This window comes from Falco biarmicus, chromosome 7 (genome assembly GCF_023638135.1).
Source record: "Falco biarmicus isolate bFalBia1 chromosome 7, bFalBia1.pri, whole genome shotgun sequence".
NCBI lineage: Eukaryota > Metazoa > Chordata > Aves > Falconiformes > Falconidae > Falco > Falco biarmicus.
The window spans coordinates 25,867,841-27,021,273 of record NC_079294.1 but is presented as its reverse complement, the minus strand read 5'-3'; the positions used below and the strand labels follow the sequence as shown (position 1 = coordinate 27,021,273).

Below are 1,153,433 nucleotides of genomic sequence, written 5' to 3'. Positions count from 1 at the left end.
AATCAAAAAGTCATGAGTACCCTTGGCTTCCAGCACTAAAATGTCAGTCAGCCTCTTGACCCAAAATTCATTCCCAGTTTTGTTTTTTTGGTGGGTTTTTAAATTATTTTTTTAATTATTATTATTGGGTTTTGGTTGGTTGGTTCTTGGGTTTTTTAAATCTTGTGAACGAGATTTAAGATGTTAAGTTGTGAGCACTCATCACTTTATAGAAACAGACTCAAAATTTTATTTCTGTCTGCACTATTTGGAGCAGCTTTGGTCTAAATACTCCAGTCATGCAGTTGCATCCTGCAACAACTGTGACATTGCAGTACACAAAGTTGCTCTTTCTCAGCTTCTGTGAGTAGGACTCCTTCTATTCCAGTATTTTCATATTCATAAACCAAACTGTGACATGCAAAACTGTTTATGCAGTGCTTTCAGGGAGGTAAGGGATGATACTTTTTTGTTTTCTTGCACCAACATCCACCCCAAATCAGAAATAAACTTTTCTATTCCATAGCTACATAGTGAGGTGTAACTTTGAAAGTAATTACAAAGTGTGTGCAGAGGCAGAGGGAGATCCGAGTGCCTCATCTGACACCATTGTCTGTATGAACCAAAATTTATACATAGGCCTGTACAATTAGAGTCTGCTATCAATGCAGTTGTAACTATGGAATATAAATATTCAGAACATTAAGGATTCCAATCTACAAGTTGGTGCAGCATGGGTGGCAAATAAATTAACAGGAATTTCCCTTCCATTTAGATGAAGGAGGGATGGCATCTTGTGACTTTCCTTCCATTGTCCCAGAGAAATGTCCAAGGGATCTCTAATGTCTGTCTAGTATCTGCTTCATGCTATGACAGTCAGATCATGTCTTATTTTGATAAATTTTACATAGTAACATAAGCCAATGCTCTGTTCTACAAATCTTTTAGACCACAACAGTTAGAAATAATTCCTTTATGCAAATAGTCTGCAGTATTTTCCTATTCTGTTCATTAAAGATGCTTGAAGTTGATAGATGTAAAATCATTCATGAAAAAGTCCTAAAGAAAATAAGTGTTACTCTAATATTAGGAGATATTGGGGATAAATCAGTAATGAAGTAGTTCAGATAAAAGTCCTAAGTGCTATTTCCAATCCTTAGTATTATTTAGCAATGTTAAGATGCTGAATTTCTTCATTATCTTGTTCTGTCATCTGGGAACACATTCTTTTCCTCATCATTGTATATAACACTAGAGGAGTACCAAATGTTTTGTAGACAGCAAGAAAAATCAGCTATTTTAAGGAGTTATTTTATATATATATATGTATAAAAGAAAAATGATGCAGGGTTTGTTTGAAATCAGAAAGTGTTTCTTAGGAAAAATAGGAAATTGTTCTGCATTTAATGATTTAGCTCTATGCCATGTCTACTAGGGGCCAAGCAAAAACTGTCAAAGCAAAATGGAAAATGAAAGCCTCATCATCTAGTTGTTATCAGATAGCATAGATGTAGCAAATTTGGGGTTTTGCTCAAGTTGTTTTTTAAAAAAGATTTAAAGGGAGGCAAGGGCACTTGTCAAACACTAGTTCAAAGTTTATTATCAAACAAGCAATTCTATTTTTCTATGTACATTCTGTGTCAGCGCACCGTTTTTCTACTATCATGTGCACCTTTCTTATCTCCTAATCTTCGCTTTCCAGAACAATTAACTTTCAGTAGTATTTGTAGTCTAATTAGAGCCTCTAAATGTTGACTTTCTCTGAAAGAACCCGATTTTCATTTCTTATATACCATATTAAAAGAGTAGTTATCAGTCTTTACTTTTAAAATAGAACAATTTGAGTGGAATTCTTTGGAGAGCTTTCCTGCGTTCGCTTGTCTTTATTACATAAATGATGCTATCATAGGTTGCTTAATGAACTTCTAAGTGACAGCAAATCCTGGGAAGAACTACAGGTAAATGGGGAGAAGGAGTACAGTGCAAATAATTTACATAAATTAGGGACTGTGAGAAAGAGAATGTTAAAGAATCTAAACAGGTACAACTGTATTCCTGTCAAGGAGACAGAATAAGAATTATCAAAGATCTAGAAAATAAGGAAGGTAATGTGCAAGTGCTGAGATAGTCTAGAAGAAAAAGAGTGAAGATCTTATTGTCAGGCATTGCTACAGAGGAAATGAATAATCTGTTCTCCACAACAAGTAATGAGCTTAAACTGTAGCAAGTATTTCAAGGTAGATGACATTTTTTTTTCTAACTCTGAGGAAATCAATACCTGCAATAAATGGTCTGGAGAGATTGTGGTCTTCCTCATCAGATGTTGTCAAGAACAGGTTAGAAAACCATCTAAGAAGGATATAGACATGCTGATTATTCCATTAGAAAATGAATTAGAATACCTGTGAAGGTTGTTTTCTGCTTTGCAATGTTATTATCAGACATTAGCAGAAGCAATGTTTCTCACCTTTCCTACTTCTTGTACGGTCCTCTGCATTTTGCTTGGTAACAACTGTAGAGTCCTGCAGATAGTGCTGGGGAAATGGAGGCAGAGTCTAAAGAGTTTTGGTTCAAGAATCTGGGACAGGTTTTGGGGATAAATCTTGGCCTTTGCAAATGAAGACCAAAATGTACAATGAAGTCAACTAGCTATTAATATTGTGATATGAATAATATCCTCTCCTAGCTGTGCCATTCATCAGTGCTCATACACCAGAATGAAATATTGCAATGATTGGCTTTGATAGCCAGTCTTTGTGACCTAACTGGTGCCAAAACCCTGTATTATTTTTGTCTCTTGTTGGACATATTTACAAAATACTTTGAAAATCTAAATAACAAAAGGCTTCTGACTGCTTAGCAATTTGTTCCTCTTAAGAAAAGAGAGGTTTAATGTTTCTTCCTTGCAGTGATATAGCACCAACAAATAGGAAGAAGAAACAATGTCAGCTTAATGTCTATGACAAAAAGAAATGTAAATAGAAAACTTTTTCCCCTGCTGCCACCCCTACAGGCAAATGCCAGTGAAATAGGTATCAGGTCAGACAGTCAGGGATGGTAATGGTCACATTTTGGGTTTAATGACAATAAAAAGAAAGGTTTCATCTGTTGAATCATTCATGCTGAGTTAGGTAAGCTTTAAAGCACTAGAATTATGAATAGTACACCTCCAACCTTTCTTATCTATTCTCTAATATTGCTTAATTCTAAACAGACCTGTTTTGGCTTTGGACAAGGTTTTTAATTCTACTTTAAAATAAACATTGTACAAACAAGTGAGTGTTATTGAAGGAATTCAGCAGAGACAAAGAAAAGAGTAAGAGGACAGCACAACAGATCTTGATAGAGATTCTATTACCTACCCAAAAAGAAGCATAACTACATTTGGAAATTCTTTTAAATGCATTTTAAATTGCATACACTGCTTCATTATAAGTGAGATTATTTTCAAAGGGTATACGGTGTTGATTGATCTTCAAACAGTCTGCTTAGCATTTTAGCAAAAGCAGTTATAGACCCAAAGAGCACAGTGTAGTCAACAGATGATAGAAAAATCCAGAGGCAGTTATTCTGGTAAATACAGTGATCCTCTCAGTGAGCATTAAACTAGATAACCCACATGGGGTCAGTAACAATACCACCTAATGAACAACCAGAGGCCCAACCCCTGTGATCATAAAAATGCTTTGGCTGCACTTTCATGAATAGAACAGACCAGACATATGTCTTGGGAAAATAAGAAAGTTAATTCTAAGTAGTATTTCCTCTTCTCTCTAATTTCACTTTAAACTACTTCTGTCGTCATATTTGGCACTAAATCTCAACATATATTGTGATGCAATAAACAGATGTACCACAGATGTGCTGCAATTTACAGATGGATGAATTGAAGTGATTTTCCCACATGATAGAAAGGAAAAGTTTTACATTCATAAAGCAACCTCATGCTAAATCAGCCTCCAAAGGAAACTCCATCAGAGCACCCACTAGGTTGCGCTATAAAGTAGCGTTTACAAATCTTGGGAAATAATAAAGGCTTCCTTTTTCAAGAAATTATACTATTCCTGTTTATCTATAAATAATATTCACCAAGGACCTTTGCATGACTGTGCAAAAGAAAACTGAGTTAATTCAAATGCTGGTCAAACATTTCTTGCCAAGAATACTCACCCTTTCCTTTAGCAAATTTATGAAGATACAGCATCACGAAAATGCTGAATAATGATATTCATGGGGATTGAGCAGGAAAACAAAACATATATCAGTAGTACATTCTGCTAGTATCAAAGGGTGAAAGATTTTTGGGTAATTTGTTTTTTTTTTAGCCTAATTACAACAGGTCATGACAGTTTGCTTCAACAGTAACTACTTTTTGAAAGCTACTGAGGGATTTGTACACTAAAACCCCTATATTTGCCAGGTACCAGCTGAAATAAAGATGATTTGTCAATAAGCTTGAATCCAGTTACCCATATTATTATTTTAAAGATTAATCTTATTTTTGAAAGTTGACTAATAAGATAAAAATTTCATTATTTCATTATATGCTTATGCATATAGATACCTATAATTTTTTTAGAGTTAAACTTTGCACCAACTTGTATATAAAGGATCTACAAATTATGAATTCCACAGTATTGGTCTGCAGTGATAATTATGTAGTGTGTATTATTGTAGTGATATTGGTTTGGATTTATATGCAGCCCTTAATTACTGCCCAGTTTCTAATAAAAACAGTGGTTCCATATGCTGAAAAAAAGGACAGAAAGAAGAACTCACCATGGGTCTTATTCATTGAGGATGGCTCATGGTATGGATCAAATTCCCACAAAAATTTTGAGATTTGATAATTAAAGATGATACTTGGGTGCATATATTTACAAATGCTGAACTTAAGATTATACAGGAAACCTTAGCTGAATTATTTATGAAGTTCTGGGTGCTATGCTTAGTAAATAATATTTCTGTAAGGCTAACTTTAGAGTTTTGGTTTTCTTTTTTCTTGTTCTGACTTTTAATATATAGTATGTGCTTCAAATTCTTTAGAATGATAGACACTTGTAAATACACATTTACTGCTTTACATAGTTTCCTTTTCTAACAGGTAATAACTTCAGAGTAGTTATTAGATTTCCTAGAGATTCACCCCAGTTTGACTTCAGTATAATTTATTTTTACATCATTGTCTGATATTTAATCTAAAGTTTTTCTCAGCTACTCTTTCTCTTCCCTTGCCACATGTTTCCTAACTTAAGTAACATTACAAAGCAGAGATTTGAATCAAGAAATAGATTCCAAAGCATTTATTCACAAATGACTATCTGATATAAAATGAAAAAGGAACAAGATAATGAAAGATGGAAAATTGCCTAGAGAAACAACCACGTATTTTTCTTTCAAGGCTGTGAACTACTCGTGTAACTTCTCAGGCAGATTAATTATGGAAGAGATACTAAGACTCAATTTCAGTAGCTTTTGCCATCTAAGACTTAATATGGCCAATTAAGAAGCCAATGGAAACCTTAAAGTCACCAGGAAACCACTGCTGAAAAAACAGTATTTTCATGCTTTTGCAAGCATCCCTCATAAAAGGCTTCTTATGTGGTATTTTTACATGTATCCTTAGAGGATATTTTTATTTCCCTTATTCCTTGTAACTTTTCCTTTTTCCTGCACACACACTTAGTAATAATAATAATAAAAAATAATCTTTACTTCCCATCTCTTCCTATCAGGGCTCATCATTCCCATGAGAGGACAGGAAGGTCTTGTTCTTTTGTCAGAATAAAAAAAGTTGACTGTCTTTTTCTCTCATCCTTCCTACACACATGCAATGTACTTGAACATCCCTGTGCTATGGCACAGGTAACTGATGGCCTTTTGTATTCTATGGACAATACAATTCTCTGACATTCACAGCACACCAGAACCTATCCATGCTGTATATCTGTCAAGGTATTCTAAATCTAAACTGACTTGGACACCAGAGGATGGATTAATTGATACTTGCAAAAACCTCCATCTTATACCAGCCTGATTTATCTGAGATCACTCATAATGAAGGAATTGTTTAATGAAAAAGGTGTAACTATAGTAAACCAATGAGTTATGTTCTAGTTGATAACACTGGAAACACAAGTTACAAAAGAGGAAGCATCAAACAATACAATTATTTCCTTGCCCCCAGACTCTTCTCAACCTGTGAATTTTGAATTTTTTGAGACTTCTCTCAATTGAAGACACCATACTCTGCTGCATAGAGATTCTCCTTCTAAAAATGGCCTTCTGTGTGCATTAATATTGTCACAGATCTGTCAGAGCATGCATATGACTGTGCATCAGTCAAGGGGGGGGGGGGGGCGGAAGGACAGATATTTTGATTGATATTTGATACAGATGAAGCTTCAAAACTTGTTTCAGATAGTTCTTTCCTAATTTAGGAAATTTCCTAATTTAGGATCCTTTGTTGCACTTTGTTGCACTTTGTTGCACTTTGTGGCTTTGTTCATTTGCTCACTGCCTACAAGAAAGTAACATTGTTTTTCCTTATCTGAAAATGCCTTTCCAGGATGTGGATATGATTGCTGATTTTGATTAGTATTCATGTTTACCTTACTTTCCTTAAGGTGTCAACTGTCTTGCAGTTTTGAAATTCCAATGTAGCATTTCATATATATAACACATATGACTGTCTTGCTGTATGACAGTTTCAGTTGCACTTTGGCTTGGTGACTTGTCAGACAGACCACAGATTGGTCTTGAAGCAGATCCAATCCCACACACATAAACATACTGTTTGTTTCAGAGGTGAGTGAGTCTTCCCATTGCGTTTAAAGCTTGGCTACTGCTGGGCAAAATTAGAATTATTGTAGTGTAGGTAACACTTAGTTTAGACTATTCCTCTGTTCTGAGTTTTTGAGTATAGTTGTCTGTGATCCATAGTGCTATTTGTAGATTCAGCACCACTACTTTCCTTAGTCTCCCCACTGTCTTATCAGGCTTTGTGATAGGTATCTCTGACGCAGAGAGAGAGAGATAACAGCAAGTAATTGCCAGTTGGAAGTCTATGTGATTCGCAGTTCTATGCAAATCTACTGCTTGTCAAATATGAATTTCATGTACCTCAGATGCTGCCATTTATTCTGTTGTATGTTCCTGGGGCATTGTTGTAGCTGATCGTGTATAATGCTCGTTACTTTTAGCTTCCTTGGAGGGCAGTATAAGATGTTTCTCTGAGTCAGACTCAAGAGATGACAGTGACTCTGTAAATGGTTTATTTATCTGTTATACAGTTATAATACCTTATGTACAGTATGTGCTGCATCTAACATCAAATGCTGAATGAGTGGTGTAGTATCTCATAAAATAATGGTCAGAATTGATACAAGCTCTATATTTTATTCTTCCATCGAGATATAACAGACGTTAACAGATACACACTAACATACTTTTACCTTTTCCTCACCCATGATGAGTGGTCAACCTCATCCGAATAGGCTAGTACGCTGTCTTTAGGAGCTCTCAGGAAAATATTATTCCATCATTCATGAACCTTAGATTCAGGGTCTGAATTTTTATGTCTAGACCATATAAAAGCCGGACTTAAAACAGACTACCATGGAGTTTATTTTCTTTAATATTTAACTTTGTTGCACTCTATGAAACTAAACAGTCATTACATATCCCAAACTTTTACAGAACTGATAAGATAAGCCCAGACCTGTTCCCACTGACTTCTGTTGAGAAGTTTCAAATAATGCAAAATACCAGGTTTGAGCAGGAAACGGAAAAAGTTACTATCTCATGCAGGCAGGTCTTTGCCATGGGATGTTTATTTCTTAAACTAGCTTTAAGATGAAAAGCCCATTGACAGTCTTTGAAAGTTCACCAAGCAAAGAGTTTGAAAAAAATTGTAATGCAGTCCTCATTTCTCATAGCTCAAAGCGTGTTATGGTACAATAAATAAAAATAATTTTTTTTTACTGTCTCATCAGAATGTGCTTTGCAAATACATTATTTTTAGTTACATTTTAGCAACAAAGGCAATGTTGTTGACATCAACCATTGCTTCATGAAATGGATTTTATATTAGACAAAATAATTTCCTAATGGGTTCTGATACAGCAAAATACTGATTATGCCAGGATATGAGTTGTCTTAACTTCCAGTTACTTAGAACAGGTTTCTTTGCAGTTCTTATGATGCTCCCTTTTAGGAAACACATTTCTCTGGGGAAAAAATATAGATCTGCCTCCTAGCCATTCCTGGTAGCAATTTATCTGATGTAGAGAACAAATAAAGATTTAGGAATGGTGGAAAAATTCAGCTCTCTTATTGTTTGTCCTGAGTTGAAATTAGCTCATGAGATGTAGCTTGGCACAGATTTGTTTAGACACTGAACTATGTTTTTAGTTTATGCTTCAGTCTGTATTTTGAGACTTCAAATTTCAGCTTTCTTGTAGATTTTGATTGTACCCTGGCTTTCTCTTTCATTAAATCAGTTTCCATTTTATAAAATAGTTCAATAATATTGGCTGAAGTGGTCCGAAGTTAATTACAAGTTTAAATAAAATCTCTATCTCTAGTCTAAAATAAAAAAAATCTTACTTTCATTTTAAGTTATAAGCCCTAAAATGCTTTTTGTTCTCTTAATATAAACTTCTTATTAAAAAGTTAATATGTGAAATACTATCTTCTGATCAGTGCTTGTATAGGTCTGTTTAATATGTACACATCAGAATGGGTGAACCTTTGTGAACTACCTAGGTATTGCAGTAACAGAAGCCATTCAAGCTCTAGAAAGATTAAGGTCTTAAACACTGAGAGCTGTGGCTATCCTAAGTCCAAAAATGGTGTAGATAAACTGGTTTTGATGAAATACTGTATTTTAATAGAAATCAGTTTAGTGGGAGGGCTAGGAAAGCAGAATGGAAGCCAGTAGATTTATTCTGGGTGAAGGGGGTCTTCTGGCTGCTTTCTCTACTGTCTTAAAAGTGTTGTAGTTCCATTATTCTTTGAAAAAGAAATGGCAATGGAAAATGTATACAACTGCCATCTAGCTAATTAGAAGTTAAACTGCAGGCCATTTTGTAGGGCAAAGGCAGAAAACTGATTTACCACCACACTTCTTTTTTTTTTTTTTTTTTTTACTTTGAGCCCACTTTTCTAGTAGAAAATAGATTTTGTGAGGACAAAGAGGATGTGTTGTGAGCTACCTCCTTGTGAAATAAAAAACTCCTTGAGAGTCTGTTGAGATGTAAATTGTCACTTTTTCTAAGAGAAAATGAGGTTTAACTTCAGATTTACATCAGTAAGTCTGCTGGGCTTGTTTACACAGGCAGTGTGCACTCAGAATCTGGCCTTTTGCAAATCCATTGAGTCTACACAACAAATCCTACTTCTGCAATGTAATAAACTAAGAAAATTGGTGCTTAACATTTTATTCTGGTTGTCATTTTATTCATAACACCTCAACATTTTGCTGAAGTAACTAAAGGAAACCTGGAAACTCTCAAGGTTCTTTTTCAAAAGCACAGATATGTATAACTGGTTGGTAGCCATGGAAAGTCCATCAAACATCGTTAAGCAACCTTCCATCCTGAAGAAGATAGTGGTACACACAGTCACTGTAAGCATAACTGCCTTGTCTGACTGCATGATATAAGAAATCAAATTAAGACAATAGTAACTCTGGTGGCTGCTAGAACTGGGGAAATGAATCATCAGCATGTCTATTTGCCATAGACCTAAGCCTTCTGATTCTTTTTATATGTACATTAATTTACATCTGAAATGAGTATTTGGGAAGCTTGATGCTTTCTGCCTAGAGAGTAGATACTTTTACATTCTGATTACCCCAAAACATCTGTTTCTTGCTTGTTGCCCTCATTTTGAGCCTTCTCTGGAACACTTGTGACACTACAGCTTCTCCCTTGAATCCCAAATCCTGATCATGGAACTTGACAACAGTTTGTTCCCTAAATAGTCCCATCATACTTAAAGAAAGTTCCTGGCAGTGACTTATCTCAAAGTAATCCCATCACAGGGGAATTCTTGGCAGTCAGTCCTTAAAGAAACCAGAGAAGCTTAGTTTAAATTATGAAACCAAGTAAGTAATATGATAACATTCAAAACTAAACCAAGAAAGGATTAAGTGAAAAGACAGGAAAGACAGATCTGATTGGATTTTTTCCATTGTAAATTAAAGTACAGCTGCTTGGGGTGGAGGCAGGACGCTGGGTTCTTCTTGCAGTAATTAGGAAGCCAATGCTGCCAAAAACTGTTTTCCCATCTGCCACTCAGGCTGTGGGATGTTCCTAAAGCCCCTCTCAGAAGGCTGGTGTTCACTGATCCCACTCAGCTGTGAAACTGAACCTGCAGCACACATTGCAAGAAATCAACCCTGAAAAAAGAAAGTACTTCACTCTGTAATCACTTCACAAAATATTTTAAAATCTCAGAGAAAGCAAAGCCTTGATCCTGAGAAGAACAAAAACTCTGTCAATGTTAGTGGTTCCCAAGCAGAGGAAGAAATGCTTGCCCATTCAACCAACCTGTAAGGTGCTACATGGCATTTTTTGATCTTTTTCTCTGTTTTGAGTTGCTTTAGAAACAGGCTTAGGCTGTTTTGAATTCAGCCAGATTTGGGGTTTGGAATGTTGTAACTCACTTTTATTTTCAAAAGGTCAAGATTCAAGAATATGAAGAAAAGGTACTGATTAATTTCCATTAATTCCATTAATTTCCATTAATTTCCTTATGAAGTTTCCATTAATTTCCATTAATTCCATTAATTTCATATATGATTAATGTGAAGGGTAAATGATGGGGAATTAACTGAGTTTGGTATTGATTGCAGAGGAGTAATAAGGGAGAAAATGTCTCCTATTGGACCGTATAATCTTAGAAATGTCTAAGGCCTTTTTTTTTTTTTTTTTGCAAGTGCTGTCTTATTCTAGAATACAACTCTTACTAGCTATTTTATTCATGCTAGGAGATGGAATTTTCATTGGATCATTCCATTGTCATACTGATTTCCATATTTACTGCGTGTATTAGAACCAATTAATGACTATTCTGTATGTGGAAGTTAAACTGATCACTTTTAACATTAATATGTGATCATAAGTCAAGGGAATATTCAAGCAATATTATGCATAATTCTTTCACATGTTTATTGTTGTATATAAGCTTAAGTTTTCCTAAATGCAGGGTGTTGATTTTTTGAGAAACTGATAGAAAGGGCAATTATCTTTTAAATCAGATATTTCTGATAATCAGAGATATTTCCAATCTTTCAGACTTAAGCAAAATGTTATCTTGTTCCTTAGTAAAATTAATACTAAATTCCATAAATGTTTAACACTGTAAAGAGCCTAAAGCCTTAAAAATTGAAATGTAGATAATTATTGATAGATTTTAAGCCAGATGTAATAGGTATGAGTCTAATGGTGTTACTTAAACACATTTTCACTTGTTTGCTATTACAGTTTTTCACACACAAAGTTGCAATAAAACATTTATCTCTGTTCGGTAGCATGGACAAGTAAACCTGCCCTGTACTCATGCCAAGGTGGTCTCTCAGCCTACATGGGGTGCTCAGATTTTGCAGTGTGTGATTCAGATTTTCCAGTGGGACTCTTCAGAGCTGTAAAGGAGTAATATAGTCTCACAGCCAGCTCCAAATGTTTCAGCATTCTGCAAGTAGATAGCTAGCAGCACACCATCCTTCAAGTGATTAGTTGATTGAACTTTTTAGTTCTGGTAAAACAGAAATGTGTTGCCAATACCTAAAATGGCAGAGAATTGCAGATCAAACCCCAACAGTAGACACACATTGATCCTGAACCACCCATTGAGTGAGCTGGCAGAACTTCCCATTAAAGGCGTTACTCTTCGTAGAGCAGCAAGGAGAGGTCATTGCACAGCATGCTCAAAGTCATGCCCTGCTACCTACTTTTGGAAACATTTCCTTGACATCTTTGCTATCCCGCAGCACTATTTTTACCTTTTTCTGAGCTTTTTTGAATGAGCTGATGAGCCCAGCAACTCAAGAGTAGAAGCAATCCTGTGACCTTTGCTTCATTACCCAAGCACCATCACACCCAGAACACTCAGTATTATGAATACAGAGAGAGACAATAAACTTTCAAACAGTGGCTGAAATCAGCTATGCAGAATGACAAAAGTAAATGTATTCCTTTGGCCTTTCTTATTTCCTTTTTGCTCACATCAATGTTACAGTACAAATCACATGGCTAGAGCGAGCACATTAACTATTGCTATACTTCTGGTAAATCATAACTTCCATAGGTAAACACTAAGAACTTTTTGTTGCTGAGCAAGTGAGTATAATGACTGCACAGAATACTTGTAAAATGAAAAACATCTAATCATAATGAATAATTAGAATATATTAGTATAACATGCTTAAATGTGTCATATACAGACAAGAGGTTGAGTTGGATGAGTATTAATAACTGGAGTAACATTGCAACAGGTTAAGTAAGAGATTTCATGATCAGAAGATACAGCATGTGTCTGGGAGGATTTTTGGGTGATTTTGACAGATTTACTACTAGCTCACTACAGCATTATTGGCACGTCAGCTAATATCTTTGATCTTCAGTTTACTCCCATGCTAATGATGAAAATCCAGCCTATTTAACTGTTCTGAGAATCACGAAAAAATCTGATGAAAACTGAAGGTGCAACATTAAATGCAAAGAAAAGGATTTTTGACCATCTATATGGATATTAGACTGGCTCTTACAGAACTTACTGGATACTTGAAAGTGGTACAGTGTTACAGCACACACTATATGAAGTAAAACTGAAATAAAGTGCAGTTGAAAGAAATTATACACTTCACAGCAAAGTATTTTAACATTTGTCATAGTGGATATGTCTTGAAAGAAAATGTTTACAGTACATTGCAAAAAATGTCATTTTGCCAAACCAGCAATAAAGTCAACCCCAAATTAATCTCCACTCATGATACAGAAACAACGCAACATGAATATAAAGTAAGAATGCAAGAATGCAGAGTGGCTTGATTTACGAAATAAATAAATGTAAGGGATATTAGTAAGATCACTGTATAGGAGTGTTAGCACAAATCAAATTATGTAGTACCAAATTGGATTACTTGCTGCACAACAGAAGAACAGCAGTCTAACAGAGAAGATAAAGTATGTCATAAAAAAAGCAGAGTAGTTTCCAAGTATTAAATAAATATATTGATGTTATTAATAATAGGGTAGTGCAGGATCTTGTGCCTGTTCTTATTAAACATCCTCATTAATAATGTGAACCAAAGGGGTAGTGTTGTTATTAATGAAATTTGCTGCTGCTGCTGCTGAATTCATGAAGTTGTAAACACTCTCAAAGTATACTAAGGCACCTGAAAAGGCCAGGAATAGGAACAGAAATTTAAATAAGAATTAATCTGGGAAAACGCATGTACTACAAATTTGTTTTGTTCACTGCATAATTAACTGAAGTTTAGGAATTCCTGAGACATACATAAATACAAACATGTATATGAAAGGCATCAAAAAATGTGGCTTCAATTGGAGAGAAAAGCCTGATAAGCGGGAACCTTAAACTGTACAGTGTGATAGAAGAGCCTGTTGAAAACTATTTTACAATGCAATACAGATAGATTTCTAATGTATTTTGGCCTGCGCATACATATATACCATGTAACATGGCAGGAGTGTATCTATCTAAAAATCTATGGTGTCATAAGATGCCTACCTTCAATATGTGTATAACGTCATAGTCACGTTCGAGTAAATGATTTGGAAAAAAGGATATTATTCTTGTATATTGTCATAACCTGAATACAGAGTTATAAGTTAAGTAAATTATTCTAGGGGATCTGCAGAAGCAAAAAAGCAATCAAGCAAGCAAAAAGTTCACAGAGCCAGGAAATCTATGACAGAAGTCTAAAAATTACAGGTAGATTTCTGCAGTACTTTTAAATGACAAAGGGCAAGGCTCTGTTTCCATCACAGATGTGCTAAAAGTGACATTATAATTGGGTGTTCTGTATGGGCATATGCTCTAAGGCTTTGGGAACAGAGATTTCTTTACATGGGAAATTATCACTCATGAGAAAACAGGGAAGTCATATCATCTGGCATAGTAAAAACAAAACTTGACAAAATAATAAAGAGTTTGAAAGCAACAGTTCTTCAAGTTGCCAAGATAGCTCAGTAGATTAAGATGGACTTACAAAACTACACCAGCTTCTATAAATATTATCAATATTTATATCCATCAATACCAACTATCAATATCTGGTATGTTAAACATATTAATGTCGAAGTATATTGGTTTTTTTAAACTTCACTGAAACAAGCCACTCATACACTTGTATTTTCAGTTTTCATAACATTGAAATAATTATAATATCTTGATGTACTGTATGACAAGTATGAAAGCAGTTTAAATGATTTTTCAAGAGTTCAAATGGAAATAATCACATATGTCACGGGAAATATTCAACTGATATTTTCCTTTGGCTTAGATCTGCGCTGTCATTACAGTACAATGCATACTATGCAGAATACTGATTCACATGCTGTACACAAAAGCCAGTATGGAAACCCTCAGGAAATATATCAGGAAATAAAAACAATTTCTTCACAAGTACTCTGGTTCATTCTAAGAAAAAGGATATACCTACATCCCTTGCAATGCTATGAGTATCTCAGCCCTCGTAACAGCTTGAGAAGCTAGTTAAGTTTTCAAGTATAGAAATTAAAAGGTGAGCATTTGAAACCAGCCGTTTCTTACAAATCATAAATCCCTGGTGCTGAGTTCCTGATAAAATGGTCCAACTGCTATTAACGCAATAGAACCAAGAGAAAGGAAGGCACCCACTGTATTTTATTCTTCTATGTTATCAAAAATAATGAACTATAAAGCCTTTTTCACAGTAAATGATTTATTTGCTGATTTAGGCACCCTTCTCATAAATCACCAGTTAGCCAAAATGTGTTAAATGTTCTTGACAAACATGCTGAATTGTATGGGTCTGGCTGAGCCCCACAGCAGCCCTCACAGTGCTGTGCTTGTACTGGTAGCCAGAAAGGTGGGGATAACACACCAGTGTTTTGGCCGCTGCTGAGCAGTGCTGACACAGCATCAAGGCTGCCCCCCATGGTCAGGATCTTGGGAGGGGACGTAGCCAGGACAGCTGACCCAAAGTGGCCAAAGGGATATTCCATACCATATGACATCTGCTTAGATATAAAAGCTAAGAGAAATGAGGAGGAAAGGGGGGGCATTTGTTATTTATGATGCTTGTCTTCTGGAGAAACTGCTAAGCGTACCGAAGCCCTGTTTCCCGTGAAGTGGCCAAACATCGCCTGCTGATGGGAAGTAGAGAATAACATCTTTTGTTTTCCTTTGCTTCCACGTGCTTACCTTTGCTATTGCTTCATTAAACTGCCTTTGTCTTGACCCACAAGTCTTTTTCCATCTTATCTTCTCTCCCTCCTGTTCTGCTGGGGAGGGGAGTGATAGAGCGGCTTGGTGAACACCTGGCATCCAGGCGAGGTCAACCTGCCACATGAATCCATAAATTGCCAGTTATGCTGACTTTGATGCAGTTCTGTTACTGGTTGCTTAAGTCATACTGAGGTACTTTCAGTTCTTTAGTGCTTAACAGGCCAAATTTTGCTTGGGCAGGGTGAGCGTTTCTGGTGTTAAGATAAATTGTATATTGTCAATTGACATTGCTTGCACATAAATAAACATTGTAATGCGAAGTTTAATATTCAAGTGTGAAAGCCATATGCACCAGTGTTTCCAAAAGAGATCAAAAGATAAACTGAGTTTGTAAAACGTTCTTGAACATTTTCAAGCCTCTCAATTAAGTTGCAGTAATTATGACTGCTACATAAATGAACACATCTTGCTTAGCAGATCAGACACATTTGTGGATCAGGTAGTAGCAACTTGAAACTGGTATTTCAAAGGAAAGTAAAAGTATAAAATTCTACAATGTCATACCCAGTATCCCACTGCACATAGAGAGCAATATACTGGCATTCATGCTAACAGTAACTACTGAAATATTTCAGGTAAAAGAGTGTATGTCTCTAAAGGATTATACACTCAATTAATTAGGGATCAGAATCAGGAATAGGTTCTCAAATAATTTCTGCTTTTCCCCACAAGACAATTTCAGAACTGCCAGTAATATAAATGGATAACAGTAGCAATGCTATCTGGCACTAATTATAGCACTTACCCATACTGTGATAGTAAAGATTGCCTTCTGCAATGGTAATAGCTAACATTTGAATGGTGCCTTTCATCTCCAAAATCCCCAAATACTCTACAAATTAGAAATCTGATCTTCCTGGGTATATGTAAATCCTTGATGAAGGAGGTCCAAGGCAGAAGGACTATAGTTGTTGGGTTTTTTTAATCACCTGTATTGCTGATTATCCTGTAGTCTTATCTAGAAGCCCACATTGATTTCTGGAGGTTAAATTATTCAAACAGAAAAAAAACATTGGGACTTTAGGAATAAAAAAAGTGTGCAAACCACATCTCCAAAACCCTGAATATTTATTAATTGACAAAAAATGTTCAAAACATTGAACTTTGTATCAGTACTTCTTTTTTCCTTCCTCCACCTTCGCATTTCTTTCTTAAATGTCATTTTCCTTTACCCAGTTAATCACATGTAAATATACAAAACTCCTTGTAGCAAAGGCATGGCTTACTATACATATTTGTTCTACATTTTACCAGTATTAATTGTAACATTTCCACTCAGGAATAACTCCCATCAATTTATCTGAGACATTTAGAACTGGTAATTTGGTAAACAGAATTTCTTCATTTGTCATAGAAATGTGATAACTCTAAGCCAGCGCAGAGGTTAGGAGAATATATAAATAAAATATTTTTCTAGATTGAAATGACTGATGAGAAATGGGCTATTTTGTCAGGCTGAATGTGATTGCTAGCAGTGATGTGTGAGAAGGGTGCTGTGACTCAGACGCATGCTCTTATGAAAAGGTTGAGGGGCCTTTACTGGTCCCAGGAAGGGAGAACACCTTTTTTCAGGCTCAGGTGTGACTCAGTGGTAAGAATGTGAGTGCCTGTGTAAATGTGATATTTCCGCACAACTGGTCTTCATTACACAAGCATGGTTATCCACCTTGCTAGGGAATTGAAAGCTCATTTTGACTTAGCATCTTTAATATGGAAAATGTAATTCCAGTATTTCTAAAGGTTTTCCTAAAGTCTTCTATTGCATGCATTTCAGATTGTATATGTAATGTGGTAACCCAAAACACGTTTTAAGGTGTTACAGGTTTTCCAGTCAGGTATGAAGTCTGTGACACTGAACAATACTTGTTGTTTCAACAAAGGGAAAATAAATTATAATGTATTAATTTGTGACCTAAACCACAAGATCTGGCAACTTGTATTACTGTCATACCAGTGCTGTTACCTTGCATAAAGTTGTCCGATTCTAGCAAAATCACAGCTGCAGTAAACATTTGTGTTGACTACTTATTGATTTCTCCTCTGCCTTATATTCCAAAAGATCAAAGCACCTTCCTTCTTTTCTTTTTTTTTTTTTTTTTTTTTTTTTAAACTTGTCTGTGTTGATCAAAATAGGCTCGTCAAAGGCAGTCTGATGAACTGCTTGGTTTTGGAGGTTGTCTGGTGGTGTAGGATTCAGGGTTGCTTTTGGCTGTTTTATTACAACAATGAAATCTCAAGGCCACAGACCGCAAAATAAAAACTTTTTGTGTACCAGTTATTAGCTGCTGCAGGAATGTCTTTCTCTCTGTGCAAGTGCCCAGAGAACTAGAAATACCTCAGCAGGGTGCTAACTTTGAAGCCTAACAAACAATTATTAAATTGTCCAAACAGTAGTTACTTTCCCTGCCAAAATCATCCTTGCTCACTCCATGTACCACGTCTTTTATCTGATCTTGATCCTAGGAAATACTGCAGTAAAAGTGTGAATTAAAGTGTGAACACTACAATAATAAAGTGAAAGGGAGACAAGGGGTTAAAAGTACTATTTTTTTTTTTTCCTACTTGGTTGTTGTGAAGTGTCTAGTCATCCAATCTCTATCTAAAACCTAGAAGAGAGTAGTTCTTGTCTTACTACAGACTATAGATGAAATCAAGACAACTAACACAGATTGGAGCCTAATGTTAATAAGGCTAGAGGTAAATGAGAAGACATGTACCCAAATATAATTTTCAAAGCTCCTGTTTGTAGGTTTTGTTTAAAAAGGATCACTGCCTTAGGAATGCTAATGTAGTTTATTAGTGGTAGCTCATCACAGTGCCTAAAAAGTGAAGAGCTGAAATTGCTGAAGTTTTGGGACTTTGTTTCTGTATGTTACTCTACTCAGCAGTGACAGGCAATTACCTCCAAGTTAGAACTTTGAAAAACTGCAGATTAAAAGTAAAAGAATGAGGTTAAAATGCAGAAGGATCTTATATTCAACTAAAGAAATAATTTAATCCATATAAATTCAGTGAGAGCAGAAAACATCAGACTAGTCCTATTTCCTTTTAGATTTTAAAAATAGCTGTTATAGGAAAATGAACTCTGTAAGACCATTTGTTTATGCATTTCTGTAGTCTGCCTCTTCTCATTTTCACTTAAGCCTAGCACCTCACATATCTTCAAAATGAACTTCTAACTCAGAATCAGATTGCTTTATGCAGAGAAGCTACCAACAACAGAGAAAAAACCCCACTCATCTATTCAGTGTTTATGCAGCTGTATTTATAATTTCATGGGTTGTGTTGTGCATATGATACAATTCATTTCTTATCCAGAATATATTATAAATCACTGTGGTGAAGACTGTAACTCTCAGGTTTTCATGGAGATTAATAAACAATTTAATTCAGAACACTCATAGTTCATTGAGATAAACACCCCATATGTTAGATCACTTTCCATTACTATTAGTATATAAAACTTCTCCTTCCTGCCTTCCTGACTTTCTTTCTCTCCCTCTCTCCCCCCCATTCACTTTTGTTGCAACAGATAAGCAGTTGAAAGTATTCATGGCATATGAGCACTTCAGATACTAAAGCACTTTACAATTGTAGGTCCTGTCTAACAGTTCTGTCTCCTGCATTACTAAAAGTTCTTACCTCAAAGAGTTCAGGGTAAAATACAAACTCTTCTTCATCTCTTCTAGCCAGTAAATGTATATACTTTTTATAGAAGGATAAAATTCTTAACAGATTTACTTCCTTGTGGACTAAGGATCAAAACTCCAAAATCACTGGAGGAAATAAGAGGAAACAGACTCAGACTCAGTCAAAAATGCTCAGTTCATATACTCATGGGTCTATGAGGCAGATAAATTGTTCTGCCATGTTATATGTCTTTGATCTTTCCTTTATGTACACATACAACAAACGTTTACTGTCACTTTGTGACCTAGGCAAAATTATTAATTTCCATTTGAACCGGCTATTTCAAACTATAGTTGAACATTGTATTTACCAAAGGAAACGAAGCATTTTCTTTTTTGCATTTTTTAAAAACTGTGTCACAGAGTGATTTTTATATTGATAACTTTCCTTTGATTGCTTGAATTTCCTTCACTTGCAAGAAAGATAAGTGTTTTGAGAAGCATAAAAGCAACCCTGTCTTTGTAAGCCCTGGACAGCATGAGTGCTGCTTGCCTTTTTTCCAGCTGTTTGTTCTTTCTTTGCTATTACTTTCTGCAGTGTTTTGACTGGAGCTTCTGTGCTTTTGCTGAACCTCCATCCCTCTTGGGACTCAAACTGACATGAAATTACATTTGCAATGCTTTCAGGTATGAGCATAAATCAGTGTCAAACTCTCATGTTCAACTCTGAGGAATCCAGTATGAATACTGTGATTCACGTTGCAGCACATGCCAAATAAAAATGCCTGTCACGATGCTGCATCAACATCTTGTGACAGTGCACTGCTCTGAAATAAAGTGAGTCCACTGTATCCCTGTCCAGTGCTCATATGAACATGTCTTCTAATGAACTTGTCACTGTAGCACTGCAAAAAGAGGCTATCTCCCCTTGTGGCTTTCAAAAATAATTTCATCTTTCTTACAGAAAGATCACTTTGTGAAAAAAGAAAGTAGCTTTTTTTCCTTCACTCAACCAATTCAGCAGCAGTTCACTGCTATACTGAATCACAATTTTATCTATCTCCCACTGTGCTTCCCTTTCCCTGTTTGGAACAGAAACTTTATATATATATATATATATATATATAATTCAGTCCCATGCTTTAGTGGAATATGCTTCTTTTCATTTGTTAATAAAGGTCAAAGCGCGTGTGCCTCTGGATTGCATGCTAAAGCCTCTAAAATTAAGCCTGAACATGCAGTGCGCCTGTCAATCTGAGCTGTGCAATGGCATGTACTTGCTCCCTTCATCCTTAAGAACTGGTAACTTTGATGCCCTAAAGAGAGCCATCTGAGTGTCACTGTTGTTTATTTTTATCATTTTGTCAACGCTGCTTCTCTTTTGTGCTTGAGTTTACAGACAAGACCCAAAATGACAGAAGTCCTTTTAGAGGGATTAGAATATTTTCACATATGGGAGATATTATTAACACATCATGTAAAGTTGGAAAGCTAATGAAAGTTTGAAATGTAGTTAAAAACAAAGCATTCTTCGCTTTCTTTGATGAGAAATATTTTTAAAGTAATTTCAAAGTGGAGGAGCTTTAGGTGGATCATTGTTTTCTGCAAATCAGCTTCCCTACAGAAGTAGAACATTTGCTCAGAAAGTCTGGCTTCCTGGGAGAACACATCGGTTCTTTTACTCTCTACTAATCAACAAGAAATTAAACTAAAGACAATGCACCATTGGGGTGTGTGTGTGTGATCTACTATTAGTCTTGAAAGAAATTTTAATCATAAGAGCAAGAAGGACCTTCTGTTAGCTCCATTACTATTGCCAACATAATTGAAGGCCCATACCAGTCATTAACAACCTATCTCTCAAACTAATCAGTTCTACATATGTAAGATCTGTCTGAGAAGACCGAATAACAGCTTGAAATTAATGATTTAGCTTCTGGTGGTGAATTTACCATACCCTTAATAACATCTAAGCAAGACTACATGCAAAAAAAAGTGAAAAGGTGTATTTCATCACTTACTGTTTTCAAGTTTTTTGCCAGGAAACCCACTGCTGGAATATGAAAGAAGTATTCCCATGTTCCCAGCCCTAAGTGACATCCAATACAGATGAGTGTTTGCTATGTCTGCTGTCTTCTTGCTTAAAAAGGTTTGCACTCCTGGATTCAGGAATGTATCTGATGGCAAGGTGCCATCTGCAAGACACACACATTTTACCAACACTGTGTTTGTAATGCAATTGCTTGGACTTTTAATTTCTTGTACAAATGGACAGAATTAGAAACTCATTAACAGCTTCTCTTTATGCTTCAGTTACCTGGAAAGAGGTTTATTTGCTGAAAAATAATATCTAGCTCCATTAATGAAGCCTTAAGATTCCCACATTCTGCTACTCATTTTAGTCGTACGGTCTCACCTTGCAATATGTACAGTAAATTTTTCAAGCTAAATTTCTTGAGGACTTGGTTTGACCAAAATATTAGGCTTAAGAATATCCTGTACCTAAGGCAGGAGCACAAACAGGCATGTTACTGACCTAGGAAAAAGGATGACTGGTCTTGTCCTCTAACAGAGATGGTTTGCAATTCCAGCTATTCTCTGACCCACAGGCAGTTTGGAGCACAGGCAGAAGGAGCTGCTCATGGAGTCATGGTTCTGACAGTAACAAGTGGCCTTTTCTTGGCTACCATTTCTTCCCAGAGACTTATCTCAGCACTTGCAAGTGTGTAGCGCATGAGCAATGCAGCTCAGAATGATGGAAGAGGCTGTCAGGAGCAGGCTGTCACCATCAGAATACTTTATCTAGACTTAAGTCTGCTGCCAGAAGGCCATCTCAAGAAAAATGGCATTCAAGAGCAGGAGAGCCAGGTAGCTAGACCTAGTTGACCTCCTCTAACCTCATATAAGTCATATAACCTATGAGTTATAGGCTGAGTGTGACCAGTGCTAGAGTAGGTGCTCGTTTTCTGGCCAGCATAGAACTCATTTCTAAATCATGTTTCCAAGTGTTACCTTCAGTTCATGATTAAGTCTTTAAGGAGAGCTAAGAAATAAAATTAAAACTTACCTCTTTCTGCTGTGGGAAATTTTGATACTTCTACATTTGTTTTCATCGAAAATTAGGCTGAAATACTGAAATACCAGAATCTCTTGTGAAACAAAAGGGTTTGTACATACTTTGAATTGATAATGTTTATAAGTCCCCTTTAACATTTAGCTATCTGAGTTGTGTTAATCTAACTGGAAGTCCTCCTTCAGAGGGGATACGGACATGGGATCAGAAACAGACACATTCCCCAGAGGCACTGTGACTACTTAGGTCAATAAAGAGTCTGAAGATAGAGTGACCCCAAAACAAACACTGTCATTGCTTTTCCTGATAAAGAAGTGATCAGTCTGCAAATTTTGCTGGATATGTTATCTTGTGGAGGCCCACATTTTCCATGAAATCATCCTTGTTATGGAAAACTGGTTATTTCTTATAAGAAATATCAGTTCTAACCTGAAGAAGTCATTTATACATGATCACCTTACTAACTTGTTCATAAGTCTGCAGGTGTATATCCATGGAGTTCATAAGTGTACAGGTGTATATCCATGTAGTGTTCTACGTGCTGATTTAGGAGCACCCAGACAGGCTTCAGGCATGTTTGAAAACGAGGTGCAAAGTTCAATGCCAATGAGAGATGGTGCACAAGGACAAATTAACTAACAACTGCAAGTTCAAAAGAAGTTTTCAATAAGCCCCAGTGCATAACGGGTGTGTTAATAAGAAACAAAACAGTCTATATTCACTCACCTCATTACTACAAATGATGGACTTTTTTTTTGACAGACAGTTTTCCAGGTGTCCTCACTTTATTCTTACAGCCTCATAAAATGGAAAAACGTGGCAGTCATCACTAACCAGCCACTATCTAATGCTAATATAAAACTAGATTAATTTTAGATCAGTCCTACTGAAGTACATAACTGGTTGATGTTAAGCAGCTTTGTAAGGGCTTTGCAACTTAGGATGCAAATGGATTTTTATTAATAATTAGAGAGTAAAAAGAGTTTTAAAATCACTATCATGGTAACTAATCATACATTCTCTGCAATACTTTGTGATTGTCTCTTATGCCATTGCCTTGAATAACAATTATATGCATACATAAGTACACACACACACACACACACACACACACACACACACAATGGGTTAATACTCCAGGTTGTGAAAAAGTTCAAATTCCTTGGCTGAAAAATGTAATTTTTTAGTAAGATATGCAGAAACTGTCTTTAAACGAATGAGCCTATTACTGGATATCAGAATCCAAATGGGAAATGCTATTTAGTAGTTAGAATAAAATGGTCTGTATGGTGAGGAATAGATTAGGCTGCCTCACAGTGACTGAGCAGAGATAATAAAAGATGATATTAACGTGGAAATAGTAATTTGCAATGGGCCTTGTAACACTTGTAGCATGTGTCTGAACAGTCAGAACATTCTACAGAAGGTAGAATGGTTCTACCTTTCCTTGTTTAATAAAAGATGCGCTCCAGGCATTTGCCTGACTGAGCCTTGTGCAACTATAAGTTTGCTGACTCTTCTGCTCTACTGTTCTATTTAGGTCAGGTTATTTAAATAGTTGCATTAAACAGTGTCAGAGTTCTTGTGAACAGAGAACGTGCATCTTTAGCCAAATTCCTGAAAATGGCAGTTCTGGCCTCTCAGCTTTGTGACATCTTCTGCACTGTTTCAGTTGACTCCCCAGAAATAAAATTCTTTTAAAAACAGTGACTTTAAAAAAAATATTCACCAGTATATTTGAATGCACAATTCATAGAGTTGGAAGGAGATATGAATTAGTTGCCAAAAATAGAAATTAATGAAAGAGGTTTATCTGTCTTTGTCAGTACTACAATATTACCAAACTCAACAGCTTCTCTGGGGGTACTCCAGGAGTCTATTTGGGACTGAGAAGTCGAGTGAAGCTGCAAATTTTTCAGTGTTGCTAAACACATAACAAAGCAACCCACTCTGACAGCTGAGCTTCTGTCTCCAGACATATTTTTTTCAACAGATGATGGCCCAAGCAGCCAGCTGGACTTAAAGCTAGAATCAGATTTTCAAAATTCAGGAGTTGTAAATCTGAAGATTAGTTATGGCATATTAATGAAATAGTTTTATTGATGAGGTGATGCTCCAGATGCTTCAGAGACTGATTCCATCTTGTCTTTTGTCCAAAGAAAAAGAATCATTGGAGAAATTGAACACATGGAATTATGACAATGATTCCACCAGTTCCAAATTGGTGCCAGAAGCTCTCTCACAAAAAAGTACAAGAAAAAAAAATAACAGAGGCTGCTCTGCTGACTGTGGCAGCCTGCATACTTCTCTGACCTGCCAATGCAGAGGCACACATAAGTTGTGATGCTTAACTGTCCATGTTTCTTTCATGAATTTTGGATGTCTTAAAAAATAAAAGTTGCTTACAAGCTCTTCTGCTACAGCTTAAGTTTGAGTTATCTTTGGAAAATGACATGGAAACAAAGTACAAAATAACCTTTCCTGATATGGTTTCATCCAGTTTTCTGGGTGCTAGGCACTAGAAGCATATTCAGCTCGATTTTATCTCTCTTAAAAATAATGTTTCAACTCACCATATCTGTCAGTATTGTCTTTAATAACCTGGATTCAGTGTTGTCTGATTCTATGCTACTTCATACCAATGCAAAGAGAAGGCATAATGCCACCAGATCAGAACAATAGTATTTCTCATATAGATTTATACTTACATTGTAGGAGAGCAACTGATAACATATTGAGAACCTTAGTGCAAATTTCTTTCTAATCATCTTATGCTTTCTTAGGAACAAGCTATATTTAAAACTGCATTAAACTTCATTTTGTGTGGCCCTTTCCTTCTATCATTATTCTCCATCTGTTTTTAGTGAATCTTTGCAGTGTTCTTTGGAAAAGCAAGCACCAAATCTTGTTTTTACTTTCCTTCTACTTGAGAGGAAAAACCCTCACAGCCCTATACATAAAGATGAATGAATGAATGAATGACATAAATAATTTGAGCAATGACCACTGCTACTTTATTATTGTTATATCCTTTTCATTGACTAATATGGAATTGCAGGGAGCCCTGTACATAAAAAGATCCTTGCACCTTCATCTTTTTTAAGTAGCAGAGGATCTAGCTACTAAGTATATGTGCATGCAGATACAAAGAATTACATAAAGACATATAATATGCCCTAGGTGACTGGTTAAGCCTTATTGGCTTGTAATTTCTTTCAGGTAGGCTAGATGTCAATGAACAGTGCCATGGGACAGCAAATCCACTGTCATTTGGATAGGTAGTTCATCAGTGCCACCGACCATAGTACACTTGGCAACCCAATGTGTCTGTTCTACAGGTGTACAAACTGACATATCAGGATGATATTAGTAGAGAGAAATGTTTAGCATCTCTGACTGTTGAGCACTTCTGTTCATTTGGCTTCAGGTTTTTCATGAGGAACAAGCAAGAATGTGAGGCTACTTTTGAAAATCGGATTAGCACTTGCCCTAAGATTTTCTGTACTATCATCTCTTCCTCTCTTCTTAAATAGGCACACTATGTCTGAGATATATTTAAGGAGGAACCTTAAAAAATCCACATTGTGTTAATAATAGCATCACCAAGCTTTCTCCCATAGGAGCAAGTATTAGTTACTGAACATGAACAATGTTAAAGGAATTTTCACGTGATTAATGGTGTGACAGTGAAAAACAAAAGAAGCATTAGTGGCTTGCTGCTTGTTATCAGGGATTCCTGTTTTCTTAGTACAGAATGGCAATTTGTCAGAAAACGACATGGGCAGCACTTAATGGCAAAGCTCCAGAAAGCATGTTCACATGATATGCAAGCTGCAAGTATGATGGGCTTTTCTAGTGGGTCAGACTGTAGCACTTTGCTGGACAGCATGCAGAGGAAAAAGGTTTCTTATGAGTCTCTGATGAAGCATTATGTTACATGCTGCCTCAAAATCAGATTTGGGAGTCAGTCATATCATAGTCATCATCACTACTGATTTTGAAAGATCCAACCAGCAAATCTCAAACAAGAGTGGAAGTTCATAAGCTGCTGTGCCTCTGCCTCTAACAGTTACTTCCTGAGGACAGGCTCTGCAGGCTATTTTAGCTATAGCTTGTCAGCTGGATACAGAGAAAGAGGAAGGGACATGTTATACTTCAACTCTGAAGAAGGTTAAACATTTTTTTTTACCTTTTCTGGTGTCCATGTCCTGATAAAATCTTGTAATATACCATCTGTTCTTCCCCCCCCCCCCCCCCTCCCCTCTTTTCAGTAAATCCTCTTTTACTGTCTTTATTTTCATCTGGCATGAGAAAAGGTTCGTTTCAAGTTCTATGGCTGAAATCTAGGCACTCTTTTCTTGCAGGTGTCATCGTTCACTGGAATGTTAGTAGACTGTCATCCTAACACATTTCCCCAGAGTACCCAAAGAAAGGCGAAATGGAGCCCAACTGTATGGCATGGGCTCTTTTAGGAAATGTACAGTGCTGGCCTGTAGAGAGAGCATTGCTCAGCATGACAGAGGAAATTTCATGGACCTGTCACAGGAGAGGCTATGAACTACAAAGGTCACAAATTACTTTGTAACACCAGCTATTCCTGGAAAATACAGGTGAGGGAGATTGCAGTTCCCTTAGTTTCCTCCACTGTCTGCAAGTTAACTATACTGCAGGAAGAGAATGACTTATGAGAGATTCTTATTTTTTCCTTTACTCCAATTTATTTTATCAGGTATAATGTATTCACCTCTTCAGGCTTCCTCAGTTTCAGTGGCCAGTACTTGCAGAAGGTACAATCAAAAAAACAGGGAATGGAACTTGTCACCTGGATCAAAACTGTGTAAATGAATATAGTGTAGTCATACTCCTCTTGTCAATATGGATGCACAGTTTAGGACAATGTTAATAAAGCACTGATATTTTAGTTGTTGCTAAGTAATGTTTATATTGTCAATGACTTTTCAGACTTCCCAGGCCTTGTCAGCTTTGGTACCGTAAAAGAAATTTTTTTAGGAATATGCTTGCTTCCCAAATTCTGCTTTGCCTCCTTTTTTATTGCAGCAAGTAGAATCTCTGTGGCAGACAGAGTACTTAGTTCTTCTTTCAGAGAATATCTAGGAAAATTTCTAAGAAATGTAAGGTCTTGATAGCTGTGTCATGCATAGAAGCACAAAGGTCATTTGCTTTTTCAGTCTCATTTAATGACACCATGTCCCTTAGACATTTACAACAGTCTGCTTTGAAAGCTATTACAAGTCTTTAGGTGCCAGCTGGATCTATCTTAGGAGGACGGTACTTGCCATTTCTTTCTGGAAAATACTTCATTTCAGTAAGTTGAAAAAGTCCACTCTCCCTGGCCCAAAAGCATTATTAGTTGGCCATGCTTTGGCATAACAACATGTGCACAGAGAAGAGAGCAGAAGCTGCTGAGAAGCAAGTGCACATTGTACAAATAATTCCAACCTTTATTCCTTCCCCATGCCCTGAAGGAAAGAAAAAAGGGGGATTTTGTACCCACAAATTACACAGACTCTTGGAGTAGCTTGGTGAGACGGTTATAGATATTCCACCGTAAGTTTTTTTGCTTTCTGTAAGTTAAAACCCATACAGAATGTCTGTCCTTTCTGCTTAAGTGTCTTCTATCAAAAAGCAGTTGTACAGAGCCATGTGATGTATGGGCAGGTGTCTTGCCCATGACAGGGGAGTTGGAGTTAGATGGTCTTTAAGGCCTCTTCCAACCAAACCGTTCCATGATTCTGTGAAAGGGAATTCTTCTGGAGGATAGTATGGCAGAATATCAAAGCACACGTAATTCTCAGTTTTCCATACCTGTGCCTTGGAAACAGTTTTTACCATTAGATGGAGAAAAAGTGCATCTACTGAGCCCTTTCACCATGCCTTAGAGAGTCTGTGTTAGCAGGCATCCTAAGGAGATCTGACCTTAATCTGCAGACCCTACTAAGGGAAAATGATAACAGAACTATATGGCTTGGTTTGTTTACCTGGTCATGATTTAATCCTCATGGGGGTTTTATGGGAGTGGTTTGGTCTATTTTTTTAATCAGTACCTAAGAAGTTATGTTTATGGTACACTGCTTGCATTTGCCTAATTATTCTACTTCTAAAGATCACTGTTCTACTGGAAGTCACCTTCCAGGAATCAAGTAGTACAAATTTTATTCCTGTGAGATAAATTACAATCTTGTGAATACCAAGCACATCCTCACGGACCCAGAGCTCTGTTAGTACAGATATTGCAGCAGTTTTCAGAGCATAATTATATTAACTATGTATCCCATTATGTATCCCCAAGTCTAACCACTATATGTCTTTTACTTCTAAAGGACTGATACATTTACTCTGTATTACCGCAACAGACTTAATAAATCACATTCTTCTCACCTTGGGGCAGCCAAACCACATGTTCTAAAAATACAAGTACTTGCATAAATATCTTCCTCAGCCTCTCTAATTTAAAAATCTGATGTGAGAAATCTCCTCTGACACCAATTTATGAAACTTCAGTTCTAAAACATTTCTTTCTCATTCTGTTTACATCCTCCTGTTTGTTGTAATGGACAATACTAAAAATATATTACATGAAAAGTTAAATCAAATTTTTATATGTGCATTAGAATAACTAATGGATTGGAGACAGCCTCAGGAAGTCATTAGTATCCATGTTTATCAAATTAGTTAATCACTTTGACAGCTCAGCTGCTAGAGAAGTGACTTTTTGCCTCATTTTCACAGATCCTATTAATTATTTGGAATTGATGTGAAGGGAAGATGTTCAGACCTATGTTAAATCTGAACATACATTGCTTAGACTGTGTGTTCGCAAATGGAGACAAAGTCTGTGTCCTAATTTTTGGCTGTTAATGATGGCATTATTGTTCTGCTAACTGTAGTCAAGAATCTGGAAACTGGATCCTCTATTCTTCTGTATGAAATACGTGATATTGTCCATCTTGTTTCTAAAATAGAGCTGGTGAGCTCTGTCAAAACTGAATCATACAGATTAGCAAAGCATAAAGTGCCATGCTTTGGTAAATGACAGTAGTAAAATAGCTTTGCTTGTTATTGATATTCCACTGATCTGAAACAAAATAGCTATTAAACAGGAAAATGAGAAAGGTTGTTTTTCCCTCCCATAACTCTTACTCCACTAGGCAGACATCAGCCAAGACCAGTAGAGAAGCTTGGTTCATAAACTAAAGTTTATGATGTTTTATTCACTGGCAAAAATTGCATAGGGCCTTGAGATCTCTTGATAATGTATGTGCAGTAAGTGTCACTCTGCTTCTTAGAAACAACATCATGTACAACATATTACTGTGAGGATAGGTGAGGTCCAGAAGAGCTTCTAGACTTGTGGTAAAACAGAGGAGAGGGATCGTTTGTGTATAGAGGACAAAAAGAGAACTGAAATAGCAACAAAGTGAATAGGAACTGACTAATTTTTCCCATCTCACATTTTCAGCTGTCTAGTCTTATGGATGTGACCTGACAGAAACAAATGTTAATTTCACTGTCCTGAATACAATACTCTTTTTCTTTCCTCATCTGTCAGATTGGTACCAAACGAAGATACAGACAATAGATAATGATCCATCCAAACTCAAAGTTAGTGTCACATTGAGCATTTTAAATAGAGAGGATTGAATATTTCAGTTATGTATGCAGAATTTGATGAAATGCAACACAGCGGAGTTCAGAGTGGAAACTTCCAGACAAATAAAGTTCTATTAAACATCACACACATATTCAGCCTGATGATGTCTTAGCACAGCTCAGGTTAGTTTCCTCAGCTTCTGGGTAGCAATTACTATGGGAACTGTGAAATGGAATCAGGGCTGGGGGAAGCGCATTGCTGAAAATTTTGCTAGAACCGAATATCTATTGTTCTGGTCTACCCTGCTGGATTAAATGTCCTCTGGTGTCATGGTTTAACCCCAGCCAGCAACTAAGTACCACACAGTCACTTGCTCACTCCCCCCCTGCCCCTGCCCCAGTGGGATGGGGAGGACAATCAGAAAAAGGTAAAACCTGTGAGTTGACATAAGAACAGGTTAATAATCGAAATAAAGAAAATATTAAAATACTGATGATGATGATGATGATAATAATAGTTATTAAAAGGGAGATAATAAGAAGACAGAGAGGAATAAAATAGAAGAAAAAGAAGTGATGCACAATACAATAGCTTACCACCTGCTGACTGATGCCCAGCCAGTCCACAAGCAGTAATCGGCGGCTCCCAGCAAACTCCCCCCAGTTTATATATTGAGCATGATGTTCTATGGTATGGAATATCCCCTTGTCTAGTTCGGGTCAGTTGTCCTGGCCCTGCTCCCTCCTGGCTTCTTGTGCACCTGCTCACTGGCAGACCATGGGAAACCGAAAAGTCCTTGACTTAAGAGTAAGCACTGCTTAGCAACAACTAAAACATCAGTGTGTTATCAACATTATTCTCATCCTAAATCCAAAACACAAAACTGTACTAGGTACTAAGAAGAAAATTAACTCTATCCCAGCAGAAACAAGGACATCTAATAACCCACTGTAAAGCACACAATGAATTGTGCATTCTTCTTGGTGACATTTCATTCTTATTTCAAAATTCAAAGAGGTTGCCAACATGAGAATGATTAAAAAATCTGTCTTAAGTAACTAGTACCTCTACCTATTGATGACAAAAGATAAAGTAACCAGCAGGTAAAAGACAGGGTGCTTCATTTAATACACAGACTTGAAAGTCTTCTCTAGCCTTGCCAAAAGGCCATCATTTTATAACTTGCAATTCTCGTGAAAAAAAAACAAAAAAAATTTTTATTTTTCTGAAAGGCTCTGCACAAGATGTTTGGCCTGTCAGCTAACACTCTTTGGAGCTGAAATATGACCTTAAAGACAAGTATATATAGATTAAGATGCACCTTTCCTTGATTATAATTTGTTTCTGTCATAACACAGCAAGAAGATTTTTACTACAGAGTTAGAAAATAAGTAACATTTGGGGGAGCTGTCTTAGTATATTTTGACAAATCTCTTCTTTCTTATGCCAACTAAAGCATCACAATATAAATTAGTTGCTCCAAATAATTAATGCTACCATAATTAACTCTGCTATGCTGTAGGGTCAGAAATAGCTGTTTTATAACTGTTGCAAATCAAAGTGCTCTGCCACTGAAGTAGTCACTTGACAAGAGACCATGACACCTCATCCTTTAGATGGATATTGCTTGAAAACATGCCTTTTATTTGTCCCTGTGAGACTGAATGGCCATCCACTATAAAATTGTACTGAGGGAAAGGGGAGTTGAATCAGTGATGCGTTTAACAATGCATAACCTTTATTATTCTGCTCCCAGGAGCACTGAAATTTGCATGGCTTAGCAAGGTGCACGCTGTAATGACAGCTTTTAGGATGGACATCAGTGGCTGCAACAGAGATCCAGCAAGAAGTGCAGACATAGTCCAGCTTCAGAACTCACAGAGATACTGCAGAACTGTTCAGCACTTGGCTAATAGCCCCTAATTCCTTGGGTATTCTTTGTAAGAGACCATTATCCATGCTAAGGATATTTACTTTTAATACAGATATAATGTGTAACACAATGAAGAAATCCAAGTGATCCAGCCATTACTTTTTCAACACTTTGTTTTCACTACTGTGATTTATCCAGTTGAAAGGTAAGAGAAAAACATGCTGCATGATAATGTAACTACATCTGGAATAAAAAAAAATAAAAATCCTTACCTCTGAAATAGTGGTACAATATCTGAGCTAGTAGGTATATCTTCATATGAACAGATGCATATAGGAAGATAAAGTCCACCTACAGTTAAATATCTTTAAATCAACCTAAAATACATAAATATTTCACTCTAGCTAAAATATTTGAGTATTACTAATATGTATAAAGTAAATTTGGTTCATATTTGTGTACATTGGGTGGTGAAATAGTATTTAGCATATGGAAAATATGTAGCATAGGAAATAAAAAGTGAAATAAGTTTTTGCTGGCTCTATTTAATAGATTTTGAAATTTGTTACAGCAATATTTTCCATGAAAATATTTTGCACTTACGTATTAGCTGAGCCTTTTTTGCTTTCTCAGGGTGGATAGGACAGGCAGGTTTGTGCATACGCAGAGTATTATTTTCATTAGATCGCTGGGTAGGATTAGTGGCATTCCACAGTATTTTAAACATTGGACTCCTTTTCACCAATATTCTCTTCTGACACTGAAGTCATAGTAACTGATTGGAAAAATCCTTGTGGTTTGCTTGGGGGTAATAAAATATGAGATGTGCTGGTGTGTGTACATTCAAATGTATGTGTGATAGAGTTGATAGATACACACACACACAGAATGATGGTACATTAAAATACTTCATTCTTTCAGATAGAGATGGTTATGACCAGTGGCATATCAATTTCCCATGCCTAAATGTTATCAAGAGATGGTAATCAGGTGAAAGATCACCAATCGCATCTGATGACAGAAAAGAGCTGGTGATTATAAAGAAGAAGAGGTGGATGGGTAGCAGAATGGGAGAAAAAAAAGCTGGCTGTGGTGTAGGGGGATGTCACGGGCAGAAAAACAGCTGGGTGAGCACATCCTGCCAAACAGAGTTGTATTCCAAAATCCAAAGGTAAACTCAAGTTATGAGATAAATGAAGCAGTGAGACTGTGTTTGGTGTTCTTATCACAGCCTGGGGTTTGTACTGTCTCAGATGAAGAACGGTGTGTGTCTGACACTGGTAAATGGAACAAACGCCTGTCACCGTCAAGCGGAGGCAAGGGCAGGGGCCGGCGGCAGAGCAGCCACTGGTGGCAGCCAGGGCCAGCTGGGAGCCCTCACCACCGGGCAAGTCTGATGTGACAGAGCAGGTCTGAGCTGGGGCTGGCAAGTCTGGTCCCAGGTTGGGGGATACAGGCCAAGCAGAGGCCCCACTGTGCAAAGGCCAAGATGAAAGCCTCGGCTTAAGCAGCTCCCAGGGGAATGGGGTCAGCTTCGCCTGAGGCATCTTCTAGCTCTTTCTTGAAAGGCCAGCAGCTGCCCAATCCCTGTGTCGGCCCTGAGCCCTCACAGTTAAACCCTGAGGAGAAGAGGGATGTGTCCAGGGTCTGACACCCTCGAGTCCCTGAGGTGTTAACTGGAATCCAAGTTCCTCATAGACATTGCTCCAGGAAGAGGCACATTTGCAGTACAGAAGCTTTTGAGGGATCACCCGTCAGCTGAACCAACAGCACAAGGCCGCAGGATTTGACTTCCTGACTATCGTACAAAACCTCTGTGCCAAAGAGCTGTTGTGGGGAGATGTGAACTAGAAACTGGCAATAACTAGGATCAGAGTTCCCAGGTAAGTGAATTAAACCCAGAGGCCCACCGACCATCCCACTTCAGGAGCCCCACATGGGCTGCAGCAGCTCTTACAGGTTTTGAATAGTTCTCACAAATTATCGTGAGGCACTAATTGCACGTGGTTCTTGTTTTGCTGACGTGAAATCATTTCTAATATGAGTAGCTGCACAGAATTAAAGGTCTAGTCACTTGAGTAAGAGCTTACAATATTAGACCTTAAAAGTCTTATCTAAAGTCAAACACTAAGTCAACGAGAGACTGAAGAAGCATCATCTAATTCCAGTGGTGCTATGAAAACCAAATGCCAGTTTATAGAGACTGTATAGTTATATATGGACATAACATGTCCCACACGAAACCCCTAGAGTCTGTATTAAGGAAATCCAGGCAGATAGGAGCTGGTGGAGCGATTGGTGAAGCCTTAACTTTGCTTCCTGCAGTGCCTGAGCTTGCACAAGTGTTACAGTAATCTGCAGTTTGCATAGACCAATCACACAAGTAATAATAATAAAATAAATAAATAAAAAAAGAAAGGATTATCTGACAAAAATTGTGTCATTACACCCTCCTTCTTAGCAAAGGCAATGTGACAAAGCCAAAATTAGCTTAAAAGGAGGGAAAAAGTAAGACATAGTAGCATCATGTGTCAAAATGGAGGCAGATGATGCTTTATGAAACCTGAAAGGCCTTATGATTGACCTCTGATTTTCACTATCAATGTTTTTAATGGAGTAGTGAGAGCAGAGGGCAGACTGGTGATTTTACCAGGAAGTTACATAAATCTTCTAAGTAATAAGAAGGCATAAAGAAAATATGTTTATCTTGTACCTGGTAACTGAGCTCATTTCACTCTGTTAAAACATCAAGCAATGAGTTCAGATTCTTCTACTTGAAACTATAGAGAAAAAAGGTCAATGAATTAGCAGTTATATGCTATGCATTGTCCAGTAAAAATAAGCTAGTACCTAAGTTAATAGAATGAAATGCTGTTTTGCTAATATAAATTGCATTCACTGGCAGAAGAAAGTAAATAACTTCAGTGTATCAGCCTCTGGAATACACCCAAATGTTGTTTTTCAGCTAAGACATTTGTCATACTGAAAGGATAATTCAAAGCAAGGTCCCTAAACATGTACAGGTTGGTTTTTCATTGACCTTATCACCATTTATTATTACGAATTGTAATGAATTATTATATTTAGAGTAGGTACACAATGAGAAACTATATTTAGACTAAGAATCCAGTTTGGGTTACTGGAAAATACTATAATAAATAAAAGTTATTAATAAAAATCAATGTGTAATAAATTACAGCTGGTTGAAATGTAATTGTAGAGCTTTGTGGATGTTGGGATGAATTTAAAGTTACACGTACTAGAAATTTAATGACTCCTGACTTTTGAACAGGACTGCACTAATTAATCAATTGGTAATTACAACTGTGATTAACAGCTGTGATCATGATTGGTAACAAGTATTGATTAATTCCCCAATAATTCTGGCACTGTTTAGAATAAGAAGCACTTTGCAGGATGCAGGAAGCATGATTAACAAAAGCAATAATAAAAACACTTCACTCCCATTACAGAGCTGTCTTGGGGGAACAAGATTTGTGAAGGTGGGAAACCTGGGTAGTTTTGCCAAGGTAAAACAGCCTTATGCCAAAGACTGGCTTAATGAAAGAGAGTTATTGGGAAAAGTGGGTGCATTTTTTCATAATGATAAATTTGCTCCAGACTTACAGTCATTATGTCCCCACTACTGAAGTCTTTTTTCATTACAATAGCGTGTTCATTTCAAAATGGACTCAGAAACTCTTACTATTCCCATAAAAGATAACATTTATACACTTTCTAAAGCACTATATGAATAGTGGCTCATTATCTACTCCTACAAAGAACTACTAATGAAGGGCACAAGGAGATGAAATATTCATCTGCTAACTAAAGCTGACAATTCCATTTTGTGAAAATGTCTTCAATTTTTATTTTCTTTGTTCCACAGCAGAACTGAAAAGAAAACTTTGAGAATGTTTGCAAAAAGCAGGATTATGCTAACATATCTATCCAGAACTAAAGTCTTAGTTTTATATTGTTATAAAGAGGTAGATACGTATGTCATCTACTGGCTAAGGCATTGACATATACAGCAGGATGCCAAGGCTCCTATTCCTTTATAGTCGGTAGAAAGATTTTCATCTAAGGTCACTGTGGGCCAGGTGCAGAAGGGACTTGAATCTGGATATATGCATTCTGAATCAGTTCCCTAACCATCACAGTATAGAAAGCATTCTGGTTAGCAAAGCAAAGAAACATCAAACAAACAAACAAAAACAAACAAAAAAGAAGACAAACACTACTACACTATTACTGATAATGTTGAAAAAGATGCAGATGAAAAGAAAGATACTTTTTAGTATGTCATTTACTGCATATCCACTTTAGTCACCATTCCTTTGTACTATGAATAAAAAGTAAATATGAACTCTTTCCCATCCGGGAAACTATCAGCCACAGGATGGGGTTTTTTCACTGTGCTTCTGTCACTAGGCAAAAGAAAAAATAAATAATAAATTAGAATCAAGGACTTCTCTCCCAGCTCCATAATCTTCCAATCCAAATCAGAGCAGAGACTTCTGAGTCAGAATGTTTTTTTGCTCTCAACTCTTGCAGTTTTATTATGATCTTTGTTGTTTGTTAGGACATTGATGTTTTGGCTCTGGGTAGTTCAGTCAACTGAATATATGAGAATTTAATAAATTAAAAAGAAAACAGTATTTGCTAAAAGCAAAAAGAGCTTATTCACTTTCTTGTTTTGGAAGAAGAGTTTGAGTGGCATGGGTGGATGGCATGGCATGGTTGACTTCTAAATGTTCAAAATCAAGAGATAAGACCAAAAAAAGTTTTAGTTCTAACTTCTAAGCCTATCCCATGGTTTCTGACCATGCCATTTCAAGTAGTTTTCACAAAGAAAGTCTCTGCTCCTGGAGATCTCTCGTGTCTCTGTGGAGTCCTTTGTTTCTGTACAGTGCTTCTTCAATTTTAGTAGACTTACATAGCGTGATGCTTGTCCTACCCTTTAAGATGGCCAAGGCCTTGCCAATGATATCCTGTACCCCAGACCATATTTCTGACATATTTAGTATGATCCCAAAGGGGTGATAGTAAAGGAAGGAAAGGAAGTAAGTTGTGTGTGAGAGAGAGGTAGCTCTTAAAGTATAGCTGTGGATTTAAACCTCACTAACGTTTTGTGGGTTTGGGTCTGGGCTGGAGCACAGTTCTCCTTCAGAGTACAGAGAAAACCAAAAAACAGAAGCAAAAAGTCCTTCTAAAATGAAATTACAACCACAGCAGGGAAAAAAATGATACCAATAAAATAAGATCTGATAAATGTATGAAAAGGTTTAACACAATATGCAGCGCAATGAACTACAACACTTCTAACGCTTATAGCTATCTCATGTAATGTTTGTGGTACTAAGAGGTAAGAATTAAGACACTTAAAGATCCATTTTAGAGAGTACCTTTATCTGAAAGTAATTCTGATACTGGTAACAAATTCAGAAAAAAACATGTGACTGATTTAGCCAATAAGACGAAAGACTAAATTTTCTTTTTAAAAAAAAATTATTAAATAACATCGTGAAATAAGATATGAACATCCACCTCCTTGATGGATGAATATTTTTTAAAAGAGTATAGGGACTCACCAAGTCTAAATGGCATTATGCACACATTTTATGCTATTCTTCAGCTGCAGGTAGAAACTGCAGAAAATTATAATAGTAGCTTTAAAAGCTTCATGTTGTAAATGTAAATAGCTTTCCCTAAGGTTCTTTAGAGCATAAAAATGCTAAGAAGCACTTTGAATTGCATGGTCCTGCACAGGACATTTGAAATAGCAGCTGGTAGAAAGTGGTGTTCTTTTACAGAGTTTTGCACATGCATGAGGCCACTATGCTGCTGCAGGTGGTATCAGTTGTTATAAGCCTTGTTCAGACACGTTGTATGGGGTATCAGACTACTGATAACTAGACAGTACATTTTTTTTTTTTATATAGGGACTCCAAGATGCTATACAAAATTCTGAGTTCAGTATCAACAGTATAGCAGGCAAATATGCCATTAGGCTATCAAAGATCACAAGGGACCTGAGCCTGTTTACTTCTGTCCCCCACTCTCTGGCTTATTTTCAGGACAGGCTTAACTCCGGTTATAAATCACGTGACTTCTCTTTAGCTGATACCATCCTCACATCATGTAGTTTGAATGCAATTTTGCAATATGTTCTCTCAAACTTTAGGCTGCCTACCTCAAATAAATCTGAAAACAGCACAACTACTTGGTAAAAATTGAGAGCAGGATCTATGTAGTCATTATTTCAGTAGTAAAAATCACAGTAGTTTTTGATGCTTGTTTTCATATCACTCTGATATGGCTCATGGTGCCACAGATTACTGCACTGAGAATTTTCTATGGTGATATGTAGAGTTGATTGCTAACACAAGAGTCAAAAAATGCACCTTTTTTTTTTTTTTTTTAGTTTAAAAGTTGACTCTCAGCAATCCTCAAGTGTTACTGAAGTAAATAGAACCAAACTTTGACTGACAAAATTTATGTACCAAGGACATTCCATAAATTCCTACAGAAATATGGAAGGTCAAGAAATCCTATTGGGTTAAAGTCTAGGGATATCTATTATACAATAAATTTATCTCAGGTGATTAACGCTTTTTCCTGCATCAAAATTATTAATTTTAATCAAGACTTCTTCTCATGTAGCAGAGTTTTTGCCACCAAGGGAGTTTAAATGATACTATGCAAGTACAAATTACTATATTTAGACCATCCTTAATGAAGTCCATATTTAAAAACTACCAAATGTTGTTAGTCTTCAAATCTTTGAACCTGTAAGGGACGGCACTGTATCTAAAGAATTAGGAGTCAAGAGTAAAGATAGTTAGCTCCTTTATGACAAAACACATTTTAATCAGAAATTTTGATTTGTCAAAATGAGAAAGGTCCACTGAAAAAACACTGCTTAGTTTCCTGCAAATTTGCATGGGAGTCTGGTTTCTAGTGCAGCTGGGATTCAGTTGTCTGTGGCTTACATGTTCATTTGCAAAACTTAAGCTCTAGGTATGGGTCACGGGCCCAGGGTCTTTGGCACAACATCTGAAAGTGGTCAGAGGTGCCCCTGACATGAGGCTTTGCAGGTTATCAGCTTTTTATCAGGTTTTCTGCCTTTGTTTGGGAACTGAGCTGTATCTTGGGATGGGTAGCTAGGATGTGCATTACTCTGGATCTGATAATCTCAAGGTTTTCAAATATTCTAGCTCATTTGTAACCCAGCTACTATCTCAGGACTTGTTGCAGTGCTTTTAATCCTTTTGACTCCATTAGGTATGGGGTGTAGCTTGGAAATTAGAAGGACTGGGAGCTTTAGCTGAGATTAGAGGCATTGAGATTTGGGTTCCCACACTCCTTTTTTGTTTAAGCAAAGCTTCTAGTGCAACATTTCTGAAATTTTGTCTTGAATTTTATTTGTCCATAATTGGAAATTTTTACAAGTCCTTCTATTCCTTCAAAACATAAATAGCTTTCTTTCCTAGAAAGTTGAATTTTATTGCAGGGCAGACACCCATTCAACTAGCTGTGCTCAGGAAACCTGAGCTCTACTTTCACCACTTGATCACACCTTTCTTTGTTTCAGTTTCTTTATTTCTAAAACTCTATCTATAATAATCCTGCTTGTATTTAAAATTTTTGGATCTGATATCATAGATCTGAGCCAAATACTGCTTGTACAACATCATGATTGAGCCCATTGCACTACATGTATGGATATTTGAGGATGAATTCAGGTTCAGATTTAGTGTGACAACGTGGGGATCAGATATCCTCCATACAGATGATTTCCAGTGTTTTGGTCTTTTAAGGAAAGAAACAAACAAACCCCCCTGCTTGGGTTAAGCATAATGTTTGCTTAACATGTATCAGAACGATTCAGATGTACAGAGGTTCTTGACAGTGATGCAGCAATGGAACAGGCTGTCCAGAGAGGTTGTGGAGTCTCCTTCTCTGGAGACATTCAAACCCCGCCAGATGCAGCTCTGTGCAACCTGCTCTAGGAGAACCTTCTTTAGCAGGGGGTTGGACTAGAAGATCTCCAAAGGTCCCTTCCTCTGATTCTGTGATTCAGAGGTCATACACCTTCTATAAAAGGTATGAAAATATCTGTATATTCCAGTGAGAATTACCGATGATTTGCTGTTTCTTACCATAAGCGCTAAATCTCATTGAATGACATCTAGCTTTATTGCAAGGAACAAGTAGCAGCGTGAATCTTTGTAGGTACAAATTTCATTTTTCAGTGGTTCTCTGGGATGTTTTTCCTTTCATCTGAGGGTTTATCACATTCTTTTCTTTATCTTTTCTATACATCTTGCATTGAAGCTAAGGAAGGAAGGAGAAGATGAAGGTGATCACCTCTGTGTCAGATATATGCAGTAAAGCAGCTAAACTTGGCCAAATCCATAAATCCCCTTAATAAAGCAATTTCATTTCCCTGCAACAGGTAGAATCAATCAGAGTGTGCTTTCATACACTAATATCTAGAGGCTCACTCTTCCAGAAGAGACATGGTAACAGGATCCTTATACACAGCAGAGGGGAGAGAACAACAGATTAGGAGGAATTACTAGATCTGAAAAAATTACAGTTTAATGAATCAGTATACATTTACCCTGTGGCCACCAATAAGCATTCCAGGCTATACTATCATTTACCAGGCTTGAGAGACTTTGATACCCAGTTAATGTTACACCCAGAAAACCTGGATCAACTTCTTTTCTAGTAGGTCTGTTTCCCTTGCCATTAGCTGATTTTATTTTTCTTGTTATTATTCAAACGGGTTACATCATACTGTTTGGGATTTATTTATCCTCATGGTGCATTGTGTACCATATAGGAGGTGAATCAGGTCCAAATACCTTCTACTTTTGCTCCAAGAGAGCTTCAGAGGACAAATCTGACTTCCTCAGCAGGTGACTGTAGGAAAGCAGAGAGCATCCATATGCATATAAGGACGTACTTTCTCTATGGAACCAATCTGATTAAAATTCTGTCCAGAAACAGAACAGAATTTCATATCACATTTTCTTAATTTGTCTTTTCCTAGTATCACAAAAGTCTGTGTATTTGCGTTTGCTATCTTAATTGTGGGTAATTAAAAAGACAAAATATACTTTACTCTTTAGCAAGTGTGTAAATTTACTTATGAGTAACATATGAATACAGTTTATTTAGCCCACGGGTGCCAAGAAACTGTAGTATTACTATGTTGTCTGCATTATAATGGTATGTAGGCAAGATATTACAGAAGAACTTTTCTTTCATATGCTGATTTGAAACAAAATGGACCACCAAATGTTCTGCACTTCATACAGCTCTTGCAGTCATTTGCAATGCAAGAGCGATAAACGTGAAAAAAGATATAAAGACCAAAGATTTCAAAGGCAACAAACATAAGCAACTGTGGAAACAGAGAACATAGAAAGGCAAGAGAATTATACACATACTGACTGATTCTACCTGTAAGGAACTGCAAAATGTGTGGTGGGTCAGTCTCATGGCTGTTTCCTTGGGAGAGAGCAACCTGTTTGCCTTGCTGACAGGTTGGAAGGAAGAAACACCAACAAAGAAATTATGTGAAGATTTTCTTACCAGAAGATAGTCTATCTCAAAGGAAAAATTATTTATTGTTCCTAACCACAGCCCCCCTTTTGTATCTCAGAAGATAAAAGTGGAAGTTTCTCATCCTTAGGAAGTATTTCTAAATACTGAAATATATCTGTGTTTTTCATGCATTAAACTTTTACTTAGAGAAGTGTCAAAAAAACCCATATACCTATAGAGGTGGGATTTTTTTCTTTTAATGCTTTTAAACTATATAAGGATGATGATCATTGAACTCAGTTCCTGATTCTGCCTACAGTGTGCCTACATCTTGTTTATGACTTATTTTGCAGGAAAAAAAAAAAAGGCTTATGATAATTAAACTCGAGAACTGATTAGTAAGAGAGAAACACTGTGAGTGGTGTTCTTAATATATGGCATGAAAAATATGATGCAACAACAAAGTACTGTTATTTTCTAAAGCTGGTGGTTTTCTTCAGATGAATGTGATAACCACAATAATATCTACTGCCAAACAGTGGAAGTTTGCAGGCATTTTTAACTGAGGAAACAGCACTGATTCACTGTCAATTAGAAGCCTACAGGGAGATTCATGAACATATTCCCATCAAGCTTTCAGTAGATAGCACTGGAGGTAACAGTTTAATAAGAATGCATTTAATTTTTATGGTGTTGTTCCACAAAACCTTCCAATTACCTCACAAACATGCAGTTAAAATACATCAAAACCAATAAAACCTTTCAGAGTAATACATAATTAAAATAGTCGATCAAATTGAGAAAGACGGACTTCGCATTTCCTGGAAAAGTAGGTGAATCTGTGAACCTTCTACTTTCTTTTTTTTTTTTTGTGAACTCTTTAATGGCTGTGGTGATGGCATACATTCCACTGATATAATTCCTTTGTGATTCTACGAACATTAAAGTTCTGTACTTACTATCTATGAAGAAAAGTTATTTTAGCTCCTGACCAGAACTTGTGAAAACACAAAACACCATCTGTTTAGTTAGTAAAAATGCAGGTTATTGTTAGAACAGAAATGGAGAAAGCCCAGAATTCTGGCACTGAAGAACCTTACTTTGGCCAACATTGATTAACTGTAATGAAACTTAACTGTTACAGAAATGCATCTTTTTAACAGACAGGTGTCTAGATCCTAGAGGTTTGTTGCCTTTTCTGCTCTCAATACAAAACTACCAAGGAAGCAGCAAGGGGGCTGCCCCACAAGGAAGGGCGAGATGATAGCAAAACAGCACAGGGACCTCCCTGACAAGGGCACTATCCCATGGGGGTCCAGGGTCAAGCCCTGGTAAGGGAAAGAAGTGCAGTCACAACTGAGACCAGTGAAGAAAAACAGAAACTAGCAAAATCATAAAAGATTTACAAGACCATAGCACAGGACTTCTATACAGATGCAAGTCTTGAATGTGTGATGTGCTGATTGGTGTGATAATATCATTTTGGTGTAATTTCATATTGCATGTACTCAGAATCATGACTCCACTGTAGTATCAGTAAGTTACTCATAGCTAGTTTTATCCTCTGTATAGACACGTCAGTTTAGTTTAGCTTAGGGTGCTCCCAAATTAATGCAATCTAAACTGGGGGGGACAAAAGTCATACTAAAAGAAGCAAGGGTTTTATCAAGAGCTTTATTACCTGCCAACACCTTATATTGTTGTAACTTTTTATATAGGCAACACCATCCTGAAAATGCCAAAAAGTTTTCCAGTGGGTATATTTATTTGCATGCAGAACACCATTGTAATGTAGTGGGGTCATTAACATCATAGAAGGATCCCAGTAAACACACGAAGTTTTCTATAGACCTTTCTGCATTTTTACATGAACAATTTAATTAATAACATCACACAACAATGTTCACAAATTATATTTTTATTTAGTTTCTGGAATTAGAGTGGGTTATATGTAGAACTTATTTAATTAAAATAGGCAAACTGTATTTCATGTGCATAACATAGATGTTCTCAAAACTTCCCATTCTTTGCTTCACCACAGATAGAAGGTTTTCAGTGCACTTCTAAGAAGAAAGGGCAAAATATCTTTGTCCTTTCTAATGATAACCAGCAGTCTCAGGTCCTTGCACTTTAAAGGGGGTAGGTAAGGAATATTTATTATTCAGGACAATATGCCACAGTGACATTTCTTATCATTACAGCATTATGGGACCAGAGGGTCCATAAACAGTATTTGCCTCCTGGAAACTTTATTCCATGATAATATCTTTTTGATGCTGGGGCTGTGCACAGCTGAAGGAACCCTGAGGCTATCTCTGTACTTCCAAAAGGTGGTAAACTCTTCCCTGGAGAAAATAAATAAATATGAACAAATAAAAAATGCAATAGAAACAAAAGTAACATTAAACAACTACTGCATCCATTTGGCTATGACAAAAGCAAAAAAGATGGCTTAAAGGTTACAAGAGAATCAGAAATGGAGAACAATGTCCCACAGATTCTCTTCTAACCATGTATAATTATACTAAACCCCTGAAGATACCCATTAAGAGCACTTCAGACTTTGGGACTTATCATTCAAATAATGTAAAGCCTGCTTTCCTGAATTCTGAATCCACCAGGCTCTTTCTGAAGGCAGTTCTTGGTTAGCTTGGTATCTTCAAAAATCAAAAATATTTTGTATAAAACCCCTTTTTGTACCGCAGAGAGAAAGACCTTTTTTAAATCTGTCATTTGTCTTGACTTCAAAACCAGTATTATTTATCACCATTTCCAGAAATGTTCAAACACCTGTTAAAAGAAAAAGGACAAGATTCACCTCCAAAGGTATTCTTAAAGAATCTGATTCCAGGCATATTAAAATTACTAAGAGCTGGCAATTATCTTGTGCGCAAGATCACTCTGTGCAAGGCTCTGCAGTACGTGACCTCTGTCTCCCGCTTGTCTGAGCAGTTTCTGGCCCTGGCATTCCTTTCATATAAACCAGGGCACAATGGAAGAGGAGAGTAAGTGGCATATTTCAGGGTTCCCTTCTAAGAAAAATTTGGAAGGTGGTTGAGGCATGATCCCAGATTGCATTGCCATGAAACACCCACAGAAACTCTGTAGCTGGAAAGACTGTCATGTACTTGGCGTGATTCAGAGCATGAAATCCCAGACCCCAAAGGCCACAAGGCTATAACACTGCATTGGTTTAAATGGGGCCAATGTTTTATGTCATTGTAGAAGATACCTGCCGAGGTAAAACACTGTGAGGTTACGTGCAGTTTCACAGTTGCTACCCTCCAGAAAAGGTGTGTGTACCTACCTAACTGGTTATATTATTGATGGACACAGAAGGAAGTCTCTGTAGCAAGAAAGGCTTTACCACTGTGAAACTTGCTTTACCTTATGTGAAAGTTGCTTTAACTTAGCTCCTTGGAAGGCCTGTTAAAGTGTGAGGTGTGGTGATCATCCCAAATGCGTGGCAATTAACACTATAAAAGCAACTACTTCTGTTGTACTACTGTTGATTTCAGAACTAAGCATTTACAGAATTTAAAAAATTATTTACACATGACTTACTTGGCTTCTTTTGCATTACTTTGTATGAACACCCCTAGGAATCTTTCCCCACATGAAAGCTAGCAAACAGCTGTTATTCATGAGAATACACATATTCACAGGCAAGACAGGCTGCTTCAGCTGATGATTTAAAGTGAAGCCCTGTATTTCCTGAAAATATTCTCTTTTACCATTAAGTATAGAAATGGCAGCTTTTTCTTTTACTTTTCATTTTTGTCAGTGCTTTGTCCCCAGTGAATATTAAGGTGCCTTCTCTCATAAAACAGAGGAGCAGATCAATGCAGTGTCCTCATTTGTTGTCTTTGCATTTGTGGCTACAGCAAACCTAAAAGTGTCTTGGGGCAGCCTCAAAGCTCGTTTTCTACTCAAAGAAAAATTGCACAAGACAAAAAATTTCCCCTGAGGTTTAATTATCCTTCATTGTTACCTCTCACTAGAAAGAAATGTACTGTAGCTGTGAATTCTTCCCTGGCCAGGATACCTGTACTTGCTGGTCTTTTGTTGGCAATGTTGAATAGGTCTTTAAAAATGAATTGTTCCTGCTTTCTTTTTTGCCTATACTCTCAAGAGTTTCTCTCTCGTGCACAGGCATGCAAGTTTGGTGATGGAGCCTGGGAAAAAATTCATCTGATACTCCCAAGATTTTTCTCTTACAGGGATGGAAGCCTCAGTTATGGAGTAGTTTTCTGATCCCCAGTGTTCTCCATCAGTTGTTTCTTTCATCAGGCATCAAATTCTTCTTTCCTGCATGGCTGCCTTATTTCCTCTTAACATTCTGTTAAAATAATAAGAAAAAAAAAAACCCACTATCTTTTTCTGGAATTTTAAAGTGGCAGCCTTTTGCCTGCCAAAACCAAGCATATTAGAAAAAAGCTTCCATCCCCTCATTTCCTGTGGAGTTGCCTGAGTCACCTTAGCAATAAAACTGTTAGTGGGGCAGTTAAAAACAAGCTGTGTCCTCATTCTGTGATACTGTTGAGCAACTGGTACCTCCTGGTCCTTCTCCATCTGGTACTTTTAAAATTTTTACTGAATGTACCTTATTTAACTACACAGTTCCCACAGGGTAACATTTACTTCACCTGCATAAATGAAAAATGAAATATGAAAATCGACCCTGTCACATTGTGAGGGTCTGATGGAGCATCTTTCTCTCCTACTGCATTTGCTGTTCCAACTGACTGGAATCTTTCCAATTTTTCTGCACGATTTGAGGCTCTTGAAATTACTACATACACAATTTTATTTCCAGCAACATTATGCAAGGCCAGAACAGGGGCCATATTAACAACCCGGAAAGGGAGCATAGATTTTTGACCAGTTTTCCAGTTGTTAACATCGCTTGTGACACAGAGATGCAGATAGTTGCACAGTACATGCATTGTGAAATTGTGAAAGGACTGACCTCACACCAGGATGTACCAAACACAATTATTTCATTTCTACAACATAAATTCTGTTCAACTTTATGAGGTATAAATTGACTAATTGATTATAAATTGGTATACATGGATATATGTTCTCCCACAGGCTTACTCAGAGAGTAGCTGACTATAACCTATGTGGTCATTCTAGAAGAGTCTGTCTGTTATTACACACTAACACTAGCAACCTTAAGAAATGTATTACACAGTCACAGGCAACAGAAGTCATAAGAAGTAACTTTCTGCCATAATTTACTTTCACGCAGATAGTTTCAATGATAGATGACTTCATCACCTACAAATGTCTTAAAATATGCAGAGCAATCCAGGAAGAGATGTTAATTAACTTTGTTCAGTCATTTGTTGCTCATGCACTTGATTTTATTCACCTGTAATGTCAAATGTAGAGATAAGAAGACATTTAAGGTCCTCAGCCCACCAGAATGATGATGAAAGACTGAAGCGAGTGACAGTTCAGGCAGATTATAGCAGGAAAATTAGGGTCTGGGTTCAAAACCCGAGAGCTAGTGAGATCCTCTCCAACTGCTTTTCACCTAATTGGTCTTTCCTGACTTGTGAAATAATTCTGCTCTTTGCTGGATGATATCCAGCTTCTCCCACTGGAAGCAGCTGAATAATATATGCTTGGTATGCTTGGAGGGAGAAATGAAATTAAAATATCTAGTACTATAAGAAACATCAGCATGAAGAAAGGAATTTTACCCTAGCGTTTATTAGTGTACAACATTGTAGTGATAATTTTTGTCTTGCAAATTAATGACAGCAACTTATTGAAGTGGAATGTAGTAATGAAAGTTATTAAGTTCTTTTTGTCCACGGTTCTGAGGCTGTTTGAGTACAATTATCTACTGAACAGGAGAGCTGCCTGGGGTAGAAACAAACTAAGGAAGGTGTCGGGACCCCAGGGGCACTGATGTAACGGCCCTGCAGCCCCATGTAAGCTGGGCCCAGGGCACTGTCAGGTGGGCAGACAGCGAGGGATGCTGTGGGGAAACCCTGCACTCCTTGGGCTGGAGCAGGCAAGGCGTAGCCAGCCCGGCAGGGAGCGGGGCCAGGCTGCTGTGGGGTGCTTCCTTCCAAGAGTTCATTGGGGCACGGTGAGTGGCTTGCATGGGGCAGTGCACAGTGGCTGCAGGAGGAGCAGAAGGAACCAAGGTTTCAGACAGATGTTTTCATTTGGTAGCTCTTGCTTCCTTAACCAAACGGTCTGGTTATGTTGATTTTACAGTGCTCCTCTTGGAAACAAGTGTGTTCCAACACTTGATATTTTAATGTTTCAGAGGCAATATGGGTTTTTTTCTGGAGGGGAAGGGATAAACTGTTATGATTTCCAAGGTTTAATATGAGACTCTTCTATGTAGTGATTACTTTATTTATATAGTGCCTGGATACATAAACTTCATTTGCAGCTCAGTTACATATATCTAGCTTTATTGTTTTGATCTTGCCTCAGGAGAATGGCGTTCGAAAGTGAGTGTCAATTTGCAAAAACAAGTTGTCTGCACCTTTTGAAGAACAAAGCAAGATACTGATTTTTTTTATTATTTATTCTTTTTAAGGCAAGGACAAAGGTTTAATATTTATTTAGAACATTAATTTCAATGAAGTATAGGAGCCCAGTGGAATTCATTATAAGGCAAAGGATAAGCATCCCATAAAGAACTGTTCTTGATACCTTTTCCCATGTTCTTCAGTAAAGAACAATGATTTCAAAAGTCTTGGCTGGAAAATGGATTATGGTGAGAGAAAAGAGTAGTTCTTTTAAATTTGCCATGGAAGATCGTGCACCTGAACCACATGCCAACTGCATCAATGAAATTACTTTTAATTTGTGGCCTTTTCTGTCAGTGTTGTATAGAAAATGTGGAATGGTAGCATAAGATTGAGGAAGAAACATAAAAGGAGAATATAAAAAATGGACTGGTCAAAAGATAAGCTATGTACAAACACTTTGTACACCAGAGTAGATGAGGAATTACCTAGTGTGGTTTAATGAGGTTTGGCTAGCAGTAATAGTGACTTAGGACAATGATCTATCCTGCAGATCAAGGAACCTTCCCAACCATAACAATTTTTGGTTGTGGAAAACCTTAAGGTTTTTTATCTCTGTGGTCTTTTGAAATCAGATAATAGAAACTAACTTTTGAAGCAATTTCTTCCTATGTTTAGGGAAAGCAATATGTCCTTCAATAACACTTTTCATGTTTAGTTTCTAGGTTATTTGTAAGAACTTGATAATTTTTAAGGGTGCTGTTAATGAGTGTACTGGGCTGGGGGGTCTGACCGTAGTGAGTCTGTAGCTATTTCATTCACCTGCACAGTATTCTAAGATTTTGTGTGTGCTGATACCTCTAATGACTTCAGAATGAGATCATACTGTGAAAGTATACACACTTGTCTTTGCAAGAGCGAGGAAGAAAGGAAAGGTTTGTGCTTAGGCAGCAGAAGTAAGGCATAAAAGGTACAGCAGAAGACTTGTAGATGCCAGGGATCAGGTGAACAGTCAAGGTTGCTTGTTAAATTATGTCAAACACCAGGTAAATATAGATCTAGTCTTTGCTGTGATGGTGCAGAATCTAGTCAAATAGAATGCCTTGTACGGTAACTTCTCTCAAAAACACTTGTAACTTTTGTTTCACTTAGGCAGAGGGAGGAGATTATTTTCTTTAGTGCTGATAGTGATCAATTATCTTCAGTCCCTGCTGATAATGGCCTTCTGCTAGTAAACACCGGCTAAACGGTAAGTGGTGAGTTGAACACAGAATGTAAGTACCTATATGTGACCTGTTTCTGACCAAAGTGCTTTTAATCTAACCGATACAAGAATAAAGAGCCTAAGGTTTCAGGATTTTAGTCATATTGTGGAATCACAGAATCATAGAATCATTTAGGTTGGAAAGGACACTTAAGATCATCAAGTCCAACCATTAACCCAGGACTGCCAAGTCCACCCCTGAACCGTGTCCCTAAGCACTGCATCTAAATGTTTTTTAAAAACTTCCAGGGACAATGATTCCACCGCCTCCCTGGGCAGCCTGTTCCAATGCTCTACCACCCTTTCAGTGAAGAAATTTTTCCTAATATCCAATCTAAGCCTCCCCTAGTGCAACCTGAGGCCATTTCTTCCTGTCCTGTCACTTGTTATCTGGGAGAAGAGACCTGCCCCCACCTGCCTACAACCTCCTTTCAGGTAGTTACACAGAGCGACAAGGTCCTCTCTGAGTCTCCTCCTCTCCAGGCTGAACAACCCCATCTCCCTCAGCTGCTCCTCATCTGACACGTGCTCCAGACCCTTTATCAGCTTCATTGCCCTTCTCTGGACATGCTCCAGCACCTCTACATCCCTCTTGAACTGAGGGTCCCAAAAATGAACACAGTATTCGAGGTGCTGCCTATGGTGCTAAAGTTTTACTAGGGAAATAACCATGAAGGAAATATTCTTCATTTTTTTCTTTAGAATAAAACTTGATAGCATCCTAGAAAAACTCATTATCACACAACCAGAAGATATGTGAACGATGTAGCAAATACGTATTAAAATGCTATTGTCTGTATTAAGCAGTTGAAGTAACATAATGATTCTTTTATTTTGGTCCTATGAAACTGCATGCAGATTTTTATTGACAACACTTGCATTAGTTTGTTCTGCTCAAAAGTCAAAGTGGATAGGTGTAACACAACTCTCATCCAGGAGTCATATGCAGTACAGTGTCTGAGCAAATATATCTTAATTGCAATCTTTAAGTACCCTGTTAGAATACAGCAGAGAAAATGTATATTGTGAACACAAATTTCCAATACTATGGCTGTATATGGCTCCTGGAGCAGAGCTGACTCACATTAGCCAACTGGAAACGCAGCCAGAAAGAATTCACATCTGTATGCACACCTTACAACCCCTCTGTCTTTAGCTGCCTTTAAAAGTCCCATCAGATTACTGAATAGAGGTAATGATTAATGTATCAAATACTGATATCAAAGACAATGAATCTTAATTCAAGGTTAGAGACTCAGTTGCTTTACCTCTTGTTTCATGAATCATCAGCAAAACACAATCCCATTTTGCTGTTACTTTGCTGAAGTGGGGAGCAATCATCAAAGAAGAACCAAGTGATTATATAGAATTTGCAGTACAGTTAGTCATAGTCTCTGTGTATGTGTGCATGTCTGTGCACATCTTCTGACTTCTAAATTCAGACAAATTGTACAGAGAATCATTGGGGAAACAGAGCTTCATAATGTTATTTTCATGGACTGGGTTTTATAACTGGGTTTGCAATTAGAAGCGCAAAGAGTATATAGTGTATATAGGATGCTAAGAAACGTTAACTTTTGCAAAGAACTTCCTAGACCATGTTAAACCTAATTTAAATAATTTTGGGTTTAGTGTCATAATGAAGCATTTTTCAAAGGAAAATACATGCTGATGTCTCTCCATAGTATTAAATATTTAAAATGAACATCATTGCTGCAAATTTTGTGATGGAAAACAATTTTACCAAAGCAGATCAAATGAGCACATCACATCTCCCTTGCAGTAAGTATATCCTGCTCTTTAAATTATTCATCACTATGTGTCTATATATACATAAAATATACATGCAGTAACTGTACGAAGCAGAGCCTGGGTGAGTCTGCTGAAAACATGCCTGAAAGATGTTCTGTAATATCTCAAATCTTAGATCAATCATAAAGCAAACTTAGCTCTGTGTACTCCATGGTAAGGATCTTCCTGGAAAAGACTGAGTGCTCCAAGCTGCAGTGAGAGGTATAATGACATGGTGCATGTGACTGTCTCCTGGGGAGAGCTCAACTGGCCTAGCATGAAGGGAGCAAAGGAATATTGTGCACTGCTCACCTTGGACTTATTATTATGTCAATTTTATTTTTTTTTTTACATAAAGCTGATGTACTTGAAGAAGCCTTTCTTTCTGTCCTTGACATTCCTCACCATATTTAATTCCAAATGGAATTATAATAAAGAGCAACTCCACCACCTTACCTTGTTGGCCTGTCTTTCTTGAAAAGGACATAGTTATCCATGACAGTATTCCAGTCATGGGAGCTATCCCACCATGTCTCTGCAATTGCAATGAGATCATGGCCCTGTGGCCACACCCAGATCTCCAATTCTTCCTGTTTGTTCCCCATGCTGCATTGGAGTACAGGCATTTCAGAGAGGTAACCGAGCACGCATCTTTCCCAGGACAGGTGCGAGAGGATACGCCAGAGCCACACACACCCTTGAGGTGGTTGGTCTTCTGGGTAATTACCCACTACGAGCACTCACTGTTTCTTTTTGCAGTATCTGCTGTGCGCTGCTTGTACAGTTTCTCCTTGCAGACCTTGCTGTAGAAAGCAAAGCGATGAGAATGACTTTAGAAAGTACTTTGAACCGTACAAGGCAGAAGTAGGAGGTCTTGCTATCTTTGCAGTCTATTATGGTAAGCAGAAAAAGAAAGCTCCTTTTACTTTGATACTGTATCTTCTAGATGAGAACTCTGCATTGCACATAGTAATTAGCTGGTTTGTTTTCAGCAGCCTTATACAGCCATAGCTTAAGCAGACAGTGCTGTTAGGAAACAATTCTATCTTGATTTGTTGAAACAAGTGACAGCCTTTCCCTGTTCATAGGATACATTTGTCCTTGGTTTTGCCTAGCAAATCTAATCTCTGAAACAAAGATGGATAAACTCTCCTGGCTTGTGTATTCTCTTGTAAATATGCTTTAAATTGAGCAGATGTCAAATTGCCATGCTTGTAGTGCCATACGTGTATGAAACTTCATGGCATGCATGACAGTATGCTCCAGCAGCAGAACCAATGGCATTAGTAACACAGTAATCAAACAGCCCTAAAGTGGAAATAACGAAGTTGCTGACAGTGATGTGCAAGAGGCTGATGGTTTTAAATAAACCCCATCTCATGTGACACAACAGAGCTACACAGTTTTAATTTCCTGCTTTTCTAGGTCTTATCAGTAAAAGGGTGCATCATAAGAAGCAAGACATGTCTCAAGGCTTTTTCTTAAGCAAGGAGAAAGTCTTATTCCTCCCAGACCTACAAGATAACAGGAAGACACTGATCTTGGTAGCTGTGAAAAGGAATTTGAGTAATACCACAGCTACTCAGTTTGAGCCATTCTAAACTGAGTCACTATTAGCCAGGACACTTGAGAACACAAATAGAACTATGATGGTCTGTCAGGTGTGGCTACAGAGGCAAAAGTATCTTCTGTGCCATTGAGACACTGGTAGTGACAGGTAATGTTTATAAACTTACTAATGGTGAAATGTGCTTTTTATTCTTAATTCTTGGGTTTTTTTTTTTCAATCTGCATCAGTTTTGCTGTCATCTGAGAATGATTGCATCAGATTGCAGGAATGCCAAAAGACAGCAGAAAACGTCCAAACCATCTAAGTGCAGCCTATTCATTCTGACTCAGCAGGTTCAAAGACAGCAGTATTTCTGTCTCTGCTAACTTGCCTTATATAGCCAAGGCAGTTGTCACACTGGTAAGCTGGATGCCTTCCTGATGTCCCCATTGTGGATAAATCGGCCTAACTTACACCTTCTGACACATACTCATTGACAGCATGACAATTGGTAGGAGGTAATGTTGTGACTTGGCAGCTGTTAGATCTGCCACTGCAAGGCAAATTGAATAGAGCTAGTTTTTAAGGTTCTGTCAGTGACCTTTACAGATTGCTTTATCAAAGAGAAGGACAATGAGGTTTATGCTTTGATGTTTCTTTTAGTCCAAGCCCTTTGTTTTAGTATGAAGCTGCAAAGAATTTAAAACTGTTTCCTTAGACTTCCTACAGTCATGTGGATAATGAGAAGTAAAACTTGTCTCTGAGAAGGTGTACTGGCAATTTCAGTCCCTTCAGTCCATGCTTAGATTCTGGCTGTCTGCTATGAGAGGTGTCTGTCAGACAGCTGAGCATCAGAAACATCTTATGCTGGCCATACTCATGGTAGGCAGGTACCACATGTCACCTTCACTTTCCCTAATACAAGGAGACAATGTCATGAGGAGAGTCAGTGAAGATTTACAGCCCATTGAGATCCCTTTTTTTCTTTCCCAGGAGCTAATGTAAGCAATAAAGTACACAAGTTCATGGAGCTACATAACTCTTTTTGTCAGCTGTGTCGCTCAGATTCAATATAACCCATACTAGGTGACAGGAGTGTCTGTTATTGTGTGGTGAATGTTCCAAAAAACGAAGCATAGCTGTCACCTCCTCCCTTACCACAACCCAGCAGACAGAATCAAATCTCTGCACACTAGCAAGACAAGTCTTGCAGGTACATTGATCTATTTGTCTTACCTCCCGATTTCAGAGTTTTGCTAGCTAGTTCTGCTTCTTTTGCTTTCACATATACTTTCTTTTTTTCCTTCTTTCCATTTTCCACTCTACAGATAGAGGCAAAGTGCTGTCAAGTTACCTGTAATTCTTGACAGTATCATTTCCTTAGGTCAGAAGTAAAGCAGTGAAGAAAGGGGTATTCTCCCTCTTTCCATAATGGCAAAGTGAAAGTTCCAGAGAGATTTGTCACTTTTAGGAAATAAAAACTTATGATGAGTATTTATATAACTTTTGATTTAACTTGTATCAGTACTTTCTAGTATTTGTGAGTCGCATTGCTAAAATAAACAGCTTTTTAATCAATGTAGATTGCAGGGTCACACATGTGAGATTAATGGGGATGTGAGAGAAGTCAGTCATCCACTACTGAAACTTGGGACAAATTGGCAAGTGTTTATGTATTCTGTTTCTTTTTCGCCAAACTGGAGTGTGGTGCTGCCTATGATAAATTTTTTTGTGGAAAATTAGGAGAGAGTCTCTTAACTTCTAAGGAGGAGGATTATGCATGGAAATAAATAGCTATGATGTGTTAGGTGTTAGCACTGTCATAAGTAAACCAGTTGTATTGGAGAGATTTGGGCAGCCACTTAGGTGGCCAAAGCTTTGTCACAATATTGTGCAGGCTGACAGGTCACTCTGTGCAAGAAAGGTTTTCTGCTTCCCTTGTGATGTCTCAGGTGACATTTATTAGTTACATAATAATATGATGCATTTACACAGGAAATACCATCTGTGGGAAATTATTCATAGAGGTGCACAGCAAAATCAATGATTCACTCCAACAGAATCCAAGCTTACTACATTGTCCAGAAATTAGGCATCCTTGTTTATATCTAAAAGGGAAGAAGCAGAGCAAAAAAGTATGTTATTGACCATAGACAACAGGTGGGCGAAGGAGGAAGTACGCTATGACATCTGGACAGATGTTATCTTAACACAGAGAGACTGATATAAATGGTCACACCAGTTCTCTGGAAAAAGCACCTAACTTTGTTCTTTGTCAACAATCTGGGCTTAAGGAATTCAACAAGAATAAGATGCTTCAAGGCTTGTTTCTCTAGATCTGGAAGACTTGTGAGAATATTCAATTAGCCAAATCTATTCTCTCAACTTTTAAACTCTTACCAATCTAATAAACAGTTGTAAAATATTTGCATCCTGTGATATCCCCTCTTCAATCTCTCTGTATGTATACAGGACCTTTGCATCCCATAATTTTGTTTGCCTTGAAGCAAGACTGACATTTTCAGCAAGGGCTGAAATGTGAGATTTTTTGAGAAAATGAAATCTGTGTCCAGAAAAAAAACAAAAAAACATAACAACTAGAAAAGGTTTAAATTTGAAAACTTAGTGTGCTGTATGCTTAGCTAATTAAGTCAGGATTTTTGTATCGTTTCTTTTTAATCAGGCACCAGCTAGAAAGCTGTGAGCTACTATCTTATTCTTCCTTCCCATTCAGCATTTGAAGGAAATTACAGTTCTAATTTTGCTTTAATTTTATTGTTTTTTTCTTGTACTTATAATTAATGTGTTCTGTACTGCAGGAGTGTGAAATTATATGCTTATTACAGAATTAATTAAAGTCAGAATAAGTAAATTCTTTCCCCCACCCCATCCCTGCTGTGTTAACACTTTTGGGGGGCTTTTGCCACTAAGGCATTCTCTTACTTCCTCTGGAACTGGGTAGGAACTTCTCCCTCGCCTTAAAAGAAGAAATGCAATTGCACCTATTTTTTTCAGTTCTATTAGTTCTACCCAGTGTTTCAGTCTTGCTTAAGATTTGGAAAATTGTGTGAGTCTACCTGAAAGCTAAATTTTTTGCATTGGTTTTTTTTTTCCCCAACAGTCTCCCCAGGTGCTATCTCAGAGCTCTCTGATCCTACTGACAGGGATACCTATATGTACTATATGTAAATGATGTAACTTAGTAAAGAGCTTCCCCAGTGACCCCATGGACTGCTCCAGTCAACCTCTCTGCTCATCTCTCCCCTTTGTGATTCCTGGATGAAGTTCAAAAGCCTATGCCAAACAGATGACTATAGCAATCTCATTGAAAGCTGAATGTTTGGACTACTCACTGTAGGGAACAACAGTCCTGATTTCATTGTTTTACTCCCAGCACAAACAGAATCTACTGTGGGCAACAAGAGAAGTAATTCATATTGCAGTAAATGCTTACAGTTTAAAAGACATCCAAATAAGAAAAAAGATAAAAGAATATTAATGTTCCCTACAGAAATGTAAATTGAAGCACTGGAATTCTTACTTGACTTTAAGACTGAGAAGAGCAAAGACTCAAAACGGAATGTGTAAGTAATGCATCTACTTTTTCAGTGTGAAGTTCAAAAAGCAAGTAAGCATTTCTCATGACATGATGTTGTAGGCAGAAAAGGCAAGGCCAAAATCTTAAAACTGGTGTGCCTTACATTGGCAGGCAAGTTCCATACTGAAATGAAGTCAGTGAGCTGTGGCTGTTCTCTGCCTTCTGGAACTGGAGCTGTTTAGTACATACGTGTATCTGTACTTTCCTAAGCAGCCTGATGTTTCCAGTATGACAAAATCATAAGAAAAGATACTGAAAATAAAGATAATAAACCAAGAATTCTTAGAGTATTAATTACATCCCCAGTACAATTACTTGACATTCTTAGCAAGTAAAACACTTTTTCTTTTATTAGATTTCTTTGCTGTTTAAAAAATTAAAAACCATCTTAAAAATATTTAATAAAAGGGATGCCACCTGCTGCAACATTAGCAAGCACTTCCCAGCTGTGATTCTTCTGGAGCTGTTGATGCAGGGAAAGTGTGTATTCTCATATTTTTACATTTGTACAGTATCTGCCTTGTAATTTACTTGAACATTTTGTTGAGGATGCATTTCTTAGGCTTTTTGTCCTTGCCTTCTTTGTGCTGAACTTTATATCCTTTTTAATAAGAAAGTTATTCTGCTCTGCATTTGCCAAGGGAGTCATGTAGGTTCCTTCTATTTTGTTGAAGTGTCATTTCTGTTAGAGCAGCAGATATCCACCTAATAATTAAAGTAAATGGCACACATTAATGTCTCCATGGTGCTTTGTTTATTTGATTGATACTTCTTGTGCAGCTATTTCTCCCTTTTGATAAGGAAGATATTTGTGCCCGTCATTTACTTGTGTAGCGTGTAACATTTACTCTGTTATATGGAATATCACTAGACTGTGGTGAGATCAGTGATCATTGAACTGTTCTCATTTCTGACACTGGTTTGTTATGTGACCTTTTTTTTTTTGTTTTTACTACTTGAATTGGTAGTTTTGGATATTCAATATTGCTAAAAAAAGCCACTGAGACAGAATTTTAAGATGTTTACATACTTTAGTACAAATCATATAAAATCACTGGGTTAGCTGAACAACCCACTTCAAGCTTGCTCAGCTACTTTATAAACACTATTAGAAACAATGCTTTGGTGATGCTTTCCAGCTACTGAGTTGTAAAAATAATTCACCTTATTAAAATGGTTTTCCTAGTGAGGCTACTAAGGTGATGGAATAGCCAGTTTCATCTTTATAATTTTAATACTTACTACACTGTTGTTTCAGATGCAAATATGATGGATGCAGTCATGAGTTTAATAGGCTTTCAGAGAAACTGTTTGAATTGGCAAAGTAGAAGTATTATTAGTCTGTCAGTAAGTACTACAGACCTAGTAATAAGTTTACTTCAAAGGTAGATTTAATACTTGTTCCAATACTTGCTCCAGGAGGAGAGGAGTGATAGAGTGGCTTTGGTGGGTACCTGGCATTCAGCCAGGGTCAAACCGCCTATCATTCTAAATTTTATTCTGGGTGACCATAGGAGTTTCTTACTGGTGTGATCACAACTAGAATACTGGGGTTTCTCATTTCTCACTAGCCTTCAATGTCCTCACTTTGCGGAAAGGCAACTGAAGTTCAAAGTGATTTGCCCAGCCTTACAGGAAGTCTGTGGTGAGCCAGGATTTCAGCACAGACTGCCTAATACTTCCTTACCTCAGTGTGTCACATCAGTAAGTGCAGGTGCCCTTAAAAAAATTGCCACTATATTAAGTGTATTTCCATTTATTACTCTGGGTGTGATGCAGATGTGATTAAGCTTTTAATTGCAACAGGGTGAGCTGTAGCTTGGAAATGCTGATACTGATTTTCTATTCCTAACCATTGTGATTCAGAAAGGGACAAAATTCTGGAGACTCACAAGATTCATGAATAATAGACTTCCTTAACTGATTCCAGCTCTGTCAGGTCCTGATTGCAACTGTTTCTTTTTAATGTACTTGCATTTTTTCCCTCTTGTTAGAACACTACTTTATCATAGTGAATCTCTTTTCTACTATCACTAGGCCAGGAGACACCTGACTGCAAAAATAACTGGCTAGATTCCAACACTGACAGAAAGAACTCTGTGCCAGCAACTCATCACAGTGTAGAATGAAAGGAAAATATAACACTGTCAAGGCATGGAAGTCTAACAAGTCTTCTAAACTTACATATTGAGATTTATGTTCTCTTTTGATGTTGATACAAATGTGTCTGACATGCTCTTCCTTGTTCAGGTGATCTTGATGAATGTAGCTAATTGTTCTACTGCTGTTATCTGTTGCAGGTTGCCTAATAAGTCTTCATAAAATGCCTGTGCTGTTACCCTCTCAGTCTTTGAAAGGATGCTATAAAGTGAAACTATTAGACTCACCCTTTGAGGTGCCACACTAAAGACTGATAACTAACGATACAGTATTATGTGAAAGAAGCATTAGAGCTGCTAGCAGGAATGGCATCCAGAGTTGGGGTGCTTTTATTTTTTGTACTTTAAAAATTATCAAGCTCTTCAGGCCAAGAGGGAGGTAACAAAGCTTTTCTCCTTTCTTCCTTTTCTTTGGTAGCATTTATAGCTGATTTTGCGAGGTCTGGAAAGTTTAGAGGGGAGGGAAAGGAAAATAGCCTAAACAGTCTGAGGACTAAAGGTAGGATTTGGGTTTTGTTTGTACTTTTATGATGCTAAGGCACAGCTGAGCCTTTGATTTTGATTTAGTCCTTTGGACACAGTCAGAAAGTTCTCTGAACTGAGGTTTACTAATGAGATTGCTATAGGTCAATCCTGGAAGAGTTAAAAGTAGTTCTGTAAACGGGTGCTGGTACAGAAAATAAAAAAGTGGATCTTGGAAGAATTTAGCTCTGCTCTTTAGAAAATTGGTGATGACTTTCCTTCATTAAAAAAGGCCCTTTTATTTAGGCAGGTGTGATTCAAGTCAACAGAAGACTGCAGAGGCAAATTAACGCTACTATGCTGGCCAATAGTTTAGGAAACTAAAATATGCACAATACTTAAATGGATTCTCCAAGGCCTTTGGTCTATGAGGAATTCAGGAGACTTGATGTAGTTAAGCAATTACCTGGAAAGGAAACTTTACAGATTCTATCAGTATATTTCAGTAACAAGCTCACTTACAAGCGAGCCTTAAAATTTTTCAAGGCAAAAAACACTTCTAAGTAAAGGACTTCATTTGACAGGTATGTGAAGACTACTCAAACCTGTCAATATTTCCTCAGAAAATTTAAGGATAATAGCAGTAATTAGCTCAGAGTAAGCCTTTTTGGAAAGTTGTGTTCCATTACAACAAGTTGATCTCCGGCCATTAAAATACTGTTTTAAAACCCAACCATTGCATTAGTCTTTCTGGATTTTCTGTAGCTAAAATGAGCTTGGTTTTTAAATAGATATGTTGTATGCACCTACGACTTCTGGGCATTGGCGTCTGGATGTACATAACTGAATAGTTAGTCAAAGTCTCCAAATAATACAACATTGACTTTTCAAGGTCACTATGAAGGGGTTTTCAATGGCACTACTCTCCAGTGTATAATTTTGTCAAATAAGAGGCTTAGAGCTTATCTTTTCTGTTAATATCTTCTTTTTGGTCCTATCTAGGGATTGACCTTAGTGATTTTACTTTCTGAGAAAATTGAAGTGTATTGTCTTTACTGTGCTTTTACTTCACATATGTCAATTCCAGAAGTTAAAAAAAAAAAGCTACTTTATAAAGTAACAAAGCCTCGCATTTACTAAAGAAAATCTTCAGGAATAGCTCATTAACTTCTGAAGGGGCTCACTGGCTTTGTAGAAATCATATGTGGACAGATTTTGGCTTCAGATACTGAAATCTCAGAAACTTTCAGATAAAGAAACCTAAGAGTTAGCCTACAGATATATATATAACTAACAGGGTGGGTTTATCTAGATTGCTGCATCCCACATAATATTTGACATTTCCATAGCACATTCTTGATTTATTAAGCCTGAGAACACCTCAGGAAGGTAAGAGGATGTTAATCTCCCCATTTTGATACACTTAGAAACTAGGTCATGTTATTCATTTATTTCATGAAAAGATTTTCCTTCTCTTTTGTTCCACAATGATGTACTTTTCTTTTTTTATTATTTTTTTTTATTTTTTTATAACTGTCAGTCAAAACAAGGTGTAAAGACCACTTTGCAGTACAAATGGTGTATAAATGGATTTTGTAAATTCTGTCATATCTATGCAAACATGACAAAAAAAAAAGACTTGCAACTGTGTATGGTTTAAACATGGCATGGCTCACAAACTGAGAGAAATCAGCTTTGTTAATGGTCTCGGTTGCAGCCATCTTCATTATATTGCTTTTTGGAAGTTAAAACACATGGGAACTTTTCTTACACTGGAACCATGTCACCCCGTGTCACCCCATTTCATTACAGAATGGGCCAGAACTTGGGAGTATGGTAAGTCAAGACATGTGCAAATAGGTGCTTTTAGCACTGTTTGACAGCTCTAATTCCAGTACTGCTCTGTGTCAGAGAGTATAGCTGTTAGAGAAGCCCAAGGGCTGCCATGGTCACAAGAATGAATATACATCAGCTGGGTGTGAAATAGCTGGCAAGTTCTTATCTTAGCTCCGCATATGCAAAGTTAGCCTCTGTGAATGGATTAAGGTGAAAACACGTGCAGTTATTCTAGGCACTTAAAAATTTCTTTCCATTATAATTATGTTTTATTTTCATCAATGAGAGATTTATATGGGCATGCAGCCATTTGTACTGGCTTTACAAGAAGCCAACAAAAGTATAGCAGTCATTTTGGATTTTCTGGTCTTATGTCAGGTTGTCCTTAACAAATGCCATTCCACCACAGACTTCAGGCCATGCATACAGCATCTTTCTTCCATTAAAAGGACTGCCTTGACAAAACAATTCTTCACTCTTTTGTCAGTCTTAATCACTGATTTAATGTCAGTGTGGGCAACTGACCATACTAATGGGATTTATGCATACCTTGAAGAAATTGTTCTTTCCTATGCTCTCACTAAAGACAATCTGAGCACAGCTTGTGACCTCCCTGTTGCACAGAATCTGATCCAGGATATTGTTTCCTTGAAAGATTCCTAACGTGCACAGTAAAATTTAATGTTACAGCAAGTACAAAAGACTGTCCTTTTTGTTCTTCCCTCTTCCACAGAGCATAAGTGAATAGGTCTGGAGTGCTGGAGCATCTATCTATTAAGGAAGTCCTTGACCAGAAATGTCAAGGAGAGAAAAAGCCAGATTTTTTTTAATATTTGTCTTTGAGAAATCCTATCATTTCAGAGTAAAAGATTAGCAAGTATATAAGCCATCTACTAATAGAGTTGATGAGGTGTCCAGTGGATAACAGAGATAAACTGCTTTATTGTGTATTTATCTTGTAGAGAGCCTAAATTTTATCTTTACTATCTTTTCTTCCTACATTTATCTTGGAGTTTCTTTACAGATCAAAAGTTATATTGAAAGATCCATAAGGAGGCACAGTTCTATATCCTGCCGGGAACTTTTTGGCATATCATTTAAAGCATGTGGACATAGAAAGATTAGAGACAGGAACTGAACAAAATCAATGACATTCAGTCCAAGAGGAGCCAGAGAAGAACACAGCAGATTCTAACATTTGAAAGAGGAATGACTCCTAGTGCCACAAGCTGGTGGGTTCAGCAAGCCTTTCTCATTGGTGCTCCAGGAAAGGTATTTTAAACCCTGGAACAGTGCTGCTTATGGTATAATGGACTGTAATTTAAATCATCTTGCTAGGGACAGATATGCAGTCATCAAGGGACAAAAAAGCTTGTCTTTTTATACCCACCCCCATGGTTTTGAGCAAGCTGAAAACTACATAACTGGAGTTTACATTCTGTCATATGACACTATCATTAAAAGCTGAGTCAGGTTAATTGGAATGATAAACCAGCATTTGCAGAAATCTAAAGGCAACAATTAATGTGTCCTAAAGCTGTTGAACATCAGAGAGAGAAAACTCTTTGGCAGTTGCTGTTTATTACCTTTTCACTGTCCTTTTGTTAGGCATCTCAATGTACAACTGCCTGTTCTAACATGGCTTTTATCACCATCATTCGGAGCCCCATGAGGTTATGGAACCATTTCTCATGATGTACTGCAGAGCAGTCATAACCACCTTGAGGTGGCTCTGAGAGCTGAAGCAGCGGTAATGAGACAAGGCAGGCCCATTTTCACCAGGCTTCAGGGAGTAGAAGATTAATTATTTGGAATAGTCTTCCCTCAGACACTACTTTAAAAGGCAAGCTATATTAAAATAAAGTATCTCAACTCTACCCTTCAGTCTCAGTGGCTCTATATATTAATCAAATAAGTGCTATTTTCCTCATTAATCAAGTACATAAAACCAAAGGATACAGATTATGCCAGGTTAGATTATGTGGTTTTGAGGGATCAGGGTTTAGATTTAGCATTGTGACTCATAATGACCCATATTTCTTGTGTTGTTTCTGCTGTAGTAAAATGAGAGCACCATAGTGGCATTCATGCCATGCTGACCATGCTATTCAAGCCGGATGGATCTTGCTTGTTTTCCCTGCGGATGCAAAATTTTTCCAGCTCCTGTCTCATGAAGCCTTGGTCAGCAGCTACACTTCAGATCCAAGCTTAGTAGTGAAATTCTTGCAGGGTATGCAGAAATTCTCAGAGCCAATGTTGTGCTATTAATATTTATACTTTGGCTTTTATATCTCTTACTATTTTTTCCCCCTCTGTTGAAGACTTGTCTTTTCAGTATGCCAAGTGCAGCTCTGCTTCTGTTTGCAGTGCCTTCACAGACTCTGGGGCCAACACAGATAGTGCTAACTCACAGTAAAGTGAACACAGTAACCACTTAAGGAGCTGAGATGCAGAGGCATCCTTCGTTCAATTAAGCATTTCCTCCTATTGGAGCTCTGTTGAATTCCTGAAAACGTATTTGCTTTCTCATTAATTTCTTAATTCAATTGCATGGCCTGAAATTTTCTTTTCTGGGATGAGAAGGCTCTTTCTTACATGCCCCTTTGAGGTCTGGAGACTTTATCAGTTTGTTTACCAGCCAGTTTCACTCTTGTTCTTCCCAATTAGAATACAAAATGCTTTTTAATTTCTTTCACTGCTCTGTACAATGGATTTCTCTTCTGATTCTAGTGCTTCACATTTTTATTCTTAAATTTGCATACCTTTTCTCTTAAAAAAAAATCCACCAAATCATAGAATCATTTAGGTTGAAAAAGACCTTTGAGGTCATTAAGTCCAGCCATTAACCTAGCACTGCCAGCTCCGCCACTGAGCCATGTCCTGAGAAGCCACATCTACACATCTTTTAAATATCTCCAGGGATGATGACTTAACAACTTCCCTGGGCAGCCTGTTCCAATGCTTGACCACCCTTTTAGGGAAGAATTTTTCCCTAATATCCAATCTAAACCTCCTCTGGCACAACTTGAGGCCATTTCCTCTCATCCTGTCGCTTGTTACCTGGGAAAAGAGACTGACACCCACCCTGCTACAACCTCCTTTAAGGGAGCTGTAGAGAGCAACAAGGTCTCCTCTGAGTCCCCTCTTCTCCAGACTAAACACCCCCAGTTCCCTCAGCTGCTCGTCATCAGGCTTGTTCTTCACCAGCTTCATTGCCCTTTTCTGGACACGCTCCAGCACCTCTGTGTCCATCCTGAAGAGGAGGGGCCCAAAAGTGAACACAGTATTCGAGGTGCAGCCTCACCAGTGCTGAGTACAGGGGGACAATCACTTCCCTTGTCCTGCTGGTCACACTGTTTCAGGTACAAGCCAAGATGTATATGTTTGAGATTCTGTGGATACCATTTACTGGATGCATGATTGGTTTTCCTGGTACAGGTGAGACTTTGGCAGAAGATAAAATAAGAATATTTATCACTTGTTCCTGCTCAATTCCTAAATGATATGTACACTTAAATAAGCTGTTAAACTCCTTTGGGAGTGCCAAATTATAATTTATCTCTGCAAATTTCTACTCTGAACAGAAAGTTTCCATATACTAGCCAAAATTTAAGTCGTTAGTAACCAAAAGACAAGCTAACTGTTACTGGGTAATGTGGTAATGTTTTTGTGCTACCACAACTTTTATAATTCTGTATTAACTTATTTGTTGGGAGAATACTTAAGATGAGAAGTTTGATCCACATTAGCACTCCTAAAAAAAAATTTCCTGGGTATGTTTAAAGCCTTTGAGTTTTGAGTTGTGTCTCTAAGATTAAAAGCCCAGTGCAGCAAATGAATTGTTCCAAATGTTCAAAACTAAGTCAGCTATTTTTCCCCTATAGATCTAATGTTCCGGGTTTTTTATGCAGAACCACAACATGCACTGGTTCTTCACAAATGACGCTTTCCATTGAGGCTGAGCTTCTTCAGTGTGGTATTTGGCAATGTGTACGGTTGCCCTGCGCAGTGTGTCAGAATAAGCTGAAGAACAGTCTATGGAACTGTAATATAGAGGTAGTCCTTACAGGAGCTGTAACACCTAACTTGATCAAGCTGATAATGGCAACAAAAGCAAGGGGTAAGGCCACCCCATTGTGTTCAGTTTTAAGAATGTCTAGGGAATCTATATTAGCTTTTTCTGTTATCTGAGCTAACTGGAGACCACATGACCTCCAAACATCCTTTGTAATCTAAACTTCTGTGTGTTTCAAAACTAGTCTGATGTTCCAACTGTTGGTCTGATGTAAGCATTCATGTAAAGTGCCTTGGATGTATTCTGATATGCAATTATAACTTCAGTCTACATTCTTAGGGTGTTTTCCTGTTTTTCTGAGCCTACTGTGGTACTTTTCAGTGTTAAATGGCAATAACCACAACTATAAAGTACACTGAATTTCTTCACTGAAAGTGTTGTCAAGCATTGCAACAGGCTGCTCAGGGACGTGGTTGAGTCACCATCCCTGGAGGTATTTAAAAGATGTAGATGTGGCACTTAGGGACATCTTTTAGTGGTGGAGTTGGCAGTGCTAGGTTAACGGTTGGACTTGATGATCTCAAAGGTCTTTTCCAAACTAAACAATTCTGTGATTCTGTGATTTTATGCCCAATACCTCTGCTTAATTTTATTCTTAGAGTGATTCTCATGACATGTCCAAGGTAAGCATATATAGCTTATGCAAACCAGCATGTTTTTGATCTTATGAAACCGTCTGCTCTCCTCCAAAGACAGATGCTATTTTGTATTTGGGAAAGCTGCACACTCCTCCAGAAGCAACACAAGACTCTGCATTCTTTCACAGATTTTATTTTCACCATTGTTTCACTAGCAGTCCTTAATCTGAAATAAATTTTATCTGTTTGAAAGCACTGGTGGAAAGCAGAGCAATCTACCAATGTAGATTAGAATAAGACATAATAAAAGGGAGCTAGGAGCAGTATCTGTCATTCATTGAAGCACTGAACATTAAATCATCCATTAAGTGTGTACTCTTCGCATTATGACTGCAGGTGGCTTTCATTGGTAAATCTTGGTCTAATTTTCTTAGGCAACATGCTTTCCTTTCTCCTGCTTTACTGAGTCATTCAGGAGGACAGAGGAAGGAAAATTCTAACTGTTTTTATTCGAGGTATACAGAAAAGTGTCAGAAGACTTAGGCACTATTCTCAGTTTAAATAAATTGTATATTTTTTAAAAAATTTACACCATTTCTAGTATAAGAAAGTCTCTACTTTTTATATTTAACTTGAGACATCTTGAAATTAATTTTTTGGGACTTGTCTGAATTCTCTTTCAGCTGCCAATGTTTTACATTTCTGAGAATAATGATGGTCTGCAGAGTTCAAGAGAGTTCCCCTCGCAAATGAACAGTCACATAAATTCTGTATAGGTTCCTGTCAACAATTTTGTTCTGGATTTGCACAGTTGTAAGAGTTAAGAACAAATTAATAATTTCCATAAAGCCTTTATATGGGAGGTATTCTATAAAAATTTCATACTGTATAAATACATACCTGTTTTCCTCAGTGGCTAGTGAAGAGTATGATCATAAAGCATTAGCATTTATCTAAGCTGCAGATAAACAATAAAGCATCCTAATTCTGCACACAAATATGGTAAGGCAGAACTCCATGAACAGTTTTGAAAAATTTTCTTAGCATTGAGTTGCTTACTTTATATAGATATTATTCACACTTTAATTAGATGGTAATTATTTTCATGCAGAAGTTACGTCACTACATAACAGTTACTTCATACAATCAACCGTACTTGCCAAAAGATACATCATTATTTCTGCCAATTCCTCTGTAGAACAAGGTTAATAATTACTTTTTATCTATAGTGATCCACAGAAACATGAACATTAATGATTTTATATTCTAATATTTACTTTGGGAAACTATAAAATTGCAATGTCATTGCAAAGATTACAGGATATTTTTGTTCTGCAAGAGAATCTGAAATTTGCTTCACCCAAGGGCCACTTACTGTTTCTTTTTAATACAGGACAAGAAGACAAACATCACCAAGCTTTTTTTGTTCTTCTTTTAGCAAAGCATTTGACTCACATTCTTGATGTAATTTGACACTTTTAACTTGCTTCATGTTGCAACTATGTCAACACTTTCATCATAAGAAATGCTTACCAATATATTGGAGATGGCTTTCCAAGTTTTAGTAAAGCAGGTGCCAGCTGCAGTGTGTGTGGTTCTGACTAATAAGCAGGTCCCTACAATTCCCTGAGACAGATGCAAGCAACAATAAACAGGTGGAGTAGTTGGCCACCAGGGAGAGGGAAACTGGGGACTTGTTTGGGTATCTGTGCTGGAACTCCGCCGCAAAATTCTTCTGGGGCAGTTCCCAGAAGCTGTGTGTGCATGTGTGCATGCACATGGCTAAGATGGAATGGCAAACTGTAAGAAGGGAACCTGATTGACATTGCACTTGGGAAAGCTAACATGTGGCACTTGTGCTATGATAGATGTTGGCTATGACAGCAAGCTTTGAGAACTCTAGGATTTCACTCACAAGGCTGTCATTACTAAATAATTGTAATTACTGGCACACACAACAAAGCCTTCAAAAAAGAAGCAGAAAAATCTAAGTGTTTTGCTGAAGGCAAACCTACTGAAAGGTGTTGACAGATTTTGGGCAGCTGTGGAGAAACTTGATACAGATGAATATGGCCACAATACCTTTGTCTGTTCAGGGTTTTTTTAATAACAATGCTTGCTATTGACATAATTTTTATCCTTTTTATTTAAGTAATAACAGGAGATAACTTAGTGAAGGATAAAATCGTAATTAAATGGTCCCAAATAGTTACTCACTTTCCCGATTTGGCAGAATTTGTTAGGAATGGGAGATTTTATGCCATATGAAGAAAAATAATCAATATTGACAGAAGATTAGAAAATAATAATTGTGTAGTTCTAGATAAAGTCTAAGATGTAATACACAGTTTTGTCACAAATTGTAAGCTAGCTCTAAGATTCAGTCACAGCTGCAACACTGAACAGAAAAGAAAAAAAAAAGATTATTTCAGACTGTACAAGAGAAAGTAATTTAAGACTTTTCAGTCATTAGAGGGTGCTTTGGATGGTTCCAGTGTAACTCCTGTGATTGTCTGCATTTCTTTAAGGCAGAACTACCAAAGGTAGATAATTGAGTTTCTAAATGATGTAAAAGACAGCTTAATGTCAGTCAGCACATCCAGGTGTAATTGGATTTGTCTTTCTAAACAAGGAGCTTAAACTCAAAGTGTTAATCAACCACCTTTTGGCTATATATGTCTCTAGTGTTTATTTATTCAGCAATGATAGGTAGGCAGCTGGTATGAGTGAGAAAGTGCAGAGCCATCAGTCTTGTCCAAGGATGTCCTGGACAGCTTGCCTCTATTCTTCCCTCTCATTTAAAGTTATGCAAGACTGGAAGGTAGTGGAACTAAGCAAAGGAAGATAAAGATATCTCTCCTGAAAGCTAGAGATATCTGAGGAAGTGAACTAAAATAAAAGAAACTTAGTTCACTGTGGAGCATTGCTGTCTGAGAACATGGTCGAAGTCAAATTATCACCCAACCTGTATTAATATTTGCAAAAACGTCCCCTGGCTGGTGCTGGGGCATTCAATTTCAAATGCCCTGAAAGAAACTCAGCTGTATCCTGTACAGCCTCCACCATTTTGTGAGGATGCCAGGCAGAAAACATAAGCTGGGAGCCCTCCCTACAGCAGATTCGGTTCTTCACAAAAGGTGGTTGGCATAGTTGGTTATACTGGTAAATGGGTCTCTTGGGCAGTCTGAATGGTGGGTGTCTACAACAGGGGTTTTGATGCCTGGGCCGAAATTGTTTGCTGAAAGTTCTGTTATATTGCCAGAAAGGTTATAATTTCTATTATTGCTATCTAAAGTGATGGTATTACTGTTTCTCTCCATCAGCCAGGATCCGAGGGAGGAAGAACAGGTAATCTGTGGTAGAACCTCTAATGCAAGTCCATCTTCACCTAAGAGTTCTTATCTTCCTCAGTATTTTAGAGGTCACTGTAAAGGTTCTTTTGTGAGGGAGAAGTGTTATAACAGAATCGATTTTCAATTTATACAATGCCAGTGCAATATTCCCATTGGAAGATCCTAGCATAACACAAATAATTAGTGTTATGCAATTGCTTCCATTCTTGGATGTTTCTGTTTGAGTTTTTCAGCATTCTGACCCACTGGCTTTCCATTTTGTTCCTGCTTTGTTTCTTGGACTTCATATACATTGATTCCTTGGTTTGTGGGCTCTTGGTCTGGCTTCCAATACCACTCCTGCTGTCCCTCTCAGAACCATGTATTGCTGCTTCCTTCCCATCCTGACCAAGGACTGTGACTGTCGTTTCTGCTTCATTCTTCAAGCAGTATGAGACCAGCAGGAATTACAGCCACAATCCCAGAGACAGTAAATACTTCATTCCCATATTGTCTTTCATGCTTTTTGAGCAATACTTGTTACATCAATAATTCCACTAAGAGATTCCAGATCATAGGCAAGCGAGTCTTTGGGGGTTTATCAGTTTCTTTCTTTCCTATGCTTTTTTAATTAACATCTACTATCCAGCTGGGTATCTTCTACCATTTTTGTCATTTTATTCTGAGATAAGCATGAAAGCTTGCTAAATGCTTTAATCAGTAATTGTGAATTCTGTTATTTTCTTATGCTTCCCAGTTAGGTATTTTTCTCAGTCTTGCTCATATATCTTGATGTACATTTCCAGCTTCATGCTAGACTCAAACTTCATTTTTATCAATTCATGGTGTAAAAGGATTATATGGTGCCTTTTTCTTGCAGTTGTGTCCAAAAAATCAGTCAAACTTTATTGATTTGTCACTATTTTCCTCATCCTTATGATCCAACTCTCTGAAAAAATATCACATTTTCTGACTTTGCTTATAGTATTGTTGCATCTGTACATATGTGTTAAGATTTTCTGACTGAACTAAATGTTTCTGCTCAATTTCCTTTTAAAGTGCTACAATAAAATCTTAAACCAAGATACTTTTTTACTTCCTGCAACTCTTATTACTTGTCTGCTTCATAGTTTCCCATTCTTTTCCAACAACTAGGCTTCATTATGTTTTGTCTATAGTGTTTCCCACTGATGTCATAAGATGTCACAGCAGTTTCATTCCTTTTTTCCATATTTTCCCAGTTTTGTCATCATTTGTACACCAGTACAGATTACAAACACCTGTGTAGTGCTTAATTACCCCAGAAATATTCAGTGCTATTTCTGTGACTTAATATTCTTTTTATTCATACAGATCCAGGTTACCTTACCAATTTAATCAGTATCTTATATGTCTTACACTGTCTGTATGTTTTCATTCACTTCCTGTAGGTCAGTATTTTCCAGTTGGTCTACATCAATAGTTGGTATTTTACATCAATTAATGTATTTTAAAGTAAAATACATGTTTTGGCATTGCTGACACTACACAATTTCTCTTCAGTTATCACTTCTATTGCTATGTTTTGAAGCTGTATATGTTTAAAATATCATCTTTTATAAAGCCTAGTTGGATCAATTAACTGTACTTCAATTAAGTTATCCCATTTACTTAGGCAATCTCTTCCTCTAATTACCATCTTTTTGGGGATATGACTTTTTCCACACATCATTATGTTGGATCCCTCTGCCTCATTTCATTGCCACCTATATGTACGTGTACAAAGTGGTATCAGTCTCGTCTGGAATCCAGCTGTAAAGATGCACTTCTGAATTTAAGTGTAACATTGCTCTTAATTTCAGGATATTTTATTTGTTTGTGAATCAACTGTAGTTAGGCTGGCTCCTGTTGGAGTACCAGGTTTAGGTACTGTTATTTGTATACTAGATAAAGATGACTTTGATATTTATTTTTTTTCATGCAATGCTTCTACTCACACCTTTCCTGCTGAATCTCATAACTGAGGGAAAGTGCACCAAATACCACAAAGAACATAACTGGACTTCAGGATAAAGAAGCCAACAAGTATCATTGTGGGTAATGAAGAAAAAAACATTAGCATCAGTAAATATCAACACTAATGCTTTGAAACCCACTCACATATCTCAGGGAAGAGATAGAAAAGACACTGAGGAGGCTGCTGTGACAGATACAGGGGTTTCAAGAGATTGACTGACAAGTTGTTATGAAGAATGCTAATTGAGCTTGACGGCCTAGTAAATGGGAAGAAAATGTTGCAAACCACGGGGAAAGCACTGAAACGGTTAGTTGATTCAATTTCATCTTGTTTGTCAGGGTAGTTAGCAAATTGCCATCTGATCTGAATTCACTCCATGTGTGAATCAGAATTAACACCAAAACCAAATAGTTACCCTCTACAAGGAGATAAACTTAGACTTCTCTAATATCATTGTTTGCCTCTATAAGGCAAAACCCCTTATATATGTGTATGTGTACAAGCCAACTAGGTGAACAATGAGTTTTTCTAGGGAATATCACTAACTGAAAAACATATTGTTCCAAAATTTTAAAAACCTAACCAGAGGGAACAACACATGCTAAAATAACATAGCTTGAATCCAACCCTCATGGGATAAAAACTGTGAGGGGATGAAATTACATTCCACAGCAGGCATGTCCCTTTCAGAGTCATACTTCAACATGTGTGAAAGTTAAATCTGTACATTTCAAAATTTTCTGTTAAAAAAGACAGTAAAATCCATTCCTCCTCATCAAAATATTTCAGGCCCTTTGCTCCATCGTATGACATAATACAATACGGATGTATTTGAAATAAGGGATTTCAAAATGCAGCATGACTCTTCAGCTTTTCTCCAAAGCAAAATGTTTACATTATTGATGCTGTTTTGCAGAATAGGTAGCTGCTTTAAGTAGAAGTGTATCTTCTAATGCCATGTGGTTTCCTCAGAGTGTTAATGCTCAGCCCTACCAAACACTACAGAAACACCAATACAGTGACAGGCACTTTACAATTGTCAAGAAAGGAAGAAACTCTAAAGAATAGGCAACAGAGATATTTCAGCATTTCCCTATTAGATTAACCTGTTCAGAAAGACTGTGGTATCGACGCTGAGTGTAAGCAGAGGAAGAATCAAATTATAGAAACTGTTCTAGAAATCTCATGGAGTTCAGAATCTGGGCTTGCTCTTTTTTCATGTAAATCACATACCAAGGGCAGATTTCTCCTAGGTTTTTTTCCATATGGGGTCATTGAATATGAAGACAGGATTCTGCCTACATGTTTTTTTGGAAGTTTCTGTAAGTCTGAATCCTCCTTTCAACTTTAAATAAATAAAAGTTTCAATGAATTCTGGAAATAGCAAATTTATTAATTTGCAATAATTTTTGAAAATATGAGTTTTGAGGTGATTGATCTAGGAAGATATAGATGATCAGGTGAATGAAATATGTTAGGATTTCTTATCATTAATTTTTTTGAAAATCAGTATTGGAAAGCTACTGGAAAACAGTACTAGAACCTACACTTGTAAACTGTATCCCTTTCCTCCTACACTCATTTCTGCACAATATTTATTTATATATATATATTTTGATGTTTAATTGACTGTTACATGAACTGTAAAAACTTTTGAGTTTAGGAAAAATGCAGGAGACAAACACTTGTCATTTAGCAGTGTTAACACTGAATGTTAATCACGGCTCCCCCCAGATCAGGCCGCATGCTGCTTATTGAATTGTGATTTTCAAAATACTAGAAATGTACCATTAAATTAGATTTTATTGTCTATATAAGTTTATTAAATTAGTTCATACATCTGTACTTATCTTTGAGTTTTTAAATGCAACCAGCTGAAGCTACCAGTTCAGCAAGTTTCTCTAAAAATAAATTTTAACTGGAATGAACTGGGAATGAGACAGTATGGGAATAACACATGTACTGGTGCTTTTTTTTTTTTTTTTTCTGGAAACCAGCAACCTTAATATTCCAGTTTATTTAAAAATCTGTACCTTTTCTAAGCTAAAGACTATCAGGGAATGCTTTCAAATCCTATGGTTATACCTGCATTGTATTACCTGATCTGTTTTTTAAGTTGCAGGAAACTTCCGCTGCCCATGTGAGACGCATTGAAGTCTGTCCTGTGAGTATAAAGTTGCCTGAATGAAGTCTTTGTGGGGATGATGTATTTAGTCACTGGAAAAAGTAGGGAAGAGCCATTTATATGAGCATACTTTTGTAAGGACAGGCACAGACAAACCATTTACATTACAATATATACCTAAAAACCTGAAAGTATTTTCATAGCCTTACCCCCTCAGGTAAATACACCCATCTAAGCAATTGCCTTGTGAACTTTGAGGTTGGCTAAGGTTTCTTTAAAAATATTTGGCTCCCTCTGAAACAAAAATAAAAATATCAACGTATGCAAAATCCTAGCTTTGTTTTAGAAGTCAATAGTGCCTGAAAATGAACATGTAGACTGATACACAACAGTAAATATACATTTATAGGGGGGAAAAGGGAGGGCAGGTGGCAATCGTACTTCCTGCGCTGTTAGCACTGTCTCTGTACCAGGGTCTGGGGCAGCTTCTCAGCCTAATGTACTACAACATCAGGTCCTGATGACAGGTAGCGAACCACTTCTTTTCAGAGTACACGAGTAGCCTGACTTATAAAACATCGACCAAATAGTTGATACTAAGAAATCTTGTTTCGTTTATATGCAAAGCTTCTCAAACACTTGTGCATTCTTCTTTTGCGTATCCTTGTTTGACAAAATCTAATCCAAAATCAAATAGAAGGGTTATAGCTCTGTAAAGCATATGCAATAGGATCATGCTCATATATATTTACTACTCACTTACAGACACTGCTATTGTCAAGCATTGCGCAAATTTGTTAGTGGTATCACACAGCTCACGCTTGTATTTTCAGGTAGTAGTGAATATCTAGCCACTTCACTTGTGCAGCTACTAACTAGCTAGTATTGTCTCTCTGTCTTCTGATAGAAGAAAGTAAATAAGGTGGTATGAAATATATCTGCTTTATCTTTCTCTGGTAGTTGTTTAAAAGAAAGCAAGTTGGTCTTTTTTTTTTTTTTTTTTTTTTCCCCCTTGTCACTTTTGACAAAAATGCAGAAATTCTGATACTTTCATCTTTTTGGAAATACACTGCATGTTCAGCTCTCTCCCAGCTGATTTCACATCTACTCTCCTGAAATGTTCTGTATGGTAATACAGACTGCTGCTTGTGCATTTACCATGGGATCATTCAGTGCAGTGTATGTCAACTAGCTTTTTCCTGCCAGTCTGCAAAAAGTAGTATTTTGATAGTGTCTGAAATTAACCTCTGTCTGTGGTTTTTTGTTGTAGAGTTTTGGTTTGGTTTTTTTTTTTTTTTTTTCCACTTTGGCACTGGCTCCTCCATTCATCGCAGACCTTTTGCATTTTTGGATGAAACACCTGATTGATCCCTTCTTTGCTTATTTGCTGATGATGATTATCTAATGGGGTTAACAGCTTCATAATAATTAGATATTGTGCTTTCCCATTTGCTGTATTACTATTCTATATCACTTACTATTTGCCAGATAATTAACTTTTAATTACACTGTTTAAAGCAAAGGGCAATGTTGATTGAAATACAACCTGGCAGACAGAACACACAGTAGAGATATGGAACTGGGCTTTTCTCGTCTGAGTTTGTTTTTGCAGCAGTGTAGGGGAATCTTCAAGCACCCAGATACTCTAGTCATAAAAAAACATGCTTTTGGGATATTAATATGATTTTAAAAATCCATTTAGCTTCAAGGAACATTACAAAAATTATAGATCTGAAATTGATTTCTTTGTTTAAAACCACAGCTTTTAATCAAAAGTGGCAGCTCTGTAAGAGAATGCCTCCACTGGTGAAAGTCTGTCTTTTGGTCCTTAGCTAACCTGCTGAAATCACTAAAGTACGCTAACCACATATTATTCAGAAAAGGATTTTCTTCTCATACAAATGTCTTTTCCTTGGAAACTGGTCCAAATCTATCAACTTTTTCCAACACAGTAAATAATTGTATTATTGCAATATTACTGTAATATTTTAATATTACTGTAATATTCAGATTAATTCTAACCCAAACCAACCCAAATTTCTAAAGCATTTTTCATGATCAAAACCAAAATATTCTGATTTGCAGAAAATACAAGTAAAGAATATATTTTTATGGCAGTTTTTGGTAGAAAACTCCAACCAAAAAAGCTTAGACAGACATCTGAGTCTTCTTTACTTTCCAAACCCAAGGTTATTAATCATCATTTGAGTCCAACAAAAACTGGTTTTGGTTTTTTTCACTGTTTTGTTGGCTCTCTTAATCTGATATGAAGTTTTAAAATACCTTTGTGTAATACTTGACACATTGTTTTCTGTTTGAAGACATGATAAACTAGAAGACAGATTATCTCCATAGAATCAAAAAGAAAGCAAAGCCTGAAAGTAGTTAAAAAAACAGCCTTACACCATATTCCTTGTGTAGGTGGAAATTGTGTCCCCAGTATCAAGCCAGATGAGCAGGAATTCCACTATAGATCTAAACAGTAATTTCTGAAAAGTGAACAATCCAAAATGAATCAATTACAGGACTGTGATTACTATTGTTACTTGTCTGGTAACAAATCTGTAGCTGGAAGATACACAGTAAGTCCAATATTGACAAATGCTTACAGGTCAAAAGTGGCAAAATGTATCTCTTTTTTCTGAAACCTGTTGACACTAGCAAAAAATCTCATTACAGACCTGTCAGTCATAATAAGATCCATTATACTGAAGTGGTGTAAAAACACAAATAAAAACTCAACAATAGCTACAGAAAGGGAAAGTGTCTTCTGCCCACATAAAAGCCCTTTCTGCCTCACCCACATCTTTGCTAATGAAAACAGATTTAAGATGTGGGATACTTATTAGGGAAGCAAGTTGAAGAAAAGGTCTTGTCAGTTTGATGGAAGAGGTTATTTGTGAAACAAAACCAGAACATGATATAAATTGCAAGTAAGACTAATTCAGGAAGGGCCAGCCCTTCATGGATAACAGGTATATTGTATAAGGGTGATAAGTGTAAATAACTTGTTGTCATTCTGGACGATGTACCGGAAGACTGAAGGCAATAGAAGAATGAATCAGAGGAAATGGTTGTGTGACATACATGTCTTTCATAACACTTATCAAATACAGCTTTCTGTGGGTGAGAAACTAAATTGGTCAGTATCGCTTAGATGATGTCATCTTGGAAGAAAAAGATTTTTGCCGATGTGAAAAGTATTGTAAATTTATCCTAGCTTTACCACAGAAAAGCAAGTCATTTAGTCATTTGCTGGAGTGTTTGAATATTAGTCATCTATTACCTCTTTAATGTGTGAAAGTCAGGTCAGGCTTGGCCTGAGCCTTGACTTTTGTGGTCACAGGCAGCACTTAGATGAATTCCTAGACTTAGTTCTTGCAAAACAATACAGGGCACTGCAAGATAAGTGATTATATTTTAGAACTGATTCCCAGTTTGTATGCAAGACTGATGTACTGATTTTTCACTTGTTTACAAGTTTATAGTTTGCTTCCTGATTAAAAATCTGAAGTCCTGCTGAGTAAATCTATTGACTTTACCACAACTACCTTCTATGAATGCTCTTGATTTAATGGTTTATCAAAATCAATCATAAAGTCTTTGTCAATATGAAAGAACTATGTACAGAGTATAAAAGAAAGGAGGGGAAGTCTTTGTTAGCAGAAGTTAATTTAGAATGGATTTCAACCTAGCTGGGGACAGTATTCGCCTATTAGTGAAAAAACAGGATGACAGAGTATGCAGATGATTAACTGATATAAAGATGGATCTCAGCTATATTCTTCCTGTAAGTCAATCAGGAGAAATATAAGTAGGACTCAAATTTTTACTGCAGTCATAAAAATTTAATATGTAATTTGCCAGACACTTTCAATCATATGGGAAGAAAAAAACCAACCAAACAAACAAACAAAAAAGCTTTCTTCAAATCAAAATAAGAAAAGGCACCTAACTAACAAAGAACAGTTAGTATAAATAGCTAGAAATAAAATTCAGTCAGGCATATCTGCAACTTGCAAATGCACGTTTAATTTTCTATATCCTATCATTGCCATGTTTCAAAAGGCAATAAAATCTTTACTGTGAAGAAAAAAAATCCATTTTTAAAATATGTACATCCTATGTATGTGTAATTATTTTAATTACAACTGATCTTTCACTCACTGTACTAAAAAAACACACCATGAAATACAAGTAAACCTAATAAAAGACAATAAGGCTGTATCCCCATTCCTGTCCTTCTCAAAGTCGATAAAAACTTCAAGGCAGTTGGCAGAAATGTTTGAATAGAAAAGGAATGCCACTGGAAGATAGAAAGTTTTGCTCACGTAAATTCTGTTGTTTATCTTGGAAAAAAAATCATAATATTACTATACAAAGTCATTATTTGTCTCAAGACTAACATTAATCTTCTGTTTTCAGTGGGAATCTGGAGACCTCATGGGGCATGATCCACAGTCTTAATTTAAAAGTTAGAGAACTCAGAAATTAACTTTCAGCTTTAAAATAGGGAGTTAAATCTTGTGTTCGCTTTGCACAGTCACATAATGTTAACTGAAAATTTTAGGGCCTGCTTCTATTTTATATATGTTTGTTTAGTATTGATTAACTCTGCCAGAGAGCCTTAGCAGGTGTTATTAAAATTCCTTTCTGTACAAGAAATGAAGATAAGGTCTGTGCAAATCTTACTCAAATGGCAATATTATAAACATATTATATATTTTGGGCCTTTTTAAAAAAAAGTTTGTTGTGTTTATGAATGACCCAGCAACTTCATCAAGAAGTAGCATGAGCAGATGGCTATTAGAAAATGAAAGGCACCAAGACTAAAAAACTCATATGAATATAGAAAAAACACCTGATTTAATTTTTGAAAAAATATTTACCAGGAGCCAGCTCCAGGGGCAGCAAGCAGAGTGTCAATTAAAGCAAAGCAAACACAAACAGTGTGCTAAGTACAGAGATACAGATCTTGACTGTCAGAAGGAATGACAAAAATGGTTTACTAAAATGTCAACACTGTTTTCCTGCTGAGTTAAGTCCTGAGCACAATCCTACAAAATTAATTGTATTTCTAATTTATACTTCCTTTTAAATGAACAGAAGCACCACAAATGTAACGTTTTACCTAAACCTTCTTCCAGTGTTAGGGGTTCATACCATCACAGGGCTGACCTCTGAACAGCTGTGTGCTGAAGAGCAAAACTACTTTGCATTTTGTCTGTCATCAACTGTGTGAGGCCACTTCAACTGAAATCAAAGCAAGTGAGAGCACAAACATGCTTCTGACCAGCCTGGCACGAGCTGAAATGAGAGGAGGGTTCACTGTTTCATGGCATAACCAACCAAAGGTATCAGCAGTCCCCCTCTCCAGCAAGTCTACTCTCTGATAATTTCCCTATATAAAACTCCCTGTGGCTAGGGAGATATGAAGGGGAAGGCAACTAGAAGTCCAGTAAACAAATAAATATCTAGACAAATCAGATAAAACTTTTCAAAGAGAAGCTAAAACTTTTTGTAGGATAGGACTAGGAAGTCTGCTGAAGGAAGAAGACCAGGTAGGCGATATATAGGAGAAGGGATGGACTTTCTGATAAATACTTAATATAATGAACACAAGAAGGAAAGGGTTGCTTACATAAATATGTCCATGTTTCTTTATTTTAAAAAATCCTGCTGAGTAGGCTTGTTGTGTCCTGTGAGTTATATTTAAAGATACTAAAAAACCTTTCCTGCTGGATGTTAAAGGAAAATAGTAATAAATAACTTGAGACAAAGTTTGAATCTTTTTCCTATTTATTGGGTTAGATTGATACTTGCTACAAAAATAAAACAACGGCAATAATAAAAAATATGTCTGTGATATTTGTGAGTTTTAACTCAGTAAACAGTAGAAACGTAACACCTACACTCAAAGACAACACTAGTACAGGGGAAAGCCACGTCCATTCCCCACAAAAGCAGCAAGTCTGACCTCCCAAGAACGCTTTGTTATGGAGGTTAATTTTGGATGTGGATTTTGTTTGGGAAAATACCATGTGAAGCGTTGGTGCATCTGGATTGGGTTTTGTGAAACCTATCATTTCCTTGAATGAATGAGTGAGGCATCAATGCACAAAGTGCATTGGGTTGGTGAATATGCCAACTTTAACTGAAATGAAAAGGCAAAGCTTGGATTGTGCTAAATTATCTGAATATTTTTCACAAGTTGAGGAAAGAGCATAAGCTCATGCCTCGGGTTAAATCTCTTTTGGGGGAACCTGCATGCTATTTTCATAGGTAGGCTATACTAATACTAGTAGCTGTTCTGTTCTTAAAGCTCAAAATCCTCATCACATCTTTTTATTTTAAATATATGAACTTGACCATTTTAGCAATGAAGTGGTAAAGGAAAGAAAAGGGCTTGCTGGTAAGGAAAAATATTTCTATTTTTTAAGCACTAAAAGTTCTCATTTATTTTCTGCCTGACAATTTGGCATGAATAGGATAGAGATACTACATAAGGTGGTACAAAGACTCATGAATTGTCTCCTGCCTCTGGGTAGAAATCAATCATCAGTAGATATTATAGATCAGTTCATTTCAGGCACACATTCTGCATGTTATGAATGGGTTCTCCTTTAAAGGTATTTGGTGGCCTCTGATTATATTGCAAAAGTGGACATTTTATGGTTCATCAGTGCTGGCTTGGTGGAGCAGAACCTCTGTTCTCATTGATAAATCAGCATCAGGTCAGCATCACTCTAAAACAAAGTAAGGATGAGCCAAGCTAGGAAGCAAGGAGCCAAATGCCTCGTTCATCTTCGACCTGTTCAAATAAAAACCTGGATGCAACTTTTCAGCATCCTGCTTACTGGAGGAAGGACTAAACAAGGAATGCATCCAACACATTCTTTATTTGCTTACCTTTAAAATAAGGGCTACCTTATACAGGATTGACTTTTGCCAGAAATGTACCTGGGGGGCAGGGCCTCGCACACGTGTCCCCCTTCCTGGGGGCCTGGCTGCAGAGCCCAGAGCCAGCACAGCCCAGAGCTGCCCCCTCCCTGCTGGGGGCCTTGGGGTGAGGGTCCCCCCAGCACTGCTGGGCCAGCGCAGGCCTTGTCCCATGGGAGCTGCTTTAGGCAGAGGCGCTGGTGCTGGGCCCCGTGGGAGCTGCCATTCCCGCTGCCTGGCCCCGGCCTCCTGGTCTGCACCCCAAACCTAATCTGCAGTTATCATAACCTTTAAAGATTAAGACCAACAGAACTGTTCCCAAAATATATGAGGGCTCTTATTTGGCAGAGGAAAGAAATTAAAGAAGAGCCTTTGCTCTCTGTCTCAAATACATGTTTTGGTTATAGGTTTAAATGACTCTAAATATTTTAAAACTCCTAGGTTTACTAAGACATACAGGTTCATTGCAAAAAGGGCTTTAAAGCATTCACTTCAGATTCCCGATGGAAATACAGTATGCATCAGGCTTCTTCATTTTGTCATGTCAATTTTAATCCCAGTACAGCAATAAAAGTGGTGTGGGGCATCACTTTAGGATCTGGGAATAGTTCTGAAATGAAACCTAACAAAAACTAGGTTTTTTTTTTTCCTACTGGAACTGTTCAGGGATAGGCTGACATGCCAACTGTATGGCTATGGATCCTATGTATGTGTCTGGAAATCCCAGCTCAGCAGCTATGAGAGGCCCTGATCTCCAGCCATAACCTGGGGCTGAAAATTCCAAAGATCTGAAACATAAGGAGACTTTTAGCTCTAGAGCTGTGCCTTGAATTTGATCCCAAGCAGTGGAAGGGAGCAGTGGCCATCTGAAGCCATTCTACAGTTATTCCTAACATGCATTGTGCAGTGCTGTAAGCCATTGAATAAGTATTAATATCAGGTGTATCCTTGATGACTCAAAATTAGATCTGTCATGATATGGAAAAGAGGAAGGGAGAACTGGAATCTAACCTAGCTCAAATTTAGAAAGCAGATAAGTCCCAGGAGGTCTTCACCATATGAACGTTAAGTTGATTGCTGTTTCCAAAAACGCCCTGCGTTTTCTTACTGACAAAGTCTGTCTGCGCTAGATTAGCTACTGCTGTCTTATACAGGCAAAGGCAGCAAGCACTGCAATATTGTGATTTCAGACATGGTTTATCCACACTGCCATCTACAGTTACACAGATGAGCAAATTATGAGAGATGTTTCGCTAACAAATGCTCCCTTTTCCTTTTTTCTTTTTTTTTTTTTTTAAGTGAATGTAGCCTACTCGCATAGCTATTTGCTTTTTGCATGGATTTATAATGGTAAACTACAATGCTGTACAGTGAACACCTTTCCAAGTGTTACAGCCTAGCAGTCCTACAGCTCATATCATCTCCTTTCATATTCTTTCATCACAAGCCCTGGTCCTCATGGGGGACTTCAAACACCCCAACATCTGTTGGAGAGACAACACAGCAGAGCATAGGCAATCAACGAGGTTCCTGGAATGCATTGATGATAACTTCCTTCTCCAAGTGATAGAGGAACCAACGAGCAGAGGTGTCATGCTGGACCTTGTTTTCACCAACAGGGAGGGGCTAGTGGGGAACGTAAAGCTCAAAGGCAGCCTTGCCTGCAGTGACCCTGTAATGGTGGAGTTCAAGATCCTTAGGGCAGTAAGGAGGGTAACACAGCAAGCTCGCTACCCTGGACTTCAGGAGAGCTGACTTTGGCCTCTTCAGGTATCTGCTTAGTAGAGTACCAGCCCTGGGAGGAAGAGACACACAAGAAATCTGGTTAATATTTAAGGATCACCTCCTCCAAGCTCAGGAGTGATGTATCCCAACAAAGAGGAAGTCTGGCAGAAATGCCAGAAGACCTGCATGGATGAATAAGGAGCTCCTGGACAAAATAAAACACAAAAAGGAAGCCTACAGGGAGTGGAAGCAAGGACAGATAGCCTGGGAGGAATACAGAGAAACTGAGCAGCCAGGGATCAGGTCACAAAAGCTAAAGCCCTCATAGAGTTACATCTGGCCAACTACATCAACAACAACAAAAAATGCTTCCTTAGGTATGTTGGTGATAAGAGGATGACCAGGGAAAACACAGGCCCTCTCCAGAAGGAAATGGGAGACCTGGTTACCCAGGACATGGAGAAGACTGAGGTACTCAACAAATTTTTGCCTTGGTCTTCACTGGCCAGTGCTCCAGTCACACTGCCCAAGTCACAAGAGGCAAAGGCAGGGAGTATGAAAAGGAAGACTGCCCACTGTAAGAGATCAGGTTTGAGACCATCTAAGGAACCTGAAGGTATATAAGATCATGGGACCTGATGAGATGCAACTGCAGGTCCTGAAGGAAGGGGTGGATGAACTGGCTAAGCCACTATCTATGATACTTAAGAAGTTGTGGCAGTCCAGTGAAGTTCCCACTGCGTGGAAAAGGGGAAACATAACCCCCGTTTTTAAAAAGGGAAATAAGGAAGACCTGGGGAACTACAGGCCAGTCAGCCTTCACCTATGTGCCCAACAAGATCATGGAGCAGATCATCCTGGAAACTATGCTAAGGCACATGGAAAACAAGGATTGGTGATAGCCAACAAAGCTTCACTAAGGGCAAGTCATGCCTGACAAATCCGATGGCCTTCTACAGTGGGGTAACAGCGCTGGTGGATAAGGGAAGAGCAACTGACTTCATCTATCTGGACATCTGCAAAGCATTTGACACTGTCCCACATGACATCCTTGTCTCTAAACTGTCTCTGGGTGGACCACCCAGTGGATAAGTAATTGGGTGGATGGTCACACTCAAAGAGACGCAGTCAATGGCTCGATGTCCAAGTGGAGACCAGTGATGAGTAGCATTCCTCAGGGGTCTGTACTGGGACCAGTGCTGTTTAATTTCTTTGTTGGTGACATGGACGCTGGGTAGTCCCAAGCACAAATACAGGTTGGTCAAAGAATGGATTGAGAGCAGCCCTGAGGAGGAAGACTTAGGAGTGTTGGTGGATGAGAAGTTCAACATGGCCCGGCAACATATGCTTGCAGCCCAGAAAGCCAACCATGCATCAAAAGAAGCGTGACCAGCAGATCAAGGGAGGTGATTCTCCCCCTCTACTCCACTCTCATGAGACCCCACCTGGAGTACTGTATTCAGTTATTCAGGGCCTCCAACATAAGAAGAACATAAGAAACTCCAGTATCCAGCTAAGTGCCATTTTAATGTTTGGTCACTGGCTTGTAGATACAGGTCTGTTGCTGCTCCACTGAGGAACCCAGGCAACATTTTGAGTAGAAGAAAAAGCTTCAAGCTGTCTCCTTTTCATTCAGTGTACTGCGCTAGGGAAGGAATAGCAAAGCATGCGATCTCATCAGCAAGACTTGGCAGTTATATAGGGGATAAAGAAGGCTGAAAAGTATTGTGTATGTTCAAGAATTCTCTAAATATACTATAAAAATACTCCACTTGTCATTCTTAATGATTCTTTGCTGCCACTTATGGTGATTTGAGCTCTATTTTTTTTCATTTGAAAGCATTTCAGTCTTGGAACAAAATGAATAGATCACAGAGAGTTCACATTTCAAAGTGCTGAACAGAAACTTCCCCATTTTAGATGCTTTTTGTAATTCTTTGCTTCTGCCAAGATTTTTCCCAGGCACATAATATGCTGTGTTGCTGGTATACAAAAATTTGACTTCTGTAAATAAATGGGCTGCAGGAGGAACTGCTACATTCTGCTGTTTGAATGATTCATGCACATCCAGTAGTATAGCATGTTATTTCCTACAGAATCTTACAGAAGTAGCCTGCGTTGCTGGCACAAGAACATGGTATTCCTAACACTGAAAGATAATGAGATTTCCTGTGAGCTGTGTGGCAAGCCCTCAGGATTCAGGATAAATGTAAAAAGTAGACAGTAGATTATAAGAAGAAAGAAAGATAAACTTTTTTTAAGATCATTCTTCAAAAAAGTGCTTAATTTTGAGAATTTACAATACATCCTTCAGAGACCTGTTCAGACATTGTTTTTCAAATGCAGAAAATATTACCTCAATCTTGATCCATCACTCTCCCCTGATCTTTTCAAAGGCTGCAGGATTTCTTTCTGCTCCCTCAAGAATAAATAAAAGGAACGAAAACAAAATCTTCCCTGACTTTATGCCCATTCTTAGATGCCCTACCAGCAGTCATTTTTGGAAGAATATATTATGTCTCTCATTTTAGAAATGAAAGAGGTTGCTCCTGTGGTGTTGCTCATGTTTTGTCTTGCAAAGAATAGCAGCCTTCAAAGATTCTAACAAACCAGCTTCTTACAGGGATATATAAGAAACCCACTGCAGTCAATAGAGAACTTGACACTGACTTTAGGGGGTCTGGGACAGACCAAAGCCAGTGGTTAATCAGCTGCGAATGGGTGAGAGGGTCTGGGAAACAGGAGCATGTCAGAACAGTCAATCAAAAGTCAGATCACATTGTTTTTCATTAAATGTGAAACAGTTAAATTTTTCTGTTCATTGTTTCCCCACTCTCTCTAGAAGTAATCCAGGAGTACTCTTTGAGAAGAAACCGTTTGTCTCATGCTCCGAGTAGCCAAAGCACCTGTATTTCCCTCCTGATGCATGCATCACAGGCGTGTTTGTAGCTACATTTAACAGGACTGTGGGAATATCTGTGGGCTAATTCATTCAGAGACAAGAGCAGCACCCTCTGCAAATATAAGCTGACATTACTCTAAGTACATAATTTTTTACCAGGTGAAAATCAGGGAAACTAAAAAGAATCATTTATCCAAATACTAATTCATCATAAAAAGACCTTTCAAATGGAAAAATATTAGGGAAAATTTACATGATTTCTATAAATGCTTTTAAAAAAATATTCAGAAGCAACTTTTTAAAACTTACATTTTGCAGTTTTATAACAGAATAAAAGTGAAATAGTTTATCAACTATACTGAAGGAAAATTATTTTGGGGCCTCTCCAGGAAGAATTTTTTTTTACTACTTTATTTGGATTTAGAACTGGAAAGTCAAAATAGCCATATTTTGCAAACAGGCAGAGGAGTCATAATAAAAAGGCATCTTAGAGTGTTCCTAGGAAGTTACATGGCAAAGTTCAGATCCCTGGAAAGGCAGCGAAGCCCAGGAATCAGATGCATAACAAAAATGGGATCAGATCTCTCTCTTCTGTCACGTCTTTTCATTTTTATATGTGTACTTAATTCCTCAATTTTTGAAGCTTCTTTAAAAACCTCTTGTAAAAGTTATTACTATGCATTCCTTGATTTGAAGAATGATAATGGCAATGTTGTCGGAAGCTTTTAGTGCTTTTTTTTAATGGTTACTAGTAATAAAGCCTACAAATGGTAACTGTCTGATAAGTAAAAGTAGTTATTGTTAGTCATATGCTGGGAAATGAAGGAGCAGGCAATGGATTTAAGTGATTTGCCTTTGGATCCACGTGTAGCTGAATTACAGACTCATTCTCTAATTTCTGGGTTAGACTATGTTGGATCACTATGTTTGCAGGACAGTGTTTTTTCCGTGCTGTGTGCACTACAGAATGTTTCTGGTTTTGGCATGTTGTTCTTCTAATGAATGCACATTCAATAAAACTATTCAGCTGTTTATTCTGAATATTGGCTATTTGCTTGAATAAGCAGTTCTTCTCCTAGAAGATATTTGTAACTTCCCAGAGTCCAGCCACCCATTTAGTTTCTAAGGAACTTCAAAACAGAACAGAAATCTCTTACAGAAAATAATAAACAGCTTTCATTCCTAAATTCTGCTTCTTCACATGTCATTTTTCTTTACATGGTTATGACAACTGTTTTCAGGGCATAACAAAAGAGCTGGATGAGCAGATTTATTTTTTTTTTTATAATGGATTAATTAATGATTTGTGTGGTGAGTTAGCAATAAAAAGATATTTTCAAATAAAGGTTGTCAATCAACACAGCAACTTTCATATTCTTGAAAGCTGCTCTTTCTCAAGGAGAAAAGATTCTGAAGAACCCAGCACATGGATTTGCCAGGCTTACTGTTCCAGCTTTCCAAAATAAAAATTTCCACCACCGGCAATATTGGGTAAAAGGATAAAAAGATGTGTATTTTTCTCAAAGTGCATCTTAGAATTTGTCATATAATGGAAAATACATTTTTTTCATAGAAAAGAAAGCTGAGAAAACTGTTGACTTTTTACTTTACATAAATTCAGAAGGGCTAGGTGATTTTTTTCCACAAGAAATCTGTCATAAGACTATCAATATCTTATAACTGAAGAAAAGCCTGTAGTACTTATGAAACTGATAGCAGCATTATACACTCATCAGTTCAAATTATTTTGATAGACTTAGATTTAAGACAAAAGCAGAACAGACCCTTGTTCAGTCATGGTCCTAGATTAGCTCATCATTGCTTCTGATCTGCATTGTACACTCCAATCTTGCAGCAATTACAGTGACATTTGGTCAATTCCATTCCCCAAGCATCACTGACAGCCTCATGTGTCACAGTTTTTTTCCAAAAGTGACAATCAGAAAATAGACTGTTACAGCTGGAAGAGCAGAGCCACTTCCAAGAATTGGGAAGGGAAGGACTTTCCTGTTTGTGCCTTTTCCATTCCTTCATTGTGAACAAGCTAAAGGAACCATGATGTGTTAGACTGCTGGAGCCAATTTCCATCACAGGTTTTGCTTTGCCTAGTTCCTTGATAACAAGCTGGTTGCTGGGGGAAGTGTTATTAAAAACATTTTATTATATTTATAATTTATTATATTTATAAAAGCATGAGATTTTAAACTTTTCTTCTGATCTAAAAATGCTACTGAGATAAGATAGAGAAAGCGTTAAAAAGCTGGCTTATTCCCCTCTTTCCCATCATACATATACTTTCCCCGATGATTCAGATCTCTTCTGTGTCTTCAGAGCTTGCTTTCTTGTGAAGGCAAAGGATGCATATCTGGAGTATACAATCAGCATTGTGATAAGGGCACACAGGATTGACATATAGGCTTGTCCCTGATACTTCTTTGCAGCTTCTTTTTCCTCACTATACAGCAAAGGCATTTCACAGATTCTACTCTAGAAAGAGCCAAGTGATTTGAGGGAGTGTTTTATCTTTTTTTTTTTCTCCTTCTTTTTTTGGTAATAGTAAACTTCCTGGAATCAGCCTTTCCAGACTATTCGCAATGTCAAAATGAGTTGCCCATGTTACTTGATGTGATTACCAAATAATGCTAATGGGGGATAAAGTCACAATATAGGAAGCATTTGGATTTTTGGTTGTTTTGCCAACACTAAAGATAAAATATTTTTATTTTAAATTGGCTGGAATGCCTAACACAAGGGAGGGCAGAAGCTGCGTAAGTGAAAATGTGAAAAGAAAACATGGTACGTTTAGTTCATATCAAAAGATGTGATATTTTTTAACTTCGGCTGCTGAACTGAAAAATAAATTATTTTCACATCTCTTCCTGAAAAGCAGTACCAAACAGTACTTTTCTGACTGAATTTTTCTTACCATGGAAAAGCCTTAATAAATCCTAAAAAAAATGGTGGTTCAGTACAATAGCAAGACCATTCCTGGAGGTTTTTTGTCAATGTTGTGAAACTCAGTTCCCTGTCTGCCCTCTCAGTGCCCAAAGGTGGACTGTGGATGTTACCATCTTTCAGCTGCAATTGAAAGAACTTCTTAGCACAGTTCAGCTAAGACGGCCAGGAGCCCAGGAGGGGGCCTGTGGTGGTGGTGGTGGTCCTACCAGGTGTGGGGAAGTGAATGGCAAGTGCAGCCCTCTGCTCCTGATGGGCGGCACTCCCATCATCTCAGTCACAGTTCAGGGCTAGGGAATAAACTGTCTTTTCCAACCTGTGCTTTGGCTGTGTTGAGCTACAAGCCATGTGTAAAGCTGATGCAGCTGATAGATCAACATTTCAGGCACTGGTCTGACAAGACATAAGCGCTTAGTCACAAAACAGCTAGTTATAATTGTGGGGAGAAAGGAAAAAGTGATTCAACTTGTGCAGAGTGAGCTTTATTTGGTTTCTGTAACCAGTGGTTATCAATAATTGGCTCTTTGTATCAAGTGTGCTTCACTCTGCACCTAAAATATGGTGACTGAATATCAATAGTGAACAACTGTGAAGAGTATCAATTTATTAGACTATCCTGATTATGTAGAAAATAATTTAGAAACATATTTTACTAATTTGGAAACTGTCACAAAATTAATTTAGAAACTCCTCATAGTCTTACTGTTTTCCAGTGTGCAGTGCATGACTGGGAATTTTTTTCCTCTGGCTCCCTCAGTGCAAGAGATGTGAAATGTAGAGAGCTGCAGAGATCAACTAAACCACTACAGCACTTACTGTGGAAAGCATGGTCCAGATTTACATTGATGCTGTCCGCTGGCTGTGTGCAATGCAGACCTTGTAAGGATCTCAGCAAGTCATAGTAGTACCAGTCCCCCATCTGCAAAAGAGCATCCCCCGCATTAAACCTGTTTTGAGTAACATCAACTTCTTCCCAAAGAAGTATTTCCACAGTTTTAAAAGGAAGATGTCCAGAGACAAATGAATGAAAAAATAGGTGTATCAGCTACTGAAGACACATCAATCTTATTCATCCTGTGTCCATGCCAGTGGTTACACTTGGATTGGTTCACGAGCTGCTAAGCACTTGCTGGCTTATTGCCAGTCTTCACATATACTGCTGCTGTTCACCTTCTGGTCTTTTGCTTGAAAAAGCCTCCCAGTTAATGCATCTTCAATTTGTGAATCTGCTGGTTTAACACTAAGGTTATACTAGAACTACAAAGTGTGTTTTGAACTGCTCCCTGTTTTAGTGTTAAGCAGCTAGCTTCAGGTGAACTATCCATGTAGCAATTAAGGTTGTTCTAAGGTTTGCCCTAAGCAGTATGGTTGTGTTGATCTCACACAGCAGTTAAGGCATGTGAGTGTTTCTAAGCAACAGCCCTCCCTGAAGTGATGGCTCCAGCATCACAGCAAGGTGGCCTGACCTTCCTTGCTCAACAACAGGGTGCTGGCAGGCTGGCCAAAGCCTTGTCTTAAGTGTTCTCCTGGAGATTGAATCCAATGACAGTCACTACTCCCCCATATAACTGCATGCAGCATGTACATTAATACCATTTTTCACAAGACATCTACTAAATAGAGCCATTATAACCATTAGGAAACTGGAACATAGAAATGATTTGCATCAGATAATCCAGGACTTTTGTGGTGGAAACAGAAATAATATCCAGGTGCCCAGACCCAGAGTACAGTGCTTTTTTACAAACCTCTTGTAAAAAAGAGCAAACTTTGTAAAAATATAGGCCTCATTTGCATATGGATGTCAAAGGACAGCAAAGTTTGGATCTCAGATTTGAACTCAGGGCTACCTAGGGTTATTAAAGTCCTTCAGAAATATTAGGGATACTGGACTACTGCACATAGCAGTGCTAAGGCCATTAATCACAGCACTGCGTAAACATGTTCTCAATTCAGAACTCAGCATACATTTAATCTATCAGTTCAGAAACATGCTGACAGCAAAGAGTTATTTTTACCTGGTAGATTAATTTCTCTTTATTACCTCTTCAGGAAGTCCTGCACTGGTATCTCATCTTCTGTCTGAATCACCCAGACAGTACATGGAATTGGACATATCTACATCCAGGAGTTGCAGGAATCTAGTTTAACAACCATCTAAAAACTTAACTGAAAGAAACAACAAAAGGAAAAAAACTCCTCCACCTGAAGTCAATCCTTAGGGCTATTTAACTAGTTAGCTGACAAGCTACAGCTGCACATCATCCATGTCAATCAACCTACCGCCTTCCTGGCAAGGCCACAGCTGCATATTATCAATGCTAATTAACCCACTGCCTTCATTCCACTGCAATGGAGCATTAGTAAAAGAAAGAAAATCAAAGTCTCCTAACACCTGGTATGTTTATTTCAGTCAGAGCATTCCTTACAGAAATGCACAAGGTTTAAGCATAGTTGAAATATAAAGTAAGTCTCTGCATGGCCTTGTTTAATATAAAGGGTTTCAGCAGAGCTCTGCTTGGCTCCAGGACTGCCCTCTGTGGATTTCTGACTTTAGAAGTACTACCTGCTGCCATTGCTACCAACTTTATTTAACTGTAATCATTGTCTCTCCGAGAACTCCCCTCCTAATTAATTATCTTGTGTAATAAGGGTAACAGGTTAATGAAAGAAAAATAATACTTTAAGGAAAACTAATATTCATGTAATACATAAATACATCCTGTGTTTATAAAGGTGTATAAATTAAGCTTGTTTGCTCTTTTATCAGCAGTAAACTACAGGGATAAGTGCTTTCAAATCAGTTTGTAAAAATTACTTTTTCTGATACTAATAAAGACTCCACCTGATAGTATAAAAACATAACTTTAGGATTCTGTTTTCCTTTGATAGAGAGACACTTAGGCCTGTGAGCTCGCAAACTCTTTATGAGAATAGTGCAAAAATCACTATGTACACTTCATTCCTAATGAAAGGAACTATGTGCTGACAGACTTAAAAACTGAAATCAATTGCTTATTGAAAGAAGCCTCAAGGTAGTGAAAAAAGATAGCAAAGTATCCTCAAGCTGCTCAAGTTCAGTGTTAAACCTCAGCCTAGCTACATGGCCATATATCATGTGTTTTCAGCTGATACTCATTTCTCCTAGGAACCGTTTTGAGTACTCTGGAAGTGTTCAGGATTCCAGTTGATTAGTGGAAGGTTTTTGTTCTGTAACCAAAGACTGTTGTCTTTTTGTTCCACCAAACATTAATGATTCCTCTTCTCATGACAAATTCATTCAGACAATAGGTTATTAGGAAAGTTCTGTATCCCAAGAAACACAAGCCTATCACTCTTTAGTCACAAGCTGGCCATAGTGATGTTAAGGCATTTGTTTTAAAGATGCTTCTGCCTGACTATTGTATTTATTTGCAATTTTATATGTATTTGAAAATATCACCCAAAGAGAAGCAAAGTTTTTTGTTTGTTTGTTCCTTTGGTTTTTAAAATGAAAAACAGATCAGGATTGTTTTAGTGCATGTGCAATGCCTGTGAGCTGTGAGACTAGTCTACAAACTGAATTAAGGAAGTTGAAAGCTGCATATAGACAATGGGCTGCTGGCCTTTACCTTCCTTTAGAATTAATGTTTAACTCGGATGGTACAGTGATGGGCCCAGTGTAAAGTAGAAAGAATATATGTGATCTGTGTATTTCTCCCCTCTTCTCAGTCCAGAGACTTAGTGCCCATATTGTCTCTTCTGCATGTACACCAGACTGCTCCCAGTTTCCTTCTGGAGGGAGCCAGCTTGGCTCCTGCTTGAGAAGAGTATGCACAACTCACAGGACTGTTTTCTTCAGCGTCGAGTCCAGATAGATTGTACATATATGGACTATGTTGACTTTACCTACCTCTGTGTAGGACAGTCTCCCAGTGTTATCCCAGAACACTTGCACACAACACACAGTCTCAGCATGTTTTACAAATACCACTCTGATGGCTGCAACTAAGCCTTCTATTTCTGGCGCTTGGCCGTGGAAACACATGCAAACACACAGATGGTAATCATTCTGCCTTAGGTCCATCAGGATGCCTTATAGGACCCACAGCATCCAGGGCTGAGTGTAACACGCAGTGGATATGGGCAATCTACTCACAAGCCAGGCTGTACCAACCAGCCTCAGTCCAAGAACTCACTTTCTGGCAAGATCAGTAAAGACAGTTTGGATGAAATATAAACCACTCTGTGCCTCTCGTTTTTCTTGCACTTGCTAAGCCGTCAGGTGAGAGCATGTTTGCATATATACAAAGTTACTGAGGAGATGGGTGGTCAACAGCTGTGGACAAACTGAGGAAAATTTGACATTTCAATTTTACTTCTTGCTGAACTGACTCATCTAAAAATATCTTCATTCAGAAGGAGTTTGTAAAAAGAAAAAGAAAATACTAATATGATATTTCTGACTGTTTCTTTTGAATTATGTTTGGTTTCATCTGGGATCCTCCATATGACTTTTTCGTCCACCATACAGCAATCTTTTCAGTTCTACCTATTCTGCTTTGCTCATTGCTAAGGTAAATGATCCATTTTTATCCTTGTTTTTCAATAATTTTCCTGCAACTTTCATTTTTCAAATGAAATTTCATTTTCATTCAAGTTCATTTTTAGATGAACGTTTTTCCAACTTTTAAATCACAGCTGCAAGGAAATAAGGATAAGTTCTCAGTGACTTCAGCTGAAGGCTGTCAGCTGATGGCAGCTGAGGGTCTGGCCATTTTGTTCTCCATGGCTTGCCTTTAAGTTCACAGTTCCTCTGATATTATTTATTATTTAACTCCCTCACTCTTTCTTTTAACTCTCTAAGTATTTGGGGTGTACAGATTGCAAAAAGAAAAGACGAAAAAAAGATGCTGGTGTTGAATTGATGTGAATTACCTAATACACCATGCATGACAAACTTTTTTTTTTTATAAAACTAGGCGTAAAATATGAATACCGAGCTAAACATCTTATGTTGCTGATGAACATCTCTTGTCTATGAAACACCTCCCAGATGTTTCCCCCTTTTTTGCTTCTGATGTTCCTTTCTGAATCTTAAAGTGTTCTTCTGTCATGTATGCTTTTACACACTTTAACTCTCATAACTAATTATGATTCTAAGACCTTCAAAAATAATAGAAAAATTATTTTTTTCTTTTTAAATTAGTTTTTGAACTGTACTAGCAATTTCCCACTCTCATGGAGACAGTAATTTTTATAATCTGTCGAAACCTCAGTCACAGTATGATAGGAAAGGAGATGGATGCCCAGGATATATAAACTCCCAACTAAATTTTGATATGTTGTGAGACAGAAGTCTGCAAGTATTTAAAAAGTAGAAAAAAACCAACAAATAAAATGAGTCATAAATGTCTGGATGTCTATGTGTAGATAATAAAAATCTAAGGTGCATAGTTGCAGAATTTTCCTAAAAGAGAAAAGCCTGTGAAGGGAAGAAGCAGAAGCCTCATCCTTTGAGGCTTTAAAAGAACCCAAAGCAGAAAAAATGTTCAGAAATACGTTTTTCTGAAAGGCATATGTATCTCGTAAGGTTATCTCAATGAGGAAACAATTTGGAGAAACCCACTCTGTTAGTAGAATAACAAATAGGATTATTTAGTAGTGTTTTCCACACGTAATTTCAGGCTGACTGTTATTAACAGACAGTGCTGTAAACTGAATGTTACAGTGTCCTTTATACAGAAGCAATTTCTTTTGTTTTCCTCTCGCACTCTCCATGGTAATAATGCAGGTATCGTCAAACAAACTAATGGTCCCTGATCTTTCAATCTCTGCACTAACTAATGTGAAATCCTTCAGAAGACTGCCACAATGGGCTAGACCAGGATCCTGTCTCAGAGAACGACCACCAGAACATTTGTTTCAGAATATTTGGGAAACAACATGCAGCACAACAGTATGAGCATGAGCAATGTCCTGAGACACAGTTCCAGGCCCCATTCCTGAGCTGGCAGCCGCCTCTAGACCAGAAGAAGGAGCAGGTGAAAATAAGTTTTTGCATGTCCCTGATCTGACATCGTCTTACAGTTGATAAGTATGAAAATTTTCATTCTGTTAATCTTAACTGCAAATAGGAATCCTATTCACGGTACAAAGGAATGGTCCTTGTTCAAAACTGCAAGGTAATTTAGCTCTAATTGTGTATTTTGTGTATTCTTCCTGGTTTTAATGCTCAGTCTCCTGCTAAATCTAAATGATCAACTATAACACAAAAATATGTTGCATTTATGTGTTTCTTAGTATCAGTAATACCTTTCAAAAGAAGGCATTATATATAAAATATATATATAGTGTATGTGTGTGAACATATGGTCAATAAACGAAGCAGACCCTGCAAAAAGGCAGGTAGGCAGCAAGTTAAAGCTTGGCAAATCTAAGACTTCAAAGAGTCTTAAGACTCTTTCATGTGTCAGACTTTAAAATATATAATTTTTTTCAGATAATAGTACCCATTAGCAAAGAGAGGAGATAAGAAAGTAAGTGGGAAATTATATAAGTGGTGGAGACAGTTTAATTTTTACAACTGTCATTTCAGTTCAGACTTTGGACTCCCATATTTATCTAGTTACTGGTGCTCTCAGCTCTATACCAAATGGCATTGAATGATCAAACAGACAATCGCAGCTGTACAAAATTCCCCAGTAAGTCTCAAAATTTTTCTTATGCCATTTCTTTTACAGGGAAGTAAAACAATCCTAAAGAAATTGTGTGAACTAATATTAGGCTAACTATTACAAATGCTAGTAGTTACCTGTAGCACATATGACTTATGAAATATTTTAGTTGTAAACTGAACAGTGTCCTAGTTATCTTTGCATGCATACTGCTGCTGAAATATCAGTGTGTCAAGCTGGTAACATCTGTGTAATGCAGATAACTTTCCAGTAAATTCCTTCAATTGCCTTAGCCATTGTAATTTCCCATTTTTAGCAATGATCAGTTTTTCACTGAAAGCAGAGTCTCAAGCATCAGCACATATGCTATCACATTTTACAGGATTAGCAATGAAAAGTAACACCGACATTCTTGCTATACAAAAGATTTAAAGACAACAAGGGAATTTGTACACAGGTAGCAGTGTTAGACCCTCATCTAGGCAAACTGTTGGGTAATCATATTCTTTTTACATAAACCTTCTTGTACTTGGCCAGATATGCCAGTCTTAGTCACTTCTTATCCTAATCAGTTGTTCAGAGTGGTTACAAGAAATTAAACAGCTGCTGTTTTCCACCTGCCATATTAAATGGCTGCATTGCATTAGTGCATGCAGTCATATGTTTCAACCCACTCACACTCTCCAGCTGTCTTTTCATTGTCTGCTGCAGGGAGATTTTCTCTGAGAACCAGAGGGAGAGGTGCATGTTTAATTTTCTGAAGTGCCAGGCTCCCACAAGTCCAAAATGAAGTCCTTATGTACTTTGGCTTCCTATCAAGTTGGAAGATTGTGTATAAATGGGAAAGATTAATTTATTATCACATTTCTTTCAGCAAGAAAACAAATAGTTATTAGATGGTCTGGGACGTTGTCCTGGCAGCTGAAAGGAGGCAGTGTAAAATAAAGAGGAGTTCTCCATCTCTCTTAGTTTTAAATTACTTTTTAGAAAAGAAAACTGCAGATTCGGGAAAAAAGTTTAAACTGACTGTTAGTCTTCTCATATAAGCTCGTACATCAACTGTCATGGAATGGAACTGGCTTGGTGGAGTGTATCATTAGAAAAGTCTCTCACATATACCTCACTCCTCCAAAATGCTCAACTGATTTTCCACCTGGCACTGGAAAACAGCCACATAGGGAGTGATTACTGAGAAAGAGTGGGAGAAAAGAAGAAATAATGTGGTGCCACACTTCAATTTGCTAAGAACACATGTTTTTTGACAGAGTGGTAGGAAATGACAATAGAAAGCAGTTAAGTAGAATAAAAAATTAAGAAACAAGAAGTGCAGTAAAGAACAGTTTGGACTAAGGAATATCTGAAAGCTAATATCTGTATTGTCGTTCCATCCATTTCACACAGGAGGGCTTCACAAAAGCTGTGGAGTACAGACAAATTTGTTCTACATGTGACTCCCTCTAATGAAGATTATAGCTCAAAGTCCATCACAATTCCCCAAAGTCAATAGACTGCAGTAAACTTCCTTACACAGAACTTTAGCCAAATTCCTTCTACTGTTCACATACACCCTCCTGATACAAGTGTAGTTAAAAGTAAAGAACAAAGACAAATGTGGGTCAGTCATGTGCCCTCACTACAATCATCAGTTACATGCTGCCTGTTCTGTGGTCATGCCTAGAACAGCTTTGCTCTGTGTGGAAATGAATTTTCCTCCTTGTAGATCAAGCTGGTAAATTATGCTACAAATGACACAGCCTGGTACAGCTACTGTGGTTCTTCAGGGGAAAAACTATGCCATGTTCACAACAGGGAAATCTTGCTGAAATTATCTATTACAAGATGTGACTACACATCAGCACCTGTAGGATGGATAGCATAATAAAGAAGAGAAAGAGGGTGCTTCTCGATTCAAATTGACACAGTGAATCCCAGAAAACCTATTTTAAGAAGATTCAATGACTCCAGCACAGAACTGTTACGACTTCATCTCTTTCTCTCACTTTCGACCCAGTCATCAATATTTGCAGTATTTATATACCTTTGCTGTGGGTAGGAGCTGATAAATTGGCAACTCCATGTGGGCTTCAGGCTAAGTCAGGCCTGTTGAAAGACTATGTCTGTGACCTGAAAGCGGTGCTCAAATAAGTTGGCCTGTTTGGGCACTCGTTGTCCACAGCAAGCTCTGCTTCCACATCAGAAATTTGAGTTTCTGGTGAAGCTTGCATGTATTTTAGATTCAACAGTTACAGCTGGCTGATGAAGCACCACGAAGTGAAAAGCTATAGAAAAGCAAAATGCTGAGAGCTGTAGGAGGAATTTAGGGGCAAAGTCACAGGAGGAGGTGAGGTGGCTGTCAGCACAATTAAAATTGAATTTTTGTTTAAGAAAACCCATAATATTGCAGAAGTGACAAGTTTACTCTTGCTTTCTGCTTTGCTGCCCCTCCCTCTTTTATCTGCCCTCTATAAATCCCTTCTTGTAGACTCCAGTGAACAGGAACAGGACTCCAGGCACAGACTCACTTTTGCTCTAGCCATTTAGCAATAAGACTAGCAATATGAATTGCCAGTCACATGGAGCTATTGTAGTAATCCTTTGTAAGAAGAAATTGGACTGGTTTTATAGGTCACATCACTTTTCTAGAAATGTAACCCAAGCAACACACTGTTTTATGCTAGCATGAAAAGACAGATCTAAAGCCATTAAACCAAAATGACAGTTTGGGGGATGGAACAGAGTCAGACAGGGGCTGGCAACAAAAGATGTACACTCTTTAATTATGAAGCATCAATATAAAATCCTTTGTAGCAAGTTCAATAAGAAAATCTAGTGGGATTAGCAATTAGCACCATCAGGGTCCTTTTAAACACTGCATCATCCATACTGTGCCTTTGGGGATCATGGAGGGAAATCTGAATTCTTGTATATTGTTGGAGTCCCAAGTGGGGAAATTAGCAAGGAACACACACTCATTAGGAGTACCAGCACTTCACAATGATCCAGCCTAATAGGCTGCTCACTGAGATGACATAATATGCCAGCAAGAGTCTGCTCCTGAAAGAGACATTGCTGTGGCTGCTGCTGTTGCCGCTATCCAGTGAAAATAACATGGTAAGAAAGAGAAAAATAATCCCACATACACAGCAGTAAAGTGGGATACAAGTTTATACTTCTCACAAAAGTTTTCTGGAACTTCTTCACTAGTAAAGGCTTTATCCACATAGACAAAGAAATATTCTCCTGTGCAACGTCTTAAAATTAGAAAACAGAAACTTTGCCTTGGCCAGTCGATATTGGTGGAAACATGAAATTTTTGACAATCGCTAACAGTGGTGCCATTTAGGACTGGCAAAGATCTGATACTTTTCCTGCATTGCTAAGTGGGACTTACCAGAAGCTGAATCCTGCTTAGTCCCATTTTCGGATACTAGAACTTTTAAAGCAGTAGAGGTATTACACAGCTCTCAATTTCTCAAGTGTAAAACTACTGAGTAGCTTTTAGGTGTCCAGGATTGCTGCATTTCCAAGATTGAATACAGGGAGAATCAAGGGGATGTTCTAGTGTACAGACCAGAGAAAGAAACAAATAGAATCTTGATTCCCTCCGATTCTAGGGCTGACAAGAGACAGCTGTGATGCAGGAGATTTTTGTAGTGATGAATTATAGAAGTTCCTGCATGAAGACCGTTCTCACTGTAAAGGGTCCTTATCCTGACTTGCCCCTTTTACCCCCTTTCTACCCCACCTACAAAAGCAGTTCCTGGACCTCCTGGTTGGTGTTGGTAGGGAGGGGAGACACTGTTTCACATGGTTCACATTCTCTCAGCCACAAACTATAGAAAATTATAGTGTTCTGAATATAGCTGTCATCTTAAATATACTTAGCAATCTTTGACATCAGTTTCTAGATATAGTTTATTCTAAACTTTGAATCAAACAGACTAGAGATGGTAGAAATTGTTCCAGTACGAGTGTTAGTTCTTTGAAATGTCATTTTCAGCCATGACATTTGGGTTTGCTTTTGCTCTAGGATCATGACACATGTTATGAAAACAACTTCTGAAGAAGGAGCTATGGAAAGAGATGGGGAAGTGACAGTTCTTTTGACTTTATCTGTCTCCCAGGCATGCATATTAAAGGCATTTTTGTCTTTTATATTTCATAGGCAATGTTGTCTTTTTCACAATTACCTGGTTTTGTTTCCCAACTAAAACCAGTGTGGCTCTAGCGACAAGGCAGTTGGATATGAGGAATTAATTAATGTGGAAAGTGGCTGGTGGAGAATAAATGCAGTGACAATGAAATTAAATAAAGGGGTGCAGGAAAGAGAAGATAAAATGAGAGTTAAAAAACGTAAAGTCTTGCATAAGAAGGGAGCAGGGCTATTGGAATGGGTCAAAATATTCCCTTATAACTTCTGTAATGACTGCAGATGGTGACAAGGTGACATTTTATGGTTGCTCTCCTGACCCAGTCATAAGCCAAACATTAAGGAGCTATTCACAGAAATTGTCTTTCTCTTGAGGCTCTCAGCTGTCTCTCTGAATGTTTTGTCCCTTTCTCCTTCCTTCACTTTCTGTTCCTATAGGCAAAGATGATGAGTATTACACCCTCCAATGTTCCTCTGTAGAATGTCAGCCTCAAAAACTCAGCTAGAAAGTTTCTCTCCCCACCATCTATCTTCTCTCTTCTGTCTCTGGGTGACATCTAGTGTATTGGCTGTCTCCAGGCAGCTTCCTGGCAGCTCCAGACTTGCCTAGGGCAGCTGGCTAGAGTGATCAAAGGGGACGACTGGGTCGTTTTGCCCTCACTGAATGTCGGTTTCTTTAAGTCACCTTTGGGTTCTGGCAGTTTTCACAGCAGCTTTTTATTTGCGACTCACTTACACACAGCCATAACATTGGAGGAATTAAAGCAGATTTCAAAGAAACCTACAGTTTTCTTTAGTTCTTGAAATTTGGTGTGTCGTCCCCCCGCCCCAGCCCCCACCCACCCCCCTTCCCCATCCCCATCCCCCAAGAAACTAATAACTAAATGGAAGACACTTTTATCTTGGAAACAACAGTGCTCCTTTTCAATTTCGTGTTCTGTTCTGTACTGGAGAGTCAATAAATGTTCTCCACATTTGGAAAGGGGAAGTGTAAAACTACCTTTGTTGATAACAAAGAGCATTTTCATCAGAAGTGAAGCAAATTTAGTATACTTCCTAAGTGGAAGACCTTGAAAAGCAGAATGTGTACAGATTAAATTTTTGTGATGATGAAGTTCCACTGTCTTGCCAGATCACCATCATCTTTTATCCCAGTTTACTATCATCTCCTAACCTGCTTGTTTGCTTAACATAATTACCATTGATGCCAGTATTTCCAATACACAGTTTCTGAGATAAATTTGTTTAATTTCTTTGTATTCTTCCCGTAACTTCTTTTCCCCTGTACCACATTCTTCTTAGTTTTCTGGTTATGGGTTGGGGTTTTTTGCCTTCACTCACAAGATGTTTTTCTGTTCTTCCACTCTGTCCGTTTGGGTTACCACAGCTGCTCTGCCCATGATATTCAAAAAGCTGTTCCTTATGTCTACTGTTTAATCCCGCACCCCATGCCCCTTTAGCCTATTCCACCTGAACTGACCTCTGAAGTTAAAGCTCCTTGATTGTTTGCTCTTACTCGACTGGAGGCAGAAAGGTGTGAGCTAATCCCAGCCCCAAATACCCTGAGGGCCAGGCAGCCAACATTTGCTTCTGCTGAGAGCCTAAATTCCAGAAAAAAAACTTTTCATGCAGATCAAAATACAGAAGCATTCTGCTGACCATCTCATCTAATCTGGGGGGTAACTGGCATAAGTGACAGTTTTGTCACCTCTGCCCGTTTTCCAGGAGTAAAGTATTTCTGTGCACAGAGAAATTCTTTGGATGGATATGTGTCTTAGACTGTTTCAAGGTGTCTTTGCCTTGAAAGAGATGTACTGTTTCGAGACAGACGTTCAGTTTATCACTTTCTTACAAAGTCAAAAGATTAACTCAGTATTTTGCTATGGGCTTTAAGTAGACTTGCATAGTACAGTGTACCTCTGCTCAGATGTCCCCAGATTCTATAGGAATTTGGCCTTTAAGCAGAGTTACAGTTACTTTATTGAACTGCCAAACATGCACAATAAACCTTTTCAGTATTTATGGAGTGCAGTCTTACAACCTACCTTAGGATTTGTAGCATTTTGAGGACTGGTTAGTAGCAGGAAGTCCACCAGCCATGGTGCTCAGTTCTATTTAAAATACATTTGTGCTTTAAAGAGATCCTGATCTCACACAGTGGACTGATGGTAAAGTTCCAGGTTTCTAGCCATTAACTATGGCTTGAACTAATATTTGTTCTCAATGCAACAGCACTCTTCGTGTTGTAACTGGAGTAATTTACCTTCATCTCAGAGGGTGCATGCTGAACTGCACCCTGAGTACATCACCCAGCTACCTCACCTTCCTGCCTGGCATCCCTGTGTTCCTCAGGACATCCAATACACACCAGAAAATAATCAGTTATGGATACATGAGCCTTAAGTTTCATTGAATTTCACAACCTGAAATGCAGGGCATGCCTGCTAGTTGTATTTTAGTAATTGCTTAAAAGTACAGTGCAGTGTTACTGTGTGTTCAGAGTGTGTGCAGTCATTAGATGAGACATGACAAACTGCTCAGTCATTCAGCCAGACATATTAAGTGAGCTGAAGATAGCATACTTCAAAAGAAGCGAAAATCCTTGAGTGTCTAAGGTTATCTCTCTGTTAACAATGAAAACTCTCCAAAGGAGAGACTGGAGCCTTTGCAGGATCTGAAGGTGAAGGAAAAGAACATTGGTAAAGGCAGTAAAATTATTAACTGGGAATAGAAGTGAAGTTTTAAATTGAACAAAAGGAAGTTCCAGTAATTAAGTTTACTGGTAACTTCCCTGATAGTTGAGTTCATCGATGGAAACCAAGATCTGCACTCCTATTGTCCTCTTTCAGTCTGGTGAAAAGCCAGGCTTCTTGCTTCTACAGAGACAAAATAATACTGCTTTTTAGGAAGCCCTGCTTTTATTCACTCTTACATGCTCTATTTTTAGAGCAAATTATGTACCTTTAGTCAACAGAACAGCACTCAAAGCCCATGTTTGCAAGCACAGCTAGAAGGATGGGTTTTGTTCTGAAGGGTGATAAAATCCAAGTGAATCCCAAGTTGCTGGTTGTGCTTCCAGGAACAAGCTTTAGCTTGATTTTGCACATCATGGAACAAAAATTAGAAAAAGTCAATAAAGCAGCCAGTTGGAGAAGGAAGAGCAAGGCTTACAACCATGAGATAATGTGATTTATCAAATAAGACATGCAAAACAGAGTCATCTTTAAAAATTAAAAAAAAATCAGATCAGAATAACTGAATGTCTGATACATTGTCTTTATAAACAGTATACCCCAGGGGAAAAAAAAAAGGAGAAAAAAAAGAGTGGTGAGGTTTTTTTCATACATTAGTCAGTTATCTCCCAAAAGGCAAAATTCGAATTTCATTTCAGGTACTTCCCACATTTATGTTACCATAGAAATTATGATTATCACACTGAAAAAGGCTGAATTATTCATATTCTAAAGGGACTAAGCATTTCTCTTGCCTCGGCAAAAATGCTGCTTTGCCGTTTCACATTATTGTTTGCAAATGATTCACAAATACTAGTTTTTCTGCCTGGTCTGGTTACAAGTAGTTGAATTGGAAAAGTGTTTGTTGAACTATTTTAAGCTCTTTCTCAGTTTTTAGCAAGTCTACAAACATTTTGTCCAAATGCATTGCTTAAATGTGTTCTGTGGGCACTTCCACCATACTTCAGGAAGATAATTCTTGTGATTAGGAAAAAGTCTTTAACGAATCCAATTCTAGCTGCCTAAGCAGTAGGGAAATGGGAGTGGGTTGGAGATCATTTTAGAATTAACTGAGTGTGTACTGCTCCGCACATCACTTTCAGTAAAACTAAGGGACTCCTACAGTTGTTTGGCATGGTGCACAGTCTCAGTTTTAATCTGCAAGAATCCATTCAAAGTAACTGCCTGGACAGGAAAGTTTCTAGCTTAAATGTTTGCAGTCAAATCCCTGGTTAGCTAATTTAACATTTCCTGGACAGACTCAAGTGAGGTGTGGTTTGGGTTTTTGTTGTTGTTATTGGGGTTGGTTTTTTTCCATTGAAAAAAAAAAAACCAAAACACTTACAGTTTTGCATAAATTGCTTCATACTTTAATGTTCATGATTCTGTTTGGATTCTGCTTTCACATGTGCTTTTTCTGGAAATCAGTTGCTCCACTGTGTGCAGTGTTGACAAAAGATATTGTATTACTTAAGTGAAATAATTTGTTCTGTGACATTTATGTAGTCTTTTCTCATAAACCATGATTTCACACAAGAAGGGTTACATATTTCAACCATCAGTTGATTAAATACATATGAGACAGGAAACAGAGTGTTGGTGTTCTTGCTCCACGGTTTTCACCAAATAGGAAAAAGGAGATTTTCATCAGATCTCAGTACTGGTAAGAGTTCACATCACCTTTGAAAGAGTCAAGCTGCTCCATAAAAAAAAATCACAAATACCTAAGCCAAGCTGTTTTCATGCTGAAGGTGGCAGTACTGGATACAGACACCATCCAACTCACTGCAAACTAGCTCAAGGTCAGCAATCTTAACCAAAGCTCAAGGGTTTTGATGGAAAGAGCAGTGGTGCGTATTAGAGGAAAATGTCCAGACTTGCTTTAAAATGCTGCTAAACTGAGCATCTGACATGGGCTACATTCTGGCTGTGCTGAACTGTAACTACTTCAGGAGTATTAATAAGGTCAGAGCAAACAGCATGAGAAACTAAAGCATGAGCTTCTCCAAAATGCCTTGCCTCATGGAGGTAGAAACTGCTCCTTAAGATGTGAAAGGAATTTAATGTGTTATTAATCCTAAACCATCCTGGTAAATTATCTTAGAGGAACCAAGTAATGCCAGTTGAAACAAAGGGGTTTCTACTGTGTATATTTTGATCCAACACACTTTTGTCTAGCTTTATGAGATGAAGAAAAGAATGAGTGGTAATAGCAATGACTAATGTCAGTGTTACTAAGCATTCTTTTGTGACAAAAAATATGCTCTATATCATGGGTCCAGTTCAAATATGTAAAAATAAATACAGTTTTCTTTTGGCTACACTTCTGACAAGGTGTCAGAAGAGAACTCTATGTAAAGGAGGAAATCAAGCCACCTGTAAAGGAATTTTGCAGAGAATTAAAGTCTGCATTTTCCTGGTGGCAACTTCTATTGCGCTGCACCAGTGTACATCTGTAACTAAGCCTTGTACATGTGTAAATCGGGGTTATTTGACACCTAAATTGGCAGTCTGGTTTCCCAAGAGTCTTAATACCACACACAGAGAACAGACATAAATTAATCCCGCTGTTGTATGTCAAAGGCACTGAAGAGGCACTGGAGTTTTATGATACATTTCATTAGGGCCAGGATAATGCCAGCCACTAGCATTCAAAAAATAGAAAGAACATTTTCATCTTGGCAGGAATGGCAACTGGGGAAAGTTATTTTCTTTGCAAGAGAGAAGCCATCAGATGAACCAACGGACTGTCACAGACCTCAAAAACAAAAATTAGCTTCGTGAATAGGAACAGTTGTTCGGATGAACTCATTTGTGGTATATTTGAAAACATGATCAAATAGGAGTTAAGAAATAGATGTGACAGCATAAAGTAGGGATATTTCCCAGACTTGTAAAAAAAAATGCCTCCATAAATTCAAGTTCTAGTGTACTTTGGAGAAAACTCCTAAACATCTTTGCAAAAATCTGCATCTAAACCTATAAAATGAATCAACATCACTGGCCAGATCTGCCTGCAACAAATATGGAGTCATAACATGTTATGAAATTTGCAGTAAAAAGGATGCACTGCTATAGATGCTCTAACAGCAACCATTTTACTAGAGCATGGTTCTCAATACCAGTTACAAAAGAGACAGAAAAGCCAGATACACCTATGGACACAGAAAATCTAAAATCTGATTTTAGAAAGAATTGGCAGACGTGATCACTGACAGTCTGAATTTTTCTCCAAGATTAAAGCCACAGGAAAAACCTGCTTTCTGTCCACAAAACTTTGCTTTTTCTTCAGAAGCTCTCTACCAAGTCCGTGATGAGACACTGCTGTAAAATTTAACTCTTTGTGGATGAGGCTATTTCCATTTGGGAAATACAGGGTTTTTTCTCCCTCAACTGTACCACAACACCAGGTACAGTAGCAAAGACTCTTCATCAATAGAAAAATCATACATAAAGCAGGTTTATCAGTCAGTCAATTCCAAATTAAAAATGTAACAATCAAACATCTCCAGCTTTAAAAATTTCTTGCATTAATCAGCAGCAAGTAGAGCAGTAAGTAATGAGCCAGAAGCACTTACAGCAAATGAAGACATTTAGAATTCAGTACAGTGAAGATCCCATTTAAAAAACCCTAAGTCTCAAAAAATCACCACTGCCTAACCAGACAACTTTGAGGGACAAAAATTACTATCCTCGATACTGTCATATCTGTCTCAGAAGCAACAGATGCTTCAAAACTTATTACCTACTAAGTGGAAAATTACAGACCAGATGGAGATAATTAGTTTTCAATTAAAAAATTGCCACAAACCAAATAATATAATTAATTTTCTGCAAGGTATAGTTATGCAAAAGATTGCCCTGCCACTTAGAAGGCATCCAAAACATTTGTAAGAGTTACATAAGCCGATGGATGCTGTGGAGCCAGATAAGCACCTACAAATTCTGATGTTTAGCAAGCTTGGGTGGGAAATTGCAAACCTGGACAATAAACTTTCACAAAGCTCTGAAACTTGGTGTTAATCTGACAGCTTTTTGATCTCATCTGAAACCTTTGCTTGGAAAGAAAAAAAGAAAGAAAAAAGTAAAAGTTTGTCTTTGCAAAGCTACAAACGAAGGTACAGAATTATTTTTCCAATTTGGAATGTGCATTGTTACAATTCATGTGTTTTTACATTTTGGAGTGTGTATTTCTACAACTTATGTGAAGCTCTGAACCATGCAGGAGTCTGTGATTCCCTGTGAGACTCCTGTTACTCTTGCTTTGACTCCTCAATACATTAAAAATCTTTGTTGTTGCACATATGCATAGCAAATAGTCAAGTGATTAGAGAAGAGGACTTAGCCTCCCAAACTTAATTAATAAACCTAGAGCTATTTTGAGCTTTTTGTCATGTGTGTACAAGTGTGCCTCTATATATATGTATGCATGCATACGTATAAATAAGTTTCAGGATCATACTTTGCTACATAACTTTTAAAAATATACTTTTATCTTTTTAAAAAATACAAACTGATTTTTGCTCAGTTTGGATATTTTTCATACAGAAAAAAAATTCGGTCATGTTTGTGAAGCCATGTAAAACCCTGCTAGCTGAACCTTGTGGAACAGAGAGAGGAAAGACTTAAGCTAAATCTCCTGAGAACATGCTCAGGAATTTCATCTTAGCCTTTATTCAAAAGCATTATCACTTCCTTAACATGAAACAAATAAGGAAACATTTCCAGTCAGCTAACAAACTTCACATGTGCAGAGACCTCATCTTGACAGCAGACAGAATTACAGAATTTCTACCGCTTCTCCTACCACTTTTTTGTACAGCTGTGACAGCCACTTCACTGCAGTGTGCCCTGCTACTTTATAGGCACTGGTGACTCAAGCTGTCACACCAGTGCGCTCTGGGCACTCCTGGGAGCTGGGGAAATCAAAACCTCTCCAGAGACTGATCACAAGGCACCACACACAGTAAGCACATCTAACAGAATAAGGGAAGAGATGTGAAAGGCTAACTTGGAAACTCTTCAGCTTAACTAGGCTCTTTTTCTGCAGAAATCAATGGGACCTGGCAAAACCTCTGGATATCATGCAAAGTGGGAGATAATCTGAATAGCAAAAAACCTCAAACCAAACAAAAAAAGTCCTAAATTCACAAAATTTCCTGAATTAGGGGTTCTCTGTTAGCAAAATTTGCCAAATGGCCGTCACAAATATTCTTAAAGCTGTAAGAACCATATCTTAGCAAAACACAGAATAATGGAGGTATGGCTACACTGTTACTTGTAATTTCATGTATAAATTTAAGTAACTTCATAGATAATACAATTGCTTTCCACTTCTGTGTTCTAGATACTAGGATGAGGGCCTATGCAAGAAACCCTTTGAAACTGCAGCACGTAACACTTCATGTTCCTGTATTCGTGATTTATTTTGTACTTTCTTTTTATGGCACATGGCATCACATAGTAGCCAAGAATTCTGTGTTCTGCTGCTGCAAGGATGTTACAGACTGACTACGAAGGGAAAGATGTATAGGTCACTCCACTGTCCTGCATCCTTTGTAATGTGGTTCTTAAAAAAACTAGTATAGTTAACCTTCACCTTAATCTTCATTTCCTTGAGCATCTTTGAGAATGAGTGGGTGTGAGATTCTATCTCACTAAATTCTGACCACAGGCTGTGGTCGACAATTTAAATTTTCTTGGGAAATTCCAAAGGACATTTTGCAAGACCTGACCCAGACATTCATATGCAAAATCATTATTTTCTAGAAGTATTCCCAGAAGAGGTACTTGGGGGATTTTTCAAGCACTTCAGTTCACATAACCTTACTTACAGGGAAATGGCAAGAAATAGCTAAGAGAAGATTTAAAGTATTAGAGGTCACAGACTCTTAGAATCATGGTAAAACTAAGCATAAAGATGTCTCAAACAAAATTTCCCAAATCTGAAATGTTTACACTTACTGACTGCTTTTTAAAGTACTGCTATGTCTGAAGTCCTCTCCCTCTGCCAGATCCTTTAATGAAATAAAGGAGAGAATATCTGCCTTGCAGTGGTATGTTCATACACTCAAATGCAGTTTAAATGGATGGGAATTAGTTATAGTGTAAAAAGAAAAAGCTCTGCAAATTTGCTGTCCTCTTTATGGCTATTCAGAAGCTTTTTTTTTTTTTTTACCTGATGTTTTCAAGAACATTTAAAATATCTCAATTGTTATTTTAGTCTTATAAGTCAGGTACTATAACTATTAATTTTTTTATTTAAGAAAAAAGACAACACCTTAAAGCTTATTTTCAGGTGTTATCCAGTGAATCCAAGGAATAATCTCAGATAGAAACTGATGATCAAGTATCAAATAAACATAAATATTGTCAATTTAAATTTTGTATGCTCCTTCTTCCACTTAAAGGTTTTGTTGTGTATTTTTTTTCATTTAGCCTCCTCAGTGTAATCTGAATTAGTATATTAAAAATGGAATGAAAGATAATACACTCAGTAACCAAATACCAGTACGATGTTTCATCTTACTCTGTTCTTTTCCTCTAGCTCAATAACAATGCAACACCTCAGAAACTTTGAATGGACCGACATACCCACCACGGACTACAGGGATTAGTTTCCCCCAGGTACCATTTTGTATGACATATGTAATGATATATATAGGAACCACCTCTAAAATTTCTGAGGACAAACAGGCCATGCTCATGACAGCTGAAATTTATAAATGGGCCTATCAAATTTTAAACTCAGAACCATTAACTCAAAAAAAAAAAATGAAGGATACACTTGAGTGAACAAAGGAATAGGTTTTTTTGAGAACTAAAGCTGTTCTGAATGTAACTTTGTCAGACATGACAAGAGGTTAAACCGCTGCTTGTGACAAAATCAGACCTGGTCTAATACACCAGGCGTCCTTAAACTACAGCCCACGGGCTGGATACAGCCCCCCAGGGTCCTCAATCCGTCCCCCGGTATTTACAGACACACACACACACCCCCACCAGGGGCTGGGGGAAACCAAGCAGCCGCAGATGGCTGCCTGCCACTTCATCCGCGCCGGCCCCCTGGTTAAATAGTTTGAGAACCCCTGTAATACACCCATCTCTTCAAGCACTCCATTCTGCAAGAAAAAGGGAATATTCTGATCTCACTCATTTTCATAAAATACAAAGTTGGAAGGGACCTCAGGGATCATCTGGGCCAACCTTTCATGTCAAAAGCATGACCTAGACAAGATGTCCCAGCACCCTGTCCAGCCAAATCTTCAAAGTGTCCAATATTGGGGAATCCACCACTTCCCTGGAGAGATTATTCCAATAGCTGTTTGTTCTCACTGAGAAAAATTTTCCGCTTGTGTCCAAATGGAATCTCCCCAGGAGTAACTTGTACCCATTACCCCTTGTCTCTTCCATGTGACTCCTTGTAAGAAGGGAGTCTCCACCTTCTTTGTAGCCACCCTTAAAATACTGGAACATGGTGATATGGTCCCCCCTAAGCCTTTTTTTCTCAAGGCTGAACAAATCCAGTTCTTTCAGCCTTTCCTCATATGGCAGGCTTCCCAGTCCTTTGATCACCTGTGGTCCTTCTCTGGACCCTTTTCAGCCTGTCCACATCTTTCTTGCATAGTGGGGTGTTGGGGTCTGCAGCAGGTCTGCAGATAAGTTAGTTGACCTCAAAGACTTAGCCGTGTACCTTTAAGACAGCCACAAATTGTCAGGTATGTAAACAGGATGTGAAGAACTGGAACTTAGAACTGCAGCATACGGGCACCTACAGCAACAGCAAACAGCAAGCAAGAAGAAGAACACAAAAACCTATCAGGGTCTGACACCTGTACTGTCTAAGATATATAAATAGTTTGTATAAATAATAAAGGCCATTTTGTCCGAACCCAGCCATACAGACATAGTGTTTTTTTCAGTCCACCTCGACTTGCGTCACCACAGCGGGGACCAAAACTGAACACAGTATTCCGGTGTGGCCTGACAAGCACTGAGTAGAGTGGTGTAATGACTTTTTTATCTCTGCTGGTGATGCCCTTGTTGATGCAACTCAGCATCCTGTTGGCTTGCTTTGCTGCCACCGCAGCACAGTGTTCACTCATATTGAGCTGCTTGTCCACCAGGACCCCCAGGTCCCTTTCCACAGAGCTGATCCTCAAACAGATAAATCCCAGTTTATGCTGCACTCCTAGATTATGTTTTCCCAGGTGCAAGACATTACATTTATCCTTGCTGAACTTCATAAGGTTCTCACTAGCCCACTCTTCCAGCCTATCCAGGTCTTCCTGCAGGGTGGCTCTCCCTTCCGAAGTGTCTACTCCCCCAACTCAGTACCCTTAGTTAGGGTACATTGGATCCCATCATCCAGATCACTTATGAAGATAATAAACAGCATTGGTCCCAATATCGATCCCCTGGGGACCCCACTTGTACAGGTTGCCAGTTTGAAAAGGAGTTATTTATCACCACCCTCTGGGTGCAGCCTGTCAGACAGTTCCCCACCCACCGCACAGACTAGAGACTGTAATGCATCAGTTTCTGTACAAGGCTCTGGGAAACTGTATCAAAAGCCTTGGAGACATCCAGGCAGACATGTACACCGCTTGCCCCACATCAGCCAGACTTTGCCATAGAAGGCAATCAGGCTCGTCAAGCATTATTTGCCCTTGGTGAATCCGTGCTGGTTTTTCCCATGTGCTTCATTTGACTTGTGATAGCCCCCAGGAGGATTCGTTCCATAACATTCCCAGGAGCTGAAATAAGACTGATGGGGCTATAATTACTGGATCCTACTTTAAGTCCTTCTTGTAGATGAGGGTGGCATTAGCCTTCCTCCAGTCTTCTGGGATATCCGCCTGTCTCCATGAGTTCTCAAAGATTATGGAGAGCAACCTTGCAACTATGTCAGACAGCTCTCTTAACACCCGTGGGTGGGTAGTCAGGGCCTGTCAATTTGTAGGTGTCAAGCTCCTGTAACAGTTTAAGTACCAGCTCTCCCTTCACTAATAATGGGTCCATGTTTGAATCAACCTGGATTTTTGTTCCCAAGGCCTGGGGCCCAACAGTGCTGGTAAAGACAGAGGTGAAGAAAGTATGGAGAAGCTCTGCCTTTTCAGCACTGTTGGCAATTAATTCACCTCTCCTGTTTAACAGTGTACTAATATTTTCCTTCTGTTCCTACTTGTTGTTTATATACCTTAAGAATCCTTCCTTGTAATTTTGACACCTATGGTAAATTTAATTTGAGCTGGGCTTTTGCTTTTCTAACTGCATCTCTGTATGCCCTGGCAATGCCTTTTTAGTTTTCAGTGGGTATTTGTCTGCTTTTCCATCTCTGTTATGCTTCTCTTTTGGTTTTGAGTGGACTTAGAAGCTCACAGTTAAGCCAAGGGGATCTCTTGCTCCACCTGCTTTCCTTACCTTTAAAGGGAATTAACTGGTTTTGTGCTTCCAGGAAAGCATTCTTGAAAAACTTCCAGCACTTGCTAGCTCATTTATTACTCATGGAAACTTGCCCCAGAATCCTTCCTGACTGAGCTCTGAGTGAGCTGAAGTTTGCTCTTCTAAAATCTAAAACCTTTGTCTTTGGACTAATCTTCAGCATGCTCAGGAGGATCCCAGACGCCACAATATTGTGATCACTACAGCCAAAGATATCACTAACAGAAATATATCAAAGCAGGTTTTCTTGGTTTGTGAGTACAAAGTCCATCGGTGCCTCATTCCTGGTTGGCACATCTAACATTTGTATAAGGAAGTGGTCCTCTGCACATTCCAGGACCCTGATGGATGACATGTGAGCTGCTGTCTTGTTTTTCCAAGTTTGGGTAGTTGAAGTCACCCATAAGAACCAAGTACTGTTGACCAGAAGCTTACTTAAGTGACCCAAATATTGCTTCATTTGCCTTATCATCTTAGTTTAGAGGTCAGTAGCAGATGCCTACTGTAAGATCCCCTTTGGAGACAATGCCTCTGAACAGAGGCGTTTGATAGGGCTTCCGCAATCACCGTAGCTGACTTGTATACATTCAAGGTTCTCCTTAACATACAGCATGAGTCTTCCTCCTCTTCTTCCCTGCCGGTTGTTAGGAAACAACCTATAGCTATCTGTTGTGATCCTCCAGCCATTTGAGTTGTCCCACAAAGTTTCAGTTATTTCTATGATACTGTAATTTTCTGACAGGGCACAGAGCTCCAGCTCCTAGTGTTTGTTCCCCAGGCTGTGCACATTGCTACATATACACCTGAGATAGCTGGTCTTCTGGTTCTCATCTTGGGAGGCAGCCAAGGAACATCTGTCGCTGCTCTGGCTGGGCTGGCTTATTCCCCAGTTGGATGCGATGCCATGAGCATTTTCACTTTGGATCCTGCCCACTGAGCCCTTCAGTTTAAAGCCCATCTCACCAAGCTGGCCAGGCTGCTGCCAAAGATTCCCCTACCTATTGTAGACAGGTGGGTCCCATTCCTCCCTAACAGGCTATAGTCATCAAAGAATGTCCCATTGCCATGAAAGCCAAAACCCCTGTAACAGCACCAGCCACAAAGTCAGAAGTTGGTTTGCGTTATACGTCTGTTTCTGGCTGCACCTTTTCCTCATTCATGCCCACACAAAAGAATAGCAACAGATAGTAGGCTGCGCTTTTGCCAAGCTGTGGCACGCTCTCTGCAACACCTCGGACCACAGCTCCCGGAAGGCAGCATACCTCTTGTGAGGCCCCGCCAGGCCAGCAGATGGGAACTTCAGTGCCCCTTAACAGAATTACCCACTATGAGCACTCACTGTTTCTTTTTGCAGTACCTGCTGTGTGCTGCTGGTACAGTTGCAGACCTTGCTTATGGGTGTCAACAGCTGTTAAAGCTGGTTTTGGTTGTAATACTGGTGGGTGGGGACTGAAGCAGAGTCCTATTTTTGTGGGTCACCAGGGTTCAAGATGCCTTTTCTGTGGTGTCCACCACAGCATCAGGGTTCTGAAACCACTTATCTATGTCCGTCTCCGCCTCTTTCTTAATACTGTGCAGCCTTTTCACCATTTTCTGCAATTCAGCCACCTGATGCTACAGATCATCAACCTCTGGACATCGTTTGAAGGGTTTTTTTCTCCAGAAGGGTCTGGGGACTCATTGCGACATACTGTCAGTACTGGGGTCTCATTCCTTACTAGTTCTGCCTGGGTAGAAGCATCAGACACCTCAGGGGTTTTCTCTGTAAACACTGGTTTTACCTGAGGCGAGTGCCCACCATCCTGGCAGCACTCCACCACCTGGAGCACTTCCCCAGGCTGCCGGCCTGCAAGCGGGCTGCATGGCCCTGTCCCGTCCCCCTCGGTAGGAGGAGGGAAAGGTGGTTTTTGATTCTCCACCCAGCAACCGGGAATAACTACGGTTACTCAGAGACTTAATGTAAAACAGCGACTTTTACTGGTTGATTCGCTTACTGCAATTGGTACGTGGTAAAGGGAAATCGACGTGTAAACTTGAATTCTTAAACACAGGGCACAAGAAAACAAAGTTGAATTCTCAAACTTCAGACACAGGGATCTGAAAACCTGAAAGGTACAAGTAAAAAAAGAGAGGGAGAAGAGAAACTATTCAGAGGGGATCTGAAAACCTGAAAGGTACAAGTAAAAAAAGAGAGGGAGAAGAGAAACTATTCAGAGGGGTCTGAAAACCTGAAAGGTACAAGTAAAAAAAGAGAGGGAGAAGAGAAACTATTCAGAGGGGTCTGAAAACCTGAAAGGTACAAGTAAAAAAAGAGAGGGAGAAGAGAAACTATTCAGAGGGGTCTGAAAACCTGAAAGGTACAAGTAAAAAAAGAGAGGGAGAAGAGAAACTATTCAGAGCCGTGAGGTCTCCCGCGCTCCCACCCTCCGCCTCCCGCGGCGCCCAGGCCCCCCGCCCCGCGGCGCGCTTCTACAGCCCCGTCTGGGCTCAGTCCCTCCGCTGAGGCAGGCCCTCGCGTATGGCTCCAAATGCGTATTGTGCCTGGTGGAAAGTTCTCGAAATGTGGTGGGGAGGAGGTATCGGGGTTCGGGATGACTCCAGACCCCTGCCAGCATCATCTTCGGTTGACCATGCCTTCAGCACGCAGGTTCTTTGCCTCAGCCTGCTTGGCGCTGAGGCCAGGCTGTGGGCACAGAAAAGTAGCATCTTCACCTCCACACGGTGTACCTCTCTGTACCTTCCCCCGGGGCAAGGTGGATGTTTAAGGCGTTCTGAGAATGTTAATAGACCTTTGCAAATGTTAATAGTCCCTCACAGGCCCTTCTTGAGTACTCTTCTGCATAAACTGCTGCACCCTTTCTGTGTGCCCTCTCAATCCCTGTTTGCATGCTCTGCTGAGGATTAGGTGAGCATTTATGCTCTAAAGCCTCCTCAGCTAACAGATGCATCAAGGATGGCCTCCGAGTGAGCCTGTCATCGGGGAGCTCACTGGCAAAGCAAACTAAACAGACATCTGTACCCACCCTGGTGCTTCTGGACTGGAGAATAAACACTTAACCCTCGCTTTGTAAAAGCTTTTAGGAAATATTTGGACCATGTGCATCCTTTTAAAAGCATTTAGAGAAGCCTTGCTGCAACTAAGCCTTAATTAGTTTTTCAAGATATCCACTGATGAGATTCTGTATATAAGCCGAAGTTCCCTTATTTCCTCCTTTCATCTTATAAGTGGCCACTTGCCAGCACTCTTTTGCTGGCAGCCATTCACGTGGTGATGATTAGCTGACACTGATGATCTATTTCTTTCAGTCCTTTTGCCCAGGACTTCCTAGCTGAAGCAACTTTAAAGGGAAGAAAAAGAAAGAGATGAATTATTTCAAGAACTGGGAAGCGAAAATACATTCCTGAGGTTTTTGTTTACGATCTTCCTTTTGCAGCAATCATAGTAATTTACTTCCATTAAATGCATATATTGGAAGCCATGCCTGCTTACTCCTAATTCTGGTAAGAAAAAATATCTGGAAAATCAGTGACAGAAATAGAGTTGCATCACAGGATCAGGGAAATACATGTCAAAAGGGGCCTCTAGAGGTCAATTAGTCCACCAGCAATCCACTTAGGAGCAAGAACACTGTTGAGGAAAGATCAGATCGTCTTTCACAGGATCTCAATATCTGTGTTCCCACATGAATTAGCAATACATCCAAGATGGAAGAAAAGCAAGGGCTAAAGAGATGGAAGATCCTTCACCCAGTCTTACTCTTTCCCATTTGGTGCTGTGCACTTATCTGCATATATGCTCCTTACAGGCCTAAATAGAATTTGTAGATAGGTGTTGTGTGTTAATATTCTTGACAGCAGTGGAAGAAAAACTGAGATGTTAATTTTGGTGGCTGCCCACACTTAAAACCATAAGTTATAAATCATAGATAAGTACAATTAAATTATCAGTCTGTACTGTTTTTCCTACCACCAGGAGAGTGCATTGTGTTTCTCAAGTTAATACAGGTTCAGACTCCATGGATTCCATATTTTCAGTGTGTGATAAAAAAAAAATCTTACATCTTAAACTAATTTTCTTTTTTTAAATCATACTTTGCTTTCACTCGTGCAAGACTGACCATTTATAAAATGCATGTGTACTGTGGCAGACTGCATCTGGGCTATGACTAGAATATTATTACTGCTGTACTTGATGTTCCAACCCTCTCTAGGGTTAAGACTGAGTTCGAGGTGCTCAGACACATTTGCTTTATTGATACTATTAGTCTGGAATTGTCTAAAGAGAAAATATTTACCTTAAAGGTTAAAATACTGGTTTCTTTCTCTAACTAGAAAAACAGTCAAATTGGATTTACATTTCAGAAATTGTCAAAAAGAAACACAGGAGTAGAACTAAGCTAAGCAATAATGCATTTTTTTCCTCACTGGCACTGATTTCCCTTATGACTCTTCTCACCATGCCATAATGATGAAATAAATGTCAGTGCATCCAGACAAAGAATACCCTAAAGTGAAGCTGTTCTAGATTTATTATCAGGCTTCCTGAGGAGCTCACCCATAGGATCCGAGAATGATCCTGAAGTCAAAGGCAAACCTGAGCTAAATATTTTCTCCTACATATTGCAGACTGTCATGTACTTGCACCTCTGAGTATTTTGTTCTATTCACAAACTGTTCAACATCTCCACGAGTTACCCCAGTTCAGCTATAACTTTGTAGTGCCCCTGGGTAAAGACCTGCCCACCCTACTTTAACTCTATGGGTAGACCTGAGCTTCATAATTTGGTGATCCCTCTAGGCTCTGCAAAGAGAACTGAAGCCTTCACAGACATTTGGATATCATCTGGGCATAATATATGTTTTACACAAAGCAGCATTTATTGGCCATCTGGACAGAGAAGCAACAGTCCTGAGCAAAAATGCCAATTTTGTCAGAGCCCTGGTAGTCACACAGCACACATAATTACTAGTAATTGCTATTACTTCCCTAAATGTATTTGTTAAGGTGCCTGTGTCTGCCTTTCCCTCCCTCTCTGACTCTCCCGAAGTTTCTTTCAAGAGCTGTCTTTCACATAATACATCTGATCAGCAGCACAAAAGGGTAGATGTTCAGCTATTTCTGGAAAGATGTTTACCTGAGGTTATTGCCTCAGTTTGTGAATGGCCATTTGGCTCTAGATGAAACCTTTCAATGAAGAACCCAAACAAGTATTTTAACCCATTCCTTTTCTTAGAATTTGTTCTGTAGGGAAATTAGCTGCTGCAATTATGTGTGGCAACAGCTCTACTTTACACTCAAACATCAAAAGGATTCTTAAAGTCCACAGTAACATTCTCAAATGTAAAAAATTGCTAGGCAGACAATGCTTCTATAATTAATTTATTTTATGTACATAAACCCAAGAAGTTTTAAGGTATGATTTCTAGAGAAGTTGAGGTTGTTTTTTTAGGGAGCATATATATAGCAAATTTTTTGATAAAATGGTAAACAAAAAATGTTTATCTCATCTAGTGATTAAAAAGAGCTACACAGTTCAGTCATGGACAGTGTCAGTTGCCCTGGCTTTAGGTCGTTCAAATAGAGATAATGCTTTAAGTGAGTTGCACATTTCCATAGAATTTCCATGCCAAATTAAACTTTTTTTTGGAAATAAATACTCTTGTAATGCTCAAACCAGTAGAAGCTTTCAGAATTTGACTAATACCATTATGGCGTGCAGTATCCTATAACTTCTTACACAAGCGTAAAAGGAAACCCAGTTAGGGAATGGCACATTGTTACAGCAAAGACTGTTCAGTCTCTTCAGCTATACAAATCATTTTAATAAGAAGAATTCTTTACTTGTGGGAGAGTGCAGAGTGGACTTTGATGGCATTGCAAAGCTTAATTGACTGGTTTCTGGCATGTGGGCTTGTTGAATTGGGAGAAGGAAGAGAAAGATACATTAATACTGTACAAAGTATTCCTATGATTTTTGTTGTAATTTATTATTTATCACCTGCTATGTACATAAAGGCTTTTTCCTACTTCACCTGGTACTTTCCCTGTTACAGTCATCAGCCTCCAAGTCTACAATCGGTCATGCAATATTAACGCTCATGATCTTGCTAAGATGTTTAGAACAGGAAGCCAGAATATACTTCCATACTTGTACACACCAGGGAGAGCATACCTTCAGATCACAGCGGTGCTATCCCAAGCATATGAATGCACTATGTAAGCAGAACTGGAGGGATTAGCAAAACTGGAGAACTTGGCTGCAACTGACTATGAATAAAAGGCTAAGCCAAGCCTTTCCAGTAATTTTTGTCAGCATAACTACTCAATGCACTGACTGAGTCTGAGCAAGACTGCTTCTGAATTGGACCTGTAGTTGTAGTTCAAGGTGATTTTTCTTTCAATAGAAACCAGAATATTTACAGAAGCCACAGAGATGCTATATAAAGTTGTGTTTAAAATCTTAGCTTCTATTTGGAGGCAGAGGTATGAGCCAGATAATTTAGAGTAGAGGGAAACACATCTACTGTTTGTCTGAGAACAAGCTGCATGACTTTTACTATAATTATAGCAAATATTATTTTTCTCATGGTTTAATATGTAAAATGAGATCATTGGATGAACAGACTCACTTCAAGCAATCTCTGCTAACTGGTGAGAAATGTCAGCATACATAACCTAAGGAACTATGACCCACCTAAGAAAGAGGTGTCCCCATTAAAGCACAATGAGGTTGGATCTAATCCTGCAAGTGCTTGATGAGGCTACATCCATAACACTGAGCATTTCAAATTCATAGGAAGCCAAAAAATCTAAAAGGCTTGGCATGAGAAAGGGTATTTTATTTGCACTTCAAAAATCATTGGAAGCTGTAATTATACTTTTTACATGTATAAAGTTATAAATCAGATTGTCTCAAAAGGCATTATTATCCTTGATGAACTTAATCTCATATTGCCCAGGAAATAGAAAGGTTCTTTACATTATATTTTCTAGGTCTTATGGGGAAACTGTTAGCTCAGCCAAGCATAAAACCAGATCTCCTTACCCCTGTATCTATGCTTCAGTCATCAAAAAAACCAAACTAATGGCTCTCATCTTCTCATTTTATTTTCTTAATTTTCTCTTCAATGAGATAACTCAATTCTTCTTAACAGGCATAAAAAAACTGTGACTAAAGAACGCCAGCGATTAATTTGCTGGAAAACTAGACTAGTTCTTGGCTAGACCTCACTTTTTCAAGTATCTTTATAACAGGTTTATGCCCTAATAAAAATAAGCAGGAAAATGTTGACTTATTTAAGAAGCCAAATATAATGAATTTCATCTTTATTTAGTGAAAATATGCATGCAAGTAGATCTTGGGTGGCTTTACTGAATTTGCTTTCTAGGGATCTTGTAGAAATTGTTAACTAAGTTTCTCTTTATTTTTCTTTTTTTCCCTTTTTTCCCCGCCCCCCCCCCCCTCCCCCCATTAGTCCATTAAGGAAACTGTTCTTTCTTACCCTTCCTTTCTGATTCACAGACAGAAACAGAAGAGGTCACATCTTTTTTATTGTAGTAGCAGATCTTCTTTAATGCTTCTGGAATTTCTCCTTTGTGTCTCAAATTAGCAGAATTTGAGAGATATAATGAGAAATAGCAAGGTAAAATTTAAAAAGAAATACTTCAGACATAGAAACACATGTCCCACTGTTAAAAGCTTTCCATTCCCTGAGCAGCAGAATGGAAGATGAACCCTGCTAAATTCAGAGTTGTAGTATAGATTATTTGTGGAAAATGGGAGACACCCAAGAAAATACATAGATCAGGAGATATAAAGGAAGAGCGCAGCTGACTGTGCCTAAATACAAATGTTGAGAAAAAAAAAATCAGAAGAAAACAGATCTCTGAAGGAAGGAGCAAATATTTTTTTTCTTTCAAATAAATTAATAAAATAATAGGAATAAGTTAACCAGTCTTCTCCCATTTACAGGTGGGATATGAATACTGTGTTAATAACAGAGATACAGTCAACCTGCTATCTAATTTACCTGAGTAATCGTTGTTTTACTATTGATGGGCTGTAGTATAGGTGGTAAATATGATTGTAGGATGTACCATGTTATTTTCATTACATCATTCATTCTTAAGGGATGATGAAATTTGAAAACACATGTAATCAACATATTTTTCAATCTCTTTGAACCTCAGTTGTTTGGGAGCAGTGATTACAATTTAGGTTTGCTGTCTGAGTTCTGTAACTTGTGCAAAAATTCTAGGAAGGACAAAAGAGGTTTAAAAAGGACATCTATTGTAACCACCAGTCCTAGCGTCAAGAAAGTACAAATTCTTCCAATATGTCTCGTGACTTTCTGTAAGTCATTCATATCACATTGAATTAACAAAATCTGTGGTGTTTCATCAGAAAACTGAGGGCAAAACTAAAGGCTGGTGTTATTTTGGTAAGCTAAAAGGAGTAGGATGTAATAGGCTGAAAAGAATGTGCATACTCAAGGAAAGCAAGTATTTTTACTGTGTAATCTGGGCCATTACTATTGGTATGTGTTACAAAGATGTTTGACTTCTGACAGATGCTAATTGATAGATTGCAGCTGTTGGTGTCCATATCTTCCTAATACCAGAAACAGTCTGCTGCCTGAACAATTTTCGATGCAAAAGAACAAAAATTAATATATAGGTTGGATAAATATAAACACTGGGTATCTATATAGATCAACACAGGAATATTAGCTTGAACTACTGGGTTGAAAATAAAGGTAAGAAAAATTAGGGTGTTTTTCATCAAAAAGTATACTCTAATAGTGACGTTTTATTAGACTGTGGAGTAGTCCCATGGGGCAGTGGTGGACCTATATCAGACATTCACAAGTAACCAGGACAAAGTAGCAGAAATAAAACTACAGGAAGCAATTCCTTCTTATAAATTGATGTAATCTGTTTGTTGAGTTCTCCTTTCTACAAACGCTTTCAAGATTTCCTGGAGTTTGAGCTTACAAAAAGTCTTGTCCTACCCACCCTGTCCTGCATATGTAGCACCCTGGTTAACTTCAGTATTTCATATTAACCCTATCCCTAGCAGCTCCTTTGCTTCCTGTTGTTCCTGAAGTATTGGCTCATTGTTTTCCACTGCTGCCCATTTGCTATTGCAATTGCTCTCCTACCCTTGTGACCTCCGCAGGCAGTGAACAGATTTGAGGAGCTAATCAGGCTTTTACAGATTTCCAGTGAAGAGGCACTGGAGTAGCATCTTGTCAGAGGATGCTAGGCGGACAAACCTATTCCATGATGCTTTTTCTATACTTGTTTTGACACACAGATCTTTGTCTACATAACCGATATACAAACCCATACAAGCAAAAGTGATTTATGTTTAATTAAAATGCTTTCTACAGCTTGACTGAGCATAAGAGTCTTTTAAAAATATATCCCCCAAATAAGGACTCCAGGGGAACATTTCCAAAATGAGATAAAAACAAACAAACAAAAAAAGCACAACACAATTACTTAGCAAACCAAGTCCCAGTTTAATAATTCATGCCATTCCTCTGTGCCATTAGTTGAGATGAGGAAGCAGGGGTGGTAACAAAGTGTTTTGCAAAAGCCTTCTAAATGTACACTTTGAGCTTTCTGAATATTTTCGCTTTCTGTGTAGGTCAGCAGAATCAGTGCGTTGAGGAGTGCATCCTCATCCTAGAAATTACCTTTTGATTTATTAACCACTCAGGCTAACTCCCAACTGTAACTTCTGTAATTCATTAGAGCTGTAATTTTCTCCGTAGTTTGTGCCAGTGCTTACTTCAAAGTTTCACTATTTCCCCCTTGGTTCACACTCAGTTGAAAAAATGACCTTTTTCCTGAAGCCTTTGTTTACATTTGTATGCTCATATAAAGAAACACAAAAGAGAGTGTGAAACCACCTGACATCCAAGTCTAATCATTACCAATGCGTAAAATATGTACACTACATTATCCACATTTTCCCATAATAAAAATGAAAAGATATACCCTATTTCATAGGTGCAGGAGAAATTTGTCAGGTAACAAATTGTGCCAAACCCAGTCCCAGTTTCCCCAATTTGATTACTGAACAAATCTACTTGTCTTTTAGTATGAAATACACAATGTGTGTATGCACAATATGCATATACATAGCTGTTCCCAACTGGTATTACAGACATGTCACCATTTATTTTGAACAAGGAAAGCATGGTAGCTAGTTAAAAGTCTGAGATGACTAGTCTACTGTGTATAGTATTCTTGGCACTGGAAATAGAGCTGATTGAAGTGTCCTGTCTGACCCTTTTTGTTCGTCATTATGTAGTGGGTTAATCATGTAATGGATGTCAAGCACAATGCAGGAGAAGAGGAAGAACAGATACAGTTTTGCTCCTCATAGTATATTTTGACACTTCAAGGGGAAAACATAACTGGAAACCATATTTTTATATCATTTGAAACAACCATCAATTCAGTAGGAATTTACAGAACAGGAAAACAGTGAATGTTTGTCATTCACATGTGGAATAAGACTTCACATAGACGAACTGAGGGAAGGGGTTAAAGCAATTTTAGTAGATCTAATTGCTTAACGATTACCTCGATTGTTGTTGATAAATGCTGCTTTGTTTTACTAACTATTGGGTAAATTAACTGAAACAAGGAGTCTACAGTTCTTCCTGAAGGACAGTTCATGATGAGAACTAGCTAAACCCAATTCTATAGTTTGGACAAAGGCCAAGGAAAAACTGAGTCTGTGCAAAGAGAGAAGGTAAAAAGCTCAGAGCGAGGGAGGCTACCAAGCCTTCATCCCCAGGACCCCCACGACCACCACCAAGAGGCACTATACAAGCACAGTTGGGAGGGGCTTATGGAAATGACTTCTTGGAACTAATTTTGATATGAAGCGGGGCTAGGTTATGAATATGTATTGGCGTATTTGGAAATCTTATGTATATGCAGCATTTGATTATATAAATTGAGGCAAGCTGTTGCCACTGGCACGCATGGCTTTGGTGGGACTACCCCCCCACCTCCCCCCACGCCCCCTCCCAACCCCCCCACACCCCCCCCCCTTCCACACCCCCACCCCCCCGTGCTGCCCAATGCCGAATAAACATACCTACTTGACTGTGGAGTCTGATTCTGCAGGTCAGAACAATGTAAGGATGTTACCAAATTTTGTAACTAGATTATATGGACATACGGTTTTGTTTAGCAATCTACACATACTCTTGAAGAAACAGAATGCACGCATTATTTCGACTCAGGGTGTCCTATGCAAAGAACTATCAAGGATGATTAACTGAATTAATTTCTGCTTAGGACAAGGCGACTTTCAAGAACAATTACATCCTGGAAAGTTGGCAACACATGACTGTTGCAATCAAGACATATCTGATACTTGTTGGACAAATAGCCAAAGATGTGTTCTTAAGTGAACTACCTTCATTATAATACTAAAAATCATGCCCCTTACACCCCAGCCCACAAAGAGACCTTTCTTCAATGAGCATGCATCGTTAACCCATAAGATTGTGTAACCATTTTGAAGATTACCATTCAATCAGTGTTAGAGGGTTGGAAGTTAACAAATTAATATTCATGTAATTGTGTATAAATCTGATTGTGGCAACTACCAGGGTGTTCTAGTCCACCTAACACCCAAACTTGCGCTACTTTTTACTAAAGGCAATTATCTTGTATTCTCAGACTGCTGCTTTGATTTTGCACACTGGGTAACAAACTCATTTTTGAGACAACAAGGGGAAGACAACTATTCGTTGACAATCCAGCTCCATCTTGCCCATTAAGGGAATCTGGAAAGAAATGTGAAGTCTTGTTATGGTACCCTTGTAAGCTGCATTCATATGAAACTACAGAAGGCTTATGGTAAAGGGATTACACACTGAACTTGTACAAACACATTTCTTTTTTTAAAAAATGTTTTTTTACATCATTCCACTGTAGTTATCTATACCTATTGTATGAGTGGTAAGAGCACAGTCAACTCCCATCTTGGGTCTGTAAGAGGCTGCACTCTTGAGAGTGCAAGAGGTTGCACCAAGCCTAGTAGCTCTGCCACAATATGCCTCAGTGTGTCCTAGTTTTCTGATTCATCTATATAGACATTTTTCTCAATGAAGTTTAGGATGAATTGATGTCCTTTAAGAACTTTCCATCAGCCTTAACACTGCTGTGTGTGTTATTGCTACTTTTTGCCACAGTTTTCTTTCAGCCTCCTGGCCGTTGGCTGTTCCCCAGCCTCTTGGTCTCTGGACAATTATAATAGAAGCGTTGGGATAAAGTATGAATGGAGAATGGAAAAATCTGGGTGTGGAAGGTGCTGAAGAAAATGTTGGCTAGGAGAGGCTAATGAGAATAGCAGGTGATCAAGATCGCCCACAGGGAGGAAAGAAAGACAGAGAGTAAACACTGATGACTCACAGCAATGGACAGGATGGAGAGACTAATCAACCCCTAATTAGAGAGTAACCAACCTAAAAAAAAGCAGGAGAGATTGTAAAGTCTTACTAGATGACATCCCTTGTCTTTTCTGTCACGGGAAATGCTCTATAGATCACTTGGATACAATCTTGGTTTCATGGTTGCTGGACAGGCTATTTGGATGTGTAGTGCTAGAAGTATGTGGATATAAATATGTGAATGGTAGTTAGTGAAATCAGGTTTGTTTCAAAATAAAATTATCCTCTCCTGCTACAATATTGCTTATTGAATTTTGCTACCTTGTTACTACAACACTGCATCACAGTTTCCTACGAGTCAATAGCTGTCAAAATACAGTAATACAGCTAGGGGGTGCATGTCATTAAGATGGAGGGCTGACCAAAGAAGTCTGTCCCGTAGAATTAAAGAAAATACCTGTAGCAACGGTGTAAGCTCATCACTTACACTGCAACAGCACCATTAAACAGTATTCTTTCTTTCCATGTTGATCTTCTTTCTACCTTCCATTTTCTAATGAGCAGACACTGTCACACACAATCAAGTTACATTTTGTGGCTGAATGCCAAACATGCTTTTTCTCCTGGAAATCATATGGAATAAGTTAAAAGTCTTAAACATCTTTATATTAATATAAAAGCTTTTAATCCCCATTAAGGTTTGCTCCTCATTTTTCAAACAATTGATTTGTATCTTATTCATTTGAAATAATTCATCCGATATTGAAAATAATAATAAAAAATAGTGGCACAAATGACACTTATTCTTTAACAAGTTTACTATTACAAGACATCTGTCTAAATGGGCTACAGTATGTTATCGGTTTTCTATCATTGCATTTTCTAAAAATAGAATGATTTTCTTTCATTTTTCTTGTCGTCTTATCTTGTGTTATAGCTCTCTGAAATTGAAAATTAATTATAATATGGATCTCTGTACTTTCTTTTATTACTGTGGTAGCATACATCTTTCCTCTGCAGCTCAGACTTCTAGCTTGTCTTTCACTGAGCTGTATGGAATTGTTACATGGGCTGGCAGAGCCAATTAGCAGATCCAAATCAGCTAGGTGGAGACTGACAGAAACAAAGATGGAACAAGCTAAAATATGTGGCAGAAGAGGACAAATACAAGCACTACAGAAACATAACATCACCATGTAGTAGTGATAGCTGGGGATTTATAGTCTTATGATTTCTTATTCTGTCATTGATTTGCTGTGTGAATGTCTTAAACTCCAACTGGCTGTTGTTGGAAAAGAATCCTAGATTTTCATTTTACATATCACCCTTACAATTCAGAATGGGGGAAGGGAAGACCAAAATCTATGTCCCTGATGAAAGGTATATTAGCCAGTTACATACAGCTTTGCCTGTTTTCTACTTTAGTGTGAAGAAACAATCAAGTTAAACTTGATACCCAAGAAGGTTTTAAACATGAATTCCTAAAATACTGTTGAATATATTAGTCCTACCCTAGTAATGAAACAAAATTGGTCACTGCCTCATCTGTACTTAATAGATAGTTTTTAACATTAAAAATTTAGAAAGTATTTACATCTAATGACACTTACTAAAGTTTTTGTACCTACCATAAGCCAAGCTGCACAGATATATTTCTTATTTTTTTCATTGCATGCATGTAAGTCTTCTCTGACTTTTCATTATGTTCTTGGTTTTTCAGATTTATCTCAAAATGAGATTTTATTGTCATGCAAACTCTGTCAATAAGATGGGAAAAACCTCAACTGAAATTTGTAATTGTTGCAATCAACTTTCTAAATAAACATCTGATAGGAAAAAGTTAGCCAGAAGAAGACTGGAAAGTGAGGAATGAAAAAGTTCCTGTTCAGGCAGCGGAGGAACACATTAACCAGTCCCTTTGTATACTTTCCCTCAGGTCTAGTGCATACCACCATCTAGTGGCTCTGAATATAATATAGAAAATGACACCTAAATTTAACATATATATTTTTTAATGTTTGAAACTCAAAATCCTCAATAAACTTTTACAGGAACTGTTATCGGTAATGTAATATTTCCTACGGCATTACAATCCACCAGATTTACGTGTTAGATGATTGCAAACTATCTTGGCCTTGACTAATACGGAAGTGCCTGCCAGAATACAAGGCAATGGAGGCAGGAGATAAAGGTTCCCTAATCCCGTTCTTCTCTTTTCTTGGCATAGAGATCCACTGAAATAGAACATAAAATTCCAATCCACAGAGGGGGAGAACTTCTGCCTTTAATAAGCAAGATTACAAACATATCTGAAATTAGCTCTAATATTGTGTGAGTTGTGTAGTCAATGAGAAAAAAACGACTTTGCATCTACCTCGGAATTCTTTTTCAAAACAGTTTCTGCGGTATTTAATGGTAGATCTTTCTGTTGTGTAAGTAAATGCAGTGTTATAATGTGGGGTCTGCAATTATGGACTACAAGACCTGAGGTAAATGGCAACACTTTGGAACTGGGTTAACCAAAACTACATAACTGAGCATAATTTAAAGCATATGAGCTGTAGATCCTGCAATTCTTTCATGACCAGTAAGGCTTCGTAGAACAGCAATAGATATTTCCCTATGCAGAAGATGTGCACTGAAGTCTGATCTTGAATTCAACAATGCAGAAGTAATCCCATTAGACCAGATACTGAACTGTATATATGGAAGTCATGGGAAAGAAGATGAGGACAAGAAAGACTCAGACTAGATGCTGCATTTTTGTTCTATTGGTCAAGTGATAAATTATAATTTCTTCTTGTCAGTTCAGACTACATTGGACACTAGGAAAACCTCATTCAAGAAAGCTGGCTAGAAGAGGGACTGGAGGCATTTGTTCAACTGTTCAGTTAAGCTTTCCATGTAGCCCAGAGACAGGAGTTGGCTTGGCAGGTGACATTCCCATATATATTGATAAATAACCCCACATCGTGGAGGTGGGTAGAACTCTGAACAGTAACTATGGAGCAGAAAATAAAGAAAAAGGAAGAGATTAAGAAAGCATGCAAAAATAAAATGAAGGTCAGATGGCTTCTATCTTATCTATGTGCATACCTGTCAAGCAGTTAAAGATTACTAGGTTGTTCATGATGTTTCCAGCAAGCTCAGGCCTCTTCCATATTACAGTGAAGTTACACAAGCTTATTCTGAGACATATTTATTAATGACTTTGCTCAAACACATGAACAAACCATTAAAATAAAAACCACAGTCGCCTTTCCTAGCAGAGGTGTATATGTTTGCCTGTGGAAATCGTAGGCTATGGCTGGATGTAACAGACTTTATTCCCATTAGTGGCCAACACTCCCTGTGGTGATAATGGAATAAAAAAAAAAAAAAAAAAAAAAGTCGCCTTTATCAGTCAGCTTTTCAGAAAGCAATTTTGGAAGGAATATTCCTATCAGGATCAAATGTAGATTTGTGAAACAAGGGTATTTTCCAGCAAAACCACTGTTCTGCATTACATTTATCTCATTTTTTGCAGCTTCCACAGTAGAAACTTTCAAAGATGCTTTGAGCAGTGCCAGATATCCTGCTGGTTACTCATAAAAAACACAGTTTAGGGAAAGTGTTATTATGGTATTTAGCCAATTTTTTTTTTTCTCTCTCTCTAAATATTTTTAGTCCTTTTCAGCACACTCAAAAGTGTTTATTGTGTGATAAAGGTTGTAACAATATGTTTAGTACTTTAAAATCTTCATATTAATAGTGGCCAAAATCAGCAGTTTAGATTTGTTTGAACTCTTGGAAGTTTCTTACTACAAGGTTATTGCACAAAAAGAAAACATAAAGTTTGGATATGTAAGAAAGAAAGATTACTAGAAGAAATATCTTATTTTACTACTGTGCTTATCGCTCATGAAAATAATATTAAACATACCTTAAGAAAGAGGCAGTTGTAAAGAGTAAAGAAATTATAGAACATGAGGAATGAAAGGAATCGAGAGAAAGTAGAAGAGCTCATTTGTTCATCTTATTAGGGAAAAAACTGAGAGGTGATCAATAATTGTAAAACATGTTCACTTGACAGGAAAGTACTAGATATTGAAGGTGGTCTACATTGTAGTCCAGATGAATGCAACAAGAAATTATGTCTATAATTTTAAGAATTAAAATTGGAGATATGTCCTGCTTCTTTAGCTGTGAGGGTAATTAACCATTGCAAAACATTACTTAGGAAAATTGTCCCTCTTCACCTCTTCAATGAAGACATACAGTATTGGGCTGCAATCAAGAGTGAATGGATGGAATTCAGTGATCTGTTAGTCAGAAGGTTTGATTCAGATAATAAAATCGTATTTTAATGACCTTAAAAATCAAGAAAAGGTTTGTAATTTTAAGCCTTAAGTATCATAAAGAAAAGTAACCATGCAAATCTGATTTGTCTGTGTCATATTGAATCTTCATACTGAGAAAAAGTGTCAGAATAATGTAGTGCAAAAGGAACATTCCCTTCTGCTGCTTCTTCTGCCTGTCTCCATATGGTCACAACTCTGGCATTTGTCATGATATCCAGTTCTTCGTTACACATAACAGTTCTGGATTTGTCCTGGAAATAGTTGTTTACAGTGAAACCTAACATACTGGAATTAAGTGCAGTGTTTCCAGTCACTAGGTTCACAATGGGCATTTGTTATTAGCTCACCGCTATACTCTAGCAAGGAAGGGGTGGGGGGTGGGGGTGGGTAAGGGAGGAAGTGCAGTGCTGAGCACTTAACTTCACGTGTGCAACTTGCAGTATTTGCTTGTTACATTGCTTCAGTCTCCATCACTCCACAAAGCACATGGAATTGTGGTGTGCATTTTCATGCCAGCAGCAAAGCTATTGCTGTCCTCTACTAACCCATGGGTAGAGTACTGATCTATTAGATAACTATTTACAATACAAAAGAACTCTGTTTTGTATGGCTACTTTAGCAACAGTGTAAGTTACACATGATCACACAAATCTGGGGTAGGGGATGCTGCATATGGCTGCAAATGTATGATTGTTTCTGTTTAAGCCCCATAGAAATCTATCTGCGATGCTCTAGATAGTTATGGGAGGAGAAAATGCATTCCTAATTTCATTCCTCAGGAGAGAGGGGGAGAGAGACGACTTATAAAGATAATCATATAGATAAAGATCAGCCAATATTAGCATCCTGAATAATAAGACAGAGATTGACCAAAGAGATTTACACACTTCAACACACCCTGGAAAAGAAAATCCATTTTTCTGATATCAGTTATTGAAGTTGAGCTATCACAAAACATAGTTTACAGAATGAATGAGTAGACTACTGCACAGGAATGAAAAATACCTTGGTATACAATCTGGAATGGTCAGATGTCCTTTTGGGTCAGATCTTGTTACCCAGAAGTTCAATGAGTATCTGCAATACTAGCTCTAATCATGAAAGTCAAGGTGTTTACGCCCTATTTGCCCTGATAGACAATTAGTTATTTTTCATTGACTTCTTTTATAAACTGTTTTGCTCTATTCTAAGCATGAAAAAATGTTTGATAAGATCGTATTATTCACATTCTGCTGTGCAGGTACTTCATACAAATCTACATCTAGTGTCTTTTATTCACAAGTAAATATTTGTTTAGACTTAGTTTACCAGACCAAGTCAAAGGGACTAGGTCAATTCAGGGCACTTTTTACACATTTCATGATTTTATTTTTATTTTAGTCTCTGATAATTGCACTAACTGTAGCATAGATAAATGTGTCAGGCATTGATCATCCTTAAAAAAAAAACCACAGAAATGTTATATGTGAGATAAATTGAAGCTCCCATTGATAGCTGCACCCATCTATTAAGCATTCATCCACTTTAAAAGCAAGATATATGACTAATTTTGAATTTGAGCAGTACCTTTTTTTGCTTTTGGCCCAGCTACATACCACAAAGTAAGTCAACCAAAAAATTTAAATAAAGATTTTGCAATGGCTGCAAAAAATTATTCAAGCAAATATGGTGGCAGTAAAAATGCTTTATCTTTAGTCAGGGCAATGGGGCCATAACTGCTGAGCAGCCACCAAAGACTGAGTGTACTTTGAGTCTAACAGTTGATTTCTAGTTGCCAAAACTGTAAGAATCTTGCCAATTTATATTTGATTTTAACTCATTATATATCACAAAATATTGCTAAAAACCTCACCTCATCAATAGGCTATTTGATATAATGCACTAGAATGATATGAATCATCCAGATACAGACTGGGTTTTTAGTTGCACAAACCCCCTGGCTAATCACAAATGATTGGTATGTTTGGATTAAACATTTTCCATGCATTTATCAGCAGGCTTAATCAATCCCCCCAAACAAATGCCATCACAAGGACCCTCATTTAGGGTATGCTTTTGCATAAGTTACTGATGTTTAATCTGAGTAAAAGGAGTAATCTCATGTTTCTTCAGTTTCTATAACAACTGGAGATAGTTTTGGCCACTCATAAGCACCTTAGGACTGAAGAGTGGTGTGGAGATCCACCACCCCACTGTTTCTTTGTCTTGAGCCAGACACAGGGAGGCAGGGCAAGTTTTACAGTGTTTTTTCTGCTGCCTGTCTCTCTTCAACTCATTATCTTTGGTCTTGGCTCTAACTTTGCAGTGTCATTTTCAGTTAGCGGTAGTTAAGATTTTTTCAGCTTTCTAGAGCTTTATGGCCAAATTAATACAGCCTTATGATATCTTTGTACACTTTGGAATTTTACCAGAGGTATTTAAAGAAAGCTCAGGTTAGTTTTATATAAAATGTGATGATTCCTACTCCGTGTATATAAAGCTCTGTGTATAAAAATAGCTGATTAACTGATTAAGAGAACTTTTGGAACAATATGATTTTGTTAGCTTTAGCGAGAACTTTTGTTGTTCTGGTTGTTGTGTGTCTCGTTACACATAAAAGAACAGCGATAACTCTTCCTTGTCAGGACTTTAATTATTTTCTCATCCATACTTGGTTTTGAAGCTTACTGGAGCAAAGTATTGCGGGCAGCACAGCTGTCACCGTTATCACTGCAGCTCCGAATACAGTATTCCTGATTCCCATTGTAATGCAATTAATCTTCTGCTTTGCGCTAATGCATGAACAAGCATATTTACTGCGGCATAAAATCCTAATTATTTCCTGAACAGATGCATAAAGGGGATTTAAATTAATGGCAAGTGACAAATGTGATAAATGTAGATAACATCTTTAAATACTGACATTCTGTATTGCAGACGTGTTTTCAATACGTTTCTAAACCTCCACAGGATGTGTTTTCCCCTTGTTACGAACCTGTCTCACAGACAGATGTTTCAGGCACCAGGTAACTCCCCCTGAGGACACCCCTGCCTAGCAAGCATGACTGAATTGTGTTGGATTCACCAAGGTTGCAGTCCCTGTTTCTCCAGTAAAGTGTGTGTGGAGTCCTGCTTTCATTTAAACTCCATTACTTTGTAGTCATGCAGTATTTCCTGTCAAAAACTCATAAGTGAGGTCTTCATCCTCCTCTCATTGAACTGTCTTAAAAAATTGTGTGTTGCATAGAAATAAAACAGATTTGGGTTTGCTTAAAAGGTTCTTTACAAAGTAAGATTGCTAGACCATATGAAGTGGTCATACCAGCAATGTGAATATTAACAACGTAGTACCTAATATTTGCAATGTCTCCACAGAAGACTAATCTAAAATTTCCTCTGCAAGGCTTCCAATGACCAGCACTACATGGTGTAGGATTCTGTCTCATTCACAGAGCACAGACATATACTAGGTTCTGAACACAGAAATGTTTCTGCTTCGCCAGATCCATCAAGGTCTGACGTGACTTGACAAAACACCTTTTATTTGTATGTCATGTAGGTTCTGAATTTTTTTCAAGGCAAACAAATCTGTTCACTGCTTTTACCAAAACAGCTAAAAGGCTGTTGATGAATGCATCTTTGCAAGCTGAATACCTCGAAAAAACAAGGGTAGTATCTGGTCTGTGCAGTTATACTAATGCTTTCATAAGAATCATAATTTTTGTGGGACTAATACTTTTCAAATTCTTCATATTGTCCCTGCTCAGATTTTTCTCTGCAGTTATTCCCATCTTCTTTCCTACAGTCTAAGGTAGCCTTTGAGATATCCATGACCCCAGAGCTTCACATAGGTTTCCTTTCTTCCATTAATTTTTTCCTCACTCTCTTAGCTTCCCTTGTCCTCTTGATACTGCATTTCCATGCCATCTTTGTCGATTCCCAGCTCTTTTGTCTTCTCTATCTGGCAGCATTACTTGCATCTTTCCCACCGCTGTTATCAGTTCCTGACAACTCCTTTCTCAAGTGTGCGTTAGATTTAGATATCAGTATAATGATGCAGCAGGGACTCCAAAAGTGCTGCAAATTAGGTTTGAAAGAGTATATTAATATGAGCTCTCTCTTTCTCTCCATACCAAGGGGGATATTAGGAGAAACTAGGATAACTAAATGTTTACCACTCCCTAGAAATAAATAGTACAGGCAGCAGAACAAAAGTGCAGGCAAATACAAAGGAAAATCAGTGTAGTGTACCACTAGAACTAATAAAATGAGGTTTTAATCAGAATATATTTAATTGTCATAGAACCCTGTTAGAGTCATTCAGGCTGCTACCTGTTAGCAGTTAACCTCGGCCTTTAAGTACAAAAGTTTGTATACTGGTAAATTTTTATCATGTCTAAGTTCCCATTATCCATGTATATGTATAATTCTTTATTAATTCCATTTAAGCTCTTAACCTCAATTATATCCTGTGGCAGTAAGTTCCGCAGGTTAATTATGCATCATGTTTAGAAAATTTCTCCTTTTATCAGCTTTGTATTTACCTCTTAACAATGCTTTCTTTATGACCCTATTACAATTTATGTAATTTCCTAGAAATTGCCTTTCTTGTACTCCAGCTGTATTTTTTTCCTTTCTCAAGAGCAGAAAATTTTGACAGCTTGTCTTTTCTATTATTTTAAACAAAGCAACTCTAAAATAATTAAAATATATGAGAGCAATGTAAAAATTTTTTCTTTGACCTTAGGGTCACCTGACAGAACACCTTCCAACATTTTATTTGAGAATGAGAACTAATCCAGAATATTATCATGCAATAAAATGTAGTATCTGAAACAGATACTTTGTGTAGAGGAAATAACTCTTCACTCCAAATATTGTGCTTGTTAGCAAAGTTGAAATTGTGCTAGCTAATTTTTTTTTCAAGCTGAAACTGCAAATAATGAGCAAAATAACAATAAAATCACCTTGTTTCTCAAAAGCCTAACCAAAAGACCATGAATGCTATTAGCAGAGAACTGGGATGCTACAAACATCTATTCTGTCCATGGAAATGTATTTCTCAGGCTGTATTTTCCAAATTCAGAAACAATGTGTGAAGAAAAAACCTGGGGAGATAAACTTTACGGAAGTAGCGTCTTTTCCAGCTTTTGGTGTATTAGGTATATAGTCATATACACAACCTTCTTGTCTTTTGCAGAGTCGTTGCCTGATAGTGTATTGGAAAGGTATGTTCTTGATAGGAGAAGTCAATGTTGCCAAAATATGATTATCTTTCTTTTCCTGTTTCCTAATTCCCATCTTCAGAAAAGCTTATCAAAGGAAACATTCTGACATATTTAATGATTTAATGATTTAATGATAACTCATTTTTGTCTGATGAATGCATTCAAAATTTTTTTCTGCCAGTCTTTCCATATTACTTCTGCTATGTTATAGCTGCTGAAAGATTGTGATAGAGCAAGCACAGGATTAGCCAGTGAGACATCGTTCTACAACAGAATTGTTCCTTGTGTTTCTTCAGGCCCATATGTAGTTCCAGTAGCAACAACAGGAAAGTTTTTAATATTTATTAGACATGCAGATCCAGTACAGCTATGCAAGAGATGTTAAGCTCTTCATTGCTTTGTTTGCCCTGAGCAGAAAATGGAAGTTCCATTTTGTTTGGCTGAGTTGCTTCCTAGCACAAAACTCTGTAAAAAGGCTGATGGAATTTCACTTTGCCAAGGAAAACAACCAGATTTGCTGAATAACTTGGAGTGTGTCATCAGGATGACACTTCTCTCCATCAAACCAACCCCAATGTCTTCAGGGTACTCAATAAATTTGGAGAGGTAAAGAGAGAGAAGTAAGGAAAGGAAGTTCTTGTGGCCTTCATCTTCTGCATACATGAAGGAATAACTCTTTCTGACTTTTGAACTGGTCCCGTTTGATCTGGAACTGTGGGAAGCTCACTGGCCCATGACTTCTGTGACTGACACATCAAATAAGAGTTTCAGTTCAGTTCTTCAGCCTTGTCAGTTCTACATTTATACAAGCACAGAGAAATAAATCCTTGAAAATGAGTTGAGACTCAAGTTTCATGAATCTATTTTCCTGGCACAAGTTCAATGGGCTGAGTTTTATAAAAACTGCAAGAAGAATGAAAATTGATGGGAAGGTTCATTTTTAATACATCTTTCTGTGTAGATTTTCACAGTTTCTGTAGCCTCTGCTGTACAAAAATCCCAAACAATGACTAGGGTTTCTGAGATGTGATGACCTTCTGTATAATTACAAGTGAATTCTGGAATGTCATCAGCCCCATAGCTCATAGTTATTTCAGCACAAATCCTCAAAGAATTTACAGTAGACTTAGAATTTAAGCCTGGCCTGTGTATAAAGTAAAATTATTTCTTAAAAGTGGAGTAATATCAGTAATTCTGTGTTGGATTTTTGGAACTGTAGGCACAAGGAAGTCATCTGTGCTCCCTATACTCAGGCTCAGAGATGATGACAGACCTGGGAACAGAACCAAGTTTTCTCACGTGTGATCCCTGTGACAGTACTGCCTTCTTTCTTTGCATGCTCTGTAGTGCTCTCAGGCTTTTGGTGTTTAAGGAATGGTGGGTGAGACCCTTCAGACTGCAATTATAGCTAGAATAGAGTGCTGAAATTATGTGATACCATTATTTTGTCTCTTGGCAATTTGTCTCCAATTATTAATTGTAAGGAATGGTGCTGTAAGGAATAAATATTTCTATTTGAAATAAATTTATCATGATAAAGTTTGTTTTCTTTTTACTTCTATTGATATAAACTTTAAAATGAAAGGCCACTTCAATATTAAAAGAGAAACATCCTGTTCCAAAAAGATTAGAATGAAGCAACTTCCCTTATGAAGCCTTTTTCACTTTTCCTTAACAAAATATCAGTCAAATTGACATATTCATGTTAAAGATTTTCTTCTTTGTGTTTGAGACTTGGAGAGAAAATTCAATAATTCAGAAGTAAAATAAGATCCAGTTAATCCTAGTTTAGTGGCTGTGCCCTTCAAATCTAATGGGAGGAAACTTTTTCAGTCACAAAATTAGAAGACAATTCAAAGGTACTCTAGCAAGTACATAGACAAGGAGTAGGTGCTTTGTACAGGCTTGTTTTCTGACCATAAATATACTTTAAGACTACTCTCCAGTACCTTAGGCAGTTACCAGTTTCAGCACTCTTATCAACTACAGCTAAACACAAAAGGTTGATATTGACTAACAGTGTCAGAATAATCTCATTTCAGATGGTGTTTTTTATATAATTCTCAGATTGATTGTGCTACATGACACTCCATAGCATGATATAAAGGAACAAATGTAAAGTATTCACTAGTTGTTATACCTGAGTGAAAGTGCCAGCAAGTTATGAACAGACCATATTGCCACATACAAAATCTTTACTGTAAGTGAAGATTTGCTGCGGCCCATTATGGATCCACCTGCACTGAGGGACAGCTGTGTATTGCGGCACAGGTCATAGTGCTGGGCCTTTGGTCATCCACAGCTGGAGCTGTTGTTCCTTGCTAGAGCATGCAACAGCTTTATTTCTTGCCTAAATGCAAAAACCTTGTTTTGGGAGGAGGGGCTATACTACTGGTAGTGTGGATTTTGGACTTGGTGGTGCCGCAGTAGGGCTTTGGGAGACCAGAAGGATGGGCTAGTGCAAATGGTCCATTGGTGTAGATATAGTCAAAGACCACATTGTACTACTCAAGTAGCTCACAGATGACTTTATAAGCCTCTGGGTAATGAGTGCAGAAAAAAACTTGTTCAGGGGCATTTTTGGTGGTGGCCTTGCTTCAGGCAATTTCAGAACTTGTAATGAAATCTTACTGTGAAAAAATCTCTAGGTAACCAGAAGAACAGCAGCCAGTGCAAAAGCTGCAGAAGAAACCTAGCAGCTCAGACTTTCTCTCAGGTTGGCCAGCTGACCATCAGTATTCATGTCTGTCTTTTTCTAACAAATATGAATATGTATTAGAGCAGAACTGCAGAAACGAAGACCCCACTGAAAGAGAGAGGATGTAAGATCCCTAGTATCTTGTGAAACAACTCTTCTTTCTCAGAGATAGATAGTAGAACCTTTTATGTACTAAAATACTTAGTACATAAGGTGTTAGCCTTAATTGTCTTTAGTATTCATCTGCCCTATGATTGACAGCTAAGAAAAGAAGTCATTCATGTAAAAAGATGATGGCACTTGACAAGCAAAATCTGTAGTTTATTAATAATTAAAAATTATTTCCATGTTCTGTTACTGATGGAATATTTAATCATTTGTTCAGTCAATACCAATGTCTCATCATTAAAGATAAATACTCTGTTGTGCTTCTGGATTAAAATGTGTTACGCCAAGATTATTAAGAGCACCCAGAGTTGATTTATTATTTAGAAATCGATTAAACTTTTGTGCAGAATTTAATGACTAAATAACCCTCCAGGTTTTTAAAGTTAACAATAAGTTTTATTTAAAGATTGGTTATGTGAACAGAAGCAGTTATGGAGAACAAAGAAGATCTCAGACCTAAGTTTAACAATTCTACTGAGATCGTTTTGGAAAGAAGTACATCACTAATAAAAGGCCTGCCTCATACATCCACAATGACTTTCTTCTATTTTTAATGTGAAAGTACATCAGTACATGCTGTGCTGTGTCACTGTAATCTTGCCACCATTTAGCCCAGTCCTCTGAGGAATCAGCAGGACCCCGTCCATCCCCCCAGTTTTTATCACCTTCAAGTTGGGGTACTTGACTTTTTTGAAGGGACTTGTGTATGAATTATGGAGGTTGTGCTGTACCTCTTCTTCTTAGTCTGTATCCTGAATAAAGCCAAAGATCAGGAAAGGAGAGATTCATCTCTTCACATCTTGTCAGTGCTAACTTACCACCTGAGGAGTATAAGGAGATGAGATACATCTTTCTTCTCTGCAAGTGGACAGTCAGCCTAGCAGCAAAAGGTCTGTCGGCTCTCTCTCTAAAAGGGTTTCTAACTTGACTGGTAATGACTAACTACTGGGTGAAACCCATTTTGAAAATGAAGTCTTTGATTTTTATAGCTCCCTAATTGCTGGGGCAAACCTGGAGGCTGCAGCCCAGGTCAGGGAATTTAATTTATTTGAGGAGACTGAGAAGAGACTAAGTCATTACCTAAATGGATCGGGTAACAACTGTGGTATCTATTGTTTATAACTTCAGATTAGAGATCTCTATCTAGAGTATTTTATGCAAGAAATTTTGAAACAATGAAAAGTTCAGTTTGTTATTTTTTAATAAATAAACAAAAAATAATGTGAAGGTTTTTCCTTTTCAAGGTTATTATTCAAAGTTTGGAACTCTTTTCCTTCCGTTCAAATAATGCAGGACTTCCCAACGTCACTAAAAGAAATTTTTCTGGTCATTCTTATCTTGAACATGGGGAACATCTTGAAAGAGTTCAACTACGCAAAAATCCATATTGTAAAGACTTACAGTCTGTAAGGGTCATCCATGTGGCTGCCATAAGCATTCATTCTGCCTCTAGCAAATGGTAATTCCAGAAGTACCTTTGTTTCCCCATGCTTCTCAGTTAAGCACATGCAGATGTTGGTGTTGGACAAGGCTCCAGAGAGGAACTTGACAGATCACAGATGTCCTCTTTGTCCCCCTCAGAGGAGGTATAACAGTGTAGATGAGAAAGTATTTATTAAAATTCAGAAATATTTTCTCCTTTTCTGGCTCATCCATATTCAAGGGGAGTAGGGAGCACCTATGCATCTCCTGGGTAGATTTCCTCCTCCCCAAAGCCCGTCTTCCTTTTTTTCCTTGTATGCACATTGCTGAGATTACTGACATATGCATTGTCTGTGTGTGTCATTCTGGGAGAAGGAGAATATTTCTCTGCGCATTTAAACCATGCAAACTATCCATGAATAGTGAATGCAAATGTGAAAAGGGACAGGCAGAATAGTTTTAGAATTATTATCAAAAAAGCAGTCCCCAAGTCTGTGCAACAAAGCAAGGGGTCCCCTTTGTCCAGTGCAGAGCCAGTTATAACAGAGCAGCAAGGCTAGCAGGAATGATGGAGGCTGCTTCGTTATGGAAAGACTTGATGGAGAAGGAAGGCTTGAGGAGGTAGAAGTTTTCTTTTAGAACAAAATGTACCCTTTGTCTGCATCCTAACAAACTAGACAATTAACAGTGCGTGCTCTGCCATGGGAAGGAGTAATACCTTCTTATCTGTCATATGTGAGACAAGTGAAAATAACTCCGACTCCACAGTGTCTGCAAAGGCTTGTCACAGGCTTTACCCTGGGAGCATTTCCTCATTAAAAGTGAAGGGTAGAGACAGAGTGTAAATATCACCACTTTTCTGTATTTCTACCTGATGTTGGCTTCATTGAATCAGATATCTGCTTTTCTTTAAATTTAGATCCCTACAAAGGGAGGGTTTCTGGGCTGAGAAATGCTGCTTGGTGTTGCTGAGAGATATGTGGGACTAGAAAGAGTGGGGTGAAGTTCAGGGAGAAATGTGACTCAGTGGTGATCAGAGGATGAAAGTGCTGGTCTGGGGAAGTCTTCAATGGAGATAAATTTGCTAATTGTTGGAAATGCAAAATATCTATCAGCGTATTTTTAAACACATTGTTATTAAGATTACATATGCCAACTCTATAGTTAATTTCTTAACGTTATAATTATAGAAACCAGAAGAAAAATGAGTGATTACAATATAAGTAATATAAGTAATCACATTAGCAAGACACTCCTGAATTCTTCAGGATCGAATCTCAGGTAAAGATTTCTTGACATTGGGACATTCTTTAATGACTATAGACTGTTAGGGAGGAATGGGACCCACCTGTTTAGAAAAGGCAACAAGAGAATCTTTGGCAGCAGCCTGGCCAGCTTGGTGAGATAGGCTTTAAACTGAAGGGCTCAGTGGGCAGGATCCAAAGTGGAAATGCTCATGGCATCGCATCCAACTGGGGAATAAGCCAGCCCAGCCAGAGCAGCGACAGATGTTCCTTGGCTGCCTCCCAAGATGAGAACCAGAAGACCAACCACCTCAAGGGTGTGTGTGTGGCTCTGGCGGATCCTCTCGCACCTGTCCTGGGAAAGATGCGTGCTCGGTTACCTCTCTGAAATGCCTGTACTCCAATGCAGCATGGGGAACAAACAGGAAGAATTGGAGATCTGGGTGTGGCCAAGAGGATGGGCCAGGCTCTGTTCAGTGGGGCCCAGTGACAGGACAAGGGGCAATGGGCACAAACTGCCACACAAGAAGTTCCATCTGAGTGTGAGGAAAAACTTCTTTACTCTGCCAGAGCACTGGCACAGGCTGCCCAGAGAGGTTGTGGAGTCTCCTCTGGAGATGGTTCAAAACCTGCCTAGACACGACTCTGTGCAGCCTGCTCTAGGAGAACCTGCTTTCGCAGGGGGTTGGAGCAAATGATGTCCGGAAGTCCCTTCCAACCCCGACCATTCTGTGATTATGTGATTTTATGACTTCTTAAAATTTCTAATAAAAGCTAGAACAGTGTTAGCTCCTTAATGACAAAATTATTTCTGTGTTCCAAAACAATTGGAAGTGTTCCCAATATGCTGCTGTTACAGTATATCAGAGTCACTAAAAATACAGAAGTTAAACTCTTTTAAGTGTGACTTTTAAATAGTTTTTAGTGAAGAAGATGCAACCAGATCAGAAAAAGGAAAAAAAAAAATAATTGAACTTAAGTAGATCTTTGGAAATGTGGAGTAGATTGTGTGCTGTAGAAAATTCTGGTAATTTGAAAGCTTTGCACTTACAGAGACCCATCTTAAAAATTAATTGCATCAAGAGAAACACTTTCATCTGAAAATTACTTTTCTGGGTCTATTTATGACAGGCTTCATGGATCAGAATAATTGAAAATACAGTTAAAGAGATTTTCAATGGAACCCAGAGCCTGTATAGGACCTGAAACTTATTTGGAGTCTTTTACAAATGTTATAGCTGAAATAACAATTTTTTTATGTTGTTTTAAAGAAAGATGTGCTTTCTATCAATTTATAACTAATCAGATCACTAGCAAGAAAACAGAGCTTTAGGGCTTTCTACTGTTTGGCATTTACTTTGCCTTTACATATATTGTGAGGAGTGTAATTCCATTAATAGCAAAAAAAGGACTAAAAATGCACTTTTTACATTCTTAGAAACATGAAAATAAAGCAATTAAGACATTATCTTAATAAAACGAACTGTTCAAATGCTCTGATTTCAGCTTGTGGGCACAGCAGAACCTAATATACTACAATCTATAGGTGTATCTCAATGATGCTCAGAATACGTGATGTGGCTATTTCAGTATTGATGTCAGACATTTACTGTGACTTCACTTAGATCTGTAAACTGCTAGTTCTGGGCACAGTGCTTACCATCCTCAATGGTCCTACTCTCTCTAGTAATATTTTTACTGGGTTGGAATCTTTATTTTATTTATCAATATGCAGAGTTAACAGTTTATTAAATATGTATTTAAATAATTTGCACTACCTCTGATTATTGCACTTTGTTACAGAATGTGGAAAATGGTTAGAATAGTTTAAATAGACTTTATTTATTTTTATAAATATTTTATTTAATTATTTTAAATATAACACAATGAAATTAGAAGGTGGCATTGAAATAATGCAGTCTTTTTACCCCCAAAAAATTTTATATGACATCTTACTCAAAGCCATAGTATGGGAATGTGTGGGATATAAATGGGCTTCCTTCCTGTCTTTATTTTAGTTGTAAAAAAGCATCTTCCGTTAAGTGTGTGGGATTTCCAGTTTGGGGACTGAACATTTTTCTTGCCAATAACTGTATTGATCCTTGTGCAGTTCAAAGTGCTAGAAATGATAGTTATAAGTTCCATGAGGAAAACACTGGAGGCTGCTAGTACTTCTTTCCCATGGAAGAAAGATAAATGATCAGCCGGAATGCAAGGTTTGAGGTCTTGATATTTGGTGGGTTTCATTTACTTGACTCATACCTGGCAAGGAAACTCCTATAGACAGGACTGTACAATGAAGCAAAGACTAAAGGAAACAGTTGCTGCCTAAGCCATTAGAAGCTCTTTTTCATCTCTGAGGCAGCGATTTTACTCTCCTAAAGAACGGGGAAGACAACAATTTAGACAGCTAGTTCATTCAAACATACCAAACGTTTACATCTACAAATATTTTATAGTGCTATCATCATGTAAGTTACTACATAGACTGGCTGCCTAACAGACCTGTGAAAAATAGCCTGCAGGGAGTCTTCTTTCTGACTGATAATGGACAAAATGGAATACAGTCCTGGATCTCCTTTCAGCTTTAATTGTCAGAAATCTGTAAGAAGCCAGAAGACAATGGAGCATGCAGTTTCACAATTCTGCCTAAGGCAAGCTGCTTCTTAATTTAAGTGCCATAATCCATCAGAAATTCTTGACCACAGTAGGAAAGGGTTAGATAACAATCTTTTGAAGGAGGGGAATGAAGACCTTTCACCGATGTATTTTTTAAAAAAAAGGGGTTTTTTTTCCCTTTTCTAAAATTGAGTACATACTGTTACACTGTAAGCAAATTACTGGGAATCTACTCCTCAGTGAGGAATCATCAGCTTACAGAACTTTCTGTCTCTAGGTTCATGGAAAACCTTAGCTAGGAAAGAAGTCATCATTACGTACATGTATGTATGTAATTTCCAGCATCTGAACTGAATTTGCATTTTAACCTCTGAAGACCCACAACTGCATCATTGTCAAGTGGAATGCACATGATGAGAAGCTAAAGTTTTGCCTGCCTGCCTTTGATATTGACTTGTTCTGTGAATTTATAATTAATAGTCAGCAATATTTTCAAAATTATTCCTTTATTGTTCTTACTACATGTAAGTCTCTGCATATGCTACTGGAGATATGTTTTAAAACTAAATATTTATTATCTTGTGGGCTTGATTCTTCCCTTCCCCATATGATTGCCTGACACACAGGGAATCACTAAAGCAATCTGTGTCAGTGGACCAGTCCCACTAGAAGACATGGCAAATGAATAAGTCCAAATGAAATCTTCTCCAGCAGCTTGCTACTGAAAGCATTCAGGCATGTAGGGGCATGACTTAGGGTCAAATGTCAAAAATCTTAGTTTTGCCATAATGCTGAAGACTTTCCAGAGAATATCATGCCTCATCCAGCTCCAGACAGTGCTGGCAAATGGAAAACTGACTTTCAGTTTTTCAGTTGTGTCTATCTTCAGATGTGGGATCCATGAGATGTAAGCTCTCCTTAAAGGAATAGCTCTCCATTTTCCAAACTTTGCGAGTAAACACTGGGGAGAGTGATAATTACATTCCAAGGATACGAGAAGCGCAACAGTTGGATGGAGAAACAGGAGATATTACAACAGAAGTTTATCTTAACAGAAACTGTATTTCAGCAACAAACCTTAATGCCCAGTTGCAGGCTTAAGGGCCAGCTCTGTTTATGGCCACCTCAGTTACTACTTACCAGCATTCAGGTGATCTTGGGTAATCCAACGTTTCTCCTTTCTGCCTGAATGCTTTCCATGTGAGGTTTTGTGGTAAGTGTTGCCAGCAGCCAGCTTCCCCAAATCCCCACAAAAGCTTCAGACTGTGCTAACCTCTGTGGGGCTGTGGAAAGCTCATCTGTTCATTCAGTCTTTTGACTGTGGCAGATCAGCTGTAATGAGGTTTTGTTTATAGTCTTCTTAAGGTAATAGGTTGGATGTTACTCTTGGGTTTATGATGTTATAGCAGGGGGGTGCAGTTTTAAATTTAAGTTCGCTTCCATTGCAGGCAGTTGTCGGTAGTATGATGTTAAAAGGAATCTAATTGCAAAATAAATTCACCTAGAGGAACTTTCTTTTTGTAAAAAAACCTGAAATATACATTTAGAAATAAATCTTTGTAAAATGACATTAGTTAAAAGAACATCTGCTTACTGAAGGTTACACGTCACTGAAAAACATTATTTAACAGAAGTACTTTGCAGAACTGTATCTGATTTAATTCTAGATAAGCAATGGACATTCCAGTGTTGCCAGATATTTACTCCTTCAATTGTGTATTTAATTTTATTTCCTAGTGTCCAATCTGTTCTCCTGCAAGTCTGACATCAGCAAAACCTGACCAGACTCAAGAAGGTTATTTGTAATGTCCAATAGTATGAAGCAAGAATTGGATCTTTACTGTCCAAAACATGTACGAAGGCCCTATCAAAATCATCTCTGAAGGGCTGCTGTGAATACTGGAGCAGACAAATACACACCTCTTAGGAGAAATCCTGCAGGTACAAGAATCCCATGCTGATTTAATGAAGCTGCTGAGACATTGAGACAAAGTTTGGCGTACTTATCTAAATCAAGCTGTTGTGGATTGTCTCATGCCTCTCTATTCATTGCTGATTCACCCTTAAATTTAAATGGAGCTTGCCCCAGCCAGCTACTTCAGCTTTTCTTAAGAATTATCTGAGTAGCAGTTATTTTGCTGTGCTCATTTTTCTTTAATAAAAGAATGGTAGTTAATTACTTTTTTGATATCGAGTTTTTTTGCTTCCTTCACTTTTTTGGCTTATCACCACTGACATCATTTCAGATGACAGCCACTCTTTATAATTTTGCTAATGCTGCCAAAGTCCAGGGAATGCATTGGCTAACTACCAACAGCCATATTTCTTCCACTACATGTTATCTTTAACAGTGAAATCCCTAACTAGTGCTTCACCCTTCTGCTTCAAGCATGTTAGCACTTGCTAGGTGGATGAAGTGATGTAAAGGAGTACTGTACAAATCACAGGGAGCTTGAAGGCTTTTCTTGTAGAGGAATGAAAGCAGTGGGTTGATTAGCACTGGTAATATGCAGCTGTGGCCTTGCCCCTAAGGCAGTGGGTTGATTGACATGGATGATGTGCAGCTGTAGCTCATTCTTGCTAAGTAGTTAAATAGCACTGAGGATGGTGGGAGAAAGGTTGGATGGAGGAGGAGCAGTGTGGTCTGATCTCTGGAGGAAGGAGAAACAGCATGGACAGTAGAATCTGACTGATAGTAAAAGCCTTGTTGCAGACTACTGGTTTGTTTGGGCTGTGACACTTATTTATTCTTTTATGCAAAAGTCAAGTCATAAACTATCTATGCCTGGTATTGTTGGGTCTCACCCAGCTCCTATGTAAAATATCTCTAAAAAGTGCTTATCACATCATGGCCTAGATTATGTTGAGGTGATTTCACTACCAGCTTGGGAGCTACTTTCTTATTACTGCCCATCTGTACCCAGTCTGGTACCAAGGATCTTAGTGAAAGCTTATGTTTTGTGGATTGCAGACTGCTGAATGAAATCAGAATGCAACAGGCACGTTCTGCGTTTGTTTTTAAATGGCTGCAGTCTGCTGCTTTGATCTTCCATATGACGTTCATTTTTCTTCCTATATTGAAAAAATGAGAAGTTCCAAAATTACAGATGCAGAGGTTTGGAATTAAGAGCTGTTGACAAGCTCTACATTTTTGTCATGCTTTGGGTCATAAGCCAATATGAATGAGCAGAAATTTCATAACTGCTTCTTCAAGGTCTCTCGAACATTGCTTTGAAACACGGTGTTGCTTTGCCCTGGGGTCAGAGCTCTTGGCTATGTGGAAAACTGATTCAATCCACTTACATAGTTTCTATGTTTCAGGCAAATGAATAGAAATGTTGCTGTTTATTGGAATGAGAGCACAGTCAAGTCAGATACTAAAATGTCATAACTATTCTATTCTTTGAAACAGTTCAGCTACACAATTTTTCACCATAGAAGCACATTTTTGGAAGGGCATTAGCGGAAACACTGAGGTACGCAAATTAATTACGATGGGATTCTTAGTTAGGTCATATAGTCTATTTCTCTACTACTTTACATTTATACTACCTTACATTTGCAAAGAGAAAGTTGAAAGTAGATGTAAAATACAGCTGTTCTACCCATGGCAAAATCTTACACATTCTGTGCAGAGGCAGATTACAAATGGCAAAACAGCAGATAATTTAGCCTACACACTTCATGAAACCGTGTTTCAAACTGAATATGAGTTAGATGGTGTTTTCAATAATCTAGACATAGCTCTAAAATCTCCTAAGCGAACCCATCAGATTTACAGGCAGGATTCAGAGAAAGTGAAGTATAGAATAAAGTATCTGTTTGTCTAGCAAGTCTTAACTGAATATTAATTTTATCACAGGTTTTTAGTTAAGTATTAGCACCTCAAAAAACCCACAAAGGCAGCCTCAAAAAAAGCATCCACATTTCCGTATCAGCTTAGAATTGCTGAGTAACTATACAGGTATTAGCATCAGTATGAATGCAGACTATTAGGCTTGTGCAGTTATAAATTAAATTGAGCTGAGACAGAATAGTTTACAGTAGTTATGAAATAACTAGTTGTAACAATGAGAAATTGGTATTTTTAGTAAGTTGCCATAAATGGTTTTAAATCCTCATCACTGTGTGGCTATTAATTAGTTTCTTGAGACATTCTAATGGATGGCTTTAAAAATAGAAATACAAATTAGTTTTACCCCTATGTCATTAATTCCTCACCTTTTCCAGGTTGTCATTGGAACTGTCCTTGTCTACCTCAAACTATTAGCCTGTGTACTTTTTCTAAGGCCAAGGAACAGCAGCATTAACAGTCTAGTGATAAAGGAATATCCAAATAAGAAACACTTCTCCTCCTGATTCTTCAACAATTTTTTATATGTGCCCTGTAGATTATGAGCAGGGGTGATTGTTAAGGCTGTGCAAGTGACTGCAAATGGGGAAGATGTATGCATGTATTAATGACTGAATGAAAAGAATGGGTAAAAAGATGCTTTTAGTCTGTTACTAATCAAAAAGTACTTCTATACTATCATAAAGTCATCTCTTTAGCTTTGTTTTGATAAGATAAACAACAGATTTTTAAGATTTCTCACTGTGAACCATTTCTGTAATCCTTATGTAATTTCTGAGGTTCTTTTCCCCACCATTTTAACTTCTTAAAAATCTTCTAAATATGTGAGAATCTGATAACATTTTATGGTTTTCATCCCATCAATCACATACAATTATGCTTTACTTGTGCCTGCTGCAACCTGTTTATCTGTCCAGGGATCTTAATAGCCTATTTGACAAAACTGCATATTAATTCATCTTGAGTTGCTAATCTGCTATAACCCTTTTACATTAATCTCATTCTTAAGATGAGGTCCTCATTCTATGCATTTGGCTGGCTTTGTTGATTTGGGTGTTTTTAGTTTTGACTGCATTAAAACAGTTTCTTTAGAATGTTTAAGTAATTCATTCAAGCAAACTACTCGGTCATTATTATTATTCAGCATTTCCTATTAGTTTGGGGGGGGTTTAATTGTGATTTTCATTAGTGTTTTCATGCTTTCCCTCATGTCATTGGCAGAAATGTTAGTAGAAGGAGCATAGTAGATGCATAATATCAATCCATGATTGAGCCAAGGAGAAACTCCCTTCTTGAATATGAGTATCATAATAAGAACTGCTTTTCAAGATCTTTTAGGTAGCCTTTATGCTAGATAACATATGTTTGTTGATAAATTATAGCAGCATTTTTTAATCAAGGAGCCACGGCAAATATTTTTAATGTTTATTAGATGACAATACATCTTGTACTGAGTCTTTACTGAGATCTCAATCCCAAGATACTGTAGTTTATGATCACGACACAAATTGCTCGCTCCTCTCCATAAAAAGTATGGTCTTTCTCTGACTTTAGTCATGATTTTATGGTAATTATCTCAAGCAAATACGAAGAATTACATGAAAAATCCTCCTGAATTTCTCTTCAACTTCACCTAGCTACAAACTCTTACTTTCCATTGTTGTCATTCACCATTTCCCCCATGTCAGCTATTTGTCCATAAGACATGAGGAAAAAGTCATTTATCATTGCTTCTAAATTATTATCATGTAGAAGGAATGCTCTGTGACTAAGCTACATACCAAGTTGTTTTCAGGTTTTGTTGGGGTTTTTTTGCAGTGATATTAAATAATCAAGATTGAGTACTTACTGAAAGAACTTGGTAAAAAAGAAGAGTAAACTTTTCTAAATAAAGCATCAGTGTACTCTACTAAATTTTGTGAGCAGTTTAAGCTCTTGCTAATTCAAAAAGCTGCTCAGAACTTTCTATCATAAATTCTGCATGGATTATTGTATTCACAGTGAGTAAAAAAAGGGAAAGTGAAATATATGAACTTGGAATGAAGCACAACTTTATAATCTCCCCTTTTACTTGGGATAAAGATTGGATAAAGCTTTCTTTCTTAAAAAAGAAGTCAAGACTTCTTTTTACATATTACAATTCCTTTAAAATGCTTGTGTGTGTTAGCAAAAATACCTCCAACCTTCACTTGTGTGATGTTTCCACAGCACTATGCTCCCAGCCAAGCTGGCCTGGCAGTGCCGACCTCCTGTGTCCCCCATGGTTGCGCACTCCTGCTTGCTCTTTGCAGAGTTAATTTTCTGCCAGTCTATCTCTATGAAATGACTTGCTCATGATTAAACAGGCAGCATTGCTGAAACAAGAGAGGACACACAACTGAATCCATGGGCTAGAGAAAGAGGGCACGATACTCTCATCTGATTTAGAATGAGCTTGAACTATTCATGATACCTAAAAGTTAGGAGAAAACAAAGAAAATTTAGGAAAGGGAGGTAAACAAGTGAAAAACAAATTAAACTACTGTCATTAATTCTGTAACTGTGTTGTTTTTACAGACAAGGAATAAATTGTCCTATTAAGCATTGCAGGCCAAATCATTCACTCCTGTTCTGTGGTAAACATGTCTTTTAAGTATCACAAAAGGCCTGAACACCACGAAATAGCACATTTTTTTACTAAGTATGAATTTTGGGCTGGAGTAGAGCCTGGAATCATTGTTGCCTTGTCTCTTTAGTGTAACGTGGAGGTGAAAGTGGAAGGAGAAGTGCAGGATTCACAGGAAAACCTATAGATTCTTAGAAACTGCCTTGAGCTGTTGTTAGACCCTAACTTCCTATATTTTGTGCAAGGCTGCCATAACTTGAGAAACAAGTTCTTCACCATCCCTATCTTTATATCTGGTGCTTGAGTTGGGATCAAAGATTGCCTACAAAATAATAGTGAACTATTATTAGTCTAAGATTACAGAATGCCAAAATCCATAGGGTACATCAGCAAACCACCCAAACAACTAACATAGTTCCAGAAATCAAGTTCTGTTAGGGGATTATTTTCATATAGAAAAAGCAGAAAATATATTATTTCACTGAATGTGTTACTTCTATTTTTTAAGAATATTCCTGGCATTGCCAATAAGACACAGTGTAAACACTTTCAAGGAAGAGAGACTTGACAGCTGATACGCAGTACTCCAGTGGTAAAAGCAGGAATGGAATACATAAAAATGATTAGAGTTATGAGGAGTTCCAGGGGAAAAAAAACAAAACCAAAGATGAAAAAAAGATGCTTACAAGATCTTGGTGAGGTAAAACTAGAAATGCTGGCAGAAAAAAGGAAAAAAAGAAGACAACTTTGAAACCTTTTTCTCTTGGAATATACAGTTAAAAGATTTTTCAAGGAAATTCTGACCATATTATGCTGCATTACAGTCCTTCAAAATACTTATTACTACCAAAAATATTGAACATGGTGATACTTTTTTCAAGTATATATGTTAGCATATATATACACACACAAATTGTGTAGTTATTTGTGTGTGTGTATATATACATATGTGCATATTCCACAGGCAGAAAGAACTACTTAATATTGACAGTTTTGTTTTGGACTAGCTGCACTAGTATGCCTGTCCACCAGGGTATCACTTTTTCAAAACTTTTGCTCTAGAAACAAAAGTTTCTTCTACATTTGCATTATACTGTTATGATCTCACTTCTCCATGTCATCTATATAAACGTTTCTTTATGTTTGAAAGTCAGGGGTATCGGTTCCTTTTCTTTAACATTCTTATTCTTACATCTTCAAGAATAAACCAAAAGTATGTGTCTGAGACAGTAATGTAGTTCTCTCTTTAATAGTATGTATATTTTTCATTATTCAGTATGATAAATTCATGCTTACTTTTTCACAAATATATTAGCAATATCTCTGAAGTGTCAATTATTCGTATGTTCATATCAAAATAAATAAATATATTATTGGCAATGAAGCAGTCGAATCAGCCATTTCTTTCCCTTCCCCCATAAAAATTTCCAAAAACATTCTAAAAAAAGTGAAAGTTCTTTGTCTTAATAATGTTTTGTTGTCTAGCTCTTTATTCTTGAAGTTTCATTAACAGACCGTGTCCATGCTATTCCAGTCATTAGTCCATACAGCCAAAAAACAGCTGTTTATATGCTCTTTTTTTATTCAAATGTATGGCAAAAAACCAGTTAATCTTTTAGCCCTAATGTTGTCACTTTCCATGTTCTTGAAACTAGAAACCCCACAGAACTTAGAGAAGAGTTAGCTATTTGGAAAAAAAAGAAGAAAAGGAGTTGGGGAAAAATTATGACATGCTAAGTATGTTTGTCTGAAGAAGTTTTAAAATGTTTTTCATGCTGGAAAATAATTTGCTCATTGATGTTCTCATAATTGCAGGTAATATTCAACAGATAATTTTGAAAAACAGATTAAAAAAATAGAAAATATCAATGAAACCTATAAACTAAATTGGTAATGAATGATGGCTTATATCTTAAATGTACCCAATTAAAAAAATCATATATAGTTATTTAATTGTAACTACTTGTATAATAAATGTTATTTCTTTTCTTTTCTTGAATGAGTCAGACTTCTATCCAGCATAATGTGTGTGAACTGTTGATTTTAAAATGAGTGTATGAAAACTTCATTTACATTTTCTTTCATACAATACATAATTATTCAGGCTTCTAAGGTCTTTTTCATAATATTTATGATAGCAAAGCATGAGGACCTGATGCACATGGAATACATATATCTGGAGGAATTTCAAATGCAATCAAACTGAAATTTATGCTGAAATAACAACAAATGTAATTGCAGAAAATTTTCTAGTTTTCAGCTTGAAAAATTTGCAGATCAGTTTCTATTTGGATGACATACAGTCTAGAGAACTTCTAAATGTATTTTTTTTAAAGAGGTGACTATCAAAAAGCAGATAGTTATTTTCTAGTTTTAGACTGAATTTCTGTATTCAGTTTTCCAGAAAAAAAAACTTATCCCCATGGTGGTCTCTAGTAAGAGAGGTTAAGGAAAGGGTCAATCCTTCTCTTTCTTTTCAGTATCTTCTTTATCAAAAAATTGAAGTCTAAACTCTCATATGCAAAGTGAAGACTAGCAATACTGTCAAGGTGAAAGTCTTATAATGTAGCATAATATCACCCTCTGATAATTCCTTCTATAGCCTTCATAATATGGTTATTTTGCAGATTCATAAATTGAATCTTGGGGCCGGACAAATGTTTCCAAACAGGTATCTAAAATTTTGGTGACTAAACAGCATACTTTGTTTTCCCCGTAGCTCCAGATTTAGTGCTATAGATGAGTACCTATTTCCTTTAAAGCTTTGTAGCTTAGTTTTGGCATTCTTTTGATGCGTAATGATGTCTAGTATTTGGATATGAACAGCTTGTGCTTCTATAAGTGCTTATCAAAGTAACAGATGAAATGAAATCCTAACTCTGATGTTACTCATGGGAATTTATGCCATTGATTTCCAGACAGCCAGTCTTAACACCCCTTTCTTGATCCATTGACAAGAAAAACTTGTCTTCTGAGTGCAAATCAGCTACTCTTATCATGTTCTTATAATATCTAAAACCAGAAAGTGAATCTTTCTTTATTCAAAATTATAAGCATCAAATGGGTTCACAGAATCAGACACTCCTTCAAGTTTCTATGGACATCCTGAGGTCTCCAGTCAAGCTGGCTGCTCAGAGCAGGATCCATATTGTATGTAAACCAGGTTGCTTAAGGTTTTGTCCATTCAGGTCTTGGAGACCTCAAAGACAGAGATCGTATTATATCCTCACAGTGATTTCTTTTTTCCCGTTGCATCCAGTTAGAATTTCCCCTGTTTCAGTTTATGGCTCTTGTCTCTTGTTCTCCCACATTGCACAAAATATGGGACAGTCACAAAACTGAGTATCAAATATTCTGCTGAGATATAAAAGAAACTCAGCACTGTGCTACTTCTATCCTTTCACCAGGTAGACTTTGGCTTGCTGGTCTTGACTCATATCGAGATGTGGTGACGGTGACACAAGAAGATGAACTTTCAGCAAAATGTGAATGCTGAGGACTCTGTTTATTTGTTAAAATTCCTCTAAATTTTCATCAGCTGTAAATGTGTTCCTCATATAGGGAAAATAACATGGGGAATTTGATACTACAGGTCGAAAACCATAGTTTCATTCTCATAGCAAGATACATCTAATCCTGCAACTTTAAATAAAAACCTGGGCAATTCCTACATGTGGCAGAGGTCTGGATGTGTAAATGGGAAAGGCCTGCCTCAACGCGGCAAAGGGATTTATTTTTTACATTGCTTTTTTACTGTTCCATGAAGTATCAATACTATTAAGACATGTTACATTATGACATAAGTAAAAGGAACTGTGCTATGAAAAAAGCTATCTAAAAATGCATACATTCCTTAACACCAAGTAATACATTGGCTGAATGTTTCAGAAAACATTTGTGTTTTAAGTAACAAACTTTGAAACAGTTATACAGGGCAGCAGTTATTCTACTTGGCTGGTGGTTGTGCTAGAGCTTTCCCTTCTCTTATACCCACGGTATGATGCTATGGTAAGCCAAAATAACCCAGTATAAAGTTGGTTTCAGGAGGAGCAGGATTTAGAACAGAAAATGCCACACATTGAATCTGGAGTTTTATTGAGACTTGAAGTCTTTTAGATTCACTTACTGACAGGTGAAATGAGGTAAAGAAAACTAAAAAATCCTTGGGATTTAAGTCTTTATAAAAACTGCTTGCAAGACTACTTAGGGTTTCTAAAACTGCCTGCTGAGGTATAGATAGTATTAGTTAAACAAGGATGGTAGCTTTTTATTTTCAGTCACTACATTAAAATATTTGTAATTTGCATATCCTGTCAGATCAAAAAACAGGCACAATTTATTTGTCAAAATGAACAGAGTATTTGGACCGCTTGCTTCTGGGCCACTTGTTTTCCATGCATGGTCAGTCAATTAAGCTGAACCTGTTATCTGTCGGGCTCAGTAGCTTACCTGTCTTCAGGTAAGACTGCAGGGAGGGTTGATTGGCTGTAGCAAGAGAACACAACCCTTCTCATCTCTTAGAGTATATTATTATATATACCTATTTACTATATACTTAGAGTATCTAGTAAATATTATCTCAACTTAACTTGCTCTGTCAGATTCCGTATGATATGTAAGTTATATTTCTGAAATAACGTATAACAAAGCCACTGTAAGAGGTTCTTTGACATCTTTATCTGGTATCAAACCAGTATTGCTTACAATACGTTGTGATTTATGATACAGAAAGAGTTTCATAAATCAACATACAAGATACTGGTTAAAATGGATCATTTTTGTCAGAAGATGTTGGGTTGTGCCATATTGATTTTTTTATTTTGCTGTGTAAGACAATTTTCAGTTTGTTTTACATTGTATGGATGTGAATGAGAACACATGGATGCGTATTCAGTGAAAGTTTCTTTTTATCTCATCTTCACAATTACTGATGCTTCATTATTTAAGCTGCTCAGATTATTGAAATCTTTTTATAATGGCTAAGTTGCATTAATTTTTTCTCACACTACCATTCAAATGAAATGGCTGAAATGTTCCTGCTCAGATATTTCTAGTAGTTGAAGACACTAAAATTATGAATATTTCAATCACTAGAGTGAGTATATGAGAGTTTTGAGTGGTTGAATGATGGAGTTAGAAAGTCCTTTACAATTATAACTTCAGTTGTCACTGCCCTCCTGTCTTTCTCGTAATATATTTATGCATCACTCAGCCTGAAATTCTTCAGATTCAGATCTTAACTATGAGCTTGGGATGTTAATATATGTGCCTGTCATTGTCTCAGTGTGACTAGCTTTTATAGATACACTAGTGATCTAATGGTGGCTCAGTTTTTTCTGTGTGGAAATCCAGTCATCTTTACAATGTGTTTGAATCACAGTGGAATTATGTTTTTATCTGAGGAGAGGTTCCCATCTCGTTTCTTGTAACTCAAGTGAAAAAATGTCTGGGGCTGAGTGCAGAAATCAGCATCTTTAATGCCACCAACACAAAACAGGGGTCACATTTGTTTACAGAGAGAAGGCTCAGTTAAATAAGGGAGATATAGAAGAATTTCATCCTTATTTGATGTGGGTTTTTTTATCCTTTTTCTTAAAAGACAACCAATCTTTGAGTAAAAAATAAAAGGAGAAGCTCTGTCTATACTAGCATGTATATTCATAAGCAGATCTAAATAATTTAGCAAGAGCTTAATCCTTTTCATTTTAAATACATTACATTAATTCCTTTATATGAGATCATTATTTCTAGTTCTTCTGTGAGGCAGAGCCTCATTACCTACCATAGTCTTTTCAGTTTAAAAAAAAAAGTAAAACTGCCATGAATAACAGCAAATACAGGGTGTGTTCCCATTACAGTTTGCATGGTGGTAGCTTTTACTTCAGCTCACAGATGATTAATATCAGTCCACAACGTGAGGTAAATGCAATTTCAGTTTTCGCACACAGCGTTGCCAGCTCAGGTTCTGAGTCTCATGCTTTGCCCTCTGTTCAGTCCCAGGCATCCCCTGCTCTTGGCGGCTCTTCCCTTCACCCAGATTGTCTGTCAAAGAAGCACTTAATTCCAATGCAGAAGCATATCTATGTCCTATAGCTCTCATTTCAGGAACTTCTTTGCAGATATCTAGTCCCAGATAATGTACAAAATGGCATTTCTAATCGTAAAGAGTCCATTATAGTAAATTCATCCTTTCCAAAGGCCATGCTAACTATGAAGTCTCTTAGGAGCTGAGTTTGCCCTTTGCAGATCAGACTTTCTATGTACCCACAATGCATAATTAAGCTGAAGCACTCCTTGCAACAGGATGTTGTGGATGCTTAAACATTTACATAGTGTCAAAAAGGAATTAGATTAATTAGAATGGAAAATAGATCCATGAGGGTGTTATTAACTACAGGGATAACATTTTTGGTTCAGGAAATCCCTAAGCCACAAACCCCTGGAGCTGGAAAATTGTATCAGAGAGTTACCACTGTGTGACAGCTAGGCAGGCACTCACTTATGGCCATCTCTTGTGGCAGGATACCAGGTTAGATGAACTTTTATGCTGATCTGCTACAGCCACTTCTCCAAAGTGTAAGGACTGCAACATTTTGGATGGATGCCACAGACACCAGCCAATAAAGCTTTCCCTAACAGAAGGTTAGATCTGTTTTTTGTAGTCAAGTGACAGCTTTGTTGAAGTCAATGAGCCCCTGGGGACATTTCATCTGAGGTGATTCCAGGTCTGACAGTGGTGAAGATACTTGTTGTCTGAGTGTGCCTAATCTACTAACCTATAAGGAAAGGAGTGAGTGTATAGTGGTGCTGAATTTTACAATATTGAGTGTATAAATGAAGACATAGTGAAAATGAATTAAATCTAATTAATAACAAAAAAGCCATAGTTGGCTGATGCTCATATAGCTGAATAAAACTGCTGGAAGGCTGTAGACCGTTCTTAAGAGCTTTACAAAGAACAATTGATTCTCAAACATTTTTATTTTCTTTGTCAGTCACATGAAGAGAAAAGTAAGTTTGGTAACTGATAAAGTTTCTGGGACTTATCTCTTATAACAATGGAAAAATGTGAAAGGATGCTGAGCAGGATATAGGAAAATACTCATCTGTTAAGATATCTGTCTCATGATGAATGAATTAATATGTACTTAGATTCACTGCAGCAGCTTAATTTCTATAGCTCCTTTCATCGAAATGTGTATTCCCTAAGTGCCATACAGATTTACTCAATGGATAATATAAAGTACAGAAAATGCTTGCATTTATTTAACAGTACAAAGCAACTCTACTTAGATCTGCATGGCAGAAGTGACTTGTTAATATTCATTGTTCACATGTAGATAACATATCCACTGAACCAAGTGTTGCCTGTGCACATGTTCTTTGCAGTGAAATTTGGAGTTACATCAGCAGCTAGTTCTGCCCACAGTCCCAAAAGCAGCACAAAAGTGTGAGATGATGAGAGTACAAGTGTTACTGATGCAAAATTTAAGGAATGATTAGCAGATTCCCAAATGACTGGGAAAACAATTACCAAGTCCATCAGCCTGCATGCTTAAGGGTATTTAAATTGCCATCAAATAGCTCAGAAAAAACTTACATATGTTTTGATACAAGGCTGCTCCAGTTGTATTTTCTCTGCTTTCCACTGAAGCATTGAATAAAGGACAAGCTGTCTGCCAAAATGGTTGAATAATCTATTTCACAGAGGCATTTCCTTACAAAATCCATTCATTATATTTACATAAGGAATTCCCATGGACTCATAGTTTCTAAGTTAATTGGTCTTTCTATATGTATACAAACCCAACAAACAATTGTAAAAATGCACAAAAATATGATCTGAAATTCTCCCCACTAGCAAGTTTTTACTAAATCTCTTCACAGGTTGTTTCCAGAGTTGGTGTGGCTACAAGTGTCATAAAAGGACACTGTAGGGCTGGTTATCCATGAAAAAAATGTCATGGCAGTATCCACTATGGAAAAAAGGAGAAAAAAAATGGCTTTACCCACTTAACAGTGTAACTGCAGCAGGGAAATTGAAGAACAAGAGGTAGACTCATGAATTCAAATTATGTATCGTTTCATGCTGTTAGCATGAAATCACAGTTGGTGGTCCTAAAGTTAAGATTTTTTTTGTGCACTTAATTTTAAAGAATGAAAACATTCTATTTAGTTCCAACAAAGAAAAACACATTTCAAAATTTAACATTCTGTTATTAAACTCTTTCATTAAAAAATCCTATTTCTTTAAAGATTATTGTGAAGTGTAATATGTTTTATTACAATTCTAAGCTAATACTACTTGGAACTGTTGTATGAACACTGGCATAATAACATCTGTTTTGCTTGCAGGGTTTAGCTAGAGAAAAATGTTACTTTTACTAGAGGCTTTATAGGAAGAAATAGGTATTAACAATATTTGCATGCTGTATGCCACTAATTGCTCTTGGTTGGTAGCTGGACCCATTTACAGTAGAGATTATGTGCTGTGAAAGATGGGGAGCACTGATCTGTTGTAAAGATACCACTTACGCTCCAAACTGTTACAGTCTGTCTCATTATGTTTCAGTTAAACTGTTTTTCATACTTTTCTGAGGACTGAGATTAAAAGTTCTAAAGAGGCTAGAGGTTCTTTGCTTTTGGTGAACATCAATTGTCCTGCAGACCGGTGGACTTTGGATCCCTAGAGAACCATGTTGGGTTATTAAGAATGACTTTGAACTTGATGCAGAATGGCATTGCCCTGCCTCAAAAGGTGAAAGCCATCCTCCACCTTAAAGGCCAGGGGCCTCTGGGAAAAGTACCTTTCTTTCTGCAATTTAGTACAATATTGGGTGCCTTTTTAAAGGGTTGAAATAATTTTACTTAATTGTAGTAAATGGAGATGCATTCCAAAATCTTAAATTCCATGCAATTAAAAACTGTGAAATAGCCTACTTCTTTAAAGATTATATGAGGAGTAATGAGGTTTAGTGCATTCTATATGCATGGTGTAAGTTAGAAGTACTGAGGGAAGAAAATAGTTTTTTTCAGTATTGTTTTATCACCTTTTCCCAACTGGAACCAGGCAGGCCAGATGTCAATGACAGTGAAAGCTGTTTTAATTTTAAATCCTCAGAGGCCAAGTTTGCTGCTTATCTTCACCTCAGGGTCAAATTCTGCCACTATTTTTCTCCAGTTCTAGTTGCATCTAAGTATCAATAAAGTATAATAACATTGAGTATACTCTCAGGCATGGGAGGTTGAAACTAAGCAGCTAAATTTAGGCAATATAGGTTCTTTCCAAATTCAGTTTACATTCTTTCCAAGTTCAGTTTACAGAGTATCATGTGTAAGGTGTGTCCACACCATAGCTTTTAGCTAGCCTTTGGCATGGCTGCACTGCACCTGGGGAGAAACAAATTTGGACAAACTGTATGACTTGCCTTTTGGGCGCCATTAGAAGGAGCTTTCTAGCACATACACACTGCCCTACCTCACCAGTCTTACAAGACCCCTCAGCATTATAAGAAGAAATAGCTACTTGAGCAGCCATATGGGTGTTTCTAAGACATGCTGCTTGGTGATGTTCCTGCTATCAGGCTGCACAATATCTTCAACACAATCAGGAAGGCCCTTCATGGCTTTCTGTGGTGAAGGCACACAAACTAAGAGGTGGAAAGGTACAGCCTTGAGCAGAAGAGGTGCTATAGCTCCTGACTATAATAATATTTAATATATATTTATTCTAAGACCTACTTGAAGATGAACAGAACTGCTAGTGTGTTTTTATAGGACAGACAAAAGCCACTGATGGGATTATATTAATTCTGTACACCTGGTATTCCTAATAATGGATACAGGGCTTAGAGAGGTGAAGTATAACTTTCACTATACCCTTGTAAGTGAAAACTTAGATTTCTTAAGTAACCCAGCCCAGTGACAGAGAAGTTATCCAGGAAAAAGCTGGGATTTAACATGCCAAATGCTCAGTGACCAGGTTGGCATTAGATACCTTAGCACTTAAGGATATGAGAATGTGAAGAGGGATGCAAACCTACAGAGACTTTCAGTGTGGTACTGTGGGATGCTAGGCTTGTCCTGCTATATTCATACCATGGAAATGAATGGTAAAAAGAGTTCCTTAGAGAGGACAGTGGCAGGATAATTTACCATTTGGATGCAAGCAGATTGGAACAACCGAAGCTTTTGTTTGTTTGTTTTAGATATTACTAGAAGATACACTTGTTCTTTATGATCTGTGCTCTACTGAATGATCCAAATTAACTGAAGCTAAAGGAGTCACCTGAATGTACACCAAAGGCTCTGCCTAGATGCAACAGATTACATGCATATACTTGTGGTTTCGTGTATTTGTGTTTTTATCAGCTGCTCTGGGTAAGATCTCTTATCTCGTACCTCATAAACAGAATTCCATGTGCTGTAGTTATCTCCAGACCTCTTACAGGTAGTCCCTCTATGGCAGAAGCAGAGCTATATGTAATAACATTAAGAATACTGAGAGGCAGCAATTTATGAGAATTGTTGGCTTTGTGTGACTGCATCAGAGGTGGAAGGTACTATGTATTGGATCTTCTAAAACTGTTTATTGACCTGGCATTTCGAGAGGCTATGGGAAGTCAGAATGGGCACAGTTACCCTCCAATCCCCAGTGAAAATGCCGCTGATGGTTTGCTTTCCAAGTCTGGGAACGTTTCTGTTAAATGCTAAAGAGCCAAAAGCCTTATGAAATGAGGTGAGATATTACATACTGTCTGAAAAACATACTGACAAAGAGAAATTTTGCAGCGAAAATCTATAAAGAATTTGGGACTACTTATATTAAAAGGATGGTACTCTTCACAGTCTAGACAGTCTGTTGTATTTGGGTTTTATCTCTCTCTTCCCCCCCCCCACCCCGCCAGAAATGCATTTGTTGTAAGCAAAAAATATTTAACTTTGGGCAGGGACACTTTAGCCATTGATTACTAATGCACAGTCCTGAAGAGAATAGGTTTGTAGGGTGCAGACATAATCAGACCTGCTGAGCTAGATAAGAACTGTTATCACAGTACTATAACCCAGCTACTTGTCTAAGAAAGGAAGAATCCTGTGATTAAACCCTCAGATACAAGTATTAATTAGAAACTGAAGAAACAGACCATCAAAAAATTAGATGAGGTTTTGTTAGTCTATAAGGGAGACAACACCATGTTTTGCTTGCTGACTGATCAGTATTTTTTAAGAACAAACTACTTCTGCCCCATATATTTTCATTTTTCTTCAACTTAGAAGCGGGTATATGCTTTTCTCTCTTCCTCTCATTCTGTTTTAGACACTTCACCAAGTAAAAAGTTAGTACCCTTATCTGGATGTTAGGGAGATAATAGGTGTTACCATATGTGACAATTGCCTTTTATCAGTATGAGATCTTGAACTTACTTGAAGAATAGCAGGAGTTCTGGAAAGGAATGCGGACCCAATTTACCTTTCAGGGTCCTGGGAGAGAACCCTGCTGAAAACACTGAGTGGCTGACTTTTCAGGCTGTGCAGTGTCACGTGTTTAAGGTTTACCAGGACACCAGATACAGAAACAATAAATAGGTGTTCAGATGTTCAAAAATGAAACATTTTCTTTAGAGGATATAGGATGTCTTGATACCTAAGAAGCATTAAAAAGCATGGTATGTTTTGTATTGTAGCCATCTAAATTCAAGTCTTCAGGTCACACAATGTGAATATGATGTTTTTAATCTTGTCGCAGGTGAGAATTTCAGTGCATTAACCCGGGTGTGTTTAGGAGAGCTTATGTGAGAGCACATGGTTCACGGCTTTTTAAAGGCAGTCTTATCAGGTTCTGATGGCTGAAACACAAATATTGCATCACATATTGTGTTTAGAATAATCTTTTGTGCTTATTCAGGGACTGGGAGAGGTACAGTGGAAATTTTGCTATAGTATATCATATTCAGAGTTAAATCATGGCATAGAGAAAATGCAGAATGTAATTGTGGTTGAGCAAAAAGAAAAGATGAAAACAGGAGATATATTTACCTAAAAATTTAAGGGCAATTTATTTCTCTTGAAGGTATATCAGGCCTGGGAGGAAGTAAGAGAGGGCTATTGACGAACTAATGGATTTGAAAGGAAGAAAATATGAAAGCAATTGATATGGAGAAATAGTGTGAAATGGGGACAATGGACATCGATTGTGATTGTATATGTCTGCTCAAGGAATGTGGGTATGGTGACTGGTCATGGGTGTGGTGTATGGTCACATAGGCACACAGCTTTGAGGAGACGCCTGCCCTTCTTCCTCTAACAAAGGGGAGACAGGGAGACGCCTGCCCTTCTTCCTCGAACAAAGGGGCTATTTAAAAAAGAATGAGAAAAGGATGAGAGATATTCCAATGCTATCTAGAGGGAGGGAGTGCTAAGTCTCCTTGCTGGAGAAGATTGGATGGTCACAAGAACATGAATCACCTACAAACCTGCAAGACCACCACATTCCAGGAAACGGACTGATAAGCTAATTAACATACGAAGCGGGGTTTAGGTAACGAATATGTATAGGCGTTAATTGAATATTCATTTGTTTCATTGTATAAATGTGAGATGGTTCGTCACTTCGGGCATGCACGCTTGTGGAGGAGCGATCCCCCGTGCATCTGCGCGCAATAAACATACCTACTTTATAACTTTCGAGTTATAGAGTCTAATTCCGCACGTCATAGTGGATGTTACAATTCGATTGGGTTAAAGAAAGACTGTAGTCTAAGACTAAGAAATTCATATACGTGGGTGCAAGAGAATTTTATTTTGAAAAGGGACACAAAAAAATTGTAAGCATACTGTCAAGGTAAAACGCATACATGAATGAAGTATTTGTGCATAACTCAGTAGAGCTAGGTGACTGTTCAGTACTCACAAGCAATTCATTTCTGCCAGGAGCTATAAGATACTTATTTCATGTTCATATCATACATATATCCAAGGTCTTCAGTTCTGTGCATACTTGACCAAAGTTATCATATTTTCCCTTCAGCTAAGACCAATTACATATGGAAAAATGCAAATGCAGGAATTTTACGCCCCTGGCCTGAATTTTTATTCGAACCAACATTTTCCTTCCCCTTCACAGCACACCGCATAGATTTTATATGCAAATATCTGGAAATTATGTAGCTTCTTTCCCCCTCTGGTGGGAATGTGGAGAACTGCAGAAGCTACAAAAGTATTTTGTAGAAGATACTTGTCAGCTTAACTGTCTTAGAAACATACCTTTTTTCCCCCTCTTCTGAGCCTTGTCATTTTGTTTTGTTAGCTATACTTATTCTTCACTCCCAGTGTTATAAATAAAGTTGCTTTGAAAACTAATGACACCAAGGTAAAAGCCTATGATGTGTACCAAGGATAGAACAATTGTATTTCTATTAAGTTAGTCTAATGACCTATAGAAGGTAGTAAATAACTCTTTCTCTTTTAATTCATAAATTCAATATAAAGTATTACTAACATTTTCACTGTAATAAAACAAGTCAACAGCAAGGTCAAGCCCAGAATATGGCAGGGGCTAGAAGATAAGTGGGTGCTGCCCTCCTATCTTCTTCTTTCACTATTCAGCAGTTTCCTTTTGAGAACAGTCCACAGAGTATTCACCCACTCTTAAGATGAAGTGAAGATGTCACTGATCAGAGGTTAAGCAACAATCATTTGCCAACCTAACTGGCTTCCAACAGCTGTCCGAACTGAGGAAGAACATCATCAGAGGAGGCTCTCACCACATTCACAGTCCCCAGATCCTTGTGTTGAGGCCCAAATCCTTGCATTAAGCCCCAGGGGCAGCTCATTCTCAATCTTTTGGCTGTTCTGTACAGTTCTCAGGCACCTGACAGTCTTGGTAAAACAAGATGAGAGGTCAAACAAAGTAGTATCTCTGCAATAAGAAGGTACACAAGTTATGATAGCTGCCTCAGGTGGTTGTAGATACTTCAAGCAGATATGAACTAGAAATCTTATGGTCTCCTGAGCCATAGTGACATGAAAGAATGTTGGTTCTTTTAATGAGTCCTCTTTATTGTCTCCAAATATAAGATCGTATCCCTGACCTTCACCTTATAAAGAGACTGGTAGAAATTTATTTATTTGGCTGTGGCAAGTACACATATGGATCCATTTTAAAAGCACACAATTATTTTTTTCCTTTTATAAGTTTTCACAAAGAGGTACAATAAAAGAAATGTGATAAGACCTAATTAAAGGCTGCAGATAATTAAAGTTTCCAGAAAAGACCAGATATGGATCTGTTCGTTCTTTGTGACAACCAAGAATTTAAAGAATTAGGTTGTAGGCTGAACATCAGAAACACTTGTTCAGCTGAAGATTATATAAAATAATACTACAATAATAGCACTTGGTTTTGTGCATCATCTTTTACAGAACCCATATTCCTTAGCGGTTTAAAATGGTAAGTAATAAAAGAGAAACATTCACATGCAAAGTGTATTTTCAATTACTGTATTATGTAGAGATTTTGTTGAAATTAACGTCTACCTCATTCTTGAATTTTCAAAGTACTTTAGCTTGCCTGTGTCTAGAAGTAAACACTTTACTCTTAAGTGAAACTATAGTTAAAATTTCATCTTTTTTTTTTTCCTGAAAATTGGACCAGAGCTCTAATCCAGAGTCCAGACAATGAATAGTGCTCCCTGGATGCCCTAATCACATTGTAGACTTGTGAAATCAGTGACAGAGACAAATTTATGAAAAAACAAATCTATCCACCTCCAAATTCAAACTTAACATCTTTTCTACTAATGTGCCTTTTGAATGTTCCAAATTTAAAACATCACTTTGAGAAAAAATTAAGATTACTGTTAAATCCCAGAAATGTTTGTCTGCCTTTGCCTGTCTCTGTAGTACTCTGCAATCTTATCTGCTCCTATAGTTATTTAACTGATCTTAAATATGGAGGTAGTAGTTTGAAAAAAAACCACAAACTTTTTTTTCAAAGAGAATGGACTACTAGTAAAAACTTCAAAGACTATCTGCTCCATAGCTAGAGGAACATTGCAAAATTTATATTAACACTGTATTTCTGGGGAACTGGCAGCAGAATATAACTTTGGCAGGAAGGCAAAGAACAGAATTTCAGAGAAAATTACCATGCAGCGATAGGTGCTAGGCATAAAAAAATGGTAATTGATGTTAAGAGAAGGTTAAAAAGAAACACAATTATTATAAGGTTAAGGATTGAATAATATGTCAGGAAACATTTTGTAAAAGTAATCTAATGTCAGAGACACTGAATAACAGGAAAAGCTACTTAAGGCAAGTAAATTATAAACTCTAAGTAGTGAGCAAAAATTCTAGTAGACAGAATTAAGTAACAGTGAAAACTTAATTCTTTGTTCAGCATCTAGGTTTTTGGAATAGGTCCAGATTTGTCACCCAGTCAAAAGCCCACAAAAGAACTGGAGAATTTTAAAAGCTAGAAAAAAACCTGCCTTCTAGGTAGATTTCATGAACAATAGATGGAGTCGGACACAGGTTTAGCACTCTTGACAACTGAAAACCCAAGAGCTTTGTGGCATCTTCGTGTGTACATAGACAAAAGGCTTATCTAAGAATATCCAGAATATCTGTATATTTATCTGTATAATAAAGTGCCCATAAAAGGAGAGTTTTGGTGTGCTTTGGTGATGCTGTGAGTACCAGTCATTGGGTGAAGCAAAGAGAAGTCAAGTGAGAAAGTAAAAGAACTTCTGAATGCTTCTGCTTTGAAAGAGGGATCAAATAAATTGCCTCATTCTTTGTTTCCTTCTATGGTCAGGTTCATGGTCTCTGCAAATAAACAGGACTGCATCAATGAAATATGCACTGGTAAACAGGTGTCTTTTGCAAAGGAAAAAGATGACAAAATCTGGATTTTTACTTTGTTATGTATCAAATAGTAATGATATTTTTCTCAGTGTGGAATGGAATCCAGGTGGTTTCTCTTATATTAATGCAACTTTCATGTCAAAAACTTCTGCTCTTAGAAGAAATATTCACCATTGAGAATATATAGGACTTTGGTGTTTATAAAACTTAAACTAGTGGTTTCTCCAGAAAAAAAAAGGAAGAATATTTCCTAACTGCAAAAATCTCACAGCCAGAGTGAAAATCTGAGGGCAGTTGGAAAGCCATATATCAGGCAGGAATACTGCCCTGATCCAAATGCGAAGAGATGGGCATGGCTGTGCACCTGTACAGTTATTTCTCAAGCAATACCTGAGTGCATGTGCAGTGCAATTGGAGAGGCAGAGACAAGGAAGGAGAGGAGCTATAGGCTCCGCAGGTATATCCTGAATAGCTTTGATACCTTACAGTTATAGGCCCTAAATGCATGTTCAGCACTCATCCATGACAGGTCATGGACTTCATTTTTTAGGATAGACAAAGAGAAGATGGCCTGGGAATGACCAAGAAGCCCCAAAATATTAGCGAGTCAGGGATAATCTGACAACAAAACAAACAGTAAGAACTACCTCCTAGTCCTGGATTAAGAAAGAATCACAAACTGTTGCGTACTGCTGTGAATGCTGTTCAGCACCAATAACCCTGCATTAGCACTGGGCATGCTTGCTTTGGTACTGATGGCCACTTTAGATGTGAAAGCTGAGAAATCAGTGTAAAATTATCCAAGCTGAGTTAATGTTTGGGCTCTTAGCCCAAGCTAAGCTGCATGCATGCTGCCAGGCCTGCTCTGCTTGCAGAAGCTCGATTACATGAATTTTTTACCATCATCAACAGATTTTGTCTCCTCACTCCCTTTTCTTAACGAGCTTCAGAGTAGCTCAGAAATGCCTACACAAGCTAGAAGCACAATTGTGCAGACGTGGGAAATATATCTCAGATCAAAAGCCATTTCTTTTCCTGTTGATGGAACAATTCCACCATCCCTTTTACACGAGGTGGATTGAAGACTCTGATTCCAGCCTCTCCAATGACAGTGTTGAGTGTCAGGGATCTGAAGGCATCCATAGGTTTTGATTGCCCTGACCAACTCACCTGCAACATTCTGCAAATGGTTTTGGAACCTCTCAGCTTCCTGACACTAGGTTGTATGTGATGATATTATGAAAATATTGATTTTAAAGAACTCGTATATAAAAAATATTCCTGCCTATATTCACCAGTGCATCAGTTTCACCATTGCAAATGCCATATTATGAAAGTCCCAAGAAGAATGATTGATTTGGGAATCAGGTGTCTCAGACTACCTCTTACCATGTGAGACAGTATGCTTTTCCTTCAATATTTTCCTAGCATTTTCTCATTATGGTATAAAAAAAGAATATTTTGAGCTAGCTAAATATTTACTTAATATTTAAGTAAATATTAGAATAGTTCATGGATAATGAAAGAAAACTGTCAAGCTACCAAAATGTTTGATGTGTAAAAAACAGGATCTGCCCTTTGCTAACATAATTGCTGTATTTCCTCTGTGATTTAATGCTGACATATGTAGAGAAAATAGTAGATTCTAGTTTTATGCTGGCTTTTTATATTATTATTTATTTGCCTCTGTTATGTGAGTTCATTCTTTGATATATAGCATGGAGCATCAATAACAAAGTAAGGGAAAACAAATAAATTTATAACATTTTTTGTCTAAATGTTACCTGTCAACTAAAGGATGACAAAGCACTTTAAAAGAAGTATTAACTGACTACCAAATGCACACTCAAGTTGATGGGAGTCTTTCCACAGACTTCTCTGTGCTTTGGTTCAAGGCTCAAGGTATTAACTCTATTAACAACCCAGTGGAGTAAAATATTGTTGGGAAGAGGTAAAGATCAGAAGAGATACCTTAAGAAGTTATACATGCTGAATTAAGAATACTGGGAATAGAAGTGAAAAATATTTTCAGTCCTGTCATGTACCTCAGACACTTGTTGCCAGTCACTAATAGCACTTATTTTAAGACTTGTAGGTACTATGCAGAAATCACTGAATGCTTCTCGTCTTGGAAGAGTACTGAGTAATAAATGCAGCAAGACAGAACAAAGTTAACCTGTCAGTCTTCTCTCTGTCCCTTTATATATATGTTCATATGCGTGTAAGAGTGAGCAAGAAAGCAAAATAAAAAGATAAATACAAGAGAAATAGCAAAGTCTCCACTCTTCCATTAAATTAATTTCATCTTTTTTTATGACCAGCTTGAAGAAGAAAAATGAATGTTCCTCTTGGAGAAACTACATTTGATAATCTAAAACAATATACTTGGAAATATCTGTGAAACATTAAGGACAGCCTGAGAAAAAAGATTTCTGCTCAGCATCATGTCAGTTATTTGATTCAGTGGTCAAATAAGTTTAAAATAATGGCCTTCAAAAACATTTTATTTGATTTGCAGTAATTTCCTTCTCTTTTCAACTCTTTAAAAAACAATAAGTTATTGGTATAGTTTAACATCCCACAGTTCCAGGCATTCTATGAAATGGTCCTAATCTATAAAATATTATCTTCTTTCTGCAAATCATTATAGCCATGAGTAACTTTATGTACATGAGTTATATGAGGGATTTGCTGGTATTGTTCACATCTCCTCCCTTAATTGTGTGCAGAGTGTGTACATTAAAGGCACACAGGTAAATTTACCTGTCACTGAAAGGCAAATGCTTAAGTCTGAATACTGCATCAAATTAACAGGCTAGTGGTAGCAGGGTGTTTCAAATCCACCTATAGTTTTCACAAAGGTACCATGACTTTTTAATGTCAAACCCATGATACTGGTTACAGGGCACAACAGAATTTGTGCAGCAAGTAGAAATCCACACTGAAGAGGAAGAACAGAAAAACATCTTAAGTTATCAAGATTTGTTAAATGGTGTGTGTGATATTTGATACCAACAGTATGAGGGCTGTAACACCTTTAGCAATCAATTGTGTAGTACTAGGACTATGAATAGTGAGGACAAAGCTGGAAGTGGCATGCAGGAATTGCTTAGAAAGAGAAGAGAACGTGTTATTTAGTAATGCACTTCACTGTGAGGAGTAGTTCCCCACGTCAGTGCTGTAAACTGTCTGGAGGGTAGATAGCTGATGCAGTGAGGCTGAACTATGACAGTGACTAGGAGAGATAGATGTGTGAGCTCTTAGCACCACTGAAAGATAATAAGAGGAATTGGCAGGGCTGGAAGGAAGAAAGCTGAAATCTATTGTGAGCATAAAGAAGATGAAAACCTGTTGTTGTGAGGAATATAAGGGCTTCTATCTCCTGTAAGTAAGGAGGGAATTGGAAGCTCTCTGATGAAGGTAAGAACTTAGTGTCAGAAGGGGGGGGATAATCTGAAGGATGACAATTTGCCAAACGTGATCCTGCTGCCTACTGAAGAGCTTGCCATTTGCAAATGAGGAGCTTTCAACATGGCAGCAATATTGAAACAAAATAGCATTTGGTGCCTGGAAAGATGGATGTTGCAGAGATTAATGGAAAATTCATGTAAAAAATGCAGTGTAAGGCTAAATGCGGTGATTTTTTTTAAGATGACTTGGAACTTAATCTAAGTTAACCAGAACGCTTCAGCATTAGGTGTGATAATAATGAAAAAAAAAGCAACATACCTTAGAGTGATTCATTTGATTTCTTCTAGACATCTCATGCCCCAGATATCTGTAACTTCTGAAGTCTGCATTAAGCAAACTTTCCTTTGGACTGTAGGTCCTTGTTCTTTCATACTAATATACAGATCCTCAAGTGGATAGGAGATTGGAGTACCAAATACTGAAAGAAAACACAGACCCCAAGAATAGCTGTGTTAGTCAGACCAAGGATCTTTCTAATACAGTATTGTGCCTCTGATGAGCAGAGATAGGGACAGGGTTGTTGGCAGGCATAGGAAAGCCTAGAGATAACTGGTTGCTATTGCAGTGTTAAATCAAGTTGCTTTGAAGCCTAAATTATAGAGGGAAGTCATTATAACTATGGCCAGGCTTTATTGCTCCATATGTGCATTTTCTTCACTCACATAAAGGAAGTGTACTTAGAGGACTTCACTTACACTTCACAAGGCCACATGTTTCTTACCTGGGTATTCATCATCTGACTGATAATTATAATGACTGTTCTTTGTACTTGGAAATACTCTTATACTCCTTAGGTGTTTATATCCTATTACTTTAATTGAGAGTTAGGCAACTAATTAGAAGGTATATGCCTGAAAACCTTTGATAAGGTAGGCCTTTGTCTTTGCAAACAGATGCTTTGCTGCTGATAGCATTGCACAGAGTGAACATACAATGTGAATGGCTTTGTACAGAAGCAAGGAATTGGACCTTAGAAAATCCAACCTTTTTTCTTGAATGTCCTACAAAAGTACTGTGCAACTTCACTAAGTTGTTCATCAGGTCCCAGTCCCTCACTAGCCATTTTCAGTTACCAACATATGTTTCTTTTCAAGACACAATAAGGTTAATATTTTCAAGATGTTTACAGAAATATAGGACCAGATAATTACAAATCAATAGAGAAGTGAAAAATAGATGCAGAAAGCACTGTATTTTATAAATTTCAGTTGTTTTCTCTATAGTGTGCATATACAATCTTCTTGACTAGGTAGGAGGGGAACAAAATATTTCCTTGGGGTAATGTACACTGAAGATCTCTTTTTATGACATCTAAATGTCTGTCTCAGTAATACAAATCCCTCTATACTGTATTCTAGTATTCCTCAAATCCAGACTGAAAATAAATCTCTCTGGAATTTTATTTTTGTCTGTTATTTCTGGCTCCAAATAGCAAGGAGAAGTGTATTTTAAGGGAGAGTTTGGTTCTTTGGGGGTGATTAAATGTATAAGTCATCTGCCAAAACACATTTGATCTAAACCATAATCTCCCAGGAAGCCTGGGAGACTTTGAATTTTATTACTGAAGTGAGTCTATAGCTAAAATGGTTTCCATGCCTCTTAAGTGTTGTTTTCTAACAGTTACACTGGAGAGCAGAACCTGATTTTATAATAAAATTATATTAGTATGCAAAATTCCAGATGTGGGATCAATGAAGATGCTCAAACAGAACTGAATGGTGATGATGACTGACAGATGAGAAATCAGCTCCCTCTTCTAAACCTGGACTAGCTCAATGAGGCCATTGACTTGTAGGTGTTCACTAATTTCAGAAATACTAGTAATTGTGAATTAAATAGGATCAAGGATGAGTTTGTTTTCTAAATAGTCAGCACTAAGGAAAATAGTCTTTTAAAATATAATTTAAATAGGAGGTTTAAAAAATGCAATACATGAGCTTTTTGGGAAAGAACTGTTTCTTTTTCAAAGAACATATTGTCTGTACTATTGATGTAGTTGATACACTGTGTGAACTCTGATCCTGGTGGCCAATTCACAGTGACGTGCGGATGGATTAGTATGATAGTGAGGTACATACAGCATTATGGATTCAGTCACAGGCAACACAATCAACTTGATAGATTTTTACTGTACCTTATTGCCAACTAACACAAACTTCTAACCGCTTATTTGAGTATTCAGAAAGAAGGAAAATGTATGCAACAAAACACAACCTGAGAAAAAGACCTGTCACCCACCTTCCCCACGTTCAACTTAAGTCACATGCCTCTCCTCCCCACTTCTTAGGCTCAACTTCCCTCAGTTTTTGCCATGCTGTCCACCCCTATTCCTTTGGGGAGGCAACAGGTGGAGCAGGTGGCACAGAACTGTTTCTGTTTGCTGCTCCTCAGGTCACCCATGGCTGCAGTCCCTCAGGGGTGTCCCTGCCCCAGCATGAGTCTCACATTGTTGAGGTTTTGGAGCTGGATAGGTTGCTTATACCAGTATTGGAACCATCTGGAATTGGTTGTGACAGGCCCGGGACAGTACATGCCCTCCCACACTGGGCACTACTGCAGGTCTTGCTAGTTAAGCCGGGTCAGGCCCAATACGCTCTTCTAAACTTTAATGGGAATTGTCAATTTTTAATAATTGGTTGAGTTTTTCTACAGCCATCTGTAGAATTTCAGAAAATTTAATTAGGAAATTAAATCCCTGCTACAAAATGTCATAGGATAACTAAACAACAGCATATAAAAAGAATTAAAAAGCAATAATGCCGTGCCCTAAAAACAGACTCTGTGGTACCCAAACCAGGAGGGTCAGTGGCTTTGAATTGGTGTGGGAACTCTTCACACAATGTGTAGATACAGCAGCAAAAAGTTTCAGTGACTTCTTAATAGTGAGATTCTTTTTGCATCAGTGCTTGTAAAGGCATTTAGGTGTGTGGTGGAAGGTCCCAGCTCTTGGGTGGATACAGGTTGTGATAGTAAGATAATCTGTTGTTAGAGACCTCATTTCATTTTTCTTTTTTTGAGAGTGAGAATAGTGGAAGACATAGCTGTGGCTCAGATGGCATTGTTTTCTCTGAAAATTTGTTTCCCTTTAATTCTTCCTCATTTCTTTTCCAAAACTGCTAACTGGGTTGCATTGTCCATTGCAAAAATAAATTTGGACATAAAACCTGAAACCTAATAAAACCAAAGTGATACAGGGTATTTATATCACTGTAGTCAGTTCAGGTAGATGAGAGAATACATGGGGAAGAAGCTGATTTTGATTAGTTAACTTTGGAGTCTGCACCATATACAATTCTAAGAAGTTTGCTGCATCTGTTTGCATATGTGAAGATTTTTTTTTTTTCCAAATAAGATATAGTCATTATTGTACTTGGTTGAACAATAGCAGCTTTTCTCTTTTGAGAGCTGCCTTTTTTTTTTTAATACTAGGGAAAATAATCTGTCACCTAACTCTCATTTAGAGTTCAGCCTGTTGATTACTCATCAAGAGCTTGGAGACATTAGGATCAAGGTCAGCATGTGTGAGACAACAGCTTGCTGAAATGGCTGTTTTAAAAGCCTGAGGTTAAATATACATAACCAGTAATTTTCTTCTGTGAAAGAACAAGCATATTTCTCTTATTAATGAGAAACACAATCTTTCTGAACTTGAATTTTATAAATTAAAAAAAAATATTTAAAAGCATATAGGCCTTTTTTTTTCCCCTTGCCCCCTCAAGTTATCATACTTTTAGACAGTTATGCAAAGATTTTTGTCTTCATTTTGCAACACATGAAAATAAATAAACACCTTTACTTGGGTTACAGACCATCAAAAATAATGCTAATATCTTTGCATTCAGGGATATTCTTCAATGAAGCCCTTTGACCTGTAAGATTAAATATGTTCCTTCCCTCACTCTCTATATAAAACCTTCTAACAGCCCTAAGTTAGCAGATGACAATGGATTCAAAATATATTCTTTCAGCTTAACTCTCAGTAGAAGAGATTGAGGCTGAGGTATTTTACCTTTCATTTGCAATTTGAGTTAAATTATTTCTGCTCAGCTGTACTCAGTAACTCATTAAAAGATGGCAAAACTTCCACAAGTCTAAGCCCCCAGCAACTTCCTGCTCTGAGCACCTCAGTCCAGGTGCTCATATTTATAGGATAATGATCAAGCCAATGTAGTGACAAGCTTAATCTTACGTGGCTCCAGCTATGTGGGAATGAAGGTGCTTATATGTAACTTCAAGGGAATAGTTGATTAATGTCAGTAAGTATTAGGGGCCAAAAGAAAAGCTTATATGAGCTTAGCATTAAGGCTTTCTTACTGCAGCGCATGCTATGTATTGGAAACCAGTGCAAGTTTGTGTGTGAAGAGATAGCAGAAATACCAGAGTTTCATTAGGAAACCTCCTAAGGTCAGTAGTAGGAAGAAGATCATTCAAACGTTGATTTCCTAGAAGAACAGAAATACAAATAGGTCTTAAGAATGCCTTATTAGGACCAGCTAATGTTAGCTATTAATACAGATGCATAACTAAAGCATAAAAAAAATTGGATGACTCCCTAAGGCCGCGTACGGGGTGGCAGCAGCAGGCACGGAAAGCACGCCGGTTAGGCCACAGGCAGCGTAACGCTGAGTAGCTCTAACACCCCAGAGCCACTCGGGCCTTTCTGGTTTCCCTGTGGCCTAGCTGAAGCTGCAGGAATAACCTCTGCATGTTTTTATGCTGGTGACTGCATGAGTTGTGTTTATTCGATATGTTGTTAAACTTGTGTTCTCACTGTGCCTGACCTTATGCCTTACCTGCTGCAAGTACTTCAAGTGCTTTCCTGGGAACAGAAATACTAAGCAATAGGCTTTTTCATGGGGTTTATCCTTAGACCACCTGAGAGCTTAATGAATATTAACATTCCACTATTACCTTCCTCTGTTCTTCCATAAGGCGGTCATGTGATCCCCATTCTACGTATGGAACAGAAGTTCAGAATGTTTCAGATTGAAGTGCTAGAGCCACAGTGCAAGGAGCCCAGGATTCTGGATCTCGTGCTCTGTGGGCGGGCTGTGAGGCACCCTGACTGCCGGCAGCTGCGGGGCTGGCCGGGGGGCACAGCTGTTCCCGGCGGGCACTCAAGGGTACCACGCTCAGCTGGGAGGGGTGTGTGCAGGCTGGGGAGAGCGTGATGAGCTTGTGGTGGTTAAAGGGGTTTGAGGTAATGGAGAATGTTCTTTTTTTTCCCCCTACTCTGTTGGAGGAGCTGTGTCTTACTTGGGCCTAACAGTAGGGTTATGTGCTTTCTGGGGTTTGGGCAAAAGACTTCCGATTCTGGGGAAGGTACTTGCTGGGAAAAGTGCTGAGGAGACCGTGAGGAGTCTGAGGGCAGGACTGGTGAGGAACATGTATGTGATGTTGTGTTTAAGTTGCCAGTAGCTAACTAAGCAGAAATACTGGTTACGGGAACATGCATGGAAATGAAAAAAGGTGGGTATGTAAAACCCTTCCTCTTCTTCAGGAGTCTTAAACTTCTAAACTTCTGGAACCGTTATGTGGTTTGGAGCCCTCTTCTGAGGGTAAACGTTCTCTGTTCAAAGACTGTGTAAAACTTTATTAATAGTTTGCTGTATTGTGGTATCCAAAAATAACTGTGAGGAAATACTGGGTGGGAAAATGCATACCCTTTCTGTATGAAGACACTGGCTGAGCTAAACAGTCAGACAGGAGGAGACCCGGGCCCTTTATCACTGTGAGTTCTTGGCTGCTGCTTCTAATTCTTAGAGGACTACCCTAGTCCCTTGGACTTCTGTGATAGTCACTGTTTCTTTCCCTCTTAGCATTTAGTGCAAACTCAGCTTTATGTTTCTGCAATTTTTTGTTCTTCCCCCTCCTGGTATTTTCAGCCTGTGCATTTTTGCTAGCTAGTCTGACCTGCTCCCCTTGGGTAGCCTAGCTGCCAACTGGTAGTAACTCTCTGTTCGATGGGTGCGAACTGAGTGTTATCAAGGTTTTGCGTGTTTGTCTTACAAGTTCAGAATGCTTTTGAAATACGGATGACGGAAATTTTCTGATGTTGTGGAGAACTGCCTGCTAAATTAAAAATCTTATTCCAAAGTCCAACTATGCGAGAAAAATTCAGTGGGTTAGCTGTAATGCTGTCCTTAGCAAATCAAAGTATTTTTACTGTAATTTTTGCTTTCTGGAGTTTCTGAATTAATTTCCTTGAAACATTTAGCCTGAAGGAGGTACTTGACAGGAGATGTGTAATCCAAAAGTGCTACATTTTTGTAAAATTCTAAACTGTCAATGAGAAAGTATTTTTAGGGGGTTTTGGTTTTGCTTAAAGTGAATGGTGTAATCAAGTAACCTTCATTATGCATGGTATAATCAGCACCTTAATAGTTTGGCATGTAGTCTTTCTGAAAAGGCAAATAGAAATTAACACTGTTTTCTTGTTAGAGACTTTCTAATACCCCATGTAGCAACAAAATCCTTGGTTTTATTCTGTATTGATGTCTTTTTCAAAGAATGCCATCAGCTGTTTTGGTTTCCTCCGTTGGATCATGGAAACTAGCAATGGAAAAAACCTCCTTCATTAGGTTACCTAATGCCCCTCACCCTCAGTACAAGATTATTCAGTATTGTACTACTATTTTGTCCAGTCTAATTTAAAGTGAGACCTATGCTAAGGCTTATACTATTTCCTCTGAATGACATTTCCAGATCTGTAAATGATCTAATTATCATACATGATTTTGTGCTTTACAAACAAAATTTTTATTTACCTTAATATTCATCTAACAGTTCTTAGAGAAAATTTGTTTATGATGTGAAATAACTTTCAGCTCCCAATTAGAAATTAATCTATGGTTATTTTGTTTCCATGGTACACATGCCTCAAGAGCTATGTTTTCTGCCAGTCTTCTGTTTCCATCTAATGGACCTAAATCAAGTTTAAATTTAAGGTTTTCTCTTCTTACTCCTGAATTGGTCAAGAAAAATGTTATTTTTCCCACACAGATTTTTTGCAGGTGAAGTTAAATTGTGAGCTGGTTGTGGCTGGGATACAGTTAATTTTCTTCATAGTAGCTCGTATGGGATATGTTTTGGGTTTGTGTTGAAAAGTGTTGATGTTTTCCTTATTGCTGAGCAGTGCTTACATGGAGTTAAGCTTTTCTGCTTCTCACACCACCCCACTAACAACCAGGCTGGGGGCCCATGCAGGTGATTGAGACAGAAATGGGATGTGAATCCATGTATTGATCACATTACAGAGAAACCTTTTGTCTCTGGATCATCTAGGCCAAGTAAGTATAGGACAAAAATTGTCAAGCAGAGGAAGACATTATGTTCCTGCTCTAGGACTGACAAAGAACATGAAGGCAGCATTAACAAGAACAGGCAATGAACTTTTTTATAAACTGTCAATAAATATTCACTTCTTATGGGTGGCACCAACAGCCATTGGACCTCTGAGTCTTTAGAAGGAGCTTATCTATTTGCCAGACAATGTATATGGCAGGATACTTTCTGTAGAGTGATTGCAGATTAACTCTTGTTAATGATCTGCTAACACCAAACATAAGCGCCTGCATGAAAGGTATCTACATCTGAGCTGGTCACTCAAGCACTCCTGGGCCTTGGAGGGTCTGGTCTCCTTCTGCCAAATGTAGATGCCTAAAATGAAAAAAAGCATAATGCCCTGAGGTATCAACTGTTTTTTAACAACTATAAAAGGAGTCTGAAAGTACAAGCTTGCATGTAGATGTATGACCACAAGTGAAAAGACTGCTGTCTTTAAGGATAGTTAAATGCTGTTTGTTCTGAGACCAATAAGAAAGATGCATCTGTAAGTATCGTAATATAATTAAAATTATTATTGCTAAAGCATGTACTTGGAAGTGCTGCACTAGTTTAAGTGAGGAGGCAGAAAAAACCAACCCAGTCTTAACTTGAAGTCCAAAACTATCTGCTGTCCTCTGTCATCTGTAAGCTTAAAATTCAGCACAAGAAAAGCTAATCTTTTGCTGCCAGTTGCCCATGGTGATATGTAGGTGTTAGTATGAAAAGTGAATGAAATTCTTGCATGAAAAATGCTGCAATGCACGTGAGTGACAGCGATGTAATGACTGATAACAAATGTTTAATAGGAAAATAAGTAATCTAAAACTGTAACAACCTCTATCAGCATATGTATTTTTGAGGTAATAGAACTCAGTGTTCATGCAGTGGCTCTTCACAGCATTAACTTTGATCTCTGGAACAATCTCCAATGAAAAGTGATGGAGACCCTGTTGCTCAGACTTCAAAATTCGACTGCAAGCTGGGGAATGTACATTAGAGAGCATTAACTGAGAAGTGAATGTGCTTGAGAGATGGACATAATAGTTCTCTTCTGTTTCTGAATTTCATGGGGTAATTGCCAAGGTGACAATCGAATCTAATTACTTGAGCAGCCTAAACTCATAACTAGATTTTCTTGTTTAGGTTTTCCCCATTAATGTACCAGCTTCCTCCTTCATGGAGCATACTAACCCTTAAAGTTTTGCAAATGCAGTTGTGTGCAAGGTTTGATTAATTTCTATCCCAATAGTTGCATTAGCATAGCCATCTACCTGTTTAACAGCTAAAGTAGCTTTTATTTTGCAACTTCTGCAGTAGCCCCAGATCTCCAATGTCCCCACTGTGAAGTGAAATTTCTTATTTCAGACATAGCTTGGGTTAAGCTAGACAGTATTAAAACACCATAATTGAACATGATTTTGATATGTGAAGGAGGAGGCTTCCTGTTACAGAACTCTTCTGAATATTGGTAAAACTCAGAAAGGCTTAGATCTCTTTTGTCCTTCTTGTGAATCCTGATGTTAGGGTTTTTTTAAACGTTCCTCTTGTTTTGACTCCTTATAGGTTGTTTTTGCATGCAGGCATATTTTAATGGCTAGTGCGTGTGCTTGCAACTTTGTAAACTTTCTAAAATAACTTGCCAAAATACTGCACAGTTATAAACATGTGAGAAGAGATTTTGACCTTTCCCAGTCATCTTGGTAGTCAGCTAGTGTCAGCCTGCAGTGTTCAGATAAACATAGAAAGCTTGCCTTTTTGATAAAATAAAGCTAATTTTACCCTCATTCTAATATTTTTCCTCATTTAGCAATGCCTATCCACTACTGTATCAAGCTGGTTTGCTGAATTCCTATGCACACGTGTGGGACTTGAAAGGAAACCTAGAGTTGGAAGGAAAATAGCAGTCTCTCAAGAGCAGGAATATTGATGAAACTATCCCTCAGGCATTCTTAATTGCAGTCAGTAAAACTTGAGTCAGTGTAAATAATAAACTGCTGATGGGCACAAGGGGTACAGAAGAGGGTAGTCAAAACTCCTGGAGAATTAGAGCACTTGAAACTAGAAATATTGGTTTAAGATATATGTGGTAATCACAGCTTCTGATTTTTCTTTCTGTTTTAATTTTTTTTTTTTACCTGAATATATGTTAAGTTAAAGGTTATGAAGAGATTTATGACCAACTACAAAAAAAAAATCAAATTAAAATCTCCTTGCTCCTTAGAAAAGAAAAATCTTCTAGGGAACTGAAATGTAAGTGTAATACCCTGATAATTTTGCTATCAATGCTTTTTCAGTATAGGACAAATCATTCCAAGGTATTTAGATTTAGTTCAGTTACTCTCACCTTGTTTCTTAAACAGTGATGCAGTATTTAAAACTGCCTGTGTACTTCAAGAATCCAGCTGTTTTTAGTAAGTACTCAATGATGTGAGAATAAAATCTGGACAAACAATTTGACTAATTCTGTTTTTGATAAGAGATATACCACACCTTTTAATTCTTGCAACCCGACTCTCTACAGAGAGGAAGAGAGATAATAACTGTCACAGAACAACGCAAGGAAATGTAAAAAGAATGGTCTTACTAGCTTAGGCTGAGGGTCTGTGTATTGCAGTATTCTGCTTGCAGCAGTGGGTGTGAGTAGATGCCTGTGTAAGAAGAAAGGCAGGGCAAAATACAGACAATGTTCCTATCCTTCAAGTATTTTCTCTAGCCTTTGGATCAGAGAGGAAAAAATATAATTTCCTCTGGGGAGTGGTGGTGCTGAGGGAACAAGCATATATTGGAATATAAAATCTGTGTAGGATATTGGGATTTGGAGTCTTTGGGTATGGGTTTTTGATTATTTTTTTTAAATGATGATGAGCTGTAGGCTTCTAAAATAGCCTTTCTTTTTAACACTTTCAAAATAAGGGTTTAAATCTTTTTCTTTTCTCCAAAGGAAAAAGTTAAGGAAAAATACATATTTTTTAACTTCTTACTTTTAATCAAATTGGAGTTTCTGTCTGTCAGGAGTTAGGGTTGGAAAATCTGTCTTCAAACAACAGCAGCCAAACAGCACAAAACCAAGGTGATGGTGATTTGTATTTCAGCATTGCAGGATGAATTTCAAATCACAGGCTTGAGGCACTGAATTAGAATAAATTTTTAGTCAGAAGGTTGGAATCTGATGGTAAGTCTCTGTGCCTCTGCTGGAACTAAAAATATGTACAACGAAACCTGCTCAATTTGCCAAAGAAGTTGGTTAAAAAAAGATGACTGCCACTATATGACATGCCTATCTTTATTTTAAGGTAGTTAATACCTAATATAATACCTAGTGTGTTTCTCAAACTCTGAGGAACTCTGTTGTGTTGCTGATTAGACTATGTGAGTTTTCAGATGCAAAGAACATGAAGAATCTGTTTGCTGTAGGTATGCTGTTGTACTTTCTCCCTGGAGAAGAGAGGTTTAGGATGAAATAACTATTATTTACATGCCTATTGCAACAGGCATGGGTAGCCCTATACTTTCTACAAAATGCTCAGAAGAGCAGAAATAATAGAATACAGTAGAAAGAATAAAAAAACCTTTTGCAAACATGTCAGGAGTTTGCCAATAATTTTTTTCCCTTCACATTTCTCCCACTTGTCTGCTTTTCCACTTTCTTTCACTGTTTGTCTCCTGAAAATCTTTGTGGTTACAAGTAGGCTTCACAAGTCCTGGGAGAAAGGTTCGCTGAAAAGCATCAGAGTCCTCTCAGCATTGTACATTTCAGCTCCGAAAGTGCCTCAGTTAAGCAGTAGCAGCCGCAGTGGGAGCTGGACTTCCATAGGAACAGCTGCTGCTGCCCTTTAACAGAGGTAGCAGAAGCCTCACGTGCTGCTTCACAGTCTCTGCAGTTTGTAGGCTAGCTTGAATTTTACCCCACACCATTGATCCTGGGCTGAGGAAAGTGGTGGCTGAGAAACTAGTATGTGTTTGCTTCTGATGGTTGCTGCTAGGGTCTTCATCTGGGTAGTGTAGACAGCAGGCAGCCGTAACTCCCCAAACTTCATCAACCAGAGGTTCGGGTCGTACCTGGTGACAGCCTTACTTAGCATGTCTATATGAGCCTCTCAGATCATCTTTCACCCCCGCTAATAGCTTTTCCAGTGTGGAAACTGCAGTCTTAAATATGACTTTTCCTTGACAAATCCACTGAAAATTAAGAGGAAGCATGGGGGCTGGGCATACAAATAGCACATGCATTTGGGGTTCACTAAATCAAAAGAGGTTAACATAATAAAAACAAAGGGGAACACTACAAAAATCTTTGAAGGGCTTTGGAGGTATTTTGTGGGTATGCATGCGTCCTGGGTCAGTACTTTATCTACTGAGGGCTCTGCTGAGCAATAAGCTTGCATGCTTAACTTGCGCTGAATTTCAGAAATTGTTTTCAGAGCTGTAATATTAACTGACAAGTCATCAAGTTCAGCTGAGTTAGGTGAGGGCCAGAGTGAGAGTGAGCTGAAATAATGTTTTTGGTGGGTTTTGGTTGTGGTTGGGTGTTTTTTGGTGGTTTTTTTTTGGGGGGTGGGGGGCAGCGGCACACCAAGGATTGATATATTTGCCTTGTTGTTCATATTGTTTTGTAACCTGCCTTTGTTTTAAGCATCATGTGGGGATATGAAGAAAGCTGCTTATAAGACCAGACTGTAGTAGTCTGGGGAGTAATGAGATGTTTTACCCGAAGTGCTACATGTGCTTCGCCTGGGGGAAAAAACAAACCCCAAAAGCCACCAACCCTTGGAAGTGCAAATAATGTTTTTTCCTTTTGGTTAGTGTGAAGGTAGTTAGCAGGTGGTATGTTTTTAACACAGATGTAAGGGCGGATGAGGTAGGATGGAGGTCCTTGCCTGCACCTTTGGGCTTATGATAAGCAGTACTTGGAAGACACTATTACCGATAACTTATTCTTGCAACAACACTTAATCTTTTTCCCCTCCTCTTTAACATGTAATCTGTGTCGTGGAAATGGAAATTAGAATGCAAGCCAGTTAGTCCTTTTTGCTGTTGTTCCAGTCCCATGGATTGTAAATATTTGATGTGTGAATTGGTTTAATTAGCTTTGGGTGCTTTTTATTATGTACTGGAGATTTTGATTGCACCTAGAAAAACAACTTTAAAGTGGTGGCAACGGCTGTCCACAGTGGACTTGGGTCTAGACAGGAGTCTGTCCTGCAAAAGCTTAACTGACTAGTTAGAGCTACAAATGTTACATCACTGATAAAAGTTATATTCTGACAGTAGCCAAATTACTCATTTCACAGTTTTAGAAAGTAGAACATGAACTGTTAGCTTCATTTGTAGGTGTTCAGGGATGTTGTGTTCTCAAAACAGAAAGTATCAATGTAGTGCTGTAAAGCTTGTGGCATGCCTGTGGCATTTTGGACACTGCATGAGGTGGAAAAGGTTTGTGATAGGTGTGTTCAAGTGAATAGAGCAAAATCAGTGTGGAGGATAGTTAAATACATCAGGGATTCTCAGTATGAAGAAATGAGTTCAGGCAGGGTATGACTGAAGACTGAAGCTGTGAGTGGTGTACCCCAATATGCAGAGCATTCCTGTGTCTGACCTTGCAGCTCCTTACGGCACAGATAATTAAAGGTTGGGACAGCGTGCTTGGGAAATACTACTGTTTGCTTCCCTTGATCTGATGGTTGTCTGTGACAGTGTCCAACACAGGCAAAACTTTGGCTAGATGGACCTTCAGTCCAAATTACTATGGCTGCTCATGTTCCTATGTGGCCACGCTTGGTTATGTTCATGGATGAATGAGCGTAAGCTCCCTAAGTCAAGAAAACTGCAAACGGAAACACAAGGTGTCATGCAGTGTTGGGAATACTATGGGTTGTGGAGAAGAAAAATAATGGCAGCAAAGAAAAAAGTTACATATAAAATGTCTTCAGTTCCGTGGCCTTTCATATAAATCAATCATTTTAGATTTAAATTATAATGCAAGTTAAGCTGAAAAAGTGAACAAAAGTCCAAGGGACTATGTGTGATTAGTGGAACAGGGCTGATCTTCCACCTTCTGAAAGTTTCCTATCATGCACTATATTTCTCTTTCCGGATACCATGAAGGTCCAGCCTTTATGTGCTGTGTGTTTTTTCTTTAAGTTCACTAGCTGTTAAAACTGCAGGGTTTACTTACCAGTAGAAGGCTTTTGCTTAGTGTTAGTACTAAATATTGTGGCAACAGTGCCCTTTTAGATTGCAGTCCTCTGTGCTAAAGTCACAGCAATGATGCTGTGGTCAGTGCATCCAGGCTTCCTTGCCAGCCCACTGTGGGTAGGCTATCTAAAGCTACACAGGCATTTCCACCTCTGTTTGTTCAATCACAGTTTAGTTGCTAGAAATTGCTGTGATAGCTCTTCCTGTGATATGAAGCACCAAACTAATTTCACGTTGCTCATTCAATAGGGAGCTCTGTCCAAGTATATTTGGGTACTTAGACCTATGAGTCTTACCAGTCCCACATAGTTACTACTGTAGTAATCGCTGAGCTGCTTCTGAAAAATGGTTTATTTTTGCTTTCAGGTTCCTGAAGGAGTCTCAAAGTGTCATCTGCCTCAAAAACTTGCAATTATTGAAGCCAACTGAGACAGTAGTGCTTGCATCCTGAACCTAATTCAGATGGTCTGAATTACCTGTGGGAGAGAAAAAGCAATATGACTGTTTTCATATTTCATGGGAGTGAAGTACAGCTAGGAGTTGTACTTGCCACAGCAGAATACCCAGGTTCCTACACCAATGCAAGTCAGCTACCTGGACAAGACATGGAAAAATCTGTTTTGGCTCTTGGACTGTGAACTCTAAACTCATTTCACAAGTGAAAGGTTTCAGCAGAACAATTCTCAGCAAAATAGGGAATTTCAAGCACCTTCATAAATACAGCTCTGGATGTCTGACTCCATCGACTTCCTAAATTTTTCTTTTCCTGCCAAAATCCTATCTTTTCTAAAAATATTTACTTTGACTCGGCATATTGCTATCTAATCTAGAGATGGATAATATAGTGCTGATTTTAAAATCCTGACAGGTACAGGATATAAGAATGACTTCTAAAATAGTGCTAAAATGAGTTGCTTCAGAAGATATTTTCTAACCTGGCATGCTCTTCTGGATGTACTCTGGTTTCTATGCTCCCCCCCCCCCCCCGCCGCCCCCACCCCCCTCCCCCGCAGTAACCACTACAGCCTAACTAATCTTCTAGACCATTTAGTACCCTTCTCTTATCCTAAGTAAAAAGCAATTGCTGGCTCTGATATTCGTTAAGTGATAATCCAGATTAATTCAGACTTTGATGTGGAAACGGGTCCTATTTCAGCCGCAAAGAAAACCAGATCGCCCCACGGAAAATGCGTGCACACACATAGACAGACACGCGCGCGCACAGTATGTAGAATGCCTTAAAGAAACTGTAGCTAACCACCTTATTAGTATTCCTCCCTCCTCTGTGTTTCACTTGCAGCAACAGAGGGCTGAGCAAAATGCAGTAGAACAGGGACAGAGACAGAGCTGGCAATCATCTCGGTGCAGGCTGCTGAATGTAGGGGGTGGGGGGGATGCAGCAAAGCAAGATTAATAACCTTGCCATAATCCTGTGCACCCTGGAAGGAGATACCTCTGGTGACTGAGCTGTTCTTGTCTTGATTAATTGGACTGAGTGAATGTGTGGCTGGCAATCCACCTGGTTTGGAGGCGACCCCCTGCTTTTGCTGCTCTCTGAATCCTCTACCCATCTGGGAAGGTAACAGTGAGACGTACCATCTGCAGCACACACAGCAGCTATTGGAGGCTACTACTGACAGTTTGCAGTACAGTTTTTTGGTGAGAGAGAAGCCAGGTATATTGTACGGTAGGATCTTTCTGTGCTTAAGCTACTGAATTTCACAATCTGGTCCTGCAGCAACCCCCTACGCTCCCTTTTCCAATTGCCTTTGAGTTCTGGGCTTACTTTTGGCATAGTCTCCTGGACACATTTTGCTGGGGATGGAAAAGCAGTAAATGGAACCTCAGAAAACTAATTGTTTTGCTTCTGTGCGATTCAAGAAAAAGAAAACCGAAAAGAATCAAATCCAGCTGGAGGAATTTAAATTTCTCTCTGAGAACTTTACGGAGAGACCGGACAAAAGGTAAGTCCAGGGGTTTGTCTACCCCTTCTGTTTCCTTGTTTGTTGCCTGCTTGCTTGCTTGAGCCGGGGAAAAAAAGCTAAAAGATGAGTACTGGGTGCATATGGAGCGTGATATTTGTAAAGTCTGTGCTTGTAATTTATATCTCCTTTTTACTTCCTTTTCTGGTTTGTTTTGGTTTGGGGGTTTTTTTTGGTTGGTTGTTTTTTGTGTGGTGGGTTTTTGGTTTGTTTTTTGGTTTGTTTTTTTTTTTTTTTTAAATTTCTTTCCCCCCTGCCATTTGCACGGTAAAAATGCTTGCAAAATACTGATCTATAGTGCTGGAAAATGTTAGTTAAATAGCACTATAAAGCTCCTTTCATTTCAAAGGTATTAGAATTTCTAGGGAGAGAAATATTTTTATTAAACCAACTAAAATATTTGGAAAGTATCTAGAATGGGCAAGACATATAGCTCATACAATATCTTCAATGAAGTCTCCATATTTTCATAAATCTTGCCTAGTTTTTTCTCTGCATTTCAGTCAGCTCTGGAATGATGAATATGTAAGTAAAAAGCTGCTTCTGCTGCTGTTAGCGGAAGTAGAAGGTAACAGAATGGAAATTTGAGGATTTGTGCATCACTTATGTGAAGTTCATCTGGTTTTGTTTTCATTAACCTTTTGAATGCCGCTGCTTTATATTTTTTTTTTTTCGGCTACAGAATTTGTGAAATATTTAGGGCCAAACAGTACTCATATGGAACGGAGTGCCAATCACAAATGTGTTCTTGTGGGCCCTGAATATTTGGGATGGAGGTGCTACTGAGTACTGAGGTGACCAAAGTAAATGTCTTACCCAGCATGGTTCATGGCACTCTGGTATTTCTGGAGATCTATCAGTCATATGGCTGTGGTGCTACTCTGTGTTTAAACATGATACTTACCATCCCCCTGCACCCCTCCAAACCACCCGCCCCATCACGCCCCCCCCTGCAGTTTCTGCAGGAACACTATGACTGTTGTAGTCTTTATCATCGTCCTATTAAATAACAGAAATAAAATACCATTGCACTGCAATAGAATCGGTGGTCTTGTAGTTGAGCTTTTTTTTTATTGCTGCACAGATAGTACTTAGCATTCCCAAGGAGGTGAGAAAACCATCTGTAAATACATTTCAAAGATGCTTCATTCTCCGAATGGAATGGCTAGGTACTTACTCCTTCTCAATTATATGAATATAAATGACTAATATTGAAGGATATGGTATCTGTTTGAAAGACTGCATAGCTGGTTATTTAGTGTAAAAAGACATGGATTGAAATACAGTTCTACTGAATAATCAGATGTTGAGGAGCTTGCATTTGTATGTATACATGTGTAACATATGTAAAGAAAAGGGAACTTACGTCAGATTTATAAATACAAGGATACATCAAATAGGATCGACCTTTGATCCATTTGGTACAAACAAGTATAATGACCCTTCTTGTAATAGATCCTGTGTTGTAAGGATAGAAACTTAATGAAAAGGCTCTGCTTCAGAGTAATCAAATCTCTTTATGTTATTGCATCCTGTCAGTCAGTCAATTTCCCGCTGGTTTTGCATAATAGCTTTAAAGGGGTATTAAGGAAGAAGGGAGAACTGTTATAGGTGTGTTTTCCCTCATTTTCTGGAAGTGGTGCTCTGTGCTCCATATGCCTTTACATGGTTATGACAAGTCTTTTTCTGGGTAGGATGCAGTTTACCATAGTTTTCCCTCATTCCACTTTGCTTAGGCCCCATCACATGTAGCACATGGATCTATTTCATCAGGCAATGAGCTATGCTCTCTTTTAACTATGGGGAACAGTCTGTGTGTAATGACTGCTATATATATATAAAAAAAAAAAAGTGGTGGAGGGGAGCATGGAGAAATGACAGCTCATGATTTTTAGTGCCTTACACTGGTGTTAGAATTGAAGTATGTAATGAGACCATTAAAGCAGAGACATTGACTGGATGAAAGCAGGGGTGAAATGTTCTGCCTGGAGATGAAACAACTTTCATGTTCTGGGGAAAAAGACGACACGTTTGCTCTGCTAGTATTTCAACATATTCTGATGTGTAGGATATAATTTAGTAATGTTGCCCTAAACAGAGTGGGAGGGCAGTCGCCTGTATGGTGGGAAAGAAAGATGTCGCTGCTCTCTTTATGGTGTCCAGATGTTATCAATCATCTGGTGCTGTTGATCACCAACCCTATAGAAGTGGGACTCGTGAATTTTTTTTGCATGTACTGTTACCTCCTTATATACTGCAGACTAAAGAAAATTGTGGTTATTTTACATTTTAACAGAATCACTGAAGAGGACATCTCGTGCTTCCCAACCCTACCTAAATATTTTTGTTGGTTATATAGACCTTGATTACAACTGTTCCTGGGTTTCAATTTCGACTTCCTAATTACACTGTCATATTTGCTCTTTTTTGGTTTTGTTTGTACAACTTATACACAATATTGTTTATAACATAACATTTTATATCACTGTCTCAATTTTGGTTTCTAGCACCCTTGCTGTTACTCTGGCAAGAATGGAAATGGATAATAGTGCTAGCAGGTTTTATGTGGAAACAGGCTTTAGTACCAGTTGGACCATGTGTTTCGTTTTTTTTTTTTTAATATTCAGTTAAAAACCTGTGAAAAAGTTAAGTGTTTCAGTGGCCCTTCCATTTTAATTGCATTTTGCCCCGCATATGCATTCAGCTTCACCTAATGCAGCAAATGCTTTTTCGGTAAAGTTTGGGTGCTTGTATGAGCTCAATCCACTATGCTCCTACATCTTGCTGAAAGACGAAGGAAAGGCCTGCACAGGTCTTGCAGTGAGTGTATCATAGGTAAAGTCTCTCAGCAGGAATATGGGTACAATGAGATTCTCATGAGCTGAATTATCCAAATGTTGTTTTAAGAATAAGTGGAAGAGAAAGAACACTGAAATTTCTTACTCACTTAGTTCCTGTTAATTGATCAGCTTCCTTTTCTCATTGCCAAAGTCAGCCAACCAGGCACTAAGCTTCTCCAACACAGAAACATGCACTCCTAAGACCCAGGGTACTTTACACACGAATTTCTCCTTCCTTCTGAAACCAGCTGGGCTGACAACTGGTAAGTCAATCTTGGAGCTCTGCAGCAGCATGCAAGCAAGGGGAGGATGGGAGAAAGATGTACCAGCAGTTCCAGGACTTGAACCAAAAGAACAAGCTCTGTGGGATGGCAGAACATGTAGTTTTGATTGTTGACTCATCGTGTTGGTCTGCAATAACAAACATCTTATACTAACGTGATGACATTGGGCCTGCCTTTGAAATAAGGAGCCAGAAAAGAGTAGTTTATCAGTAAATGCACACTGCTAATGAATGTGTACTTCTCTAATGACAAATGGTACAATCACTGGAAATTCCTATGGGTAGAGTTAGTGTTCTTAAATATTATTATTTTAAGAGAATTAGCTAAAAGTAAATTTTACTTACTAATACTTAAGAAAACAAATGAAGTTAGAAATATATCCTTTCAGTTAACAAGTCAGTTGAGTGCACTAAATTGCTTCTCCCCTTCCTCCCCCCTCTCCCCGTTCTCTTTTCCATTTCTTTTAATTCCGTGGCAAAGAATAAGGTTTTGGGATGAAGAAGACTCAGAACCCATAATTCCAGTTCCTGGGCTATCAAACAATGATACTAAATAAATTCAAAACTCATAAACAGCACATTAAAAGGAATTAATTTTCTGCTTTCAGTACTCCTAGTTGGAAGTGTGGAAATGAAGTTTGTTTTGGAGATTGTTTAATTTCTTAGCTTTTCAAAAGGACAGTTAATCAGGTTGTTTAGGGAAGACAGCTTTTGTGGTGCTGTTATTTGGCCTTTCACAGATCAAGGTAGCCAAGAATGCATGTTTTAGCAGCAAGAGTTCCTTATGTTTTTAAAAAAATAAATGCAAAATGTCGTGTATTCTTGTTGAGATGTATAACAAAAAAAACCATGAGAAAATACTGACTTAGACATGGTAGCTTTCAGGAATGGTCCAAAAGGAGAGTGGTGAGAGCATGGTATACATGTGCAGGTATCTGCTTCTAGAGGCTGTTACTGTTCAGGTTGGTAACATAGTGAGATTGATGTTCTCAAAGTTAAGATTCAAATGCTCAAATTGTATGCTGAATTTTCTACAGCTATTTCATATTCCTGAGGAGGAAATTTACTGTTGCTGTATTCTCAAAATCTGCAAGATGCTGCCATGTAAGAGTTTTTGCTGCCAAACTTGGAGTGGTTATGTAAGGTAGAATCCTATTCATCCTGGAGGAGGGTGGTGGGCAGAGATTTCTTCAGAAACTGGAGACTTTCTCAGAACATATACTGCAGAGGCAGAATTGTAGCAAGGAATCCAGGTCTCTTCCTGGTGTGTTGAAGAAACCTTCTGTATGGACAATAATTATTTTGTAATTTGCCAAAGTTTCTTTACTCAACTGACCATCAATGGTAGGTATTCTGTTCGTACTTTGTGCATTGCAAAGGGTAGCAGCAACATCAGTATAAAACAAAAACATGCTTAAAGGAAGCTCATAACTGCAGATCTAAAGGGCTTGTGTTGCTGCATTATTGACATAGTTTTTAAGCTTGCAACCCATGGCAGGGAAATTTTCCATGAGGCCCATTATTCTAACCTGTTTGGTAATTTGAGATGTTATTTTGGTAGGTTAAATTTATGTCAAGTGCTCATGAAGTCCAGCAGGTGCTAGTAATTACAGATTGTCAATTGCAGTCCTGTTGTTCATCCTGTTTACAAGAGTAAGAACAGGGTTATAGCCTTCTCTGTTTAGTTCCTTTGAAATGCCTGTATCTTTACTTCATACCAGTTCAGCTAAGTGAGGTGGAAGGCCAGTAACTATTTTTGCAAATATTTGCTTAATTTGATTTAACTCCCTGTGGGAGCAGAAGAGTCTTCCCCTTTCTATAGTTCAGTCATAGAAGAAAATCTTATCATTGCAACATTGGGCTATCAAGTAGTGGACATATTTTCCATACAATCTTGGTTTTCTTTTTCTAATTTGTCTACTAGTATATAATCTTTACTGTCTTTTCTGCAGTCCCAGAAAGAAGTTGGCAAATGAGAAAGAAAAGCAACACTGCACTATATATGTGGTGGATCACCAGTTTATTAAACCATAAAAACATCATTCTGGTATTATTAGGTAAAACTAAGCTAGGACTGGCACTCCTTTGGCTGTGTGATTCCCACCGCCCTCACTCCCTGCCTTGTTCATCAGTTAAGCACTGCTGAAAGCATCATGCGGCTTCTAGTTGAAGGGACAAAGAGAAGGTGAATGTTGTGCAATTAGGCCTTTCTACAGAGATTTTCTCATTGAGGCTGTGTTTGTTTCAATCTGGTTTTATTTATAGGCTTTTCTCTGGATCTACTCACTCTAACAACTGTGCATTTAATGTAAACTTATAAATCTTCACCATACCCTCAGTTATTTCAGGAAGAAAATGAGGCACTTCGAAGCTAAATGATCTACCTACTTAAAACCTGCAAGAGTACCCACTTTCTGGAAAGCAGAAGATGCAATAGTAAAAATTGTTGAGAAAATAGTGGAATGGGTGAACCTAGAGTAGGAAGGAAAAATAGAGCAGAGATTACCCTAAAGACAAAAGTAGTTTCATACTCTTGTAAGGGTACAAGCAGGTATTGCATTGTACAGGCTACACGTGGAAGAAAATTTTACTTTTGCATGCAGTGAAAGTGTATTTTGGCAGTTTGGGTGGGGGAAAACAGGTAATAGAATATTCTAAGCATCTTGAGCATATGCTTCAGAAATGCCACTTAATCAGGTCCCAAGTCTGCATTTTAATTTGAGCAAGAGTAGGCAGAGCAAGGCTAATAACAGGAATGGTGTTACTGAAACTGCATAAAGGATTTGGGTCTCTCTTGAAAAAGCTTTGAAAACTTAAGAAGCCTTGGATTTTGACTGAAATTTGAGCTTCAGTTCCTTAAACAAAAGAATATATATTAAGAATAACTGGGAGTACTGCCTCACCACAGACTATTCAATTACTGTATTGCAATGGGTTTGTAAATATTAATCAAGTAATGTTCAAATGCAATCATTCCTCAGGTGGAATTGCAATCTGGTTCTGAAAACAAATTAGATGGGAGACAGACATAGTTTAGATCACATTTAGGCAAAAGGAGTATGGGAACTGGAGAAGGGTGCATGCCCAGGAAAACAAGAGTTTGTTTAGTTAGAAGTTTATATGGGTATGTGCTAAACTTGAGTTTAGATGAGGTTGTTGGGGGAATTATGGGAGTGCTGGGTTTGTGATAGTTGATATTTGGATCAGCTGAATTCAGGGAGTCTGAAGCAAATTGAGGCATGCAGAAGAGGTAATTTAATATGTAGGTATGCAAGAACCTAAGAATCCAGAGATAATATTCAAATTAAATGACTGATGCATTGAAAATTTGTATCTTAAAGGAAATATAAAGTAATTTAACTAAATGAGTAGGCATTTTAGTTCATTTCTGGAAAACCAGTACTGTGATTTCTGGAGTTCAGGAGCGAGACCTTAGAATATTTACCTGTGGCAATTTTTATGTAAACATCCACATGTCTTCCAATGAAAAATGTAAGTCAAAACTGTGTAAGCTTTGAAGATTTTTAGTGACTAAAAATTGTGAATTACTTTATATTATTGCCTCTAGAATATGCAAAGGAGTTTGGCTGATTTAATGTGTAGCTAGATTAATGTAACCTGGTTGTCAGGTAGTAAATACCATGCATTTTCTTTATGTGCTTCAGGTTTCATATCATGCCTGATCCATGTTTCTTTTGCCTCTGAAATATCAGTGGATGCTTGCAGTAGAGTGGGCCATAGGTAGCAGAGCTGCTCAGTGCCACCTCTTGTTTTCCTGTGACCTACAGCAAAGTATCTGTAATATTCACTGGAGAACAAAGTGGCCTCAGGGGTGCAAGGACTGCCTTAGTCCTGCCCCACAATTACCATGCGTTTTAGCTGAGTAGTAAGGGAGAGACTGTATAGCCTGACTTGTTAGCTTTCCTTTTTCCTCCTTTGTCATCGATATTCAGGGCTTGCTGTAGTAACCTGATGCCCTCCTTTTACAGAAGTCACAACCCTTTCAAACCACAAAAGATCCCTTCAAACTGGGATTCCCTTGACAATCAGCTTTATAGTTTAAGCGGCTTTACGCAATACTGAAAACAGTGACAGCTGAGAGAGGTAACTAGGAGGCTTCTTATATTACAAATACTTGGATGGGAATGTGTGCTTAAGGGTCTTAAGCTGCCTAAAAGAGTCTCTTAATCTGCCTTAATTCTTCTTATTTTATTCTTTTTCTGAAGGAGGTGGAGACACAAGATCTTTCCTTTCATTTAGATGAATAGAGAAGTTCCACACCTGTCTCCAGATAGATCAACTGCATTCTGTAGTGTGCAGGCTTGGGATACCACTTTCTAACGCATGAATCGTCAAAAGTCAGGGATTACTGCTTTAGATTTGTCCTATTTTGAGGGATGCATCTCTGCATTTCTACCTACATCTGAGCTTTTTTCCTCTCAAGGGGAATATTTGCCACCAGGCAAGTGGTGTTAATTATGTTGCTTTCCTGTATGGGAAGTATTAGATTAGGAGTTTAGAAAGAGAAGGTGGAATTTCCTTGATCCCACCAGTTCCTTCTTGTGAAGACTTAGATGAAACTTTCCAAGAACATTAGCTTTAATATTTTCTATTTATGAAGCACCTCATTTAACATATGGAATGTGTATGTTCTACTAGAGATGGTTACAGAATATGGAAAGACAAAGGAAACTTAGTAAAAGGTCTGTCCAAAATACATATATTTGTGGTGGTGTCACCGAAAACCATAAAAGGAAAACTGCAAACCAAATGATAGTTTGGAAAGCTGACAGTTAGTTTACTGCAGCACTGGGCGCATGGGCGATCTTTCCTCCTAACATGCACACCAAGCTACTCGAGGGTACACATTATATACAGTAGAGTACTTGCATATTCATGTACATTACATATTCATTTTCATGCACGCACAGGATTGGTTACAAGTTTATTGCTTCTAGCGCAAATTAGTGATTGCAACACCTCATCAGCTTCTCTCCTCTTGCTGCCAGAACTTCTTCATTTGGAGACTTCTTTCTGCAGAATTTACATAACAATGTTCTTATCGTTATCTCTTCTTTGTTTCCCCAAGATTGACTCCCTTAATTAAAAGTCCTTTCAGTCATCAGTTTTGTTGATTTGAGATGGGGGGTACTTAAGCATTAACGACTTGAGGGTGGGTCAGCTTGACCTAAGCTTTGTGCACATCCTTGTTTAACTAAGTCAGTTTAGTAACTGGGGAGTTCAGGCAACAATCTAATTTGCCATTTGAAAGCAAAGCTTTGCTGTGAATCGTGAGCGTTTCAGTGATTATTCTACCTGGAACTTTATGGAAGCTTTTGAGGTCTAGCATTGGATAAGCCTAACTTATTTCATCATCTCTTATCTGTCTGTGACATACATCTACATCTTTGTCTCTGGCTAAGGATAAGCCACTTCGAAGTCTTTCTGGTGTTGCCAGAAACAGGCTTTTCCACCAGCATCTTTCTCTATACACTTTTGGAAATGGGAAGGGAAACTTCAGGAGAAAAATGTTACAAAGTGATGATCTTGAGAATGCAGAGGAAATAGGAATGGATGAAGCTACTACTCTGATATTCGTAAACGTTTACTTTGATAGTGGAAGTGAGTTTTGCATTATGTTGAGGGAGGAGAAAGTGCATTTTGGAAAGTTCACAGATTTAGAAAAATAATACTCGAGAAAATACCGCATATTTTAAAATGTGACATACTTATTTCCTAAGGTTCTTTGTCCAGGTTAAATGTCTATTGTACAATGAGTGTGCTCTTTTTTTTTAATAGGAAACTGTGCCTGAGATTTTAACACTTAAATTCTTTTACTTCTGAATATTGCTGATAGTTCCGTGTTGTTTAACTGTAATTGGTGTACTAGAAGGCTGCTTTCATGATCTTGTCCAGGCCCTCAGGCCACAGAAATCAGTAGGTAGTTTCAATCAGGATGTCAGTTGATGAGAATAAGCATTTGGCCTCCAGTTGTTGTTCTACATATTATTGTCTAAATAGTACTTTTCAAATGTAGGTGCATTTCTGCAATCACTTCGGGCTTAGGCGTGTTTAATTATTTAAGCCTAGTAGTAAGCACTACAAGAAGCAGTGGAGGAAAGGTCACTGGATGAAGAAGCATTTCTTCTACAAAAGACTCTGATGTTGCATGTGATTTTAGTAGGATAACACAGACACTAGAAAACATTAAGAATTTAAGGTTATACAGGCCTTATGCCATTGTTAGTAATGGGACTGAAAATTGCACTGTTAGTGTAATACTCTGATTTTTTTTTTTTTAATATTACAAAGGAAAGGAAATGCTGCAATTGTTTCAGTTTCTAAAACGAATTATGAATACACTCCTAATTTTTATGGAAACTGTCATCTTAAAAGGTAATACCTCTTAAACATATAATACAGTTGGAAAGAGCAAAAAGCTATCATGGCTATATTAAAAATGCTTTGGGCAAGACTACTAGTGTAGAACTATGGTGGTTTGGGTGGTTTTAACATCACGCCTTCAAGTCTGCTACTTGAGATCTAGTGTTTTCCTTGTTTCCTGTAGTTCTCTAGAGTCTCAATTTTATTTTTATGCCTTGAGGTTAATACTGAGAAGTTGTGTGGATGATAGGAAATTAAACTAATGCATTTTGCCCTTGGTTTTGCCCCATATTGGAAGTTGTTGTGGAATACCATTCTTTACATAGACTTGTCTCCCAATAAAGGAAAAAATACACCTAACCAATACTCTTCTTGTCCTGCTCACTGAACCCCAATAGAATAGTCAATATGCACTGCCTTTAAATTAGGGTAATGTTTTGACCCTTTTGGGGGGAGCAGGCTCTTTTTCTGTGCTTGTTGACATTATGGAGATTCAGGTAGCTGTGATTAGAAGAACAGTCTTGTATTTGATCTACTATAACAATATGCAGCTACTCTGTGATCTGTCTTACTTGCTTTTGCTTTCTGTATGACCTGTTTTCCTGTAGGGTAAAGAATGTATAGATTTATATACTGTATGGGCTACTAAAACTGTTATTGAGCTATTGCATTAAACTGGTAAATTGCTCCCCCAATGCATGGCTACTGCCCCTCAGGACAGAAATGAGAAGCTTCCCTGACACCACCTTGTGTACTGACACGTGCTATTTCTGATTAACTTGCTTTCTCTGTGTTACAGTAACAAATATCTTTAATGGCATTTCATTATACATACAATGTCCTGAGTTTCATAAGATGAAGAAATGCTTTTACTTGCTTGGGCTTTCAGTCTCTGCTTGCAGGCACTCGGCAAACAGTAATAATTTTTTAAAATTTATTGTTGAATGGCTATTAAAATTCAGTCATTTCATGAGATAAAGTAATATTTGCCTTCTGAGATCGTACTATTTAACTTGGCAGAACTGGAACAAAACAGGATGCACCATCAATTCAATGCAGTAAGGGTCAAGGCTGTGGTTCAGATATATGTTCTTTTGCTACCTGTGACCTTTTAAAGGCAAAATTATTATATTAAGCTGCTCCTCCACAGGCAGGACTGAGGATCAGAACACTGGTGTTGCTTTGCCTTCTGCATTACCTTTAGTGGCCAAATGTGTTTAAAATTATACTGCAGTAGTGCAAGACAGAGAGGACAGAGAAATGGATCACACTGGAGATGCCTACATCTGTACTGGCTGCACCGAGCCCTGGATAAAACTGATGCAACTGCCGTGATGTTGGATGAGAGGGCAATAAAGGTGGATCACAGTGTCAAGATAGCGGGCAGCCTTCATGTAATTTTAGGGTATAAGGAGGAACTAGACTACTAGCAAGGTTATTTTGGTTTTGTTTCTAAACATTGGCATTGTTAATTCATTCTTTTTCTTTGCTTGCTTGCTTTTGCTGTGCTGGTAAGGATGGAGATGAAATATGCAAGCAACTTCTGACTCATTCTATTCTACACCAGCTGGTCAAAGAATAATTTGAGAAGCATTAAACAAGAGCTGAGTCACTAAACCAACCATGAAGTTTTGACGTGCTGTTTTGGAGGTTATGTCTTACTTTCCATTGTTTTGCACAGCCTGTGGCGTGAAGCTCCAGTCATAGTCTGTACTGCAGCTTGCATTAACACATAATGTTACAAATCATGCTCTGGAATTGAGAGGTAGGTTGTGTTTCCCTCAAAGGTAGAAACAACAAAAGCAGAACTGTGGGATCAGTTTGAGTAATAGAGATGAATATTACAAAACCCATGCTGGTGGTGTGCTGCTTCAATTGCTCTGTAGCTGTGTAAGCAAACCAGAGGACTGACACTGCTCTCTGAGGACACTGACATGTAAAACTCAGAATAGTTGGACCTTGCAGGAGCATTGGGGCTTAGAGACCCTCCAGCAGTCCAGCCAGCTGATCCCAGCAAGGGATCTACTTGCAGTGTTTAGTAAAATAACCCCTGTAGCAAGAGTTTTAAAGAGGTAAGGCTATGGTACGTCAACCTGCAGTCGTGCATTTAGAGGAGCCTATGTTCCCTGAAGATGATCCATATGGCATTTAATGGATATGGAGATTATAGGCTTCCATCAAAAAGTAATAGGACTACATGGTGATTACTCTTAAATTTATGGAACATAATAAAACATTAATCTAGCATTTTCCTGTAGGACTTGTTGAACTACACCATAGCATTTAATGTTTGGGATGTAATTTTCTATTGAACTTGGTGGGAGGATCCAAAAATAGAAAACTGATTACAAAGCAGGTTATGGTTTTTTTTCCCTTTTGTATATATTCCTTACAGAGCAAGTATATTTACATTTAAGTTTTTGTGTGGAGTGAAGCACAGAAGAACAGTATAACTTTTTGCCCTGTCACTTCTGTTGTGGTACAGAGGATACATTTAAAACATTAAGTTAACTTGCTGTTAACATTATATTTAAGGCTCATCTACATTAGGTAAAACGAGTATCACATAATCAGGAGAGATTGTTCGTAAGCGTGTGAAATAGGAAAGGAAGGTTCATAAAGATGGTAGCTTTGACTTCTATTTATGGAAGCCACCATCTTAATGCCAAAGCTATTTAAAGTTTTCAGTTCTCAGGCACAATAGAGGCAACATTGAAACAGCGTATACATTCAGTAGTATGTATATACTCTTTCTTTATAAAGTTTTAAAATAAAAAAAAAAAAATCCAAATCAGAACAAGATGAAGAAGCACCAGATCCTTCAAGATCGCTCCTACTATCCTCTGTGTGAATCTAACTACAGTTTAAATAATACATTTACTAACATTTTAGTCTTGTTATGATGTTCTGTCACTGTCAGAACAAGGTTGTGTTGTCTATCAAAATAGTTTGGGCTGCTTTGCTTTATGAAATAATTTGAGTTGAATTCACATTTTGATCTCAGATCTTCATAAATACAGATACTGCTCTTGTCATTGTTCTCTTAATGCTGCATGATGCTAACTTTTCCAGACTTTGGTCAGGGGGTAGCACAATATTTATTTAGAAATGCATTCCTGTTCTCATGTCTACAGGTGGAAATAATGTACATGTGTGCGCACACACCTATTTCTTCAGAAGGTTCAAGTGCCTCTGTCATACTCATTTCTGCTACAACAGAAGCAAATTTTTCTGTTCAGAACATTAAAACTTCTTGTACTTGCAAGGTGAACAACTATCAGAATTTTTTTAGATGACTTTTTTGCTTTTCCTGCAGTCTGTGGAACGAATCATCAAATGTATTGGGTTGAAAGGGACATTAAAGACCATATAGTTCAAATCCCCCTGCCATGGGCAGGGACACCTTCCACCAGACCAGGTTGCTCAAAGCCCCGTCCAGCCTGGCCTGGAACACTGCCAGGGATGGGGCATCCACAGCTTCTCTGGGCAGCCTGTTCTAGTGTCTCACCACCTTCACAGTAAAGAATTTCTTCCTAATTTCTAAAGTTACCCTCTTCCAGTTTAAAGCCATTGTCCTTTGTCCTACCACTACAGGCTCTACTAAAAAATTGTCCCCATCTTTCTTATAAGCCCCCTTTGGGTACTGGAAGGCTGCTATGGAGTCTCCATGGAGCCTTCTCTTCAAGGTCAAGTTTCAACTGAAGAGTTGGAACAGGTGTTTCTCCTTCCTCCCATCTTGTCTATAAAAATTAGTTGCAAGTTTTTCTTCCTATAGCCCCTTGCCTCCTTTCCTGTAGGAGCAGATCTGCATGGTGTTTCCTCTGGCAAGTCTTTTTGAAAGATTGTATCTGGAGCCAAGCATTGAAAGTCTATTTCAGTGAGCCCTATCTCTACTTTAAATCTTACAAGTTCTTGCCTTTGCCATTTTTTCTGGACTCTTTACTGCGTTTTATCATGATTGAAAGCAGACAGTTTAAAAATCAGTTTGTTTTCTTCATGACCTGGAACTGCTTTATGCATAGTCCTTAAAGAAGCGTAATTTCTAAATTCAATTTATCGTGGTGCAGCATAGGCCTTGGGAATGTGAAGCACTGGTTTAGCATGGTGTCCCACACCCAGTTGCAACTTGAAGGGGAATGGAGTGGGGTAAGGAGCCCCAAGGGGGATAGGGTGTTGGCTGCTGGACTGAGGGGAGAGGTGGGAAGGAGAAGAGAGGCTCCCAGGCAGCCCTGCTGGGATTTCAACAGAAATCTAGTAACACGAGTGGGTTCATATTTTCCCTTGGGTGAGAAATGGGGTGGTAGCTTGCCTTCACACCCAGAGTAGGAAAAGCTGGCTGGGAATGAAGCTGTGAAGAGATTCCACAGGCCTGCCGGTCACTTGGCAAGCCTTTCTGATGCTTCTCAGGGAGCAGACTGACTGGAAGAGAGCAAGAGGCAGGATTCCGCCTGGTCATGGAGCTGAGCCATGGCACTGGAGGTGGCAGAGGCACGTGGGGTTCACACTGCTGAGAATGAAGTCGGAACCTGGTCTTTGCCGGTGTGGTGTGTACACAACGGCAAGGAAAGAGGAGGGGGTGTGAGTGAGGAGGGAAGGCTGACGGGTTTTGTGGAAGGTGTCCCTGCCCGGGGCAGGGCGTTGGAGTAGATGATTTTTAGAGGTCCCTTCGAACCCCAACCGTTCTGTGACTGGTGTGGGCGCAGGTGCCGTGCTCGGCGCTGGGCACTAGGGGGTGCTGTGGGGCCGCTCCCTTCCCCGCGGCCGGGCAGGGCTGGGCTCCTGCCGACACCTCCGGACTCTGCCGGGCTGGCCTCGTTGCGGCAGAGCTCCTCTAAGAAGACATGAGGCAGGGGTTCTGACAACTCTTTCATTAGCTGCAAGTACTGGTGTGGCTTAGTATGCTTACAGGGAAGTACATCAATCCAATAAAAATGAGGTAAAATGTGTTTCTTACCCCTCCCAATCCCCCCCTCTCCCGTTTTCTCATACAATAACTTTTCCTGATACAGAAATTTAATTCTGTTATTACCCAGTTCTGACCTAAAAAGATGGCTAACGTTTAGGGTTTGAAATACACCCTTAGGAAGAGATGTTGATAAAAATAACAGCTGAATCAGTTCACCGAGTAGGGGAAGGAATTGAGCAGCAGAACAGTAATCTTAAGCTTATTTCAGACACTGAAGAGTCAAAAAACCAGGCCTCAATCCTTAGAGAAAGTGTTAGGAGGCTTTTGTTTGTGGTGTATCAGTTTTGATTGCTCTGATCTTTTTTTGCGTGCCTGTTACTGGACTGATGAATGTGGATTGTCCCTAAGCCATCTCTGCCCCCCAGAGGTTCCTGTTTAAGGTACCTGGTTCCATGAAGGAGACTAACACAATCTTGAAAGTATAACCTGTGCTCCTTATTCACACCTTGGAAAAATGAAAATTTTTTCAATTATAAAACAAATCTGTTTTGTAGATGGGAGAACACAGAATGCCCTACCTTCCCTTTTTATTTTTTCCTCTGATTTTTTTTCTGTACTGTTTCCTCCACCACAGGGTCCTTTTGCCAGGTTGGATTTGGTTAGTGTGGAATGTTAGAAAGTAAATGACACTATTTTGGATCTACAAAGTGCTTTTCAAAACAGTGTCTTGTTTAGTTTCTAGATGCACAGTGAATATTCCCCCTTGAGAGAAAAAGTCTAGCTGGCTGCTTTATGCTAGAATAGCTAGTAGACTTAGTTCTTTAGGAATCAGAGTAAACTCCCATTGATACAAGTATCAAATGTTCAGAACTCTTGTTTCATAATTCTTGTGGATTTTGGTGTGTATAATCACGTTACTTTTACCTGGGTCATGTCTTTTAAGGTGGTTCTTCTGTCATAATGTCTTAAAGTTGCAAGACCTGAAATCATCAGTTCTATCCTTAATAAAAGCTCTTCAGCAAAGGGCTAAATGTTGTGCAGATTCCACAGCTGTAAAATATTGAAGTTTTTTTTATCTCAGTTCAAAACTGGCCCACCTAGAAGTTATGACTATAAAAATGAAACATCATGTCTCTATGAGATGTCCAGTCATGTCTAGTCTCTAATGATTTGGAAAGTGCTGACATATCTGTAGTGTACTTCACTAACAGTATAACAGATTATGTGACTGAATTTGAATAACTGTTATCTTTGTTTTTGTGTTAATCAATCTGACTTTTGAAATATGTTATTTTATTATTCTTGCCTGTCATGTAGAACTGCTTTTGCAGTAGGAAATTCAGAGGCTTGATTTAGATGAACCAAGTGATTTCATAAGTCATTAATACTTATGAATCCAGCAGTATAAAAAAAACAACCAACCCACACCACTACTTCTTTTAATGTAAGCATGATTAATTTTAGACTTAACCTGGATATTCTTCCTTGTCCCCCGCTTTAAAAATAAATAAAAAAATTAATAAATAAAATCTGTATCTGTAAAATGGAAGTGTCCATGAAGTTTTATAAGCTTAGAGAGAGAATAGTTCTTGAAGTCTTTCAGGACTGCCTTGAAAAGCCTTATAGAAACGGGACTATTTTTCTTCTGGATTTCTTTCAACTATCAGAATTTCTTTGAGAACCACCAGCCTTTGCTTTTCTGAAAACACATTACTCCTTGCGGCAGCTGCTTAAATGGCAGCTGATGCCAGGATTTTATATGTATATGAAAGGCCATGGTACAAATCAAAACCATATGCATAGAGGACCATAATACATCTGTTACTGGAAATGAGATGCGTTAACATGATGGAAATGATCCGAATTCTAATATATGCATAGGAAAGGGGGGAAGATGTGTGCTCGTAGTAAGGCATGCTAAAGATGTATCTTTTAAAGCATTTTATAACCATTTAAAAATGTTATTTTTGTCATCCTTGTGGAAAAAAAACAACTGTTCACTTTCCAGATGGAAAATAATTTCAAGATATTGGCAATTCTGGTTTGTGTTGGGGTAACACTTAGAGTTCCTTGCTCCTAAGCTAACATACACCCATTCATTATGTTTTCATAAGGGTTAAGCATCTTGGACATACCAGGTATCCTGTGAAGTAGAGGTCCGGTGCAACACTGAGTATTTCAGTTAACTGGATAGTATAAATGCCCCTTCAGGAAAATCCTTCTGCATATTTAAATTGTGCATGTAAAAAAAAACTTGTAATGAAATGTGCCATAGTTTACCTCTGCATCTTGAGTTAAGGTATTTCTTTGTTTAGGATGTTTAATAGGCTATCACCTAGGAAATTACTTCCATATAACTCTTTAAAGGACTGAAACAGAGGTGTGAATTAGAAAAAAAAAAATTAAAACATCACAGTATCTTCTCGGGTTTTTTCTTTAGCTGTAAAGAGAGTAATACTAGTGTTTGAAAGATGCACTTTGCAGCACTGTAATTGATCCTTTCTCCTGCTTGGAACTGGGCCCTTTATTAATAGATTGTGGAGTTGGCAGTAATTTTAGCGTTTTTTTGGAAACAGTTATTTACTTCCACTTCTATCTCGCTTTCTTTTCTTATCTGCATAAACTTTGTCCTTTTCTGGCAAGAAAGCATTTTTCTATCCCTCTAGAAATCTCACTTGACATTTAGCAAGGGACGTTTGTAAGAATGTCAGATTGATGAGAGCTGTTTGCTGAAGTCTCGCCATGTTCATTCAGCTGAACAATATCTGTTGTTAACAGCCATAATTATTATGAACAGGTTTAAAAGGACAAGCTTATTGCTGTACTTTGGCAACATGCTTTTGAGCTGCTGGTTTCACAGTATTAATACTTGACACTTTACATTGCTTTTTATCATCAAAGTGCTTACAGATACCAAGTAATCAAATGCATTAGAGGCTATCTGTAGGTTCCTTGATTGGGGGGACAGTAAATAACTACTTCATTTATATTGTACAATTTGTGAATATTTAGGTTCACAATGGCAAGCAATAGATAGAGATGTGACCCTTGTAGTTGAGCGATGACTTTTCAGTTTTGTTGAAGACTTTCAGACTTGGTTTCACTTTACCATATACCCTATGAGAATTCAGTAACTATAAAGTCTTTCTTCTTTGGTAAGAAAAGAGACCACAGGTGTGGCTCTGCAACAAGATGAGGCAGCAGAATCACCTTATTGAAGCTGCTTGAGTGAGAAGTTCCAGGAGCCTTGGGAAAAATCAAATAAATCAAGTTTTGGAGTTACAAATGTGCAGTACTTGCAATACAAGTGACCTGACCCACAAGTTGGATTACTGAATCTTATAGTCCTTTAGTTTTTAGATGGGGTCTTTTGTCAGGTGAGCTCCTACTGATGGTTGTTCTGCAAAGAAAAATGGAATCAAAGGTAGCTTACTGGACATAATGGAATTGTCATGTGTTTTCTAAAGCTTCTCAGTTAGCTAAACATGGGATGATTGAAAAACAAGAGATTCTTGTGCTAGATTTATTATATTTTACTTTATTATGCATACAGCTCTGGGCAGATATGTTATCAGACATGTACTTGAGCCCAGGCTGTAGTGATTACTTGTGCTACTTGATAAAAACATTGCTGCATAGTAGCCTAAGTGGCAATTGGGCTATATGTTAGGGAAAGAAAGCACGCATTTGGCTAGTTGACTTTCAGTATTGAGCATACCTGACAGAGAATGGAACTTGTCTTACCTATGTGTTTCATGTGTATGATGACACTAAAGCTAGAAATCATGATGTGGCTAAATAGCTATTACAAATTTTTCCTTACATTTTTGGGAGAACATCAAATTTGTGGAGGTATCTTTGCATTGGTCATCCTTTTAGTCTGAGGTGGAGGGAGAAATATGTACTTCCTTTATTTTTTAAGTTTGGAAGAAGGTGATTGTAAATGAGTTTCAATACATGAACTTAGAAGCATCATCAACTGTGTAATTTGTAGTTTGGGCATTTATATACATCATTACCAAGAATTATGAAATAATGTTTAGCTGATTAATATTCCTGGTTAACTGAAGTGTGCTTAGAACAGCTGTACTAAGCTTGAAACTGTGTGACACATTTGAGCCTTTTAGACTTGAGAGTGATTATCAAGAGATCTCAAAGCTGGATTTTCTTAGACCTTGTGTGCTTTTTTTGCATAAGCAAGCAGAAGTCACTTTGAAAAGTTCTCCACACTTACTAATTCTTATTACAACGTTAATAACTATATTTGTTTCAAAAGGCTTGCATGCATAGTAGTTGACTTTTCATAATCTGATCTTTATTTGGACATATGAATCGGAATTGAGCTTTTAAAAATTCAGGCCTTTGTTCCCGCTGGCATTGTTTAGATTCAGTTATCGTATTTTAGCTTTACACCCTCCCCTTCCCTGCTTTATATATATGCAGTTTTGGACAAAGCATGACTTGTCATCACGAGATGCTCTGGTTGCTCACTGACATAGCTGGGAAATTGTAGCCCCTGTCTCTCTGGGTTGAGTTTTTAGCCAGTCAGGTGTTGCTTTTCTTTCAAGTCCTGAGGTGCTGATAAATAACCAAGATCATCCACCTTTCATTAGCTTGCTAGCTTCCAGTGAGCCTTAGTTACCACTTTACAGCTCCTCTTTTGGAGAAATTGTCTGAACTGAACCTGAATAGCATCGTTGGTGTTCTGTCTCTGAATTAGAGATAACCAGTTTGGGGAAGGGGGGGTGATTCACAAACCTTAAATACACAAAGCTTCACAATGTGCTTTTTATGATCCTTGTCTACTTACCTATTTAGTGATGTTTCATATTATAAGGAATTATATTCATTTTGGGAATGATTTCTGGTGAAATGGAGATTCTGGAGGGAGAGACTAACCCACTTTGAGGCCAAAAGGTAGGCAGATCAAAGAACAGCCTTGTTTAGCTGTGAGTTTGGAAGGACATCAGAATGGTGTCTGTCCTGTCCACAGAAGATTCAGTTATACTCATGTCATTTTTGGCAGATATCTAATTTCTTTTTAAAGACTTTCAATAATGAAGACTACACAGACTCCCTAAGCAAATTTTCCCTTTACATGAAGCTAGTGAGCTGTCATTGAGAAGGTGCCTGTAGAGTTTGTATATTATAAATACAACTTATAATAACGCTGTCAGTGCCCCCATCCATTCACCAACACACTCATCCTTATTCCCACCAGCATGTGCCTGATGATTTTACAGATTATGGTCCTTTAATTAAAACATGGCAAACTCTGCCAGAGCATGAGGTTCCCAGGCCCAGTGCATATTTGTGTATTCTGCCAGACTACTGCTAGGGATTTGGTTTCACTTGAGGCTAGTTGTGGGGAGTTTGCAGGCATTTCTTCTGAAATGTGATTGAGGAAAGTGGCAGCTGCTAAGGGCAATAATGTGAAGAACTCATGTTTAGGGTTTAATTTCTTCCTAGTATCTTGTGGTTTGCTATTTGAAGTAATATTCCTTGTAACCTCTTCCCTCCAGCACAGAGTGTTTTCATAAACAGCACGTAATGGATTTGATGATATTTTATGTGAGCAGGGATAAGTTTCCATACTCAAAAGGTAGGGATACCAGATAAGTGATAAGAGCAGATGGCACTGTCATTATCAAAAGAAAACAGCTAAAGAAGTTGCTTGAGACAGGGAAGTGAATCAAAGAATACTGTGTATAAGCATGCTCTCAGCCGTCTTTACATAATTACCATTTTAGATTGAGCTCATACCTTCTTATGCTGCTTTTGCTGCTTTGTTCTGCTGGCAGGTGCAAGTGTGCCCTCCCTTTGCGTTGTAGACAAAGAACCATGACAGAGCTGTTGACCTAGGAAGCCACTAAGCAGGAGGACATAGGAGAGGAAAGTTCTCTCATGGCTGGAGTCCGTCCCACATGACCAAGTGGAGGAACAGAGCTAGGGCAAGGTAGGAATCATGCGAGTTTTTGAAAACCTCAGGCCTTGCACAAGAACTGGAACTAAGCAGTCTTGTTTATTTATGCAAGTGCTCTGTGTGGTTTGATCTGCCATATGTGTTTAGTTGCTTGCAGTTCTTACTTGCTAAGATTTATGAAGTCTCCGTAATGTAGCTGCAGCTTGATAGTCTTCCCCTCCTAGGCAGTTACACCAGCTAGATACTCTAAGGTGAATCAAATCAGTGTTGAAACTTTGAGCCTTGTGTCTAGGCTGTGGGGAGAAATGCTCTTGAATGGTCTTGGCTTGGGGCTAGAAAGTGAAATTTCTGCATGCTCCTTCCTGACTTGTAAGCAGGTTTTTGTCACCCCCCACGCCACCTGAAAAAACCCAAACCAAGGTTCTGTAAAGCTGGGTCTGTGAATGTAGTGTAATGTAATGCTCCTCAGTCTTTGGCTGTCTGGAGAAATGTTTGCTGGTTGTAAAGTGATTAGAGTCTTCTAAGTACACAACTGTATACAAAATACTTTGTCACAGTGTCTACTTCGCATATAGCTCCTTTCCTTTTTATTTTATTTCTGATTATCGTCCAGCTGTGGATTTTTTTTTTTTTCTCTGATGTGAACCTAGCTTATAGAAATATTTCCCGTAGACTTTCTGGTTTGGATTTTAAAAATATAATTGAACACATTCCTTTTTCCTCTCCAGAGTCTTTATTTTTGTTCTGTTGCTGTTCAGTTGTCTGTTTGGTGTATGATGTGTTACTGGTTTTCTACTTGTTATTTTGTTGCATTAATTCTTAGGCTCTAGAGAGTGTAGTCCTATTGTGCTATATGCTGTGCAAATGTAGGAGAAATTATTTCTCCCTGAAAGGGTCCTGTGCTTTAATGTGTGAGATGGGGGCCAATGATTGTTCAGACGCATAGATAAGAAAATACAGCATCTGAAGGGTGCTTAGTATATTAAACATGATGTAGGCAAAAAAAATATCTTTTTTTGGAGTCAGATTCTCTAATTATAGTCCTTTGCACACCTTTCCAAGAGACACATTAAAACTGCATCACCTGACATGATCTAGCAATCAGCTCCCTGAGAAAGTGTTCTTTGAATGCAAAGGGATGAGGAGTCTATGAAAGATGAAAGAGCAAGTTCCTCAGTGGCTCCTTATTGTACTAATTAACTGAGACAAAACCCTTTTCCGCCTTGCTATTCTGCTTGCAGAAGCAGAACAGTGCTGTCTGCTTTTTGGAAGCTGCTTGCAGCTCCTGCTGAAGTGGGTGTCCCGTGGCTGTGCTGCAGCACTGCTCTGCAACAGGCCCTGCTCCAGGGCTGTCAAGCATCAGGATGCTGCTGGGAGACTGAGAGGAGCTCGGGAGTCCTGCTGATGAAGGGGGTGGTGGTGAGGAACAAACAACTCTTTCTTCCCTCTTTTATCCCCAGCAAAGAATGAGACAGACACAGCAGCTCCAGCAGCTGCACCACGGTGAATGCTAACCAGCGGCTGTTACGGCGTCGAGAGCTTTTTCTTAATGCTGTTTGCTGACTTTTTCTTTTTAACATGCTGCCTTTACCACTTTAGACTTGTCGTTGGCATTTTGTGTCATACTTGTAGTAAGTCAGTCCTCAACAGGGCTTCTCCCCTGCCCCCCTCAATTTCCTTGTGTAGTTAAAGAAATGTCTTCATCTTGAGGGAACTGGTGCAACTAACAGTGGGAGTAAATAAGTTGCTTCCCATGGGTTGTTTGTTTTCCTTTTGCCTTCATAACAATGCAAAAACGGAAAGTTATGACAGAGTCTGATCTGTGAGCCCTCACTTTTTATGCTAATTTTTATAATAGTATGACTTACGGTAAAACTTCTGACTCTGTTACTCTCAACCTGGGTACCTTCTGGGGAAAATGCTGGTGAAATATTGCTGTGGCTGTGCTGGAATATTCACAGTAAAGATGAGGATGTGAATCACTAATGCCAGCAATAGTGTGGCATGTTGCCAGCTACCGCATCTCCTCTGTGGTTTCCCTCTGCTTCAGCTGAAGTACTTTGTCTCTTACCCACTTCCCGCTTTCTGCTGATGCTTTTATGGGATCTCTTGTGATTCTGTAAGTGTTTAACCATTGTTTTGGTCTGAAATACATTATTTTAACACCCACCCACCCACTCCACTTCCTGGTGACTTTACACTATGTAGAGCAAAGAACAGCTTTGCAATCTGGTGTAGGCCAGTGGTACAAAGCCCTTGTGGAAATAAACAGCTCCAGTGCCAATTAGTGACTTGATTTATGTTGGGTATTGAACAGGCAGGATACAAGTGTGTGTGCTTTACCAAGCCTGAAGTAGGACATAGCAGATCAGCAGAGGCTGCAGTGAAGGACAAATGTTACCTTAAGTGGGATTTGTGTCTGTATATCCAGGTTCCTTTCTGTCATCCTGTAACCAGGAGCTCAGAAGTCACGTGTCCCTTTCTGCAGTGTTGACGCTGTAAGTGGAGTTGCTTAAGGCTGTATATAAAACCTCACTACAGGTATAATGTAACTATTCTGTCTTCAGTTGCGGAAGAGTGAAGAGCACTGTCTCTGTGCCTTGTCATCCCGTATGTGCTGCAAGAGATTTTTCTGTCATATCTGTACCCACATGTATTTCCTTCCTCTTGCATAATTCATCATTGAAGAATTTGCATTTCCCTGAAGTTGAAAGTTCCAAGAGTGCATTGTAAGGATGAGAGAAATGGGGGCAGAAGGAGCTGACTGGGTTGTTTTTTTTTTTTTTTGACCTAGCACTTCTGCAAATTTATTTATTATACAAAAACCTCTTAACTGAGAGGCAGTTGAATGGGTGCCAGTGGAATATTTCAGACTTTAAAAGTGACATGACCCATTTATATTTTCACTTGAAAAAGCGTTTTCTGAGCTGCTTCAGCACAAGGTGACCATCTGTCTGTGTCCTCTGTTGAACTAACTGAGCAGGGAAGCTAAGCCTCTGACTGTCCCTGTATACAGACACTCCTGCACCCTTTATTTCCCCAAATCAACAGTTTGCCATGTCTTTGATATGGGGATATGTGACGGGCAAATGGGCAGTTGTGGGCAAATATACAACAAATATACAACAGGGAGATTTTTGGTGTACCAGGTACAAAGCTGTTATCACAGGTAGCAGTGTATGAGTAGCATATACTGAGAACCAGTCTTTAGTAGATGTGGATCTGAGAAAATGCGTAGAGTGTATGTTGGGATAGGTACAGTCAAAAGTAGATCTCACTATTCTTGCTTAACATTGTAAAAGGCGAGCATGCATGCTAAAGCACACATGTAGCTTTCTTTACAAATAAGCATGTGAATATCTTTCACGTGGGAATCTTTGCTTTTGAAGCAGATAAGCAAAGGATACTTGCAAGAAACTCTTGACTACCTCTTTTTAGTAACTTTTTTTTTTTTTGAATGGATGTAATGCAGCATTCAGCCAAAAGGCTTTAAAGCACTTAGTAAGGTGAGGGAGCAGTTGGCCCTTATCAAGGGGTACTCTTTATGTTATGTCACATCATCAGGAATACCAACTATTGTGCTAGTTCTCCGCAGTACCATCTCTTCCTTTCTAGGGCATCACTCTGAAGGCTTCAACCTCTGTTTTGGTTTAATATCACAGAATGTGAGATGAAGGCTGCACCAGGATGGGATGTGGCTTATCACAATAGCAATAATGTTATTGATGCAACATGCACTGTTGCTTGACGGAATCATGCAAACCTAACATACAAGGTAATCAATTGTAGCTCACAAGTACTTAGCTGGGAGAGAGGGCATGCTGAAAGGCTGGTATGACCTTTCCAGATCATCACTCTATTTAGTATAATTAACAAAAAGCTCCTTGCTGGACTGAAGTGTCTAGGTGCTTTTCTTTGGGGGAGGGGAGCTTAGGGAAAGATGGAGATAGGACTTTTGAAGAGTCCAAATGACAAAGTCTTGTTGAGCAAGAAGGAAGATGATAAAGAATTTAGGCAGCTCAGGTATGCACCGTTTCACTGTCGGATTATTGAAATTAATGTCTGTGTCACTGTTTACGTCACTGCAACATGTCTTCTGACACCTCTGGCAATTTTCCTCTCGACTGAGACTCATTTTTCATCTTGATGATGAACCAGGAATCTTTTACCACTTCTGTGGAAGTGCTGTATGTATATTCATACCTTGGTGTCGAAGGAGAGATTTTTACAATAGGTTAAGAACCTAGACAGCCGTAATTTCCCTTTTGGCAGTGCTCTGTTTGATCCTCTTTTACAGATCAAATCAATACTTACCACTTCCCCTAACCTCCAGTGTGACAAACCCAAGCACCAACTGTCACACCCTAAAAGCTCCTGTGTAGTCAAACCTTGTATTCACACAATGCTGCCACTGGTTCTCTGTTTAAAAACAAAAATGCCTTCAAGTTTCTGCCAACAACCAAAGCTGTCCAATTTGTATTTAATCAGTTATTTGTCGCTGTCAGGCATGTTTTGCCTGAATGGTTATTATACATTTATTTGTCTTTGTTTCCCTCCCATGTTTTGCTGAAGCAACAATAGCATGGAGATGTTTGCCTTGCAGAAAAAGAATCTCGGTGAATATTCAAACCAGTTTGCTTGGCTTTGTCATAGTAAATTTGTATGTCTGTGTGGGAAATAAAATAGACTGGTCACTTGCTGTATCTTCATCTTCTGCTGCTTCCTAATGGCTAGTTACAATCTCAAATTGCTTCCTCTGAGAAACACACAGTTGTATGATATTTAGTCCTTTAACAACCAGGAAAAAACAGAGCAAATGTAAAATTGGTGTAAAATAGACTTTGTTTAAAAATATTCTGCTACTGTTTCACTGTGAATAAATTGTTCTTTTTAAAGTAAAACTGATTTAAAATTTTAGGAATAAATGTATGGGGTATTTTTTTCTTTGTTTGGGGCTTTTTTGAGACTGCAAAGCTTGTAGAAAATTTTATATATATAAAAACACTATATCTCTTTGTCTCTCTATGTTTATTTATAAAAAAATCATCTAGTACACTGGGCGCTGTAGAGTTACTCTAAGGCCAGACACTCAGTTGAGCAGAATTATTAAATGAATTTCTCACCTTGGCAAGGAAAACTGCTGTCCAGTCATCCAGGGCTGTAGTCAACACATCCATTTGTCATCACTTCAGGAATATATGGTTTCTATAGTCAAATACTTGGAACAACTATTAGCATGTCTTCCTCTACATGTGGCAGAGAGAGTGTGTTCTGGCAGTAGTTGTTTTTAAATCTTGAGTTGCCTTTGTTGTGGATTGTCCTGTTAGTGCAGTGCTTCCTATGTACTTACTGCAGTCTGACTTTCGGGAAAATTGGAAAGTGTTCAAAAATGGCACACTTTGTTGCTTCTAAAATTTGCAGCCACCTTCACATCTTGTGATGGAGACAGATCTAGATTCAAACTGCTGAAGAACAGTCAGTTTCCCACAAGCTGTGTCATATCAGTGTCCCAGTAGAAGGGCCCCACAGCATTTGGAGAATTTGGAAGGCAGCAGATAGGGAGCTCAAAGTGTTTTCAGAGAATGCCTGTCTACTTTCAGGAAAATAAGCCGTCTGCGAATGGCTGGCTTTTTCCAAACACTTCCCAAGGCAATGAACCAGTATAGAGACAAGATTTTATAGGTATGTGTTGTTTTGTTGTTTGTGTGGGGTTTTTTTTGTTTTGTTTGTTTATTTTTGTTTATTTTTTTGGTTTTTTAAATAAAGCTACAGATATGGAAGCTGATGACATTTTGTGCAGAAGAATAATCTTGTTTTGTTCTGAGTGTATATTCTTCTATGGAAAGGGGCAGGATTGATGACACTGTGAAGTCTTGTGAGGCTTTGGAGAAAGACGTAGTGATAATTTTTGGAGGAGGAATATTAACAATAGTAATCTTGTACAATATTTTTAGTCTTAAGCTCCAGTACTTAAGTGGTTTCTCATAACTCATGGAGGCTGATGTAAATGCAATACTGCAACTTCTGCAGCTAATGTGGTTCCCATAGCATTCTGCAGACATTTACTTGTGTGAACTGGAGCAAAATCATCATTCCTTAAATTGAGAATAGAGACTTGCCTTGTTTTGGGCAAGATATGTGACCTCTTTTAGCCTTTTCACCTATAAGGATGTAAACATGTCTAAACAAGTGGGTTTTTCAAGGGAGAGGAGACATTGTGGTCTGTTTCCACCTGTTACTGTTTGCCTGTGTTGTTCTGTTTCACCCAGGTTAGAGATGGGAATCTGCCTTTTGTAGTTGGCAATATCCACTTCCAGACCTAGCTTTTTTGGCTAGTGGTAGAGTAGACATAACTGGGTTTTTTGGCTGCCTATAGGGAGCTCATTCATTTAATTGTCTCTGATTCTTCACTTTTATCTGCCCAGTGGGATGCTTTAAAAGTATTGTTCTTCTGCATAGTTTGTATCAAACAGTGAAGGTTTGCTTGATGTAAAATTATGCACCGTATGCCAGCTATCTGTTTTTCTAGTCTTTAAATGTTGTATCTGATCAGTAGAGCTTCTCAAATTCTTGAGTAAAAAAAACCTTGAGTGAGAAAATGGCATTAAAGTTTTGTGTTACCTTCTTTTGGCTCAATAAACAATAGTGAAGTATACAAAGGATTAATAGGTCCTCCCTGCAGGGCTTTAGCTATGTTATCTAGAGGAATTTTGTCTGTTAAAATATGAGCCTTACAGTACTTCTGCAGGCATAAATTATTTGGCTTTTCTTCTTGAAGGATAGCCTGTCACCCTAAAGGCAATCTTTCTTTTTCATTTGCAGTGTACTGTAAGCTTCATGTACTTGTTTCAGTACACACCCTCATCTGCAGCATATTACTTTCCTAAATACATTAACATCGGTACCTTAACAAAGAATCAAATCTATGCTTTTATGTAGATAACTGAACGCTGGTATTGCATAGAGCTGACCCAACAGAAAATCTAAGACACAGCATTTTAGAACAAAACTAAAGCTTACCATTAAATGTTTGTGCCTTTCTCTTGCTCTCCATGTGGGATTAGGGTATTGCTGTAGAGCGGGAGCTTCAGATTCAGGTCCCTGTTTTGTCTCCTGCAGAGTGATTTGGTAGATGAAAGTTGTTGGCCTCAGTTAGGCAAAACAAGGAACCTAACCTCAATGTTGTGCTATGAATCTCACAGGTGGCCCTTTGCTGAGATGGCTGTACCTTTGTGTTTACTTTCTCCAACAATCAGAACTGATTTCCAAAGTTTATCAAACATCTCTCAAACATAATTGTGTCTGAAATTGCAGGAGGTCAGAGTGCATATTGAAATTTTCTTTTCTTGCTTCTGAGCATCACAAGTTTAATATAAAAAGCTTCACTTCTGTTGTTTCCCTTCTGACACTTTGAGAATGAAATTTACTTTTGTATATGGTCGATTTAATCCCACTTGAGTACTGTGACTGTGAGCACATGTTTGCAGGGCTGTCTCCTGATCAAGACCTAAGTTGAGCGTAGGGTAGGCTTGATGCTGGCTTGCTCCATAGGATTTTGTTTCATTGCATTTAAAATTCAAAGTGCAGAAGTGCACAGACATTTCAGTCAAGTTAGATAAAGCTACATGAACCTCAAAATACAATCCGTGTTCATGGCATTGCATATCCTAACCAGAGGTTGCAAAGGCATTGCTTTATCAGACTGCTGTCTATTCCTTCACTATGCTGAAGAATTTGTAGCTTGTTCCTCAAACCAAATCTTGGAGCAAGGAGCTATGGCATCAGCCTTGTCCGTCATACATCAACTTACTGTTTTTGTCAGGCCTTTGTATAATCTGTGTTAGCACCTATAAGTTGTTTTAGTCCATAGGTTCCTAAAACCTCTGAGGTGTTAGTGTTGAAAGTATTGGTTAAAGTTTCTATAGACAGTTGTAGACTCTTCTGTTTTTACTTTTGTAAAGATTTCACAGTTCTTACTGTTTTCTGTCTCATAATCTTTTTCTTTTGTTGGTGTGATTCCTTATCTCTAAAAAGATGTCTGCTGTGTTCAGTTGAATTTGTGCGCTTGAAGTCAACAAAGTTTGTAGAAGTTTCCTTTAGTAGAACAACAACAAAGCAGGATTTCTTTGTTGCTCAGAGAGCACCGTTACGTTTGCTGACCACCATCACCTTCTGTAAACCTTTGGGGAATGTAAAGAAGGTGTTGCATTAATTTAACATGATCCAAATCAGACATTGTAGTTTGTGTCTGAAAAAAAATTTAGTAAGCCCGTTATAATGTTTCTGTCAGAATCAATACACTAAAAGAGAAGAGAATTGGGGGTTATACTTTGGACTAAACTGATTTACAATATGCTTTCTATAAAGGCTTATTGGGGGAAGTCATTTACATGCATATTGAAGGTAAGACTGTTGATTAGAAACTGGTTGAGAGACAGAATCATGTTTGGAATTGATCAGCTTTCCATAAACAAAAAAAAGCTGCTGGGAGCATCTTGTCTCAGAGCTGTGTAATTCAATGAGGCATGCTGTTGGATATGTTTATTAGGAGTTACTTCTAATTATTTTTCTCACTTCTAAATGTTTGAAAACAGGAAACAAAAAGACTTTCATTTTCAGTAAAAAACCCACAAAATCCAAGAAAGCAAACCCAAACTCTTTCCCTGTTATTTCATTAAGGTCATTCTTAATGAGGAAAATGGAAGAAAGAACATAGGTACATAGGTTACAAAAGACATCTGAAGTTGCAAACATTTGAAGAATAACAAAATTGTTAAGTTTGAATCTTTTTTTTTTTTTATCCTGTTCAAAGTGGCTTTTAAAGAGCTTTATGAAGTTGTTACAAAGCTAATTCTATAAAGAGAAGTAAGGTAATAGAACTCTAGGAAGAAAAGTTTGAAGTGTTCAAACCCATTGATGGGTTCTAAATTAAATGCTGCTATTCTCTCTCACAGTCTCAGGCTTCATTGTTATTGACTTACTGAAAATATCTCCTTAGTGCTCAGCTGTGGTAAAAATTATTTAAAAAATACCACTTGACAATAGCCTTTAATAATAAAGGAATTGAATGTATTACAGGAATGTGCAATTGCTGTTTCAGCAGAGGATATATAAAATATTTGCTTGGTTTGTTTTTTTTTTTTTTTTTTTTTTTCTTCCCATTTCAGAGATGAAAGAACAGGCGGGGCTAGGGGGAAAAAGTTGGAAAGCAGTAAAAAAAAGCTAGATTTTTCTCTGTTCTTAGTGGAAAAGCTTTGATTGACTTCAGGAATGCATCATGTAGGCTGTTATGGGGGGATTGTGATGAGCCTCTTAAATAGGGAAAAATAAAGATAACACTGTGCTTTTGTAAGGGATCATAAAATACTACAAGATGAAGTAAAATAATGTGGACTGCATATACTGACTTCTGCTTTTGGACAAGTAGGGGTAACATGCTTATTTAATGAGGAGATTGGAAAACAGCATTTTCAAGCAACTCTTATGTAGAAATTAATTTTGTTTTCTGTTGAAACATAAAAAGTTTGAGAATCTCATGTTTTCTTCTCTCTGATGCTTTTCCTAACAGCAAGAAAAAGAAAATGTAGAAAATTGGTGGGAAAGAGCTATGTTGTTTGCTCTACCTCCCCCTCCAGGCCCGCTGCTGCGCCCCCTCCCCCTTCCCCCCCCTTCCCCCGGCCGAATGAGACTAAGCCAATTCTTCTCAAAATTGGAGATGGTAGAGACAATCAAGACATGTAGATGTCTGGGTGTGGTTTTTTTCCATTCTTTGTGTTGTGGCTTTGTTTTTGTGGGATTTTAAGGCAATTTCTAAGAACACTACAAGAGGATCAAATAGCTTTGATATTAAAACACAAGAAACTGTGACAGTATTTGATTGAATAATGTACATTTCCTTAAAAAAAAAAAAAAAAAAAGCTTTATCCCCAAGTGCACTGATTTTATAATGGTGATAGGACTATGAGCAAGCAGCGGTATACCAATTTTTGTGCTTTCAAATATGTGTCAGCTGCTGACTGTTGGATATAGGACGATATTTTCCTCACAGAGCTAGTACTACTTAATATCATTAACATCCCTCTGGGAGGAAATGTATATGAAAGAAGCAATGGCGTAATTTCCTTACAATGGCAAGGGAGTGTGGCATTAACCTTTTATCTGAAATGCCTCTTGGGCAGGATGCTGTTTTTGGTGAGAAATGTGAGACCACTGGCTTATTTTCCTTGTTTAGTCATGGGACACCCTCAGGTCTGCAGTCCACCTCTTTATATGCTTTAATATAAAGGCCTTGCAGCTCTTGGATCAGGTGGAGACTGGGTCAACAGCCATGTCTTGCGTATGTGTAGTTTTAGTAGCAATTGCCTGTATTACCTATATGATTTTTGTCTTGTGTTATTTGGTTGATATCTTTAACTGTTGTCACGACCTGACAAAAAGGACCATCTTATACATGAAGTACTGAAGAAAATACAGAAAACATACTAGAGACCCTATTGGGATATCTTAGAACTGCAATATTCTCTAAAAGATTTTAAAGTGAAAAGAAAGGCTCCTGAGATGAGATGTATTACTTTTGCAGTCTTGAAATATGCATAGATTAATGGCTTTGACTCTGTTGCAGGCATCAGTGACACAAGTCCTACAGTTTATGATATGGGTGGCCTAAGGCAACAGAATTAAAGCAATATTGTGCTCCATTATTCCCTATAATGAATTTAGCACACAACAGGAGTATGTACTAGTTGTTTGCTAGAACTGCAGTCTTCAGGGTACTGGGTAAATATGTATTGAGGAATTGTGTGAATTTCAGCTGTGTGCATTATAGGTATTGAAATGACTGAAAATGGACTGTATGTCAGCAGTATAAAACTGTGATAACATTTCTGAAATGTGAGAATACTTATTTGCTTTCCAGTGTTAGCAGTATGCTTTCAGGCAGTTATTTAATATAGTGGGGTTTTTTTGCTGGTGGCGGAGTTGGTTTTACTTATGGGTAGGGTGGCTGTTACATGTGTTTGCATGCATCTGTATCCTTGGGATTTTTTTTAGTGAAAGTATTCTCATTTGTCTCTTGGGATTTTTTCCTCCTTTCTCTTTGGAGAAGTTGTTGTGCTGAAAATGTTGAAAATCCTGAATTCTGTACTCTTTTTGCAGAATCTGATGTGCAAAAGCAATACTAGCTCAAGCTTCTCAATTCACCCATTTTATCTACAAACGGTCCTGGAGAGGCTCTCTGGGACTGAATTAATTAGTTTAATGCTAGGATGGAAAAGTATGGTAGCCTTCTCTGTTGAGACTGCTGATTGTGAGAGTAGATCTTTGGATAGGGGCAGGTTGTATTTAGTTTTAGTTGCGTTCTAGCACTGGCCACAAGCTACATAGATGGAAAACGCTAGGCAAGAAAAAAGTCATCAGAATCACTTTTATTAGGATGACTGATGTCTGATTCTCCCCTCTCACTTGGTTATTTTTCTCTGCTTATGGGAGAATATTCCTTGCCCAAATAAATATTGTAAATATAATGTAATAATCTTGGTAGAAATGTACTAGTTGTCTGAAATTTTTTGGAAATTTACACCTTGCTTTTTTTAGAATATGTTGATATTTGCGTGCCAAATATTATAATGGCAATTTACAGTTTCTTCTCAGCTGTCAGTTTTTGCTACCTATGGGTTGCTGTGGTTTTGGGTTGCTTGTTTGTTTGGTTTGTTTGGTTTTGTCTATTGTTTAACAATACATCCATGACAAATAAAGGATGCCAGTGTATCTTCGGTGCTTTTATACAGGGATATCGCCAGTCTCAGTACTTCAGTACTATGGAAATATTTCATGTATGCTCCAACCAAAGAAAAACCCCAAACTGGGAAAGATCAGGAATGTACGGTGCAGAACAAAACTGCCTTAGAAAGGAATTATGTGCAGGATTACTATAACCTTTTCTCATTCTTTGCTGCTATATTACTTTTTTTGCTGTAATTGTCAAGTGTTTTCTATTACCCTATGACTGTTTAGAAGGGATTTTCACTTTATTTTACTCACAGCTGAGCAGAACTGGGAAACTCAGCGAGAACACAAAAGATCAGAGTACCTAAAGAGATCTGATGGAGCAGGAAGATGAGATTTTTCTATGTGTTGCTTTATTTTCTGTGAAGAAAACTGTTATTAGGCAACTTAAGTGTACAGCCTTGAGGAATGTATAGATGGAAATTCAGTATAGCTCCTTAATAACATGTTCAGAAAATGCAGTTTCAAAATGCTTCAATTCTTGAGCACATAGAAAAGCAAGCAAGCTTCACTGTGTATTATTGCTGCACGTTTGCGTAACTCAGTAGTATAAAGCCTATATTGGAGTCCTTCTGGTTATGAACATAATATAACATATGGTATTTATGTATGCTAATTTTTAAAATATATTTTAACTGACTAAAGTATACATGTCAGTGGCTAGCTGTCATGGTTTAACACTGGCTGGTAATTAAGTGCCGTGCAGCCGCTCACTCACTCTGCTCTCACCCAGAGGGATGGGGAAGAGAATTGAAAAGGAATGTAAAATTCAAGGGTTGAGATAAGAACAATTTAATAATTGAAAGAAAATAAAAATTAAAGAGCAGTAATAATAACAACAGCAGTTATAATGAAAAGGAGGGAGAGGAGGAGAAGGATGAAATCCAAAGGGAAAGGAGGGAAGAAAACAAGTGATGCACAGTACAACTGCTCACTGCCCTCTGACTGATGCCCAGCCAGTCCCTGGGAAACGATTAGCCCACCCTGGCCAACCCCCTCCAGGTTATATACTGGGCATGACGTTCCATGGTATGGAACACCCCTTTGATTAACACAAGTCAGCTGTCCTGGCTGTGTCCCCTCCCAATATCTCATGCCCCTTCAGCCTTCTTGCTGTCAAGGCCTGAAAAACTAAAAAGTCCTTGACTTAGCATAAACATTACCTAGTGACAATTGCAAACATCAGTGTGTTATCAACACTGTTCTCACAGTGAAGCCATAACACAGCACTGCACTAGCTACTGATAAGAAAGTCAACTCTATCCCAGCTGAAACCAGGATACTAGCACAATTAGAGATGTGCACAATAGCGTTTAGTATTAACTGTTGTACTGCAGCAAATTAGTGTTTCCAGTTAATTGTCCCTGTGCATACACGATTACAGCATGTGTCTGCTCAGGGTTCAACATCCTGAACAGTATTACTTCAACATGGGTAATTGTAGGGAAAACTAATTAATTAAGCTTTCCAGTATGTGTTTGGGGGCTAGTTGTTTCACTGTTGTTCCCCTGCTCCAATTGTCTGCCACTGAATTTTTATTTATTTTTATTTTTCCTACTAAATAATACTTTGTACTTTTACTTTGTTAAAGTCTCAGTGAAGTTAGGTGGGTCCCAATATTGTTCATTAGAGCATCTGCCCATGGACACTTCATTCACCCAATATTTTTGTTTACTGTACCTGAACATATCAGAAAAACACATATTCTTTTCAGTGAATGCTTTATTAAAAAGAACTGTCTGAAAATCCTATCAACTTCTAACATCTTTTACCTGTATATAGATCTTTTCTGTAGACTCACAGTTACAGGATTGTGTTCTGAAACTTGTTTGCCATGTCTGTCAATGAGCAAATGCTGTATATTGATCACTGAAAGTTGCAGTAATATATACAGTTATTTGAGATTTTAGAATAATTTTTTTTCTGGTCATTATAGTAAGTAGTTGAATATATTCTGCATATGATTATATGAATAAAAAATTACCACAGAGATTAAAATAGATGAAGGCAAATTCTATTTATATTTAATAAATTAATTAAACTCACACTCCATAAATTAGTTATGTGAAGGCAATGCCAAAGCTTAAGAAGCAAAGATCACATAGGATTGTAGTCATCTGCTGGTTTTTGTTTGTTTGTTTGTTTTTAAAGTTTTCCTTAACCTTCATGGATCTTGGACATGAAACTTAAGATTGACCAGTACGTATGTGGTGGCATGTTCTCTGTATGCGCTTTTCCTTAATCATGCTTGGTTTAACTCTGAACCAAAATGTAAGATGACCTCTAAAAGGTATTTTTTAACTTCCAGAACAACCATTTATCTAGCATGCTGTAATTTTCTGCATCAACTTTGATGAAAACCAGTGTGAGTCTTGTACTTTTATGATCATTTAGGTGAAAGATTAATGTAGACAATAGCCATTATCAAATCAGAGTTCTTGTGAACTTATTCTGTTACCCTGCATAATCCTGGTACCTAACCCAAAAGGAAAGTGTAAGTGTGCACACAGAAATGGAATGAAATTACAATTTCTCTGTGACTCTAGGCGGAAAAATTCTTAGTGGAATCTATTTACAATGTTTATTTCGGGACGAGATATTGATGCACTTGTAACAAAGGCCAAGAAGTAGCTTTTCTGCCCATTCAGACTTCAAAGACCCCAATCACAGTCTTCAGTCAGGGAAACCATGAGGTAGTATGCAGTGGGAGGTGTCTGCAGCTCCCTGATGTGGGGGGACACTGCAGCAGCTGTGATTTGAAGGTCATGGTACTTAATTTAGTGTCAGTAATACTAATGTGTTTTCCAGATGATATTCACAGATACTATGGCCTGATGTGTAAATAGCATCTCTCCCACAGTCAATTTCTGCTCCAGCTGTTGTTCAGGGGAGATGGGTTCAGCCTGGGAAGTGGTATCAGTGATCCTTCCAAGTTTTGTTCAGGTAGACTTATATGAAGCTGAGGTGTTAGAATTGTTTATTTAGTGGTGTGTAGTTTGATAGTTGGTTTTGTGTGCTGCTGAGACATACTGTCTGAAATGCTTCCCCTAATGCACTAATCCTGATCTGAACCTGATCAGCGTACAAAACAGCAGACCAGAGGACCAGACTTGATCTGTAGACTACTAAATGAATTTATGGTGACCTTGATTCCTTAGAGTTTGTTGGTTTTGTTGTTTTTGGGTTTTTTTGGTGTGGTGGTTTTTTTTGGTAATGCTTGAAGTTTGTTTGCAGAAAAGGGCTTCGTGGACAACCAGCTGGGAGCAACTCATGACAGGGGAGCTGCAATTACTTATTAAATGTATCCTGCTTATATGAAGGATACAGTTACTGTCTTGCCTCTTGAAATGCCATCACTGCTTTATAGGAATTAAAAATGGCCTGCTTTTTTAAAGGTGCCTAAGAAGATAGGAACCTGTGTGAACTTCTGCAGTAGCTGGAAGCTGAAGGCAATACCTTCAGAGCTATGTAAGCCACTTAAACAATTGTATCAAATTGAAATAGAAGTGGATCCCTACTGCTGTAGCAGTTGTTACTGTCTTGAACAAACTTACATTGGGCAAGCATGGGAGGCTGTATGGTTCCTTCATATTCTGTATTTACCTGCTCATGATAGTGTATAAGTTATTCAATGTCTGTTCCTTGATGCTTTCTAGTTGAGGGAGAGGATGTATCCCAAATAGCTTTTTGGCATAACCAAGTGACATTGTGGAGTTATGTGATAAACCGGAGATTTATTGGCAGTAGATGTAGGGAATATGTACTGAATTTAGTAAAAAAAATAAATAAATTAAAAAAAAAATCCATTTCACTGCAAATATTTGTATTAATGAAGAAGTTAACTTCTGAGAATGAAATTTGTGAAAGTTGGAAAACGTGCAAATCCACCAGAGGTACTCAGGCTCTCTAGCCCCATCTATTTTTAAAGAGTCTATAGATTGTATTTTAAGTACTTTTGGGGGGAGGGCAAGTAATGCAAACTAATGGATGAACTGGAAAGTCTTGTGTACAATTTTAGAGGACAGTTGTAATAATATAACAAATGGAGCCTTCATACAGGCTTGGGGGTTGTGGTTTACACTGTAATATATACAAGCTGTTTTTTGAAGTAGGGAGTTCTCTTTATGGACCTTTATACTTCCTGAGTGTTTTCAGCAAATCCCTTTCTATTCTCTGTTAAACTTTGTTAAAATTGGATGTATCTTGCACCACCAACAGCATGCTGAGCACAGCACTGACTTGTGTGCCAACAATAGTCATTGGAAGCTCTTCTTTTTCCATCACCTTCCCCTGAATTTTTTTCCTCCACATATATTTTTTTGGGTTCCATTCCCACCAAAAAACATCAGTGAAAGACTGACAGTTTCTCAAATGTTTGTGTTTCTTGTTTGTGGGTTTTGCTTTTCGTTCTCCTGACCCACCCATGCCTGGTTGTTTTGTTTTGAGAAAAGTGGAGCAAGGAATGGATTGCTCTGTTTTCTCCTTGTTGTGTGGACCTTTGCTGTCACTAGGCTATGGTCAGAGTTGGACTGCTAAAACATAGTGTTGTTCAACTTGGTTTCAGTGAACATTTTAAAAGAGAATCCGTTGTAATTTTTCTTAAGCCTGGTTTTCTAGGGTAGGCCCACAAACTTCCTTCCCCTGTCCATGTGTCTCTACTTCTTGGTCTTTCAGTTGGTCATCACTGGTATTAATTGAATTTAGAAAGATCAAAGATACTAGTTAATAGATTTTTTTTTTTTTTAAACGAAAATTAGTGTGATGGATGTACAAGTAAATCTAGACTGAAAAAAAACTTTGAATATTGATTGAAGTGTAAGATATTAGGTAGAAGAGAATCCATCACAAAATGTGTAACTTTTTATATTTTTGGGAGGGGAAGCTTTGATCAAAGCTTGTGACTTATTAGGGACAGGCATTCTGATATCCTGTGTTTTGTTTTCTATGTATTGAACTGTTTTGAATCTGTAAGGGTGCTCTGTCACAGAATATTTTGTAAGATCCATTAGTGTGTCAGTTTGCTTGCCTTGGTGACTTCAGTCTTCCTGTTCACTAGTCAAGCTGTCTTAGTTCCTTGATAAGCTTTTGCTGCATATTGTTGCTGTGTTTATTGTGACACAATGCTGCAGGCAATGCTTCAAAACTGATTTTTAGACTCACAGGAGGCGAAGTACTTGCCTTGTGACTTCTTTTCTCCCTTTGTACCTAAAGGTATACTGTTCAGTGACCCAGTGAATGAGAAAGAGAAATTAAAGGTGACTTCTGTCTTCCTGTTCTTCTCTGCTGGAATGAAGCAAGTCCAGCTGCTTTTAGACAGCAAGACTGAGGAGAGAACCAGATTACACACTGAGAATAATTAGAACAACATGGATTTAATATCACTATTGCCAGGCATTATTCTAGTCATTGCATTGCAACTGGCTCCTGGTTTCCTTTAAATAACACCAGGTTCAGGGTAACCAGAGAAAACAAATTCAGAGTCGGTTACCTAAATTATTACTCATTCCATCTTTTCTATTGCCTCTTCAATATAACCTTTTTATTTGACCCAGATAACTTCACATAGGTCTCTTTGAACAAATAATAAACTGAAATGTTGAGAATTTTCTTCCTTCTTTTTGGATGGCTTGGAGGATCCTTTCATTGATCCTGTTTCCTTATACTTTTCATTTGAATTTCAACACTCCTGTAGTATATGTGATACATTGCCTTCTGAATGAGGAATAATAAGAAGTAATGGAGTAAGCACGGGGGGAAGGGGAGAGGAAGAAGGGACTGTATGCTTATAAAATCAGAGATGGTGTTAGTGACCCCAGTAACTCTGAAGGTCAGCTCTGATTAAATGTAAAATTCCAGCTTTTGTGAGACGTGACAAGGAGCAAAATTTGGAAGATACTAATCTGTGGCATTCACTGATAAGCCTTAGGGCTGTGTGCACTGAGTAGTGCAGGTACCTTCTGGGAAATGGAATAGTGGACTTTAAGGTGTATAACAAAGGCGGCCACGATAGCAAATTGGGACGTAACTCTGTAGAAAAAAAGTTTTAGCTAGTAAAAAGTTTCCTGGTCATATTGTTGACTTTATGAGATTTTTCCATGGGAAAAAAACCCATGGAAAATGAACCTTATAAAGGTAGTTTCACAGTGGAGATGATAGCTACATGCATCAGTACTTACAAGTCAGATTTATTTATTTGATTGTTCCTAAAGTAGACTGTACCTCTATAATTTGATATTTCACGGTGGATGAGGAATGTGAGATACAGCCAGTAACTTGTGTATGCAAGCTGCTGGTTTTAGAAAGCATCTGTTTTCTGATGCTCTGACTTCTAGCCCTGCATATACTGGCTGTGTGTTAGTCAGAACTGTGTATGTGCTTTCTGCAAGGGATGTGTTTACACTAGTAAGGTATTGATGCTCCAATTGTTATCATTTGCCTTGCTTTGGCTTATCTCATAGACTGGTCATGGAGCTCAAAACCTGACTTTTAGATGAGCCTACCCAAGGCAATCATGCCTCCTGTATTCCAGCCCTCAACTGAGTGCTCAGTTTGTGGGATTGGACTGTGGCTAGTCAGAAGGACATCTTTGGCACATGTACCATTTGAATGCAGAGTTCCTCTTAGTGGTCTGTAGCTCCTACTTGGCAGCACTGCTTGGCGATGTAGCTTTTGGCACCAAAGCTGTGGGTTCCTGACTCCTGTAGTAATGAATACAATGATCGCTAGGAGTGAGTTAGATTTGAAGAGACAACCTTAATAGTGCCTCTGTCTGCTTGGAGTGCTTGACCTAATGATCACTTCACATCTCTTTTTGTAATGTGTGGATGGAAGGTGTTTTTCTCCAAGCTGTTGTCTAATCCAAGCTTTGGATTTATTTTTTTTTTTGAGTGGCAATATCTGATTTTTCACTTCTGTTTTCTTTTTACTGTAAATTCGTGATTACTGAATTTCAGTGTATGCTTCCTTTTGTCCCACAACACTTTTCCTGTTGTTTTTCAGTGTTTCTTTTGTGCAATTTTAATTGATTTCCCTCTTAATTAGATATGTCTGTAACTTTGAGGGGAAAATCCTGGCAATTGTTTTCCCTCCCTTAAAAATATGTGTGTTGAATATTTTTAACTTTGATACAGTGCTATTAAACTATAGTGGAGAACCTTATTATCAGCCTAGCTTATGTAAGTGAATTTAAAATAGCAATAGTTTGCTGGTATATTCTCTAACACTCTGGTCAATGGGTAGAATAATCCCCCAAACCCACCTGCCTCTAATCTTTTGAGTGAAAATAGAGCTGGGTTTACATACAATTTGCAGGTGGATAAACCCTGATGGTTGCTATATTCTGTTAGGATATCAGCCCCAGAAAGAAGTCTTAAAACGAGCTGAGCTAGCAGGGTTAAGGAAGCAGCTACTATGCATCTGTGCAGTAATCCCATGGAAATGAGACTGTTTGGGAATCAAAAACTTTTAGGGGGAGTGAATCAAATGGAATAATCTTTTTTTTTTTCCTTTTTTTTTCTTTTTTTTTAAAAAAGAAAACTTCAACTTCAGTGGCCACAGTACTGTGTATTATTTCCATAAATACCTGCAAGCTAAGCAGAAACTGGTAAAATTTGTGTAGTATACTGTGTAAGGTATTTTTCGTAGAAGTGTACCCCAGAATGTTTCAGAGGGTTGAGCAATGTGGTGTTAATGCTGGCACTTTATTAAACTGATGGGGGTGAGGGAAGCAGAACATATTGTGCAGCAGGGAAGGGGGTGTGCAGATGACTTTTTTTTTTTTTTTTTTTTTTTTTCCCCCTTCTAATGGGAAGGAGAAATGAAGAATCAAAGAGGATATTGTGGCTGTGGATGAGTCTGGAGGCAGTGCAAGCAGAGGCTGCAAAAGCACATTTTAACTTGAAGCAGAACATTGAACAAATGATGGTATTTACAGGGAATTTGTGTATGAGGGTAATTGTACTAAAGCGTTTCTCCTTCTGAACTAATACTGGACCAACGTCTTCAAGGTACTCTTAAGTGCTGTATGTGCTTTCTGCTTTAGGAAATTGAGCAGACATGACAAAAAGATGTCCTGCTGTTGAATATCCCATTTTAGTACTTAAAAGTTTCTGCTGGTTTTGTTAAACAGTTACTTTAAAACAATAAAAAAAGAACTTTTCACAACATCTTATTTCAGTGTTCTTTTTTTATATGAAACATCTAGATTTTTTTAACCCTCCTTAGAAACACTGGAATATCTTAAACTTTTTAAAGCTTAAGCTAGATGTCATTTCATATTGAGAAAAAGTTAACTTGATCTGAAACTACTTGCTTTGGTTTGGAATTACTAAAGAGAGTTCTTTATTTTATGTGATACCCCTTTTTAATTTAGAAAGTAAATGTATGATTGAGTTTTGATCTTGACTAACTGCATTCTTTCACTTTGAATTTTTCCATATAGTACCTATATGTTTTCTTAAAACTTCCTTGTAATCCTGAGTACTTGTGTGCCCTAAATATTTTAAGAGTATTTTGTCATATTTAGTGCATGGTTGAAATTTGTTTGTGTTCCAGTTTAAATATTTTCCCAAGTTTGGGGAATTTGTGGCTGAAAATCACTATGTTAATGTCTTCCTTAGCAAGGTATTCAGGATACCATGAAATAATTAAATCCCCTCAGCGTTCTTGTTATACTGGGACTGATATTTTTATAGTTTTCAAGCACCAACTGGTGGGTCTATATATAAAGAACACAGAGGAAGCTGCGGCACAGTGCTAACCCTTGTGAAACAAATGACTTGTGCCTTGGGGCAACGTCTCTAGTCATGTGTATTTTAAACCTTCCAGTAAGGTTGTGCATGTTTATGTGAGTAATATTAACTTTCTCTGACACTTCTGTTGCACATAAGTGAAATCATACCAGTTTTTGCAGCCTTCTGTATGTACTGAGTTGAGAAACACAGCACAACCTATATCAATGTATTATAAATAGTCTGGTTTATGCTTGTCTCATAAGATGTTTGAGAGTCCATACAAGCTCACAGATCCACTACATTTTGATATGCTTCTCCACCCTTATAAATATTTACAGCTGTCCATGCTTGAGCAGCTGAGGAAAGTCTTCCCAAACAAGCCTTTTGCTCTCCTGTGATATGGGAAGTAAGAGTAGGTCAACATTTGTAACAGCCCGAATGAGCTAAATGGTCATGGTACACAAAAATCTTCCCTGATCTGTGCCCTGCCATGCACTGTTGAATTTTTAAGAATTTAAAACTGTAAAGGTGTATTAATATCACAAATCTGAATAGCAGATCTTTACTGTGCTCTCTCCTCTTCATGTGTGGAATAGTATCTCCTGTTTCTTTCTCATGTTATACTGCTGGTGAGAAAACATGCGGGCGCTTACGGAAACTATAATTTAAAAAATAGTGATAAAAAAAAGATCTTGCTTTCTATTCTGAGGAACATATTGAATGGCAGAGAAATCCAGAACTGTAACAGTGAGAAAGCAGAAGTTCCCATATAATAAATTAAGGGAAATTTAGTTTTGGACAGCATACAGTACTTGAAGGGTGGTATTTGAAGGATATCTAGCCTTTTTTAGGGTTTTAAGGATATCTAATTAATGTAGGATCTAAAAAAATGGTAAAGGTGGTATAAGCTTCCAAGGGCATGAGACTGTGTGGGAATATGGGTAGAGGACTCCTGTAACTCCTAGCTCTTTTTCACAGAATGGTCAGGGTTGGAAGGGACCTCTAGAGATCATCTAGTCTAACCTTCTGCTAAAGCAGATCCACCTAGAGCAGGCTGAACAGTCGCATCTAAGCAAGTTTTGAGTCTCCAGAGAAGACTCCACAGCCTCTCTGGGCAATCTGTTCCAGTGCTCTGTCACCATCAAAGTAAAGAAGTTTTTCCTCACATTCACATGGAGCTTCTTGTGTTGCAGTTTGTGCCCGTTGCTCTTTGTCCTGTCACTGGGCACCACTGGATAGAGCCTGGCCCCATCCTCTTGGCACCTGCCCTTAAGATGTTTGTAGACATTGATGAGATCCCCTGTCTTCTCCTCTCCAGGCTACACAGGCCCAGTTCTCCCAGCCTTTCCTCACAAGGGAGATGCTCCGGTCCCCTCATCTTCATAGCCCTCCACTGGACCCTCTCCAGCAGCTCCCAGTCTCTCTGGAACTGGGGAGACCAGAACTGGGCACAGGTTCCTTTTCTTTTTCATAATGAGGACCCAATATCTATCAGAAGTCAAAGAGTTTTGAATGCTTTTCTGTTTGCAGTAACTTCAACTGAGTTTTCTGTGCTTAAATGTGTTGTTCAGACATGGTAGGTGCCCTAGTGCGGGCGAGAGGAGTAGAGGTATGAGCAGCTGGAGACATTAGGCTAGCTGCAGGTTTTACAGATGCGGGAAAAGAGACTGCATATAAGTGCCCCTGCCTCTGGCAAGCTGTCAGGATCCATTTGGCAAGCTGATGCTCAGCCTGAGCGAGGACTGAGCCTGCCCTGGAGAGCCCAGCTGAGGCAGGTGCTTGTGCACTTGGCAGCAGTTTGGGCTCTGGGTTTTGCTGTCTTGGGAAGGAGAGGTCTGCTGGAAGCTGATAAATTGCTATGACAGAGGTTCTTGTTCCTGGTGATGATGTTAAGTAGTAACTGCACTGTAAAGAACTGATTTAAGTGTGTATTCAGCACAGCTTGTATCACAAGGGATTTTCTGAAGTACTTATGGGAGAGAATGTATTAATGCCTCTCACTGTTTCTCTTATTGCAGTTAGGAAGAAGTCTTGAAATAAGTGCTAGCTACTTAAGCTGTTTACTTCAGTTAGGTTCACTTCAAACTTGCTATGCCTTGGTTGTATGACTGAAGTACTTTACACTGCAGAGAGGTGTAATATTACACATCTATAACATGGTGGTTGTGATACAGAAGACCTGAAGATGGAAACTGCCAGTCAGTACTGAAATCATTACTGTATGTGTCATGGTTATGCCATCTAAATGTGTCTAGCTCAGAGTCTAGCATCTGGCCTAAGCTGTAGTGCCATCCCTTTCCCTATACTTACAGAGTCAAGGTAAGGGAAAGATAACTTCTGTCCAATGATTCATACTATCTAGATTTTTTTATGCACCTAATTTTAGGTGAGACATATATTTGGCAATAGATATTTCTAGAAAATGATTACTTAAAGAGTGTTTGAGAATTTAGTTGTCTAGGCTAATGAAGTTAAATGAATTGATTCTAAATTGATTTTTATGTAAGCCAGCTAGTGTCTTACAACTGGTTTCTATAAGATGTAAATGTCTAGTATGGCACCCAATAACTTTTCAGTATTAACCCCTCTCCCTTTTTCATTCTAAAATCTATCACAAAAATAATTTTAAAATTAACTTGCTAATTTTCACTGGGTGATTTCAAAAGCCAAAACATATCAGAGAAATTGGAAAAAGATAAAAGAATTCCAGTTCCTAAGTCTGTTTGCTCCTAATTGTGGTCTAAAAATCTGAAAAAACCCAAGGGAAAAAAAATAATCTTAGTAATTGCTGCTTCTGTATTACTGAAAGGGTAACCTTAAGGTTATAAACAAAACAGAAGAGAAAAAAAAAACAAACAGTAAAAGAAGTGTCTGAGCTATGGATGTTTTGCATTTGGAAACTGGCTGCATTTGATTCAAGTTCTTGTTAGATAATATTAGCTACAGAAAATGTTTGCTATTTTTTACAAGTATCTTGCAGTGTCTGGCATATGACCAGACAAAATAATAAAACTTCCATTTGGAGTAAAGTCTTTCTTAGACAAAAGTTGCTTGCATAAATTCTGCTTTGGATTTAGCCAATTGACTGATGTGGCTGTAATTATTTTGCTTGCTTAAGCATATGTGGTGTAAAAATAGTGATTATACTGTAGTTATCATGTTGATGCAAAAGGATGTGCTAGCTCAGGGTGTCTGTTACTACTGTCTGTGGAGAAGGCTGCTTGGTTTGTCAGCTGCATGTGTTGAGGGATGTACTGTTAGTTAAATTTTTTTTCAACAGGTTTCATGTTTAAGACCTTTACCAATCTTCAGGAAAGTCTGAATGCTGTCCCTATCATTTTGATCTTCCAAATGGCCAGGAGGCACCAGCTTTATGCATTACAGTGATGTGGGGGAATGGAAAGCTTCTGAGTCTACTAATGTAGTAGTATGGCAATGGGATTAGTGTTGATCATCCTATTCAGGAGAGAGGCTTGATTGAGGGAGATGCCTGGTAATACTACATTATGTTTCTGTGTAATCCACCCTGTAATAGCTGCTATCAGGATTGACTTTGGACATTAATTACAGTTTGTCCCTGACACTTACTCAGCTGGGGTTGAACACCTTTAGCCTTCCCTGCATAGCTGTCTGATTCAGTATCAATCCTAGTCAGTTTGTTCCCTCTGTATCAGCAGTCAGGCTACATCAGACTATCTTCAGTCACAGCTAAGTGTGGAGCTGGAAAGGACCTCTATTCCATACCCAGTTCCAAACCTTTTCCAACTCTTAACCTTGACCTAGATTTATCTAGCTCTCCCAAGAGTATATTGTTCATCCAGGAACAACATCTTACAAACATACCTCATGTGCGCTATGCCTATCTAAGGTGAATGGCAAATGAGACCCTCATTCTGAAGCGTTATTTTTCTATATATTACCTTACTGCTGATCAATTATAATCTGAGAATTTGATGTATTGATTTTTTTTTTTTATGGGAAACCAGTTTATTTCTAAAAGCTGTCATGTTCCTTGTGACTTGCTCCAATAATCAGTTCTAATTAGATCCAATAACCACGTCTGACACCTCTCCTTCCGAGTCCAACTTATCTTCATCACAATGTTGCAATCACAGAAAGATCATTCCCCAGGATTTTAGTTAGTTACTCTGCATCTTGGTACGCGAGGCTGTCTGAGGATCTGGATGTACTTATTCACCAGCTCTTTACTCTTCCCAAAAATTACTAGTCAGAAGGAAAGATAATTACAAGGTTGAAGATGAATGGTCTAATCCACTGTCTTTAATTTTCTCATTTTCCTTCATCATTTATTTTTCTTGGCTGGGTATGGGAAGCACAAGCCGAATGCTGATGCCCATGCTGCCTGCTGTAGGTCCACTGCCACCTGTTTCTTTCCAGGAAAATATCTCCAGTGAGCACCTGTTCTCCAGCTCATGATTTAGGGGAGTTGCAGGTTTGAGTCTTTGGTATTTTTTAATTGTCTCTGTGCCATGTGCTTTCTAAAATCTGTAAAGCCGAAAAGTTTTCTGACTGGGAATGAACACAGGCAGGACTATTGCCTGAGGTCTATAAACCCCAGGGGACTTTCATCTCCTCTGCCTAGGAATGAACTATTTTTGTCTGTCACCTCTTGCCTGTTTATGCTAATGCATTCCTGATTGGCAAAATCACTCCTGGTTTTTTTCAGCTCTTCTGGAAACTCCTTTCTTAGCATATAAAACCGTGTTTTTTCTCTTCTTGCTACTTCTGAGTTACCAGCTCTTCAAAGTTTGGTCTGTGTCAGTTCCTCTGGTCAAAGAATCACTCTTTTGACTTCTGGGACTTGGATGAAAAATGACAGGTCCAGCTGAGAGACTGTTTCCTATCAACAGTGGCCACAGTAAAGGGCTCCTATGGGCCCCTCAGCTGATAATAAAAGATTGGGGTTCAATGCAAGGCCATGGTAATATAAAAATCTAATGCCAACAATTTGGGGACCTGATGAAGTTGTCTCTGTTAGTACCTCAGTGATGAGAGTTGATAGGGCATTTACTCCTGAGTCCATAAAGTGTTTCTTGTAAATCTAAAACTATATTACTCCATGTGGTGTTACAACCTTTGTTTTTCTGTTTGTTTTCTTTTAAAAGTAATTATTTTAAAAAGCAAAATGCAGTTCTGTAATGTGAATAAAAAACCCCCAACATATTGTTTGGGGATTTATTCTTATTACTGAATAGAGGTCAGAGTTTAAATACATTTGTGAGATTAAATTCCTTCTGGAAGAATACTTCAAGTACAAAACAGTGTAATGATGCTCTGGGACATTCAATACAAAGGTTAATGGAACAACTGTCTTAGTGGTTAATGTTCTTTCATACAATTTACAGTTTTATTGTGTGATCAGGAAAATGTATGACAAAAAATGACAAGGAGCTACATTGTTTAATTTGTAGTGACCTGTGTGCATTTATTTTGTAGGTACCTTTGTTAGTTCCACTGGCAGTTGTACCAGCTGTGAAAGCTTCCTAACAGTTTCGAAAACTACATCTTAGAGAAAATATTAGAAAGATAAGATAGAAACATGATGTGAATTCTGATCTGGGCCATGAAAGAAGTTATCTTTGCTTAAGAAACAAATTATTTGCCATTTAGGCAGTCTCAATTTGGAATGTCTTATGCAGTTCCCAGTCTCTTAACTCTTTGAGGTCTGTGCAGTGTCCTGAGAAACAGGGCTGGGCTTGTGAAGGCTTTCAGAGGAAGTTTCTTAGATAAATGAGAATAAGTGATATTCAGGATACTTCAGGATGAAACCTCAGTCTTTCTAGCCATATGCCTGCTCTACTGGAGAGAACCTTCTGCCTGTAAAAGGCATTAGAGAGGGGGAGAGAAGGCAGATAAGGACCTACATCTCCAATCTCATTCTTTCCACAGAGAGGTACAAAGTAGATAGGAAGAGATAAGAAACTGTGGATGAAAATTTTCAATGGTATCTCAAAAGTAATTTGAATTAACTATGGAAACATTGATTGGGAGATTGAATTAAGCAGCTATCAAACCAGCATGCCTGTGCAAGGTCAGGCAGTCAGAATGATCAAGTTGTTTAAAATACCAGTGCAGGTATAATGGAATAAGGGCAAAGGCAGAGTTATTCTACAGAAAGGGAGGTTGTCCATCAGGTGAAGGTCATTAGTCCTTGGTCAGCGCTCAGAGGCTACATTGGAGCTGTAGTTGCAATCTGGAAGTGTAACTGATTTGCATGACTATCACTTTACCAAGTGTTAGAGGTATAATAACAGCGGATTTCCATGCTGCTTTTCATGAACAGGAAAGGTACAAAATGATGATTTAAGCAAGTGACCTACTATATGTGCTTTCAGTTTTGAATATGAATCTAGACCAGCATGAGTATCCTTATCTGTCATTCTCTTAGTAGTGATTATGCTGCCTCTGCTATCCCACTTGAATCACTGGAAAAGTGTTACAAGTTTATGCCGTTCATGTTATTGCTGTAAAAGTTCTGCTGGCTGCTTGTTTTTCCTCTGTGTTTTAATTCCACCCCCTTGTAGTGGCAGTTTGAAGCTTTTCCTGTGCTAGGAAATAGAAATTTCAGAGTTGTCATGTTCATTGACTTGTTTACACTTGCCAACCACTGATTATTTTGGGTTTTCTCCATATGATACTTTCTCTCAATGCATGAGCGGTTTCAAATTCTGCTCTGCTTCTGTAGTAAGATAATTTCTCCTTCGTGCTGTCTGTTATCTCCTGGGATCAATTGTAGCTGCTTATTTCTGCTTGACATTGGGTGGGTTTTATTTCATTTTTTGTTGTGTGAGGGGTTTGGGGTGGAGGGGTTTTTTTTGTTTTTGTTTTATTTCTTTAAGGAAGCCACCTGCTTGGCTGTTTGGATTCAGTTTGCTTAATGGAAAGGATTTTGTGGAGCAAAGTTCTGAATGATCCTTCCCATCTCTCCCCTGCCCTGCCTCTTTGTCATGAGGAGCACTGCTGTTAGTAGTCCATTAAATATTAATGACTCTCATTGCAATTTCTCTCTAATGTGCTTTATTTTGGTACCAGTCCAAGCTGTGGAAATGAAAACCCCCTCGGGACCTTATGTAGAATGTAATTTGCTCTGCAGTTTTGGCTGTAAACATGATAATAAATTAAGAGGATGTAATGAATATTCATTGAAGCACACAAGGTTTCTTTCTTCACCCATGTCTGCCTATCAGTTTCACTCCAAACTGTACCTGATAAGAGATGTGCATAGATGGTGACAGCTCCAGTTTGATAGGCTTGCTGTGTTAATGATGTTTTTGCCTTGGAAGAATACTTACTAAAAAGGCGCCAAAAGTATTTTGTCCTTGCAAAATTCATAGGAGAACAAAAGAAATCCCTTGGTCTTTCGGTCTGTTTCATGTGGATTAATAAGTTTAGAGTTGTAAGTTGTCCTTGTGTGTAGATGCAGCTTCGCTGTGTTATTTATGCTTGTGTTGGGGTTCAGGTCAGTCCCTTCACTGGAGTGAGAAGTGGTTTGGTAGTCTGCTCAGGCTGTTCTGTCATATTCTATTGCTCAGCAGGATTAGGCCAGGTCAGTTAATAAAATTAAGTTCATAGCAAAAAAAAAAAAAAAAAAAAAAAAAAAAAGGTGCATGTGTTGGTGCAGTTTCATCCTTTACAAGAAAATTCATTCCACTTTCAGTAGTAATTCTTGCTTTATTCCTTTGCAACTCTAACAAAAAAAAAAGTTGAGTAAACTGGCCACCTGATTACCTCTCTTTCAGTATATAACTATTGATAGAATATACACCAAGTATCAAGCATGCTAAATATACTACACAGGCTTCAGATGAGGACAACTTCAGTTCAGGAAAACTTGCTCTGTAACTGGTCTGAAGCTTTTTCTCTCTAGCCAACAGCACTGAGAAACCATTAGGAATCAGTTACCACTTTAGTGGTCAGTACCTAATGCTTCTGCTTTCATTTAGTAGTTGTATGAACTTTATCTATAAGCCTTTTTGCTTGAGTAAAAAGTTTTAATGGAGACTTTTAAAATTTTATTATTACTGGCATTTGTCAGTAATATTTGTCAGCAGCTTTAAGAGGAATACAAAGTCTGTGTTTTCATAGTCTATTGGTTAGTTTATTGGCTTGGGATTTCTGAGAGAATCCAAGCAATCTGTGTTCTGATTGAGACAAAGCAGCACTTTCAATCTGGATCCATCACAGCCTGACCATGGACTTCAACATCTGTCAGGTGACAAGAGTGTGTGTATTTTCCCCTTCTGCTGGAGTGTTTTGGAGCACAAATAAAGATGAATGCTTTTCCATCCAGAGTAAGTTATTTCTTAACTCCTTTTGTTCATTCAATTCTTTTTCATTCAGTTTGATGATTTTTGTTGCTGTTTGTGTTTCTTCATCAAGAAGTTCAAACTTCACCAGGAATTAATATTTCTCCTTTAAAACAGCCCTAGTGTGGAGAATATACATGTCAAGGGGAGTCACGGTGCAGCAGTGGGGAATGGTTAGGAAAAGCAATTGATCAGTTTCAGCCCTGGAAACACCACTTCCTTTACTTAACTGACGTTCATTAATGATATATGTTACCAATGGCTACCTCTTGTTATCACTACATATGCATACAGTTAGTCCATAACAATCTATCCTAAATCAGTTGTGAGTATACAGTCCAGTGAAGGTGATGCTGATTTGTTGGCACTGATATCTGCAAGTCCTCGATGGTCTCATTTGAAGGTGGAAGTGATCTTGCTTAGGTGCTTTTTTGAAGGAGGGAAAGTTGAATGGAAGCTAATGTGTTATGTGTCTTTCCATCCTTTCTTGTTCATTATTGTTAAATTCTCTTTCTCTTCCCAAAATAAGAGTATGGTCTTATTGGCTAGTTTCATCAAGCATCTTTCCTGTTTGTATAGTGAACCAAAAAATAGTCCAGCAGAAAGTTTTTCCTATCTGTTTGAAATCCTTTGTTACCTTGCAGGTTGTATTGTTTTCACATAGAATCACAGAATCCTGGAATTGTTTGGTTTGGAAGGGACCTTAAACATGATCTAGTTCCACCCCCCCACCATGGGCAGGGACACCTTCCACTAGACTGGATTGCTGAAAGCCACATCTGTGTCTTACTCTACCACATTTGTGAAACTCCATCAAAATTCTCTATTTTCCCCTTTACAATTCATGTTATTTATGTTTAGCTGGGTTAGAAATGCTTGTTGCTGGTTATGCAATTAGCGGTGTAACAATTTCACACAGTAGTTATCAGCTCTTGCTGGTTGTGCTATTTTAGTTTGTTTATGCCTGTGCTTAAGGCATGTGAATATTAATTATGTCTTGCTGAGTCTGATTTTACTCTGAGTGTAACAGGTCTCTCTGCTTCAGAAGCGCCAGTGGTTCTCTGCTGGTGCTGGTGAAAACATGAAGCACTCATGTTTTTTTGTGACACAGATGTCAAAATTGCTCATTTGTTTTTCTGTCTTACTTGCTGGTGTAAACAGATCTGGGAGAATATTGTAGGATTTCTTACTTAGTATGTTGACTTCTATTTAGGACCTGACTGTCAGAAATACTCAAGATGCGTTCATTAGAGGAATACTTTTGCCTTCATTAGGGGAATATTTTTGTTGCCTTAAAGTTTATCGAATGATTTTTAATGTAGGATGAAATCATGCATTGGTCAAGTTAACTCATCTTACCATCCCTTCTCTCACCACTTACCTAAAGTGGTCACTGCTGCGTATCATATGGGTAACTGACCTGTTACCATCTGAAAGGACATGAAATACAAGGAATAACATCCTATGGTTTCTGAAATAGAGAATCCCCAACAGCAGTGGCTAATGCAGCATATCTGGGTAAAACTTGACTTTCAGCCCCACAGGACTGCAACTGCAACAGCTCCTCTCTTTTTGAAATAACACCTACTATTGGTAATTCTGTGCATCAGCCTGTAACAGCTTTGGAGGAATTGCTTCAGCCTTGCCTTGTCAGCTACTTTGTTCGCTTGGTTAAGTACGAATAAACTTTGTTATACTGGATTAAAACTGAGTGCCAGTGTGTTCTGGCTACTGTGGTATCACAAGCTGGTAAGGAATCTGACCTCACCTTGAGGACGTTATGGCTGGTGCTTTTGACAGACCCCGTTCTGGCAGCGCCTTTGAGTAACGCTTCCTGCCTTCTCAGCACACATGTCCCTTGAAACCTGTACACGGAGGAGCCTTGTGTGTTCTGCTGTTGACAATGCCAAGGTCCTTTCCCAAATGCAGAGTCATCCTGTACTTCTAGCTGATCCAAACTCCCAAGCTCCAGCTATTGGATACTTCAGCCTGTTCAGTCCCTCCTGTGCAGCTCTCACCGCAGGCTGGGCTGTGCGCAGTGCTCTCCCGAGAGCCTTGTGTGCCAGGAGTATTTCTGGACTGTTCTTGATATCAGCAATTCTAACTGAGAAGCAATTTCTCAAAGTTTAAACTGTATCACTACATGGCTAAATTACCATCAAAGCAGCTATGTCATTAAATACAGATCTTCATAGTCACTATCATCTAGTTAGATCATCTTCCTTCATTTCTGTAGCTAACCTATTGCTAATATTTCCCTGTATACACATCTCTCACCCTAATACCTGTACTGTCGTGTACTTCTGAATATATGCTGTCATAGTGTATGATTTGTTTAAGATAAGTAGGTTCAACAGTGTATTGAATTAAAAAAAAATATTGCTACTAGTATTCATAGTTTGAATAAACATACAAAAAAGATAATTTTCTGATATTTTGCCTTGTAGAGAATGAAGACCCTGGAATAAAACTAAAACAGAAAAATAGTGAAACAGAAAGGAGTGACTTCTGCAGGGACATGAGGGAAGCAAGGTAAATTGGCCCTCATACAAACAGCTGTGTTGCAATTGTAAGAATTTTTCTAGTGCCTCTGGATATTTCTTATCAACTAAACCATAAAATGTCACTTCTTATCTAAAGTTTTAAAGCGGGTTCTCTAATTAGTCTGCATCAAACAGTAGAAATGTATTAAGACCAAAAAGGGACATGTTACCTTCAGAGAAAATTACGTATAATGGCAGTAATAATAAGAACAGCAACAACAATAATAATAAACCCCTAGATCCATAAAACCCAGAATATGAATTGCAGAGTCCTGATTCAGTTCATACTCCTTGCATGAAGATACATCATGTCATGACTAATTAAAATTTTTCAAAAAGAAATTAGAAATATATTTGGATGTAATATTTTTACTTGTACATGTTAGTCATAAGAGGTAGCTTTTATATTAAACTTTTCTGTATCTTAGTGAGAGACTGTGTCACTTGGAACTGACTGCAAAAAGGTGATAAGGAATGTGTGACTACATTGGCTGATCTTTCAGCTCAGATTTGTGTGTTGTCATTAATCTGTGATTAATTAGCAGATGACTTTAATGTCTATGTATAGCCTGGGATGTAAAAGGATTATGCTTTTAATATATTAAGTATATGATTTTGAGATATTAAGTTCTCTTATTACCACAGATTATATTTGATCTTCAGCTAATATTCTGGAGGGAATGAAAAAATAAAATAAAGCAACCTATCCCTTACCAAAATGATTTCAAACATCCCAAGATTTTTTAATTTGACATTTATTTATATTTGGGAAAGGATGACAAGATGTGTCAAGAGGTATGCAAACATAAGATCTCTAAAGTTCTTTGTAGATTAATTTTTGTTCACAATAGTTCTGCTTTAGTGTAGGCACTTTAATTTTGAAGATGGCAAAACTCAAAGAAGTGGAATGTTTTACTTGTGTAAAATAGCATCAGCAAGGGCATTGGAAGGATCAAAATTTAGGAATTATTCTTATCAGCTTTTTTTACACTGTTGCAATTTATTATTAAAATTCAAATTCTTTAATAGTTTGACTTCAACAATCTACTTGAGGACAAATAGATTTTAGAACTGCCTTTGAGTTAAATGCTGTGGTGAACCTTTTTTTTTTTTTTTTTTTTTAAGATATTGATGATTCTAGAAATTTGAGAACTCTTGAATTTTTCATCATTTTGTTTTCCCATGTAGTATGGAAAATAACAACACACCAGGAATTGTGGATAGTGGATATCTTGATAAAATTTATTAAAAACCAGAAGATATATTTGGCTGTTTACCATTTGTTATCACCTGTCCCTTTTCTTTTTTCTTCTATATATCTATATCTATCTCCCTATATATCTATATCTATATCTATATCTTGGACTAACTTCTTTTTACATAAAATAATATGCACATTTAGCCACCAATTATTTTTCTACTGTTTTCTGGTTAAGAAATTCAGGAATAAGAATTAAGAAGTTAGCAAAAGTCATAATATTATGGGTAGTGTTAACATTATCACTCACTTATTTTGAAAAAAAAAAAAAATATTTTCCCCAGAAATATGTTTATAAGTTCATTGTAGTCACAAATGGACAATGAAAGCTTCCAGTTAGAATTTAAAGATAGCTTTTCAATATTGGCTTCAGGAATGCAAGTTAAAGCTGATTTGTAAAAAGAAAAGGGGGAAAAACAAAAAAAGAAGATACTTTTCAGATATATATAAATTGTTGCCTTTTTATTTTTGGTGAATTGAGAACTAGGAGCTTTTCACAGCATTTCAGAAAACAAGTGCACCTGTACCTCTTCGATAAATGGCTCCCATTACCTCTTCAATTATCAGCAAAACAGCTGCTGAATATTTAAAGCAAGGGCCATCTATGGTGCCAAAAGAAATATCTGTGGAAGAGAATGGAAGCTATATAACCATATTAAGGAATAATTCTGTATTGCACAATGACTGTGTAATGAATGACCTAACAATGCGTATTTGCTTTGAAAAGTGACAGTAAAAGTAGGTATTGTTATTTATCACACATACCAGTAAAAAGATTTTTACAAGTCAGTGACCTTCTGTCTTCTACAAGGTTATAACCACTGGAGGAGTTTGATTCTATAAATGAAACTTAATTAGATATGAAGCTGCATGAGTCAGAACAGAGTCCAGCTGGCTTGCTTGACTACAGAACTAACGGCAGTGAAACCAAGAGAAGCTTTTGTCAACATATTCATTAGTGGGGATTGTGATGGCTAAGAATGTTTGGTTTTTATATATATTCTGGGTTTTATTAAAACCTTCTTTTGGCCTTTGAGTTAATGGGAAGAATGGATCATAATGATAATGCTTGATGCAATACAGTTTAAAGCATATTATGCACATTAAATGGGTTGCTCGTTCACTTCTCATCACTTGCGTTCCTCCGATGAGGACAGAAAAATGCTGTGATTGCTGCTATCTATTCCTTTCTTAAATAGCACAGGTTAAAATGTAGCTGTTGACACTGCTTCCAGGTCATCATTTGACTGTTTTCTCTTGTTTATGTCAGCAGCTAGATGAATAGGATCCAAGGCCTGGTTTCCCTATTTTGAGTATGTACAAAAAAGATACCCAGTAAAAGTTTGCACAGGAGAAGGATATCTCCTGTATATGGCAGTCAGACCAGGAAAGGACTTTGGTATTGTGCTGGTTTTGGCTGGGATAGTTAATTTTCCTCATAGCAGCTAGTATGGGGCTATATTTTGGATTTGTACTGAAAACAGCGTAGATAATACAGGGGTGTTTTTGTTACTGCTACACAGTGCTTACACAGTGCCAAGGCCTTTTCTGCTTTTTGCACCACCCCACAAGTGAGTAGGCTGGAGGTGCACAAAAAAATCTGAGGGGCACACAGCCTGGACAGCTGACCCCAACTGGCCAAAGATATATTCCATACCATATGATGTCATGCTCAGCATATAAATCTGCAGGGAGGAGGAGGAAGAGGGGGACGTGTTTGGAGTTATGGCGTTTGTCTTCCCAAGTCACCATTACATGAGATGGAGCCCTGCTTTCCTGGAGATGGTGGGAAGTGGGGAATGAATTCCTTGTTTTGTTTTGCTTGTGTGCGTGGTTTTTGCTTTACCTGTTAAACTGTCTTCATCTCAACCCATGAGTTTTCTCACTTTCGCTCTTATTCTCTCCCCAATCCCATCAAGGGAGGACGGTGATTGAGTGACTGTATGGGGCTTAGTTGCTGGCTGGGGTTAAACCAGGACAAGTATTTTACTATTCAAATCTGTATGTTTAGGCCAACCACCAAAGGTAGATGATATTAACGTTTTAGCCCTACTTCATACTATGGGGTAAGTACTCTTACTGAGAGTGTTAAATTTTATCAAAGCGTTTTTTCTTTCTTTTTGTTTCTCACTTCTTTTTTTTTTTTTTCTATTGCTGACTTATTGGGAAGGCTGTTGGGTGAGTTACTATGATGGTTCTTAGGGTCATAATGTTAAGTGATTGGAACAGGTAATTTAAAAATCTTATTGTTCTCTTTTTCTAGATGGTTAATACAAAATAGAAACCTACTTCTCTATCAGTCTCTACTAAAGACCTTAAAATAGAAGAAGCCAAATCAATCGCATGAATTTTTAGGAGTGAGAGAGAAGGGCAGGGGACTGCCCTGTGGAGAAGTTAATGGGTGAGGGAAGCTTTGCAGAATGGATATGTTCTGCATGTCTTTATTGGGATGGGGAATGATGTTGGGGAAAACCAAATAAGATAATTTAAAGGAAGGCATAAAACCTACAGCCCAGAAACAGAATTTTATGCTTTGATGAAAAAGAGTATTTCCTTGTTCCTGTGATGCATTGCTTGCTTGCTGCAAGTCAAGTTCAGCATCCTCACTTTTTCTTAGAATCAATAGGTAATCTGCAATTGTGGTGGTGATACAGAGTGTTATACAGAAGCTGTGTTCTAATTTAATAGGCTGTTATTGTAACCTTCCCTCCCTCCCTCCCTTCTTTCCTTGGGAAAAAGGGGAAATAATTTGTAAATATGGGGGGGAGGAAATGGTATGCATCTCTCTTAATCTGGATTCATATTGGTATTTTGCTTGAGAATGGTGCACACATAACTAAGTAGGGGTGGGTTACATGTTGCATTTTGCATTCAATAAAATTTGTTTGCATGCTAGAGATGGGATGGACAGGATTTGCTGGATCTGCTGTTATGGAGGACCAAAAATTAGGATACTGAAAGTATGAGGAAGGGGAAGTTATATGGACAGAAACTTTGTGCTGGGACTACACTATGTCAATAAAATACCATGTCTAGCCAAGGCTGGAATAGCAGATTTTTTTTTTCTCCAGCTTGCATGTTAAAAGAATTGTGAATAGATTAAGATTATATCAGGTGGCATTTGCCTGTATTATGGTCATTCTCAGATGAATCTATGTTCAGATCCCTGGTTTTATGACCATAAAATTTATTTATGATAGAGGGGAAAAGCTAAAAAGCAACAACAAAGTGCTGGTGTTCCAGCTGTGAAGACAAGAGATTCTCTGAATTTCAGTGTGGAAGTCTAGCTGGATCCTGCTGCTGTTGTCACAGTCTGGACAATGAATTTCCAATTATAGGAGATTATCATCTATAATCTGCACACAATATAGCAATGGAGTGCATCTACTCATCGCTTCTGAGTGTATCAGGTGCCATTCTTCTAGCAAGTGATGGATAGGAATGTAGGTGAGGTGTAGAGTGTGTTTTGGTGGTGTTTTGTTTCGTTTTGAGATGTGCTGGACACAGGTGTCTCCTGTAATGCAGCTGCTGATTTATTGAAATATTTTTTGAAGATTAACTCAACTTTTAAAAAATAAAATGATACCAAAAAATCGGAGACAGGAGTCTTTAATTCTTGGTTTGGAGTTTTAGAACGTAGGCATTCTTTATTTTCAGCACCGGGTGCATGGGGGCTAAGTTCTGCTCAGTATGCATACTGACTTTGTTCACTGTTTATATGGCCGATCTATACATATTAATGACATTTCTGAGAAACTATTAACATATTCATTACAGTTCTAAGAACTACTTATCATATCTACGATCTTACTATGCATGTGTGGACTAAGGGGTTGGGGGTCCTCTGGTGGTCGTTTGGGACATCTTCATCCTTTCTTCATCCTTTTCTTCATCTTCCTCTTCTCCTTTTCATGACCTTCTCTTTTTCTGGTCCTTTTTCAGCACTGTTGGCTCATGTCTTAGTTTTGGTCCAGTTCTCACCTACTTAGTAGCTAAACTGTACAATGCGGCATTCTACTAGTAGCTAAACTACATAATACAGCACTGTACGGCTCGGCAGTGTCATGGATACATAGTTGCAATATTGACAGTTAAGCACACTGGCAAAATTCCTCCAGTAACAAAAATATGAATGGCGTGTATACCATGAAGTGAACATACTCTATTCTTCCAGAAAATGCTTTCATGAAAAAGAATAAGCAAGGAGTAGGGATAGGGAAAGATGGTTGTGTGTGTGAAATTTAATGAGGTCTGTTGCTTTTGACCTGATTAAATAGTCTACTTTATCTCCTTCTGCTCTCAGCCTCTGTAGTCATAAATAGTCCTTGGGATCTGCACACTGACAAGGCTGCTGTATGCAGTGGATTTCTTGCCCTTTCTAATGATTATGATTGACAGTGTAATCTGTATGTTGTGATGTCATACTGCTGAGGTGTGTGTAGATATGTATGAAATTTGAATATAGGCTACTGACTACTGATGTACAAAAGAGAAACAGCAGACTTGTCAGATTTTCAGTTTACCCTTTGCACGTCTTGAATGTTCTTTCTATGAAAGCTTAAACAAGATTTAGTAACTAACTTGAACGGCACATACAAAAGGAAAGTCATTGGGTTTTTAGCAGCGTTTAAACCTCATATTTACAAATCCTTGTGCAGTTGCAGTTAAAATATGTAGGTGACACTGACAAAGTCTGGTGGTCTCAACAGTGGAAACATAATCTTCCACCCTGGGAAGTAAAGAAGAGTTTGCTTTTTACCAGAGCTGGAATGTCTGTCTGCTTTTAATGGACCAGCATTTGCAGGACAAATTTCAAATGGCAACTCACATTCCCAGGTGTCAAGCACTTATAGATGGCTAATGTTCCAAACCTAGATTAATATTCTTTTTTGAAGTCTTTGCTATAATGTGCCTCCCACCTTGATAACCTGCTCAATCTCTCCTGCACCGAGAGTAGAGTGCTCTTCTGTAGTCCACTGTTTGTCCCATCCAAATTTAATAGATGGGAAAGTCACACATTGATCTCATATTGAAACCTTTTAGGGAATTTTTCTGTGTCAGACTGTGTTCTGTGTTTAGGCTACATCTCTGTGATACAGCAATTGGTTAGATTTGAGAAGCGTTTTTCAGTAGATACCTGGAAGGGATTAATTAAGAAGTTCATAGTGCTTTAGGTTTGACGATTGATTTCTAAAAGGCAGCAGTAACTTCAGCCTCTACCAAGTTAGTTACCTTGTAATTCACCTGCCCACCCTGTCTATACTCATAGATCTGCAAGTCCTGATATACTCCTGTTTCATTTTGATTCATCTTTATCAGCCGGGCTGGTGCATCTGAATTTTTGCCAGTGTAACTTTATAGTTTAATCCTTCTGTGAACTGTTTCTCCATTGATAAAAAGTTTAAAAAAACCCACTCCTTTTAAGTGTGTTTTGGATACCTATTTTTTTGGAAGTACAACTAACTTTAAGGGACTTTCTAAATGGTCATATTAACCACTGGAGTAAGCTTCCATTGCTGCCTTGGGCAAATAATTGCTTTGACTTAGCTGAACTTAACACAGTTTGCATCAGCTGAAAGTCTAGTTGAGGCTGGAAGCAGGAGTCCTAGTGATTGCTCTGCTTTTCTGCTTGTTCCTGTATATAAATGAAGTGCAAGTCTGTGTGAATTCTTTTTCTGAAATCTGTTCTGCTTATGTTTTGCAAGCTAGGTCTTTTAGAATGCTGATGTGAGCCACACCTGTTTGCTAAATTAAGAATGAAGTATGTAGTTTATTTACTGTTTGTCTGAGGGAAACACTGATTTTGATGAAAGCATGTGTCTACTGATGCCAATGAGAGCCACCTGCATATGTCTGACAACATAATGTAGTCATTGGTAATACGCTGCAGAGTAGGAAAAGAACAGGAACTGCTGTACTCCAGATGGAATAAACCCAGGAAAACAGTAGTGCTAATAAGGCAGATGACCCTGTATGATGAAATTACTTTCTCTTCCACTTGGTGAAACAGTGTAATGTAGTCATTTCCCATGTCCTTCTGTACACTGCCTCTTCTGCTTAGGCAACTGTAGTGCTGCAGAGAATCATGGCAAAGTGTGGAAGTATTCTAATCTACTTCTCTTTCCTTACAATAGGGACCTGCTCTTTAAAATATAGTAATTTAAGCAGAAAGGTGGTAGTTTGAGCAAAATGCTGATGTCTTAATATTTCAGAATGAGTCACAAATAGCTCAACTTAAGCTGCACGTTTAAGTATAAAAAACTTGAAAAACTAAACAGGTGAAACCCCCTTTACTACTTTACCGTCTTTGAGTACATGCAAATAAATCTCAGCATTACTGTTCTTTGTGTGCTAGTGAACTGGCCGTTTCCATTACCAAGAAACTTGCCACTTCTAGCACAACAGTTTAATGTTGCAAGTAACTTCCCCACAAAATTGCTATGACTGATTTTGCTATTGATTGGTTCCAGTGATATCAAGTGGTGTACTTGTGGTAGTGAAGTTAAATGCTTTGTTGAAGAACTTAGAGGATCAGCTGCTTTGAATCACTGGTACTGAGAATCAAAGTAAAGTTCAGAGCAAATAGCTCATACTTTAAAAGGGTTATTTTTTTCCCCCAGTTATTAATTTGGCTCTTGCAATGCTTTGTCAGTCAGGTATAAAGAGATATTTTGTATTTGGTTATGTATGTGGATCTGTTGTTGAAAACAGAAAAAACTCAACAAAATAAATAGCTGGATTTCCCACCCCCCAGTCTAATACAATAATAATGATGATAAAAAATGTTTAGGAGAACTCCACTTACTCTGTGCTTTTGTGCACAATACTGGTGTCTGGCTCTGTTTTCATCCTCTGAAGTGGTTTGTTATTTTGACTGGAATGATATCTGCACACTGACAAGGACAAATTCTGAAACAACATCTAAAACAAATTAAAAAATTGATGGAAAAAATTTATACACAGTGACTGCTGTTTTTCAGTTAGTAAAGTGGCTTTCTATTATCCTGAATAACAATAGGCTTCACTACCAAAAACAATGATAGATCCTGCATAGTGGAAACATAACCAAGGTTAATTGTAGGAAGGGTCATGGGAACTGTAACAGACTGCAGTGTTTATAGCAGGAAAAACATCCCTTTTGGAAGACAAATATAACCCTTGAATGTTTTCTAAACCTTTTGTAGCCATAAATATGGCATAACCAAAAAACCAATGCAGCGGGTCCCCACAGGAATCACCAGGATGCTTGATGCTGAAGTTTTTTAGTGCTGTGTTGGAGTTTATTTTCTGTGTTCATGTGGTAAAGGAGAACGGAAGGAGAATCAGTGAGTAGAAAATGGATGTACACTTTTGAGACACTCTGCCAGTGAGTAAGGGGAGCTGTGTGTCCACTTGTTGAACAAGATTAGGGAACAGATGCGGCAGGTATAACAGTTTGTTTTCCTTGGTTAAAACTCTCAGTTTTGTTGCAGAGTCTGAAAGATGCACAGGAATTGGTAGGGCAGAAGCGCACGTTGATAGGTTGGGTGCTACTTGACAAGCTTTATGTCAGCCTAAAATGACAAATGATAGTAATTGCATACTTAAGTTAGGAATGACATGCAGCTGTAGGGTGGGCTCTAATTTTTTCCTTCCCTTCTAGCTGTTTCTACTGTTGGTTTTGCATACGTTTTGGGATGTGCGTGTTTTTTTTACTTTGTGTAGCTGCACAAATAATCAGATGAATTTGCTAGTTCAGTAGCAGAGTAACCCGCTGAACAATTTGCAGCAAACTAAACTTGCAAGTCTCTCCACTGTTAGTGTTTAGCCTGCAGGTAAGTACTAACCAAGTAAACCTACTGTTTAGTTGGCCTAAGGTAACCCTTTTTTAAAGACAACTTGCATCCCACTCCTGTGTTTATTTTGAGATGCAGACTTTGTAGGAGATAGCTACATCTAGGTGTAGGTGATAGGTTTTGGACTGTAGCCTGGTCAGGAGCTGGTGTTTGGCTGCTGCCTGGCTACACTTGCCTAATATTAGGTACTTCATGTCGCTGAGTGACTGGTATCACCAGTATAATAAGTGCCTGGTATTTCACTAACCTAGTCTAATAAATTTCTGGTGTAAATTGCTTATCTACTTATATAAAAGCCATGTGATCCTGTAATCACAGATGGTAGACTTGGTAACAAAGTCCTTTCTGTTTTCTGTTACCTACTATCAAATTTATGGGTTTCTAGGTGTCTCCCATTTGCTTGTTAGAACTCTTGTTGAGGAGGAGCTCCACACTGTTGGTGCTATTGGATCTTTACAGTTGAGTTTAGCAGCTTGTTACACTGACAGTGTGCTCAACACTTGATTTAATAGTTCAAACTCATTTTTTTTTTTCTGAGCTGCTCTCTGTGATTCTAAGGTGGGAGACATACTCTAAAGAGCCTGTGATACGCCTGTTAAAGATTTTATGGTACTTTTGGGTTGTGTGGGTTTTTTTTGTTGTTGTTTTTTTTGGTTTTTTGTTTGTTTTTTTTTTTTTTAATTTCTGGTCTATGCATAGTAATGAAACAGACCTTTTCGCTTATAGTAGTATAATAATATAGAATAAAAAATAAATTTGGACTGAATTCCTAACAACAGAGTTTGCAGATAGAGGGTGTGTGTGTACATGAGCTGGAGAAGCATAATACAACCTGAGAGTCTTGTCTGACTGAAATACATAGTATTTCAATGGCAAGCAAAACAGGGCTATATTATGAGCTTGCAACTGAAGAGCTTAGAAGTTCTGATGTATTTTAATGAAATTTAGCTTTATGATTTTTTCTAGTTAATTTTTATCAGATGCTGATTTTGATATTAAAATATTACATGTGGTTTACAAAGTTAAATATTCACTCTTTGAAGCTGGGCCTCGCTGAAGACTTACTGGCTGTGAAGAATACAGAGAAAACAGTAGTGTTTGCATCTTGATGTCAGCAATTAGGAGTACTGAAGTGGTTGGTTTTGAACAGTTTGAAAAACAAAAACAGTTAAGACACTGTGGAGGAGTGCTGAGTACAAAGCTTAGTGACCAAGCAACTTCAGGATAATTGAAGATAGCCAACAGAATTTCCAGGGAATCAGGCTGAAGGATGTTTGAAAGAGAAGTCAGAGAGGCTTGTTTAAGTATAGGGTCTGTACTCAGTACGGTTGTAGCATAAATAAAGCTCATTACTTTTGATTTGCAATTTGTGCCATATTTCTTGTTGTTTTGTGGGGAAAGGGGTTAGTGGTGGCAGGTTTTTTTTACAGGAGTACAGGTTCCTGTAATAACTAATGTACTGTATAATAGTATTGTATACAGTCTTCCAGTTTCACACCTATTGTACCAGTACATATGCCCAAATAATCCTCACCTGAAATTTTATATTTAGGTAAATAAAAGAAATCTTTTCCAAGAGAGCGATAGATAGCAGGAGAAATTGTCCGATAGATGTGAAACATAGGTTGCTCACAGAACAGGGACTCCCTGTGAGGTGGTAATACAAAACTAAAACAAAAATAAAAAAATAAAAAAATATGTTTCTGGAGAAACAGATCACTTCAGATACCCCAGAGGAGACAGAAGAAAATTATCCCAAATATTCTGGATCTCTTTGCTGTTCAACAGAGAGGATGATACTTAATGTGAACCAATGACTAAGCAAGTGCACACACGGTGCTAATGTATTTTGGCTCATCTTCAGTGGAAGGATGGTACTGTACAACTTGTGGGATTTGCCCAGCATAGAGGGAAATTGTGTTCAAAGGACAGATCTTCCAGATACATCAGAATCTCTTTAAACTCGTGACTAAAGTGCTGAGGAGGTACAGAATGGAGTAGATATACATTTTATTTAGCACAGAGTCAAAATGGAGAAAAGCAATGATCAGGCAGCCAGAATATAAAAAGAAATCATGTAATTGCAAACCTCAGTGTTAGGAGCTTAATTATTATTATTTTTAAGATTAATTGGAATTGTTCATTTCCAAATTTAAATTTGATGAAGTAGTAACTAAAATATGGCTATTTCAGTCCCTGGAATTGAAATGTTAAAATAAATATTTATGACCTTATTAAGAATGACTAAGTGGGTGAAAAAGAAAGTTGCACTCATTTTATACAATGTTACTTATTTCCAAATTCCTGGTAACTAGAAGCCAAATGATCTAGAATACTTGTATCTTCATGATATAAAACATAAATGTAGTGTTTATTATTTTCCTACCAATTGCCAAATGACCCAAGAAAATTGAACATTCAGTTCTTTGCCATCTATAAAATGATGGGAGAAAAATATGTTAACATAGAAGTTTTCAGCATGAATTGCATTTGCTGGAGATGTAATGCTGCCAGTGGTGTGTGGTGTCCCCTGTCCCCCAACCCAAATAACTTTAGCACTTCTATAGACTACAAATTCCATGTTCAAAAACCTTACATACAATGTAGGGAGTTTTGTACTGTGCATAAATTTGACAGAATAAAACATGAGAGAACTAAAAAGTATATGATATAATAGGATTGACTTAATGTGCAAACTGAAAACTCCAAACCAAAAGAAACCATGCCAGGTTTTCAGTGCAGCTAGGTACAGTTGAAAACAGGTAAGACTGCTGAACTAGGAGAGGGTATTTGAGGAGAAGACTAACTGTTGCTTTGGAACTGTTTTCAGAATGTTTTATAGTTATGATGTTAAAAAGCATGCTGCATGGGTCAAAACAAATAGTTTGTAGAGAAAATGAAACTTTAAAAAGAAGAAACTTTTTTTTTAAGGATCTAAAAATGATGATATAAAATGACACAAAGAGGTGTCCCAGGGTAATAAACAGAAGGATGACGTATAGAAATCTTGTTTGAAATACATGTATTATAAAATATATTACATATTTTTATAAATAAGCATGTATGTCAGGACAAAAGGAAATATGAAAAGACCTAAATCTAACAACGTGGAAGTGGTATTACCAATAATTCAGGAAGATGAATATGTCTTATTTTTCTTTTGTAAAAAAAGTACCAATTTATATAGTTAATTGACAGTGAGTTTTCTGGTTTCCTAGTTGGCAGTGTATTTGTTGAAGCAAAATATTTTTAACCTTTGAGTTCCATCAAGGTATTTGGATTGAACTTCTTGCAACTATTTTAAAATTTACTTGGATAAGTCATCTGTAACATTGGTATATCATAAATCTTGGAGCATTAGGAAACTTCCAGAAGGAGCTTAACAACATTGTATCAGTATTTAAAAAGAACAAAGAGTGGATGAGCGTCCAACCAAATACTTGTCTTAAGTGTAAAAAGTAATATGATTATTTCTAAGCAGTAATTTTTTTTAAAAAAGCATTGTCAAGCTAGCTTTGTATTTTTAATTAAATTCTAAGTGTATCTGATAGTACTTTAACTTTGAACCTTTTTAGGTTCAAAATCCCATTTTCAATTTAGTCCCAGATGATACTTGCATAATCTTTCTGGAATGCATGATGATCAGCAGCAAATGAGATGCATAATTCACACAAAGTTAAGAGGTAGTGATCAAAGTGTGCAGAGGTATGTCTGAATCCTGGCTCTTTGGACACTCTAGGTGGGTGAGTCCAGGATTCATAGTCTATGCTCCCTTCCTGACTTTGGTTTTGGGTTAAACCTTTGATTTCAAGGACTAGTTGGGTCTTCTAGTGGAAGTAAAAGTTCTGTGAAGTGTTCAGCTCTCCTTGCAAGGCTTATTGTCTCAGTGGGCTGATGCAACAATGGCAGTACTTTTGGTGCTAAGATGGCAATAGCTCAGGTGACTTGATTTTACATGTATTGCATGGCAGAAACATGTCCTTAGGCTTTTGTAAGGCACTTTAGGGTGTTGCTTTTCTTACATTTTAAATAGAATAATAAAAATATAACACTGTGCATGCTGACTTCATTAGAAAGGCACAAACATCTCAAAAGGTTATTGCAGATGTATTTCTACTACAGCCCATCAGGGCTCGGTTTCTAATCCCACACTGTTCAATGTTATTAACCTGGAGGAAAACTGTAAAGCTGTGAAGATCTCTGATGATATGGAGGTTGAGGAGTAAAATAAACAGTTTTTAAGAATCAAGTGAAAGTAAAATGATATTTTTAGGAAAGGGAGATACAGTTTGTAAGTTGAAAATTAGTGTAATTAAGAATTCCTGATGTAAATAGTAACACACAGAGGCTTGCAAAATTAAATGGTGAGAGACTGTAGTAAATGATACAGAAACTACAGTGCAAAAATACTGTCTAAGTGTGTTCCATTGCAAAACAAGAGCAGGAGGAAGATATGTTTTCAAATGAGACTTGAAGTGCCTTTTCAACGAGGAAAATGTGGACAAAAGCTGCCACTGGACAATAAGAGAGAAAACTGGTGAAGTAGTTGTGAAGAATATGGCAGAAGACTCTCTGAGACTATCTACAGAGAAAAATATTGTGACAGGGAGATAATATTTTCCATGCAGTGTCATCAAGGCATCTGTTGCTTCTGGTTTGTTCTTGTTTGTTTAAACTTTTGGCATTAGGGCACATTGTTGCATCCTACTTTGGAGAAGATAAAAGTAAGACTAATATGTAATTCCATTGAGGACTGGACTTAAATACTAGGTTTTAAGTCATTCTTCTTGCATGCTAATGTAATTTATGCCTTGATTTCCTCACCTGGTTGAAAGGCCATAAGTGTATTTCTGTAAGAGATTGAGTTGAGTTTTGAAATACTTGAATGCTTTGAGATACTTGAAGGAAGAGTCTTTCTAGATCTTAATTAATATAATGATGAAAGAGAAGCATATATAATCTCTGAGATATTTCACCATTGTATATTTTTTAACATAATTTTTAAAGAGGAGGATCAGGGGAAAATCCATCTTTTATTGGGTAAACTTCATTAAAGACATGCACATAGTCCATCAATAATGAGTTTCTCAGTCTCCGTGAGCTTCCTTGTCTATTCATTTTTCTTTCCCACCTGCACTCACAATGGTGGCTGTTTGCTCCCACATACATTCAACAATGCATCATTTGTAAGCTGGCCCTCATTCGTTTCATTGCTGTTTGAAAGGCCTGACAGAAAACCCTGTGAAAAGCCTTTCAATGCAAATGCCAGTTTAATGACTTGGTTCATTCAGCAGAGGGGAATCTGAGATAACTTGACTTCTCCTCACTGCAAATACAAGAAAATGTTTTCATAAAGCCTTGGACGTGTCATGCTTTTTAATAAGACACTTTCAGTTTGCAAACAGAATTGGATGGCTTTAATTTTTAGTTAAATAAGATCTCAGGATTTTTCTGCAATGTCAACCTCCCACATCTCTCCCTGCATGGGAGAAGGTGGGAGGGTGCATGCTGTCCTTGCTCTGCAGCCTCAAAAATGCATGTGCCTTTGAAAGCTTTGATTTGCTTAATTTCCTCATCAGAGTGGTTCTCCTTGAGGATAAATCCTTGTTTGATTGGCTCTTTCCGAACATGTTTAAATATCAAATTATTGGAAAATTATGAGTGTAGTTACTTTTGCTAGAGCCAAAGGACAAACATGTTTCATCTGTTTGAGCAGCCTGCATTGCTGTTTGTTCTTGGGACACGTATTCTTAAATTAATTCTCTTCCATTTTTAAATAATTTGTTTACTGGTTTTTCTCACAGAAAAATGAAATCAAAGTAATGATAACGAAATAATAGAACTCTTTAGGCAGCCTTTGGGTATTGGTACAGAGCTTGAAGACAATGGTTGTAGCATTGATGTTGTAAAAGAAATGAACGAGTTAGTTTTCCATTCAAGTTCACAAATCCATGTTAGAGTTACTGGAAAGTTCTGAGGAACTGGCCAGGGATAGAACCAACATGGTTTACATAGACTATGATAAAGTTTTATCAAAATTAATCTTGACAGAGAAATTAAGAGGGTGACTTCCTTTTCTGTGGGTTGTCTGGCCAGGACTTTGAATGTAGCAGTGGGATGATTTCCATGTGACAGTCTTCTATGAAGCAAGAACATAAATTTCTCATCTCAAGTTTGACCACCATTCTTAGTGCTGCACAAATGATTCCACTTTAATATTCACTTCGGTTGCCACATCCACTTGCACATTAGCCTTCCATAAACAGTATTATAATAGTTTGAATGGTATTATGTTTTAATATGATTTTTAAAAGAGATATTTAATTGATGCTTTGGATCTGATGGATGCTCTCAAATCAGTAATGGAATTTCCCACACAGGTAAAATTCTTTCTCATCTTTCCAAATAAAAATAAAGATCTTACTATTTCTGGTGTATAAATGTAGAATTAAGCTAACGTTCTGTGAAAAGCTAGTGAGTATACCAACCTTTACTAGTGTACAAGAGCTGAAACACAGTTTCTGTGCGGTCCTGCAACAGCTGCCAGGCTTAACATTTTCTTGTCCCTGCTAACCAACATTAGACACAAGCCACTCATCCTGGCAGTAGCTCCTCTGGCTAAGTGCTTAGAAATCAGATTTGAAAAGTAGAATGTATATTCTAGAAAGAGGGAGAAAAGGGAGGAAAAAGAAGCTACCCTTGTGTTATCAGGTTCCATGTAACTGCTTGCCAACTCATTCCCTATTGACATTTCGTAAAATCACAAAAGCCACTATATTTTAGGTAGCACTCAACTAGGAATATTTCTTAGCACCATAATATATAGTAATTAGGTAATTACACTTTTCGTCTTCATAGCACCTAGCAACTGTGTGCTGGTTACAGAATCCTCATAACAAACTGATACTAGGTTTCATCTGTATTATACAAAAAGACTGAATCAAAGAAATTAAGTCATTACCCTAAATCTCCAGAAAGAGCTGGTTTTGGAACCAGTAGTAGTTTGTGCTTCTGTGACCAGAAAACTAAACTTATCTGATGAGACTGCTTGTCTTTGGGAGGTCTTCCCCCAGCTTTTACTCTCTCTCAATTGCAACAGCTTCAGAATGAACTTCTTGAAGATGTTCAGTTATGTGTCTCTCCTGTAGAAGATGCAAATATGAACCTCTTGAACAACCTGTTCACTGTTTTAAAAACCCATTTAAAATTAGTACACAATGACATATTAGCTCAATTACCCTCAACCTTGTTAATTCCATTCTGTGCTGTAATAACTTTATTAGGATGAATTACAGAGTGTGTACCACCATAAATACCCATGGATCATGTTGTGCTTTTGTGTGTTGTATTTGGTTGCCCTTGACACACACAAGCAAATGAAAAATGAAATGCTGTATAGCCTTTACTATTAAAAAAGGTGAAGGAGAGGTATGTTTGGTAGTAACATTTGTGTGATTAATAGCAGAAGCACTTTACAAAATATATTACATATAGCAGAAAAAAGTAGTGATATTAAAAGTGACAGAATATATAAATTGTTCTTTAAGTCTAAACTTAATCATTCCAATATGAACATATATTCTGTTTGTGGGTGGTTTGGGGTTTTTTTGTGGTGTTTTTTGTTCTAAATCATGCATGGTGTTTTATTGTTTTTCCACTGGACCAAAGGAGGCCTCGTGATTTTCATTAACAAATGATCTGGTTGTTGAGTGGGGTTTTTGTCTAGTTGAATTTGCATTATTAACCTATCTTGAGTAATTTACAAAAATTGGGGCTTTTTGCAACAAGAGTTTTACTACCATGTGTAGGAGGAGAAATAGCTGCCTCAAATATTTCATTGACTGAACAGATAAATTTATGCTGACTTGCCCAAAGTGGGAAAGCAAGCTACAGTGATAGAGCCATAAATACTGACTCTTAGACTTAAAACTTTAACTTGGTGTTGGAATTCAGCCTTTTCCTCTGCACAGAGCACAGAGAGTGCTCTATTGGAAGGGAAGGATGACCCATGTGACTGAGCTGTTGCTGATATGAAATGTACTGGATCTGCACATTTGAAGTCAGTCTGACCTTCCTTAAAGCATATCTCATGTGATATGGATAGGCAGGAGGCTGCTACTAGGGCAAGTATAATTTTGTCATTTTTATGCATCCTCCTTGCTCCCTTTTAAGGCAAGGCAACTTTGACTTGGGCAGATGGCAGTTTATCCAAGACACTGTGGCTGTAGATATCTCTGCACTCGTGAGAGGGGATTACGTGTTAAAAACCAAGCAAGAAGACAGTGGATTTTTTCCTTATTTGGCACAAATGAGAAATGCCTGGGGTAGGTGTCACTGTCCTTGTTTTTTTGTTCTCAGAATAGCATCTGCTACTAAGAACAAAACTAACTCTGTTATTAATCTAAATAAAACTACAACAAAGCTAGAAGATTCACAAGATTCACTAGGTTTTAAACACCCCAGGATTGGGAGGATAACTCATAAAGTTTTAAAGAGCTTTTCATTCTGTGGCTATTATCAATTGATTTTAATTGAAAAGTATATTTGATACTAATAATATCTAGTTCTGAGACACTGCATTTTCCGTTGTTTTTGCTTTACTGAGAGGATGCTATGATACTGTATTTCAGAAATATGAACCCACCAAGCACTCATTGCAGGACTACTCAAATGTTGGGCATCAGTCTGGCCCACAAGTAAACTTGTTGCTAGACCTCACCAGTTTCTCAGATGTTATGTTCCTGTGTGACAGCCCGTATTATTTTCCTGTTTTCTTAGGGTACAGGTAGATTTCATTCCTGAGGTTACTGGTTGTAAAATATAGTACACCCACACCAGGACGCATAAAGATGGTTTGTTGTTCTTTCCTAGGGGTCCTTAGTAATATTGTTTTGCAGGCCTTGGAAAAGTAACTGAATAGTTATTGTACAGTGAATAAAAGGTTTGCATATATTTTGTCTGGGGAAAATAAAATAAACACATCTACTGTTGTCAGGCTAAATGAAAACCCAGAAAAAATATAATTTACGCCTAAAGGAAATAACATAACTAAGGAGTAACAGAGCATGCAGGTGGAATACTGCATGTTGAAATACTTGAGTCCCAGCACACAATGTAATCAATTTAATTTACTTTCCCTGCTAACATTAGCGTGTGCTCATAGCTTCAAAACAGACAGCCAATCTGTATGACAGAGCAAAGGGATTCAAAGTCTGTTCAGTTATTAAATAGCCACATGGTTTTTGTATGTACATACACACGCGCTCTCTCTCTCTCTCATATTTTAGGAAAAGAAATGCAAGAAACTCTGATATAAACCATGAGAAAAGCAGTTCTGCAGAGGGAACTGTCGTACCAAATGCTGATCATTTATATCTCCCAGTGAAAGGAGGCACGCTTGCACACACTTAGCTCTGCAAAGTCTAATGGAAATTCTAATGGAAAAACCTCACTGATCTCAATCTTGTTATTGTAATACAGACTAAAATATGCTAGTGTCAGAGGCCCTGCCTTTAATGAATTTATAACCAGTTACACTTTTGGTTTTAATTCTAAAAAGCTTTCTTGCTACAGAGTTGTTTCAATTAGAAGATATGTTGATCTCGTAAGCCACCAGCTAAAGGCTTGGTACAGTAATTGCAAGCAGGAAGCAGTCTGAAAATCATGTAAATTGAATGAGACTGGGAGTGGAGAACAATCTGTTGAGCAATGACACTGAGTGGAGGGGAACAGGAATGCTAAATATCTCAATAGACCTGAAAGACAAGGGGGATATTTTTTTTTTTAATCTAATAAAGAAACAAAAGTAAATCATCAACAAAACCATAATCCTGCTATTTGTTGTATGCAGTTATTTTAGCAACCTCTTGAACTACGGAATGAAAATAAATGCTTGAGTGTAAATTTATTTCTGAAACATTTCTGAGTGGCCATTACTTGCTGTTTTAATGATTGAAGGTAGCATAAGGAAGCCAGAAAATCTATTCTGAGGTTTTGTTTCCAAAATTCTTGTTTCTGCCAAACATTTCTTTATAGGGAGGTAGTCTAATACCTCATTAGACAATACTTCTTAATGTATAATGCCTTAAGAAATAATTTGCCCTGCCATAGAGTGATTTGAGTTTTTATATATGTTTCCCAATGAAAGTGATTTTTTGATAAGATGCCAGGAATGATTTAGGATATGTCGTTAAGGCAGGCACAAGGCTGATTCTCATGTGATTTAGTTTCCACAGGTTAGTGTGGCTGACTGTCAAGATTGTACATGAAGTCTGAGTGCATTTAATTGAGTCTTCCCACCTATGACTTGTTCTTTGATTTGGTGTAGGTGATATAATGTTCCCAGTTTAACCTGGATTTTTATTCCTCCTCCAACGGGCTTGATGGTAAAATCACCAAAACTATGTAATAACTTCATGGAAAATATCTAGAATGCTTTCTTTAGCTAAGTTTTAAAATTGTTTCTTGCTATACTTATAAAACAAACAAAAAACCTCCATCCAACCAACCACCACTCCCCCCCTCCCAAAAAAAAAATAATAAAAATTTTAAATTAATCAGTGAAACTGTACCAGTCTTGAACTTGCATATTGTGTGTGAATGCTGCTCATCAGTGTGAGATAAGGAACCAAAGAGGTTCTTGAAAATCTGAAGTTCTGGAGTCCAGACAAAAGAGAATTTTTAGGAAAAGTTAAGCTTAGGCAACTTAATGTGATTTTTTTTTTAGAGTGGGTGATAATTACAGTTATGATTTGAATGACAGTGTCTTCCAAGTCTCAGGCCAGGCTAGAGGAAGGACTTTGTATTTGAAAGTTTAGTACCATCAAATCCAGATTAGCATAAAAACAGTGAATTCTGATCACTGTGTTTTCCCTGTATTTCCATTTCAAATATGTGTGTAAATGGAACCTCTACAGAAGACCTCAAGATGTAGGATTTTCATGATGACGTCTTTCCCTCTAACATTAGATGCCTTCTAACAGCTTTTAAAGTCAGATATTTATCAGCTATCCAGTTTATCACAGCCTAGTGGTAGTTGTTTAGATACATAACCAGACTTCTTGGCATTGTTCATGATTATTCTACAGAAGACTATATATATCTCTGTTTTAGCACATATGAATTTGTAAATTCCTAGGATCTGATTCTGTGAAGTGTTTAGCAGCTGTTGAGATTAGTAATGGTATTTACTTTTCCTGTGGGAGAAGAGACCACTAAGTATAAGATTAAGGGTATATATTGAAGTGGTTTTCTCCTTTTGTGTTTCCCTACGTCATGCAGTTCCTTTCCAGGATTTAAATGCACCATTCTTTATTTTAGTCTTCACTGACATGTCAAGTGTATCATTTTCAAAACTTGTCTGTAGCACTATTTCATGTTTGATCCTTTCCTAAGAAGGAAAGCTCCATGGTCTGTTTCCAGATCTCATGTGAAGATTTATACATAGTCTGCATCTTTAGAAATTAGAGAACAGCGAGGTGAAGTAGTGAATCAGAGAGTACAGTGTGTGTAATGCTAGCAGAAATTTACTATCCAATTTCTCCTTAAGAGCTGATGACTTAAAGTATGAGGCAGTCCATATCCACTTCAGTCAGTTCTTTAATGCTCTACAACGTTGCAGGTTTAAGTTTCACCACTTTGTGGAGGCCTTTTGCTTTGTGACCAGACCAGTGTATTAAAACCATAAGAATACTTATAAATGCAACTCTAATTCTGATCTTTAAATTCTTTTGTTCCAATAGTGCCCCTCTGGCAGTAAATAGCACTGTTTCCAGAAGCTGTATTTTTCTTTTAGGTATGTCTGGTACAGTTCAGCTTCCTATAGAAATTTCCAGACTATAGTGCAATAAAGACCAAGTTCTGTGTCTAGCTCAGTAATTATGTCATTAGAATGAATTTGAACGGTTATCCTTATTCTCCCTTCCCTTAGTCTAGCTCTGATTCCATTTTACAATTTTTTCTGTGCTTTTGCTCTACTGCAATGACTCATTGTGTCCTGCCTAGTGCAGCCTGAAGTTTAAAACTTGATGCCAAATTTATTTATCGTAATCGTGCATTTCTAAAAACTTGGTTCTGCTGGTTAGTCAATAGAAGGAAGGCTAAAGAAAAAAAGTTAATGATTGAGAACAGTTTTGCATGAACATTGCTGTCTTTGAGAATCATATTGCTATTGTCACTTTGATCTTTCTCTTCCTATCTTGTTCTCTTTCCTTAATGATGCTCTGTTGTGTAATGTCAGATCAAGCTATGTGATAATGTATCTTTGCTCTTATAAGCTTCTTGGATCATTTTGCCTAATTATAAAAGTGCTGATGAATAGCTTATATAAAAAATGTAGGGAGATCCCATAGCCATAGGATAGCTCCTTTGATAATGTTAGCGCTGAAATAAAAATATAATAAACGTTTTTAAGATTGTTACATGTGAAAATCAAACAGGGTCAGCATTCAGCATTTCCACATGCTGTGAAATGACAATGTGAAGATGCATAACTAAAGAACTGCATGAGAAAAACTGTGATGTAGGTCAGCTCTGTGTCTTTTATGTTGATCTCATGAATGAAAAACACTGAACCTTAGAAGTCAACCATGACCTAACCATTAATGGATCAGAAACAAGACCCTTGAACAGATTTCTTCCTCTACAACCCTTTGACTGATTTTTTTTTTTTAAACTGTTTAATTCACTCAACTAAAGCATTATATTTACCTTGGATATTACTTTATTGAGCAGTATATGCTATGTCCAATTTGTATATTCAAGAATAGTGGTTTTAGTGTCTGGTTTTAATGTAACCTTTTGTTATTTACACAGACTGAAGAACAACTATGATATTTTCAAATCACTATATCACATTGAAGACTTTTTTAGTTTTCCTTAAGGAGAAATTGGAAAAGGTTAAAAAAATGTAATACCGTGAAAAGGCACAGCTCTTCAGCAGTGGGATTTGGACTCCTACAGATTATTGCCACTAGCCACTTAATACCAACAAGACTAGTGGATTCTGCAGTTGATCAGTAGTGCTTCCTTTACACTGGATACCTTTTTTGAGGTTGAATAAGTTATCGTCAGTCCATGTAATGAATTTGCCATTCTACTTTATGGAGAGGGAGTGGAAAGCAGAGGGAAGGACTGCAGAATTCAGGTGAACTAGGCATATAGTGTATGGTCACAGAGTATGTTCTTTGCTCTGATTTGTGTGCTGTCTCCTGGGGGAGTCCTTATTTTTATGAGAAGGATGTAATTATTCAAACAGATCTGTCAAAAAATGTTTTCAGACTATGTTGACATGTTACTGGAAGGTGTAGCTTCTCTACTTGATTTGTATTATCGCCTTTTGTAGCTTTCAAATATTGTGGATTTAGCAGGGGATGTTTATTAGTATGCAGGCAAAAAAATCTGCAAAATATTAATAGGTTATCTGACAAGTAAGCTATGCTGACTCTTACTACCCAGATCTGCAGAGTTAAGTCAGGTTTTGTTTATCTGCGGACATTTCTTTTGTGTTTTCTACTATTACATCGGACAACTAATGATGAGTAACGGGGTAACAATACTGTTGCTGTTTTCAGTCTGGAAGATAGAGGCTCAAGGACAGTTCAGAAAAGCTCTCCTCTGTGTTCCTTGCAACAGCCAATTATCATTCCTATTCAAGCCTTTTCCAACTAAAGTTCTATAGAACTTTTCTCCCTTCATCAAAGAGTTTCTGTTCCTTCACTGGCCAAAGATTCATAAGTAGGATTGGGGGGCAGTAGGCCTATTTTCTGCTTGTTTTGCTTTTTTATATAATGTAAGAGATGCACATGAATGCAGCTATTCCTCAAGCTTTATAGAATTACCTCTTCACTTAAAAGATACTGCAGCTTTTCTGAGCGTGTTTGAATTGCACATTCATATGGTACAATCTGAGAGGAGTGTGAATATACCTCTAAGTTGGTTTTATGTACAAGCCAGCACGAGGCACATGCAATGGGTTTTTGAGAGCAAGTTTAGGCCCATGTTACATCTGCTTAAAAAACTTCAGATTTGTTCTGGCTGAGATTTCAGAGAAACAGAGCTCTCTTTCCTTGTGGTCTATGATAGAGTACTAAGTTTTGTATCTATAATTAGAATCACTAACAATACAAAGCAGATAGTGAGGTTCTGTATGAAATCCTTTCATGGACGGAATAAAAGGTGCCATACAATGTTCATACAAGTGTAAGCAGTACTGACTGTAGACAGGCTTTTTTTTTTTTTGCCTTTATGGATAGATTATGCTTGGTTAATGCTTCTTCAGTGAATGCAGGTGCCTAGAAAAAAGTAAATAGACAAGACAGTGACTTTTCATGCTGATATAAAATGCAAAGCATTGTGCCAAAAAAGGCCATTTTTGTTTTTCTACAAATGCTCTCGACTTTAAGTAACTCTTTTAAATTTTAAAGCAGTAACAAGCAGCATAGCATTCCCAAGACTTCTGATTGGTACTACAGTTGGCTGCAGACTTTGTGTAGGTTACGCTGACACAGGTTGACTTTACTTATACACTTTATGGTTTTACCCATTTTTTTAGAATGAATATTCAGACTGTATGTCTGCTTTCTGAATCAAAGCATAGAGCACTGTTTAAAGGATATGGTGCATATTGCAGTTGGGTAATTGTTTTACAAAGGATGAAGGTGGAGAGTAATGGTGGAGAGCTGTGCCACCCACAGAACTAATTACAATTATCCATGTGGAACACAAACATCCTCACAAACTACTTCAGGCTAATGAACTGCTATTTTTTTCTATTTACTTTGTTTTCAGCAGAGTTATAGGTGATGGATACACCTATGCACCTAATGTTTTGAAGGTGCTTGGTTAGAATAAGCTGAGAAAAATCTTAAAGACTGCTCTACTTGAGGAAGCCTTCTACAAAAAGCCTGGTTTTGAGTTGAAGGTTGGAGGAGCTTGTTTAATATCCTTAATTCAAGAATTAGCTGTGAGATTTCTAGTGCTTTGAGTGTATCTGAATATCTGTCAGATAATCTGCATTGGTCTTATGGGGAAATTGTTTACTGGAAAATGTTTTATCAGATCTATTTTTTTTTCCCTTTTAAAACTTACTGCTATGGCTCACTGAGGCTGGGGGCTCCCTGCAGGTGGGTGTCTGTGGGGTCTCACCAGCAGGGCCAAGCCTCGTCAGCCAGGGACTGTCCAGGGGACAAGGTCCCTGCCAGGGAGCAGGGCTGGGGGGCTGGCTGGGGGTAGCCCCAGCCCTGGGGCATCAGGCACCTCCATGGGCACAGGCCAAGGTTAGGCCTGCATGTTGGCCCATAGTGGGGGAAAAGATCAGGCTTGGTGGGGGGAACTGGAGTCAGATAGAGCCATGGGATGGTGGGGATGGGGTGGGACATCAGTTCTCTTTTGCTGTTTCTCTTTGCAGAGTTTGAACTCAAGAGTTGGTGTCGTCTCCCACCATGGTCCTGCATCAGACAGAAATTACTTTTGCCTGTCGCTTCTATTTCACAGAAATAAATGCTCATTTATCTTTGAAATTTCCTTTGTCAGTGGTCTTTGCCATGCAAGGTTCAGCACTGATTATTTGCTCTATCTGCCAGATAATTGAGTATACATTGCCCTGATGTCAACAATGTGTCAATTCTCAATTTCAATGAGAAATTTGTTTTCACAAATAGGCAGAACTTTTCATAAATTGATAAAGACTTGGTATACTAGATTGGTATACTACTGCTGTGCCAGGTATCAGCTTTTTTCTACTTTGTGTGTATGTTTCTAAGTTTAGCTATAAAATATGTTCTTAATGTTATTGTTGAATTCTAAAGATGGGCTGTAATTTCAGGGATTAATATTGGTATTTAGATATAAACCCAAACAACTTTACATGGAAAAATTGTATGGGCTGAATTTATAATTCTGTAAATAAGGGAAATGTCTCTTTGTAGAAGAATAGGAATGAAAATTAAAGGGGGTCAGAAGTTGAGAGCCCTGATAACAGAATTGCAAGACTGGAATGACTTTGCAGGACATCCTGCCTTTTTGGAATGCCTTTCAGAATGTCCATTCCTCCTTCCCAGCGTTTTATTTTTTCATCTCCCATGGTTGTTCTTACATATTTAGTATTCTGGCATAAATACATGCTTAGGTTTATGGAAGATTGATTAATTCAGTGGATGATAATAAATATTGATTTTGTGCTTAGGGGACAGTAAGTTTCATATTTGGGAGGCAAGAATTTGCCTATTTCTAATAGAAGAACATGAAAAAAAATTCTCTCTTCTGTCCCTAGCTATAATCTGCAAACACACTCCTAGTAAATTAAGAAGTACTTTTTGGAAATGTAGCTTCTCCCATTTTCTAGATATAACCCTTACCTCTAGCTTTTAATTTCCACAGATGAATAGATTTGGACTTACAATTTCAAGGATGCAGTACCTGGACTCCTGCTTAGGAATTGGTTAATCAGTCCAAGGCTATCTAGAGTGCAAGTCGGCTTACAGGCTAAAACTACTGCATTACCAACAGCCAGACAGTTTTTATTTTTCTCCCTCCTGTCTAAGGCATACTTTTGCTGACGGAAGTCAAAGACAAAATTAGCATCTGTAAATTGAGAATGTCTGCATTAAATTAAACAAGCAGAAATACAAAGAAAGTTTTTGGGTTTGAAAGCCTTACAAAAAGCAGTTGCCTATGATTACTGCAGCTGAGAAGCAGCAGCTGTACTGACTTACTGTATGTATTTAAAGAACTACACTTAACTGCTCTCAAAAAATGTTCTCAAAAAACTAAGTACTCTGTGAATGTTGACTTTGTTGTGTGCTTATAAAGACTTCTGATAGGTCCATTTTGTTGCATCACAAGTTGACCTGTAGAACAGAGTAATGACATGGAGCAATTGTGCTTTATTCATAACCTAAGGTCTAATTTATATTCCTAAATTATTTTCATTTGCTAATTGGAAGGTTATAGTAATGAATTTTTGCTATATGAAAGAACTACTGAAGTGCTAGAGGTAAATAAGACTACCAGTGAAATGGCTGGATTTCATTGCATGAACAGATTGTGATTACAGCTCTTTTCTTTCTGTAACTTGGCTCAACTCCGTGAAGTGTAAACCTGAACTCTGCCTGTTGAGGAATTTTCAAGAACATTGAACTAATATTATTGTATATGCAGTCTTGATAAAAAGGTAATGATGGTTACTAACAATCAGCATTAAAGACTGGTATGGGATACCCGTGAATGGACATATAGGACTAGGTAAAAGGAGTACAAAAAGGAGAATTTTGCCATTCTGTGGGACGAATAATTACAACATAATTGTCTCTGCTGTGTTAGATGCTGACGACTTCTCAGTGGCCTAGTTCCAAAAGGGTGGGAAGATGTGAGGCGAGGCAGTTTGATTGTGATAAGGTTTAAGCTCCTGGAGCTTCTGAAACCCTGGCAGTTGAGCAAAGCTCAAGCCTTCTTGCCTATGGCCTTTTTCTTTCTTTGAACCAAATCCTTCCAAATACTACTGCATGAAATGTAAATTAAAAGTTATATCTGGAATTAGATATTAATAGTTCAGGTGTAAAGCAACTTATACTAAGACCTTACTTGCTTTTATGCCTGAATTGTATTTGAATTTCAGTCTACACTTGATAACTTTTTTGGTTTTGTGTACATATTCCAGGTATCATAGCCTTAATTCATTGCATGAATACAGAGAGTGAGAAAATGTTGACTGTATTGCAGAGGTAAAATGCTCAAATCTTGTTAATCACACTTTAAATTATAACATTAACAGTAAGAAATGTAGTGCTTTAACTCAAGGACTTCAGTATTTAGCTGTTGAAGTTTAAATAATTCAGTTTAAGTAATTTTCCTACTATAATATTTATTTTTCATGTTTTCTCGCTACAGTCTTTTGTTTGGATGCCTAATATAATAGTTTTGTAAACCTCGTTTTGTACTGAGGATGATATTCACGTATGTCCTGTGGAGGGCAACTAGCAACTGCAGCTCTTACAGGCACATCAATGTGGCCTTTAAAATGTCTGTGTATTGTAGTGTAACCTTTTCCCTATTCATATCAGTTTCGTTCAGATACTTTTTACCACTGGGAAAGGGGCAGGATATATAAAAAGCCAGCAAATATGTATTGGATAATATGAACAATAAATAGGTAGCATTATTAGATTTACTGACCCTGATGGGACATCTGGTAAGTCTTTGCTGGCCAGCAGTCCCCAGTGATGTGAGGGAGTCAGCCTTTATTTTTCCTTGAAACGGGCTGATCTTTTATCATTTTTCAATTCTTCTTGTTGTTGTTGTTATTATTATTATTATTATTAGCTTTTTACATCAATACTTTTACTATCAAGTCTTTAAGCTGATAAGGATCCCTGTATCAAAAATTACACTGCTTCTGCTTTTTCAGTCTTTCGTAGTCTTAGGTCATGCACTTCCTCACATCTTGAAATAACATTTTCAGCAAAACTGAGCTGAAGTCACACATTTGTAATGTACTAAATCGGCTTTGCTTTACACAGTTGCACCAGGGCTGAGGCTTACAGTCAGGCACAGGACGGAGCTCTAGGTACATGGTTAGGGTGCTAGTGAGACAGCAGCATGTTGAACCAACTGCTCTGTGGCTACTTCTGCTGCTGATACTGAAACTATACTGAAATGGCTTTGGCATTTCTGTGTGGGCTACAAATGCATACGTTGTAGGTTAGAAGCCGTTATTGAAATGCAGACATCGTTCTGAAAGAATTAATTTTAAAACTGAATGCCTTAACAAGGGATAAATAGTTTAAGACATTTAAATGATATTTTGTAAAAATCAGATGTGTTTTTAGTATTAAAAATAGCATTTGCAAATTGCAAAGTACTAAAATGAGAGTTTTGTTGGTGTAATTTATAGCTGAAATTGAACTTTACAGCCTTTAAGGCTTTTGTTATTTCTTCTGAAAATTTGCATCTAGGAATTAACATTTGATTTAAGCTAGTCACTGATAGAAAATTACACTAATTTTCCATACCTAGCTAGGTAAAGCTAGGCTCTGCATAGTTTTGAAGTGTTTCTGCAAACTAAGTTGTTTAGGCGTAGTGGTCTTACCCAGTCCTATTCAATTGGCATGTGTTTTGGGACTGGGGCATCTCATGAAGGATACTTAGCAAGTAAAGCTGAATTTTAAGAATAAACTTCAGAATGTGAGCAGCAAATAAGTACAAAGAACAGTAAATGACAGGTAAAATGCTTCTGTCTATTAGATCTGATTGCTTAGAGCAAAGCACTCTGGGCTGTTAAACTGTGTGTAATGGGTCATTAAACCCAATGAAATCGACTATCTTAGGTCAATACTGATGTTAGGTCATTGTTATTATTACCACAACAAATATTTCATGGTGTCCTTGAAAATTAGAACACTTTCACTGTAATTTTCACCCCTTCATTTCTTTGTTGATGAGCAGGAGTGTGTTTGTCATAATAATACTCTATAGCTTGCTTCCAGTTCATGCTTTGTATTTTTCTTTGGAAGTTCTGCTTTAGACTGACATTAGTGTCAGGGGGAAAAAAATTTATATTTATTAAAATGGGATAGGAGAGTTATTTAGTTTCATATATGTGGTGAAGCAGAAAATTAAAGAAGAATTTTGGTTTTCTAAATAATTTTTCTTTCTGGTGTCAGTAAATAAAGTACTAAAACTGGAGACAAGTTCAAGAACACTTAGTTTATTAATTTTGAGAATTTCTAACTGAATTTTGCTGAAGATGGCAAGTATACATTAAACAGACATCTTAAACCTTTCTACAGTTTGTCATATCAAGTCAGTGGTATACCTTACCTACATCTGGAAGTCATGTGTTTATAATTTTATATTTATATCAGCAGTGTTGCACGTTATATATATAAGCTGTATTATTTGGTTTCTGCCATTCTAATTCTTCCTGCTTTTTGTAGAAATTGGGGACAAAATAGATCTCACTGTCTAGTCTAAACCAGTGCTATTGCCATGCTGAATCCTGAAGATTTCTGAGGACGGAGGTTTTAGCAGCTGTCCCTGGGTTGTCCTACCCTTCTGATAGCTTTTCCCTACTGTCTAATCAGAACCTTCCAATCTGTGAGAAGTGGTGACAGATTATTGTAGTACCATGTGGTATGGAGAGAAGCATCTCTGATGTCAATTCTAACTCCCATTCAAATAGTTGTAGTCTGGTGTTAAATTTCTTCTCAGCTTCCCTTTAGCCTGGCTAAACAGGTTTAGCTCAGGTTTATGCCCAAGGCATTTTAACTACTTTAGCTGGCCTACTGCCAAGATGCTTATGCCTCCTACAAATGAATATGTTTGTTCTTCTTTATGCCTTGTTTTGTTTTCTGTGGTTTTGCAGACTCCTAAGTCCCTTTCGCCCTCCTTTATCAACCTCTTCACAGACACATCTGAATCATGATGGTGTAGTAGCATCATACTGTATGGCATGTCTTTGAAATTTGGTTGTAATCTTTAGGGCACATAACTTGTATGGTAGTCTTTATCAACCATAACCCATCCTTTTGACAGAACAGGTATTTTTGCCTGTAATGTTACCTTCATGGGTGGTAGATACCAATGCAGAATATTTAGTGGATTGTGGGGAGCTATTTTTAAGTGAGCTATTTTGGATGTTTTAAATGCGAGCTTGTCTAATAAATTTGCAGATAAACAGCAGCTAGATTTTTTTGGTGTGTATTTAAAAATCTTCCTTATAGATGTCATAAAGATTTTCACAGTAGTGTCTGAAGTGTACTGGCATATTTGTTATGCAGTTAGTGGCTGTCAGATTGCTTTCTTCCAACGCTCCCTTTTCACTGGTTGGGCATGAGCTTTCTTGGTAGATAAAATCTTCTTTAAGAAATATCTCTGTTGTCCCTTTTACGTTTGTTAAGAGATAATGCAGTGAAACATTGCCACATACAGTTCCCTAGCTTATGCTTCAGATATTGGAGGTGGAACTAGGTTTCAGTTGACCTCTAGCTCTGTGGCATACATGTGAATATAACACTTTGTTTATGAACAATGTCATTGAAAGAAAGAAGCAGTATATCAGGAGGAGCTGAGAATGTAAAGCAAAGGAGCTCACAAGAGCTTAGATTTTGTCTGTAACAAATATGTTTACAAACTCAATAATAGTCATTAGGAATTTTCTGTTCCAGCCAAACTGTTTAGTACACTTTAGGTAGTGACTTAATAAGAGCTGGAGACCTTGGTGTCTCCCACTTCCTGTGCCATGGGAAGCCAGGAAATACCATTGGTTTAAAAAGGGTGCCTAAAGAGTTCTGCTGTATGTTAAGATAATGGAATAAAAAGCAGTCAGAGCAGAAAGCTGGTGATGGAGTACACGCAGTGGGCACATCCCAGAGTGAATGTTGGAAGTTCTTCAGAATCACAATGTGTTTTTTCTGTGCAAATATTATCTGAAGTTTCTTTGCAGTGTCTGTTAGTCTGAGTGACTAATATCTAGAGTAAAATCTTTGCAGGGAAACATGGCAGGTGTTAAAATTGTCATGAACTATCCTGATAAACTTAACATTTCTGTTACTACTGTGCTTAATTTATAGAAATCATGTTGGAATGAATTACAGCTGTTCTACAGAAATGTAGTTCACTATGGGTTTCCACTTTATCATTCCCTGTTACAATGTTGTATTTGTTATTTAATCATCAGTGTAAGACAAGTAGTAATTTCAGTTAGCCACGGCAGAGGGAAGACTACTTTAAACATAGCAGGCTGCTTAGTAGTAGAGAGCGCTCTGAAAACAGTCAGTCAGTGCTTTTTGATTCACTCCAGCATTTATTGTATTATCCATCCTAATGCTTTTCTAGTAGAATATCACTGATGTAACTTTCTGCACTGTGATGACATTTTTTAGGTGCTAGGTAGCTGTTAGAATAAAATTTTGCACATACTATTTAGTCTTTTGCTTTCATGGTAAAAATAAGGTTTAGGATGTTTTATCTGCTTAGAGTGGTTTGAAAAAATTAAAAACCATGGCTTCAAAAGTTCAAGATTGATGACAATGTTATAAACAACCACTTGGTGTTTTAATATCATTGATCAGCTTTTCCTTGTTGAAGATGGGGATGCTTTCAAATGACACGTACTGAGGTGTTCAATTTGAGCTACCCTCCACTGAAGTAACTTCAAAAAAATATCCAATTCTATGCATTAGATAAAAGATCTACTTTAGCAATTCTAGACTTTTCATATTCTCTAGGAGTGAAAAAATAGCATGTCCAAAAATTTAGGCAGCACTTCACCTAATTTTAATGTCTACATGGTATTCATTTCACCCACTTGCATCTGTGAACTTGATCACATATATTTTGACTAAAATAGATGTTACAGAAGGGATCCCACTTTAATCTCAGGGCTCTCGGGTATCAGATGCTGCATGGGATTCCTGTTATAATATCTATGGCTTCCCAAGTATCAAATGAAAATGTTGAATGATTGAAAGATGTTGAATTGTTAATTAGCTTTTCTAGCAGTATATGAGTTGATATGTTCTGTTTCCATATATATTAGAAATAGCATAGTTAACTTCCTTTTCTCCTCCTCCGCTCCATTGAGAAAAAATGGAAGCAATTATGGGTACACTAGACATGAATCACAACATTCAAATTTAATTTAATTGAATCAACTGGGTGGGTTCATGATTTGTTTCCTCTAAACTGCAATGATGCCTTAAAGGAATATGTGCGTGGACTAGACTCTCTGACTGTACTGCATCCAGAACAATGTGTGCCAGTTTAACTTTTGGATGGACCACTTTTGTCGTAGGAGAAACAGCTCAATGGCAGGATGGTCTGCAGAAGGGGCTAAGTCATGGGACACTACGGCAGCTAATGCAGACTTCGTACAGTCTGAAATAAGGCTGTCACAGGTGGTGTTGCTTGGGAATGGTAAACTAGTTTTGATTCAAAGTTCTTCCATAAAATTGCAGAATGGTTTGGCTTGGAAAGGGACCCTAAACACCATCTAGTTCCAACCCCCCCTGCCATGGGCAGGGACACCTTCCACTAGACCAGGGTGCTCAAAACCCCGTCCAGCCTGGCCTTGAACACTGCCAGGGATGGGGCATCCACAGCTTCTCTGGGCAACCTTTTCCAGTAACTTACCACCCTCACAGTAAAGAATTTCTTCCCAACATTTAATCTAAATCTATCCTCTTTCAGTTTAAAGCCATTCCCCCTTGTCCTTTTCCTACACGCCCTTGTAAAATGGCATTCTTAAATGTCCTGTCTGTAAGCAAATGATAATCGTAATGGAAAATGAAAATGTAATTTCAAATGCTGGATTTTCTCAAAGAATAGGAATTATGACCTTTCACCTACTTGTTTGTCAGTTGTTGTGCTTTCTGGATAATTTAGAGTATTACTATAGCAAGAAAGTGAAAACTGATAACATGTAATCCTGGCACCACGCTAATTATACATAATTTTTGTAGCCTTTTTTATGTACCTTTGAAAATAATAAACATGCATCATAGTTATTTGGAAATCTTAGCTGATGGTTTGAGGTGAGAAACTTCCCGACTAAATGTAGCACTTCAGTTCCCTTTCTTTTTAGGGTTGGGTGGCTGTAAGTTAGAAAAAGAAATAATGGGTTTGGAGCAATTGTTTAGGTCTGGAAATGCAGCCATGTCATGTGTTTGAAACTTAAAGGCTTGGTAAAACTAGGATTAATTTCACCCAGTAGAATAAATTTTGTTAACAGGTTTGAGTCTGCACCCGTATGGAAATCAGATACAATTGGCAGTGGCAGCTGTAATGTGGTTTTGCCATTGGGGATCCCTTGTGGGAGGGCTGCTGCACAGATGGGGTGCACCCCCAGCTCCTGCCTGTGCTGCCGCCTCTGGTATTGCCACAGGGCTGTGCTTAGGGCTGTCTTTATTGTCCACATTTGGTGGAGGAGGAAGATAAAAGAAAGAGTTGAAGGTGTAGAAGCTTTGGTGGAAGTCTGTCCCTACTGTAACAACTACTCCTGTTTATTAATAGTTTGTAGTGAATTGTCTCATGATGGGTGTTGGTGGTAACGGTTCTCTCTGCATACAAGAAAAAGCCATTCAAATGGGAGGAAGCAATGGAAGTTTGTGCTTTCTTGACAGTCATATAATTTTTATTTTCTCTCAGCGTTCAGGTTTAAAATACTTGTAAGATTATTTAATAATGCTATTATAGATATTTTTTTACTATTTATTCTCCATCATAATAAATTTATTGCCCATCTGTACTCCATCTGTAGTTGCACGTAGCGACAGAGAGCTCCACTCCACTGAATATTGATGGAGGTTGGTGTTACCGATAATTTTCCAAACCTGCAAACTTGGAATGAATAAATAAATGAGGAGGAAACTGCAATGTGAAATTTTTATCTCCCAAACAGTCTCTGAATTCTATCAAAACAATTCCTTGCATGTTTCCCTTCAATTTCTGGTGGAAAAACTATGTGCATGTGGCGGTACATAAAGCTTAGTCTAATCTGTAGTGTATCCTGACTATTTTTGTACATTAGCAGTATTTTATGATTTTCACAGGCTCTCTGAAGGGCCTCAGGCAAGATGAAGTAGGCTTGTGACCACCTAGAGTGGGAGAGGAAAAAGGGAGTCCTTTCCCAGCAGTGCGACACAGGGCATTTCTTTCCTCTCCTATTGCTTGTGCATGTCTATTTTGAAAACATTTTTCCATTTCACAGCTGGGTATATCAGTATTGGCCATTTACCTTATAACTTCAAATGCTTAGCTTGAACACAAGATGTTACTTTTTACTTCATATGTGACTGATAGTTAAACATGCTTCTTGACAACTAAGATGGCCATCAGACAGTCCTAGTTTTCAGAAACTACCTCTTTAAAAAAATGTTTATCTGTGTATTGTGATTTAATAGAATCTCTTCACTGCTTGCTTACATTGGGTTATAGCATAGCTAAGGCATCAAGTCCTGTGTCATGCTAGCCTTAATACAGTATTCTCTTGTATTACTTGTGTTATAGCAAAGTTAGATCCCTCTGCTTCTCTTTCAGCAAAAGAAAAATGAATTAAATTAATTGAACTCTTCTGTTACTGAACAAGGGGTCTCTAGATGTTGCAAGAGTTAAAGTGCTCTGGTGTGACTGAAACTGGAAGCATCTCTTCCTTAATTAGGAGCTGCTTTAAATACATTCTCACAGGTATTATCAGCATTTTAATGGGGTGGGTTTTTTCATTTCCCTTACCAATACCTGGGTTTATGTGTCTGCCCAAAGTTTTTATGACTTAGTTCCTGTGAGTGTCTCTAAAATAGAGTATTTGGTATATATGACTCACTACCTTTGAACAATTAATTCATTCATTTCTTTGTTGTTTATATATATTCTCCTAGTAACTTAAAAAGATTCACACACACACCCCAACATTGATTAATTCATTAGCTTGCTTGTTTTAAGCCAATGAAAAATCAGACAAGTTAATCTGTGTGTGAGGTTTTTTTTCCCCTCAGCTAATGAAGTGAAGGAGGAGGAAGGTGATGTAATTCATGGTGCCCTAGTTCCCAGATGGGAAACAAATACATGGAGCTGTTGACATATAATGACTTAAAATGTAGGTACTTGGTTGTACCCGGTGTGTACCTGTGTGCCTCTGTGTGATGGTTTGTGCAGTAAAATGTTCTCCATGAGGGCTGTGCAGGATGCCTCCTGTGAGCTGCTCTGAATACAGTGGTTACTGTGTATCAAACCTGCAAAGCCGGAGCTTCTTGTGAAGCAAATGTGCATAACTTCGGATATGTTTGGATCAGTATGGCTGTGGGTGGTAGAAACAAGAACCCTGATACATGCCGAAAAAAGGACTATAAAAAAACCTGTCAGCTGAGGTAATGTAGGCAAGTCCTATAACATTTAAAAGAACTTACTGAACTGTGAAGACTGACATTTGCATCATAAAATCAGGCTTTGTTTAACTAAGAAAATGCATTTAAGCTTGTTCTGTCTTGTGTTTTAATAAAATAGGAGCAATGCATGATTGCAGAATTGAAAACAGATTGGCTCATTTTAAACTGTCAGGCTTAATTTAACAGATATATTAATTTTGACTTGTTTATAGTTGGAAGCAATGGAAGGTTTTCACAAACAATCTGAGTTTCACTGTGCTTATGCATGGCACCAAGTATGACCTTCAAATGCAAGTAATTTGAATTGTGCATTTCCCACCAAGACATTCTGAGCATCCCTTCCTTCCCACCTCCTTTCTCCTTTTACAAAACTGTGGGACAAAATTTCATCCCACCTTTTCCAAGTAGTGGTTTACACTGTTGCTGTGAAATTGCAGAATAGCTTGAGAGATGAAAACAATACCAAATCCCACTTCTGCTTTCTCCTCTCCCACTAGTTCATTCACCTCAGCAAGCACTCATTTAACTACTGTATTTATACTCCCTAATCTTCTGTTATGATGTAGTCCCTTTTCTCATGAAAAACGGTGTGGATTTTTTTTTTTTTACTTGGGCAAAAGTTTTTTCTAGACTAGATCATGCTAATGATTCATTAGGTGTTTTTTCTATGGTGACACCATTTTGCTGGTACATCTATGAAGTGATGAGAAAACAAAGTTGAATGCTGAAAGTAGCTAGTACTTCAGTTCATTGATTTCTGTGTGCTCACTCAACGGTTATGTGCAACTGACTTGATGGCAATTTCTGCTTCCATGATCCATTTCCTAGTCCCCATCACCTGTTTTTATTTATTCCTTACTGCCCTTTTATGGACGTGCAATTGCTTGTTTTGGCTGCACAGTGAACTAGATCCAGGGGACTAATGTGTTAATAAAAAACAAACTAAACTTTGCTATTAAAATTTACTTTCCAATGGATCAGTGAATAGGAAGGCACATTTGGAATTGATGTGGGTAAAGTGTATAGGTAGGGTTGCACATGCAAAGGGTATGGCAGTCTCAGTTTCTCAAACGTACAGAAGAATTGTTAAAATTTTAGAATCAGGTATGCCAGAATTAATTAGAGCAAATTTTGATCAAGTTTCATGAAAATCAGTGTGTACATACAGTTGTCCATTTTTGCAAATGTAAATCTAAATACATCCCCAATTTTTTTTTTTTTTTTTTTAACATGATGATCAGGAAGTTAGGGATAATATGATTTTACTTGTGTAGCTATAGAGCTGATTGAATAATGGAAAAGAAACCCTACTTAGCTGTTTAAAAAGTGTTTAAAACTATTATGCAATTTTCCCATAAAACATAATTCAAATAAAAATATAGTTTGTTTGAAACTATAACCTTCCAAAGAAATGCATTAATTTCCATTAATTTTTGCTATAAATGATAATCAGTTACAGGGCAAAATTTTGGAGAAACTTCAGAACCACTAGAACTTTAAAGGAGAAAAGGTAGGAAACAGTTTTCTTGTTTATAACAAGAGATTAGAAATTGGTCTCTTAAGCAAATAATCCAAGATTAATAAAGGCCACATTTCATTTACACATTTGTATCAAATTGTTTGCACACATGCTACAGCAAAGGCAGTAATTACGAAGCATTTTAATGAAAGTAAGCTAACAGATCAGTTTAAATTGGTATTTCCTCAATATTTTGTTTTATATGATTTTGAGTTTTCTCATATTCAGTGTTATCCTTTTCTTTCTTAGTCCCCTAAACTTCCTATGATATTTCTTCAAATTGCTTAACAGCTGTATTCAAACCAGACATAGCTGCATATTCTTTTTTTCCCTAATGTATCTTTTGAGGTTTTAAAAATTAGTCTGAGTTTATATTGCTATTCTCTGCCAATAAAACCTATACACAAAATTTTTACTATTTCTAAAGTTGCAGTTAGTGCTACTGCCGGAGCTTATGCAATGCAAACCTTATCTAAATCTTTCTCCTTTTTGCTGTTCCTTATCACATGTACTGTCCAAGAATGTCTGCAGAACATAGACTTAACAGGGTGTAATCGATTTAACAATGCAGAGCTTTATCTCCAACTAGAAAAGCAGACCAATACATTCCAGGGCAAGTCTAGAAATTAAGTGCTTTCAGTGCTGTGGAAAATGTATCAAATTTGATAAAAAATATTTTTATGAGCAAAACAGTGAATTTGGATCAAATTCAGCAGTTTTAAATGCTGACCTTTTTCTTTCTTCTTTTGAAGTTTTTATTTCAGAACTTTAATTGACTGGAAAAACAACAAATGCTGCTCATGCCTCCTCCCAGTATTTTGTTTTCAGGTTAATAAGATACAGTTTTTAATTATGAAAATTTTAATTTCTTTATTTCTTTTTATAAAAGCAGTTTGACATATCTGTCCCTCATCTTCCTACCCTCAGTGTAGTCATCAAATGAAAAAAATTTTTTTACAAAGAGCTCTACCTCATATTCTGCTGAAAATGTTGCGCTGAATATACATAATGCATTCACATGACACTGCTCTCTCTAGTTACTGTGTTCTCTGCTAGCCAGCAGCAGCCATGCTGGACACTGCCTACCTGGCCTTCACCACCTTCAGCTAAATGCAGTTCTGTATCTTAACTGGCAGGTGCTAATGGGGCAGTAGGAAGTACACAGTCACCATAAGCATCTCTGTTGCAGGGGCGTTTACTGCCTGTTCTGGTCTCACCTCAAAATGACTAATAGCAGGATTCATACCATCTTTAAAAAACTCCTCAGAGAAATTTTCTAGTACCTAACTTGTTTTTTTACATTAATCTGTATTAACAATTTTGTTCATAGTGGTAACAAGCAGATATAAGCCTCCAATGAGAGATAACATTAAGGAAACACCAGCAAAATAATTGAAAAGACATCTTGTGGGACAGAATAAAATTACCAAAGGGACATATTTTATTTCCTCTTTAAAAACAGTATTTTGTGGCTGTGTCCATCAAAGATCAGAAGTTTCTATTTGGCTTCATGGTTGAGTGCTAAAAAAAATCCCTGCAGATGAAATCACACAAAAAATTAATTATTAATTTTAATGGTTATAAATATAAAACTTTTGGCTACCAGAGTAAAAATTACTGTGATGGGGTTCTCATAATATGACCTACCTCTGAGACTGTGGGAGCAGAAGTAGTCTACACCACATAACCATTGGTGGATTTTCAGTAGGCAAATTGCAACTGAGTGCTTGAACTTGTTTAGGGCACTAGGGAAGTCATCTTAAACTCTGTGAACTTTTTTAATAAATAAGAGTTTAAATTCTGTTTTATACCTATACCAAAAGATAAATCTGCCACTGAAATTACTTTCTTTTGTGTGGTGGAGAACACCATCTTCTTCGTCTTTGGCATGGTTTCCTGTAATTTAATTTAACCTTCCATCTGCATTACATAGCAGTCCACCAAGCTGCACTTTGCCTGGTTTGTACACTTTATCAAGACCAATACCTGAGACAGTACTGGCTGCGTTTTTCTTAGATATTTTAACCTAGGTTTTCCTGCCAAATTGTAGTCTTATGACAAAAGCTACATTTAACGTCCATTTTCCATACTTAAAAAATTTAACTTCTTTCTAGTGACTCTTCACTTCCCCCCCCCCCCCCCCCCAGGTTTTTTGATTCCCCCCAGCAGCTTCCTTTCCTCCCCAGCAGGTGCCAACTTGGCAGTGTGCAGGCTTCCTCTGAACTTTGTGCTGTGGCTCTTTCCAAGGCTGTTGAACAGGGAGCTCTTATGTGAGCAAGTGCAGCTGGAATTTTGCTCTTCCTCCTGCTCTCCCCCCCAGCTTTCCTCTGGCTCACCCTGCAGCAGCGGTTCCTTTCCAGCCTGGTGAGCCGCAGAGTGAGAGCACTTTGTCTCTTGCCAGGAGCAAGCCTCACACACAGCTAGGCAGCGTGCCACAGCTAGCTTGGGTAGGTGCTTGGCTCAGTTAGGATAACATGCACCGCACAGGTCTGTAGCTGTGCAGAGCTGCCATGCATCTCTTCGAGCTGAAATGACACACAGTCTCCCCTCTTACTTGGATTTCCTTCTGCAGGAGCTTTCAAATAAAATCTAGTCTCTCTCATAAACTCTGCATAAGAACATTTTTTTCTTTTCTAGCTTTCTTCCTTTAAAAATACAACAAAGCAATAAACTTCTGCCATAGCTGATGGGACAACTGAGATAATTAATCTATTCAAGAAGCAATAACAACAGTGATCTTGGAACTGTTTACTGCTTTAGTGTTAAAATGTAATAAAATGGCACTACTGCCTGTTGGAATTTTACTGCCCTCTTATTGTATTTGAACTATAAAAAAATCCAGCACTGTGAAGTTTATCTTTTTAAGGAAATAAGCTGTTCAAAGACAGGAAAGATACAAAAGGGATATATTGTCACTTGTCTCAAATTGGCTTTATTTTAGAGCAAAGTTTTATTGTACCCTCATGATTATTAACTAGAATATCTTCACAGTAGATCTGCAAATGTTTATTGGGAAAGTGTTAATATTAGCTTTAATATAAGCACTAATATTAGCATGAATTTAGCATTAGCATTTAATATTAGCATTAATACAAGCTTTAGTATTGAGTTTTAGAGGTGACAGAACGGAACTTACAAGGATGTAAATGATTTACCCAAGGTTTTATAACAAATCAGTGGTGGAGAAAGAACAGGTGAGTATCTGGACACTGGTTGCTCTTGTAAAAAGAGACTGTAGAATGTCTGGGAAGTGAGTCCTGTTTCTTGTAATATCTGCCCCTTGGTTGTTTGGTTTTTTTTTTCCCCACACATTAATTGGGAGGGAGAGTCTTGGGGGAGAAAGGTTAGTAACTTCAAGCTTGCATAGGTGTAACGTGGCAAACCAGTGCAGTCTCAGTGAGATAAAATCTGCAACAAGGAGCCCTAATACCAACAAAAGCATATGATGAAGTACAGCTCAGATATATTGTGTGTAAATAAGTGCATGTATTGTTCTTGGTGATGGAGAAAGAATAGGATATGCAGAACCTCAGCACAGTATCTACTGCTCTGTCAAAGTGGTTGTGCTGGAGATGTCACCTAGACTTAGCCTTGTGGGGTGGCACTGATTGTCGGAAACCGATAGTTGCATCCTGTTGAAACAAAACGCAGCTGTGTCTGAAAAGCAAGCAACACACTGATGCAGTCAGTCTGCCAGCTGAAGCATTCTGCTTTAGACATGCTCACGCTTTCCTAAGGAACAGGATCATTGTAGTGCTCCTTTATTGCTGCTGCCTTGGCTGCACAGGCAAATCTGACCCTCTGAATCTTTAAAGCGACACAGTGTGCAGGAGTTCACATAGAAGGGGGCTGTTCTGGGCTTGCCACATTACTCCCTTGGATTGCGCCTCTGTCAGTGCCACCCTTCTCTGCTACTCTCTTCAAATTTCTAGTTTTCTTCTCTGCACCTAATAAAGAAACAAAGCTTTCTTTGTAGAGATTTTATAATGCCATGTTTTAGTCTGTGTTGTCTGAGCTGTCTGGAAACTTAGTAGTTAAGACCTTGCATCATGCATGCTGTACTATTTTAACTGTGGCGCATTTCAAAGGAGTTGTATAGTTTAAAGCAGGAAGAGATTAGCGGGCATTTTAATTTTACTTTCTTATAGGCTATTAAATTTTGTCCAGATAATCCTGTGAATAAGTCAATAGCTTTAGTTTCCTAAGGACTATCACACTGAAGTATAACTAACTTGTTTTTCGAGACAAGCAGAGAACAGGGGACAACATGGTATCAGTGTTATGCAAGGCTTTGCGATGTCAGCATGTTAACTAAAAACTCTTATTCCAAAATGAAAGAAAAGGAAAAGAACCAACAGCAAAAAGCATTTTTTCCTACTATTGTCATTTTACCAAATCTGATGATTAACTTAATATTTGAATATGTAACTGAATAATTCCATTATGTATTCAGAGCTGGGTCGTGCTCAAAGATACATGTAAGTCTCAAATGAATTGTGGAAAAGTTAATGACACTTACTCAAACACAAATTTAGTGTTGTAAGCACGGCCAGGGCACTGCACATAAAGACAGATAAACAAGGAAATTAATGGATTCACCGATCATAGGCCTGGGAGAGACTGCTTTACCTTGGCATTTTTATATCTCAACAAACAAACTGCAAGGTGTTCCCAGAAAGCATATTCACAGCATGATAGTTAAGTCCCTAGTTTCTGGGGACAGGAAATGGTGGGAGTATTTTCTTTCACCTCTCAGACCATTTCAGTGTTAGTTCCCTTATTCCTAGGAAATTGCATTTTGTTTCAAGACTTAGTTTTTCAGTTATGCTTTGCTACTAAGAACAGAAAACTTCCATGTAGCTGTGATTTTCATGTGTAGGTCTGTCTACAGAGACATGAAACTGCTTCTCAGCTTCCTTTTGCATCAAATGGGCTCTATCATTGCATTGTAAGGCTTGCTTTTCAGTCCTCAAGTCAGTTTTTGTGGTGTTTTTTCTTTTGGAACTTACTAATTTTTCTGGAAGATTGAGTACCATCAATGATGGTCAAACCACTAGTATAGTGCATTACTAAGGTCACTTTTACACTTAATAGCCTCCTTTTACACACTCAGGAATCTTAGTAACTTTCCTTGACTTAAAATTTATTGTAGGTAAAGGTATGTGGTTACCTTAAATGTCTCTTGAGTCTTGCAGCTTCACAGAAAACTACGCTTCTTATCAAATATTTGAACCCATTGTATTATGCCAGGTTGTATTAAAAAGTGTATGGTATGGGGGGAAGGTTGTGTGCTGAATTTTGGTATTCAAATCTCTGTGTAATAGTACCTATTCTCATTATTACTATCCTGTGGGTCTGTATGCTATCCTGAGACTGTACCTGAAAATAATTTTTTTTTTTGTCTTTGGTTCAATAGTCAATTTTCAGATATTAAATAGAGCTACACTGAATAGTTCCATATGAGACTCCGTTTGCAATAACTCAAGAATATGTGCCTACTAATAGGTACGTTGTAAGACACCTGTGAATCTGTGTTTAACCCATCTACCATGAGGGGAGGCTTCCAGAGGCTTTCAGCAGTTTACAGTCATCATGAGGCATATATGGGTCATGCATAATCCATGAGGGAATAAAGAGAGGTTATATGAGTGTAAAGTACTATTATGGTATTATACAGTGGTGTTTCTGCTAGGTTTTATACCAGATGTCCTACTTGGTTAAAATCATGTGCTTTGTTGAAGTAGTTGTAGCAAAGAATCTGTTTTTACAACTCTGCTGGAATTTTCTGAGAGCCAGAAAACACTGCACTCCTTTATCACTGCTGCCAAAGAAAGAATAGATGTCACTGATCTTGATAGTGGACATCACTTACTTGAAAAGTTAACAGGTTTTCCCAGTTCTTTCAACACCTGTCAGGTGGACTGTCTAAATCAATTCCTAATGGACAGAACCTGACCAACAAGTTAAAATTATAGCTTATTTGATTGTTGTTGCTGTGTTTCCTTTTTTCTCTTTTATATGTTTCTCTGCTTTCCTTCCTGAAATTCAGTACCGCCATGGCAGCAAATAGTTTGAATGAAAGGACAGTTCACGCTGATTTAATTTTCTAGAGGGTTGTGTACTTGTGTTTTCCATCTTACAAAACAAAATAAATAATAAAAAATACTTTATAATGTGTTTGCAATGGATTGAATCCCCACTGTAAGAGTCAACCTTGTTTCCCAGCAGAAATCTAACCTACTCTCCTGGTAGAAATTGTGGAAGTAGATAGTATTGTTGTTATTGTTGCTATTATTATTATTTTATTAGATGTTTTGTGCCTTGTGGATGGGAGTATGAGGTGGCAGTTGCTACGGAAACTAGTTTGAAAAATGTTATCGAGAATCAGTGAATCTCCTTCTAAGACAGCTGTCACTGTGGACATAAATTAGATCTGTCCTCATTAATTAGGTGCTCTGTTTTGGGGGGTGGTGGTGTTAATCTGAGATTTTCCATATTTCAGAGACAGATTTTCTTGTGCAATTCTCTTATTTACAAGAATAGTATGGCTGTTAATGGAATCAATGTTTTCATTAATTTGTTTTTGTTATATATCCTGATGCCGAGTAAAGTTTGTTTTCCCAGGATGCTACTACAGAAAATAAGCTTTCATTTGTTGTTAATTCCACAAATACTGGTGGTATATATTCCACAAACGTGAGGTGGTAAACTGATATGACAGAACATAGACTTTTTGTAGTGTAACAGAATACTGTGTCCTTATGGGCTGGTCCTTGGGGTGATAATTCAGTTTTATAGTTGTTTCGCAGCTATAGCTGTTCTGCCCCATTAGTCTTATACCCCAATCTCACTCTTCCTGTAGCTCCTCTATGCATAAAATAGAGAATCCATTTCAACCAGCCAGTGTCATTTTAGCCAGTTGCTGCCTTTGGGGAATTGAATGCAGGCTCTTAATTCTGCATTTTTCAGCAATTCCTTGCAAAACATTTCAACAAGTATAAAGTTTTCTTCCTAGGGGAAGGGTGATGATTCTGTCTTCATGTCCTTGTCTGGTCTAAAACTTTATATGCTGCTTATTTTTTCCTTTCCAAACGCTTTCTTAAGAGGCATTTTTTAGGACTGAGCTCATCATATGTAACCTATAGGTGATAAGGTTCCTCTAAATATGCTCCTTCCAAGAAGAGTTCTTTTGGTTAGTAATTTTTCATCTTGGTCAACTGGAGAAGTATTTCCTATGTGAGTTTTTGGTGTATTTTCAGTCTTCCATCATTCGTTAGTCTCTTTGTCATTTAATTAATTTTTCATCATTTGTGTCTTTCTGGTTAGAGTAGAATCAGTATGTTGGTTGTCGGAAATTTTGACTGGGAGAGGAGAAACTAATCCTGGACTAGTCTCTAGTTAGAAATGTCTTGTTACAAAATGCTGTAGGGCTTTCTAATCAAGCTGGGAAAGGGAGCAACTGCTTTCTTCTATTATGAGGCGATAAAAGGAGATAATTATCCTAGAAAGCTGAGGGCAGCCAAATTTAGATCAGAAATAGGTACTTTTTAACATGATTAACTGCTAGAATAAACTGTCACGGAAGGTGTATTTTCTCAGCTTATGATGTAATTTATATCACTTTTAGAAAATATGCCTTAGCCAAATTTAAGTTAAACTTTCATTAAATGCAAATTAATGAGCTCAGTATAAAGGCAAATTGGTGACAGACAGGAAGGGGGACTAGACTGAATGCTCACTTCATCCTTAACTTGAATAAATCAGTAACAATGCAGTTTTCTTTCATTTACCTCTCACTTATTTTGCAATTCACAAGATGAAACTGACCATAAATAGCACTTTGATACAATAGTTTTGTTGCTAGTTTATGTATTAAAAATATTTTATACCATATGTAAAAATTCATGAAAACTGAGAGAAAAGTACTTGAGTTGAAGGTAGGAGACTGACACTATCTACATTTCTATTAGTAACTCATTAAACACAAACCTGTAGGCTGTGAACAAACGGCTCTGTAGCTTTACCTCTATGCTGCAACTTCATTAGACCTGTGCATGTCCTCATGATATTGTATCTTGTCACCCCAGTTGAGTTTTCATTCTTGTAAGCAGGATATGGTGTTGTGTTTGATGATTTTTTTTTTTCAGGATGTGGATAGCTGCTTACTTGAAGCACCTAGGTCTGGCAAAGTAATTTCAGTATAGATGAGCCAATAATCGTGAGATTCTTAAAATACTTTGTTGCTTGGTAGAGGGCTGGACTAGGTTAACTGAACCTGAGCAGCTCTATCTCTATTTTTGATTATTTCTGTGAATGCAGTGATATTGTTTTGGGTTTACTTGCCTGCACAGATAAATGTACAAGTCTTCCTACCCTATTACATTTTTTCTGTGCTGATAAGGTTGCAGGACGAAAATGTTCTAATTAGTAAAGGGTAGAAATTGAATAATGGGATTAACCAATTTGTGACATTTGCATTTTAAAAATTTGTGTTTAATGACTATATAAGTAGGTTTAATGTCATTTTCATTCAAGATGAAACTTGTTATGATTATTCAAATGTCATTTCTCTACACCTGTGTATGTATGATGTTAGCTGATACAGTTGACTGAATTTTGATCACCAGACACTCATTTAATCTATGCTATTTTTCATTTTAAAATTTGAATTACGTGGACTTGGGGAGTTTGTTTGCTAAGCATAGTTTTTATCATTCAATTCTTGGACCACATTACAACAAATGTTCCTATAACTGCATGCCACAGTTAGGAATCTCTGTCCGATTGCAGCACACCTGCTCTAGTGCTTCAGTGTGATGTATGCTATTAGGAAGATTAGCAAACAAGTGAAGTGAAAGATCTGTTCATTACATTGTATATTGCACAATAATTTTATTGGATTTTTATGTCCATAGTTGTTTGAAGACCACTAGAGTCCAAATAAAGAACACTGCTAATTTCAGGGATAATACAAACACTAAATAAAAGTTTTCAATTTTAATTTTAAGACAAACTTAGGCAATTGCTCTCAGTTGATCTTTGCTGAGCAGCCTGAGACCTTCATGAGTCTTTTATTGCAAATTTATTTATACACATACACAACACATGCACACATGCATATACACATACAAACATGATCTTTCAGTTAATACCTTTTCTTAAATACTGTATTCAATGGCTTAGTTGTGTATGTGTTTTGAGGACCATCACATTTAGGAATATTTTTGTGAGGAAAAAAATAATCTACTATTTTGCTCAAAATGATTAAAAAGGACAGGCAATATCTATCCCTGGCTTTTATTCAAATTGTTGGGCTCAGTCTTTTTATAATCTGTTTAACCAGTTATCAACAGTCCTTGATATGTTTTGCAAGTTATTTTGAAATCATTCACATCTGGAACATAAGGCTCAAAACACCCCAAGTACAACCTTTCATCTACCCTGTGCTTCCTATTAATAAAATTATTAGGAACAACATTTACTCCTAATGCAGTCATGGGCTTAAAGCACTTCAGATACTTCCTACGTAATTATATTTATGCAGGGATTTCTGATGGATTCTGAAGGGCTTATAAACCCAAATGTCAATGAAATTCTGTGGAAGCTTCTCAGAATCTCAACAATCTCAGTGTCCCACTTTAACTGTCAGTTTAAAAGAAAAGAAAAGAAAAAAAAAAAAAGAGGGAAACAGAAAACCCCTCACACTTGATGATTTGTGCTTTGTTACTATAGTGATGAATCCTGTATGAAAACCCACACAGTTCTGACTGGAATCCAGACATGCAGATACTTGTCAGAAAAGAAAACAGAGAAAGAGAATAAATTCAATACTATGTTAAATGGTGGTGTGAACCAAATCTATTTGGATGAAATTATTACCTGAATTTTAATCAGGATCTTATGGTTTTAGATACTGATGTTAAATAGTTCGTTCAGACTGATTTTAAGTACAGAAAGAGTAGACACTCAGTGGGGCATGGTGCAGGAAGGATAAAATTAAACTCAAAGTACAGTCCTGGCTAATATTCCCAGGTGGTGCAGCACCTTCAATATTTAGTCTTTCCTTTTGTATTTCCCTTATTGAAGTGCAGGGACTGTAACAAATATTTTCACAGCAGAGTCCCTTTGTGTCTTCAAAACTCCAAGATATTTCTCTTCTTGGATCTTTAGTGTCCTTTTCTTTCTAGTAAAATTAGTTCATCTTCTCTCAAAGTAGCTTCTGGACAGGCTGTGAGGTTGGATTTTGCTTCTAGACTTGATCCTGTAGCTTCCCAGGTCCCCACCTGTACCATGGGGTACTGCCAGTCCCTCTGCCAGCTCTGAGGATTACTGCAGCTTGGCCACAGAGCATGTTGTCCCTGAGACAGTGACAAAAACTAGATGAGTCCTTTTCCTTCTCCTCCAAGGGTATCCTACTCAAATTCTTTCTGTTCATGTTAAGTTGAATCAGTTTCTCTCCAATTTTCATTGTCATTCTGTTGATCTTTTCTGAGTGCTGGTTTTTAACAGGGTTGGATATTGAATTGTTTAAGAATTTTCCACTGTTAAGATTTTTAGCAAGAAGTTACAGTGTTTTTAGAAGTGTTTCATAGAAGACTAAGAATTTTGTTGAATTTGTGATTACAGCTCTCATGACATATTTTTATTGGTTTGCTTCCCACCTTGTAAATGGTGGGGGTAAAAGGTGCAGAGGACTCTGGAACTTGCCAGCTGTCTGGGTATTTATTTGACTTTGACCCAGTATTTCTGGGTCAAAGGGGGGAGCACTTGACCCTAAACAAAGAAATTCTTCATTTTATTGGGGAGCCAGAAGTCTGTTTACCCTGGAAATCCAGGTGTGGTCTTTCAAGGCTTTTAAGCTTCAGATTGACACTAGGTTATCAAAAAGTGATGAGAAAACCATAAAGGAGTTCCCCTGATGTAGACTGATGTGTTTTTTCTCATTCCTTGTTATCAAAGCTCTTCTGACCTGGTACCTGTCCCTCTGTCCCCCAGGTGGGTTGCTCTCAGAGATCTCAGCATCAGCCCATAAGCAGGAATCCTGGCTCCTGCCTCTGTGGCAGTTCCCCTGGGAGCCCTGGGTCCTCATGGTCTGGGCGTCTGGCAGGACTAGAGGCACAGAGAGGCTCACCATAGCCCAGCATCTCAGGTCTAAGCTCTCAGATCCTCAGTCAGAAGTGCTAAAGATGTGGTAACACCAATGATTTCTGCATCTTGTCCATGTCTCTTTACAGCTCTGAGGTCATCCCAGTTCTGGGTTTAAGTGATATAATATTTTATATTTTTAAATAGCTAATAAAACCAAACAGGATAATGTATCTCGAAATTTCAGATTAAACTTCACAGCTAGCCAGAGTTTCTCATATTCAGACTCATTCTACTTCTAATGAACTTTTTAACAAAGGTTTTATACTAATGTATCTTCACAGTATATGCTGTACAAACTTACTAAACGTCCTGCTCTGAGAAGAATACCATAGCGAAAAAGACACACTTCACCTTTTGAGTGTTTTAATTTATATCTGTTATCTCAAGTCAGAAAAATAATCTCATTAAAGATGATAATAAATTAAGCTAATTATTGCAATCCTATCTATTAAATGACTACTGTATTACATGGATCAGAAGGCTGCCTTTAAAATTTTTATATCTAATTATTAATAATTACTTCTATTAAGCTTTTGTCTTTAATGTTGTCTCAGTGCCTATCTGAGTAATGAAAATGCTTGAAAAAAATGTTAAAGTAATTTCATTGTTATTGTCTGAAAATACAGAAAATACCAGTGTGGCTTTTAACAGTGTTTGCAAAGCTTGGTTATTATTGGTAAAAGGTACGCATTGTAGATCATGCAAAACTTTAATAGATGACTTATACAGTGTCACATCTAAATGATCCAAACCTGCATTTACTGTGAGGTAGCATGTACTTGTACAAAGCCACTTCAGTGGGATTCGGTGATGACCCCTTTATTTTGAAACTGCTGTTACTGTGGCTGAAAATTCAATTTTCCTTTGTCACTGTGCTGACAGTGTCCTCCTCCATGGTCTGGAAAAGTCACTTGTAAATGAGATCAGCCATTTCTATCTACTAAAGCTCTAAGTAAAGTAGAAACAGTGGTTACAGTAAAATTTTATTGAAATAACAAGCTTTCCTCAAAAAAAACCCCCATCAATAACACCTTCCCATCCTTTTCCACCCCACCCCAGGCAGAGGGGGGAAAAAGAAAAGATGGCAAGTCCTTATTTATGGTCACTTAGCTAGTTTTAAACTAGGAGTAAATTCAGGAGCTGCCCTATATTGTCAGGCTAGTAGCACACCTATCTTTTTTCTTGGGGGCAACTATAATAATTGGTATTTTTCAAAAAAATACCACTTCAAACTAGAGAGTTAATGATCTTGGGAAAATTCCTTTCTGAATCCCATGTTTAGATTATGCTGTGAAGCATGAAAATTGAACTGCCTTATACCCTTGTATTTATTATGTGTGTTGAAATAATCCATTCAATTCCCTCTTAAGTATTTTTTCTTACTCTTGCCCCTAGATGGTATCTGTAAAGTATATAAATGTAAATGAAATTAATTTTCTTCTTACTCAGTTTTTAGGTTGGAAATGTAAGATTATATACTTTGCCACTTGGAATATATTTTGATATGTTGCTTAACTGAAGAAGTTTTGCTAATGCTGGGGGAAGCCAGTTGTTTAGGTGTAGGTTCACTCTGCCACAGCTGGAGCATGTAATATTACATCCCCACAGTGTCTCTTTTGAAACTCAGGTAGGTGCTGCACCCCAAAATCACAGTCAGCAGAACATCACTTAGAAGGGCTCCTTATCCACTGAACTGACAGCCAGTCATTTCAGCTTAAATAAGCAAGTAATATGGTTTGGAGTGTTAGGTATCTGAAGCAGTGGAAATGTTATCCTGTTGTGTTTAACTTGCTTAGCTGTGAAGCTGGTAAGTTCTGACTAATGGCTGGCTGATGGGTAAGGGACACTAAAAGTGTCTTCAAAGAGTCTGAGTCTAGATAGGTTGGAGAGAAGTCTGTTGGTCTGTTCTAAGAACATGGGTTTTATTAGTTACTGTGGCACAGCTCAAAGGTGCTGGTTCATTAATCTATTGTACTTAAGCTAAGTGCCTATGCTTTTAAGCCTCACTTGAGGTAAATGAACAGTGCCTTCTGAAAATGGGACTTACAGCTCATATCTTGCTTAGGGACTTGTGAAATTTTGATTTTTTTTCTTATTTATTTTTCTCTTTGAACTACTCTCTATGTGACGCCAATTAAGTATTTTGGTGGTCGTGACTCATTTGATAGAGAGGTAAATGTCCAGATGGTAAAACCACTTGGCAGTAACTTCAGGTAAAAGGAATTGATCTGAATAGGTATTTCTTTGCCAGCTGACTAGTTTGCAAAAACCATAATTTTAATATAGGCATTTAAGGAAATTAAGTGAGTTTATTAGAGAGTTAACCAACTTAAATAATGAACTAAAAATAGTCTTAAATGGTAGTAATAGCCAATTTCTTGAAGATTGTTTCATTAATTATCCCATTTCAGCATTTCCGTTTTACCAGAGTTAAAATGTTCTATAGGAGACTGTTCCTATAGATACGTACTTGTTATATATATATATATTATATATAAAATATAAAAAATACTGTGTACTGTGCAGTCTTGTTTTTAAAGTGCTGGATCAAAAACGAGAACGTTTGGGGTTTGTTCCTAACTTCCTTTTTTTCTATTGGAGGCAGAGTGTATTCAGGGGAAGAATCACTCAAGGGTTTTTTTTGGTTTGTTGTTTTTTTTTTTTTTTTTCTTTAGACATCAGTCTTCGGCCACTGTTCAAAGGTAGGACATAGGGTACATAAAGCTGTTCTCATATTCTTAATATATGACCTGAAGCAAAAGATTTTCAATGCTATTGTGTACTCCTGGCTTATGTTTCTCTATTCCCTCATTTTCCTGCTAAATTTTTATTTAGATAATCTGAATACTTTCAAAGCAGATGTTGCATGTGCAGAGTATTTCATAGTGGGAGTTTTGATATTTATTTGAACCTCAAGGAATTTTTTCAATATCCATAACAATAGCAAAATTATTCCTTCATAATAATTACTGGGTTTTTTTGTTATTTCTCAAGAAAAGATGTTGTGGTTTAACCCTGGCTGGTGACTAAGCACCACTCAACCACTTGCTCACTCCCCCCACAGTGGGATGGAGGAGAGGATCAGAAAAGTAAGTTAGAAAACTTGTGGGTTGAGAAAAAGACATTTTAATGGGCAAAACAAAAGCCATGCATGCAAACAAAGCAACACAAGGAATTCATTCCCTGCTTCTCATTGGCAGGCAGGTGTTCAGCCATCTCCAGGAAAGCTGGGCTCAATCATGTGTAATGGTTACTTGGGGAGATTAATGCCACCAAACCAAATGTCTCCCCCTTCCTTCTTCTTCCCCCAATGTAAATATTCTCAGCATGACATCATATGGTATGGAGTATGCTTTTGGCTAGTTTGGATCAGCTATCTTGGCTGTTTCCCCTCCCAATATCTCATGCCCCTCCAGCTCTCATGCTGGCAAGGGCAGAGAAACTGGAAAGTCCTTGACTTGGTATAAGCATTACCAAGCAACAATGAAAACCATCAGTGTGCTATCAACAGTGCTCTCACACCAAATCTAAACCACAGGACTGCAGCAGCTACTGAGAAGAAAATTAACTCTATTCCAGCTGAAACCAGGACAGAAGATGAATGAATTTAAAATCATTGGTGTATGACAAGAAGGGCATCTGTGGAGTTATGATGATCAGTCCTTGCTCTTTAATAATAAGCTTGCTTGAAAATAATTTTCATATACGTATCAAATTAAAAAAAAAAGGGGGGGGTAGGGGGTGGCCTCTCGGTATTCCTGCTGAAAGTCTGTTCTAGAATCTTATTTCTCTCCTGATTCATAAACCTTATTAATACCTTTCCAGTTTATAGAATTTTTTAGTGATTGTATCTTGTATGCCTAACACTTGTATCATTCTGTTTAGAAAGATAGCCAACCTTGTTTTAAAAACTTGTGAAGGATTTGTTACTTCACCAGTAATCTATCTCAATGTACATTCACTTACCACTACCGTCAATTTGCATTGTTCTTTTTTTTACCCCCAATGTTTGAATTTTTCTGACTACTTCTAGCTATTGAGACTTTTTATGCTTTTCTTTGTCAGACTGAAAAGACTTTTGTAATATCAGATGTTTTCTGGGTTTCTTTACATCACCAGGCCATTACCAAATTGATGATGTTCCTGCTTTTCTTTTTCTTAAGTCTTTCTTGAAGATTTTACAAGGATGTGCATCCTTGGAAGAGGTGCCCTGAAAAGGGGACTCTGCTTCTTAGGCAATGAAGCCACATTAACTCCAGAACACAACTGGTCTGAGGAGGCATAGGGTTCCTCTGAACCTGTTATTGCTGCACAGGAGAGTCACAAATTAGGATCGATAAGGCTGATGGATGCAGTTGTAAAGCCTGGCAGATATTTTTAAGGGATTTTCCATTCTTGTGTTCCAAGAAAACAAAAAAAAGCCTCAATACAAAACAACAGGTCACTTTGTTTATTTTGTGGATTTAGTGTTTCAGGAGTTGGTATAGACTAATGAAGATAATAGTAAAGTGCTATTATTGAAGGAATATTTCTAGTTTATTTTTTTCTTTCTACTCTGTAAGCATATTTGCATATACTAATACGGAACCTTGAGCCTCAAGGACATAACTGTAGTCTAAGAACATATTTCCCCAAATTTGAGAATATGTAGTTTGAAATTCTTTATTATATTAACTTCTGGCCTGCTGTAGAGAGAGTGATATTATGAGATCCTTTTCTCACCTGAAAATGTAATGAAATTAATGAGTCTTGCTTTAGTGCTGTTGTGACTTTTGTTATTGTCGCTTTTTTTTTTTTTTTTTCAGTTTTCTTTGAAGGAAGCAGAAATTATGTATTTGCAATAGCCTTTTGCTCATCCATGTAACTGGTAGGAGCAATATTGCTTCTATCGCAGGTGTGCTGGGTTGACCCTGGCTGTATGCCATGGGTCCTCCATGGGCTGCAGGTAGAGGTCTGCACCACTGGGGACCTGCATGAGCTGCAGGGGGACAGCCTGCCTCACCAAGGGCTTCACTGCAGGCTGCAGGGAAATCCCTGCTCTGGTGCCTGGAGCACCTCCTGCCCTCCTCCTTCATTGACCTGGGTGTCTGAAGAGATGTTGCTCACAAAGTCTCACTGCTCTCTCCACTGCTATCTTTGTACAGCAGTTCCCCCACCCCCCCCACCCCGCTTAAATATGTTATCACAGCAGTGCTACCACCGTTGCTGATGGGCGTGGCCTTGGCCAGTGGCAGGGTCTGCCATGGAGCAGGCTGACATTGGCCATGTCAGACAGAAGCTTCCAGCAGCTTTGCATAGAAGCCACCTCTGTAGCCTCCCTCACTACCAAAACCTTGCCACTCAAACCCAGTACAACAGGCAACACAGGTGTTTCTGCATGTCAAATAATAATGGCCTGCAGGTTTGGGGTAAGAAATGAGTTTCTTTCTCTTCTTATTGTTCGTGGACATACTGATTTTACACTAATCTTAGAGATGAAAAGCACCATATTAATTGTATAAATTATTTTTCTATGAGAGGATTAAAAATAGATATCAAAATATCAGTTGGGAAACAAAGCAGATACTGGGCCATGAACAGCAATATTATTAGTGTTTTTTAAAAGTTTAAAGTCTTGAGTGTGTGTGTATAATCTGCCCGTTGTCAATAATATTTCTAACACCTATTATATTAGAGATAACACATATAACACCATCTATATAAATTCTAGTTAACATACATATAGTAATGTGCTATATTTCAGGCTGCGTGTCAGTATCTCCTGACTTAGTGAGACAGTGGGAATTACTTGCCTAAATATTTTTTGTAGATCTTATTTCAAGTTACAGAAGCAAAGCATTGTTTAGAAAATATCTATACCATTAAACCTCAACATGAAGAGAATATTACAGTTTCACTGAGATCATTTAACTGAAGAGTTCCTGTTACTGAGTGTGATCAGAAACAGAATAAAAAAAAACTTACAAAGAAATAAGTAGTAACTGGATATTTGATTGTCACCATATAGTATTTTAGGAAGGCTCCTGATATGTTGTGGTTAACTCAGGCTAAAAGTGGAGAAAACAAAACAATTCCCTGATTTTGGGAATGCTCAGGCTTTTACTACTTTAGTGCATTCAAGATGTTGCAGGTAAGCTAGAAGAAACTTAAAACCGGGTGTGAATCTCATGGAAACAGTAACCTTCCCAAAAGGCACCGACGGGGTTAAATATGCTGCTGCCACTAGGTGTCATGCTGGGATCATCTCCTGAAGCGTGAGTGATTAGCAAAGGTGCTGAATGAAGGAACAGGATCTATTTTATGTATTTTAGTATCTAAAAAGGCTGATTTTGCAGGCTGTAATTGTCATATGCCTGCCCAGGGTATCAGAAACCTTCACAGGAGGCCAGATGTGTATGTGTGCACATTGCTGGGTGAGAAGGGATTGGTGCCAGGCAACCTAAAGCTACACAGTTGCAGAACATTTCCTCTTGCAGATAAAGGAGCTCCATCACAGAGATCCTCAAGTCACACGGACCTGCTTAGGAAAACGTGTTTAAATCGCTTCATGTGGGTGTGCTTGGTAATATGGGGAAAAAACATATGATTTTTTTTAATCCTCCTCCAGTGTTTCTGTCATATAAAGCTCAAATGAGCCAAATTAAAAAAAAAACAAAAAACAAAAAAACAAACAACAAAAAAACACACACAACCACACACAACCAACCCAAACATAATGCAGCTTTTTATATAGAAAGACCCTTGCAAGAAGAAATTCATTTCATAAGCATTGAACACAATGTCAAATAGTAAAGTTTCTATTTATTGCAATTGGTTGTATAATATGGGAATTGAGAATACAAAATCAGTATGAGGACAACTCTAGTGGGGCTGACCCTGGCTGGATGCCAGGTGCCCACCAAAGCTGATCTATCACTCCCCTTCTCAAATGGAAAGGAGAGAGAACATATAATGAAAAGCTCATGGGTTAAGATAAGGACAGGGAGATCATTCAGCAATTACCACCACAGGCAAAACAGACTTAACCCGGGGAATTAATTTAATTTATTGCCAATCAGATCAGAGTAAGATAATGAGAAATAAAAACAAATCTTAAATACACCTTCCCCCCACCCTTCCCTTCTTCCTGGGGTCAATTTCCCTTCTGATTTTTCTCTGCCTTCTCCCCCTCAGTAGTGCAGGGGAATGGGGGTTGCAGTCAGTTCATCACACATTCTCTGCCATGGCTTCCTGCTCGTGCATGGGGTCCTTCCCATGGGGTCCTTCCCACTGGGTGCGGTACTTCAGTAATGTACTGCTCCAGAGTGGGTGCCCTGCAGGCTCACAAGCCCTGCCAGCAAACCTGCTTCAGTGTGGGCTTTTCTCCACAGGACCACAAGTCCTGCCAGGAGCCTGCTCCAGCGCGGGCTTCGCAAGGGTTCACAGCCTCCTTTGGACACATCCACCTGCTCTGGTGGATCTCCACAGGCTGGGGTCCTCCACAGGCTGCAGGTGGATATCTGCTTCACCTTTAACCTCTGTGGGCTGCAGGGGCACAGCCTGTCTCACTGTGGTCTTCACCATGGGCTGCAGGGGAATCTCTGTTCCTGCACCTGATAAACCTCCTTCCCTTTTTTTTGCACTGACCTTGGTGGCTGCAGAGTTGTTGTGTTCACACATTCTCACTCCTCTCTCCGCTGCTTCTTTTTGCACAGTAGTTTTCCACCTCCTTCTTAAATACGTTGTCGCGGAGGCTACCACTGTCACCGATGGGCTCGGCCTTGGCCAGTAGCAACTGGCACTTGCTCTGTTGGACATCAAGGAAGCTTCCAGCAGCTTCGTGTTGAAGCCACCTCTGTAGACTCCCCCACTACCAAAACCTTGCTGTGCAAACCCAATACAGCAACTTTTTTTCACTAAGCCTGCTGCACCATGTTTTTTCTGCATTTCTCTCCTGCACAAAATTGTCACATTTCTTAACAGTTCCGTAACAGGGGAGCCTAACTAATATGTATAAATACTTGATGAGAGGGAACAAAGAAGATTTATCAGACTTTTCTAGGTGAAAGGACGAGATTAAATGGGAACAAACTGAAATGTTGGAATTTCTCATTTTGCAGAATAAAAAACTTATAACTGCGGGATGATTGATTCCCCAACACATTGCCCAGAGAGGCTGTAGAGTCTCCTTGGAGATACTAGAAACTAATTGGACATGGTCTTGGATAACCTGCTGTAGGCAGCCCTGCTCAAGCAGGGTGGTTGGATCCAGATGTTCTCCAGAGGTGACTTCCAACCTCGACCATTCTGTGGTTCTGGATGTTTCCATTTTTCACATTGATCCATCATTGGAAATACTTAAAAAAAACACCCAAACAAAACCAAACCAAAAGCCCAAGAAACAAAACCCCAGTACACGATGCTAAGCATTATATAAAGCCATATGCCAAGCATATAGGCTTTAACTGTCAAGTAGTAATGAATTTCTGATAGGAATTTGTTTTTACAAAAGGAAAAAAGTTTTCTTTGCAGCACTTGCTATATGCCTAAGAGGCGATGAAGTAGATTCTAGCTTTTGAATCTGTTAAACCTATTGTTTTGTCCCAAGCTTGTACATAGCTGAAATAATTCAGCTATTGTGAATCATTTCTCATTGTTCTCAAGTTGATTTATGCTAGTCCTCCATACACTAGCAGTTTCTGTGCTAGAAATCCAAGTATTACTTGGGTGTATATATAAACATCATAATTATCATCATGTGTGCAAACTTTTCTCTGAAGTTTCAGGTATCATAAACAACCACCTTACTATTACAAGCTGGAATTAACTAGAGGTGAAAGAGTATACAGTCCACATACAGGATGGCACATTATGTGATATGTGTCCATCAGTGTGATGTTTGTGCCTCACAAACTCAGGTGTTATGTATGTTAACAGTTGTGCTCTCCATCACACAAAATATGTTTTTATTTTAGTGTGTGCTATCTAGCTGTTACATAACTGCCTGGTCTCAGTCTCTCACCTGAATTCTTCATTTACAAATATGAGGCAGATTTCCTTAGTTGTTCGTCAGAAAAAAAAAGTGAGTGTATGTAGGTAGGCCAATGCAGTGTGGCAACAGATAAGCTGCAAATTCACATAACAGTTTCTCTTGGGTCTCTGTTTCTGTATGTGTGAATTTTGTTATCTCAGACTAGCGATGTGCTGATATACAAAAAAATATAAAGTACACTTTTCAAAGATTTTTTTGTGTGTGTGTGTGGATGTGTTGGTCTGTATCCATTTGTTATCTGGTGCATACTGATTGCTTTATTCCAGGGTTTACCTGTTAGTTGCATAGTGTTTAGCATAGTGAGACATGTTCTTTGTGCCTAGTCAACATGGTGATGAAAGATATGTTATTGGTAATTAAAGAAGCAGAAAAGTTTCACCTTCTTTTGGTTTTGTAATTTCATTAATAATGTGTGTGAAGAAATAATGATGTACATGATATTATCTTGGGAGAAATATTGGAGGCTTAGGAAGTTAGTATTGGAATGTAACATTTTCTTGATATTTATGGGGAGAAATGACGTAACATGAAAGAAATACAAAACCTTGTGAGTATAAATTGGAAGTGCTACTTGTAAAGGTAGACATGTTCATAGGTACAATATATAAGTAAATAGGCAGTGCAGCACTTAGAAGTACCTTGCAAGTTACAGGTGACAAGATATAGATAAATGAGAAATATTTTGCATTTTCAGGAGAGTAAAATGTGTTAGTGTTTATGGCAGAATTATGGGGTGGTTTGGCTTCACCTGGCAGTGGTGAGGATAGGAGCTCATGTTATAATATATTCCCTTGCTGGCTGTGCAGTAGGGAGGTACAAGCAGCTTGGAGTGTATTGTGCTTGGAATATGTCAAACACATAGCAATGCATATTGATGGTGTCTTGGAGATAAGGAAAGAAGAGTTAGGCCTGGATAGAAAAGTAAATACGGGAGAGGACAAGGCTTTAAGATAGTTTCATTCCAATCATAGTAATGCCTTAAAAACATGATCTGTGCAGTACTTTTTTGATATGGAACAAGTATGTACCTGCAGAAACAGCCTCATATAGTACATTTTAATTCTGGTAGGGTGGAAATGCTGAGATGTAATAATGAAAGAAAAATTCTTAAGAAATTGGCCATTACCACCATTTAAGACTACTTTCAGTTCCAACAGCATGTCAAAATACTGAGACAAAAGAACAGCCCCTTGAGTAGCTTGGTGCCTGGGCGCACGTCTGAATCACCATGTGCCTGCCAGCCAAGGCGTTGGTTTCTGTCAGTCTTGCCTGTTATCAGAACTTTCTCATTAATAAAAATTAATATCCCTTAGATATTATGTTTCTATAACTTTGACTTTTAGGCTGGTGATGTGAATAATGTTTGCTTTATCTAGGCTGTTTTTATGCCATCTGATTAATGGTTAATAAGGGCTGTTCCCTCTTTGAAATTGCACCTTAGAGGAAAAGATTTATTCCCCCACATCCATCCCCCACCCCAAGGGGTTGTATGGAGTGTACGGGATTACAATTGATAACATCTTAAATGTTATCTGTTCGTTCCTTCTCATATCTTTTACTAAAGATGGGTATTGACAGTTGACCAGACATCCATATAATTTTTTTCTTCATTAAGATTATAACATGGAATTTGTATTCGTCTTCCTTTGGGCAAGTGACTAATGCTGGACAGGAATGGTTAATCCATTTTTTAGTTTAATGAAGTATATCTGCAGAAGTAGGTGGTAATTAATGGCATTCAATGTGACAAATATTTTTAAAAATAATTGTCTAACAACCCTTTTTGGACAGGTAAGTACCTGGCCTAGCATTTGAAACTTCTTAGTAGCTGCTACTATAGTAGACTTAATACTAATTATTATGAAGCTCAAATGTTGTTTAGGTACCTTAACTGTGAATTTCAGAGCTTAATTTAAGCTTAGATTTTTTTTTTTTCTAGTATTAATGTTGCTGTCTAGAATCTTTCTACCATAGAATTTTACCCCTTAAACATGTAGAGTGGAAAATTTGGTTTATACTGTAGACCCTATCACAAAAGTACAGTACTGGGCTAATGAAAAGTTAAATAATGTACCACTATCCTATGAGTTAATAGGAGGAAAAAAAGCTGCTTATCAGTATGTTCTGTCTTAGCTTAATGAAAGAAGAGACAGACTGAGTAATAGTTCACTTAACTAACTTTCTGTTAACTAAATTTTTAGCTGTCAGTCATCGGGAAGTCCCCATTCTCTCATATTCTGGCTGCTTGTGGTTTATCCTAACAAACTGGAAACAACTTTTATAAAGGAAAGTAAATAGTGTATATAAATCTAGCTTTCATCATTAAAAATCCAGAAAACACAGGAAATATTTAGTAAATAATTTATATTTTCCTGGATTTATTTTACATAATACCAATTAAAGACATTGAGTTGACCATGATGTCCTCTATTTAGACAGAAGCAGTACCAGATTTCACTTGCTACTGAGTTTCAGGGGGGTTTGATTAGATGATCTTTAAAGGTCCCTTCCAACCCAAACCATTCCATGATTCTATAATAACATTTCCAAAATGGACAAAAAACAAGTATTGCATTTCTACTAAAGAAATCTTAATATATTCAGTTCAGGCCCAGTGTGTGCCAATGCCATAGTCCTCATAATATTATGAAATAATATGAAACTCAGATGTTTTTAGGTACCTTAATTGTGGATCTCAGAGCTCAGTTTAAGCTTAAATTTTCTTCTAGTATTAAAGGTGCTGTCTAGAATCTTTCCACCATAGAATTAATTGGTTTTAATATATGCTGTTCCCTCTGACTTTCCTCTCTGCTGCTGCTTTGCTGCCAGGTGCCAATCTCCTGCAGGCACCAGGAGTGCAAGCAGGAGGGGAGCAGGGCTGCAGAGAACCAGTCGCATAGTTTTATGGATCACATCAGCTGTGACATGATATGTCCTCAGGCACCACGGGAGAAAGTGGGAAGGTGCTGGTCAGAGAAGCTGGCAAGCAAGTGGTATCATTTCTGGAGCACAGGAGATATTCTGCCTCAAAGTGCAATTCACATTCCTGTAGCTGGCACTGCATGGTGACAGTGTTCACATTATTTGACTTTATTTTTGTTTCTTTTGTGGTTTTGCTTAGCAATGTTAGCACTTACATAATCTCTAGCGGGCTCTGATATTAACACCTCATTAAAATGAGGAGGGAAGAGAATTCACACTGCTATGGCTGTCGTGTTTGCTTAGACACAGGTGTTCTGTGAGATGGCTTAATGAACGTAGATTTTTTATGGGGAAACCCTTTTATTCAGACATGTTGGATGATGTTCACATGGATTTTCTTCAATCAGCCAGACCTTCACTCATTGCTGCTTTCTCCAGCCAGCTACTCCCAACTCATTCCACACTACTCCCCCTGCCAATAATTCACTTCACCTTCAGGATACTGGTATGATCCCTTATTTTAGAAAAAAATAATTAAAATAAAAACCCCCACAGATTATTTCACAGTTCTGATTTTGGTAGCTCTCCAGCTGTGGGCAGAAACGAGTCAGGCAGAATTTATTGCTAACAGAGTCTATCTTCAGTTAGAAAAGTTATTTTTAGCTAACGCTGGTTTACTGGTACTTATGTGTAATACGGGACGGGCAGTATCCTGACATGCCTCAAGCTATTAATTCTTTTTACCAACCACTACAGGTTGTTACACTCAGCTGAGCAGTACAACTGCTTTTAGGCCTGTGCTCTAAACTAGATTTCAGTTTGGCAAAAAAACACCCTTTAAATCTTTTAAGACAGAAGATCTCTTTTTTTCTTTCATCTCTGCCTTTCAGAACTCCATGATCAGTGCAAGTACACTGAATTTTGAAAATGCTGACTGTAATTTATTTGCTACTAATTGATAGTAGACGAAAAAAATTGAAGGTGTTGTTTGCTTTACTAAAGCATAAACTTTTTGATGGTCACCATGTCCATGGTGAGGTTTGCTTTGGAGCAAACCGTTTAAATACAAGAGGTTTGCATAGTCTGAATGAACTTTGAAGATGACACTCAAATGTCACATTTCTCTGAGTATTGTCACAGTGTTCATCCCTTCAGAGACTTATCTTTTGCTAGCTATTTACGTAGAAATGAGTGTTAGAAGCTGCATTTTAAGTCTTTTTCTTGGGGATTTTCTGACATTGCTGTGTCCTTGTTTCACAGAGCATGTCTTCACTGAATGGAATTAATGAGTTTTATCACAGGCTATGCACTGCAAACATCTAAGGACGATTGCCTGTAAAGCCAATTATTAGGACTTTGCTTCTCTCTTTGTGTTTGGTTAATCTGGAATAGGTTGAATGATCATAATGTTGTTTGTAGCGTTAGGTATGAAACACCACTGGTGTCCCACATGTATCACACTGCCTATATGACAAGCTTTTGTGTATCACACAGTGTGTTTAGAACCAGGGCTCTTGTGTTGCTCCCTGCTAAACCCATTGTGCTTTGTGTGGCCCAGGGACTTGCCCCATAGAAATGTGGCCCTCGTGGAGTGTTGAGATTTTAGTGATTTACTGAATTGTTTCATGAAGTCTAGAAAAACAGCAATAACTTGTTCCTTCTCAAGATCTTAGTACCCAAAAGAAAATTTGCTGGGTTTTTTCTCAGTTTTGTTTTAGAAGTCAACCTTTCAAATAGAGTTAGTTATATCTGTGATTTGCATATGGTCTTTGGGAAGGAAAGTAGTAGGAGTAAAAGATCTCATCTGTAAACTGACAGTCTTAATTGCTTTTACTAACATAAGAGCTGCTGGACTAGCGCAAGAACTGAGTAGTAGCAGGAAAAGTGGGGAAAATAGTGTTTTCTATAACTTAAAATTTAGGACACCTGGGAGTGGTAAGGCATGAAAACTGAACACAAGCAGAGAAAACATACATTAATTTTTGATTCTGGTGTGTAGGAAGTATGGCTTATTTATGTCTCCCTCTCTCTTGCTTTCAAAGAGTCTCTTATAAGGTACCTCTTAGTTTTTCATTAGAAATATACCATAGATGAAGACATTAGACTGCTTTGGAGAATTCTAATTACAGATGGGTTTTGAGGATGACTTTACATGAACTGTATTTATATGAAATTACGGGGTACTTTTGTGTGTTTGGAGTTCTGGTTTTTTTAACAGGCCTAGACTGATTGATATAAAATTATGCTGTCTATTATTTCAATTTTCCTTAATGTATATATTCAGAAACTAAAGTAACACAGTAGAACATGATACTTGGACCAGGATATTGCAATGAAAGTTGCAGTGGGGGCCAAGGAGAGGGGTTGTCATCTTTAATTTTAATTCTCTCCAACTCATGACCTTGTTACTTTAAGAGGATACTGTTTGTTTTAATACATTGACAGTGGCATAAAAAGCTGATGGAAAAGCAGTCGATTTTCTTAAAAATGTAAAGGAGCTAAGGGGAAAGGGAACTTGGTATTAGCTTAAATGTTCTTGCAAATCAAAGCTGTTTTGGGGTTGGGGGCGAGGGGCACTTAATCTTTTAGACTTCACAGAAATGTATGCCCTGTTCAGTAGACTTGGGTAGAAGAATGTTATGGGTTTTAGGGCGTTTTGCCCTGTCCCCTGAGATTGCAAGGCTGTTTTATCATGGGAGTAAACAACTTGAAAAATTACGGACTGGTAGAGTTTTTTAAAACAATGTTTTCATTTAAACAAATGTTAAGTAAAAATGTTTTACTTCGACATCTACACCTCTCATGGAGTGAAGTTGATACAGTATTTGTGCAGAGCTGCAAAAGAAAGGATTTTTCATACCCAGAAATCGTGCAGTGATGTGTTGTACCCATCTGTATCCCACCCTCCCACTATCCAAGTTTTAGGTCACCTTTTTGTCTGACATCCGTACAACATATAGTATGGGTTGTTTTTCTTAAAACTTGTGTGGAAGTTTCCATGTTTTCAACCTGTAGCACAATATTTTGCAGATTGTGTATTTCTGCCTGTTCTGTCAAGTTGTTGATTTCCATGACTTTACTCAATGTTTCTGAGTGTACACTGGAGCTGAAGGCTCACTTCTGAAATAGGTCTCACATCTTTGTAAAATGGGATTGTTATAAAGGTGCTGGGCTGTAGAGGAATGAAGCTGGGTTAATTAGCATTGATAATATACAACTGTGGGCTGGCTTCAGGGGCAGTGGGTTGGCTGATGTAGATAAAGTGCAGGTGTTGCTGGTTTTGTTAAGTGGTTGAGAGCCAAGAAAGAGAGAGCAGCCAAGGGAGAGAGGAAAAAACAAGAGGAGAGAGAACACATGCCCTGGATGAGGAGAGACAAGGAGAAGGCAGTAGAGGGACTGGCATGAAGAGTGTGTTGGTATGAAATGGTAAAAGACCTTGTTGCAGCTTGATAGTTTGGAAAGTGCTGCGATAATGGGCATGAGAATGACCTACTATAAAAATAGATCTTGGTTGCTTAGTTTTAACCTTAAACACAATAAAATTTTCACTTCTGTATTTGACTGATAGGCTATTAGTCCTTGTGCAGTTACAACTATCAAGGTGAACGTAATATGAAAAATTGCCCATTTGTGGGGAATTGAGTGAGTAGAAATTCTTGGAAAAGATGCAATTCAAAAGAAAACTAAACAAGCATATTTGCCATAAAATGATGGAGGCTGATGAAATAGGTAAGGTATGTTTTTGTGTAGGACTGTCGACAACACAGAGATAGACATGAGAGAATAGATCTAGAGGAGGAGGTAGGTATTTCTTACATCAATGAAAAGAGGTTTAATCATACATACTGATTTAGGGTTCTTACGTCTTAGTGATGGGGGTGGGAATAATGTTTATAAAGCACAAGGTGATTGGATTGCCTGCACAGTACAGAAAAGCATTACTTTTTTTGGCACTGTCACAGTGTATGTAGTTCCATGTGCTGTTTGTATTGACTTTGACTTCTGGGCTTCACATATTTTCTGTCTAGGTGTTTTTCTTGTATCGTTTTGAATTCTCTGTCATGACAGATCATGATCTATCCCATGTATGTTACAGTTGGGACTGAGTGACTTTCTCTACTTAGCAGATTCCTAATGGTTTGTTGATAGCTTATAATGGTTTTTTCAGCAATTTCTTTCCTAGTTTTTACTTTTGGATTGCAATTGCAACCTAGTATGTATGCTCATCTCAGCCTTGGGAAACAGGAAGATTGGTCCTCAACCTTAGATCATTCACAAACTCTTAATCTTTTTTTTTTTTATTCTCTTACATAAAACCTATCTTCCCTTTGCTCATTTTTTCATTAAGTGCAAAACTCAGAATCTGTTTTCACAGTCTCTTTTGCCTGGCTTTAGCGTTATTGTGAACCAGTAACCATGGGTTTCTTGGAGTCACACAAAGATTACAGATACAGTGAGCAGTAATGTTTGCTGTTCTTCAGTTGCCCTGACATGTAGAAGCTTTATTGTATGTCAGGACAACTAACCACTCCATTGCTTCTTTCAGGCAGTCCTTTACTTGTTTTGCTCTTGGTATGATGGCTCATTAATGGGTTCTAATTAGTTGGTGTTGTTGAACATCGTTCTGGATGACTCTTAACAAATCCTTCTAAAGGTGTGATTCCTCATAAGCAGTGCTGACAATGCCCAGGTTTCATTTCAAATATTCTGTTACTCTTTCTGAAGATAATTTCTGAATGTGTACGTGTGCAAATCAGCTCTCCCATGTGTGCCCAGTGATTTCAGTGCATCGAAGATATACCAAGCCTCTTGAAACCTTTCTGTAGAGGAGATCTCCATGAGAAATGTGGTGGAACCACTTGCTTCCTGACCAGAAAAATCTGATGAATGAAATAAATGGCATCTGCTCCTATGTTTAGGGTACAACAGAGGCAAGGCAGATTTAAAAGTTTGTTTAGGTGTGAGATTCTCATCGTTATCTGAGAGGGATATAATTAATAACTTTAAAAAATGTAGATTTGAAATAAGTATCAGAAATCCCCAGGCAGGTATAACAGAATGTACTTCTGTTGTGTCCATGCTATTATTTCATTTTGGGGGCCACAGATGTCAGGAAAGTGATTACTTATTTGTTTCTTGCTGCCTTCCTTTCTTTGTCTAACAGCTTATTCAAATAAATATTTTCTTGGTAGCTCCCCCTGCAGCAGTTTGGAAAAGCAGAACAGCACAATACAGTAGAAGAGGAAGAAAGAAATATGTTCAGTTTGATGGCAGAACTGAAAAAATAATGGAAGGAAAAAGATAGTTTCAGGATTAGCCAAAACAGTTCCATCCTTACACCTGAACTGAGACGTGTAGTGTCAACTCATTCTTTAAACTACTCAATGTAACTATTTTTTCCTTTCAATTTTTCAAATTTTTCAAAAAAGTTCTGTTATGAATGAAAGACGTGATTTTAAAAAAAATTTCCTAATGTAATGTAAACCTAATGTAAAATATTATGGTGTCTCAAACCCCCTTTTGTAAAGACTACAATAATGAGTATTTGAAATGTTCCCTTTTTATTTAAAAAAAATAATTTTGGATTGATTACTTATAAATTGAATTCAGACTAACTTTAGAGCAGCTTTTCTGATTTATGCTTTCAGTCCAAGAAGAGCTGATGTTGTACATTCTGTTCCACAACACTCTTAGTTTTGGATTAAGGAAAACAAGAAAGTGAACATTTTTAGGTGGAAAAGTGGGAACGAGACATACACCTTATCTTTGATAATGTGATAATTGACTCAGGTGACTGAAGGAAACTTCCTTTCAGCTCCTCTGCAACTGGTAGAGTGATCAGGGAGGTCTGGAAGTCTGACTTTCTCTCTGGAAGCTTCTCCTTGGAGATCATCCTTGCAGAACTAGCAACGCAAAGTAAATAGAGACCGTATTCCTTATATTTTAAGGGTGTCATTTTTGATCAGGATGGTTATGCAAGGTTGCTGTTTACATATATGGACTTTTCAGTCCCTGGATTCAGGGAAGAAAGAGACACTAGTAAACAATTAATGAATTAATCTTAATTAATTAAGTCAGCAGTCCCTAATGCTGAGAATAGAACTCTTTAAAGTTTAGTAATAAAAGAAAAAACATAAATATGTATGAAGTAAGAATAATTTTATTTTTATATTCTGCATGAGTGGCCATCAGTAGAACACGTTCACATTAAGAAGTTTCATGAGAAATTACATTAATGAGACAGCTGAAGCTGAGCTGAATGACTGACCCAAGTAGGAGTTACATAAACAAGGAAAAGTAATTCCATAACTTACCAGCAACTGCCTAGCATACAGGGTGATAATGATAACCAAAAAAGGAGGGTAGTGAGGAAATCCATGTTTCAGCTGTGGAGAGGATTAAAAAAAATTTCAAATTTTCACTTCAGAATTTCTTTAGAAATCAAACTGAAGACAGAGGAATTGCATTGATTTATGGAAATTACTTACAACAGCACTGAACATGAGATATCTCACAGTGGTTTAAATTGCAGGACTATGTAGCTCACTGGTTTCTGACATTTCAGGTTGTCATGCTGTCAGCCAGGCTGCGCCTGCCATGGGTTAACAAACTTCTGAACGCTGCCAACTTAGTACCAATAATTATTATGAAACAAATAGGATATCTATTCTTCAAAAATGGGAAGTGAGGCATATTTACTTACAGTTGGTATTTACAGTTGCTGCAGCTTGTGCTCAACAGGCTTACTGAGTGATTTCTTTTACACCCCCCCCCCCCCCCATGGTGTATTGTACTATTTTTGTAATAATGACAGAAGTTTTAACCTATTTAACTTCTGCAATTAGTTTACATCCAAAAGTTGTCCTGCTCTTTCTTGCTTTCTCCTACAGTTTCTTTTTTCTACCTCATCACTGCTCAGGACTAATTTTCTTCCCTCTGACTCCAAATGTACACCTTGATGTCAGAGAAGTGTCTTGTAAAAAGCCAGTATTTTTGCCCTTAATTTCCTCCTCTTCTAGATACTGACATCAACATGAGATAAGCAGCATGTGCTTTTCTGATGCTGAATTCAGAATTCACTGAAAGCATTTGCTGTCAGTGCTCCTCCCGGACCCCTATGCCGATGATACAGAGTAAGTATAGCCAGATCTATGTTTGTTATTCTTGGAAGAATGCAATGTGGTGGAAGGAAAGTGGGTAAATGATAGTTTTCCAAATTACTCTTGTAGCATCCAAGTATACAAGTACAGTCACTGAAGCACAATGATTATTTTAATACTTTTATTCCTTTCTTCCCTCTGCAGTAGTTCTGAGATGATGTTTATTTCACTTGCTGTGGTAATTAATTTTGTGATTAAATTAGTAGTAATATAACATCATCTGGGCTGCATATTTCTTTGCAACTTATGATCTATTGACTTTAAAGCTTTCCTATGACATTGCTGGACTGTGTCAGATCTTATTAAGAATAAAAAAGCCAAGGATTCAGAATTTTTAAACATCATAACTTTTGTTCTCTACAACTGGTGCTATGTATCCTCATGCCAAAGGTTTGAAGATTGATTTTATAGACTTTACAATAGGTCATGCATTCAGTCCACAGCACAGCCAGAAATATAATCAAAATGATTTGATGTGTTCTTATATTCTTTTTCTATAAGGCATTTTTTCTTTGCATACATTTACAAAAGGTGTATGTTCTACTTCAAAAAGATTGAGTTTAGGAACAGATTAGGAATCCATCTATGTGTCCATATAGAGGTAGACAAGTTTTCAATCACCATTAAATATTTTATTACCTTTTTTAAAGTGCTACATTTTCAAAAGTCCTGCTGAAACTAATGGAATGAAATGCCCTGGCACCTGGAAGAAAACTATTAATAGCTTTCCAATTTCTTATTTATTTTTTTTTCTCCCCCTCTCTTCCCCCTCCTCTGTAATTTCTATAATTTGCATTATTATTTGATAGCTCCAAAACTTGAATGCATGCATGACAAAGGCGACAGTGCCATTTCTTGAATGTTACAGGCTGTGTGAGTGTGTGTGATATAAGAGGTTTTCTAGTGTAATATCTTGGAATGGACGTGTTAAGTTGAAACTTTACTTTTAATTCTTTAAAAGGAGTCATTTGTCTTTACTGGTTGGAAGGTTGGTTAGCTAAGAAAGCCTCTCAGTTGGCTCTGGGGAGACTGAAATTAATTCACTTTTTCTAGGGCTGAAGCTAGAAGCAAAAGAATACTATATGAACATGAGAGAAAATACATACTGAAATGATGGTGCTGAGCCAGAATAGTTAAGTGCTTCCCAACAATTCCACAAGCATTGATAAGCATTAAAAAAAGGTCATAATTTCTGTGGCTTTCTAATGCACTGTTAATGATAAAGTAACATACAATTTTGAATATTATGTTCTTGATCCTTTCATCATTGTGGTAATCACAAGATGAACTTTCACAGGACAATTTTTGGACCTGCCATCAGAGCTGGGAAGGCAGTGTGGGACATGTAGTGGAGGCTGCAGTCGAACAGGCTGGTCTATTTGACTGAATTGCTGCTTTCATTCAAGTAAAGGTGAGGACAATCCCTTAGGATTACAAGAGCTGAGCAGGATTATTATGGATCTAAGCCACGTTGTAAACAGGGTGACATATTTGTATTTCCTGTTCATGATGTGCTCTTTACCTTTCAACTAGTCTTGTGATTTTTACATTGCTCTTGCATTACCCTTCAAGAGTTTCACAAATAAATTGCAAAGGAGAAAATGTTCACAAATAATAATGCTCCTGTTCTTGATTAATACATGAAACTACTCTAGGAAAAAACTACCACTCAGCACAAGTAACAGACTAGATGTGACCCTGGAATTTTGCCCATTTTGGCAGGAAAGCAAAGACATTTTAATATTTTGAGATGGGAAGGACACTGAGGCACAATTTAAATGTGATGTTTTGCTCATCTTCCCATGATTTACACGCTAGAGAGCACACATCTGCTGTGGGAAGGAGACAGAAAATGCAGATTTATGTTAAATTTTATTGATATTTCATAAACTGATGAAATCCCACGTACAACTGGATTTTTAGCTACTTCCTTTTTAAATAGTGTGATCCAGGAACACATGTAAGGGCAGGGTACCTGTCTGATTTGCTTTCCAACTAGATTATGTAGCACAGGAGTGCTTAAAAGATGGATAACTTGCAAATTAAGCTTTAAGTTAAAAGGTATATATTTTTTTCTACCTATAAAGGTAACTCATCAAAAAAGTTCTTTGGCTCTGGATCAGAGCTTAGTTTTCTAAACTCATCATGAAATTTATGTGTCCTTAAGAATAAAGGAAATGCCAGAGTGAAAGGACTATAGCAGGGTTTTGGCTGCTTGACCATTAGGGTAAAAAGCTGAAGCTACGTTTGATATGCTAGGTTAGTGTATTTACAAAGGCCCGTAAGCAGGCAGAAATTAATAATTTAACAGTGCCATCTTTTACAGCTCAGTACTTACTTGAGAAAAGTGAGAGGCTATGTAACCTGCAAAGGGTTTAAAAAGAAATAAAATTAATAAATTAAAACTGGACATTTTGATTATGTAGACCCCAATCTGTTGTTATAATAGAGACAAAATAATGGCATACAATTATTTTTATCAGGTACAGGAAATACTTTAATAACACTAATATCTTTAGAATATTAAACTCAAATATACTGTTCATGAAATATCTAATCTGTCTTCCATATATGTTTAAAGGAGCCAATTACACAGCTGGAAATTATCTTTTAGAAATGAAGGATTTGCGAATTCAGTGAACTGTTACTACAGGAATAGGGAGGCTTAAACTCTGATTCACATCTAATGAAATAATATAATTTTATTATATCATAACTTTAAATTTATTTTCCTCTTTTGGATATGTATCTTGCACAGACTCAGAGTTATCAAATACAACCATCTCAAAAATAGCAGATCTTCATTCTGAGACTATTATTTTATTAGAATCATTTTTGCCAACAAATTCAGGAGTCTGTCATGAATCATGACCTTTACATTAGAGTGTGAAATCACAAAGTCAGTTTGTTCTTATTATCAAGATTTTATAGTACAAATGTATATGCTGTCTATGGAGTGCAGAGAAAGCACAGATTGCTGTTGGTCTGTCCGTTAGGTGTGGTAAAAGCACACAGCAGCCTGCTATCAATGCATTTTCTTTATGAAAAACAAATTAGATGTCAGAGTGGATATTTAAAGGGAAATGTTAAGCTTGCTAATGAAGTGATCTAGGGAATGTTTCTGATGAGTTCTCTCCAAAAGGGGGAAGGACAGTACGGAAAGATTGATCAATAGGCACAGTTGGAAATGTGATAAAACTGGTCAACTGTAGTAGGGAGACAACCTCTTTATAGGACGTGAAACATGAGGCTGTAAGAGAAAAGACAGTGAAGGCTATTAAGCATGTGGTAGCATGTGGTGCTGGTTACATGATGGATAGCTGGGCTTATATCTGTGTAGCAGTGATGGTTTCACATGTGCTTCGAGCTTTGGAGATAGGTCTGGAATTATGAAGGACTGGGAGCAGAGACAGGGTAGATACACTGCCCTAGTTGTGTTGAACTTCATGTGTGCGTCATACTTCCACACGTTGAACAGACGGGCCAAGACATTTTGGAGAGAAATCCAGTTTGAAATACAGAGGTAGACAACAATTGTTTCTTACAGATACAGCATCTACAAAAATCTTAGTGAATACGGGAGAGGTTATTGACAGCTTGCTGAAGGAATGAATAGAAGAATATAAAAGGAGAACAGGAATTCAGAATCAAAAGAGCTGAAAGAATAGAAGGAAACAGAATTTGGGGCAGAAAAGTTTTAAGTGGCTGCCAGACTAAGCAGGATGAGAGTGGAAGCTTCATTCTAAGCTTTGAGCAGGAAAAGATTGTTTAGAAGCATAGCTGGAAAATGCCCTCTCTCTATGCCACACAGATGTTTTGTGCTGATCTGGAAGGAACTGTTGGCCTGGGACAGTGTTAAATAGAGTCCCTGAGCTCACTGCTGAAGTCATCGGTGGGGAATGTATTTGTATGTTATGAACTAGTCTAAAGCCCCTCATTCATTTCTTAGAAGTCATCAGATAGTTTTTACTAATTGCAGTGTCTTTAATAACTATGATAAATCTTGAATAGGTCCTGCTAGGAGGCAGGCTTGACTTTATATCTGTTTCAAAAATATATATTAGAAGAAAATGTAAGCTATCCTACAGCCTGAAGCAAGACACCTTTATCTCTTTTCTTCTGACATATCTAAATACCTGCTGTGGATCTTTGGCACTGAAAAAAAACCCTGCCAATTTTGATAAAAGGTTTATGATTTTTTTCTTCAGATGCTTTTAAGAAAATTAAGTACTTGTTGGAGTAGTGGAACTTGTTTTGAGGCTTTAAGAACATATCTTCCACTGAAAAAATAACAAGAAAAATGATTGTTTAATTGTTTTTTTTAAAGTGTTTAAAGATGTTTGGTTCTGTTCCTGCACAGATAACTAGAACTTTCTCAATATTCATCAGGGAAGAACATTCAAGGAAAAGAGTTTGAATATTTCTCCACCGTTTGACTCCAAATGGTAGTTCTTCAAGGAAATAATCATGGCACACTGGCAGGGCTCGAGGGGAAGAGTTTGACCCTGTCATGGCCTTAGCCATATTTTCTCATGAAAAATTAATTCTCCATTCCTAGCATTTTTTCATCAAGAGAATGTATTTAAAGAAAAAAATAGAAGCTTTTCTATACATACAGAAAGTACGATAGTGTAAAGTGTAGAAGAAATTCATTGTCCTATAAGAACTGTGCATGTGAAAGTTCTGATGTTCTAATGCTTACAATCCTTATAATTATTTTATTCTTAAATCTAAAACTTACACAAAACCATCTCCAAGAATGATTCCACATTTTTGTCGAAAATATTCAGAAGAGTTTTTCTTCTATTGAAGTATAGGGGGTATATCTACCATATCTACTAGCCTGGTTTTTGAAGAATGTAATCTGGTTGAAGTACTCTTTGGTCGTTTTCAAAACTGTTTTTTTCTTCATTGAGGAAGGCCTCAGGCCCATTTTTCAACCTGATAAGGAATTCCTGTTGTCTTTTTGGGATGGGGGGATAATAGGCTGTTGAAAAAATTGCATTAGACCTGGAGAAATCTTAACAGACATTGATGTGCTGATAAGCAAGACCATCTAAACTCTGCCTGGCAGCTTCATTACTCTTAATTTGTCTGGGTTTTGCCCAGCAGGGTTGATACTTTAGCTTGACAAATATTCTAGTAATTTGCTAAAATTATCACCTGTATCTGTTGAGAAGAATCTGCTTTCTGCTTGCAAATATTGCTGTAGAGATGGATAGCTGCATAAGATCTCAATGTACAACAAATCATATAGATTTATAACAATGCAAAATTGGATGTAACTAATCCATGGGAATGAGGAGACTCAGAAACTCTAGAGGAAATCCCTACAGACACTTTCCAAAATTACGTTTAAATAGCATGAGGGAACCTAGAGCTGTAAAACCAAAAAGGGATGAAAAAAGCAATTTTTTGCAACCTGTGGGAAATATTTTAAATATTTCTTGTGCCAAGTTTGCTATTAGTACTGACTCATGTTGACAGCCATTAGTAGTTCAGAATTTGTAGATGCTTACAGGGTTAATTGCTGTTATATTAACATTTGTATATCAGGCTGTAATTCTGTGTGACGTGGTATTAAAGCTAAAAGTCCTGATAGGAAGCTTACAAACTCACTTAAAACATTGGGAAAAAATAATACAAATTGACAGTAGTCCAATATTGTGTGTGTGTCTGCCATGAAAGTTGGAAGACTTTCTTTGCCAGCCAGTAAAGCTTCTACTTTAATTCTAATAACTGAGAGAACTGGAGTATCTGGATTCTGGTTTCGGTAGTGACCTTACTGTTTACCTGCTTACATATAGCATGCAGAGCTCTTGCCTTCAAATGTAGTAACTGGAGGCAGATGAAGATTAGAGAGACCCTTGTTATGGGGACTGTTGTCCTCTAATAAGCAGAAGTGACTCTGATATAATATGTTTCAGAAAATTTATTTTATGAAAATCTCTGGTAGCTCACTGAGGTAAAAAATTACAGGTAATAAACAAAAGGGGTTTCTGGGGGGGAATTCTTCCCCCAGATATGGGGAAGACATAAATATCACATACAGAAATTTAAATCAAAAAAGTTGACCTTTTAATTTTCAAGTTGCCCCAATAATCTGAGTTTGATGAAATTATTTTGGAATTCTTTCAGTCAAGCAAATTATGTTCTCATTGTATGTACAACAGCATATTATAGGATCTTGCAATAGAAACTAGAAGATGGCTAAGTATTTGCTGGTTCAGGAAGATCCTTTGTCAGTGCCATTATAATCTGGCCTGAAGAGCATCCATGATTTCACAGAAAGTTCATATTGGGTGAAATATCCATAAGGTTCCTTGACAGCGAGCATGGTTATAAAATGTGGGATTTTTTTGAGGGGGAGAAGGGGGATCATGTGAAAACCATCTTTAACTTAGAAGCAACTTAAAAATCAAGCAAGCGAATGCTGCAATCTCCACATCTTGATATCTGAGTAGGTGGAATAAGCATTTTCTAAAGTGATTTTATGTGAATGCTATTTTTTGGTTTTATGTCTTTCTCATATATTGTTTTCACAAGCTAAGACTAGTGAAAACTTACTACATGATACCCTTGACCTCATGAAAGAGTGCTGTATCCAGGAGAAAACTGCTTTTACCAGTTTCTTCCATCTCTTTTGTATCAGAAAGGTGCCCTTTATTCTACCCCATTTGCAGTCCCCTGTCAGAGACCAATGAATCGTGTCGTGATTTCCTGTACCAAGAAGGCGACTGTCTACGCTGACCGTGTGGTAGTGTCTAGTCAAGACAGTCCTGATTGAATTGCCTGATAGTTTTATAAGCCACATTCTGGGAAGAAGTTTATATTATTAGCCTGACTGAACATGCTATCAACTGATATGGAATGTAGTGTTTGAGTTTTGTGAAAAGAAAGGATGTATTGTGGTGTGTCCTTGACAAAAAAATCCCCACCCTTCTCCAGCGTATTGTGTCATACTAAAACCAAACAGCAAAGCATGCACATGCGTCTCTAGGAACTACAGATACTGTGTTTCTCATTTTGCTAGCACAATTGCTGGTGGAAGCCTTCCTGGGGATGGTATCCTGATGTTTTGGACAGATGCCAACATAACACATCTCAAACCTGCTTGGAATTTGGAATTGGAACTGGATCTCAGTAGAGCTTCATGCTCTAAGGAAACACGTCACAGGTAACGGGTGCAGCATGGCCTTAAAAGAAAAATGGAGAGGAAAAATCTCTAGTATACTGAAGTAAAAAAATATTTCTGTAAGTGGAAATCATTTGGTTATTGAGAAAAGAATGTGTAGCAGCCAATACACTGTTAAGTTGCCAGAAATCCTGCTTACTTGCCAATAGCTTTATATTCATTGCACATTAATGTAGATGTTAATGCTCCATCGCTTTAAATGAAATGCAGATAAAAGATGCAAATGACAGAAATATGAAGTGCTATGACTTCTTCCAGCTTTATACATTTAGAATCCAGTATTACTCATGTTTTAAAACCCAGAACTTTAAAAAAAAAGGCGTGTGTGTGACAAAAAGACAAGTTAAAATTGACTTTCTGTGAAAGGAAGAAACTTACTATTCTTTTGGATTTGGGAGGGCATTTGGAAATGGCATGCATTAGCTGCAAGGCTCATTTAAAAGAAATCCAAACAGTAAAACATTAATTCAGGCCTGAGACAGATGGGTATCACTTGAGTAAAGTATTCTGCTTAGCTTGGGCAGAAAAAGAATGACTAGGAAGTAGCAATTCTGAAAAGACTTAATTAGAATTAGAACAAGTGTAGGGAAAATAACTTACAAGTTATAGAGAGAAGTTTGGAAAGTGAATGGTTATTCAAGTTTGCCCTTGTCCATTATACTATCCAGGGTGTTTATTTTTAAACAAAGCTTTAATTAAAATGAAAATAGTTGCATAGCTGTATAACTAATTTATTTGCTTTATAAATGGATCTGGTTGCTGGTTTGAGAGAGTGAAAGATGAGAGCAGAAATAGGTAAGGATGAGGGAAAGGTCAACCTACATGTCATCCTTAGAAGTAAAGGACATTTGCAGTATCACAGTAAAAAGAAATACTCTATGTGAAGGAAGGAGCAGTTTCTCCACAATACATTCAATTCAGGGAGGTGTGTCAGAATTTGAATGTATGTTTGGATGTGTTTCTTTCTCTGAGGAAGAAAACTTCCTCTGTTTTTCTCCATTTGGACATATGAACTCTGACAATTACATATCAGTTTTATAAATAAGTTTAATGAAACACTGAAGACAGGTATTTGTACTTTTTTCCTATTTCTCAGAGAAAAGCAGGGAAGTAACAGAAGCATGTTATGAACAGTGGGGTTAAGCCGCAAATTCATGGTTTTGCTGCTTTATATTTTATAACTGAATCCAAAGCACTCTTGGGTGTTCATCCCTAACTACCCAAAGAGAAGGCTGGGTAACCCAGTTAAAGAGAATAACATGCTCCTTTGATCATTAGAGACTCATAGGCATTTGAACAGCAGCCAGACCATCATTATTTCTTCCAGCCATTCTGGTTATCGAGTTGGAAATGGATCATTGCTTCATTTTGCATCACTTCACAATTTATAGTGATAAATGTTTTTTTAATGGTCAAAGATGTCAGGCCATAACAATAAAGTGGAAATATTATGAATCGGGGCAGTGAGCTTGTAGGCTAGGACTCCTAAGGTAAAGGGAAAACAGAAACACTATTAAGTGAGATGTCCTTTCATTCTCTCAGTGAGATAAAGCTGCCTGTACCCACTTTCCATTTTACCTTGATTTCCAATTGATTTTCAAAATTTATTTCTATATAATGTCTGATTTCCAAAAGCAGTATGACAGAGAGAGAGAGGTTTACTCTGTGGCACGCTTCAGCTTTACCATACTAAAATGCCAACTATGGAAACAGTTTCCATGGTGTTTCTTAGGTGGTTACCTTCCTCAAAATAGCTAAGCTTAGTTCAGTATTAAAAGTCACTAAGCAAGGTCCTGACATTCAGATATGAAAGGCACAGCTTCACACAAGCGAGTTTGAAAAAGTTCTAAATCCAGTATTCCCTGGGCCATCCAGTCCAAATGTAAAAACTAATTGTCAGACTTACTAAAAGTATAAATTCCTACCCTTTTACCCCTATTCCAATCCTGGAAGTATCACTGATTTCCTTGACCAATTATAATTCCAAAATCTTCTACTTAATGTCTTACTCTTTTTTTTTCCAACACAATGTTTAGATTTCTCTGGCTCTACTGAATTCTTGTCTGCCATTTAATTTCTGGAGCTAAATTCTGAAAAACAACAAAATGAAGCATCTGAACTGTTGCTGTCTTGATGAGTTCAAGATCACATCCTTGGTTTATGACACCTGTATTTTAATTTCCTATAGGTAAAGCAAAATATTAGTGCTAAAATTACTTGTTTCTTTTTTCAGACCTTTACATCTAAAGAAGACTTGATTCTAGAAGAATAGAACTGAATGCCACAGAAAGTTTCTCCCAGGTCTAGGCTGTCTCTAAATTTCCCTTTGTCAGTAATTTCTTTTCAAATTGTAGCTGTTACTGAGTAAGCACCACTCCTACATCTATTATTATTAAGTGGATATATAAACCAAAATGTATCAATAAATGTGTAATACCTCAAACCGCTTAGCCTTTTCCTTTTAGGATCACCGTCTACTAATGGTGAAAGGTTCCAGGAGAATAATAACATCCTACTGCTCTCTAACAATTGCAATTATGTTTCAGAGCTCCCATTAAGCATCAAGTCAGAATTTATGTTATACTATCTACTATTTGAATACTCACAAGCAGTATCCTTTTCCAGAAAAATTTTTTGAATAGTTATCTTTTTATTTCTTACCTTCAAAACATTACTTCTGTAACTTATCAACCAAGAGCAGAACAGAATACCAGAGTAGAGGAAATAACATATATTTATAGCTTGTTTTCTTGTTTGTAAACCTATCTTATAGTGCCTATAGCAAAAAACCAATGTCCCAGTATGAGATAATAAAAGGAATAAATAAACAGGCAGGTAAAATCCTGAAAAATAGGTAGTAGTGACCTCATTACAAACTGATGAGCAGATCATTGGCTTACCAGTTACTTGATTTGATGCTGTTATTTTTATCTTTCTAAAAAGTCATAAGATGTTGACCACTCACTGTTCCTGTGAAATCAGTGGGAGCTGCACATACTTAACATCTAGAAAAGTCCCTGTGGGTCTCAGGATTTGAAACTCTGTATGGAAAACAAATTTTCCTTATATAGTACATTTGATAATAAAAATGTGGTAGTTGCTATAGCCAAAATATCTTAAACCTTCAGAGATGAACGACCTACAAAGTTCAAATCACAAAATTGTTCATTTAGCTTAGTTGATGATTTTCCCTTTGAAATTATACATCAATGAACAGATGGCAAGCAATCCAAACCCCTAACTGTCAGTGGAGTATTGTCATTTTAGATCAAGATTGCAGTTCATTAGCACAGAAGAAATAATCTGTTCTCTCTGTAATGGGACATCTTAGTATCAAGCTTGATCAGAAAGATTCATTAAACAGGAGAAGTTGCAAAAGGAGTTTCTGTTGATACTAACTGTTGATACTGAAGCGTATGGCCTAATGGATATAGCAGAGGACTTGGGTTCTGTTTTTGAATTTACCACTGAATTACTTGGGACAAGTGATTAGATCATTCATTCTTGATTCCTCCATCTGTGAAATGTGAAATTCTTCTCCAGGGTAGCATAAAATCTAATGAATACTTTTAAAGCACTATTAGTTTCTGAGGCACAAAACACTTGCACATTGATATGTGTTGTGTGCTAGGTACTAATCTGGAAAAAATGGACAGAGCAGAAACCTTGCTGCAAAAATTTAGTATGCTTTCTTTTTCAACAGTGGATAAAAGATAGCACAACGATATCTGTCAACAACAAATCTTTCAAAACACATTTTGCTTTATGTGAGTGGGGCAAAAAGAACAGTGACTGCATGGATACAGGCCAAGAGATGGACTGCTTTTTTCAAATCTATGTATAGGTTCAGGTTCTGCTCCTTTGAGCAATCTTGATTTTGCAAAAGACAAAATGACCAAGTAAATAGTAGGCAGCAGAAAACAGGACCTCTGTTAAGTGGTCTGTTTTTCAGTACAGCTCAGTTCCCATAGATGTTGAAATAATCACAGGACAGATATGAATCATATAGAGTAACTATATAATGAGATGGAGGACATGACAGAGGCTGGATTGGAGAGGAGGAATATTTTTCATATGAAATTTCAAAAAGGTTTTGTAGTGAGTAGGTTACTGTTATTGGAAGTTGAATGTGAAAGAAAGGCAAAGTAAGGGTTATTGCTACTTCTTTCTCACTGTCTTTTTTTTTTTCCTTTTTTGTTCCCCCACTGTGATGTGTGGAGGCTTTATGCAAACTAGTAGTTGTGGGGTGGTATATTTTTTGTGCAAACTTATTTACATTAAGAACTTGAACACAGGTCAAAGTGAGGGCATGTTTTGGCAATGATTTTCTATCCTTATGTGCTTTACTTTTGATTATTCATATTCTCAGGAAGAGAACTATGAATTAATTTTTCATTGGTCTCAAGAAGCATAGGAAAAAAATCCTTAGCCTTTTATATATTTCAGCTGAACTTATTTGCAGCCACTGCAGTATTCAGTTCCAAGGCTACTGTTCTTTAGCAAGTTAAGTATTACTTCAGAGGTGAAGTTTTAGAGTTGTTACAACAAGTAGGAGCTTTTGGTGAAACAGAGGACAAAGTAAAAGATAGATGTTCTGTAAGACACATCCTTGGTGGATATAGCTTGGTCTGAAGTTCCAAAGTCTCTGAAATTAGCAGAAATATGATGATTTACAAGTTAGCAGAAATATGGTGTGTTTAAAAATTGAGTTTTAAGAACCTCCTAGGCTACCAAGCATAAATTGCCAGGAGTTTTCAAGCCTTGTACTATGAAGATCCAGAGAAAAATCTGTATTTTGTGAAATGCTATTACGTGATTTGGTGTGCTTTTGTTGTTTACAGCTTCCTCTGAGCATCTGTTACAGACTCACTGTTACCAAGGAATTTGTGTTAGGTAGGTCATTGATATCTTTTGGAATGGATACTACCTTGTATCTTGATTGAGCTGTTGGTGTTACCCCGTTAAGGGCTGCTTCTCCAAACCTTTCCAGCTGATTCCTTTTATTGGCAGATAACTTTGACAACTTATGCTTGGTCCTGGACTTGACAATACATTTGTTCCTTGTACAAATCAACATCTTGTGTTCGTTGATGCTTATGTAATTCTCTCACATATTTGTGTCTCACATGGAGTAAAATTATTTGGTGACTTTTTAAAAGATATTTTTTCAATCTCTTTGTGTATTTGTGATTTGAGAGTTAGCAGGCCTCTTAGAAGTACAGAGATTTTCTCCTTTTTCACCCTAGTATGCTGCAAAATTGTTAGAATCAGCTTTAAAATTGCATTGATGTGAAACAAATAATTAAAGTTCATTTCCTAACAAATTGATTTGAGCTGAACAGCCCCTGAACTGCTACAAATTCACTAAAGTGAAGACATAAGTTCAGCTATCAAGCTTTTGTCATTCATCAATGAGCTAATCTGAGTCATCATTTTTCACTCAGCAGTAATTGCTCTCATTCATCCTTTGTTCTGCCTTTATCATTTTTCTGTTTCACTTCTTGTAAACCAGTCTCATCAACAGAAATAATTGGAATTTTGCATGTTGAAAATATGCCTTGGAGTAACCTATGCACGATGCTGTAACATAGTATATAGTGCTGTCCTTACTTGGTAGAGTGCTTCCTGTTGGAATCTATCAAAGTTACTCACTCTTACTTGCAACTTGCAGCAGGTGATTAACATGCTCCCTGTGGAGCACAAAGGATTGGTTTGTTCATTGTGCAAGAAGCTTCAGCAAAGCTTTTCTCACAATGCATTTCTCCTTTGAGGTGCAAGAATAACAGAACTGTATGACTCCCATACTTCTCCACATAAACAGTAATTTTTGCTCTAAAGAAATATGGATGCATATTCACATTACATTATTTTTATCCTGATAAGAAAACTGGTTTTACTACTATTACTTGTCTTATGCTTATCATCTGAAAAAATATCACCACAAAATGCTAATGAATTCTACCGTTTAATATGACTTGTGTCATCTTTCTGCACTAAGAAAGAAAATTGTACCATCTGATGAACCTATAGGTTGTGTGTGTTTGTGTGTGCATATTGCTGTTCCCATAAGGAGTAGAAGTATTACCCATTTACATGATTCCCTACCCCCTTCCTCTGCTGATCCATTTACCAAAATTCCCACTATTGGCACAACTCTGGTCAGGGTGGCAGGACTCTTCAGGGTAGTATCTGCCCTATTTAAAGGATCTCCTAATCAACCTGGTATAGATCTATTGCCAATGCACAGGTGATTTGTTTGGGGGGAGGAGGGAAGGAGGAAGGATGCTAGTTCAACTACCAATTATTAATCTTCTACTTGGAAGTAACAATCCCTCTTTCATCTATCCTTTTAAACTGTGTTTTCATATAAAAGTCTTTCCATATCTTTAATAATTTTTTGTATCTGTCTCTTGACTTCTATTGATTTTGTATTAATTTTCCTCTGAAATGTTAAGTTACAGGACATTATGATAATATAAGTAATCTTTAGTAACATATTTTAACATAACCACTTATCTTTTGGTTGTTTATTCTTGCATCCTTTGTCATACATGGGTCAAACGAGATGTTTACTTTCTCATAGGGCTGTCAGGAGGTGATAGCGGTTTTATGTCAAATGTTGCTGACATTTTAGGGAAATGTCAAGTAATAACAAAATCTGATAGACTGTAATATGATTGAAGTTAACAGAGCCAAAATTACCTGTTAGGGAATCTGGAGAAATGTAGGTAGCTTTGCGTGTTCCAGCTGATGCAGCCTTTATTATGGTTGGTTACTGTCAATCATTAGAGCAATTACTGAGCAGTTAAGTGTGAAATATTGTTAGGTTTTAATCCTATATTTTATTTTCCTCCCTGTGAGGAGAACTGAAGTGTTGTTTTGGATGATACTATGCTATGTTATGCTAAAAGAAGTACCATTTCTCTGATGCATTGAGCCACTAGAGGAGGTTATGACTATACTGAAGAATACCATTCTATTTTTGATCGCTCCTTCCAGAAAGAAGTGTGTTACTTGTGAGGCTAGAGAAAACTATGCTCTAATCAAAGAAATATTATTATTTCCACTTTTCTAGTCAGGAACAGACACAGAGCAACTGTTGAAGATGGGGGTAAAAAAATAAATCCTGTGGCATATGTGTGAAGTAAGCTTTTTGAGACTCAGTCCAGCATCTTAATTGGAAGACCTTCTCCTTGCTGGCAATGGGTCTTCTTGCCCTTTTCCTCCAGCTTTCCATTTCAAATTACAGTATCCCTGCTGTGTTTGCATTATGAATAACTGCTATACTGGAAATGTAGTTTTGGGCAAGAGGTGCATTTTATCATTAAGATTTGATGAGGAGGCTGCAGCGGTCCTCTAGATATGATTATCAGTAAATCATAAATTTAACATCTTCAGGTTTAAAACTAATTTTTAAGTGATACAGTTATTTAAATCATTAAAACAGTCAAATAATTTTAATTATGACTTTCTCTGAAAGAAAGATTATTTTTTGGGGGAAAAAAACTCTGCATGTAGCTATATGGACTTTGTTCAATTTAGAAATAAGCAGGCTTGTTCTTAATGTTCTCAATTAGCACAGAAGAATAATTCTGGCATTTAGCCACAAGATTTTGCAAACCCTGGAGGTCATGAAATTATATCCATGAAGAATATAGCATTACTATTTTAAAAATGTAACTTGAATTGTAAATTTTCAGTGAAACAAAACAACTTTCTTCCTCTCTACCTACTTTGTTCCAGTGATGTCAAAGTTGATAGCAAGCACCTTGTTACGGATATTCCCTCCCCATGGTAATTATTATTTTTTAAAAATAACCTTTTTTTTTTTTTCTACACTGTCTTGCTATTACTTCTTGTGGTTTAATGTATCTCAGGCAAATGTGAATACACAGCTGGTTCTTCTACCCTATGAATCAATGTTTATAGCTTTTGAATTTTTTGGTTAATTTCTCAGAATATAGGCAACCCATGCTTACATGCATATATGCAGTACATGTACTGTCATGATTACCTTTTGACAGATGTGTGTATGTTCTCACTTTAGGAAGACATTTTAGTTCATTTCCTGAAAACAGGGTTCATTATCATTAAATCCTATGCCGTCTTAGTTAATAAAACAGCAAATCTGTACAATGTTGAATTCTGTCTGTGACTCAACTTTCACCTTCGCCCAGCTTGTTGAGTCATTCAGTAGGTTGTTTTTTAATACCAAATTTATTGATTATATTCAATGCAGGTTGTATATGTGAGATAGATGGCGTATTCCAGTAGAACATTTTATTTGAAAGGTGATGTCAGGATACTGTATTTCTATGACACAAACTCACACAGTAATTAGGTAATTATTTGGGCAAATAGTAAAGCAAAACTTTAATGGTTGTCAGTTTTGGGGACTTCAGAATGCCTGGTTATGTGATAAAACAGTGTTCATAGGAAAAATCCTGTACCTTTTCTACACTCAGTTTTATCCTATGCAATTTTTTTCTTTTTAATGTCCGATTTAAAGGAAACTTCTGTGTTTGCTTCCAGCTTTTCTTCCTTCTTGCCTGGGTGTTATCATGCTGTTATACAAAGTCCTGAATCTGGAAAAGTTCTAAAAAATATATAATTGAACACACTAATCAATTAATTTGAAGTTTCTTTTATACAGACCTTTTAGGAGATCTGTGTCACTGATTTCAAAGGTTTCCCTTTCAGCTATTTCAGTTGTTAATAATGTGATAAGCCTAGTCTAGTATTCTGTCTCTAGTTGTAAGCAACACTGAAGAAAAACATAAGTTGTCTTTTGAATATTAAGTATTAAAATAATGGAAAACATAGTAGAGGTTTTTTGACCCTTTTTTGATTCCTAGCTGGTGCCTCAGTACAGTTTGAACTGATTTCAGCTGCTACTATGGCCTGCAGTAATGCTTACTTCTGTAGTATTTTGATCTACAAAATATGAACTGAACTTTTTTTTCCTCCAATTTTCCATGGCTTTTCTCTTAATGGGAAAGGAAGTAAAAAAAGTAGAGAGCTTTTCTGGTGTGTATGCTCCTTTTTCCACTGCCGCAGTTTTTTGTTTCATCTCTTTTTCCCGTTTTGCATGTGTATAGGGCAGTAAACAAAGCAAGCAGTAACATAAGAAGGAAAAGGAAAATAGGCAAAAAATTATGTTCTTCCAATGAAAAACAGTCAGTGTAGTTTAGAAATAAAAGTTTATTTTTTTTATGCTACAAAGCATTGATTTAAAATGCTCAGTGTCATAGATACTGGCTTTTTAATAGCACTGTTAGATTCTTTTCAGAGCAGAACTGTGTTCACAGAAACAGGATGTAATGGAGTAAGTAATCTTTTAACCTCACGAAAGATACAAATAAAAATGGATATACTGGGTTTATTATGTTTCACTGAGAGATCTCCTGGTAAATACCATATGCGAGCAAATCCCTGTCTATGTATGTTGCTTTATGAACAACTTCTGATTGTTCAGCCTTTTCCCCTGTTGTAACTATACAAGCACAACGTAGTCGACCCGCAAACATTTTTTGACTTTTAGACATAATGTGCTCCATAATCACCAGTTGGCATCGTAGCAGGCTAGGATAGAGTTTTTGCTTAAATATAGTTGCCTTGCCAAGTAAGACTGGGTAAAAGTATAGGACAATTCTGTGTAGTGAAAGGGGAAAGTGTTATATAAATATCTAGTTTACTTTCTAAGTGCATTTGAGTCATTAAAAATTACATGAATGACCTGAAATGCCAAATCAATATGGATATATTAAAAGATGGCTGATTAAAATATAAGATTTCAACTTTTTCTTTAGTAGATTCTTATGTCTTATGTGACCTGGGCCTGCCTGTGTTCTTCCTGTATCGTTTCCTCCTAATTGTTTTTCCTTGTGGAGTTCATTCTTGCCAAAGTAGCCCTGGAAAATGCATTGCTGATAAAGTGTCTCAAACTTTTCTAAATTGATCAGTGAATCTGCAATTTTGCCTTTATCTTCTACTGAAAACATACTGAAAATGCACTTTTTCAGGCAATTACATAATTGGTTCCTAGGTTTTTGGTGGAAATTCCCTTGCTAATTATATAAATGTCTGGAGAAGGCCACAGCTCCCTCCACTAAGACTTTAAGGCAGTGGCCAAGTCTTTGCCATCTGTTATACCGGTGCATGATATAACCTAAGGCTATAGGGCGAACAAAAAAAAAGCTCAGAAGTCAAAGAAGCACTGGTAAATTAATTCATTGGATTGTTGTGAGATTGCAGATACCTACATTTTAATCCTGGCTTTTGCTTTGATGCCTGTTGAGTGAGTATCATTATTTTTGCATTTCTTCCCCCATATGTGGAAAAGATTCTATTTTTTTTTCTCAAATGCAAGAAAAGCTGTTCTGAAGAACCGAATGATTCTCAGTATGTGTTTGAATGCATATATGTGTGCATTCCTGCATGTGCCTATTTGTATATATGTATGTTGGTATATGGATTTTTAAAAAAATATTTTCACTTAGCCATTCATATATTCTGATTAACAGGCTTCAGATATAACTGTGAGAAAATGCTACTGGAGAGAGTCACATCTTGGTAAGAGCACTGGCATGTGCATCTGTGTTCCACTGCTCAGGACTGTCTACAGCAGTTAGCTTTTCTCTTGTTTTTCTATAACTAGTAGCAGTTGCTTCAGTATTGAATTGCATTAGCAAAAAGGAAGCTAAATATTGAATTTCAAATTGGAAACTTAAAAAGAAAAGCAATTCAGGATTGTTTTTTAAACGTTCCTGAAAGGAATAAATCCTGATATAGTCTGACATTATGGTGGGGATGCATCTAGCAGGTAATGCCTCTCAGACATTTGCTTCAAGCTTCTATCATATATTTCTGGATCAGTCACGAGTGGTTTAAAATTTAAAGGCATTTTTCTGTGTTCATGAAGTTTAGAATCGTTGTTAACAAAAATCACGTGAACTCAAAAGGGGTGTGTGTTTAATTAAACTTTGGCTAATTAAGTCAAAGATCTACTGTGCTTTGCAGTAAATCAAAGTGATCCATTTTAAATGCTAGCTCTGGAACTTTTTTTGGTTGGGGAAAATAATGCAAAGATTAGATGAAGCATTAATCACTGAAATGAGGTTTTGAGCTTTGATGTCAGGATGCATTTTTATGTCTATATTCCTACATCACAACAAGAAATTGTCATTGTTTTCAGAGCAGTTCCTTCACTTTTGCCACTCCTCTTTGCAGCTAGAGAAACAGTAAGGTGGATGCACTGAAACTGCCCATTTTTTTAAGTGCTTCTGCAATCTGTGCAGGAAAATTTTGTTTTGCTTTAGTTTTTTTCTGCTGAAATGGTTAGTTCTTTCTCTGTGGCTGGAAGGAGGAAGTGGAACAAGAATGTTCCCATATGTCTTTAAATGCCTTACTCTTCCTTTCTTGATTTTCTGTTCTCTGTTGTTTCTTCAGATTCAGAAGAATTTTGTCTCCTAACAGGCTTGTTCATTTATTTTAGTTGCAAGCAATTTCAAGTCAAATCCCAAAGTACTTGCTAGTGTCTCTTCCATTTGCACACTGTCCCTTTTTACCACGAACTTCATTTCCCTAAGTAATTTTCCTGTGTGAGGTAATTTTTGTTCTTAAGAAAATTTTACACATACTTTAAGTTGCACTGGAAACTGATAATATAATGCTTTTGCTTACAGTAATCGTGTTCCCCATGTGGGAGTAGCTGGTGATTTACAAGGAAAGCAAATCAAGGAAGGGTTTGCTCTTTAACTTCAGTAGCTTAAATTTATTTTAAGGATGTAAATTAGGTCTTGGCTCCTCTAGGAACTCTTCTAGAATCTATAGGGTCAGTATTTGGCACATGAAAAGAAATTCTAAGTTTTTGAATTCCATGTTCAAATTTCGGTTTCAGTTAATATTTTCTTTCTAATTTTTTACTTTTTCACTTGTGGTAGTTATAGTAGAAATTATCTTTTTCTGTCATTATTTGTCTGCTTGCCTTATTTTACATGAGTTGCTGAATTTCAAAGTTTCTCACAGGAGTATGTAAAGTGCCTTGGATATTTATGTGGATTTTGGAGAGCATCAGTTGGGAAGATAGCTGGGTACATCTAGCTTATGATTTCCCATGATGTCACAGTCCACTCAGTGGACTCGTGATGGTCTGTTTACTATGATCTCGAAGTGCAAAAAAAATCAAGGTGACCACGCGAAGGGATTATGCTTCGATCAAACAGCACAACTTTACTGTTTGCCCGTAAAGCGGCGTGCAATAAAGTGACAGGAAGGGAAGAAAAGGTAAAGTAAAAAGAAAAGGAAAGAGGATTATAGCTACCACGTATGGTCCCAGGTCCAGGCAGCATCCCACCAGTCCTTCCATTTGTCAGGATCCTTGGTGGGGAAGATTTCCAAAGTTCGTTTGCTAAGGCGCTGTCTTTTATGCCAAGCAACACACCTTGCTGCTCCTCTGGCCCATGGATTATTGCCAGTCTCTGCCTTCTCGAGCAAGGTTACCACGCATGTCCCAAGATGAGTGCCCAAGGCGTGGTTTGCCTTAGAGACGGGTAGCTTCAGACCAGGAGGTGTGTTTTTGTATTATAAGGATATTATAATGAAGAAAGTTCACCTGAAATTCAAGTTTTCTGGTTCGTTGCTATGACAGTGGCTGTGATCTATCGTCTGGACAGCTGTTATGCAGCCTTATCATAGTTGTTCCTTTCTGTGCTGGGTAGCAGGGAGTGGCACAGTACTTCTCGTACCATGCAGTTCTCCTTCCCAGGGTCTTTGTGTCTTGGGGTCCATGAGGACCACATTCCATCTCCAGGTCTCTGTTAGCAATGTTGGGACAATATCGTTCTCTTTGGATGGACTCTTACACATGTTCATATCTGTAGGATACTGATGTGCATGTACATATCGCACAGATGGGATTTATGAATTCGTTCTCAGCAGTGAATGGGCGATTTTAGAGTGAAAATTTATTTCAAAGGTGCCTAGTGAATCCAGAAATGTTTTGGAATAGTGGGTTCACTGAGTGTCAGATTACTATTTCCCCCCCCCCTTCATATTGGGGCTGGACTGCAAATCTAATCTTTCTTATCTGTTCAGATAGGTCTCCTGCCCACTGTTCATATTCTATCTTTGAATATAATTTCACAATTGACTTTTTTGTTCCAAGTTTTGTGCTTGTATTGTCTGTTTGCACTGTTTGCAACCAAAATATTTGTTTTTAAGCATTTTCTCTTTTCTCCTTGAGAATTTTGATATATGAATAACTGTCTTGCTTTGTAATGTTCATTTTGTTTAATTGAGGTTTTATCTGTCAATAAGAAATTATTTTGTCTCTCATGGCTTTTCCTTTTTTTCTCACATAATTTTTTTTCTGCTGACTTTATAGCATGAATGAATAAAAATAAATTCTTTCACTTTGGCTAGACCTTAACAGAAGATTGGAACAAAAGTCCTTGATATCACATTTTTCATATTTCTTCTTAACTAGATCATCATATTACAATGGGAAGAATGATTCACAAATAATTCTCCATCCAATCATTTCTCATTTAAGCCACTTGTAATTCCCTGATGAGGTCTTCAGAAGTGAAATGGTAACTATAGCTAGTGCTTTCTTTTTGCTGTCTTTTGGCAGTGTACTCTGTCTCTCTCATCTGAGTCAAGTTCAAGTACTGAGACTTAAATCATGTTTGCTTTCTCTCCTTTAGATTAATCTTTCTACTTTTTCACATTTTCTCCTTAAGTTTGAGAAAAATCTCTGTCTTTTTCCCGCTGGGTCAGAGGTTTCTTTTCATCTATTTCATCTGGCTGTTCCTTCTCTGTCAGTTTTCCCTTGTGCAGCAAGTTACTCCAGTCATGAAAAGAGTTTTTAAGTCTTGCTTTGGAACAAGTTTTCAAATAATTATGGATTGAAAATAGTAAAAAAAAATTATCAGAATTTCTAGAAATACTTTTCACCACTCAAAATCAGATTCAGAGGGAGGTGTGACATATTTGGGAAAAAAGAATTTGGAATGTCAAGATCATTTGAGAATTTTCTGAATGTGCATGTTGCTTATAAATAATTATGGTTTATGGAAAAAGTATTCTTAGAAATAATATCTTCTGAGAACAGGTTCATGAAAACTGCTGTGCAGAAAACAAGAGAAGATTTTTTGCTATCAGCCTCACATTGATAATACCCACAGAACAAATCTGACCTTTTCTTTAAGAACTTCTTGTGGGCAGCTGAAAGGAGGAAAGATAATAGGTAGTATGGCAGTTCATGTGAGTGAGAGCAAAAACCCACACCATTTCTAATATGCAGAGTGGTTTTTGCTTTTGTTTGTCTTGTTACACAAAAAACCTCCCTCTTTTCTGGAAAGGAAGAACCAAGCTAGTTCTCTGCCTTTGAGCAAAGTCAAATGTTATAAATGTTTGCTAAATCTTGCATGACTATTAGGAGAGAAAACACTTCTGAGAGCTTTAGAAGTCTCTCTTTTGAGAAGTCTTTTGTTTCAGTTTCAAAAAATGTTTAATTACAAAAGAAAGCTTGAATTCTCCCTTGAGTATTTTCTAGCAATAATCTTTCTAGTGTAGTGGTCCTGTTACAAATAGGAAATACTCTTGGTTTTGGAGCATGTGGGTATTTACAGAAATGTGCACACTCCCACTGGGCTGTTCAAAATACCAGTTCAGGGATAAAAATTGATATATCATGAGTCTGGCTTCTGTTACATTTGGATATTTACAGTTTGTGTTCCCTTGATAGCCCTCAAGAGATAATGGAGAAGATTGCTTTTCCCTCTTTGTTCATGTGCATCTGTAGATAGGTAGTACATTACAAATATATTGTTGCTAGTAGTCATTGTTTTGCTGTCTTCAGAATTGTTGTATCTATTAAAAATGTAATGAATGGTAGATCAGTACTTACACACTACATTTTTGCTTCAGTGTTTCTTGCATTTGGTAGCAGTTGCAGTAACTGGTGTCTAGTCCGTACTGAATAGTATCTGTTACTCCTTTGGAAAGACAGAGCTTCAGTGGGTGTGCTATGTACATGACTATGAACTATAGGACATAAGAAATGGTGCTATTTTCAGAACCACTTGGAAAGGTCAGTCATCCTCATGGTTAAATCTTGTATCAGTTCACCACTGGAAGCAGTTCAGTTAGTAGCTGTTCATCTTGTGCTCAGTAGCCTTTAGTCCCTATATTTGGCCAAGTTGCCATGCTCTACATACCCTTCTCAGCCTTGGCTCAACAATGGTAACAAAGACTGAATCTGAAACATTAGACAATGCAGCCAATATATTCTAGTGCTTCTCTAAACACCTGTGCTCTGGAAAGCAATATATAGATCAAAAAATTAAAATGGTTACTGTGTAGATCATCATTTGATACTTAGCTTCAACTTTCAGAAGAATCTGGTCTGCGAATACCAGGTAAATATTAAGGTAGTTCAGAGTCAATACCATGGCAGTTGCACTGCATTAAAGTGGAAACCACAACTCTTCTGTCAGAATCTTGGATGACATCTTTGAGGAATGCAATACACTTCCCTGATGTTATTGGATATTTTCCTTTTGTTGTATGACCTGGAATATAGGTGAAAGGGTCATCACAACAGACATTCAAGTTTTCAGGAGAGACTGGCTGTGATTGTGAGATGGGCCTTCCTTGTTTTAATAGGAATTAACTTCCCTTTTCTCCCTTTTCCTGGTCTGATTCTCAAAGGTGAGGTCATGCAGTTCCCCAACAACAAATAAATAGTTGTGATTAAAAAAATGAAAGGACATTTTTGTTTTTGGATCCAAGACAGAAATTCAGTTCTTGGTTATATGCCTTGTTCTTCTCTTTACTTCTGTGAAGTTAGACCTTTATTAAAACTTAGGAGTCCATGTCATTATGCTAAGTGCCAGAGATGCTTCAAAAATGTATAACGCTTTATCGGTTTCTTGACATTGAAATGTGTGTTCAAAGGAGTTTGCTAAGCTATGTTCTCAATGCAATTTACATATTAAAAAGAATGTGTTAGTTCTCACATTAATATGTGCAAACAGATAGTTAAGGGCACAGGTGAACTCCTGCATCCCATTTCAGCACTATCCTAAGAACTGCGTATCACGTGGTCTGTGTAGTAGGTTGTCCTTACACTTATTATTGTAGATATTTGATTTATGAGTACTACACGTACCAAATGAAAAATCGTAGTGGATCATTAAGTGGGTAAGTGAATATGTAATTATGGTTTTCTTCAGGGGAAAATACTTTGCAAGATACTAAAAAAAAAAGTTGAAATCTTTTGTATTTTTGTTTTGATTTGAGTGGTTAAGATGGAGAGTCTTTGACATTTATAATAAATAATGGAATTGGAATGTCATTGCAAGATTAGAATTTGTGTGCATGTATTAGGTGGAGAAATGAAATCTAGCTGAAATACACTGGTTTGGAAATGTTTTGAGTTTACTCCACTTTTCTGGAGCAAGCTCTCCTCACTTTAGTAACTTGGCTACCACAAAAAAAAAATAATCTAGTCAGTGTACTACCAATCTAGTAGTGTTTGTGAACCAATTTTGTCTGTTTAATGTTATGGCATGCATAATAATGGTTGGTAAAGATAGAACATGGCTGTGTCACTGTAGCCCAGCAAACATAATCTTCATATTCATATTTCTTCACTTAAGGAAACAAACAAAACAAATGCCACCACCTTGAAATTTTCTATTTGTGCAATTTCCAATTAAAAAAGTAATTCACTATGTTTTACTTCCTTTTCAGTGAAGAGTACTTTTTTTTTTTTTTTTTTTTTTTTAAGTTCCAGTCTCTCCGACACACAGAATACGGTTATTCTCTGATCCAGGTATATAAATGTGATCTCAGTTCCCAGGGACTTTAGGATTTGCATTGCAAGGTAATATTCTCTGTTGAGTCCAGTTATAATCACTTAAGAAGGTAAACCCTTCTGATAAAGGGCTTTGCCTACTGAGAGCTAAACCTCCAATGATTTCATACCTCCCTGATGACTGTTTAAGAACATAAAACAGGTGAACAAATTGTTTTAGTTGTAGGAAACTATGTATGTGGTGTGGGATTAAATAATTTGGTATGAAGGCAAATATCACCCATTTTTAATGTTGCTTGCTGTGTAAAATATGTCTTTTAAAACCACCTTTAAATTTCAGATATAAATACTATTTCACAGAATCACAGAATGGTTGAAGTTGGAAGGGATCTCTGGAGATCATCTTGCCCAACTGCCTTGCTCAGGCAGGGCCACCTAAAGATGGTTGCCCAGGACCATGTCCAGACAGCTTTTGAATATCTCCAAGGAGTGAGACTTCCACCACCTCCCTGGGCAACCTATGCCCGTGCTTGGTCACCCTCAGAGCAAAAAAGTGTTTCCTCGTGTTCAGACAGAACCTCGTGTGTTTCAGTTTGTGCCCATTGCCGTTGGTTCTGTCACTGAGCACCACTGTAAAGAGCCTGGGTCTGTCATCTTTGCATCCTCCATTCAGGTATTATAAATACCTTCATAAGATTCCCTCCTGAGCCTTTTCTTCAGGCTGAACTGTCCCGCTTCTCTTAGCTTTTCCTCATAGGACAGGTGCTTTTGTTCCTTCATCTTCATGGCCCTTTGTTGAGTCTCTCCAATCTGTCCATGTCTCTCTTGTGCTGAGGACATGGCACTCCAGGTGTGGCCTCACCAGTGCTGAGTAGAGGGGAAGTATCACAGCCCTCAACGTGCTGGCATTGCTTTGCTTAATGCAGCCCCAGCATATCATTAGCCTTCTTTGTGGCAAGGGCACATTGCTGGCTCATGTTCAATTTGATGTCCACCCAGACACCGAGGTCCTTTTCTGTCAAGCTGTTTTCCAGCTGGTTGGCCCCCAGCCCTGCACTGATGTATGGGTTTTTTCCTCCCCAGGTGCAGGACTTTGCATTTACCTTTGTTGAACTGCATGGCATTGCTGTCAGCCCTTCAGTCTGTTGAAGTCCCTTTGGAAGGCAGCACAACCTGCTGGTGTATCAGCTACTCCTCCTGGCTTTGTGTCATCAGCAGATTTGCTGAGGTAACATCTTGTCCCATCATCCAGATCATTAATGATCATGTTGAACAGTATTGGATCCAGTATTAACCCCTGGGGTACATTGATAGTTACTTGCCTTCAGCTAGACTCCCTGTTACTGACTCTCATTTGTGTCTCTTTATATAATCTTCTGATAACTAGTAGAAGCCCATGCAGTATGCAGGGAGGGGCAGCACACTAAGTGCATATTTTTATAAAACAGATTGTCTGAACTACCACAGTGAAAAAGGAAGGAAATTCTGTAAGTGAATGTATATTTTACATATACTCAGAACTGAAGGATAGAACATGATTTTAATGTACACAGGGAATAGGTTGTAATGCATTTACAAGACAGTACCTTTCACCTTTCTTGTCTGTCAAAATTTAATGTTGAATTAATGCAAGTGGTTTAAAAATCTCTAAACTTTCTTAGACTTTTAAAGCTTATAGCACTGTAGCTCTATTTTAGTCAGTCCCTCTCTTTTACTTTTACATAGTATCTGGCAATTTTTTTTGCCTCATTGTTGAAGAACTATTTCAAAAGACAGTTTTTATAGTCACCAAGTCTGTTAATAATATATTTAGTTCTGTATGAAATGCAAAGGTAAGCAAATCAACTACAGAAATGTGATGGAATTAAAGGCAGTACAGAGGTAGAGTTTGTATAACATTAAATGGGAGGATGAATAACTAGGGAGCATATGAAAAGGAAATGAAAGTTTTATGTGCAGTCACAGATGGAGGACTTGGGGGAAGAGACAGGGCATAATGGTGGTTTGATAATTAAGACTGAAAAACAAAAGCGGCAGGTTTAAAATAGGAGGTCAGGGAAGCTACATACGAGGCAGAATTTCAGGGTACAAATCCAGATCTTTTTGTGAGGATTCTTGCCAGGAGGTATAAACACAGCTATCTGAGAGGCTCCTCGCCCCCTGAGAAACAAGGAAAGAAAAAAACCCCAAACAAACCACCTTCTTAATTCATAAGCAGACTATGTTCTTCAAATACCGTGGAGTTCAAATAAAGATGAACAGTAGTTCAGCCCCAGCACATGGCTTCTTTAGTATTTAAGAATTTAGTAGCAGTTGAGATTTGTAATTCCAGAGAATTGAGTCCAGCCAGCTTAAGAGTGTAAATTGCGTGCATTTTTTGTGGCTGTAGCTCTCTCTGTTAGCCCTTGATGCTGTCAATTGAGGCCATGTCACATTTTCTATGTGCATTTAGAAAGACCCACTGAGCTCTAAATTAATGTATTTCAGGAAAAAAAAAAAAAAGCCATCTCTGCAATGATTCTTCAATAATTCTGACTTTGGCAGGGATATTCTTTGGGAATTCATCATCAGAAGGAATTCTTTCCATAAAAGGAAGTAAGAAAATCAATTATCTCTGTTAAGATAACAGAAAATCTTAAAGCTTAGATGAAGTCTTAATACTTTGAAGATGTACTTTGACTTGCATATGAAAATAACAGATATCTTTAAATCCATGTATTAAAGGAGAGATTCATTCGCTGACACTGTAATTCAGCTAGTGGTAGATACATGGTAGAGTAGTGTTTACTTCAGCATGTGACTTCTAAGCAAAATATAAGACTTGCAGGAAATTAGACCTTATTCAAAGCCCATTGAAATCAGTGAGAGAAATCTCATTCAGTTGATGAATGGGTAAGTTATTCTTGCAGATCTGAGACAATACTTTACCTCCATAGCATCTCTCTGCTTGTAGAGCTTACAGCACTTTACAAACTTTAATTAAATGAATTCAAACATAATTCTGGCAAATGTTTTGGGGAATAAACTCATTCAGCAGAATACCCAACTGGAAAGAAATGCAGGGAATTTGAAGAGGGTTGATGTTTTTGAATTAGAATGAAGGCTTGTTTGTAATTAGCATTATTTTCTCTTTTCTGCTGGAAGATGATTCCATAGTACTTACAGGTTTTCTGGTTTATTATTATTTAAATAGTGGTAGAACACTGGAATCCCATAAATTATGTTTTTCTATTGGCAAATTCAGTAGAATTCTGCTCTCGTGCAGCCTCTCATTCCCCCAAGTTTTTGTACTATTTTAGTCAGGTCACTTCAGAATTTTTTTTTTAAGTACATTTCTATGAGTATTTGCTCAAGAGGTTACCTTAAGTGGTATTAAGAAATATCAGTGAGTGGCTGGAATTGAATGGAAATTGCCTAAACTGCGTTTATCAGCTGTGGGATTGCAGTAGTCAGTAACCCAGCTCTACCATTTGTTAAGTGAACAGGGCAAAACTGGTTTCTCCTCTGAGTTGCTTCTAATCGAAATAGCAGATCAATAGTGCTGAGTATGGAAACACAGCATTATGCTGAAATAATACCGGTTGATTTGATGGCAGTACTGATTTCAATACAGTGAAATACAGTCAATACAGCACATTGACTATTAACAGAAATTAGTGATTCTGTAAACCCTGAAACTAATAGGATCAGAAGAAAAAGAGATAGTAGCATAATGTGCATTTTCTCTTTATAGAAGCTTAGTGTTATGCTATATCTGCACTCCTCACCCACTTTTCTTAGAGAAGAGGAGCTTGCTTGTGTTTGATAAATTCCAGTAAACCTTCCAGTTGTTTGTTAATGTTATAAATCCCGAAGTCTTGAACCACATAAACTATGTTCTCAGTTGTTAGTAAATCACTGGCATACATCAGCATATCCATATTGATTTTTATTGGATGGTTGGCTGAAGTTGGAGTTTTTTGTATTACAAGGAGTTCAAAATTACCTACCTAAGCTTAACCCTTTGTTCTTACAAGACAAATGGACTGAGCCCCATACAGCCACTTTTTTGCATGTTTTTTCTAATTAAACTTTGCAGGTTGCCTTTTGGCTTTACTAGCTATGAAAAGGAAAAGGCAGGTGGCTCAGGGAAGCAGTCAAAAGGTTAAGTAGGGAGAGTTACAGCAGTGTTGCATTTTGCATTCTGTGATACATTCTTAATATAATTAGCTCTTACCTTGAAAATGATAGCATTAATTCACTGTAATCCATCACGCATTGCACACACCATATTCCGTGTAGTATTAAAAGCTTTACACTTCTCAAAACATTTGCTTGTTTTGAAGGGATCTAAATTCCAAAGCAAACAGACCCTGAATGTTTCCATCTTCAGCCCAATATTTCTAGCCGTTCCTTTCTTTCAAGAGGTTTTGGTAATTTTTTTCTCCTGAATGATTAATGCTTTTTATTGTTCTGATATTAGAGGGATGAAAATGCAAAGCCAAGCCTGGTGTGGAGCAATGATGATATCTTTGGTTATATCAAAACATTAACTTGATTTCAGTCAGCCATAATCAATTACATCTAATTTCCTGTATATGCCCTTTAAACCATATAATGTCTAGAATCAAGTTGGATATTATAAGCTAAATGACAGCTGCTGTCTGAGGTTTGCTTGTAGTCGTGATTTCAGAAAAAGGAATAGCAAAGCATCGTTTTAGTAGCAGGGCACTATATTTATTATATAATAAATAGTGAATAGTGTAATTTTGCTCGTAATCTTTATTTTACATTTTCCTGAAAGGAAGCTACCCAAATGAAGCAGATTTTTAAAATGAAATCAAGCTAAGAAATTTATGAAAATACTATCAAATACAGTATCGAAAACACATATTGTGGTTGAATGTTAGGAACAGGGATGGTTGTATTTTGGTGGTGTTTTTTCAAAGATTTGACTAGCATTTGGTACAAATCTTATACTAGACTTTGAGATGATCCACTGTAGAGAGGGGAATGTAATCACCTTCCTCAGTGACTGAGTGGTTTCCAGGTGCACAGGATGGTCAGATCTTGGGTTTTCAAGCAGTTTGAATGGGTGGGCAGTTGAAAGTAAACTTACATGTGAGGAAGTCTATACAAAGAATCATTTCTCCTTTCTCTCTTCTGTAAGCACCAGTGTTTCTGATGGGGAAGTACACAAGGGAAGCACAGTACCTACAGAAGACACCTTATTAGCTCAAAGCCACAAACAGGTCAGGCAAGACAAGTTGCATTGCATCACAGAGACCAGGCAACTTTTTCTTCAAATTGCATATTCTGTCCATCTTGTTTGGCTGTAAAATTCTTCTGCAATTGCCTAGCAAGAAAGTAAAAGTTAGTTACAGGAGAATCATAGCAAACAACCCTCTGGCCCAGCAAAGCAATTGTCAATCTGGCCTAATATTCTCTGAATTTAAATTCTAAAATTCTCTGAAAGGGTTCATGAGAGCCCTGAGGATGGGGAAAACTACAGGAAGAGCATGCCAAACCTGGATGCTTTCAGTGGTCCATTCTCCTGTACTTGCTGCCTCATGTAGAATTTGGGGTGTTAAAGCGTACATTTCTCCTATTCCTAAGCGTATCAATGCCTAATAATTTTGGACTTGCCTAAATTTAGAATCATGTTGCACCTATGGCATTGTTACATTTTCTGAATTGACAAAGATGTTCTTTTCTTATAAGTGATCAAACTTAAAATGGATGTGGTATGTTTAATCATTCAGTTCTGCAGTGCTCAGTAGAGCTTTTGGTTAGAGAATAGATAATAAAGAATAATTTTGTAGGCATGCATTCCACATTTCCCTCCTTCCTCAATACTATTTTCTTCATTAGGAGAAATCAGATATTTAATATAATCAGAATTTTCAGCAGCGTCTTGCATATTCTAAACATTTGCACTGTAAGGGCAAATTCCTATCCTAGAAACAAAGGAGTCTTTTTTTTTTTTTTTTTATTTTTATTATTATTATTTCAGGTACTTTTTTTTATCCTTCACATGTGCTCTGGTTTCACTCACTCTGTTCTAGTCTTCATGTTGGGATTTATTTCACGCAGTTTTCTCATCATAACTGAAAATGGCTTCACTTTGAGACCTGAGGAATAAAATGTGACCCAACTCTAGATAATGGGTGTGAGCTTTGACTTGTATTTTTTTTATTTTCCTTAACTTTAATGCCTCCTGAAGGCACTGATATGCTGTATTTTTGCAGCAGGCAGCTTGTTGTACTGATCCATTGCAAAATGTTCCTGGATCAGGATGCTGCTAGAGAGGCATTGTAGGAAAATACGCAAGTTGTAGCTTCTCTTATTGAATAATAATAATTTTGAATTTATATCTTGGTAATAATAGTAAAAAACAAATAATAATCAGATTATCTTCTGCAATGTTGATTCCTGAGTGATTTTCAGAAGCATCTTCTGCCTCTGGCACTGTGTGGGAAAACCATCATCCTACCATACAGTGCAATAATGACAGAACACATGCTGTGTAATGTAAACTTACAATCCAGTTCTAGGCAGATGCTATTAGGCTGTCATCTCTTCAAGCAGCAGTAGCGGAATTAAAAAAAATCAGACAAAAAACCCCAAAATACTTTTCTCTCCCTCCCACCCCCCCAGCAGCAATAAAAACTGTATTCATATCTGCCAAGTGATTTTTGCATTGATCAAGGCTTTTCTTCCTTTTAACAGATTCTTTTTTATTGAGTTTTGTTTCCCATATCTCACCAAGGAAGGGCCATTCAATTCAGACCATATGTAATCTAGTGAATAATGTGACATCACTTTTTTTTCCTTTGAGGGGGGATTTGTTTGCTTTCAAGACCGTCCATCTCAGACAGTAGAGGAGAGCCTCTGGAAAATGGATGCTAAGAATGAAACATGCCATAATCATTCTGTGTACCTACATCTGATTTTAGTAAAAGGAGTGAACTTGCCTTCCATTTGGTGTGTTTTAGATTATAAACTAGGACTACATTCAAAGACTTAGGGACTAAATATTTCTGAGTCTCCAACCTTTTTTCTTCTGTGGATATTTGTGAGTTAGGGAAGTGTTACCAAGCAGCCACGCAGATAATCAAATTCCTTGTGAAAAGTCATTCCGGGCTGTGGGGATCTGTATCCAGCATTTGTGAGCACTAACTTGATCCTCATCTGCAGTTTCAGCTACAAAGATGACGAGGGGACAGGACTGTCTCCCTTGTGAGGAAAGGCTGGGAGAGCTGGGCCTGTTTAGCCTGGAGAAGGGAAGACTGAAGTGGGATTCTAACAATGTCTACAAATTACCTTAAGGGCAGGTGCCAAGAGGATGGGGCCAGGCTCTGTTCAGTGGGGCCCAGTGAGAGGACAAGGGGCAATGGGCACAAACTGCCACAGAAGAAGTTCCATCTGAATATGTGGAAGACCTTCTTTAATTTGAGGGTGATGGAGCACTGGCACAGGCTGCCCAGAGAGGTTGTGAAGTCTCCTCTGGAGATGGTTCAAAACTTTCCTAGACACGACTCTGTGCAGCCTGCTCTAGGAGAACCTGCTTTCGCAGGGGGTTGGAGCAGATGATCTCCAGAGGTCCCTTCCAACCCTGACCATTCTGTGATTCACTGACAGAACCTTGCAGTGAGAGAGGAAGCTGCCCTGAGGAAGGGCTTCTTGCAAGCCCTCAACATTAGGATGACTTTCTTTTGCCTTTGAGATTTAGATTCCCTTTAAAACTCAATTATGTAGCCCTATTGACAGGAAATGGTTTATTTCTTGGTGGCTTTGTGTAATATTGTGCTATTGCTCCGTGTTAAGCAAACAGTTGCAGAAACTGATGGCCTCTTTCTGAGCTCATCTGTATTCTGTGGGTATTACAACACTGAGTTTTCTCTCAGCTTTGCCCTGCAGGCAAGAGAAATCTGGGGCATCAGAAAGGGGCATTCTGCCTGCTTTCATGCATATCCATCAGGTGACAGCCAGGCTATAACTAGGGTGCTGGTTGTTATGATTGTCCCTTGAGATCCTTATTAGCAGACTATATGGCCAGACAGTAGATGAAGACATGTATTTCTTCCTACTACAAGACAGTGATGTGACCCTCTGGTTACAGCAGCATCACATTTTATTTCTTTGTTTTGCACACAACCTTATGGATTTTTCAGCTTGCCTAAAATATCACCTCACTCATGAAGTAATGGAGAAAAAAAATTCTTTTAATGCAGCTTGTTTTTTATCATAATTTGCTACAGCATTTACATCTGGTAATTTCTTTGGACATAAAGAGAGAAAGAAAAGAAAAAATAAACAAGAAACAAGGAATAAAGTATCACTTATAATTATGAACTTTATCTTATACTACAGTAACTATTCCTTTCCCCATAGGGAATGACTTGTGGATCTTGCCATCTTGACTGTTTGATGGGTACCTTGCACTACAGAAATAAATCCCTAAGCTTACCTTAATGTGTACCCTTCAGTTGAGGCACAAGGGACATGTTGGATATGTAAATAGGTGCATAGCAATTTTATAATGTTCCTTAAATAGCCATTATGTGTACATCAACGTTTTGGGTTTAGAAGGAAGTTTTATGCTGCAATTTATATATGAGTAATAATATGAACAATATGAAGGTCATTTTATCATTGAAAGGAAATTTACTGTCGTGTGAATGGCGTATATCTTGAATGGGTCCACTGCGTCCTGTCTCCTGTAGCATGCTGAGTGCTTTTCCTACTCTCATAAAGATGAATTCTCAGACTCGCAAGGATTATTGGCTAAAAATAATATCCAAATTTCTTGAGAATGCATACATCTAAAGGGTTTGGTTTGCTCTTTCTGTGACGAATTGCTAGAGGAGAAAGTTCAGGTTTGGTCTCTTCCCCACCACGCTCTAGTTTACAGTAACATTTCCCTGTGTGTTTCTGCAGTGGGCAGGGTTACATCCTGCTTCCCTAACTGACACATAAAAGGGAGTGATGTGCTGCAAGTGCACTGCTGAAGGGTAAGCTTTTTAACGGGACACGTAGCCAACTGAGCAGCCTGATGGACCAGCAGTTGTAGGTACTTTACACTGAACGTTAATCAGGAATTAAATCTTTGAAATCAAAGATAAACATACAGGGAATGAAACAAGCAAATCAGTGCTGCCAACAGAAGATTTGGTAGCCTGTGGGATTTGTCAATAACCTTCGATAGTTTGTCCAGTAGCAGAGAGGAAACAGACCTTTTAAAATGAGGAAATCCTCTATTTGGCAGGGAGACAGGAAGAAGATCCAATATTCTGCCCTGAAACAGCCAGACTTCAACAGTGTTAGAGTGAGGGAAAAATGTTTATTATAAGTTGTTTACTGCCAAATGATTATTTGATGCTTTAAATATCCTGAAGGAATAGGCCAGGATATAAAGCCCTGTGATAAAATATTTACAGTTGTCAGGCCAACTGAGGTGTATGGGGGTGAGGGTGAGAGGTGGTGGAGTGTTGTATGTGACCTAGATATATTTGAAGTCTTACTAGATGGAGAAATATGATCTGAGAGGGGTGATCCCTGAAGATTTCTATCACATGTCAAAACCAGGGTGGTTGTGAAATGTTTCTCTTACTGAGGTCATCCCACCTGAAAAACCACTTCTCAAGCCCTTCCCAAAGCTAAATGACTTCATATGCATTTATGCTGCTGGTGCACATTCATGATATTCTGTGAACTGTAGTAGTACAAGCTTCTCTAGATTGTCTTTAAAAGAATAGTGTTTTCTGTGTGCTGTGCAGGGGAAGAAGGCACAAGGAATCGGAGAGCCTATGTGACATAATACATACAGTTGACGCTCTTTAAAAATTACTAATTTTTCTCTCTTGGGAGATGTGATTCTTTTTGGATTTTTCTTGATCTGAAAAAGGTTGTCTTTGTGCAAGATGATTGCACAGTGGCTAATTTTGAATGGGCTGTTAAATGGTAGAGGGCTTGCAAACTGCAATTTTTATCAAATACAGCTGGTTTATCTTTCATTATAATTTAAAGTAGCCCTACAGCTTCCCTGCTCCTTTCTCAGCTACTCATTGGTATCCTGCTGTAGGTGAGGTTTCCACCATGTGATTTTCTGCATCCTAATAGGTTGTAATCCTGTAAACTGATCACTTGAAACACCTGAAGAAATGGAAAGATTTGCAGGGGGAGAATAGGAATGATGGGGAAGGAGAAAATAACTGAATGATGGGAGAAGATTCCCATAATGTCCAGTTGCTTATGGGCTAGAAAGTTTTGGTTAAAAGAGAAGAATCTGTATTAGTGATTTTTCTTTCTGCTTTCTGTTTTATTCTTCAATGATGCTGAGGTTATACTTCTACTGGGAATGAAGTGCATACCCCTTTCATTCTTCCAAAAGTAACTAACTGTGTTTATAGCAGTAAATGAATGCTTCCTATTACTACAAGCAATATTTTTAGAAGACATAGGATTATAATTAGCTTTTGTGAGGAATTTTTCATTCAATATTTATTTTACTGAAAAAATTAAGACTGAAATGATTTGTTATGCAAACATCCTATTTTCACTATTTGATATTTCTAAAAATTCATGATCTTATGTTCCATAGTTTAATTAAATTTACAGTAGAAGAAAGTTAAGAATGAGGGGAAAGAAAAATCAAATATTGAAGTTGAAGCAGTCTGCTTCCATTTTCCAACTGACTTTTTGGTTCATTAGTTATACCTAATTTCTGTGCCTTGCCCACCCCCAATAAGGTGGATTTATTTTGTCTTTAATAATTTCAGCATATAAAACCCCTTTACCTTATCTTTTCCTTATGGATGAAAGTGACCTAATTCATCCTATTGAGTCCTTACAAGATCAGAATATGGTTCCTAAAGGTGGGAAAAAAAAGAGAAATATATTTTTTTCTTTAATTATTTTGGGGTGAAATGGAAGATAGAATAATAGAGTCAACATTTATCCCACTGAGAGCAGGCTTGTTTTAGTGAAATTTGATAGACAGTAGTTTCCACAACAATTTTAGTTCCTTAAAGGTGCTGAATACCAACCCCATTTGTGTCCTAACTCACTGAAGCGTGGAAAAATAACTTAACCTGGAATCTGAAGCAGGTGTGCACTTCCCAGCATCTTCACACAACATTAGTAAGCCAGGATGGTTGAAAAATTATAGGTATTCCTAGGCTATTTTATGTTAACCAGGGATGCTTAGTTTGGCTATGTATTTTAATGTATGTGCTTATGAATGTTTCTTCTTTATTAATGTTTGAATCACTTGTCATGTTTGAGATCTTCAGTTGAAAGAGTAATTTAAACTTTACTGGCCTTTGGCTTTGCAATTTACTTAAAACACAAAAAGTTTTATCTTTAGGCAGCAAGAGTATATCATGTATTGATTATATTTTTTAATTGAGTAAGAATTTCAGACAAATATAGTAGTATTATTTTGTTTCATGCTTTGCATTCTCATTCTTTTAAGTAGGTAGGATTAAAAACATCCCAGAAATACAGCTACAGTGTAATCATGGACTGTCTGCTTTATTTTTTGAGTTGCTATTAAACTGTAACACAACAAATGTTGGTTACGCATGGTTTCAGATTGTTGATCCGTTCTGGTCTTTTATATTTATAATCAATAAATGGATAGAGTTTAAACAAATTGAGTTGTGTTGGTCTTCTAGACATTAATTCAAATTATAAATGCAAACTAATAGTCAACAAAATTAAATGAAAAATTTAGTCTTTTGGTTTATAAAAACTCTAACATTTGTGGTTCTGATCCTTTTGCTAAAGGTGCAGATATTCTAATATCTGTTTGACTTTTGCATCAGAAAAAAAAAGTTATTTATTATGCAAAAACTGGCAGGCAAAAGAAAGAGGAAAACAAATGGTACTCAGTTATTTCAGATAAAATTGTCATTACAGGCCCCAGTGAAAGTTAAATCCCCAGGTAATATTTTTAAATGTTTTTCTTCCACTTACTATTAAGTAAAGAGTGATAAGATTTTAGAAGCTGGGGCAAAACTGATCGACATGACAGATCTTTACATGTTTGTTACGTCTCCCTAGTCTTCTGCAATGGGGGTGCATTTAAGCCAAAAGACAGCATGAAGGATCAGATCAAAGCTCAGGGGACAATGTGAAGAATAGGATTATGTTCCTCAGTACTTGAAAATGCACGCTAGGATACCTAAAGTATGCTGTGTATCCTGGGCTAAGAACAGAGCTGGATTTCAGCCAGATCTTAGATGTTCAAGGCACCAAGGGTTGGAACTCAGCATGAAAGCCTGCCCCCAAAATGGGCACATAACCAGATCTGTGAAAGCAGCATTGTTTGTCTTAAGGCATTTCTGGCATTTTTCTTTCTGTTTCACTGGAGGAAGATGGGTATAATATCCCTTACTCTCCCTCTGGTCTAACAGGAAACGCTGAAGATAAACAATGTTGAGAAATGGTTCAATTGTCTGTAATGAAAAAAATGCGCTCAGTGGACACTTTCATTTTACAGCTATTACCCTTAGGACCCTCCTTATTCTCTCAAATAGCTTTTGTTGATGATTAAAGTCTTGACTGATCATTATTCTCTGAGGTACTTTGGTAGGATTTATGGCTTTGAAGTGGTTGTCACATATGCCACTGAAGTACTTTCCCCCCCCCCCCCCCCATCCTGACACCTCCTACAACCAAAGAGGGTTGATGGACTGGAGCTTTAATGAAACTGAAATCATACCACCTTTGCTAGTGAGGAAGGGTTTGAGAGCAATTTACTACAAAGACAAGCTGTTAAAAATAGAATTGTGGTGTTTTAGATGATTATTCTTGGCTAAAGTTTAATTTTACTATTTGTGAAAATCTTTTTAGTTTTTTGCATTACTGTTAAAGTGATTAAGGCTTGATCAAATCTGTAATGGAAGTTATGTTTGTGTTTTGTGTACACAGCATAAGAATGTTAAGACTAGCTTCAAGAAAAAAAGTAAACTCAAGTATTAAGCTGTGCATTTACAAAGTTGTTATGTGCAGAAAAGAATATTAAAGGTGCTACACCAGATCAGTGCAAGATACTCCATTTGGGAACCTGCCCATTAGGGATAAACCAGAGGAACTGGAGCCAATAAAATGAGTCACAGAATGTATAGGGCTGAGGCAAATCCTTAGTGGGAGAACTAAGCAGGTCCTCATCAGCCATGATCAAAACCATTACTCCTGCAATGTAAAGCAATGAAGCATAACATCACTGTTGATTCAATACCCACCGTATGAACTGTGTAAAATGCTGAAAGTACTGCCAAATTTCTGATCTCTTCAGTGAAGCGAGAAAAGCTCCAGCAATATGAAATGACTGATTTGGAAAAGCAGTTATAATGAAAAAGGGAATTTTTACTGTAGTCTAATCTCAAGTTCTTTACATGAAAAACAGCTGAAACACAGGCAGTCTTTTCAGCAACTGGAAAAGGAAAGTATCCAGGCTGCAGAACAAATGTGAGTTCTGCTGAGGTCAGGGCAGAAACTGGCATTTTCAAACCCATTATTGTCAGGGCACTGTGTTTATATCTGTTTGATAGTTTAGCTAGATCTGAACTCCAAAGAGTGCCTGACATTACCGTTTGAGGTAGAAAAGGAGTAGTATGTTCTTGATCTTACTTTGTTCTTTGCTCTTGTGATAGTCACTCAAGCAAGCAAACACCAGCGTTATTTCTCAGTGTAGTTTTGTGATGTTTAGTGTTTGCTCAGTAGTTTCTCAGGTGAGTTGACAAAACTGTTTTTCCATGGGGCTGTGTTGTATGGCACTGAATGATCCAGGTTAATTCAGAAAACTTCCTTCAGTGGCAGTAGGGCTGACCCTCCTCATAGAAGATAGCTGTCTACCACAGGTGTGTATTATTAGCTGAAGTGGTAGAGGTGATGATCTGTGTTGCCTTACCCTCATGGGAGACCAGCAAGCAGTGTTTGTTTTCACTGTGTGCATAGGAAATGGGGTAGCTTTTTTAAAAAAATAAGAAGTAATACTTAGTATCACAAATCCTAAAAAAGAAAGTAAAGAATATTTTGAGGATTTCATGATCAAATATTCAAAAAGTGAATGCCATGTCTACAGCTGCTTGTGATATTAGAGAGGTGAAACAGTAGACAGGGTAAGATTTCCCTACCCAGTATCTGTTTATCAAGTTTTTTTCTTGCAAACACCAAAGTACGTTTTGTACCAGTCACAGTGCCTTAAGTTAGTCTCCAAGACCACGTAGTCATTTGATCCCCCACTGAGGCTTCAACTGTGTGAACTAGAAAAAACAAAAAGGGTTTGTGTCCTGATCTGAGGCTAGGAAACCTTTTAAAAAATCTTGTTTTCTGATGGCTTAGAATGACAGCTTTGGTTCTGGCAGTTTCAGGGAAAGGACAGGAGAGAGAATTACTTGTTCCCTTGTCAAGTGTCCTTATACTCTAAATGTACCTGGTGCAGCCATTAAGAGCTGTAATATCAATAGAGCTTCTTTTGTTGTCAAAGTTTCCAACTCAAATGCAGAAGTGAGCTCTTACATACTCCAGCTGATCTAGATGAGAGGCGCTTTCTCCTGCAGTACATCCCCCCCTCTCCATTCTTACTTTGTTCCCTGTGTGAAGTGGTGTCTCCCCCGATTCCCATTTCTTTTTCCTTTTCCCTCAACATGCTGTCTGCCATTGACACCCCCCTAAAAAAGGCAAGGCTCCAAGATACAGTAGTGCAACTAACCTGAGGGCAACATATCAACTGTAGGGACAGAAGCACCATGGGGTGGCCAGCTAAGAGGCAGCCAGCCACTTGGACTAGATGGATGCCATCTGGCTTCCCTGTCATCACCTATCCATTTGCTGGCCAAGATACATGAACTATCTGACTGCTTAGCTGTTCACCCAGAAGGGATGTACTGCTTTTTTAACTCTCATGGAGAGCTAGATGTCTCATGCAGCCTATCTGTTTCTGGATTGTATTTTGTCTGTAGTATGTGGCCTGTTGTTTTCATTTTGTTTATTTGGATTACAATCAGGGATTGTTCTTCAGAATAAACTCCATCTTGTCATTATTTCATGAAGAGTTTTCAGCACTTTATTTTTTTCATTCTTGAAAGTCAGACTTTGATGTAAGACCCTCTGTCTCTTCCCCTTTTCCAATAAGTTTTTTATTAAAAAACAAAACAAAAACCCAACCCAACCAACAACAAAATACCTTTTTATTCCTTTGAGGGAATGGGAAGAGACAGCATAGAAAATCCAACATTACAGCTTCTCCTGACCATCCAAAACTAATAGATTCTTTGAGTCAGAATGCTTGTTGAAAACTGTGTCTTGGTACCCTGTCCTGTCACAAAGGACCTGTAAGTACTTTTGGTTGTTCCTATAACGTGTTGTCTTCTGGAAACAGTGCCTGTGGTTAACAGTTTTACTATTAAGTGGCCAAGTTCAAGGACAGAAAAACTGCAGTGAATGTGGTGTGTAAATTTCAATCTCCATGGTTTACCCTGTGCCCATAGAGAGATTAATTTTCTGCTATTTGACACATGCTGAGCCCAGAAACATTTCTAAACATTCTTCCCCCTCTGTTAACAACCAAACATAGCTTATTTTTTTATTAAAAAATAATTATGAAAAAAAAATCATTCATTTTCACTTGTTTTTCAGATGCCTAAGCATAAATGCTTGCGTGTGTTAGCTGGAATTTGTTGTTGTCCCAAGATAATGAATGTATGTACGTGCATGGAATGAAAAAGTCAGCATGTGTGTGAGGAGACACTAATGTCATTGTATCTTACGGGGTCTATTTTCTTTCCCTAGGCAAGGTTTCATAAAAAGGAGATGTCATTAGTGTTGTAGTATAAACATCTTCTCATATCAAAAGTGTAGTGATATGGCTGCTCATATATATTGTAACAGTAGATTCTGCAGCAGTAATCCTCAAAAACATGGTCGTTACCAGGAATTAATGACTGAATTGTTAGTTAATGCCCTAGGTAGGACAGAGCAGAATTGTTTGTGTCCTACCTAGCTAGCTCGTCATTAAATATGGTAATGACAGTGTTTAGGAAAAGGGCTGTTTTCCTGTTATAATCACTTTTGTTACAATAGAAATTCAGTCTATTCTTGCCTGTTAGGGTTTCTGAAGTCCATCTAACCTGTACATCTGTTTTGGAATACTGGTTCTTTATGAAGACATTACTGACTCTGTACTTCAAAAGAAAAAAAAAAAAGTAGAAAGACCTTCAGGATAACTTTAGAGAACACTGATTATACTGCTGTAGAGAAATATTATTGTTTAGACAAGTATTGCATAGGGAGGAAAAAAAAAAAAAAAAAAAAAAAAAAGAAAAAGGATGGACCTGTCTGGCTGAAAGGCCTCATACATTCTTCTCTTACTGTCCCTATAGAAATTTACCTCAAATGAGGGTTTTTTTAGTATTGTCTTAAGTTCATCAGTTAGCCTGAATTTAAGATGTGAATAAGCAAAACAAACCCTCATACTTTGATGACATAATTCACAGCATTTTAAGGCCAGTACTAGAATCTAGGAGTTCTGTAGGACAGTTTTGGTGGAGATGCTGTCTGTCAGTACCAGGATCTAGGGCATAAGGGACCTGGAAATGTTTTGCAGCACTGAAATCATCATTTTGCAAGGTAACGTTTGAGTTTTGTAGAAAAGCTCTATGTTGTGATGAGGAATAGAATCACAATACGAATGAGAGGGCTACTCTGTTGAAATGGATTTGAGGTAAGTCATGCACTGGACAAAAAAGAATTCAGAATAGTTTATATTTCTGTATTGCTCTTTTACTATTAATTTAATAGCTCTGAACAGATTTAGTAAGATACCAAGGGAAGAGAGCTGGCAGTGAAGAGAATATTAAGCAAGACAGCTCTATGAAGCTTGTCTTCCTCTGTTAATGTTAAAATACTGTGAGTTAATATGTTTCTGAATTACAACAAAAAAAACCAGTTGGTGTAAGCCCTGTGCTGTAATGTATTGTTTTGTTACTAAGACAGACCCTCTTGACCCCTTGTTGCTGCTCTCTTGACTAACTTTCCTTTACAGAGAATGTGTTTACTAACAGTCGGTTTCCTTCTGTGGAGGAAAAGGAATTCTCTTTCATCAATGGACTATATCTTTTCCCTTTGTCTATGAGCGTCTTACTTATATTGTAAATGTTCTTTGTTATATGCTGTGTGAACAGAGTTTTAATCCATTTATGGTGCCCAGCCATGACCTCTTTTTAGCCCTTGAGAATCTTTCTAGGCTCTGTCAGCATCTTGTTATTTATATCATGTCTTTTGGAGATAATTGTAAACTGTTGTCGGTTTCACAGAAAGTTATTTTACCTAGTCTTTCTCTGTTAAATTCACTGAGTACCCTAGATAGATTTCTAGACCGTTATCAGGTATATTCATGTTCTTTTAAGCATTGAATATATTTCCTCATGTCACAAAGCTAAAAATTTAATGCATTTCTTCATATCAAAAAATAAAAAATAACTACAAATATAGAGAATTAAGTCAGAGTAAATAGGAGAAAAATGGTGATCCTGTCATCATAGCGGTTATCTGCTAAAACACCTTAGCAATTGCTTGCAGTTGGAACTATTCACTTCTGGGTGACCATTACAACATTCCCCTTATTTGTTTCTGCTTATTCTCTAAAACATATTTGACAGCTGAATGTCTAGTTTCCTGGCAGCTAATAATAAGAATTAGAAGAGAGGACTGTCATTGTGCTCAGAAAGCCTTGCAGAACAGTGGTGAAGTCTGCACAGGGAATACAGGCTGTGTGTTGGGAGTCAGTTAATGGGAAAACAAAGATGAAGACTCAGATGATTCAGACACGAACAGGACGAAGATTGTGTGATGGCGAATGAATATGGGAAGCAAGAAGTATAGCAGAAGACAAACTGATACATCTATTTGCATTTGGGGGATATAGGGTATTGCTGTTTTGGGGAAAAGGAGAAGGGACATAAATGGGGTCTGCAGTACTGTGGTGGATAAGAATAAAAATAAATAGGCTACAGAGGGAGTGGAAAATGGGATGTCTGCAGAGAATTACAAGGCTCGTAGAAGTTAGGGGCTCCCTCCATCATGAGCAAAAGACTAGCAAGGTACTGTAGCTGTTAAGTATACAGGTGGTATGAACATACACATAGGATAGATAAGAAAGCCAATGCTTGTATGGATAGTCAGGGCCCATTCATTTCTTTCGTCTGGGCCCACATTGCTTGTCCTGTATCACTTGGGAAGGGATGTTCTGGGGCTTCCGACGTGGCAAAAGCCAGGACAGATGTGTCCAGAGAGATGATGTGCTGGGGTAGCAGGCACCCTGTCATGGGACCACTGTGTGTTCAATGAACTTGGCTTTCAGAAATGATGAATGATTGATTTATCTGAAAATGTTTGTCAGGTGTATAATTTTTGAGCATCTCTCATACTGTAATGGGTTTATTCTAAGTAATATGCAATTGGTATGTTTCGCTGATACTTTGATGCAAAGATAGCATTTTTCCTACCAGTGTTTGTTGTCCTGTTTGTTAAACCAAAAGATCATTAGTGATGTCCAGCCTTTGAAAATTTCAAGGAGACATCTGGAAAGATAGGTCAGAGCAGTCATTTCCACTTCAAAATTCTCAGTGGGAGTATTATCTAAGGGGTGGGATTTAATTCACCTACGTTTGTGAATTAGAATTTGAATGTCTGGTGAAGCAGAGTTGTAAATTGCATAGATCTGTGGTCATATTAATGTAGTGATTTGTATATTATGTCCGCCATAAAAGTTTTATAGGGCTAGTGGTAGGGTAATGTTCTGTCCCTTTTACCGACATTCGTCATCCAAAAGAGCAGGGAGACACAATCCAAGTGCAGAAGTATTTTAATCTTAATGCTTTGCGTGTTTTACATCTTCCAAATTGGAAAAATAATTCGGTTCATGGTACATTCTTTAGATTTGGAAGCCTGCTTTAAAAAGGGTAAATTTGGAAGGCTTTTTGAATGGCGTTTTTATTCATACATTACCTGATGTCAATGATGTGTGTGGTACTGATGGTTACACAGCTCTATCAAGATCTGCAACCTGGATAGCACATTTGTATTGACATTTTATTGACCTTTCTTTTAAACATTTTTGAGTTTGATTGATGAGGCTGAACATTCAGAGTTCCAGCTGTACCCCTAGTGAGAACTGCGTTTGCAGAACCTTTTCATAACTGGGCTCTTGACTGGATATGCAGGTTGCATTTATCATACCACCTCATATTTGGAGCCAAATTGTTTACATCCTTACCTTTTGTAAATTCTCACTATCTCATTTGGAGATGATACCACTCTTTTTGTAGTACACAAATGACACTGAAATCTTTCCTATGAATCTGTGCATGGAGTGAGTGAAAAAAACCAAAGTAAATGGAGTTTTTAATCTAAACATAAATAAGAAGACATATATGCAGTAAATGTAGGTTGGGGTGTGGTAGATGAGAGGCTGTGATTCTGCAAGGAGGTTTAAATTATTAGAGAAAACCTGTTAATCTTCATGAGAGAAAAACTATTACAGGTAGAGGTTTTGAAGGCTGCAAGGATAGCAGTTTCATCTGAGCTGCCTCTAAAATCCTGTGGGCAATGAGACAGCTAGCAAGGATTTCAAGTTTGCTTATTCTCCAGCGTTCCTAATCTACTTTATTTATGACGGAGTTTGATGCAGCAATATACTTTCCCTCTGTATTGCAGGCTGCTCAGTTTGAGTCCTTACAATTTATACTTTGGCATGAGAAAATAGAAGAATGCTGTCTCAGCTGTCCCATCACAATCCGTCTGCCTCTCTGTGTAAAAAAAAAAAAAAAGAGAGGTTAGAGAGGTCTGCTGAGAAACGTTAACAATAAGATAATGGCAAAGGTTAGATTAGTCAAGGAAGCAGTAGCATGAGAGAAAAAAATAAAAAGAGAATAAACTTTTCCTTGTCCTTTCAGAATAACCTTGGCAAACCCAAATCTGTGTACTCTTTCAGTACAGCCTGGAGCACTGGAACAGTGGAGTGCATTGCCCTTTGACAGGTCATTAACCCATTCTGACAGTGAAAGGCAGCCAGAGGTACAGGCGCAATGTGAGAACAGTTTTTAAAAGAGCTAAAGTGCAAAGTCTTGTGGTGAAGAAAAGGGAAGAAGCTATGTCTGTCCTTCTCTCTACTAATTTTGTGTGAGAACTTCACAAATAGCAGTCACTATTCTTTCAAATGTGTATGTCCTGTAGGAGTAGACATATGCAAAAATATAAGCATGGCTGAGTAATGGAGAAGTGACCAGGAACACTTGTAACTGGGAATGAGTTGAAAATTTGTGCTCAGTCTCACAGTTGGTGTGGGTTTATGGCAAAAAAGAAACAGGGGTTTGTGTTATCTTTTGTCAGACTGTTTATTGGTTTTGCCCAGTTCAAAAGTAGTAGCCTGCTTAAGTCTGGAACCATTTGAATTGTGGTTTAAATCTGTTCCCTTCATGTGCAGGACAAATCTAAATGGCTGTTTCTGGCTAATTTGCATTTATTCTAAATTTCTTAGGAGCTATCTGGTCTTGAATGGACATAGAGTAATTTAGCTACGTGTACAATTCTTGCCAATTTACAATTGCATTATATCTAATTCCTGCCCTCATGCTTCCTGCCCAAACTTGTCTGCTACTGGATTACTATGCGTTAATAACTTTGAGGCAGTGCCCTTGAATATAACATCAAACATTTATGCTCTCAAATGTTCACATCTGTTAGTCTTTGCAATCTTCAAGTTCTCTCCTTCTCTGCTGTCTCCCTCAAAGAGCCCCCTGGAATGCTATTGTATTAAATATGATTTCAACAATAACCAATAGACCTTGCCACATGTTATGCCATTATGCTTCTTTCTGACCTTATTACACAAGAACAAGTGTTATGTAGAATTTGTGCTAGTTAATTGGTATTGCTATCTGCTACTGTGTCACGGTGTGCTGGAAAGCAGGTCTTTGCAGAATGAACTTTAGAGGTGGCCATTGTGGCAAAACTTACGGTTTTACATTCAAGGAAGATTCCTAAATCCAGGATAAAGAAATTTAGCTATTGGTTAGTTATGGCCCACAGTGATCCAGAATAAATTCTTGGTGAAAAAATCAAATTCAGCACTTTTTTTTGTTGTTGTTGTTAAAGGCCTGTTTTTGTCATCTTGTGAAAAGCTATGTTGACTGATGACTGCATGAATCCATTGTGGAGCTTCATGCAACTTCCTGTGAAATTCAGTGAGGGGACGGTGTTGAAGGTATTTCATACATATTCTTAAGAGTGTTCAAAGTCGGTGTCAGTTGCATAGCCAATCTGCAAGTCAACGTGCTCTTTTAATTGGTGGTTGATCATCTTTTAGATCCAAAAATGAGTTTAAGTGACTGCTTGTATTTACCATACAGGAAGAATAGTGCCATACATATAAAATGAAATCTGGGGACCTCTTTCCTACCCCTGAATCATGGAGCACATATAAGGCAGCCTTTTGTCAGAAAGCCCAAGTACACATTATAAATAAATATTGCCCTGAACAGTCATAAATTACACTCTTAGCTTTTAATGCATAATTAACATTGAGTAGTAGCTGGTAACACAGATGAATAATTATGCCACATTTCAAGACTATTTCTGTCTGCTTCAGCCACACAGTCAAGCAGTTAAAATATGGCCAGTTCTTTGGAGTTTGGCACCATAATTTTTAGCTGCAAATTCCCAGTGAGCTCTTTAAAAATCTAATTAGTAGTAACCATTAGTGTTGGCTTATTTCTCTGCTTTAGACACTAAATAAGCAGCATGTTTTTTTAGGGTAAAGTCCTGTGGCATACTCAGAAAACTAGCTACAACTGTTCGATTTCCTCTTCCTCCTTCCTGAACCAGATCACCTTAAATTACTGGGTGGTGTAAATGGCTGAATCCAGTTATGAATAACTCCCAGTTAGGTACCAGACTACCTTCATGTCCCGATTCCCTGTGACTAGGACACACCATCCTGCAGTAAGAGCTGAAAGCACTCACTAGCTCACATATTTGCTGGTGACCTGTGCTAAATGGTCTGCTTAGAATAAATATGAAGAAGAGAGTGATTAGGTGAGGCTGCCCGTACAAAATCTGACTGATATTAGATAAGAAAACTGATCTGGGAGGTTAGACAGTACAGTTACTCTCATGAGTTTCTCCTCAACCCTCTACTTGGGCACTTTGTTAGGTCACAACATGAGACCTCGCCTAATTGAAAGGAGCAGACTACGAGCTGCAGTATGATGTAATGTATGCAGGTATACAATCATAGAGCTGATTTTAAAATAAAATGATATAGCTGCATTTCTGTTGATTTAGCCTGTAAGATGCCTAAATGTTTAATGTGGTGTCTAAATTTAAAACCCTTTGTTTCTGCATTTACAGCAAATGTTACCTTGAGTGAATGTAGTGGGATTGACCTGATTTAATATTAAAGAGTTCTTAAAGATACTTCCCAGAGAAGTTTTCGGTAAAAGTGGAACAGAGTTGTAGCAAGGTGTTTGTCTTTACATTCATGTGATTCAAGAACTATGCAACAAAAAAAATATTGCATGCACTGGAGAATGATAGTTGTGTAACGAATTCTATATGAAGCCAATTTTATGCTCAATACCTGCATTTCATCAATACTTTATAAGTAGCTGTTATGATTTGTATTATCTACACATACTAGTAGTATATTTCACATTGAGTTTGCAAATTGTGCGCACATTGTGCAACATAAGGCCACGAATACCAGTGCAGGTCTAGAAAACAGGAAATATTTCAAATGCTAACTATTTTAAACTATTTTTTCTGGTGCAGTCAGAAATGACATACAAAAGAACTTTCAATACTAAATAAAAGTAGAATACTTTCAAGGTTACTTCAGACTTCTCACCTGCCTTTTCTATATATAGTGTTATTAGAAACAGTTATCTTCTATCTTTTAGGGTTTTATCCTTTAGTGACATGAAGTCTCTTTTATTTGTGAATTTTTAGATTTATATCAAATAGTAATTGTCTATGTTGATGATCTCTGGCTCTTAATTGAAGAGTTGATTTCCAAAATAATTAGATCTGATTTGATTTTATGTAGGATTTTGTGGCTATTGAGTTACCCTTTCTTTATGTATATATTTCTTTGAGATTTTGTTCTGCCCATATCACTACCTACTATCTATATGCTTCCAAGATTGTCAGTTTAGAGCATGTATTCATCTTTGTTATGTGTAACGAGTGTTATTGGGTCCTTAAAAATGATAATGATAAATCATATTTCTCAATGTAGTATTACCAGGGGATTTATTTGATATATATCACTTCTAAAGAGTTTACTTTTATATTCACAGAAGTGGTGTAATAAGTTTGCCATACTGGGACATTGTAGTGGACACTTACTTACGACATACTTAGGTTTTGTGACTTTTTTCTTTGTTCTTTTTTTTTAAGCATATTATTTTCCAGGTAGCTTTGAAGCCAAAGCCATGTTATTACATGAGCATATGTTATTCTTATTTGTACAGTATTTCCTTGCCTATAAACTTTCTCATCCTTCTTGAAAAGTTTTATATTGTTTTCCTTGTATACTCAGAAGTTGAGTCAGCAGGATGACCTGACATTTCCTCACAGGGTAAAACTTCAACAGTAAACACAGCCTGATGATCAGTTCCTAAATGAACCCACAACTTAGTTGTCTCTCCAAACAACAGCTCTGTGTAGCTTATTTATGGATCTTTCTTCTCTACTACACATAATAAAAAAGAGGATAACTTATTTGAGTGTTCCTCTGTCTTGTCACTTGTACTATGTAGAATTTCCAGTTGGAGATCATGATTTACATCTTGTTTGATCACGTTTCCCCCCAGTCTTTAATGCTGTTTAGTATTTTGTATTTTGGGAAGGGGAAATTGGGACTCTTGGCAGTACTGGGGTGAATTCTGAACACACAAACACATCACCCTTCTTTTTTTCTAATTGAATGATACTTTCTGAAGACAAAAATGTCTCCTCAGTTGTCCATGTTTATAAACCTAATGGCAGCAGAATGTATTCTGAGAGCAGCAGCTATCCAGCACTCTACTGGTACTGTTAGTGCCTGCAATTTTACAGCTGCTGATTCCCCCTGCTTTCTGGTACAGAATACAAAGTTTCTTTAAGGAGGTCTTTTGTGGTACAGTTAGTAAGTCAAGGTCAGGACCATTTTTAAAAGTACTGATTTTCCCTACTTGCCTCATTATTTCTTTTCCAGCCATTTTGGTTTTAGCATGGAAAAGGTGTTTGATTACTTTCCTTATTCTTCATTGAATGTGGCAACTCATCGGTTTCTCACTGCATCCTTGTGTAACTGGAGAGAAGGGCAATGTGTTTGCTTGAGTTATTATCTGACCTGCTGGCTCTCAGATTGTCTAGCTAGGAGTTCTCAATTCCCCACCCCCGGCCCTGGGCTCTCTTAATTCCATCACTTAATCTCTTTATGGTACACTTTGTCCTTTCTCTTGCTTTGTTTATCCAGACAGGTGATGGGAGTCACTCCGTCAGGGACACTGCAGACATAATATTTCCCAAGTTCATCACAGAAGGCTAAGGCAGTGGCCTTGAAAGACATCTACTTCATTTCTGTTCCTTGCTATGGATCCAAGCAATTTTCACTGCTGTAAAGCTCTGTTTGCTAATGCAATCCAATATCTGATATTTCTGGCCTGAATTCATCTTTGCTGGAAATAGCCCCTTTGCTTTCAGTAGAGCTATTTTAGGGATGGATTTAGTCATCTGGCTTGTTAAATTATGCTCCTTTCTGTTCCTTGATTTCCTCTTTCCCACAATGTGAAATCTATAGTCTCCTCTCTTGGGTCAGCATTTTATTTTCAATGTGAAATACAAGTCCTGGCTCCAAGGCAGTGATAAAACCATTGGAAGAGATTCTATTATAATAAGGATTAATATTAAGTATTTATTCTACCACTGGGTAGGAGGAGTTGAATACTGGAAGGTCTACTATTTTTGCAAAAATGTGGGGTTTTTTTACCAGAAGATGCCAGGCTATTAAAGTGTAAGATTGCATTTATTCAGTGCTGTATGTTGAATGTCAAGAGACAACAGAAACTCAGGAGGGCAAGAAAGGGAGAAGATGCATGTGGGTTAAGCAGGTCCAATGGACCTGAGGGAATCTGAGTAGTTACAGGGAACTGGCTTACTGTGAGTGATTTTGTCCATGTAAATTCTTGACTTTTCACATCTGCAAAGCTATTTTGCCAGTTTTATTAATGATTTAGATTAGCTTCCTTATTGGTAAGGTCTGGTCTATTGCTGCTATGGAAATGTGCTTTAAAAAGGAGTGGGTATCATTATGAATCTGTACTTTCATCAGTCCCTTGAAGACTAACAGGCTATTCAGTGCATGTTGAAACATTATTTCTGTATCAGTCTCAAATGAATTTAAATTTGGGAAGATCTGTTTTTATATTCTGTGCCTGAATTCCCATAGGTTAGAATAAGGTTACACAGCTATCCAGAAAACTATCCAGCTTGCTAAGATACTTTCTCAGGTGTCTGAGGCTTCTTTTGTGATTAGTTCTTTTTTCCAGTTCTGAACAATGCCTATGTGAGCGTGTCATACATTTGCAAATATATTAAATGTTAAATCTAAAGTACTTTTTTATATTCAATGTTAAAACATTTTACTCAATATTAAAATAAGTAGCTTAAAGTGTTATGGAAGTGATACAGACCAAAACATTGGTGGTTTGTGTGTGGTTGTTTTTTTTTTGTGTGTGTGTGTTTGGTTTTTTTGTTTGTTTGTTTTGGTTTGGTTTGGTTTGGTTGTTTTTTAATGGCCCATCCATAAAAGTTAGCCGAGACTGATGGTCTATAGGATCTGTTTCTGGTCTGTCTCTGGTTTCATTAGCAACAGTGATAGTCTATATAAACACAGGCAAAGAACTTTGGCAGGTGGAGCTGAGAAGAGAAACACCAATTACTGATACTTTGTTCTTGTTGATAAGCTTTTGTTCATGTTTCAGGGCATGAAGTGATCAGTACAAAAGGCTTATGATAAAGCAGTCTAGAAATGTGGTGACGAGGGATGTGCTCTATTTTCTTGCTTGGTCGTCCTGGTTAATGACAGCTTTTGAGGGCTTAGATTGATGACTGCTCTGAAATGTCATTTCAGAGACCAAACGTTGTCAGCAGTAAAGGCTGTGCAACCAAGAGATGAAATGAACAGGACAGGACCAGAAAAGAACTCTGAAGGAAAGCAAAGATGAAATAGCGAAACTACACTACACGTAACCGATAAATGTGGTTTGTGTCCTCTTGCTTCCTGCTGTCTAGGTACTTGAAGGCTGTGAGGGGCAAAATGTAAGTTCCTAAACAGGAAGATCTGGACAGCTGTACATGGCAAATTATTAGAGTGTACCAAAACCAAAAATCCTTGTGGATGAATGCACTGGGGAAGCGTTAGCATAACTTCCGTGAAGTGAATCATGCTGTACAAATGTACTGCAATCATCTGAAGGAAAAGCAGTGTGACTGATAATTAAATTTAGCTCCATCTCCTAAAGGCTTGTGAGAAAGCCCTTGAGGAAGCAAAGAGTAGGGGAATAAGAAGGAAAGTCCTTGAATGGGTAAATCAGCAGTTTAAACATGGGAAACACAGGGCAGGAACAAATGATCAGTTCCCTAAGTCACCAATGGAGTTCCAAAAATACTTTTGCTGGGACCTGGGCTATCCAGCATATGTAACAATGTGCAACTGGTTAGTAAGAAAGTTTGTTGATGGCTGTAAATGGAAATATTAAAATTAATTTGAAGAAATGGAGGAGGATCTTATGTAACTCAGTAGCTGCGTGGTAAAATGACAGATGAAATTCGGTATAGTTAAAGGTAACACTTTTCAAATGGGAAAAGTAAACTTTAAAGTTATATATGGAATGATGAATGCTGAGATGACTTTTAGCAGACTTGTGAGGTTGTACTATAGAAAGTCCCATAAAAGTATCCGCTCAGTATCCGGTAGCAAATCAAAAGAAATAGAAAAACAAACTAACTGTTAGGAATTACTAGAAAACAGACAACTCATAGTGTCATTGTATAAATCTAGAGTTTGTCCATATTTTGGATATTTTATATTCCCCGTATCAACTAAATGTTTTAATATCTACAAATGTGAGTGAGCTATGAATGGCAGGAGGTTGGAAGATAGTAAGGGAAGTATGACATGTGATTGCTCATGTGTTCATCATCAGAATGAGATCAACTTTTGGCTACTCCCTGAGCTGGGCTGGAGCATTTGGACAGAACCAGTATGACAATCTTACGTTCTTTTCTTATGGTACAGTAAAAATATAAGTAAAATGTCAGTTGACTTCCGTTTCTATAATGTTACATTTTATTCTTAAAATGAGAAAATTAGTTTCTCTTCAGCATATGTGCTGGGTTCATTCTTCAGCTTTTCACATTCACACACAATAGCGCATTTAGTATCTTAGATTTAGAAGCTCCTTTAATAAATTGCCATGTCTAACAAATTACCATGTTTTACTCATCATGTTTTGCTCAGACCTAGAAGTATTTTATTCTAGTTTGTGAAAATAACTACATCACACATGCAGATTGTTTAAAAAGCTATTTGTTTTCTTTATTTTCCTCTTTTTATTAATCTTTTGTTTAGCATCTTGCTTTTGATATCTCCATTGCACTTTGAAAGCAAGACAGGAGAGAAGAAGATCCGAAGTTTTGTCACGTATCTGCTGGGATCTGCCTGTTTAGAAACTGAGGCAAAAACCAGAAAAAAGAAACCAAAAAATTGAGGCATTTCCAGAAGGGGTTTTTGATCCAGTGTGCAGCTTAGGAGTCAAGAAAACAATGTGTGGCACTAATACCATGGTTAGAACAACAACAGGTTTCTTTAGCTATACTTTGTGTGTGAACTGAGGAATGAAAAAGTCACTTTGCACAAAATAGTGTAACATGGACCACAACAGGACTGAGACCCAGCTGTCATCTCTGTGCACCTTTCATATTAGATGGTTGAAAACACTAGAACTTTCTGCATGCTGTGTTAAAGCTGTTGTTGCTTCTTTTGTACTGTAAGGCGTGGAGTCTTCATTGCAGATAATTTCAGACTCAGCAAGTCTGATCACTTGGAATAAAATGCGTGACAGATCAGACTAGTCAAACTATTAATTACCAGTGCTATCAATTACAAATACAGCCTCTTCTTTACCTTTTAATATATCCCTATTTCTGTGATTGTCATACTCATTCATAAATATCTGCTATTTTTAGCAAACAATTTTCAACTAATAACATGAAATGAACCATTGAAAATAAGCAATTTATTTGCTTCAGTTATTTGTTATTTGCTGCTTGGGGTATGGCGGGTCTGTACATAATTTATTATTATTTTTGAATAGATGACTGAAAACTTTTTAATCTCATGAATGATGAATGTAGTGATGTAGAATTAACTCTTGTTCCGATTTCCAGCTGTTATATTTTTCACTTATTGAAGTTCTTGTCGTATGCAATTCTTTAAGTATTCCAGTTTAAATATAAATGTGAAAAATCTGGAGGTGCACAGTTTTTTTACCAGTGGTGGATAAGTAGATAGGTGGTAGGGAATATCACTCCTAAAGAGGAGAGGAGGAAGTTGATAGAGTTATGAATGGGAGAAGTGTGTACAAGAGAGTCCCTCTACCAAGGACTACACAGTGATGAGATGAAAGAACTCATATTTTGGACTATGGGGATTAACATATGAGTTTGTCTTTTACATGTAGTTGGATTTACACAAATCCCTGTGGTTCTTCTAAATCATACCAAGAATACACATACAAAATGTTGCATTCCATCTCCTTTACTTTCCCCATCTTACTCTGCTGCTCTCTTTTGATAGACATTTCTGAAGAGAATGAGATTTATATTTACTTATCATTTAATTGTTTACTAAATCTGTTAATTTACTTTATCTGGCATATGATAAATACAAGCTTTGGTAGAATATCTGATGGATTGAGAAATGAGATTTATTTTTTTCCCCTTCCTGCTGGCACTGGGGTGTATAACACAGCACTGCTTCCATAGGCCTGTTGGAAAACTAACTTAAGGCATAATGGCTTATTGGTGATATGACAGTTTTCAGAGACATTATGTTAAAGGCAAAATGATAAATTTTGCTGTGGAGGAAAGATAGACATCATATGATGTCTTGAGAAAAATCAGTAATTGTATAAAAAATGGAAACAAAAGCACATGACACTCAGAGGCAAACTCGGGAAACAAAATCTAAATAAAATCACCACTATGCAAATAGTAACTATGCATATTTTATAGGCAGCCTGGAAAAGCATAAAAATAAGTGTCCTGCAGTAGCAACATTAATCGACACTTTTGAAAGGTTGCTCTGATCTATATCTTCCATCCTTATTCCTGTTATTTTGATAGATAGTAATGCTAAAAGTGAATATCTTAATTCAACTTGTATTTAAAGCAGTCTTGCACTTTTGTCTCCTGACTCTGAGTAGAATCCTGGCAATCTAAAATTAAATAAAATTGTTTTTTAAATAATATTAAATTGATGTGTGCAGAAGCTAACGTGGTATTAGACCATTTTAAAGGTGTGAAATGTGAACAGAGAAGATTTTCAGATGTTAACTGAAACTGGCAAATGTGACTGAGTAGCAGAAGTCCATTGTTAAAATGAGAATAGGTTTAATTTAGGAAGAATACTTCTGATAACAAGATGAGTTTGTGCATAGTAGCCCTCTATGGAAAGTTGTACAGATCATTGCCTTGTGGAGTGGAAACTGTATGCAGAGATCGGATGTGATTGTCTGTTACTTCTGTTGAGATGTTCCACATTGAAATTTTGAATCTGGTATTAGCTGAGAAGTGGGCTTCCACCTTTCTACCAAAATGCAGAGTGAAGGAGTTCCTTCCCATTCTGTTAGACCTAGAGCCATGCGATAACTTACTGAAGTGACTGTGAACCCTCAGTCAGGTCTTTAGTGGGATGTTTGCATGCTGCCCAGTCCTGGAAAATAGGAGGGAAGAAAAGTACTGGGCCAAACAGCAGACTTGGTGCTCATCCTTCCCTTTATTCCCTTGGAATGCCTTTTTAAAAAATTTTCTTCCCCCCTTCTGTTTTCATTGGAGCTGCTATGCTGTGGCTTCTGTGTGCTCTGTAGGGAGGAGCCTGAAACAGGTGGCAGAAGCTCATTGCAATGCAAATGGTTCAAACCCCACTACATTGTAAGTAATTGTGTCACAGCTCACAGAAAATTACCAATCCATGCCAATTAGCACAAGATTGAATCCCTCCCCCCCCACCCACCCCCCCTTTTGTGTCTTTTGAAAGCTTGGGAAGTTAAAAAGAGGCAGCAGCAAAGTTTACTATTTATTATGTGCAGATTCACATTAAATTATGAAATATGGGTCAGTATGCAATTTCTGATCCAATTGTATCCTACATTAGCAAACTGGATGCTGCATTTATACACTGAAAAACACAACAACAGATTAGGTGGGTGACTGCACAGAAATATTAGAGTGAAAAGATGGAAGAGTGCATCTGGGAGGTGCAATGAGGAAATACACGTTATAAAATAAATGTCTCCATTTTAATATTTCCACCTACTCTCCTTATGGTGATACCATGTGGTTCTTTTTCCCATTTTTGTCTGCCTTTATAATTTCAAACTTTTGAGAAAAGAGATATTCAAGAGAATAAAAATATGAAGATTACCAATTTGTCAGGCTGTCCTCTACAGGCTGTAGTTCCTGCAGACACTTTGGGCAGAAGGTTAACTTTCTGTTAAATTGCTAAAAAACCATATTCTGTTGAATATTTCTGCCCTTGAGCTTTGCAATTTTTATTTATGTCCTTAAAGACACAGCTAGTCTTTTATATTCCTTCTTTGTCTACTTGATCTGAAATGGTAATAAAGTAGTAAAACCATGTGGAAATGGCCTACAAACTGTAAATAAAGAGTAACTTTTGCTAGAACATTCTCTTATGGAAAAGAATAGTTGATTCTGGGATTATTGGTGATGACTGTAATGGAGACAGGTCTTAACCTATTTTCTTCCTTTCATGCACGTGCAACTTTGCATACTCTATGTGCATCTTATATGTTTCTACAAGGGCATTTCCAACAGCTTTCTAGAATTTCCTAGTGTTTCTACATACTTCCAAAATTTTGTGGGAGACGGTTTTGGCAACCTTTTGCTTCCTCCATGTACTGACTGCTCGTAAGAGACTATCACTACTAGAACACTTCAAACATCTGCCATTTTATACTATTAACCAAAATATTTTGGCTGTAAAACTATAGTCTGGCTCACAGAATCCAATATAAAAATATCAGCAAAGGAAACAGAATGATATTGAAAAGAATGTTTGGAGGAAAAGGAAAAGAAAATGCTGGGGGAGGGGGGAAGAGAAAAACAGAGGAACACAGTGATGAAAAAAGGCACAGGAAGAAGAGGAGTGATAAATTATGCATTCCTGGAATGAAGCAATTTTGAATGAGAACAGCAATCAGCTGCCGTATCTAAACCCCCAGCAGATAGAGGTGCCTGTGTTTTATTTGCCAGAATTATTTTTCTCTAGTAAAAAGAAAGTGGGAAAGGTGACTTACTGAAACTATGCTGTCATGCTTCCTTCTTTTTTGCTTTCCACCCCAACTAGTTTTTTCTCTGTTTTTTTTTGCCTCTGTAGGTGAGTGGGTTGTGATTTCTCTGCAGTGTCTCCTTTCCTTCTAATTTTTTATTAAGAAAAACACCCATTTTGTGTTGATGATATCTCAACAGAATTTTTGGTAAGTTGATGATAATAGGGGGAAAAAAAAAAAAAAGAGGAGAACAAAGAAAACCAAAATATAACAGTAATCCAAAAAACAACTAGACTACAAACAAGGTAGACTACAAACCTGAGCATCAGCTCTCTGGAGTTCAGCCATACAGACCATATAGATATGGCCTGCAGTATGGATAGTGGTCTGTGTCTAAACGCAAGACTAAATATCAATGAATTCTTTACTGTGACACAAACCAACTAAAAAAATATTAGTAGCAAACTGCAGAAAAGTAACAATTTGAGCCCATCTCTATGTGAAAGCAGTTAGTTTCAACATTTTGAAAGGGAAACCCCCTGGCTGTTCTGCTTCTCTGATACTATCTGCTTTTTTATAGTCTGTCTTGAGAAACCTTTTGGTTCTTTCAGATTTCTGGATTCCATAATTACTTTTTCTCTTTTGTGTTTTTTTTTTTTTGGTTTTTTTTTTTCCCCCAAAATTATTCTCATATTGTCCTGTTTCAGATGAAGTGTCCTTGACACTGTGGGCCTAGGCTGAGATGTTTTTCATAGATCCTACATATTAACAGTTTTGTTTGCTATTGTGATGATAATTAAGGACAACTAATTCCGTATTAGTACAAAGAAAAGCTAGAGAAGACTAGAGAAAGAAGAAAAGCATTTTCAGTACCCTTAAACCAACTGTTGATCTTAGAAATAACTTCATATTTGTCTCAAATTTGATAGAAACCTGAATAAACTGTAGTTAACCAAATAGCTATGCATTCAGGGAGAAACTGCCATCGACTGCACAGAAACACAAACCGCTCGTTGCTGGTTTTTAGGTTTTATACTGTCAAAAGCTGTTGGTAGAGTTCCTTGTTTAACTTGCGTTATATGGAATTTGGCTTCTATAAGGGTGGAATCAATTCAATTCTTAGTACTGTTAAGTCATTTACATTCACTGTTCTTGCCAGTGCCACATATGATTGTCATCTTGCATAACATTGTAGAATTGTAGAATGTTTTGAGTTGGAAGGGACATTAAAGACCATCTAGTTCCAACCCCAGGGACACCTTCCACTAGCCCAGGTTGCTCAGAGCCCCATCCAGCCTGGCCTTGAACACTGCCAGGGATGGGGCATCCACAGCTGCTCTGGGCAGCCTGTTCTAGTGTCTCACCACCCTCATGGTAAAGAATTTCTTCCTAATATCTAATTTAAATTTAAATCTATCCTCTTTCAATTTAAAATCGTTACCCCTATCGCTTACACTCCCTGATAAAGAGCCCCTCCCCAGCTATTCTATTAGGCTCCCTTTAGGTACCAGAAGGCCGCTGTAAGTTCTCCCCAGAGCCTTCTCTTCTCCAGACTAAACAACCTCATCTCTCTCAGCCTGTTGTCATAGGGAAGGTACTCTGTATCCTGCCCCCCCCGCCCCCCCCTCTCCCGGGTCATCTTCCTGGCCCTCCTCACTCCTTGTTATATGTAATGAAGACATAAATTAAAAATTTGAATGCTGGTCAGTTCCTTCAGTGACTTTCTTCCATGCTTTTTATTGATTAATGGTATTAGTATTAGGAAGTCACACTCTGTCAAAGCTGGTGAAACCACCAACTTTCCTTAAATATGCTTAATAATATAAACTTTTCTATTTGATTCTCTTGCATTAGGGTAAGACTACTTTCACTTTGTCAACTAAGAAATGTGATCTACCTTACGAGTATGTACCACAATACTATTTAGGTGGCATTACAGGGATTTGTGGCATAGAAGAGAAGTGAGAATCCTCTGACACTCTACTAAGGAAAATACCTGGAACAGCCAAAACCTGCTGGGAAATTAGCATACAAAATGTAAATTATGTGGGAGACACGAAGCTGGATTAGCAGATTTAAGGGGATTTACGGTGAAATAAAGGAGAATAAAGCTAACACCTTAGGGACTTTTTTCTCCTAAAAATGAATGCAGCCACATGTTCTTTTTTCTGATATTACTCATTTGAACATTTCAGTGCTAAGTAAAATATTTTTAATAATATTAGTAGCCTTTTTTTGGAAGATGTATCCAAATACAATTAATGGCATGGTTATAGCAACGTTTCTTTGAAATATTAATTTGATTTCAATCATAATTTGAAGTGTTAATGTTCATGTCTTGGCCAAAATCCAGTCGTGGTAATTACATGTAGTGGATCAAATATAACCTTGCAGTTTTCAATAGAGAGAATAGGTTTATTTCATGCAGCTTTACTAGGTCTTCTTAACAGCTGTCATGTAAAGATCTGTTAATCAGAAAAAGTCTTAGTAATATACTGAAGTGGAAAGTGTAATTTCAGGATTCAAATTTTAATTTTCAAATTATTTTTTAGATTAATGTTATTAATAGGAAAAAAAAGCTGTTTGGTCTGGCTTTCAGTCTCTGTAACAAAATTTATATTTTTACTGGCATGCTCTAGACAGTGGAGTTAGACACTGATTTTGCAAGCTAATATATGGCCTACTTCAGCGAGGCTACTTATGAACTCATCTTTCTGGCCTTGTGTCTGGGTCTGTGTAGCCATACAGCTCAAGGCAGTTTCAGTTGCTATATCACTAGAATAAGGAATTAATTTCTGAGGTAAGATCTGAATTATATTCCACGGCATGAGGGTTTTTTGTCTGTCTTCTGCTGATGGTTCCTCTGATAGTAATTTTGCTAGTCTTTTTTTTTCTTTTTTTTTTTTTTTTTACAGATGGATAAACTGAGGTGTAAGTCATTGGCAAATTATTCTGAATAATATGTATTATATTATAAAATAGAAAAGCAAATTAATATTGTTTCATAGGAGAACCCATTGCAGTTCTTTCCAACAATGGAAGAGATCTCCATCTTCAACCTCAGATATACAGATACCAATAACGTAAATCAAGACCTCCTACAGCATGCAGGACAGCTATTGAATAGATGACAAGAACCTGTGTTTCTTAAGAAACACTTTTGTTTGGTTTTAGTGAATTAGAGGGTTTTTTTGAGGTACTAGAAGGCTGAGGTTATATTGCTGCTTTGTTTTTCTTTTAATGATAATGAATTTTTAGTATCACTGAGCTTGTTTAGGCAAAAATTACTTTGTTGCAGCATTCATGATAAAGTGAGTGCATTGTGACAGAGATTTTGGTTTCCTGTGCCACACTGATTGCAACTTGACAGCATTTAAAAAAACCCATGTTGGTAGTAAATATTTATAGCTGTGATGGAAAACATGACTTGGTAAATGCACAAGATATCATTAAGTAGCTTTGGGGCAACAGACTGAATCTTATTTGTATGCAAATGAGTTACCTGTGAGCTCCTTTCTCACCACTGACTACAGTAAAGGGGAATTCCAGGGTTACACCAGGGCCTTCCCAGCCGGGATGGCAAGGAGTGTTTCTTTTGCACAGCTTCATGTACTGTAGCCTGTAGAGAATTGAATTAAAAGCAGTGGGTATTGTTCTTTTGAGCACAAACAATAGGAAAAGCATTTTTGTGAATTCTGTTTAGTATTTTGGTTTCCTTTTAGATCACTACTGTGTGTTCCTTCATCCTCCAGAACAGGACTTAATTGGCACTTGGTGATGGAGGCAGTGCTACTAGCTCTCATAACTTCTTTTGTGACACAGTATTTAGGGTTTTTTTTCAGATGCCAAGTTCCAGATTTCTACAAAAACATAAGAATTACAACAGGAAGTTGAAATAAAAGCAAGTTTCAAATTACTTTGATTGCAGAAATGAGCTTGATAGCTGAAAGCAAGTAAGCCCAAACTTTAGCCATTTAAAAAATTCTCCTGATTATTAAAACAACCTCGTGATTACTTTAGAACTTGAGTGATGAACTCTGAACTTCTCACATTGACATCAGAATGCATGTGCTTTTTCTCCTGTCCTATGTGGGTGATGAATTCTGCCTGAAGCCAATATCTGCCAAGGTACTGTTTATATAAACCCTTGGTCCTAGCCAGCACTTAGAAAACACATTGCCAGATTTATTTAAAGTATCTTTTTCTCTCTAATAAACAAACAACCCCAAGCATAATACAGTCCCTCCCTTTTGCACCTCTTTGCTCCAGCTGCGTTATGACCTTCTTAATGTTTCAATGCAGTGAGTGTACAAAAGCTTATTATTTCATAACCTTCTGAGTACCGAGTTTCAGATTGTTTTTTAATTAAAAAAATTTAATTGCTCATCAAAGTAATTGAAAACTGTGTTGGAAAACTGGTGCATTTACTAATCCCTTTGGTACCAGTCAACACTAAGCTTTTGCCAAGGTCAAATGTGTGCTTGCAATAGTGGAAGCTTTCTTTGCTGACATGATGCCAAAGACTTGGTAGGTAGAGATGTTTTTATTGTGCCTTGTAATCTGCCTTTGCCTGTGGTGGGGGAGCAAAGTTTTGTGCATAGCTATTTGTCCAAAAGTTGCTCTGAAAAGATGCATTACCTTATTGCTTATCAAAGCCAGACTTTGGTGGTTGTAAGCATACGAGATGAGTCTTAAGTGGTTAATGCTGGTAGGGAAGCTTTAATTTATGTCAGTTCTCTTGGACAGTATGTGCTCTCAGGGACGCTCATTCCACTGCTAACATATGAACACTGGAATATAAGCTAAGGCTCAGTTCCTGGAACTGTCTAGAGAAGACATAAAACAGGCAAGGATTCAAGTAGGCTGGGACATACTAAGCTGGAAACAGTACTAAAAGGCTATGAAATAATTGTTTAGATATTGTTTAAACAAGCTGCCTCTGAGCCCTCACTAATTTTTACAGGAAGTAATGAAATGACCTTACTAATCACTTTGTCTTACCTTACTTTGAAGGTGCTTTGGAAAATGCTGCTCATTATTTTCTTTCCTTAAGTTTTATGTTTTACCTTGCAATGAACTACCCTTCGTCAGCTACAAGATCCCTGCTGGGAGGATTCCAGCATTCTCTCAACAGGCAGCTCAATAAGAATATTGAAATGTTAGGTTTACCTATTTTCACTTTAAACTTACAGTTTCCAATAATTCATGTGCTATCTTGGGGCTTATTTTCCAATTACACTTGTGCAAAGGCAACTGTCCTTGTTGTTCTATGGTGCCTGAAAAATGAGAAACTTGAGATGAACCCACCCTTTTCTGTGAATGTCTCTTTTCTGCTTAATGTCCCCAAATTTCTTGGTAGTAAGTATGTGACAGTGTTCTGTTGAAGCTGGTGGAAAATTTCCCTTTTGTTCATTCCTTGTAAGGAGGGTATGGGCATCACAGGCTTTATAAAATATATTAAAAGCCTTCGGGCAATTCACAAATCTTCTCAACAGTATTGTAGGATTTTTTCTAATTTTTACTAAAAGTGTTTGTGTTAGTACCCATAAAGTTTCTCTGAGGAATTAAAATGGAATGAAATGGAACAAACCTTTTTTGTTTCTGAAATAGATTTTTGTTCAAATTTATGTTGTATTCTAGGTAGCTTTATTATATTACTGTTTTGTTTTTACAGTATTTGTGGTTGTTTGCATAATATTATTACAAATCACCTGTGGAACAAATTCCAGGTCTTGGCAAACTTAGGTTACTTTCCTCCAGTCCAGGCCTTCTGTGTGAGCTGAAGATGGACTATTTGTTCTTTAACCTGTAGAGTTTTTAATGTATGAAAAATGGCTTAGATAAATTCTTTACTTGAAATTATTGTCCTTTCAGTGACAATTTATTCTGATTTTCAGAACTACTAACCAGTCACAATGCTTGCTAAAGTTAATGGATGTTGTTTTAAGCCCATATATCTCATGTTAAGAACCTGTTTTTACATCCATTTTAAGTGATAGGTTTTAATCTTTTCAGTGAACCAGTTTCTGCAGTGGAGGTATACTGCAGATTGAAGAAGAGTAAAAAAAATATGAATAAATCATTGCACTAACTTTGATGAACCTTCAAAGCTCTTCTGAGTATAATAACAGCCACAAAACATGTGAAGTCTTAGAAAAAGAATATTTTTCTTTGTGCTCATAGGTAAATCATGATTAATTGCTAGCCGAACTTGCAGTTGATACGTAGTTGGCTCACTGTCACTGAACAGGCTTAAGAGGGGAAACTACACTGGTTATTGCTTTGGAAGTTAAAAACGGAAGTCTCTGCTATGTTTGAAATGAAAATAAAACAGCTAGAGATTGACTCATTGGAACACTTCATACTTTTCATTGCTAGCAGGAGATCCTCAGTGAGGCAGATCAAATGTAATTATCGAGAGAACATAAAGAAAACATCTTTGTTTGCCCTGTTGTAACGAGGACAGCTCAGCAGGATTGGTCCTGAGCATGCTGGATTCTGACTGGTGTACAGGCTTGCATGCTGCAGAGTTAGCAGGGGTCTTAGTCGTTTAATTACATAGGGTTATTTTTGCTTTTGCAAGCACTAGTAACTTTCTTTTTAAAAAAGGTAAAAGACTACAATACTTAATGTGCACTTCATATTCTGAGGATGCTTTACAATTATTAAGCAATTAGTGTGAATGCCACCTGGGTGTACTTCTGTCACTTCATATGTATGTTGTAGTGATTGGTATAACCTAAACTAAAAGACATCCATTTATAGATGGAGAAACAAACCAAAATGAGTTCTTTTGACATGTCTGAAATCAGACAGAGAGAGTTTAAAGGAACTGTTTTCCATGTGATAGCTAATCAATGATGAATTTGGAAATATGACTCAGTAGTGAACTCCTGATCCTTTTGGACTGCATGAGGGTTTCTTAAATCCAATAATAATATCTGTCTCCCGAGTCTTGGATTCCACGTCTGAGTACCCATCCTTTTTGACTAGGAATTAGAACATTGTTTAAACTGGGAGAGGGGAAAGGATATTTGCACTTCTTTGGTTCAGGTAAGAATGTTCAGTTCTTGAAAGTATTTTAGCTTAGTTTCTGAGAAGTCTACTATATTTAAAGAGGACAAAGAGGAGCTTTCATCAGGTGATCAATGAACAGAAACCTGATGGGTGAGGTATAAGTTGTTCTCTAAAGAATTCTCTTGTTCACTGTGGACTACATAGAGACCTAAGGGAGATGAGCATCTTTACTGCTTGATCTAATGTTAGGCAACGTAAATATGCTTCCCTAACTGTCTTCCTGAAAATCCAAGTATGAATTTCTTGTAAGAAAAGTCTTCAGCAATGAACACCTATATACATAAAAGACTGTGACTTTTAGATATGAAAACAGTGAGTGATGTATGCCAGGAATATATAAATAACATATTGCAAAATGAAGCCAGCTTGCAGTATGATATAGTTAGGTTTCATGTTTCAACATTAACTTTTTTGGTACAGACCACCACTGAAGCTGCAAATGGTTTATTAGTGGCTACAAAAGTACTGAGATACCTGTGTTTTATATTTATATATGCTAAAAATCGTAATTTTCTTAGGTTTCTCAATATGTAATATATTTATTCACAAACAGCCCTTTGAAATCACAAACAGCTTTGAATCATCTTTCCAATGGGAAATCCCAACAAATTCGCGTTGTTTTATTTCATTACCAAGTTCAGATGGAAAGCTGAATTTCTTCTTTCTTAAAAAAATTCTTTTTAGAATACCAAAAGATATTACTTAGTACATGCAGATGAAATAATAGCTATACTATCATAATTAAAAACAGAAGAGATATTAAAAATTAATATCTACTGGGGACTGATGGAGTTAATCTGACAGAGAAAGGGGAGAGCATCTTTGGTCACAGGCTTGCCAAGCTGGTGAAGAAGGCTTTAAGTTGCCACAGGAGGGGACTATCAATCCATCCCACTCCTACCAGTTTGATGCGAGTGCCAGCAAGAAACACCCAGGGCCTGGAGAGGAATTTCAGGGGAGCAGGAGAGCATCTGAAGAGCAGCACAAAGGAATTCCAGCTGCTCCAGCCAGTAAATCAGATTCATCAGGGGCCCAAACTTAAATTCCTCTACACAAACCCATGTAGCATAGGGCATAAACAAGAGGAGCTGGAGACGTGCTCATGCCTGCAGGGCTATGGTCTTATTGGCATCATGAAGACATGGTGGGATGACTGTTATGACTGGAGTGTTGGAATGGAAGGATACAAGCTCTTTAGGAAGGACAGGCATGGGAAATAAGGAGGGGGTGTTACCCTTTATGTCAGCAACCAGCTGGAGTGCATGGAGCTCCACCAGGGAATGCATGAGAAGCTGTGCAAGAGTTATGGGTCGGGATTAAAGGGAGAGCAAGGGTAGGGGCAGGTGATATTATAGTGGGGGTCTGCTACAGGCCACCTGGCCGGGAAGACCAAACAGATGAGGCCCTTTATAGGTAGATAGGAGCTGCCTCATATTCACAAGCCCTGGGCCTCGTGGGGGGTTTCAGCCACCCCAATATCTGTTGGAGGGACAACACAGCAGAGCATAGGCAATCCAGGAGGTTCCTGAAATGCATTGATGACAATTTTTTTCTCCAAGTGATAGAGGAGCCCATGAGGAGAGGTGTCATGCTGAACCTTGTCCTCACCAACAAGGAGAGGCTGATGGGGAACATAGAAGCTCAAGTGCAGCCTTGCCTGCAGTGACTCTGTAATGGTGGAGTTCAAGATCCTTAGGGCAGCGAGGAGGGGGTACAGCAAGCTTGCTCATCTGGACTATAGGGGAGCTGACTTTGGCCTCTTTAGGGATCTGCCTGGTAGACTTGCCCTGGAGGGAAGAGGCACCCAAGAAAGCTGGTTAATAGAATTAAATCTGGCTAGATATGTCAAGGGCAACAAGAAAAGCTTCTATAGGTGCAGCAGTGATGAAATGAAGACTGAGGAAAACATGGGCCCTCTCTGAGAGGAAACAAGAGACCTGGTTACGCAGGACATGGAGAATGCTGAGGTACTCAATGACTTTTTTGCCTCGGTCTTCACTAGCCAGTGCTCCAGCCACATTCACCCAAGCCACAGAAAGAAAAGGCAGGGACTGGGAGAATGAAGAACTGCCTGCTGTAGAAGATCAGGTTTGAGACCATCTAAGGAACCTGAAGGTGCAGAAGTCTGAGGGATCTGATAAGATGTATCTGCAGTTCCTGGGGGAACTGATGAATGAAGTGGCTAAGCCACTGTCCATCATATTTGAGAAGTCATTGCAGTCCAGTGTCGTTCCCATGGACTGAACAAGAGGAAACATAACCCCCTTTTTTAAAAAGGGAAGAAAGGAAGACCGAGGGAACTATAGGCCAGTCAGTCTCATCTCTGTGCCTGGCAAGACCATGGAGGACATCCTCCTGGAAACTATGCTAAGGCACATGGAAAATAAGGAGGGGACTGGTGACAGCCAGCAAGGCTTCACTAAGGGCAAGTCATGCCTGACAAATGTGTTGGCCTTCTATGACAGGGTTACAGCCTTGGCTGATCAAGGAAGAGCAACCGACATCATCTACCCAGACCTGTGCAAAGCATTTGACGCTGTCCCACATGACATCCTTGTCTCTAAACTGTCTCTGGGTGGACCACTCAGTAGATAAGTAATTGGCTGGATGAAACGGCTCAATGTCCAAGTGGAGATCAGTGACAAGAGCATTTCTCAGGGGTCTGTACTGGGACCAGTGCTGTTTAATATCTTTATTAGGGACATGGACACTGGGATTGAGTGCATCCTCAGCAAGTCTGCTGATGACACCAAGCTGAGTGATGCAGTCAACATCCTGGAGGGAAGGGATATTTTCCAGAGGGACCTTGACAGGCTTGAAAGGTGCGCCCGAATGAACCTCATGAGGTTCAACCAGGCCAAGTACAAGGTCCTGCACCTGGGTTGAGGCAACCCTCCATACCAGGCTGGGTAGAGAACGGATTATGAGCAGTCCTGAGGAGGAAGACTTAGGGATGTTGGTGGATGAGAAGTTCAACATGGCCCAACAATGTGCACTTGCAGCCCAGAGAGCCAGCTGTGTCCTGGGCTGCCTCAAATAGAAGCGTGACCAGTGGATCAAGGGAGGTGGTTCTCCTCCTCTACTCCACTCTTGTAAGACCTCACCTGTAGTACTGCATTCAGCTCTGGGGCCTCCAACAGAAGAAGGACATGGACCTGTTGACACGAGTCCAGGGGAAGGCCATGAAGATGATCAGAGGCCTGGAGCACTCCTATTATGAAGACAGGCAGGGAGAGTTGGGGTTGTTCAGCTTGGAGAATAGAAGGCTCCGGGGAGGCCTTATAGCCACCTTCTGGTACCTGAAGGGTCTTTTAAGAGAGATGGGGACAGACTTTTTAGCAGGGCCTGTAGCTATAGGACAAGGGGTAATGGTTTCAAACTGAAAGAGGGCAGATTTAGATTAGATATTAGGAAGCAATTCTTTACTGTGAGGGTGGTGAGACGCTGGCAGAGGCTGCCCAGAGAAGCTGTGGATGCCCCATCCCTGGCAGTGTTCAAGGACAGGTCTGTGGGGCTCTGAGCAACCTGGTCTAGTGGAAGGTGACCCTGCCTGTGGCAGGGGGGGTTGAATTGAGATGGTCTTTGAAGTCCCTTCCAAAACATTCTATGATTGTATGATTAGTATTTACCTCATCAAAACAATATTTTGACATCACTGAAATTAAATTAGAATGTGTAGTAGTTAAGATTGACATTGCTCTGTATGAATTCTGCCCACAACAATGCATCCCTGTAAAATGTTGGATTTTCTGATGGAAAACCATTTTGTTAGTTGTCATCAATGCTTATAGGAAAGTGCGTTTCTTGGACATGTACATAATTTGTACTAAATAACTTTTCCCTCACCACATGGGGCATTACATATTAAAATGTATCATTGATTGCAATCTTAATATTTGTCCCTTTGCATAAAAAACATCTTGCATCAAATGTGGCTGAGGTTAGGAAAAAAAAAAAAAGTAGTAGGGAAAATTGGATGACTTTCTCTTATTTCCTTATATTAATTTGAAATATTAAAATATCCTTCTCATTAAGTAAAATTACTTTTCTCAGTAATGAGATTGATTGCGAGCTGGTAATTTATTGAACTGCAACACACTTCTAAAAATTGTGATTTGTGTCTTAATCTGGCTTGTTTGTAGGCATGTATGCCACAGGTTCACTCGTGTGCTCTTCCCAGGCTTTTCAGCCTCCCTCCAAAAAAATGACCAATGGCTGTGTCCCAGATGGTCAGTAGTGGCTTATAGGTGTCTGGTTCTTGATCTTCTTAATTTATTCTTGCTCTTCTAGGACTTCTCCTTGTGACTACAAGTATCAGTAGGAATCCTTAATCCCTCCAGTTGTGTGCTCTGCGTTTTCAGTTTTACTCAGCCATGGGATCAAGTCCTTATGGAAGAAGAATGTTTTTGTGGCACTGTCTTTCTGCATCCAATTCATGCTGTTTCTCCCTTTGGTTTACATTCTTCAGAGAGGTAGTTTCCCCATCTGTATAAAATGAGGCATTTTCCTTTTCCAGAGGCTGGGAGAAGAAAACAGTTGACTAGTTTTACATGATTTTGCATTTCCTCCTGGTTGATCTTTTATGGTTTTTCCTCTCTGACTTACGCTGACAGCTATTTCAGCTTGACATATTGTAAGTTCATTTTCTGTTTTTAATGAAATGGGGACATGTGAATGATGTATGTGCAGTAGGCTTGCTCGCTCCTGTATGCCTTGCTTTTGATAAATAAGTTTAGGTAGCCAGAAATGAACTTGTATTTACTTCAAAACCATCTGGGCTCCCTTTATTCAAGTTTTCTGTAGCACTGTGAGTGTCCTCTTGTCCTTGCAGTGATTCATACCTCTTGCTACAGAAGATTTCCACTTTCCTTTTTACCTTGCTCCTTGTAAATAAGTCAAATAAAATAGGTCACTTCTTTACATGGCACCTTTTAAATGTGTGATCTTTCTTCTTCCAGATAGCTTCTTCTCTGTAGCTTTATCAACTTAAAGAGTATATATAAATGTTTTAATTTCATTTCTATAGTACATACATATTACTATAGTTGGATTCTAACCTGTTGTGCCTCAGTTTTCCAAGTGTAAAGTAAGGACAGTATTTCCTTACAGCTTAAAGATTGTTTTGCAGCCTTGGGTTTTCGTTGTGGTGTTTTTTGGGTTTTTTTTGAGATATTTTAAAGGGTCTGATTGCTTTGTGCTTTTACTTTCTATTGCAGAATAATTGTTTAAAAATTACGTCTAGAAAGCGAACCTTCAGAAGCTGAATAGTGGAAATTGAACAGGTACATATATATAGGCTACCTGGTACCCCGTAAATTCTGTTTCTTATTGCTACCCTTGACAGTGTTTTCAGCCAACAGCTGCGGAAAGAACATAGTAAATCTAAAGCTGTATAATCCATTGTTTTTGTTACAGCATTTATTATTTTTTAAACCCATAAGCAACTTGAATCTGGAGCATCAAGATTACATTTTCTCTACAGTAATTAGCAGTATCTTGTCAATTCAGCTGTGAGATAGTAACTGCTTAAAGATTATTTTATCACCTTGAAAACTTCAAATATTTTAAATCAAATGTGGTCCATAATTCCCAGGAAGTAAAACAATTTTGAAATGAGACCTGATTTAAATTGAAGATGCTGCTTATTCTTAGGTCTAAAACAGACTTAGTTATTAATACAAAAGTTCATGTCATTAAATGTGCATTTTCCCTCACTCTTCTCTGACCTTTAAAGTGGATCATTGTATTATCTTCTTGCTTGCTGAGATTCTTAGAATTCAACGCAAAAGATGCTACCAGGACTCTTAAATACTAAAAATCTGACCATATTTACAGTTTTCTGTGAGATTCTCTCATAACATTTATACAGAATTTTCACCTGTTATTAGATGATAGCGATGTCTTTATTGACCTGAATCTTAAAAAGCTCCTTGTTGTCCTGTCAAGTGAATTTTAAGGTTATAAAAATTTAATATCTTGTACAGATGCTCCAGTAAACATCTCAGCTTACATATTACACATCCACATTTTGACGGAGAAGCGATGGGATGAAAAAAAAAATCTCAAAAGGAATAGCCTATGCTCTGTCATAAGAAACTATTTCAGTTCTGCCTTGGACCTCTACAGGTCTAAGCCTCAAAATATGAAATTTCTTTTGCCTCAGTCCCCTTCTTTTTGGATCACGTCCTTTGCTACATTCCTTTGGGGAAATGTAGTATGAAGATTTTTTTTTTTTTTTAATAGGTGATTGTTGCAGAAAGCACATTAGCTAGATGCCTTTAAAAAGTAGAATGCAGTGTGGTGTGAAGTGCAAGCAAAAGTGAAGTTTAGGAACAGTTTAAAAGCAGGCTTCATCAGAGGCCCTGTTGCCTATAGCAACAGAATAACTGCATCAAATGCATTTCAAATAAACAACCACGTGGTGCTTGCAGTTACTTTTGGAACTGCTGATAACAGAGGAAGGTCTTACTAAAGAGTGTTTTAAGACAGTAATGTAATTAAAGTTAATAATAATATTGGAACATCTACAAAAGGGAAATTCACGGTGGTTTCAAGGAAGTTTAGTGTTTTTAACTTGTTTCTGTGTCTAAGGTCTAGTGTTGCATGAATACTCATGAACAGAGTGTGCCAAAATACAAGGTTATCTTTTCTTTGCTAGATTTGTACTCATTTCCAGTGCTTTAGATTAGACTGTTAAAGACTAATAAAAGGAATTGTGTGGTAGGTGTGAAGATTTAGAATCTCATTGTTCAGAACTGGTGTATGGGTAAAAATACATCAAGTTTTTCCTTATTAATCCAATGTTAAAGACGTAATACTGACAGAGAGTGTTTCTTGCCATTCCACAGATTCAATGACTTATTTACTTTTTCAAGTAATCACGGAATACGTTATTAAATTTTAACATGCAATTAGTACATTTTTTTGCAATCTATATATTTTTGTAGCCTATACTGTACAGTTAGTATGGATCTGAGCTTTAAAAGGGTCATTTCAGTATTGGCTGTTATCACTGGGAAATTAACTGTATCGAGGGGAAAAGACATAAAGGATTTATGTTCAGATTTGCTTGGTAGTACAAAATATCATTATATCAATCTTATTTTTAGACCTGCACAAGGATGTTTATTTAATTTCAATAATTCTATGGGAAAATATAAAACAGAGGAAAGCAAAATAGTTCATTAACTTCATAAACAATTAATAAGCTGTTAGGAAGATGTCACATACCATGTGTAAAGTAAGTAACATTTAATCTAATAGCATATTAGCATATTTCTACCTGTGTAACAAAATGCAGTAATTCTACCTATAATGAGGAGGTGACATTCAATTTATAGTTTGAGCCAAGTCTGCTAATTCTAGGGAAGTTAAAAGATCCCAATATCTACATTCCTATGTAGGAGTCAGTTTTCTCACGTAGTAGGTGAAAACATGCTAAACACATCTGCACATAAATTCCCGTCTCTCAGGATGCTTCGCAGGAGGAGAAACATGCCTTTAGAAGTCTGTAGATTTACTGTCTTAATGATTCACTGAAGATAAAGAGTGTTTCAGTGCAGTTGCAAGATGTTTGTGGTGTTCAGTCTTTGCTATCTGGTTCATTGAACAACTCTGATGTTTCCATTATCATGAGGAGTTTCTCCAGGGGTTAGGATGCTGGCCAGGGTATTACTGATACCCAAGTAAATGTTCTGCTGTCTCAGGCAGATAGCAGCCTGTTTGTGTGAAATCCACAAACCTTTTTCCAGCTGCTTTGTGGGCCTGAAGAGGTCACTTCTACATGACAACACTCTGGAAGAGATGTGGAATGACCAAGAACCAAGGCAGATCACTGATAGCAGGTGAATATCTCTGTAACGCTTACATGATAACGATATTAAGGTCCTTGCCTCTGCTGCCTATCCTGCCAGTTGAAAAAAGTGTAATAGTGGAGATAAAATGAAATTCATACAGTTCCTCTGCTGTCCATATTTTAGAGAAAAAAAGTAATTCTTCAGCTGATACTAAGCAAATGCACGTTAACAGTGTTGTATGGTACTTAGATTATGTGTTAATGCATGTGTCTTACAGTTCAAAGTTGTTGAAGTAACTTATTTAGTGTTTTCCAAAGGTTTGTACTTCAATGCTGAAAGCTTTATGTTTCGACACCACTGATAATTAATGAAAAAATACCACACTGGGTTGAAACCACCATTTTTTGGTTACTGGTTTGGTTTTGGGTTACAGTAGAGATGCCTGGGGTAGAGCTTACTGGGACAGTTGTGTATCTGGGAACAAGGGAAGTGAATTCCAGCTCCATGCCTCATTTCCCTGGCTAGATTTTTTTCATGTCCTGGACAGCATTGTTAAAAATTAGCATAGTTGTTCTACTTCTTAAGTGTAGACTTTAGTATGCTTGCACTTGAGTAGGTGTAACTTAGAAAAAGTTTATGGATTAGAATGACAAGATAAACCTTTTATGTTTATGAGAGCATGTATGTTTCCTGTAGATTTTTCAGTGAAGGACTAGTTTTGAGCTACTTCTTGCAGTGTGCATTGTGTCTGCAAGTAATTGCTCATCCTTTCTGTCAGAGAGCTATGAACGGCATAAAGAATAGGCAGATTGCTCAAGCCTTGCTTCCTTGTTTTTGTGAATGGGTTGGTACCTCAGCTGCCCCACTGGCCCAATACCTCTAGGTTGATTTCTTTTATTGCATTGCCAGTAACAGTGTGTGTTTATAGAGCAGCTCAAAAAGAGGCGGTTCTTGATGCATGAATGTAATAACATACCTTCTGAAAGAAATGGGAACAGTTCATTCTGCCAATTGATTAAGCATTTATTATTTATTGTCTTTTAAGCTAAAATTTTCTGAAGAGCTATTAAATGATGTAGCTGAATGCCAAATTTTGAAAGCACAAGCCTCTCTTTAGCTTAATCACAGGATCTCTGATCTTTTCATCATATTTTAAGGCTGCTTGAAGTGACAAGATAGATATGAAAAAATAACATGCAATCACAAAATAATTGTATGTTATGTTTTCTGAAATACTGAGGTAGCTATATAATAATTACTTTTGGCGATATTAAAAGAAAACACACAACAGTATTCAGGAGTATATGATTACTCAGAGGATTTCTTTATTAAATTGCTAACTTGAATTAAACAATAGGTGCACCCCTCCCTTCTTTTATGCAACAACTTGTGCTTGATGATAATAAAGTATTTTCTGAATTTGGTTAAATTAATCCCTGGGGCAAATCTGCTCAAAGCAAAGGAATGATATCAGCGCCTGAGCATGGACATCAGTTAAGACTGAGTGATACTATACAACAGGGGGAGGATGGATGCAAGAGGGTGTTACATTCCTTTTGCAAAGGAGATTTTCAGTGCAAAGAGATGCACTTCAACAATGGCATTGTCAGATTTGAATCCCACAGTTGAAACTTGTGGTCTAAATATTAAACAAGCTCTCTTTCTCTATATTGCAAATATAAAGTAGTTTTAATAGGTTATTAATGCATTGGAAAAAATGTACTCTACAATGTTTTTCTGAATAGTTTATAAGAACAAATATTGAATAGTTTAACATTTGATTCTAATTTTTAATCCTAATTATTGTAAGTTTCTGATTTGCCTTTTAGTAGTACACCAGTTCCTTTCTTCCTTCCCTCCTCTCCTCCTCTCCCCACGAAGCATAATCAGAAGTCAAAGTACAACACTCTCTTGATGAAGCACAAATACATCTGTGAAAATTTCAGATGCCAAGCAACATGTCTGCAAGAAGGATATCTGTTGCCAGAGAGGTTCACCGTGTGTAGTGATGATCTGTAGTAAAGCCTATAGCAAACCAAGGAAGAGATATGTTTGCACCTAAAACCTCGGCTTTAACATAAATACATTCTTATTATTATTTTCATTATTATTATTATTCCTCCTAGCATATGATTATGTCTTCTAGTGTGTCTTTTGTTTTACAAAATCACCTGTGGGAACTGCAAGGACAACAATGAATTGAGTATGTCTGGATGTGCATAATAATATGTAGTGGAGATGGGGTGCATGCAAAAGTGATGCAAAAAGACACAGAAAGCTGAGACAATTGTGCTCTACATATGATATAAGAGTGAGACAGTAGAGATATTTAATAACAAAAATTATCAGAAAGCGGAAAATTCAAAACACAGGTGAAGATTTTTAACAGGCAAACTGTGAAGCCCTTTGTGTGGTTGGGGTTACTGAGAAGACAATTTGTACCTAGGGTGCTTTAAGTTTAGAAAGGGATCTAAATAAGTGTACCAGACGTACCAGGAAGAACTAATAGTTGATGGCAAACAACACAGGATTGCATTTGCTGTGGCTGGTGCTTTGGCCTCTGCAAAGTATTCCAGCCAGCACAGCTAAGCGGTCATGTTCAGTATTGAAAGAAATGCACTGAAACCTGTTTATATAAGCATCTGTTCAGTAAAGAGCTCTGAGAAATTCTTTTTCAGATCTTACAGGTATAGAGGGCCTCAGTTTTTTGATAGTTTATATAGGTTAAATGATGGGATTTGAAAATGAGAGCTTGGTTAGCTGTCTTCAGCAGAAGTACAGCACAAGTTCTTGAGGGAATCTTGAGGAAACTAAAGTGTTTCAAGTGAAGGATAATAAAAATGTTTCTTGAATTACAGGTTTGTTATAAATGACAGAGTTAGGACGTAAATTAATTGCTTTTGTCAATTTTTGAAGGAAGCGCAAACGTATTTCCATTCTTATACATTACCATGACTATGGAGAAGGCTTTTACGATTCTCTGAGCCTGAGAAAACAGATACACAATGTATACATGATTTCCCAAATGCAACAGTGTGCAATAGATACAGGTTTCAAAGGTATACTTATTTGCTATGAACATTAGAAGCTTAATTCTGGTTTTAGAAAAAATAATCTGATTGATAATTGAAGTCTTAAAAAAAGGAAAATATAATTCATAGAAAAAACAATTCATCCTTTCTATCAGTTCTTTTAAATCACTGCAGTAATTAGTAAAAGTAAAACAGGAAATGAGACTTATAGTTGCATTGTACGTTTGGGATTTTTTTTTTTTTTTTGGCTTGAAATAATTTCTTCTCCAAACTTTCCTTGGTTTAGAGTAATTAGAAAATATTTCCCCCCCGCCTAGTATTCTCCCTGCAAATTGTTATTTGCCAAATGGCAATATTGTGCTTTGGGGCATACAATACGCAGATTAAGGCAGTCACTGCCTATCTCTGTTAGGTCAATAGAATTCCAAGAAGATTTCCTTTGTATTTTCCAACATATAGAATGATAGTGTGTGGTCTATATTTAGATTCAGAAAAAGCTCAGTGTCTAGTTAGTGATGTGTTAATGGAATTGAAGGCTTGTAGGTTTTCATTTTGTTTCCCTCCCCACTCAATGATCTTTTTATTTTCTTCTTTTTTTCATTCTGAATATTGAATAAGACTATTTGGTTGTTTCACCACTGACAGAGGATGTACCATGTCTCTCAGGTATTATTAAGAATGTTTAGTTCTCTGGCATAGTTTAGTTCATTGGCATAGAAAAGTTGTAATAATGTGACTGTTATTGCTGGAGGTATACTGACTCTTTTTACAAGATTTTTTTTTTTAGGACCATGTGTGAGTTTTCATCATATTGCATTTGTTTTTCTGCATTGTGGCAAATTGGTGCTTTGTGGCAGCAGCAGTGGACCAAAGCATCCATAAAACTGAGTGGCATTGGCTGGTCTGGTGATATAATTAGTCTACTAAAAGAGAAGTGTTTAGCAGAATATGTAATTGTTCATTCTGGATTCAGTTGGAATAATATTCTAAGGTTTTTAGCTTTTAAAAAAGCTCCTTAATGACCAGTACCTCTATTGCTGTGTTCTATTCTGCATACAAACCAAAAAAGGTGAATAAGACATCAGCAACCTTGTCCTTAGCGTGCAGGTGTAGATGCAATTCTTGCAGCTTACTGTGAGGTGACAAGTGCTTGATAGTGCAAGCAGTGCAAAGGTAGCTAGAGCTGTTACTGCATATGGAGCTGTCTGCTAACGGTCCAGAATTACAGTCCTCTGTTTATAAGACTGGCCTCCCATGAGGTTTTTTCTAATTTTAATAGGAGCTGCTTAGTTGAGGCTGACAAAATTCAGCCAGAGATACAATAGCAAGATGGATAACATGTAATCAAGAGAGTAACACTTAGGGAGAACCTGTGGTGTCCTCATGCCAGCATAATGACCTTGTGTTTATTAAAATAAATATCCCCAAGCAATACAGTGCCAAGGAGTTCAATAAAAGAAATATTTTCCTGTCCTTCTGCTCCTGAATGAACGGGGTCTGAAGGTGCCACCTCTAATTGAAAGCAGTCTGTGTGCTCCATAACAGTTAAGGCTAATTTATTTGTTTACGACAAATAACTGCATGCAGAGTGCATGGGAAAGGGGTGCTGTAAGGCAAAGTTGAGATAATTTTCCAGCTGTGCAGAGAAAGGATAGCATATTCCCTTCATAATTATTGTAAGTAGTGATGGTGATGGCAAAAATAGGAAAATAAAAGTGAGTCAAAGCATTTGCAAGCATTTTCCTGGTTTATAAGTTGTTTGTTGTTCCAGTGACACTTTTATATGGCATCTTCAAATGTTTGTGGGTCTGCTAGGAGTATGTGCTGTGGAAACTTGACTTACTGTGTGAGATCTGAACTTGCAAAACAGGAAGCTAAACTTGTTACCAGCAGTCTACTGTTCTTGATATTAACTCCATCCTTGGAGATATTCCAACTACTGAGGACCAGATACACATGGTCCTGAGTAACGTATTCTAGTTTTGAGGCAAGGATTGAACTTGGGTGATCATCAGAGATCCATTCAAATGTCAACTACTCTGTCATTCTTTAAATTTTGCTAATGTATCATCTGTTATTAACTGGTATATCCTCAAAATACCCCTGCAAGGTGGAAAATAAAGCTGACAGAATTGCTCAAGGTAAAATGGGCATCCTTGTGATGTAGGATACAATCAAGTGTGCTTATGTAATTCCTGATAAAGGCTTTTTTAGGAGGATTTGAATCCATGGAATATCTTGCAGGAACCTGTGAAGGTCATTTCATGCAACTGCTACTGAGTGTATGGCCAGCTTAGATCAGGTTGTTGAGGGCTTTGTTTGCCCAGGGTTTTAGTATCTCCAAAGATGGAGGTACCACAACTTTTCTGGGCAACCAGCTGCAGTATTTGACAACCCTCATGGTGACTTTTTTTTCTCCCTTGCATCTAAGCAGAAGTTGCAGTTTGTGTGAAATCTCCTTTCATCTGTCACTGGCACTGTTGCAGAGGGTCTGGTGCACTCTCTATTCTTGACGACTTCCTGTTAGGTGGTTCAGGTAAGATGGCCCATGAGCTTTCTCTTCTGAAGACTAAATGATCCCAAGTTTTCAGCTTCTCCTTGTACATTGTGTGCTCCAGGCTCTAAATCAAATTGAACTCACTTAGTACATCAACATCTATCTTGTACTTATACAAAGAGTGCACATGGACAACAGTTGAGTCTCACAAGTGCTGTAGAGGGAAATAATCACTTTCCTCAACCTGCTGGCTGTCATTTTGCTAATGCAGCCTCATGTGCCGTTGGCACGGGTTGCTCCATCCCAGTGGCAGGATTTTGCACTTACCCTTGTCAAACTTCATTAGGTCTCTGTCAGCCCATGTCTGTGGCATGCTAAAGTCCCTCTGAAGGGAATAATTGCTGGGTAGATACATCACCATCTCTATATTATATTTTACTGTATTATTTTCCACATGGTTAAGGTTGGTTGTTTTTTTTTTTTTCCTTAGGACTAACTTGGTTCTTCCTTCTGATTCAGTTTAAATCTGTCACTATTGGTCATGTAATCCCTAGGCATGGAAAAATCAATTCACTATCCTCTTTGCAGCAGCTCTTTAGGAATTTGGAAACTTATCATAACCTTCTTTTACTCTTTTCTGGTTTTCTCTCTGCCTCCCTTTTTCACAAGTTACATTCTCTTTGTAATTTTTCTTGTTTCCTCCAGACTATCTGCAGCTGACCCTCATCTTTACTGAAATGCCTGAAATTTGACATGATATTCTGTGTGAGTCTTTATCTTTGATAACTACCCTAAATGATAATTTCCTACCTTTTACAGGCTCTGTATGAGCAGATACATCCCAAATACAATTTACTGCTTTTACAGCAGCATAAAATTATGTTTAGCTACTGAACCATAAAAAACTTGCAAATCCTTTTCTGTGAAACCATTTCTCCATGCTCTATTTGTAGAGCAGATCACTGACCCTAGATTCAGAGTATCGTCCTTGTTTAAGGGTAATTTGATTTGGTTTAGTTTGGTTTTTCACAGCACAGTTTCACATTGTCAGGATAACTTTCAGTTCTAGGCTTGTCCTTCCAGCTGGCTCTCACATTTTATCTTTCAGCATCCTCGTCATTAATGAAAACATCGAGTAAGCCTGAATCAATAGGGAACTTCAGTAGATGTATTGTTTCATTTTGATGAAATGGCATTGGGAATAACTTTCTGAGAATTGTTCTCTAAGCAGCTTTGCCTGTGTGCTAAGCCATTTTCATCTAGACTGTGCTTTCTCCTTGTTTATGAGCATATCAGATGAGGCTGTGTCAAAACCCTGAACTCAAATGGTAGTATATGAAACCTCCATAAAACCTTTCATCTGGTCATAGAAAGAAATTACGAGCTGTTACTAATTTAATTGTTGGGTTTTTTTCCTCCCAGTATTTTTCTGAAAACTGTAATGTAGTTCAGAATCTGAAACTCCCAAGTGTAGAAACTGTGTTTGCTTTCCTCTGGTTCTACCTGTGTGCTATGTAGAAATATTGTCATAGAATAAGATGTCAAGCATCAAAAAAATGTCATAGGACACTATATGTTGCTGAGCAGTCTTTTTCACACAGTATTCCTTTCCTAATAGCCAGCTATCTGATTAAATTTCTTAATTATCACAAGGCCCAATTCTTTATGTTGGCCTGATCTTCTTAAATTTTTAATCTATACTAGGTGACTAGATCCTGCTAGAGGTCTGAACACCTTTATGATGCTTGGATCAGTATGTGATCAGCTTAGATGCTTGGCATGCCGATTCATTGTCCTTCCTTTACTCCTTGCTGTGACCATTCCTCTTATTCCTAAACTTTTAGGGTTAGTCATAATTTTTCCTCCTCTCTATGGGTTTCTGTTACTGTCTTTTCTGTTATTGTTACAAGTTAAGAGGATGCTTGTAATTTGGTGCACAAAATATTTTTTAATCTATTTGGGATGTATTTTGTTGTCATGAAACATCATCCTGTGGTCAAAGTAGCTAGAGCCTTTCTGGACCCTCCTTTGCAAAAGTACATTTTCTTCAGCATGTATCTGCTTTCACCTAAGCCCTGTGCCTTCACCAGATGAATTCAGTAGTTTTAGACAAAATTTTCAGGTACAGGCTCCTAAATGACAGGATATCTACCAAAGGCTTGTGTAGGTTGTATTACAAATGTTTTAAGAGTTGAAGTAGCCTAATTTCAAAAGGAACTGGAAAGTAAATTTCAATCTGATTGCTTTTCCACTCTAGATTTCTATATGGCTTCGTATTGACTATGGGTACCTGCCAAGCTAACATTTGGTTAGGTCATCTCATCAATAAACAATGTCCTTCCAGGAAACCACTTGAATTCAATTAATGTGGCCAGTCAAGCTAGGTCAGAATTAAATTCAGTAGATACTTGTATTGCAAAGACATTTGTTAATTACATACAGTTTTACATAAGGGACCCCATCAAATAAAGGCTTTAAAGGGGGGAAACAGAAGTGTCCAACTGTAATCAAGCCATCAACAGACATTCTGTGAAGGCAGAGATAATGAACAACACATGTGTCTGACATCTCATATGAAATTAAAAAAAGTTAACGAGAGAGAGACATGGGGGGAAAGTGGCCTAGTGAATGATATTTAAGTGGAACTTCATTGATGAATGTAAACCCCAAAAAGAAAAAGTAATTGAAGAAAAGAGACAGTCATACCTTCAATGAAATAGGGTCAAGATAGAACTCTGTGCATGAATACATGCAGTAATTGCTGAAGAAATACTAGAATTAAATGCAAGCCACTTAACAATAGTATTTGAGAGACTATGTCTACATTCCTTCCACTCTTTGTGTTTATTATATGAAAACCAGGCAGGCAAGAGCCTTGTACTTGTTCCTAATTTATTTTAACAGCAAATGTCTGACATGACATTTTAAAGTAAAATTTAAACTAAGGGATAACTTAATAGAGAAGAAAATCATGTACATCGTGTGCTTTTGTTTATTAACAGTGTAAGTAGAATTAGATGATCATTGGCAGAGAGACAAATTGTTGAAGGAGTGAACAGTTGAATGAGTTTTGTATGTTCCAACATTAGGGCACACAGAAAATATAAAATATTTTGATGTCTGAATTCTTGATTTTTGCAAAAAAAATATTTAAATATTCAGAGGTATTTTGCATCATGTTTTACTTCATGTGATCTTGTGCTTGTTTCTCATGAGCTTTTTATTGTGGTGTAAATGGCCTCTATTCCAAAAATATTGTTGGATTAGAAGCCTAACATCAAGCAAGATCCTGAAGGTGATACTGCTTTTCTGTACATCAGTGTAACTGTTAAATATATTAATGTCCAGATTAGCTATGCTTTTATGAGAATGTAAAACACTTAGATGAGAGGAGTTACAAGAATGACCTGTAATCTGGGAACTGTTACCAGTGAAAGACTTCAGAATTTCGATCTGCTGAATTTATAAAAGTGATGATTAAGAGGTGATCTCATCATAATTTTCAAGTATGCTCGTAAGGAAGGGATTGCACACAGATTGTTCTTTATCAAAAAGTTTTAAGTGTGTCCTCACAATTAAAATATGAAACTAATTGAGGCTAGAAATAAGACACATACAATATATCATGGAATAGTAGAGTTTCCTCTTTACTAGTGCTGTACACTCAAAGTTCTCAAGGGTTGACATCAGAAAAAGCAAGACATGCCGACACCAGTCTCCCAGTTATGGTAATTGGTATATTTTGAGGATATCAGTAACCTAATTGAGTGTAAAGTAGCACTTTAAAGAACACTGAGAACAGTCGCTAACCCTTATCAGCACCTGATTTGTTAGCCTTGCTGTTTCCGCACTTCTTCAACTGAAGATGCAACTCTTTGAAACACAGAGCATTTAATCAGTAACAGACGTTTGCTAAAATGAAGTTGGAGTGGCTGGTAATGCTTGTGGGATTTATAGCCCATAACAACAGGTAGGTGCTCAGACAGATTTATTGCTGTGTTATAATGATGTGTAGTGAAGTCTCAGTGGGAAAGCAGGGACCTGCTTCTTCTGTTTACTGTAATGCAGTCTCCTAAGGAAAATACTACATTGCTGAATTTGGGTGGTTTTGTTGGCACCGTTGCTATGTGAATGAGGTCTGAATTGCAGCCGCCAAACTGATTTGTTTTGTCAGATTTTGGCACTCCGGTCTCCTATAAAACATAAAATAAGATGGGAAGGTGCTGGCGGTATCTTACTGCTCTGTTCAACCGTTACTGCTGTGAAAAAAGCCAATATCAAGATAGGTGGCTGGTTTGCCTTGATCACACTTAGAAGCATGGCACATACAGCCAGTACAAGATATGATTATGTTGTGTTTTGTGAATCCTACATGGTAGCATAAAAATAGTTGTTTATCATCATTACATATGCTTCTTACCAATGGCAGAGCTGTCATCCAGAGTGATTACCCCAATGTAACAGGTACTGCAACAGAAGGGCCAAATAATTTCAGTAGGTAGAGCAGAAGAGTAACTTTGTTTAGGCAGTTTAACAAGTGATTTAGGCAAGCTAGCATTAAATGTAGGGCAATAAAGATTTTCCTCCTAGGATGTTTTTTTTTTTTTTTTTTTGAAGTTGTTTGCTTTATAGTAATAATGCATGCTGATGCCAGTTTTCATCTAAATATATTTTTGATTTTTTAAGAATGGTATTCAGCAAAAGCAGTTATACTCAAATTTAAGCACATTTAAAAATATATTCTTAATTCAAAAATGGGATCTTTTCACATAGCATCTGATTCAAAGAAGCTGTCACATTTTTTGTTTTTGAAAGAAAAATAATAAAGATGATCTATGAAATAACCAGTGTGGTTTCTGGGCTATTGTCCGACGTTTCTGCAGTTCAATGCTAACAGCTCCTTCATACATAGGACCATTTTATCACTGAAATCTTACATAATTATCACTAGGAGTTTGCAGTTGTAAAGCACAATGGACACAGTTTCAAACGTGAAAAGAGACTAGGACCTTGAAATACATTCCTTTAATGTTATTTAACGTTTAGTAAGTCTGTGAAAGCAAAGAGAATATTAATGTGGAACAAAGATGTACTTAAGGCTCAGGTTCATGGGTTTTATGGAAGAATAACCTCATCCTTAAACTTGTGAGATTTCTGTACATCTGCTTTATTATTTCCAAGTAGATGTGTTCTTAGCTGTTCATTTGCAATGCAGATGAAAGAGTGCTTCAGCAGTAAGATTTCAGTCTTTTGCCAGCAGCTTAAATTTTCATTTAAAACAATGTTTAAGAAATGTTCAGAAGACAATATAGCAGAACTCATTAAAAGAAGACTGTTTTAAAAGAAGACTGTTGTTTAATACACAGGATATTTTAATTATTACCACAAAGAAAAGTAAATGTGAAAAAAAATGTGTTTTCAGAAATGTCTTAAATTGACTGAAGTAGGACTAATACAAAGTGGGAAGATTCCAACTTCTCATAAATAGACTAGAAAAATTTCGTAGAATCTGCTAGAAAGGATCTTGTCTATTATGTTGTTATGAAACTAAAAGAATTTAAGAAAAGAAATCATGTTGACTTGTAGCTGTAAGTTGAAGGTGTGGGGATTGAATCTAGAGAACTAACAGTTCTTTAAGTCTGAAGTAGAGCGTGATCCCACACACACTAAGCATGTGTATTGCCATTTCTACAGAATAGATTTTTAGAGCAGAACTCACTGGTTAAGGAGATAAGAAAAATAACCTATAAGTAATGAATCTCTCTCCCAAAAGTAAAGAATCTTTTTTTTAAAAAAATCCTTCATCCCATTTTAAGATCTGCCTACTTCTGATTACAGAAAGGGACAAGGAAAGCTCTCAGACTTTTTCAGATAAACTTTATAAATTTACATCAGATAAAGATAAGTTATACAAGGGATGTATTACATCAGTTTCAGATAATCTTTATAAGTTTACAAGTTTATAAAGGGATGGAGCTTGTATAACATATACATATATAATGTATATAATTAATGTATGTAATATAAAAATAACTGCAGATATAATAAGCATTATAGGTTGGAAGGGACCTCGGGAGGTCAAGCCTCCTGCCTAAAGCTGGGACAGCTATGGGGTTGGACTAAGATGCTTATGGCTTTACCCAGCTGACTCTTGAAAAACTCCAAGTACACCAAGAGTCCAGTTTCTGTGGGCAACCTGATCTGATGCTTGATTGTTCTCATCGTAGAGAAGTCAGAACCTCTCTGGTTTCAACTTCTGTCTGTTGTTTCTTGACTTCCTTGCTTGCACCACTGTGAAGATATCCTCCTGTAGGAACTGCCCCTGCCACCCCCAACCCCCTAAGTAATTTATTCTCTAGGCTGAACAGGCCCAGCTTCCTCAGTTTCTCTTTCACAGGGAAATGACCCTAACCCTGACCATCTCTGTGTCCTTCACTGGATTTGCTCCAGTTTAGTCTTGCCTTGTTTGTATTGGGAAAGAAAAGAATGTGTTATTTTCAGTAACTAAAACCTAACAAATCCTGCTTTTTGCTATAGTCCTCTTATAAATAAATTTGGAGATATACTCAGACCCCAGTTCTTTGGGGACACACTGCTTCTCACAAAACTCGTAAAACTTTCTGGAGGAAAGAACAGAGTTGGGAGTTTGCCTCTTCTTCAGAGTGGAATATAAAAGGGAGCAATACAGAAAAGACCTCACCCTTCTCTCTACTAGAAATCCTACCACATGGTACAATTATTTTTTTTTTCCTCAGGCAAGCAATTTTTTCTTCAGTGGTTATTTGGATTGCAATTTTTATTTACTTAAGATTGCAGAAACACATCCTACTGTGATCCAGTCAGCTTACTGTGATTTGCCCTGTAAAAGCTTAAAATCTACTTAGTTTCAAGTAAATTTATTTTTATGTGATTGCAGCCTTTTTTTTCCCCTCTTTATGGCAGGTTGTTGACGTGTAGGAGAGGAAGCTTGATTGTCCAGTCTGAAAGCTTAAGGCCTGCCAACTGTAGAGTATGACAAAAGAAAGCAAAAAAGATATCCTTGTTACTGTAGCAACAATAAAACTCTTCCCCCAACCCCACTGAAAAACAACAGCTCCCTGTCCTCTCCTCCTATACCAGTTAGAAATTAGATCTGAAGCATTAGCTGTGGGAACTGAAAAGCACATTTGCTTATGAAACTGAAACCTCCACCCGGAAGATATCTTCATGTTCAGGCAAGGATATCACAAAACTCTTTTTAGTTTCCACTGGAATGTTCTTGAAATTGAATTTAATGTAGCAATATTTTATACAGAAAAATGCCATGAAAGTCCTTACTGTGCAGTGTATTGCACTGCATTTTTTGTCCCTGTTCTGTTCCAGAAAGCATAGTATGGTGAGGGAGAAGTTTTTGCAGAACCCAACAAAAGTAAATACTGGTACAGTGTTAGAACTAGAAAATGGACAGATGTAGTTTCCTAATGAGGATTTTCAGAGTGACTACTACTTCTTTTTCTTCTTCTTCTTCTCCTCATTATTATCATCATCATCACTACAGTAACTGCTTTTAAATAAGACACACCTATTTTCAATATCGTGAAATTATCATTCTTCTTTAATGGGAAGGACATGTTGACTATTTTTGAAATTTAAATTGATCACAAGACTACCCTTCCCACTCCTCCTTGACTTTCATACTGCGAAAACTTGATGTGTGTATTTAAAACTGTCTGCGGTCACTGATTATGTTTCTAATGTCATTTTGAGTAGCAATATAAAAGAACTGTAGCTCAAAAAGGAAAAAGGGGAAAACTGATCTCTGTAAATGCAAACCCACTAAAATTAATGCCTGTACATGCATATACCGAGATATCTGTGTCTAAGTCATCAAAGGCCTTCTATGTTATATTCAACAACAAATTCACATAATTATTTTTATTTAATCACTACAAATACTGTACAAGTGTATTCTGCTTGCTGACTAACATGGTGCTTTATATCTGTTCACAAATGTAGATGTATTATGCTAGATTTTTAGAAAAGTATGTATGTGTCTCTGACTAGACCACTTGATACTCATAAAAAACCAACTTCTTAATCTAAGTACCCCAAATGACACCCACCCCCACACCCACCCCCCACCCCCCCCACCCCCCCACACACCCACCCCCCACCCCCCCCATTATCTTGTAGATCTTGTGTTCTAAGTGTGAAAGCTGTGATTGGCCTTACAGATATCTAGCCAGCACCTAGCTATCTGGCTGTGTTCTTTTGGCTTTAGATGTTATCACTAGTCATCACCACCAATGAAGTCATAGATTTGGAGCTAAGATGCCCAAATGAAATCAAGTTTTACTTTGCCCTTATTATACTGTCATGCTAATATATTAAGAAAGAAAATACATGGAAAAAAAAGTTTTGTCAGTAATCATCTCTGACTCAAAAGGTCAAAAGAGGTGTTGTTTTTTTCTGCTTAGATTAATGCACATTTGAGGTAGAACTGTCACTCGTGTAAGTCTCCAGCAAGTTTAAAACGTCAAGTACTAGAATGTTAAGCTTCAGTGAATCTTGTATTGATACTTAAAAATAGAGTCCTTTAATTCCATGCTGGGCCGTGTGTCTGTCCACAGTAACTGGGGCTACCAGTCTTCAATCGGAAACGTTTCCCTGTGCTGTATTCCTGTGAAAGCTAGATTTTCATAAAACACTTTACAAATCTGCCATATCTGCCTTACACACCTTACAAGTGACTCAGATGCTCACATTTGCTAGCTGAATTTTCCTGTAAGCACTGTGACTACTCTGGCATCAAGAAATTGTTTCTTTCTGCTTTTTTAAATATTAAGCACAATCTGAAAATTCCATCTTCTGAAATCTTATCTCTATGGATGGATGCTTAAGATATCTGAAGATAAATAGTGACTGAGCGTTCACTTTTGTTACAGTGATATGTAAATCTGGAAAACTGTAAGCTTACTGCCTGAATAAACTTCTCTGGGCGGATGGTGGGGGCATGGCATGCATTCTTGAAGGCTGTATGTCAGCAATAATTCCAGACATGCAATATTAAAATACTGAACCATACATAAAAAGGGAGAATGTATTTTATGGTAACATGTAGCTTGGAAAAAAATAAAATAATAATAATAATAAAGAAAGTAGAGTTTCAGAACTAATTGCTGAAAGTTGTTTGAGCATAATAGCTCTCTAGACTTGTTTCTCACCAGAAACCACATTGTTTGGTTCTGCTTAGTATAGCATCACACCTGTCAGCTATGTGGAAAATTGCTGCTTGGGCCCACCAGAAAATCTCCTGCTGTATACATTGGCTTAATACATGATAAATTCTGAAACGTTGTATGATGTTGTTGTTGAAAGCAAATTCTGAAGAGTTGTAAGATGCATTTTGTAAACATAGTCAGGTGTTTGCACTTTTATTCAGAAAGAAGGATCACTCTTTCTGTTAGATTTTGGATTGGTTATTAGAATTAATGGCATTCTTTTTTTCATTCATGGTGATCTGGGACAGATTTCTCCAACTCCAATTTTCTTTATTCATTCTATACAAGTACCTCAGCACAGTAACTGTCATATATGTGGTATCACGTGTATTACCTGCATCAGTGCGATTCTGTAGGATTCTGAGACCACCTAAGTAACACCCTTACGAAGGGACTGGGTGGTCCACTGAGATGGTGAGTGAATGTGGTGCTCAGTGGGATGCAGGCTGCAGCTGGAGATAACAAACAGCTGAGTAGGAGCATAACCGACTCTGTTGAGGGGAGAGAAAGCACATGCTAGCTCTGCACAGACTCCCTTCTCCCCTCTGACATTTAGTTCAGGAAGAGGAGAGGCAGAAAATCTAGAATCATGTTGCAATGGCAGAGTGGAGACCACTTTTTCTCCTACACTTTTTCCTTCCTCTTTTTCACCCTGGGTTTTTCTAAACAATCCTCAACAAAAAATAAATTTGCTTTAATTTCATTCTCAGAATTGTCTTAGTATTTGTGATCTTGAAATGTAAAGGTGGAGGTGTTTTCACCTTTGTTGCAAGCATAGTTTCAGTTATATTTCATGTGAGTAGTGTTCATTGACATCAAAGTGGAGAGTGATGTTTTGGGGACTTTATATGGCTTCATACTGCCATTGAATGCAATATGAATTTCAGAGCTCTAATGAGATAACAGCATAGAATTATTATGCAGAAAATAATTTAGCAAACAAAGGTTTGGCAGATATGCTTATTTTATGTATACATATATTTATTTGTATGCCTTTAAGCTTTTTGTTGTAATTTCTTTCATAATTTCAATGAACAAAAAGTTTAAAAATGATATATTGACCCTTTACTACAGTACTATTATAGTGCCTTTTTGGGGAGGGTTGTTTACTTTTAAGTAGGCAGTAAAACACCCTAAGTCCAGTTTTCACTTGCAGATTTTCTGTTGGGATCGCTTTGTTGAATTAAATTCATAACCTAAGTCTTCGAAGATGACAATTTCATATAAAATTCTTGTTGTACATGTAATGATCTAGTTCAATTGTATTGTTTTGATGTGTAGTCTTTGAATAACTTGCAGTATAGTAAAGAAAATCAAGGTAAACCAGAGAAGATTAAATAAGAAAACCACAAAAAATCTTTTTTTATTTACAGTAGATATGATTATTACTGGATATGTGCTGAATTTTTAACTCTTCCTTACTGTTTTTGTTAATGCGTTGTAATAATGAACTTTGATTACCATATTACCAAATCTTACAAATAGAAGTGTCAAAACTCAGAAAGGACATAGTACTGAAAGAAATCAGAATGCATTTATTCTTGTTTAAACTGGATAGATGAATATATTATATCACATTGGAAGAGGAATGATCGCAAGTTAAAGACATGTCTCAGATTCCATCATTCTGGTGGATTGTGATCAGTCATCTCACTGCCCTTCTCTGCCTGTCCTTTTAGAGTTATTATGACACTCTGAACATTGCTGCTTTTTTTTTGTTTGTTCTATTTTTTATAAAAATATTTTACATTGCCAGTTCTTCATGCTATAGGCAAGTTCACATCTCTGGAAAATGTAAATATTAGTCAGTCAACTATTACACATAAAACCCCCATTTGTACTATTAAATTGGAATGGGTAGACACGAAAATATCTTCATACTGTCATTTCTTCTACTCGCCTTTTGTTTCCCATTGAAAAACATAGGGAAATAAAACTGAAATTAGCTTAAAATTAACACACAGTGGCTTCAGGACATAACTTGATTTCCCCTCTGGTTTTAACCACCAACTGCTCAACTATATGAGGAATGCTGTGAAATGTATAATGATGGATGGATATTTTTGCATAAACTCTAAAAGAAGAAAAATAATTTGATCGAGATGAATGGTAATGGGCCAAGGACTTATACCTTTGACTTTCAGACTAGCTTGTTTAACAGCTGCATATAATTGTGGTGTGTCCAATCTTTTGGGTCTTCCTTTCAATTTAATCAAATAGATATGATTTATTATACTTAGGTTTACTTAAATTAATGAAAAGTACTTGTTTTTCCCCTTTGTAAGTAATTTTGATATTACAGACTACTGCTTTTTCATGAATTTGCTCTCTTGCATGGTCTTGTCATGCTTGGTGAGTTTTTTGCCTGTTTATACTACGTGTTTAAAGTTTACTGCAATATATTGTGGGATGTGCTGTGGTTTGGGTAATGGTAAAGTGGTGTATCCTTTTAGATAAATGATTTTTGCTGCTGTGATTTCAGGGACTGAGCTTGATGGACCAGTCCTTACAGATGATCACTTTCAGCCACCTGTTTCAATACTTCCAGCACATGTAATGATAGTCTTAGCAAAAGCTATTTTGAATTCAGCAGGCTGCTGTATCATTTTATGTAGTCTTCAGTAGAAGTATTTAATTTCATTCCTGTCTTGCATAGTTCATGTATTACAAAGAGCTTTACTGTCTGTCAAACTGAGGTAATATGAAATGAGCAACTTGTGAAGAAAGTTTTTTTCTGTTGGTAGTGTTTTTTTTTTTTTCTTCCTAGATCAAACATTTCTCTTTATTCATAGATTCCTGTGACAAAGCGATTTCCTATTGGAAGACTAAGTGACATTCAAGTAAAATCGAGTCAATTTTGTTAAATTTTGCTAGGAATGAAGTTTTTTAAGTGTCAAAAATGATGTTTCTGAGGATTGTTACGCTTTTCCATTTATGTTTCTTTTTCCTCTTTTAAATTTCATAGTGTGTTTATATGATTCATATGATTTCAGAATCTTCCGTATTAAAAAAGATTGAAACCCCTAATTCACTTGGATGCTTTAAAAAAAATCTTCCTTGTGTTCTCTTTAGCTTTAGAGGACAGAGAATTACTGTGTATGGTGAACAGAGCTTTCTGAAACCTCAAAATTGCATTTTAATCATTGTGGACTGTGATTTGCCACAATATTCACCTTTAAACACAGCCCACAGTTAAAAAAAACAAAATTAAATTAAAATTAAAAATTCTTTAAACAGAATTTACACACAATTTTCTGGTACTGGTATGTAATTGGTAATGCTGTATTTTTGGATACTGTTTGGGTTCCATTTTCAGTAGGTTGACATTGTGAGGTCAACCTCAAATCTACATGTTTCAGTATGGTTTAGTACATGTTTTAAATGGTCTATTCTGATTTTTTAAAATAGTTGTCTATTAATTTAAAGAAATTGGCTGTCACTCCTGTGCTTGAATGACACTTTCTGCTGGAGCTTCCTTCCTTCCTCCATATCTGTGGTAGTACTGACTTGGAATTATATAGTATTTTCATGTTAGTGAAACAATCCAGCCTGTCTCAAAGCTGCACAGAAAAAATGGCTTATACAGGAAATAGAAATGTATATATTTTTTTCCTTCCCATTACTACACCGTTTTAATTATCTAGAAGACAGGTAGGATGCAGAGTATAGCTGCTGAGCAGCTTTTATTAAGTAAATAAGAAAACAGTTCAGTGCCACAACTGTCATTTTTAAATACATTTACCTGTTTGCTGAAAACTAACTCTGTTACTGAGTTCCACAGACAGAGGATATACAGGATGCTGTTTTCTTCTGCTGCTTCTTTCTTGAACTACTTTTTCTCCCTTATTCAGAAACTGTCATGCATTTTGGTTAGGAAAAAATTTCTTGGTTCTGCTCTGTAATTTTATGAGCAATTCTTACCTAACTTTTAAGGTTTTAAGAAAAAAATGTTATTTATCTATGTTGATTTTAGGAAAAGAAGTAGAAACTTTTCCTATATATATTTATTGCCTTGAATTTTATAGTTTGTACTAGTGTTGTGGAATAAAAAATATGGGTTCAGACAGTACAGATTAAGTGTTTAATATGCATCCTGGAGGAGACATAATCATTCTTCAGTAAATAACAAATGGAACTACTTCAAGCAGCTGCTGCTCTCTTTGTTGGATTAAGCTTCTTTTGCATTGTCTTTGAAAAAATCCAGATTACATAGTTTTTCTTTTTTTAAGTTTTTGTTGTCAGCAGTGATTATCTGCTGCTCTTTGCTGACCCAACAGCAAACTCTGGCCCTCAAGCGGATAATCCCCTCTGTGACACTCTGTATGCCAGGACTACTGTGTCTTTGTTATTCAGGACAACTTCAAAGCATCAAAATTTACCAGCACCCTGGAAACACTTCCTCACTTCCTCCAACTTCTCGTACTGTGGATTTTCCCCTTTACACTTTCAGTGAAGTTCTTATAATTTTTTTCTTTTGCTTGAAATAGATTCCCTTGAAGATATAGCATGTTCTGAAACTTTCTTAATACGTACTATTCCCATTAACACTGTTCATTCTAAATCATATGCATTTGGGGGGGATTCTTTCAAACTCTCTGACAAAATAGTGTTGACAGAAAGTAAAATGATATAGTCAGAGCTATTTCTGCTCCACTTAATCTTTACATTAGGAGGTGTTTCACAGAGATCTACAGAAGTGAAAATTCATCTCTGTGGGAATTGTCAATTCCCATCAGAACTGTAGCTGGCTAAGAAACTGTTACTAGAGCATACAAAACTGAACTGAAAGAATCTTTTCCCTAACCTTCAAACAGGTTAGTGTTACTTGCTTCCAGTAAAAAGATTAATGGATTTATATAGAAATAAGGTAAAAAATGATAAATTTAGGCACACTGAAGAAAAATCTTAGCAATGGTGGGAGTTATTAGGTTGCAGGACACTGAAATTTCTCATAACTTTTATATTTATTCCATCACTGCAGTGGTCAACAGACAAGAAATTATATGCTTAGAGACAGCATTGACCAGAAAAATTGTAGCACAGGAACTGAATTATTCTGTTGACCTTGTGTATATATGCTCTAATCTTCTGTAATGAATTACTTGATGCTGCACTACTGAGGCCAAGAGTGTGTGGTCATCTAATGTGTGGGGTCTCTGAATATCAGAAAAGTTCAGTCCATTTGCAGAAGTAATAACCTCCACATTATGCCATACAGCCCATCCATTTTGTCACATGCTGTAGTGCTTTGATTTCTTCATAAATAATCCCTCCCAAAATGAAACACCTCAGTTTGCTGCTTCTATGCCCAGTAGTGTTGGCTACAGAGAATGGAGTGTTCATGCTTCTTGTTATTTGTGTTTTGATTCTGCTTAGGGAGTTTATTATGATGAACGACTTTGAAATCCCAGGAAATAAAATGTTCTGATATGTAGCTATTTTCAAGACTTATCTGGAAAGTCACAGAAACTTTTTTTTTTTTTTTTTAATTAATGCCTATTTAAGATGCACAAAACAGATTCTTCAGAATACTTCCTGGTCATTTATTCAGTAGAGCATCCATCAGAGCTTCGAAAGTGGCCAGGTAAAGGCTCTTGAAAATACTATGTAAGAAATGGTGCTAGTGATGTGCACTCTCACAGAGATCTTGGCTGCCTCACTTGCTCTTAAAAATGAAGGATTAGATCCAGTCTTGAAACATGAGGTTTTAAGTTTCATTAAACTTTCTGATACTTGCCACAAGACTCTATTAAAACTTTGTAGAGTTATTTCTGTAAATATCTAGTTCCTTTTTGTATTCTAATTCCTAGTGTGAGAAGATAAACACATTCTACTGAAAACGTGGGCACATTCTTTGGCTCTTAACTCCTTCCAAAGCATCTAGAGGCCATATTCCACTGGCTGCTGTGGAGAGTGCTTCCTTCCCAATGTTTTATGCTCTCTATTCGCCGCATATCCTGAACTTTTGAGTTTTCCTTTGAAAGAAATAGATTATCTTACAAAGTATTCTTAATAAAAGTGTTGCTGACCGTGGAGGCACCCTATGATGTAATCAGTCAGATCAGATGACTACAATACTGTTCTCTGGCTTAAAATTTAGAGTAACATGAGAAATTAGAAATTGACAAATGCTGGGAACTTGAGGTAGTTGTTATATAATGTGGTTGCTATGCATGAGTTGTATATTCTGTCTTTAACAACAAATAGATATACATGTGGATAGAAGAGACCCACAGTATGGGATAGCAGTAAATATCATAGGGTTGCGGTCAAACATAAGTAGGAACTAGCAAAATAGCAGCCTTTCCAAACCAGAGACTTAGGAGCTGATAGTTTGATCTTAGTTGGGTTTGCAGCTATACCCCAGCAAAGGTTCTATGAGCAGTTGAAGCAGGGCTCTCAGCAATGTCCTGATGGTGGAAGAGCCATCCTCCTTGGGACCAAACAGCACCTAAGCCACCTATGCACATATGTCTGGTTCTTCTTGGTATTTAAAACAGTATCCTTTGGTTTCTATATGAGAGGGGATAGAACTTTTGTAATGAACAGGAGATAGACAGGAATGGAGTGTTGGACTTTTGGATAATCTTTAAAAGGTTAGCACAAAGGATAAGGTAAGACAGTGTTGGATTTGATTGTGTTGTGTTTACTAACTGGTTGTTGCATATTTGGAGCTCTGGTGTGCCTGGAAAGTTAGATATATGTGTGTAAAGCCTTTGTGCTGTGGTACCTGAGCTTTGAATTGGGAAACTCCTGGTCAAAGTCTCATTGCTGGTTGCTTCTACTCAAGGAATTTGACTGAGCATGTCTTAGGAAATCACACTTTTCTTTTGTGGGTTGCTACTGGCAAGAATATAGGTTAGTTACTGTAAAATGTTCCTAAGAATAGATAATTTATACCCTTGCAGTGTTGGCACTAAGAATTACTGGCATACTGTAACCTTAAAACTGTACAGTGTTTAGAACATTTGTCTGTTTGACTACTTGTGCTACAATTATTGCATTATAAGTGCATTCAGGACCTGACATTTCCTGCTGTCACCATAACAATCACTGTTGTAAGAAAGCAATATTCAAACCTGCACTGGGTCAATGGCTGACTTCTGAGAAAACACAACTGCCGCAATCTCAATTCCACAATCTCAAAGTACACTGTCGATTCCCATTCTTTTTACTAGTATTTCTCCAGTCTGTCCCCTTAAGGCAGTAAGAAGGGAAAGAAACAGGGTAAAGAAACTGATATCTTTTAGGCAGATACAATTAAATCCTATACGCATTCTCAAGGCCTTTCTCTTCTTTCAGATATCCTGAATTGAATGCAGTAGGTGTAAGGAGACCAGAGCTCTGACTCACTGATTTACTTTTTCCCTTTAATCGTCAGTATGTCAAAGCAATCTAGTTTCCAGTTTTCTCTTGATGCACCATAAGAAATTATTCAACACTAATAATTATAAACAGTTCTGATTTCAATGTTTCTTTAATTTTAAAACAATTACCAAATAATTCCTGTTCATTTCTATTTTCCTTCTTTAATCTGGAAGCATTGTTTGAGTCCTTCATCTGAGTTTTTCCTTATAATCACCATCATTATAATCCTGGAATCTGTATGGCATTTCCCCCCATTAAAATATGCTTATTATATGTATTTAAAAAGCACCTTCTTTGTCTGAAAGTTTTTCTCAGCTCCCTCAAAGGACAGAGGAAAATTTAATATAAATAAACATTAAAGTCCTAGAAATTGATGTGAAACAGTTGTCTAGGTCTGTATCACTTCTATCACTTCAAGGTCTCAGTTTGAGATAGATGTTGCCTCGGAAGCAAGAACCAGGAGAAAGATTCTCCCTTACTAATGTCATAAACTTTCTATCTCCCACCCTCACCTTTCTCAGCTGCATATGTTATTCATAACACTCCAGGTGTTTTCTATGTCTGGGGAAGATGATCTGAAAATTCATAGTCCTGGTTGTGAGACCAGAGTTAATAAATATTTTCACAAGCATATTTAAACACAAAAGATACAGCTGGCCAGGATTTGTTAATATTAGTCACGGAGAGCAAATAGATTAAGTGATGATCATTAAATTACTTCAATGAGATTATTAACTTTTTAGAAAGCTTATATGCAGAAAAAAGGAATATATCTGTAACTATGTCTTGCAATAAAGTCCTACCTTTCTTTCTCCTGTAAAGTTAACTGAAGCCAGAGTAACGCACTCTAAATAGAATGAGATTTCACACATGATTGAATATTGCACTTTTATAGTAAACCAACTACAGCAAATTTCCATTCCCAAGTATTTCAAATATTTTAAACACTCTTGAAAATTAACATTGTTTTATTTGTTTGGATTCAAAGGTCTTTTGATTTTTCTATTCAAGGTCTTTTGATTTTTCTATTCACATGTACTGTAGTAAACAGTCAAAAGGTATGTCAAAATATGACACTGAAACTGAAGATCAACAGATTTGAAAAATACAGAAGTTTTTGTTCTGTGTTCTGCCCCCAGAGAATTTGTTTGTAAATACAGAAATGAACTGTGAAGGTAAAAAAGACAGAATTTACAATTTCTGGGCATGACTTTCTTCTCAGATATTGAGAGACCATGTGTGAGTTGATGAAAGTATGTTGTTAGTGTTGCATTTAGTTTTGCATCTGATGTCAGTCCCAGTTACCAAATCATGCTTTTTGCTATTGTGGATTTTTTTTTTTAAAGACTTTACATTTCCACCCCCATCCCCACACCCCAAATTCTTAAAGCAAGCAAAGGAAAAAAAAATGCAGAAAACTATCCTTATTAGCAGGATACTGATTTCCAGTGTGGGAGTTTCAGGTTCAAGACCTTGCTTTACTTGTTCGCAGATCCCAGGTAAAAATGTTTAAATTAATTAGAATGCTGAATATTTGTCTCTCTAGTTTTGACCAGAAAATTACCTTTAATATGAGCAATTTTTCATAATGAAAGTTTTCCTTGAAAATGTTTTTTGATTCTCAAAAAATCAAAGGACTGGAACATACAAATAAAAATAATTAATTATAATTATTAGTCTAGCTTCTTTAATGAAATGCCTGTGAATTTCATGTTATAGAAACTTATCTATGGCCATTTTATTCTTTCTGCTGTTAGGAGAGAAACTGAAAGAGCAGTCTGTGCATGAAAATCAGGTGGAAGAGCATGTGAAGTTCTTTATTCCTGTTTGATGATGATGTTGGGTTGGTCCTTAACAGTAAAATCTGTATGGGAGAGAGGGCTGGGAGGACTTCTAAGTGAATCTGAATTGCAAAAGGACTATTTAACATGAGGAATGGACAGATGTTTAGAAAAAACAGCAAGTTTTCTTCTTCACAGATTAGCTGCGTCCTGTAAAAATAATAATCTCAATTGATACTCTCCTAGCGTAATTCTAGCTAATTCCCTTTACGACCAGAAGGTTTTTCAGAGTTCATATGATGAAATCACTTCCCTTATTGTTTGACTAAATTCACCTCACATCATCTGTCTCAAATCCCATCTGATCTTTAGCTGTATACCACCTGCAGTTCACCTTCTGAGCTCTTTGAAATTCTTAACTTCCTTTTTGTCAGTTCTTACCCTCTGAAGTCCATTGTACTGGTTTTGGATGGGATAGCCTTAATGTTCTTCACAGGAACTTGTCTGGATTTGTGCTGAAAACAGTGTTCATAATACAGAGTTTTTTTCATTATTGCTGAGTAGCGCTTTTGCAGCATCAAGGTCTTTTCTTCCTCTCACACTGCACCACCAGTAAGTAGGGTGGGGCTGCACAAGACATTGTGAGGGGAGACAGCTGACCCCGACGGACCAGAAGGATATTCCATACCATATGACATCAGGCTCAGCAAGGAAAACTGGGTGGTGGAGAAAGTTTGCAGGGACTCCTGTTGCTTGGGGACTGGCAGGGCATTAGTTGATTGGTGGTGAACAATTGGGCTTGGTCAGGGTTTTTTCATCACTTGTTTTCCTTGTTTATTTGGAGTTTTTTCCTCCCCTTTTTTGTTATTAAACTATCTTTATCTTAACACATGAATTTTGACAGTTTTGCCATTACAGTTCTTTCTCCCATCCCATTGCAGGGGGAGAAATAAGCAAGCAGCTGTGTGCTAATTAGCTGCCTACTGGGGTTAAACCACAACATCCATTCAATTCTACATATAATTTCCTTCCTTTAACTCTTTCACTTTCAGTTCCAGGCCTTCTTTCCTGCTTCTTTTAGTACTTCGGATGACCTCTTGCTTGTGTTAAGTTTCCTTTCTTTTCATCATCTTTCAAACTGTCCTTACATACTTTTTTGCAGAGGATTCCAGTATGGGTTGCTCTCCAGCTGTTGTAACTAAAAATCAGTTAGCAATAACATGATTCTTGACTAAACTCTAAATTAAAAGAAGATGACACAAAAATATAGTGATAAATATTATTACATTTTGTTGAATTGTTTTATTTGTTTTAGTGCTGTCCTGGATTAGTCAAGATTCTGCTTACACTCTGATACAAGGTTTCACGCAGTGCTTGGTAATGAAAATGCTGATAATTCATTGTGGGTTTGTGACAGTAAAAATGAATCATTAGCCTTTTTTGAATATGTAGGTCAACAAATGTGAACTCATTTTTGATTAAAGAGTTCATAATTTCTTAATAATAATATTCCAATCAGTCTGTTTATCTCATGTTCATAACAGTTCCTCTAGATAATTTGCAAATACTTTGAAGCTCATAGCTCATATTTGTTAAATTTTGATTGATTTCAGTTATTGTGATAGTTTTATTTCTGTATTGGAAGGTTATATAACTAATCAATGCAATTGAAAATTTGGAACTGTGTATTGGAGGAGGTGGTAGGTGTCATTTTAATTCTTGATATTTTCCATGTGATTTTCAATTTATTTCATTATATATTCTAATATTTTATTTTAGATTTATTCATGATGGCTATTTTCTTTCCTGATAATACTCATATGAAACACCCTCAAAAATGTGGTAGAATTTGACCAATACCTCCAAAATACAAATATTTAAATAAAGAAATTAGATTAATATTTAAATAAGTTAAATAAACATCTGAGAATAAATGTGAAAATTTGCAGAAAGCATTTTTTCTCAAATATAACCCCTTTCTGCTTTGGTTGATATCAAGGCACCTAGGATTCATATTTCAGTAGAACACTGTGCCTTGCCTCTGGCTCCTTTTTCCATAACTGGTATAGGAAGGTCTTATGCCTATTCATAAGACCATTTCTATTCTGAACAGAACAGTAAAATTTTAATTCAGTTTAAAAGCCATAATTAAAAGCAAAATTTAAACCATCTTTAAGGATAAATTTTAACTTAACTGAATGTGTAAGTTCTGTTCTGAATATAATTGTCATATGTGCAGGCACTTATATGCAGGTATACGAGTATAATTAAGTCAAATGGTTACAAGCATACAATAGAACAGTAATTACTGTTTGATAATTGATTTCCTGAATGTCATAGTCTTTTAGATACTATTATGAACAGCATCTGTCTTAACAACCAGCAGGAACTTTATAAAATAACTTGTAGTTTTTGTCTTTGGGTTTAAAAAAAGTCACTTGGTAACCCTATGAGATCTGAAGGACAAAATCTTCAAAAGGCCATCACCCTATGAGATCTGAAGAACAATAAACGTATGGCTTGATGCTTCAGATTTATTTCCTTGTTTTAATATAACTGTCAATACATTGTTACTTTATTGCAGTTCTACAGTCATGTTTCTTATTTTTTAAATACTCCATCCATCGAATTCACATGAATGACATTGAGTTCCCATGGCACTGCTTGGGCTGCTTTTAAGTTTTCTACTCTTTTAATGCTGTTTGCAACTTCATGCAAGTATTTTGATATTAAGGAGGTAACCAATGTTTGGAGATTGCTGGAAAAGCAGCATTTTGCAACATTCACAAAATTCTAAGAAATTACCAATGATTGGATTCAATGTTTATAAACACAATGAAAAGAAATCAAGTAACATCTTACATTATAATTATGAGACAGTCTCAGAATTGAAATGTAATGTTTATGTATGGCTTTCTCAATTCTTTTTTAATGGATACAGCATGGCTCTCCTTTCTACTTGCTTTTGAGGAATATTGCAACCAAACTGGCTTTAGTTTTTTTACATGCAGAGTTGTAATTTCAGACCTGAAAGCATGGAAAGACTGTTTAAACTTATACTTTGACCTTATTTTTTCTGAGCTGTGTACCTATTTGTTATCAGTCATCTCCAGAAACTTTTATTCTACCCTCACTAAATTGGAAGATTAAGTAACACGGCAAAGTTCGTGAGGGAGATATGGAAAATGAAGTGACTCTTGCATGTTTTAACCTGTAGATTTTGAATGTTTCTTGTTAAGGCATCTTAAAGTCCATTGATTTAAAATAGCTCACACTTCTGTGAGTGACTGGGATTCACAAACATCTGGCCTGTTTTTCTGTGATTTTTTTTTTCCCCAGTAAAACACACAGACTGCCAGAAATGAAGTAGAATTTTCTTCTTTGCTTCCTTTTTCTCTCCAAAGCTTTGATCCTGCATTTTTGAATATGGGAAATACCGGAATAATGGTCAAAAGAGAATTGTAAAGTATTTGGCTAAAATGGATAAAAAACATTAGCTAATGCCACATTGTTTGCAGCATTCCATCAACAGCCAGTGTGCCAGCTTGAAATAGCTCTTACTGAGAGGCAGCAGCACTGTTCTGGGCTCAGAAAAGATTCTGCACTCTTTCATGATGTTAATAAATTCTGAAAATAGGTAGATTAAACTAAAAATAATGTCTTGCCTGGGAAGTACTTGGCATCATTCAATGCATTTATTTTAGGAAGGGAAAAGAGGAGGAGGTTGTACTAGGAAAGTGTAAGTCTGTCCTGTGTTGTTGCAATAGAAAAATTCCTAAGCCTCTGTAATTTAATTGTGACAAACAGTGCAACTCTTAAACCCCAAAGCAAACGTTGTGACTTCTTGCAGCAGCAGCACTTTTTGCAAGAATTTGAGATATTTCTCACAAGCTTGGTAACACACCTGGAAGCTTAAAGTGCTACTCAGTTCACTTCCAATGAGCAGCCTTCACTAAATGTTCCTTATGCTGCAGTTGTAGAACAAACAAACAAACAAAATATTTAAGGAGATAAGCTTGTGAATTGTAGGTGCTGCTCTATCCTAATGACTGTGTATTGAACCAGTGCCTTAGAAAAGAGTGAAGCTATCACCTTCTCTTCTGGGTGAAACATAAAACTCAAGCTGAGCTTTCTTGTAGTAATTACATTATCTATTGCTTGGCTTTTTAGCAGTAGAAATATTGACCAAACCCTAAGCTCTTACAGTTAATTCTGCCTAGCTGTATAACTTGTGGAATTTCTGTTTGAATAAAGCCAATGCTAACCTGAATTGTTTTGCACTGCTGTTGTGTTGGCTCTTAGACACAGTATCTGTGTTCTGAATTCCCAGAAGGATTCTAAGTATTTGGCCATGCCACTCTGCTATGTTGGCATTCTGATATTTTTAAGGTAAAGAATTAATTCTAAATGTAAGAGCAATGTTATATAAGATCCAGGTACACTAATCCATTTTCATGATGAAAATGGAACCTGGAGTCCTTAATTGGCCCTTCTGTTTCCCCAGCACTGCTGAAATTAGGCACGATTCAGTGGTGTGTTTTGTTTTGTTTTGTTTTTTGGTTGGTTTGTTTTTGTTTTTTTTTTAAGTAGAAAAAGCTCTGTTGTTACATCGTCTTCCTATTTTGATTATTAGAATCATTGTTTTAGTCCCCTCTGCACTATTACTTTATGCTCCTTTAAGTTAATTTAAAGGGACTAAGTCACACTGAACACTGTAAATCCAGACGATGTTTCAGATTTTCTCGTGGGCAGATTGGTTGGTCTTGCATCAACTCAGTTGCTCATTTTGTTATCCAGAAAACTTCATTTACATTGCATGGTAGTGCTATGGGTTGCTTGTGGGGGGTGGGGGCTGTAGGGATATGTTGTATGGTAGAAAAGTAATGTGGTAGCCTAAGTTCTTAAGAATCTAAAGATCAAAAAAGAAATTCCATTAAGAGCATAATGAAGTTGTAGCTATGTATAGAAGCAATGTCTATGCAAGGATAAAATTGGAAAGGCTGGGGAAAAATGTGAATTATAACTACCAAAAAAGTTATAAGACTTTGTGAGGGAAAGTTTTAGAACAATTTAGATGTAAGAAAATATGAAAGATACTGTATGATATTTTGGGGTAAGTGAACATACAACAAATACCTGAAAAGTAGGTAAGTATTCAATGACCTTATTCTATTATCCCCATCAAAAAACAGAATTACAATCTTATTTTTAATAGTTAATAACTAAGAGAATAAATACAGGCAAGAATAATGGGAAATAAGTGAACACAGATTTATGAAAGTTTTATATTTATCATATCCAGGATATTAGGGAGTAGTTAAGTAACTATAAACTGTTACTGTTGGAGAACTTGCAGGCCAGAGGGCTTGAAAAGGGTCAGCATTGCACTTACCTGGGGCTCACAGTGGACTGTAAAGTAAATGCGTTTGATACATGATGCCAGGGGTCCTCAAACTTTTTAAGCAGGGGGCCGGCGCACGGATGCAGTGGCAGGCAGCCATCTGCGGCTGCTTGGTTTCCCCCCCAGCCCCCGGCGGCGGGTGGGGCGGGGGGGCTGTAAATACCGGGGCCTGGATTGAGGACCCTGGGGGGCCGTATCCGGCCCGAGGGCCGTAGTTTGAGGACCCTTGCATTATGCTGTGGCAGAAGTGGCAAGTAAAAATAATAAAAACCCCCAAATATAGCAGAAACTTATGTATGACATAGTAATGTCTCCACTCCACTTAGCAGGGGATGGGGCATTTTGTGTACATCTGGCTACTGGAGAAGTTTTCACAAGTATGAAGGTTCTGGTAGTAGGAAAAAAAAGATGGTGAAATCTCTGAAGGGTTATAATGTTGATTGTGACATTGAGGACTGTGATCAGTGGTTTTCATGCTGACTGTAGATGAGACAAGAAATTACTGTTTTTATTTGCTGCTTAAAGACATTGGGAAAAATGATACTAAGAATAACAGAACAATGGAAAAATAATGTCATGGATGCTTTTTGCTAATAGTTTCTAAAAGTAACTAGAGGGGAAGCAGCAGAAGGATGTCTGAAGATCCTTGATTCTATTTCAGAAAATTAGTGTGTGGGCTAGATGATTAGTTGAATTATCTTGGAGTCCTGTATTTCTAGGATGTAATAAAGAAAAGTGGCATTATTCCGGGGGTATGGATGTTGGATAAATCTTACGTATTTTGCTAAGTCCCTAAACTCGCCATGTATAATAATTATCAAGCCCTTAGCTGCAATTTTTCAAGCAGAAGTCCCCCATGATGTGTAGGCATCGCTAATTTTAAGAGCCTTGAGTAATGTTTGTGTAAAATATATTGGTACAATAAAGCACAAAAATTTAATAAAGACTGCAATAATGTGTCATGCTGATCAAACATTTTTATCTTTATATTATCTCACCTTTATTTACGTTCTTACCTTACTACTTTTTCTACTATTGTTATTATGATCGCCACTGTTAAACCTTTAGCTCATAGTACTAAACTTGTAATAATATTTATTAAAATTTAAAATGTTTGTACATAAGAAGTTCATTAGTTTCAGCTTTTTATGTTCAGTAGTGATAGTTTTGGTCACTATTTGAGAATAAGCTATGAGACAAACTATTCTGAAGGATTTAGGTTTTCTCCTGCAGATTTGTTTCCTGAAATCATCAAACTCTTCCTTTTCCCAGAGCTGTATTCTGTGATGCTGTGCACTGATGATTTCTTAAATGTCAGTAAATGGATTTTTTCAAAATTTTACATTTCTTTGATTTTCTCTCTCAAATTTTTAATATTTTTATTCTACTAATTTACTCTAGTAACTTTTTTCTATTTATTTTATCCTTGCTTTCATGTACTGTATATGCTACCATGTACTGTATATGCTTCCATATACTCTATATTCACAATGTATAGATGCTGTCAGCATCTAGATATTTCTGTGCAGTTGTCTGCAGGCCTTAAGCACAGCTATATTCTTAGGTGGCAGTACTAGTACAATACGGCCGTGTATACTTTGTGAAACAAAGCTTAACTGTATCATCCAAGGCTATGAGACTACATCAAACTGGTGCATAGACAAGAATAAGTCATCTGTTACCTGATCCTGTGGAGACATGTCTATGAGAGTCAGAGGAGGTGAGCTGTATATGAATGAATCTTTGACATTTTTTTTAATATGAGAAATTGTTGAAGAAAAGGCTGCAGATATCTAGCTTAGAAATTTAGAAATGACTGTGTTTCACATGATGCTTTTCTCTACTTCCTGTGAACCCATATTTGACTTTGGAACAACTGGAAGTCATCAAACCATGCAAAGGGTTATTGAGACTATCCTAAACAGAGGAATTAAGCAGTAGTTCTTTGTTGTTTTTTTTTTTTCTTCCCCGCCACCCTCCACCCCCCACCCCCCATACTAAGAAGTTTTACCTACTGCCTCACCAGTGGGCTTTTTTCCACCCATTTAAAGGAATGCATATTTCTATAAGACTAAGGTAGTGAAGAAAAGGCAATTCCCTTTGGCAGATTCTGGAAAAAAAAGTCTTCATCCTATGGTTTGAAGATGACTTCTATCAAGACTGCACCTTTTAGGCAAGCAATCCAATTGCTTTCTGCCAACGCAGGCTGACCAGCCTTAGTTGCTTTTCACATGAGATATATTAAAGAGTTCCACTGTAACACACTGGCTTTATAATTTGCTTTTCAAATATATGTCTTTGCTTCCATATTTGTGCTTTGTCATCACACTCATTTCTAGTCCTCTGCGCACAATTTATCCCCTTTTAGTTGGCTAAGTAATAAGAGTCGCAGAGCACCTTCTGAGAGAAACAAACAGTTCTCCAGGTAGCTTGCAGGATTGATCAATGACAAATAATTTGCATACCCCGTTACCACCCTGTAGATGTAACTGTATTTTGTACCTTTTTAAGCTTCTAACTTTTGTTCTTATTTGCTTAATTCCAAAATTCTTGAAGGGTGAGATCTGTTAGAAGTCCGATTGCTAATGTGTGCCTGAAAATTAGCAGAACAAGGGGATTCTTTTGAGATGTTTCTAATAATTGTACTGCTGCATTCCGTATCTGTATTTCTAACACTGTAAACCAAGCTAAACTTGGCCATGTGTGCTTATAGGCAGTCTGCATTTCTTCATGGCTAGATAAATTCAGTATGTCAGAATCACTGTTCCATGAAGGGCTGACAAAACTGGAGACCTGTATCATGCTACCTGCACTGATCCCATGAGCACCTGTGTGCCATCGCTTGTTTCTTTGTAAGTATTTGATGAGGCATTTGATTAGGCTTTAGGTACTAAGCTGACTTATTAGACAACCTAACAGGTTCTCTCACTGCAGCTGACCCTCAATAGTATTTTTTCTCAGTCTTGAAAGGTTTAAAATTACTAAAAGTTTCTAAGTAATTATTTTCTCAGCATTTAGCACCCTCATATGTAGGATGGCTGAGGACTGGTTCATGGGGGGTGGTGCTCACAAAGGGTATGCAAAAAACCCAAGCCTGTCATCACCAGATTTAAATCCATAATTCAGGAATCTGCAGGAAAATGGTGACTTATCAAAAATGTTTGAAATTCTTTGTTGACAGTGAGGAACATTCTACAACACACACTGGAAGTCTTGTCATGGTTTGATATTTTAAGATAAGCAAGAAATAAAACCTTACTAACCACACTACTTAGAAGATACTTGTTTACAGATGCAAGAGGCAAAAAAATTTAAAATTGGTCTTATTTCCTACTAGGGGAAATACTACTCTCTTAAGCTTCTGTCAGAGCAGTAGGAATGAAATGGATCTCATAAATTGCCTATATCTACCTACAGAGATTCTTCATTTTCTTGGGAGTCTACTCTGCTGCTAAACTGACTTCACTGTAAGATCTTACTATTCAGCCTACTTGTTTCTTTTCTTTATGTATTCTCATTAATAAATATTGAAAAGGAATAAAGGGAGGTACTCTGGCATATAATCTACAGGATTTCCTTCAAATCCTTCTGCCATTAACAGTCAAAGAAATGTGATTTATTTTCATGAGAAAGGTGGGAGGTTTTTGGCTGAGATATTTGTGAAAGGTCTTTTTGGTTGAAACTGGGCATGCATGCTTCCCAAAAAGCAAAAACTTTGTTCCTGACAGAACAAAATAAAGTAGAAATAATAAACTCCCTTCATCTTAAATAACTTACCTATATATGAAATATATTATTGACTCTCATAAAATGTTAATAGTATGTTCACACTCAGAAATACAGATTTAATTATGCAGGTTTTAAATGAAATTCTAGCATGTTCCTGTAAATTTCCCAGCTGAGATTTTATGTTTTCATATGTTACTACAATGCAACTACTGAAAATACTGCCAATCATTAAATCTTATGTTTTGTTTTGTTGGGGTTTTTTTTTGTCTTTCCAGAAACTAATTTCTTTATTGCGAGAAATCATGATTATTTGTAGATGCAGAAAGCAAATGGGCTGATATTCTGCTGGGTGTTCTAAATAACATGTAGGTGTGATACATTTAATGTAACACTGATTAAGTGTTCAATTTAGCTAGTGATTATGCTTTGATTTTAACAAAGAAACCATTGCCTAGAGGTATTTCTTAATTTATTTTAATCGCAGCAGCAGAAAGGTACTCTGATAGATTATGTCTGATGTTATACCTTTCTGACGGTATTTTTGACCGCTTGTTTTAGTCTCTATAATCTCCATCAGATTCTACTACACATTCATAAGCTTCACTCAGGAAAGGCCATAGCAACACAAGTCAAGATTAGTGGTAGTTGACAAGCAAGGCTCTAAAAAAAAATTGTACAGATTCTACCTGGTCAGCAAAGTGACCAGACACTAGATAAACTTCTTTATTTGTTAGCCTCCTCCAAAACAACAGTATTGTGATCTTTTATAGTAGGAACTGCAAAAACAAGACTACACAATGGCTGACAGAAATGTAAACTGATTAAAATCTTCAGTTTTGAGAAGATACTAAGTAATATTAATGACCTTCTCAGACTTAATGCACTAGCACACAAGGGAAGGCAAAAAGGCCATTTATTCTTTCCCACAACAATATGTACTGAGCACTGTTGGTGTTCAGTAGCAATATTGTTTCTGATATTGCTAGTGGGATGACAATCTGAAATTTTCTTCTGTTAATGTTTGATTTCATTGCTGTAAACGTTCCTTGCCTGATAAAGGTCCAGTTCTTGAGGTTAATATTGGATCTCTAAGTATTCACTTGACTTTTGAAAGGCTAATTGATTCAGCTTTGTTCATGGTGGTGTTTCAGTCTTTTCTGTGCACAAACATTTGTGGAGACAATGTTATTGGCTCCAATATTTGGAGATTGAATAGCTGTCATTCAAAGTCATGCACTCACAGAGAAGGAGGATTTTGAGCATCCTGTTATTCAGTATTTTCAGCTTGATTCCTGTCACTGTTTTTAGAAAAGCTCCAGTCCAGGAGTAGAAATGATAACAGCTGATGGAGGTGATGTGTCATATATAGTGACTAGCGAGAGCCTAAATGTGAGGTTTGCACGCAGCCAGTCAGCTTGTCTTTGTTCTTTGGGAACTTTGCCAAAAACTCTAAATAGTAAATTGCTTAATAAAAGATGATCTTTGTGCAGGTAAGTTATATATTGAAGGAAAGAGTGATTTGAATCTGTCTGTTCTACTCTGGAGTAGGGCAGGGGTTCCCCAACTGGGATCTAAAAGCTATGCAGTGGGAACTGCAGCACGTCTGTGTTCTCTGCTGAAAGACTGACAACAAGAACAAGCAAAAGTGGCCCTCTGGTCAAAAAATTGCAGCTGTGCTTTCACAATTGTTATTTTAGCTAGGAACTAGACATGGGTGTTTATAGCTACATGCAGGATTAGACTGGTGGCAAAATAAATATATTATATATAATATATAATAATTATATAAAAATATACTTGTTGGTTTTGTTCATAAATACTTTCAGTGTCATGATCATGTAGTTTACAATCAAATTTTTCATTGTTAGGGAAAGAAAACAGATTTTTCATCACTGCATTTTGAAGATGAATTCTTTTACTTCATGGGGTCATTAAATTTTATGATAGAAAAGATCTTGAAATAAAATCTTTGAAATAAAAATCAAATAGATTAGTACTATCTTATTGTCCAGACTAAAAGTTAGATTGTGATTGACCTAATATGACTGTGTATCTATTGGCTGTAGCTGATCAGCAAGCTTGAGCTTTCCATATGTGACATCCCATCATTTACTTTTTCTGCTGGTACAGCCCTTGTAATTTTATGATGCCTGGTTCTTCCCCCTGCTTTCTGGAAGGTATTGATTCCTAGTCCCTGTTTCTATAAAAGGGTAGCAAAAGATGTACTACACACAGTACTAGTGTAGTTACACATGCCTCAGTGTAGCACTTAACAAGATAACTAGACACATGTGCAACTGGTGCTTGATTTTCTGCATGTTCAGCAGTCAAAGGTATTCTGGCAGCAACAGGGTGATGCTGCTACTGACGGGAACTGATCTATATTTTTCGTATCAGAAAATGCAAATTGGCAGAATCTAAAATATGTGTTCTCAGTCTCTCATCACAACAGCCCACCTGATAACTTTTAGTAATACCGGTGCTTTTGTAATATGTGAGAAGCTAATTAAACAGAGTTCCACAGCGAAAGCTGTCTGCCACAAAGTCTGGATGGTAGAAATTGGGCTGTGCTCCTGGCTGTGCTTTTTTTGGTGATAGGCTCTCCCAATGTGAAGAGATACCATGCCCTAGTAGTGCCTGTTCAAACTGATCGTTCCCTATTACCAGTTGCATGCAGTCTAATGTGCTTGGCAGCCTTGGAAACCCAGGTCTGCAGGAGACTGGCAGGCCCTGGAGTGGCCCTCTAGCAGGGACCCTCTCTGAAGGCCTGCGAGGTGGGCTTGCAGCTGGAGCTCTTGGTGCTTTGAGAAGGCTGGTCCTGCTCAGGGAGCTTCATTTTTGGGGGTAAATTAACCCCAACCCTCTGGATCAGCACACAGGATTTTTAAATGCTGACACTGCATTGAGAGTCTGTGAACCTGGGTCAGCTCCTGATATTTTTCATTTGTTTCCTTACTGTCTTTAATGTCTTTCATTTGATAGAGTTCTTAATGATTCAGAGAATTCAGTGTTTTTACAAAATATCATTGTTCATGGAATAGAAATTCTATTAGGAGTTTTATTGATGTGTAATTTTGGGGGGGAAAAATTCCTAGTAGTGTTGACAATAGTCCAGGCATATATCCCTCAGCTGAAAATACTGTTTGGGAATGATTCATTTATTTCCTTCTCTTTTTAGAGAATTTGCTACGAAACGGAAACATTTTATACTGCATAGTTACTTGAGGCACTAGTTATTTTCAATTTATCAGAAAATGACTCTAAGAGCAGAGAAAAGAGTGACATATGTTAGGGGACTGTATCATAAAATAAACAGCTTCAGCTTGCATGCAAAAATATCACTTAGGTGTGATAATAGAAATTAGGTTTCAATCCGTATGCTCTTTATTATTAATCCATTTTTCTCCTTTAATCTGAAGAAGTCCTAATAATGTGTTAGACAAATCACAGTCTTTAAAAAGTGATTTAAAATAAAAATGCTTTTGATTTCCTGCAATTTTAAGCATGCATTTTGTAATAATAATAATAATAGTTTGTTCTCCTGATGCTAATGTATTGATGCATACTTGTAAGTGTGCACAATGTTTTACTTTTATTTTTGGTCCAAGTGTATTGTTCAGAATGAAATTCTTCCTATTTAAGCAAATTTGTGAAGGAACTGTGGGAGGTGCAGTAAGAACATGGAATTTGAAGACCTAATAAAGATTCTAAATTATAAGGGCTGATTATTAATATGTAGGGTTGAAATACTAAGGTTAACTTTTGCCTTTGGGGCAAAAGGGGTGGTGTCTTAAGTAATTTTAATTCTTCAGAGTTTCATTAGTTTCAATTACTGTCTGAAATTGAGGAGTTTGTAGTGCATGTACCCAGGCAAACACTTCTGTATGCATTCTGCATAGCAGAACTCCTGTATGGATTAGTACTATTAGAGTCCCAACTGAACATCTTTATGAAGCTTCCTTCTGGTAGCCACTTTGTGATACACAGAAAGACGCTGCTCTTACTATGTATGAGGGCTTTTGGTCGGCTAATGTGGTTCTTTTTGGTCTCTAAGGCCAACTTAAAAAATGAAAGACTAACTTTATTGTCAATAATGTCGAGTAATTACTGTTAATTTAGTAGCATTGCTTGGTTTCTTCTGCTGCTTTTGGCCTGGCTGTGACAATTTTTAGCTACCTAATATAGCCTTTCAATTTCAACCTTTCAGAAGGGAGGAAAGAGAGAAGAACCCTATTGCTTTTGTATTAGTTTCTTCTGTTGAGTTATAGTCAGAGGTCTATTACTTTGTACTCTGAAAACTTCAGCACCATTCCTGTTTCATAAAGGAGCATAGGATGGGTTCAGTGGCAATGGTTCCTCCATATATAGTGTATATGAGGTGTGGCCCTAATAAGCACAAGATGCTTGCGTGTGATGTGTGTTGACAAAGCATTAGTATAGTGTTATGCAGTCTTCCTGAGACCACTGCAAAGCATGCATGTTTTCTGACAACGCTTTTTATACAGTGTTCAAAACTTCTCAGACAACACTTGCATCCTTTTTTGGACATATATATTCCATCACTATCACAAATAATTAAGTCACCTTATGTTCAATAAATGTCTGTTTTATGTACTTTTCTCTCTGTTATTTTGGATATTCTTTTTTGTTATTTTGATACTGGTTATCTTACATCATATTTTTGTGTAGGCACTTCATGTGTTCACAGCTTCTCTGGCACTTACTTTGATTAATGCTTTTACTGTACCTGTATAACAGTAAATTCTAATCAATATTCCAGAAAAACCTACAACCACTAAAGTGTCACTTAAGAATCTAATAAAAATGTTCATAGAATACTGGCCACATCTATTGCTGTCAGTGGATTCTAGGAAGTTCATAAAAATGTCAAAAAGAATAGCATCATATTTTGAGATTGAAGAGGGGCCTCAGTTGTTTTTTTTTTCGTATCCAAAATGATCAAGGCAACATTCTTGATTTTCATCATGAAAGAATTATACAGATGGCAGTCATTTATGTGGTGATGATCTTTGTGGAATATTGAGAGAGAAAACATTCATTTTTTGAGAAGAGCTACTATTTATTTTTCAAGAACATTCCTAAAGGAAGTTGTCTGAAGGGGAGCTTTTCAGCCTGGTCTGCATTACTAATAGAATGGTTTTGTCTCACTGCTGTAACTGCTCACCTTGGGCTCCTCAGCAGAGGAGACCACAGCAGGAGCTGCAAGTTCTTTCTTTCCACTGACCCTGTAGTCTTTTCTGATAAAAAAATATTAATGTGTTTTGTGATTTCAAACAAAAACTTTTGTATTTCATGAAAAGATAGCCTGGCTTCTTCCCACATGTTTATAGTGTGCTATGTAAACCACTTTTAATTTCTTTTTCCTTCTCCAAAACTACAAATGATCCTCTCCAATTGGCTTATTATCCTGCATTTCCAAGGAGGGTGCCAAATGAACACCTTCACTTTCTTTTGCAGTTTTGCTTCTGAGCTTAGTTGGGACTCACTGAAAATGTAGTCAGTTGCAAATGTCCCATTGAAGAAACCTTCATCTTTTCCTCGATTCATTGCATGAGAATTTACCAGTTAGACTCTTGAGACAGACTTTGATAGGTAGTTATTATGATGTGAAAGAATCAACAGGACTAATAATTGCCAAGGCATTTAGGTTTAGATTCAGCTTAATTAATTTAGGTATGTGAAACTGTCTAGGATTTAACTACTTAATATTCTGCCGTATGAGAGGACAGAAGCTGACTTCTCTAGAAGGTGTTTCCTACATGAGTTTTTAAGACTGGTATGATGAATTGGCCCATAGAAGTGGGTATTCTTTTCCCTATCAATTTTAAGGAGAGTCTGCAGTGACTATTTCAGACTTAAGCAACATACTTTAGATATTTAAATTTAGGCAGGAGGTCCCATCCTTTGCAGAAAGCAAATTTTGCTTGATAGGGTGATAACACTTAAATCAGTATAAGAAACCTCTTTTACCTTGTGATCTACCAGAACATCTAATTTTCCAAGTGTTGCCCATTGTAATTCATTGTGGCTTCTTTTATTTAATATGTGAATGCATGTCAAAAGATGCTTTTTCTTTTGTGCTTCAAGGTATATACTGTGAAAAAAATCATCCCATTTTATTACAACATGATAATTATTCCCAGAGAGTAGCACTACTAGTTACACAGGGTTAGTTTAAAATTGAACCAGCCTTGCCTCTTCAAATTGTGTGCTGGCAGTTAAGCATCTGTAATGCTGTGTGACATCTCTGTGTTGCTCTGACCAAGGAGTTTTTGTGTTCTTTTTTTCCCCCAAAATCTTTCAGTTTGTTGTAATGACACCAAAGATCTTCCTGGTGCTTTGCCTCTTAATCCACTAATTTTCATGCTCTGAGTTTGCAAGCAAATTCTGGTCTGGGAACACGCAATTATCACTGGCAACATATAGAGCTTTTAGAGGTATTCTACTGGTATTGTTTTAGAAAGAAAATATACTCCATTGTCTCAGGTGTTTATGTAGGTCACTTGAAACATGTATTTTTGAGCAGCCTATCAAGGGAATTTGCAATTTTTTTCCCACCATTTAAAGTAGTTCCTTTTAAACTTAATACAGCAAAACTATTTGCCGTGAGACTTTATTGCTCTTGTATCCTCACTGTGATCTAATCTAGTTGTGGGTATGGGTATAGGAAAAACATTGAGGTGGTGGGAAAATGTGGTACTTTAAGCATGTTCTCTGCGTGAATCTGTTAAATTAGGCAGTGGTACATCTGTAGCTTCCTGACAAAAATATGCCGTGCTTGCCAGATTACAAGAGAACCTGGTGTGTCTGTTGATGTACTGAGCTTATAAAAAATAATTTTGAATTGTTTCAAGTACTAATGTTGTTCCCAACAAAATATAGCTAATATATATTTGATACATGAACCCCTTCCACAGAGCCAGGGCAGAAACTGAAAGAAGAAAAAGAAGTCTTTGATTAAGTTACATCAAGACCACATTCAGTTCAGTCTGTTTATCATAAACATACATGTATATAAACACAGTTGAAGATGCAGCAATATTTATTTGCAAGTTTTAATTGCATTAACTTTAATACTACTAATCAAAAATATTTACATTTCTTAGATGCTGCGATCCTCAGCAACCCAGTACACTATATATTATGTATAACATTTATTGTATGTTAAATACAAACCTATTCAGAAAAATTAAAGTCTTATTGTCTCATTTGTATGCTTTCAGTTGTCAGACTTCAGATCTGTATGAGAGTGAAGTTAGTACGAAATCTATCTTGTCACCAATTTGAAGGTCCCTTTGGAGCAGAAAGGAGAAGGTATTCTGTGCATTGCCAGTTGTATATTTAAAGTGTTGTTTCTGGTAGATATGGCATGATTGATACTGATCAATTAGCTGAAGTTTCTTAAGTTATACCCTAAATGCTAGCAAAGGCCATGCTTTATTCATAATGTCCTTAAACTTTTGCTATGTTTACATAAACCTTATAACCATCCTCTGAAGATTAAGAATAAAAACGTGTGATCCACTTTTAATCTTCATGACTGCCCTTTAAAATATCAGAACAATAATTCTGGGTTTAAGTTTGCCCCAACTTCACTGTCCTTGGCTTTGCAGAGAAACTTGAAGTAATGCTTAGCTGTGATCTCTTGGACCAAAGAATTTGAAGCTCTCAGGGGTGACTGAAAACTAAGAAAATACTATGGCTTTTTGTGTACTTGTTACAGGCTCTTTTTCTATTAAACAAAGAGAAGTTTCTTTGGCTGTAGACTCAGAGTGCTGTGCTAGAGAACTTGCCACTATTCCTTGTTTTCAGAGTTGCTGTGGCTCTGGATGAGGCAGAGGTGCGGGGCTGTTGCTGCACAGCTGGCGGCTTGGCTCTCGGCGCAGCGAGCAGCTGTCTGGGCGTCATGTGCTGGCCTGAAAGGTTACAATTTGCTTTGGAGGTGAGGGGTATGCCATGACTCTATACATGATGAAATGATCTTGTTTTGAAGTAAAATTTTGATTCAAAGTATTGCAATACTTTGAATGTTGTACAACAAAGATGCATAAGAGAGTGGCACTTTTCAGCTGTACCAAAAAGGGGTGTTTGAAATTCCACAGTTTTAAGGTATTGATATCAAAACAGCTGTTGTCTTGGTTATCTGTATTGTTGTTGCTGCTGTTTTCCTGCCAGTCCTTGTGTTTGCTGAAGTTTCATTCTGTTACAATTCGTCTGCGTGGTAAATGTTCCAAACTGTTTTATTAAAACAAAAGCCAGATACTCTTGTGATTCTTATGAGGTATAGCTTGCATTTGTTGTTAGTTAGGCAAAGGTGAAGAATTGATGTGGTAAAGTTGTGTCTATGGTGTGAGGAATGGGTGCCAAGATTTTCAGCCATGGTTTTCTTTTCTAGGAAACTGCGTTATGCCTGAGAATAATTTCCAACCTACTCTCTGCATTTATGTTGTGACCATAGTAACTATTCCTGATGTTTTTCTCATAAACATTATGATAAATATATGAGCTTTATAAGATAGCATAGTTTGACATTTGCTGTGCACAGTTATTTTTCTAGCAGATCTGCTTCCCTCAAAGATAAGATGTCGGGCTGTGATTTATCCTTACGTCTGTCTGCATAATCTAAATATCAATGTCATAGAGATGTATCACTTCAGTTCTAGTACTCATTGCCAGTTTTGTTAGAGAACTGTCGGTTCTGTAAATGGAAATATTTAAAATGTAAGGGAAGAGTAATTAAGCATGGATAATGCTGTTTGGCTAAAATACAACTAAGCTTATTTCTTTCTTTATTAAACTGAATTTCAAATCTATTTGGAGTTTTGAAATATTAATTTACTGATATCCTCACTGTCACATACATACACCCACACTCCTGTTCTCCACTGAATTCTGTTTTGTGCTTTGTATCCCTCTGGTTAGATCCTGTCTGCAATCAAAAGTATCTGTCTGTCTCCATTTATTCTCAGTTATGGTGGTCTGCATCCAGATGTATGTATACATTTGTTCCTAGTTTTCAAGGCAACATGTCTTGTACCTTGAGAAAACAATACTTTTAATCGTGTTATGGGCATGACCATATACTTCTACCTGAAAAAGCCATATGATTTCCTTACATTGACTGTAATGAGGATAGTATGAGAAGAAAACAGGAGCTAATAAAAATGCATATTATGAGAAATAGCAGCTGTTTAAAACTTCATTTGGAATATTAAAATAAATTCTCATGAAGTAGGTTTGTTACTAGGTGATGTGGTTAAAAATACGTGGTAAATCACAGTTAGCTAATGAATAAGGCATATGACTGATAAATAAAGCATATATTTATCTAGCTCATCTTCTTGCATTTATCTCCATAAATATGCAAAGAAAGACAAATATGCATTAAAACAGAAAATACCTGAAACTTCAGTCAGTTCAGCACGAAAGAATTAAGTGCTATAAATGATTTTAATAAACAGTTGTTTTATTAAACAGTCACCTCAATTCTGTTGCGAGCCCTACATGAGCTTAGATTGCGTGAAACTCCTCATTGTTACCTACTTCATATGCTATGGCTCTGAGTCATGGTGGCGCCCGAGAGTAAAGTAAGCTGTAAATGCTGTTAAGCAACGTGAAGAATACAGCTATTGTCCCTCTAAAGACATCTGAGAGGTATCAGAACAGCAGTGGAACTTTAGACATCCCTGCTGTTGCACACCATGAACCTGACAATGGATCAGTTCCATTCTCCAAAACACAATCCAAATGGTCTCGGCAGGAGAATTAGAGGGCTGCCACCAGCTGTCTCAAGGCACTAAAGGTTTAACTCTTGGAAACCTCCTTGATCGAGCCAGGAGTAGAAAACCTCAGTAGCACTTTTCAGTCAGCCTGTAAGCTTTGAGTAAGTCAATAGTGCAGGGACAGAAGGTCTTTTTACATCATAGGAGACAGTAGAGGCAGCCTTTTATGCATATAGGACTGAACTGTTGACCAAAACAAGAATTATAACAATGCTAGAGATACAGAATAGTCTGTTTTACCACCTTGATATGAAGTGTGGGAGCCAGACATTTGAACGCAGCTGTAATCCTACCTGATAGGTATTAGGTATTTGTAGACCCATCTCTTGTTTTTTTTCTCACCTTCACTCTCATTTTATATCTTAAGAAATGTCTCATAAAAATTATTGTATCTGAGAGTTTTGGATGGTTTGATTTAAGTAAAAAAATTAACTAACCCCAGAAAAATAGGTGAAGAAATCTTTGAGGATCCTGTGATTCCTCCTAAGGGAACAGTCCTGTTTCAGAGTGCTAGAACACAGAAGCTATCACTTACCAAAAGATTGCATTTTACACAAGCTTCATAGTCTCTGCATCTCTATTAGAAAGTACTTAGATGTTTTTTCTATCTCAAACACTAATTGTTGACTTGGATAAATGCCCATGTTTCATGCTCCAATTACTGTACATGTCTTTTAGTGCTAATATCCTAGTAAAACAATTGGTAAAAGTAATACAAATGGAGAATTATACTGAATTTATATTCCCTAGATAAAAAAAAATTGAAAATAGAGAAGAAAAAACATTTTGTTTCTTACTCACTGTGTTACGACCATTTGGAGTCACTTCTCAAACTTCTATGGAAGTATTCAGCCAGAGAAGTTGAAAAGACATCAGAAAGAGGAGCCACAAGCCATGACTTTCTGCACTGTCTGTGGCCTTTCTGCTGAGCCAGAGCAAATGTTTATTTGTTACTCCTCAATGCATGTTATGAATCAGCAGCAAAAAGGAGAACAGATATAGAAAGATGTCATTCTGGGTGAGCCAGAGTGATGTTTCTGTAATCCTTGCATCGTGCCATCTATGTTCCTGATGTTATTGTCCTCCTAAGTCCTAAAGCACTTTAAGGAACAATACAATATAGCTTTGGTACCATACTGACTCAATTTCAATGTCATTAACTCCTCTTCCATCTCATAGAAATTCTTTCATGGTATTCTGAACATGGCTTTTTCATTTCTATTTCATTTTCATAAATAGATATCTGAATGGCCAACAAAGTGCAAAAGTCACTCTTTCTAATACATATAGCCAGAAGGCACAGAAACATATAAAATGGACTGAAAAAGTCTATCGAGCAACATAAAGTAGCAGTTGACTACTCAGAAAGATAAAATTCTAGTTCATATGGTGATGGTGGAGATGTATTACATGATATAGCCAGAATGAAATCTATTTACCTTCATCTGGTTTACTCCTCATTCATAGTATATGTTGGGATTTCATTACCAGAAAGACCTTGTAATCTTTTGCTCTGTTTGAACAGAGTAATTGATGTTTAGAACTGTGATATTTTCACTCTCCTTAGAAAAAATACATTTCTGGAAAATATATAAGATTTACAGAACAAGTAAGACATGCTTTACAGAGTGTTAGCTCCTTATCTTTACTGACATTTTGTCTATATTTCTGGTTTGTATAATACTTCCCAGATGATAATTATGTGTTAAACACTAGCAGCTTGCTTGATATTATTCAAATAAGACTTTATGCTTCTTGCTGTGATGGCACTGTAGGATTTATCTTTTGCTATGTTTGGTTCTGCGCATGCTGTCACATGTCTATGGTCACTGCTGAAGCACAGAAGGTGATTGCTTTACATAGAAAAAAAACCCAACCCACACCCAAAACACCTTTAAAAATATTCACCTGTTTTTTTAAATATGTGATAGACTATATATGTGTTCCCCCATAACATCCAGCATTCATTGAGGTTAAATGTGTCTTGTTCAGCTATAACATAGGCAATTCTGTTACAGAGTCAGGTGGTGGTTCAAGGCCAGGAAGGACTGCAGATGGAACCTCTGATTTTGCATCCCACCAATGTCTTAGCATCTTCTGGCAGTGTAGCTGTATTGACACCCCCAAGCATTTGCTTGTATAGAGCAAAGGAACAGAGATGCATCATCAGTCATATGAATAATATTCCTTAACATGTGAACAGATGCTGAAAACTCTTTGTTATAAAGTCTTCACATATGTTGAAATATACTGCATCAAGGTAATATCATGGACTGTGAGACAAGGAGGTTCCTTCAGAGATTAAAAAAAAAAAAAAAAAGTAGCAGTATATGCAGAAAGTCAAAGTTAATGAATCAGCATCTAAAATTGTATTTTTCAACTGTAAGAGGGTGAGAATCCAGGAGAACTTTTAACTGTCATAGGTACAGAAGGGTTCAAAGAAGCCTGATAAACAGGACGGTAGAAGCAATTGAATATATTTAAGGGAAAGAATTGGTATCTGTAAATATATTGACAAACTGGCACACTAATTCATCCATAAAATGCTACAGAAATAGTAGGAACATTGTATGAACTAATAGACTGTCCCATGTCTTTCTCTTGGATTTTTGGATCTGGGTATGTGCAGAGGACCTTCACTAAAAAATAAACTTACAGAAATAAATCTTAGAGGAAATAAAACTCCAGCTGAAAGCCTGAAGAATACAGTAGCAAAAGAAATAGTAACAAAGAATTTTTTGTAGAACATGGTATCTGGTTCTGAAGAAATAGTATGACAAGTGCTTTGCAGTGTTTCCTTTTGTGTTGTGTGTTTTGGGTTTTTTTAGTGGGTTTTTTGTTGTTGTTTGGTGTGATGTGGGTTTGGGTTTCTTTTGCTTTGTTTGTTTCTTTGGTGGTTTTTTTTTTGTTTTGTTTTGTTTTTATTAAGAAGGATAATATACCTTTTGAAATCAAAGAAGCAGGAGCTGACAGTAGTGTTCCTTTCCTAGTAAGGCTTGCTGGGATCCAGAGCCCTACCCTTAGGAGAACTTTTTTTGAGACAGGCTATGCAATGGAAGCCTGATTTTCACAGGACAGATGCAAGACTTGTCTGCTACTGTAGGGCAAAAAACCCCCAAACCCAGTTTGTTCCTCATGAGGAAATTTATTCTGTGCTGCCTTGTGTGTAGCTTCTGAGCAAATCAGAACAACTGTTTTTAGTGAGTACAAATATTCCAGCAAACTTCATTCATGTTACTTTTTTAAATCAAGGAGAATAAAATGAAAAAGGGTAATATCAATAAAAGTCTCACTGAAAGATCACAGAGAATTAGAGAACATAGTCTGAACACTAGAAAAGTAAAAACTAGATACCATTTACAAATCAGAGTAGTTTCATTAAAAAAATAAGCAAAATAATAATAAAATAATCCAAGGAGAACAGTTTCAGCATTGTCTGCTTCTTGAGTGGCTTCCACATTTTGGAGGAAAAAATTTTCCCCATTCCTCCTGGCAAACTGTGTGTTTACAAAGTTTTGCACCCCCAGGTTTTCCCAAGGAAGTATGTGTAAACTTTTAAAGTAATTTCTCACTTGCTATTACTTTGTCTTTCTGAAAGCTTACAGTATTAGACTAAAACACACAGAAAGTATAACATCAGCATTAGTAGCTTAAGATCTAGGACATTTTCTGATAGACAATTCCTGGGAAGATTCTACTTGCTTTTCTGAGATCATTTGCGATTTCTGATGAAGTCCAAGTGGTTTATCCTGATGCATTTTCTTGTATATGTTACATATTTTAATGTTGATCAGACTACCGACACTAATCTGATAGAGAATACAGTATTTAATAGAACAATATTGAGAGATGCTGTTTGTTGGTTCCATCATTGACAAACTGCCTGAATATTAAATATTTCTTTTCCTTGTTTGGTACTTGTAAGCAAGTGTTAATCTTTTGCAGGTCAATTGTAAGAGAACCTTCAAAACCTGCTGTTGAAAGTAACTGAAAATGCTACTGTTTTTCTACTGAAAGGATAAAGTGTTCAATATATATATATATATACCTCCCCACTGCCACCCCATTAAACAGAAACAGATTGCTTAAGTGTATCTTACAGGCTGCATATTGTTAGTGATTGAGGAAAGGCTGCTGAACACTCCAGGCAGGAGTGCAACATTTATGTTTGTGCTTTCAAAAATAATTCCTATAGGAACCAAAAAACCTGGTGGTTACAGGTGTGTTACAACGAAATCTTGGAAGTTCAGAATGGTTCTGGTAATAACAAGCTATACTTATTGTATGTGACAGCAGTTTGTCAACAAATTATATGAATGATCAGCCTGTTATCTTTGCACGTACTCAGTAACATTTGCAGTGTATCAACAAAACTACACCACCTTTAGTATCAGGCATGTATAAAGGTGAAAAACGGTCTGGTATTCTAGTAATGTACTACACATACAATGTTTTGAGGCAATCTGGATGATCTGAATGATGGGATTGAGTGCATCCTCAGTAAGTTTGCAGGTGACACCAAGGTGGGAAGGAGTGTTGATCTGCTTGAGGGCAGGAAGGCTCTGCAGAGGGATCTGGGCAGGCTGGACTGATGGTCTGAGGCCCATTGTTTGATGTTCAAGGAGGAGACGTGCCAGGTCCTGCACTTGGGTCACACCAACCCCACACAGCGCTACAGGCTTGGGGAAGAGTTGCTGGAAAGTGCCTGGTGGAAAAGGACCTGGGGGTGCTGGTTGACGGCTGACTGAACATGATCCAGCAGTGTGCCCAGGTGGCCAAGGTGGCCAACAGCATCCTGGCTTGTATCCAAAACGGTGTGGCCAGCAGGACCAGGGCAGTGATCATCCCCCTGTAGTCAGCACTGGTGAGGCGGCACCTGGAATCCTGTGTTTGGTTTTGGCCCTTCACTGCAAGAGGGATGTAGAGGTGCTGGAGCGTGTCCAGAGAAGGGCAACGAAGCTGGTGAAGGGTCTGGAGCACAAGTCTTGTGAGGAGCAGCTGAGGGAACTGGGGTTGCTAGCCTGGAGAGAAGGAAACTCAGGGGAGACATTATTGCTCTCTGCAGCTCCCTGACAGGAGGCTGTAGGCAGGTGGGGGCAGGTCTCTTCTCCCAGAGAAGTGGTGACAGGAGAAGAGGAAACGGCCTCAGGTTGCACCAGGGGAGGTTTAGGTTGGATATTGGGAAAAATGTCTTCCCTGAAAAGGTGTTCAAGCATTGGAAGAGGCTGCCCAGGGAAGTGGTGAAATCACCATCCTGGAGGTGTTTAAAAAACACGTGGGTGGGGTACTTAATGTCATGACTTAGTGAGGGACTTTGCAGTCCTGGGTTAACGGTTGCACTTGATGATGTCAGAGGTCTTTTCCAACCTAAGTGATTCTATGATTCCATACGTATGTTTCAAGTAATTCTCCAGCTTTTCTACTTACCCTTGCCCCCCCACCCCCAGGGTACAAACCCGTTATGAACATAAATAAGTTTTTCTTACAGTTTGTTAGAGAGTTTAAGAGACCAGAGATTCAGCAAATCATTATTTTAAAGTGAGACTTCATTTTAGCAGAACATTTCTAACAAACTATAAATCAGACTAATAGTTATACTATTGATAGTATTTTAACTGAGAAGGCATAACTACTTTTTTGCTTTGTCTCCTTGTTATACTTATCTGATTGCATGGTACAGATTATCGTCAATCATGATTCAAATAGGAATTCAGATTGTTTTCCCAATCCTGCTGCTTTCAGTCTGACAGCTGCTCCCTTGACATCTCCCCAAACTAGTCAGACCTTAGAAGTAAATAATGACAGGCAAACTAAGAACTGTCTCTCATGCTGACAATTGTTTTTCATTTCCAAAAGAGACTGTCAGTTTCTTGGATGACCGCTTATGCTTCTTGGACTGCAGCCGCATTTGTTTTTATTTTTCAGAAGTTCAAGAGATGACAATGTGAAATGAGTGACCCTTTTCATCCTTCATCTTGAAAAAAGAATGAAAATGACAAACTTGTTTCATTTCAGTGTAAACGTAGCATTTTCTCTTCCTTTCTTTGGACGAACAAAGTTAAAGTTATTCCGTTAAAAATGTTTTCAATAACGTAGCCCACTGAATTTTTTCCATACTCAAAATAGGCAAGCATGGCACCAAAAATATTCATTCTTGCAAATGTGGCTTGCTGATCTATTTAAAAAATATTCTTCTTCAAAAAAGCACTGTTGTGAAAATCAGAAAAAAAGGAGAAACAAGTCTGTTGTAACAAACATGGGATATTAATGAATAATTCGTGAACTGGAACCAGAATTCTTTCTGCTCTTACTACTTCAGTAAGAGTGTGGTGTTATGGCACCTATGGAGCCAGTCAGGTATATGTTGCTAGAAACCCACAAGTACTAGGAACACAAAATACTGGCTGATCCATTAGTTGAAAGTTGTTCAACAAACTTTTTAAAAAAATAGGTAAATCAGTAAATAGTGTTGTTCTTCTTCTCCAGTCATATAGAGAAAAACAGACAGTGTGCACTTTTACAGTGGAAATGGAATGAATGCCCAGTAGCATTCTCCACAGAGGGACTGGAAATAAAAATGTAAAGTACTTCCATGGTGATGGTGAGTGCAAAAAATGCTTTGAATTTAGGTCAAACAGCACTAGAGAAAATGAGAAGTTCCTAATGCTTCCTCGCAAAACAAACCAAATATGTTTCCAAAGTAAAACCCACAGACAGTTGATTATTTCTGGTTATGTTATATGGTGGAAGTATTGTTTGTTGATTACATGAATACCCATCACAGGTTGTGACTTTTAACCTTCAATACAAACAGAAGATACAACAACTACTGATCTTTTGGCCTCACTTAGTGATATTCCATTTTTATTTTTCAGGTGAAAGTACATGATATCCACATTTCAGAGTTATCTAAAAACCACTTGAACTATAAATTTCATTGTGTTTCATTCAAAAAACATACATAGGAATTAGCATGGCAATGCAATCTAAGTGTGGGGTTTTTTTGTTGATTTCTGAAACCTCTCCCTTGCATTTCTTTTGGTCCATTTCCCTATATTTTTTGTCCTTTTGAAGATGTAAAATATATTTTATTTAATTCCTTTCCACAGGTATTTTGAATTCTGAGTTCTTCCTCGTTAAATAGTAAGATGACTTGGGAGTGTCCTTGTCATTATATGGAAAGCCTTGATAGAATGTCTGGGTTTTTTCTTCAAAGGAAGGTATCCAAAACATCCCTCTAAAAAAGCTCATGTGTCAGAAGAAGTAAATGTGCAGTGTTAGTAATGGGTGTTAAATTGAATGGAGAAATAGCATTAAGAAGGAAATGCTATTGTATTTTGTGCATAGCTATCCTGAATAATCTATATAATTATAGAAATTATGGAAGCCAGGTATTCAGAAAGGGATTAGACAAGTAAAATTAATGAGAGTATCTACAGTGGTGTTACCTGAGAACAGATCTGTAAGTATTATAGCATTTTTCATTTCAGGACATAATGCATCCCAGAAATTAGGGGTAAATGTGCTTCTTTGGTTAAAATATAATTGTAAAATATTCTCATTTCACTGTAATATTAAGGATAATATAATGGATCCTCTCAGATTTAACATGGCACTTGCAAAGTATTTTGGAGTTAGAGAAATACTATAATGCCAAAGGCAGCAGAAATAGAACGGGGGAAAATTCTAAACAGGAAAGGGAGAAACCTCAGTGATGGATGTTTTTGTCTTGGCAGCGCAGAGCATCATCTTGGTTTTGGTTAATCAGTCTACAAATTTTGTGGCTTATAATTATCTTTATTTATAGGGATACACAACCATTATTATTCTAAAAGGAAGATGATAGTTGTGCACTGCTGAACAACCTGTAAGCTTTTATATATCTTTAATTTCTGGAAATGAGTATAGGATTATAATGCTCGTAGGTGTTTCTTCTGTCAGTTTTGGAGTAGTATACTAACAATTATTTCTATTATCAACTTTCATCACTCATTGAACAGCTTTGCAGATCTGGGAGAAATAGCTTGCTTTGGAACTATCTGTCAAAATCTGGCAAAGGCAAAGTGGTAGAATGGCAGCAGGAAAAAGATGAGGCTCTAACTGTATTGGTGTCTCCCGAGCCGTCATCAGTCTCCAGATGATCTGAAGCAGTGGTCTGTGAGTGCTGGGAGGGCATTCCTCTGTCACCCAAAATTTACCATCATCACCTCTCAGTCAGGAGTGACTGACTGGTTGCAAGGTCAGGGAGGAAATCCTGTTAACCCTTTAAAGCCCCAAAACAGGCTTTGCAGAGCAAGCAGTCTGGAAATGTGTCTGTGTACTGCTCTAATGTAGATTTGCTGCTCTGTGAGTGAAAGAAACTTCTCTGTGCTTGTTGGATCATACTGAGACCACTCAGTACTGAAAGGTACTTGATTACACAACTGGAAATGAGTTGCAAAAGGAAAAGCAGTACATCTCATTTTCAAGATTTAAACGAGATATAGATTTGCTTCTGACAAGCAGGAGTATGTCATGGAGTATATTTCTCTCATTGAAGCTGGTTATGTAGTTCCAGATCATTCCCCTGAAGTATTATATCTCAGAATAGGCTTCTTTCTGGAGTCAGCAGTCCTTAATTTATCAAACATCAGGTGACAGGAACATATCAGTGATATACAATCTAATGATGATTTGCAGTTTTAATAATTGCTTGTTTTTCTGATATTTCTTTTTACTGGAGGAGGAGACTAAATAAAGGAAAAATAAGAAATTATATAGCGGTATGATTAATTGTATATTCTTTGAAATATCTTTATTAAATAACAGGTACAAATAATTTAGGGTTGTAGTCTGCATGTCTTATAAGCGCTTTAAAATAAAAAGGAAAGAGAGGACAGAGTTTTGAGATGTTTTTACATTTGTATAGCTTTCTTTAATATACAGGATAAGTGTATAAATATAGACCGAATGGAATATTACAGGGTGGATGGATGAACACTGAAGAGAAGGTAATTTCTAAAAACAGCAATTATCTGTAACATTAATTATTGTTTACCTTATGTATCTAAAAAAGTTATTAGCTAAATATCAGTGGGAATTGTGTTCTTACAGAAGACTTAAACTTCACATGTTGAGGCCAGTGAAAAAATGCTAATAATAATGGTAAGTCCAGGGTCTGAGAATCAATAGAAGTGTTCTTCAAAAGTCACTGATTCCATAATTATGCAGTTCTGTCATTCATTTTGAAGTTTTGCAAACTTATTTTTTGAAGAGGTGGGCATAGTATATGATTCCTCAGGCTGAATAGCAATTATTTGCTTCACCTAATATTGAACAGAACAAATTTAAGGAGGACTGTGACTGAAATTTGTTAAATGGAGGCTCCTCATAACGATTTGGGCTCCTCAATATTGGTCTTTAAATATATTTATATTTACCATTATGAATAGCTTTATCATAAAAAATGCTAGTCAGTGTGCTAATGATGTAAGGCTGACACAAAATTAGAAAAAAAAATGTCAATCTGTTCAGCAAAAGACTGATTTAATATCCAGAAATAACGCAGCTATTTTACAAACTGGAGATACAAAAATGGGATGGAGTTCATAGCGTAAAATCCAAGTCCTGCATTAGGGTCACAGCGAATAATGTTTTTTGCTAAAGCTTTGTCAGTTGTGACAGAGAAAGATCTGGCTCAGTGTGAATCATCTAGTACGAGAAATACTTTTATGGGACATTGGTGAGATCACATATAGAATATTGTACAGTTGTGCCTATCATGAGCAATAAAAACTAATGATGGTTGCCAAATTCCTGGAGTTAAGTCAAAGCAGTAGCAAAGAAAGGAAGGCTCATTTGTGATAAGAATCTAAAAAGACTTGGCTTTTTTTTTTTTTTTTTTTTTTTTTTTAGCAAAGACCATCGGGGACTAAGCCATAATGGGAGGTAAATTACTAGATGAGAGCTAAGAAACAATGCTGGGACAATTACAAATGCGTATTTATTGGCTTTAAATATGTTTAGGCTGTCAAAGCGAAGAACATTTCTAAATGTTAGACCAAAGGGAATAGCTTCTCAAAAAGTGACATCACAATATCCAAACCCAAAAGGCACATAAATATTTTACCTCTTGCTATGCAGTTTTGTTAAGGGATTACACGACGTGTTTATTGTGGCAGGATAGAACAGGACCATATGGCACGGCAGATCTCTTCCACTCTCATATTATTCTGTGCTGTTCATTCTTTGCTAAGTAAGTTGATATCAGTAAAAACATCTTTTTTGTGTTTTTAATTTCTCTGCATATGAAAAATAAATTATTTCCCCCCCTTATTTTAAATATAAATAATTGAAAAATAAGGTTGCGAAACAATGCACAGGCAGTTCTACTTAAGATAAAAGTCTTATATCTGGAGGCCAACAGTCAGAGAGGTCTTGAATCTCTTTAAGATTTCTCAAAGATGTCAAAAATTTTTGTGTCCACCACCCACACTCTCCTTTTTGTTGGCTGCTAATTATAGTTAGCTCAGTTAATTCACATAGGGCCCAGTACAGCTCTAAATACTCTTGGAAAACCTTAGTTTCAATTCATAAACCTCACTATACAAAAGTGTTTTATTTGTTCTGTTTTAAAGACTTGGCTGTATGATGCAATTAAGAATGAAGTTAAAAAGGGGCAAGGTCCAAAACCTTGAATACTGATTAAAACTCTGTAAGACGACCAATATTATTATCAGAACACTGTTAGAAATGTAGTAGTTCTCTGTAGTGTCAATGAAAAATAATAGCCAGTTCAAAACATAGTAGTGCTGAATTTGTAAAGAAAAAAGTCTGATGATGACTCTTTAGATTAAATTACTGCTTCTCAGTTGTATTTTCTTTGAATATAGTTAAAGTGATACCCATTGGTGTTATTGGAGGGTTTGGTCCACAACCATCCTCAAAAATGGAAAATGCCTTCTGCAGAGTTTTTGCCTGAAGAAGCATGTGACTTTTATTCATATGCATCCTCTTTTGTAGCTGAAGGTAGGATAAAACTGTAACTGCCTTTGAAACTGTCAGCAAATATTTGTCCCATCTGGTTGTGAGAAACTAAATAAATGCTAGAAAGAATAAGGAAAACAAAATAGAAAACAAAGTCAGAATACTAAATAAAATCAGATGCAAAACTATTTAGTGATTATTGGGGGCTTTCTCATTTTAGTTTGTATTCATATTAATCATAGTAATTCTAAGAGTTAAGAATGAAGAAATTAAGATTTAAATCATGCTAGTGAGAACTGTTTTGATGCCATCAAACTAATAGCCCCAGGAAAGATGAAATATAGTGGGACTGCTGTCCTGGGCTGTTTCAAAATGGAACTGAACAAAGCCTGTCAGAATATACCACAGCAAATGCTGTTTTTAAAATGGACCAGTGATTTTCCATTATCTAATGTCTAGGCAGAATTAACACTTCCAGAAAGTGAGAGCTTGATATAAGCGGAAGAAGCTTTGTTTGTTGGCAAATTACGCCCATTTTGCAGAGCTGTTAGCCCCAGGTAACCAGAAGAAGTATCTATTGAAGCACTGTCTCATTGTAACAGCTGAGAAAAATGTATCTGTAAAAAGAACAGGTTTTGTAGTTAAGTTACTCAAAGTAATAGAGAAATCTTAAATGGAACCAAGATAAGAGACTTAAGGGTACCCAATGCATTTGTTTTTATAAATAGGGCAGTCATTAGCCATCACCTAAATAATAATCTTCAAACAGAAAAGAGGGAAGAGAGTCTGTTTTGTGGAAACTGTAACATTCATAAAATATACTAAAAAGTTATATGTAAACATCTTCATATAATGGAGGGCTACCCTCTTTGAAGCATCCAGTTTCTCAGGAATTTTTTCTTGAGGCTTATTTTCAGAATATTAGATATGTTACTTGCCCATTCAATGTTTATCTCCCATTTATCTAGCAGTTATTGTGCAGAAGACACAGATATGATGTTTCACGAGATGCTCCATTTTTTTGCTAAAACCCACATTAATTATGGTGAACCTAAGAAGATAAGAAGACACGATTCAGTCCACTGAGAAATCCTAACAAAGTACTATCCAAATAATAGTTTTAATTTCTTTTTAAAGCATGTACTTGTTCAATTATATTTTGTAAAAATAGAAAGAAACAATAACACTCGTAGAGATAACAGAACTTGCTAAATTCTAGAGTTTCATGTAACAAATTATTTTTTCCTTTTTATAGTTGAACTAATCATTAATGATGTCTCTTACATGGAATAAAACAGTATCGTAAATCCCCCAAAATCTTTTGCAGCAGTTTCTGTGTTCAGCATTTAAGGCTTGTAGTGTCTGAAGTGTTATGTTTCACATATTTTTTGTGGCTCTGAAAACACAGTTGGAAGAGCACATGAGTGGATGGAATTGCAAAATGGAGCCACTGACAGTTCAGCTCCATTTGTTTTAATGGGAGCACTTTAGAAGGGCAGGTATTTTTGTGTTGGTTTATAGGTCAGGGAAGTGCATTCCCCCTACTTTCAGATCATCAGCACACTTCTTTGATCACCCCGCTTTGCCTTTCACTTGAAAGACCTGGTCAGAGAAATATTCATGCCATGTTCCCTTTTTCAAGCAAAACCGGAACATACTAAAAACCTTATATTGATTGGGAAGAATATTGCTGATATAATGGCAGAGAACTGGCAGCTTCCCATTGGCTTCCTGCACCTTGTTTCTTGCCATCTCTCATGAGGAGTAGAGGGGAGTGACTGCTATGTCATGATAATGTGTGGGGTGTGTAAAGACCACATACACATTAGGCACTTGAATGGTAACAGACCTCTACATGAATAGATTTGGTTTCTATCTAAATGCTTGTCATGTTGGATTTAAATCTGTTTTCAGTTTCATCTGTTGATGCTACTCATATGGTTCTGTATAAAACTTGACTTAATATTGTTAACAAAACAATGAAATGATGAAGTAGAAGTATCAAAAAAACTTACACTTTTATAAATTTCAGAAAGGAATTTCTGTGACAGCTGATAAGTATTCTGTGCTTTCTTCATAATTGCATTATTCACATGAGAATAATCTGCTTTGTTCTTTAAAGGGGCTACCTTTTTTTGTTGTATTAGGAGCCCTGGAGACATGCATATAGCATGGCTTCCAGCTTTCCCAGCCACTTTGTGTCAGAGATGATTAACTGTGGTCAAGGTTCTGTAATTAGAAGAAATAAGAAGAAATTAGAAAAATTAGAAGAAGAAAGTTTTTGGCTTTTTTTGTCTACACAGACCACAAATTAACTTTGTGCTGTTTGTGATATGTTGCTTTGGTGGTCTTACTCAAATATCTGTCCATTAGGGAAGTGCTTACTACCCTAAGACACATTTGATAGAAACAGCTAAAACCCCATAAAAAGATTTTCCTTTAGCCAAAATACACCTAAAGAGCAGCAGCCTAGTGATTCCTGTTGCTCTTCCTAACTCCTGAATCTAGCACTTTTTCTCTTGCAAACTAATTTGGCTGTAGGTTACAGTAGCTGACTAACTTTCATATCTTTGCTCAATAAAACTTTTAGTTCATAGTAGTGTACAATTTTTTATAGGATAATTTAAAAGAATCCTGGTTTAGGGAATCTTTTCCACGATTCTTACAGTCATCTTTTGAATATTAGCTATAGCAAGTAACTGTTATTCAATATCTCTTTTTTCAGTTATGAGATTGTTATTCACTAATTGTTGAGGTAGCCAAAGATAACATTACAATCTGAATTATGAATACATTCTTGATATACAGCAAAGTCCAGCCATCCTTGTCAAGAATTTAGCGTTAAGGTTATATACTCGCTTACAGCCATGTATTGTTCATAAGGGTATACATATTTAGAAATTCTACTGTTTTCTTACAGTCTGATTTGTTTACTTAATATTTTATGGAGAGTTAATGCCTTTTGCTGTTTTTTTCTCTTTTTTACTCCTTTTTTCTTGGCTAATATCAGCATGTATGAATAGGGCAGCAGTTTTGAAAATTCTCACTTCATTGAGTAGGACTTAGGCGATTGCAGGATCACCAAAGGCAAATTGAATCTTAAAATATTCTGAGCAGTGAAGGAGGAATTTCCAGTGAAGGTAGGAAAATACAAATTCAGTAACATGTTTATACCATAAAGGTCTCTTCTATCTATTCCATATTCACATGATGATTTCAAATTAGAGTAAACAATATCAAGTACGGTACTCAGAGGAATAGTGGCTTCCATTATAAGGGAGATCTGGAAGATGATGACATATTTAATGTAGAAAAATGAGAAGGGAGTGGGAACATGCTTATTTTCTCTAAATGAATGAAAAAACAAGAGCCAGAGGAGGAAGAAAACTGTTAAAGCACAGTGCTTGCAGGTGAATAAATGGAGAAATTAAGCATGAATACATTTAGGTGGATTATTTTAAAAAAGAATTCTACATTCTAGCTAGCAAAAAGCTAACTTTCTGAAAAAGGAAGAATTCTTAGCGCAGTGCCTGACAGCTTCTGATAATTATGACTGCGGTTGCTTGGCAGCAAGAAGCTGGATCCACTGACCTCTGCATTCTGAGTTATATTTCTGTTGTCTACCTGCCTTCCTTCCTCTCACCCCTGGCATCTCAGTATGCAAAATCTTATCCTCTGTTTCTGGCATTCTGAGAGAAAGAGGATTCTTCTTCATTTTCCCCTTCATTCAGCTGGTCTTATCTAGGATAACTGCAAAAGGAAAGCTACAAACGTGAGTAAAAACAGCTGTTCTGCTGAGTGTTCTCATTGAATATATGGGAACAGTTGGGACCAACTTAAAGTGTATTCATTGATGATTCAAAAAGTCCAGAAGTTCTTGGTAGACAGACTGTAGGCAATTATAAATGGTCATACAATCCTCTGTGGGTTCAGCCAACCAGGCATGGTATTAAAAGAGAATATGGTGAAGCCAGTGGAGCAGTGGATCTCTGTTCCATACAGGGAGCATCTAGGGGGCATCACATTTTATTAACTTTCTTTTATTCTTGATGTCCAAGCCACATTGAATAAAATTATTAAAGAGATTAATAGTAGAAATGGATGTAACAAGCTGACACCATGTAAATGTCTTTTATTTCAGAAAGGGTCAGTCTTTAAGGACTTTACTGTTAAGAGAAATAACTGCAAAAAAATTGTTACGCTGAAGCAAGTGTATCATCCAAAACTGAAGCATAGCTATTCCTCTGGGATGATGTATGGCAGCTCCTCAATAACACATACAAACACTGGACAGTAAAAAGTGATTAAAAAGACAGGATTGTAACCATATGGTCGCCACTGAAGCACGTATATAAAGCAAAAAACTGTTTCAGATCAGTGCTAGAAATTCTTGGTTTACTTCTGCTTGCAGAAGTTAATAAGCAAAACTGAAGGAATCCTCCAAGAACCTGTTGTTACGCAGGAATGATTTAGTTTACAGATGTTGAAATTCAAATTTCATCTGTTAATAATTCATTTCAGAATGCATTTGAAAAGGCCTACATTGGGGTCAATATTACAGCTAATTTTGTTCTTAGTTGATAACTTTTGAGAGTTATTGAATTATTGGAATTTTCAGAGAGGAAAAGGACATTTTTAAGTATTGTGTATTATGGCTATTTTCCTTGGTGTGTCCTTTGGAATATTGGAAGCTTTGTGGGAGAGCAGGATCCCATACCGTCAAGACTTTGTGTTCTGCCTTGCTCATGTTTAACATACTTCAGCTGATCTGAAATCTGCTGAAAAGGTACTTGAATTCAGGTTTATCTGAGAATTCAAATTTTTACTGGTTTTAGCTAATTTGGGAGGGCAGAAGCAAAGATGAAAATACCAGAAGTCATAATCTAACAAAGGTCTTTCTATAGCAGTTTCTCAGAAACTGAAAAAGAAGAAAACCCTGTGTTTAGGTTCTTCAAACACTGAAGTCTGCAGATCCGGCTGCTTGGTGCAGAGAAAGGAGGTGACCTATTTTTGGGCTCGCAACATGAACGAGGGATGCTTCATTCAGTCACATTCACATGTGAATGCTTTACAATTGTCTGTCTTTCAGTTCAATAGTTCTGTAACTGTCCTTCCGTTCTTTTATGATGACTTTTGTGCTGGTGAAAGCTATTAATTGACAACACTGAAGACTCTAATCCTTTCTCTATCTGCAGATCAGGTAAAGAGTATACAAATGCAATGCAAATTTTTTTTAAACTGTCAATGCACCTCAAGCCTGACCCATTGAAACCTTGTTTATAAACTGAAGAAGCTCCATCTTCACACCCAATTTAGTGCAGTTTATAGGCATTTAAGAGGATGTATTCTTCATCCTTCTGTTTTTTTCTATTTAAACAGCACTGTAATTACCAGATGGTTACAGTAGTGTGTTCCATATAAATGAGGAAACCAAGAGGTACACAGTTGATTGATAGCCTATAGCTCTTCAGGTGTTGATAATATTCTTTTAATACTACGGTACTGTATTAGACAATTATCACTGTATAATATATATTGTATATAATATAAATTGTATATGTACAAACTGGTAGGAGTGGGATGTATTGATGTTCTCCTCCTGTGGCAACTTTAGTTTAAAACCCTCTTCACCAGCTTGGCAAGCCTGTGACCAAAGAAGCTGTCCCCTTTCTCTGTCAGATTAACCCCATCATCCCCCAGAAGACCAGGTTTCTCAAAGCAAGAGCCATGGTCTAAGTAGCCTAACCCCTGGCTGTGGCACGAGTCTTGTAACCGTTTGTTGATTTGCTAGATTCTGCTGCTTCTTTCAGACCCTTTCTTTTTGCCTTGAAGGATTGATAAAAAAGAGCCTGTGCTCCACAGTCTCTTACTGCTTCTCCCAGGGCTCTGCAATCCTCCTTGATGCTCCTTCAACTGCTCCTGGCTCTATATTTAGTGCCTGTGTGAGACAACAGTGGATCATAGCCAGTGGGCTGTACTAGCCAGGCTTGGTAGTGTCCTGGCAGCATCTCTGATAAGAGGCGCTGGTAAGTAGCACTCCTCTGTAGAGAGTGCATCAGGTTAGCGAGACGGTCGCCTGCTGCTATCACCTGTCTCCTTTTCTTAGTCATGCAATTTGAACTTAAGTTTCACTTCGGGGCTTTCACTGAATCTGACTCTTTTTGTGGACTTTATTTATTGGTTTAAACGACACACATGTACACATGTTCTTGCCTCTAGCAAATTTGGGCCATGCACAACCATTAAAAATTTTGAAACTGATTCAATTTAAAAACACATATTTTGTTTATTTACAGTATTTATGTATACTTTGTATTGTTTTGTATTTGATATTTGAATTTGTAACTTACGTTATCTGAGTTCAAATGGGAAGATCAGTTTCTGGCACTATAAGTGGTGCCATTTATTTACAGATACCGAAATATCACTGGTAAAGTGCTGTTATAATGTAACTCACAGCAGCTGGCTGCTGTATTTCAAGTAATTTTTTAGTTACTTTGATCACCAAGTTAACAAGATTAACGATTAGAAAGCCAGTCATGGCCCATTACAGAAAGAAGTATGTTAGAAGGTGTTTTAGCCAGCTTTTTTTTAGCTTTTGCTAAAAGAGCTGAGTTTGGACTTAAATTCTTTATATAAATTCTGGCATAATTTATTAAGTCACCATGGCTTTAAGATGTTCAAGTTGGAAAAAAAAAATAAAAAATCAAGTTTAATTTTCTAATGCTGCAATGCACTTTTAGACCTTGAAAACATTTTTTACATGGAGTAGTGCTTCTTCCCTGCATGAATTCTGTAGAGAAAGGGAAAAGCCTTGCAGATTAATAATAATACTACAACATTTTTTTAAAAAAAGAACAGCAGTACAGCATAAATCATCTGTAAAGCAAGTAATCTAATAGGTCATAGGTCTAGGGTGAAAAACTGTTTCAAAAGGGAAAATGTTTGCAGTGGTATCTGTGTTAACCTGAAGACAAAAGGCAATAAGCAATTAAAAAAGCAATACTAAGTTTTAATTAGAAACTATTTAATCTGCAAGGAAAGTCCTTCTAGAATTGGGTCAGAGTATTGGAACAGTTACTGTGCGTGCCTCTGTGCAGAAGATAATAACACAACAACAGATCCAGTTCCTAGGGGGATAGAGACGCTTTGTGGCCCCACAGAACAGTGCATGCTACACTGAGGGGTACTAATGGACAGAGAAAATCATCTCTCCTGCTGCTCTCAGCAGCAGCTCTTCACTGCAGACGTTTTTTGGATACTTAGGGCTTTTTACAGTGCTCTGTATTGTACACTCTGCTGGTGTCTGACTCCAGCACTGAGATCTTGCTGAGATCTCTCCTAGCTAAAAACTTGCCCAAACCAGAAAACTTGTCTTTGATAGTAGGTTGTTGGTTTGGTTGCTTACTTGATATTTTATCTCTGCACCATGTCAAAGTTACCCTGAGTTACTGTGTTCAATATTAAAGGACATGATACTACATTCATTTCTGAAAGGGGGAATCACTGCTCTGAGTTTTTGAGTTGGTGGTGCTTGCTCCCTAAAGCCAATCTTCTACAAAAACCAGTCCAGGTACTCAGGTTACTTGGTTGTACATGTTTTTGCTTGAATCAAGGATAAGATATATTAAACAACATAGTAGGACATAGTTACTGCATTGCTTCTGTGACCAATTTGCAACATTTTGCATTTAAAATGTTATCTAAAGATAATAAGGTAGCTAAACACCATTGTTCTTTCCATTTTTGAATAGGACAGTTGAGGTGCTGTGTTGCTGAGGTATTTGAGAAGTATTTACACAGGGAATTAATATCGTGTTTGACTGCTAGTATGCTATTAAAAAATAACCAAACCCATCCATATCCTTCAGTAATGTATGTTTGTTTGCTTCTTTGTATGTCCATCTAAGAGTAAGTTAAAAATCAAGTACAAAATCTTAAGTAGCTTGCTCAGATTTAACTGCTTAAAAGATATTTTCATCCCTTACTGGGAAAATAGTGGGCAATATTTTTATTTAGTACATATTTAACTTTTAAAGACATAGCCTTTTTAAAAATTTCTTTGACAGCTACAGCAAATTAACACAGCATATACAAGGACAACCATTTGTTTTAGGGCTTCTCCATAAATGAAAAAAAACAAACCAAAACCCCCTACAGTTTTAAGATAAAGTAGTTTGATTGCATAATGATTGATGGCTATGTGCATATTCTACTATATTTCTTGAATGAAGGTATCTGAATCTTTAGCATTTTATACAGTCCCTGTATACATTTCAATGTTTAAACAGATTATTGCTAAATCTATTTTTTCATCTCCCTAGTTTTAAATTTATTAATTATTCTAGCACAGTAAAGAAGTCTGAAACTATCTCTATACCCACTCTGACTATTAAAAAAATGTTGCATCTTAAGCGTGATATACTAAAAGAAGTTCAGACAAATAGAGTACATATGATGCTCAATATAGTGAGTGTTGGAACGACTTCTTATTGTGTCATCTGGTCTTCCTGTGACACTATTTTCTAATACATCTTTATGTACAAGTTGGTAGCAGATCCCTTGACCTTCTTATCAATGATAGGATTGATGACATACCTGCTGAAATTAGGGAAAGGTGGTGGGATGGAGAGAAAGATATAGGAGAAAAAAGGTGTTGAATGACTCAGACAAACTAGCCCTTCTAAGATACTGAAAAGCAAGCCAACACACACCCACACCCCACACACACCCCCAAACAAGGAAGATTCTTATCATAGCAAACTGAATTTAACCTAAGCTAATTTTTCTTTCATTCTTCATATTTAACCTAAGGACACATAGGCTGCATGGCTGAACAATGGACTGTTAGTACTTCTCCAGTATTTATTGTCTTCAGACAATTTCCTGTATTAGTTATAATGCAACTGTCTTTGCAGAATGATTAAATTGAAATATTAGTCCTTGTGGCTGCAGACAAATACATCTTCAGTTGGGTAGCACACAATTTTGCAAAGTTATGCTTACCAGATTAGTTTACCAGCTAATACTTGAAACATCTGTCACATGACAAATACTGGTACAAATATAGTCAGTTTTTTCTAGTTATAAAACTATCCGTGGCCAATTATAATGCGAACTAAGATTCTGATAACTTAATTTGTCAAGGACATATTTTTTTAACCAGAACTTTGCCAGTGAAATTGGTAACTTTTAACAGATACACTCATAGGAAGTCCTTCCTAAAAACAAAAGAAATTTTTATGTTGGCACTTTCATAATAATTTCTGTTTATTTGTATCACTAGATAAGATGGGCAGAAATTGTAGGAAAGAAGTGGTGCATGTAGCACCAGCTTGCTGCTTTTTAAGAGTTTGCTGTGGAAGCTTGATTTAGTCGCCTAAATCTTGCCTCCAGCTGCCTTTCCAGATGGGCATGAGTCTCCCATAGATCCTGTTATGTCTGCCAGACTCAGGACAATGTATCACATAATCCTAGAGTATGTCAAACAGCATTAGACGTTTGTATTTAAGCAACAGATTGAGCCCTGTGTGTTTAAATACCAAGAGTATACATCACTTAAGCTTCACTGAAGGACATTAAGAAGCTCTGTAGAAAAGTAAAATATTTCTGAGCTGGGATCAGAACAAATTCAGTAGGTTAGTCCAATATGGATCAGGATTTAACTACAGGCAATCAAAGGCAAACCTAGTATGAGTTCAGTAGATAGAATTAATTTTGTCTAAACTCATCAAATCCAGTATTCATTTGTAATAAAGATACATCTGCATTTATGTATCCCTAGTAATATTTCCTAGTGATTCTACATTAAAAATAAAATAAAATACGTACCTCCAAAGAACAGGGTTATTATTTCTGGTTTCTATGCTATTTAGAAGTTTGGCTAATTCTACTGGGTTTGTCTCAAAGCACCCTATGGTTTTTAAATGGATAAGATATTTACATCTACCTACTATTCTAAAGGGCTGACAGTGATCATCTGTGCTGTTAAACCACTGCTGTGCTCTGTCTCAGAGTTGGCTGTAGTTCAGTAGTAAATGGAATGATTCTATTATTATAGAGTTGTGAAGTGCTTTGAGGTCTGTCAGGATGTAAAATATTTTGTAACTGCTTGCCAGATAGGTAAATAACTCAACCATTTTACCTTCTTAAAAAAGAAGAGAAAAAACTTAAAATATATGTTGGCATTTTCATTAGCATTATTACTTCTTTTTAGCTCTTTACAGGAAACAGAAATCCTGAGGAAGAAGTGGTACACTGAGAATTATCCTGCCATTTTTTTTAGAAATACATAGTAGGTGTTTGAATAGCAAAGAAATATATTCACTTGGATTCATTGAGGTTTTGGCTTCTAATCTTGTTTCTTTTTTTAAGGTTCAGGCAGATGAATAATTAATGCAATTTTGTATGACTTTGTGTAGGAACTTCAAGAAATTTAGAATTTTAAGGATCTTTATCACTGTTTTGTGGGAAGGATATTTAGCACTTTTTACAAAACTACAGAGCAGAAAAAATAAAGTCTTTCTATTTGACATGTTTCGCTGACCTCAGTAGTGATATACAGTAGCATCAAAGAAAGATTTGGGTTGGAAGGGGCCTCTGGAGGTTATTTTGTCTGTCTGCCCACTTGAAGCAGGAACAGCTTAATTAGTCTTGTTTAGCTCAGTTGTGAACATCTCGAAAGACGGGAATTCCTCAGCTTCTCTGGGCACTTGTTTCAGTGTTTGATCACTGCCATTGTGGAATGGTTCTTTCCTTATATCTAATTTGAATTTCCCTTGTAGCAGCTTCTGTCTGTTGTCTTTCATCCTGGCACCGTGTATCTCCAAGATAATTCTGGATCTGTCTCCTGTACCCTCTCACTAAGTAGTTGATGATGGCAATAAGATCCCACATTGTCTTTCTTTTTTGTGGGCTTGAACAAATCCAGTTCTCTCAGCATCTTCTAGTACATTGGGTGCTCCAGGCCCCCAGTCATCTTGGTGACTCTTTGTTGGATTTTTGGGAATGGTGACTCATTCCAGTATGGCAATGTCTGTTTTACACTAGGAATCTCAAAATAGAACACAGTATTGAAGATGTGGCCTCAAAAATACTGAATGGAGGGGAATAACCACTTCTGTTAACTTGCTCACCACAAGTACTATTACTGTACAGTAAATGTCCAGTATGGTTTTGGTCATCTTTATCACAAGGACATACTACTGTTGTTCTTTCTATCCAGAATGTATGTCAGGGAGTGTTTTGACTACCTAGAGCTTCATGATGGTGACAATAGGGTTGACTGTTTATGGGTAAGATTCAGGGGTAAGGCCAACAAGATGGATATCCTGGTGGGAGCCTGTTATAGATCACACATCCAGGATGATGAGGCAGATAAAACATTCTACAAGCAACTGGGAGAAGTCTGAAGATCACTAGCTCTTGTTCCTGTGGGGGTCTTTAACCCAAAATGCAACACAGCAGATAGGAAACAGTCTAGGAGGTTCCTGGAGTGTGTGAAAGACAGCTTGCTAACACAGCTGGTCAGTGAGCCAACCAGGGGAGATATCTCCCTGGACCTGCTGTTTACCAGCAGGGAAGGACTGGTGGGTGATGTGGTGGTCAGAGGATGTATTGGGCATAGGGATCATGAGATGATAGAGTTTTCAGTTCTCAGAGAAGCAAGTAGGGGGATCAGCTGAACCACTATCTTGGACTTCCAGAGGGCTGATTTTGGCCTGTTTAGGAGACCGGTTGACTGCATCTCTTGGGAGATAGTTCTGAAGGGCCAAGGTGTCCAGGGAGGCTGGACATTATTCAGAAGAAAGTCTTAAAGGCACAGGAGTGGGCTGTCCTCATGTGCCAAAAGACAAGCTGCTGGGGAAAAAAAACAGCCTAGCTGAACAGAGAGCTTTGGCTGGAACTCAGCGGGAAAGGAGAGTCTGCCACCTTTGGAAAAAGGGGCAGGCAACTCTGGAGGACTATACGGATGTCATGAGGTTATGCAGGCTGAAGATTAGAGAGGCCAAAGCCCACCTAGAACTCAGACTGGCCACTGCTGTAAAAGATAACAAAAAATATTTTTAAAAATACATTAGAAACAAAAGGAGGTCCAAGGATAATTTGCATCCTTTATTGGATGCAGCAGGAAACACTGCCACACAGGATGAGGAAAGGGCTGAGGTGTTTAATGCTTTCTTTGCCTCAGTCTTTAACAGTAAGACCAGCTTCCCTCTGGGTACCCAGCCCCCTGAGCTGGAAGGCAGGGATGAAGAGGAGCTGAATGAAGTCTCCACAGTCCAGGAGGAAATGGTTAATTACCTGCTTGCTCCATTTAGATGTGCACAAGTTTATGGGGCTGGATGGGATCCACCTGAGGGTACTGAGGGAACTGACAGAGCGCACCAAGACACCCTCTGTCACATATCAGCACTCCTGGCTAACTGGGGAGGTCCCAGAAGACTGGAGGTTAGTCAGTGTGATGTCCATCTGCAAGAAGGGCAGGAAGGAGGATCTGGGGAATTACAGGTTTGTCAACCTGACCCAGGTGCCAGGGAAGTTTATGGAGCAGATCATCCTGAGCACCATCACATGTCTTGTATAGGACAACCAGGGGATCAGGCCCAGGCAGCATGGGTTTATGAAATCCAGGTCCTGCTTAATGAAACTGATCTCCTTCTATGACAGATGACCCACTTAGTGGATGAGGGAAAGGCTGTGAATCTTGTTTACCTGGACCTTAGTAAAGCCTTTGACACAGTCTCCCCCAGCTTTCTCCTGGAGAAACTGGCTGTTCATGGCTTGGATGGGTGTACTCTCTGGTGGGTTAAAGGAAAGGTAGTAAATGGAGGTACATTGGTGGCTGGTCACAAGTTCTGTTTAGTACTGGGGCCAGTCCTGTTTAATATCTTTATTGACAATCTGGATGAGGGGATTGAGTGCATCCTCAGTAAGTTTGCAGGTGACACCAAGGTGGGAAGGAGTGTTGATCTGCTTGAGGGCAGGAAGGCTCTGCAGAGGGATCTGGGCAGGCTGGACTGATGGTCTGAGGCCCATTGTTTGATGTTCAAGGAGGAGATGTGCCAGGTCCTGCACTTGGGTCACACCAACCCCACACAGCGCTACAGGCTTGGGGAAGAGTTGCTGGAAAGTGCCTGGTGGAAAAGGACCTGGGGGTGCTGGTTGACGGCTGACTGAACATGATCCAGCAGTGTGCCCAGGTGGCCAAGGTGGCCAACAGCATCCTGGCTTGTATCCAAAACGGTGTGGCCAGCAGGACCAGGGCAGTGATCATCCCCCTGTAGTCAGCACTGGTGAGGCGGCACCTGGAATCCTGTGTTTGGTTTTGGCCCTTCACTGCAAGAGGGATGTAGAGGTGCTGGAGCGTGTCCAGAGAAGGGCAACGAAGCTGGTGAAGGGTCTGGAGCACAAGTCTTGTGAGGAGCAGCTGAGGGAACTGGGGTTGCTAGCCTGGAGAGAAGGAAACTCAGGGGAGACATTATTGCTCTCTGCAGCTCCCTGACAGGAGGCTGTAGGCAGGTGGGGGCAGGTCTCTTCTCCCAGAGAAGTGGTGACAGGAGAAGAGGAAACGGCCTCAGGTTGCACCAGGGGAGGTTTAGGTTGGATATTGGGAAAAATGTCTTCCCTGAAAAGGTGTTCAAGCATTGGAAGAGGCTGCCCAGGGAGGTGGTGAAATCACCGTCCTGGAGGTGTTTAAAAAACATGTAGATGTGGTGCTTAGTGACATGGCTTAGTGGTGGGCTTGGCAGTCCTGGGTTAACGGTTGGATGATCTTAATGATGTCAGAGGTCTTTTCCAACCTAAGTGATTCTGTGATTCTATGAGATACTGTCTAGCCTGTCCTGTTGAACAGTTTTTTTCATCCCAAATGCAAGGACTTTGAATTTCCCTTTATTAAGCTTCATTTATGCTGTGCATGAATGTGTGCAGCATCGAAATCTCACAGGAGAAATGAGAAGTTGATGCAGTGTTGCAAAGCTATGATCTCATTGGAATCAGTGCTGGTAGGACAGATTACATAATTAGTGTGCTGCTTTGGACAGATACGCATTATTTAGGAAGGATCAGGAAGGTGAAGACGAGATGTGCTTTGTCCAGTGAGGAGCCTGGAGCTGTGTTTCAGAATAGATGTTGAGCCATTTGGGAACTTAAGACTGAGGACCCGATCAGCATGTGTGAAATTTTGGTGGGCATCTTCTATAGACAGTCTGATCAAGAAGAAAAACTAGATGAAGCCTTTTTTTTGGAGAATTGGAGAAAGCGTTATGATCATAAGCACTCATCCTTACTGTCAACTTGAACATCTGCTGGAAAGACACTATTACAGTCCAAATCTCACATGAGCATTGGGAACAACTCTTGATACAGCAAATAAGGAAGCTGACCAGGGATGACATTCTGTTAGACCTGCAAGTGCTGATTAAGAAAGAAGTGGTCAGACTTGTGAAGTCTGATGGGAGCACCAACCATGAAATTGTGGGTGTTAAGTTACTATAACTTTCAACATGCTTGAATTGTGTGACAGTCAGATGTGGTGACACTGAAAGAATGCATGTTAGAATGTTGTAGGTTACTGCTATGACTTTGCAATGGGAGCTTGATGATATTGGAGGTCGGTGTTGGAGATCTGTGTAAGTAGTGTGTGTTCAGGCAGAATCTTTGTTGCCACTAACGTTTTTTTTTTTTTCTTTGCTAAAAGATTTAAAGATACAGGATAAATGAGAACAGAAGTATTTTAGGAAGGCTAGCCCCAAATAGCTAACCTTAAAATGTTCTCACAAATTGCTTTGGAACTTCCCTTAGGTATTCAGAGGGCTGAAGGAAAAAATCCACACACCTCCCACCCAGACCATTAAGGGAATATTTCAGGCCAAAAAATCCTGTACTTGCTGCAAAATGGATGATCAACATGCACCTATTACATTTTATTAATTCTTTGTGAACAAACAGAGGACAGAATTGTGAGGATTTAAAATTTATTTTCCAGAGAAAGTAATAGCAGAAAGACAGCATAAGAAATAGAAACAAATTACAGAGACAATGATTAAAAAATAGTATGTATAAATTTGGGTTTGGGTAGTAGTAGTGAGAGGGGTATTTTCATTCATTGGACTCTTACTTTATACTAAATATTTGGCAATTTTTAAAATAAAACTGAACTTCTTTATTCAATGATCTGAAAAAGAATTGGCTAGGCAAAAGTGGACTAATAAAATATTGTAGCATGGACTTTATAATGGCAAACTATTAGAAAAGGATCACAGATTGTTTTCCATTGTAATGAAATGAAGGGCAAAGATGAATCACCAGATGATAAATGGATTAGTGTTGCTTCTAATGATGTACATTATATTCAGATCTGTGTGGTTTGTGATTTCTACGGTATTTGGCTTTCAAGCAATTATTTCATTCATGTTCAGGTCCTAGCAGAGGGAATTCATATGAGCTGCCAAAATAAGACTTACATTAAGGTGCACAGGGTTTTAAGAACCTTCTGTCATGCCATTGTAGAAAAAAACCCTCTTATCTCAGGACTTGTGGTTTCTTCTGGAAGTGTATTGATGAGGAAATGTTTGGAGAACAGTGAAAGTAAACAGAAAGCAAAACAATTAATATAGTCAGTGGTAACAGAATTTTGGCTTCTGATACCGAAAGTGCCTAGTCCTTTTCACCATCGCTGGCATTTATGAAACAAACATCAAAAACAGAAAACAAAAACAAAAGTCCTGTTCACCTTGGTAGAGAAATCCCAGTAGAATCACACTGGGAGTTCATGGTATCCATGTATTTGCAGTCATTTTCTACATTATATGGTATGTAACATATTGGGGAAAAAAGTAAACAGGCTTCTCTACAGCCCAGAAATTATGATTCATGGTCGTGGCAAAGCTAAGTCGTATTACAGGCTAAAAAGAGAGACAGCACCAGGTGTGTTTGAATAAATAGATTCCAGGTGGTATAATCTCCAAATATTGGATGCAACACAGAAGATAAATTTTTCATGAACTGCATCCTAGCATACAAGATAATCTAAGAGATGAAACATTTGCACCAAGGTTACAAATACTGAAAAATAAGTGAAATGCCAAGTACGTTTCTAGCTGTTATTTCAGTTAGCAAAAGCCATTTCAAAATCTCTTGACAAACATAAAGGAGAACATGTGTACATGAATTCCAAACACATCCCCTCTTCCCTGATTCCATTTTTAAATCCTGAGAACTGCTGATTATGAATGGATTTGAATAACATGTAAGGTGTGGGTCACAGTTCAGCTGGAATCTTGAGATCAATGCAAGAAAACAAAGACATTACTAGGTATAAAGTCCACAAATGTCTTCAGTGATTTGTGATTACATATGCACATTTTTTATCACAAAACGCATGTATCAGCGCTCAACATGCATTTTTATTGATTCCCCCAATCCCCACCCCCCATCCCATCCCAATCTCCTGGAAATGTCTTGGTACACAGTGGCTTTTCAAAGCGACAACTTGCAACAAATGAATAGTTTTTAATGTCTGAAACATCTTTTTTCTGTAAATTTGGACTTAGATTCTGTTCTAAATTGGCAATAACCTTACTGAGTGGAAACTACTGTGGGATCATATTCCATTCTCTCAATCTTCTTACTAAGCATATGGAATTTGGGTTCCCTATAGCTCTGGAAAGTGTCTTTCTGTCACCACTGTGGTTTTGCTTGTAGAAATGTATTTTGAACTTCTTTCAGTAAATCCCACAACAATACGTTGAGACTTTTGTGGTTCTTTGGTTTAAAGCATCACAAGAAACTTGGGTGTGGTCATTCCACGAGTCTCTCATTGTTTCTGGTAGTAGCAGCAGGTGCCATGCATCAGGGAGACAACAGCAGACATGATTTCTTCTGCTGCTGTGTGTAAATATTGCAGAAGTACAGATGCAAATTACTATTGTGATCTTAGGAACCATGGAGAAAAACATTTCTCCTTCTTTCCTAAAGATGAGTTTAGTTAATTTTTTTTCAGGTCAAGTTTACTGGTGGCACAGAAGTAATCACAATGTCATCTGTTGTCCTGGCACCATTGTTAAAAGCATGCTTAAGAAAGAAACAGGCTGCTGAGGGGGTGGAAGCACCCATCTGGAGACTGGGTCTTGTAAGGAGGCACCATGCTGGGCAGGAACAGCCTTGAAAGACTGCAGCCCATGGATGACCCATGCTGCAGTAGGGACACTAAGAGACAGAGCTGCAGGAAAACCTTAAGAGGCAAAGACCATCTGCGAAAAAGGGCAAGAAGCAAAGTGTGGGAGAGGAAACCAGGAAAAAGCAAAGGGCATTTGAGAGAAACCATTATGCAGATGATCCTGACATCCTGTACTGCCTATCACCTCCCTGTGGAACTGGGATGGATTTAGTAACCTGCAGTGTAAACAAAGCAAGCTTAGACTAGGAAGTAGGGAGGAGCCGTGTTTGAGTTAAGGTGACCCTGGGGAAGGGAGAGGAAGAGTGTTAAGTGCTTGATTGATTGTGGTTTTTTCCCCTGTACCTGACTTGGTGATCAAAAATCAGTGTTAATTAGCAGTAAATTAAATCAAGTAAAAATTCTCCAACTTGAGACTGTTGTTTGCCACATATACACATAATGGTGAAAAAGTAGATTGCATATGTAATGCTAAAAAAAAATCAACAGTGACTGAAGGCCTGTACAGCTTAATTTCTGAAACTAAGACTGATATTAGGCACCTGCTGTCTTCTTAGAACATCTGTATTTTAGCTTGTCAGCCTGAGAAAGCTAGTATTTGCAAACAGCCACATTTATAATAAAGTGTTAGATTTTTTCCACCACCTACCTCATACAGGGATAAATACTTTCTTAAGTAATAGGATTTTTTTGTAAAGGATCACCAAGACGTAGCGTTTACACTACGCTGTTTTGATTTAATTTAGTCCTTAGCATTTGCTTCATTTGAAAGTAATTAGAAATTACAAAATACTTTTCCAAAAGCATATAGAAGTGTTTTTACTACATTTTTGTTGTCCAGATGCTTTTAAATAAAATACATTTCTCCCATATACAGAATCTGTAGGAACACCCTTATGAGTTCGCACCCTCTGCACCACAAACTTCTCTTCCTCCTTAACTTTTATATTTAGAGGTAGGACCACTGCTTTTAACAGTGCGCTCAAATGCAGTTACGTGCATATGTATTTAGAGGCTTGTGGCACTAAGGTTTTTTTTCTTTGTTGAGTTGAGTGATCATAGATCACTTAAGTAAAACCATTTTCTGAATGTTCTTGAGGAGAGTAATCTGCTGCTATGCCTCCAAATATCAAAGGAAAGACACACACACCCATCCCCACCCCATTCTGCAAAGTGTGAAGATTCACATTGTCCCTTCAATGTGATTTAAGAGCTGTGAGATCAGCCACCAGGAATGATACAAATTGGTAATGACATTTCTTTTTGCAGGTGAGCATATTCTGTAGAAATGTCCTGTGAATGAAGCAATAGTACAAACATCATTGCATCCATCTTAAAAAGAAAACAACATCTTAAGAAGCAAAGAGGAGCACATATGTGGAATCAGGCAGTTTATGGAGTCACCAAGCTAAAACATTATGTCTTTCTTTTGTATATTCTATGGTAGTGTTAATTTTCCTAACAGCTTGACAGATTACAAATGCTGAAATAGGCAATTCTTTCCTCTCCCTTAGCCTATTTTCTATGCCTTTTAACCAAAATTATAAGAAAGAATCCATATTTCAGACTCAAACCTTGTATTTTCTTTGAAAAATGCCTACAACTTTGTGTTTTCCTGTTGCCTTTAAATTTTCAGTTCCTCTGTGTAATTGCACACAATTTATCACTTCATCTCAGATTTTCTTTATGCTTTTAGTGTAGGACATCAAATATGAGGTTGAATCAGTGAAAATCTTACTGCCTCCTATGCTGTCGCTACCATTTTTATTACCAACTTCCTCAACAATTTAGGAACAATCATCTGCATGATGGTAGAAGTGATTAAAGCATCTAGTAAGCAGAAGTCAACAGAAAACCATGGGTTATGTGGGGGGACTGGAAACCAGAAAGTATCCCAACAGTAAAAAATTGTGGTTCTGGTATTTCTTTCGCTAAACATAATCTCAACTGTTCTTTACAGTCTCCTCTAACCAGTACTGTTTCTTCTGATGTTCAAGATTGGAGCTGTAAGCCACAAGAGAAGACTGAAAAATAGGGATGGGGATAAAGAAAAGGCATGCAATATGTATTGGAAAAGGTTTAAACTATAGGTCATGAGATTTCAAGCTGAGATGTGGGAAATGCTGTTCAAGGAGAAGTCTGGCCAACCTGCCAAAAGGCATGCTGAATGTGAATGAATTATAGAATATGACTTAGAGATACAAGCTGCATTTTAAACTTAGCAGATAGTGGGAAGAAAATCTACAAATAGGCTACCTGGTTTTTAAAGAGTCTTTTCTCTATCTTAGATGATTCTGTTATAATTGTTTTAAAACAAATATTTATATCATAGATCTTGAAACATGTATAAAAGAACATAGTAAAGCCAATATTTCAGTTGTTTTTTCTCTCCTGGATTTGCAGATTTATCATAACTTGGTACTGATTATTGGTCTCCCTTCACTATACTAATTTATTTTAGTTCCCTCTGGAGCTCTTCTAATTTGTTAATCTGAAAGTTATTTTTTTAGCAAACTTATAAATACAGCTTTACAGAAAGTTAAATTGTTATTTTAGCCATAGGTTAACTACTGTGCAAAACAGCAATAATGTGAGTATTTTCTTACTGTTTTCCTTTGAATGAAGTGGTATATATGTGTTAAATTTATCAAGCTAAGTTGGCACTGCTCGGCTGCATCTCAAAAGCCTTATACTGCTAGTAACAAGGGGTCATTTTCCTTGGGAGATCATTTTTTAGAGAGAAGGGATCTGAGGTCTGTTTGCAAATTCACCATAAAAGTCCTGCATGAGTATGTGTCTGATATTCTTTATTTTATTTTTTGCTAAAGACCTTTTTTTTAATAGAAAAAAAAAATGTAGCATATCAGGTAAAATAGAAACTCTAGCAGTGACTCTTTGGACATTACATATATTGCAGATGTGTGATTCTGGAGGCGTTCAGCAACCCAGCTGAAATGGGCAGCAGGTGTTTGAAATTGGGCTACTGTGTCATTTCCAGCTGTTTAATCTGTTGGTTTTAGTGTCAAAAGGAATTACAAGATAGACCAATCACCTGAGTGACATTAAGAAAATCTGTTCTTTTTGTTGTTCTGCCTGATGGTTTAGCAAGTGAATTGTGGCAAACATTATTGCATCGACTGGAGTAAGCATTAAGGTCATTGGAGGGTCAAGTTTTCCTTCTTTGACTGAATGTGCTATATCGGTTCCTGAACCCTCCAAATGGCCTAACACCTCCCTCACTTATCTCTTCCAATAAAGCATCTTTGACAGAAAATGCAATCTCTGCTTCTTTCTCAAAGGATACACTAGAAATGTAATGGAGTACATGCCTGTCATTCTGTTGAATTACCGTGTTTGTGAAGAAGCTGATGGTGTCCTTCTCATTCTCCCTGGGAAAACAATTTGGGATTATTCTGCTCTGGAAGACAGCAGAGACAGTTAGAACTTGAAACAGCTCTGAAGTGTTGGGTTTTAGTTGCATAATTCCTATAGAAACAAAATGCATACTGATCTTTCTAGCTTTACTGAATCTGCAAAACCAGATGCAGAGACAGCAGCTCGAGTACATCTGGACTTCAGGACTTGAGGACTTGGTTCACATTTGAAGCAAATGTAAACAAAGAATAAAATGAAGAATATTGGGATGTGAGAGAATGATGATGAAAAAATTCAGAATAGGGCTTTACTTGGTCTAGTTACTTCATTTAAAATGATTTATAGTAGTATAATATAATACAGCTTATAGTAGTATAGTATTTTTTCCTGATATTATTATCTCCAGTTTACCCAACAAATGAAAGATTAGGAAAAAGAAAAATGAAAATACTGAACTTCCACCAGATCTTTAATGCATAGCAAGTTAAGGCTAGTTGACAATTTGCAGAAATGGGAGTTGGAAAGTCAAAGCTTCCATTTTCAACTGTGCCATAAATCAAACTCGCTTCACTACATCATATCTGGCCTTGGTCAAATCACTTAGCCTTCTGCTTTCTCCATTTGTCCATTTATCTCACTGCTTAAGGATCTCATTTTTCATACATTAGGACATACACTGGCAGTTACAACATCTGAAGCTACCTGTTATTACACAAGCATGTGAGAAATTATGTATTTATAGTTTGTGTATATTGACACACAGTTCAACAGTAAATGAAAAGCTGACTAGTCAGTACAGATGTAATACATTTATGAAAATGTATCTTCATGAACTTGGTATTCTCAATTGCCAAAGCATGCTGAGAAGCCCAAGTAGGACACTAGGCCTCAGAGTTTAGATGCAGGAGAGGTTTCTGGAGAAACTGATATGGTTCCACTTCTTGGAGGAGGACTGTAGGATCTTGTCTTTCTGGTATTGATTGAAAGTTAAAATTGTTAAGAAATGCTAGTAATTTTCACTGCCTCTAGAGTTGTTTTGTGCTCTGTGGAGGCTAGCTCAGAGATGGAAAAGAAATGTTTGAGGTTTTGCTGATATTCTTAGGAAGTTTTCTTAGAAGGACGACACCAGGAAGTTAGGCAACTGATGTTTTGAAATGTATTAAGATGTTACCAGTAATAGCACCATGAAATATATATGTTATTATCCAACAAAATTCAGTAAATAATACTAATCAAAGTTAAAAATGAAAGACATGGATAAAAAATGCAGAGCCATGGAAAAACTATGGTAAAAAGCCAACATATGGAAAAGGTAATTAAATGTGCTTCACTTGTTTTATGAAACTTGTCTATTTTCAAACTGTGTTTAGTTTCAAAGTTGTAAACAGTGAATAATAATAACATACAGAACCAATACCCTCTTGTTGTTGTGTGCTAAAAGTAGGTGTGTACTGAATCTTCATTTAACTACAGTGAAAGAAAAGCAACTTTTACTCCCCTGAGAATACCTTCATGGGAAGCAGCCCATCAACTGTACTGGACACAGACATGTGCACTTTTCATGGCAGCTGGAGGTGCCCTCTTTGCAATGCTTGACTTTCCATTATGAATGACAGTGTGTTGACACCGATACTGAAAGACATGACCTGACATGCTACATTGGTCACTCTTGTTCTGACATTTCTTTGTGTTAATGCAAGCGTTAAGGAAAGTGTTTCTAAGTATAATGAACATGTTCAATGGTTAGACATTTTCATGGATTCTGTGACAGAAGTCGATACTTTCCAATCAAATGATTGTAAAAGAACCTGAAAGTAACCCATTACTTTAAATAGTACATGTATCTGCTTAGAAAATACAAAAAGTCATCAAAGAATCATGCCAATACTGTACCTTTTGTGCCTTCTAGCTGGAACTGTTTGCTCTGTAGGAAGGTTTTAAGGTTGCTCAACACTGAACAATGTTAGTGATCATACAGTACTAGACCTATTTTTGGAACTAATAATTGTACAAAGAAAGCTTGTGGTTCACCTGAAGGTTTTGCAAGTTAAACTATTTGCTACTCATTTCTTTCAGTGAACATGCTAAATGATAGACTGTACACTAGGGAAAATAATTGCTACCTCCTTCATGGTCTCAATGGCTAATCTGATAGAGATAAAAGATGAGCATCATTGTATTGATTTTGAGTGGCAAGGTTTTGGTAGGAGGGGAGGCAACAGGGGTGGCTTCTGTAAGAAGCTGCTGGAAGCTTCCCCAATGCCTGACAGAGCTGCTGGCTGAAGCTGAGCCCATCAGAGATGGTGGTAGCGCCTCTGTGATAACGTATTTAGGAAGGAAAAACCCCACTTGCTGTGGAACAGCAGTGAGGAGAGAGGAGTGCACATATGTGAGAGCAACAACTCTGCAAACACCCAGGGCAGTGCAGGAGGAGGGCAGGAGGTGTTCCAGGCACCAGAGCAGATTCCCCTGTAGCCCATGGTGAAGACCATGGTGAGGCAGGCTGTCCCCCTCAGCTCATGGAGGTTAATGGTCGAACAGTAGGTAGGCCTGTGGAGGACCCACGGTGGAGAAAGTGGATAAACCCATGGGAAGCCCAGACTGGAGCAGGTTTGCTGGCAGGACTTTTTGACCCTGTGGGAAGGGGCCCAAGTGGAGAAGTTTGTGAAGAACTGCAGCTCATGGGAGGGACTCACCTTGGAGAGGTTTATGGAGAACTGCTCCCATGGGAAGGACCCCATGCTGGAGCAGAGGAAGTGTTGAGGAAGGAGCAGCAGAGACAATGTGTGATGAGCTGACCACAGTCCCTATTCCCCATCCCCCTGCACAGCTGGTCGTGGGAAAGGTAGAGAAAATTGGGAGTGAAGTTGAGCCCAGGAAGAAAGGAGGGGTCAGGGGAAGACTTTTTAAGATTTAGTTTTTATTTCTCATTACCCTGCTCTGATTTGATTGGCAACAAATTAAATTAATTCCCTGGCTCAAGTCTGTTTTAGCCATGATGGTAATTGTGAGTGTTCTCCCTGTCCTTATGCCAAACCACAAGCTTTTTGTTATATTTTCTCTCCTCTGTCCTGATGAGGAGGAGGGAGTAATAAAGTGGCCTGGTGGGCACGTGGTGTCCAGCCAGAGTGAACACACCACAATCATTTAGTGTTTACAAATAGGTAAAGATGATGAGATCACCTTTCCACCCATGTCTTCCTATTACAGTACGCAGATGTGAATTCTCAAGGTTATTCTAAATGATGACTGGTTTGTAGTTATTCCACTAGCGTATCATGATTCTTTACACTGCAGGAAACCTTGGTGATGAAGGATGGCCCCTCACAACAAATCATAGTGAGGAGGCTAGACCAAACACTTAAGATGTTAGTTTCCACAAGTCACTACTCTGAACAGCAACTGAAATTCTTCAGGGGCTTATACCTGACAACCTAATGTTCAAGAAAGACGATGAATGAAAAGATAGATAATTGCAAGTAAGAAATTTGACATTTTCATTTACTTAGAATTCTGACTGCATTTGGGAAGTTCACAGTTGGGGTTTTTTGTGGTTTCATTTTTAGTTGGGTTTGTTTTTTTTTTTTTTTCCCAAGGGGTCCCTTTTAGTGCAGGAGGCTGCTCTGTAGGCAACATGATCTTTGCCTACTTTGCCCTGTTATACTGGTAACACCATACATTTTACCAAGAAAAAGGGCTATACTAAATTTGTATCACAGCTTTTGTTAGCTTTGCTGAACTTTGGTTTCAGATTTGATTTTGATTTTTACAGCCAATCTGATTCTCTGTTGTCTTTTGTATATATACAGAGGTCTGAACTTCCCTAGAATAACCCAAAATGCAAATATGAATTGACAACCTTTCCCCTTCTTGTTCTAAATCATCTAAATTCTAAATGATTGAATCATTCAGAGTCTAAACTGGTATCTTTGTTTAACATGGTAGATTCTGCTGTCCTTTGGGGGACTGACTGTGGAGTTTCTTACTGTATGTTTTCCTGCACACAGGCCAGCGCTATGTTGCTCTGAGTGGAAGCCTCTTTGAAATGGTGCTGGTTTTGCTATATGTTATATTTTACCCTGTGATAAGCATTATTCTGAGATAGAACGATGTAAGCGTCCGGCTGTTACACAGGACCTGACCTTTCTCAGGGACAGCTCAGTCATAGGGATGGTTTTCACCCTGACTTCTTTTGAAGGGTAGTATTACTGCATTTCATTACTATGCAGGTATTAGTGTGTTCATTACTTGCAGAAGAAACTGTGTTTCTTTCCTCTTGTAATGCAATCACATACTTAGCAGGGATATTACCAAATACAAATTAGTAGCAATAGTACAAGAAGATCTTTTTCCTGCGAAATGGGAGAATGGCAAGGTTAGTAGAGAAAGATACAGGCAGTCACATCTCATCAGATGTTGTATGCAAGAGCTGCATTTAATGGTTCTGCTCATTTGTCATAAATGCAGACTGTTGGCATTGTACTAAGTAAATCCAAAGATGAAATAAAGCTAGGAAATGCAGTAAGAAATCCTGAATTTCTTACACTGTTTCCCAAGAGTAAAGAAGCAAAGACATTACTTAAAAGGCTTTTTTTCCCTCTTTTTTTCTTTTTTCTTTTTTTTTTTCTTCTTTTTTTTTGTTTATAGGTTTTAAAAGGAATGTGTATATTTCAGAATTAGTAATATGATTGCATCAAAGTTAGGGGCATTCTTTAACAGAGTAGAGGAACAGAGAATGAAAGAGAGGAGAAAATCTGCACTACTGTACTTTCCAAATTTCACTTTCTGTCTGAGACTGCTGGAAATGGGATACAGTCAAAGAAAAATTACCATTTAAATAACATTTTAAACATCAAAGAAAATTGCCCCCTGACACATAAAAAAGTGTAAAAGGATATCAGAAGGTCCTCCAGTCCATCTTTGGGCATGTCTCTATCCTCCTTCTCCAGAAGGAGGCACACCTGCCGTATATATTTCCTGAAATGCGATCATCTAACCGGATTATAGAAAATTAGTGACGCAGACTAGGCTATGTCTGCCAGTGCTTACTTGCAGAAATTCTTGCAGTGTGTTGTCTTTGTGACAATTACGTAATACTTCTTTCTGAGCTACCCAGAATGCTCACTGAGAACAGTTGAATCTCTTTGTATAGTCTTTTACATTCCACAGTCATGTCTTCTCTAAATTGAACAATGGCTGTTCCTTTCATTTACTGTCACACAGTACAGATTCTAGATCAGTATTCACCGTTCCTCCCTCAGCTCTCTCAAACTGATAGACATCTTTCTAGCAGGTGCCTAGATGATGATGATTCAGAGATGATTCTAAGCTGAAGCCTTATCAGGGCAGGATAGAGTAAAAATATAATTTCCTTTTGTCTCACAGACAATTTCTAGTCTATAAATTGAGGTTTCATAATTACTTTTTTCATTAAGGCTGCTGACCTTGACGTGTGTTCAGTTTCTGACCCATAATAATCCCTTTGTTGCTGACCCTGATTGGTCAGTCCTTTCTAAGAAGACTTCAGTCTGAATTATTTAACCATAGTGAACATTCTGTGTTGGCACATATTGCTAAGATTAGTTTTTATGCTCAGAAATGTATTGAAAGACTTAACGGTTCTTCTGCATGTGAGAGTTGAAGCCTACTATCCATTAACTATTTCAGTTACCAGGAATTATTTTACTTGAAGTGGCATATTAACTGCTGCTGTAAATACTCTTTGTGTGCTGAGCCCTTTAGAGGCAGTCTCTAAGGCACATATTCTTCCATCACTTCATTTGAAATAACTTAACTTACTGATATATGTGTTTCCTGAAATGTGCTGAGAGTTTCTGGTAATGTACCAGCCTGCCTGTGGCTTTTTGTAATATGTCTTATCTCTTTGGTTGGCTTCATCTCATCGTTGTCATTCATGCAGTATGTCAGTAAATTAAGTTCAAACCCTATTTCTTTGAAACACATTGACTTTTAGTCTCCTCAAATAACATTACTGTAAGAATAAAACTAAGGCCTGTTTGGAATGAGAGCTTCAGGTTATTGGCCATCTATATTAGAGACATTAGTTTTTGGTTTAGCTCTGCCAGCTAGTCTGTAGAAATGCGAGAAACACAAAGTGTAATCGCTATACATCTAAACACACAATTGGATTTCACTAACATATGCTTGTGATTACATTTTGTTATCTTTATATTCCTGTTCTTTGATGAGTGAGCTGCTTTTCCTCCAGCTGGAAGCTTTCATATAAATAATTTAGGTCCCGGCATATCTACAATAAATAACAGTGGAGATTCACAGTTTTGGGATAAGGTTACTAATCCACTTTCCTTTGTGTGTATTTGTGAATAGATTATTCTCCTAACATGGCATTTTAGGGATTTATCGAACGTCTGTTGAATTTGGTAAACCAAATCAATTTCAAGAGGTTATATTTCTTTTATCATTTTCAGAATTGGAACAACTTGATTTTTGCTACATTTTACCATGATTTTTTTTTCTTTCTTATTTTTATTCACTGATATTTATCTTCAGGAACAGAAGCACTCCAACATGAAAAAGTGGGGGTTTCCTCCATTTCAGTGAAATTCATATTCACTCAAAGGTGGGTTTTTTATTATGTTAGTAGTTTTGTCATGTCAGTTCTACATCAAACCAATGAACACACAGGGATGCATTCCTAAACCCATCACTGAATCAATCACACGTGTAATTTTTTTTTTACACATGTATTGACATAAATAAGAAGCATTAGGTATTTAGAACTTGTGAAGATCCAGGTAGTTTTTATGCTAAGGACCTTGACTACCCAAATGTGGGTAAATAGGCAAAAATGTGTTGATTTTCACAGCTTCTATGCAACAAACGTTCATACTGACTAGAGTATTTTTATAGTATAAGGTTGACATATTTTCATTTTTTGCTTCTCAAGTTCCTGCAGAATTGTATTCACTTTTTTTAAAATGGCAAGAGAGCAAAAATACCTTGCTGTTCTGTTAGAGAAACTATAATTATAGTGCTTGCAGGTGGGAAGAGAGACAGTAGGTCATGTCTTTATTAAAACATGTCTAATTAAGTAGTGTAGATAAAGCTTTCCTTTCCTACAATGTGGCTCCTTTTTGATAGAAATTTGACAGCTGATTGGGCTGGAGTTAAAGAGTAAGTTTCAGGTCAACCAGTGCATCAGATGTTGCTTTCCCATTGAAGCCATACTCAGCCAAGGCACCAGGAGTCAGTTTTAATGAGGCTGGTGCTGCCCAAGGAGGAGATAGATCATAAATTAGTCATACAAGACAAAGGAGACATAAAGGGATATACAGAGGAGATAAAACAGGTTCGGCAGACAAAGAGGAGTGATTTCCTACTGAGGGCACTCGCAGGTCCTTCAAAATGAAAGTAGCAGATGGCAGGGGTATTGTCACCAAGTTGGGATGACAATTTGTCATTGTCAAGGATATTTCTATGATGAATAATCAGAGATGGGAATTTCTGAATTTTGGTTGACTATCTCCTATTTGTTCTTATGTAAGACAGACTACTTTGGACTGTGTCAAGGTTTGACTCACCCCATGGCAGTGATGTCCATGTTGTGTTTAAAACCACATGCACAAATGATGTGACAAAGTTGTGAATTTTGATGGAAAATCTGAAGCTTGGATTTATGATAACTAAAACTGAACCCTGAAAGCAAATCTCTTCAGAGAAGCTGGCTTCTCATTTGTGAAGAGGATGACAGTACTGTGGTTTTCTTTCCTACTTCATACTGGAGCCCAAAGTTAGTAAATTTATCCTCATAAGGAAAAGATTTAAGAAAATGCTGTTGTCTGTTTTCCCCAAATATCTCAAACAAAACTTGAGTAGACAGGGCTCAAATTAATTTTATTATTATATAATTTTAAATTACTTATTATTTAATATGTTTTAACTACTAGCTTCTTAGACCTTCTAAAAACCCAATTATGTATTCAGAGTATGTATATTGAGCAGCTGTGTTGCGTTGCTGTTGCTGTGTTATGTGCAAACCACCCAAACTGAGCAAAATTCTTGCAGAAGCCAATTACGTGTTTCACATGGACAGAATTTCAGGAAACTGAGACCCAATGTAATGAAGCCACTTGCCTAAGGTTTGTCATGGTTTAACCCCAGCTGGCAACTAAGACCCATGCAGCTGCTCACTCATTCCCCGCCCCCAACCCCCCCCCCCCCCCCCCCCCCCCCCCCCCCCCCCCCCCGGTATGATGGGGGAGAGACTCAGAAGAGTAAAAGTAAGAAAATGTGTGGATTGGGATAAAGACTGTAATAGGTAAAGCAAAAGCCACACACAAAACCAAAGCAAAACAAGGAATTCATTCACCACTTCCCACCGGCAGGTGGGTGTTCAGCCACCCCCAGGAAAGCCGCGCTCCATCATGCATGACAGTTACTTGGGAAGACAAAATGCCATAACTCCAAACTTCCCCCCACTTCCTTCTTCTTCCCTCAGATTTATGTGCTGAACATGACATTATATAGCATGGAATATCACTTTGGTCAGTTGGGGTCAGCTGTCCTGGCTGTGTGCCCTCCTGACATCTTGTGCACCCCTAGCCTGCTCACTGGTGGGGTGGGGTGAGGAGCAGAAAAGGCCTTGACACTGTGTAAGCACTGCTCAGCAGTAATAAAACCAACCCTGTATTATCAATGCGATTTTCAGCACAAATCCAAAGCATAGCCCATACTAGCTGTATGAAAAAATTAAGCCTATCCTAAGCAAAACGAACACCGCATGCATGAGTAGTCTGAAATACAGGAGAGGTGTGGGGAAGTTTCATGACAGGACTGCAAGTGTAAGACCATCCTTCTTCCTTGTAAGTAGTGGCTCTGGGTAGAAATGTGTTTAGCGGATATATTTTTAAGGCAAGAAAATGGAAGTGTTGCCAACACACTTACTACTTCCTTTAGCAAAGCTCAGAAAATATAAATCTTTATATTTTTTATGTGTATGGTCTGTCATTATAAAAGCTATGCCAATTAAATCTTTTCAGCTAATTTATTGGCTTGATGCATCATAAATCAAATAACTCACTAGGCTTATTCACTACAAGCAGAAATAGTTCTGTTGTTCCCAAGTCTTTCTACAGCTAATTCTTGCAATGCTGCAAACATTACTGTGAGTGGTTCCAGCGAAGTCAATTAATTTAATGAAGCTTACCCAGAGTAATAAGAATTAAGTCACTGCTAGAAAATAAGCTATGATAAACTGTGTTCTTTGGGAGAATTTATGCAAAACCCACTGTTGATTCTAGTGATATAGTTGCAAAATATTTCAGTAATTTAACATGTCAGGAAAAGCTATATTAAACTGTTTAAATGAAGCACTTGTTCCTGGCATAGGAGAGCATTTTAATTTTTTATATTTTATTTGAGTGTACAGAAGCTGTGACAATCCGCTCAACTGGATTAACACAGTTAACATTCCCACCATCTCAAGCTTTTAAAACGCTGAATCAGATTCTAAAAACAGAGAGGTTTAGTTTCTGCATCTCTAACTAGTTGAATAGTATTTACAAGTTTGTTTGGGTTTTGTTTTGTGGTTTTTGTGTGTGTGTATGTGTGTTTCTTTTTTTCTCCTTTCTATAAAGGTAGCATTTGAATCTGATTATGGAGAAAAATGTGAAAATCAAGATTTTGCAAAATAAATTCATTCTTCAAGTAGTGCTTTAAAGATAAACTCAGCTTAAAAAAATATGTGCTGAAACAATAGTAGCTGTCAGTATTCCTAATGATGCAAGATGTGCTTTTTTCGAACGGTTTGCTTTCTACAAAATGATTAGTAAATTTGGTCATTATATGTAATTAATAGTAATTTGAATGAAAGACAAATGATATATTAGATAGCATGTGTGAGTGTTTCTGTGCCAGCCTGAATTTTAAGAAAGCAGTTTCAAAGCACTTTTCTAATAAACTTTTATAGAGTGACAGCCTATCAGCAGTTGCATGAATCAGGTTCTTAAGGTAGCAGGGCTGACATACTACCCACCTCCAAAGGACAACTGAATGTTTCCTTTCCATACTGCTGTTGTGTTTTACTTTACAACTCAACAATATATCAGAGTGACTTGGCTTTTCCTCTGGCTACCAACACACAAGTCCACAGAGATAAACCCCCCTGTTTTTAAGAGAAATATACACCCATCAAGAACACCCACAATAAATTATTGTATTTATTTGTTCAGTCTGTGATCTCTTACTCTTTCTGTTGATGGTGTTTCAGAGATGATAACTTCAATGTTAGCGTCAGTGACCTATGAAGCTATAGATTTCTAAGCTTTCCTCTGACCAGGAAAAAGCCTAGAGGATGGTATTTTTTTTTTTTTTACTCTCCTGAAAAGTTGACTTTTAATTCTTTTCAAGGAATCAACATGTTTACTGGAGGAAATTAAACTTCAGTAAACTTTGCAGACCTTTCCCCCTATGTTTTCTTTGAATGCTTGGTTATCTTATGCTACTTAGTAGATGTGATAATTTAACATTGAAATCTCAGTTTCAAAAGGAAAGGATAGAAGCCAGAAGAGTAAATATCTGTATTGCCTAGCCGTAGGGGTAAACTACAGTTAATGGAAAGTTGCAGCATGTTCTGTGCCACCTGCATGCAGTGATCTGGTGGTGTCAGCCAGGACAGCTGACTGCCTCCCTAGAGTGGCAGTTCTCAATAGGCCTGGTGCTTCGGAGATGTACGGGGGGATCAAAATTAGCAAGACTCCAGTACCCCTATAGGTAAGTTCAGAATCCTAAATTCAAGAGGATGATTCTTGAAACCCATGCCTTGGGTGGCTTTAGTTTTGATCATGACACTTCCCTGAACAACTGAAGTTTTGTGTGCTCAAACTTCTAGTCTGTTGAGAGGAGTAAACAGTGACACTTCTGTCCTATGTGCTAGTAGTAAGGAAATGTTTGGGGTTGGAGGAGAAGGTAGCAAAAGATTAATTTTTCTACAGGAAAGCCCGCATTTCTTAAAGAAGTATTAATTCTCATGGTCTCTTCCTAACATCAGAATCTCAAATACACAGGTACATTTTAAACTTTATAAACAAAGTAAGAGGTAGAGGTCTGAAACCCAGGTTGATCTGAAAATGCTGTTGAACTAAGGTGCCTCACTTTCTGGAGGTTATTAAAGGCATATTAAACAATACTAATCAATAATATTTTAGGAATAAACTTACCTTGTGAAGATATACTAGATGATACTTTCAGTTTTTTCTGTGCCTTATTTTCTGTGTGTAATCAAGTATTTCACTTCCAGAAAGAACAGTCACACAGCCTTTTAGAAATCTGAGAAATCTTAAGGTGTGTTCCCCTATTATGGTGATAGAGCTTTTCTTGTTTAGCTGATTCTTCAGAAGGTGTTTCTTCTTCTTCCTCTTTCTTCTTCTTCTTCATTAAGTTTCAGACAAGCCTGAATAGCTTATGTGACATGCTTATGACACATGCTCACTTTATCTTTTACATGCTCAGGAATTTAATGAGTACATAGGAGTTGGGGTCCTACTTGATTGTCCTAATAAATCACTTCTTAAAATCCCCTTGATCAGCTGTTGGTTAACCTTGAAGAAACACAGTAATTCAACCTGAGTTAAAGTAAAAATTAACAAACAAAAAGTGGCGAGTTTTGCTTTGTTTCTACAAAGTATGAAATGGGGAGCACAACTTCTGAAGTTTGGTAGAGACACAGATTGACAAAATTGTAAAGAAACCAAGGCTGTCTTTGTGTAGCATTTAGGTTAGCTTCAGAAGTTCCTATCTGATTTGTCTGACTGCTTATTTCTTTTGCTCTGTGCTGTGGAGGACTGTATTCTCAATATTCCTAACTATTTCTTCACAGTCCTGTTCACAAAAAAACAGTGAACAAACCTTGGTTAACTCCATCAATTGAGAGACTTTTACATATTTCTGAAGCTTCCTATTGATTTAATCTTATTTTTTATTTGATGATCAAATATTTAAATCAATAATAATTCCAAACAGAATAATAAAACATTTCTATTTGACATATTGAACACCTACTAATAAAGAAGATATATGTGCTGAATTGAAAAGAATGAAAACACATGCATTGGCCTGATTTGACAAGTTTATAAGCTGTAATGCTGCTTGTATTTTTTTTTTTTTTAATGACATTGGATTGAATGTTTTGGGGGCTCTGACTGGGCAAAAACAATTAAGAGAAAATCACATTGTGAAGTGACATGTTAATGCCAACCAATACTCTTGTCACATCAGAAAAATACACTTTAGACAGTATACTAGATTCTGAATGGATGTAGTGTCTTTTTGTAAGCCAAACAAGGCAAGTCTCTTAAGATAGTTCAACTTCAGTAACATTGCTCTCAGAAGTACTGTGAGGCAGTTACTGAAATAGAGCTGAACTCAGTTATATTCCCTCAGTACTTTCCTATACAAAATTTATTCAAGTCAAGCTGCCTTTGCAACCCTTGCCATTTGAAGTTGCAGATAATGCAATACTTTAAGTGCAAAGGAGCTTCTGTGAAATTCTGCAACATTCTTATTCTTAGTATCAGTGGAGTGTGAAGATAGACTTCTGACTTTCACACCATGTATCTCAAGTAATTTATTAAAACTGACTGTTATGTTCTAGAGATGACCATTAATGTAAACAGCTCCATTGAGACGAATGGAGAAAACCTGTTTTCTCTGGGGTATCTTTGTGATCTTTTTCAGGCTATTTGCAGCACTACCTTGTATCAAGTTTGCATACAGAAAGTTATTTTCACGATCATGCAGTCTAGCAGTAGTTTGGTGACTTCTTCCCTTGCCTAAGTTATGGATCCAGTGCTTCAAAGACTGACAAACTAGACCAGAATCAACAAAAGGTGTCTTTTTTATTTTTTTCTGTTCTTGTTCTCATGGAATTACTTTCAAAAGGCAGCAAGTGCAACAAACATCTGACTTGTTGGTCTATTAGTTTTTAGTAAAAATTTGGAATGGCTTTTCTATATACTTAAATATATAGAAAAATATATATACTTATAACTTGTATATATATTACACAAGTTATACTTAAATATTTGTAAGTATTTATACTTAAAACACTTGTAAGATTTTCAGATCCTAAAGGGGAAACCATAACAGAATATAAACCTGCTTTGTTTGCTGTCTTGCAGCAAGCAGTCTGTTTGCTCATTTTCATGGCTTATTATCAAATTTTATTATTTATTATCAAGTTGATATCTCCTTCACTTGAAAAATAAACTCCTGGTGAAGCATGCTCAAGTGGAAGGACCCCCACTAAATTCAGTCTTTTATGCAATAGCATTTTATGGTATGGTATTCAATTGTTAGCATGAATTCACTGCACCCAACTGAAAAATGGTTTACAATTGGTTACATTTTGACTTAATAACATGTCAAGTTATGCAGATAATTTATTCACATTAAGCTGCTGAGACTTTTTCTCATTGACATTGCTGTTTATAAAAAGAACTCTTTATCAGACCAGTACCAATACCCCTCTTATATACAACATGCACTGGTTTTCCTGGATTTCTTTGTTCAGTAGCCAAGCTGAAAAATAACATAATTAAATATTTTTAGACTTTCCCAACATTAATTTTTTTCATTTGTCTTGCCAGGTTGAATGAACCCATCAGAAATGCTTAAATTCAGACTTTGTTTCTATAAAAGCAGTGGAATTTTTGAAACAAATGCTTAAATTGCATGAAAACTTGAAACAGAGCAAGGAGTGATGGTTGATACTGATGACATATCTATCACTCTGCCAGAAAATGGTATTTAGAGAGCTCAGCTGACAGGTGAAACAATATGATTTAGCCTTTTAAAAGTGGTTTTACATAGGTATCCCACTTCTGCAAACAGCATTTTTTTCCTTACACAATGTGCTATATTTTCCCATCTATGGATAATTTGAGTTACTCTAAAACTTAATGTTTAGTGTTCTACACAACACTACTGACTTTGAATAATAAACTTAAGTTATTAACAATTACTAAATATACTTTTACGTAGCTTCAAGTCAAATATAAGAAATGTGTTTTGTTTTAAAAATTATGTGACTGCCTACTTTTGTATTATTTTAAATATTTTAAACATGAAAAACTTCTCCCAAAACCAAGATTATTTTTAAAATTATATTTTTGACTATCACTAAATGGAGATTTGTATGAATATTTTTGCCTAGAGCCAATCATAACTCATAAATGTTTACATACCCAGCATACTTCTCTAAATGTTTGATATAAAGTATCCATGTCATAAAATGGTGACAAATATATCTAGGAGGTGGAAAGAACTAGGGCAGTGGGTGAAGTGAAAGCATGACTCTGGTGAAAGATAAAGGTCTCATAATTTTCCTTGTAACTTAATTGTACACTGTGGAATGAGAGAAATATACATTCTCCATACATTTTAAAGTAGAAAATTTAAGATGACTTCTAAACAGCTTCCTGAATGTGAAACAAATTAGTTTGCAGTATATATGTGTTAAAGAAAGTAGACAAAGTCTAATTCCTTAATTTGATTAAAAATGCCTCAGATGTAGTTAAAGAAAATATATTTTTAAAGAAAGTCTGGATCAAGCAAGAAACAATACAGAGGTTTCTCACCCTAAAATAAATTCCAGCTTCTTTTATGTGCAAACCACTTAAGAACAGGCCCTAAGAGTGCTGAGACTCCTTCTCATTGTCATTGCTGGTTTTTAAAAGAACTCTTTACCAGACCAGTACCAAAACCAATACCCCTCTTATATCTAACATGCACTGGTTTTCCTAGAGTGCTAAGTTCAAATTGAGCTTGTGTTTTTTTGCAGGCACGCAAGCTGTGAATTTGACTTAAAGCCAGTGACTGCTGCTTTCTCTGTGTTCGTCAGCATAAGTCTTAGTGGCGTGTAGAGAAATTTCCCTTCCCGTGCTAGAATTGCCACCAGAAAAGGCAGGCAACAGAATCGTAAGCTACTTGGTTTTTTTCCTCTGAAATTCTTCATTTCAGTAAGAAACAGAAAAACATAAGCAATTGTTAAAATGATTGTTTTGTATGTTTGTATTAGTTCTGTGTTATTCCTCTCTGCAGGAACTAATATGCTTGTATTTTTCTGAATGTTGAAAATAATATTTTTCAGTGGTGTCTAGAGTTCACTGTCTACATACACCCATTAAATATATTTCTTATTTTATACCCTTTCCCCCCATAAACAAGCTTTTTTTAAAATTTGGATTGAACTATTCCAGTGAATTCAAATAACATTGCATGGTTGAATTTTAATGTAAGGTTGGAGGACAAATAATCGAAGCTGTGGAAATTAGAATCATGGTGATCACATACGCTCCATGAAGGCACACTTATGCACATGGAACAGGTCACGTACCAAAAGGGAATGTAGTGCAATTGATTACAGCTTTTTTATAAAAGCTCTTTAGGTACCCAAGGTGGCATTCAGGAATTTGTAAAATTTTTGTGGAAAGCAGGCATGTCAACTGTTGATATATTATTTAAAAATCTGTTCTGCAGATGCCTTCTTGAGCACCTGCTGTCAACTTCTTCACAGGATCAAATCTAAATGAAGTGAAATGCACAGTAGCCTAGGCATTAACAGCAAGTAGGAAGTTAAATAGAAATTGAAAACAAGTGGTCTAGGTTTAACTTAATTTTAGGCCATCTGCTAGGGAAATGGGGTGGTTACCTGTGTAGTAGAAAAGGGTGGGGCACATAAAGTGGGTGGCTAAGGGGCAGAAACTATCATGTGCCATAGAATTAATCTCTCTAATGAGTCTCTGACCCTCATATTTTATAGAGGTATGAATTCTAGTTTCTGGCCTACATTTTTGAAGGTGTTTCATAGTTTTTCCCTGGCTGTAGGAACAAGAGTTGAGATACATAAGTCTCTGTTATTTTGGGGGGAAGGAGAAATATATCTGGAGTGTTATTATTTTTGTACTGAAGAAAGAGTAATGATGTTTTAAAAAATGTGCAAAAATTCTGTCTCCAGTCCATGCTAAACTTATTGTTGTGTAAGCCAAGACTACCTGAGTTTCTGAAGTTTTGGAAATAATATTTCTAACTTATGAGTATGTTGGAAGGCAGTTGATAGATTTGCTGAATACCATTTGGTAACTGGCAGAGAAGGTATATCTGGGAAATGTGTTAGCAATAGTAAGGGCAGAAAGTGTGAGGGCATTCAGAAGAACTGTGTGCACAGGAAACCATTCCAGTGAACGAACAGGGATATGTTTGATAAGCAGTTAATGCAAATGCATTGGCGAACTGTAGCATTTTGTACAAACATATACCTTCTTAAAACTAGGTTTTATCTCTGGAACATACATGAAAATATCTTTGCCGTACCAGAGAAAAAGGTACTTTAACACCCTTAATATGCACAGGCATAAATTGCTTTGTTAATATTTACTTGTTTTTTCAAACTATTGGATTAGAACTGAATTATCAAGGCCAGAGATTTTTACTAGCTTTGTCATTTGCTACATCTTCAGTTTTTGGGTAAAGTGAGATCCCAAACATTTCCTGTGTCTGGGGTTTTAAATTGATACTTGAGAGAGAAAAAAAATAGTTCAGGAGGATTTGAGGCATCTTCCTTGCTTTATTGCACTGTTATCATGTAAATTTTGATGTAGGTGAATTCATTTTCCAACTATGAAGAAACCAGGAAATGCTTTGAGACAGGCTTTTTTATTTTATTCTTCACATGCTTTTTAGTAAATCAGAAGGTAATGTGCATATTTTGTTAAATAGTTCTTTGTATAATGCATTTCACCTCATTGGCTCTGTTTATAAAATGGGCATTCCTAGAGACTTTTTTAAAATCTAGAATTCCTTTTGTTTGGGGTTTAGATAGGTTTAAAGGAAATGCTGAAAATGAAAGACAGAAGAAATAATTTAGCAAATGAATCATATGAGAAAACTCTGTGGAAGAATTCAATAGTCATCATTTAAGTCCTAATTGAAACATTTTTTGAAAGATCACCTGCCTCAATCACTCTAGTTTGCCATAGAACAGATAAATAGAAAACTTATGTGGCTGACAGTATTTGATCCACTGTCATTAAAATATCTATACCCAAATGTAGTTCCTAATGTAATAATACAAATTATGGTGCAGTGAGTGAGAACACGGAGAAAGAAAATATAATGAGAGGATAGTTTGGAATGCTCTGAAGATCTAAAATTGGCTAGAGTTTATAAAGAATTATTTTTCACGGCTGCTAAAGAAATTGGAATAATGCAGTCATCCTGAGCCCTAAAAATAATTGAAAGTTGGTTACCACTAGAAAACAAAAACTATACTGTAGAATCAGAGTTATATTACAGCAGAGAAATGTTATTTATTTGACAAGACTAGGTGCTTTTATGATGCTTTCATTATTTTCGTTTTACAAAGTCATGCAGTCTTTAGAACAGTAACTATTAGAGTTTTTTTTTTTTAGGGAGCATTTCATGATACATTTCTTTGGGAGAATTAATTTTATAAAATCACATTTTGAGATGTTCTGGTGAAGTATTTCTCTTCTGTTGATTATAAAGTGAACCTGAACTTTCACATTGCAATCAAGTGTCTAAGCAAGGCAAAAGATAAGACTACAGTGAAGTATTTAAACTCTGAAGGTGATATTACAATGAGTTTCACAGAATCATAGAATGGTTTGGGTTTGAAGGGACCTTTAAAGGTCATCTAGTCCAAACCCCCTGCAATGAGTAGGGACATCTTCAACCAGATCAGGTTCCTCAATGCCCCATCCAACTTGAACAGGAACACCTCCAGGGATGGGGAAGTTTATTAAGGTATTGTTCAGGGCCAGGCATCCAGAAATTCTGTGTAAATGGGTGTAGAGGGATTTTTAAAGGACCGAGGACATATGTTACCATTGTCTGGGTTGGACAACCCAGGCCTGTTAGTTGAAGCTGCAGAGCAGGTTTAAATTGTCCTGGGAACAAGCAGTGGGAGAAGGAAAACAAGCTATGCACGAACAAGAAGCCAGGTGCAGAGCAAGTCCTGGGAACCCCGAAATCAGCACACTCTCATCGGCACACTCTGATCAGGCACCTGCAGCATGCCCACCAGTCAGCAACACAGACCCCTACGTGGCCCAGAGACTTTTATCCAATCACCTGTGTGTAAAGTAGGGTGAGCGGTCAGTTTAAGTTATAAATATGATTTGTTTGTTTAATAAAGGGAGCATGGCATGTAGCCATATTGGTGTGATTGTTGTGACTTGGCCGACTCTCCACGGGGGACCCTCTTTGAATGGGTAATGATCTTTTGTGGCCAGAACCAGCTTTAAGGTCCTTTTTAGGTCTCAGGTTGTGTCTATGTTACCAAGATAGACACAGAGTTGTGTCTTGCAAGTGCAGGGTCTTCAGAATTTGGAGATCAACTGAATTAGCTGCAGATAGTGTGTTTTGCATTTTTTGCAGGAATATCTGCAGCGAAGTACTTTCAGCTATGGAAACCCATTACAAGAGAACTTAGGAAGCAAAACCAGACTGTTTTGTTTAACTGTGGATGTTTGGCACTGATGAATCAAAAGCTGGTGCTGCAGGCATATTCTGATGGTATTTCAGAGAAAGAGCTACAATTTAGCAAAATACTTCTGGGTTTCGGTCTGTTAGTTTAACTTTAAATAAAATAGATGCATGTATCACTATTTTAAAATATATTTAAAAGTCAATTAAACACACTTTAATATTCTATTATTAACATGCTACTATTATTAACACTACCAAATAGTCATTCTCTAAGACAGCAGCATCACCTGCTAGTCCTTTAAAAAATGGAATCATTTCATGCGTTGCAAAAGTGCAAGATCCTTAAGACAGAATCATGATATCTGTTTAAAATGATGGATCTTAGCTCAACAATGGTGTATGGACTGTGGTATAAACTTCTACCATATTTAATACCAGTGAGATGGATTCACAAGCACAGTTCTTATGTACAATAGAAAATGTTTGTCAGACTGAACTTCAAAAAGGAGTAATAGCTATTTGCAACAGGTGAGGCAATGTTAGAAAATAAGAATGTAATTACTTACACTTGATTTGGCAAAGCTGTGAAAAGCAGCACATGCTGCTACATAAAATGATGCATTTTTTATTTTAAAAGGGTGTCTGTTGCGCCAGTAACTAACCATGTAATTCTCTACTCTACACCATAAAGGACTAGAACAGCAACTCAAGTTAGTGAAGCTGCAAAAGGCCAAGAAAAAAATGTGGGGACAAGAAAGAAAAGATGCAAAAGCGATACTAGCTGAAAAATGTGAGGTCTTTTTTTGGTGTGCATATATATGTACACAAATACAAACTTTTATAAGTATGTATAGAGATGCGCTTGTGTCATGGTCAGGGCTTGTATCTGGGAAACTTAAAATTTCCATTCAGAAGCAGAGATGAAACTTGACAAAATAGTCCTTATCCCTAGCATTGCTAAACTGTTTTCTCAGATTAAGGTTTATTGACATTGACTTTGGTCTTGCAGTGAACTACAATCTTGATCCAGTGAAGTGTGTAAGGATGTATTCAATTTATACAAATTGTATTAGTTTTATACTGAAATTTAGGTGTGTATGTGAGTGCTTCGCTGGATCAGGATAAAAATACTCATTGCTTTGCTGAACTGAGTGTACTGAGGCAAGAAATAATCATTCAGAGGCATGAAGCAAATATAGGTGTTACGGCTGTATGGTAGGGTCCTGTGTAAATATAATTCAGTCTGATACTTGGCTCATATTATTGGGATATTTTTAATATTTGGGGCTTGCAGCTCTGGAATTCCTCTGCCACTTTCAGTTATTGTTTTGAGTAGTTCTGTTAGCAGACAAGAGGTAAAGTAGGTGATTTCTTTGCAGCTTAAGGTAGATGAGAGAATGGCAGGGGTTTTTTATGAAGTATGAATAAATGTCTCCATGCACCTTACCCCCCCTACACCCACACACTGCTTTAGGAGAAGAGGTAGTTGTTCAGGCCACGCTGACTTAAGCAGATGTGACAAAATGTAACAGTAGAAAGGTGATGCGTGGCTAAAAGCAAGTCTGCCAAAAGCATAATTAAGGTAAATGGAAGCCTATATTAATGAAACTCATTGAGAAGCTGATGCAGGAAGAAAATGTGGCTTAAGAATAATTATTTGAAAGCAAAATCGCCAAGGCTTATTCTGTGAAGTAAAAAACAGTTATGCATTCAATGACAGTTTGAAATTAAAAGAAAGTAAAGGATTGCAAATCAATAACAATAAAAAATGCACTAAGCTAATGGATCCCTTGTTTCAAACGGAAAGTGATAGTTTTGAATTCCAGAGTAAACCCTTAGTGATGGCCCTTTTCATTACCGTACAGCAGCCCTGCCATTTTAGCTTCCACAGCTGTACTCACTCGGCTGTGTGCTGCTTTGATCTATGACTCTATTTGCCATGCCTTTCAGGGATAGGCAAATGGGAACTCATTACTGAAAAACACCCAAGTGATTCGGAAGATAGATTTTCATGTCACCGGCTGATCCCTGAGGCTCAGCATCCACCCTTTGAACAGAAAGTTAAGTAAAACCTGAGAAGATGTTTTCCACGTTGCTCTTTCAAAAGGGACCTTGCTGACTAACTGGTTTAATGGTCCTATCTGTTTACAGGCACTTCTGTGTTTTCCAGTAGAGTAAACGCTTTTCCTTGTAGTGCAGAAATAGCTTGGTGGTTTTCTTAGTCCTGTGTCTTGCTTTTAGCTGTGTGCTATTCCCATAATACTCTGGACCACTGATGATGTGTAGGGAGTTGAAATAATTGGAGCTGAGGCGAATATTCAGGGTGAAATACCACTAGATTATACCATAGGAGAAAATCCTGTAGACAGAGGTGCTTTAGTGTCCCCTTGCCTCCCTGTTTTCCATAAACACTTCAGTTGTCATTTCCTGTAAGACAGTTCTGATAGTTTCTGATAGTTTTTCCTCTTAATTACTTTTAAAATATCTTAATTAGGGAAACAATCAAGAATACACTTTACATAATGGTATATTCATGCATACGACTTAAGACAACAACTGGGTTGTATGAATAATTAGTTTTGTTTCTCAGGATAAATAAAGGATGATTCAACCAAAAATTACAGAAGGGTTCCTGTTTACAGAGGAAGGGGGCGGGGGAGAGAAAAAGAAAGATTTCATTATAAATCAAATCTTATGGCCAAGGCAGCTATTCAATGTAAAAATAGGTAAACAGATAAATTCAATCTAAGCCACTTAACATTAGAGACAGTGGCCTCACTTGTATCCACAGTGATTAAGGTATTCCCTCATATTTTGAGATCTAGGTTCTATTTACCTTTTTTTTTTTTTTCAGTATCACTTTTCAGAATGATTCCTTAAATTTTGTTTTAAAGTGCTTTAGACATGTCACCTCCTTTTTAACGCTTGTCTTCATATAAGCTATATTAATTTTCTAAATGTGCCTCTAAGTACAAAAAGTGATTCTTTATATTTTTTTTGCAACATTCACCTGAGAGATGAACACCTAAATTCTGTTCCAAGTGAGTAAATTAAAGAGAAAACTATCAAAAAGACTATTGATAAACCATTCTGGAATATGCACTGGCCATTCACTTGCTTTAACTCAGAAAGAAGTGGATTGAAAGTATATAATTTGAAGAAGTGAACAAGATCTGGAACTAAGTGAAGGTTAATGTGAATTCATTAAAATTTGTGTTTGGGTTTTTTGGTTTTTGGGTTTTTTTTAGTGAAGAAATTAGCTAAAAAACCCCACAAATTTAAGATAGCCAAACTGCTATCAGTTTTTCAGAGTAATATTGCTGTGTCTTCAGAAGGAAAAAAACACAGCTGTTAGACAGGTATGGAAAATGTAAGTGGTTTTAAAAGCAGCTCACAAGAAAACTTAAACATAGTCTGTTACACTCTGAAGAATGAGGTAAAGATTTTTAGATTTGTGAAAGCCCATTTTTTAGTCTTTCTTCTGTGAAAGACTTTGGAAGGTAAACAAATATGTTTTTTCTTAGGTAGTTGTGGTTTAAGACCTTACTTTATTCACCTGTTCTGCCACTGTTCCTCCAATGTGCTTCAATATTCTATTGAATTCTACAGGAAGACACTGTAAGGCTTTCTGTGTGACCTTAGTTTACATCACCACAGACTAAAATCCTTGTAGTTCTTTATGCTAAAGCTTTTCTTTGCACTGAAACAGAACAAAACCACTCACCTTGCCTCTATAGCGTTTCACACACAATGTGGTAACTGTGAGAGTATTACTGCTGGCTAGTTTGTGCACTAGAAGCTTAATTGATGAAGTGATAAATTTTGCATCTTGGAAAGCAATGGATGTATTTTAATATTATTGAAAATATTCTTATTTTATTTATATTTTTAACAAGAATAATGTTTTTACAGTGAAAACATGGGGAGAAAAAATGGTTGTGAAAAGACAACAAGTTTGTATTATAAAAATACTAGAAGCCTTTGAAATAAATATTTATATGAGCAATTTTCCAAAGTAGTTATAAAATAATAATCAATTCTATACTCCAAGCAGAATAAATCTTTTGTTTAATATGTGGTAGACAGCTGTTTTGTTATCATGTAAAATACTGGAAGTAATAACCTAACAATTGGTAGAAAGAATGGGAGTCAACTTGATATTGTCTAACTAGCTTACATTCAGGTCATTGGAATTATTTGGATATTTAACTATCACAAAAATTGGTAGGTATTATAAGCCTAATTCCTTAATCCTTGAATTTGAGGTCTAATCTACTGGCTTTGCAATTACTCGAAAAATTCTTAGCTGTAGTTTGGTTTTGAGTTTTAGATTCTTAACGCATCCATTTGTCTTTTCTGAAATAAAATGTCTAAAATGATCTATAACAAGTGTCTTGATCTGCTCAGAATAAATCTGAGGTGCATGTAATGCATCAGTATATGCTGTGGGCCAAGCAGGTGGAAAACACCTTTGTAGAAATGGACCTGAGAGTCTTGGTGGACACCAAGTTGAACATGAGCAAGCAATATGCCCTTGCCACAAAGAAGGCTGGTGGTATCCTGGACTGCCATTAGACAGTATTGCCAGCAGATTGAAGGATGTAATCCTTGCATCATACTTAGCACTGATGAAGCCGCACCTGAATGTTGTGCCCAGTTCTGGGCTCCCCAGTACAAGAGAGACATGGCCAGGCTGGAGAGAGTCCAACAAAGGGCAATGAAGATGATGAAGGGACTGGGGCATCTCTCCTGTGAGGAGAAGCTGAGAGAGTTGGGACTGCTTAGCCTGGAGAAGGATCGGGAGAATCTTAGTAATATCTATAAATATCTGAAAGGGAGGGTGTAAAGAAGACTGACCTAGACCAGTAGTGCTCAGTGACAGGACCAGAGGCAATGGGCACAAAATGAAACACAAGAGGTTCCCTCTGAACATCAGGAAAGACTTTTTCTCTGTGAGTGTCACTGGGCACTGGAATAGGTTGCCCAGGGAGATTGTGGATTCTCCCTCTTTGGAGAGGATCAGAAGCCATCTGGAGATTGTCCTGTACAACCTGCTCTGGGTGGCCCTGCTTAAGCAGGGTGGTTGGACCCAATGACCTCCAGAGGTCCTTTCCAACCTCAGCCGTTCTGCGATTCTGTGATTTTGTAATTTTATATTGTTCTTTTGATGTAGAGATCATCAAATGGCTGATGATGAGTCCCCAGAGAAGTAATTTATCCAAATTTAAGACAGGCGTGCACACACATGACCATGCGTGTACACACACATGCGTGTGCTGGATATCTTCTGTGTTAAAATATTCGCATGGGTTTGGAATTGTTTAGGGATATGGTTGAACTTTCACCGACGAAATGAGAAGTATTGCCATTGGTTTTAATGAGAGGAGTATTGTGTTGTGTTAGGAGTTTAGCAATACTGTTATGCATACAGGATTAAACAAGGAGAATCAAAACTGGGAACTCGGTGACAAAGTTGAAAGTTGTATTTCTGGTTTAACTGATGGCATGCTTTGTGACCTGGGGCAAGCTGTTTTAATTATTTGGCCCTTCATTTTCCAATTTGTAGAATCCAGATAATAAAATACGTCTACCTTGCAGGGATGTTGTGAGTTTCAATTAGCATTTGTAAAGTGCTCTGAGCTCCACAGATAAAAGATGCTCTAGCAGTAGGAACTATTATTATTGTTGTATCATTATAATACATGGTAGCTTAGATCTGTGACTTTAATCTTCGTTTATCAAGATACTTATAGCTCACTCCTGGCTACCTCTCTTGTGCATTATAATTTTCTTTATATACTGAAGATATATGTCACATTGGTATATAACCATGCTGAATTTATTTCTATATGCACTGTGTATTCCTGAGATAATAGATAATTTTTAAAGCTGCTAGGAATAATTCATGCTCATTGATTGTAGTGATTTTATTCTTGAATGATGTTACATTTTTGCCTGTTTTTAAAAAGCATTGTAATTAATGGATAAATAAATTAATTTCCATAATTTTTAAGTTGGGCTCAAATCAAGTGTGGTTTCACATGGCATTATTGCACTTTGTTAAAGTGTATCAGTATGAAAATCATGTGAACCTGTTTTGGTAACTGCATCATTGTGCATCAAACATTAGGGCAGTGCTTCACCTCGAAGGAGGAAACTTATTTGCTGCTCGCAATGTCTAATATATTACCATTATTGTGTCTGAAGTAGAGAAATTAATACTAGCAGGATTTGTTGTGTAGCATTTGCTTGCATGGCTATATCCCTCAGCTAGTAATCAAACATATTTCATAATGCCAAAAGAGTTCTGAAGGGAAAAAGCTATGTAAAGTGATATTAACAATGGGGGATGAGGTGCCAACTGGTTGATGTTCTTGCCTTCTGTATCAGAGATCATCTTTAATGGCTGGTATCACAGATCTCTCCATCATGTATAAATCATTAAGTTTCAATAAGCAGTATCTGCAAAATTATTTTCGTGTTGTTCCTATTTGCTCTAAATGCTCTATAGGCCATTATTTTTGGCTAATTCCCTCCTATTTGCAGAGTTGCTGGAGATTTTGAGAAAGGTGAGGAGTCTTATTTTGATCTTTTAATATTGTTTCAGAGACTTGACAATATAAGTGAATGAATATAGAAAAATAATTTCTGTAAATATACTATTAATATTAATGATATTAATTATCAACTAGTATAAATTATATCAGTTATTATATTTAATTATATAATGTAAAGTGTTATTAAATATCACATTGCTATTTAGATATTTTTTAATAATAAAGTTAATACGTAAATAATACATTTTATTATAAAATCTAGTACAATTTTTAATTGTTTTGCTGCATATATGGTTATCATATAGTGTATAACGGTCAACCAAAACTACTACTAGAATGTAAGGATTAGTGGATGATGGTCAAGTTACTGCTGTAGAAACTGACAGAGATGTTTAAGATGTTCCTGATTTAAGCTGTGTTTTTAACAACTCTGTCCTCCCATCTCTTGGACCACAGGGCAGATTATGCAATTAATCTCAGAAAGAGTTTAATGTAGTTGTATGGCTTTGCATTAAAGCACACTGTAGTGCATTCATACAGCATGTCTAGTTTGCATTGACACAGATGAGCGATGTTATCTACACGTTATTTCTGTTGTGAGGCAGAAACCTGTGATAAGAAAGTTTTTAGGGTGGAAAATAGAAACCTAGACAGCTATAGAGGCTTTTTGCAATTGTTTGACCAAAGCCACAGTTCAAACTCTTCAGATTTAAAATGAAAACTCTAGGTCTATAGGTAGGTACAGCAGCATGTTTAGATCTGGAAGTTTAGGTATCTAAACAAATATTTGCGTGGTCAAGATTGGATCCTAAGGTGAATATTTGCAGGCTGAAGTGTCTATTTCCAATCTAGATTAATTACTATACTATTTCACTCGTAAGAGTATGCTTATTCATCAGAAACAGTGGCATTTTATACACATGTTGAGCTGGTGATAGTGAGTAAAAGGAGAAAGGCATATTCTTGAACACAAGCATCGCTTCTGCCACAAGCAAACTTTATACCAAGTTTTTCATTAGTACTTCATTTTCTTCTTTTCCATTTAGTGGTTTTACATATTGAAGCCAAAAGAGGTACTTCTATGCAAATTGTATTCATGTTGCCAATTTTATTTAGAATGGATGTTTTGCAACTGTTTTAACCTCAAGCAAAGAAGCTGCCCCAACCAGCTGAATTTAATTGATGTCACAACTGAACAGAAGTGATTCATACCCCACAATTCTAATGTTTTCATGAACTCAGAAGTACGTAATGAGATAAAGGGTACATTCATGTTGTGCAGAATATTTAATTTGGAACTTAAAGCTTCTACTCACAAAATAAGACATCTAATGATTGACAAATTTTGGTCTTGAGCAGGCTTCCTTTCTACTTACAGAAGCACTGAAACATTTTAACACTATGTAGTTATATTGTATTTTTCAAGTGATTTTAGACCAGAATTTTTAGTGTATGTGTAAAGAACAACTTATGAATTCTTTGAGGCAGAAGAAAGTTTGATTAAGGTCTTTTGGAATGTTTAAAACTTGACAGAAATTTTCTTTGCAGAAGACAATTTGTCTTGGATTGAAATTGAGCCAGGGTTCAATCTCTTAAATGTGAATATATCTTTGTACTTTATCAGAACCGGGAGACTCAGAGGTTAACTGGAAAAAAGGTTATTAAGTACTTTTTAAGGTTTTGCTTTTTCTTCTAGCATGGCAAACAGTCTTTAGTACCAAATTTCTTTATTGGCTTTTCTGGTATAGTTTTTAAATTCCTCACCAATCAACGTTGTGTCATTTGTTATCAAAATACTTGATCTTCCTAAAAAGGAGTTATTTCCCTCTCTCTGTCCCTCTGTCCTTCTTCTACTTTCCTTCTTTTTTCTTCTTTTTTTTTTTGTTTTTCTTTTTCTTGTTCTTTCCTATTAGAAAACATATGGCAAACTGGTGAGTCTCTTTTCAAATACTGTGTATGAATAGTTTGGCATAGTTGCCTTCCTGCAGGTTTTTATCAGTGCTTGCTTCGAAGTGAGTATTTTTAGTTGAATGACAACAATAAGATTCCTATTCAACGCTGGCTTGTATGTATTGTGTATGTGGCTTGCGCTTTTTTTTTTTTCTCTCACCCCCTACCTATATTCAACCAAAAAAGATTCATTAGCAAGGTATTTGATTGATTTAAAAGCAAATAATAGAAAAGACAACTTGTCAAGCTTAGCAGGTTCCTAAAAGTATTTTGTGGAGAATTGCATGTGATAAAACAGAACTATTGAAAGAGTCACAAAGTCCCTTTCATTCAGTAATAATGAAATGGTGTATTTTAGTTACACATTGTCCATCAAGGAAAAGTCACTTTGCTACTGCTAAAGCGTTTTTTGATGCACACTGACTGTATTATTTCTTCATAGGGATGTTTTTTGTTGAGACATTATTAAGCAAGAAATGCAGTTTTTATAAGAGGCAAGAGCCTTTGTACAGAGTAAGGCTGCCAGCTTCCTCAAGTCGTGAGAGATAGTGAACTCATGCTCAGGTGTTTCTGGATTTGAGTTCTGCTGAAGGCAGCTAGAAAAGTCACTCTGTTCAAATAGAAAAAAGAGACTTACGAGAAATATGAAGGGAAGAAAGAGAGGAGAACATAAATGGAAGAGATGATACAATGTATGCGAAGTTATTTCATAGAAAGGAGATAAAAGGTTTAAATGAAAAACTAAAGCTTGTAAGATCTTTACATTCGTTAATGTTAGTGAATTACCATCTGGTGGTATAAATGGACAAGTCACATTCAGGATGATGAAACAGGTTTTGAAATAATAAGTAAAATTGTTAGTATAGCTAACTGCTAGTTTATCCTGCTGTTGGCACACAAATTTATACAGAGAGCTGGTCATTACTAAAATGATAATCAAAATCATGAATCATGTATGCTTAATGAGAAATTTCATGTGAGATGCAGGTTTGCATTGCAATGAATCTTCAAACTGCAGACAGTTAAGGGAGTAGCCTGCCATCGCTGCATTTGCTTGAGAATATTAGTCAATGAAAGAAATGGCACAGTTCTGAACATGTGGTATGGTCTTGTTTATTGCAATTAAATTCATTGTTATCTTGGAAGGAAGTCCCTGTTTAGAACTGTAGAAAAAGAGCAAAGAACTAAAATCTTTCAGTGGATTCTTTCCTTCTGTTTAGGAAACCTTTGCCTGTCCATCCCACCCTTGTGTAATGTGCTATGTTTTTCTCATCTTAATGTTATTACATTGCTGCTAATTATGCCAGCTAGAACTTAAATACTTTTTCCTTCTCATTTATTCCTTTGACTACTTGTTTTGTGTGAAACTCCATGTTGTTATTAATTAATTCCACATATATTTTGCTCCTCTGCATTTCTGATTACTGACAGTTCATTTTGGAGGCCCACACCAAGAAGTGAAAAATAGGACAAACTTCTTTTTTGGAGAGTAGACAAGAAAGCTGTATAGACCCTCACTTTCTTAATCTTTTTATGTGGCCAAAGTACTGCATCTCTCAAAGTAAAAACATTAGATCAAAATTAATCCCATTTTAATTAAATATTTGTGTTACTGGGAAAGCATCAAGTTGCTTTAGCTCACAGAAGCATGGCCGTGCTGTTCTTTAAAGAATGCTTTTGTTCACACTCATGGAAAGATTCTAATCTTCTTTAGCAGGATATTTTAGCCTCATCCTGGAAAGTGCTGATCTACCAAAACTCCTAACAATTTTATTGGATTTTGGTAATCTAAGTTCATGTCAAGGTGAAGCTTTTTTGGTGGCAAAATGGCCTTTTTGTAGAGTATGTACATCTAAGTCACTCAAGATAAAAAATAAATAGGTCCCTATGCAGTACAGAAATTTCCTTATGGAAGAGTTTTGTCCAGTATCACATGACAGGGACAAGCAAATCTATGTAAAAGACTACCTCATCCTTTGATTGATGGAATATTTTTGTTTCCATGTTAAAGAGAGGATACCCATTAGAATACAGTCTGGGCCACCCATTATATAGATATACGGTAACATATTTCTTGCCTCTAGGGCAGAATTACAGGAAATGCCTGAATCCTGACAGAAAGGAAGTAGATCTGCAGTTTCCATATTATGAATGCCAAATGATTTATATAGGCTGAAAAAATGAATCATTTCAGTAAAAATTGTTTTAGAGAATTTTCAAATCATCATGCAGGGTGAGGGTCCGTGAAAGTACTAAGTGCTTTAGAATATTTATTTTACTTGTGATTTCTGTGACATTCAGTCTTATAATTGGGGATGCTGCTGATTTTTCTGTTGTTATATTTAATAAAACCTGAAGCCTCCAGGGCAAAAATCTTGTATTCCTTAAATATGAGATTAATTTAGTAGTGAGTAAGAATGCTGGCAGTTGTGGTCAATAGTCATTAGCAGCTGACAATGGCATTTCATTAATGCTTCTTTGGTTTTTTTTGTTGTTTGGGGTTGTTTGTTTGTTTGTTTCTGTGTGTTAGTTTTAAATTGTAACCAAAGGCCACTTAGATGAATTGGGTGTATTTCTGTCATTTGTAGAATTGGTCAAACTCCTGTGAAGATTTCTATATATCAGTATTTTAGGTTATAATTCCAAGTTGGGAAAAAATCTGGAGATACTTAACGGTCATATCTGGAATCTCTGTGAAATATTGTTAGATGTTTTCATCTATTTTGATTGAAGTTTTAAATGAGTGTTCAAAATTCAGAAATCATTGTCTAGTTCTTACTTTCTGTTCTAGATATTGTAGAATTACTAATGTTTCATCAGTTGCATTGAGTAGGAGTTATCAGATTATGTTTTCCTAATGTTCACTGCTCTCAACCAGCCCCCATCCCAAGATGTTGCTTTCACAACTGCTTTTACTACTTAGCTGACAATAATGAGGATGATTCCAGGAAAGGAAGCTTAGTACAATACACTTTACTCTCCAGTAGTGATATTTGCTATGTAAAGTTCAAGGGAGAAGAAAATTACCGTTAAAAATGGTTGAGATAGTTCTCTGAAGATAGGAAGGGAGCAATTGGATTAACTGTCATATTTTCTGTTATCGCTTTTCTGAATATGACAGCACTGTAAAATACTGCCAAGATTTGTTTAGTACCATAAAATGTATCTAACAACTGGCCTTCATCTTCTCTTATAACAAGACATGAATTAAGTATGTTTACAGTTGGCAGCAATCCATTTCAGTGCTAGGGTACAGCACTGGAATTATGTGCTTTTCCCCAGCCCTTCCTCTTCTCCCTGTTAAAGAGCATGATGACATTCTCACAATTTAAAAGGTATTATATGGAAGAAAATTCTAAGCCCTTGTCTTCTGACAACAGAAGAGAATTACAGACCATTTAAATAGCCTATGTGTTTTTTCCAAATAAGTGATTCCTATTTGACTTTTCATAATGTTATTTGTTAGTTTCTGTGAAAGTGAAGAACAGCATGCAAAATATGGAGACTCACACTTTTAAAAACTGCTATTAAATTGTATGTTTTAGAGTAAGAGCAAACATCCATCTTTGTTCTTCCTTCTCTACAGTGTTTCTCTGGTAATTCAAGCCCAAAGGAAAATAAACAAAGGAGTAGTAGGTAAATGTCTTAGTTTTTTACATTGTTATTCTTGGACATTTAATGTTGCACCATTGTGTGGTGTTGGCTCAAATAGTGAAATGCATACTTTAGGTATTTATACTACAACAACTTTTATTAATTAATCTGCCAAAATTCCACTAAAATTTTCATCAAACACAGTCCAGTAAAAAATTGGGATCAAATTATGATGCGATGACTGATTAAGATGTTTGCCACTTGGGGTGTGCCATGGAGAGACTGGTATGATCTGTATCAAGAAAACAGGAAAAGGTCCATTGGGAATAGCATTCCACTCTCTGGATCAGTTTAGACAACTCTCGCTACACACAAAAAGACTGCAAACAGGACATGTTCCAATTAAAAGTAGAAAGTAATAATTTATTGACCGTGACACAAAGTGGCTAGAACTAGTAGTCTACTAGGCTAACCACTAATTATACTTCATCACCCCTGATGAGGCACTTGGTGAGTCCTTGCAGGCCAGACGGGGAAGGGTCAGCAGCTGCTGCTCTTTGGAACAGGATGATCTGTGATGTTCCTGAGTCTCCATGCTCCAGCTCTGGTTTTCCCCTTAAATTTTTACACTTTTTTTCATATCCTTAATTCTTCTCTTGAATCCTCTTGCTGCTAGCAATCCTTTTTTCTTCTGTTTTAGCTCTGGCTGCTGTTTTACCTTTCATGTCTTGCATGGCTTTAGGCTATGTACTTTGCCACAGCTCTTTCTTGTAATATAGCAGGTTTCTAAAAAGTCCTAGCCAATGTTATGCACCTGTGTTGTGTAAAACTAGTGTGGGGTCACAGAAAACTGAACCCCTCTGGAGAGACACAGAGGAGGATTTTTTTACTAAAGCATGTAGGGGCTGACCAACAGCTAAAATGAGTAGTCTTAAATTCCTAGAATCAGAGAATTTTTTAAGTTAGAAAAGACTTTTTGAGATCAAATTCAACTATTCATCCAGGACTGCCAAGTCCATCACTAAACCATGTCCCTAAGCACCATATCTACACGTTTTTTAGATACCTCCAGGAATGGTGATTGCACCACCTCCCTGGGCAGCCTTTTCCAACCCTTGACCACCCTTTCAGGGAAGAAATTTTTCCTAATATCCAATCTAAACCTCCCCTGGCATAACTTGAGGCTGTTTTCCCTTGACCTGTTGCTAGTTATCTGGGAGAAGAGACCTACACCCACATCTTGGTTCCATTAAGTCAATACTAGTATTACTGTTGAACTAAGAAGACCTAAAATTTCTTCTTAAGACAGCAATTATTCTCATTAGCTGCATTTTAAGTTAGTAACGGTAATTTTATTTTGACATGTTCTAATAAGTAATGCTGCTTCTTCAAAGAAGATGTGGTGCAGATCTTTTTTTAAAATATGTACATTTTGTCACTCATTTGACCAGGAAAGAAGGTGACTTTATCTCAAGAACTAACCTAATTTATAGACAGAGGTTTCCACAAACATTTTAGATTCTTGAAGAGTCAGAGGAAAGTAGCATAGATATAAACTTAGGTTAGAGTAAAAATGGATTGGTACATTCATAAACTGAGGTTTGAAGTAGCTTTGACTAGGGTGAAACATAAGGATCCTGTTTTGCATCTTTCCCTTCTGATTTCCAGAACACTGTAATAGATGCAGTGCTAGGGTTGCCAAATGGATCAGTCTTTGCCTTGTCTTTCATTTTCAACTCTACACATCTCATCCATTGAATATTTTTTCAAAATTTCTGATGATACCCTTCCTATCTTTCTCAACTTTGAATTGGTATCAGGAATTGAAAGAAGAGGTTGAAGATGTCAGAGGTTTGGGAAATTAACAACGGAGTTTTTAGAAGGGTGCAAAACTTTTTCAGTCTGTCATCCAGCCATGACCTGCTTGTCACATTGTAATGCCCTTTCTTCTAATGTGCTGACTCCAATGTATCTGTGTGGAAAAAAAAAGGAAAAAAAAAAAAAAAAAAAAGGTTTTACTTCTGCTTTTGAAATCCATTGAGAAATATTTTCCCCTAAGCTTGTAACAAACAGCTGCCAGGACTCCATGAATCCTTTAACATACAGCAGTGAGTACTCCTCATGAACATTGCATTACTAATGTGCTTGGTCAGAAATTTTGCAGAGGACTGATTCAAAGATGTACAGAGAAGCAGCAAGGTCTTCAGGGACATTGCTGTACTTTCTGCCAAAAAAAGAACAAAAACATACAAATGTATTTGTTTTGTGCATAATTTCTACTGCTCGTTTGACTGAACATTTAAGTGGAGTATGCTGTAGGTATCTCTGCTTTCACTTGTCTTTCCTTTTAATATCTTGATAACTTGGCAACTTCTGAGCTTTAATCCTCTATTATAAACACATGGCTGGACAAGCCCAACCCCAAGACTTATGCCTCAGATGAATATAAGAGTTTAAATTCATACAATCTACTTTTAAAACAGAACATAAAAATTATACCAGGATCCATGGGTATCTGAATTTTCATCTGTCCAGAAATGGTTAACTGAGTGCAGGAAGAATTGGGGCACAAACAGAAAGCAAAAAACGTTATAAAAAAAACGCCATAGACTTAGCTGCCTGACCTGAACAAGATCAGATTTCATGTGTGTACTGGAAAGAAATAAATGGTGTATTGCCTTGTTTTCTAACTTTAGTAGCTTGTATAAAAGCTCCAGGGTTACACATTGAATGAAAGAGAACTGAAATTTCCCTGTTAGTGGCATATGTGATTCAGCAGGTGGTGCTCTTCTCTCTGCTTATTGTTGATGAGTCAGATGTTGGGGCTGTGACAAAGACTGTCTCATACAACTTAAGACCTTGGACATCTGTGGTTACTTGGTTATGCAGTAGACTATGTCACAATAGCAATGACAGTAAAAATTAAAAGCATGTTTCAGGTCAAGCCAAAGTTTACTCTTCTCTATGTGCACACTGCCTCCACCCCTCTTTCTCCTTCCCCTGAAGTGTAAGCATAGACTGGAGACTAAATATTCTCTTTACCCTGTGGCCAAAAGCAGTACTCAGCATCTCTGACTTGAGTAACTATGTTGACAAGTTTCTGTCTCATTTATCCAGCAGGTTTCTTAATCATAATTAGTGATACTTCTTATTTCTTCACGTATCAGGCCTTCTGTTGCTAACAGTTAATAAACAGAGTTACACACCACCACCCCACAAAAAAGAAAAAAAAAAGAAAAAAGAAAAAAAAAAAGAAAAAAAAAAGAAAAAAAGAAAAATAAAAGAAATGTGTGTGGGTTTAGAAAAACAGAAAGTGTTACAACTGTGGATAGCAAATGGTACCAATGAAACAGTCTCATACATCTTTTCAAGTAGTCACTCTTCCCCTATACCTCCCTTGCAATGTTTTCTTAGTAACAGCCCTTCCAGCACACTCTTCAGAACCCAGAGCTCAGGAAGGCAGGACACTGCTGGAGTGTCAGCTCTTCCTATACTGGTAATGCATTTCTTTTTAATTCCAAATACTGGTCTATGCTATTAAGTATTCTTTCCATCAGTCCTTTCTCAGACACCTTGACGTTTTCTTGGTCTAATGCATAGGACAGTGTGGACTGTTTCATGTAGCTTGCAAAGAGAGAGAAACAATGTCAGAAGAGAAGCCACAGTGCAGAACTACCCATGGGGAGTCAGTGCACTCTTGCTGATGCTCTTTAGAGCACAGTCACATCTGTGCTTGGCATCTGGAGTCCCAAGAAGAATGATGTTGCACTGCCAATTTACAATCTGGAGGTGCCAAACAGGTGCCATTGAGTAAATTGTCTACAAGAATCTTGAGCATTGTCAGATCTCTTTTAAGATTACCAGACTGTGCATCAACATATAATATTGACTGAGTGTTTTCTGTGGCCAAGTGTAACTTCAAATGCAAACACATGGCAGAATTAGGTTAATAAGTTAATAACATTCTGTTCTCATGTCTTTTTCACTTATACTTCAGAGTGTCTACCACTGTGAAAACAATAGCTGCTTCTGCTCTTCGGCAGCTAGAAGTAAGCAAAACATCACAGGCTTGTCTGTCAGTGTAATACAGACTTTTAGATGTAAACCCATATTGTCTGTAGGCATATGAACATCAGGCTTATATGGCTTATATGGACATCATTGTTACAGGAAGACTGAAAGGGTATGAGGTATATGAGTCTAGGCTGAATTTTGATTTAAATAATGTACAATGAATATTGGTTGCAAAAATGTTTTAACATTAAATGAATCCTGGTTTTGGTACAGTGGCCATCATCAATGTGTGAACTCTTGCCAGCAAGAATTAGAGATTCAATTTTTATTATGTAGGGACACTCTGCTGTATTGTTGGCATTCATATATCTGCTGAAAGTTTTTGATTTTTAGTAACTATTGCATGTTTCTACTTTTAATCATAAGGTACTTTTGTTTTGCATCTACTTAAAGCATTATCATGTTTCCATTAATGTTTCTTTTATTTGAGACTGAATGCTTAAAAAAAGGGGAAAAGGTAAGTAGTTCTTTAAGATTATTCTTTTTATTTTGTATGGTATGTGATATTAATGCCCTACAGGAAATAATAAAAGAACTTTATCATAATACTGTGGTTCAGAAAGGAAGCGTGACAGCCATACATTACTGTTAATTGAATTTAATGAGCTACTTAGCATCATGCAAGTGAGTCTTTGAAATAGAAGCTATTCAATTTAGATAATTTGGATTATAATTAAATAATTTCACATTTACCACAGTGGCAAGTTTAATCCTAATCAGACCTTTTTACAGAAAGGTGATGCTATATATCTTTGCATCTATATAGATGTACACTTTTGAAAAACTTATATTAATCAAAGTTTAATCTTGAAATACTTAAATATGGCAGTATTTGCTCTAGGGAAATTTTAGTTTTGCACTTTCTGGTTGTGAGATAATGAAAAGTTATTGTCTTCAAAATATTTTTATGTCCACAGTTTTAACAGACTGATACCATATAATTTGCCTATCATAATATTTTGACTTTTGTACAGTTGCAAAAGAGGGAAAGCTTCAGTCTCCGTTGTTAAAATCACAGAAAACTTGTAAGTCTTTGTTACATTATCTGACTGAAGTGAAGTTGGGCTTGAACTTGCTTTCACTGCTATTATTTTCTTATGCTCCTTTTGATCTCACTGAAATTAATACAGTTTTGAACAACAGTCTCATATTTACTTAATAGTGAGTAAGAAGTTGCTCAGTTGTTAAGTTATCAGTATAGGTGATAGCTTAGTGGAACTAACACTGAAAAAATACATATGCTAGTATTTAAGTCTTCTTCCCTTTGGTTACAAAATTTACATAATCAGTTTCTTTTTCTTTCAGTATGCTTTCCAAAATCTTACAATATGTTTTCCCCCATTTTTGGAGTATTAAGTACCTAATAGCAATTACTTGACTGACTTTGTTTTGTGATCTCAGTTGAGAAACAAAAGATTTGTCTTTTTGACATGACTGCTAATTTATGTTTCTAGAATCTGAGGTATCTCGCTTCAGCACGAGGACTGGCCTCTCTTCTTTCCATAGGTTCAAGTTGCCCCTAATTTCTTTGAAAGTCAGGTACTTATCAACCTGCAAAAAAGGCCATAGATGACTCAAGGCTGTAGGCATCATCCTGTAAAATTGAGAAGTCTTTTACCTTTAACAATAGTCTCTCCAAGTGGGTGGTAGTGAGAAAGAGCTTGTAGTACAGCTACTTATACTGTTCCTGCTCTGTGGATGAAGAGAGAACTTAAGTCTCCAGGGCTGTCAATCCAGCAAGAAAATCAGATATTTTTACAATTATTATTTTAGCTCTGTGAGTCATTCTGTGATACATAAAGATATGTGCAATAAATAGATAATGGTTAGATCCAGCCATAGTGTTTAAGTGTGATACTGGAGATGCGCTTGTTATGCTTTTTTGTGTTTCTGTCATTTTGTAGCAATATTTCTAGGTATGTAAAAGCAATGATTCAAGCTTAGGTAATAACAATTTAATTCCGCCCGTTATCTTAGTATTTAAAAAACCAAAGAAAATATAGCAAAAGTGTGTGATTGTCAGTTCAGACACACACACTCATGTCTCAGTCCCTTGTTTTAGTTCTACTAAGTGTATCTGATCCGATACCTCAAAATAAGCCCTGCAACAGAACTGATAACCCATAATTCTGCATGGAAACAGAACTTGTGAAGATCTACAATTCTCCATAATTCTTGTAGTCATTTGTTTGCTGCACAGACAAGAATGTCGATTATCCTTGATTTAGCCTTAATGAACACATACGTATTTAGTCATGTAGTTATTCAGCATTTAGATATCTAGCCACATTATTTTACTCAGTGATATCCTCAGCGTTGATGCTGAGAATTGAAAATGTTAAACACATATGAGTATACTCAGTAGTATGTGGAAAATTTTATTGGTTGGTTGAGGGTACCTCCCCCGCAGTGGAATGTGTTAAAGAGTGATAAGGGAGAATAAAACATACCCAATGCATCTTTCTTACTGTTTACCACCTTGTGTCTATTTCTTGACATCAGAAAATTGTACCTCTCAAACGTTCTTCATGTGCTCTTGAGATCACATAGAAGTTTTCCACATACTTTGTAAAAAGTTTTAAAGCTATTGCACATCAGGAATATATGATACCTACAGATGAACTAAAATCTGAGTGTATACAGAGAGCAATCAGAGGTATTTAGATTTTAGATTTGGATTCCTCTGCAGATTTAGGAGATTAAGGTGATTTTAGGAATATGACTGCATGCCAGTATTACTCCATTGAGTTTAACAATTGATTCTACAAAATGCAAGGAGAAGCAAAATGAAGCATTTTTAAAATAAGAATTTTAACATCCATTTACCATCCTCATCATGTTAGTATTTCTCTTCCTTTGCTATATTGAAAAAAATACAAAGTTCTTCCTAATGGAATTTTTCTTCCTTCTCCCTATAATTTTTTTGAAGTTTTCATAATAGGCCTAGGACAACTGGTTAGTAATTGAAAAGTTGGAAGCATACAGACCTGGCATGCCCTGTGCCACTGTATGTGGCAGGCATCAATATGACAAAACTAATACTCCAAACTGATACCATCGTAAGTCCCTAAGGGAACCGGTGTTTAGTCAGGAGAAGAGGAGACTCAGGGAGGGTGTTATTACTCTCTAAAACTACCTGGAAGAAGGTTGTAAACAGGTGGGGGTAGGCCTCTTTATTGTCTGTTCTCCCAGACAACTAGCAACAGGACAAGAGAAAACAGCCTCAAGTTACGCCAGGGGAGGTTTAGTTTGGATATTAGGAAAAATTTCTTCCCTGAAAGTGTGGTCAAGGATTGGAACAGGCTGCCCAGGGAGGTGGTGGTAATCACCATCCCTGGAGGTACTTAAAAAACACTAGGTGGTGTGTTTAGGGACATGGTTTAGTGATGGACTTGGCAGTCCTGGATGAACAGTTGGACTTGATGATCTCAAAGGTCGCTTCCAACCTAAATGATTTTATGATTCTATGAGCTGATTCTCTGAGCTGACTCAGTAGGCTGAGTAAGTTTTGAATATGGAATTGGTCTGACTTCTACTTCATGCTGCAGAGAAGCCTTATGAAAGGCAACATGCATGGTTATTTCATGTGTTATTCTGAAAGCAGGAGTTTAAGACTTGCTTCCAATTTAAGGTTAACACAGTAAAAGCCCATCAAAAGAATGAGCATAGTACTGCTAGTGAAGAGGACTAAGAGTTACTTACCATGGAAAGATATCTGATTTTAATAGTATCATGAATATGTGCATTAGAACGTAAATAGAAGTATGTAATAAGAGTGAATATTTTAAACAGTGCTAGGGAAATAGAACAAATTAATGGTTAAGCTATTCCACAGGTGTTTATAACATCCTCTTTCTTTTTGATGATCTCTATACTTGAGTTTGCCAAATGGGTAAGAAGAACATACTTGACAGCTGAAATCCTTTCTTTTCCCCAGTTCTTGCTATCTTTTTCTTTAGGAGGAAAAATAAACATGTAATTGTATTTTGTCATTTGAATATCAAGAATTCTTATCTCTAAGTTGTGTTAGTTTTACCCAGACAAGGTTTTGATATATAAACAACACATCTGATCCATGTTGTTTTGTCTTTATTCTCTGTACTTGCAAGGAGAGATTTTTGTTATAGCTGTTGTTTTTTTTTTCCTTTTGGCTCTAAAATGACTGGAAATGGTCTTATAATACAACTTTACCCAGAGACTGTCATCCTAGTATATGCTGGGGCAGTGGCAAAACTGTAATTCAGGTTGCCTTGATACAACATGGCTTTTTGACACCTTAGACTATCTTATTCCTTGGAGGAGTACAGGCTTTGCCATCCCATCACTCTAGTTCACATTCTAATTTTCCTGTATTCTTTCATGACATTAAGGGTCTTGAGACACTTTATCACCTTTCTTCTTTTGCCCATGTCACTTAATATAAAGATTCAGAAACTGAATACACTGTATTTTGGAGGAATCTGCTTCAGACAACTCTTTCTGATGTGGTATTTAACAGAGATACGATGATTTAACCAAGAAGACATCAAGGTCTGACGGCTGGAGGGGTTTGAGAATGTTGCTGTTCTTTTATGTTACATCTCATTGATGCTTAAAAGTGAGTTATTTTTAATATAGTTGAATAGGTATGTTTTCATTTGACATGGGGAATTTGTTCACCAAACAATGTTATTATATTATCTTCCCACCACCAACCCTAGGAAAAAAAGCCCTAGAGTAAAATGATCTAAGACCCTTACCATAAAATAGTGAATGACTCCAAAACTGCTTTCCAACTTTTCCTCCACATCTCAAGGAGTATAAAGCAGAGCAACAGAATGGAGTATCTTCTCAATGCCATAAGCTGTAAAATTTTCACATTACTTCAAAAGCTTGTTTTTTTTACAGCAGTACATAGTTACAGATGGACATGGCCCCTTCTCTTCAGCATCCCCTTGGTTAACTGCTCATCAAGAGTCCAGAGACATTTCCAAAAAAATGGGTAACAATTTGAAACTATGTTAAAACTGTTACTTTTAAATATATATATTTTATATATACATCTTTAAAATAAAGTAATAGGAAAAACATTACATTTTGCATTTCTTGTCTTTGTCACATACATGATTCTCTCATACTAGTTTTTTGGAAAGTTTTCTGCAGGCGTGTTTGATGCTTATCAGTATCTGATAATGATGGGTTAACTAGTGAAGGCCAGTATATATTTCTCAGATCCACTGTTTCTGTTTCTTTGGAGAACTCACCAATTTTCAGTACCCTGCTTACATGCTCATCCTGCCATGTATCCTTTACAGTAACTGAACTGATAAGAAGACATAAGCTGAAAATAATTTAATAAACAGTTCATTAATGCTCTTGGTAATGTGTTGATTTGAACAATGTAATTATCAGTTTGGAGGGTTCAACTGTGTCTATACGTTCTCCAGCCTTTTGTGATGAATGGTGAGCTTTCATCCACCCAGCTCCTTTAAACTTGATTTTTGGCTAGCTTGATGATGGTCTCGGTGAAAGGCCAGTGAAGTGATATGTATATTAATTATAATTACATATCTCTAAAATGTTAATTTCCATTAATTGAAATTACCACTCATATTGATAAGTGGATAGAATACACTGATACACATTGTCAGATCCCAAGTCAACTGGAGCCAGTCAAGAGAAAGACGCCTAGGTATTGTGGTAGGCAGATAATGAAAATATGGAAAAGCTTGATGTGCAGCAGAGAAATGAAAGCAAACAGAGCACTAGCACACATAAGAATAAGCAAATATATTGAAAATCCTATGCAATTATATAAATCAACACTGTTTTTTCCTTTGGTACTGGATTCAGGCAGGGGTAGGTATTTACTTTTGCAAAGTCAATACAGTGAAGCCCTGAGATGGAACATAAAATACTTCTATTGCGAGGAAAGGAAATATCACCCTTGTTTCTATCTGCATGTCATCTCTGAGAAATTACTAATATGACCTTCATAATCTTATCTGATTAGAAATGTTTAGTTGGATAGATTATAAAGTGCTGTCTTTGAATGTTGACACTGGGGTGTGTCTGTATTTAGTCTTCACCAAATTTTGAATGCAGATCTTAATATGTTTCCAAACCTTGTTCTATTTTCCCCCTCAGCCAATTTGTTATTCTAGAGGATGTTAATATTCATGTTCTTTTTACTATGTGTTGGAATTGCTAATGTAGTTCGGCTGCACCACTATTTTGAAACATTGACAAGAAAATAAAGAGAAAACAGAGCCTCAATCAATAAAGTTTAGTAAGATTATGTTTCCATGTTCAACTTTCATTGTTTTTCAGGTAATCAGTAAAAGAAAATGCCTGGAGTATTGCAACACCCACTTGGTGTGCATGGATAACATTGCATCCATCCATAACATCCCTAAAGCTGGGGGTGATGAGAAATGAGTAGCAATAGGAGCTACTGAAGTAAATAATCATACTAGTAGGAATAATTGTAGAACTCCATTTTTGCATATATTTCAGTCTCTTTTGAGACCATTTATATTTTAATGGGCCTAAAGTACCACTATCTCTAAACATTTTTTTGCTTCTGAAGGGAAAGTGAACATCAGAAAGATTCCTAATTTCCAGTCTGAATACTGCACTCTAAGGTTAATCTCTTGAGCATTTTTATGGAACACAAAGAGAATTTTGTAAAGTGTTTTATGCCACTGGCTGATTCTCAAAATGAAGAAATCTGTATTTCTGGAAATTACTCATAAATATCTGAACATGTTCTGTCAAGATAAGTACCACCTTGTGTGAGAATACAACTGACCAGAGATTAAAACCAAGTAAAATTATGATTTTGTTATGTTGTCTTTATAGACACTGGTTCCCCCTTCTATAAGACTACCTCATCATGTATTCCCTTTCTTCAAATCAATTTAGCCTGTCTTAAGGAAAAAAATGTCTCTGAATTTAGTTGACTGTAGATTAGAAAAGATGGCTGTCTCCACTTCTCTGAGTGTAGAAGGGCTGTTACAGAACCACCATTTTAATGTTCAGAAGTCTTCTTCTGTTTTTATGATTAAATGCATTAGGGTATGCAAATTTGATTTTATGACAGTATTTCAAATTAAAAATTCTCTGTACTTTTCTACACTTTTAACCAATCAATATATTCATAGACTTTAATCATATCTTCTCTTCACCTTCATGAATGAGCTAAGCACTTCCCGGTTCTTCTTATAAGATTGGATTCTGTTCTTTTGATGCTGATCCTGGCTTTTTCTACAGCTTGAATTAATAATCCTTGCATGTATGGTCATCTGCTGAACCCACATGAGGTTTTGTGCAGTTCCATTAAAAGTGGAATAATACTACCTGATACATTATGGCTATGTTTTCTTGGTTATTCAGTAACTGTCCAGTAACATTAAACTTTTCACCTTAGTCCTTCCATATGCTGTTTATAAGATTGAACTGCATAACAGAAATCCTTTTTAGTCAGTGAGTAAAAGACCTTGGATGTACCATTAAATATCATCCTATTTTCTCAATTTTCAAGTGCTTGAGTGAAGACACATCAAATAAACAAACTTTATACACATGGGAGGAAAAATATGTTTTCTTACTAAACATGTCTGTCAGTTAGGGATGGGTAATGTATCTTCAGTCAAACCACATTGCATTGTATTACATTTTTCATGTATCTGCATCTTGGATTACTTTTTTGTTCTGAATTTTCTCTGAAAATTCTTAGACCTGCAGCTCTTGAGAGCAATGCTTCCACTTCTTTTGAGTAACTTTGATGGTTATTAATCTATAAGGAAATACATGTATGCATACACTGATAGAATATATAAAGATCTTTGATCTTCCTTTCTTTTTTTCCCCCTTTTTTCAGAGCGTTGCTTTTGCTATATCAAAGTCAGAAATCATAATAATTCTCACAAAAGAAAGTTCTTGTTTTCCAGAAGAATCTCCTTAAACTCCTATAGACTGAAATAAAAGGATAGAATGATCTCTTTTCTTGGCATCAAAGGGTAGTACTCCCTGTATGGATATCTGAATTGCACAGCCCAGTCACTTCACCATCGAATATCCCTGACACCTACACTCCTGATCAATGGACTCTATGCAAAGCAGCAATATATAGTTAAAATTTTTATCCGTCTAAAGCGCTGTCTTACTTTCCACTGTTTTAAAGACTTCTTCATACATATTTCTTCATTGATGCAGTGATATAAAGACCATGTCACTGCAGTATTGATTATTATGACTGAAAAAATATAGACTGCTTTTATTTTCTTTCAGAGTTGCTATATTTTAATATGATTGATATAATATCTAGTGCCCTACCAAGGTTAAGTTTAAGGTAACTTCAAGTTTACTTAAACAGGAAAAAAGTAATCTTTGTCTTTTATTCCAACTGACGTCTGGATGTATTTGCAATACTTTTTCTCTTTGTTGCTTTGCAGCTATCTCAGACAATGATTTATGCTTCTTTTGTTTTTCTTCTTTTACAATGTATGCATTTAGAAAAGTAATGTGCAACAGGCAAATTGGTGGGTATATAATACTTATGGAATCTTACAATATTTACAGGGATAAATTGGGACCGTAAGTCCACTGTGGATTTGCTGGCTTCATCTGAATTTAATTAAGAAGTGGAATGTAATAATAGTAATTTTTACAATGAGCTGTAGTACCATTTGACAAGATAGAAATTTTTTTTCTGATGAACAAAGTATTTTCATATAATCTGTGGCCAGAAGGGCAAAGAAACTGCTCTGATCACAAGTGCTGTACCATCCTTGGTCTGTGGCCATCTGGCCGTGCATATGACTGGAGGGGAATGATTATATAAAGCAAAGAACGGGGGTGATAGGGAGATGATTTTCGTCATATCTCCATGTTTTTATCTTTCTATCCACTTAGCTGCAGAGGCTGAACTTTACTGAAATTGTCAACAGAGCCATTATTCCACTCATTGGTCAATGTGTGTTAATTTTCTGTTGACTGCTTCAGGGATCGATGCACTGTATGCTGATCTATTTCTCAGGTTCACTTTTCCGAGGGCAGTGATGTGTAATCCTCAGTTCATCTGCATCATGAAAACATCATGATTAAGATGTCACAAATTGTTAAAATAATAGTTCACCTGTGGGGAAATTCAAGGACAAAGGAGTGATAAAATCTTTCACCTCTCCTGTATGAAACTACTTTAGTAGTTTTTATGGTTATTATGGCTTGTATGCTATTTTTTTCGTTCTTTTTGTTTGTCTAGTGACTTCATTGTTTATTTTAAAATTTATTACAGAACATCATATTTGTGCTTTGACCCTCTTAGGAGGGGGTTCTGTTTATAGGTGGATCTGGGAAGAGGAGATGGAAGGAAAAGTAAACTAGTAGGTTCTCAGGAAAAAAAACCAAGCTTTTCTCTTCCATTTAGCATAATCTGTAACCTACAGGGATGCTGTATTGCTGAAATAAAGAAATACTGATGAAAAAAAATCTACAATCTTTCACCAAAAGTGTTTGATGGTGTTTTATGATATGAGAAATTTCTTTCAATTGAAATGAGTCTGGAGGGTGGGAAATTTCCTAAGGCAGTGTTTGAAAGAAGTGCCTTGATATGGCACTGTGAATTGTATGTTATGAAATAAATAAAACTGTACTGAGCATGATCAGAACCACATAGCAACTTTCTATATAATGTTCCCCTTGAAAGCTCATATAGAAGATATATTGACTATATCCAGTTAGAGATCTGTATTTGGATTAAAAGCTTTTGAGAAAACTGAGGTTTAGATTGATGTTTGCTTGGTGTATGCTATTTCTAGTGTACATGTACTCATTTTACTAGGAAGTATAAAGAAATCTGTAAACCCGCAAATGACTATAAGGAAAATATATTTCTGTAAAAAGATTAGGTTACAGCTTTTTTTTGTTTTGTTTTTAATTTCAGTCATATCTAAGTAATAATGATAGCATGATTTCTTTTGACTTTCTCGGGGATAGGAAACTGTCATATTCAGTAATTGCAGAATGTGTTTCAGCTTGTCTGCAATTCTGAGCACACACTGCTCTAAGGGAGGGATAATACAATACTTTTTGCGATATCATCCTACGATGAGGCTGAAATTCTGTTTCCAAGACTTTTTAAAATCTAATAGCAATTCCTATAAACACAGGATAATCTGACTGTAGGATGCTACTTATTTAAATAGCATTTATCCATATCCATATATTTGTGATAATAGGATAATTCTTTTTTACGTGAATTAGGTATTGTCTAAGATGTTTAGACGTTTGTGAATTCTAAGTGAATACACATAAATTCTGTGACTTGGATTGTTCGCTTGTTAATAAATAAATATGTAATTTATTTTGTAAGCAGATGTAAAATCTTTCTGGTTTGGCCACCTTTAATGAATTCTGATTAAAGCTAAATATTGTTCTGTCTTGATAAATTAAATTATTTGAATTTGTTGATTGCCATGTGAAAAATAGTTTCTGTTTCTGCATATATAAATAGTGATTATTATATGTCTTTTCACTGTGTCCAGAAGTTGCTTTCCCTCTTTGCAGTAAGGGAATTTATCTTTATTTCCTTTCTTAAGTGAACAGCATCTGTCACAGAGTATATGAAGATTAGTTGGGTCCAGATATAAATCTGTACTGAAACTCAGTAATAACTCATATCTTCAGTTCTTTCAGTGTAAGCCCAGTGTAGACATTCATGTTTCAGAGTTAGTGTTGTATTTTGATTTACTTCTAAACAAGCTAAAAATGACTAAAATAAATGTAATGTTGTATTTAAGTTAGGATTGTTCACACAGAGGCTTAAAATAGCAGTAGTCTTTACATTGCAATTTCATGCAAACTATATTTATGTAAAACATAATTTAAAAGGTTTTCAACCAGTGAAACGCTCTGCTGCACTGTCCTGTTTCCCAGTCTGTCTCAAAGCTGTAGCATCTCAAGCTGTTTCTGTTACATTTAGGAGGTGATGGGACAGATTTGAACATGATGTGAGAAGGATTTCCTCTGAGGAAACCTTTTGTGCCTGGGAGAGGGCGCTGAATTGGCTGGTGCTGCTCCTGCCCATTTGTTTGGACCATGTGGCTTCCCCTGCAAGGGGGAGGGGGAGGCTGTCCTGCTGCTGTTGTCTTTTGGAAGCAAATGCATCCCAGGCTGTAATTGGATATCCCCATAATTAAATATAGCAATTTTCACTCTGCCTCACAACATATGTGATCTTTTACTCCTGTGTATGACAGGTATGAAATGTTCCTGTGCTGGTTTGCTTGCAGTGTACACTTGTACAGTATTAATTCTGCAATGTTGTTACTGACTCCACCAAATGCTAGACACTAGAAAATGAATTGAAAAAGGGCAGGTCATAGCAGTGAAAGTTAACTACCATTGTGGCGACATTACTTTTATTTTGTTAGGAATGGAGTAGTAGCCAAGATTTTATATAGGAGGGAAATGAAATTGTCATTGAGAATGGAGAACTCCTTACCCCCTCAAAAGAAATTGGGTTTAAAGTAATGATAGAGCAAGAAAACATCTTTGGAAAAAAGTGCCTAAAGTTTGGCCTATATCCTACACAGTGGTAAAGAAATGGTTTATCAGCCTGTCTTTAATTAATCAGTTTTACATGGCTGGAAACTATATCTCTAAAAGCTGCGTACTGGTACCTGCATGCAAAACATTTTTGTGTGTGAGTACATGAATGTTGTTTAAGACAGAAAAAATAATCTTAATTTAAAACATTTCAAAAAAATCTTATACTTGAGTGCTGACAACTTACTTTAATGAGTGTACTAGGAGTCCATATCAGAAATACAGTATAGGAAATGTTTTAATCTTTTTTTTCCCCTAGGTGATAAACATGAGAAATACGCATGCACGTTTTATGCCGTGTTCTGCAACTGTGACTATGCCAACAAGCTGCATGATTTACTGCCTTAGTAGGAGCAATGGAATGATTTCCATAAAAATCCCAAGTATAAATCCAGCCATGACTCCTACGATATGGTACTTTGACATAATCTACTTAGGAGTCCAATCCTTTTCAGCACAGAAACATCATAAAACAAGGAAATTGCCCTGCAGAAGGTGCTGAAAACTTACGTCATTTAGGAAATTCTGGATAACTACCTGTGCTTGCAGAATACATTTTGTTTCATAAGTACACAGACATACATAGCATTATTCAAGCGGAAGGAAGATCCAAATAATTCAGTCTCAGTCACCACTCAGCACGGAGCAATAATGCTGTGGATTTTTTCTAATTTGTCCATAAAAAATTGTAATGTGAAAAAAATTGACCTTGTTATTTCTGTGAGGAATGATCATGACTGTGAAAATAAGGTTTACTTTAAGTACAACATGCCAATAGATGAGAGCATTTGTCCATACTTAATCATGTAGTCTTTGCTGTAGAAGCAATGGAAAGATGAGCTCATCAGATTGAGACATAACATTTATAAAGCAGAAAATAGAATGCAGTAATATATCTTGTCAAACTACCAGAAAGCAGAGCCCAATCAGAATTCAAAATTAAAGGATCAAAAAATGAATTTAAAATTTTGAAACACTATCAGTAGGTGTTTTAACAAGAAAATTTTGTGCTGCTGCTGGATGAAAGACCAGTCTTTTCTTCAGTGGTCATTGTATTATAGGAACATGATCAGGAAATAGGATTCCATGATGTTAGGGGGAGTATGAGAAACAAACAAGCTAAATGCTCACTTTAATTGCACTTCCTGAAAATATTATAGATGTATTTGAAACCTGGCTTCAGGGAGACAAGAGGCAACAGGCTCAAATTGAAATACAGAAAATTCCATTTAAAACTATGAAGAACGCTTTTAATTTTTTGGGTGGACAAACAAGGGACGTTGGATTGTATGATCTTTACAGGTCCCTTCCAACCTTAAAGATTATTTCAATGATTCCCAAACATAGAATGAAAATTGTTTTGTAATTAATCATATAAGTAATTGTATTTAACTCCAGGCAGCTTCTCAATTGCAATTACAATGTAACACTTGTTTAACTATAAAAAGATTACTGTTGTTATTACTTTTATTATGAAAACATCAGTGTCAGGTTGTTACCACGGTTATATGTGTTGTACAAATTGTTCTGTCTGTTGTTAACGCATAAAAAGATCAAATGTGTGATGAATTACTACTGCCATTTTACAGATGGAAAACACAGGCTGAAAGAGAAAATCCATATGCTCTATGCTTTTCTATGCATAACACCCATTACCACCCTTGGTGACCCAGTTTAAACATATGGCTGAAACCTCAGTAGTCAGAGTCCTGGTCTCATCGGTAACCATTGCACCATCCTTTTCCTCAATCGCGTTTAAAAGCAGAACAGGAATTGAATGATGGTAGTAGTTACCAGTATATACAGTCCATATGTGAGTGTGAACTCTGTGTTGTTGTTGAAATACCTCAACTAACTTTCAGGAGTTATTGTACTGGTAAAGCTGGATTATTATTTGGTGCTAATTATTCTGTGATATATTTTAAAAAAGACAAGACAAATTAAGAAAGTTTTTCATTACAGCAATACCTTAACACTTCTAATAACAAGTGGCAATTATTTCTGTAATGATAGAATAATATTCACTATCTTTGTGCAAAGAGGGAAAGTATGTGATCTGGTTTGGGGGCCGGAATGCTATCTGATCTATGCTTGTACTGCTGCCAGAGGTAGTTCATAACAGTCTTGTGAAGGATAAAATACTGATGGCAGGTAAAATATTTGAGAATCATTAAAGTTTAGTAAAGCATTATTGTAAGATGAAACGTCCATCCTGTTCTCCTTTGGCAGAGTAGCTCTCACAGTTTTAATAGCAACATTAGGCCAAGTTCTGATGCAGCACAGGAGTAAAATACCTTTCTACAGGGGAGTTCTTGGAATCATCCTGGTGATAAAATTTTAGACCAGCAGTAGTCTCTGTAGCTTTCCCTTATATAATAGTAAGTGAAACTGTGGTATAATCTGTGACTGTGAATATGTCTGATGCATTTTTGTCTCTTGTGCCTATTTTTGTCCCCTGATTATTCTCATTTATTATGGAAGATGAATAATATATCAGTGGTGTAGGTGTATGTATAAAGAGTTTTTTCCTGCTTAGAAGAATAGCACATTTTTGCTTTTATATGCTATTCCCAGTATATTTATTAATATATTGTTCTATAAGGTTAAATATGTTTCTGTTTCTATTTTTATATTTCATAAATTTGATGAAGAATATATTTATTTTTAATACCTGTGCCCAAAAAGAAAATCTTTCTGATGGTAAGAAGTGATTAGATCCCAACATTTAAGTTATAAATAATGGTTTATTGCTTTTCTAGACCCTGAAGGTATTTTTTCTTCTATACATAGAAAGTGGTCAGCAGAGACAAGAAGCTGAGAATAGAAAAAATTAATTACAGTTAATTAATAAATCCAAAATAATTAATAAAAGCAGGTAACAATATATCTTCCAGATGGAGAAAACATGATGGATGGGATCAAAACATTTCTTGTATTTCCAAACTACATATTAACTGGATATATCATTTTCATTTATTCAGAAGTATTATATATAAATGATGAGAAACAATAGGCAATGGCAAACGAAGTACGCTGCTGTAATATCTGAAATTCAAAGAGAAGCTGCAAATATTGCAGAATCTCAAATTAAGCTCAATATTAGTTATAAAGGAAGGTTGCCACATTTTTCTCCCTGAGTTTTCCCTCACACGTTGCTTTCAAGCACAGATGAAATGAGTCTCCTGGAATTCAAGTGACTTATACTAATGGTATTTTCTGTGAAAGTGTTTGAGTTTTGGCATGAAGTTCTCAGATACCATACATCCGTGATCTGTTGATTAATTAGGGATCATCATTATATTTACTGCCAGATGTTTTTTACTTCAGAAGAGAAATTGCATTTCCAGGTATTTGAACGGCTGCATCATGTGCAAAATTAATGTAGGTTAACACAGTACACATCCACCTTGGAAATTTGCTGTTCTTCAGTGGAAAAACACGTAGTAGTTTCAGATGAATAAAATACATAGCCATTAATCACTGTTACACATATATAAAACCCTAATGGAAGCAGACTGATGAAAAGGTAGTCCTAGGGGATTAAAAAAAAAATAATTGTTCAGATCTGCAGTTGGTAGGGAAGATGTATGTATGTCAGGGGGATACCTGGTTCGTAATTCATGTCTGGAAGTAGCTCTACTGTGTCAGAGACAGTTTCTGCACAAAGAACACCCAAGTTCACAGGTGCTCCCTAGCATTGTACATATAGCATTGCTGAATGCACAGTTCCTGCCAAATCTATAAAGTGCTATAAATGTTGAAAAAAACCCTAACCCAGAACAGAATAACTAGCTGCATTTCAATGTATGCAGTTCAGAAAAGGATGGCGATTTTTCTGTGTCATTGAGTCATGGTGTGAATTGGCAACTACAGTATGCAGTTACTTGGTCTGGTAAATGGGATAATGGCTCTAGTATAGACTACCTACTTCTGTGGTGTCTCAAGAAAAGTTTAACATTATTATTAATATCATTGTCAATTAAGATAAGCAAAACAGAATATAACCACTAGTCAAAACAAGATAGTCTTTTATGTTCTGTGTTTATAAATTATATATTTTAGGTGGTCTGCCTAAGAAATTTTAAGTACTTGTACTTCAGAGGTGTTTCTATTTCATAATTAATCACGAGGTTTCTAAATATGTTCATTATAAAGCACATTATAATCTTGTGCTCTGTCAGCATGAGACACACCACACCATAAAATATTATCTTTTTTCTTCGCAACACACACAGGTTGCCAGAAAAAAGGAATGTGCACTGGAGATAATTAATACAGAAATATCCTAAGATATGACATAGCATTTGAGAAAATAAATACACTATATTTGGCATGAAGGATAATTAATTGTACCATGAATTGCTGAAGACAGGTAAACTGAAAATCACTTTCCATTCTTGCATTTATTAACAATGTGTGTCTGCTGAGGTCTGCTGTTATCTTCTTTCCAAACATTCTTTTGGCTGTTCTTCTGTACCTGTTCATATAATCACATATGGTTGTACAAGAGAAAAGGTGTTTAAAGGGGTGATTGGTAATCAAGTTTTAGGACAGATCTCAAACTGACTTTTAAATTAGTAACTGTAGTCTCTCTGTTGGTAGAGGAAGTAAATTATAGGAAATGGATTTCATGGGACTCAGCTATGTCAGACTTGTGGTCATGTTTGTTTGTGCTTAAAGCATATTCTGGATCTGGATGCCAGTTGTATCAATAATGGAGAAAGCATTCTGAAAATTCTTTTGTGCTCACTTTTTCTTTCTGACTTTTCCAGCTTCATAAAGCGATTAAATGAAGCCATGGATGTATGCTGTTAAGCTCTAAGCTACAGAGAGAAAACATTTAGGAACACAGAATGAATTTTAAAAAGGCACATCCTCCTTCCTTTTTACCATGTTAATATCAGAAATATATTCCTAAATATAGTGTGTCAGAATAGTAGTAGCTCAGGCATCCCTGTAGCAGACAGGACAGTCTACCGGAGCTTGTAAATTACATGAAGTAACAGAATCACAGTGACTAACATTAAACGTAGTCATAACAATAGATCACATTTTGTTCTTATGTTGGTTATATTATCTAGGAAGCTTAAGTATTATTCATTAATATTTGGAAAAGTCGCATGCAGCCCAAGGGATGGGGGGGGCAGCAATCATGAAGCCTTTTATTAGAACATCAAAATAAGTTGATGTAAGCACAGTCTTTTATTTTGTGTTTGTACAGAGGAATACTGAATCATGAGAGAAATCTAGTATACACAAGATCTTTCAGTACCATGAATCTGGTTTTTCAGTTCTTTGCATCTTTGTACAGTCATGGCTGTGAAAAGTGAATTCTGATGGCTGCCAGCACTGGAATGGGAATTTTACATTTTCACTTTTCATATGATTAAATAGATTTTGAAACCTTTTAGTGGTGAAGGATCAGTTCTAATTATGGTTTTCCTTGTACTGGTATTTTCTGAGATTTTTTCCTACATGTGAGTAGGTTGTTAAGTGAGAATCATTTTGTGTTGTGAGTTCCACAACCATCCAGGTCCTAACAAAAGCTTTCCAGATAGTAGAAAACCCACCAAGAATAGAAGTAATGTTATTATAATAATGTCAGGTTTTTTCCAGTTATATTTTGTCTCTCCGAAGAAAAGCAATCTGTGTAAATCTAGGAAGAGCTTTATTTTCTTCTAAATAATAATTTGGTTTCTCTTTGATACTTTTCAAATGTATAGAAAATCTTTTCACTGAAGAGCATTTTTAGTATGCCTTATAGTAGAATATCACTATATTCTGTGATAATACTATTAGAAATTAATGGGCAATGATGAATGTCATGTTTTGCAGACTGCTGAGAGGTGTTTTATGGAGGTTTCTAGTGTGTTGATGTAATAGAGTTGGACAGCTTTCAAAGATGGTGATGAGCTACATTTGAATAAATTTGCATTTCTTAGTATTAATTTAGAGGCAACTTGAAGAAAGATGAAATTCTAAATGAATTTCTACATCTAATGGATTTGAAAATACGATGGATGTAGACTTGTCTGATTTGATATTTCGTGTTTCTTTCTGTTTCCCTTAGGAAAAAACAGTTTAAACTAACGTTGTACAATAGGTATTTATTTTGTTATTGCTGCTAGTCTTTGAGAATTCTTATCTCCAATCTGTGTGCCACCTGCTGGGTGGAATTCTGCTCATTTATTTACGTATGTCTTTCAGGGTTGTTTTTGTATGCTTTTTACTGACAGGTCGTATCAGGAAATTTTTTGGCTAGTAGATAAAATTCCTTAAATTATATGTCTGGGTACAGATAGTACCCTTGTAAGTCTTAGACTGACAGAAATATTTTAGAAAATACATTGTAGGATTGCTTTTTTATACTGCAGAAGAGAATTGTTGTGTACAAATTAACATTCCATAAACGTATGCTTGAAATGTATGGTTTTTACATTGCTTGAGGAAGCATCTCACTGCCCATACTATGATCTTCTGAATAAAGTGAGAAATTCCAGGCTTATGTCTTGGGTTTGTGGAGCAAGGTTTTGGTAGCAAAGGAGCTACAGGGGTAGCTTCTGTGAGAAGCTGCCAGAAGCTTCCCCCATGTCCAATAAAGCCAAGGCCAGTTGCCTCCAAGACAGACCTGCTGCTGGCCAAGGCCGAGCCCATCAGTGATGGTGGCAGCGCCTCCATGATAACATATTTAAGAAAGGGGAAAAAAAACTTGTGCAATACCAGCAACAGTCAGAAGAAAGGAGTGAGAATATGTGAAACAACCCTGTAGATGTGAAGGTCAGTGCAGAAGGAAGGGAGGAGGAGCTCCAAGCACCAGAGACGGGATTCCCCTGCAGCCTGTGGTGAAGACAATAGTGAGGCAGGCTGTCCCCCTGCAGCCCATGGACAACCCCAAGCTGGAGAGGGTGGTTGCCCAAAGGAGGCTGTGACCCCTTGGGAAGCTCACCCTGGAGCAGGCTCCTGGCAGGACCTGTGACCCCATGGAGAGAGGAGCCCAGTCTGGGGCAGGTTTGCTGGCTGGGCTTGTGACCCTGTGGGAAGGACCCACAGTGCAGCAATTTGTGAACTGCAGTTCATGGCAAGGACTCACACTGGAGAAGTTCGTGGAGAGCTGTCCCCATGGGAAGGACCCCAGGCTGGAGCAGGGGAAGAGTGCAAGGAGTTATCCCTCTGAGGAAGAGTGAGCAGCAGAGGTAACGTGATATACCGACCGCAGCCCCCATTCCCCATCCCTCTTTGCCGCTGTGGGGAAGAAAAAGAGAAAATCAGGAGTAAAGTTCAGCCTGGGAAGAAGGGAGGGGTAGGGAAAAGGTGCTTTAAAATTAAGTTTTTATTTCATATGAACCTACTCTGATTTGACTGGTAAGAAATTAAATTAATTTTCCCCAAGTTGAGCTTGTTTTGCCTGTGATGGTAATTGCTGAGTGATCTCCCTGTCCTTATCTCGACCCACAAGCCTTTTGTTATATTTTTTCTCCCCTGTCCAGCTGAGGAAAGGGAGTGATGGAGCCACTCTGGTGGGCACCTGGCACCCAGCCAGGGTCAACCCAGCTCAGCTGTAATGATGATGCAGGGATGCATTACAGCAGTTAAACACTTTTTCCCCCCTTCAGCTCAAACAGGTCTGGATCAACAAAACCTCTTTATCTAATATTGGATGTAAATTGGACAAAACTATATCATTTAAAGTAGTGTGCAATAAATGCATTTTTATGGTGGAATCATTTTTTTTTCATGAGTGGCTTAACTTTAAATAATATCATAGCGCTTAATCAAGTTTTGTTGTAATGGAAACCAAAATTGGAGTTTATGACAGTTTTAATGCAAAAAATATTCAGGTGTGTTACTTGTACTTTAGCAGTAAGGATTTTTAACCACATCCCTTCATAAAAGCATTAACAACAAAAACTAACTTTTTCTTCTTCAGCTGATGTAACTTAAGGAAATGGAAGATTTAAAACTTGAAAATTTTCCTATCTTTTGTACAGGAAAGAACTTATGTGAAATGCAGCTCCCTTCTGAAAGAGTTGGCCCATCTAGAATTTATTTTTAATATAGCAGATCTTTTCAAACATGTCTCGGAAAGCCCTTAAGCTGATCTGTATCTTTCTCTTCTATCATTTAAGAAGATAAATAGATGTGCCTTAGGCATTTTGCTTTTATCGGTCAAATTCCACATTGCATCTCCTAGTCTGGATAGCTAACATTTCTGAGAAAGGAGAAGGCAAACTTTCCAAATAATGGTTGTTATGAGCCATCAACAGGTGATAGATCAATAGCATTTATTTTCAAAATTTCATACTCATCCTGGGTAATGAATTGGACCTGCTGAACCTGTGTCCTCTCAGACTTTTTATCTGCATCAGCAAAATTACCTTGGAGCTTTTCCCAAGGAGCAGGATGAGAACCAATGTACTGTGAGAAATGCAGATATTATGCTTGCAGCTTCTACAGACTTTAACTACAGTAATGGCTCTGTACATACTGACTTTGTAATCCAGGTAGTATAGTCCTCAAAATGCACTGCAATACAGTAATAAAAACATATTGTAGATATTTAGGCTTTAAGATGCCCCAGAAGGATCAGACTGATCATGAATACACTATGTTTTAAAGACTGGTGTTTGAAAAATCTTTGAAATGGTGGCCTTGCAGTCACAAATCAATATAGCCTGACCTTCTTGGAAAACTGTTCTTCCTGTAAAAGGATTTCTAACTGACCAATGACATTTACAAGACTCTTAGCAACAGCTTCTATTGTTAGGTGAGAAATGTTAAAAACTTCAATATTAGAATATTGGTACTTTTTAACTTCTCAGACGTAGAAACTGGAAAAGACTAATTACTGTGAGACTAATGGGGGAGGACAAAAAAGCAAAGGACAGAAGTCCAAATGTCAAAAGCGAAAAGCTAAAGCAAATAATTTTGAAATATTTGAAACCCTTTTGGATTAAGGAGTTTTTATGCAACCTTATGTGATGTTCAAGGGGAAACAGGTGTTCTAGAATGATGAAGAACAGACTGGAAGTGCTCTGAGGCAGTCCTCAAGGAACTGACCTGCTGTCAACAGGTAAAGGGAGTTTGGCAGATGGTATAAACTTTTGCAGCCAGTAGCTGATGTCAACTTCATATGGCTTCTTACTGTTCAGCCATAGAAAGTAAGTTCTGCTTTCTACTTGAGGGCTAGCTCACTGCTTTTACTTGCACACTTCACTGAAATGTTTGCAAGATTATGTTCTCTTGAACTTGCACTTTCTTGGTAACACTTCAAAGTGCTTGATCCTGGCAAGTATAAGTGTTGCCAGAACAGTAATATTTTACCTTGGTCCACAAGACATCATGTATTTATGGTTCAAATTTTTCCCCATGGGTTTTCTTCCCTTTCAGAGATGTCATTTGCTGCTGAATCCATGTTTCTCAACATGGTTTGAAAATCTCTAGAAAACTTGGTCTGTATTTGAATTGTATGAAACCTGAAAGGAGAGGAATTCTGATAGTGTTCCAGGTTATTAGAATATTGAACTTCATATAACTTTTAAATTAAAAATATGCCTTTAAGAATTGTGTCTAGAAGATGACAGAAATGTCTCTCACTATGTAAAAATATATTGCGTTAAAAGGTGTCTTATAAATACTGAAAATAATTCTTTTGGAAGAAAATAGAGTGACAGAAATTTTGTAAGCATCAGTGGTTTTGATCCATCTTATCTTCTTTATAATCCTGATTCTATTTTTAATATGTGCCCCCAGAGGGAATTTTCACAAGTGAAAATTTTAGCACAACTCCAGTTGACATACATGTGAATCATTGGTCTCATTTACCACAGTTTATTTGAAATATTTAGCATAAATCTGTGATTATTGTCTCTTTCCTGAGGCATACAAAGTTTATGGACAGCACTACTTCTAATTCAAGTATGGACTATATTGCCTTGCTGTCTAAGCAACCAACCTTGTGACCCAAACGACTGTTTCTCTTCACCCTTACTGCTGCCATCACAGGTATTTTCCACATGAAGCTACATGAGTATGTTGCTGATCAAACATTGCACTGAAAATCTGCTACAGTTTAAATTCCTTGTGGAAGGATATGACACTGTTATTATGGAAGAATGCTTTCAAATTTGCATTTGGCAGGAAATAATGTTGTATAAGAACTTCTACAATTCTTAATAATACCCCATTTCTTTCAATTACAACTCTCTTACGACATCTTCGAAAAAACAACAGAAAAGTTAGCCGTGTGATTAAACATAGATGTAATAGGCCCCATCTTTGAGTGTAACACATCAAATAACAAAGTATTCTTAGGACTATTGTTTCTCTTATCTGTCTGCATATAGATGTTTTGGCATTTTAGATCCTTGATAAATCACTTGAAATGGGTAACTTCCTTTTTGTCTTTTTTTCAGTTTATCTTTTTAATTTCTTCTATCTTTTTTTCCATAAAGCTTCATATTTCCAACTCTGCAAAATTATGGGATATCAAAACTTAGAGGTTCAGCACTGAATATTTCCCACATCATGAGACAGAGGGTGAGGATTACTGAAATAAAATAAAGAATATGAGGCTCCTGTAGTGGCTTATGAAACAGAAATATAGACTGTGAAGATGATTTAGTGAGCAAAGTGCAGGGGACAAGTGAAGATCAAAGGTTCATGGTTAAGTGCATTTTTATAGGGACATCACACAAAACGGTATATAATAAAATTATTAGTTGCAAGTCTAGAAAGGTCTTTAAAATAGTATATTTTACTGTCTTGATTGACATATCTGATCTAATATGTGTGATGTAATGAATATTAAGCACTCTTAAATTACTGATACCAGCAAGTCTCTGTATTTTATAGAAGTTAGTGTGAGCTTAACTGCATGTTAGAACTCTACATTTCATTGAAAAAACCTAGGAATTGCTACAGTAATAAATGGTACATAATTTTCAGTGAATGCTAGAAGTATGTGAAGAACTGTTCAAGCTGCATATGAGAACCCCCTGAGCAAGGTTGACATATGGCTGGTGATACCCTGTAGGGAAATGTACAGTGCAGGGAGGTAATAATAATCCTTCTTAGAAAATAAAGGTCACAAGTGATAGCAAATGCCAGGAAATCATCAGGGATTTTTTAGAGCCTATTGGGTCAGTAAAACCTCACTAGGCTCATGTATTTCTTTAAAAAAGGATTCAGTTTGGATCAGAGAATACAAGGGTTTGTGGGTAAAGCAGAGAATGAACTTCTTCCAGCTTGAGCAAATGGTTGCTACTTGTAGGAGGATATATTAGTTTTGGGAGGTTATGCTTTTGAGCCATTGACCTCATTTCCAGCAGTGTTGATTTCCTGCAAATTCAGAGTCAATGGAAGCTAAGGCACGAAGAATTTCAGGACTCCAGTTCCTATGTTTTCATATATACATAATGCTATGGATAAATAAAATATATTTCTGAAATTGTTTATTTTAAATGATCATATGTTCTCTGTTAACAAATGATTCATTGAACTATCCAGCAACCAGAAACTTTTTCCTTCTAGATTTTCCTTTTTTGGATATCTTACCTGTATATCCGAATTATGAAAAGTAAATCTGTTTTGTTTGTTTGTTTGTTTGTTTTTGTTTTTGTTTTTTTGTTAATGGTAGTGGTGATTACTCCAGGTTCTGAATGATGGATGTTCATATGGCAAAATTTATAAACAAGTTATCTCTAAGCACCACTGGCCTGCACTTAATTTTTAGGCGTATGTTCAGAAGATAGGAATCGAAATAAAGTCGCGTTGATGATGCAACTGGAAAAGTGTTAAGACACAAAGGTAGAAGAAAGTATAGCAGAAGTTTGCATGACCATTAACTATTCTGTACATGGAAAAATGCAGATTTTCAATTACCATCTTTGCCAATCTAAGACTTATTGACCTATAACTTATTTACTTCTCTGTTGTAATTGATTTTGGATATATACATATTAATTGAAATGTAGCCCGTGCCTTTATATAGAGAAGTATGAGAATGATCATGTTCATGTTTGTGGTATGCAAAGATTTTCAGAAAAAAAAAATAGTTTGAAGAATACATATGATAAAAATGCTGGCAAATTATTTGATTTGCCATACTCACCTTTATTTGGAGTTCGGTTATTGTATTCTGTCTCTGTGTTAAACATCTTCTTGTCTGTGCTTTAAAATACTTACCTCTGCTTTATCAATTACAATTCACTACTTTTAAAAATATAGCTTTTTTGTTAGCATGGATTTATTTTTTTCTCCCAGACTAATCTTTATGCTTTCAATGAGTCCCTCACAAATGTCTTCAGAGCTGACCTCTTTAAAAGCTCTTTTTACAGCTTTTCTCTTCATGGTACCTGCAATAGTTTTCTATTGTGTACAAACTGCTGGTGCAAAGGGAACGACACTTCTAGATTAGTAGCCTCTTGCTCTTGGTTTGTCATATTGCTGTGTTCTTGTTCCACAGTGTTTACCATCCAGTTCACCTGTATTTGTAAAAAGCTGGCATGATGCGGCTCTCATCTGCATCTGCACTATGGGAACAATGTTATCACGGCTGTCATCAGTATTATTATTCATTGTTACTGATGGAGATTTTTGTATTTCAGATTTTTATATAAACTGTGCAGACTGCCTTAATTTGGGGAATTTGATTGACTCCATGGTAGATAAGCTTATCAATACTTTCCTTCTAAAACGAAATCTGTCTATATAGTTTTTGGTATTCCACTACAACTCACCTGTCCATTCAGACCAGGTTTTATGATGAGTTTTGGCATTATGTGAATCAACATACATGAAAATTACAGGGTTTTTTAGTAGAGAGATAACAAACAACAAATTGAATAACAAAATAACAAATTAATTAAATTCAGTAACTTCTGTACATCTGTAAAAATACTGAACTCTAACTTTTAGAAATATTTTATTATCCACTAATCTGCTTGTTCTGTTTCCAGGTATAAGATTTTAATCCACTATGTTTTTTATGGCTAAACGGTCTGTCACCAGATTACTTGAGAAACACTAAGAATATAGTTTTCTGTTTCCTGCGACTATCAAAATACAGTGCTGTGTTATACTTCAGTATTACTATTAATCTAGTTCTTTCTATTCCTTGGCAAATGAGAGTTACTTCTTCTAAATCAGTATGGTTAGGATTCTGTATTAGCAATAGTCGATAGCATTAGGTGAGTCTGTGATTCTTTAGCAATTGCATTATCAGGAAATTCTCAGATGCTTGTAGACTTACAGATTTGGCCATAAGTTTAGCTTTGTAAGTAGGTTTATAAAAGTAAATAGGGAAGCTAAACCCATAGTGTTTACTATAGTCCTTTTTCTGGAATACTGCCAGTGTGACTGGGGAGATCACTCATGAGATTATTCCAGCAATTATACAAGGCTATAGATCTTGTGAAGTGCATACTTTTCATAACTAAACAATAAAAAAGCAAAATAGCAGGGGGGAAAGAAGAATGAAGGAAAGTAATGTAACTGGTTTTGCCAAATGCGGGGCTGTATTCACTCACATTTGATGATGTTGCATCCAGCTCCTTGTTCTCCTTGTCATCTGTCCTTCACAGCAGACATCTGTGATTTATGAAGGGAGTGTGGACTTGGTTGAACTCCTGATGTGCAGGCCCTTCCCCAGGTCAGATGGAGCCTGCAGTTTGTGAAACTCCTGAATAAAATCTTTCCTCTTTGGATATTGATTCTAAATGCATATTTAGAAGAAAGAGCTGTGGATTGTTGACATTTTTTCCGTTTCCTTATTTACTTGTGGTTGGGATGCAATGGTTTTGTTTTTTGGGTTTTGGTTGGGGTTTTTTTTTTTTGGTTAGTTCTGCTCTTGAAAGTTATTTAATTTTTACACTAGAGACAATAATTTGTGGGAATGTCTGTACCTAGAGCTTACTAACAGCTAAAACCTGATTTTGTTTTGTCAGGAGAATGGTGGTTAGACTCGGAGTAAATGCTCTGATGTTTTTGAAAATGAGATTTGATACAAAGTGGTATGTAACACTAAACGGCATAGTTGTTCGCAGATTCACAGAGAGCTGGAAGAATCAGTAGACTTGTATTTTTCATTTGGTTTTCGGGGAAGACCCTTACTAGCAGCACTATCTTCAGGTTGTACCCAATCAAACCAGGTCTGCTGATTTGTAAGGAACAGTCTTGCAGCAACCTTTGTTTGCTTAGCCTCATTAACTCATGAAATGCTTGAGACTAAGGCAGGGAAGAGAGGTAATTCTTTGACTACTCATAGCTTATTTCAGTGAATTCTTTGAGGTTTTTGACACTGGTTAGTGTCACAGTCAGCTTGAGCTAAACTAAGAAAAGGAGGAAAAATGAAGAATAAGATTTGACCAGATGCATGTTAGTTCATTGTTGAAAGGGATTTTGTTGAATTAGCAGCATACTTCTTTCCAGCAGAGTTTCACTTCAGGAATTACTCAAGCAGATTAGACAAACAAGCATTTTATGGCAATTCTTCAGGTGGAGCCAAGTCAGTATACTTTATTTACTGTATTTTTAGTTCTTTAAGGAACTGCCCTGCCATTGAATTAGAATGCCTGCAATCCTCTAGCCTCCAGTGATATAAGGAAATAAGGACTGACTGCGAAACTGAGTGTAGTTACTGGAGGATTGTTGTGCACGTGAAGCAGTTTTTAGTCTTAGCTTTACTTACCTTTCAAAGTAACAAGCAGGTATGATCATGAGGAAGAAAGGAGTGGTTTCTGTCAAGTTTTGTATTTTCATGCTCTTATGCATTAGATATGTAAACATTGTGTAGATGTAAATTAAGGGTTGGCTTTATGGAAACCATACATTTGGCTTAATAAAGAATCTATACTCGCTAAATGCTTTTACATCTTTGCAAGCCACATGAATGCAAGATTTAAGACCATTACACTTCACTACAACTTCAGGTTTGTGGTTTGTGGGGTTTTTTTGTTTGTTTTGTTTTTTGGTTTGTTTGGGTTTTTTTTTCCAGTCATAAATGCACTTGAGATCTTCTATCCAGGCCAAGTGTAGTGAAGTTTCACTGAATTTTTATGCAATTTATTAACAGTGAAAGGTTCTTATATTTAGAATAATAGGGAATCAGGGTTTTCTAAAGGAAAAGCCAAAGCATGAGACGAAAGCAACACTGCAAGGTTTGTCATGGTGCAGACTGTGGTAATGGCTTTTAGATGTCATGCTGTCAAAGTGGATTCAAATGTAAGGAAGGGGCAGACAAGTGTCGTAGCATCTTGTCTGGGGCTGATCAGTCTTGTCTGTTTCATTTGCCCAAGGTGTCTTCAGTCCTATTGCCATTTCTGTCATTCCAGAGAGAGCTTAGAAGGTTTCTTCCTTCCAGCTTCATGCTGCTGATGTAAAGTATTTTTAACTTATTGTTCCTGTGTACAGATAAAGAAAAATGAATGACGATTTTAGGAACTCCTAGATTCTGTACACAAGAAAAAGTAATTTCTCCTTTTTCCAGTGCTGCTCTGTAGAAAAATGGAAAGGTGATCAGCTTTGAGAAGGAAATTTCTTTAATGCTGCTTGATTTACAAAAGATTTGTATCATATTAAAATTTTCATGTTGTTAGTGTTTTTTTTTCTGAAGAGTGTGGAGAATAAAACCATCTAATACTTTTTTCTACCTTTGGCTTCCTTTGCCTTCAGATATAAGAAGGAGCTTCCATGCAGCTGTAGTGCTCTTCTGTTATTCTGTGGTGGAAGATAGTGGTAACATAAAGCATATGTTATTAAAAACTCTCTTACTTTATAGCAAGGATCCCAAGTTTTCTGATCATGTGGCCTACAGTGCCAAAATCTTCATGTGGCTGAGAGCTGCAAGATGTATACTGCATACCTCAGAAAACTAGCATTTAGCAATGTAGTTCGTAGATGGAGGATGATAACAGCTTAGGGGGTTTCAGTTCCCTGTTAAGTATGGGGCTCAGGCTGGAGATTCAGCTGGACTCCCGAGTAACCCTATGATGTTAGCTTCACAGCTCCTCCCACAGAGATGTGTATTCAGCAGCACCGCTGCTACCATGGTAGCTTTTCTGCCTGTGCCCTCTCTGTCGACAGGAGAGAAATAGTGTCTTTGATAGATTTAATGGCTCTCTGAAGGGGTACCTGCACTTGCCAAATAAGTGTAAAGGCTGCCTAGGTATGTATTTTAGACCAGCTGCCTGACTTTTAGATAGCTAAAGTCAGATGAAATCCAACTGCAGGTGACCCTAGCAAAATTCAGTACCCAGTTCCATCTCCATTTGTTCGGTAGAATCCCTCCTATTGCCTGCTGTGAGGGAAAACCGACATACAATTGGCATAGCCATACAGGAACAAGTAAAATTTAAGGTGGTAGGTAACCAGAAATATTTTTTAAGAAATGTCATGAGAAGTTTTGAAAAACTTCTGAAGATTAGCATAGCTTTCCGGAAGCCAATAGAGCAGCACAGATTTAAACCATCTGAAAATTTACTCTACAGGTTTTTAAATTGGGTATAATTACAAATGTAAATTAAATTTACTCCATACATTTTAAAAACTAAAATTCTTTGTAATTAAAAATGTTGGCTTGGCCATGGTTTTATTACAGATGGGTTTGATATCATGTTTCCTAGGTCACTCTCCCTTCAACAAAGGCATTGCAGGCCTGTTCTGATCTTACTATGCCCATTTAATTGCTAATTTTTGCTACTATTGCCAAGAATGGTGCCAGTTTTAGTTTGATTGTTGATGGTGATTTTTCTGAACATCAGTCTGCTATGCACTGTGCTGAGATCCACCAAACTTATTTCAAATAACAAGTGAGAACATCCCCCCTCTTTACTCCTCCACACACTGCTCTTAATATAGGGATTGTATTCACATCAAAGCTGTCAGAAGGTTTCTGTGATCTCATTAGCTATACTTATTTCTACCTACAGCATAAATGAATCATCAACCAAAACAGCACTAAAGACCAACTGGCAAGACTCACATGGCTATATGTATGTCCGTGCTGAGAACAGATATCTTCTCAAGTCTATAGATTCAAGTTAAGATTTCTAGCTTTACAGACATAAAAAGGTTAAGTAATTGAGATTGAGGTCTAAAGTCTTTAACATGGAAACAAAATTGTTAAACCCTTTAACAAGTAGTTTTGTCATTTCACATAGGATATAAAAAAACCCAACCTTTCTGTTTATAGAACACTGAAGGAACTTAACTGAAAATATATTTTAATGCTTGTGGATTTTTTTCTTTGTTTTTGTTTATGTAATTAAAATACAGAGTAATTTCATTTTATGGCTGTGTGAGGTAAATTAGATAGGTGGTACCCAATAGAAATTAGCCAAGTTGATTCAGCCAATTTAAATGCTTCTGAATATAAATGCACTGTAGGGGAGTGCTTATGTCAGATTAAATGGGAAAATAAAGAGAGATTGGACATGACTAGAAGCTAGTTGTTAAGTAAGTGATGTAGTGATATTTGTGATTGTAGCAATAGGAGGATAGCAGGTATAAGACCTGCATAGTGAAAAAGTAAAAGGATTCTGATGTCTGACTACTGGTTACTCACACCATCTGAAGATAATTTTAGAAGCTAGTTGGAAGAGTGGTCACTGGAAACTAAAATCTGTAAGAACCAGCAGTAATTTCCAGAGGAGCTGAGCAATACAGAGTGTTTCTGTCAGCAAGCTGAGGCAGGTACCTCTCTAAAAGTTGAGGGCTCTCATTCAGTTTTCATGGATGAGAGAAAGAAATGGGTCCAGCAGAGAAAAGATGGAGAATTCAGGGTTGGTTAGTCAGACATGGAATTCTTCTGATTTTGTATCCTCTTTCTTTACAGGTGAGGGGAAGGAGTTTTACAGACTTGACAAAGTGAGATTTATTCTACTGATAAAGAATATAAAGTGAGGGAAAACATAAAATTCTACATCCTCTTTTTATTGTTCAGTGAAACAGATACCCAGACTAGCAGCATTCTTTGTACTGAGGAGTTCTATGTGTCATTGCCACACAGGCTCCTCTGTGCTGGTGCAGAACCAATCTAGTGGAATAAGTGAATGTCTGACCGATGAGAACGACTCACACCAAGATGTGAGCACACTGTAACTCTGAAGTGCAGCAGAAACAGCTTTCCCTGGCACAGCTTTGACAAGAAATTGTGTTTGTGTCTGTCTCATATCCAGAAGCAAGAAGACTAAATCTGAACTGGGATTAAGAATCCCAACATACACAACTGAAACGTTGTATTTCTAGAATTCAATGCCTTACTTTTTTGGGGGTTATAGGATTTTTGCAAATGGGGGAATGACTTTTGTAGATGGCCATGTGTACAGAATAGTGTCCCTTGTGAAACTGTGGGGAATTTCCCAAGCTACCAGTTTAAGATCAAAGTATCTTGCATCAAAATTGCATATCCCAACATCTCTTGCAATCATTCAGTCTGTCACCTCATTATCAGATGCCAGAAAACCTGTAGATATCCAAAGGACAATCTTGATTGTTTCCACATCATGCTATATTGTTCTGAGACAAATGTTCATAGGCCAAAAAGAAAAGCTACTTAGTACCGATAATATATGTAACTCAAAAGGCAAACATTGCTATGTATAATCAAGCCTTGTGAGACAGGAGAACATTCTCAGGTAAACTGGCTGAATGCTATAAGGATTTACATGAACAGTGACCTTTGAAAATCTGGTATTTCAGTATCATGAACTGGAGTAATAAATGTTGTGACACGGTCTAGCTAATTTAGCTGATTCCGTTCACTGCCAATCTCCACGTCTGTGTGTCTAGATCAAGGAGCAGAGGGGTTCAGTGCAAAGGCTTTGAATACCATGCAGTCAGCTTGTGTTCTGTCAAGTTGGCTGCATTTGGAAACCGGGAAGTAAGAAGGAGGTGGCAGTGGCAGCCTGCCAAAGGCAAATGAAGAAGGCAGCAGCACCAGCTTCAGGACAGGATGGGAAGGAGTCAGTGGGAGCAGTCCTGTCATAGAGAGCAGCAAATACAAGCACTGAACTTTACAGCAGTTCATTTTACAATGGTGGCCAGCCCTTGTGATCTCGATGGTACATGTGCCATACACATCAAAGTACTGAGTGGCAAGAATTGGAGGGGAACAAGGCAGAGGCTCCCAAACTCAGTCCCCTGCAGATGGGCAGACCAAGTCCCATGACATCTCAAAGTGTCAGTGGCACCAGCACCTTTCCTCTTCACAGACATATGCATAATAGCAAATAATATTGTCTAGGAGTGCTCCTAGGTGTCTACCAAACAATCTCTTCCAAAGTCTCATGTTGTGTCATGCAGACAGTGGCATCAGCCTGTTAATTACACCTGAGTTAACAGGCAAGCTGTAAGCAAAAGCAATGCTTTTTCTTTTCCCTTTCCTTGGAAAGGGAGGTGCTTCTAGTCCCATCTACTCTTTATATCTGGGAGCAGGGAAAGGAGCCACCTCTGATCTCTTCAGGGCTGTTCATACTTGCAGAAACAAGGGTTCCAGTGTTTGAATGGCATTTAGATAGATGTGTGTACCAAACTGGTCAGTAATATGCTGCCGGTGCCATGCATTACAGTGGTGCTCTGATAGGTAAAAGAGTTGATAGTTAAATAATTTATTTATCCAACATTGTGATGTCTTTTTTTTTTTTCTTTTCTTTTTTTTTTTCTTCTTTTCTCCAGTGATAAGTATAATCACCTTTCAGGAAAAGTGATTTTATATGTTATGTTCCATTATAAACAAATGAATTAACGGTTATGTCATAGTCATATGTCCTGACGTCTGTCAGAAGGCGAGCCTTTTACTTGCGTTCTTGTCTATAAAATGAAAGAATGGTTTACACATGCTGCACATTTTCAGTCCGAGTTTTGCAAGGAAGTCCTTGCCAGACAAGATACTTTATAACATAGTAATACCCTGGGTTTGCTTTACTTTATATTTCACCAGCTTTTTGAAGTCTTGAGTCAAGACAGACCTTGGAAATAAGATCATTTTTTTTTCTTATTGTCTAATTTAACTCATTTATCTATCTTATCTCTACCTTTCTTATTTATCTTACTGTTTTAGTGTAAGCAGAGAGGCTGTAGTACCCAGAAACACAGCATGAGAGATGTAGCCTCAGCCCATATAAATCAGTATAGCTCCTTTGAAGGCTGAGAATCTGGCCATTAATATTACGTGAAGTTACTGGGGTTTGACTTCTAGGATAGTTGACAGAGCGTGCACATCTCCAGGTAAAGTAAATGGAAGAGACAGGCTCAATATCTCTGAAAATCAGGCCCGTGATTTCTAATAGGTCATAGGAATTTATAAAAAAAGGATTAAATTCCACTATACCTTACAGTCTGCAAGCCCACCGACCTAGACACAGTTACACAGTTATGTGTGGTACACAGGTATAATTCAGCTCATGGAGAATCCTGGTTTTGTTTGGTTGGGTTTTTTCCTTCTAGTTTCACTCTGAAACATGTTTCTTCCAGATATGTTTTCTGTGTTACGATCCACCACGTTGTTTACAATTTCCAGTTTTAATAGTACATTCATGCATCTGGTAAAGAAACACGATTCATTAGGGCAGATGGAAAGGGCTGGGTAATGCCTATGAAACATTTGGGGAAACTGAGTAAGATCTATGCTGCAGGGATCCACTGAAGCTGTAAATTCCCTTCCAGTAGGGAGTAGGCATAGGCTAAAAACTATTTTGGAACTTACTTCCTTTCTAGTACAGGCAAGTAGCATTAATAAATGTCAGGTCCAATTGAATTTTGCTTGTGTTACGATATGTCCATCCTCGAGGCACACACTGCCCATGAAGGTGACAGAATAACAATTATTTTCTCTAACTTCAAGGAGTTTTCACACACATTGGGGTTCCTGCTGATTCACTGTCTAGGTTATCACTAAAAGCGAAATGCTATGCTAAAACCACATTGTAAATTGTGTTACTGTGTATGTTTGTATGGATAGAAAAAAAGGAAGCACAGGGCAAAAGTAAAAAAACCTGAAGTAATGTAAACTTCTGTTACACTTGACATTTGAGCTTTTCCAGTGAGTTCTTTGTGTAAAAGTCCATTCCTGGGCATTACTGTCACTTCTGCTTTCACTATGGAACATTAACTCTGTTTTCATTGCTCACATCTAGCAGTGATCAGATGAAGCGTGGCATATCCAAGCTGATAACCTATCATTTGCTTTCTTTTTAAATACAGACATATACACATATTTCACTACCATCCTTTTCCTACCATCTTCTTTTGTTAAAATGCTGGTTCTTCCATGTAGAAGAAAAAACAAAACAAAAGAAAACAAAACACCCCCATCCTCCACTTCTTTTTTTTTTTTTCTTTTTTTTTTTTTCCCCCTTTGCTGATGAAATATTTAAAGACATGCTTGTGAAATGATGACTGTTCCATCAAGCTAGATCTTAGCAGGCCATAAGGCAGCTCAAGCATCACACCCATTATCTGCTGTACAAGTTGATTCATCTTTCAGGAGTGAGCTTTGTTTAGGGTGAGAAGAATTACAGAAGGGATGCACCTCTGCTATGCATGTAGTTGTATTTTTGGGGATTGCTACTGTAAAGCTTTGCCTTGGGAACTAAGAGTGATGAAACAAGCTATTCCGCTGATTTTCCATTTCTGGAGATATGATTGTAGTCTGAGATACCTACTGAAACAGATAGCCTACTGTCAAGATGGATTTCCTAAATGCTGCAGCCCATTGAAAACTGTGGAAATAAACTGTTTTGCAAAACTGCTGCTGTGGCACAAAGGAATGTACATAGCAGAACTGTCTGGTGTAGGCAGAGGGGCTGTGTTGACAGGGCAACTGGAGACTGAAACAATAGGAATGTTGTTGATTTGGGTTGCAGTGCAATCCTTTAATTACAGAAGCCTACAAGATTTAGTTTTTTGTGTCTTTCTAGTGTTTTGCAAATTGTCTGTTACTACATGAACTGCCCTGTTAAGAATTCTTATTAACTTTAGGCTAATCTGAGCTAGGGTGCTAGGATAGAAAGGTTGGTCCTGTATGCATTTTAAGTGTTATTTCTGCCTCATAGGGCTATCATATATCTTGTAACATACGTGGTAACTATGTTAGAGAGGAGTGAGACAGTCTAGTAGGCCAAGTAAAGAGGAATGTGATGAGGGCAGAGGGATAGAAAAAAAAATGGAGATTGTAGAGTAAAAGTGGATACAACCATGTAATTGTATTACAACTTCTGAAGTGCTAATTTTCCCTTACCCCTGCAGGCCCTCCTAGACTCCATAAGAAGAGAGGGCAGAGCAAAAACAGGTCATAGAGACTCATAGAGGCAAGTGAGAGTTTAGCCATTGGCCACAAAAGTTGATATTCCAGTGATTAATATGTTGAAATACAGTGAATTAAGTAAGGGAAGGTGGAAGAATCTTGCATTTGTATTTATGCTGTAATTCTGTTAAGCATTGTGTGCTAGGTGACTTTGAAAAGAAAAGCTGCAGGTTTACTGCAAATTTAAACACCTCCTATACCTGAAGTCACTAACTTACTAGGGACGTCTTATGTCGACATGTGATGATTATTCATTTTCAGAATCAGTCTTCGTGCATATCTGTGGCATTTTCAGATTTAGAGGCAGCCAAGTACATGAACTTCACTAATTTCCGTATACCGTGTGGAAAAGTATCCAGAATGTTTAACATTAAAATTCAAGGTTCATACAGCACACCTTCCGTTTAGCACTGCTGCAAATTAAACTCACTTATACATTAGGAAAGGTGCCAATGCAATCTTAATAGAAGGCTGGAGTGCTGAAATGATAAAGTAGTTCTTTTGCTGCCTTCCTTGGCACATGTTCAGCACCCCACTTTGATTCAAACATCATACCCCATTTGGTAAGATTCTTGAGAGTAATAAAAGACCATGTATTATGAATCTGATTTGTAAGGAGACGATGTGAGGCCCACTGGAAATCTGGTACAAAATAACCATGCATGTAACAGTTGTGGAGATCTGATTCTTATGCATGTGTACTTCTGAATGAAGAACTTCCTAACAGTCACTCTTCAATAAATGTCATAGGAATATAATCCTTGTTTGGACATTTGCCAGACTGAAGAACAGCCAGTCCTCCATTCTCATCTGCTGAATTAAGCACAATGAGTTACTTTGTTCATGAAGTGACGTCATCTGTGTCAAAATGATGTACCATGTCATTTTCCTGTGCACTCGGACTGATTGATTAGTTCACAGTCACCCTCAGTGTATTGCTGTTAAAGAGTTTGTAGAGCTGATTGCTTTTGAAAGGATTATTTTCATTGAAAAAGGTCATTATTCCCAATAACACTTTTGAAATGAGCTGTTGCTTTTGGCATTTTATTTTTGTTTCAGCATTTTCCATAGATATGCTGTTTGCATTATTTTTTATTGGAAATGTTATGGAAATGTTTCTTGGCATTTCTAATTTGTGGTTGATCTAATATTCAGTGAATGATGCAGAATACTTTGATGACTTCCTAAAAATCCCCCAAATATTAAAAGGGTGAACAGGACATTGCTTACAAACACAGTAGCATGAAAACAATGTTTTATAATGTTCAGAAAATGTTTTATGCATTTTATTTTTGATTTTTTATATTTCTAATACATTTTAATGCTAGCAAGCATGTTTTCCGCACCAGTAATTTCAATTTTAAAATAGCATTTGGAGGCACTCTGTTTAAGTTCCATAGGAAGCTGTTAAACAGATACTGTGTTCCACCTCTAAGCTTTAAGGATTGTATTTGTTGATGTGGTGGCATTTTTAAAATATATATAGGTATATGTAAATACATGTATATGGGTGCACAAGTAGTCCTGATAAGAACTTGTTATTAAAGGACAGGTGAATAATGGTAATAACATAAACTTTGCACACTTTTGTTTCCTGATTTAGAGCGGGAGGCAAAAATATGATTTAACATATTTTTAAATAAGATATATGATTTCTTAGACAAGGCTGTATTCAAAAGTGTGTCTTCAAAAGTGCTGTCATTAGGTACAGGCTGATTGTATCATTCAACAGTGAAAAACAGGGAGTGATCTTGCTCTGAATAATTGCTTTAGATTGGCATGAAGGGACCTCTACTAGGAACTTAGGTATAACTTGAGGACTTAGCAGGAAGAGGTGGTGGGAGAAGGAGGGAATCGGAACGTATTGGTCATTTAGAGAATGACTATCTGCTGACAGTGTTAGGTAGCAGGGAAATGACAAAGGAGGTTCTAGAAGGCACTAGGTATTACTAGCAGCCTTAGAGGAATGTTAGTGCTATAATTTAATAAACTGTATGTAGTGTGACATATTGGATACTATTCTAAGAAGAAAAAATGTGATTTGGAACATGCTTAGAGTAGGGAGAGCTACAGTGAAATTCAAAGAACATGAAAAGACATCGCCTGTGTAGTGTCATCCAGCTGAATCTGAGAGGAGATGAAGGGATTTTCTATAAACATATTGGAGGGGGAAAATACTTCTGTTAAAGGATAAGATTAAAACCACATAAATAATTATTAACTGATCATAAATAAACTGAGAGTAGATTTGAAGGAGGTCTTCAATAAGATGTGAAGTGAGGTTCTAAAATGATGTCTCAGTACAGTGGAGTCGAAGAATCTAAATGGGTTTAAGGTGAAGTTTGAAATAAGCCTCTGAAAGGACATATATATATGTCCAGGAATTCCTGGCAAAATAAGTATGAATATTAATATCTGATGTTCCAGTATATCTAAAGGATGTTGAAAGAAGTCTTGACAGTCTCTAATTTGTGCTTTTATTTGTGTTAGTCTTAATCTTCAAAGCTTTTCTGGTCATTTACTGAGGCCAGGGAGGTGTTTTTTCTTTCTCTTCTGCAATTGCAGAATTCAGAATTAAATTACTAGAATTAAAACCCAAGGAGAGACAATACAGTAACAATTTGCACTGGAATTAAATTCTTCTAACTGGTTCATTGGTGTATCCTACTTATATTTTTAAGCTTAAATTTCTCTCCATATTTAAGATCAGAAGGAAATTTAATCTCAGTTCAAGTTAGCATGGCTGTCAAGTTAGTATGTTACTATGGCTGTCTTTTCCTGTTCTGTCTGTTTTTAAAAGTGGTTTGTTTTTTGATTGTTTGGGGTTTTTTTGGGGTTTTTTTTGGTTTTTTTTGTTTTTTTTGTTTTTTTTTTATTGGTGATGGAGTTTTGCTTCTCTTCATTCACTGTACTGGGAGGGTATAGTTCCATTTTCTAGGGTGATCTGGAAATTTTATTAAAATAATTCCTTGCTTTCATTCTTATATAGGATATGCATGATATTACAGTCGTCTTCAATCTCTTCTGTTCTCCTTCTGTGGTACATTACAGTTGTGAAAATTTCTCTCATTGTGTGTTGCAGCTATGGCCAAACCACCTTAGAAAAGGTTCACAGAAATCACTGAGAAATACTTTTATCAAAAAAGCACTTCTCCCAGTCTGTGATTGGTTTCTCAGTATATGTGGATTTACAAGCTGCTGAAGAAAGTTTATACGATATTAATTCTTTGCTGGGAGAAAGGTAATTAGATAAAGACACAGTATGTTCATAGAATCACAGAATGTTTCGGGTTGAAAGGGACATTAAGGATCAGCTAGTTCCACCCTCCCTGCCATGGACAGGGACACCTGCCACTAGACCAGGTTGCTCACAGCCCCGTCCAGCCTCGCCTCGAACACCGCCAGGGATGGGGCATCCACAGCTGCTCTGGGCAGCCTGTGCCAGTGTCTCACCACCCTCACAGTAAAGAATTTCTTCCTAATATCTAATCTAAATCTGCCTCCTTCCAGTTTAAAACCATTCCCCCTTGTCCTGTCACTACAGTTCCTACTAAAAAGTCTGTCCCCATCTTTCTAATAAGAGCCCTTTAGGTACCAGAAGGCAGCTATAAGGTCTCCCTGGAGCCTTCTCCTCTCCAGGCTGAACAACCCCATCTCTTTCAGTCTGTCTTCATAGGAGAGGAGCTCCGGGCCTCTGATCGTCTTTGTGACCTTCCTCTGGACTCACTCCAACTGGTCCATGGTTGGGGGCTCCAGAGCTGAATGCAGTACTACAGGTGGGGTCTCACAAGAGTGGAGTACAGGGGGAGAATCACCTCCTTCAACCTGCTGGTCATGCTTCTTTTGATGCAGCCCAGGATGCAGTTGGCTTTCTGGGCTGCAAGTCCATACTGTTGGGTCCTGTTGAGCTACTCATCAACCAACACCCCCAAGTCTTTCTCCTTGGGGCTGCTTTCAATCCATCTTCTGCCCAGCCTGTATTTGAGCTTGAGATTGCCCTGACCCAGGTGCAGGACCTTGCACTTGGCCTTGTTGAACTTCATGAGGTTTGTTTGGGCCCACCTCTCCAGATCCCTCTGGATGGCGCCAATTCCCTCCAGGATGTTGACTGCACCACTCAGCTTGGTGTCCTCAGCAGACTTGCTGAGGGTGCACTCGATCCCACTGTCCATGTCCCTGACAAAGATGTTGAAGAGCACCAACCCCAGTAGAGGTCCCTGATAAGTGCCACTTGTCACTGGTCTCTACTTGGACATCGAGCCATTGACCACGACTCTGACTGCAACTATCCAGCCAACTACTTATTCACACAGCTGTCCATCTGCCAAATCCATGTCTCTCCAGTTTAGAGACAAGGATGTCATGCAGTACACTGTCAAGTCCAATGTGCTTAAAAATGGAAAGATGCTAAAATTTTTAAAGTGTTAGAAAATGTCTATAAAACTTATTCCTCTTTCCTTAAACCATAATTTCTATCTGAAATTTTATACTGTAAACCAGTATCCAGGGACCTAGAACTCAGGAAAAACTGTGTTTAAACTACTGACATTTGTTTGTACATCATTTGGACATCTTTCATCCTTTTGTTGTTAGGAACCTCTGTAGACTAAAATTGAATTGTTTCATGACATCACCTTCAAGTCAGTGAACTTCTAAGAAATCACAGCTGAACTTTTTTCTGAGTTTTCTCAGGGACCATGCAGTTGTCTATGAGCCCTGCCTCATCTGTTCCTTGACTGAAATGGTGGATGAAGCTTGATAAAGTTTTCCACTTCATTAAAGACTTTCCAGAGATTTCAGGAAATCTACTTGCTTTAACAGTAAAATTAATATAAAAATTATTTTTTCCTCTTTTTTTATTCTGCTAGTTGAATCTAAGTATAAGCCTGAAGGTTATGTGCATATACCAGGAATACATACACACACAGAGAGACACAGAGGAAGATAATTTTTATTTCTCTAAGTATTCTTGCAACGTAAAACAATTCCCTGTTCTTTTTAAGAGAGGTTACAATTTTAGTGTAATGTTTAGTAATGGTTATAATGAAAAGGAAAGGAAGAAAGTTAATTTAGAAGGTATTTCTAAAAACATTTGCCCAGCAATTTTCTGTCAAGAGCAGTAATCATGACATACAGATAGAATGCAGACAGTCCAGTTCTGGGCTCCCCAGTTCAAGCGAGACAGGGAGCAAATGGAGAGGGTCCAGTGGAGAGCTACTTTGAAGGTGCCAGAGCACTGGAGCAGTCTGCTTAGGGAGGCTGTGGAGTCTTCTTCTTTGGAGATATTCAAAACTTGCCTAGACATGATCCTGTGTAACCTGCTCTGGGTGAACCTGCTTTAGCAGAGGGTCAGACTAGATGATCTCTAGAGGTCCCTTCCAACCCTGATGGTTCTGTAATTCTGCTGTTCTTTAATTCCAGTTTTTTTAATGGTTACTGTGCCTTCAAAAAATTCTCTCCCTGAGGTTGAGGATCTGCCTAACTAAAATATTGCGTAAGCTTTTCTTGTCCTCCTTCTCCTTCTCCTCCTTTTTTTTTTTTTTCATTCCCCTTTTATTTTCTATTTTTTTTATAAGGCTTGATCCTACCTTTATTACAAGCAAGGTCTGCTCAGCGGAATTGGTGTGGCTTCTTCATTATGTTGTGGTTTTTGTCCCAGTTGTGGCTGCCTTCTGTTTATGAACTGTTTCATATATAATAATTTGGGATCTCTCTACAATAAAGATGTTACATAAGTATATGCTAATTAACAGAATGCATTTTAGTTCATATTTGAAAAACTGTAATTGAAAAATGATCTGCAAATGTTTCTACAGCTGTTAATATATTTTTCTCAACTTTTAAGAGTCATTACCAGGCACGTTCTGAATAAATTCACAGCAAAATTAATAAAACTTTAGGCTTCATTCATCTATATGTGAACAGGTCCATTGAGTTGTTACTGGATGTGAATAAAATAGCATCCTATTACATATCAGTGACATAACTTTTTTATCCAGTTATACTGTTTTAGGTCCTGTTCTTCCTGCCTAAAAAGGAAATGAAGCCTGAAAATATTGAAAAATGTATTCTCATTTCAAGGCTGTTTCATCTGGCTTATACTGCAATCATCTTCACACCATACAAAATCTGCCCTTTTCATACTGAAGTATGATAAGTAAGTATTTAATGAAGGCTTACCAAAAAATTTGTACCAGAATGAAGTAATATCAGCAAACATTAGTGTGCCAATATCTAGTGCATATGCTAGCACAGTAGATGCTGTAGGTGGACATAATTAGCATAGTCATTCAGCACATGTACTGACTCTGTAGAGAAAATGCAGCCACATTCCTAGCACTATATATTCAATAGCATGCTAGCCATGTTCTAAGGGGGGACATACCCCAGTTTTCAGAACTAAAGCAGATGTAATGTTTGGTCGTACCTGATCTTGAAGCAGCTGTGTACTGAGATAATGTATGGAGTACATTCAGTATCACAGCTGCAGTACTGTGCTTAATCTGGCAGTGAGAAAGAGCTAAACAGTAATAGTAACTGTTTGCCATAAAGATGGTATGTGATATGTGATTTGCATTTCAGAAACCATAGAGATCCTAGCCTTTACTATTCATAGGTATATTAGTGGTATCTAATCAGGAATCAAATCAGATTTTCAGTAATAGCATTAAATTCTATATTTTTGGCAAGTTTCAGTTGGGATCTTCACCTAATAGCAAGATTAAATAATCATTTTCTGGTATAACAGGCTTCTACCATGTAAGAAATTACTTTTGCCCTCTGTGTGTCTGGAGGAGCTGAACTGGCATAGTCTTAGCTGTGCATCTGTGCTTATCTTTCAAGAAATAATTAATGTAAAGCTTGTAGCTTCTTACGCATTTCATACATTCTGTCTGCTAGCATTACATGATAATGTAAATAAGACAAGGTAGTTTGGGAAGTAGGGTTTCAAAATTTCAAATATTTTTTTTTTCAACAGCCTTATAAACATTAATTAATATTCACCCATCTGTCTCCTTGCACTTCCTGCTTCTCTACTTATGCAAATAAGACCGCCAATTTAGTGTGGAGGCTGGCAAGCCATTAAGGGGCACTTTGTGCAAATGTGTTGCAAAAGCATAGACTTGTTTCTTATAGTTAAGAGGCCAGCCCTGAGAAGGCTGAACTGCAAGTATGGAAACATAAAAAAAAATATCTAATGCCAGTTCTTCAGAACTATCTATTTCAATAGTTTATGGGAGGTGTACCAGGAAGGAATAAGGTGTATTTCTGCAAGTGTCTGGATTGGGAAATGAGTCAAGGAGCTGATTAAATGTCCAGCTATATAGGCTGTTGTTGAAGTCAACACAGGATCAAGACTACTTTGTTATGGCATTTTGCAGTCCAGTCCAAACACTTGCAGCTTCCTAAGGTTGAATGTTTAATGATTCCCTGCTCTTAAGTCCCTTGTTGAAAATTATATGCTTTTCTGTTTTGTAGGTGGAAAGGGGAGAGTAAGATAATGGTTGAAAGTTTATCATTGGGAATCTACATGTGCTTTGCTGAATCCTAATCCAAACCTGATATATTGTCTGCCCTAATTTCTCTAATATCTGCTTCCCTGACAATATTTAACATATTCAATAGACTGGAAACTAGAAAGGTGTTGTTAATGCTGTTGCACAAATGAGGAAGTAAGATACAGACTGAACACTAGATCCACAAAGGGAAATTCCTGACTCTTGGACTAGCAACCGAGTGAGGCATCTGAACTATAGGGTTTAATGTATAAGTACTATCTGGAGAGTATCCACAGTTATGACAGTAAGTATGAGAGGGGAACTGTAAAAGCCCTCCAATACAAGAACAGTTTGTACTAAAAATAAGTTGTTCCTTTTACAAACTGAAGAGGGCTCTTTGGTTTCTCTGAAAAGACAACAGGAATAAGAGGCACCAACCCAAACCTCCTACATGCCAAGTAAAAGTTGATAAAGAGGCAAAGCCTCTCTTCTGGTCAAATTTCAGCATGTAACAGGTGAATACAATTTTATTTTCTTTTGATGTCAATTCTGTAGATATTTCTTAGGTAATGATTTACTTACTGATTTGGGCCTCGTAGTGGTACACCCAAGAAAATACTTCATCTGTGCATTTCACGTTTAGACATGAAAGAAATGTGAATGGCCTCAGTTCTGACATAACAGAAACAATGCTGAGTATATTCAGAAACAACCACAGTGCTTACAGGACTTTACTGGTTAAAAGTCCAGTGCCTGGCACACATGTGATGGGAACTTTGACTGACCTTTTATTCTTTGACTTAGGTAACTGTATTGAGAAGAAATTTGGATCCAGGTATGCTATATCCAAGGCAAAAATGTTACTTACCACTGTCCCTATTTACAGCCAATTGTCTTTCACAAGCAAGAGCCTTCCATTCACAGTGCTTCAGTTTAGCTATCAAATAAGGATAAGAACATTTTTTTTATTTCAAAGGAGGCCTCATTAGGTTCATGAAATGTTTTGAGAAATCCTGGGATATGCAATAAGAGCCAGTAAAGAACTATCCTGGTTTTGTAATGAACCTTACTCTACCAGCTATGAGCTACAAGTGTCTCTTCCAACAAGAAACCAAGAATTCTTATTTCTATTTCCAAGGCTCAGGGTTCATCTTTAATTACATTAATATTTTGTGTATGCACAAAATTGTCTGTGCCCTGTTAGGCTTTTTGATTTCTAAATTTAGGCAGAAACTTTCCTGCACTTTTTTATTTTCTGTAAAATATTTCCTTTTAAGATACATAAATGCAGGGATGTATGTAGGTGCATATAGTGAACTAGTTTCTGGTTAAGGCAGGAAAATCAAAAGACCTATATGTACATTTTTAGGTCATAATTTGGCTTGATATCTTATATGTAAGTAAGGCCATAATAAAAGTAAATAAATAAAGGCAAGACTTTACACTGGATCAAACCTGTGATCAGGTGTTCATTTGTGATCATGCCTATTCTAAAAAGTAGATTATAATGGAATGAACTTTTTAGCTTCTCTCATTTCCTGGTTGGTGTATGCCTTGGAGCTTTAGGATTTGTATCTCAAAAATTATTCTTTTTTACATGTTCTCATTAAGCCTATTAAGTCTAATGCTTATCTGAATTCTAAGCTTCTGTTTTCTGTGCTATCTTAGCACAGCTAGAACTATAGATTAAAGGTACTTTATGTTTTAAATTAAAAAAAAAAAAGAAAAGCTTTTTAAAAAAATTCTGCTTTTGGATTTAATTGAATATCGGCCTGATTGTGTTCTTCTTTGAGTAGTAGAGATTAATGAAAATGTATGTATATCTTTGCTGCTGTTTCAAGAAACTCCAAGAAAGCTCTCCCAGTGAGCATGCCTAAGCTGGAATATCTCTTCTTCATTGGCAAAATATCTGTGTCATTACTGCAGGTCATTAGGCTATCTCCAAATCATTAGCAGATGGACAATAACATCTATGCCAAAACGTTAAGTGCACGAACAGCTCTAAGAGCTTTGACCAGCCTCACCTGGGGCCTCTATCCACATCCCTGCCCATAGGCCCAAAGGCTGCATTTAAGCTCAGCCCTGAGTCTTCAGCCTCTGTCTGAGCTATGCTGTAGGAGGCTTGCTCAGCTGTGTCTAGATGTAGACACTGTTGATCTGGACCTTAACCCATGGACTGGCTTGACCTGTCTGGTCCCTCTGAACCTGCTCAGTGATCTCTGGACAGTATTTGACCCTGATTACCCTTAATTGCTCTTGATCTGCAGATTGTTTTCCTGGCTTCCTCTTGGACCTGCCTTATTGCTATGAACTTTCCTGCTGATCTGCACTCTTGGTTGAACCTGGTCATGATCTCTGGATTTGCTCCCTCTCTGAGAGGCCCCTGGCCTGCTGAACCTTTTTATTGCACTTAACTTTTGTCTCCTCATTACTTGGAGAGCAGCTGACTGTTGCTGTCCCCTGATGGTCATTCTTGATGAAGATACTTGATGAGGAATGATAGGAGAACTACTGTCTCTGAAGGGTAGCTCATTATGCTTTGTGACCTTGTGGTCAAATGGAGAGTAAAGAAACAAAGAGTTTAAAATACAGGCCTCCTTAGAATATTATGGATCTATCTTCATTGTTTAAATTATTTTTCTCTTGTGTGGTATGTAAGCAGAAAAGAAAGAGTAGGAGAAGCCTTTCAAGTTTCAGTCCTTAAAGTAGCCACAGAAATTAAGTGGAACTCTATTAGGAGCTTAGAATTTGGCTGGAAATAAAACAGGACTCAGAAGACATTCTACCTTTGGAAACTGGGCTACAAATCAAAACTGATACCTGAATTGTTAGTCTTCTAAAATATTGGTTTGGTTAAAAATAGTGACCTGTCTTTTAGGACAGAATTTTCACGCAGTTTTTGTGACTGCTGGGTCACCAGCAGGAGACAAATTGCAGGTACTAAAGAAAAGGGCAAGTATGGGCTAAAGGCACATCATTGCTTACTGTTGTGCTTTTGGCTGCTTTCTGCGTTGAATCTGTTCTCTGTGGGTTGAGTCTGACTACCTTAAGGAACGTTCTGCTATGGAGGTAGGATTTGGCTTACGACTCCACACATGAGAACAGCCAGGACCAAATGCCATTTTCACAAGTTGCTGGTCTTGCACAAATGCATCCAAGCAGGCTAGCCAGTCCTTATTCAGAACTGGAGAACATCATCAGGAAGTAGTTCCTGGAAAGATTCCCATAATCATCACTGCTATGTATAAGATGTTTGTTAGCTAATGTCAAATCCTGATTCAGAGCGCTGGAACAGGCTGTTCAGAGATGTTGTGGAGTCTCCTTCTCTGGAGATATTCAAGCCTGCCTGGATGCAACTCTACAGCCTGCTCTAGGTGAACCTGCTTTAGCAGAGGATTGGGCTAGATCAGGGGTCCTCAAACTTTTAAACAGGGGGCCGGTGCACAGGTGAAGTGGCTGCATCTGTGGCTGCTTGGTTTCCCCCCCCCAACCCCCGCCGGGGGGGGGGGGGGCGGGGGGGGGGGTGTAAACACCAGGGGCCAGATTGAGGACCCTGGGGGGGCCATACCCAGCCTGCGGGCCGTAGTTTGAGGACCCCTCGGCTAGATGATCTCCAGAGGTCCCTTCCAACCTTGACTGTTCTGTGATCAAGAAGTGTTGCGGACAAGGGAAATACTAGTATTTTGCTTACTTGTCCTCCTGGTAGAAGCATTATAAGTTTTTGAGGAAGAGTTCTTGAAAGTATAGTTGGTAGAAGGACTTAATATGATTTTCCTGCTTTTGTCAGACTGGTTTGCATGGTAAGGGCCCTGGGTGTTCTGCAGACAGGACATATGTTGTTACTCCTTTCTATTGGATGTGCATATATGACTATCAAATTAATTGAGACCTATTTGCTCCCAGTCCAGGGTTTTTAATAGACAGTATATATAGTCTTAAAGAATGAAGGGCACTGCTCTTGCTAATGGTTGTTGTAGTTGTTGACCATCACAATGACTTTCAACCAAAAATTTTCTGGTGCTAGAAAAGCAGAGTTTAATTAAAAATGTATCTGCGATGTGTATGTATGGTATAGTATCTGTGGTAAGAAATATGTTAAATGTATATACCTTCCTGACATGACAGAAGAGCATATAATTCCTCAGCTGTCCAGTAGCTGTTCTGGCTGCCACACAGCTGCCATCTTCACTTGGTCAGAAAAGTACATCTCAAAACTGTTAATAATGCTTTCGTATTCTGAGTCTTTTGAAGAGTCTTATCTTTACAAAAGAGGTAAGACCCTTACTGGTGAGATTATAATTGAAGATATTTTAATTTGCTAAAATAAAAATAGTTGTGCTTTCTTTTATGTTGAATGCTAAGTTTGGAAGGATGGTTTGGAGGTTTTCAATGACTAAATGCTTGGGTATGATTTCTCTTGAAGTTGAAAGCATTGTAGAGAAGGCAATAACTATATTCTTCAGACTGCATGATGTGTCAGCTCAGCATATTTTGGCTTTTAAAATGTTTTTTAGACGGAGAAGGACAACGATTTTTCTCCCTTCTTTTTCTCTTTCGAATAATTTGTCCTAAAATGCTTCAGAAGCTCCTCTGATACAGTTGATACCTAACTGAAACAATCTTAAAATGCTCAATGACACAATCAGCAAAACGTTTTGTTGGAAATTGAAGGCTGAGTAGTGTAGACACTGATCTTCATGAGATAGTTAAGTATTAAAATAACTAAAATAAACTACACATCTGAAAGCGGCTTGGACGTGCAAAAAAATTGTTATTTGTTGATCACTTAAGTAGTGGCTTGCTCATTGGGATGATATCATGCTTGTGCTGTGTTTGAGATAGCAGGTATTGTAAGCTGATCAAAGCATATTGCACAACATATTAGCTGAAATTGTTGACTGCATGGTTCTAGGGTATAAAATTCCAAAGCTCAAGGGTACAATATTCTCAGTTTATTATACTTCTGTTTATTACATTTATTTTTAGTAGCTGGAATGTTCCCTTAGGCAGTACCATCAGAAAATGTGAGAACGTTAAGGTTAGAACATGAGTTGTAAAATGATGCATTTTGGGACTTGCAGCTCTAGTTTCTGATCTACATAGCCGCTTACCTTCATGGCTTTGAGTCCATGATACTGGATGTTGTGAATCATTGGTTTTGTTTTTCTCCTTTGCCAAATATAGGAGATTAGAGAATGTATCTATGTTTTTCACAGATTTAAGGAAAAAAAACCCCACTAAACAAAAATCAAACAGCGTCAGCTTTTCATTGTCATTTCATTTCCACTGATGTAAGAACATCCAGAACAAAACCTCTACAAGTCTCAAGTGAAAAAACAGTAATGGATTTTCAATTAGCCCAAAAAGCTACTTCAAATGAGCGTTGAAGGAAAAGTGCTCTTTTAAATGTTTTGGTAACAATAAAAATTACTTTGAAGTAAGTTGACAGGATGAAGAACAGAACTAGACTAGACTTTTGAAATTTATTTGAAACAGAAGAAATCTTTGTGAAGTAGAGTTTATTCATTGTTTAGTTGAAAAAAATACTGTATACAGAAATGGCTCTAAAAGAATTTTCCACTTGTAAACAAGCATCCTTACTCCTGACGTAATTATCTCCAAAGATAGAATAGATATTTTAACACAGCATTTAGACCCACCTGACAGCTGCACCACAGGGCACTCTAGCTTTTTTATCTATGGAACAAAGAATTGGTTTGCTGGTAGAGAGCTAATAGCCACTTCTTGTTTCACTTCAGTTTTGGTCCCTGCCTTTGTGTAATAATACTTCGGGTGTATGTACAAGAAAAGGAGACAGTTGGAATATTAACACAATCTGAAATTTTCCAAATAAAACCAATGTCAAAATGTGCTAAGCGCTAGTGCCCTTACTTAGTGCAAAACATTAATACCTAAGTTAAAAGTTTGGGCATCCTTTAGGAAAGCTGGCATGCTATATTGTATGAAGTACACTGCATATGTTTACACAGAGTAACACTCAGTCAAGTTGAACCTCTAGTTTAGTGTCTGAGGCCAAATCTGGAAAAAAAAAGAAGTTTTGTGGTTTTCTTGTTGTTTTGTGAACTGCTGACCAGTATAGTTCCAGAACAACCTGTAAACCTGAAAATCATCACTCTTCTCTTTGTGTTCAAGTTACATTCTATGTAACTTAGCATTTTGGCTTACCTAGCACTGAGGATTTGGAAAAATTTCTTCCATATTTCTGACAGCAGGAAGTCTAGTCAGTATTTAAACTCACTTGGCCTTAATAATTTGACATTCCACTGTTGAAAGTAGTCTGTCTGTAAGGAACTGTCCTCTGGTGGTTTGGAAATTGTGTTGAGTGTGCAGGTAGGTCTGAGTCCTAGTTACTGTATTGCTCTGACTCCTGCCCTGGAAGCAGCCTACAAGCACTTAGAGATCAAGTCCACAAGTGCTAATGGGCATATTCACTGTGATAAATGCTACAGCTGACATGAATCCAGCTTGCACAAATTTTATGAAAACTAACCTTTCATGTGTTGGGATAAAAAGTGGAAACAGGTATCAATAGCTTATATGACAAAGTGAAAGAAAACAACTTGCATTAAAATATCAAATGGTGATCGCTGCTTGAAAACTGCATTCTTTATTACGATAAATTTAATTACTGTAAATCTAATATGCCAAATGACATGTATGGCAGCTGTGCCTTGGCCAAGAGCTGAGACCAAGACAAAAGATCTGAGTGTGGGAAGCCACTGCAAACAGGGCAATGCAAAGAAGACCCGAGTGTAATGAGCTGTGATCTGAGCTATGGACCAAAAACCAAGAGAGCAATACCTGAAACTGCAGGAAAGATATAGCACAGTATCAGTGTGGATGGTTCATACTGTCAACCTCGCCTAACCCTAGCTATATCCCTTGCTTATTCCACTTAATACATTGAATGTGGTATCTTAACTACTTAACAGTGCACAGTACAACTGTTCATGCTTTTATATATACAAGAGATGAGAATTATATTTAGATAGTAACTGCAATCTTTTTATAACGCTGACAAAATCCATGACTGACTAGTTGGTATCCATGTTGATAGTGTTAAACTGAAAAGGACGACAGTGAATCTAACAGGCTGTGTGAGGGTAAAAATTCAGGGGCATAGAGCCCTCCAAGTTTATGTTGTTTAATTTCCTAGAAGGGTTCTTCAGTTATTCTTTTGCAAGTAAGAACTGTCAGGGCTGTAGCAGTAAGCTGAAATCTAATAATCTTTTTGTCCTTGTCCTTTTAATTTTGCATATGTTTGGCAATTTATTTTCACAAGTTATTAAAGTGCAGTGCAAAAATTGCAGCATATGAGGACACGCACTCATATGGTTATTGAACACCTACTGAAGAGAAAAACTTTCCTTCCAGCTATATAATGTTTGGTTAGGGTAAATAGCATGTTCCTAAGATGATTTCATATATAAAAGACTGCATGACATATAAAGCTGTCGTGTTTCTGAAACCAAGGCATAAATCTGAAAAATTTGTATCAGGGAGTTTGGCATGGAGAAGAAAAGAGGGATTGGGAACAAAAGAGGAAGAGGAGACAATATCTAAACTCTGTGTGAATATATAGAAGATGAAGTGATGGGCTTTCCCTAATCAAATGGAACTGATACAGGGTTTGTACCCCTTTTTATTAATTCATTGTGTGAACTGAGGGTAAAACTCAGGTTCAGCAGCTGGATTTCTCCAGTACGGGTAGTTTTCCTAGCTGAAGGATTTTCAGTATTCTTTAAAAGAGTAAATCATTATCTGTAAATTAGACTTAAGGATTGCAGGTTGACTCCTAAGGCTGCCTTATGCATCCCCACCCGTATATCAATTCAGGTATGCTGTTATTACCAAGTGCAATGATAATGTGAAGATTTTTTTATTGATGGCTAGAGTTATCCTGGTTTTCAGTGGTAGGTTTTCCACTCCCTGATGGCTACTTTCTCCCTGTAATCAGGGTAGATGGCAAGTGTTGTTGCCAGATCTGTGTGTTTATCCAGCTCTGAGTAGATAATTAATATCCCAAAGCACTTTTAGAAAGTTTGAATTCTCTTTCTCTTCAGTGTTTTTGAACATATGTATGTGGGGAGTGAGTTGGGCCTGTGGAGAAATCTCTATCCCTGAGTAGTCTGCTAGGTGCAATGCTAGTGTGTAAGGTGTCCAGATGAAGCAGTGCCAGGGCTGTAAGCGCGACCTCCCCTCCTGGGGGCCTGGCAGTGGGGGCCTGGCAGCAGGGCCCAGGCCACGGCAGGCAGGAACTGCCCCCTCCCAGTGGTGGCCTTGGCATGAGGGTCCCTGGCAGTGCTGTGGGGAGGCCTGGGCCATGGCTGACTCCCATCCTGCAGTAGCTGCTCTAGGCTGAGGGTCCAGTTCTGGGCCCCAACAGACCTCCCATTGCTATCACCTCACAGCTGGGCCACTGCCTGGCCTGGCCATCCCTGGCTGCTCTCACTGATGTGCCTCATCACCATGGGCTTGTCTGGCAATCTGGGCTCTCATCTGAACCTGGTGACCCCCTGTCCTGTCCTGCTTCACTCTCTGTGGGATGGGCACTGGGGGGCCAGGGTGCCTTGTGGCTCCTGGGGATGGGCTGGCAGGGAGCTGCCGGGCAGCATCTCACAGCACCCCAGGCACTCTAACACAGCCTTCCACATCTGACATAAACACGCTTAACAGTTTTCTTGGCAAAGATTTTTCTCAGTAATTCCTTCTGGAGCTGTTTTACTCTGTTTTCTTCTTTGATGAACAGTTATTTTTAGTGAGTCTAGGCATCCTGTGTCTGATCCGGATAATATCCATGTTAATCTGTTTGTTCTAGAAAGCATTTAGATAATTTGATGATTAAATCACAAGCATATTCTAGAAAACTCTTTGAATATATATTGATGCAAGATACTTGGATCAACTAAAGCAGGAGAAAACACTGAATGAACTATTTTATTTGTACATTATATAGATGTAATACTTTCACACATTAGGTGTATAAATCTGGAAAAAGTCATTGGTGGTATCTGGTGCTTTTTGTAAGTGTTCGGGAATTTCTACCAAATGGCAAAAGCTATTATTTTTTTGTGTGTATATGTTGTGGTTGCAGAGGAATGCAATCTGGAAAGTCCAGAGCTGAATGAGATGTTTCTTCGAACGAAGTAACTGAAACTCTCTTCGAGGTAATACAGTTTACTCGTATCGCACTTTCCCTCCAAAGATCAACTCAAAAGACTGTGAAGACTAAATTCATTAGTCTGGCTTTAACTCTGAATCCAAAGGACCTTTTACTTAGGACTTTAAGAAATACCAGAGGGACCTTTATATTTACAGATTTTGACAACATCATAAGCCTCACAGGCCTTTCTTCCTAAATTTAATAAAATCTGCAGTGCAAACTATGCAAATGCATTTTGTCATTCTCCTCCCTGAGTTGCCTCTTAGCATTTTGTCACAGTGAGCATGATTAGGTTAGAATAGTGGTTTTTCCACAAGCACCTGTTATACATCTAAAATGAAAAGAGGAGGGGAGAAAAAAACCCCAACCCATAGCCTTGTGGCAGGGGAAACTGTGCCTTTTCTCCTCAGCGAATGACATTAGCACTGACAACTATAAATGTGAAATCACTTAAGATATTCACCATTAAAAGAAAGGTTTCTGATCACTTCATGTGTGTCATTTCTGTAGAATAGCCTAATTGTTTTTTCCCTGGTTAGATAAAAAATTAAGATCATCAGTACTTGAATTGACTAGAAGAGCAATCCATGCAGCTCGTGTGGCACTTTTTCCAGGTGGATTCTAGGGCTGAGGGGCAGAAAGTTTATGAATGTCTCTCTTTGGACTTCATCATTCACTAGCATAGAAATCAGTTGTGGAAAAGGCAATGCCAGCTTCCATCAGCAGGTCTGAATCTAATTAGCAAAGGAGTGGATGTTACAGTCTGTGAATTTTTGATGAATAGATGAAGCGCAATAAGCAGGAAGAATGGGTTACATCCGTTACTGACAGAACATATGTGCAGAGTGTTTGGTGCCCTTGATGAGTACCCAGGTAATGGTGTATCTCACTTCCATCGTGAAGAAATAATCTAATTTATGTGCTTCCCATTCTCCACATTTCAGAAAAATATGGGTTTGTTTTAACTTTAATCTCTCATCTATGAAAGTGTCAAGTCTTTCCATATCGTAAGTTGTGCTGCATTTTAAGTTTATACATAATTTAACACCTTGTAATTTGGGGGGGGGGGGGGGGGATCTCAATCTAATTCATCTAGAGCAAATGAAGGTAATAATGAAGTTACTGACACTACTGAAGCCTTTTTTTCAGGTATCATTTTTTTTTAATGAGGCCTAATCAGTCTGGCTCCTCACCCAAGAACACTCAGCACTCCATGAGAATCCTTACAATTAAAGGAAAATATCAATCCCCTTATCTAGCAGAAGCAATAATCTGTCATTTAGAAACTGTATCATACCATAGTCAAACAAGTATTGCAGAAATGAAAATAGAATAATGTAGCCATAGATTAGATTCAGCTCTGAAAATAATGAGAAATACCACCTTAGATGATGTACAGATTTTTCAAAAAGATAATTAATGTAAATGTGTATGAGTATCAGGCGAGTTTGCTTAACATATAATGATGTATTACTGAGAATGGAATTGTGTGAATTGAAATGCAGGGAAAGGAAGAAAAGGATAAACTTTAAAGCTGTTGCACTGAAATAAGTGGCTGGAGATTGTAAAATATTGAGATTAGGCCAGGGGAGGTGATACAACAATCTAGAGAATAGCTGAGAGATGAAAAAGCAATTATCAGTGTGAAAGAAGAGAAGGAAAAGTACTGGAAGTTAAAGACAGAGCTTACTTCCTCTAGAGGACTTTTGGAAATAGCTGCAAAACAACTACTGAGAGAACAGCCTTTTAAAAAGCCCAACAAATAAAAACCCCAAACCCCACAAACCAAATCTCAAAAAATAACCCCCCCCCAAACCTCCCACCAAAACAAAATAAAAATCCCCGATAATTTTCAGTTTTTAATTTCCTCTAGTGAGTAGTGGCAAGGGCAGGCTCCTTCACTCAGCTAGAGAGCAGACAATTACTTTCTTCCAGGGCCCTAGCACAGCTCTTTGAAGCAAGTGTGCAAGCTGTACATGTAGGTTGGGATCTCGGGGTGGATGCAGGCTGACTGCTTGCAGTTATGGCTGTGTTTACTTTTATGTTGGTAGGGAACATAGTAGGTGTACTGTCTATTCATGTCCTATAGAGCACAATTTTTTTCCCCTAAATCTTATTTTAATCTCCATAGGTAGTTGCCCAAACAAATCAACCATGAAAGGCGTACCAGTTCAGTGAACAAGCGAAGAGCTTGAGCTAGTAAATGCACAGCCTCAAGCAATGCTGCTGATGTCTTTTTCTTTAGTCATCTTAGTAGCTTTATGTATCTGTGATGGATGATGTGATACAGGATACTGACAAAACTGTGGGTGTGAGATGTTCAGACATCTCCAAGACTGCAAAACAAGCTGTATGTGTGAGTACACTTGCACTAGAACTCATATTGCCTGGGGAGCATTTTAATGCTTTCATAAGGTGGAGCTGAAGCAGTGTGGATCTAACTTTATTTATGATAAAGAGGTTTTATATATATATATATACACATGGGTGTCAGGTCATTTTAATGACTACAGTTCCTCTTGCATAGTGTTTTCTAAAAATCCTGGGGAAACCTGCATGTATAACAAAAAAATATCTGACAAGGTTACTGAGAGACCTAAACTAAGAGGTAAAAGAAGGAAAGATCATCATAATAAAGATCTGAAGGTATCCATGCCTGATTATTCTGGAGCTGTTTCCATACTTTGTGACAAAATGCAACAGTGTGTTAATCCCCTATTAAGAAATTGTACACTGGCTATAGGACCTCATTACAACGTGCTGTTTCTAGAAAACTGAGTTACTTTGAGGCACTGAGTACTCAGTTTACAGTGGTTAAGCATCCCTGAAATTGTCAGTTCAGTTTTATTTGCAAATAAATTCCTAAAAGATCTGCATATGTCTGTTCTTACACTATGCTCTATTTAGTTTTTTTGCATCCTCTAATTTTGTTGTAGCCAGTGGATATCACAAGGAATCAGTGCCCATTAGTTTTATGGGTGTATGGTGTTTTATTTAAATTTTACCTTTCCTTGATAAGAACAAATAACATATAAGAGGAATTTATTTTTTTTTTAATTGAGGGGAAAACAAACTAAAACTTTGTTCTGTCATATTAGTTCAGTCTTAGAAGACAGGCCTGTGCACTGCAGAACTCAGACAAAAAAAATGTACCTCAAAAAGAAATTAATGGTAACTTTATTTTCAAAATATAAACCAAAAATACACTGACTTAGAATTATATTCAGAAGTGTGATGGACTCCATAAAAATTATCAAAAGATTCATTGAAATAGTAGCTACCCTGAGACCTATTTGCATGCCCTGGTCAGTGGATTTGGTTTAGCTTCAGTATTATTTGTTCACAAAAAGAAACCCAGGTTTTGCAGAATATCATTATTATCCTAACAAGAAATTTGTTTTGTAACTTATTTTTTTCTCATCCGAAGGAAAACAAATATTTATTTCTTGTTCATTGATCTTCTGAAGCACTTTTTGTGTGTTTCCCTCTTCCTCATGTTTCTGAGCTGAAATTAATATAGCTAGTTCTGTGACCTACCTTTCAATACAAGGTTCATGCACCCAGAATCTTCTCTTATATCAAAATGATTTACCTTGTGCACCTCTTACTGATTTCATCAGTACTGAGGTAAAATATTGTGGTCTGATGCACTTGGAGTTTTTCAGAATAGCTATCAAAAAATCTTTATTGGCCAGCGTTATTCCCCAAAATATTCACTTAAGTCTAGCACAAAGATAGGATGGCACTCCAATTACAGTAGTTTACAAGGAAAGCATGTATCACCTACAGAAAGTATAAAACACCTGTCATCATGCACTTATGATGTGTCATTGAACTTATCTAAACAATACTTTTATAGTTCAGTCTGTCATGAAAGCTTTGTGCAAGTTGGCTTAGTTCAGTAGCAGCTTGTCTTTGTGTTTCTGATCTATATGAAGAGTGGCAGAAGTAGAAGATTTGTGTCATGGTTTTAGAATTTAAATATTCTTACACATTCAGGTTGTATATGTTACACTTGAAGGCATACTTGCCAAAAAGGATAAATGATTTCTGAAGAAGTTTACAAGGAAATTATTACTAAATTGATGATAAGGCTGATTGCAAAGACATGTGGGTATGGCAAAGCTGATGTTTTTCCCTGTATCTGTCTTGTGCCTCTGGCACAGAGAAAATGAAATGTAAACAGTAAACACTCTCCAAAGGGGCCCAGAAGATCTCTGATATTTTTGTAATCCAGTCTCTGAATTTGGAAAGTTTATGCTCCCAACAAACTATAGTTCCAAACAGTTTACTGAGGTTATGCAAGGACAGTTATTTGTATGTGTCTGTCCTTTTCCCTGATGAAATCTGAGTGCTCTATTGAGACAATGGCCTTTTGTATCTGATACTTCCCTGAATAAAGCAGGGTAAATTGTCAGAGACCATTTCTGTGCAGGCTTAGCGTTGGTTTATAAATATACTGAGTTGAGGGGAAAAAAACAACAGAAATTAAACTGCTTCAATGTAGTTCAGGCAAATATATATAGATTTGTTTTGTTCCTTCTTTAATTGTCTTAAATGAGCTATCCTATTGGCTGCCCAACCAAAACCAAAACAATAGGACAGTTGATGTGACAGAGAAAATTGAGAAAAGTGCGTAAAGGGGTGATTTATAGTTTTGAAGCCTTTGGGGCTTTTCCCTTTCATTTCATTCATGGGTTCAGCAGCCATGCAGTGATTTGATTCATCATGCAGAATTATTTCACTTAGTTGTTCTTAGGGTTGCTAAGTTCATAAACTTCATGCAGCCTTGGAATAGATATTGTCATTGTACTAGGTACTATTAAGTTAGATACTGTAGAGATAAAATGGCTTAAAATTAATTTCTGTAGATAACCTGTTTAGATTTTTGAATCCCTGTCTTTGAAAAAAAGAAATATCTGCCATATAAACCGCGTATTCTTTTATTCAGAAAGTACATTTGTTTTGTCACTGTTCTTCATTGTCATTCTTGCGTCATTCAGTGTAGCCCTATCTATTTCAGTGACGTTTCCATGTTAGGCTAATAAAATTGCTCCTAAATACATGCAGGTAGGCTTTGAATTGAAGAGGTTAAGAACATGATGAAGAACATACAGCCACAGGTCTCTTAACTCTGTGGAGCTGAAGTCAGGAGCCTGTGCACCTCTGAGCCATGTGCAGAAATCCTGTCTGGCTGGCTGCTCTGGTAACAGACTTACCCAGTTTCAAATCCATGACTGGCTTTTTTATCTAGTTTAGAGGGGTGAAAAAGAGGGGTAAAGCTGATAGTAATGGTCCAGATATGAGTTTGGTGTAGTTCTTTGTATTTGTGAAGTGGAACACAGGTCATCGTCTCTAAAGGTATATGCAAAAGGAACTTAGAACTTCAGTAAGGACCTTGGTATTATTGGATGAAAACTATGTGAGAGAATCAGCTTTTACACAGTGGAAGCTTCTACACTGAAATAACCAGTTTAGAGCTGCTTCTTGCTTAGCAAGATGCTTTCCTTGTTGTATGAACTACTATACTGCATAGTAGTACATAGCAGATATATAAGACTTGCAAGGTGTGAGTGATGAACTCTCCTCTGTCATTGCCCTGTTTTGGCTTCATCAGGTAAAATAGATTCTGCATTTCAGACAGGACTTGAAACTCAAGCTAAGACCATGCGTTATATGTGTCATAATGCCTTTTTTCCCCTCAGCTTTACTTGGTGAGATATTTATTGACTTCTATTTTATAATTTTGCTACATAGTCACTATGTTCCCATTCAGTAGTAGAAGAAATTATCCAAATGTACATGAAGTGTGAAAAGTATGCTGGATCTCTTTAAAGTGAGAAGAGATATTGTATAATGTCAAGAGATTATCATAGTCACATTTGTTAACTACCTTGTAGAACTATGAAAGTTGATCTTAGACATTACTTGTAGAGGTTATGGTTTTTTTACTGCCTTCCTAAAGAATAAAAATACTTATTAAACACTGGTATTTTTATCATGCTGACGTGGCAAGGAGAAGGTAAGCATTATTTGTTTTCTAAAGGCATAGGGAGACTCAACTAGGTGTCCAACCTAACCAGTGAGCTCTTGGGACTGCACCTAGGTGTTGTCACTAATGGATTAATTACAGTTGTGTCCTCAAGCTCCTGTTATTTCAAGTTTAACACCCTGATGATGTCCAGTGTGTGGGGTGGAAACAGTTCACAGAATGCAGTTGTGTTCTTCAGGTTAGATCATTCAGCAGGTCTGATTTGTGTCCAGGTTCTACAATTCCCCTCCCCTTTGAATTATGACAATGATAATCTAAAATCAAATAATGTCATCAAGACTAAGCTATATTTGTTTAATGTTAAAGTATTTTGGAAAGAGTGTATCTTAAACAATTACCTCTTTTCCAAGTCCTTGTTTGTCTATAGCTATTTGACCATTTATGTGGGGACCTTAAACTAACCTTCCATGGAGATGCTTCCAGGCTTTTCTTTCTCTCTGCTTGTCTTCCTGTCAAAGCTCACTGATATTGTACCTCACAGATCCTGGTAAATCTTATTTACTGGGAATGAAGTCACTTTAAGTATTGTCTTGCTTTTGTAAAACAGCTTTTCCATTCTGTGGATTAATGATTTTAAAACTTAATGGCTTTCTCATTTTAAAACTACTTCCAAGGTTGAGTGTTCTTGTATAAGAAGTAATTTTGTACCTCTTTTTTCCTTTTTTTCCTTCAAACCCTGGTAACACTAAGGTGCAAAGGCCATGTCTTCTACTCCCTGGTCCAACCATATATGGTGTTTGTAAATTTATTGTATTTAGTATTGCATATATACTGTCCACTCAAGAAAAAAAATTCTGCATTACTAACACATAGGATGTCTATTGCTTTATTGCTATATAACAACCTATCATAGTATGTAACTGTATGCAGTAGGAAATCATTATTGTATGAAAGGACACGGCATTTTTGGAAGACCTTTCCTTTTAGGATGGAGTAAAACTAGTTAATCTTCCCATTGCCCATGTTGCCGAAGCAGACAGTCTAGACTCAAGCAACTTGTTGCTCTCATTACTTACAGTTTTATTCATTACATGGGTGTTTCAGCAGTCACTGGAAAATTACATGGAGTGAAATGGGCTAATTCAGTTACATAAACCTTAAAGAAAATTCTTTAGCCTACCTTCTCCACTCTTATGTTTTAAGACAAAAGTCAGATAAAAGGCAGACCGATGCATAAAATCTTCATGCTTCCAGCAGTCTGATACTTCATGGAAAGATTAATCAACTAAGGGGTCCTACTCCGTTTGGCTAGAATCCCACTGTGAGCTATCATTCAGAATAGTGTAATAATAGGGATTGGTGTCTCAGGGAATTGCAAAAGGGATATGGAGATGCTAATTTTTTTTTTTTTAGTCACTAGCACAATTCCATTCTAGTTGAATGACAAACAGAATATATCCTAGCAGATTGTCTTGGTCCATTTACTTTTGTAGACATAGACATCATTAATGCAGTCAGTCATCAGTAGCACTAGATGGACACATCATCTGGAAATCACAAAAGGGTAAAAGAAACAATTTAGTGTTTCATAAAAACTAAGCTATGCTTTAATTTCTAAAACTAGGTTCTGTTCTCAAAATGTAGGTGGTATGGAGCTATTTTGCAGATACAGCACTACTTTAATGGCTGAGCATGGTGTCTGTACTCTCAAATGCTAAAAACTTCATAATCTTGTCTCTGTACATTCTAAGTTTCAAATTCAGTTAACTTTATGGAACAGTTCTTGGTTGTGACTATCTGCAATATGGGCTAGTGTGGGAAGTTAATCTTGGTACTTCATACAGTGCACGGAGATGTCTGAAGTAGTATTTAAATCCTAAGAAACAATCCCTGAGCTTGCTGTTTTCATATGGGCAAGTAGGTTTTACAATTTCATTTCTCAGAGGTGAAAAGTATTCTTCAAACCAGAAAATAACTTATTTTAATATCTGTGAAAGCTATTTATTTGCTGAAACTAAATTGCTCACACCAGAAATGGTTTTGATGAATCAATCAACTTGAAATAATATATATCATAGAAAGGAGAGGCTTTCTAAAAGTGTTGAAATGTCCTGTTTCAATTGTGTTTTTTTTTTAATAGCACTTTTTAAGTTTAGCATACTGGCAAATTTAACTTAAGAAAAACAAAAAATAAAATCAAGATTGCAAAATTAATCACTTTAGCTGTCCACAGCTGAGCCTGTTGAGAAGTTCTTGACTGTGTGGTTAAAATATTTTTGAAACAAGAAAAGTAATAGAATAGTAGGGCAAGAAAATAATTCTCATCCAGTTCTTGCAGTTCCTCTGTAACAAGATGTTTCAGTACTGTTGAACAAGGTGGACTGAAATCCATGGGAAATAAATGTCCCCTTGGATCTGATAAGCGAACCGTTACCCTCACTATTGATTATTAAGATTGCATGAAATAATCTAGGTTCAGTGATATCCTGAAGCACACATTTAAGACAACTTTCAAGTGTTAAGTGTAAAATACTCTGATTTGATGTTCCAAGTGCAGCACACAATGTTCTTGTGGGAGATTCTGAAGCTAAAAGGGTCTGCACTTTCTAGCCATATGGCATCTTAGAAAACATACAACCATACTATATTATCAGGATTATTTTTCTAGTATATTTGCAATAGACAAAAGGCAAGGAAATATGCACAATGTCAAAAAAAGCTAACTTAAGAACAGAATTCCTCTGCCTGACATACTTTATTTCTGCCCAGTGGAGAAAGAAGAAGCAAGATGTCTCATTAAAGTGGTAAGAATTAGTTGGTTTGTATAGTTTCTGGGTTTTGTTTTGGTTTTTTGGTTTGTTTTTTGTTGTTGTTGTTGTGGGTTTTTTTTTTTGGTTTTTTTTTTTTCCTCTAAATCATATAAAATTGCAGATCAGAGCTACTCAGTATTCCCACTTTTGGTCCTCTTGACAAACTGAAAATCAAAATAACAACTGACCTTTTTTGCTTTTCTTTATGGAATTTCTTCTTTTCAGAACTTAAATCTAGACACATTTATACAGAATATAATTTCAAAATAAGAATCATTTATTATCTGAATGCGAAAAACACCTATGGTTTTCAAACTTTTTTCCAAATAAGAATTAACAGCTGACTTCCATATGAATTCACCTCTTCTCCCAAATTAAATGTCTGACTAAAAAAAGAAATCTCAGATACTCTTGTACATCCTCTTTCCTTCTCTTAACATGAATTATTGTATTCTAAGTCACCTATCATAAAGGAATCATTAAGCTTGTAACATACTTACTAAGCTTCTTGCTATATAATAGGAGAATCTCAGTTTTCTGAGAAAGCGTCAGTGTTTGCTTCCTATATTTAATATAACGGATACATTTGTGTGCTGATTGGTCCCATAGGAATATATTACTTCTTCCTGGATAAAGGCATTGGTATGGATGTTTGAGGTAAGCAGAAATAATTTTCCAAGAAGCTGGACATCTAATTATGGCTTTTTAGTGAAGGGCTTCAAAGTAAGTGGAAATATTTTTCTTGTCTGATCATCTTTAGATGTTGGCTTAAAATATCTTTCATGAAATACAAACTGATCTGGGTAGAACTTTTTATAGGAGGCTAGAAATAAAATGTTTAACGTTCAGTGAAACAGAATGGGACCAGACCTCCTTAAACGCCTTGTGATCAGCTGTTCTGAAATTTTAATAGAACATCATATGTCCAATTGGCTCAAAGAAATTGCAGCAAACTAATCTTTGCTCTGACTGAAGTTTGGATCATAGATTCCTGAAGAATTTAATTCACTGGTAAACAAGAAAGCTTAGCTCTGTTTTCTGTAGTACAAATTTTTTTGTCAGGAGATTCTTATCTGAAGATTAGACAACCATAGTGAGATGTCCCAGTTGCACGAAGAGCTTTGACAGCACATTTCTTTGGACAGCAGGATGAGAAAGTGCTATTAACATAAATTCTGTCAGATGCTGCATCAAATCTGTATTGGCTCTGTTGATTGCTGACATCTCATTTTCTCCATCTCTTGGGGGTGGAGGGGAAGTAGTGTTGTCTGGAGTGTTGAGCCTGCTTAAAAATAGCTTCTGAAACGATCATTTTGCAGCCTAACTTTTCTGGCAGGTGTCATGGTTTCCTGTTGCTAAGTTCCAGTGCCACAATTTATTCTAATCCTGGAAGCTTCATATGCTAACATACAGAAATTACATATGCCACAGTTATGCACTGCTGCTTTACTTGTTTACTACCTAAACCAACCTAGTAATATTTTTCTTTCATTATCTGATGCAAATGCTCCTCACTTCTCAGATACCTGGAAGTATTCATTTGAAGGAACTATAACATCTCATAATTCTGAAAAGTAGGCAATCCATTACGTCCTACACTAGAAAGGTTTTTTTCACACCAGCAACATAGATTTTAAATATTCTTCTGGTGCAGTTTTTTGGTGTGGGGTTTTTGTTTATTTTGGAGGGGTTGGGGTTTTGTTTTGTTTTGTTTTTTTTGTTTTGGGGGGGAGTCGTGAAAATCAAAGAAAAAAAATATATTTTTTTTTTCCTTCTATATATATCTTTGTAGACATTCTCCTCAAAATTTATCTGGGAGGAGAAAAGTCATATTTATTTGGAAAACATTTCATGAAATAAAGTTTGAAGAAACATAAATTCATTACCTTTAGTGGAACTATGTCAATTCTATTGACTTATATGAAACTATAGTAGTTTCTGTAGTAGAATCTGGCTGTGTTTTTGTATATACATAGCAAATCTATACTTTTGAAGGTAGATGCCCCTCTCACCTGGAGAGAGTAGGATGCAGGAGTGGTGAATAAAAGCTGCTGACGAGTGAAGATAATGCTAGGTGATGGCTCATTGAAGGATTAAATATTTACTTACTCTCTTCCTTTCCTCCACTTTAGCTGATATTAAAAGGAATGTGGTAACTCCTGGCCTTTACCAGGAAATACACAAAAATCAGTGGTATGGTGGCATCACTTGTACATTTGCTTTGGCTTTTTGACTGAATGCAGTGCTGACTGTAATTGACTGACTGCAAAACTGTAACTGTAGACTGCTGCTAGAGTTACCATTGCTGACAGTCTTTCCCTGTTTTCATTATGAGCTTGTCCACCCTGCCATTTACAAGGTTTTTATTTTCAAGAATGTAATGTACAATATCTTAACTCAGGGATAATATTTAATAGTTTCTTTCACTATTTTAGCTTTATTTAAAAAAAATAATTGTGTATTGTACTACAAAACAGCTCTGTTCAAAATATCCCTCTGGTACAGTTAAATGAATATCTGGATTTTAACATCCTTTTCTTCTTCATATAATTCCTTTTGCTTGCTCAACATAGTTTCTTATTAGCTTACAAAAAACACACTGTGACTTAAATTGTATGTAACATTTTATTCAGTGACTACTACATATATAACTAATTATGTAGTAATTGTCTGCTTAAACAGTTCTATCATACTTTAGTACAGACAGATTTCATTGTTTTATGTGTCTATGTACACACAAAAATTATTATTGAACTTGTAAAGAAAATAATCCATAAATCCCTTGGAGACCATTGTAAAAAAAACCCTCCAGCTTTAGAATTCATGCAGTTACTGTGAGTACGTTTAGCAATGACGTTAGAAAGATTGTAGATAAGTGGTTTAAGAAAAGGGGAAGTTCTTTTGAAAACACGCTTGACTTGAGAAAAAGTTTCAGACACAAAATAAAGAATTGGGAAAAGTGGGAAAAAATTACTTCAAACCAGGGCCTTCAGGAATATGCTTTATTTCACTGAACTGGACCAAATTATCCAATGAATATATTCAATAACTTGTTGTGACTAAAGGAAAAACAGAATGTTTACAAGAAATTAGCTTCTTGAAGAGTAACTGTTGGCTTAAATTGAGGAAACAAAGATGATGCTGGTAAAGATAGAAAACACAAATAAGAGGACAAGTTATTGTCCCTAGCTTTCACAAATGTCAGAGTCACCATTAATCAAATGTATTGAAGTTCAAGCTTCACACTTGATACCTTGGTAAGCTTTCATGTAAGCTTTGCTGCATCATCAATTATGATAACTTCTGTGCTGTGAAAGGAAAATGCTTTGATGGCGAAACACCACAGTGGAACAGAATTGGTTTCGATGAAACTTCCATCAAGAGAGCACAATTACAGAGTACCAAATTAAGGATTTCAAGTGGGGATGGGATAGACATTCTGTCCTGCCCCATTTGAAGTGACCTGGGGTGCAAATGTGTGCCCTAGTTCAGGTGGAGCTGGACTGCACCATAGATTTCTGACATGCCGTGCCTGTGTTCTCACCAGGAGGCCACAGAATCTTGATAACCAACCTTCTTAATTTCTGTGTACGTGTTTTAAAAACTCTTGCATTCCTCAGAAACGCATTAGAGCATTCTACAATTTCCTGCCATGAAGGCAGAGTTAGAGAGAACATCCAGATTGTGAGTCTAGAAGGTGGATAATTTCCGATATTCTTTATTCACATCTGATTGCTCCCCAAATTCTCCATGTGAGCTTCCTGATCTAAATTAGGGGTAGGCAATGAAATAAGTAATTTTTAGGGAGTCAAACCAAGCAAATTCTTTGGTTACTCTTCAAGTTGATCTGTGACTGAAGCAGTGTGGTTCAGTTGTAGTCCTGGATAATAACAGGTCATTAATATGTATTTGATTAAACTACGTTTGGACTGGATGACTGTAGAAAATACATCATTAACTGCAGTGTTGCATAATGAGCATAGATTTAAAAATGTGACTTGATCTGGTGAAGGATTTAGCTCCTTATCTAACCTGCTGGAGCCTGGTTACTATTTGCATTTCCAGTCCTGCATAGTCACTTTTTTCTAAGTTTCTTAGGCTTTCTGAGAGATGTGAAGAAGACATTGCACTGTGTTGCATTAGAGAAAAGAGTGATTCCCCCATGGTAACTGGAAACTGACGGAGAATGGATGGCCAAAGTAACTCCTGCTAAGATCCTGTCTTCCTCTTCTAATATGTCTTGTACTGATATGTATAAATCGGAAGTATGGACATGTATACATGTGGCCATCGCATGTTTTTAAGTGACCTCCATCTGTGGAATTTCTGGAAGGTCTCAGAGATGACCCCTTGCAGGCACTTAGGGGATGTTTAGTTACACAGCTCTTCGCTCTGTGGTACAGGAATGAAGAGTATGGTTGTCACACTGACAACAAGATTTTAGTAGATTTTAATGATGAAGAGTCTTCAAAGTGAAGATGACCTTGAAATTATTTGCAGAATGGCATAATATGTTATAGAATGGTGAGCTTGTGCTGTGCATGATGGTGTCTACTGGGAACAAAAGAACAAAAAATGATAAATTTCTAAAATGATTAAAAAATGGTATTTTCTCTTCACATCCTTAGCTGTCAAATTCCATCTCTCTTTGCTGGGACTTCCATGCAGAACATGTATTTAGCTCAGCAGAAAATAAGTTTAACATTAAAGAATGTTAACCTGTTGAAGCCAAATACTACTATATGCTCTTATAAGTTCTTTGTGATTAAGTTATTAATGACAACTGACTTCATTTAACAAAAATTTTAGCATAGAAAGAAGATCTGGAATGAGCAACTTGCATACAATAAAAAAATCCATTCTCAGATTTGTCCTTTATTTTAGTTATGTACTCAAGAAAGAAAAAAAGGTAACATACAGACAGCTCTACGGGATTTTTAGCTAAGTTATAGTCCTCATTACTTTATGCTTTTGATCTAACAGCCTCTTGTCTGTAGCTTTTTCATTTTTGCTCTCAATGAGACTGTATCAGTGCTCCTTAGAGATTTGCCTGCCTCGGACACATTTTCAGTGTTCATGCTCATCCCCACTCTTGGACAGGTGGCTGTGAAGTTGCTGAAGAGTCAGGATCTTTAGTTTCATTCCCTTCAATCTGTTTGTGACCCCTTTCTGTCTGTTTAACAACACCTCTCAGTACTTTCCTTTTTTTCTGAGGGAAAAGAGGAAAATTTGCAGAAGTAGTTGGCATAAATGAAAAGGATGATATTCAAAATGTTGTTCCCCTCTTCTCCTCTCTCCCCCATGTAATTTAGCAGGGAAGGGGCATGTATGCAGCCAGAGAAAAATTGCATGTGTAATTTCCCCCTGTGTCTTAAGAACATTTTTTATTAAAAAAAAAAAAAAAAAGTAATCCTAGGAAAAAGTTGACAAACCCTCTTATTTCAGAACTAAATTTATCTTGCTTAGGGCAGACTTTCTCCATGTTACCTTTACCATGTTTTTCCTTGGATAGTTCTAATGGATCCATGTAATAAACTTCATGGGCTCTAGTCAGCATTCTAATTCCATCTGAAGGATACCTAATTTTGTCTTATTTATAATAATCACATCCTAGTCTTATTCCACCAATAGCAGATGAATTACCTGTAAATATCATTAAGATTTATATTTACTTATCAGAGGTTTTGTCTGATATTGACTTTGTACTGAATATCAGAATGCTTTGCTGAAGAGTAGTTTGAGGGATTTGGGTGGTTTTTTTTTGTTTCAGTGAGGTAGAGAAGCAGTACTACTGACTTCAGTGGAGAGGAAATGTGACCTAGGTAATCATGTTTTGTGTCACTAAATGCTGAATATCTTTATCTACAGAAATACCAAAATTTTTAGTCTGGGGAGTTAGTTTTAAGCTTGGTTAAACATGTCATTGCTTCCTTCTGTTAATGTAATGTTCTCATTCATGAATATGCATTTTAGCTTAATGCTTATGTAATACACTGCTAATTGTCTTTATGTGTGGGATACTAATTTTGCAGACTCTCAAGTTTCAAGTTTTTTTCTTTTATTCAGTAAAATTTTCAAATAAGAAGTAAAACTTTTCATTTCCTCTGTATTGAGAAACATTGGAATTCAGGGAGGGGTTCCTTGCCGTAACTTTTAGGTTACTCAGGCATCTAATTAATAGACTTCAATGTGACTCAAATAAACAAAATTTAAGTCCTGATGTGGTGTATGGAATCATTTAAGTGCATCCAGAAGCTGATTTAGGGCATTTAAGTTATGTTAGAAGGCAAAATGCCTTATCTGACTTGCATAAACCCCAGTAATTTTATGTAAAGATACTCACACTCGAAAACTGGGTTGGTTTGGGTCTTTTTACTTTTATGATTGGCTTAAGAAATTAAGTAAGAAAACATTGTATTATGAAGTGATTCTGTTCTTTGTGTTTGAGGAACCAATAAACTAGCAGTTTCCACAGTAATGTAGTATGTACTTAATACATTTAAGTAGCCTTTTTTATTTTGAAAGTAGTACATGATCTTGTTTTTACTTTCCTATTTTCCATCTCTGGTAAGAGTTTCCATAATATATGATGTATTAGCAATTTTTTAAAAAAGCAGAAACACTGCACTAATCTAAGTTATTAAGATTTTGCTAGAAATCCATATAGTAACTACAACTATATTTTAGTAAAGTAGAAACTTTATCTTGATTTGAGAGTTATGTTATTGAGAGCATAAAGAATTTAGGTAGTCTCCAATATCTTTTGCAGAAGTTTCAATCACCATCAAGGTTTTATTGAAATGCAAAGGCCTAAAGGGGCTTAAACAAAAATGCTTTCCATATGCAAATATTTTGTACTTCTGTGTTTAAACTGTAGAGAGGTAAAAAAAAATAAAAGCTTTGTTTATGGTATTCTTTGTTTCATAACAGTATTTTTGTATTTTGTATTAATGGTTTCAAAATCCATGTTAGAAAAGAGAATAAGTGGACAAGTGAAAACATGGTAACAATTACAAAACCCCTCCATTTTTAAAGATTCTACATTTAAAAAAAAAAAAAAAAGAATTCTAGCCAACAGTCATTTTTTTTTGACACTTCATATGTCCCAGTAGGTGACAGAAAACAAAATCCTCTTGTGATCTCTTAAATGAAACTGAGTATCTCAAGAGTAGAAGTAAACAAACAAAGGAAACCACTTCCCTCCAAGAAAACATTTCAAAAATGCATAATCAATGTTATGCTAATCAAGGATTGTAGAAATAATTCACTGTAAGCTAATGTAACAGGAATAAAACCATAATTATTTGCATAATAAATACATTAATAAAATCTGGGCTTTTCTTCTAATTGGTGTTTCATTTTGGTTGTGTTTCTCCATTTCATCTCATCCCTACTTTGAAATTATAATTGATGAATATATACCAGGGGAGTGTCAGTTTTAAGTTCATCAGAACTGGACTCTCCGACATGAAGTATTGAATCAGTACTGAGAATGAAAACATTACTATTATTGCTGCTTTGAACCTAAACTTAAATACTCTAAAACACTTTGGAAATGTTGACAGAAAGCAGTGGCAGCAAACTTGATTTCGGAATCCACTGCAGCACTTAATATCAAATACGTATATGTGGCATACTGTAGGCAGACAAAAGTAAGCATATTGCTTTTGTATTAATTGGAAACCACATGAACTTAGTGTGATGCTGAGCCCAAACCAATGCAATATACTTGATTCTCAGGAGGGCTTACTGTCTTAGTATCACATTAATTGCATTTTCATAGCTCCTGTGTGGGAAGAATGAGACACCTTTTTTTTATAATCGTTGGTGTTTCTAGAAAGAGTTTTATAATGCTGCTGACATTCATGTGTGAAAAACAATGCCTAGAACAGGGCTGTAAGTGGGAGGAAGGGGGCTGAAGTGAAAGAAGTGTGAACACAGTGTTATGCTCTCGGGTGTGATGTTTCATAGATGGTATTGCCTCTGAGAAGGCAAGATACTCCAGGTCAGACAGCAGCACCTAATCAAATCTACTCCAGAGTTCTGCCAGGAGTGAAGGAGGCATGTCTTGTTATTTAGTGAGTTCACATGATTATACTCAGAAAAGCATTAATGTTGGGGGGGAGGGATTTTTTTTTTTTTTTTTTAAGATCAACTGCTGCCCACTGATCCATCTCATGTTCTGAATAGATGGGGAAAAAAACTTTTTTTATCCCACAGCTGTGCCTGTGAATCATTCATATCTGATGGTATAATCTTTGTCTTTAGTTGTAATTCTTCCTAAAATGGTGACTGTAAGACATAGCAATTGTTTTTGACTGTAACACCCTGGAAAATGAGAATCCTCCTGACTATTCTAGCACGTTTTGTATAGTCTGAGATGCTTACCTACCACTATGTCGGCCTCCAGCTGTAAGATTCCATGACTTCTTCACAAGCTTCCAGTCACATTTACATCACATTTTATAGTGAGACCAAGAATGCCCAGGTGTGATTTAACTTTTACCATACTGAACTGTCATTATTTCAATAAGTAACAGGATTAACAGCTCTGGATGTCAGACTACATACATGTAGGTACAGGAATGTTAGTTAAAGTTTGAATTCCATCTAGAGGTGGGACAACTGTTTTATTTGCATTGGTAAACAACACTGGGAGGTGCCTACAGATATGGTGATTCTCAATCACTTCTTTAAATGAAGATATTTTATTAAAATGTAAACTACAGCTGAAATAGAACTGTAGCACAAAACCACTGGGTGCGATATGTCAAGATATTTCATCTGAGATGCCATGGTACATAACAGTAACACGTGCTCATAAAGTCCTTGCTCATGTGGCCATCGATTTCACAGCTGCACGTTTAATCATTGTCAGTAGATCTTGTCAGTGAAGGGCTCACAAGATCTCAAGTAAGACTTTCTTTCTTATTTCTTTTTTCCCCCCTGTTGATAGCAAAAATGATTAAGGAATTGTTTCTTTTGTTCTGGTTTCAACAGTACCTTGTTCTGCAAAATTCGTGTGTTTGGGAGAAGGTCATTTAGAAGAAAATGGACTGGCTAAGAAACATGCAGGTGAAATAGTCTTGCTGTTCTAAACAAAGCTGTGCAAAAGTGTTGAAGAGCAGATGAGTCTGGGAAAGAAGCTGAGGAATGTCTAGTGGAAAGTTACTACAAAGCTTACAGAAAAAATGCAGAAGAATCCTATCTCCAGCTGAAATGGCAGGAATTATTTAGGGAGGGCTGAATATTTTACCAGTGTGCAAATTTGTCAAAGATATGAATAGTTAATTGGAAATCTATCTGCTTCTTTGAGGTTTGGAGAAATATCCATCTTTAGTAATATTTTGTCAACCTTTCTGCAGCACTGATGTCATTCACACAATATGTCATCTCCTAGTGCGCACAAGAAATAGTTACAGGACTAAGAAAAACTATACCAATTCTGCTTTGTTCAGTGTGTTCTGGAGGGGTAAAAGAAAAAGTGTATTTCCTATAGTACCACAGCAGCATGAATGGAACATGCATGTTATATAATAAAATTTATGATCATAAATAATCTTGTATACAGAATAACACTACTGAAATCAACATGGCTGCATAATCTGAATTCCAGAGAGTTCCTAGCACCAAAATCTCTCCTTTCAACAGCCTGTGTTTAAGACTGAAATTAGATTGCTGCAAACCTGTTCATTAGTTGTATTTGGGGACATAGGTTTTTCTTTAGAAACCAGTACAAGGAAAGCCTTTGATGAGAAGAACCACTCAGCTTTCTCACTGAACTTAGTGCTGCAAAAGTAGAGGGCTTTGCTATAGGATGCACAGTACTGGGTTTGTGAACTCTGAAGTGAGCTTTGGGAATACCCAGTGTTTCTTTCAAAATGCCAGATCAGCCCTGTGGATTTTCCTTGAGCAATGCTGGCAGGTTTGCCCTTCAGGCTGCACTCTGGGCCTCCCTATACAATGCATTCATGCATTCTGTGATGTCTCTGATATTTAAAGTGAAGTACATATTTAAGCATGATGGAACAGAGCTGCAGTGCTAGCACTCCGTGAAGCACAGCCCTCTGAAATGCTCTACTGCAGAGCATGCTGAGAGAGGTGCAGTGAGTGCAGTAACAAGGATGTTACTCCTCGATTCCATTTACCAGGTGAAGCCTCACTTGTGCCAATTTGCAGCAGTACTCCTGTATGACCTGTTTGGATGCAGGCATGAGCAAAACTGTTTCCAAGTGTCCAAAGCATAATTAGACATATTCAGACATGTGCGGTAACATTGCAAAAATGTTACTTTTGGCTTTCAGGAATATTAATTTGCTTTTTCTAATTTGCATCTTTGTAGTGATTTAACCCCAGTTGGCAACTAAGTACTATGCAGTCACTTACTCACCCATGCCGCCCCCCCACCCCCTGCCTCATGCTGGGATGGGGAGGAGAATTGGAGAAAGGTAAAACCTGTGGGTTGAGATAAGAACAGGTTAATAACTGAAATGTTGTAAAATGATAATATAGTAATAATAATTGTAATGCAAAGGAAAAAAAGAGGAATAAACCCAAGAAAAGCAAGTGAAGCACAGTACAGTTGCTCACCACATGCTGATTGATGCCCAGCCAGTCCCCAAGCCAAGCATTGACTGCCTGGTCCCAGCCAGCTCTCCTGGTTTATATACTGACCGTGACACAGTATGATATGGAATATCCCCTTGCCTAGTTCAGGTCAGCTGTTCTGGCCCTACTTCCTCCCAGCTTCTTGTGCACCTCCTCACTGGCAGAGCATGGGAAACTGAAAAGTCCCTGATTTAGAGTAAGCACTGCTTAGCAACAACTAAAACATCAGTGTGTTATCAGCATTATTCTCATACTAAATCCAAAACACAGCTCTGTACCGGCTATTAAGAAGAAAATTAACTCTATCACAGCAGAAACCCAGACAATCTTGTATTTGTTTTCTGCCTTTAATAGTTGCCTTCCATTTCTTTCTCATTTATGTTCCTGATTCCATCTGAAGTGTGTGTATGAGGCAGGGAGAGGAATAGACTTTTAAAAGTACTTGGGGGGGAGTAAAATGTAAACAGAGTTTGTTGTTGTTTTGTGTTTGTTGGGTTTTTTTCCACAGGTAAAACAAAACTGCTAGGTAATCTCTCTGTATCTGGCACGAGATAATTTACCTAGCTGTAATTAACTCACACCACTTGTTGCCTTCAGACACAAACACATCTGATTCTGATCGTCACGAAATCCGGGAATAAACCCCCTCACCACCACGGCAGCATTAAGCAGCAGGCGGTACTTACTGCGGTGTCAGACGCCCGGGGGTCGCTCCCCCTAACGTGCAGCCCGAACTACTTGACGGGTCCCATTTTACGTCACATAGCTATCCATATTCATTACATTGCCCGGAATTATTTGCATATGTGTGAGTCTTCCCAGGATCTTCATTAATGTCCGTTTATGCCTGGGCAGTTACGTCTCCATGTGGTCACCGCAACCATCCTGATGGTCGTTATTTCCTCCTCACTACTCTTCATCCCCTTGTTCGCCCCATGACTCCACCTCAGCTGCTGCACCTGCCCCTCAGCACTCCACGAACCCGGCCCGAGCCTGGTCGCTTTTGCTGCTGTAGACCCTCTGTTATCATTATCTGTTCTTTGTTTCCCGAGATTGACTGCCTTGATTAAAAGTCCTTTCGGTCTCCAGTTTTGACGACTTGAGATGGTGAGTACTTGAACATTAACCACTTCAGAGGGTTGGGTCAGCTTGACCTAAACTTTGTGTGCATTCTTGTTTAACTAAGTCAGAGTTTGGAAATTGGGGAGTTTAGGTGATATGATGAAGACTGCATGCCTTTGGTTGTGGTATTTGTTTGGCACAAGCTCAGTAGGGGACTTCTAAAGATTGCTTCTTACCTAGGATGTTTCTGGCAGGTGATGCAAACAGGCTTGTGTTTGTGTAATAGCCAGATGAAAACTGAAAGGAAAGTGAGGGTGATTTAGAAGCAGCTGTACTAGATAAAAATGCCTTCTGGATAGCTTCCATGCTTTAGGGAATGCAATGAGAAGTATGGCATGGGGAGTGTCTGAGAAAGCAGTATTCTCCCAAATACTTTGAGCGTGCACATCTCTTTTAGGTTGACTGCTTCTCCATGTATTTCTTTCCTGTCTATTAAAAGTCCTATAAGCAATGTGATGTTGGAAACCAGCTGCATTATATCTCACTGTCTGAATCTTCTGAGCCTGTTTTGACAGTAAGAAATCCGGAAAAAGATAATTATGTATTTTTTAATTAGTGGTTGGTTTTATCTGCTTTTTCACTTTAGATTAACAACTATGGCATCCAGTATTCTACTAGTGTTCATTGTGGTTTATAAAATAATAAAAAAAGGAAAAGACATAGTTGTGCAGGTGAAAGCCTGTGATGCTGTGGGAGTAGGATTTGTAGTAGGGAATGAAAGTGCTAAGGCAAGTTTCAGAAACCTTATCCAGCTCTGGACTAGCTTTCTGGTTTGCAAAGCACCTGTATCTTATGTGGTGTTTAACTATGTTTAAGCTCCATATATCAGAGATTGTGGGGAAACGTGGGGCTTTTTTACAAAAAGGTAATTGTTCCCTTTCACTCCTGTAGAGTCGGTACTAATTGCCACTTAATGTGTGAATGTTAAAGGTGTAATGTTTAAAGAGACCTAAGTATCAATGAATACTCAATGCAAATATATCCATAGGCTGAAATCCCAGCCAGCTCAGAGTCAGTTTTTAATCCATTGGGTAAAACCCATGAGATTTTACCCTTTGTGTATGAGCAATATGTCAGTGCTATGTGTACAGTAAACATTCTGGGGCACAGGCCTTTTTCAAAGCAAAAAGCTTCGCGTGTTTACTTCTGAATAGTATTTTTCTGAATTTATCTTGTGCTCTGCATCCATTGCAGGGTACTTTTAAAGTTATATTTAGAAAAAGATACCAAGAAGTAAAAAGCTATTAAACCCCAAAATTGATAAATTCTGCAGCCACACACTGTGGGAGGCAACAAAATTAGTAAGAAATTAACTGCTGTTTTTGTCTCAATGAATGGTGGTAGGTTTAGTTGATAGCCTGTATTGTGTAACTGTTTTCGGTTGCTTCAGTGTGTGACTTATGAATAGAATGTCTTCATAAATAACAAATAATGTGCACGCTCTGTGAACTATTCTGTAGCAAAAAAGTATGGTTTTTTCTTTTGGCTGTCCAAAAGGATATTTGGTAGTGTCAGCTTTAGCATATGTGGTTGACAGATAATGATGGCCTAAATGCTTCGGGGTTAAAGGATTATTTGTTTTTCACAGAATATAATTAGCTATTACACGAAAGTGTTTAGCTTGGAAAAACAAGTTATTGACAGGAAAATGCATGTATAAAACAAGCAGTAATGTTTATCTGGCAAATTTTATTTTTATAATTAAACCATCTGGTGTATCTAGTAAGATTATATAAATAGCAGTGTATAGATGTCCTAGAAATACATGTTTACAAAATACCTGTGGTACTTATTAGTAGAAAGCTCTCAAGAAATGAAGATCTAGCAGAATGAGTCTTGCAGAAATGATTTCTAGAGTAGATACAGCTTTTTGAAATTAATAGGTAACCAAAAGTATCTATGCAGTGTGGCATCTACAAGTAGTCTGACTATTGACCGCCTCATCAAAAAACACTCACAGGAGTAAACCAAGGTAGGCAGTGAATGACAACACCTCCTCTGTGAATGACCTGTGTCACCTGTAACAGTCACACATACACTGCTACAACACCAACCTTCTCCCCTTTATGTATTCAAATCTGTGCCAACTAATAAGGTATTATATCAGTGTAGTATTGGGCTCTAATGCAAGGATAAAACTAGCAAGCAGCAAATCACAAGTCATACAGAGAAGACTACAGTGCCATTTGTATTATATGATGAAAAAGAACAGGAATAATTTATACACACTTGGTATTTTTAATCTCTCTCAAAATGATTACTGAAACCTTGTAACATTTAAGCAAAGTAGATACTGTTAGTCATTTCTTCCCTGCCTATAGGGGAGCTTTCTGATCTTGTGACCCAGAAGTTCTGGTATCTTTGGGATCTGGACTCTGGATTTCTCACTCAGCAATAAGTTTTAGATCACATTCAATCCAACTTTGCTTTCCACAGAATCCTGTGTTGGAATGCATACCAAGAAAGTGAATGAGAATTGAGTATATAATGCTGCCAAAATCTAATTCTTTACTACCTTGTGTTTGTAACTGGGCTTGCACATACATTTCATTCATTCTGACTCTGGTGGTTATAACAGATTAAAAAACAGAAAGGCATAAAATTACTATGATGGTGAGGAATCAGACCTTATTTATTTATTCATTGATATAAATAGCTAGTTCGAAGATGAGCTTCAAAACTCAAAGGCTATAGTGAGGTATAAACAAATCTTTTTGTGTCTATGATGTTTAATTAGGTGTGATAATTCTGCCTACATTCTATAGAATAACATACAATCTTGGGGAATTTACGTGGGTGTTCTTAGATTACTGGCATTCTACAAAATCTCATTACTTGAATGCACTTTCTGAACAGAGATTTGAACAATGCCCACTGTGCTCCCACAGTATACATTGTACCTGATACTGAACTTAGATGGTGTTTTAATGAGAAATAATGAGCAGTTGAGGATAAATGGCTTTCATTATAATTTAACATTTAAGAAACAACGTTTTGCTTTTCATTTTAGAAGTGTGATACTGTCAATCAGAAACAGAAAAGAACTCACTTGAATAAAATAATTGTTATGTTCAGGTCTTAGTACTTTAAAAAATAATAATACAAAAAAAAAAATATCCCTGTCCTAAGAACAGTGTTATAATTTGTCCTGTCATATGAGAGGGACAGGTTTTTTTTATCTTTGGAAATATTTCAAGAGGAACTTTAATTTCAGATACTGCAAGAAACTGAGACTCAATAGCTGTTCCTTGTCTTTCTGAGGATTTACCAACTGGCAAAATAATGACTGTTTGTGGTCACTATATATTGAATTTTACAGCAGATTTTTCAAGAAATGTAATATCAAGCTTAGATTTCGGCTCACTTGTGAATCCTGTTGATTGTATTCTATATACACTCTTAAATTTGTCTGGCACCTTTCTGTTGTGCTGAAACAGTAAAAATTGGAACAAAACACTGAAGTCTCTTCTCCCCTCCCCCCCCCCAAAAAAAAAAAAACCCAAAAAACCCCCAAAACCCAAATCCCCAAAACCCCCAAAACTCTAACCCCCACCCAAAAAAAACCCAAAACCAAAAAACAACCAACCAACCAAAAAAACCACCCTGAAACCAGCCAACCAAACCATACCCAAAACATCAAACCCTGTGTTGTTCCATCTTTGAGAGAGTTACACTTTGGCTTTCCATAAAAAGAATTTTCTACACATATAACCAAGGAACCTTTATGATGAATCTCTTTACGATTCTTCAAGGATAAAACGACTGTATAAGATAGTTTTAGGCCTTCACCCCTTTAACCTTCAAAAACCATACAAATCTTTTGTTCTGGGCTTAGTTTGTTGACCTTCAGCTTCTGTTTTTCCCACTTAAGACATCTGTTCATTAGGGTGAATCTGCCATCACTTCAGAAAGAGATGATGTCTTGACCCACAGGAATGATTAGTGTGCTGTGTTCCTGATCATTGGGTGTCTAGCATTCCTGTTTATTGTTGGACCTGCTTATGATTTGGAACACGCTTTGCTTTTTGTTTCCTGACTTATCTTTTTGGGGATACGTTTGAAAAGGTATCAGCTTTTCAATATGCTGATGGAGTAATACTACTTATTTACTTTCCTCCGAGTAGTGATATTGAAGAACTTTGCAAAGAAAATTATACCTTATGCAGTTCTTTGTTATTTACAATACATTTGGAGACAAGTAAACAAATCCAGATAAAAAATTTACATCTTATCCACAGCACTTTACATTGATTTTTAATTATGAAGTGTGGCCTGTAAAACTGCAATTAGAACCAGCTTTCTCCACTAAACAGGACTTTTTGCATCAGGAATTCCTAAACTGCACTTTGTTTGCCACTTATGGCCAATGAAGTATTGTGTGTATGCCACAAAGGACCATTCGCACAGCAGCCATCCTCAGCAGAGCATGCTGATCGTCAGGGCTGTAACAGCTGTGGTATCTCTTCCAGCTGCTCAGAAAGCTTGAGCTTTCTGCAAATGAGGTGCCAGAAAACCCTTCAGCTGCACAGTCTTGATCCCGACTTCTTCCCAGACAAAGGCAGAGTATTATTATTATTAATTATGTATTTGTTTTTGCCCCTGGTCCAGTAGGGCCATTTAAGTGACCGCGATGAATGTAACAGGCGAGAAGCAAAGAAGGGACCATATGGTAAAATGCAGTTGAATAAAATAAGGCATGGCACACCACCTCTGTGAAAATAATTTTTACCAATGAGATAAGTTTTATGGTGCTCTACGTGACATCTCATCTTTCAGTTGCTTTCTTAGGAAGGATACTTCGTGAAAAGTCTGCTGGCTTTGACTGTTGTTGAAATACACCTTTTACGAGAGATTCTGAAAATCTGACTTTTACTCTTTGGTTAAAGGTAGAGAGTGAGGGAGATGATGTAGGATGTTTGGCACCAAGGAGACAGAAGGGTTTGTTCCAAATACTAAGGTTCTTATCAGTATAACTGAAGGTAGGACTTCCCTTTACAAAACAAACCAAAACATGACAAAACCCCAAACCCAACAACCCCAAACACCTTAGAACCAGAAACCCTGTATTTTCACACTGAGCTCCAGAGTGAACTCCAGTCAGTTTGCTTCCTCAGAGAATTGTGCAGAGAGAACAAGAACCATATACTGACAGAAGTTATAATGATGCCTGTAATAGTTCAGAGTAAGATAAAGGAATGAAGAGAAAACAACAGCAAAAGCAAACAGCTTAAGGTGTAGGCAGAGAAATAAGAGAAAATAAGGACAGTCCTAAACAGAGACATACACACTTTTTGTGAAGATTCAGATATTTGGTAAAATTTTTGCCTGTTTCTGCAATAGTAACTTTTTTTTTTTAAAAAAAGTAATTCTCTGGAAGGTCTCATTTACTTGTTTCCCTTCAGTATTTTTTTATTATAGTTTTCTGTGGTTTTTGGTTACTGGAGTAGGACACTAGAAGCAACAAATCATCTGGATAGGATGTTTTCATAGGATTTTTGGAATTTTCAGAGGAAATGCCTTAATGTTTCTGTGGGCAAGACTTTCTGTGCAACTTCAGTTTCATATTACTTGACTCAAGCACTTCAGCTAAACATTTGCACTTTTTTGAGCTTACCTGGGATAACTGTCTATGGTCAATCAAAATGATTACATTAATGACTGTAACTAATATATACACATAAAGAAATAAAGTAAAATGTCCATAATACATACCACACTGGGTATACCTTTTCTATCACCAAGTACAGAAATTTAAAATGGTTACTATTTGCAGAATTTCTTAGAAATTGAAAGATGCAGTGCACAAAAAAAATGAGTTAGTCTTGCCTTAAATGAGTTGCTTTTTTTTGTTCTTGTCCTGTGAAATAATACAAACACATATACACCCCTTCAAATATACTGAAATGTTACAAATTGTTCAGTAGTTACAATGTTTTAATAAAAAATGTTACAATGTTACAATAACAAAAGACTGTTTTGTTATTATAAAGCTGTTTGTTTATGTAAACTAGAGAATTAGGTCACAAAACAGAAGTCAGGTGTCTCCATACTTTGGATATCCTTTGCTCTTAAAAATGCTATTACTTATCTGAACATTTTCAAGTTAAGGGTATATTTTTAAGAACATTGAAGATGATGAATCTAGCTGAACATTTATACATGATCAAGTAACAGAACAGACATAAATTATCATATATTCATTAAGTAAATTAAACATGACACCTTCAGGGCTGTGACTTGAAAGTGCTATAATGCAAATAAGATAGATACAAAGAAAGTTAGTGGGAGAAGAGCAACAAATGCTCTACACAGAAATAAAGTAACCCTGTCATATGGTGTAGAAGGTAAGTGACTTCCAAAATTCCATTAGAAACCTCTCTGCCTCTTCAGACATAAAAATAGTTTTAAAATCATGTTCTACCTAACTGGAGAGTATGCATGAAGGCTACAGAAGTTTGTTTAGAAAAACTTTCATTATGGTTTCAGATCTACAGTTAGTTTTCTGAACTGTTACACAAAAGTGCCTGTTACCAGGGAAGTGTTGGCCAAAACACTTTTAGCAAGAATGTAAATGCAATAACAATTTCACAAACTCTGGAGGGAATTGTCTCTGGGATGTGATAAAAAACCCCACAACAACTCACAACCCTTCCCTCAAAGGAAGAATAAGCTTGGAGAGGGAACAAATTAACTTTTCCCTTTCTTTACACATAATCATATATTTAAAGAGTTTTGCCAGCTGCTCCAATTATATTGCCAGTCTAGCCTTCTCTGTAAGATTTGCTTCCTCAGATCAGTTAAAAATTTTACTTTGCTTAAATAAACAAAATAACCACCAACTCTGAAAGGTAAGTTTCTGGATTTATGCTTACAAAGACAAGTATCAGATTGCCATCTGATACAGAAAAGAAATGCTGTATTTATTGCTTTCAACTTGTGATGTCCCTGCACTTCTCAGAGGAGACCAATGTGATTTGTTTGTTTGATTTTTAGTCTATAGGACAATATATACAAAATCGACAAGAACAAAATGGAAAGGAAGTTCCTTTTGCTAAAACTTATTGCTACCTTAGGACATAGCTTCAAGGAGCATGAAATTACGCCAAAACCACCTGAGCTAATGCTGGCTTAGTTCAAGAACCTAAGAATGTGTAACTGTATAGACATTTACCTTTTTAGCTGAGATTTTACTCACTCAATTGGTCCAACAGTAGTGCCTATACAATTCTGAGATCTAAAGTAGGGAGGGTCCTTAGGATTTACTAGAAAATTCTATTTTATCAGCTGTTTAAAGCTTGCTCAAAAGTTTTTGCACTTGGATTATGCATTTAAAAGCACAACTCTTCATTGGGATGCATGGCTCATAAAATCCAGCACCTGCAATTGTAAGGAATCAAATCATATAACCCCTTTCATAAATACTGTCCCTGTGGGGAAGGGCAGCTTTATCAAGAATTGATGCACAAGTGATTAACTGCATCTGCAGACAATTGTCCTATTGAACTGTCAAGAAAATTGGATATCAAAACTTGGGTATTGTCCTTTAGTTGTCATATTAATGTGTCAGAATTTTCTAGCAGGGTCATTGCCATAGGGAACACAATTATTATAGTGTATTTTGTAATGGGAATCTAGATATGCTTTCTGAGATATTTTTATGAGTTTATCCTCCCTTTTATAAATTTCTGTCTTGATGTCCTATCAACTGCTTGAAATATTTGTTCAGTTAAGGCACTGCTACAAAAGAAACACTCAAGTCCACCATTGTATGTGGCAGAAATCTGCCTAATTTAATAACGTTACACATAAGCAGACATGTCATCCTGTACAGAGTCCCTTTTACACCAACAACCTTTTAGACCATACTACTGTCCCTGAGAATTAAGAAATGTAGTTACTCTCTCCCTGATGAGTGTAGAATAGAAAGGATTTTCATAAGCCACAGCAGTTTATTAGCCAGTGTTAATTTAAAATTATTTTCCATTTCAGTTTAGGATGAAAGGTCTATTTGTAATGTCGTTTAATAAGACATAATACTTTCTTTTTGAGTCCTGGTGACCGAATATAGGAAATTGAACAAGACTGGCAGGTCCCTGAGAAATGACAATGGGGATTTGTGTAAATGACGATGATTATGCTGTAAACTTGTGTCAATGAAAACAAGTGTATTTAAAATCAATTTCTAAGGGGCATAACTAGTTCTTTATTCTGAAAAAGATCTCATTTTTTATGGAAGATTAGCTTACAATAGAAAATATAGTTAAATTGCAGGTTAAGGAACTTGGTCAAATTACTGGGTTTTTTTGCTTTTAAAGATAAATATAGAGTAGCTATTTCTGGCTTCACATGTTAAGTGTTTCTAATATTCAGCTCTTTGATATCACTTTGAACTTATGAAAGACATAATTGAAATTTTACATTCTCTATTATGTGTGCATTGGAAGACATGATTATTACAAACTATAGGGATCTTTCAAGAATATTATGGAATTGATTTCCAACTGTACATTATGGACATCGAAGACCATAAAAGTTCACTGTTGTCTTTGGTTCTTTTTATATTCATTTCATATATTGCAGACAAGTCACACTTGCTTTTCTTGTGCCTCACTAAAAAGAAGTGTTGCAACTAGTATGGTCAAGCTAAAGCCCAGTTAATAAAACTTTCTGAATATATGAATCTATAAGATGGGGGTGTACAGTAGGTGAGCTACAGCTGCCTTCATTTCAAAAGGTGGCCACAGAAGAAGGCAATGCAGCCATTATATTTTAAAGTACAAATGGATAGCTAAGATACTCAATTCATATAAAAGGCACCAGGGTCTGTTCCTGTTGGTCTTTAGATCCATTTGCAAGTTTCCCAGGTAAGGGGTTATATGGCAGCTGGAAGAGTCATAATACCAACGACAGTTTAGGATGATGTCTGTCTGTGCTTGCTATTAATTTCTCACGTTGACGTTGATCATTTACTTTATGACTAATAACAAACCAGATTCAGTTAGTGATTCTTTGCAAACATTAAATATGAAGTTGTTGCCTGCATCTGCTTGAAAGTATTTCAGAGCACATTTTCAGGGTTTATGTGGATTAAAGTAGACCCTGGAAAGTCTGGAACAGTAAGAATTTGGTGTGTTTATCTTTCTCACTGCTTCTGAAGGCAAATCTTGTTATGCAGAGTACTACAGAACAAAACAAGTATAGCTTCCCAAATAGATGGGGGAGAGCAGGTAATCATGCATTTTTATTTAAATTTATTGCTCGAAGGAGTTTTGATGATTATATAAAAACATGATCATCAGGATAGATATAGATCATGGCTTCTTTTAAAGTAAGAGCTGAAGTGCTTCTTGCCAAAATGCATCTAACTTGTCCTGTCAGGAAGTTCATTAAATAATACAGTGTAATGTATCTGTAATCATTACTTTATAACAGACTCTTACATAACACATGACATCTGCTACAGAAAACAAAACACGATCCTAATTGCCTGTCTTCCTCCTTAAGTTCTACATGCAGTGTGAAAGAAGACAGAATATGGGCATAAACGTCTGATGTACTATTTTATAAAGACTTAATAAGTACCTACCTCTTCTTGAGAAATTTTTAAAAATAGTCACACATTATGAAAGGCAGTGTGGGGGAAGAAGATCGGGGAGTGGGAAAATGACATTAACTGAAGAAAGGGAATATCCCTCCTTTTTATTCTGTGCTTTTAGCCATCCATCAATATCAGTGCTGCCTTTACATAGCAACAGTGCTATTAATATTCATCACCACGTTGCTTTAAATTTACAGATAAAATAAATTGGCCAGCAGAGACCAAAAACACCCCCCAAATATAGTTGTGCACTTCTTATTTCAATTGCAGATCTGAAGAAAGCACTGGCATTGCATAGAGAAGAGCTTTTGAAAGCAAGTTCTACGTATAACTAATGGAAATTTTTGATGAATTTTTAAACACGGCATTTACTGCCTGAGGAGTGAATGGTGGGAAAACCATAATTAGACAACAGTTTACTCTCCCATTTACTGGTGACATCAGACTGGGACCAAAAGATTTCCTATGAAATTTTTGAAGACCAAAGACACTTATTACGTGGGGATAATCAACTTACGCATTCATGAGTGAGAAGCAACTTTGGAGCAATTTCAGCTACAGGTTAAAAGAACAACAAAACAGCTAGAGGATGCTGATGATTAACATTACCTTGTTGCCTTGTTATCAAAATACATGTTCAACCCCAAAACATCTTGTAACACAACATAAGGACCATTGTTATAGTCTGCTTATCAACTGCTCCCAAAGCTCCCCAGCTACTTGGTAATTCTTTGGAGTCATCACCAGACTGTGAACACCCTCTAAGAAGTGAGTTCCTCACCTGAAGACGCTTATCATCTTTGTTTTTTCTGAAGTCTAGTGAGCTAAAACCCAGAACCTCCAGATTCTGTGGCTCTTTAAGAAGGTACGCCACTCTTCCCCTTCCTCTTCTATTCCTTCATCTGAGAATGAAATTTATTAAGAATTAAATTAAGTTGATTGTTTCTAGGATTGAAATCTGGTTTGTGGGACATTGTTTTTGTAGACAATGCTTCAGTTTTAACATTGCTGTTCCCCTGGTTGAGCGACACAGTATGTCAGCGTGTCATTCAGCCAGTATGGCCATTTTCAAGAAAATAGTGATGATCTTTGAACACATTTCTTGCAGGAGGAGTATAGGAAAATGACTCTGATGCAGCTAGCATGTGAGTGAAAAATTGAGCTCTCTATTTAGCATCAGATCCCCAACTGGATATCTTTGTTCGGTACCTGGAGACTTTCTGTCAATGACAAATTGGATTAACCCACTGTAATGGACGTGGGGTGTGGAGAGATATCATGAAGGAGATGTTCAGCAAGAAGTATGGCGCTCTTGCTGTTTTGTTTCTTTTGCACAGGTAATTAGCCAGAAGATTTCTGTTCACTTACATTTCCACTGAAAATCTATACTTCAAAATCTGAAAATGCAGACTTTTCATAATATCTTTCAATTTTAATCTGGTGACATGTAAGACAAAGCTGCTGCTGAACTTGTTATTGATTCTGTGTTGTCCTTGATTCAGATATTTTCACAGTGCCAAAGAAGCAGAAACTGTATTATTTGTTCAGGAAAATACATTTCTGTAGAAATAACAGTAGTCAGAAAATTTGAGGTTAGTTAATAATGATGTGTTGACTGTAAAGCCAGGTTACTTAGTTCTATGTTTTGTCTTATCACAAGACTGAATCTATTTAAGGAAAATAACTTTCTTTTTGTAAAGGCCATGCATCTTTATATGCTGAAGGTTATAAAGTAAATTAAGAGTTAGGATTTTTATCCCTCTCTCCTTTTCCTCATAAAAGATGGAGAGAAAGGTAGCAACAAACGCTTAGGTTCAGTTTCTGGAAAACCGATGAACTTGTTCTTTAGGATATCCTGTGGCTTTAATCAGAGGATCACTTGATGCCCACATCGATCATTAGATCAGACACAGCTTGCCTGTGTGTATGCATGCTGCTTTCTATAATGGCATGGAGGTGATAGTAGTTGAGTAGCTTATGCTGCTAGTCTGCTGCATGGTTACAGTGAATTTGCCCATTAAAGCCATGTGTAAATAAAGCTCCATGGTGACTGACAGGACTGGATGTTTTCTTACAGCATGTGGCTATGGATTTGCAGGTATTTTCATGATTTTTTTTTTGTTGTTGTTGACAGTTCAGAAAATTAACCTAGTTCTGATTCAATTCATCCTGCTACCATGGGAGAAGCAGTGAAAGATTTCTAACCTTCTATAGGGTTAAATCATATTGATACCTGAGATACAATATATGATTGAGAAAATACCTATCTGATGTTTTTTCTGATTTTTTTTTTTTTTAAATTATAGGAAATACTACATGCATTCTAAATGAGATTTAAAGCCAAGGCTTTGAAATGAGTAGGAGTCATTTGTGTTCATTAACATTTCTACACAATTTTTGTAGTGTTTTGGCTGTTATAAATTGTGGTATGAATTCTATCCAAATTCCAATTTGGCTAATAACTGTATTCTTGTTTCCTGAGTACTTCTCCCTGTATTTTCTAAAATAAGAGATTCTTTTTCATTTTTGACTGTAATTGTTCTACAGTATTGCTATGAGTACATCACTGAACTTTTGCCGTAATTTCAGGATCAATATTACAATTTTTGATGTCTTGCTGCACTGTTGAAGTCTTTTGCAGTGAGTTGAAATTAAAATATTAGTTTTTTTAAAAAATCTCAAAGTTATCTAGAGTAACATCATATAACTTGATAGTATTTTATGTCAACTTCTAACTTTCATTTTGTCATGAATAACTGTTGAATGATAGCACTACCTCATTCAGTTTTCTAGATAACTCTGAGTGCAGACTTAAATTGTGGAGGTCCCAAAGAAGGGAGGATACCATATGTACCCTGACAGGTTCTGACTGTGACAGTGCAAATGTTTTTTCAGCTCTTTACCAGCCTACACAACCATACAAATCAAGGGGGGTGGTGTGGGGGGCAAAGCAGTGCAGAATATTTAGGAAGCATTTGGAGGAGGAGGAGGAGCGTAAGGGTCAAGCATGCAGTCAGCTGTGGCAAAAGCTGTAAATTGTAAAATGCTATCTGAATAGGTGGAAATTCATGTCTTGGCTTTAACTAATGTAGGTCCTACTGCTTGGAGTTTATGCTGATTAGAAACTCTTAGTGGTCTTTTCTTTTAAGTTAATGATCATCTGGAAGACCAGTGGTTCAGTCTCTGAAAGGGATAAAACTAGCCTGCCCAGCAATGCTTAGCCCTTTTAATAGAATATAGATTATTTTTATGGATGATAGTTTCAAACTGGTATCCATAAGGCATAGCTAGAAGCCAGATTCCATTGCTTTAGCTCTTTTATTTGCCTATATGATCTGTCTGCACTCTCTCTTACTGGTTATGGGGACTATGTCAGAGCAGCTCTTTATTCTGTTTCTAAAATCTGAATTTGTTCTAAAATCTTGCAGAGCTCTATGGTTTAGTACCCGTGAACATGCTGGGGGTGAGGCGGGGCAGGTCAGTGGAGGAGGGGAGGGAAGAAGAAAAGGCTGGTAGGAAATCTTAGCCATGATAGATAAGCAACTACATAAATTAACTTCTCTCATCATGCCAACAAAGAGGGCTTCCTGCTTCAACTGTCTGCCTTTGCCTTTTATAGGAGAAACAGAAAGAGAATCAGACTCTCATAATGCTGCACTGAATGCTCAGGCTCATCTCACTGTAAATTTTTAAAAGGCCATAGAAGGCCACACTGATGTTAAAATTCAGTGACCCTTACCTGAGCAATGATAACGTGAACTAATAACCCAGTGCCAGCCTATGATAAAAAGAATGGATTCTCCTGCTAGCTGCAAAGCCTACTGCGTTCAAAGTGGTTGTTTCCAGCATGTAGGGCTCTCTTTTGCAAAACAGAAAACATGCAATTGCTGCACAATGATAAAAGGATGGCTGTTCATTGAAAATAATAAAACAATGAAGAAATCAGCAACAGTTTGTGGCTCAACTCCGCTTACTCCATTCTCCACCCAGCCAGAGCCCTACTTACCCATACTCTCTTCCTCTGCTTTGCCCACTTAAACTGTCAGTAACTGTCCAACAGAAAGCATGGTCATCATCAGTCAGTACAAACACCTCTTTGCTGCCTCACCACACAGCTCTGTGTTTTAGGACAGAGCTTTGGAAATGTAGGCTCTGCTGCTCAGATGAAGTGAGGTTTGCTCCCACTCCAGGAGGAAAGGGAAGAGTATTTTGGGGGACTCCAGATCAGTCTTTTTCCTGGTGGGACAGTGTACCCAAACTGAAGGCTTGTGGGACACCCGTAGCTAAGTCTTCATTTTAAAGGATTATACTTGGCATTTAGACAGAAACGACTGTATATGAATCTCAAGGTCATTCAGACTTAACAAAGTACATCCCACAGTAGTCCTGAGAGCAATTATTATACCTACTTTGTGGATAAAATTAAGTACAAAGATGGACAGTCATTTTTCAAAAAAGTCAGTGCACCAACTAAGAAATCAGTCAGGATTTAAGAGGGTAGTAGTTCTGTGCCCACTGTCAAATAGGGGTGAATTTCTCCCTAAGTGAGTCTACAGTTTAAAGCTTCAGAAGTATTTACTGGCTGTATGTATCTGTACTGAACTAATTCTGGATTTATTTTTAGAATTCTGAGTATCCGCAGATTTCTCTGCAGATAGTAAAAGCAGCATGTATTTTGTACTTGGTGCAAGGTGTATCAAATTGAAACGTTGTTATGCCACCAAACTACTATTTTGAAATGATCTATAAAGATAACCTTAGAAACATCCTTTTCTTGCCTCCTTTAAAGCAGTGTTTAAATGAGGAAAAACTTGTTCAGAGTTAAAATAAAAGTACTTTTTCTCTCCAATGAAAAGATATCACTACTCCTACTACCTACAGGACAATACACCTCCATTTGGTAATGAGAAAGCTTTTGTTATACTCAGTATGTTGGTAAAAAGGGAGATGTCTGCCTCATGCAGTTGATTCTTTGCATTTATTTCAGAGTGAAGTTGTGGGGAGAGAGGGCTATTGAGACAGCTAGTGTCATTTCAGCTGTTTTAAATATCAATTTGTCTTTAACAGACAGGTAAAAATGAATACAGTGTATTACAGTAGAGTAATACAGTTGCCTGTTGGATGGTTGCTGAAGTCAGGAACCATGGGACAGTGTGGAAGTAAGAACCAGGCTTAGCTGGCTTGAGTTCAGTTCCTGTTTCTGCAACAAGTTCTGCAATAACTCTTTATAGTTTGAGACAAGTCATTTTGACTTGTTTGTCTTTTTTCTGGGGCCATATTGTCTGCTCAAAATGGATAATCAAAATACATCCAGGACTAGAATATACTGTCATAATAGCATAATTATAGAATCATTTGGTTTGGAAAAGATCTTTAAGATCGTCAAGTCCAACTGTAAAGCTAACAGTGCCAAGTCCACCTCTAAACCATGTCCCTATGAGCCATGTCTACACATCTTTGAAATACCTCCAGGGATGGTGACTCAACTGTTTCCCTGGACAGCCTGTTCCAATGCTTGATAACCCTTTGAGTGAAGAATTTTTTCCTAATATTCAGTCTAGTCCTCCCCTGGTGCAGCTTGAGGCCATCTCCTCTTGTCCTATTACTTCTTACTTGGGAAAAGAGACTGATATCCACCATAATTGATGGGGACCATGCAAGGTGATTTTTTTTTTGTTTTTTTTTTTTTTTTTTTTTTTTAACTATGGACATCATAGGGAAGGCATCTAGGTATTGCAGCCTTTAAAACAGGGGTCCTCAAACTTTTTAAACAGGGGGCTGGCGCACGGATGAAGTGGCAGGCAGCCATCTGCGGCTGCTTGGTTTCCCCCACCAACCCCCGGGGGTGTGTGTGTGTGTGTGTCTGTAAATACCGGGGGCCGGATTGAGGACCCTGGGGGGCCGTACCTGGCCCGTGGGCCGTACTTTGAGGACCCCTGCTCTAAAATGTCTGCTGCCTGTGGTGTTGGGGACTTTCTAGCTACAGAAGAGCCCTGGCTATGCCTGATGAGATGTAGTCACTTGATAGCCAGATAATTTGTTTACATGTAATCTGTTTTTGCCAGGCTGTGTTCAGATGAAGATCTGTGTTATCCTTACTGCACATCTAAACAGCCATCATATTTTGCTGTGCAACAGGGATTAGGATGTAAAAAAATGAATACGTTCTTCACTTAAAAATGGAAGAGAAAGCTAGGTTTTCTGAACCTGACTAGGGATCTCAGAAGTTTGTCAGAACATCAAGAAAAAGGTATGGCTGCTCATGCACAGCATCATGACATTCTTAAGAACTAATGGTTGCCAAGACCTAATTTTACAGGTCCTGCTATAATATCACTTGCTATGTAAGAGCATAGCAGTATAAAGGGCAAAACATGTTAAGATTTATAGATGTAATCTGATTGTAGATGTTTGATACTTCCATTTCACAGCTGTATTGCAGAAACCTTCTGCAAAGTGAAACATGGATTCTTTTTTCTGTGTGTCTATTGTAAAAAACTGATTTAAGCTGTCATTCTGTATAATAGATGATGACGAGATCCAAGTATTCAATGCAGGACATCAACAATTATCACACTTATTTTCATATTTCTTCTAGCAGGGCTTCCTGCCATACCAAATGGGGTATTATCAGATTGTGTCACAAAACCAAACCCATGACACAAGAAAACCAGAAAGTGGAGTTCAGGTATCTGAGAAATCTTTCATTCTTTAGATGGCATACATCTAAAGTAAAGCTGAGACTAATGAAAACTTTGATATCCCTTTAACATCTTACAAGTCTTGGTTTGATTGGTGGTATTTTACTGTCTTTATACATTTCACTGAACTATTACTAACAATGTATTACAGTTTTATCAGAATAGTTTCCAAAGCTTTAATGATCTGGCAAGAAAACAGGAATTGTTCAGCATTAGACTAGATGCCTAAATGAAATACATAAAAGTATGTCCTACTTACAAGATTTTTGTACTCAAAATCATCTGACTTGTATTTTAGAAAATTTATCCACTTTAAAAACCAGCCGTGATGAAAGAAAATCTGCTAACGTAGCAGACAGGGTTTATCAAAGTGTATTCAATATTGCTTGAAGTATTTTGATAAAAGAATATTTATATATATACACACACCCCCCCACCATCAACATGATTTAAAAAACTCTAGGCTGTTATCTAAAAGTTATTTGATCCCAACTGCCCTCACGTGACCTTGGGAAAAGCCCAACATAAACTTTCAGTGGTGGTATAAAAGCAGATAGCTCTTTCCTTTGTCATTTAAGAAGAAACTCAAATATTTACTGTTTGCCATCAGGCTGAATATCTCATCTAGTAGTTGAGAAACCCAGAGAAGGTGAAAAGCATGGCTGTTCTCTAGGACTGCACAGCTTAGTGTGGGCATTGTCCCTCTACTCTGAACTTGAAGGGTGTACATATCTTCACTATGTACTGCAAGCAGACTCTCCCTTTTGTGTAGCTGCTGCTTTGGAATTCACAAATTGGCTCATATTTCAATTTTCAGTTTTCCAAATTTCAAAAGCAACAGGGCTTGGATGAACAGGGCTATGGATGCCTATCTATAATTCTTTTAACCCTATAAAATACTGCAACAAAAATGAAGACTAAATAAGAGAAGATAATGAAATTTTCCTGAATGGAAATTGGTGATGTAACTATTAAACCAGTAATTTTCCATCATTTGATTTCCAGCCAATCAAATAACTAACACCATATCTTGAAAAATAAAATTTAAGATTCTCTGAGCATTTTGGCAGTTTCTGGGTTTTGGTTGGAATTTATTAAGATTCAAACATTCCAGCATCTAAATAATTCACTGTGAACTGTGTACTTCTAACCCCACTGCTGCTCTGAAGAAGAGGCTTCTTTATGGCCAGCAGAAATTAGCAGTTTGTATTCCTGAAGTATGAGAGCAGTACTGTAACTTGCATGGCTACAGCTTCCCTGCTTTGAAAATCAGATTCTATGGGTTGACTACACATTGTGTATTTAGGGATTTTCTTTCTTCCAAAATCTGTGGTGCAGTGTATGCAGTAAAATTAATAAAACCAAACTTGCATTTTCAAATTTTGAACAGAGCTTTCAGATTCTGATGCTGCTATAATGACAGTTTCATACTTTGTTTTTTTCATAGGCTAAATATGGACTTACTTGAATGATACATAAAGCCAGTTCTTGTTATGTATTAATGCCGATGTGTTCATAGATGCATGAATGTTTAATTGAGGACAAGCTCTCATTTTCTTATGAGCGAAAGCACTTGTCTTTCAGTCCAGTATTTAAATGCTGATTGTACCTGCAAACATTATCTCCTTTTTTTTGGTGAGAGCAGTTAGGCACTTGTTCCATGTAGTTTTCTTAATGGCTTGTTTACCAAAAGAAAAACTGGAGCTGGGTAAGGAGGTTAATGAGTCACCATTTGGTATGATCTTGGCAAATGTTCTCACTCAGAGCTCAAGACTTCTCTTCTTGAAATCAGGGATATTGTCTACCATGTCAGTTATATGTTGGGCAAACAAAAGATGATATAGGCCTACATTCTTCGGGATAGAGGCCAGTCTATAGAATAGTAGAAACTGATCTTCTTAGTTGGTACAACTTTTACTGGGTTAGCTACAATAATTCCTTCACCAGCAAGAAGGTCTTAATAGGAATGTGAAGCTGAGCAGGCCCTGGACAACAGTTGAATGAGATACAGGGCCGGGGGGGACCCAGACTTCTGGAAGTGATAAGGATATTTCTAGGAATATTTCAAAGGATATTTCTGGAATATATCCTAGAAGTTTGATTTTGTGCTTCTAGACAAACATAGAGAAAGTCTTGACCATGCTCAATGTTAAAGCTCTAAAATAAGACTCTGACACTGTAGATGTCAGGTTGGTAACCTTCATGTCATGGTCAAATACATCTTGGTTAATTATATTTTGCCTCTAATTTTGTTCTGCTCTTTCCGTTGGTTAAAATGAGTGGCCTTTTTCTTCCTTACGCAGTCTGCTTGGTTAATGTAAAGTGAGTGTAAAAGACTCCCAGATCAGAGCAGTGTAGTTTTTCCCTCATTTTGGCCTGGTAGAGATGTCTGTGTAGTTTAGAAGCCAATGAAGAACTGGTGTAGCCAGAAATAGCTGGAGCACTCCTGAAAATTAAAGGGATTTATATTCCTCTGCCATGTCTAGAGCTTTAGTTGGAAAAAGGGTTCTTTCTGATAGCTTATTCTCATCAATGCCTATACCACATTTGAGGGACCCAGTGTGTTGTCTCATGCCACCTCTGGGATGTAGACCACACCTTACTGTATAGAAAGAGAGTTTTGTATCTTTCTAAAACATTGGCAGGGGACAAAGCACCCTTCCAGTTGCATTTTTATCTTTCTCTAGAAACTGAAAGATGTGTGGTTCTATGAGCTCTAATAATACCGTGCTCAGCTCCGCAGCTGCATGGCTGTGCAGCTTCATTGCTAGACCCTTACTCACTAGGACAGCTGAGCCCTTAGAAAATTTAACATCCCCAGAGTTTCCTAAAAATCCTTCTTATATGGGAAGTGTCTCTCAAGCAGGTACTTCCTACACCTCCATTATTGTTTCATGCACCTCCAGCTGTGAAGAATTTGGCCAATGGTCTGACAAGCTTTGGGAAACTTGTGGGAGTCAGTTGGCTATATAATTGTGAGATGTCATTATTATCACAGTAGGTCAACCCATCTTCCTGTGCAAATGTGTGTGTCTCTTTTACACTTGTATCTGCAAAGGTTGAACAGAACCCATTTGTTAAAATCTAAAGGAGTAGCTAGTGCTCTGGGGAAGTAAAGAGAAGAACCTTCCATTGCACTTTTCCTCTGAAATGCATCACTGACATGCAGTGGAGGGAATAAGCAGTAAATTTAATTAATAATGGGTTTTTTTCACCTTTCATCTTCCAAAAAAGAATGTCTCTCCCATTCTGTAGAGTTTTATTTTATTAGCCACACAAAGAGAAATAATGCTTCATTTAACTATGTCAAAACCAATCTAAACTCTCTGCTATTTACTTTCCTTTCTATAAATTTTAATGCATTTTTAATTCCACCCCACTGGTTGGCAAACCAACCATTGAAGTTATTGCTGCCCTGTAATGTATTTCAGTCATTTCTAATAAACCTGGACTTTAAGATGATTTATTATTATCTCTGTACACTATGAAAATGGATTCACTTCCTGTGCTGGGTTTTAGCCTTTCATTACTAAGGGTAGATACGTGTAAGACTGAACAAACAAACAAAAGTAATTAATTGGAATGCACACAGTTTCGAATATTGAATTCTTCTGTGAGGAGGAACCATGTCTGAGGGAGAAAATACAGACGATGGATGAGTATTTTATGCATTTAAAGGAACATTTTCCTGAAATTAGAGCAGCAAGTAGATTAAATGTTATTTTAAAAGGGCTTTTTTATTTTAAAAAGCTAGGGTTTTTTTCCTGTTTGAAATTAACCCTGAAATATTCTGTGGCTTCTATCTTAAGATTTTATGGAAATGTATAAATTTATTTTGTAAAAGTCTGTATCTTAAATATTAATATAAGATTTCAGCAAGGAAGCTGGAAAAGATTCAAATAAAAGTACTGAAGTATAACTAAACTGTCCTATCAAAATGTTGTATCATTAAACATCCTCTTCCTTTGAATTTGTTTGTTCAAATACAGTTCTCATTTTTCGGAAGCCGCCACATCAAAATTAACATCTTCATCACATTTATTATCAAAAAAATATTATTATCAAATAAAAACATGCTCATTTATGTTAAGTTTTGTACAAATCAGCAGTGGACAACCTAGTCCGTGTTAGTCTCATCCTTGATTCCTTAAGAGTTTCTTTGTGTCCTTAACAGTTTATCTGTTTTTAGAATTGTTCTGTTCCTTTGTGTGATTGTTCCTTGTAACCCAGCAACTTCATACAGAATATTTTTCATGGGTAGGGAAAATGATTTTCAGCTAGTGTTATGACTGGCAGCTAGGCAGTTTTTTCAATCTCTCCTTCAAGTGAGTACTTTATTCAGAAATTGTCCAGGGAATGCCAGGTCAAAGTGAACAAATTTATCTATTCTTTCTTTATTCTTGCTTGTGGCTAGAGGCTCTCCATTTCCAGAGTAGATAGTATTTCAAATTTTTGCAAAGTCTTTTATAGCGATTAACCTTTCTTAAAAGAGGTAACAAAGACTTTAAAATGACTTTCAGCATATTTTGAAGGGAGGAGCTATTCCAGTAAATGACGTCTTGTGAAATTTCCTTGAATTATTCACTTTCTGCCTATACTATGCTAAATTTATTATGTTTAATAATTACACTGTATGGCCCGTTTAACTGGACTTTGGCCTACTTCAAAAATATCATTAGGCAAGCTTGTGTTGCTTCTTAGTAGCTTATTTTTATTATATATAATATAGCATAATTTTTAAAATTAGGTTTTTTTGCCTTAACAATGTTGCTTTGCTTTACAAGTAGTCACAGCCTGTACGCAGCCAGATGACACTGGGGACAGTTTTTGTAGGGACTGTCATATCTTCACACATATTCATGTGTGTGGTAAGTATCGTTTGTGTAGGATTTGGGTGTAAAGTACCAGCATGGTACATTGGAACAAATCTGTTTCATTTTGGTCATGTAAAAATACGTTTGGCACTTTGTGACTCAGCTTATCTATTTTTAAAAAGTAGATGATGACAAGTTATGCTAATCATTATTTTTTGCTTTTAGTTTGAACATTATTTCAATTGTTAACAATAATTTTACTGGATAGGTATTTAAATATATCACCCCTTGTGAGAAGTTCACGATCTAATAGATGTTAATTTGCTAAGGTTTTTAAAGCATCTTGAAAGGTCATGTGTTGTGATTAGGTCAGTCCCTCCTCATGATATTCTGCAAATGGAATACAAGTATAAGCTAGATCATAGAGGAAAGGAATCTCATACAGATTTTATTGATATATATTGGGAGGCTTTTTCATAGCAATCATAAATATCAAATGACAATCTGTTTTCCTCAACAAATTGAAGACTTCATAAAGGGGTGATAGCTAATTTGTAAATTTTTTATTCTACCTCTTGTTGTTCTGTTAGGTTTTCTGTGTCTTTATTATTAGGTGTTATTTTCAAAGCAGATGGCAGTAGTGGTGAAGGGGAACCTCCCCCTACGTTTATAAAATGTTTTTAGTGTTCTTCTTCACATTGGTTAAATACCTCACCATATGTTGAACTTGATCGGTATCTGACCTTAAAATCTCAAAGGTGGTAGGAGTAGATAATAAACACTTTTAGGATGTGGATAAGAGCAACAAAAGTTATTAGAGGCCAGAGGATTAATTTACAAGTAAAGATTAGTTTAGCTAAATATGTAGTGTATAGCTTAGTGGAATGAATTGAGTTGGGGAAAAAGGATCAAAGGGAGAGGCATATAACCACCTTAATACCTCTAAAGGATATAAACTGCAATGACTGAAAAGTGCTAGTTAGTCATAGAGTTGATGTGGACCCTGCAGAGGATTATTTTTCAGAGCTCAGGGCACAAAAAGAAAAAATCGTGCTGACTTTTAGGAAATAAAAGACATGCAAAGTCTGTTCACCTTGGCATCAAAAGATGATGTGGAAAATAGCAATTAATTTTCTATGTCGGACCTTTCACACTGGCTAACTTGATACAGACAGGTATTTCAGCTGAATGATGGAGGTTATTCTCCCCCTCTACTCTGCCCTGTGGGGTTGCATCTGGAGTGCTGTGTCCAGTTTCTCGGCTCCCCAGTTAGAGACAGCGAACTACTGGAGAGGGGCCAGTGGAGGGCTGCAAAGATGATGAGGGGACTGGAGCATCTTCCTTGTGACAAAGGGCTGAGAGAGCTGGGCCTGTTTAGCCTGGAGAAGAGCAGACTGAAGTCTTGTCAATGGAATCTTATCAGTGCATACAAATATATTAGGGATGGGTGGCAACTAAGTACCATGCAGCTACTCACTCAGTTCCTGCCCCAGAAGGATGGGGAGGAGAATCAGGAAGGAATGTGAAACTTGAGGGTTGAGATAAGAAAAAATCAATAATTAAAATAAAAACAATAAACCAAATAATAATTATAATAATCATAACGAAAAGGGGGGAGGGGAGAAGAAAAGGGAGAAAGGGAGAGGAATGAAATCCAAAGGGAAGGGATTAAAAACAAGTGATGCACAATACAGTTGCTCACCACCTGCTGGGTGGTGCCCAGCCAGTTCCCGAGCAGTGGTCGGCAGACCCCAGCCAACTCCCCCCAGCTTATATACTCGGCATGACATCATATGGTATGGAATATCCCTTTGGCTAGTTCAGGCCAACATTCCTGGCTGTGTCCCCTCCCAATTTCTTGTGGCACTCCATCCCTCTTGCTGGCAGGACCTGAGAAACTGAAAAGTCCTTGACTTGGTATAACCATTACCTAGCAGCAACTAAAAACTGCAGTGTGTTATCAACATTATTCTCACACCAAACGCAAAACAAAGCACTGCAGCAGCTGCTAAGAAAAAAATTAACTCTATCCCAGTTGAAACCAGGACAGCAGGTGCTCGGATGATAGGACCAGGCTCTTTTCAGTGGTGCCCGACAACAGGACAATTGTGAACAAACTGCAACACAGGAAGTTCCATCAAAATATGAGGAAAACCGTTACTTTGGGGGTGACAAAGCGCTGGAACAGGCTGCCCAAAGAGGTTGTGAAGCCTCCTCTGGAGACTCAAAACCCACCTGGGTGTGACTCTGTGGCACCTGCTCTAGGAGAACGTGCTTTAGCAGGGGGTTGGGCTAGATCAGGGGTCCTCAAACAGCCCCCTAGGGTCCTTAATCCGGCCCCCGGTATTTACAGAACCCCCCGCCGGGGGTTGGGAGGGAAACCAAGCAGCCGCAGATGGCTGCCTGCCACTTCATCCGCATGCCGGGCTCCTGCTTAAAAAGTTTGAGCACCCCTGGGCTAGATGATCTCCACAGGTCCCTTCTACCCCCAACCATTCTGTGATTCTGCTGTTCTTTAGTATGAGGCAGGCACAATCAGGTCCAAATATTAAAACATTTTAACAGTGAAACTTGTAGGTAAGTAGGACTGCCAAATAGCTTGACAGTGGAATGTGGTTATGATGAATGGATTTATTGGATCCTTTTGGTACTGGACATAACCGTGTTAAAGGCCAAAATCTGGATTTAGTACTCCAGATTTTATGTGCAGAGCATTAGGTCAACTTTCAGGTTCAAAACCTTTCCTATACTTGTTGTAAGATTATTTGTAACACCATTCCTCTAAATGTCCCCCCAAAAATGTCAAATTTCCATCTCAAATTTGACTACTGTTTGAGCTCAACATTTTAAGCTTCCTTCCACATTTTCCTAAGAGTTTTGTAGCTATTTTTTCTTCCTCTTTCTGCACTACAGAATCTTTCTAGCTCTTCAAAATACCATTTAAACGTAAGGAGAAAAAAAAAAAAAAGTATGGTCAGGGTGGTCAAACAGTGGAACATGTTGTCCAGAGAGGTTGTGGAGTGTCTGTCTTGGCCAACATGCTCTGACTGACCCTGCCTCAAGCAGGGATGTTAGATGAGATGATCTCCAAAGGTCCCATCCATCTTCAAGTGTTTTGTCATTTTTTGGATTTTAGCTCACCTAACCAAATAATGATTAGAAACTTATGTCATGTTTTGCAGTATAATTTTCCTATGAAGAAGACCTTGCAATAAACCTACAGCAACCTTTGTTTAAAATGATTATTTTTATTTTTTAATTCTAAGGGCTGGTTAAACTTCAGCATATCTACTTTAAATTTTAATTGAACACTCATATCTCTTAATACCCTGTTGAACCATAACACAACTATCATTCTTATTTTGTCTGGCTAATTAACTGGTCTGTATTATTACTGTATTCTCTATATTAATTGAGTTTGCACATTGAAATTGTTTTCTTATGACAAAGTATAAAAGTAGTGCTCTCTAATGGTTTTGTTTTAATTTTATTCTTAAAAGAAATATGCACGTACTTTTAGTTGAAAACAAGAAATTGAATTAATGGCTCCCACTCCTCTAGACCTCTGTCCATTTTCTTCTTTCTCCCTCCAGACTAGTGCAAGTGTGCAGAAATACTTTTTGCAATGGTTCTCTAGTACTAGTATTTATTTTGGTAGGAAGAGAAGAAATCTAATAAAAATGAATGACCAATTTTCATTAAATTGATGAGTTGTAGAGGCTTCCTTTGATCCAGCACATTGAAATGGTTTATTCCTGAAAATTAATTTAGCTGTAAGAAATCAAAAAATGAATGCTGCACACCTCAGTCAATCAAAGGAATTTAAATACCTCAAGGGCAAGTTGAAATGGAAATAGATAGGCTGTTTCCAAATGCTGACAAACAGGAAAATCAATATGACAGGCTTGGGGTTTGCCTCCACTAAAGTCCCCTCAGGTACTGGGTACATCTCTCAATGGTGATCCACTTGCCTGGGTGACATATAGCATTTTCTTTGAAAGGAAATTTTCCTTCACACCTCACAGAAGTCACCTCCAGAGGCTGAGGACTTTTGCCCCTTTTCCAATAATTTTGTCAATGGCTCTTTCCCTAGAAATGGATCCCAGCTGCTTGGCTTCCTTACCCTCTAATTCCAGGCTACTGGCCCAGTTATCCCATCATTGGAACAGCCAGGTGATAATGTGCTTATCTGGAAAACAGCTGAAATCTTTCCACATATCTTGCAGCTCACTCATAGATAGGGATTGGGTGGTCTCTTTTATGAGTTCTGTCTCTTCCTCCTCTTCTTGTGATAACCCTCCTTCTTCATCCATTACTACATGATCTGGCCTTGGTGTATATTTCTTCTTGTCTATAGGGGTGACTGATACAGGCACGGGTTGGTTCTCTGGTCCAGCTGTAGTGCCTGTTGCCCAGGTTGGAGTAGCCACAGTGCCTGTTGCCAGAGCTGGAGTAGCAGCAGAGCCTGTCAGATCTAGAGATGTTCTTTCCTCCCTGAGGGTACTGAATAGTGTTGAACAGGGCTGGGTAGGCGTGGACCAGGCTCCAGCACATTGCAGTGATTTGTGTGCCTCTGGAATTGCAAGGATGACAGCATACTTTTCCAAATATTTTACTAGTTTTTCTGGATTCTGCACTTGTTCAGGGGTGAAGTTCCAAAACTATGGAGGTGGCCACTGTCCTAGGCACTTAACCCGTACTATCCCACATACCCTGCTAACTATCCAGCCTTGGGGCAGACCTTTGGCTGATATTCTTAAATAGTTGTTTAACTTTAAACAAGACCTGGAACACATTCAGAAGATACAGCAATAGCAACAAGCCGGTTGAACATCCCAAGGATATTACAAATTCTCAAGAGCTGTTACAATTAGCCTGAAGGAGGAGGGGAAGATTAAGGTGTCTACCCCATAGAGTGTATCTTCAAGTAGAAAAGGTAAAAGTTGTAGTTATTAATAGTTTCTAATGGATGGTTCCCAAAGTACAGAGGTGATGGCAGTGCTGAGTATAAATACCAGATTAATCTCACGAGTAGCAATTCTATCATATCATAACCCAGTGTTATAAAGTACAACGACATGATAACCTTAGGCCCGTTCCCACGGGTGATAAACAGTACAGCAGGGAGCATATGCTGCAAGTAAGATACTACATGACACAACTTCAAGAACAAGCACACCAGTTTTGAAAGCAAATGAATCAACTATGTGACCAGCGACTATTGAACCAATATAATGAATGTTTATAGCAAATTTGTTCTAATGTGTTCTAGTCAGATTTGTCATTATCTAAGCCCGTTATGCCCCACGTTGGGCACCAAAAAAGGACTGTTGTGGTGTAACCTCAGCTGGCAACTAAGGGCCGCACAGCCACTCACTCACCACCCCCACCCAGCAGGATGGGGGGGAGAACTGAAAGAGCAAAAGTGAGAAAACTCATGAGTTGAGATAAAGACAGTTTAATGAGACAGAAAAGGTAGAAAATAATAATAATAAGCAGTGCCCAGCCAGCTTTCCCCCCAGTTTACATACGGAGCATGATGTCATATGGTACGGAATATCCCTTTGGCCAGCCTGGGTCAGCTGTCCTGGCTGTGTCCCCTCCCAAATTCTTGTGTTCCTCTAACCTTCTTGCTGGCAGAGCACAAGAAACGGAAAAGTCCTTGAGTTAATGTAAGCACTGCTCAGCAACAACTAAAAACATTGGTGTGTATCAACACTATTATCATGCTAAATCCAAAACACAACACTGTATCAGGTACTATGAAGAAAATTAATAAACCAGGACAGGGTTGCAGTGTCTTTAGCAATCATGCTAATTATCTAATTGTGCAGATTACAAGGTGATTGTGGTTTGGTTTTGTTGTTGCTTACTTTTGATTTAAGTACATTATTGGTCTTGGCATCTTCATAGCATCAGATAAATCTGTGATGATGTCTTTGTATCTATAGTAGATGTTTCTGCTTTGAAAGTAGCTGTATCACAGATGTTCACAAATCTTTAAGTCATATACTAACTCAGATGGCGGGTGGGATAAATAACGCTTTGCAAACAAGAGGCAAAAGGATAAATCTATCCAACATCCATCATCTTCAGCATGCCTCTTCTTCCACATGCACACTTTGCCAGGAGTAAGGAAGAAACGACTAATATTGATCCCTTCCTTTATCTAGGGATAGAAGTCTAAAATTTGTCAATTGCAATATTTTATGTCTCAGTGTTGCCAGCATAAGGACAACATCTGGATTAATTTATACAATATAGTTGTCTTCTAGATAGTGATGGTTCCCATCCAAACAGGAGGAAAAAAATGAGTTTAAACTACTTTAAACTACTGTCTGAAGAAGGAGATTTTTTTTTAATAAGTTTTTATTTTCCATATGCTTTGTGAAATATTTTGGGGTTGAAAAGTCCTATGCATAGAGCTTCCCTAATATCTGATAACCATGTGAGCCTGCATGTTGTAATCCTGTTGGAGTTTGTATGCATTTAAATTAAATAAAAATTTTTCCCTGTTATAGGTGTTATAGGAACATGCTTTAACACATCAGTTTGAAGATTGTGTCTCATCTTGTCTCATAATCTTCTTTCTTGTTATCACTGGAAAAGTAGAGACATTATTCCCAAATGTCTGAAGTTTAGGAATGCTGATGACAGAAAATTTGTTGTTCTACATTCACCTTGCATACGCATTTCCCACAAGAGCATGTACTCCAAGAACATAAGTAATTCCTGTTTATTTACAAAGTAGTTGTTTATAGATTGCATAACAGTAAAAAGCTTCCTTTCTCCAATTCTTCTTTACTCAGGATTTTTAAAAAAATTGATTAGTCCACTTAATTTGTCTGCGATTTTTTTTTTTTTTAATGAATAGGTTGAACCAATATTTTTATAGTTTTTGCATACTTTAAGTGGGATTGTATGAACTAATAGTGAATTCCAGGTGCTAGTTTATACATACGACTGGTAAAAAGCTTTGAGTTTTTGCCCTTCTGCAGCTCTAGTCTCAAGTATCAACCAGAATACTTGTGATATTGACTTTGAGCCCACAAATTATTTGGGCTCTTGCTTGACTTAAAAAACATGAGCAGTCTTTTTGCATGTAACAATATTGCACATCTGCTTAAATGCTTTGTGAGACTGGGACCAGTATTACAATAGAATTACAGTAGAATGAAAATTGGGTTAAGGGGCCATTACTGTTAATCCCAAGGAATAAACATTGACTTCACTAAAATTCTCCTCACAATCTTTAAAAATTATACGATTGACTCACAAGACTGAAAAAAACTTTCCTTCTATGTATTTTTGTTCTCTTTGAAATGTGGTTAGTGACAGGGTACTAGACCTACATAGGAAAATAAAAGGTAAAAAAAAAATAAATCAGCAGGATTAATCTAGTTCAAAAAGTATGATTTCTTCTAGTACTGTATAAAACTGGACTGAGTTTAGTCTTAAATGTTTACCAAAGTTTTGGAAGAAAAGGCTTGAATTTTACATTTATGGAGATTAAGAATTAGTCAGGTTATGTATCACTGCATAACTCAGATTTTCCTCCAAATTAATTCATTATTTGAAGACCCAGAGTAATCTGCTGAAATAAACATTGATATTTTTTCACAAGCCTCAGTAGTAAACCTCTTCATAAAGGACTTATTTGTTTTGCCTCAATGATTTTTTCTGCACACTTATAATAGACAGATAGAATGTGATTACACTCAGTGGGTAAATAATACTTTATTTTCAACACATTTTCACTTGTGATCTAAAATCAGATTGGTAACTTCTTCAATGTATTGGGTTTTTGCAATTATTTCATGTTTAAATTACAGTAATAATTCTTCTGTAGTTCAATAAGCAGCAATTTACTGTGAGTTTCTGAATTTTAAAATGTTAAAAGAGGTTAGTAATTTCTGATACAGTGGAGAGATGATCTAGTCCTACCTTGTAAGTCTCTGACTTCAGCTTTTGCTCTGAATAAATGCATAGGATGAATTGAAAATGTCCTAGTGCAAATATTTGCAATCTACCAGTTATTTTTGAGAAAGATCTCTCCTAGTAAACCAATGTGCTAGACTTTCTATTTCCAGAGAAAAAAACAGAAATTAACCTAGAGGAAAGGGAAAAAAATAAATTAGGGGTGAACACTGATAATTCGTAAGGCACTAATATTTGCCTAACCTTATTTATGGCATTATGTTGTATTATTTGCCAAGTGAAAACAGATATAATTTTTCCACTGAAACACCTTTGTCTGTACTAAAGTACAGTATAAATCTACAGTTTATCTAGCTCACTGTGCTAAAAAAGCATTCACAGTCTCCTATACAGTGCATAAAAGTATTTCAAAGACCAAGGTTCAAGTCCTCCCTTGTGTTTAGATCATGGAGAACTACCTTCATCTGTTCCTGTCTCATGCAGAAGAAATAAGGAGAGAAGCGTTCCTCAGAAAGCCTGACCTTCTTGAAGGGAGAGAGCCATCTGTCAAAGAGCTGGCTTTGCTCAGCATAGTTTCGCTGAATGCTATCCTACTGAGCAGCAGGCATGCATCTGAGAATTAAAATGACCAAGATGAATGACCTTTGCCCTGCTTTAAAATTGCTTTTTCTAAGACCAAGATCTCTGAGGGTGTAAGCACTCTTAGTCTTTAAAGCAACATCCGTTGCAGCAATGTGCTAAAAGATTTCATTCGGTTCAAACTGAATTAAGTGTATGGACAAAATATAAAAACACTGGTCTTGGTCTTTGTGTTGGAAGGGCAATATACTATACACATAATTGGATCAATTGATTGTCCTGCTTTTAAAGAGCTTATTATTCAATTTATGAGAGAAGGAAGTAAAGCAGCTGATCATTGTAAATTCCTGAAGTGGAAGGGAAAGTAGATAACTCTGGGAATATTTAAGTCATCTTTTGGCTGAGTTCACACTTTCCAACATGCGGTCAATTATGTCTTAGGGTACTGTTAATTTAATTTTGTATTTCTTTCCAAGAAAGCAAATCAATGCCTTTCTTCATAGATAATGTGTTTATGGGGGGAAAAAATGTTTTAAGGAATTTTGGGGAAATAGTTTTAGAGGTAGGGGACTTCCAACTGGAGTTTTCAGGGTTGAAAGTGATTTATTTATATTTTTTCAGGGCTGCACATCTTTGGCTTGTATCCCTCAGCTAGTAATTACTACAAGACCTGTGGCTGTGTAGTGGTTTACAAAGGATCTGTCAAAACCTACAATTGTTCCTGTTGCCTTCAATAGCTATAGTCAAGAAGCAGGGCCATGGTTTTCTCCCAGAGATAAAAAATAATTAGAAAGGTGTAGCAACTGGCATTTGTATTTCAGTAGACAATGCTCTTCTCTCCTTGTCATTATGAAACCAAGGCCTTTGCATCAGAGAAGATCCAGTGCTTCTTGTGACATCTTTCACATCAGCTGTAAATCTGAACTTCAGTGTGCTGACCAAATTCCAGCTCTGGTAATTATATTCTGCCCATTTACATTTGCTTTGCAGTTTCAGTAGACTGATTTTTTTTTTTTTTTTTTTTCCACCTTCTGCCTAGAAGTATTTTAGTGTGAACAGTGCCATTATTCTAGTGTCTCTGTGTTTTCCAAATGAATTTCAGTTTAAGGTAGCATATTCTTTCTTTCCATCCCTGAACTAGAACCTTAAAACATCATTGGTCTTCATAAAAGGAATGCTTTTTTATAGGAACTCAGTATTACTTAGGGGAACTTGTTCTGCATTGGGAGGATGAACAGCTGTCTGTGTACTGCTAATTTTGCACCGCTAGTTGTTGCAAAAACGCAACCTTAACCATCAACAATTAACACATCCTAGGATTTTTGGTGGTGGTAATATTTGTGAAAAGCAGGATAGTAATGAAAGGGCCGCTCTGTATTTTGGCACGTTGGGAGTCTTTGAACTGGATCCATCATGGTTGAATACTGTCAGGTCAGTGGGGAATGGGGTGTCCGTCTGATTTTGTGAGCTGAATATTTATGATAGTTTCATTTCTATACTATTACTGTGCAAATAAAATGAATTGACAGAGAAAGCAATCAGCACATAATGCACCCACTGGAACTTCTAATGTAAATTGTTGGCTGCTTCTCTAAATGTTGCCAATTATCAAAGGTTCTCAACAGGAGAGCAATACTCTTTTGCAAAATAAGCAGCCAGCAGCCAGTATTACAGACCATGCTCCACATATCTATTACTGTGTGTGGGATAAATGTAACATGTTGGAATACCTTTATAAATTACTGTAGACATAATTTACATTCATCTGCACAGTACCAGAAACAATACATTCTGATGAACACATTGCATCAGAGCTTACAGCACTTACACTAGAGATAGAAGCAATCATATTTCTTTTTATGGCTTGGTCCCCTCACTTCATTCTCATTCTATCCTCTTTTCTGGGCAGTTGCTGGTGCTTTTAGTGCTTTATTATCATGGTTTAACCCCAGCCAGAAATCAAGTACAATGCAGCCGCTCGCTCACTGCCTTGCACCCTGAGGAATGGCGAGGAGAATCAGAAAGAAACGTAAAACTCAAGGGTTGAGATAAGAACAGATTAGTAATTAAAATAAAATAAAATAGGAGGACCCCCCAAAAAAAGAATAATAACAACAATAATTATTATTATTATAATGAAAAGGAAGGAGAAGGGGAGAGGAATGAAATCCAAAGGGAAGGGATTAAAAACAAGTGATGCACAATACAGTTGCTCACCACCTGCTGGGTGGTGCCCAGCCAGTTCCCGAGCAGTGGTCGGCAGACCCCAGCCAACTCCCCCCAGCTTATATACTCGGCATGACATCATATGGTATGGAATATCCCTTTGGCTAGTTCAGGCCAACATTCCTGGCTGTGTCCCCTCCCAATTTCTTGTGGCACTCCATCCCTCTTGCTGGCAGGACCTGAGAAACTGAAAAGTCCTTGACTTGGTATAACCATTACCTAGCAGCAACTAAAAACTGCAGTGTGTTATCAACATTATTCTCACACCAAATGCAAAACACAGCACTGCAGCAGCTGCTAAGAAAAAAATTAACTCTATCCCAGTTGAAACTAGAATATCATGAGTGTAGAATAAAATTTAAAAAAGGCTAGTGATGGACAAATAATATAAAAACTGACTGAATGAAAAGAAGTCACATAAATTGATCTTAGTTAAAATGTCTTAACATTAAACCGTCTTTTTTATGAATATCCACAAATTTATCTCTGTGCTCTCAACAACTTCATCCCATCAGGACCTAAATCTTCAAAACAAGTTGCTAGTTGCAGATGGTACACAAGAGTGTGATGGATTTAACTTGAGAGTATACTTCTTACAAAAGTCTTTTCCATTTATGAGAATTATTTGTGTAGACTCACCATAGACACATATTTGATTAATTTTTTTATATATAATACTCTAACAATTTTGGAGTATGATTTTTGAACTGAAAAAAGCTACAAGTTCTTACTTAATGGCCCTGACATTTATTTTTTATACTGTGGATATGCAGTTAATCAAGATACACAGTAAGTCCCTGATAAAAACATTTCTTGTCAGGATGTTAAGATTGCACATCCCTTATTATCAATCTTCATAAGGAGAAAAAAGCTCTGAGTTTTCTGTTGCTAAGGAAGGTTGCAATACATATGTCTAGTTTCTTCTGTGGTCTTCATTATTGTAGTAACTTGGCATTCTCAAAACAGATGGGAAAGTGAAGTATGGTGAAATTCCAAATTACACAAGAAGTCTATAGCAAACATAGAAACTTAAGTGGGTCTTCCAGTTCTTTAATATAAAATTGTCCATTCATTGTAAGAAGGATGTACTATCTGAACAAAAGAGCTTCTGAATAACCTTTTCAGAAATCATAACAAGCTGTTGATACATGGAAAAATGAAGTATGGTCTCATACAATTATCAGGTTTCCCTACTTGAGGATTTGGTCATGGTAGTTGTCTTGAGGATTCCTGAAGCTACCTATTTAAATTATTTTACTAAATACTCTATTAACTAAGAAGGACTTTGTTAGCTCATTTCTTTATTCACAAATACAGATTTTTTTTTCAGTGGCCCAGAAATTTGCTGTCCCCTAAGTACTCTGTCTCCTAATATTGGTTCTGCTAGCAATACTATGTATTTAAATCCATGATGTAGGTTGCATCTGGTATTTCTTTATTGCTGCAAGGTTCTTGTGCTTTTCAGCATTGTTATGTTCCGCCCCCCCCCCCCCCCCCAACCCCACCCCATGGTCAGGGTTAATGCAGACCATGATCTGTATTAACAGATGGAAAATTACAATTTTAATAATCCGTCTGTATCCTCATTGTCATCTCAATTTCTCCTTTACCTTTAGGTCATACTGTTTCATAGATTGTGGATATAATTTTTTATGGAGCCTTTTGCCTTCAGAGGCTTTCAAAAAGCTTTACACGCATATGGAATGGAGATATACTGGAGCTGAAATGGGGATCCCTCTGGATCATAGAAAGATATGGAAGCATATCCCAAGAACGGGTTTGTATAGATCAGACTTAATAGATGGTAGTTATATTCTGCAGCCAAAATGTTATTAGTGCCAATACTTATGAATTTAAGGTACCAAATCTGTAATCAGCATAAAACATTGTCCCCTCAGGCTGCAACTAATTGTAGCTATTTATCATTTGCTTAGCAGTTAAATGAACTATTTCTGTGTTGGAATACTACAGCTGTTTCTCAACACTAAACAATATTTCAAAATAGTTTAAGTGTAGAAATAGAGAAGAACCTGCTGGAAATGTAGTTAGTTTTCTTGAACTGTAATGTTCTGAAGAACAGAGCTAGTAATAGCCATGTTTTCTCAAAAGGCATGCCATTTCAATAACTACATGTGGCTAGTGATGAACCTGAGATGAAAGGGTTGTGTACGTCAGAGGTCTTTAGTGTCAAGTTTAGACACTGGCTTAGACTCTTTCTTTGAAGACTCCAACCTGGTTAGTATGTTGCTGACACTGCATTCAGAAATACCCACTGTTTTTTGTGAAGTTTCTATTCAAGTACAGCTAAGCCTCCTTTAGCGGTGTTTTAGCATCAGAGCCTGAGACTGTATCACAATGTGATGACAGCAGTCTGCAGTAAAGGTAGCATATTGTTTTTACAGAATTACTTAGATTTGAAGTCATGGTGCAAGCTAAATATACTGTTACAGCATACTTATTCCCCCCCCCCCCCCCCCCCCTTCCTGTTTATGGCATTGATTTAATTTGGTTAATCTGCATGCCAATTATATTTTTCAGTGGCATAATTCTTTGTATCCTAGACCTTTAGCCTGGTAGATATTCTTGAATAGTAGTGTTCCCTGGATTAATTTTTGGCACTAAGGTTTTATCCTGTCTCTGGTTCTGATGTTTAATCCAACATGGTAGTGTATTTTTACAAAGCATGGAGACTTGTATGTGTTAGTGGGCAGCATCAGGCACTTCAGAATTTGGAAGCTGTTTCTAGAATCTCTACTTTATGTTGTCTAAAATGGAAATTATTAAAAATAACTTGGTTTGCCTCACTGCACTTGTTTCTATGCAACAGCAAAAGCACCTGTGTCCTATTAATACTTACATTATGCAGCACATTTGAAAATGTTCTAGCTCAGGTGGATTATCCTCCTGGGAACCACATACATGCTTCTCGCCTCAGCTCTTTCTCTCTGTATATGTCAAATTGTTAAATGATCTTCAGGTTGCTTCAACATGTTTGCAGCTTGAATCCTTAAAAACATGTTACTCAGGCAAGTAAAAAGAAACTTATTCCAGCTGGCTGGTAGCAGTTCTCCATGTTTTTCTATATTCTAGTTGCCCAAAATTCTATTTTGGACCAATCTATTCTTCTGCACTACCATTTAAAAGGAAAGTGATACATAGCTGGTAGGTTATCTGCATTTGTTTCTCACTAGCATTTTCTGTTGTCCATCTAGAACTAATAATGTCTCTTACGCTACTTCTTGTCTAGGTTAATTATTTTTAAAATAATACCAGAGACCAGAGACTGTGGAAATACTTTTAATATTAGTAGATATTTTGTGACTATAGTAATGTTAATTTAATATTTGCATTAACATATGTCATTTGGATCTTAAGCTTCAGTTGACTCCCACAGAAAAAATGAGAAAGAAATTATACTTCTTTTGCCCAGAATCCTATTCAATTTACCCTAAAACCAGTAATGTAAATTGACATCAAGGCTACGGAGCAGGGCTGCATATTACTTTGTTAGCTAAATATGCTGTGAAACTTTATTTTCTGCTGTGGCACCACTATGTATCACTACAACCAGCATACTACGAAATGGCCAATCTTATGGTTCATTTGTAGCAGTAGCTAAAGACTGACTGAATATAATGTGAATCTTGTTTAAAATATGGAACTCAATGGTGATTATCCAAGTTTTTTATTTCCATTGATTTAGTATAACATCTTCCCTTAGCTACTTCATGATTTTTCTTAAATTAATATTTTAAAAGAGAATGACAGCCACTAAATAGTTTTTTGCTGTCTTATACAGCAAGGAAACCCACTATGAGTAGTGTAACAGTCATCCAGGATGAGTGGAGATCTATTGAGAGACATAAAGTGGTCAACTAGGCTATCTCTGTCTTCAAAAGTAAGATATAACTAATATAACGAATTCCTAACATGTATTTATCTAACCCATTCTTAAAAACCCCTCTTAGACTTCACAGGATCCCTTGCCTGATGGGTGGGTCATATGAAACTGCACAGACCCTGATGCTGATAACCTCTTTTTTTTAAACATATTTGGGCCTTTTCCCAATTGCAACCTTTTAATTTCTTCCTGTTTTCTAATGAGATGCTAACTTAATGAAAGTTTGATCTGCTGATACCCTCAAGAAGACTTGATCATTGTCTTTTCACAGTGTTTTCATTATATTTATTTGGTTCTATGTCTAAAATATGTATATTATATCCCTACAGACATGCTTTTAACCTGATGTCTTGAGTGGGAGAAACACAGAGGCTAGAGTGTTTTCCTTCCTTTGAAATTTTTTTTTAAAATGTCTCAGTCTGGAGTAAAATGTGTCAAAGAAGTATTGCTTGTGATAGAAATCTAGGATCAATTGTGTCATGGCTATAGCAATCACTAGTTAGTGATTGAGGTTAGAAAGACATTTTACCCACTATTAGAGTGGTAAGGACCTTTTTGGTTGCTTGGTTTGTCTTGTGTCATGTTCTGTACTATAGAGCCTGGACCACTCTCTGGGGGGATGTGAAATGCTTGCCAATGATCGCTAGTGATTGTTGGGAGAACTGTGTAAATAGGAGAACTGATGTAAAAGTTCTGTTATAACTTACACAATAAAAATTCTGTTAATATACTGTTCTTCCTAACAGTCTTTTCAGGGCCTTTTGAATTAATTAATGTTCTGTCATCTCTGTAAATGGTTCTTACATGCTTTAGTTCATTGGAAATCTTGTGAGACACTGTCCTTGTGTTCTGACTAAAGAAAATTATGTCACTCTCCAGGGCTGCCAGTTTAGATAGTGTTAGATACACTAAACAACACTGTTTTGCTTTAAAAGTCAAGCTTATGAAATATTTTATTTTTATTTTTGTTTCTTTTTAAACATGCATTTTCACCTACTTACTCTGTGCTCTGTGTGAAATGGAAACTGATATTATCTCTGTAATGCAGATTCCTTCGTTTCTCAGGGTCATGTTTCAATTGAGATCCAGATGTCAAGTGCTTACATGGAGCAAATAATTCATTTTTGTTTTCTGATGCTTTCCTAGATAAGCCCCTTGTCAAATCCTGACAACCTGTGAAGATTGTAGATTTTGGGACAGAAGGTATAGCCCTGATCTCATTAAAGTGAAAATGTGTATGACAACTACAGCATATGATTTATTAAATTGTTGTTATTCTGTTAAGTTACCCATTACACCATATCTGCTTCTACCATGTTTCTGATTATACTTATTTTTCTGCTAGAAATAGAGAAATTATACAACTTAAAAGTATGAAGTCAGTTTTTAACTAAATATTTCTTTTGAGAAGAAAAAGTAAAGATTTAAGCAAGTTTTATGATGTATTTATAGAAAAAACTCTCTTAAAAGAACTGGAGGGCTATCCTTATAATCATTCATATACAAACATTCAGTGTTTTAGAAAACAGGATTTGTAAATGGACCAAGGCAGTACTTATGGGTACAGTATTTTAAAATCTCAGTAATATGTTCTTATTACTATGTAGTGTCCAAAGCAGAAAACATTTCTTCCTGTGTATAGGTATGTTTGTACATGAGATTGCATAATGACTGGTCTTCCTGCCTGAGTCAATTACATTGACCTTTGTTGCAGAAATTAGTAATTGGAATGTCAATTACTAATCTTCCTTTGAAATTTGTCCTGAGCCCCATTCCTAGCAAGTGTTCAATTCTTTAAATTGAGAAGTGTCTTTCTTTGATACAAGGATAATAAACAAGAAAGGTAGTAATAGCATTTACTGGGTGGTGGGTTTTTTTGGTTTGGTTTGGTTTGGTTTTCTGTAGTCTTATATTTGCCTAAACTAGAACAAAGACCTGAAAGTTTTCACTACTAGAGACCACTCCTACAGATTTTTATTTTGTTATTTAGGATTCCTGTCATATCACTAGGTTGATTCAAGTCTGTAGCACGTTACAGCATTCTAAATGACATTTTGTTCTGCCATATGTCATTCTGTGTTGTGGCACACCAGAGTAATATCATGATTTATCAAGTTTATCAATACTTAATTTATCCTTAATACAGTTTTATCTAATCCATTTATTAATTTGACTTATATTCTTAGTCACTAACTGCCAAAGCACAGGCGCATAGTTTATTCTGGAAGATATTATTTTGAGCTAAGTTCCTCCTTATGCTGTAGTTTGGCAGAAGTTTAGCCAAAAAGCAGTTGTGTTGCATTATGGCATTTTTCAGATGAAATTTCAAAAGGGTTGATTTGGAGATTGTACTAACCAGCTGTGAGGATTTATCTAGAAGTTTAAAAGGCTAGGGCTCAAATGTGCACATTAAAAGAGTGAGTTTCTTGGGCCTAGTTAGTTGTTCACTACCAGTATTGCATTTATTTAGCCAATAATACTTTATTATGCCATTAAGGCTATTTGTGTGCATTTGGAGTCTAATAAAGTCAGGGCAGAGTATCAGAATATAATTCCTCAAGAAAAATGAGGAGGCATGACTGGTTAACAGTGTCTGTGGCCCCTTTACATAACACAGCAAAACAGCTTTCAAAAAACGCATTACTGAATGAAGGTTAAGGGAATTGACAGACAACTACAACAGATAGAGTGATGTTCTGGAGAGATTCTGGTTTTATTCATATAAAGACCTTTTTCTTTTTTTTTTTTTATGTTGAAAATAAAAATACAGGTTAAGGGGGCTAGTTAGGAACTGGATATGTGAAACATGTCTGGGCTGCAGTGATTTGCCTGTTCAATCATGCTGTACACCAAGCATAAGAGCTCAAATAAGGTGGAAAGTTTTTAAGGCAAAAAGGAATGACTCCATGGAAAGTAGGTTGTTTTTGCACGTATTTGTCTGGAGGTTGGTTGTGCACTTTGTTTTACTGCTGCATTGCCCACAATAAGTCATAGCAACTACAAAAATGAAAACTTGAAAATACCAAAACGTATTTGGCTAGAAACCAAATTATTTTGAAACTGAGATGTAAATGTGTAGAAACTGGGAATACATAAAAGGAGGAGAATTTTGACGTCTGTAATAATTATCACCACCTCTAGTAAAGTAATGAATAATTTGCTTCTGCTGTGCCTTTCATTTGCTTTTTGCATAGAACAATATTCTGATCAAATGCTGTGGACTGTGGAGGTAGTTCACTGTTTTCTTAGAAAAATACAGTGAAGGAATTTTTCTTTGTCTTGTCTCTGTTTTGCAGTTAATGTAACCCTTTAAAATGTACATATGTACATGTACTGTGAAGTGAACTATAAAGAAAGTTTTGCAAATACAGTGTGGATATATTTTCATACTGAGTAATTATTGCAGGAGCCTGAATGCTTAATCTAATGCATTATATTATTTCTCTTACCCATTGGTCACCAAAACCGTAATCTAAAGCCCAGTGAAGTCAGTTGAAAGGATCTACTATTGCAGAATTTAATTTAGTAATGGCTGTTAACAAACAAATAAAAAACAAACAAAAAAACCCACACAAAACAACAACAACAACAAAAAAGCTGGAAAGGTGCAGGAGTCTTTTTTGCCTTTCTTTTTCACTCCCAGGTTACACACACAAGTAATGGAAGCTAGTGAGATTTGAGATTTTTTATGTATGTGGTATAAACCTAGTGACAAAACGATTCCAGCTGTTGATAGCTGTTCTTACTGTATATTTTGATCTGTATGGACCTTAGGAGATGATAAATCTTTAGCTTCCTTCATCGAAACCGAGAAATTCCTTTCACTCCATTGAAGTCATCATGATAATTTCCATACCTGTATCCTTTTTCTCCCCTCCAAAAGAAGCCCCATCAATAAGATCAATAGTGGATAGTCTTAAATTCCATCGATATGATAAAATCATATTTATTCCTAGAAAGGTGAATAGTTGGGAATGTTTTGTATGGTAGTGATGGTCCAGAGATCAGAATGGAGGTGCATCATGAGATGACTACAAGCAATCCTTGCTAATAACTTTTCATCCCTCAGTGTATCTGTCTCGTAATTGTTCGATTAATCTTTGTGAATTTAATTATTCATGAATTTTTACTAGAAACTTGCTAATGGTTCTTATGTGACTTAGGAGCCTAAGTCTTATAATTGTAAATTAATTACATAAGTAGAAACCAGAGCCCTATTGACAATCAATTAGTTTTCGGTCTGTAAGTGCCACTGTCACTTTGGAAAACAGAACTTGGGCTTACAAATCTTTTAAGTACTACAATATTTTTATGCTATGCTTTTGCTAAAAAACAGGCATAATATTTTCTGGTATCAGCTATTGAATTTGAGATAGTTACATGTGTAAATATTTTAAAAAAACCCAACAACCAAACAAATTTACGTGAATGAAAAGAACAACCATTCTACTCAGTAAATTTTGGGTCCAACAAGTAAATAGGTGAGTAAATACCTGTGCTGTAGTTGCACAAGAACCTTCTAATTATGTAGAGACCTCCCAGCCCAAATAGCCTTACACAACATCAGGAGTTTAGCTTTCCTAAAATAAGCCTGACTAATAGGTCAATTGTGAGTTCTGTTTAGAAGGGAAGGGAATGTATACCAAAGAGGGGTAAACTACTACAGAAGCTCCTAGAATTGCCTGCACATAAATTCCTACCAGTTTCTTTTAATAATGATCTGATTAGTAGCGTGATTGCAGGAAGTTTGCATGCTGCTCTTGTGACTTCTTCTATTCTTGGATTTCTCAGTGGTAAAGTTTCAGATGTCACCAACATCAAACAGCATGAATGAACATCTGTTACCCTCATAAACTTCCATTATATATCTTCACTGACGTCTCTGAGTGCAAGCCTGAGTATGGCCTTGGAGATGTATTATACTGAAGTATTTTCTAGGGCAGATGGCCAAATTAAAATTATTTACTTACATAGCACAGACACACTATTAAATCTACATGAATTAGTCTAATAAAGTACCTATTACAGAGGAAGGGAAAGAGAACTATGGCTCAATTTATAAAAAGCATGACATTGAAATAGCTTATTTTAAAAAAATAGTCTGCTTGAGAGGGAAAATCTGAGAATAGTAAACTTTAATATTAGTGTTCTGACATCAGTAGTTGTTTCTGTTACTTTTTGCATAAATGGAAGACCAGTGTATTATGCTTGTTGACACTACATGCATCACAATAATATAGTGAATAAATATACATACATATACAGAGTCTATGTGTGAATTACAACATATGAGCTATATGTAATGATGGAGGAATTAAATAAAACAACTGTATATGTTTGAATGTTTTGTTCTGGAGGCCTTTTGCTTTCAGAAGTGAATCTGCTTCCTTCAGTCACAAATGTAACTTAAGTACTGTTCTACGATTTTAAATCTTAACCAGTGCCAAGCTGACATAGAGCTCATTATAAAATACAGAAAGTAAAATATAAGTAATATTCTTGACTGATTTTGATACAGAGAAGATACAGGTGGAGAATAATAGTTATGTATTACTTCAATTATTTGCACATTGTCTTCAACTGATAACAGGAATTACTATAAATATAACCAAAATAATATTCTCAGAGAAGGTTCTACACAAACAATCAGAATAGCATTTTTATCCCCTTAAGAACATAAATATGAGATTTTGAGCTTTTTTTGCATTTCAGAATTTAAGATAGGAATAGATGGGCAGGAGGGATTGACATTGATTTTTAAGTTTAAATCAATTTCATGTAAAATGGGATAAATATCAAAGCATCCAATGCAGTATTTATCATCCTTATTCTTTCCTGTGTAGCTTCTTATTGTGTTATCTGGAAAGGTTAGAGTTGCAGTATATTTAACAAAAATATTATTGGTGGTATTAGGCTTCTTATACATTCTTTTTAACTCTCTTGTCTAGTCAGGAGGAAAGAGGGAGTGGGGCAGCCCTCAGTGAAAGGCTGCTGAAGGGTCCTGTTGGATTTGCATTGAGCATGACAGCATCTCAAATGAATAAATTCAGGTAGCTCAGCAATTTGAACCTATCTGAAATTAATTGACTTGCAGCCTGCAAATATTGCAGATTTCAGTGTTTACCCACTTGATCCAAACAAAAGTGTGCTTGGAACAAGACAGACCATAGCATACAGATTTTCCAGGACTTCTCAGTCCATGCTTCTCTAGCTAATTAATCAGATATTGTTTTTTGGAGAGAGTATAAATCAACTCTTCAGCGAAATGTGTTCTTTTCCAGTGTATAAAGTGCTTCCCCTGACTAAAACTCCACATGAAACTGCCTAACGTTCATAGTCACCCATCACTCTGCTTAGAGAAAGTCTAGTTCATATGCAAAAAATCCTCCCACTCCAGAGTGTTTTACTGTGTCATTTCAGAAATCTGTCTCTAGTCTATATATTTTAATGTCAATAGAATATGCTTCTGGTTTTTATCCCTAAACTTTTTGGCAAATACGAAAGTGATCAGTTGACCATCTGATAGACTCAATCAAGCTTCCTGTCAGACTTCTCAAGTTGCTGACTCCATCTGGTACGAAGTTGGGAAAGCTGACTGAAAACAAGTTCTATCTTCATTTTTTGACTCCTTAACCTTTTTGGTGAGTTCCACCCATGAATTCAAACTGGCCTGAAGAAAGGCCAGGTAATTACTTTGTGATAAGAAGAGCAGCACTGAAGGATTTGCCTGGGGCTCAGAACACTGATGGTTGGATAAAACTCAACAAAGTCCATGGCCCCAGGAGGCTGCTGAGGCTGGATCTGCTGTAGGCTAATGTGCTTAGAGGAAAGGTCAGGCAGTTGCTGAAGCTTGAACAGCAGCCTGCCCCTCAGCTCTGCGGCTGGCAGTGTTCAGAAGCTGAGTGGGGAGCAGAAAGGGATTGATATGAGTTAACTGATTCCTCTTTTCTTTAAGCCCATATTCCCCAGATGTTGGAACAGGTGTCCCTCCTGTCACTACAAACACCTGGAGCTCTAATGTGAGCCTCCTGCATAATTGCAGTGGGACAGGAAGACCTGGAGGTCTCAGGCCCCAAGTTTGGCCCCACCCATCTTTTTAACAGCATTGTGCTTTTACATTAGAATGAGTTTTCAGAGCAGAAAGTAATTCCTTCTTTCTTCTCTTGATGTCAGCATATTTCTTGGAAAAATAGTGTTCTTGGTAGCATCCTATTACATCTCAGCCAGCCACCCTGATAAGGGTGGCTAATTGTTTCTATTGGTAACTGCTGAAAAATTGGAGAAGCATTTTAGCTTTGATCTATGACAGAAACCAGAATAACACCTGGGAAGAACGTAGTAGTGGTTTCACTTTCAGTAATTCTCATCTCTGCCTTGTTTCATCTGAGTGCAGTTAGGAACATTGCCAGGTGCCTTCAGCACAGCCACAGCCCAGCCCTCAATAGTTGCTTCCACCAGTAGTGTTTACACACTAAATGATGGAGGACTGCTGGGATGCCTCTTGAACTTGTAAATACATTAGCTTTCATTTACTTGAACATCCTACTTCTGAGATTCTGTAACTAAAGAAGGATAGACTAATTAGAAAGATTGCCAAAAGTCAGTTATCTTTTATGATTTGCCTCTACTTCATAACCTTACTTTGTTACCATTGTTTGTTTTTTTTTTCCCCCAAGAGATACAATGGAATTGACTCAAAACTACTGCAAGAGGTAAACACTTTTCACCTGAAGACCAGTTTGTCTTCTAAGTAAAATTAATCTATTGACTAGGATGCTCTCATAGTCTGAAAGTGCATTTGTCTTCTTAATCCTCTTAATCATGCTTTAAATATGAATTGTGCAGTTAACCATTACAGAAAAATAATTGGAAGATGTTTGTCTGATTGTCAGGGAAATTCTGTAAGACTTTATCTATGTGCTATTTCAATATGTCTGTTGGTCAGAATTTTCTGTTAAAACCTTATTAAATTCCACTCTGACCATAAATGCTTTTTTTCTGGAAAGAAAGATACTAAAAAAAGGGGGTTATGTACTACTGTTGTCCCTTTGAATAATTGTTTTCAAGCAATTCTGCATCTTTGATTGCTATTTTTCTCTGCATCCTCTTTCTTTATATGAATCATAGCAGATATTTTAAAACCTATTAGACTGGCAAACTAGAAACTGAAGAAATCATCCTTCTCTACTGATATAACTGAGTCAGAAGGAGTCACTTTCAGTGGGTGAGTTGTGACCCAACCTGTCACTGGCTTCTTTTCTGAATCATCTATAGAGCATATACCTTTCAAAAATGTTTGGAAATCATGAGGTTGAGATCACCACCTGTTTTCATGTAAACTACTAAACAGCCACCAGCAGACAGTATTTTATCTTCCATAATTCCATGACTGTTTGTTATGAATGTAACTGAGAAAGCACCTTCAAATGGTTTAACTAAATGAATGTTTATATTTTTCAAACTTCCTGTCTAGTCCCACTCTGGCTTTACTCCTTGTTTAGGTTTTGAGGGATTAAGTGTTTATGGTAGGCTTTTTTTATTTCTTTGTCTTATATTATAGCTACTGTTGCCAATTAAAACAATAATTTCAGGATGAAAAATATGAAAACGATTTAGTTCCTATGAAGCTCTCTGAGTGCAAATGAAGGTAAAATTCAGATAAATCTTGTACAGCTTCCATTTATACATCAGCATTAAAATTTTACTGCTATCATCTCAACATGGAAAAAATGACAAAAATTGAACCTACTGGAAAGATATTGTTTGTGCTTGACAGGAGAGGGATTGAAGTCACTGTTTTCATATAAGAATAATAAGGTGCAATGACAACAATATTCAGCAAAAGCAAATTGGAACTTCCTTGGAATCCTATTATTTTTGTTTGAAAACCACACAATTTTCTTGCTCAGGGTAAAGACTGAGCTTTGACTAAATTTCAAACCTTTGTTCTCATCCCTTGCTCTGACTCAGAAAGCTGTTGTAATTAACTTGTATGGGGAATCTATAGGTAATCCAAAATGCTGTTTTTCTTCTGGGTAAATGAGGCATAGTGGATGTGTGGGCAAGGAGAAAGGCCCTGTTATGCTCCAGTGATTGTAGTTCTTTACTATATCTCAAAAAATATAGGTTGGTTTGGCCATGTATTTGTTTCTGTGTCAGTAGATGAAGTGACAAGGTGGGTCTTTGTAAATGAAATGGGTATCAGACAGATTTTAACTATATGTTCATGGCAGATCTCACTGGCCAGAGTGGAACATATGGCTGCACCATTCTCTTTTGAGCTACTATAGTACATATAGGGAAAAAGTCCAAAACATAGAAGGAAAAGTGTACCTTGTGTAAAACGTGAATGTGGCCATAAGTGCTCTGTCAAAATAACAGAATTGTAATCAAAAGCAGCTATGGGCATTGTTTTGTTTTTGTTGTCACCTCCAGGTCAGTGTATGGAGGCCATTAGTAACTTTTTTTCTGATAGTGACTGTGTGCAGGTACTTGTGGACTGTGGTGTTCATGCATACAGAGCAAAGGTTTTAAAAAGTGCTCTGGTGCCTTGAAATGACTTCTTCTCGGAATGAGTGTCTGTAGCAGTGCTGAATGTTTCCTAGCAGAGAAGTGCCATAGGCACTTCTAATTGAATTTGGGAGCTGATAGAAAGAGGCAAACTGTATGCTGAAATCCTGCTTCTCTCTGCAGCTCAGGTCTGGCAGACAGGAGCAGCAAAATCTTCTGACATTCAGTAAACCCTGTAAGAGGTCTCCAGAGGGATTGCTCCTAAGGGTAGAACTGTAACCTTTCTCCCTGTGGGCGTCACAGCCTTTGTCTCACTGCAAAAAATGCTAGCCAGTGCTCTAAGCTTGATGTTGCCTATGACACTGGCATCTTTCCCTTGAGAGGTAAGATAAACATGCTAATCTATTTCATATAGGTGATAAAGAATGCTGTCTTCTTGCTGGGATAGATGGAGCATTTCCTCCCACTGGCTTATTAATAAAGGGTTTTCTATACTCTTACCACTGCGGCAATGGATATAATGTACCCCCATCTAGCAAAACATAATTCTTGCCCTGCCAGTCCATATTGTAAATTGCTTGGGAGAAAAGGACTACTGTTGCAATTGCAAGGGGAAGAATGAGTGCTGTCCTAATTGCTGCAGGTGACTTGTAAGAAAATAACAGAATAATGCATAGGTCTTTGCCTGCAGGTAGTTTTCAGTTACCTGAAATTTTGTTAAAGGGATTGGGAATGCTCTCCCAGGAATATTTTTCCTGCATTTATTTTTAATTAAATTCTGCACAGCTGAACAAAAGAGTCAGCAGTATTTACTGTGAGATTTCTCAAAAGCAGACTTTGGAAGTTTTGAAAATACAGCTGGCATTGTTCTGAAAATGAAGAAGGATATGTTTTTACAGGTTTCACTATTGAGTACAAAATGAGGTGTTTTGATGGAGATCAGGAAGTTATTCATGTCACTTATCTATAGCAAAGATGCATCCAGAAAGCTACTTTGCAATGAAACCCAAAATATTTTTATGTTATCTGCAAAATTAATATAACAGTGTCTGAGAAGTAATTTGCCTGTTCATGTTCTGCAGACATCTAGAGAGCTCTCAAGATTTTCAAAACAAGAAGAAATAACAGGTCTTCCTAAGTGGATTGCAAAAGTCTTACTTTCCTGACTACACTGGTATAACGTTGAAAAGTTGAAGTAGAATAGCTGGATATCATTATAATCCATATAGGCTAAATGTCCGTGTACCAGTTGGTATTTACATTTGCTTTAAGCCACACACTACTCAACTAAAATTTTTAACCTATACATTCTGCTGTTTTGATTATAATACTTGGAAACATTTGCAGTATTGCTGTTCACTTCAAATTTGGTAAATTTATCAACTCTACATATGCCAGTTACTGCTCTGCAGCATCTGGCTGTTAGTCTGTTTAATCTCCCCGTGAGAATCTTGGTTCAAATCCATGGCTAACAATAATGTAAAAATATGTCCAAGATGAATGCCTTTCACTTGTGTAGCTTTTGATATTGGAACATATAATGTAGTCAGTCTACATGTCAGAACTCTGCAACTAATTTTTTAATTTTTTTTTTTTCCTCCCGAAACTTACCTGGAAACAAGCTTGTGGTTTAAATATGTAAAATATTTAGTTGGCTTTTTGACCTCATGTAGAGTTTGAAGATACTACTTATTTCTGTCCAGTTGAGGAGTGATAGAGTGGCTCTAGTGGGCACCTGGCATTCATCCAACGTCAAATCACTACACAAATACTCACCATTACATTCTATCTGATTTGTTTTATAAAGAACATTGGGGTGGGGGAAAAAGAAAAAAAGCTAAGAAAAGTAGGGTAGCATTTCAATAGTAAAGTTTTTTGGTGGAATGCAACTACCCAAAATGGCAATGTGACCATACAATGGACCTTAACACCTTTTCTTAGAAAAGACACTGCAGTTTCAGAAGCCACCTTTTAATAGTAAATGCCTCTAGTATTAGGACACAGATCAAACAAGTACTAAAAAGGCAACCTGCTAATTACTGCAATAACGTATTCTCATTGCAACACAATACATAATATTAATTACTTTGAAAACTATTTGCTTGTCAAATGATTCCATTTCAGGGCAGGGAAATGTGGACAACACCACAGAGAGAAAGACAGTTTCTGTGGTACCGAAAAATTTTGAAAGCAAACTTTACCTGAGGACTGGTCAGACCATATGTTATATAGGTATTGACTGATATTCTCAATGTACAGCTGTATTTTGTGTAAACTGTATTCTTCCATTTATTTAAATTGAGAACATCTCTGTATTAGAAAATACAGTTTCAAAAATCACAAGTATTTTTTCATATTTCAGCATTTTTTATTAGGCATTTCATATTTTGGTTGTTTGTCTTCATCATGTTATTGCTGCTTCTGACTTCCACCCAACATTAAATTACTGTCTTTTTCAAAACAGCAAAGAAAAGAGTGAGGGTGAGGAGAAAGAATGGATAAGGAACTCTTACTTCTTTACACCAATGGGTCTTTGGTGGGTTGGTTGTTGCTTTTTTTTTTTTTTTTTTTTAAAGTTGTGTGTTCTATCAAAAGCTTTAAAAAAAAATAAGCCTTTTGTAATATATTGTTACTCTGTTGTCACTGTGATGCAGTATTTTTTACTATTATGTATATACTAACAGAGAGAGATATACTTTTTGTTACAGTCAGTAGGATTTGAAGTGAAACCTATGACCTCAAAAAGTTATTTTTGGTCGTATTAGAAATCATATTATTTACTGGGTATGGTGTAAACATTTTTATTTCACTGAGTATCGGCTAAAGCTAAAGTAATCTTTCTTTTTTTTCTCATTTTATTTATATCTATGATATTTTTTGTTGTTTTTCTATTCTTGTATTTATTATCAGTCATAATTGATGTTACAGGTTTGTGTTGTGCATTTCAGTACAAGACTTATGAGGCTCATGCTAATGCTGTCTAGACTGTTTCTATTTAAATTGTGAGAATGTGACCTACTTTCATCTCTGTCACTGCATCCGCAGATTCTCCTGTTCATGTCATATTAATTCAGCCAAGTTTAATGATTGTCCTGCCTTATTAGCTGGACTTGCAGGACACATATGGGAGACATCAACCAGGCCAAAACTAATTTCTCAGTCATACCAAGAACGTGTCACCATGTTTATGCAGCTCTTTGTGACCCAATGATCTCCAATAAATATTTCTTCTAGTTATTATTATAAATGGTTGCTGAGATATGTTTCACAAAGTTTTAAAAACTACTTAATGATGGTCTGTCCATCTATACCTTTAACAATAAGTGACTACTATCCATTTTTGTGCATGCAGATGTAGAAACAAGAATTCAATTTTAATGCTGACTTATTTTTTCTTTGAGTATTGAATAGAAGAAAAACATTCACTCTCAATTTATGTCTTGATGCTACATTTGATTACAGCTTTTGCACAATCTGCTGATGCCTTTTGTCCCTTTGTAAATGTAGAAATTTCTTGAATCTTGTTCAGTGCAATTTGTTGTTTTTTTTGTTTTTTTTTTTTACCATCTATTACCTAGTTGGCAAAATAGAAAGCATTTCGCTAAAGAAATCTGGAGTGGACATAGAATGTTTCAGATAGCTGTCCAGAAAGGTAACTGGATTTGTCAATTCAGTATTTAGAACCTTTGGAATATCTCAGCAATTTCAGAGTGAAATTCTCTCAAACTCTTCTTAAAATAATACAAATTATCAGCTTCAAATCTCCAATTGTTTTCGTAAGCAACATTGTCTTAAATATTAATGTCTGCATGGTATGGAACAAAATATTTCTTAATTATGACTACAGAAGAAGATAAAAATGCCTTGAGTTACACAGCTAATAGTTTAACAATAATAAAATTTTATGGTTAACTCCTTATTTCATCTTTCTGTGCGCAAACTTGTCTGTTCTTATTTTATATACTTAGGGGTGATTATCAAGTGGGGTGAAATTAAGGAGTGAGGAGTGAAATTATTTCAACTTAAGATAGTAAATTTGGCTTTCTGACAGCTCTTAAAATGTTGCATGTTATGTGGAGATATGGTTCTATAGCAAGATTTAGTTGCAGTTTCTTGCCACACTTCACTTCAGTGAAATTGAAATACAATACTTTTGACAAGCAGTAATTTACATGAAGATCAGAAAAATATCCTGAAAGTTAGGTGCTTAAACATTTACCTAAACATGCATACATGAATCGGAAAAAAAAATTGAGAATATCACGTTTTGTAACTTTAGTTGTGCAGAAAGCTGAAAATACAAAACTGATGTGGAGCTTCAGAAAGCTGATTGTGAAAGACATAACTACTCCTTGCCTAATCAGATGATCTAGGTGTGGTCACCAATTATTAGAATTTATAATTAGTTATACATTCACATTATTTGGGTATAGGAGTTATTCAACATGTAGCCTGCTACTAACTTAACAGCAGGAACTCTTCTTCATCTCAGCGGTTGAAATAGTCCTCTGTACAAAAGATTCATACAAGAACCACAGAGTATTTAAATCCTCAGGTGGTTTGTAAATGGTTGCTGGGCCTTCTGTTGGGCTTCTGCACCACTGAATATTGTATTGAAGGGATAAATTAGGAACTTTGATAGTAGAAGCCCATGTTCAGACTGAATTTATTGTATAATTACTGAAATATATACTGTGTTCAGCACACAATTTTCTTCACTGTACAGTACAAGTTGTCTTCATTGCTTTGATGTTCAAATTAAAGAAAAAGCAGAGGATTCTAAAATTAGAGAATTATCAAATTCTCATACAAATGTTTTAGTACTTCAGAATCTCAGTGGTTCTCAGCGAGATTAATTCTCCTGCTTAGACTTTTTTTTTTTTTTTTTTGGATGAGGAAGTACATCTAATGTGAATATTTTTCATAGAAATCTCTTTGAATATGAAACAGAGCTGCTATGAACATAAGTAAGTGTCTCATTGTGTGAGGGTTGTATTTGGACTAGATCTTCCAAAAATGAATGTACATTTGCAATTAGCTATGACTCACAGTGCATTAAAACTCTGTAACAAATTAGTTTAATTGTATATAAAACTCAAGAAAATGTAAAACTTAGAATAACTTTTCTAATAGCAGAAGAAAAGCTTTCCTCCTTCTTCGTTAAAAAGCCTCTTTCATGTTAACATTACCACATTAACTGAACTAACAGGAACCTCTAAAGCATTTATTTACAAAACTGCACTTGAAGTTGAAAGTCTCCCATCAACAGGAGATGGAACTAAACCCTGACAAGGCTAAATGATTTGTTCAAGTAGTTCAAGAAATCTAGAATTTCATAGGAAAATGAAGGATTTCCAAATGCAAGCCTAGGATGCGAAGTTATGTTTCTTGAATATCACAGCTCTGAATACCCTTATTAACCTTTTATTTGTACTTTCGCTTTTACAAAGTTTTAACTTCTAGTTTGAAAATATTATTCAGAAAGAGTCACTAGGATTAACTTGATGATTTTGCAGTGAATTTGTTATTTAGGATTATAGGTACTATAAGTGATGGTTTAAATACTATTGCTTTTGAGAATTGCATAGGACATAAGATACTCAGAATTCTTTTCCTCTGTACTTTTTTGGGAAATAGTCCTTCCTTCCTTTTTATGTCAAGCACTCAGCAATTACCAATATCAGAAGGCTTTCTGTGCCCAGCACAGCTTAGAATGGTTGAGTTTACTAGGATATATTTGTTTCTGTTAATTCCTTTTTAAAAGAAATCTACAAAAAGGAAAACAGCTTAGACTTCAGTCTTGTACAGGTAGAGATGAGGCTTCCTCAACTGATATTGTCATAACATAAATGTGATACTAATTGAATGTGATATCATTTTTCTATGTAAGTCCATTTAGATAGTGTCACCTAAACAATATGCTCATGTTTTCTACTTATTTTATGATCAATGATGATGTAATGAGTTGGGTAACAGTAGGTTAAGACTATTTGTATTTTCTACTTTCTCTCCACAGATATTTTAGTTATTAAAATTCAGTTTTAGAGAGCATGTCCTTTTCATTCTATTTAGGATTAAAAGATTCATGTATTGTAAGTGCTGAAAAAGCACTCTAGGATGATATTCAGCACTAATGCTTTTATTAAACCCAGCAATATACTCAGAGATTTTCAAACAGTTGGGTTTGGGTTTTGGATTTGTTATTTTTGGTGGGGTTTTTTTTCCTCCTAATAAAACCCACACAGGCATTTTCATTGGAATGACAAAGACATTGTTGCAAGTAATGGTTATTTGTACTTTGTCATACATCAACATTTTCACTTTTCAAACGTAGCATGAAGAGTTGAAAATCACCAGTCTGAGTCATATATAGTGATATTTTTCTTTCCCATCTTCGCTTTTTGCTGTAATATATATAATGTTTATTAGTCTTTTTCCTAAATTGCTGATCCAAAATACAGATATTAATAGATCTGGGTATTAGGAATGCATAGGTCAGAAGATTAATATGAACAAGGGTATGAATTTAAGCAAGTATGATTACAGGGGTGGTATGTGGTCTTTCGTCCTTGTAAGACCCAATACTGGGTTTAATACATCTGCTTCAAATGAGAAAAAAGAATGGAAACCAAAGTTAGATGGAAAACTGTTACGTTCAGTACAGACAAAACAATCTGAATTATAAAATATTAGCCATGTTACTAGAACTTGACAGTTACTTCACACGGAATCTGACAAAGCATTGCAGAATATGATGTAGGAAATGACTCTGAAGTACTTAAGGATGTGGAGAAAAAAAATTATAAGCTGATTGATGTTTTTAAATGTGTACTTAGTAATCTTGAAAAACCAATTTTTTTATGAGTAAGTTTTTTTATAAGTGCAAATTATGTATCTGTAATAATCAGGATACTGAGGTTATTGAAAGGGTTTACATTTTCACCTTTAAGTTTATGCAAACCTTCCCCATTTTGAAAGACACAAAACATGCATGCATGCATTTTTTTAATGCAGAGATACAAAAATAACTGATCTTACAACTCATCCCTTTAACTACAAAATCAGAAAGGAAAAGTATACTGTGGTCAAATTAAAATAAGTTTTTCTCTCTTCTCTTCCCACTGAAACCAAACTTGAAAAAATAATTTCAGACCAAAAGTTACATTTTATTTGATCTGAAATACAATGTTACATTTTGTTCAGGATTTATGAATTTTTAATGAAATTTAACTTCAAAATGAGCCGTTACATATGATGGCAATGAGGAGAAAGAAGGTCTAGAAAACTGGCATTTCAGGAAGAACTGAAAAAACTGACATTGAAGAGAAGAATGGGGGATGGAAATGGGGGAACAATAAAAATTTTCAGCACAGGAAAAGTTGTTGGAAACGGAAGTAATCCATGCTGACTGTGGGCAGGATGTGTAGTGGGTTTACATTGTAGCAAGTTTTCCCATGTTTAGTATTGGGAATCACTTTCTAATAAAGACACTGAAATATTGAACTGTGGAACAGTGGTATGTCTATTACTGAATTCTTTCTGAACAAGTTAGAATGCCTGTCTAAAAGGATGACAGGTTACCTTGTGAGAAAAATAGTCATGGAAAAAATTGCCTGCTAAAGGGCCTAATTTTCTAAATACAAAATAGGATAGATGGGTTCTAGAGCCAAGGTCAGGTCTATTTTTACACTCACACCTCATAAACTTACTTTATTTCTAAATTGTAGTGTTTCTTTTTGAATTGGTATTCAAAGTGCAAACCTGTTCTTAGTTTTAATCTTGTGAACGGACTGGTTTGTACTACCTCTAACTTGAAAATAACGGTGTTTTTTGCTTTAAAACAATGTATTTTTGCTTTTTACAACCACTTTTCAGACTCTCATTATATAAAACAGCAGTGATTTTTCCCATAGATTGCAAGAATTACTTGTTTTCCTGAATCAGCAACTACGATAAGATAAATTAATTAAACTGGTGGGTTAAACTAACGACTATCACTTTAAAAAGGCAAATAGTTTATGGTCACATGGGAGCCAGTCTATGAGAATGAAGTGCAAGAATATCGCAAAATCACTCTGAGCTAAATACTCTGATATTTTTTGCCAAAAAAAAATGAATTCATTCTGCCCCTGGGACTGACTTCATTATAACATGGCTGGTCCAACAAGTAGATGTGGGCAAATCAGAGGCTTTTCTCCAATTCTAATGGCAAGGTGGCTATTTCTAAACTCAAAGGTAGGTTATTGTTTTGCACAGAGGGAAGCAATTGCATGTTTATGATATATTTTTAAATGTTTTTCCCCCAACACCACGTCTTTTTCATTTGAGTGGCAGCTGAAGTGCAGAGTAATATACTGAATTAAGTGAAGGGCTAAATGAAGCAATTAACTGTTCTTTCCCAGACAATGAAATCACCAAGCATGATTTAGAACAGCTGGATGTTGACCCTCTTTTTTTTTTTGTATGTAAGTCAGAGCAGGAGAGGCAAGCGTGATCACAGGAGATTTATCTCTGCTCCTTTTTACAGCCCCTTGTGCTCATTTTATGTGAATTCATGTAACTTTCATGTGTGTGAAACATTTGCATTTCCTGTTGGGAAATTCTGGGGAACCTAGGAAGGAAGGAAATACTCTTCCCTGCCTAGCCATCTTGTTAGTAAGATAGCTACCACAGCTTTCTGACTGTTATAGGCCATGCTTTGTATTTTGACATACGTTTCAGACTTTCCCTTAATAAACTTCAACAGAATCTGACGTGAACCAGAGTTTTTTGGTATCATGCAGAGCACAAAATTCCTGGGCTGGATTCCACAAGTAAAATTGTGCTGGCTTTACAGCTGTAAAGCAAGTAGGAAGTTACATAAATGTTCCAGAGGAAACATATACATGCCAGGGATGGAAACAGTTCAGCTCATAAAATTTTACAGGACAGCTTTCATTTGTATTATTGTGGTAAAGATTGCAGATTCTCATATCTGGTAGATGGGCAAATCTGTGAGGAAGGTTACTAAGGACAGACCTGTAGTCTCCAAAAGTTTTGATTTCATGCTAACAAACAGAATGACTGAAGTTTGTTTTACTCTAATACAGTTTGGTTCTAAGACCCTGTTGCAGAGTAATTGTACAGCTCTTAACAGTGTCATTGATAAAATGGTTTCATTTTCAGTCTCTGAATTTGTGCCAAATTCACATGGCATTAGTAGTTTTTCATTTTGGTCTTGTACTTTTCTAGTAACTTGAGAATTATTCAAAGATGAATTGTAGCATGTATCAATTAAAGATAAGGCTGGAAAATGTAGGGAATGCATACATAAAATGTGTGCTTTGTAATTTAAGGACATACAATTGTTTGGAAAAGTCTCTGTGTGACCTTTTTTCTCCCACAAAGTGTCATTACATAGCAACAGATTCAAGTGTCATTAGAGGGTTTACCGAAGGCAAGGAGAAAACAAAGATTTGACTCGTGTATTTCTGCATTTGTCTGGAATGTGGGACTGGGGGACATGCAAGTTCATTTATTTCCGTTAGGTGATTTGAACATTTTGGTACTTGAATTACAACCAAGGTTACTGTGCAGTTTGTAGAAGTTTGTGGTTACATTTCTTAAAGCAAGAAAGTTCCCGTCCCTGTCCCCGTCCACTCCAATTTTCTTCTATCGCTGTGAATTAAACTGATTTATTGCTTTAACTCATGCAGGTGCCAAGAACAATTAACAGAGGTCGGTTTATAATGATATGCATGCAAGTTAGTCTTGCTTATTTTCTCCCACCAGCTGTGTTCTGTAGGAGGTACAGGACTGTGTTTTAGAGTTATGATTTTTTTTTTTTTCTTTCTTTCTTTTAGGATTAATTAGTATTCAGTCTTGCTTTTTTTTAAGACCTCATGTGAGAATTGTGATTCTATTAAGGGTCTTCATTAACTGTTCTTTTGAAAGCTGAAGACAACATAACCTAACACTTTAAATAAGCCATTTAGTATAAATCATGTGCAATCCAGTAGACATGTCAAAACACTGCTCTGCAATCTCGCAGCTAGTCTTCTACAGGTCTGTGGCCATGTCCTATATACATGGAGAAAAAGGGATACAGTGCCAGAAGTGTATTCAGCTGCATTTTCCATCAGTGTCAACTTTATTGAAAACTGTACAGAGAAATTTCCTTGATGAAACAACATTAAATAAAAGATCCTTTTGGAGTTCTTTACAATGCACAGGTGTTTTTGTAAACAGGTAATAAGAAATTAAACAATTGGGTCTCCTTTTGTTCTAGTTTTCTAATCAATTGGTTCTGTTTTGGTTTCTTTAGTGCTGTGATAGGGCTGGCAGGCAGCGTGGAAAGACTGGCAGAATGAGGCATCTCTATTGCTTGTCTGAACTTTAGCATGAGAATGACAGTTGTCAGGAAATACCTTAATTTATATGCTGATCCCTAATAGAGTTTTCATGTCTTCTGATAATTTCATTTTCTCTTTCCTCAGATGAAACCTGTTAAATTTTTTCAGTATCTCCAAGTTATTTTCTCTAGGTTTATATTTAGAGCCATATTTGCACAGAAAGTTATTCTTATTCTGCTTGTAAGGAGCAGACAAAGTAAGTGTGTATGTATATACACAGAAGTATGTATGCATAAAACAAGTACTTGGAAGTATAGCTGACAGTCATTTTATATAGGTGAACAAATAATACAGCTTTTCTAATTAACGTAATTCTGACAATCATTTGGTATACTTGCTTAAGCAAGTAGGAACTGGCCAGTAATAGGTAGAAATATCTGAGAATTAATCTTTAGGACGCATTTGTCTCCCATTTCAGTACACATACACCGTGCTTGGCCACAGATTGTCTTACACTTTTTCACTTTTTTCAAGTATCATTTGAAAGCAGTATATTTTGATAACCTCAGTAAATCTATTTCTTAGTATGTTCATATTCTAATATTACCTGTGACTACATCCCATAGTCTATATAATTTTATTTGGATTACATCTTTTACTTTCTCTAAGAAAAAGAAAAATATTCTAGCTTACATATCTGTAATTAGACAACCCTTTTTTTTTTTAAGTGAAGATTAAAAAAATTGCTGCATTTTATCTTTCATCAAATTTATTTTTAGCTTGACTTCTAATAATTCAGAAACATGTATCATATCTAGTAACAGCATAAAGTTATGTAGCCCAGATTAGGCCAGTTTCATCTGGAATGATCCATTGTAATTTGAAATAGAAAATACAGCTGCTTCTGACACATTAAGATAATAGTTACACTGTACCAGTTATACTTTGTGTGTATTTTTTAAAGACTGGAATTTGAGACGAACTCTTCTATGTTGGATAATTTCATTCCTTCTAACTTGATTTTCAGTACTGAGTAAGTCCAGAACACCAGAAAATCACAAGGAAAAGCAGAATATCAATAAAACTCACAGAAAGTAACCAGGTGTACCACAATTCCCAGTTGATAATTTTGCATAATGGTCTTCACTTCCCCTATCTGATGTTGCTGGGAGACTGGAGATACAGATGTTCTCGGTTCATTCTTAATTCCGTGATCCCTCTTTTTCTGCTTTTAGTTTTGCCTCTTCAGTCTTTTCATTCTACACTTAAAAACATACTGTTTCGTTCCTCACGAAGCATTTCTACAGCACAGATTCGCACAGCTGGTGTTTATTCCTGACATCATGCAGCAGGTTCCCGTTCCATGGGCATTCGCGGTGGCTAGTTCAGCACCAAGGACAGCGAAGGCGGCTTTCCCGAGCCCTGCCGCGCCGAGGGCGCGCTCCCAGCCTGCCCGGCAGGAGCAGGGGGAAAATACAAAATCTTGCGGCGGTGGTTAAATACCAGAGCAGATTGGCCAGAGAGCTTGTGGGCTTTTGTAGCTGTTCAAGTCTCCACTGGACATGCCCTGAGCTACCTCTTCTAATTAGACATGTTTTGAGCAGGAGACTGGACTGAATGATCTCTGCAGAGCCCTTCCAACCAAAATGATGACTCTGTGATATAATTTGTCCCATATAAAGATTAATAATAACGCCCCTCCCCCCAAATATTCCCCTAAAACAACAAAAACCACCTCCCAGCATTCTGTAAACAGAGCATCACGCACTGAAGTAGTATGGTTTTTTCCTGTTCTTTATTTGTCCTTAATTTGCTTGTTTGTTCATAAAAAGTATAAAGATGAGGGGTTTAATACCGAGTTTTGCTAAAGGTTATCGGATAACAAGTCTAAATGTTATGAAAAATTAATCATAGATGGTACAAGGGTTATTGAAAGAAATTGATTTGTTAAGGAAGATATGAATATATAAATGCTTTCTAGTTTTCAGTTTGATATTCATTCTGACCTTCCCATACCACCTTTGTCAGCAGCCACATTGTCCTAAACTGCTACCTTACTGTTTTTAAAGTGTTCATGTGTTCATTGGGGTAAGAAATGGCCACACTATGAGGAACATGCTTTGTGCAGTGTAAATCATTGAATTCCTGATCAAATCAGAAAGTTTAGTTCAGGTCCTTTGATATCACTTTCCTTTGTATAAAGACAAAAAAAAAAAAAAAACAACCAAAAAAAAAAACCCAAACAAAAAACCCCCCAAAAAAACCAAAACAAAAAAAACCCCAGCACAGTGGTTGAATTCTACTTACGTGATTGTATTTTGCCTACTGAAATTTTACATAATATTACTAACAAATTGATATTACCAATAGAGGGACATGATCATTACCTCCTCGGTCACTATTTTCCCAGGAAATGCTGTGTACCTTAATGAATATTGCTCAAACTGTTGTTCTAACAAGGAAGATTACAGTGTGATTTGTATCCTGTTATTCACTGTATACTAAAAGAAGCGTATTAGCATGAGTAAAGTCTAGGTTAGGTTCAGAAGTGGTCATACCAGCTGCTAGATCTCACACAGGCACGCAGGGCTGGTAGCAATGACGCTAAAATAATGCTTCCTGACCTGATAACTAGGTTTGAGAATTATTTCTCTGACTTGCTGCTAAAGTATGACTTCAATTTTTTTTATATTCTTGACTCCCAGTCAGAAGTTTGTTTAAAAATAGATAAATACATAAACCCCCAAGCCAGAGTTGTGCTATATATGGGGAAAGAAGACAGAGAGAAGCAGAAAGATTGAAGAAGTTATCTCAACATTACAATCATTTTAAAGATGGAGGTGGGGTGTAAAATGAATTTGTCATTGTGATTTCATTTTCTGCAAATACTTGAGGAAGCAAATTTTTACTGGAAATAACATTTATAAAGTTTTGTTCATATAGGCTGATTTTCAAAGATACAGATTTTTTTTTATTATTATTTAAAGAATTCAGACTGTCATCTTTGTCTAATTGACTCCTCTTTTGTTCTGTGTGTGTGTGTTTAAACTTAATGCCTCTGTCTGATCTCCTTACTTTGCTGCTTTATTTTTTGTCCTTCCTGGCTGATTTTAAACTTCTATATTTATGCCTTCTCTGACCGTTGCAGATTCTACTTCTAACCTCTTTCAATGCAAAATGTTGTGCTGACACCCATAGCCATACAATTGTTTGTGAATTTGACCTGTTCTATGTTCAGATCACTTTCTCCAAGACTGATAGATGTGATTGAATAATATTTAGTGAGTACTTTACATTCAGAATTCTGACTCTTTTGTGGGAAGCCTTTACAAATATGTAACTATAGAGTCTATGGGGCAGATGGGATCTACCCAAGGGTACTGAGGGAGCTGGCAGAAAAGCTTGCCAAGCCACTCTCCATCATCTACAAACAATCCTGGCTAACTGAGGGGGTCCCAGAAGACTGGTGGTTAGTCAATGTAATGTCCAGCTATAAGAAGGGCAGGAAGGAGGATCTGGGGAAGTACAGGCCTGTCAACCTGACCTTGGTGCTGGGGAAGATTATGGAGCAGATCATCCCAAGCACCATCATATCACATGCAGAACAACATGGGGATCAGGCCCAGCCAGCATGGGTTTATGAAAGGCAGGTCCTGCTTGATGAACCTGATTTCCTTCTATGACAAGATGACCTACTTTTAGTGGATGAAGGAAAGCCTGTGGGTGATGTCTACCTGGACCTTAGTAAAACCTTTAACACTGTCTCCCACAGCTTTCTCCTGGAGAAACTAGCTGCTTACGGCTTGGACAGGTGTACTCTACACTGGGTAAAAAGCTGCCTGGATGGCTAAGCCCAAAGAGTGGTAGTAAGTGGAGTTACATCTGGCTGGTGACTGGTCACAAGTGGTGTTCCCCAGGGCTCAGTACTGGGGCCATCTCTGTTTAATACCTTTATCAATGATCTGGATGATGGGATCATTGCACCCTCAGTAAGTTTGCAGATGGCACCAAACTGCAGGGGGAGTGTTGATCTGCCTGAGGGTGGGAAGGCTCTGCAGAGGGATCTGGACAGGTTGGACTGATGGGATGAGGCCAGTTGTATGATGTTCAACAAAGCTGGGTATTGCACTTGGGTCACACCAGCCCCATGCAGTGCTACAGGCTGGGGGAAGAGTGGCTGGAAAATTGCCTGGTAGAAAAGGACCTGGGGGTGCTGTTTGACAGTTGGTTTGGGGGTGCTGGTTGATGGCCAGCTGAATATGAGCCAGCAGTGTGCCCGGGTGGCCAAGAAGGCCAACGGGATCCTGGCTTGTATCCAAAACAGTGTGGCCAGCAGGACAAGGGAAGTGATTGTCCTCAGATTACAACCAGATTGTACTCAGACCTGGTTGGGCCGCACCTTGAATCCTGTGTTCAGTTTTGGGCGTCTCACTGCAGGAAGGATGTAGAGGTGCTGGAATGTGTCCAGAGAAGGGGAATGAAGCTGGTGAAGGGTCTGGAGAACAAGTCTTAGAAGGAGTGGCCAAGGGAACTGGAGTTGTTTGCCTGGAGAGGAGGAGGCTCAGGGGGGGACCTTATTGCTCTGTGTAAGTACCCAAAAGGAGGCGGTAGGCTGGTGGGGGTCGGTCTCTTGTCCAAGATAACTGGCGACAGGACAAGAGGAAACAGCCTCAATTTACACCTGGGGAGGTTTAGATTGGATATTAGGAAAAATTTCTTCACTGAAAGGGTGGTTGATGGTCAAACATTGGACCAGATTGCCCAAGAAGGTCATGGAATCACCATCCCTGGAGGTCTTTAAGAAACACATAGAGGCATCGCTTAGCAACATGATGTAGTGGTGAACTTGGCAGTCCTGCGTTAACAGTTGGACTCCATGATCTTAAAGGTTTTCTCCAACCTAGATGATTCTACGGTTCTGTGTCTTGATTTGTAATGAATTAATTTTGTTGGTTGGTAGTAACCAGTTGATGATCCCCTAGCTTGTGCTGCCAGATACGTTCTGCAAAGAAGAGCAAATGTGTGCCTGGATTGTGACAGAGGTATTTCCCCAAAATGACCTGTGGCTCTGCAATCCCTCTCAGTGCCCTTCAGCACTGATAATGTGTATGCTCTCTGCTGTGTGTGCATTGTGACAGCCTGAGTGACACACCGTGCAACGAATAATAATGTGTTATAGCTGCAAGTAGAGCTTAACTTACCTCTTGCTTCCAGCACCTTTCCTAACAAACTCCTGTACTCCCACACAGTTTTGTGGCAAAGGGCTGGAAAATATTTATGTACTTGTTCTCATTTAACCAAAGCAGAAATCCTTGCCGTTCTAAAGCTTAGCATACGAGGTCTTCATCAGCATGGTTGCCCTATAAATATCCCACTTAAATACCTTACAGAATCAAATCCTGAAGGTGCGCATGGGCATAATACAGAATTTGCCCAGAGTAAATATCAGTCAGTTTGCTAAAGGAATGTGTAAGATGCAGGCATTTGAAGTTTTCTGCAGCAAGGTAGTAAAGTGGTATCTCAGATATTTTCTCTGTCTTAATATTAAAGTATTTGGAAATAGATTTGAATCTGTGAGTATATTGTCTAGTATTTTCTCTCTGCATAGAATTGTCCCAGTCATTATGACAAGTTTTTGTTCAGGGGGTTGGTGTTTTTTTTTTTTTTTACTGACCAGCAGGCTTAATGACTGACTCATAATCCTGCTATACAGCCATACACTGCCTCCCACCTAATACCATAGTGACAAGCTGCTGGTTTTCTTTTTTGCAAAATAAGTAAGAAATAGAAATTAAGTCTTTAAAAAAATGGGATAGCCACTGATATCTTGGTATGATCAAGCTGACATGAATGGTGCTGACTAACTATAAGAAATACTCCTTATCTCTGCAAGGTTACACATGGACCTCAAACATTTAGCATGTTTTATTTCCTGTTATATTAGCAAACAGTGTTCTTGTTTGAAAGGCTTTTAAAAATGGTGACATAAGGGAGTTAGGTGATTAATGCACTTGGGCAAAATCTGTAAATCACAGAACATTTCAAATCCACATGTTTAAGCACCTGAATACTTTTAAAAATCTACTCTAGAGGCCTTGTTTGTAGAATAAAGTCAGGTTTAGTGATGTTTTGATGTTGTTCAGAGAAGTTTAAACTGAAGAATTTCAGCAAGCTTGAGTTCTTATGTGAACTGTAGGAACTTCTGATCTAAAATACATTAATTTAATGGGAAAATGCCAGTGCCACCCTGCCTACAAAAAAGCAGAAAATCCTAGACTGTCAAGTTCAAGGACCAATCTGCATCTGCCTCTCATTCCAATGTATTCTTTTGTAGATTTAACAAGCATATACTTTGTGATAGCTACAATCTACATTATTTTTGAATAAATATATGGGAAATTTTCTCTCTCTTTTAAGTCACAAGTATTTGAAAAGTACTTTTATGACAATATCCATGCCTACAGTGTTTTTGACCATTAAAAACGTGCTAATGATAACATTTAAGCATTACCACAGTCATGATAAACATGTATATACAGAGATATATATATGTATCAATAAAATGCAGTAACAATGAAAAGGAATTTTACATTTTACTAGAATTCCAGAGAAGTAATTCTAGTAAAATATACTGTATGTCCTTTAGGACCACAGATGGTTAATTCCTCCTTCCAGATCTATGCATTCATATATGGAGTTATTAAATGTGTTTTCCAAAAGTGTTGATTCATTTTATTTGGCTCATCTTTGGAGAATGCATTTTAAATGGTGCTGGATTTAACAAATCTTGCTGTGCCTGTTTTTGAAAATAAAGCCCATTTGAGACATTTTAAATGAAGGCCCACATACCTTGACCTCCTGATTAACACCAAATGTATTTGTGAGCAATTTTTGTAAAATCTGAAACTTCATCCTAGTATTCTAGTTTTCTTAATATTACCTCTACTTGTTGTCCAAAGACCATCAGTACTGTAAACTTTGATGCTAATACTACTTCTTATCTCTTAAATGATAGGTATTTTTATTAGTATGTTGAAGATAATTTCCACCTATATCTACAAAGCAGTGTAAAGCAAATACAATTGTAAGGAAACGCAGTTTCAATCTCACCTAGTGGAAAAGTGCAAGGACGGAGAAATAGGTCTGAAAATTCCCAAAAAGCACTTGGTACAAGTGTTGATCAAATTCAGATTCCTGTATATCATCTCTTGTTTTTTTTCCTACTCCCAAACAATCCTATAATCATGATGTGGAGCTTCTTAAAACAATGTTTCATTCCTTGCAGGTTTTTCATCCTCTTCATCACCAGAAATAGTTCCCTTAACAAGAAACTCTTCCCTAGATCTTGAAGATCAGACATGCTTCAATAAGGTGAGTTGCAATTTAAAACTGTACCATACCCACTGGGAATGAAGTTTGGAGAGATGGTAGGAAAACTAAGTCTAAAGTAATATTGATTAATAAATAAATAAATACACACTCGCATACATATGCATGCACACACACTTTCTTAAACTAATCATTATTCTTACCATAATTTTCCGTAGTTATGACTGACAGGATTTCTTAACTTCTTATCAGGATTTTTAACACGTAGTCAATAAAGAATGACAAATGTTCTCAACTACAAGTTCCTTTTAGAACTTCTCAAAGGAACCTGTCTTAACGGGGACAAGGATGGTTATTTGTATCAAACCGCTTTCCTCTTATTGTCTCCAAAATATAGAGCTACATTTTCCCCTTGTAACCGTTCCAGGGCTTAAGCGCAAATCCAATGCAAAAGTGTTTGGGCTATTCTTCCACTTCCAACGAAAGTTGTGGAACTACCTGTTATGGAATAATTCTGTATTCTCTTTAGAAGTGACGCCATAGTGGGCTAGGCAGGTTATTGATCTATTCTGGAGTAGCATTAGCCAATTCCAAAAGAATTTCAAGAGGCTTATTATTGTTCTCAGCGGTTTTCATCCACCTCTTTAAGATGATACTGAAAGACAATTAGATATTTCACATTTCATATGATCTTTAAACAATGTACACTTTTACTGGAAATGTGGAGATTGAAGAGAGAGCTGAACACCGCGTAAGAAAATCCAGAGAACTGAAGGTGAAGATTGGTCTTTTAACTAACTTATACCATATTTCAGAGCACTTGTGAGTATAAATGTGGTGATTCCTGCCTTCATTCATTCTACGTCCTAAATTGTTCCCTGACTTTTTCATCCATCTAGTTTGAGTCAATGTCTGTCAAAATACATTTATATCACAATGCATTCAGAGATCTTAAATGACTTAATATCAGGTGTTCACTGCTAGTATACAGAAAATAATTATAATTATTAAGGAGGGTGAAGTTTTAACTTCCCTGCTGCCTTATATTTTTCCTATTTTCCTTGCCTGGTGTAGAGCACATCATATTGTGGTAATGGTGCCACATCATGCAATGACTCAATTGTGAAACTTTCCCTAGTCCGATTATTGGTGAGTCCATCCTGTTTAACATATTCAGTAAGTATTTTTTTTCCATTTTACAGGTAGGGTAACAGGCATACAGAGACATCAAGTAACCTATATTGAGATCATGCAAAGACTCTGGAAATATAATCCCAGTGAGTCCTGGCTATAACACTTTTGATGTCGTCATCACTGGCCACAGTCCTGGAAGCACTGACGGTAAGAAAATAGGTTCTTATGTATGTGAATATGCATTATAGTATCTCAGTCCATTTGAATTTGGATAAGTCTAAAAAAACCCTTTCTGTCATTTTCCAATGGCCAAAGATAAACCAATAGTGATTTAAAAAAAAGGGGGGAAAAAAAAGAAAAAAAAAAAAGTTGAAAAAAATTACTATAAAAACTACATTGTGGGGTTTTTTTTTTGTATTGACTGATAAGGGCTAAGTAGAAATTAGTCTGATATGTAAAAATGATGTCCACATTTAAGGTACAGGGGCTGCTGCTGATATGTAGTAATTTATTTAAAAAATAATAAGTACCTGAAAATAGATCTTAAAAATAAAAGTTATTTCTCCCATGAAAAACTTTTTTTTTTTTTTTTTTCATTTTGGCAAGTATCTCTGTCAATGATCTCTTTGCATACAACATTTCTTTTCCTTCCCAGTGTATTAAAAGCTATAACTTTCTCTGGGATTTTGCAGATTAAAGCAAGTCATTACCCTTTTTGTGAAGAAATTTTAGAAATCTGCTATATTACTTTTTCCTTGGCTCAGAGGTTAAACTGAAGGTCTTTTCCCAGTACTAGAATTTCACTTTGAATGTATGCTAAACATGAGGACAAGCTAGAACAATATGGCTGCTAGGTTGTTTTTTAGTAATGTTTTGAAGCATATGTAGTTAAGATTTTATTCTCAATAAATGCAAATTGTATTTTCCAGTCACAATATCTACACAGAAGAAATTAAGATGTCTGATACATTCATCTCTATGTCACAGTATCATACACTTGCTATTTAAAATTCACTGAAGAAAAAAAATGCTGTCACACTGTAAATACATTATTTCCAAAGTGATGCATCATTCATGTTCAAGTATAGTTGTCTATATTCTTAAATTTTATGTTCCTAAAAACTCAATTTAGAAGAAAAAGTCTTCCTTTTTCACTCTACTTATATTTTCCAACCTCAATTATTCTATGATTCTGTGATTTACAAAACCAAATACATATTAGATGGGGCATGAATGTAAAATGAAGGACCATGCTTTACTCTTATCTACACCTGCATTAATCTGCAGATACTCTATTGAAATCAAGAGTTATTCCTCTCTATGGAGTGAATTTACAACAGGTTAATGTCAGTGGCACCCACTCCTGTAAAGGAGAGAATTTGTCTAGATTCAAATTCTAAACCTGAAATTAGTGCTATAGGAAAATGGGAGGATTTGGGCCACTTTTTTCAGGACTATTTTAGAGTGCAAACACTTGACATTTTTTTTCTAAGCCATTTTGTGAGTCAGGATTTTTTCATGTGGAATACAGTAGTTAATTTCAGTCCAAAATGTTCACATTTTATAAGAAGTTGAAAAACATTATTATTGCAAAGAACTGGAACAAGAAAATAAAAAAATATTAATATTAATAGTGTTATTAATAGTGCTATTATTATTATTATTAATAATAATATTGTTAATGTTATTATCAACAACAGCAACAACAATAAAAACAACAATAGTAGTATTGCACAGGTGCTGTTCTTTGCTAGGGTTACTAGCCATGAAAATCCTCCTTTGGAATTTTATTTTGTCATAGCATAGTGGTTTCGACATGCACTTCTTCCTAACCTGTACTAATCAGTTTAAGAAAAACTGGAATAGCATGTGAATAAATAGTACTGAAGGGCAACATGACTGCTGTTACAGTACCAACTAACTATGCCCTATATTTCAGGCAAAATATCTACAGTCTATTTCTAACCAAATGAAGGTGAGTTAATAGTGTTTTTGTTCAAAATGTGTTTGGGTGGGTGCATGTTGTGAGGAGCTGCAACTATAACAAAAAATTTAGCGTGACAATTGATATTGATCTTCAACATGCTGAACTCACAGACAGTCTGGAATGGAAGTTTAAATTTAAAATCACACATGAAAAAAGATGCTTTGTAAAATTGTGGTCATATTTAAGTTATCAAAAATTTTGTCGTTGATCTCAGTGGAATCAGAATTCTTCTGCTGGGTACAAAGGAAGCTTTTCCTTTTTTAAATATGTAGTTACTTACATGAATATATGTATACTCTTAAGCTTTAACACCCTAACACTATTAAATGTTAGGTACCCTGAAGTCATGCTGCAATAAACTTCATAGCAATTACCAAACCTAAAGAGTAAGCTCTTGACAGGGACATAATTCCATAAATGTTCTAATGCTAGCTGTGAAAATATATGTGTCAGAACTGTGACACAACCATCCAAAGGGCAAAGTTAGGAGAGGTTTAACTTTGTTTGTTAGTGGTTTGTCTTTTTCATATTTTTTTTCTCAAAGTAGCATTTGTTTTAGAAAAAAAGGTCTCCTCTGCTAGTTCTGAGTTGAATGCTAGTCACTTAATTCTTCTAGGCACACACGTGAATAAGAGAATCTGAGAGCAGATTTGAAAAAATATTTTTACCGAATAAGTATAAGGCTTACTTTCCTTCTATGTAAATATTTGTACAAGCTATTAAATTACAGAATCATAGAATGGCTGAGGGTGGGAGGGACCTCTGAAAGTTCACCTGGTCCAATCCCATGGCTCAAGCAGGGCCATCTAGAGCCAGTCATCTAGGACCATGTCCAGGTGGCTTCTGAAAGTCCCCAAGGGGGAAGAGTCCACAACCTCCCTGAGCAACCTGTGCCAGTGCTTGGTCACTCTCTCAATAGTAAAGTGTTTAATGACGTTCAGATGGAACTTCCCGTGTTTCTGTTTGTGCCCGTTGCCTCTGGTCCTGTTACTGGGCACCAATGAGAAGAGCCTGGCTCCATCCTCCTTGCACCCTCCCTTCATGTACTTGTAGACGTTAATAAGATTCCCCTGAGCCTTCTCTTCTCCAGGTTAAACAGACTCAGCTCGGTCAGCCTTTCTCCATAGGAGAGATGCTCGTTGGTGAATTGGTTGTCTCTGCTGTAATGGAAACACTGACAATACAGGATACAGTTCCGTAAGCAGAAATTCTAGAAAGTCTTTCTAGATAGCAGGTTGCTTTTCAGTGATGGATTCTTAACATCAAAGATGAAAATTTGTAGAACTGTAGAACAATTCTAAACTTGTTCTTTAACCCAACTGGACAATGAACATGGAGAAGTTCTGAGAAAATGGTTCCTTTCAAAAGTAAACAACTTAATGAAAACCACCCTTCAGTTCCATCTTTACCAGAAACAATAGATATTGTGCTGTTATGGAGAGATGAGCTGATTGAACAGTCATGTAAACTTCCGTGTGTCACAATCAGGTCTTGTGGTTCTACCCAAATTTTCCTGAAAGGAGGATATCTTTTATTTCTTCCAAGCCTCTGTACGCAACAGAAATTACCTATGAAACAAAATTTCTCACTAGAACTGTAAACACCAGAACAAAACCAAGTGAAAATTAATAAATGAGGCAATATTATAGTCAGCTGCTAATTTTGATGGTTATACCCCTGATTTTAGTGGGGTTTTGTCCATTTCGTTTTGTCCACTTGTCCATGTCAAAAGAATTGAACAATAACCAGTGAAATTACATATACGGGAAAACATGTACCATGAGCTTTGATTACATTACAAAATTCAGAGTCTCCCTGTGAGATAAGTATGACATTTTATATACTCTGAGATTTTTAGGATCTCTCTTGAATCCCTAAATTGACTGGTGAGCTTGATCCTAGATCCATGCAGTCAGAAGTATGTTTGTCAGCATTTTTGTTCCCTTTTGAAAGTATCAAGCTGTAAGAAGATTCAAGTACCATCCCCATGTGCAAGCAGTTTCTTGTCAGCAATGCTTAACAAAATAGAAAGGATAGTATGTTCCACAGCTACCTTTATGATTTCTTCATGTTTATTTAAAAGGAAGGCAGGGCTGTCACTGACTTAGAAAACTTGAAACTGCTTTTCACTTGACTTTTTATAAGCAAAATTCTCTGCTTTCACTCTTTTCCTTAAATTTTCGTTATGCTTATTCAGTTTTAAAGTTTCTCTACTCCTTTCTCTACAGGTCAGAATTCTCTTTTCTTAGGCTTGAATCACATTTCTCTTTCACCAAATGACCAACATTTGTGAATAGCTAGTCTTTCCCACTAGTTTCTTTCAGTGTTAATCACACAAGGAACTTCAGTTATTTAACTCACATCATCTGTCAAGAAGGAAAAGGTGTGTTATAACAATCTGCTGTTGTCCATGTTTGTTATGTGATTTAAGATTTATATTACATGATTTATAAAGTTTGCCAGTACATATATTTGAATTTTGTTATCATCCCACACTCAGGATCAGACAAGCTTGTCCCATTATATGAAAATCAAAATTCCTTTGCCAGTCTGTATTTTGTTTTCATCACAGTTCACCTTTTTGACTCATGATCATCTTGGTCCATAAGAGGAATCAGCACCCAGTGACCTTTGTTGTGTGTTTAGGATTTTGTACCATAGCAGCAGTGACTATTCTGCAAGATGTATGGTAGCAGTGTCAGGGCAGGTCCCAGGAAGGGAAAAGACCAGGTAACAACTGCTTTTAATACTTACTCTCTACCTAAGTGTGTCCAGTGGTGGGGAATGGGCATGAGGGGTAGCAATTTCCTAGTTTAGGAACTGAACAGTAGAGCCCAGAATATTTCCTCTCTCTTGCCTTGTCAGTGCTTATAAAACATTGCATCATGTGTGTCATCCAAAGTTTCCTGTGGTGCTTTCATTTTGAATATCAGTTCACCATGTTGGATGGCCTCTGTGAACTTACATGTAGCTAGTAGTTTTTCTTGCCCAGAAATCTTGCAAAATAAAAAATTGAAGGCAATATAGAAACAGTATTGTTTGGAGGCAACAATATAAAACTTGCTGCAGGAAAAAAGTCACACAAACAGTTCTGTCCAGTGCTGATGACACCCTTTTAACTTTTGATTAGTGAATGACTTATTGTGCTAATACTATAATATTTGTTTTAAATAGGTTTCACACATAGGTGGCATGCATGCTTGTAAAACAGATAATACATATATGCTTTTTATTTTGCTTAGTAATAGGACATTCACCTTTTCGTATAGTATGCAGTGTCATCTCATAAATATCACAAATCAGATTGCTTTAAAGTTATGTTCTAAGAAACTATTCACTGTATCTCATATGTTTATTAGGTCATAAAGAATAATTGATGTATTAAAAATAATAAACTTTGAGCGAAGATTATATCATGGTCTATAGCGTATTACAGTCTGGATACTAGTTTTGTGTTCAGTCACATCTATGCCAGCAAATATATTATCTTTCTATATATGTGCATGTACATTTATTTAAGTACTGGCATCCATTAGAAATACGTATATTGATGTAATTTGAATGACGTAAAAAAAAAAATGTGCAAGTTTCCATCAAAAAATGAAATATTAATTTTATCCACAGAGATACTGTAGCTATTACAGATGTTTGTGTCTTAGATTCTGATTATATCCCCAAAAGCTCTGTGTCTCCTGTTTTTGATGCCCATGTATTTGTTTAATTCAGTTATAAAAAACCTTTGCTTTTTCTCACAGGCTCGTTAATATTAGCAGGAAATTGGTCAAGCACTTTTTAAAGACACAGTGGAGCAAACATACATTAGGCTGTGATTTTTTATCCTTCTGGGAAAAGGAACGGCTTCGTGTTTTTTTGGGGGTTTACGCTGCAAAATGTGAAAGACTCATAAGACATTTGTAGGCCCAAAATATACCAGCAGTGTCAATGAATCAGACTAGAGCAAAATAAGCTCACCAACTGAGAAAAAGATTGTTACTTGTCAGCAACTTCATCTCCTATCGCACTTGCAGCCTTCTCCAGAAATCCCCAAAGTCTTTTTTAGCGTTCTTGAAAGACCATTATTTTGGGTAATTCATTATTACTGCACACTCAGTCTTCCCCCCATTGTAGGTAATTTGTGTTTGCCATCGATTTCAGTGATAGTAAGATCAGATGCTAGATGATCTAACAGTGTTTCAGGACCTGGTTCCAGTTGCTTAACTTATATCTGGTAGAACTTTCTCACCAGAAAGCCCACTGAGTCAGTAGAATAAATCTGAAAGTCAATGTTAATGATTCAGTAAGTGTTATTTGACTGAACTCGTCGAACTATGGATTTTATAATTCTACCAAACTTATGACATATAACTTAAAAATTTATTTTCTTTTGTTTTCAAGTATGCTGGTTTCTCACCAAAGTTGGCTGTTTGAGAGGGGACTGAGCTAGCTGTATTATCACATGCATGGAATAACTCAGAGTTACTGCTTAATAGGTGAAGTTTGCTATAATTACCATGAAAGCACCTGACTATTTTTTTTCTTGGGGTTGTGTGGGGGAGTTAGATCTATAAATAATGTCTTTCTGATTTTGAGAGGGAGAAATGCTGGCACGTACATCATCCCTTGATCCTGGAGAGAGTAGCATATCTAACTTTACATATACAAAGTTTTCTGTAAATTTTAAATTGAATTCAGGTCCCTGAAAAAAACAAGACAAAAGTCCAATTCTGAGCATGTTAGGTGACATACATAAGAAGTACATCTAACATACCATGGTAAGTAGGTAAGTACATAACCAATATGTCAGTGCTTCGCTAGCCCAAATTAGGGAGTCAGTTCAGAAACCTCAAAAATCCTTGTCAGAAGTCATCCGAACCAAACTGTGGCCGGTTGGACAGGTGAGCCCAGACATTGCACTGCTGCGTTGCTGCTACTTAATAGCTCACTGGAGCCATCACCTAAACCCACTAAAACCTTGAAGCACTTCATGGGACTTTTGGCCTGGATCATCTGCCAAAATGCTTTAGGTTTAATGTTTAAGTTAGTTTTAGGTAACTTTTATGTGTACACAAGTTTTAGACATTTATTTTTGTAATTAGAAAATAGATTGTCTTTCGATGCAAATTATTTCCACTGTTCCATTTTTTGCGAAGATAACTTTATACATCGTTTCATTTTGTTGTCATTTCTTTGCATCCATGGCTAGAATCTGTATCTGTGAATACTGGTCGTTCTGTACTTCTTTTGCAAAGACAACTTTATACCTCATTTCATTTTACTGTAATTCTCTCTGCTTCAGCGGCTGGGCTGCTACCTGTGAATACTGGTTGAACCGTCAGAATCAGGCAGGCTTTTAAGAAAATGAGTTTTGACATTTCTTTCCTTAAGATGATCCCTTGTTTTTCAATTACTGCTTTCAGACTTCGAGATTTCTTAAGGTAACCCTGAGTTTGTTCCCAGACTGTCAACCAGATGGCAGCAGTGCCACGTCGGAACAGCTCCCATAGCCTTTCCCTGACATCAAGTGTTAATGCAATTGACCAATCAGTGCTAAGATGATGGGAGGTAATTGGGTAATTGTATTTTACTGATCACAAGCAAAGAAAAGGGGGGGGGGGGGCGCGGGGGGAGAAGGGGTAAAAAAAAAAAAAACCCACAAAAAAAAACCAACAGAGGGGGGAGAACGGAAGGGGAGAAGGAGGAGTGTAGCCAGAAAGACTGGCCCTGGGACATTTGCAAATCCTGGGGTGCCACTGAAAGGTGGGGAGTAAGAGAAAACCAGAGCGACAGAAAAGCGGAGCTACTCCCAGCAGCAACAGCAGCAGCTGTCTGGAACTGGATATATACATACATGCGTACGTACGTGCACACACAGGGAGAATTCAAGCTGAAGCTAATGGGAGGGAAGAAGGGTTTCGGCTGTGCAAAGGGCTATGCATTTCAGGGATGAAACTAAAAACTGAACGAAGCGGCTGTGCTCCTGGGAATGTATCATCTTGGAAGGGAGGGAGGCAGGAAGGAAGGAAGAAAAGGGGGAAGATAACTGGCATGTGGAAGAAGATGGGAGACTAACTCACTGCTGTGCAGAAGGGAAATCCAACTTGTAGATCTGAGATACACCAGGCTGAGCTTGGAAATGAGATCAGACCTGCACTGAAACAGAGAAAGGGAGGAAAAGGGAGGCAGAGACTGGAGAGCTTTTATCTTTCTTCCTCTCTGTCTTTCCCTCTCTCTCCTCAAAGAAGAAATAGAAGTTTATCTGTCTCGGTGCTGCTGGATCTGTATAGCTGTTGGACAAAAGATGGAGAGGAAGCTGAAATGAAAAGCAAAGGGTGCTTGTGAAATTTACAGCTAAGAGGACAAATCGCGCCTCCCCGGGCTTCTTTTGTGCCCCCTTGGGGGAGTTTTAACATCAGAAAGATTTTGAGAAGTGTGGGGGGCAAAGGGGAGAGTGGGCGTTAAAAACACCCATCCTAAGTGTTTAAAAAATAACAAGGGGATGGATTTATTCTTGACAGCTGGTGGGAATCTTGAATTTTTCTCTACTGCCTCCCTCCTCCATTCCATTTAATGTGAGATTATGAAAATGCAGAGGAGTTGGAGGGAAGGCAAAAGGATATAACGTGGAGTTTGAAGCGAGGAGAGGGTGCTGATGCTGTGGATTGCTGGCTTTTTGCCGAAATCAAAAATCCAATTGCGCACTGGATTGTGATTGGAAATCTAATCAGATCTTTGGAGGGGGGGAGGAGAGAGACTAAAAGTTTACTGTTTTGACAGACACAAATAAACATTTAAATGCAAAAGGAGATTCTTTCCTAAAGGAGGTGAGGGATAGAGAAAAAGAAGAATGGGAATCCCCGTTCAAATGTGGAGACACACGGACTGGATAATTGATAGTACAGCAAAGAAGGGGGAAGAAGAAAATTGCCTGGCAAGACCTGGATCTTAAGTGTCATAACAAAATTACATTAAAAGAACACAGATGGAGGGTTCCTTAAAAAGAAATACAGCCCTTTCTGCTCGCCAGGGAAAAAAACAAACAGTGAGCAATGGAGAACAGTGGACCCAGAGAGGCAGAAAACCTCAGAAAAAAAGAAACTAGGCAAAGGATCCACAGTGGAATGAAAAGTTTCAGAAAGGAGAAGGACCATTCATCCTCTGCAAGGATTTGTGTTTTTTTCCTGTTATTTTAAATGACTCTTCTCCGGTGAAGGCAAACAGCAACATTTCCACTACAGCATTTTTAAGCAGAAAAGTTGAAAGCCACAGAGAAAATAAAGGACAGAGAAGAAAGCAAAATTGCCGGAGGGGGAGAGTTCAGCAGTGTTGGGTTGGATTGGCACCTATATGGAATGAAATTGCTGGGAAATTGCAATTGGATATCCTTTATTTTTATTTCCTTTCTTGTTTTTAATTTCGGTTTGGTTGCTGAAATGAAATAGTTTTCTAACCCCTCCCCCACCCTGGTTTTTCATAACCGCTTGGATTTCCAGCCGGATAGTCTTTGAGGATACAGTAAGTGCACTTTCCATTTTATTATTTTTTTCAAAAAGGAAATGTGACCCATTGGCTCTCCTCTTTCTTCGTTATCCCTCTTTTCTTGGATGTTTCCCCCACCTGAATAAAGAATCTGACTGGGTTTTGATAATGGCTGGAGGGGGGTGGTTGGGAATGGAGAAGGGAAGGAATAAGGATAGAACTGAATTCTCACAGTATCTCAAATGTTCCTGTTAGTAAAACTCTAGCCTTGGTAAGATGTTGCAGATGCCTGCCTGTGTGGCTCAAAAGCATTTTTGAACGTTCACTAGCAAAGAAATCTTTTGAGAAAGCCCCTGCAGTGAGTGGGGGGTGCTGTCTGATTGCCCATATGTATAAATGGATGCAAGTTGCATAGAATTGCGTGCACAGAGGGGCTTTATTTATTTATTTAGCAAGTGTTTAAAATACAGAAAGGGCTCTGATCTGAATGCTGGCATCCAGTCTGACATTGCAGATCAATATGGTATTAATAGAAAAATTTTGTAATCAAGCAGGGAGGTGAAGAATGGCGCTTTTTTTTTTTGGGGGGGGGGGGGGCGGGGAGGAGTAGGACAAGGGGTTTTAGTGGATTTTGAGGAGGCAGCTCTGAGAGAAAAGGCACGTTTTACACTCCATTGCTAAGAAAAAGCAGTAACAGGCAGAGAGGACATTCTTCTATTGAAGGGGAGTTTAGGAAACTGCTGTACTAGCCACCCGTACCCTCCAGATCTCCTAGGAAATTCTTTGTGATTTTGTGGTGAATCCTTCAGGTTCCCCTAGGACTTTCATGGCAGTTGAAGATTTACTTTGACTGTCGACCAGTGAGAAGGGTACTGTGGTGTTAGAAGGTTTTTGTTATTATGCTCATAATGAAAATAATTAAAAAGTGGCTTGTAGATGGTGGGATTCACAGATCAGCAATGATGTGTAACAGACCAGTAAATGTCTCTCGCTTCCTGGAGAAATGTGGTGTGGGGGTGTGGAATAAAGGGAGGATGACACCACTGTGTTATAGAGGTCCTTGTTTTCCTGTGGAGAAAAGTGCCACTTCTGACCCCTCTCCTGGCATGACTGCTTAGCTTTTAGATAGGGAATTTTCTTTCTCTTTCTTCCCCTTCTCTTCTCCCTCATCTCTGCCCTTCTCAACCTTGGCCTTCACATGTAGAGGCTCCAGCTGAAAGTATTAGGCCAAAAGTGTTGGAACGAGAGAAACTGTTAATTAAATGAGCCATTGAACAGATATAGGTATTTTCTGGCAGTCAAGGTGCAGAACTCTCTTTGCCACTCATTTTACTTTCCTCTAGCTGCAATACTCTGCAGGAGGGGAGAGAAGGCAGGGATAGAAGAGGTGTTGGTACAGCCGGAATTTAAGGCTTTTTCCTGGCAGCATTTCCCTCTTCACAAGCTTTCTGTGTGAAACAACACAAACCAGAGCTCTAACTTCCCTAGATAAAAACATAAATAAATATTAGCATTTTCCTTTTCCCCTCTCTTTCTCCATTCACTCACATCACCACTGTTACTTCATGTGAATGTCCTGAATCTTTTGGCATAAAAATAGACCTTCTGTCTCTCAAATATGTCCCATGTGCTTCTGTTTGGAGGTCATGCCTCTTAAACATTGGCTACCTGTAAAGGATTAAGATTTAGGGTGCAATTCTGCTCCTAAGGAAACCTCTGGGAGTTTTGTTTGGCCACGCAAACAAAGCAGACCCTGTGTGCTGTTGTGTTTAGAAAAAGAGGGAAGTAGACACAGTAAAAATTGTTCCTTCCGGCTCCAATTACTCCCATCTTTCTCAGTATAGCTAAACCGGTTTAGTATGAAGTACTTTAGCCTCGTTTATTTCTCTGGGCACATGCTTCCTGGTGGGACACTAAATGGGCAATAAGTTTGTCAGCATCTGAAAATAAGTGCAAAACTCTGTTCTCCATTCCTTCTTGTATCATTATAAGTCTGTACCCTATTGTGGGCTACACTTACATCAGCAGTTGCAGTAATAGAGCAGCTAAATTTATGTTAAGCTGCTGCTCAGTAATTACTGAAGGAAAAAGGAGCTGGCTAAGGAAAAGGCATCTCCAAGCTTTTCCCTAGATTGCTGTCAAGTGAACACATAAACAGAAAATTTGATAGAGCAACTCCAGTTTTTGACAATAGAAAGCTGCCATAGGTGCCCCATTCATTCTGTACAATAACTAGCAGGAGGATTTTCTTGATGCAATAAGGAAGCACTGGGAAAATTTAGCCACCAGTTTGGGCTGAAATAGGCAAACCTTGTCAACATTAAAAAGCTAGGGATGCCTGTCTGCTTCTAAAGAGGCAACAGTTTCACACTTCACTGAATGATTCATTTAATACAGTAGCCAAAAGACACATGGAACAACCCTGAGTTTAACTCATTCAGTCTCAAAGTGGGAGTGCGTATAGCATTTCTCAGCATTTGTGCTGGGGCTTATCCAGAGGCCAAAGGGCTAGTCATAAAATAAATGGCCAAAAATGTCAATCCAAACATCCAGCTAAATGAGGAGCAACAAATCTCCTCTAGCAGAGGCAAGAACTGGCTGTCTTTGCTGCTTCTCTTGCATGTGCCTGACAGGTGTGTCATTCAGTAGCATATGCTGGTCCTGCGGGTTGTCTTCTCTTCAAACCATGGACAATCCTTTTGGTAATAACCCCAGGCAGCTGGGACTTGGGCCCTGTACAGGGAGCCACCATTATGTGTATATTTAGACACCAAATGCTTATGCAGAAGGAAAGAGAGCGCTCCAATGGAGACTCCTGCTCCATTTGTTCTACTTGTTCTCCAGGTCAGAGATCACACATCTCAGACTTCAGGTATTCTTGGTAAACTGTAGGTTAGCAATGCAAGGAGCTAGCTAGTCCGTGTCTTTTCACGTATTGGGAATGACTTGCACTGACCTAGAACAGGAGCAGGTTCAGTTTGCTGGAACAGCAAATTTTGTGTTTGGGAGACAGTATCTCCCAGCCTGATAGAACTGATTAATGAAAAACGAACATTCAGACTGGGTGAGACCCAAGATAGAATGCCCTAGATGGGCACCAATACAAGCAGTTGTGTGGAACTGGAGGAAAAGAAAGGGATTCCCAAAATGCTGCCATGGCTTCCTACATATAGGCTTTAAAATGATTTGCCTGTCACCTAAAAAGCTGTCTCCCATTTGACATGAAGATTCTTGCCCTAGCCATATGAGACAGGAAGATTTTGAATGGGGCTCAGGACAGGAATTTAGCCTGTATTGAGAGAGCTTGGTGCTGGTGAAAACCCACAAGCCAAGCTGTCCAGGAGTGAAGTTGCAGTATATTCATTGAAGGAGTGCACTGTGGGCAGCAGTCGTGTGAGAGAGCCTCCATCTCGGTCTTGTCAGTGTGCCTTCACTTTGGCTTTTGGAGATATTCCTTTGTTTCTAATTGCTAGTGAGGTAACGAGGAGAGAGAGAAGGGTGCTGGAATTAGTGCCACTTTCAGTCTGGAAGGAAAATTACTCTGAATAAATGCAATTAGCACCCACCAAGTTATTTTTAGAGTAGTCAAGCTGACTGGACTTTGGGCAAGCATTAGCAAGGGCTCTCCTGCAGCCCCAACCATGCCCTTGCCAGCTGCTCTATGAAAATCATAGTGAAAAACAAGCCTCTTTTGGTTATAAAGTGCTGCCCTCACAGGACAACCCAGATGAGAAGGCTTTAGTAATAGCAGGAGCCACAGTGGTCTGCAAGGCAGCCTTGCAGCATGTTTGAGTCTAGCAGTGTGGGCAAGGATCTGCCCTTTGAAAGGATCCTGTGTCTGCTTCTAGTACTGGCAGAAGTCATTGGAGCTGGCTTGTGATATTGCGGAGTGGTTTATTTAATGATGTTATTCAGAAAGGAAGAGTACCTGTTATTTAGCTGTACTGTCATGGGTGTTTTTTTCTCTTGGTGTGTAGAAATGGGGACGCAAGAGGGGAGATGAGTGTCCCAGTGATGTGTTTTAATTGCATATTCACAAGCTGCAATACATGGAAGTGAATTAACGCATAGTTCCTGGTAGGGGGCCTGGATACTTTGCTGTCTGTTAGAGGAAAAGGCAAAAATCAGATGCTTGTGCATGCACACAATAAAAGAGAATCAGGATTTACATTTGGTATCCAAGGAAGCAAGAGCAGAATCCTGCAGGGCTTTCTGTTCATTGTTTAAATGTTGCCATAGCAATATCTCAGGGCACAAGTTACATGTTTTCCACTTCTGGAGTTGAGCTTTTCTTCCCTCTCTCACTGTTTTTCTCTCTCTCAATATACACAACAACCAGGGATATTGCCATAGAACTTTGCACAGCAATAGGAGAAGGTGTTTGAAGATTGTGTTATCTCTTTGCATATGTCTGTCTGTATGTTCTTCGCTGTCATTTTCTAATATGTTGGAAACCCAATTAGGAGGAAATTGTTGGATAGGAGTGGAGTGTGAGACTCTTGTTAGGACATTGAGCATATTACAATATTTTATGTAGTGGTGTTATGTTAATTGGATAGCTGCAGGCAAGCAAATTGTAGCAGTCGCTGACAATTAGAAACAACAATTAATTTCTCAGGACTGAATCTATTCCTTGGGCAGATAAAAATGCATTTCAGGTATATAACAGAGGTTCTGTAAATTCAAATACTAACACCACTGTAAGAACTCTTGAAATTCTGTTTTCGCAGTTCTGAGACAAGATTTACCCTTGCTGCTTGTGAAAGGGAGAGAGGCAGCATCAGACCACTGAATAAAATCTCCCATAGTATTTGCTGCAGAGCTTGTACTTGTTAGGTCAGAACTGTGGGGGAGCAATAAAACCAGGAAAGCAGGAGAATTATAAAGGAAACCAACTAACCCCAAAACAAAGCAAAAAAACTACAGCATCAACAGTTTCACCTGCAACTACATAAAGCTTACTCTGAAGTATCACAGCAAGTTAAGTTAGATGAATGAGTTTTCTTCTGTGAACCAGTAGCAATTCTGAGCATTCAGTAATGCTCTTTGTGTTTGAGGGATCTCTTTTCCATTATTTGCAGCTATGGGATCTAAACAGTCCTGTGCATTAAAATAATCCTCAGAAATATGAATGTGGTTTCATTTCATGTTTGTATGGACACTATAGCATGTATAGCACTGACTTGTAGAAGGCCCAGGAGTTGGTGTTTTTCCTTCACTATATATATAAGAATGATTGCTCTAAGGGTCATGACTAACCCTGAAAGCCAGTAGCAGTAATTTTTAGAATGTATTAACGTAGTTTACATCTCCGGCACATTTGATTTTTGCTTACAAGCTTCTTCCCTTTCACGGCAATAGTCTTTTCACTAATGTGCCATGTTACATGGGAAATACAGCCAAGCACATAAAGAGCGGGTTTATTGATAAGCAGAGTGCAGCGTGAGTAACAACAGTGCAGGTTTCCTCACACTGTTTATCACTGTACTTCAGGCATGATCTTAAGCAAAAGACTGCCTTAAGAACTTGGGCAGGCACTAATTCTGTTCATGCACCTTGAACTTTCCCCAGTGTCTTTGAGATGTCAACAAAGGTGGCCAGCTGGAGTGGGGATGGGAGGTGCTCACCTCACTTCTCATGCACTGGGCTACTGCCCAGGCATTAAATCACTGAAGCCTATCAGATTCCATTGTCTTGGCTGGAATTTGAAGTAAGGAGCTAGGGATGAAAATTACTGGGTCTTCATCAGCTATAAACCAACATTTTACTTTCTCTTTAATCTCCAAACCCAACTATTAGTGAACAAGTGGAAGAGGCTGGGGTGACAGGCTATGCATAAACTGGTGTAAGTGCGAATTCTGTCTTGCAGAGAATAAATTAAAAGGATAGTTTTGATTTTTATTCACTAATGCCTGTTGTTCTGTTCTAATGCAGCACTGCAACACATATGAAGTAGTTGGTTCTGTAGTAACACTTTCATACAACCAGTTTCATTCTTTTTACATTTCTTTCTCTTCTCTTCTGTCATTGTGCAAAGATAAACCCAGTTCTGCTCCAGCTAATCTCAACTGGAGCTTTAGTAATTACTTCATCAGGATTGATCCTGTTCTGTGGCTTTTTTGTTTTCTTTCTCCTAAATGAAGTACAAAACTTGTTTTAGTTCCAGAAATAAACAATAAGTATTTATATTTGCAGACATAAAAAGATGATCCAAATACCATTTTGAATTAATATGCCATAAACTTTTAAATTTCTAAATGTTCCATGTTCTCTTTGGAGTCTGTGATGGCGTTCCAGGTATTAATGTTTCTTTTTTATCTGTGTATAATGTAATAATTGATGGATAATTAAGCAATCTGGTCCTTGTTACTGCCACAGCAAAACATAAATCTGTATTAACAAAACAAGATATTTTGTAAAATGTCATATTTTAGGGCTGAATCCTCAGTCATGAGTTAGAGAATTTGGTGGTAGTGTAATCTCTGTGCATTGACTACTCACATCAATAACTGAATATTGTGACATGTCAGTTTAGCAAAAAATGTTATAGTTTGCTTTTTAAAGGCTATAGAAGAAGATCTTCAAGGACAGAGAAGGGTTAAGTTAAGGAACTATAGTTTTTCCTCCATCAATGCATGCAAGTTTCAAATGAAGTGTGCAAAAATTTATTAAATTCCATGAGCTTCTTTGCCAAAGGGCATATGTGTTGTGTTAAGGATTTTTTACTTAGCTGTCTGGTTTTACAACAATTTTCTCTGCCAGTGCTTTATTTGTGAGCCCTTATTGGACAGGCAGGTTCTTCTACAAGTGGTTATATATTATTTTTCCAGAGGCAAGCTTTTATATTTGTTACATCATTTAAAGAACTGAGGTTCATTTTTGTTGGGGTTGTTGATGACAACAGCTACTCAAGGGGAAGGGTGGTGACCCCATTAGCCTTTCAGGTTGCTCGTATGCAGTGCAGTCTACCACTTCAATAAGAGTTTTATTGCATTTAACGCCCGTGTGAATTTTGACTGTATGTGGTGCAGGGAATTAAAACCATAATGGATTTCTCTTTTGAGGTCGAAAAACCTCACCTTCAGTGAATGTTCATGTTGATATCCCTCTTTCTGTAATGTACATTTTACTGAGTAGTCTGGCCCTGAAGATTGAGTTGTATACATTAAGGAAAGGCCTGGAGGTAACTGTTAAAGGCTGCTGAATGAAACCATAGCAGATGATGGCTTAGTCCATAAGTAACTTTCCACATATGTGGAAAAAAATAATTGTATTTCTTAATGGGAAATTTCACTTTTGGGGATATGTATAAACATCTCATGCAGCAGTAGTAGAATGTCATTTAGAATTGCAGAAAATATAGCTAATAGTTTCCTATCACAAAAGGTATTGCATCCGATTTAAAGTATCATCTAGATAAGATTTCCTTTTTTTGTGGCAGAGAAAGATGAAGCTGATGATTGCCTATAGCAAATGAAAGGTAAAATGCAGCCAATGATGCTGCTTCAGAAAGACCTATCTTTTAAACCTGAGGAAAATTATAAGAAAAATTGATGGAGAGAACATATGAACAGAAGGTTGTGAATATGAACTGGACAGTTTCTAGGAAAATATTCTTTTGCAAGAGAAAAAAACCCAAATCATAAATGAGTTCACATTCAACTCTGAGCCTGTCTTTGATACAAGGCAAAATGATGCCAAAATTTAGCAACTAAACCCAAATCAAACAAAGCACTATATAGTAGGTAAAAAAAAAAGAGGAAAAGAGATAAGGCCTATTAAAAAAGAAAAAAAGCTGTAAAATGGTGGGCTTAGAATATACTAGAAATGAGGGACTATCCTTCTTCTTATTCTTGCTTTTATTGGAGTTATCCTATGAAGAGTTATTGGCAGTAGTGATGCAGAACTGAGAATTATTTCTATTTATTACCTGGAAAAATCATGATTAAAAATTCTTATGAAAAGAAAAAGCAAGTTAAAGGATATTGGAAAACTTCTATTAGGGGTAAATATTTTTAGATCAATAGTCTTTTTATACTTTTCCAAAGAGTACTCCAGAATATATATCTAGAAAACATTCCGATGATACAAGTGCAATGAACCAGGTAATCATTAACCATTTAGTCTGACATAACTTGTAGGTAAAATAACAGAAAATCCAACACAGGATTCAGCTGATATAGAATTAATGCAGGGGAAATGTTTAATTGCAATAGTACATTATTATGGGAAGTATTTTCTATCAAGCAAACACTTTGACTCTTGGATGATGCTGAAAGGTTGGTAGATAGAAGTTACTATCTAAATATAGTGCACTTAAACTTTGAATTACATAGGATACTTAAATAGCTTGGAAGTACTGGTCAGATATTCAAAACTAAGTGTTGTAGGGAAATATATTTGAACAAATTATACAAATATTGTAACATTTTTACAATATTTGTATCAATGATCTAGACAGATCATTGACAGAGAATTACACTTAACCTAAATGTAGGGCCCACAGCTGGCTGTTGGGATGGGAACATGAGGGTGAACTGTGTGGCCAAGATAACTGAGGGGGAATGTCACCAAACTGATGATGCTATTGAGGAGAATTTAAACAACAACAACAACAAAACAAAAAACCCAAACAAACCCAAAATCTAAAAAAAACGAAAAACAAACCAAACTTCTGAAACAAATCTGGGGAAAAAAGTATAAAAGAAACATGAAACTTTTTAAGCATGAGTGGCTAGGCAGGTGAGAGAAACAGAGCAAAAAAATTTGTTTGACACTGCCAGATGTTGCCCCATGTCCTTGTAACCTTTGGCTTGGCCTGACTGAGCTGCCTCTGCATTGGATACTGTAAGGAGCCAGTGGAGTTACTGACTGCACAGGGTGCAACACGCAGGGACCCACACTTTGTAAATGCATGTGTAAACTCTGAGTGCTTTCTTCCCGGCCTGTGCATTAACAGATAGCATGGGATCCTACAGGGCTGGACCACCCATGTCTTGAAAGGAGTGAGCAAGCAGGGGAGCCTGCACTCCCAGAAGTGAGGATGTGCTTGTAACCCATGTGGTCCGTGAGGATCTGAGCAATATTACTTTGGGGGATTAATTATATAGAGGTGTTTAGAAGTTTTTAGGTGTTTATTGTCATTTTGTAAGTATCTAATATTATGGTTTATCTGCTGTATTGCTGATCCTGAGCTGGCAGTGAGTGCCAGTTTATTAAATGTTGGTTATAGTTTAAGTCACTATAATTTAAATCACATGATTTGATAAGTTTTTCCTTGCAACAGTAAGCATCAGCATGATAAATAAGACAGGTGTGCAGAGTGATGTTGGATGCGATACAAGATACACCTTTCAGAATGAGGGACATTTGTCTGTAAAAGCAAGTCTGAAAAGGATTTGAGACCGTAACAGGCAAGAAATTCTGTATGAGTTCCCAAAGTGATATTGTTAAAAAAGACTATGTTGTACCATTGGATGAATAAGCAGGGAAATAGAATAGTGATTTTAACAATTTCAGTGGGAAAACTGGGATACTATTTACATTTCACTTAGTCCACATTTTGAAAATTATGTTAAAAAGGAAGAAAAGAGACACAAAACCACTCTGATGCTGGGTTAAAAAAAAAAAAAAAAAGGAAAAATTCAGTGCTCAAACTTTAGTCTATTGATTAAGAAACTTGAGAACTGATATGATTATTGTATGAGGGGAAAAGATAGATGCTTAAATGCTTTCTAAAATAAAACTATAAGAAGAAGAAATAGTTGGAAGCTGAGGTCTTATAAATTCAGATTACAAATTAAGGGTAGATTTTTTAATGGTGAAAATAATTCACCATTTTAAAAACTGCTTGAAGAAGCTGCATTTTCTCTATCTCTCAGAGTCCATGTACACATATTGGGTCTTTGTGAAAGGCCATTGTAGTGAAATATGCTTTATTGTGTTTTGTATGTTTTGATATTCAGAAGGGCAGACTAGGTGGTTCTGAGTCCCCTGTACCCTCAGCCTGTGATTCTGCAGGTAAAAGGAATGTAGCCTGCACGTTCATGACCAAACTTCCAACCCTGTCATCAACAAACATGTCTAGCTTGAATGCACAGAACACCCCAAAATGATTTCACTGCACAGTCCATCATTCCCTCTCTGCTGAGAGTGCTAACAGAAGGCCCAAGAAGTTTTTGGGTGATCTGCTTTTTGTGGCAGTATTCTGACTCAATCTCAGTACCTCAGATTTCTGTTTGGGTTAGTTAGAAAAACATCCATTGAAATTATTAATTTGTCAAATCTGAAATGTTTATGGAGAGTAATTTTGAAGGTCATGCTGAGGGCGAACAGGTACTCACTGTGCATATTGACCTGTCCACTCAGTAGCCCATCCACTAACTTAGTTTTGTGATCAAGTGTCTGCCTCCTTCACAGTTCTCTTTAGAGTGGAGAGATTTGCAAGCTTTGCATGTTGTACCTCTGAAATGCTGACTAATCAGCAGCCTGGGCCTCCAGCCTGAAAAAGCCCGTCGTTTAAGCTGACACAGGAGTTCAACACCTAAAGCCAAAATGTCCCAGAGCTTTTTTCTAGCTTAGGCTTCTGGATATGAATCCAGATAGGAACTCCTGCCATAGTTGGTCCTGGTGCCAGGCTTCTTTCCAAGTCTGAGATGGGCTAAATATAGAGGTGTCAAAGTTGGTATATCCTTCTCTGTTTCCCTCTGCTTACAAGCCACTAAACATTGCTCTGTCCACATTTTTTCTTGCTGTGAATGGTTGTTAAGCATTTTAGACTAGAAATGTAATTTTTGATCTTCATAAAATAATTCAGTTTGTGGACTTTGTTTAACTTGTTTACTTCTTTTGCTAATGCACGTACTTGGTTTGGGAAGACAGAACAGAGGAAAGCATTAAATAAGTTTGCCCCTGTATCTCTGCGTAATAGCTTTTGGTAACATAGGTTGAAAATATGTTCAGTCTCAGTGGGCTGTCTTCTCATCTTTCTAGTTACTCTTCACCTGATTTCTTGGACGTGGTTTGTTCTGAACTCTTCTGGAAAAAAATACAGATGGAAATCTAAAACAAAGATACATATTTCATACTTAAAGGTGAGGTTGGTGGTCACTTTATCTGTTTAGTTTTGAGTTTCATAGTGTGTTTCATAATCCAAGTCAATTTTTCATGTAAACTGTGTTTCCTGTATTCAAAAGTCTTCCCGGAGTAGTGGGCAATTTCATTGTTACAGCTGAATGTAGTTAGCCTGAGAGGTCATGGACTGTAAGAAAGTATTGTCTGAGGTAGCAAAGGGCATTCCTTCAGAGGTAACTACATGCAATTGCTATCAACTATAAATTGTTAACAGATTCTATGTCCTCAGATATCCAGTCCTTATTTCTTTCACCTTTTCTGAAAAAAATCACCAAAATTGCAAGTCTTAGGAGAACTTGACCTAATTAGTGCTTCCAGAGTTCTTTCCCCCATCTGTGATGCCTCATCAGTACAGATGTGCATAAAGCATATTTTGAAGTGACAGATTGTAACAATCATACTTTCTTTTTCATCTTTAACCTTCTTTCCACTACTTATTACTCTCCACCCATGCTGTATATATCAACTATAGCTAACAAAAATGTGAAACGATGGTATATTATTTGATACTCTATTTAATTGTCTCCTCTTTACCATTTAAGCTGTCACTGAATAAGATAATAGTGCATATTCTTCTTGTAATGTGTTTTCATAAGATGCTGTTCAGAGTTGTTGTATCAGTGTTTCCAAATGAAAACTAGGACTTATTAGGCTTGATTCTCCTTGTGGCTTGTATTGTCATTTATCACTGAGTGATGGAATTCAGACAGTACAAAAGTGAAAGTCTAGTATTTTGCGCTCTCCTAACATAGGTGAAATGGTTTTATACAAGATCATGGGAACCTGAATCCTTTGCAGACTCAGTCACCCCTTTTCAATACTGCAGGGACCACAAAAAGCCTGCTGACCTTTCAAATGTTCCTAATTTTAGGACACTCAGGATGAGGTTAGAGACAAAGTTATACTTCTGACCTTGCTATTCTACGCTACATTGTGCTCCTTCTTGCACCCTTTGCTGTACCCTGGCTTTGGATAGATAATCATTGTTTTGCAGGATTATAAAAATGAATGAAGTGATCTCACGTGCTTGCTTATGGGAGAAAACAATGTGGATGGCACGAGTATAACACACTAACCTGCACTGAACTTGCACTGAGTGCTAGCATAGCTGCTGCATGTTGGGTTACGTTATACCAAAGCACAGACTAAGAATGTCTGTTGGGATAGTCAGTGTAGTAATCAGCATTTTGAAAATTCATACCCTACCTTAATTGTTACTTTTTATTCCACATGTATGTTCCACATAGTATGGTTACGGATTTTCAGGGAAGGAAGTTATGTGTTCCTTACTGCTCCCTTATGGCTCCCACTGAAGCCAATAACTTCCCCTATTATTGAAATCCTACAAAAGTGATCATCTAGGATAATTTTCGTATAATGTATTTATTTGTATTCTAACTCCTCCAGCATTTTGTAACTTGATGAGGCATACTTTTACATATCCCTCATTTTCTTGACTGTGCTTTATGCAATGTTTCAGTCCTTACATTTTAAATCAATTAAGTGTAGCTGAACTTTGCACCACTGTTCCATTAACTTATTACAATAGGTGGTCATTTGGGAGTTGGAAAACCAAGACCTAAGTCTAGCAGACACTGTCTAGGATGGTCCCTTTCTCTTTTCTCTGTTCTAGTTGCTTCTTCAAAGTCCCTTGGCAGAGGTTCATGTAACCTCTTCTCAAACCACTGACCAACCGTGGGACCAGCCAAATGACTTCAGAGGCCAACATGGATTCAGTTTGCTTACTTGGAGATCTAACTTTGGCTGTGAGCTGCTCCTCACTCCTTGATAAGAGTTCTTTACAGATGTTGCCTGTCAATAGTTCATCCCCTCCCAGTGGCAGCAGAGTTCAGAAGCTCTTTTTCTCATGCTGAGCTTCCAAGGAGACCTTTGGTGTCAGAGGTCTCTTGAAGACTGTGACTGTCATTGAATGGTCATGGCAGTTGGGAGAGGTGTCTGAGGACTGGAGAAAAGCTAACAGTTGACTGTTTCTGAGAATTTCTGCAGCTCTTTTTAAAGAACAGTTTAAAAACTTGCTGTTCTTGCTAGCTTTTCCACGCAGATGGAGCTATAGACCAGAATGCAGCCTCACTGTAACTAAAGCAAATTCTATATTGAGGAAAAGATGTACTACAGGAGCTGTCAGATTAATTTTCTATGACTTGAACTACTTCCACTACTAAAGCTATGTATTCATATAAGTGTGTGTGTGTGTTCAAGAGGGCAGATTGCTATTGAAAGTTTTGGAGTGCATTTGGCCTTAATACATATTAAAGTGATGATTCATTTCACAGGTGGTTGCATTATAGAAAAATAGCAGGGAATAGTATTTTCCTATATATAGCAAAATACCTCCTTCTATGTAACTTTCTGTGTAGAAAAGGGACAGAAATCTCCACACAGTAGTCATGTAGATCTCATAGGAATTATAACATTTACTATATGGCAGCTAGGTAAAAAAGTTAACTGCTTTGAGGAAGGTTTAAGAATGAATAAGTTTTTTCCACAACAAGTAATGAAAATATTCCCCACCTTCCAAAGGCAAGAAAAAATATGATATCTTGTATCACAACTTTCACCCTCTACCACATCAAATGATAACTTTTAAAGGCTAAATGCAATTAGGAGAGACCTTTAAATACAGTTGAATGGACAGTCTTATCTACTGTAGTGTTCACCACCAAAGATTCCTTGACTCTGATCTTTGTGTGGCTTCTGATGAATTGTTTGAAACAAATTACACAGACTACATGTGCTCCATTTTACCTCTCTGTAACTTAAGAGAAATTACTTTTGCATATTGCAGGACAAATCCTTCCGAAATTTTTGCAGCCTAACTCATTTGTAAGAGTTCAGACATTAAAACCAGTTTCATATAATTTAAGAAGTGGGAGTGGGATTAAAGAGGTTATGTGAACTGAAGCTTTCAGTTGCATGAGAGGTCCTTAAATAAAAGGCGTTTTGTAAGCACGATTTTTATTGCAGTCAGTATCACCATATATAAAGCACAGTGCTTCAGTGCAGAGTAAGAGAGGAAAACAAAAGAACATGTACATATTTTATCTTTAAATATTCCATTAGTGAAACAATTTTGGAGACATAAGTCAAAAACTTCTTATCTTTCCATTCTGAAGAAAGTTTTTTTCCTGATCTGCCAGCAATTTTGTAATACCACTAACTATTTTATATTCAGACTCTTAGTGATTTTTTTCCTCCTGACTTATTTTACCTCAGGCGTACACTGAATGGAACAAACAAACAAAGAAAAAATTCCTTCCTTAAAATTAAGCAAGATTGCAAGCCTGACAAGTCTTACTCTTAAGAGTAAACACTTGCAAACATGATCTTATTCAAATGTTACTTTGATATACTAGCTCTAATCAAGTGAATAAGGAGTATTCAAGTAAAATCTGTTCAGGCTTTCTATGTATTTTACACTGAAATTATTATTCATTTATTTTCCATTTATACACTGGAATGGTTGAAAAGCACAGTGCCCAAACTCTTTTCTCTAGACACTCTGAAATTCTACCTACTCTGTCAATGTCAGAGTAGTTTACAAACTTTAAAACTATGAAGTTCTTTTTGTCATAATTCACAACGTTACTTCCATTTGACTTCTTGATGTGTCAACTTGCGTGTTTAGTAGATAAACCACTTCCCACTGCTAGATTGAAGGTTTCTATAGTGCCCCATGAATATATAGATTTTCTTTTTTCCTTCAACCTAGGGAACTGATTGCATTACTCCTTATTTGTGGAAGTTTAGGACCAATTCAGTGTCAAAGATCTAGACAGCTAATTGCCAAGTATATTATATATCTGCAAGTGCCTGTAAAAATTTTGGCTGTGTTAAGGGCTGGGACCTGATACAGCTGGCCTTAACTTTTGTGGGAGATATTTAGTCATGACAATACTTGCTTTGCTTCTCCTATATTAAATTTGCTTATCTAGGCATTGCAAAAATGTATGGAAAGGTATAAAGTCAGCAACTGGTGTTAGGTATTTTTATTGAAATGGTAATGAATTCTCTGATACCCAATCATCTCCTTTAAAGCTCCCCTCTATTTATGCAGACACTAATCCCCTCCCTGCTCTGCAAATGAGCAGATAGAGAGCCTGGGAGAGTATGTGGACTCTGAAATGTGATTCAGAGGTCAAGAGATTCAGAGTCTCAGGAGGAAAGTGAAATTCACAGCTAAGGACAATTTATTGTGACCAACCTGCCCCTATGAAGCTCCCAGCACAACCAAAGGGCTTGGTGATGTCTCCATTTCTCATGTTGTCAGTTGGCATGACTTTGCATAGGAAGGCATGTCTCTTACTAAATTAGAAATGCTCTGATGACTAAAAACTGGTATTTGAGAAAGGCTTTCCAAGTGCAGATCTTTAGCTGAATTTAAGGTTCCTATCACAGTTTACTGTTTCTATACATGAATCACTGCTTATAAATTGCAAATTCAGTAAAACAAAATTCAATTGGATGTCTGGCAGGGGAAAAACATAGTGCTAGGTTTATGATCTTTTTTTCTTTTTTTTTTCTTTTCTTTTTTTCTTTTTTCTTTTTTTTTTTTTTTCTTTAGAGCTGTCTGTGGAGATAACAACACAATTAAGACACCTAAATCAGTATCACCAGCATGCTTGTCTTAGCTTGGCACATGACGTATCTTCTAAGAATTGTGTTTAACATGGAGACTTCATGTTAAGAAAGGTGTTTTGAATAGCTTTTGTGAATTGCTTAATTGTTTATTGATCTCATAATTATCCAATTTGTTATTCCTTTTTTTTTTTTTTTACCTTAGCATTACTTCATCCTCTTAAAAGTCTTGGAAAAGGTTTGCATTAATTCAGAGTTCCTTATTAAAGTTTTGTGCATTGCTTAAATTCAATGTTGCCAGAGTGATAAGGACAGAATTTCTTTAGAGGTACCTCAACAGTTAATTAAGCAAATAAAGGAGAAATTGTCCACATGTTCAGAATTCATTTCTCACATTGGAGGCAGAAGATAGTTATGGTGAATTTTGCAATGGGCTACTCCCACGGGGTCTTATTTTATTAAACTGAGTAAATTGGATGAGTCAGAGCCATGACTGTCTAGGAATTTAAGAAAATAATTGACACTATCTCCAAAACATACTGCATTTTTCTTTATCTTTGTGGTGGGTGTTAGATTAAGAGATATCTGCATAAACTGTAGCTGATAAAGAGAACAAGATGGTCCTCTTTTTTGCATTTTTGCTTTGGTTTGCATTCCACAAAGCAGATCTGCTTCAGACGTGACTCCTCTATGCCCTGTACTCCCTTCCTTTACTATTTGTCCAAAAATCCCTGACATTGTTCATTGATTTTTTTCAAATCAGTCAGATTTGCCTCTTCTGTAATAACAGAATTGTTTCGCTATTACGGTAATAGTGTATGTACAACAAGGGACTGAAAGTAGAAAGCTAAAGGGCTGCTTCAAATTTTAGCATGGCAAGTTTCCCTCCACCCTCTGAATCCATAAATGAAAATAATTGGGCTGCAATGCCAAGAAATTAGTATCCTACCACAACTCCAGAATGCTGTGAAAACATAGCATTGCATAACTGTGATTCGACTGAATGGTATCATTATGACTAAAATTATCTAACGTTGTGTTGCCTTTTTGTTCATATCTGGCAGGAATCAGACTATCTCACCATGATACACAATACGTTTTCTAAATATGGGTGAAAAACTAGAACATTCTTCGGAACAAGTATTGCCTAAATACAACAGAAGTGAATGGAAAATGCTGGCCTAATTAGTGATATATTCTTGCATTTAAATGTGATCAGCATATCAGTCATCTTTAGAATGAAGTAAGCGCCTATTACCAGATGGAAAATAAATTAAATTGAACATTTCTCCTTCCTCAGAAAGTTGGTGCCAAAGTAGAAATGCATACATATTTCAAAAATCCTAATCTGCAATATTTTCAAAGAGCTAAAATTTTAAAATTACTATTTTTAAAATGTGGATTTCCTTTTAAAGATCATTGTATTTTGTCTTATGCTACCATAAGCTTATCCAAACAGTGTAAGTTTCTATTCCTAGTTAGTTTAATTCTTCTTGAATAAATGTGAATGAGATGTGAGTAAATGAGAGACAGTTGTTATGCACCATGACTAAAAGCAAAAAGTGACAGTCCGGGTTCAATTCTCTTCAAAGAGCAAGGATACACAGTATTCATGCCTTGGGACAAAGAACCCTCAATTTAAATTTTACGGACTTTGTATTTCTAGTTTCACTATTGCCAGTATTCCAGAAGGCATGGGAATTAGCTGCCAACATTATCTGTGATAGCAGAGGGTGTAAAGTGAAGCCCTCAAACTTCATTTCTTTGGGTAAGACAGCTAAACATGTATCTGAACACGTTTCCATACTGTCATAGAATCTCAATAGCTGCAGTTCTCATGGACTTCAGCTCCTGGAACATCATTAAAAATTGTTGACTACTAACTTAAAGTAAATCATTTCATCAGACCTGTCATTCAAATAAAAAAGAATTAGTGCAGTTTGGTTTTATATTTGCCTTTTCAAAAATTATTTTGCTAGATTATATGTCAGTGTGCTTCAACAGACTAGAAGATGAATGACCACTTTGCAGTCCTATGGTACAGGCTATGCGAACATTTATTAAATAGAACTGATACATGTAGTTTAGCTTAACAGTGCAATTGCATGTGTTGGTACATGTGATCTATATATACACAACACATGTACCCTATGTCCAGTCCTTCTGTATAAGAGTATTTTAGAGTGATAAACACAGTGTTTCCATGGTGTGCTTTATCTTTATTCCTTACCTGATTCATTTATAAATTCTACTTTAGTTGTGCTAAGATCAGGGTATTACAGCATACATAGTAACTGACTTCTTGTGTTAGAAACTTTCTGCATTGCACTGAGCAAGATATAACACCATTTGATTTTAAATGTGCAATCAAAAAACATCTGGGTTTCTTTTGCAGTGTCCCAGAGCTGGCTAAGAAAGTTAAAAGTCATTGACTAATTGTTCTCATTGTTCATATGGATGCATTACATCCTAAGTCCAAATAGAAAGCCCTGATACATTAAAAGAGCCATTTCCCCCTTTTCTCCTTCCTTCTCCAAAGGCATTTAATACAGCGTTAATTCTTAGAAAAAGTTGTCTTTTCCTGTAATTTCTTTTCCCCATAGCTTCTACTACTGTTCTGAGTGGTTGTACAGATAAAATGAATTTAAGGACTTCTGGACCCTTCAAGATGCAGTAATCCAGAGATACTAATGTTAAATCATGCCCTTTTCTGAAAAGGCAAACATTCCATGCTTGTTTCTCTGTAAAACAGTGTAAGTACAGCACAATTCAGTACTGCTGTTACATGCACTGTCAATATTATATATCATTGTTTGGCTAGAAACTATTGTTAAGTTATAACAAATGGATTAACAAAGAAAAAGTACACTTAAAATAATGGTAACTTAAATGTATTTATAAAAGTGTATTAAAAAGTGTAATTAGTTCATGACCATAAAACTCATACCCATATGAATTACCAGCTTGAAAATTCAAATTATTTTATTGCGCATGACTTGACAATGCAGATGGGAGTAAATTGAAATCTAGACTCAACAGTTGTTCAGCTCCTTCAGTAAGGGAAGGAATATCCAAGAAGGATCCCAGGAAGGGAATTGTGATTTAGTTCAGCTCCAACTTAGACAATGCCTTGACCCATAGGGAAAACAATTTATTGCAATCTGTTCATCTTACTACCTTCTTTACATAAAAGCCTTTTGCAGCTTACATTTGTGTTAGGAAGCAGTGTTAATACTCTTTCTTCTACTTACTTCTTTTATCATCCTCACTGAAAAGGAACTATCTAGAGACTTTGATCTGGATATGACCTGCAGGACTCAAGATGCTTTACTGGAGCAGGACTAGATCTCTCTACCATGCAGGATTGAGCCATAGAAGAGAAATGCAAGTTGCTATAATAAGCCAAGTGCAAAATTGGATTACAAAGTCATTAGAGGCTGTAGTTGTTCAGCACCTTTTAGGCTCTTGGGAAAGATTATTAAACAAATGAAAATGGTTTTAGAACTAAGCATTCTGTTCTTTCCAAATAATGATTATTATTTTTAAACTTCTTATTATGCATAATACTGGATTGTATCACATATAAAATTCAGTTTATGAAAACCTATAAAAGTAGGTCTATGCCTATGTAAAAGTGTTAAACCATGATTTTTCTCCCTGTGTGTCCGTTTCTGTAGGTTGGAAGTTTAGAGAACAAAAAGCTTGCTTTTCCTTCTTTTTTCTAAGGTTTCTGGACCGTTTTTCCAAACATGAGTGCCTAAATAGACACTTCAAACTACCTAAAATCACTACATTTCTACTTATTTAATTTTTGTGTATTTAAAATTATTAATTTATTTAATTTTGTATTTAAGAGAAAAAGTTTGGGAATAAGTCTGTGAATACTATCCTGCAATTTTTGTCTGTTGCCCCCTTTTTGATCTGTCACTCCTGAAAAGAGTTTGTTGTGGTCATCTTTTTAAATCCTTAAATGGCTGTAGGCTGCCCCTTAACCTCTTCTCTGCCAGACAAAACCAGCCCTACTCCCTCAACCTCTCCTCCTGACATGAGCTGTAGACCTGACACTCCTGTTAGCCTTCCTCTGAGCCCTCTTCTGTTTCTTCACACCCTTCTCGAAATCTGGGCCCCCAAACTCAATCCAGTAGTTTAGGTGCAGCCTCACTAGTGCAGGTAGAGAAGGATAATTAATAACTTCCCTTGATGTGCTGATTATTGTGCTTGTGGTTTGGCAGACTTGCAGTAACAGTGGGCAGTGCTCAGGGAAAGGGCTTGTATTCAGCCTTGCATCCCGTATGACCTCCAGGTTCTTTGCCCCAGGGCTGCTGCGCAACTTGTTGGATCTCAGCCTGTATTGAGCCATGGTGGTTGCAGACGTTTGCACTTGTTGAACTTGAAGATATTTGTGTTTACTCAGTCCCTAAGTCTCTCAGAATCCTCTTCTTCCAGGAGATGAAATAATTTGAAGATACACTTCCGGATTTAGATTGCTTCTTTCTAGGTTCAGTAAATTAGGGTTCACTTCCCTTTTTCACTAAAAGAAAAAAAAATCTGGGTTTATATATTATTTTCTCAAAGTTCCTTAGAAGAATCACGTAATTTCTCTGTTTTGTGGATGTATGATTCAGATAAATATATTCAATATTTTGATATGTCTGACCATTCTAATAGTAAGCATACTATCAACAGCAGTTATTGTTGATACCCTTCAACTCTCGGCAGCATTTGAGTGCTGAGGCCCAGGACATGGCAGCGGAAAAATCCAAGTGCAGGGAGCTCTGCTGGTATAGTTCTTGTTCGACTCCTTGTGCCTATTAGAGCAAGGCTATGTTTGAGTCATGACTCCAGTTTTGCCACTCACATATTTTGCTCTGAGGGCTGGCTCTTGGCTGCCTGAAAATGCTGAGAATCACCTGATGAAAAAAAAAAAAAGAAAAAAAACTACCAAGTTGGGACTTACTGTAAAACAGCTTTTTGAAGTGTTCTCCATGTTCTGTAAAGAGAGGAAAAACCTTTTCCTGGAATAAAATATGGCATTTACAGAAAATTTCCTCCTTGAATCATAAAGAATAGGCATAACATATCATTGTGCATTATGCTTCCTATAATTACCATAACAAGAGCCTGGCTGGAGGGAATAATTTCTTACTTAACTGTCTCTGACAAATGACCAAGCCTTTGAGACAAGTTAGGCTAAATCATTTGTTTTTCTGAGACCATCATTCTCTTATCTCACAATACCTGTCCCCAGAGGTGGTAAAGATTATGTGAATTATCGGGACAGGAAAACCACCAAATTCTACTTGACTACAGTAGACTGCCTTATCTTATCCACTCTTTGCATCTTCAGGTAAAGTATGCTTTCTGTCTCTTAATTTGAACTCTCACGTTAGTACTGTCTTGATGTACTTTCATTAAATTCTGTCTTGTAGATGCAGAACATTTTGTTGTTTTAGTAGGCATGGAAAGTATCAGGAAAGATAACTAGTATCTCTAAAGATTACTTTTTTTCAAGTATTTTCTTCATGTTTTTGACTTTGAGTTTTTCAGAAGTACACTGGGCTGCACTGGAAGAAACAGCAGCAAAGTTTATCCCATGATAGAATAGCTCATCTACCCTAGTATGTCAGAACATATTTTTGAAATAATAAGTGAATGCTTCTGCTTTGGTTGCAATGTCATTAGCAGCTAGACAATTTTATTTGACTGTTTTTTCCTCTCCCTTTGTCCCCAAACAGAAAAAAATGTACAGATCAGAGCTGGATAAACTGTTTACTAATTTCCTGTCAAATTCTGTGTTTAAATTCTAGTTTAAATTTTTCAGAAACATCTATTCACATTTATCAGAAAGAAATATAAATATTGTGTTTGGGTTTTTTCTGCTTGAAATGACTTTTAATTCCTTTCATTGTATTACAAATAAGCAAACCCAAATTCTAAAAATCTCCTTAGAATTCGAACAATATCAGTGTATAGTGGGAAGTAGCAACACTTTGGTAATATTCTGTATTATATGTAATATGGGGTATGTAATATCCCACATTAGCTTTTCAGGAATATGCAGATAGATTCAATTCCAAGTATTTTTTGTAGGTTCTTCCCTCTAGAATTCCTGCTCCATGCAGGTTCCTATGATAAAAAGTGTCAGTCAGCCATGAGTTTGTAGCACTACACATTATTTATTTTTTACTTCCTTATTACTGTAAACTTTTTCTATCAGATCTTCTTTCCCACATGTACAGTATGCAGCTCAGTCATAAGTATGTAAACCACCTGCTATTCCATTCTCAAATGTGCCTTGACTACAGTCTGCCAATTGTTGATTTTCACCAGATTATGCAGAAATTAAGATGAATTAGTAAAGTGTGAGACAGTGAGAGAGAGTCAAATAGATCAGTTTAACTCATACTTTCAGACTATCAATCAAAAAATCTTATTTTCCTGGAGTTGGAACAGGATGGATGATAGGAGCTCCTGAGAATTAAAAAAAATATGGTTTAATTATGCCACACATCTGTGTGTGCAGAAACAAACGTGAACAGATTTATGTCCTTTAAAAGATCCTGCTCTTACACGTCAAACACCATCAAGCCAGTTAAAAAACTGACTGTGTATATACGTATCCCACCAAGAGGCAGTGGAAGCTCTTCGATAACCCCCCAATTAATTATTTTATTACAGACCACAAGTTAAATGCAAGTTAGGCAAACTGAATAAAATATGAAAATAATTTTTAATATTATTTGATCTTTAATTTCTTTCATTGAGACCAAAATCTTTTCTGTTTTTCTAAATGAGATGAAATTGACATTTGTTAAGATTAAGTTTAATAGTAAGAGTGTTGAGGGGACTGAGATACAAAATCTTACATTTCAGATGCATGGTACAAGACATTCTGAAAGTAGATAATGATGTTACTATTGAAAAAATTATAATATAAACATGTCATTAGAGTTTCAAGAGGGAAACTGTCAGTGGAGAATTATAAGTATTAGCAGCTTTTGACAGAAAATACAGTATTAGGATATTAGAGACTACTTTTGTATTTTTCCTCCCTTTGCCTTTGACATTTGAAAGTGTTTGGAAAAAAGTATCACTATGACTAAAATAAATTCAGCACACTTCCCCTTTAGCAGTTATAGAGCATTTCAACAAAAATTTACAGATAGCAGATATTTCTGGTATTTAAAATACAGTTTCCTAGTAAAGGTAGAAATTGTTTTTATTTTTCTGAAACAAGGAGAGATAAGTATTTATTTTCTTCTGGCATCAAAAGCTTTTGATCCTACTTTCCAGACTTGTGATAGCATAAATCTTTTCTATAAAATGCTTGCAGGCTTGTAAGGTTTTCACTCACTTTGGAAGAGCCATAGTCTACTCTTTGTGAATGAATTCTGTATGTGGATGCAGGGATGTGGTAAACAGTCACAATACTAAACATTTTCTCTAGCTCAAAATGTTTCTTCATCCATTCATCTGTTTATAAGGTCACTGAGATACCAGTGTGATAGGTGACCTTATAAAAATCATGTGGCTACAGAAAGCTGCATTATAAAGGAAGAATGTTGAACACCGTGTCCAGATGTTGCTTAAAACAGGTTTTCAGATATAAAGAACCAAATATGAAAACATTATGGCAAACATACCATTATACAAATTCTTCCTTTGAAGGTGAAGGGAAAGGAGGTCACATTTATTTTGAAAGCACTTTTAATAGGAAGGGGAAGGGATAAAGAAAAGAAAAGAAAGAGATGTTAAAATACAGTGGTGCTCCAGAATGATTGATGAGAAGATGTAGTCTCAAAGAGAAAAAAGGCAAATATAGATGATTTACCCTTCTATGTTATCAGTATACAATTGTTTCTTGCTGTCTCATGCGTTGTCTAATCTATTTCCAAATGTTCTCACCTTGTAGAATTATGTCTGTTCAATAGATTTCAGTCTCGTGAAATGTTTTGCTACTATTCATCTTATTACCTTCATTTTATAGTATTGTTATTTTCTTGGAGGTTCGTTCTCCCTGTACCATGCAAAATAAAGTTTTTCTTCCTCAAGGTCTATAATCTTCAGATATTCGTAAAATCCCATCTTTTTATTTAGCCATTTTGGACTATCTGTCCTCCTAAAATAAGCTTTCCTTATTACTCTTCTATCTCTGAATATCCTTTCTGTCATTATTATTTTATAAGATCGCTACTTAGGGTGATTTTGCACCCATGACTGCATCAGACCCCTGTAGGGGACATGGTAAAGATGATGAACTGGGTTAGTGTGAAGTGTACTGGTAAAATTTCTTGCTCATCCAATATTGTTTTGGATACAATATTCCTTCAGTTTCAAGAAATACATTATCAAGGCTGTGGCCACTGACAATGTCTGCTCCTCAGAGACAATAATTTCTTTTCAGATGAAAAGAGCAGAGGCAAGGGACAATTATTTTGTCTCCCTCTGCCCCAAAGGCAAAAAGCTGCTGAATTTGAGACAAATTTGTATTTTTGTCAATTAGCTTTAAAACATTCTTCCACACAGTTTCTTCTCAGTGAAACTGCCATTATTCTTCATTAATAAGATTCATTATATCTGTATTAGGAATGCATATTTATTTTAAAGCTAAAAGTTTTCAAGTTATTTATAGTTTCATACCTGCTTTATTTAATTTTGATCAATTACAAAATAATGTGGGTAACAGCATAATAGAACTTAGCAGTTCTGTAGAATTCCATTTATGAAATATTTTATAGATGATCACAAATTATGATCATACAACTTCTTACAAGTTGGTTAAAAATATATAATCCTATTTTAAAGGAGTGGATTGGCCTACATATTTTTAGTGGTCTGGGTTGGGTGTGTTGGTATATGCGTAACCAAGTTTAAATTCCTAAAAAGTCTGAATTTACAAAATGCTGATGATACATAACTTTGAACTCACTGGGTGTTCAGCAACCCGAAGTTCAGGCCATAAGGTTTCCATCACCGAGTACCTAAAATCAGAAGTTTAAAAAAGTGCCTCAGTTAATTTAGTTTTTTAAAAAATCCCAACCAACCAAACCAAACCCCTTTGGTATAATGCAGCCCTTTAGACCCCTAAACTTGCAGTATAGCACCAAGTTAACAGATATTTCATTTATTATATCTTTTTTATATATATAATCTTGAGTTTATGTGTTCAGATGAAGAGTATTCCTTGCAAGACTAATGGGCCTGATGTGCAGGGTTTTTTTTCTTGTAGCAGTATCTGTAATGTGATCGATACTTTGCAGAAAAAAAACAACAAATTAAATTGCTGCTAAAAATCACATCATGTACATATTATCTGTTCAGTAAATTATAAAGGAAGGATGAAGAGCTAATATTTTTAATATTTCACAGAAAAGTAAGAAAAGAAATAAAATTAACTGTATTAAGTGACCCAGGAGTATGTTATGTATTCATATGTATTCAGCATATTGTGCTGCCATCCAGAGGGACCTTGAAAGGCTGGAAAAATGGGCTGACAGGAACCTCATGAAGCTCAACATGGAGAAGTGCAAAGTCCTACACCTGGGGAGGAACAACCGCATGCAACAGTGCAGGGTCAGAGGCCACTCAGTCTGGGGTATTGAGCTGGGGCTTTGAACACAATGACTTCCCCGAGGTCCCTTCCAACCTCAGCCATTCTGTGATGCTGTGACATTCCAGTAGTCTGCTCTGTGTAAGCAACTATATTCATGAAACTACTATGGCCCAAATTTCACTCTTTTCTTTGTGGAACTCGTGGTGACCGTTATCATCAGGTCAGGCATTTCATGGCAGCTGATGACTGTCTGGAACAGCTGGAGCCATAAGTATATTTGGCCAGTTATAGTGAAGAATAGCCAATCTAAAACTCATTATTGGTGTTAGAAAACTTTACAATTAATTGGAATTTAAAAAGTACTCTTACTATTTCTTTTTTATTCTTCCTTTAAAATCTTCTGTTTCCCACAACTTGAACTCACGGCTAGTATTCAAAGGTTTATTTTATATACACATATGTACAAAAATAAAATAATAGGAAAACATGTTTTGTAGTGTGTATATGTGTGTGTGTATATAAATATATATATCTAAAACCAAGGATGATAATTATTCCATTACAGTTAACAGTTGGAATTGATGCCTCTCCAGCAGACCAATAACGAGTAGGTAAGAATGGTTGTCACAGGTGCACATCACACCGTTTATTGTGAATGAGATTCTTATTATTACAGAAAAAATAAATGCTTGCTGGTTTTGGCTAGCAGATTACTTTTGTTCTTAACTTTAACAAATTGTTTTTCAGCTGGAATCAGAAGGCTTGGCCCATCGCTGTACTTCTCTGGTCCTTACTTGCTTTGTCTTTATTTTGCTTTATAGGAAGAAATTCAAAAGGATATTTTAAACCCAAATTTGTTCTTGCATTTTTGTGTCCTTAAGATGATGGATGAGATTCCTTAATGCATTTCTAAGTGGACTGTTGCTTTTATCATACCCTTCTCAGGCAGGAAACAGATACCTTTACATTCTCCAAAGCTGCTTTTGGGATGGGCAGGGGGATCTTCTTTTCCTAGCTTTCTCTATTCTGCTACTGATCAAACTACCGGTTACTCTCACATATCAAATAGCTTAGTTCTTACTAGCTGCTTGTTAGTATTTGAGTGTCATTTGGGTTTTTCTTCTTTTTTTCAGTTGGCATGTTTCTTTGTCATGCAGACCTAGTTTTACCTGATACATAGATCCCAGTATGCTCTAATGGGAGTCACTGGGAGTGCTTGTTTAATTTTTACATCCAATTTGTGGGAGTAACACAGATGTCCTTAACTTTCTGAAACTTGGCTTTAGATTATTGTATTGTTTCAAACTCCACTGATTATGTTTGCCTATTATACTAATAGTTGCTTATATGGTATATGTGTTGAAAATGTATCTGAGTTGGATGTACATGTATAGAATTGGTATAGGTATTCATATATGTATATAATATAGTTAACATAGAATATCAGAAAGTCATGATGAAATTCAGGACTTTGATTTTCTAATTGACAGTTTGGTGACCAGTCCACTAAGACTTCTATAAAACTTACATTATTTTTTAATACAGAGATTTCCTTTTTAAATTAAATTGATTTTGACATTGTGCAGTAAATACCTAAGGACTTGCTCTTCATTAGTGTCAAGAATGCTTTTTTCTACCTGATTTTGGGGAGCATTGAGGACAGCTAGGATTGATCCTGAGTAAGCACTTTTATTAGGAATTTAATTCTGTAGAGTGCTGAAAATCTTTTCCCACTGAATGCTGCTGAAGGTTGCTAGGCATCTCAAAGGGTTAGTGACTATCACAGCTTGCTTAGCACATGGTACTACATATGTCGCTTGCAATCTCCGAATAGAACAGACTTCTGCTGCTATTGCTGCCACTATACATTATTCCGTGTGGTTTTGGGGTGGTTTTGCTGTGCTTAGAATGTGAGTCCATCCCTTATAAAATGGTAACATGCTGTGATTAGGGACTGCTGGATCAGCAAAAAAAAGTCACCAAAGATGTGGGAAGAGGAAATACTTGAAATTTTTGTATAATAGCAATAAAAATAATTAGTCCCCTGAAAATTTCATATAAAACCTCTCTAGAATATCGAACCAGTCAATGACTGAGGCAGTGTGATTTTCTTACCAGCTTTGTTTGGTCCGTGTTCTTTTGATATTGTTGTGAGATGTGGATTCTCACATACTCTGTGCAATGCCAGCAGTATACAGGATGCACTTAAGACAAAATAAGCGTATCCCCAAAGCCTCAGGGCATTGGGCTGCCCTTTTGTTCCGTGTAACCTATTGCAGAAATACTCACAGAATGACATGCTTTACTGCATGTCACCTTATTGCTTTATTATTAGCCTTCATAAAGGTCAGATGGGCCTGACTCAAATTCATGAGGAAACAATGCTGTACAAAATTGTTTTTCCTCATTTTATCTCTACTGGAGGACCTGCATATTTTTCTGAGGTCTGCAACAGTATTTTTGATATTATGTGGAAAGCAAAGAACTGTTTTCAATTCCAATTGTGGTAATCAATGAGATGTAAAATTGCAGCAGTTCCATGCTGCCTAGAGCCTCTCCTGACAAACCTCGTTTGGTTTGTCAGAATGCATAAAGCACTCACAAGACCATAGCATTAGCTCTCTCTCTCTCTGATGTGAATGAGCACAGAAAGAAACCAGCTCTTAAGGAGACATTTTCATTTGCTTAAATAACCCTGCCATGGCTGCAGTACAACAAAATCTTTCTGTGCTATGCATATTTCTTAGGATTGGAATAGGAACCTGTATGTGTAATACAAAAAAGCAATAAGCCCATGGACTAGCTCAATAATTACTTCAATTCTGAAAATGTCATTCAGACATAGAAGTCAGTCAAGGTAACAGTCCAGGTATGCTGTATTTTTAGCATATTTGTGACTATTCAGGAAAATTACATTTGTTGCTGTACCTCTCTCTGTGACCATCTGGATTTAAGTAAGGTACAATATGGAACCTGCACCCTCCTTTTACAAAAACAGAGAATTCTTTTACCACAAGTAAAATAATTTTTCTAGGTACTAGCAACTCTAAGCCTTTGAAAGAAGTAAGCAGTCAGGAATCAACTGAATAATGAATTGTTGGTAGTTTCTTAGAAACTTTTACAGTATATATTCAGGAGGAAGAAACTCTCAATGCTGTATGTTTTGGAAGTATGTGGAGTATGGCACATATCCAAAGAAAAAAAGAAAAAAAAAAAAAAAAGGTAAAGGTTTAGCCCCTAAATGTTTTCCTGTGGGTGTCAAGGTGTCATTATAGATGGAGCGACTGGATACCTTATGGCATTAGCAATGGGCAAGAAGCTTCTTGCCTGTGCCTCTGATGCAGATAACTGCAATCATCCCCTATCAGTTCCTTGGAGGTGTTTATAAAATGTTCTGTTCTCATTTCCTTTGCTACTGGAGCAAACATCAGTTTTGTATAACAGCATTTCTCTTGACTACCTTAGCTGATTAGCAAAGATTTGAATGAATGTTTGCAAATAAGGTATCCTTTGTCTGCATTGTTTATTCTTTCAGCATAGAAATTAAGGGCACTGCAAATTTCTGTCTCATTCTAGAACTGGTTTCCAGAACTATATGTCCATTTTCTTTATTTTGCTTAATATTGATTTTCTGATGAATAAATATGAATAAAAAGACAACAGCATTGCCATTTCCAAGCTTTCATAAACTATGTTACAATTCTTGGCAGTGACAAAAAAATAATAATCCTAAATGTCATTTAAAATTGGGATTGTCATAGTTTAGGGATATGTGTTTCAAGTATTCCAGCTACTTTCTCAACTAGCAAGTCAACAGAATATGAGTTTTCACCTTATGACTGGATTGCATGATCTAGATTTAGGAAAATGAAGACTTTGGAGGTAATAACATGTAACATCTGCCAAGAGAGTAGATGGAGAGCTGCATATGTTGGAATTGCTCTCTCCACATGATTGTGTCAGGACCTCAGTTGCTGTAACTCACCAGTTGTGAGTTCTGGGCCATGGGTTGGGGAAAATTTATCAGGGAAAATGTGGAGAATGATCAGAAAGAAGAGGTCTGAAATTCTTCCTAAAAGAATTTAACTGTTCTCTTAACCACTAAAACCAATCTTAGACAAAGGTGTGTCACAAACATGATTTTCTGTGAACTTCTGTTTCTGAAGTCTGATAGCAGCGTAATTTGGTGGGTTTGTTTTGGGGGGTGGGTGTGTGTGTGTGTTAATTGCTTGGGTATAAAAATCTTTTTTCCCAAGTGGAAACTTGGCCTTATTATACTGGATCTCAGCCAAGGAATAATTTTTATTTCTGGAGAATATTTGAAGAAAGGCGGAAAATCTGGGGGTTTTTGTTTTTAAGTTTCACATTTATAGAGATGTTTTTATAGCAAAAATCGGATTCTTCTTTTAATATTTTGATACCTTGCTGAAATTTTGCTGCATGTAGATTGTCATTTGAATTAATGGTTTGAGTGGTTTGGAAAGTTCATAACTTTTTCTTCCTGGATGCGTTCTTTGCACTCAGGACTTAAATACAGTGATTGTGTATTTCCTTATGTTACTGAATGCAAGAGTAAAATATGTTCCAGATTTGGTTTTATACCATGCGTTCTGAACTCTGTTCCCTGGTCCTGTGTTCATTGGTGCCAGAAAAATTAAGTAGATCTACAGTGCAGTTACCTGTTCCATGGAGAGATTGCCCCATGAATTTCTGTACAGCACAGTCCTGTACAACTGCAGTCACACAAGATGTGATTATTTTTTCTTTATTTTTAATTTTTCCTAATCTTGGCTAAAAAATAGCCTTTCATAGGAACTGTTAGGAAGTTTCAAACAGAAATTGAAAAAATGATCAAGCTTATAGCTTATAATTATCTAGGTAATATTTATAACAGTCTTTTCAGGTAGTTAAAACCACTGAAGATATGGTAGAGCTCAGTGAGGTCTTCTCTTCATCCTTCTCCTAGTATGATGAGGCAACCAAGAACAGAGAGCAGGGAGTTTGTCTACTGTAGGCTCAATTGATCTTGAATCTCTTCTTGAACTCTGTTCAAAAGGTATTCATGCTTTGACTATGCTGTTAAGTAGAATATAAGTGTTGTTCTCTGGGGTGTATTCTGGGTTACTAATCAATATATTGTCTTGTATCCATAGATACTTTTAGGTCTTTGAAATACTCTCATGAACAGTGTCTAACATAGACTGAAGTATAGAATTGATTTCCAGACCAGCTTTGGTTTACTGATCTTGAAGGGCTTGTATCTTCTGTGTAGTCTGGTTACAAAAGTATTAATCCCAGATAAAGGAATTGGAACCCAGTACTACCTTTTCAAAGCCGGATGGCAAACTTGCATGCTCCTTCTTTTCCTTCTAGCCTCAGAAGTTTTACATAGCTAGCAAACATGGCTCTGCTTTATACCCATGAAGTCTAGCAAATAGACTTATTTTCTGGAAGAGATGAAGTTCAGCCCATCAAGCCAAAGCAGGAATTGAACTGAGTTTCCTTGCAAATACTCTAACCCCTAGATTATATACAAAAGAGGAATGCTTGCACTCCTGTTCCTTTGAATAACCAACTTCATTCCCTAGGATGTGTGGGTATCCCAGGCTTTTAATTACCTCAAACAGAAATTTTGTGGGTTGCATTGCACTGGATTTGAAAAAGTAAACTAAATATAAGTGTAGAATAAAGGGAGGGGTGGGGGAAGATGACAGTCCTGCAAGTATCTGTTGTCCATTTGCAATCAAGAAAGGGGACATTAATGTATAGATAATTCAGGTACATTTGTCGTTCACAGTCAATATAAATTAATACTCCAAATAGTAAAATTCTGCTTGCAAAAGTTTCTGAAAGGCTCAACCAGATAACCTGCTTGCAGTTTAAGTCTGCTGTGAGACTTTAGAAGGCTTACTAGATGCAAACTTTACTTGATTCCAAATTTACAATCTGAAAATGCCTATATTTTAGGCCACTACATTTTCTGGAGATAAAAATTTACAAGTCCACATATCTTAATGAGGACTCATAAAGCTGGGCAGATAATGAATATAGTATTTTTTTTAAATTTCAGCTCTGCCTTCTATCAGTTTGTTTCATTATGCTTGTGTGCATACTTCTTTTGCATGAATCTTATTTTGGCAGTTTTGGAAAACTGGGGTGTTGAGCTGGAACTGATGGCATTGTTTGCATCATGGTAATCAGTGTAACAGGAAGAAAGCCAGCATCCCTGGTGGAGATGTCATAGCTATTCCTTTTTAACCCTTCTGAGGGAACAGAACTAATTTTAATTTGGAGGCAATTTCATTAGAAGAAATAAAAGGATTTTGATGTCCTTTCCAGGTTGAAAGCCCCAGTTTCTTTTTCCAAAGCATTCATAGACTTTTTTGGCCTGTTTCCATCTCTTAAGGATGGGTCATCCACTGTAAACCACCCACATTGTACTATATGACCTATATGACCAATCACACAAAATCAATCTGTTAACATATTGTTTTTAATTATTTTAATTATATTTATTTTTGTATTATTGAAAACTTCTTTATTAGCAGGGAAACAGGTCATTATTTTATCAACATTTATAGAGAGGAAATAAACTGGTATTTTTAACTCCTTTGCTTGTATACTAGTAGACTACACTGTTGTAATAGCACTCAATGAAAATCTTTTTATCTTTAATCCCTGATGGCTCGACACTGATTATTTTGTGGGTTTGTTTTTTTTTTCATTTTCAGTAACAATTTGAGGATTGCTCCCTGTTCCTTTGCAGGTAGCAATGCATTGCACCTCCATTAATGCAAGCTTCAGCAAGTTCTACTCAAAATGTTGCAGGAAGTATCAGTTATGCATCAGTCCTTGATTGTCAGTCTCCACCTTACATTCACCTCTTTTCATATAAACTTAGAAATTAGTTGAGATGTAATAAATGCAAATATCTAATGACATACTGTTGACATTCTTACCAGTGGTTTTGCTTAGCAGGCTCTTGTATTTTCTTGCTTATTAGAAAAAGGCAACAAGCTCTGGTGTAACAAATAGTATACAAAACCCCCTTTGAAATCCAGTTCACATATACCTTTATATGATCTATGAATTCAACACTGTGCACATTTCATAAGTAAAGAGTTTTTTTTGTATCACATATGTTTATATGTTGATAGTATGGTAAATTTCTATTAGCTGAAAATGAGATTTTAGTTGTATGAGACCAAATACAGATCTTAGTCAAAACCAGTATCTGACGATTTTGATGTCTGAGATTGATATTATTAAGTACAGCTTAACACTTCATTACTATTCTTCTTAAGATGTGTGTTTTGCCGCAGATTTACAAATGCAGAAAGCAGTATGCTTCATGCATGACTGCTGGACAATATGTGTAATGTCTTAAGAGTGAACTATTTTGTGTGTTGTTCTGTGGCAATCATTAGAACAATTTAGCAAGAATTCATATCATCATAATGACTGCATAGGTGTGTGTTTTATAAGATGTGCAGTTGTGGTACGAGCATCACTTCATCTATTGGCTGGAACTTGAATTACTCAAGTAGTCCCACACAATTACTCAAGTCCCACACAGTAGTTCCACCAGATAAATGAAGTTGTGTTTACTTCTGGAGTATGACTGTTTGAGTACTAGTTTGCCTCTCCTGTTTGTTTAGTGAGTCTTTTGTCCAGAAAAATGATTATTATATAGTCTCTGCATAGTCAAGCCATTCATGAAGTTAAATAGTAAGCTATCAACTGAAGTTGTATTATTCTTGATAGAGGGCTCCCACTGTTCATTTTGAGTTGGCAAAGGCAAGAATATTTAGTTTATTTCTTTGCAGTACCTATTGAATGCAGTTCATCACTATCCTCTTGCTTTAAGACTATGCAATCTTGTGAATTTCTGAGAAGACTTTCCTTTCCTGGATTTATTGTCCCAGGTATAACAATGATGTGTAACTATGCACATACAATATAAGACAAATAGTTGTCTTCATTAGTATAAGACGAATCATATTATTCATAGCCTTCTGAAGGAAATCTGTCAGCTAAAATGCAAGTGTCTTTGATACCTCAGGGAAGAAGTTTTTCTCATGTGTAACACCAGCAAATTATGTTACCTTCTTTTGCAATACCTTGAGGGCACAGAGGGCAGAAAATAGATTAAATAATGGGGTAGGTCTTTTGCATTAGTAATACATTTGAAACGCTCTAGCTTGGGAAATGCATTGTGACTTGGAAGTTTCCACATGAACTAGTGAGTAGGGGCATCCTGTAGCTCCTTTCAAGCTGTTGGCTTCTGTGCTTTGTTTTTGGAGCTGATTTTCATTAATTCACTTCAAATTAATTACTGAAAACTCTAATAATTCGACATTAAATAGCTAAAAGATTCCTAAAATTATAAGTAACATATAAACAAGCAGAGGAATGAAATTTCATAGAAAATCAGAATAATCCAATTTATGATAATAATAAAATTATTATTAATATACTTATTAATAGAATTTCAGTTTTAGTTTTTAAAAGAAACCCCAACATTTTAGATGCTTTTAGAAAAAATGAATGTGTGTCTTTCTGTGATTAAAATAGGGCTCTGGAGCTCAAAATTGTTTGCTGAATTTTTCTGTGGCTCTTGTCTTCTAAGACTGTCATCTTCTTTTTTTCTTTTTTTTTTTTTTTTTTTTTTTTTTTTTTTTTTTTGTAGAGATAATGATCCTAGCCTACTCCTTTGACAATCCTATATTATGGTATGGCAAAATTCCTCATAATTATTGCTAAACTGAAACTATTTCAGATACCCTAGGAAGGAGGGAAAATGTAAGTCTAACCCTAAGAGTTCAGTGGAATTCAGTAGCACTCCTCCTATCGCTTTGTAGGCAAATTGAGTCATTTTTTCACCCAATGTTCACTTTTTTCTCTCTGGCCCATACTGTGTTTCATTTCAGCCACACTGAATTTAGCAGTTGATGAAGTTGGCAATAATTTATTTATTTTGCTGTACTTAAAATGCTAGGCGACACTATCAAATGTTCTTCACTTCAATCTCTTTTCTTTCTGTTTGTGAATGTCACACTGTGTTGCACAAACACAGCAGGGGTGAAAGCTAACACAAACGCATGTTTGTGTCTACAGCACAAAAAAATGTGTATTTATAAATGAACAAATCAGGTCAAGTCTTTCATAGTAAAAATAAATTAAACAGTCATTTGTCAGGCAAGTGTCTGGAGACTATTGTTAGTAGTCAATAGAACTGATCATAATGGAGGAATATTGGCAGGGGGAAATATTTATAATGACATTTTGTGTTTATAAGCACATACACAGACACATATTAAAAAGACACTAGACCTGTTTTTCGCACTGTACTGTTACTCTGAAATGAATCACTCACAGCTTTGTATTAGGCTGAACAAGGCAAATGGTCTAGAAGATTGATTCAACACGGATTAACTTGTTTATTGATTAAATGTACAAAAAACATTTTCAATCAATAATATATGAGTGAATTTCTTTGCTGTAGCAGCTCACATAGAAAAGCTGAGAATACGATTTTAGAAATTGGTATTTATACCTTAACTCAACTTGTTTCGGAGAGATAGCCATGCAGAATTACCTAATCTTCATCTGCCTAACTCAGATACAGAAGTATAAAAATATTAGAATACCAGGCATGCAACTATTCTTTATTTTGTTTCCATCTGGCATTTTTGAAAGAAGAAAAATGAGAAGTGCAATATGCAGAGAAATTATAGGTCTCATACAGGAAAATAATCCTTACTCAGGATTTCACTAAACAGAAAGATCAGGAAAAAAATGTAGTTACGACCTTGCAATAAACTGTCAAGGTTTATGGAGGTTTGGCCAATTCCTTAGTATAAAAAAAGTTCTATTCTTATAAGCATATAAAACAAAATAGAGCTCTGAAATAGCAGAGTATGTCAGCAACTGAAAGGAATGAAAACTGACAAGAACGCCTTTTCAAATCACCAAGAAAACACCAGTATCTGGTTTTACTGCACGGTGAGTCAGTAGTTATTCAGAGGTGAGATTTAACTTAGCGTCTTCATATGCATTGGTAGTACAGAATTTGTATAAAGATATCTTTCTTTGTTTAAGAAACTGTCTGAAGTAGCATTTTCTCTCTGTACCCTCTGGGACTGTTGAAAGTCTTATGTGAACATAGCACACTGCAATTTTCCTGCTTTATTAATTTTACCCTTACTTGTTACCTAACATGTAAATACCCAGAGCTCAGACACATTTTTCCTAACAGCTTGTAAGTCATTCAAATTCATAAATAAAAGCATCTAATGTTATTTCACATGTCCTAGGGTATCCAAGGCTTCCACAGGAGCAGGCAGATAAAACATAGGATCTACAAGAAACCGTCCTTTTCTGGAAGGGCAACTCAGGACCAGATGTAGTAACATAGAGTATCTAAAATAACTTCCTTTCTTTTGGCAGTTGAATACTACTGTTAGTGATATTTATTAAAAATAGCAGGAACAGTGTAGCTGTTTCTTCTGTTCATTTATTTTATTTACTATGTCATCATGCTAGCACATGCTACTATATTTTTTCTTTTGTTAAGTTTCCCTTTTACTAAAGTCTTTTTCATTCCTTCGAAATCTAGAAAAAAAAAAAAACCTGCTTTGAGACAATTACTAATGCATGGTGATAACTTCAATGCACTTGTGTTATTTATTGCCATAGTAAATTTTTAGAAAATACTTAAAGATTTTAGACCAAAATTTGATCAGTTACTGGCATAAGTCTGAAGAAAAATCAGTGCACTTGAAATAAGGAGCTGAGCACCGGATTAATACTATTGATTGTTTTCAAAAGATTTCTTGCAGTTCTTCTTGGTGAGATATTTAAGCAAAGATTATGCCATTATATTAACAATAATGTTCCTTTCATCTTCTTGCTAAAACCTCATTTTCCTTATAGCATCCTTTGTTCAAACCTTCTTTAACATTTCATTTTTTTGTAGTTGATATCAAGAAAACTAAGCTATTTTCTATCTCTGTCTTTTCTTTTGAGGAACAGAGGAAGGGAGGAAGATGGCCAAAATCAGTCTTTTTGGTATACCTCTTCTTTTGTGAGCATAAGTGCATGGCAGGTGAGATTTTCCAGTGTTAATATGGTAGAATTAGTACCTAATTATAGTCTTTGAAATTTAGGATGAGACTGTTTGCAACTTATTTTTCATATATCTTGAGAGACTTCATTTTCTCTAGCTTTTGCTTGTTTCCAGAAGATTTCTTTTGGTAGCTGCTTCAGCACAATTCCCATCTTATTCAATCTGTAGGAAAGCTTTAATAACAATCTTTTATAAAAATGCATGAAAAAAATTCTTTCTATTCTGTTGTCTATTTACATCTTGAACTTGTTAAAAACAGACTTCTCACAAAAGTGAGAAAACAGACATGTTAAGTCTATGCTTCTGGTACTCATTAGCTTTATTTTCAGGAAATCTGGCTTAACATTGAAGAGCGTATGAAATCATGATCATACTTTGCATGGGAGGGAAACATGATGCATTCAGTTTTTGCTTTAATAATGCTACTCTGTGAAACATGAATATATAATTGGGGAAACTGCTTCTCAATGAGCAACTACTTAATTTCAGTTTATACTTGGAATTTATTTGCATAAAAATAACTCTCAGGAGTACAAATTGAGAGATTTTCTGGCAACTATGAACTTATATCATTGTGTAGAACGAGAGGTAAAGCCACTTAGAATTTTTTTTCTAGCGAGTCCATGAATAGAAAAAGAAATCCCAAATCACTGTTTACTCCCAGTAACTTTCTTCCTCCTATTTAATGAATCATTTTGCACATTTCAGTTTACATGGACGTTTTCACTGTTCATAAGTACCTCTGAAAAATAGATCTCTTTGAACCAGCAGGTTATTTTTGAATAATTTTCTATTATTCATGTGGTTGCTTATATTTTATTTCATTGGATACTGGTATACCATCCAATGTATTTTTTGTTTCCTGTTTCAATATTAAGGAGATTTTTTAAAGAATGTACTTGTTTCATGCTGTTAAATTTGGGGTAAATGAATATTGATGCGTGAGTATATGTCTATACCAAGATTTACAAATGTTTCCATAAATCCTACAATTGTCATGTTTAAAACAACCTTATCTTTATGTATATAGCTCGTTGGTAAGAAACAGAAAGTGGAAGTTAAGAGATCTGATTTTAGGTTCATGTTCAGTCACAGATTCCCTGTATGTTCCTTAACAACAAGACACAGCAACAGATCAACTTAATCAGAAGAACTGTCTTGAGACACAGTGACCTGTTATGTCTCAGGCTGCAGTTTAATCCAGAAGTAAATGGAAACTTTTCCATATATGTTCAGGAGTCAAAAGTAGTGAGACACAGAAACCACATCACCGCCCTGTGACCCCAGGCTATGAACACTTGGCATGCCTTTACCTCATCATTTGGAGGAGCTTGATAAGCTCTCTGATACACATCTTTGACCATCACTTTCTGACTCTTTTTTTTTTTTTTTTTTTCCTCTTTCTGATTGGAGAAGAGGGCTATGTGATCAGGGTATGAATTATTTGCAAATTGCTGTTTGAATAGAATTGGCAAGAAAAAATATTATGTAGTGTAGGGATATTTTCTGTGGAATCCTCAATTTTGCACAAATAATAAAGGAAAAAAAAATAAAGTATGGAAACAGGCTCTTCCAGGAAAAGCTAATGGCTGGTTTAGAGAGAAACAGTTCACATCCAGTTTCAAACTACTTATTATGATAAAGTAGTTCCATCCATAACTTCCAAACTGTCCCACTTTGAGTCTCAGACACAGCAGGAGACCAGTTTTAATATCCATTTCTCTCCAATGCTTGGATGATGGAGAAACTGCTGGTGACCAGAGTTTGCAGCACAAACTCTGTCTTAAGTAGAAGCTCCAGGTTGCATGAAAACAGCAGCCTTACATAAACACCTAGTATTTCACAGTGAAAAAGCTTATAAAAGAATCAAATCAATAGGCAGCCAAAGAAATATTGGTGCTTATTACATCAGGAGCTTTCTACACAGACCCAGCTTTTATCTCACGGAAAGTGGGATTTCCTGAGTTCCCAAGCAATTTCAAGGAGGTAGCTACCTCTCTGTGCAAAACCAAGGACTGTGTCCTTCACTGAGACACTGAGGTGACATGTTTGGAGTCCAGCGTTAGAAGGAAGGAACAAACACCTCTTTGTTTCTGCATCCTCCTTATAGACTTTCTCATAAATAAATATATAAATGGAAACTCTCTAGAATTAGGATAGACTAAGAAAGCACTGTGGAGGTTGCTAGGCAGCCGAGGCCAAAGGAATAGAAAGCAGGCAGGTCATTGAAACGCAGCATCCGTGACTTACGGGTTATCTGGAGTCACCATTTACTCAATTGTCTTTTGTCATAAACAAGAGACAGTATAATTTATTTTTCTTTAGTGAATGAGCAATGTTTTTAAAAGATTTTGAATAAAAGGCCAGTTTTAGATCTCATTACTATCAGCATTTTTGAGCTATGAAATTACATGTATGATTATTATTTCTAAAGTTTATTTTCATTGTCTATAATAGGAATTTGGTGCAATATATCCAGGCTATAACTTTTGTCAAATTTTCATTTTTACCACAATATGCATATAAGACTCTAAATGAAGGAAGTTTCCAATGCTAGAAGTTATACCTTGCCCTCAAGAGGTGTCTGTGTTTCACTGTCGCTAATGACAGGGAGCGACCTGACTTCTACTACCATACCCTGTATGATGTATGATGAAGCTACTTATTACAGAAATATAGCAGTAACACACACCCCCTGGCTATATTACTGCTAAGCATGCAAAAATACAGGCATTTCCAATAGGCAAGTTTTTGATGTGCAAGATTAGGTGATCACATTAGGTGATCAGACTATTTGCTGCATTTGAGATCTCTGCTTATATTTGTGTCTTAAAGTCTGCTTGAAATTAACTGTGCCTTCAGCAACTGTACAAGTACATTGAGGGAATACGGTAATCCTACAACTCCCCTCCCTTCTCAGATAGTGTAATGACAGTTCTATATCATGTTTTAGTCTACTTATTCTCTCCCAATGTCTTCACATTATGTATCTAAAAGATTTTATTGTTACATCACAGTTTTTCAATATTTGTTTCTTCCACAGGGTGGATGCTGTGGGGGGGTCCAGGCAGCTCTGTGGAACAGTCTCCAATGGGCTAGTAGGATGAGAAGGTCCAAGGGTGGTTTGGGAAACGAGGAGAAACATCACCTCCCAAGACGGTAAACCTACTGCAAAGGTAATTCATGCTAGGATATTGTTATGCGGTCAGTTTTTCAGGCTTCAGGGTTATCACAGCTGGAACGAATGGCAGAAAACTGGTAGGGAATGGGAGCACATACCTTTGATATCTGAGTATTCATACAGAGTCTCCTGAAAATCTTTCAAGAGCTTCTTAAGTTTCAACTCCCCTCCCTGTGTAAGGGAGAATTTGGAGGCTGTATCTTACAGGCATTTTCTTGTCTTCCTGTGGACCTGTTAGAGAATACAAATCACAAGTTTACAGTAACTTTCCAAGAAATTCCATGCAGGACTTAAAACTCATGAAAATGCCAGTTTATCAGCTACATAATGATTTAGCATAATAAAATGTTGTTTCACAAGAAGAATTAATGGCTTTATTTTTAATTGTATATAGTCTGCTTGGTTGGTTTATTTCAATCTCACCTTCCAGATTTAACTGTTGTTTATGGAGACTCTCCTTCTCCCCTGAAGCCTTAACTATGGACGTTTTTGTGCTAGCATTTCAGAAGTCCAAGAAAATGTGCAAATTAAATATCTGTCATCTCTCAGTGTAACTGTAATGCTTCTTCCTTCGAGAGGTAGAGTTGAACCATGCAGTACCAGAACATTGTTTCTCTGCTGTCCTGAAAGCTCAGCTATATGGTGTATTTCTGAGCCCAGTTAACTTTCAGTATGTCCATGCTATGCACACATTTATTGGTCCTCAGTTAAAAATAGGTTTGCTGAACAAACAGATTTTGTCCAGGCATCCTAACCCAATCATTTCCTATGGTACTTTATGAAATATCTGACAGGCTGACTTGCTGCTTTCACTTATTAATGTGCTTTAATATATGCAGAGTGTAAGAATATTAACAATAGAAAATCACACTGGTGGAAAATAAAATTAGGTTTTTGATGCAAAAGTTTTCATAAGGATCTGTTCCATGAGACACTAAAAAAGCACAAAACACCATTTAATTAGGAAAGCTTTTTTCTTTGCTCAGGAGTATAGAAGTTTTGGCTGGTTGAGTACTAGGTTAGGCTTTCAAATGTCTCTGGGAAATGCCTTCCTTATTGTTCCTGGTGAACTCCCTCCAGCTCCCTGGCATTCATTAATTAAAACCATTCAGAGATTCCACTGCTGCAATTCACACATTGCTTCTGTGCTTCACCAGGCTTGGCAGCTGCCAAAAAAGCAGACAATCTGCACTCATATAACATTACTGGGAGTTATGTGTTTGTATAACCTGTAGCTGTGGTAGAGAGCCTAAAGCCTTGCCCTCTGGAAAGGACAGAAACTACTTTATTACCTGGGAGAAGTTATGAATGTGTTTGTGACAGAAGAAAGGTTTGATATAGGAAAGTGAGAGTAAGCATAGGTCTTGCCTTCTGCATTTATACAAATGGTAACAGTTCTCAGTTTATAATCTGGTTTTCAAGACTCTTCCACTCAAAGTTGTTGCTAATCAATTTAACCTAGGTTCCCCAGACCTAATTTGTGGGGTTTTTTATTATGTAGAAGAAATGATTTAACATGGCTTGTGGTTAATGAGGGTCCAGTAGGCTTTACCAAAAATTGCACCAATTGATTTTAGGTAATCTACTGTAAAGAAAAGACAAGAATAGCTTGCTTATGGTTGGAACTGGTCTGAGATCCAGAGGATATGGCATCAATCCCTAGCTGTGTTTCAGGTGTCTTCTCAGCTGCATTTTTCTACCTATAAAATGGGTAGACTCTCATGGAAGTTATGTAATGTTCATTTGTTGATGTTTTTGTGATAATCCTTTCTCAAAGAGGGAAAAGGATCTTTGCATAAGAGTTAGCAGGGCTCAGTGAAACAGCTTTAAACTAGGTTTGAAGGGGCAAAGGATAAAACCAGGCTTGCTAGAGATAAGCCTAGGGGCAGCACACCAATATTTGAGAGATGGTGTGCTAGTGAGGTCCTTCAGTCTGGTCCACAGTGTGCTGAGTACACTGGAGCACATTTGAAATGTCTTTATACTAATACACGCAGCATGAGGAATAAACAAGAGGAGCCAGAAGTTTTGGCTCAGTCCAAGAGCTACAACATTGGCATAAGTGAAACTTGGTGAGATGAGTCCCATGGCTGGTGTACCATAATGGATGGTTATAGGCTCTTCAGGAGGGATAGGCAGGGCAGGTGAGGCAGGGGGGTGGCACTGTGTGTAAATGAGGGGTTGGTGACAACATGGCTGAGAGCCTCTGGGTAAGGATGAAGAGGAAACAAATTAAGTGGGTGTTATTATGGGAGTCTACTGCTGACCACTCAGCCAGGATGATGACACCAATGAATTATTCTGCAAGGAACTGATCAAGTTGATATCTAGATCTACTGCCCTTGCCCTTATGGGTGACTTTAACTTCCAAGACATCAACTGGGAATATCATACAGTGGACGGAAACAGGCCCAGGGAATTTCTTAAGCACATTAAAGATAACTCCTTGGTGCAGGTACTAAGGGAGCCAACTAGGAAAGGTGCCCTCCTAGATTTGTTGTTTGTAAACAGAGGAGGACTTGGGGAAGAAGTGGTGATTGGTGGCAGTCTTGCTCACAGTGACCATGAAGTAGTTGAGTTCCAGAACATTGGTGATGATAGGAGAAAAACTGCCAGCAAAACGTTGATATCTTGCCTGGATATGGCACAAACAGCCTTTGGGTTGCTGAAGAGCTAGTTAGTAAGGTCCCCTGGGAATATGCTTTTGAAGATATTGGGGTCCATGAATGCTGGTCACTTTTTAAGAGCCATCTCTTAAGAGCACAGGAGCAGGCAATTCCAAAGTGTCAGAAGTCAAGTGGGGCAGAAGGCTGGCTTGGCTGAACAGGGATCTTCTTCTAGAACTTAGATGAAAAAGGAGTGTATGGACATTGGAAGCAAGGACAAGTGACATGGGACAACTACATAAATACTGTTTGCCACTGTAGGGAGAAAATTCCTGCACCTAAAGCTCAATTAGAGTTCAAGCTGGCCAGCATTGTGAAGGATGTAAAAAATATGTTAGCAGCAAAAGGAGGATCAGAGATAACATTGGGCCATTACTTGATGTGGTTGGTCACCTCACAAATAGGGATGTAGACAAAACAGAGACATTTAATGCCTTCTTTGGCTCTGTCTTTAACACTGATGATCGGTCCTGGGAACACTGGAACCCTGTGTTGGAAGACTATGACTGGAGGTATGATAAACTCCCAGCTGACCCTGAACTTGCTGCTCCAGCTGCATGTGCATAAATGTATGGGGCCCAATGGGATTCATCCCAGGGCACTGAAAGCTGTCTCATGTTATCATGGGACCTCTCCATCTTTTTTCAATGTCTAGGGAGTCTGGAGAGGTCCCAGTCAAATAAGACCTGGCAAATGTCTTGATTTTTAAGAAGGGTAAGAAGGAAGACCGTGGTAATTACAGGTCTGTCAGTCTCACTTCAATGCCTGGTAAAATTATGGAGAATGTTATTCTGGAAGTTACTGATAAACACTTGAGAGACAATGCAGTCATTGGTTATAGCCAGCAAAGGTTCATGAGAGTGAAGTCCTAAATAACTAAATTTCCTTTTATGAAAAGGTCACCCATCTAGTTGACCAATGGAAGCCAGCAGATATGTGGGGGTTTTATTTTAGCAAAGCTTTTGATACTGTCTCTCAGAGTGTCCTTATGGACAAAACGTTCAGCATACAGCTAAGTTGGGTGAACAATTGGCTGATGGATTGGGCTGAAAGGGTTGTAGAAAATGGGGTTACATTAAGCAAGCAGCCACTCACCAGTGGGGTTACCCAGGGCTCAATTTTAGGGCCAGTGCTCTTTAATGTTTTTATAAATTATGTAGATATAGGAATTGAATGTACATTAATTAAGTTTGCCAATAACACTAAACTAGGAAGAGCTGTGGACTCCCTCAAGTGTAGAGAGACCTCTTAGCAAGCTCTAGATAGACTAGAGAGCTGGGCAATTGCCAACCATATGAAATTTAACAAGAGGAAGTGCTGGATTCTCTACCTGGGTCAGGGTAATCCTGATTATACATACAAACTGGGGGACGAGAGGCTGGAGAGCATCCCTGTGGAAAGAGACCTGAGGGTTTGGGTTGATGGCAAGTTGAATGAGTCAGCAGTGTGCTCTGGCAGCCAAAAGGGCCCACCATGTCCTGGGGTGATAGCTAGCTGGTCGAGGGAGGTGGTTGTCCCACTGTACACTGCACTGGTGTGACCCCACCTCAAGTAGTATGTGCAGTTTGGGGCACCTTTTATAAAGAAGGACACCAAACTATGAGAGTGTGTCCAAAGAAGGGTGACCAAGATGGTAAAAGGTCTCCAGGGCAAGACTTATAAGAAGCAGCTGAGGTCACTTGGTTTGTTCAGCTTGGAGAAGAGAAGGCTGGTGGGTGACCTTATGGCAGTCTACAGCCTTCTCAAGGGGGACAGCAGAGGCAGAGGTGCTGATCTCCTCTCTCTGGTGACCAGCAATAGGACGTGAGGAAATGTAATGAAACTGCATCAGGGGAAGTTCAGATCAGACGTTAGGAAAATGTTCCTTACTGAGAAGGTGGTTGGTCACGGGAACAGGGTCCCCAGGGTAGTGGTCATGGCACCAAACCTGGCAGAGTTCAAGGAGTATCTGGAGGATGCTTTTAGTCATATGATTTAGTTTTAGGTAGTCCTGTGAGAAGCAGGGAGTTGGACATGTTATCCTTATGGGTCCTTTCTAACTTGAGATATTCTATGATTCTATGAATCTAACCTCAATGCTATAAAGAACAGTTTGGATTCCAGGCTTTACACTGGGAAAGGAAGTTACAACCCTTCAGGGGAAATATGCCAAGAAACTGAAATTATATGAGATGACATTGTGATATCTTCTTCTGCAACATACTAAATAAAGTTTGAACTTCACCACCCCTACACTTAATGAGAAACAGGAAGCTTAATGGATTGATGTTCTAGTCTCTGATTCACTGCTTAAATTGTGTTTCATGTGAACTATTGTTGGAAATGCCATTTTGACTGAAGGAAGGGGAAGATAAGAATGCTGTTTGGATATAACTTGAAATCTTGATGGTAAAAGGTAATTTATATTTTCAGTAAGAGGCTTTTATCTTCATTGGAGTCTGATGATATTGATCTGATATCAGTACTAAGTATATATTCTTGAATTCTGACCAGATTCTTCTTCTGGTGGGAACCACAGATGTCTCACATTGTTCCAGCACATGGAGCTTTTTCTGTGCATTTCTTTGGCTGGTCAGTTTACAAGTGGCTGCATTTTGATGCTCTGTGTGATAAATACTTTTTTGGATCTATTTTAAGATTAATGTTTCTGAATTTTGTATTTGTGGTAATCGCTGTGTCCCTTCAAGGGTATCTATAGCCTCATAGTCAATGTTGGGTTTGGTTTTGTTTTTCCTTTTCTAACATCTAAGAAACCAGTTGTGTCCATGATTTATGGAAAAGTTCAAACCTTTCAAATTAAGTGAAGGGCATATAGCTTCGGAATGAATTATGTTCTTAAACATAATGAAAAATCTTCATTTGACAATGGGGCATGTCCCAGAGTCTGGAATGGAACAGAAGAAATGAGATATTCAAATCAAACCAGTAGGTGTTGTTTGTTGTTGTTTGTTTGTTTGTTTTTACCTAGTAACAATTCACTTAGCCATGTGTAGCACAAAGCTTGTATTTTGAATGGCTATAGATACTGACCTGTGTGTGCAGAACTATCTCTGCACAGCTGGTGACTGATAAGAGTACAGTCACAAAACATGTGCATGCATGCAAAGCTGTGTAGGCAGTGCCTATTGTTAGCAGGCAAAGGGAATGCTCAACTAGGTAATTTTTTACATTCTTTATATCTATAAATGAAACCTGGAAAGCTTCTGTTCAGTCTCCCCACTCACACCCCACACCCCACAACCCCCTTCCCCTTTTCACCAAGAGACCTCTAGGGTTTTATCTGAAAAGAACTCTTAGGCAGAACCGAAGTCAATAACCCTCAAGAGACAAATGGAGACAGGAGAACTTAGCAGCAATTCCTTCAATACTTCAGAAAAGACTAAAGACTGTGTCATGACAAGAATAGACCATTGGATCTCTGAAATGTTCTGAGAAATCAAATATCAAAGAGATGAGTTACAAGGTAGCCTTCAACTGCATTACTCAATACCTTGCTCTCTCCATGGCTGATAACACTGTATATAATAGATTTGGTATGTTTTGTGGGGAAAAGTGCTGTATTGGTTTGAACTTACTGTGAAATGACTCCTTCATTAAAATCTAGTAGAAAAGCTGGTCCCTTTAGCGTGTCAGGATGCCAATGATTCAGTGTCTCAGTTTACTTCTTTTCTTCCTCTCTCTAGGGTTGTTTTTTGTTCATCTTTCACTTTTGTTTTCTATTGTTATTCCTCCATTATTATTTAATTTCTTACCAATTAAGTTCCTTTTCCTGATTTCCCATTTAGTTCCTCAAGTTCTATTATGATAGGTGGCAGAAAACTGCTCACTGATACTGAAGAACAGTTTGGGGCACTCACTCTTTGTAAGACTGAATGTTCAGGCACCTTCCTCTGAGTGGTCTGGCTCCTGTACAGTTCCAGGATCCTATCCTGTAACTTTTAACACTAGCTTTAGTGGAATTTTTTTACTACCGTAGAATAAAACTGGTGGTAAAGAAGTGATCTGAATACTAAGTAGTAAAATTTCTTTCCTTAATTCCCTTGACATCTTGGATTAATTGCAAAGGATTAGCTGTTGATTTGGCAACGTATAATTGATAGATAACAAAAATTCAGCTCCAAACTACTTTTAAGCCTTTTCTGACAAAAGAAAACATGTTATAAGGGTAAAGGGGAAGGAATGAATTTTCTTTCAGATGCATCAAGCAGATCACTTTTTATTGATGTGACATTTGTATCTGTTATCGAAAGTGAGGTCTCTGTAAGAAGTTGTTAATAAACCAGAGATCAGATGCATAGTGGCTTTTGTTTACATCTTATGTGTGATATAAGATTTATCATGAAGATATTGAAATCTGTAACAAGAACTGAAGACTACCAAATCAACAGCCCGGATTAGGCAATATGATTATTAAAAAAGCAAAGCAAAAACAACTTACAGTCACAAGGTGTCTGACTGAATCTGGAAGTCCCCAGGGCATTTAAACCCATATCAAAGTAGCTAGAGATGGAAGTTATTCCTATGGAGATTCACGAAGTGGGGGGAAGCAGTAGAATTCACGACTCCGTGGCCTTTGAGCAAGAGCACACTGAAAGAAATTTGCATGAGTGATGTGAATGCAGCATAGTTGTAGGCATAAATTAGAACAATATTTTATCAGGTTTGTTTGTGGGTTTTTTTTTGTTTGTTTGTTTTTTGTTTGTTTTTTTTTGCTTGCAATGCTCTGTTTTGCTTGCACTATGTAAAACCTTAATCTCAAATTTTGCTAGGTATAGCTTTCTTTTATATGTTTAAGCCTGCCTTGTGTTGGGGAGCAAGATGCATCACAGTAAAACAGCAGGGCTGTCTACATTGCTAAAGGTAAAATATCAGAAGAATCTGTATGCAGGTTGTGGAGAAGGAGCTGCACCTTGAGACACAGGTGCTGCGAGTGCTTCCTACTGCTGTGTTAAGCATCAGTATGGGGACTGTGGCTGCCAAATATCAGCCTTTGGGAAGAAATTCCCCCTGGCAGAAGAGTCCTCTGTTCTTCCTGTTTAGAAGCAGATGGCAGAGGCAGCCCACATCACCAGGCAGACCTGGATATGCTGTGCCTCTTTAGGCTGAAGATTACTTTAATCCAGTAAATCATTGTTCATTTCAGTCATACAGATATTTGAACTGACTTAAAGTAAAATAAAAATTATTTTGGAAGTAATCCCTGGATTTTTTCTATGAAGCAAGTGAGCAGTGCAAACAAGGCTGATTTTATACAACATAAAGCATAGTGGGTAACATAGGTGAACTAAAGATAAACTGTAACTATATATCTAATATATTAAAGCATTGTTTTATATTGGCCGAGTAGGCTACTGTATAATAATAATACTGTCATAATATTACTTCCAATCGGTTTCTAACATTGTTATATTATGTCAATGTGTATGATAGTTTATGAAAAGAGTTATATAAGCACAGAATAAGAGAATGCATCATTCAGATGCTGCAATGAGGGAAGCAATATCTTTATTTAATCCTCTTGATTTATAGCTATGGTTTATTTATCTTTTTTACTGTGTTGATTACAAGGATATTTGACCATTTTGCAGTCATTGACTGCCTTAGATGCATAAAGTGACAGAAGATGTCTCTCTAAACACAGTGAACCTCTGATCAATACTTAGAAGTATGGTACAACATAACAAAAATGGCAGTATACTGTTATTCCAAACCTGGGTTCTTCACCCGGTGTGCAAGAGCTGATCCACACAGAGTCGAGATACTTGTTCATTGCATGTCTGCGCAGAGATGGGTTCTTGGTGGTAATCTGCAAAGCTAGCACCCCTTTTAACATTTTATACACTTTGAACAATTGCGTACAATTATGTTTAGTCACACAATTCTCACTGGTTCTTACAAGCCTCATCTCCTTTTAAAGATAAAGTGTTCTTTTTTTTTTCACACTTGTTCCATGGGGAGGGGGCTTTGGTAGTAGGGGGCTCGCTTTGCTCGAGGGTGGATCTTCTAGCATACTAATTAGAATAGTTCACATGTAGTTCCAGTAATTTTCTGTTTAGTCTCATTACCCATTTGGTTCTCCTTGAGCTTAGCTTGTTGTGCCCCAGCTTGACATATTTATGTTGTCTATTCCTTCTCCCAAAGCCCTGTTTTGTTAACTGTTTGTAAGGATTTAACAAACATCCTTCATTTTTCAAATTCATTCTTGTTTTTCACTATAGATATCTACATTTTCCCCCCTCTATTTTTCTTTTTTAAAGTAAATAATTTTTATATCAATACTGGCTAATGTATTAAATAACCAAGCAGCACAAAAGCGCTCGGCTTCTCTGAATCTTGCACTCAGGAATGGGTTTCTTTAGCAAGACTTCATGTTTAGAAGCGGTAGATTCTGCAAGTGCGTAAGTCATTTGTTTATCTTTGCAACTCCTGTTTGATCTTTACTCAAATTTTACGAAGAAGCTGAGGCAAACAGATGAAGCATTAAGAAAGTTAGGAGTGAGAACCTCTTTTCTACTGTCTTTGATCTGCAGATCTGAGCCTTTTTCCCCACAGAAAACACCACTTAGTCTGTTTCAATTCATTATCACATATTGTTATAGGTCTTTGAGCATCCGAGATACTACTGTTGACAATCATCCTAACATGTCTAAACAGAGAAAAGCTGCTTATATAGAGAGGTAGTTAGTGATGGTCCTCCCTTCAGTCCTGTACACTTTATTAAAGAGAAAGTAGCACTTTTATGGCAAGGGGTTAACAGCTAAACTAGAGAATATTGTGCAGTTGCACAGGTATCCCTATTTAGTTTTGCTAGGAATACTAAATTTTCAGCACCACACAGTCTGTATGTTTTGAGCTGTAAGCAACAGATCTTCCTAATTCTCCTGTCCTGGGCTCCTCTAGGTACACATTAAGCATTGCATCTGGTTGCTGAGTTCCACAATAACGGGTAAGGTTGGCAAATATCCACTAGTGACAGATCTGAGAGCCACCATGATCTATTCCTTTACCACAGGCAAAAGTTGAATTTAAAATTACCAGAATGAAAAAGAAGTGCTATTTTAGTAGAAATTGGAATTTGATACTGAGTTGGTGCTTGTTTAAGAATGGAGGTTTGACAAGAAAAATTTGTCATGGTCCAAAACCAAAAAAGTGAAAAATTAGGTTTGCACACCAAATTGGATTCATCTGATAAGAAAAATCAAGCTGCATATAAACTTTATGCACCCTGCACGGCTGCAGAGTGAAATCAATGATTATTCACTTGCTTAAATTTAAATTCTAATTAACATGATTAACAGCAAAACAGTAGAAAGTATATGCTGGGTTTAGGAATTTGTGTCGAAGTAATGACACTGTTGCTGTACCTGCCGTACTCTACTATGTCAGAGTCAGCTGATCAGGCAGGGCTAGCTAAATAACCTCTGGAATATTAATCCAAATTAAATGATAGTTTGCACCTTTTCTTAACTCCATGCTTGGGAAATTCTTCTTCCTCGCTATTTTGTTCTGTAATATTCCCAGGCTTTTTGTCTTCTAATGGTTCTGTTTCAGCCAGAAAGCCACCAGAAATGTTTTTCTAATGACCTTTCCACAGGCCCAGTTAACAGGCTTGAAAGGATTCAAATAAAAGCTGAAGATAGCTAAGAAAATCTGAATAAACCAGACATACAGACATTTGCAATAGTTGTATTTTTTTTTCCTTTTTTAAAATTTCCTATTTATGTGTGATTAAAACCACAATATGAGCAATGTTCTAGAAGGTGAAAGGTGAAATCTCATTTTCATGGGATTTAATCTGATGTGTGGGAAATATAAACCTTATCTTCTGTTTAGGAGTGTTTTGCATTTTCAGGTCCAGTTTACTGAATGTGTTCTTCAGCTTCCTTCATTTATGAATGTGGTGAAGGAGGAATATTATTCATTACTTATCGTGCTTGCCAAAGTGTCAGACCTTCCTGAGCCAAGTGTGAACAAAGAATTTCTTGTAGAAGCATCTAATGTGGGTTTTGGTGAAAATTTCAAAATTAAAACTGTAAGATATGCTGTCAGAATGAAACAACAGGGAGTCTTTATTCCATCACGCTTACAAATGACTTCCTGAAAAAGCATACAATATTCTAGGTTCTCATAGGATATCACATTATTCATTCCTCTATTTTCAAGTTAGGCACACAAAAAAATGCTGACACAAGTAGCTATAATCAAGGAACATGTCAAAACTAAATTAGGGATCATCCAGATGAGAAAATTTTATTAACATCTTCATAATGAAGGATACAGCCTCCATGTTTAGTCTCAGAATCAGATTTCAGTGTGTTTTTCAGTCATTTGTTACTTCTGATCTCTGGAGTCATCACCAGAACAAACAAGAGAAGTAGGGAAAAAAGAACATTTTCTGATAACAAAGCACTTTTGTAAATATAGCCTGATCTGAAACCTCTTAATTCTGATGAAAAGGTGTTCTCTGACTTTCAAGAGGGGTGTTGGAGCTTTGTCTTAGTAATAGGTTGCCTGTCTGTTCAGCTACATGAAGGTATAGATACTTGAATTTTTGTTTCTTTTGTTTTCATACTAGCTTGGACAGAAACATCTTTAGTATTGGTTAAATTGTATGTATTTTGATGATTTACACATTACTACAGATAAAATATAAACTTCAGAAGTATTGGAAACAACTGAAATGAAAGTTGTAAGCAGGTTCCCCAGAGATCTGTGCAGTGAGTGGAATTGTACCAGCACAAGTGAATGTGTGTTCAGGGATGGAAACATGCGGCTGGGGACACAGGAAGCAGGAGCCTCCTGGAAAAGACACAGTTGCCAAAAGAAATGGCTGTGGAACAACAGTCTGTTTTCCTTGTTGTGTCTTCCCAGATCTTTTTGTTGTAATGATTTCATTTACACAACTTTCTGAAAGTCAAAGGCCCTTTCAGCTCATTTGTTTTTGAGTCATCTCTGCCAGTCAGTATTAACCAGTCCCTCCAGGACAGGAGAGTGAAAAACAACTGTGCTTATTGACTTCCTCATTTTAAAGGAGTTGAACTGTTTCCAGCAATTAAAGGTAATCTGAAGTTTTCTGGGAAGTGTAAAAATTAGAGTAAGTAAAATCAGTCCCTCTTATTTCCCAGCCCTGCAGGGACTGAGCTATTGCTTACTGACAGCTCTCTTTTTCTAACCTTTGAATGACCTCCAGGGGATTTATGACCCACAGTTTGAGAAAACAGTTCTAATCTAGTGCCCTTCTCGGCCTCAGGTGCCACCTTTCTGTGAATAAAATGTGACATATGCTCTTCTCTTATGAGTCTTCTCTTTTGGAACACCATCATTCTTAGAAGAAATGCAACCTACAGTATTGATATTGCTGTGAGATTTATGGCAGGAATGTGAAGCCATGCATAAAACTTGTTAAGCAGTTGAAGTTAACTAGGCATGAGAAAACAGTAGATGGAAGCCTAAGATGTAAGATCCAATTGAATGGAACCTCAGGCCCAAGAGATGACAAGGGATGACATAAAGATGGCATCTTCTTACCTAGTATCTGCTCTTAGTTGATCTTTGCAGTCTGTTTTACAGACAGATATATGTGTTTATAAAATTATGCCAAACCAGTGTTGCTACAGGAGGAGCTGGCTTCTGTTCCACTGTAAGCATTGTGACTTGTCAGGGATTTTATTTTCAGTGGGGATGATGTAAGGTGCAGAAAGTAAGTTCTTGGACTGGCTTTTCAATGTAGAGTTTGTGATCCTGTTACTTACAAGGCACGGGTATTCTTCCCCATTACTGGACAAATGACTGCAGTTTCTCCTCTTAGATATATTTTTTTTTTCTTGTATTACTTACTCTTGCCAGCAACAAAGTTTCCTTCCTTTCTCTTGCCTTGCAGTCATACATAGACAATTTCTCTATTTTGATTTTAATAATTCTGCATGTCATCAGCAGACTATCCCTGATCCTCACTTTGGACCTGTGTTCACTTTTAATACTTTGCTAATCTACCTCAGTGTGACAGCAAAAAAAAACCCCCAGTAATGACCATTAGATCCAGTGGTGTAGTTTTTGTTGCTAGCACAGTATTCTGCTGCTGTAGAGGCTTTTTGCCTTTTGTCTTTCTCCCTTGCTGGTGCCATGCTTTTGGCTGTTTAATGGTTACTTTGCTATTGAACTCCACAGGGGAACATATCCCCAGACATTTCTCTAACCTCATCCAGAGAAATCTGAGAGCTCTTCTCCCTGTGTTCCCAGCAGGAGCTTCCTGCTTGCTTTTTATGTTTCAGCAGCTACACACACATACTTAGGTTTGACTCCTTTGGTAAAAGCTAAACTAATGAGCTATCACAGAGAGCAGCTAATGGCAGTGCAGCTTCATCCCCTTCCCCTATATAATTTTTCTTATCTATTTATGAAGTCTTTCTGTACCGTGATTAATTTTTCTGATTTCAGACTTTTAAGTTTATCATTAATTTGACATTTGGCTATTACTCTGAATATTGGAGGCATGCGTGGTCTTGTGCTGTCCATACGTTTTTTACATCACTGTGCTTAAATATAGTGCTGTTAAGTTATTAATTGATAAACAACCACTGAAAATTTACTTCACACAGAGGTTATTCTGTAGAGTACTATTGTCCTGGGGAATAGCTGTTCCATCTCATTAAAATCATCTTGTTTCCTGAGACATCATGTATTTGGGGAACAGTGGGTCAAACCCACTGAGGAGTATAGATCTAAAATGTATGCTTAAATTCTTTCTGAGCATCTCTCTGGAACTGATCCCAAATTGGCTCCATCTCAAATGTTCTTGCTGTTATTGCTTATCACTGTAAATGATTCCCATCAGAAATTCTAAGCTGTTTCCATTGGTGCAAGACATCCCTCAATATCAGAGCATGGGCTTGGTATGATGAAATAAAATGAGGTATATTCACTGATTATTTTTTTTTTTTTTCAAATTTGTAGCAAGGTAAAGTTTGGTAGTTACATTATATGACTATGAGTTGATATGAGACATTAAATGGCTGGTTCAGTCATGCAGTATTTACCTTCAACTTTCTAGATAACAGGAGGGATTTTTCTTCTCTTATGTTTTACTTCCTGATATTGTTTCTGTCGGTGTGTTCAATCACAAAATATGTTCAGTTTATTTGACAATTTCTGCTATTACAATCCATACGATGTGGGAGGTGATCAGATATAACTTTGAGGGAACAGGAGAAAACCCCAAGAAAATCAGACAGAAAGACTAAACCTCAGGTCAAAGTTAGATCCTGCAGGGTATTGTGCCACTCCAATAGATCCCTCATCTTTGGACAACAATTCATGTGCCATTCCATTAAAGAGCTAATTTTTATGAGCCCCAGAGCATTCACAAAAGTTTCATTGTACCACTTGAAGTGATGAGAAGATCTGATACTCTGAGAGTCTAAGTATTCTTATGCTCAGTTTCAGGTTGTAAGGCTTTTGGATGATCCCAAATTTGGCTTTCCAAAATTCAGACTTCTAGCTTAGTGCTGCACTCCATAACATTTTGTGTCTGAAGGCTCAGATATTTGGCACAATATGTACATAAGAGGAAAAATTGGCTGCATTTTGAAACCAAGATTGTAGAAAATTATATTGAAATAATCTTGCCATATGCATTTCATTCTGTCTTGTCATAGTGCCTATTACACTCTGAGCTCGTAAAGCACCTGGCCGTATACTTAATTGACAAGTTAATCAGTAGTGCTGCCTTATTCATGACTCTCACATGCAAAGAGCTGGCTACGAGGGAGCTAGAGCATCTAAGACAAATGATTAGAAAAGAAGAGGTAATATTAAAAATACCATGGTTTATGTTTTTCCTTTTGGATGAAGGAAGAAAAAACTAGTATGGAGACTGCCTGATTTGGTATTGGTGGTTTAAGTTAAGTATCCTGCTTTAATGTATGTCTTCAGAACATGTAGGGTTCTGAAGGGGGGAACTATGAAGACAGTGACCAGATTTATACGGACAGTAAGCAGCAACTGGTCAATGGTGAACATCCAGAACCGAATAGAATGGGAAAGACTGCAAGTATAAGAAAACAAGACAAGCATCTATACTGTTTCTTAAAGAGCTCTGTGATAATCTAGGTTTGGACAGTTGGAATTTTCAAATTTTAACTAGCTTAAGTGATATATGTAGTGTGGGAGGCGCCATTACATTGCTGCAAGCATAGCTACAAAAATATATGCTGTAGACAAGTATTTAGAATGACACTGGTGCATACAAGAAACCTGACAAGTTGTGAAAATTGGAACTATATCTCTTCTAGCATGATATTCTGGGAACTATGTTAAAAGGAAACAGGACTAATCCTAATGAAACATGACCTCTCCACCGTGTGCCAAACTACTATAAACTGAATCTGACTGGCTGCTGCACTGTGACATTTTCTAATCCAATTTAATGGATTCCAGCACTTGCCTGGGCAGATGTTTAAACCTCCCATTGATTGCAGTTAAGTCATCTTTTCATCTGCCTATTCTGCATTTCAATTATCATTTCCACCTCGTTTTGCCTATTCTGATCAGGTGGGTACCTAGCAAATGTCTACTATCAAAATAATCCCAATATTGCATGTAATTTCCTGTAATGGTTCTATGCCACCTCCAGTTCGCATTATGCTCTTGTCTCAGTTAATGACTAAATTGCATTTCACAGATAAAATTTGTTATTTACTTTCCATGGTTTCCAGGCTCAATCTGCTCGTTGCTTGCTCCTCACTGAGTTTTGATTATTTACTGCACTTTCATTTAAAAAACCTGTGATGGTCAAAATCCCTTCTGCATAGAAGATATCTTTCCTTTATTCTGTTCTTGATGAAAGAAGGTTGAAGTTTCAGCTCTCAGTTTTCAAGAGAACTAAGATGCCCAGGTTTTTCTTTTACAGCTCTTTTATATTATACACTCTTGAGTGTTTCACTTAAGCTGCCCATGTCTAAGTTTAATGGTCTTTAAAATTAATACCATAATACTTAATTCCCTGGATTATTGTCATCTAATTAACGAATCCTTTGAAAAAGTTATTTGAAGTTCTCATGTGGAAGACCCTTTACAAACATATAATAGGCATGGCAATAATTCCATTCTATTTCCTGGGTTTCAGCCCAATATCATATGGATTACAGACTTCTGTTTTCTTTTATTCTCCCCACATATAGTGCTTCATTTTGTGGATCATAACTAAGTTATTTCACATCTCAGTTCTACCTCTAAGTAACAATTGTTTTTTGTGCATATGTGTATAAAAGAGAATTTTAAAGATTAATTATTCATATTCCATATGAATCATTGTGGTCCTTAATTATAAAATAAGCCTCTTGAAAAATGTAGATTATTTTCCTTTCAACCTTGTCTGTGGTTTAGAAGCATGCAGTGAAAAATATGGTGTTTACAGGTGAAGCATACTTCCTGGAGTAAGAGCCTTTAATGGGCCAAAATATGTAAAGTATTATTAATACTTTTTGGTACTGTGAAACATTTCAAAGAAGGTACCAAAATCTCAACCTTAGCTTCATGCTTTTTGGTGGGGAGAATAAAAACCTGTACCATACAAGTGCCGTATGTGAGCCATTGCCTGAAACACAGCTAAATCTAGGGAAACCATGTAACAGTCCAGAATACAACCAAAGAACAATTAAATCCAGTTGTAATTATAGTTTTAGACTAATGTAGTTTGATTTTCAAAGGTTACTGAATTTTAAGGCATCTTTCCCATTTTACTGAATGTTATAGGTAACATAATTAAGTGAAGAATTCTTAGAGTAGTTTGGGTTGGAAGGGACCTGTAAAGGTCATCTAGTCCACGCCTCGCCCCACCCCCCCCAAAAAAAAACCAAAAACAAACAAACAAACAAAAAACCAAAACAAAAAAACAACCACCAAAAAAACAGGCACATCTTCAATGAGATCACATTTCCCAGAGCCCCGTCCAACCTGACCTGGAATGTTTCCAGGTATGGGGCACCTACCACCTCTCTTGGCAACCTGTTCCAATGTTTCATCACCCTTACTGTAAGAATATTTTTCCTTATCTCTAGTCTAAACCTCTTGTAGTTATAGACCATTTCTCCTTGTCCTATTGCAACAGGCCCTGCTAAAAAGTCTGTCTCCATCTTTTTTTTTTTATAAGCCCCCCTACAGGTATTGATAGGCAGTAATAAGGTCTCTCTGGAGCCTTCCCTTTTCCATGCTGAACAACCCCAACTCTCTCAGCCTGTCTTCATAGGAGAGGTGCTCCAGCCCTCTGATCATTTTTGTGGTCCTGCTCTGGACATGCTCCAATGTGTCCATGTCTTTCCTATGCTGAGGGCTCCAGATCTGGAGGCAGTAGTCTAGGTGGTGTCTCCCCAGAGCAAAGTAGTAGGACAGAATTGCCTCCCTCAATCTGCTGGCCATACTTCTTTTTATGCAGGCCAGGATATGGTTTGCAAGCACACATTCCCAGATAATGTCCAGCTTTTGATCCACCTTCTTGGCAGGACTGCTCTTAATCTGTTCATTGTCCAGCTTATATTGATACCAGAAGTTGTCCCGACCCAGGTGCAGGACCTTGTACCTGGCCTTGTTGAACTTCATGAGGTTCACATGGGCCTATTTCTCAAGCAAATTATCCATTTTAAGTTCCTTCCTATACTAAAATCTACTCCAGTTTTGTTCATAACAAGCATCTAGCCTCACAATATAAGTGAATCTTATACATAAGTAAAAACGTAGATGGATTAAGTGCTTCTGAGGTCAGGAATGGTATCCTCCTCCTGTGTTACAGCAAAATACTCCATTGTATTTATATCTTATTTATACTTTTAGTTTGCCTTAATTTCAAATTATTCCACTAGCAAGATCACAAGAATGAAGAAGTAGGACAATTTAACAGCTGAAGTGTCTTTTCAGAAAATTGCACAACTTACTGGCATCATTCACAATTTGCCTGGCACCATTATATCTGATGTAAGATGCCTAAATTCATTGAGGCTGAAATATTAGCTCTAGGAGCGGGAGCCAACTGAGGCTATAGTTCTGTACCCAACTGTTGCTTAATCATTTCTATTTATCAGCCAAGAAAGAATTGCTCCAGAATTAAAGAACATTTACTTATCTATACAAGCATAGACATCGCCAACTGCTGTGAGTTTATGAAACTAAAAGAACAGAAGAGGTAGAAAGTTTGTAATGTGTCTGAAAGCAATATTAGAATTATTTGAGTTTAGGGAATAAAATGGGGAAAATATTAATAGACTGTCAGAGAATAACACTTGTAATACTATAGTAAGAATTACTCTGCTTATCTTTAATGCTCCTTTACAAATATTGGAAACACAACATTTGCAAATTTTAATTAAATCTTCACTGCTCCACTGAGAGTTCATATTTTTAACCCTGCTGTAATGAAAAGCTGTGTAGTAGTGTATCTTCTATAGAACTAGAAACTGTATCCTAATCTTGACAATGGAAGAAAAATATGAACACAGCCTTTTTTCTATATTCATATTTAACTTATGGTAGTGCCTCAGGCATTTAAATATTTACTTATGCAATCATATTAATCACTGACATAAGTTTATATCGTTATCAAGATAATTATGAAGTCTAAAATTCAAGAAACATTTTTATAAAATATGAGAACAGATTTTCAAATCTAACTTATCCTGTAGATACATAGTTTGCACTCACAAATGGCTGCCTGCAGGTGTAATGCAGGTTTATAGTAGGCTTATAATTATCTATTTTTGACATGAGGTTCACATGATAGTTTCACATACTGTTGTTACCTTTGTTGCTGAAAAAAATATGTGATATTATGGTTTAGAATAATTTTCTCAGATTCCTGTAATTTGGGAAGCAAACAATGAAAGAATTAAGAAGAGATTGATTTTAATTTATTTAAGATCTGTCAAAGCTCTGATTTATGAAAGGGCTGATATAGCAACATCTGTAATGGGTGCCAATGACTGGGCCTAGGCATAGGCATCTGTTTTGAAAATCCTGGCCCTGGCTAATTCTGTGAAAGCACAGAGAGATCAAGAGACATCAGATTTACTGTAGCCTTACCTTGATCTTTTACACTGCTTTCTTCTAATAGCTCTATGTTAAAACATAATTATTGTACAAAATATTTTTTTTTTTAGATGGAAAAATACTATTGAAGAGATAATAGATATTTAAAAAATAGGGAGCATGAGGAAATGCCATGCAAGTGTTAGTTTAATTCCTAAACCTTTTTGCTCTGTTTTTATTATTCTCTGTAGTTAAAATTTAATAGAGTCAGTGCCACTTAAGCAAAGTAATTTGTATCATCTCACTAGCCTACATGGAATTAAGGAAGAATGAACTTCAGCTCTTTAAGTGAGCAGGAGATAACAATACAGGATGACACACAAATGATTGAATTTTCCAGCAGTGTTTGTGCAATGCCTGCTAATTTACAAGGGCATTTTCAAGCAATTCAGTGGCTGGGATTCCTTGGTGCAGTTCTCTTGGGCACTGAAACTGAATCAACGTTTAAATGGTTTTACTTTTAGAGTGGTTTAGAAAGATCGTAAGTAAATATATGTTTTCATAATTAATAGAGTAACTGCAAATCATGAAAGGATCATTTGCTTTTTGAAAGGAGAGAAAACCATTCTTATTTGGCTGGGCATCCTGCACTTGTTTGTTAGAACTGTGAAGATATATCAAATGCAGATTGCTGGATTAAGACAAGACCAATTACTCACTGATCTGGATGAATCCACTCCCTTTGTAGTAGAAAATGCATCTGCTGTGGAGGAAATAAAGTGAGCTGGAAGTCAGAGATGTGAATTCTTCTCTCTGCTCTGCCACTGATGTCCCTGTACCAAGGCATCCCACCTTTCTCTAACTCAGTTCCCCTTTAGCTAGAAACAGGAAAGGCAATGACCCCTTGCAAAAGAACATCCAAATATTTAATTTTCAACACACAATGTGTTATTTCCACTCTCTAAGTCATATTTCCAACCTACAGGAACTTCTATTGGTTTTCTTCCTTCATAATATCCCCAGTATATTTTTTTAATATGACTGTTAATGTTTTGCTGCATTGCCAATATTTCAGTAGAAGAGCATAAGGGAGATTGCTTTGCTCCTGTATTTGTACTCTTCCTGTGTATTTGCAAAGAGGGACAGGATGCTAGGCATTTGCCTTGTTTATGCAATAAATACCTGTGCTTGATTGCTGTAAATTCTAATAAAGCAGGAATTTTGGGGCTGGCTGGCTCTTTTTGTGATAGGAAGGAAGGTGACATTCTGGCAAAGACATACAGTGGGAGCAAGACACAAAGCTTCTTTTCCTGCCTCCTTGATTTCCTGCATGTTTCTGAAAGTCTAGACAAAGTCAAATAAAAAATAATTTTTAATTTTTGTGAGCAACGATTTTTTTTGGTAAACCCTTGGCTTGAGTAAAACCACTCAGGCTTCATCATTGCTAGCTGCCACCCTTGTGCCTATACTAACTATTTTTAAAAAAAAGCTTTTTCACTCTACATAAGAAATAATACATAAATAGCACATTTACAGAGTACTCAAGGTTTTAAATGTCTTTCTCTTGCAAAACCTCTTGAGGGAAAGATATATAAACTGCAATTCTACAAAATTCTAGGGAGATGGAAATGCCCAAATGGCAATCCCTTGTCATCAAAATGAGGAAAAAATATTTTTGTCTTGGGCTTCTTTCTAATGAGCTCTTGACATTTTCAATGCAAAAGGGGCTCCTAGAGTGAGCAAAGTTGGCAGTTGCCTAAAGGAGCACAGCAGTTAAGACAGAAATACAGCAATGCTTCCTCTGTCTCATTTATATATAGCAAAACATTAGAAAGTGAAGCCATTGTTCTTGCTACAGAAGTGGTTTGGACTCTGTGGCATGAAGCTCTTGCTTGACTCTTAATGTTGCTGCTGTTGTCTATTTTACCTGCTCTTCCAATTCCTTGACTTTTCCTTGACTGCCCTAGTTGTGCAGTGAAGAAAAATTCTCACAGGGTCTTTTGGCTGAATCTGGGTAAGACCTCTTAGCTTCTGCCAACCTTAATAGTTTAGAGTTTTGTAGATTTACCAGGTGAAGCTTCTTCCCCAAAGCTGTGTCCTTGACTGCATCCAGTAGATTCTGAAATTGTTAGTTGTGCTAAACTTTGGAACAACAGGCAGTTTCTGTCTCCGAACTAATGCTTCTTTTTGCTAAGCTTGTATTACCTAGAGAAAGGCTGCAAGAATTATTTTTATTTTACACATACTCGTTAAGATTTTTTTTTTAAATTAACTTTAGACAAAGTCATTCAATTCATTTCCTCGTAAAAATAACTCTAAAGTAAAACTGGAGAACTGAAAGGACTGCTGAGAATTGAGTAGCACTGATGATTAATGGCCTGCTGCCTCCGAAAACTGCAAGTCAGATATGAAATTTCTTGATAACATAACTGCAATTTCACTTTTTAGTTCATCTACATATACACACCTATTTAGATGCATACTTTTTTCCAGATGTATACATGAACTTTCCATGGAAATTTTTGTTGAATGCTGAAATTTTGCAATTAAAGGAATTATGTTGTAATTTCTGTTGCTGTAACAGCCTTTGAAGCATATGAAATGACACTGAATTTGACAGGAGACTCAGATCCAGTGGCTAGCTATTCCCACAATGCTTGAGACTCACATCAGAGTTATGTCAGTCATGTTTGGGGAGCTGGTAGTAAATACATTGAGCTAATCTCAGAAGGAAGTTGGTTTAAAACCAGCTGATGCTTCCCATAAGGAACCATTACCATTCCTGAGAACATAATTAAAGGTAGATTCTCTGAGGTCTGGCTTGACTGTGAAGTCTTTGTGAAAACACAGGTTTTTACTCTTTCTTCCTTCCTATTCTTGCCTCCTATTCTATTCACATTGAAGGGAGCTTCATTAGATCTTTACTTTGGAACCTACTATTATTTAGTTCAAATTTATAAACCCATATTACCGATCTCAGCTTTCTGTTTAGAGGCCCAGTATACTATCCATCCTACTTCAATTTATGGAAATACTTCCATATAAATCATTACTGGAGATCTGTACTGTACCACAAATGGCTGCAAAACACCTCTTTGACAGAAGATATTTTCCTCTATTGGAGGTTTTTGCTACATATCTCTGATAGTAATCAGAACTCTGAAAACACATTAGTGGATATGTGGCAACCTGTGTGAATAGCGTTAGTAGCTAATTTCTTTCATTTTGGAGATGCTGCTCTATAAAATAAGGAGAAAACCATGCTGGCCTCCAGGGCAATCTACACTGCAGCACTGTACAGTTGGTCACTAAACAGGAATGACACCAGGCAGAGCCATGCCTTAGAGATTTTTTCCACATCATTAAACTGGAGTTTTGCCCACAAGTTAGAGCACAAGACTGATGCCAGCGACTTTGGGTCATAGTTGTGCTCCTGATTTATTGCATGGCATTAAACAAATGATCTTGCATCTGTCCTCACTTTTAAGGTCAGTTTTGGGGTAGGATTCTTTTAGCATTGCCATCATGATTTGGACTTCCAGGTGTTACTGTGATATATATAACTGTAATGATAAATAATGTAGTTCACCTTTGCATAAGAAACATCTGATTGGAAAGTATATATTATTCTTGATTGAATAGATTAGTCTTGAATTGTTAAGAGCAACCTGTTATTGTTCAGATAGACTTAAGCATATATTAATTCTGGCTCCAATCCATGTTATCAATCATAGACTGTTAAATCTGATCTCAGTTGTCACAGTTGCTGTCTTTGTCTTATCATTTGAATACGGTTAAAGTTATATTCATGTGGGGAATACAGTAACTTCATCCCTATTTTCTTTTCTTTTTAGATTGAGTTATAGACATTAACAGATGCATAGATATTAGTCAGCTACTTGTTTATATTTTCAGGATGGGGATAGGCCTTAGTGAAAAAGAAAATGCTACTGGCTGTAGAGTTAAGAGAGAGCATAAAGTGGTTTCCCATATACCTTGTTGCAGCTCATTGCTTTTAAACAATGGAAACATGGGGTATTTATTGAACACTAGGGATCTTAAGTTTGACTGTGGAACCATGAAGAAGACCATTCACTCATATAATTCAGCCTAGATTTTACACTAGCCTCACGTGTGCTGAGTCAGGACTGTAAGAGCTGAGCAAGCTTGACAAGAGTAGCCACGTGAAACAGAGCTTATTGCTAAGACATAGACACTCCCAAACCATGGTCTCATGTATCCAAGGCAACGTAAGATACACAGCCTATTCTCCCTGTTAGGCTCCTTTGAAAATCTTTGCTCTAATGTAATTAAGCAACATAGTGAGCTCCAGTCGCCTTGTTGGTTTGAGTCTCATGCACCTAGCTGACAGTTTCACAGTGTTTCTGCATTATGTCTCTACTTTGATTAGGCCCAGATACATTTAATTAGCAGGTTGTTTGATCAATTAGATAATGAACCCTAAAGTTACCTTCTTGTTAAGATGTACTTTGAAAACCAATTTTAATCTCAGTGACAGCTCCTTTAGAAAAAAAAGGGGAGAAACCAATGTAATTAAGATGTGAGTGCACAAAAAAAATGCCTATGTGACTGCAGCATAAAACTAAAAATACTTTGCATTCTAAACCACAGAAGACGTAAAGTTCAGTGGAGGTAAACTCTGAGGTTTTCAATTGAGTTATCATTTATTTATATCTAGGTCTGTGTGATGAATAGGAGAGAGATACTTGAAAGCATTGGATGTTGAATTGTCTTTGCTCCTACTTCATTGATTTCTTTAGCACCAGAGTTTGTCTAATGTTGAGTGGAAATTTAATGTTGTTTAGTTGTAAAGTGCTACCGAGTCTCTAACAAATAGCAGTAGGTGAAAAACAAAAACAAGGGAAAAAACCCCATGACCACTTACTAGAAATGCTTACTAGAAAAATTATGAAATGTTGGGATGGAAATAAGTGGAAGTTCCCCTTCAGATGGAAGGGGAAATCAGAAATTGCCTCAGCCTTGTTGAATTAGTGGAACTGGGAACAAGGATGGGTTCATCTTGGCCTGTGAGATTATAAGAATGCCACATTATGCCATCCAATAAAACTACATACTAGAAAAAAGAAAATGTAAGCTATTTTCAGGGCTGGCTCATCTCCCTACATTTAAGTTTTGCTTTGCTTCTGTATATGTGCTTTGCAATTTCAGCTGCTAGGCAATCTAGAAGATGTTCTGTTATATTGAATCTTGGGGTATAAGTAAAGAAGTAGTATTTAATGCAAAATAAGTTGCAGTGGCAATTACATGTCTGTTTTCTAATAGCTACAATCACTAAATCAAGAATTCAAACTCTGGGGTAATTCCCCTGCTGGTGTGTAAACACTGACCAAATACATAAACAAAGAGCAATGAAAATGGTTTTTTTTCAGCTGTTTAAAGTGATTTATGATGTTTAAACTTAGTCCAGAAGGAGTGGGAATGAGAAACAAGGATTTGTATGTGTGTATGCCACGTACAGGTACTTAGGTGTGCATGTGCTGAATGCATCCATAGCACTCTCATGTCAAACATTTCTGTTCACTGTGTTTTCTTGTCATGAAGGTTAACTTTAAAACATATTTTGTGGAGAAAGAAATCCACTGTTTTCTGTCTATTTTCTTATTTTACTCTGTAGCATTGACAGGATGTAAGCTGTTCAACAACAGGAAAATAAGTTTTTTCTGTCTGCACTAGTGGTGAATAGTGTGGAATTTTATTATTTCTTAGATATTTTGTTTGAATTACAGTAATGAATGGTATATTGTCTGGTAGAGTTCCACTGGAGATAGTTGATAGAGTTTTTCTTTCAGGTTCCTAGACCCCCTGTAGAATTGTTTATTATTTTGCTGTGTTATTGGAAAACATCTCTGCTGACTCAACAAATCTTTCTACACTGCTTGACTTAAGAGAGATCCCTTAGAGTGTGGGTTTATTTAAAAAACAAACAAACAAAGGTTCTGGATTTATTAAAAGGAAATTATTCATTTAACTAGCTACTACCAGCAACATTAAAACATTCCACTTGATATGCAGATACCAATCCAGTTAGGACAGGGTTAATTATGTTTTCTTGACTCCACCGCCATTAATGTTAAGTATTTAAGACTTTTGTCTTGAATATTATTCACACTTTGTGGGATGTGTTCTCCATTCTTGTTTTCAGATTTTAGTCCCAAATTCATGCAGAAATGCAAAATCAAAATGGTAAACTTTCTCTTATCTAACAAAGTAAGTTTTCTATTTGCTCTTTCCATTTTCTTCTCATATCACTGTGCCATCTCTCTTTTTTTTTTTTTTTTCCTCATTTCAATAGGGGGTCTCAGGTATATTGGTCCTTTGGAAGATGTGATCAACATGCTCCCTATAATGTATGATATTGCTAATATTTCTGGTCTCTGATATCCTTTCTCAACAACAGCAAGATAAGAATGGTCTTTCCAAGTCAAACAATAGATCCATGTAGTTCAGTGTCTTTTTCCTGTAACACCACAGAGTAGGTATGTAGGATGGAATATAGGAAAAGAACAAAAGCATAGTAATAATTTGTTTATTTACTCTCCAGTATTTTCAACTTCAGACTTCTTTGGGATGTTATTTTTGTGGACTCTTCTTAGTTTTTCATTGTACTAGCTTGTCTCCTCAGTTTTTAATGCAAGGTCACCCAGGTAACTGCTTTTATCATGATGAACATCTCTTAACATAAGGATGATGATAGTGGTTCTGTATCACCACAGGATTGTCTGTGGTAGTATATAGTTTCCAGAAGGAATTACATGAACACACCAAATAACTAGATATGGTCAGCTGATTATGCTTCTTCCCTAGGTAGGTACGCTTCAGTCTTCGTTTCCAGCTCAGATGGATTTCTGAGCCTGAAGTGGATTTATATTTAATGGCTCTTATTGGCTTGCTCTTCCAAATACTCGCTCAGCATCCATTTGTTTAACTACATGCTTTCTGAAAAAGTATTTCCTTTTGTCTCCTGATACATTCACTTCATACTTTCTAATGCTTGTATAGAGAGAGGCAGCAAAAACTGGTCAATTTCCATTCATTATTCCTGTATCATGTGTGTTTTATAGAATTACATTATTTTGTCCTTTGTTTCTTTCACAGAATTCTAGTCCATTTTGTCATGTCCCATATAGAATCTGTTCCATGTCTTTCAAACCCTCAGCTACTGTTCTGTCAACTTTCTTCAGTTCCTCTATATCCTTTCTAAAACCTGGCAAGTTGTTCCTACAAGAAGGAGTATCAGGCATTTAAAGAGGGAACAGCAATGGTTGTGTTTTCTATTCTTTCCCTAGTAATTTTTTATGTTAATGTGTTGTTTTGGCTACTATAAAATTGTTTTTGTAGAGTTATCCATTATAACTTCACAGTGGTCCTCTGCATAGCTTTTCCCCTGCATTACAAATTGCATTTATCTGCATTATCCTCAATTTCCTGTAGACTACCCTGTTCTTCCTACATGTATCCATCCCTTTATGCAGTAAAACTGGCTGGATGCTGAAACTCAGTACTGCACAGATGAAAAAATAAGAGCAAAAAAAAATTAACTGCAGAATGAACTTTAAAAGTTCCATGTGACTAGGAAGTCTGAGATATTGTTTCAAGCAAACTGAAGTGAGAAAAAAAATGAAAATATTAAGATTCCTGAGCTGCTGAGGAAACCAACTTTCTTCTTATGCAAGTCTTGGTGCAAAGATGGGCAACAAGAAACTCTTGCAGAATCGGCTTACGCCAGACTTACAGAGCTTGTAATGTAAGAAATGTGCTCCAGGGCCACCAGGTCTCTCACTCTGCAACAGGCAGAAGGATGGTCTTGGATATTGTCTCTAAACAGGCCTGATGTGTTTTCTGGGCTTCCCACTCCACTGGAAGCCCTGACAAATTTGTCTTATTGCCAAGGATTTTGTGAAAAAAATAATGTCCTGTAAAATTCCTGACCAGTCTTATTATTCAGCCCACTAAGCATAAAATCAAATCTAGGAGGTGGCCATTAACTCTCAGGGAAGCCTGGTTTTATTAAAAACAGCAAAACCCAGTAGATATTTACACATGGACTGTAGCTGCTTCTGCAGCAAATCCCAGTATAGAAATGTGGCCAGTAGTCATTTCAAAGTACAGAAAGCATCATGACTGACTGCAGGATGGTAATACAATTTGACACTTAAAAATAATATCTCATTATAAAATCATAAGAATTGTCAATAGCAGCACAGTGACTCACCAAGGCAGGTAACTCATTAACATGACCTAAATATAAAGGAAGTAGGAATGGGTCTGTTGAAGAGGAAAGATTAAGGCATTCTGAGGGAGGAAAACTACCAGCAGCTAAGTCTGAGGAGGTCTATATAGAAACATTCACATTTTTAAATGTTAAGCTATTTTGTTATTTTTCATGCAATAATAAAGCCTAACCACAGGAAAGGCATAAATTTTGGCCTCTGCCTTGTGTATAGAGAATCCTGGGAAACATGCCTGCTCGCACAGTGTTACTAATAATAATGTAAATTATTAAAGCTGACAGAATATTTATAGCTAATGCATGTGCTCTTTGCACTCTGCACTTTCTGCAGCTTGGACAATGAATGAACAGCAATTGAGTTTTGTTTCTGCAGTTCATGTGCCAACACAATGCTGTTATTTGTGATCACAGCACTGCAGGAAAATGTGAAGATATAATGAAGAAAAGGTGAAAAATAGGCACGTAATCTCTTGGGTTTAAATTAAATTTTCTGTTGACAGTACATTCTCGTAATATTCCTTTCTTTAATAGAAAATATAAATACCTAAACAATGGAAAATTTAAATAATCTCATCATTAAGATTGACATCACTCTTGATGATCTTTCAAATGAACAAAAATTAATTTTTGTGTATATGCAGGAAAAAGCCATACTTTTAAACTGAGATCTTAAGATCTAGACAGGTTTATAGAAACAAGTGTTTGAAAACAATGGTTTGCCTTTTTCTGAGCTCAAAAGAAAGAGAATTAGGAGGTACAAAAATAATTTCATCAATAATTTCTATAACTCACTAAATTTTTGAATGCTTAAATCCTATTTATATGCGCCATGACCACCAATAAAACTTTAACATAAATGTTGAGCATGCTGTGTTCAGGCACTTGAGCTTGCATTCTAAGGATTAACTTTCTTTAGAACAATTAATAGAATAGCATTCTGGAGCTGGGCATTGGTTTTAATGAAATCAGCTGGCTAGGGTAAGTCTAAATTTGTAGAAATGCTAGTTAACTTAGAAAATATAGAGTCAGACTTTGACAGCTGTGGTCCAGAGAATTTTGTTACTGTTTTCTACAATTACTGTGTATCATATTTTGCTGAGTATTTCTGGTTCTATTTAAATGATATTGCCAATGCAAATAGAGTTGCAATGTATGCACACATGCTTTATCTATATGCATACACATACTTATTTTTAAGTTTGGTGCAGAAGGAAATGCCACTGTTTTTTATATATATATTACAGTCACAAGAGCTGGAATTGTTTCTGTATGCCAAAAGATTTTCCTCAACAACTGTAGAATATACTTTGTTCTCTAATTACTCTTTTTGCAAAAGATAGCCATGCTCAGAGTTTCTCTGCTTTATTCCTTGTTACTCCCTGCCCACTTTTGGGGTATGAATAGCTATCAGTACGTGATTTTTCTCTCATATCCTGCCAAGGGAGGTCTCTACTGTGCACAGCAATGTGTCGGTGATTTAAAAGAATCCTTCTCTGCAGGAAGCAATAACACTAGAAATGATTAAAATAAAACCTAAAATGTCACCTTAGACTAATGAAATTCCATCATCAAGCAATACAGAGTTGACACTTCTGTGAGACCCTTTAAAATTCAGATTAAGAAGAGAAAATTAAACTTGAAATGAGAGGAAACAAAACCAGCTCTCTTTTTCCCTGGCAAGAGTTGAGTACAATATGTTGATTATTCTCAGACAAGCTGATCTCAGACAGTGACCCTAACTCAGCATAAAGAACAGCTAACAACATGGCTTTAGATGACTGACAATGCTATCTATTGTTCATCATCTGAAAAAGTGAAATATCTGTCTGTCTTGCAGCTAGCTGATCTGTAGCTTCACTTGTATGTGCCCTCATATGTGAGGAGACGGTTGAGGAACTGGCTCCCTAGCTCAGCCTAGGCATTATCCTCATCCATTTTCCCATCCCTGAGAGTGGGCAGTACAGGGTGCTTCAGGAGAAAGCGCGGGATTCCTCTATGGATGGCAGTTATAAAATAACCTGTGCTTAAGGAGGTTTCTTTTTAAGTTCAGAAAAATTTATATATGTATATATTGAGATATATATGTCAATGTCTGCTTGGAAACACAGGTTTTGTAGCTTTTTAATTCAGTTCAATAAAGTTGTGGTGTGAAGTCACCTCAGATGTTCCCACCACCAATGCCCCCGGACCCCCACACTGAAATTAAGGGAAGCCTCTACTCCTGCTGGCAGCTCTTAGTGGTGAAGAGCAAAGAACAACCGTTTTTTTGGGGAGGGTGTCCGTGCTTATAGAGGTTCTTCGGTTTTAGTGGAGCACAAATGTGAGAGCACAGCACTGGGGAGCAGTTTCTGCGAGCTGCAGCTTGCCTAATAAGGAGTTTTAAGTCTTCTATAGGGGCACTCCTGCATCCCTTAACAACATTACATTTGGCTGCACAAGACTGCAAAAAAATTACATTTATAACGTTTACGCTGAATCCTGAGGTTGGAAGCTTCAGCTGTTTTTAGGATCAAGTAGAAATGGGGACCTCACTCAGATCGTCGCTGCACATTCCAGCATTTCTCTCTCAGCTGCTCAGCTTCGTGTGAGAGTTTAGATGTAATTTTGCCGCGGGCACGGAGCCAGCCCCTGCAACACTGAGGGAAGCGATAGTTCAGGGCTGCTCTTTTACTTCTTTTCATCGCTGCTGAGTGTTGTTTTACTTTCCTCATTTCAGAAAGAAACTGATCATCCAGTGTGTGGGCTGTCAGCAGCTCCCTCGCTCTCTATCTCTCTCTCTTTTTTTTTTTTTTTTTCCTTCCCTGCAGTACAGCCCGGTGGGGCCTGCCAGCCATTCTCCGTGCTTCCACAGCCCGGCTCCCTAGGCCCCCGCCTCGGGCTGCCGTGCCCCCCACCCCCCCCAAGCTGCCGTGCCGTCCCCCCCAGGCTGCCGTGCCGCCCCCCCCCCCGCAGGCTGCCGTGCCGCCCCCCCAGGCTGCCCAGCCTGCAGCGCGCACCCGTCAGCTCTCCCGCAGACGCGCCGTTGCGCGCAGGGTGATCGCTAAGGCAGCAGCTGCGGTGGGGGAGCGACTCCAGCAGCGGTGTGCTGCCCACGGGGCAGGGTTCCACCACACCGGGCCAGGTCACATGAGCCTCTGAAGGCCAGTGTCCTGCTTTAAGCGGCGAGCAGGACCAGATGTTTCACATGAAGCTGAAGCACCTCACAATGTAGCTGGGGAACTGTGTGTGGCAGAAGAAAGGAGTTTATTTTACCGGCTGTGCGTGCCTTTGAAATGGAAGCACAGCTACTTCTATTACAGATCGTAGAGCCGGGAGTCCTTTCTGTGTCTGCAGTTGGACTTAGGAACACTTCAGTAATAATGACAGACTGACTTCAGTGATAACGCCTTACTGAAACCATGGTGAAAGCCAGAGAGGACACGTGCAACTTAGACTCGGTGAAATGTCTTTTCTATATTCCTATCTGAATTTACAGACAGGTTGGACATGTCCTGGCCAAAGCAACAAAACTCATTGAATTACACACTAACACACTGTGCTGTTAACGTTGTTTCATTATATTTTCTTGCTGATTGCAGGGTCACTGGTATGGAACACTGTGTTCAGATAAAGCTCTTCTGAAGCACCAAATTGTTGAAATAATGGAACCCTAATAAAGATGTACAAATTAAGATACCTTTAATGGGTTATAAAAGCACTGTCTATCTACAGCTATTCTTAGAAACTGATAGTGCTTTGTGTGTTTTAGTGATCATGTAATTTTCAAAATAGTGATCTTTGCTGATTTTTATTGGCTGTGATAATCTTGATTGAATTGTATTTGCTGTGGCAATAATAAAGACTAAATGTTGTGTTTAATGTAAGTTGATTTTCAAGGTTTCAGAAGGATGTCACCATTGGTGACAGATTTTTAGATGAAATCTTTTGATTACGTGTGTTTCAGGAGGTTGGTTGTCTTGGTGCATGCTGAATCCCTGCCACAGTAAGCTGTACATCTTTCTTGTGCTGCTGGATATCTTTTCAAATGAAACGCTAAATCCAGAACCTACAGTATTTTGTGGACGTAAAGGTATCAATTATGTCATAAGGACTGCTTTTTAAAAAGAAACAGGTCTTCAATAAAAAAAATTTTCCAAGTGATTCCGTCTTAAAAAAGGCAGGGTGAATTTTAGATAGGCTATACAGACCTTTGTGCCTTTGTTGGTCAGCTTGTTTCCTAATGCTGTTCAGTCCAAAGGATGAACCAAAACTCAAAAATTTCTTCAGCTACTGTAATTAAACCACTGAGTTCACAGCTTCTTTTTAAAAAAAATGTTTTTAGTCACATTGGAAGATACATTTGCCAATTCCACAAGACACAGTTGAAGGAAATTTTGATTGATTCTGGGGACTGGAATGTAATTCTCTCATGTTTGTATCTGGCCCAATACAGACACCACTAATTAGGAGAATGTTCTTTTGGTTCACTGTGAAGAGATTAGCTTCATTTTAGTGAAAGCACAATCTTGGATCCTGATTTAAAAATAGGTATTGCAGATGTTCCACAGAGGAAAGCTCTTTGAAATGTCTCCTTGGGTACATGCAGTTCCCTGCATTTGTGCTTAGTAGTAGAGCATAATTAGATTTCAAATTAATGGATCACGTGACTGCCCTCAAACAAGGCTAGGCTATGGTAAGTCAGTTGGCAAATGAGTTGATTTCCTCTTTTGAGACCTTAATTCCAGTCCCTACCTCTTTTTTAAACGTGTATGTCCATGAAATATGTATGCTTTGTATATTTATACATCTGTGTATTCCTCTGTCAACTAATAACAGAGCAGTCAGTCGGGTTAACGTCCTTGGCAGGATAAAATGGCATTTGTAAATGTCATTATTTGTCTGGAACCCCACACGGCAAACAAGTATATGAGGAACTGGTTTTAGCAGCCTTAAAGGCATGATTATTCTATGAAATAGAAAATGGTAACAAAGACACTCATCTTCCCATTTCATTACCTCTCCCCAGAAGCAATTCTGTTTCATTTGCATGGCACAATATTCAAGTTGTTGAATCCTAGTCTCTCAGGACTGTCTCAAAGGACCGATAATGGTTTCAGACCTTCTGTGTAAACATCCATTGCACACTATAATTGTGCCCTTTCTCATCTCCATCATTTTTCTTATTTCTATCTAGAGTGCAGGACTAGTAAGAACTTAAAAAGGGATGAGACTGAATTAGGGACAGAGAGCACCACAACGTGGTTGTTTTTCTAACTTAGAAATACAAGGTCTATATATTACTCAATGGAACCCAACATAAAAAGCCTTTTAAAACTCCAGGAAAATTACAATACAAAAACAAGCTACAATGAGTAACTCTGTCTCAGATCCTCAAAACTGGGTAGAAACCTTACTCCTGCTTCAGGAATCAAGGATTTGACGATCATGAAACATGTCGGCTTCAATCCTTTAAGTCTTCAAGTATCTATGCTTATCTGTGACTGGCCCACAAGAAAATACATATGAGTGAGATGATCAGGAGGTAGCTTTTAACAGGGATGATAAAAATAGAGATCTTGTAAAAATCGAACAGGACTGCATTTCTTTTCTTCTGAAAACATATGGAGTATAATGAACCTCTTGTGGAAAGAAAGTGTTTTTCTAATGATTTTATTGGGGCCAGCATTTCCTCCTCAGAACCTAATTAAAAATTATTTCTTTTAGATAGTGGTTTGGGGTTATCTTGTAGGGTGGATAAAACTCTCTTGTAAGTCTGTAGAAATTAAATTCTTTAGATTTTTATCCCCAGGCTCTGCAAAAAGTATTTCCAGGCTTCTGAATAGTTTATTATCATCAAAACCACTGTGTACATTTCAGTGTATTGCGTAACAGGCTATTGTTCAGTAAATTCTGTTGCAGTAGTTTTGGAAAGGGGAAGGAGATGAAGGAAAAATTGAAAAAAAAAAACAAAAAGAAGGCAACTTATAAAGAAAATATGGCTTCTAAACAAATTAAAAATATTTTTTTCTGGCAAGCCCTATGTTTTTTGCATTTACCTATTTACCCCTGCAGTTCTAGATATATCAGATGGTCAAAGGAATAATTAACCATAAATCAATGGTTCTATTTTATTCATAATTACAAAGATCATTTTTCATGTTCAGTTTGCTGGGGTGCAACCTTTTCAGTTGTTTTTTCACACCACATGAATCAGTGGCACTAATGAGCCAGATATGGCTGTAGTAATTAACTGAGTGAGCTGATTTTTTTTTTTTTTTTCATGATCTGACCCTTTACTGAGAAAGACTATATAGCTCTATGATCTTGAGTCAGGAAGCTACTCTGCTGAGTTTCAAGATCAAAACAGTTTCAGCTCAGACTAATGACACCTCCCTCCAGCATCTTTCAGCAGCAATGTGTAAATTTATAATCTTCAGTATTGTAGCACAAAGTTTGGCTACATGTACTACAGGAATAACTGCATTAGCTGTGGCACAGGACTATTTTCTTCACCTAAAAGTTGCAACTAATGGCAAATTTCGCACACACCACTCAGCTTTGCTGTGAGGGAACAAATGATAAGGTAAATAATCCCTAAACTGCTTGCAAAAGCCAAGTTTTAATGCAGTTTTTCCAGAACATGTTTACATTTAACTTCTGGAGATTGATCTTTACCACTGTTCAGGTACAACAGGTGTCTGATACTGCATGTAATAAGTATAGGGGGTGAAAAAAATCCATGAAAGAGTGGGTTGTTTGGACAAATGCCGTTTTCTTGTCCAAGAAATGCAGAGTTCCACCCTGTTAAATGAGTATGAATAATTTTCTTCCTACTCCAATATTTTGAGTTCTGCTGTAGACTATATCAAAACTGCACTTTTAAATGCATTTTGGGCAATAAACTGTAGGTCTTCAATCAGCTATCGAGTAATTTTTAAAGTGCAAATCCTTGGCAAAACCTTTTTGCAGTTTCCAGATTTTGAAACCAGCTGCTTTGAGTAACAAGAATTCTGTTAGCTCATACTTGTCTTTGTATGAGTAAGAAAGGAATCAAACATCAAAGATTATGAGTACTGTTTTCTAATACAGTCCTGATAGGTTTATATACTTCGTTCTAATGCAGTTGAAGTGCTGTCAGGCCTCATTAAGATCAAACATTCAAGATAATGGAAGGCTGTGATCTTCTTCAATATACATTGTTAACTCGTGTTTAAGATAAATCTGTAACTCCAAACAGAAAGGTGAGATTTCTGCATATTGCATAAGAAAATGTAATACTGGTAAGGGGCATGGTATTTGCCTAAAGGGACAAGTGGCAAACAGCAATGTAATAGAAACATGTAGAAGCAATCATCCCAATTTCTCTTTTGAAGTCCCCTTAATCACTTCATTGGTCAATGGCACATGAGTTTTCCCTGAGTGAGCTGCCCGGGTAAACAGGGTAGGTAAAATGACTCACTTGATTTCTACAGTTCAAAACAACCTCTTTTGAACATGTTTAGTCCCTGATCATGAAAGTAAACCTAAGGTAGATTTAACACTATCGAGAAGAAAACATCGGTTAGACAAAAAAAAACCCAACAAAAAAACCAACCTTGAACTTGGGACCTTTGAGTACTGCTCCTGAATTTGTTTGTTAATTATGGTATAGCTTTGACAAGTCATAATTCATCAGGAGAGGAGTCAAAAACTCAATTTAAATATTTATACTCTGTACCCTTTAATGTCTTCATTCCAGAGAGAAGACTTTCATGTGTATCAAACGCTGAATTTCTCATGACCATCATCCACACCTCCTAGAAACCTCCCTTTGTTTATTTCTTGTGACAGAAATCCAATAGTCTTTGGAAAGGACAGAGACACCAAGAGTGTCCACAACTATAATTTTGTGTTGAATGACCTGATCTTAATGCACTGAATTGAAATGGAAACTTCTCATTAAAGGAACATTCCAAGATAGCAAAAATCAGTGTGCATTCAGAAGAGAGAACTTTTTTCTCAGGGGGATGAAAAGTCAGGTCACTTTAGTTGAAGTATGAAGTCTGGATTTTTTGAATTTTATTCACGTTATTGATGATTGCACCACTATGCAATGGGCAGAGTGGCAATGACCAAGGACCTTCATAAGGCACAAGTTCTACACAAGGCTGCTCATTGGGATGGATTTGCAAGTTCACCCTAATGTATGAGAGAAAGACTGGATGCCCAAATTAATAAGTAGCAATCTCTTTGGGGTTTGTGTCCTGCAATAGACCTTGCATCCACAATATATAGAGAGAAACTAAGTGAAAGTGGTTTTGTTGCAAATGGAGTCAGCCATTATTCCTTGCAGTGTGCAAGGAAGGTGCAGCAAACCCATGTTCAAAATCCTTGAATCAAGAGAATCAGAATTTCTAGACGAGGACAGTAGTAGCCCTATACCAACTCTCAGGTGTACTGTCTGCTGTCTGCATTGTCTGTTCAGCAATCACTAATGAAATAATTCCTCTCGCTCCTTTGTAGGTTCTTACTTTGCCTTTCAGTAAAAATTGGGAGATAAAGAATAGCAGTGAAAAGCAATTGAATATGGTCTAGTAAGTGCTTTTCTGACTCTTAAGTACTGCTTGTTAAATTTCATTTTGAAAAATGAAGCTGTATTTAGTATAAATGTGAGGGATCCTGGTGAGAAGAAAAGAACCCCAAACCATTAAATGAAAAAATCTGTTCTTTTTGCTGCTGTATAATTTTGAAATGACTTAGCAATTTGTACTATACTTAAGCAGGAAAAAAAAAAAAATGCTGACAACTTGGACACCAGACTGCAGGTAAATGAAATTTTATAAGGAGGTTTTAGTACTCTAAGAAGGAAAAACAAAGTTTATAAGTTCCTGGCAGACCTTTAATTAAATTGAAAGGTGTCTTGCTATGCTACTTTTATACATTAAGGGCAAACTATTAAGGCTGTTTGCTGACTGCAGTATACTGCAGTCTTGCAGGTTACATTGCTAGACTACTTTGTGAAGCCGCAGCAAACTCTCCCCCTTTAAACAGCTGTAAAGAATTATGGTAAGATTTTTATACAGCTTTTCTCTCTTGTTCTTGTGGTTACCTATAGAAAGGACTTTAAATCCTAGTATTTGCCACTAAGCATGAATTTGTTACTTGTTTTAAGTAAGAAAAGAAGCAGCAGTTGCTGAAGGCAAGCTAAACAGCAGATATGGAATGTTTATAGATTTCACCAAATGACGGCTACTCTCTTGCATTCTTTGTCTTCACTGTTAAGAAGAGGTAAGATAATTCATTGCTAACTTTTTCCCAAGTGATCTCTCATGCTCTGGCTCACTCAAGACAAATGTCAGGGATAAGACACACTGTCTAGCACATGCTTCTGCAAATACTGATAGATAGATTATCAGTATGCATATGTTACTGTTGACTGTAGGATGTGGAGTACTAGACTGCTCAAATTGGATGCCTAGCTTTCTGTCTGTCCTGAAAAATGTCTGTTGTATCTGCTGAACAAGACAGAGAGTTGCGAGAAGCTGTTTTAGCAATTCCATAAAAGCAGATTGTTCTTCCAAGCTAATCCTACAGCAGTGCTCTGGTGCTGTTCTGAGAGAAATACTGTTCTCTAACATGATACAAGCGAGTGAGAAATCCACTCCACTTAGGCTTTTTTTTTTTTTTTTTTTTTTTTAAAATGCACTTTCCAAAACAGCAGGGAAGTTTATCCTTATTGGTTTTGTATGTCAAATTCGAGCATAGATATATACCTCACATTTCTAAAGTTTGTCTTTAATTTCAGTTGAAGATAGCAGTCTTCAGAATTTCTTGATATAACATGGTAAACTATGAAAAGCCTGCTATGCTATTTTTCTCTTCAGAAATAGCTAGATTTCAGTGGAGAATAAGGTAATTCTGATATATGTATATGCTTTTTGTCAATGTAGGATTTAAAGTTCACAGGGAAACTTCTAGATAAAAGTCAGTATATAACTGCAAGCTATTACTACCAATTAGTCAATGTAAAACCTCCTAAATCCCATGTACACCAGACACAACACATTATAAAGTCTGGGGATATGGACCTCACTTCATTCACTGTGGGGTTATGTCTGCTGGTTTTATTTCATAGCTACCATTGCAACTCTGTATTTCATGGTACTAAGGAAGAAAAAAAAAAGAAAGGAGATAACTTATTGTTTAGAAAATGGAAAGTTTATTTGTTAAGAACTAAAACTAAATCCATTCTTAATGTGTATTATTACCATTCTTTCAGCATTTCAGCAGTCAGAAGAGATCTTTATTACACAGTTAAAACAAAAGCATTTGTGTTATCTTTACCATTTTTATAAAAACTGCATTTTCATAGCAACTGGTTAGGTGATACGATACCTCCTGATATGCCTCAAGAATGGATCAGTCTTGCTTAGAGGGTAACAAGGATCACTTCAGCTGGAATAAAAATCATTCTGGTTTCATTGACTTGAATGGAGCAATGCCAGTTTATCCTATCTGAGCACTAGACTAAATTTGGCCAACTTCTTTAGAATTACAGAGAAAAAGGTTGCCTTCACACTTCCGGAATGGAAAGAATTAGAAAGAAAAGAAGCCACAAGAATGTACTATGTCTATAACCTCCCCCTGCCCCTCCCCAGAACCACAGAGGAGCAAACATTAATAAATATTTGTTTTTTCCATCATCCCCTCCCTGATAGTGATAGCCTAGTTTTAGATCTATGGCTGCTGTATTAGAGGAAGTTCTTAAATCTGTACATGCCCCTTATCTCTGAAACTCAGCAGCTCTCCTGTCTTCCATTAAATCCTTCTGAGATTTAGATCCCAGTCCAGAAATCAGGTCTAGCAAAGGAGATCTCTGTGGTTCTGTGTGAAGAATGTGAGACATAACTCCCTGTAGTCTTCTTTGGTTCTAGCTTGGTTCAGTTATTACATCTTGTCACTTCCTGAGCTTTCTTAAGTATTGAGCATATGGACAGCAACATGAGTAAAGAAATGAAGGTGTTTTTCCCAAGATGCTTAAATCCAGGTTTTAAAATCATTCTTGCAGATCAAGGGCAGACATTGACAGCCAATTACGTGGTAATAGCTGCCATTAGGCATGCTCGCACAAGTAGATATAGCTGGAAATATCAGGAAAATAGCAAAATCTACTCCTCAATTAATTACATAATCTTCCAGACTAAATGGTCCACTACGTAATTTAGGTCTGTAAGGCAGAGCAGTGCTGGGGATATATACCCTGTACAGTATCAGTAGTTAAATGCAACATTAGCATGTACATTTACCATTGATCTTAGCAGCCCACAACCGCGTGGAACTGGTGTGAAATATTCTGGTGAGAGAGTGCCTGATGATGCCAAAACTCTTCAGATGTATACTTCGAGGGGTGGGGGTGGAGGGCCCCACTGCATTATCAATGAATTTTCCACTTGAAGTGCTTACATGGCCTTCTGCTAATGACTGCCTGAAAATATTTAATATAGTTATCCTCATGCATCATTCTGGAGCAGACAGTATGAGTAAGAATCCAGGAAACAGTTCTCAGCCAGAGAGATCTGGACACATTAGCACTTTTGTCATTCAACTATATTATTGATGTACTCAGGCTGGAGCAATGGTTAGAATTTCAAAACTCAGAAAATACTTTTCTGATAGGAAACAAATGGATTTTTTTGGAAACACTTTTGAACTATATTTTACAAAGTGTATCAGGTATACCTAGGCATATATAAATACATGTATTTGAATGCAAGCTTCATTGGCTGCTTTGTGTGTTGATACTGTCTTTAGCTATATGACCAGATCCCATAATAACTCTGTGTCTTTCAATATACAAAATGAAAAAAAACCCACACCAACCTGAATTCAGTACTTGCACTTTCATTAGTGATGTTCTCCTTTTTGTGTAACTATTTGTTACTGTAAGGTATGACAGCTACTTTAAAGCTGCATTGAGTGTGTCAATTGAAAGTACAACTTTCAATGACTATACTATAGGTGTATCCCTAGCATGGACCATTTAATTTGGAAATGGTTAAAATTTTACAAAGTTATAGGAAACGGAAGAAAAAAAACACCTTTCACAATGGCAGATGTTGAACATCCTTAATAAATGGTAGTATCACAGTTGTCTGTGATAAATACACTTATGTTGTTGTACAAGTTAGCATAGTAATGGAAAGCTTTACTGCAAATAGGCATATTTATATCCTTGAATAACATCAGCTATCAAACTTACTCTACTTTGGACAGATAATTTTGAAATTTGTTTTGAACCTTGGATTCATTCTCTCACTATACATTTTTAAAGTAGCAGAGTAATTTCTTGGAATTTTTTTAAGAATCCAATATGTCAATACCTTAACATTTTAAAAAATTATATTACTTTTATTTGATAGCATGCTTTCACATATATGAAGTCTGTCTTTTTAGCTCTCTCAGTTACTACATTTCTTTTTATGTTATGTGACAGTTTTAATTAGATTAAAAGTAATTTTCCACCTCCCTAAAACTATGCTAAAAGAATGGCATCAAAGCCTTAGTGCTTACATCAGCAATAATGTGCAGTTGACTTTATATTGCAAATCATTATTGACATATGAGATGAAGTCTTGAGCCCACCGACATCAAAGACAAAACTCCCATTGGTTTCTGTAGCAGTTAATTTTTAACCATCATTTTCTCTCATGCATCTATTTAACAATGGAACTCGGTGGTGGGCTCATGAACATAGGATATGTATTAGCACTTCAAAGTCTGAACAGCTGAACAAGCAGGCAGCACTGCTGATACTGGACCTTGTATCCTGTTGATCAGCTTGAAGCAAATAAACAGCACTTCAGTGAAAATGATCATTTGCTAAAGAAGTACATGCCAGCTTTCCTGGATCTGATATTAATTTCATATTGATGTAATAATACTTTGAATTTGGCCAGTGATTTCAATAAGCAGTCTATAAGCAACCTCCATAGAGAAGATATTCCATCACATAAATGTATATTAATCAATTTAAAAAACATGTCTACATGAAAATATGAAGTAATCTATTATTTTTCTCTGAAAGACTTGTTGCAGTGTAAAGTTTTGGAAAGATGATGTCTTCTCTGTGTTTATCTTTTATGATTCAATTTATAGATGGTCTAGACAGAAAGAGAATAAGTCATATAATTTACCACTGTTTTTCACAAACTCCTTTGGAGCCTTTGATTTTCACCAGGCTGCCTCCAAAGCTTTCTTTGTTAATGATAATTTTTCCAGGCAGATCTACTTAATCACTTCTTGAACCAGTCCATATATTCTGCAAAGGTATACACTATGTTTTGGGTACCTCAGGAAAACACACTGGATGGATGATACAGGATTGTGCTAGTGCCCAATTTCAGCACATATAGAAACAGAATGCTCCAGTATTAACAAGTTACTTCAGAATTAATTTAAAATTAAAACAAGTCGATGTAAAAATGCATAATTATTTTTGTTTGCAATATTCAAAGTAAACAACACAGTTATATAATTTGACTTAGTTATGTCTCTGGTTTTGCTTCTAGTGCTTGAGTAAGTTGTCAAGGGAAACGATGGGTTTTACCTGTTAAAGTAAAATTCAAATGTAGTCTTATATGTACATGTGTGACCCTATGACTATGCTTTATACAAACATATTCAGGGGTTAATGCACTTATTACGGCAATTTATTAATTTAAACATTAGTAACTCGTCACTTTAGAGTGAAACTGGTTTTGGAGCATTCTGTCTTTCAAAAGTACTGTGGTCCGTGAGACATCATCAGTCCTTTACTAGATCAGAAACAGACGTTTGTGGCAGAAGGACTGACACTTGAGGGAATATCATTATTGCAGATGGGAAAGGTGGAGTTCATATTACCCTGGACTGGTGCAGTGGTACCAGAAGACACTTTGCCTAGTTGCATGTGAAACAGTTATGAACCTCTTAACTATTACCTTCTTTCCTTTCTTTCTTCAGCTACTGAGGATAACTCCCTGAATGTGAACTGTTGTTCTTTTTCAATGGATTTACATCTTCCTAGTTGGATAGCCTGTCATGGTTTAACCACCCAGCCAGCAACTAAGTACCCCACAGCTGCTTGCTCACTCCCCCACCTCACCCCTCCCTGGTGGGATGGAGAGGAGAATCAGGAAAAGGTTAAACCCATCGTTGAGATATGAACAGGTTAATAAGTGAAATAAAGTAAATAATAACAATAGCAATAACAGTTGTAAAGAAGAGGAGAGGGAGAGAGAGGAATAAAACCCAAGTGATACACAATACCCACTGACTGATGCCCAGCCGTCCCTGAGCAGTGATTGACAGCCCCTGGCCAACTCACCCCAGTGTATATGCTCAGCATGATGTTCTATGGTATGGAATACCCCCTCGCCTAGTTCGGGTCAGCTGTCCTGGCCCTGCTCCCTCCTGGCTTCTTGTACACCTGCTCACTGGCAGAGCATGAACTGAAAAGTGCTTAAGAGTAAGCACTGCTTAGCAACAACTAAAAGATCAGTGTGTTATCAACATTATTCTCATCCTAAATCCAAAACACAGAACTGTACCAGCTACTAAGAAGAAAATTAACTCTATCCCAGCTGAAATCAGGACAATAGCCCCAAATGACAATGAATTTGAAACATCACGTTTTGGTACTTGTACAGTTCTATGCCAGGAATTTTCCTTTAGGTTTTTTAAACATTTATATTTAAAAATTAGTTCAGGAATTATCAAGACCCTGTCTGAAATGAGGCTTATATGAAAGGATCCCCATGGTCAAGGATCAGAAGATCATAGCGCATATATTGGAGAGACTCGCCAAGAGGAAGCTCTGAGAACGGTTCACAGGGGAAAGGCGACAGTAGGCCCTCAGGAGTTCCTGCCCGTTCCCGTTGTAGGAAGGATTCGACTGGGTCCCAGGTGATCCATATCAGTGTCTGTGGGCTGTTCTCTGGGTAGAAGAGAGGAACGCTTCTCATGAGAAGTCCAAATGAGTTTCAAGAAGGAAGAGCATAGCGAATATCATAAAATGTAATTTCAAACTCACAATGTATTTCTTCAAACTTGCAATCTATAGTGTCAACAGCTTGTGGCAGATACTTGATAATACCTGCCAAACCAGAACAGCATCTGAATACAGTCCTGTAGGAGAAGGAACAAAAGAAAGTATATGCAGATGAAATGACAAGTTTAGGATATTTAATGTGTTTCTGGAGGTGTACAAATACTATGGTAAGAATAATAAATACAGGAATCTGTATAATAGGACAGAATATTTCCTAAGATTTCATCAGATTTAGTTTTAAATGTCATGGCATGTTGGTATTCTAAAACTTGATGATCACACCCTTTAGTATGTGCATAAAGTCCACATGCGGTTGGAAATGTGATTCAGGATTTCTGGGTCCCTGTCCAGCCTGCACTGCTGACACCTTTTATTATAGCATATCCACTTGGACTTTTGTGGGCTGCTGTGAGCAAGAGTCATCCATGCTCCACGCAGAGGCAGGCTCTGTCTTTGTGCTCTTAGGCCAGGCTGGAGCCGTGCTGAGAGGCACATTAGCCTGGAGTCAGCAATAAGCTAACAGTTGCTACGTGGCTGTCATTTGGAGCAATGCACATTGTATCTAGGCAGCATGGAGTGTGAAGCTCATGTTTGCAAAGTATTGTGTAGACACATGCTAAATTTTGGCAAGTGATTTAATGCATTATTGCCTCAGTTTCTTCAGCCGTAAGCTGAATAATATTACCTATCTCCTTTCCAGAGGGCTTGTGAGGATGTGTTTGTGTTTGATTTCTTATTAAGGTGATACAATCAAACACGGATGGTTGCCAAAACTCTCATTGTATGCAAAGGGACCTGGGGTCCTTACATTCATGCAGCTCCCAACAACAGAAGTATCAGGTCAAAGTTTGTTGTTCAGATCCAGGAAAATACTTGTAAGTAGTTGTTATAGCCCCCCTGAGTCACCACAGTTTCATTCTTAATTTTATTTCACTAGCTGCCTCCTAAATTGAATGGAAACATTTTCCCACTTGTCATATTTTAAGGTGTACAAATACCATACGCAGGAACACCTGTGACCTGTTCATTGCCCAGCAGTGACAGATCTGGTAATAATGTGCTTGCTGTTCTGGCTGTGCTGCACTTTGGTAACACCTAGGGTTTAATTGAAATACACCCTGACCTTGGTTTTGTTCGTGAGGCATAGAATAGACATAATTACTATGAATCTACTGAGGGATATTATGGCAAAATGTTGTATTACTAATTTTGGCTCCACACACCCTTTTGGAAAAAAAAAATAAATCACAAGTCTCAGTAAAAAACAATGTGCTGCAGAAAATTACTAAAACAAGTAATTTTCCAAAAAATTAACTTCTTATATTTCTATGTACCTATTTTTTTCTCTCAAAACGCTATCACAGTATGATAATTGCATTGCCCCTAACAATTTCAAATTCCTTCATAATTAAATAAACAGCTTGTAAATTGCGGACCACAAAATGCCTGTGTTCCACTCTTACCTTAAGGGGTTTCCATAGTTACCAAGGACAAGAAGTTTAACCATCTTTTGCCAGACTGGAGGCTATTTGCAGCCTTAACTTTTTATCTCATGTCTCTTTTTCTCTTTGTCTCTTTGTTTATTAGCAGAATGAGGGAGTAATTTGGACTCAGTCACTACAAATGCAATGATGCAAAATGGACTCAGCTGCTTTAGTGAGTTACTAGCTGGGTCTGTTTCTCCTAGAAGGTATTTTAGAATAATGCGTACTAGCAATACAGCCTGTAGTTACCAAGGTTATGAAATACCTGTCAAGCACTTCTGCAATTCAACATCAAATAATTCATACCTTAAAAAAGGAAGACACCTTTCTTGACACAGCATTATAGCATAGAAGTATTTAGGCAGATACCTATGTTAATTCATACCCTGAAAAGCACTGGTGCAGATTTTGCATGGCTGCTTTAATATACTTCCCTTTCATCCCTCAGTGTTCTTTGTTTTAGATATTGCAAAATGCATTTGGAAAAATGGCACATGTTAAGGCACAAACTCGATTTTTTTATGCCACTGAAATGGACAATCTTCTGATTTGCTAATTTCAAAATAATCTTTAAATCTTTCTAAATGACTTCAAAATTTTACCAGAGCATCTCTGTTGCCAAAGTATAGAAACTACTGCTAATCCACAGCTGCATTATATGCTCATCAAACGAAAATATTTCTGTCTTTTAGTGTGTATTATGCACTGAGGCCAAGAGCTCAGCAAGGCTCAAAGGATGATTTGTATGGGTAACAAGAATATTCAGCATTAGCACATGCAGTAGATAAATGCACATATTGTAGTTTAGAAAAGGATGTTTTGCACTTTAAAAACTAGACTCCAATTTTCTAGGATTAGGATTAAACTTTCTTAAGGGCAAGTATATAGTGTGCCAACATTTTTTCTTGTTCTTCATTGAACTGGCTACTGTATATCCATTCGTAGACTATATGGTGTTCTGAGCTGACATTTCCTATGTTTGCTTTTTATAGTTTTGACTAGGGAGAAAACTGTAATGAGTCAGGGCTAACATCCTGGATACCATCAGCCTTGCATTTTTTTTGCTTTGCATCTCTTAAAAGGCACATTTTAATATGTCATATACTTAACCTGCAGATTTTTGCCTGCTAGTTTGAGATCCTGTAGTATGTTGTTGAAAAATGCTCCTATGTAGAAAGATTTATAATAGACCAAAACTAGTTTCTTTGAAATGAAGTATCACTGTAGCACCTTTAAATAGACGTTGTCTTAAATCACTGCTAGTCTGCTTAATACAAAGAAATATTACAGTGTTTCAAAGTAATGACCTCCAGTGTGACAGAAGTGAAAACTGCAGTGTTTTAGGCCAGTGCTTTGGAATATTATATGATGTTTTATTAAGCATTGCCTTTACACATATTTTGTTGTGGTGCACAGATTTCTTCCAAATGGGAATCTGTGATCTTCTTCGATAATAAACCAGGAGATTAAGAAAGCATCCTTTCAATCATTATAGATGTGCTGTGGTTTAATTGCTGCTCACGGAGGTATTTCTGGCATAAGATAGTGAAATCCTGAAGGTGCTTGTATGACTTCCCCTTATATCATGGTTGGCACGTGAGATGTAGTGACATGCTACTGTAATGAAGAGAATGCCGTTATCAATCAGAGCTATTACAAAATTTCTTCTGTACAGTTGCCTGTTTCCCCCTACATAAGTACCTGTCCAGAAAAATATAGAAGATGAAACAAACAAAAAAGGTTCAGAGAAACTTTTATCAACTGAATTAGTGAAATGAGAAGAGCAAAATGGGAGTTGAATAACTCAAGGGATCAGCAATAAGGTAGAAAACCTTTTTACCTTTAAGGAATTTTGATTTGAATTGAGCTTAAGTCAGTACAGAACAAAAAATTCCTAATGTCTACATGGGGTCTCAAGAAAATGAATCCAAATTAATTTTGAAAAGGGACTAGCTAAACAAAATTACATTTTTTTTATGGACACTCCTAATTGAAATTATAGTGTCCTTGATTCAATTTAGCTTAAATTAAATTCTAAATAAGAGTGTCCACACAAAGATTTAATGCAGTATAATTAACCCACTTTAAAAGTTAATTCCAATTAAATTTCTAGAATGTTGCTGGGTGGACTAATACAAAGCTCTATTGTGGTGGCTTTTATCAAAGAATTTAAATTAGTTCATCACGAGTAGTTCGAAGATTGCTCCTATTCACACCACTGTAAGCAGCCTGAACAGAGAGATTAGGACTGTTTTGTCCCCTTCACCACTTGGGTGACATCCAGGGAAAGGTCAGTAATTCCTTTTAATAAAAATAAGTATGTCCTAAAGAAATATCCATTACATGTTGTATGATGTTTCCTATGACTTTCTTATAAAATTAGTAAATGTTATGAGTTGTAATAAGGACACAAACTGCAAATGATGCTTGTGAGTAAAAGAATATTTATAAATAAAGGGACTTACCAGACTCATTTAGTTTAAAACACTATGAAATCTCTTAATTTCCATGTAAAACGAAAATATTTTTGCCTAGATCAATGCACACTAAATTTCTCATTTTTAAAATGTCTATTTCATGTTAATTTCTGTTATATGCAGTTAAGGAGAAAATTTTAAACAGTAGGAAGACATGAGGGAGGGAACATGAAATCATGCTGGAAAATGGGGTGTGTGAAATAAAGCTGTTTTCTGTATAACAAAATAAAAGAAATGAAGAAAAAGACAGACTGGGTCAAACTCATCCTTGATTGAACTCCCCTGAAATCAGTGGTGATTCAGGGAGATTGAATATGTCCAGTCACATTTAGGTCTTTCTGGTCAGTGTCTTAGTGATTCAGCTGAGTCTTAAAAAGCTTGCAGAAGAGAACCACGAAGTATCTGTGGTACAGCAGTATCCACCCTGCCTCCTACACTTACATGCTTCAAGGGGTCACACAAAATCCCAGCTATGTTCCAGAGCAGAACAGTGAAACATGCATAGAGGAGTATAATTTGCATTGTGAGTGTTTTGATTTATCTGGTCTCATGAGCAATCAGTTTGCATTGCGGGGCTGCCTATGTAGCCCTCTTCAGCCTCCACTGTATTTAACTAAAAATAAAATAAAAACCAAATAGATAAAAGCTGCGGGGCTTTGAAATCTCCCAGGTTTTTAGGCATTATTGCAATTGCTCCCTAAACTGTTGTTGAGACTTTTAAAGTCCTATAGCAGTGAAAAGGGAAAACTGAGTTTTAAGAATGGGGGGAAAGATACACAGCTATATAGCTGCAGTGATGCGTTTTCACTGTAAAACAGTCCCTTTAAAAACCACCTCAGACAGGAGCCAATCCATGAGGAAAGGAAAAAATAAGATTAGGAAGAGAAACATATGAGGTCTGTTGTTACCCAGTTGACGAATTTTGCATGATTTTTGCAATGTTCTGTTAAGAACATAGTATGTGTTCCTTTGTTGGTGACAAAGATATCCAATGGTGAAAAAGAATAATGTTGTTGTACGGTATTTGGGCAGGGAACAGCACGAGGTGTTTGTACCTCTCCTGACCTGAAAGCTCTAGTCCTCGGGGGCTCAGCCAGGTGGAAAGGAGTTTCAGGATGGAGAAGGCGGGGTGGGAAGCGGGAGGGTATGGTGAGTGAGTCCCCAGCAGTGTGGCTCCATCAGCCCAGCCTTTCACAGCCATATGGGGACACGCATGTCAGGCTGCAGGAGCATTTGCAGAGCAGATGTTGATAGAGGATTTCTGACCCCGGTGGAGCTCCCTGCCCACATTTCAGTCGCTGTTCTGGGACAAGGGTTTACACTCATGTGTTTCAGTATTTTGTCGAGCTAAAACATATCGTGTGCTTGTCCCCTGGTATCTAAAGGGGAATTCCCTTGGCTTCCCCTGCTGGCATTGCTGCCAAAAGGGGATCAGTCTCAGACCCTGAGAGCATTTAGCATTCTTGAAAAGATAGTCAAAAGAGTCAATTCTGCATAAGGTCATCCTGGAATTTAGACCTATTTTTATTGCTGTAATCCATGCTCTGTTCCATACAGACACTATTTTGAATTCTCCAGTGCTGATACTACTGGAAGAGACTTCCCAGAGTAATTAGCTGCTCAACGCACCTAGCTCCTCTTCATATGTTTGGAAATCTGCCATTTAATTTGCAACTCTAGAGTGGCTTGTTTACTAAAAAATGCAGATATCTTTGTAAAGGGTTTTTCTCTCAAAAACCTCTTTTAAAGAGTGTGATGTACAGCATACATATCTGTGCTATATAAAGGGAAGCAAAGGTGCATTTTCTGAATGCATCCCCATATCTGTCAGCTTGAAAAACGTTGTAAAAAGTGACGTGAATGCTCCTCACCCTGAAATTTGCTGGCACGTGGCTGAGGGAGAGTTGTGATAGTTGAACCGTGCTTTAGTTGAGATTTAACTGTGATGCACTTGTGATGATTTAAATTTACTGTGATAGTTTAATCACCTGATATCGGATAAATTCTGCCTATATTTTCAATGCAGTGACATTATAGCATCACATCATATTTTTTAATGGCAGATGTACAACACCAATCAAAGTGTGTTAGATCATACTGTATCATAAACCTTTTATTGGGATAAAGCCATGGCCTTTGCACTGCACTGCTCCACTGCTGAGACAGTTATTCATAGAACCACAGACTGAACAGAAAGCTAAGGATGAGTTGCCAACAGCAACTAAACTGCCAGTGATCCAGCTAGGGGTCACTGGAGCTTGGGAAAATGTCTTTGCCACCTGCCATACCTCATTAGGCAGATCTTTGGGAATGGTGTAGAAGTCCTCTTTTGTAACCAAAGCCCACCAATACAGGAAAATCCATCAGAGATCAGAGTGAATGTAATCCCTTTCTCCTGGTGAAATAACAAAGAGAGATCAAAGCACATCAGACCTAAGACCTAATTACGAAAAAAAAAAACCCAAAAAAACAAAACAGAAAAATGAATTGCGGATTTTGTTACAGTGCCCATAAGGAAGACATCTCTGCATACACGTTTGGCAAGGTTACCTTCCAATAGCATAACTACTGCATCTTTCAGGCTGTCCCTAAGGAAAACTGCAGTGTGCACATCTGCAGAGGTAGATTAGCTCTGTCATTCCTTGCTTCATCTTCTGCATTGGATCTTAAGAGGGCAATGCTTTTCGCTTAAAGGAAAATCTGTAGTACATAGAGACTAAATATCAGATAAGCACATCAAATGTCAATTTAAAAAAAAGATTTTTTGAGTACTGTGGAAGTAAATACCAAAACAAATAACTCTCCATATATGTATATGTATGTCTCCATGGCCATAAAGAGAATATACATTACTGTACTAAAATGACAGATGATATGCACTTTGGTAATTAGAGCAATGCCACAGATGGACTTAAGGTCACGTTTGGCAACACATTTAATAACTGTGTGGTGCCTGGGGAACTGACTGGGCAGTAAGGAAATTCTTAGCATTTTAAACTACATTTTAAATCTATACAGCAGAGGGCACTAGTGTTATTGAATTGACCATAGAGTTGATATTCTGGTACTAGAAAAATGAAGGGGGAAAAAAATCACTTAGAAGACAAAGAAGTGTCAACAAAGACTAAAGAACCTGGTTGATGGTCTGTGTTCCATGTGTGGATTTATAAAGCTAAACCTTCATGTGTCTCTAGCATAATGGATAGACATTGCATAGCAATTTACTCTAGTACAGAGTTCCAGATGGGTCTTTATGTAAAGCCCATTAAAATATTTCCATAATGTTCTTCAAGGCTTTAAATGAATTCTCCACTGTGGTTTTGTGCTGGATAATTTTTTTCTAGGGTATTTCCAGGGTATTTATGATTTCAAATTACCCTGATGTGAAATGACTGCTCCAAGACTTCCTGAATACTTAAACTCTGAGCTGTAGAAAACCACCAGTATAAAAGAAAGGACCTTTTTAATACATTCCTACTGTCACTAGGAATCTCTCTGCAGTATGTTAGCCTCATGGAATGATCACCAGTTGGAAGTGAGGACCTGGAAGGCAATTGCTTAGCATATTTTCTGCTGTCAAATTGGCTTTTCTGAACCAGCTCCCCTATGTTAGCAGCACCAAGCCCAGTTAGCATGGTCTTACGCCAAATACCGCATTTTGCTTCCTGTATCATGAAAGAGGAGGGAAAAAAGTTTAGTCATGTACATAAATCCAAAGTTAAATCAAATGGTGGCTACAAAAGCTAAGATTTACTCTCACTGCTTCTCAGAAAACATTCCAGAGGAATGGCAATATAGATCTTCTGTACTTATATGTTAAACAAGATGCAGCTTAGACACAGAAGAATCAAAGACACCAACACGTATGAAAATATATTTAGAACTTTCCATCCACATCTCACAAAATGGTGATACAGTCTTGAAATTATACACTCAGAGCAGCTAATAACTAGTCAGTGACCAAGCTTGTATTTGAAGTATACACAGATTTGAATTTTGCAGAAACCTGAGGGTTGCAGAATTCCCTGAAGGTCTTTGATAGTTCATAGTTCTGAAGCATATGTTTGATTGAGACATCCCTAGCACAGGACTGGGGAAAAAGAGAAATGTAAAAGCCATGGGCAATTTTGGCCTTCAGCACAAGGAAAGAGCTGTTCTGTGTGACTGATTTATTGTTTGAGTCAATAACCAAAAATGGGAGGAGTGTAGGGCATTTATTTTAACAAGATAAAACAAAAGCATTTCTTTTAAAAATCTTTTTGCAACTGAGACATGGGAAATTTTTGTTTTGGTTTGAATAAGTTTTGCTGATCAATCTCATAACTGGATAATGTATTTGTTATAATGAGATAGTGTATTCAAGTAAAATATTTTTTTTACCCACGGAGTATATGTGTAGTGATGGAAAGAGAAGGTTTGCTGGATAAAGGAGCAGGTGAAGGGAATGATGGGATATACCATCAGGTGCACGAAGTCAGAAAAGGAAAGAAGTGCCTTGGAGTGTTTGCAGTGTGGTCTGGCATCATCAGCTTTAGGTAGGCTGGCAGAGAGGCAGCTGAAGGGAGTTTATGCATACACTGGCTGATGTTGAGGGCACTTGCTCTCTCATGACCTTTCTTATTTTTCCTACACTTTCTTGTTCTACAAATCCCATAGTTTTCCTGGTCCTTCGGTGCACCCAGGATCCAGAAATGAGAGTGGAAGGTAGCAAAAAGAAAGGTAGAGAAACCATATGGCATCTCACAAAGCTGGCATTTAATAGTGAATGGGTCTGAGAGAGAGAGCACAGAAGATTCCCGTCATCTCTACAAGCCACACACGCTCCTGGTGCCGCACCAGCCACACAAAGATAACTGGGAGCTCTGAAGCTGGATGTAGAGGGCTGAGTTCTCATCTTGGTTCCAGCAAAGACAATAGCGTTGCACAACTGAAATGGTAAACTAATTGGTTTGGTGTGTTTCTGTATCTGTTTTATTACTTGTTAATGGAATTTGTTATCCAGTCCAAGTCCTTAGAGGATAAGAATTTAAAAAATGAGAAAGGAAAGAAAAGACAAATCTACAGAATAAAAATACTAGTGACAAACAAAAATGCTAGCACAATCACATTAATTATTACGGAAGATGGTTAATTACTATTCAACAGCGTAGTTCTTGGATCACAGATCTTAACTAAGGAACCTGAAATTGATATTAGACTCACTGATGTAATTCTTTTGACTGCTATGGGTAGGTTCTTCTTCATGACAGTGTAGGAAAGATGGGAACCATGTCCTTTTCACCCAGTTTTTGCACATAGTTTCACTACAGCTGGATTTTTGATGTAAAGGAACTTGAATTTTAGTAATTAATTGAGTGTTTCTCCATATGTGTTCAACACCTCTGAAGAGATAAGTGACCTTGTATGCCTTCAGTAAAAAGGAAGTGTGTCCAGCAATCACCCCTCCCCTCATCTAGTCTAGTACATTGTCCTAAACTGGTGAAGCTGATTCCAGTACAGTTGTTGGCCGAGGAAAGAGATGGAGAGGTGGGAGCAGTAATATATAACACTACAGCCGATGGATTCTGCAGAGTCACATGACAGGAGTGTAAGCCACTGAGAGAAGTTGAGTTAGTTGCTCGAGGTTGCAAAACACATTAGTTTTGTGAATTTTTCATAACAAGAATGATGTTTTATAAATAACACTTACAGATCAAACAAACAGATACAGCCCAAGCTTTCCAATTCCCATTCACAGGTTTTTAACCATTATATTGGCATTCTCTGCAGTAATTTATTAAAAGATGAGAACACTTGCTAGCTCTGAACTGTTGTAGAATTTTTTTTTAAAGTGCAGAAATTAATTCTCAAATCCACATTTTCTGAATATATAATTAGAAAAAAAGACTTTCATAAAATTAATTGCTGTGAGATGCAAGTTAATATATTTTTTTCCTGTAATGTTTTTTTACAGAAAGATAGTGCTTTTTTACATAAAATGAAACAGTTTGGAGCCTGGAGTGGAAAAATGTTGCCTTATAGTATTTTGTTTTATTGGATACATGTATTATGCATCTGAGTGCTCTAGGTTATAAATATGCTTTAAGCTTGCTGTAATTTATAAGGCTTCACTTTTGGCTGATTTATAGCAAATTTCATTAATCTCTACAACAGAGGGACCTTGCACTGAGCAACAGAGATTGAAAATGAACTGAGGGCTGGGGGCTGTAAGAACTACCACAAATGAATCAGTACTGAAATTCTTAAAAGAGTAATTATCATTTGTAGTGTAAAGGTCTTTTTCTCCTTACAGTAAAACCTGTAGGATTTTTTTAGAGATGCCAATGAAACTGCCAACTCTGAAACTACGGAGATATATTTTTCAGCGTTTAAATGGCTGTTCTTATTTCTGTGTTCAGCACACATTTTCTAATGAGTGTTTCTCTGCTGTTGGTGCCAAACAAAAGAATTGAGGAGGAAATACCATGAAATTGGATGATGCTGTTTAACGGTAGGGAAGAATTGATGCCTATCATGTTTGTTTGGGTTTTTGTTTTATTTGGCTTTTTTTTTTTTTTTTTTTTTTTTTACATTTGAAATAGGAAAGACCTTGCCCTGACATTTGCATGACCTGCTACATTCAGTATTAAAGGCTTTACTTCTAGTTAAGACTCCAGTGCAGGAATCACATTTGTATAGGCAAAAGATTTTCACCCAAACGAAAGAGGAGTGCCTACTTGTTCTTCATATTATCTGATGTTTTGTCTTACAGTGTGTCAAGAAGGTTAACACCTTGAATATTGTGATGATTCCTATCTTACTCAGTTTTGTCTTTTGAGGCCATGTCACTTCTTTAAACTCTGCCCCTGAGTTAGAACATTCCTTTTCAGGTATCCACTGTGGTTGAACTTGTTATCTGCCATCCAGCTACATATGTTATATATTGGAATGAGCAGGAAAAGCTAGTATCTGGCTTTTTCTTATCTCATTGTCAGTTACAGCTGGCATACATAGCTGCACAGGAAACAAAATGCTACAATTTCTGTAGATATTCTTCCTGCAGAGTTTTGTGAAATTGGTAGAGCTGACTGGAAGGACTTTAGAAGTCTTTGCTTAGAGAGCACACTTAAATGTTTGAGACTAATCTAACATTCTCCTCCTTCTTCTTCTTTCAGCTATTCAAACTCCAGAAGGACCAACACCAAATAAATTATGAATGTTGAACAAGATGACCTTACATCCACAGCAGATAATGATAGGTCCTAGGTTTAACAGGGCCCTATTTGACCCCCTGCTTGTGGTGCTGTTGGCTCTTCAGCTTCTTGTGGTGGCTGGTCTAGTGAGGGCTCAAACTTGCCCTTCTGTCTGCTCCTGCAGCAACCAGTTCAGCAAAGTGATTTGTGTACGGAAAAATCTGAGAGACGTACCAGACGGCATCTCCACCAACACCCGGTTACTCAATCTCCATGAGAACCAGATCCAAATCATTAAAGTTAATAGCTTCAAACACCTGAGGCACCTAGAAATCCTGCAGCTCAGCAGGAATCACATCAGAACTATTGAAATAGGGGCTTTCAATGGTCTGGCCAATCTTAACACTTTGGAACTCTTTGACAATCGTCTGACCACTATCCCAAATGGGGCTTTTGTATACCTGTCAAAACTGAAGGAACTGTGGTTGAGAAACAACCCCATTGAAAGCATCCCTTCTTATGCTTTTAACAGAATCCCTTCTCTCCGGAGGCTGGATTTGGGGGAATTGAAAAGGCTTTCATACATCTCAGAAGGTGCCTTTGAAGGTCTGTCCAACTTGAGGTATTTGAACCTTGCCATGTGCAATCTTCGAGAGATTCCTAACCTCACCCCACTTGTAAAACTGGATGAGTTAGATCTTTCTGGGAATCACCTGACTGCCATTCGGCCAGGTTCTTTCCAAGGGTTAATGCATCTTCAGAAATTGTGGATGATACAGTCCCAGATTCAAGTGATAGAAAGGAATGCTTTCGATAACCTGCAGTCACTTGTAGAGATCAATCTGGCACACAACAACCTAACACTCCTGCCTCATGACCTGTTCACACCACTCCACCTAGAAAGGATCCACTTGCATCACAATCCTTGGAACTGCAACTGTGATATCCTTTGGCTCAGCTGGTGGATTAAAGACAAGGCACCCTCCAATACTGCATGCTGTGCCCGTTGCCACACGCCTCCCAGTTTAAAAGGAAGGTACATCGGTGAGCTGGACCTGAACTACTTCACGTGTTATGCTCCTGTCATAGTGGAGCCACCAGCAGACCTCAACGTCACAGAAGGTATGGCTGCAGAGATGAAATGCCGGGCATCGACCTCCCTGACCTCTGTATCTTGGATTACTCCAAATGGATCTGTTATGACGCATGGGGCATACAGAGTTCGGATTGCTGTGCTCAGTGATGGTACATTAAATTTTACAAAGGTAACTGTGCAAGACACGGGTTTGTATACATGCATGGTGAGTAACTCTGTTGGCAATACCACAGCTTCTGCCACGCTGAATGTGACTGCCCTGGATAACCCTGGTTACACGTACTTTTCAACCGTCACAGTAGAGACTGTGGAACCTTCTCAGGATGAGGCACAGACCACCGAGCAGGTTGGGCCCACACCAGTTACCAACTGGGAGACCACTAACATGACAACCTCACTAACTCCACAGAGCACAAGATCAACAGAAAAAACGTTCACCATTCCTGTGACGGACGCAAACAACGGGATCCCGGGAATAGATGAGGTTATGAAGACTACCAAAATCATAATTGGTTGTTTTGTGGCTATTACTCTTATGGCTGCTGTGATGCTAGTAATTTTCTACAAAATGAGGAAACAGCATCACCGGCAGAACCATCACGCTCCAACACGGACTGTAGAGATCATTAATGTGGATGATGAGCTTACAGGTGATACGCCCATAGAGAGTCACTTGCCCATGCCAGCAATAGAGCATGAGCACCTAAATCACTATAACTCTTATAAGTCTCCTTTCAACCACACAACAACAGTTAACACAATAAATTCAATACACAGTTCAGTGCATGAACCGTTATTGATCCGAATGAACTCAAAAGACAATGTACAAGAGACTCAGATCTAAAACATTTATGACATTATGGGGTGGGGGTGGGGACAACAAAAGATGGTTTATAAAACAAATGACACAAATGACTGGGCTAAATCTACTGTTTCAAAAAAGTGTCTTTACAAAGAAAAAGAAATTTATTTATTAAAAATTCTATTGTGATCTAAAGCAGACAAAATTATGTGTATTCCTCAGAACCTGTTTTTGCTGCACTTATTTACCCTACTCTTTCCCTTTTTCCTCCCCAACCTACCCTGACTCCCATTTGCCATATTTTTCATAGGAGATCTTGATTCCCTAAAAGAACTGGTCTAGGAAATTTTGTAAGAATTCTGTTACACTTTGGGAATTTTTATGGTGAATTCTAGTGGTGAGATTCAGTCTATTTTGTCACTTTTTTCTTTTGTTTCCTCATGCCCTTTTTGAAATTATTCAATAGAGAATGGAATAATAACAGCAACTTTACAAATGAGAAAGCAAACAATCAAGCCTTTTTTCTTCCGTGTAATGATTTGCTCTGTATTTACTGAAAGCACCGTTCTGTGAAGAAATGGAAAACAAAGTAAAAAAAACAAAAACAAAAAACAAAACCAAGAAACGACCAAGAAATTAATTTACTTGTGAAAACCTATAAACCCCATGATATTTTAAACAATTCTAGAACCAGAATTTGTAGTTCAAACACTAAGCTAAGATTATAAATAAAATACTGTTTTTTTCTGTACTTGGATATAGCTCATTTTTAGTGTGGCATTAAGCATCAAAAGTTTGTTAAAATTCTTATAATATTCTGCTGTGATGGTCCAAAACATAATCACTTTAAAGAGAATAATTAAACCATTCTGGATCATTACTGAAGAATAGCATAGTTTTCATTTTAGATTATATAAGCAGCATAGTAGCAAACAAGGGTGTTTAGCTTTTAATGCAAGATTAAGATCATTCCTTCTAATGGTGTTTTCAATTATCTCTATTATATTCCAAGATTTATTTCACAATACCAGAAAAAGTTTTGCAAGGAGTTCCAGTTATCACGGAATTTATTAGACAAAGCTGAAAAGTTTGTTCTGTTTTTTTGTTATTTATAACTGTCAATAAGAAAATTCATCTTTATATTAAAGCTACTGGTTTCCAGTTCACTTGTTCTGGGACTTCTAGACATAAATATGAATTATGTTTAGCTATCTATAATAACAATAATCAAAGCTGTATCCCTACGTGCAAAATGAAATCAAAATGCTGTAAATGGAGTAACTCACAGGAAAAACTCCAAGGACTTTGTCTGAAATATATAGAAAGAACAAAGCCAGCCAAATCAGAGGAGAGTATAGGTTACTGTAATTTGCATGACAATTAGAATCCCTGTAGAGTAAAAAGTTTACATTAATATAAACTCAGACTCATTTACCAATAGGAAATGTACACCCCTTTCCTTTGTATTTATATACGTTCTCTGGATTTAGCTTATTGGTGTAGGAATGGTGTATACCTTGCAAGCTGAAAGCTAAAAGGAAGGCTTTGCATAAGAAAACCGGCTCCAGGACACTGTGTTCTTCCAAGTAGAAGTTCTGCCAAATCAAACTACTTTATGCATTGGCAACCGAAGAGAAGCATTTTCAGATGATTTAGATTAGGGGGAAAAAAATATATATATCATCTCTGAATGTCTTTTTACCTATTTTCTTCCTTAACCACCCTTACTGTGACTTGTCAGGGTCCTGTTCTTAGTTCTTAGTTCTTACAAAATCTCTTTGGAGCTTTCTAGTATGCACTAGCATGCAGGACGAAGACCCTATTGAACAGTATACTTCTATTCTATAAATTTAAGAAGGAATTTCTGCTAGGTTGAGGTGGTAAATACCTTTTGTTGGAGGCACAGTTCTCAAGGTTGCAAGTGAATATTGTGGCAAGAAGGCCTGATTTAAAGAGGACACGGTGGAGATAGGTGACAATGAATCACACTCTGCAAGGAGTCAGATAAGTATAATACAGAATAAAACCCAAAGTTCTATAATAATCTCAAAGAAACATTTGGCAAGACATTATCCTTTGATGTACTACATGAAAAATAATATCTACTCTAAGGGAATTTTAATAGAGGACAAAGGTGGACCTGAATGTAAAATGTTGCGGTTGTGATTCCTAGCTTTACCTATTTCTTCAGAGTGCATTAGAACATTTCATTGGTGATTTCTTTTAAACGTTGTGATAAGAATCTGTACAGAAACACTGTAATTACACATTGCTATTTGTACTTTGCCCATCTGGCCAGTAACATTGTGTCCATGACCAATGCTTATCTGAAAATTGAAGAAATTATTTCCAGGAAAACTAAATCTGGGCCATCTGCAATCAACAGGTTTCTGTTAAAAAATTATGGCTACTCTCTAACTGGCATTTGTGAAAGCACTTATGGTCACTATGTTTTTATAAACAGGTAGCTTTTACTCACTCCTAAAGGTCATGTGGAGGAAGCCCTTATGAAAAAAAGGTATAGCTATTGTCAAGTGGGACACGTGTCAGTGACAACCTTTTTCCTCTTTGGAGTAACACAAAATAATATCAGTTACTGTTTCAAACAATAAAAAATTCTTATTGAGTGTTAATCTGGATTTATTGGCTAATCAAAAAAAATCCAGATATTCCTGCTTGCTCAAAATAAGCATAAAGAAAAAGCATTTTGGTGTGTTTGATTGGGTGATTATATATGTGTTATGTGGAATCTATATTAGTTATGATTTTCCCAGCAGCTTCCCTACCCTTCTTGGAACCACAGAGATTATTTCCGACTCCTTCCTACTTCTGCAAAACACCTAGTACTTTTGTAGTTTAATTAAATACCAGAGTTAGAGAACATCAGAGTTTAAACTAAAATGAGCTCTGCAATGCAACCTCTTACTGCTCCAGTGACTACAATGTTAAGAATGAAGCCCAGGTCTCCTATCTGGCAGAGAACAACTGATAGAAAGCTCTAATGAAATTCCTCTTGCAGGTGACCACTTTATAGATGGTGTGTGATGTAAAAAAATTGATCAAAAAAGTTGTGATCTTGATTATGAGCTATCACTTTCTAGTGGGCTCATGATAAAGGATGAATTATTCTTCAGTTCATTTGATGAAGATGTTTGCCTACTGTCCTGTACAAATCCAAAATGCAAACCATTTTCTTTCCGGAATTGTCAAGTCTTACAAATCTCACTATATGCAGGAATAACGTGAAAAGCAAAGTGAGTTCCATTCAATTCACCATACAAGATGGACATTTCATTTTACTTTGAAAAGGGCTAAATGTATGACATTTATTATAGTAATTGTATTTTTGCTAAAGTATTCTAATGCATTGAAAATTATATCTAATGTTTTCAAGATTCCCTGCCCCCACTGGTGGCATTATGTAGGTTGATCACAGCATTAGAGAAAAGGTAACTAAATTAATATTGTACTTAGTTGTACTAGCTTTACAGTCTTGTGAAAATATTTCATAACAGCTGTTACAAGCTTTTATATGCCAGATATACCCATTACTGTGGTCTTTTTAATGAGGAGAATGGAAAATCTTTTCAAGCTATTCACTTTTTGCTAAAGTTTGTATTCCATTTTAAACATGAACTAAGTGCAGCATTTTTGAAATTTTCACTTTTTCTCTAAGTCCAAGTAGTGAAGGTCTAGGAAATATTAGGAGCTACCTTGCAATTTCATACCAAAAGAAGTGAGTGAAGAAATAATTTATCCTTATCTTTAAGGTATAGTAAGAAAAGTTAGACTTCACAGTCTGGGTTTCTGTTTTTCTTAGTATAACTATTTAATACATCTTTTTCTCATTTGTGTGGGTGTTGCCAAAAAGAATCTCATTTCAAACTTGCATCTAAAATTCAACCTACAGTTAGTCTGAAGGTAGTGGCGAACATTTTATTATGGAGGTGGTATTATATATTAGTATTGTAGTAGACTAACACCCAGAGCTATCACTACTGAAATAGCAAGGGTTCAGGAGCAAGCAGGGGGCTTGGGAAGATCCTGGCAAACCTACCCAGTAAATGTGCAATTTCTGTTGGCTGTGGAGCCTCTCTCTGTAGTGGTGCCCTGGAGAAACACTGTGGCTGTGTGTGGTTTGCAGCTGAAAGAGCACAGCAGGGCAAGAGTGCTTTGGGTTGGGAACAACTTCATTGGCTGCTCCCCACTTAAGAGATAGATGCAGAAGTAATCAGGGTGTAATAGCTCAGCCTTGAGCCATGCAGTGTATGACTAGAAATGATTGGGGGGTTTTATTTTTTTTTATCACTTTGAACCACAAGTAGGTTTTAAGGCTTAGTGCACACCAAAAAATTGGAAACGTGAAGAATAAAAATAAGTCTCAGAGCTACAGTGTAAGTTTTACACAAATGGAAAAGTCGTATTTCGATGAAATGCTAGTCCTGGTTTGAAGGAGTCTGGGAAAGTTTTTTTCCATATTAACTCTATGAAGACAAATTAGTTCTGTACTTCAATAGCTACATGCTATTTGCTTCAATAGGTCATTTTTTTTTAGGTGAGATTTCTTAAACAAAATATTGTGTTTAATTTGTCTTGGGTTTAGTTCTTGCTTTCATACATTTATAACTTAGACCTAGACTGTCTGTTAATTGGAGTGCTCTCTAAAGGGCTCTCTAAAGTGAAACCTGACTGACTTTCATAAGACAGAAATCTTTCCGATACCGTAACTCCAGTGAGGTATGTAATTTTGGAATGAGGAGGAGACACTGAAATGATACTTCATCAAATGATTTTATGGCTACCTTTTGTAAAATAAGAAAGAAAAAAATAAAGCCTGGCATTTTTGAGAACTTTGAAAACCAATATGTTAAAATAGGAAACCTTATTAAAAATTTGAAGAAATTAGAATGTTATTGGACTTGAAAGTAATAGTATGATGTAATAAAGGAAGAAGTGGGAGTCATATATCCCAGATAATCTTTACATCTTTTCTAACACAATTTGCAAACTCAAAAATTTGAGTTACTTTTTTATGTATCATGCAGCTTGTGCAAGGATTCTGGCTGACCTATCCATAGTTTTCTGTTTTCTTCTTAATTTTTGCTGTACGTGTATGATGCAATCTCAGCTTTCAGCTCTGGAACAGTTTCCCAGACAGTGCATGCAAAGGAATTCTCTGCGAAGTTATCCCGACTCCACTCGTCGGAGGGTCACGTTTAATATTTCCTGGGGCTTTTTTCAATGTACTTGAAATGGCTTGTGCAGTGAAAGATTCCTTAGTTTCTTTCATCCTCTACTACGATACAATATATGATTCATACCATAGTTTGGAGAAGAAGGTTTTGCATGTATTATATTTTCATCAAATTTAAATTATAAATTACAATTGTATTTTACTTCAGTAAAAAATCTTGAAATCTTACTTGAAAACTACTGTTCCTTTCACAGTAGCTCAGTTAAACACAACCTATTATTAAAAAAAAAAAAATAACAGAGAGAAACTACATCATGGAATGCTGTGCATGCACATGTATCTGTATATGTGTATTACTTATAAAGTGCTTTTACAGGTGAGATTAAAGGAATAGAAGAAGAAAGGTATAACAAAGAGAAAGATGGAATAAATGAGCTGAGAGAGAATATAGTAAAACAGAACTGGAGTTAGTGGACCACAGAATTAATCCAAGCCCTATGACTAATTTAATTTTGTAAGATGTAATTCAATTTGATTTCATTTGCTCATTTAATTCCTCAGAAGGACAGTTAGTTGTCTAAGCAAAAAAGTGGAAATCTGAATTCTGTTCTTAACAGTACTCATATGATGTCAAGTAGGTCTTCCTTTTTCCTGTCCTTCTTGGCTTGCCACTTCTGTCTAGCTGTTCAGCTATCATTTTCTGAAGCTTTCTTCCTGAGGCATCCATCTTCCAGCCTGTCTTGGGACTGAATTCCAGTGATCAATGGGACAGAAGACAAGTCAGTGTTGTGTTACTAAGCAGAGCCTCTGCAGCTTTGGGTACTAGGTATTTAAGTCCATTAACTCCTAAGCAATTAATTACTTTATACTGGAAGGCAGTTTCATAATTTTTTTTCTTTTTAATATTGTATATAAGATTAGAGCTGTTGATCACCTGCCATTTCCATTTGCTAACTATCTTCCAGACTGACATAGTATTTTTTTTTTTTAACCTGTTGGAACATAGCTTTCTGAATATTTTCTGATGAAATATTTGGTCAAATTCTAAAGAATTGAAGAAAAAATATCAATGTCTTTGAATATTCAGACTATAAAAGTATTCCACATCGTATAAAATTACACTTTATTAAAACAACAATAAATAACAATGGTCTCTGATTCCTAGAAAGCAAATGGCTAAACAAACAGTACTTCATCCCCCTTTTTTGTTGGGTTTTTTTTTGGTTAAGAACAGTTTCTCGATTTGACTCAGCAAAGTCATCAAGGCCTTATCAGACTTAATAATAAAGCAGAGGCACTGAGAAGTTGCATGGCTTTTGCTGAGTTCCATACAGAGGTTTTATGCTTTTTTTTTTTTTTTGGTGATAATATTCTGTTGCCTGTTTCAGCAGTGTTTCCATCAAGATGGATATGTGTAACTATTGTTGGAAATATTGTCATCTCTTGTTTCTACCTAGAGAAACATTGGCTCATGGAGTTTATCTTTTCAACTCCCTGCTGATTCCTGAGACTCCTATGGGGAAACAATCAATTCTGTACTGAAAGGGAAGCTTTGGCCCGCCTAATAAAATAACAGAATAATAAAGAGCTGGACCAGGCAAGGAAGAATAAAATAGAATGCAGTGGTAATGGGGGGAGAAGAATCCTGAGAAGATAACTAAGCATTATAAGGAGGTTAAAAAACCCCAAAAATTAGAAAGAAGGAAGTTGAAAAGGTTTGAGAAGCTATTTTCTCCTTTTGTCCCCTCCTTTTCTTATTCCATGCATTTTGTCTCCTGGTATGGCTGGGTAACAGTTGAACATTATTGATGAATGCATTCTCAGTAGGAACATAACTGATGAATGCATTCTAAATAAATCACATTGGAAAGTGATGGAATATTTTAGAAGTTATAAAAGCACAGTCTTTAGACTTGTATGGGTTAAACCAGTCTCAGAGAACTATTGACGATGTTACGATATTGTGCTAAGACACTAAGAGGTGACTGTAGGTTGGAATTCTGAAAAAAAGAATATTCATACTTTACCAGTAGAAAATAGTTTCCCAAGAGAATTCTGGGAGCATTCAATTGGTAATTTCTGCATGTAAATATCAATTTGACATTAACGTCTGCTGAATTTGAAATTGGTCCCTCAAAGTGAATCTGGAAGAAGCACTAAAATGCATAGGATGATAGTAGTGAAATGTTAAATTTAGTAGAACTATCATTTTCTATCCTCTGGGATTATTTTCAGTAATACAGTATTTTTAATCAGGAACTAAAACGAGGTTTATTTGTACATTTTTTCTCCCTTTCTCCCCTCAAGTGGGGATTACATTTTTTCCTGGCTAATATAACTGGTATAAGAATTTTTTGGGGAAAAAAAAAAAGTTATCTTGTGAAACACCTGGTCATTTGTTAGTGTGTTTTTGCTTTTTGTTTTAAGTTGCTTTCTTTTTGCCTTTACAAACAAATATAATTGAGGAAATGAAATGGTATGATAGAAAATTTGACTCTCTGATGGTTCAAGGTTTATGTGTTCTTACTATTTTCTTAATTTCATTCAAATTTGCTATCATGAAAGAGTAGGAAGGCCAAATAAGTCCATCTTTTAATTTTTTTCAGGATTCTTTAGGTTTTGGATATGCTTTTTTCCTCCATTGGTCAAATAAATTTTCTGTGGGTTTTATTATGTTTCAGATTAGAAGCGTTTTTCCTTGCCTCTATTTACAATTTCAGCTTCTTCCTTTGCCATCAGTTTTCATGCAAAATATTTCCTCAAGAGCTGAGTCTTTTTTTAATTATATATTTTCTCCATGATACACGGTTGTAGGATCTAAGTCTGCATTGCCCTGCTATGTATCCTCCCCAACTTCATGGCAGTATCTGCTCTCATTCACTACCCTCACAGCATTATTGGGTTCTGTCACTCTTTGTGTCTCATTGAGAGTCAGTCCATAAAGTCATTAGGCGTCTTTCCTCCACACAAACACAGAACATTGCTGTTAAATGGAGGTGTGGAAGAGTGTGGCTGTCTAGCACTCATTTCAAGGCTTAACAGCAAAACACAGTACACTCAAACTTTACAGGCTTCTGTGGCAATTAGGGTTTGGTTGCAGAAAACCAGCAGAACAGCCTGACTGGTGTGATGTAATTAATTTCTGGTTGTATCTTAACATGGGAAGATGCTGTCTCTGAATAGGAGAAGAATACTCCATCTCCTGTAGTCTGTTTGACAGCCTTATAAAAAAGAAGCCGACTTTTTCAGTAAGCTGTTTTCTTATTTAAAATTGCTGAAATCTGTTAGTGGTTTAGATTTCTGCAATTATACTTCATGCATTATTGGTGGAGGTGCCGCAATACTGGCATTCAGTCAACAGCACTGAAGGATTGTATCAGCCTTTTTTTAAACGGATTTTCTGTCTGCTGACCACAGTTAATTATGGGTCTTTTTTTAAATGACTGTTAAGTACTGATAGCGCAGTTATGGAAGCACATTACTAGGAATGATGCCAAAATTTTACAGTTGTGCAAATTTATGGCATCTAATCCACTGCTAGTGGTCTGTTGCTCTAGTTTAATTTTAAAGTTGTGATCTGACATGTGCTGCTACAATGGTTCGGTAGGGAAAGTATTTTGTTCTTTTAAAATGTTATTTAAGTTCTAACAGAATTGTTGGGCCGAGAACCAAGTCCTTCACATTGATTTGCTGCAACAGCATTGCAGCTTTGACTTTAAGGATGTACCAGAAGCGTATGAGAAGTATTCAGTTTCTGCATCTGCTCTCCTGCGCGCAAGAGGGTATTCAGTTTCTGCATCTTCTGTGACAAATGCAGGTCTCTGTAAGAACATTTACTCAAAGATACAAATGCTATCAGACACATTGCAAATAGAACACAGTATATTCATTGTGGGGTAGTTATAACATCTCTTCCTCCCGAGTTTTGCCTTGTGGTTAGCTTTCTATATCCTCATTCAAGTTCCCATTAAGTGCTGTATCTTAGAGTAGCTGCAAAGGGTTTGATAGTTAAAAACCTGTCTTTGGAGCCTAAGTTATGCAAAAGCAAATGAGTTGTCACTATATGTCTGCTCAAACTGCACTCTGTCCATCCCTCACAGAAACTTCCAATAGTCATATTTCTCTGCAATCCTAATTGATAAGATTAATTATCTTTATTCCATTTCATTTCTCAGGGTATTTCCAAGGAATGGCACAAGTAATGGCCATAAGAAGAAAGAAGCTGGTGATGTTTCTTCCAGGACATAAATGAATCCAGATAATGTTTGTCTGGATGACAAAGCCCATGAAAAAGCTATTAGAAGAAATATATCACTCAAGACACCACAAAAAAAAAAAAAGCAAATACAAATTCAATTATATCCTCTGTTGTATATATACACACATGTAGATAGATAGATAGATAGATACATACATACACTGTCTTGTGACTCATGCTTTTCAGCAAGTCTGCTCTGGAAAGCAGTGCAGATGCAGTGGAGATGCATTGCACTTTCCGAAGAGTGGCTAGCTGCCCACCTGCATGCAAAGCAGAAGAGGAAAGTAAGACACAAAAAGCTTTTGGCAAAAGTAAAAGTTCTGGTGTGGACAGGGCCCGGCTATTCCCGAGGTAAGAGCTGACCCCCTGCATACAATGCAGCAAGTCTGGAGGATCTGCTATATGACAGTAAACTATGTTTCCTTATGTACAAACAGGGAAAAAAGGTAAGACAAAACACCAGGCAATGCAGAGGGTGGTCTAGTTTAGGTATCTTAAAGTGGAAGAAAGCGAATGTCTCGGTCTGTAGTAATTCTGGTTGTGCCACTGACCTGTGGAATCACCATGTTAAAACCTCCTTATACAACCTTTTGAAACAGTTCCGCCATGCAGAATGTGTTGGGAAATGCAGACGCAGAAGCAGTGAATGCTAGTCACTGCTGTGTTGCTCTTTTTGTTGAGGTTGGACTTACTTTAAATTTGTATTTCTCAAGCATTCAGTGCTTCTCTTTGAGAACTTCAAATGGAAGGGTCAGCAAGTCGTGATCTCCAAGTAAAACACCCACATGATTTTATGGTGTTACTTGTCATGTTTTGTGTCTGTTGTGCATCTGTGAAAGCACTGCCATGGCCATTGGGGGCACGTCGGAAGATGTGAGAGGCCACCAAATAACACAACATCCTCCCTGTTTCTTTTGTAGCTTCTCAAACATTAGCTGTGGGACAGTGGGCAAAATGGCATTTTCCATCCTTTAGGAAGGAAGTGAAGGGATGCAGGAAGGGTACAGGCACAGATACCTGAAGCCATCAGAAGACACACAGAGCTGTGGGCGGGATACACTTCACCTGGGGAAAGCTGTAAGGAATTGCTTCCCATCTTCCTCCCAGAGAAAGGCTTTTCTTAAGTCAGTAAGCGTTTGCAGACTGCTGTGGGATTTTTCCTTTTAGGAGCACATTCAGCCTTCTCCGTTTCAACCTTGTCTTAAGTGTTCCATCGTTAGGCAGAGTGATTCAACCAAAGGGCAGAACGCCCTTCTGGAGAGGAAACAATACATTAAAGAGCTAGGGCTTAATTTTTGTGTAAACAAACCGTGTGGATGCGCATGCCGATGGGAGCAGGAGGGATCGCGGCCATTTGCTGCTTCACCAAATCTTTCCACGAGGCTCTTTCGGGCAATTTACAAACACTTATTCATGAGCCCCTTCCTCGTGGTCTGTTAGAGGAGGGAAGGGCCATAAAAGGTGCCTGAGCTGTTTCTCCCCAATGCCTTGCATGCTGCGAGCGACCGAGGCAGGGGGCGAGGGGCGAGGGCTGGTCCCGCCGGGCCGAGCTGGGCGCCCGAGGCCGGGGGGGGTGTTTGCCCCCGCGGGTGGGACGTGAAACAAGTCTGCCGAGAGCCTGCAGGGGCGCAGCACTGAGCTCTGCCCCTCCGCGATGGACAAAGAGCTCTGCTAGGGACTCGGAGGTGCCGCGAGTTTGCAGTTAGCAGTGAGTCGGGTAAACAAGGGGCGGGAGACTGAGTTTTGAATAATTCTAGTTTCAATTCCGTTTGCTTTCATCTCTTTAGAAAACTAATTATGTCAGTGTATATGTGTATATTTAAAAGTCTTTGGCTTTTGTGTTTAAAAAAAAATTTTATTGTCTTTGATCTTGGCGTGGGGAGTAGCCTTGTAATATTAATCTCAAAGTTGAGGATGCCTTTGGTTCCCCTTAGCGAAGCATGGTACCTACCTTAGAATGGAGCAATCTGGAACAAAGATCAGTACATTACATCCTGGCACAGGTAGAAGGTAATTTTACTTCTTTTCCCTTTCACGGTGTGAATGCTGTGCTTCCTTCTGCGCCCTAGTATGTATGATATGTGTGCTACAATGTATGATTATTGTTGTATTAACAATAATGTTTTCTATGAAAGATCTGGAAGGCTTAATATCCAAGCCTGTGTCTATTCTTGGCATTAACTCTCCAAGCTCTGATAGTTGATAAATCACATAATCAAACAGGTGATTTTATTGCTTATTTTTGTCTTTCAATCTTCAAGGCTTAATGTAATTCTTTAAATGCCTAGTGTCCGACTCCTTTAATCAAGGTTGAACACATTTCTATAATAAATTTGTTCAAGCAGCCTGCTTCCTCAACAGTGTGCTGTAACACAGCACATAACAGCAGTATGTTGTAGAATCAGAATTTAAAATTTTAGTGCTGTTCTTTCAATTAATAAAGAACAGGGAAGCAAAATAAATATTTCCTAACTCTAGCATTCAAATGCAAAGATGTACACTTTTTGTGTATTAGCAATCCAAACATTTTTGCATTCTTCCAGTTTATAGAACTGAAGAGCAAAGCTGGCAAAAAGCTGTGTTTTCTTTTTTTCAAAACCAGAAAAGCTAAGAATAAAAAAGCAGTATAAACACTGAAGAGTATGTGTGATTATGAAGAGTATAGATATTTGAAATCTTAAGAAATATTTAATTTAATAATAAGTAATTATTAGGAGGTAGAGTTGCTGAGTAAATCTAACATAAGCAGCATAGCTTAAGCATTCAAATATGTTACTTTGACTAATATTTAACCTTGACACATTGCTACTAGCAAATAGTTCTAATGTCAAGGAAGTGTGGTGAGGCAAAATGATGTACAAAAAATTTATTCTGACCAATTTTATGATAAAAATCTGATGTGGAGACCAGTAGAAAATTTGACTTGTCTTGCAATATTGGCACAGTTGTTCATTTTTTGGGGGGGCAGGAGGAAACTGTACTCTGTACTTCCTTGTTTCACTTAAAAAAAACCAAAAACCAAACAACCAACCCAGTCAAGTCCAAGAAAAAACATCTGGATAGTGACGTTCTCTATGGTGCCGTAAGTTTGTCTGGCTCTCAAAATTATTTTCTCAAGGCAAAGTAGAATAATTTCATCACAATCTCATCCTAGAAAAATAATTTTTGAACAGATTAGAAGTCACTAACAAAGTATCTGCATCAGTGTTTTGACTTTTTAAGTTAGGGGAAATGGGTTGTATGGTTAAAAATTACTTTTTTTTTTTTTTTCCACCAATAATAACCTAGGAAAATATAACATATAAGCAAGTATGGTTTTGTTATTGTCATTGTCCATGTGAGTTGAGACAGAAATGCTAATGACAAAGTTCTGTGGGGAAGAGTAGGACTTAGTTTCACAGTATTTTTTTTTAAGGGGAATTGAAAAAATCCATGTCGATTTATGAAATATCTGAGGGAACCTTATTTTTTATAGTTACGCATTCTGGGGATTTTGGGGTATTTGCTGACTTAGAGTATTCTGATATAATTAGTTTTTTAAAGAAGAAAGTCCCAGTCTATGAAGGAGACTGGGCAATTGTCAGAGGTCTGTGGTTACGGAGCTGTGAGAAAAGGGGCCTTCATTACAACTGTAAGGTATGAAAAGAAAGCCTTAGCTTGGAGCCAGGCACAGGGACTAGATTATAAAAGGGTTTGAGAGCAAGCCATGCGGTTGGTACAATGCACAGGAGAGAGCTGTCGCCGTGCTGCAGGCAGTGGGCATACTGGGATAGGTGAGCTTAAGTGCCAATCTGATATGATCATGCTGTTCATGCTGGTTTATTGTTTAGTGCTGGACAATGTATTTCTACTTTAATAGAATCACTGTTTTGAGGTACATGATATCTAACATTACCAAAGCTGTTCAGTGCCTCTTTGAGATCCTGGAGGGATTTTTTGTTGCATTGGTTGTTGCCCAGTCAAGTGATGCAGGATCATGTTTTTCTTGCCTTCTGCCCCATTTCGCTCGTCAGAATTTGGGTCCCCTGACCAAGGCTCTGAGCTCTGGCAATGATGTGCATGTGAAGATGGACAGACAAATGAACAGACAGACAGATGGTGTCATGATTTTCCTTTTCACTTAGAGCCACAGGTGCAGTTCATGAGGTCAGTGAAGCTCTGCATGTCCTGAGGCAGAAATGGTGCTAGGTGGGGAATACTGAGAGGGCAGATCCTGTGGTTGAGGGTGGAAAGGAGTGAAAGAGCAGGTCCTGGGGTGGAGTGTGCATCTTAGGAAGCTGGAAAAGAGGGTTCTTCACAGAGTGAAGGCCTGCAGGAAATCAGATTTGATGGTTAAAAGGAAGTTAGTTAAGAAGGAAGATATCTGCACCTGCCTTGTTTCTCTTATGGGTCCTATGTTCTAAAAGACACAATAGAATTGTGCTACCTCATGGTTAATGCTGCTTCATTTAAAAGAGTCCAGATTTAAATGCTGTCACCTGTTACTGCTACAGCTGGCTCTGGCTTAAACACTTGTAAGAAGACTAAGTCAAGTCTGAACAAAAAACCTTAAATACTTAGTAGATAGAGTTACAGATTCTAACTTGATGGTGGGTATATGTGATGTCAGTCAATGTCATTTGGATTCAGTGCCTCAGGCCTGGCTGTGAAGTCTATATAAATAAGTTTTATGCTATGAAGAACATGTTCTTCTTGATATAATTATCGTCTGTCTTCCAGCCTGCTTTCTTGTCTGTAGGATTTATTAACTGCTTCACTTACTTCTCACAGTATCATAATAAATTAACAAAAAAGTCCACAGCTTGAGGTCTTAGATTTAAAATAAATAAGTAACTAAATAAAAGCTTCTGTGTGTGAAAAGGGACAGAAAAGGGGGTGGGTGGGAAGCAAAACTCAGATGTTTCCTAAAATTCCTAGAGTTTCCTTTAGGAATTTCTCGTACTACTATATTCAGAGAACAGACAAGATGCTCATAAAAACAATCAATGCTGTATACCTTCCCCCCTCACCCTATACCCCCAAGTAATATTTGTTTTGCAAGATGATTTTTGCTTAAAAAGCAGTATTTACTCGGGGTTATGTAGTAGGTCTTTTGAAATCAGAATCTGGCTGCTCAGGCAACCATGACCACAATTTAAATTGCTTGATTATTTTTCTGTGGGGGATGACCGTTTTATTGCCTGAAATAACACAATTATATTGCATTCCTCAATGCAATTGCTGTCACAAAGAGTAGATAAAGAAATAGATTGAGCTTGTTTTAAGTACATTTGGGATGATAATTATTTGAGGATACAAACAGGAATTGTGAGGCAGTACCCAAGAGACTTGAAATCTCACTTCTGAATAAATAGTCAGCACTTAAAATGCATTTAGGCTTCTAAGATTATTAACCCTCTTTTGTGCTGTAGTCAATATAGTCTAGAAGTGATTAAATTGCACCTATTTGCCAATTAATCAATCTAGTTGCAGTGCAGAAGAAAGAGCATAGCTCACCTATCAGAGAGTATTTGTAACCAAAAGGAGTTGAATTATGCTGTACCTGAATTGTGCTGCCAAGCGCCACATTCAGCTCTGATTGAAATCCGGTAAATTAAATCTGCACATTTATTTGAATGCATAAGCATGTTATACCTTCTCTTTTGTAGTGGATGTACAATGACTTCCAGTAATAAAGCCAGGGTGACTTTGTAGTCCAAATAGCACAATATAAGAACTGTATTAGTTATGCATGCCTTGTAAGTTGGAAACAATCCTTGCTAGTCTTTGTAAGAGTGTTAAATTTACTTTTCCTCCCGGTGCTGCAAGGAGTTTGCACTTGGAGTTTGATGGGGAGTCACAGACCAGGTCTGTGATGAGGGCCATTGTGCAATTCCACAGGTGTTGCTTAGTCTGCAGGAGGGTTACAAATTTTAAACTTGGCATGGGGATGCTACTTCCAAAGAACTAAAATAATTGATCTAAAGAGTAAGAGCATATAATACATTTTGGGGGGGGGCGTGTAGGGGCGCGTTTTTCAAAGCTAAAAATTAAAATTTCCACCCATTGAAGAAATAGGTTACAACTTGGTCTCCAATACTGCGGTTTGTTCAGTTTAAAACATTCCCTGCTAATAAAGAATTACAGACGAGAGAGTGTTTCCACACAGTATATACCTTTGATCTGCAACAAAGCATTTGGTTTCCTTATAGTCACTGACTTTTGTTGTTGTTGTTGTTTTGTTTTTATTTTTTTGTTCCTGTGTCCCACTTTCAAATCCCTGTTTGGCTGTTTATATATGTACTTTTTTCCGCCCTTATATATTTATTTTTGCCTCTGTGCATCTTTAGTTTCCTGAAGTTAATATAGCTTGAAGTGTTTATGATTAGAGTTGCCCAAGTTATAAAGTTCATAGCAGAGTACAGTTTCTGATACATATGTGAGAACAAATAGAGGTATGATATAGTCACAATAGGAAAACAACATAACATTGGGAACTAACAACCACATGGAATGAAGCCCTGCTAGGACTACTGCACTCAGATAGTTAGTATGGACAGATAGGGTGAAAGTGGTATGCAATTTACTAACTCCATTGTCCCACTTCCAAGAAGCAAGCAGCTGAAACATGGAGAGGAACAAAAGGCACACGAAAATCAAGGATCTCCAAAAGACAGATGTACCTTGTATATAGCTCATTTAAACTGGAAGGACGGTTCTAAAAATACTACTGTTTGATTTAATATATTGTATTAGGTAACTTATTAGGAAGTCTGGCTTCCTAATTATGGGGTGATTTTCATTGCCAATGTAAATTTGCCTCTCACAATACTGGACTTCACAAACTTGTCTCAAAATGTAAGATGTTTGTTCTCAGTTGTCAGTTTGTGAGTAAAATTGTTATTGGAGACTCTTAATGAAGAGCATTATCATGAAGAGGACTCGCACGGATTAAGTTTATTGTCATATATGTTTATTTGATTTGAGGTTGATGATTGAGCCTCTTTGGGAGGAGGCTGAGTGTGAGTATGTAGATGTGTGTGAGAAACTGCATTCATAAATGTCTTCAGTGAAACCCAATACAGTCTTATCAACATCCTTCTCTCTCATACACATTGTGTGCACTCGAGGACAGTTTCTGTTTTAAAAGTTTCTAAAGCTCTTGGGGCAAATCTGTACGCCTTTATCACTGAGTGAGCTTGAACTTTTAAGTGTAGATGGAAAAAAAACCCACAACAGCTTGGGCTTTTATATTTAGTTGTTATTTTTAAAAGCATACTCTTGGGAGCTAGCATGTACCGTCAAATATCATTAGAGAAGCAATGAAATAGATATCAAGCCATTAAGATATATAAATATTATGAGAGAGCTGAACGATGCTGAGGGATGTGCTAGCTCTTCCATATATCATAAAGGAAGACATTAAGCCCTATGCAAAATTCATCCCCCGTTGACTCTTTTAAAACTTATCTGGAATTATCTGGTATGCTTGTTTGGCTTTATTTTTATTTGTTTTGGTTTAACTTCTTTCTGTCAATGGAATGCAATTTTTCTTAGTTTTCCAGTGGAGCCAACACCAGAAAAGAGTAAAAAAAAAAAATAATAAAAGCATATGAAATTGCCTTCTCCGGGTATTTACTTTTGATGGCAAATTCTGCTACTATTTAAAGTCACTTCCGCTGAGCTCCAAATGAGTATCTAACTTTGAACAATCCACTGAACTTTTTTCAGGCTTTTCCTATCAGAAGTCATTAAATCAAATCCTATTATTTGATTCTGCACAGTTCTACTAGTAAAATATATTTAAAAGAACATATTTTCAGACTTCGATCTTAATGTGAGATGCAAAATACTGTCTCTCACATAAATGCATTTTTAGAAAATGTAATTGAGTACACAGTAATTTTAAGCCTTTACTCCTAGCTGTGACGGGTACTGTGGGTGGTTTACTGGAACTTGCTGGAAGTTTTTCGTTGACTGTAGTAGGGTTTGACTGTAGTAGGGTTTGACTGTAGTAGGGTTTGACTGTAGTAGGGTTTGACTGTAGTAGGGTTTGACTGTAGTAGGGTTTGACTGTAGTAGGGTTTGACTGTAGTAGGGTTTGACTGTAGTAGGGTTTGACTGTAGTAGGGTTTGACTGTTTTGAAGGTTTTACAGTTTTTTGCCATGCAAATAAAATGCTGCTTTCTTTTGATTTAGTAAAGTTACTCTTGGAGGCAATTTCTCTTCTCTAAGAATTATGTTAGCATTTAAGAGCAGTGACTTTCATCAGTATTTTATGTGAAATTTACCCCATAGCTATCTACACAATATACAATGGTGAATTCTGCCTCCGGAATACATCTAAGTACATGGACATAGCAATGCTCATGCATCAGACATGATGTATGGTTTACATATAATGATTAGTCCTTTCACTCCAGAAATTTGTTGATGGGAATGACATAGGGATTGCACTTAAAGATGCAGGCTTTTTTTTCAGCAGATCGAAATAAAAAACTGCAATGGTCAGTGTCTCTCTCATCATGTTTTGGAAGAACCTGGGCTGGGGATTACATTCATTCACATTACTTCATGGATTTTCTCGAAACAAGAATCAATGACATATTGTTTGGATCCATTTTTCTTCAATTAAAGGAAAATTCTAAATGGAAACTCAAATTGTGATGAAATCACCATGTTGACACAGTGCTGCTCAAAACCTCTTGTCAGATGTCTGCAGTTTCTGCACTAGAGTTAGAAACACCTAGGCTGGTGTGAGTCCCAAACACCAGAGTGCTGTGTTGCATAAATAAATCATACTTTTCGTACTTACATTTCTCTTCACATTGCCACTTGGGCAAAACCTTCCCCTGGGGATCACTGAAGTTTTGTTTGGTGCTTGGTGGTTTGTCAGAAGCCAAACAGGCAATACCAGATAATGACTTACCTAGAGCACAGGTCTGATGAGGAGCAGCTGAGGGAGCTGGGGTTGTCCAGCCTGGAGAGGAGGAGGCTCAGGGGGGACCTTACTGCTCTCTACAGCTCCCTGAAAGGAGGTTGTAGACACGTGGGGGTCGGCCTCTTCTCACAGATAACAAGTGACAGGACAAGAGGAAACATCCTCAAGTTGCACCAGGGGAGGTTTACATTGGATATTAGGGAAAAATTCTTCACTGAAAGGGTGGTCAAGCATTGGAAATGGCTGGCCAAGGAGGTGGTGGAACCACCATCCCTGGAAGTGTTTAAAAAACACATTAAAGGAGTGCTTAAAGACGTGGTTTAGGGATGGACTTGGCAGTCCTGGGTTAATGGTTGGACTTGATGATCTTAAAGGTCTTTTCCAACCTAAGTGGTTCTATGATTCTCTGACTAGTTTGCAGACAAAACAGCAGGGGGCACTTGCCTTTCAGCACAAAACTTTCTAAATACTACGCTGTTGCTTTCTATTTGGTATGTTGATGGTGATACAGATTTCTGTGTGCAGATTCTCAAAATGTCTGAGTTGAGTATGTCTGCTGATCTCACAGGTGCTACACTACTTGAGGATCTAATCCAAATATCTCATATGTGACACTCGATAAATTACCATCCACTCTTTCTCCATTATACATTTTAATTTTAAATTTTGCTCTGTTCCTCTTTTTTCTGTGAAATAATAAAGCAGACCATAGAGCATCATCAAAAGCTGGGTAGGCATTCATGTCTGTTCCTAGTACCTGCAATTATACACCTCCAGGATAAGAGAACTCTACATCACAATCCCCTTGGCAACTGCAATCATCTAGACAGCGCATAGTTTACATCATTCCCAGACCAGAATTTGCTATTCAGGGTCATATCTGAAGCACAGAGAAAAATTAAAATGACAGTCAAGCATGGGGGATAGTAGAAAATCTAAAGGGTTTTTTTTGTTTGTTTGTTTTTTTGTTTTCTTAGGTAAATGGAGAATTCTGTTCCTGATTTTAATTTAAAGACATAGAAGGCTGCAAGATGTAGGGTCAATATAATCATACATTTTTTCCCATTTTTAAAACACAATATGTTGAATATTAGGTTCTTCTGCTAAATCATGTGTAATGAAATATCTGGGGTTTGAAAATATTTGCTGTTGTCAGTGTGTGTTATTTTAGCTGCTTATACTATCTTCAACATCTAGGAGTCATACATAATCCTGAGCACGGGACTTACATATTGTTTGGTATTATTACTGTTTGCATGGTACAAAGAATATAGAGGACCTAGAAGGAGCATCATAATATTTTCTTTTTTTTTTTTTTTTCCTAGTTCCTGATTGTGTCACATGTTGAGTCCAGCTTTGTGGGTTAGAAGAATTCTGTCACTGCTGGTTTTCTCAGTGAGCACAGAAAAAAAGTCTAATGGACTCAAAGGGAATTTCTTAAAAAGAGATGTGATGTTTTAGTGATGAAGTGATGGGGTGTAATGAAAGCCAGGTGACTAAGTGAACAGTGTCATGTTAGCACACCTCTTAGAAATTCTGTGGTTTGCAGGCAGCTGTCTAATTTGCACCATTGTATGATTTCCTAATGTTTCTCTGGAAGAGAGCAAGGAGGTAATCTTGGGCTACAAGTCTTTTGGAAAATGTATCTTTTTAAGGAAATGACTGAAGTAAAGCATGGAAGACTCTGACAGAGGCAAAGGTCTCCAGGCTCTCAGATGCTGTGAATTAGAAAGTTCGGTGGCAAGGGCTGTAGTAGGGAAGTCAGAAATTAGTTTTGAAGACAGTACTTCTGTGAAAAGATAGGAGAAGATGATAAAATGATGTATGTATGTTTTCTCCAACTGAGCGAATGAAATGATGTAAAATATCCCTTTCTATGACTATAGAAAGGGTGGTAAGGAGATTAATAAACCTTGACATTGCCATTATAACTCTTTGTGGCTGTATTGTGAAGGCAAAAATATGCTGTGACCAAATTTGTTGTGCGAGGCTGATGTCCTCAAATGTGTGTACATGATTTCTCTTTTTCTTTTCTCAAAGGTGTTGCCGAATCCTGCCAGAAATGAAAAATTACAAACACATGCATTATTTCTGTATTTTCACAATAGTTTGCGGTATTCTTAAATGAAGTATGAAAAACATATGTGCACAAACATATGTACTTATCTGTGTTCTGTTACTGCATCTGAAGTTTTAAAGCATGTTTGGCATATCAACTGTTGAATAGCATATTGTTCACAACGGCCTCTTGAAATTTTGAGAAGGTACATAATGTTCCATAAGAGGTGGCTACATTTGACATCCCTGTGGGAAAGACACCATGGCTTTGCTCTGACAAAAAGACTCTGCTTTTGTGGGCAGCAATGCACGTGCACACTTACACACATACACCTCGAGATGTAATTTTGCTGTCAGCTGATTAATTTTGATTTTTGTATTTGCTAGTTTAACAAATTGCTGATTTTCATGCCCAAATTCAAAAGCCAGGTTGGGCTGGCTTACAAAATCCTTCTAGTTACTTAGCAACGAGCAGGAAGGATGTGGGGGAGCAAGAGGGCTCTGAGTTAGTACTTGGCAGCAACAGTGTTAGTTCAGCAAAGTAGACTTCATATAGGTTGCTGGTTTTATATAGCTAGCTCTGTAAAATTAATATAGTTACTGGAATGCAATAAGTATGGGTGTTTTGTGGTCTGACACTAGCATCTCCTTACATGAACTCTTCAGAGTGGCAGCTTCTATGCCCAATATATTCTCAGACCTTTAGAAGAAGAATAAAATATCAGCAGAAGGGGAGGGTGGCAAAGCAGGAGAACAGAGCAGAACATTTGACTGGAGATTAATTGGCTCTTATTAAATATGCAAGGATCTATATTTTTTTTCATGCCTTTTAAAGGTAGCATGTTGTACAGAGGAAGAACATTCCTTTTGCAGTTTATGCCTGTACGAGAAATATTGAACATATTTCCCAAGGACTTCAGTATGCATTCATCTATTCAAAAAATTCTGACTTCTGTGTTTGAAAGGGAAAAAAACCCACACCCTAAACTAGTAATTCAGTGGTTTCTTATAAAATCAATTATGAAGTTAATATGTCCAATACAATTATTTTCTTATGAGTGCTTGAGCATACTCATTAGAAAGGGGAGAGGGGAACACTTTTGGCACTGTTGGGGGGGAGGAGAAATTTTCCTGTTTATAAATTCATTCTGTAAATGTAGGATAGTAATGTTTCTTTTTAACACCTGCTTTTCTGATGTTCCATGTAAATGCCTCAGGGAAGGGGTTGTTCCTTTTATTATTGTAGAGATCCTTAGCACAGGAGGACGCTATTCTCAGCCAAGTAAAAGTTTGAAAGAATTTATTTGAGCACTAGAAAGAATGTAATTAATTTGAAAATAAGATCCTAGATTTATTTAAAAATATACACTTGTTAGTTTAAATGAAAGATAGAACATACTTCAAGTTCCATTTCTTAAAAATGGATTAATTCATCTGTCAGGGATTTTCTTTGGGAGAATTAGGGTTAAATGCAAAGAAACTGGCCAAGTGTGGTCATTATCCAAAGTCAGGAAAAAGTTAATTTCTCCATTGAACTTGGAATGCTTTAAAAAGGGTATAGGGTAGTGTTTTGGTTGTGGTTTGGGTTTTTTTTTTACTTTCTATAAATAAGAAAACAAAGGTAGATTTCAGTATGAAATTTATATTTCAGAATCAATTGACTACAAGTGGGGCTTTCTAAGGAAATTCTTTAGTCTGATGCATACAAAGTTGTGTCACGATGACTTATTCTCCTATTCATAAGAGTAGCTGTGTTATAAGCATCTTTATCATAGACAGTTTGACCAGGAGGGATCTGTCATGGTGCTATTGTGACAGTGTTCAGCAGGAGACAAGGGTGCGTGCAAAACACTGAACGGTCAAATGCAATGCCTGTCCCAGGTGATGCCTGAATATGGTCCTGACTTCCTTTCCTTTACTATAAACACAAGATATAACTTGTTATTATTGTCTTTCGCAGTAGTGGGAGAGTGATCAGCACCTCCACATGATGAAGGTACTGTCTTTGAGTCTTTGCTTTCCTTAGTACCTCAGCATTACCTATCTTTTTCCTCTTTTCCCATGTATTAAACAGTACGAGAGAAATTTCTCCACTGCAGTTAATGGATCCTACTGCTTAAACATTAACAACTTCTTCAACATAAAATTTTTGGCAGTTATTATAAATTATTTAATGAGATGTCATAAACTAAAGATACAAGTGATCCCCTCTAATCCTCCTCTGTACCATCCTCCTTAGCCTGCTGCTGTAAAACATTAAAAACCTTCTTTGTTACATGTTAATTGGTATTAATGGGGTTAATCTTTGCAAAGTAGAGATTGTCTTGCTTTAGTCAGACATTCAAGGGAGAACTTAATTAACTGAAGGCAAAAAAATACAGAAATATAGAAAGACCTGCATACTGATGCAACCTGTTTTCCCATTCCATAATCACACTTGCAGAAGTTGGGGTGCATTGCTCGTTTACACAAGTGGTTCCTCAAACCAGATTTGCACTGCCCCTGCACCCCAGCAAGGAGGGATACGTTGAGAGGAGCTGTGATGTTTTTTATTTATTTCATTTTGCCATCTTCATAATTTCTTAAAATCTATGAGGTGAGATTTTTGTCTCACAAGACAAAGGAAGAGAAAAGAAGGTGCATTATTTATTTGAATTATTCAGCTAGTCTGCTAGATAAATGTAATCATAATAGCAGGCCCAGAAAAGTTCATCCTGTCAAAACTGACAATATGATTTCATTGAACGCAAGTAATTACAGAATGGGATTTGTTTCCAAATGTAGATATATTTGCTGGAGACAGATAGCATGGTCACAAAGTGGGGGAAGTAGTGATTGTAGAATGTTCCCTAGTCAAAAAAATTTCCCCACAGGCTTGTGCTTTTTTGGCCCTTTTCATGTCCAGTCTTCATAGTCTTGGCACTCACTATCTGTTGGTTGGATTATCTGTCATCTTCACATCATTAATATCTGCATTCTCTTTTCTAAGATCTGCAGCCTCTGGTGACTGGCATATGAAAGAACATTTCTGTAAAAGTTAAGTTTCACACTGTACTCAAGCTGATTGGATCTTTTTCCTTCATGACTGCATCAAGTTTCCAAGGCGAGTTTATGATTTTCTAAACCAATTTAATCTCAGTAGTTGTTTGGGAAGTTAAAGCTATGTGCAGGATTTAGAAAGAATAGTACCGTTTAACTATTCTCTAATGTGTTGGTATTTGTTCATTAAACTATTCGGGGTCAGTGTAAGGTTTCTACCTCCTTCCCTTGAGCTAGGAATTCAGTAGCCAGTGTGGAAGAGATCTTTGGGAATGGCACCAAACTGTTTCTGTCAGTTGTCAGTGGCTTCAATTTTGTACTGATCCTCCACTTTTTCTGGGCTTTAATAAAAATGGTTAGGGTCCCTTGTTTAAAAGCTCCATGTTAGCTTAGAATTTAACCAGGAATGCAGCTTAAAAAAATATTTTAATAGCTTTGATAAACATCTCCCAGTGTCTGATAAGTTCAGAGATGATGTTCCAAAATAATTTCTCATGATGCAAAACAGTATTTCAAATTAAATAGGAAGAAATAAGAGTTAAAAAAAACCCTTCCATCCATTATGTGTGATAATGATTCAGACATTCAAATTGATTGCTACAATAATGGCAAGTTCTATTGCTTTTATTAATGCCTGCCTTTAAAACTGCTGTATTTTTTTTCTTCCTTTCCTTTGAAAATTCTGGATATAGAAAGTTAAATACTCCTCTGGATATGACAGTTTGGGGTGAACTATTATTTTATATTTAAGATTTTGAGTTAAAAATGCAGGTGGTATAGACGAATGTCTATGGCTTTCATGCAGAAGTGTGTTGGAGAACTGACTGAACTGCAAAACTGGTCCTGGTTGCTCCTGCAGCCATTGCCTTGATTTTGGACTATTTGCTTGCTTCCAAGCGCAATGCAGACACTCTTATGTCAGATGCTTTGAAACTATTCGAAAATACAACCTATATATTTAAAAGAAGAAAATAGTAGATGCTTATATATGGTAGACTTAAGTGCAAGAGCACACAAATTAAATTAAACATTGGGGTTTTTTTTATACTGAGAAACTAAAAAGCTCAGGGAAGATAATTATAGAATGAATATATAATGTGTCTGTACATAGCTGGTTCCACAGAGTCAGAAAATGTCAACTTCCCCTATAAAAATTATGGGAAAGAACTCTCATTTTGAAAATGCAATGTAAGGAAAAAAAGGTTATAATACACAATTCCAATTAATACCAAGAACAGGACAATCTCAGTAGGAATAGAACTTCATATCCATCTTTAGATTACAGTATACAGGAGATAATTTGAATAAGCCCTTACATTCTTTACAATTCTATGAAATATCAGCATTCAGAAAGTTAAATTTGAAGCAAATAATTTTTGTATAAAGTACAAAGATGCTGAACATTGTTCTCCATTTTTTCTTAAGTATTAAACAGATTTCCCCCCTGAATTTGATCTTATTACTCTAATGAATTCACCAAATATTTCTCAGTGTGCATATGTAGAGTGCCAATTATCACGGTACTTTTGAATTAATGATAAATAAGCAGCTGCGTTTAGCACCCACCCCCAAACAACAAAAAAAAATCCCTAAGAGGTATTTTGCCCTTGGAGAATAATTCGCTTCTTATGCTCATTTTGTTTAGATACTGGATACTTTTAAAATGTATTTGCACATAAACAGTTGGTTGTTTGCTTTGAATATGTTCACAAAAATAATAGGCAAAGTAGCACTGTTTAGAGTTTAGACCATTGTAGAAACAGCCACACTGTTTAACCTAGTAGTCTCTCTTGGCAGAGCTAATAGTAGATGCCTGTGAGAAAAATGTTGGAAAACAGAGAAATAATGGTAGCAGAGAAAAACGCATCCCCCAAGCTTAGAATATAAGCTACTTGTAATCAGCAGCTTGGGCATCCCAGCACCAGAGGTTGCAACTGCATTGTATTAATTATCCTTGATGTGCCTTACTTCCATGAACCTCTCTTACCGCTTTTTAAACACATTTGGATATTGTAACATCCTGTGGTGATGCATTCCATAATTTAATAATGTATAGAGTAAAAAAAAAGTTTGTTTTATACCTGCTGCCTAATAGTTTCATTTAATGCCTCCTGGTTTTTGTCTTATGTGGAAAAAATGAATAAACACGCCAGTTCTTCCTCTTCATGCCATTCATGATTTCACTAGTTTTTCATACATCATCCTCATTGACCCTCCTCCAAACTGAAGAGTAGTCTAATTAATCTTTCTCTGTTTTCAATCTGCTATATTTCAGATCAGCATTGCTCCCTTGTCTTTTATAAGAACCTTTCTAGGAACTGTTCTAGATTCCACTATACTTAAGATGAGGCAATGAAAAAAGAAAATAATATTCCAGGCTTGGATCCAACATGGATTCGTCCAGTGGAACAATGATGCTTCCTATTTTTCTGTGTATTTTCTAGTAACTTTGAACATGCTTGCTTTTCTCATTGCTGTTGAGTTGCATGCTTTGAGCTGATGATTTCAAAGAACTACCAGTGCTGACATCAAGACTTTTCTCCTGAATAGCAGCACGTCCTTTGGAGTCTGTTACTGAGTATGTTTTGTTAAAGTAGTTCCTTCCCCATGTGGGTTACTTCGCATATTCCTGTTAGTTTGTCTGTGCATATTCATAATTCAGTCTGACTACTGATTAACGTTGGTTTCTATGAAGTGGCTATGTGACCCCAAGGAGATGCATGCATTAAACCTCAGCAACTCATTTTGTGCAGGCTGCTGAACAGACATTAGATGAAAATGACTCCTGCTCTCTGTTCACCTGGGCTAATTTCAAACCAATGTCATAGGACTGAAATGCTCTGTATCTTCTTACAAGTCTCTGGAGTTTACCCAGTCAAATCCATTTGTGATTCAAAATTTATTTTTCTTGAAAGATGTGCTCTGCTTCTTATAGAGCTGAAAACAAATGAGAGATTTATGATTTTTTTTTCCACCTGAGTTCTAAAGTAAGATAAATTAAAAAAAAAAAGTCACCAATCCTGCTGTCAAGAAACAAACCCATATGTTATTTACAGGTACCAAAGTGTCAAGTGAAGCTACTCATTTCTTACCACAGCTTCATGTACATATGCAAGTTAGCATTAAAATAAAGCTTAATTTGATGTTCCATTGACAAAACCATGTTGGCGACTGTCTGAGTGCCCTGGGTGTTATTCAAGCCTCTGAGCACAGCACAGTAATTCTTTGAAATTATTTTTACTCTCTGAATGAGGCAAAGCAGCACTATCCAACTAGAATTTATGATGGGTATTGTTTATCAATGCTAGCATTAATTCTCTGAGACTAACAAAGCTGCAAGAAGTAACACACAAGTGTGTTCCCAGAGGTGTGTTGACATGTTCTGCAACTTTCCATTATGTGCATTTGGGCTGCATTGCTTTAATTATAAAAAGTCAGGTCAAAAGTCTTTAAAAATATATAAATCCAAAGAATTTATAAATTCAGAGCTCTGTTTCAGAATAATATACTGCCACTGTTTAACATGTAAGTACCTCTTAAAATGCATTATGCATTTGTTCCTTCTTTATCTGCTTTTAAAGTGCTCATGTCAGAATTTTGAAGTCCCTCTGCACTAGACACTATTCTCTGGAGTACTGAGTTCACCCTGCAACAAAAATAACTCTGCCACCTGCTCCTTGATGTCAATTATCTGTCTTCCTGGTGTTAATCTTTATATTAACCAAACATATCACAGCATTTAAATATTATCTGTGTCAAGGAAGTATTATCATCTTCCATTTCATAAATGTTAATCTGAAGCAGTGTAAAATGTCAAGAAACATAACCGTGGCCCCAGACGGCTGCTGTGACTAAGCCCAAAGCTTCTGGCATAACCTGGGATGACTGTCCTCCAGCCCAGGCTCAGAGCTGGGAGGGACTGAGCACACAGCTCAGTAAAGCACAAAACTGATCAACTAATTGGGTCTTACTGGGTAGCCATCCTTCAGTCAGCAGAGCTGAAACTTCAAGCAGGTGGTAAACATTCCTGCAAGCAGTTGATGCAAGTTCCACTGATAACTTATATCATAACTGAGAATGAGTTCAGAACTGGTAAGTGATACTATAGATAAATGGCAAAGATCAGATTGAGCAAGCAGTTCAGCCTTGGAAACACATAAGTGGTCAGTCATTTTTTTGTTATGAATGGTTTCTGTGAAGCCCAAAGGCTCCTTTGAAATTAGAGATTCTACTGTATAGGGACTGTTCTTGGGCTTCTAATCTTCAGCATCTTTGATTGATAAAAATTTCCTTTCCCTTTCTCTTCTCTCATAATATTTCTATTTCAACAGTTCTCATATTATCTGTGCTCAACATGACCACTTAGATTAATAGGGTTTATTATACCAAATATAGTATACACTTGTAAATTGGCTAAGGAAATTTGTACTCAAGGAGGGAGGATATCAATAAGAAATGGGTACCTAGAAGTGTGAAAAGGTAAAATGCATGTTTAAAATAAAGCCACAGTATTTTCTTCTATAGTTTCAGGATTATGTATTTGTTATCAACCATTCCCAAAGTAAATGTGTCACACTGAGATAAATGGGAAGTAGGGAAAGTTCATTCATTCCAAACTTTTTATATAAGACTGCTTCATAACTGATGGGAAAAAGTAGAATAAAATAGGCACAATCTAGTACTTTTGAGAAGTGGAACCAGGACTTTTTTTTTCTTGTTAATGTTTTCATCAGATATGTGATGAATGAACTGGCCCCTTTTCACATGTGGGGGCTTACTGTGGTGGGAGAGTTAGAGGCAGTGGCACCGTGCAGCACGGAAGGACCCCCATGGCAGTGGCAACCATTAGAGACATGCAATAGAAAGCAACATCCTGAACAAACCCTGCCAGCTTATTCTGCCTCCCATGCTCCCAGTAAGGGTCTGTTAACTTAATTGAACTCTAAGGTTTTACCATAATTTCCCTGTCTGTCTGGAAGGGAAAGAAGCCTTGGGCAAAACGCTGGAATTCCTTCTACAGCTGACATCTTTCTGTCAGTCTTGAGAGTTACCACAGGGATACCAACAGTGATAATTTGCAATATAATTGGAACTCTGTGAATTCATTCTGTATTAACACAGTGGCTTGAAGCACTTTGGTTTTGCCAACGCTATCAAAAATACCCTTGCCTTTAGCTGCATAAGCCCACTCATCATTAGTGTCCCTGTACTCAGGCTTCATGCAGCAAGAGACTGCTTAATATTTTGCACTGTGTTTTCTGGCATTATCAGATGTTGTTCGTAATAGGTGTTAAAACTTGGAGGTTGTAACAATCTGCTATTTCACTATTCAGTTATGTTTTTATTAGTCTAATTTTGTAAATCTTTTTTCCCTTAAAAGCATGTCCCCAAATGCATGTACTGAGTTTTATAGGTAGTAATACATAGATTCTAAAACAGATCTCAGGAGTTCCGTAAGCTGTTATATGGACAGAAAATGTCTATATGCAATGCAGTTTTACAGACAGACAAACTGAGGTTTGGGAGGTAAAATGGACTGGAGAGTAAGTCACTGACTAGACAGTATGTATTCTTAGTTCAAGCTGAAATAAGGTTAAAAAAATATTATAGTGAGTTCCTCTATATTGTGAATGTAGATGTGAATACATCCTGCAAGTATATATATACACACAGAGACAGATATGTATATATGAATCTATACATGAGACAGTCTCTCCTGAGGTAAGAACCATTCCATGAAAAATAAAAATTCCTATGTTCCTCTATTATATAATCTTTTAATAAATTAGGTATGGTGCAGTTAAACACCCCAATCTGTTTGTGTAGCTACACATAAACAAAATGCTGGCATAGCAATAATTAACCTTACTTTCACCCCAGGTTTAAATTAAGTAAATGCTTTGTAAGGGGAAACCCGTCTCCTGGCTTGCCTGCTTTACGGCTCCCTAGGAACGTCTGTTTTCTTCTGCAAATGTAAGGCAAAAGCGTATAGATCCTGAGCTGTTTGAGTCAGTGGTATTTTAATCAATTCAGAGAAGGTCATACAAGTTTTTCTGCAGTATGTATGATAGATGCTGTAACTAATAGTTATTGGACCTTTCCACTATTCATCATCAAAGTTTCACTGGGGTTTGTGCTGTGGGGAAGAAACAGCAGGTTTTCCTGCACAGCTCATTGAAGTCATTCTTGTTTGCCCATTAACCCCTTTTACAGCACAATATCTCAAGGGTGGCTTGTATTTTTCAGCGTGTTGTGCTCTTTTGGGGTATGTGCTTGTCTTTCTAAGGTATCCTGATTTTGAAACTACAGGTAAGGTGGGAACAGTTCTTATTGGAAACCAAATGATTTATATGACTAAAAACGTTAGCATGCTTGACATTGTAAAGAAGACATGTACAATTCCTACTCAGGAAGGATTTGGTTTTTATCAAACTCCTGAGCCACTACAAGTGTGATTGACTTGGGTGTTAGGAACAACTCTGTAGCTCCCACGATTTCATTTACCTTAAGAAGGTATGCAAAATTGCAGCTGAAATTTTGGCCTCAAATGTGTTGTGAATAAACTGTGTGCTCCTTTTTTTGGGTTTTGGTATATTTTTTTATCATTCTGTACTGAAGATAACGGCTAATAACGTGTTCTTAGAGGGTAGAAGTCACAGCTGCAAGGTGTCAAGCTCTCCTGTTTTACACTTCCTCTGTAGCAGCTTACTCATCACTTTGTTGCACAGTGCAGTCTGGACATTGCTTTATGTCTAACCCTGGTACTACAAGTAGGTGGTGTCTATGTTACATGGGGATTTCTGACACAGACTTAGCTTAAGTATGTGCCTACCCTGTCATTTCAGTTTGTATTGTGAATGTGATTTTGAAGACAGTCTCTCAGTCAGTCCCAATTTCAAAGTCAATTCAATCGAAAGATGTTTTCCAGGAGGAAACTCCAGCTGCTGGTGGATGCTCAGTCCCTGCGACAAGGCTAGAGTCAGTCCAAAGCAAACCCTGTTTGTAATGTCATTGTGGATGCTGAGTCCTCAAGATGAACTTTTTGCTCTACAGTCTGCTGCTGTTGCCAGCATAGTCTGAGAGCCCTAATGAGATCACACACAGCGGGACATTAACATGAGGCTTTAAACAGATTTTTGAGTGATAAAGATATCTTCTGACAGGGACAATACTTGAGACAGTGAAAATCAACATCAATTTCCCAATCTTCCTTTAAAGGTAACAGTTCATTATTAAAAAGTGTTGCGGGACTTTGACCTGAAGCACTGTACCTAACAGGAGTGTGCCGAAACCATACTGAAAAAAAGCCCTATCATAAATTTGTTTTTAGAAAAAAATATAAAGTGAACCCACTTGAGTTTTGTCTGAGGCTGGACACTGCATGCTGTGCCCAGTTTGCTGAGCATGCGTTGTTTTTCTCAGACATTGGTAATTAAATGACTTCATTTAGGTACATTATTGTTCTACTGAAAAGAAGCCACTTAACGCTTTCATCTATTATGTAATTTGTTTAAACACATGTTCGTACAGCTTCAGACCTATTACTTGTTAATCCTAGTCAGATTAGATTGTTCAACGAAGTGTATTCCAACATGAGGTAATGCAGTTAGAAAAGACTAACCGGTCAAGGTGAAGCGGCTATCAAAAAATAACATATGATTTCAGACCGTAGCAGGTGAAGTAGTTTCAGAACCAACAGAGAAGTATTGATAGCACTGTACAAATCACAATAAGAATGCATCCAGAGCAAGTGTCCATGCAGCTAAATTCAAAGAGAACATGAAGACAAGAGTGAGTAAAATGATCAAGAGAACAGAAAACCTGTTTTACGGACTAGAAGAGCATGATGTTTAACCTAATAAAACTAAGGCTGAGGAGGGAGATGATCGCTCACTATGAATGTCTCAGAAGGTAAAATCAGAAAGGAAGAAAGCTGTTTAAGCTGAAGGACAATTTCAGCACTAGAATAAATGGAGATGAACTGGCAAGAAGTGAATTTAGCACATAATGAGGTTGGAATGAGGCTTTCTCATGTTTGGAAAAGAGAAGCAGAGAAAACTATAGCTGGTTTAAAGATAGAGCTTAAGTTATTGATGAATGAGAATTTGCAAGGAAGTCACCTGTCAAAGGAGGAGCCCAAGTTAGATGACCTCACACAGACCTTCAATTCTCTATCTTCATACTTCAGAGGATAAGGAAAGTCTTGAACTTCATAGATCTTCACAGAACTTTCCTTGTGAATATTTTTTTTTTCATAAACCTTTGTACCAGATTACTGCTCTTTGAGGCTGCAAGCAAAGGATTTATTCAGAATTCGCAAAGATTTGGTTGTCCCTGCCCATGGCAGGGGAGTTGGAACTAGATGATCTTTAAGGTCACTTCCAATTCTATGATTCTGAAAGCTATGTGTAAACTGGGAAATAATATAATTGGACTTAGATGTGTCACGTATTTTGACACTAAATGATACAGGACATTAAACTTTTTAGGGGCTTAAATTTCCATCTCTTTATAAAGAATTTTAATTCAACTATGTACTGTCCATAATACAGCAAAGGTAATAAATATGTAATAATAAAGAAAGGGTGGTGAATATCTTCGTAGCATCTCAGCTCTGCATGTAAATGACATCACAGTGTTAAATGGGGAATGATGGCAGTAAATGTAAAGGATTTTGCTCTTAATAACAACTTCATACGTTTTATGCTGATTTCTCTAAAATTGATATTGACGTTGATTTCTCTAAAGTTGATCCTGATTTACACCAGCATAGTCAAGAGAAAAATGTGTCTCAGTCACTCAATTTCAATACGACTTCGAACAGTGAAAAATTAATTATATAAAAGTTCATTGAATTAAATGACATTAGGTAATCAGGATTGTACTAGTATATGTTTACTGAGGTCTAGTTTGGAGGTCAGCTCAAATATTTTTTTTTACTACTGATTTCAAAAGGTTCCAGTTTTCATAAATTTTCATTATAATTGTTAGTCAGAAGCACTTTTAGAGATTTTTTCCTCACGTTTACCTCACTTTTTTACCATGGATAGTTAGAATACATTCCCTGTTTCTTCCTCCTCCTGTCATTTTCACCATTCTATTAAGATGACTTTTGAAACTGTTATTTTGTTTCTAGTGGGGCAGAGCACACATCAGAATGACAACTTCAGTTAACTAAAAATTAGAAAAATATCAGTTACCCAAAGGATTAGATATTATTCTTCTATAATGATTGAATTATTTCCCATCAGAAAGTTGTGGGGTTTTACCAATTTAAGAAAAAAATCAATAATTGCCTTTGACATTTAGTGAATATTGAAGTTCATTTAGTCTTAGAAACTGATATATTTCTTAAAAGAGTTGAACAATCTCCAACATTTTTTTGTTGATTGTCAAAGACTTTATGCCTGCAGAACAAAGAATGGACTGTGAACCTGTGGTCTCACATTCAGTGATAAACTACAAAAACAAATCCGGCTTTGTAGTTCATCGATTTCAAACTAGTTATGCCCTTCTGAAGGATTTTTTTATTCCCACACACACATGAAGTGGGGGTGGAATAAAAAATAATTATTCTTTTCACAGAATTATAGGCACTAATCTTTGCAAGTATTAATTTTTGTCTTGAGGAAGAGCTATCTGGTTTGAAGGCATCATGGACAGGGCAGAACCAACAAAATTTTCTATCTTTCAGGTAGAACTACTACAGTATACCTGTAATTTCCATTTTATTAATCCTTGTAGTTGCAAGCACTTTCTAAGGCCAAGCTCTGAACTCATTGAATTTCTGTGACAAGCAAGACGAACAATTTCCACGTCTGAATGGGAGGAAATAAAATTCTTGAAGCACATGAAGGAAATGGTAGCAATGATGCAGCAGCATTACACTTCATCTGTTGTTTCTGACTAAGAAAGTACCTACTGAGTGTGTTTTACTAATCTTTGGGTTTTTTTATAAGTAGTGCCTTAGAAGCAAGAAAATCAAAACACCTTTTATTTTGCTGTCACTCTGGAGACCAAAAAAATCTTTTCCTGATTATTTTCTAGAGTAATGACCTTACAGTGAGTGAGGTAATGAACAGTAGATGTTAAGCATGATTTTCTATTCATTGCTATCCATTATTTTGGTATTGCAGGCAGTAAGATTCTCATTCATATCATATATTACTAAACTTAAAATTTATTTACATTAAGTGACTTTTGGAGATGTTTGTTTATTCATTATTTCTGTCCCCTTTAGTGTCTGCCACCCGGTGCTATTCTGTGTCATTTCAAAGGCATTTTCTGAGGCTCTTCTTGCCAAGTAGAAGTTATCTGATATTTACAACTTGTAAAGGGAGAAAGCTGCAATTTCGTCCTTTAGCCTCCTAAAACTATCTAAATCTTTTCCCATGTCTCAGCATATAGGTGCTTATGTGCATGTGTATGTATGCTTCTAACTCACGCAAACGTGCTTAATGTTTGAAGGCGATAGCTGATGGCTAATGTTATTCATAGAGGGAAATCTGAAGTGAAAGCTGCTGCTTGGCACTGTTAAAATATCAATGTGAATGTAAATTCCGATGACTCCCTCACATGCAGGGATGTGAGCTAAATCGGTCTGTAAGCTGTTATATGATGAGTTAGACCACTGTTTTTTGTCTGACACTAGATGAGGAAAATATATCTCTAGTAGAAAAAAAGAAAAAAGTTACTTTTATCTTTCCAGAAATAAAGAATATCAAACCGTTAGTGTATTATTTGATGCCTTTAATACCTTAATATCAGTCAAGGGCTTAACACTATTTTGTTTTAGAACCATTAATTATACTTGATTTGAAAAAAAAAAAAAAAAAAGAAAAAAGGGCAGTAAAATTAATGGTTTCTAGAAGACTAATATCATCTCGTTTTAATATGAAAAAATTATGACAACAGGTCAGGAATTTGGAGGAAAATATTTATTGAGGTTACTCTTCCTTAAAATAGTAGTTCATATATTGTATCAAGAAACCTCATCCTTCATTCACAGCAAGGAGTTCAGCTGGCCACCCAGGCGTGATAGTCTGTGCACTGCCTGCTTCTTGCAGTTTCTTCCAGTTCTTCAGTGACATCAGCAACTCTAGAACTAAGGAGGAAACACCTAGACATTAAAAAAAAAATTGAAATAGGCTAAATGATCATTTGCTTTCTTTATCAACTTCTCTCAGGATTTCAAGGTGTTTTAAAGAAAAATGAAAATGAATTCATTATAGTGGCACCCTTCTGTTCTCATATCCTACTAAAAAAATGTCACAGAAAGTACTAGGCAAAGTAAGAAAAGACTAAGAAGATTGTCTAAAGTTTCGCTTTTAATTTTGCACATGTGCTTCTGTATCTATAAATCATATTTTTTGCATTTTATATGATTTAAGAGTTATGAATGTTATTATTACTGGACGCTAAGCACAGTTTTTTAATGTAATAAATTTAAATTAGAAGCCTGTGCTTTACAATGCAGTACTGATAGGGAAGTCACTATTCAGGGCAGACAGTTTTCTAAGGTGAATAGTAGTTTTCAGTTTCCAGTTTCAGAAGTTCTAGAAGAGATAAATACTCATTTAAGAACTCTGAAATTCAGGTGGTTTCAAAATGATTAGGCATCCAGAAATCAAGCTATCAGTAATCATTGCTTATTATAGACGGTTAAGCCAAAAGTTTAACAGCAAAGTGTACTTCTCAGACAGCATGGGTGCTTATCTTTAAGCAAGCCTATAATAAGATACATCTTTAGTCACAACTTTGAAAAGAATCCAAGTTAGATTGCACTGTATTAGAAAGAAACTAATTAAGAAGAGTCAAGCCTGAATCCATCTCTCTTGCTTCAGTAATCTGGTATCACCACTTTTTTACATCTTTTTCCCTTCCAAAAGCTATTTTAAGTGCCTAGCATTTTAAATATATCTAATTTCAGTTTCTGTGTTTGCACCAAACATGTGTCTCACAAAGTAAAGGAAAAACAGACCTACAGAAAATGAAAAAACCCCTATTTTATAGAATAGTCCTAGTAATTCAATTCCTATTTTGCTTGTATATAGTCTCAACTTCTCTTCCACTACTATTTAAAGTAAATGTAAAATGTGGGTTTTTTTCATTTCAGGTAAAAAAACCTGCAAAGTTTTTTTTTTTTTTTTTTTTTTAAAACTTGTGTTGAACCAGACTTAAGGTCTATTTGTGTGGGAGTGTGTATGTGTGTGTGTAATGTAAAAAAATCCAATAATGTCCAATAGCCAATATTTAAGGTAAAGCTGGATGTGGATAACTTAAATTCTTGGTTTTGTTCTTAGAGGTTAGAGACTTGCTGAATCAGAGACTATCCTGAAGTTTAATATACCTTCTAAGAGTTGATTCTTATAATTCAGGATAACTTTGACTTTCTTAAAAACCTTCAGCCTGTCATATTCTTGACCTCAGAGCTTCCCATTGGTGGAGTTCCATAGATTGATTTTATAATACTGAAATAAGAATTTGTTGGGGTTTTTTGTAATTTTAAAATGTTCATGTTTTCTGCAGTCTTATTTGAATATGTCAAGATATCTCTACAATTTGAAAATCCTTTTCTGCAGACATAAGGGCATGTGACCATTTGCCAAATTTTAGTATGGTCATGGTTAGTGGTAGAAAGAACTACTTTCCAGTTTCCTCAGGTAAATATGCATATGTGCCCCAAAAATAATCTCTTTGATCCTATAGCAAAGTAAAAAGCAAATTAAAGATGATCATAGACCACGTAAGTATTCTTTCATTGTGTTAACTTTGCCAGTGCATACCTATTTCAATGGGTGTCAAAGGGATCCCTCAGATTACTGGATTTAGTAGAAAAACATTGCAGGACAGGGCTGCTCATTTGTTCTTCTCTCTAGAAGTATTATTAGCACTGTGTATAATTTCTGAACATTTTAAACACCTTCTGATTCTGAAATGGCTTTCTAAAAGATCTATCATTGTTGGTGTGAAGAAAATGTTTTTATAGTATTAACGATTATAGCATGAGATAAAAACGTAAACCACAGCAGAAACAAGCAAGCAGAATCACCTCATTTTTTATGTATTTTTCAGTCTGTGATCACTTCTGTGACATGAGTCTATGGATTTAGGTCAACAGAGAATAATAGTATTACAAACTGTCTCAAAGTAATTCCAACTAAATAATGCATGAAAAAAAGATTTTTTTTTTATTTTTTATTTTATCTAAAACATGTTTTATTTTTTGTTCTAGTAAAAATAGTAATGTTTTAACATTATTACTGTTTGCCATGGGAGAAAAGTGTCTTTACTGCTGCACAGAAAGAATACCTGCAGATTACTTTCTGAAAGAGACAAACTGCAGAGTGCTAGACACTCAGCTGAAGGTAGGCAACCTTCAACAGAGACATAAGGTAATGTGAAAAAATCTGTTAGCTGTTAACAACAGAGAAATGATATTAGTGTTTGTGTGCTTCCAAGACCCTCAATAGAGACATGGGACTTGTGAATCTGTGTTTTGGTATTGCTGTTTTCCTTGACGTATTAGCATGTTGGTCCCAATGGCAGACAAATTCCAGCCCTTTCTAAAAGAGCTATCAAACTACTTTATAATAATTATTGATCAAAGTAAGAAGTTCAGAGTTTTCCAATCCCATGCGAGTTCCCTGTTGCTCAGGTGTAGGCCCACACATTTATCAGCTCTCATTTGATGAGTCTCAGTTGGACAGTGAAATTTTAATTACCCCATTCATCTTTGGAACAGTTTCAGTAGGAGGGACCAAACCAGCCTGATGACCACTTGTTTTTTGGGAGAGTGCTAGTGGGCTAAAAAGTACATGAGAAGACATTCTTGGAAAACATTTTGCTAGATGACCATGTCCAGTGTCCTGGCTCTGTTGACTGTTCTAGCATGGGTATAGGTCTCAATGTCTGAAAACCTCAGTGATGGAATGCTAAAAGCCAAAAGATTGTGGGTGCATTTAGATAACAGGTGAACAAAGGCCTTTAAGATCAGTGTGGTTTTAGATACAGAACTGTATATATACGGTGTTTAATATAGAGAATTTTTTGTACACAGAACTGTAAACTGCTTCTGTGCTGCTATAATTGTCTTTGACTTAAAGAATATCTCCTGACGACATGATTGAGTTGGAATAAATACTATTTCTAATACATTAATATTAATGATAAATAATGAAACTACTGAGTGTCACACAATTGTGTAAAGCCTGGCACAAAATTTGCTACAAACACCAGTGACTTATAAGAACTGCAGTTCAGCAACTGCTGATTATGTCATTTATGAACTAGAACAAGCTGAGGACAGTAACTTGGAGAATTCACAGTAGATTGATGAAAGCTCACAGAGTTTTTACATCTTCCATTAAGGACACTTTCTTCATCATGGTTTATCAGGTGTTGAAATTTTGGCAGAACTGGACTTTTAAAGAGTAAACTTGACTAGCTCTTGGTTTTGGCAATACTGTTGAATGTCACTGTGCTTTGACGCAACGTATATGTTACAAAGCCTGGTTCTTATTATAAGCATTAGCTTCAGGTTTGAATGCAGAGAATGGTGGATGACCACTCTTAGTACAGATTTTGGGCTAGACTCGCATTTGCACAAAACCCAGCTTTGCATTTACATTTCTTACCACACATCTTCATATCTTTCATATAATCAGATGTGACCCAGAAACACATGTATGCTTCTGAAAAAGACTCTGTGAAAATGGTGGCATTTGTATTGTGCAAAGGGCTCAGGAGATACAATACTACCTTTGATGAGTTCAAAGCTGTGTGATAAATTTTAAATATCAGAGCCTTTTTCCAACTTCCAATTAAAAAACATCACCTGAAGTAAACCAAACCTTTAATGGCCCTGTAAATGAGGCTGTGGAGATCTTCAGGACTTCTTAGACAGGTTCTTCCTTAGCCTTCTTCCAGCTGGCTAAGATAAATTCCAAATGTAACTTGCTTTCTGATTTCCGCAAATCTGTTTTCTTCTATACTCTGTAGTATATTTTGCCTTTTCTCTTCCTACCCTTGTTTGGTCATAAGTCACCCAATTTTTCCACTTTGTATTCCAAGAGCAATTTCAGTGATGAAAATCTAAAGAATGAGGAAAGTGGAATTTATGTACATTTGATAAGGTACTCAATAAAAATAAAAATTTATCATATAAATACAAGTAGAAAGGGTAAATATGTTTCACGTGCAACCCAGGGGTAGCAGATTTAGTACAATAAGAAAATACTTTGGTAATTATTTGAAACCTTTCACTGAGTGCAGTAGTATATCATGTAATAAAACTACAGAGCCAGAAAAAAAATAGTCTATTTGGGAAAAATATTGTCCAGAAGCAATGGAGTAACTGTGGGGAAATACATGATTTTTCACTTGAGTCTACAGAGAAGATGACAGACTGATATTTTCATATTAACTGTTGTGAGAACTTTCCTCTTGTAAACCTTTTAGATGAGTATTCACAGAAGGCTTTATGCCTGGACATGCAAATGTTGATTTGTCCCAACTTCTGCTCACCTCCCTTGCTTCTGCATTTTACATGGTTTCCCATTAAAGATGGTGTTACATCTCCAGAGTCACGCTTTTCCATTTTCTGAAAGTCTGGTCACATGCCTGGGGAGGCTTTCACCTGCTTATCAAAGTAGAGCAATGGGAAGGTGTCAGACCCCTTTGTAAGTGCTCACTCTTGGAAGGGGTGAGAAGTCATTGAGGGGTAGAAGCAGGGCTGGCAGGAGTGAAACTGTATCCTGCCTGAATGCCAACATAGTGAAGATACAGAAAGTTGGTGATACCCAAGTACCGTGCATAGTAATTTTTTTTTCTCATATAAGCAATGCTATTGTATGACATTTTATTGCCCTGATTGAACAGATCTCTGAGTAGTTCAGGAAATTAGGGAGACTGCAGTTTACAAATGTTCTTTTCCCTTCGTATAAGCTGAACAAAGCTCCTAGTCAGCTATATGTATTTAAGCAATACCCTAAACCCAATTCCTTAAATGACACTAAAGACAATACATTATGCTTACATAAAAGAAAATTGCTAATTTTGTAGGCACTATTAAAAACTCTGCATTGGTCCTGCAGAGTAATGTGGTACTACAGCAATTTCACATTTTGAGTATGCCAATGTGCCACAGTACCTGGAATGGAAAATGCACGGATTTTTTTAATGTTCACTCCTGTACCTGACTTCAGTTTGTGTTCATAGCATACATGAAGTTACCTACTTAGCTTTGATCCTATAGTAAGCTTTTCTTTTTCAGATCCATTAGACCCGATTTTTGTTTATCTTCTAAGTTTTGGCTCTTACTATCTAGCATGCCAGTAACCACTAGGAAGTTTGCATGGTTAGCGTATTATACTTACTTTATCCTCTTTGTCCTGAAGGGTTACATTTTTATTAGGATCTTCAAAATTCATTAGCTTTCAATTTTTTTTTAGATTCAGATTAAACCAATCTTAAATCTCATCCATTTGTGATGTTTCCAGTGGCTGTTCATCCTAGCTTTGGGGTTCCCATACCCATGTTGATTTGCTATGTTGGCAAATGAATACCTCCTTTAAATCCAGGTTTACAAGTCATTTATTAAAATAACTCATAATTAATTGAGTCGCTAATTTGCCTTTTGGTGAAGCACCCCTGGATGCACAGCATTAAAGGTTCCATTGGAGTGTGGCCTGATTAACTGATTAATGGATTTTGCTTTTTACAGGAGCCTCCTACATTGTGAGCATAATTATATTCTATCACTTTCAGGGAAAAATGGAGTAATTCAGCCAAAGAAATGCTTTGGTCTTGTTATTTAATTAATTTAATGTTGTGTGAAAAGGCCAGATTGACAACTCTGCAGAATCAGGTTTTCTGTATTTATAGCACTATTCAGCATTGAACTGACCCCCAACCCGACTCCCACAACTCCACTCTGCTTACCAGTGAGCTCCAATCCTCAAGCAAAATTAGTTTAGAAGGATCCGTTTACTGTAAAAAGATTAATTGTCTTGAATTTAATTATTCAAATTCATGCAACTAACATTCTTGTGATTTTCTAGTTCTTTTTCTTCCTTCCAAAGGCCTTTGATTTCTAGTCTTGAGTATCTCTTTATGAACTGTAATTTGTTTCCCTGCTCAATTTATTAATTTATTGGGTATTTTTGGTGTGGGGGTTTTTGTTTTTTGGGGGGGTTCCCCCCCCCCCCCCCCCCCCAAACAGGTCTTTCCTGTAGTATTTGGATAGGATTTCCCTTTCCACAGTATCTCTGAAGTCTTCACATCTCAACTGCTTTGTAAGAATACTGATGGTCTTGGAGTGCAGGGAGATAATATTTAGCCCTTGCAGTGTATATAAGATACAAAAGGCCATGATGGCTCTACCTTCCTTATAGGAAAGGAGGCTAAAAATTTCTCCTAAAGTTCTAAAAACATGCTAAAAAGGTGGGCGTATTTTGACAAAATATCTGAAAGTGTATCCACTTGCATGTCTGATATAGGATTCCCTGGAACCTCCCAGAATCTAAACACAAATAATCTGAGGACTGATATGGATATTTTGTATATCACTAGTGATAACTATTTGTAAGGGGTAACAAATTTGTGTGTCAATATTCCTACAATACTTGTTACCTGTAAATAGATTGTTATTTGTAGAGCACGTGCAAGAGAAAAATTAAGATTAATTTCATCTTTTCCAGATGAACAAAAAAGAATATTTCAAGCTGGGCTGAAAATTGCAGTTGCTTTACAGAAGGAAGCATATCAATTCCTATACAAGTAGCATTTGAAATGAAGAAGAGACAAGCGAACGAACGAAGTCACTCATTACCATAAGTCATGAGGTCTGACAGGGCTTGATAGAAAAAGCCTCAGTACAGCAACTAGCTGATGGATAGCAAGCAAGCGGTACCACAAAGCCTGTAAGAAAAAGACAGTGCAGTTCCTTCTAATGAGTATTGCTTATGTGCACTTGTGTCTTATTTCCTGATATGTGCCGCAGTTTTGTGCATGTCGCTTTATCTGTGGCTTCTGAAAGTATTTAAGGCTAGACATTCCTACATCTTGTGTCATACATTAGCTATTATTGTGTTTGACTCCTAACACTGGATTTTCTTGTTAGCTTGAAACCTTTCCTGAAATTTTACTTCTGTGCCTTTGAGACGCGTTGCTGATGCACATTGATTCTTCACATTCTTTCTTTCATTGCTAGGACTTTCTTCAACGGACATGCACATATGTAAAGCTGTATTTTGTATTAGTATTAAGGGTTCACAAACAGTTTCACTGCTGCTGGAGATCTACATATTATACCATCCCAGTTTAGAATGACCTTTCTGTTCTTCAGTGGTTATTTTTACTCTGGTTAGTCTCAGATCCTGAGGGCGGTTTGTTTATGCTGGCTGCAGTTTGAAGGGGCTACAGGTAGAGTCAAATGTCAATGTAGTAGCATTTCCCTGCTCTGTGCTCCCTGCCTGGGACTTCCCTGAAACACTCTAGAAAGTTAAGATGTTTTTCGTGACAATAAACAAAGCAACTCGTAGGCCAGCAGGTATTCACATCCTAAAACATTCATTTTGGAAAATGACTTTTGGGACTTCTTGCTGCCCTATTGATTGAAGTTCTTGCTGACTACTTCATAAGGAAGCTTACCAAGTGACTACAATATCAATGCCAACTTCAGTTTAGAAGTATACACTTAGAAAATAAGTTCAATTACCTGTATGCAAGTGAGAATGATTTTTCAGTGACAAAAATAATCATATTTGCTAGCTTTAAGAACTTTCATCCATGAGCTGCATTGCTGCATTGTAGAGCTGAAAATGCCTCTAGCGTTTGCAGCCAGCATGAGTAAATCTCTACTATACAGTGCAAAATAACTCTTACCAAGAAAATAAGCCTGTGCCCTCTGTTTCCTTGAGTGAAAGGTTTGAAGGTAATTGAAGAAGCAGCAAAGTTTTAATCCTAAATAGTCTTTACTTCTAAAATGGTATATTTCAACTGTGACATTGCAGTCCTGCAAATGCCTTCATAGCAGAAGGTTGTAAGAGAGGACGCTTCAGCTGTTACTGTGATTCACTGCAGTCCTAACCCTTCATGTATTTGCAATGTCAGGACTCACACTCCTTCACCTCTCCTGTATATCACAACCAGTAGTAATTCTTACCTGTGGTTCTCTGTTTCACCTAGCATTTTGATCTTGGCTTGGAGCAGTTTCTAAAATAACTTTCCTATACTCCTGAGGCAGCTTTTTCAGAAAACCTCAGTCCTCATCTTCCGTATCCCCTGAATCTGGGTGTCTCACACAGAAATACACAGACATCGGGAAATTTCTATGGTGCTTTTAAAAAGTGCAAAAGTGTGAAATAAAATATGACTATTCTGAGGAATTTAAACAAACTTTAGTCCTGAGCTGAGATTAACGGGACACTGCTTTTACATTCTTTTTGTTGTTGTTGATTAGTGCTACTTAAGTCAAGTCTTTCTTTTTCTAATATTTATCTCAATGTTGTACAGTTCTGAATAGAAAGTTAACATTTTTTTGAGTCATAGTAGTCAAACTGGTATGTCAGCCTTATCATTTTAAGCAGTTTTGAAATAAAATTAAAGATGGTAAGTAATGTTGTAAAAAGAAAAGCCCAAGTACTTTGAATCTAAAATGTTCTATCTACTCTCTTTCCCCCAAGAAGAATAAATTAGTTCAGTACAGCTCTGCTTATAATGATCTGATTCCTGATGCTACTGTGATTAAACTGGTTGCATTAAAATAAGCAATGATAAATTAAAAGCACAGTAGGAATCTCGGTGGGTGTGAACAGATGAGTAATCTTAATTAGAAATAAAATATGCCCATTATTCTGTGCTATAAATATAGCTTTTATATTATGAATTGAAGAGATAAAAACTTGATGTGTGGTGCAATGCCACATTAGAGAGAAGTTCAGTACAAGTGTACAGAGTAAAGCCTTTTCTTAGATTAAGGACAAACACAAGCTTTCATGATGCCTCATTAGCATTTTTTTGCATGTGCAAAACCAGATGCTAGCAGTAACCTTTCTGTTGAACATTCAGATTTTCATAATTCTTTTAGAAAATGCCCTGTACGTACTTTTCTTTAAAGTGGTGACACAGTATATTTGCATGTATTTTACTTCCCAGTACTTCCCAACCTGAATAACACAATCGCTACTGCTTTGAGATCCATACAAAATAGCAGAAATCTGAAGCTTCAAAGTAATTACTTAAAGCCCAAAGAATCTAAGAAAAAATTCTGTCTTTTGGTCCAAAAGTTCCATGGGATCAACGTGTATGACAGGATTCTCCGTACAAAGTATATGGATACAATTGGCTTTTGTTAGAACTTGTTTTTTATTCAGAAGTAGCACTTGCTATTATCTTGCTTCATTAATAGAGTCTCTTATGAAATTTCCACTGCTTCTCAGTAGGAACAGAAGCGTGGGCTTGGTTGCCTATGGATAACACAAAACCACATTTGAGCCCACTGAGTCAAAACTTTCTGATCCCTATCAAATTTCAAGAGCCAGTTACATATGATCCCATTTGTGAACAAACTTAGAGAAGTGTTTTGAGGTTCTCTGTTCTGTGGTTTCTGTGTGTGGATCCTACACTTAAAAGAGAAATTACAAAATCTTTCTCTTCCCAGAACCTAAGTGTTTCAGAGCATTCAGAGCTCTAGGAAGCAGTCTAGGCTGTAATTTGCATTTCTGCGGTATATAATGTTGTTTACCTGAAACAAGCTTAAGAGTAAAAAACCCCAACTTCTGCCATTAAAATTATGAATGAAAGTGAGATTAGTCTCAGTACACATCTCTGTAGCTTAAAGCTCCAAATTTACACAAATGAGGGAATTTTGCTTTTGAAAGTAAGATTTGATCCATAGAGCCAAATGATCAGGGGAAGAAGTGATCATATAACTTCTGCTATAATTAGACTGCAATATAGCAATGAACCAACCCAGATAAGTAACTGAACAAAGAATAACCATGTCAACTCTGAGTGCTGACAGCTGGTGCTCTGTGTTTGCCAACATGCCCTGTTGTGTTAGATTTAGTTACACTGAAATAACCTGCATGTATTGTATTTGTATTAAAAGATTTTATTTTGCCTTATAGAAGCACAGTTCTTCATGCAGTTCAGCAGTCTGAGGGCTGAAGGTTACAGGGACAGAGAACTCACTAAGTTGGAGAATATGATCTAATAACTTTGTTCTACTTTACACCTCTGACCCTCTTTTTAGAAATTATTCACATGGGTGACCGCCAAATTCTTGCTGTGTCTTCTTTATACAACATCTCCACTGATCCTAAACTGCACAGGATCTGAGGCAGCCACCTTATGAGCTCATCTATCACATTTATAAGCATCTCTAGAGACAACTAATGCGCAGCTACAGATAATACAGAAAGATGTTCCATGGACTGCAAAGTTTGAGGGCCTGTAGTCTTGAATCGCAAGTGGAAAACAGGGTGTGTTCTGGCTCTTGCTCATGTTTTGCTTATTCCAGCCCAATTTCACTGAAGCATAATTTATTTGTTTCTTTCCTACATAGCAGCACAATGAGTTAATCCCAAGAAAGTACGTGGAAATTGGTAAGTGTCCTGCTTTAGAGACACTGATGCTGGAATTAGCTTTTCTATTTGGTCCAAAGAAGTCTGAGTGTGTTAATCCTCATATTCCATACATGATGTAAATCTTAAATATAATTTCCATCTTTCTGTACCAGAGGTAATGCAGCGAGTGGACAAGGCTTGGGCTGGTCTTTATGCTAAGTTTGTCTTTCAGTTAAGTAAATTATGTCACTGTGTCCAGTGCATGCCTTTTATAAATCTAAAATTAATACATACCTGCTACACTCCAAGATTAGATTAATTAAACCCTCAAAGTATGTGATTCTTTTTCCCCTGTTACATCTATAGATTTTACACCTTTTTTTACAGAAAAATTACACTGACTGCAAAATGAGTGACTTTGAGTGAATTCCTACACAATCAAATTCAAAGTTAACCTGGTATCTGGTAAAGATTCAATGCATTTGCAATACTTTGGACTAGACACTCAGTGAAGCTGCACTCAGGCTTGCTCTCTCCCAGGGATTTTTTGGAGTTCAAAGTTAGAAATACACCTTCACTCTCAGTACAGTACATGGAGAGAATGAACTTCCCCTGCATGTACTGGTACTAAAACTCAACTTTGAGCAAGACGCGTCATAACCCTTTGAACCTATTCAAAGATTCACGTGTTAGGATCCTACCACCCCTTTTTCTTGTGTCCCAGAGCTGAGGAATTTGCAATTGCAGGGAAGTACTACTTTACTTCTGTTGTACAGTCAGGAACCTTTTATAGCCAGAAACAAGTTACTCTCTCCAGTTGTAGGTGATGATGTTCACTTAACTTTGTGATTGTAACAGTCACTGCAACAATTGTCAAACAAAAAGAAGTAAAAATTCAGCTCTCTTTTAGCCTAACGGGGGTAAAATCTGTCATCCAGAAGAAAATCTGAATCACTAGGCTCTGGATTTGGAGACTCCTCTTGAACTTAGTTCAGAGAGCGTTGGCTGGCCCTGAGTCAAGTGGCATGGCTCATCTTGGCTACATTCTTAAACTTTTTTGTTCCCAAATCAATGTTTCTGCTTGCAAGGTGCTAACTGGGAAAAGGCCTTAACACATTCTGAGGGAGGTTTGACCTCTGCCAATGAGGTCAAGCATTTCTTGGGCATGATCAGGAGAGAGCATTTGCTAACAGTTAAGTAGATGTGACCTTTCTAGAGCTCCTTAGTGAGCTTCTAGAGCTCTAAGCATGAGCTCCTTAGGCTGGAGCCTTTCTCTGCATGCTCAGAAGTAGAACTTGAATGACCATGAACCTTTGAAAATGAGCACAGGCGGAGGCTGCTGATCTACCCTAGGTTAAGAATTCACATACGGGTGATTTTCACGGATATAGGCCTAGCAGTTTATGAAATGCCCAACCAATATGCCATTTCCCCATAAGTTTACAAGATATAATAAGCCCTTTAATCTTTTGTATATATTAACTAATAGATGTGTGCATGGCTTTGGTGCTGTGCTCTTAGCAATAAACTGGCAAGGATAATATGGTCTGGCAGGTGTTTACCATGAAACATTCAATTTTTGAGTGATTCCTGGAGATTTTTTAACATGAAGTTGAGGAACTCATCACTCTTTATTTGGATTATTACTTTGCTTTCTTTTTACATTTGTGTTGTCCTTAGTGGATAGCTTCAGTCCAGTAATTTGGTATGAGGCTGTCAGGCTTCCTCACTGGATTTATCAAAGACAACAGCACAAATGACGAAAGTTCAGACTGACATTCTTTGAGGTTATAGAGCTTAAACAAATTCACATTGTCCCTTTAACGACAATAACTCTCCTTACACACCTTGCATTGCCCTTTTATTTTATGTTCACCTCGGACCTAATTACCACCCTTTAACCTGCAGTGTCTTTGATATCAGATCTCTGCTCTGCAGCTATTAGACGTGCACACTGAAGTGGATGGTTCAGAGATTTGAGACTGTGCTGGAACTGGAAGAGGATAAATAGGGTTTTCTTCTTATGTTTTATTGGCTGACACTACCACCCTGTGAACTCATGTCCTTTCTGAACAGATATACACATGTCCATTTGGAAATAACACCCTCTGTGTTTTTGTCTCCTGGCACTGAAAATAATGACCTGAAACTTCAGTGAGCCTTTTACTTTACATACACTGCTTTATTTCATTTTGCACTCCCTAGCATGACTTAGGAAAAAAGTAAATGTAAGGAATACAATTTAGCATCAGATTTTGCATATGAAAATTATGACCCAGCTAATGTCTCAATTATTGTAGGTTTCCAAGAAGACAGACCTATATCTTGAAGTAGATTTGATTTGATTAGCTATTGGAGATTACATCCTTTTCAAGGAGCGAAGTTTAGGAAGTTGTTCTAGTATCAATGCAATGCATTTGCCCCACTAAGCATTTTTCCATCTTTAGCAGTTTTTCAATACTAAGGAAGTATTTCTTACACATAAAGAATTTGATTTTAAAAGTAAGCCATCTAACTCCAGGAGTTCTTCTGTATAGCTCACACCAACAGCTTGTAGCTGCCTGTTAGCAACCCTTGGTGTGTTACAGGTACTTCATACACACTGCAATAGGATCCATTATCGTATTTGCCTAACCATAGCGTAGGTGAAAAATGTAATTGCATCTCTTAACTTACTGAAACAAGAGAGTTCTCAAAAAGGCATCTTTGTGGCTGTCAATGCAGTGTGAATGTATCTCTGGGGTAGTTAAATTCTTTTTATAACTTCCAGCATTTTATGTGGCCTTGTTACAGGAAAGACTGAGTCCGTATTTGGTTGGTTGTTTTCTCAGGTTCTAGTGGAAATCAGTGTCAGAGGTATTCAGCAGCTTTGCACTCTAAAAGAGATTAATTCTGTGAAGATGTAAAATCAGCTACTGGAAGCATATGGGGTTTTTCAATATGCTCCAAAGGTTGCAAATCAAATGTCTTCTTCAATTTGTAAGTACAACAATATTTGGGGTAAAAGGGGTCTGCTTCTCTTCTAGTTTAGTTCTTTTGTAATTATAGTTGTTTTTTTTTTTTTTTCCTCGAGTCTTAAGCCTACAATTGCAATTTGCAGTCTGCTAGTCATACTGAATGTTTTGCCTTTCACACTCATTGGTCATAAAGATTTGGTGGCCAAATTCTGTTTCAGTGATGTCAGTGCAAATGTCCAGTATAGGCTACAGTATCACTGATGAGGAGTATTAAGAACAGGGTATTTCATATTCTTATTCTTGTCTATTGGAAAAAAGTAAGCTGTAATCTCCAGTTAACAAATACTTTTCTCAATAGTTCAATTCACATGAAAATAAGAGGAAAATATTATCCCTCTAGCAGACTGAATATTTGATGAATCTAAGGTACCAATTCTAAAACCTTCAATAGTAATCTTGGAGAAGTCAGGCAATGTAATTCTGAATGCATAGCTGTGAACATTATTCTAAATGTCTTTTTGTTAAAAAAGTCAAAATTCACACTGAAATGTTTCTGTTCTAAGCTCCTGAAGGCAGTAAAGGTTCAGTGAGATTCCCCATCTATTAACTTATTAAAACAACCTAGCAGTCTGTTATAAAAGAATTGTAATCGGGGCCTTATGTGAAAACTCACACAAAAGTACAAAGAGCATTGTGGAGCCACTTACATAGTGTCAGTTAAGATAAAGCAGCTAAATAGGCAAAAAAAGAGAGAAATTTCATATTTGTGCAGTGTCCTAAAAGCAAAACTTGTCTTAGTTGTTTTGGCTTCATTTAACCTATAACACACTGTGATACGTTTTAGTAAGACATGGAGTATGGCCATTCAGCTTGCTTTATTTCAGATACAGCCCAGAGTAGGTGGAATAAGCTGGCTAAAAATATCCAGGCATCTCTGGAATATCAGGGTCAGGGTTTTTAAAGGCTTGAATGCAACAGAACTGTTTAGTACTGTAGAAGTCTGTTTTGCCTACACCATTGTTTTCTAAGTTACTTTGTTAGAAAATATCAGTATTAGTATTATTATTAGTATGTAACTGTGGAGTCTATTGTATTTTCTACAAAATTTCACGTGTATAAATGATAGAGTATATGAAGATGTTAATTATTAAAATGCACAGAGGTATTTTCATGATGCCAAAGTACTTCTTGAATAAAGTTTCTACATGTCTATGTGACAAAAGTTTTTTTAGCTTCACTGAGGAGCTATTACAGGGCTTTTACTGAGTCTGCCTTCTCAAGAGTGTCCTTAGAACACACAGATGAAGATGAAAGATACCCACCTTTGCATGCTATATCCATCCAAGTGGTTAGAGTAGTCATGTGGGTTATGAACAAACACATTTCAGATCTGCCTTTCTGTACTGAAATTTCACTATAACACATTTCTTAGAAAACCATGCCAACAATTATGTGGTAAGGGGTTCTTTTCAGTGCTTACGTGTTTAATATGAACCATTTTGAGTTAATATGCATTCACTGGTGACAAGATTCTGCACATAATTCAGAGTATTTAGTAACTAGAGGCACATTGATTTGCATATGCTATGGAAACACAGAAAAGGAATTAATATGTTTTGATAATAAAATGCATATATGATATACACATATATGCTGCACGTATTGCTATATAAATACACTGATTTTCCTAATCCCTGGTGACTGTATTAAATATTAAACAAAAGACATTTGTTTCTGCCTCTCTAATCAAAGTCAGAAGGACAAATTTTGTTTCAGCTCTTGTGAAACCCAGTTAGAGATAACGTCTTCTTCTAGTCTCAGTTGAGGATTCTCAGTACCTTTGGCAGGACAGACCTGGGCATCTCCCAGACCTTGATATTTCCTACAACGTTGCTCAGCTTGCTGTTTTGGGGGAATGGATTTTTTATTTCTTTTACATCTAATTGTTGCTCCAAATTATTGTGTTATAATAATGATCCTACTGTTCCACTGGACATCATGATGGCTAAATTTTACATTGCATTTAAGTCCTGATGGTGACTGTAGTCTTAGGAGTCCAGTCTTTGTATGAGTGTCTGTTAGAATGCTTCCACTCAAATCTAAATCTCTAGTTACATGGATACGCATTCTCAAAAGATATTTAATGTGAAAACTGAACTGTTCTCAATATGTACTGAACCATGATGAAGGGCCGATATAAAAAAAGCAAAAAAGCTCTGATTCTATGTAGATACTAGATTTGATTTCTTTCAGGTATTTAGGTGGAAGGGCATCAAACTGCAGCTAATCTTCAGCTGATATTAGAAACCATAAAAATACATAAAGAATCTTTTAAATAGTAATGAAACAGTAAAAACATGGTGGATCAGTCATTGTGTTCCAATTTATTTGACTGCAATGTGAAATGCATAAATATATCCAAGGACATTAGCCTACCTTTGAGGTCTGAAAGCTCGATGATGCTGTACCTTTTTGGACACAAGAGATGTTAAATAGTTTCAGAGACCTGAGTGGACCTTTAATGAATCTCAGTAATAGAGAAGTGACTCAGAATGAATGGAGATAATTAACAGATTGAAGTTCTGCAAGCAGCTAGTAATTGGATTATTGGTGGATAATTTGTTGCCACAGACATTTTTACTATCTGCTATATGTAATATTTCATTCTTATCTTTTTATTCAACAGAAAATTGTTTTCAGACCTTGCATTATCCACATTATGATCTTGGTTATTAAGTTAATGGAAGAGAAAGGTACCATTTAAAAAATACTGGGTTTAGTGATGGTCCACGCCTCTTTCTTTTAATTGTAAATATCAGTTGGTTAGATTTCCTTATGATGGCTGTACTGTCAGGATCCCATAAAGGTTGACATAAGCATGGTCTCTATTTTTCTGGCACTAAATATACTGCTAGTAGTGATGGTCTTTAAGTAAGGGACTATTCATCAACAGGGCTCATAAGGAGATTATGTAGTGCTTCATAGGATCAAACAAAACAGGTGGGCAAATGATAGATTTGAAATCTGAAATGATTTATTGAACCCGTATGTCTGCATGCTGTTGGACTTTTGTATAAAGATAACCCTGTAAGATAGGATCATGTATGGTGATACAAATCTCTCCTGTATTTCTTTCCTTCAAGCACAGCAGAATTGGTTTCTCCTTCCATCCTATAAAACGTCTTTGACTTTTGTCCCCCTCTGCAGAAGAGTTGAAATTGTTGTTCTTTCCCTCCTTTTTATATTTGGTCCCCATATGGATAGGATTACTGTTACATAGTAGATTCACTCTCTACCAGATACAGTGTCTTCTGCATTCCATCATTCACACATAACTTTTCCTTTCTTCTTTCCTATCTGACTTTTTGGTTTTTTAAATAGGCCAAGAACTAGTCCTAACAATTTTTAAAAATACATGTAGTCAGTGCCTCTGGCCAATTAAATTTGATTTGGGGTTTGTGGTTTTTTTCCAAGATTAATGTTAATGTCAATTGTATTTTTTCTCCTTAGGAATTGTTTTAATGACTGTTACCTTATAATCCATGGTCCTTGAAAGCAAACCAAAGCACGTTGCTTTTCTGTGCACTAACTCAAGAATCCAGTCAGCTGGAACAGACAGAAGGGAACACATGGCCTAATAACATTTGCATTGATTGGATGTTAACTTCAGTTATTACAGTCCAGCTGTCTGAAAGGGTTGGGAATTTGGTGGTTACTTGTGTGTGTTTGTGTTTGAGAGAGAGCAAGTCAAGATAGTGTGGTTCTTTATTGATGATGGATACTTACAGTAAGCTTCTCTGATTTCTTCTCCAGATGTGCTTAAAATTCCCCTATCTTGGCAGAATAAGTACAATTCCATTAGGAACGGGACAGTAGAAATTTCCTACTAATTTGATGAAGATGGACAATTCTCTGTATTTATATTATGAATAGCTGTGAGATGCTGTCACCTCTGACAACCCATCACATAACCTGACTGTCATTTACTGATGGGAAGAGCTTGCTCTGTTTCTGCTTTTATCCTCTCCAAATAAAAGGAGTTGACAGACCTGATATGAAAACTTTTTCACCATTATATGAAATTTCTTTCTAGCCACAGAAATCCAATTAAACTCACAAAATCATGTCTTCCAAAATAAAGAAAAATGTAGTCAGAGATGACACAGGTTAAACAATGGGCATTTTCAAACTAATCAAAATTTGGAAGGATCTTGCTGGATCAAGGGCTGCCTGTTAAAGTTTGAGCATTGGTGTTTGCTTGGCAGTGAGAAAAGCAGTGATTTCTGTTTGTATGTTTTATGATTCATTTATTATGGGTTACTGCAAATTCACATTTATTTTTGCAGGTAACATGAGATGTACATACCTTCTCTGGCAATGAAATTCACATTTATTTTTGCAGGTAACATGAGATGTACATACCTTCTCTGGCAATGATGGCTAGTGGCATTCTGTGCTCCTGGAAACTATTTTCTATTCCGATCCATGTAACTGCAACTTTGGGGTCTAATGTGTGTTGTCCATATCTTAATACCTATTCAGTAAGTGTTATTTCTGTACAGCTTTGTAGGCTTCTTCCTGCCCTGCCACTGCCTGCCCCTCTCCCCCCCCCCCCCCCCCCCGTTTCCATAATTTGGTAAAGAATGTTTTAAGAGCCAACATTTTTTTATTCAGAGCAGACATTGATAGGGAAATTCTTCTAAAAGAAAAGTTGGTGCCTTAATAATCTAGACCCCACATTTCCAGCAGGTCATGGTGTCATGGTCTCTTACAGATCACTGCGGCTACAGTGGACAGAATGTTAGAACTATATTATCACCAAATACATTTGCAGCTGAAGTTTTAAGTGGTGATACTTCATCAGAAGTGTCGTCCATGCCTTAAGCATGAACAAATCCCTTGTAATATTACTTAGCTGAAAAAGGTGTTAAAATACACCACTGGGCAAGTAGGCAATCAGTAGAGGTTCCCCCATCACCCTGTGGAAAATGACCAGTTAGAAATGTAATAGGATTGGTAAATTTGTATTTGCCTTAATTGCCATGGAAGTACCTTGGGGTTTTTATTTATTTATTTATTTTATTTATTATACCATAAATGGATAGATAAAAAGAAAAGGACATACTGTGTCATTATTTGAGGCTTTATGCTTAAGTTCATAAAGTAGCCTGGCAAGGTACATAAAAAAATTATCATTGTACCCACTTATTGTCATATTCAACAGTTTATTAAATGAATATATGTCCTCAGGAAGATTTAATTGATTCATTGAATTCTCTTCTGCTCTGGTTGAAAACTGTCATTCTGATTTCACAAACTTGACAGGACAGAATGCAACTGCTAAGCAAGTGTCTATTTGGTTGGATCAATCCAGAACGGTGAAAATAGGCTACTAATAGACTGATTTGGCCTGTGAAAATGAATGTATAGGCTGAAGTGTGAAAGGGTTAAACTTCAGGCTTCAAAATATATGTGAAAGCAAGGAAAGGTAGTTTTGGACAAAATGAACTGCAGAAAATATGGTTCCAAGAGTCTACTTACATCCCCTTAGCACAGTTCCTGATGTTTTTTACACTTTTAATATTGTGTAGGCAGCAAAGCAAAAACAAAAACCAAATCCAAACCCAAACCCCAAATCCCAAGGAAAAAAAAAAAAAAAAAAACCAACAAAAAAACCAACCCAAACCCCCACAACCCCTCAAAGACTAATATAACTCTCAGTCTGGAAATGACATATGGCTTCAGTCTTCAGGCCAGCAGAGAGAAAGGGAGAGTCCTGAGCTCAGAGTACTGGGCAAGCCCAGTGAGAAGTCCATTATCACATGGGAAGACTGCAAAACATTGATTTAACTGTATCAAAGAGGAGTGGCACAATATTACTGCCCAGGGTTGCTTTTTTTAAGTAGCTATGGTTTCATACTGAAGTGATTTTTTGAGATAGAATATGCTGAAACAGGATGCAAAAGTGAAAGATGAAAGTTTTAGTTCAAAATTTTGATACACAGAGTTTATATGAACTGGAACCATAATTTATTTGTGAAATTCTTGGGGTGACTGTAATCCAAAGCCTGAGAAGATACTCCTTTAGGAGTACATATTTGACAAATCTGACATTATTGAAGGCTGGTGGTGTGATTCATATGATTAGAATGCTAGTGTCAATGGTAATGGTAATCTACGTTAAGTTAATGAAAACAAAGTTGGTAAAATTTTATGAAAAAGGCCTCTTTCTGAGTGAGGCTGAAAGATGATTGGCTCCCTAAGAACATGCTTTTTATGTTTACAGAAAACAAAATAAACCACCTATGTCATCATAGGGGACTTCAGTCTAAGAGGCTTTCTTGAAAGTTTGCCAATAGTTATATATTGCTACAATTCCTAAAAATTACAGATTATTATTATAGGTTATATCTTCATCAATCAAAAGAGACTGTCCAAAGAATAGAAAAATTTTACAGTAGGTATGATTTCTTTATGAAGAAACTATGAGCTAAATAATACAGAGAAAAAAGTACTGAAAAAGAAAATGTAAATGACTTTTGGGAATCACATTAATACCATTCTACTATCTAAAAGGAACAAGCTGACAACACTCATTTTTAAAACTATATATTGGTTAAGAGTAGAAGTGGAAGAACGTTAATAACAAACCAAGAGAAAAAAGGAAAATTACAGCACTGAATATAATAGAAAAGAGTTAGATTGTAGAAAATAAATAAAGGAAGGGGAAAAAACTCAGAGACCTTTGAGAAACTGGTTAAGAGTAAAGAATTTTCACAGTAGTACTAATATAGTATACTACTACTATAATATAGCACTGAATGGAAATTAAAAAATGTCAGTTTAAAACACATAAAGCTAAAATATTCAATAACTATACCTATTTTGTATTCCGGTGGAAGGTATATTAGAACCAACCCTAGCAGAAACTAGATGTCTGCTTCTGGACACAGTAACTGAAAAGTTAAAGCAGGGTAGTGTATAGAATTCGTAAGGATTAAAAGAAAAGAGTTGTACTTGAAAAAATTGTGATTGTTGTACATACTGACTCGCTATAAAGTGAGAAGCTAGATATCCAGTTTTGGAAGATTATGGGTTTGCTTGTAGAAGACAGCAGGGTCAATGTTACGTTTCCATAAGGTATTATCTTTTGCCTCTCAACATTTCAATTTAGAGAGAAGAATATCACAAAATCAATGTAGCACACATTAAATAGCAAGGCAATAGGTCTGAAAAAAATACCCAAAATGGAGTTGTTGTATTTCTGGAGAGGACACAGAGTAATTACTCCTTGGCTACTGTGATATTTAACACCCATGGCTTGGAAAAGGCACACCAAATCATAGCTGATGAAGTTTGAAAGTGATACAGAACCTTGTGAAGTAATGATAAGACAGGTCCCTGATATGAAACCACCTGGATCCTTGTTTAGCTGGCATAACTAAATGAAATATTTTATTGTTACAAAACACAAAGGGATTCATAAAGAACAGGAGTGTGAACAATGATTGTCAGGCAGGAGACACTGAACTGAGAGTCCCAGGTCTTCCTCCAAAACATTACTTGGAAGGAGTGTAATGCAGTATCAGTACGTTTAGATAAAGTAAGTGCAAGAATTTATATTTGTGTGTGTTGCTGCCCCAACTGTTGTTGGAATACTTCATCCAGTTCTTGGGTTCACAGCTAAGAGTAATAACGAAAATGGAGAAGGTACAGATAAAACCTGCTGATTAGGAAATGTTCTTTTAGGGACTGATGTCTTGAAGTGTGCTAATTCTAGGTCAGCTATTGACTTCCTTCTTTACTTAGTCTGTTTTCTCAGTCATTATAATCCTGCATCAGAGACCAGCTATAATGACGGTCCTGGGAACAGAGTTCATAGGGTTAAAATGTGGTAGTGGGAATAGGTTGGCATTTGTATACATCATTTATTATGATTTCTAATTTGACTTTTTTATTGTAGTTTTCTCACTATCTTTGAGCAGACATTTGTCTAAGTAATACAAGTGTGTTTGAAGGGTATGCATTTCTCCCTGGTTACCATGTTAACCAGGGAATTCATAATTCATTAAATTTCTAGTGAGAGGAAAATAAGAACATGATAAACGCTCTATTAGATGAGATTAAAGGTCTATCTAGCCCAGTGTCCTTCCTCCAGCAGTAACAACACAGATTTTGCTTAGGGGTAAATAAAAATCAATGTAGTATATGCACCAGAAAGCCAAAAGTGCTGTTCAAATGCAAATAATAATCCCCTGTGATTTGAAATTGATACAGAAGTTCCTTCGTCCCTTGCAGAGAGTGAACGTGGGGAAGAAACGACACTTCTTACCGGTGTGGTTTAACTGTGAGGTGAGGTAAGGATGTAGAGTAGCGGTTGGATGCCTCCAAAGGCCCCTCAGTGCCTCCAAACTTGTGACTTGTGCCACTCTTGCTTCAGGAGGGGAGGCAGAAGTGGGGAGGAAAGCTGGAGCCATTCCTGACATCAGCTGCAGTTTCTGTCCCTGCTCCTTCCTGCCGCAGCCAGAGGTAGGAGCTGTGCTCCAGGGTGAGTGTCCTGGAGCTACCAGCTGGGCACCACCTCTTGCCTCTGTGGCCCTGTCCCATCTCTTCCCCTCAGACGGAGCAAGTTTGACCGAGTTTTTTCCTGCCTACCCTTCAGCTCTGCTGTGCAGATCTGTACAAGGAGAGGAAGGGCTGCCAGAAAAAGAGAAGGTGGGTGCTTGGCGAAAAAGGAGTGCATAACCAAGGAAGGGAGGAAAAAAGACATGAAAAGAGAGAAAAGCCCTTCCTGTATGCTTTTCCCATTACCTCCCCCTCTTCCCTCACGCTTTGATCACCCCTCCCAGCTTTCCTTCTATTCTGTCTTCACCGCAAAAAGAAGTTTGACAACTTCCTCCAAATTTTCCACTTGTTGTTGGAAAATTAAATTTTGCCTTTAGTCCCATTAGAATTTTTGAGCTATCTTTATTTCCTTATGAATATATACAGAAACTGACTGATGCTTAAAACACTGAAGTGTATATTAAGATAACATGATACTTTAATAAATAAAAATAAATACCCGAAGTGAGCTGGATTTAGGTTATTTTGATGAAAATCCCAAAAGTGAGCATGATGTAGGTGGTTTGATGGCTCATTACACTGCAATAGCATGTATAAAAAGGGAAAACACGCTTTTTTCCAAATGAAGCATTGCTGAATGAAAGGTAGAAGTGGGGAGCAAAACAAAGCACAACACAAATCCAACTGGGACATCTGCAACAGTGTAATTGAGGAGTTACTTTCTTCTCCAATATTTAAAATAGAACAAAGCATTTCTTTCTTCAAGTTATATGACATAATCAAATACTTCTTTATAACAAAGAAGTAAAACTGCATAACTAAGATTTGAATTGAACAGGATAATACTGCATCAAGATGCAATCTACTGTTGAACTGGTCAGGAATAATGACTAGTGCTGGACAAATATAGCAAAGAAGTAGTTGGAATGTTCATTCTCACTTAAGCAGTGAATTCATTTTGCAATCCTTTCTTTATTTTCCTAGTCATTTCTGTAAACCAAATTTAGCATTTTATGAGTATGTGTGCGGGTTTGTATTTACATTTGAAAGACTTCCAGATTCGTTTTTCAGAAGTCTTGCCAGGTCATGGTACAATTTATCCTGGTAGAGAAAAACACATCTTGAGACATTACGGCCTTTGTTTGTTGATTCAATACTTTAAAAAACTTTCAGGCGTGTGCTAAAATGCTTATTTGTATGGGGTCCCACTTCTGTGGTTCCATCATGAACTGCTGTATCTGTGACTAAAATGTAGCATCAGTTTTGGTGTGCACATGATGAGCAGATACAGAAAGTTTTCAATTCTGGAAAGTGTTAAGAAGATATTTTCTGTTTATCTGAAATAAAAGTTGAAATTATCAGCAAAGTTTGTCTAATAGTTCATGGCTTTCTAACATACCAAGAAATGGCACCTCTAGAGGCCGAAATCTAAATGATATAAGTTTAGACTGGAATTGAGGTCTATATTTTCTAACTGTTGCACTTAAGGTTGTAAATTTATATTCTTCACTCAAGGCCTGATACTGCAGGAATTATTGGTTGAGCCTCCTTGGCTTTGCACTATGTGATAACTCAGAAGATCTAAGCCTTCTGACTGCAGAAGCAGTGAAACTGGGAACAGTTACCCAATCCACCAACACCTCACAAGTCATTTACACTACTCATATGTGTAAAGCCAATGCTTCAGTGTTCTGTGTTCTTCTTCCTTAGGCTCAAGTGTTCTATATTTTCAAGACTGCTCTCAGTCTTTGCTCAAGAGCAGTGATCACACATTCCTGAGCTGGTGACAGGGCTTGTAGGGCTTGTTCATTTTTGTGTATGAATGATAGTACAAGCCACACATGACACAGAAGAAGAGGTGAGCCAAGTGAACATGATGTTATTTTTAACCAGGGGAAAATTGTTCACACAGTAAGACAAAAAAGATGATACACACAGAAGTTGCAGGAAAAGCTTATCAAATAGGTAGTAGAAAGGACTATTTCCTTTGTCAAAGCTTGCTTGTGCTTCTAGACTGCTTCATTTCTGCTGTTGAAGAGAATCTCTCTTCAAAGATACTTAAGATAGGAATAAACTTTCCAACACCTAAGGAATGGAAAGAACTGTGAATAATGAGGAAATATTTATGTTGCTTCTCAAATCAAAGGGAAATTTGAAAGCAGTAATAAAAAGGGCACCCTGGGTAGCTAAACCTGTATTAGTACCACAGGGATGACAAGATGATTTAAAACATGGTTCTGATTCATTTGAAAGTGTTGAAAAGGATAATCTCTATAACTGGAGGTGATCCTGACTAAACTTTCACATCCTTTTTATTTGTCTTTTTCAGGGTCATAAGAATGTGATTTCCTCTCTCAAATTGCAATCAGTGTATGCAAATATGATGCTTATATTGGGAGCAGATCTAGAAGACTTGCCTACGGAGAATGTGTTTTTCATGACAACACAACATTTTTAATTACCATGAAACAGTTGAAATAGTGGTGCCATGGGTCACTGTAAGATATTGAAACTGATCATTTTTCAGCTGAAATTTATGATCCAGCAAAGAATTTAAGAATGTATTTTATTTATGTCATATACATAGTTGCAATAACTGCAGTGGAATGTACTTACTTACTGTACATATACATTGTTGTGCACTGTGGTTGGGGTGGCCCTGGCTGGATGCCAGGTGCCGACTAAGCTACTCTATCACTCCCCTTCGCAACAGAATGGGGGGGGGGGGGGGGGAGCAGAAAATAAGATGGAAAAAAAACCCAACTTGTGGGTCAAGATAAGGGTAGTTTAATAAAGCAATAGAAAAGGTGCAGAAGCAAAGGAAAACAAAAGCTGTTATTCTCTGCTTCCCATCAGCAGGTGATGTTTGGCCACTTCCCAGGAAGCAGGGCTTCAGAGGTTGCTCTGGAAGACAAACATCATAAAGAACGAATGCCCCCCTGGCCCCTTCCTCCTCCTTTCTCTTAGCTTTTATATCTGAGCAGACGTCATATGGTATGGGATATCCCTTGGGTCACTTTAGGTCAGCTGTCCTGGCTCTGTCCCTTCCCAAGATCCTGCCCACCCCCAGCCTACTGGTGGTGGTGGAGAGGGGAACACTGGAGAGCCAGCCTTGGTGCTGTGTGAGTGCTGCTCAGCAGCAGCCAAAACACTGGTGTTATCGGCACCTTTCTGGCTATGAGGGCTGCTATGGGGCTCAGCCAGACCAAGTATATGCACCTAACTGTGTTACTGGATAAAAGCCTATTTCCAGGTCACTAGTACTGAACAACCCTTCGTCAGACCTCTTGAAAGTGTCATTGATGATCCTCATATAGGCTCTAACCTTCTAACTGGGTCAGTCAGTGAATGTTTTTACATTCATGATGGCTACAAAAGCAGGATGGAGGTCACAAATCATGATAAAGAGACCTAAAAACCACACATACATTGAGCAACAGGAAAATAAACATGACTTTGCCTTCTTTTTGTAATTTTAGAAACAATCTGGAAAAATTCTAATCACATAGCTTGTTTCTCTGAAACAAATATGTTTGGGAAAGAGAATAGGACAGTATTCCTATTTTTATACTGGATTTGTCAATCATGGTGAAGAGCTTCAGCCTGTTGGATTCCGATGCACTGATGCTAACTTCACTGCAAAAAAAAAATCAAAGCAGGTAATAGTACTTGCTCAGCAAAAACGATACTGGAATGACTTGTTAACTAAAATTCCTAGAAGAGAATAGTCCTGCACATCAGTATTTATTTCACAATTCTTCTCTACAGGCCTAATTTTTCTGTGCAACATAAAAGTCCAAGTATACATCTGTCCATAATTTTCAGTCTTAGATCAAATACGACCAGAAGGGTTTTAGTTTCTTCCTAATCTTCAACTTCATTATTGAGGACTTAATTGTAATAATGTACTGGGTTTGTGTGGCAAGTTTTTGGTAGCAGAGGGGCTACAGGGGTGGCTTCTGTGAGCAGATGCCAGAAGCTTCCGCCGTGTCCAATGGAGCCAATGCCAGCTGGCTCCAAGACGGACCTGCTGCTGACCAAGGCCGAGCTAATCAGTGACAGCGGTAGTGCCTCTGTGATACCATATTAAGAAGGAAAAAAAAACACCAAACCAAATCTACACCAGTGGGAGAGAGGAGTGAGACTATGTGAGAGCAACAGCTCTGCAGCCCCCCAGGTCAGGGCAGGAGGAGGGCAGGAGGTGCTCCAGGCACCAGAGCAGATTCCCCTGCAGCCCATGGTGAAGACCGTGGTGAGGCCGGCTGTCCCCCTGCAGCCCATGGAGGGTAATGGTGGAGCAGGTCTCCCCCTGCAGCCCCTGGAGGACCCCACACCAGAGCAGGTGGATGCACCTGAAGGAGGCTGTGATTTGTGGGAAGTCTGTGATAGAGCAGGCTCCTGGCAGGACTTGTGGACCCATGGAGAGAAGAGCTCACACTAAAACAGGTTTGCTGGCAGGACTTGTGACTTTGTGGGAGACCCAGGGTAGAGCAGTCCATTCCATGGAAGGCACCCACGCTGGAGCAGTCTGTGAAGTGCAGCCTGTGGGAAGGACTCATGCTGAAGAAGTTCACTGAGAACTGCCTCCTATGGGAGGGTTCTCATGCTGGAGCAGGGGAAGAGTGTAAGGAGGAAGGAGCAGCAGAAACAGCGTGTGATGAACTGACTAACCCCCATCCCCTGTTCCACTGGGTAGGTAGGTTGAGCCCAGGAAGATGTGAGGGGTGGGGGGAAGGTGTTTTTCTGATTTGCATGATAATAAAGTAATTTCCTCAAGCTGAGTTTGTTTTGCCTGTGACAGTAATTGCTGAGTGATCTCTCTGTCCTTACCTTGACCCACAAGCCTTTCAGTATATTTTCTCTCTCTTGTCTGGTTGAGGAGTGATGGAGTGGCTTTGGTGGGCACCTGGCATCCAGCCAAGGTCAAACCACCACAGATAACAAGACCAGAACTAGTTAAATTCTACTTTTGGACTTCCCTTCTGTGTGAAGCAATGATCTACAGTATTTCTTTAGCTTCCATGTGTTTCAAAATAACTAGTTCTCAGTTTAAATTTGTGTTTGTTTGTTTTTCTTTCAGATCCCTAAAATACCCAGTTTTATGCTGTTTTCCAGCTTCTGCTGTACCTTAAAATGCATTTCCATTTTGACCCAAATCACAGTCACTTAGATGTAACAAACTTCCGTATCCAAGTGCAGCAGTACCACACAATTGGTATTCATATTTCAAAAAGCCAGAAATTTTCTTTTGCTTTTATCCTTGGAATGAACTCTTTTTTTCATGCTTTTTCCTCTGTTTGCTGAGATGATTTCTTATTTTTTGCTCTCCGTAGAATACAAAACTTACCTACAGTCTTTCTGCATTCACAACTAATTCTTTGTGGTTGATAGCATCAGCAGTTATATCATTCAAAAAAAAGAAGATCAGAATAATTACAAAGTCTGGGATTTATCTGCTGATTCTTTAAAAAATGTTAAAGCAGAGTTAGCAAATGGAGCTTTTTTTTAAAAAAAAAAAAAAGAGAAAAAGAAAAAAAATAATAAAAAAAGGAACTCCCCACACACCCCAACCTCGGAGTGCTTCATAATCACAAAGTGGTCATCCAACTGCATTTCTGAGATCCCAGCATTCCAGCCTGTCCTCTCCCTCCTCCCCTTCTTTCATCTCATATATGAATGCATTCCATATTTCAGACCTGAATGTTAATGAATTACTAAAAATATAGTTACAGGTATATATTTATACCTCAAAGTATAAATGTGAGCAGTTTACTGTTCAACAAGTGTGAGCAGTTTAGCAATAAATTCAAGTCCGTTTTTTCTGCCTAATCATAGGAATCTTTTTTCTAACTATGAATTGTTGTAAATTTTGTCTACAAGTGTAGAAAAAGATGAAACTACCCTCTAGATCAACTCAAATTATTAATTGTGAATAGAGCTGATAAGAAATAGAAAGAGAAATAATGGAAATTATTTCACCCTTGTGGTTTTCTTGGTGTTTCAGAGGTGACAACTCTGATTCAGCTTCAGTATTTTTTCATACATGCCTGAAGTGGCCTTATGCTGTAGATTACTCTTGCATTATACACCATGCCAAAATGTCATTTGATTTCAGGGCTATTTAATTTCAGGTTTTTGTAAGGGTTTTCATAGTTTTAGTGTCTATCTGTATAAAACATATAAACTTGGAACTTGGGATTTTAGTGGGAATTAACCACTTAATTTCTATATGTTCCCTTCAAAATCAGTGTCTCACTGTCTTGCCCTTCCCCCTTTCTTCTAACATTTTGATTACTAACTATATAAATGTTTAATCTTTTCCTAAAGCCTGAGTTTTGGCCTTAATGATATCTTGTGGTAATGACTGCTGCAAGTGAACTAGACATTGTATATGATCTTTTTATGTGTTTTGTATTTATTGCTTACAACATTCAAAGCAATTAAAGCTCTTGAAAGCTGCCTACTTTAATACTATTTTACATCATATTTATTCTTCAAAAACAGAGAAGCAGTTTAATTCTTTTTATTTGCTGATGTTCTACAAGCAATTTGCGTTTCAGAAACTGTGCCTCTGCTAAGCAATAACATCAGTCATACCCACTGTTGAATTAAATGCATCTTCCTATCAGGGCTATTTTGTATTTCCTCATCAGGAATATTATTTTATATTCCTGTCATCAGGTTTTTGTTCCTGTAAAATCACTACCCTTGTGACTTAGATGTCACAAAAAACTATCAATGAGCCAAATAATTTAAATTTCATGCTTCAGCAATAATTAATTTCATTTTTTTTAGACTGTTAGCATTTGAAACCTTAAGACGTTAAGTAATGTTGGATAAGTCTTCTGTAGAGAGCACCTCCAGGTGTATCTCAGCCAACAATAGTCCCTTTTGGAATATTTATCAGACAACATCTTCAAACATCATCTCTGCCAACAATAATCCTCTTGGGTCTGGAGCCCAAAATATGGCAGGTTGTATCATTGCTGCTTCACTCCCCAAAACCTCTCGCAGCAAGTACAACGACCATGAGTTTCTTCACACAGGATGAACAGTAGATTTTCAATGCACTGAATTGCCATGACAGTGTTTCTCTTCCTTTTCATGACACGTGTCTACACAGAAGTTGCTGCTTATTTCAGCTGTTTGTTGATGGCTATATGACATGAGAAACACAAGTATTTCATTTTATAGACATATGAAAAACTTTGAGAAAGATAGATAATCGAAAAGACAAGGAAAATATTTAAAACCAAAATTAAAATATATCTGGTAGGAGAATAACAGATAGAAAACAGTCTTACATATTGCTTGCCCTAACAGAGCAAAACTGCCACTGAGATCAAACTATTTTGACATCAGATTACTCTAGCATTGGTCATGTATGTGTCATTACACTTTTACTTTTTTTCCAGAAAATAATACATATTTTCCTCAAGTTTTAGTGATGTGTTTTGGTTCTCTATCTGAAGCAAGACAAAATGAATTCCTGAATATTTTCAAGGAAAATATCCTCACCTCACACAAACTGAAGGGTGGGAATCTGGACTTTGAATCAGTGAATATTTCACCACTTACTCCTGTACTTGGGCAGAGTAGAATACTATTACTTTGGAAAAGTCATTGATGATATTTGTACTTTCTTTTTTTCCTCACATAGGGTATGTACATGCTCATTCCAGGTGATCAAATAAAGGGTAAATTATCTTTCAAATTATAGTTTTGCTGGAATTGTCCAAAGGCAAAGAAGTCAGTCTGCAACTCCAAAGAAGAGCAAAGTATAATTCCGTGCACTCTTGTTGTGCACCGTCCTTCTTGTTGGCATTTTGTGCTAAGGAACTGTCCTTGTGACTTCCTGACTTGCATAAACCATTTTTTTTCTTTTTTCTTTTTCTTTTTTTTGCAGTTAAGTCACTCTGTGCATTTTATGGGGATCCTGAGGGCCCACATCAGAAGTGTGAATACCCTGACAGGGCAGGGCAGGTGAGAAATAGGAAGTGAAAGTCCTCTATATTCTAGTTTGAACAATAAAGATATGACAGGAGAGAATGTCCTTCTGAGCCTGGAATGTCCTTCCACAAGCACATAATGCACACCTAAGCACATGATAAAATTGTAAAAATTGAAAAAAATGTAAACACTGTGAGAAATGGTACCATAGAATCTCATCATAACCTAACGCTAATTAAAGATCTGTCCACAATATTGTCCACACTGTTAATGAATCAATTATAAACAATAGAGACCTGTTCTTCTCTCAAGGCACAGATACAATTTCTGCTAATTCTAAATTATTTGTCAAATTTTAATTCATTTACATATCTAAAGCTAAGCAAAGATAATGTGAGAAAATCAAATTAACTAGGACTCTTACAGGTAATCTGTTTCTCTTTTCTGTTCCTTTGATTCAGAAAAGCGCTGAGTATCTTCTGTCTTACAGGGCATGAACTGTATTTAACAAGAATGGAAATTCACTGTAGTCAGGAAAGATACCTAGTGTAGACTACATGTGTCATATTATATATGAGCTTGCTTTTTCCATTATTTTAGTTGTGCCTCCACAACGGCTTGCAATAGACAAGACCAAGTAGTAGATACTGAGAATGGGTTAGACATATCTTTCAGATAGGAGCTAACTAGATAGTCACAGTGAATATTCAGCATGACTTGAACACTTTTTTTTTTGCTCTTTAAGAACATAGTTACTCACTAGTTTCAGCTAATGTAATAATTTTCACTTGTACCAAAGGGGGACAAATTTAAGGTGTAAGTTATTTCCATAGTAAACTGTTTCATGTTTCTTCTACATGTGTGGAAATATCATCAAACTGTAAGTAGGTGGACGTTCAGATCATCTATTATCTGGTACCTAGATGTATGACATACGTTCTCTAGAAATTCTATTTAAACTTAAAGATTGTGGGCTTTTTCCTGCATCTTCTCCCAGATTATTGTTGTACTGTGGTTGCTGACTGTACAGATAACAGTATATTTAATAAAGAGAAGAATATTTTTTATACAAATGCTTTTGGTCACCTATGAATATAAGACCTGATATACTGGACAACCTTTTATCAGAATTTATGAGAATTAAAGCTTCCCTGCACAAATGAATTAATACGACTTAATAAGAAGGAACCAGATAGCAGATAGAAGGTTGAACCAGATAGCAATTTAGTATTAAATAAATATTCATAGACACTGTTTTGCAGTATTCAATCAGCTCTAGTAATTTTATGTAAGCTAGTTTCCCTGTCAAAGTTACCTGCCACACTCTCATGTATGCATCATGCTGAGTATGCTGCTTTATCTGACTGCACATAATATGTAACTTAAAGAGTCTGAGTTCTACTAGGTGCGCTCGTATCACAATGAACCATGAAGAAGATGCAAGATATTTTTTAAAATTCTGCAGTCTTTCCAGAAGATCACAATGACTGATAATAGCTGTCTGATTCATTATTTATGAAAGTGTGCATTAAAGGCAGCTGAAGAAATGTCATGAAAATATTCTCTTGTTAGGCCCTGTTTATGCTTCAGTAGTTCATTAAATGCTATCCTGCCGTCTGTTTAAGCATATGCTTAAATACCTTTCTGACTACCTGTACTTTGATGAATGAAGGGCTAAATGTACATCTATTATAGTTCTGATAATCTGTCTAATTATGTATTTTGGATAGAGTAGACCGTAGGTGTTTAAACAGTGGCCAGTAAATTTAGAAAAATGGTCCTTGCATCAGCATGGATAGAACTGGGTCAAGACAGAATTTGTCTGGAGAAAGGATGTGATGGTAACTAAGCATAATAATAACTTGAATAGATGTTGTAATGGATAAAAAGGACTATGTTGTTTTACAGAAAATCACTTTTCAAAATTTTGGCATAGCTTATCCATGAAATGCTGCAGAGAGCCAGAGATTATGTTCTTCTTACAGATGTGAGGCACAGGTATTCACAGTTATCAAGGAAGATGGTAACAAGTAATGTTCCATGGAAGGGAGAAGTCAGAGAATTGCTTTAGTTATATTCAAATAGACATCTGCGAGGAAGAATTGTGATTACACTCTGGAGATTTTTTGGACAAAAAATACAAGAATTGGACATTTGAGTGTAACTCATATAGAAACAGAAGATAAATTTGTCAATAAATGACACAAATCCAGACTGGGAAAACAACATACTATATGGTGGGTTGACCCTGGCCAACAGCTAGACTTCTACCCTGCCTTTTGCTCACTCCTCTATCCCAGAAGATGTGAGGACATTAAAAAATTTAAGACAGGCAGGAAGACTTGTGGGTTGAGATAATGACAGTTTAATGAGGAAAGCAAAATCTATGTGTGCAGGTGAAGCTAAATAAGGAATTCACTACTCGCCATCAGCAGGCAGATATCCAGCTGCTTCCTGGGAACCAGGGCCTCAACACACCTAGTGGCTGCTTGGGAAGACAAGTGCCATAACCATGAATGTCCCTACCTTCCTCCTTCTTCCCCCCAGCTTTTACTGCTGAGCACAATGTCACATGGTATGGGATATCCTTTTGATCAGCTGGGGTCAGCTGTCCTGGCTGTGTCCCCCCTGGCTGTGTCCCCTCCCAGCTTCTTGCACACCCCCAACCTGCTGGCTTTGGTGGGGTTTGGGCAGTGAAGAGAGAAAGAGAACGCATTGCCGCTGTGCCAGCAGTGCTTAGCAGTAGTGACGTGTTATCAACCATGTTTCAGATAAACCCAGAGCACAGCACAATCCAGGCAGCTATGAAGAAATTGGACTTTATAATTTCATCCCAGCAAGCCCCAGCACAGGCAGAAAAGAGATGATGAGTGTTAATACTTTCCAGCAGAATCAGAGAGAAAGCCAGAGGAGAATACACAGCGGCCAGGGCAGAATATCCAGCAGCTGCAAAGAGAAGGGAACAGGCAGAATTAGGGAAGGACAAAGAATAGGAACTAGATGGGGTCAAGACTACCGCAATGAGTATGCAGATTTAACTGGAAGCTTTATGCAGGTAGTTTTAGTTGAGTGTAATTTAAAGAACCTAGAAAATCTAGGACCAAATTGATTTAGGTGGAAATTGTAAGGGATGAGTTCAACTATTTTAGCAGTAAGGAGAAGAGACAAATGGGGCCACTTATGTAGGTGGTTTTATTGTTTCTAAACATGATCAAACCAGGAGAGACACAGAGAGGGAGACACACACAGAGGCAAACCTTAAAACATGCAGTCAGTTTAACTATATTCAAGTGTTAATATTTCCTAACAGCCTGAAAGGAGGCTATAGACCCTAAATCTTCATTTCATAAGCCTATATTGGAACAAACATGCTGAAGAACTTTATTTTTTACAATGAAATTCTCAATGTTTAATTTTCCTGTTCTGAACTATAATTTCCTTAATGCTGGCTACATGGTTCTTTTTTGTCTCATATATGTTGTTACTGAGTTTAGACAAAATCTGTTTACCCACTTTCTTTAACTGCTCAAAAGGCTGAAGTTTGGTAGAACATGTTTATTACATTCTCTTTCACAATAATCTTCATTAGCTACTTTCTATTTCATTTTACCAAATTTAAAGCCATTTAGGAAGAGATTTTCCTTCAGTCTTTCATACTGGGAATACCAATCACATGTACATTATGGGTATAAAGACTGCACTGGCTCCATGGGACATTGGATCAAATCCTTAATTTCTTTACAGTGATATGTAATTTCTGATAAAAGTTTGAGTACTGAACTGTAAAATATTTTTTAAAAAAGAGTTTCGTGATACATGATTATTTTTTAAAGGGACACTATCAATATGACTGTAATATATTAGGTTTCAAGCCTTTATATACTATAACAATAAGTTTTTTGAAATATAATGTTCCTACTAATTTTGAAAGGGTGTGCCTGCAAAGAAGTTTGGTTTTCATGCTGCATTCAGATAAGAAAGTCTCATTTATCTGAGCCCTTACATCTAAGATGTAAGTAGATACATATCCAACAAAAGTTGGAACTACCAAAATATTTTGTGATTCAGTGTGAGCTGTGCAAGATTATTTCTTCTAAAGTTCTCTGTATATTCATAAAGCTTACATTAAAGCCTAAACTAATTGAATTTTTTCCCCTTTTCAATCATCTTTAAAAAGCCAAGCCAAATTCTCATTTCAGGCGAGTCCATTTTACTAACTTTATAATCAAGTGGGGTAAATGAGAACGGGGATTTCATATCTGTGGTTTATGGTAGTATAGACCATACAGGAGACAACTAGGTCTCTGGAATCGTTAAACTAAAAGTGATTTAAGCTGCTAGTAGAGTCATTTTATCTGCCCTTATGGGGTACAGCAGAACTGAGATCTTTCCTGATCAAGACATACAAGTGTTAGGTGCTTTCAGCATTTATGAACTAGAACTTTCCAATGGATAGCTGTCTCATAATAAAACCTGCTTGAAATATTGATTAATTATTTTTGAGTAAGCTAAGGTGGAATGGAAGTTGGGCAGTGGGGGTAATAGGAGGATAATATTATAAAAAGTATTGCTTGGTAGATCTTCTGAACAAATGAGGACATTTAAAATATAAGTATTTCCCAAGACGTATGAATGAGTTTTATTGGTAGAAAATATAAATAGTAAATCCGAGTCAAATGTTTTCATTACTGGGGACTAGCACAGTAGGGAACCATGCCATAAATGATCTCCACTTGCAAAGCCAGCTTGAACAATCTTACTGTCACATTAATGTACTTACAGTCTTACTATCACAGTGATATACTTACATGTATAATTACAAATGTTAAACTAAATACACTGAAAACATTTTACAGACTGAGCCAGTGTTTATAATGGATCAGAATATAAAATCATGGCAAGCTGATAAGAAACATCACAATCTGGAAACTGGAATATATTTATATGTGGATGAAATAGTCATTGGATGTAATTCAAATCTAGACTCCCTCTTCTAGTTTCCTGTCTAATGGTATTCTACTTCACATAATCTCTGTGCAATTTTTATGTACTGTAATAAATAGACATGTATGTGTTTATGAATATGTGCATACCAAGATATATGCAGTCTTCTTGGCACGTACATAGGAAAATACTCAAATTGGTTCTGTAGACGTTAATGTTACATAATGAATTATGTTTGAGTATTCTGTTGAAGATACATTTTGTTTAAGAAGAATGGATGCTGCGCTTCTAATACATTACTTTTAAAATCCTTTTCAATTTCATTCATACAAACTGAATAAAGTTCCAGACAAGGTTTTGTACTGGGGGTACAAGGGATAAACCATTAAAACCCAGAGAACTTCCAATGCATAAAATTGATGATGTTGCACTGTATATATGCTTCATATTTCTATACGAGCATTGACAATGACTTCTCATATATGCTGTGTAGCTCAAGGGAATTTAAAGCTCCATCAAAAACGAGTAACACTGCAACATTTTAAAATACTGATTAGGACTTATTTGTAGGTCTTTAAGAGACAATATAGTCATACTGTGTCTTGCACTTTCTGTCACCAGCCTGATTAGTCTTACAGCATTCAATGGAAAGTGTATTAACTAGAGCAAGAGAGCATCTTGCATAAACTTCCATGGTTAGAACATCTGCAAACAAAATACATTAGCTGGATACTGTTCAGTCTGAGGAAGGAATTAAACCCATTCTCTCACTCTTTGAATGACTATGCTACACATAAGGTAATAATTTCCAGCACACTCTTCTCCATCATCTGTATGATGAACAATGTCCTGACTGCTATTGGGCATTCTATGAATGTATGCTAGAGCAGCAGACTTGCACACTCTTGGGGTCTCCTGATTTTCATAGGTGTTAACAGCTCTGAAATATAAACCTCTAATTTTCTGTTTAGCTGAGGCTGAGAACTTCAACTCTGAGCAACTATTTATTTCCAAAACTAAGGACTTCTGACATGTATACAATTTTATATAAATCCACATACATTGAACATTTAAAAAAGATGTTTGATCTTTACTAAGCTTCCAGAATGCAGCTTGTCAACAAGTTCATCCTCCCATACACCTTGTGTGGTAGGTTTGTTAGCTAGTAAATATAATTTTTGTCCTTTCTTATAAATAGGAAAGCTGACTGGAGAAAATTAAGTCGGTTTTGTCTTTATTTTTGGGGATGCCCTGACAACAAAAGCATCCTAGGTTTATGTAAGAACATTGAATGTGCAGCTTATAAAAGAATAATCCTACCTGAAAATTGTCAAGAGCTACCCACTTTCAATCATTACTTCTTTCTTAAGTATGTAACAAATGACAGAAAAAAAATCCTTCCTACGCAGTATTATAGGGCAATACGGTAGTAAAAAAATATAAGACAAAATGTATTCAGTTTTGTCATTTTTGCTTTAACCAGTATAGTTCCTGAAGGACAGAATAATTATACCCGTAAGACTCACAGAGAATAACAGTGCTGGAAATGTGCTGTAGTGGAATCAAATCAATAACTCTGAGACTACTTCGAGCTCATTTTAAATATTACTCTGTGCTCTCCCTAGATTTGGGATATTGATTATAAAAATTGATGCCAAGACTCTTTTCTGCATAATTATATCTTATACTTGGGGTTTTTTTTATAGTGACACTGGGAAATATGACACTTGGATGAACACATTATTGAATATGAAAAGGCTTTCAGTTTGATGCTGGGCTTTCCCACTTTTCCTGGGTAATTCTTGTTTCATAAATGCAAATGTATTTTGGAAAGCTATATGCAGTATCGTGAATTAACTGTAGTCTTTTCCAATAAAAGCAGGTGAGATACAAATATCTTTGCATACCTGAAAAACTTAATACACATATATGCAATAGACCGTTCAACTTGATGTTTTCTTAAACATTTTCTTTATTTTTATTTTATCTAAAGAATTGCATTGAAATATAAGTGGAAATGGCCAGTCAATTGTACTAGCTTGAAGCTTGATTGTCTGAGGTGCTGAGTATTATTCATTTCCATGGAAGAGAGCTGAGACAGCTTAGCATTTCACAGATATTTGCACTGAGTGGTTAGGTAAATACTTTTTTTTAAGAAACAGATATATTTGCAGAATTTTATCTTTACCAGAGATACTGCTCAACCATAGAGATAAAGCTTAAAATCCTGCAAAATTTAGTTAAATCTACTGAAAGCATTAGGATGTACATACGGGTTTACATTTTTCTCCTCCTGACTTTCCTGGGAATATGAAACAGCGTAATTTTCTTCTGTGATTAAATATTCCTATTAATTGGCTAAAGTGCATTGAGTGGTGATAGGAAATTGTTTGGCTTTCATCTATTTGGAATAAACACCAATCTACCAAATGTTAGTTCTGCAAAAATTAAGAGAAACTTAAACATTGCATAAATACTCATATGAAGACATCTAGATGTTATATGATTTATTTACTAATTAACTACCGGACTAAAATACGGACAGTGCCATGACCTATGAATAGAAGGAGAAATGTTTTGCCCTTCCAGGGTTGTGTGACAGGGTTTGCAACCTAACAGTGTCATCTGCTGTGGCTCTCATTTTTGCAGGATTTGACTGTTACAGTGCTCTGACTGAAAGAGCAAATCATAGAATCATTTAGGTTGGAAAAGACCCTTAATATCATCTATGCAATGCCAAGTCCACCACTAAACGATGACCCTAAGTGTTACTTACGTGTGTCCTTTAATTACCTCCAGGGATGGTGACTCAGCCACTTCCCTGGCCAGTCTGTTCCAATTCTCAACAACCTTTTCAGTGAATAAATTTTTCCTAATATCAAATCTAAACCTCCCCTGCTGCAACTTGAGGCTGTTTCCTCTCATCCTATCACTTGTTACTTGGGAAAAGAGACCAACACCCACGTAGCTACAACACCCACAACATCCACAGCTTTTCCCTCACCCACTAAGCAGGTCATCTTGTCATAGAGAGAGATCAAATTAGTCAAGCAGGACGTGCCTTTCATAAACACATGCCTGATCACATGGTTCTTCTGTAGGTGCCACATCACAACACTCAAGATGGTCTGCTCCATAACCTTCCCAGGCACCATGGCCAGACTGACAGGCCTGTAGTTCCCCAGATCCTCTGTCCAGCCCTTCTTATAGGTGGGCACAAATGATGATAGTTATCTTTGATTTTCTATAGGTTCTTTTTAACCCTTTGAATCATAAAATGCTCTGCATACTTTACTGATTTATAAGCTATGGACATGATCTTTCTGTCCTTGCAGAAGAGAGAGCTTTTTTCTACTGAAATACACTTTATTCTTGATGAGTCAGAGCACACCAAATTTTCATACTTTAGACAGTCACTAACAATGTATTTAATGTTTATAATGAACCGTGGTCATCTGGAGGCTAAGGTGGCAAAACAGAGGCAAAACTTTTTAAAATGCTTTAAAAAAATGGCGAAGATTTGAAGTCATATGGAGAATGCACAAAGGGCAGAAGACATGACGAAGGTGATGCATCACATAATTTTGCAATTTGCTACATTAACATGACCAACATGTAGACAGTAGGTATCTGTGTATGTAATAAAAGCTGGTGAAGTGTGTTAGTTGTTAAATTTAGCTAGACAATGAAGTCTAAAAGCTAGTGTTTTAGTGCTATGTAAATGTGTCTAAAATGGATCAAAGGGTCATAGATATTTATGCAACCCTGTATTGCACATTGCAGAAAATGAGGTCAAAGCTTCTAGCAAAACAAGTAGGAAAACAGAATTCCTCATCTTACGATATGCTAATAAATCCTAGATAGAAGCTCTGAACTGCAAAACCAACTAAATTTAGGCTCATTGCTTTTTTTATAGAAATGACTTCTGTATGGTCTGTTTAGGTCCTTTTTATTCTGTGGTTATTCTCCTCTCAGGAAAGGAATTAATTTACAGACAAAAGGAAACAGAGCAGGAGGGAAACTGAGAAGGACAAGAGCACTATACCATGTGTGTCAAATTGCATTCATAATAGGTCAGGATTGAACACCAGCTACCCTCACTGTGCTCCAAATAGGTTGATAACCTACCCCTTACTTAAGGTGTATTGGTCATTTAATTAATTTGCTGTACAAATAAAGGGAAGGCTGAATCCACTGAGTACATCTTTGCAGAGCAATAGTATAGCTGCTGAGAGTCCAGTATAAGTTCTGTGAGTGGTAGGTTTGTTCTAGGGTCAAATTAAACTTGAGAAACACTGTTCAAAGAAAGTTAATCTCAGAGCTTTGAAAGAGTTAAATTTACGCTGACTTGTTAAAAAGTTATACTGGAATTTAGAAATTTAAGTTTTAACATACAAAAAGGAAAAAAAAAAGGAAGAAAACAACTGAGAAAGAAAGCTTCTAGTGATGCTCATTAATAACCATAAGGTAATTATCACTTCCTTCAACATACAAATAATATTTTTAGTTGGGTTGGGGTAGGGGAAGAAAGGAAAAAGCCAACAAGGAATGCTTTATGCAATGAGTACTTTACAAGTGGTAACGGAAATCAGCTCGTTCTGATACAATCTCAGTAGCTTACAAGAAGCACCTGGAAATATTTAACCATGTTGAGGAGTTTGTGCTGAAGCAGCATTGCAGTTGCTGGGGGCTTGGTTATATTGTACTGCTGGTCTGTTCCCATCTGCTGGTGAGATTCCAGAGCACAGCCTTGGAACTTATAGTAGAGCTGCAAAAGAGAGATGTGAGTTTCTTATGGCCTGGTTGAGGAATTTGGGGACAGAAACAAACTTTTAAAGTGTTCTTATGAAATGTGAGTAGTATTTCCATCAGATCTTGCTACTGATACAATCCTGGAGATCCACAATGAGTCAAAGAACTGGGAACAGGTTAAAACACTTTTATGACTTGTCACTCAGGTAGAGGCTGAAACTCTATTTTATAGAATCATTTAGGTTGGAAAATTCCTTTAAGATCATCAAGTCTAACTTAGCTAAATCTAACTGTACGTGAGTTACACTTAATGATAAACTTAATCATAGAATGCATTAATTGAAAGTTACATTTCAAAAAACAGTATATAGCAAATTCTTTATTATTAAATTATTTTTAAAAATAGTCATGCTAAACGAAGTAAACCAATCTTTTTTTTTAGTGTTATATGCCTGAACGGAGTATTGGACTTCATATTTCCTTGCAGGGGAAAAAAGAAAAGTGGTTTTTTTCAGGAACATTATGTGCTATTCAGAGTCTAATATTTTTTTAATGAAAATTGGGTAGTATGAGTTATTTGCATAAAGAACTGTTTAATTAGTGAATCTAATCTGTAAATCTTCTTTGGGAGTTCTGTGTTATGTTAAGGTCCAATGGTTTATAACCCAAAACAGGTTGTCTCAGTTTCTTGGAGGTCATGAAATACATTACATTACTTTCTCCTTTAAACCATGGCAACACTACAAATATGTATATTGTTTGTATGTAATCAGATTTGGACAAGTTATAGAAAATTAGCAAGTTTTGTTTTTCAGTCACCTGAACTTCATATTAAGTTCATTTTGGTTATAAATGTAAAAAAAAAAATAGAGGTTTTTTTAATAAAATACTTGGATTGACTTGATATATAATCAGTCACGTCAAATCAAATTCTCTTTGAATGGTTGAGGATACTTGACAGAAAAATCGTTATATGGTGTTGAGAGGTGTTTCTCTACAAGAAAAGGAAAAGTAAACTGTATCTTGTTTTTCGTTAGGTTACTCCCTACCTGCATCCAAGAGAGGGGAGTCTTAATTCTAATGACTGAGGACAGAAGCAGAACTGAATCCTTGGACTAAGGTAGCAGTTGTCTGCTTTTCTTGAGGCATCTTTTAAAAGTATCACTTCTGCTCTTTTGTGTTTTGACAGCCTTTTTAATGTTAAGACTGTGGATTAATAGATTCTGCCCTTTGATTTAGCTTTATTAAATTTCAAAAACACTTTTCATATAATTCTTTTTCTATATCTTCCTGGTTTCTACTGGTTATGATTCTCATTGCACTGCCCAAACTGAAGTAAAACCCTACTAGTTTCAACTAATTCTATATTAATTTTCTTTTCTTATATCCCTGTGTATCGGTGTTTGTATCTCCATGTTGTTATAACATTTTATAAAATTTACTGAGGTGTGATAAAATATTTGCTCAAAATTAAGTGGATAAAGAATAATAATCTTATTAATTGTTCCTCCCAAAAAGAACCTGCATGAGGTTCTATATGTAAGTGTTGGATTTTTCTTGAGAGAAAAATACATAATACTGGTTGAAGGCTTCACAAATTTGAAACAAGCCCTTTTAAATTGTAAATTCAAGATAAAAATAAGGACCAAATACTGTAAATACTGTAGCTACCTAATTGCAAATCTGCTCTGCCTCTTTAGCTCTTGGAAAAGGCTATGAATCCATATCAGTATGCATCAATGTATTTGAGAAGACCCATTCATATTTCAGGTTTCCTGAACAGCCACAGTATGGTCACTTCATAAGGCAGGGATAAGAAAGACTTGTGTCAGTGTAATGTAAGGAGTCATGTCAGGTTTTATGCTTAATTTTGCTCTTTAGAACTCAGAACTAGAATTCCTCTGGCTTAAGCTAAAGCACAGTCTAGACAGAAGGCATCTTGATGGCATTTGCTGATGGCATCTTGAAATACAGCAGTGGTTTTGTTGACCATTCTCTGCTGGGTCTGTAGTCCGACATCTATTCTGCTGTGCCCTAATGAAATGCTGCTGAGGCTGCAAAGGAGTGCAACCGACACTCTGATGCCAGAGCACCAGAATTGCATTTTCCTCAGCATACAGGGCCGTGGCTGGAAAGTGTGCAGTTTTGCTTTGTGACCTTCTCATGTTACTGAGGTATTCACCATAACCTTCCAATCATCTTCAGTACCCAGCATGTTCTCAGTGCTACAGCAGTATTAATAATTTAAAAACGTGTAAAGATTGTTTGTAACTATCTATGTCTCTAAGGACATCGTTTGCAGTGTGTGTCTACATTTGCTTTTCAAGTAAGAACATGTCAGTAGTAAGTGTTAAGAAAAAATTTGTCCTTTTGGACCATATCCTCAGCATCCTTTACATGATATATAGTACCCCAGTCCTAAAGCCATCCCAGGGAAAACACTGTAAAATTAAATATTCTGAAGATGCAGAAATCAAAACTTGTCTTTTTAAGATTAAGATTCCAGTTTAAACTCCAGGAGACTTAAATTCACTGAAAGAAAGGAGGAAGGGGGGGAGGGGGGTAAGGTGGGGGAAGATTATATTAAAAACACATACTTTTGTCAACTAGTGAAGCAAAGGAATATATTTCTGTAAGACAATTGCAAAGAAAGAAAATTGCAAACAAGGAGAAAATCTTCTTACAGAAAAGAAATCTCACAGCAGTGGTGCGAACTCCAGTTATTGTTTTGATTCTCATTTAGTTCAAATATTTGTTGGATACCTAATTTAAATTACTGTTAATTTCATTGATTTGATGGCAGCAAAATTGAAATTCTCATTACAGAACTAGAGTTTGAAAGCCACTAAAGGACATATATTAAAGACTTCTCAATGGTCTTTTTATTATCAAGGAAGAAAGGTGTATTGTCTGCACACCAAACAGAAAAATACTTGGAAACATGGCTGACTGGTTGGTTTGTTCCTTTGTATCCAAAAGTGAAAATTCCATCTATTTCTCACTACCTACAAAGCTTTCATGTCTTCTGTTTTGAGTCTCAACTGAGAGAAGATGTCTGTCCCACTACTGAAAATGAAATGTTCCTACGCTGTACAATTCTGTCTTTGAGAATTACGTTTCTATGAGAAAACTTAAACACAGCAAATGAGGCTGGCAGATACATAACACAGGACTTTATAGCAATTTCTTTCAACCCATTTTCAGTGTATCCAATGTGGTTAGCTGTTAAGGACGTGTTGGAAAATACCATGTGAAGTACTGCATTGTCACTTCATTACATTGCTTGGTACAGACTGAAAAACTATTTTGTTCCTATTAAATATGATTACTAAAGAGTCTACTTTTCAGAATAGTCATCCTAGTTTTTATTGTCAAAGAGTATTGTATGAAAAATTATTAATCTTCTCATTTTCAACGAAACCAAGATCATCTGATCAGTTATTCTCTAGTAGGCACTAAATTTGTTCACACATATGTATTAAAAAAAAAAAGGTTTGGCTTTACTGAACCTGAACAAGGAGCCTTAAACACTGACATTCTAAGCATGGTCTTGGCTGATGTGATGTATAATATTTTGACCAGCTCAAGACCTGTTTTGCATTGTTATTGTTATTCTTTCTTAATCCTGAAAGGTCAGCTGTCAGGAAGAGCCAAAGTTTATCATCTTTTTTTCCCTCCCCTCAGGTTTTTAGTTAGCAAGGAATGATGATGAATTTCAATAACAGGTACTATTTTAAATCTCTCACAAGAATGGAATTGTGCATGTAGTGTCTTCAGGTACATGTCCATGGTGGTCTTGCCAAGGGTAAAGAAATGGATGTAAATGAGGAATGTCAATCACAAGCCTGGTCTGACATGTAATCTTGCAAAGTAATCGTTAGACCAAAGAAATCAAAATAAAATTTTCACTTCTCAAAGGATTGTTGTATAGACACTCAGTTTGAGTGCAGACTTAAACAGCTAATCCTTTTATCTGTAATTCAGGAGTTTCTATAGTCATATTTGAGCACACAGGGACTTTGATAGAGTCAATTATCATCCAGAATTCAAGTTAATGGCAAGAATAGGAAGCAGGAATTCATCCTACTTTTGAATTCAATGGCAATCTCATTGAATATAATGACTCTGGATCAAGATCCTGTTTTATTGTGTCCACAGATTACTGTGCTGGCCATTTTATCTGGTGGGTTCTTCCACCTGTTTGCTTCTCATCTGTTGTTGTTTGTCTATATGAGATATTGAGAGGTGCTGTCAGAAGCTAAGACGTTGAATTAAACTAATGCAATTTAATACAGGGATGCATGAATAGTCCATTTACTCTGTGGTAAAAAAGAATCATAAAATACTTTTTCTGATTATTTTATTTTGCCTGGGAATTAGTTTCAGCTAAACTTGAGTAGTCATCTGCATTCCAAGATGAGGATAGTTGCTAAGGAGATACAAGGAATGTAAGTGATGAACTTTTACATGGTGATGAGGAATTAGATGGTAAGTTTTCAGACAGAGAGGCTATATCTTTGTTAGGCATGTACAGCTGTTACCACAAATATGTCTCTAATCCTGAGAGACATTTTTGTCTGCTACAGTACTGTATGTCATAAGCAGCATAGTGCTTGCATTTGCCAATGCATGTGATGATCACAGAAAGAGGTTCTGTTTTGCTCTCTTCTGTTAGTACAGCAGCTAGGAAAAACGATGAGTGTACAAGTCAATTTATAAAACCTTTTTTTTTTCCTGCAATGAAATACAGAAAATATAATAAAAGCATTCATTCTTAGCTCATCTACATATCCTAATCATTTTTATACAGTCTTTTTTTATGTACAGGCATATTTTGTGAACCTGAGCTTCCATTTCTTAAACATTTGTACTGTTTTTACTTCAATGTAAGCAAGTTTTTAACTTCCTGAACAATCAAGCAGTATTTTGCTCAGGTAGAAATGCTGGTACAAGCTACAAGCAACAAAAAATCAGACCTTAAATATCCACTTTGATCCCTCTTTTTCTTTGTGCCCCTTAAACATGAGTCACTCTTGGCAGGAACAGCCGGACCTTCACGTGCACACAAATGGTATTCTGTTTTGACTGGCTATGCTTCAGTAGATGATTTATATATTAACAGAGAGTCAACAACAGCCTGATTCGGGATCTGGAGCCCTGGACTGAATCCATTGCAGGCTCTGGCACTGATGATTCTTGGTTGCTAATGTTCACAATGGCAGTACTGGCAGGGTACTAAACAAAAATTTATTTCTGTCTTCTGAATTGCTGTCTTCAACAGCTCACGATTTTCTTTTTCTGTGTATCATTAAATGTAGCAGATGAGAGACAGAAATGGGGAACAATGTAAGTCAAATTTAACTGTTTAGTAAGCATACAGAAAGGAATTTTCAGGTAAAGTGCAAGGCTTACCATCGTTCTTGGAACTAGCAGAAGACAAATACACTACTTACATTCCAATTAAATTTTAATTTAGGGGGGTGAGTTATGGTAAGTAGTTCACAGGCCTTATGCTGCCTATCCACACAGACATGAATTTCACTTTGAGACAGATGATTCTCTGGAAAATAAGGACTATATGTACTGGGACCACATCAGAAAGGTTGTGAAGGGTTTTTTTGGATTATGAGTTGTCTTTTGAATAAGAAACTTCATGTTATATTAAATTAGAACATTTACATAGCACTTTTGATAGCAGCTGTAGTTCATTATTAAGTTTTCACTGGAGTCTGATCCAAATCATGCATAGTCAGTGCATAAATGTTCAGATTTTCTTTGAGTTATCTTGGCAATGTATTGTACATGTTGCTGTTCAAACAGTAAGAACAACAATAAATATATATTTCTGAAGACAATAATAATCTCTGATAAGTCAAAAATTAGCTCTGTGGAAGTGTTTCATAAAATTAAGTTCTATATCACGTCCTTTTCTATACACACTCATAATAATGAGGCCACATGTGTCGCCATAGATATCTAAGCAAAAGAATAATGAAAATTGTAGTCACTAAGAGAAGGAAATGCCAACAGGAGTCTTGTTTCCTAAATACTGGTCTCTCTCTGGGATACAGGATTTAATTATGGTTTGCAAGTCAGTTGCTAATTCCACTATCAAACTTTTGTATTAAGATTACTTTCTTTTACGGAAGACAGCAGAAGCTGTGTGGGTGGAATGCTCATGTGTAGGCCAAGAACCCCATATTCTGCTCTCTCTCAGTATTTGAACTTTCAGCTTTCAATAGTCAACTGTAACTATAAGTTGTTATGAGTTTTAATTATTTAAATTTATTAAATGTATTATTGAATTATTTTATTATTTAATTAATGATTGTAACTATAAGTTGTAAGGAAATGTGAAGCAGAAGATGTTGAAGATGATATACTCTGCATGTGTTTTCTATGTATGATTTTGTAATAGGAAGAACCCGTGGGTAAGAGATACAAATTCCAAAGCAATTAATATAAAAGAGCAAGTAATTATATTGAAACTTGGATTTTTTCTATTCAAGAGCCCATGAATCTTGTAAAATACAGAATCAGACTCCTTTTTTGTATTTAATGAGCAAATGAATAGTATGAATTTCCTTAACTGGGGGAGCAGTGGACATTTGCTCTGCCTCAGAACATCTTGGAACTTTAGAAATTTGTAGCAATCACCCGAGCTGTGAATCAGTGCCTTTGAGCAGACAAAGCAATGGACCATAGATCTGTCCCCTGAGTAAATCCTTTCTCATGCTAGATTTAATAAATAAATTAAAAAAAATCTTTTTGGTGCAAAACCCAATCCATTAGATGCTACACCTTAGTGCAGCTGTATGTCATAGACCTATGTATTATTGGTGTTCTAGTCCTTCAACTGTCCCCACTGTCTACGTATTGGTATAAATAAATGCTGAGATTCTCCCTGACACATAGGTAGTTCCTTTGGTGAGAGAAGTAGAAGAGCTGAAGTACATTTGAGTGCTTTCCTTACATGCAGAATAGGTGTTTAATCCAAAATTTAATCCAAATCCATAGAAGCTATGCAGTGTAGGTACAACTTGTTTTCACTGCTCAATTTCAAACTATGGTGTGCAGGTATATGCTTCTTCCACAGATAGTGTTACTGAAGCCTCTGGAAAGGCCTGTTAGAGCTAGCTGTGGAGGTTTACCTAAAAACAGGTCCAAAATTATTCTGCATCAGCCTAGAATGTCAACTAAGGAATTTTAATGCTGGAAATGAAGGAATGGCTATACTGTGCAAAGGAATACTGTACAAATAGCGCAATGCTAGTGAAGATTTAAACCACCAAGTTCACGTGACAGAGATCTTTACCAGGCTCAGCTTGGGTATGGAGGAAATACAATCATCTTCTAACTCGATAACTGTATATCTCCAAGAGGCATAAATGAAAAGATCAAGGATTCAGAAGTCCCTGGCTACTGGGGAAGAAAGAAGTGCTACTTACCTTGCTTTGTTAAATACCATTTTTTCTGACATCATTGAACAGTAAATAAGGTAGTTCTGGTATTTAGATATCCTACAGTATGAGATAAGACTGCAGAGAGATACGTAGGCTGTCTCAGTATTATCTCAGTTTCAGTAACTGTTACATGAAAGCTCAGTGTCATGAGCTTTAGCTTTTGAAACAGAAGTAAATTTCTGTTTCCATATCAATCAATATTAACTGACTATCATTTTTAAAGGGACACTAAATTGCTCATTGATGTTAACCCAGAGGACTTGTGTCCAAAATTGTACAGGTATATCAAGATATGGTATCTTTTGCAAATGGAAAAAATCACACCTACACATATTTTTCTGAACATGGATTAAAAATGCTTAATGATAACTCTCTGAAAATGCAGTATGAATTCAAACTAACATTCTTCAGAACACGATTGAATTGGTTCACTTGACCTTGAAGCTCCAAAGTTGATTTCAAACCTTCAGCAATCCACAGCTTTCTCAGATATAGTGTGGATCTGTCATGCATGCCTGGCCCAGGGCTGGCCGTTCTGGGCTTTCCATCTGTCCCAGCCCTGTGATGGGTCAGTACACTACTTGCAGAACACTGTAGCTTTGGTGTTCCAGATGCTAGGACAGCTCAACTAGATATTAAAGCAGGATTCCTTCAGTGGAGTTGGCAAAAAATAAAAAATACTTCCTTTAAAATACTATTGGGCTTTTCAAGCCTGTTCTTTTAATAACATCATTCATATCTATTTTAAAGGGAGAAATGATGCAACAAAGACAAGTCATTCGCCAGATGTCATTCTGTCATTTTACATTTTGTGTCTCCAGTTTGGAAAGCTGGCTATGCTGATTGGCATAGGTTAGTTTTTATGATCATGTCAACAATGTATTACACAAGTTAAACCAGCACTAATCCTTACCCATTTCTGTTTTGGAAAATAGAGCATTTAACTTGCTTTTTTTATTTGTGATTCCCCGATTGGAGAAAAGATGTTCTTTGCCACTGTTAGCTTTTTCAATTCATCCTGTTAGTATTTCCAGATTCACATATTATTTTACCACTAGATCAGAAGACTTAAAAACTGAAGGAAACTTTGAATTAGTCTGATAAATGTAGGAGAAGAGGATGGAAAAGAGATGGCATTGCCTGCAACAGAAGTATTTTGTAGTAAATCATTTTTACAACTTTTTATTCCAGTCAGCTCAATATTATAGCTGAGCCACCACTGAAATGACAAAAGCTTAATCATAAATTTGCAAAAGCAGTTCAGCGTTTTCAGGGTGAAAACTACTGCAATGTGCCAAGGCAAACAGATGTTTGTCTTTGAGACTGAAGAACGTAACAAAACTCTAAGCATAAATAGCAAGAATTCTCAAGGTCTTAAATAACTTTTTTACTTGCTTTAGCAATTATAATGGTAAGGACTACTGAAGTTCTGCAATTTTCACCCTTAGCAAAAATTTGAAAATTTAAACTGTATAAAGCAGGGCTCCTCTGGTAGAATAATCAGTACATTTACATAAGGCTAGTATTCCCTCAAAACCTTAAAGGCTGGACTTTGTTGCTATTTGACTGCAACACCCACAAGAAAAATCAAGGAAGTGCAGGAAGCAATACCAACAATATAGTCAGTAGGTTTATTGAATTAATGGCCTGACATAAAGCTAAAAATCTTCAGACTTTGTGTTCTACTCTAAGTGCTACCAATCAGATAATTTTAAAAACAAAGGGTGTTGACAAAGCTGTAGTACTGTTTATTGTGGTGTAGGTAGGAACAAAGCACAACCCCTGCATCCTGCCCTTCCTCTCAATGTTAAGCATTATATAAACAAGCAACAAAGGACATAATTGCTTCAGAAAGCTTACAATCTATGTGTCAGACAGGTTGTGACAAGCAGAGAAAGAAGACCACTTAAGTATGTTATGAGCTGAAGTAGCAATCTTGGGGTTTGGGTTTTTTTCCTTGTTTGTTTGTGGGGTTTTTTTCCCCTTTCTTTTCAACCTCATAATGAAATGAGGCTCTGACAGCAGAGGAAGCTTTTCAAAGAGTTAATAATTTTTATGGGGGATTTTTCTTATGTTTTAAAGGTAGCTAATGGAAGAAATTGTAAAGGTATAAAGGTGTAAAGGAGTAAGCATCAGAAATCTCCCACGAGGTTATTTATATATTTTTAAAAGGTAACAGAGTTAGCCCCAATGATATAAGTAACTAAACTCTGTACCTTTGGCTGGTTATCATGAGTTTCTGTGTGTTTTGTCCTACAATGTGCTTTGAAGCAGTTAAAGGAAATACTGTTTTCCACCTTACATCATCCTTTATTTCACTTGAGGGCAAATTGAATCTTGAATATTTAGGGTCTTTCAGAGTGAAACATATTATATTAATGTAAAAAAGAAAGACACTCTGAAACTGCCTCATAAGGTCAAACCCCAACAAATTATAAACTGAACAGCAACAGAAGTCTTCAGTAATTTCTACTGAGCACTAGACATTCATAACATGAAATCAAAAAACAGTTCATAAAATCAAGTATGGTAGTTCCTTATTGATATTTACCTTCCCTCCATTCTCAAAATTTGCCAAATAAATGCAGGTATCTCATGCAGATCAGTGGAAGTGCATTCCCTAAGGTGACCCTGAATCAGCTCTTTTTTTTTTTTTTTTTTGGTGGTTTTTTTTTGTTTGTTTTTGTTTTTCATTTTTGTATTCTGTTTTTAATTTTAGAAAGGAGCAGAGGGGAACTGATATGGGTATCACTGAGGTGTCTTGAAGTTATGGACAAACACATGGATTCTATGTTCAGTGTTTCAGGTTGTGAGGGTTTTTTTAAAGGTATTACAAACCTAGAGCCATGATGTCAGTCAAACCAAAGTACACAGCATTTCTTGATCTCTCCTATAAAATGTCTAGTCTTTAGGTGAGTAGTAAGTAGTTTAACAGCTTCCTTCTACAAACCCTTATTCACACAATTTTAGCAAGATTTCAAGTATTTGCAACCAGAAAACCTATTTGTGCAAAGTGTCTGTGTAGGTATTTGGAAGATCAAATCTAACTTGCAAGGGCTCCCATGACTTAAAGCTGTGTGTAATCCTGAAGAAAATTATTTAACTTACGTGGATTTCTTATCTTACTTACACTTAGCTGGTATCAGAATTGGATCCATTTTTTTTTTCTTTCCCTACCTAAGGAGGATCAACTTACCTGGAAAGCAAAAGCCATCTTTCAAATCAAACGGGAAAAACCTACAGTTATTAACATTTGGTAATGATGCTGATGTGCCACACAGGAAAGTAGAATGGCTTTTGTGATGCCTGTGTAACGCACCATGCAATTGCTTAGTTTTACAATGCTCTCTGTTTGGATTAGCTTTGTCTGACAGAGTGTACTCCTGAGGTTTGAATACAAAAGGAAAAGAAGTAGGATTCTTGTGTGCTTTTTAAGCATAGATGCATCCCCACAAAGAGTTGATTTTGCTATTTCCAAATATGAAAGGGCTGGCATAATGCCTCCTTGCAACTACAGGTATTTGCAGCTTGGGTTGGAATAGGTCCAATCAATCCCTAGTTTTCCGTAGTTCTGCAAAGAAACAATTCACGTGAATGCCTGTGAAAAACACCTAAAGGATTCAATAGTTCATCTCTTAAATATAAGACTTCCCAAGAAGCTTGTTTCTCTTAAATTTGGTAACTTCCAGCTTGAAGTATGACAGATATTGCAAACAGTCAATAAGATATCCAAGAGAACAATTACTTTTATATGCCTTGTCAGAGATTTTCCTTTTTGCTGTTATCTTCTAGGGGATTCTTGAATATTTTGTAAGACATGTCCATTTGTCTGCATTTTGTCTTTGTTATTCCTATATAATATGAATGTTAGAAGCTTCAAGATATAATATGAGCCCAACTTATCCAAATGTTCGAATGAAATTCAGTGAGCATGCAAATGTAGTTTTCAGTGAATAAAAGTTCTGAGAGCAATGGCTTCCTATCTTATGGTAAAGGGTATCACAAGCAATAAAATTTCCACTAAGCTAAGTTAGCAGGAGTTCCAGTTTCCATTTGTACTTGCACAAGTACAAAATGTAATATATGTAGCTTTGTTATAAGGCTCATTGAAAAGTGAGAAATTATGTTTCATTTCTGAGGCACAGGCTTTGAAGTTGCTTTCTTACTCTTATTTCTCTTAGAAAAGTGAAGGTATGAATAGCTGTAACATGAGAAACTTGATACACTGGAATTTCATTCTTGTGTTGCCATCTCTTAAAAGCACAGTGAATTGTTAATTTATGTTTAATTTTCCCCAAGAGATTTCCTAAGCAGCTTCCTCACAAGTCTTGCCACTTCCATTCCTATTCCATATCATATGGACACAGCTGTTAGACAAGAACTCTCTTATTCCTATCAAGAACAGAATAAAAGTTTTGATTAAACTAATATAATTTTAAAGTTTTATAGAATATTCACTATAACCACCAGCTGATTTTTCAGCTTATCATTGTAGTGAGTAATGTACAAAATGTCCATTTTTTTTTCCAGTTATGTTGTACATTAATGAAACTTTGACAAGCATCTTAATTTGGGAGGGAGAGACAGAGAACAGTAAGTTGTAAAAGAAGAGTTCTCTGTGGGGCTGTGCGTTGTTGGGTTTAAGGCTGACTGAATATTAGCTTCTGTCTACTTGACTCATCTCACTGTTGATCTAAAATTAAGGACTAGGCTCAAAAAAATGATACTAGGTGGATTGCCCCCTGCTTTTGTATGGTTGTAAGAAAATTGTGTAAAACTGAATCAACTCCAGAGGAAACACAAATCATAACTGAAAGTCTCAGCTCAAAAGCCTTGTGGAAAAATGCACTGAATAGCTCATATTCAACAAATTAAAAAGTGGTTGGTAGCTCTAAAAATATACTTGCTAATGGGGAATCGATCATCAATGATGGGTGTGTTTCTATTTAAACTCCTTGGGGGTCTCTTCGCAGCTTACTACTACTCAGTACTCTCTTTTAATAAATCATCTAACAGAAAAAATAAATTTACTCCTAAAAGGGGCTTACATATTTGGGTCAAATCCTGAGAGATTCCAAGCACCACCTTTACAGGCTAAATCTTCAGTTATTCTCTTTTTTTGAGACTAGAATCTTACTGAAAATGAATAGCATTTGTCCACACATAAGGCCTAGTTCAATCCTAGTGGTTTCCCCACGGGAAAATGTGAGTAGAAGGAAAAATTATTGAGTAAAGGTATTAGAGCCTGATAATTCTTGAGTCTTAGCTTTTCTTCAAACTTTAGGCACTAAAATACCAGTAAAATCAATACAGGGATTTATATAGTTCTAGAAAGGAACAAAGGAGCATAACACGTTGTAGAAGTAGCTGGACAACAAAGACAAGACCACATAGGGCTGTTACCTGTTTTATTATTTTCTTCAATTATTAATGAACTTCATTGATGCTTCAACATTTTTAATTAACTTATGTGGATCTTATGGATGCTTGGAGCCTTGAACCCCTCTGAGTTCCAGAGAACACAGATATGTTTGTTTTAGTAAGGCATTGTACTCCAATTCAGTAAAACAATAAAGTTGAACATTTTAGAATGTATTCAGGAGAGTATTTAGAATCTGGCTAATTGACTGACTTAATGGAGTCTCAAAATAATTTTTTGTTATTATTTCTTACTAAATACCTCCTGAATTATTAAACAAATAAAAATGCACTATTTTACCTCAGTTATCTCCAAAACAGAAGTAATGGTTTATATTCAAAATAACTTACTTTTACCCATTACCTATACAGAGCTTATGCTGCAATACCTGCATTTCTCAAATTAACATTTCTATCCAATCAAAATAAATGGTGCATGCGTTGCTAGCATAAAAGTACAGGCAGTGGGAACCAGCTGAGGAATCCCTATCGCATGGAGATTTTTGACAGCTATGGCATAATTCTCTGGGTAAATATGTGCTGAAGCATTGAGACCAATAATAATCATTGCCTTTTGCACTGTAGAAGCTAAAGTTAAGCAATCACATAAGGAGTTCAGCAGAGATCAGATTTTTAGACTTTTTTTCCTTGTATTTTGATCAGGACATGGCCTTTTTACAAACTTGGGCTTCATATTATTTGAATAAAAGATGGAATTTTCAATCCTATTGGTGCATGGGGATAACAACAAATCAATTTTGCTCATTGTATCTTCAGTAATTTCTTCCTCCACCAATCAAAATATCAAGTGTATGATAAGAAGCAGTTATATGTTTTTCACAGAAGTGAGTGTTAAAGGATGGGTTTAAATGGTTCCGTGATGTCAAATACATAAAGCAGCTCATTAATCTAGCATTGTCTGATAGAAAAGAAATAGAAAAGCTTTTAAATCTCTGTATTTATTTATTTATTAAATAACATGAGTTTTGGAATAATTTTGAAAAACCCAAGGGAAAGAGGCTGTACTAACTGGAATATTTCTTTGCCTGACTGAACAGAAACAAGTGTCTGCCTTTGATAATTGTGCAGACATTAGACTCTGAATAGTAAAGAGGGTTGGCAGCTAGACTATAAACTGGGGCACTTGCCATTTCTGGACAAACTGTGTCATTCTTACTGGAAAGTCAGCTAGTAAATGCTCCAGCGTTTTGTCTGCTATGTTTCTTCTTTGGCAAAACAGAAAACGAAGAATAAATGAACTCAACTGGGACTTCTTTAAACTAGTTATTTTCAAGAGATGAGTTTCCAGTTTAGCTTTAAATGTGCTGTTATGTAGTAGAATACCAGTGTTTGGAAAAAAGGTGATTTGTCAGTGGTTTGCTGTATGTGTAATAAAATGCTGGATAAATCACAGATAGTAGACCAAAAAGCCTTCTCTGGATCATTACTAAGCCTCTAAGTATTTGGACAAGCAGAAAGGTAAATCAGTCTGCAGTATCTCCCTGAAAATGCATATCAAACCAGCCAGTGGTCTTTATACTATACATATATATGTACAGTATATATAAAAATATATAATATTATGTATTATATATCATATAGTGCTCTATATCATATAATGCAATACAATGCTTGTTTGACTTCTGTTAGAATAGACACCGTTGTATTCCTGAAGAAGCCTCACACTTGTGACTGATAAAATTACTGCCTACTTTTCATTTAGATAGTGCATATTTTAATCCTCAGAGGAGCTGTGGTTGTTTGAAGGCACTGTCCTTCTGCTGTGGATTACAGTTGGTATGGAGATGGCAAATACTTGGTGCAGCTAGGACCAAAGCTTGAGCCTTTCTTACCAGTGTCAGATAAAAAAAAGTCAATTGACTGCAGTAGTTGGAGAACTAGGCTGCTATTCTGGAAACACAGGTAGTTCTTACCACCAGTCCACCTCCATTAACCAAAAGGACCTGTGTTTAATTTCTCATCCTAGTAGTGTTTTGCCCACCTGCAAAGCACCAATTACAGCCAACCGTAGGTGGATTATAATATTTATGCTTTTTAAAGTGCAACATCTTTGTGATCTGATTGCATGTGAGGAAGAGTTTTACAGTTTTATTATGCTTTCTGTCTGTACTGTCTTAGTTTCATGCCTGTGGTATGAGGAAACCTTTGCTGAACTCAAGTGCCTGCCACAAAGCATTTCCCTAGAGCAACAAATGACTGGTCTATATGAAATAACTACACATGTTCTAGTTTAATTAGAACAAAGTGTGAAATCCACATATGCCCTTAACGGTTCTTTGAGACATTGATTTATTTGATATTGGAAACAATGTGTTTCATAACATCTACTTGATCTTTTTTAATTACATTGTGTGTTTACCAGAGTTATTTGATGTATAATTTAATTTTAATTTTGGTATTTGTAGTCATTCTGACCATGTTTCCTATTTCTTCTGCTGCGCATGATGGGTCAAAATTCTACCTCATGAACACACCTATTTCAAGACTGTTGAGTAACAGAATAATTTCATCTTCACTGTCACCTCTCTGCTTTTATTTAACTTTTGTTTCTGTCACTTTGTGCTGTGAGATTTTAATCATCATATTCAGAGCAATTTACACTTCTATAGCTAAGCTCTCAAAATGCTGATCAAACATTAATAAAGCTTCACAGTGGAGCTGCTCAGGAATATTTTGATCAATTTTTTTATGGAACACACAGCTTCATCAAAACCAAGAATCTGTTTTAATAAATTTTCCATTTAGAAAACATTCTGACAGACTTCTGAAGCAGACAGACCCCACATATTTCAAAAAGAGTTCCACATATTTTAGAAATAGCTTTTCATTAGGATGATAATTAGTAATATAAAAAAATCAAACCAAATTAAGTATTTTAAAAGCACAAACCCAAAATAATTAGATTGATGAGATTTGAATTGATCCGATGTTTGGTTCCCAAATATTTGCAAAATTTCAGTTAATTGTTCCATTTGAGGTCAAGGAAAGAAATGTAAAGGGACTATACTCACCAGGGAAGTTGAAGCATATGAATAAATCACTGAAATATGTTGCTTTACATACCAAGTTTTGACCTGAAAAAAATGCTAAGAAAGAAGGCAATTTGAATCATCTAGTGTGTGTCTAATGTATAATTAGTGAAATATTAGGTCAGTTACAGATACTGTGTTTCTGTCTATACACAGTCTTCTGGAGAATAAGCAAAGGAGCAACATTCACTTTTCTGTTTTCTTCCTACTATACTAGTCCTATAGATGACAGTCTCCTACTAATTAATGTCTTCAATTTTAGGCTAATAATGTGGGAATCATTAAGTTTCATTGGCTAAATTAAGGGTCAGGGAGATTTAAGCTTAATGAGTTGACTTGCTAACCTGTCGATATTTTTTTCTATTTTTAACTAATTCATATATATTAACACAGTGTTAATGTACAATGTATTGTACAGTGTGATAACATACTATTTTGGAAGCAGCATATATGAGCCCATAAAGACTGATTTAACATGTATGTGCATTTACATCACACTGTATGTAAGCCATATGACATACAGGTTGTATATACATGAGGAATGTAAGGTAGCAGTCAAAAAAAAAAAAAAAAAAAAAAGTAGAACTCACTTTGAGCTTGTTTTTGTCAGGGTTTTAGTTTTAAATTGACCTGATCTGATAAGGTTTATAGACAGATGACATCAATGCTAAATGCTGAGGAAGGAGACAATACACTGTAATCAGTCCCAAAGCTGTTTTCTAAGCCCTGGATAGGAAGCTGCATTCTGCAGGGTACTGGGGGGTCTATGAAAGATGCTGGAGGCTGTCAGCTCTCTACTGGAAGATACACACAAACTATGCTTCACAGCAGCTCTCAGCATCTTCCAGGATGAAGCCCATCAAGATCAGTAAACACACTGATCCGAGAGCAGTCTGATCCAAGGTTTTAATTTCATTTCTGCTCCCCAGAATCAGGAAGTTCATCAGTAAGATCCGCTGTCGTTTGGCACAATAGGATTATAGGGTCAGCAATTAGATGCTGTCATGAAGACAATACACTTATCACTGGCATTTCTTATTCCTTTCTCATTTAGAAAATTACGTTCGGCATTTAGTTGATTTTTCTCAGCAATTAAATGCATAGGCTTTAAATAATTGGGCTTTCTTAGCTACCTTAGTAATAAGCTTCATTCAGCTGATAACCCTGGGTGAGGCTAAATTTACAGTGAGGAACTTAAGGAAATACACTGTTGTGGTAAGTAACCTGCACCTATAACCATGTTTGTTCATTTTTTTGTGTGTTTGTTTTTCGAATATTATATTCAAGTAATGCAAGAAGCGCATTAATAAGTTTTGCCTGTACTGACATTGATTTGGTCAGTTCTCTTAAACCCACAGATTTTTCCAAAAGTTAGTCAGTGTTAACTTGCCGCGATCCTTCTTTCTTAGGGGTTTGCCAGTCTACACTCTCTGTGTTGTGCTAACAAAAGCAAGGTAGTATTCAAAGACAGCTCAGCAATGGCAGGCTGTCATCTAAGGCATGCGAATGTCTCCTCTCTTGGAGCAGTGTCACTATTAGGCAAACAAGTCAACAGAGACATCGCATGAAATAAAGTTGTTGGACTTGTATGGTTGACAAATTTATTTAGAAATGGGGAAGACTTAGCTTCTAATAACTACTCAGCAAAGTTTTGCAAAAAATCAGGTTTACATAGATGTAAAATACAGAATCAAGCCTAGGACTGTGGGCTAAAAATCAGTATTTGATTGTCTTTCCTCTGCTATTCTCTCAACCTATGCTGTATGCTCCAAACATCAAGAAGCATTTTCATGTATCTTTGAATGGTTTTAGCTTTGGGAGGCAATGGTTTTGGGAGGAATGTCAGGTGGCTTTTGTTTTCCAAGGTAGCCATTGCTCATTTTTTTCTCAGCCAGTTCTAAATCTGTCTCCTTTCAGTATTCTACTTTTGATTTTGTTTTGAGAGATCTTGTATAACATACATGCCTGACAGCTTTCTGTGCTCCACTTCAGAGAAACAGGGAGTAATGTGGGTGGGAGTGAGAAGTTCTCAAAAGCTACAGGGATCTACCTTTACCTTTCTAAGTTCTTTATATCTTGCCTAAGGACAAACAAGAACAACAAAAAGTCTGTGTCATGCTGAGAACCGAATTCTTTTTCAGGTCTTTTTTTCCTGAAGCACATATGTATTACTCCTAACAAAGTACTGACCTAGCACAACTTAATTTATGACATCTGATGAGACCACAATCCTTTATGAAATAAGTTCAGGCTAATTGGCTTTTACATTATTGTAAAACCACCAAGCAATAGTCAAATATGATTTTGCAATTTCAAATTTTGCACTGAAATATGTAAGAGTACCTACTGGCAGAGGTGTTCCATATAGGAGAACAAAATTTTTAATGGCTTATCTGGATTCATAGGACATGTAGGCTTCACCGGGCTTTGCTACGAGCACCAGAATTCAGACAGGCTAACCTGTGGCCTTCATACATGTACAACTTCAGAAACATCTTTTGAGTTTCCAGGTTCTGAATGTATTTTATGACAAACTTGCACCTCTGCAGTTTTTGAAGTTTGCAGAACTGGCACCAATAACACAGCACTCAAAAATGTGGTGCACAGAAATTGAAAGGTGAAAACACTGGGGTACCAAAATCTATCTATAGATCATCTTTTTTCATTCACTGAACATGCAAATGGTCTAGTACTATCCAAAGATATTACTGCTGCAAAAGAGATAGTCTAACATCTGGTTATTGGTATACACAAAGAAGACCTCTACCTTTGAGGGTGTTTTTTCAATACAACATTGCAACTACTGTGTTTATGAGCACTTAAACATTCTCCAGTGTTCAATGTTTTATATTTACTATGTTCTAGACTCAAGAGAATTCCAGACCAGTGAAGAACAGTAAAATGCTTGATTAAAAATAAACCACTTCAAAACAATTTCTAGCTTTTCTTCCTCTGCAGTTTCCATTGAATTCTTATGGCATTTTCCTGGAGAGTGTGATTTGGTTTTGTGACTTTTTAAAAGTCATAGTTTAAAGTTTTATACTTGAAAGGGGAAGAAATGGTTGGGAGATTTTATCATTTATAGCTGAAATTGAAACCTTGCTCCCAAGTTCTGTTTGCAAATAAGCAGAGAAATAGTAATCTTTTACAATTGCAGTCTTTTGAACTTTCAAAGATTAAAAAAGGGAAGACCTCTAGAAAGACCCTCTGTATACCATAGATCTCTATTTCCAAAGGATACATTATCTCTTCTGGGTCTGACTATAGATAGCCTAAATTACTATGTGGTCCCAATTAGTTTCCTTTGAGATTTTCTGAAAGTTTTAAAATAGTCAGTTTGTTACTTTTTACAGAAATCTCCATAGAAGTAACAAGCTGGACTAGCTCATCACTTAGTTTTTGAGAAGAAAACAACAGTATCACTCTTATGAATCTGGCTTTGTCCTGTGCTACAAGCTGAAAGTATGGTAAGCAGGAAAACAAAGATGAGGGCTGCAAAGATGACTTGGGGACTGGAGCATTTCCCTTGTGAGGAAAGGCTGGGAGAGCTGAGCCTGTTTGGCCTGGAGGAGAGAAAACTGAGAGGGGATCTTATCAATGTCTACAAATATCTTAAGGGAGAGTGTCAAGAGGATGGGGCCAGGCTCTTTTCAGTGGTGCCCAGCAACAGGACAAAGGGACAAGGTGCAAACTGCAACACAGAGTTCCATGTGAATATGAGGGGAAACTTCTTTACCCTGAGGGTCCCAGAGCACTGGAACAGGCTGCCCAGAGAGGCTGTGGAGTCTCCTTCTCTGGAGACATTCAAAACCCACCTGGGTGCAACTCTCTGCAACCTGCTCTAGGTGAACCTGCTTTAGCAGGGGGGTGCAGTAGATGATCTGCAGAGGTTCTTTTCTACCCTGACCATTCTGTGATGCTGTGAAAACATATACCTACCTGGCCATGCTTTAGCTATAAGTTAGTAACAACTATCACACCAAATTTTTCCTCTAAGAATGGATCCCAGTCAAGAAGACTTTCTTGGAGCAGTTATGCTATGGTACCTGTATCTGAAAAAATATTTGTGTGCTACTTGCAGTATAACCTGGCAGTAAATCTGTCTCTTCTGTTTTCATGGGTAGGTCCTGAAAACTCTAGTTCTTCCTGTTGATTTGGGCTCTCATTTATGTTCTTCCTGATACTGACTTGACTATATGGAGAAGAGTTTCAGTGAGAAGCCAAAGTTACAAGCTTAGATGTAAGAAAAATGCATAAAACCAGAAGAATTTAATGTCAGGCACAAAGAAAAGTTCCTGAATAAAAAGCATCAATTTCTAATAAGGCTTAAATTGCCCAAAATAAAGCAAATGGATTAAGAGATTCAAATCAGTATTGTATCACTTCATGAAGTTAAGTGAAAGTACTAAAAATATGAAGTATGTCATTCTGCCTTGTTAAGATCAGTGGCTTGAAATCTCCAGGATTTTTTAATAGCCAAGGAAAAAGAACAGGTCAGTTATCAAACTGATACACAGAAGTTTGGAAAAGACTTTACTGACAATAATATTCTCCTCTTTAAGATATCAGCTACATATGAGGAATAGAAGAAGAGGAAGACTTGTTGAAATGTTTTTCATAATTTTGAGGCCACTGATCTGGAAGACTCCTAATTCAAGACTAGATTATGATTAAAAGTCTACAACCAGGATAAGGGTTTATTGAAATGATTGTCTCAAACAAAATAGCTATCAAAATTTTTCAAGCTGATGGAAGATTTTGGATGGGCAAGTGAACAACCTTACAGTGCAATTGGTTAGCAAATTAATATTTTTTCCTGTTTATAAAGGTATTCTCTCAGCAACTTTGAAGTGTTACAAAAGCTGAGAAAAGCAGACTAGTGAGTATAGCTTGGAGGGAGGTTAATTGGATCAAGTTTTGGTGTCTTTCTTACCATGAGATGAATTGCCTTTTAGATTATATTGACTATACCTGGTCTGCATTAGCTACAGTGAGAGATTGGATGACTGTACTGGAGAGAAGGATGTACATTGTAAACACCAAGACTGGGTGAAATTATTCCTATGTAGTAAGGTAGTAAGAGGAGAATATAGTACTCAAATACAGGCTGAACTTCCTAGAACTGTGGGGAGCGATAGAAAATGTTCAAGCAGGATTTTTGTCTCTTCATGAAGCCTAAACAATGTCCTGCCTTTGTACAAAGCTGATATGCTTGTTAGAAAGAAAGATACTTTACAAAATATAGAGAAAAGAAAAAAATCCAGAAGAGAAGAGTACATGAGCAAAACAGCAAGAGGAATTATTGCCAGGAATGTGTAACTACTAGGCGTTGTTCAAAAGGCAGCTTGTGAGTGGAATCAGACCTCCAGCTGAGCAGGACATATGAGCAGGACACTAGTGCATAAGACAGCACACTAAATACCTGAGTTAAAACTATGAGAAAAAATTAGACATAGAACATAGACAAGGAGAACTGATTATGTACTGGGCGAATAATCTTTTACTATATTATGCAAACTGGGTGTTTAATAAAGTAACATTGAAAAAAATTGTTGTTTTAGAAAGTAGAAAGTGCAAGCTAAAGTTTGCATGTCTGATGTATCCTTTTTGAGAGAAAGATAATGATAAAGAGCTCGATCCAATTAAAATACATTTTTAATCTAATTAGAGAAGCTAATGACACAACAAAAGCAAACCCAAGAATGTATGTTTGCTCTGTATTATTATCCCACTGGACACAGATAGCATTATTAAAGTATACAGTTGCAGGACATGTCTCAGATATAAAAACTGTGGGAAGCCAACTATAGTAATGGTAGACACTCAATCATGATTTGATTTTGTGCATGTATATTTTTTTAGAATGGTATAAAACTAAAGTTCTAAGCCCAGGGTATCCACAGTCTAGTGGTCTCATAGAAAGTAGTACCATAGTTACTAAAACCAGTTCATTAAAAATCTGGGGGTTAAGTGAAACAACAAATTTATGTAGCAATGCTCTTGAGCCTGGGATTGTCACTGGCTAACATACTGTTTGACATGAAGTTCACAAGAACACTACCTGATTGTGTAACCACCCAAAGATATAAACAAGAATACTCTAAATTCTTATGAATAGTAAAAAAAGGTCAAAGAAAACATATAATGTGATAAAACACCATGCATGACCCTTTGCAACAGCAAGATAATGTGTGTGCAGGATGGCAAACACTGAAAGAAGCAGAAGATTTGTGTGAAATTGTTCTTTGCCTCTGGAAGATGACTGCTAAATAAGAACAGACCTAGAAAAGAGCTGAAATCTGCTACAGTAAGAAGACAGAGGGGCAAAAAAAAAAAAAAAAAAAAAAAAAGAAAGAAAAAGATCAAGCCCTCAAATGCTTAAACTAAACAGGAGAAGACAGTAGATTATATAGCACACTGTGAAAACAAGCTAGCAGGCCAGTGCAAAACCTGGGTAAAAGACAGCGCTGATCCTGTGAGTTGAATCAAAGACCAGCTGAGAGACTGGCTGTGAATTATGTATTGCAAATACTTTTCTGTTAAAAAATAAAGGATGCTAAGTACTCACCATTACAAGGCTTTGGACAAAATGTTACATGCTCCAAACTGTTCTGGGTAAAACTAATGATATGAACAGCTTAAGTTCATACGTCCCTAACACAAACTCTTGAAAACATTTGTTAGTCTACCTATTATATTAAAGGGTCATTGTAAATATATGAGCACATTGAATACGCATTAATCACCACCTGTGAATTCATCCTAATGTCTGCTTCTTGTCCTTTGTGCACTCTCTCCTCACTGCTTATTCCCCTTTATCTGGAATGTATTTAATTTTTCACATCCAGTTTCTATTGTTATTACTGAAATTCTTTCCAAAGATTCACTTTTTCTTCAATTCCAGCAAATATAGTCCTAATTTCTTCTCTGCCATGTTGTTCTGACAGAGGGAAAAAAAGGTGTGTCAAAGAAGCATAAAACAGTTTCAAATATTCACTTTCTTTCCTGTTACCTCTGTCTTTTAATATCTATTGTTTCTTGTAATATCTTCTAAGCGTGAAGACTGTCTTTGCATTCATACTTCCTTAGATAATGCTCACATCATTGTTATCACCTGAAAAAAGGACAATATTTACGTTAATGACTTGGAGACACATTTTACAGTTTGTCCTGTTGCTGCAAAAGACCTTATACTCCACTCAGTTATCTACATAATGCACCAGTGCAATGGCTCCACTGTCAACGGAATTAATTGCAGATTTAAGTGGTGTAGATGAAGGAAGAATCAAATCTGGAGATTAGAAGACTGCTGAGCTATTGGTGAGAATCCTATCTGGCTATTATCTTCTTAGCCGCTTTCAGGCATTATTAGTGTTGTGTGCTGGCATGTCCTTAAGGAGAGCATGAGTAAACACAGGCCACCAGCAAGGAGGATCACAGACTATTTAGCATCACACTTTCCAAGTAAGATGTAGTTGTTCTCCCCATATTTGGATACAGTACATTCCCTGGTTCTTGTGTTGAGCCTTAAACTAACACTGGTGGTAGGTCTGATATAAATGGATACACCAAACTGCTAGGAGATACAGGGGGTATCCAGTAAACCAGAGTTTGATCTTACAACAATAGAAGCTATAGGGCCTTTACAGTTTTTTTCTGTGAATTGAAAACTGAGGTGGACAAATAACAGAACTCATACCTAGAAGCACATGTATAGTTGGCATGGCATTTTGTTAGGTCTATCCTTCCCTCTTTTGTTGTGTGACCTTCTTAAATTAGGCCATCATCAATTCCAGAAACCTGAATTCTTGAAACAAGTTCTGGCATAGGGCAAAGGAAACTTCTTTGGGACTTCTGTTAAATTACTTGTCCACTCTCAGAAGCCCTGGTACAGTGGCTTAGAATGGTCAACTAAACAGGAGTCAACAAAATGTCATTATTTCATTTGAAAGGAAGGAATCCTGAGATTTCAATAGTAAAACCAAATAAATAATTACACAACAAAGGAGCATGATTTGAGAAAAGTACTGATCATCAACTCTGCAGAAGTCCATCACCTGTAATACTCTTGCCCAAACATTGAGGAAGGCAAGTCACAAATACTTTATTTTCTTGCAGTTGTTCTCTGCTCTTCTTAGTACCTTGTTCACTTACAGATTATACATCACTGTGCCTTACGTAATTACTGGCAAATAAATAGTGACATACATATGTGAAAAAAAATCACACCCTTTTTTGATACTTACTGGCTTGACAAAGCAGCCTAAACTAGCAAAAAGCTGCACTAGTGATTAGCAAATAATAGTTACTTTCATTCTATATAGTTACATATAAACCCAAGAAATTAAAAGGCACCTTTTTAGGTATGACGTGCTAAACCAAACTAAGCAGAGTACCAAAATGTGTGCTGTGAAGAAAAGTGAGCTGGAAAAAAAAAGTACTGAAAGCATCTGAAAAAACATACTCAAAATAAACTCCTTACCTTTTCTAACAGAAAAACTTTGGATCTGAAATTCATGCTTTTTTCTGCAAAAAGCCAAGGTTTTGTTTTCTGTACTGATCCCCTGTATAAATGATCATTCCTCTCAAAAATTATAATAGGAAAAAAATCCAAGTATGCAAATAATTGAGGGAGAATAAGCTGTAGAAAGAGAAATCTCCCCTGAGCTCTGGAAAGATCTAGAGATGATTCTTGTACTAATTTCTCCTCTCATTTTCTAAGTAAGAAGCAGCAACAGAATAAAAAAAAATAAAATTACAAGTTCACTATTTATTCCTGCTTTGTTCTGAAAGTGTTGAAATTTTTTTGAGAGGAAGATTTGCTGATTCATATGGTACAGAGAGCAGAAATGTCCTCAATTTCTACAGAGTGAAAACATCAGCAATTTTTCAGCATGAGGAGACTGAAAGCTTGACTAAAAATACATAAAAGCGCATTTGGAATAAGGGGAAAAACAACGTAAATATATTACTTGGATGAGCATAACCTATTTAGGTGTTGTAAAACTGCTGCCAGATGATGTGGTCCTGTATTTCCAGGGCCCTTACAAGGTCATCCATTAAACCACGCTTTCCTTTCAAAATGGTTTATTTAAACTGTGTTAACAGAGGTGTTCTTTAGGTGCACACATCTACTTCTAGCTCTTCAGTTCACTTTACCCGTTGATCATAACCTGCTATCAGCTGAGTGAAGCATCTATGGTGATTGAAATTACCAGTCGGGGAACAGACCAAATTGAGTAAACATTTGAGTTAACTTGAGAGATACCACGCTGAATGGTGTGGCCCGTTTTTCAATCCTTTCCTTACATGGTAAAGAAAGTGCAGTCTTAATACATGCGTGAGCACTGAGAGACTGGGATCAGTATCAGAGGTCCATATTATGTGAATAGATGTATATAGTTATATGGATTTTCTCATATTCATTCTTTCCTCTATCTCTAATACCAATAGGCGCTTATGTTTAGAACTATAGCTGATGTAGTGTTGTAGAGGAACACAACTATATTGTTTGTAATTGATTTTTTCAATACAAAATAAGTCAATTGTGAGGCACCATCAGAGCTGGTATCACTTCTAGTCTCCCCCTATTTTATACCGAGCTACAAAAACCTTCTGAATATTTCTAGGATACCCAGAATGATGAAGGACAAGGTAAGGTAAGGATTCTGGAAATTCAGATCAGGAAGTTCTGGAAAGCCAAGTAAATTTCTATATGGGAGAGAAATTCTGGAAGTTCTGAGACTGTCTTACTGAGCTGGAGGAGCAGGAGCACTAGAAGCCTTGAAAGCACCTGGTCAGAAACTCACATGCAGAAAGATGCATGTACTGGAAGGCCCAAGAAACTAAGGTTGTTTCCCACTGGAAAGGCTATTACCCTAAACTAGCCAAGCTCAAGAAGCTGTTACAGATCATCTAGTCCCTGGCACACCTCTTCAGTTTGCTGTTCCAGAAGATGGCAGAATCCCATGCTTCTTAGAAGCTCCATCACATGAGACCAGGCCTGAAAGCATAAAGATTTGAAGCAGTTTTCAGTGGCAGGTCATCAAGTATGAAGTATTTGTTATCAAGAAGTGGTAGTGTATGAAACTAATTCCTGATTTTAAAAAAATATCATTGTATTACAAAACTTGCAACAGCTACCCTTTTGTCAATGCTTCCACTGGGTGCTGCATACAAACACTTTAGGAAGCAGGAGTGGCAATGAGTCATGATACACAGAGGCCAAACATTTTGGGGTAAATCTACCAGTTTTGTCCTCATTAATTAATCTGTGTTTTAGGATGATACTACATTTATTTGGAAAAGAAAAAAAAAAAAAAGGAACAAACCAGATTGTCCTGTGTTCAAGAGAAGGGGTGTATTCTAGAAAGACCTTGTATCATTAAGAATAGTGAAACTATGTAATTGATTAACCCCACTTTGTGGTAGTCTGGCACTAAACTGAGAGAAAACAAATGCAGGCATAAAAAAGAATGAAAACTACTTCTTTCCCTCAGGGCATTTCCTTTGTTCGAGTATGAAAATGCAGAATTTTCTTACCTAGGAAGGAAAAATGAGGAAAGATGTCAAAGTCATGATAGATACATACATTTCATCCCTTCTAGCACTTAATAGTTCCTGCCTTACAGTGATAGGACCAATCGCAGAGACATGTTTTCAATCTTCACACAGTTCCAAGTAACAAAGAGCTTGAGATTTTTGCTGGGAGATTGCCAGCTCCTCAGGGGAAGGATTATTTTGCAGAATAGATGGGGCAAGCCACCTTCATGGTGGTAAAGTAACATATTCAGAAAGTGAGAGAAACTTTGAGAACTTACAAAGGCTAGCAAATGGTACTGTGGAAATTATTTTTTTTCCTTCCAAAATGTTCAGCTAGAAGGTACTGTACAAATTTCACGGAACCTATTTCACTGACCCTCCCAAACCCCAGCCCTCCAGCTTCCATCTTGGGAATATGGGAAATAGAGAGTCCTTTCATAAAAGCTAGGGTCCCTTTCAATCTCAAGGCAGTAAGTTTTCCCACTACAAAGTCAGAATGGATTCCATTGTGTATAGAATACGGACTGGAGAATAAAAGTCCTTCACAGAGCCTGAACTATATCAATCCAAAGCACTTATGGTTTTTTTTTTCTGATTTATTGTGGAAGTAGCAGTATCTTAGAGAGTGCAGAGACCACTCGCCTTTCTTTATCATCCTCAGGCAAAATGTGAAGAAGGAGAGTATTAAAAAAAAAACCCAAAACACCAAACAAACTGCTTTAGGCATTTTCTACTAGCAAATCAGTATGAAATGCAATAGTGGCAATGATGATTAGCCGTGGTGAATTGCAGAAAGTTAAATTTAAAAGAAAAACCAAACAAGCCCCTAAAAAACAAAACCACAAGACCAGACCTATTCTTCGGAGCAGGTCAGTCCTAAGGCAATATTCTATTAGACAGCATACTGTGAGATTGAAATCTCTACACATTCTAGAGTAAAAAGGGAGAAAGAAACTGAAGCAAGCTACGAAGTAGAGCTGGTTGGTGCACACCGACCCCTCTGCAAGCAGTATACACTGTTACAGACATAGTAATACATGGGACATAGAATTTTATATCCCCAAGGGTTTTTGAGATTGTGGGATCAAATAAGGTTCCCCTGACAGGTTCCTAGATTGCCAGTGTTTTGCTAAAGATACATGCTTAAAGTTTTATGCTGGAATCTCCTGACACAAACAGAAACATGGAAGGAACTAAGGGACAATTGAGGTGATCAAGAAATTTTCAGTGGGAATGTTGTCATGCTGCAATCCTGGCTTACAGGAGATGTACAGTAATGTTAAGTGGCAAACCATGATGACTGAACCACCTCTGACTGTCAATTGCCAACAAATTTGTCACTAACAAGAGAAATCAGTCTGATGCTTTCAGTAGCATGACTGCTCTTTTTGTGGGAAAGATGCTTTTCCCTTCTAATGCACAACTTTATCCCATCTTTCCCAGACAGGCCAGTTTCAATAAAGGGCCAGGAGGGTTCTCTTCACTGGCGCAGCACTATTCACCTATAATGCTCTGGTCTTGCTGGATATCTATATCTATATATATACATCAAAGCACGTATAACCTTTAAAACTAGATTGCGCTTATATTTAGCTCTTAGAAGTATTAGAGTCTTGGGGTGGTTTGTAGAATATTCTCCTGCAACCATTAGGTAAAATCAGTAGAGCAGGTCAAGAGATTACTCTCTGTATCTGCAGTTCCAAAGCCACAGGGAGGTATTCCAAAGCACAACTGCAAACGAATAGTAACAAATGGAAAGATTGCTATATTTTAAAAGGATTTTGATTGTTAATAATTGTTATACACTCCTGGCAGACACTTTTCCCCAAATCATATGTTGTCTTCAGGTTACTTATACCCTGCCCTATTGAAATCCTGAAAGTGGAAGATGGATGGTCAAAATCCACCCACAGATCTACTTTTTGAAGTCTGCTTAGCTGATACTCAGCTTTCACTGACAAAGAAATTTTAAAACTGTATAGTTTTATGCTAAATTATTAACATAAGGAATTATTTCCAGTGGCAAAGTTCCTGATATCTCATTTTAATTGTAGCATCTGTTAAGGATTTTCTTTTTAAAAAAATCAGAACACCTCTGGATGTTGTTGGATAAATATTTTAATGATTCGGCTGGTATGAGTGTTTACTGGAAATGTTAATAACCCCCACAGAGGAGTAATGAAAACATATGAACATATCTTTCTTCATTTGTAACTCAAAATGTTGTCTTGCTACACATTCACAGATTGAAAAGTATGAAATGGTCCACGCATTTAACATTACTAAAAAAAAAAATTAAAATTCTTTCCCTTCTTTTGACTGTGTCATGTGTAAAGTAAATTTTATCTATATTTTTTAGCTGCTTAAATGTGTAGAATAAGTAGCACAAAAGAAAAAGCATATGAGCTTGCCAAAAGCTATCAGGCCTTGATAGTTTAAAACAATTATGTCTGCAAAAAATAACACATAGGACCATGTGTAAGTCTATTCGTGGGCAAAAGCTGAAAACTATCGTGAGCCAAATTCTTTGATAAGGTTTTACGAGGACATAGGACTTGGAGGAAGATAAGAGAGAGAGGGTGGTGGAGAAAGTCTGTTGTTTGTAAAGATGAAAGTATACCAACTCTAAAATATTTAAAAATATGACATCACTTTTTCCTGACTTGAACTTTAGACAACATATTGACATTAAATCAATTTAGAAATATGAAATGGCTTCACTTAACAAAGTATTGGAGAAATCTAAGCTGAGATTGAAGTCTCCCTAGGCCCAATCTTGCTTTATTCTCAATAGCAACAATGTCAGAAAGACAACCAAGATCAAAATCCCAGGTGAGAGTATTTTTTTTTTCCTTTGAAAATTTCAATGCTTATGAAGACAGTCTAGGTTTCTGCCTTTGGAATATTAACTAAGCTTTCTTTAGGAGGAAGGCACAGAGTCAGTGTACCAGGAAACAGGAATGATTCTCTTAGTCACAGAATTTGTCCTCAGTTGTGGTGATATGTGAACTTGAGGCAACTTATCAGCTTTGGTCAAACAAAGGGAGGGGAAGTACAGCATTCTTAGCCTCACAGCAAACATCTGACAAGTAGAAATAGTTTATGAATAATAGCTAATACAGTATGCTCAGCTCTCTTATTTCATCTCCCTCCTGGTGTTATAAATCCACACTGGCATGAATATCATATTTTATTTCCTAAGCCCTGGGGAGGAGAAATAAATAAAAATTAGTATTTGAAGAAAGGTATTGATTTGAGATCTGCATTAAATGCTTCGTATTCACCATGTGATGGATATACTGCCTCTTTCTTGCTGCTTAGAAGTTATTTAATGGTCCAGCTGAAATGAGTTCCATAATGAAGGAATACATGAAAACAAATACTGCAAAGAGCCATTGCAGTGTCTATCTATCTGACTTACAGGAGTAAATGTATTAAAGAGAAATATGAGCAGGAGGATGCTACTGAAACATTGACAGTAGGAGTAAGAAGTAAAGCAAGACTATCAATAGCTTCTTAAGAAAACAATGACAGCAGGATAGGCAGCAGTACAGGCCCCCCCTCACGTTGCCTTTTTTTTTTGCCAGCAGGAGTTTTGCATACTTTAAAGGATTTTGAACATCTGAATTGCTGATAATTCATGCCTTATAAAAGCAAGCGCAAATATGAGCTCAGTTCACTGCATTAAAAACAAGGAAAGATCTGTTAGAATTTTTCATGTATATTCCTAAAGAAACTGCAGGTTTAGTTTTCCAGTACACTTTTTAACCTTCACAGTTCAAGGTCCAATTCTGCACAATCTTTGTCTATATCACTGGAGTTAGTGTAGCCATACCAGCTGAGAAATCTCCAAAAAAAAAAAAAAAGAAAAAAAAAGAGAAACAAAAATCCTGAGACATCTAGAGGAAAAAGAAATCTAAATTGCAAGGAATACAAATTAGGTCTTCATTCATGTTTCATATAGGAAAGATGTAAAATTCCGTGGGAAGTATCCAGGAAAATGCAATTACCCTAAAAAGTATTTATCAAACAAAATACTCAGTCTCCTACTCAGAAAAAGTAATGGTAAAATACAAAGTGAAGAATAAAAATGTATGAAATAAATATTTTTTATCTTTCTTTCCCTTCAATAAGAGAAGCATGGGAAGGAAATAATGACAGAATGGTGATAAACTACCCTAAACTTAAAGCTTAGTCAGAATGAAGTGATGTAAATTGATATTACAGACTAATATATAAATCTACAGATTAATATATGAATCTATTCCCACTCAAATATATTAAATCTACATGTGCAAAAGTCAATGAATGGATTAACTCTAGAGAAAGATGTAGTCTTTAGAAGCAATAGCAGGAAAATAAGGAAGAGTCACAAAACAGGCAAGTAGAAAAGGCAAGGATTTATTGTAGTTGGGAAGGCAGAAGGCAGACCCAGTGGGGAGAATCACGAGCTGCTCATCAACCCCTAGCTCCCTGACACTACTGGTACCAGCGGGAGCTACCTCCTTGCTGGGCAGCTCTGCATAGGGTGATCCAGGGCCATTCCCAGGACTGAGTGATCACAGGAGCACAAACCCGCCCTGTACACAAATGTTGCTGAATGTCCCTGTCATGTCACATGGCAGGGAAGGAGGCTCAGTCCTGACTTGTGTTCTTGTCTGTGGTGACAGGAAGAATAAAAAAAAACTAAAATAAATGGAGATTATAATTTCTGAGAGCTGAAAGTGATAATGGGACAGGAAATCCAATGGGAAACCTAGATACCATCTTGCACATCTATTTGTTTCATTTTGAAACAGCTGGACAGAGAAGGCTCTTTAAAGATTTTATAATGTGCCGTAAGAAAATAGTGGCAAGAGTTGGAAAGTATTTCCAGTCTATTTCCTTTAGGGTACTACTGATGCGATAAGTTCAGCCCCTTCCACTGGACACCCAAGACAGATGGCAAAGATCAAGACTGCATTATTCTGAGAGAGTCAGTGTAATTCTTTCCAGCACATTAGGCACAACTATTATCTTTGCAGATAATTGCATAATTGCAGAACATCACTGAGGGGTACACTAATTAATGTAAAACCAAAAACATACTTTATTAATACCATGTAGGCTGTAGTTTCTCTTTAAGCAAACACGGAAAAAGACTTGTATGCTTTTTATACATATGGTAAAATTTTCAGTGTGAAGCTTTACTGAACTAGGTAAGATGCATAAGGATGGCAAAAAAACCCAGAGAATGAATTACCTACACCATTCCTATTTTAGAATTCCCTGACATGACACGGCGGTGGCCAGGGTTACTGAATGTGAAAAAAATACTGTCCTGACCAGTTTGCAGAAGATGCAGTAACCCACCCACACCCGGTTTCAGGAGAATCTTCATCTCCCATTTTAATTTCAGTGGCCAAGACCTTGTTTAGACACTGACGTGGTCTAGCCTGCGTAGCCTGCCTTAGCAAATCTGTGTTAGGCGTAAACTGTGGCTCATTTTTTTCCTAAAATGCAACCTTGAAAGGCTGTACTAGGAATAAGATTTTTAGAATCCCTATTATTTAGGTATGAAAATTATCTGTAAATTTGAAAAATAAATACTTGTAAGTTGTTTTCAGAAGAAGGTACATAAAATTACAGTTAAGTTTACAGACATCTGTTTACAATTGCCATTCCAAATCATTCATTTAAAAATCACACTAAAGTACACCCTACCAGTGCAGAAGCCCTAGCAGAGAGAAATATATATTAAATGGGGAACAATCAAGCTTTATTTTAGAAAGACAAGATATATTGCTTAGTTGCTGTTATGGTATCAGGGTAGTTGTGTTGATCAGCCCATGCCATACACTATTTGGTACATGATACTGATGGAATTATGCATGACAGTTCTACAAGCTCAAAAAACATTTTTTTGTTCTTTTTTTCATAGTTATCGAAGGAATTAATAGCTATTTATGACTTCTTGTAAGGTTTGATGCCTTCAATAAAGCTGGAAAGAGACAACCTGAGTATGAACCACATACTCCTGATCTGTAACTTTTTGACATTATTTTTGTTGCCTTTCATTCTGCCGAGTTTGACATTTTTTTCTTCAGTTCTTTCCCTTCTACTGATTTCATTTGACTGATGTCTATGTATCTTTTGCCTGAGTACTGTATGTCTGTACTGAAATGATAACTTCGGGTTTGGTTTGGTTTTTTTTTTTTTTTTTTTCTCGTAATTATTTTAAAGATGTGCAAAAGTAGGGATTGGTAAATACTTTGATGAAGCTGATCAGACATTAAGGTGTCCTGTCCTTTCTTCCACCACTCTGACTGAAAGCTGTGATTTCTGTGTTTGTCACTTTTATTATTTTTCTTTCCAAGCTGACAAGTTCTAAATTTTTCACAGTGTACAACATATTCAATCACTTCTTTGGGATCACTGGATAGGATATTACATGAGTTTTACAACTAAAAGAAAAGCAAATTCCAAATATTTTGCGGGAAAATATGTCAATGAAAATGGATGTGTAACAACTGTCAGTCCCTTTGGAGTTAAAATAAAGTTAGAATCCTAAAAACAAAAGTAAAAGTGGGTTAAAATATGCAGAGTTTTCTTTAGTGGGCAGCTTTCAACCGCTAGCGAACAAGCCTTTGTACATCTGATGTATTCTGATTTATGGTGAGAGCTGTGAAGCCACAGGCTCTGCAGTCAGAAAAACATACTTAAAGGCTAAATCAGGTCTGCCTTTACTATGTTGCACCACTCTTATGACTGTATTATGGACATATTCAGTGAGTCATTCTTGGACAGACTTCAGTTTTTGAATGATACTTATAGTTGCATGATTTGCTGAACTGTGCCACAAAACCATAGATGGAGTTATCCTAGAAATGGACTTGTAGATAATCTACAGCTATATCTTTTGACTGTTTACTTCTATGATGTTTCCCTTCAGTTCTCATCTAGGAGTTGGTATTCATCTTCTGTCTTTGAACTTACACTTTAATTTGAAGTCCCATGGAGCAGTAAAAACATTTATTAGGTTTATATAAGTGAAATTGAATCAGATCTTATGATGTGATCTTGTAGCCAACACTATGTCTTAGAAATATTATGAAGAATTAGAAATAATAGTAAGCATAGTAAATAACCAGACTGATTAAATTGTAAATTCTACCCTAATATTGGATGGTGAACATTTTATAAGTTGATTGTGACGTTTTCTGAAGAAATAACAGATGTCACACGTATATGCAGATGTGTGCATTTGAATGCCACAGACTCAAGTCAGAAAAAACTGTTCCCAAAAGTTCACTCAGAGAAATATCATTTGTAAAAATGCTCATAGGTCAATAAATACATAAACAGTAAGCAAGCAGATTTCAGAGCATAAATTCGTATTCACTTAATTTTTATATGCCTTCAGTATTACCGTATCATATTTGAATATCTGTCTGTCTTAAACCTGTCACATGGTGCTTGAATATCAAGAATACTCTGCACTTACAAAGCACATTTTTCTCAGACATCTTTAAATGCTTTACAGACATTAAAGCACTGGATCTCTAAGATGCTGTGTGAGGCAAAGAATCATTGTTATTTCAATTATCCCACATATTTATCTTATACTCGCAGTTTTCACAGAAAATCTGTAACATTTACACTGGAATCTAATGATATAAACTGTTAGTCTTAAACTTCCCTTTGATAAAATGTAAGTTATTATTATTGTTGCTATTTTTACTATACTTTTAATCATAATTATGTGATGGAGAATATGAAGGAAATTACTGCATGAACACTAACTTGATTTTGAATGACAGCTGTCTTTTATTCACTGCCCTGTATTGATTTTTAACACATTATATAGCTACATGTTTTTGTAGAGCTTCAATGTTTTTCGTTTTGTTTTACTGTTAATATTGAGCAGCCTCTTTACATACAAATTCTGTCATACAACATTTTAAAGACAGTAGTAGAAAGCTCAGAGTGATATTGAGAAAAAAACTTTAGTTTGATTACTGTATTAAGAAATTAATATGGGTATCTAGTCTTTTATGTTTAAGATGGAAAACACAGACTAATTTTTAATCATTAAAACTCTGGCAGTGAAAGAATATGAAACAACACCTACTTATCATAGGACTTCTCTCCTGCCTTTTCATTTCTTGATGTTCTTTGCCTTTTCTACATTTAAAATAATTTGCTTTGCTTATTCAGTTTAATCCTACCTGCAGAGCTGCGTGACACTACCAATAAGAAATGCATCTGCTAAAGAATATAGTTATGTATCAAAAGGTTTTCCTTCAGGACTAGGGCCTGACATACTGGTATTTTGAAAAGAGCAGTATTCTCCATAACGTTTGGTTCAGACCTTCTGACTCTAACCAGTGCTGTAAGCTTCCACTGAGGGCAGTTATGTAGTTACCTCAGTTTCCTAAAATTGAAAGTCTTATCATTTGTTGTCCTGCCTGAAAATTCTGAGTCTTTTCCCCATTCTGCTGAAGGAGTCTAAAAGGCTTTAAGTGGCCTTACCCCATGCTGTGAGAGGGAAAAGTCCTGGTATTAGGTGACCATAACATGTGTGTGCTAATGATAGCTGTATTTAAATACTCTCTCCCTGTCTGAATGCCAGCTTTAACTCCCCAACTCAGCTTGAAATCAATTAAATTCATTAACTTCAGAACATTCATTTGTAATTTAATGCAGCCTTCCTGTGATATGAATGAAGCCTGGATTCCTCCTCACTAGATAATATCCCAGTGGTAAAAGTCTTGGGCTTCTGGGATACCTTGCGCCCTGACTTATTTGTTGTGCTCTGGGATTTATTGATGTTTCATTCATTTTCACTTTCAAACCCAAATGCTCAAAGGTCCTGAGCTTGCAGTACCTACAGCATTGGCTTTTAAGGGGTTTCAAGAACTGGGGGCTTAAGTAGGATTTGAAAATCGCCTCAGGTGGGACACGCAGCAGAGCATCAGCCAAAGCAAGGCTAGGCTGCAACAGGGACTGCGCCTTGGCATGGCAACTCATGTCTGTGCTTCTCTACCCATCTGCACAGGTTTGATAACAAGCACATTTTTTTTTCAAAACATGGCCTTTCCCAGCTAATTTCTAATTTGGTAGGTCAAGATGTAGTTACAGCAGCTTCTGACTTTTGTATGGAGAGGATCATACAAATAGGTGTTTAAACATCCATTCTTGTTTTCACTGATGGGAGATGTCAACAGGCTTAGACCCCTGGTTGTGATCTCATCTTGAAGATTTACTGGTTCCTATCTAGCCTCAATCCAGTTTCCATCTGGTTCCCAGGATGCCTACAATTTTAGCAGAAACTAGTTGAAGTGGTTTATATATGTATACTCTTTTGTGCTGTAAATGTCATTTTTTGTCATCAGTAAAGGTCATTTACAATATGATTCTACTCCATTTTAGTAGACTTTCTGATTTCTCTTTAACTGTGTTAATTCCTGTAGTTTCAGCTGGTTTTCTCCCTTGACTATGAATTAAATGTTTTAATCAAGTCAAGCTGAAATAAAATTATCATGTGAAGTACATGTGAACATAGCTAAAATAAGTCTTGGCCACTAATCTATCTGCTTAACTTTAATCCTGTTGTTAAAAACAACGTTAGGCACTCAGTCTTTGCCTTGTGTGGGTCGGAAGTATCACAGTGAGATGTACAGCCTAAGTTTTTATAGCTCCAAGGGACTTAGGGTTCATGAGTATGCAGGGTCTTCTTGTTCATAACTTCTTTTATCTGTCAACTGTCTGTAGTGCCATCTTGAAGATGCCATCACACCCACTATTGTGATCTTGTGACATCTATTGAATCCCTGCTGCCAGTTAAGATATCCTTGAAATATCTTTGAGCACTACAGCTCTGCAACCCTACATTATGCAGAAAAGAATCTCACCTTCAGGTTATAGGCCAGATTGGGATCACAGCCATTGCATTTATGAATCCAGAAATGAAGTTCCAATATCATTTATGTTCTTGTAATTGTAAAACAGCACAATTAAGATCAGAAGTATACTTTTGGCTGATTTCTATTAAATATTTCAGTGGTTTGAGTTCAGTCTCCACTTTATATTCAAACATTGTGCTATGACCTAGTTGCAGGAACAATTTTTTAGAGACATGGCAATTATTAACCAAATCCAACAACTGTTACTCACCTGAAAATGATTTGGTAAAGATGGAAAGTGATATTTGTTTATATTTGTAGTCGGGCAACATCTGATGGAAAAAAGCTTGTAGCCATAAGCTCAAATGTACATTTAGATGAAAAATATATTCATTAAAATATTTGATAGTTTGAATGCAGCTGTTTAGAGGAGCCATGTGATGTTTTGTGCAAGTTAGTATATGTCCTCTCAAAATTCTTCAGAATAGTCATATATTTAGAAGTTTTTATGGGGAACAGTTAAAGTAATTACTGTATTTTTCTAGAAGTATACCTATGTAGCCTAATAGGATATATATTATATATATAAAATTTAATCAAGGCTAGGACACAGTACTATCAAGCTATTCTTCTTACTAAATATTAGTGTCTTCCCTGTTCAGCTTTGCTGTGTGTGAAGTGGTGCTCTTCAAGACAATACATTTGTATGGCTGAGAGGACAAAGCATTCTGAGCAGGCAGTATGAACAGGACTGCCACAACTTTTGCTCACTTTGGTTTTAATTTGCTTACATTTTAATTCAATGTTATTGAAATTTTTTCTCCAGTTAACATAATAAGCCTTCATACCACAACCAGTGGCAAGCAGCACTTACCCTTAGGTTCATGCTATTAAAAACCATTCTAATGCACACCAACTGTGCCCTTATATTGCTAAATGTACTAGACTAGAAGATTAAAATAAGTCTAACAATAACTTAAAGCCACAGCAGATCCACAGCCAGCTTCTGTCAAGCAGAGATACAGTCCATGTCACGTGGACTTAGGGCCAGCAAATAGTGCCTGGCCCTGCTTTGTTATGGCAAATATATCTCAGGTATACATATGTTGTAGTTTAACCCCAGCCAGTAACTAAATACTACACAGCTGCTCACTCACTCCCTGCCCCTTCCCCAGTGGGATGGCAAGAAGAATCAGGAGAAAAAAAAAAAAAAAAAAAAAAGGTAAAAACCATGGGTTGAGATAAGAACAGTTTAATAACTGAAATAAAATATACTACTACTACTACCAACAATTGTAATGGAAAAGGAGATATTAAAAAGAGAAAAAATAAAACTAAAGGAAAAAATCTAAAAAATCCCAAGTGATGCACAATAGAGTTGCTCATGCCCACTAATCAACACCCAGCCAGTCCCCAAGCAGCAATTCTGCTCCCCTGGCCAACTCCTCCCAGTTTATATACTGAGCATGATGTCAGATAGTATGGAATATCTCTTTGGCCAGTTGGGGTCAGCTGTCCTGGCTGCGTCCCCTCCCAGTTTCTTGTGCCCCTCCAGCCTTCTCACTGACAAGGCATGAGAAGCTGAAGAGTCCTTGACTTACTATAAGCACTGCTTAGCAACAACTGAAAACATCAGTGTGTTATCAGCATTATTCTCATCCTAAATCCAAAACACAGCACTGCACCAGCTACTAAAAAAAAAGTTAACTCCGTCCCAGCCAAAACCAAGAAAACATACCACGCTATTGATGCCATACTTAAAGGCAGTTACTTGTGGGCTAAAGTTTTGCTACTATGCATTACAGAGAAATAGGAAACAGATTCATCACATGAATCTACAGCTATTATTTTATGAACAAAGAATGCATGCTCCATCTGGTTTCTGTTATAGCCTTTAAAAAACATCACTTGCTCTCTTATGAAAAATAATTAAGAGAAACATTAGTTAATTTTACATATCAGCCAAATAGGGTGCTTCTAGGTTAGCCTTGAAGTACATGCTGCATGGATTATGGATTATATTACATTATGAAAATTATTTTGATTCCAAAAAAAGTTTTATTTTCGATATATTTATATTTTTATGACAAGAGAATAACCATAAATCCGTGTATTTATGTAAATTTGTCTTTTCTCAAATTAAATGTTTTGTCATTTGAAATACAGAAAAGCCGTAATTTATATCCAAGTATTCCACTGAAAGTAAGTGCTATTTTCCAAGCAGACATGTAGTAGTAGCTGAAGAAAAACATCAGCCTCTTAAATAACTGGTTTAGCATTTGGGGTTTCATTCCACCTAGGTGGTGACCGAGTTCAACCCTACTTAATTTTTAATATCTCATGAAAACACTGCCGAGGGTGGTATGGCTGAATACACAGTGAACAGCTGAGCTGGACCATGATTTGTGATTAAAATTATACTTAATGGAAACAAACAAGTACAGATAAGCTAGATCAGAAAAAGAAGAATGAATGGGTAAGTCTTTAGTTGCTCTCTGAAGTGAGGGAATATGCGTCCAGCTGCTCATCATGTTCTCTTATAATAGAGTTTCTGAATAATTTACCTTAGCTTTTAGTTGCAGTGCAAGGTAATATTCCAAAATCCTTATTTTTTGTCTTAATCTGAAAATAGTCCTACTGATTTCCATGAAATTGTACCTATGGTAAGAAAACATGTATCAGAAATTGTTATAACTACTATGGTGCAGGTATAGAAACTACTATGTTGCATAGTTCTTGCAATAGCCTACCTGTTATCAGAATTTTAAATATAACTCCCTTTACTTCTTTTTTCATATAAATATTTTTAATTTAATGTACCATTGTCACAGTTAACACCATGTTTTGGTAGATAGAGTGGGGCATTATTGTTTGCCGGTATATCTGATTCAGATATCAGAGAATCATAACATCATTTATGTTGGAAAAGACCTTTAAGATAATCAAGTCCAGCTGTTAACCCAGGGTGCCAAGTCCACCACTAGACCATGTGCCTAAGCACTGCTTCAGTGTGTTTTTTAAATGCTTCCAGGGATGGTGACTCAACCACCTCCCTGGGCAGCCTGTTCCAATGTTGACAAACCTTTCAGGGAAGAAATTTTTCCTAATATCCAATCTAAACCTCCCCTGGCACAACTTGAGGCTGTTTCCTCTTGTCCTGTTGCTAGTTATCTGGGAGGAGAGGCCTACCCGTGCTTGTCCACAGCCTCCTTTCAAGTTGTTGTAGAGAGCAATAAGGTCCTCCCTGAGCCTCCTTTTCTCCAGGCTAAACCACCCCAGTTCCCTCAGCCGCTCCTTTTAAGACTTGTGCTCCAGACCCTCCACCAGCTTTGCTGCCCTTCACTGGACATGCTCCAGCACCTCTGTGTCCCTCTTGAAGTGAGGGGCCCAAAACCAAACACAATGAGATGTGGCCTCACCAGTGCCAAGTACAGGGGGACAATCACTTCCCTAGTCCTGCTGGCCACATTGTTTTGGACACAAGCCAGGATGCTATTTTCCTTCTTGGCCTCCTGGGCACACTTCTGGCTCATGTTCAACTGGCCATCAGCCAGCACCCCCAGGTCCTTTTCTGCCAGGCAGCTTCCCAGGCACTCTTCCCCAAGCCTGTAGTGTTGCGTGGGGCTGTTGTGACCCAAGGGCAGGACCCGGCACTTCTCCTCAAACATCATACAATTGGCCTCAGACCATGGGTCCAGCCTTCCAGATCCCTCTGCAGAGCCTTCCCACCCTCAGGCAGATCAACACTCCCCCTGCAGTTTGGTGCCACCTGCAAACTTACTGCAGGTGCACTGGATCCCCTCATCCAGATCCTCGATAAAGAATGCAGGGAGTTATGATGCAGGGAGTGGTTTTGTTGGAATGCGGTCCAGGGAAACTTTGAAGAGGAGGCTGTATGGAAATACAGGGTTGGTTTGCACAGATATTTTCATGCCCAGTATGTGTCTCCAGTACAAAATGTAAGTGTAGGCATTACACTTTTTTTACTCAATCAGTTAGAAAAGTTACTAGTCTGAGAAACTTTGAAAGCAGAAAAGAAGAAAGGAAAAACAACAAAGGACCGTATTTCTAATAAGCAAATTGATTGGAAAGATGAATCATTTCTTATCAATACTCTTTAACTAATCCTAGCTTTACATGGCTTATCAAGGTCTTCCCCATCAGCATCTTTCTTTCACAATATTGGCAGAGAGAAAGGGTGAAAGAAAAGCAAACAAGCAAAAAGGCTTCACACTAGCCTGAGGCTAAAGTGGAAATATTTTAAAACTGCCCAACCACTGTGACGAGAGCAGAGTGCGGTAAAGAGGTTGGCAGTATCCAGCTGGAGAAATAATATCTTGTTTGTATGGCAAACACTTAATAACTTTTTGCTGTGTTGATGGAAATGATTAACACAGATCTGACTGTAGGATGTCTGTAACCAAGAAAGGCATGTATAGGAAGTGTCTGTTTGTCTGCAAAGCAGTAGTATATGTCCTGACTGCAAAGAAGGAGAAAAGTAGAGCACAGTGAAATGAAAGTTAACCAGTTTTGTCATACAACTGATGCCTGCAAACTCTGAGATACCGCACAGTGCTAAAACTGGGTATCTTTCATCGAACAAAGCACTTGGATCAGGGATCAGAGTTCACACCATTGTATCCTACGCACTTCTTTGCAATCATGCAATTACATCAGAAAAATAAATTATTTCCACAAACCTTAATGTGTTATGTGATCTCTCTTGTATGAATCTTAAATAATTCTAACAGAAATGCTCACTTATGCATCATAAACCCTGCAGGTGAGAGAAAAAAAGAAAAAGTTCCTCCTACTTGTATGATTAAGATCTTTCCTTTTAGAGCAGATGACTTTCTTAATACAGCATGATTGCAAAATATTATAAACACTGAGGGGATGCAGCAAAGTGTCAACAAACAAAAAATATCTGTGAAGCATTTGGCTAAGCCAGGGTTCTGATACTTTTATCACAATGCTACTGTGCTGCAGGCACTTAAATTTAAAATGGGTGCCTTTGATTTTCTGTCTATTATTAGAGCTGAGGGAGTCTGGGAAAGCAAGCTCGGTGACTTGGTTATCTTTTATTATATAAATAAATACCTTGATTTATTAAATGAAGCTCGTAAGACCTAGAAGCAGCTTAATTAGAATCAATGGAGAGCTAAAAATGATTTAAAATTAGGCCAACTAGAAGGAAGACACTATGGAAAAAAGAAACAAACATCCATACAAAAATCCAAATTTTTGGTTGAGTGTAGCTAATGCCAATCAGAACATGCAAATGGTAAGATTACATTTAAACTCCCCATGAACTTGAAGACTGGAGCTCGTAATGGTAAAGTGGGCCAACTACAAAACAATGAGCAATATTTGTGCTGAGCTTTATTTAAAGCTCATATTTTAAAAAAAAATGAATATGGATCTTTCTTCCTTGATATATTTGTTGAAAGGGAAAACACTGTGACAGGGATTGATTTCAGACTTTTTTAATACAGAGAGTTTCACTGCAAACTGTACCTAAATTCAGATCCAGATCCTCAGGGTAGAAAGGAGAACTCTATTGTCCGTACTGATGCAAAGCCCTTTAGCAAAAATTTTGCAGCATTTCTTTTCAGGGGCATTATTTACTTAAGTAGGAAAGTGGAACTTATGACTCCAGAGTTTTGTTGATAGTCTGCCAGTGGGAGGCCAACTTATTTTCTGTGAGTCTTAGTTCACATGGAATTTAATTGCTTGTTTTAAAAAAGTGCTTTGGGAACCAAAGTTCATATGCCTGGTTGATTATTCTGGCTGTCCAGTATGATTTGCAGTCTATACAGTTGTGTCAGCATAATGGTTTGTGTGACTGTGTCGTAAAGCAGATTTACGAAATGACCAAGGTTAAAAAAAAATTCTCCAGAAGTGTGTTTGTTTATTTAATTCTGATCACGATTTCAATCATCTGGTTTATACTAAGGCTCTGCAAACTGTTGTATCAAAACAGCTGAAGGGACAATAAAGTGCTGCTGGGATAGGAGTGAACGGCTGGGGGTAAGATTACTGGGAATTTGTAAAGTTGACTTTGCTAGCAAAAATGTATTAGGTACACTGGTCTCTTTCAAAGTCACTGGAAAGAACGTCCCTCTCTTCTGCTCATGTTCCATCAGGTGACAGGCTGCCACTTGTAAGGTTAGGTTTGGTGTATTGTGGCTGAAAAGAATGCATCACTTTCTGAAGGAAAAAAAAAAAAGCAAAAAAAAAAAAAAAGCATCATGTTTAATTTTCCCTACCTGCAGATACATTTTGAAGTGATTAAAGCCATCTTTAAAAATCAAAGACTTGATTTGATCAGCACTTACAGTGTCTCTGAAATGCAACCAGTTCTATAATTGTATGCTCTTTTAAATGAATAAATAAACTGATAAATAAATTGTTATTCTTGAATGTGTGTTTTTTGTAGCAATGTTTTTCCTCCTGCCAGACCCATAGGAAAATAGAGCTGCCAAATTGTTACATTGCATCAGAACATCATCACAATCGGAAACAGAATTACAAAATAATGTCATTTCAGAAGTCATGGGAATCTCTTAAGCTTTGCTATGAGGTTTGTGCTCGTTTTTCTTACAATGGGTTTCCTGAAAGTACTAGGACTTAGGCAACAGGGACATTAGCAAGGAACAACATTGCTTGATAGGGCTTTGTGTCATCTAGGGCAAGGGAGTGGAAAAAGCAGAATAAGAGAAGGAAACACAGGCTAGACGTGGAATGGAGGGACAGCAGGCACACTGCTGAAGCTGGCAGAGAACAACTAATAAAAATGTCATCCTTTGGCACCAATGCCCTAAAGGTTTTTTTATCAGTGCTCTGGAGGACCAAATTGCCAAGCTGTGGTGCAGTATTTGTTCAATTAAAACTAATGATAAGATGCATCTGTGATTGTATAAAAGAACATTGAGATCTGATGACATTGGTGCCAAAAGAGACATATGGATAGAATAGAGGTTCCCTTTTCCCAAGTTAGTATTTTACATGGCCACCAAGAAATTCTTAAGCATCTTTCCCATTAGGCAGCATAGAAGACACTCCAGATAATACTCTTGGTAGAAATGAGTTAGGCAGGGAAAATAATTCAAGGAAGTAGTGTTTTTTTATTATATCTCTGTTAGTTTCTTCTTTGTACAGTTAATTTGACTTTCAGGACTGAATTAAAGCAAGATCTCAAAGCAGAATTCATCTGAAACTGTTCTGCTTCAAAGCAGAAACCAAAAATTTTGTAGTTTTCATTCTGACTGCTAAATCCCTCTAGACTGTACAAAGCTCAGGCCAAGATAAGTCATGTGGCACACCGTATCTGTATACATCTAGTCTGCTTGTTCAGGCCAGGGTTGAGATTGGGTTTGTGCTGGATTTACCTCCTGTTTGCACAGCCAATGCACTAATCCTGTCCCATTGCGCTTCTTACCTCTGTAGTGCTTGAGTCTGTGAAAGGCTGGGGCATGGATGCAGGGGTCTTTGGAGGAGTGAACTACAGTGGTACTGTGTCAGTGCAATGCTGTTAAGACTGTGGACAGCCATTTGTTCTTCTTTTTTGTTCTGCTCCAGAGGAAAGTCAAACAGATCAGGTTAAACTATGGGTAAAGAGTAGTGGGAAAATGTTCACATTCAAATGTGTTGCTGACAGATCATGACACCAAAGCCATCTGCATGAGTACTTTTTCTCCTCTGTTTCTCTTTGAAATCAAGAATTTGTAGTTTACGTTGACCTGGCTGATTACCCTGGAACAGAAAGGAAGACGAGGCCTCTTGCTTGGGAGGCTAGTATGGTGCTCTTCACCTCTGTAAGAATTTGTGCCCTGATCTGAACAAAGTAATGCTAGGACTGCAGTATCAAAATGCAAGTATCAGATCCAAATTATGAAAGTCAAGATCCCTTTTTCAGATGATGTATAATACATGGAAATACATAGAATCACATAGCTGTCTGTTCTTTGAAGACCAACCTTTTACTCCAATATACATGCGACATTTCTCACATTTGTCTGTCATTTCCCACGATAGCATTTCAGATGTTGAACACCAGCTTCCTGGTTCAAAAGAAATAAAATGCAGATTCTGACTATGTTTTAAGGGTCCAAATGCATGAGGTATTTATTAATCTAAACCCTAAAATATGTAATGTAGTATTACTGTAGTTAAAAATACAAATGAATTAAGTTTAAAAATAAATCTACACAGGGAATTCTATTGGTGTAATGATATCTGTCTAATTATGATGGTGAGTTTCCTCATATAAGCCCTTAGTGTTACTTTTTTTTATTTACATCTGTAAACAAGCCCTGGAACAAATGAACTTAAAGGCAGCTCTCAAACAATATGCCTTTCCAGGAGTCTCAGCCCACACATGCACGTTTCCCAGATAACTCCGTTTTATGCACAAATTGCCTCTAAACATAAAGAATGAAAGCTGAATTTGGGTTCTGACATATGGCATGGTTTCTTTCTCAGAGCTGTTCTTAGTAAAATCCAAACCAGTACATTTTTTCTTCAAAGGTCTGGGGTACAATTGTCTCACATTAAAATCAATACAGATTTTAACATTGAGTGGTAGTGAGGAAAAGTCTCTTAAACCTCTAAATTCTAAAGTCTTTAGACCTTGGACTGCTAGTTTTCCATCTCTAATAGTGCTTGTAGTAATTATCTAAATAATGAAGGAGCAAGAAGGGTGAATCCTTAAGGTCTAGAGTGTGCTTTGAGACCTATAGCAGTGCAAAAATTTTTTGGAAGTTTATATGTTCATGTTGTGAGATAAAAAGCTCTGGAATTGAAAATTGCTGTACCTTCCTATACTTTTTGAAGTAAAAATCACAACAAACAATACCAGAAATGGGAGGAAAAATGGAGACTGGCAGATCAAATTGACCATGAATTTTTTACTTAAAAAAATGGAAAGATAACTTTTAATAACATGCTGCTTATAGTACAGTCTAATCAGAAGACTGTTTTGCAAGACTTGGAAAATAAGAAATAGCTTATAATGAATCTCACATTTCTTTATCTTTGTTTATAACCAGCAAAGTGATGCTATCAACATAATATCTTTGGACTTTAAATCTACTCAGCCACTATAAAAATGGATTTGACATGCGCATAATCTGCTGCTAAGATTTATAGTGGACATTTATTAAAGGATAGGGAGCAATGAAGCTGTTCATGGCTGTGCTACTACATATTTTACTGCATATTTACCAAAAAGGAATGCATAAATGTAGTAAGGATTTCAGCGACTTAATTAAAAATACTTTTAATCCTAATCCTTCCTTTGCTTTGGAGATTGTTACATGAGTTGATTTGGTGGGGGTGGGGAAGAAGCACATTCTACTATGGTAGATCTTAAATTGAATGTAAGTGGATTAAAATATCTCCTTTGATATGGATACCTTCCATACTCAAGGTATCTAATGTCTTAAAATGATCTATTAATTCAATGTTCTGAGCTATGCCCACAAAAATATTTAGGCATCTAAACCCGAGATAGTGATCAGTTCTCAATTTAGCTGTTACCTGGCCCAAGGAGGTGCTTATAATCCAACAGCGTCTCATTTTTCTGTTAGTAAAATTCCATGAGCAACTAAAATTGCCTCTGAATGCTCCCATAAGCATCTCAGTCTATACCATAATAAGCATCTAAGGATGAATTCATGTTTATACACCTTCTGGGGCAAGAAGTTCAACTTCCATTCCTCTGCCTTATTTAGAGGTTAAATACTCTGTCTTCTGCTCACAGGTGCTGACTGCTCACGGGTGCCTAGGACAGCCTTTAAACATTAAAGAAGTGGATATTGCCATCTACTTTCCTGCAATACTCACCAGTTCTTCAGCAATATGAGGTTCAGAGACTTCCTGAATGTAATAATTTTTCATATTCAATAGTTCTTGATGGATATTCTTTTCCCAGTCATATTTTTTAAACCTCTGAAGGGTTTCAGGAGTCAAAACATTCACTGGCAAACTATTTCACATTAAATAGATACTGTGTCAAGGAGTATTTCCATTGATTTATTTTGAACCTTATGTTAGTTTTATTTGATTCTTTCTACTTTGTCTTTTGCAGGAGACTCCTATTTCCTTTTTTCATGCCACTACCAATTTTAAAGACCTTCATCATATTCCCTGCTCATCTTTCTCTTTCCCAGGTTGAAAACTATTAAATTACCTATTTTTTTCATCATACAAAACCCATACCCTATCTTTGAACATTGCTTCCAGGCTGCTCTGAATTTTTTCCATTTTATCATATTCTTTTTGGAATAGCAAGGCCAGAACTGAACAAATATTCAATTTTCAGATGTACCATGGATTTAACTATGGCATAACAAGGCTTCCTCTTTTGATTTCCATTCCTTTTGAAATATTTCCTGGCCTTCTATGTGCTTTCTTGATAACTATTGATAATTAACTTGAAACTTCCTGGGATTCATTATTATAAATCCAAATCTCAATCATGAGTAGTAATAATCAGTTTAGATCCCTTTCTATATAAGTAAGAATATATTTTTCTCTACATGTATCACTTAACATTTATTCATACTTCATTTTGTCTGCCCTTTTATTACCAAGGTACTCACTTTTGTGAACTCCTTTGTTGCAGACCGTCATCATTCTTAACTGTAATACTTTGTTACCATGAATAAATTGGCCACCTCCCTCATTTCATCGATTCATTTTCTCATTTTCTGATTCATTTGTGGTTTTGTGAAACAACACAGACAGCAATTCAGAACCACATGTAAGACATCCCTCCACTGTGAAGGCTGACTGTATGCTTTTACCGTATTTCCTTTATGTTACAGATTTCTTTATCCACGTGAAAATGTTCCTTCTTATTCTATAATAGCTTAGTTTCTTTGAGAGGCTTTGTTGAAAGACTTTACACAATGTTTTTTGAAAACCAAAGCAGACTACACCAACTAGATGTCTCTTGCTAGTATACCTATCGACTCCAATGAATTTCACTAGATTTGTGTGACATGATTGCTCTTTGAGAAATCATGCTGATTCTTCACCGATATATAATTTTTAAGCCATCTGGCTCCTAAATTTTGTTTTTAGAAAGAATTCTACCAATTTACATGGTAAAGATACCAGGTTTACTTATCTGTAGATTAGTTAAGGAGCCTAGGAGGCCATGGAGGGACAGAGCTTAAAAGAATGGCAGTGTAATACTAAAGCCCTTTGTGAAATTAAGCTATATTTGCAGGGAAAAAAATCATACAGAATATACAGGTATTTCAAACCTGAAAGTTGAAACCAAAGTTTTGATGCTGATCTCTTGGGATAATTCATGATTCAGACTTTTCTTACCAGGCTCTTAGCTGGTTATTAATATTCTAACTGCCTGAATTTGCTTTCTCTTTCATTCCCGGTGTGAAAGTTATGTATTATCTTGTCTACTTGGCTGCTAAGCAACTGTAATAATGCCTATCACAGGCAGCCTAACAGATAGATGTAACTGCTGTTTACTTTGTCTATTGGTGGTAATGGTGTTTGAATATAAATAGGAGATGGCAGGCAATGGCAATAACAGAACAAATGTCACTGAAACTTTTGAGGAAAGCTAAGTTAAAGCTTAGACTACATGGGTAGTTGAGAGAGTTTTGTCACAGGGTCTGAAATTGAAGGAACAGAAGCAATCTGTTGTGGGAGTGAGCTGGTAACTCATTACTTGCAAATTAATTAATTTATTTAGCAGCTTATGAGCAGTGTCAATCATATTAGTGTCTGAGTTCTTATAACCAGCAGTGGATTTATCCTCAGATCACCTGAGTTACTTTGATTTCCTTTGATACATTGGGGCACAAAAAAGACAAGTAGATCTTGCTTAATTTAGTATCTATGTAAACCCCTGTTAGAGGAGAATTAAGATCTTAATAGCATCCATCCCCACCAAACAAATAATATAAAATATTAAAAAATCAGTATTGTGCATAAAGATGTTTCTTTGGAGAGATCAAATGGTGAGGATTTTTTTTTTCCATTGACCTCAGCCAAGCAACCTTCAGTCTCATGACATTATGATTTTGGAGTATTATTCTAACATAGTAATTGCATTGTTTAACATTAATAATTCCCTTATTTTAATGAGCTAGGCTTTCCTTTAATGTGAAAGTTGCTTCAGCGTTACTTTTTGCTTTTTTAAAACATAAAACCCCATCCATACACAAAAAATCCAGTAAATTTCATTCTTGCATGAATTTTTAAGATCTTAGATCTCTGAATTATGCTCTTTTTAAAGAACAGTTTCCCTTCAAAAGGGAAACCGAGTGTGTCCACAGTGAAACTGCAGATCATCTGCAAACTGAACCAGAAGTTTAACACCAGAGCAAGAGATGCACTGAAGTATGTAATGCTTGCTCAGCTGCTGACACTGATATCAGAACCTCCAATTACCATGAGAGTTCTTGTTACCTGATCCATTCCTTGCCACTGAAATGAAGCCACCAGTTTATAAACAACTGAAACACTATTAGATGATAACAATTTTTTTTCTAATAATATTATACTTAACACTTTTCATCTTCTGAGTACTTTGCTAACTTTACCAGAAGAGGCTAGAATTGAACCAAAGACCTAAAGATCAAATGCTTTTTTCACTGAAAATAAATTCTCAGAAGGAAAATCAAGGGGCACTAAAATAAATAAAGCAAGTGTAAGATGTTAATGAAGTTAAAATTCCTTTCTACAGACTATAAACTGAACATGACCAAGGGATCAAAGCAAGAAGTATCTAATGGGAAGAACATGCTTGCTGTTTATATGCTACCTTATTGTCTGATTTTAAACAAAACTTATCTCACATTTGTGTCTTATACTTCTACCTACCCTGTGACAGGAAGATCTTGCCATCTTCCCATTTGCAGAAGGAACATGTTCTGTCTCTATTTTATATTTACAGTGGGGTAAGGATTGTCTTTTGAAATAGGTCTTGTTAAAATTAAATTTGATTTCAGTGTTCCAAAACAGAATAACAGAGTAGCAAAAACCTTTATATTTCAAAAAGCTATTTCTGACTAATAGTGATGAAATGCCAATAATGCTTCTCAAAATAAGTGGCATTCTTCTTACATATGATAATTGTTGAATAAAGGGTATACAGAAACATGAAAAAAATGATTATAGTGCTACTTTATACTTTTAAAATTTGGGACTGTAAGCTACAGATCCAGTATTGCTTTCAGTAAAACTCCTTGACAGGTCAGTACGCCATAATACTTGACATGCTTTTCTACATGTGTTGGAAAGTAGGACTTTCTAAAGGTCAATTATTGGAGAGCAATTTCATCTTTGGAAGTAATTAGGAAGTCCATGCAGCATGATCATTTTCCGTGTGCATGACTTGATAGAAGCATATAACATCTTTTTAAAAGGTACTGCTAATGTTCAACAGAGTTGTTAAGGAAGACCATTAGAGAGAATAAAGGGGAATGATTGGGAATACACAGGGAGGGAAATCTGGAACATTTTTCACGTACGATGTTGTTTTCAGCAATGAAGGCTGGGATAGTTAACAGTTTCATGGAAACCTATGGAAAATGGACTATATGTAATCAAATGAGTTTTTAATAAGACAGATTATTGTAATTCTCATATAAATAACAGTCCTCTCATTGCATGAATGACACTGGAAAAAATTAGAGGGCATTCCAGCAAAGCCAACTAGAATAAGTCAATATTTGAAGAATAAAGCTTATGGAGAAAGTACTAGGGAGTTTACTTTAAGCACTAAAAATGACACAAAACTTCTGCAAAGTGCTGCATTGGTCTGGAGCAATACTGAATATAGTAAAGTCAACAGAATCAGAGGTGCTGAAAAGCTGGAAAGAAAATTTATCTTGCTTCATCTGACAGCAGTTGAGAAGCAGCATATGCTGGTTGGTGTATAGTCTGACCATGCATATCAATCCCTCTTATTCCAATTATAAATTAAAGACATAATGTAAATAAGATACTAGGTGTCTCAACAATGTTCCTTATTATTGCTACAAGTTCCAATCTATTTTCCATCCATGAAAAGGATGAAAGGTTGAAAGGTGTGGGTTTTTTCCCCCACTAAACTGCTTAGGTATCTAAGACTCAGTGCATAGTGCAAAAATACACTGGATAGAGCTCACTGGAAATTTGTCTTTAGAATATTTTTCCTAGGAAAAGAATAGATTCAGCAAAGGAACCAAAGATTTCATGGGAATGTTCTGTAGAATTCAGCTGGAAATAAGATCTACTCTGGAATGGATTGGTGATTATAGCACTCAATTGAATTCAAAGCTGTCCTTCACCTCATCCCACCTATCCCTGACTCAGCTGATAGTCACAGTCTGTGTTTCAAATCACCCCTGGCAGATGCCTTAAACCCTGCCTTCCTCCCAGGTTATCAGCAATTCTAAGACATTTTTACTCTAAGACAATAAGTTTCTGAAACCTAAAGTTTTGCACAAATCAAACTTCTGCCTTTAATTCTGGCTAATCACTAGATTCAACTGAAGAAAGGTGCTTCCAGGTTTATTCAGCTTCCACGTCTTTTACCAGATGTGTGACCCTGAGCGCTCATTTGCAACGTTTTCTTCTGTTGCTATGTTTGTCTATAAAAGTGAGAGAATACTTCAGAACTCATTTAGGAGTGTTTATTTTTAGACAGCTATTGACAAAGATGCCCACATAAAATAACAGACTTCATACAAAATGGTGCAAAATAACAATTGACGCAACTAAATGACACAAACAAAAAACAAAATTCTCACACACTGCAGGAAAGACATGAAACCCAGAAATGGTTTGTTTTGTCTGTTTGTGTTTTTTTTTTTAAAGAGAGCTGATGCAACGGATCATGCTCTAGAGCCCTTTGCTCAGTGCCAAAGCTACAAAAAATAAAAATGGATTCATGTTAATTTTAAGCCTCCAGGTTCTCACTCCTGGGGTACTACCCTCTCCAATGATTAATTCAGAAGTTTGGCAGACAGTAGTGCTTTGCCTGCAACTGTGCCAATGGGAATTACTCAAGCACAGAGACTAATCTCAGATAAAGAAGCTGTGAGGAAAAGTCACAGACAGAAGGCAGTGTTCAATGTTTGCCTTTTAGGGACATACAGGAGAACTCTTAGTTCTTGTCACTTAGCTAACACATCATAACATGAGTAAAGAACATATATATCCACATCATGATATTGGTGTTGGGTTTTTTATGATTAAAAAAAGAGAAGCTATGTTTTTATGCAATGTACTCTCTCTGTACCACAGAAGACTGTTTTTTAGGTTATATCCTCAGTAGTGGAAATGGGCATTTTTCTATAACTTTTGCTTATAGCCTGGCCTCTTTTTTTCAAGGTTATAGTCAAACAGCCAAAACAATGAGCATTACACGAGGTGTTTCCTAGCAGAGAGTAAACAGTTCAAGCTGATTGTGGTGCATTCATTCCATTTGGAAAATGTTTCCTCGAGCAGTTCCTACAAGAAAGAGATTGACAGTCAGAACTCAGCGTGAGAGGGAAGTTTTTGAATTCTCTTGCATGCTGGAGAGCATGTAGGTTAATCACCATCTTAAGATGTTGGGTAGGTAGCACAGCCAGACTGTGAAGCATGGAGATCAGAGGTGACTTTACCCCATGTGAGCTGAATGTAAAGGAAAGCGGCAATAACATCTGAAAATTTAGGCTAAAGTTCCCCATTTATAGTATGCATTGCTACCATTTAAAGGACGAGGGGAAGTTAGAGAAATGAATAGAACTACTGTTTGGCTCTTCATGTGTTTTCAGAGGCTACATACTCTTACGAAGTTAAAAAACAACTTCCTAACAGCGTTACTATCAAGGTGACTTTGATTCTAGTTGCCCCAAGCCTCTGTGGTTGCTTTCTGCAATACTTTAAACAGATTGGGGTGTGTGACTTTGTTTATTAGAGAAACTGCTGGTTTTTGGCTTCTTTTTGCCTTCTTTAGATCTTTCAGAAGATAGTTCAAAGCTGTCAATCCCTTTAAAAGGAAGAACTTAGAAAGGCAAAATTAAAAAGCAACATACCCACAGAGTGATAGGAAGGAAGAAGATGCCAGGACTGTTCCTTGAATCAGACGAAGCATAGATAATTCAGTATGCCTGCTATTTACTGCAGGGTAAGACAAGTAACTAGGTACATATCCGTGTGTAATTTTGAAATGTGGGAATTCACTCATTGCTCCTTTGTGACTTCTGAAAACATTATGATAGATTCTCGTGCTTGTTGACAGTACTTCTTCCCCCAGTTCAGAGGCCATGGCACCATCTGCATATAGATTATGGCATTCAATCCATAAGGAAGCCTTTGCATGTGAAATTGGACCTTAAGAAATTGGAAACCTTAAGAACTCCTGGTCCTGTTAAGCAGGGTTCCATTGCTTATTGGAATATCCTATTCCCATAATTCTCTGCGCTCACTTAGTCTATTTTACATGATCCCATTAACTTTTAGCAAATCTCTTCCACAAGGCGTAATGAAACAGTGTATTTTCACAAAGGTCAGAAGAACGAAGTCAGATATGTTGAGAAAATAATCAATAAATATGTCTTTGCAGTAGTATTTAGCACTTCAGGGGGTGGATGGAATGCTTTAGCATAAAAATAGAAATTAAGTTATTTTTCCAAGCATGTTATTTTCAGTTTTGCTTACTGTCCAATTGCTTGTTACTGAAAAGTGGCAGTGGCCTAAGCATACTGCTTCATACCATTTTAAGACCTTCCTTAGCATCATACAACATTTAATGATTGAATGTAATTTCTAAAGAATGGCTTTATTAACTGTTTTATTTGATAAATGGAGAGAGGGATAAAATTCCTTGTTTCTACCTAAAATGATTAAGATCAAAAGTAATTTTCAGCATTCATAATGTTCATAACTCTATATACACCCACAGACCATTTTTGGATTAATACAATTTTTAAATCCTAACAGGACATCATTGTGGCTTTGCCAGAGATTATTGCCTTAAAGACACTCCAGTTCTGATTCTCCATAACACACTGAGAACTTACTGTCATGCTTTGCTCTTTTGCATAAGCAGAAAGCCTAGCATACACCCCTTTTATTTCCTTTTACCATTATCACAAGAATGTAGCTATAAATATTAACTCTCATGAAGTACATTTGTTGCAGAAACATGACTGAAAATCTTCCCTGTCGTCGGATGTTAAATTCTTACTTGCTTTCTACACTGGATGTTCTTACAGCCCGTGAGGCTGTTCTTGTTCGGGGAGAGAGACACTCTGGACCACAAGAAGTCTGATACAAAGGTGATAGAAGTCTGATACAAAGATGAGAGTGAAATTGCGGTAGGGTAAGAATATTAAAGAATTTCAAGATAGTCAAAGACTATGGACAAAAATATTTTCTCTCTTTTTTGAAAGAGTCTTAGATATTTTATTCTACATACACAATTAAGCTACTGTGGCAAGTGAGGGATGATGAATGTTAAATTACAGATAACAGCTATTTTTTATCTTTTAAACAGTTTATATAAATCTCTTCAAAACTCAGTTTATATAAACTTCTTCAAAAGAGTCAAAAGATTCAAAAGAACACATCCGTAGGATTTTCGGTTACCTTGCTTGTGGATACTCATGCTCTTCTCCATGCAAAGTGCCTTGTTAGGTGTATTTAAGGCCATAATGACAAGTTAAATAGCATATGATGTGTCACAGCTGTGTTGTCTTACAGGAGATCATCAAGGAGTGAATGACCATAGTGTTTCTGGTTAAGACCATGGTGTATGGCCAGAGCAACGTGAGAGCCCAGGCCCAACATAGCAGAGCAAAGACAGCAGTGTTCTGGCAGCACTTTCTGTAGGGAACCAGCTGGGTGCTTGCCAACTTGTGCACTTGCATGCAGAAGCCATCTTCCTGTAGCATCTTAGGAATAGCACAGCACAGCTTAAGCTGAGGTGGTATCTTAAAAGCAGTGAAAAGGCCTGAAAGTACCAATTCCTGCATCTGAAGGCTTCAGCAAGAAAGGCCAGAGACCTGAATCCTCCTGAGTGCATGAGTTTGACAGAAAGGAAAGGGACGCTTTTGGCACAGAGGTTCCTAAACCAAAAGCCTGGGTAAAAGCCAGCCCTTCAGTCCCAGCTCCCCCAGCCCTGGCTCAGCAGCTGGCCAAAACAGCTCCCAAGAAAGTGGCTGAGTGCTCAGCAGTCAGGTATTGACAGGTTTTTGGCAGGCAAGATTTATCCGGAGCCTTCCTGACTTTCTGTCAGAACTCTGCTAATGTTGAAAACTGGTAAATATTAGATTTTGAGGAATCTACATTCTCCAATGGAAGATTTTGCAGATGAAGAATTTCTGTCTGTTCTGTCAAACTTTTTGATACTTGGTACATTTGACCTTTCAGCATCTCTCCTGCTCATTCTGACACATATGGCTCAACTCAGTGCCATGAACTACTTCATTTGTACTAACATGGAATTTGTTCCTTTATAGTGAGAAATGGTAATATGGCATTTAAAGTCAGTCTTCTCTAGCTCACAATGTATCTCTGTTCAGTTTAAGTGTACATCATTCCATTTTCACCATTACCCACTAGGAGTTGACTAGGGCATCATTCACAATTATTTCATTTTCTCAGATGACAAAAACCAGGCAAACATATTTTCTTGCAAAATGTAAATATTACCTGCAAACGTTCATATTGTTTGCTAATGTAGTTTGAAACAAACAGCGACAACAACCTGGCATTGAAATAAATTTAATTTTGTTTCTAATTAAGCAGAAATGAGTACTGAAATTCAATAAAACCAAGCAGTAACTGGGGGATTGAGCAAGTTACCTTTTTCCATTATACTATAATCATGTTATATAGAAAGGCTTTCATGACCTTTAGAACCACTTGAGAACCTAATAAACAGCATCAGGCTCAACTCTGTCAGCAGCATGGTTTTTTATTGAGGTAGTACTGTTACTGCCACTGTCCTGGGCTTTTGTGCTTTTATATGTCATTTTTGTCTAATCTAGAATTTTAAAATGTTCTAACATTTGTTTTTATACCCTATATTAAGCTGTTGCTTAGTGAAGTAACTGCAACATTCAATATATATATATATAGTGCATGGACTTGTGCCACTAACCTCATCTTGTTTCCATGGTTTTCTGTTGTTCTCCACATATCTAGTCTGTTTTTAAATTCTGTGTTATACATATCTTTGGGAGGAGGAATTATCAGCAATCACAAACAGGCGCTGGGAGAGCTGGGACCTGAAGATTATATTGCTAGCTGTTTAACTGGGAACATTCAGTTAAAAGAGAAGACTGAAAATCTGGATGCTAGGAGTCTATTTATGCTCCTGTCACCAATGCATTATATAAACTGAGGCAAATCACTTTACCTCATTATAAAATGGCATGGAAAAATTTATCTCAAAAGGATTCTGCAGAGACACAGGCAAAACCCTATTTTTTCATGCTTATTTTTGCTGATTTTTTTCTTTTTTTTTTAGAAAATGTTCTTTGAAAATAGTTGGTTTTCATTTCTTTGGTAAAAACAAAACCCAAATGGCCCTTAATGCCAAAAAGTCAGCTTGAAACTGAAAAAAATATTTTTTTTACAGTAAGAAGGACACTTAGAAAAAAAGAAATGTATTGAATGAACCATTTTCTGCTGGAAAAAAAAAAAAAAGCTTTGAAAGAAATTTTTTTTATCAGTTCTGGTACTGTATATCTGAAGTATCTTTCCAAAACAGGCAGCTTAAAATAAAATGTGTGCAGGTGGGGGATGGGACAGTCCATCCTCCTAAATGATGCCAGAGGTGAATGAGGTGAATTTGGCTGCTATTGTTATTTTAGTTCACTGTTTAGGGAAAGAAAGATGTTAATGGTCCAGCTGCTCTCTAACATTTCTGTACTTAATTTCAAATTTTTTATAATATGTATGTCCAGTTTATTCAAGCATGAAAACAACCAGGAAACATTCATAGATATTGTCTAATAAGAATTCAGATACTTAATTTACTTTTGGAAAAACCATTTTAAAATAGAAATATATGTCCACTATTAAATATCTCTTAAGTAAGGGTTTCATTGAGAACATGAAAAAAACATCTGCTAAAATAAAAAATCAAGTGTTCAGGAGATGTCAGATTTCTCATATTTTTAATATATGTTTACCCACTACACTAGCGCATTTCTGTTTCATTGCCTTTGCCTGGTATTTCAGGATGTCTTGCATTCCATCAGTGATTGCTACCTGTAATGTCACTGACACAGCATTTCCTTTTCCAGAATTGAAATAATGCAACTATTGACATTTTAAATGACAACAAGAAGTGAAAAAGGTTTAACGGGAAGAATTTTCATTTATTTCTATATCTGAGCTTGTAATCCTAGCCTACACTGTTGGGACAGATATCAGTGCATGACATCTAGTGGTAGATGAAAGAGATCCATCGATTTGTGCTATCAAGAAAAGGTTCTTAAATTACTGCATTCGCATGTACCCAGCAGAAGGGAAAATTATTCCTATCTGAAACCAGATGATCATATAAGACAAATTTAGTCTTTATGGATCCTTGGACAATACATCCAGACAGACTCAACAGTCTGTTTTCTATTTTAAGCGATAGGTTTTATTTTCATCATAAAGTTCTGTTTCCGTTGAAGGAATTCTGAGAGGCAGCTGTTTAGATACATTAAAGGTTTTTCAAGCAATAGTCATAGAAAGATTAATCAAGAATAACATATGGAAAATAAGGGCTATATAATACTTAGAAAGCTCTTTATTCTTCTGTAAGTGGTAAAATGTTCTGAGGTGTTAAAGGTAACACAGCACTCGTGTATTTTCCACAGAGATATCCTCCACTTCCTTGACCTCCTGATACCTACATGACATTCTCCACTGTGGATTATAGTAGGAAATTCAACTGTATTGAGGAAGAATAATAACCAAATAATACTGAAGTATTCCTCCAACTTCAGACAGAAGTTTATTTGGAAAGATGGAGTGGCTGTGTAAAAAGTACCTATTCTGGGGATATATGAAGCTTTTCACATATCCAATTTACCAACCTACAGTTTTAAAAAACTGGATAGTTCTTTCCAAGTTTAGAGCATGTTTAGGCCCTGGGTCAGACCCTGCCTGTTTAGTCACACTAGCAAATCCATTTCAAGTAATTGGTCATTGTTCTCGGAAGAGGGAAATATTTTAGTTTTCTGAATTCCCTTCACTAGCTTTTCTGGTTTTTCCCATCCTTCACTTTCCTTCTCTATCCTAGCTAACACTTTCTCTAAAAATGCTTTGATTTTTTTTTTTTTTTTCAGAACTACGTTTCCTGACAAATTGACACTTCACTAGGAATCTTTTTTCCAGATTAATTTGTAATTTTTTCTAAACATAAGAAGACTTCTGTGATTAAAAAAGTAAACCAACAACATAACAAACCAAACTCAAACCCAAACCCCAAATGAACCTTCTTTCTCAAGCCTCCAGCAAGACACTACCAGTTCAAAGTGGAGAAGGTGGAATATTGTTCTATCTGGACAAAACAAGACACATGTTTGCAAGGCACTGGATTGTTTTATTTGAAATGAGCTTCCAGATGAATGTTTAATGGAAATTCTCAGCCCAAATTATTAAAATCAGCAAAAGTATCAACAGCTGAAACCAGGATTCTTATAAAAGAAATTCATAAGCAGATATGACTGGATAGTGCATAACTTCATTGCCAGCCATATCATGTTAAGTCAGCAAGTACAGCTGTTTTCCATGTATTTCTCTAACATCAAATGCATTTAAGTTCTTTCAAAGTTAGCATATTTTAAAAATAGTATATCAGCAACTGGGGTGGGAATTATATTTCTTTCCTTTGGATATTTGCATGCTAATAATGATTTAATCTGACATATTAAACAATTGTAAGATAGAAAATATTTGCAAGAGAACACCCTGCCCTGGAGATGTACTGGCTGCTTTCCATCAAGGACAATGGAGCCAAAGGCAAGGGAGGTTTAGCAGGTACGAGAGGCATGTGGCATTGTGGCTCTGTGTATGAACAGGAGCGGAAAATTAGGGTTGGGGTGGGTTGATTAGAGGGAAGCAGTTGAGACTCAGCTAATATTCAAACAACTCTCTACGTAAATAGGTATGGGCATGTATCTGAATTATCATTCTGAACTCTACCTCCTGTACCATATAGCAGTAATAACCATTAACCTTTTCTAAGGTCTGAATACAAAGATTACCCATTTAACGTAATAGCAAAGACATCACAGGGACAGAATACAGCACATAAAGAACAGAAATGATCTGTGAAAGGACACTGAAGTAAGGAATTTCTGCTCAGCCTCCTTCAGTAACAATGACCTTTGCAGAGTCCTCAATTTCACTGACTGTTCATACAGTTGGTAAAGAAATATTATGGAAATATTTGTTATATTATGTGAAACAACAGGACAGAATGAGTTACTTCTGGTGAACAGTAATGCCCAATTCAGCTGCAATCAGTGTGTCTTTTGATTTATGCTTTTTCTGGTGCCTCTGCAAGACAAGACAATAAAAACTCCTTATGATGTCTGACATAGAGCGAGGCAGATACAATAACATAGTCAAAAGATGCTTGACCTTTTGTACAGAGCTACTGTTGGAATTGTTGCCATTACACATTTGTGTGATGGGGAATTGCAGCAAGACTGGGTAAAGCAGAACAGTGGTCACCCTGCATGTAAAATAGGCCAAAAAATGCTTGTTCCTGAAGTTCGTCCCAGTTTTCCTTCCTTGATGCACCCCCTCACACAAAGACATACAGAGACACACGCGTGTGCATGATCTCTCTCTGACTGTCTCCACGGTAACAGCAGCATTGGGATTCTGCTGCTGCTGCTGCATGTTTTGGAGCTGCCTTTGCTCAAGGAATTGCTTGCCTAGTGCTGCTGGTGCTTGGATGCACCAGCATCACCTGCTGGACGCTCTCCCTGTGTCTGAAGGGCCAGTGGCTGTTAGACACACTTTGCTGCAGTACCCCCGTATGCCCTGCTGTTTGGCTGTGGGTGGTTTATGCTGACAGGTGCTAAAGTGCTTTCTAACATTTGTACATGAATGTGCTGGGTTTGGCTGGGATAGAGTTAATTTTCTTCATAGTAGCTAGTATGGGGCTATGTTTTGGAATTATGCTGAAAACCGTTGATAATTCAGGGATGCTTTTGGTATGGCTGAGCAGTGCTTACACAGAGCCAAGGCCTTTTCTGCTCCTCACTCCATCCCACCCACGAGTAAGGTAGGGGTACACAAGGAGCTGGGAGGGGACACAGCTGGGACAGCTGACCCCAACTGACCAAAGGATATTCCATACCATATGGTGTCATGCCCAGCATATAAAGCTGATGAATGAAGGTGGCAGGGGGGCCATACTGAGTTACGTTTTTTGTCTTCCCAAGTCACCATTATACACGATGGAACTCAGCTTTCCTGGAGATGGCTGAAACCTGCCTGCTGGTAGGAACTAGTGAATTAATTCCTTGTTTGACCTGGCTTGTGCACGCAGCTTTTGCTTTACCTATTAAACTGTCTTTATCTCAACCCATGGTTTTTACTTTTTTTTCCCCCAATTCTCTCCCCCATTCCCCCAGGGTGGAGTGAGCAAGTGGCTGCTTGGCACTTAGTTGTTGGCTGGCGTTAAACCATAACCATTAAGCAGAGGGATTAAGTGCATGCAGGTTTGTTTGGGTGGGGAGCTACCAACTCAAGACAAAAAGTACATGGTATAATGAGTACCTAGAAAAAGGAGCATCCTGTTCTCAAAACTTGGAGAAAAGGTAAATTTCTACTGAAGATGTAGCATTTTGCAGTGTCTCCAGGCAGTAGTCATAACACTTACTATGCTAGTAGAAATCTTCAAAGATATAAAAGTAAACTCCAGGGCACCGTGAAAGTGAAGCGTACAGAGGGTAAGCCAGAATTTTGCCCACTTTAGGCTTTTGACAGAAGGCGCTAAACACATATGGAGGAGGTGAAAATCCTCTCTTTCACCAACTGTCATGGAAGCTGATGAGAACTCTTCTTACTATCTGCTAGTAAGCACCTTTCTGAGTTGGGAAGTGGAAGCCTAGTAATGAGTACCACATTTATAAAAAGATCATGGTTAAACATGAAGAAAGAAATCAATTATGTTCCATATTTTTTAATAACACTGAGCACAAACATGTACCTGATGTAGGTCAATAGTTCTTGTGCTAGATATTCATCTTACACAGTACGTTTTTGCTCAGGATGGTATGTTGTTAGCTAAAAAATGTTATATGATTAGCATTATATCAATGCTATTCTATTAGCTGTAATATCTTTTTTTTCTTTTTAATGTTATACCTCCTAAAAAAGAAGAAAATCAGAACTGTTGCACCATGGAAAGTGGACCATGCAAAAAGAAATAGTAAAGGTTTGTATCTGTTTCCTAACAAGGTGGTTCAGGCTTGTAACTTTAGGGAGCAAAACAAGAACACTGAATCTTAAATGCTGGATCTTAGAACTTGAGTGATGCTAGCTGGAATTCCAAATTCTGTCTTCATGTCATAATAATAGCAATAATAACAACATTTTTCATTCATAACTTCTGTATAACATGTTGTCCTACAGCTGTGTAGCCACAGTCATCACTGAAATAAATTTACCTCTGTGATAAATGTTGGCAAACAAACAGACCAGGGAAAATCAGCATGCAGCACAGCAAGAGAGAGGAAGGCAAATTTTGGTCAAGGACTTGGGGACAAATCCTGCTGACAGTGAAATTGCCATAGGCTCTTTAATGTCCATGCAGCACAGAAAGACCAATGCATAGTAAATGTCATGGCATTCCATTTATTTGCTCTTTATATACTGTTTAAATGCTTCCCATAAAACACAACCCTTCCAACAGTGCTCTTCTTTATTCACCATTCTGGTGCAGATATATATATATCATTATTATTTTGTCTGCATGTTGATTTTCCACATCAGTCTCTTGCCTATTTCTTTCACATATATCTTTAGAATTTTTGTAACTGTTTTCTTATAGAAGATGCTCGCATCCAGTCAGTTGGTAAAGGCCAATAACTAGCCTGTTCACTACCTCTGTTCCATTTTCCCTCTCTGTTTCTACTATAATACCTATTAGTAAAGCAAGTTAGGAAACACTTGCCTGGTGCTTAAAGAGCTAAATCATATATATTTCCATATTCATATACTCAGAATAAGATTTGTCTCAAAATCTTCAAATCACAGCTGTTAATTTAATCATATAAATCTCTCTTTCATGTTATGTCCATTTTTTCACTATTACACTGTTCAGTTGCATGTTTTCATTAGAATCAAGTAATCTTCCTGAGTCAAGTGATGTCCTTTAATAAGATTATAATTCTATTGATCCTGAATCCCAAGGAAGGTATTAAGGTGTAAATACATTCAAAAAAATCATCATCATGGTTAATTCAATGTATGGATAGTGAGGGATTTTTTCCCCCACTGCTTTTCTTAGTTTATTTTTTCTTTTTTTTAACCTATGGCTTTTTGAGAATGAGATCATTAAAGAAATATCTCCCAAGCTTAAATTCCTTACTATAAAAACAGCTGAGGAAATGAGTTCAAACAAAAAACAGAGAACAGAGACTTCACTCATGTGCACCTACTGGGAAGTGGCTGGACTGTTAACAGGAATGCAGTGGGCCTGGATTGTGGCATGAAATAAAGTAAAAACTAAAAGGAAAAAAAAACCCACCAAAAAACCAAGAAAGCCTGCAGCCATTGCATTTGACTTTCTAATAATGTCAGTCTCAGAGGAGAGCAGAGATGGAAATGAGAAAGGCTGCACTTGTGATGCAGTCATTCCTGCTGTCATCGCCTTTATGGCTTTTCAGCAGGCCACAAAAGGCCAATCCACTAGAATATGAATGAGATACAGTCATGGCCCCACCAAGTAAGTAGGAGGCATCAGACCTCCCTGTTTGGGTCCTAATAGCTTTTTCCAGCTCACTAATCTCTCACTGTAAATGAAAAACAAGACAAGACAAATAAAAAATCATCCTCCCTCCCCTTACCCTGTCTCTGCTCGCTTCTCTTCGATTATTGTTCTGAAGGCTTCAGGAAACTGGAAGATTTAATAGCTGACAGGCATTTGGTGAAGTAAACCCCTCTTGGAGTGAGTTTTATTCCCCCCCACTAGACTTCTGGATTAAATATGCAATATTGTTATTAGTTATGTGTGGAAAAATGTCAGGTAGGCATGGGGGAGAAAAGGGTTAAAGGGACAGAGAATTTAATGTTGGATTAACAATGGATGTTTTCTCAGTAATTCTGTATCTGAAATTCATTCGGAGAAGTGTGAGCTGCACTGGGTAGAGCTATTTTAGATAATGCCACCAGTGCACAGAAACTGTCTATACTCTTCCTTTCCTACTGATTATACAAAAGACACCTTTCACTGGTTTCAGCTGTGGTCTAGACACAATTCCAGGCCCTTATTTAGGATTCTAATACATTGTTCTGCCTCTCAGGAGATGCATGGGTTTCAGCAACAGCAAAGCATAACAACAAATTTCAGATGTCAGGGGAGCTTTGCATTGTTCGGCAGAGCACTGAGCAGGGTACTTTCAAGCAGACTCACCCTGGAACCAGCAGTGTAGCCACAGGCTAAAATAATCTTACTTGTGAAGATTATGCTATTTAGATTGAGTTAGAAAGAGTTCTTCCTGTTTAAATGCATATTGTACCATATAAATTTTCCCATTCGGTTGAAGATAGCTCAAGGATACATATGGGCTCCATTCTCCAAGGTTTGGTGTTGTATGGAGGTGTACAGTGTTGACTTTGTAGACAATCAAGCATCCTCTCCTGGCAGTACTAACTCAACTAGCATGGAAGCAAACTGCTCTAGCCCACGTGCTCCTGTTGACAGTAAGAGAGTTGTATATTAATTGCAACATTAGCTAACTAACTCTGTCAGATAAGTAGCCAAAAATTACTTGCCCCATTAAGATCAAGGGAAATTTTGGGCAAGTTTAGGTAATTGAACCAAAGCCATTTCAGAATGTCAGAGCAATATTTATAACACAAAATACTTTGCTGGATCACGTTAGCTCTTAGTCTCTGCTGTTGATGGCCTTATGAACTAATTGAAAGTAGAAGTGGCAGAACTGCAGGCTAGACTGAAACAAGCATGTATCCAAAAAACGGCTCTTCATTGTTTGAGATACATAAGATTAAAACATTACATATACTTCAAAGATATTTACTTCATTTTTGTGCCTGTGAAAGGCAGAAATATTCTTTGATATATGGCTTCAGCTACTGTTATTGGCAGAAAATCAATTAAGACTTTTTTTTTTTAAATACAGCTTATTTTGCACCTTTAAGTTACTTGAAATACGATAGCTGAATAAAAGATTTTTGGGGATTTGTTTTACTTGATTAATCAAGAAGATAGTGGGTTGAAAAGAATGAATCTTTGGCAACATACACTAGCCTTGAGGTTGTAGATAGTATGTACTGTCTGGACAAGGAGAATTAAGCTGTTTGACAAAATACATTTTTTGGACAATGTGAGTATTGATTAAGGTGATTCCTGCAGGATGAAGGTTGAATCAGTTTAACCTAGTTCTAGGGAAAATACATTGAGGAGACTTGTCACAGGACTCTCCAAACTATCAAGCTGCAACAAGGCCTTTTTACCATCTCATACCAACACACTCTTCATGCAGTCCCTTTGCTGCCTTCTCCTTGTCTCTCCTCATCCCAAGCATACCTTCTCCCTCTTCTCTCTGCTTTTTCCTCTCTTCCTTGGCTGCTTTCTCTTCATTGGCTGCCCAACCACTGAACAGGACCAGCCACAGCTGCACCTTATCTATATCGGCCAACCGACCGCCCCTGAAGCCAACCCACAGTTGTATATTATCAATGCTAATTAACCCAGCTCCATTCCTCTACAGAGACTGATCTATATTTTAATAAAAAATATTCTGTGGTGCTAATTCTTACATTCACTGGCAATACCAGAGGTATTTTTTATACGAGGTTTGCATTTAAAATACAAGTTCTCTTGTCAGCCTAAAACCTTGCATAGGGCTTATTCACTGTTTAAAATGTGTAAGTTCTTTGTCATACTCTATTTCTGATGGATCCAGTTGTTAGCAGAAAAAGTAGATCTTTCCTGATGCACTCAGTACAAGGCAGAGCTGGGAATGGAAGCTACTAATTCCCTCTTTTAATAATAACGGTCTTACCAACAACATTGAAAACCATAATTTGATTCTGAAGTCATCTTTAATGAGGTTGGATATATGTATTGCTGTGTTCTAGGAAAATATATTTTTAACCACTGATTTTGCTTGTCTTTAATACTCTCTATTTATATTTTCTGTTATTTCTGTTTTCCTTCTTCATCTCCTATTTTCTGATATAAATCAGATAACAATAATATTTTTCTTGCTTTCCTTTCCTTCCCTTTCTCCTTCCCTTTCTCCTTCCCTTTCTCCTTCCCTTTCTCCTTCCCTTTCTCCTTCCCTTTCTCCTTCCCTTTCTCCTTCCCTTTCTCCTTCCCTTTCTCCTTTCCTCCCCTCCTAGATAGTTAAAGCTATCCATAGCCTAGGAAAGAACTACAAGAGTATTTTCTTGTCCAGAGTTTAGATTTGTCAATGCATCACTTTAATGTCTTATCACCTTTAATCATATTTTAAGGAACTAAACTTGTAAGAGCTAAAAAGGAAGCAATAAAATTGTAAATTATCCTTATTCTAAGTTCATATCTCCCACCCACACCTCCTCTACTTTCACACCTGCCCTCCAGCACTGTCAGGGCAAGACTGAAGCATGGAAAAACAACTGTAGTAGTATGACAACTACATGATAAAAACGTGTAAGTAAACTTCATTTAGCCCCTAGCAATCTTTCTTACTGAATTTAAAAGAAGTGTTTTTCTCTGTTGCATGGTGCCATTGAGAAGTTTCGCATACAACTTCAATGTACAGAATACCCACTTTGTAGCAGCAACATCTCATAGACAAACCTGTTTGATCTTCTGTCCTTGAGTTGCCATGGAGAACTTACATAGCCCCATCTTTTTGTCTTGCCGAACTGTACAATTTGGAAGATAGCCATAGTGTCTATTCATGCTCTCCCAAAATATAGATATTCAGGCATCCTGCTAGTACATGCATGACACAGTATATGCCGAAGACAAATTTTGTCAGTCCTGAGATCCATAAGAACATAACTTTCCTCTCTCAAATCAGATTCTTGACCCATGAAGTCTTGGCTTTTTATAGAGGTATGTACAGATATTTCAGAGTGAGGATCAAAAAAAGAAAGCAGAAATACTAAAATAAATCAAATTTAATAAGAAGCAACCTTCAGTATTGAAATCAGTTACTTTGGAGCAGAGTAATCTGGACTTAGAGCATGTTCACATGGTTCCAATATAGCAGCGGTAATGTATGAGCAAATACTTCCAGTACACTTTATGATGAGGTAGAGAAAAATGTTTAAAGGCCTGTGTTCATAAAAGACCCTAGGTAAGTTCCAACATGGAGAAATTAAACTCTTCAGTTTGATACTGAGTATGGACAAGTTTGGGTAAAGCCACACTTTATACTTAATCAGCTTTATTTTAACGTTAGCGATACAAATCCTGAGTTGCAATGTAGGGAAAAGATTGCTGAGTGGATACTTCTGAGTAAAAATACTAAATTCAGTGATATTATTTCATTTTATAGTAATAATTGTTACTGACAAGTGTTTGGATAAGGTAAAGAAAAATACATACAGTGAAACTGTAAGGTTTGATTTTTTGATGACTCCTTTCACCTTTAGAATTTCTCCCTGAAATGTAACACTTGAGGTTCACCGTTCACTATTCACCTGTTCCAAGTATCGAAAACAATGATGCATAAACCAAGTAACCAAACACATCTGAAATGGTGAATACTACATTGCTTAATATGTATTCAGCAAAGTATTTCAGAGTTTTTGATGAACTACTTTCCATCAACTTTCTGATTATGTACAGATATCTAAGAAATATGAAAGAAAAAATATGAGAAACAAAGCTGGTTTTGAAAAAAATAATTCATCAAAGCAGAGCTGTTAAATTCATAACATTATTCATTAACAGTAGTTTGAATAATTTGACCTGAGACACATTATTTAAGAGGAATAAATATTTAAAACCAATATACCTAATCAAAATTATTTAACCACTGTCACTAAATAATCCATTGACAGTTGTCCTTTCCTGTTGAATGAATCAACATGAGTGACTGCTGAAGCAAAAGGAACCGTCATTTACCATTAGAACAATATATTGTATGTGTGAGAATGATAACTTGATCCTAGAGCCATCTCAGTTTTACAACCAGTGTATTAAATAAAATGAAACAAGAATCATAGTAATAGAAAGAACAATCATTTAAATGTTATTAAAACAGTGATAATCATTGACAACAAGTCTCTGCTCACATCAGGTACTTCTTACCTCCTGTTCCTTTTAGGGAAGCGAAGACAGTGCAGAAACTAGAGAAAGAAAACAAAGAAGATGGAAATTTTATGAAAAATTGGTAAGTAGTAAAATAATACGAATACAAAAATGAGATTTAAGTCTGCCTTCCAGTGCATTTTGTATAGTCTCTGGCCAGTTTTATATACTCAGTGCCTTCAAGTTTGGAGCACTGCAAAAAACTGACTACATTTATTTTAGCCATTTCAATTATATGACCTATATGCATGTAAGGTACCTGGATATGTATACTATATTTAGGTCACATTGGACTTAAGTATGCTTACTATGGACATGTTTGTGTGAAAGAGGAAAAAACCTCTACAATAAACAATTGTTTTCTGAAATAAGTAGAAAAAGAGTTAAATCAATAGTGGTGGTGTGCACCAGCCTGTGCTAACAATTTCAAGAAATGATTTGGTTTAGGGTTCAGGATCTGTTTGTTTCCCTGACTACATTCCCTTCTTGTCTTCTTTAAAATGGCTGGCAAACTTGAACTTGAAAACTCTGCCCTGTGCTCAGTCTGTTAAACTTCTACAGTTACATGTCAATTTGGAAAGTAAATGTGGCTGCCTTGTGACAGGTGTAGCACACATACAGAGAAATTATGCCAGAGAAAGAGCCATACTATCTAATTAGGTATGTGGAAAGTGATTTAAATATACATCACTTGGTTAGTCATGTATAAAATTTGTCTTTGCTCTTTACCTCTTACTTTTTCCCATTTCTGTGTGTGTATGAAAGAATGGAAAACGGTAAAGGAAAGACATATAATTTACTGATGAGAAAGCCTCAGTGCAATCTCAGTGTCAGGGGAATTAGAAACAATAAGACTACATCTGTAAACATTTTAATAAAAAAAAAATATCCTATAACAGCTACAGTGCCTTTGCTACTTGAGGATAAAAAAAAACCCACCATGGACAGTAATTTGGGGAAAGCAGAAATGTCAAATTCATCCCTGTTCTGCACTTGAAATGGATATTGGATACTATCCTATGGGAAGGACATGGGCATGGAAAATTATTTATAGCAAAAAAGCCAGCAACATGTATTAAATTTAAAGAATTTTAAATCTTCAGGCATGAATATTATGTAACTGAAGAGCTAGAATTAACTAGCTGAAAAGCTCTATGAAACTTTAATCTGAATATTTAGTAAGTATTGGAAAACTGGAGAAATTAAAAAGAACTAGAAGATTGCCATTTCCATTCTATTAACAGCTAAAAAAAGTGGGCAGCTTCAGGCGGGTTAGTCTGGAAAAGCAGTTGGGTAAGTAATTCATTACTCTATCGAGACTTTTGTACACATTGCATTTGTAGATATTTTTTTTCCCAAACAACATTTAGGGTGTAATGTCATGATTATGAAAACACAGTCCACCAGTGGTACAGGCATACAATGGCATTTCTGTGGAGTTTAAAATGAGTGTACAAGATAAGGTGTTTATTTATGGATTTTTTTCAGACTCTGTCTTGTGCAAAAGAGCAAGATGATAGGTTATGTCTCAATTGGCCATAAAGATAGAATGGATCCAGAATAAAAATAAAATCTCTGCTATGAAGTTTTGTCATTCAAAGTTAACATTCCTTTTTTGTTGTTTTTGTTTTTGTTTTTTGTTTGTTTGGGTTTTGTTTGTTTGTTTGTTTTGGGGGGGGTTAGCAAACATGAGTGAGCAAAGCCGGTTTACTGTACTAGTGATTTACACTGGGGACCCATGAGTGGTGGCTATGAGCTATGTAGCTACGAGCTGTGAGATAGCAACCACAGCGAAATAAATAAAGTTGTATTTATGATATTATTGTGTCATGGTGTGAAGCATCAGACACTGGCCTCAGCAAATCACAGAAGGAAATCAAATGTTATGGCAGACTACTTTTTGGACATGGTATGAAAATCTCTCTAGATTGTCTGGTTGATATGCCTTGCTTATATACTCAGGACAATACTGTTCACTTAATTTAGAGTCAGACAGGAATTTCTTCCTTGATTAGACTGATAAATTTCTGATGCTGGTTTTACTTTCAGTTTCTAACCTTTCTCTAAAATAAAGAATATAGTAAATTCTGATGATCATACAGATATCTTCTTTTGAGAACCAGGCTTTTTTTCTGCTGATTTTACCCTCAAAATCTACTAAGAATACAAAAGCACAAACCTCTGTCATAGAAAGTACAGCAAACACTGTGGCAAATGAAAAAAAAAAAAAAAAGCATGCTGGTGTGTCTTTTTGATAAAAGCTACCTTTGTTCCTTAACACAACACCAACTGAACATAGACAGGAAATAATGTCAGAGTTTTTCCAGGTGCTTGCTTCAAATTTTGCCTAGTGAGGATCTAGCTTAACTAAAAATTTTAGACTTAATAAATTGCATGATGTACAATAAGTGATTACTACTAATAGTGAAACAAAGTGATCTAATGGTTCCTCCTGGCCTTAAGCACATCTGAATGCAGGATCTGATGTGCTCCTTGAATAGGGGAAAACCAGCTCATTTCTGTTACCACACAGCGGCAGGGTCTGGCTGATAAAGAAATGCCAGATCTGAAACTTACTCTTTAAAGCATCTAAGGTCTTTGTTTCTCTGCCATCTATATTCAGAACACCTTGTATAGTTATACCATGAAAAAGTTTATAACTTCGTTTGTTTATCAAACTTTTCAACTCCATCTTCTCCCTTTTTTCAATCCTTATTCCACTAAAATTGTGTCTCATTTCATGCAGGCAAACTTAAAAACCCGCCCTAAAGAGAAAGCTTTTCTTCTATATGAACCAAGACAGAGTAATCTGATTCTGGTACATTTTATTACCAGTAAGCTGCCTTGAAGGATCATCATGGAGGAATATTCATCCAGCTCAGCTTTATATGCTTCATTCAGTGGGCTATAATGGTTGCCTAAAGTCAGCACATACGAACATTTGCTTCTGTTCTTCCTGGCTGAGTGACTGAAATATAAAGCAGCACCTGACGTTTGATGGGTTCAGTCAGTTGTAGATACTTCATTGTTGCAAAAAAGATGTATGTGGTATAGATTAAAAGAATTACAAGAATATGTGAAAGAAGAAAGAAAATGCTTGTTGTTAACAATCTAGGTGCTCACATCTCCTCTTCTGAATTTCCTGGCAGAAATCACCTCATTCCCCAACAACTTCTCTAGTTCCCTCTCTGATTTATAAATGTAAATGAGGCATTTAAAAAAAATAAGCCTGTACTTCAGTTATACCTTCATACACTCACACATTAAATAGGCATCAAACCACCTACAAATTTTGATTATATTCATGATTTCTGTTAAAATTTGGCTATCTGGCTGAATTCTGTGTGGGTGAGACTTCCTTATAGCATACATGAAAGACACTGATCTACAAGGGAGTGTTTCAGTACTGTGGCATTATAGCACTTGCAGTAAATACTTGCAAACAAAGCTTAGAAGTCATCCTAGAGAATCATCAATAAAACACTGTAAAGGGTAGCACAGATGCTTTTTACTCTTTTCCTGTTGTGCAATTTTGTTAAATAACCTAGGACTCAAAAAGCAGTAGAAGTGTACATTGCAAGCGGGGCTGGAGCAGGAGGGTTCCCATAACAAAATGATGAACGTGTCAGAGTCCTTTTCTCCCTCTGCTCTTTAACCTCTGCACAGCAAGGTCCCTTTCAGCAGTTCAGCTGCACACAAAAGAAAGCCCCGTGATCCATTTCATCCATTGTAAAAAGGTGTAAGAGATGATTTAATGCTGTCATACAAGAATTAAGCAATCCATTTTCTCAAAGGTGATTCTTCATATAAGAATATAATTTCTATAATATATAGGTACTAGATAATTTACAGTGAAGAACATCACATAATTGTCTCAATGACAAATTTTAATTAGAGTGGCTGAGCTCAGTCTAATACTTTCTGACTCCTGATCTGTCAATAATCTGAAATATAATTTCAATACAAATTTGAACCTCTGTTTTTGATTTGGAGATTAGTTATAACCCCTGCCCCCACCTTAAATCTAGATTTCTGTATTTTTATTCATATTTCATCAACTGAAATGAATGAATAATTGACTTGTTCAAAATTGTATTCACAGTTCCATCATTTTAGAGTATTTGAAAAATATAATTCAGGAGAAATAGTTTTTCTTGATCTCCAGTCCACAGAACCTCACAGGTATTTGATTTCAGGCCAGATCATAATGTAAATTGCATTCTAATCCAGGTCTATAAACTGCAACTTAATTTTTAATTTGTGACGTTTCTGTTGCATTGTGAGGATTCTATTGTGGTGGTGGGTAGTTGGTCTTGGGGCAGTCTAGAGCAACATATATATTTTTTTTAATAGAAAAGATTAAAAATAAATTTAGTGACAAAAGAAAATACAGAATTGAGGATTTTAGATGCTTTCTCTTATTTGTATGAGTATATAATTATAATAAGCATTACCACTTTTTCAATGGAATAATTAAAATTCCCCAGAGAAACTTAATATTCTGGATGGCTTTCTTCTTCAAAGATAAGCCACAAAGTAATGGAATAAAGTGTTGCCATCCCCTTCCTGTGAGGAACACAGGGACTTTTTAAAAAGCCAAGAGAACATGTATGCTTTTTTGAAGCCATTAGGTGGAATTTTCCATCTCTAGATGAAAGAACAGTGTCTATCTTCATATAGCCTTTGGGAAAAAAAAATGCAGCCAGAATATTCCTGGTCATTAGTGTTTATAGTTAGTATCTTCTAAATTAATGCTGAAACAACATTTTTTGACTTGCAAATTAAAGCTATGCTTAGCATTGAAAAGGTATAGAGTATGTTTATAGTCCTTATAAATTGAAAGAACCATTTATGAACAGAAACTTACAAATTTTGGCTTTAAGCTTTTAAATTAATTTGCCATACATGGTCAAGAAAATTTGTCAAGAGGGTGCTTATTCCCAAAAATAATAAGGATGTAAGTGCTCATTTTCCATTATTTGAAAGAGAAATTTTAATATCTGATTTGGGAATCTGAAGTATATAATTTTTGCCTTTTTTATTATTAGTTTTTCTATATCAGTTTGATCTATTGAGAAGTATCTCAAGGGGACCAAATTTCAGTGATGCAGAAGTATTTTATATGACTCACAGTCATGGTTTGATGGGCTAATAAATTTAGACAGCAAACCTGTGAAGAAACGATTCACCTGCTTATAGCTAGATGATTACATGTAATTAGGCTTAATATAGACAGAATGAATTCTTGCAGTGTTTTTTTTTAATATAAAAGAATTTAGAAAAACAATCTCAGCTCTGCTGAGGAGCAAAAGAGCACATTGGTTCTTGCAGAGGTGACAGATTTTCTGTGGCAGAAATACCTGTCCACTGATGGTGATTTGGACTGCAGTGAATTCTAAGATGAAAGATTTGTCTGAAATGGAGTAGTGCTATGCCTGATGCATTCGGGTTTTAAAAATATATATACAAACATACAGGTTTTAAATTAAGATTTTTTTTTTCCCTTCAGTATTGAAAGCTTTAAGTCATTACCATGGAAACTGTTTGCATCAGAATACTACTTTTCTCTCCAGCTATTTCAGTATCATTAAATCCTTGCTAATACTTTATTATTCACTATCTTTTAAGCCCATATGCATTTCAGTATCTAATTTACTTAACAATTTGTGTCTGATAAAAGAGAAAAACTTATTGTACGATAAACAACACTATTAATTACTCTGTGGAGCAGGGAGCCAGTATGTTTGTCAGTGACATTACACCTTCAAAATAATGGCACCCAGTAATTAAGTATGAACACATTCTATTATTAGGGCAGATATCCTTTTTCTTACATTTATTTATAATAAAGAAAAGTGAGGTTGCATTTATTGTAGCTGTGGCCTTTATCCTGCTAAAACAAAGCAAGAAGAAAAGACAAAGACGTTCAGGCTAGGAACATCTAAGAAAAAATATGTCACTATGGCAACCAAAATGTCATTTTTTATACTTTAGAGCAATGGAGATTACTTTATTAAAAGACAGAAAAAAGTAATCTAAATTTAGTAAGGTCATCAATTACAAAATATTTATTTCTGGAAGGCCAGTTTGGGTGGTTACAGTTTGAGGGCTGTATCTTAAACCTCTTATGTACACAATCAAGTGCTCATTCATTTAAGAGTTGTCATCCATCTTATGAAGTCTTCCTGCTTAAACAATCCCTACACAGAAGACATTGGGATCAAATTATGATCTTTGAAATGACAAATTAAATAAAATGTAATGCAAATGTAATTGTCTTCAACATCACACTAAAGTAACCAAGATGGGATGTTGACCTCTACATGGAGAGAAAGTTGAAATTGTCTTTAAGTTTGCTGTGTGAGGAATATTACATATAATAGGAAGTGTGCCACATCCTTAATTAGTTTTCTGCAGCCTATGAAATAAGCCTCTTTGGAAATACAACATTTACTTTGGAACCAACTTGGATTGTGTGTTCTGGGATCTGGCTCTGCAGCTAAAGAAAATGGAAGGAGAGATCCTTGGCCAGAAAAAGAGAAAATGCACCAAACTGTTCAAATTTTCTTTTGAGAGTCTTCAAAGACCTTGAGAGTTTAATGTGCCAGCTTTATTCTGCTCTAGTCAAAATGAAGTGGCATTGGACTGGCTCACATGGTTCATAGCCACATGATTCAGGGTGCTGACTTTCCTTTAAATTACTGCCATGGCTTCCATACAGGTCAGCAATATATACTTCAGCTTGTCCATTCAAACTATGCATGCAGATATAAAAATAGCCTTTTGTGCTTAAATTATAGTTCATGAGATTTTTCTCTGCTTCCTTCAAACCACCCCAAACGGTGAAAATGAAAGAACAGTTGATGGCAATTTCCATACATAAGGAATCTCCCTTTTCTATTTTATTTTGCTTGTAATTATTTTCATCTATTTAATTTTTTAAGGGCTTCCCTGGAACATATGAACCAGGCAAATATTTATGCTTTGATAATTTAACTAGTCCTAATGCATATGGGTTATAGCATGTCATAAAGTTTTTTTTTTAACTAATTAGGCAGCAACCAGCTGGCCAAAATACTTTTGGTGATAACACCAGTTTATCCTTATATCATTTATATAATTTGCCTGAATTTGTCTCTATCATGGTATAAAATGCTCATTTGCTCACTTTTGCAATCTTTAGAGCCAACCTCAATTATTAGAAGTAAAATTGTGAAGAAATTTCTATGCACTGCTGATCATCATATGTTGCAGAAACATCTGATCACACGTTTATGATTCAATAACCATTCTCCAAATGCCTTTGCTGTAGTGCATACACACTTATGTAATTATTGCTATTATACTGTTTTTTAAGCTTTTCTATTCCTTATCACGATGATAATTTGTTTTATGAGTTAGATACTTCATATGTTATGATATTTTTGTTTCTTTAGAAAAAGATTTTTTTAGCATTTTTTTCATAGTTAACAATACAAAGTAAATAAACATTTATTTATATCATAAGCCCTGATACTGCTGAGGGTAATTCTGCTGGCAGTATGATTCAGGCCTCGGGAGAACATTCCCCTTTAGATATCCTCCTACCTTTAGTGAACCACCTTTGAGAAAGCCAGTCAAATTGGCTCCAGTGCAAGTGCCTTTCCATGGATTCTATTGATAGTGTCACTGTTCAGTGTATATCCCATACACTTTAAGAAAATAAAAAATATGATTGGTGTTCTGTTTTTGTTGTGAACTTGGAATGCAACTATTAATGAAGTATGAATCTAATGCAAAATTTTCTCAAGATGCTTGCTCTTTTTTATGTCTGTGTGGTAAAGTTCTCACAGTCACTGCCACCTGGCCACCAATAACCTCAGGGAGCAGAGAGAGTGTGATTAAATGTATTCATGCAGCTTACATTGTCCTCTGACAACACAGAAGGAAAAAAGTAATGAGGAGGAAGCTGTCACAAACTACTTTGCTTAATTTGTTATGTTCCTTATTGCTTAGTCACCTCTCACAACAGTCCTAATCACCTAAATACTAAAATGGAGGTAATTTTTTAGAAAGATTAGTGACCAAAGCTCAGAAACTGTGCTGATGCCTCCATGAGAGAAAAGTCTACAGCACTGTAATCTAATTATTGATTTCTTTCTCCTTCAAAGACTAATGTGAGATTTGTAAGTGCATGTTCTTAAGGGAAACTGCCTTTTTCCAGATCCTAAAGGTTTGGCTTAAGTACTGACAATTTTGCCATCTCTATTATTGTAATATTTTCTGATACATGAGGAATCTTTAAAGTGCTCAGGCACTAGTTCATTCAAAGCCAAAGGTACTAAGCTGGCCTTGAAGTTGCTGTGTCTGGTCTGGATGATTGTCAAAGCTGAACTCCAAATTATGGTAGCTGCTATTGGTCACAACAACTACAAAGTATGGAGAAAACTGCGTAAGTACCATGTGGTCATCTGTTCACTATCATTTGTACTGCTTCTGATCTCTTTGTGTTTTACTACCTGACTTTGTGCTACTATTTTGGAGGCAGAGGTGGATGTCACTAGAAAAGTAACGATGCCAACTCTTTCCATCATTCTTGGGTATGACAGAGGATAGTGCTGTGCACTTGAAAACTGATTTTACTTCCTCACTTTTACCCTGGGCATCCCTGTATTTGGAGTCTTGCAGAAGACTCTATTTGAGGAGTCAGTGATTGTGGGCAAGCCATGCCTGCTCTATGGGGTCTTGAAAGTACAGCTTGAAAAGCCCTCATGTTGAAAGTATTACCATGCTAGCAATCTGCACATAAATCCCTCTGGTCCAACTATTCTTACAGGTAGAAACTGACTTTCAAATAAGAATGTAAAATGCCCATAGATGTACTTAGACACCAGCACAACTTTTCTCCAGGTGCTTTTGAAGATGTATAAGTTCTCTCTCCTCCCTAGTCAATAATGCCAGGAGACAGACATGAGTAAGAGCCCTGTTGGTCAGCAACACATAGCTCACATACTTTGTGAGCAGTGGTGGATAAAATTGTCTTGAAAATTCAACTCTGTACGAGACATACACATTGTTTATTACAAATACCATCCCTGTTTCTACAGTAGTCTGACACACATACATAAATACTTAGACTCTATTATGCAAGTGTCATGAGGATAATGATATATGAGCAAATAGAATGTTATTTTGAAAGAATCAGTTAATCAGCTGTAACAAAATGAAGACCTGCAATAACAGAAAAACTAGAATAAACACTAGAATTGGATCAAATTTTCTTGTGAAATTTTTATCAGGTCCATAAAATAAAACAAAATTTTAAAAGTCAGGGTTTTTATTAAATTAGCTTGGCCAGAAAAAAAAGCTGTTTTTCAACTTAAGTTTTTTTAAATTAAAAAGTATTCTATTTAGAAATTTAGATTTTTTTAATCTATGCCCACACCTTATAAGGTAAGCATTTAAAGTGGGATTAATTGCATTTAACTTTGGCCAAATAAATAATGCTGTTTAGATAAAACAATAGTATCTGGTATATCTGCATCTCTAGGAACACTATCTCTAACGCTGAAGCTACTGAAAATGAAGCAAGAGTGAAGGACCTCTCTAAATATTTTTTGTATTTAGGTAGGTGTTCATAAAAGCTGGATGAATCCTCTTCTTAATAAACCTGTTTCCACTGATTATAGAACAAGCACATGTTTCTCAGTCTAAGAATTTGACTTTTTAGAAAGTTAAACAGGAAGCGTTGAGTCTCAGGTTGCATTTTCTGACCTGAAATCCCCTTTGCAACGCACTTTGGTTTTGCTTTAGTTTGTTCAGCCAGTGAGCCAGAAAAGAATCAGCTTTTCCTACAGTTCTACAAATGTTAAATACGGTAATATTGCCATTACAGTAATACTGAGTCATGATCATTTCTAGGCCTGTTGTATAGGGCTATGTACAAACTGGTTGAGAACAAAAGCCCATATCCCAAACTGTTTATTGACTATTAGCTAGGACATAACTCATGAATGAAATAAAACAAGGAATAGGAAGGAGTCGACTTCAGTAATAACAACTGAGTCTTTTAGTATCAACAGTAACAGTAATCACAAAACAAATAAAAGCAAATTGACTGATCAGATCTTTGTTCAACAGAATGCAGGGGGGAGAAAGAAAAAAAATAGAGCAAGGCAAATGGTGTAATACAAATATAAGATGATTGATGGCACCATTTATAATTAAAAAAATATGAGATGCTTATATTGCAGACGTAAAATTTTTTACAACATAAACCTAATCTGAATGCAGTGAATCTATCATTCCATCTAGCCTAATCTAATCTCTCCCCAACACTCATGACTATAGTAGGCTAGCAATCCTGAAATCCAGTGGTTTTACTTAAAAAAAAATTGCCAGGTCTCTTAGCTGCAGAGTATTAGAGCATTAGAAGTATACTTCTAAAACTGAACTTTTGATAACATGAGGACTGAAAAACTGGAATAAAACATCCTGTAAAAAGCTCTGTAAATCAAAACTCCTTAATTGGACACAACTTCAGACACAGGAGGACAATGCAGATAATACCATGAGTCAATCCCATCAGTGGCTATATGATAGAAGTTATCAAATAAACCAAATGTCAACAGCAAAACAAACAAGAAAATTCCCATCCACTTATCAGAAATGTGTTGAATTTTTGCCTTCTGACAGTTTGAATGGATGATTCTGTCATCCAATTTCACCTCAGGGAATTATTAAAAACACCACAGCAATAGATGCCATCTGTGAGAAACACATGAATGATACCATGTGGGATTGCCCTTGGGATATTAAGGCTCTACTAGAGTCCTCTGGTGGTACATTTTTTTCCCTGGCAATCTTGAAACAGTGTGACATGTAATGAATGAAGCAGTCAAAATGTGATTTCAACACAAAATTTTGTGTGGAAAGATGCTTTTTTTCCCATCCAGTATTTTTCTATTTTTCTATGCAGAGGATATCTCAGTGAGGTCATTCCTCTTCCTTTGCATTCCATACTCAAGAGAATATTATGTATGACCATAAAAAAAACCCCTAATACCCTTGCAGAAAAGTTCTTAAGCCTTACTGAAGGAGGCTTCCATATCATGTATTTGTCTGATCACACAATTGGCGTAATTTTTTCAGGTGATTTCTCGATTTTTTCCTCAAAGTAAGTAAAACTCTGAGAACAAATCTGTGCAAACACAAACTTTGCCTGTTGCAGCCATGTGCACAGCTAAGAACAGTCATCAGTAGCTGCCTTACATTAGAACTGATGACCTCAGCGTGACCATTTTACACTTAGCCATTTGGTCTGACATGGTCATATTTTCCCACATTAAAATACAATGTAAAACTCTCTGCTTTTAAAACTTATTTTGTAATCAGCCACATCAGAGAATGAGTCAATGATGTGTAATAACTGTTCTCCCTGGAGTGAAAACCCAGGCACAGCAGATGCTGTATTAATGAAGCACAGAAAATGATTGGCTTTCACATTTTGGTGGAAAGACCTTAGTTTTCACCTGTGGAAATTTAACTTCCTATTGGTACATATGTTCGCTGACGTATGTATTACTAGGTTTTGCCAAGAAAATTTTCAGCCTAAAAGACCACAAGAAATAAAATGTGAACATACTGAGACATTTGTCAACTTGGAGTTGAAATTTAAGAGTTCTCTTTCTTATTTCTCTTATAAAACCTCCATGTGTAAAAAACTTCTGTTTTATATAGACTTTGGGTCTCTGTGGGAAGACTTAATTTTATGAATTGTTTTCTATACATGGAACTGCATGGCAGAAAGCCTGAAAATGAGAATAGGAGAATAAAATCAAGAAGTAGTGACACCAGTAACCACAACAGCACAAACAAATGAGGAGGGATATAGTGAAATCTGAGATATAAGGTCATGTAATGTTCTGCAAAGCTTTGAAGGTGAGAATGAGAACTTTAATGTGATAGCAAAGAAGGAAATGAAGAAAGGAATTACAAGAATGAATTTATAGATTATGATTGATAGGTGAAGAACATTATTACAAATGTCAAGAACAGTTTTATTTTCAAATATTTGCCTTCTATTTTGAGCATAGTTTTGTATTTCAAATGGTATACTTACATTCCAGTATTTTTCGTATGCAAGTTGTTAGAATGATGCCCAGTATGGAAAAAGGTCATATGAAAAGCAGTCAGATTTTTATATTCAGTGTTACTTAACTTTGCATGCAGATGTGACAGAAAACAATAACTTTCAAAAACTTGTGAAGGGAGTGGTCTGAAATAAAAAAAAAAAAATAAAGAACTACTCTTTTCATTGAATGAAAGGCTGTCTGGTTTGTACTGTAATCGTTTGGTTTGAACTTTTTTAATGTGTGGTTTCTTTAGCACAAATCACCTGTCATGTATGTGGGTTGGAATTGTGAAGAGTCTTGTAGATGGTCTGATATTTTGTTTCTGCTCTTCTCCTGTTTTACCCCAGTAATGTTAGGCCCCAAGACAAAAACAGTTCTAAGTTCTGTACTATGGGTTCTTGTTTGAATCAAGTAAATTTCTGTTGCTGGTGTCCTGTACGATTTTATTCATGAAAAAAACCCATCACATTTCTTTATGCACCAGATTTCTAATTGCATCAGATCTCTCTTAGTGTACCTGGGACATGGCAAAACATCCACAGTGTGGAAGTAAGTCTGCTTTCCATGATTTTGAAAAACTGCAGTTTTACTTCAGTTCTATCTTTTAATATTTTGTCTATGCATTAGAACATAAGCAGCTAAAGCTCGCTGAAAGGTTCAGTCACATTGTTATGGTTTCCATACACACACACACAGAGGAATCAGAAGTTATTATATATGCTCCTTAAAGTAGCTGTAGCATCCTTCCATGTATTAGCAGATTATTTGCAACAGTGAATTCTCCAAGTACCATTATTTAACCAAATAACCATCATTTTTATCCCAAGCCTACATGATCATTCTGACTCAAATACCTACATCAATTGTAATGGATATGGTTTAAAAATGAGGACAATACAAAATCTGGTGTGAAAGGGTCAGCACAAAAACTTCATCAGCACCAGGGCTCGGTGGTTGAGTACTGCTGGTGACCTGATTCCAGTTGGAGGTTAGCAAAAATATTCTGCTTTGAAATAGAGGGAAAACACAATTTGAAAACTTTGATGAAGCTGTCAGGCTCGGAAAGTCAGAGACTACCCTTGGGACAAAGATAATATTGCTGAGTAGAACAAGCCCTTTTCAGTAAAGAAAGATTTATTCTCCTAGAGGTGTAGGTGGAGGAAGAAAAGTCTTTTAAGTGATGTTCTGATGGAATTATGTTAGCAGACATTTTGTCGTTCTGGCTTTTAAAATACAGAAAGAACAAGGACATTATCAATATGACAATTTCATAATGAACTTTTCAACTGTGTCTGGCTTTCAGCTGAAGAAGGACAAAATCTTGTTGCTTAAAGTAAGTTCAAATCCACTTGAACCTGACTGGTTGTTAATTTATTTCTTATTTGAATAAACTAATTTTTCTCCTTTGGAGTGTCCAAAGTAATAAAAAAGAAGATATACAGAACAGTTGCAGAGAGGTATTAGATAAAGAGATCAGAAAGAGTATTTTAAAATAGAGCAGTCACAGAAAATAAAATTAGAATGAATTTCAGTAGGTCATCTAGTTCAGTTCATATTTCTACATCTAAACTTGACAGATAAGTAGACTAACACATGAAGGACAATGTTAACTATGCTTTGATGGTGCAAGGCAGTATTTCCTTTCTTCCTTTCCCTATTCCTCAAATGCATGACCTGTCATCTAACCAAATCCTCCTCTGAACCAAATCCTCCTCTGTGATACCTGTCACTGCATAAATTCTAATCTTGATGCATTGTGTACATATCTGAAATTCATAACCATAGAATCATAGAATCATTTATGTTGGAAAAGACCTTTAGGATAATCAAGTCCAGCTGTTAACCCAGGGTGCCAAGTCCACCACTAGACCATGTGCCTAAGCACTGCTTCAGTGTGTTTTTTAAATGCTTCCAGGGATGGTGACTCAACCACCTCCCTGGGCAGCCTGTTCCAATGTTGACAAACCTTTCAGGGAAGAAATTTTTCCTAATATCCAATCTAAACCTCCCCTGGCACAACTTGAGGCTGTTTCCTCTTGTCCTGTTGCTAGTTATCTGGGAGGAGAGGCCTACCCGTGCTTGTCCACAGCCTCCTTTCAAGTTGTTGTAGAGAGCAATAAGGTCCTCCCTGAGCCTCCTTTTCTCCAGGCTAAACCACCCCAGTTCCCTCAGCCGCTCCTTTTAAGACTTGTGCTCCTGACCCTCCACCAGCTTTGCTGCCCTTCACTGGACATGCTCCAGCACCTCTGTGTCCCTCTTGAAGTGAGGGGCCCAAAAACCAAACACAATGAGATGTGGCCTCACCAGTGCCAAGTACAGGGGGACAGTCACTTCCCTAGTCCTGCTGGTCACATTTTTTTGGACACAAGCCAGGATGCTATTTTCCTTCTTGGCCACCTGGGCACACTGCTGGCTCATGTTCAACTGGCCATCAGCCAGCACCCCCAGGTCCTTTTCTGCCAGGCAGCTTCCCAGGCACTCTTCCCCAAGCCTGTAGTGTTGCGTGGGGCTGTTGTGACCCAAGGGCAGGACCCGGCACTTCTCCTCAAACATCATACAATTGGCCTCAGACCATGGGTCCAGCCTTCCAGATCCCTCTGCAGAGCCTTCCCACCCTCAGGCAGATCAACACTCCCCCTGCAGTTTGGTGCCACCTGCAAACTTACTGCGGGTGCACTGGATCCCCTCATCCAGATCCTCGATAAAGAATTTAAACAGGACTGGCCCCAGTACTGAGCCCTGGGGAACACCAGTTATGACTGGCCACCAGCCAGATGTAACTCCACTTACTACCACTCACTCTGTGGGCTTGGTGTCCCACCAGCTTTTTATGCAGCACAGAGTACATCCGTCCAAGCTGTGAGCAGCCAGTTTCTCCAGGAGAAGGCTGTGGGAGACAGTGTCAAAGGCTTTGCTAAGGTCCAGGTAGACAACATCCACAGCCTTTCCCTCATCCACCAGGTGTGTCATCTTGTCATAGAAGGAGATTATATTAGTCAAGTACGACCTGCCTTTCATAAACCCATGCTGCCTGGACCTGATCCCCTGGTTGTCCTGCATGTGGTGTGTGACAGCACCCGGGATGATCTCTCCATAACCTTCCCTGCCACTGAGGTCAGGTTGACGCACCTGTGGTATTCTGGATCCTCCTTCTTGCCCTTCATGTAGATGGGCATCACACTGGCTAACCTCCAGTCTTCTGGGCCCTCCCCAGTTAGCAAGGACTGCTAATGCATGATGGAGAGACTTGTACTGAAACTCATATGTAGGCCAAGTTCACTAAGATTGTTGCATGCTAAAGACACCGCTATGTTAAGTGCTATACCGTGGTACTGTATAGATTTTAGAAAAAGTAATTCAGAAATGTAATACATGTCAAAGGTTCAGGGCTTTGAATGAGGCCTAGGTTTCCAACACCTGCCAAGTAGCATGCCAATTCTTGTTTCAGTAGAGAGTAGCTGGGCTATTTAACAGATGCTGACTAGGTAAGATAGCCAAGAGTTGTTATGACTTTGTGATAAGATGGCTTGTTTTCTTTTTATTTTATTTTATTTTATTTTATTTTATTTTATTTTATTTTATTTTATTTTATTTTATTTTATTTTATTTTATTTTATTTTCTTTGTATAGAATGCTCAGTTTTTCAATATACACTAAAAGTAAATATTGGTTTATTACCCTTGATGTACTGCAGAGAGAATAATATTTTTCTGTTAAAATTGGTATGTAAAGAGCCTGGGCTAGAATTAAAAATTATATATTTAAAACATTTTACAACAAACTCCTGTGGTTTAAACAACTTTTCTTGCCATGGTAACTGTATGCAATAGTTTCATTAAGTTTTTGTTTCTTTTGTTCAGTTGTTTGGGTTTTTTTACATGACAAAATGAAATCAGTAAGAATATTTACTTAATTACTAAATAGCAGAGAACTTTTTATGTTGTGTTTTAATCTGTTCAGATGTCAAAATTTAAATGTAAGCTGAAAGTCTTTACTTTTATTCAGTATGCCATACAATTAAATTTCCAGAAAGCCTAAGTAACTGTTTCAATCTGTTTGAATCAAGCAATTTTGTAACTACCTTCACAGTTGAAATAAACTGAACTAGTGATATAAGGATGTATGCGGCACTGGTTTTATCACTATTACATTAATTTGTTGCATTCCAGTTATATTGGACCTAGCATATCAGCCAATTTATGTGGGTACCAAAGAAATGCTTGTAAACCAGTAGAACTTTTTTATGTCATGTATGTTTGAAGACTAAGGCCCTTTCCATGAACAAATCACAGCAAGAAAACATTATTACCAGAATATGAAACAACAACAAAAAAATATCTGTGACTTGTTTTCTCTCTGAAAGGTGACATGAAGCACACTGTTCCGGCTGAGTCACATAAAATCTGTTGAAGAACATGAGCTGTGTTTCGATTAGTCCAATATACACATATACATTGGCTCATATATAATAGCTAAGAAGAGATTATGGGCTCTTGTTAGCTCAAAAACATGAAATGGTTAGCTCCCATCAGCTCTAAAAAGAACTGTGTAATTGATACATTAATGAGAAAATAAATAGAACATAACAGATACCTCATCTGAAACATCTGGAGAAAAGACAAAGGAAGAACAACCAAATGTATAACACTCTCGTCAGAAACAACCGTTTGTAATTTTTGCTTCTTATACTTCTTCATGAGATCTGAGTATAAAAATAATCTTAAAGACTTGACCCATACCTGGCTAGCTTCTTTTATAACCTGAATGTGTCCATCACTCTATTGCCTGTAGGTCAATCTCTTCTCGAGCCCATCCTCTTTCATGGAATATCTTTCTACTCAAATGTAGCCTAGTATCTCTGCATTAAACTTTCCGCGGTTTGAGAAAGTAGTTAACTTCTATTATGATGTCCATTAGGTATTTTCAGCACCTAAAATGTAAGCAGGTGGCAAGGTAATATCTGATCAGTTTAATTTAGTCCTCTCTAGCTGCATACTTGGTTATACTCTTCCAGTGCCTTCCAAGTATTTGTCATAGAGAGTGTCCCAAATTTATTTGCAGACTGATTAAGGCAGGAACCTGGACTGGAATCAGCAGGTTCTACAACAGTAGGTGCACAACCTAATATGAAAGTAAACTACTTGACTTTTTAATACATCGTCCAGTTCTGGTACATAAACCATTATTTCTCAACACTGGACACTATCCTTGTTTTCTAAATAGAATAAATATTCATGTGACTAACAAATAGACCATTAGTAATTTCGTATTTGGCACTTCAATTCTTCAATTCTTCAGTTCTTTAGTAAATTCAAATGAAACAGGATTTATACACCTGAACCCACCACATTCATTCCACCAAACAGTTTTGCCCTGAACGACAAGGTTGAATCTGTACTTGTCATCTCTGTGTGCATAGTGTTCATGTTGTCAATTCTTGTCAATGGATGAAAAAGACATATTTGATAGCATGCATTGCAATGACAATAAGAAATTATGAAACATTCTAATGAAATTATTTTCTTTTAAAACTGCCTTTAGGGTTTTGAACTTGGTCACATATTTTAATCACAGAATTTGAGGCAGTCTTGTTATTATACAGACTAAGGCATATGATTTAGTGATTATTAATTCCTGAAAGGTCCTAGCCAATATACTTAATAACACTGATAAGAAATTTGTATGTTTTAATTGACATTTAAATGTAATTTTAATTTTTCTAACCTGGAATTGTTGTAACCCTTATCTGGGTCTAGATAATGCATACAGAAGCAAAAAAACAAAAAAACCCAAAAACCAACCAAAAAAGTGACCTGAAAAAAAAAATAGAAGAAAACCAAAACCTTCATAAGACTTTCAGAGAGAAGACTTAGGTGGACAAAACAAAATATGTCTGGAAGAACAGGGATGAAAGGAAGAGGCAGAGCTTTGGTTTTGATTTTTTGTCTTAGCTCCTCCTTTTTAGATCTGAGTATCCTGAGGAGCTGCCTGTGGATGTGCTGTAACACTAATGCCCTGCTGGCTTGGGTGCCATCAGAGCAATCTGCCATTCCTCCTTGTGCTTTTATGCCCTGCTATTCCAATTTGTTCTCTGTTCATACTGTCCCTAGTGCTTATACTACAAATCTCTATGCCAATATGAGCTAAAAGGTTAAAATTCATATCAAAGTCAAGAATGAACACCTTGTTATTCTAAAAAGGTTCCCATCATCCCAGAAGGTAGCAAAGAACCACTGCACTCACTTATCAAATGCCTGCTAAATTCTTTACAATTCACAAACCAGATTCAGTGGAGATTCTCATGCACTGACTTGCCATCAGAAAAAGTAAAACAGAACAGAAGCTCAAACATGTCAAACTGTTACAATGAAGAATTCTATCCTGTTTGAAACCACAAGCAGTACAATAGGAAATGGCAGCCTGTAATACCTTCCTGGAGTAGTACCTAAAACATCCCTCACTTGCTGTAACCTGAGAAAGCATTCATGTTACAATCTGAAAGGCCTGTAGCCAGGCAGAGAAAGAAAAGAGAAACTGTTAAGTAATTGATTTACCATCACCTCACAAGAAGAAAATTAGAAGATACTCACTTTTCTTTCTGATAAGTTATAATGATAGCTGAACGCAATATGAAATGCGTTACAATCTAGAATTCTTCAGGTTTTGTAACACAGTAGCTGAGCTACAGAACTGCCTTGTAGAATAAGACAACTTACAGGGTTTTCTTAATCAAGTTTTAGAAGACAATACTAGCATAAATGCTTTCACTCTGATACATCCTGAGTCATGTGTCCTAGGTTACATTGGATGCTAATGAATATATTCTTTTTCTGTCACCTATTATGCAGTTAGCAACATTTCATGATACACATTTAGTGAGAAAAATCCCCTGTGCAACCTTTTGTAAATATTTTGGTTTATCAAAGATACCAGTAGCTGTAGTAACAGTGGTACTGGCAAAGCAACAAATGAATCAAACTTTTAAAGTCTCTGCATTAATGTGAAATTTGAATCATTTTGATAGTAATTCCTTTCTATGAAACTAGTTGTCTGTACCTTCTGTAAGGGTTAATTATGGATCCATTTTATAGGCCCTAAAAAAGCAGTATCATTCATCTGCTTCTTGCAATAGCACAGCATGTGATTTATTCAGTGCAAAAATGAAAATCCAGCATTAGCACATGCCAAATGATTGAGAATGATATTCTAATTTTATATATACTTTGGTTTGCTCTGGAAAGGATAGAAAACCTTATAAATCCTCTTATAAATCTGTCCTTTTTTATCAAATTTAGATATTTTTTTCCAGTTGCATTTGTAGTTACTTGTGATGAAGCCCACCTACTTGAGACACCTATTTTAGGAAGAGATGAATCACTTTCTTATTGTGCCTCTCTTTCTGTTGACTATGGATGAAGCATAAGGGAGCAGACATCTAAAAATAAGACATCTAATCTAAGCTAAAGTTAGGCCAGAGGAATCCTAGGATAGCTAGCTAAATATGTGGTATCATTTAGTGCTTAAAAAAGAAGCACAGAATTCTGGAAAATCTGAGCACAAGAGACATGTTTCTAAAATATGTATGTCAGCAGATATTAGACATGTAAATACCTTTTGAAATGAAAAGGCATCAGGAATACATCCAAAGCTAAGACTTGTGACACCTATACATTTTAAGTTCATTAGGTAGGATGCAGTTGGTATTAGTAAGATTTGAACCCAAATATAAGCTTGTGTTGCTAACAACTCCATAGAGGTACTTTACAACACTGTGATGACATAGCTAGCCATAATCTATAAGTATTTCATGTAACTGTGAACAATGTGACCACCAAAAGGGCAAAGAAAGACAGGTGTGGTGTGTTTTGCACACAGAAGGCATACAAGTAACAAAAGTTGCCAGACAAAGGAAAAGATAATGACAATGGGCTGCAAGTTGGTGGGACACCTACCTGAAGAAACAAGGAGGATGATAACAGATATGGGAAGGAGACAAGAGGAAACCCGATGTTTTGGGATCAGAGAGAAAACAGCATAAAAATGTCAGGCATTAGTAAGGGAAGTCAAAGGTCAAAGGAGAAAGAACAAACTGCTGCTGCTCTTTTAATTAAGTGTACCTTTCTTTTTTTTTTCTTTTTTTTTTCTTTTCTTTTCTTTTTTTTTTTTTTTTTTAACACTGGGAACTTGGAAAGCAACATTTCCAAAACATAGATGACTGCATATTGCATAACAAACTTACTCAGCGGAGTATAAGCTTAAAGTGTCAATGAACTGTGGTTATAAGGAAGCATGTAGTAAAATGTGTTTGACAGGATGGTCATTCTGTTCAGTAGCAGGTAATGAAATACAGAAAGGCATACATACATTTTGTAGAAAGACAAAGAGTCACAAACCACAGTACTTTCTAGTTTTATACAGCCTTCCAACAACTCTTCTAAAGCAATTGATGACTTCATTAAGAAGCTGAACATACAACCTCCCACTATGCTCAGTGATTTGGACCTTTGCTCTTGAGTTGTGCCTTAAAATCCTAATCAGTTTAAAAATGTGTGAGGCTTTATTAAACACATTTTTCAAACAGTTGCAGCTGTAGAGGGAGAGTGTTCCACATCCCTAGTGTTTACAAAATAGCCACTTTCCTATTTATTGGCCTTCATGCTTTGTGATCATTCATGGCTGCTAACACAGAGAGGCAAGAAACAGTAATCTTCCTCACCATGTACTGTTGTCGCTAACAGGAATAAAAGCTCTTCATTTCCTCAAAGGTAGTCTTTCTTAAAGAAATCTGGCAGCAACACTGTCCTGACCTAAATGATCTGTGACTAAAGAGTTACTAGTTAACAATTTTTTCTATCTTTCCTATTATCATCCTCACACTGCAGGACAGCAGAGACTACTGTTGCACTTTCCTGCCTTTGGTAGAATCTATAATTTTAGTTAACCATGTTACTGCAAGGGAAATATCCATTTGCCATTCCTGAAGAGGGATGCCACTAATAATGCAATGGGAAGGCCAAACCAAAAAACACAAGTCTAGTTGTGTTCACATTAATGGCCTGGTGTGAAAAATAAGCATAGCTGATGAATGTAGTTTACGTGGCTTAAACAGGAAGCAGGGAACAAGATGCCTCTTAACATTCTTGTTACAAGCAAATATAAGTTGGGCAACATATGGATCAGGGAATCGTATATCACTGTGATGGAAGTGTAAAGACTGATACCACTCATGAATATTATATTTTAAACTAAAATTTACTAAATTTATTCATTACAAAACATTTATATGGTAAATTAGTTGTGATATATGACCTGATACATGGTCCTTGATTCACATTGCTCATATGCTTACTTAAAACATTTATCTTCTGTCTGGCTAAGTTATGACAGTCTTATGAAGTACTTACACACTGTTGCTAGTAACACTACTTTAGTATGCTTATATTTAGGTTCAAGGCATATTAATATTAATTATACCCTGCTTAGTGAACTTATTTATAATGGATAGCTGTTACAGGCCTCTGATTTGACTACACTGTAATTTAAGCAGTACAAAGAAAAACCCCAAATTTTTGAGGTACAACAGCAGTTCAGTTGACTCCTCAAAACTGTATTTACTGGTAGTAGCAAGGACTTGGTTTACCAGTCACTATGGTAAATTCTGAAGATTTAAAGCTGATATTTTTGCCCTGTAGCTAGCTGCATGGTAATGTAAATGTAAATGTAAAACTGCAATTTCTTTGCCTTGCACTAGCAGTCTTACATTCCTGATTAGTGCTAGAATCAGAAAAAAAAAAAAACCAAAACCAACAACCCATCAAACACAACAACCAAAACCAAAAATCACCAGAGTCAATCTTCTGTTAATTTTTTATTCCGATCAGTATGTAAGAATTATGGTCTGCATAGCAAGCAAGGTTGCTTTGTAATTAACTTTTTGTACTTTTACTGCTTCACTGTTCTGAGCTCAGCTCACTGAATGGTATGGAGAAGCAGTTTCCTGAACCACAGCTTGGAGAATACTGAAAATTATTGTCTCCTTTCTAGTGGATGGCACTAAAAGAAATACGTTCACGTGTTAAACCTTTCTATTTGGTATCACAACTCAGTCATTCCTCTTAGGCTTGTACTTATGATCTATGTAGGAATGGAGCAGATTGGCTGCAGGATACTGATTAGAAATATATGTCTCTGGGCCTGGGATAAACATTTTATTTCATATCTGGTAGCCTGTTTGTTAGAGAACACACCTAGATATCACTAGAGCATAGCTCTTCATCCTTTCTAAAAAACAATTGCACCCAGGCAAGAAACCAAGTAAGTCCTGAGTCAATAAACCAATAAACCTGCTCGAGAAAGCAGTTGTATGGTGGCCCAGCCTGTCACATACAGACAACCATCATTGCCTGTGTCTGAGTACTAGAGTTTTTCATTAGAGATACATCAGTAAGCATTTTGGAAGAAAAAGTGAAGACTGAGGAAGAGCAGTAAAAAAATTATGTTCTGAATTCTATGGGTTGATTACTGTTAATTTTGATCTTCCAATTCTAGAGCTGCCTTTCCATTCCTATTTTATTTTCAAGCTTTGCTGCCCTCAGGGTTCTCCTAGAAAACTAACATTTTCTGACCTAATGTATAAAGGTATCTACATGCTTTGACAACATATTTGTAGCAGTAAGCCTGGGAAGCTAATGTGCCTGAAGCAATTCTACAGCTAGATAAGAGACACATATGGGGTGTTCCAAGCTAGGAGTTTTAAGAACTTGCTAAGCGCCTCCACTCTGTATGAAGCATACTCTGAACTGATTCATGAAAGATTCGGCACCTAGACTACTTTCCCCTGATTCTTATCACTACTCACTTTATGTCAGACAGGTGCACTCCTCTACCCACTTTCAAGACACTGGTATGGCTACGAATTGCAGTAAAAGCCAATTGTGCTTCTGAAAACTTACATTAATATTTTAATAAACAATAATCATAAAAACAATCATACAGTAGAAATAGGTCATGTCTCAGTCAGAATTTGAGCAAGCTCAGTTTGATTCTGCCAGGGTCCAAAAAATACACCAATGCAGCAGCAGGACTGAGATCAGAGTGTTTCCACAGCATTCAGTAGTAATGCTTACAGGACTCAAAGCCTGAAATATAAATTTGTTGAAGAACACGTCCCTGCCATAATACACAAAACAAACAATTCCTTCAACACAAAACTTCATTGAAAATACATTCTAAAATTAAATTGATTTACATTCAAAATGCTGGAAAATATTATATTTTTCTTCCTACAATCAATAATTCTGCTTGTCCCAATAAATCAAACTGAGTTGAAATGGGACACTTGATCACCCCAGTACAACCTGGCAACTTTAAAGAATGAGTCTGCCAAGCAATTATTCATAAAACCTTTTTCTGTGCAGTCCAGATAGGAAAGATCTCTTCATCAAAGAAGAGAGAATGCCAGAGGCTCATAAGGTCAGTGCCATTTAAAAAAAAAAAAAAAAAGACATTCTCTTGTATATAAAGCTTGCTAGTTTGGCAGTGATACAACATGTGCTCTTATGATATAGAGAGGAAATCTGCCTGTTTGTCTCAGTGTTTATATTTATATAGTCACTGTTCAGCCCTAAAGCTGTTCTTTAGATCTCCAGCTAAAATAAATGTCACACTCTGCTGAATTATTATAAAAATAATTCTGTTTATTTACAAATATGACAACAAGCTGGTAACTTACTGAGATTCTCCAAAGGATTTTCAGTCTTTATAGAGATACATTCCAGCCAGCATATTTTCATTCTCCCTGAATATCATATTCTGAATTCAGCTATTAGCCACTTGCCAATAGATGTGTCCATTCTTAGTAGCTACATATTATGATGGATATAAAGGACATTATCAAATATTGGGAAAAGACTCTTTATGAAAGATAAAATTACTTTCTCCCTTTTCACTATTTATGATTGTATTTGGCAGCTACTGTTATCCCATCTTCCAGAGTGCAGATTTAAACAGGATGAGGAAATGAGAATAAAAATTGAGAATGAGGTTTAAAATTAAGTAGTGTATGTTGATAATGTAATATGATGACAATGAAATGCAGGATATTTTTGCTTAGTGGCAGAACTTTTATTTTGCAGGATATATTTTTTGCACAAGGGACAGAGAGAATCCCTCTCCCAGCACACACAAACACACACGTTTTCTCTTTCAAAATCTGCAAAACCAGCAAAATGTTTATCAGCTCTACTATTGTTACATAAACAAATACAAAAGTAGTCTTTTCTCTTAAAACAAATCTATTTATTTTGTATTTCTCATGGCAATTTTTTCTTAATGATGTTAATTACCCAAAAAGACCATGAAATTGGAAAAAAATTCTAATGAGCAAATTATTGATTCCCTAAACATTTTTGAATATTTGGTATTATTTTGACTACAGATGACCTGTTCTGAAATAATTTCAGCCAGTGAAATAATTTCATAAAAAATTTCCTTGTGGTGATCCCAACCAATATGTGGATAAAGCTAAATTAAACCATTTTAACATTTCAGCCATTATTGATAAATCTCTTTTGCAGTAACTGGAATATATTATGTGTATTTATAAACAGGCAAAATAAGAGGCTCAGAGAGTAAGGTAAGGGAAACAGAAGCGGGGAACATACTTCTGACAGCTTGCTTTCTTGTTTCTTCTAGCAGAGAAAATACAGGTTATGTAAATTATCAACACATGAACATTGTCCAGAATTTATATGAACTATTTCTGCATAAGGTTAATTAAACCTAAATAAAGGAGGTCATAATAAACCTACATATAATCTTTATGTGGAGTAAAGGCATACTTACAAAAGCTTTGTCCAGTGTCAGTCACTATTTATATATTCAAATTCATCAAAAGATAAGACCTATCAAGGGTTTAAAAAAATCTATTTGGTATGAAAGCTCTTCAGGAGTTCATAATATGTGGCCTTAAAGAAAATGTGGGTAGTTGATTATGGAGTATAGGTATTCAAGAGACACAGAAGCATTTAAGTTTTCTTTCCCTTTACAGCAAGGTGGCAAAAGGCATAAGGTATGTTCTCAAACTTAAAATGAAGGCATTTCAGTGGGTATCAAGGAGGGCCTTTTCCTCCAAAAGCAGTATTAGCATGAAGAAGTCACAGAGGAAAGACTTAGTTGTCTATAAAAACCTACAGTTGTTTGATGAAAAGTAGAGAGTTCTGTCTAATGTTAAGGGATTTAAGTAGAATGGATTATAGTTTCTTCTCTCCTTTTCTCTTTAATGAATTCATTATCATGATACCCAATAGTTATATTAAGAAAGCACAGAAGCCAGAAATGACAAATTCCTGAAGTCAGATGAGTATCCCTTCGGTTTCTGCCTCCAGGACTGGTTGATGTTTTGAAGAGCGCAGGGAGCAGGAATGTAGCATATTGATTAAGATTTGCTACTGCTAATTAATGAATACTAGCTTATCTTTTAGTCTACTGAGGGAATACTTAAGCAGACAGACCAGATTCACATGGAAGAGAAGAGAAAGGTGTGGGAGTGGGATCACTGCCAGCAGGAGAGGAGAGATGGAGAACAGCCATCTCTGTCTCCAGTCCCCTGGGAAGAAGCCAGCCATAGAGAATGGCCCCACTTCTGGGGCAGCAGTACAAAGCAGGGGTGTGACCGATCAGGAGGCACAAAGCAGGAGATGCACATACAGTTTGGGTATTGGCACCGAACAGCTGTATGAGTTTTGGTAACTTCTGCAGCTAGAATTGTTGCATTCCATTTTCTATACTTTGTGGATTGCTACAGATCTCAACTTTGCAAATTAACAAGCAGCTATTTTCATAATGTAACTCTACCAGTGCAAGTGTGGAATTGTTAAGACATTGTGTTAATCTTCTAAAGTGTTCAAACACAATATATGAAATAATTCCCTGCAGAATTCAGACAAGTATTGACGAATTTTTGGGAGATGTAATTAGGAATAAAGTAAAAAATAACGTGAGTTTACTAAACTGAACTCTGGGCTGGGGGAGGCAGAGAAACAAATACCACACACATTCGAACAGTCCAACAATAAAATTACACTCCAGTCCAACTAAACAAACTGGGCAGGCAGAGTTTTCTCTTTTAAGAGGATTTCAACACCCTACCTGAATACCTTTGGCCTCATCTAGATCAACATTTTAACTACCTTGTCAAGGAGCATTGGGTGTTTCGCCCAGATGAAAGTCTTCTAGGAAATTTATGTCTAAACTGTATGATGACCACTGATACTTGGTCTTTCATTAAAAATGAAAGAAGACAGAGTGTCATAAATATATCTTTCTGTCCACAAAGGGAAATCTGAGGGTAATAGTAAACATAGAGTTGCTCTTTCTCCGTATAAAAAATATATAGTTTTCTATCGTTTGGCAAATAATAACATCTAAAATAAAATACTTGTTATATGAGACAGGACAATGCATTTAATTTGTTTCAATATTTTTCAGTTTTCAAGGATGTCTAAACAACTTATTTTTTCTGTGGTATAGGTTCTTGCGTGAAGAAAGGAGAAAGAAATAAACCTTTTAACTATGCTACAGTACAAAAAGTCCATACGCATTTTAAAATCAAGAAGACAATATTTCATAGATGCCAGAGGTACCAGTAGAAAGCAAATGCCCTAGAATCTGCCCACACATCTACAAAAACATCAGGCTTTAAGCCACATTAAATTACTTGTGTTAGAGTAGCTTGGGGGGGGAACCCAAACAATAGCACTTGTTTGTACTTGTAAGTTTCAAACTGGATTTTCTAAGGCGGCAGAAAAAGTCATCAGAAAGTGCAAGGGTAAGTCGTCTCAAGGCCTCATTAAAAGAAGTTTGAAGACTACACATATCTGCTCCTAGTTAGGCCAAATTTTCAGCTCTGTGGTTGGAATTTTTGATGTTGTAGAAGAGATGAGACTATCTAACTATTTATTTAGCTGTAAACATATGAAATATAACCTGTAGAAGTGCTCAGACCTATATTAACAAGGAGTTTACATTTATAATTGAAGTCAATTGCCATCTTGGTTGTATTAACTGAAAAAACAGAATCAACTAGGATGACATTTTAATTTTTCTTACAATGTCATTACAAAATGTGAAACCATTTTAAACAATACTGTAACACAGCAATTATGTGAAGAGAGAAGAGCAATTATGAAAAAGAGACATGGGGAAAAGATACTAGTTTATCTGATTTGTATATCTGGATCTTCCATGCCTCAACTAAATTTAGAATACAAACAGTAGAAAAAAAAATTATGGACAAGTTTTAGTCAGAGATTTATATGAAGAAATCCTTGAATGAAATTCAGATACAGTCTATTGACAGAGAAATAGTAATTCATGCCAAAGCTGCAAAAAGCTTTGGGGGTTTTTTTGACTTTCTAAACCCTGAAATGTTTTACAACACAGGACTTCTTTTGTGTCTTTACAGATGACCCCAGCTGGAATCACAGAATCGCCATGGTTGGAAGGGACGTCTGGAGATCATCTAGTCCAAACCCCCAGATAAAGCAGGCTCACGCAGAGTAGGTTGCACAGGATTGCATCCAGGTGGGTTTTCAACATCTCGAGAGAAAGAGAGTTCACAACCTCTCTGAGCAGCCTGTTCCAGAGCTCTGTCATCTTCAAAGAAGTTCATCCTCATATTCAGATGGAAGTTCTTGTGTTGCAGTTTGTGCCCATTCCCCCTTGGCCTGTTGCTGCGCACCACTGAATGGAGCCTGGCCCTGTCCTCTTGGCACCTGCCCTTAAGGTATTTGTAGACATTGATAAGATCCCCTCTCAGTCTTTTCTCCAGGCTACACAGGCCCAGCTCTCTCAGCCTTTCCTCACAAGGGAGATGCTCCAGTCCCCTCACCATCCTTGCAGCCCTCCGCTGGACCCTCCACAGTGGTTCCCTCTCTCTGTTGAACTGGGGAGCCCAGAACTGGAAAGAGCACTCCAGATGCAGCCCCACCAGGCAGAGCAGAGGGGAATGATCACCTCCCTTGATCTGCTGGCCATGCTCCTCCTAATGCAACCCAGGGTCCCATGGACCTTCTTGGCCCCAAGGGCACACTGCTGGCTCGTGGGCAACTTGCTGCCCACCAGAACTCCCAGATCCTTCTCTGCAGAGCTGCCTTCCAGCTGGTCAGGCCCAACCTGTGCTGTGTGTGGGGTTGTTCCTCCCTTGGTGCAGAACCTTACACTTGCCTATGTTGAACTCCATCAGGTTCCTCTCTGCCCAGCTTGCCACCCTGCCCAGGTCTCGCTGAATGGCAGCACAGCCATTCCTCCCAGTTTTGTATCATCAGCAAACTTGCTGAGGGCACACTCTGTCCCCTCATTCAGGTCACTGATGAATAAGCTGAACAGGACTGGACCCAATACTGACCCCCAGGGAACACCACTAGCTACAGGCCTCAGCCAGACTCTGCACTGCTGACCACAACACCCTGAGCTCTGCCATTCAGCCAGTTCTCAGTCCACCTCACTGTCCAGTCATCTAACCCACTATTCCTGCTTTTATGTATGAGGACGTTATGGCAGACAGCGTCAAAATCCTTGATGAGGTACAGGTAGGCAACATCCTCATCTACCCATCCAGTCATTGCATCATAGAAGGCTATCAGGTTGGTCAGGCATGATTTTCCCTTGGTGAATCCATGTTGACTATGCCTGACAACTTTCTTTTCCTCCACATGCTTCGAAATAACCGCCAGGATGAGCTGTTCCATCACCTTTCCAGGGATGAAAGTGGGGCTGACTGGCCTGTAGTTTACTGGGTCCTCCTTCTTGCCCTTTTGGAAGACTGGAGTGCCATTGGCTTCCTCCAGTCTTCAGGCATCTCTCCTGTCCTCCAAGACCTTTCAAAGATGATGTGAGAGAGGCTTAGCATAACATCTGCCAGCTCCCTCAGCACTCGGGGGTGCATCCCATCAGGGCCCGTGTATTTGCAGGTGTCATGTTTGCTTAAATGATCTCTAAGATGATCCTCCTCGACCAAAAGAGTCTTCTTTTCCTCAGACTTCCTTTCTTTCCTTCAGACTCTGGGAAAACAGAGGGCTGGCCTTGATAATGAAGACTGAAGCAGAGAAGGCGTTCAGTAACTCTGCCTTCTCTGTGCCCTTTGTCACCAGGGCACTCACCTCATTCAACAGTGGGCCCACATTTTCTCTAATCATTCTTTTCTTGTTGTCCTTGACATCCCTTGCCAGATTTAATTCCAAATGGACATTAGCCTTCCTTGTCGCATCCCTGTATGTTCTGACAACATATATTTGTCCCAAGAGGCCTGTTCCTTTTTCCACACCTCTATACTTCCTTCATCTGAGTTTTGCCAGAAGCTCCTTGCTCATCCATGCAGGTCTCTTGCCTCCTTTGCTTGTTTTCTTACTATAAGGGAGGCACATATCTTGAGCTTGGAGGAAGTGATGCTTCAATATTAGCCCACTCTCTTGGACCACCCTACCTTCTAGGTCCCTAACCCATGGAATTCCTCTAAGCAGGTCCTCAAAGAGGCCAAAGCTAGCTCTCCTGAAGTCCAGGGTTGCAATCCTACTTCCTCCATGCAGGTTCCTGAATCATCTCATGGTCACTGCAGCCAAGGCTGCCCTCAACCTTCACATTCCAAACCAGTCTCCCTTGGTGAAGGCAAGGTCTAAGTATACCTCGCCTTGTCTCCTCCACCACCTGCATCAAAAATTTATTACCAATGCTCTGCAGGAACCTCCCAGACTGTGAATTTCAAAGCCAAAATTAAAACTTTCATTTCAGAGTTGACGCAGCCTGTAGATATGGATATCCATAGGCTTGTCTGTACTCTCTGTACTTTTCTTATATAATTTTGGGTAAAGTAACCAGTGCAGCAGGTTTATGATTCTCTAAGCCACAGAAGAGGTTTTGGTCTTACAGTTAAAGAGTCAGATTGATGCTCCTATAAGTTACTACAGTAGTTCCTTTTAATTGAATCAGACCCTGCTGAAGAAAGAAACACAAAAGAGGTTGGAGTGGTGCAAGGTAATCAGAAGCTTGCAGAAATACAGGCTTTTTGGAGAGATTCACTGTTATTGCCTCAACTACTTTAAAAATAAACAAGTGTACAAAGAATTAACATACGCAAAATCCTGCATTAAAGTGAGATTGACTCATTTAGAAGCAGCAATACAGCAGAAAAGCAGCCTGCGGCCAACAAAAGGGCTGCACAGTGGGAGGCTTATCCCAGCAAACAACAATTCACACCTGTTAAGTACTCTGAATAGGCTTGCACACAGTGCTAGGCATGGCATTTATCCATTGTTTAGAAGCAATACTAATGTAATCTCTTACTTTATTGTTATAAGTGAAATGAAAACTCAACATGAATAATTCCCTTGCAAATCATCAATTAACTCATCATAGCATTTGCCAGAGGACCCATAAAGTTCCAATGTACCCTAAAACTATGTGAATAATGAATATTTCATCTTTGCTGACAATTATGGTAAAGTTGTTGGTGGGATTACACAAACTCAATATTTCAGGGAAATTTCTATTTAAATTACTATTTCTTATTTAAAATCTGAAATACACATTTGTATCAAGAATAAAAACAAACAAAAAAACCCCTCTCACAGAAGTTTCAACACTTTCTAATTAGAAAGCGTGTCAATCAATTTTGAATCTTTTAAAACAATATTTGAGTAATTTGAACACAAGTCAAAATCTAACAATTTAACTTGACACACTTGAAAGAATTAAGACTTTTACAGTTTCATTCTGCTTTTTCATATCAATGCTTAATGCACACAAACTGAATGCATGAAATATTTTGATATTTCTTTCTTTATTAGAATTGTCTAAAAGTACTTTTCCTACCTGTACGCATCTGTGTACCTAAAACATTTATTTGAGCAGAATTAGAAGTCCTGTCCCTAATCTTAAATGTTAGCACACACTCTGCTAGCAACTTTGAAGGGAGATTTCAGTACTGAAGGATTAAAAAATATTGTACCACTGCTATTTTTGTACTTAAAGAGATTTGTTTGAATATACACCCAGGCATTTTGTACGTTATAAATAGTAGATTATATAATCATATTGAAAAACTCATTAGGACAAAATAGAAGTCATAAAGACAAAAATACTCTCATATGGGTTTGATAAAAATTTGGTATTTATACAGATTCTGAATATGAAGAGGACTGTTCTGATTTTTTAATAGTTACAAGGCAGTAAATCCCCAAACCAAACAATAATGAAAAAAACCCAGCAAAGCCCAGGAATTTTGGCAGAGGTGGGTAGGAAGAGAGTGTAGACATACCATCTGTCATCTAAAAGCATTAAATTTTTAAGATGATATAGTTTAAGCTGGTCTTTTCTGTTCCTGCAGCAAGCAGAGATCAATGCCTCTGGAGGCTTATTCATTCTATCTCAGTTTCTCTCCCCATCTATATTGGTATTAATTTCCTTTTAAAAGGAATTCCCCACTGATTTTAGAAAGTCTCAGTGACCCATTTAGACAAGGTCCTTAACTTTTAGACGCGTCACGCTCAGGGAATGGGAATCCTTCCTGAAATGTGCATCCTTCCTGAAATGTGCATACTTACTAACCTCTTTCAGTTGTCCACATAAAAATCAAGGTATCCTAGGAAATAATCTCATAAATAGACTCTTCACTGATTTGTTGTTGCCCTTCTCTTGGACTAGTATTGCTAAGGGGTAAACCTGGTAGTCAGAGTTCACAGCCAATAGGATTTCTTTTGTTAAACTCTTTTTTTCAGTTGAGTAGCAAACAATGAAAAGGCCATGATTTGTTACTAATCAGAGAGTATTAAAGGTTGGAAGGGTCCTCTTGAATTCATCTTGTCCAGCCTCCTGCTCAAGCAGGGTCAGCTACAACAGGTTGCCAAAGTTGGTGGCCAGTTGAGTTTTGAGTATCTCCAAGGATACTCCAACCTCCCTGGACAAGCTTTTCCAGTGCTCAACCACCCTTACAGTAAAAATGTTTTTTCTTGCATTCAGATGGATTTTCCTGTGGTTTTTATATGCTAATGATGATTGTCAGCAACAAGTTGTAATTCAACTGATGATCAAATTTGTTCAAGGACAAATTATATTCAGAAAATGAAAATTAATTCTTACTCCAGTGGTTTTCTGCAATTCTGATGAATAGAGTTTGTTCTTAGCTGTACTTCTATAATGTTCAACTGTACTAACTGAAATTCCTGATGCTAACGTCTTCACATAATGTGACCTAGATATATTAAGTATTTAAGTAGATTTTACTGTACTAATAACTTATTGATAAACCAACGTATAAATATGTAAATTTGCTATACACATTTAAAGAGGCCAGTAGTATGGGTATGATTAATGGTGGGGTTTGCCTGTAGCAGGTATGTTTAATAAGAATGTAAACTCTCCAAGTATGTAGGTATGCATACAGTCTGCCTTGGACCTCTTATGGGTCCAAGTAGAACAGTATTTGATTTCTAACATAGAGGTTGTCAGTGATCTAAATCTTTTTACCAAACTTTTGACCCTGGTTCTATGTCTCAGTCCGGTTTCTGCTCCCCTCCAGGGAAAAACCAAAGTTTGTTTTGTGCCTTTGACTTTGCCTGCTTTTCATCCACTCCTATTTTCACAAAAGCATAATACCAGACAACTCATGGGGGCATGTGGGGCTACAAATCACAGTAAGCATACATCGGTCTCCAAGTTTAAGGGATTTATTGCTTTGTTTGATTTTTCAGAAACCTCATCAAGATCCTTCTTAAGGTACTGTAAGATTTGAGCTATCATACAGTCTGTTAACATAAGGGGTTTTAATTTGACACTCTTCAGGAAACTTTTTATTTTCTTCTACTCATCACTACAGCTGATGAAACAGTAAGGATTCAATTTCCATTAGAAGTGTCAAAAATTGGTTTCAGGCAAAGTTGGATAAATGAACACTGGTTTCTTCTGCACTGCCCAATCATGATGGCCTCTGCCCTTCCTAACAAAAAGTTAAAGGAAGTTTGAGAATGTGGTTCAAAGATACAATTAATCCAAATTCAGGGATACTAACTCGAGAACAAGAATGTTGTGGTCACCAGTGCAGAACCAGTGTATGTTTTCTTTGCTATTTCAGATTTGTTAAAAAAAAACCAGCATACTTTGTGTTACATATTTTCTTATGTAAACATAAAGTTAGTCTGAAAGCATAATGTCAGCAGAAAATCCTTATTATGTGCCTTAGCTAATTAAACATAAATGCAGCCATATCTTTCCATCTGATATAGATTCTGCTGGGCAATACAGCATGTAGAAAACTAATACTAATAGCTGTGGAACCATAGCCTGAAATGTTGCACATCGGAAAGAACTTGCAGAACATATGAGATGCTTTTGCCTCAAGTACCTTCTGTCTAATTTTCAAGAAAAGAATATTGGAAAAGTTTACAATGCAACAGAATAGTGAAAACCTTTGATCTACTGCCACACATTTTCCAGAGCCACCTGCATCAGAACAAGGGTATAATAACATAATTGTTAGAATCTGTTTCTTAAATCATTCTGAGTTAAAATTTGATCCAGCTAGCCTCACTAACATTACTGGATTTATTTCAGTCATCCCTTGGTTTTCTGCTTCCATCTCTTCTGGTAAGGTGCCTAGAACAAAGACCCAATAGCTTTCATGGTTTGGTTCCTTATACAGCCTGAGAAAGCATGATGTTATCTTAAAAACATGTGCTTGGTGAAGAACCCTTGGGTGGATGAAATCTCAAACAACTGGTGCTCAGTGTCACTTGCATATTATTAACCAGAATGCCCTCACAGGTTTTTCACAGGCAATTCTGGTATCTTTGTGATTGGGGCATAATGGATCAGCTGCACTTATGTGAGAGCACTGAGATCTTTATGCCAAAGAGCACTGCATGAAAAAGCAAAAACTCTGCCTACACATCACCAGAGAAACCTGAGAGACTCTTGTATTTCCTAAGGTTGAACCAGTTCAAATTAGTTTTGAGTATTTTGCAGATTGTCACTTGTTCATCTCAATAGGGTGCAGATAGAGTTGGATAGCCATCTGTCCCTTGTGTCAGCTGCCAGCAATCTGCCACTTGGCAGGGCTAAAGCAAAGAACATCTCCATTATATTTAAGGACATACTGGACATTTTGTGGTGAGATTTCTGCCAGCAGTTCTATATTTAGGAAGCATCTGAGTAGAAGGAAGGTGGAAACCTGAAAGTAGGTGGACTCCTTCAGACTCAATGATGAGTCTGAAGAATAAATTTAAATAACAGCTGAAGTCTTTCAAAGATTTTAAAGGGTTAGTAAATTTATTTACTATGTATTTTTGTCCTTGAATTTTACAAGTCAAGCCAAATGTATAATTAGATTATTATTGAGTGGGTTCTCCCACCTCATCCTCAAAATACATTGCACTGAAATGGAGTGTTATATATCTTTAGGTATCTTTATTTTCTGACTCAGCAAACCTCCTTTCCCGAATAAAGTGAGGTTAAGTCTGAACTAGATTAAACACTAACCAAACATTACAATTTATATTAATTTCTGTTTTCCAGAACCCAAAAAAGGCATAAACAACCAACCTCCTGCAACCCAAAAAATCCTCAAAATACTGCTGACAATTGCTGAAACTTCAGATAACTACTTGACTATTCAGGACATAATCCCAAAGAGTAATGCCAGTATTTCCTGTTGGAATTAAAGAGAAACATATTATTCATTGGCCCACTGAGTTTCAAAAACACGAGCAAATTTGGATAACTATGCATTAATGAAAGATACAAAACCTTGTGGTAGCTGGCAACAAACACAAAGGAAACACATAGGAGACTCACTACCCAGAGAAAATTCACCAGCAAAGGTTTCAAGGGACCGCTGTGTTGGATTTAGGCATTTAAGTCACTCAGGTCTTGAACATATTTCAACAGCATTTTCCAGGGATTATCCGAAGCATTTCTTAGACAAATGCTGCCTGTGACTCATTTAAAAAATAGCTTATCCAAGAGTTGCTCTTTCCACAATAGTTCAACTATTTAAATACATTTTCCATAAAGTCCCAATCTGGTTTAAAATTCTTTCCCCGGGCACATGTGGCAGCTGATGAACACACTACACTGTGTTATATTACTGCAAAAAATATGATTCTGAAAGAGAAACACACATGTGACTTTTTGTGGCTTAAATTTCCTAACTGTTCCTGGACATTTTGGAGAACTTTGTTAAAGTTCTCATGAACTTCTCTTTGCTCCTGGAAGCTGGCACTTTTTCCATCTGGTCTGATCAAGCGTGCAGGAAAAATCATCCTTTCCCCCCCCTCTCTACTGTTAAAGGGATTGGGTAAATTATCCCTGCTTTTTTGAAGTTACAGCAAGCTATGTTAGAGGCTTTCCCAGGCCTGTGAATATGTGATCAGACTTACCAAGGAACTGAATCACTTCTTAATCACTAAAAGTATTAACTCAAAGCAACCAAAATTCTCTTCATCAGTTCAGCCCCTTAACTCACGTACTATCCTTCTACTTTTAATTTGTGAACACAGACATCTACCAGCCACCAGTGGTTAAAATCCATTTATCACATTTATAAGCTTACTAAAATTAATAATGAAAACAAAGTTCCCTACATGAAAAAATATCATTAATTTTATTTTTTACAAAACTAACCCCTAAAACTGTTCAACAAATTATACTTAATAATTAACAGTATCAGAATAATGTTGGTTGATGGTCCAGTAAACATAAGTTGAAGGTTTATGCAGGGCTCATGAACCAGTAAGTTTGAAGCCAGTTTTGACAAAATGATGCATCGTTACTGTATATTTGCTGAATATAATCCTGCTACCGAAATCTCGGAATGAAGAACTTATCGACACCAATGTGATGTAGATAAGCAGACACTTCTTTATTGACGGCCGGGTGTGTGAGTGAGTCCTCTTACAATCAACGCACACCAAGTTTCAAAATCAGACACCATATATAGAACTTATTCATACATATTCATCAAGTATTCATGCATAAACATTATATTTCCTGAAAACCATTAACATATTCTCCTCCCATATCCGATTCTGCGCAGTAAAGGTTAGAAAAGTCCAGAAATGGGTCTGGGGTATGATTTGGGTAGGTGGTATATGAGTCAGTGGTCGCGATCTCCCCCTGCCGGAATTACCTTTTACTAAAGTTCATGGTTTCTTGGCAGGTAACTACAAGCTGTTCTAGTCGACTCTCCCCAGTTCCCATTAATCCTATATTCTGACATTTCAATACACTTTCTACATACAGAAGACTAGTCAAATACAAAGAAACCTTTCAAACTCTAAATTTATTACCGAAGTTTTAAACAGTGATTCTAGCCCATTCTTCTGGCCTTGGTACGGGACTGTACAAAGGATTTCATAACAGCTTTTACTGTGCAACTATAAGTTTCATTAAAATATATTTCTTATCCCTCTATATTTCTATTAAAAATGATTTTATAAAATCAAATAAAGTCAATCAATCTTAACTTATTAGCAAATCTGTAACAATCCCATGAGAAGATTTAGAAATTTGATGACAAAATCTGGAATCTTCAGCCAATTTTAAACTCATGGAAGATGAAGTTGGCATTTGAAAGATGTTGATTTCAGATTCTTTTGAGTGATGACTATCAATTAAAACATCACAACTAATAATGGTGTTATCACAAAAAACAACCAGGTTTTAGATACAAAAACTAAATGTTGAACTCTAAATTAAGAGACAACATTGGAAACTTAGCGTCCTGTGACCCATAATTTTAGCTCTTTTAAATGATATCTCCCCCCCCCCCCCCGCATCACTATAAATTAGCTGCAGAGCCTGTAAACAGTAAATAAAAGCTGTGCTTTGTTAGCAGCATAAAACGGGCTTTACTATAATTAAATTCCATTTAAAATACCGTGGTACAGGCATTGTTTTTCAAAACACCTTATATAGTAAACATAAACAATAAATTTCATATAGTGAAATCTCATAGAACAATGTAACTAACTAGCCTATAGCTCTTAAGATTCATCATCGATATTTAAAACCTCTTTGTACCAAACAGCTTTGGTTTGTGTATTGCAAGCATCACAAAGAAGTTTTAATAAAAGTGTTAAAAGTACAGACATGATGTAAATAGCTTCAGGAGTTGGCATGAAAAGTTTAAATGATATTGTTTCATATGTTTCTGAAACAATATGTTAGAGACTTTATTTATTGAACTTTTTGTACAGGAAAAAATCACAGCAGAGTAACATGGAGTTTGCACAAGGATTCTTAGAATCAGTCAACAGAAGAAAACAGAAGATTGAGAACTTTGGAATAAGACAGATAATTATAACATTTTATATTACAACTACAACTGTAATTTTAGCAATTTATTTTTCAACAAGAAAAGGGGAACAAAGAGCCTCCTTGTTGTGTATATATGCAATCCACATTTGTGTTATATCAGTTTTATTTTATTACTTTATAAAATGAAAAAGATTAAAAAAAGACATCAGATTCTCCTCTGTGCTGATATCCATTCTTGTGGAATTGTCAGTAAGCTAATTATTGCTCTCTAGGATTTTTCAATTAATCTATGCAAGTCACAGGAGATTGCAAATATTCTGTTGTGTATCAGAGCTTCTTGGCCTCCAGTCACCCTTCTTGCCACAGCTGTTTAGCAATCTTTGCACAGAGAATGGATTGCAGGTGAATATTTGTGTGGATCTGATAGTTGAAAAGTCATAGCATTTACTGTATGAATAAATAACATGGGCCAAATTCACGCTTTGTGTAATTCCATTAGAAAGGGTATGCTTACACCAGGGATCGAAGTAGTTTGCTGGTGGGTAAGTGTACATAAATGCAGTGAATTACTATGGTATCTTCCTTCCCTGAAGATGTAAAATGTGAAATAGAAAGAAATTCCAAGGCCAGCAAAAAAAAGTTGTCTGATCTATGAAGAATTAACTAGACATTCAGCTCTTGAAAAGGTCTGATGCTCATGTTGGGACTGTTTTGGACAGTTACTCGCATTTCTCACTGGCTTTATTTCTTCATAAGTACAATATCATAAATTTAATTCTCCAAACAACAGAGCAGTAATGAACCCATAATCACAGACACTTATAACCATCATAAAAGTGTTTTCTTTGTATGCTTTTCATTTGGCTTACCTTTTATCAGCCAATTTTGGCATCAGACTTACACAACCTAGTCAAAGTATAACATATAGAATCAAAAAGCAAGCAGCTTTCCTTGAATCTTAGGTGTCATGAACTCAGTTAATAATTCTACACATTCACATGACTTTTGATGCAGTTCCCATACCAGGAATTTTCTGTTGTATCTATATCTAGATAGATATGAAACATTGTTTGGGTATTTTATCAACAGTATAGCAAATAGCAAAATTAGAGGAGGGGACTGATTTTGTTTAAAATTAAAATTAGAACAAAACATGTTTCCCTTACTTTCACTTTCTCTCACTGTTCCATACTCACAAATACAGAAGTCTGTGGGGTGACCAAAAAGTCCATCCTGCTGCCAGGTACCATGACAGTAGTGTTCAGCCTGTCCAGTTACAGTCAGGCACCATGATGCTTACGTTCACGTGTGAGGTCCAGGATCCATTGCAATGACAAGGACGGCCAAGGATACCAGCTGTTTTGTCCTCACCTGTCCTACGTACTTCTTAGTTTGGCAACTATGCAGAGGTTTGGGATATGTTTTTTCTTACCATTTTGGAGCCGATGCTGATGAATTTGCGTGTCTTGTCTTAACTTCATCACACATCAGCAATCCATACTTTTCTTTGCCTCCACATCTGGATGTCTTGTAAAACTTTAGGTATATGTGCTAGAGTCCTGATGGTGCTCTGTGGCCATCTATTACCTAGCAGCTGCAGTTTGACCTCTGAATGCTTCTGTATTTATCTTGATCCAAAATGTGTTGGAATCATAGACATCACCCATGTAATGAAAGACTGAATCAGACCCACGCTTACTTGTGAAAAGCTATTACTCATTACATGGGATAAAGTAGACAACTGATTGGTGTCATAGAGCAGAAACATTCCGTAACCCTTTAAATAGGCTCCACGGAGTTATTGTTAACCCTTAAATTAAATTTAGGCTTTGACACTTGCATCTCATGTAACCTTAATTTAACTAAAAACTAACAAACAAAAAAAACCCCTTTGGTTTCTTTCTCTCCTGAGCTGCTATCTACTGCAGCTTAAAGAGACTGTCTCTGTCCTTCTGTCCTTATAGTTCATCCATGAGTCATCACCTTTTTAGAATCATCACCTTCTTTTTTCCACTAGTTGACCATTCTCAGGATAATGTAAAGGAGGACACAGCGCAGGAGAAAGACTGATTTTCATAAGGTATAACATCAAAATATTGAAAAAATTTGTTTTGTTTCTGTAATAAACAGTTATAGTAAATTGACATGGGAGAAACAAATACATGGAGCTTCAGAGATTATTCTTCAGAATTCCTTTTTGAAGAGAGAGAAAGAGAAAGGAAAAGGAAAGAGCAGAGATTTAGTTTGATGTTGAAAGTATGAAAGGGCCAAATATTTATTAGTGTTACTGGGCATAACTCAACGGAGTTTCAGTAGAACTCTGAGTATCCATTAATTGTAGCTACATTTCAGACACACAAAATGCTTTGTTTATTCTGCTTTACATTGATGCGACTAGATGTTGTACAGAGTCTACAGCAGACAAAGTTAATAGTGATAAAAAATTTGAAGAGATACAAGGGTTACACAGCAGTAAAGGGCCATAAACCCTCTTTATATTAGAGACTGGCAGGGAGAAAAGAACTACTAGTGTGCCAGTGCCTCATGAAAAATGGATTATTGTCAGCGGGAACGAAACAAGGCCATGGTCTCCACTAATTCTAAATTCCTTCCCAGCTATTCTCTCTGTCTAATCTACCAGTTTAAAGTTTTAAATTACTCTTAGTCCTCTGGATCTTGATTAGTAAGTTTTTTAGTGCAACACAACTTCAGATCATATCATCATTAAATAAACTTCTAGTGTATATTAATATGCTCATTCAAGACAGCTGAAAATTTCTGTTGAAACAATTCTGGCCTGGAAATTATTTTTTGACAAAAAATTTAATTATACATTCATATGTTTATATCAGTGTTGTATTGTTACGACTGAATTTGATTCAAATGATGCAGAAGTCATATAGCATAACATTCCCTTGCTCTACTCTTTTAACATATATATTAGAGATAGGGAGAAATACTAAGGGAAAAATCCTCATCATTTTTTATCTCATCTTTCTCCCTTTCCTGGCTTGTTTTTCCACTGTTCAATTTATTATCTTTAGTAAATGAAAAAATTATCAAATGCAAATAATTTGTTTTTAGACTGAAACAAGGTTAACATCTTAAATGGTTGGTGATCACCTGTGTCCATGGTACTTTTCTGTTCCACCATTTTTGATAGTAATGAAAGTTATAGTAGGTAAACTAGCAAAACACACTTCATTTTTATTAGAATTACTCAGCTGAACACATTGATTTTTATTCGGAAAGCACAGGGAGCCTGAAAAGTAGCTTTCAGATTAGGTGGGGTCAGCACTTGGCTGGCAATTAAAGGGTCTTATAGTTGATGAGTTCAGGTAACTCTTTCCTGGAAAACACTGCATTCATGTCCAAAGGAAATTCTTGTTTAATATGAATTTCAGATGTAGCTGCTTTTCAAAACTCTTACTGGAAGGCATCCAACATTAGTGTGTCTTTTAGCCCAGTCACATTGCTTTCTCTTCAATTTATTACAGTTTTACTGGAAATTACAAATTAGATGTGATAAGCAAGAAGAAATTTTTTTTTTTTTTTGGCATTTTCTTTAATATCCTGTTAGCAAGCTCTCCAGAAAGAGTTAATAAATTTTGATAGGATGGATATTATTTTTTCCTTCCCACCATCTTCTTGCTTACTAAAAATAAACTGGATGAAGATACACAGTTTTATAGCAAATCACAGCAATAAAAGTGCCCATTATAGAGTGTCAATGGATGTGATAACATGCATAATTTACCTCGAGGGAGTATGTAATTAGAAAATTAACCTTTTACATTTCTCTCCTTAATCAGCTGCAACAAATGACTACAGAATAACACGTTAGCAGCTGCATTTACTGCATTTACATGCTATTAATGAGAAACTGACTATGCTGGAAGAGAGGGAAGAGAAGAATTGAGTCTGTCTGTGTCTATGAAAAGTACAGGGGTTGAGATACCATGGTGACTCTTTGTATTCCTTTTTCCTTTTCCTTTCATTCTGGCAAAGCCACATTACCAACTCCAGGTATCCTAAGGATATGTCAGAGCATCTCAAGAAATATATTTGGCTTGCATTATAACTTTCTACCATGGTGATCTCTGCTTTGAAAAGATTTAATGAAAAAGAGCTATTTAGTACCAATTGTAGTGACTTTTCTTTTTTTAAAGGAGATTAATGTTTTTCTATTAGAAATGAATAAACACCAAATTCATCATGAAGGAGCTGTCTACAAGTTCTAATGAATGTTAATCACTATGAACTTTATCTGAAAATATTCACATAACAAAATTAAAGTCTCAGTATCTGACTACCAATACCCAGAATTTTTTTGTTCCTCTATTGTCAGCCATACAAAATCTGAGGTCTGTGGTGATCTCAGGGAATTTAGGATGATATCAGGAGATATAAATGCCCATAGCAAAATTCTCTCTTTCAGGGTGAGTTATACGTTGTGTTATCATCTATCAGAAATTACAAGATGCATAAGAGGACCTTCTTCATTTTTCCAAGTACTGAACCATGGTAATTTCTGTAACTCTGAAGAATATTATTGCTCTTCAGCAAGAAATATACATATCAGTTTTCACAGGAAATTTGGTAGAGTTTCACTAGTGAGTGGAAAATGTCAGAACAACAAGAAGCAGTCAGGTTCTGGAAGAATAAAGAACTGTTCTGGAAGATGTACAGATCACAGTATTACCATAACTGAGATTGTCCCATGCCCCCCACAGTAAGGGAAAAACGAATAATCAGGAAAAAGGTTTTGACTGCCACTCTTCAGAATAATTAATGCCACACTAGTGATTCTTTCTTTAGCAGGAAAAGTTAGAAGATTGTAATAAGCCAAACTCAAGAGTTGTACTTCTCTGTCCGGGTCATGCAATAGCGGAGAAATAATTTTTCCTCTCCAAGCTTCAAATTCCTTGTCTATAAAGTTAGGGTAATTATAGTCCCTTACCTCACAGGAGTGTTGATTGACCTAATGCATTAATATTTATGGGGATCTGCATCATAGGCACCTTAGAAATCATAAATAAATTGCAATTCTATAGGAAGTAGTTTGACTCAGTTCTTCTCTCCTGTTAGGCCTGGAGAATACACTACAAAAATTCCTCCTTATACAGTTATCTGGGACACCTTATTCTGATTTTGTACTTCACTCATGCTACTTCAGAGTTTCATTCTTAGAAACATAATCAGAATCTGGTAGGTTGGGCTTGATCAACAGATAAGCTTAAATGTACATATCTAAGTTAGCTTTAGATTCTGCTCTTGAAGGTGTTCCACTGCGCATAAATCACAGTGAATGGGAAGAAGAGTTCAAGAGGTCCCTTTTCAGGGTAAAGTTCCCTTGAGGGGAGGAGTCCCATCCCTCAGCCTTCGGATTTTATCATCTTGTTAATTAGTGAGGCTTAACATGGTAAACGAACAGAAGTGTATCAAACTAGACTAACTGCTATAGAACTAGAAAAAGCACAGTGATGAAACACCACCACCTATTCCTTCTCCTGTGACACAATTTTAAATATCAAGCGGCTACATTTGTGCTTTTCAAGGTATCGTATCCTGCTGGTGCATCAGGACGTTTCCTGATGGGAACTAAATCAGGCTCCTCAGGCAGCTGCTTTGTCCACTTTCCACCCCTGCAGATCTGAGCTCTCCAGAGTGCAGCTGTACAGAAAGGCTAAGGTGGACCTTGAGCAGAGCATTCGCTGGTGCACTGACTTTTACCGCAACCCTGCAATAACACTGGTACACATTCACCTAAAGTACTGTGTGAATAGACACATAAATACACTACATGCACATGTAAGAGGCAGAATCACAGTGTGCATTAGGTGTAAGTTGTGTGAAATTCTATAAATATATGTGTGATATTACATAAATATATGCATGTATATGTGCATTTTTGTTATTATCTCCATGTAAAAAATACTTAAAATAAAACCAACAATCTTCCTGTTCAAACATGGGACACATTCCACCAGATTACAGTAATTTAACATCAGTCAGGATGTTGGCTTCATCTACTTGATAGGCCTACCCCCAAAATGTGACAGGCCTAAAATAAATCTATTCAGTTTGGTTACAGAATGGTTCTTCCTCAGGATATTTAAAGTAAAATGTATTGTATTCAATAATACTTTTTTTTCCACTGTAGAGAATAGAAATGCAAAATTAGTGCTTAAAACGTGATCTTTTGGACAGTATTTTATAATCTTCATGGCTTATGATGAATTCTCACATTTACTTTAATAAGACAATAGATGAGTCACCTAATTTAAAATGCTTTTGGGTGAAACTAGAGCTTGTAGAATTTGATTAAGTATGTTGTACTCATATGTATTTTTAAACTTAAACAAGTGCTTCAATGTAACTGTAATTATTAAAGCATTAAGCAAGTGCTAACCTGTTGGATTTTGTTTGTTTGTTTTCTTTACAGTTTTAGAATTGTAGAGAAACAGAGAATATTAGGTACTTTATAATAGTTTTGAAGTTACAATCCATCCAGTCTGTCTTCCCACATAACTTAAAGGTCAGCCCTGCTATAAACTGCTGTCTGCAAGGTTCTGAGAAAAATGTAATTGTAAGTCCTATCCTTCAATACCTTAACAATAGAAATGCCTCCACCGAGACTTGTATTGCAAATTTGATTTTATGTAATAAACCAAATCAAGGTAACAATGTGCTTTATTGAGACATCATGCCAATAGTCATCATAGTTGATAAGTTATTTAGTAGCTTGTTAACAAATGAGCTATTCTGAACACTATTATTACTATTCAGTTAATTAAAGTATGGAATAAGAGTACAGTTCATGTACAAGAACACCATTTTTAATCTTCTGATACTGCACGCATCAAGTTTCCCATCATTATACCCAAATGCTATGCTTTTTAATAGCAGGAAAATCAATAATAACCTTGATGATAATTGATGAATGTTAAATACTTTGGAAGTTCAGATAAGCTCTTCAGCTTGTGATACCTTAATTTAGTTTATTTTGGCTGACTTTCTTTCCAGAGAAAGGAGAGAAATTGATGAAAACAAGATGTATCATAGTATATTAATTTCAGTCCTCTACAGACCAAAGGACAGAAATACCGATGTAAAAAATGACACAATAACATCACCTAGAATTGGAAAGGCTTCTAAAATTTTAAAGTTTTAATACAGCCAATCCTACTCATCTTGTTATGATTAACCATTTTTTCATATCTAGAAGTACTATTTTAATTTATTATCTTCTTCAGCAGTTGCAAAAACATTAAAGGTCCTAGAAAGCTTAGTTTAAAGAACAGGCTCACAGGACAGCTAAATGCAATCTAGTTGCATTTGAAATGGAAGGCCCTTGTGATGGACTTTTTTCCTTACCTCATTCTGTAATATTCATGCAAAGGGAACTGTTAGGAGTTGAATGAAAAACATCAATGATGACTAGTCTTTTACACACCAAGAAGACAAAATTAAGGTAATGGTTTTACTTTAATTAATATCTGAAATTACTAGTATTATTAATATTGTATTGATGCCTTTACTGGAACACGAGATAAAGTTGATTTGACCTGCAATTTGCACAGATGAAGTAATTTCTTTCAAATTAGCCGGGGCATATGTTTGAGAGTTGATTGTCCCTAAAAGGTGGCAGTTAATATCTGAAAAATTACAGTAACACAAACACAGTATGGTATAAATCCAGTTAAAATAAAATTAACCAGTTGAGAGTTTTGGGGTTTTGTTTTGTTTGTATTTGTTTTACTTTAGGGTTTGAGAGTAAGAGGGTGAGTGAGTGAGTGTGTGTGTTTTATCTGTTTTTTTTAAACAGTATTTGAAATTCAAGTTCAAAAGCCCTTTGCAACAGCTCTATGACTTCTGTCAGTCTCCAGTATTTCCAGTATGCATCTTGAAGTGCATATTTTGTTAGAGATGCTTGTCAGTCTTCCCTGAAATTGCCTCATGCAGGCAGGCTTGGACAACACTATGCCAATATTGCCCATGAAGATATTATCTCAATGATAAGAACTTGCAGGAGAAATATTTAAACCTTGTAACACTGACAGAAAAGAGTGAATTTTGGTTAATGGTGACTTCCTATGGGTGTAAGAGTATGAACTGTAAATGCTGTGTATAACAAGGTGATTTGCAGATCATTTGTCGTGGTTTAACCCAGGCTAGCAACTAAGTACCACACAGCCTCTTGCTCACTCCCCACTCCTGGTGAGTTGGGGAGGAGAATCAGGAAAAGGTAAAACCTGTGGGTTGACATAAGAACACTTTAATAATTGAAATAAAGGAAAAAAACCACCCCACCCAAAACCCCAATAAATAATAACAAAAACAATAATAATTGTAATGAAGAGGAGAGGGAAAGAGAGGAATAAAACCCATGGAGGGGGAAAAAACCCTACTGAGTGATGCCCAGCCAGTCCCCAACCAGCAATCAGCCTCTCTCTCAGCCATCTCCTCCCAGTGTATATGCTCAGCATGGTGTTCTATGGTATGGAATACCCCCTTGCCTAGTTCGGGTCAGCTGTCCTGGCCCTGCTCCCTCCTGGCTTCTTGTGCACCTGCTCACAGGAGAAGCATGGAAAGCTGAAAAGTGCTCGACTTAGGGTAAGCACTACTTAGCAACAACTAAAATGTCAGTGTGTTGTCAACACTACTCTCATCCTGAATTCAAAACACAGCATTGTACCAGCTACTAAGAATAAAATTAACTCTATCCCAGCTAAAACCAGGACATGACTGAAAGCTAAGATTAAGTATGAGAGTTGGTGACAAATGATAAATCAGCAAGACGGTTTTGATCTATTCAATATTATCATAACCCTGAGTCAAAAAGGGATTGATCATCACGAGAATAAGACAGTATTCTTATAATCTTTGAATTTTATTTATATTTACATTAATTATTTCATCCTCTGTAATATGGCTTTAGAACACTGCATCTAAACTTTCAGGTAAAATTCTCCTTTTGTACCAAGCCATTAATAAGATTTTAAAATTGTAAACATTTCTAAAATAACTTTGACGGATTGCAGAGGGAGGTAGTTTTGTTTAAGGAATTGTAGACTATTTTTGTTGGAAATCTGGTATTCAAAGCAGTAATGCTTCAGTGCCTCATAAACCAGAATGCTTCTGGGAACTTTGTGTAGGATCCATCTCAGTAAACATTAGACAAGTAAAAGTTGTCATCTAAACTAGTCATCTAGTCTTCCTTTATAGTCAACGGAGAAAAATAAATACCTTCAGGGAGTGATCCATCTCATTGAAGATAAGCATCTAAGACAGCTTAGACAAATTGTCTGCCTACAATGTCTAGTTCTCTCAATAAACAGAGATTATATGACTAGTTTAGATTGAGACAATCTTTCAAACATTTGAAATTAGACAAGATAAATCCAATGTTTCATGTCTGTTTGCAATCAAAGAACACAGAATAAGAGAAAAATAGCAGTAGTCCACAGTATCAAATTATTCCAAGAATCACTTACCCAAATACCTGATAAATAATTTCAAACTATGTCTTCCAGATTCTTATTTTTAAGTACTTGATTAATGAACAGAAATGGTGTCCAGGAATACACTATTCACCTGTTCTTAACGAATATTTGTTGAAAGATCTTGTGATGTCTAAAGATCAAAGCAAAAGTTCATGTTTGTTTACAGGAATTACAGTGATGTCCTTACATTTTTAAAAAAGCTAAGTATAGATCATATTGTGCATTTTGAAAAGCAGAACAGTTAGGGGAAAGGACTAGAGGGATTCTAGTCGGGTTGTTGAAACACAAATCACCAAATCAAAACAGGGGGAAAAAAATAATTAAAAAAATATCTCCTTATGAATCTATATACTTTTACTATAGCAGAACATAATCACAACGACACAAGTTTTGCAGGCATAATAAAGATAGAATAAGTCTTAGAAGATACACTAAGGAAGTAAAATCCCATTGCAATGCAGATTGCTATGTCAGGAAAGCTAAATTAATTAGAAAAGAAATTTGGACTCACTAAAGCTTAAGCAGTTAAATAGTGGAAACTGATTTGTAAAACATCATCATCAGTGGTAAATCCAGTGGAATTTCACGTTAAGTTTTTATTCAAGTGTTCTCAGGTAGTCTTTCCCTATACAGATGACAGAGTGAAAGTCATTATCTATTTTACTCAGTTAAAATTCTTTGCATTCATATTATGTGATACTTAGGGTCCCTTTTATCCAATATATAGATGATAATGATCTGTTCTGCAATGGTATCTAAATATTACTTGAAAATTGAAGGCATAACTGAGCTTTTTTTATTTCAAGTGGATTTGGGTTTGCCAATTGAAACTTTGCTGTAACTAACCCAAAAAGATAATAGTACCTAAAAATCAGTGAGACAATCCAATCAAATTTTAAATAACACTTGAAAAAATCTGCAATGAAACAGAATGCCTTATGACCAGTAGGTAAATCGTTTACTTATGGAATGGGGAACAAAACTACAGCTTACGTTAAAGTAGTATTCAAGATTTAGTAAACACTTTCTACATGTGTCACAGGATGTTCATATAACTACTATTGTTCAGAGGTAGCCAAGAATCTGTACACTTCAACTCCTCTTCCATAACCTCCCTTATATTATTCAATGCCTGAGTAGCAGTAAATAACTTCACAACAGATATATCTAGGGTATTACTGCTATAGGGTATGCAGGAAAGCATAGCAAGTCTACCAGAACCGTGTGCCCTGGGATGCTCGTGTTTGGAAAAGATGCAACATTTAATGTAAAGTGAAATAATATGCACAGACTCCATCATCACTTACCACCACTGTTGAATGGAAGGAGGCTGAATCTGTTCTGCAGTGTCCTAATTAGTAAAATATTACTGTTGAGCACACCAGAATTTGACAACAAAAGCTACTCTACAACTTAGCATTCATACTATTTTAAAAAAGTGGGAATGATAAGGAAAGAAAATACTTTTTTTTCCTGGTATTTTTTGTTATTTGTGGTATTTACATGGTTGAACAAAAACCATTATTTTTTATCCAATATGCTGGTTAAATCTCTGGGTGAATTAATTACAAAACTTCCTTATTTACATTCTTCTGTAGGTTCAAACTGAGCAGTTGCTTTCATTTACTGTACCAAATTGCGTAACAAATAATGATGGGAAAGGCTGCATTTCAGAAACAGTTAAAATTATCTCTTTAAGACGGATGTATTCTGCTAAAGAATATAATGCAACAGGTATTCATGATCCATTCAGCCTAATATCTTGTTTCTGAAAATAGCCAGTTGTGAATGCTTAGGAAAAAGCAGTATCAGAACAGAGAAATTTATATTGTAAGACTTCCCTGGCAACCTTCTCAGCTTCCAACAATTTGGAATTTAATATCTTATGTCAAATTCTGTCTTCAACTTTGTGTTTAACAGTTTTTTTATAGACTTCATTGGTTATTCTATTTCCTTTAATTGTAAAAAAGCAATAATTACAAAACAGTGTTAGTTTTTGATTTTGATTTTTGATGGTGTATTTTTTTATTTACTTAATGGTTTGAACTGTAATGAAGTGTCCATGATCTATATTCAATGAATATCAATACCATAGGATATGTTTTATCGGTCCAGTAATGCCCACAACCAGTTAGGCTTTATAAATCACCTCAGTAAAATATGGTTCAAGGCCAGAAAAATAGTCTTTGTGTTTAAACAGTCATTACCACACCAGAATAAGTACTAAAATAGAGCAGAAGGAGGTACCGGGGTTTAGGAAATATGATCTATAAAATTATTTGAATTTCAGATATGACAAATGATTCACAGATGAAGTTTGGGTTTTGTTTTGACTCTAGGTCTGTAAGATGTAGCCGTACAGTGCAGCTCACTAACATAAAGTGGTTTCCTTGACCGTATGAAATGTTTTTAAATCCTAACATTGAAAAATCATTGTGTGTCAGGAAATAAGAAACCATCTATTGCACTCATGTAAAAAGGATCAGAAGTACTAGAGAAAAGTCTGGAGGACTGTATCCTCTGAATGTGGATTCTGCAGTGCCTGGCCCTAGATCCATCCCCTGCTGCAGAGCTGGCCTCGGGCAGCAGTTTGTGTGCCTTAAGGGCAGGCTGCACTACTGCAGTGAACAGCTGCAGGGAATGAGGCAGTAAAGAATGATGGCCTAATGATTAGGTCATTAGGTCTTCCTGACAAGCAGTTAGCATATGTGTCATGGTTATAATGAATATCTTTATTTTGGCTTCTGATGAATGTGAAAATAGCCATCTGATTATTGCCAGTAGAGAACACACTGTGTTTGGATTTAGATACACACATACACAATTTTGGAAGGTAATCTACAAAGCACATAAAATCCGTAATTTTTTGTGGTGATTTTTAACAGGCTGTAGTATTTCCTTTCAGGGAATCAATGTAAAGCTCATTGGTTGAAATTCGTGAGACTCAGCTGGAAAAGATTTTGAACATAACTGTATCTAGATTGGCTTCTACCTCTAACATTCTGGTTCTGTGATACATAGCTGTTGAAAGAAAGCAGAGATTAAGGTTTCAGTTCTGCTGTGTCAGTACAGAGGAGCTCTGTGTGCAAGATGACACCTACGTATGGTTAAATACAGAACTGGGTCCTTTCCACAGAAGTTAAAGAAAACTAAAACGGCTAGAAGATTGTCAATATAAATGATACTGTTCCCTCAAAAATTATAATCAGTATAAATCATCCTGTAATAAATATATAACAGGATAAAACATAGTATGGAATCCAACCACAGCAAATCAAATCAAATATTTCAGCTGGAAGGGACCTACAATTATCTAGTTCAGCTGCTTGACCACTTCAGGGCTGACCAAAAGTTAAAGTACATTACTAAGGGCATTATCCAAAAGCCTCTTAAACACTGACAGAAAACTCCTTTTTACTTATAGATAGCATTTCTGAAAACATTGCAACTAACAATTTAAATCCAGTTTTCCCATTTTGTCTTTCTGTTTCTTTAGTTATATATTAACATTTCTAGGAATCAATGTCTTCCTTAACTGACTTCTATTCTAGTTCTGCGTGATACTCCAAAATGCCAGTAAGAACTAAAAGTTCCTGTCAAGTTGCAGAAAACATGCTCCAAGCATAGATGGTGACTTGGTTTGCCTAACTTCCCAAGACAAAACAGCCAATTCTTTACTTCACAGCAGGGTATTTCACATCTCGTATCGCACTGCAGTCCCTGTTACACCAGTGGAATGAAATTACCTGGTCTGTGTACTCTAATATACTGGTAATGTCTTCTGTGGTTATGTACTAGATACAGATTTACAATAAACTTCAAGCAATAGAACCCTATCATTGAGACTGTGATTTTTAAGCATCTCAGTCTGGCTTTTCTAGACATCCTTAGGATGTTCTGTTAAGCTTTTCTCACCAACTGTAAGGACTAGGACCATGCAGATGGATCGATCCTCTTCTATCTTCTGTCATGAGAAAACTAACTTTAAAAAAAACACATGGACATCGCAGCCTTCCAGACAGGTTGCGTGGAAGAGGTGTGGACCATTTCCAGTTCCAGCCAGATGAGCTCTAAGCTGGACACAATGGAATAGCCATTCCTTGAAATATCTGTCCTTGAAAAGGGCAGAATATTTCCTAAGCACACAGTTCTTATTTTTGTTGTTGCTTTTGTTTTTATGATTATTTCAAGCTATTATATAATAATTGTGAATATTAACTAATTTGATACTGAGACTTACACAAGAAAAATAATTTGGAAAACAACCTCTTAGCATACTATCAATTTAAAACTGTTAGCTGAAGGAAATTTCAAATTAAAAAATATTTTTCAAAGTAGAATACTGGGATTTTTAAACATGAGTATCATGAAAAGTGTACCTTCTGTTAGCAGTAAGCACACTGCCAGTTCTGTATCTATTTATAGGGCATTTTTTGACCTTGGCACCTCTGTTCATGTCGACGAGAATTCTGGGGATCTTCACAGCAGAAGCAGTGTAACGGCTTCATGCAAATATAGGTATCAGAACATGGGAAACTCAGACCTGAGACTTTTATCAAAACTCCTGTGCTTTACAGAATTAAACCCAAACAGGTTTATATCCCCTGTACTGCTTTATGCTGCACTTGTGGCCCAGCTGGTTTGTGCTTGCTGTGTAGACTTAACTGATCACTATCAGGATGGTGACTGTACAGCCAGGTGGACAGGTACAGTCTTCCTTCCCCTGAGGATTCCATAGGAAAAGATGTCTGATCTCAAGGTTGGTACTTTGGAAAAGTTTTGCATTGAATTTGCCCTTCTTTGTGTACTATATCTGTAATACCTGGAATGTTAGGAACGTGCTGAAGGAAGCTACAAGGAGCCTAAATCTTTTAAAACATTTGACCTTCTAGGATTCACAGTATTCTATCTTTTAAGCATTGCCTGCAATGAAAAAAAATTTAGTAATGTATCTGTGAATAGAAATGTTAGGTTTTTTTAGTGCATATTGATTGTATCTTCTATATTTTATTATTGCTGGTGATCAACCAGGACAAAAGAAAACATCTGCAAGACATAAATAGTTGGATCTTATCAGAGAAAATAACAGGTCAAGTTATTAAAATAATTTTAGAAACACCAAATGTATGGCAAAAATTATTACCTCAGCAGCAGTGTTCAGAGAAAAAAAAAACATATACAAAAAGAAAATAGACTACTCAACATAGATGAAAAAACTCTTATCATACTAAAATGCCACAGAGTTTAGTTCAGGATTTTGAATTCTGGGTAAGTTAAGAGTCAATTGTAAAATTCAGATACTTAGTTTATGAATACCATAGCAATTCCAAAGTTTGCTAGAAAATGAAAAGCTTCTAGTTTTGTCCAGAAAACTCCTAAGTGAAGACAATAGCTTGTTTATTTTCCTTAACCACTGTGAACAGTACTTTGTTTTCCAGAAGAAAAATATCAAATACAGAGTTCATATATCATGGAAAAAATGGGGTAAATTATTTGACGCTTTCTCTGCTGTGAAAGTGTTATCTGTAAAATTTCTGGCATAAAAAAATTCCATCTACTCATCCATCATCTTTTTTTAATATCTCTTTCCCAATTTTTACATAGTCTTTTTTACAAAAAGGTGAAAGGTGTCTTTTGCTCTTGTCCTTCTTGAGATAAAAAATCCACTTTTCTTCATGCTTCAGTAATAAGCAGAGGTAAAGAAATCGGACTTATGTCAGATGTCACCTGGCTTGCTAAGCATCAGGGATACATCAGATGAGCACAGAGCCAAGTCAGTGACTCTGTCCTTCTGACTGGCACATCTTTGTGATCCAAAGACATTATGTTTTCAAGACATACACTTTGAATAAGGATCAAGGTGGTGTAATTTCTCAGCAAGAGAACGCGCATGAAGAAAAAACCTGAAGGTATTAATTGATTCCTACTGTTACAAAACTAAATCAAGAGACACCAGCTTCAGGCCTTCATGAATTGTGATGCTGCTACCTGCTTGTGGTCGTATTTTATTTAGAGCTTTTTAATCAATTCCATTCTGGCTTTCAGAGATGTAGTCAAATGCCACAAAAGTTAGGCAAATATACTGGCATTAGGTGGGTGTACCTTCAGCGGAGATTAAACATTTAATTCAGATTAGAAGTTTGAACTTTATTTGGGCTTTAAATATTCTCCCCTGCTCATAAGTCCTAAGGTCTGACATGCATGGGAAACATAAGTGTGGATATACATAACTATAGATAGTCTTTTACAGGTTGTCAGCTGAAAGCCTAATTCATTTCTTGCACTTTCTTGCTTAACTACAAATCTTCTCTAAATCTCTGAACTTAAGTGAAATATTTGTAACTTCTGTCTATGAATATTCTGGACATGAATTGAAGCAGTGAATAAACAGTTTTCAAAAGCATGATAGGAGATTTTTGTCTCTTTAAGGAGCTAATTGCATAATTAAATGTAAAGTAGTCACAATATTTTTTGCAGAATGTTTGAAGAAATCTTTCTTTCTCTCCTGTCTTCCCTTGTGCCTGTCCTACTTCTAGCAAGTAGTGGCTTGGCAGAGCAATTCTAGAACTGACATATGTGAACTCAAGTTGAGTCAAAACTGATTTTGATTACAAGTTATTTTTGTAAAATATCTTCATAACACCTGGTGTTATTTTAATGCTGCGTGAAAAGAGGGTTTTTAAAAATAAATGCATGCAAACAAGAGGCGGTATTATTAAGAAAAATACTATGCTACAAATTGTAGGGCTGATTACTCATTTCATAACCCCTAATAAAGATAGCACCATTGTTTTATTTATTTTAAACATTTGAGATATGTTTTACAGGAGAAAAAGCAATTTCTTGGAGCCATTTTTACTGAGCAAGAATAACTTGGTAATTCTCTTCCTCTTATTTGTTCCAGGGTTTGCAATGGTGATTCTGGGAATGTTGTTCTGAATTACTTTTATATTTCTGTTGTTTTTTCACTGTTTTTTTTTTTTTAACTTCCCATTAAAAAAGGGCCAATAATAAATTTAATTAGTAATTTTGATGTCTCCTAATTTACTCTATATTTGACATACCGTGAAAGCAAAATGTGTGGTCCTACATTTGATTTTAGGTTAGGGGAATAAAAAAACGTATGTATCCAAATGTAACAGGATTCATTATTTGCTTTTTTTTTCTTTTGCTTTGCTTATTTTAATGTATTATCATTTACACCATTGTACAATGTGAATACAAAGGTTATGTAGAAGAAAAACTGAATGATATCCTTTTATATGTCCTTTGCACCATTACAAATGCTGACAGTAGGTGAATGCAGCAATGGTAGTTTAAACACTTCATTCTGTCTCATTTGTCTCAAAGTAAGCTTTAAAAACCATATCCAGGGGAGTTCTGAGCTCTGTTGTATATTATTCAATTTTACATTAAAAATATATATATATTTATATGTATATGTGTGTGTGTATATATACATACACAAGTAAAAAAATTTAGTAAAACATTACTTTTTTCTTCTTTTCCAGTAGAGGAAGGGGAAAAGGAAAGCCCAGCTAACAGTCCCTCCCCCATCAGAATAGGAGCCAGTCCTCCAAACAAGCATTTGAAAGAATAGGTAAGTCTTCTGCTGTGTTGTAAAGGTCAAAAGACAGCCACTGCCAAATCATACAGGAAATATTAATTCCATTATTTCTGGTTATAGAAGTCTCACTATACTTGCACAGTTTCCTGTATTTAATTTCCATTATTTGTGTTTACCTGTTGTGGTAGGATCTGGAGAAAGGTCATGTTTAATATAAACATGTTCAGTCATGCTTTTCATTATTTTTTGGTTCGTATTTCTTCTTGTTGCACTTCCAAAATTTTATGTGTAGATGAGTAACTTTCTACTGTGGAAAGCCAGATGAATAACTTAAAACCTTATACAGGCTGTCTTCCTTCTGTGATTTGTTGATTCTGTTATTTATAGTTTATTTTTAAAAAGCAATTTTTCTTAATACAGCAGCCTTTTCATTTCAGATTATTTCCATATTGACAAAGAATCTTGTCTCATGAAGAGCTTTCTTGTTTCACATTTTAATTTTTTAAGGGACTGAAAATTCAGTTGATAGAAATCTGCCAGTCTGTGTCAGTATTCCCCCTACCTTTTGCTTACTTTGTCAAAAGGGTTTGACATAACCTTAGACAGACTCTTAGACTGAATAATTTACATGAATTACATATCATTAAAATGTGGAAAGCATAGAAATGCAGGGGAAAGTTTTGAGCCCCCAAATTTAAAAAGTTGAAAATTTACAAACAGATCAATTTTACTAAAATTCTTCTCATGACAACAACAAGGAAGTATTTTTGATAATACCAAAATACTGTATTTTGATACTTTAAAAAAGTAGTTTAAGTATTTTTTTATTTGGAGTTATTTTAAATTCAATGTCTAAGTTAGCTCTTTTTTAAATCTTATGTTAAAAATCATAACAAAAGATTTTAAATAGATGTACTTTCTGAGTGCATGTTACTTTCTGGAGCATTCAGGAACGTTTGTTTTTTCTCCAACTGGTAACAGTTTAACGAGCTACTTAAAAATACAAACACTAAACACAAATAAACAACTCATCTATCTATAAGTGTAAACAGTATAAAGACTAAAAAATTTTCTAAGGCATTCTAAATAAATAAATATAATAAAACAAACCCAAAACCAAAGAGGAAAACACAGCAGAAACTGACAAGCAAGTGAAACCCATGTTAACACAAGGTGCTGAAACTGATTGTTGGCATGATAACGTGAACTGTAGGCTTAATCTAAGCGCTGCCCATTGTGATATTAAATTGAATACCAAGGAAAGTTTGCTTCACCATCTTTCAGTTTTGCAAAATTCAGTTGAAATACATACAAAAATGGAAAGCTGTCAACTAGGGTGTAGCACGTCATTAACTCAACTTCTCATGCTGGTCTAGATCTTTAATACAATTGCTTGCAGTTGTAAAGAGGCAAATGCTAGTTTTGAACTACCCCTATTAGAGAATATACTGGGTGTTATTGGTTTCCTAAATTCATTTGTTCTCTGTTGATCTTGTTTTGGGACATGAAGTGAATATTTTAATGCTTACAAAAGCTAGCTCTGCACAGAGCCAGCCTCCAGAGATGTCAACTGATTTCCATTGATCCTCTTGTTTAAACCACAGAAATCACAGTCTTAAGGGACTGTGTAATGTTTCATAAATATTGTGGTATGAAATAAACTTTATTGGCTGGGGTGGAGCTACCTTTCCCATAGCAGCCCTCACAGTTCTGTGCTTTGTATTTATAGCAAGAAAGGTGTTGATAACACACCAGTGTGTTCACTACTGCTGGGCAGTGGTCACACAGCACCAAGGCTGTCTCCCCAACTTCTGTCCCCTGCCACCCACCCTGCACCAGCAGGCTGGGGGTGGGCAAGAGGTTGGGAGGGGACATAGCAGAACAGCCAACTCAAGCTGCCCAAAGAGATATTATGTACCATGTGACATTGTGCTCAGCGATAATAGCTGAGAAAGGAGGAAGGGAAGGGACATTTTTTATTAAAGCATTTGTCTTCCAGAGCAATAGCTACACGTTAGGAAGCCCTGCTTCCTGGGAAGTGGCTGGACATTGCCTACTGATGGGAAATTGAGAATAAATCTTTGTCTTCCTTTGCTTCCACACGCAACCTTTGCTTTTTCTTTATTTAACTGCCTTTATCTTGAACCTCAAGTTCCTTTTAATCTCATTTCTCCTCTCCTGTCCTCCTGAGGACAGGGGAGTAATAGAGCAGCTTGGTGGGCACCTGGCAGCCAGCCAAGGTCAACCCACCACATAAACACATCACACATTTTGTAGGAAGTATCTGTTCAACAAGCAGCTTCCTATTTAAACTTCATCCAGTTTAACAGTCTTTAAAGCTACAAGGAAAACTAATCTCCAATGTAAGTCATTAACTCCAAATTACACCAGCAGTGGATTTATTCCATTGGATATAATACTTGTCTGAAGTACAGAATGAACTTTCTTCACTGAAGTTTACAGGGGTTTTGTTTCTTATTATCACTGAAAAATGCACGGCTGTAACTTAGCCAAGATCTAGTATTCATCATTCAGAAAAACTGGTTTTAGAAAGTCCAATATGCTAGTTTTAAGAAAACTAAAGTGATTACCCCCCTCTTTCCCCTGCTGCTTTTGGATATTTTTCATTAGATGACTTGCCTGCATCCAATACACAAGGTACTAAAGAACACTGTTTAATATCCTGTGTACCTTATTGATTTCCTATGCAGTACTAACTTAAATACTGTGGCGGTTTTGTATTCCCTCTACTTGTAGTGATCATCTTACAAGTTGTATGCATCTGATACTTCTGTCAGGTAATTTACTTGTATTTATATGTTTATGAGTTGCTGGTTTATATATGACTTTTAAAAATAGTAAATATTCAATAAATATTTGAAAATATATGTCTAGTAATTAGACACATCTAGTAAATAAAATATTTTTTTTTTCTGAGATTTTACTTTAGACATGTTTTGGTAAATTTGTAATGATCTTTTTGCCATTTATTATTTGAAACTGTTGAAGAACTGTGATTATGAGAATCATAGTATAACCTGAGCAGGTAGGCTGCTGATTACATATCTGTTTCTGAAATTCAGGAATGAATGGCTTTGTCTTTACTGACAGAAGTGTATTGCATATGCATATATAATATATGCATCTGCATACACAAGTATACATTTGCAGCCACACACATCCAGTATTTATTTCAATGTGAAAGTGTAATTCTGAGGAATAAAGCCAAACTTAAAGCAATACTTTTCAGTTTTATCACAACCAAAGTAGGGATGTTTGGTGACCTCTATCGAGGTTCTTACCTGGGCATTGGGGGTGGCTCATTCATGTTAAATAGCCTGAGATTAAAAGGTGATTTTTTTTTTTTAAGGTCCCAAAACAAGACCATTGCGGCATACTATCAAGCATTATTAAGATTATGAAATTCCTACACCTAAGATAATAGTTCGAACTTTATAAATACTTTCAGAGAAGTAATAGGGACATAGCAATTTTAGCATTAGAATATCACATCTATAGCTCTAGGCTGATTCTTTAAATGAGAAATTGCTGTAAAATTTTAATGCACCTTCCTTTTAAGATTAATTTAGAAACAAACAGAAGAACCCTCTGCAACAAAACAAGCAAATGAATAAGTAAAAGCAGAATTCAAACCAGCTGCAATACGTATAGTTTGAGACAGAAAATATCTTTTTATCTCCAGAAAACTTTTGTCAAGAACTTTCCAAATGCAACTTTTCAGAGCATTGCAAGAGGTATTCAAGCTTCTGATAAACTCTTCACTGTGCTTTGATAATAATAATGGTGATATTTCTGTGGTGTACATAATTAGGTGTGCACTTTCATTCATTCAACAAGATAGTAATACTCTTTGGCACTTCTTTTGACATGGGTAACTGTAACAGTGATTTTTTTAGTTATTGATTTTTTTGCTAGGTTACATGAAGCCTGTTTAAAGCTAAGTAAAAAAAAACAAACCTGAACAATTTTCATATAATAATGGCTCTGTCATTAAAGGCTTTGGAAAGTTTTAAAATTTGACCTTAAGATGGAGGTTTACCACGTTACTCATCTTCACAGATAGTCTTCCAAAATCAAGGATGACTATGGCCTCCTTCAGCATTTTGAAACAAATAATCTGTGGCATTTTCATAGAAGGTTAGAAATGCACAGTCTAGATTCACAAAGTATCAGGTGAGGTCAGCCCTTAAACATTACTTCAAGCAATAGCAAATTCAAGCACTCATGTCAGCTCAAGGTGTGACCCACAAAATCCTGCCATTCTAATCTAAATCAGCAAATCCATAAGAATACTAACGAGAAGCAAAGCAAACCTACAGTTTGTGTTGTCAAGACTAAGACTGAATGCCAGTTAAACCTACCAGTTCAGAGGCGTACAATATACAAAGTTATTACTAAGTTTACTTTTCTCAAAATGACCTTGAATTTGTGTCCATCTAATTTTAGTAGTTTTCCATCACATTGCAAAAAACAGAAATAAGTTAAAAAATAAGCATCACTGTCTTTCAGAAGCAGCCTCTGGTCACAATAAATCCCATTCTACTTATTCATGCCACTAGATGTAGACAATTCCTTTCTAACACTGAATATTAAAGAAGTTGCCCTTCTATTATCACTAAGCAAGTGTTGTGATTCAGTTACGGTGGTCAGGAAATAATGCAACACAAACACGATTAGTCCCCAACAGCTCACTTCTCCCAGCATCTGTTACGTGATCCAGATCGCAGGCTCTCCCCGCCTGTCTCAGCTATGTTGAGTACTGCCATCACCGCTCATTACCTGTGGTCTCATACAAACTTCACACGTCCAAATCAGTTCGCCTCACACGGGGCACCAATTTTTGCACTTGAGTTACTGTGGTCAGGAAATAATGCAACATGAACAAAACAGCAAGCAGTAAAAAGCTTTACCATTAGTCAAACTCTACTGTCCATGCTGTTTCTCCATCCTCCAGAGGCCAGACCACACTCCTCCTTGTCTCTGCTTCATCCAGGTTTTTCTCCCACACTCCTCAGAGCTATTTAACGACTTTGCTGTAGGATCACAGCTGCACATCATCAAAGCAAGGCCACAGCTGCATATTATCAATGTCAATCAACCCACTGTCTTCATTCCCATACAAGTAAGAGTATAAAAGATATCCAGTTGCAAGATATCGTTTATGCACAGCAATATATACAATTATTTATATTACTGGGAACACAAAGTACTTCTATTCCAGAACTGTATACAACTTCTGCAGGGAAAATAATTACATGAATAAACCCTAAGCCCCCTAATGATATTCAGAATCTAAAGCCAGAGGTTGTGCAGTCAAGCACAGAAACATAGACATATCATAACTAAACCCTAAGGACTTTGTCTACCAAAAGGAATCCTTACATATCTAGCATCACTATACCCTCATTTGCCATCGTTTCTGCCCTCAGCTGTGGGAGGTGTTGCTGTAAGAAACAGCCATACAGAAGTGCCTTTGAGGCCAGGGGAAGGCAGATATCCCGTGGGTTGGTTCAGCCTTCAGCTGGTCCCAGGCTCAGGGGAGGGTGCTGGGGCAGCACAAGATGTCTCCACTGTGGAACCCAGGCTGGTGGTAAGCAGGGTGGGCAAGACCACAGCCTCACCAGTAAGGACACCAACCTGCAATATGTGAGCAAGCAGAGTGGGAAAGGTCCAGTAACCAGGGGCAGATAATGGTTGCCAAAGCAATCTGCAGTGATGAGTCAGGTCCAAGGTCTATCTGGGGAGCCAGGTAAGCAGGTCTAGCCAGGACCAACAAGAGATACAGCCAGGCACAACAAACATGTCATGCAGCTCAGGCAAGAACTAGATGTTGCTCTGCAGGGGAGGGAACAGGAGGCAGCCCCCAGCAAGGCTCCTCAGTTTTGCCTCATTCAGCTCACTGCAGAGGGCTGCTGATGCTGATTGCCCAGCTGTGATGGGTTAGAGTCAGGGGAGCACAGGCAGCTCAGCCCCTAGGAAGGGCAGAGGGAGAGGTTGCAGAGACTGCTGGTGTCCCCCAAGGCCCTGATGAATGTATCCAGCCACCTGGGAAACCCACATTAATCTGCACCCAGCTCTGAAGCTTAAGGTTTCTGTGGGCAATGTGATAGCAACGTCTTTCTTTTCCTTCCTTTTCCCACTAATGTTTGAAGGAGAGAAAATCCAAGAGGGATTGTTAAGGACTTATTTAAATTTAAAAAAGATGACTTCCATATATTAAAAACTGGTCACATATCTCTGATGTTACAAATAACAGGCAGAAGCAGCCACAGTGAGTAGAATAAATTTGGTAACACTTTAAGTAGATTAGCCTGAGAAGAACATACTGCGTGCTTGCAAGAATAAGGAGAAAAAAAAAGGCAGAGCAGGGAGAGGGGAAGAGTCAGGAAGAGTCCCCAAAAGCATTTTTATGCTCAGAGTCCCAGAAGCTGAACATTAGCACTTGGAAAATTCACATCTGTCTGTTCTCTTTAACAGGTTTGTCTTATGTTTTCAATGACATAACACATCATGAAAGTCAAGCTGGAGTTTTTAATATCCAGTTAATATCTGATGCTATAAGAAAAGAATGAGAGAAGCACCAAGTATTGTGAAAGAAAAATGTATTGCCCCAGTGTCCCTGGACAAGCAGACAGTAGCATTCTGTCACTGATGTCTAACATCTAATGTATGAAAAGTATTGCTAAAGGCATAGTAGGTGCTCTCTTTGTCTTACATACTTACTGCAGTGCCAGCAGATGAAAACAGCTTCTTATTTATTTATTAAATGCTTTCTTTTTTTTTTTTCTTTTCTTTTTTTTTTAAGATCACTGGAATAAAAAAAGCTCTATTGGAAATTAAAATTCTGTTCTTTTCTGCATATTTCTGGCATATGGATAAATAATTAAGAAAGTGTTTTCTTTTATCAATGTCAAGAAGTTAGGAACATCTCAGGACTGTAGCTTTGTAAGAGATTTTTATATAAAACAGTTTGTGAAAGTGCCAGACTGAAAAGTTTGTCTCCACAGGGAAGGATTAGAAAATGACATCGGTTTCTACCATTTCTGTCCAAACTTCTTTAAGTCTACCTTGAAAATAAACCCAACAATTGAAAGAACAGCTCATCTGCCATTAAGCATTCAGTTTCTGACCTCTTTACAGACGCTGCCAGTCAGGTTGCTAGTCCTACTTTAATATTGTATTTTCCACTATTAGCTGAGTTTGGAATACCAACTAATTTTGTCTTACAGCTATGACAGGGAAGCAACACTTAGTACTTCTAGAATTTAGTGATTATGTGAATCATCAATCCTGTAGTCTTCCATTGCATAAATCTGAAATAATGGCCATTTACAGTGCAGGTATAGGTCAACTTGTGTAATGAAGTTACCATACAGGTTCTTCCTTTCTATAAAAATCACCACTGGTAGTTGAAGTAGGTATCTGTTTCTGCTGGATGTTTTCTGACCTCTGTCCCTTAACTTTGCATGCTGAAAATGTCATCTTAGCAAGGCTCCCAGAGTTGTTAATACTGGTACAGCTGTATTGCCAACAGCAACAGTATTTTTAAATCAAAAAGTCACTACAGATAAGATTTTCATAGGCTCTTCCAGAAGACATGGTCTTGAAAGCTGTGTTTGCAATATGTAGTTAAACCTCTCCAATATGCCTAAAAGGAAATAGAAATCCATTCAGACTAACAGTTCAGTCTTACCTTTTTGCCCAGGGTAGGCAAAACCTTTCCATCTGTCAGACAGATGCTGTGAGCCTTTAACTCTATGGTGGATGATGTTAACACAACAAGCTCCCTCCAGTATAGCTGAGCCAGTGATGGTACCAGTGAAAAATTTTGGTTATTTTATAGAGGCCAGAACACCAGACTTTTCCGCTTAGTGTTTGAGAAGGGGAAGCAAAAGATAATTCTTGTTCTGTACAAAGTAGCAGATACTTTCATTCTTGCCTGTTATCAAAAACTGTAACTGTTGTCTATATATCAATTGAAATTTTTTGAGAAAACTTGTGTTTCTATCTTCCTTTTGTCAGAAAATTGCAGACCTATTTGAATGTTTGCAACTGTTCACATTAAAGAAGACAACAGATACAAGACTCAAACATGTAAACACATTTTTTTTCTTTTTTCTAAAGCACTGAGCTGCTGCTTGGTCTTTCTGCCTAGCACTAAGTGCACTCCCAGCTAGTTCAGCAAGATAGGTCATTCCTCTCAGCTTTTCTAAGCTGACACAGCACTTAAAATTAATGAAACTAAACAAAACGAAGAAGGAACTTCTGGTTTGCCACTGTGTATGTCACTACAAAAGGTACTCTAGCTCTGAAATTCTAGCAGACACATCTGGAGAACCAGTAACTTGTTCATGTAGTGTTGTTTATGTTCATTGATCTCCACAGCCCCATTGGCCTTCAAGTTAAGTGGAGAGTGTTGTGATTTTTACTGTTTTTAAATTCAAAAAGCTACTTTGTGGCTTCTTGTTTTTAGTTAAATTGCTTGTTCTTCTGATGAAAAGCTGATTTAACAAACACAGTAAATGTCAGATAGTATTGGAGAACTGATTTGCAACATATATATATATATATATATATATATATATGTTGTTCAGAAATACCCTGGAAAATGGTTGCTTGCCCAAAAGGTTGTAAAGTTAGAGAAGTATTTCATTTTCCTTAATGCCAGTCTTGAGTGCCAAATCAAGGTGTTAACCCTGCAGCAATATATGAAAGTGGCATACATTCAGAAATGAGTCAACATTTAGCAAAGACTTTTGGTAAAATAAACTGTAGGAACCTCCAATTCCTAGGAACTCCTCTTGCTAGAAAAAAACAGTCAAGTTAGAAAACAGTCAGGACCAGGGTTTGGTGTTTTGGGGTTTTTTTTCCTTTAAAAGGCTGTTGTATCTTGGGAGTTAAATGTGCACAACTGATTAAACAAAATATTATTAGCCATTACATTACATGTCCATCAATCCAACTCATTAAAACTCCTTTCCTGTGGTTAGGACGAAATAGCACAAGAACACTTCTCCCCCTCCCCCCCTTCCATGTAAAGAAGTGTCATATGGTAATTGGTAATATTTTTCAGCCTTTTGTAATAAAAGTTTTGAATTTAAAGAGCTTTTTCTTTTCTAGATGAGCTATTTCCTGTGTTTTTTCTGCAGTGATAGTATCTATTATTAGCACAAAGATTTTCAATAATACCAGATCTAACTTTACTCTTATTAAGATAACTAAGGTTTCTAGTATGTTCCAGTCAAATCCAGAATGATGTTTTGGTTTTAGATGTCAATAGATGATAGTGAACAACTTCATCACATTTCCCAAAGTTCATACAGAGAGTCTTAAAGGAACAGTCCACAAACTGTCAAGGCAACTGAACTAGTTGTGGTTTGGCTTTTATCGGACACAAGTGGTGTCCCATTTGATTACCTTTATATGCATTTCCACAAATAATAAAATCCAATGGATTGCACAGCTCATAGTGAAATACTGGAGGCATTTCTTCTGAGTATTATCTACCTATGTTCTTTCTGAAATAATTCTTATTTATTTTGTTATTTTCTTCATCCTTTCTTACTCTGCCCAAACATACTTTCTGTTTTCTGAAAACCTACTTCCCCGCTATATTTATTGGTACCTTTGGGCTTGTAAAAACTGTATACTCTGCCCTGGAAGGTCTTTGCTTTTCCTGAACATACCTTTTGCTTGTTCTGTCTCCCTCTCCCAGATCTGTGATTTCATCTGACCATACAGTTCTCTATACCTTGTTAGAAAAAACCCTAAAAATTTGGTTGAAAAAACCACATATTTGAATTTGGTTTATAGCTGGCAATAAATTAAGAAGGGTTTGGTTTTGATTTTATTTAAGCTTCATCATTAAACAATGCTCATTCAAGACCTGGTAGGCTGTTCATTCCTTACTGAAGTTGATCTCACAGTTTGCTTTCTAACTTCCACAGAAATCTAACCAAAACTGCCCAGAAGGTTTGTAACAGTATAGGCCTGAAAAAAATTTAGTTTTGTAGGTCTTCCAGATTTATATTTCCATACCAGGGTGTGCAGAAATCCTTTAAGGTCTGGATTTCCTAATCCTAGGTCACATTATATGAATAGTGTTTTCAGATCCAAATGTTCAGGGACAGCCTGAAGCATCTTCTCAGGGCTGTCTAGCCATTTACCTATCTGGGGCTGCAGATTATTGGAAAACTGGGGATTATGTTGACCAGTTTTGTCAGGCTGACATAGTAAAGAAGCCAGGGGAATTTCTAAAAGAAACTGTCTTTATTTCCATTAAAAACCCTAAAAAAGCACCCCGAAACAAAACAAAACAACCAAAACCCCCAAACCACAGCATATTGTCACAGGCAGTTTGATTTTTGCAAATCAGCATTTTTCAGTAAAATCTGTCTTCCTAATGAAAACAGTAGTAAGTCAATAAGCAACAAATAAGGGCTATAGACTCAGTTCCATCATCAAACCAGATTTTTTTGACTAATGTAATATAAAGGACATTTCTTTTTCAACTTCATTAGCATTTTTTTTTGTTGAACATTCAAGGTAATAAAATATTCAACCTTGTGATGAAAAAACATATCAGAACACTCAGAAAACACAGGGACCAAACACTTGTGGTCCAGCAAGAGTTTATTCAAATGAATAGTTCCAATGACATCTACAGTAGTATGCACATAAAGATGTCTTTCACAGGCATATATACATATAGGAAGATTTGAGAATCTCGAATAATATAAGCTTGTGCATTTTCACTTCATGTTTCAAAAAGTTAATTCCACTTAGGACTGGTAAAAAAAGTGATCACTAAAACATTTAATGAAAAAGTGAAAAAATATTTATAAAATATATTTGCAGGTATGACATTTTTCTTTTCTTTTCAGCAAAACTTCCCTTTTTTTTTTTTTTATACTTTCCTTTTCCCTCCATCTTTTTATTTCCTTTTTTCATCAAAGAAAAAAGGTGAAAGGAGAATGAAAATAAAAGTTAAGCAATTAAAAATACATTTATTTTCTACACATTTAAATTTTCTGCTAAAACTGAAATGGTAGGCAAGAATTCATCTGGTCTGAGCAGTCTGTAAGGTAATAGTTACATTTTTCTATGTTGTTCAGTAATTACTCTCAAAAAGGAGACACGGCTGATATTTACTTAATTCAGTAAGAGCACTGGAAGGATCAACATTGCACAGTGTGACACAAAGGTTCCCACTGGCTTGTGGCCAAGCTTGTTAAACGCCCCCCATTTATTTACAACTTCAAATGGTATTTCTTAGACTGAAGAAAATCATAAATGAAATAAAACCTTTATTGAAACAGAAATGAAACTAAATTAGTGATTAAATTAAGTGTTGAAAATTTGGGTTGATGACAAATACGATAAATGTTAGAGATCTAGCAGCTCATCCAAAATTTATCTGGACTATCTAAACAATTACATCTATAACCAGCAGAAATGATGTGTTGAAACTCATTAATTTTCAAAATGTCAGAGGAGCTGAAGCTTAAATGCTTTTCCTTTCAGGTGGCACCATTAAGGCAACAGGTGCTTCTCTTTTAATAAAAAAAAAAAATCCAAATATAAAACCAAACAAGCTAAAATTCAGCAGGACTTTTCCAAACCCCAACAGAATTTCTCCATATGATAAAACATTTCTTTCCCTTTTCACACTTCTAGGCTATACGATTTCTGAGAAGGTATACCTTGAGTTTCTACAAAATTGCATTATTTTAAGTTCCTGAACTTCAGAATTGTTTTCAAAAGAAAGTCAAAAAATTGAAGACAAATGAAGAACAGAGAGAAAATGATGTTGTATAGCACTCCTGAAATGAGCATTTCATTCTTTCCAACCAAAAAGGAAAAAAAAAAATCTTCATATATTGCCATTTAAACATTGGTTATATTACATGGAAATTATTTCTGTGGAAACCAGTTTATTGTTACATATAAATTAAACTTGTAATTTTCTGTATTGCCTTTCCCTGCAGCGCCTTAATGCTTTCTTGACATATAATTGACACAGTGAAATCTGACAGAGCTTCCTTATCAGGAGGGGAACTCTTGCTATGGTTGCAGGAGGCCTAGTCTTTCCTTTCCAAACTAGAATTAGAGTAAGTTAGTTACCTGTAACGATGGCTCTTCTTCTGAAAGGCTAAAAGAAATAAAAAAAAAAAAAAAGAATAAAGGTAATCTTAAGGAAAATAAAAGAACATTTTAACTGAGCTTATTAAGCCTAAGGCTCAGTAACAGTGTCTCTGGCTATCAGCTTTTTATAAGACCAAACTTTGTACACTGGACTCAGAATAAAATAACTTTTAAAAGAAGTTTTGTTTTGTCACTGTATTATACTGTTGATGATTTCTGAAGTTCTTCTTTATATGACTGCTAAACTGAAAAAGTTGACACGCACATTTTTAATTTTTAATCAATCAGAGGCCAAATTATCATATGAAAACAAGCAGAGATAACAGGTTTTGGTTTAGTTGTTTGGTTTTTTTTCTTCTTATGAACAGTTTTACTACCATTTATCACTCCATTTGGTTAGTCAGTCCTTTCAGGGAAAATTAAAATTGATTAGTATTGGAAATCAGCCTGACCAGTCATAGATTTAAGTGCTGGAACCATTTTTTTCTTAACAGCATCAACAAAATAAAAGTGAAGCTTATTGCAAACATAGTGTGGCAGATACTTTGCTTTAATTAGCCTTACTTCTCAGGGAGCTGTGCAAGTGTGCATCAATGATAGAGCTAAAGGTTAAAGGAGAATCAGGCCTGAAATACTGGAACAATCAAGTCAGATTACATTCAGGTTTAAAGTTCAGTAAATGTGCACAGGTGATTAGGTCCAGGTCCTGCTGGATCATCTGAAATGAAGGCCATGAAATTCAAGTGCAGTTTTTACTTCAGTTCTGCTCTCATCTTCTGATGAAAAAAACTATTTTGCCTTACCAAAACCTTGTCTCCAAAACAGGAATAATATTGTTTAACTTTTTTTTCCTTTCTTTTTCTTGATTATGTATACAGTGAGTTCCTTGATGTAGAGACTGGTATTCCTTACAGGATTACATGCTTTTAATAGAATTAAGGTATTGCATTTGCAAGTTGCATTTGCCTCTCAAATTCCTTATGCCTAACACCACTGCATCTGTATTACTCCTACAGACAGCCAGAAAATCTTTTATGCAGATTATTATCAGCATAATTGAGTATTGTTATGAGCACAAAGATCAAATTAAGCAGGCAACAGTTTCAAACCATGCTAACTTGAATGGAAAAGCCATTTTTAAGCACTAAACTTCTCTTAACCCCTCGCAGATTCCTGTTTGCAGTTGTATCCAGACTACTTTCCATGGGACCATAACGCAAGCTGGATCTGTGAAAACATCTAGGTCAAGAGAACCTTCTGAAAAAATTAAAAGGAAGAGGACGAGTATTTTATTGTTACTGATTTGGCTATAGCACATTGCCATAAATCACTGCGTCATAACAACTGGAGGGACACAGAACCTGAAATGCAAGCAGAAACGAGCAGCCTGTGGTAGGAACTCTTGAACTGAGGTTTACTAATGAAGACTATGCATTTTGAAACTTTATTCTACACATTTAAGTTCAATAGCATGGGGAAAAGTAGAAAACAAAACTCCAAACAAACAAAAAAACCCTCAACACCACCCCCCCACCCCAAAACCCCAGTTCTGTAGGCTAGGTAACTTCAGCAGCACAGTATTTCCCAAGATGTTATTGTTTTTGAACAGATTTCTACCTCAGCTCTCAAGTTCTGCATTCCTTTCTGATTCTCCTCCCTGCCCCCTGGGTGAGAGGGGAGTGAGGGAGCAGATGCAGGGCCCTTATGGGCCTGCTGGGGCTGAACCGTGGCAGCCAAAGTTTGGCTGCTACCCAAACAGATGAGTTATAATGACTCCTGGCTCTGTAGCTTCTCCAGAGACTCCCAATGGTTTGTGACAGGCAACTGCTTCTGAGCTCTTGTCAGGAGGCGCCTTATAAATAAATGGACTGTTAAATGCAAATGTTGCCTGAAGAAGAGGAGAAATTGGTTAGGAGGGTTTCAAAGACTTGGCATTACTTTAGAGATCCAACAAAGATTGTTATTTTAGTGTACTGTAACTAGGTTGTTTTCAGATTCTAAGGGAAAAAAATAATGGAGAGAAGAACCTTCTCTGCTTGGCTGATGAACCTAGCAATTCCAGAAAGTAATCCAGGTGATCTTGGAAAGGGAAAGAAATACATAGTAACTATCCTGAATTTAGATTATGCTGTATGTCACTTTACAAAAAGAAAAGAGAAAACAAAACAAAATAAAAATTTGGAAATTTCCTTACCAGTTTAGCTAATACTACTAAACATTACATTTACTTAATAACAATACTAAATATGCTTACATGTGTAAGATTAGAATGGAGTCATTTTCAGTTGGCTTCAGCCAAATGAAAGGTGTCAATGGATATTTAAATTCCCAGACATGACAAGAGGCATACAATGGCTTTTGCTGCTCGAAGAGAGTCAGAACTTAAATTTTATGTCCTGTTTCAATCAAATATTGGTGCTTTACATATTTGGCTCTTACAGACTTTGAGTTTGATTTATTTAGAAATAAATAATATAATCCTGGAAGGAAATTAAATTATGGTCATGCTATTTATTCAAATTTTAGTGACTACAAAGTAAGCAAGTTTGTAGAAAGTTAGTTTCCTTGAGAATATATAATTCCTCCCTGAGCTTATGATATAGGGTATAAAAGTGAATTTGGAACAGCAGTAGGATTTTAAGTAGCAATGTAGCAAATCTTTAACAAATCTTATACTAGGTGTATGGTGACTTCGTCTTCAGGAAGGCTATATACTGTCAGGATTCCACCGAATCCTTTTAGACTATGAAATGGGCCGATGCAAACCCACCAAAAAATCTCTGCTAAAAAAGATGGAAGAAATTCCTGAATTACCTGCTGGGAACTCTTCTACTACACAAACCACTGTGTTTTCACATAACTGAAACTTATACAAAAGTATCCAGGCTTGAAAAGACTTGAAAAGGTGCTGTATACATTCTTTCTCTTTGTAGATATTCCAAAAGTTAATTGCCATTACTTATGGCAAAAAAGTAGTGTGCACACTTCTTTTGATTTGAATTTATCTGTTTTAACCGTTGGAACTACTGGTTCCTTTACTGCCTGCCTTTTCTAAACACACACTGATGCATTCCAGCAGAAAGATTGTGAATGAATGAATGAGCATATCCTAAGGGAAAGATGATTGCTGTCCATCAGTACTCAGAGCTGCTGATTAATATTTAATGGGTGTCAGACTACAGAAATGAAGAAAGAGTCAGTGATTCTAACATGACCCATATCGGAGATATTGGTCAAAAACCCCAGGACAATTATTATTTTAAACATATCATTTGTTTCACGCTATTTAGGGCTGCTTGGACTGACACATAAATTCTTTTTATAGCCACAATCAGATAAAAATATGGCTGCCACATGTTTACAGGTAGAAGAGAGTGAAAAAAGCCCAGGAAGATAAAAGTTTTAAAAAAATAACAGATTTTGCAGAAGATTTCCATCTCTTACTGTGACTTTGACAAATTAAAATGAGATATAATCTTAGTATGAAAGCTGCATACCTTTTATGCAGTGAATTTTGTAGTATTCTATTTTTTGTACATTTTTTGCTAGCATTCTAAACTACTCCAAAAACCTCTTTTACAACTTTCTGTTTTCTTTTTAATGTAAAGGTCTATATAGGTTTCTTCAAACTAACTCATGCAAAATTTCTTGTGCAAAAGAATTTGAAAAATACAACTATGAGCACTTTTTTTTTTTTTTTTAAACACATTATGGATTGTTTGTTCCATTTCACAAGTACTTGATAAAAACTAAAACTAAAAATTTTTTTTAGTGTTCAGTGCTTTTCTTGCCAGTGAGACAAAGCTTAAGAAGGAAGAGAGAGAAAGAGTGAGAGAAATCAGAACATCATACAAGGGAGTCTTAAAACTCTTTTTTTCCATTTATACTCACCTGCTTAATATGCACGTCTTTCCCAACATGTTACATTTCAAGAAAAAAACCCAACAGCTATATCAAGATTATTTGGTTGGATTTGTCCATTTATCTATAGTTTTAGCCACTGTATGTTGAAAGCAGGGCAAAATTTACTTAAAAACTTTTTACTGGGCTTGAGCAAATTCTTTGTTACCTTTCTCTAAACAGCAATATGCAGGAATTAACTGGATTGGTTTTGTCCTTTGAAAGCATCTGAACGCTGACCAAAACGTTAAAAAAAATGTTTCCTTCAATTTTGGCATGGCACTGTAAGCCTTGACAGTTGCACTCTGTATATCTTAGATTCCTACTTGTCTCTGTAGTGCTGGCACTTCTGTTTATTTGCAGTGACAACAGTATAGCAGATTCTCTTTTTGGAATGCTAATTTCATAGTCAGCTTCTCCTACAGAGCTCTGCTGCGTCACGGCGGATAAAATCTGGAAGGGGAAAGGGGATCCCTTTAGACTGTATGGAAAGTCTTAATAAGAAGTAAAAAGAAATAAATTTGCTTGTATAGATGCACAGAGAATAAACTTTTCAGCCTCCAAAGAGAAAACTTTGGACCTCAGACACTTGTGGGAGTGAGGGTGTCTTTAAGTTTTAGAAGAAAAATTATATAAAAAGTGACATTTCAGGTGCACAAACACACACCACTCAATTCAAAGCCAGCAGTTTTGGGGTTTGGGTATTTTTTTTTAAAGGACATTAAAATAATTTATAATTAATACTTGCTGTTTTTTGTCTAAGATATTACAACTATTTACATTGTAATGAAGAGCAAACAGCTGAAATTCAAGACTGTGTTCTATAACGTTTAAAATTTGAACTAGTGCTTGTAGTAAATATGTTTGAGTATTAGCCAAGTTCTATCAAACATATATTACAGACAAATCTGAGCAGGAACACTTGGATACAGTTATCCAAGCTTTGCTGGAGCAATAGCATCCCATAGCAGCTAAATCTGGGGCCACACCTTAGCCACACATTTACAAAGGAAGCTCTAATACAAAATTTGTTTTACTTCTCCTGTAGTTCTTTATTTATTTTATTCAAATTGGGTTACTAAAGTTTTGATTTCAGGAGCAAATTCCAAACAAAGAAGATAATAGGACTTGTTTAAAAAACAAATCACATCACTTTTGAGTTTTGTCTGTGGAAGATTTTGTTCTTGATTAATAGAAGAAATATATAAAAAAACCTTTTAATGCAAGCCCTGAAAATGAACAGTTCTTCACAGTCCTGAAGACAATGTACCTTAACTATTAAATTAAAAAACAAACAAACAAACACCAAAACCCAGCCAAAAACATAAAACCAAAAAAGCCAACCAAACAAAAAACCAACCCCACAAATTCTGACAAAAATGTGTAAAGAGACTTAATCTTTTTATTTTCCCAAAGAGACCCTGAGGGACTGGAATCAAATTCTTAAGGTGAATGAATAGAAGGAGCAGAACAGCCAAATATCCATTCTGTGCAATTTTTGACTAAATGCTCAAAATTCAGTCCTGAATAAAAGTTAACATTAAAAGATGAAAAGTTAAGTAAACCTCAGAATTAAGGGATATTGCATATGAAGGATTTCAGTCTTACACAAAATATTTATGACAATAAATGATGTTTGAAGATAATCTGTTTTACTAGAGAAACTTGTCATATTCTGTGGAACACAAAGTTGTCATCCAAAGAATATGCAAAACATTAACATATTTTAGAGTAGCAGGTTGTCATTGATAAAGGATCTAAAAGTGTAGCAGAACCAGATGTCATGGGTAAAGTTTCCATTGCTTTCAATTTTTTACTTTGCTTTTGTTTGAAGTAAAAAACTTATGTCAAATCCTTGCAGATCAGTAATACCATAGAGATATTTTTTTTCTAAATAAAATAATATTATTCACTAAGATATGTAAAGTGTTTTGGGATTTGGGCTTTTGTTTGTTTGGGTTTTTTTAGATAAAAGCATACAATTTATTAGATTAGGAATTGAGAAATAGCTATTAACCTAAGGGAAATTGCAGGAAGAACAGCATTTCTACACAACAAAAATCCAACATCAAAAGATTTATTTTCTGGTTTTGTTTTGGGGTTTTTTTCTGCATGAAAGGCAGAATAGGAGGAATAGAAAGAAATTAGACAGCTCATTTTCTTGCCCATTCTGTTAAGAACATAAAAATATATTATATTTTATGTTAAGAAGAATCTGAAAGAAGTTAACATTAGGATAAGCTTTCACAGTTTATTAGATGTATTAGTTAATCCTAGAGAAAAAAATTAACACTCAATCTCATTCATGGCTTCCCTTCTTCCCATAACTGCTCTTCTCTCTTCCATTCTCGTCTTCCCTACTCTTCTGCTAAGTTTACAACTCAAACTCCAGGAAATGTGGAAGTCTCTGAGGCACCTGTAGTTGTTTTCATAATTCACAACTACCCGAGGTCAGAAGTTGCTTTGATCTTCTTGATTCCAAGGAAGCACAGTGTCACCTGAGCAGAGGGAAAAAGTGACAATAGTACAGGAAACTCTCAGGGGACTGTTCAGTTTCAAGTATCAGGGTTTTTAATTAAATACTTGTGCTATTTCATGTGTGCATTTGAAACAGAATTTCACTTAATGAATGTTTAAAATGTCCCTGAAACTCTTAAGGGTGTTTCTTTGATATCATAAATGGGTTTTAGAGAAAAAAAAAACCACAGTGTCCTCTGTGGGCTGGGGTGGAGGTAGGGAGGGAGAAACAATGCAGAAACTGTGATTTTGGGAGAAATTTGTATCCCTGGAAAGCTGTCATGTGCAAGAATTCTTACTATTACTGCTCCAGCTCTCTACCACCACACAGGCATCTGCAGAAGCCAGAATAATCATGAAAACTTGGCAGCAACAAAGACGGTACCAAAAGTCATGCACAATATCTCTTGCTTGTTTTGGGAGCTAGATATGCTGTGTGTTTACTTACATTAAAATAATAATTAACAGACCTGTTCATTTTTTCACTTTGCCAGATTGTTGTGTACTATTGTAACAAAAAGGTTTCAGCTCTACTGTTCTTTCTCCTTACCCCTCACATTTCCTTAGATAGCTCTCACTTACGCATATCAGAAGACAGGTGACTTTCTATAGTATTTCAAGAATTCAATGAACTTTTCTGAGAAATGTGATACTTGCCATACTTTCTGCAGTGGTTATGATTTTTACTTATTCATTTAGATGGGCTTTTATATTGTTTGAATTACTTTCTCACATTCTTGTCTACTTTCTTCCTTGTTCATATTTGCAAAGTGAAGAAATGTATTTCTTGGAAGTTGGCATACTAGTGTATAAGAAACTAATTACCCATTTTCTTGCCTAGTGTTTCAGGTTGTGCCTTTTTCTTTATTTACAACCCAAAATATAATTCTGAAGATTGTCAATATACTTGGGGTAATTTTCCAGCCTTGTCAAATATTCTTTTCTTTATGTAGCCTTAAACCCTACCTGTATTCTTTTTGCAAGAAATATTACACAGAATTCTATTGTTTGCGTTATCTGTGAATTCACACTAGATTATGGCAGTGATCACCCTGCAGCCACAAACTCCCACTTTATCCAGGAATTTCTACTTAGCTGTCTAGAAGCAAAGATATTTTATCCCTACAACAGCCACAACCCTTCAAGAGTTGGTGCAAAGTCAAAGTAGCACCCAGAACAATTTTGTTGGCCTGAGTTAGAGAATTGATTTGGAATTTGCAAAGTGAATATATTGTAGTTTGATATGGCCTATTATTGAGATCAGTTTTCTCCAAATGTGAGGGTAATCACTGTCATCTATATAGATGGGGGGAGTCATCTTCACATAATTTCTCATCCGTTCAGGTGCTGAAAGCAACATGGACTTAGGGCAGGGTTAACCATCCGATTCCCTACCCCTAAACATAATTACTTAAGCTTGCAGATAGCCTGGAAGTCTAATTCAGATGGATGACACACTCTTCCCCCTTTCAGGGGGATGCTTTATTTTTCATATCCTCACGCTTCCAGTATTCTCTCTTTTCCAGATAGGCCTGTAATAGGAAAACAGTTAATTTATGCATCATGGGTTAACTAACATAATCTTCAATTTCTCTACTGCAAGCTTATGCAAAACTCACTGCCCTTAATTGATTTATCAATTTATTCATAATGAGAAAACAGTGTGCATAAAGCAGATGCTAAACATAACGAGCCATAACTTTAAACCCAAACGGGATCAGTAGCATGGCTAACAGAAAATTATTGCTGTAATTTAATAAGTTTTTAAAGGTGCCATGGTGGTAGGAATTGGTTCTTTCATTAATAAACTATTCAGTGTATGAAGATAACAGGGCCATTTTCTCTCCCCAAAGCATTCTGCAGCAGCAGAAGGAAAAAGGTGGGGGTTTTTTAGGTAAAAGAATAACAGCGATGAAACCCATGCAGGGTTTGCTGTCTGTTCGAGAGAGACCACTAAGCCTGTTGATAACACACACTGTGGCACATCAGAAATTCAGTGCAGCAGGACTGCCCTATTGAGCGTATCCTATTTCAGAATCTCTACTGGTTGCACTTGCAGCACATGACAGTGGATTTCTTTAGTAGTCACAGCAGCCTATTCTGTACCATGAGGAAAAAATGTCTGTCAAGCAAGAGTATCTTTTAATATGATACTGCTTCCTATTCAAGGGGGTTATAGTCTTTTTCTTCTGTGTATAGAAAAAAAAAAAAAAAAGGCAAAAAAAAAGCTGATTTTATTAGAGATCGGACTAAGCTCCCAAGAGTGAAGTTCAGAAGGACTCAGATGGAGAGGTTCATTTGACCTTAATGTAGGGACTAGATAGAGAGCTGGACACAGTTGATTTACACTTAATAATAGGAGCCAAAGCTTTGGGGGTTGTTCTGGCTCATCTTTATTATATTGCCTTTTAATAAAAATAAATAAGTAAAACCAACTCCTTTTCAGCCACAGGCAGTGCACAGAAGAGAATAAAAGGAGGCTACACTCTAGCAAAACTCAGCTGGAAAGTATGACAGAGATGTGGGAAACCCAGGGACTGCTAGCAGATGCAAGCATTGAACTGAGCTGGCGCTGGCAGCCTGGGCACAGGCTGTAAAAGCTGAAGAGCTCCTACAGTGCTGAACCAAGATTAGACAGGGCAAACGTGAAAACTGAAGAATAGTTCCAGTTTATTCTTGAATAAGCTTCTCTCTTTTATTATTTCATTCTGGCCATTTTATTTTTTTTCCCTCTCTCTTTCTCTCTAATCTTTGAGCACAAGCAAGTAAAGGCCCTGCTCTATTTCACCCTTCTCTTTCTACAGGAAATTCTAGTAAATTACTGACACAGAGATCCTAGTTTTTCTCCTCCCTTTAAGCATTCATTGACTGCTGTAGAAATACAGCTGTGCCTTTGAAGCTTAGAGCTAGTGTAGTTTTAAGAAGAAATTTAAAGAGATCTGGGGTTTGCTGGATGTGATGAATCTCTTGATACTTTCAGAAAGACACAGATATAGCAAAGAACTTTCTTGCAATTGGAATTCAAAGTAAATTTCTTTTAATGTAAAAATTATTATTTAGAGTATCGGTAGCATTTGTCTTGCAGTAGGTCCTTGACTAGTATATAGACTTTTGGCAATATTTGACCCATTTTTTAAAACAATAGACAGCGTTATGAACCGTAAGCATATTCTATCAAACAGCAAAGAAGAAAAGAAGAAAAAAGAAAGCAGAGCAAAGAGCAACAGAGGGAAAAAGTGAAAAGTTAAAGTAAATAAAGGGTGGTACAGTGATTGTAGTTCAATTAATGTAGCTTAATTAATGTAATATAATTCTCTGTAGACCTATATGGAATAAAAGTGTTCAAAATTTTGTCTGTAAAGATTTTTACACCAACAAAAAAAATCTTTAAAAGAATAATCCTAATCTCATCCTAGAAATTTTTGAATTGTAAAAGCAAAAGGCATGTCTGTGCATAGCTGTGAAATGAACTGTGAAGTGTATTTTCAAAATAAAATTTTCAACTTAGCATTTAGCCATCAATGGCCATGGCTTCCATCTTTAAACATTTTTTTTAGCAAAGCCACTGAGATCCTGAGCAACAGTGCTAGAGCCTGTATATACCACTGTGGTTTTATTTTACAAAGTCAATATTTACATAGCATTGCATTGTGAACTTCATGCTGTATGTATTATACATGTCCATAATAATAAACCCCCCAAAATTTTTATCTTCTTCATCTCCCCATACTGTTTACATGTACTGTTTACAATACATTCCGTTTACACAAAAGTCATGTTTCAACTCTTACATTAAACAGAAAAAACCCCCAATCATTCACTATGCATTTTGAAAGACATGTATTTGTGGTCAGAAACATAAACTATTAAGTTGAACAGATAGAACAATGTAATAAATGCTTAGTTCTGAAGACACCCATGCTTGGAAATTTTAAGAGGATCTGGATTGCAAACAAAGGGCCATACTGATATCAGTTTAGGCTTCCCCCCCCCCCCCCCCCCCCCCCGGCTCTTTAATATTTTCTACTACATGTAAATTACAGACTTTTAATAGTTTCTTTTTAACAGATATGAAGTCCTTTGGCTTTGACCAGCATGAGTACATGAACATTTGAATCCTTTGAGAATTAGGAATAGTAATCATTCTGTACCATACAAATGAAAAAAAATAAAGAAAAAAACCCCAAAACCCAGAGGGGAAAGCTAGAAAGGTGCTTTGCAAAGCTAGAAATGAACTCAAATTTCCTAAATTTAAATCCAGCACCTTAATTGCAACACCATCAGAAGTCTTGGAGCATTGCCATCTAATTAGAGTGGTAAGACCTATAGAAATGGTATCATTTAATTTTTTTCTTTTCAGTAGAAGAGTTTTACAATACTATGGGAAAAGTGTAAAGATACTGTAGGATACTCTGACCACTGTTTTTATCTTGTCAAAGGAAAATGCCACTGAAAGATCTCAAGGAATATTGCATATATAAATGTAATTATAAGCATAGGAACACATCACATTTTCATGGTGTAATGAGATAAACTGGTTTTAGTGTTATTGTCTGTGCTTTGCAACTAACTAAAGACTTTATGCTATCTCAGCTGACTGACATAATTGGGATCTTGTGTTCTCAATATGAAAATGTATTTCTTCACATCACTGAAGCTGCAAGAAGTGGGGGAGTAATATGTAACACCTCTGGGCTGAAAGGAAGAAACAGCAGGCTGGGAGTTATGCTGGTACTTTTTAAGTTGGCTACTTCCTCCAACACCACCTTAATTTAAACAAAACATCAAGATGAATTGAGAGACCAGTAAATACATTTTCACTGACACCATTCCACTGACTACTGTTAGAATATGATAATCCAAGAAGGCAGAATTTTCCTTACAGTTATTGCAAAAGAAATACACACTCATTTTTCTTGTAAATAAGAGAAGCTATTATAGTTGTAAGGCAATATGACTTTCAAGTAGTTGAAGTATTTAAAATACAATCAAATGTGAGCAATCATGCTTTTATGTTTAATTTCTACTGTATGTCATCAGAAAAGACATAGAGATTTGGAGTTGAACATCTACAGGTCTGGTAAGGACGTAAGGCCAGATAACTATAAAAATCTCTCATGGTCTTAAAGACCAACAAAGACTGATTCCTCCTGGGAATAGATCTATAAATGTAGCACACTGGTTAATGAGCAGGTGTCAGTTTGGTTTGGTTTTGAGAAAAATAATTCATGTTGCATCACAAGCATCATATTCAGAGTATTAAAGATGGATAATTTTGCCTTGGACAGTTTTGTTGTACACCTTACTTCTAAGTTTGATCATTGTGCTTCTTCTGTTGCCATTCCTACTTTGTCTAATTTGTGCTGATAAAAGTATCAGGTTTTATCTGTTATTGCAGTATCCCAACCCATCTGTATGTCTCTGCTGACTACTGCAAGAACAGCCCCATGAGCTACATCAGCAATTAGGACTTCAAATGGAAGTCCGCACTTCAGGTGCTGATCACAGTTCAATACTCTGCAAGGGCTGCTGACCTGAACAATCTGATCTAGTGTGATTGCCAAAGTAATGATTACCTTGGATCAGATATTAATGAAAATAACAAACTAAGAATAATAGCTAAGACTGTGATGCCTTTAAGAACAATTGTGTCAGGCTACAGAATTGAGATACAAGACAATTACAATTTTGGAAATACCAGATAAAAGTGAGACTCTGCAGATCATTATTCTTAAATTTTAGTCAGGATGATTTACAGTTGTGTAGGCAATGTGTTTGAAAAATGGAATTTTTGAAGAAGATTCAGAGGACACAAATTGCAAAATCAACAAAGTTAGTAACTAATTTTATAGGGAAAAATGAACCAAGTATAATAGAAGCAAATAACAGAAAGGTTTTTCTTTTTTTTAGATCCTAAAATGTCAAAACTTTCCACCTCTATAAAGCTCTGTATTTATTTTGTCAACATTCATACAAAAATACACAAACCCTGACTAGACTGGAATTTGAAAATTACATTTTCACAAATAGTGATGAATCCACATCTGTTGTCTGCATAAAATGTTGGTCTTGTAAATCTCTTAATCAATCTACAAAATAATTTCTTTTAAAAGGTGGAATGAAAATAAAGAGTATAAAGGTTTTGCCTAATCAAACTTCTTGTTATTTTAGTTATTTAGTTATTTGCTCCTTTTCTTTTTAGTGTGCTAACATGTATTATGTCATAATATCTTGACAACTAATTTAGTACCTGGATTAATTTTCTCATAATCCTAAAACAGCACCTAATCCTGAAAGAGGGAAATACCTGTCTCTCCATATCCCCTCTGCCCTCTTTATGTCAAAGTAAAATGAAACAGCAGGGCAATATTTTCTAAGATACCATGAGAGGAGAGAGGTATGTAAATTTTTCAACTCTTGTATTGGTCTGCCTATACCCAGAAGCAAAAAATATGATTATCTTGATCTGATCATGCATAAAACACATTTTGTGTTAGTCTTAGAATTATTCAACCCTATTAAAATTATTTTGTGAAAAAATATGACTGTCAATTACTGAATTCTTCTAGCAAAGAATTCCACAGGTCATGATTAGATGCTGCATACTTTTGCCTTCTTCCTAATTATAAAACCAATATGCCTACTATTATTATTATTATCATTGGTCTACTTGCATTGATACAAAATTTCTTTCCTAGCTTAGGAAACACAACCACAAATATAAGAGGGTGCAGACATCTACAGGCTGCATGCTGACTGACTCTAGATGGCATATCTAGGTGTTATCAACGTAGAAGCCAAACATCAGCATGTTTTTTTTCACCAGGTAAAAGTCCACCATTTATTCAGTACTGTTAAGAATAAAGGTTTTAATTCGATTCGACAAGATATAAAGTAAAGTCTATATAATGGTATATTTATAAGTAAAATAATATTCAGGTGCTTGTCATAATTCTTTAGAGGCAAGTATATATGTTAAGATCTTAAAAAATAATGTTAGAAATTCTGTTAGTACTTCAGGCAAACACACACAACCATCTCCAGAGTTAATCACAAACAAAAAAGGAAGACACTTGCTTTTGTTTCTCTTTATAGAGACACTTCTGATTAATTTTTTAATTAAATTTCAGTTCTGACTTCAATCAGTATATCTCATTTTAATGGAAATAAAGTGCTATGAAATACAAGAAAAAAACATGACATATCAAACTATCATAACATAAAATTCCACTAGGGAAACAAATGTGCTGTAGACAGCAGAAAATGTGTTATTTTGATACCTCCACTTAATTGGAAAATGACAAGTTACGCTATGCAAGAGGTGAAATTAATTGGCAAATTTGCATCCTATTGAGTATACACCTGACTTAGACATGGCCTTCACCAATCTGGTTCAGCCTTTCTAATGCTTTTGAGCATATTCCATTTACTCACATGGACCATGCCAGTTGTAGATATTTCTCCTGTCATAACAAGAAAAATAATCTGAAGCTAAAGTTTTCATTAACCATTCCAGTTATTCTAGTCCCATCTCAACCAAAGCCTAGAGCCCATAACAAAGTTAATCCAGCGAGCCACGCAGACCCTAGAATTCACAAACTGAAATCTACTTTGTGGTTAGGAGACTGCTATTCATCTCTTCAGTTATGCAAGTTTATTGTTATAATAATTTATGAAGCGAACTCTACTACAGAATTCTTTTAAAGGAACAACTATGTGAGAAATTCAGGTTCATTCATAAAATCAAGTGGAATCTAATGCAGGAGAGCCCACATGACTATCAGGAATTTTAAAGAAATAAAAACCACTACTGGTGCAGATAATTGATTTATCTAGGAAGCAGAATTTTGTTTGTCTGGGTTTTGTTTGTTTTTAAATAGTGATTAATTCTCCTTGGATCAAACTAAACTTTGCAACTACTGCTTACTTACAGTCTAGGTGGGGTTTTTTTCTTACAATTAGTGAAAATTCTATTTTAAAAACAATCTGAGGGCAGAAGTTAGCCAAGCATATCTGGATTTTCATACAAATTTACCCCCAATTTAGCCAGAATTCACTCAAAGCAAGTGGTAGATCAAGACTCAGACTCAGTTTAATTCTCACTTCCCTAGAGAAACATCAAAATGAGCACAGTCTAGATATTAGGTCTCTTTACCAAGGCAAACCACAGTTTTCATGAATAGGCCTGCTGTTCTTTCTCTACCTCTTCAGCCTATTGAACAGAGCAATCTGGATTGAGAATACCATTGCTTGTGAATTAAGTGAAGTGTAACTATTTAACATCTCTGTAGAATACTGTGTACCTGGCTTCAAATTCAGGAATTATAAAGCCAAATTCATGCTGCTAAATAAAGATTTTTCTGTCAGATTGACTTGTGGATTTTGACTTCATCAACAAGAAGATCAGAACCTGATCCTACCCTTTAAACTTTGTATCAGGCTAGCTGTCCACATGTCCCAGTCTCCCCTTATTTCCTTCTAAAGCATGGCTTTTATTGTCCTGCCTTTTAGTATAAATCCAGCTTTTAGTTTAAGACAGGAAAATTATCAATGGAGGGGACCATGCCTGGGACATAAAAGGTCATTTGTAGAACTAATTGGATTCAAATAAATTTTTCTTTAATGTGATAACCTTTCCATGTTATGTTGCTTTTCCAAGATGGAGGTCACAATATTGGTTTCTTGGGAAAACCACTGCTGAGCTCTTGTTCACTCAAATATGTGAATTTGTTGATGCTTTTCAGCATATACGGTTACTAATTGCATGTTTGAAACACAAAGTGTCAAAGAACTATCTAAGGGTAATTAAGGGACAGTGTGGTGAGCCTCCACAAAATGATATACCAAATAATTCTTAGAGTTGCATGGAAGTAGTTTCTTCCTTGCCTGAAGGATAAGTATGTTGACAGCGTTGCCCACTTGGAAGATACAACAAAATGTATCAGCAAACAGATGTCATCACAAAGGACATTTCAGTACACTCCATAATTACTCCTTCAGACAAACCATCCTTCTCTTAAAAGCCTACCTTATTTATCTCATAGGTTATGCTAACAGATGCCTAATAATATTATAGATTTCCTACTTGATATGGTGGGCATTGTCATGAGTTTAGTATCTCTGGACAGGGGACTGCATACTGTGATGATTTGCATCTATGATCTTTCCTAGGACTTCTGAGTATGATAGGCTGTCTTCTCTTAATTGTTGCTCAAAACAACTAGAGAAATACTGTAATAATAGTCTTTAGACCCTATCGCCTGGATCTTGGGAACACAAGCTAAACTATGAAGAACAAATAAATTAGGTTTAGTTTAATGGCAATAAATGTTTTTTAAAAAGTGACTTAAATCTGCTACATTGCCATCTGTCTATATTGTTGAATAAATAAACCCACGTCTGAAGAACAAGTAATTCTCAGAATGTACAGCAATAACTTGAGAGTACTTGGAAACTAGCACTCCTCGACTAAGCAGAAAGTCATAGTAGTGATGTAATCTTCACCATTCATGAGGAAATGCCACTAAAAGGTGCTAGAAAATGCAACCAAGGATCCAAGAAATCATTCCTTTCAAAAATACAGTGGCAGATCACAAGACACAGTCTGTTTTGCTCCATACTATAAACAAATCATGTCTCAAAAAACTGACAAGAAAAAAAGTTATGAAGATCTGTCTTTCATGAGCAAGTCTCTGTGCTTCAGGTTAATCAAAGACCATTACAAGGTAATCTAGCTTCTTGTATCATCCCATGTAATGGATTGTTTTATAGGAATTTTAGCCTTTAACTGCATTCTCCTTTGGATTCAGCAAAAATGTACCTTGGAGCTTTTACCAGGATTCTTTCAAAAACTGCAGGAATTCATACATTATATGTTTCCAAAGGAAACATACCTTCTCCAAAGGTGAATGCTATTACTTTTTTTTTTCATGACAACAGAGGTTAATTGATTCCAGATAAATAAATAAAATGTACTCCAGTTTCCAGTGAAGGCAGACCATTTGAAAAGAATGTGGAAACCATCACTGCAATGGTTATTAACCCTACTAACTTCATCAAGTTTCAGTTGGCATCTGATGCTATAATCCAGACAGTCAGCAGATGACTGGTTCACCAGAAACAGTCCTGAAGTTTCCACAGTACAACTGTTCAAATGAAATAGGAAATGCACCCTTAGGCAAACCCCAGAGTACAGATGTACAAGCTGTCAACCTGTACCAGACAAACAACTATGGACTGACCGGAAGTAGAATGGTTTGCAAGAGCATCTTGCAGAAGACATGAAGAGAAATAAATCTGTTTTTCAAAGGCACCTTAAAATACACCTAGTCGACCTTCAGGAAGGAAAAATACTGTGTTACCACAGAATGGTATATTCTTTTTAGTTCCTTGTTTATATAACTCTTATTTTATATACAAGTTTAATGATGTAAGTGGCATAAAACTTATATTAATCACTTTATTGGAAGGCATCAGTGTTAAGAAAACAGTTTACCTCCTACTGAACTACCACTTAGCAGAAGTTGCATCTAAACAGTATTCATAGATAAGACATCTTTTAAAAAATAATAATTGACGTTTGCTGCCTTAGTGATATCGCTAGCTGGATATATGTTTTTTGGATCATTTTCTATATGGAATATAATCAATGATTATTTCTTTTCCTTCAAAACAGAGATACTCCCTGAGTTGGAATTTAAGCTGAAAATGCAGTACTGCTTCTGACAAAAATTGCTAGGAACAAATACACCAAGATGAGAAGTGGTTAGTTTTATTGCATTTCTTTTTAGAAGCTGCACACCTAAAAAAAACATGTGGAAAAGAGGTAAGGGCTTTAACAGCTGGCATACTAAATTAGACAAGATTCTCATCTCTATTAGTTACATGTAACAGTTGTTTAGGAGAAGAGCCTAAACAACAGGTTATAACTACCATGTCAGCTCTTAGCATAGCATTGGTTTAATAAACTCTCAGTTAATAATTTTTTGCATATATTTGTCTAAACCCCTTCTGAGACCACTTGAAATGTGCTTTGCAACATATTGTGCCCATGAATAGTAAAGTTTTTTTCTATTACATTTAAAGTCAAACTTGCTACTTTCTAATGGGGTATCCTTAAAAAAAACGCAATAGTAATAGTTTTACTTTTTTGTTGTTGTTCATAATTTCAAAAGTTGTATATCTTCTCTCATCTGTTCTTGTGTACAGTTTCTCACTGTAAAAATAACTTCACACCTTTATGTTGTTTTCTATCTTTTGTTGTTCTATTATATCCTGTTTTGAGACGGGATTAGCAAAATTTTTAAAGACCATCATAATGTTTTTCTGTTTTGTTTGCTTGGTCTCTTCTGAATAGTTCCTAATATTCTATTTATCGTTTTTGACTATTCCCACAGACTGAGCCCACTGTGTGAAAGAACCAGTCACAGTGATGCCAAGATCTTTCTTTTAAATGGTAATACCTAATTTAGCTCATATAATTTTTTATATTAAATAAGAAAATTATTTTTCTTATACAAATTAATTAATAAAGAATTAGGGAAGGATTATCAGAAGTTTATCTGTTATGGGAGCATTTTAGTTGGGACTTGCCTTGAAAACAGGCTTTGCTCTCCCAGTTAAGAATGTCTTTCTTATTTTCTTTTAAAAGGAAACCACAACAAGAAGGTGCCTGCCTGGACCCAGAGCAGCTTATGGTGTCACAAGTCAGACATACAGACAGTGAGCTGTAGAGACTGGGATATTAAAAATCAGATATAATAAAAGAGTGGAATATTATAGAAGGAAAAAGTTCAGAATAGAGAGGAAAAGAACCCAGAGGCTGTAATGACAAAAAGGAAATAAATTGGAGAGGAAAGGGAAAAAATATCTTGGAAGAAAAAGAACCCAGAAGAAAACAGGAAAGTGACAAGAAACCACCTCTCCCTTTGGCTTTGTTTTTTCCCAGGCGTTACATGGCCTGGGAAGTCAGCAAAATTTTTCATGTACTGAGCACAGGTGTAGGTTATCTACAGGGTAAAGTTTATCTACAGAGTATGTTGTGAACTGAGGAATAAGTAAAGCGAGTAAAAGGGTCACAACATTTTTGGTGAAACTGTATTTTTGAAATGCTTAATGGATTATTTATTTGGGCCATACTTTTCATTCTGCTTTATTTACTCTCAATTTTTTTTCTCATTCTCTGAAAAGGGGTTTTGAGGGAAATTTAAATAAGGTATATTTGTAAAATTGCCTGTATTGAATGTTTCAGGAAAAGGGAAAGAAAGATAGTTTGATCTTCATAAATAGTGTTCCACATATTTTCTGAAGCACTGTAGCCACATAGATATCATAACATTTTCTTTTAAGATTATTATTTCTGCATGGTCTTGGTACTCAAGAATTTCTGGATAAACAGTATGTTACTTCACATTTACAAAAAACCCAAACATATATTATTAAACACAATAATCATGGCATCCATGCTAGTTATATGTTCACATAGTGATAACAAGAAGGAAAGTACTTGATAAAGAATTTATATTGTTTTTTTTTTAAATAAAGCAAAACCAACATAAAAGGTTTCCATATAGTTTGAACTCTTTCATCAAGCAAAAGTAATTTATTGACGTTCTGCCTGGCATAACTGAGGCTAGAAACAACACCCTAGTGAGTGCCGCGCCCCGCCGCCCCCCCCAAAAAATAAAAAAAAAAAAAGAAGAAAAAAATAGCACCATGGGGATTTACTTGATATTGGGGATAACTTTACTTATTTTTTAAATGTAGTTGTAGAAAACAAATATATCTGTTACTAAACAAAAGGGCCTTAGTTAAGCTGCTTTCACATAATTTAAGGGAAGTTATTTCAGTTGCAAATTATTTGATGCATATATTACAACTGCAATATCTACACACAGCTGTTGAAAGTATGTGCTTTATAACAGTACCACTGAGGATAAAGGGAGAATTCCCATTCACAGATGAAAGTGGATTAACCTTATGCCTGTTGTCTGTCCACCGAGATTTCCATATCAGACATGAGGACTGCTAAATTGAAGCAGTCTTGTGAGTCACTTCACAGTTGAATAGTAAAAGTAGAAATAAGTATAATGTTGCTGAACAGATAATTTTCTGCTGTGAGGCACAGGATAATTTAGTGGTATTACAGGATACTCAGTCACTCCGAGGCAAGAAAGGAAAATTATGTAAGCTGCCTTCATAAAATGATTTATCTACTGGACCAAAATTAGTTTAATAGTACCCAACTTCATAAGATATTGCCGGGTTATTTCCAAATACTGGAATAAGTGCTGAGAAAGAATTTTATGTAGTTGTACTTTAGCAATATTGCCACAAAACACAAATTATTCATAAATAAATAAAAAACTGCATCATAGAAATGCACAAAATACCCATAAACAAAAATTACTCTTACCCATTCAGAGTCTCCATTCTGCTCATCGCAGGACTAAATTTTCAAAAGTGAACTTAGGCACAATATTTTATCTCAGTCTACTGGATAGTTTAACTGGACAGTGCCTTCCACACCATATTTTCCTATTAATAAATGCACTCGCATTAAACTCTCAGAAAAACTTTTTTTTTCTTTTTTTCCTTTTTTTTCTTTTTTTTTTTTTTTTAATTTTCAGCTGTGTCCTTTCCATTTTCCTAAATCCAAATCCATAGATTAGACAGGTTACATTTTAGCTGAGCTAATCATTTCCCTGATAATGATTATTTGGACTCTTTTTGTAGTGGCTTGTGGAAGCCATTGTAGATTATTGAAGCAATATAAGGAAGCTGAGACAATATTGCATTTTTACCACAAATGGTGAATGGGCAATATATTTTGTAATAGTAAAAGAAGAATCTTGCAAACAGTATCTTCTTAGAACAACTGTTATGTATAACATTGATATACAATAGTTACATGGAACTATATCAACGTCTTATTACCAGATGAATAACATATGTATGCCCAAACACAGTCCCATCTCGTGAAGTGTTCCACCATGCTTGGATCTGTTAATGGTTCAGTTCCTGGTTCAGTTCCTACATTTCAAAGCCTGATAAGCTGTGCAGTACTTTATGTTCCTGTGAATAATTCATTGATCTGTGTTTCTTTCCACCAATGGAAGTTCTCAATAATTCTTAATATAGGCACACAACTAAAATTTGGTGCCATGATGTATCTGTAGCTTTCAGATACAGTTTCTTCCTGTAATGCTCTCTGTCCATTTCTTCCTTTTGAGTTTTGATATTTTCATATTTGGATCCAATCACATGACATTTACATATAGCCCAACCTGCATTAAGTTTTCTATAAAAGTAGTAGGGACTGAAGTCTTCAGAAAAAACAGTCTTTGCGCAATGAAAGACTGCCAGAAGAGTGTCCCTCATAAACATAGAGTCAAATGCAACCAAATCCATGACTAAATTACAAAGATTAAGCTCCACCTCTTCTTCACTTTATCATAAAATAAATTTTAGATTTCTTTTAATTTAGTCAGTTTTCAGGACTAGAAAGGATCAGACTTTTAGGATCACTGTATCCATTTCTCTTCTATGGGGCAGAAAAGTCTTGGCTTATGGTAATGATCAGTGACATGGTAAAACATTGAAACTTGTATGTTCTGAATGTTACGTATTAACTACTTTTACCATGCAGACTTTGATACTGTCCTTCTGAAATTTTTTAACTTCAGATAATTAAAAAGATCTAGAATTTGTTTTAATTTCAGCTTTAATATTTAATTGATTTTCCCAAACCATAATAACATACGGCTGATGCACTGGAATGAGGCACCACCATAGCAGGTTTTCTTATGGAAACATTCATTGCCAGAGAACATCAATGTCTTCTTAACTGCAGGAATACTGTAAATAGAGTCTGCCTGGTACAACTGTTATGTATAAAATTAGATAGTTTAAAATTCACATACAGATACAGAAGTGTAAGTCTATTTGTTCTGGTTTACTTCTGGGGTGGGGGAGTGTATGTTTCCTTCAAATCTAAGCAATAACTAGCAGGTGATAACCTGGCTACATTCTACTTGTCCTTTGGCTTTGCCAACAACTGTTTGATGTGCGAGAGAAATCAGTACTTTCAGCATTTAAAGACAGACAGGAGCCTATGCAGGTGTCTCTGCTGTCCTTCATAACTGCATTACTAGTAGAAGAGCTCTTCAGAATGAAAAATCTAAAAGCTGAGGGATAAGACACACGTGTAAAATCCTTCGAGTACAAAAGGGGTAATGCAAATTCTCTTTCTCTCAAAAGGTGAAAGAGAGCACAAAGTATCAGCTACAGCTCTTTCTATCTTTTTTATACATGCAGTAAATTGCCTGCTTCTCTACAAAGAAAGCTTGAAACACAAGCAAACCTTACAAGCTAAGTCCTCTGCTGTTTTTGTTACTCATTGCTGGATGTCCTTAGTGCTGAAGGACGTACAGACAAGAGCTGTCCTTCACAGAAAAAGACTTAAAATTCTTCAGAAAATTATCTGCCCCCTTTTTTTCCATTAAGAAAGCTCATGGTTTTCTTCACTTTCAATATGGGTTTAATTTATATCCCACAGAATAGAAGCACTGCCCCTGTGCTTAGGTACTGTCTGTACATTGCCTGGGCATTTCAGTTCTCCCTGAATAAATGAATCCTTGGATATCTGAAGCATACATTACTAGATTAAAAGAAATGAGTTGAAAAATTCATGGAGATAGGAAACTTTTTTCCCATAAGCAGTGGATTTATAGTCATAGAATTTCCCTCATGCTACCTCTCCAGAAAATACAGTAGAAGGCACATGGAATTTATATCTAATACTGTTTGTCAGAGAAAATCTCCTTCTGGGTTGCTATACTAGTGGAGACAAAATGGATGAATAGCTGAAAAAGCAGCATACAGTGTCATATTTACTTGGGTATACTTTTTCATTAATCGGTGATTAGAACTTCCTTAACTGGGATTGCATCCATATTCTTCTGTTTTGCAGTGATCAATATTCCTGTCTTCTATAGCATTGCCTAAGCCGCTTTTGTGTCTGTACTTTTGGACCCTAAAGCAGCCCACAGCAATGAGTTTCTAAGGCAGAAACAAACAAAAACACTTTTTTTTTTTTTTTGGTAACCATAGAATGTTAGTGAGTAACTTACATTTCTTGCTATATGAAAGTAAATCCTTTATTTACCTTCCTATTATTATTCATTGTAAGGATTTCGATCATATCTCTCCTATTTCATATCTTTTCTAGGAAGAAGAAACCTAGTCTGCTTCTAGAAAGAAGAAACCTAGTCTTCATCCCTTCCATTCTTTTTCATGTTTCCTAGCTCTGCTGCACCTTCCTAGGAAAATAACTAGGATTTTATTCTATAGGAGGCTATATGCTAGGGGGAACTTGTCAAGCTGTTACAGAATTCTTACAATTTCAAATCACTTCCAGTCTCCACACATAAAAAGGGTAAAAAAGAAATCTCCATTCCTTTTGTTTTACCATTCCCTCTACTATTTTAGTTGTTTGTTGTTTTTTTTTTATTTTATTCATCAGCAGAGAGGTCTGCAAAATTGCAACCAGAGATGCATTGATTCTGAAACTGCACAGTATATTACTTTCTTGCAAAAACATATTTTTAAAATTATTTCTGTCTTTCAAGAAGCATGCAATTGCCTTCATTCAGCAACTCCAGTCTGAAAGACTAGAATATTTCCTGTTCATCTTTGACTTAATGAAATGAATATTATCAGGCAGGCATGATGCCAAGTTTCCCTTTCTAAAAAATGAATAGGATTTCAAGCTGTTTGTGTTTATGATAGAGCAAGCTATTAAAGACATATTTTATAAATTGTATTCTAAGGAACTGGTATTTTCAATCCATGAGAAATCTAATTAGATTTCTTTCACTTTACATACTTTTCACTGAAATATTTTTAGAATTACTTATGAAAAGCAAGATAATACTAACTTTAAACTATTTTTTCTTAGGTTACTAGTAAAATCTCTCTTTCACAAATTTCCAAAAAATATAATTCTAGATTAATGTTTCTTTTCACTTAATCTAATTGAGTAACTGCATTGTTATTTTTTGTTACTCCTTTATAATACATTTAAAATAAAGGAAATAACAAGAAGGGTGGCTTTCTGGGTGGCAGAATGCTTATAATTCATTTTAATATGGGACTTATATAGATTGCTCAAGAAAGGAGGTAATAGTGTGGAAATGCGCTGAACATAGCAGGTGGTCAGGGCAGACAATAAATCACTAAATTTATCTTTAAAAATTAGTTAGGTTGCCTCAGAAACCCAGAAACCTTTATATATAGGTTTTCTCTATTATTCTGGACAGTTCATAATGTATCAGTTTGGAAATGTTTAACTACTGCTCAGCCAGCTAACAGGGAGGCAAGAAAATTGTGTCATTCTATTATTTATGTATGTGGGACTATGTAACATCTAATACAGCATATGGTTTTATTAGTATTATTGATTTCTGTTATTGTAGCATTACAAAGCACAAGAGATCTAAAAAAAGCTACATCCCTACCACCAGAAGCTCATCATTAAGTACACAGCACTGTCTTACATTTCATTTCCTAAGCTAACTCAAAACACTCTATTATTTGTGTTGTAACAGTTTATTATTTCATACCCAGCAGGAGTTTCCATGCCTTTTCACGATACAAAATCATAAACCATGGAAACAGTTATGCAATTCTCCAAGCAGTCTGGCCATGCCATTTCCTTCTTTGCTTACTCACAGTTTCAATGTTTAGTCTTCAGCAGAAGTATTCAACCTTTGCCCACATAAGAAGTGCAACAGCAACTCAGCCTTTAAGAGCCAGAGCCCACATATAGTTTGATCTTCAGCTGGGGCCTTCTATAAGGAATGCAATGCAAAAGCAGCTGTATCCCCTCAGAAACTAAAAATAAACTGAGGAATAGAATGAAAAATACTAAACATAAATATAATAAGATTTTGTTTTGCTTTGATTTGTTCTTGTAGTGATACATATTTCTAGTTAATTCTGTAGTAGGTAAGAATATGAAGCCAGATTTACATCCACTTCTGGCAACACTGCAACACTTCTCATTTTTGTGAGGCTAGAATGCAGCCAGGAGTGATAGGAGAGCACGTCAAATACAGTGAGGGGCAGACTCCCTCCTCCAGCAGTTTTTAATAGCACAACATCTGGGACTACTCAGACCTGGAAGAGTTCTAGTGAGTCAACCTCCCAACAGCGCTATTCATAAAGTGTTCAAGACAGGCAGGATTTAACCTCTTCCTGCTTTACAAGCCTGATCCTGCTTTCACTCAGAAAGGCCCCCAGCAGCACAGAGGAATTGCACATGAGATCCTGACTACAGAAAAGTTGTGCATGCAGTCTTGTCCGGAGCCATCCTCTCCCAAGGGATAAGAGTTAGAGACCTGCCTGAGAGAATGGCAACTTGCATGTATTGAGTCTAAAACACGGCATGTGCTTTGCCTGGAGACATGCACTGCTATTGCCAGAAATGAATATAAACACATATAGCAACCGAGTAAGGCTATGCTGGCCAACCACAGCATGCTCCAACACATCCCAGCATATGCCATCAGTTCTATCAGGAGCTGCTACACACCACCAGAGCTTGTGCCTGGTGAACCCTACTGTTTTTCTTCTTACTCCAAAACCATCAGAGACTACCCAGCAAGCCAAGACGGTTTTGAACAGACTGCACACAGACAGCATGCATGAAAGTATGGCTAGTTATGTGCATAATAGATCAGCAGAAGCAGTTTATAGTTTCATTGTGAAACATTCCTAGCGTGCTATAGAGAAGATTGCTTTTTGTATCAGAATTCTTTTGGTGTTCTTTTTCCCCTTCAGAACCAAATTTTTGTCTTTCCTACTGTCTCCCAGTCCTTAAATTATGATGACATGAGTCTCCAGAAGGACAACTGCCCCAAATTAAATTGTATAGAGATAATCTGGCTTGTCCTGGATAGCCATCACTCCTCAGAGATAGGTAGCACAGGCTGTATGAAAACTTCCTACTCCATGCAAAAGCATGTAGGAACCTCAGTATCAGTTTGAACCTAAGTCCCCAATATGTCCATTCCCTCAGATGGACTGGGCAGCTAGGCTACCACTCCTTGTAACAATGAAAGGGAGCTTCTTGATATGAGGACTTGGAGTTCAAAGTGAGCTTGTCCCTCATGAATATCTACCATCAATATAACTGTCTCCTACTACTTATGACCCATTTCAGGACTTTCTTTCTCTTTAGTATTCGTAGGGTCTCTTGCCTTCATCCTTCGTCAGTGACAGCTCTTTTTACAAATTAATGGCTACTTTTAAAAGTGAAAAAAAGGATTCTTTAGAGGGAAAAGTAGTCCTTTCCAGCTCATGAATAAATCACCAAGAGAAATCAATCACCCAGTCCTTAGATGAAGAATATTGTGCTTCCCTAAAGTGAAAAGTTTTGTTTGGGGAATCTTAACAAATTTTACCATAAATTTGCAACAGTACTTTATCAGTGGAAAGCTAAGTAGGTAAAATAAAATGGCAAAGACTGCTCTGTAATTTTACTTTAAATAGACAGCATCAGCATTTGCAATGAATATAAAAAAAGTTAGTCTCTGGGTGTATTCTGTTTCTACTAACTGTGACAGTGGAGGAAGACTATTAGAGTAACAAATGAGTACGGGAGAAAGCTTGTAGAGGTGGGATCCCTTGATATACTACTTTACCAATAGATATCTAGGTTTACTCTAAAAAAAAAAAAATCATCTGTAATAGATTACATGGTGCTACAATAAACACCCCCACCATCTTGATTTCAATGAGGAATACCAAGGCCAGTGTAATCATCTTAAGCATCCTACATCATAATCTCTCTACATTGGGTCAGAGTGATTGAAACATGGGTGTTTCTGCTAAATTTATTTTGTAATAAAGCAAGAACTGTACCTCCAGTTTGGTCCATCTGGCATATTTCACAGACAGCAACATCATGTTTAGATACAAAAAGGAAAGGAGAGGGGTATTGTATTTTTAAATAAGGATGCTAGCATAAACAATTCGCTGTAGTTTTGGTTATGAACTTTTATTTAATGGTTTATGACCTTTAAAGCTAGGTTTATTTAGGTTCATGAACTAAAGCTGTTTCTTTCTCCCTCTTTCTGATGCATTCCTGTTTGTGAATATTATCATTTCTTGTACAACAGTACCAGTATGACTGTGGGTTGTTGTTTTTTTTCCCCCTGTGGTCAGAATTAAAAATATTTTAGGTCAACTCTAAGGAAGGAAATGATTAAAGGAATCCTGATGATGTTAGTTACCTGATACATGCACACAGCTGAATTTTTCCAAGATTAAATCAAGAGGATAAGAATTATGTTAATAAGTGGCTCGAGGAAAATTAAGCTTTTAATGGCAAATCATCATAGTTTGAACAAAGGAAAGAGAAGCAGTCAGGTGCAGAATCTGGATCTAAGACTAGGTCCCCGCTGAATACCCTAGAAGGATTCCTGACTGAAGAGGAATTTCAGGAAGTGTGATGGAAGTTAATGCACAAAGCAGAGCGCGTCATTTTCCTTCCTTGTCCAGTAGCAGACTGGTTATTAGAACAACATTGAGTTTTTCTCAGTGCATCAAACGCAAAACGCAATCAAAGATTGTTCTCTTGCAAAATGTTGAGATTTCATACTAGCATGACACCTCTAATAGAAGTGGCAAATGCACCTCCGGCATTGGAATTTTTTACTTTTTAAAAATTTTATTTTATTATTTTTTTCCCCAAATAAACATCCACACTTGTCAATATTTATTTTATTGTTATGGTTCCACTGGTATTTGCAGTACTACGTTGAGAAAGCCCAACTAAATTTGCTTTCTCACAAATGGGTAACCAATATGCATGGGGCTAAAATATAAATAAACAAAGCAGAAATAAAACTAACATAGGAGAAACCAGTAACTGTAAATCAACTTATACTAGTTTGTCTCATATTTTATTTAGTTTCTTCACTCCTCTCCAAATATAAGAGGTTTTATTTACAAAACTCTAGAAAATGTAAAGAGTCTTTTCTTTTACATAATTTTAGTATTGATGCATTTTATTTGGATTGAAGATTAAAAAAATTCATTGATAATCTATAGTGCAAAAGAAGTGATAAATGAAGTCCAGATTGAGACCAAACACTCTCGTGGAGGTCATGCTATGTTCAGTATGCCATTTTATTTGCTTTTAACAACTGTAAGTTCATTTCATTTTTATCAGTACAATTTTTAAAAAACTCTTAATTGGCAATAATATATTTTATATACATATGTATGCTGTCATTTGAAGCCCAGCTTGATGCTTTGTGCATCTAATACAATTAGGTCTCTTCTCTTTCTCCTTAACCTTTTTTTTTATTATTCCTTAGGGAAAAGTCTCTGAAGCATCCTCTGGCTGATTGTTAATTGACATGCATGTCTTTACATCTGTGTCTTTCAATATGAGAAATTAGCATGACAGAGCATGCAAACAAAAAGCATTAGAGTAACTGTATAGATTTTTTGTTTGTTTGTTTAAACAGAACTCTTCCCCATAGTAGAAAAAAGATACTGATTTGCTTTGATCTTAATGTCTTTATATTATTAAGCAAATGATTGCTAATATTAATCTGATTTCCCTAATGTGTGAAATCTGTAAAATATGAGAAAATGAGAAAACAGACCAGAAAAGGCAAAACTCTTTCAATTAGTTGCTAAATATATATATATATTCATTATTTGGTAGATTTAAAATCTTTTGTCTCACTGTCCAGTGAAATTTATTAATAGCATGTGAAATCTATTTAGACATTTTTATCCAGAAGGAATTTAACGTGCTTTACATTTTGTATATACATTTTGATACATGTGACAATAAAGCAATTATTAAACTAATGTTTGATTCCTGAATTTCAGAGTACAAGAAGGACAATGCAGAGCAGAGGAAATCTTTGACTGAAGCTTGTATTTTGTTTACCACTAGAATAATATAAATTTAATCCTGTTCTGTGTAATAAAAGAGACAAAAATACCTACATATTTAACTTATATTGCCACATGTGGAGTTGTGTTTCACTGTGGTCTCACTGTGATTCTCAGAAAAATTATAAACTGCAAAAATGCCAAGAGTTACAGAGTGTAAACTTCTACTGCCTGAGATGAGTCCTTCACAGTGTGTGGATTCAGTGGCTTTCATTCAAAAGAACACTGGATAAGAAATGACTGTTCTATATTTCATCACTGATTTTGAGGATGATGTCATGAACTTCCAGGAATGAGTCATATGCTGTTCATGATGGGCTCTGCTTTGCACTACGTCAGTCAGAAGAACATCCATGCACGCTTTCATGAGAACAGATTTTCTATTAAGTAATTTTGCTGTGCATGTATTTGCACATGCATTTGTGGTTTATTTACATTTTTTATATATATATGCAAAACATAAATTGGTTTTTCAAGACCTAACCTCTCCTGGACAAAGGAAAATATTCAATTCTTATTCATTTTCTTTGCTGGTCAGCTACGATATGTAAATTGGAACATTATTCTCTGTGACCTCTGATGAGTACATATAACCCTGTGTTCTGAAGAAGAGAATAACAGAATTCACAGAAGGGCTAGAGAGATTAATTTTGAAAAAACAATTAAACTAAAATAAATTAATGGAAAAAAAAAAGAATGAACCGTTTTTGTTCTATAGGCAATTGTGATTCTTATATATGTATAATTGTATAATCACCACAAAATCATACAGATGCATTACTATTTTCATTTTACAGTCTGCTACCTCATCTCCTCCAAAACTTTAGATCTCCTAACTTTCCCATGGCACACAGAATGCCTTACAGAATTACTGCTGTAATTTTTCAACACACTGTTGCAGGTTTTCAGAAGGCTGAAATAAATGTGTGGTGCGGGCATATGTTTATTCTTATATGACCCTTAATTATAATTAACTGTTAGTGCTCGTAAATGCTAGCTATGTATTTCTAGATGCTTTTTAAAAGTTCTATTTTATTTGCTTTAAGCGGAAAAGTCACTGCTGCAGTTATCATCTCTGAGTACTTTATTATGTGACACTAATAAAATTAAATTACTTGAAGAATTTTTACATAAATTCTAGTTTTATGCAGTAATTATATAGGCCAAAAGAATTGCCTAAATTATTTGTTGGATAACTCTGTAGAAACTGAGTAAGATTTCAAATTGCAAAGTGAGATCACAAGTTAATAATTTTTGTAAGTCTATTTCAGAATTTATGATACACAAATAACTAAACTTTTTTTGAGAATATGTACTCTTAGCTTTGATGTGAGTAAAAACTGTTATTGTCTGATGGCTTCCAGATTTGCTTTTGAGAAAAAAAAAAGTCTGAATATCTGATTCATTACTGTAAATTTGAAACTTCATCCTACCACAACAGTATGTTATGGTCAGAGCATTTGCTGGACAACTCTTTGGCTTGCAAGTTCTAGAGCCTCAGGTTCTGCTCAGTCCTACATTGCTGCCAGCTGCATTGTCCCACTGCAGATCACTTGTTCCAGAAGTACAGAAAGAGCAAAGGGTTCTTAGCCATTGTTACCACATCGGGTATCTGCTTGCTAGGAACAACACCTAAACTCATAGGCAGTTGTCACAAATTGAAGTAATATGTGCCCTGCTGTGATTTATATTGAAAAATAGAGCAACAATTGGCTAGTTTGAAGCTCAGTGGTACCCATATATAGCCAATACTATACTGACTGCCTCCAGAGTCTTAAAATATCCAGATTCTTCAAAATATATTGATGCAGGTAGACTGAAAAGAAAATAAGCAATGTGAATGAAATATTCTCTATATCAGCAATTAAATACATTTGGGGCAGGAATAATGGCCTATTTAAAAAATTAATTAATTTGACTTTGTGTCTTTCATTAAGCTATTTCATTATCTTGTGTGTATATTCATAAACACACAAATTCTAGCATAAACAATTATGAAATCTAATAATTAAATAGGAAAGTGTTCTCACTCATCTTTCCTTCTCAACCTCCATCTCTGCTTTCCCATTTCATGAAGCTTTAAGCTGCATAACCTCCTGTAGCATTTCCTAATTAAAGATCCAATAAGCGAGCAGAGCAAATAATTCATCTGGTTTATTTTTAGAGAATTATGATGGGAGCTTGTATTCCTGCTAGTGAGGTAGTCTCTGTAGATAAAGACATAAGTAAATTTCCAAGGATGTCATCACTTTTTCTAAGTGATAAATTCATTTTTAGAGTACTGTTAAATTATGAAATAATAATTTAAAAAGGAAATATGCTTCCTGTGTTTTGGATAATTATTGTAACTATTTCACATAGACTAGTGTGAATAAACGTGACTATAAGCAATTGATAGAAAGTGCAGTTCCAGGAGAGAGCTTTATTGTTCATGAGTAATTAAATAGTTTTTCTAGTATTATCCTCAGTGTGAGGACACAGAGTCAGTACCAATGTGAAATTACAAACCTAACTTTGTTACTGTTGTTTCTTCTTTCATCATAGAAGGAATAATTGTTCCACTTGAGGGAAACAAGAAGGGGTGATGAAGGACCAGGGTTTTAAAAAATGCACAGTTAATAGTTATGGAAGACATGCTAAGAAGGGAGAGCTATAAATACCTGCTCGGAGGAGGTTCTGGCTGGCTTAATACCTGGCACTCAGCAAAGGTAATCCAGAGCTATTTTCAAACATTTCTAACACTGAAGAGATCCAGCTAAATTCAGACAGAGTTTGCAGTCACTGCCAGGGCCTTGAGTGCATCCTTATTCTCCTGAAGGTTTGACTATTAAGACTGAGATTGCCCAGCTCGGAGACTGCAGCTGGTGGTCCTGGGAAGGCAGCTCTGCCAGAACCTCTGCCAGGGCTGACCCTCCTTCCTGAGGAGCTGCTTTATACGGAGGTCCTCACCCTGCCCTTCCCCTTGCACGGTGGTGGATCTCACTGGCATAGACCCTGACACAGCTCTGCAGACAAGTACTTGTTATGTAAAGAAGGGAAAGAAGAATATTTTGTCAGAAGAAAACAAAGGCTCAGTTTTTCAAAAAGGTATTACAGAAAAGCAAGTGATGAATAGCATACCCATTTAATCAAAGCCTAGAGACAGTTCAGAGCAGAAATTTAGGCACTGAACTCATAATTCTGAGCCTCAAGGCAGCAGAACTATCTGTCTTATTACTTCTATGTCTCTCTTCTCTTGAGCTCATCACTTTAGTGTTAATTAATGATCAGCTTGGAATGAGGTAAATTAATATCTAGACCTTCTGCTAAAGGAAAAAGAAGAATGAACACTTTTATGATTGTCTAAATTATCTGGATAAGGCAAAGGCCAGAAAGAGTGGAACAAGGACTTGTTCACAAAAGGAAAAAAAAAGAAAAAAACAAAAGGAATTATTCTGCAGTTCTGCTAGCTGTAAAAATCAGTCTGTTACAGTGAACTTAGACAACACTTTTCCGAATACAAAATGTTTACATGTGTTAAATCATAGAACTATAGAAAGGTTCAGAATAAAAGGGGCCCTCAAAGATCACCTAGTCCTACCCCCTGCCGTGGGCAGACACATCTTTCACAAGATCAGGTTGTTCAAAGCCCCATCCAACCTGGCCTATTCCAACCTATTCCAGTATGTCATCACCCTCAGCATAAAAATATTCTTCCTTATGTCCAATCTAAATACTGATTTTCAGTTTAATCTAAATTAATTTAAAATATCTGATGGAGTCTTGCAGCTATCCTAGAAAGGGCACTTGAATTTTGGAACACAAGTGACCATGACACTGAAAAATACAGAAAAGAATGCAATGAACTTTTCTCTAGCACCAAGAAAGAAACAAGCAAGACTTACAGAATATGTATCAGATAAAAAACTATCAGAATTTCAGCGGTAAGTCCCAAATAACAGCACAGTCTCACTCAGCAGCCTTCTGAGACTATGTGGGGTTTTAGTTCCTTTAGATTTTAGAGATTTTTGATATAGGTGGTTATTTATTCCTTTGGAATTTTTCAGTAAGCCCAGCTCTAGTTTCAAAATGCAGTGTGAAAGACATTGGTATTTCTTTTTATTCTATTAAATACAAATATGCAAATCCTTTACCCCTTTTTTTTTCATTATGGTATGAATGATACCATACTATTAAAAAGAGAGGCAAGAAATTAATGCACGCTTCCAGCAGTATTTAGAACTTAGATAGCTGTAGAACTTCTTCCTCTTCTATTCCTGACTCTATTATGGTACATATCTATAAGAATACATGGACTCATGATTTCCTTAAATTGGAAATTTTTAATTTGCTATATTGAAATGCCATTTAACCAGAGTTTTTTGTATAGAGAAAAATTTACTTTTTTTTCCCCAGAAGTTTCCTCTACAGCAATGAAGTCTCACTACTAATTCCTGACCTTTCTATATTCTATGTGAAGTAATTAATCAATATAACAATTACATTTAAGGATTTCATTTGTCCCACTAAATTCAGTAATATTTTTTGCCAGGCTTTACTGGTATTGGAATAACATGATAGGCTTTTTTTCTGCTTAATTTTTTTTTTCCCATTGACTTTAGATGATAGGCATTTTCCCAGAAATGAAAGGAAAACCAAATGACTCCTGTAAATACTGGAAGCAGACACTGCTGACACACAATTTGCTTATGTGGAAGTCCATGGGGTGGATGCTTAGGGAATGAGATATAAATATAACACAAAATACAAAAAAATAACAAGCTCTAATTGCATTACTGTTAAGATATAGAGGTGTGAGAGTATGACAGATTTGCTGGGTTGATTTGCCAAAAGCAGTAGAAAGAACACTCAGAAAATAGTTTGTTCTTAAAGAAAAAAAAAAATGAATAATTGAAGAGTTTCACAGCCATAATGAAAGTGATTTCTAAAACTTCTAAGCTATTGTTATATAACAACCATGAAGGTTAAAATCATGTGGCATGATTCATGTAATTGTTAATATTACAGCTGAGCTATTTAAGAACAGAAATGCCACGTGATAGAGAATGAAAAAATAACCATACATTATGCATTTTTCTCCCCCTCACACACATACACATTTCATTTGCCTCAGTTCCTACACTGCTACTATTTGTAAAAACTATACATGAAAGAGCTTGCACTTATTCAGGAAAAAGTATAATTTTGTGATTCAATTAAGTGTCCAATATCTCAGCCACACTGTGGCCGTGATGGGTACTTTTGCCACTGATTCGAGTTTCACCGGTGCGAAGGCCAGTTCCTCAGGGTAGCAGTGCAGGGACATCATCCTCCATACTGAATATTGGCCTTATTCTCATATGGGAGCCTGCATTTCTGTCTTGTGACTTGAAGGCTAGCAGAAAGTGAAAAGATGGAAAACAGCTGGCTTAATCCCAGTGCTTCATGTATTAACATCTTTCCCAAAAAGCAGCAAGATGAAAAACAAAGGGGAAAAGTCCGCACAATGGACATTGTGCTAATGTCTAATAATGGCTAATGGGGATTCTTATCATCAAAATTCAAGTGGTATGAATATACCAGCTTTTTTCTATGACAGAGAGAAATTAGAGCTGAACAACTTCTCATTAATTAATAATAGTGTTGCTATCGTCATGAAGATCTAAGAACTGTAAGAGAGGTGCCTATGTGCTTTGCTACGCCGAAAAGTGCACGATAATTGAAATAATGGGTAGTAGCAAAAACAGGTTCTGTGGTCTCTTAAACACAGTAATTACTATCAATAACAAGAATCTGCTCAAATGGAATGTAGAAAAAAATTCTCCTTTTACTCTCCTTGTAATTTCTGTAGCATTACAATGTAAATCTTCTGCTTGTCTCCCATAGAATTTTTCAGTGTGATCTAACACCTACAATTTCCTCCTACTGGAAAACCCAGGAGAGGATTTTAGCTGAATTTAGATTTAAAGGAGAAGAAACCTCAAATGTATGTGTGTGTGTACACACACACACACACACGAGCACTATTACTCCCCAATCCCTAAATTCTCGAATTCCCCAAAAAGGCTTTACAGAACCAGAATGTTCTTCTTCATAGTTAGTCTCTATAAATGTAATTAAAAATATTTAGTATCTCTTATTTATGAAAAAAATATTCAAAAATTAAATTACCTCTTAACTAATTAAATTTTAAAACTGTAGGGTAAAGTTTCTTTTCTTTGACCAGAGAGAAAAATGTAGAAATGTAGTTATCTATGACAAAGTCATTGCAGTTGTTCAAAGAAGCCTCATGAAAAATTAATTGGCAAGCACACCATCAAAATCAAACTTACGTGACTAGTACATTCATTGTAAACCTCAAACATAACCATCATTAAATTATAAAACATGAATCACGTGCTCACTTTGGTTTGGTTTCTTCCTGCACAATGAAAAACTTAAACATTTTATTTTGGCTTGAATGTTTGACTTGAAAAAAAATAGCTTAGAAATATTTAGCAATAGGGCACAGAAAAGTCTTGCTACTCAGTGCTTGAGATAGAAGGCAAAAAACCAGTGAACTAACCCTTAGCTCATCAAAACTGCCAGACTTTTATAACATCAACAAAATCAAACAAGTTTAGATAGATATTAATGAAAGTGTAGTTGCAAAAGCATTATGTATGTTAAAACATCAACATATATTTTATATATATTATTTAATATTAAAAGATATAATATTTATGTGTAAATATATCTCTGTGTAACTTACTACCACTTCTAAGTTATCAGGGTAAACAATCATGAAATTGTAATGGCCTCCATGATTATAGCAGAAGCCCTGAAAGTAGAGGCACAGGATGATACCAGGGGCCCCACAGATACAAACACACATGGCTTTAGAGGTTTTAGAGCATAACAAAATTAATTCTTAAAAGAAGGGGTTATGCATGGCTCAGCCATGCTAATGAATCCTTTACTTATGTATTTGAAAGTCATACCCTTACAGATGCTGAGAAGAAAAAGGACCTTGTATTGGTGGAAAGCATGCTATTGTATAGGGGTCACATATTTTGATTTTGTTTAGAACTGTGCAACAACATGTAAAAACTACCCATAACAGCATAGGCCAAGCTGTCTTTAGACATATAAATCTGCCATGAAATCTATTAATTGGGGCAAGCACTATTATTCAATTCTGTATATGCACTGGTATCACATACACACATAATTATTAGTTTATCATTCAAAAAGGAAAATATACCTGCATTGTTTGGATCCTGTCTATTGCTTCTGTTTGGTATGGGATCCTGCTCATCGCATGTAGTGGTAATTTTGACACAACAAGACAAAAAGAACAGCTGCACAAGTATGACAAGTCAAATTCCACTTACGCTGAGAAACAGGAGATTTGAGCCAAAATCACATTTATTCAGAGTGAGCACTTCATCACTGCATATTAGAGTAATTAGTTTTCTTCACTTGCTTCTGAAACCTAATGAATATTTTAAGCACTATGTACATTTTTATATTGTGGTATGATAGATACTTACTTCAGAGAAGGAAAATTTGCAAACCCCTCTAGGGATATCCAATAAATATCCCTTGTGTCTTCAGCCATTTTTATTGAGCATGCAAAATTGATTGAATCAAGTGCATTAAATTCCATGCATCTTTAAAATTTGTGATATAAATGCTGATTTGATTGGCTTTTAAGAGAAAAGACCTCAAGCAAAAGGTTAGCAAATAACCGTTTGTTTTGAAACATGCTAATTTTTTCAACATTGCTTTTATAGTTGTGTCATTTTTGTCTAGGCTGAAATTATTTGGCAAATTCAGCTTAACTCTATTAATACTTTCACCTGTATTTCAAAGTTCTATTGTTGTGGTGAATAAAGTGCTTAAAATTGTTTTAAATCCAACAGTTTACCTAAATTCAAATTCTGGATCACATAGTTAGTGATATCATCCAGAATGAAAACCATACAAAAAGATCATGGCATTCTATATCTAAGCTCCAGATCCCTATTCAGCATGCATTCCTTTTATTAGGCTTTCATTTTTTCTAAAATATCAAAATATATCAAACATTAATAAGCAAACAAAATTTCAGTATTTCAGTGACATTTCATTTCATGTGGACAGCTTGCTTGGGATACGTGTATTAGTCTGAATAATTTATACATTTGTAAAAAGAGGTAAGAACGGTGTTTTTAATTTGTCTAAACTAAAAATATTAATCTCTGAGTTAAACAAGGAAAAGAAATAATGGCACCCAGACACCCAAATAAACACAGTACAGATATTAGAGTTGCCAGAGATATAGCCAAATAAAACTATTCAGAAGTAACTTCTTTGCAGCTAGTTCATTCAGCTCATAGGAATAGCTTTGTACAAATATTTGTTAATAGCTGTGTGTAGTAGGAGATGAAATAAATAAGTCTTTCTCAGGTACTACAAGGGAATCAAAAAATCTAAATGTACCAAATCAGCTGTATGCTGATTTTTGTTTTGACCAGGTTTAACAGAAAGCAGGAATCCTGTGTCTCAGATTTTCCTGGTCTTATCATTAGACTGTAATGCTGTAGCTAATCATATATATATATATATATGGTTCACCCAGGAAAGTTCATTGCAATATTATCCACACAACTTTAAGTGCTTGTATTGCCCAGGGATGTACTATCCTGCTGTAATGTAATATTAATAATGTTAAACCAAAATTACACATAATTATCTCATTTGTCTTTTTATTTCCAAGTAGAAAGAATACTAGGTAAAAGAAAACAAAAGGTACATGAAACATGCTGGAAGTCATCAACACAAGAGAAAACTCTTGGCATGAGGAAGGCTAATGAGATTATACTGTGCCTCTAGTGAATCGTGTATGACCAGAACATCTGAAACAAAATGAGTCATTTGAAAGACATAAACAAAAGCTACATTACAGCTTATGATATGATTATTCATAAGCAGAAAACCAGATATATTTCAGATACCCACTACTGACTATACTTTTTTACATCAATGATCTTACATGCCATGGAAGAGAGGGGCATTTCCAGTGTTGATTTCATGAGTGATCATCTGTTAGGCTCTAATATTCGTAACTCCACAAAAATAACTTTTGACTAAAAGAAATTTTCACATGAATGCAGGCTTTAATGGAGCAACAGAAGCTTACAAAGAAGAAATAAATCTTGCATAACTTCAGTATTCCAAACTACATAATTTTGGAGAACCTTATTTTAAGGTCTTACTACGTGTTAGGTTTCACAACATGGACACTTGCCAGTTGCGATCAAGCGAGAGATGTCATCAGTGTATATTTAAAGGAAAATTATCTCACGAAATGCTTCCCTTCAACACTGTCTCTGACCTCTGGAAATCCCAGAAGAGCTGTTATTCATTGGTGTAGATCAGACCATCAGCATCTAAACCTAGAATAGAAATCTAAGAACATGATTGGTATTTTTACATTGGCACAGAATACCAAACAAAATTCTAACCTTTTTTTGCTTTCTTTCAGTTTTACTATTAAGATTCAGTTCCTGAAACATATTTAATGACACAGATCTGTTAGAAACATGTTGCATTTTTCAAATAAGCCAATAAGTCAGATTTTAATAAACAGCCTGAGAAAATTACTATCATGAACTTCTCCTTTATACACTTCCATCATTCTTATCTTGGTGTTTTTTTCCATTCCAGGTAAACGTAAAATTCAGTTCCTTTTCTCCAAAAGTCTGGTGCAGAAGATAGTGTTGGCACAGCTGGTTCAACTTCATCACTGGAGTTTTTTGAAGACCTAACTGGATAAATCCCTGAGTAATGTCGGCCAGCCTCACAGTCCACCATGTTTTGACTGAGAGGTTGGACTAGACACCCCTCAAGGTCCCTTCCAAAACGAATTGTGAAACAAACGGTACAATGAATTTCTGTTAAAATGTCTCTAGATTTAACATGATCGATCGTAGGTGTACTAGTACTGAAGATTGTGGCATATTAGCTTGAATAAATGACCACCCTGTAATTACCTCCGTCCATTAATTCTTTGTTTGGCCCCTAGAATACATGCTCAATCTACCTACCTCTTCTGCTTCATTTGTTGTCCAGGAGACATCAACACAGAGCTAGTTTGAATGGTTTTGCACTGTTAGGCAGATATCCATATATTTCTCACTCTCCTAAGTCCACTACTTTCATAAAACTTCCTTATAATTCTGAAGTAGTTACTCTGTTTTCAGTTTTTACTCAAAGACACCTCAAAAAAGAGAAAAAAAGAAAAAGATAGAAGAGTTGCTTTAGGAAGAAGAAAGACTGGACTAATCTTGAAAAGTGCAATTCCAGTTATCTTTACTTATTTTGCTAATTGTGATCATTTCTCATTTCATGAAACAAACCATATATTTTTCTATATCTCCAGATTTCTGTAAGCAATCTGAGCTTTAAGCAGCTTGCAGAAAATATTCAGTAATCAAATTTCAAAAATTATTCTGTTTCAGTTGAAGTAATAGATAACAGTTTTCACAGTGCTTAGAACTGTTCTTTTCATACCACGACTGCAATAATGCTATGTAATTTTCACCTATGAAAACCTGCTATAAGGATTTAAAAATAATACTTTTTGAACAGTCTATCAAGATAACTTATACATTATTATTTGTATTTTTTTCCCCATGAATGAACTAAAATACTGGTATAGATGAACTTCAAAAGACACATTTCAGCCGTCAGAACAAGCACTTTTTAAAATTCTGCTTTGGGAACATATAAAGGAATACATGGTGCTCAGTCTCAGCAGCTGAACGGCAAGTAAAGAATACTGACTGAAAAATTTGGAAAAATATTAAAAACATTATTTTGTGCAACATAATATAAATATAAGAAGCTTAATATTAAAACCTGAAGTATATAGAAGCCGTGTGGCTTCTGTATGTAAATGTAAATATCAAGTTTTAAATCTTGTGTCTATATTATTAGCATCAACTGCAAACCATTAGCACTTTCAATATTATGGAACTGTGCAAACTGTTTTTAAATAATTCTTAAATTATTGAGTCCAACGCTACCATCTTCAGTGCATCTGAAAACAGAGTTAAAATCCAGGCACTAATAATACAATGAAGAACAATTTTTTACATATTTTTTCAATAATCTGGAGGAATAGATATGAGACTGAACTGTAGCTTGATCATTTAATATATTTAATATGATATTCAATCATTTACTCACATTTGAAAAGAAATGGTTAAAAAGAAACAACAAATGTTTTTTCAAAAACCACCTCACTGTACTTTACCATGTATTTCTGACTGTGGAGAGACTTTGAACAGAAGACAAAAATAGGGAAATATGTAATCATTAAAGCTAAAATGAAATGGAGAGGTGCATGAATATGATGTAGCCATAGACATTAGAGGTGTGAAATGTAAAATGGCTCTCCAAAACGAAATTCCATGACTCACGGCATGCTAACTACATTAATTTTTGCTGAAAGATAGTCTTGCTGTTCATTGAGGTGTGACAGGGGGGCAAGGGGAAAGACATTCAAATGAAATTAAATTGCAGTGCTTTGAAATAGCACAATCTATTGGCCTTAGGTCTAGGCAACCAACTAAGCTGGGAAGGACAAGAAGCCTGTGTCCAAATAGGGAGTGGGGGGAGTGCTTGGGAGGATCAGGTGTACAAACCAGCACTTGTTTCTCCTCCTCCTGCCTGAATCCAAAGGCGCTGCTAGCTCTTCATAGCCTGCCTTGCCCTTAGTCCTCCAGCAAAACTGCCAGCTCCTAGCATCCCTTTGATAAATAGAAAGCAGCTGGTGTCCCAAGGATGGCTATTAATCTCCTCACAAGATGAAAGTAAATGGAGGGGCTAAGCAATGCTTTGTAATTACTGATTAATCCACGCCCTTCCTGAGGATAAAAGAAGTTTCAGCATTTTCTGCTTCAGAGATGGATTAGTTTTAATTGATACATCATTGCTCTGAAATTAATAAAACTGTTGTTGCAAAAGTTTAGTCAAAACTTCTTGTTTAATGACATTTGGAAACATGATTCTGACTAGTTTCTGCTAGGCTGTATCAGTAGACTGATAGATTGAATAGCGGAAATCAGCTTTGTGATGTTAGTAACTAACTGTGGTGCTCCCCCCACGCACACTTTTCTTTTTTTCTCCAACCCTATAATTTTCATTTCAGAAAGTAAAAGAAATTAGTGTTTTGGTCCTAATGTTTTCTATTCAACACTGATCGTGCTCTGCTTACTTTTCTGATGATCCAGTGAAATGTATTTGAGGGATTAATATAAAATGCCTTTTACTAGGCTGAATTTACTGTTATAGAAAAGATTTGATATGTAGTTTGGAGAATCTCACTGTTGCTATTTCAACTATCTAATTCTGCTTTCTAGCTCGAAACACAAACACGTCAAGTGCACACCATGCCTCAAGTATGGGTTTGAGCAGTCTTTCTCTGGAGTGCTGCTCTGAATCAGATGCATATTGGTAGTAATAGCAGAACAGATTTATGAGGTAAAACCTATGGAGAACTGTTCATTCAAAATAATTGCTCAATGAAAAATTTACATATTAAACCCAAAATCATTCATAAGAACTTTCATTTTTAAAAGGTTCATTTTCATCAGAACCAATACAAAGAGTATTAAAAAAACTCAGAAATAAATGCTGTTTTCTAAAAGCTCTATAATACTTCATTAATTGTAAAAATCATAGATGCAAAGACTACTTTACAAAATGTATTAATGTATTCAATGCAATCATAGTTTTGTTACAAAAAAATGGAAAAAAAAAATATTGGCTTCAAGGGGCAAGTACTTCAACCATGAGTTTGATTGGCAAAAAACTGTAGTAAGTTGCTAAAAAATCAAATAAGTCACTGAATTTTTGATTTAAATTTCATTATACAGATGTTACTTAAGTATTTTTCTAGCAGACAATGAAACAGCTTTACTCCAGCATATTGTCTATTATGTTCTGTCTTGTATTGTTAACTGATTATTCTTTCCATTAAGATGTAGCTATCCCAAAATAATTTTGAGATGGCATGACTCAAGCAGTTGTCCAACATATGCTTTCATAGAGAATGAGGATAAGAATAATGCTAGTACATCAGGAAAACTCCTTAAAAGCTCTGACAAAAATGTGTCAGTTCAATAGGAAATTTATCTTAGGAGATGGCCAGGAGTTAGACAGACATAGAAATATTTAATAGCCCAATGGTTAGGACACTATCTGAAATATTTAAAGCCAACTCATTTTTTTTTACTTCATAGTAAGGATTGAAATTAAGTTATAATGAATGAAATTCAGGTATTTTACCCACTCAGCTACTGTCTTAATATAAAGTGGCAAAAATCTGAACTTTTATAATTTTGAAATATGGACTGTATTTCCTATGTTTGTACTGACTGTATACATAGAAGTTAATTAATACCATTTGTCTATACTTTTTCTGGCATTCAGAAACTGTATCAGCTTTACCACGGTCTCAGATTTTGCTAAACTGAAGCAAACCAGTATATATATATATCTTTATATAAAATTCTAATCTTTAACTAGTAATTTTGGTATGTGGTCTCTGTTGCATCTATATTGGTAGAAGCTAATTCCAAAGTGCTTATTACATTCTAAAAGCAGTAGGAACTGTTTTAAGCTAGATATGTTCTTAAAGCAGTCTGTACATTTTTGTGCTTTTAAGGTTATGTTGAACACAGTATAATAAAAAATGCAAGGTCACACTGTAGCTGACACAGTTCATCATTTATGGGCACCAGAAGAATGAGAAGAACGAGATCCGGTTGACTACAAGCTAACAGAAAAAACATTTGTTTTACCTAACTGTACAGTAATATAGCCTGGGGTTTACCACATTATCTTAGTATTAGGATCTCTTTCTAAGACATTCAAATGGATCCTGAGAAGACAGATTGACAAATCAAATTGGGGAAGAATTATCTTGTGAAAGTTTTGGCCACTTCCAAGAGTTTTGTGTTTTGTATTGGGAATAATCTCAAAGCTTCCGGAATTTGGAAGAAAATAAAGAAAAAAAAAATCACAAATACAATCAAATGTAACAACTGGATAATAGACCAGTGCTAGAAAGCTGAAACTGTTTCTTATATCCCCTATGATTTTATACTAATTAAAAATTGTGTAACTGGACAAGTGTTACACTAACATAATTAAATTATTGTGGACCACGTCTATTCTAGCAGTTGTCTGTTTGCAGCCATCACTTTTTCCCCAGCCCTGTACACGACATGGAAGGAGAAGGGAGGGAGATTGTTTGTACTTATTCAACTCAGTTGCTCTGGTGTGGCAGAAATGGTTTTAGCTTCCAAATTTTGTAGGGACATCCAACCACTTCAGGTGTGATTCAGCACAGACAGGGCTTTATTCCTATAATCCTAATGAAATAAGAAGCAGCTGGTACCTTAGTTAGCAGGGTTTAAAGCAAAAAAAAAACTTTTGGAAAAAGGTACTTGACACAGCCTCATCTACCCTCTTCTGTGAGTTATAAAGGGCTTAGTGCATAAATTTCCCAGATTTTGTACCTGATGTGTCTTATATACAGACAGTAGCACAGAGCTGACCTGTATGTCTGTCTGGCAGATATTTCACAGGCAATGACCTTATCCTTCATATATAAATATAGACTAGCAGTAGTAATAAAACCAATAAGGAAAGCCTATCACTATGATAGCTAAACACTCTGTGTGATTTAATGGAAGCACAGCTACTTCAAGATCCTTTAGCGTCCTTTATATTTTACACTCTTGCCCATTGTTTATTGGAAGAGATTTTCTGCTTTCATAAAGTATTCTTCCTTCATTCTTTGCCCCTCAATTTATCTCTCTAAGAAGTCTTTCTAAAGGCTTTTCCAGTGGAAGTTATGTGAGACCCTTTATTACACTGCATGAACAAAGTTATTTTTCTTCAGAAACATGTTATTTTATTCTTTATTCCTTTATGACTTTCTTTTATTTCGTTATACTCAAAGCAACCTATAGAACTTAAATATTTTAAGTGTTGCTAAATCAAGGCAAGCACCCACATCCAAATCAATAATGTTACAAGGTGACAGTAACGCCTTGTAGATGTTTTCAATCAGTTTCTGAAAATTTGCAAAAAGTTGATGCAAATGCTGGAAGTACTGAAAGACCATCAGAAAGAGAATTGGGGCTGTTGTCATTAAGTAACAAGACCATTCACAGTCTTTGTGAAAGTGCTGGAAGAGCTCTGAGTATCTCAGATACAAATTTCTTTGTGTTCCCTTTCTTTTGGAACTTCAGGCTCTTGATACATGAGTCAAGCAAGAAGGAACGGAATGTCCCGTGCCTAGAGAAACCAAAGGAGTAAGGGAAAGCAATGACAGCACTGAACGAAAACTTGAGAGACTGTAATATAGAAAGAAGAGTTCTTATTAAAGACTGACTAAAGATGTCTTACGACTGATGAAATGACCCCATGCTAAAAAAGAACCTGCTGAGATTAGATAAGAGGAGGAGTAAAACCTTTCTAAGCAGGAGAAATTCAGCAAGAATATTTCTAGGAAGAGACATCAGTAGTGGGGATGCTCACAAAGATACAATGTTGAAGAGAACAGCACAGAGAAAACTAGGTGAAATCCTACTGCTCCCAGACAGTAAAACAGTAGTAAAGAAATCCTCAAGAAGTAGAGGAACACAGTTTCTTTCCCAGGGATCAGCATGAAGTATGGACCAGACTACTATTAACTTTGTGAAAATGGAGACACTTTAACTGTAATTAATCCATATCCTGAGTTACCCATATTGTCTCAGATCCAATAACTACGACCTTTATTGCTTCATAAGTTAACTGTCTTCATTCTTATAAAATGAAATGCAGGACAAAAGTTAATGTCTTATAGCAAGTATAGATGACTGAATTGTACTTCCCCCCTCCCCTGCCCCCGTTTGTCTCACTCACTTTACTCACCTAAAGTTTTAATGCTAATTTTGTCAATTTTGAGAAATTATTCACCTAGAATTGTAGCTATAGATATGCCCTTAGACATTTTTCTATGCTGTTTCCTTTCAGTCAAGTACTCTAATTTTGAGACTTTCACAGTTGATATTGGTTTGGTACAGAAGGTAGAGAAGAATTTTGTAACCATAGGAACTGAGTTGAAGACAAAACATCTGTCCTAAGAAAAAACTTTTCTTTTTTTGTTCTGTTATTTTAAAAAAATAATAATCATATGTACTCATCTCTGCTTTTTGTCTTCCAATGAACTAGAAACAGGAAGGAGGGCTAGAAGCACAGTGAAAAATGCAGACACACTTTAAAATAATTTCAGCCTATCTAGAAAACTGAAGTACCAGAAGTCATTCCTGATCTGCTATGATTTCTAAGCCTAACAATTTAAGACACACTGAAGGACTTCTGTGTGATCTGAATCCTTGTCTTTGTTGTCTTTGCAATGTCACCCTTCCCAAACGGTTGAATTTTTTTCTTTATAACTCTTTTATTTTTTTGTGTGGTTTTTTTTTTTCTTTTTAAGCTACTATTTGAAGTAATGGTGAAATTCTGTGTTACTTTGCTCAAAACTTAATACTCTATTGTATATGTAGCAGTTGAATTGCACAACAAAAGCAAAGGTACTCCTTTACCTTGAAATCATATTTGTGCTATTAAGCTGACCCTTAAATGTACAATTTTGTTAGGCAAACATCATTATATGAAATTAGTCACAGCTTTCTTGTTTTGTACAAGCAAATCTTGATTACTGGCCTTTCTGTAAAGCTGTGACTCAGTTTAATAATTCATGCTTCTCTGCTTATCAGCTTTAGAAACCAAAATGGTGCATTCTGCTATAAATCATACCCTCTGCTGCATTTCATTTTAATGCATGGCAGCAAAACTTTAACATAATTGGTGCAGTCTGTTATTTACAGATACGTTGTGAGACACAGGTGGCTACCTATTTTTTGTGCTGTAAGAGAAAACAAGACCTCCTTCACAACTTGAGCAATGTTTCAGAAATCATAGTGGTGGTAGGATAGTATTTGTTCTCACTCACAGTAAACTTCGGTTGTGTTATAATGACTCATATAGTTTTTCTTATAAATTCTCAGAGGAGACCTTAGACAATTTATATATGAGCTAGAAGGAAGTAATACTACAATAAACCACTAAGAGTAATAACTGTGTAAAAAGTATGTAATTCCATATTTTTATCATTGTCTGACTTATTCTACATAGCCAATTTCTTCTGCTTGCGAATGAAACTATAAGGAATTTTTTTTTACTAGTAGTAAAAGTGCTGTACAGTAATACAAGCACACAGAGGAAATCAATGGAAAACTTTTAGTCCCAATTTTATTAATAGTTAAAGAATCTGAAATACAATAAAAAACACTCATTCCTACTATATTGCTCAATCCCCTTTGTCTGAATTGCATGGTGGCCAGTAACATTTGCCATAGATCTGTGATTAATTATAGGTAGAAGTGATTTGAGACTGAACTGGGAAACAATATATTGAAGGCATTTCAGCAATTCCTCACTTGGATCAGAGCTTTTTTAACTAGTATGAAGGTATCTTTATTATATGGAAGTAAAATTGTTGGAAACTGTTTTGAAGAATACTCCAGATAAAATATCTAGAGTTGGTAAAAGAGTGAAGATATCACTGTACGAATAATTCATAACAACAATAACATACAAGAAATTATTTGATTTAAAAAAAAAATAAATACTGTCTTTTTAAACCAAATCGATGGAATACTAGCTGTCTTCAGCAGCTTTTGTTATTTTCCTGAATTATATGGATTGATTGCTATAGGAAATTGATACAACATAGTACTCCATGAGAATTTTCCTGTAATAAAATATTTTTTGTAAAAAAGATTGAAACAGTCTTTGATTTTTAAAATGGTTGCAGTCCATGTAGAAACCTCATTAACTGCTAAAAGCAGTGCTTATGGTAAAACTAAGGGTAAAAATGTAAAGTGAATATCAAATAAACAGTTCTTGAGTCATATCTATTATAAATAGCAGAACAATCTCACTAGGGAAGTGCCATGGGTTTTTTCATGTCACACGTTTTTAAGTGGCTTAGAAAAAAACCACTGTAATATTTTCTTGCATTAAAAGAAAGCACTAAGTATTTTACAGTTATTTTCATCTCCAGTTTCTGGTTTTGTACTGTTCTAGTTTACTCATTGCGTTTACTGTGGTTGATCTGTATAGAGAACTGTGTGGGATCCATTTACAAAATACTTCTGCAACAGAAACCTGCACGGCAGCAATCAAACGCATTTTGAAGCAAGGAAGAAAAACAGCTTTCAACCTTTTTTCCTTCTTTAAATAAGAAATTCCATGGAGAGAAATTGAAACAGAATTAATCAAACCAGAAGAACATCCCTCACACAAGAAAGCCAAGAGCATGTTGGCGTTGTGACGCAGCAAGAGGGTATTGCCACAGAAAGCATTCTCTGCTCCTACTGAGACTCCTGATGCTGTCTCTTCTGATGCCAAATTGGCTGCTGTCACCACATCATCTGCTGTTGGTGCCGTTTCATGCTTTTGTATAAAGGGCCAAGGGAACACATTCTAGATTGTCTTGTGCCAAGAGAGGAATCAAGCAATTTGGAAAACCAAATGATGTAACTGCTAGTGCAGAAGACTAATAAACCCTGCCAATTACTCTTTGGCACCAAGGTCTGAGAAGAGGAATCCAACAAAAAAGCATAAGGGCATAAATTTGGAATGAGTTTGGAACTTGATGAGAGCCATGGGAAAATGTCAAAGGTATCACACTACAGACTGAGCAGGATTACAGACATAACTTTGGTACAAACAGAAAGTCAGTATTTAGTTGCAATTGCCATTGTTAAAATGACTAAAGAAAGTATATAGAGAAAAGCAGAATACATTCAGTAGTATATTTTTTCAAATCCATTTATAGCCAATGAAAGATGTGATGATTTGCTCACTCAAGTGTTGATTCGGTAACACCACCTATTAAATGACAGCACTTCAAACTGCAGCCCCAAGCACAACCACATGGAGGCCAAGTCCTCCTTGGATCTACAGAATCTACTATGGAAGTCAAAAAATAGGTCACCCATTTAAAAGCAAAGCCAAGCTGCCATCTGGGCCTGCCAAAAGTAGACCCCAGTTAGTGAAATCTGATGTTCTGCTGGGATGTGGGCAACAGATTATGAAAATCTCACATTCATTTCAAGCAGGTCACAAAACAACAGTCTGGTAAGAAACTAGCTATACATTTGAGTCAGAGTTAAAATCATTACCATTTTATGAAGTATTATTTACCCCATTTTTTAATCTGTAATGTGTCTTATTCCTTAAGCTTCTTTCCATTACTTAGTTGTAAATATGAATAAATAAAAGTACCATGCATTCTTAATATTTATTAATATATATAAAATTGAATAATACTAGCCATGATATTTGACCAAAGCATTTTATGTACAGATCTATCTTATGTATAACTTCAACCATTACTGTTAAACAGCCACTTCAAGTTGAAATGCAGCTTTTACAGCACAAACTCAAGAATTAGTCAAGAGTTCAGAGCCACAAATAACAAAGCATCTTTACCATAGTACTAACCACTGACAATTCAGGTAGAGCTTCTACAGGAAAAAGAAAACAAAATAAAAAATAAGCCAAGTTAGCATTTAGCCAGAATGGGTTTCAAATGCCTACTCTGGAAGGAAAAGGGAGGTAGGATCTTTTAAAGAATCTTTTTATGTCTTATCCAAAATATTTGTACTTCCAGGAATACACTGGCCTTCAGCACCATTCAGAAACATGCACTCACTAACAAGCCAAAGAAAAGAATGTCTTCTTTTCAGTCAGTGATATCCTGATGTAACAGGAAGGTGGTGGCTGAAATTCTCCCATCTGGGTGCATATATTGCTCCATTTCCTTCAGGTTATAGGATGCAGCAGGATTTGAACTGACGGTGATCAATGGCAAGGATGTTAAAAATTCCAGCTTCCGTAGAAAATACTGATCAAAACACATTTATAGATTTTCACTATGTCCCTATGAAAAACATAACAGCTTGTGACAAAGGAAACAAAGACATCACTTTTGTGTGTTCCATTGAGATTAATCGATATGTTGATCGGTTCCTTCGTCTGTTTCACACAAGCCAATAGCTCCTCTATAGGAAATTGATGCTTCCAGTGATACAAATACCAGACTGGCCTAGGGACTGAAATGACTTTGACACTTCAATTTATAGAGGATTTCCTAAGTGTGCTGTCAGAAACTGGTATTGGCATCTCACGTTTACTTTGGTTTACCATTCACTTTGGATTTGTGATTCCTTCAGGCTAAGTGCCAGATGTATATCCTGGCATGGTAACACTTTATGATAATGAAATCTGCTGACATGTCTTAGTTCAGACAACTCCGAATGTCTCTGACAAGACTGGGACAAGTTAGCATTTGAGCGGGCAAAGCAGAATCAGAGAAGGCAATACACGAACAGTTGCAATTTTTTATGAAAATGACCACTATCCCACATAATGCATGCTTATGGCTGCTTCAGTTATCAAATTTTATTAATGAAAATTAATTCATGAATAGTATTACTAGCAAATTCAGACAATGCATTTTCTTCAGAGTGAAAGACAACACTGATCTACATCAGTCTTACTACAAATGGCAGTCCTTAGACTCAGGTCTGTTAGATTTTTCTCTGTACAGCCACTAGGTTAATTAAAATTAACGATTAGGCAATTTAACTAACATGATAGTGAAAAATTATGGAAGTTAATGATTCTGTGCAAAATTTTTAAAAAAATGCTACCGCTGGTGAAGCAGTGTAAATAGGGATTTCCTTCTTAAATTGTGACTAGACAAGGCAGTCTTCTTAGCCTTACTCATGGGTTGATGTTCATTAAAAAATAGAGAATAAGGTAGGGGAGGTCTACTGTATTACTTAAAATGGTCATTTGTTTTTTGAAGCTTAACATCAGTATATAAAATATCAAGCTGTGATATTGTAAAGTCTGGTTTTACAATAGCACTGTGTTATGTTTTATGAATTGGGAATAAATAACTTTTACAGAGAGTAGCAAAACTGCTTGTGCCAGCAATATCCAAACAGTGGGGACAAAAAAACCCCAACAACCAACATGAAAAAAAAGAACACTTCCCCAAAATGAATTATCTTTTCACCATTAGAATTCGTCCATGAATAAAAATAAAAATTAAAAAAATAAAGAAAGTAAGTTCAGGAGTATTTATTTAAATTAAGATCTGACTCATAACCTTAATTATTAACTATTATTGAATATTTGTTCAAGTAAGATCTTTGTAAGAATAACTTGTCAAGTTACTCCTTAGTGCTAATATGCAACAGTTCCAAAGTCACAATTTCTTTATGACAAATTTGTGTAGCCTAAAGTCTCATCAGTTTCTGAGATTTGAAATTTCAAAAACTTGTTTTAAATCAGTTTAAAATTATTTTTGGCCAGGTATCAATAAATACTTGGAACAGTGATAATTAAGATTTTTAAAAATCAAATATTAATTCAATTCAATGCAATTGAACATGATTTTGAAAATAGTATTTATTCATGTTTATGAAAGAACTGGAAGAAGTTTCTTATGGTTAAATTTTGCAGTCCATGGTAGTACCACTCAAAAACCTAGGTCAAAGCGGGTTTCCTACAGCATTTACTACAGTCAAAAATATTGATATAAAGGTAGAGTAAAGGGTGAATGTGGACTTCAGGACCAGATCCCAACATGCAAAGATAGTTTACTGTCACAGAGGTACGTCAAAAGCCTATCAAACTTTACCTTTTGTTCAGTTTTGTCCAGATGAGACATAGCATACCTTCTGAGCATTTGAACTGAATGACAGAAGCTGTATCTTTTTTGATCCTCTACTATAGCTTTTGTAAAGTCATACTTTGAATATTCAGTACACACTTAGTGATGTGTGTTTGCTTCTCTTTGTGCTTTCAGCAAGTTTAGGCCTCCTTTGGTCAATGACTTGGGAATGCTGCCAGCAGAAAAGCAGTGTAAATCTGAGATTTAATAATGTGCAAGTGCATGTGTGCATATGTATACACACCCACATGAAGCCATGACAGTATCAGTCATCAGAATGTAAGCTTGAAAGAAAAGGCCTCATCTTCTCAGCATTCACTTCAAAACACAGACTGTATTGCAGAGATCTAGTTACAGATGCAGCCCTGTTTCAAAGTGTCACTACCCTACTAAAAATCCAAGAATACTTTTTTTCTTTGTTTGATGTTGATGATTATGATGATAGACTCAGTAGTCTGTGAAATGCAATATCCTGTGTTTTTATCTCCTTCTTGTTTGGCCTATCATCTGAAACATTTTCTCCAATACTTTCATAAAGTCAAATGGAAGTCATCACATTCCTTTAACTTGGCTCAAAATAAACGACACAGCATCACAGAGGGTCACTAAAGACTTAGTTCATGGTAGCACAGATGTTATGTACTGAAGCACCAGCAGCTGAGTTGGACATAAACTAGACTATTCAGATGTTAGGCCTCTCATGTTTAGATGTAATATACATGCAGTATAGGTGATGTGTGATGTTGACATCTCAAAATCTTTGTTGAACACAAGGAGAATCTTGGTAGGATTGCAGGAAGGATTTCAAATTCAAACAGAAATAATATCTATGCATGCCAAAATATTAATTCACACTTCATTCAGTACTAACTTTTTCTTTCCTTTTCTGCTTTTTCTTTTCCCTAATAATTTTCTGTGCTGCAAACTAGGTAAACTCTTTTTTTTTTTTTTTTTTTTTACAGCAAGATATGTACAGATCTCTAATTTCATTTGAATTTCAATTCAAATAAAATCATTTTGATGAAGTAAACACCAATAATCAAATCCTAAAGCTAATTTATAATTAAAGCAAAACTTGATTTTAATTCAGAGCTCTGCTCTCTTACCTTGCTTGTAAAGGTTGTTTATTTTAAGAGGGTGTAACAAAAAGATTAAAAAACCTTCTATAACATACAACTGAATATAATATGCCAGGTAATACCATTGCCACTGCTAAAAACTTATGTACTGCTTGAACTATGTCTTTGAAGTACGCATAATCCTTATGATCCTCAGTCTAAACCCATGCTGGCTGGAGCTATTTACACCCAAGCCTCTCATTTCATTTTCTATAATCCACCAAATTATTATAGTGCCCACCAAATTCTTGAAGAGTAGAATCAGGTTCTCTTTCATACTTCAAATTCTTATGTAAATTTTAAATATTTTAACACTACATGTGCTGGTTATTCTAGATATAAAAATGGAATATCTGCCCAGAGCATTAACAGTTTCTTTATCTCAAATGTCACTTTTTATATAAAACTATGATTGTAACCTCATCACTTATGCAGAATATCTTTCTTAATGGAATGCCAGAGTCATGAATTGAAATGATTTTGTCCACATTCATTATGGTATTTCTTGTTATAGAATTAGAGCCTTCCAGCAAAATTATTTCTGCAAATACAGTTTCCTGTAAGTATGCATATATACTTGACTGTCTATATCCAAATGTGTCTGCATGCTGAGATTATGGCTTGCTTGTCTTCTCCATCAGAATCCACTGAAATGCATTTAACCTCCAGCTGCACCTGCTCTAACACCTCTTCCTCATAGCTCTTTTCTCATAACAAAGCAATTAGAAGCAACTGTTCTCTCATACAAGAGATTATCATCATCATAAGTTATGTTTCTGAATAGTTATTCAAAAGACCTAATTAGAATTGGAACAATAATTTTGTTATTCAGCATAGACCTGGTTTTTCATTCCTCTGTTTTTGTGACTCCATCAACTTCAATACTTCACACTACCTGGGGAGTTGAAGGCAATAAACTGGGACCTACAATTTTGTTGTGAATTGTCTGGTTCTTTGCTACTATTGGCATGGTGATCAACACTGTCATATTGGTTAGACACTTTGTAAGAAGAACCACAAGAGTGTGCTAAGACTTATATCCTATATTCAGGAGCAGGTATGCTGAATCTCCCCAGAGGAAGCATTTATACATTATCTGGTAGCTGTCTGGTTGTGTTTTGCGTTGTTATGTTTTGTTTTGTTTTTTTCCAAACAACTGCAGGTAGGCCATCAACAGAAAATGGAGTGGCTAAAGATTAACAGATTTAGTAAAATTCTGTAATCAGGAGATGTCAGGCACAAAACTTTACTAAAAACCTCCTATACCCATTTTTCTCAACTCTATGATAGGTGATAAAACTTGAGCATAGTAATATTGTTTTACTAATTATGTAGCAAATTATTGACTTGTCATTGCTCTAAGACATTACTGATTGACTAATGGCTATTGGCTTTGATTTAAAGGTGTTAATTTTGACCTTGGCATGAGAACATACTTAAAATGAGCACAATAGCACATGACTATACTCATACTAAGATGACCACATGTTCCCTAATAAAAACACCCTTGTTTAAGTGAGAAAACTATAGGAAAGCTGTTTTACATGAAGACCAGGTGTTAAACCTTGTTTTCTTTTACCTACAGCTGACAGTTTAATCTCTAGATCTTTCCAGTCTTAAGAACAAAGAGTGTATAGAGGTGCAAAATATGTGCAACTCCAAGCATACCTCACAGATGTAGCGCCTTAAGATTTTATTTCCCTATTTTCTAGAAGCTTCTGGTTTTATTTCTGTGATAAATTCTACATTTAAAATACATGTTTTAGCCCTGGATGCACTATTCTAACCTTGCTTGGGTAGTTTAAAAACATTATTTATTCCAGACAAGTTTTTTATTTTCAAAATATAAGCTGAATCCATTGAACCTGATTGCTGTCTAAGGAAGACAGTCCTTCTTAAGAATTTAATATGGGCTGAAATATAATTCTCCAGTCACTCTTGACTTTTTTCCCCAATTTCAACACAAGCTTTACCTGAGAAAGAAAAAAATAAAGCCCTTATAATCCTTGATTATACACATATGTATGCTCACATAAAAATAAAAGTTAATCTCAGTCTTCATTTTCCAATATTTCCTGAAATCCAATAGCTATTTGTTGAGGGCAGGTACTTCAATTTCATATTGTCAGGTACTCATGGAAGAGATGCCACTAAGGGTCAGCAATCATTTGCAAATTGCAAAAAAGCAAGAAGCCACAGTGTGCAGTCTGAACACCTGAGAATGCAGTTTATACTGTTTCACAGTGGCTGTTTAAAATTATTTTTCTTTCAAAAGCAAAATATTTTTTTGTCCCATTATCTATGCTTTTATCAGTTGTAGACCACCACTGTGGTCTCACTGCAGAGTGGAGAGAAAGAAAAAAACTTTGGTTGATTGCGATGTAATTACTTCTGAAGAACAGGAGATGGTTTCCATTCAAAAATCATCTTTGACAGGTAATTCAGTTATATATTACTAGTAATCAGAGAGCTAATATTCATATATATGGAAGAGTAACACTACTTCATCATTTGTAGAATGGAAGATAATATCCACTGACATTATTGTCCTCTTCCCTACAACATTCTTCCTGTTTACTATGTTGAAACCAAAACATCTACAACTATTTTTTGTGAAGGACTAATTCTTGTCATGCAAAGTACATGCTAAACATCTAATGTTCCTATTCCAATACTGGACAGGAAACTTAGTGGTGTCCTTGACTATGACCAGGGAACTTAAGACTAAACTATGCTGCTCATGCATACGAGCAGAAGTAAAGCTGCATAAGGATCTTTCAGCCTTGAAAGGAGAAAATGAGCCGACATAAGCACTTTCACATCTGATTAATGAGGTATCTTTTTCTAAATATTACGTAACCCCTAATTTAGCATCCTTTTTGTTCCAAGTACCCAATACATCTAATTTCTCCCTTAAAGTAAGAATATTTATTATAACTAAGAACTTAGATGACAATCATGATTTACACATGATTTGTTAGTAGAGAGGACAGTAAAATCCAGCGGCTTTTTTTACTGTATATATAATATAAAAATACCTATTATTGTTTCAGTTTACACTGAATCACCCTACTGTTTTGGACCTGAAGATGCAAACATTACTGACAATGACAGAAAGTTACTCTTACTTATGTCTCAAAGTATTTTTGTTGGCTTCATTTGAGCTTCAGACCTTATTCTAAGTCATATTTGGACTGTGTTTGAACAAAGGCTTACTGAAATGAGTAAAGATTGAAAAGTCTAAAGCCAAATCAAGAAAGATAAAAGGAAATCAGCCAAGGAGAAGTCTGGTTATTTAAATTAATATTATGTTACATACAGATATCATTTCAAAGTTCATTGGCTGTGCTTTTCTTTTGGGTGTGTTTTAATTATGTTGTATCAACTAAGAAATTACTGAGAGAATAATTGCTGTGAAAAGGGAAACATGCCATATTCTGGAAGACTTCATGAGTTTGGAAGCTCATAAACAAACCTTTCCTTAAGGGTTCTACTCCTAAATGATGAATCAGTTTCTTCCCAGAGTGGGAAACATCATCTTTCTGTGTATTAAATCACCTGTTTTGAGATTCATTCTCAGAAAACACATATGTTCTCAAACTAAGTACACAGACTCGAATCATAATATGCAAGTAGCACACATTCTAGAATAAGTAAGAGACAGAGCTGAAGTGGAGGGGAAAAAAGACCATATTGAAGTTATATGACAGCCAAGAGATAATGAGAGTTCAGTGAACCTGTTGTCCTGGGTTTGCTGGTTCTTGCTGGACCCATCAGGAGAAAAGAAGCAGATGCAACCTAAAGTATCCACCATTGGTAACCTTACCTTGCATTGCTAAATTATCCCATTGCAAATGCATTTCTTCTTTGTCTCATGTCAATACCAGCACAGAGATGAATCTGGCACTTAAATTCACTCCATTCATTAGATGAGCCCAGATTTCATTGTATTCTGAACACTTCCACTTTAGCTGACATTTCTTTTTCAGTGAGGAAAATTATTTAGCTATAACTACATCAAGCATTACATTTTTTGACTTGTTAAGTTCCACACATGCTAAGATATGTTGGTAATATTTTGATTTGAAGTATATGTATACACTCTACAGTCTTTAAAATACTGTAAATCACTAACTGTGATTTACCAGTTGTTTTATCATGGAATGGTTTGGGTTGGAAGGGACCTTAAAGATCATCTAGGTTCAACCACGCTGCTACAGGCAGGGACACCTTCCACCTGACCAGGTTACTCAACCGGTCCTGAACACTTCCAGGGATGGGACACCTACAGCTTCTCTGGGCAACCTGTTCCAGTGTCTCACCACCCTCACATTAAAGAATTTCTTCCTAATAGCTAATCTAAATCTACCTTCTTCCAGTTTAAAGCACATTTTGTCATACCACTACAGGCCCTTGTAAAAAGTCCCTTTCCAGCTTTCTTGTAGGCCCCCTTTAGGTACTGGAAGGCTGTAGTATGGTCTTCTCAGAGCCTTTTCCTTTCCAGGCTGAGCAACCCCAGCTCTCTCAGTCTTTTTTCATAGGAGAGGTGCACCATCCCTCTGATCATTTTTGTGGCCCTCCTCTGGACTCACTCCAACAGGTCCACGTCCTTCTTCTGTTGGAGACCCAGAGATGAATGCAGTACTCCAGGTGAGGTCTCATAAGAGCAGAGTAGAGGGGGAGAACCACCCCGTCCGACAGTTCCCTCAGGACAGTGGATGCACCTCATCAGATCCCATGGACCTGTGCCCCTTCAGGTTCCTTAGATGGTCTCAAACCTGATCTTCTCCTACAGCAGGCAGTTCTTCATCCCCCCAGTCCCTGCCTCTGCCTTCTGTGACTTGGGTGGTGTGGCTGGAGCACTAGCTGGTGAAGACTGAGGGAAAGAAATCATTGAGTACCTCAGCCTTCTCCATGCCCCAGGTAGCCAGGTCTCCTGCTTCCTCCTGGAGAGGTTCACATTTTCCCTAGTCTTCCTTTTATCACTGACATACCCATAGAAGCTTTCCTTGCTGCCCTTGACATCCCTGGCCAGATTTAATTCTATCAGGGCTTTAGCTTTCCTAACCTGATCCCTGGCTTCTCAGACAATTTCTCTGTATTCCTCTCAGGCTACCTGTCCTTGCTTCCACCCTCTGTAGGCTTCATTTTTGTGAGTTTGTCCAGGAGTTCCTCGTTCATCCATGCAGGCCTCCTGGTGTTTTTACCTGACTTCCTCTTTGTTGGTATGCATCACTCCTGAGCTTGGAGGAGGTGATCCTTGAATATTAACCAGATTTCTTGGGTGCCTTTTCCCTCCAGGGCTCTATCCCATGGTAATCTACCAAGCAGATCTCTCAAGAGGCCAAAGTCAGCTCTCCTGAAGCCGAGGTTAGTGATCCTGATGTGCACCCCCTCGCTGCCCTAAGGATCTTGAACTCTGCCATTACAGTGTCACTGCAGGCAAGGCATTGAGCTTCACATTCCTTACCAGACCCTCCTTGTTGGTGAGGACATGGTCCAGCACAACACCTCTCCTTGTTGGCAAAGATTTTATGGTAATTTTAAAAAAAATATGGTCCACACAATAGATGCTGCCGCTTGAAAAAGAAAGTGAATCAGTGAAGAGAACTGCATTTTTGCCTACTCACAGTAACAGAATCATGTCTCATTTGAGGTTTTCAAAGTGTTTTACATGCATTTACTAGATAACTAATTACACACTGTCTCTGAGGACAAGGTAAGTGTTATTATATTCATATGACAGCTGTGCAAACTGCTGAGATTCAGAAGTTTGGGGCATGATCCTCAAATCCTTCATCACCTTGCTCTCAGAATTACCTAGCTGCTCACTTTCTCTGGAACCCCACCACCACACACAAACACGTGTGGAAAACAAGTAACAACACTTTTTCAAAACACAACTTATTCTAGTGACTTGGCCGTTAGAAGTAATACGTTCATCTGTCCTTTCATCTGCCCATCTTTCTTACATATTTAATCCCTAAGGGACAAATCAGTTGCAGAAGCCATAGTCTTTTCAGTATTGCAAAGATCCAAATAGTTCGCTCACATGAAGGATCCTAGGTTTTTCCAACTGCACTCATGCCATTTCCAATCTAGTTTGCAGAAGGTGCTCTTCTAATTCAGTAAGATTTCTGTTTTGAATTAAAAATAGTCATGTGGTGAAAGGCTTCCAGGAACACATTCAAGATCAGTTGGAAAGTTGATAATATCAAATCTAGATAGACCTACACACCATTTCGTTTCTCTCAGTTATTAATTAAGAAATTAATTTCAAAGGTTCACACTTCTACAATGCTATTGCCAGAAAAAAGTACAGACATAATCTTAATCAAATAAATTTTCATGTCTGAATTTGTTTTAATTATCGGAAAAAGCTCCTTGAATGTTATTTGTTGATAATTCACTATATAAATCAACAGAAAAGAAACACATACCGACATAAAGGAATAATTAAAATCTTCAGAAGTGATTAGCTTTGTAACAATTCATTAATTCACACTGTGATTCAGTAGTAAAAACTTCCCGTATTTTTTATAGGTGGAAGGCTTTATAAAATTCAAATTTAATTAAACAAAATGAAAGGGTGCTTTAAAAATTTTGTCAGGAGGATTGACTTTTTTGAGCTTGTAGTCCTACTGGTGAAACTATTTGAATGACATGAAGCTTTTATTTCTCTTGTAATACGATTTTAATAAAAATGGATTGCCCTTAATAAAATGACACAGCTGTGGCTTCCTTCCCAACCTTTTTTTTTTCATATATACAGGGTATCTAAAGAAAGAATACAGAAAAGGAACTACACATTGAAGTTAAAATTTACTCTTCTATCAGTCTATAACTCTTATTTGTGACTTTGTCACTTCTGAGAAATAGATTGCATAGTTTTTATTTGGTTGATTTTTATTCTTTTCACATAAGTGGGAGAAAGTAGAACAAAATCTTAATTAAAATGGAAAATATGAAATTTGCATGTATGTCCCCAAATATTATGATTAGCAATTTGAAGAATTTAAAAACACTGTATGAAAAATTTATGTTCTTACATTGTTTTTGAGTAGTGAATTCTATGCTGTTATTTTCTATATGACATACATTTCAGATGGAAGTGATACTAAAGCTGAAAGACAGCACTGGCACAAGCAGAAATGTATGTGAACAGTTTTAGTGTGGAATTAGAATGAATTTTCTAATTATCAACTCAGTGAGGTATTGAAACAACTTTTAATTGTACATCAAGTTCTACAAACAACCTGCTAGACTTAATAAGGATTTCTGTTCTATATAATGTTTCTGTGCAGCACAGGTTTTGGGGTTTTTTTGGTTGTTGTTTTTTTTTTTTTTAAATATAAAAAAGAAAACAGAGCTAGACTCACATCAGTATATTTAAGTCATTTGATGTATAATTTGCTAAATCTTTAGTGATGTACTACTGATTTAGTTTAGCCTCACTGAAAGTATGGCCATACCAATATACTTTCTTTGTTGACATTTGAAGGATATTTCAGAAACTTACTTAGTTTAGATTTATTATTTCTTGTGAGAAAATCTAAATTTGAATTGATAGAACTATTTGAAAGAAATACAGAAATATGTCAAGTCTGTAAAACAGTAGCAGAGATATTGCTACCTGAATAAAGTATTTTGCATAGCTTTCCAGGGGGCTTCAATATAATCTTTAAAATTCTACAGCACCAACAGATTGTATATGGGTCTTGAAACCTTATGCTGCAATGTAACTGGAGAAAACCTTTACATAATATACATGAGTGAGAACATCACAATTGCACACATCTATTTCCATGACATATCAATTTCCTAAGTTTTATATAGTCTCTAGACAATGCAATGAGAAACATGCTTATAGTCTTGGATCTGTGTCCCAGCTGCTTAGCACTGTCAGGCATAAAACAGACAAAAGGTGACCTGTGAGGACATCTGAGAATTTGCACTTCAGAAAAAGAATCCTGAGGTGAGAAAATGATTATGTGATTAGCTTCAATGTGTTATTTGGTGTTTATCATTGTTTCCATTGATTTTCGTCTGAGTTTGAGCTGTGAGGATTCTTAAAAAGATGCTGAAGGAAATAGACTTTAACAGGAGGAATTTTCTCTCTGTACCTAAATTATCCAGGAAGGAGAACATTAGCTCTTGAAGGTGCAAGTACCCTACTTCCAACTTTTTCAAATACAAAGCATGTCAACTATGTCAAGGGAACTAGAAAGTGTCACAAAAAGGTTACAGTTTCCATCAGTGAGGAGAATGGAAGATACTGGCTCAGTAGCACCCAACATCTGCTGTAATTCACCAGAACCCTAGTCTTACAGAAAACAATCTCAGGTACACTATTGTTGTAATCCAAGGAGTGTCTCCTTAGTGGATGGCACAGTACCAGAGAGACACTTTGTGCATTCACCTTACCTTGAGTAAGCTACTTACTAGGAAGACTTTTTCAGTGCCAAGTGCCGTGCTGTTATGACTACGCTGCTTTTGATGTGATACCTGGTTTCTTTGAAGCTAAATTGGCACTCCTTGGAATGCAATGCAATTTGCAGTATTAGGGAAGCAATAAGTGCCTTAAAGGTAAGCCACTTTTTCTCTTCAGGTCTTCCAAGTGTAAACTTGTCTCAGCTGATGACTGACTGCTGTTGTAAAAGTGAGCTCTGAGTAGATGTTTAATTTCTTTGGCTTATCAAGGCTTTATCCTTTGAAATTTATCTGGTGTCTTCTCCAGACTGAGAAAGCTGTCATATTGCTACCTATCCTTATTTGTTTCTGCTGTTATGATTATGATGATATATACATAATATGCTCAAGACTGCTAGAGCACTTTTGCAAAAGATAACTAGTACTCTTCTCAGTATATCTGTGATATGGATAGTATTATTTTTCACTTTAGTAAACTGTGACACAAATAGAATAATTGATAGCCCATGGTGATAAAAGACTTATCTTGTTTCTCTTGAAATCATTGGAATAATACCCCCAGTTGGTGTAAATCTGGGTAGTTCCTACTTACAATCAATACAATTGACATATGCTATCTAAGGGTTTGGTTCAACACCTGAAAGCATTTATAGACTTTAGGAAGTGTGAGGTACTTCTTACTTTAAGTAGGTAATTTTTCTGTTATTTCACTCAATGTTTGAATCTTTTAAAGATAGCAAGCATATCAGTGATTTTTGCCATGTGTCTCTAAAACTGGTTGGTGTTTTTTGTTTTTTTTGTTCCTTTCCTTACATGGGAATTATTCCATCACTGCTGTGTTTCCAAGGCAAGAACGTTCAGGTTTATGGTAGCAGATTGCTGTTTTCAGCAAGAGGGTCAGATGCTTAAACATATACAGAAACCATATAACCACTAAAATGCAATTTTGAAGAAGATCGTTAGGTGAATGTCCAACTTCTACAAACAGTAACCTGATAAATTGGCTGTGATTCTCTGAACCACTACTGAAGGAAATAGAGATCAGTAAGAACCATCTCATCTCTTGTGCACCACTAAATACATTAGTTATGTCCTCTCTTTGGGGAGAGTATAATGCACTCCCTTTTATTAAAAGCTAAAAAAGTCAAGTGGTCTAAAAAGATCAGAAAAGATAGAAAGTGTGGGAATAATTTTAAGGTTTGGGTTTTTATATATATATATACTTTATTGCATCTTATTGTCTTTGCTGGTTTGGCAACTGTTACTGAGCTAGATAAGAAAAGAGACATACACTTTTATTTTGCAATATAGGGAGAATTGTGATTTGGCATTGCAGTATCCTGCCTAGTGTGGCAGAACATATTCATGATGTTCCCAAAGATTCAATCTAGGCTAAAAGATGGTATAACTTCCATGTCTTACCTGAAAAATTGATTGTCTTCTGAAAAATGCCAGGTTTCCTAAAGAAAAGTATTGACGTACTCAATAGTGTTCCCAGCAGGAAGAAGGAACAAACATCTTGTGCTTCCAGTATTTGAAATTATGAATCAACTACATATTATGAATCTGATAAAAATGGAGAGAAGTGCATTAAATATTTTCAATTCCTTATCCTTCTGCCTGCTCAGAGAATCAATAAATAGGATGCAGAGCTGATAAATTATTTAAACTATAATAAAGGAAGCAATAAGCACTGCTTTTATCAATCTGTGCTTTGAATATGATGCTTTTCATTTATGACTAAACTGCACTTTTACCCATATAAAATGTTTTTTCTTTCTCTTTTATTGCTGTCATTTTTAAATACAATTACATGTGTTAAAAATAAAAACAAAGGCATGGAAAAACTGTTCTATTAATGGAATTACTTCTATATATTATTGCTTCCTGATGCACAAGGGGCATCTAGTTACATCTTTTGTAGCCTTCATCAGGCTGAAATAGTAATAAACTGACTGCACACAGATAGGAGAGATGAGCTGCCCTGCTGGGGAGCACGTGTTGGAAGAATAGATGCCCAGTCATGGATAACCATGGGTCACTATTTCCCTACGTAATGACAGCAGTGTCACCACTATACAGAACACAGACAATACTGCCTTTAGACTGATTACAGCAGACTGGAGCTCATGTGAAGGCATATTTGCCTGAGCTTTTATACTGCTAGAGGTTACACTATTGCCTTGCTGCCATCTGTGTCTTTTCTGAAGTTTTGCAACAATAGACCATCTGAAGCAGAAGTGGATGTTTGTAAGGGTTGTTCTTATAAAAGCAGACCATTTCAGCTCATTCTTGAGTTTAACAGCAGCGATACTTTGGCCCACTTGTAAAAATGCCATGTTTACATATATTTATGTCCCTTTTGAGAAATTCTATTTTCATGCGAGGTAAGAATCAATTAAGCACACTTTTCTACGTGTACTATGTGGAAAACTCTCTTGGAGGTTCTCAAGTTTTTTGTGGCATTTCTGTCATGACAGTGAATAACTATTCTTTTCCAACAAAAATTTTTCTCTGTAAAGATTTTATTTTAAAAATTTTAAACTCTAGTAAGAATAACAGTAAGCTTTTTCTGGTCCATGAGAATAGTCTCAGAATCAATTCTTTCAATTTTTCATTTCAAATAACTTTTGTTTCTAAATTAAATTTTATCATATTATAACTTTAAAGGTCAAGTCTGCACACATCAAGCCAATGCATAAAATAAATAACAAAATACATTTTTTAAATGCCTTTAACAGAAAATATTAGTATATATTTGAACAGGAAAAAGCCACAAATATATACACATTTTGAACTACAGTTTTAAGTTTCCTTCAGCTTTGACTTTAATGATGTCCTACACATGCAGATATTCCTACAAAAGATATTTTATTGTTTTATTAATAAATGCTTTCTCTTTTGTTTGATGTTTTGATTTCTGTTCTTCTTCCTCCTACAAAGCTATTGGGAAACTGTGTATTAAAATGTAACAAAACAGATTTCTAAAGATGCCTCTTATTAAATATTTGTATCATAATAGGGATGCTGACATATCAGAGAACAAGTTGTTGTTTACTACCAAGGCAAAGTGTCTAAGGCAACTCTTATCTGTAACTTTTATTTTTCTTCAAAACTGCACTGCTAAAAATATTTAAAAAAACATACAGGTACGAAACATATTAGTTTAAATTTCAGCTCCTAATATTTTCAGAGGCTTGTTAATACTTCATTACAGAATTAAAAATCTGTGTTTGTTATGTACACTTCCAACCAGAAATATATAATGGGATTTAGTGCATTTAAGATTGAAATTCACTAATACCCATATATTACTACCATGACAGTCTCCCTGCACAGCCTGCAATTTTCATGAGTTTTGAAAGCACTCACAATGCTCTCCTATGATTCTATCACAAAGAACAATAATAACAATACTGAAGCAGTGAAGTCATTCTAAAAAATATAATTCAGTAAAGATGAAGAAATTTGTTTCAGCTGCTACCATAACTTTTGTAAAACTGATGATTCTTTGGCTTAGGAGAGAATTCTGCCACCTGTAGCTCTAAGCGAACAGAAACTGAATTTCTGTGTTGAGATTCTCTTGCACATATACACTAAACCTTCTGCATAAGTTTGTATGTCATACCCATGTGCTGATATTCACATTGTTAGCTAAGGATGAACAGAATAGGTCCAGGATGAAAGACAGAATATAAATTTTGCTTCCTTGTGGTAGAATTTTCTGTACAAACTCTCAATTTAATCTTTTCTCACTTTTTCTTTATATTCAGTCTCTGACCTGAATTGCCTTCATTTTGCCAGTTTTTCTCTACTGTGTATTTCTAATTTTGTATGGGAAAGACTCCCTAGCTTTTCTGTACCTTAGGATCTCTAGCTATTAATATGTGTACAGGGGGTGACAATTATTCCTTTTCAAACAGCAGAATTATTATTTAGATTTTAAATAAAAAACAAAATCCATAAGTCTTGTTTTATTATGGTGGAGTTCTATTACACTGGCCACTCTTACTGATATAAATTATTGTTTTAAATACTACTATATTAAGTTTTTAAATCTGCTTTTGATTAATTTTAAACTAGGGAAACCTGCTTCAGGTATACTGATAATTTCTTGTCTCAATTTTTAGATCTCTTAGTTACCTAATTCTATTGAAAAGGTAGAAAATGAACAGGGAATCCAGGAGTCAATATTCTACAAAATGCATTTTATCAGAAAAAATTACTGGCCAATGAGAAAATTAAAAGTGCTTTTTACCTTTCTTAATAGATTGGAGTGTCCTGTGATATTCTGGGAAAAGATGGGACCAGTGGCAGGGGGAGAGTGAATTAGTATACTCCCTTTTCAAGTGTTGACACTCGGAGACATTGTACTAAGTTGAGCAGAGATGATTAGAACCTGTAAGTCTTTTTGGAAATTCTAGAGGGAATTTCTTACCCTTGGCTTACGCTTGGATTTAGGAACATAGCTTGAAGTTTCTAAAAATTCTGTTCAAAGGATGGAGGGCAAGCCAGGAAGGAAGTCTGTAGAAAACCATAAATAGATGCAAGATTCAAGACTCCCATGGCTATGACTTCATAATCACAACAATGTTTCATTGGAATTAAATGTTGTGGTTTAGATAAAAACATTTATAAATACACAGAAGTGTGTTAAGACTGCACAGATCAGCATTCTGTACTGTTCATAGGTAATAAAAACAGTGAACAGAGCTGAGCAGAGTTGAACATTCCCTTCTTTATGAACTTTTTCTTCTTACAACTTATTACAACTTCTGGAAAAGTAGAGAGAACATCCCCCCAATACTACAGCTGTTTCAGTCATTATTACTTGATTAATACATGTGCAATGAGATGAAATGTAACCTACCACAGGTTGTGGCTCTAACCCACAATACACAAATGCTGAAGGGCAAGCTCTGTCTTTAATTAAAGTTGCCCAACACTAGCTGTATAGTTTTCAGCTCCTAAACAGTAATTGTTCAGCCTTAAATTTTCTACTGACACATTTTATTTTGGAAATTCTGTCTCAGGCTAGTTGGATTTTGGTTACGCAGAAAGAGTTTGGTCATGTTTGAAAATGTTTTAAAAACAGGTAGGAGGAGAAAGAGGTTGATAGATATCCAAATTAAGACATGCCCCCTAGCTTCTACACATCATAGGAAACAGACATGATGAAATATGTTTGATACAGATACAGAGCAGGTTGTGGGTATGAAAGACAAAATAACAGTAGAATATTATTAATACAAACACCTTCTGCTAATAAAATTACATGCAGAACTAGAAATCTCTTTAATCAGCATTTAATTAATGGTCTTTTATTATTGATAGTTCTTCATCTCAGGAAGGGCATTAGTTCAAGGCTTAACATAGAAGTAATACAGATCAATGGATTAGCCCTTCAGGAGAGGGACTAATTATTTTAATGAGAACATTCTAATTACGCAGGTTTGAACTGATGATTAAATAATCTTGCACACTTTGAATTTTAATGGGGTTATCGTTGAGTAAATATGATAATGTGTGAAGGATGTATGGTTTCTCTGTTAAACAGCTAAGATGTTCTTTTTTTTGGAATACTCGAAAAAAATTGTGGAAAAGACTGATGACAGCCTGAATTCTATGTGCCAGTGTTGAGATTATAAACTTTCAGATAGAAGAGCCGGGAAATGCATCCACTATTCTGTTTGTGTGCTACAATTTATTAATAATACAATTGTAACAACAAACAAGAAATTCCATATTAAAAAGAACTTTCTAAAATCAAATTATGTCATATGTGGTGAAGCATTTGGGTGATCTGATTTCACTCTTTTTAGGGAGAAATTATATTTGTGGGGTACTTTCAGAAATGAAATGTCATTAAATTTAATTTTATTTACTCTTAGAGACAAGATTAAATGGGAAGGGGGGAAGTGAGAAGGTAATATAATTTAATATTTTTTCATTAAACACCTAAACTAATCTGATAATGACAGTGATGCTCCATTTTCTTCTATTTTGCTCATTGACACCAGTGATCTAAGTAAATAATTAAAAAGGGGTTTTGTGAACATTTAAATAATTGAAAAAACACTTTATTGACATGAGGGTAAATGATAAATTCACCTGTATTCTTTTCCCCTCCAGGTGGTATGTATTTCATGGTTAGAGACTACAAAAAGCGTGTCAATTCAGTAAATATGCTGAACTTTGTATGTCTGAATATTAGGCCTCATATTGCTTTTTCTGTTCTATTACTCCCTGCACTGCAATCTGGCATATTGCCCATCTGTTACAGTACCTACACAATCACAAAGACATGCCAAGTACGCATAGAAAATTTAAATGTCATGTTCAAAAGCAACATTCTTTAAAGGTACCTGTTAGAGTAATAATAAGAAGAATGATAAGAAAACATGTAGAATATAGTTTTCTGATCATAAAATACTGTTAGGATATTAAGGGTTACTTTACTTTTCCTGGGATGCATCAATACATTTTACATACTGAACATATTTTTCACTAAAAAACGTGTGATGGGATGTACTTAAAACCAAATAGCCAATGATGCTTAGGCTACTCACCTAAACATAAGAAACCATTGTTCAAATCTATGGAATTTGCAGATCTTCCTATTCCAATGGATGTTTTAAACACTAAGTGTCTCTCTTCACACGTAAACATGTTTTGAAATAAAGCATCCAAATTTCTTTACATATAACATCTATAGATATATATGGCATATTTTTTGTCAATATTTCCACCACTGAGATTTTCAAACCACAAAATCCGATGCTTGAATGCTTATTTAAAAATGTAGTGTTCCCCAGGGACATGGTGGAGTCCCCATCACTAGAGGTTTTCAAAATGTAACTTAGCTAGATAATATCATCTAGGCTCCCTTTTCCATGAAAGATTGGACCAAATGATCTTTTGAGGTCCTTTCCAACCTGGGCTGTTCTATGAGAAAAATAATTTTACTAATTACTAGACTGATGTGTCCTTCTGTCACTAAAGACACATGTGGATTCAGAAGAGCAGATTAAAATCCTGTAGAACTACAGGGCAGTATGGATGGTATTAGAAATTCTGTCCAACATATTATCCGTTTTCCTGATCCTGAGCAGCATAGGTAACCATATGCTGGATGAATAATATAGAAAAGTGCAGGAGACTGGAAAAATAAAGCTTGCAGAATATTTGCCTGCTTTGAGTATTACCAGCAATTAACACTACTATGCAGAACCTATTACCTATATCACTTGCCCAATTTTTTCCTGTAAAATTCACCTGGTTTTCATCTTAGCACAGTGCTTCTCCATAGCTCTTTTTTTCATTCTGAACATCCATGCTTGACCAGTTCTGAGTTTTGTTTTTAACTTTGTTAAGTGCTGTAAGTTAACTGCTTTTTAAGAAGCCCAAAGAAATCAAATTTTGCTCTAAAAGGACATGCTTCAGACTGTTTAGTTCAATTTTGTTTCAAGAAACCCACTTGTAGCAAGAATTTTTAGAAAAAAAGTATTAGGTCCAGTCCATTATGAATATAAGAAACCCGTTAAACATTGTCCAGTTTTGAAAAGGAAAAAAAACGTTTATTGTATTACATAAAGTCTCTGAGCAAAGTACAAGTAATTAAGAGAAAGGAGTTTGAGTTCATCCAGTAAAGATCTGCAGGAGTTTGGATTTACTTGATGACTGCATTTAAAATTCTTTATTAATTATTAATATTTTAAATGGAAACTTTGCATTCAGCATCCAATCACTGTTTTCAGATTTGGACTCCTGCGAATTTCTTTGTTGCTCTCAGAGGTGGTGTTGCATAATGACAGAGTTTAGCAGTTCTTTAAATAAAGCATGTTTCATAGTTATTTTTAGTTAGTGGTCATCCTTTTATTTTGTGTCACACTTCCTTTCTCTCGTTTTTTCCAACAATAAGTGAACAGAGGAAAAAAGGTCCATATGTGGGTTGCCAGCCATTAATGTATTCTTTTAGACTCACAGTTGGTATTAGAATAATTTTTATTTATCAGGGCTGCAAAAATAGTTCTAAACAGGTTTTGCTACGCCTGAATTTTTATACTGAGGCAGTAATATGGATATTATCTATCAGCTTTTCAGTGAAGAATTGGTTATAGTGTTATATTAAATTTGTGGGATAGGGGAAGATTGGGATTGTATACAAACTGAAAGGTAGGGGGAAATTTTATCATCAGAGACAGAATATAATAAAAGGATGCATAACAACCTGCTAATCCTTGGAGGATTAGTCTGAAAACTCTATTTTATGTAATTTCACTTACAGATTGCAACGCTAAGAACAGGGTAGTGTTGATAAAATGTATTGGGTGGCATCACCCATGTGAGATGAGCAGAATTTCATAGAGAAAGCAATGAGTAATCTGAAAGTAAAAGAGATGGAGCGGAATTCAGTTATACAGAAGCAAGGCAGCCTGCCCAGTAAATAAAATGTCTCATATTACTTAAGATCTCATCAGGTAGTGGAAAAGGGCTACATGGTCGTTTTCAACATACAGATGATGTTGAGCTGCCAGTATAATATGGTGAAGAAGATTAAAACAAATTTGGGGTGTACTGGTGAAAGTACTTCAATCAGAAGTTTTAATACTATTGCAAAAATCACTGATAAGACTTCCTTTTAGGTGCTGATCAGCTCTAGTAAAGAAAGGTTAATTCAAAATAAATCAGGTATGGAGCATGACTAGCAAAATGAGAAGAAAGTAGAAGCTGTTACAGAACTGGTAACCAGAAGAATTTTGTTTGTATAGCCTGGTAAAATAAAGGTTGATAGAATGAGGGGGAAAAGATTACTGTCCATAAAGATGACATAGTAGGTAAACACCATGAAGCAGGGTTTCAGAAGGGTGATAGTAACAGAGCAAAAGAATATGAAGTCACCATGAATAAATTTAGCTAATGTTATACAAAGCTACTTAATCTGAAGAGCTGTGATTCCCTGGAATCACAACCTTTATTCATTATTATAAGGGCAAAATCCTAAATTATGCTTTCAGAGACGAAACATCATAAATGATGATATCATTTTTATACTGCAACACATAAAACAGCAGGGTACCAGATTAACAAACAGTAGAACCTGTCCTGATTTCCAATAATCCCTGCCAAATTAATTTTTCCTATAATTCTAAGGTAAATCATGCAATCAAAATAGAGACTAATTTTAGCTCTCATTGGAATCACAGGTTATTTCCACAAAATGGCAGATTTCTTGCCAGATCATTCTTAAATTTCAAAATCAAATGGTAAAGTTGTGAATTAATCTCATGAAAGAAAAACATTTCTTATTTTTTGTGGTGTAAACCTGGACATGGTACTCCTGGTTCAGTCTTATAAGTATCTAGTAGAGTGCAATAATCACTTCTCTTCACCTGCTGGCTACACTGATGCCAATGAACCACCGGATGGTAGACTTCACCACCCGATACTTCACCACTTCAAGGGCGTACTCCTGGCTCATGCTCAATTACTTGTCGGCCACCAGATCCATTTCTCCAAAGCCAATATCTGTACAGTTTGTATTGTTGCATTGGATTATTCTGTCCTAAACACAGGATTTCACATTTTGCCTGCGTTTTGCCTGAACCTCCAGCTGTTTGAGAGCATTCTAAATGGCAACCCCGCTCTGCTTTCCAGTTTACCACCCTCACTTCAGCGTCATCAGTGGATTTGCTGGCAGTACATCCTATCCTACCATTTAAGTAATTAATGAAGATGTTAAATCAGCTCCAGTATCATCCTTTGAGGGATGCCATTTGTAACTGGTTGCCAGTTAGATTTCCAATCAAATCCAATTTTTTTTTATGCCCTTCATGCTAGTTAACAATTTAATTTCCAGATGAGCTTTGAACTTCATAATTCTGTCATGTATCTGGAGGAGGCCTATAAGTTGTTCTTGGTTGCATGTCTCCATTGTTGCAAGTGAATATAATTCTGCGTATGTCATATACGTGTGTGTCTGTATATGTGCATATACATGCATATATGTATCTAGATCTATCTCAGGGAAGTAGAGACTGCTATGAGGGAAGAGTTTTAAATACTGACAGATCAGGGCATTCTTACTAGATTCAAGGTAACCTAATGTTGAGTATCTTCTGATTTGTGTAGCTGTAATTTCTGATTGTCTCTTTCTTCTGCTTTGGCTTCATTGCTGCCATGACAGTTTTCTTTTGCATTGGAGCTCAGTGATGACTTCACCAAACATCCAGACTGCCTCTGATTACACCTCCACATTTTCTTGTACAATGGAGCAGACTGCCTCTGTGTTATAAAGAATTTGTTTGAAAAATCAGTCATCTCTCTTCTGCCCTTCAAAGCAGCCTCCCACAGATTCTCCCTGCTACTTCCCTGAACAAGCTGAATTTTGCTTTCTTGAAGTTCTTTGCTACTCTCCTTCCTCACTTTCCTTAGCTTCCTAATATCTATCACCTCATGGTCTCTATGGCCAATGTGGCCACTGACTATAACAAAACCCTCAGTCCTTTCCTAACTTATGAGCACCTGTCAAAGAGCTGTGTGCCCCATTAGTGCAGCACCACGCCAAAGCCTCTCAGGTTTTAGAAGCCAAGCTCTTTCCCCAATGGCCAATGGTTTTCTGGATTAAAACTGGTTTGGAGCAATCTCTTATATTCCCATAGTATATGGAATGTTAAACAGACCCTAGTGTTTAAGTCAGTTTGATGACAAGTTATAGGAATATCATTCTCCTTTTGTTTATCCAAGGCAAGTTTGAATATGCTAAAACTATGATTACATTAGATTTTGCAAGTAAATTCTAAAGATGCTGAGCCAATTCTGGGCCGATTTTTGCACCAGCATGTTTATACTGATGTAGATAAAGCAATGTGCAAAACAGCCAGCAGAATTAGGGCTTTCACTTAGTAAATCTGTCAAAAGAGCTATGCATCTCAAAGGCTATTTTTATATACACAGACTTTTCTCAATATAGAGTAGAAGGTTTTAGTTAGCAGAGGAAACAGGTTTTCTACATTATTATATTTCTACAGTATAACTTGGGGTGAGATCAAGGGCATTCTGTTAGAAAGAATTGAAGGAAAAGAGTGTATTCTTCGTACAACAATAACGAAAAAACCCCACAGATAAGCAGAGGGAAAAAAAAAATCCACTGAAGTTCCCTAAACAAAAACAGAATTCTCATCGTATGCATAAAATCCATTTCTAGGCTGGTGCATGGTGTCACAAGGAGCATTTATCTAGAGACAGAGAAATTCTATAGGTATAGAAATACTGGAAAATAGAGCCCCATAGGAGACACAGTATCTCATCAGAGAACAAGAAGAATAAACACAAAATTTTGCATGTCATTATCCTGTACCACTGAGGGCAGCTACCAATTTAGCAAGACTATGCTAATAAAACTGCAACACAAATACGCCTCTTGTTATGATTTTTCAGAGTTTAAAACTGAAGTCTGTATCTACATCTCAAGTATACATTAAAATATTTTCCCATGAGAAAAATTCTTATCTCTGCATAGAGTTTAATTAAGAGCTGTGTACCAGTTAAGGCCACTGAAGTTTCAAGTATAATCTCATGTAAAATATGCCCCCAGATTCTCTGCTTTAGGAAAAAAGTCCCATTCAAGAAATGAAATCCTGAAGCATTTATTCTCAGCTTTCACTCAGCCAGTATGTCAGCTGAAGTAGGATATGAAATCTTTCTGAATGTTCTCATGTAGCGGAGGAAAAATTAGTGGAATTCTGCATAAAATGCAAAATTAATGGACCCTATACCTGAATGAGGACTTACTGAAAATAGGTAGGGGGGAGGGCGAGGAGAATAAACTGAGCAAATTTTGTGTGGTTTTTATCATTATATAAATAGTTATAACTTGAATTTCTTAGCCCAAATATTTTAACTACAATGTAATTACCCTAGAATTTTATGGATTTTGATCTGCAATTTTCTCCATACATTTAATAATTATCATGGAATAGTAAGTTTTTATTCAAGCGAGGCATCCATTGAGAATTGGCCTAAGTAGATATTTTGACCTCCATTTGTTTTTTTTCTGTACAAATGAATGTGGCAAATCAAATTTAAATTCAGTGCAGAAAAACTAAGCAATTTCATAGTGTATCAGTAAACATAAAGATGGAAGAAGAACGTGAGTCATCTTCATGCTCTTAACATATCAATCTGTCAGCAAGTATCTATTAGATAGTTATCTCAGGTTTGTTTCCATTTTTAAAAATAATATAAATGTCCACAATATTTTAAAATATATGCATATCAAGCAGGAGAGGAGTGAGTCCAAGAGTAGAACAAATTAGTGCATTTTATATTAATGGAGCAATTATTTATCACTCATTAAAAAGCTATTAGTAAAACATTGTTATTTATGATAAGTAATAAGCAGCATGCTGCTAAACAGTTGGCAAGAGAAATTAGAAAGTAATAATATTTATTAATTGGAAAATTAATTCTTTTACAATTGGATGTCTTCAAAGGTTTAGCATAGTTTTTGTTTGGTTTTAGAGTGATGACAGTTAAAACATTTTTATTAATCTGTTCTTTATGAAAATTAAAGAATTTGCCTGTAGTCTGTTTCTGTCCGTATGTCTTCACTGTCCTGTATCTGTCGCTTAGATATGCATGCTGTCTTAAACTCCTAAACAAGTAAGCACTATCGGTTATTGTCCCCCATCCATCTAACCTCAGCTGTAGGTCTCCAGTTTGTTATGCTGCAGAAAAGTTTTCCCTATTAGCAAATAAATCGTAATAGGTATATTGTGTTAATAAATCATTTATACTTACGGACATTTTGGGAAGGGCAAAAGCTCTCAGGTATTTATTTACATGTAAATATTCAACACTGAACTTTGCAGTATTTTCCTTTGGGACTGAGGAAATCACCTCCCCCCTCCCTCTCTTATTTCTTATTTTCCTTACAGTATAGGAGCCTTGCTGCACAGTTTTCTTAGAACCTCCACACCCGTATGTATTATAGCATACAGATTAAAGAACACTATCATAGCAATAGGTATCTAAGATTTCTGAAGATTAAAGTGGGATAAAGTACAATGATTTAAAATCAGTATGGTTGGTTAAGTTATAATTTCATCATTTCATTAACAGTATATTTGAGATACACTGATTAGCCAAGAATAGGGCCTGTATGGAATTTAAAAAAAAAAAACAACAAAAACCAAAAATCATGACACCAGATAATTCCTGTAGAAGTTCTTGAAGAAGGAAATGATTAGTGATAGTTTTGGCCTTTTTATACTTGTTTGGCAGTTCGAGTGGGTAGGATGTAACAGATTTTTAGGTTAAATTTTCTTTCCTGCCTACGAGATTTAAACATGCATCTCCTACCTCCCATAAGAGGACCATTACAAACAACCTATATGCACCTCTTGTTGGGGTCACTTGCAGAAAAGCAAACAAAGATTAATTGGGCCCAGGGGAAGCACTACACTGTAGCTTGGTTTATCATGGAGAGGTATAAAACTTAACTGTAAAAATCTCAGTTGATTACCCTAAATGACAGGGTCTCAATTACATGCTTGCATTAAATAGTTATTAGGTAAAATACATAAAACTGGGAACAGGGTAAGAACTCTCAAAGGAGAGGTTCAGATACACTGCAAAGTTCTGCTTCCACTAGCACTCTCTAAGTCCCAGGAACCCTGTAGTCCTGACTGTCCAGTAGCGCAGTTTAAACAGGAGGGACAGAAAACAACCCCTCTAGCACCACTTAATTCACTGAAATCAGGGCACTCTCATGGAAATACAAGCTTTGATCTGAGCTACCTCAGATAAAAAAGGAAAAACTGAACCTATATTTTTTACTTTCTGGGCAATTTCTACAACAATTTGCTTCAAATTCTAAATATTGTACCAGTCATTTTCTTCTACTTTTTTTTTGTTTTTTTTAATTTGAAATTAAGTTGTCTTGGAATATAATACATGAACTCTGAACAGTGAATGAAAACATAAGGGATTTAAAGGGGTTTGAGCTAACTTACTTGATGTTTTCATGATGGTAATTGGAAGCATTCATGCAGTTGGTATGTGTCAGCTGGAAGGCAGTAATTACAACCAACTAACAAAGAGCCTGTGAGTGCTTTTAATCGATTATGACCTAGCATGTTACCCTTAACCACACTGGTTCATCATCGCACAGAAAGAGAACTCAAGGAGAGCTCTTTGAGTTTGGAGAGCAACCTCAGCTGTGGAGCAGCAGTTAAAAGTGTTTGGCCTTCCTCAGCCTGTGCCAGTGCTGTCCCTTCTACTCCCATACAAACCTGAACAGTCCACCTCAACCCTTGTTTGCATACACAGAGTACAGTATAAAGAATTTGGGTCCCTGTTGTGGGAGCCACTTGATCCTATCTCTTTGCCCTGAAGTATTTCCTCTCTGTACTACATGGCTGAGGGTTCTGTTCAATCAGAGAATTCTCATATTCAGCCAGTACTTGCACTACCAGAAAAATAGTTGTGTTCTTTTAGCATTTAGTGCAGGTAGAAAAAAAGCAAGACTGGTAAAATGTTGATTTAGTTAAAAGATAATGAAGCATAATCATAACCAGAGAAAACAATTGTTCTATGAATATGACTTGTCTCATTAAATTAACTAATCAAAAGGAAGCAGTAGTTCCATGTCAGACCTACCACTACAAAACAGATTTTCTAACAATAATTTCAATTATGTCCAGAGATTTACTTCCTAAAGTGAACTATTTTGTGACTTTTCTGGATAAAATAATTTTAATAGTGAATTGTATTAAAAATTATTAGACACAGAAAAATATTAGTTATATGGGAAATTGAGGTATTCTTTAAAAAAAACTGAAAAAACAACCAAAATTTCCAAGAAAAAAAAAAAACACCAGAAAGACCAAAACAACAGGAAGTGAGAACAAATAAAGAGGGGAGAGTTAGTCCACCTTTATAGAAAGGCCAAAAGAAAGACTAGTACAAATGTAGAGTTCCCCAAAAGCTATAAATTGCAAACCTAGGTATCACAAATCAATCCAGTGTGTGAGATACATCCTTTTTTTCTGTAAGATAAACTAACTTGGAAGTAACCTTTTCACTCTACCCATTTTTTGAGGGTTGAGAAGCAAGCCAATCTTAAATTTTGCTAAAAATGATCTCATATTATGCAGTTTTGCCAATGACTAGATGAGAATTTTAAAAGTAAAGTCTACCAAAATAAGTAAATGTGACAGGCCTGTAAATTCCTAATTATCAGCACTGAGCCAGGTATTTAAGCAATTTGGATTTGCAAATGATCATACAATGATATTAGTAGTATTTATGTATATATATTATATCCAATTAATTGAACTAGAAAACAAAGGCTTTAAAGTGAGAACTTTAAAAGCTAGAAAATATATTCGGCATATATATTTTAAACACATTTTTATCTTTGTTAATCTATGTCTTCTATTTTACTAGTCCCTAAAAAAATCTTTCTCTATTTTTTCTTTCAAGAACTCCACCAAATTCTAATAAAGTATACCCCATGCTAAGGGTCCTTTCCACAGCTGACACCCTTTGATTTCCTTCACTCTCAACCCAGCTTTTCTTCATTTTTTTCATTTTCTCAATCACTCAGCCCTCATACCAAAGATATCTTTCAAGTGATACACAGCATGAAAACTTTTAGACCATTTATTTAAAGCTTAAATAATATTAAGTCAGAAATAGGGTTAAATAATAGAAAATGAAAATCCATAATGTGTAGTATCTTCTGACAAGCCTCAGCTGCATAAGAAATTTTAAGTACATCAAATCATTAAAAAAAATTAAGACAGATGAGGACATCAGTCTTCAAAATTAGGAATGTCCTAGACCCCATTAAAACACAAATTTTTTACTTAATTAAAGTTTAATGAAACTTAAACAGAAACCCCAATATCTAGCTTTTCAGAATTCCCATTGTACCATGCAGTTCGGGAAATTTGTTTCAAAAATTCAAATAAGCGAGTGAGTACACCACTATGTTTTTGAAAACCAGTTGTAGTCCAGTCAGCAAATCTCCAGAAAATTTTTAATATCATAATATTATTGTATTGACACTTGTTTTTTTTCTTTTAATTTTCTTCCTCCCTGATTACATTAATTATGTTTTTATTACAAACACTTTCTTTTCTCATTGTGCAAAGAATGGGTCAAACATTATGTGTATTATTTCATTATAAAGTGATACATATCAATATCCATATGCCTCATAACTTTACAAATTGATCTACCTATTGAGGAAGAAAACAATGGAAAGCTGTGCTGTCACTGAGCAAGTATATTCCAGAGATGTTTATCTTTCTGTCAACACACAAAGCAAGTTTACTTGCATCTCAACCAGTGAAATCTGACATAAAGCTCAACACAACTAAAAATACATGATGATCTAACTGAGTGATTATTTTAAGAAACTTACACAACATGCAGATATGAGAGATGAGCTTTGAACTATTTTAGAGGCATTATTGTATTGGGTGGATCTGGAACATGGAAGGTTTGGGTTTTTTCTGTGATGCTAACCTGTTTATGTCAAAATAATGATGTGCAATTTCATTTTAATTTTTAATCTTTTAAAAAATAAGTCAGCTTTCAGCAGATAAACCACAGGAAAGTAAGCTAGCTTATAATATGTGCAGTTAGGTCATTAGTAGTAAAGATTTCAGTTATAAAGACAATGCTAGTTTCTTGAATCGCCATTGAAATGCATAAGTTCTTTGAGACAGAAGAGGGAAGAATTGTAAGTTAATGGACACTGAAAATCTGTAAGTATATAAACAGAAAAATGTTTTTAGAATTTTTATTAAAAAGGTGTGTAAGACTGAACAAATCTAGCTTGTCTTTTTTGGATCTAAGTTGCAACGCCATATCAAGTAAAAGACACACCAATAATTTTCCTGTGAACTGAGCATATTTGTGCTGTAGCCAGTAAAAAAACAACAGTTAAAAAAAACAAACAAAAACCAACAAACAACAAAAAAACAAAAAACCCCAAACAAAAACACTTTCCAGATAGAGACAATTTATCAACTTTCTTGTCAGCAGTATTAAATAGCATATATTTATTCTTCATCTCACTTAGAAGACAGTTTTCCTAAGAAGAAACATATCTATAATGGGTGTTGTATTATGACACAAAATGGATTCTTGAGAACACCAGATACAGAACTCTTGATTCATAGAGGTCTGTGGAAATCCTTCTGTGGATTTAGAAATATGCTTTTTGCACAGTAGCATACTGTCAAAAAATGCTTCATTCATATTCAGAACTTCATCTTACATTTTATATTTAGGTAGCACATACCTCAGTCTACTCCAAGCTAATTAGATGAGTATATTTACCAACTTCGAAAACGTGACATTTCAAAATGCTTAATGTAATTTCTATGGTTTTCTGTGAGCCAAAGAAAAGGAATGATTTCAGTATGTTTATGTTATGATTTGTTTGCCATCATGCTCATAACAATGAAATCTGTCTTCTGTTTATAAATTTTTAAATAATCAGAAATAAAAGTAAAATAATTCAATTAAATTTCATTGTCTTTTATCAATGGAGGTACATAAACTGCCTACTCTCTAGGTTCTAAATGTGCAACATGATACAATTTGGAAAGAAAAACCTTATCACTGATTCTTGGCTTCTGTTCCTTCTGTTGCTGGCTGCTGCACAAAGGAATGTTTTCAGCAGGCAAAAATTGACAGGAATACATAAGCTATGCTGGGAAGCAAGTTCACACTTGGCCTTTACCAGTTGGTGCATCAAGCTGATAGCTGGCCAAAATTAAGTTACAGCAAAATAAAAATGTACTGATATTAAAAGAAGAAAAAAGCCCCTCTGCCACATACACATATATATAAGAGAAGAAGAGGTGCAAACTCAGAAGTGGGACTCAGGCAGAAAGGGAATAAAACTACTACTAAAATATTTAATATATTCTCTCACACATCTTTGTACTCTCTATTTTTGCTTGTTTCACTTTAGTCAGACACAGCTTCCCTCAATTAATACCAAGCTCATTTGTACCCCTCAAAGGACCTTGTTTTCTACATCACCTTAGGCATTGTTTTTTTTTTTTTATATTAATCACAGCTGTTCCTTATAGCTTGTAGAAGGAGAAAACAGAAAGGGTTTTTTTATTGTTTTTGAAACAAAGCCATTCATTCTGAAGCTTCATAAAAAATTTGAAAGATTTGGAAGATCATGTTCAGCAGCAGTAGTATTTTCTAACATAATTATTTCAAGAAGCTGTAATGATTTCATAATTAGGGAAATGATCTCTTGACTTCTGTTCCCAGCTTTTACCAGAGATGACTGAAATCTAGAATTTAACAAAAATCGTAATTCATTGACCTTCAAGGTACCTAAAGTTTGCCAATTTATTAAAAAGTTAATAGTAGTTTTGTCTGCATTTTTAAGCAGTTTTAAGATTTGACTAATTGATGACTTCTATTGAACAAATATTTGAGGTACTTAGCTATACATTTTTTTAAACTTTGAGAAAATCAGCTTATATTCAACTGGTGTGAAAATCAAACCTTCAAAATCACTTAAATGCTACTGTAAAGCAGCTCTAAAATGTCCTTCAGCTCACTCTTTTATAATCTATTAATACAATATTATACGTGTCTGCCAAGCAATGCTAATGGGTCCCAGAGTCCATTAGCAAGTAACATTGTCCATAGCAGGTCTATAACAAGTGCACTTGTTATTCAGCACTTGGGTTAACTAACCAGGTCAAAATTCTTATCAAGACAAATTGTCATTTATCAAAACAGAAACTATTATGAAAACAGAAGGTAAACAGAGTGTGTACTCCCAAATTATCTGAATTGAATGGTTAAAAGATCTCAAAGGCTATGGGCTAATTGTAATTCTAGCAGAAAAGGATATTAAAAAAAAAACCACCAACAATTAGACTCAAATTTTATGAATCAGATTTAGCACAGATTAAGTTGCAATTCTAGAGAAGTTGAATAGAATGCATCCAATTTTAAAAGCTGCTGACTTGTAAAGTTCATTGTAAACACCTCACATGTAAATGACTAAGTTAAACAAATGTGGACTTCTATTATTAATAACTGATGCTGTGCATGTGTAATCATTGGATTTATTGGGTTTTGCACTTTAAAAAGACTGTCTTTACATTAAGGAAAATAGTAAGATGGTAGTAAGAAACATTCCTAAAACATTTTAAAGAAAGAAGAAATCACTTTTTTTACTCTCTTCCCAAAACTTAGTATTATAAATGTGAAGATAGATATCTGAAAGTGAAACAAAACAAGGTTGTTTTTTTTTTTGGTTTTTTTTTTTTTAAATAAGATTAGTCAGGATGAGTTTGCTACAATGCTCTGGGTGATGCTCTGTTTGTGTTGAGAAAGGAATGTACTCTTTAGAAAAGATAATGTGGGCTCCTGAAGGAGGTAAGGAGACTATCAAGTCAGGAAATCATTGAACAAAGAAAATTGAAAGGTCTATTCCACCTAGATCACACCTATTATGAATGGAATGACTGGGTGTCAAAAACAATGAACATGTATGTAAAGATGATGTAACCTCTCACGAAAAATGTGTAAAATACCTGACTTTTCACTGAAAACTTTGGAGCTAGTTTGTGTGGTGTGAATAGGCTAGCTCCCCAATGTTGCACAAAATAAATACCTTTGCCGTTTAAAGACAAAATTCGTCTCTGAGTAGTTACTCTGTGACATTTTGGCATCAAAAGGAGAAACAAGATTTTCCCCACCCCACCCACCCACCCAAATTTAAAAAAAAAATAAAATAAAAATATTTCTTCTTTGCCTAAGGTTACAAATCATCTTCAGGACAGAAGTTATATGCAATGATAGATTTATACATAAGCCCTCGGTAGTGTAAGTGGGAAAGCATAACTAAACCTATGAACTGAAGAATTATAAACATAAGACATAGATAGATTGCACCTTCAGTCATTTATACTTAAAGGGAGCTCCACCAAGAAGTAGAAGGTCAAAGCATCTGGAAAGAGATGACCATTCTAAGGCAACAGAATTCCGACTCATAAAAAGTACAATTTGATGAATGCTGTTTGTTCTGGGACATTCCTCAGAGAATTTTAGTGGCTCAGAACTGACATGTTTTGACTATGTGATGGCTGTTCAGTGGCTTTTGAGAAACAAGGTCATTAGTTTCCTTTACTTACAAGTTTTTTATATAGTGCCTGTAAAAATACTTTCTGAAACCATAATAAAGACAAATGGATTTATCTTATTCCTTCGGTGCAGAAGAGTTTTATTACTGCTAGTTCACACAGAAGGAAGTCAAGAAAAGAGAATGTGTGAAGACTTCACCCATTTACATCAATTTTTGCAAGTGAGATAATAAAGATCATTTTGATTAACCCAGCTGACTTTGTGCTATGTTGTTTTGTTTGGAGTACTTATATGCTTCTTTTTCTATTTTCTCCGTCATGATTTTTTTTTTTTTTTCATCTGGTGTATGAAGAAAACAAGCTGCTGGATGCTTCCATGCTTTCTACAGTTGCTGGACTTTTGTCCATGCCGCAAAACTAGTAGCTTATGAACAATATTCTAGAACATAAGATGCTACTTTTAAAATATAAGATGTGCGAAAATTGCAAAATTTTCCTCTAGACTTCAAGTCCTCTGCTTAAAGATAATTTATTTATCTAAACATTCACTTGGCAATAAGCAGGAATTAGCTGATAGGGCTGCTTATTCTGCAAGTATATTTAGATTGTCTTGCAAGAAAACTTGCTGGGTTATGATAGCTACTGAAAACTTTCACTAAAATAGAAAAGATCAAAGGTGGAAATATTAATGTTAATAACTAGATTAATGTATTGTACTTCAAACTTATATCCAAAACTGCATAGGTGATATAAATCGACTGGTTTTAACACAGTAGAACAGCTCCATACTTTCATTTGTTTGCAGCTACTTCTTTAAGTAGTTTCCACTCTAACTACATTCTTTGCATTCAGTAGCCCTTAGGAAACAAGGTCTTGGCTACATTTCAAGTGTCATTTAGCTCTTCAAAAGAGCTTATTTAGCATATTTTCCTGCATCGTTTGAAAAGCTGCCAACCTCACCACATTCAATTTCCAATGAAAACTTTTAAAAAAATTGGATTTCTCATCTCACATTATTGTACATCAAACAGAGCTTCAGTAAAGATGTTAAAAAATCATAAACAGCATTCAACATGAAACTACATCCTGGGTTTATCAGAAACTGGAATGTAGTAAGCTTTTGTCTTTTGTATTTGGGGAAAAAATAGTGAATACTGAAATAAAACTAAGCTTCAAGCTTTAATTGTTTTCAGAGTGTTTTTAGTTCAATCATTTTTCTGAAAACATGGCAGGAGTGATCATCATAAAGCAGTTCATTTTTACATGTGACCCTAAATGTTTGGTTAAGTCAGTTCTCTGGTATTTCATTCTGTCTGAACAGTTTAAGAGGGAGTCACCAGCAGTTTATTGCTGCACATTGTGCTTTTGTGAATTCTGCACTGCTAACAAGGTAATGAATACACCATGACTACAGTAGAAAGACACACTTCAATCATCAACCATACCACAATAGAATATAATACCTTTTAGAGAGTCACTAGAATAATTTGTGGATTTTTTAAATACTTCTTAAGAAAGAAGTATTAGAATAATAATTAAAGACATTACAATCACTTATAAACTTAATGGGAAAATAAGCATCTCTAACAGGGGCAAATGTCATTACAGTCCTCTGAGTTATGGAACTTATCTCTAAATGCTTGATGAAGGTCATAATATATTTAGATTTTTCAGAAGGAAAAAGTCAAAAACCTTTCACAGTATAGAAGGACATTAGATACCTGAAATCTAGTTGTATAAGTGCCAGCTGTGTATTTGGGTCCCTTTATGATTAATGAGGTGAAATAGTTCCAAAGGATAGTTCATCCCAACTATATTAAGACCATTTGATATCTATCCACTGACCATGGAAGGAGTATAAATAATTAGCTTATTTTGAGACAACACTTTTTTAAATACCAAAACATTAAATCGATTAATTATGCTCTGTAATACTAATGAATAGTAAAAGTGAATTCCTAGTCTGAAATGTTAATATTGGATAGGACAGAACATAAAAAAAAAAATAATAAAAAAATCCTGCCATTGAATTTCACCAATTTGCCCAATAGCCTATGATAGTTCTGAATTGGTGTAATTAAAACAGCAAATGATGATCTGAAGAAGACAACCATCAAACAGACAAACAAGAAGATATTAATTTGATCTGCTGGAGAGAATACTGACAATCCTCAAACAGATTTAATGAGAATACTGGATGGATAGTACATACTCATATATAGGTCCCAATAAATGTAAAAAGTAAACTAAAAGAAATATAATTGCATTGTTCATCTATACTGTTAGTTTCTAAACTTATGGTAAGCACTCAGAATTTGGACCAATGTATATAGAGAGCTCAAAATAGACTTCTATTCAGTGTCAACTGAGAGTCAAAAGGCATGCAAATTGTTAGCTTGGAGATTCAGCTGGGACAAAACCTACATAAGTAGGTTACTAGCATGCAGCTGGAATGTCCTTGAGTTTCATTATTACACTTTCACAGTCATATTTATTTGCAGTTATCCATATTCAATACAGATATATGTTTCATGTGTTAGGCCAACATTTGTTTGAGGTAAAGGTCCTTTGTGGAGCTGTACTGTTTCTATTTTTCACCACTAAAGCAGCACAGCACAGTACCCTTTTTACAAAGGAAGTGATCTGAGACTGGTCATTGACTAAGCCAGAGAATCTGGGATGCTTTATTATCCCTGAAGTCCACCAAAAGTTATACCCCAAGAGGGGTGCTATGTGACTGAGGTGAAAATGTGCAAATAAACTGTTATTTCTGTATGTTTCTCAAAAAAACTCTTAGTGAAATTAATTTATCTTTTTCTAATAACCTCTCACTCTCAAATTTAAGGTAAAATTACATGTATTGGCTTTTAGACTAGCAGGACTACTTGTGACATTACATTTAGATTAATTTGATCTTAAGACCTTTCGGAAGAAAAATAAAAATGGATCAAAAATCTGTCTTCATTTTTTAATTTAAACATTTTGCCTTAATTTAACCAATATTCTGAAATAATTTTAATCACTGCTCACTTCCAGTTCCTTCAATGAATAACCTAGTAGTAATATTTTTTTTGTCTAGAAGTAAACCACAGGGAATCTGCAATTAATAATTGTAATAATAGGATATATATATTTCCCCTTTTTTAGTTCTTAGTATGATAATTCAGTAAATAAGAACACTACAAACTGCCCTCATCCTCTGTCCATCCACTGTTTCACATTGTTACTGTTTTCTTTCATTCACATCTCTTAAAAGTGGAAGAAATAGAAGAAATAAGGTATAAAACCACAACATGAAGAACCAGAACTGTAAAAAGGTGGTGTACCTGTGCCATGCATGGACACAGAGAGATATTTTGGTTTAGGTGTCTCTAGTAATTAGTGTGTTAGAAGAAGAATTTCTGAAGGAAAAATTAAGTTAAAGGAAGCAATAGATACACACCATACAAGACCATAGAAAAGCATATGCAAGATGATGTAGGTTTTCCTTTAAATACTTGAAAGATGAGAAAAAAGGAACTTGGAGTCATTAGAAAATGGGCACAGTCAGAGAAAATTTAAAAAGCTGCAAATGGAACACCACCTTGGGCACTGCTGTATTTAACTTTTATGAGGAATAAGTGTATTTTAACATTCCTATTCTTGAGCCATATTATGTTTTTTTGGCATTTGTATTGCATAGAAAAAGTCTTTAAATATTTGGAAAATTAGACCGTAAAAAATGCTTGCTTACCACTTCTGTGCATGCAAGTATCTGTCACGCATACAGTGCATACCCTTGTAGCAAGAGGAAGTCTGTGCTGACTCCTGGTAAGACCAAAACTCTTCTCATTCAGTGCTGAAAGATTGTTCTTAACTCAAACAAACATGCACCCAGGATTGAAGATTACCACAGGTGTAACTCTGTTAGTAAGTGGAAGGGAGGGTGGGAGGCCTAATCATTACCAATAGGAGATGCATCTGATAACATAGAGATTGTTAACAGTAACTCTGTCTTTAGAGTTACATAACTTCAGTCTTCAGTTACAGACTTCAGTCCCTGAAATCTCCTAGTAGCTTGAGGAACATTAGTACTTGTAATTCAAGGAAAAATGAAAAGACTCATAATGTCAAATAGAAGTAGATTACCTGGCAGTCATTTTCAGCAGCATAACAGACATAAAGGCGACATTAGGATGTGGAGCCTAGAATTCCAGCGGTTTCCAGCCGTTAGCATGTTTCATCATAGAAACTGCAGCTATTTTTGGAGTTTCAGTTGCTTTAATGGAATGGAGACTGGTGAAAATATTCAGCGAGCAAATCAGTGGATCAGCTGCTCAGTCTGAAGCATATTAAACAAAAAGCTCTGACTATTCGGCAAGATATTTTAAAATAGTATAATGTACACTCTGCAAGAACCAGAAGAAAGGATAGTTTGGTTACTTTCTAAATCCCAGAATCTTAGATAAAATTCTAAAATTTTATATGTTTGAAGCCAATAGCTAAGAATCTATGTATTAAAGATCCTTGGTTACCTTTCTGATTGGGATATATAATAAATCATAACTGAATCTTGACTGTCAAAATGGAAAAGAAAATGATAAAATTATCTTCTCAATAGTTTCACACTTACCAGTACACAAGAAAGACAGAAGCTATAAGATTAAGGAGTTGAATGTCTGACAAAGTAAAAGGTATAAAGAAAGTGGTCTGATTTTGTGCAATGTTGTCTCCAACAGTTATAGTTTCCTCTGCAATCAAAGTGACATGTATTGTTTTAAGGAACGGGTAGGCTAGGAATAGTCGATGAAGGTTTACTCTTAAAGAAAGCTAATAGGTGGCAAAAGGGGCAGAGCATACAGTAGTCAAGTTTGGGGCAAGAATCAAGATGTTACCAACAAAATTAATCAAACCATCATGAAATATGGAGAAAATAAGTAATTTACCTGTCCACTTACACTTAAAGAAAAGCTTTGGAATACCCTATTTATAAGAATACATTAATTCTCTTTTATATTATTGAAAGGTTTTGGGAAGATTCACATTCTTATAATGTTAAATCTTTAATGGTTGTAATTGTCTGGGAGTTATTGAAGAAATAGAAAGGTGTAGGAAATTATTATTTTTTTTCTTAAATAGCATGTCTTTATCAGAGTCACCAGATGCCTCTACAATGTCAGCTTCAGTTATTGCAAATTATTAAAGCAAATATGAAGTAAATCCCACCCAAATGGTTGTATTGTGGATGCCAGGTCCTTACCACCAACTATTTTATTCTTACAGTTCTGTTCCTAATTGTCCATATGGGATGGGTTATTGTCAGAATTGGGTTAACACATTCTCTGGCTTCCATTACTGTTATCACGGTTGCTCCAGTTGTCAGGTTGGGCTGAAGAAGTCAAAAGTGTAGGTGTCACATTAAGGGGGAGGTTCTGCCCCCAACCCTTAATGTTCTACCAGTCTGTCAACATCCCAGGAAAGACCCTTGTACCAGACCAGCCTGTCAGAGCTCACTACAGAGACTCTACTGGACAGCACACTGCATCAGAGGGTGATTCACCTGTCCTATTCAGGGATCCACATTGACAGATTCACTAGTTAAATTATTCAGGTTCCTGGAAACACACAAAACAGATCTCAGCTGAGAATTTTTTATTATACAGATTCGTGACAGATTAAGGTTCGAGATTGTCGTTGATAGTACAATAACTGCAAGAACAAGTGTGAAATATTATACACACAAAATCTAATCACTAATAAAAGCTACTTGGAGTTAATCACTAAGTATACATAGAGTGTAGTATAGTTCTTACCTCATAGGCCTCCCTATGGGGGAGGGGACAGGTTTGGTCTGTCGACCAATCCCAGCCATTATGATGGAGTTTTCCCCAACTTCTCCCCTTCCTAACTTTTATATTATTTCTTTACTTCTAGGTGGAGCTTGAGTGACTCTAGTCATATATACTTTTGTAACTGATAGGTGTAAAGTTCTCTCACTTTAAAAGCACAGCCAAACAAAAATATAATGTGAATGTTCAGTGAGGGGTGGTCGTACCTTGGAGGCAGGTAGCTTTGAGATAGAGATGTGCTTTGGTATTATAATGAGATTGTAATGAGCAAAGTTAATACAAGGAAAGTGACTTGCCACAGTTTGTGGCTCAACAGCCAACAACTTCCTTGCTTGACAGCTACTATGTGGATTATCAGTACATGGTACAATCAAGTTCCCCTTCCTGCATGGAGTACCACAGGGCCTGGCCTTGGTGTCTTCACTCCGCACCTCACCACCACCACTACCCACCCACCCACCCAAGTTCAGTTCAGTTCCTCTTAGCATGTGCTAAGGTTGCAGGTTGTGTTGCCTGAGGAAATACTGGGGAGTAGGTTCAGTTCATAGCAACTCCATCCCATCCTGGAAGTAGCAGCTGCAGTTTTACCCTAAAATTTCATTAATGTTATAACATAACTTCAGTCATTTTTCCACAAGTAGGTTTCTGGGACAATGCCATGGAACTGTAGGAGAGCACTACTTGCTTATTGAGAGGATTTGCAAGGGTCATATCCTAAATTAGAGGATATTGGCTCCCAAAGCCTTTATGCAGAATCTCTTGGAAAGCTAAATACAGAAAAAAGACTAATAAGTAAATGTTATGATGCACCTATATTTAAGGTCAAGTAACAAAATTTAAAAAAAAAAAAAAAATTAATAAACTCAAAACCTATCCTGGTAAAATTTACTGTGAAAAACAATGATTCTGAGAAGAACTCATGGATAATGATGAATGAACTCTCAGTGCTGTGCGGTGTCCAAAATAAAAAATGTTCTCCTTGGATGAGCAAAAAAAGGAGAACACTGAGTAAGATTAAGGGGAACATATAACCTCTTATTTGACGTTTGTTGACTACTACTGTAACAATGGTGTCCATAAATCAGAGCAAATGTTGATAATATGAAGAGAGCCCTACAATAAAAGAAGCTTAAGGAGCTGCTGTAGCAACCTAAGAAGAGCATAAACTTGGAAATGAAAAGTAAGAGAGAGCTGTATGAGCTGGTAGCCATCAACCAGATGGTTAACTTTGTTCTCCAGTGGTTATCACTGAGTGTAGATTAGTACAGACTAGATCAAAATGCCCATTGTTTAACAAAGACTGAATCAGCTATTAAAAAAATTAGCTGCTGTTATGGTGGATTGTCTGTAATTGTGCGTTTTTTATTCAATATTGTTTCTAAAAGAAACACTGGTTCAAACAGAAACCCATTCAGATTCATCAAAGTCAGGAAGTCAACAGAAAGTAAAGTGCTTTATTTTACATATGCTGAATCTCCATTAATTAAAGGATTTAAAAACTGAGACAAATTCTAAAGTAGTGGGTATATTTATTTATATCTCACCAAAAGCTCTTCCTAATTGATTGTTTTCCTTAGGTGCCTGTATTCTCACTAACAGTAAGCAATTGTATCACTCTCTCCTTCTGGTAGTGACTGAAAAAGAAAATTCTGGACGACGCAAACAGAAAACTGCATCTCAGTCCTGTCCTTGTGATACCTGTCTCAGAAAGGGACCTTCTGGCTCATAGATTTTTATGATGAAGTGTGGATAACTGGCTAGCTGAAAAAGTTCACATGTGAGCTAGCCAGTTATCCACAATGAAGAACTTGTTAAAAGAGCATGATAGGCAAATTAGGAAAAGATTTAATAGGAGAACCTGGTAATGAAGGATTATGAAGTCCAGTGGCACAAATACAACATGGAAGAGGTAGGTCTCTTTTCTACCACCTTTTACAGCTTGATTTTTGAAGGTAGAAATAATTGCATTCAGAAAGACAAGCTTTGGTTTTATTCTTCCACCTTCAAGCACTGCAGAACACACTCAGTTATCTCAATGGTTATCCAGCCTTGTTGCCCATCTAGCTCTCAACAGGACTGTAGGCTTATTCAGAGTGAGATCAAGTTCTATGAGCATTACAGATTTCCATAGCACTCATGCATGACTGTAAAGATATCCAAAGACCATATGCTTTTCCTTTCTGAATGTTTTTAGAATTTTATCAAAGTTTTAACATCTGTAATGATGATACAGGACACTTGTATTGATCCTGACTAGGAGACTGCTGCAGAGGTGCAGGCCTGTGTGGGCTGTGCTGCACACACAGTGTGGCACTCGGGGCTGTGTCTTGCTGCGCAAATTACTTGGTCGCAGAATAACCTCAGTCAGCTCATAGTAACAGAGAAGCCTTACAGGCAGCTCCCACTTGGTACCAATAATTATGCCACCTGTGTGGCCTTACCTGTATTTGAAAAGGTATCAAGGAGTTCTTATGAAAACATCCTTTAGGGAAAAAATTGTTTTCTTGTAAGGAAATTATATATTAGCTCAAGGGACCATAAGGCAGGGCTTCTCCCCATGGACAACACACGTTCTGTGCAGCACACAAATGTGGGGTGCTCAGCATCTGATGGGATACAAGATTTACTCACTATCTATATTCCTTTATTACTCTGTTTTATTAAAGGAGTTATCTTATTAAGCCACTTGTTGTCAGGTCTTTATTACTGAGATGTGGAGAGAACCCTTCACCATCTCTCACCTCTCCTCACAGCACTTCCCCCTCCCTGCCCCAGTACAGAACAATATTAGTGAAATGGGAAGGGTGTGTTATAGCCCTCTTCTCAAAGTGAGAGTTCTCAAAAAGGCAATGAATGAAACAAATTTGTATTTCTTATTTTTCCTTTAAAGCTTGTGCTGTTAAACAAGTGCACAGTGCATACCAAAAATGTGATCCTGAGGTAGGTTGGGGAATTCTTTCATTTCATATTATAGAAATGTTCCATTGCAAAAAAAAAAAAAAAGTTAAATTGTATACTTTTAGATTACCTAAAAAAAACTCCCCTTAAGCAGTGAGGCTAGGTAAACTCTAGAGGAACTAAATGAACAGTAATGCATTAAACACCTCTTAGACATGGATTGCCTCCATGCTTCATTCTGTAGAATAATGATGTCACACTAGAAACAATTTTCAGTATCTTCTGTGCTTTCTCATATCTGGTGTTGGGTGGTTTGTGGGAACAGTGTCAAGGGGTTACACCTAATACATGAAGGATATACTCAAGGACACTAATGGGCTCTTTCAGGAATTTGTTTTTCCTGAAGAATTTAGACTGCAGATTTAAAACATCAGAAGCTAGCAGAAGATACACTTAAAATTGCACATTTAAATGTATAACTCCTCCCACTAAAAAAATAATGTAATTGTTTAATGTAGCATGCATTAGCTGTAGTATGCCTCAAAGCTTGAGCCTATTATTATTAGGCTTCTCAGTTAAAGCTGAAGAAAACAAGAAAACCTATAATTTAACAATATATCTGGCAAATTTTGAATGCTGTATAAAGAAGAAAATGAACAAACAATGCCCGCCTGCTCCCCCTCACCAGGTCCTTGGATTTCAGAATTGTATAAAGCACATGTCTAATTATTTCTCTATATAAAAGAGCAGGCATTCATTTTGCCGTATTGCGCTACTTCCTTGCCTCTAAATCACATTTAATTATAGAAATGGTAAGCCACATTACATGGTATGTTTTTCCTGATGCTCAACAGAACTAATTCCAATCCTATCATTAGATTTCATCTACTATTTAGTGATCAGCCACTTGTTAGCTTTTCTAGAATTATTCTTTCATTCATGAATAAGGTTTGTTTGTATTTAAGTTAAATCCTTATAAAGTTTATTTTAAAAGAACAGAGAGGAAAATATTTTGTTCCTTACATGTATTTATTTTACAAAATTGTGTCTGAGACTAATTTCTATTAGAAATGTGTCAATGAAGTTTAAGCCCTTAATATTTGTACAGTCTCTGAAAATGCAAAAAGACATCTATTTTATAGGTACTACTACAATTGAAATAGCACACACTTTTTTTTCCCTCTACTAAGTGGAGCGTTTGGAAAGTAGTTAAACTTTCACTACCATTTAGAGTAGATATTTATTCCACTCCTGTGCAAGACACCATGTACATTTGAGTTTCAGATGTCAGTTTTGCAGAGTTATATGTATATCTAACTTTATATCTAATAGTTCTATTGAGTGGGTTAGATAATGTCAAAGAGGTTAAAATATCTTTTAAAGTCCAATGGTATACAATGTGAATAAAGATAATTCTTGATTTATATGTAACTTTTTTGTGTACCTATGACTCTTGGAAAAGACACCTGAAGTATATAATTTAAACCCATCACTTTTGAATAGCTGGTCCATATTCAGAAATGAAAATATGTTGATGTGTAATAACACAAGCTTACAAAACGAAGAAACAGAAACTCATCTGGCATTCACTAAGCCTGTTGGCATGTGCCAGTGAATTTGCAATCAGGCACGGAAACAGCCAAGCTCATGAAGCCTACATTTTTAAAGCTGTAACAGTACTTCTATAAATTTTTCTGCATCTATGTCTACATAAATAGCAAAGACAGATGCACAATGCTAGTGCCAGTTTTACAAAATATTATACCAGTCAGCAAGATGCTGCAATAAATGTTAATGATTATTAATGTCCTTGATATTAATCATAACAACATGAATCAAGATGAATTAATTTGGAGTCAATGTGACTGCAATATTAATTGCCAATGGTATTTACTTGTAAATTCAATTTTTGAGGACAGACTCAATCTCCTTCACTCTCAAAATCAGCCTTGATTTCTATAATATTCCACATGAACTATGGACTTCCATGCAAGTATTGATACAGATGTATGGTGGTTTTTTTTTCCTCTTACAGTTTTTTATGTTCACAAATATTTGCAAGAACAATGGCCCATTTGATTTGTTTCTCCTTTCACTTTTGTTCCCAACCAGCAATTATGGTAAAAATTTTTTCAAGAAATTGACTAGTACACTGTTGAACAGTTCAGTTGCATGACTGATTCTTCCTGGAGAAAAATAGTACTTTCTTTTTTTCAGTCTCAGGTACTATCAGATAAATAAATCTTGTTATACATAATTTGGAAGTCAATAGAAAAACTTCACATGAACAGATAGATACCTATCTATAAACATGAAATACAAGTTCCTGAGTTTCATTAGTTATATTTATAGTGAATTTAAATCATTAGAACCTGGGGGTTAGATGCAGCACAAATAGATAACAAATTCTTTAAGAACTAGAATATAAACTGGAAAATAACTAATTACCTTCTTAATCTTCTTGTGGAAGATTGTAGCTACAGAATCTAGTACAGAAGAAGGAGCAAAAAGAAGCCAAAAATCAAAGTCCAAAACTCATCAGTTCCGCTTCAATACATCCACAATATAATCATTCTTTGTGACTCTGTGTCAATATCCACTATATTTCATTCACAGACTATTAGGTTTAACAAAATCATCTTATACACTTTTTATAAAAAAATTATTTCTAGTTAAACAAGTATTATGAACATTTCAGGTTCCTACCACTGTGAGTTTGCTTCAGAGAATTCTGAATCTCGCTACAATATAACTTTAGCATCAGACATCAGATGGCCATGCATTAAACATGTGCATAACTGTTACATGTACATATGTACAAGTGTATGTAGAGGACTGCATGTATATATATACATGTACACACACACACACGTTGTAGTTCTCCAATTGGACACCAGATGGTAATGCATACTAGAGCAGATAGAAAACATTACAAACCCATAGAGCCATTGATATGGAAGTGAAAACTCATTTGCTTTTGCAGTATTTGGCATACTATACATGAAGAAGTTCTTGATGGAAAAGAGATGGGAAAATGGATAGGAATTCTTTATGTGTTTACAATTATTTTGAAATGTTTATGTGCATTTTACTCACATAGAAGTTAATTTCTATGCCTTTTAAGTTAGTTTTAACCTCTTTCTTAGCACATTTTCGTCTTCATAAGTATTGGAACAGTTCTGTTCTCTAATTTGCAATATTGTAGCACATGGAAGTACCTGAACAGGAAGCATCAGGTCTTGTCCTAAGTTTTGCCATTTGTTCCATTGAAACAAGAAGCTCCAGTTCAAGTTGCTTCTGAAGAAGCAAAAATTAATTATGGTGAAACAGTAAATGATTTTAACTAACAGAAACGTAGTAAAAACTTCAAAATTAAGGTAAAGGATTGCTCACAATAGGTTATATAACTGTAAAATTGCTTTCTGGTGGTCTTCCTCTAAACCACTTAAAGCCTTAGCAATTAAAAAATAATAATTTGTATTAGATTACAAGTGAATGAACATGCAATTAAAGATGAAGTAGCTCTGATCAATCATATTTCTTGGAGTAATTAAAATTCTTTTGATTCATGTCAAATAGTTTCCAGGTGGGAATATCAGACCTCATTAATGGTACAATTAAAAATAAAGAATGAAAAAGGTACATTAACATCTTGTAGAATTTACACTATTTTCCTGTTTCCTTTCTCCATTTGTTTTGGTTAACTCATGAGTACCATAAAACCAATAACTGAAATGGAAGCAATATAGAGATACCTTAGGAAGTACATCCAATCTGAAAAAGCAAATACCATCACCTTTGGGCTGTAGCATCTTATTCAGTTTCATAATCACAGACGTCCAACCAGCTTTGCATTGTAGTTCTGCCCAAAGACAGAGTCCATGACTGCAGTCAATAGAAGTTAAAGAAAACTTCTGTTCAGAAAGACCACCAGTCAAATGGTAACAACCCAACATGTTCAAGAAGCACACAGAGGTCCAATGAGATTAGAAGAACGAGTGAAAAGGTAGAGGGAGAATGTTATACTACTAAAAAAGTATACACACACACATATATACAGTTATTTATTTAACAGAAGTTTGAGTATTTACATGGATTGCATGAAGCTCAGCATACCACATGACTTTTTACTGTATTAATTTTACTCTTTCTTCTATCATCAATAAAACGTCCATTTTCCAAGAGTTCATCTGCAGTTGCACACTGAATTTTACAATATGAATACATTGTACGAATAATACCAATAATTTGCATATACCACAGCAGAAACCTTTCATCGAGTTCACGGATCTCTGTTCAGAATATCCCTAACTTGTAGATGGATGCAACCAAAGATATTTTATTTGACACAACTAGGTCAGTTAATCTAACAGCAAATTCTGATAGCTAAGCCAAAATTTTACACATCTGTAAAGGTGCTACTGAAAGCAAAACAATATTAAATAGCCCAAAGAGTACTCACAATTTTAATTTATGTGAAATTATGTTAAAGATATTTTAACATAAGATGCAATGAAAGAATTTCCAAGGATTCATAAGCTTAAGGGAATCCTGCTATCATTTTTTTAAGAAGCCTAAAAATAAAATGCAAAAACGACAACCAAAACCCACAAATAATCTTCCCAGTAATCAAACTATATTTTTTCTGTTTGTACAGTAGATGTGAGAACCATTGATTACTTATCAAAAGAACATACTAATTTGCTGAGAACTGTGAAGAAAATCATTACAGGGTTTGAAGCATTGGGAGAGTCCCCTTGAAAAGCACCATTTAAAACCAGAGCAATTCTACAGAGGTTTTTATAGATTTTCACTTTATCTAGTAGTTTGAGCAATAGGCTTTGAAAAGTCACTACTATCACATGGAATATGATTTAATTTTATAAAACTACAACTAATAAGTGCTACTTATTTCACGTTGCCCTTACATTTGCCTTCTAGATTTTTAACTGCTCATTGTTATTTCTTGAATTCTGTTTTTTCTATGTCATGTAAAGTGCCCATTATTGATCTACAGGGAAATGCAGGACCTAACTACTGTTTAGAGCTGCCTAGAGAATTGAAACCCTGCAAAACCTGATGGTTAAAAGATACAGATTGAATTGCCACTCATGACACAGACCAAAAAGTATGAAGAAAGTATGTCATTTAACTTCTACTAAAACTGCTGATCATTCTACAGCTTTCCTGTCATACACATCTATACTCCACATATGTGTACAACCATATACTTGTAGACTATCCAATTTAGTTTCTTGTTTAAGTTTTAAGACTATTTCTTAAAAAATAAAACAAACCTGAATAAAAAACACACAAAACCCTCAGAACAACAACAACAACAAAACCCTCAACACTCCTCCTCCACTAATAAAAAATTCAAATAAAAACTAAAGCCAAAAAAACCACACAAAAAGCTACCACTGCTGTTTTCCGGTTGATGCTCATGTATTAGTTTCTTAAGAAATATGTAGCTCTGGCTCAGTAGAGGAAACTATGCTAAGTAATGAAGGATTAATTTATACTCTAAAATGAGTGGAAAAGATACAATGACATACATTTAAAGCAGAGGCTGAATTTTGATCCCTTTGACAGTGATGTTTAGTATGCCCATTGATAAATAGTACCTGACTTCACTTTCCACCTGCTGGGAGAGAGAGAAAAGACAAAGTGAGGGAATCAGGAAAATATATTAAAAATATTATTTTTGCTTGTTTACTTTATTTTCTTCAGTTAGTTCATTTCTGCTTCAGAATCTTGGTAGCAAGGGGGAATTTTTCCAAAACAAGGGTGGCAGAAGAAAACAGCTCTACTCATTGGTCTATTAGAGTGAGTGGCCTGTGTTACCGTGTTCATGTTGAGCTAAAGCATACTGCAGTAATAATGCATGACAACCTGCTTCTTTCATGGATCATCATACAATATTTTCTTGCTCAGGACCCAGGCTTCCTAAATCCCAGACTTCTGTTGTGATAAGTAACGAAATAGCAGATCATCTCAGGCACAGATTTGTTCTTGCACCAGAAACAACAACAACAAATAAACCCACAAAAAAACCCCATCAAACACAAAAATCTAACAGTGTTAGGTCTCCCTGCTTGAGAATTTCTCACAGCGCACTGTATCTTATATCAATGAACTAGGAGAAAACCCTTAAAGTATCAATGTCTAAATCTCCCCAGATACTTAAGGCCGGGGCAGGTATTTTGTAACCGTGACTCAGCATTGCACTGCTGGACAACTCCACCGAGAATTAGTTTAGGCTGTGTTAGCTGGAGTAAATCACAGAACTGCTTTGATTTGCAGCATGAGGTCAGCTACTTAGACTGCTCCTATAGGCACCTTTTTCAACTTAATCTGTACCTTCTTGGCTGCTCGGAGGCACAGTGCAAAGAATTAACCTCAACTTTTCTCTAGATAAAAACCCCAACAACTAAAAAACACAACAACCCCCAAACCCTCACTGACATAAGCTAGATTTCTGAAGCAGGAAACCATTCACAATAACTCTGAAGTGAGAGGCTCAGTAAAGATGCCCAATTGTCATGCTTTAATTTTTGAGGATGACATGATTTTGAAAGACAGGGCAACGTTGTTCTCTAATTTAAAGTTTGTGATATAAAGCAAAAACCCCTAGATCTAAATGTTGTGTTCCTTTACATGCAACTCACATTGCTAAATTATTCTTTGCTAAGCACCATTAGGGATTTTTATGTCCATAAAGTAAGGGTTCCCAGCAAAAATAATTAGAGTGTGATGTAGTCATTGTTTTGGTCTGCTAGTTTCAAGACTACATTTTGTACCTTAAAGTAAATAGCAGGTACACCAGATTTTCAGTGGAATAAGAAAGGCAATCCCCTCAGGTACAGTGTTTCTGATGATCCATGAAAAATGTTTGCAATGAGCTGGCAACCGACATTGATTATCCTTAAAAGGCAGTGAAAACACACTAACTCTGTTGCAAAGTTTTCACTGTTAAGTGACACCAGCAACTGTGGTGTTTAACAGGAGCAGAATCTGTGCTTCCCTGAAAGCAAGGTTATGATCCAGAAACCGCACATCTCTGTTACTTTCTGTTCAGAGTCAGTGGCAGTTACCTGAAGATTTGGGAAAGAACAAACTTTTTTTCTTTCTCATTTTACAATTAAGTTTTAGAAATATGCTGAAATCACTAACTTGTATTCAGCATGCTGAAACGTCAGGGTACAAATTCACCAGTAGACATTAGTGTTTATGTGTTACATTGCATTAGGATGCTGACAACTGCTTGGATTTTTCATTCTCCGTCACTCAGTCATGTGTCTTTGCTAGTGAGAAGTGGATTAATCGGTCACACTGTCCACCAACCCCGGAGTTTGCTGGCTTTCCTTAATACTGACTGAGACCTTCTGTTTTCAGGACACTTGTTGATAAAATTGATGAAAATCAGTTTTTGGGAGTGCAGACTGACTTTTTGTAATATGAAGTTAAGCAGCTTCATCAGCCTGCCATTAGAGAGTAGTACCATCACTGCTGTTTCCCTACTACTGCTCTGCAACCAGCAGTTCATTGTATCAGTAATACAGTGGAGGGCTATGATGATTTCTCCTTCATCCTGCTGATACTCAGTATCAACTTCTATCCCAGGAAGTAAGAGCTAAAAGGGAGAGCAGGTGCCTGAATTAGCATTTTCAAAGTGGCACAACTTTAAATGCCATAAAATTTCTTATGCTCTGAAGTTGAGAATCAAACCAAACATAAAATAGGTAATAGGGTGGGGTGTTATGTGCCACATCTGAACCTCATCAGGCAGGAAAATACAATTAGATCCTAATCAGTGACAAAATTAGCTCATTTTAGAAAATAACAGTCTTTCTGCAAGCTGTTACCATACTAAAGACATGTGTTAAGTTACAGTATCTATGTTTTCTTAGCTTGTTAGAATACCCTTCCTCTCCCTTCACCCCCAAAAAAGCTACCCTTGAAGCAACCTCTAGTGAAGGCAATTTCAATGGTAAGGCATGTTACTTTGCATATCTGTGTATTGCAGCTATGTGTAATTATTTACTGCCTGTTACCTGAAGGGTGTAGAGGGTAAGAAGTAATAAGGTCAAGCAGAAGTAATAACTTGAGATGCACTACGTTTAAATAAAATAGGACACCACAGAGAACCTATGTCTTCTATCAACCGAAGCATGAGAAGGCTAAAATATTAACAAGGTGTATTAACTTGGAGCAGAAAAATGTGATATTTTTCAGTCTTCCATTTTTTTCCCCCAATGCTGATCTTTTTCACTCTTGTATTGAGTAATGAAGTGTAATATAAAACATGCAGGAAGAGTTCTGACTCATTGACCCCTAAAGTATTTTGTAACAATACAAATAAAATGTAAAACAATTTTGTAATTGACCCCTAAAATATTTTATAACACAGGTTATCTGTTTGTATTTCTTTGTTTCTACAAGCCTAAAAGATGTTTGGGCTCAGTCACCGATAACCTCTTTACAAGTGGTTTAAAAAAATAACAATATACTAAATTGTACTCCTTGTTCAATACCTACAATTGTTTTTCTGCAAGCTTGTGCTGCAGAAATAGGACATTAATGTAATGGCTTTACTTACAATTAGGATGTCAGCAGAAAGCACACATGCACGCAAAGCAAAAATTGTGTATGGATTGGCCCAACATTTTTTGTTGGTGTTTTTTTTGTTGGTTTTGTTGTTGTTGTTGTTTTTAATCGGTGGAACATCAGACCTTCTGTGCAGTATCCACAGAATCTCTGAATGGCAAGAAAGAAGTAATGTATTTTAATGATTTAGGCCTTTAAACTGTATGTGTAGGCACTCAGCTAAATCAAAGGGGCTTCATTAAGAAATTCTCTCTAGAATAAAGCACGCATGTTATTATTATTTCATTTTTAATAGAACCACTTAAAACTTCAGTTTTTAAACATTTCCACACTGTGTTTCATCTAAAAGATCAATTCAAAACATTTTGCTGTTTACTGTAGCTACCAGTACTGTTCATGCCTCCTTGCAGCAGTCTACTGTTTGGAGACATTAGGCAGGTGGATTGACACCAATCAAAAAGCACCATCTACACAATCACCACAATCAGCTTCTTTGACTGCAACACAGGTCATCAAACACATTGATTAGATGGCAATTTGTTGTGCTATGCTGCATCCCACGGGAATATAATCATAAAGGTGCTTTGAGTACCTTTGTGTGTTGATGAGTCCTCTCAGGTTAATAAAGCAGAAGAATGGACAGTTTCTGAGTCCAACAGGCTAATGTTTTAGACACCTGCACAGCCTGCAGCATTATGACATTTTCAGGTATCCACATGAGTGGATCTGTAAGTGCCTAAAGGAACTTTTCTAGCACATATCTAGACACCTATGAATGGAGGATTTTGTGGAAAGCCATTATGGTATCTTGCATTTATGTAATATTTTAGTTGCAAAATGGATCAAAGAAAAATTATACTTTAGTTTTCCAAAGGAAGACAATTGAGAATTAGGAATCTGAAATAATAGTCATTCAGTACAACATAGTAATACTACTGAACGAACATCCAAAAGTTAAAAATGTAGAAGTAAACCTAAACCAAACTTAATTCTGTCTCTATATTGATAAACTTAATATTTAATTCTGAAAAGTAATTAAATACTGGCTTGTATTAGGAGTTACTTTTCAGTTATAAAACATTTTTACTGAGGCTTTATTAAGAATTTTCATATCAGACCTTCCTACAAGATCTACTACTACTTGTTTAAAGTGTCTTTATAATTATTAATAGATATCCAGTAAATATAACTTTTAATTTTTTTATAAAGGAATGCTGATTTATTATTTTTTTTTCAAAGTATGAGTATCTTATAGGTCTGTTTGCTTGTAGTGGCTTCTCAGTCCTCCTGTATTCACAGTGGTCAACTGAATTGTCATAACAATAACAACTCCAGACCATAAATTCAAGTTCATACAAAGTTTTTGCTTCTTTGGCTTTGATGAAGTGGCAATATGAATAAAACCTAAATGCAAGTGAATCCCCTGATGCATGTTTCTTAGATACAAGTATCTAAGCCCTTCATAATGATCATCACTGGAATACATTGCTTCCCCATACCTCCTGAAGTAGGGCAGACCATTAATGAAGTTCTAAAATCCTGATCCTGTAACCTTGCACTCGCTAGCATTACATCAATCTCTAAAGATACACTTTTGAGTTGCCAAAGTATTCCATTCTTTTGCCAACCAAAATGTAATATCAAATGCTTTCCCATATAAATTTTATTGCATCTTTTCTCTTAATAAATTTAACTTACTTTTTTTTTTTTATGTTAGCTGAATGACAGATCTTGAAAAACTCATGGAATGTTAAATGAATAAAATCTGTGAAAGTTCTGTGATTTGTGGGGATGTGGAGTGTTGCCTTAGTTCATGGGAAAACATTGAAATAATAAAAATAAGTTCACAGTTGGGTAGTGTTCAAAAGAAGAGGTGATTTTATGCTTCACGAGTGGCTTTATGTCATAATAGAACCTCTATCACATGTATGAAGGAGTTCCATATCCTATCTTGTCAGAAGTTATATTCTGTTGAGAAAATTAGGAAAATGGAAAGCAATGGTCATGAGCACTCAAACTTGCATACAACTATTTGCAGATGAAACAATAGCACTGATTAATTCAAACACGTTAAAATTCTACTCAGCATATATATAAAAAAACCCTACTGTTTTTTGATCTTGCACTATTTGAAGTATATATAACAGATTTTTTTGATACTTTATTTACATCATATCGGTGTAGCATTTAGCCTCATTTTTTCCTTGCACAAGATACTGGAAAGACTGCTGTGTTGTACCTCTAGGATTGTTTCAGAAACAAACAAAAAAATTCCCAAACCCCAAACCCAACCACCAATACCCCACAAAAAAAGCCAAATAAAACCCACAGAAATCCACCACTGCAGCTGGGCACTGAGGTGATATTACTATATCTTGAGGTTAACATGAACATCTCTTGAGCCAGGCACTGTTTGATTAAGGTTAAATCAAGAATTTGCTTTAGTAAGACAGTTTCTGTATATAAAGTGCTTTACAATAAAAGAAACAGTGGTAAATCATTTAATATAGTGGCAAGTGAATCATTTTGTACCTGTCCTGTCCTTGAACTGCTGAGCACCATACTTCCTGTAGAAGCCCCAAACAAACTGACAGTTGGATAAATTTCTAGGGGAGTTTGAAAAAAGTGGGGCAGGAAACACAAGACCACTATCCCAGGTTTACTTGAAAAAGAAAGTTGGGATCTAGGACTTTTTTTGTTGTTTAAAAAAAGCACACAAATTCGCAGTTGTGGAGTTCCTGCTGCTAAAATGCTCATTCTTAGAAGTGGCTAAGGTGATGTTAGAATTTAGGACCATAATTTGCATCCATTGGGTCACTGAATGATATCAGTGTTTTAATTTTTAGATTGGTTTATCAGTAGGGGGACCAAAACTTCTCATCAAAAAGCTAAGCGAAGTCTGCTTGTGGGACTTACCTCCTTTCTGGATATGACATATCAATTTCCTCTTTAAATGACTGATAGAAAAATTGTATAGAGTATTTGAGAAATAATTACCGTACCACTAAGAAAAGACGTGACAGTAGTCTGCTATGTGCTTTTTCTGGTTTAAGTATCTGATGAATACATTTAACCCCCAAGCATTGCACAGGAAGCTCCTACTTCAGCAAAAATCTGTAATGCCTTAAATGACTCCTTTTGATTCACAAAACCTCAGGATAAGGCTTTTCAAGCAATTTTTTATCTCTCTCAGAATTAAGAGATAACATTTTCTTTCTGAAACACACACAAGTAATTTCAGAAAATAACCCTTTTAATTATTTTTACATTATTATTATTATTGTTGTTGTTGTTATTATTATTATTATTATTATTATTATTATTATTATTATTATTATTATTCTACATTTAAAAGTATTTCCTCCACTTCTGGATATAGTAGTATAGTAGGTTTTTTAGGATTGTCATGCCAACTGTATGTTGGTTTGTTGTTTGGTGGGTTTTTTTCCCCGTAGAAGACAAATGCATTTTTCCCCCACCCCTTTAACTAAGGTAGAACACCAGTTACCGTTTATGTAAGTAAAAAATAGAAACAACCAGGAAGTTGATCTCCTGCCCTGAATTCAAAAACCCTAATGGAACTGCAGAAATATAGACAAGAGAGTATATTCCTCTCCATATTTCAACAAAGTAAATTAATATGAAAAATTCATGATGAAAAAGTAAAATATATTACAATCTTCCAAGGTAACGTCTGAAGTGAGCTATTGATTTTATTCACTGAAACAGCACTCTTGCAAAGCAGTGTGGCTATATACAAGTTCATACAACTCTTCTACTTGGTGTGTCAAAGCATCTACATCTCACTACCCCATCTACACCACAAGATCTTTACTTTCTGTCTGGAGACATCCTTTTTTAAAGTGCTGGATTTTATTACATTTTCATTAATCATGTTTGCGCAAAGGCCAGGAGTACTAATGAAATATGTTAAGATTAAACACTGAAGGAGCACTGTCACTGCAAAAAATAGTTAACTATGAGGTGACTTGATGATACTGCAGAGAAAAAAAAAGTGTAATGATGTTGCATGCTAAGTCTAGCACTTGAAGACAACAGAACTGAAGTACTGTTCTGAGATGATGAACTGGAATTGAAAAAGCCAGAAAAAAACTCATGATACCAGTTAATCAGTGGCTGAATGTCAGGCATCATCGAGAAGGTAAATATAACCCTAGGATGTATCATGTATTTTCTAGTAAGATATTTCCACCAAAGGAAGGAAGTTAATTACATTGTAGAGAGTATTGATAGGTGTTCTAATGTAATGCTGTATTTGCTTTAAAATATATTTTTTTATATATATATATATACACACACACATATTATATATGCATATATTTGATAAAGAAAAATTAACTGAGAGAACATTTAAAAAATACTCTTAGTATGGTCCTTGGAGTGATGCTCATTCAAGGCCTTGCTCGTTTTGTAATAGCCTTGTAAAATACAGAGGAGGAATAGACTTTTCTGTAAGAATGTCCAGGGGTCACATAATATAGAGGAGGGAAAAAAAATATATATTTCACATGTGGGATAAAAATGGTACAAAACCTCTTTACTATAAACTCTATATAAATACGGTTGTCTGGTAACCTAGTCATTCGAGTCTGAGAACAGTGACATGACTGCATTTTTAGAATGGTTCTGTGAGCCAGATAGTTCACACTGGAAAACTAATTCAAAAGACAGAGCCTTTTAGCGATAAAATGCTCCTTAAGTATTTTGCAGAAATTGAATTCAAGGTCATTTCCTTCTAAAGACAAGAAATTCTTTTACAGCTGTTTTCATATATGTAATCATAACTTTTTTTTTTTCCGGACACTATACAAAAAAATAGTAAATAATATCCAGAAAAATCTAGGATAACGGTCTAATAACTACTTTATTTTCAAACTCTCTCCCGTACTGCTCTCTGGTCATTTAGGAAGATTAGCAGGTAGAAGGAAGCCTTGAATAACTATCCCTGAATGCCTAGGTGCTGCTTTGCCAATGAAGGTTGAGCCTCAAATGTAAAAATAAAGCCTAACAGTTCTTCTAGTTTTCCCTGTTTGAGTCTAACATGAGCCAGTGTATGTAGATCCACCTGTTCTTTTACTACTTTTTTCCATTACATGGTTTCACTATGAGCCTTTTAACCACTTCATACCACAGAATTTATCAGACAGCTGCAGTAAAGGGCGCTACAGAAATGAAAATATTTAACAATTGCAGACATATTATTTAAGTACTACAGATGGCAAAGTTAGTATTTTGTTATTTGACATTAATAGCTTCCTAGCATTTTTCTAGCTTACTTTTATTTAGAATTAATCTTGAGAGTTTGAGTTAGTCTCTTGGAGTTATGGTAAAAGGTGTCAGTAACCACTGCCTGCTCTTAGTAAAAAAAAACAAATCCAAAGCAGGTTAGAAAAATGCTGGAGCTCGTACATGCCTGGGTAGAAATGGGACCATTAATAAATCCATCCCTGTCTAGCTTTGATAAGGTAATTTGATAGGTAATAAAATGCTAAAAAAAGCAATCAGAACTCAGAACAGACAATACACAGAGCCTTTTCCTATTCTACACCATTACTTATTGTAATCACAGTTACTGTAGGCCATAAACATGTCTCATTCTCACATTCTCTAATATTAGTTTACTACAGGTACTACAACCTTTTAAACTCAGGTTTGTCTTTACACAGTCTGAGAAGTAAATACTCGATCTTGATTAGCTGAACTAGAACAAGCGATGATCAGGTTTCTTCCTATAAGGACACAAGCTGGTTAGATCTATTTATGCTTAAACATGTACTGCTACCTGTGGCACAGCAACAGCTTTAAACTTACTGTGCATTTGAAGAGGCAGTGATATTACTCTTTTTTGGTGGATTAGAAAAAATGAAAACAAATATAGCTCACATTTTCGTTGATAATGCAATGTCTTGTTTAGAAAATAGTATGTCGATTCTTATAAATGTAAAAGCTAAAGCCACCTCCAAATCAACTGTACTCTCTTAGAGTGACACTTTATATTTAAGCAATCAAGGACTGGGTATGAGAGCCTTATCTGAATAACATCTTCATGAAGAAATATTATTTGTTGTCATTGCTCCTTCATGAATCCCTCATGTATTTACTATTCTAAGTAATCTTTGAGTAGAAGTGGCTTTGCTAAAGGATGCAGTGTAACCAGGTGCTGCTTATCTTTAACACACAAAATCTTGATTTGTTCAGACTTGCATATTTAGAACCAGGTTGAAAGAAAACAGACCAGACCAAGCAATATAGCAGAATAGCTGCAGTCTAAAAAAAAGCAGAGATACTTAGTACTAACTCCTGCACGCTACATGACTTTCTTCCAGGCTTTCACTCATCTATCTTCTCTCACCTGAATCCATTCTAGCACTGTAATGAATCTGAAATTTGCCTAAATAGATGAGAAGTCTCCACTAGTTTTATACTTTCTCAAGTTCACTATACCTGCAGTGCTGTCAGGGCTCTATGTGCATCAGAAGACCATGCAATCTCTTTTTTCCCTCCTCAGACCCTTAGCCTGGGCTAAAAGCTGATATGGTGCAGCTAGCTGTGAGACCTTTGAAGATGCTTCCATCAAAAGATCTATGAGAACTCTTGTCTACATGCTCCCCCTACTTCCCCTTGTGACTGGGAGCTGTATTTAATTCAGGCCTTTGCCCTTGATCCTTCTCTGACCTGTTGCAGCTGTGTCTGCGCTCAGCCTTGTATTTGATCTTAGATCTGCTCTACCACGACAGACTAGTCCACTGGGTACTGAACTGTTGACTGAGCCTTGTTACTGTCTCTGGATCTGCTCTGCCCTTCTTGTCATATATGCCGGGATTGCACCTCTCACCTGGCAGGGCACTGCCCTGGTCTCTCCTGCTGTCACCCTTGGCTGCCAGCTTAATTTGCTTTGTAGAGCAGCCACTTTTGCTGCTCCCTGGCAATAATAGCCTCTTGCCTCAAAATTATGAGACAAAAAGGAGACCTACAGAAAACTGCCAGGTAAAGCTGTAAAAATAATACATTTTGGTGCCTTAGTTTTTGGATAGTAAGTATAAAATAATACTTCTGTATCTTAAAATCTAATGTATACAGACAGCTGCCATTATTAGGTCTTAAAGCCAGCTACTGTCTAACTTCTGAAAGTGAAATTGTCACATTTATGAATTTTAGGCCATGAAAATTCTAATGTGCCTAACTGCTTTAGAAAATGAATTAACAACATTTGCATAGGAACATGAAAACCTACATGCCTGAGGTAGACATCTGTCAAGACATCCAACTATATCTGATTTTAATGGACGTGAGGGGGTTTTACTGCTTTTTTAGAATAATGAACAATGAAACAGTGGCTTGTTTAAACTCTCACGTTAAGTTGCCAGTAATCTCTAGAATGTTCAACACAAGATCAAATTTTTCATCCTCAAGAAAGGTTAGTTAATTTATTATGATCTCTGTAAATATGCTCAGAGCAAGCCTTCTGTGTCAGTGGCTAAGCTAACAAGGACAAATAGACCCAGATGGCAAAAGCAGCTGAAAGAGAGACCCTGGTAACTTTTCCTGTGCTGAAAAGGACCTGGAATAAAGTATTTTGCATGACAATAGTTATGAGAACAGAAACTGACCTCTCCTGTGCATCCTGAGTTATTACATTGCAAAGTATTCTCATGCATGTGTATGAGAACAAATTCCAAAAAGAAAAACTTGAAAAATCAATAATAAACCCATTAGAACTTTTTAATTATTAGTAACAAACTTTCAGTTCAGGGTCAGTTCAGGCCGGGTAAACATTAAGAACAGCTGATGACATTATCTGAATAGCTCAAACCTCATGACCTGAAAAACTGAATGAGGAATTTATGTCAGATTTTATTTTGCTGGTATAAGTACCTTTTAAGAAGAATTAGAATGGCAGATGAAAATAATTTAAAAAAATAATTCTTTTTTTAAAACCAAGGAAGGTGTCAGAGCTTGTTAGTAGTAGTTTGGTCTCCATTTTGCATGTTTAGAGTGATAAAACTGGGGGTTAATCTTTTTAAAGTAGCCAGTATTTTGAGACTGACTGGACATGGGTTTGCTGTGGGAGGTGGTGGCTGATGACTTAGTATCACTTCCTTATTTTCCATTTCATTCGCTTATTAAACAGTCTTTACCTTGACCCACAATTTTTTTCCTTCACTTTTGCTCTTCCAGTACTCTCTTCCATCCTGTTAGGGAGGAAGCAGGGGAGAGAAGTGGGTGGGCAGTGAGCAAGTGGCTGGTGGATGTTTAATTGCTGTCTGTGATTGGTCAACTGACAATCAAGACAAAGCCAAAAATGATGCTCCTGGTTCCTTTACAGATCACATCTGCTATAACTGAAGTGTAATACCATGAGGACACTCATTGTACTGTGTTTCTGACTTACAAAGGAAAATGTGTGCATCTTTTGGTACAGCTGTAAAAATTCTGCTGCTCTCCCTTGCTGTGATGTGAAACCACACCGGCTGCCCTAGGCCTTAACAGGAGACTAAGGTTTTGCTTCCAGTAAATAAAATCCTTTTAGAATGCTATAGGATAAAACAAAGGTTATCCTTGAGGTTTAAATGTCAAAAGGAGACCTTGAGAGTGCTGTTTGCACATTTCAGTTCTGGCACAAATGTTAGCTTACAGCATAAAATGTCATTCTGAACAAGGTTCTAACTAAAACTTCAGTTAAACACATGTAAGAAAAGATACTTCTTTTTTGTGTGTGTGTTTTCTGAAAGAAATCTTAGAGTCTAAGCTCTCTTTCCAGTCTCATGTCATAATATTTTAACCACTACTCTAACACCTTTTAGCCACTGCTATAAGAAGCTCTCTCAGATGATCGCAGGTATCTTGCCTATTAAGAGGAAGAAAATTTTGGTCATTACAGCTCGCATTTAGTTCTGAATTTGGCCAGAGTAGCAGCCTCTCATAGCTGCAAAATAATGCCTTTGCACAAAAAAAAACGTTATCTGCTCATTTGGATTTCAAAAATAGGTGGGAACTAGATGATGCTGATTTCTCAGTGCTGCAGGATCTGGAAGCCAGGAGCAGCTCATCATTATCTTCCAACAGTAACAGATTTGGAAATGCAATGGTTTTCTCAAAAGAGTAGATCTGTATTGAAATTATTCCTCTGCTTGATCTTCTGCAACATTTAGTCCCAAAACAGAGTTTGCAATTTTAGTCTCTGATAATAGTACTACATAGACACTGAATTAAAACAATATAGCCATTTTCAGAATCTGCAATAAAAAACCTGGAGCAGATCGGAGGAAAGATTCACAGCCACCATATTAAATGACAAGAGTCTAATAGGAATGCCTACATGGATAAATTGTGCCTAACACTGCATCCAGAAGCTGAAAGGTCTATTTGCCTGAATAAATCATGGAATCCTAGTCCACATTTTTAAGACTAAAGTTAATACTTTTTAGTGAATGAATGATGAAAATAGACATATTTGAATAATAGTATCTATTCCTTCATGAAAACTGCAGCTTATTGTACTTTGGTACATTCAAAACCTATTGATTCAAAATAATATTGCATTAAAAAAGATTTAATGGGCCATGAGAACATAAAAGTGAAGTATGCATTTATAACTCATATGGGCATTCTTAAAAGAAAAACTTTCCAAGCTCTGTGGGTAGTTTATAGGTCTAGAAGGCCTCTGTAAATGTTTGTGTTGTTTTCTGTACTTTTCAAGGCAGCCCATTGCATTAGCAAAGGGATCTTGGACCCTTTTTGGTGCCGTATTATATAAAACCTATTTTCTTTCCTTTAAAATATTCAAATCCATAATGTAAAAACAAAAGTTTAGAACTTTGTTGAGCATGCATGAAAGACGAAATGAACATATTCTTGCCTTAAAATTTAGTAAGCTGGATCTGATTAGGCATGCTGGTTTAAAAAACACCCAACCCATCTTTTTAATGTTCTTATATGAGTTAATTTGGCTAGTCAAAGACATGATATGCTGATAGCTTTTTAGATAAAAGAAACTCAAATGTGCAAACTTCTTCAAACAGTATAAATTCTTTTTGCCAAAGCAGCCTTCTGTTGCTGCTATAACAGAATGTGCAGAAAATGCTGGCATCATGGTGTTTTGTGGTGGTTTGTATTTTATATGAATCAGCAGCTGTTGAGAGAGAATAGTCAAAATGCTTTTAAATGTCATACCTAAACCAGGTTTAAATCTGGAATACAGTAGTGAGTTAAGTCATCAAAAAATTATACTCCTACTTTAAGTTATAGCAATATTGTTATTCCCAGATTTAAAAAAGAAAAAAAAAAAAGAAAGAAAAAAAAAAAGAAGCCTGTTTTGGTTTGTGTTTTTTTTTCCCCTGTCTTCAAAACCCTTGCTATTACAGGTCCAGGTCAAATTTTAGAGACATGTTCTTCAACTTCATTCTACCATTCTTATTGGGCAGTATTTTGTCTAGTGACGTATTGTTAAATCCATTTGCTTTTAACTCCCTCATAAACTTTACCGATTTGATTTTAAAGGAGTTAAGATTGAGATTTTTCTGTTTCAGGATATGTATAGGTATATTGAGTTGTGAAAACACTAAAACTATTCTAGTTCGCTTTTAAGAAAGCTAGACACCACCTCTAGGCTCCAGGTTTCATTATTTTAAATTAGTCTGATCAAAAAGATCCTTTATTTTTTGCTAACCATAAAAAATGACCTGTAGAACTTTTTTGAAACCAGAACAAAAATGTGACACTTGTACTTACATCTGAATTTGAAATTTTTTCTCATCTTTATCTGTATAGTGTATTCATCATCTGAGAGTTCTGTGTTGTTCGCTTGTACTGAAAAACACCTCCAGGAGTCCACATAACTCTGAGGAGTGAATACATGGACTGAGATGTTGGAATCGAAGCTTCTTATTTCCAACAGTAATACTGGTTATAGCCATCATCACACCATGCACCTGAGGCCAGGCAGGAACGTAAGCAAGCCTCAGCGATAGCCACATAAAGGCTTTCAAAAGAACATTTAAGAACTGGTGATAATAATTCACTACTTAAGTTTCAAATTTTTCTGACACCAGGAAACACAGACAGGGCCTCTCACGTTTTTTTCTTGCAGGTCTCTGTATTTACATGCAGGTGTTGCAGCCAAAAGCCATGAGGAAATTGTTAATATTTATCCCTAGGAACATCCTAACTGTTTGAAGTGTTTCTTATCTGTTATATCTGGAATGTTCCTTGCTGTTATTACAATGGTAATAAATCTTGGAATGTATTTCATATCTCATGTCTGTGGCTCAACTGTATTTAACCTTCCGTGTTCTTTGGCTGTGCATGGAGCAATAGCATTGAAGATATGCTTCTATTTATCACTGTATGCTAACCTTCATGTGTAACATATAGCAGTATTCCACTAAGCTGTAATCACAAATGGGAGTTAACAGATTTTCAGTGTGCTTTTTCTAGCTGTGTGTAATAGAGATGAGAATGTCTCTATGCCACACCAAACACTGAGGCCAGAAAGGGAGTATTAGTTTGTGCTTTTACAGTAGACTTCACATCTCTCTCGTTTAGAACAGATGCCCAGCACCTTGTATTCATCCAGGCATGCACAGAAAGTGATTGAAAGGTATCTTTATCACTTCTAGTCTCTGTAACCCTGGCAGTTCTGTTTAAACTTACAGTAGAAAACAACAACTAGATCAATAAAAGAGAATGAAATACATTATAATGTCTTTCTGTCACAGTAGATGTGATTCTGCTTGGCACTGGAATACACACCTACTAACTTTACAAAAAGATAGTTATTGCCACATAAGTAATTCAAGAGAATACAGGAGAAAAAACCGCAAGTTTAACACATGCTGTAAATAAAATTACATTTCTTGTCTCCATCGTAATCTGTGTCAGCACAAAGTTGGGTACGCTGTTGTCTGATATGAATAACTTAATTCTACTAGCTGTCCTCAAATTAATAGGAATGCTAGAATTCTCTAGTTTGATTTTAATGATATTTAGTGGCCTATCATAATTTTATGGTTTCCCTTCTTTAATCTTTTTAATAGACCCTTTTAATTTCATGCAACGTGCATCACCCAATACTGTTTCTCCTGGTCTGTATGCTACATGTGGTTGTCCTATTTGTTAAAGACATAGAAAGATCATGTTAAATAATATAGAATTACGCCATAAAGATTAACTAAACAAATAGGCAGTATGTCCCTTGAAAATTCTAAAGAAATTTAGGCAAGTCTACACAAATTAATAGAGAGAACTGACTTCCAGTTAAAGATTACTCTCATTTATACATACAGTATCTAACAGACTATCAAAAGGACGTAACTGTGGGCTGCATAGAGTTGCATTTAGTATGACTTGTGCAAATGGCACCATAGGTAGCACAGGGGGGAAAAAGGGGGGGGTGGGGAAGACTTTGAACATAATAATCACCACAGTCTGTTAGAAAATGGTACACATAAATAAATGAGGGTTATTCCAGACATATCAAGCAATAGTCAGGCATTGCATACTATATATAATCATAAATATGTCACTGATGTGGAATTTCCTATACAGCATTGTTCATCTTTTCCAGACAAAATTTAGAAAAGCTACAGATCCATGTTTGGAGGATTCATAAATAAGCATTCCACTAAATCTATATTATTACCAATCTTGAATGACAGCAAACAGCTCTTTCTTCCAGCATGGGATTATTCTAAGTTCAACATCAAAATTAATCAAACACCCTTGATTAATCAAAGTTATATATTATCATCCTGATTGCAATCTATAAAATAACATTTCCTCTTGCAGTTTATAAGGTACATAATCAGTGCAGAAGAACAACAAACTCAGTCTATAAAGTGAAAGCACTGTCCGATAATTGTGTGATAAATAAAATTATTAAGTGGATGGAAATAGTCTGGCACTTACTAGACCTCCGACATATATGCCATGCCTTTCACAAACTCATGTGAGATCGTTCCAGAGCCTTATTAACACATGCAAAAATTCTTTTTTTTACTTGCTCTCAGTATCCTAGTATAAAGATGTGAATCTTCCTGGTTAAGGAAGTTTAAGTTGGAAATAACTGATACATATTTGCTGAAGACTACTAAAGAACCTTCTTGTTTCTTGACTGCTTCTTCATGTACAGACACCAATCATGTCCTTATCTGTCTCTATGCTGTCTTTGTCATCAGCCAGAATGTGTTCTTCAGGTTTGTTGTCAACTAGGGAAGGAACTGGATTGTTTTTAACTGACCAAAGATAGCAATACTCAGAAACAGTAGTTTTATTTCCAATTCATTTCAAATATGAACAGACTAGGAATACAGAAAGGAATTGAGTAGTGATGCTTCGAGTTTTTCTGTTAGGTTGAATTTCCCACACCTTCTCCAGATTGCATGTCTGACTTGATTAGAGCTCTGGGCTTTAACTGAGTTAAAAGGCAACATACATTTTCTATGCATAATGTTTTTAGCTGAAATTGTCTCAATTTCAACAGCGTATTTACAGAAATGCAGCAAATCACTGCAGAGTTGTCGATAAACATTTAGAATTAGCTGGCAAATGTCATCAGCATATTACCATGAAATACCTTGTGTAAATTCTTACAAGACTGATAACTGACTTTAGGCAGACTGTAGCCTGGGGTAGTTCCATGGAGGAAAAATCTCCCCAGCTTTTTGTCTAAGTTTCTTAGGAAAAAATCATTAACTTTTGTTCCTAAAAGTTTAGATATTAAAAGATTACTTAAAGTTAATGCTTTATTTTTACTGACTGAAAGGCAGAAATAGGCATATCTTTACTAATCTTTTGTTGTATGCTAATGTTTAACTCGCAACTCTAAAAAAGTTTTAGCTCTTTAGTGCTTGACTAGTTAACTTGTGAGTTGGCAGGTGAGTACAGGTAACACTAAAAAGGTTAAATCAGAAGCAATCATGTTTTATGATCTGTTATCAAAGGCAGAGTGAACTTGAAGAAAACAAGTTTTGAAGTAGATCATTTCAAAAGTATGAAAAGTCACTAAAGCTTATCTACATGAAACACCTCTGACCCTGGAAAGGCATTATGCAGGTTTTGAAATCCTGAATGGGGGTGGTTTGTGCTTAGCCATAAGACTTCACCAGTTTACATACTTAACTTTAGGACTTAAGCACCTTTTGTCTGACATAACATATTGGAACATCTTGTAATTACATAACCGTTACTCTTTATTTATGGTTTTTCAGATGTTTCTTTTTCATGCTTTTCATATTGCATAACAAAGCAGACTATTAGATTCACCCTCCAATTCAAACTTGTGTAAGAGGTACATGAAGTCCTATCTCAGCCTACGCTGAAATTAACAGAAAACACAGACAAGCCTTCACATAATTAAGTATTCAAAAGCTAAACATGTAATTTTCTTTCATCTTTGTTAACATTGCTGTTTTTTAATTAATCCGTTCTGATTTTCAAATGAATGAATAGGATTGAATGAGTGAGTTTAGCTTTATGACATCTGGAATTTTAGGAGACTTGGCTTTCAAAAACAGGAAGCAATGAATAAAGATTTAGAAAATACCATTTCATGAAGGAGAATTTGGAACCACCTCGCTGCATAATAATATTCCAAATACTGTGGACCCAGGATGATTACCAAATTCAGACTAAACAGTGTTTTTAAGAAGAGAGAAACCAAGAAGCAAAGAAATATAGACTTTAAAAACCCAACAAAAATACCTGCATCTAATGATTTAAAAGACATGTTCTTGAAAAAAACGCCACAAGAAGTCTCCTTGAAGGAATTCCTGATACAATAAAAATATATTGATCAGTATGTAGGAGATAGCCTGGGATAGAGCACTTTTTGAGAGGTATTGAGACACCTACTGTAAAGTCCACAGGCAGGTTAGGATTAAATTTTATTTTCTCATTATAAAAGAATTCAGACCTCTGGAGAGGCAGATAAATAGAAATAGGTACAAAATAAAAAAAAAAAAAAATCCCTAGTAAGGTTCAATTGAGAAAGAGATACATTGTTTTGTATAACAGATTTGATTCTCACAGTCATTTCACTGGAGCTACATCTGATTTACAGCTTCACAATTGAAATCTGGATTAGTCTTGGACAATTTAATGTTGTAATTAAATTATTTGGGGTAGGAGACTTGTTAAACTAGTTCAAAGTAAGAAAAATCTACAATATTTAACTTGGAGTAAATGCAAAAATGAAATAAAATTAAAAATGTTTTACATTTGCAGATTTTCCTAGACTATTTTGACTTAATTTACTTAGGTTATAAGAATGCTTACATAAGCATAATGTGTAATTTCCTGTCCGTGGAAACACTTTTCTTCTTTGCAACACTAGTTGCTATGCCAGAAAATATTTTCAAGACATATAGCATACAAATAGTGATTTGCAGATGAATGGGTCAAACCCAAAAAGTCATGTCAGTTTAATTTCATGGTAAGAGATGAGAAATTGCTGATGGCTCAGAGAAAATGGGATCTGAGTACTCATATCCGTCTGTTCCTTGGGGTATATATAGAGAGAGGCTTTTTAATCCCATCTGTTTGTGGTAGCCAGAGCACAGGTTGTATGATCAGCACTTGGTAACTGGCTTCTCTTGACACAAGTGTAATTCAAGTTTGGTGTTTTTATTTCATTTTTTTGTGTAACATCAGCAGAATGAATCCCAAGTTTAAAGATATTCTTGACTTATTTGATCCTCATTTAAAATAAATCTTAAGCTAGAAAATATTTTCAAATGCATGCAGAATTTAAGGTTACAAGTAGAATCTGAATGTGCTACTCAAGGTCTGAGAGCCCAGTCCAAAGCCTAGTGTCTGACCCAAAAATGTCGTTTAGAAATTTTTAGTTTCAACAAAAATTCAGTAACTTGTGTTAATTTGTAGACTCATAGTATTGGTCAAAAGTAAATAAGGGAGAAATGCACAACAGGGGAATGAATGGGCTGAAAATAATCCAGATCATGTTGCTCTGATGCAATGTGCAACAATGCTGAGCAGAAAATCATCAGTGAGCTTAATTGCTGATGAGAATCACAACGATTAGGAAACAGGATGTGAGGAGGTAAATAGGTGGAACAGGGAGAAAGAGAACTCAGTGACTATTTCCTTATTTCCTATACTCTATAATTTTTCCCTCTCCATAAATATTATTAAATTTTGTTTTTACAGAATATTTTTTGTCTGAAGGTATTAAAGTCCTTTAAAAGGCCAAAAATTTCTTAAAGCAGTCTAAATTATGGATATTTTATATCAATTAAATACTGAAATGAAGGGAAAAATTAAAATCTTCAGCCTAAACTGTTTGAAGTTAGAAAAGAGAAATTTAAATCCACATAAAAGCATTTAATAGTGAAGTATGATTTTCTAATACACTAAATATCCACAGATTCATTCAAAAAATTGCAAAATAATGCTGTTTATTCAGATATATTTAGCTGGTTGAACGTAAACAGTTTGGTCTCAGTGAATTGCTTAAGACACATAGTGAATTAATGACAGATGAGCATAGAACACAGATGCCTCAGGCATCCAATTGTTTTCCTGTGTTAAATAAAAGCATCTTTCTACTTGGCATAGCAATGAATTTCAAATTTTAAAAGTCCTGGTGGTAGCTTTCCATAAGGCATCTAGTGGATGCAAAATGAGCAGCTCACTTCTATTATTCTAAACTGATCTAAGAGGAAGGAATCAAGCAAGATTAAAGTTGTGTGTTCTCATTTACATAACTGTAACCCATTAGAAAACTGTGCAATAGTAAATAAGATATCTAAGATCTGATTAGATATATGGCACAGAAAATAAAAAATAATTATACAGCCCATGACTTCATTTCAGACACTACTTATGGGAATAAAGGGGTAAAATACTACATCAAAGAAATGGAAGAGCAAGATGGGGAGAACAGGCTTTATGGGGCAGTCATTTCCCAGGATGTGCAAATAGGTATGAGGGAGAGGGTGATACACAGAACTGTATCCAGTCCTGAGAAACAGAAGGTACAAAAATCATGCTAAAAGGGATTTCATTTCTTCCCAATTCTAAGCATGGACAAGGATAAAATTAAGTAACACTCCTGACTTTGTAATTAAGCCTGAAACTAAAATACTTTCTAGAACTTTTGCATTTCATAATATATGAGATTCTAGAACAAGATGACAGCAACCTTTGCTTGCTTAGTTACACATCCGCAATGAGAGTTTCACTGTCACAGAAGGAGCAGTACTGCCCACAGCAGCTGGGTTGACAGTAGCACCCACTTGTCACTCCAGGCCAAGTGGATTCCACACAGGAAGAGTCCATAATCCTGTTTCTTGTCCAGCCTTTCTTGTAGTTTCTTTGCCAATTTTTTTCCTTTATTAACCTGTCTCTCAGCTTTCCAGATCACCATACTTGTATCCTACGCTCTTCTCTCACAGATACAGGTAATTTCAGCTGGAATTTCCACACATAAGCAGAGATGATGAGTTCATTGTTCATCTCCAAAGGGACCCTCTGAGCTGAACAAGTGCTTAGCTACCAAAATCACGACAGAAAATGTGAGCATTCTCCGCCATAACATGTACTCTTTCCCCTGTTACTCAGGCTGTGCTCACACCACCACACCGCCACTCTTTCCCTTGCTACACTGCCTTCCCTGAGCTGAGAGGCAACCACAGTAGCTCTCTCCTGAGAAGGTTGGGCATAGAAAACCAGACATGACAGTTTATACTGAGCGTTATTGCTGCCTGTCTTGTTTTCTTTCAAACTGCCTTGATATCTTTTGGCATTTACCACAACAATGCACTGTTGTGGTATCGCAGGCACCAAGGGTTCAGGTAGCAGAACAGCACTCTGCCGTAGTGCAGGGTGTATGAGCAATGGTTCAGGAGCTCTATGTCATCAATTTCTTGTCATAGAAATCAGAGATAAAGAAGATCCTTCAGGGTACGTAATAATTCTTAAATACCAGAGAGCTGGATGGATGTTCCTGGGACACATTTACCAGTCTTTTATCTAGCCCAGTTTTACATATTTCACATTTCTCTCAGAAAGTTAGCAGTATCATTGCCATAGGAAATTTGTCTTAGTGTTGAGTCTTAAATTTCTTTCCTTAAAATCATCCCATGCATTAACATAATGAGCTTAGTAAGTTACAAAGAGAGAAAAAGCATTTGTTGTCCAAGCAAGTGTTTGCAAAATTCTTTCAGCTCCATCACAGATGTTGTACCGCTGTTCTTAGCCCTTGTGACATACGCAGTAATTGGGGAATATTTCCCTTGCACTGACAGAATGAATACATTATTTCCTGTGTAATATGAAGGTGCTTAGAACAGAGAAAAGTTAGCTATAGACAGGACAAAGCAATTTTTTTTTTTCTGACCATGAATATGGGATCTTTTGCAATTGGTAGAAGTTTTGCTTGTTAGTAATAACCTAAGGATTTACTAGATGCATTAAATTCTACATCTCAAATTGAGTTTGGTTGACTTTTATTAGCAGTAGTACCAATGGCAGTATATCTGGAGATCTCAAAAATCCAAGTTATGATCTGAATTTCTTCACTTTCCTCCCCTCCCCTCAGATGACTATGACATGATACTATATATTTTTGCTCTGATTCTCCTTCTACTGTTTTCTTCTTAACACATTGCTACATGTATGTCATCTGGCCATAAATTAATTAATACAGGGGACCTGATTCAGATTTTGACACTATAAGATAAATAAATGTTTCATTAGATAGAAAGAACCTAGCCAAAGGAGTACTTTTATCTGTCTCTTGCCATCACTCATTACAAACACCTAGTGTTCCCACAGAAATAGGCAACATGCACCCACTAAAATTTCTCCTTCCATGTCTGTATTGACTCCCTTCAAAATCGAAGATTAATAAAATATTCTGAAGAAGCATTAATATCACAATCTCTTTCTTTATCAAGAACAAATTATCCTTTTAATTTACTTGCAAAAAGCAAGTAAATTAATTTAAATCTAATATTATGAATATATTTCAGATAAAAATAGTCAAGATTAAGTTGTACCGTGTGAAAGATGGTCCACATAAGCTGGTGTGCTGTCATTGGCAGTAACCAGAAGCTGCTGGTTCAGGAAAAGATACAGAAAGAGTGCAACTGATTTTCTGTATCTTGCTAGCTCCCAGAAATATGGATAACATGGATTTTCCTGAAGGAGTGTCATATCCCTATCAATGCATTTTTGCATGTAATAATCCTTACTCATTTTCCTTCAGTATTTTGTTATTTAACTATTTCGGCTGTTTTTAAGCCTTCATTAAAGGCTGCTCAGTAAAAAGAGCTGTAATTGCCTCAATTTCCTCCAGTGTTGCTGCTGGGTATATATCTATGTCACTTACTGGAACAGTGTGAAGAGGGAGGGACTGAGTTTCAATGTGCAGTGATCTCTCATGAGGCTATTGTGCTTCTAGAATATCGTGTTTTACCTAGAAAAAATTTTGAACGTTTGCTGGTCCTGGGTAAACAATGTGGATGCATAGAGAGTTAACTATTGAAGGACCTTGTGCCCATGCTGCAAGTGTGGCATTTGTCTGGTGCCTTAGTGTGTGATTTTGATCTTTGCTCCTCCAAGAGGAAAGCTGATTCAAGCTCACTAATAGTGTACTTGTGCATGTACTACAAGACTTCGTATCTAGATGTAAAGCAAATTTTCACCAAAAAAAACCTCCTTCTTGGTACTATATTGCTACTTGCTACAGTTACATTAGCAAACATTTTTTAAGCAAAAATACTTCCTAAAAGCAAACAAGTAAATAATTGACAGCAAATATTGATTAGCCAAGGACAAATCCTATCAATCTCATCTCATTTCCTCCTTTGACAAAATCAAAGGCCTCATGCATAGAGGGGAAGCAGTAAATGAGAACAGGTGGCTAGGCAGCTGTTTTACAGAAAGAGATTTAGGAAATTTAGTTATCCACAGGCTGACCACAGGGTTATGCTTTTTGTGAAAAGAAAAAGCACTTGGCAGATTTCAAACAAAGTACAGTTTCTATGAATATTCACAAAACCTCAGCTGGAGTCCTGTTTTTGGACTAACATTTCGAGAAGGGTGACTGAGGACAGAAGAGTAGACTGAGTGTGAGTAGAAGTCTAGTAAGTATGATGCTCAGGGAGTGGTCAAAAGAGTGGGAGCTGCTAAGTGTAAGGATGAGAAGACTCAACACATGTAATAAGCGGGCTGTTAGCCAAGAGGGGAACAGACTATGGCTCACAATAAATATGAAGAGACATTAAGAACAAATCAGGATTTTTAGTAGGAGGATTTTTTTAATAAAGAATCAAATTTCAGGAGAAATCGCAAACTCTGTGTTATTGGAGTATTTTAAGAGTTGGTAGACAAACATCTAACAGAAACAATAGAATTGATGTAGCTTTGGCAGAAAAATGATCTGAGCTTCTAAGTTCCGCTCCAGCCTAGTGCTCTACATGTTTATGACTGAAGGAGAGGCATTTTATTTCCTCTCACAACCCGTATTTAAGTTCATTTACTCAGAGTCACTTGCATAAAAAAAATAATACTGATATTCAAAAATACCAAGTGCTTCATACTCTTAACCTTTTCAAGACCTATGGACGTATTCATGTTAGACAAGAATACAATGTCTCATGTATAACACTTGCACGCTCATGTTTATATTATTCCTTATGTAAAATGGACTAGTTATTTAGGACTGTTTACCTTGGTGTGATCTGGTACTTTTTACATTTGAAACAAATACTTTGTTAGTTCTTTTCAGCACTAGTATACAGTACCATCCTCCTGTCAGAATTTTTCTTTTACTATGTCAGTGAATTTAAGTAAAATCGAGTACACTGAAATAAGCTTGAACTTGTTTTCTGGAGTCTCTGGAACATCATAAAAATTTAAATCCACATGACAGTTATGTCTGTTATAAATCAGAGAAGAAAGCCATAGCTATGCAGTGTAGAATCATTTACTTGAATAACAAAATCTCAATTATTTAAAAAAGAAAAACAAAGGAAAAAGGGAGAGATTTAAAGCTACTAAAAACTTGTGTTCTGAAAAGAACAGAAAGAGGTAAAAACAGGCATGAAAAAAAATCTCACTTTTACTTTATTACGGTATTTGTTTTAGTAATGAAAAATGTAAAAATCTAAGTGAAAAGGATTTTTTAATTAAAAAACCACACAAACCCAAACCAATAAAACCCTCACACCCACACAGCGTTGACTCATTTTCCAGTGTCTTTGTTTTGCCCCGATGCAGTTTTGCAAGTATGCTTGCTTTCCTGTCCTCAGTTCCTCATATACCTGCACCTAGGAAGGGTATTGTGAAATTTCATTATTCAGTGTTAAAATATACTTCAGTCCTTACCAGGAAGATGCTGTAAAAGGTAACACATTGTTATTTTTTCATAATGTACTATGCAGTTACCTTCTGTACGAAAGTATATTACAGAAATTTTGTATACTGAAAGAAATATATGGCAGCAACCTTATTCTTTTCAAAGTTACACAAAAAACTTCAACCTCATTAAAGCTGATCCTTGCTTCAGATCCTCTGCTTATCAGATTTTGGCAATCCCCCATGAAATATCTGGCAATCTGTTGAACTGTTACCATTTCAGAAGTACTAATTTTCCTTTTAAATGAGGTGCAGCATTTGACATGTATTTTCTTTGTTACAGCAGATGTAGGACCCAGCAGCCAAGTGATCAATATACACCCAGGCTTTGCCCTACTGCAAATGTTCCAGTTATCAAACATATGGTCTAATGTGGCAAGTCTTGCTTAAATGTTGTAAATTGAGTCAGCTGTGCGAGAACACTGAAGCCAGGAAGAACTCCACTCCGTTTTGTACAGTAGGACTTCACACAGCCACTTGCAGAATGCTTTCTGTTGAGCTGGTAAAGACATTACTATCAAATTGCAGAGGCTGACAGATAGATGTTATTTCATCTAATACTCATAATGCCCCCCCCCCCCCCCAAAAAAAAAAAAAAAGAAAAAAGCCCACCCACATTTTAAATAACGATAAAAAATACACGGGGGGGGGGGGGGGAAGAGTAATGAAGCCTTTTATGTGACGACGCTGAAGTTCCAAAGAAACTATGAATCAAGATTCTCAAAATGTTTTGAAAAATATTTAATTATAAGAAAAAGCTGTGAGAAAGTTAAGGGTATATTGCAATCACTTCTCATATTGAGAAAAAGACTTCTCTTGGGTGAAGACCTACTTAATACACATCAATAATTTTATAGGGTACAATATTAAGGAAAATTTACTATCCCAATGCAAAAACAAAAAAAAGGTAAGATTGTGGTGCAGTTCCTAAAAAATGCTTCATAGAATCATTACTGATTACGTTAGATTTGGTGTTGGTTGGGTTTTAAGCTGCTTTCTTTTATTTTCTTTGTTGTGGTGGGAGGCAGACAATTTGAAATTTGCACCATAAGCTTGGAAACAGAAAAAGCCAAACAAACAAACAGAAGGAAAAAATAAAACAGAAGAAAAAAATAATAACAATAACAATAATAATAATAATAATTTTAAAAAGTGATAACATAATGCAAAAGTAATTTCAATGTAATAAAATTACATTTAAAAAATCTCGGTTTGGGGAATCTAAAGGGCTAACAAGACATGTGGAAAACCTGTATTTTTCTCCTATCTGCTTTTAACCTTTAGCCTTAAACTCCAGTTTGTGAATTTATAAGATTTGTATTTATGTAGAATCATTAAAGATGACAAACTACATATGAATTTGTTCAATGTGCCATCCATAATGCTAAAGATATGACTCATGGTATTCAATGAATCCCTGACTTTGGCTGTGGTTTACTAAAGGAATTTTACTCAGTACTTCATAAGTGCTAAATGTCAATTACTTCAAGAGTCTAGAGTTTCTTTCAAAAGTCAGAAAAGTTACAAACAACTGTGCTTGTAAGGAAATTGCTGCAGGAGGGATGAATATTTTGTTGGTCTTCTGCTTTAACAGTACATGATTTAGCAGGCTTCAGACTCCCAGCAAGCCATAAGGGACATAAAATGACTGTGAGGACAGTAATTATCACAGCTTTGTTTTTCTTGACATATTTTATGCCTGTGAAAGTGGCTTATGAGTACCCTCATTTCACCTATGAGATACGAAGTATAGACCGTTATTTGCATGTTATTCAGTCTGCATTGGTTTGTTTTCTTTCAGCCAAAAGATTAGTTTTGTTTTAAATTTTTCTTAGTTTATTACAATATGCATCATGGTAAATTAGTTTTAGTATGCAAACATTGTAGCAAACAAAGACTTCACAGATGGTTAGTATTTTACATGGAAACTCCTTTTCAACTTTTTTCACCTTTGCTTCGAACTAACTTTTCTTTTGAATTGTTTCTTTTTTCCTTTTGCTTTTTTTTTACCTGTCAATGAAACCAAGCTTGGAGGAAAATTTAAAAAGAATATAAATGGATGAATATGTAGACTTTGCTTTTCAATCACTAGCACATTTTGTTGGTGTTTACCAGAGGAAAACGTTTTGCTGAATATATGACTTATTTGGCATATTAATGCTTTAAAAAACCCACAGATATTCAAGTTCTAATTCTCCACCTAATTGTTTCTCTCAAGAAATAAAATATGTTCCAATAATTAGGATATAACTCAGGAAAGAATAAATCAGTAAATTGGTAAATGTCACACTAAGAAATGAACTGATATAAAAAATCTTTGGTTCCTATTCTAAAACTAGAGACTTTGGAATAAATGAAATAAGACTTTTGTATCAATACTTTTCTTATTGTGTTATCCAATCTTCTATACTAATGAAATTCTGCTGGTAATACTCCTTTGTTAGTAGATCTATGCAGAGTTAGGGATTATTGTAGAAGCTGTACCTTTATGTGCCTTCTCAGACAAATTCCTAGCCTAGTGGCTGAGTTATGTCTCCCACTCATTAGAGTATACAATTACTCTTCGGATTGGGTTCAGTAATCAAGAATTTAGCTGATGTTCTTACATCCAGTAAGACCTTCAGTTTACTGCTTCCATATGATGTACCTCCCCAGCTGGTCTTCTGAAGTGGCCAGAAATATTATACTACTGACGATTCTTACAAAGCAGAAGAAATGTAAAGATACATGGATTCTCAGTTCAGATATTCACTTTGTCTTATGCTGACTGCTTCCATTCTCCAGTTAGTGTAAAACAATCATGATTTTATTTAATGTTTATGATTATATTTTATTGGTTTGATTATTGGATAATATTTTGGAAGTCAGCCACTAGTTAACTGCTTCCCATGAATGGGATTTTTCTTTCTGTCTACCAGCTGGTATTTTATTACATAAAATGTTCAGTGAGATAATGTCTGCCTAGTTTTGACTGCTTTCACTGATAACTAGACATGCTGTCCACTTCCCAAATGACACAGTGTCCTTGCTAGTTTCTTATTTTATTGTCATATGAATCATAAGCAACTCAGAGTCAGAGAACTGACAGACTTGTTTCAGCCTGCATCTTCAACGTACAGGCCACTACGACATTAAATGCAAGGATAAAATTGTTACCATATATATTTTTGGTGTTATGAGCAGAATAAGGACAAGAAAAATGTTTAATAGAAAAATATTTCCTTGGTTTAGTAAATGAGGAAAACAGGCAAACTTCAAAGGGAGTGAGAAAGCCATGTCTGTTCATGTTGAATTCTTGCACCAATGGCCAGAAAGCTAGAAGTATAAAGTGCAAAATATCAAGACTCTGAAAAGAAAAGAACAGGCCTAGATCTAACATTTCTAAAAATGTTTAGTGCCCTTAAGTGGACTGCAAGCTATGGAGGGGGTTAGAGAACACAAGACAGTCCAAAATCTCTTGCAAAGTCCTTGTCTGGGCATGCAAGGAAACTCTGACCATACAGTAATGAATGGAGAGGGATTATAAGAAGACTAAGTGAAGACTGATTTCAAATCCCTTTGTTTAACTAAACTGCCATTCTGAAGTAGTAAAGGGCACATGTGACAACAGTAAAAAATCATCCAGTAGCAAACTGGGAGCTGGACAGAAACATCCTATTCTTTATTAACACTAGTTTCCAAGGGATACAACTGATTTAATAGTAGTTTTCTCTATGTAATTGCTAGAGGTACACAATGCTGGCCAATACACTTAAGCTGTTTTTCTGTCCTTTGAACAAAGTACAGAAGATAAAACCTGCCTCAGCTTAATTTGTTAGGAAGCTGCCTTAATGTTTCTATTTTGTCCTCTGGAATTAATAACACATTATCCAGTTTATATCAGTATTTCCAGATGTTCTTCCGAACGCTGCCAGGTTATATGTGCTTGAACACATCTTTAAAGTAATTACATGTGTAACCTTGAGACAATGTAATCCTGAGAGGAAGATTAACCTTTACTTTAGTTGCATTTACGTTATTTTTGGAGCATGGCTAACCTTTTATTTGGAAGTATCAAAGAGCAGGAATTGGACTATTTACAGCTGGACCTACTGATTGAAAGCCAGATTCTGCTGCTATTTGAATTAGTAGGAGTTTTATTAGAGAAATCCATGAAGGATTAATTATTCCTTTTGTACTTAATCTCTGATTTTCAGAGACTATTGAGCAGTCACAATTTCAATCATTGTCACAAGGAGTGAAGAAGAGTCTTATAATCTCTGAAAACAGTGACTCTAAGGTAAATTTTTACTCTCCTATCTGCAAGCTATAATATGACTGGGAGAAAACAATGAAAATACTTTAGATATTTTAACTGCAATTGCATGTACTTACAACAGCAACACAAAGACCATAGTCATACACTTTCTCCCTTATTCCCTACCTAGGAGCAATTTCCATTTTATTATTCAAATTTATCAATCCACACAAATTAAAAATAAAGAAAAACGGAATTTTTTGGCTTTAAGAGTTACAGCACTGTCACTAAGTAGGTAAAAATTCAGCAAGGAATTAATTTGAAAGTAATGCTAAAGCAAATGAAAGAGTACTGTTTAGGATATTAAAGTAAAAAAATATGTTGCACTCAAAAGTAGAATAAAGTGATTTAAAATAAATATTTTTAAATTTATCTTTATATAAAGGAACATGAGAAGATATATGTTAGGAATCTCCATGGGCTTTGTCTGTGAAAAAAATAGAAGACAGACTTACAAAGTCCATATATGTAAGAAATATGATTGTATTTGTTTACATTTCAGGAATGATTGTTCTGTGAATGTTCCTTATTACATTGAATGAGATGCTCTTAATATTGCTGCAATGAACAGGAATTTATGGCAGATGACAGAAGAAGGGTAGTCAGTACATGTTCTGCTGGCTTATATTCATGTTGTATTTTCCCCCTGAAAGGCTTGTTGTTTTCTAGGAGGTATTTTTGGTATGTGGGATGAGTGCTGAGAGTCTCTTCTTCAAACAAAATGTAAAATGAGTCCATTTAAATTCTTTCTACACAAAAGCCAACAGTGGCTATAAAATGACTGTCAGTCTCTGCACTTTATTTGATGAAGTCTTGTTTAGTCAAGACAAAATTTTTCACTTTATCTCTGAAGAGTCTGGACAAAACCAATTTTTTTGTCCTTAAGTACCCAATATCTGCTAATATTCTTCATATTGCTGATTTCTATAAGCAATAAACCTCATCTTTAAAATATTGTCCGGAAAGGAAACTGTCTTCGCTAGTAAGTGAATAGACAGCAGAATAGCAAGCAGAATTTGGTAATAAGGAAAAGAATACCCTATGATCAATTCAGGCTACATTTCTACATGGTATAATATAAAAAAAAGAAAAAAAGTAAGATATTAAGTTAAGGACAGGAAAGAGGTCCTGATTTCCTTCAGGTGAAGTTCATACAGAAATCTAATGAAAACTATTCAGAGGGACCCATATGAATTTAACAGAAGTTTACATACACATGTAATGCAAGGTTCAAGTCTCTTCATGATTCTGATGTTTTTTAAGTATACCTAGCCATTTTTCATGCATGTAATATTTAGTGGCTTAGTTAAAACTTGTGTACAGTTAACTCATGAACTGGGCACAAGTTTGCCCTGAAACTGTTCTGATTTAAGGGGGTTTACAAGTACAGGATGTGATCTCTTCACAGACAAGCCCTGGTACAGTGTCATTGGTGATGTAGCTTTAGTATACCCTATTTAACAACTTAGTATTGAGCATGGCTTACCCTTACCCTATGTCTCTGAAGTACTGTGAAACACATCAGCAGGGAGCAATGAAATCTGCTGTGCATAGGCGTGAAAGATCATCAAGATGATCTCTACCATTCTTCTAAATGGGCTAAATGTTTTTGTGCTCTAAAACCTGAATGCAGTCTATCACTTTTGAGAAGCATGGGTGAGAGCATCTTGTGTATACTTTTTAGTGCTAGATTATGTGTCGTGTCTTTTTGCCTTTGCTGCTACAAAAAATCTGACTGAACTAAATGAGGAAAAATGCTTCTCTTCTACCTAGTACTCCTCTGTGAGTCTGCGCCTACTCAAGACTAACATATTGGGGCAACTCATGGTAAAATGACAGGCTTGTTTCACTGAAGTATTCAGCTGTGAACTAACCCACAATAATTCACTGTGGCAAAATGATGGATGTCACTGGGCCCTGAATTAGATTTTCCTTCTGTAGAGGTCACCAATATCTGTTCAACAGAAAACAAGCAAAAGATTTTGCTGAAACTACAGAGTTCTTTCACAGTATGTAAAAGAAACACACCAGATAAATCTTAATATAACTCCACTGATGCAACTGACAGCTATTGATTTTGAAAGCTTATTGAAATGTAACAAAGGACCATGCTGCTAATAAGGAAGAGTTTATAGTAGAGTTAACACATAGATGTTTCATCAGAGCTTTAATTTTAATGTATGTTTCAGGGGTTGAAGGTAGAAGTAAAGGAGAACATGGTAGGTATTGTGTTTAACCCATTTATTTATTTTTTCCCTTTTATTTAAGGTGCAAAGATAGCAGAGAGGATGTGTCTGTGTTGTAATGCACATTGTGTTTGCACGTTTCTCTGTCTTGTTGGTTTAAAGGAATCTGTTATCTCAGGCAGAGGATTTGGGGATAGCAGATTTACTGCTATACAGATCATCTAGCTAAAGTCTTCAACTCTTCATTGCTATATTTTTAGTAACTTATTGCTAACTACATTTTGTGAAGAGTCCTGTCATAAATCCTGTTAACAGTTCTGTTTGAAATATTCACTTTGGAGTCAAGTATGTTGTATCATCAAAAACATAAAGGTATGAAATAGGTTCTGAATACGTGTTAATATAGTTAGAGCAAACTTCCTGTATACTGACTCTACATATTAAAACATTGACATTGTGTTTATTTCCATGCTGCTGGAATGTCATTTTTTATGAGCTGAGTGTTGTCAGTCCTTGAGGAAGACGTTCATTGTTTTATTGGGTTCAATAAATGCGAGGTAGGATCCTGTGAACACACCTTAGTCATACATACCTACATGTTAACTGACCATCCCGTTCAGGAAGAAAAGAGAAATGTGATCCTGTGCAAAGCACTGCACATGCACCTACTGAGGAAAGCTTAGAACTCATGTCTGCCAGTTCCTAGGAAAATGTTCCAAACCCAGAATATTTACAGAGAAAATTCTCATGACTCATGCTATAGCTTCTGGACAACTGCAGCTTATTATAAAACCTTGGATAGAAAAAAAAAAAGTATCTATCTTTCTTCAAAGGGACACTTTCAGGTATAAGGGTAAAGAGGATCTTATACCAAATATAGGAAAACATTGTTTTGCAAAATCTGCCTTTTAGCAATTTATCGTAAATGAAAACAAAACTGACTTGTTATCCCTGCACTGGTATTAATTGAGAGCTACTCTATGAATGCCGACAACCTCTGTTATGAGAATCAGGATCTGGTTTATGACTTGACAAATGTCTTTTATGTTCTGCTGTGTTATCGAAAGAGAAGATGATACTTGTCTAAATTCTAATACTGGCCTCCCTTAACAGTGCTTAGACATTGCACTCAACAGTTTTCTCAGACATCTATGGTTTCTTTTAAACATTAGAATTACAACTGTGTTAGAGGGCTTCTTGTCTGTTTGGTTTGTTTGGAGAATTTTTGATCAATTGGTTAGTAGCTTAAAAAGACAATTGCAAGGTGACTGAAATAGTTTGTGTCTGATTAACTGAAGAGCTTCAACTGAAACAAAAAATTATTATTTTGAGTGTTGGATCAGTTAATTTTGACACTTACAAAACTTTTGAGATTTAGGTTGATTTAAAAAAAAAACAACAGATAGGTAGGTAAAGTAAAAACAAAAATCAGCAGTAAAAAATGAACTCTAATTACCAGATTCCCCAGTGGTGTGACAGGAATGTGTTCCCGGTTTCACTATACAGCTTTGAAAGTGGGTAACTGAATCCATTGTGTCTTACATATCAGGAGCTGTGAGGCTGCCATGTAGACAAGTGAATATGACCCAGGTTTGTTAATATGAAGTTTGTTACTCAGTGGATTAGAGAATCTAGCCATGACATTTAGTGTTTTGATACTTGACTTTACTGTAATCACTTCAAAATAAGGCATTCTGGCTTGGCCTAAATTAAAAAAAAAAAAAAATCAAAAAAAAAAGAAAGAAAAAAGAATTGATAGCTGGTAGACCTTGTTTCCATAGGAAAGGCCCATTCACAAAATCTAATTTTGTCCTATGAACACCATTTTTTCTAGGCCCTTTCTGTGTTTATTAAACAGTGAAAAGCTGCTCCAAGAGTTATTCAGACCCTGAAAGAAACTATCTCTCACCACTGATTACTGAAGAAATTTAGAGGCACCAGCATTCCACAACCCAAACATTTGTAAATGCACTTTAAAAACACATACAGAAGAATATTTCATGTCAATTTAACCTGTTCAGTAGCAAAACCAGAAAGAAATCAATGTATTTGCACTGTTCTAATTAGAAACTGATATTTTTCCTCTCCTGTTATTTGGTCTAACATCAACACATCACAGTAAATTTTTGTGCTTTTTATTAGACTTTGTGATCTCCTTGAATGAATAAAGAAAATAAAACATGCAATTATCAGACATTTTATTGCAACACAAATCCAAATGAAAGACCTACATCTGCCCTCCCTAGTGGAACATGAAGGGGGTGGGTGGTGCATGTGTGTGTGCACGCACACATGTAAATATGTAATTAATTAAATAAACACATAGGTTGATAGATAGATAATATAAGCAGCAGGCTTGGGGAAGTGGGGGAGAGAGGTTATTTGTGACACTTTATTTTAAAGTATATTGGCTAGAGGATGTAAGATCCTATTATTTTATATGCCTTGAATAAAAATGCCGAATGGTTCAGCTGCACAGACCTTGGTGAAAAAGTATGATCTAAGGCATGGACTAGCTTTAGTTAATAGTCATACTTCACTGCAGATGATGATACAATAAACAGTGCATAATGGGATTATTTGAGGGCTTTATCATAAGATGCCATACTGTATGTCCTTTATTCCTATTACCAGATATCAGTGGAAAAATTGGCTAAATTTCTAACTTATACTAATATATGTGTATGTTGTTATGTTATATTATTCTGACCATAAACCAAACCCAGGATACAGTTGAGCCTGTTTAGATCAGCTCTTTGGTTAAATCCTAAGTACAAAGCAGGTTTATTATAATGCTTAAAACTAACTACTTTTCACAATGGAGCTGGTCCTAATGGGATCTGAAAGATAAGAACTTGCATCCTGGTTTTAGAATAAAAGAGAAGCTCTGCTGCAACTGACAGCTGACATGGTCCTGTTGTCATGTTGTTTTCAATGTTCGGGGTTAATCGAATGCCCATTAAAAGGTTGTGTGTATTGGGAACAGAAAAGTGACAAGTGAAGTGTAAGGACAGAATTTCAGTAGAAAAAGAATATCCTTGGTGGATTATCTTTGGTATCCTTTAGTAGAAAAAGTATAGATTTTGCTAATGGACACTGCATCCTTAACATAGCACTGTAAAAGAGACTTCATGGATTATAGCTCATAAACCTTGGCTTTATATATCCCCTTCAAAGAACTATTGTAAGTTTGGCAGTTGCAGAGTGAGGAGGCAGAATTTGTGCATGTGTGGTCAACCTGAGAGTAAAATAGAGGAACTGCACAGTTTTTAAAACTAAGAAGTGACATATTTCTATGCCAACTTCCATTTAGTAAATGCAGATAATAGAAAAAAAAATATTTTGGAGTTTTGAATAATTAGTTATTTATCAGACCTGCTTATGAGCGATTTGTACCTCACTCAAATGGAAGACCAAGTATTTGCCAAATTCTTGTGATAGCCTCTGCACCAGTATTTCAAATATACAGTACTCCAAATGTCCCATTAATACTGCTTTGGTTATAGGTCACTGCATAGATACCTTTGTCTCTTCACAAGAAGACATCAACAGGAAAATAAACCTTCACGTGAATGCATCTGTGTGACTCATCTGAGTAAACTTAAAAAAAAAAAACCAGAGAGAAATCATGGCTGAATGTTATCAACATATACACTGTGACTTTAACATAGTTTTTAATTTCTGTTAGTTTAAAAGTTGCACTTAAATTCAGTAAGAGAAATTCAGCTTATACTGAAAATTATACAAAATAAAAATCAGTCTGCCTACTTCCCCAAGTCATTATTCAAGTTCCAGGAATTAACAAGAAGCTAAAAATTACAAATTTTTTAATCTAGTCTAGCCTTTAAACATTTATAAACTCTTTTAATGATTGAACTAGAACTCTTATTTTTAAGTTTTCTCTGCAACAAAGATTATTTACTACCTCCCTTCTGTATGGAAAATGAAAAGTTATATGTACAATGTAAAGCTGTTTTGTAACATTTTTCTGAACAAGATAATTGACTGAATGTACTCATCTGTCTTAAAAATTACCCACCAGAGCTGAATGACTTAAATTTTTCCTGGAGAGCATGCCTTTTTAAGAGGTCTGAGAAAAGTGAAAATCAGCAATAACACATAGATATCTGTTGCTCTGAATGGAACTGAAGAGCTATGCATTCATCTTGAGGGACAATGACTGGACATCACGTTTGTAACAGCTGGGAGCCAGGGAGCCAAGTGTGAACAGCTTGATTATTAACTTTTACAGCAGAACACAATGGAGAAATTAAGAATCTTTGGGCAAGCAACACAGACAACTTTGCTAAGCCAGTCTAAGTTAAGGTTTGGCTTGGTCATGCAAACAGTAGGACTTTGTGTAGAATATTCCAGTTAGCCAATAAACACTGATTTGTTCTGGAAATGTTTCATGAATCAGTGTAATTGCTTCTGGTCACATTATTTCTTCACAAATTCTAGAAGTTTTAGCAGAATTTTTTCTGTTGGCTTTTTGGAGAATTCAGGCAAGACCATAGCTACTGGAGGTACAGTCTCAGGCAGGAAGAAGCCAAGGGGGATTTCTCCAACACTGGAGTTATGCGGGGGGTGTTTCAAAGACTTGGAAATGTCTTCAACTTGAATATACAGAAAAGAGAGTATGTGGTCTGAGTGCAGCACAGGGGCAAGTAGCTTTCAGCTGGAGAGACTTTTTACCGAACTGGGGGTCAAGTCTCCAAGTTCAGCATTTCAGTAGTGGTTTTCACTGTGTCATTCTGGATTGTTACAAGAATGTGATCTTGGTCATGATAAAGACAGCAAGTAAATCTTATTTTATTAAACTTAGCAGCAGTAGTATCTTCTAGCATGGTATCAGACCATCTCTATTTAGGATTATGTATTTTTTGTCGTGGATTCTGAGTGATCAGTAAGGTATTAGGTTTGTGTACTTGTGATGACTTTAGAAACTCAGTATTTTTCTATATAAGAAAGTAAATCTAAAAAAAGAATTAATTTACTGGAACAGCAGCACTGGCAAAATAACGAAATCATGGTATACTCTCTATGGATTAATACAGCAATAGAGAAAGCAAGAACATGCCAAAATGTCTGTGGCTGTTATTGCTCCTCACACTACATTGAGAACAGTCTCGGGCAGTTTGAACAGACAAGTTTCTGGAGGAGATATTTCTATTTTTATTTATAGGTATTTACATGCATACTTGCAATACATTACAAAAGAGCCTAAAGAGGTATTGTTATCTAATACCTGCAAAACCACCTATGTATACTCAGTCTTTATGCTATTCATCTCAAAAAAAGGTGATATACCTTCTTTCCTTCACTGCTAGTTTGTACTTTTTAATCAGCACTGTTTTATATGTACTTATATGTATTAATTCATATGAGTGCAATGAACCTCTCAAATGTGTAAACATAAAAATCTTCAGAGAGTGGACTGTCTTTAGATATTTCTAAATAGCACAGGTAACATGGGGCCCTTTATGGCTCATCACATCTACAAAAATACTGAATAAAAAGAATTTAAAAATCAAGTAATGATAGCCATTGTATGTAGCATGAAACAAAATGTTAACTCCTAATTCAGCTAACAATAATGTCTACTATGATTCATGGTGGTATTGTGAGTTTGGAGATCCTCAAAGACAGAAACATTAGTCTGCAAGAAAGCAATGAGATTTTTTTTTTATTATTATTAAATATACCATAAAACTGCAGAATAAAAAAGCCTTTCTTGCTGTGGTCAGGCTGTTGCATTTTTCCTGGCACCGGTTAAAAAACCCTGAGTTTCAAATGTGGGGAAAAAAACCAAGAAGCTTTTTCATCCTGTTGTATTCTATTTCACTGCTAAAATTGATTCTGTTAATTATGTGGTTACAATTAACTTATTTTGCCAAGACTGAAGTTAAGAGTTGAATATTTTAAGGCTTCTCTTCATCACAATTATATCCTCCCATCTAGGAACAGACATATTTTCTTTATTTTCTGTACATTTTATTGTTTTAAGTCCTTTCTTAAATGTAAATTTAAGTCTTAGTTGCTGTTTTGGGGTGGGGTTTTTTTTGTTTTGTTTTTTTTTTTTTTTAGTTATTGTATCCTTCCTATAAGCCTGAGTTACTTCTTCAGATCCTGTTTTCCCTTCTTTGTGTGTGACTTTTCTTAATCTTTACTTCTAGAAAATTCAGGATGTCCTGATATATCCCTATCAATCTTCTACTAGGATTCTTGTCTTTCTTCTAATATAGGACAGTTTGCTATTGTTGAATTAATATGGTTTCTTTCAGTACCTGTCAGTTCTGCTACAACCCTTTATCCCTTGAATTAGACCCAAGTCCCTAACAAGTTTCCTCTCGTAATTGAGGTCTGCTTTTTTTGAAGTTCACTGTCTTCATTTCACTCCTTTCTGTCCTTAAAATCAGAAGCACTACTGAAATAAATTTCTATTATTATTCTACCACTTTGGTTAAAATTTAATCTAAAATAGCTCATCTGTTGATAATCTCCTACAGTTCATGATAATGCTGATCCCAAGATTTTCCAGGAACATCTCAATTTATCTGAGCCTTGCTTTTCTAACAGATATTCAATAATTAAAGGTTCCTATTATCACCAGGTCGTACTTGGTGAATCTTTGTTGTAGTTGTTTGGAAAAAAAACCAAACAAATTCACTTCTTTCCTGAATAGATGTTCCTAATAGAGCTTACCATGATGTTGTCCTCCTTTTCTTTCATTACCTTCACAGCAAGAGAGCTGGCATGTTAGGATTTCATCAGTTTCTCACAGAACAAACAGAGATAACCTTAAAACATAAAGAAAATTCCCTTTTTTTTACTGATCTAAACAAGTGTTACTCTTCTAATACTGTATTCAGTAAGTCCCACTGAGCATCTGACTGGTTTTTTTCTTTATATTTTTTGAGACATTTTTTCATTCTAGTTCAGAAAGTTCTTGTTATAAACAGTTCTTTCTTGATCATTCTCATCTTATTCTCCAGTCATGATCAACAAAACAGAACGTGTGGTGGAAACAAAGGGGAATCAATTACTTAGTCTTATTGACATAAAAATTAAAAAATTCCCCTGCTTTCTTGGAATGTTGTAAACTGGCTTTAGCTCCTGCACACCAATCTTTCCTATTATATAACAGCAATTATATTTCCTCATATAACAACTAAAAATTCTATGATCTCAAAGTCTGAAAAATCTGTGCCATTACAAAACACAGAAAACTAGGTGTCTCCATAGGCGTGAATGATGCTGTTCCAGTTTCTCCATATCATCCCCTCACAAATGAGTATTTTTGTGTCCATTAGCTTTGCATGCATTCAGTAGATAAATAAGGACTTTGAACTAATCTGTACACAAACCTGGCTTGGCAAGGTTTTGAGGTTTAATTGAACTTTGTATTAATTTACAATTAGTTTGCTTTGTTTACATTCTGATAGCATTAGCAAACTTATTAAAAAGGAGATACAAATAAAATTTGTGCCAATTACATATGAGAATAATTGGATTTTATTAATCCAAAAATTCATGCAATCAATTTAATTATTGGTACTCTCATTTCAGATACCTCATTATTCTTCACACTCATTAATCACAAAACTAATGAGTAGTTTGGAAATGGGACTCTTTACTCACTTACCCTGAATGGAATATTCTTTAAAAACCATTGATATTTACTTTAGGGAAACAAGTAATTTTTATAAATTATTTCTATTTAAAAAAAAAAAAAATTGAATCTGTAAAGTAAGAGGAGTTTTCCTGGTAAAAAAATGAGAAGTTTAAAAGATTTTGATCTAGGACTTTACAGTACTGTCTACAGTTACAGACTTAGATTGTAGGACAATAGAGCTCATGATTTTTATTTTCTATTCCAATACTCTCTGAGTTTCAGCAAGTGACTTCTAAGTGTCTTCTTAAATATGTTGTTTTTCAGCAAAGATAAGTGCAGATCAAAATGGAGGATTAACAAATACTGTAAATAAACATAAGGCTATGCAGAGGCCTTTACTGAATAACAATACTAGCTTTTGGAGGTTATCTTCCTCCTGTGTCTCTATTCATTTGATCTGGAAGTACATTCTGGTTTTTATGGTGTTGTGTAGAGAAAACATAATAAACATGAGTCTAGCAAATACGGTATTACAGAGAATATACTGTCTCATAGAGATGTAAGAGAAAACACATATGAAAATGAAGATATTATTTCTGATGTAATGAAAAGTATAGAAAAACTTGAAAATATGCTAATTCCAAAAGTGAATATGAGAAACCCATTTGGTTTTTAACTAAGGAGACAAAAGGAAGGGGGATAAAGCTAGAGTGGTTAGCAAAAATAATAGAGCTGATGGACTATTTCTCATGGACAGGAATGGCATAATATTGTGGAGGTCAGAGTATAAGTAATGAAGAGAATGATGTCAGAAAACAAGAGGCAAATAGCAAAGACAAGGGTAATAATTTTAGTTCTAAGGCTGCAAGATAAAAAGATACTCATAAAGAGGCTGAGAAAAGAAAACTCTCTGTAAAAGCATTTTTAAGAAAAGGCAAAAATGCCAGAAAGCAGAGAGAGGAGGAAAAAAACATAATGTAAGAAACAACAATGTGAACACTAAGGTCAGAGAAGGAGAGGGAGGAGGTGCTCCAGGCAGAGCAGAGGTTCTCCTGCAGTCTGCCAAAGAGACCACAGTGGACATGGGATCTCCCTGCAGCCCACAGATGAGTCCACACTGGAGCGGATCTCCACACTGCAGGGCAGGGAGGGTCCCATGCCGGAGCAGCTGGCTATTTCCTGAAGGAACTGTGGTTGGTGGGAAGCCCGCGCTGGAGCAAAGGAAAAGTGTAGACAAGAAGGAGCTGCAGAAAAGAGCTTCTCAGGGAAGGCATGGGGGAAGGTAGAGAAATCAGGACTGAAGGAGTAAAGCTGCGTCTGGGAAAAAGGATGGGGAGGAGGAAGGTGGTGTTTTAATTTTGTCCTTGTCATTACTCAAAGCCATTTTAACTGGCAATAGATGAAATTAATTTTCCCCAAGCCTAATCTCTTTTGCCTGTGACAGGAACTGGTAAATCATCTCCCTGTCTTCATCTCAACCCACATGGTTTTTCATCTTTTTTTCTCCCCGTGTCCTGCTGAGGAGGGGGAGTACATGAGGGGCTGGCTGGGCAGCTGGCAGCTGGCACAGGTCAACCCAGCACACAGTTGCCAACAGAAAGAGTGGATTATATTGATACTGTCATCTCTTGACTGGATTCATTCTGCTTTTTCTGTAGATAATTCCATTTCATAAAAAGTAATGATGTTAGTTTAATTTGTAGTGTTATAAATACCACATTTTTTCATTTTAAAATGTTCATTTTAAGGCTCAGCTCTGTGGGTTTCAACTGTCATTAAAAAGGGGAAATAGTTATTAGAACTTATTCATTAAAATTAATTTTGCTTAGTAAGATGCTATTTAAAGACTTAAAAACAAATTTTCTTTTATTAAGGACAAAAAGTATACCTGGTAAGCAAAAGAAGTAACAAAATATCTTTTTCTCAGGATTTAGAAGTTATGATATCTAGTCAGCTCCCAATGCCAGTAACAGGTTAGGAGATGATTAGAATATCGTTAATAGCTTTCTTTCCTTTTGCATTCTTTAATGTCTAATAAGTGCTGAATTCATCCCCCTGCTTTCCCAGTAGAAAAAGCACTACTACAAAGATAATTTCTATCCAGCAGTCACTTTTTACAAGAGGACTTAGGAATTTTGGAGAGCTGTATATATATCTGAGAAACATCTTTCAAAGAGATCAGCAGACACAACCCATGATGTCTTTGCTCACGAAACATATTTGCTGAGGAAAAAATAGCGACTAACACAACTGCCTGCAAATACAGTTTATGAAGGTACAACACAATCAATCACCATAAGACTTTGCCAACAAACTAAAATTAGCACCCTTCTCTTATATATCCACTGTTAATACAAAACAATATTCTAAGGGAAAGGAATTTCTTTAAAATGCTTAAGAAGCTTCCACTATTTTCACTTTATATTCACTCCCTTGTCAAATAAATGAAGGAAAAAGAAAATCCAAATAGAAAAAATATTAGGCTATATTGCAGCTACACTATATATATAAAAAGGGTTTCCTTATAATTTTCCAATTAAAAACAGGGCTATTTTGAAAGTGTCTAAACCAGACATAAAGTGACAGATCTATATCTATTGTCATTGCCATAAAATCCTCTAAGATTATTTTTTAAAAAGTATTTTTAAATGTAGATATGCTAATAAGAAAATGAAATTAGTAGTCTACACTATAAAAATACTTCTTTCTCTTCAAGAGGCCTTTAAAAATTGACACACATCATCCTTAAATACTTTTAGAGTTTGAGGATACATAGACATAGCTGGTCTCAATGACAGTTCCACCCCAGTGAACAAAACCAGGAGAAGATACATGTGGAAGTACAACACATTGTTCTAAGCCAGGGGTCCTCAAACTTTTTAAGCAGGGGGCCGGCACGTGGACGAAGTGGCAGGCAGCCATCTGCGGCTGCTTGGTTTCCCCCCCCAACCCCTGGCGGGGGGGGGGGGGGGGGGGGGGCGGGGCAGGGGGGGTCTGTAAATACCGGGGGCCGGACTGAGGACCCTGGGGGGCTGTATCCAGCCTGCGGGCCGTAGTTTGAGGACCCCTGCTCTAAGCCAATCTATTCTTACCAAAAAAAAAGTACTTTATATGTATTTTTGTTTCTGCTCTTCTGTTTGCACATTGACATGCAAAAACTAAACTTTGGGTTTATCATTTGACTTGTGCAAAGTACTTTAAAGTCTGCTTTTAGCACACCTAACTGTTTTCTTAAGTAAAGCTCTGCATGTAACCAGATGATTATTAAAACCATGCTAAGTTCCTACTCCTGGTAGTGATTACACAAAAAATGTCTACTTCTGTAATAGCCTCTTTAAAGAAATAAACTAACTTGAGAAGATATAATAACTTGTTTAGGATTATTATTTGTTTTGTTAGTCCATACTATCAACAAGTTCTCTCTCTATATATATATAATAGAACGGTAATCAATGATTAATTCTTCTAGTACTCACAGCAATAATAAGCATCCATAGGAAATTATTGTGAATAAAATGGTTTTAACCAAGTATTTCTGATGATATTTGTAACACATTTCCATATGTTGTAAATATCAGAGGGGCTACAAATACTTAAAGGGTTTTTTCTTCCTTAATGTATCAAACATTCTAATGTAAATTTTGCAAGGTATATGACACCTGAAACTACAAGCTGTTTTTCATTTCATTTTAATACTATTATAGCAGAAATAGAGTACTTTTCCATGCCAGAGACTGTGAGCTGAAACTTGCCACCCTACTTCACTTTTTCAGCTGGAAAATACATGACAAACACAATCACATCCCAGTAGTTCCCCATGGCATTTCAGAATTAAAAGATAATTCAAATGATATCTCACTAGAGGAAAAAAAAAACAAACCCAAAGCTTACAATGACAAAGAGTAAAAAGATACTTTATCCTAATTCTTTTAGAAATCAAAAATAAGGCTTTGTACTCCAAAAGGTAGAAGTTGCCTCTGGGAAAGTCATTGCAGCACTTTTTAGATAAAAATCAACATTAGGGGAAAAAAAATCAAATTTTTGAATAGTCAGGGACTGTAAAGTATGATAATGAACTTTGGCACCCAATTAGGTAGGGAATATCTAAGCTCTTCAAAGTTCCATTCATGTATAAACTAGATCAAAGTTGTCTGTCAACTGTCTTTGAAAAAAAAGCATTTTCAATTCCTATTTTCCTTCCTGGTCTGTCATCTGATTTTCCCCTCCTTCTTTCAGGGTTCTGACAACTTCTAATGGCACCTTTCAGTAAATCATTGGGTGCAGCCTGGACAGATGGCTGGAGGAAACATTTAACTTTTATATGGAAGTTGAACCATTGTCGTGTACAAAGCTTAGTGTGGTTTTGTTATTCCTGATACAATTTTAAAACATAAAAGAGTATATGATCCACAAAATTCTGGTTTAGTGCTGGTGGAGGATACTTATACATTCTACATTTAGGCACTTAACTTGATTTAGGAGACTGGTTGTGTTGTGTAAGCAGATACTTCCTCCTGCTAAAGGATGACTGCGCAGAAGTTCACTTTAGGGTTTTAAATTGCTCTGGACTACCTTCAGTAGCCTTCCAGTATTTCACACAATTATAAATAAGCTGTCTAGTCAGTGATAACAGTGAAAACTGTTTCTGCAATAAATTCCTGCATTCAAATTGCTGCCTATTGTAGCAGAAGTCTAAGTTTTAGAAAGCTAAGATGTAATGTTTTCAGTTGTATTGCAAACTAACAGACCAGTCATTTAAAAATAAACACAATCATGTTATTAATAAACACCGTAAATTATGCTATACAATAATCTGTAGATTCTTCAATTAAGTATTTGCAGTACCTGAGCAAAAATGTTGGCCCATCTCAGTTATGGTGCAATGTGAATAAAATTCTGTTAAACTGCACTTATTTTCGTGGAAAGCTGAATCTTAAGATGAAAGCCTTATTTATATTTTTTTTATTGGCATAACTTAACACATCAAGAAACAGCCAGCTGCTTTCTTGAAATATGTGAAGCTGACCTTATATTTCACATGAAATCAAGCTTTGATAACTTGCAAAACTGAAGACAAATATTGGTCTCTGAAAATATACTGGTAGGAGCTAGGCAGACAAGTGTCCACTCCAACTCTCTAAATACAGACAGAATTAAAAATTTTAAAAAAACATCAGCCATCACCGTGCATATTTTTTAAATGTCAGATAACTTTATATATATGCAAATAATAATAAAATATTGTTTGCACAAAATCTGGCACCATCAAAGTCTCAACAGTATTCCCAAACTTCAATATAAACCACCTTGATGACATACTACAAGTAAGAATCAAAAAAGTATGGCAAATTCTGTTGAAGTAACTTCTGTGTATCACTTTATTTATATAAATTTTGCCTTAATGTACTTCTCTCTCAGTTAAGAAAAATGTAACAGTAGCAATTATTCCTCCAGCAAACTTTGGAGAGTCATGCTTACAGGTACTGAATCAAGAAACAAAACCAAACAAAAATAATGTATCCCTTATTTCTGTTTTTGTTTTTATCATAATGGGACTTTTGGCTTCTTTAAGGCCAAGAGGAAGCCTTTACTAACTGCATTTGTTCCTCTGTGATATTACCTTAAAACCAAAAATGTTCTTTCTTAGTCTTGGTAATAGTTTCCTGGACACACTCTGGAAGAGGAATCTTAAAGCAAAATGTACTGTAATGGTGTCAGACCTGAAATTGTCTTGTGGGATATTCCATATAACTGCCTCATCAAAGGCACTACAAAGAGTCTTCATCAGTGTATATTTGTTCCGTCCAAATCATGGATGGTATTATTAAATGAGCATGTGTCTCATGCTATTTGGTGCTCTTCTCTGAACTGCAGCAGATCATAGCAGAGCAGTACCTATGATAACTCAAGTGTCTGTCCATAATGTTGAAAATAGCAGCTTGAAAATCTAGTTTCTAAAGATTTTTTTTAAAAAAAAGAAGGAAATGAAAATAAGCATCATAAACACATTAACTGAAAAGTTTAATGAAGTAATGAAGTCTCTCTATGATTTTTGGATGGAGTCAACAGCACTACATGGATCAAGTTCTTTAACATTTATTTCATTAAATGCTTGAGAACTTACCTTGAATACAGTCAGGCAAACAGAATCAGCCTTCTCCAGGCAAACCTTACATTGCCTTGAATTTTGTCAGAAAAAGGATTTCAGGATTTGATTTTGTAAGTTTCCAGTTATCCCTAGTACTTTATAAAATGTTTCAGTTAAGCAAGAATAACATTTTAATTGTAAGTGCGCAATACTTAATCACACAGCTAATTTTCCATCAGTTCATTTTCAGTTAATTTTCACAGCAGCTAGTATAAGGCTATGTTTTGGATTTGTGCTGAAAACAATGTTGATAATACAGGGATGTTTCATTATTGCTGAGCAGGGCGTACACAGAGACGAGGCCTTTCCTGCTCCCCACCCCACCAGCGAGCAGGCTGGGGGTGCACACGAAGCTGGGAAGGGGACACAGCCAGGACAGCTGACCCTGACTGACCAAAGGGATATTCCATACCATATGGTGTCATGCTCAGATATAAAAGCTAAGAGAAAGAAGGAGGAAGGGGCTGGGGAGGCATTTGTTCTTTATGGTGGTTGTCTTCCAGAGTAACCACTATGCGCACTGAAGCCCTGCTTCCTGGGAAGTGGATGAACATCACCTACTGATGGGAAGTAGAGAATAACAGCTTTTGATTTCCTTCACTTTCATGCATGCAGCTTTTTCTGTTGCTTCATTAACCAGCATTTATCTTGACCCATAAGTTTTTTTCTGTTTTATTTACTCTCTCCCTGTTCTGCTGAGGAGGGAAGCGATAGAGCAGCTTGGTGGGAACCTGTCGTCCAGCAAGATCAACCCACCACAAGTGTCTAAGATGGGGCCAGGGTCAGTGAGGCTGGAGACTCCCTGGGGGCCGGGAGTGGTGAGGGCTCCACAGGGGAGCAGGACCAGGCCTCGCCGGCCAGGGCCCATCCTACTGTCTAGTACAAGAGAACAAGACTATCCTAGCATAAGTATTCCAACATGGATGTCCATAATGAGAACTCAGTATAGATGGCTTGTTGTTAATATTTTAGTGTACTAACAATGAATTTATTAATCTATTAAATTGTGCATGATGTTACTTGCAGTCTATGGCAGAATTCTCTGTTATTATGAACGTGTGAGTACTCCTTTTATGAGTTGTTGTCACAAGAGTTATTAAACAATTTAATATTAAAAATACTATTACCAGAATGGATTTCTAATAGTTTATAAAGAGACTTTTTCATGGAGCTTTGGAAACCTCCATGTTTACCAAAACCAAGAGATTTTTCATGGAGGAATGGAAACTATATAAAACAGATCACTTCATGAATTTTCAGTATTTCTAGCAGCCTCTTACAGCAGCAGTCTTAATTTTTGTGATTCAGAGAGGAGCTATGTGAATAAACGGTTCTCAGGAATAACTGTTCATGGCTACCGAAGCCTTAATTTTAAAGTATAGATCATTGTTACTTCCTGACACAGTGCTGAAGCCATCCTCTTTCATTCAGTGACACTCACTCTCTGACTTCCTGATAACTTCAAAACTAGTAAATTAAGGGGATTGTTGACTTTTGTGTGAGATGATTTGTCTATTTCTGTACCTAGATGTTTTGATGGGGTCTTTGTTTTCAAGGAAAGGGAGGAAGGGGAATGAAGAGAAAGCTTAGTTATATATTTAGCAAGCACAGACAAAGATTGGTGGATTAAGCATCCTCACTAAAGAAAACAGAAAGTTTGTTTTGATGAAGTACCTAATAGACATTTACTAGTTGCTGAGCATTTCTGATAATTCAATTCAGATGACTAATTTTCTGCTGCAACTTTAAGGAAAACATTAGGTAGAATCTCAATTTTAGTAGTTATTCAATTAGGTTTTAATTCCTGACAAAATGAAACACACTCATATGCTTACATGCAGTTACGTTTAGTGAATATACATTCTCACTGACATCTTGTGCAAACAAGGCCATTCATATTGTGTTTAAGTTGACACAAAATAACATTTTCCTACCCCTTTTTTTGGTTCCATGCTCATCATATTGTGAGACCCATTATCACAGACTACACTATTACTACCTAAGTAGCAGCAGAGTGCATTGCACCCCATGCATTAGTACCAGACAAAAAATGTTCCGTGTGTGAAGCAGAAGTAAATACAGCAACAGCCAGAAGACCCTTTGAGCATCTTCCAGCTCATGTCTTCCTTTGACACAGAATTTTGCTAGAACTGGATACAAGTGTTGTGAATTTGTACTCATGCTATTTTCTGTCCTTCCACCCCAGTACACACAAATTATGCTCACTCCTCCTTTCTTGCCCAAGCTGGTACTATTAAAATGTTGCTAAAGATCTCTGATCATAATTATTCTTCAAAAAATGTATGAAGGTTTTGAGACAAGTCTGCTTCTTCGCAAACCACAGACTTGAAAACTTCTGTAAATTCCCTCTACAAAGACCTGTAGATCCTATGCTTCTTTTCCTTTTCCTGTTTCATTCTTCTTTGTTCTGCTAGAGATATCATCCTTCATCCATTCATACACTTGTTTGGGTATTTTTGCATTGTTCTATTGTATTTCATCATACATTACAATACTTCCATAACCAAATCACTATTTTATTTTATTTTTTTTTTAGATTCTTCAGCCTCCATAACTGCGTATGGCTAAATACAAATATCAGAAGATGAGACAGTCAAGACATCTGAAATTCACCTTGTATTTATTATTTATATACATAATGAAATAAGAACTGACTTCAGAATGATGAACAGTGGAAGCTCATAGCCTACATTTTCTTTTCTTTATATTATTCTGCCTTGGATGTGTTTGACTGCACTTTGGGAGAGGTACAAAACTCTTCTCCACAGCTTCACGTACTGAAACACAAATGTTAAATTGAAATCGTAAGGGTGTTACTCTAAATCAGATAGTAAAGGATAATAAGCCATGCCTAATTCCAGTCAAAACTCACCAATTTCTTAAACTTTTTTGAAATTAAATATAGTTCTGCAATAAATTTAATGACACTTTATTTCATTTTATTATCAGGTACATTTCAGAATCAGGTTTCCAGCTCAAACCAAAAAGCAGAGTATGTCCTGTGATATTGTGCAGCTCATCACTGACAGAACTAAATGGCAAGTTACTGAAAATAGCTATCATAGTACTCCCTTTATAGCAAGCCTTTGCTCTGAATGTCATCTAGCATTCTTAGCAATAACATCCTGTATGTATTTTGATGTAAGATACAGGAGCTCATTGTGCTGAATGACCTTTTGAAAATAATGATTTGCTGCTTATTCATGGTACCTGTTGCTTTTAAAATTACTGGTAATCTTTGCATTGCTGTCTCTGAACTTTCAATATTGCATTAATAAGTATTTAAAAGTGTACTGAAAATAATTTTTCCTGAACTGTGGGACACCCCAGACTGATAGCAGATTGCATATAGGTAGACTTGGAAATAATAAAGAGAAGCATGGAAAATCACCTTCTTTTTACTTACCTGCCAGGACAAGATTTTGCATTCTTTTTTTTCTGAATTGGCTACTATTGCACTCATTTGGGGGATAATTTTTAAAAGGAAGAAAATTTTCCAAGCAAAAGAGTCATAATATCCATCAATGGGGAGAACCCAGTGTCTTGGGAAAAAATAAAACAAAGCAAGGATTTCCATAGGCTGCTTCCAGTGCATGCAGTCTGTATTGAGGAGAAAACTGGTCACTGTAACTGAAAACACAGACTCCTGACTTCTGTCTTACATAGCAGCATTTTTCAACAATTCAATTTTCTTGATAATGCAATAATTTTAAAATAAAATATTGGGTTGTTTCTGGTTGTTATGTTCATTCTATTTGTGGCGTTTTCCTGCCCTTTTTTCAGTAGGAAGTGTTTCAGTAGGAAGGAATTCATATACAGACAATAGGGTGAATTAGTGAATTTGATGTGTTTGGGTTAGAATTGATTCTATTCATTCTTGCTTGCATAAAAGACTTATTCCCAAATACAGACATTTTCTTCAGTGGTCAATATCAAAGAGATACCTTCTCTTTAAATATATGCACAAGGAGGGAAAAATTAACTATGTAATGCACATGACATTGAATGGCTCCATTTAAAATTAACATATTTAATGTATTTCTGTTTTTAAAGAAAAAATATTCTACTATTCTATATAATACTGTTTGTATATTACCCTAAGGAATTTTGTTTTTTATGCTTTTGAATTGCTTTTGGTGCAGCATTTCCTCATCTTATTGCCATTTGTTGAGACCACCGATAAGAAAACATGTAGTAGATTATTCTTGGCATGGTCACTACAGAAAGCAAGCTGTAAATTCACCCCAAATACATAATCAGACCTTTGGGCTACCTATGTATATGTTGATGAGTAAAAGTCCCTGCCCTAAAAGCTCTGAAACTAATAATTTCAGCTGGAGTCAGAATTCCATTTTGAATCTGTCCAACTGAAGAAAGTGATATAGAAAGGAAGAAATATAATCAAAAAAGTATTGCAGTTTGGGTAAACTCGCGGGCTAATATCTAATTTTGTTATTATTTTCGGGGTGGTGTCCCTTTGTTTAAACCCTCTTTCAGATTCTAGACTAGACTTAAATTGCTGTAAGAAACTACTCTTTACTTGCTATGAATGTGTGATATAAATTGTGATTTTTAAACCTTGATCCTGCAGTGTACCCAAGAACTCTGTGTTGAAAGGGAAAATTCACATATATAAATTTAGGAGAAATAGTTAATATTTATTTATAAATACACAAGAAAACAAATCCAAATTAGATATATTGCAATGTTGCCCTGCTGCCTACCATAATGCTTTAACATTTCTGCTGAAAGAAGAAAACATGCCTGGAAATAAATTTAGGTTTTTATGTTAGGTAACAGCACAGCTCCCAGAGGCAGCCAACAGATGCAGCACTTTGCACAGCATTTTCTGGGCTCCACTTCTCTGGGATTTTCTTGAGATCTTGTCAAGCTTTCTGGGCGCTTTGCCTGGAATCCAGGAATTCTTGGAAACCCTCTTGAGGGTTTCTGCTGCTGCCAGGTAAGTCAAATACTAAAGTAAGGGTAGCTCTAGCAGCTCTTAATGAACTCCATCAGCTGTCCTTGATCAAGGCTGCCTGTGGTCTTTGTTTCAGCTAACCCCTGACTGGGGATGATCAAGTACTCTGAGCCTGTGTAAGAGACAGGCAGTTTATACTGCAGGGTGCTGTCCGGGTTTAACCCCAGCTAGCAGCTAAACTTCACACAGCCACTTGCTCTGTGGCTCAGTGGGATGGAGAGAATTGGAAGAGTATGACTGAGAAAACTCATGGGTTGAGATAAAGACAGTTTAATAGCTAGTTTAATAGTAAAAAGCTGCATGTACAAGCCAAGTCAAGCAAGGAATTCATTCAGCACTTCCCACTGGCAGGCATGCAACGGTTACTTGGAAAGAGAAACACCATCAGACTGAACATTTCCCCTGTCCTTTTTTCCCCAGCTTTATAGGCTGAGCATGATGTCATATGGTATGGAATATCCCTTTGGTCAGCTGGGGTCAGTTGTCTCAGCTGTGTGCCCTTCCAGCTTCTTGTGCACCCCCAGCCTGCTCACTGGCAGGGTGATGTGAGGAGCAGAAAAGTCCTTGACTCTGCATAAGCACTGCTCAGCAATAATGAAACATCCCTGTATTATCAACGCTGTTTTCAGCACAAATCCAAAACATAGTCTTATACTAGCTGCTATGAAAATTAACTTGTACCCCAGCCAAAACCAGCATCAGTACAAATGAAAGACTAGCAAGCTTTTTTCTCTGTTGCATATACATTCTTAGGTATGATTATCGGACCTACACACACAACCTAGATCTCTGTGGAATTTGTTTTCACTGGTAAAGTTTTTCTTTCTTTGTATTCCTCTATATTACTAGATTTTTTTTTGAGCTGTCCAAGAAAAATAAGACCCTTGAATTTACTTGATTTATATTTCTGTATTAGGTTGATTTAATCAAGAGTAGCAACAATAAAAAAAATATGTTATCCATGCATCTGATATTAAATCTATTCTACCACAACAGATGTGTGGAGCCAGATGCACATATGCCCTCAATGGCACTCCTTAGGTGTCTTATAAACCTGAGTATTGAGCAACGCAAGGAAAGTTGTTGTTTTCCTATTATGCGTGCTTACTGATGGCTAATATCAACTGTAGTTGATAACATAGCTATTAACATAGTAAATTGAACACCTTTTACCTGCAATTAAATCAATGACAAAGTTTCATGTCAAGAGAAGATGGGGAGAACACGTAATAAAACCTGAAAGGTTTATTTTTCTTAATAATCACAGACACTAGAAAAGATCAAAATTCAAAGGAAAAAACCCAGCTTCCCTAGGCATAGTTTTACTAATGTAGCTTTTTCTTGCTCTTTACAGTCTTTTTCAGTGAATTGAGTTTTCTGAACAGTTCACTAAGTTGTGACTGTTTTACAAATTCCCATATTGGTCTTTAGAAAAATATCATGTTATGATTCCCTCCAAATATGACATGGAGATATATGCTTACAATTCATGCTTTCTTATACATGTAACAATGTTTTGAAATCTAGACTTCATTACATTTCAGTAGGTCATTCAGTCTGTCCCGTTATCACACACAGAATTGCCAGTGACTTAAATACAGCCAGAATTTCATCTACATAACTCTCATTCTCTATTACTAATACTAATTTGCTACTGTACATGAAAGTTGATACAAAGTGGTGAACAAGGTGTGCTGGACTGTTCATTTTTAGGAGTTAATACATTGGTTGCATGATAATGACTTTAGTTCTGATTGTATTGTAAAATATGACATGGATTGGTATTTTTACTTATTAGGCCTTGGTTCTTTAGTTTTATTTTATTTTTTTTCTGTAGCAAAAGTTGTGTATTTTAAAAATTACCCTATAGGTTAACCTCTTTCATTCTTTCAGAAGTGATGTAATTTAAAGGCTCCTGAACAAACATGATTCCAGCCTAGTACATTGCATGAGCTGTACTTTAAGGATCCATGTTCCGAATATTAAATGCAATAGACATATATCTGAATAGGAAACAGGTGAAAAAATTCTCAAGTTTGCCTACTCAAAGTACGGCATACTCTTTGTATCATAGCACAGAAATAGGATGTTGCCTCAGAGTATAGGGAGAAAAAAAAATTATTAACTAAGTATGTAATCTCTAAACTATAGAAAGTTTAGTTTAGTCTTAGTTAAATCTAAGATTAACTTTTCTTTCTGAGAATGAAGTAATTGAGTTGATGGGCACCACTAACTTAATTTTTCTGGATCATTTAGCCTATTACTTCTCATGACATTATTAGCCTTTTGGAATCATTCTGAACAATATACTGCACAATATAGAGTGCACTGTATCTCGCACATTTATGACTTTTTATCGCTGCTGTATTTTTCTATGACCTTGGACTGCATTAAATATGATAAATAATGTAGTTATTTCATAGAACACTGTGAAGTATATTTAAGTTTCTGATGCATAGTATAGGTAACTCCCAGTTCAGCTTCTTTAATGGCATTACAATTGAAATCCAGTTTGAACCTTGCTTGAACCCACACTTAAGTTAATTGTTGTTATTCATGTGTCTTAATAAGCTTTTGGCTATGCTTTAATGAAGCTTGGGAAAGCTTGTCAACATAGAGCCAAAACCTGCAAATGTTTGGTCAGAATAATTATGTCTTGCCCTGAAACAGAATGAGCAATTATTCACTAAAGAGTGGAGAAAATGTGTAATCAGTGGGGTTTCACTTTAAGCTACTACTATTTATAAGCTATTTATCACAGTGGTGAGTAGGACTTAATCCTTTATTTGCACAAACAGAGACTTACACTTAGAAGTTATTGGGTTGTAGCAGGCATTGATCTCCACAGAATATATTCATCTAAGTTAAAGGTGCTATTAGGTATGCATATTAAGGTGTGTAAGCAGATTAATATCCACAAATTTTAACCTGGAAGAGGGTGAAAGTAGCCTTAGTCAAGACACATGACAATTTCTACAGTGAAGTGAGACATCTACATTTAGTTTTTATTTTAGCATCTCAAATTATTTTAATATTAAATGCTTTGAAAGCACATCAGATATGTGTATGTTTGCAAATAACATACTGTCTTGTTATTGCACCTCCAGAAATACATAAAGAAAATCCTGACATGAAAATTGCAGCTGCATTAGATACAGAGCTATCACACAAAACCACAAGATAACACACTAGTATTACAAGTGATTTTCATTTGCGATTATTTTTTAACTGATATCCAACTAGGTTTACAGTTGTGCTTCAGTAATGCAAGTATATGTGTTATTACTGACACACACACTTAGATATGTAGGGTGGTCTTTTAAAATCATGAACTCTGTTATAATTGAAGTTATCATGGAGTTGAGTGATCAAATCAACCCCCATGGTGAGTTTTCTTGTATAATGCAAGTGATGATGTCAAAACAGAGGCCTGAGCAGCAAACCGCTGTAGATTCATAACAGCCCTTGGTTTAAGGATATCAGTTTTCCCAGTCTCTCTAAAAAAAATAAAACCCGAATACACTGGATTTTATCATCTCAAAAGAACAACAGAGCTGAGAAGGTATGTTTTGGAAAATTAAGATACCATCAAGCAGACTGCAGCCATTTTTTTTTCCTTTCATTTGTTCTTTTCAAAATCTGTCCTTTATTGACATTTTGATCCTTTGAAGTACTTTTCTATGTAAACCCATTGCTATTGGAACTCTTCTATCTGCTATATTCAGATATGTTTTATTTTCCATTGGCAGAAGCAAAACATAACAGCACGTTGGCTTTCTAGTTTTATTTTTTCTCCACATTCTTGTTCAAGTTCAGAAGTAGACAGAGTTGATCAATTGCATATGAGAAGTAGTAATACGCAGAACTATGAAGCTACATTGCCTAGACATATATAGATTCATAAAATAATTTCAAAATTTTACTGAGTCCACCTTCGTACAAGTAACACTTTCAAGGAAGCTTCATCAAAATGGTAGTCAGTGTGAGGCCCTATAGCAGTATTTGACAGTTGAAACAATGTGAGGTCTGAATACAGCTAGATTGTGACTTTTTTTTCTACACAAAGTAAAGAAACAAAACACCCAGATATGTCAAGCTTAAGAAAATCTGTGGTATCTGTAATTCCATAGGAAGAAAGAATGTGCTTTACCTCAGTAACCCATTTTAAGTAGTTACAGTTCAGAACATTAACCCTCTCTTCCATGTTTACAATGTCTGAAAACACGGAAATGCATATAATAAGGAACTTGAGAATTACTTACATTTACACTGAAAGATATTTTTAAACTGTATTATTTGAGGTCATAAATTAAGCACTTTAAATGAGATTTTTTATGTAAAATTTTCCTCTCAGTTATACTGAGGTTACAAATCACAAATTAATCCTGTTCTATGTTTTCATAGGCAAGCCACTGATAAAATGAATTACTTTGAACCTTCCTTTTTCCAGTGCAAATAACTATTTAGTCTTCAGTTTTCATTCAATATTTAAGTTGGAACAATATGTTCTTGAGGTGTCATATTTGAGTAGTTTAAGAAACACAAATCATGAAAGCCATGAAATTATATGGCAACTCATCCTTTTTAGCTTTCTATTGTCTCAATTTTATTTTCTTTTTTTATTATTATTATTGTCAATTATTATAAGCTGAGTACAGCACCAACATACGATTTACAAAGGACTTTCAAAGGACTCTATGCTTTTTGATTGGTTAGTTTCATAAACTCACAGGAAATTAATCTGAGAAGTAGGTAGAAGAGTAGTACTGAAAACATGAAAAAATAAATTAGAATGTTCATTAACTCTAAAATATATTAACCCACACTCTGCTGCTGAGCTGTGGGGTCTGTTGACAGTCTCCAAGACACTTAGCTTCCTGTCACATTTTCCTTTCTGCACTCATTCAATGTAAAAGAACAGCTACTATGTAACGCAAAGTCAGCACAACAAGACATCTTCACCATGATTATCTTTTACTAAAAAAACCTAAAAGCAGTGATTTGACAAAATAATAATAAAATAAGGGTACACATATAAAAACTATTCTTGGTTTAACAAGAATGCCAATAACAATTGTCATGTAAGAAGCAAGCACAGAAGATGTGAGAGACTTGTAGGGGAAGGTTTGGAAATTAGAAAAAGGTAAAAGTGGAGAATAATAGGGAAGGCAAAATAGACACTTGGCTACCCTCTTATGTGTAAGAAGTATCTGTGGCTGTTATCAGTTTTGTACTTTGGAAATTATTACGAAGTGGAAGAGGCATTGGGATCTGATGCTTACTGGTTTTATTCCCCGCCCCGCCCCACCCCGCACTCCTCACCCCCCACCCCCCCTGTGCAGCATATTTCAATCTTAGACTAAAATTACTTCACCAACAATTTTTGTGGAGAATAAAAGAGAAGACAAAAGCCTGCTCTGAAGTTTTTTTCTCATTCTTACAATATGATCTGATATCAGTTTCTTCCTGAAGCATTCTAACGATATATTGTGAGCCTTAACTGGGAACCCATGACTCAAGGAAGTTTTTCACTTCTCATTGCCTTCTTAGGTTTTCATATGTTTCCTGTTACTGCCAGCAAAAGTAAAAAAGTCTTCTGTGATCATGTTTTGTGAAATGGTCTGGAACCACACAGCTATTCACATGTGTTCACACAGCTATTTCACATGTACTAAATGAGAAAAGTTAATCTAATTTCATTTTTAATCTGTACAACCAAAATTAACAAACAATATTTTTTTAAGTAAGTATTTTCTCTGTCATTACTCAAGCTGAAATGTCTGTATTTATTCTAAATATTTAATATTTATTATTTATTTATTATTTCTAAAACCATTTCTTCACAAATTATTAGAATGTTCTAAATAAATAGATATTTATTTAGATAAACAGAAATAACAGAGAACCACAAAACTTGGTGCATTTATCCTGTTAGTTTCCCATGACTTGTCATATCTGCATGTTTATTAATGAATGCCAGACAAATATATATTTATCGTTTGTTTTGAAGCTGGTAAAAAAACTAACTTGTGAGTCAAAACAAATATCATAATTTTTGCAAGTGTTTTGATCTTGAAAACATTTGGCTAGGTTTTCAATTGAGTTATCTGGCAAAATACATTATAAAATATTCAATACTAGATTCTTCATGGATATATAAATATTTACTATATAACTATTAACCCATATTTTAGGTTCCATTTTGTCAGAAATTCAGCAAAAAGAAGATATCAGACCTTATGCAAATAGGGATAATCTTTGGAGGCAGAAGACACTTTTGTATTTATTTTGAGCACTGAGCATACAACTAAATAATGAAGGGTAAAACGTATGAAAACTAAAATATAGACTTTAAAAAAAAAAATATGCTATATTTGGGAGTCTATAAATATTCTCCAGTGGCTATCTTCCAGAAAAATTAAGTACAATAAAATAATGGAGTGTATATGGAGGAGAGAAAAACAATGAAAACCTAAAACTAATAACTTGTAAGGAAAACTGTTTCAATTAAGAAAAATTTCATATTCAGAAGTAAGATTTAAAACCTTTTTGAGATTTAATTTTTCCTGCTGAGGCCACTTCACTCATCGATTTGGCCAAAAGTAACTGTTAGAGGATGATTTGCTCATGAAGATCTTTGCTACTGCACCGATCGATTGCGCTATTTCCAGTATAAACAGGAAGAGGAGGAAAATGGGTTCCCAGAGGTATGCTTGGATCATAAATGAGTAGGCAGCTTTAGTAGAGTAACTTACAGAAATACTACACACACACACACCCTTAATAAATAAAACTGAAAACAAAAACATGGAAGAAATAAAGAAATAAAAGATAACCTTGATGGATATTACTGGTTATTGTAATAAAATGTTTTAAACTTATCTGTTGCTGGCTATCTGTACAAAAACCACAAGACCTATCACAGATTTGAGTTTTAAGACTAGTACTATATCTTACTCTTAAAATTTCTTTTCTCAGAGAAATGTATTTCTTAATCTTTAATTTCTCTGAGAAAGGATATTCTGTTTTTATAGAAACCGTGTCTGTGCCATAGAAGGAAGTCCCAGAGTTAGTATCTGTCATGCATGTGTCAGGCTGATAATTCATTCTACAAAGCAATGGGTACTTACAAGCATACACTAGTATGCATGTCTCTACATAATATGTTCTTCACCATATATTGTTAATAGTTGCCTAATTACAGCAGTGTAGTATGGATTTGAATTTGAATCCTTTCAGGTTATAACATTCAGGAGAAGGAATACCACAACTGTGATAGTTCTGTGCCTTCTACGTTCCTGGTGAACAATTCTACTCTGATAGACCTGCTGGGAAAACATAGACAGCAGATTTAGATTTGAGACATTTTATTAGGATACCAAAGTTTGTCTCTGCTCTGTCAGAATGAACATTTATTCTGACTTGCCCCCAAATTTGATTATTATCCCCAAATATACAGCAATGGCCATGGCATAAAATCAAAATAGCCCGGTCTTGATTAATATTTTAAAAATGTATTAATATTGAGGGTCTATTGGAGGTCTGCTCCTGCTATGTTGGAACTAAAGAAAGGTGAGCTAGAAAGTGAAAAATGGGAAAGGAAAGCTTCATTTTGCTCCTCCACACTAAAGAACAAAGACTTTCTCTGTCTTTGACTCCTTTCAGTGTTGTCTTAGAGCTCCCACGAAGGTGTATAAATGAAACTATTCACATCTGAATGCAGGTGGCCATACTGACCAGTATGGAACATGCTAGGTGTACAAAAAGAATTACACAAAAGAACTGAAGGCACCAAATGGAGATTAGATCTGACAATTCAGAAAATAGAAGACTATTTCTGCACTGTCCCATTTCTTCTAACATATGCCAGATCTTTCTGAAAATGTCTTCATGGAAATGATGACAGATAAACTGGTAGGAAAAAAAAAAAGAAAAAAAAAGTCTTACTATGCTATGGGAAGGGACTTGTATCAAAAAGTGAAAATCACAGGTCAGTTCAGCAACCTTGCTTTAGGTGGGATCACCAGTGAAAGCAGTTAGCATTAGAACAGCAGCACAAGGGGGACTTGGTAACAATGAATGAGAGCAGATAGACAATCAAGTTGTGATGACAATATTAAGTGCTGTCTAAAATTTCACAGACATTTCTGAAATACATAGTTCTTAGAATATTCTGAAAGAGGGATAACAATCACTTTAGATTCTTTTCATTAGTATTGGATGCCAGTTTCTGTTTCAGGGTGGTAAACATCAATATTAGCAAATCTTCCATGATTGCTAGACAACACCAGATTTAAAACACACATCTGTCATGACCAAGAGACGTGAATAGTTGAAAGGAGACTTTGCATATTGATGACATATTTTATTCCACCTTTCAATCTGAACATTCCTCTGTATTTATCAGCTATGGTCAAAATGTAGGAAGGATGCAATGTAAATGCTTTTTTAATACTAAAAGAGAAAAGTTGTAGTCTTTATTTTGGGAAGTTTGGGCCAGGGGAAAAAATGTCCAGTTCATATGAGATATATTTTTATTTTTTTTAGTTGAGTAGGATGGCATTGAAAACAAGATCTGCTTATGAAACAGATTGTTCAATTGGAAGAATATTTTTCCATAGTAAAAGGATAATAGTGTAGATTTTTTCAGGTCATTCTGCTGGATACCAGTGCACTCGCTTGTGCAGTCTTTGGCCTTAACAACCTGCTCCACAGTTTATTTTCATGTCATGTTTGACAAATATTCTGGGCAAAGAATAGCTGTCTTTCATTTTAAACTGGACTACTTTTCCGTCTTCCACAAGGACTATCAAGATGTACCTAGACTCCCCAGAATTTTAAATACACAATCTTTTCAAGTGTTTTTCTTGGGGTTTTGACTTTTCTGTTTGTCTATTTAGGAGCACGTGATCAAAAAGATATGACAAATTCCACCTTCCACAAAAAAATCCAACAAAATAGCAGTTATAGTGTCACCACTTCCCACCGGCAGGCAGGTTTTCAGCTATCTCCAGGACAGCAGGGCTCCATCACAGGTAATGGTTCCTTGGGAAGATAAACACCATCACTCCAAACGTGTCCCACTCACTCCTTCTTCCCCCAGATTTTTATGTTGGGCATGACACCATATGGTATGGAATATCCCTTTGGTCAGTTGGGGTCAGCTGTCCTGGCTGTGTCCCCTTCCCAGCTCCTTGTGCACGCCCAGCCTGCTCACTGACAGGGCGGTGTGAGGAGCAGAAAAGGCCTTGGCTGTGTGTAAGCACTGCCCAGCAATAATGAAACAGTCCTTGTATTACGAGGAACGCTCTTAGCACAAACCCAAAACATAGCCTCATACTAGTTACTATGAAGAAAACTAACTGTATCCCAGCCAAAACCAGCACAAAGGAGAAGCTGGTGCCAGAGGCCCAAGCGTGTCCCCCCTCCTGGGGGCCTGGCTGCACAGCCCAGTGCTGCCCCCTCCCTGCTGGGGGCCTTGGGGTGAGGGTCCTCAGCAGCACCACCTGGGCCAGGGCTGACGCCCATCCCACGGAAGCTGCTTTAGGCAAAGGCTCTACTGCTGGGCCCCGCTGGAGCTCCCAGGTCCACCATCTCACAGCTGGGCCTGCCTTGCTGATAAGGAATGGCCTGGCAGCCTGGGTTGAAGCTAGCTGTTCCTCCAGCTCTAGCCTGCCCTTATCCCTCACCGGGGGTAGTGTCACCATCCCGGGCTGGCCAGGTCCCTGCCCTGCTCATCCCTTTGGCAATCCCCTGCCACTCCTGGCACCCTGTGCCTTAGGGAGCAGTGGGCCTGCACTGTGGCAGGACAACCGCAAGTTTATAACCAGAATGAGAATATGTGCAGCTTCTGTGGATGGCTTATTCAAATCATCAAGCCTTTTCACTTATTTATCTCTTTTGGTTGTCTTCTACATAACGTTACACTTGAAAAAGTGTGTAGTCATTCAGGATTACATTTCCCTGACCCTTGAAGTTTTAGTGTTTAAACAAACAGCTGTTTTACAGAGACAGGATCCTTTGAGTAGCAAATCTTCACACAATTTTTCTTGAAAGATAATGAATGATACGTAAAATCCAATAAAGAATGGGACTTTTTTGTCTGAAGAGTTTGACCTTCTTTCAGATTTTTATTTTCCCAATCGGACTGCCTTGGTGCTAAATGCTGATACATTAATCAGTATACCAATATGGCTCATGATGATGATATTGATTAAAATTTAAAGAAACAATATTAAATAATCTTTGTTTATTGTGCCTTAAAAAACCAGTCTTGAATTGCAGCAATTTAAATCTATCTTGAATCTTTAAATGTTCTCTGTTTTTAACATGAAATAGGACAATACACTTAGCCAACAATTTTGGGACAGGTGGTAGGGCTGAAATCTAGAAGATAATCCAAATTTTGCATCTAACCTACCTGTTACACAATGCCGTATCAGAGATGATAAATGCCAAACAAATAAATCGGTGCTTTAGGAAATATTCCACTAGAACGCTAAACATATACGCCTCCAAGGGAAACATTAAATTGCATTATTTATGTCATACACCATAGAATGAGTTATATTTCACATACAGGGGTCACAGTAACAGGTATCCTCATAACAGGAGATAAGCATTTTTAAGGTTTCCAGGACTGAATCTTTAAAATGCTAAATAAGAGGAATTTCTGTAATATGGAACCTTACAGGAGATACCACTGATGTGGACAAATCAGAAAAGGGTGAATAGCAATACAAAAGTGTGGTAGAATTATCGATAGGAGAAAAAAAATATAGGTAGCAGTGGAGAAATATCTCCTGTGAACACCAGTGCTGATACAAAGGAAACACTAACGCAAAGGAAATACTTTCATTAGCCTAATATATCCCCTTCCTATTATTTAGGATGGTAACAACCAAATTTATTTTCTGCCTTTAAAATACATGTGTATGTGTGTATAAACTGGAAATTGTAATACAGTAAAGTTAAACCAGCACTCTAATATGTTGAAAACATACTAGAAGTTTAATGCTGTGGGTATTAATTCACCTAATTTAATTATTCTATGCCTCGCTTAAGGAAAATTGAGATATACTGATGTAGGAAATATTTTGCACAAAAGCCAGGCATGAAATGACGCTAGTTCGTGTTCTTAAAATAGATATTACAACATGTAGCAAAAAAATAATTCAGCTGAGACTTCTTTTGTGTAAGACCTTCTTTGTGCATGCAGTTTAATATAGGTGTTGAAAACCTTTCATAGAGAGCTTGCCAGATTGTCTTTTGTCTTTTCCAAATTGCAGGTTCTGTGTCTGTCAGCAGAAACTCAGTCAGATCCAAGAAATGCTGCCTCTCAAATAGACAAGCTGCTGCTTGTAATCTTCTGTGGTAGTTTGTCTCTCTAAAAGGAAATGTACCCTGGTTTTCAGCCCTTCCTACGTGTGGTTCACATGAGTGAGATGGGAGTCACTGGCACTGAATACTGTTTCAGGATGACCTGCCTCCCACCATCCTGTGCCAGCCCTGTAGTGTGCCATTTGATGTGTGCTGTCTTTTCCAGGTTGTATTTTAGGAGGACTTTTAGTGACTACAATTCTTGCATGAAAATTGACCATGCTAATTTTAGGTCCCCTTGCCTAAATTATAAGCTCATATAAATTTGATTATGTACACTATTTTGTGGCTAAGGCGGCATTACTAATGAATATTTACTTTGTTGGAAGCACTTGACATAAGAATTTGGACTGTAATTACTCACATGTGTTTTACAATAATAGGTCTTGTAGTATAAGAAAGGATGAAGCTATATGAAAGTATTTAGTAAATAGAAGGCTCTTACAGTGTGTTATTACTCAACCAAAATGCTCCACCAATGTGTGCTCCTGGTGAACTTAAAAGTGAATACCTAGAAAATTGAGGTCTTCTGGTTGGAAAATACCTGTCCACATATTTATAAAAGGGCGAATTTCTATAATATGCTCGACTTCATATCAAATGATTACCTGCTGATTCTTTACATTTTCTCAAAATTTTGTTCCAGCATATCTGTGTCCCTGAGTGCTCTGATCACTATATTCTCTGGTAAAGAGAAGAGCCTGAAACAATTTGGGAAAAGCATAAAACTGCTATCTTGAAGGGCAATACAGAAACAGAGGCAGACACCTCTGATCAAAACAAAGGTATATTGAAAAAGACAACAGAAGTTAATGAGAAAAAAGAAAAAAAAAATATGAGGATGATTTCCACAGTGTAATATTCCTGGCTATCAAAAGGGTAACATACAATGCCTCTGTAGAAGATGTCCATAGAAGAAGGTATTTTTAGCAGGCATGTTCTGAATGAATGGTGATTCTACTTATGTAGCCTCAGATAAGCAGGAAAGTTCAGTAGACTGCATCAAATCTGCCTACCCTTCAGTGGTCATAAGAGGGTCTTTGACAGACATGAAAAATTCAAAATTTGATAAATAAACAAACAAATAAAAGAATTCCTGTACATTACCCGTTGAATAACATTCACTGAAAAGGAATCTTCAGGTAAAAGTTCACAAGACAAGCAACCATTTATCTTCTTTCATTTTCCTATAATTAATGGTATGTTTTAAAAACAGAATTCTTTTCCCACCTGAGCTTAACACTCCTGGAATGATTTGTGAGCAATTTCAGCTATTTTTTATGAAAAAGAGTAGTAATATTTGGAAAAAAAACCAACCCTGCCCTTCAGCAGCAGCTGTATTCTTTATTTTTATTCCTTTTTTGAGGAGCTTTGATATACTAATTTCTAACTACTTCTTTTACACAATTTTCATATTATCATGGATGCGATGTTGTAGATAAGTTCTAGCAGCTGCTTCCAAAAACCTCAGCTGAACACCTAGCTGACAAGGCTTGCAGGTAGTGTGCATCCATGCAAGTGATTAATTGTGTATGTCTTATGTCCATACGCTTTTAGGAGAAGTGAATAATCTAAAATATAATTTCAAAAATGCTTCTGCTGTTGCTCTAAACATTCCTAATGGAATTAGAGAAAGTCTACCCTAGAGTACTGCTGGGGCTTCTAGGGTAAATACATATTTTTCCAATATACTATTAGCATTTTATTTTAATAATAATAAAAAAAGCCCAAACCAAAAAAACGTTTTAAAAAAAAAAAAGAAAAGAAAAAGAAACAGTTGTATGCTTTACAAATCAACACCAAATTCCTGCAGCAGCAGTGACATCAGAAGGAACAGAGACAAGAGCTGTTTAAAATTCAGATAACCAAGCCATTTAGATTAATGAATTTTGTAATAATGGCATTCAATTCTACCTATATTCCTCAGGCACATTTAACCATCTGTCTCAACTGAGTTTTCCTTTTATTGGCCACTGATTTCAAAAAGTTGGAACAAGTATCTTGAGATCCTTGCCTTGATTACGGTAAGCCATTTGGAAAGACTGATATTAATTATTTAAGATAAGCAGTAGTTGGTGAATCCAAATATTTTCCAGGCCCTGTCATAAAAGTTACTCCATTTTTTATCCCTCTCTCATATTTAATTCAACTCGAGCTCAGTACAACTCCCAACAGGGAGCAAAAAAACCCCCCACTGTAGTCATCATCCTGATTATTGCTGATAATTTAATGGTACTCTCCTCCTCGTGAGTAGTAATTGAATATAAATTTACGGTGCAAAAAGTTACATCACCTGATGCTTATTACCTTTATATTTTCCCTTTTGTTCTGTTAAGGTTTTTTGCATCTTTTTTCAAATGAAATAATAAGGAAAGGTATCTACATTCCTGTATATCATCCCAAGCCCAGCAAATAAGATCACGTTATTTCTGGCAAATAGATATGATCAGAGCGCAGTACTAAGGTAAATGGCTGAAAATCAAGGAAATGGAGAAGTTCACAGTGAAATAAGTGGGCTTTAAAGATAAGATTGAAATGTACTGCTCTCACCGCATGATTGCCTATAAAATCAATGTCCATGATATTCTGGGTAAAGGTTTTCATGCACAAAATTTCCAGTAGTAAGCAAAGATAGTCTTATACTAATTCCAGAAAAGAGATATTAATAAGTAATGTGTTATTTTACTTTTTTCTAAACAATGGCATTGATAATATAAGAAAGGGGAAGTATAGATGTGAAAAGTGGTTGCCCTTGTTAAGAGGCAGTCAGCTGAGATGAATGCTTGAATTCACTGAAGTATGTCACAATATTACGTAAGTGCTGTAATTTGTACTGACAGCATCTGTTACTCGTCATGGCACAGACAGTGTCAAATGAGATATAAATTTAAAAATGCAAATATTATAGCTTCCATTCAAATTTAAATTTTCACATTATATCTGAAAAAATAAATCTGAGGTTTCTCCTCCTTTCACTCACACAGCATATATATTCAAACAAAGAGTATTAATTGGTGCATTTAGACTTTGCAGGTTTTAAGAAAATACCACATATGTGGTTGACAACTGGATGAACTGTATGGCAAGCTGACAGTCTTATTCATTGAACAGTGGTCTTGATATGCAGGTGACTATGAGGCCCAACTTCTCCTGTCACAAACCTTTCAAGAATGCACTAATGTTTCCAAAGTAAAAAAAAAAAACCAAAAAAACCCAAAAAAAACCAAAAATGAACCCACAAAACCTCCCCCCAAACAAACAAAAAAAACCCCACCAAAACCAAACCACAACAGTTTAGAAATGACCTGGCTTTGCTATCTTTGTCAAGTGAGATCAAAACCCATCATTTTCCATAAGATCCATATGAATTTGCAAATCAGATTAATAGACAACATGAGCAAAAGGTCTGAGATTCATAAATTACCTACTTTTACTTTACATTTTAATTTTCTTGATCTGTGTCTTTTCAATTAAAAACAGTCCTACTTCTTTTTGATTTTTTTTTTATTCTATGGGTAACTCTTACTCCCTGTATACAGCTGCAATATTTTCTCGGTATATATCTATAGAGCCATATCTGCCTTCTGAGTTATTAAGATGTTTATTAGGGGACTGGTATAGTTACAACAAGAGTAGATTTCTGTTTTTTGACAAAGCAACAAAAGCTCTTATTACCAAAACTACCTAGAATTTCTCTATTTCTACATGTAGCTACACTTTCATTTTTGATAAACTAGAGAAAAGGATAGTAGATATCCTTTAAGCCAAGTGGCATAAGTTGGACTGAAGTGCTACTACATGCTGTTTACCATGATTCCAGATACTGAAGACTTTTGAAGAGATGTGGTCCACTATAAGACCATCAGGCACTCTGGTCATAATTCTTGGAAAAAGGTATTTTTAGACCTTGACTTCTTTGTTCTCTGGTCTCACAATGCCTCCACACATGGCAGAGTGAACACTTTGAAGCTGGTGGGATATTTTAGCCATGGTGGTTAGCTAGCTTGTGTCATTAAGCTTACTGCAATTCTTCCTATTAGTCCTTCTCCCTGATGGAACACTATTCATTGTCTTTAGCCACATGATTTGGCCTGTCACTCTAAACTCCTTTCAGTCTGTCTTGCTGAATTTTTGTCTTTCAGTTTATCAGAACTGAAAAGGAGATGTTGAAATAGAGATATCTATGGTTTTCCATTTAATAAAATTTCACGTTTCTTTTTTCACCCCTTTTGATCCTGTATCTTCTTTCAATAGCAGTATTGGTGACACATGGTGTTTGCTATATTTCTTGCCATAGTCTAATATGTCATGTAATTCAGCTTGTAGACACAAATTACACTCTCTTGCTATATTGTGACTGTTCTTTTAGAATCCCATACTTAAGATAAAACTTGCTAAAAGAGACATTACCTCATAAAAACATAAGTAAAACATCATCATATTTGAATACTCATTTAAGAACCCAAGTAAAAGAGTAGCACAACTCATAAATACCAATTTGCTTCATTGTGTTGGATTTGTGAGTATTCAGCTCCCCTTAAAATCGACCCATTCTTTTAAGAGACTTACTGTGTGCAGATTTAAATTAGAAAGTAAAAACTTCATGAATCTTCATATTAATGGTATTAAAAAAACTGGGGAAAAAAAATATTTCAGTATCTAATCCATGGAAGTCTAGGAATCTCTGTCTGATTCCAAAGCCAACCTGAATGTCACCTGCTTGCCTTTCCTAACTTAATCAGTGCAAGATATCAATACAAAAATGTCAACATATGCTGCCCATGAGAAATGGAAGTCCACCCTATTGGGGATAAACACTACAGAGTACAGTCTGTGATTTTGATACAATTACAGAATTACTGTAAGATTATCAGTACCCCATTCTTTCCACAAACCAGTAAAACCCACATCAGTGTAATCTATATGAAGGAATGTATTTTGTTACATCTGTTCTATGTGCATAAAACCTATGTCAGCATAATCATGCGTTTCTTTTATCTCTTTGACTTATGATGCTTGGATATATAGATTTTGTTTAGGCTTAAATTCATGCAGCAGAATGCAGACCTACAACAGATAGTGGGTTTATTTCTATCTTTTTCCATACCCTTGTGTACATTTCCCTATTTCCAGAACAAGACAGTGTGCAGAGATCACAGTGGGATTTATACTTTTGTGTTGCCTCATACATTTAAAACTATTTTCCAAAGAGCTGAAAATATCTGATCATCACTGCGCTGCAAGATGTTATAAATTCTGTTCAGAAAAACCCAACTGACATTTCTTTGACACTGCATTGTAGCACATAGCTTACATGATTTGCAGTGCACCCTAATGTTATTAACCTTGCAACATATAGAATAAGAACATTAACAGTTCAGCTCACCAGTGTTGCATGAGGGGGAGTAGGTCTGAGGAAAAGTTAACAGCAGTTTATTCTCTAAACCCCAGTAAGAAACCGAACTTCTTAGTCATCAGATGGTACACACTTATATCTGGCCTCAAACCTTCCTGACAGTTACTAAATACAATGACAAATGCCATGGCAAATACAGCCAAATGGCATGGAATTCTGTCTTGCATCACTCTGCATCACAGCTCCAGCACATTTCACTATGCTTTTCATTTATACCATTTTAGGTTCTCCTGTTAATTACACATTATCCTTTCTAATATCTAACATTGTTTTTCAGTGACCTCAGATGTATTCTGTAATTGATCCTAACTTAGAACTGACCAAAATAAATACATAAATAAAAAACATAAATAAAATTACCAGTGTATTTGCCTCTCATAGCAACACTCATTTTATCAACAATTTCTATTTTTTTTTTTCTATCCATGGAAACGAAGTAATTCAATCTACCTCAGGCTTTAGTCTTTCATTGTATCATTCCCTTTCACTCTTGGTCTTAACCCAAGGTGGAGCATAAGTGATAGACAGCAAGCATAATGGTAATAAGAGCATCTTGATTATAAATCAAAGTAAACAGACCGTCATAAAGCTGTGGAATAGCATACATGACAGAAAACAGTTTCTCTCTGAAAGCAATTATTTTTGTTCCTCAGATCAAATAATCTGTAATTTTAATGGCTAAAGGAAGTAGCCATTTGTCTTTCAGTTGGCTCAATCAATTGAAAGCAGAAATATACATGCTAGTGAGGATAGTGGTAGCAATAGATGTCCCCATACACCAGAAAAAACACCGTTTATCTATACTAATCCTTACTGGATGTCAATTTATTACAGCAGTAGGACATTTTATTGGTTTACCATGGCTGTATTTGCTCCTGAAATCCTATTCTTCTCATTGAAAGAACAATGAGAAAAAGCCATTCTGTTGATATACTATCAGTCACATTAATATGGAGATACTGAACACGGACTCATAAATACTGGTACCTGAAAGAAAGTTTTGTGTGTGTGTGTGTAATATGCTGATTTTGTAACAGAATCTTTCCCAAGTCAGTGAAGTGCTGGGGGAAGGGAATGTGTTCCAAAACCTATTTTCTTTTTGGCACAGCAGCAAAGTACTTGGCAATTTGGAAACAGTGAAGGTAGGGCTTGCAGGCTTCAGAGCACTGGCCCACAGTCCCCTACCCCAGCCATCCCAGCAGGCAGGTTGTTTCAGGATCAGGATTTTGTTTCTCTTCTTAGATATGTTTTGGCATGTTCTTTATTTTTTCCAAATTGGAGTTAAATAAAGTGCTGCAAATATATGAAACAGAGTATCTTTTTGTTTTGCTTTCTGTTCTGTTCTGTTTTGTTTCTGTTCATAAGGGTAGGTTGTTTTTAAATATAATCATAATTTGTTTCACAAATTCATATACACATAACTATTGTATTAAAAGCTTTTTACTCATATTAATTCTTGATGATAAGGCTTTTTTGCATCTCCTCTGAGTCATCTATTGGTAGTCATTGTAACGTCTTAGACTGAAAGGCTTCTGTTATTCATGTAGTAATTATACCCACTGCCTATCTATTGTGTTTACCTCTAGACAGATGCTTTTAGAGAAGGTAAAGTTAGTTTAAAAATACCAAAATGTACCCTTCCCTTCCACCTGTTAATTCCCAATAGTACCATTCTTCCAAAATATCAAGTACTTATTTAAATCTTACTAAATTTTTCAGTATCAGTATGTACCAAACTGTTCCACAGTATTTCACACGACTTGGGACCAGAGTATATCTTACTAGGATTTATAGTTGCCAACTTGATTTCTCATGTCTCTCTGATTTTTTACAAAATATTTTTTTAATCTACCTTCTTTATACTATTTATTATTGTGCATTTACCCTGCTCATTCTTACTTATCTGCTTTTTGAGATAGTCTTCAATCTTCTCAATTACTTCTACAAAAGTATTAAGGCTTCCAATCATTTTGCCCATATGATTTTGCAATGTCCTTTAGGTCATGGTATCTGACTCACAAAATATTAAGCAGATGTGGTATATTCCATTAATTATTGGCGACATATAATTACTTTTGAATAGTGGGTCTTTGCAATGGTCCATGAAACCACTGAGACTAGAGCACATTCTGATACACTTTTCCGATGAAAATCTATCTCGTCTCTAGTTCACTTTGCCCATGTTAGCTACAAGACCCCATAAGAGTATTTCCAAGATAAGCTCTTTTAAAATAAATTTGATGTGGTCCCCTGCTGCCTTTTATGTTAGGACTAGGAGCTTGATTTGGACTCGATATCTTGAAGCAATGGAATAAAAAATAAAATACAGAAAGAATGCTGGTTATATTAATGGACATTTTTCAATGCCCCTCTAGGGACAAATCTGACATTATAGTAAATCCCCTGCGATTGGTATAATTAGTGTGATAAGTACTTTTTTGGCTGGTTACAGAGGCAAAAATTGTCCTTATCCTGTGCTGTGATAAGTTGCATTTTCAATTTGACCTTGATCAAGACTGAAATTTAGAGGAAGGCAAATACATCAATGTTAGGTTTTCAATACTTTCTATGTAAATTTGAAATAACCAAGTTAAATTCTTATAGTAAGTCCAAAGAGAGATACTGTTTCAGCAATGTTTCCACACAGTCAACAGGATCTTTTCCAGAAAGTCTTTAGACATGATAGTATTGTAAGACATGTAACTGTTAAGTTCATACTAAATATTCTTATTTTTAGTTACTGCTGTGATTTGAAAAGCTCGTTTATCTTGCCACATGCAACATTGTAGAAATATAGATTCAAAAGCAAGGGACTTGGTCTCCAGCATTCATAGCACACAAGCCAACAAGGTGGACACATGTAGACTGGTGTACTTCTACAGTGGGGGAAAATTCTGAGGCAATTTTTATGACTCTCAAACTGATAAACTGTGAAATCCATGCATTGACTACAATTAATTTTAAAATAGGAAACGGTGACTCTTTGAATGAATGTGATATGCACTATTCATTTCAGACCATAATTTAGTATTGAAATTGCAAGCTTAAAGTTTCCCTCAAATTAATAAACAGAAATTAAAATATTTCAGTTCTTTAATAAGTGTTACAGCGTGTAAGTATCTGGTAGAATTGCTCTGGATAAAACTATACCACCTGAACCTAGAATTTCAATGCATTCAGGTTTATGGAGTACAGAAGAACAAATTAGGAAATCAAATCTAGCATTCACCTTTATTTTTATTTAATAATAAGGTGGAAAAGAGACAAAGATTGCTATGACTTTGGAATGAGTTTTATATTATTTCTACACAAAGCCAAAGGCATAAAATGGAAATATTGAGATTATGCATTTTAAGGTATTAACTTATTTTTGAACTCACAAATGAATGTTCCTTTTTTTTCCAGAAATTATTTCCATCAGAATTTTGAATTTTTTGGATAAAGCCAATGACCTTTTAGGTCATATTTGTTCTGAGGTAGATCCACAACAGGGTTCAGGAACAAAGGTTTCAGCTGATGTAATCAGGATGTTATTCTTAATACAGATAATAGAATCTGGCCCCTCATATATAATGAAATTAAATCTGTAAGGTGTATATAATTGTGTCATAAAGAGAAGACTTATATCTGCTTATTAACTCAGCAACACCTTAAAGGTCTTTCTTTGACTTAGCTTTTTTTTTTTCATTGCTCAGAAATATATGAGGCATCTGTATGTGATAAAAGCAAAGTAAAACCAAAATAAAAGTAAAAAAATTACAAAACTCAGTTTTCAATCTTGGAAAAATTAAGCTTAATCAGTTGTCATTTGTTAAAAAGAAAGCTTTGGCCCATTTTGAAGAACATTTTCCCATTCTGTGTTTTAATAAGGCCTTTGTGCTTTGGAGTAATTCTTGTGGTCCTGTCTTAAGATCTGCTTCAGTGATTGACAAGTATTTATTCAATTTACCTTTTAAAGTGTCAAAAAATACAGTTTTCTAGTTCAATGGATATACTTAAATAAATTGTTGATTTTTTTACCTTAATAATAAGATGGCCCTTCAGATGTAAAGGGAAATCAACAGGCTTCTTTGGCATGTTTTGCACGTTGGAAACATGTTTAGCATGTTCTAACAGATCTGTTTCTTTTTTGTTACAATATCAGAAAGCAAATATTAGATATTTCAATTTGGTACAAAATTCATTAAATGATTTAGAAATTATGATTTTTAGTAGTTAGACACCAGCAAAGAACTGAAGGGGGTGGGGGGGTGGAGAGGACAGAGAGGGAAAAAACTTTGAAAATTAAGTCTATTACGCATAATGTTAACTTGGTGTAACATATTAATGGTTAATTTGTGTTCAAAACTGATAAGGTAGGTATCTCTTCTGAGTCTCTCAGTCATTTGACATAAATGTTTATTTAAAGAGGGGCACTTATATAATCTTGATAGCCCTTAAATTGGTCCCTTATATATGATTATCTAAGAAGTGAGGATTGTGTCACTTTAACAGTCAGCATTTTCCCTTGCTAAGTGAATTTAATAGTATCCAAAACTCCCTTAGGAGGGCAAACTCAGTATCATCAGATTCTTAATAAGGGTTTTCTGAAGCAGGCGAGAACGGAATACGTTAGGAGCTGGGGAAAAAAAAACACCAAAGCCGGCATACTGTGCACCCCTGTAATTTCCTTTGAAAGAAAGTTACAAATTAGAATGATTCTTAATACTTGCTAAATAGCCCATTTCCATATGTAGTGACAGAACAGAAGCAAGAAAAACAGTCCTAAAGGTTTTACTCTAATTGTACATCATAGCATTTCTGATGGGCCTCCCACTGCTTCGTAGGAGATTAATGAGCTTTCATTCAATAATTGACAGTGAAGCATAATGTACTCCATGTTGGTGTTAAAATTTAAAAGATGCACTAATAAATCTGTATGGATATTTATCAAAAGGGTAGTCAACATATATCACATACATTCTTTTGTAGCAAAGTATCTCAGAATTAAATATCCCAGCAGTGATACATTCAAAGCATTCCAGAAAAAAAGGGTAGAAAATTCATATCATATTACTGAAATATTTATATTCCTCTCCTTTTCTGGTCCATAATGATTTGATAGTTCCTCAGGTGCACAGTAAAAGTGGTGGTTTTTTGTTTCCTTAGCAACCACCAGACCTCCATTTTCATATATTCAAGAGCATATGCAGCACTTGTTGCTATTTTACTCGATGCCATTTTCTCCTGGGGTTATATGGAATCCAGAGTGGTCAAGAAAATACACAAAGAGAATACTGGGAAGGAAAGAGAGAGACATTTATTCCCAGGATCTGACCATGTTTTCAAGTCATGGCAGTGTCCCTGTCAGGAAAAAGGAAGGAAGGAAGCCCTTTAAAGAAATGGGACACAGATAAGACTATTTAAGCTCAGGACAAAAATTAAAGACAGCAGCAGCTAAACTTGTGGAATGAAAAGCCACCTGTTATTATCCCTTAAATTTAATAATTAAATTAACAAAGGAATTGAACATCTGTACAGTAAGTGGCATGAAATACATGGGACGTGGAACCTTCATCTTTAGCATTTATTTTAAGATACACTTCACTTCCACTGTACTAGAAATATAGCTTTCTAGTCCTGGGTCACTCGGAAGGGATGTTAATGCCCTTCATTATGCCAAAGATGATACAAATGTGATCTCATTACCATGACTGAATGAATACAAATCACTTCTGGAATGAGCTGCATTAATTGGATTCACCAAGAGTCAAGCTTTGGGATCTTTCTTCTCTTTTGGGGGAGTCCATATTTGGAAAACATAGAAAACACATAAATTGTCACAACAAACAGTAGACAATTTCAGTGAACAGAAGTGGATCAAACAGAATTTTCTTGAAGGTCAAGCTGTATCATGATGAGAAAGCTGAACTTCTAGCTTACCTGGAAATTAAAGAATACCTTGAGGTCTGAAAACTTTCAACCATAAAGCTCGATCCCTTGGTACTAGAGAACAAGCATAGCTCATCACTCCAACCATAAACCAGGGATTTGTTTACTCTCTTAAATCACTTCTGTCACATTACAATTGCTTTTGATCAACTGCTGCCTTCCAGAGTTCAGCCTCTGCTATGATAATGGGAAAGAGAAAAATATTGCTGAAGAAAAAGTCATCAACATGCACAAGTAATGCAAACTGACTGCTACATCCTTTCCAACGGCTGATCTGAAACCAGATCAAACATACTAGGTTCCAAATTGCTCTGAAACTCATTAATGACAGAACAAGAGATATAAACTCCTTGGAAAAGTGAACTAGATTCTGTCCTGCATCAGATATTACCAGTTGACTTGTCAGATATGTTCAGATTATGAAGTTCTTGCTTACATAAGGAAAAATGCAATCTTATTTTCTGTTTTCATATGATGGTTATTAGCAAAATCATTGATTGGCTTGCAAACCCACAAATCTGTAAAACAAACAAGTTTCCTAAGAGATTACTAAATGTGAATATGTTATCATAAATCATACCTACAGCATTCTGCTATTATGATAAGTGTTCACACTCTCCAGGTATTGTAAATGCATATGCATTATAAAAATATATAATCAGACAAAAATGAGTATAAAGTTTTTCTAGATTTTGGTCTATAATTAGACTGTCACAAAATGCTCACTAACAAACTGTAACCTAACTCTCCAGTTAAGAAAATGTGTTACCAGTATTCTAAAAAACAGCCCTTCTTCTCTTCTTTGTGGGGTGGGAGGGGAAAATGTTGGCAGTTTTGGGCACTTCCAAGGCAATTTTGTGTAAAGAATGGTGTTATACTGTATCAGGATGTATTAGAAATAAAATCAATTAATCATTGTTAAGAAAATATATCAGTAATGTTTCTGTAATCCTAATGCACTATGAAAGCTTTCAGTACCATATCATATATTCAGTTTCTCAAATCTCTCCCTTCTGCACACCTTGCTTTTTCAGCTTTACATATAACATCTGCCATCTGGGGTGATCTTTTTTCTTAACATTTCTCAAGATTTCATAGCACTTTAGCTACCCTTCCTTTGTATAAATTTAGGTTTAGGTTAATTTATTCCCAATTTTAAAAACCTGAGAGCAAAATAGACTATGTATGACCCAACACTTCTGGGGTTTTTACAGAAACAAAAATCCTGTAGGGATTGTAAAATAAAATGTATATATATTTTAAAGAAGTTTCTCCGAGTAGGCAAAAATGAAAATTTCCTGCTGCAGGTCACAGACTTTTTGTCACAGCAAATACCTATGTGATAGCTTACACCTAACATCTAGATAATTGCAAAAGTATTCTAGTACATTGCTAAGTGGTACTTGGAACAATACCTGTGGGTTGTGATTTTAGACACTGCACTCTCTCAGAACTCAAGTAATAAAAAGGATGAATCCTCATTTACTACGATATCTTCCTCTGATTCCATTTTTACAGTCTAGTCTTAAGATTCATTTACTAATAGTAATGTTTAAAGACTGAAAGGAAGAGACATGAGAGGTAGGGTATTTTTGTAACCCCCACATTAGAACTTGCAAACATACTTACCGAGCTATGTGAGAGCGCTTTTTTCTCCTACATGCCTACAAATCTACTTCTGCTGCCCAAAGTTGTTTCACCTCACTGCCTGCGCAATTTTATACCTCTTTCTGCATCAGGATACTGATATTCCAAGTAAAACTGACTTGGTTTGGTAACATTCACTTTGCTGTATATTTAGGGAAACATGCAAGCCAGGTGTGCAGTAAAGTGAAAATTGCTAAAGACAATCAATCTCTCCAAGGCTGCAGTCACAGTGTGTTGTTCTCTTCTGGAAAAACTCCTAGAAGTATCAGAAGAGGTAAGAAGAAAGAAGGGAAAAACATCAGCAAAACCTTAAAATGAAGAGCTTTTAAGCAAATAGAATAAGAATCAACATTGTGTTACTGGCATGGAAAGAGCTATATAAATCAAATGCTATATCAATGGAGAAAACCTAATGTGTCATTAGGCTTCTAAACATGATCAATATCAAGAATCTTTTATTCAGAAACTGGGCGGTTTGGCCTAAATCTGTTCCATTGGACACTGCTGTAATTTGTCTGCTAGTTTCAGGAGATGGTTGAGGTTATTGCTGAGTATTTTTGAAAAATCCAGTTTAGGTATTTGCAGAAGCCTGAACATGTTCAAATAGAATGGGATGCTTACACAGCTAGTGTAAGTAAGTTGATTAACCTGTCAACAGGGAGGTAAAAAAGTGAACAAGGAAAAAAAAAAACCACAGTACTCTGAAAGCAAGCTGTGTTTTGTATTGAGAAAGGAAAATGCAAATAGATCTCAGAAGAAAATTGTTAAGGTGGAGTTGTAAACTAATACATCTTATCAGTGACGTATATCAATCAGTAATTCAATCAGTGACAGAATTTTATAGGTAATTACTTTTATTTCCTGAATTTACAGTTATTATCTTATGTATTATTTTGATCTTGCTGCTTCCTTCTCTACAATATGGATCTGGCCAACTTCTGTTATAGATGTCTTCTAGATGTACATAGCCTGGAAAAACAATGTACTGAAAACTGCAAAGCATTCAAGAATAAGAGAGAGGGAAGGCTGGTTAATTTGTCATTCAGTGGTTTAAATTAGGAAACTATGAAAAAAAATCCTTATAGAATTTTACACATTTTTAAATTTTCAGGCATTTCTCTACCTCTTTAAAAAAAGGATACAAATAAATCTAGTTCAATTAAGACCTCAATTTGAAATAGAAAGCACATCAATAAAATAAAGTAGGAAAATTTGAAGGGTCTTTTCCTTAAGTTTTCAGAGAATACTACATAATGAGTTGATTTGTCTAACCTAAAACTGTGTTTTCCTGTTAAGAGAAATATTTTTTATAAACAAAGATTATGTCCTTCAAAGAAACCCAGATTTTGGGGTAGTAGAATCTATGAGTTTTTCAGTTCAGTGGCTTGAGGAATCACTTCTCAATTTCATGACTATTTTTCAGGGGTGGTAATAACTCTGACCGAATGAACATCAGTATTTAGCACTGCTGGAGAGTTTCAGAAGAATATTCTGCACTGCTAACACTCTTGGTCAGAATTACCTAATTAAATCAGAATTCTATTTCACAAAAACATTGGATACAAATAAAGTATGTTTTTTCACTTTAAGGGGTAAGCTAAATAAACTAAGACAACTAAATTCAAGCCCTGACTGGTTGATTTTTTCTGCCAACTTGTGTACAGTATGATGAAAACAAACAAACATACAAACTCTATCACGAGAACAGAGGTGTAATTTCACCCAGTTTGCTGAATTTTGTTTTATTTGACTTGATTTTAAATGTTAATTTAAAATTTTGAGACTTAAATTGAGCATTAAAAACTGCAGTCACAAAATCACTAAAATAGAAAAGGCACAGCAGTTATTATTTATCAGTTCTTTTTTTCTGCTTTAATCTAAAATGTAATGTCCATGTTAATTTCCCTCAGTAATTTGTAAATATTCATATATTAAACTAATTTATTCCTAGCCAAAGACTTTACAGGAATTTGAAATACAACCTATCATTTTTTCAAGATGCTGCCATCAAAAGTGCAAACTAAAATTTTCATGTTCTTTTTTTTGCCCACTGTGCCACTTTCAACGTTCAGAACGAACAAAATACCATAAAGCTTTATGAAAGGAGGTAAAATCTCAAAACGCAGAAAAAAGTAATTTTAGGCCAGTGTATTTTATCACTTTTGAAATATTTATTAATAAGGAAAAATTTAAATACCTCATACATTGTATTAATAAACAAGATTTTTAACAGTTTTATGCATCACATTTTAATTTCCTCTGCTCATATAAACAGAAGTTACTGACACAGAAGGCATGCTCTGCATATATCAGTTTTGACTTTCTTGTTGTGAAAATGCCTAACAGAGGAATAAGGATAAGAAATACAGAAGATTAGAAAAAGAGAGTTTTGATAAAAATAGCATCTGTACTAAAACCTCACTTTTTTCACAATTAAAATTAATTTCATTTTTGACTTTTTATATTTTTTTTTTTACTTCACAGAACTCAGTCTTTCATGGGTATTATAATTTATTATCTTGGATTAATAGCAGGTTGACAATTCCATTACAAAGACAAGAAATCATCCTAATGATGGAACACAAAATATGTGATTAAATAGGACTTCTGATTAAAACATTAGTTCAAACAAACAAAAAAACCCACCCACAACCCTACAGCAAGACAGCAACAACACTGTAAAATTCCAGTGTGCAAGAACATTTGGATACCCTTTAGCAATTCACTTCTTTCTCTTAAACTCAGATATATGGGTCCTTGCTTTACACTGTCAGAGTGTCTCTCAACATTTGTCCCAATAAAATTATGATTTTTGGAAGGTTGTCGGCTTATCTAGAAATCAGAAAACACAAATGACAAGCTAAGTACTTCATTCAACACACCATCATTCTGCATATTCTCCTTAAGCCATCTGGATTCAAGATGAGGCTGGAGTTTCCTTGGGCAAACCGCGCTGTATTGGGCAAAGGACATTACTGCTCCTTTAATAGGAGCCACAATAGCCGTTCAGTAGCTTTTCTCACTCACGGCTCCCTTCTCAAAAGTTTCTAAATGAACAAAAACTATGTCTTTCAGCATGCTCGGTGTTTCAAAATTATTGAGTGTGTCCTGTTTTTTGGTTCAGTAACTTTGTAAGCATGTTACAATAATTTGCTATAGTATTGTCCATTTATTTAACACACTTTAAGAGCTGTGAGTGAATTCAAAAAACCCAAAACTAACAGGAAAAAAAGCTTTCTGAAATAGTATTTTTAAAGTTCATTAGCACTGAACAGAAAATTAAAGTCTGCTTCAGTAAGGTCTAAAGAACTGAACTTTCCAAATGTGACACCATCCAACTGTGATTCAGCTCATTTTATTATTAAATATTAAGTCTTCAAATGTATGATATCTTACTGATTTTTTAAAGAGTTGTTCTTGCTGGTTATCTTTTGCCAGAGCAAATTCTTAGCTTTCTCAGCTTTAATTGTAAAAGGCTCCCATTAAAACCACTATAAGACAGTTAAATCCCAATAACTAAGACAAATAGACATTTTTATCATTAAACTTTTAAAATTAGTTATGTGAAAATGGAAGGCTAACTGAAGGAATTATAAAATTATTACAGAATGTATTTGTTTAAACATATTTTTATATTCTACAGGTAAATCTGCTTTCATTTTGTCCCTGGCTGACAAAACCCAGAAATATTTTAGATTATTTTTGTTTCCAGTTCAGCCTGAACACAGTAATACAATAAGCAAGAAAACCCAGCTATCTGTCTCCGTGTTGTCTAAAACTCAAAGTATTAAATATCTTAAAACTCCGTAAAGATGAAGATAGTTCTGTCATGACCTCATGCTATATGAATAAACAGATATGAAATTACCATCAAAAGTAACTTCTAAGGTAAATTATCTGTTCTTGAAATTTCAAGCTGACAATAGATGTCCTCCTAAGACGTCCTAATTGAAAACAGTAATATAGAGATAACTGGCTAGAGCTATACAAAGTCCATCGAGACTATGTGATTTAATGGTCATTTTGGCCTGTATATATGGTATGCTACAGGAAGCGATGGTGGCTCTGCACTGTGGAAGAATTCACCTCTGCATAGTAGATGTGCAATGGAGCCACAAGGTAATATTTTAAAAGCTTTTCTTATGGTTAGTCCTAGTACTGTTTGTTTTAACCTTCTGTGTCATGAGGGCTACCTCAAACAAATTTCTGTTCAGGAGTCAATAGGTGTCTCTGGATTTTTTTAAAGGCGCTCTTGTGCCTATCTAAGCACAAAGAAACCAAAATACACTTGATTATGTTTCATAACTGTTTTCTCACTTTTTACATTCCCAAAAGAAAAAAATCCTCTTTAAAAATCAAGATTAATAATGGTAAATATTATTATAGTTCTGTAAATAATTATGTTTGTAAAGTCATATTGTTTGAGATGGTTTTTTTAAAGCCATGACTACACATCCATCTAAAAATGCATGTATGGATTGAGCCATGGATTAGCCCAGTAGATCTAGTGAGCATATTTCTATACTTGTAAAAACCTAAATTATTAATAGCAGAAAAATAAAAAAGGATTTGCTGTTTCAGCATAGTTCTCCATTTCCAAAAGTTTTTCCTGTTTCTTACAGAGAACTAGAAGAAATGAAATAATGAAACTAAATTATGGAAGAACAATATAGCTGCTTTGATACAGCTGTATTGCTCCTTAGTAACATAAAATCAAATGAAAATAAAAGCATTTTAAGTTTAAATTGTAAGCTTTGGAGCTTTATGTTTCACTTTTCCTAGTCTTTTGGTCCTACATTTCCTTTTATCGCTGATGACGGGAAAACAATCGTCTTTCCTCTCACCTCCACTTTTAAATAGCTGTAAGCTAAATCCTCATCTCGCATAGTAAATCAGACTTCCTGGTACCTGTAACATTTGTCTGAAGAAATGAACGTCTAAAGAAATTTACCTTCCTCTCATGGGAGCTAAAAAACTGAAGCCAAAGCTTATCCTGATTCTTAGGGAACCGGAGGATGATGGTGGCATAGATATCAGGATAGATAGCAATGAGCCATACTCCTGTGTTACAGTAAAAGACTCACCTACTGCCTCAGGGGAGAATACTCTAGAATGTGACACCATTGAAGCAAGGGCTAATATGTGGCTTCTAACAATAGCAAGAAAATTCTAGACAAGCATCAAAGATCCTCACTACATTTAAAGGTGCTTAAGCTATTCTTTGCCCCATCATGCTTATACTGTACTATTTGGTAAAGTAGATGGTTCTGTTTAGTCATTCTGTGTAAAGAGCAAGATATTCCTACTTGTTCAAACAGAAAAAGGATCTGACTGTAATATTGAAGAAGGAAAGTCTTCTAGAGGTTAGAATATAGAGCACAGAGGAGAAGGAGGTACTTGTGTCATGCCATGTTAAATGCTTCTCTTCCTCCAGCTCCATTGGTACTTTGTCACAATCTCTTTCTCCAGTATTATTGTAGGTCTACAAGATAAATGTAAACTATCATTTATCTCCTACTATATTCACTTGCCTGAGGTTCAGTTGCCTTACTTAGAAGAAATAGGGAAGTGAATATTAACACAGATTAATGTACATTAATTTATAAGTTACTTTACTGTGAGGTCAAATTCACTTTATACTTAGAACAAACACAACCAGATTTCCTTGATATATTACATTGTTAAAGATTGGGAATGCATTTATGCAGTAAAGTTGGTAAAACCCACAAAGGCTAGAATTTTTAATAAGGTGTTGGATATGTATACTCTTCTCACTAGCACAAGTTCTCTTTTAGAATAAGAGGGGTTTAAATATCTTTCTGAATGCACAAAATAGACTTTAAAGAAGTCAGAAACCAGAGGAATTGTCATGATACAGGAGTTACTTTCCATTAAGTGGTAGACTTATACACATAAAGTGCACTATTAAAAACTGCCTCAAAATATTTGCATATTACAAAAAATGCTCAAATTTGATCTGTTTATAGATATTGATATTAAAACACTGTATGCATAGTAACATTTTGTTGAAGGAATCTTGCCCATAATACTTTCTTCCAGAAGTAGCATTATTCATACTTGACTCATCTCTGGCATTTCTGAATACATATTTTGAAAGGAGATTCATACTTCATTGTTAAAAAAAAACCACAGAAGTTATTCTTCTGAATTAGCAGAATGAACAAAACTGTTTTCCTGTAGGTTTGTGTCCTTATGTTCTTCCAAGGATTTTCCTCCTAGTTCATACACCTCACAAGTTTTTCCTCATCTCTTCCTGTACCAAACATATTCATCTTGATAAGCAAGTATGAAGTGTATGATTTAGCTAGCTGAAGAGTTACGTATGAACATATAAACTGGTCATCATACCTACCTTCTATACAGCTATCAGCTTCACCATGTTTAAAGGAATAAAAATTTTTGACTCCTATCTCTGATAAACATGGTCAACACTCACCAAGAGATTCAAAAATTTTTTGTAGGTACCAGGGTCGTGTAGGAGAAGAAAAGACCATGCTATTTGTCTCTTTCAGTTAGTCATAAACCTCCTTTTCTTTAAAAAGATCACCCTAAGATGCACCAACCTCCCCATTTTCCAAGAGCAAAGAACAAACCCCAGATCCTCAAACTGCCTTTAAATTACCCAGTAATCGTAAATGCTGCTCTATATTTTCTTTTTCTTTTTTTTTTTAACAGTGTGCTGATTATGTCTACATGTTTGTTGCCAAAAGTTCATTAGAAATGCTACCATGTATACAGCTCATGGTATATGTCTTTCCTGTGACAAACTCCTTAATGTCATTTGGGGTCCAGAACAGTTTTTATAACAGACTGATTATTGGTTTAGTAGAATCAAGATTTGAAAAATATGGCAATAAGTTATTTCAGTTAGCAACCTTTATTTATGGAAAAGCATTCTAACTATTAAATTGCTACATTTGTTAGTAAATGGGTAAGCAAATAACTCTAGCTTCACAATCCCCAGTTTAATGGAGCTACTGAGCTAACAAAAGACAATTCAGTGTTTATAAAAATATTCACAGTTGCAGTCCTTCTCTTGAGGGATTACAGTTAAGTATTCAGATAATTCATAACCTATGTCAGTAGGGTTTGAAGGCTGGCTACCCATCTGACCATAAGAACCTTACTGTCAAACTGCTTACTTGTCATGACAACCAGAGGGGTTTGTTATTTCTTTCTAATCTGTTTCAATTATATCTATCAGGTTTTACAAAGAGAGCATTGTTTTTAAATGTAACTTGTGTTTTCTCCTACTGATGGCTGGAAACAGCAGGCTTTGTTCAAGGAATTGCCCTGTCTGGGAGCTGACTTAGAACATGTGAAAGCATCTTACATACGAACAGAGACAGAAATTGAATGGCTTATATTTTTTGTCTGAAAAAGCCACATGGAAAGGAGAAATACCGTGTAAAGATGAGCAGTTTTGGCTTTGTTTGTTGCCCTCACTCTCTCATGCTACATCATGGCTGCTGACTGAACAGAACGAACTGTGTGGAAGCCATTCTAGAAAGCCAAGATCCATAGGACTTTAATCAGACATTAAGAGCACATGAATGATATATAAACCCCCAGCTTTAAAGAGAGATTTGTTTATTTTCCATTTGCACAAATCCCTTTGCAGCACTAGGAACAACATTATTTGTCCAGTTATTTTTTTTGTATACGTACTAATCACATGAAAGTACCATTATAGCCAGAAAATTTGAGTTATTAACATTCAATAAAATCATACCATTCATTATAATTGTGACAGGAAATGTACTGGGCAGAATGCATTTAGGATAGAAAGAAATTATTTTTTTCAGATACACTAAACCACAAATTGTCCCTAATCATAACAAGAGAAAAAAAAATTGCTGAAAGTATAATCCAATAATAAAACAAAAAGTGACAATATAATGACCTTCCTTGGTTCTGAATTAATATTTAGAAAAGTTTCTTATTTTCATTTCTGTTCTCATTTCTCAAGACTTGCTGTGACATATTGACCGTGATAGCTCTTCTGCTGCTGCCCACAGCTTAACTCAAGGCCTAAGAGGAAAGATTGTATGAGATCTTTTACGTCCTAATAAAACACGCTAACAATTTAAGGTTTAGATATAACAACTTACTTTCAATATTAAACACTTAAGGCTTCTTTAATATTAGTCCAGCTTTACTGAGAAGAGGAAAGAGCTTCTAGCTGTTAGTACACTCCCATTATGGGCACAAGGAACATAGTTTATTTCTTGCTAAGTGCTATTGGGGCTTCAGAAGTGGTTACCATGCAACAGCATGAATCATGAGTCCATAAACCCCTAAAACACAGAAACTCCAAAAGCACTTAAACTGTGACATGTTTTTACATCTGTTTGCAAAGTTTTTATAAACCCAAGTAAACTAAAATTAAAGTGTGAGTGCCATCAGTGTAATATTTCACTCACTCACTAGAGCACTTAAGTACAGCAGTATACTTCAATGAAATACACGCTACATTTATTAAGGAGTTTTATGAAGTTTTCTTTCTCTATTCAGAGCACTTCTATTTTTTCACTGCCCTGGTTTCAGCTGGGATAGCATTAATTTTCTTCTTAGTAGCTGGTACAGTGCTGTGTTTTGGATTTAGGATGAGAATAATGGTGATAACACACCGATGTTTTAGTTGATGCTAAGCAGTGCTTACTCTAAATTAAGGACTTTTCAAGTTTCTCATGCTTTGCCAATGTAAGCAATGGTATTGTGCATCTCTCTTTTTTCACCCTTGGGTTTTATTCCTCTCTTTCCTCCTCATTATTCTTCTTGTTGTTGTCATTATTATCTTTCACCTGATTTCAGTGATTGAACTGTTCTTATCTCAGCCCATGGGTTTTACCTTTTTCCAATCCTCACCCCCATCCCACGGGGGTCCATGGGGGAGCAAATGAGTGGCTGCATAGTAATTAGTTGCTGGCTAGGTTTAAACTACTACAAGCCCTCTTTAGGATCCTAAGGAAAATGGGTTTATACTATAAAACTGTTTCTGAAGTCATAGAGATGTTTGTAAAGCCTAATGGTTTTTAAGTCATTACCCTTTTCCTGTAGTTAGTAGTTACAGAGAACTGATTAAATGCCTAAACAGGAGTTAACCCATTCAAAATTCAACCTCATTTATAAGTGCTGAACATTTAAATTCCTTTCCTGACCTCTTAAAGTCTGTACATTCTATGTAGCTCACACTCATGTCACTCATATGTTAGGCTGTTCCTCCAAACCCCTGATGTGAAATTTCATCTCTTGACTTCAGCTATGAAGCTTGTTTATCTCAAATATTAATAGTCCTTTTGTATTATATTTCCTATATTTTACAAATGCTAAGTATTTAATATCAAATATGCAAAGAGCCCTTGAGGGTTTCATGAGATGAGACACATACAGAAGTAACGGACTAAATCCAGGCTTTCAGTCTGTTCAGCAGCACCAGCAGTAGCAAAACCCTGTTGTTACACAAAACCAAATCAAAATTCAACTACATTTCTCTGAAAGAAATAAAATTCTGTCTGACATTAAGGCCTCTGTAGAAGAAATTTACATTGAGATATGTGTATATAAGTCTTTAATATAAACCTTTGTGTATTGTCTTGGTACACTATCTCACACTTGGGAATACACACTAGGTGACTGCAAGTATGTCTGAATTTTTTCTGTTCCTAGAGGTATCTTCTTATAACTAGTACAAGCATCAACATCAAGTACAATGGAGATGTAAAAATATCACAATGAACCTTTCAGAAAACAGACTTAATTATCATTTAAATTGGCCTCGTGCTCCAAGACTGTAAGCTGGAACCCACACACTTCAGTTCTGCAAAGCTCAGCCACAAACTAGATAATCTCCCGTGACTAGAGTGAGCTGAGACATTATTTGTGAGATTGAATGTTATAATGAAAAACCAGACATACTGCTTCTAATTAGGTAGCACATTTTCCCATGGGTTATAATCTCCAAAAGAAAGAAAATGTCTTTAAAAAATCTCTGTCCATACAGACACACAGTAATGTCTGAATTAATTGTAAGATACTTATAGTTAAGATTAACTATGACCATCTGATCTTTTCCATCCTACTCCTAAAAACTTCAAGACATGACAATAGAAATGAGATTTCTCACAGATCTGGTTTTCACTGAATGCTGTAATAATTAGTTAATATAAAAAAAATTACAGATATTGTGTCTCCTTTAGGAAAAGAAAAACAATAGCCATATACAAACATATTAATAGAAATACATACAGATCTGTATGCAGAATTTATCAGCTGCCTCATATATTCTTTTAAGCTTCTGATAAGGATAGGTACAGTGTCATAGAATCATTTAGGTTGGAAAAGACCTTTAAAATAATAAAGTCCAACCATCAAACCAGGAATGCCAAGTCCACTACTAAACCATGCCTCTAAGCACCACATCTACACATTTTTGAACACTTTCAGGGATAGTGATTCCACCACCTCCCTAGGCAGCCTGTTCCAATGCTTGACCACCCTTTCAGGGAAGAAATTCTGCCTAACATCCAATCTAAGCTTCCCCTGCCTCAACTTGAGGCCATTTCCTCTTGTCCTGTCCCTTGTTATCTGGGAGAAGAGACCCACCCCCACCTGCCTACAGCCCCTTTTCACGCAGCTGTAGAGAGCAATAAGGTTTCCTGAGCCTCCTTTTCTCAAAACTAAAGTTTTTCAGATAAAGCCAAAGAAAGGCATAGTTTTACATGCAAGCTAAATCAGAACAAAACTAAATTATTTTCACTTGCTGAAAAGGATTCACATTACCATTTTAAAATAATTAATGGTGATTTCTCTTTATTTTTGATATAGAAAAAGAGGAAGAGACCTATGACAATCATCTAGTCCAATTGTCTATCCTACTGAAATATTTTAATTCTAATTGCCTGACCATTTCAGGGCTGACAAAAGTTAAACTATATAATTAAGGGCATTATCCAAATAAATCTTAAACACAGAGGCATAATAGGAGAAATAAGACTAGATGGTGAAAGAGGTTGCTACTGACACATTTCCAGAATGATATCGCTATCCCAAGAGTTGTGAAAATATCATTTAAAATGCACACCCTTGAACCATAGATATAGTGTAAGAACTTCAGACCTGTTTCTGCACATAGAAAGAGGATCCTACTCTAAATATTTAATATGCAAGTCCCTTGTAGATACACTGGAAGCCAAAGAAAGCTAGAGGAAGAGAGGATTTTACCTAGGGTTTCTAATATATAACTACATTGAGCTTGGAAAATTAAAATATAGAAACACGAGAAAAGTATATCTGGATTACCAAGTGAATAGAAATGATGAGCACTGTTCAGTATCAAAGTGCTGATATGGAGGCAATTTTAAAAGGTCTAACACTTACTCATTTTATGAATGTCATATCTATAAAAGACATCACCAGTTTGGAATAAAATATTTAGGACTCCAAAACAGCTAATTACTTTTTGAAAATGTAGGACAAAATAGCAATTACTTGCTTGGGCTTGTTAAGGGAACCTTAGCTATAGATGACAGTACGGATTACTAAACCTTAGAATTCTCAGCTTATCCCAATCAGACTGATTCACGGCATGGTGATGCCAATATAGTACAACCATTGGGTTATACTATAAAAACTTGAAGAAAAAGAAGCAAAAATAAAGATTGTTCAGTTTCCAGGCTACTAGATGATAGCTATAATAATGGACATGTGCAGATTCTAGATGCAATTGAACGAGAGAAAATGGAGGCTGAGTAGGTAATCATTCTGAAGTGTAAGATGGGAAGCTCACTTCCTACCTTGGTTAAAACAGGGGTTTCTTGCCCTTTCCTGTAACTAGTGAGCACTTTTTATTTTGTCCGTAATTTTGATGGCCCATCCGTTCATGAATTGGAAGATTTTGAGCCACTAAGGAAAATATGATAGGTCAGTTCTGTTATGCTACATTCACAATTGCACTGATTGCCATATTGGCTGAAAAGGTCATGAGCCTATTTATTTCCACTAATTTCAGTTAGAGATTGTGCAAGACATAAGAATTAATATATTAGCACAATAAGCATAACTTCATTAAAAAAACACGTGGAGGAAGCATTGACTCCTAAAACACTTGCAGAATAAAGATAAGTAAACAAAAATGTAGATGCACTTCAGAAAAGTCTGGGGAAATATAAGACCAGTATTTATCACAAGTTTAATACCAGTTTCTTCTTTCAACTTCTAATTTTAGCTTTTAAAGAAAAAAGTATACTTATGGACTGTAAGATCTATAGCTACTATTTTTTGCTACTACTGTTTTGTATCCTTTCACTATATGTCATTTGCAGATTATATATTTGTCCTTTTCCTCATAAAAAGAGACAATACAGGAAGTATGGGGATGAAATGCTTTATAAATCATGTGCGAGCTCATCGTTACTCTGGCAAACTTGCTTAGATTCATATAGCAAGATTCACTCACATTATATATACCTGTATGTATCTTAACTAATGATACTTTTAAAATGTTTACTGAGGCAATACTTATGGCCTTGTTGTACTTTTAACATGGATGTTGAATATTCTCTGTTCTCCTCTCCCTCCACTCCCTTCTTCAGAATTCACACAGATGAAACAATGGAAGAAGGCACGCCTTTTATTACATTGTTTATCATCAGTTTGTCTTTCCTACACAAAGGCATGGTTATTTTATGTGGGTGTGCAGTACAACTGGGAAATGTTTTTGTTCTACAGTATAGAAATGCACAAATTTTAATAAAACTCTTTTTGGATAAACACATAAGCAAAAACTTCAAAAGCATCTTAGCTCAGACCTTCTAAACCACCTTTTCCTTTAAGAAAACAAACACAATTTGCTAAGCTATTTATAGTTACCCCTTTGAACTAGCCAAAATGAGGGTAATTGTACCCAATGTTTTTGTCCTTTCTCACTGAAGTAATTCATCTGCTATATGACGAATTATAAATGCATGAATTAGAGAACAGATAGGACCATAGCTGGCCGCTCCTATATAATCTGCTATTCAGATGGCTGCTGGTATTTCAACTGATTAGAGGAGATCTCAGCAGAAGATTCACAAGACAACATATATAACAATGATATTCATTGACGATTTGTTTGCACTAGCACTTCTTTTTAAGGATGGGGAAAAAGGTGGAAAAAGAGGTTTGAGTACAAATAACAGTTGGTGACATCTAAAAAAATATCAGCTTCTGGTAAGTGTAAGGAAACAAACATTTATAGGCATTGACCAAACAGGCTATATCATAAAGTGTTCTTCAGCTTAGCAGAAAAATAGGTCTTTTTCATTCCTATGTGAAACTATTTGATGCACCTATGATGTCCCTGCTATAACTAGAGAAGATTCTGACACTGAGATTTAAAGTACCAACTACTTTACATCAGCATGACATGAAAGTCTTTGGGCAGATCTTGTCCTATAATAACGTGAGAGAAAGTGTTTTATTTTTGGTGGGATGTAAACTGTATTAAACCAAATTACCGGATTCCTAGGCTGAAAAAGAGCATTTTGTTGATGTAATACATTATAAGTAATCCCTGCAAAATATTATAGGAAGTTGTCACATTTAATAAGGAAACACAACAAATATAATTCTATATTGACCCTTTTATTTTAAGATTACTTTTAAAGGAAGAGTCAATTGCACAGGAAGACTGCGTATGCAGCTTATATGGCTCTGATTTTATTTAATTGATATTACATATATTGATAAGAGGAGCGATATTCCCAAATAAGTACTGTGTGTCACTACCTTCAAAGCTAGGTACTAACTTTTACCTATGATACATTGTTTAATAAAAGTCTGATCTCTTATGAGGGAACCAAGGGTGCAAATCTACAAACCGTTTTCTTTGTGATAGTGCTGTCTTAAAAACTTCCCTTTTTCCTGCCCCCAGCTATTTATTTCTAGGCCTATGTTGATCTTAAAGATGAGCCAGCACAGGAGTTTGTAGTTCAATGATAGTGCACATAAGTGAAACATTGGTGTTAAAAAAAAGAAGTGTTATTTTAAATCTGGTACTTCAGTAATTTGTTTTACTGGAATACCCACCAGGAATAGAGGTGATGCTTACGTAGCTGAAGTCACCATGCAAAACCAGCACCAACTGTCATTGCTACCTAAGAGAAAGGCACATAATCAGAAGAGCTTTGTAGACTCTTCTGTGTAGTTTAGATATAGAACTCACAACTGAGGTGATTAAATTACCAAAGAAAATTAAAGTTCTGGGAAGCTGAAAGTAGTTCTGTCATAGGGAAGGGAATCAGTTATTCAAGTTGGTGGTATCAGCCAGCAGAGGTATGGTAATAGAAGAAAATAACGCAGGACCTAGAAATGCTCACGTCATTTTAAAGAATCTTTTCAACATCCCAACAAGATAAAAAATATCACTTTCACTAAAGCCTAAGAAACCAGATTTTTATTTTGATAGACTTTCCCTTATTAGGGCTCTTACAAAAAGCTACCATTTCCTCAACCAACTGTCATGTTTGAAATCCTTGCTGCATAATACAATGTACAAACAAATGTACTCCCCTTACACTTCCTATGGTGCGTGTGGACCACTATAGAGTGGATGGACAAGTGGTTTATATGCTGGTATAGAAGATGCAAGACAGGCATAAATGCATTTAGAAACACTCAGTAAAATCATAACAGTTATATACATGTAATTTAGGATCACATATCTCAGATGTGTCTTTAAAAGCTTTTCAGCTTTACTTGCAGCTGAGTCTAATCATAAGTACTGTAAAAATCAGTCAAGCTGAGAATAGTTTTCATTCCATTTAAACAAGAAATTTTGATTCCTACTCTGGTTTCAACTAGACCCTCCATTATCAAGTAAGAAGTTTAATTAAGCTGCATGCCAAGTTATTTTTAAAAATGAAGCATCAGGCCAGTTTCTAACTTTTATTCCAGAGTCCTCTTTCTGTAAGTCAGTATCAGGAATTTCCCTAGCACTCCCTCTATTTTCTGTGTATGCAAAAAGATGAATAAAAATGCTATTGTCACTGTTGACCAACTTATGGAGATTTCTTAAGTATAAAAATTAAAACCAAAAAGGGCATTTTACCTATGTCTTTGGTAAGATTTATGATATTCTGATTCCCTGTGATGTAACTCTCAATTCTTTCAATCACACCTCTGACTGTTTTATTAGAAACAGAAATCAACTTTGTTCTGAAATTGAATTTAAACAGAAGGCTCTTGCTTTGTATTGAGAACATAATAATGCAAGTATCTTCTCCAATGTAAACATACATAAATGCTGTAACGCTGACATGCATTTGGTACTGTTTGCTGGCTCTTTGTGTATGTCTCCGAATTCTTTATAGTTATTGACAGATAAAAGAAAGTTACCTAAGGAAATGTTGCAGTATGGCAAATGGGGTGATGAATGAAGACAAAGTGCTTTCTAGAGAATTAAGAATCCCAGGATGTATTTAGGTACTACTGTCAAGGATTCAGTATAAAAATGCCTCCAAATCTAGACAGTTATCATTAGAAAAATAAAGATTATTTCAAGAAATATTAAATAAAAAACCCCAAAATTTTATCTGAAACTTTCAAGGAACATTTTACATTATTATGGAGCATAAAAAAATACATATAAAAATACTGTATTCTGGAAAATATTTAAAAGCTCTACAACAAAGGTTGGCTTTGCTTAGTAAGTAGATAACAGACAAAGAATAGGAGAAGAAGAGAAAAAGAACAATGGGAATAGAATTAGGCTGAAAATAATGCAAATGATATTAAAGAATTGTTCCGGAAATCTAACGGGTAACATTCAGTTCCTGCTTGTACCACTGTAAATCACCAGAATTCGATCAAAACAAATTCATTTCTGGGGTTTGCTTTTCCATTGCTGTACTTCATTGGTGTGAGTAGAGCTTCCTAAATTTTATTTCTCATTTCAGTGAAAATGAAATATAGTGTGTCACCAGACACAAAGAAATGCTCAGATTCCAGCTCCCAAATAAAAATTGTCCTTTTAATCTCGTATCTACTTCCTTAAGTCAGTGATTCAAATTATTTTATATGCTAATACTAAATATTTCCATTTCTTCTGATGGCATAAATAATTATCAGAGCAAAACTATCTATCCTAGAATATATGATATAGGATGTGGAATGTAATCCATTGGATTATTCTGCAAATAAAACATTTAAATTAAAAGGGAAGTAAAAGCTCAACAGAGAAGAGATAGTTGAAGCAAAGAAAGAACAAGAGGATGTAGTGAGGCACAAACAGTTGGGACACCAAAATTAAAATAACAACTGCAAAAGACACATCAACAGAAGACTGAAACTTATAGTCAGCAAGAGGTGGGGGTTAGGGAAGGTGGGGGGAGAGCATAAACAAACATCATCAAATCTGAAATGGAACCTAATCCAGGTCACAAAAGTAAATAAATGTAGGTAGAGAATAAACATTCAAAGTTTTTCTTGTTCATAAAATACTCAGAAAGAGTCCTGTAGGAAATCATAAAAGTATAGGTTCCTGTAAAGGCCTGTGAAAGCTAAGAGCAAATCTAATTTTCCCTTCACTCATAATAACTGGAAATTAAATATTGCAACTATAAATATGAATTATTTTAAGTACAGCTGCTGGAAGTAAACCAAGAACCAATCCTAAACTGGTTTAAACACCACTGATTTAAAGCTAACATTGTAACTGAAAAGCAGTAATGCAGAATGTATTAGCCAATATCCAGGTACTTTCTGATGCTGAGAAAGCTTTGTCAAACCCTACAATCTTTGCTCAATGAGCACAAGATTTGGAAAATGAATTTGAGTTAGCAAACATTTTTGCACTGTAGTTTAAACAGCCTTATGCCAGAGTTGTGTGACAGCGATTGTTTTGCAATGATGTGCTTGAAAGCTGTGCACAAACAGCCTACCTCTTTTAGGTTGTCTCTTGGTCTGGCAATACAGTAATCTCGTGTGCCTAGTGCCTCCTAAGTGATGATTTCTAGCTACAGACACAATCCCTCTATTCCTTCAAGTCTAAGCACACTAATTTTGAGAGAGTATGAAGATGATAGCAGTATCTCACAAATAACAAGAATATATTTGCTTTTGTTGACACCTTATGGTGTGTCTAATTATTTTCCCCTTTCACTTCTAGTCTCCAAACATGCACAATCTTCTGCCATCACACTCTAATTGGCCTTACGTCAGTCTGAGTGCAGCATTTTGCCCACAGATACAGTATCTGAATATGAATTTCTTTTCATTTATTTTTCAATTTGCTTTCTTTTTTCTGTATTTCTACACACATTTTCATCCACCTTTTCCATTTCAGCCCACAACTCATACTTGGTATATCACCTATACAAAGGAACTGCTGTTTTAGCTAGACATTGCATTCCTTACATAGAGGACAGAATACAATAGAATCTTCTTATGTTATCTACAGGCTCTCTCTTTACATTTACAGTAACATGAATATCCTACACTGTTTTAGTGCATAACACTAAAGAAAATTAAGTTCCTCTTAGAATTACATGGAACTGTGGTAGAAAAAATAACCTTTTAAAACCTAGGTAGGATCTTGTTGCATTAATGAACAACTCCAGCACAGCACACTCATACCTGAATTAGGCATGACTGTAAGCTTCTTCATGAAAGCCAATGCTGCAGCAACTATAAAAACAATATTAATATTTTTATCAATCAACAGCAGTATCTGATAGTAGATACGAGAAATCATATTCTGTTTACAGGATTCTATTTATTGAAAGAAAAATTTCTTCTTCTGATGGACAGAATATAGTCTGAAGAATGGTACCAACTTTGTGTCTGCAAGGATGTGTGTGTAGTTTCTTTCACAGCTGTAAATTAGATTCTGTGAAGTATCTGAACAGGACAGGCTACATCCTTGAGTAACAAAATCCCACACAGAATGTAATTTAAATTAATTAAATGTGGTTATATCTTCTAGAAAATGTATAGTGTTGATTTTTTTTAAAAAAAAAAAAAACAACACACTAGTCACATGAGAGTACCGCTTCTTAGGGATAGAGTTCGTATACTGTCTAGCTATTCACTAGTGACTGTCCTGAATACATTGTGCAAGATATCAATGACATGAAGATTTTCTTTGGAGATAGTAGATTTTATTTGTTTTCTCCCCAGTCTCATGTATTTTTTCACCATCCTCTCCCATATTTTAGTGCCAAGATAACCAGGTACAGGTAAAAAATGAAGTGGGTTTTTTAATTATGAGATTTACAGAGCAGCATTCATACATGATTCCTCTGACTATTGGGACTGTGTACATGTCATAAAACTGCTTGTTGTTTGCTCTGTGATTGAGTGTTCATGACTGGTTCTGGTAATATATTCAGTGTTTGATGCTCCAGTAGTATAGAGATTTCATATTATATCACCTGGAATCTTACACTCAGCACTGTTTTCAACTAAGTCTCTTCCTTTTTTCTTATGCTTTTTGCAAAACTGTGACAGTGTCTATTCCTAAGGTTTCTTTTAAAAAGTGTTTTTGTTGGGTTTGGGGTTTTGTGTAGGGTTTTTTTTAGTTTTGTTTTTGGGTTGGTTTTGGTGGGGTTTTTTGATACTCAGATACAGTATTCTAACTTATAAAAAGGAATTCATCATTTCTGTATGTCACTTAATCTCTCTGTATTTTTCCCAACAAAAAGATTGAGTTGATATCTTTTATCTGCTTCACAAAAAATGAGGTTTGTAGTGCATCATTTTAGGTCAGTGAGTCAGAAATCATAAATCTCTATCTAATTTTTTGAAGGAATCCAAAGTTTCTAATCCCCTGATGACAGAAAGCACAAATGAAATTGCAAGGGGCAGGAATTCCGTACACATGAACAAATGGAAAATTTTCAAAAGATATTAATGTGCTCCTTTCCTGTTGGAGAAAAGCATGGAAGAACTATGTGATATCTCTATCTCTTCTAGCCACTGAATCCTTTATGGATATGTATTTAAGAAAATCTAGAAAGTGTATGTTACACATGCGTGCATAAGAAAGTTAATAAGCCATTCATATGGAAATATCTTAATACTAGATACTGGTTTTATGTAATTTGTACTACTCAATGCGCATCTATAAAACATACATAACCAAATTTCATTCCAACTTTTTTGCAGAATATCAGTTTTTTGAATAATGAAAATACAGGTTCTGTGCCTTAATACTTTCTGATTTACCATAATCTCATAAAGCTTCCTTTCTTCTGAGTTCTGTCACAACAAGACTCAGAGAGAGAAAAGTTTATGATGCCATAAAAAGGAGGAATCTGCTTCAATAAAATGAATGAAAGCTCTTATAGTACCAGTACATTTTCTGCCACATAACTTCACCAAAATATTATTAAAAATTATGTCAGATTTTACATAATCCGTGTTTCAGCAGACTACATTATAACCATGGCCTGGGTTCATAACTTTCCTGAGTAACAGCAACAGTCACTTAACCAATTCTGTATGACATTCCACCAGTGCAAGCAAGAACCAGGCTCTTGCAGGAATTCATACAGCATCTAGTTCAAACAGTAACAGCAACAGGAAAAGGCAATGTTCACTTCAAACATATATGGTTTTTTTCCCTTTCACAAAACACAGGAAAAGCTAAAAGCAAAACAAAGAGAGTGAAGCAGTAGAGCAGAAGTCCTAGCCAAACAGAAAAAAATTGTCTTGGTACAAAGAACCCTCTTTTTTTCTCAAGCTTGAGGGGCGTATTTATTACCATGACTAAGAAAGACCCAGAATCTGCATAAAATTTTTTCTGTCATGTATATAACCAGCCACAACAGTAACCAGCCCCACAAGTAAATTTGCTGGGTCTAATTTTTTTGTGTAGAATCTCATCTCTATTACTAACATATTTGTCACTTTTGTTCAGTCAGTGAGAACCATGGATGCATTTAAAATAGGAAGAGATGTAGATCAGTTTAAGTGAGTAGCTGAGTGTCAAGGTATCATGCTAAATTCACTTACTTGCTCAGCTTAAGGTTTCTGTTTGGATCTTGAGCAAGATTACATGCAGCTAATGTCCAGGTCTCTGTTTACCTGTGTTACACAGTTAATCAGCTGTGGAACTGGGAAGAGAAAGCAATAATATTGACTCCCAGTCCCCTGTTCTACCCACATAAACTCCCACCTTAACAGAAGAAAAAATTATTTGAATCATAGCGTGCATTTCAAGTTTCTTACGTTTCCTTTTTTTTTTTTCTTTCCCCTCAAAGGAAACCAAATACAGAAGGTGGCTGTTGTCTTCCAGTAAAAGTGAATTTCCCCACTCATGATAGTTCTTTTGGCTATCTGTGTTTCAGCCATCTAGTGTTTGGTTTTTGTTGTTGTTTTTTTAAATAGTTGAAGCCTCATTTTTTCTTTTTCTAAAGAACTCCTATTAAGGGTGGTTTGTTTGTTTTTGTTTTTAAAGTCTTTTCTTTCTATACTAAAGAAGGGAAGGAAACCCATCTTTATGTGTTTTGTTTCCTCAAACTAATCCAAAAATGATTAACATGGTGTCTGGTGGCCTTCGAAAGTGGGCACAGGGTATATAAAGCCATTAGCACAGAATCATTTGAGCTTTTGAACTGAAATTCTCTTCCAGGAATTATCTTGGTACAAATACAACTTCCCTTTTAAATTTTTCCTATGATTTCTTGCTACTCCAGTCTTAGTCCATCTTCCATTTAGTCCTATTCTACCAGTTAAATTTATCCTTAGGTTAATCTCTTTTGCCTAAATGAGCATGACTTTCATTTAAGCCAACAGGCATCTTTATGTTTATTGCAGCAATGTTTAGAAATTTAAATTGAAATTTACAGCTGAGGATTTAAATAGATGAGACAGTCAAGTGAGAAAAGAGTAACTGAGGTACTTCATTTATGAAGTGATTTGTTCAAGCATGTCAATGCAAGAGAATAGTTTACAACAGATACTCTGACATGAACACACTGACCACCAGCATGATTAAAATTAAGCAGTATCAGCCATACAACCAACTCTGTACTTGTTTCTTAAGACTTGTGTTAGACTAGTCACTGGTGCCCTATTTTTCTTTAGGTAAGCTTTTTAAGAAATGTTCCTACTAAGAAATTTCAAATAAATAGATAACTTTGAGTGAAATGCCAGTTTGAGTGTGGAATTTTCCAACACTAAACAATTCTTCTATTCAGTTAAGTAATGTCAGTGTACCACTGCTTTCAGTAGTATTTAGGTGACTGAAACGTTTATTACCTGAGAGTACACTGCTCATTTAAATCACAACAGCTTGTACTGCAGGTACCCACAGTCTTTCATTTCAGGCCACTTACTACATGAATGGTCAAAAAGGTTTAGTTTATTTTAGGACTTATGCCAGCTAAAACTTCTCTTTTACATTTTACATGAATAAATATGAACTTTATAAGGTCTAAGAGGGCAAAATATCTGCCAGTCACTGGATAAATGTTTAAAGCTCATTTTATTGTTTTGCAGCTGGTGCCCTTTTCTGAAGGATATTTCCTGTGCTGCAGACTCCAAATTTTATTTTAGGAACGCAATTAGAAACACATCTGTTGTTCTAGAACCTTTATATTGAGCAAGTCCTCTGTACACCAGACAGGAATATTTTTTAAAAACCCATTTTCAGCATGCTTAATCTGTCTGCCTTCCACCACCTTATTACATTTAAAAAAACCAACAGTTAAATATCCAGTTTTGATCCCGCAACATACATGACATATCAACTGATAATTAATTTTACTGGACTTTGGAAACAAGCAAGGCAATTCTTTTTCAGATGGCTTAGTTCTCTGGACCTTCAAATACAAGGAGCCTGCAGCTAGATGGTAGGACTTAAGGAATCATGTCCTTCATCTTCATGGAGTTTCAAATGAATTGTAGAAGAATGATTTGCGCTTGAATTTTAACCCAGGAAGTCTCAAGCTTTGCCAGTCTTTTCACAGGCAAGTGCAAGCTTTAGCTGAGGTTGGAGCTTATTTCAAATTTACTCTCCCTCCTTTTTTCCATTACTGTAGTGTTCCGGTATCAGGTAAACGACAGCAACTAGTAACTCAAAGATGAATTATCTTCGTAACATTTCAGCCACTGTTTCCCACTCAGGATAACTCATCATATACATAATTGAGTGGGCATATACCTGATCTAGTTTAATGACACAAATTAGCTTCAGAGGATTAACTGGTTGAACAAAGATTTAGGACTGAAACTTTAGGGTCCATCTCTGCTTTAGAAAAAAAACAATAGGTCAAAAGGAACACATTTGTTTCCTGTAGTCTCTATGTTACATGGTTATAGGGCAAATGAAAAAATGAAGATGGTATTTTTGTTTTGATTTACTACCTGGACAACAGCTTTGAGAATCATGAATCTTCAGTTTTCAGCTACATGCATTTGGCAAGCCAGGTTATCCATCTGTGACAGAAAAAGGATATTCAGGTTTTCCTTAAAAAGGCAGCTAAATTCCATGAAAGTGCATTCACAGCACAGCTGAGACAGATTAGGAGCACCAGCCACTATTCAGTAAACAGCCATCAGTTACTTTTCCTTCCTCATCGTTTATTTCATGGATGAAATTTTAGCAAAGAGAAAGCAAACATTGTTATAGGATGTTTGCTCTAACATGCAAGTACTTAAGATGTAGATTTTAATTATCAGATTGAATGATTGGTTTCAACTATTTGTAGGGGTTGGTCATCTCTAATTTGCACAACGCTATGATGCAGCTCAGAGGAGAATTCAAAATGCAAGCAACTACCACAAGATCTGGTGGTAACGTCCAGTTTGGCAGTGACCACTAGACAAAACACATTTTCTTCTTCTGCCTGAGTTCTATATAGAAATATTTACTAATACAGAACTTTTTTAAAAAAGATAACCTGCTTGCTTCTGCTGCTCCTAAATCAACCAAATTTCCATAGAAGGCTTAGAAGAATGCCTTCCAGAGCCTGCTACCCCAGGATGTGTGAATCAATCTACCTCAATTACCTCTAATTCAAAGGAAGTCTCAGAACTTCCCTCTTAGGACAGTTGCCTAGGTAGTAAAACCTGTAAAGAAATTCAAACACTTCTGCATAGAAATTTTACCTAAAAGTATAACCATAAGAAGCAAGGGCCTTTAACAATTTCACCTACTGTGCAGCATTTCCCCCTCAGAGACTTTTTTCTGAAACTCAGCTGCCAAGCGACTTCAAAGAGCTTTTCTCTCTCTTAGACATAAACAGATCACTTCAGACTCCCAGAGAGACAGAAAGCCATGCATCTCTATAGATTTAAACCATAGAAACCTTGAAACTTACCAAAACCATTTTTCATACCCCATTTCCAGATACAAAGCTTGCCTTTCTGAAGGCCCCCTTTCCTCTTTTCACCAAAGGGTTGGGTCTTCTTATGACAAGGCAGACTACTGTATTACAGTTCTGATTCTAGTAGGTTTTCAGTCAGCTACAGCCTTAACCAAATCACAAATCTACCCTCGCTAAAACCTTCAAGCTTCCTTTCTTGCTTAGCAGTGCTTTATAGTGAGCAGGTGTAGTAACCTGACATGCAGTTGGCAATAAATCCATTTAACGCATATAAGTGAATCCTATACTTTCTTATTGTGATATAGTGTCTGACTTCTATATCTTTGTTGTTCTTGAGGGTAATAGTACTTGTTATTGAATAATAAAAGTACGTACAGTTTGTTTGCTGCTCGTGCTAGTTATCTTTATGACTTTGTGTTTTTGTTTCTGTCTTTTTCACAGAGTTGTTAGTTTCTCTCCTGTTCAGCAAATTTCTATTTTTTTACATACTAGGGAGAAGTGATTGCAATTCTTCACTGTCTAGACTGTATGGGTAACTAATGTAGATTTTTTTTTTTTTACCTTTCATTTTTCATGGCAGGCTTATGTATGTGCATATAATGGCTAAATATTTTCCGTATCATAAGCTAAAGAGCATCCTGACTTTGGAAAATGGCTTTATATAGAGCAGAAAACTACTTATTTCTATCACTGCAGGATAGCAGTTGTTTTGTTTGTTCTTTGGCATAGGAAACCTGAAAACAGAATTTATTAGTGCTAGGACTGTATGCAGCTTTCCAAATTATATCTCATTATAACTCTAGTCTGGTAAGCAGTTTAAACCCAAATTTACCATCATTTGAAATATAAATCTATTCTGATGATGTTTCTTAGTGTTGCATGTTCCTACATATTCATAGTAATTATGATTACAAGATATGTTTATAACTTGCAAAAAGACTAAATTATGTTATTTTTCTAGACTATTCTGTTCTTAGATAACTGCTAATCAGGTTATTCATAATTTTTCTTGGATTTCAGATATTTTTAAAAGCCAGTCCTAGAACTCTTAGCTCAATATGGGTAATTAAATATTGAAAATAAACCTGCATTTCTTGTGAGTGCATCTTTTAATCTCTCTTAGATTATGGACATTCACTTTTCAATATGAAGATGACGTGGGCAGAGGACACGTATCTCCCTTGCTTATGCATATGAGACCTGGGAAAGGTCCCACATGCCTTGCCATACTTGGATTTCCTGTCAAGAGAACTGTACAAACTTTGAGTTCAGTGCCCCACTTTCCATAGGAGAACATGCAGTCACTTAGGGTTCAGATTTGTCATCAATGGGGGGGAACAAAACCCAACCACAAGTATCTATGGGAATGACAGAATTGTTCTTAATGATTGTAGTTTAAAAATAAAATTGCTGCTATTTCTGCTTCTGCAGTGAGAGAATGTAAAGAGTTAATAACTATCATTTTTAAGCCAAGAAAATATTCTTGTGATAGTTTATGTGGCTGTGACTTTGGGGTCTACACAGCCACAAGAAATCACGTATAGAAAAGGTATTTTAGGACTTCTGGTTCCTGGAGTGAAATCATTATCTTACTGAACTTGGTGGCAAAATTTCCACAGAGTGCAAGAGAACAGGACTTCTCTGGGAGACTTTGCTATGTGGGGTTTCTGCTTCAGCCATTAGATCACATGTCCTACTCGATTCAAAAATACATATGTATGTATCTTCTCTCAGCTGTGGTTATTTGGAAGATGAAAATTCATATTGTGACATATCAGGCACTCTTCTCTTGCAGCATTTGATCTGCAAAATCCAATCAAAAACATCTGCCATTCCTAGGTACCTTTTACTGTAAGTGATCATAAACCAAATCATTCCACAATAATTTACCAAATCCTATTCTTCCTGTAAGCTATATTCAGAGTTTGAAGCAGAAAATTTATTTCCATAGCAGTATCTTTTCCCCTTTCTTTTAAAATGATGTCAATTACATTGAAATTGTAAATATAAACTATTTTGGGAAAGAAAAAAAAAACCCAACATACGCTGCTGGATAAACCTATTTGTGAATAGAGAAGCATCAAATTCAGTGATGTTTCACCATAAATTTCTATCAACGCTTAAAATCTTAAAGAAGCCAAATCAAAGGTCACAAAAATCTCTGATTTTGGATGAAATAATGCCAGAAAGAGAGAATCACTAATTGCTGCAACAGCCCTTAAATGGGTAAAATGAGAGAACAGAAAAAATACATATGAGTATCTTTTAAAAGAGCATGGGGCACAAGCAGCCCAGAAGTATTTCAGCAAGCGCAGTTAACACTTGCAGATCTAAAATGTTGACAGAATGCCCAAGTACAGTTTACATTTGCAAGCTCTCCCTTTCTTTTGGCAGTTTGTCCCCTGAACAGTCTTGTTTATGATCTGGAGATAATTGTTTTAACTGGGACTACTACAAGCTGTTCTTTTAATGAGAATGCCTGTATTTTAGATATGAAACACTTTTTATCAGGACATTTTCAAACCTAAAGATAGATACATCTTGGGATGTACAGTTATTATAGATGCAATTACCATGGAGGAAAAAAAATGGATAAAAACAAAGGTAAACATAATCAGAAAGTGTGTTTCTCACATCAACTTTGATCAGCAAATTGTAATGTCTTATCATGTATTAAATCCCACTTACCGAGTTCAATTAAGTGTCCTATTCAGAAGGTGGGCAAAGCAGGGAAGCAAGCAAGTAGAAGGCAGCATTGATAGTGCTGGGCAAGAAACATAGTAGTCAACTAGTGATAAAGTTTTGGTGGTCTGTCTTGTTTTGATCTTGACTTTTTTGGCCTTTCACCACATCATTAATTTGATTAATTTCAGCAGTCAGTTTAGTCAGCACATATACTTTTATATAAATTGTAGGGTAATCATTGTTCTTTTCCCCTTTTCTAATGAGCTCGACTGATAGCAAAATGCTTTTTACTGTAGAGAAGCAACATAAAATACAGAGAAGGTTGTACCCTTGCTGCCACAGTATTAGGTCAAAGTGTATTTCATATATATCAGCTGTAAAGGGTAAAGGCTGTTTGAAATGAGTGTATTAATTTCTCACCAGTCACAAAGAAAATTATTCTGTTTCCATAACCAGTTATTCACCACTCTCTAGAGAATGCCATTGAAATGAAATCTTTACATAGAGACATTTTGCTGATGTGAAGATGTATTTAGGTTTTGAATTACTTCTTCCCTGCAAAGCGTGTACTGATATTTGGGCATGTACTTCAGGATCTTACATTTTTAAAACATTTAGTTTTCAAAATTACTGCAAAAAGCTGTACAAGCAACACTTTCTATAGGCAATGTTTTAAATTTACACATTTTTTCTTTTGCCATAAGAATGTTTTCTAATATTTGAGTGTTCAGTGTTATCTATAGCTGTATACTTCTTGCTACTTTTGCATACTAAAATTTGTTTACACAAGAGTTTCTTCAACTCTCCTTTGCTGATTGATGAAAAACCCATAAAACAGACACATGCACACACAGATAGTCAGCATATTGTGTTTATTGGAAAAGAAATTTAGCAATAGTCGTTGTCCGAAGTGCCCTGGACTGACTAAAGATTTAAATAGTAACTCTTAAATATTACGTTGCTATCATGAAAGATTACAAGGAACTTGCAGAAACAAACTAAATGTTTGTATCAAAATAATTAATGAAATGCACTCTGTAACATGTACTTATATAAATTTGGTCAAATACAATTGGTTTTGCCTTTAAAGAAAAATCTTCCTGAAACCCAACTGTTAAGTAATGTTCACAGATAATAGTATTTTATCATGAATAGACATCCGAAATACAAATTTCAACAAAGTACAGACAGTAAAGTTGTTATTGTCTTTCAAGGTATGTGCAAATTTCTAGTCTGTTTTGCTGAGCACTTAGCATTACAAACTGAAGAGATGGAGAAAAGTTAGATATGCTAATTTATTTTCCTTTCACCTGATTCAAGGCATCTAGAGTACAAGGCCTCACCAGAAATTGTAGCCATTGCTCCAATACTTATTATCAAATTACACATTTCCACAGAATATTCAATTACCATAAGATTAAAGAATAAAACAGAGTGGAGGGAGAAAAAACCAACATTTAGAAGATGAAGTATAAACTGAAATATTTTGATTAAGGATATTTTGTGTGGGTACCATGGGACTTATTGTCAGGTCTGCTTTTTGTACCTGGTCAAGAACTATCAGTTTTTTTACTAATTTCTTGCTCCATATCTTTTGTTCACCAGGTTTATAGACTTTGGGAGGAATATTCTCAGATTATACTTGCACTTTATCTTGATGTGCTTTGTCAAAAGCCAGACATTAATACTATTAAAATGGTGAACAAGTATGGGCGCACAACTGGATTCTGGAAAGTCTATCTAATTTTCTAAAATTAAAGCATTTTTATGGCTGGCTTCCTAATGAGTATTACAGTCACTTAACTTAGCTTTTAACACTATTCCACTTTTCATACCAAGCCTTCAGATGCAAAGAATTTCCACTGTGAGCTAGAGAAAGTATCTTCAGACACGTGAGCTGATGTTAACATTGCTATCAAGAAAATCAAACGTTGAAGTGTAAGTCATCAGTCTTAATCTGGAAGCTTTGTTACTTGGTTTTTAGGAAATTCTGGTAAAGGATCAATTTAGTGATCTAGGGCTTCAGGGGTTATAAAAATAAACATCTGAGTCACAAATCAAATTTTCAAAAATGCTTTCTTTCCTTTTTCCTGCATACACCCAAACCCACATAAATATGCAACACAGACATTACACCGGTAGTAGAGGTCAATCCAGTAAATCTCATAGCTCAAATATGGAAGCTATATCTCTCAGTGTTACATACTATTTATCCTTTTTTTATGCCATCTACTGCCTTTACTACTGAATTGTTCTTCATATGTATTTGACCATTTCTCTCCCATTTTTTTGTCCAAATTAAGTCATCTTGCAGATTTGTTGACACCGGGTCCTACTAGCGATAATAAACAGAATTTTCCTTTTGCCCCTATCCTTACCTGATTCAGTGCTCCTGCTGGCTGTAGAACATGTCTCTCATTTCAGAGCCTATTTTCTTCATCTCCCAGAGGACTGCCCATACCTCATGAGAGCCCTTCATGGATCTAGAGGCATTAAAAGCCTGTCTCTACCTCTCCCCTATCAGCTGTTGCTATCTCTGAACTTTAGTGTTATTTAAGGTATCTCATAATAAATACTGCATAGTAATTATCATCCCAGTCACAATGCATGTCCATAGGGGAACACTGAAAGAATGTATTTTAAAAAAAAAAAAAACAACATTCAGTGTCTCATTTATGAAAGCACTTTAACAAGAAAAGTGAGGGAAGAGTGGAAAAATGGAGGACAGGGAAAAAAGCCACTCTGTTTATGTCTTTCAAATCTCAAGACAGCAAAATGATTAAAAAAAAAGTAATCACTCCTACTTATTTGAATAGTTTCTTAGGCTCAAGCAAAGGAGAAATGAGTACATACCTATACTCTTTTCTGTGTAATGAACAGATAACCATGGAACCACTGACTGATTTCAACAGCAGGCTTTTTATTGTCGCAGAATTACAGGGACCCTGGGGCATTCTGTCACTGTCAAAAGTCTGAAGCACTTTAGTCTCCAAAGGTTTCTCTGAAAGTTCATTGCTCTCTCTTGCATAGACAAAGACTTGGGGCCACTAATATAAATACATCTATACTCAAGAAAAGAAGAATATTCCAAGAGACAAGGCAAGCAAGGGAAGTGTCTTCAAGATGTTATTATAACATCATGTGAAGACTATCAAGACTCTCTGAAGTACATTGTTTTATCATGCTGCTTTGCCAAAACCAGAATTCCACTGTTCAAGTAGAGCTTTAGACTGTCTCTGAAGAAAACTCATCCACATATATAAACGAGCATGAATTAAGCTTTGTCAGCTCTATGTATATAAATTATAAAGAATGCAAGGAGATTCCAGTCTGATTTAATTTTCCTCTAAGATGATGAAATTTTTCACGTTACCATATAATCATTTATCAGTATCCTGACAAACACAAACTAGTAGAAATACTTAGCTCTATAATCAGCATTCACTATGGATTTAGCTCCCTTATTATCCGAGTTATTATTTGACATACTCCTTTGCACTAGTCATATTTCTTCACTTTTCTTTCTTAGCCTCTCTGCTATGCTTGTCTGTGCTTTGTACTGTGCCTTATCTGAAAATTTAGATATCCACTAAGGCATAACGAGTACCAAGTATGTTAAGGGAGCAGTGTTTCAGAATTAGAGAGTATTGTACATACTTATATGTTGTGGTTGTCCTTATGGACAACAGAAAAAGCTTTAGAGTATGCATCTGGAAATCACACAACAGGAAAAGATAAAAAAATAAACTAATATTTTTGTTTAAAATTTATATCAGTTGCCTACAATGTCAATCAGGAACAACCTATGTATTACACAAGTCTGAAACTGTGCAAACAGTCCACTCAGAAGAATCTAAGTCCAAGGTATGCAAAATAGTTCTAATTTCAGTGCCTAGGTTTTGATATAACTGATAATTCAATTAATGACCACCAAAACTGTGCATGCTATGTATCTCCTATGTAAACTGTTCCCACGTTTGTGGAACTAGTTAGTGCATAGCTAATATGTTTGAGTATGACTTAAAACTTGCTGGGAGTCACTGCATTATTCTCTTAAATTTGTATAGGTCTTTTATCATGTGTTAAGTATATCTTGTTGTATGGCCTAAGATATTTCTAATTGCAGAACAGGTAACATTTGTCTCCACAAAACCCAAATTGATAACTTTTTAATATATTAAGAGCAGGATTTTATCTTTAGAAAATACAAATTTCTCAAACAATTTGGCATAGAATATCTGTAACACCACATCACCCACTACAAAGCAGTTCTTTAACTCATCTTCTGCCACAGACTTCTGAACAAAACTCACAGATTTTCAGAGATAATCTCTGAAATTTATAAATACATGATGTAAATGTCCATTAACCATATTAGCTTTCATGGTTTCCTTTCAAGCATCCACATCATTCTGCCTTCACACTTCTAATGAATACCTTGTGCCAGCAATAGAAAATGTGACAGACATACTTCTTGGTGATTAACAGAGCTACATCGTCTTCCAAAATACTCTATGCATCCTAAAGACTTCCCAGCCCTACCTGGTTCTGGTCGTTAAGGTCAGATAATGTCTGGAGAGATAATTGTGCAATCTCTTCTTATTAGATTCTAGTGCAGGGGTCCTCAAACTTTTTAAGCGGGGGGCCAGCGCACGGATGAAGTGTCAGGCAGCCATCTGCGGCTGCTTGGTTTCCCCCCCAACCCCTGGTGGGGGGTGGAGGGGGTGTCTAAATACTGGGGGCCGGATTGAGGACCCTTGCTCTAGTGAAAGACATTCTAATGTTTGGTAGAATATTTAGCTTAACTCTTTCAGTTAGAGTTTCTCCTTAATACCTAACTATAACACTCCTAACTTTAAAGAAAGCTAATTAAACAGCTATTTAACCAGTCTTCATCAAAAAAACCCAAAACATTTAGTAATTCATATTTTACAGCCTAAGAGTTATATCAGTGTCAAAACATGGAACAGGGCAGTGGGATGCCCTTTCACTGTGGTAGGGACATATCACTTAAAGTCAATACCACTTATGTATTTCATTTGTTAAGCTTTACATACTTCAGACTAATGAAAATGCTGCTGTAAGTCACGTTGTGAGATACAATATTAATTTATATAAAGAATACTTTGAATTTACAGTTCTGTATACTCCCATCGAACCCAGTTCACTATAAGAAAAACTATGAAATATTTATATAAATAAAAATTAGTCATACTTGAAAATAGATTAAATTTCCTACTTTTTAATGGGGAAGGAGGAGATTTGATTTGATTTTCATTAAATACCTGAATAGGAGCACAATCTTCAAGAAGCAGAAGAATACAATTTCCTCTAAGACCAAGTTATGTGAAAAAAAAAAATATTCAGAAGGATCAGTATTTGGGCAAGAAATAGGTCCAGAAGCAACTTTTAATCTGGCAGTTCAATAGACATAGAGTCTGTCAGAAAACAGATGCTTCTCTCATGGCTTGGTATCCTGAGCCCATAGTATCCAAACCTGTGTTACTGATAGTTGCAATTTGGGTTAAGGTAGACAACAAATAGTGCAATACACCTATATTGATTAGCTGTCAACAGCTCACCTCTCACAGCGTCTGTTATGGGTCACAGGTTCTCCTGCTTGTCTCATCTATGTTGGATGCCAGTTGTAGTCTGACTCAGCCTCACACAGGGCACCAATTTTTGCAACACAAACAAACCAGTAGTCTGCAACGAGGCTTTTACCATCAGTCAGATTCTACTGTCCATGCTGTTTCTCCTTCCTCCCAAGATCAGACCACACTACTCCTCCCCCATCCAGCCCTTCCCCCCCCCCTCCCCCCCCCCCCCCCCCCCCAATCCCCAGGGCTATTTAACTACTTAGCAGGAAAGAGCTTCAGCTGCACATTGTCCATGTCAACCAACCTGCCACCCCCGAGGCAAGGTCACAGCTGCATATTATCAATGCTAATCAACCCACTGCCTTCATTCCTCTACAACTGATCTTGTGATGTTACAAACTAAACAGTGAAACGCTTAAGAACCTTTATAATTTCAAATGCAAACTAGTACATTTTCTTTCCTGACATCTGCAACCACATTTAGATGATTTGTTGGCTGAGGGTATTGCACACCAGCATCAACTTACTGATTATAGTCATATGAGTGAAAAACACATTAAGTGAAAGCTAAACTTTTTGTGGTTTTGTGGAAAGGAGAAAAAACTGACATTTCACTTCTTTCTCTGTGTGACTTCTGCTTATGGCCAAAGATAGTTTCTCAGCTGCATTACATCTCAGCAGATATCCAGAAAGGAAGAAAGTAAATGGTCAAATTCAGCTGACTTTTGAAGCTGCTTTGCATAATTACTGATGTTGTCTGTTCTTGCTGGCCCAGCCCTCTAAAGATTTATATATATAAGCTTACATTTATACATGTGAATAGTACCACAAAATTAATGAATTCAGTGCTACACTTATATGGGTTACAAATCTTTATAGGGCTGAGCCAAAATAATGTGAATTAAAACAAGAATGTGATAGCTGTGGGTACATTAAAAATACATAACACTGAATTCACCAAGAAATGATTCGAAAGATCATTAAATGTGCTGTTTGCTGCACATGAGGCAACGGCTATTGGTGAGCTCATCTGTTGAGGGCTACACTGCAGCAGTATGTATGTATTTACTTTAAAATATGCAGATAATTATATCATTATGTGCATTCTGAAAGCTGCAAATACTTTTTACAAATATATAATTCTTTCCCTTATGATGCAGTGTTGCCATCTCTAACATGGAACAAAACATTAATTTTGCAACTTACACCAAGCCTACCTAAAGTGAAAGTGTCCCACGGAATTTAGTGTTGACTCAAGATGGGGATTGCATTATTATTACCTGAAAGAACAAATTCCCATTGCTTTATTATCATGGCTGTATACAACTCTAGAAATAAATGAAATAGACCATCACTGTTTATTTAAATGATATAATAAAAATCTATTAATGAATAAAGAGTTTGAAGAAGATGAAAGAAAATAAGCACTTTATAATGAAAAAAGAAGGGTGTTTTAGGAAATATGATAACAGTTTCAAAGGACACACTTCAAAGAAAATATTTTTTCATGCTTCACACTTTATGGAAAATAGTTACTTGCAGAGCACTTTGTCACAAAAGCTTGATAATAGGAGTGAGTTCAAGGGGTGTTTCTATTGTAACCCATTAAACTTGACAGTGTGGATGTAATTTCCAGATCAGAAAATTTGTACACCACTAATTCCTGGAAACTGGGTGTGTATTCCAAGAGGAGGATCATTTACATCTCTCTCTCTCTCCCCTCCTCCACCCCCCCCCTTCACCCCCCCTTTTCTTACCTTATTCCTTGCTCATCTGCTACTGGTAAATGTCTGAGACAAGATATCCACAGACATTTCATCTGGTCTGTATGATTAATTCTCATATTCTAATACTTCTATTTCCTGCTCCCGCTTAATACATTGAAAGATCTCAGTCCATGTGCAGATCATAAACACTATTAATCTTATTCACACAGTATATTAGGGGTTTTATGCATAAACCCATATGAGGCCAATCTCTCAGATGTTCTAGAGTGTACTGGCTTTAGTAGTATCAAAACCAGCATCTAATAAAACACACTACACAGAAGGTGCAGTATGAGTTGTCAACCATTGTTGATGATACCCAGTCCTACTGAACTCTTCCTGATAAGCATATTTTGTTACAGATAGGATGGTTAAAACAGCATTATATACTCTAATTTACTAATTCTCGTTGACACTAATCTAAGTAGTTAGTATACAGCGCTTCAGAAACTGTGCTCCACAAGAATTAAAAGATTGTGTTTTCTCTTGTCCTAAAAGTTACATTTGCATTCAATTTATGTGAGATTAACATGTTCAAAAATCTTCAATGACTTTTACATACTTTGCATGATTGTTTTATAACCATTACTTTTCTTCCATGGACAATTTGCCTTCTTTGATAAAATGCAGTTCAGGTTCAGATTAGTGGACTGTTATGTAATTCCTATATGCCAGATGAAAAAATTAGAAAGCCTGTAAAACACATAATAATCCTGACAGGTTTCTTACAGCTTGAAATGTTACAAGCACCCAGATAAGCCATGTACTCTGAGTAACTGCATTTGACAAAGAGAAAATCAGGGAACATACAGTAATGCGGTGTATTTTAACTCAGTTTTTAAAGTATCAAACTTTTTTATTTTATTTTTTTTTATTTCAGTCAAGTCCATCTAAATGTACTAGTGGCTTTTAAATGCATGAGAATTTTAGTAATGAAAATTAACTCAGGTTTTTACTCTAAATTACAAATATAATATACTATATTTGATAGTATATATGTCTTGTCTATTGCATTATATTTATGTAATAAGTTATTAGATATATGTCATATATATCACTCATCTAATACATTTCTATCTAATATTTATTTTCTAAATAAGATAACTTTTTTATTTTAAAGCCCACTGCATGATGCAGTTAATACTTGCACTTGTACAGAAAAATAAAATACAATTAGATACAGAGTTAGAACAATGACAAGTTCAGTTGACTGGGCAGTTATGGCATTAAATCAATCAGAAAATTTATCGATTTTTTTTTTTTACCCTGCAAAAAAATATGATGAATTCAAACAATACAGATTCATAATTATTTTTTTTTACAGCACTCATACTTATTTATGAATTTAAACTTCAACATAAACACAGGATTTCAGGTTAACAAATTATTCTTGATGAGAGAAAGAAAAGATTTCTTGAAGTTATCTTTCCATTGCTTCTGCTCTTGGATTGGATTAAAAGAAACATAAAAGCTATGTATGCAACCCCCCCAATATTCTTCTATACTTTTCAGTGTTTCATAGACCATCAGGGAAAATTAGTTTTACACAGAGCTCACACACACCTTCTCCTACCTTTATCTGTAAGTAGGTTTTATTTGAGGCTTCCTCTCTGGTTAGAATCTAACTACTTGTGAAAGATGTTTTTGCTTCTTCTCAGTCCCTGGTCAGTGGAACACACTGGTCTGAGTTTGCTTAGCACAGCTAAGACGACATATCAGTTATTTTCATTTTTTAATTGCAGTTGATCAAGGCACTTACAGTTTCTTCTGTAAGTAAAGTCATTCTGCATGGTTTGCCACTGTTTGGGTCAGAAAAATGTTCATGGATGAATCAGATAGAAAAGAGACTTGAAACTGAAAATGGTGCTTAGAAACAACCGCAGAACCATGGTTCATTTTTATCACTTTGAAAATGGTCTGAAATCTTATCGCTGCTGTGAATTCTGAAAATGAAGAAGCCACCATATGATTGCATTAAATTGTAAATGTTGATTTATTACTCTCACTGTAGCACTGGCATATTCTTAAAAATAAAGAAGGCAAACCCCCACTTTCATCCACCAATAGGCATGCCACAGTTTAATGGATACTGTTAAAAATTGTGCATTTCCCTCATTGTCTACATCATATTGAAAAAGGCTTTCACTTCACTAAAGGAAGAATATATGAGCTTTCATTTTGGCAGAACTTCATGTTTACAGCCCACAGTGGTGTTTCTTGAGTTTCTGTACCTTTCTGTTCTACAGTATTCAAATCTGGCATGTGTTATTGGTAGGGATGAACTGAACACAGTCACGTTCTTTAGAAGTTACTGTTTATCATACCCTAATATGTTCTGGAAAATGTCTGAATTTTACATTCAAAGATACCATTTGTCCTGATAAAATCTCCAGTGCCCATTGCTTTCATCATTGCAGTATTAGAGTCAAATATTTTTGCACAAATATGTTTGGGGGGGGGGAGTGGTGGTGTTGGGTTTTTTTTGACAGATCTGTATTTGTGCAATACCAAAAGCACATGTGTTTGCTTTGTAACTAAAATAGATCATTTAAGATTAGTTTTCCCCTTTCTTGTTTAGTGTAGAAGTGGAATAAGATGTCATTAGTGACCAGAAGAGTTTGCTATCCAATACCCTGGAAACCACTCAGTGACCCATATTATTCAAATGAATGTCTATTTTAAACTGTAAGTTTCAATTAAGTAACAGTAGAAGCATAAACCTGTGCTCCACTGGCAGGGATTATCTCATCATTTCAACAATTTTTTTTTGTGTTTTCAACTTAGTGTTTTCAATCATGCTATGTTCTTTCAAAAACACTGGACAGCAATCACTTTCCATATGATGGGTACATCATACACAGGTCGTGCCCAGAGAGGTATGCTTAAACAGTTCTGCCCATAAAGCCTTACACTTTTAGGTGAAGAATCAGTTGCACATAAACGTATGAGTTTCCATCCTCACAATCAAGAAAAAAGGGTACAAAAGTAAAATGTGCAGAAATAGAAACTTCTACTTTGTATATGTCATCAACATGATGGAGGAGAAACTATGGTTAATTGCACAGATCTCAAGGAGTTGTCCACAGATAAAAACCACATTTGAATTCAACTATGTCAGTAAATGCTTAAAGTTTTTTTTAAAAAGCTGTAATATGTCCAAGCTGCAGATGAAAGAAATGCCAAATAATGGTTTGCATATCTGGTTGTGAAACTGGACGAGTTTTAAACAAATTAGGAAACTTAGACACCAAAAGTTATTTCCTCTCCTCTCTTCTCCTCCCCTCCCCTTCCCTCCCCTCTTTTAATTTCTCGAGTGCATGGCTAATAGTCTGCTCTTGGCATTCAGGATAAAGCAAAATATAAAAATGTCTTGACCGTGACTGACATTGTTATCAAAGAGTACTAAGACAATTTGTGAGTCACAAAAGTTACCTTCCTTGAAGACAAAATAAACTGTTATAGATATGCTGATAATATCTATATTATATTAATTAATATATATTAAAAAAAACTTTTTTAAACAAAATCAAATATTAAAGGAAGCAAAGAAGATTATTCATAGAAATGTCGCTCCAGAGAAATTGTTGGACATTAATCACAAGGAAATACTAATTTTACTAAAGGCTTCACTGAAAAGTTGCCATCCTTTGCTGTTTGTTAAGTTCTGAGAACTTGGTGAGGAGGTCTCATTAGAATCCATATAATGAATTTTATATGACTGCATTTTCATTTGCTGTCATTCAAAAGATTTCTGTTGAACAAAGGTATAATCTCAAAGTATTGCCAGTCTAATCAGAAATGGGAAAAGTCTGAAACAGAACCCTATTTTTGAGATTAGTCTAATTCTCTTGAACTCATTTATGTGCCCAAGAAGCTAAAGCTCATTCTCAGAAAGGAGGCTGTGTCTACCTGCTATATTTGTGAGTAGATTAAATTTCTTTCAAGGCACTCTCTGAACAAAGCAAGTGCACAAGTGTGTCAGTGAAACTGTACTAATAGGGCCGGCAACAGAGAAATGTATCAGGTTATGTTGAGCACTGTGCTGTTGCTGCAGCCTTAGGTCCTTTCCCGGTAGCTCAGAACATGAGCGCAGCAAATATTTCACTGCCCCAAATACGAAGAGTGAGAATAACTTAGGTCTTTCTTAAAAATTATGAAACCCGATATCTTACCTTGTTTTTGAAAATTATTCTTAGGCTGTATTTAGACACTTCTGAAAATTTTACACTTAATCACAAATGCCCCTTGCTGCAGTCCATTTGCTTAACACATATTTAAGATGGTAGACATTGCAATGCTGCCTGCCATGTCTATTGCATGATATTAATTATAACCCTTATACAGCTGTTCCTGAGCAACAGAGTGTTCTTGATAAGTACCTTTCACCAGCCAGTTACCAGGTGGTAGCTCTAATGGAGAACAATACAGAGCTATGCTGGTTCTGGAATCCATATGACAAGTATAAATTAATGTTTCAGAACTAAAACTTAATGACACAGAAATTTATGACAAAACTCCCAATAACTTTGGTGTCAACAGGATTTTGTAATACATCTGTGGTATACCTTATTTGACATACTAGTTTTGAGGCAGTGACTCAGCATAACAAGCAGCAATCTCTACCTTGATAATCTCTACCACAGCATCCTGATCTGTGCTTGATGGCTTTTAGATTCATCAGTGCTAGTGCCTGACACTGGAAGTTATTCTTTTCTCTGAGTCATAATACGTAAGGAAATATTTTTATAAGGACCAAACCCTAGAAACTGAACCTATCCCCTGATTAAATTTACAATCACAGCATAGAAGACTTCACTAGCACGTGCATGGTCCTGCCTCCAAAGTCATTAGGGAGCAGGAGGATTTGGTTGCACCCCAAGGGAAAGCAAGCTGGGTGCCAAGGGTGGTAGCAAGGCAATTCTCTCACTGACAAGGGCACAGTTCCACAGTACCCAAGCTAAGAGCACAGAGCAGGTCCAGAGCAGATACTAACAAGGGCTGATCACCAGACAAGTTGGCAGTAATAAGGCACATTCAAGGTAAGCCAGGAATTCCAAGGGTCAGATTTCAGGTACGCAAGATACATGACCAAGAAAAAAAAAAAAAAAAAAAAAAAAAGGCACATTCAAGGTAAGCCAGGAAGTCCAAGGGTCAGATTTCAGGTATGCAAGGTACATGACCAAGAAAAAAAAAAATTAAAAAAAAATTAAAAAAAGCCAAAAGCTTGTGGATCTACTAAGACTGACTGTTAGGAAAAAATATGTGTTCAATTTATAAATAGGATGAATGCACTAGATTCAGGAAAAAATCAAGCTGATATAGTAAAAATTGAAAGCTGAGTAGGAGTGACAACTTAGCCTTGAAGCTTTAACGTTTTAGCAATCTTCATTACAACAATCCTCATTAGCCATTAATATTGCTTGCTTAAAATTAGAACAGGATCATAACTAGAACATACCTGCACTGCACAGAGATCCCTGAGTAAGTGCTGACCCAGGCTGGTGTGGCCATACACAGGGGCAGGTCTTGCACTGGGAACAAGTCCAAACCCAGTGAGTCTTTTTCTTTGCAATGAGCATTAGACTCTGGCACAGCAAGGCACTAAAACCACACAAGAGGAAGTACAATGCTCTTGTGCCGTAGTCCTTGATTTGGGAGTGGTGACAGAATTCCTTAACAGCCATATGTCATGGCTGAGAAAGCTGCAGACAGGAATCTGGAAATAGTAGACAGGACACTCTCCAAGAACTGACTCTGTCATTTGTATACAGCATTACTTTTTTTTTTTTTTTTTTTTTTTTTTTTTTTGACACATGACTTCCTGGGATTCTTTGCATGGAAAATTGGACGATTTATAGTTATTTAAAGCAGGAGGACCACTGGTATGCATGCATAGCTTTTTCTTGCACCTGTAGAGAACAGCAGCTCTGAAAACAAGTGCTTGGAAGTTTTGTGGGAAGTATCTAATCGTGCTTGACATCAAACCTCTAGGAAATGTGAAATGGTGTATTTTTTCTCATTTAGGTTGTATCATATCTACTAGGTTTCTGAGGAAAAATTATGTTTTTCCACTTGTAAAGGGAGAGATGTAAATGTATAATCTAACAACAAAATACACTAAACTAAGAATTTAAGAACTTTGTGCATTTCCTTATCTTTGGGACAAGCTCAGAAATCCCTACTTCACAGACTACCACGTGACACAGATGTGTTTTATATTAGTTTTCCACAAAACAACTTTGCTCAATGTATTTATTGGACAAAATACATCTGGCATGCCCACAACCATGTGTTGGTGGCAAAACAACACACCACTGAGCACATTGGGCCCAACTGTAAATCATTGCTGCATGAGCAACTAGTAAGAAGAGTGTATAGAAAAGTTTATATGCACCAGCTGTAGCTTTTTTCCTCACATGCATATTTTATTAATAAAGTATAAATTTATGCAACATATTACAAATTATGACTAGTAGCCTCTACTAAATGAAAATCTTTGTTAAATACAAAATGGAATGAATTTGCACAACACATTTAAAAAAAAAAAATGAGCTCATCCTTCATGAAGCAGGAGATTTGATAGCTCTGTCATGAGCAAATGGTGGAACTTGCCAAATTTGTCTGCATTTTACACTGGACTCTCTCTCATGTCATTAGCCGTTACCAGAATACACTACAATTCCTTCAGAACCACTTGAAAAAAAGCAAACATCTTTTTTTTTTTCTTATTCAGAAGTTTATGTTTAAAATATATAATAAAGCACCAGGAAGCAAGATGTTTGACAGCTCAAAAATGTACCCACTATTTTATGTTATGTTGGATACTGAATTTAGCATATGCATAAATGCACTACAAATGGCTGCTCAAAATACTGTACTACCTGTTTAGCCATCTGAAGCTAATACAGTTATAACATGTATTAAAAGGAAATAGCTTCTAGTGTGCTCAGCTGTCTGTTCTGAGATTTGCCACAGAACAAAACATCTTTCATTGAGGAAACTAGGAAACAGATTTACAAGTGGAGGTTTTAATACCAATTAACTCGTTACTTTCTCAGCAATCAAGTAAAGTTAGCACTGCTAAAGCACACTGGATTGGCAGAAACGAGCATTAAAATCCTTCATCAAATGGATAAAGACATTTTACAAGATGTTTCATTTTGCTGTATTTTTGAGAGATGCAGATAATTTTACAGATCACAAAACCTTATTTTAGCTTTACTTTGTTGGGAGGGCACAATAAATGTCAAATAATTCTTTCAGCCCTCTGTACCTTTTGATTAGTCTTTTGGGTTGTAGACACTGGTACATGTCATGAAGTTCAAACAAAATAATTAATGATAAATGTAAGCATTATTTGAATAATCTGCATTAGCATTTGGATAACACTGCATTAGTCCAGCTCCCAGTTAGGTCTCATGGATCTACATAAGAAACAGCAGAATAAGCTATTACCTTTTTCCTAGGCTTGCTCAGCAGAAGCCTGTTTCCCAGGTAGTTTTGATGTCTCTGCAGCCAGTATAGATTTAGTTCCTCCTCACACTGCCAGTAAGGATGCCAGTTAGTATCAACTGGGACTATTTGTCTCCAGTAAAAACTCAGATGTGAAACTGACTGAGTTTGACAACTTTGCTCTCCAGTGTGTGAAATCCATCCATGGCAACTTCAGGCTTTAACCAAGCAGGCTGTATTTGAAGCCTAGACAAAAAGGACCCAATTTACTGCCAGGTACTACCCAGCCATGAATTTATCTAAAAACTGTCATTTTAGAACCTACTGCCATTAAATGTTGTCTTATTAAGTAATGAAAGCATCTGGGAGACAAGTCATATGAGAATAAAAATTTTCTCCCAGTGTTAGCTCAGTATCAAATAAATTTGGAGACTGAGTTTTGCTTTTGCGTTGTTTTGCTTTTCAAGCAATTTGTCTACTGTCAGTGAAAATTTGACAAATGTCAAGTTCTCCATAGCACCGATTTTGGAATTTACCTGTCTTAAACCCAAAGCATCTTTTTTCATTCTGTACATTTTCCAGCCTTTTCAGCTTTGTTAGGGAAGATATGTTAAATAAGACACATATGCCATGACCCTCAATATAGTATTTGCTGCAATCTAACTAACAGTAACATGTAACTGCTAGGGTCAGATAATTGGTTCTAAATTTTACAGAGTCCCCGGATAGTCTTTGCACCCTGCCATTGTTTCTGTAATGGCCTGAGGTAGCAGCACTGGGTCTCCTCAGCTCAGAGATGTGCAGAGATATTTTGAGTTTTGCAGCTCTCACTTTCAGAAATGATCAGGTGACAGTACAGTTGGAGAAGAGGCAAACAGATTTGTTTTGGAGATAAAAGTTAGAAACTACTGTGCAGCTGATATTCATTACTGATTAAAACAGTAGTTTGGATTACCTTATTAGTTACTCATTTGGCTTTCATCCAACCAGCCTAATAGAGTTTTTTTTAATGTTGGTGAGGAACTAATTTTTGTTTACATTTTTTGTAATGACTCATCTTATGCTTCAGTCTTTTAACTGAGAACTAGTGGAGGAGAAAAGAATAGTAAAAATTTACAGTCCCCAATCAGTTAATACTCTGAAGAAATTTAGGCCTGTGTTCGGTCAACCAGAATGCTTGAACAGGCAACAGCTGCTCATCTGTGTCAGGAGTCTCAGGACAGATTTAATTAATTTCTTTTTTTTTTTTTTTTCCTAATTGCTTCTAGATCATCTACTGAGTTATTTCAGCAATTTATTTTTTTCTTTTACAAGCAGCCCATAATGTAAAATTGTCTGTGAATAGCAACTTTATGATGAGATTAATTTATGTGTTATTAATAAAAATAAGGAGGCTCTTATTTTTTGAGCAATTCTTTATAAGCTTTAATAGATATGGGGAATGAGTACGAAAGGATAAAAGACAAAATGGTGCTCAATTTGCTGTATGACTTCTTCCATATTATTGGACCAGATTTTATTGGATGTTTTCCAATTGCTTTTGTACATGACTTTTGAAGTACATAAGTGCCTAAGAGCAGCAATTGGTTGTCATGGTTTAACCCTAGCTAGCAACCAAGCACCACACAGCTGCGCACTCACTGCCCCCACTTCAGAGTGGGAGTATCAGAAGGGTAAAAGCAAGAAAACTCATGGGTAGAGATAAAGACATTTTAATGATAAAGCACACACAAGCAAAGCAACTTAAGGAATTCATTCACCACTTCCCACCAGCAGGCAGGCATTCAAGCCATCTCCAGGGCTCCATCATACATAATGGTTACTTGGAAAGACAAACACTATCACTCCAAACATCCCCACATCCCTTCCTTCTTCTGCTGGCTTTTTATGCTGGGCATGACCTCATATGGTATGGAATATCCCTTTGGTCAGTTGGGGTCAGCTGTCCTGGCTGTGTCCCCTTCCCAGCTCCTTGTGCATGCCCAGCCTGCTCACTGACAGGGCGGTGTGAGGAGCAGAAAAGGCCTTGGCTCTGTGTAAGCACTGCCCAGCAATAATGAAACATCCCTGTGTTTTCGACACTATTTTCAGCACAAATCCAAAACATAGCCTTGTACTAGCTGCTGTGAAGAAAATTAACTATCCTAGCCAAAACTGGCGTACTGGTGAATGCAGCTGTCTCTGGGATGAAACACAGCAGACTACAAACAGATCCTACTGCCATGAATTGGGAACTGCTGTGATGAGAGTATTTTGTGACTGAAACACCAAGTAAATTTTAAAACTTTGGGCAAGCATTTTTTTATATTTAACTACTTGGTACTCTATTAATAATTGCAAATCATACATAAATCCAACGTACCACTTGAGCCTTGTCTAAAAGATACCATGAGTTTTTTGCTACCAACAGACCCTGAAACCCACAGTTTTTGATGTTCTTAGCCTCTGTGATTAAGATGGCCCAACTCATCTTCAAAAGGGGGAGCTGAAACCGTAGTACTCTTCTTTCTTCCCCAAGATCCATTCTGTATCCTTGGTGTTTATATGCAGCTATTCCATGAACTCAGACCAGTCTGGTCTCCTTTTTCATTTTTTCTGCCTTGTGCCAGTGATGGTCCATTCCAGCTTCTTCATATTGGTGTTGCCTGTTGGAGACTGGATTCTTCTGAGAAGCTCTGGATTATGAAATGTTATCTTAAAGTTTTTTAAGCCGATATTATAAAGCATTTCACCTTATATCATAAATCAAGCAGTTTTGTAGCATGTCCAGCTCCAAGACAAACAAGTCAAGTTTCACAAACAGGTTTTCATGCTATATGTGTTTTAGATAGGCCAAAATCCATCCAGAAGTCCAAGAAAATAAGATTTTTTGCAACCTATAAAATGGCAGTATGTTTATTTCTCAAGTGTGTAGCACCCGAGTTGCACAAATAATTTTTAATACCTTTAGATTGCTAGCATCAAACAAAGGGGATGTCACATTTTTTAGAAAGTCAGTACTGAGTTGTTAAAAAGTCAGTATCTGGAAGTATATGCAACTCAAATTCAGTGATGACCCATGAACAGAAAAAAAAATGAGAGGCATCATTGCAGTCTTCACCACCATTGTCTTTTATAATTGTATCTACAAGCATAAAATCTGGTTTTCCTAAGGTATGACTGGTAATTAAAAGTTGCCTTTTTCTTTTCCTTTTTTCACCTCTCTTTCTTGCCCTTCCCCTCTCCTTTCCTATCCTTATCCTTCCTCTCTCCATACCTTTCCTTTATCTCCCCTGTTCTCTTCTCTTCTTAACCTTTCTCTACCTCCTCTCCTTAGCATCCCTTTCTCCCCCCTCATCCTTCCAGTCTCCTCTCCTTTCTCCTTCCCTCCTCTCACTTCCATTTTTTGCTTCTCTTCTCTTTCTTCTCCCTCTGTAGCTTTTACATAGACACTGCAAATTTTTCTGTACATATGAAATCTTTAAAAAACAAATAAACCTTTTTATTATGAAAGAAGCACATACCTGAAATAAAATTACTACTAAAAACTTAAGACTTTTTTTTGGAAGAACAGAGCATTATGGAATCTGCAGTAATGGAATTCATTCAAAACAAACTCTCACACAGTTGCAACAGAATGGAAAGATTAAGCATCTGGTAATAACTCACAGATAAGGTTTGTAAGAAAGACAAGTAGTGAATGTTGTGTCATAAAACTAAAATAATCTTTTGCTCTGGAAGCAGTAGCAAATGAGTATGTTTTTCACAAAGACACCAGTGCGAATTATCTGCCATCCATTTTAGGAAAGAATTATTTTTTTTCCCCAGATGCAGTTAATTTCATATACATATATGACATAATTTCATATATATATTTAAAGTACACAAATAGATAACCTCTAATTTCTGATTTTCTTTTCCAGAACCAGATAACTGAAAGACACCAAGAATATTATGATAGCAGCTTCTAAGAATTCCTACAATTTTTCTGCATTGTAAAATTTATAATTGATTTTAAATGTTTTTGCCCACATTTCTGGAATAGAATTACTCAGTGTTATTTACAAGTTAATTACCACAAACAGCAATACTGAAAAGCAAATAATGTTCAGCATACTAGTAGATTTTACTGAAAAGTTTTTATGTCTCATATTCTGCAAGTTTTGCAGTATTTATTAACAGGGTATTGTTACCTAAACAATTTTGGCTCTTGAACTATATAGTTACCACTAAAGAGTAAGGTACTACTGTTAATAACCTAGGAGTCTGTGTGATTGTCCTTAGGAACATTTGCTTATATTCTGTTTTCTGGTGTTAACAAAAGGCTTGGAATAGCAATGTTGCTGAAATGGAAGGAAATAAGAGTGTGTGACAGCACCTTCCAAAACTTTACAAAGTTTGTGATCTCTGAATATTTAGAAACTGATGTTATTGGAGATAAAATCTTCAACATAACATGTATATCAATAAAACATGAATTTTTATTAGAATGAAAAGGGATGGTTTTGAAGGGGAAAAAATTGTTCTTGCTAATGGAAGTCCACTGTCTTACTCATCAAAAATTTGTGTCTCACGGGTTACCACACAGACACACACATGGAATATGAACGCAGGATAAAAATCAGGGGACCCAGTTAAATAGGTGTAAACCCGATGTCATTGCATTAGGTCTCATATGGTGCAAAAGATCTTTCTTCTTTTGTCAGGAAAGAAAAAAGAAGAAAAGAAAAGGGAAAAAGAATAGGGAAAAATCTACTTACCTATTGAAAAAGAAGCCATGCCTTCACTAAAACATTTTTAGTAGTGTTATTTTTCTCTCTTGTAAGAAATTCACATCCCAGTTCAGGGGCAGAGAGAAAATTACTTCCACCCCTAGGGTATCCCAAGCTGATTTAGTTGTGATGGAAGACAGGGCAACTATATGAAATGCTTAATTTTGCACTCTGGTTTTGAAGCAAAGCCATGCTGTAATGTTTTTTCTATATCAACATGCCTCTGTTAACACCCTCTCACTCAGGTTACCAGAGTGGGTGTACTGCTAGTGAAGTCAGTTCTGAACTCCTTGAAAGGCTTTATGCCCTCTGGATGGGGGGACAGTCTGTACTTTCATAATGTGATATTAACATCACACAGTTACAAAAAAGATCTGCAGAAAATACTTTAATATCCACAATACCATCCCCCATTTTTCTTTAGGGTCCTTGCAGTAGCCACCGCCTTATGCACCATGGGTCTCCAGCTCCTCTTTGTGGAGGACAACAGTGGCTGCAGCAGAAACAGTTAGGGTTTCCAGCATTTTGCCTCCACACCCTTTCTGCTTGCCCCCTCTGTGTAACACTGCTAGCAACCCAGGAGCTGTGTTCAGTACTGAGTTTAATCAGAGATCTGTATTTTACCTTCCATTCACTTTCTACACCTCCAGAGGGCCCAAATAATAAAGCTTCCTTCAGAAATTCTGTGGATTCCTTGTGTGCAGTTGGGAACAAAAATATCCCTTTGAGATCGTTTTGTTGTTAGTAATTCTGCCTTTAAAACAAATCAAGAAGAGGGAGAATAAGCAAACATGAGATGTCTGTACACTCATGTCAAAAAAGCAGTAGAAAATCTTTACATTAAGCAGCAGTGTGTAAGTTTCACAGACCAACAATTTCTTAACCACATCATTTGGATAATCTTTGTATGTCAAATACATTTGCAATCATGAAGGGTGTTTTGTATGTTCATCACAAAAATAAAGTGACATATTTCTCAGATATATACACAGCATTTGTCCCAGTCATATTTACTCAGGGTTCTTTTTTTTATTAGTTTGTTCAGGAAATACAAGACTGTGTTTATTTCTGACTTTCTTTGTCACATATCATACTCTGTATGTAGATTTCATCTGGTACCAACTCGACACTGCTAATGTCATTAGTTTCTGTCGTGCATAGTTTTATATACTGTTAAGAAACAGAATCTGAAATGAACATATGTGCAGAAGCATTCAGAAATGGAAGGTTTAGTATCAACTGAAATGGTCAAGTACTTGTAAATCCTTGCCAGAACTGAAGCAGGACAAATGTACTTCAGTGGCCCAGAAATGCAGTGCATTTAATGGCTCAGTAAGGAGGCCAAGGCAGTTCTTGAGCCTCAGCAGTGCAAAAAAGCTGTAGCAGCTTGTAAATATCATAGAATAAAAAATTATCCATAGTCAACAATGTAACATATGATTCAGGAATCATAAGTAAGAAATAAAGGTAAAGTTACTTAATTAGGAGAATCTACTGAGGCATCAGAATATGAACTGGTAAAAGGTAACATGGCCAAAAGATTCTGGAAAGCTGAAAAAGAGTAATGCTACTCTGACAATGGACAGATAGTTAACTACTGTCCTCATCCCTGCCTTATTATCAGTATGCTGAGTAGGTAGTGAGGGTGAATACTTTTTTTTTTTTTTTTTTTTTCCCCCCTTCTTGGAGGAATTTTGAGATTTCTGTTACAGCTGTTCAAAATGGATGAAAATCAACACCGTAAGTCTTTAATCTCCAAATAATTTTAGCTTCTCCAAGGAATACAAAAGCAGATACTACACAATTAAGTGATTTGTTCAAGACTAAAATGGAAGAATGCTAGATCAAGAAGTCTTTCTTTTCTTTTTTTGCACTTCAATCAGTAGATTACAATAGAATACATGAAAAATAATTTATCCTTATGAAGTTAGCATTATTGACATGGCATACCATTGCGGTCAGTAGTTTCATATTACAGTTTATATTTCATATTCATAAATGAACTGATGGAGATCTTTTACAATGATGCTTATTGTCCTGGTTTTAGCTGGGATAAAGTTAATTTTCTTCTTAGTAGCTAGTACAGAGACATATTTTGAATTTAGGATGAGAATAATGTCAATAACACACTGACGTTTTAGTTGATGCTAAGCAATGCTTACTCTAAATCAAGGACTTTTTAAGTTTCTCATGCCCCACCAGTGAGCAGGTGCAGAAGAAGCTGGGAGGGAACATAACGAGGACAGCTGACCCAAACTAACCAGAGGGATATTCCATACCATAGGTTGTCATGCTTGGTATATAAACTGGGGGGAGTTTGCTGGGAGGGGCCAGTCACAGCCTGGGAACTGGCTGGGTCAGTGGGTGCTGAGCAATTGTATTGTACATCACTTGGGTTTTTTGAGTTTTATTCCTTTCTCTCTTTTTATCTCCCTTTTAATTTCTATTATTGTTATTATTATTATTGTTAGTAGTAGTATATTTTACTCTATTTCAGTTACTAACCTGTTCTTAACTCAACCCATGAGTTATATCTTTATCTGATTCTCCTCCCCAACTCACTAGGGGGAGGAGGGGAGTGAGGAAGCAGCTGCATGGTACCGAGTTGCCAGCTGGGGTTAAACCATGACATTTACTAAATGGCAAAGAATAGCAATAAATTTAGGTATCTCGTTTCAGCTGGTTAGCAACTGACTGAGAACTCAATGTAAATTTTTTCCTTAAATTTAAATTGTTCAATTTTTGTTAATTCAGCTACTGTAAGCATTTTACATATCGCAGTTTATACTTTTCTCTAAAGCATCTGGCATTGGCCAGTGTCAGAAATCAGCCAGGTGAAACAACTGGTTTGCACTACTTATGAATAGCTAAGCATTTTTGAGATGTTGAAACACCACAGAGACTGTACTTCTGAAAATAACATGCCACGTTTTCTTCATTTTACACACAAAGGGTGTAAAAAGTATATAAAAATCTTAACCCATATCCTAAGAATCAGTGATCCTTAGTAGCATTTCTGCAATACCTTGAACATTTTTAATGTGGTGAATTTGTGATGATTAAACTAACAACACAGAACAGACTATCTACCAAATATAAGGAAACTTACTAATCAAATTTGTTTTCATTGAAATGCCAGTTCTTACTGGCTGGAGAAGCACTGAGAAAGGAAACACTGTTGCCGCATTTGTAGACTATTTCAGTTTTGGAACCATGAGAACTGTTACAGTGTTCCTTGTTTCTTTAATTCTTCTGAATAATCAGAACTCTCTTTTTCACCTATTTTTTTCTTCTTAGCTACTGCTACACTTAGACATGGTGAGTTTTTAAAGCTTAGTAATTGCCCACTTAGAGGGTGACTGGTCCTGGCGACAGATACCTGAATGCCTGAACTCCTCAAGCACTGCTTTAATTTGCTTTTATATCTGCTGTGCTGCTGAAGTTCTGATTCTGGAACTGCTGTAGTCTCAGGAATGAGGGTGTCCCTCACACCTATGGCAGATAAAGACTCAGAAGTCAGTCTTTTGATGATCAGTCAAGCAATCATGCCTTGGGATGAATGGTTTGTTTTAAAACTCAGTCATAGAGATGATCCTTAAAATATTATTTTGAGATAATTAAAGTTAATTATTGTCACTGACTATAAAAGAATGACTTCTATTATAGTAACTAATTAAATGTATCAGACAAAAAAGCTCATAACAGAGACAGAAAAATTCCTGTCAGTTAAGTTTCACACCCAAGTTTTTGTCTTTTAATAGCATAATTTTTTAAATGGAATGTTTACTGGTTCGGTATGTTAGTGCTCAGGCCTCTTAGAAGGACAGTTATCCTCACATGGGACAATTCTGCATTTAAAACATTCCTTTAGGAAATGAAAGACTTCAAGCTCCTCAATTACAGTGACTTCCAAATTGCACTCAGACCTGCTCCCAGCTGCATTTTTTTTTCACATTGCACATTCAACATCTGTGAGATTAAATGCAATCCAGTAATAATGAGCAAATGATTTCCATAAATACTGATTATTTTTCTTGTTATTTTACCTGGTGCAAAGTTAACCCAGAAATAACCTGCGTGCTTTTCTTTAAATACAGTGTTTAAGGCCCATGTACTCAAGACATTTTAGACACCTACACTTCTGTCATTTCACTATTAGGCATTTTGTTCACTTTGGCAGAGGTGCCAAGTTTCTAGCGCACAAATTTAAAAATATCAGCCTTTGCCTTACTTTAGCGTTATGCAATGCCCTTGAGAACTGGAATATCACTTGTTGTATAACTTACACCACCTTGAATAGTTAGGTTTCTATTTTAATGCTTCGCTGACTGACAGAATATTAATAATGGTTAATGTTCAAATAATGTGATCCACCAGCTGCAAACAGGTAATTTTGTTTAAATAATAAACTAATTAAGTTAATTGAACTGTAGAATTAATAGTAATATAATGCGTTTGTGCAACAGTAGCTCCATTTATATTTTATTTTTATGGTAAATTCACTTCATCTGTTTTCATTCATTTGCTCTCCAAAATAATTACCTTTTCTTCCAATAAACCACATGAAGAAAGACCTTACCCATAAACTCAAAACTATTAAATATTGCTACATTCTTTTTTTTATATAACTGCTCTAAAGGACAGTAAATTTAATTTATCCCACCATATTAGCATATTCTTGTTAAGTTTAGGACAACTTAACTCAAAAGAGTACAGCTTCATTATTAAAGTTCAGTACTACCTTTCAGTGGTGCACAGAGGTAGGCTGAGGAGCCCTACCCCTTATTATTACTATGATTAATGTCTTTTAATATTTATGTATGTGATTTTCATTATAATCATTGCAAAGCATACAGAAGGATTATCTTACACCAGCTTCTGGAGTTACACTAATCTGCACAGGATGCATATTTGGTTGGAGTTTCCTAAGTAGTATCTACTAGTATTAGTTAATATTACATTTGAATATTCTTAGCCTTACCCTCAGCAAGTAGCTTGTAACCATCAGATTTTGAAAATTATTTTTCAGAGAAGAAATCTCGTTACTGGTTAAAGAAAGTAAAAAATCCTATGGACTTTAAGAGTCTTCTACATCAGACTGAGAAATCTCACCTGTGTCAGAATAAATCCACAGTAGTTATATGCTGAATTTACAGAGTTTATGCTACATCAGATTTTTAAGTTGGAGACAGCATGGTGTAGGATATGGTTGTAAATGCTTAATCAGCTATAGTTCCATCTCTGTTTTTGCTTAACCAGGGCGAAAAGTCAGACTAGATTAGGATCACTCTGGAACAAAATGTTTTTCACTTTCTATCTTAATAAAAACAGAATTTATTTATTTTCAGAATTTACTGGAGTATATCAAAACAGCCAAGTGCGACAGTGCCAATGCTATCACTGAATTCAGCACAGTAGTGTTTGAAAATGTAGCAAATATACATACTTCCTGATTTCAGGAATGTTCCTTAATTCACATACTCCAGGCATAGACTACATCTAAAGCAAAAAATTTTGGCTGCACAGAAAAGAGATGGAGGCAGATGCCCTACTATTCAGTCAGTAAGTGTAAATAATAAGTAACATTTACAGGGCATAACATTTTTTGATGGGTGTTTTTGATGAAGAAGTTCTGATGCCAAAATTCTTTTCAACTCCAAAGATGAAATATGATAGCAGGATACTGTACACAAGATACATTTTTGGACAGTTGAATTGCACATTGACAAAATAGAAATAACTGCATTTTGAATAGAAAGCAATGGTCACTTCTCATCACTGATACATGGTTTCCAAATAACAGCCACTGTTTCTGTTGAGGACTCATTGAATGAAATTAGTGCAAGTTTCTGTCTCTATTTTTAGGTCCTTAACTGAATAACAAGTTGTATTTCTGTAGACTATAAGGATTACAAAGTTCAGTTCTGATAAGTGTGAAGTATCACATGTCATAGGTAGGGATAGTTTAATACCCTGTTTCCTTACAATACTGAACTAAGTTATAGAATTAGATAAGAAAAAGATCCTTATCCCCGTTCTGATGATTCCATTTATATCTCTTTTATGAATGCAGCTGAACTAAGCTAAACAAACACAATGCACAAAAAGGGTAAATCTAATGAACAAAATACTATCACGCTAGTGTATAATCCAGTATTGCAAAGTCAGCTAGGTTTTGCACAGAGCTGGATATTTCAAATCTCAAAAAGATATCACAAATTTATGGTCAATAGAGAAGGACAATATGAAAAAACAGGAATGTGAAAACAATATAATGTTTTCTGTATAATGGACAAACTATAAGAAGGGTCTAAACCCAGAATTGTTTACAGAAGCTATAGGGAGATTCTGTCTTGCTGTGTCAGAAGACAAGAGTACCAAGTTTTCAAAAAACACAAAGTAGCAAGGTGAAAGTATTGCATAGGATGTATAAGTTATCACATATGACTGACTGCTACAGAAAACAGTGTCATAAACTGAATAAATTTTAAGAAAGGATTGGCTATGCTTGTGGGGAACATGTTATTAAAGTTACAGCAATTGCCATTTACTAAAGATACTGAAACTTCTGCTTTTCTTTAGTTAAACTGAAATAAAAAGTTCAGTTTAAATTCATGAACTAGTAGTGACACATTGAAAAAACATGCCCCACTAGGATATGCCCTACCGTGTTTCAAGTCTTTGTTATAAGGTATCAATGGGGTGTTTCACACCAGCATGCTTGGGATTCTACTGAAATACCTTGCCCCGTCCAATGTCAAAGATTTTACTTCTCTGGAGCAAGACACCAAATTAAATGACATCAAACCTGATTCTCTCTTGCAAATCTCATGTTCAAAGTAACTGTGAAAAATGCTTACTGTTTGCAACTGAGGTACAAATATAATGGAATTTTACATTCCACTAAATCTGGGACACGTCCAAATTTTTATGAGACCCCCAGAATACTACTCAGAAAAGCCTGGTTAGGCGAATTGTCTTCCAAAATACAATGTTAGAAGCCATATTTCAGCCTAATAAGAGAAAAATTCTTGTCAACTTAAGTTTTTTGTTTGGCTGAGGTTTTTTTCTGTCAGCAGGTGTCCTTTTTCTCCATCCCTGCATTAAAACAGTGTCTAATCATTACATATGTGTCTAGACTGAAACTTAGGTTTTTACCATCATGTAGTTAATGATCTGCATTTCTTTTGGAATGAAAAATGCACAATACAACAAAAATAATGCCTTTCAATTTTTCGGGAGGAAAATAATTTTTTTGAAGAAAGGGGGAAAAAAAGGTTATTTTATCCTCAGTCATACTTTGAGCTTAGAAATCTGACATGTTTTTGTAGTGGAGAACTGACGGTGGGAATTTCCAAAAAAAATGCGCCATCAGTGTAGCACTGCTCCTGACTTAGACAATGAAAGTTGAACCATCTGTATTCAAAAATGTTGAAAGATTTTTTTTTCAACTGAAAGTGCTAATATTTTGACATTTAAACATAATTCTTATTTACTGAGTTTCTGTACTTCTGTCACTGCTTCCCTTTAAGGCCAGCATAGCCAGAGGACTTGTGGTATAGAGGAAATATGCCTTGTGAAACTATTTTTTATAAGTTTTTATTATTCACTGCTCATTATTTGTCATAAATTCCTTCAAATCTGAAGAAAAAATGTATACTTCTATCAGTTATATAAAAAATAACAAATGATGATCAATTCATGCAAACAGTTCACAAACATCTTTTTCTCCATAAGCAAATGTATTCTCATGGTAAAAACCAGAGAAGGTGAAATCTGAAAGGGAGTGTAAATCTTGTCTGTCCTTCTCCTCCTTGCTGGTAGGAGCCATATTGAAAGTAGGTGTCTATATTCATCCATGGTAAATCGATTATAATATCAATTTTTGTTCCCATCATTGATTTGCCAGTTGTGTATGGCCTCAGTAGTTCAAGGGAGAAATTTTATCCTTGAGTACATTTGCAGAGTATCTGGAAAAATAATATTATTAAGGATGTATTTAGCATTCTTGAAAAATAGATCTGAAAGTATTTTGGCATGCAAGATGAGCCTTACAATCGTTCCATACTTATGCTAACTATAGTAAAAAGAGAGCGAACAATAGCAATGACAGTTCTCCCAGATTCTGTCTCCCGACATACTTGTGAATAAAAGCTTTGAAAAATGCTATCTCTGTTTTTCATATTTCAAAGTTATTTAGTCCACCTTCAGCTAGAACATATACCACATGCCTATGAGCAGTCCTGGATTCAACACTGGATTTATAATGAAGCATCCTTCACTGCCAGATATCCTGGAAATCTTAGGCCATCTGGTTTCACAATACACTTATAGCTGATTATCTGCTTAAGAATTAATTAGGAACACATGTTAACTGCTGTGGTGGCAGAATTGTTGACATTTGTCTTGTATGTCTTTTGAAAAGCAATCATTGTCCAAAACAGATTCCAAAATAGGATGAAAAAAAAAAAGGCAGCCTCCACTGCAATTAAGATGCAATGTCCTTGTCCGAGAATGATATTTACGTGCATTACATTGTAGTTTTCAGTGACTGAGATATCAAAAATATGACATTCATGAAGCCCTTATTGTTTGTATCTCTCCCCATCATATGAAGGACAATATACCTAACTGTAACTGACACCATAAATAAGGAACAAAATGAAAATGGCACAATGTAAAGTACAAAACACAATGAGACTCAGCTGCTTACAGATCATTGACATATATTTGTATTTTCTTAGCAGAATTAGGTCTCTTTTCACTTTTTCACATGAAAGAAATGTTTGCAGCATCTATAGTTGAGTATCTGCTTTTAGAAAAACACCAAATGTGGAATTTTCTAAAAGTGGCATCTTTGCTTAGAAGTTAATTCTTTTATACCATACTATGACCCTTTAAAACAATGACTGAGGGTAGCTTGTATGAGTACAAATACATTATTCTAACAAAGTTAGTTACTGGCCATCAGCTGGGCTGTCACAACTGACCACCTGTGTGCTTCAAGTTACTGAGAAATAAAATGCCTAAGCAGTTTAGACTGTCATTAGATCATTATTTTTTGTGAAAATTTATAAAGATGTATCTGTTAGAATGAAGTATCTTTTGAAACAGGAAGAAAAAGCAAATGTTTAAACTGTCTTTCCTCCAAATTTTTTTGTTAAACTGGAAAAGATTCAGTCACATGATAACATCTTTTAAGAATAATTTTTTTAAAAAAATTAAAACCTTCCTATCTTTGATAGTAACTTTGTCCAATGGACAAAGGACAACATGAAACACTCGAGTTTAAAATGTAAAGTTTTCACTTCTGCGTATTTGATAAAAGTATTTTTTCTAATAATGTTTTTCATTCTAATGTTTTGTATTTCAGTTTCTTTAGTCCACAATAGAATGGTCATTATAATATTGCTCAACAGGGATTAAACACTCTAAATTTGTGATTATGTAGTTGACCATGAATGAAAGGACTTTAGAACTTCCAAACAGCCTTAAAAGTGCAACTGCTTGCTAATTTATTCTTTTCAAACTCTAAGTCTCATTCTACAATATTAATCCTGAAAGCTACATGGAACTTATCTTTCTGCGAAATGGCAATTGCTGTGGAGTTTTTGGTTTTGTGCACTGTGATGAAGGGCTAAACTCTTTTCTCTGAACAGCCCCTGGGATATCTGAATGGTTGTTTTATTGTTTTCACAGTTCTCTCTTCTACCCTCTTCTCACTTCCTTGGGCCCAATGTTAGCAGTTAACACCACTTTAATATTATTTAAACCTGGCTAAGAAACATTAAATGTTACAACTCCTGCCAAAAGACTGGGTACTTTCAACACGAGTTAGAAAGAGAATGCTGTCATTTTCTACCAGTCTTATACAGAGGATAGCACAAAATGCAGGACAACAGAGAATCAAGCTGCTTTTTGCAGAATTTTAATTAATCCTAAATTGTGATTCAAACTTAAGTAGTATTTACAACCCTGATGATTAAACCTAGTCTGTTAAGTTGTTAACCATAATAATTAGTAGTCAAGGACTGGAGAAAACAAAGATCACAATAACAAACATATATAGTTATACACACACACACACACACACACAAGTACATTTCCTTATGAATTCAATGGGGTTTTATATATTTAAATAAGCTATATTAACTGATTATTCACATGAATTATATCATCCTCAAGTTATATAAGTCTAAACATGCTTAATTTCCCTATTCAAACAACAATAATTACAGCAACATAAAAAATTCTATCAAATCCTTCTCAATGCCTAATCTTTGTCTAACAGTAGAAAATTACTTTCTTAACTGTGTTAGTATAGATAAAGCTACACAATTTTCCAAGTATTGACTTCAGCTGTAATGTGTAGCAAGACTTAAACTGTCAAAATCTACATCAATTATGTTTATAAGGTAAGGAATAAATCCTGATCTGGTCAAAGATAATACATGCTTACAAACATGAAAATTATTAAACACGATGTAGACAGATGGAGACACAGATCCATCTGCCAAATATATACAGGAACACCTGCATTAATAGCCTTGCCACCAGGAAAAAAAAAAAATCATTCACTTAACTGAGTCTGATGTATTATAGGCCTACACAGTAGTTGGCATAAAAAGGATTTGCTATTTTAAATGGATCTATGAATGACCATTAGTAGTGTCTTCTTTATGATATATCAAACCAATTAACTGTGTTCTCTCCAGGAAGAATAGAAATACTGTCATGCACTGAAGAGTTCCTCCATCCAATCTGTCATAACAAAGCATTAATGTTTTTCCTGAAAAAGCTAGAGAGAGAACAAGAAAAAGAAATTGTGATCAGCTTATACTTAAGTCCTCATAAGTACAAGTCCATTACTGTAAATTGATATTTCTCTTTCACCAACTTCCATCAAGTAAGGGTATTTCAATCTACGGTGTAAATGAAGACACTTCTTTCCTCTTAACTCCTATTATCCAGCTTATCATCATGATTATTGTAGGAAGATGCTATAATTATAAAGATTAATTAGTAGTCAGAGCAATAGCGGCACTATCTTACATTAGCAATGTGTCACATTCCAAGACTGAAGCTTTCAAGTACATAAATGAGATTAGAAAATCACAGTGCTTGATAGGTCAGGCAAGAATATGAAAATGTATTTTTTTGTCATTAGAAAGCTTTTGTGCTGATATGTAAAAAGGATAATGAGTCTTATTCCTCTTCATCAGAACATCTCCTTAAGTTTGTAAAAACTCTTTAAGTGCCTAATTAGGTAAGAACCCATAAAAAATCAAATTAGAAACAATTAGCACTCATTGTCACTGCTAAGGAAAAATAAAGGAAGGAAACATATCTGGCTGCATGCAGATTTTACTGAGGTGTTTTATTTGAAAAAAGTACAAATCAAAGTGCTGCACAACAATTCAAAATTCCCAAATTATATCTTTTCCTTTATATAAATTAATTCTTGTTCAAACAGAGACCAGAAGTTCTTATGACGAATAGCTAAAGATACACTATGTTGTATGTCATTATTGTTAGAAACAAAACTCTCCTCAGTAAGTTAGAATTCTTGGCAACATTGTGCACATATAACGACAATTACAGTCAAAAATCAAGTGTTTGTATGAAGGGAGAGATTGAGCAAGTTTTTCCTGTTCAGTTTTTTAATATGAACACAATAGAGAACAGAACAGTGACAATATGTTGCATTTCTGCTTTTTTTTCTTAAAGCTCTTTACAAACAAATGTATTACTCAATAAAATATCTGCTTTATAAACTCAACAGGCACATACCAAGAAAACTCCTTCTGTATTTCTTCTGTAGGTGGTAATTTGTTCACATATGCATATGCTTCTTAGCTACCTGAAAAGAGCAGCAAATTGATTTCCAGAAGACAATAAACTCTCATGAGGAAAAAAATCACTGAATTTCTTACAACTAATTTCTAAGCCAGAAATGCAATGGGATTCTTCATGATTTCAGGTATTTTCTTGTGAGGACTTCACAATGAGAGATGGCAAGGCAACTCAGGGGACAAAATGTAATGCTGATAGATTTTTTATCCTACAAGGCTCTGTAGCAAGAAAAAACACTGGAGAAAGACAACAGCAGAGTTAGGCAGACTATGACTGATATAAACAATTAGTAATTTAGTACATGACCTTGTAACAGGTATGTCAGTGATCCCTAGTAACATTTCTCTATGATTTTATGTTATCTTCCAGTTATCTTCCATTTTCTTTGCCATCAACTGCCTTGATATTCACTTAATTTAAGTAACTTTTCAAATAATTAGCACTATTAAGAAACTATAGAGTATTTAACTCTGAAAACTGTTTTATGTTGGAAGTTGTTCTGTTTTATCAATAAATGTGTTTACATCTCCGTATATTTTACAAAAATATATGTCCTGTAAAGCACCTATTTATCACTTGATAGCCCTCACCTGCAGGGCTCTAGCCAGCCTGAAGTTTTCAGAGGTCTTTAAGTTCCTGTGTCTTCCAAACATATCAGGTCACTCAAATTAATTAACAGCTATAGAAATTTCATGTCTTCTACAATTTTCCTAAGGAACTACTGAAGTGTTAAAGGTGTTTTAAACCTACCCTCAGTTAAGCAATCAAACAACTCCAAAGGAGATGCAAGCTGTCTATGTTTTATAATCTTTTCCCAGGAGTTCTTGGCATATTCACTTCAGAGTCCCAGAACTGGAAATCATTCCTTAAGCAAGCTAACAAGCAGACCAAGTAATCTTCTACATGTAGCATGGCATCCTTTACTAGTACACATTAATTTAAGGCCAAGTATTTATACAGAAGTCAATCAAAATGTTAGAATTTCTGCTTCCTGAGAGTTTAAAATAAAAAGTTCTATTTCAATATGAAATACAGGAATTTAAAGGAGCTCATCAAAAAGAAATATAATTCTTTCCTCTAACCTCCACCATCACAAATTTCATATTAAATGAAGCAAAGCCTGAAGCCAACTGTAACTTCTATTTCTCCTTAAAGGCTAGATTTGACAATGACAGTTGACTGTCATTCCATCAAAATCCTCAGAGATATTACAAATGAGATAAATTTATCTGCTAAAAGCACCTGTGATGACATCTGTAAATTTGTTGTTCTTCAGGAGGGTGAGGGGAACCTGAGCAATTAAGTGTAGTCTCATTCACTTCCCCTGCCCACCCCCCACCAAGTCTATTTAACAA

The 1,153,433-nt window shown here is 36.7% G+C and overlaps 2 protein-coding genes across 4 annotated transcripts; one reads left to right on the top strand and one right to left on the bottom strand.

Moving 5' to 3' along the window:
* Positions 1 to 63,252: 63,252 nt before the first annotated feature.
* On the bottom strand, positions 63,253 to 73,296 carry LOC130152412 (uncharacterized). Its single transcript, XM_056345948.1, is given in 4 exon segments — positions 63,253 to 63,683; positions 63,686 to 63,849; positions 72,486 to 72,603; positions 73,275 to 73,296. Coding segments are annotated over 4 exon segments (735 nt in total).
* A 107,495-nt stretch (positions 73,297 to 180,791) lies between these two features.
* LRRC4C (leucine rich repeat containing 4C) lies at positions 180,792 to 719,779 on the top strand. 3 transcript variants are annotated; one of them, XM_056347466.1, is made up of 5 exons: positions 180,792 to 181,413; positions 613,439 to 613,524; positions 614,685 to 614,823; positions 663,533 to 663,665; positions 716,784 to 719,779. In XM_056347466.1, exon 5 carries the CDS (start codon positions 716,825 to 716,827, stop codon positions 718,739 to 718,741), a length of 1,917 nt encoding a protein of 638 aa, XP_056203441.1. In that variant the 5' UTR covers positions 180,792 to 181,413; positions 613,439 to 613,524; positions 614,685 to 614,823; positions 663,533 to 663,665; positions 716,784 to 716,824; the 3' UTR covers positions 718,742 to 719,779. The 3 variants fall into 3 exon arrangements, with proteins under 3 accessions (XP_056203441.1, XP_056203442.1, XP_056203440.1); XM_056347467.1 differs by lacking the exons at positions 180,792 to 181,413; positions 613,439 to 613,524; positions 614,685 to 614,823 and adding exons at positions 622,281 to 624,115; positions 660,390 to 660,468; XM_056347465.1 differs by lacking the exons at positions 180,792 to 181,413; positions 613,439 to 613,524; positions 614,685 to 614,823 and adding an exon at positions 622,281 to 624,115.
* Positions 719,780 to 1,153,433: the final 433,654 nt, after the last annotated feature.

Coding starts and splice junctions, on each gene's coding strand:
- LRRC4C (XM_056347466.1), top strand. CDS start 716,825: ATGTTGAACAAGATGACCTTACATCCACAGCAGATAATGATAGGTCCT.